General features: G+C 40.7%; 1 protein-coding gene and 1 long non-coding RNA gene across 10 annotated transcripts; one reads left to right on the plus strand and one right to left on the minus strand.

Moving 5' to 3' along the window:
* Positions 1-231,830: 231,830 nt before the first annotated feature.
* Positions 231,831-260,651, minus strand: LOC119853371. Its single transcript, XR_005292051.2, has 3 exons — positions 260,519-260,651; positions 259,607-259,676; positions 231,831-232,357 (listed from the first exon to the last, which is right to left on the minus strand). It is a non-coding gene; the product is annotated as an uncharacterized LOC119853371 (long non-coding RNA).
* Positions 260,652-260,711: 60 nt separating this feature from the next.
* On the plus strand, positions 260,712-877,583 carry ADGRB3 (adhesion G protein-coupled receptor B3). 9 transcript variants are annotated; one of them, XM_043510430.1, is made up of 33 exons: positions 260,912-261,638; positions 263,043-263,214; positions 264,320-265,088; positions 514,991-515,101; positions 520,630-520,791; positions 532,024-532,188; positions 536,858-537,022; positions 537,926-538,090; positions 548,857-548,958; positions 549,400-549,506; positions 566,816-567,010; positions 579,027-579,095; positions 582,169-582,277; positions 613,922-614,068; positions 615,789-615,864; positions 634,308-634,410; positions 641,547-641,590; positions 760,869-760,995; positions 762,648-762,751; positions 766,219-766,321; positions 830,160-830,310; positions 830,906-830,975; positions 835,230-835,296; positions 839,909-839,994; positions 842,861-842,959; positions 843,300-843,471; positions 849,208-849,303; positions 850,851-850,890; positions 852,988-853,631; positions 864,206-864,241; positions 873,379-873,483; positions 874,870-875,001; positions 876,762-877,583. In XM_043510430.1, exons 3-33 carry the CDS (start codon positions 264,335-264,337, stop codon positions 876,948-876,950), a joined length of 4,695 nt encoding a protein of 1,564 aa, XP_043366365.1. In that variant the 5' UTR covers positions 260,912-261,638; positions 263,043-263,214; positions 264,320-264,334; the 3' UTR covers positions 876,951-877,583. The 9 variants fall into 9 exon arrangements, with proteins under 9 accessions (XP_043366363.1, XP_038252286.1, XP_043366365.1 ...); XM_043510428.1 differs by lacking the exon at positions 263,043-263,214 and having other exon boundaries at positions 260,712-261,638; XM_043510431.1 differs by lacking the exon at positions 842,861-842,959.
* Positions 877,584-1,030,107: the final 152,524 nt, after the last annotated feature.

Raw genomic sequence — 1,030,107 nt, forward strand, 5'->3', positions numbered from 1 at the left:
AACCAGGATTAATTTGCTACTGAAAGTAATACCTTATCTGGCCATGCTCAGGTACCCTGTGACAAGATGGAGATATAGAACTGGGTTCCATTAGTATAAGGAAAACACCATAGCCTGTACCATCTTACTATCCGTCAGAATAGTCTTGTATGTAAAACTATATGTTAGCCTACATTAGAGAGCTATCAGGGTAGAATTGGGACTTCTCAAGAAAGGAACTGAACCAAACAAAAACAACTCCATATCCACTGGAGATGTGTTCACAATACTTCATGGTCAACACTATTAAACAAAAATAGTAATTAATGGTGGGGGCCAGATCCTCAGTTAGTGTAAACTGGCATAGCTCCATTGAAATCAAAGAAGTTATGCTAATTTACACCACCTGAAGCTACAGTGCCTAATCTTCATCTAGCACCTATAGATGAAGTGCAGTTTCTGTGCCATACCCAGGTGTGAATTTATATTAAGTTGGGACTCCAGATACCACCAGAGTTCCTTTGCAACGCTCTTCTCCATGATCTTTAACAAGGATGTGAAATTCTGCACAGGTCAACAGTTAACAAGAGCATCCATATCAAGATACAGTATTTTGTCTTAAGCAGAGGTCTTAACACCATCTCCTTAAGGATATCTGGCACCCCAGCCTTCTGAAAGAGGTGTTGGCAGATTCTCTAATTAGGGTGCAGACCTATTTCACAAGCTGTAACAAGAAGCTCCCAACTCTTCCAGTACCCCACTCAGTGTTAGTGGCCCTGCTTCAAGCAGTAAAGACATATTTATCCCCATTGTTCTGCCTTCCAAAGCAGATATCTCAGTCTAGCATTGAGTACTATTATGTGAAAAATAAGTTATGTATAATAATAATTTCAGGTTTTAAAGACAGCTTTCTCTGTTACCAAAATGTCTATTTAAAGGCATTGCTGTTCATGGAATAAGCTTTATCATAATACAGTACATCAAACTTCATGTTATGATAGAAAAGTCAATTATGGTCCAGAATTTAGATGAAAAATTTCAAATTTTAATACACATTCACTTAAGAGCCCTTTCAATATGGCAGTGTAGTTTAAGGGTACTGTATCCTAGATGAAAAAGCTGCTATACACAAAAGGAGGAGCAATATTACCAGGATATGTGTAGTAATTATGTTGTGCATTATATGTGTTAATTTTTTCACCTGCAGATGGAGCCTAGTGTCTCACTGGCTGACATTTCCCAGTGTTAAAAGAATCTGTAAAATGACAAGCTATAATGTGGATATAAATCACAGAAGAATATACATTCAAACAACACTGATAGAAAACATTTACAAAAAAGATCAAATTTAAAATGTAACAGCCCACAAAAAACAAGACCCTGATTCAAAGCCCATTGAAATCAATGCAAAGACTCAACAGAGTTAGGATCACAGTCCTAATCAGCCAGGATATCAAAGAAAAGTTCTGTTGATATTTTCCTTTTTCTCGCTCCATTTTTTTTACACTTTTAATGAGTAATTAGTTGTGTGAACTGTATTTAAAGTTCCAGATTTATTTTATTGACTATAAAAAGCTTGCTGATATAGTCATTGTGAAACATCGAGATGTGTGAAAAGGTACTCAGAATAATAAGTACACATACTGACAGGTTTCAGAGTAGCAGCCGTGTTAGTCTGTATTCGCAAAAAGAAAAGGAGTACTTGTGGCACCTTAGAGACTAAAATTTATTTGAGCATAAGCTTTCGTGAGCTGTAGCTCGCTTCATCGGATGCATTTGGTGGAAAATACAGAGGGGAGATTGATATACACACACAGAGAACATGAAACAATGGGTTTTATCATACACACTGTAAGGAGAGTGATCACTTAAGATGAGCCATCACCAGCAGCAGGGGGGAGGGAGGAAAACCTTTCATGGTGACAAGCAAGGTAGGCTATTTCCAGCAGTTAACAAGAACATCTGAGGAACAGTGGGGGGTGGAGGGTGGGGGAGAAATAACATGGGGAAATAGTTTTACTTTGTGTAATGACTCATCCATTCCCAGTCTCTATTCAAGCTTAAGTTAATTGTATCCAGTTTGCAAATTAATTCCAAATCAGCAGTCTCTCGTTGGAGTCTGTTTTTGAAATTTTTTTGTTGAAGAATAGCCACCCTCAGGTCTGTAATCGAGTGACCAGAGAGATTGAAGTGTTCTCCAACTGGTTTTTGAATGTTATAATTCTTGACGTCTGATTTGTGTCCATTTATACTTTTACGTAGAGACTGTCCAGTTTGACCAATGTACATGGCAGAGGGGCATTGCTGGCACATGATGGCATACATCACATTGGTAGATGCGCAGGTGAACGAGCCTCTGATGGTGTGGCTGATGTGATTAGGCCCTATGATGGTGTCCCCTGAATAGATATGTGGGCAGAATTGGCAACGGGCTTTGTTGCAAGGATAGGTTCCTGGGTTAGTGGTTCTGTTGTGTGGTGTGTGGTTGCTGGTGAGTATTTGCTTCAGATTGAGGGGCTGTCTGTAAGCAAGGACTGGCCTGTCTCCCAAGATCTGTGAGAGTGATGGGTCGTCCTTCAGGATGGGTTGTAGATCCTTGATGATGTGTTGGAGAGGTTTTAGTTGGGGGCTGAAGGTGATGGCTAGTGGCGTTCTGTTATTTTCTTTGTTGGGCCTGTCCTGTAGTAGGTGACTTCTGGGTATTCTTCTGGTTCTGTCAATCTGATGAGTCATTACACAAAGTAAAACTATTTCCCCATGTTATTTCTCCCCCCCACCCCACCCCCCACTGTTTCTCAGATGTTCTTGTTAACTGCTGGAAATAGCCTACATTGCTTGTTACCATGAAAGGTTTTCCTCCCTCCTCCCCTGCTGCTGGTGATGGCTCATCTTAAGTGATAACTCTCCTTACAGTGTGTATGATAAACCCATTGTTTCATGTTCTCTGTGTGTGTATATCAATCTCCCCTCTGTATTTTCCACCAAATGCATCCGATGAAGTGAGCTACAGCTCACGAAAGCTTATGCTCAAATAATTTTGTTAGTCTCTATGGTGCCACAAGTACTCCTTTTCTTTTTGCAAGTACACATACTGTCTGACTCCTACATTTTCCCTCAATTCCCCTCCCTCACACTCTATCATCAGACAAAAACACCACCACTAGCTTCATATTCAAAAGTGGTTAAGAGTAAGACATAATGCTATGCTCTCAGAAAATCTGGGGATTTTATTGATATGGAATTTAGAATGGTGTTTTAAACTGTGCTGCTGTTTCTAAGCTTTTACAGATACGGCCTTCAATATACCTTAGGGACTAATGCTTTATATCTGCTACATCTTAGATCTGGAGCTCTGAATCATTCATCATTTCTCAAAGCAGTGATATGACATCTCTCTGACCAAGAAGTCACTTACACAGTCTCCCAGCTGGTAGGCACTATTAGCGCAGAGAGGGCAAAAAAGTAAACACAAGAGGGAAAACAGATTTCCGTTCCACCCCTCCCCCCCACACACGCACACTCCTGCTGCCCCCTTCTCCTCTTGTCTAAGAAGCATAGATTGCCTGGAAAACAGTTTTTATGCATTGGTAATTGAATGTGAAATGAACTTTCACAAGCTTTAATGAGGAGTAATATTGCTGCCCATACAATGGAAGTTAGTTTGCTGGCCTGTCTATGTCCCAAATTATTTCATTAGTATTAACCAAGGTTCCCAACTCTCCTCAGGCAAGAATACTGTAGCAGGGAGGAATGCTAATGGATGCAAATAAGAATGCTCACAAGCTCCCAACTAATGATTAGGACATGAAGGAATATCAAGAATATGGAAGTATTGTTGTCATGTGAGGGAAAAAGATCTGGGAAAACACAGTTTCTCTTTAGAGGAAAAAAAACTGTTGTTATATGTAAAATTCCTCTGTACAGTGATATACTATTAAATTTGTAGGTTTCTTTTCTTGCCTTTGATGCTTTTTAAAAAGAAAAATATTCCAAAACAACAAGGCATTAATATTACAGACTCCTTCACATTGGAAACTCAAGAGAAGAAAAATAATATTCTTTGCCTTTGCCTGTCAAAGTATTCAGTTTGAAAGCTAAATTAGTATAAACTTAGAGGAAGCAATGATGGTTTAATTTAAGAAGACAGGCAATGATGTAATGATAATACTACTGAATCCTTAGAACATTTCCAAACTAGTCATAAGGCAGATCTATTGTACTGGATATTGGGAATCACAGTAAGATTTTACAGCAGCTCTATGTGCATATTTATTCAAAGCCCTCCATATAGTTTAAGTTCTTACCACTGGCAGATATTTGTTTTTAAACATGTCTAATTGTGAATCACTTTTCAGTTTATTTAAGATTGTATTATTGCAACTCAGTAATATTTGATGTTGTAGATGACTAAATCACAGATATGAGAAACAAATATTGCAAATGAAATCTCATGCCCAGCACCTCCTTTCTATAGGTTTATGGATAGATGCAAAGTATATGTTTATATGATAGTGTGTGCACCTGTGTGTATACAGGAGAAGAATATATTGTCCAAAGCTGAATGTGAGCTGTTGGTGAGTGCAGAGTGACTAATCTACTGTTCATATGGTCACTTAGCTCATTACTTTATATAGTGGTTTGCAATACCTTACATGTAATTAAAAACAAACATGCAAACACACACAAAGGAAGAGAGAATTCTCTCATGTATATATATATCTACAGCACACAGATTTGATCCTTTAATTCTGTTCTCTAGTTTGTGTATTTTCTTTCCTTACGTTTCTAAAAAATTTTTTTCTTTTAATGCTAATTGGAGTAAATGCCAAAGGCATTGCATACCAGTCAATTTGAGTAATATGTAGTATACCAGAGCTACGCTTTTTCTAATACCAGGTAGCAAGGAGTCTCCGATCATCCATCTCTAGTTGACTGTTTTTCACTGATTGTGCTGATTTTCCTCAGTGTAGGTGTGTTTTTTAATTCACTGTGCGATGACTAATAGTCACCTCAATTAAGCTGCATGGTATGAAGCAACTTTGTCAACAAATAAAGGGGAGAGTGTCACCAGCTTAAAGTGTTTTCTAATAGTTGGTATTGAGAGGCTTTGACCTTGCACAAAACAACACTGTCAGATCATTACTGTGACACACGTCATGGTGTGTAATAAATATGACACTTTCCCCAGGCCACAAATCCTACCATGTTTATGCATTGCTTAAGTAAGCTATCTGTGGGACAGAGTTGCCTGTCGATGCCACTTACATTATTCAATAACATTGTCATTTATTATGGAAACTATTTGAAATGCAGATCTCTGAAGGAGCTGACAGATATTGAAGATACTCTAGTTTTAAAAATGTCATGCCAGTTACTACAGTATAATTTATCTTTTAACACTGCTCATATGCCGTCCAACCATTGCAACTCAAATTCTACAGTGATAGGCACCATATCAGACCCTAGGTAGAAATTCTGGTCTAAGAAGCATAAAACTCCACTGAAGTAAATGGAATTGTACACATTTAGACCATCGGTTAATTGGTTCTTGTTCTTGAAGGCCTCATTGAAAGCCCAGTCAAGCTATAGTCAATAGAAATCCCCACCATGCTTCTTCTCTGTCCCTTCACACAGTTTTGCATCTTTTGATTCAAGAATTTCCCCCTTTACAGCTCCATGGGATATCCTCTTTGCACCATTTCACCTCATGTATCACAGAATCATAGAAGATTAGGCTTGGAAGAGACCTCAGGATGTCATCTACTCCAACATCCTGTTCAAAGCAGGACCAACACCAACTAAATCATCCCAGCCAGGGCTTTGTCAAGCTGGGCCTTAAAAACCTCTAAGGATGCAGATTCTACCACCTCCCTATGTAACCTATTCCAGTGCTTCACCACCCTCCTAGTGATATAGTTTTTCCTAATATCCAACCAAGACTTCCCGCACTGTAACTCGAGACCGTTGCTCCTTGTTCTGTCATCTGCCACCACTGAGAACACCCTAGCTCCATCCTCTTTGGAACCCCCCTTCAGATAGTTGAAGGCTGCTATCAAAGAGGCCCCTCTCACTGTTCTCTGCTGCAGACTAAAGAACCTCAGTTCCCTCAGCCTCTCCTCATAAGTCATGTGCCCCAGCCCCCTAATCATTTTTGTTGCCATCTACGGGGCTCTCTCCAATTTGTTCACATCCTTTCCGTAGTGGGGGGCCCAAAACAATACTCCAGACATGGCCTCACCAGTGCCAAATAGAGGGGAATAATCACTTCCCTCGATCTGCTGGCAATGCTCCTACTAATTCAGCCCAGCATGCTGTTAGCCTTCTTGGCAACAAGGGCACACTGTTGCCTCATATCCAGCTTCTCAGCCACTATAATCCCCAGGTCCTTTTCTGCAGAACTGCCATTTAGCCAGTTGTTTCCCAGACTCTAGTAATGGATGGGATTCTTCCGTCCTAAGTTCAGGACTCTGCACTTGTCCTTATTGAACCTCATCAGGTTTCTTTTGGCCCAATCCTCCAACGCGCCTATTTCACTCTGGATCCTATCCCTATCCTCCAGTGTATCTACCTCTCCCCCCAGCTTAGTGTCATCTGCAAACTTGCTGAAGGTGCAATCCATCCCATCATCCTGATCATTAATGAAGATTTTGAACAAAACCGGCCTCAGGACAGACCCCCTGGGGCACTCCGCTTGATACCGACTGCCACCCAGACATCGAGCCATTTACCAATACCCATTGAGCCCGATGACCTAGCCAACTTTCTATCAACCTTATAGTCCATTCATCCAATCGGTACTTTTTTAACTTGCTGGAAAGAATACTGTGGGAGACCATATCAAAAGCTTTGCTAAAGTCAAGATATATCATGTCCACCTCTTTCCCCATATCCACAAGGCCAGTTATCTCATTATGGAAGTCAATCAGGTTGGTCAGTATGAGTTGCTTTTGGTGAATCCATATTGACTGCTCCTGATCACTTTCCCCTCCTCCAAGTGCTTCAGAATAGATACCTTCAGGACCTGCTCCATGATTTTTCCAGGGACTGAGGCGAGGCTGACTATTCTGTAGTTCCCCAGATTTTCCTTCTTCCCTTTTTAAAATATGGGCACTGTATTTGCCTTTTTCCAATTGTCTGGGACCTCCCCCGATTGCCACAAGTTTTCAAAGATAATGGCCAATGGCTCTGCAATTACATCAGCCAACTGCACCATATATGCTATTCTGTCTGCACATTGGGATGGTTTGTTCCTGCGCCCTCAATAAGACTTCTTTAAAATACAGCCAGTTCTCCTGGACTCCTTTCCACCTCATATTACCCTCCCAGGGGATCTTGCCCATCAGTTCCCTGAGGGAGTCTAAGTCTGCTTTTCTGAAGACCAGAGTCCGTGTTCTGCTGTAATTCTTTCTTCCTTTTGTCAGGATCCTGACCTCGACCATCTCTTGGTCACTGCTACTCAGGTTGCCACTCACTTCTACTTCCCCAATTCTTCCCTGTTTGTGAGCTCCAGGTTAAAGGGAGCATGGCCCCTAATTGATTCCTCCAGCATTTGCACCAGGAAGTTTTCCCCAACACTCTCCATAAACTTCCTGAATTGTCTGCGCACTGCTGTATTGCTCTCCCAGCAGATATCAGGGCGATTGAGTCCCCCGTGAGAACTAGGGCCTGTTATCTGGAAACACAGTCTACCTCATCCTCCTGGTGTGGTGATCTATAGCAGATGCCCACCACGGCACCACCCTCGTTGCTCTCACTTCTAAACTTAACCCAAAGACTCTCATTCTAAATCTGAGGTGAAAACATCTCATTTTTCCCCTCACCTCCTTTTAATCTATTTATTTATTGTTTCACCACATAACTATATTATTTAGAACTTTTCTGGAAGCCAGGTGGCTTGGTGGCACAGTCTGAGCACCGGGCAGCTAGTGAGGCTCCAGCGCCAACCGCCCTGAGTCCCTGCAGGAGGCAGGCCGGCCAGCTTCAGACCTAGCCAACCAGGCCAGGGCAGAGTACCCAGGAACTGAAGGAGGGGATCTGGGGGTGGAACATGGGTGGGGACAGGCTGTTTAGGGAGGCACAGCTTCCCACTGCCCATGGGTGCTCTTTTAGACTAGCTTTGGCCCACAGTATTTTTTTAAACTGTCTACTTACCTGTGCTACAAATGACAGTTTATTAAAACTCAATAATTTTTTTAAAAAAAATCTAATTTACTTGTCACACTGTATGCAGTTTACTTCTTATGATTTACTCTACTTGGAGAGGGAAAGTAAACTGGCTTATTTCCTAATGAGGCAATGTTCTTGTGCTCATGCAGTAGCACAATGCTGCAGTGTTATTGGTGCAAACACAACAAGGAAATGTAATAACCATCTGTAATATCTTTTTTTTCAAATGTTCCTGAAAATTCTTATGTCAGTGAGGACTTTCTGTATACATATTGCATACCTCTCTGATTCTCAAATAGTATGCCGATAAGGAAAATATCAAGTCTGATGTAGCTGTGATTGCTTACATAATTAAAATGATTTTGGGTGCCTTAATTTTTAGGTGCTAAAATTAAGACATCTTAAAGAGACCTGGTTCCCTGGAAAATGAAGCTGAACAAATGCAGATTAGAAATAATGATCATATTTTAACAGTGAGGATAATTAACAATTGGAACACTTTGCCAAGGACTGAAATGGATTGTCCATCAATGGCAAGTTTTTTAAATCAAAATTTCATTGTTTTCCCTAAAACATATGCTCTATTTCAAATGATAATTAATTCAGTGAAGTCCTATGGCTTGCTATGCAGATCAGAGTTGATAATCACTGTGGTCCCTTCTGGCTTTATAATCTACAAATCTATGAAAAGTGCATTGCTGGCCCAGGGCCTCAGTCAGGCATGAGAGGCTTAGATTTGCTGAACTCTCACAGACTGAATTGGCTAGCTCTGTGGTTCAACCTTTTCTGGAAGGGGAAATGAGTCTGGTTGAGACTAGGATGGGGTGGAGCTGCATGTTTTGCATCTGACCTTAAGTGCAGAAGGTATGATTAATATTGCCTTTTCTTAATATTTTAAGAATTTCATTAATTTTATTTCTATATTTTATAGATGATCTTGCTATCTATTGTGATGGGGCAAGGCCAGATGGCTATGGAAGAGAAGTCCTTTTGGGATGTGGGAAGTGGGCGGGCGAAGCCCGTCCATGCTAAAGGATCCCCCCAAGCCTAAAAGGGGGATCCACAGGACCTAGATACCAAAAAATTCCAGGGGACAACTAATGAAATAACAGGGACAGGAGTGTGGTCAAAGGGTCAAATGAAGGGAACCAGACGGGAACACCGAGCAGAGAACCCCGGACAGCGCCCACTGCTCCTCAAAGGCGTCAAGGGAGTCAGAGGACGCCGCCCAGAGGAACTCTGCCCGGATATGTGAACGGACCGAGGATCGGAAATAGGCCCCACAGTCACAGAAGACTCCAACAGCCAACCTCCTCACTCTAGTTTTATAGATGGCCATTTTAGCTAGGGCCAGGAGGAGGTAGACCAGAAGATCCCGTGACTTTGTGGGGCCACAGATAGGGAGTGCATAAATAAGAAGATGAGGGGAAAAGAGCAACCAAAAGCGTAATAAAATATTGGTGAGGAGCCGGAATAGGGGCTGTAGCCTGGCACACTCCAGTTATGTGTGTGCCAGGGTTTCCCTCACGCCGCAAAAGGGGCAGGTGTCTGGGATTGAGGTGAACTGCTCCAAGTACACGCCCGTGCTGATGGCTCCGTGAAGGAGCCGCCAACTGACATCCCCGGCGGGCCTCAGGACTAAGGTGGAATATAGGCTGGTCCACCAGGGTTCCTCACCCTCCAAAGGTGGCAGGAGGTCCTGCCATTTTGTATCGGGGCGGGACACGAGGGTGAGGGCATGAAGGGTGTGGAGCATGAGCGTGTATAGATGTTTTCTTGGCGTGGTTTGAAAGCAGACCGGCTGCATCTCATGCAGCCGGCTTACAGTGAAGGGGTGAGGGGGTCGGTTGGGTCCACGGGGCAGGGGTTCAATTAAAAGGTCCGCCGGGCCTGGGGTAGGCGGGGCATGCCCTTGTGCAGGACCTGGTTGAGATAAACCCGAGCAGCGAGCGGCAAAGCGGCCTTCACCTCCTGAAGTATGTGCTGGGGAGTACAAGGTCTGGAGAACCCCATGCGTTTAGTGAGAATCAGGGGATCCAGCCAGTCTCCCCGGTCATAGTCCAGGAGGTCTCCGACGCTTGTGACCTCTGCCAGGACCAACCTCTGGCGCACCGAGCGGGACTCTGCCACCTGCACACCTGACCAAAAGAACTCCAGGATCGATGTCCGGAGGTTGGCCAGGAAACCCGGGGCCCGGACCAGGGTGTTGAGCCAGTACCAGAGCATGGACAGGACTAGTTGATTAAGCACCAGTGCTCTCCCTCAAAGGGAGAGACACCGGAGTTGTCCTGTCCATTTCCGGAGCCGCTCTATCACCCCGCCCTCTAAATTCTGCCATTTCTCTGGCAGAGAGGGATGCGTGGCAGAAAGGTAAACGCCGAGGTAGAGCAGCGGACTCGTGCTCCTCCGGAGGGCCTGAAGCACGGGTGGGAGGGAGGTCGCCTGCCGCCAGTCCCCTACCACCAAGCCAGAGCTCTTGACCCAGTTGACCCGTGTGGAGGAGGCTGCCGAATAGATGGCCTGGCAAGCGTCCACCCGCGCCAAGTCGCCCGGGTCCTGGACCATGAGGAGCACGTCATCAGCATCCGCCGACAGGACCAGCTGCAGCTCTGGCTCCTGCAGCACCAACCTCCTTCAGAGGAGACAGAGGAAGGGCTCGATCACCAGAGCGTACAGCTGGCCCGAGAGGGAGCACTCCTGCCGTACTCCTTGCCCGAAGCCAACTTGTTCGGTCAGGGTCCAGTTGAGCCTGACCAAACACTCTGCGGAGGCGTACAGCGCCCAGAGAAAACCCACAAACTGGGGTCCGAAGCCAAACGCTTGCAGAGTGCTCAGGAGATACCAGTGATCCACCCTGTTGAACGCCTTCTTCCGATCGAAGGACAGGAGGGCGAACAACAGACCATCCCTACACCTGAGTTCCAAAAGGTCCCGGACCAGATATAGGTTGTTGAAGATGCTGCGACCCGGGGCGGCGTAGGTCTGGTCTGGTCTGCTAGCCGCATCGAGATTGCTTTTGCCACAACTTTGTAGTCAATGCTGAGGAGCGAGACGGGACGCCAATTTTGTAAATCGCGGAGGTCCCCTTCTTCGGCAATAAGGCGAGCATGGCTCGCCTGCACGAAAGAGGGAGGACCCCGCTTGCAAAGACTCGGCCAGGACGGTGACTAGGTCTGGGCCCAGGACTCCCAGAACACACGGTAGAACTCCACGGTCAGCCCATCCATGCCTGGAGATTTATTGGTGAGCATGCGACGGAGGGCTTCCGAGAACTTGGCCAGAGTGAGAGGCAGCTCTAGCCGGTCTCGGTCGCCCCCGCTGACCATCGGGAGCTCCTCCCAGAGCACTCTGCAAGCGTTAGGATCGGTCGGATCCGGGGAGAAAAGGCTTGCGTAGAAGGCTCTCACCCTCCTGCACATCTCCACCGGATCCGTGAGGGGGGTGCCATCTTCTGCCAGTAGGCAGATGACATGGTTTTTAGCCCCCCTCTTTTTCTCCAGGGCGTAGAAGAAGCGGGAGCCGCGATCCATCTTCTGAAGGAGATGGATGCGGGATCGAACAAAGGCACCCCGGGCCCGATGGTCCTCGAGGGTCCGGAGCTCCTCCCACTTCTCCCGGCACACTCCGCAGAGGGGCGGATCCTTGGGGCTGGTGGCCAGACGCCTCTCCAGCTCTAAGACCTCTCTATCGCTGCATCCCTCCGTCGGCTGGCGCCCCGGGTGTAGTCACGACAGAAGAGCCGGACGCGCACCTTCCCTAGGTCCCACCACCGCCGCGCTGAGGGAAAGGCACGCCGCTGCCCTCGCCAGGCCAGCCAGAACTCCCGGAAGGATGCCACGAAGCCTGAATCCTCCAGCAAGCTGTTGTTAAAATGCCAATAGGCCGGCCCCGGCCTCTCCGTGCAGAGGGAGGCTGTCACGGTGGCTAAATGACAGTCAGAAAATGGGGCCGGCCGGATGCTAGAGGAGTGGGCTCGTGAAAGATGAAAGCCTGATAGATAAATGCGGTCCAACCGGGAGTGGCGCGACCAATGGGCCTCCACCCAGACAAAGGTGAACGTGGAAGTGTCATCCGGGTGGTGGTCGTGCCAGACGTCCACCAGGGAGTAGTGTTCGACTATCTCCTGGAGGACGGCGGCCAGGCTCTGCTCTGTCCCCGAGCTGTCCCGCTCCTCAGGGGTGATGTTAAAGTCCCCTCCCAGGACCAGGCACTCCTGAGGATCCAAGTTGCCGAGGAAGGCGGACGCCTGCTGATAGAATTGCAGCCGCTCCGGACTCGCTGCCGGGGCATAGATGTTGACAAGGTTGACTACGAGCCCCTCCATGCGGACCCGGAGGTGTAGCAGGCGGCCTGGCACAGCCTCCGCGACCCCCAGCACCTCAGGCCATAGGTCGGGGGAGAACAGGGTCGCCACTCCAGCCGTACGAACTGTGAGGTGGCTAAAGTAGACCCTGTCCCCCCAATCCAGCCGCCAGCTGTCTTCGGCGGTTGGATATGTATGGGTCTCCTGCAGGAAAACCACAGAGTACCCCCCTCCCAAAGGAAGGGGAGCACCTTGGAACTGCTGAGACCCATCCTACAGCTGCGGGTGTTCAATGTTGCGATGGTAAGAGGTGCCATGAGGAGGGCTGGGGGGATCCTCGCCGGCAGGGATGCTCGCGGCTCCCGACAGGCCACGCAGCAGTCCGTGACCTACCCCGTAGGTGAGTGAGGAGTCACGGAAGAGGCAGACCCGCTGGTAGGCCGCAGCGCCCTGCCTCCCGGTCCTTTTATCCTCCCCCATGAGGGCCCTTGCGGCCCAGAGGATTTGATTAAAGTCCCCCCATCACTGGAGAGCAAGCTGTACTTTGTTGCGGGAGCCACGGATGTCTTCTAGAAACTCCCGCAACTCCTCTCGCAGCGCATTGGGGGCTGGGGTTACGGTCTCCTGGTTACTCCCCAACGGGGCCCTTGGTACAGCCCCGTGGCCCACCGAGACGGGCAGACAGGGTGCAGACCCCCGACGGGGCTCCTGATAGGTTGGCCTGAACACTGGGGCGATAGGGGGTGGCGGAGGGAGGATAGCAGCCCCTGGAGGGTCGGGACAGGTAAACACAAAGGCCGCTCCCTGGGGGTCATCTATTGGCAAAGGGAAGAGACAGCCCCAGGGGCGGCAATAACATCTCGGGAGGTGGACAGGATAGGGACAGGGGTAGGGGCAGAGTTAGAAGTGAGATTCTGGGTGGGGAGAGGGCTCTCGGTGATGCCGGGCGCAGGCTCTTTGGTGGATTTGGCAGCCACGGCATCAGGAGATGGACTCTCTTCTGTAGGGCCCTCTCCCGGGAAGGAGGTCGAATGCTCCTCACCAGCGAGGGGAGCCCCTGGTGGCTCGGGTCCTGGCCGCGTGGCACTGGCCGTCACCTCAACAGGCTCAGCGGCTCTCAGCAGGTGGCCATCTGCAGCCAGGTTGATGGAGGTGTCCAGGGGCTCCTCGAAGGTGGGAGCGGAAGCAATGGTTAGGGGAAGGGAACATGGGGAAATGGGGGCTGTAGTGAAATTGCCCAGATCGAGGCCCACTGGCATAGGGTCGTCCTCCCCCTAGGTGACCGGGGTCAGACCCAGGGCCTCGATCTCCTCATATATGGATGAGAAATCCTTTTCTGCCACCCCAGGATGCTCCTCGCTGGTACCTGACGCGACGGTTGCCTCGGGGCACACTGAGGTTTCAGATGGCGCCTCAGGCCTCAGAGGGGAGGGACTCCAGTTGAGGGGAGATACTGCTTTCCAGTGCTGCCACGTCATCCCCAGCCAGCTCTGGTGGATGGAACACACCCGTGGGTAGAGCGGAAGGCTCAGCATCAGTGCCCCCCTTCCTGGTTTTCCGGGGGGCCTCTGCATCAGATGGAAGGAGCGGAGCTCAAGCCTTCCGCTTGCCCCGCTTCCCCTCGTCTAGGGCCTAGCCTTCCATGGCATCATCCGGGGGCTGGCTAGCAGGGGTTGTGTCAGGGAGCAGAGGCGATGGCTCAGGGACTCAAGGGGATAATGGTGGGGCAGCACAAGGAAGGGAAGATTCCCCTTGGGGCGGGTCCTCTGCCATGCCCGGCGATGTTCCTGCCGCACCCTCCTCCGCAGGCCCCGCCAGATTGCAAGCAGCAGGGGCGGGGCTCTCCCGCTCATCTGGGCATAGTTGGGGAGGTGCCCCTTGGGCCCGAGCAGGAGCAATGGTGGACTGGGAAGGAGGAGGGGTGGTTTTGGGAGCTGGGCAGCCAGGGGCGCCGGCGATGATGGGGCCAGTGCCCTGCCAGGGCTCGGGGGTCCCGGATGCCCCTCCTTGCCGGGCCAAGGGGCAATCCCTCCGGACGTGCCCCATCGCCCGGCAGAGGTAGCACCAGGCCTCCCGTGTGGAGTAATGCACCCAGTAATAGGCCCCCTGGTAGGGTACTAGGAAGGACCCCTCCAGCACCTTTCTGTCACGTGTCGCCAGCAGCAGTTGAAGCTGCACTTGCCGGCGGAACAAGAGGATGTGACGGAGGGTGGGGTCTTTGCAGCCCAGTGGGAGAGGGCTGATGACAGAGATTGCTTTCCCCAGCGTAGAGAGGGCAGGTAACTGGGCGGCACTGGGGAGAAAGGGAGGGACGGAGGTCAGGACCAGGCGGATGCCCAGGTCCTCTAGCAGCTCTAAGGGGACAAACACGCCCCCTACTGCCAGGCCCTTCTCCACCGCCTCCTGGGTGGCAGCCTCCAATGTTAAGAAGAAGACGATCTTGCCATACATTTTGGAGGCCGCCACAATGGCCATGGGCCCCACCACCCTCGCCAACGCCCGCACATAGGTCTCCACATGGGGCAAGGCGGGCACCAGGAGGCAACGGACGCCGTGCTTCCTGGTCATGGTGGGAAAGGGGCCCCGGCCGCTATAGATGGTAGCGGAGGCGGTGGGCTGGAGAAATGACGTAGCGGCAGGCGGGGGGGCTGCCGCCACCTGGGCGTATGCTCTAGGGGCCGGGGGAGGGACACCTGCAGAGCTGGTGGAGGGAACAGCGGGGAGGGGCGCCCCAGCTGGAGATGGGGCCGGGGCATCGGGGACAGCCCCTGCCATGGAGGGCCTGGTCTTTTTAGCGGGGCCCTTCCCCTTCTTCTTCCCCTGGCCCTTCCTGCCGGCTGGGAGGACTCCCCGCAAATCTGAGGGGGTGAGAGACATGGCAGCAGTGGAGGTCACCCCAGTTCCCGTCGCTGCTGGTGCCCCAGCAGGGGCAGTGGCAGATGGTTCGGCAACGAAGGTAGAAGCTTGGGGAGGTGACGGAGGGGCAGGCAGGGGAGGGGCAGCTCGAGCTGCTGGAGGGGCTCCACCCGTCTCATCCCCCACCATCATGAGCAGGGAGGGAAGGAGAGACACCAGAAGGAGGAGGGGAGAGGGGAAGCAGTTGACCACTCCTCCCCCACTAGACTGCAGGCAAGGGAGGAGGGCACCAAAAGGGGTGGGCTGGACGGGGGGGCAATCAGGGCTTGGAGTCAGTCACCAACACAGGGTGGAATTCCAGCTCCTCTTGGTGCACTAGGGAAGGGGGGGATACAACAACATTCGAGGTGCAGTGAAGAGGGCTGAAACTAAAATGGGGAGTTGCACAAGCACATGGGAGGGGACATGGGCACACGGAGCAAGGAGCTAAGCAGGCTGGAGGTAGGGCAGGGAAACCAAGGGGCTAGCCTTAGAGGCTGGGGCAGGGAAAACAAACAAAGGCTGCAGGAGGAAATGGGCAGGGCAGGCAAACAAACTGAAGCTAGTAAGGGGGGCTGGGGCAAATAGGGGGGGCAAAGCTGCAAGTAGCAAATGGGTCAGGTAGTAAAGGGTAAAGCTGTGGGGTGGGCAGTCCAGGGGGGCACGTGTACCCACGTGTGCTTGCACAAGTCTTTTTAGGCTGGCTGCTGCTTCTGGCCCAAAGGGTGGAAATAGGGCATGGCAAGCCAAGCAAGCAGCTGAGTCCAGAGGCAGGAGCTAAGGCAGATGGTATACAGCCAGTGGGGTTGGTGGAGGGGGCAGCAGTGGTGGTAGTAGTGGTAGGAGTTGAGGGGACACACAGATGGATCGGGGGGAAGCTCCATGCCACACCCCCTGTGTCCCTTCAAACACAGTCAAGACCCCCACCTCAAGAGCACAGTTTGAAAGTTACTCAGTCTTAGGGCCCCCTCCACGGTGGTCTGCAAAGTCTCTAGGTGCTCCCCCACTGGTAGATGGTCCTCTTCTTCTCCTCCTCAGGCTTCAGCAGCTCCAGGCAGCAGACTCCACAGCAGCAGCAGCTCCAGGAACTCCAGGCAGGCAGAAAGGACCCCTCTCAGGTGGTGGTGTCCACAACAGCAGTGGTTGGGGTCCCTCCCTCCCCAGGGGCTACAGTTGGAGCAGTAGCAGCACCCGAGAGTGGGGGGGGTCTAGTAACCAGGTAGCAGAGAACAGGGGAGGGGGTGTTTGGCCCAGCCAAACAGCAGCTAGAGCAGCATGGAGAGCTTAGGACCTAGCAGCAGGAATAGCAACTTCCCACCTTCCTCCAAGCTAGAAGGCTATGGAAGAGAGTGGTAGAGAGAGAGATTCGCTCCAGGCTAAATAAATCCCTGGTACCAGGATAAGTGAAATGGCAGCTGCTCCAGGTCAATTAAGACACCTGGGGCCAATTAAGAACTTTCCAGAAGGCAGGGAGAAGGCTAAGTTGATTGGGACACCTGGAGCCAATCAGGGGCTGGCTGAAACTAGTTAAAAGCCTCCCAGCCAATCAGGTGGGTGTGCATGTTAGGAGCTGTGGGAAGAAGTTGTGCTGTTGGATGGGCTGAGTAGTACACACCATATCAGGCACAAGGAAGGAGACCTTGAGGCAGTGAGAGCTGCTGTAGGGGAAGTAGCCCAGGGAGTTGTACATGTCATTTTTCTAAAAGGTCAGCTACCATTGCTGATACTATTAGGGTCCCTGGGCTGGAGCCCAGAGTAGAGGGTGGGCCTGGGCTCCCCCCCACCTTTGTCCCCTGATTAATCACTGAGACTGGGAGACAACAGCGATTGTGCAAGGAAGGATAACTTCTCCTCATCTCCTTTGCTGGCTTATGATGAAAATGGCTCAGTAGACTGTGACCCTTGTCTCTAGAGAAAGAAGGGTTATGTGGAGGGTCACAGTGAGCTTCTGAGGCTAGCGAAATCTGCCAGGAAATGCAGGACCCACAGAGGCAAGGACAGAGCTTTGTCACACTATGTACAGCTGATTGATGGAATAAATGCTTGATTGACTGTAAATTAGTGCTGCACCAGGCTGCCACAAATTACCCACCAGCAGCATATTAATGTTCTCTTGAATGCAGACTATAGCATATTGTTTCTATGACTGAAGAGAGTTTATATCTCATCAACCAAATCAACTGTATTTTAGCATCTCTGCTACTGGAGAGGTAGTTAATTATCATTTCTAGACAGAGACAACATTGAAGTATAAATGAAGGCTTGCAGTGATGGTATAGTTCAGGTATCTATATATACAGGTCAGAGTTAAGGTGCACGGGCCTAGCTATCAAAGTGGCAGCATCCATGGTTTAAGATGCTGAACTAAGGCTTGGAGGAACTGGGTTCTGTTCTTGGCTTTACTACAAACCAGCTGAACAGCTTGAGTAAGTTACTTCACCTCCTTTTCCCCCTTGCATAATTTGTCTGTTTTGCCTATTTACTCTGTAAACTCATTGGGGGCAAGAATTGCCTTTTACCATATGTTTGGATAAAGCCCAGAACAATGAAGCCCTATGAGTGCTAATCCTTAGATGCAGCCAGAAGAAGGCACTCCAGCAGTGAGTAGAACACCCCATGACAGGCCCCAATATCAGTTTGGTCTCTAGGTGCTACTATAATATAAATGATAACAGTACAGGCCAAACTTATCTGTGCTGTAACTCCACCAAAGTCATTCATCTGGCTCATGTTGGCCCCAAGGATGATTTTGGTTCATGATATCTGGAGCCCAAAATAGTATATTATCAAAAAAATAGTGTTTACCTAGTCTTAATTAATGGTTGATTAAAGCAGAACATCTAAAGAGAGACATGTGGGAGCAACTTGAATACAAAATGATATCATTCAGATAAGTGCTTTTGCAGTGAATGCAAAATGAATTCATCATAACAAAACTTAAAATAAATTGTAACCAAAATATTTCTGAACCTGGCTAAATACACTGAGCAAACATACTGTAGCAAATGTACTGAGTACTAATTTAAAATTTCACTAAAAAACACCATGCAAAGAGCATAGGGCTAGGCTCTGCTTCATTTACACTGGATTAAGACCAGAATAACTACACTGACTTCATTGTCTCATTAAGTGTATTTTTACACAGCATAAACCCGGGCAAATGAAGTATAAAAATACAATTAGGAAGGCCAAAAAAGAATTTGAGGAACAGTTAGCCAAAGACTCAAAGTAATAAATTATTTTTTTTAACTACATCAGAAGCAGGAAGCCTGTTAAACTACCACTGGGGCCACTGGATGATCGAGGTGCTAAAGGAGCACTCAAGGACAATAAGGCCATTGCGGAGAAACTAAATGAATTCTTTGCATTGGTCTTCCTGGCTGAGGGTGTAAGAGAGATTCACAAACCTGTGCCACTCTTTTTAGGTGACAGATCTGAGGAACTGTCCCAGATTGAGGTATCATTAGAGGAGGTTTTTGAACAAATTGCTAAATTAAACAGCAATAAATCTCCATGACCAGATGGAATTCACCCAAGAGTTCTGAAGGAACTCAAATGTGAAATTGCAGAACTACTAACTTTAGTCTGTAAACTATCATTTAAATCAGCTTCTGTACCAGATGACTGGAGGATAGCTAATGTGACACCAATTTTTGAGAAGGACTCCAGAGGTCATCCCAGCAGTTACCAGCCAGTAAGCCTGACTCAGTACCGGACAAACTGGCTGAAACTATAATAAAGAACAAAATTGTCAGACACATAGATGAACATAATTTGTTGAGGAAGACTCAACATGGTTTTTCTAAAGGGAAATCATGCCTCACCAATCTACTAGAATTCTTTGAGGGGGTTAACAAGCATGTGGACAAGAGGGATCCAGTGGATATAGTGTACTTAGATTTTCAGAAAGCCTATGACATGGTCCCTCACCAAAGGCTCTTAAGCAAAGCAAGATGTCATGGGATAAGGGGGAAGGTTCTCTCATGGCTTGGTAACTGGTTAAAAGATAGGAAATAAAGGATGGGAATAAATGGTCAGTTTTCAGAATGGAGAGAGGTAAATAGTGGTGTCGCCCAGGGATCTGTACTGGGACCAGTCCTATTCAACATATTCATAAATGATCTGGAAAAAGGGGTAAACAGTGAGGTGGCAAAATTTGCAGATGATACAAAATTACTCACGATAGTTAAGTCCCAGGCAGACTAAAAGGAGCAACAAAAGGATATCTCAAAACTAGGTAACTGGGCAACAAAATGGCAGATGAAATTCAATGTTGATAAATGCAAAGTAATGCACATTGAAAAGCATAATCCCAACTACACATATAAAATGATGGGGTCTAAATTAGCTGATACCACTCAAGAAAGAGCTCTTGGAGTCATTGTGGAAACTTCTCTGAAAACATCCACTCAATGTGCAGCGGCAGTCAAAAAAGTGAACAGAATGCTGGGAATAACTAAGAAAGGGATAGATAGTAGGGCAGAAAATATCATGTTGCCTCTATATAAATGCATGGTATGCCCACATCTTGAATATTGTGTGCAGATGTGGTCGCCCCATCTCAAAAAAGATGTATTGGAATTGGAAAAGGTCAGAAAAGGGCAACAAAAATTATTAGTGGTATGGAACTGCTTCTGTATGAGGAGAGATTAATAAGACTAGGACTTTTTAGCTTGGAAAAGAGACAGCTAAGGAGGGATATGACTGAGGTCTATAAAATCATGACTGTTGTAGAGAAAGTAGATAAGGAAGTGATGTTTACTACTTCTCATAACACAAGAATTAGGGGTCATCAAATGAAATTCATAGGCAGCATATTTAAAACAAACAAAAGGAAGTATGTCTTCACACAACACACAGTCAACCTGTGGAACTCCTCGCCAGAGGATGTTGTGAAGGCCAAGACCATAATAGGGTTCAAAAAAGAACTAGATACATTCATGAAGGATAGGTCCATCAATGTCTGTTAGCCAGGATGGGCAGGAATGGTGTCTCTAGCCTCTGTTTGCCAGAAGCTGGGAATGAGCGACAGGGGATGGATCAATTGATGGTTACCTGTTCTGTTCATTCTCTCTGGGGCACCTGGTACTGGCCACTGTTGGAAGACAGGATACTGGGCTAGATGGACCTTTTGTCTGACCCAGTAGGGCCATTCTTATGTTATATATTATAGTAGTGCATAAATGAGGATTCCATTTTGCTAAGCACCATACACACACACAGTAGAACAGAGGCTGTGAACAGTCTAAATAGATCAGAGAAACAAAGAAAACATTATTAGTCCCAATGTACAGATAGGGACTGAGGTAGAGTATGAGCAAGTGAATTTCCAAAGGTCAGCCATGATATCTGTGGTTAATCCAAGAACTGAACCTCAAGCTTCTGGGTTGTAAACTGTTATCTTAGCCACAAGACCATCTTCCATGCCCCTGTAATAGTGCCTGGTGCGTTCAATGATTTTTTCTTATTCCAAATTCTCTTTTTCAGCATAATGAAATATTGACCATCAAATTCCTCTCTCTCAGAGTTTAGCAGGTGTTTTGGGAGCACAGCTCCCCCAAAAGACTATTTCCCATTCATATCGAGTGGAACCTTTTATGTGGTTTTCAATTTTGACTGTAACTATAAAGCTCTGATAATAGGGATTGGCAAAGTCAAGTTTGACACAAGTTTAATTACATTGGCACTGAAAGAGCCACAGACTATATGAATGGCTGTAAACCAACAATAGATTTACTCCGCTCTCACTGTAATTGTATTTTAAAGCCCACTCTGCGACAGTCATTAGGTCTCTGAAAATGAGTTTTAACAACAAGAGAAAGAACACAATAGCACAAAGGAAACACTAAATTTGGCTTCAGATGGGCAGTTTCTGCTCAAATAGAGGCCCAAAACTAGGAGTACCCTGGGTGTTTTTAATCACAACTGAGGAGCACTGACTGTGGTGTCTGACAGGTTTCAGAGTAGCAGCCGTGTTAGTCTGTTTTCGCAAAAAGAAAAGGAGTACTTGTGGCACCTTAGAGACTAACAAATTTATTAGAGCATAAGCTTTCGTGAGCTACAGCTCACTTCATCGGATGCATTTGGTGGAAAAAACAGAGGAGAGATTTATATACACACACACAGAGAACATGAAACAATGGGTTTATCATACACACTGTAAGGAGCGTGATCACTTAAGATAAGCCATCACCCACAGCAGGGGGGGGAAAGGAGGAAAACCTTCCATGGTGACAAGCAGGTAGGCTAATTCCAGCAGTTAACAAGAATATCAGAGGAACAGTGGGGGGTGGGGTGGGGGGGAGAAATACCATGGGGAAATAGTTTTACTTTGTGTAATGACTCATCCATTCCCAGTCTCTATTCAAGCCTAAGTTAATTGTATCCAGTTGGCAAATTAATTCCAATTCAGCAGTCTCTCGTTGGAGTCTGTTTTTGAAGCTTTTTTGTTGAAGTATAGCCACTCTTAGGTCTGTGATCGAGTGACCAGAGAGATTGAAGTGTTCTCCAACTGGTTTTTGAATGTTATAATTCTTGATGTCTGATTTGTGTCCATTTATTCTTTTACGTAGAGACTGTCCAGTTTGGCCAATGTACATGGCAGAGGGGCATTGCTGGCACATGATGGCATATATCACATTGGTAGATGCGCAGGTGAACGAGCCTCTGATAGTGTGGCTGATGTAATTAGGCCCTATGATGGTATCCCCTGAATAGATATGTGGACAGAGTTGGCAACGGGCTTTGTTGCAAGGATAGGTTCCTGGGTTAGTGGTTCTGTTGTGTGGTGTGTGGTTGCTGGTGAGTATTTGCTTCAGATTGGGGGGCTGTCTGTAAGCAAGGACTGGTCTATCTCCCAAGATCTGAGAGAGCGATGGCTCGTCCTTCAGGATAGGTTATAGATCCTTGATGATGCGTTGGAGAGGTTTTAGTTGGGGGCTGAAGGTGATGGCTAGTAGCGTTCTGTTGTTTTCTTTGTTGGGCCTGTCCTGTAGTAGGTGACTTCTGGGTACTCTTCTGGCTCTGTCAATCTGTTTCTTCACTTCAGCAGGTGGGTATTGTAGTTGTAGGAATGCATGATAGAGATCTTGTAGGTGTTTGTCTCTGTCTGAGGGGTTGGAGCAAATGCGGTTATATCGTAGCGCTTGGCTGTAGACAATGGATCGAGTGGTATGATCTGGATGAAAGCTAGAGGCATGTAGGTAGGAATAGCGGTCAGTAGGTTTCCGATATAGGGTGGTGTTTATGTGACCATCGCTTATTAGCACCGTAGCGTCCAGGAAGTGGATCTCTTGTGTGGACTGGTCCAGGCTGAGGTTGATGGTGGGATGGAAATTGTTGAAATCATGGTGGAATTCCTCAAGAGCTTCTTTTCCATGGGTCCAGATGATGAAGATGTCATCAATGTAGCGCAAGTAGAGTAGGGGCATTAGGGGACGAGAGCTGAGGAAGCGTTGTTCTAAGTCAGCCATAAAAATGTTGGCATACTGTGGGGCCATGCGGGTACCCATTGCAGTGCCGCTGACTTGAAGGTATACATTGTCACCAAATGTGAAATAGTTATGGGTCAGGACAAAGTCACAAAGTTCTGCCACCAGGTTAGCCGTGACAGTATCGGGGATACTGTTCCTGACGGCTTGTAGTCCATCTTTGTGTGGAATGTTGGTGTAGAGGGCTTCTACATCCATAGTGGCTAGGATGGTGTTTTTAGGAAGATCACCAATGGACTGTAGTTTCCTCAGGAAATCGGTGGTGTCTCGAAGATAGCTGGCAGTGCTGGTAACGAAGGGCCTGAGGAGGGAGTCTACATAGCCAGACAATCCTGCTGTCAGGGTGCCAATGCCTGAGATGATGGGGCGTCCAGGATTTCCAGGTTTATGGATCTTGGGTAGCAGATAGAATACCCCAGGTCGGGGCTCCAGGGGTGTGTCTGTGCGGATTTGTTCTTGTGCTTTTTCAGGGAGTTTCTTGAGCAAATGCTGTAGTTTCTTTTGGTAACTCTCAGTGGGATCAGAGGGTAATGGCTTGTAGAAAGTGGTGTTGGAGAGCTGCCTAGTAGCCTCTTGTTCATACTCTGACCTATTCATGATGACGACAGCACCTCCTTTGTCAGCCTTTTTGATTATGATGTCAGAGTTGTTTCTGAGGCTGTGGATGGCACTGTGTTCTGCATGGCTGAGGTTATGGGGTAAGCGATGCTGCTTTTCCACAATTTCAGCTCGTGCACGTCGGCGGAAGCAGTCTATGTAGAAATCCAGGCTGCTGTTTCGACCTTCAGGAGGAGTCCACCCAGAATCCTTCTTTTTGTAGTGTTGGCAGGAAGGTCTCTGTGGGTTAATATGTTGGTCAGAGGTGTGTTGGAAATATTCCTTGAGTCTGAGACGTCGAAAATGGGATTCTAGGTCACCACAGAACTGTATCATGTTCGTGGGGGTGGAGGGGCAAAAGGAGAGGCCCCGAGATAGGACAGATTCTTCCGCTGGGCTAAAAGTATAGTTGGATAGATTAACAATATTGCTGGGTGGGTTACGGGAACCATTGTTGTGGCCCCTTGTGGCATATAGTAGTTTAGATAGCTTAGTGTCCTTTTTCTTTTGTAGAGAATCAAAGTGTGTTTTGTAAATGGCTTGTCTAGTTTTTGTAAAGTCCAGCCTCGAGGAAGTTTGTGTGGAAGGTTGGTTCTTTATGAGAGTATCCAGTTTTGAGAGCTCATTCTTAATCTTTCCCTGTTTGCTGTAGAGGATGTTAATCAGGTGGTTCCGCAGTTTCCTTGAGAGTGTGTGGCACAAGCTGTCAGCATAGTCTGTGTGGTATGTAGATTGTAATGGATTTTTTACCTTCAGTCCTTTCGGTATGATGTCCATCTGTTTGCATTTGGAGAGGAAGATGATGTCTGTCTGTATCTGTGCGAGTTTTTTCATGAAGTTGACAGATTTCCACTCTATACGGCTAAATTCAGTGCCTTGCATAATGACAGGTTTCAGAGTAGCAGCCGTGTTAGTCTGTATTCGCAAAAAGAAAAGGAGTAAGAGTGGCTATACTTCAACAAAAAAGCTTCAAAAACAGACTCCAACGAGAGACTGCTGAATTGGAATTAATTTGCAAACTGGATACAATTAACTTAGGCTTGAATAGAGACTATGAGTCATTACACAAAGTAAAACTATTTCCCCATGGTATTTCTCCCCCCCACCCCACCCCCCACTGTTCCTCTGATATTCTTGTTAACTGCTGGAATTAGCCTACCTGCTTGTCACCATGGAAGGTTTTCCTCCTTTCCCCCCCCTGCTGTGGGTGATGGCTTATCTTAAGTGATCACTCTCCTTACAGTGTGTATGATAAACCCATTGTTTCATGTTCTCTGTGTGTGTGTATATAAATCTCTCCTCTGTTTTTTCCACCAAATGCATCCGATGAAGTGAGCTGTAGCTCACGAAAGCTTATGCTCTAATAAATTTGTTAGTCTCTAAGGTGCCACAAGTACTCCTTTTCTTTTTGTGGTGTCTGAGTTTCACATGCCTGCCTGTGCCATGGCTGACTCCACAATAGTATTCACTTTTAGGATGAGTTTTCAAAGGAGCTTCCGGATGATCTCATAGTATGCCCCTGCAATTCTGCATGAGAAGTAATTTGTCAGAACTCTGTTCATGTAAAATCTCAGAATTGTACAAATAGGCAGTATTAACACATTCAAACCCCTTGTATGTAATACAACAAAATAAAAGTGCTGTTTGTCAGTGGGAATCCAGATTTTTTGTACGTGAAATATATGTGTAAAAAATTGCACGTAGAATTCATAGGCATGCATACCTGCATGCTCTACTTAGAGAAGTCAGTTTGAAAATGTAGCATTTGAATGCAAAATTCATACAAAAATATTCTTTTTACTTGTTTGTTTTCATCTGATTTATCAACTGTTGTGTTGATTAAAAATAGATAGGCATGTATTTGCGTAAAAGCCACTTTAGCTCTGTCCCTGACTCATATTACTTTGGTTACTCTTAATGTACTACTTTTGGATTTTCGGGCTTCAGCTAGTGATGGAATTGATAACCTATTATGTCAGGTGACATTTCCTTAGCCCAAGTCATGGCAAAAAGCTCACTGTACTCAAGTAAATAAGTTATATTGAAAAGTTAGCTTTCAAAAACTGCAGCATATGATTATACACATGCTACCTCTCAGTCACTAACTACCAGCATATATAGCACTCACTGGAAAGCCATTTTGCAGGACTTGAAAACCATGATTACCACAGAATTAAGGACCTGGTCCTCTCATTTGAAACCAATATCAAAACTCCCACTGACATTAATGGGAGCAGGATTGGGCCCTAAATCTCCTGCTTAAGAGATTGGCTGGCTTCCAGGAGCTACTTTGTGGGATAGATAATAAATATGAAGTAATTTTAAAAGACTGCAGGGAGTTGAATTCTGAATCACTGGCTTAGAAAATACTGCCGTTGGGCATGGCATGCTTTGTACTAGTTTGGTTAAGGAGAATAAATCTCTTGTAAATAAAATGGATATGTTTGAAAACTGAGCAAGAGGAACAAATTTATGCCTGGTTGGATTCTGAGAAGAAACTGAAAAGGGAGAACTGGAGATGTTTTGTGGTTTTTTTGTTTGGTTGGTTGGTTTTTTGTTTTTTTTTTAAGCTCAGTGGTTTAGTGAATTACTGGTTCTTCATATTTCACCCGATTCTTTCCCTCCCTTTCCTGATTAGCCCTTGGAGAAAAATCCTCTTTGTTCACATTGTACAGATAGTTATTTGCATCAGTTTTTATAGAAGAATAACAGTCATCCTGGATTTTGAACAAAACAGATTGTAAGTGAACCAATACCATACGATGGTGATAGGCAACCTTTGGCATGCGGCCTGCCAGGGTAAGCCCCCTGGCGGGCCAGGCCAGTTTGTTTACCTGCTGCGCCCGCAGGTTTGGCCAAGGTTGCCACTCCAGGCCAATGGGGGCTGCGGGAAGCGGCGGCCAGCACATCCCTCAGCCAGCGCCACTTCCCGCAGCCCCCAATGGCCTGGAGCAGTGAACTGCGGCCAGTGGGAGCTGCAATCGGCTGAACCTGCAGATATGGCAGGTAAACAAACTGGCCTGGCCTGCCAGGGGGCTTACCCTGGAGGGCCGTGGGCCAAAGTTTGCCGATACCTGCCATACAATGTGCATTACCCCACATTTCTTAAAACAAGATAAAGCTCTCCCAGTGTCCAGACAACTTTTCAGATTTTGCTGTTGCCAGTTTGTAGGCTGGCAGGGCCATCCCTCTGCATCTGTGTCCTAAGGGGTCCATGTCTCCTCGTGAGTTAGGCCTGCTAAAGCCTTTTCGAAGCAGAACAAGAGTGGGGGAATTAGAAATTCACAAGGAGACCCGTCCTTCAAGCGGGGCGGGCTTTACACAGTCTGGGCTCCGGTTTACAATCAGGGAGAGCTGTAGCAGTCTATTTCCCTGGCTTTTAAGCTGGGTGGGGCAGTCAACAGTTAGGGCTCTGGCCTACACTCAGGCAGCCCCAGTACAGTCTATGGGGCTTAGGTTTAGGTTTGGGGATGGGCACTGCACACAGTCTATGAGGCTCAGATTTGGGGGGGAGGGGCACTGCATGCAGTTTCTGGGGCTCAGGCAAGGAGTGGAGTTGAGGAGCACTGGCCTCCTGGCCTACAGAGGTGGAGTACTGCCACCCAAGGGGTGGGGTGGCAGAGGGCATGCAGGCCTGCCCAACTCCACTGCGTTCCAACCCAGGGCCCTAACAGTGGTGGAGCAGTCCACCACTGGGTCAGCGGGGATCCGCCACAACGCACTGACTTGGTTTCAGGTTTGCTCTCCACCAGACTACTGCTTTGTTCCCCTGGATTACTTCCTTCTCTCCCCGTCAGATATAACTGGATCCAGCGGTCATCCTCAGTCTCCTCTGGATACACTGCCAAGGATAGTGATAGCAGCTCCTCTGCGTTGAGAGTGTTAGGGCTCCCTGGAAACTTCTGCTTGTCCCTGGGGCAACAGTGGTTCTCCTTGGTGCTCACCTCCAGCAGCTCCCTCTCAACTGAGCAGCTGGGCCAGCCTTTTATAGTTACCCTTCCTGTCCCACCCCTCTGCTTCCAGTGTGTGGGGCATGGCCCTCTTGGCTCCTCCCACCAGGCGGCCTGTGGCATTCCCTCTGTGCCTGCAGGGGACATGCCTCCTCGCTACACAACACTTGTGACTTTGACGTGAGTCTTGTGATAGTTGGTGTTTTTATTAAAAGCTCCAACTCCTGGAGTCATGTGAATACATGAGAATATCAGCTTTCATTTTTTTAAAAAAAGTTTCTATACCTCATGGTTGCAGAGAAAATCTCAAAAATGTGAACCCAAAAGGCTTTCAAACTAGGTTGTCATGTGAGATGTCTATGAAGAGGATATGATTTACTGATTATGAATATAGTATTTGTATGTGTGTACCATTTTTGTAGTTGAAGTTATGAATATTGGCTATGTACTTGTATCTCAAAGAGTTTGATTCTAAATGGCATTAGTGAAGCATTTGGTCAGCTTCTTGAGAAAGAAATTTGCAAATTAAGTGCCCAATCAAGGAACACTTGACTGACAGTGGACCTTGGAAGACTCCAATCCACATAAGAACTCCAATCCACATAAGAAGTCTTCCTGGGATGTTCAAGGTAGCATGTGAGCAATGGCTGCCACCTGCAAAGTGAGTCATGCATGGACATGTGGGTGCTCCGGGGTTGGAGCACCCACAGGAAAAATTAGTGGGTCCTCTGCACCCACTGGCAGCCAAGCCAAACAATTGTTTGGTGGCGTGCTGGAGGGAGGTGGAGGAATGGGAACGTGGTGTGCTCAGGGGAGGTGGCGGGGAAGAGGCAGGTCCAGGACGGGGATTTGGGGAAGGGGTTGAAATAGGGGCAGGGAGGGGGAAGAGTTGGGGTAGGGACTTTGGGAAGGGTTTGGAATGGGGGCGGGGCAAGGGTGGGAAGAGGCAGGGCGGGGCCACATGGAAGGGGTGGAGTGGGGGCTGGGGTAGAAGTGGGGTTGAGCACCCGGAGGAAAGCAGGGAAGTTGGCGCCTATGCATGTGACTTGCCCTTGTGATTCCAAACTCCATATTGCTGCTGTGATTTTTCCATAGTAAGAACAAAGGGGTGTCCTTCCCCAGCTCATAGAATATAAAAGGCCCTGGAAATGCCTCCATTTTTTCTTAAATCCTGCTTCTTACTTCTGGAGGAACCTTGCTACAAACTGAAGCTCTGAACAAAGGACTGAATGACCCATCCAAGCTGTGGACGTACTCCAGAGACTTGATTTGAACCTGCAGTTTATTCCATCACTGCTACAAGCTTGAACCAAGAACTTTGCCATTACTGTATGTAATTGATTTCATTTAACCAATTTTAGCTCTCATCTATATTTCTTTCTTTTTCTGAATAAACCTTTAGATTTTAGATGCTAAAGGATTGGCAACAGCATGATTTGTGGGTAAGATCTGATTTATATATTGACCTGGGTCTGCGGCTTGGTCCTTTGGGATCGGGAGAAGCTTTTTCTTTTACTGGGGTATTTGTTTTCATAACCATTCATCTCCATAATGAGTGGCACTGGTGGTGATACTAGGAATCTGGAGTGTTAAAGGGAATTGCTTGTATGACTTATGGTTAGCCAGTGGGGTGAGACCGAAGTCCTCTCTGTTTGGCTGGTTTGGAGTCTCTTAGAGGTGCAGAACCACCAGTCTGGGGCCGTGACTGCCCTGCTCTAAGCAAATTTGTCCTGAATTGGTACTCTCAGTTGTGTCCCACCAAAGGCAGCATCATTACAGATGCCCCTGAGGGGATGAACAGAACAGGTAATCATCAAGTTATCCATTCCCTCTCGCTCATTCCAAGCTTCTGGCAAACAGAGGACACCACCACTGCCCATCCTGGCTAACAGCCATGGATGGACCTATCCACCATGAATTTATCTGGTTCTTTTTTTTTTTTTTGAACCCTGGTATAGTCTTGGCCTTCACAACGTCCTCTGGCAAAGAGTTCCCAGGATGACTTTGAATTTTGTGATGAAATACTTCTTTTTGTTTGTTTTAAACCTGCTGCCTCTTCAATAGGTGACCCCTAGTTTTTCTGTTTGAGGAGTAAATAACACTTCCTTATTTACTGTCTCCACACCAGTCATGATTTTATAGACCTTAATTATATCCCCCCCTTAGGCATCTCTTTTCCAAGCTGAAAAGTCTCAGTCTTATTAATCTCTCCTCATATGGAAGTTGTTCCATTCCCCTAATCATTATGTTGCCTTTTCTGAATCTTTTCCAATTCCAATATATCTTTTTTGAGATGGAGTGACCACATCTGCATTCACTATTCAAGATGTGTGCATACCATGGATTTATATAGAGGTAATATGATATTTTTTGTCTTATTATCTATTCCTTTTTTAATGATGCCCAACATCTGTTTGCTTTTTTGACTGCCACTGCACATTGAGTAGATGTTTTCAGAGAACTATCCACAATAACTCCAAGAGCTCTTTCTGATTATTAACAGATAATTTAGACCCCATCATTTTATATGTACAGTTGGGTTTATGCTGTCCAATGTGCATTACTTTACATTTATCATCATTGAAGTTCATCTGCCATTTTGTTGCCCAGTCACCTAGTTTTGAGATATCCTTTTGTTGCTCTTTTTAGTCTGCCTGGGACTTAACTATCGTGAGTAATTTTGTATCATCTGCAAATTTTGCCACCCTTTTTCCAGATCATTTATGAATATGTTGAATAGGACTGGTCCCAGTACAGACCCCGGGAGACACCATTATTTACCTCTCTCCATTCTGAAAACTAACCATTCATTCCCACCCTTTGTTTCCTATCTTTTAACCAGTTACCAAGCCATGAGAGAACCTTCCCTTTTATCCCATGACAGCTTGCTTTGCTTAAGAGCCTTTGGTGAGGGACCATGTCATAGGCTTTCTGAAAATCTAAATACACTATATCGACTGGATCCCCTTTGTCCACATGCTTGTTGACCCCCTCAAAGAATTCTAGTAGATTGGTGAGGCATGATTTCCCTTTAGAAAAACCACGTTGAGTCTTCCTCAACAAATTATGTTCATCTATGTGTCTGACAATTTTGTTCTTTATTATAGTTTCAGCCAGTTTGCTCAGTACTGAAGTCAAGTTTACCAGCCTGTAATTGCTGGATCACCTCTGGAGCCCTTTTTAAAAATTGGTATTAAAATTTGTTTGGCTTTATCACATAAGGTAACTCAAACTAAACAAACTCCAGTATAAGCCATTTCTAGACTTGGCTGCCTGAGTGTTTCTATCTTAGGACCATTCTATCCTAAGCCTTATGTCAGCCTTTAGAGGACTACTCTCACTTCCTTTATATTGATAGTGGAGTTTAATGATTCACATGCTCCTCATTAAGACAGCAAAAATCAATTTGTAGTTCCTTTCATGATTTCAGTAAAAGGAGATCAGGTGAAAACTGCCTTCCCCTTAAACTTCTCCTCTGGCCAATGGTATAAAAAGGTAATTCTTGTATTTTATCATATCCTTTCAAGAAAGACACACTCTTAATAATATTGGTGAGAAACTGTCAAGCAAAAAATAACGTCAGAATGATGAGCAGATGGGTCTGGAATGCCGTACAAAAGCAATGTCTGGTTCTCCTTATGATGAACTAAAAAAGGGAAGTGCAGAATGAAAAAATAAATATTCAGAATTTCCCACACAGTACCAAATGAAGCAATGAATTCACTAATTAGCTAAATATGCTCCTATTAAAACAAACATTCATTCGTGTACAATATGTTCATTATGAATTCCTCGAATTTCTTGCAGTTAATGGTCAGTAAAAATATGCAGATTGGATTTCTAATTTGGGAGGGCAGAGTTGGGCATGGTGGTTAGCTGTTAATTTTAGAGACTTTTTATTTACCATTAAAGAATAAGAACACCCCTGGGACCTTTGACAGAAAACATCTCTATTTTTCCTGTTTCTCATGTTTATTTCACAATAAAATTAAGATGCTAAACCAAAAAATTGTTCATGAATATGTTCACTGCATCTCAAATCCAGCAATTGCCAAATGCAAATATATCTATCCAGGAACAAAGACTGCAGGTCATAGTTAAAAGACAGGGGAATCTATCTTGGGAAAGTGTGACTCTTAAAAAGGGGGAAAGGTCTATGGACTGTGTTATACAGGAAGCCAGAGATGATCACAATGGCCTTAGAATTTGTGACCTTAGAATCTATGACTTTATGAATTTCACCCTCCCGTAATATATTCTGCCTAATGGTACTTTTCCAGTCTTCAGATGTTGTTCTTATGGCAATTTGTTTGTCTCTCCAACTGATACCAAACACATAGCTTTTCCTGCTCCAGTTTTTTTCTTTAAATTCTGCTGCATATTCTTGGAGAATTATTGTTACATGGTGAAAAAACAGTTCCTAGAACCAGACAGGCAGAAGGCAGTGGCATAGCCAATATGTTTTGAGTGGCCCAGAAAATTCTTCCTTACTCAGCTTACAAAACTGAGTACTGGGGAGCTAGCAACAGGAGCAGCTAAAAGAGGAATTTTGTAGGGGGTTCTCCAGGTGAAGGAGGAGTTTATAGGGAGAAGTGGGGGGGGGGAAGAGAAACTTAACATTCTTTAAACTTAAAGCCCACAACACTCCCTGATAAAAATAAAACATCAACAAAGGAACAAGCTTCAGGAGTAAAAAGAGAATGCTGGCAGAAGTCCAGTAACAGAGTGGGGACTATCCAGGTTATTGCACCCAAAGCAGCATGTATGATTACCTGTCGTATGGGCAGGTGGCGTATGTGTGCAGTCGGTGCAAGGAGCTCCTGGCCCTCGGAGACCATGTACAGGCTTTGGAGACCAGAGTGGCTGAACTGGAGGAGCTGAGGGACACAGAGCAGCATATAGATGAGACTTTCCAGGACACAGTAGAACAGTCCCACCCTGGATCTGACAGCCTTTGTGCTCTTGAGCAGGATGAAAGTCCCAGGGAAGGAGAGCATCTAACTGGAGCAAAGGGAAACAATCCCATAGTTGGAAACCTCCTTCCAGATGATGTTGTGGTATCCTCTCGCAGTGAGGATACCTCTCCAGGGGAGGAAACTCCAGCTATTAGAAAGAGACAGGTATTAGTTTGGGGCGATTCAATCATTAGAAACATAGATAGCTGGGTTTGCAATGACCGGGAGAACCTCATGATGACTTGCCTGCCTGGTGCAAAGGTTGTGGATCTCTCAAGACATATAGATAGACTTATGTGTAGTGCTGGGGAAGAACGGGTGGTTGTCGTACGTTTAGGAACCAATGATATAGGGAAGGATAGGAGAGAGGCCCTGGAGGCCAACTTTAGACTGCTAGGTAAGAAATTGAAGTCCAGGACCTCCATGGTAGCATTCTCTGAAATGCTTCCAGTTCCACACACAGAGCCAGTTAGACAGGCAGAACTGAAGGGTCTCAATGCGTGGATGAGACCATTGTGTGGGGAGGAGGGGTTTAGATTTATTAGGAACTGGGGAAACTTTTTGGAAAGGGGGAGCCTATACAGGAATGATGGGATCCACCTAAACCAAAATGGAACCAGATTGCTACACTTAAAATTAGAAAGCTCATTGAGCAGTTTTTAAACTAAAGGCTAGTGGAAAGCTGACAGGTGCAGAGGAGCATGTGTTTTGGACAGAGACATCTCCTAAGGAAGAATCTTTTAATGCAGATTCTCTATGTCCTAGTAAGGAGGAGAGGATGGAAGGGAAGATGATAAAATACAGGTAGGATCTGATGAGAAACAGTCAAATGAAAAAAAGTTGATTCAATTACATCATGTAATGGCAGAAGCTAAAAAGTGACAAGTTTTTAAAGTGCTTATATACCAATGCTAGAAGTCTAAATCATAAAATGGGTGAACTATAATGCCTCATATTAAATGAGGATATTGATATAATAGACATCGCAGAAACTTGGTGTAATGCGGATAATCAATGGGACACAGTAATACCAAGAGCAAAATATATCGGGAGGACAGAACAAGTCACGCTGGTGAGGAAGTGGCACTATATGTGAAAGAAAGCAATGAAGAATCAAAGAATCAAATGAAGTAAAATCTTAAATGAACCAAACTGTACCATAGAATCTCTATGGGTAGTAATTCCATACTCTAATAAGAATATAGCAGTAGAGATGTATTACTGACCACTTGACCAGGATGGTAATAGTGACTGTGAAATGCTCAGGGAGATGTTGATAAATGCAAAGTAGTGCACACTGGAAAACATAATCCCAACTATACATATAAAATGATGGGGGTCTAAATTATATGTTTCCACTCAAGAAAGAGATCTTGGAGTGATTGTGGCTATTTCTCTGAAAACAACCACTCAATGTGCAGTGGCAGTCAAAAAAGCGAACAGAATGTTGGGCATCATTAAACAAGGGCTAGATAATAAAACAAATATCATTTTACCTCTAAATCCATGGTATGCCCACATTTTGAATAGTGAACGCAGAGATTAGGAGAGATTAATAAAACTGGGACTTTTCAGCTTGGAAAAGAGATGCCTAAGGGAGGATAAGGAGATCTATAAAATTATGACTGGTGTGGCAAAAGTAAATAAGGAAGTGTTATTTACTCCTTCTCATAACACAAAAACTAGGAGTCACCAAATGAAATTAAGAGGCAGCAGGTTTAAAACAAACAAAAGAAAGTATTGCTTCACACAACGCACAGTCAACCTGTAGAACTCTTTGCCAGAGATATTGTGAAGGCCAAGACTATAACAGGGTTCAAAAAAGAAAGTAGATGAATTCATGGAGGATAGGTCTATCAATAGCTATTAGCCAGGATGGGCAGGGATAGTGTCCCTAGCCTCTATTTGCCAGAAGCTGAGAATGGGCGACAGGAGATGGATCACTTGATGATTACCTGTTCTGTTGAATTCCTCAGGGGCACCTGGCATTGGCCACTGCCAGAAGACAGGATATTAGGCTAGATGGACCTTTGGTCTGACCCAGTATGGCCATTCTTATGGTCTTATGTTCTTATGTGCAGGTGCATGAATTCACAGATTAAGGGCCCAGATTTCTTCTCAGGTTTAAGCTGGCTTCTTCTGACCTCTATTCTGGCAGAGAATCCTTGCAGAGTAAAGTAAGTCAGCGAAGGAAGATCTGGTGATAGGAAGCAACTGCAACTTCCTCTCTACAAGGACTCTTTAGGCCCAGTGCAATTCAAAATGACTTGTGTTAGGAAGGCAGGGCTCCTGTGACTTGTTGAATTATATATTGTAAATGTGTTGTTTCTAAGGTGTTGATATAGAAATCAAGATATTCAATATTCTGTATATTTGAGGGGCAAGTAATATAAATGTCTCCTGTTGGGTTTTTTTTGTTGCTTTTTTGTTGTTGTTTTTTTAATCTATGGTGAGATTGACTTCAGTTAAGGCAAAGTTATGAGCTTCTGGGAAAAAAAATGTACTGGGACATTAGTTTAAAATATGGAGGTTTCAGAGCCATAAGCAAAAGTATACAAGTAGCAACTTAATGATTTTGGAACACAATTCCTATTGAAAGTGAATGAGCCTTGGGTTTCTGATCACTTAGACACTTTTGAAAATGATCCCCATTGTACACAAAAACACATCTAAAATTGTGCAAACAAGATGGCAGTTCCAGATGCAAGCTAATTAAATGCTCATGCAGGTTCAAATTAGACAGCTAACTAGCAAGTATTATTGTTGTTATTATTAATATTTATTATTTCAGGAACACTGAGGAGCCTCAGTCATGGACAAGGACCCCATTGTGCTAGGCAGTGTACAGGCATTGATTCCATATACTATCATAGGTGCAGTTTTGCACAGATCTGGGGGTGAGATATTCATCCCATTATGGGATTGCAACATAAATGGAACGGAGTGACATAAAGTGACCCTAAAAGCCCTGGTTCATGCATGGCAGGATTTTCCCACTGTAGGCATTGCACTTCACAGCCATTAGGCTAATTTCCAAGGATCCCTTCACAAGCCCCGGCACAAGAGCTGCAACAAAGTCTGGGAAGTGCTGAGGCCCATAGTATAGTCCCAGGAGGCTATGTTTCAGTGTTTAGCTATACATGGAAATTAACACAGAATATGGTTGTAAGTTTTAGGTTGGGTTTGAATCCATTTTTCAAGTGGATTAAGCTAATTAGAAGTAAATTACTCTTAGCCCTGGTCTACATTAGGAGTTGAGGTCGAATTTAGCAGTGTTAAATCGATTTAACCCTGCAACCGTCCACACGACAAAGCCCTTTTTTCGACTTAAAGGGCTCTTAAAATCGATTTCCTTACTCCACCCCCAACAAGGGGATTAGCGCTGAAATCGGCCTTGCCAGGTTGAATTTGGGGTACTCTGGACACAATTAGACGGTACTAGCCTCTGTCTAATTTGAACCTGCATAAGCATTTAATTATCTTGCATCTGGAACTGCCATCTTGTTTGCACAATTTTAGATGTGTTTTTGTGTACATTGGGGACCATTTTCAAAAGTGTCTAGTGCTCCATTGTGACCGTTCTGGACAGCACTCTCAACTCAGATGCACTGGCCAGGTAGACAGGAAAAGGCCCGCGAACTTTTGAATTTCAATTTCCTGTTTGGCCAGTGTGGCAAGCTGCAGGTGACCATACAGAGCTCATCAGCAGACGTGACCATGGTGGAGTCCCAGAATTGCAAAAGAGCTCCAGCATAGACCGAATGGGAGGTACGGGATCTGATCGCTGTATGGGGAGAGGAATCCATGCTATCAGAACTACGTTCCAGTTTTCGAAATGCCAAAACATTTGTAAAAATCTCCCAGGGCATGAAGGGCAGAGGCCATAACAGGGACCCGAAGCAGTGCTGTGTGAAACTTAAGGAGCTGGGGCAAGCCTATGAGAAAACCAGAGAGGCGAACGGCCGCTCCGGGACAGAGCACAAAACATGCTGCTTCTATGATGAGCTGCATGCCATTTTAGGGGGTTCAGCCACCACTACCCCAGCCGTGTTGTTTGACTCCTTCAATGGAGATGGAGGAAACATTGAAGCAGGTTTTGGGGATGAGGAAGATGATGATGATGAGGTTGTAGATAGCTCACAGCAAGCAAGTGGAGAAACGGGTTTTCCCGACAGCCAGGAACTGTTTCTCACCTTGGACCTGGAGCCAGTACCTCCCAAACCCACCCAAGGATGCCTCCCAGACCCACCAGGCAGAGAAGGGACCTCTGGTGAGTGTACATTTTAAAATACTATATATGGTTTAAAAGCAAACATGTTTAATGATTAATTTGCCCTGGCATTTGCAGCTCTCCTGGATATACTCCCAAAGCCTTTGTAAAAGGTTTCTGGGGAGGGCAGCCTTAATCCATCCACCACTGTAGGACACTTCACCACTCGAGGCCAGTAGCACGTACTCGGGAATCATTGTAGAACAAAGCATTGCAGTGTATGTTTGCTGGCTGTCAAACAACATCTGTTCTTTATCTCTCTGTGTTATCCTCAGGAGAGTGATAACATTCATGGTCACCTGGTTGAAATAGGATTTTCTTAAGGGGACATTCAGATGTGCCCGTTCCTGCTGGGCTGTTTGCCTATGGCTGAATAGAAATGTTCCCTGCTGTTAGCCACGGGGAGGGGTAAGGGGCTAGCCAGAGGCTGTGGGGAGGCAAAATGCGACCTTGTAATGAAAGCACATGTGCTATGTATGTAATGTTAACAGCAAGGTTTACCATGAAAGAGTGTACCTATAAAATGTCTTTTTAAATACCACTGTCCCTTTTTTCTTCTCCAGCTGCATGTGTTTCAAGGATCACAGGATCTTCTCCTTCCCGGAGGCTAGAGAAGATTAGAAGGTGAAAAAAACGCACTCGCAATGAAATGTTCTCTGAGCTCATGCTGTCCTCCCACACTGACAGAGCACAGATGAATGCATAGAGGCAGACAATGTCAGAGTGCAGGAAAGCACAAAATGACTTAGAGGAGAGGTGGCGGGCAGAAGAGAGTAAGTGGTGAGCTGAAGAGAGTAAGTGGCAGGCTGAAGAGAGGGTGGCAATAGCATGGCAGCAGCGTGATGAGAGGTGGCAGGATTCAATGCTGAGGCTGCTGGAGGATCAAACTAATATGCTCCAGCATATGGTTGAGCTGCAGGAAAGGCAGCAGGAGCACAGACCGCCACTACAGCCCCTGTGTAACCAAGTGCCCTCCTCCCCAAGTTCCATAGCCTCTTCACCCAGACGCCCAAGAACGCGGTGGGGGGGCCTCCGGCCACCCAGCCACTCCACCCCAGAGGATTGCCCAAGCAACTGAAGACTGGCATTCAATAAGTTATAAACTTTTAAAGTGCTGTGTGGCCTTGTTCTTCCCTCCTCCACTACCCCTCCTGGTGCTTATCTCCTCCACCACCACTCCTGGGCTACACCTTGGTAGTTATCCGCCTATTTGTGAGATGAATTAATAAAGAATGCATGAATGTGATGCAACAATGACTTTATGGCCTCTGCAAGCAGTGATCGAAAGGAGGAGGGGAGGGTGGTTAGCTTAGAGGAAAGTAGATTGAGCCAAGTGGCAGGGGTTTTATCAAGGAGAAACAAACAGAACTTTCACACCCGTAGTCTGGCCAGTCATGAAACTGGTATTTCAAAGCTTCTCTGATGTGCACCGCACCCACCTGTGCTCTTCTAACCGCGCTGGTGTCTGGCTGTGTGTAACCAGCAGCCAGGCAATTTGTCTCAACCTCCCACCCCGCCATAAACGTCTCCCCCTTACTCCCACAGATATTGTGAAGTGCACAGCAAGTAGTAATAACAATGGAAATATTGTTTGTTTATATATATGTGAATATTGTTTGAATATTGTTTGTGTATATGTTTGTTAGTCTCTAAGGTGCCACAAGTACTCCTTTTCTTAATGGGAATATTGGTTTCACTGAGGTCTAACCGAGTCAGTAAACTGCACCAGCAAGCTTTTAAACGTCCAAATGCACATTCTACCAACATTCTGCACTTGCTCAGCCTGTAGTTGAACAGCTCCTGACTACTGTCCAGGCTGCCTGTGTATGGCTTCGTGAGCCATGGCATTAAGGGATAGGCTGGGTCCCCAAGGATAACTATAGGCATTTCAACATCCCCAATGGTTATTTTCTGGTCTGGGAAGAAAGTCCCTTCCTGCAGCTTTTGAAACAGACCAGAGTTCCTGAAGATGCGAGCGTCATGTACCTTTCCCGGCCATCCCACGATGATGTTGGTGAAACGTCCCTTGTCATTCACCAGTCCTTGCAGCACTATTGAAAAGTACCCCTTGTGGTTTATGTACTCGCCGGCGTGGTGCTCCAGTGCCAAGATAGGGATATGGGTTCCGTCTATGGCCCCACCTCAGTTAGGGAATCCCATTGCAGCAAAGCCATCCACTATAACCTGTACATTTCCCAGACTCACCACCCTTGATATCAGCAGATCTTTGATTGCATTGGCTACTTGCATCACAGCAGCCCCCACAGTAGATTTGCCCACTCCAAATTGATTCCCGACTGACCTGTAGCTGTCTGGCATTGCAAACTTCCACAGGGCTATTGGCACTCGCTTCTCAACTGTGAGGGCTGCTCTCATCTTGGTATTCTTGTGCCTCAGGGCTGGGGAAAGCAAGTCACAAAGTTCCATGAAAGTTCCCTTACGCATGCGAAAGTTTTGCAGCCACTGGGAATCGTCCCAGACCTGCAACACTATGCGGTCCCACCAGTCTGTGCTTGTTTCCCGAGCCCAGAATCGGCATTCCACGGCATGAACCTGCCCCATTAGCACCATGATGCTCACATTGCCAGGGCCCGTGCTTTGAGAGATATCTGTGTCCATCTCCTCATCACTCTCGTCACCGCATTGACGTCACCTACTTGCCTGTTTTCACTTTGGCAGGTTCTGTTGCTGCATATACTGCTGGATAATGTGTGTAGTGTTTAATGTGCTCCTAATTGCCAAAGTGATCTGAGCGGGCTCCATGCTTGCTGTGGTATGGCGTCTGCATGGAAAAAAGGCGCAGAATGATTGTCTGCTATTGCCCTGACGGAGGGAGGGGAGACTGACAACATGGCTTACAGGGAATTAAAATCAACAAAGGGGGTGGCTTTGCGAGAAACAGAATGGCCCCCTCAAGGATAGAACGCAAAACTGGGTTTAGCAGGCCATTGATTTCATGGAGGGAGGGAGGAGAAAATGAATACAAAACAAATCTAGTCTATTTCTTGTTTTGAGCCACTTCATCTATCTTTATACATCTTGTTGGCAGCAGATCTTGCAGTATGACCACTAGCCATCGTCATCTCCTGGGTGCTTGGCAGAAGACGGTGCAGTATGATTGCTGGCCATCGTCTTCTGCTGGCTGCAGTGCACTGCCTGTAGGACTGAATCGCCATGAGATGAAACTTAAAAGGGAAATGACCTGGCTGAGTCACTCCCATGTTTGCCCAGGTGCCCCGAGCTCATCAAGGTCGGTTAAAAGAGCACCCAGGAGTACTCTGACGACAGCTACCAGTCATACTGCACTGTCTGGTGCCAAAGGGCAATAAACTGTGTAGAAATGCAGTACTGCATCTGCCAGCACCCAGGAGACATATGGTGACGGTTAGCTGAGCAGGCTCCATGCTTGCCGTGGTATGGCGTCTGCACAGGTAACTCAAGAAAAAAGGAGCAAAACGATTGTCTGCCCTTGCTTTCACGGAAGGGAAGGGAAGGGAAGGGAAGGGAAGGGAAGGGAAGGGAAGGGGGGCCTGACGATATGTACCCAGAACCATCCGCGACAATGTTTTAGCCCCATCAGGCACTGGGATTTCTACCCAGAATTCAAATGGGCACCAGAGTCTGCGGGAACTGTGGGATAGCTACCCACAGTGCAACACTCTGGAAGTCGATGGTTGCCTCGGTATTGTGGACACACTCTGCCGACTACATGCACTTAGAGCATTTGTGTGGGGACACACACAATCAACTGTATAAAAACAGTTTAAAACTGTATTTCTACAAAACTGACTTCTATAAATTCAATCTAATTTCGTAGTGTAGATATACCCTTAGTCCAGAAAAAGAGCATCCACACATAGAATTAATTAAGAATAGGAAGAATTACCCCCGGTGTAGACAAGCCCCTATATCACAACCCAATGGCCCCCTCCTTCAGGGTGTCCCCTGGGGAGGCAAATTGGCATTGTATGTTGCTAATGCTGTTGCAGGCATTGCAAGGCATTTTGGGAAGGCTTAAAGGTGTGAGTGTGGAGTGAAATATTCCTTTGCAGGTTGCGAGAGGCCGAAGTGGGAGGAAGAGAGAGACAGGAATGGGTTAACTCAACGCTCCAGCTAGGTCCAAAAATAAGATGCTAACTCCAGCCCAAGGCCACCGCACACAACTGACTCTCAGCTGCCTGCCAAGAAAGACGAGGGCCTGAATTCCAACCCTGACCAGCCATGAGAAAGGAAGATTCAGCTGAACAGAACTGCAGGGGCTGCAAAAACTAGTAAAACATTGAAGGCCAACGAGGAAGAAAACAATGGTTTTCACATCCCAAACAACAGTTTTTGCATCCCTGAAGCCAGTGTGTTTTGGGCAAGCTGAGAAAGCCATGGAAAGCCAGTTTGGACTGATACAAAAGGCACGGGGGACAGAGGTTCCTGAATTAGATGCTCCCAAAAAACCTCCAAACTTAAAACCCCCCTGGAAGCTAAAACAAATAAAAAATCAGCAGCGGACCCTGGACAACCTGTGCACAAAACAGAACTCCTGTCCACCTCTCCCCCTTACCTTATACCTGAGCTTGGCCAGCCTCAGGTATCATAGAATCATACAATATCAGGGTTGGAAGGGACCTCAGGAGATCTAGTCCAACCCCCTGCTCAAAGTAGGAACAATCCCCAACTAAATCATCCCAGCCAGGGCTTTGTCAAGCCTGACCTTAAAAACTTCTAAGGAAGGAGATTCCACCACCTCCCTAGGTAACACATTCCAGTGTTTCACCACTCTCCTAGTGAAAAAGTTTTTCCTAATATCCAACCTAAACCTCCCCCACAGCATCTTGAGACCATTGCTCCTTGTTCTGTCATCTGCTACCACTGAGAACAGTCTAGATCCATCCTTTTTGGAACCCCTTTTCAGGTACTTGAAAGCAGCTATCAAATCCCCCCTCATTCTTCTGTTTCGCAGACTAAACAATCCCAGTTCCCTCAGCCTCTCCTCAAAAGTCATGTGTTCCAGTCCTGTAATCATTTTTGTTGCCCTCCGCTGGAAGTTTTCCAATTTTTCCACATCCTTCTTGTAGTGTGGGGCCCAAAACTGGACATAGTACTCCAGATGAGGCCTCACCAATGTCAAATAGAGGGGAACGATCACGTCCCTCGATCTGCTGGCAATGCCCCTACTTATACATCTCAAAATGCCATTGGTCTTCTTGGCAACAAGGGCACACTGTTGACTCATATCCAGCTTCTCATCCACTGTAACCCCTAGGTTACAGGTCCTTTTCTGCAGAACTGCTGCCTAGCCATTCGGTCCCTAGTCTGTAGCTGTGCATGGGATTCTTCCGTCCTAAGTGCAGGACTCTGCACTTGTCCTTGTTGAACCTGGATTTCTTTTGGTCCAATCCTCTTATTTGTCTAGGTCCCTCTGTATCTTATTCCTACCCTCCAGCATATCTACCTCTCCTCCCAGTTTAGTGTCATCTGAAAACTTGCTGAGGGTGCAATCCACACCATCCTCCAGATCATTAATGAAGATGGGGGGAGAATAGCTCAGTGGTTTGAGCATTGGCCTGCTAAACCCAGGGTTGTGAGTTCAATCCTTGAGGGGGCCATTTAGGGATCTGGGGCAAAAATTGGGGATTGGTCCTGCTTTGAGCAGGGGGTTGGACTAGATGATCTCCTAAGGTCCCTTCCAACCCTCATATTCTATGAAACCTGAGAAGGATCTATATTGAACAAAACCAGCCCAAGAACTGACCCTTGGGGCACTTGGGGCACTTGATACCGGCTGCCAACTAGACATGGAGACATTGATCACTACCCATTGAGCCCGACAATCTAGCCAGCTTTCTATCCACCTTATAGTCCATTCATCCAGCCCATACTTCTTGAACTTGCTGGCAAGAATACTGTGGGAGACCGTGTCAAAAGCTTTGCTAAAGTCAAGGAACAACACGTCCACTGCTTTCCCCTCATCCACAGAGCCAGTTATCTCATCATAGAAGGCAATTAGATTAGTCAGGCATGACTTGCCCTTCGTGAATCCATGCTAACTGTTCCTGATCAATAACCTCTCCTCTAAGTGCTTCAGAATTGATTCCTTGAGGACCTGCTCCATGATTTTTCCAGGGACTGAGGCGAGGCTGACTGGCCTGTAGTTCCCAGGATTCTTCTTCTTCCCTTTTTTAAAGATGGGCACTACATTAGCCTTTTTCCAGTTGTCCGGGACCTCCCCCGATCACCATGAGTTTTTAAACATAATGGCCAATGGCTCTGCAATCAGATCCACCAACTCCTTTAGCACTCTCGGGTGCTCCATGGACTTGTGCTCATCCAGCTTTTCTAAATAGTCCTGAACCACTTCTTTCTCCACAGAGGGCTGGTCACCTCCTCCCCATGCTGTGCTGCCCAGTGAAGTAGTCTGGGAGCTGACCTTGTTCGTGAAGAGAGAGGCAAAAAAAGCATTAAGTACATTAGCTTTTTCCACATTATCTGTTCCTAGGTTGCCTCCCTCATTCAGGAAGGGACCCATATTTTCCTTGACTTTCTTCTTCTTGCTAACATACCTGAAGAAACCCTTCTTACTCTTAACATCTCTTGCTAGCTGCAACTCCAGGTGTGATTTGGCCTTCCTGATTTCACTCCTGCATGCCCGAGCAATAATTTTATACTCCTCCCTGGTCATTTGTCCAATCTTGCACTTCTTGCAAGCTTCTTTTTTGTGTTTAAGATCAGCAAGGATTTCACTGTTAAGGCAAGCTGATCGCCTGTCATATTTACTATTCTTTCTACACATCGGGATGGTTTGTTCCTGCAACCTCAATAAGGATTCTTTAAAATACAGCCAGCTCTCCTGGACTTCTTTCCCCCTCATGTTATTCTCCCAGGGGATCCTGACCATCAGTTCCCTTAGAGAGTCAAAGTCTGCTTTTCTGAAGTACAGGGTCCATATTCTGCTGATCTCCTTTCTTCCTTGTGTCAGGATCCTGAACTCTTCCATCTCCTGGTCACTGCCTCCCAGGTTCCCATCCACTTTTGCTTCCCCTACTAATTCTTCCCGGTTTGTGAGGAGTAGGTCAAGAAGAGCTCTGCCCTTAGTTGGTTCCTCCAGCACTTGCACTAGAAAATTGTCCTCTACACTTTCCAAAAGCTTCTTGGTTTGTCTGTGCACCGCTGTATTGCTCTTCCAGCAGCTATCAAGGTGATTGACGTCTCCCATGAGAACCAGGGCCTGTGATCTAGTAACTTCCGTTAGTTGCTGGAAGAAAGCCTCATCCACCTCATCCCCCAGTCCATTGGTCTATAGCAGACTCCCACCACGACATCAACCTTGTTTCTCACACTTCTAAACTTAATCCAGAGACTCTCAGGTTTTTCAGTCATACTGCTCTCTTACATACAATGCAACTCCCTCACCTTTTCTGCCCTGCCTGTCCTTCCTGAACAGTTTATATCCATCCATGACAGTACTCCAGTCATGTGAGTTATCCCACCAAGTCTCTGTTATTCCAATCACATCATAATTCCTTGACTGTGCCAGGACTTCCAGTTCTCCCTGCTTGTTTCCCAAGCTTCTTACATTTGTGTATAGGCACTTGAGATAACTTGCTGTTTGTCCTGCTTTCCTAATATGAGGCAGAAGCCCTCCTCTCTCATGCTCTCCTGCTTGTGCTTCCTCCCAGTATCCCACGTCCCCACTTACCTGAGGGTTTTGGTCTCCTTCCCCTGGTGAACCTAGTTTAAAGCCCTCCTCACTAGGTTAGCCAGCCTGCTTGTGAAGATGCTCTTCCCTCTCTTCGTTAGGTGGAGCCTGTCTCTGCCTAGCTCTCCTCCTTCTTGGAACACCATCCCATGGTCAAAGAATCCAAAGTAGTTGTGCACGTGTAAGTATAAAAGTGGGTTACGGCTTGGGGCACTAACGCTTTCTTCCTTCCTCTAAGTGACATGAAAAGCCTCCAGCACTCTCCGCTGTTATTTTACGAATAAAACTTTAAACTTAATCACTTGGTTTGCTCCTTTATCTCCTTCTCTAATGATCCTGCGGCATCAGCCTGATCACCTGACACCTCGGGCAGGTTGGTAACATAAATCTGTCACAGTTTTGGTGGAGAATTGCAGAGGAGAGGGGCCCTGCAGAGCACACCAACTGTTCTGCCCTTGGTAATTCATGTTTGCTCTGTCCGGCACTGTTGGTATTTCATGTTGAGGATTTTATGATTAAAGGCGTGCCCACCCTCAGCTGTAATATGCCTGAGATGCAGAAAGGGGTTTAGTGTTCCTCTCTCCACCTCAGTCCACTTTGGGCAGCAGGGGAAGTCATTGCAGGTGCGTACACCCCCGGTTGTAAAAGTCCCAAGTAATAGGAGGAGGAGGACTTAAAGATTCTCGCTCCAAGCAAACAATCCTCGGTGCATATACCCTCATCTGTAGCATGCCTGAGTTAAAAAGAAAACCTTAGGGTGTCTCGCTCTGCCCAGAAAGGGTTTTATTTGGTGAATGGACCCTCGGTGGTATTAAACCAAGGGAGGGAGGCTTAGCATCTCTCCCTCTGGCCCAGTGGGGGGTAAACATTGTAAGCCCTGGTGCCAGCATGCGCAACGTAAAATTTCAAATAACTAAAAAAACCTTAAAAGCTGTAATAAGAAATTGTAACAAAAAAGTTATAAAAAGAAAAAAAAATCATAAAAAACATGTTCAGGCAATATCCTTGGAAAGGCAAATTGGCATTGTATGTTGCTAACAGGGCAGGTTGGTAACATAAATTTGTTACACCTAGACTGTCTAAATTATTCCTGGGACCCGAACGCAGCACAGGATCGCAAATGTGCAAAGGCAGTTTAAAGTCCCTCTTCCACTATGCTATAAGGCTGTTCTGCTCCTCTTAGATGCACAAAACAGAATTTCATCCCTGCCTTCTATCTTTCTAATTTGCCAAAATGTGACCCATTATAGAGTAGGGCATTATTGAAAATGTGATCGTTGATACATTTTAACGATGACTTTACATGTAATATAGACACCATTTAGCATATTTTCAAAAGACAACTTTACACTTGGTGGCCACCCTGCCCTAATATCCCCTACTGCTGAGAGCTGTGCCGTGAGCTGGTTCTAGTCCTACAAGTCCACTTTACTTTCAAGTTGACAATCAGACACCAGACTTTTTTTAATATAAATTTATTCATATCACACTCATTTTCTTCGGTTATTAGCAGTAATATTTCTGCTCCTAATTTAATTACTGTAAACAATGAAAATTCTCAGATTTTCTTGAGGAACCTTCTGAAATATTGATCTTCTGTCTAGCTAAAATTAACATAACATTGATTAATCTCCAAGTAAATTAATGGTATCAGGCACCAACTCCTTAACCCAACCTGTTTTTTGAGTATATTGACTTGTATTTTAACTCACTTGTAAATTATCCTCATATGACACACAAATTTACTCAAAAATAGCCCTTCGATCAACTGCAGTGAAACTCTGTATTTGTGGGACTAAAGGTACATGGATTTTATTCCTCCCAATTAAGGCTGATAAAATAATTCCTGAACGCTGAACAATATGAAGTTACTCCAAGAGCATATATGGCACTACACTACCAATGAATCTACCACAAAATCTACATTAGATTGGAATACAATTGTTGGATCATATTAAAGAAGTTCTGTATTAAAATCACAAGTAAGTTTGATTCCCCGTAGTTTAAATTCCAGGGCATAGCTAATTAAGAGGTCTCTCGGTTTGGGGTTGTTTTTTTTTTTTTTGTTACTGTTTCTCTCCCTCTCTGTGTGAAACTTGCAAGCTGCTAATTGTGTTAGTACATCCTAAGACAGAGAAAGACTCAAAGCGATATTTTGTAACAACAGAAACAGCACACAGAGACTCACCACCCTTTTGTTGTATTTATCTCGCTTTGTTAACAATTGTGATTAAAATAGAGATAGAGGATGTCTGTGGATGGATGCTTGGTGTAGATAACAAATGAATGATCAGAGAGGTGCCAGCCTAGGAATTCAGTATCGATTGGCCGAAGAATGCGCAGAGTGGAGACAACCAGAGGACCCGCGGAGGGCAGACTGGAATCCACCCAACAGCCTCAATGATGGGAGAACCGAAGAACAAAATAACATCTGGCAGCATGGATCCATCAGGAATGTGCCATCTGCTGATTGATTCAGCAACAGCATGATGAAACAATTCCCATAGACTGGCATAGGAAGAAATTCTTATAAAAATGGACTCTAGAAACTGAGAACTTTGAGTCTGGTTCTGCTACCACCCCCCAGGAGCATCGGATGCGCATCTGACAAAGACATGGCTCCACCCTCATACCCAAGTTACCTAGGCAGTAACTTGGCATGAGCAACCTCTAGGCTGGTAACTATAACAAATTTGCAGAACCTGTATGTGTGTGTGAATGAATGTGTGAATGAATGTGAAACTGAATGAAATGTTATAGCTATAACTGACTGCCTACTATGATTCTTTTTGTATCACAATAACTGTGAAATTTTGTCTTATCCCCTTTAATAAGATCCTGCTGGTTTTTATTTTATTGGTATAAGACAATTTCTGTTTACCAAAACAATGTACAGTAACAACAAACAAAGAAAAAGGATACAAGCAATGGTATGATATTGTGTGTAATAAATGAGTTGATTGATTTTTAGTGACTAATTTTGTCATTTTGTCAATATTCATTGCATATTCTGATATTATTAATAGCCAATATAAATCAAAATATATAGTGAAACGCAATACAAATCAATGCAAGTTATTTGTTTTCTGGAGATCAAATTGAATAAAACTGTGGGTTGGATTAGACATCACTGTATATCTGACCACCATAACATTTTAGACATATGACCAGATTTTGATACTTACATTAAGTTGTTCCTTACTTCAAAAGAAATCTCACTGAAACCTATTAGACTATTCCCATGAGCAAGTATTGGAATTTAGCCTATAATATATTCGTATCTGGTACTGTGGGATCCAAGGCAGCTATAAAAAAGAAAAAGGTTATCTAACCCTCAAAACAAATATAACTTCCTCTATTAGACAAACATAGTCTATAGGCAGAAGTTCCTATTATGCATGAAGCTCCTCACAGTCATATTTGCATAGATGAGTATTCTGAAAAGATCATTCCTCAAAGGAGTGACTTGATCTTGCAAAGCTTTAAGTGCCTTTTGAAAGGTGCTAAACCCCCTCCAGTCCCTGTGTTCTTAAAAGAGATGCTCAGAAACTTGTCAGATAGAGCCATAATTATGCAATGAATCCTTGATATGTTATACAACATCGGAAATAAGGTTACAGTGTATAGATTGGACTATACATAAGCTCCCCTGAACAAGTACTGGAAAGTTTCTGCTTTTTCAATTCAAAACATTTAGACCATGTGTTTTCCATTCCCACTCTCCCACTTTAACAACTAATGGATAACTGATTTTTTATTTTCCCTCTGAAACTATGCAAAATGAGAACATCAGTGTTCAGAAGGAACATCATCAAAAGTTTTTTTATCTTGAAGCATGTGTTTCTGAGACATTGTTAGAGTTGAAGATGAGACATTGTTAGAGTTAAAGATGCTTCTGTAAACACATTTTAAATTGAAAGTTTAGGTTAATAAAATTGGTTAATTAAGCAGCCATCTAGTCACATGGGTCAGCAAGTGCTAAATCATAAATGGTTGATAATCCTACAGTTTAGCCAAATCAAAGGAAGGAAATGGTATTTCAAATGTTTATGTTCAGCAAACTATTGTAGGGAGCTGAGTTGGCCATGCTAGAAGTGTTTCTAGGCATGGGCACATAGCTTACACTACAGCACACGTAACAGGCCTGTAAGGTGGAAGGGGGGAAATATTGGAGGTATTCCACAGGTGTGTCTGGAACACAACTAACATAATGGCCCTTTAAGGTCATTACAAACTCCTGTAATTTAAAGCAGGATGGGGACTGCTCTCAGTGCTTCTTTTGCAGCTGCCCCTGCTCAGTGGTGATTAGTGCTACAAAGCAGTTTACCACAGAGACTTGTTTGCTTAACCTATTAAGTCACTGCATAAAATCAAGCTCTTCACAATAAGCAATCTGCAACATAGTGAAATGGTAAAATTATTATTGTTATTTTTAATAATAATAATATTTATTATTGGATAAGCAAATAGCTTATTGCTATGATAGATTTGTCTATCAATACAGAGAATGAATTTAATGAATTGTAAAATAGTTGAAGCCTCCAAATCATAAAATCCTTATACAAAAGAAGTTTGCAAGTACCCTTAACACTGAAGATATTAAAGATACTCAAATTCTAACTGAGAAATGTTATACACAAAGAGGAAAGAATGAATAGGAAAATAAGGCAAAAGAAATTATTAGGCCTTCAACTATTGATTCTTATCCTTCAAAGAGAAAAAAAATCTTTAAAAATGTGTCTTTGTCATGAGTACAAAATCACTACCAAGAAAAATCTTGCATCTTTGAAAAATAGTTTATTTTTTTTCTGAAAATTATAAACTTTTTTGGAAAATGCTGCAATAGAAATCTATGCTTTACAAGGAAATATTTAAGTCTTATGATTGCCAAAAGTTGAGAGCTAATGATTTCATTTACTTAAGGATTTTGTTAAATTTCAGAACTCTAGCCCATAGGGCTAACTTGTCTTTATTATATTCACTACCTTATCTTCATTATATTCTACCTTTATTATGTTCAGCAGTAATGCAAGGAACCTACAGGCCTGTAACCTGTATGACATTAGCTTCAGCATAGAATAAGGCTTGAGGCCTATGAACTTTGGCACAGCTAAATGGCACAATGGTAACTCCAAAGTTTGGGGAATTGAAAATAAAGTGTGTAAGAGAGAATTTTGTTGGAATTTACCATAATGACACCAGCCAATCACAGGAACATGAGCTAACAGCCACAGATATCTGACCAAAAGACTTCCATGGCAACAAATTAACATATATGATAATAAATTGAGATTATTCCTACACTAATTTATGAGGAAATACAAATCAGGAAGATGGGAGAAACCTCTACTGAATATATTGAATATGCTAACATATAAAAGTTGTATCCCAGCCTGGCTGCAAGAAAGAGAGAAATGTAACCCTTGGGAGCTGCAAGAATGATGACCACTAGTGATAATGGGAAAGGTGATGGTGATGAGGAAGATGATGGCTAACATTTCAGGTTGTTCTGCAAGGGATGGTGTGAGTATGTATATGGATGTTCTGATGTACATTCTATAGTATCGCTACCTACCTTACTGAATTAGATTGTCTGTGGCTTTGCTAAATGTATTAATAAACTGTTGTATAGAAAGTTTCCTATAGTATAAGTGTTGCAATTGTACACATTGAGGTTTCCAACTATAGAGTAAGTTTAATAATACTGGGCCTGATCTTGGGACAAGAACCTGTCAACCCTCAAGGTAATAACTAGGAATTCTTAAGTAATCAATATAATTTATACATAATCTATAGATTTGGCTACAATACTATATCATTTTAACTATATAAAATATAGTATTTTTTCTAAGCATTAAAAAGCAGTATTTTAACATATTATGTCTCTATCCGTATCTATCTTGCATATTGCTCCTATGTATATTGCATTTAATACAACCACATATCAAAAATGATTTGCAAAAGAAAAAATTCATCTTCAAAAGGAACTTCTGTCTTGAGATGCTGATTACTTTCCTGAAACTTGCAGTTTCTTATGCAAATTTTCTTATCTAATAAATTCTATTATATTTTAAACTTTTAAATATATTCCCTATATTTATACACATATATTGTCGATGTTTTCACTTGCCCTGTGGCAAGTGAGAATTTCACATGTGGAAAACTTTGAAATATGCTTCAGAATTAATAAAACACAGACTGTCCTAGTTCTTCTTCTACCTTTAGCTAATAATCACCAAAAATCAAATTCTTCTCAAATTACACATGAAACCCTTCTGAGTCCAAAGAGACTGCATGAACATAATATAATATAATTTAGCCCATTATTTTGAAATATAATGTTTTCATCATGCAGAGAAGTAACAATGCTGAATTTGTGCCTTTCTATTAAAATAAATGTGTGCCTTTCTATTAAATTGTTCTCAGAAGTAAAACCAGTGTAAATTCAGAGTAACTCAGTCTTCAACAGAGTTACTAGATTTACAGCTGTATAACTGAGGTCAAAATCTGGCCAACATATTTTAAGAGGTTTTAGTTGAAATTAATAAAAACATTCTTAAGTGAACTTTGAGAAACTCATTTGGTTTTCATGGAAGTCTTATGCACCTCTTGTTCATTACTATATGAACATATTTCACAAAATGAAATCCAACTATCCCAGAAAGAACTTGAAAAGTTTGGTTTCTTAGGCAACTGATGCATTTTTTTTCTTTCCACATTTCTGCTCCATAAAAACAGTACCCTTTGATTTTCACTGGTTAAGTATGTATAAAAACAGGTTAATAATTTAAGTTAAAAGGCTTATCTGATGTCTGGTTTCTATGATCTTATTTGAGAAAGACTTGTCTGACCTAGGGCACAGATTTGAAGAGCAGCCTCAGAAGACCTGCCTAGATAGAAGCAAACACTGCTATGCACCTGTGTCATACTGAAAGAATGGGATGTACAGGTATTAATTAACCCTTCACAGCCACAATAGTAAATGGACATTGTTATATTTTTAGGTTTCAGAGTAGCAGCCATGTTAGTCTGTATTCGCAAAAAGAAAAGGAGTGCTTGTGGCACCTTAGAGACTAACAAATTTATTTGCGCATAAGATTTTGTGAGCTACAGCTCACTTCATCGGATGCATTCAGTGGAAAATACAGTGGGAAGATTTATATACACAGAGAACATGAAACAATGGGTGTTACCATACACACTATAAGGAGAGTGATCACTTAAGATGAGCTATTACCAGCAGGAGAGCTGGGGGTGGGGGAGGAAGAAAACCTTTTGTAGTGATAATCAAGGTGGGCCATTTCCAGCAGTTGACAAGAATGTCTGAGGAACAGTGTGTGTGGGGGGGAATAACATGGGGAAATAGTTTTACTTTGTGTAATGACCCATCCACTCCCAGTCTCTATTCAAGCCTAAATTAATTGTATCCAGTTTGCAAATTAATTCCAATTCAGCAGTCTCTCGTTGGAGTCTGTTTTTGAAGTTTTTTTTGTTGAAGAATAGCCACTCTTAGGTCTGTAATCAAGTGACCAGAGAGATTGAAGTGTTCTCTGACTGGTTTTTGAATGTTATAATTCTTGACGTCTGATTTGTGTCCATTTATTCTTTTATGTAGAGACTGTCCAGTCTGACCAATGTACATGGCAGAGGGGCATTTCTGGCACATGCTGGCATATATCATATTGGTAGATGCGCAGGTGAACAAGCCTCTGATAGTGTGGCTGATGTGATTAGGCCCTATGATGATGTCCCCTAAATAGATATGTGGACACAGTTGGCAACGGGCTTTGTTTCATTGTTTCATGTTCTCTGTGTATATAAATCTCCCCATTGTATTTTCCACTGAATGCATCTGATGAAGTGAGCTGTAGCTCACGAAAGCTTATGCTCAAATAAATTTGTTAGTCTCTAAGGTGCCACAAGTACTCCTTTTCTTGTTGTATTTTTGTAATTGTAATTTATGGCCCAAGTCAAAAAATTAATCAGTTGCTGATCCACAGGAAAAGGATTGTGTAGTGCTTTAGAACTTTAATTTAAGCCTACTAGTTGGAATCTGATACATGTTGTTAAAGACCTGTGGCTATATTGCTGTTAAGATGCTTACATAGACAAGCTCATATGGAGTCGGAAATGAGTGCTGTCAAAGATTGTCTTGACTAAAAATAACTAGCTAAAATGGATGAACAAATTCTAACAGACTTTTACTAAGTTAACATGTAGCTATAGAAACCACTGGAATGTTCTAGAGGAATGCACAATATGTTGTTATATGAAGAAAGAGAGCTACTTAGGAAGGGCTTCTACTCTGTGACTAGGAGGACTTGGCACTTAGGGTATGTCTACATTGCAAAGAAGACCCAATGGCACCAAATGTCAGAGACCAGATCAATTGAATTGGGTTTGGACTGAGGGGCTAAAAATAGCAATGTAAACATTCACATTTAGGTTGGACCCTTGATCTGAGATCCTACCCCATGCTGAGTTTCAGAACCTGGGCTCCAGTACAAGCAGGAACAGCTACACTGCTATTTTTAGACCTGAAGCCTGAGCCCTGGAGCCCTGGTCAATTGACCCAGGTTTTAAAACTCAGCACAACAGAGTTTTTCTTTGCAGTTTAGATATACCCCGCAAAAAACAAGTTCCCTCTGCAGGGCCCTGAGCTAAATAGGTTGAACAAAATAGTAATAACAAAGATAAAGTTATCTTCCAAATGCAACCATGTTACTGACAGCCAGCACAAGGCTATCTTCAGGCTGAATTCCTGCTCATACATTCCTTTAAAATACTATTATTTCACACTATTTCTTCCCCTCTTTCCTATCCTTTTGTTGCCTTTTATAGATTTCATACAGTTGAAGATTGTAGATCATCTAGTCTGACCTCATGTGTAACACAGGCCATTAAATTTCACCCAAATATCCCTATACCCCTATGTTAAACACAACAATGTTAGTTAAACTAAAGAATTTCTGTCCTCCAGAGATTAAACTGCTGTGTGCTAGAGGCAGAGAACAGGAGAGACTGAAATGCCACCAAAGCCCAGGGTGCCTGAAATGGCAAGGAATGGATTAGACCAGATATGCCTAGATGGTTCTAGCAAGGGATCCATGCCCCATGATGCAGAGGAAGGACAAAAGGAAAAAAAAGGTCCCTGCCAATCTGACCTGGAGAAAATTCCTTCCCAACCCCAAATCTGATGATCAGTTTGACCCGAAGAATGAGAGAAAGACACATCAGCCCGGCATCTAAGAAAGAGGATTCTTGGTTCCACCTCAGAGCACTGGTCCAGTCTGCCCAATGTTCCATCTCCAGCTGTGGACAATCTCTAATGCTTCAGAGGAAGGGAAGGTGTGGGTGAGGTGGGGGAAATAAACCCAGAATACTTCTGGCTAATTGTGAATTGGGGCAGGAGATCAGCTGAAGTCTTTCTGTCTAACTGATCTCAAACCTGGACAGGAGGGGATTAATTCATCCTTGTTACAGTAATGGAAACAGTGTGGAAGGCAGAAAATGGTGAAAGAAACCCTGATTCTGGTGGCACCTTAGAGACTAACAAATTTATTAGAGCATAAGCTTTCGTGAGCTACAGCTCACTTCATCTGATTCTGGTGTGAAAGAGGCTGGTGGTGAAAAGACCAGGACACACCAAAGCTCAAATGCTTTCCTAATCTGGAAGTCAGCTACTTGATATTCCTTCCCTGCCATCCTCAAGTTCATGAAACAAGCCTAATGACAGACTGAAGCTTCTGAGCTCACATACACAGCCAAGCTGGCAAGGCAACTCCACTGTTACTTCTAGCCCATTGCAAAGGGTTGGTCTAACTACCCCTTTTGGAATGATGCCAAGGAAATATTCAGTTGGCCCAGGATCATGGAAATGCATTGCAGTCTGGCTCTACACCACATGCACCTGACATGCCTTTCTCTAGCCTGAAACATCCTCACACCAAGGGAGGGAAATAGATGGTGCAAAGATGCAATGAGGGAATCTTCAGATGCCTGTTTAAGGATGTTTTAGATCTCCTTTGTACCACTGGAGTAGCACAAACAGATTTCAACTGTTTTGCTTTCTCATTGATTGACCTATCCTCTACAAATGTATCTAATTCTTGTTTGAACCCAATTGTACCTTCATAACATCTCCTGAAAACAAATTCCACAGGTTGCCTGTGGTATGTGCGGAAGTACTTCCTTTTGTTTGTTTTAAACCTGCTGCCTATTAATTTCATTGGGTGACACCTGGTTCTTATGTGAAGGAGTAAATAACAATTCCTTATTCACTTTCTCCACACCATTCATGATTTTATAGACCCCTGTCATATCCCCCTTTTCTTGAGTGGTAACGGGTAATTTAGAACCCAGCATTTTATATGTATAGTTGGAATTGTTTTCCAATGTGCATTACTTTGCATTTATCAACACTGAATTTCATCTGCCATTTTCCTGCTTAGTCACCCAATTTTGTGAGATTCCTGTGTAACTCTTCATAGTCTGCTTTGGACTAATCTTGAGTAACTTTGTAAATGTTCCTATCTCACTGTTTACCCCTTTTTTCCAGATCATTTATGAATATGTTGAACAGCACATGTCCCAGTACAGATCCCTGGGGGACACCACTATTCCCCTCTCTCTATTGTGAAAACTGATAATTTAATTCTACTCTTTGTTTCTATCTTTTAATCAGTGACAGTGAACCACGACAGGAACTTCCCTCTCATTGCATGACTTCTTACTTTGCTTAAGAGCCTTTGATTAGACACCTTGTCAAAGGATTTCTGAAAAAAACCACAATCTTTTTATGATGTTTCAAATAAAAGAAATTTTGTTCAATTGCTATCACTTTTACCCCAAATATTCTACCACAGGCCCAAATATTACCTAAAAGTTTTGATGCCAACCAATGTGTCTTTTTTGTGTCAATTTTAGAACAGAGAGGCAAAATCAAGCTTTAAACAGAAACCCAGCTGAAACTTGACTATGTATCAACTATGCTCTACTCCATAATAAAATGATGTTATCTGAATATGGGCCTGTTTCATATTGTTCTTTTGTTCATAGTAATTAACGTTTGTATTTTGTAGTTCTGGAGGTATCATGAACAAGGATCTAACAAAAGTGGACATCCTGGTCTAGAATCCCTCTGGCATATAAAAGGATGAAAGTGACTTCCATTCACTGTCTGTACTGTCTGAAAATGATAGAAATATCTTTCACCCAAATAATAAATGATTGGCCTATCTCAAATATTGATAGAGCTGTTTTCAACTATATCCACTCTACCCACTCAAAGGCTTTCTCTGAATTTAAAGAGAGAAGTACGAGAGGTTTATTTCTGATTGGATGGCCTGGAATATCCCTAAAACTCATATATTATCTTTTACATTCTTCTCTATTTTACAGGCTAGCTGGTCTTTATTTAAACTACATTTTGGTTAATATTTTTACATCTATACAGAGAAAAGAAAGATGAGTGCATTGGTATGTTCTTGGCAGGTATATCTATGATAGTGATTCATAGAATCATAGAAGATTAGCATTGGAAGAGATCTCAAGAGATCATCTAGTCCAACCCCCTGCTCAAAGCAGGACCAACCCCAACTAAATCATCTCAGCCAGGGCTTTGTCAAGCCAGGCCTTAAAAACCTCTAAGGATGGAGATTCCACTGCTTCCCTAAGGGTATGTCTACACTACGAAATTAGGTCGAAATTATAGAAGTTGGTTTTTTAGAAATCGTTTTTATGTAGTCGATTGTGTGTGTCCCCACATTAAATGCTCTAAGTGCAGTAAGTGCATTAACTCGGTGGAGTGCTTCCACAGTACCGAGGCTAGCATCAACTTCTGGAGCATTGCACTGTGGGTAGCTATCCCACAGTTCCCTCAGTCTCTGCCGCCCATTGCAATTCTGGATTGAGATCCCAATGCCTAATGGGGCAAAAACATTGTTGCGGGTGGTTCTGGTTACATGTCATCAGGTCTTCCCTCCATGAAAGCAACTGCATACAATCGTTTTGCGCCTTTTTTCCCAAGTTACCTGTGCAGACACCATACCACGGCAAGCATGGAGCCCACTCAGCTCACTGTCACCGTATGTCTCCTGGGTTCTGGCAGACGCAGTACTGCATTGCTACACAGCAGCAGCTCATTGCCTTTTGGCAGCAGACAGTGCAATAGGCCTGATAACCATCATCATTATGTCCGAGGTGCTCTTGGCCGCCTCGGTAAGGTCGGTCAGGAGCGCCTGGGCAGACATGGGTGCAGGCACTAAAATAGGACTGACTTGACCAGGTCATTATCTTTAGTCCTGCTAGCAGTCCTATTGCATTGTCTTCTGCCAAGCAGCCAGGAGGTGAGGATGGCTAGCAGTCCTACTGCACCGTCTGCTGCCAGCCAAAGATGTAAAAGATAGATGGAGTGGATCAAAACAAGAAATAGACCAGATTTGTTTTATATTCATTTGCTCCCCCCCTCCTGTGAAATCAAAGGCTGAAAATCGTTTCAGTGGGGTCTGTCAGGGGCACCTTGAAAAGTTTAATGGAGATTCAGTCCTGCCTGAAATACGGGAGGGAGGGATAGCTCAGTGGGTTGAGCATTGGTCTGCTAAACCCAGGGTTTTGAGTTCAATCTTTGAGGGGTCCATTCTGTGTGAGAGTTGTTCTTGTTTCTCTTTGATGTAAAGCCACCCCCATGTTGATTTTAATTCCCTGTAAGCCATGTCGTCAGTCGCCCCTCCCTCCGTCAGAGTAACGGCAGACAATCTTCTGCACCTTTTTTCCATGCAGACACCATACCACAGCAAGCATGGAGCCCGCTCAGATCACTTTGGCAGTTAGGAGCACATTAAACGCCACACGCATTATCCAGCAGTATATGCAGCAACAGAACCTGCCAAAGCGAAAACAGGCAAGTAGGCGACATCGGCGCGGTGACGAGAGTGATGAGGACATGGACACCAACTTCTCTCAAACCACGGGTCTGGCAATGTGGGCATTATGGTGCTAATGGGGTAGGTTCATACCGTGGAACACCGATTCTGGACCCCAAGAACAAACAGACTGGTGGGACCGCATAGTGTTGCAGGTCTGGGACGATTCCCAGTGGCTGCAAAACTTTTGCATGCATAAGGGCACTTTCATGGAACTTTGTGACTTGCTTTCCCCTGCCCTGAAGCATGAGAATACCAAGATGAGAGCAGCCCTCACAGTTGAGAAGCGAGTGGCAATAGCCCTGTGGAAGCTTGCAACGCCAGACAGCTACAGGTCAGTCGGGAATCAATTTGGAGTGGGCAAATCTACTGTGGGGGCTGCTGTGATCCAAGTAGCCAACACAATCAAAGATCTGCTGATATCAAGGGTGGTGAGTCTGGGAAATGTGCAGGTCATAGTGGATGGCTTTGCTGCAATGGGATTCCCTAACTGTGATGGGGCCATAGACGGAACCCATAACCCTATCTTGGCACCGGAACACCACACCGGCAAGTACATAAACCGTAAGGGGTACTTATCAATAGTGCTGCAAGCACTGGTGGATGACGAGGGATGTTTCACCAACATCAACATGGGATGGCTGGGAAAGGTACATGACACTCGCATCTTCAGGAACTCTGGTCTGTTTCAAAAGCTGCAGGAAGAGACTGTCTTCCCAGACCAGAAAATAACCATTGGGGATGTTGAAATGCCTATAGTTATTCTTGGGGACCCAGCCTACCCCTTAATGCCGTGGCTCATGAAGCCATACACAGGCAGACTGGATAGTAGTCAGGAGCTGTTTAACTACAGGCTGAGCAAGTGCAGAATGGTGGTAGAATGTGCATTTGGACGTTTAAAAGTGCGCTGGCACAGTTTACTGACTCGCTTAGATCTCAGCGAAACCAATATTCCCATTGTTATTACTGCTTGCTGTATGCTCCATAATATCTGTGAGAGTAAGGGGGAGATATTTATGGTGGGGTAGGAGGTTGAGGCAAATTGCCTAGCTGCTGGTTAAGCGCAGCCAGATACCAGGGCAGTTAGAAGAGCACAGGAGGGTGCAGTGCGCATCAGAGAAGCTTTGAAAAACAGTTTCATGACTGGCCAGGCTATGGTGTGAAAGTTCTGTTTGTTTCTCCTTGATGAAACCCACCCCCCCAACCCTTGGTTCACTCTACTTCCCTGTAAGCTAACCACCCTCATTTCCCACCTTTGATCATCCCCTGAAGAGGCAATAAAGTCGTTGTTGCTTCACATTCATGCATTCTTTATTAATTCATCACACAAATAGGGGGATAATTACCAAGGTAGCCCAGGAGGGGTGGTGGAGGAGGGAAGGACAAGGCCACACAGCACTTTAAAAGTTTAGAACTTTAAAACTTATTGAATGTCAGCCTTCTGTTGCTTGGGCAATCCTCTGGGGTGGATTGGCTGGGTGGCCGGAGTCCCCTCCACCACGTTCTTGGGCATCTGGGTGAGGAGGCTATGGAACTTGGGGAGGAGGGAGGTTGGTTACACAGAGGCTGTAGCGGCGGTCTGTGCTCCTGCTACCTTTCCTGTAGCTCAGCCATATGCTGAAGCATATTAGTTTGATCCTCCAGCAGCCTCCACATTGAATCCTGCCTCCTCTCATCATGCTGCCGCCACCTACGAGTTTCAGCCCTCTCTTCAGCCCACCACCTCTCCTTCCGGTCATTTTGCGCTTTCCTGCACTCTGACATTGTCTGCCTCCATGCATTCATTGATGCTCTGTCAGTGTGGGAGGACAGCATGAGGTCAGAGAACATTTAATTGCGAGTGCATTTTTTTCACCTTCTAATCTTCGCTAGGCTCTGGGAAGGAGAAGATCCTGTGATCCTTGAAACACAAGGATCTGGTGGAGAAAAAAAAGAGACAGTAGTATTTAAAAAGACACATTTTAAAAAACAATGGGTACACTCTTCCACGGTAAACATTGCTGTTAACATTACATACATAGCACATGTGCTTTCATTACAAGGTCGCATTTTGCCTCCCCCCACCACATGGCTAGCCCCCCTCCTCTCGCCCCTCCCCATGGCTAACAGCGGGGAACATTTCTGTTCAGCCACAGGCAAACAGTCCAGCAGGAACGGACACCTCTGAATGTCCGCTTAAGAAAAGCATCCTGTTTCAACTGGGTGACCATGAATGATATCACTCTCCTGAGGATAACACAGAGAGATAAAGAACGGATGTTTCTGAACGCCAGCAAACAGTCGCTGCAATGCTTTGTTCTGCAATGATTCCTGACTACATGCTATTGGCTTGGTGTGCTAAAGTGTCCTACCATGGTGGATGGAATAAGGCTGCCCTCCCCAGAAATCTTTTGATAAGACTTTGGGAGTACATCCAGGAGAGCTTTATGGAGATGGCCCTGGAGAATTTCCGCTCCATCCCCAGACACGTTAACAGACTTTTCCAGTAGCTGTACTGGCTGTGAATGCCAGGGCAAATTAATCATTAAACATGCTGGCTTTTAAACCTTGTATAGTATTTTAAACTGTACACTCACCAAAGGTCCCTTCTCCACCTGGCGGGTCCGGGAGGCAGCCTTGGGTGGGTTCGGGGGGTACTGTTCCAAGTCCAGGGTGAGAATCAGTTCCTGGCTGTTGGGAAAACCTGTTTCTCCACTTGCTTGCTGTGAGCTATCTACAACCTCATCATCATCATCTTCCTCATCCCCAAAACCTGCTTCCTTGTTGCCTCCCTCTCCATTGAATGAGTCAAAGCACACAGTTGGGGTAGTGGTGGCTGAACCCCCAAAAACGGCATGCAGCTCAACAAAGAAGCGGCATGTTTTGGGTTCTGACCCAGAGAGGCCGTTTGCCTCTCTGGTTTTCTGGTAGGCTTGCCTCAGTTCCTTAAGTTTCACGCGGCACTGCTTCGGGTCCCTGTTATGGCCTCTGCCCTTCATACCCTGGGAGATTTTGACAAATGTTTTGGCATTTTAAAAACTGGAACAGAGTTCTGATAGCATGGATTCCTCTCCCCACACAGCGATCAGATCCCGTACCTCCCGTTCGGTCCATGCTGGAGTTCTTTTGCGATTCTGGGACTCCATCATGGTCACCTCTGCTGATGAGCTCTGCACTCACCTGCAGCTTGCCACACTGGCCAAACAGGAAATGAGATTCAAAAGTTCACGGGCCTTTTCCTGTCTACCTGGCCAGTGCATCTCAGTTGAGAGTGCTGTCCAGAGCGGTCACAATGGAGCACTCTGGGATAGCTCCCGGAGGCCAATACCGTCGAATTGCATCCACACTACCCCAAATTCGATCTGGCAAAGCCGATTTTAGTTAATCCACTTGTCGGGGGTGGAGTAAGGAAATCGATTTTAAGAGCCCTTTAAGTCCAAAAAAGGGCTTTGTCGTGTGGACAGGTGCAGGGTTAAATCGATTTAACGCTGCTAAATTCAACCTCAACTCCTAGTGTAGACCAGGGCTAAGTAACCCATGCCAGTGCTTCACCACCTCCTAGTGAAATAGTGTTTCCTAATATCCACCCTAGACCTCCCACACTGCAACTTGAGACCATTGCTCCTTGTTTGGTCATCTGTCACTACTGAGAACAGCCGAGCTCTATCTTCTTTGGAACCCCCCTTCAGGTAGTTGAAGGCTGCTATTCAAATCCCCCCTCACTCTTCTCCTCTTCAGACTAAACAAGCCCAGTTCCCTCAGCCTCTCCTTGTAAGTTATGTGCTCCAGCCCTCTGATAATTTTCATTGCCCTCCACTGGACTCTCTCCAATTTGTCCACATCCTTTCTGCAGTGGGGGCCCCAAAACTGGATGCAATACTCCAGATGTGGCCTCATCAGTGCCGAATAGAGGGGAATAATCACTTCCCTCGATCTTCTGGCGATGCTCCTAATATTGCAGCCCAATATGCCATTTGCCTTCTTGGCAACAAGAGCACACTGTTGACTCATATTTAGTTTCTCATCCACTCGTCCTTTTCTGCAGAACTGCCACTTAGTCAGTCAGTTCCCAACCTGTAGCAGTGCATGGGATTCTTTCGTCTGAAGTGCAGGACTCTGCATTTGTCCTTGATGAACCTCATCAGAATTATTTTGGCCCAATCCTCCAATTTGTCTATGTCACTCTGGACCCTATCCCTACCCTGTGATATTATGAATCAAACTGAAGGTAATTCTTCCCCATTTAGTAATATGTAATACATTAAACAGGTCAGCATGAGGGCCTATTTAGTCTGCTTTAAACACTTTATAGTATTCCATTGGTGAACCGCCAGGCCCAAGGTCTTTTCCATTTCTCATAATATTTACAGCTTTTATATATTCTCATATTGCAGGATCTCTCTCTTCAAATTTCTGTAAGTTTGCTCCAGAAACATTCTGCATACAGTTATCTGAGTTTTGGCTTTGTTATGTAAAGTACTATAAAAGTTGTCAAATACTTCTTTGGTTTAGCTAGGTTGAGTCATAATTTGGCCCTGTTCACCCTGTTCTGGCAGAATAACGTAACTTTAATTTTCTAGCTATTGGTATCTCATCTATTCCAATTTCTATACATCTTAGAGCTTTTTCTGTTATATGTGTAAGGTAATTAGTTTGGCTCATTTATAAATTCTTTTAGAATTTTAAATCTGTTATGGATTATTTCTCATGTAGCAACTGTTTGTTCTAGTTACAACTTGTGCTATGGTCTCTCTTTTTGAAGTTAATAAAATTCATTTTCATAACTGCTTTCATAGCATAATCTTCTTTGTATACTCTCTGTATCATTTTTTCCATAGTAATGTGTAAGATTTCAATTAAATAATTCAATTATTTCATGGTATAACAGTACAAGGCTGTTAAGTCTTCCAGCTTTTTATTCAGAAGTCTCTTCTTAATTTTTATTTACAGTATTAATTGGGGTGTGATCTAACTAAGTGACAATCCTTATATTAACTGTATGTGTTTGCTAGTTGAGGGCATTCAGGTTCATGTCTGTTTTGTATTATTATTATTGTTTTATGATACTAGGATAAGAGAAATCTTATTGGTGATAAGTTCTTTTTTCAGATAACTTTCAGTCTTAATCATAGTGTATAGGAGAGGAAACAGCTGGCCTTTTGTCTACCTGTATTCTAATATACAAACAGCTTAATCTAACAATTAAATTCTTCTGTCTCCAATGACTTTTGCACTGAATGTATTAAATGGTATGGAAAATTTAAACAATATTTACAATTTTGGTTTGGACGTATACTGAGCTTATTGTTATTCTCTTATCATTTTCAGCTCATTCTTGTACTATGTCCACCCACACAGATCACAACAATGCAAGATCAGGGTCTAAATCCCCTTTAAGTACGATATATTTGCTGGTTTTTAATATGATCATTTAACAGAATGTTGATCATTTATGTTGAGAGTAGAAAAATATTCCTTCTCTTTTTTTGTAATATAAGCAAGTATATATATGAAATTGACCCAGCCATATGCAATTAAAGCATTCTTCCTGAGCTCCACTGAAGTGAATTTCTTGGAGATCTTTTATGCTAGGAGATTATATTTTGTTTATCTCTGTGCTTTCTTTATGTATTTCAGTATTTTTATAATCCCTTAATAGTGAGTAAATTCTAATTTACTTTTAATTGCCATCAGTTTGTCATGAATGTCTGTACTCAGTGCCTTATTTTGCCCTCCTGAAATCAACAGAAGCTTTACTATTGACTTCAGTGGGCACAGGACGAAGCCCTTACTGCTTATTTGAGAAAATAATTCCTCTAGTCTGCTTTAGTTACTGGTAGTTTTCTCACTCTGTTTTGTCTGATTTGGGCACCATCTAGATTTCCTGTTCTCACTGAATGTCTTCTCCCCATTCTCTCTATTTAATCTGTTTATTTGTGAAAATAGTTCTTGACCTCTTGAAATAATTAAGAGTGGTCATCAGATATTCAGATTCCAACACTTTAAAAAAATAGGTAACAGAGGTGTGGGAGCTTCAGGAGGGATCTTCACACGGACAGATTGTGAGTTAATAACCTTCCTTGAATAAAAGGCCATATAAAACTGCTGGCCCATGCTGAACTACATCCCACAATATCTTGCAATACAACAGCTCAGTGTTTGGCATAAGCAGGTAAGAAACTTGTCAAAATCAAGATACATTCATTCTATGTCTTAGTACAAGCTAAGGAAGTACCTTCATGGACCAGTATCTGGATGGTTAGTGTCCAAAACAAAGATAAAGAAAGTAATGGTACAGAACAATAAGTTAAGGAACTGGGCAAACTGATGGGTTGGATTTTAATGATATGTAAAGAGTTTTATAGTTAGTAAAATCATCCTATAAATACTTCTTGCTTAAATTTGGGGAGTACATTTGCTGTGGAGGTGACTGTAACAATGTTGCACAAGACAGCTACCCAGAAACTGGTGTCATATTGAATTGTCTTTCTGTACTACACTATTATTGACCTTTAGCAATAAACTTTACTGATACTGATTTGGTCTCTTGAATATATTTCATAATGAACCAAAGTGTGGTCAAGCAATAGACTATACAATTTATCAATACAGCCCTTTACCTAAAATAGATTAATTCCCTATCCATGGTGGCTCAGCTGTGCTGCTGCTGCCTTAGATGCAGAGTCAAATGTCTCCCCATACTCTTAGCCATCCACCCCACACCCACCTGTGCAGGATCTCCCCCTGAACTGTAACCCATGATGCAGATAGAACACACAGAGACGTGTAACTGAGAGCAGAATTTGGCCGTTTTTAGAGAGTTAATTTTATTTGACCAGAAATACAAATACTCTAGTAAAATTAAGTCATGAATATTTGTCAGTGCTCTGGTAAGTAAGGCATGCATAGCAAAATGCCACAAACCAAATTTGGCATACAGCGTGCCCAGTCCTGATCCCATTGGGTCAAAATCTGCTCACTCACACCACTGTAAATCCAGAATGACTCCAGAGACAATAAAGCTAGTTCAGATTTAGAACATTGTATATGACAGCATAATCTGGCCTATTAAATTCAATGGAAAGACTTGTATTGGCTTCAGTGAAAGCAGAATTGTCCCCAGTATCAGCAATGACCAAAAATGAGACATACAAGAAAAATACTTACTCAGGAAGCTTAAGATAATGGGGAATAGATTTCTTTAATATAAATACAGTTTTCTATACTCTAAGGGTGCATCTACACAGTCCACAGCAGCAAGCCTGGGTTAACAGACTTGGGCTTCTGCAGCTGGGCTTACCACATGTTACAGATATTTAATAACATGTTACAGATATTTAATTAAAACAATATTTATGCCTACAACAGGGTTTCTATAATTTCTATCACCATAGCAGCACAGCTGTTTGCAGATAACAAATGTACAGGAAGTAGGCCCAGGTGGATGTTTTTGCTTTGCTTCTTTCCCTGGAGAAGGCTCCATTTTGTATATATACACAATATACATACAGAAAAGATGTAATCCACGGCTCTGAGTAATTAAAAAATGTGAACTGGCAACTGTCCCCAAAATGGTCAAATAACCTCAACCCCCTGTAGAACACCTTGTGACATTACTGACATAACCTGTGACTGTATAGATCATTGTTGCAACCACCTTTATATATTTGCAGCAAATATTGTACAAAGGTTGTCGTGTAAGGTGTCTATGGAAAGGTTATGATTTGCTGATTATGATTATGCTATCTGTATGTGTGTATCATTTTTGTAGCTGAAGTTATGAATATTGGCTATGTATTTGTATTTTAATATGTTTTGATTCTAAGTAGCCTCAGTGAAGTATTTGGTCAGCTTCTTGAGAAGGGACTATTCTCAGTAAGTGCCCAATCAAGAAACACTTAACAGACAATGGACTTTGGGAGATGCCAGTCCACATCTGAGGTTTCCTCTGAATGTTCAAACTAACATGTAAACAATGGTGTCGGCCTGTAAAGAACTGAATCATGCATGGACATGTGACTTGCCCATGTGACTCCAAACTCCATCTTGCTGTGATCTTGCACAGGAGTACCAAGGGGTTTCACTCACAAGAGAAAGAATATAAAAGGCTGCTGCATCTCCTTGATTTTGTCTTCAATCCTGCTTCTTATTTCTGGAGGAACCTTGTTGCAAACTGAAGCTCTGAACAAAGGACTGAATGACCCATCCCAGCTGTGGATGTACTCCAGAGACTTGATTTGAACCTGCAGTTTATTCCATCACTACTACAAGCTTGAACCAAGAACTTTGCCATTACTGTATGTAATTGATTCCATTTAACCAATTCTAGCTCTCATCTAGATCTTATTCCTTTTATGAATAAACCTTTAGATTTTTGATTCTAAAGGATTGGCAACAGCATGATTTGTGGGTAACATCTGATTTGTATATTGACCTTGGTCCTTTGGGATCAGGAGAAGCTTTTTCTTTTAGTGGGGTATTGGTTTTCATAACCATTTGTCCCCATAATGAGTGGCACTGGTAGTAATACTGGGAAACTGGAGTGTCTAAGAGAATTGCTTGTATCACTTCTGAATAACCAGTGGGGTAAAATCGAAGTCTTCTGTTTGGCAGGTTTGGTTTACCTTGGTGTGCAAAGGAATTTTGTATCTGCCCTGCTCTAAGCAATTTGTCCTGAATTGGTACTCTCAGTTGTGTCCCACCAGAAGCAGTAATATTACACACCTACAAAACTGGACTCCCGCACAAAGACCTAACTCCAATCAAATCTTTCCTTCTCCAACCGGAAATAGATGCAACTTCCAGGATGCCTTGAAAGTCAGTCACTGCTCCAAAGATAAATTAATTATCTTTTTATTATATATATTTATTATTAGTACAAGGGGATCATGATCCCCTATCAGGGTTTGGAGGCACTAGAGCAATAGATGTAAAAATAATGTGTATATATACTTCATATAATTATGCTAATTATGATTGAAAGACATGTCTTACCATGTGACCTAAAGGTGGTAGAGGAGATATGTATTTCCACTGGAATCTTGTTCCACCTCCAAACCCCATTGACTGAGAATGCTTTAACTCCAGCTTTCACATGCTTTATCTGGAGCTTAGTAATATGCATAACACCAGAAGAAATCAGCTCTCTAGGTGGATCATCAGCTGGTTCCGGACACACTGATGAGCCTGAAGATCCAAAGCTTTGAATGGACAGTAGAAATGGATTGGGAACTAATGAAAGATGTCAAAGCACAGACGAGAGGCATTGGAGAGGAGAAGAAGTTATGAATCATCACACTCTAGGTCCTGTTGCAGATGAATCTGGCACTTGTGCTATCTGCTCTATTTCATGCATGCAAGTCAGTAGCATTTCACAATCAACTGCCAAAAGCTGTGGAGTGGATAAGTAGACTGAGTACTGAGGTGTGGCCATAAACTATATGGTGGATTTTAATACATACTTCTAAAAAGCCTGAAATACATAAATGAGAAAATATTACTGCTCCCAGTTATACACACACTCTTGCACAGAAAATAATATTTACAAGGCAATATTATTTAAAGGTGATCTACAGATGTAGTCCTGAATATAGATTTAGGGAAATAATAAAGCAGAATTTGCTTCTGTGACTGAATCTGTGGAGGACAGTGTTGTAATGGCTGCATTGATCCCAGGATATGAGAGAGACATGGTGGGTGATGTAATATCTTTCCTTGGACCAGCTTCTGTTGGTGAGAGAGACAAGCTTTCAAACGCCACAGAGCTCCTCTTTAGGACCTGACCTGAAGGTGTGCTGGTGTGTAATAGCCTATTACGGGCCATTACATTATGTAGTCCATTGGGGGCAGTGGCTCCTCTCCCTCCTGGTCTGTGGGCGGGCCAATCCACCCCACTACAGCTCCAGGGATCGCCTGACAGTAAAGGCGTATTGCTTGCAGTGCCTGGACCTTTCCTATGAGGGGGTAGATGAGGTACCGGCCAAGGGTGTATCCAGGTACATAGTCTCCTGCCAACCTATTGGACATTTTTTGGAGTTGGCCATGAGCTCGGTCCCTTGAAGTGTCCAGAGGACGGTGGCCACCTGATTTAAATGTTTCTCCCACTGGCGGCTGTAGACCGCAACATTGTCCAGGTAGGCCATGGCATACTCTGTGTGAGGGTTCAGAAGGCAGTCCATCAGGCACTGGAAGATCACCGGGGCTCCATGGAGGCTGAAGGGCATCCAGGTGAAGTAGTAGAGCCCACTCGGCGTAGTGAATGCGGTCTTCTCTTTGGAGCCTGGGTCCAAGGGGATCTGCCAGTAGCACTTTGTGAGGTCAAGGGTCATGATGTAGCTGGTGATCCCCAGACAATCGAGGAGTTCATCGATCCTGGGCATCGGATATGCTTCGAACTTTAATATCACGTTCACTCTTGGAAATCTATGCAGAATCAGAGGGTCCCACTGGGCTTTGGAACCCACACAATGGGACTACACCGCTCACTCTGCGATAGTTCAATGACTCGCAACTCCATCATCACTTGGGCTTCCCTTTCAACAACTTTCCATGTCTGTCATGGAAGCGGGCAAGTGGTTTCCTGAATCACCTTCCTGGGGTTCATCTTAATGGTGTGCTGGATGATGCTAGTCTGTCCTGGGAGGGCAGTGAAAGTTGTACAAAAGGCAGCCGGCAGGCACTGAGCCTGTTCCTGTTATTCTGGGGAGAGAGTGTCCCCAAGTTGAGGCACCTTGGTTTGGTCCATATCCGGAACCTGGGGAACTAAGGCCATCTTGGGTGTGTGAGGGGCAACTAGCAATCCATCCCATCAGTGGTGTAGCCAGGTGGAGAAAACAGGGTGAGCGGAGATAAAAAGGGCGCCTCCTGCTTGTATTCAGGTGCTCCAGGGCTTCAGCGGCGGGTCAGGCGGCACTCTGGGTCTTCAGCGGCACTTCATCGTCGAGTCCTCCACTCACTCCAGTCTTCGGTGGGACTGAAGGCCCCCCACCCCACCGAAATGCCGCTGAAGACCAGAGCGAGTGAAGGACTCAACGCCGAAGTGCTGCTGAAGACCCGGAGTGCGACCTGACCCACCGCTGAAGTGGGGAGATTCCCTGTGGCCTCATCTGGGGCTGGACTAGGTCGGGGCAGCAGGTTCGTGAGCTGCTGGAGGCACGGTTGCTCTTTGTGCTGGGCCCCCAACTCCTGTGCCTCCAGCTGCTGCACCAGTAGCTGTTGATGCTGGCTGTCAGCCAGATATTTGATGAGCTTCTCAAGCTTTATTTTTTTTTCTCTTTTTTTCTCTCTTTTCTGTTAGGGTTCCCAACAGCAGGCTGTTGCGGCGGGGCCCCTTACTGCAGAGTCGGGCCAACGTCTGCGTTCTCCACCCAGTGTACTCCATTGGTGGGAGTGGCTCCTCCCCCTCTGGGTCTGTGGGCAGGCCAATCTGCCCCACTACGTCTCAAGGGGTCGCCTGACATGGGGAATCAGCAGGGCAATGGGAGACATGAGCTCAGGCCTGTGGTCAGGGCCAAACAATAAACACAGTTACAGAGCCAGAGCCCCAGCCCCTGGTCAGTGCAGGGCAGCAAAGAGTCTCAGGCTCGAGCCTATACTCAGGCTGAGCAGCAAACAGTCAGTTAGCCCAGGACTTTGAGCAAGGTGGGACAGAAGAGAGTCTAAGGGCTCAGGCCTGCATTCAAGTCAATCAGCAAACAAACAGTCAGGCCTCCTAGCTCTGGCAGAGGACCAACAAGCACAGGTTTCTTGCTTAAGAAAGGGGGAAACTGCCACGCATGGATTGAGGTGACGGGGGGTGGGGGGATGCAGGTCCACCCACTCCACTGTGTCCTGGCCCAGGACCCTAGCAGTGGCAGAACGGTCTGCCACTGGGTCAGCGGGAATCCTGACTGCAACACACTCACTTGTTTATTGTCAGCGTTGAAGCCAAACAGGGGTCGGCTACCCCAGGGCCTCTTCCCAATTCCCCCTCAGGCTGTACTGGCTCTGTAGAGGTTTGTCCTGGTTGTTGGGGAAGAAGGCCTCTGTCAGGGCTTGGAGCTTTTCTGTGCTCAGGTCCATAAATGCCCCTGTTGGTCCTGGCCAGTCCTCGGCTTCCTTGGGGTCTGCAGTGGCCTCCCAGCTCTGGAGCTCACAGTAGGCATCTGGCAACTGCCTCTCAGCTGAGTTCTCCAGCCCGCCTTTTATACTTCTGGTCCCGCCCACTGACTTCTGGTGGGAGGGTTGAGTGTGGTGTGGCTCCCCAACCAAGGTTCAATGAGGGGCTCCTCCCTCTCCTGGTCTGTGGGTAGGTAACCCACCCCACTACACATTACAAAAGAACCAGAGCACAGTGAACACTGACCATGTACCTCCACAGCTCCTATGACAGAAGCAGGGGGCCAGAATAGAGCCATTATATTTGCTGTACTTTGGCTGGAAGACCCTCCAAAATCAGCCATCATTGGAATGGTGTAAAGTGACAAAATAACTTTGTAATAATGTTTAACATGTACAGTAAGAAGTGTGTTTTTGAAGCTTTTGTAGGGGGAGGTGGATGATTCTATCTATTATCTAATTATTTTTCGGCATTTCATAAACTCAAAACTAGCATCTGCCACATAGAAGACATCGTGATATCTCTACAACTCTGAATAGTTCCTTGAGCTTTACAATCACCTAGAGTGAGTCATTCCATCTTATCACAGCAGACGTCAGTGGGAGTAAGCATCACTAAAGAGGACAACCAGATTTTACAGAAGTTAGGCACATGCACCAAGTTAGCTCACCTAACGATCAATTAATAGTTAAAGAGTTAGGGAACAACTTGAATTCCGCTACATAGTTTGTAAGGGGATTTAAGACACGAGTATTCACGGTACTGCCGGATGGCAACAGTGAATGGCATAGACAGTGACAAGAACATCAAAATTATATCTCCTAGTCTGTCTCCTCAAAGCATACTAAGCTAGATTCACAAGGGGAATTTAGGTGCCTAACTGCTACTTTACAAGCCTAAGTCCAATATTTAGGTCCCATCAGCATCCACAATTCCTTCTACTCAACTACTGCCTAACCCTATAGGCACCTGAACTCTTGGCCATGTAAATTTCTATGGCAAGGCTCCCTAGGTGCCTACGTTTCTCCAAGTGGGCATGCACAAAGCCACCAAAGTTTTACAACCACTGAGCTTCTCAATGCATAGCTCATGCCTAATCCTGGTGGGATTCACAAATGAGGCATTCCCTCACCTCTTTGGCTTGCTTGACCAGTTGAGGTAGGCTTGCCCCTATAGCCCAATGGTTAGTGCACTCAGCCAGAATATGGGAAATTGAGGTTCATAGCTCAAAGACTTAAACCCAGGTCTCCCACCTCCCAGAGAGCGTCCTAAACACTGGACTTTAGGAAGGTCTCCTGGGAAGCTGTTGTATGACATATTTAAATAGTCATTGGATCAACAGAAGAATAAGAATGACTCTACAGCCCAGTGGTTAGTGCACTTACATGGAAGACCTGGGTTCCAGTCCTTGCTCCACATCTGGCATAGTGGGGAGCTGAATCCTTGGTGAGTGCTCTAAATACTGGATATAGGGAAGGGGAGGTAACACCCCATCCTCCTCCTTTTTTCTTGAGAAAGGCATCTAAACCAACTCATCCCTAACTCCAGGGAAGGATTAATTGCTCTGAATCCCTAGTGGAGATAGATTGCAAACTCCCTTTGAGGAGTGGGGCTTAGTCCACACACCTCTCTTCAATATTTCCTACCAGCTAGCTCAGACAGCTCCCTGCTCTGTGTGCTGGCTTCTGTGAATACATTTTTAGGCACCATACATTGTATTGGGAGCCTAACTTTGGGTTGTGAATTTCAGGAGGTGGCAGGAAACCTAAAAATTAGGTATTGCAATGCTTAAGTCCTTCTTATGAATCTAGCCCCTGGGCTCCATCTCTTCATGCTGGGTGACTTCCACCAATGTTTCCCTAGTGCTTCCTTCCTCCCTCCTGCCATTGTTAAACCAACCACTGCAATTAGATTAGTGACACTTTATTCACCATCTATCAGCCAAATTCCCTTACCTAATATTCATATTAGCAAACGTGGCGGGGCAGTGCTTAAGCAGAATTCAAGCATCAAGGTGTCTGGTTGTATTTCAAGTTCTGAACTCACTGTGCTCAGGTGGGAGTGGAAATTTCCCATGTCATATTCCTACCAACTCTGCTTGTACTGTTTAGTTTGATTTATAGAAGGCACATAACCAGAGCCTCAGAGCACTCTGACAAAACTTAAAATTATAACAATTCACATAAAAATGGCAAAGTAACAAATAAGCAAGCAATAAATAACCCAGCCAAACAACTCAACAAGCTAGCAGAATAAATAACCAATCAAACTGAATTAAAAATATTGACTCTCTCAAGTCCGGGTTCCTCTACATCTTAAAAATGGCCTGGTTTTCAGAAAGCATCCACTTTCAGAAAATTAGGTCTTTTAAGGTGTCTCAGATTGGTCACTCAAAAATGGAGGCATCCTAAAGTAAACACTTTGAAACTCTTGGTTAGCACGAAAGTATCAAATCATGTCTATAGTTTTCCTTAATAAAATATAAACATGTCTGATCCTTCTGGGCATGAAGTAATTACTATGTGTCAGGAAGACATTTTTTCTCCAGACAGCAATGCACAGTTTCACTGTGTTTGTGTTTTTTAAAGCTACCTCTAATGGGGAGTGATCACTACTAAAGACAGGACTCTGATCTTAATGAACTAAAGTGTGATCCAGTACAACAAATCCAATGTTGTTTCAATATTTGTGTCAATTCATTGTAAATAGTTTATTGGTTTAGGTAAAAATCCGTCATACGCTCTACAGATGAGGGTCTGTCCCTGCAACAGAATGCATGTGGTTATTCAGCTCAGGGTAAGGCTACCTATAGGTTTTATGCAGGGCTTATGCCCCTTTTATAGTAGTGCACCATATATTCACAGATTTTAAGGCTAGAAGTAGAGTTCAAAAATTTTCTGGAGGAACATTTTGCCAGCAGAAAATGTCAATTTGGTGAAATCAGAACAGTCTGTGGTAATCTGTCAGTTTCAAAGACATTTTCTTTGAAAAAGAAAAGAAAAGGGATTTTGAGAAGATCAGCTTTATGGGAATGAAACATTTCCATGTTTTGTTTCAAAATGACTTGTTTCCCAGCCCACACCGATTCCCGCAGGTCCCATTGGCCAGGAACTGTGAACTGTGGCCACTGAGAGCTGCAAGTGGCCATACCTGCAACCGCTCAGGTAAACAAAGCATCTCGCGGCCCACCGGGGCTTACCCTGAACAAGCCACGAACCAAGTTTGGGAACCCCTGCATTAGAAGGGGAAGTTGATGATGGTCAGGTATTTCTTTGGTAAATCCTGTTTATTTACAAAGAATATACACAGACCTGTTTCCTAAAATAAAGTAGGAACAAAGAGAAGGTAGTTTTCTTGCTGAGAAATCCGTGTCTGCTTCCAAATAGCACTCTGCCCAAAATAAGCTTTCTTTCTTGGGCTTCTACCCTAGGGCAGGCTATCACAGCTTCCTTAGCTTTCTCCTGGCATTTATGGCTGTTCCTTTGCTGGCTTTTCCACACACACAGACACTTCTGCTGTGTTTGCAACCAGCCCCCAGGAAAGCCCCTCCATCCACATAACTCCACTTCAGATTAATTTTGCATGTGGCCTCATCCCTTGGGTTGAATTTTCTATTGTTTCAGCTATTTTACTTCATAAATAAGCTTAATTATTTCTTAAATATTTCCTGAAGAAAAGGGGGCTAGCATGCACATCAGTCTCACAAGGTCTGTGATTGCCTATAGATTAAAGACAGGCCTGTTTGTAGCCACCAGCACCCTTCAGATGCAGACTAATAGAATTTGATTGACTCTGAGATCACTAATAATTTATAGTGTTTTATCTGACATACTGATTCCCCACTTCATCCCTAACACTACTTCTTCTCTCTCTTTCCCCATGAGTGTTGTGGAAAGTGTGCTAGATTTTAATCTTCTTCAGTTCACCTTTCTTGATCACGTTGAACCTTTTTTCCTTTTTCTTAGTACTAAGGATGCCTTTTCCCACATGATTAATGAACTACAGCTTGCCTTGCACCCTGCACTTATAGAGCTCTCTTCTATTGTTCCCACATCATTGTAGTATGTGAGTACCTTGCCAGTCTACTTGCAGTAAGTATTGGTGTGGATATAATCAAAAAACATATCCTAGAGATAACCCCAAACTGGAACTTGAATGAAAACCTCTTGGAATATAGGGTATGCTTTGGAGTCATATCTCTAGATCTGAATCCATGCCTACAGGTCATTGTTTTTTCCCCACATCAAATCCCAAAGGTCAATCAGAGATGCAAGACCTCACTAGAACGGATGATATTGTCAGATCACTATTGTACAAAAGAGGAGATTTTTTTTTCCAAATGTGGGCTCTAATTTTACTTATAAAACTATAGCATAAATTACTGTGACATGACAAAATAATAGATTTCCTGCTCATCCAATCTTTATAAATCTGTATATACACAGTATACTAACACCTTTTCTGAGTGACCATCTAATAAATAATCATTCTAACTAATACCATCTGCTCTATAATAATTTATATCAATGCTGTTTGCTCACACCTGGGGAAATGGTCTGAAATGGCCACATCATTTTGCTTAAGCATGAATTTGCTCAAATTGGAAAAAAGCTATTTTGATAATTAGATTTAGGGTGGTTTTGTGGTTAAAGCACTGGATTGGGACTAGGAGATGTGTTCAGTTCGTAGTTCTTCCTTTATAACTTTAGACAAGCCAAAGTTCCCCATGGAATATGGAAATACCTCCCTCTTGCAAAGTGCCATGTATTAATGTTTTGATAGCACATCCATGAAAAGTAATGTGAAAAGTATTGTACCCCTCTAAATGTTTTATTACGGTTATAAAAATCTTTGACTTTAATTGAGCTTAAATTGTAATACAATACAATAATAAATGTGCCTTTTGTGCTTTTTTATTCTTCTTATTTTGCACAAATGACAGTTCAGAAACATATTCTTGTTTTCACTTGCTAAAATTCAAAATGATTATTTCAGAAATGCTAGCCTCCAGTTGCAGCCTAGACACATATGGTGTGTATAAATTAAATAACTAATTGTGTGATCATTCCTAAGATGTCAAATGTAACAGGGTTAATGCACCATTGCAAGATGACAGGGGTGATAAAACATTTATAAACTCTTATAAATCACTGACTCATCCCCTTCCCCTCATTCAGTGCTGTTAAATGTCTAATATTCTCATGTACTTTCTTGCCTTAAGTGCCATCTCGTGCTGCTCTCAGAAAGTTCAGACATTGAGAGTGATGATTTGCTCTGTGGAATAGGAACCAAACAAACAAAAAAGAAAGAAACTTCAGTGATTAAGTCAGAGAGGGTGTATGAAGAGGAAATATTTCATTCTTGTTTAGGGGATTTCAAGTAAAGTTTAAACAGAAGACAGGAAATGTGAAAAGCCATTATGATTTAGAAAATATACATGAGAGCATAAGGTAGGGGTATATCTTATGAGGATGTTGTCTTCTGTTACACAGCAGAGCAAGGTACATAGGCAGTATGCCACTGCATATTTAATCCTTTATACAAAATTGAATAACTTAACTGGAGGAGAGATTGAGGGAAAACTCACTCTAGAATACCCAAAAGCCTTGTGATTAGGGAAATAACTGGAACATTGGAGACCTGGGTTCAACTTGTTGCTCTAGATGAGGCAGAGCAGCAATTTGAACGTGAGTTTCCCCCATCCGAAGGGAGTGCCTTAACCACTTGATTACTGGATCCTCTCATTTTTTCACGAGAAAGGGCTGATCTCATTTAGATGCCTAACTACAGGAGAAGATTCACAGCTGAGAATCTCTCCACTCAGGATCAGTCAGGCACCTAAGGCGCAGATCAATGGAAGTTTTGGTGCTTATGTACCATTATCGATCTGGCCCTCCTTCTTCTGAATTTCACTCCTGGATAGGTGAAGTGGCAGCTTCCTGCTCAGCATGCTGGGTTTTGAGAATCCTTTTCCTTGGTGCCTAATGGTCCCCTTGCATTGTATGGGGATGGCTAACTTGAGGCTGTGAATTCCACTGGGTGGCAGGGCACCTAGAGTTAGGCATTGCAACATTGAGAGCTTCAACACCTATGTGCCTAAGCCACCTTTAAAAATAGGACTTAGGTGCTTAAGTCAGTCAGGTGTTTTTTGAAATATTAATTCCCTTTGGCTAAATTGCAGTAAGGATTCTCCAAGGGCAGGAGTGTGCCATGCAGAGAGAAAATGAGGAAGGGAGAGGAAAGTACTGTGTGTCTCCTGCTGATGGCCGGCATACTGTCCTCACTGAAAAAACAACAACATACAAGATGCTCTTTTTCTTATTGGTGATGGAAGGGAACAAGTAGGTAGAATAAGGAAGGAAGAGGGTAGGTTGGATGCTTTGTGCTGGTGTGGATATGTGATAAGTTGGGATGTCATTACAAATCTAGGTAATGACTAGGAAAAAATGCCTTATTGTTTTCCATTTCCCTCCCTACGCCCAGCCACCTTTTCACAATAAACTGGTGACAGTCTAAGGAGCTAGCTGCTAATTTACATCAAAAGGAGAGTTAAAACTCCTTTTTGATAGCTGTTTCCTGTACCCAGGCTTCTGCCTGCTCTTATGTTACATCAAGCAGTGCCGAATGTATGTGCCACAGCTATTCAGCACACATTCTATGTATAGATATGCCTATGATCCCAGTTTTATATCTCATTCCTAGCAGATGAAATCAATGCTGCCACACAGTGATCACAGTATCTATATGGGATAAGCACCTGGATGAAACAGGCTGAAACTCAGCCCGGAAAGACAAAAGCAATGCTTTCTAGTAAGAGGATAACACTTCAGGGAGCGTGCTAAGAGCCTGAGAATGCCCTCCACAGAAGGCATGGCTGCATTCCTCTTCCATTCTAACCTCCACCACTAGCACCTTGTTATTTTATTAGTTATAATAGTTAGTTTAGTTATTTAATAACTAATAAATAATTAGTTTAGTTATTTAGTTTATACACACCATATGTGTCTAGGCTGCAACTGGAGGCTAGCATTTCTGAAATAATCATTTTGAATTTTAGCGAGTGAAAACAAGAATATGTTTCTGAACTGTCATTTGTGCAAAATAAGAAGAATAAAAAACAAGCCCGAGAAAGTTGGGAGCTCACTATTGACACCTGGCAGTGAAATGGGAAAGAGCGTCCCAGACCTTCTTGAGAACTCCTGAAGGACAGAGACTGAACTGGGGAGGGAGCTCTCTGCCAGCAACAACTGGAGAGCAAAGGGAATGGACTGAATGGGCCAGGCCTCATTTGCATTGCAATTTGTGACAGTTTGGTTCATTTTGGTTAAAAATACAATTATGTTTGAGTTTGGAGGCCATAAATTGCCATTGACCCTATTGGGAAATGAAGGAACAAGAGTTTCCTTACCCAACATTCCTCTGGTCACCCTGACTGAGACTGCAGTCTGCACACTGGAGTGAGGGAGCCTGGGTAAGGCTAACAAAAGAGAGAAGGGAAAGAAGCTTCTGCTGAGAGTAGTTCTCTAGTGGTAAGGACTCTGTTAAGGGTCTTATATACCACTGATCACTCTAAAAAGCTGATCAGGCAGAACAGCTAAAGAAGAGTAGATGGCACAGAGCTGAGACCACTTTGAGGCAGTGGATAGTACAGAAGTGAGGCAGCTTGGGCTAAAGCCCCAGAAAGAGCAGCGGTCTAAGGCAGTGTTTCTCAAATTTGTGTCTGTGGACCCCTGGGGGTCAATGAGGATACTCCAGGAGATCCATGGGCCCTGCTGATCAACTCCTCTCCCTCCCTCCCTCCCAGCACTTCCTGCATGCTGTGGAATAGCTGGGAGGGAGGGGGAAGAGCATGGATGGGGTGCACTCAGGGGAGGGGGCAGAAAGAGGTAGGGAAGAGGAGGGGCATGGGTGGAGCAGGGTCAGGAAGAGGTGGGATGGGGTGGGGCCTTGAGGGAAAGGGTGGAGTGGGGGTAGGGTCTGGGGCTGAGTGGGGGACTTGGGGTCTGAAAATTTTTAAATCAAAATGGGGTTCCTTGGGATGCTAAAGTTTGAGAATTGCTGATCTAAAGGGATTCTGGTGCAGGTTTCCCTTTCTAGCAATCAAAGCTTAAACACTTCAGGTGGGCCACGTGGTAAAGTCCTCAGAGCAGCCTTAGCAGCACTGACCTGCTAGAATTCTTGGGACTCCACCAATCCAGGGCTGTTAACCAGGAGGGAAGAGCTGGAGAGGAGGGAAGTGTCAAGAATGTGTTAGCCACTCACAACTGCTGGAGGTTGGGACTATTGTTTAGACACCATGGTGTGGGGAGTCTAAGCTAATAGATATTGCTAATGTATTAATTGCTGTTTATGATTTCAAGAGGAACTTCTTGAAAATTGAACCCAGCCTTTTTTGCTGCTGCTAACACCTGGCAGTACCAGTTGTGGGTAATCGTACCAGGTCAAAGTGTGCTAGCAGAGTGAAGAAAAGCACCACCAGCAAAGAAGGTAATGGATCTGGGACCTTGGACACACAGGCTGGGGCTTATCTACTTAAAGGATTAAAGAAATTAGAAAGGATGAGGTAACAGAAAAATAAAACATTTTGCAGTAGTCTCAGCTCTAGGGTTGCTAGGCATCTGGTTTATGACCAGAACACCTGATCGAAAAGGGACCATGGCAGCTCCAGTCAGCACAGCTGACCTGGCCACTAAAAGTCCAGTGTGGCTAACCTCTGTGCGGCTCCTAGTAGTGGTCGGCATGTCCGGCTCCTAGGTGCAGGGGCAGCCACATGCTGCCTCCATCCCAAGCTGCAGGGGCAGTGCTTGTGGGCATGGGCAGCGTGCAGAGCCCCCTGGTTCCTCTGCCTAGGAGCCAGACCCTAGGTAAGCACTGCCCAGCCGGAGCCTAAGCCCCGTCCCACAGCCCAAACCCTCATCCCCAGCCCCACCCCAGATCCCACACCCCCCAGCTGAAGCCCACACCCCCTCCTGCACCTTAACCCCCTGTCCCAGCCCTGAGCCCCCTACCACACTCCGAATCCCTGAGCCCCAGCCAGAGCCACCTCCTAAACCCAAACACCTCATCCCTGGCCCCACCCCAGTCTACACCCCCAGCCAGAGCCCTCAACCCCTCCCACACCCCAACCTGGAGCCCCCTGCTGCACCCTGAACCCCTCATTTCTGGCCCCCAACTTGGAGCTAGCACCCCCAGCCAGAGCCCTCACCCCCTCCTGTACCCCAACCCCAGCCCAGTGAAAGTGTGTGATGGTGCAGGAGAGCGAGCAATGGAGGGAGTGGGGATGGAGTGGGCAGGGGACAGGGCCTCAGAGAAGGGGCAGGCAGGGGTGGGGCCTCGGGCAAGGCATGGATGGTCAGTGTTGTGCAATTAGAAATTCTGCAACCCTACTCAGCTCCCCACCAACCAGTTTTTCATTAGAGCTGCGTGACATCCCTTTGTCACTTGGGTCCTCTATATCTTAGAGGATGTGGGCTATTCAAAAGTGCTTAAATTACTTCAGAGTGCAGGTCTCATTGATATTCACTGGAACTTGTGCTTCTAAATCTCCTAGGCACTTTTGAAAATCCCCCCTTCTATCCCCCCCCCCATACTCTTGCTTTCTGTTTTACCTCAGTTCCTAGCTTTATTACTCTGGAAGATGGCAGGAACAGGACATTTTCCTTGGAAAACTCGAGTCTGAAGCTTGGTCTGATAGATGCATACAAAAACCTATTCCTCCAGGCCTTTATTGAATAGGTGGGTTGAGGAGAATGATTTTTTTTTAATGTTAGGGTGTTTTTATATTGCTATTTGATCAACCTGATGTTTTTAGCATGTGTTTTTGAAAGCTCAAACTGTATATATGCCCAGAACTTTTGGAAAGGCACTTTTTTTCTTACAAATCTAAATATATGTTTAGTTCACCCAGTACTATAATTTTGAGGCACCTATAACAAAGCTACAGTCATTACGCATACAAAAATTGACTTTCCTTCAATGCATCTGCTACATGGCAAGGAAAAAAATCATATTACCCTGAGTTTTATGCATAGTCATAAACAAAGTACAGTAACTTTTGAACACTGTTTCCAGGCATGGAACTTTATATAAAGCAGCAATTATATCTTTGTAACATTTGACTATTTTTTTTCATTTAAGAGTCTCTGAAATGTATATCCTGTGCTTTATATAATAGTGAACAAAAGCAATTCACTTCAGAGTTTAGTATTCTAAGTGAAACAATCAATTTGAATGACAATCTTATTCAACCATAAAATGTATTAACTAATGAAAAATAGACATTTCTCTAGAATATTAGTCACACTTCAGTGAGAGGTTTAAAACAACTGGGACCTCACAACCTTTAGATACAATTAAATATATGTATGGCTAAATCAGCACTAAATGAAGAATCTGAAATCTATCCAGGTTTAGTGAAATAATTACATTACTAGAAGCAGTGGTTTGACATTAAAGTAGACAAAAACATGAAGATTTAAGTTAATTCTTAGGGGGTAGGGAGAATAGAGTCCAGTCATTGTTTTTATTGTTTTTATTTATCCAAAAACTAGACTTAGGAAATTTCTATTTGTTTAGAATATGATCTCTATTAATCAAAGGAGCTATTCATTCAGACTGGCATGTATACCAAAGAACAGTATTCATAAAATGCAGCATAGGCTGGTGACAACTTGAAATGGGTAAGCAAATCTATCTGTAAAGATACATTCAGAGTCAATTTACAGCTTTGGGAAATGATTGTACTATATTTGACTCAAAACTGGATAGACAATATCTACCCTGATTACACCAGGGAGCTTCTATTGGTAAATTGCAACAACAAACTCTTTACAGGAAGATGTTAAACTACAGTATAAAAACTATCCAGAAATAATCTGCATCATAAAATGCATTCAAACTCCATGATTTTGTAAAGCCAACATCACAAAAGGCTCTAATTAGCAGCTTCATTGGCCATCTCAGCAGACAAAACAAAGATAGAAGAAACATGGAGAAGGTGTTAGCTTACCTTAGAGATGAAAAAGTAAGGTGCATTGGCAAGGAAGCATGGAAAACACAGTCCATGCTATCTCTCTTTTGTGAATAGAGAGAGAGAAAAAAATAAAAAACCAAAAGTTCTCTTAAGTATGTTCACTCTCTCTGATTTTTTTGTGGATAGAAAGACAGCATAGGAGAAGTCTTATTTCATGTATGTGAATTAATCCTCATCATGAGACCCCAGTTAAACTCCCATTGACATCAAATCATTGACTTCAATAGAATTTGGATCAGATCTAAAATCAGTTGTGTGTCTTCCACATAGCAGCATAGTACCTCTTCTGTAACTTAAAAAATATTTCTACCGGGGTTTTCTTTGAGAAGCAAGAAGCTTGTTATTATCATAATAGTGTTATCCATGTGAACTGTGTCCGTCATGAGCAGAATCAGAAGGATAATGAGTCAAATCTAAAGTTAGTATAAATCAGTGTCGCTTCATTGACTTCAACAGAGCTATGCTGACTTACACTGGCTGAGGATCTGACCCAGTATTTTTAGGACTGAGCCCATACACAACTGCTAGTTGACAAATTGGCAAAAATGGATACATATTTTGGCATCAATGTACTAATGATTTGACATAGTCAAGACTCTCATTATTTGGTTCCCACTTTCTAATACATGTGGTCTGAGATTCATAACAACCCTAAAACCATTAATTACCAGCCATCCAAAAAATCAATACATAAAAAGTTGGTCTTGCAGCTGTGGCCTCCCTGAACCATAAAAGACTCTGGTAAATTGCACCATTATTCTATGTCAATATACTGAGCCAATGCAGAGAAGCTCTTACAGAGAAGCTCTTCAGATGAGAGATCTTTCTATATTTATCAGTAAAGCACTCAGCACAATCCTATCACTACATCAATAAATTATCATAAAAATACATAAATAATCCATAGAAGAATGTATGCCCTGCACTGTGATATTTGGGTGTCCTAAGAACAGTGTATAAAATGCTAGATGGAGTTTGTTCAACATTTTGAAAAACTTTATTCTGATCTCATTTAGATCAGTTTTATTAAATGAAATTACTTCCTGCCTTCACTGGTGGAAGTGAAATCAGAATCAGGCCCCTGGTTTTTATTTTTGAACTGTTACAATAGTAATGAAATAATCTCATAAATCTCCCCATACTTTGGAAATGGACATCATATGAACACTTAGAGTTGAGCCACACAGGAGACCTAAATTTAGCATTGCAATACCTGATGTTAGGTGTCCTGCCACCAGTCAAAATCCGCAGCCCTGAGTTAGGCACCCAGATTCCCATATATGCATGGGGAGAGATAGGTGCCTATGAATGGGATTCACAAAAGCCACTACACTGAGCAGTGAGTTGCCTAAAATACTGAGGAGAGGAGTATCTAATTCTGAGCCAGAGAGAGTCACTGTGCTATAGAGTAAGTCCTCCAGGAAGGTGGGAGATGTACACTTCATTTATGTGAATTTCCCTGCAGGAGGTTAAGTACGCTGTCTTTAGGTAGAGAAAACTCCAGCTCACAAAAGTCAATTCCCTTTTGTCTCTGCTCTGGCCCCCCAAGCAGAGAAAAAAAACCCCTCTAATTGCTTTCAGCTTAAAACCTGCTTTCCAGCAGTCCAAAGGAAAAAAAATTCCTTTTAAAATCTGTGTTTCTGGTTCAAAAATCTCAAATTGATCTCAAAATGATTTCATGTTAATCCCACCGCTCTGCCACCATGTTAAGGTTCCTTCCCCACTCTGAACTCTAGGGTACAGATGTGGGGACCTGCATGAAAACCCACTAAGCTTATTTTTACCAGCTTAGGTTAAAACTTCGCCAAGGTACAAACTATTTTACCTTTTGCCCTTGGACTTTATTGCTACCACCACCAAGCATCTAACAGATATACAACAGGGAAAGAGCCCGCTTGGAAATATCTTTCCCCCCAGAATCCTCCCCAAACTCTACACCCCCCTTTCCTGGGGAAGGCTTGATAAAAATCCTCACCAATTTGCATAGGTGAACATAGACCCAAACCCTTGGATCTTAAGAACAATGAAAAAAACAATCAGGTTCTTAAAAGAAGAATTTTAATTGAAGGAAAAAAGTAAAAGAATCACCTCTGTAAAATCAGGATGGTAAATACCTTACAGGGTAATCAGATTCAAAACATAGAGAATCCCTCTAGGCAAAACCTTAAGTTACAAAAAAACACAAAAACAGGAATACCCATTCCATTCAGCACAGCTATTTTATCAGCCATTTAAACAAAACAGAATCTAATGCATATCCAGCTAGATTACTTACTAAATTCTAAGACTCCATTCCTTTTCTGTTCCCGGCAAAAGCATCACACAGAGAAAACCCTTTGTTTCCCCCCCTCCAGCTTTGACAGTATGTTGTCTCCTCATTGGTCATTTTGGTCAGGTGCCAGCGAGGTTATCCTAGCTTCTTAACCCTTTACAGGTGAAAGGGTTTTTCCTCTGGCCAGGAGGGATTTAAAGGTGTTTACCCTTTCCTTTATATTTATGACATGGAGGCTATAGAGCCTGGGAAGAGGCAACATTGACTGTATATGAAAGCCAAGGCGGGGGTAAAAACACTGGAGGCTGAACAAAAGATTTTTGCTCATAACAGTGGCAGGCTAAGAAGCCCTAAATATGCACAATGCATTCCATATAGAGAGTTGTGGGGACAGAGAGGAAAGTTTGCAGAAATAGTTCAAATGTTTGAGGATCATTGTATTCCTAGAAAAATATATGCTCAAGATGAGAATACAAAATGAAGGGGAAACAGTAGTTTGTCACATTTAAAACTAGTCAGCCCTGCAGATAGGCAATATTAAAACAGTCTCATTAAATACCAGCTTGTCCCTGGGGTGTAACAACAAAAAAGTCCATAAACAGTTACTAAGGGAAATGGATCTGACACTAGAAAGGGCAACATAGTTGCAAAGCAAAAGAATGAACAAACAAATAAGAATCCTACAGAAAGGCTGAGCATATGACTGAATGCCATATCTAAACCAGAAAGGAAAAAAATTGCAGCAATGAAATTGGTAAGGATATGGAGAGAAACATGGAAAGCAGCGAACAATGCCTGTTATGTTGTAAACAGCATGAGAGAGAAATGCCCAGCATTCAGACAAATATGTAGAAACGGTAATAAACCAAACCATTAAGCTAAAATGTGTAGAGAAAGCAGGAAACTGTATGTATTAAATGCAGAAATTCTTAAGTGCAATAATGGCAGAGCCTGAAAACTCAAAAGATTGGCTAATTTAAAAAATTTGCACAAATGGCACTTGTGACATACAAAATAGGCGCTGGGACACAAGTAAATGTAAAAACAGAAATTGTAATCTGAGAACATAAAAAGAGCCAAAATAGTCTGAAAGATTATAGTGGAAGAAAATTCCAGTGTTGGGATGCCACACTGACACTTAAATACAAAAGAAACATGATAAAATCAAGATTTTGTGGTGGTTCACTGAGGTAAGCAACTAGTCCTGGGCCAACACACATGAGGTACTTGGTCTTATCAAGAAGATATTTACCACAGAACATTAGAAGGACAAAAGAATTAGATATGAAAGTATTTATACCATCAGATGAAGATGCTTTCACACAAAATGGGCGTCTTCCAGTAACATACAAGATACAGAACCATTAGTATACGCTACATGGAAAGCTCCACACGTTTTAAGAAAGATACTAGAGGAAGAGCTGTGAAACATGGCAGCAGATATCATTATTTGGAGAAAAGGAGAACCAATAGATTAGATTCACTTATTGCTAATCAGAGAGAAAAAAGCAAGGGGATTATAGTTGTGTGTGGACCCTAAGGATCCTAACAAAAACATAGAGACCGTTTCCACTTGTGCACAATAAATGAAATATTGTCCGAGATGACAGGATCCAAATTTTCCAGCAAATTAAATGCATTGGTGGGATATTGGCAGAAGTCCTTGGACACAGAGAGCTCTAAGACCTGCACTTTCAACACACCATTTGGCAGATACGGCTTCCTAAGACTGCTTCTTGGCATATGTTCAGCTCCAGAAGTATTTCACCGTACAGTGAGACAGATGCTAGAAAGTCTAGCAGGAGCAAAAGTGCTCCTTGATGATATAATTTGGCATAGTGCTACTATGAAACATCAGGAACAACTGGGGAGAGTAATGGAAATTGTAAGACCTAATAACCTTATACTGAACAAGGCCAAATGTCAATTTTAAACAATGGAGAGTAGCTGGAAGTTTGTGATGCTGGCGGACCAGGTTCCAGCTCTCGTCAAGACTTTAGGCCTCAGCTGAGCAGTGACAAATTCATTGCTGGAAACCAGTCCAGCTCACCTATGTGCTAATATGGTTAAGATGGATATTGGACTTATAATAATGTGCTTAGACTTTATGAAATACTTGTAAATTGTTATGTTTGTATCCCATGTTATAAGATGTGGCAAATTGCCAGCACTACTATGATGGGCCTCACACTCTCTTCTTGGGTGCGGGTTCAGGGCACCATTTCTTGCCCCTGAACTTGGGTATTAACTGCCCCACTAGTGTCCTAGAGAAGGAGAGTGGAGAGGGAGCAACCCACTTTCTACTCCAGGTCCCAGTCAAGGAGCCCTAGGGATAGCAGTAAATCACTAGAACTAGTGGTTCCTTCCCCTGGGCTACTTCCCTCTCCTGCCCTTCAGCTTGTGGGGCTTCCTGCCCTCCCTCTGCACAAACCAGGTGTCCCTTTACCTAGGGTCTTGATCTTCTTTACCCACCACAGCACTTCTCCAAACTCTCCTCTGCTTCCTACCAAACTGCTCTCTGCTCTAACACCAATCCACTCTGCTCCAACTCCTTCTCTTGTCTGATTGAAGCAGGGGGGTTTTATCATGTGACTGGTTTCAGGTGCTATAATTGGCTTCAGGTGCTTTAATTAATTTATAGCAAACTTTCTTCCCTCTACATGGAATACAGCTCCCTTCTAACACTCTCCTACTGCCTGTTGGCCATGCTGTATCACAAAGGAAAGACTTAATTGTTTGCTGTATGGCTGTAAAATGTTTTTTTTCCTCTTCTGAACTACATAACTATATAACTCAATAAATAAGAAAAAAAATTACATAGTGCAAAATGCTAAATCCCTATGAATGGCATTACCTTTTTCCTATTAGGAAGGTTTATCAAAATTAAATGTGCCATTGTGGGACATCACAATACAAAGACTTTGCTAGTTGCCTCTGTATGCTCATGAAGGGGCTACATGTAAAATGGCTCATCCCATCAGCTTGAATTCTGGAAGAAGAAAATAAAAATAGCTATTGAGAAAAATTTTCATCTCTTTTGCTCTTTAATTTCCACAGGGCAGGAGCTACAAACAGAAGCAGAGATCCCCAGGGTCAAGTTGACACTCATGGTTCTGAACTCCTCCAGTGTGATAGTTTTAGTACCATATTTCTGTACATAGTTACCGTTCTTAATAAAGGCTTTATCTTGAAACTGTTCTTTGTTCATCAGTAAGATGCCACAAGCGCCTCCCTCCGCACAGGATTCACAGTACCATATTCTGGACTTGGGCATCTAAATCAGGTTAGCCTTCTCTTATAAAAAGGTGAGAAGGTGCCCCCCTTATATATAAATCCAGTGATTAGAGCCTTTGTTCTGATTTTGAGCATGGACTTTAACTCGGGTCTCCTACTCCGCGTATGTCCCCTAACTACAGGGTTGTAGGATATTCTGAGGTGGACCCCTCTCCTTTTGAAGCTGGTCCACCATGTGTAAAATACTTAGTCACTGGGTCCCATGGATGAAAGGGGGGTTAGGCTTGAGGCCAGGCTCAAGCCTGGGGTTGCATTGCTACGTAGACATACCCTTTGTGACTCCAGATCCTTTTATTACAATTTTTATTCAGCATCTTTACTCCGAGTGGGCTCTTCTTTTTCTTTTTCTTCTCTTTATTCCTCCTGTTTTCTTGTCTTACTTTTTCTCTCTTTCTCTATCACTTCTTTTGTAGTGAATTGCAACTCTTTTTCTTAGGCTCTTTTTACCTACTGGTTACCTATTGCATTACATGAACTGCTGAAACGTGAAGAAGGAGAAGAAATTTTGAGAACATTCATGTGTGTGTCTCAAGCTTGAAAAAATCGTTCCTAAGTATGGTTATATTCAACTCATCCATTGCATTCTGTCTGCCTCACTTAGAAACAAACTTTCTGGCAGAGCCTCAGGGTCGAGCATAAAGATATAGAGGGAAACTAACTCACACTATAGTGTCCATATATACACACACACACACAAAACTAGAAAAGGCTCACATACAAATACATGAGCAGGCATTTATAGCTCTTCCATTTTACCTTGCTAGAGTTGATACAACTGTACACTGAAATGTATCTGTGCAATTTGGTGACAATAGGTGCGACTAAAAAAAAACTGTTTAGGATCTGATCCAAAGTTCACTGAAATCATAGGGGGGATTAGATCAGGGCCTTATTATGCTATGGAATTTGATGCTACCCTGGTATTTGTGCTATATAATATACACATAATTATTGGTTTTGTTTGTGTTAATGCCCACACTATGCCCAGGTGCTTTTTTCTAGATATTCAAGAAGTGACATCCACAAAAAAAAGTAAAAAAGTGCATCATGGTAAACACTGCTTTTTCTCTTTGATAACTCTCAGTGTATTGATAAGGCTGCTCTTTTTAGGTTTGAGAGTGCATCAAAATATCAGTATCCACATTATAAGGATTTTTCAATCTACTTCTACCCATCAAAAAAGATTTTTAAAAAATAATTGCAATTTGCAGCATCTCTTCATATACAGGAGATGAGATCAATGTAACCCCCTGGAAAGCGACGAGCCCTAAGGTGAAGCAATGCAAGTTCAACAACCATACTTTTCCCACTAGAATCAGAAATATGCCATGGATGGTTAATTAGTGCTTTCTACCTGTTTTTCAACTATCTGAACTACTGCTGTGTAATTTGGAGCAGTTTAATTAGCCTAGTGGGTTAAAACATTGCTAATGGCATTTCCTTATTGAATCTCAGAAAGAGATGATACTTCTATAAGGTGTAGGTTGTAGAGTTGTTTTCAGGGGCAAGCAACAGACAACATGGGGTGTCTCACATCTGGAGGCCCATCAGAAACAACTATCATCATCTTTCTTACCAAGTGAAACTCACAAGGTTACGGAATTGCAAGGCACAGCTGAAATGGTAGAAAAAAATGTCAATGGTCAGAAAATGTAACTTTTCAAAAAATGGGGATTAGCCTATTTGGGATCCTGGCAACATGTATCCACAAGGATTTTGCATGTGTCTTTCTAGTGGGGCATCTCAGATGCTAATCCCAATTCATACAATTTGGAGGTTGAAGTGTGCCTTTAAGGCAAGTCCTGCTTTAGTCACACTTCCTCTGCTGGAGTTTTGGGAGGAATTCTCAAGAAGCAGAATTCCTTTCAGAGCTCTGTCATATGGAAGATTCTATGGTTGCTATGCCCCTCTGAGGGTACAAGGTATTCCACCCCACATTTCCAATCAGCTCTTCTGCATGGTGCATAGGGATGTGGCTGTTCCTCTTCTCCACCTTTCTTCCTCCCTTTGGGGAGTCTTGCACACCAGGGCACAGCAAAGAGACAGTCCTTAAACTCCAGAGAGTGTACAGACTGCAGCTGTCCACCCCTGTACCAATACCAATTCCAATACCAGTGCACAATTATTCCCTAGAGTTTTGTCTCCCTTGGTTTGTTTAGTCTACCTTTAAAGGGATAGTTTCAACTTGAATTTTCCTAGCTGGTTAATTTAAAAAACGTTGAGTTTCTGATTGCACACTGTTTAAATAGCATGTTCTGATTGTTTGAATATATTACTTTAATAATATTAGTTTTTGTTCTAATCCCCTGTTGATGTTCATAAAGGTCTTCTTTGCAAGGGAGAAACTGACTGATTGATTACACAGTGAAACAATCTATACACTAAGTACTGTTAACTATACAAATGAGCTGAAAAAAAATAAAGAAAATATATTTTCTTAACTTCTTTCAGTTCTGGTAATCCTAGGGATTGTTTATAATTCAATCTCCATTGAACCTGATGGAATTTTTTTCACTCACTTTTTTGGACATTGATTTGGACCTTACAAGATACCCCCCTCCCCCAAATAGCAGAAAGTGATTACATCAGTTGATTGTGGACCAAATCTCTTGCTCTTGGTAGTCTGAATATCTGCATGCCTAGATTCCCTTTATCTCCATGGTGCCTGGTGGCTTCATTTCCACTCTTAACAATCCTTGATATCTAGAATCTCTTCCTCTAAACCTCATATAACTTTGGGTGGCCTGAATTCTTGCAATCTGCAACTGTAGCTCCTGGTGCCCTGATACCCCAGAGTCTGCTCTTCTTCCCCTCTATGAGATAGATGGCTCCAAGTTGATCCATGTGTTTAGTGGAAAGGTTTATTAATAAACAATTGTATGGCCAAAGAAACAGAGGACAGAAGCTGGGCAGCAGCATGGGTGGTCAGTTCATAGCTGCCTAAGCAGCATATGGCATTGACCTTCTGCCTCCAATGCAACCCACAGAACTAGTGGACAAAAGGAGCAATGGCAGGAGAAGGAAAATAGGTCAGTATCATTAAGTGAGCTGGCAGCCCCTTCCTCCATTCCCTGTTATCAACCCAGCTGGAAAGCACTGAGTTTAAAAGCACTTTCTCAGCTGGTGGGAGTGCAGCACCTCTTCAAGTGTGATATCTATTAGGCCTATGCCTATGTACAATTGTAATTGGTACAATGTTTTCATTTTACCTACTCCTCAGTATAATGGAGTGTAACTAAAAGAAATGAGATGAAATTAGGAAGAAGAAAATTTAGGATGAATATCATTAAAAATTACTTGAGACTAAAATCTATTAGAATGTGGAATAGTTTTTGAAGAGAGGTTTTGGAAGCCCCAACTATTGAGACATTTAAAACAATGTTGGACAAATCTCTGGAAAAAGAACATTCTAAAGGGCACAATTCTGCACTGACAGGGGCATGGAGTAGTTATCCTAAAAATAATTTCCATTTCTAACCTTTATGGTTAATATTAAATTGAATTGCAAAGATAAATGAATATATATCCCCGAGGTCACTATCACTACATTTAAGCATACCCACACAAGTTCCACTTGCTTTTTAAAAGGACGTTTAAGGTTAATCTAATAAAGATATTTTTAGATTTTTCTAAAGGTTTCTATGAAAGCTATATATTATTGACAGATGTCTTCATTAATAAAATTACTGTAGGGACCTTTTAATTGGTACATTCTGACCTAAGCTGAAAATGTGTAATGACTGAGAATAACAATAAGGTATGTTGAGAGAGGCTGACTGAAAAAAAATAAAATAAAGTCATTGGTGGGAAGTGTGCACATGTCATTTAATACTCTGTGTGTGTGTGTGTGTGTGTGTGTGTTTCTTTTACTTGAGAACCTGGAGTGAATTCCAGCCTTTTTGTGAAGGCTGAAAAGCACAGTTAGGGAGAGGCTAGAATAACTTTAGAGACACTTGGGAAAATATATCAGTGGAAACCCATACAAACCACAGTTACTGCTCGGAAGTGATTATGAAGTAATCATAAGTAATCATGGGTAAAGGCTGGCTGCAAATCCAGATCTTAAAACTGGTTTAATTTACCAAAATCACTTAGCTTCTTGAAAGGCTTCTAGATATCTCGCTAGTTGTTGGACATTTTTGGGAATTGTGCAGTTACATTTATATTTGCATACAAAATATTATAGTAAACAAACTGTATCCAACAATAACAAATCAAATATAATTATGAATAGAAAATCTTAGAAATTAAAGCATAAGGTAGGTCTAATAATAATATGGCATCATATGTCACAAAACACTGCAAGGAAAACAGCCTTTGTCTATGTTTTTGCACTTGTAAATGGTTCTAAATATATAAATTGCAGCTTATCTTTGTACTGGAACAGCCTGCAGAAATTCTTACATTAACATATGAAACCAAATAAAAGTCTAGGGGTTAAATCTTGGTCTACTCTATGAGGCTGGCAAACCAGGCACCAGCTTCTGTCAAGGTCCCCGTTCCTCACTTAGATACTAAGAAATATGTAGTTGGAATTAGTCTGGCTTCCCTGTGTGTTAGAATTGTTAAAATAGGTATTAGAATTATAAAAATGTGTTTAGATGTTACTGAATGCTTGTAAGGTGCTGCATTCATTAATCTCACTTATAACATCTGTATCCCATGTTATAAGGTAATACTTGAATGTTTGAATTGGAAGCCTCTGTAATTGTGTATATCACCCAGACATAAGAGAAGCATTAACTAGTGTGAAATACTAGTCTCCAGCAGAAGGCGTTATCTCCTGCCCCACAAAGAAGGTCCATCAACACCAGACAAGCTATTGGGGAACATCAGAGGGCAAAACTTTGTTGATTGTTCTGCCCATCATGAATTCCTCCCATCAGCTAAGTTTGCAACTCCAAGCAGAAGTGAGGAATGAATAAAAAGCCTTAACTTCTGGAGGGCAAGATTTTGAGGCATAAGCAAGAGCTCTTCAGCTTCTTAGCCTAGGTGAGTCCTAAAGAGCAGATAGAGGTTGCTTATCATAGAAGCTTCTATTATTTTTTTAAATTTAAGATTGAAATTAATTTATGTCTATATATGTTTACCTGCTCTAACCTTGTAAATAACTATTTCCTTTTCCTATATAATAAATCTTTAGATAGTTTATTATAGGTTTGACTACAATGTAGTCTTTGGTTTGAGATCTAAGATGCAACTGACCTGGGGTAAGTGACTGGACCTTTGGGACTGGGACCAACCTGAATATTGCTGCGATCTTTGGTGTTAGGGACCACAAAAATAAGCTTACCTGGGTGTCAAGATAGATTGGAGTACCTAAAGGGACAGCCTGTGACTCCATTAAGGCTTTTATAGTGCCTGACGAGTTTACACTTGACAGTTTATTGGTTAAATCTATATGGTTTGTGTCCTGTTTCCTAACAGTCTGTCCAGAGATTGCTACTGCAGGACAGCTTGATGTACTGAGATCAATGGAAAAACTTCCATTGACTTCAAGGGAGCTAGAATGTCATCCATGAGTCTGATTATATTACTTACCTCACTGTTAATGAGTCTATATGTATTTCACATGTAACTTTTCAGTGTTGGCTTCCTAAATAGTGTTATTCATGGCTATATATACTTTCACAGGAAAAAAAAAGAGAAAGAAAACAAAAGGAGCAAAAGCAAAAGACTGGAAGAATGACAAAGTTAAGAGCATGATAAGGTCCAGACCAAGACACCTCTTTTCATTCCCATAGGTACTGGAGAGGTTTTTGTTAGGCACACTTTTTTGAGAAGTGCCCATTGTCTTTTCCAGAAAACATACAAATATGAGCCTATAGTCATTAAATTTAGAGATTATACAGACACTCAGATATTAGTGGTGAGGTACCTAGTAGATTCATATCTTCACTTAGAATCTGGTTTCAGAGTAGCAGCCGTGTTAGTCTGTATTTGCAAAAAGAAAAGGAGTACTTGTGGCACCTTAGAGACTAACAAATTTATTAGAGCATAAGCTTTCGTGAGCTGTGCCACAAGTACTCCTTTCCTTTCCTTTTCTTAGAATCTGGAGTAACTCCATTCAAATAAATCAGTTTTCACTGGTGTAACATTGGTGTAGCTTTAACCCCAACATGCTCAAAAGCTGCTAGTTAACCAAACAGACCAATCTTTAGCAATGAGGAAACTGGGGTCCTTTTTCTTACACACAAATAATCCATAGGCACATAAATATAGATTATTGGCTACTTTTTGGAAGTAAATACCGGTAAATACATGTGATAGAACTAATTGAGGTAATCAGATAGTTGGCATACCTAAAATTGCATCTATTTCTTCCAGAAATTAACTTCTGATTTCATTAGCTTTTAGAATTAGTACTCATCTTTGATTTTTAAATAGACTACAGGCTTTGTACCTTGCATTTAAATGTTCAGTCTGTCTGTTGAATCACTCCGTTTCAGTATTTTGCATGATGCAATATGGTCTTGTGATTAAACAGTCTGCATTCAAGTGACTTTTAATATCTGAGGTCTTTGAGAGCTGAAGTTTCTTTACCAAGAGTGCCATTTTCCTTTCACCCTGGTATGACTATGAACATTATATCAACCATCAGTGTTTATATTTTCTGGATAGACTGTATGTGGTATCATTTTTTTCCATATAATGTTAATTACTGCCACTTGATTAGACTCATGTATCATAAAAGAATTAGTGGTGATACATTTAATTTCTTATTTTTCTGATTACCTGTTCCTAAGCCAAGGAACTTTATTTTTTAATGATTATATGTTGGGTTTAAATAAATGTGTGGTATTTCAGTGAGACCTGATTCAGTCGGGAAGATGCTGTTTGCTCTCATAAAATCTATTTCTACCTAGCTTCCCCTTCCTTTTATAAACTACAGTTATGAAATCATGGTAAAAGGTTACAGGATTACTTCAGATTATGTAAACGTTGTTTTCATTATAATATATTAAAACTTTACAAATACAATGGTCATCAATGAAAAAGTCAACCACCATCAGCAGTTTCCTGAGATACCATAGCATTTCCATGTTCTGTGCTTTTAATGGAAAATAACTGGAGTATCACAGATACCACTGTGTTGTATTACTTGAATTATTGCACACTCAGTGCAGCAGTACATGAGGGGAGACATACGTGACTCTAACCCATTGTTATGCTTTTCCCAGTCTTGAGCCAGACAGGAAACCAAATTGATCTTCAGCAGAAGTGAGAGCAGTCATGGAGCCATTTTGCCAGGCACTTGTGTATGGCAAGGTGTAACAAGGCCCAGGATCTGGCCCACAGTCTTTTTTAATGGACAATATTATAAGCAATCCTTACCTTAGCACATACAAGATATTAAATAATTAAATTGATGAATATGCTGCTTCAAATGATTAAATTAATAAGCATAATTTTATACCTACCCACATATTTCTCCTTAAAAATAAAATACATTTACACCTCAATGACAGTATATATATCTATGTAGTGACAGAAGTCACTTTTTTCATTTGTAGACTTAAATATAGATCCATATAATATAGATACACACAGAGAGAATTCTAGTAATGAAAAACTCACATTAATTTTTTTATGGCCTCTAACTATGTGCTGAGAAAAGCAAAGCCAGCCAAGTTTGTGAGCACTATAGAAAGGAGAAAGTTGTTTTATGATAAGAGGTAGTTTATTCACTAAAGACTGAATTCACACATTCCTTTCTATTAAATTCACACATATATTGCTAAGGCTCATTAGACCAACTAATGTGATGTTTTCCTAATTTAAACTACTACTGATTATCTCTTAATATAATTTTTCAGAACTTTTTGTCTTTCATTGTCCAGAAAAATCAATTCCTGGTTTTTAAAATACTTGATTCACTAGCAAGGTCATGTGAAGTGAAGCTTTAGTTCCTATGCTGGATTTAAGAGCTTCACTTAGTGTCTCAGTTAACTTGTAAAATTCAGCTACTTCACTGCCTATCGATTCATCCCCCTGCTTCTGTGCCCAGTGACATCTCAGTAAATCTGGCCCATTGCCTTTTCTATACCTTTGAGTGGAAGGATGGCCCGATGGTTAAGGCACTAACTTAATACTTAGGAGCTCTCAGCTTAAGTCCCTATTTCACCATAGACCTGTTTAATGTTTAATTAGCCACTCTGTACCTTGGTTCCCCATCTGTTCTATATACATTCACAACCATATAGATATAGATATGGCTGAGTGAAAGTAGTGCTTCCCTACTTCACATGGGTGTTATGAGGCATATGATACTGTGTTAAAGATTGTGAGGGGTGCTCAGATAGTTTGGGAATGGGGGCCATATAAGTACCTAAAATAGATTCGGTAGGAGTATGATTTATTAATTTTGAATGCCCCATTTTTTCAGAGGTGCTGATAAACTCCATTTGACTTCATGAGTGCAAGAGATATTCAGTGCCTCTGGAACTCAGGCCATAGATGTCTCAAGATTGGCAAACAAAAATTTAACCACCCACTTTTAGAAGTCACGTTTAACAATTTGTGCCTAATATAATAACATGTCAAAAAAAAAACCAAAAAACAAAACCCCTACAATTAAGGCTACCTTAACACCGTGGCTTTTTAAATAGCTATTGCATTAACCCACACATTAGAACTATGGCTTGGGTAAGGTGGATGGAGCAAATTATTTATTGTTTATCCTGTATATTCAAAGGTCAAATCCATGGATTTGAATTTGGTCCAGTGAGTTCAGCTGAGTTTGTATTTTTATTAAAATATCAATTAATTTTCTTCCAAAATATGATAGATCAATTGCCACTTTTAAAAGGAAATCTCTGCTCCAAAGCATGGGATGAATTTAAAAAAAGTTATGAGGGGGAACACAAAAGCAGTCAACGTTGAGTTTTATAAAGATGTGATATCTTTAAAAACAGAGCTAGCCTTTTAGGCCTCATTCTTCTATTCTTCTTCAAATATGAGTGCTCCAATTTAGGTGCACATATGACCCTGTGCCTTTGATTGGAGATTTTTTTGGTCACATTGTCTCATTGTGATCATATCCTAAGTTTCTACCTAAGATGTCTTTGGAATTTCATATTAACCAGACCATCCACATTCCTTTCTTTTTCCCAAAACCACATCAGACTAGCAGAAGCTGCCTTCCATACCTTGGATGTCAGAAGGGTATTTGCTTTCCATCTGACAGAACCAAACCATTCAGACAGTCTTCTAAACTGTTTGTTTCAATTGCAGGCAGATCCAAAGGATTCAGTCTCCACCCAATGACTTTCAAAGTGAATCTCTGGATGAATTATCGTGTACTATGTGTCCACCAACATTCAAACTCCTTCTAGTGTCAGCCCATTCTATGAGGTCTCTGCCTACGTCTGTGGCATTACTCAAGAATGTTCCACTCACTGGAATTTGCAGAACTGCAATCTGTACCTCAGTACATAACTTCTCTAAGCACTATGCTTTGGTTCACGCCTCTTGATCAGATGCTACAGTTGGTAAGGCAGTTCTATCATCAGGATTAGAGTCTCTCCAATGCTCCCTTCTCCCTATGGTGATACTGCTTGGGAGTCACCTGAAGTGGAGCACCCATAGGGACATTACTCAAAGAAGAAGAAGAGTACAGTAACTGGAGTTCCAAATCTGTCCCACTATGGGTGCTTCACTATCTGCCTTCCTTCCTCTCTACTTCGGAATTTCCTTTGTGGGACTTTGCAGTAGAGGAAGAACTGAGGGTGGTTTGCCTGAGCAGCCCTATGTATCCTCAATAGGTAGTATGAGGCTGTGTACAGCACATGTGCATGCTGAACGGGCACTGTTACTGAAAATCTCTGATCAAATGTGCACGGGCACATGCACTCCTGAAGTGTGCACCTTTAGGGACAGACATCTTGAACTCCAGTTACTTCACAAGGTAAGTAATCTCTCCTTCCTTATGCACTGCAAACCTGTGGTGGACTAAGCAGAGAGAAATTAGGGATAAACTTGATCCACTATGTACTAAGTTACATGGTTTTCAGCAAAATTTCCTGTTAACTTTGAGGTATTGTTCTCCACATAATAGCTCCCACATTTTCACTTGTTTGTTGAAAATATATTGAGAGCCAGATTCTGATACCTTATGCAGGTTGGGTAGCATTCTATTCCACAAGTAGTTCCATTCACTTCAGTGGGACTATCTGGGAAGTAAGTTGTTGTTCCATACGAGCAAGACTATCAGAATCTGTGACTAAAACTGACTTGCAACTTTAATTTAAGGACGTGAAATTCAAACTAAGTGCATTAAGTAGTTCACATAAAGACTTATGTGCTTACAAGCTTTCCTGAATATTGGACTTAAATCTGAATGTTTTCTATTTCACTGAAGTGTTGTTTAAATATTTTAATTGGGTGAAGTCTATTTATAGAAGATAAAGATAACTCAGTGCTGAAAATATGACACATTTGAAACTAACAGCCAAATACTCAATGCAGTGCCAAATTCAAACAAGTGGGCTGAAGAACTAGCCCTTACTTTCAAATATTGAATTCCTGGACACCAATGAGACACATAAAGGAGAACAGGGAGAGGTCCTCTCTGCCAAGTCGGGAGGCAGCTTCAAGCTACTTCAACTTAACCCTAGCACAACCTTCTCCCTTCCCTACTGCCCATCCCCCAACACCCTTTAGCTCTTTTAGCTGCAGTGGGAGTTTTAGATGCAAAAGGAATTTAGACTGAGCACAAACTCTGTAGAACAGTAAAAAACATTCATAACTATATTGCAAGGTTTCTCTGAAGAATCTTCCAGACCGAACGGTCCACCAGTCTGCTATGATATGACAATTCTGGTGTTCCTATGAACAATGTTACAAGTTCGTAGGACGTATCCTGTCTGAAAGGTAAAGCTTGTTTTTGTATTTATTTTAATAAGAGATGTGACATGCCATATAAGAGATTTTCTTCTTTGGATGTCTGTTCCTTAATTCAGACTTTGCATGACTGATTTTGAAGATTGCGGTCTGTTGTGTGTTGGTGATTTGTTCCTTATATAACCTTGGATGTGTTAATGTTCATTCTAACTTGGCTCATATTTTCTATGAGTAAAATTACTTTCTTCTTTTGTTGTTTGTTGCTGCCTTTTGGAAAAGGAAACAAAAATAAAAGCTATTTCAAGTAAAACTGCTTTTTAGTTTGTGGGGAAGTGAAGTAAGATATTGCATATTTAATAAGGGTTTGTCTGTTAAAAGGATTAGTGCTTCTATGTAAAAGGTGTATTACATTTTTTAAAACAACACTAACCAGGAGATGAAGTGAGCAACACTGGAAGATGATGCAATATTATATAGAAAGTACTGGATCCAATCCAACTGGAGACTGTAACATACACTGAAGTACAAATGTCTCAGCATCTCAAGCTCTAAATTCAGTGCGTGCCAAACCAATCAAGTGCTTGGCAAGAAGAAAGGTGCTGATGAAACAGAGCAGTCATACTCAAATTGTTGTCTATGTACCAACACTGGGCCATGGAGGGCAGTGATCGGAAAACTGCCTGATCACATGGTGCCAGTTCTTTCTCCTTGTTTACATCTATATTAAAAATCACTAACAGTATAATATTTTCCTATTACTTTTTCTCATTAGCAATTGTAAGGGGACGTAGTCCATGACCAGAAATGGGAGGGGAGGTGGTCCTTATCAACATGTGGTCCACACTAGTAGAAATAGAAAATATATATAGCCCTTGTGATGGAGGAATAGAAGCTGTAAGGGAGTTTTCATCATACTGCAGAAAACAGGGAAAATATCTAGATGCTGAATTGAGAGGTTTCAGTAAAAGTGATGGACTGAATAATTGAGCGTATTCTTTTAGAAAATGTTGGGAGTCATGAGGATAAGAGAAGAATGGAAGACATGTTGTGATCAGCGCAATCAATATGAGAGCTGAAGGACCAATCGATAAAGGTGATCAAGGGGAGTCAGGAGAAATGGAAGAAGTCAGCTAATGGTAATGGCAATGGCAAATGCCTGAGTAAGGTATACAGCCAGTACTTTATGCAATTGTGTCTCAACCAGTTCTTGGCCTCCCAGGTGTTATTACAGGCTGGCTGGCCCTTTGCAAGAAGCCAGACTCATCCTTGCCTATGACCAGCCGGCTATCCCCCAGCTGAGTATAATGGTGTCCTAATTAAAGTAACTTTCCCCAGCTGCAGGGGATGAAAGAGAGGACTACTTAAACAGAGCTATGAACTCAGTTGTGAGGAAGGAGACCAGTGAGAAGATCAAAGGGAGTTCTTTCTCTGGTAAGGGCCAGAGGAAGTCAATCTGGAAGAGACCCAGAGGGAGCTTCTTTTGGGGCAGCCCTGAAATAGGGCCTGTAAGGAGCAGGAAGCTCTTGGTGTAAACTGCCAGAATCCCTGGGAAAGAAAGGCCCGTGGGAATCCTGCTGGGGAAGAAGTTGTATAGGATGAACTCAATGGTGCCCAGGTGTGGTAGCAAAAGCAGAAGACTTCAAAATAGCCCAAGAGGGGCAGAAGAATTATTAGTTTGGATTTTTTTGGATTTATAGGCAGGGCAGAAAAGGTGGGGGAGTTGCATTGTACGTAAGAGAGCAGTATGACTGCTCAAAGCTCTGGTATGAAACTGCAGAAAAACCTGAGAGTCTCTGGATTAAGTTTAGAAGTGTAAGCAACAAGGATGATGTCGTGGTGGGAGTCCGTTATAGACCACCAAACCACGGGGATGAGGTAGACGAGGCTTTCTTCCAGCAACTAACAGAAATAACTAGATCACAGGCCCTGGTTCTCATGGGGGGGACTTCAATCACCCTGATATCTGCTGGGAAAGTAATACAGCAGTGCACAGACAATCCAGGAAGCTTTTGGAAAGCTTGTAGGGGACAATTACTTGGTGCAAGTGCTGGAGGAACCAACTGGGGGCAGAGCTCTTCTTCACCTGTTGCTCACAAATAGGGAAGAATTAATAGGGGAAGCAAAAGTGGATGGGAACCTGAGAGGCAGTGATGGTCGAGTGACCTGGGAGGCATGAGATGGCCGAGTTCAGGATCCTGACACAAGGAAGAAAGGAGAGCAACAGAATATGGACCCTGGACTTCAGAAAAACAGACATTGACTCCTTCAGGGAACTAATGGGCAGAATCCCCTGGGAGAACAACATGAAGGGGAAAGGAGTCCAGGAGAGCTGGCTGTATTTTAAAGAATCCTTATTGAGGTTACAGGGACAAACCATCCCGATGTGTAGAAAGAGTAGTAAACATGGCAGGCGACCAGCTTGGCTTAACAGTGAAATCTTTGCTGATCTTAAACACAAAAAAGAAGCTTACAAGAAGTGGAAGATTGGACAAATGACCAGGGAGGAGTATAAAATTTTTGCTCAGGCATGCAGGAGTGAAATCAGGAAGGCCAAATCACTCTTGGAGTTGCAGCTAGAAAGGGATGTTAAGAGTAACAAGAAGGGCTTTTTCAGGTGTGTTAGCAACAAGAAGAAGGTCAAGGAATGTATGGGCCCCTTACTGAATGAGGGAGGCAACCTAATGACAGAGGATGTGGAAAAAGCTAATGTACTCAATACTATTTTTGCCTCTGTCTTCACAAACATGGTCAGCTCCCAGACTACTTCACTGGGCAGCACAATATGGGGAGGAGGTGACCAGCCCTCTCTGGAGAAAGAAGTGGTTCAGGACTATTTAGAAAAGCTGGATGAGCACAAGTCCATGGAACCAGATGCGCTGCATCCGAGGGCTCTAAAGGAGTTGGCGGATGTGATTGCAGAGCCATTGGCCATTATCTTTGAAAACTCATGGCGATTGGTGGAGGTCCTGGATGACTGAAAAAAGGCTAATGCAGTGCCCATCTTTAAAAAAGGGAAGGATGAGGATCCGGGGAACTACAGCCAGTCAGCTTCACCTCAGTCCCTGGAAAAATCATGGAGCAGGTCCTCAAGGAATCAATTCTGAAGCACTTAGAGGAGAGGAAAGTGATCAGGAACAGTCAGCATGGATTCATCAAAGGCAAGTCATGCCTGACTAATCTAATTGCCTTCTATGATGAGATAACTGGATCTGTGGATGAGGGGAAAGCAATGGACATGTTGTTCCTTGACTTTAGCAAAGCTTTTGACACAGGCTCCCACAGTATTCTTGCCAGCAAACTAAAGAAGTATGGGCTGGATGAATGGACTATAAGGTGGATAGAAAGCTGGCTAGATTTTTGGGCTCAATGGGTAGTGATCAATGGCTCCATGTCTAGTTGGCAGCCGGTATCAAGCGGAGTGCCCCAAAAGTCTGTCTTGTCGCCGGTTTTGTTCAAGATTGTTATTAATGATCTGGAGGATGGCGTGGATTGCACCCTCTGCAGATTTGCAGATTACACTAAAATGGGAGAAGTGGTAGATACACTGGAGGGTAGGGATAGGATACAGAGGGACCTAGACAAATTAGTGGATTGGGCCAAAAGAAATCTGAGGTTCAACAAGGACAAATGCAGAATCCTGCACTTAGGATGGAAGAATCCCATGCACTGCTACAGATTAGGGACCGAATGGCTAGGCTGCAGTTCTTCAGAAAAGGACCTAGGGGTTACAGCGGATGAGAAGCTGGGTATGAGTCAACAGGGTGCCCTTATTGCTAAGAAGGCTAACAGCATTTTGGGCTGTATAAGTAGGAGCATTGCCACCGATCAAGGGACGGGATCATTCCCCTCTATTCAGCATTGGTGAGGCCTCATCTGGAGTACTGTGTCCAGTTTTGGACCCCATGCTACAAGAAGGATGTGGAAAATTGGAAAGAGTCCTGCAGAGGGCAACAAAAATTATTAGGGGGTTGGAGCACATGACTTATAAGGAGAGGCTGAGGAAACTGGGATTATTTAGTCTGCAGAAGAGAAGAATGAGGGGGGGATTTTATAGCTGCTTTCAACTACCTGAAAGGGGGTTCCAAAGAGGATCTAGTCTGTTCTCAGTGGTAGGAGACAACAGAACAAGGAGTAGTGCTCTCAAGTTGAAGTGGGGGAGGTTTAGGATGGATATTAGGAAAAACTTTTTCACTAGGAGGGTGGTGAATCACTGGAACGGATTACCTAGGGAAGTGGTGGAATCTCCTTCCTTAGAGGTTTTTAAGGTCAGGCTTGACAAAACCCTGGCTGGGGTGATTTAGTTGGGGATTGGTCCTGCTTTGAGCAGGGGGTTGGACTAGATCTCCTGAGGTCCCTTCCAACCCTGATATTCTATGATAGTTGGATCTTCGTTAATGCAGAAAGGGATAAAACTTTAAAGTGTCCTGGCTGGAGGACCAGGCCACAGAAGATCAAGACAGAGATAGGCCATCACTGTGCCAAAGAAGTGGCTACCAGAAAGTGTTAGAAGTTAAGACTCCTATAACACCACATTGTGACAGCAGTGGGTGCTCTGCTGGTTAATGTACATCTTTATAATTGTCTATAATAAAAACTTTTACATGAGCAAACTCTTATTGGGGGCTGGGAAGGTCCATTCTGCATTAGTGTAATTATTTGTTTTGAAAGAAATAGCCTGGATGTCCAGCAAAACAAATTTACAGAATAAGGCACCTTAGTAACACAAATTCTACTATGTATTTCCTTTCTCAAGCTACAATGTGACTTGCTGAGAACCAGACAGGCAAACACTTATTAGAAAGCTGGATGAGTCATTTGAGTGACACTATGACAGGTTGAAGCACACTTGTGTGAGGTGTTAGATATAATTAGAGTTCCTTAACTGACGAGACTGGTTAAAGCTTAACAAAGGAGATGATGCTATTCTAGGAGGAAAAATAAGACAACATTTGCTAACGGAGGAGCAGTTTCTGTTAGGGTTTGCAGCAAGAAGAATCAGATGTGAAAAGCTACATGATTCAGTAGATTGGGTACTAGATAGTCATGAAATCTGATTTCAGCTCCCAGCTCTGACACTGATTCACTGTGTAACCTTGGGGAAATTATTTCATCTTTTTGACTGTGTCTCCCTTATGTGTACAATGGGAATAATTATTCTTAACATCCTTTGCAAAGCACTTTGACATCAATGAAAAGAGCTATGTGAATTCTATGTATTACTAATAATACACACGGAAGGAAAAGGAGAATGAGATATGTATAAAGGGTTGGATGACAGAGGTAAAAGAACATGTGGAAATGAAATTATATCAAAATGGGATTTATAGACACTGATATATGAGAAAATATGCTTAAAAACAGAGGGATAGTAAATTGCCTATACAAACCATAGAAGAAGTTTTCAAAGAAAATTGGAATTATAGCCATATGCCTATAGAGAGAAGTATATTAGAGAAATACCTGAAACCTGCCTGGAAGATGACAGATCATTTAGATTAGGGCTGATGAATGTAGAGGAGGAGAAATATCCTTATTTATGAAGATTCTGAGAGGAGATTTATGAGAAACTGTTGTTTTAGACTTTAGTTAGAGAAATTTCAGAGCATGAGGAAGTACAAGGATAGTGCTCCTCCATTTACCTCCCTAATCCTGTCTGCCAAGAAATGAGGCCTCACCGATGTCCAATTACTCATGTCAAGCCAGGCTTACAATATTAAAAAATAAAGTAGTGAAATGGTAAGTGAGTTGGTATAAATGCCAATAATAAGAACACTTTGTCTTGCATATGAAGTACATGATCTTGGGAAGGATGTAAATACCTATAATCTTTAATAAGGATAATGTTTGTGTGAAGCTATCGTGTCATTTAAGATATAATAAGATCCCAATATGCTTTGGAAATTCCAGACTTACATTATGTCAATACTGCTATTCTTGCTATTCTGATGTGGTATATGTCCTTTAGCGCTAACAGCCAATAAAGATTCAGGGTCCTGCAGTTTTCTCATATTTATTCATTATTTGAAATTTGATTAAATTACTTGTGCATTTTGTTTATTCTATCTTGCTGTTCAATATCCAATTTTTGAAATTTGAATAGTTTCTTAGTTCTGATTGGTCACAGAAACCAAACTCAAAAGGGATGTCAATGTGGCCAGAGTCAATAATTATTGGTATTGAAATGACTTTATTATTATTATTTTATTTTATTATTTGGATTGTTTGTCAAGCTGCTGTCATAGCAAAAGGGAAAGCTCATGATCCAAACATAAAATTCAACAAACTATGACATGTTTTCTCAAAATACAACTTACATTCATGATGAGAAAAACTGACATTGATAATCAGACAGTAAAGAGAGAGGTCTGTAGTATCTTGAAAATAACCCTTTAAGGAATGCACAAATTTGTTATGACATTGTTAAAATCTATCACAATTTTGAACAAATTGGCAACATGACTAGTTTCTGCTCATGATACATGCAGATAGAGTTGTGGGCAGAAGTAGCAAAACACCTGCTGGTAGAGTATGTGTGGCTAGCCAGTGTGTTAGACCTGTACTTTCTAAGTAATAAATACAGTGCACCACAATTTTTATATAACATCATTTGTAGATATTGGCACAAAACAGACAGAGCCAAACAAAAGTTCAGAAGAAAAAGGTTTTAAAGTGAGATTTAAAGAGGGAGAATGATTCAATGGCTCAGACGTTGGAAAGGGAAATATTGCAGAGAGAAAGGGCAGCAGTCGTGAAATTGTGATACCCAACTGAGATTTTACAAAAGAAGGATGAGAAAGGAAGCTAAAACTGAAAAAACAGATTAGGTAGGCTGGAAATAGGTATATTATCTATGATTTAAAAAAAAGAGTAGCAACTCCATGAAAGCTATTGAAAATCAGGAAGTAATCATGAATTAGATTTTGAGATCGTTAGGAAGAATAGGAAGCCAACAAAGTGGACAGGAAATATAGTTTCATTTCTCTGATGTGAGCAAATTGTCTGGTCATGGCAATCTGGATTTAGTAAAGTTTTAGAAAATAGGGATTTATGGAGACCATAAAACACAAGACTGCAGTGCTTACAGTAGGTGGTGACTAGTGTTTAAAATCAAAGATGAAACCAAGATCTGTGGCCCTAGGAGGAAAATAGAAAGGGGCAGTTGAGAGAGATGCTCCAAAGGAAAGCAGAGGAATGGGAAAAGATATCATTTGATTACCAGGTCCAGATAAACATCTGAACTAAGATGTTCACTGAAACCATAATCGTTAACTATTTAGTAATCTGAGCAGCTGTGTTTGCTGAGGCAGAGCCCAGTAGTAACTTTTAGCATGGTTAGTGATGCTGCAGCAAAGAAAAAATTTGTAGCAGCAGTGAGTCACAGTGATGAATGACAGAATATCTCAGACAGAGTCTGGCATTGCAAATATTAGTTTGCAGTGACAATGACTGCCAGAAACACCCAGACCATCAGAGAAAAAGAAAAGCACAATTTGCTTTTGAACATGTTGCTATAAGCACAAACTGCAAATGATTTTGCCTGCTATTAGGCATTGTTAGGCCTTTAAACAAAACATCCTGGCTACTGCTAACGTTCTTAGTTCAAAACCTTTTATTTCCATAATAAAGATACTTTAATATACACAAATATATACAAAAAAAGCAAATGCCTTTCGTTTCGAGTGGACCTAATAGGTGATATGTGTATAGCAACTGCCAATGTCAGGTTTTGTTAATAGGTTTAACCCCATGTGAATATTTGCTGTTAAATTTTGCTTTTGGTTTTGAAAGCTTGTTTACGTTATATGTGTGTTGTAAGACCGTGGAATCTTTTTACTCTCAACCCAAACTAAAAGTGATACTTTCCCCTCTCATCACTTGTCCCAGTATAATAGTCACCAGGCTCCTCTTTCATGTGTCTGAAAATGTGGACTAAGAATAGGAAGATGAACACATTGTCACCTGGCACCCCAACGGAGTCCTGTCCCTTGCCTCCTCTATAAGTTTTTTTGCCCCATCTGATTAAATTCTTCCTATTGGTTATCCATTCGGAACAGCTTGAAGTTGTTCATGTTTTGTAACCTACTGTATTTGCTGCATTAGGTATCAGCTAAAAACTCTTGTCAAAGTAAAAACATAACATATTTTTCTGAGGACCAAAGACTAACTAGCAGGAGATGGTCACATTTTTAGTAGGGCTATTGATTAATCTCAGTTAACTCACGTGATAAACTCAAAAAAAGGAACTGTGATAAAAAAATTAATCATGATTAATCTCAGTTTTAATTGCACTGTTACAAAATAGAATACCAATTGAAATTAAATATTTTGGATGTTTTTCTACCTTTTCATATATATTCTATCTTGTAATTGAAATCAAAGTGTATATTTTTTATTCTAAATATTTGCACTGTAAAAAGTATAAACAAAAGAAATAGTATTTTTCAATTCACTTCATACAAGTACTCTAGGGCTATCTCTTTGTCATGAAAGTGTAATTTACAAATGTAGAATTTTTTTGGTACATAACTGCACTCAAAAATAAAACAATGAAACTTCAGAGCCTACAAGTCCACTCAGTCCTACTTCTTCTTCAGCCACTTGCTAAGACAAACAAGTTTGTTTACATTTACAGGAGATAATGCTGCCCTCTTCTTATTTACAATGTAACCAGAAAGTGAAAACAGGCATTTGCATAGCACTTTTGTAGCTGGCTTTGCAAGGGATTTATGTGCCAGATATGCTAAACGTTCATATGCCCTTTCATGCTTTGGCCACCATTCCAAAGGACAGCTTCCATGCCAATGATGTTTGTTAAAATAAATGTGTTAATTAAATTTGTGATTGAACTCCCTGGGGGAGAATTATATGTCCTTGCTCTGTTTTACTCGCATTCTTCTATATATTTTATGTTATAGTGTAACCCACACACCTCCTGGGTGTGGTGCTCTGTCCCATCTAGTGGCACTGAGACCACTTAGAGAGATTAATGAGTCTGCTCTACAGCCCTAGCTAAAAGCAGTTGGCTTTAGCTCATGCAGTAGAGGCTCATGCACTAAGCTCCAGAGGTCCCAAGTTCAATCCAATCACAGATGACCAGAGTCTGTTGGAGTTACAAGTGGGGGCTCATCCAGGATTTCAACAGGGAAGACTCTGAAGCTCAGGGCATGCTTCCTCAGCTAGGGGAAGTATGTAACCCACACACCTCTTGGGTGTCGTGTTCTATACCATCTAGTGGCACCAAGACCACTTAGAGAGAGAGGTAAAATGTGTCTGCTCTACAGCCTTAGCTAACAGACAGTTGGCTTTTAGGTCATGCGGTAGAGGCTCATGCACTAAGCTCCAGAGCTCCCAGATTCGACCCCACCCGCTGATGACAGTGGGTCTGTCAGCGTTACAATAACAGTCTCAGATGATGACTCAGCACACATTGTTCATTTTAAGAACACTTTCACTGCAGATTTCATAACACACAAAGATGGTACCAATGTGAGATTTCTAAAGATAGCTACAGCACTTGACCCAAGATTTAAGAATCTGAAGTGCCTTCCAAAACCTGAGAGGAATGAGGTGTAGAGCATGCTCTCAGAAGTCTTAAAAGAGCAACACTCTGATGTGGACACTACAGAACCCAAACCACCAAAAAGGCTGCTTTGGATTATTATTGAGCAGAACCCATCATCAGCATGGATGCAAGTCCCCGAAATTGTGGTTGAAGAATGAAAGGATATTTTATTTTTGAATGCAGGTTTTTTGTACATAATTCTATATTTGTAAGTTCAACTTTCATGATAAAGAGATTGCACTACAGTACTCGTATTAGGTGAATTGAAAAATACTAATTCTTTTGGTTTTTACAGTGCAAATACTAGTAATCAAAAATAAATATAAAGTGAGCACTGTACACTTTGTATTCTGTGTTGTAATTGAATCAATATATTTGAAAATGTAGAAAACATCAAAAAATATTTAAATGGTATTCTATTGTTTAACAGTGCAATTAATCACAATTATTTTTTTAAATTGCTTGACAGCCCTAATTTTTAGGTTAACTGGCTTATATCCACCTAGGTCCCCAAGGTGCTGGACCATGTTGCTTACTAAAAGAGATATAACTCAGTATGAGTGTATACATTTGATTAAAGCTAGTAAAGAAACAAAATAAAATCAAGAAAACATATCATTAAAGCTAAGCTACTATTAAAACTACTCAACTGAGAACAAAGGAGTACAACTATCAAATCAAGATAAACTCAACAAGTGATCTTTAATATTGGATTTTAATTTCATCAATTTAGTTAAATCATCAGATTAATACAACACAAATCAATTCTTGTAAATTCTATGGGATCTCAGGAGGTGGTTGTCTGTTTGATTATGAACCCCCAACTAAAGAATTTTTGCAAAGTCAGTCAAAATATTTTGATACTGAAACCAAATTATTTGGTTAATGTCTAAACAACATCCTCAAAGTCAATAAAAACTTCCTCCTTAGATATCAATTCTTGAGTGATGGATAACCCTTTTTTTCCACCCCCTCCCAACAGAGATTAAAATACAGGCCTTAACAGGAAATACAACAAAATACAACATGGTTTTACAAAAGGTAGATCGTGCCAAACCAATCTAATCTCCTTTTTTGAAAAAGTAACAGATTTTTTAGATAAAGGAAATGCAGTGGATCTAATTTACCTAGATTTCAGTAAGGCATTTGATACTGTGCCACATGGGGAATTATTAGTTAAATTGGAGAAGATGGGGATCAATATGAACATCAGAAGGTGGATAAGGAATTGGTTAAAGGGGAGACTGCAACGGGTCCTACTGAAAGGCGAACTGTCAGGGTGGAGGGAGGTTACCAGTGGAGTTCCTCAGGGATCGGTTTTGGGACCAATCTTATTTAATCTTTTTGTTACTGACCTTGGCACAAAAAGTGGGAGTGTGCTAATAAAGTTTGCAGATGATACAAAGCTGGGAGGCATTGCCAATTCGGAGAAGGATCGGGATATTATACAGGAGGATCTGGATGACCTTGTAAACTGGAGTAATAGTAATAGGATGAAATTTAATAGTGAGAAGTGTAAGGTTATGCATTTAGGGATTAATAACAAGAATTTTAGTTATAAGTTGGGGACGCATCAATTAGAAGTAACGGAAGAGGAGAAGGACCTTGGAGTATTGGTTGATCATAGGATGACTATGAGCTGCCAATGTGATATGGCTGTGAAAAAAGCTAATGCCGTTTTGGGATGCATCAGGAGAGGCATTTCCAGTAGGGATAAGGAGGTTTTAGTACCGTTATACAAGGCACTGGTGAGACCTCACCTAGAATACTGTGTGCAGTTCTGGTCTCCCATGTTTAAAAAGGATGAATTCAAACTGGAGCAGGTACAGAGAAGGGCTACTAGGATGATCCGAGGAATGGAAAACTTGTCTTATGAAAGGAGACTTAAGGAGCTGGGCTTGTTTAGCCTAACTAAAAGAAGGTTGAGGGGAGATCTGATTGCTCTCTATAAATATATCAGAGGGATAAATATAGGAGAGGGAGAGGAATTAATTAAGCTCAGCACCAATGTGGACAGAAGAACAAATGGGTATAAACTGGCCACCAGGACGTTTAGACTTGAAATCAGACGAAGGTTTTTAACCATCAGAGGAGTGAAGTTTTGGAATAATCTTCCAAGGGAAGCAGTGGGGGCAAAAGATCTATCTGGTTTTAAGATTCTACTTGATAAGTTTATGGAGGAGATGGTATGATGGGATAATGGGATTTTGGTAATTAATTGATCTTTAAATATTCAGGGTAAATAGGCCTAATGGCCTGTGATGGGATATTAGATGGATGGGATCTGATTTACTATAGAAAATTCTTTCCTGGGTATCTGGCTGGTGAATCTTGCCCATGTGCTCAGGGTTTGGCTGATTGCCATGTTTGGGGTCGGGAGGGAGTTTTCCTCCAGGGCAGATTGGAGAGGCCCTGGAGGTTTTTTTTTGCCTTCCTCTGTAGCCTGGGGCATGGTTGACTGGAGGGAGGCTTCTCTGCTCCTTGAAGTTTTGAACCATGATTTGAGGACTTCAATAGCTCAGACATGGGTGAGGTTTTTCATAGGAGTGGGTGGGTGACATTCTGTGGCCTGCGCTGTGCAGGAGGTCGGACTAGATGATCAGAGTGGTCCCTTCTGACCTTAGTATCTATGAATCTATGAATCTATGAAATTCTAAAGGGAAATTTGACAGCTCTTGCTTAAGTTTTATAGCGGACACCTTCAAGTTGCTTAGGATTCTTAGGCCTGGTCTACACTGGGGGGGGATATCGATCTAAGATATGCAACTTCAGCTACGAGAATAGCATAACTGAAGTCGACGTATCTTAGATTGACTTAGAATCACTTACTTCGCATCCTCACGGCATGGGATCAATGGTGGCCGCTCCCCCGTTGACTCCGCTTCCGTCTCTTACCTTGGTGGAGTTCCGGAGTTAATGGCAGAGCAATCAGGGATCGATTTATCGCATCTATACAAGATGCGATAAATCGATCCCCGATAGATCAATCACTACCCGCCGATCCGGCAGGTAGTGTAGACATAGCCTTAGGGTATGTCTACACTGCAATTAAACATCCACAGCTGGCCCTTTGTCAGCTGACTTGGACTAGAGGAGCTTGGGTAAAGGGGATGCATAGGTGCTGGAACCAGGAGTGCTGGGGATGCTGCTACTGCACCCCCTGGCTTGAAGTGGTTTCCATCATATACAGGGTTAGAGTTTGATTCAATGGCTCTAAGCACCCGCACTATATATATTGTTCCAGCACCCCTGAGGGGCTGTGTAATTGCAGTGTAGATATTCAGGCTTGGTCTGCAGTCCAGGATCTGGGATCCTCCTCCCTTGTGGAAGACTTCTCAGCTTTACCCTTGATTCTTATGGTTTGTGAGCTTTGCTCACATTGTATTGCAGCACCTCCATCCAATGCCTTTGGATAAATCAGATAAAGACTTTCCTTGGAGCCCTGCAACATAGTCCAATCAGATTTGAATTAGGTCACCTTACCTAGAGTCAACTTGAAAAAGTCCTACTTAAGTTAGCAACTTTAAAAATATTCAGTGTTTACATATCAAAGATTGCAAAGGCTGCGATCCTCACTCCCCATCCTCACTCCCCCCACAAAAATCAAAACTCAAGACCACTTTTGCGGAAGATGAAATGTCCTTATCTAGGTGAAAGTCTTATGATGGCATTATATCGACTCTTTACAGAAAGTACACCCAAAATCCTGTAAATTGAAAAGGCCTATCAACAGTCAATCAACATTCATCCATCAGAAAGATTTGAAATAATTCTGAACATCTTATAACCAGCTGTTACCATTCTTCTTACACACAAGACAATTTAAAATAATCTTTATATTTAGGAACTAGGCCATAAATCATACAGCTTATCTTGGAAAGTTTTCATCTTGATAGAGAAAAGTTACTTTAAAGCATATCAAGCTCATAAAATAAGTAATATTTGCATAGAATTTGTATGCCTATAACTGCTTTTTATCTCACACTACCTTTCTCCCTTCCTGCTGCCTACAGATAGTTATGCAAAAAAAAGAGTAAACTCTAGGTTACTTTAACAGTATCTTTTGTCCCGTTAAACAAAGAATAATACAGAAAATGAGTCAATTTCAAGGTGTATTTTATTGACATTGGGCTTCTATCCAAGTGAGGTTGTTTTAGGAAAGGAGACTACTTTTTGCCAATCACTCACATAGCAAATGTACATAATAGAAAATACAATGTTATCACAAATGTATCCCTTAATGTAGATGTACAACAAATTATGCTTGTTGAAGAAATAACTCTGAATTTCTTACTTTTTGTGCATTTAAATTCTCAATCATAATGTTTCATTAACATTTTTAACTGTTCTGTCTTTATTTCTGATTTTTTTAAAGTGAAAAAAAATTGCATGATTGCTCATTGAAATAAATTATTATAGGTGTATAGTTCAGTTATAAATATAAAAGGAAGAAACAGAAATGAAAACAAAACTGTTTACTGAAATAAAAGTTTCAGTGTTGAGATTTGAGATTCGTATGTGCATGCTACATCTGGAATTCTGAGTCTGTGTTTATGAAAGGCACTATGGCTGTATGAGCATGGGTTTGCGAGTCAGGCAATCCTGACTCTGCCATGGACCCACTATATGGCCTTGGACAAATCACTTCATCTTTCTTTCTCTGTAAAATGGGAATAATAATGTTCATCCTACTAGCTCAGAGAGCTGCTAATTTGTTGGGGCATATCTGTAGATTGGTTTGGTCATATTGGGTAATCTAAAAATGTTTAAATATTTTTGAAATTGTCCTACTGAAATAGGCCAATGTCATACGTTTATTTTCATGGAATGTATAAAATGTAATGTATTTTCATGTACATATTTAAAGTGTATTCATATAGGGCCTTATCCAGCTCCTACAGAAGTCACTGGGAGTTGCATAGTTTCTATAAATGCATTCTGTAGAGGTTCAACTATATACATGGTGGCATATATACGTAATCCTTCTGCCAGGTGGAACCAGCAGCCACAGGGCTGGGTTCAATGTCTAGGGATTTCTTTTCAACAATACAACACAAAACCACCTTGAGCCCCCACCCAGTGACCTGGGACAATTACACACCACCCCCTGGGTGCCTCTAAGAGACAATATTTCCCTTCTCACAAGCACAGAGTCTGAGTGTAGCAAAAACTTTTATTAAAAGAAGGGAAGTAACTCAGCATTAATTTGGGAAAACATTGCAACTAGGGTTCATAAACGTAAACCATGAGCAAAAAGACCCACCCCCAAGTATGTTGGGCAGTCTCCTTTTCCCCTTAGGTTCTTAAGTCCAGCAATCCAAAAGTCCCTTTAACATGCCCATCCCTTCTCTGTACCCACTCACAGTTGGTGTCTTTGGCCAGTGGAGCCCCAGAGTTCAAAGGTTCATCTGCAGAATTCACTTCCCACCCTGTGTGGAGGGAAGAGTGTAAGGTGCCTAATACTTAGGTATCAGTGATTTCAGCTCTGCAGCGTGTAACAAGACTCTCAATTTAATCTAAATTAGCTCTTTTATTATACCATGGAGAGAGGAGGAGTCAAATAGTGTCTAAAACAATTAAAGAAGGCCCACACCACCAGGTCCCCACCCTCTTTCAACTCATGGGCTTTGGAACCCCACTCCCCTGCCTAGTGAGTGCCGTTCAGTTGAGGGTGAGTCCCTCCATCAGGGTATGCCAGGTACAGTTCTGCTGCTCTCGGTTCACACAACAAGGATAACAACTCTTTATTACTCTTGACCCAGGAAGGAGACTGGGGATCCAACATCAGCCACAAGTCATTATTTGGGCAAGCAATCCCATCATGCTGAGCTCCTAGGCAGGATGGGTGTGTCAATGTAAATGAGATCAGCTTCTGAAGTCTTCTTACACAGTTCACCACTAGATGTCAGGGGAGAGCTCATTCAGACTCTGCTTACATATATGTAAGCAGGAGAATAGTCCCAGTATTGTGGGGAACTTTCCTGGCTTCTGCACTACCCTGGTGAAGTGGGCTAGCGAAAGGATCTCAGTCCTCGCTCCCACTTCTTTTCCCCAGTGGCCTCCCTGCCCTTGAGGACTCTCCTTCCACTCTCCTGTCTGGCAGAGTCCTCGTAACCCCAACAAGGCTGGGCCCAGGATTCCTGGGGGGCTCGACCCTCAGACTTGCTATGGTCACCTAGGACAGGGGCTAGGGTGTCCATACTCCGGGGTACTCTCTCTGAACTGGGCACTCCTCTGACCCACCGAACATTACATACAAGTTAAAGCAAATGCAAGTTATTTAATCAACAATTAATTTGAAAAAGAATAAGGAAAAATGGGAAAGGTTAAAGGAAACGCATCAACCCGCTCTGTGGCAGGGAACATCACAAACAGTGTCTCTGGAATGTCAGGGCAGTTCACAGTCTGTTTCTTGTAAGTCCCAGGCCTTCTTCTCAGGCCCTGGCTTTGCTGCAGGGATGCTGTGGGTTGGACACTTGCTCTGATGGTGGCCACACGCTCTCAGGCTCTAAGTGGTAGGCCCCTTCTTCCCAGTGTTGCCCCCCCCCGTCGGGGTTATGATCCAAGCTTGGCCTGCAGAGCCCCTTGGCTGGGGAATCTCCCTGTGCTGGGCCTGCTGCCTAGGGTCCCCCTCGGTCTCCCCAGCTCTTCACCGCACCCAGCTCCGGACTGCTCCAGCCCCAGCTGCACCACTCTGTCTCAGCACTGCTGCTGCTCTGCCTCCAGCTCCCTGGGCTGCTTCTTTGGCCCCTCTGGCTCTGGTTGCTGCAGCTCTGCTCTCAGGGCAGGTCTGCTCTGCAGACTGCTTCTGTGACTCTGCTCCCAGCACTGACTTGCTTCGTGGGCTGCTTTTCTGGCCCCTCTGGCTCTGGTTGCTGCAGCTCTGCTCCCAGGTCAAGTCTGCTCTCTCTGCGCTGTGCCTCTGGCTTTGGGACTGCAGCTCTGCTCCCAGGACAGTGTCTCCTCTCTCTGGGCTGCTTTTCTGGTCCCTCTGGATCTGGCACAGCTCTGCTCCCCAGATCAACTTGGGCCCCTGCTTTCTCCTTAGATCGGCCCCACTCTGTCTGACCCAGGCAAATCCAGCTCACATGGAGGACGGGACATCCCTGGCCTCCTGACTCTCTGATTAGCCTGCCCACCCTGTCATTCAGGCTGACCTGAAGCATTGGCCTCTCCCCATTGTTCCTGGGGGCTGTCAGTCTCTGGGTCCTGATTCCCCATCGACCCTTCCCCCTTTTTATTATTGGGAGCTAGCAACTAAAACACCCCCACTGAATGTTATTAAGGGGGCAACAGTCCCCTTACATATACATAATCAAGAGTTCTGTACTTCACTGTGTATGCAGGGTTGGAAGGTGAGGGGAATGCATCATCCTCTCCAGATTTCAGAAGTAAGTTGTGCAAAAGGAAATGCAATGGAAGTCTCTCCATTTTTGAATGGACCTACCTACATGCTGTGATAGCTGCTTATGAAAGATTTCCTGACAATGTGGGCCATCCTGCCAAAGAGATAGAAAGTGAAGGGAGGCAGTTGGTGCAGATGTGCAAATGTCCCACGTTCATGGTTGTTTGTCTTCAGAAAGTTCCCAGAGATTTACAGAGTTTGGGGGATGCCCATGGGTGACATCTTGTCCCTTATCTCCCCAAAGAAAAATCTGATTGAAACTCCTTTTGGGAATATCAGAGAATTTACCTCCTGTCAGTCTCCATCCTGATATGCATAGCAATGGGGTGTAAATTGGCCCAAGAAAAATTCTGAAAAATTTGACTCAAGTGTCAAACCCAACCTTTTTTCTGAAACACTTAAATAACTCAGAACAGACCAAACAATATATTAGCAAATCAAATAATCACTAGGATGAGCATAAGCATGAGAAATTTCTGCTTATTTCAGGGAATATTTTTTCCCCAGAAAGTTATAAGTACCTGAAGATAATAGCCTACAATGAGAATGCCTCTGAACCACAACTGTGCCATCATGGTTGCCCTTTAGTAATCTGTCAATGACGACACCTTTTAAAAAGTGAATAAAGCAACAAATATGATAATTTCTGAAAAAAAGACAACCTTATCTGACATAAGCAAATAGAGTATACCTTACAGCAATCATTATTGCAACCACTTATCCGCTGATTTAGTTAGACATATATTTTATGGATTCTGCAAGTGTGTACAATGATTTAGAATAGCTCCTTAAATGTAACAATTATGTAAATTCACTTTCCGTGGAGACTGGGGTGGAATCAGACTGCTTATAGTGACACCACTGATGGTAAAGTCAATACATAATAATAGGGTATCAAAATAACCTTAATTTAGATAACATCAAGTCAGCTTGATTTTATTGCTTCTTTGTCTTTATAACACTAATTTATATGTCATCAATCTATCAGCATTTATCAGTGTCAAGAACTTGTAAAAAGCCCTGTGACACGCAACAGGCCGATTTTCAGTTACTCAAGTGTAAAATTTTGTTAACTTGTTTTTGTCTAATTAGCAAACTACTTTCATCTCAAAGCATTCCAACAGGAAAGTGGTTGTATTTGTCCTTTTCTACTCCTAACTGGAGCTTTTACTGATCAATCGGCAGATAATAGGCAGATAATAGGAAACCAGGCAAGGTCAGATACACCTACTGTACTGCAGAAATTATGACTTCACTTGAAGTGTCATCATTCAATTATCTATTATTCTGTTCTCAGTGTAAAGACGTTAACAGTACTGTGATATAAATAATGTATATTAAATAAACAAAAAGATTTGTCTTATATGACTGACACACAAGCCAGTCAAGCTGTTCCATGTGAACCAAAACTTAATGGGCTAGATCCACAAAGGAATTTAGGCACTATTTTAGGCATGCACATTCAAAATTTAGATCATTAAAACCCTTTCTCAGTAGCTGCCTAATCCTGTAACGGTCTAAAGTCCCTATGTGCCTATATTTCTGCCGGTGTCTAAATTCTGATGCCACTGAGCTGCTCCAGCAGGATCCTTAAGGTAGGCATTCCCCCTTATCTTGACTGCAGGCCCCAGTCTGGTAGGTGTACTCAGAGGCCACCTAAAAGCATGCTTATCAGGTTGGGCCCTGCACAAAATACAGCCCGTGAAGGAGGTAGTGCTGTTCTATTTTGTATAAATACTTAAGTATTCACTAGGCCAGAGCAAGAGTAAGAGTGAATCTATAGCCCAGTGGCTAGGGCACTTACATTGGGAGACCAAGGGTCAAGTTTCTGCTTCACTGAATATTTAACTAGGCCATGTAAAGTGGAACAAGTTTTAACAGGAGAGACTGAGAGAGTGTCACCCCAGAATACCTTGTAACCAATGCTTAGGATTGTGTCCTGTGAGGTTGGAGATGTCAGTTCAAGTCACTGGTCCAGGTCAGTATTAAGAGAAGAATGCTCTGGAAAAAAAATCAGCTCCAAAGTACTATAGTAAGTGTTGTAGTGGTTTTAATAGGTATTACCCTTCTCTCTGTATGTGGTGTTGATTTAGCTTTGTTGGTCCCAGGATATTAGAGAGATGAGGTGGGTAATACCTTTTATTGGACCAACTTCTGCTGGAGACAGAATCAAGCATACAAAATGGAAGCTTGTCTTTCTCACCAACAATATTCCAATAAAAGATATTACCTCATCCACCTTGTCTTCTCCCTATGTCCGTCTTGAATCAACATCCCTGAATAGTTTTGCAGGGTAAGATGCTGTGTATAGAATGATATGTACAGTAACACTTAAGGCTCATGTCATAAATATAAAGGGAAGGGTAACCATCTTTTTGCATACAGTGCTATAAAATCCCTCCTGCCAGAGGCAAAACCCTTTCACCTGTAAAGGGTTAAGAAGCTAAGGTAACCTCGCTGGCACCTGACCCAAAATGACCAATGAGGGGACAAGATACTTTCAAATCTGGAGCTGGGGAGAACAAAGGGTCTGTCTGTCTGTCTGTCGCTTTTGCTGGGAACAGATCAGGAATACAGCCTTCCAGCTCCTGTTAAGTTAGTAAGTAAGCTAGATAGAAAATGCATTAGATTTCCTTTTGTTTAATGACTGGTAAAATAAACTGTGCTGGAGGGAATATATATTCCTGTTTTTGTGTCTTTTTGTAACTTAAGGTTTTGCCTAGAGAGATTTGAATCTGATTACCCTGTAAGGTATTTACCATCCTGATTTTACAGAGGTGATTCTTTTACCTTTTCTTTAATTAAAATTTGTCTTTTAAAAACCTGATTGCTTTTTCATTGTTCTTAAGATCCAAGGGTTTGTGTTTGTGTTCATCTGTACAAATTGGTGAGGATTATTATCAAGCCTTCCTCAGGAAAGGGAGTGTAGGGCTTGGGGGGATATTTTGGGGGAAGACGTCTCCAAGTGGGCTGTTTCCCTGTTCTTTGTTTAACACGCTTGGTGGTGGCAGCATAGGGTTCAAGGCCAAGGCAAAGTTTGTACCTTGAGGAAGTTTTTAACTTAAGCTGGTAAGAATAAGCTTGGGGGTCTTTCATGCAAGTCCCTACATCTGTACTCTGGAGTTCAGAGTGGGGAAGGAACCTTGACAGCTCCTGATCATTGACAAAGTTCCAATCTCACTACAGTGAAGGTGTTAGTACTGATGTCCCAGCCGATTGCCAGTGTGGGTAATTATATTTTCCTAACCTGAAAGTCATTAAATATAGCATTTTTCATTACTTGCTATCCCAAACAGTTGTGTAGAAAATGTATAAAAATTAATGTCTTCACCTTAGAAGTGGCTGTACTGAAATGACAGGTTTCAGAGTAGCAGCCGTGTTAGTCTGTATTCGCAAAAAGAAAAGGAGTACTTGTGGTACCTTGGAGACTAACAAATTTATTAGAGCATAAGCTTTCGTGAGCTACAGCTCACTTCATCGGATGCATTTGGTGGAAAAAACACCATTTTTTCCACCAAATGCATCCGATGAAGTGAGCTGTAGCTCACGAAAGCTTATGCTCTAATAAATTTGTTAGTCTCTAAGGTGCCACAAGTACTCCTTTTCTTTGTACTGAAATGGTGGACAAACAGATTTCTCTAGCTACATATTAAAAGCCCAGTGTTTCAGATATAGGTCCTTTTCCTAAACTGCATGGACTGACCCCGGCTCCCATTTGGAATCCCACTGACTTCCCATTAATTCTTTGGCTGTCACAAGCCTTGAACCAACCTGAAATTTTCTGGATGCATTTGTTAAGGTTTTATAAGTTGGAGACTAATTTGCTGATTTAATATGTTCACTACAAAACTTGGCTTGTGTTATCAATGTAATTGAGATTTGAAAGCAAACAAGGCTAGAGGAAAATTAGGCCATTTGAAAATTATGAATCTTTAAAAATGACAAACTGGAATTGTTCCAAATTCCACACAGCTACAAAAAAGCAGCTAGTAATACACAAGTGAATATGCAAACACATGGCATCTTTAAACACTTGAAATTTTAAAACTGTAAACTAATTTCTTCACATTTGACATGAACATTAGATCACCAAGAGAGTTTGAGGTTTCTAGTTCAATCTCTTTGAACTATCAGAGTGCAAAATTCCTAATCAGAACATATGAAGAAAGAGAGTAGTTTTCTTCTTGACATAAATTAAAATTTGACAAGCCAATATTCCTGAACTTTTCCAGAAGGGTCAAGAATCACCTGTGATCTGAGAACAAATATTGAAATTTGTTCAGGGAAATTATAAGCCACTGAAAAAGAATGCAAGGACAGAAGTTGCACTCAATTTTCATTGTGTACGCTCCTGACTTGCTGTAATAAATATAAGCTAAAAATATTACAGTAGGTAGGTTTGTATGTCAGCTCTGAACTGTGCATAGGACTGGGAATTGGGGGATATTGGTTCTAGTTCTGATTCTGACATTAACTTACTCTGTGGCCCGAGAGAACTCAATTAACCTTCCTGTGACTCAACTACCCAATCTGAGAAATTGGGATAAAGTTTACTGATCTTTTTAAAATATTTTGAGATCTATAGATGAAAAAGCTGTGTAAGTGCATAGATCACACTAGCTGTTCTATATAAGTGGACCTCTGCACTTTCACAGAGTCACAGAAATCTAGAACTTGGACTTATAACTGTTTTGCTTGCCCCAGTGTTAAGTTGTAGAATGATTTAAAAAAAAAAAAACAGAATGCAAAACCCATTTTTTCAGTTATATTTTGTAATTACTCAACTTATTAGGTTGCTGCAAAAAGTGTCAGATCATTTGTTCTACACATCTTATATTAAATTTCTCATGTCCTGTGAATTTCTTTAACAAGATGCATAATTCACATAAGCAACCAATTAGTGCTGATTTATGTAAATGTCCTTTCCTTGTTGTCAGGCATTACTTTTACTCTTCAACAGTTTTTTGTTAATAATAGGTAATATTACCATTAACTCATTGGCTAAAAGCTAGTTAAAGAGAATGTCTTTTCCCCCTCTTTTAACAATTTTATATTTTCAGTTTCTTATTAAAAACTAGTCCACACTCTATTTTTTTCATAACTGTTCAATTAATTAAGCATATTATAGAACGTGTGATGCCATAAAGCAACCAAGATTATAGACCTTATTGTATTATAGGCCATATCCTATCCTCTTCATGAAGGCGAAGAGGATAGGATATGGCTGTTAGTACAATAAGGGTCAATTGTTGAAACATTTTCTTAAGTTAATGATCCTTCTGGATGCCTATCTTAAAAAGAGGCACCTTGCCCTGTACTCTGATATGTGAGGAGCAAGATTTTGCATGGGGAAGGTCTACATTTCCTTGCTGAACTTTCTGGATTCTGCTTGTGGATGACCCTGCCTAACCTTCCATGAGGTGATAAGTACTGAAAGATGATTTTCTTGAGGAAGAGGATACAATACAGGAATGTGATCGGTTTGTTCAGTACTTTGTGTGTGCTTAAGATTTGCTACTGTTGATTACTACCAGTAACTTGAAAGTTAATTAAACAACAAACTGGGTTTGTTAGTAGGTATTTCATCACCAGGAAGTGTCAGGCAGGGGTGATGTGATTAAAGAAGATTAAGTGATAATGGTAATTTCCTGGTGTGTCCAACCCACACAGGACTGGAAGGGGGTGAAGGCAGACAGCTATGTAAGTCTATTAACTGCACACGCAGCGCCTGGGGAGCAGAGAATTGATTGCAAGCAGGCTCAACTGTGCTGGGATAGGTGAGGCCTATAAAGCCAGGAAGCTGGAAACAGACAGGGATTGCTGCTGGGAAATGACAGTCACTCCCTGGGAAGAGGGAAGAGTATTTGGAGGCTGCAGGGATGTGGAGGTTGCAGTCACTCCCTGAGAAGAGGGAGTAGGGTTTGGAGCTGGTAATCCCAGGGAAAGGGGGGAACCAGGAATGGAAGAAAGCAGTCCAGGAAGGAGCAGTGGTGGCTGGGAGAGTAGAGCCTAGAATTGCTGGGTTGAGGGTCCCTGGACTGGAACCCAGAGTAGAGGGTGGGCCCAGATTCCCCTATCAGTCACTGAAGGAGTGGCACCTGAGGCAACAAATGGGAAAACTGCCTAGGACTGCTGAAGCAAAGACTTTGACTGACCCCGGAATGTGGGAATGCTGAGTGACTTGGCCAGAAGATTGAGTCATGAAGAGGATGCTGTGGTTCCTGGACTGAGAGGAGGGCTGCAGACCAGAAAGAGACAGAGTGACAGCATGCAGCCGCAGGAATGGGCATCAACCTGATGAGCTAATTCCCAGAACAGCCATGAGGAGGGACCAGACAAGCGGTGATTGGTGCATCCCGTGACACTGGAAAATCAGACTTCAAAGTTATTGGGCAATGAAGGTTGTTTATATTGCCTTGTGAGAGGCCAGTACTATGGTGATCTCCTGTTATGAAGAGTAGTATGGTTAATTTATGTGTTACTGATTATATGAATTATTGCCTTTTAAGAAAGCTGTGCCACTTCCAATAAAATCAAATTTGTTTGGTCTCTCTTAAATGAAATATTTACTGAATCAAAACTGTCCATATGAGGCTCTCAAATCACTTCATAAGCATTAATTAATTTAGCCTTACATCAGATGTAAATACTATTAACTTCATATTACAGCTAGATAAACTGAGGCCCAAGATCAGAAAAGAGTCAATTGTAGAGTTAGGAAAACTCTGAAATCTTTCTGGACTCCGAAGCCCCTGCTCTAACTACCAAGTCTGATTTAAAATATCCTAAAATATTTCTGGTTTTAGGAGTAGTACTAGTAAGATTAGGGCACCCTTGTGTTACACAGACAACCTACAAAAAAGGCAATCCCTGCTCTATACTTCTGTATAGTACTAATTGTTTGAAAGTGTAATATAACAATATGACTATGACTTGGTGGTTATAAAACAAGATTTTTTTATTAGAAAAGGCTTCCAACTTTTATTGGAAGAAGTACATATTAATGCCATGAATTGCCAGTACTGATATGGTACATTTACAAAGCACATTCAGGGATTTAGCCTCATTGCTTCCATTTACATTAACTCTGAGGTCCACGCTGCATGTGGTAGCAAATGGATGAGTGGGCGCAGAAGAACCATTTAACTAAATCCCTGTATGTAGATTTGAAAATGTAGAGGATGGGTATATTTGTTTTGCCGTGTGTAGCAAATCAGTTAAATAACTAGTGTTGCTGTTAACAGGAATTTTGCAGCTAATTCCCTGTTCAGTGAGCTGAAAAGCAGTCCTATTCTATTTTTTAAAAATAATCCTGTATATTGGCACTACTAATTACAAAGAACCTATCTTAAAAAGTGTAGTATATGTAACAAGTGGGGAATGGAATTCAAGGGGTTAATTCTGCTTAAAATTGTTACACCTATTCCTATGTCATATTATTGAACATTTATGTGCAAGTGTCATCAGCACTTTCAGTTTCTTTCAGTCCATTCTGGTCAATTGCCCTTCTGTAGAGGATTGTTCACATCACTGCAGAATCCCATGCATTTAATTTTCCACTTAGCATCTCTATTGAACTTTCTAGGCTTTGGCATTCAACCTAACACTATCTATGACCACCTGTTCTCTGTTCCTCTGGCATTGGGGAAACATTATTTAAGGTTAAGAGTGATATAACAAAGTAATGGCTTGAATCTCAAAAAGGAAAATTCCAAGCTAGTCATTTGGAAAACTTCTTTTTCTAACAAAGAAGTCAATTAGGCAATGGAATAACTTCACCAAGAGTTCACTGAACCAGTAGCACTAGAGTTGTTTCACAACAGGCAAGACAGTACTGTTAGGATATTATCATATTTGACTAAGAGGTCATTCTCAGCCTTGTTATTTATGCTTATTTATTCTTGGTTTTCCCCATGATGGCAGTTATTTTATTTTGTAGCTATTGATTTGACATTGAACTCCAATCTCAATGTACATTATTTCCCTATTTATGGAGCTTTGGTTGGTGTTAAGTTTCCTCACCAATTTCTCATTGATATTTCTTTAGACATGCTAGCAGGGCACACAACTGTTCTGTCTGAATGGAATGGAATAGTTTAAGCAAAACTAAAAGCAGTCATTTCTAGTAACAAAAGTAAGGAAACTTATCTTAAAGTTGCAGTTTATGTAAAGCATAGATGTATCAGTGTGATTCATCTGATCCAAATCTCACTGCTGCATTAGACATTTGCAGGTGCTAATATTGTTTTGGCACCTGGATTTAAACTCACTGGTAATGGAATACTAAGGGAAGGGCTGATGTTATTTTAGATGGGCAGTAGTCTAGATGAGACATTAAACTGCAGAAGAATTTGTCTGGAAACAGTGGATCATAGATAGACCTCATATATGTGATAAAGAGAGGATCTGAACTGTGAAAAGAAACAGAACGCCCAAAATTTTGCAGTGAATTCCTGGTCATAGTTAATATGACACCATTAACAGATGCAGATTGGGGTCTAATGGGACTTTCAAAGGCTCCTAGGCATCTACCTCCCATTGATTTCAAAGTAAGCAGGATTTGGTCCCATGGCAGCTGTTCTATTAATTTAGGTAACATATTAAATAAGGCGTTCATTTTTAAAATATCTTTTGATACCTTTCCCGCTAGATGGAGAGAATTTTTAGAAAGAAACTCCCCTTGTATGATAGTCTCTTAGAAGATGTCAAAGATGGTAATACCTGTCCTTTTAGGGAAAAGAGAAGAAGTTAGTTGAGATGGGCTGGAACTTTTGTTACCGCTGCTGTTAAAGTCCGCTCTTGATTCATCCCTGGTGGAGTTTGGTATTCAACTGGAGCCAGTAGAAGTGGCAATGTTATTTGGATCCCTTTCTCTGTCCCGGTCTGATCAGGACTTCTCTCAGGATCAGGATGGCCAGGGTCCCAGGCCACAGTGAGGATGGCAGTCATGATGGTTCCGTAGCCACATTTTCTCCCAAAGTCTCTGTTTTAAGGACTCCAAAAAGGAGTGATGTGTGGAATTATTTTATCTACCACTGAGGCCTAGTTTCCAGCACACCAATTTAGTTCATTGATTTCTGCCCACTTTTCTTATTTACCAAGCACTATCTTAACCCAGTCCTTGAGTTATATCAATAGGCACTTTGTTTGGACTAATTCGTACCTTTTCCCATCAAAATTTGTTGTTGTGACATCTTATAAACATTCACTTACTTTTTACAGTTGAGCTCATAGTTAGGGTGAATTTCTAGGCCCAGTTATCACAACACAGGCCTCGGTGGATAAATACCAGAATATGAGTTACAGTACTGTCATGGCTAATATTTTGTTACATAAGCGTAAATCTGAAGTAACTGTGTTGACTTCATTTGAGTTAATTCAGATTTACCTTGAAGTCAGAGTTACTCTGCATTTACCCTGGTGAACTGAATATGGTTCTCTATAATCATATTACATTCTAGTAATTGCAATTTAGAGGATGTAACCCCTAAAATTACTACAATTTAGGTGTCCGACAGGACATGAAAGCTAGGCAAAACAAATGATATAGAGAAGGGAAGGAGATGAATTAACAGAATGAACAGAGCTGAGCAAAGAAATGAAAGTTTTGGTTTACCACTTATCTTACCAATACCAGACAGTATGATTTACTGGCACTGCAGTCTTTTTACACCTAAAATATAGAGTATTATTAAAGCCACAGTGTTACAAAAAGCAGTATTGTTTGGAGAGTGAAGATGAGTAAAAGATTCTTCTTCAGCTTCTCTAATTCACTCAAGGTTCTGTCTGATCTGAGAGCAGCTCAGTATGCAGGGACAGAGAGAAAGGAAGTATATGCAATTTTATAGCAAAGCACTGGACTGAGAATCAGGAGATCTGGATTTAATTCCTGCCTCTGCAAAGGTTTCCTATATAATCTTTGGTGAATCATTCATTAATCATTCATCCCATAAAACGGGGATAATACTTCCTTTCTCACACTCTTTGCCTATCTTGTTTGTTTAGAATATAAACTTTGGGGTGGGGAGGCAGAGTCTGTCTCTTATTATGATTATGTACAGCATTATAAACCAGTGGGGCTTTGATTTAGATTGGAGCCTCTAAGCATGATTGTAATATAAATGTAATTAATGTATGGTATGCTTCCATTTTAAGATTCAGCCCTCTGCATATCTGTAAATAGAGTTTATATTTGTGATCAAGGTATATGCAGGCTCATTTTTCATCTCTGGCTTGGTGTTTCATTGAGGTTTTTATATCATTTGCTGTTCTCTCCTTATTGCATTCATATATTCATTTTAATCTTTCCTTTGTCAACATTATATAGAAAATAGGGTGTACAGGGCCATTTTAATGTGTATTTCTTAGAAGCTTAATGTACACTTTTTCTGTGACTTAGATCAGTATGGCTCATTATGGTTATTTATTTACAAAACCATAAAAAGGCACTGAATATGTCCCAGCAAAGGTAGTTTTATTAATTTGACCTTGCTAATAGTTCTAGTTCATTTATTGGATGAAGATGTACCTATTACTACAGAATACTAACTCAGGACTTTACAGTTCTTTTGATTCAAATTCATTGTGACAGGGAGATGATCAATCAGTCCATTGCTGACAATAATACAGATTTGATACAACCATTATAAAAGTGTTTTTAATTTCTGATGTCTCCCTTTTTCTAAAATGACATTCATGTTTTTCGAGCTCTCCAGGGTCCTCTGCTTGCTAATGGAATACACGGAGAGCTTTATTTGTCTAACACTGTCTGAGGTTCTTGCTTCCTGACCTCCATAGTAATATTCTCCTCCAAAGCTGTAGCTTGTATGTTTGTCATACTTCATTCCTTGCTCTGACTTTCCAAAGTAGACAGAGTATGCAGGGAGTAGCTTTCTATTTGTTCCTTGGTTAAACTATTTTCTATACCAGTCAAACATTTATGAGCAATAGGAATCCTGAGGCAAGATCAGGAAAGTACCTCTATTTACATTCTATCTCAGTTCATGGGGAGGCATGCATTTTACAGCAGAAAATATCACTACAAAACTTTGATTATGAGATTAATCAAATAATATATGAATAAGCTATTAATTGGGGCCTTAATTGTAAGTCACGTTATGTACCTGAGCATAAGTATAAGGCATCTTAAATTCCCTTGACAGGCTCTCCACAGCATAAGGAGAAGAGCAGTCCCAACAGTGCTGCTGCTACTTCTACATGTATGGGCAAGGAGTGGACAAAGCCTGGTTCCACCTTTCAATGTGCCATCTAGCTTAGCTGAGCTGAGCTGGCAGACCAGAGAACCAATTTGTGCCAGGTATAGGCCTGTGCAGATTACCATCTGCTGGAGCATGGGGAGACTTGGATTCAGAGTGCGCTTTCAAAGCCACAGTGATTCCTGGCCTGCTTCCTTGTGCTGCCACTTACTCAGGGCTTGTGGCAAAATAGTATTTTTTTTTCTTCAGGACCCTGCCCCCATTCAGTGCACAAGGTGAAGATATGTTTACCACACCATTTTTAACAAGGCAAAATCCTGTGAGAGAAGACTGAACAAAACATATCAAACCTGCTTCATTGAAACTCCTGTCTGCATACCATTGAGACATATTTTTCCTAAACAACACATTTTTAGCACTTTTTTCAACGTAAGCAAAAATGAATGTGCAGTAAGCCTAGGAAACAACTGAAATGCACATATATAATATTCAGCTCTCTATTAATACATGCCAGTCTCCATATTTTTTCATCCTCGCATGCCTTACCTATATTTTGTTCGTCATTGATTGATTGTTCATGTACTGATACAAATCAGTACCCTGTCTATATTTTTCATCTCATCAATAACAGAGGATACAAGTGGAGAAAATAAAGTTTTTATTATCAAATGAATCACAGCAGGGTACAATCTGATGAATAGAACATTTTATTTTACCACATGGGCCTTCCCAACTGCAGTCCATGATCTCCTGAGCAATTTAATGATCTGTGATAGTTGAACTGATGCCAATTTAATACTCCACATTTTAATCATCCAGCAAAATAAGTTGTAATTGAACACTTGAATGTGTAAAGAACTGTTATTGAGAGTGATGGAAGTGACTCAGGTTGAATTAGAGAAAAGTGCTACCATTCCTATCTCTACTGGACTAAACACATGAGGGATTTGGGGGGACTTATTATTACCCCAACATCAATTATGTTAATTTTATTGGTTTTGCATCCTTGCACTGACACAGTAAGTACATCAGAGGTAAGGTTACATTTTAGTCATGGGTATTTTTAATAAAAGTCATGGACAGCTCATGGGTAGTAAACAATAATTCATGGCCTGTGACCTGCCCATGACTTGTACTATCCATCCCTAACTAAAACTTGGGTCAAAGAACCGGGGATGCTCCGACTGGAGAGCGGGGGTCACAGAACGTCACAAAATCCATGACTTCCATAATCTCCGAGACACACACACAGCCTTAATCATAGGTGATTAAGATGTTGCTGATGCTCCTTATTAAGAAAATTAGGATTAGTTTCCTTTTACTTTTCCCTCCTTCCCCATCTATGTTGTATCCATCTGTTGTTGTCTTGTCATATGCATAGATGAGAGGTGGGCAACCTATGGCCCGCGGGTCACATCCGGCCCGCAGGACCCTCCTGCCCGGCCCCTAAACTCCTGGCCCAGGAGGCTAGCCCCTGGTCTCTCCCCTGCTGTTCCCCCTGCCCCGCAGCCTCAGCTCACTGCGCCGCCGGTGTAATGCTCCTGGTGGCGGGGCTGCAAGGTCTTGTTGGGCAGCGCAGCTGCAGATCCATGGCCTAACCCAGAGCTCTGTGTTGCTTGGTGCTGTGGCTGGCTCCAGCCAGGCAGCGCGGCTGCCTATTCTGGTGCTCTGGATGGAGCAGCTGTAGCGCCGCCAGCCACCGGTACTCCAGGCAGCGTGGTAAGGGGACAGGGAGCGGGGGGGGGGTTGGATAGAGGGCAGGGGAGTTCGGGGTGGTGATCAGTGGATGGGGTGTGGATAGGGTTGGGGTGGTCAGAGGGCACGGAATGGGGGGGGTTGAATGGGGGCAGGGGTTCCGGGGGGGGCAGTCAGGAAGGAGGGGGAGGGTTGGATAGGCCAGCGGGGGGTAGTCAGGGGTGGGGGGTCCAGGGGCGGTCAGGGGACAGGGAACGGGGGGGTTGGATGGAGCAGGAGTCCTGGGGGGGGCATCGGGGGCAAGAAGTAGAGGTGGTTGGATAGGGGGTGGAGGCCAGGCCATGCCTGGATGTTTGGGGAGGCATAGTCTCCCCTAACCAGCCCTCCATACAATTTTGGAAGCCCAATATGGCCCTCAGGCTAAAAAGTTTGCCCACCCTGGCATAGATTGTAAGCAATCTGGGATAGTGTCTGACTCCTTTTATGTGTATGTTCTGTGCCTCTTGTAATGGTGCCCAGATCCAAGTCTCTATATCAGGTTTCAGAATAGCAGCCATGTTAGTCTGTATTCGCAAAAAGAAAAGGAGTACTTGTGGCACCTTAGAGACTAACAAATTTATTTGAGCATAAGCTTTCGTGAGCTACAGCTCACTTCATCGGATGCATTTGGTGGAAAATACAGTGGGGAGATTTATATACACACACAGAGAACATGAAACAATGGGTTTTATCATACACACTGTAAGGAGAGTGATCACTTAAGATGAGCCATCACCAGCAGCAGGGGGGGAGAAAGGAGGAAAACCTTTCATGGTGACAAGCAAGGTAGGCTATTTCCAGCAAGAACATCTGAGGAACAGTGGGGGGTGGGGTAGGGAGGAGAAATAACATGGGGAGATAGTTTTACTTTGTGTAATGACTCATCCATTCCCAGTCTCTATTCAAGCTTAAGTTAATTGTATCCAGTTTGCCAATTAATTCCAAATCAGCAGTCTCTCATTGGAGTCTGTTTTTGAAGTTTTTTTGTTGAAGGATAGCCACCCTCAGGTCTGTAATAGAGTGACTGGAGAAACTGAAGTGTTCTCCGACTGGTTTTTGAATGTTATAACTCTTGACGTCTGATTTGTGTCCATTTATTCTTTTATGTAGAGACTGTCCAGTTTGACCAATGTACATGGCAGAGGGGCATTGCTGGCACATGATGGCATATATCACATTGGTAGATGCGCAGGTGAACGAGCCTCTGATAGTGTGGCTGATGTGATTAGGCCCTATGATGGTGTCCCCTGAATAGATATGTGGACAGAGTTGGCAACGGGCTTTGTTGCAAGGATAGGTTCCTGGGTTAGTGGTTCTGTTGTGTGGTGTGTGGTTGCTGCTGAGTATTTGCTTCAGGTTGGGGGGCTGTCTGTAAGCAAGGACTGGCCTGTCTCCCAAGATCTGTGAAAGTGATGGGTCGTCCTTCAGGATGGGTTGCAAATCCTTGATGATGCGTTGGAGAGGTTTTAGTTGGGGGCTGAAGGTGATGGCTAGTGGCGTTCTGTTATTTTCTTTGTTGGGCCTGTTCTGTAGTAGCTGACTTCTGGGTACTCTTCTGGCTCTTTCAATCTGTTTCTTCACTTCAGCAGGTGGGTATTGTAGTTGTAAGAATGCATGATAGAGATCTTGTAGGTGTTTGTCTCTGTCTGAGGGGTTGGAGCAAATGCGGTTATATCGTAGAGCTTGGCTGTAGACAATGGATCGAGTGGTATGATCTGGATGAAAGCTAGAGGCATGTAGGTAGGAATAGCGGTCAGTAGGTTTCCGATATAGGATGGTGTTTATGTGACCATCGGGTATTAGCACCGTAGTGTCCAGGAAGTGGATCTCTTGTGTGGACTGGTCCAGGCTGAGGTTGATGGTGGGATAGAAATTGTTGAAATCATGGTGGAATTCCTCAAGAGCTTCTTTTCCATGGGTCCAGATGATGAAGATGTCATCAATGTAGCACAAGTAGAGTAGGGGCATTAGGGGACGAGAGCTGAGGAAGCATTGTTCTAAGTCAGCCATAAAAATGTTGGCATACCATAACAGAAACAATACTACTCATACTCCAAATACATTTTAATGAAGGCCACATTTATGGAGAAATATATCTTCTACCTGTAGGGAAAAAATAGTCTTTGCACACTTTAGGTGAACAAGCAAAATACATAGGTTTGCCAACCCTCCAGGAGTGGCCCAGAGACTCCAGGAATTAATTAAAGATTATGTCATGTGATGATATCTCCAGGAATACAGCCAACCAAAATTGACAACCCTAAAAATACATAGGGTGAGTCACCCCAGTGTGTTGGGCACACACAAGGTCTTCCCTGTAACTTTCTCCAGTACCCCTCCAATGGGACAGCTGTGAGAGAGGAAGCAGCATAGTTGCATACACCCAGCACCCTGTGCAGCAGAGCTCAATATTGGCACTAAATAGGCCAGTGAGGAGGATGCCATTGGGGCCAGCACAGAGAAGGGCTACTGGATCTTTACTTAATTATAAGGGGACACAAAGAGTAGCAGTTACCATTCCAGTCCCTTTGCTGGCATACCCTGGGCTGCCAACAAATTAGAAGATGGATTATGTCTGTCTGTAATGAGTCATCTCTGAGTCTGATTACCTAGAGTTCCACATCAAACAACCAGGAATGAGCCAATCCAGAGGTGAAAGGCTAACCAGAAGGTCTAACCAGCCATGCCAGGACAGGCTAGTCTCCCAATGAGAGCAGCTGCTCCAGTCTGCTCAATGTTGCTACCTCACTGGGATAATCTCCTTCTGCTTGGTGGTTTTGACAGACTGCTCCTGCTCCAACCTTGTTCCAATCCCATTCTTGATTCCTGCTCTGACCTGGGCTCCTCTCCCTTGTGCAACTATTAGGCCTGACCACCACTGCTTCGACCATTATGTCTGATCATCCACTTACCAGTTGTTGACATTGTCTTTCCTGTAACCCATTCATTTAATTTTATGTAAAAAGCTATCAAAGTGACCTAGAGCCTGTCACATTCAGCTTGATGTTACAGAAAATTGCTCTGCGTTCCCTCTTGTCTAGTTTGTTTTTAGAGAAGAATCTGAAAAATGATCTGATAAAATGGCATCTGTATTCCCACATGAGAAATGACAAGATGAAGTTTACTAAGCTACTTTCTTCCTTACCTCTGAGGCACTCCAGCAAAAAAAACAGCTTTGATCAAAACTAAACTAAACCAGATTATAATAATAATATATAATCCTCTTTATTTCTAATGGGGAAATGGTAGAATTAGGGAAATAAAACTGAATTAATGAATCTAGTTGCACTGAGGATCTGATTTCCCTGTTGAGAAGAATGAGTGTTGGTCAGATACTACTGCACTTGCAGTTAGTTTTGGTATATCCCAAATTCCTATAATCATTGAGATTTACTGTGGAATTACTTTAAATATTTATTTCTCATGATTTCAGGTACTGACTGATTGCACTGCACATTTGTATGGCTGCGTGGCATGTGCAATAAAATGTGGTTGTTTTATGTTGTTGTACACACGTTCACTTGTAAATGGTTTATGTAATGCAGTAACATAAGTGATTCTACCTGTTAGTTCACTCAGAGAGTCATAAAAATAATACATCAGAACTGAACTTATTTTATATATTTTAAAATGGGCCCAATCTTGAAACCTTTATTCACATAGAACTCCCATTGTATCTATTCCCCTTATTTATTCTGAATTAGCTCTTCCATTGCCTTTTCCTACCCTGATATTTTTAGTATGTAGTTTGTTTAATGAAATTGATGGAATGACTCCCATTGAAATCAATGGAAGGATTCCCATTGCTTTCGACGGGTGTTGAATTGGATCTGATGCCTGTATTTGTGTACACAGACATGTCAGAGAAATAAGGATGATAGTGCTTTCATTTTGTTTATAAATCAATTTCTAAAAAGCTTAATGCCAAAAAAGGTTGTGAGTAAAGCAGTACTTACTATAAATAAGCACATTTTGACACCAGAGTGAGGTTATTATTCCTCCTTACTTACTCATTTGCTACCCCATGGCTGAGTCAAAGAAAAAAAACCATTTTCAGTGTTGTGCTGATCCATAGTTTGAAACATAATTGCATTTTTTTTTCATATTTTCTTGTGTGGGTGCTTTGGAGCATGCAGATAACTAGAGGGATTCTACTGTCAACTGAAATCTTTTGTATATGACTAACTTAAAAATTAGTCATGCTTATAAAAATCTTGACAATGATTGGGGTAGCTGGGGTGTTGAGACCCCTGCTTATCAGGCTGATCAAGATTGTTTCATTGTTTTATTGTACTCCACCTCCTGTCTGTCTCCATCTGTTGTCTCTTGTGTTATACTTAGATTATAAACTCTCTGGGGCAGCGAACATCTTTGTTCTGTCTATGTACACTCCCAAACAGAATAGGCTCCTGGTCCAGGTGTGAACTGTAGCTCAATACAGATAAACTATAACAAAATAAACTACCATTTCAAAGAACCAGTTCCTGCAACTTGATTCAAGTGGACATTGTGGCCCACATCGCGCCACTGACTTCAGTTAGACTGCAAATAGGTGGGTCCTGTTGCAGAAAGTGGCCTCTTAAATAGTATGTTGTGAGTTCATTTCTAACATACACATTTAACGGAGTATGCCTGTGCACTGTATAAAAAGACATCACAATTTACTCCAAAACAATGAAGTTGAGGAATGTTGGGAGGCATTGTGACTTTGAGGGGTATTTCTGAGAAAGACTTCTCCCAGTGCTTCATTTGATGCAGCATGCCTATCTACCACTTCTTAAAGGCTATGTGCAAATAGAAAGATCCAGTCCTTCATTTCTTAGCTAACCTAGAAAGTGGTGAAGGAGGAACTGGACTGTACTAGAAAAGGCAGGTGGGATTAATATGAGTTGAAAGGAATAACATTCTGGATTTAAGGGAGAGAAAAACAATATTAGTAGCCAGTAGTACTGTACATAATTTTGCAACAAACGCTTTCTCCCAATACTTTTCTTATACAAAATAAGCAGAACAAAATGCATGTATCCATTATTTTCTAAAATAGTAAAACATTCTGTTAAGGAATATGTGCAATTTATTCTGTGAGGAAAGAGTAGAAGATAAATTGACAAAGCATATTGTAAAACTCCTTGCAGATTCCTTGATATCATTTAAAAACTGTTTACTAAGATATTAAACCTTTTTATCTTGGAAGATTAAAGACAGCCACATTACATTCTGCCACACAGACTTGTAGAAGAATTAGGTAGCTTTGTTATTGTAATGAGGTCAGAAAAAGTGTTTCTTGGTTTTTGTAAATCACTAATTCTTGATAGCAGTTGGCAATCAAGAAGGTTTGCATAGTTTCATTTTAATGCTGTAAACAAAAAATATTTTATTCTCCTTCATAATAAAATCAGTGCTAGTATAATTTATTATTGGTTATTATTAATTAATTTATCATAAATAACATGCAATCTTTATTGGAAGGATCTTTATTGGATTTACTTGTTAGCTTTTGGTGAGGGAATGCCCATGATTATTTAGGAGTAAAATAACATAAAGCTACTCTGAGAAATAAAGTGGATTTTATTAAGCATTTTTGTTATAAAAGTGGCCAAACTTTCAAGGCAACCAAAATAGATGTATCATTGAAATATCATCTTTGAGTTTTGTATTCTAAGTATAAGATAGATGTTTTTATCTTTTGGTTTTGTACTGGAGCTCGTACTTTGCTTCAAACATTATTAGTTGAGAGAACACAGATCCAATTGTCCTTTCTCTCACCTCACCCCAGGTCATCTCCCCGGGGTCTTTCTGCAGCAGGATGAGAAATATGAGGATTTTTTTGTGAAGTTTTCTCCAATTCTCTTTTGAAAGAAGCAAATGGACTGGCACCCTTAACGGTCAGGCTGTATGTCCATGCTGCTTCCCAGCTCCCTACCTCTTTTGTCAGCATGAAGCCTTCAAACACTTGGGGGCAATTAAGCCAGTTCACTCAGAGTTCAGCAGAAGAGAGTGCTATTCCAACAATATCCTAGTCCCAAGAGGGGAAATCTGAACACCAATATCCTTTCCCAGCACTTCAGGATGGTGACACTAGCCACTATAATCCCATCCCTAGATCCTAGAGAATGGTTTGTCGCCCTTGACCTCCAAGAAACCTACTTTCATTTAGCTATCCATCCATCCCACACATGTTTTCTAGGCTTCAAATAAGGCTTACAACCCTACTAGTACAGAGTCCTTCCCTTTGGGATCTCTGCAGTCCTAAGGAACTTTGCAAAGATTCTTTCACCAGTGGTGGCCCATTTACATCAATGGCGCACAGTGGTATTCTCTTACCTGGGCTATGGTTCCTCAGGTGTCAATCAGCTCTAGAGATCCAGTCGACAACCTCCAGGGCTCTAGCCCTATTTCAGTCTCTGGGTCTTCACATCAATCAGAAGTCTCCATGGACCCTCAGTCCACAGAATAGACTTCATCACAGCCACCTTAGATTTCCCTAACTGCCAATCTCCTCAAAGAGAGATTCTCCACTTTATCCAGTCTAATCTCAACAATACAACATGGCCTGAAAAACAACTGCAAGGATCTGCCTCCATCTCTTGGACCACCTGTCAATCTCCGTGTTCATCACACCTCACACAGGACTGAACCTCCAGTGTCTTCAGACATCATTAAGAGCTGTGTATACCCCAAACAGATAGTCTCTCCAAGTACATCACAGTACCTCAGAAAGTTCTTGACTCTCTCAGGTGGTGGAAGGACCCTCGGAGGTATGTGTGGGAACCCCATTCTCACAACAGAGACTTCTCTTCTGAAATGGGGGACTCACCTCCAAAGAGCCATAGTACAGGGCAAGTGGTCCACACGAGATCATGGTCTAGGTCAACATTCTGGAGCGGAGAGCAGTTTGATATGCCTGTTAACACTTCCTTCACATCTTACAGGTCCACTCCATCAATGTAATGCTGGGCAATAAGGCAGCCATGTATTATATCAACTGACAGGGTGAAGCAAAGTCTCAGTCCTTATGTGCATCTGTCTATCTTCCAGGTCTCCAGAATACAATTGCATACTGCCTGAGTAGACACTTCCATCAGGACCATGAGAGCAAGTTCAATGATTCTGTCTTCCTCAGCATCTGACAGACCTGGGATTCCCCAGAAGCAGTTCTCTTTGTCACTCCAAACAGTGCACAATTCTATCTTTTTTTGCTCCAAGGGAGGATACAGCTGCAATTCACTGGGAGACATCCTGATAATACTGTGTCCCCATACTTGACTATATGCTTTTCTGCCTCTACCTCTAATCCTAAAGACTTTACTCAAGTTATGCCAGGAAACAGTAATGTTATCCTCAGTGCATTCCTCAGCAAGACAAGTGTGGTACTCAAATCTTCTTCATATCTCTGTAGCAATACTGTGGCCCATATTCTTCATAGTAATATTATTATGATATGATTATGGCATAACTATGATGTACTTTATGTAAGTTAGGTCATGTAAGATATAATTGAAAAGATTATGCTTTACTGAATATGATTATCCTATTTATATGCATGTATCATTCTGGTATCTAAAGTTAGGAATATTGTCTATGCATCTATTGCAAATGTGTTTACACTGGGGAATGCCCACTAGGCAGAATGCAAACAGTCTAGATGGCTGGCTGGGAAGGGCCATTAGGGAGAACAATAGCTCTTAGAAGATGCTAATCTCCCACTGGGGAGTCTTCCTGAGGACCCTACAGGACATGGCTGACCAAGACACCTGCTACTGGATGCCATCATAGAATACAAGTGTTTTTCCACTGAAAGGTGTGGGAACTAAAGTTGGAGACAAAGAGTTCCTGCCATATGCAAAAGCTATTTAAGGCCAGGACGTGGTTCTTCGCTGACTCCCCATCAAGAAGATTGCTGAAAACACTTGAGGAACAAAGACTGGACTAGGTGAGAAGGGCTGAACCCAGGCTAGAGGGATTTCTAGCCTGTGAAAGAAATACCTGGGGTTTTAAGCTTCAAGCATGTGCAGCTTGCCCTCAAGAATCTCTGAAAATCTCCTAAATAAACAATTAGGATGAGAATTTGCTACTCATATCCAATCTCTTTTAGTATATTAAGCTTACATTTCGTTTTTCTTTATTTGCTGGGTAATCTGCATTGATCTGTTTGCTATCCCTTATAATCACTTTAAATCTATCTTTTGTAATTAATAAACTTATTTTGCTTTTTTTTGTCTAAAAGCAGTGTGTGGAATTTATAACTGGGGGCAGAAAGGTGTGTATATTCCTCTCCACATTGAGGGAGGGGGCGAATTTCATGAGCACTTCTCTGTGCAGCTCAAGACAATATAATTTTGAGTTTACACTCCAGAAGGGGTACATGCCTTAGGAACTGGGAGATGCCCTAGCTGAGCCTTTCCATGCAGAGCTGATTTCAGCATCTGTGTGTAGTTACTGCTGCACAGATAGGTATACTGATAGGTGTATCCCTACCTGTATGTGTGCTGGAGGGGACTTGAGGGCCTGTCACAGCAGGACAGTGTAAAGGGAGCCCAAGCTGGTGGGTCAAGTGGGCTCAGTGATTCCCCAGTTCCAGGTAGCATTCAGGCAGGAACCTGTCACAAATACCTCTTTGACTTTCTTGAAGGAAGGATCTTCTGTCACAGAACATAGGGACCTTGATCCATCCAACATCTTCTCCTTGAACCTGAGCACATGGTTCCTAGACAATTCTTGAATATGATGCTAACCTGTTCAGATAAGAACCACTCCGTTCTCCTATCAAGCAGAAAACCTAGAATTCAGAACACTTACCTTCAAAAGAGGAAACACTCTCTTTCCTGGTGTTTTCTTCACTCCTCCCAAGCCTCATTCTCAAGCCTTCACTCCTCCCAAGGTTCTACTTTCCAAAACCCTGGACCACCTGTTGTATTTAAAGATGAAAGGTCTATCAATGAGCTCAGTCGGAGTACATTCAGCTGCTATCACAGCCTTCAATGCAACTGTTGAAGGCATTTCATTTTTTCTAGCCTACTATAGCCAGATTCCGCTATTCAACTTGTTTGAAGGGCTTATTCAACTTGTTTCCCTCCCCTGTACAGAACCGAGCCACAAGTGGACCTCAATTTTGTTCTCAGTGCCCTGAGAAAACCCCACTTTGAATCAATGGCTACCTGCTCTTTCCTCCACCTCTACCTCATGCCTTCATTCCTCACAGCCATCCCTTCAACTAAACAAATGTGAGAGATCAGTGCTCTTATGGCTGATCCACCATATACAACCTTCTGTAATAAGAAAGTTACACTATGGCCCATCCTCGTTTCCTCCTGAAGGTCTCTTTGCAATACCACATTAACCAAGAGATTTGCCGGTCAGTATTCTACCCAAAACCTCATGCCTCCAGAGAGGAGACCAGCCTATGTACACTAGATGTCAGAAGGGCTCTTGCCTTCTACATTGACAGGACTAAGAACTTCAGGCTTCTCCAAGACTATTTGTATCACTTGCAGAGTGGATGAAGGATCAACTTATTTCCACTCAAAGACTGTCAAAGTGGGTTTTGGATTGCATTTTAACCTGCTATGAAACCACTGGGATGCAGTTCTGTCACTGAGCAGGCCTTCTCCGCAGATCCCAAATATACACTGCCACACCCAAGGTGATTTATTTTCTTGACAGAAGCAAAGTAAGCAAACAGAAAAACAGTCTTTTAACTCAGTCCTCACTTTCAGCTCCATCCCCCTCAGGACTTCTGGCAACTTCCTAGTTCTAACCAGCTCTGTCTCCTCTCTGGGACAGCAGCCTCAGGGCTATCTCCTGAGTACCTGGCCCTTTGCTTCAAGAGACCTACCCTGGGAGTTTGCTCCACTTCGCTGTGGCTTTCATTCCCGAGGCACAGCCTGTCCCAATCAATCATCCTTCTTCCTGCTCACTAGCAGCCCTTTTTAAGCGGAATATCAGGGTTGGAAGGGACCTCAGTAGGTCATCTAGTTTAGCCCCCTGCTCAAAGCAGGGCCAATCCCCAATTTTTGCCCCAGATCCCTAAATGGCCCCCTCAAGGATTGAACTCTTAACCCTGGGTATAGTATTGCTCAATGCTCAAACCACTGAGCTGTCCCTCCCCCCCAGCTCCCTTTTAATTGTCTGGATTGGACTCACCTGCTCTGATGCAGGGGAGATGGGCCTAGTCTGTCCACAGGGACCAGCTGTCCTGTGACAATCCCCATTACAGAATGACAGAGCATTCAGCTAGAGCTCAGTCCACATCTATAGCTCTATATTCCCATAATCAACATTTGTAGGACTGTAATTTGGACTTCCATTCACGCCTTTGCCAAATATTATGCCATTTTACCTGCTTCCAGGGATGACACTACCTTTGGTGATGCAGTTCTCTGGACTGTCCTGGGCTTGCATCCTTAGCACCCACCTCCTGCTTGGGGTATCTCCTATGACGGAGGACCCACAGGGTCATATAGAAGGAGAGGTTACTTACCTTACTGTAATTTGAGTTCATTGAGATGTTTTGTCCCTATGAGTGCTCCACTTCCTGCCCTCCTTCCCCTCAGCTCCGGTGGCTCTGCTTCACAGTCAAGAAGGAACTGAGTGGCAGTGGGTCCACACCTCCTTATATGCCCTCACTGGGAAATATGAGACACTGCTCTTTGCAGGCTTGGGCCTGCAGAGTCTGCATTGCAATCTTCAGTTGAGGGTGTACACATACCCACAGTAGAGCACCCATAGGGACAAAAAATACTCTTGAAGAACTCAAACTACTGAAAGGCAAGTAGCTTCTTCACCCATTCAGTGGAGACATTCTTAGAGTTTAACAGCTAAAATCTCCAAAGATTTTATCCACACTGGGCATGCTCCAGCCTTGGTGGGCATATTATGACACAGTCTTTTATTATATGATCACACTTCCCTCCCTCTCACACCTCCAGGTTCCCTGCCCTAATCAGTCCATACCATGTCCTGCTCTGGGGATGAATCAGGGCTGTGTAGCGAAGGAAACTGTCTGTAGGAGCTCTGCTTCTTTTGTTGCAGAAGTTGAAAGGTGTGTAGCAAATGAAGCAGGGGACTGTAGGAAGAGAAAGGATGATCTTGTGGTTAAGGCAGTTGACTGCCACATATGTGGGTAGATAAGTCACTTAAGCCAAATTCTTTCCACAAGTGGTCACTAATCATGTGCTCCTCATTTTCTGACTGGAGACTCTGAGGTTTTATTTGCAGAAGTGGTGATCTGCACAACTGCAATTAAAGCCAATGGAAGTTTTGCTTTGTACTATAAAGTTCTGTAAAATGCTAAGTACTCTGAAAAATCAGGTCCAAGGTGTCTCAAATTGGGCACCCAAAATTAATGGAAACTTTTGACCTTAAACTCTCCGTACCTCTGTTCCCCATCAGTAAAATGTTGATAATAATATTCTCTCATCTCACAGGGCACTAGGAAAAATAAATTAATGTTGCTACCATGATGAGCATTTAAAAAGTGTTCATGAGGAAATTAATAATTCTGTCCTCAGAGTAAGGGTTGAATATTGTGCAGTAAATGTGGCCTAGGAACATACATTAAAGAATGAGAAAAAACAAAATATTGACTTGATACTTATTAAGGGGTATCATCCATTCTTTGTATTCAATGAGGTCCTGTGGGAAAAAAACAGTATATGATCACATATTTTAAAATGATCAAAATGCATATGTACAAGGGGGCAAGGAGTGGCAAATTAAGGTTGCACAGACAACCTTAATTCTAGCATTTCCAAAAATCTGAGTGCTTGACTTTGCAACCTTAATGTTATTTTATTGTAGATTTTTTTTTAATATAAGAAAAAGTTGATGATACTTTTTAAACATAATTTCAAAGAACTTCACTGTGCAGAATGAAAATCCCTAATCAATTCTTTTGCTATTTTGGGACTTTCATCTTAAAAATCTTACATTATATCTGAGATTATTAAGCATGTGATTTACATGAAAAACATCACATCACATGCATTTCACATTTAACTTAAAATCAGTATTCACCAGCACAGATTATTCAGCATGTAATAGTGCATTGAACTGAGTCACAAAAGTGCAGCCCAAAGTCATACTCAAGAATGGTGGGGGAAAGGCAGCATTGAGCAAAATAACTTAAGAAATAAAGATAGAGTTAACTGTCTCAAAGCAAAAGCTCTGTTCAAACCAGAATTTAATTACAATAATCACATTGATACTTCATCTATGACAAAGTCCACACCAAAGATGCACCAACCATCTTTGCTACAGCCACATGTTTCTTCAAACTCTGTTCATTTTTCTTTACACATCCAAAACTGGAGATTGCTTTCTACATCCATTGTATTAGAGTTACAGTCCATTTTCTAGCTTATAAAAGAGACTTTTGCAATATCATTTTCTTCAGTCATCAAAATGACTTCATCTTGGATTACTTTCTTCCCTTTTGTAATGTCTGTGATCCCAAACGTACTTCATTCCATATTTTGATGTTCTGCTTTTGTCCTATGCTCCATTTTCTTGTGCTGTATTATTATTACTGTGTATCAAGTCTTACAGTCCACACATGTCAAAGTCTTTGTCTTTCCATAGATTTTAGAGCAATTTCCATACCATCCTATTTATCTGATCCCTATTAAATTCTGAGACTTTCTATAAGCTCCAACTAATTTGTTTTCTTAAGAATGTATGAAAGACCATGCTCTGAAACCAATGGTCCATCTGACATAGAATTCTATCTCTGATTTTGACTAATACTAGATTCGTCAGCACAATGTGTAAATTCAGCCTACCCAACTTCATTCCACATTCATTTGATTATATAATGATAAATATATAATATTTTCCATTACATGAATGGATATAGAGGCAGCAAAGTTTGGGGAATCTTAAATGGTCATGTCACAGTATCTGTAAGAACTATCTATATCTGGCAGTTCTTCCACATTCTGTTATGAAACCAGCCTAATGCATTTTGCAGTAGAGGAAATGCCACTTTCGTAAAGATTACATGGTGTTAAAGAGATTTGCTCACTTTTCTCTTCCAGTCCAAAGATAAGAAATGTCTCTTTTTATCTATCTTATTTAAAATCTTCAATAAAGTAGCTGGTCATCAAGTCTCCCACCCACTCTCATTCCAGATTCCAGTAAATTGACCAATATTCCAGGTATCCTTTTGTATTACAGCTAACACACCTATTCATCCATGTAGCAAACTTGCACAGAAGTAGAAATACAGGCAGTTATGTCAAATATTGATGAATAAGGCTCTTAATGTTCTTTCCTAGAAAAGGGTGTCTTCTTAAAGCGAAGTACATCAATATTTTTAAATTAAATAATCTCTTGGGTCAGAAGTGTTCTTCTATTTGAGATGACTTCCTGAGCAAAATATACTTTGTTACAACTCAAACTAGACAAAATCTTACAATGTCCAAAACTTTTGGCACAGTTAAGTAGGACGGTCTTTAAAAGGATTTTTGTAGCTGATTTTTTTTATATATAATTGTTCAGGTTCAGGAGGGAGTGTTTGTTTTGTTTTCACATACAGGACCATGATGATATTTTGAAAGGAAGGCACTGAATTTAGCCACATGGAGTGGAAATCTATCAATTTCATGAAAAAACTCGTACAGATACAGACAGACGTGTATGGTAACACCCATTGTTTCATGTTCTCTATGTATATAAATCTCCCCACTGTATTTTCCACTGAATGCATCCGAAGAAGTGAGCTGTAGCTCACGAAAGCTTATGCTCAAATAAATTTGTTAGTCTCTAAGGTGCCACAAGTACTCCTTTTCTTTAAACAAAAATTAAGTAGATCATTCTCTTAAACAACTCTGAAGCTGTCCTCTCACTCCTCCTCTTTCCCCTGCTTCATTGCTTTCATCTTACTCACTCACTCAAAGTGAGTATCCCTGCACAAACCACCCACTCTTTATCCCTGGGTTAGAACCCTTCTCACAGCTACTGCAAGGGAGCTAGGGTGTGGTGGGCTGGAGTGAAGGGATTGGTCAGCAAATGGCCACAAATGAACTGCCTGATTTCTTTCTGTGCTTTCTTGAAACAGAGAGACTTTTGCAGTAGTGACTTAGGATGAGGGATTGCCATCTTCTGTACTACTTATAGGACTTTCCCTTCTCTTGCAAGCCAGGCGAGAGACCAAGGTGCAGTTCCTGCAAGGCATCCCAGGTTTCCAATTGCATGGAATTTATATCCCTGTTTTTGTAGCAAATATGGTAAGAAAAGTGGTCAAAAGTAATTTACTTTATGGCCAAATTTCAGTCTATTGGGGAAAATAACCCCAAACCAATATGCATTAAAAATACTAAAGCAGAATACCATACAATCTGTTCTCTGACTGATAGTACTCCCTCCCAGAGCCCCACTGCAAGGAATATTTCTGCTCAGAGCATTAATAGTCTGCACAACTGCATCTATAATTGCCATTGCTGAGGCAGGGGCATAGTGGACAAACACACAGACTATGAGGTCTTGCCTTAACCTCATTCCAGATTGTGTCTTGGCAACTCCTCTCTTCAGGACTGCAGGAAGACTTCTGAGCTACTTTTGGGGAGATCTAAACTTAGTCTGGGAAAATAGTCATGCCATCAATTTCACTGGTGGATTTCTTGACATGCTTAAAAGGTGCATGTGACAACCAAAACTTGGCCTAGCTTTTAAGATACATGTTTTTTTAATGGATAGACATGCTAATGTGTCCTAATCATAATACCTAACCATTTCATTTAGCACCTTTTAATCTGTTGGACTGAAAGAACTTTACAAACATGTAATTAATTAAGTCTTACAACACCCCTGTGATTCATGTAATAAATCATTTTACAGGTGAGGAATCTGAAGTGCCAAGTTGTAAAATGATTTGCTCAGAGTCACACAGCAAATCAGTGATAAAGTGGGGAATAAAACCCACTATTATCAAGTCCCAGTTCTATGTTCCAAGCACCAGACTCACACTTTCATAATGATGCACACAAACTCAGATCAATAGATGTATTTGAATTGAATAAGTTTGAAAACACTTTAGAAGTATTTTTAGTTATGCATAACTTTTCTTTTGCTGTGTATATAAAGAATCATATACTATATTTCTCTTTATTAAATTGGAGTGTTTCTGTTCTAAGATATTTACCTTACACGACAGGATGGATGTAAGAAAACCCTGCTTGAGAAATGTATTGTGCCTTTAAACATGAAAACAATATTATGTTCCATATCTTTGAGGCAAATAAACTAGCTAAAGATATACCATTTATGGGTTTACCACAGAAACCATTTTAATACTACTTTCTATATTATAGTCTGGGGAAAAACATTCCCTGCTTCTCTCAATAGTAATACTACATTATTGTGAATATTCAGACAGTTATTGTTTTAAAAAAGTATTTGTTTTCTTCCTTCACACTGGAAACTTATGGTTATTGTGATCCAGTCTTATCTTTAGTGCAGCAGATTTTAATTTTACCAGTCATTATTGGTATTTGAGCCAACAGTTTCAGGATCAAACTCACTGGAGTCAGAACATTTTAAAAGACTTTGGCAAAATCCAAGTTTATTGGCAAACCTAAATAGACAGTGAGACTCATACAATCTGATCTTTTTTTCCCCTGAGTTGAGGCCTAGAAATAGTTTGAATAAGATTTTCTGAGACTTTATATTTTACTTGCTGAGCAATTATAATGTGGAATGATTGGTTCACATTGTGCATGTCTAAGTTAATAATATTCTATTCTCTATAGTATATCACCACCACGAATGGAACATCCAGGCTTAACTACAATAGAAAGTTATAAGCTGCTCTAAAAATGAACTAGATTATTGAATACTATAACAGTGGCAGTGAAGTGACTAAATCACACCTAGAACGCTGTATCTTTGCTGTTTCTAATGTGTGTACTGAATGGGTCAATATTGTGCAGTTTTTATTTGGCATGTGAATACATTAAATGCCATTTTCTTTTCTCATTAAAAATCTTATGAGTTTGCAGAGTATGACGTACTGTAAAATATGTGAATTACAGTAATGTGTTATAGAATTAGTTTTGATTATACTGCATTTTCATTTACTTTCTCATTTACTCTATTCCCACGTGGCTGAAAGGCAGTAAATGGAAAGGTAACATCTGCAAAACCAAAGATATTTTGAAACAGAGATAATGTTTTGTTAACTTCCTTTTTATTGAGATTTTCATGTAAATGCAAAATATGTTGTGTTTTGCTTATTTTAACCATAAAACAGAAGTACACATTTTATAGCTCTCTAGTATTGTTAATTATTTGCCTTCTCTTGCTATCTGCCTCTGTGTTTTCATCATCACTCCTTATTACTCATGAACTCAGAACATTGTTACTAAGTATTTTCCTCACTATAGAAAACATAGAATTCTAAACCTTGTTCCCCATGGAACTCACAATTTTTAAACTTGTTCTGATTATATTTTAATTTAATACCACGTTCTCAGTTAAACATTTTCCACTGACATGAAGTGCTTTAGCATTTTTCATCTTTGGAGTTTTCACTTGAACACAAGAAGGAAAAACTTTGAGGATGATTACATCAGATACAACAATTTAAGAGGGAAAATGAATCATTGAAAGGTTATGTTTCCTTTGTTCTCACAGCTAGTTAGTGTTAGCTTTGTGAAAAATAATATAGTTACTCGGGCAAGTAAGGGGTTGGGGACAAATGCTAAACTGGCAAGGGAAAACAAGGATGATAATAGATGCATTCCTCGCTTCATCAATATTGCTAGCCAAGGTAGAATCCCTCCAAGTGGCCCCTGGGGAATTCACAATGATATGATTAATTGCTGTTGTGAAAAGGAGCAGCATTGCTACTGACTAGCACATGGTATGATTCCAGAATACATGTTAGCTGGCTTGGAATGGAGCTGCACTATGTGGGTCAGTGTGATAGTCAGAGACGACTGTTATTGTTTTCTTGACCACCATGGAAAGATACTGCCCTGCTGTTTGCAGACACTGTAAGCCCTTATTTCTCTTCACATCATCCCCAACTGAACAGATCTAGGGGCAGGTCTAACTCTTAAAGTATTTTTATAACTTTTTTTATTTTAACACTGCAAGTTAGAAACAAAATATTATAGTAATAATGCACGTACCAGATAACCATTACCCAGACTGCACTTCTGTTATAGTTCACTGCAACAAATCTTTGTTAATGAATAGTTAAGGTTGCCTATCACTCCCTTGTTCCCTTCCCAGATGTGGAGAGTGCCTACATTTAAACCTCCGGAGCCCAAGAAATAATCTTCAGTTAATACCTCCTGCACAACCTTGCCACTTTGGAGATGGTGAGAAGTACTGGGAACATAACATTTTCTGTGTGCCCAGTACAGTTTCAGATAATTAATCCTATTCATACATTCTCACTGACCCACAGTAAGTACTAGTCCCAGTGATCTTGAGAGCTATGCTGGCAGGAGTATAACTCCTAGTAGGGCCACCAAAGCTAGACAGTTCAAAGGATAGAAGCCAGACTAAAGGCAGCCCACCTGTCCTCCTGGTAGGGGGTTGCAAGTTAGGTTACCAACCTGTCCATGTAAAAATGTTTTGTATTATAGAAACAACCCAGAGGAAAAAAAAAACCCATGGGAGAGCTAAATGCACAGGTTGGTGATAACACTGGATATGAACACATTATTTGCTGACATGGCATCTGAGAACAGGCTGAGAGTGAAGAACATTTTTTTGGACTCTGTGGCCTATACACTCTTTGAATTGCGGGAACACTATTTCTACACAAGGAAAGACATGAACTGATAGAGATCAAGTGATGGTTTAATTCAGAAACAGCTTGACCAGGTTGCCATTAGTAGGCGCTGGAGAAAATCACTGTTTGACACCAGGGTGTATAAATGTGCTTACGTCAGAAGTGACCACCATCTTCTTATTGGGACAGTCAAAATAAAACTAAGGAAGACAACACCATGTAAGGCAGAGGGTATGTATGATACTAGTAAGTTAGTAGATCCAGCAATGAAGGCACATTTCTTGTTGCAACTGAATAGTTCTGAAGAGTTAAAGACACTGACAGATGACATAAAAGAACAATGGCAGATTTTCAAAGAAGCAAGCATTGATGCAGCCAGTCTCCCTGAAGTGAGAAGATCTAAGAAACAAGTATGGCTTGAACCAAATGCACAGAGGTTTGTTGAATAGAGGGAAGAACTAAAGAAAACAATTCAACAAGAATGAGACTGCATTAAAAGAACTATTCTTCAACAAGAATATGGGGACAAAGACAAGAAATTCAAGAGATCAGCCAGAAAAGAAGAGAAACTGAGGATGCGTACAAGAGGGGATCCTAAAAAGCTTCTTCTAGTATCCAAACCACTGACATTACAGTTCTCAAACCATTGTGGCATGGTGAAGGCTCAAGATGGTACAATTTTAACCACAAAGAAAGGACAGAGAGCCTGTTGGATGGAATATTTCCAGGCTGTGCTCAAGCAGCCAGAACTAGTAACACACATTAAGAGATGTGAAGAATTAGTGGCTTTACTTATATCATTAGAAGTAATTGCCTTAGGAAGTAACTAAGGCCATAAAACAACTGAAAAGTGGTAAAGTACCAGGCTATAACAAGATAGATGCTGAAATGTTAAAAGTTGAAGAGGAAGTGATGGTGAATTACATGTACAGGCTACATAGAATGGCTTGAGAAAAAAATTGGAGACAATTGTGTTATCTACAGGATCCTTATTAATGAAAACTGAAGAGGAGTGACAGTCCTATCTCTACCCGGAAAACAGTTTTGCATTATTATTTTGAATAGGATGAAAATTGCTGTTGACTAAGTACTTAGGGAAGGACAGTCTGGATTTTAATCTATTAAAATTTTGATCTATTTCAGTTCAAAATTTCACCTTGAGGAGACTTACTGAGAAAGATCAGTACCGGATCATTTTTAACTGCAATGATTTTATGACGGCTTTCGATAGTTTCCACAGAGAAGCCCTCTGGTTAACCCTGAGACATTATGGAATTCCAGCAAAGATTGTTAATTTAATAAAAGCTTTGTATGACAAGTTCATGTGCTGTGTCAGGACACAGAGTGGAGACACGGAATAGTTTCAGATCCTTACTGGTGAAAGACAAAGTTGTGTGCTATCCCCACTTCTCCTACATTATCACAGACTTTGTAATGAGAAGAAGGACACTGGTATTGTCTGGGCAAGAGATAAAGTGTGAGAACTAGATTTTGCAGATGATATAGTCATACTGGATACCAACTTGGATGGACGGAAATGATTCTTTATGAACCTAAAAGCACAAGCTACCAAAATGGGACTTCATGTCACAATGCACAAGACCAAGATAACTGAGATTGGAGAGATTGCTCTCAACATTGGACAACATGTTATTGATGGAGAAGAGTATGAAAGATTTGATAACTTTGTTTATCTTGGAAGTACAATATATCCAAATGGCCAGCTCACTAAAGAGGTGAAGGCAATAACTGGTAAAGCCAGTGAATCATTTTCCCATCGGTCAAACATCTGGAAGAGTAAAAAGATACATCTATACAGTAAAAATGAGATTGTACAAGGTATTGCCCTTCCAACACTCCATCAGAAACAGGGCAGATGGTGGAAAAAACACAACAGAAAGCTGAATGCATTTTAACAGCATTGTTTAAGAAGAAATTTGGGAATTTATTGGCGAGATCTGTAACCAATGTGGAAACGTTGTTCCATATGGGTCAGCAGACAGAGTACTCAATAATCAAACAGATGGCTGCCGGGGTTTGACAATGTCATCAGGCTACCCAGTGGCAGAAGCACAAGGTACTTCTTAGATTAGATTCAACCTGAAGAGAAGTTGTGTCACAGGACAATCCAAAAGGATGTTGCTACCATGGAGACAACTTATGGTAGAATAAAACATCTTGCTTTGGACAGACAGCACTGGGCAAAGTGGGTTACCTCATGTGCCACTAGGCATAGGAGACAATAAGGGTATTTATATGTAAATATATATATATATATATATATGCAGCAGTGAGGCTTAGAGCCTGGATCAACTGACTCTGGCTCACAGAACTCATGGTAGGGGCTAAAAATAGCAGTGTAGATGTTCCCACTCAGGCTTTGAAACCTTGAAAAGGGGTGGATCTCAGAGCATGGGCTCCAGCTTGAGGGAATGTCTACACTGCTATTATTATCCCTGTGATGGGGTGAACTAGGCCCAGAGACTCCCCCACTGGAGGCCTCAGGGTCCTGCCAAACCCACCTCAGGAAAGAACCAGTAGAGGAGTCCTCCAAGCAGCCTAGAATGACTGCCGGGGAAGCATCCAATCAGGGAGCCTGCAAGGGGTTAGCTGATCAGAGGATTGCAGGCTAATATAAAAGGAACTACAATGCAGACCACAGTCAGTTCCTTGGTGGAGCTGGAAGAGTGCAGATGATACTGCTGACTGGCCAAAGGGAATTGCAGCCAGTGAACAGCTCAGTGCTGGCAGGGATCAGGGGAATAAGAAAGAGCTCCTGGCTGGCTGCTGGGCCTGAACATAGAAGAGCCTTGAGATAAGGGTGAAGCATTGGTCAAGGCTGGACCTGTGGTGAAGTAGCCCAGGGTACTGAAACCCTGTTAAAGGGATGTCGTGGTGCATGGCTGCTATTCTTAGGGTCCTTGAGCTGGGACCTGGAGTAGTGGGCAGGCCCAAGTCTGTCCCCCACCCCGAGGGAAGTGGCATACAATTGGACAGCTATAAATCCCAAGAAGGGCATCTGAACTACTTAATGGCCCAGCTGAAGAGCTGGGGCCAGAACAGACCAAGATGGCAAAATCACTGCCTATATGGTGGAAGCTTTGGGGCTACAGCCTGATACCCGGACCAGGATGGTTTAAAGACTGCAAACACAAATGACCAGAAGAGGCACTCCCTGAGAGGTGGATGCCACGCCATTACAGTTGGTGCCAGAAGTGGGGATCTTTCAGACTGATGCCTGATCAACACGGAAGAGATGGTTCACATGTTGGTGGCAAGCTGCTATGCAGCAGCAAGAACAGCAGCAGCGGAGCCCAGGCCCTGATGATGCAATTTATGTAGACCCATGGAAGCAACAGGAAGCCCAGTTGGAGGCACAGAAATGGTGTCAGGAGATGCACTCCAGCCAGCAGGAATGGATCCAGGGATGGTTGGGTCACACCACATGCGAAAACCCAGTTGATGATGGAACTGGTGGTCACTTGGCTCCTGGCCTGGGGAAGATCAGGCCAGAAGATGACCCTGAGGCCTTCCTCTTGACCTTTTGAGTGGGTATCAAAGGCAACAGACTGGAAAGAGTCAACTTGGGCATCCCACACAGCACTATTCCTGATGGGTGAGGCACAGGCAACTTACCAGGCGGTAAGCAATGAGCAGGTGAATTCCTATCCTGTGGTGAAGGCAGCAATCTTGGATTGGCTAGGGATGACATCAGAGGTGTATAGGCACAAGTTCCAGATAGAATCATTCACAGACCACTGGTAGTGGTGCAGAAGCTACAGGACCTGGCGACATACTGGCTTTGACCAGAGACCATCTTGGTGGAGAAGCTTCTAGATCAGATGGTCCTAGAACAGGGTCCCGGCAACCTTCAGCACATGTCCCATCAAGGTAATCCGCTGGCAGGCCACAAGACATTTGGTTTACATTGACTGTCCGTAGACACGCCCCCCTCAGCTCCCAGTGGCTGTGGTTCGACCCTAGAATAGGGAAGGGAGTGGCACAGGTAGTCATTGTGAGCTCCCTCCTAAGAGAGGAGGACCTGGCAAAATGACTGGAGGTAGCCAAACCAGAACTGGAAGATCTCAAGTTTAGGAAGGAACAACTGACTGAAGATCTCCATTCAGAGGATAAAAGAGAGTGCTTGCTCCACCCAGTATAAGATTACGAAACACAGCTAGAGGCTCGTTAGACAGAGACCATGAAATACAGGAGAAAAAAGTGAATCAAGGGACCAGACACTCTCCAGATAAGAAAGTCCTGGGAGAGTAGACCCTGAGAGACCAGGACAAAGACAGCTTAGATGCTCTCTAGACATAGGGCTGGGAGGGCTAAAATCAGGGTAAAAATGTGTAAGAAGAGAAATTACCCCCTATAGAACTACCACTCCAATCCTGTCAGGGAGGGAGGGGTGTGACACGGTGGAGTAGGACCAGAAGGGTAGAGGCCACAGAATCCTGCCACACCTGTCCCAGGAAAGAACTAGTAGAGGAGTCTTCCAAGCAGCCTAGAGTCCTCCAATCAGGGAGGTTGCAAGGGGTTAGCCAATTAGAGGGTTGCAGGCTAGTATAAAAGGAACCACAGTGCAAACTGCAGTCAGTTCCTTGGTGAAGCCAGAGGAGTATGGATGGTGCTCCTGGCTGGCCAAAGAGAATTACAACACCATGGACAGCTTAGTTCGGCAGGGATCTGGGGAGACAGAAAGAGTTCCTGGCTGGGTGCTAGGCCTGAACATAGAAGAACTCTGAGGTAAGGGTGAAGCATTGGTCAAGGCTCAAGCTGCAGGAAAGTGGCCCAGGGAACTGAAAGCAGTTTTGTTAAATGGCTGTGGCAGTGCATGGCTGCTATTTTTTGTCATGGGGCAAATACGCCCCATCACCTTTTGGGGTGTGGGGAAGGGTGTTATAGCACCACAGCTGAGTCCAAATGACCACCCTTAGGCTCAGGGCAGTATTACCTAACAGCCAGACTGAATAAGGGGGTCCTCCTATGCAGGGCTTAGGCAGGACTGCATGGCCCAGTGGCCAGTGGGGAAAAGGACCACGACTGGACCAATGTCTAATTCCCCTTTGTTACTTCCTACCATGTCTTCCAGTGTTGCCGTGCACAAGTCTCCTGTGCCTCTGGGGTCATTGGCTTGCGAAGCTCTCTGCAACTCAGTCTCTTCTTGGGCTTCCACAGGCAGTCAGGGTAACAGCTGGGCCTCAGCACACTTAGCCTCTACAATCTGGGACTTCAACAGCTCCCGGAAGGAAACTGGCAATGTGTGTCCTCTCTCCTTGGCAGTCAGCCATGACTGAGCTGAGCTGCTTCCTTTTATACTGAAATTCCAGTTCCAGTATGCCCAGCGGTGGAAAGGTGGTGTGGCTTCCTCTGCCCACAATATGGCATTAAGCCCTTCTTCTCCAGTGAGGGGCAAGTACATCCCATCACAGGGTCCCTGGGCAGGGACTTGGAATAGTGGTCAGACCTGGGTCCCTCTCAAAGATCACTGGGGAAGTGGCCTACAATTGGACAGCAATAAATCCTCAGAAGGGGATCTGAACTACTTAGTGGCCCTGCTTGTGAGCTGAGGCCAGAACAGTCCAAGAGGGCAAAACCATTGCCTTCAGGGAAGACAGTTTAAAGACTGCAGACACGCTTGACGAGAAGGGGTGCTCACAAGGGGTACACCATTTCAAGCCCCATAGTGCAAGCCCCATGAGCCTGAGTCAGTTGACCTGAGTTCTGAGACTTGATGCTCCAGAGTTTTGTTTGAGTTTTGCCATGTAGATATACCCTAAGTCTAAGTAAAGTTAGAGGAGAATGTTTCAATCCTTAGAAATAACATGAAAGTGTGTTAACAGCTGTACAGTGTTTGGGGAAACTGTTATACACCTGCCTTCATTCCTTTCCTCACTTTCATTCACCTTTTTGTGAAGGGTATGTTTCCAGGATCAGTTACAGGGAGTCACTTGGGCATTAATGGAAGTGGCTCTGCCTCCTCCTCACTGATAAATGCAGTGGGTTTGTCTTGGTGCTTATCTCAACACTTACCTCTGAAAAGTGATACATGCTGTATAGATAAATGCTACCTAGGTCTAACTGACCTTGGCAGAATGAGGAGCAACAATGTGGTGCAAAACACAGATGCCAGGGTGTTTCAGATTTCTTATAAAAGGGATCCAAAAAAGTGAGACAAAATTGCCAAAAGGTGTAATTTTTGGGGCCTATTATTGTCTTTGTATCAATCCATTTTTCATTAAATCATACAAAATTCAAATAGCATATAAAGTTTGCATTCTGTGTTTTTGATATTTTTGCCACTTTTGTGAGATTTTTACAAAATAAAGATTTAAACCACCTGTCAAAATGTAATCTCAAAGGCCACTTTAGCTAATCATTGCTGCCATGACTATAATACTTAGAAATATTAGTGTATTTTGTGGATCTTTATAAAGGTAAAGAACTCCATCAATCCAACTATATAGAAATAGAGGATGAAATAGAATCCATATGAAGGAAGGAAAAACACAACTGTGATGACACCAATACAGTAAGGATTTTAATATTAATATTGCTGTTATTGTTCTCCATATCATTGGATTATAGGTCTTGAACCTGTGATAGCGCACACAAAAGCTGCGTTCTAGTGGTTTAAAGAATGAGATCAGCATAAGGAACAACTAATCTATTAACAACAAACTCCTGGTTATTTGTGAATGAATTTCCTTTTTTTTTTCCCTTGTGATCTGATTTACACTGAAATATAGATGATGGTTTTAAGTTGTCATGTGACTCTTTTATGTTACAGAGGTCTAATTAAATACACTTTCTATAAAGAAAAGGATCAATAAACTATATGGAGAATTAAGGCTATTTAAAATATTCCGGACATAAATCCCTAAAATGACAACTCATAGTAAGAGAAAGTCCTGTTGTTAGGAGATCATAACCAGGAGTGTCAGGTGCTGTTTTCTTTTTTTTTTTAAAAAAAAGAAAAGTTGGCTGATGAATATACATAACAGATTAGGAACACAGGTATCTATGTTATATTAATTACTGAGTGAAGCATTCAATTTATATGTTGAAAAGCCAATGTGAAGGGGAAATCTTAAAATAAACCCCATCAAAGTGTACCATAAGAAGTGAATGGCCACAAGGCTTGTTCATTGCTTGACTGGAAGTACACAGGCATGCAGCTCACAAGTATTTCCAGCATACAAGTCAAATAGAGGTAGATAGTTAGTTCATCCTGTGGTGCTGCACACATCTCAACCTGTTGGAGAATACAAGTGACTGATGGCAAAACTTCAATTGACTTCAATGGGCACAGATTTGGCCACATAATTTGTAATGGTTAACTAGTTTCAATAATGGAAAGAGAGAGATCAAAGTGGTACAAGCACTGCTTCTCAACTAAAGCATGTTTGGGGATGAAATCTTGGCTCCAATGAAATCACTAACAACATTTCCATTGACTTCAGTCGGGACATGTTTTCACCCTCAGTATTCTGATACCTCATTTTGTAGCAAAGCCACAGATCCACAAAGGGATGAGGTGTCTTAGTCCCACATTCAGGCACCACTATGAGCCACAAAATCCTTAGCTCAGTCGCTGCCTCAATTCACTGTGTGCCTAAAGCTTCACTCTAAGAATTCCTAGGCCCCTAAATTTCTGCATCTGAGCTTGCACGCTGCTGCGTTAGGATTCCTGGCTATTCAGACCAAAGCTCCAGCACCACTCTCAAACCAGGGGAAGATAAGTGTTGCACCACCTATGTTGCCTCTAGGGCGTGTTTTGGTAGGTGAGCTCTGAGCATACTGAAATCCACACAACAACCTAGTGGGTGGTGGATAGAGGGAATGGCATTCACCCAGGATATGGGAGACTCCAGTTCAATTCCCCATCTGACTGATGAGACTGGATTTGAACTGGGATCTCCCACCTCTCAGGTGAGTGTTCAAATCACTGGACTATACTGATTTGCAACTGAATCTCTCCTGCTGAAGCTGTTCCACTGTGTATAAATAATATGCATTAGACTACAAAGAGATCATGACAATGACTCTATAATCCTGTGGCTAGGGTTTCTCATCATCAGGCAGAGGTGAGAAGTGAACTTATCCTACATCCCAGGAAAGTGCCCTAACCACTCAGCTAAAAGTTATAAGGGAGACCTCCTCCTTCCCCAGGGCTGTTTTTGTGTGGAATAGGCCTGCACCGCTGCTGTCTTTGCAAGAATGGCTTAGGTGCCTGACTCCAGGAAATGATTTCCAGTTGTGGATTGGAAACAGAGAAAAGGAACCTCCCTCCAGCTCAGACTTCAGAGAGGAGTGGGGTTTAAGATACCCCCTCTTGTCAATGTCTGCTATTGGCTAGTTTAGGCAGTTCCCCTCTTAACATGCCAGCTTTTCTGGATCCCACTCTCAGGCAATGATCTCTTCCCAAGCACTGTACAGGACAGCGGTTTTCAAACTTTTTTTCTGGGGTCCCAGTTGAAGAAAATTTTTGAGGCTCATGACCCAATGGAGCTGGGGATGAGGAGTTTTGGAGGGGCTCTGGACTGGGGCAAGGGATTGGGATGCGGGAGGGGGTCAGGATTCTGGGCTGGGGGCACAGGTTCTGGGGTGGGACTGGGGATGAGGGCCTTGGGGTGCAGGAAGGGGTTGGGGGGGCTCAGGGCTGAGGCAGGGGACTGGGGTGCAGATTTACCTCCGGTGGCTCCTAGTCAGCTGTGCAGCAGGGGTGCTAAGGCAGGCTTCCCGCTGGTTCTGGAAGTGGCCAGCAGCAGGTCTGGCTCCTAGGCGGAGGCATGCAAGCAGTTTTGCACGACTCTCGCCAACCCCCTCCCCCCCAGTTCAGAGTGCAGAGACAGTGCTGGCAGGGGGCAGCCCATGTAGTTCCGTAGCCTCCCTGCCTAGAAGCCAGACTCACTGCTGGCCACTTCCAGGGCGCAGTGCAGTCTCAGAGCGGTAGGCACTAGCCTGCCTTAGCTGGGCAGCACCAGCACTTTTAATGTCCTGGTCGGCAGTGCTGACCAGAGCGACCCAGTGCCTGACATGCTGCAACCCAATACTGGGTCACGACCCAAACTTTTAAAAATGCTGGTATAGAGAGTCTAGATGCCTAAGGTTTTGTGGCTTCCATTAGGAGGCAGGGTGCCTAAAAGTTTAGTGTTGCAGCGCTCAATGTTGGAATGCACAAATCCCTCCAGGGATCTGGGCCAAAGGCTACAGTAAGAGCAAAACACTACACAAAGGTGATCAGTTTGTATGCCAAATATTCTAACATGAGTGAGGAATAGTGCAAAGGTATTTTCTTCTAATTAAAATTTTGATGCTGTCATCAGATCATCCTTTGAGGGAGCAATAACAAGCTTTCTGTGCAATTTTACAACATTTAAACGGTCTTTTTTTTTTCTGAATGTCCGATCATTTTAATTTGAGGCCTTTCTTCCAGGATCTTCCAGGATGTTTACTGTTTCTATAATTAATCATATTTAGTATAATAAAGACACCCCCTCCCCACTAAACTGTAAGAGTGAATCACATAGCTTTATACTTTTGTTTAGTTGATGTTAAAAACAAATCTGAAAGTTATTTAAAATATAAAATAATTGTAATTAAGTATAGGACTGGCTTTTTTTCTTATTAAGACCCCAATGCATGTGTATCAGTTCTCTCCTCATTTGTCTTCCATGTGCTCGCATTCAATTTCTTCTTGTGTTTTTGCTACATACAATGGCAATATCTTGCTTCTAAGAAGAACTCAAGACGTTCAGACTTTTATTGGTTTCCATCTAAATTACAGGTGAAAGTGACTCAGGGATCCCAGTTGCAGCTGAGTTAAAAGTTGACCTAGAGATGAGAAAGAAGGCACATTTACAGTGGCACACTTAAGTCTTACCCTACCTGGTACTATGTATTGTCCTGAGGGCCGTAGTATGTTAGTGCAGGTCCAAGGTTTCAATTATAGGACCAGGGTTAATCATGTTGCAATTATGTCCCCTGTAGAGCTGGTCAAAACTCAGAATTTCATTCCCCAGGCAATTCCAACATTCTAAAATTTCCTTTCATCTTAAATCAGAAGAAAAAATAAATTTCACATAAAATGAAATTTCCAAAAATTTATTTCAGAAATACCAAAATAACATAATCAAAATGCTTTCTTTTGATAAGGTTAAAGAACTGCACTTCAACTTTTATATCTTGCATTATAATATATGCCAAAATGAAAAACTTTGACACATTTTTATCTAAATTTTCAATATATATATTCCTGTGAAATGTTTCAATTTAATGAAATCATCATTTTCTAATGGTACGCTATTCCATCAAAAAAATGTTGATCACCTCTAGGCTCCTGATTGGACTATAGTCATCAAAAACTATGGGAAAATGGTCAATATCAAGGATTACATTTATCTGAGTGGGAGAATGAACTTTCTCAGCAGCTGGTCTAAGACCATATGCCCCTTATCCTCATTTGTGTTATGATTTTGCCCAAAACAGCTTTTGTCATTCAGTCTCTTCCAAGACCACTTTGGCAACCAGATCAAGTTTCAGACAAAGTGTGTTATTTGGCCTTGCTTAATTTTCTTCAGAAGGGTCTGAGGAAGTAAAAATGAGGGTCATTGTAGCGAGGCGGTGTGGCTCCCCACCGCCCCGGAGAGGGTTGAGCCCCTCCAGACACCAGAGTGGGCGGAGCCCACTGAACTATTTGCTCAGCTCCTGACCGAGGGCCTGAGCTACTGACTATTTGGTGCCCCACCCTGATTTAGGGCCGGGGCCTAGGGTGCTCGTTCCAGTTACCGCAAGGGCTGCTGAAGGAGACTCCGGTGGCCAGACAAATTCCCCGAAAGTCAACTGTGTGTAGTGAGCCGGTGTGGCTCCCTGCAGCCCCAAAGAGGGTCGAGCCCTGGCCTAGCCCCTTTACAGTCATAATGAAAACATCTGAACCTCAATTATAATGCTTTGCTGTTGTGAGCACTATAATGTGATGGATGGAAAGGTGAACACAAAGGTAAACACAACACAAAGAAGACAGAGAAGAGAAAAACTTGCACCACAGAAGATTATAGGTTTATTGCTGTTTAACCTACATATAACTGCCTAGAAAAGTGATAACCCATTCCTTTCCAAATAACTTGCATAGTCTGTCCAGAATCAATAAATAAACAAAAGGTCTGAAAGGGTTAGGGCTGTTGTCTTTATTTGTTTAAAGACACTGCAAGAACTACTGAAAGTCTAATTTACATAGAGCTCAGCCAAATTTGCTTCCACTTAGACCTTACAGTGTATTCAATCAGATGAAGGAGACACTCCCAGTGAATTAATTAACTCTTTCTAACTTCATTCTTCCACAAAGTGAGGATGAGTTTTTTGGCAAGCTTAGATGAGAAACCATAGTTTTCCATGTGTATCTAAGCTTAACAGTTGCCTTAATATAAGCAGGAGTGAAGTATTCAGAATCAAAACAAGGCTCTTGCTGCATGATTAATTCTGGATTATATTTCTTTCCTCTAAATACTTTACAACATCTGTTATAGCCAGGAAGTGTCAAAACACCAGAATGTGCCTTGGTTGCTGAGAATGTCAGTATATATTAGATGCTATAAGAGTAGATGCTTTTTATAGAACTTTTCTGGAATTCTGTATGCCCTATGTATAGTACTATAGTATCTGGCCTGGGAGCTTCAGCTTATAGAAATACTCCAGATGCTCCTGAAGTTGGTTCTCCAACATGATTCAGAAATCTTTCCTCAGACATCATCATAATAGTACCTAGCTTTTATATAGCACTTCTGATCAGTAAATCTCAATGTTCTTTAGAAACAAGGTCAGTCTCATTACCTTAATTTAAAAAATGGGGAAACTGAGGCACGTGGCAGGTGAATGACTCATCCAGCATCACCCTTACTACCCAAACAATTGGCACTCAGAGTATCCTATATGCAATTTATTTGAAACAATGTTTTGAGTTGATTAGAAATTATGTTTTCCAATACAGACATTCTGGGGGGTATCCACTACCTAGTTAAAGACTTTAATGCTTCACTCATGCTGTTGTTTAGTAGTATGCTTCTCCACACCTGGTCTGGTGGCTCAAAAATGCTCCCTGGATTTTCTTTTGACCATCTTAAAATGGACACTATACCGTGCAAACTGGACAAAGCTAGAGGCTTTCCAGACAAAATGTCAACATTGTATATTGGACATAAAGTGGAATTACTTCATCTGTAATGCAGATGTTTATGGTCATTCGGGTCTGCAGACTACTGGAGCCACTGTCTGCAGGCAGCGCCTTATGCTTTTCGGACATGTCAGAAGGATGCCACAAGATGTTCCAGTGAACCTGTTCTCCGGGTGGCTTGTAACTTCCAGGATAAAATTCCACCAACTGAGGAGTGGAGGTGCCAAGAGGCAGACCCCCTAATACATGGGTTCATCAAATCCATTCTGATGTTGGACTCTCAGGCTGTCTAGCCTTTGCGGTTGTGCAGGATCAGACCAAAATGGCAAACAAATGCTATGGCCGACTGTTTGACTAAGCATTGAAGAAGAAGAACCTTAAAAGGTGGTTCTATTCTGGAAAAACTGTCTTAATCTTTTTTCAGTTAGGAGTGTTATGTCTCACTAATTTCACATCAAATTTGCTTTGCTGTGTTGATCTAAGTACCGGGCCTGAAACTGAGCCTAGGTTTTGAGACTCAAACTGTGTTTCTTCCTTCTCATACATCATCTGAGGTGTTAAAGCATTCTCCTTTCTCTGTTAGTCTTTAGAGTTCAGAATCTGGAATAGGTAAAAGTTCTCTTCTGCTCTCCTCCAAGAACAGTTCAAAGTCCAGAAAGACTGAGCTACTTCCTTTTTCTCAGTCTACACAGCAGATTCAATATCAAATTGAAAATTGTCTATTTATTCCTCCTATTGTATTTTTCTTGCAATTGTGAGATCTCGCATGTTAATTGAGACATATAGCAGCACAGCCTAGCAATTTAATACAGTTCCTGGGTTTCTCAATACCCACTGCAACTCTTTAAAAACATGTACAAGGGAAACTATCTGTAACATACTCTCACCTTGGGATGAGGGTGCCATGTGCTGAACAAGATTTAATAACTATTGCCATTATGGGCAACTGGGCTCCACCATTCTGTGTTCCAGATCATTCTTTCCTTCTTTCGTCCATAAAGGTCATCACTGGCCCTTTCTCCTTACCGAAGAAAGTCTGAATGCCTGTCCAAATTATGCACATGGATGAAAAGTAGCTAGTGACGTGAGACACTTAAAGTAACTAGTACCATATGCAGCAGCCAGAGCACCTTCAGAGCAATTGAATGAAAAATAGCTGGCCCAAGATCTATATAGGCAAAACAGATATGGAAAATGCTTGTAGCAGAGAATTTCACAGCGATGGGCTTTCATCTTGAGCTGTGTCAAGCACAATGTTCCCACAGAGCATTACCAGTTTGAGTAATGGAGAGGAAAGTGCTCGTTAAGATAGCTAGGCCCCAACCCGTTAAGCATTTTAAAAATGAAGACTGGGACCTTGAAGCAGACACAGAATAGAGTGGGGAGCCAGTGGAACGTAGAGCTCACTAGCAAGATGTGCTTTCTTTTCTGGTCTTTCCTGCTTGGGAGGTAGGCATGTGCACATTGTACCAGCTGGGACTTCTGTATGCCTTCACTATCAGCTTCAAGCAGAGTGTATTGCAGCAATCTAACCTGGAGATGACAATATCTGGATTGCTATGGATAGGTCCTCAGCCCTGAGGAATAGGTGCAGTCCCCTGGCCATCCAAAGATGGAAGAAGAAATTCCTTATTGTTGCCTGATCTATTGATTATGTATTAATTTCCAGTTAGCATTCAATGGTTTGACAAGGTTCTGCCTCATGACCAGACCCAGAAATATTAACGGTATTACGAGGACCCCAGTGTGTATGAAGGTATAGCCTTTTATTTTATTTAAAGTGAATTTTGTAATGTGGTATTACACCACGATGAGTTCAGCTCTAGCGGCTATGGTTTCAATCTTAATAGAAGCGGCAAAGAGTCCTGCATGCATCTGATGAAGTGAGCATTCACCCATGAAAGCTTATGCTCCAATACGTCTTTTAGTCTATAAGGTGCCATAGGACTCTCTGCCGCTTTTACAGATCCAGACTAACATGGCTACCCCTCTGAAGCTTAATAGAGTGAACATCACCCCTGCTACTTGCTTCAGATTTAGAGACTCTAGTAACACATAAAGACCAAGGGTTGTGACCACACATACGTTCACAAGTACAAGGTATAGTCTGTTTTACTAGTTTTATTAAAATTACAATTAAAGTTATGATTCTACAAGCATGTAGAAATCCTATACAGATCTATGCATAAGTTTAAAATGTAGTTTACTCACATCCTTAACAACAGTGTTAGGGTCTGATTGGTCTCTCATGGCTTGATCATCAGTAGAGGGATAGCTCCTGCTGGAGTCTCCAATAGGAAGCTCAATTTTCCTGTTCTGGACATTCCCTTTTTATAATGTGATTCTGTTTATACCTACATTCTGCACATGTCCATAAGTGTCAAACCTTTGATCTGTGTCCCCTGGAAACTTAAGGGACTGCAATTTTCTATAGGCTGTGTAGATTCATAGATACTAAGGTCAGAAGGGACCATTCTGATCATCTAGTCTGACCTCCTGCACAATGCAGGCCACAGAATCTCACCCACTCACTCCTGCGAAAAACCTCACCTATATCTGAGCTATCAAATCGTGGTTTAAAGACTTCAAGGAGCAGAGAATCCTCCATCAAGTGACCCGTGCCCCATGCTACAGAGGAAGGCGTAAAACCTCCAGGGCCTCTTCCAATCTGCCCTGGAGGAAAATTCCTTCCTGACCCCAAATATAGCAATCACTAAACCCTGAGCATATGGGCAAGATTCACCAGCCACTACAGAAAATTCTTTCCTGGGTAACTCAGATCCCATCCATCTAATATCCCATCACAGGCCATTAGGCCTATTTACCCTGAATATTTAAAGATCAATTAATTACCAAAATCACATTATACCATCTCCTCCATAAACTTATTGAGTTTAATCTTAAAGCCAGATAGATCATTTGCTCCCACTGCTTCCCTTGGAAGGCTATTCCAAAACTTCACTCCTCTGATGGTTAGAAACCTTCATCTAATTTCAAGTCTAAACTTCCTGGTGGCCAGTTTACATCCATTTGTTCTTGTGTCCACATTGGTACTGAGCTTAAATAATTCCTCTCCCTCTCTGGTATTTATCCCTCTGATATATTTATAGAGAGCAATCATATCTCCCCTCAACCTTCTTTTAGTTAGGCTAAACAAGCCAAGCTCCTTGAGTCTCCTTTCATAAGACAGGTTTCCATTCCTCGGATCATCCTAGTAGCCCTTCTCTGTACCTGTTCCAGTTTGAATTCATCCTTTTTAAACCTGGGAGATCAGAACTGCACACAGTATTCCAGGTGAGGTCTCACCAGTGCCTTGTATAACAGTACTAAAACCTCCTTATCCCTACTGGAAATACCCCTCCTGATGCATCCCAAGACCTCATTAGCTTTTTTTCACAGCCATATCATTGGCAGCTCATAGTTGTCCTATGATCAACCAATACTCCAAGGTCCTTACCAATCAAGTGTATTGATAATAAAAGACGGTCAAAACATCCCACTTTGAGCATTCATATACGCACACCCACTCTTGCAGAAAAACCCAAAGGGTTAGTCATGATCCTCATTATCATCCTGACCATCATCAGTGGACATCTTCCTGGCATCTCCCAAGGCACGATTGCTGGGAAACAGCTTTTATAATGTGTTACGCTGATGCATATTAAGCCCCTTTTCCTTTTCTATGTTTCTTCACCCTCCCAATGTTGGGGTTCCTTTTTCCCATAGGTTACTAGGCCTTTTACCTCAAACTCATTAGCCTTTACATCTGTTAGCTACCATTGGCATTCTTGTAGTCGGATAATAATAATAAATATATGCATACAAACACATATTATTTAAAAGGAAGAAGAGAACTAGCCAGCTGTAGGCCTATCCTCACCTTAATAACTTTGATTATATGTTTTACCCTTTGTCTGGTTTTGGTAATCATATTTCCTTCCCTGAAGAATTTACAGTCTATGGTTTTCTGTGTGATTGAACACAATAGAAAATTAAGATTCAGATTTCAAATGTCCTCAGCATTTGGGAATTTGATGTAGACTATTAAAAAGCTATTCACAAATATTGAGTTTCGATTTTGAAAGCCTTTAACATTTGTGGGTTTTTGGATCTGGAAGTTTTGGTTTGAGCCAATCTCTGATTATAAGGCTTGCATCTGCTACACTCTGTTTCAATAGATGACTACACTTTCCTAAAAAACCCTGTTCTTATTTAGGAAAACAGCTTTCATGGCTAGAACCAATGGGGGAATCATCACTCTGTCTTATGTTTATACAATACTTTGGCACTTCTGTAATACAAATAATAACCAGCCAATAACCTTTGGAACATGGTATGGAACGTGTGGAATTGCACACTCAGTGAGGCACACAATAGAAAACTGTTCACATACTAATATTTTTGGAAATTTAGCTCAGCATTTCAGTGGCAGTCAAATTCAATTGTAGTGTGATATAATGGGCCTCCCTTTACCTAGCAACAATGTCCAGCAAAACCACTGTACATATTTTTTTTCCTGTTAAATATTAGTGATTGGCTCCGGGGTTTAATTTAAAGTGATTGAGTTCCATGATTTAAATTTGCACTCAGTTGAGCCTTTAGCCACAGAACAGTGGCAGACATTACTTAATAGCTAACAATAACTGAATTTGTATCATCTACACTAACTAGAAGTTGAATCTTAATATACTTGAACAGTATAATCACTTTCCCTTCCTCTCTAGTTGGGTTGCAAGTGGACAGGGCTAGAAAGATGCTAAGGGAATAGAAAGTGAAAACAAAGTGTATTTGTTTGTGATATTGCCTGTCGCCAGCTCTAGAGGAAGTAGGTATTGTTGTGTAAGAGCTCTGGCTCTGTTACAAGATTGTCTTCAAATCCAACAATGTGATCTCACTTCATTCATTTGGATACTCCTGTTATTTCAGTATTACCTGTTTACAGAGTGTGCTGAGTACCTATTAAGTTTCTACTGGAGTGTTTAACAGCAGCATCCAATATGCCTACAAAGACACTACTAGTGTAAGAGCTGTCTGTATGTGATGTCTGATGGACTGGAAAATCTTTATGAAATTGTAAGGCATATTTATGAGGTTTGATGCAACATACAGCATTGCCAGTGGATAAAGGATTTAAAAATAAATTATGTTTGGCAACTTCCAGTTCCTGCTTGCCAGATTGGATAGGAGCAGGATAAGGATAAAGCAAATAACCATTTTTGGCATTGCTTTTTGCTCTGATTTTCTACATATTATTGCTTGATGATAGGTTACTCTAAATATTGCTTTACATCAGCACTCCGGGGTTGTCCCCTTTATTCACTGATGATGAGGATTCTTAACCACAAGTGCTGTCATTCCTCTGCAGTCAGAGACCGGCTTCACCAACATTAACCATACCATTGCCTAGATAGGATTAGTAAAAAATATTCGCAAAAAGAAAAGGAGTACTTGTGGCACCTTAGAGACTAACAAATTTATTAGAGCATAAGCTTTCGTGAGCTACAGCTCACTTCATCGGATGCATTTGGTGGAAAAAACAGAGGAGAGATTTATATACACACACACAGAGAACATGAAACAATGGGTTTATCATACACACTGTAAGGAGAGTGATCACTTAAGATAAGCCATCACCAACAGCAGGGGGGGGAAAGGAGGAAAACCTTTCATGGTGACAAGCAGGTAGGCTAATTCCAGCAGTTAACAAGAATATCAGAGGAACAGTGGGGGGTGGGGTGGGTGGGAGAAATACCATGGGGAAATAGTTTTACTTTGTGTAATGACTCATCCATTCCCAGTCTCTATTCAAGCCTAAGTTAATTGCATCCAGTTTGCAAATTAATTCCAATTCAGCAGTCTCTCGTTGGAGTCTGTTTTTGAAGCTTTTTTGTTGAAGTATAGCCACTCTTAGGTCTGTGATCGAGTGACCAGAGAGATTGAAGTGTTCTCCAACTGGTTTTTGAATGTTATAATTCTTGACGTCTGATTTGTGTCCATTCATTCTTTTACGTAGAGACTGTCCAGTTTGGCCAATGTACATGGCAGAGGGGCATTGCTGGCACATGATGGCATATATCACATTGGTAGATGCGCAGGTGAACGAGCCTCTGATAATGTGGCTGATGTGATTAGGCCCTATGATGGTATCCCCTGAATAGATATGTGGACAGAGTTGGCAACGGGCTTTGTTGCAAGGATAGGTTCCTGGGTTAGTGGTTCTGTTGTGTGGTGTGTGGTTGCTGGTGAGTATTTGCTTCAGATTGGGGGGCTGTCTGTAAGCAAGGACTGGCCTGTCTCCCAAGATCTGAGAGAGCGATGGCTCGTCCTTCAGGATAGGTTGTCCAACGAGAGACTGCTGAATTGGAATTAATTTGCAAACTGGATACAATTAACTTAGGCTTGAATAGAGACTGGGAATGGATGAGTCATTACACAAAGTAAAACTATTTCCCCATGGTATTTCTCCCTCCCACCCCACCCCCCACTGTTCCTCTGATATTCTTGTTAACTGCTGGAATTAGCCTACCTGCTTGTCACCATGAAAGGTTTTCCTCCTTTCCCCCCCCTGCTGTTGGTGATGGCTTATCTTAAGTGATCACTCTCTTTACAGTGTGTATGATAAACCCATTGTTTCATGTTCTCTGTGTGTGTGTATATAAATCTCTCCTCTGTTTTTTCCACCAAATGCATCCGATGAAGTGAGCTGTAGCTCACGAAAGCTTATGCTCTAATAAATTTGTTCGTCTCAAAGGTGCCACAAGTACTCCTTTTCTTTTTGCGAATACAGACTAACACGGCTGCTACTCTGAAACCTGTAAAAAATATTGCAGTATATAGCCTTCAACCCAGTCATAAGATGTTTTTGACATTCTTCCTTAAATGGTGCATTGTGCTGAATTGTATGATTGAGAAGCATCACTGCCAAAGGAATCGGACACCAGAATAAAACACTTGTCTCTTTTTTGCCAAGCTGCAAATTTAGGGCCCAATTCAGTTACAGAACAGCCAGTTTTCTCACTGCAGAAGCTGGCTATCATTTTTACTGAAATAAATCCTTTGTTCCCAGTGAACAGATTAGAATTCAGGACAACCTAATTAACTGAAAACAATTTCATTAATATTTTTAGTGTTTTGTTTTTTTCTTTTCTTCCTCTTGATGTGATTTACTGTCGGGTAGCCTTGAACCTCAGAGCTCTTCTAGAAGTCTGGTTCCAAGTCTTATTCCACTCAAGCTTCTTTCTTGATTACTCCTAGTTCCTTTTGCCCTCATCTGACTTCCTGTATACTTCCACTTTGCACATGTCCATTTGGAAGAGCTTCACAACCAGTTTACAGCAAGTCCTTTTACTCGCTTCCTTCAAAACCTCTCCGTCAGTAAAACACTACCATCCATAAAGACTGCTGCCTGCTATTTGCTTCATCTGTACTGTAGCATCTTTTATTCCCCTATTTATAAGCCCATAGGGACAAGAACTTTGTTTGACACAGCTCACCCATTGCAGAATGATAGGACTATAATAATGGAGATGTGTAATTCTGGAATTTTTTTTTCTTGTTGGCTTGACAGAATTTTGGCCAAGAAGAAGCTTTTCTACTTCTTTAATTTCCCCACTGCAACCAGAAGAAAGAATATGGTCCATAAAAAAGATAATATACCCATTAAGTGTTTAATATTGACATTTGGTAGTATACTGTGCAAGAAGTAGGCCAAGAAGGCAAATATCATCTCTGCAGATCAAGGTGCACGTCAGTGTTTCAAACATAAGACTATTTCAAAAAAGTACAACATCCATTAAAATATTTTATCCAAGACTTCACCTAAATTATTAACATAAACCAGAAATCCAAATCAGCAAATGGATATTCTCTGACTTCATTGCATCCTTTGTCTTTTTTGTATTATTCTGTATATGTAATTTCTCATGCAGAACACGGAGCAGAAAACATACAACAGAAAAATGGAGCCTGAAATATAATTGAAACAAACATATAAGGCTCAATCCTTGGCTCCTGATCTGGCTGTTTTGCATCACCTCAGCGGCACAAAGCAGCCAATGATTACTCTGGACTGAAAGCAAACCTAGGGGCTGCATAGTGATGCAGAGGGAGTCAGATTGAGATTAGGATAAAATTGGGGGTAGGCAGGATGCATGGACCTCTATTTTATCTGGTACAGGGGTCCCAGTGAGACTACTCCAACTAACATAATTTAGAAGAGCCCATGGGCTCCAAGTTACACCAAGGGATAAATTACCCCCTGGTCAGCTGAGGAGAAAGATAACTAAGAGCTACAATTTCCAATAATTGAGCCCACTGTTTACAAATGTAAGGAAAAATCTCCAGGGTTGTTTTTGTTTTTGTTTTTATTTTTGTTTTTTCAAATGTTGATTTAGAGCTAACAAGTTCAGGTCATTATTGGTATATATTTTATGCTCTACACATTTAAATTACTCTTAATGATTAGGTGTATAGAATTCACTACAACTGGGTGCTAGCAATTGTTTGTGCTATTCAATTCAGAAGATTCATTTCACTAGCTCTAACGCAAACAAAGTACACTTTCAAAACTTTTGACTCAGATTACAATATAAGATCTAAAAGTTGAAATGAATATTTCTGACCTTATCAGAACAAAGCACTTTGATAATGTTTTGATATTTCTGAAACAATTTTGGAGGAAAATTTCATTTTATGGGTAATTTACTTTGCCTTCAACAGAAATATTAGAATTTCAATTTTTTATGAGATATTATACTGAAATATAGCATATACATTAAAATTTGATGTATTTATTTTTTATCTATTAGTGTAAACAGTGCAGTTTTGTGATTTCATTGAGTGGAAAACTGATTAAATTGAACTATTGTGTTATGTCATTTTGCCTGCATAATGTAATTGGCTTATGGAAAATGTCAGGAATCTCATTACTTGACCTAGATTTATGATGGAATTTGTAAATATATTTGCTTTTAATAAAGCAGACAGAGATTGACTACCATCCTTGTTAACATTTGTTAGCTATTCTCTTTCAATTGCTACTAATGGCAAAACAACCAGTGCAAAGACACTATTGAAATCAAACTTTGGGACAGAAATAGCAATAACTGTCAAAATTAACTGGTGATCAGAAATAGCACTCAACTTTTCTGACATTTAGATTAGGAAAGCTGCTCAAAAAGATCAGAAAAATTATCTGAAAAGAGGAAAACTGTCTTGGCTACCTGTCTAAAGGAGTTCTAAGGAATGTACTTCATTGGTACCGAAGGGTTAAAGACTCCCGGGCCTGTTTCTTTAGTCTTCTTATTGGGGTGATCCAGAATACTGCAGTCCACAAGTGAACAGTTCTTGAAATTGGCAAAAAAGCACAAGTAATATATCACCTATAATATTAGACATCGGAGTCAATCTTTTTATATTCTAAAGACAAATGCAGTTTTATTTTATCGTCTCAATTATTTTCCCCCATATGTTTTACTATCTTCTAGTAGGTCTGTAGCATGCCCCGATCTGCATGACAGCTCCCATTGGTGGTGTTAAATTCTCATTTGTATGTAACCTTTATATTAGCAAATATACAATTTCATATATACAAAATTCCAATTAATAAATCATTTGTGAGCATATTATATTGTTCCTGGTTTTTATGTCAGAAAGTGCTACATTCTATTAAGAGGTATCAAGAGAATTCAGGATGAGATATGCATTGGACAATTAAACACAGCTGAGATATGTGGAAACCAAGATAAAGTCATTTATGTAACAACCTTTGGGATTCCTTCATAAATCATACATTTTATAATTCCATGTTTCATTATTCCATTGGGCAAAGGATCAGTATAAATAATTGCCGTTTGTTTGTTTGTTTGTTTAAAGTGAAACAGCATTTACATTTAGTTTTAATTTTTTGATGCATTTTGTTCTATTTATAAGTCTCTTTCTTGTCTGACTCTTTTAGGTATGATAAAGTGCTCTTATGAGCCATTTGGATGATGCTAGATATCCTAAACCACAGATGAGCAGTTATTAGAAATCCCATAATGGTACATAAGAACTCTTTAGAATACTCAAAAGCAAGAGCACACATGAATTTTAAAAACCTATTGGTGCTTTATAATAAACATATCTGCAGCTTTTCCTAAGCTACGTACCAGAACCCAAAGCGGAAACAAGGCAAAAAGACAGTCCTAGTGACCAGCATCAAGTAGAAGGCTGCCTTCAATTCAGTCAGTGGCATGATCTGATTACTATTTTTATTATTTAGCACTGAACATTTAAGGTTATTACTATAAAAATGCTCTATGTTCCTCTTCCTCTACTCTAGCCATGTCTGTCACTTATCTCCCTCTTTTTAAGAAAGAATTGTTTTCTGTTTCTGTTGTTTTTCATTAGCATATTTTTAAACTGTGGGCTATATTTTCCAAAATATCCAAACTCCAATGCACACTTAAACACTGGTTGACATGTGCCTACAAATTAGGGTTGCCAGGTGTCCGGTTTTTGCCTGGAACGCCCGGTTGAAAAGGGTCAGCACTGCTGACCGGGCCATTAAAAGTCTGATTGGTGGCGCAGCAGGGCTAAGGTAGGCTCCCTGCCTGCCATGAGTCTGCACAGCTCCTAGAAACAGTGGCATGTCCCCCGTCTGGCTCTTACACATAGGAACAACCAGGGTGCTCTCTGCACTGCCTCTGCCCCAAGCGCCAGCTCTGCGGCTCCCATTGGCTGTGAACTTCTGCCTGCACCTTCATGTAGAAGCCAGAGGGGGGACATGCCAGCTGCTTCTGGGAGCTGCCTGAGGCAAACGCTGTCCGGAGCCTGCACCCCTGACCCTCTCCCGTGCACCAACCCCCTATCCCAGCCCTGATCCCCCTCTCGCACTCTGAACCCCTCACCAGAGACTGGAGAAGTGGTGGGGCATGGGTGGGACCTTAGATAAGAGGTAAGCAGGAGGTGGGGCAAGGGTGTTCTGTTCTGTGTGAGTAGAGAGTTGGCCCCTCTACTACAAATCTGAGGTTTTGTGAGCAGTTTTGAAAATCTACCTGTATTGTTAACATCAGAATATCAACTTATGCTCTTTTAAATTAGAGTTGGATGAAATTTTTCAAGTTTTAAATTTAAAAAAAAAATCAAGGGCAATTTAAAAAAAATTCTGACTAGCTTTGTTTTTAAATCTCTTAGGAAAACCCATCTCTGCCACAATGCCAACTGTCTGGCACTGGTTTTATGCTAAACTCTGTTAGACCTTGTTTATACAACAGAAGCTGCATTGGTTTAACTTAAATTTATTTTAAAAATTATTTAGTTAAACCAGTGCAATTTTGTGTTTAGACACTTTTATGGAGGTTTGAACATGGCTTAAATCAATTTAGCTTGCACCTGTTAACTAAATGGGTATAACATTACAATACTCCTTTAGTTATATCAGTACAACTTTATATGTAGACAAGGCCTTAGTTTTATTGTTATTTTGTCTTCCAGAACTCCGCTAGCCTTTGCATTTTGTCTGACACCTAGATTGTAAGGTCTCTGGGACAGAGATTGTAAGGTCTCTGGACAGAGACTGTCTTCTTTGTCTGTGCAGTGCTTATCATAATAGGCCCTAGTATGTTGTTTTTTCTAGAATAATTTTAATGGAAATTCTTCTTTGAGTGATAGCTTCTATGAGTGCTCCATTTCAGGTGCCCACGCAGCACCCACATCTTCGATCCAAAATTTCTTGCCAGCAATGCCTGGTTATCAACATGACCTGTACCAAGAGTTTATAGGGTAGTGCCAGACCAACCACCAGTTCAGCTCCTTCTCAATTGCCTCTGGTTTGAGACAAAGTGCTGTAGTGTCCACATAGCTAGTTTTAAATAGTTTATTGTTAAGTTGTTAGTGATAGTGTTAGGCTTATTCTATAACTATTGTAGGGTGTAGAGAAGTCCATGTTTTTATGATTGATTTCCCTCATCCTCTTTCCTTTTCCCCTATACTCCTTTGGAGAAAATACCCTTGGTTACTTACTATGCCAGTTTGGGGGATAATTAGCTTTATTTGCTGTTTGGGGGTGAAATTTTTTTTGAAATTTTAGGGAGGGAATGCCTAAATCTCCCAGCTTAAAGGTGTGGGACATGTGTAGGAAAGCTATCCCCCCTTGAGCAATAGTCATACAACCTGACTTATTCTTTAGACTCTAAAGTTTAGAGGAATCTCATATCTCTTCTAAGTGCAGCATCCATAGCCCCTTCAAGAGGAGGACTTGGAAAATTAGGGAGACAAAGCTGCATATGTTTCTCATGGAGGAATCCCTGATAGGTTTTGTTGGATCCTGGTCTGTCTAACCCCACTGTACAAGGGAACAAGAGGGCTCAGAGTACCCCATTAGGATCTGGCACAACAGGACCACTCATAGCGATAAGATTGAGGGTGGAAACTCACTGAGGGAAGCAAAGTAGTCAGATTCCATAAGAAGGTCAGTCACCTCAGGAATCCATTCAGAGGGAAATCTTACAGCTGAGGCTCCAAACTCTATTGGCACTGAGCGGTCAGTACCTAGAAAAAACATGAACTCCACACAGAGTGCTGATATGCAGGCATTTACAGTAACATTTTCTAAACACGTGGTGTCATCAGTAGCTACTGTGTGGTGCTCCGCTCTTGTTCGATGTCAGCTGTGTGCGTGTTCCCTCTGTGTGCTGCCCCAGCTCTGTGCAGATAGTTAACACAGCAGACCCCGAGAGAACCCCCCAAAACTACAGACTCTATGAAGGAACCCAAGCCAGGTTTACTGTCAAATGAAGCACAGTAATAGACACACACTAGACTCTACAGGGCATACTACAAATTTGTGCTCCCTGGCAATGGACATAGCTCAGTCAGTGGCGGGACACTCCACTGCCCCCTTGGCTGGTCAAAGATATGTGCTCTGGGACCTACTTTTATACCGTTGCAGGACAGATTACTCATCAGAGTTCAAACAAATCTATCTATGTTGTCCTTTTGACCCTGTCTTTAAGATGCACCTGCCTGTTTCTTGTTATGTCTATGGAGTGTCTTGCTGCTGCCATTTTGGCACAAGTTCCTCTCATTAGCCCGTGTGTGTGTGTGTGTGTGTGTGTGTGTGTGTGTGTGTGCACGCACGTGCCTCTTACAACCTTTTCTTGCCAACTTCTGTGAGTGGGACCTGCCTCTGGCTCACAGCCCAGCTTTGCTTATCACTGCCTGGAAGTACTTTGGTTCAGGCTTTACGTTGGTTCAGGCTTCAGGCCTTAGACTGGGCCTCTGATACAAGAATTTATGTTTCAGAGCCTCCTCTTACTACACATGGTACCACATAAGACTCTTCATAAGCCTAAATTGGTTGTTTATTCAAGACTTTGATACTCATGAAATATTGGATACTGAAAAAGACTCAAGCATTCAGCACAGTCTGTGGCTAGACATAACGTTACAGTACCATTTCAAACAGTGGCTCTCCTAGAGCCAAGTATGGTACAAGGAGTTAGGGGAAAAATGAATACCCACTCCATTCCTTTTACTAGTAACAGTTAGGTGTCTATTACTAAGGGAGTTGATGGTACTGGAAGAGTGTCACTCTGTTTTTTAGATACACATATGGGGTCACTGTAAAGGGGAAGTACATCTCCAGTACTACCAGACTTTCTGGTACCAATGGGGGTGGGGATGCCTAGAGATTTTGAAGAAATTTAATCAGGTTGATTACAGAGCATACCATGCTCACCATCAGATTCACAGGAAACTGCCCCCTTCAAAATAATATTCAGAGCCTGAATACTCTAAGCAGTCACAAGGGAAAAATTCTAGGTACTAGTCATGTAAACCCTGGTATAGAGCCCCAAGGAGACCCTCTCCCTTTGCATGTGGGATTCTCCAGTGGAACTTTTGGAACTCCTAAGAACCTTGTGGGGATAGGGATGGTCATCCTAGTAGAGAGATTCAGGATAAACTTCCTTCACCACCAACAGCAATCTCCTCAGCAAGAGGAGGATGCAGGAGGATTATCAGCAGATAACAGAAGGGGGCTGATTCTTCCCAAAATGAGGCTGATTCTTCAAGCAATTCCAAGAGATTGTTTGCAATTCTCTTCATAATCTACAAATTCGATTGGACCCATTCAAGGGTCTCAATATAAACTATTAGATATTCTTCAGTCATCAACACTAGGATAAGTAGCTCTTCTAATAAACTGGAATTGACAAAAGCCATATGGAGCTATAGTACCTTCTAAGTGCAAAGGGGCTGATAAGAGATATTATATATCTCCTAAAGGGTCAAAATTTTTAGTTTATCATCCACCTCCAAATTTTCTAGTCATAGATGCTGCCAGCGAAAGAATAAAACAGTATAATTCTAGATGAACACCACAGGATAAGGAACACAAGCAACTAGATCTGTTTGGTAGAAAAAGTTTCAGAGTAGCAGCCGTGTTAATCTGTATCCACAAAAAGAGCAGGAGTACTTGTGGCACCTTATTTTTATTTATTTATTTACAGCCCACTTCATCAGATGCATAGAATGGAACATATAGTAAGAAGGGGTGTGTGTGTGTGTGTGTGTGTGCGCACGCACACACACACACATTGGAAGTTACCATACAAACTGTGAGAGGCTAATTAGTTAAGATCTTAGGTGCCTCAAGTACTTAACTAATTAGCCTCTCACCGTCTGTATGGTAACTTCCAATGTATGTAAGTAATCTTACTATATGTTCCATTCTCTGCATCTGATGAAGTTGGCTGTAGCCCATGAAAGCTTATGCTCTAATAAATGTTAGTCTCCAAGGTGCCACAAGTACTCCTGTTCTTCTTTTGGTAGAAAAAGTTACTTGTCAGCTAGTCTTCTCTTTAAAGTAGCTAACTGCTAGGCTTTGATGGCATGGTACAACTATGTAAACTACAACCTTTTTTTTTTTTACTTCTTCAGGGGCTTCCCTCATTAGAGACTACTAAAGCAAGAAATAGTCTCTCTATTAAGGCTAGGAGTGATAGGACTAGTTCCTCTCCCTTACAGCAGAAGGGGGTTCTATTTAAGGCATTTTCTGATGCTAAAAAAGAAAGATGGTTGGAGACCCATTCTAGAACTAAGGAACTTAAACACCTTCATTCAAAGGTAAGATTCAGGATGGTCATACTTAGCTTTTATCATTAGATCCAGGGGGACTGGTTTGCTAACTTTGACCTCTGGGATGGGTATTTTCATTTACATCTGATACACAAGAGATTCCTTCAATATACTTTGGGCAAGCATCATTACTAATACAGAGTACTGTCATTTGGCCTGTAATCAGCATACAGAGTAGTTACACAAGTGGTTGCAGCATAACTAAGGAGGAAAGGGATTTTCCCATACTTTGATGATTGGCTGATAAAGGGTCATACCTAACTAAAAGTACAGAGTTAAATAGGAATTGCCCTGAACCTGTTTGTCACTCTAAGGTGGAGAATAAACACGAAGTTCACACACACACACACACACACACACACACACACACACACACACACACACACACACACACACACACACACACACACACACACACACACACACACACACACACTGGTTCAACAAACAGAATTAATAGGGGTGGTCTTAGATTCCAGAGCAGCTAAAGCATTCTTACTAAGAGACAGATTTGAGGCCATGACATACCTCCTCTCACTTCTTCAGACAGTTCCAAGTATAACAATGAGTTCTTGCCCCCAACTTCTAGTCTGTATAGCATCTTGTACATTACACCAAGCCACATCAGCAATGCTTCAAGGCTTGGCTCAAGTCAGTTTATGTCACCCTGAAGCATCATTTGGATATGCTAGTGTCAAGTCCCCAGGAGATCATTCAATCTTTTGGGTGGTGAAAGGATGATAAGGTGTGTGTGGGTATGTCATTTACCCCTGATCCACCAACAAAGACCATAGTTATCAATGCATCACTGACAAATTGTTGTCCAGATGTTCACCACAACTCAATTCAGGGTAGATAGTCCCTCCAAGAAATATCAGTGTATTGGAGCTGAGACTGATGAGGGATGCATGTTTTCACTTTCTACCATTAATCAAAGGTCAGACAATCAAAATTATGACAGACAACAAGGTAGCAGTTTAATACACAAATGCCACGGTCTACAGAATGTACTGATAGATAAGCTAAATAGAGTGTTCTCAATCAGCCATAAATAGCAGATTCAAAATACAGTGCTCCAGGGGATATTCAAGAAACGGGGTTATCCACAAATAGATTTCTCAGGTCTGTCAATCCAAGGGAGGCCTGGGTCAGGCTTCTTTGGGATATGCATTTCTTATTTCATGGACAAAGACACTACACCTCCCTCCTGTACCTTTGTTTCTCAGAATTCTGAAAAAGATAAAAAAGAGAAATGCTAATAGTGGGTAGTGCTAATAGCCTTATTCTGGTTCAGTCAAATATGGTTTCCAGATCTAGTTCATCTTTTGGTCTGCCCATCAATTCACCTGCCACTTATTCCCAACTTGTTGATTCTAAATAAAGGGAACACTCTTCATCCAAAATGGACATTCCTGAAATTAACAGCTTGGCTACTGGATGCTCCCAAGATTAGAGGAACAGCGTAAGTAAAATGTGCAAATGTTTTGCTGAATAACAGAAAATTTACTACAAAGATTTATATTCACAAATGGACTGGATTCCAGATTTGATGTCAATAAAGGAAATTGCTACCCAGGTTTCTCCATTACCACACATTAGACTACTACTGGGGCTAAAAAAGTCAAGCTTATCAGTAAATTCACTGAGTCCACAGAACAGCAATTAGTGCTTTCCATCTTCTAGTAGAGGGCTGTCCTGTATTTGCAAATCCACTTACATCCAGATCCCTAAAAGGCATAGTGGATCTTTATTCTCCTATAAAAAAATCCTCCACAGACATGGGAACTGAATGTCTCACCAGCCCTAATAAAGCCCGCATTTGAGGCTTTGGCCAACTGTTCTTTAAAGCATCTGTCCATGAAAGTCTCCTTTTTGGTGACAACAATGGCAGCTAGGAAGTTGGAAGACCTGTGGGGGCACTTATTGATGCCCCCTTGTGTGATATGCCATCAAGATAACATGTTGAATGATCTACATCCCAAATTTATTTCCAAAGTAGCCATGCTGTTTCATATTAATCATGAAATCCATCTCAGTATTTGCCCCCAAACCTCAAGCTAATGCAAGAGAGGCTGCAATACATACATCAGATGCTAGCAGAGGACCAAATCCTTTAGGAAGTCCCGAAGACTTTGAATTGCAAGAGCAAAAAATATGAAGGGCTCTCCAATCTCTTCACAGAGATTATCCAATTGGATTGTAGGAAGCATCAAGGCATTTTATGAGCTTTTAAAAATAGAACCATCTGTTAATATTAGAGCACATTTGACAAGAATGCAGCTTGCCCTCTCAAGCTTGGTTGGCTTACTATTCCCATTGTGGATATTTGTAAGGCAGCTACATGGGCATCAATTCATACATTTACTAAATCTTATTTTCTAGTGCAAGTTTCTAGACAGGATCCCTTGGTGGGACTGGCTGTGTTGCAGTCTAGTCTGAAAAAAACTCCTGATCCCCTCCCTGCAATAGCGTTACTGGTTGGGAATCACCTGACTGGAGACCATTGCTTGAAGAAGAAGGAGATGTAACTTACCTTGTATAGTAACTTGAGGTCTTCAAGATGTGTATCCCATGAAGAGGGAGCGTCCCAGAGCCTGAGCTCCATATCAAATCCAAACATCTACAATGAAATGTTATAGTCCCACAGCCCACATCCCACAAGCCAGAGTCAGTTGACACAGGTCAGCCACAGATGTACCTCAGGTAGCACAGATGTACCTCAGGCATTCACTCTCCCTCAACCTCTCTCACTGGAGGACACAGAGCAGCTGTAATGAGGGTAAACCATTCCATTCTAACCCCTACTCCATTTTGGGATTCCTCATGCTCAATCCCAGCCCAAAAGTGATTTATTTTTCTGGAATTCTTGAAAGTTCCAGCAAAATCAGGTGGGCTGTGAAAAATGTTCATGTTTCTGTATTTTTAACAGTATCCCTTTCTGATTTTTTATTTTTTTTATATTTGCACTGCCATCAATCAACAGTGATTTGCTTTTAAAGTGGCTTACTTTTCATGCAGCTAATCCTTCATAAAAAAATGAATCATGACAATTTTGAAAACATCTTATTTGGAAGTATGTTAACATTTGAATTTCCTGGTCTATTTAGCTGTATCGCCTTTGATTATTCATAGTGACAGATCTCCTAATGTGCACCAAGCGCTCATGCATCTCATGTTTGTTGGCGTGCACATCTTGTAATGTTCAGAGCTGCACTGATTTGAGCATTCATATTGCTGCTACTGATTCGGAAAGATGTTACAGTGTGGGGGAAAAAGAAGAAGGTGAAGACGTTGCGGTGATTTCATCCAGGCAGGTTTTCAACAAGCTCATAAATGCAGACCAAGTTTCTACATCCTCTAAAGAATCTGGCCACAAGATGATCAGTCTCCATTACCTGCTTCCGACCCTTTTTAAGATATTTTTTCTGTTACAGAATCAGCACAAAATGCAGATAAGAGAAAAAACAGCCCATTTGACATAAAGCAGGAAAAGAAGCTCCAGAGAGACTATATATTGATTGAAGGCATTAAATCATAAGGATATACATAAAAAAACCTCAAAGTAAATATTCACTAAGTAAAAACATTAGTGTTGGAAACCCTGCTGCTCAAAACATAATGATAGTTAACGTATACAATAAAAAAAAACAATGTCTAGAGTACTCAGCCACACAATACTTAGTTCATACATCCTACTGTATATTCATTAAGTGTTTATAATTAAAATAAAAGTCCTAAGCTAGATAGAATCTAAAGATTCCTTCTAGTTTTAGTGGCTTTTTCTAGAGGAAGAATCAAGATGAATTCCCATCTTGTTCATCATGGATGCAGTATGTCTTCAATACCCTGTTGTAGATGCACAAGTATTACTATTCTGTAATTGAGAGAGTGCACACAGAGTACTACACCTGCAGAGAGCCACTGAAGTCACTAGGGTGCAATGAAGGTTCAGCACTGCCTGTCCACATGCTATTGATTGCAGGATCAGGTCCTAAATTATATTTCAAGGGGAAGCAGTTAGTTACTTCACAAATAGATATAGCATGACAACCTAGTGTTTTGGGCTTGTTGATTCTCCGTGATAACTGAAATTGACTCCTAAGATCTGTGATCTTGTCAGAACTCATAATCAAATCATAATTTGACTGGTGGGTCCTTGGAAAGTTCATGGAAGACTTCTGTGACAGTCCCCATGGGAACCAAGGGTTGTGAGAGACACCACCAGTACCTGTTCTTAGTGTGTAGCAGTCTTGTTTGTGCTCACTATTGCTCAGCTCCCTGAAACTAACAGCCTCTGACCACACAAACAGTACCATCCAGACGTCTGCAGACCTTGCTTCCTCAGTCCAGGTTACTAAAAGGCACACACCAACTCCTGATACCTCAGAGCATTCCCTCTGTAGTATCCAGACCCTGTCGCTGGATGCTCACAAAAATTACCAGGTAAGCCATCCCTGAAGGAATGTGGGGTGTAATGAGCTGGTCAAGTCTGAAAGGAGTTGGCATTGAGGAGTTCCTAGGATCACAAACCTCCAAAAAGAAAAAAAAAATCCATAGATTATATATTTTGATGTATCACACTACAAACACTAATCCTGTAGTTCTCACTGGACTCCTTCCCACTTCTTACTGCATTTATTTATGATAAAATTCATATCTGGGAAAGAATGCAGAAAAGGATGGGACTGGGACTTTATGTGCAACTATACAGCAGTTTTCACTTGTAATTGTTTGTCTAAAATAACACAATGAAGGGAATCCCATCCCCATCAGCAGGCTTCATAATTACAAATATATTAAGGCTCAGACCTTAAAAACAAGAAAGTGAGGACATTTTCATTTAAGATCCTGATATCATTCATTCTTTTTCTTGCATGTATACATTATGGTAGGCTTTCTTTTTACATATCACACAACAAATATAAAATCCATGAAAATGCTATATGGACCTAATTTTGGAGCTGTGGTACAAAGGACTTGCCTTGGCTGGAGGCACACATGGGACTCAACAAGAAATGTTAATGTATTATTGTGCTGGGGATTCTCTATTGGGTAAGATAGCAATGAGGTGCTTCTTCCTGGCCTACTTAGTTTCCTCTCCTTACCACTGCACATCTGGGCATCTGCATGGTCCAGGTGTGTTATGGCACAATAGAGTTGTCTAAGCCACTCTTCCATTTATGAAAGTGACTCTCTTTCATTAGCAAAGAGTGAAGCTGAATGCAGGTTAAGATGAACAAGTGGAACATCATTAAACCCTGTGGACTGCTGTGTTCATGTGGCTGAGTTGCTTCCATCCTATCTCTGTTTCCTTTTCCATAGGTGTGCCATCAATAACAGTCCCTCCAGGGAATATGGGCCCTCTGACTCCAGTTCCATTGATCATGATACGGTCCCCTCACAACAGTCTAGTGAGAAACAATCCTGCCTCATTTAATAAGTAGGCTTCCTTAAAATCACCAATAATCCCACCAGCCTAATTTCCCACTATTCAACAGCAGGAAATCCAATCAGCCACCATCGTATAGCAAAAGCCTGTACATTCTCACTGTATCAATTACACTTCTAGGTAAACATAAACATTTCTAAAATATATCAATAAAATACCAACTTCTCATTAAGGAATACCTGTAGTATGTACAGCTGTGTAAGCGCATGTAACAAATTGGCAATTGTCAACCCCTTTGTTACCAATAGAACACACCATTGTCTGTAAAAGCTTTATAAAATATCATAAAGTAATAAAAATGAAACGGGAAATATCATCTGTTAAAGAAAAATATGTATTTAGAACATAGGCAGATAAGTCTAAGAACCCTTACATTATTATATACATTATTTTAACTTTATTTAATTTGTAAAATTTTGAAGAAATTGAACTGCTACCAATCTGAGGAATGTGTTTGAAAGTCTAATAGGAAAAATATATTTATAGTGGTCGTTATGCCACCACTGACGCAACCGTTACTAGCAACTGGTCCTTTTTGCTCCTGTACCCATTTTGAAAACCTACTGTAGCACTTCCACGACTGTATTCTCAACCATGCCCAAGCAGCTCTTATGGGCGGGTAGACCACCAGGGAGCTGTTTATGGCTCCCTGATCCCAAGCCACCCTGTCACAAGCCATTGAAGACTGGAGAATCTGGCCTTTAGGATTAAATTATGAGAGGTTCTTGCAAGGCCATACAGAGGTACAGAGAAACACTAGATCCCTTGCATGGCTGCACAGGGCATTTCATGACAGTGGTCCCTATGCTTCCTGTGCACAGGGGAATTCACTATTGTTCTCCCCAGGGAGGAAGCTAACAATAAATCGTCAACAAGAGGGCAGAAAATTGCCCCGGTCTCCCTATGCACTGGCCCATCTATATTGTGCAAGGAGTGCAATCCCTTTGATGTTCCGCCTGGGGCGAGGCAGGATGGGGTGGATTTGCTTGACTTACTCAGGACAGTGGTATAAACACCACCATTATTTCTTACTATTTTCAGAACAGCATGCTTCTCCTTTTGTTTATTCTGTTATTATTTACTTAAACACTCCCCTACTCTAACAAACACACTCCATTTTTACAGGCTCTTTTATATTTATGGAGCTATATCAGTAATAATTTTGGGTGATCCAAATGTCTGTTTCTGCAGAAAACAGTGGCAGCATTAGGGAACATTTATACCTTTCAGTGGCTGATACTGAGAAATGCAAATGTTGTTTTCCCAGTAAGTCCAGGTGGCTTCTGACGTCTGCTGGTTTAAAACTTTGACTTAAAAAATATTGAAAATTACCACCTTTTCTTAGGAATTCTTTCTAATGTTATCTCAGGCGGTAAAAGTTACAATGGCTAATAAATCTGCATGTGCATAGTGATACTGGGCATCATTACAATCAGAATCTTCACTGCCTATTCCTATCCTTCCCATCATGTTATTTACTGTATCTATAACTGAGTGTTATAACTTTACATAAATACTGTTATGTCTGGAGCTATGAAACCAGGATACCTTTTATTCCGTGTACTGCACCTTTAAATAACTTAGACTTTTCTCTACCTATTTTATTGTTTTCTACAGTACTGTCTAAGCACTCTATGAAGAGTTCAGTTGCCATTTTATTTTCAGAATTGCTGCAGCCATAAAAGAAAAGACACAAATCCTGTGCTCACTCTCAGGCTGCAACTACAGTAGCCAAGTTAGTCCTTGTTTTTCAGTACTGGTACAATTGCTAGAAACAGCATAAGACCCCTTGTAGATAGCGCTCAGGCATTTTGACCACCATGTTATGAAAATTCTGTTCTATCACAGAATACACTTATAGTGTTGCTAGCACCAGTGCTGAAAAAATGGCATCACATTCGTAAGTGCAGATGCAGCCCTTGAGACTTTTCTTTTATGTTTTATTATTATTTTCCTTAATCTACATGAGTGTATGTTTGGTTCTTTGTGTATGGAAACAAAAGAGATGACATTCCAGGAACAGTACATGTAGAATTGGCAGTAACAATTACTGAATAAGTTTACTCTGCATGCCTACCTTTTAAGAGATATGAATGCATCCGATGAAGTGAGCTGTAGCTCACGAAAGCTTATGCTCTAATAAATTTGTTAGTCTCTAAGGTGCCAAAAGTACTCCTTTTCTTTTTGTAACCACAGTTTACTAGAAGGCAGTAAAACCTTGTCTTCCACTGTGAAGATCATGTGTCCAAAACTTCATTTGCATCCCTGTAGGGGCTATAATATTGCACACTTGGATCTGGGAACTCTTTCTTCTTGCCTTTCTCTACTACCAACTATTAAGATTTATCTCAGCGATAACCTTAGATCTATATGACATTAGAAGGACTCTTGTTGCTTTGTGTCAACTCCTGTGCTCCTAAACATCTGGATTAATATATGTATAGAACTAAAACCCTGCAGTAGCATTTTTTTCTGACTAACCTAGCTTACTTTCTATTATGTACTGAAACACCATTTCATCAAATTGATTTTATTTATGAAATAAAAAACGTCAGTGAATAGTTTTTTTTTTAATGTTTCACATGGCCAGAAAGGGGTTTATCCTCATAAACTAACATGATTCAAAGATGCAAAAGGAATATGGATTTTATAAAGCCAGCTTAGCTCTGTTTGTCCTTTTGGTCCTAAAATATTGCATGACTTTATTAGTCAAATTCAAATACAACAGCCCTAATACAGAAAACTTTCTTAAGAAACTTCTGCTAATTGGTTGTCCTACACTGACAGAACATGTTTAGATATCCATGACACTTTTCTCCACAGTAAAGCTAAGTCTCTAATTATACATTGCATAATGCTGTTTCATCCTAAACATACAGCAAGTCACTAAAAGAAAAAAGTCAATAATGTAACATTATTAGTAAGAAAGGTCCCTTTAAAGAGCATTTGGTTGCTCAGCAACTACTGCAGCAGGTAACAAATAGTAAAACTTTCTACTACCACTCCTTTAAAAAAAAGTGTAATGCTTATACAACAGTACATTAGATCAGCATGCTTTGTGAAAAGCATTTTAACAGTCAGGAGATGCGACTGTGTTTAAGATTCCTTTTTCCAGTCACTAGTTCATTGTCAGCAGCAGCTAAAGAGCAGCTTTATGTGCATTCAGATACAGCCACGAAATTAGTTCTGCATGATTGACTCAGTACTGTAGCACTGAGACCAACTATCACCCATTTCCTTAAACTATTGTTTATTTCTTGGGGTGAGAACAATGTTAAATATCACAATTCTGACAAGAACAAAATCCAGCAACTTCATTTAGCTTTTATGTAAATAATAAAAGCACCAGCGAGGTAATGTCCTGGTTTGCTGTTACCATTTTGTGGTATAGGCAAACTTTTTTTTTTAATCTAAAGTTCTTGATAACGCCTAATAGCTTATTTGGTGTTTTCTTTGGAACTAAATGAAATCAGAAAGCCAAATGTCAGCTAAATGAATCCTAGTGAAATTATTTAAACATTTAAAAAAATGATAAAGCTAAAAAGAAAACATTTTTCTTGATTTAAGGATTATTGCATCTTTTGTGATATGAAAACAAATTAGGTCTTTTAGGTGAGCAATGACTATAGAGAGGCAGATGTTGTCTTTTTGTTAAGGCAATGAGTTAGGCATGAGAATATTTGGGGGTCAGTTCCCATCTCTGCCACTGACTTTCTGGGTGACTTTTGTCAAATCACTTAATCAATTTCTGCTTTCATTGCCCACTTACTTATGAAATGGGAATGGTAATAATAATCCCTTTTCCCTATACTTTGTCTTTCTTGTTAGAGTAAATTCTAAGCTCTTCAAGGCAGAATATGTCTCTCATTACGTGCTTATGTGCCCGATATCAGTTGGGGCCTCTAGGCACTACACCAGGGATCGGCAACCTTTGACACATGACCCATCAGGGAAATGCACTGGTAGGACAGGATGGTTTGTTTACTTGCAGTGTCCGCAGGTTTGGCCATTCACAGCTCCCACTGGCCACGTTTCGCCGTTCCAGGCCTATAGGGGCTGTGGGAAGCAGCAGCCAGCACATCCCTCGGCCCACACTGCAGCCCCCATTGGCCTGGAATGGCAAACCGCAGACAGTGGGAGCTGCAATTGGCCAATCCTGCAGATGCTGCAGGTAAACAAACTGTCCCGGCCCACAAGTGGATTTCCCTGATGGGCCGTGTGCCAAAGGTTGCTGATCCCTGCACTACACCAATATAAATTATAGCAAAGATCACTATGAATAAGTAAGTGTATCTTGAGCCCTCTACAGAACATTTTCAACTACTTGTTTCCTGGCAAAAACAAATATTCTCTTTTTTATTTAATCAATTTATTCATTTATTTATCTATTGAATTCGGTAAATTTGCTCTTGTAGCAATGTGCATTGTTTATTGCTGTGAAATGAAAGAATACAACTTGCTACTGACATAACTGTATCTTCTTTGATAAGAGCATTTTTTTCTCATCTCGGTCTGGCTTGTACAGTGAGATAACTTTCTATCAAAATCATGCTGCTTATAAAATGTTGATAAGGTATGGCTTATGATTTTTTTCTCTGTTGGAAAAAAAATATCTCTGATCCATAAATATAGATTGTGTGAAAAATAGAGAATATTAGAGCATCTGATCTATGTGAAAAAAATGGTAGTGGTGTTTTGGTTTGTTTTTTAATGCACTTTACCAGTATGAATAGCTGAGTAACTTCTGTTTTCAATCTTGATTGGGTCAGTGAGAACCAATGTGTGATGCCGTAAGAGTGATATGTGAGTTATGAAAAATGTTCCACTGTAAGAAAAATGCATTATGTGGCAGAGTGATGCTATCAATTTGAAAATTGTATGCACTCTGGCCAATCCATTGCCTCTTGTCTGCAGTGTGCCTATAATCTTCCCCAGAGAAGACATGCCATTACAAGCAATGTGACTGCTAACACAGGTGGTGCAGTTAGAGGTAGCTATCTGGCAGTGTGTTAATAAAAAAAATCTGATGGAGAACAACTTTTCCAGCTCCAGCTAAGTATTATCTCAGACTCAAGGTTAGTAGGTACCGTCATTATGATTTAGTCTGATCTCCTGCACATTGCAGGCCACAGACCCTCACACACCAACTCCTGAAATAGATCTCTAACCTCTCTCTGAGGTCCTTAAATCATAGTTTAAAGACTTCGAGTTAAAGAGAATTCACCATTTACACCAGTTTAAACCTGCAAGTGACCTTTGCCCCAGGCTGCAGAGGAAGTCGAACCCCCACCAGGGTCTCTGACAATCTGACCTAGGGGGATATTTCTTCCCAACCCCAAAAATGGCAATCAGTTAGATGCTGAGCATACGGACAAGACCCACCAGGCAGATATCTGGGAAACAAATCTCGGTAGTAACTCAGAGCCCTCCCCATCTAGTGTTCTGCCTCCAGCCATTGGGAATTTTTGCCAATGGGCCACATACCATCATAGGCTGTCCTATCATACCTTATCTTCTGAAAACTAAATCTTGAACACTGTTCCTTCTCCTGTGTAACAATATGTACTAATGTATCCAGGGTGAATTTCACAGTGGTGGAGTGGAAGGCCAGAACAAGAATTTCCACAACATTTAAGCTCCATATTGCCTGTCCACCCCTTAAAATATCATAAAAAGGAATGAGCACCAGTCTCACCTCAGCCAATAGAGAGCGAAATGAGGGGACAAGAGGGGGCAGAGTGATGGGATCCGCATTTACACAGATCTGTTGACCCCAAACCTCACAGAAGTTGCATGGAGTGGCACAATCCATTCCCAACCTTCCTGGTATTTGGTACCTCCTGGGTGGGGCTGTACTGAGCAGATTGCACCCTCTTACTCTGTGGGCCAAAACTCCATCTCCTCTCATGGGGGTGCTGGAACAATTTTATAGTGGGCATGCTGAGAGCCATTGAACCAAACTGTAAACCCTATATATGATGGAAACCACTTGAAACCAGGGGGTGATGCAGCACCACCAGCACCCCTAGTTCCAGCACCTATGTCCTCTCATTCCCTTCTGCTTCTTTTTAAGCAATGTACACTCCCAGGCTGCATGGAGGGAGCATGCTCTGCACTGTCCACATGCAGGACGGAGATTGTGATAAGCTCTTGTACATGGTACAAGGTAGTGATGAGGTATATTTGTACAAGGACCAGCCACAATTTGGGTCTTACGTGCTTTACTGGCCTGGGTTTTGGACAGCCTGGATTTAACAAGACAGAAAAGAAGGAATTACAGTTATTGTCAAAACATTGCCTGAATAATAAGAATATAGCAGTAGGGATATTCTACTGACCACCTGACCAGGATGGTGATAGTGATTGTGAAATGCTCAGGGAGATTAGAGAGGCTATATTTAAAAAAAAAACCCTCAATAATGGGGAATTTCAGCTATCCCCATATTGACTGGGTACATGTCACCTCAGGACAAGATGCAGAGAAAAAGTTTATTGACAAAAGTTAAATGACTTAGCTTTGGCCTGCTAAACCCAGGGTTGTGAGTTCAATCCTTGAGGGGGCCATTTAGGGATCTGGGGCAAAAACTGGGGATTGGTCCTGATTTGTGCAGGGGGTTGGACTAGATGATCTCCTGAAGTTTCTTCCAACCCTGATATTCTACTGCTTCTTGGAGTAGCTAATTCTGGAACCCATAAGAGGAGAGGAAATTCTTGATTTAGTCCTAAATGGAGCTTAGGATCTAGTCCAAGAGGTGAATATAGCGGAACCACTCGATAATAGTGACCATAATATAATAAAATTTAATATTCCGGGGCTGGGGGGGGAAGAGAACACACTAAAGCAGCCCACCATGGTAGCATTTAATTTTGGAAAAGGAACTACACAAAAATGAGGACGTTTCTTTAACGGAAATTAAAGATAGCGCGCCAAAAGTGAAATCTCTGCAAGCTGCATGGAAACTTTTTAAAGACACCATAATAGAGGCTCAACTTAAAGGTATACACTAAATTACAAAACATGGTAAGAGGCCAAAAAAGTGCCATCGTCACTGTCAGGGTTCTCTCCCCACTCTGAACTCTAGGGTACAGACATGGGGACCTGCATGAAAGACCCCCTAAACTTATTTCTACCAGCTTAGATTAAAAACTCCCCAAGGCACAAATTCTCCCTTGTATCTTGGATTAGGTGATGCTGCCACCACCAAGTGATTTACACAAACTCAGGGAAAGGACCACTTGGAGTTCCTACTCCCCCCTAATATCCCCCCACGCCCCCACACCCCCTTTCCTTGGGAGGCTTGAGAATTAACAAGATGAGCACAGACCAACCTTGGGGTTTTTTAGGACACCAAAAAAACTCCAGCCAGATTCTAAGAAACAGAACTTTATTATAAAGAAAAAAGGTAAAAGAAGCACCTCTGTAAAATTAGAATGGAAGATAATCTTACAGGGCAATGAGATTCAAAAACACAGAGGATTTTCCTCTGGGCCAAACTTTAAAGTTACAAAAAGAAAACCAGGAATACACCTTCCTCTCAGCACAGAGAAAATCACAAGCCAAAACAAAAATAAGCTAACACATTCCCTTGCTAGTACTTACTAATTCTAATGGAGTTGGATTGCGTGCTTCCTTGATCTGTGTCCAGCAAGCATGCAGAACAGGCAGACCAAAACCTCCTCCCCCACCCCAAGATTTGAAAGTATCTTGTCCCCTTATTAGTCCCTTTGGTCAGGTGCCAGCCACGTTACCTGTGCTTCTTAACCCTTTAAAAGTAAAAGGATTTTGTGCCTCTGGCCAGGAGGGATTTTATAGTACTGAATACAGGAAGATTGTTACCCTTCCCTTTATATTTATGACAGTCACTAAACAACAAAGTAAAAGAAACAGTTAGAGGCAAACAGACATCCTTTAAAAAGTGGATGTTAAATCCTATTTAAGTAAATAGAAAGGAGCATAAACTCTGACAAGTGAAGTTGTGGTGTGCTTGCTTCTGGACTGAAATATACCGTGTGCTCTGTTTATTTGGGGGACTGTATGCTGACCATGTGGGCGCTGAGCCTAGCGGCCTGCTAGGCATGTCTAAGAGCTTCTTAATGAGGCTTTGATCCCTAAACCCTTTAGCACCTATCAACGCTTAACCAAGGGGTGGGGCTACTCAGGAAGACTAGGGCTTTAAAAAGCCCACTCCTAAACGACCAGAGGAGCTAGTGAACAGGAGTGGCGAACATGGGAGTTTTGCGAGGGAGTTTACAGGGGGAATGTGAGGGGGTGCTACATACACTTAGCATTCCTTAAACTTCTTTAAACTTAAAGCCAAAAACACACCCTGATAAAAACAACAAAGGAACAAGCTTCAGAAGTAAAAAGAGAATGCAAGAAGAAGTCCAGCAACAGAGTGGGGACTACCCAGTTTATTGAACCCAATGCAGCATGTATGATTACCTGCTCTATGGGCACGTGGGATGTGTGCATTCAGTGCAAAGAGCTCTTGGCCCTCATAGACCGTGTACGGGCTTTGGAGACTAGGGTGGCTGAGCTGCAGGAGCTAAGAGAGACAGGGAGGTACATAGATGAGACTTTCCAGGACACAGTAGAATGGTCCCACCCCAGGTTTGACAGCCTCTGTGCTGTTGAGGAGGATGAAAGCCTCAGGGAAGGAGAACATCCAACTAGAGCAGAGGGAAATGATACCATAGTTGGGACCCTCTTTCCAGATGACATCGTGGTATCCTCTTGCACCAAGGATACCTCTCCGGGGGAGGGAACTACAGTTATTGGAAAGAGGCAGGTATTAGTAATGGGTTATTCAAACATTAGAAACATAGATAGCTGGGCTTGCAATGACCAGGAGAACTGCATGGTGACTTGCCTGCCTGGTGCAAAGGTTGCGGATCTCTCAAGACGTCTAGATAGACTCATGTGTAGTGCTGGGGAGGAGCCAGTGGTCATGATATATGTAGGTACCAATGACGTAGGATTGGATAGGAGAGAGGTCAAGAATAGGATGGGAGGCCAAATTTAGGCTACTAGGTAAGAGTTGAAGTCCAGGACTTCCATAGTAGCATTCTCTGCAATGCTTCCAGTTCCACGCACAGGGCCAGTTAGATAGGCAGAACTGCAGGGTCTCAATGTGTGGATGAGACAATGGTGTAGGGAGGAGGGGTTCAGATTTATTAGTAACTAGGGCAACTTTTAGGAAAGAGAAGGATGGGCTCCACCTAAACTAAAATGGAACCAGATTGCTGGCACTTCAAATAAAAATTAAAATGGTTGTAGGGCTGGGGAAAAGCCAACAGATGCGGAGGAACATATGGTTCAGACATCCCTTAGGAGAGAATCTATAAATGGAGATTCCCTACATTCTAATAAGGAGAAGAGAATGGAAGATGATAAAATACAGGTAGAATCTGACGAGAAACAGTCAAATGAAAAAAAGCCCCATTTAATTACATCATGTAATGGCAGGCAGCTAAAAAGTGACAAATGTTTAAAGTGCTTATAAACCAGTACTGGAATTCTAATTAAGATGGGTGAACTAGAGTGCCTCATATTAAATTAGGATATTGATAGAATAGGCAGCACAGAAACTTGGTATAATGAGGATAATCAATGGAACACAGTAATACCACAGTACAAAATATATTGGAAGGACAGAACAGGTCATGCTGGTGGGGGAGTGGCACTATATGTGACAGAAAGCTTAGAATCAAATGAAGTAAAAATCATAAGTGAACCAAACTGTACCATAGAATCTCTATGGATAGTAATTACATACTCTAATAATAAGAATATAGCAGTAGGGATATATTACCAACCACCTGACCAGGATGGTGATAGTGACTGTGAAATACTCAAGGAGATTAGAGAGGCTATTACAATTTTAAAAACCTCAGTAATAATAGTGGATTTCAACTATCTCCTGTGACAGTTCTTCCTTTGCCTTGGTGGGTCCTGCGTTTTTGGGCAAATTTGCTCACCTTGGAGGTTCACGGCAGCCCTCAGTTTGGCCGCTTCTGCTAGAGGCTCAAACCTGCCATTCACTCAGCTAATCTTATCATTGGCTAGCATGGGGGAAATGGAGAACAATCCCCGCAGTCTCTGTGTCCCACCTAGTGGGTCGGAGACAGGCCAAATCCCTTTCCAAATTAGACTTTCCCTTCTGGTATTTCTCACAGACCAGGTCAACTCCTTCTGTGTCTGATCAGGAGTTGGGGGGATGGGAGAAACCCAGGCCCACTCTCTACACCGGATTCCAGCCCAGGGCCCTGTGGATAGAAGCTGTCTACAATGTCCCCTGTATCAGCTGCGTGACAGCTGCAACTCCCTGAGCTACTTCCCCCTGGCCTTCCCCCAGCACCTTTTTTATCCTCACTGCAGGGTCTTCCTCCTGAAGCCTGATCATGCTTGTACTCTTCAGTCCTCCAGCAGCACACCTTCTCACTACCTGCTCCTTCCACACATCCCCACTAATTGATGGGAGGTCTTTTTACACCAGGTGTCTGATTAGTCTGCCTGCCATAATTGATTCTAGTAAGTTCTTAATTGGCTCCAGGTGTCTTAATTAGCTTGCCTGTCTTAATTGGTTCTAGCAGGTTCTGATTGCTCAAGGGCAGCCCCTGCCCTGGTCACTCAGGGAACAGAAACCTGTTCACCCAGTAGATCTGCTTTTGACTGCTCTGCTGAACCCAACTGGCCTGGAGGAAGGATCCACTCAGACCAGATCTACACCGTCCCGGTCCGCACCATCTTCGACAACCTGTATCTGGTACGGGACCTCTTGGAACTCGGGTGTAGGGACGGTCTGTTGTTCACCCTCCTGTCCCTGGATCAGGAGAAGGCGTTCAACAGGGTGGATCACGGGTATCTCCTGAGCACTCTGCGAGCGTTTGGCTTCACACCCCAGTTTGTGGGTTTTCTCCAGGTGCTGTACGTCTCTGCAGAGTGTCTGGTCAGGCTCAACTGGACCCTGACTGAACCGGTCAGCTTTGGGCGAGGAGTACAGCAGGGGTGCCCCCTCTCAGGCCAGCTGTACACTCTGGCGATCGAGCCGTTCCTCTGTCTTCTCCGAAGGAGGTTGATGGGGTTGACGATGTGGTAGCTGGAGCTGCGGCTGGTCCTGTCGGCGTACGCCGATGATGTGCTCCTCATGGTCCAGGACCCGGGCGACTTGGCGTGGGTGGAGGCTTGCCAGGCCATTTACTCGGCAGCCTCCTCCGCGCGGGTCAACCGGGTGAAGAGCTCTGGCTTGGTGGTAGGGGACTGGTGGCAGGCGAGCTCCCTCCCACCCGCACTTCAGGCCATCCAGTGGAGCGCGGGTCCGCTGCTTTATCTTAGCGTTTACCTTTCTGCCACGCATCCTTCTCCGCCGGAGAACTGGCACGGTTTAGAGGGCAGGGTGGTAGAGCGGCTCCGGAGATGGACAGGACTACTCCGGTGTCTCTCCCTTCGAGGGAGAGCGCTGGTGCTTAATCAACTAGTCCTGTCCATGCTCTGGTACCGGCTCAACACCCTGGTCCCGGCCCCGGATTTCCTGGCCAACCTCCGGACGTTGATGCTGGAGTTCTTCTGGTCAGGACTGCACTGGGTCTCTGCAGGGTTCTCCATCTACCCCTGGAGGAGGGAGGGCAGGGCCTGAAGTGTCTCCACACTCAGGTCCGTGTCTTCCACCTCCACGCCCTGCAGAGGCTCCTTTATGGTGCAGGCAGTCCGGCGTGGACCGTATTGGCGCACGCCTTCCTGCACCGCCTCCGGGGGCTCCGATATGACTGGAAGCTCCTTTATCTCCATCCGAGAGGTCTTCTGCGAGACCTCTCCGGGTTGCCGGTCTTCTACCAGGACCTCCTCCAGACCTGGAAGCTGTTCACAGCGACCAGGTCCGTGGTGGCCTCCATGAGGGGAAGATCTTGTGGAGCCCCTATTACACAACCCCCAGCTCCGTCTGCAGGTGGCGGAGTCCCCCTCGGTGCGCCGGAGGTTGGTCCTGGAGGAAGTCACCAGAGTTGGAGACCTCCTGGACTACGACTGGGGAGACTGGCTGGATCCCCTGACGCTCGCTCAGCGCATGGGGCTCTCCAGACCTCGTACTTCCCTGCGCATACTTCAGGAGGTGAGGGCTGCTTTTCCGCCCGCTGCTCAGGTTTACCTCGACAGGGTCCTAAGGGAGGGTGTGCCCTGCCCACTCTCCACGCCAGGCCCTCCGGACCTTTTCATCAGGCCCCTGTGCCATGGACCCAACCGACCCCCCCCCCGTCCCTTCACTGTGAGCTGACTACACGAGCTGCAGCCGGTCCGTTTCCAGACTACGCCAAGGAAACATCTATATACGCTCATGCTCCACACCCTTCAAGTCCTCACCCTCCCGTCCTGCCCTGACATAAAGTGGCGGTACCTCCTGCCACCCCTAGAGGGTGAGCAGCCCTGGTGGGTCAGCCTCTATTCCACCTTGGTCCCGAGGCCCACCGGGGATATCAGTTGGCGGCTCCTTCACAGTTGGGGCCGTGAGCACGGGCGTGTACTTGGCGCGGTTCACCCCAATCCCGGACACCTGCCCCTTTTGCGGCGTGAGAGAAACCCTGGTGCACGTCTACCTGGAGTGCACCAGGCTGCAGCCCCTATTCTGGCTCCTCACAGATATTTTGTTAAGATTTTGGTTGCACTTTTCCCCTCACCTTCTTATCTATGCACTCCCTGTCCATGGCCCCACCAAGTCATGGGACCTCCTGGTCAACCTCCTCTTGGCCCTGACTAAAGTGGCCATCTATAAAACCAGGGTGAGGAAGTTGGCTGATGGAATCTCCTGTGACTGTGGGGCCTATTTCCGATCCTCCGTCCATTCACGTCTCTGGGCAGAGTTCCTCTGGGCGACGTCCACTGACTCCCTTGATGCCTTAGAGGAGCAGTGGGTGCTGTCAGTGGTTCTCTGCTCGGTGTCCCCGTCCGGTTCCCTTCGTTTGACTCTTTGACCACACTCCTGTCTCTGTTGTTCATTAGTTGTCCCCTGTAATTATTTGGCTTTCCAGGTCCTGTGGACCCCCCTCTTAGGCTGGGGGGATCCTTTAGCAGTGGCTCCCAATACGACCAGACTCCTGTACCCCACTGGTCTGTGTCTGTCACACCCCATATTGACTGGGTACAGATCACCTCATGTACACAGGGATGCAGAGATAAAGTTTCTTGACACCTTAAATGACTGCTTATTGGAGCAGCTGGTCCTGGAACCCACAAGAGGTGAGGCAATTCTTGATTTAGACCTAAGTGGAGCACAGGATTAGATCCAAGAAGTGAATATAGCTGGACTACTTGGTAATAGTGACCATAACATAATTAAATTTAACATCGCTGTGGCAAGGAAAACACCACAGTGGCCCAATACGGTAGCATTTAATTTCAGAAAGGGGAACTACACAAAAATAAAGAGGTTAGTTAAACAGAAATTAAAAGGTACAGCACCAAAAGTAAAATCAATGCAAGCCATATGGAAACTTTTAAAAGATGCCATAATAAAGGCTCAACTTAAATGTATACCCCAAATTAAAAAAAACATAGTAAGAGAACCAAAAAAGAGCCACAATGACTAAACAACAAAGTAAAAGAAGCAATGAGAGGCAAAAAGGTATCCTTTAAAAAGTGGAAGTTAAATCCTAATGAGGAAAATAGAAAGGAGCATAAACTCTGGCAAATGAAGTGTAAAAATATAATTAGGAAGGCCAAGAAAAGAATTTTAAGAACAGCTAGCTAAAGACTCAAAAAGTAATAGCAAAAAAATTTTTAAGTATATCAGAAGCAGGAAGCCTGCTAAACAATCAGTGGCACCAATTTTTTAAAAAGGCTCCAGAGGCAAGTCCGGCAATTTTACAGGCCGAAAAATCTAATTTCAGTACAAGGCAAATTGGTTCAGACTATAGTAAAGAACAGAATTATCAGACACATAGATGAAGCCAATTTCTTGGGGAATAGTCAACATGTTTTTTGTAAAGGGAAATCATGCCTCACCAATCTGTTCTTTGAGGGGGTCCAGTGAATATAGTGTACTAAGATTTTCAGAAAGCTGTTGACAAAGTCATAGAATCATAGAATATCAGGGTTGGAAGGGAACCCAGAAGGTCATCTAGTCCAACCCCCTGCTCAAAGCAGGACCAAGTCCCAGTTAAATCATCCTAGCCAGGGCTTTGTCAAGCCTGACCTTAAAAACCTCTAAGGAAGGAGATTCTACCACCTCCCTAGGTAACGCATTCCAGTGTTTCACCACCCTCTTAGTGAAAAAGTTTTTCCTAATATCCAATCTAAACCTCCCCCATTGCAACTTGAGACCATTACTCCTCGTTCTGTCATCTGCTACCATTGAGAACAGTCTAGAGCCATCCTCTTTGAAACCCCCTTTCAGGTAGTTGAAAGCAGCTATCAAATCCCCCCTCATTCTTCTCTTCTGCAGACTAAACAATCCCAGCTCCCTCAGCCTCTCCTCGTAAGTCATGTGCTCTAGACCCCTAATCATTTTTGTTGCCCTTCGCTACTCTTTCCAATTTATCCACATCCTTCTTGTAGTGTGGGGCCCAAAACTGGACACAGTACTCCAGATGAGGCCTCACCAGTGTCGAATAGAGGGGAACGATCACGTCCCTCGATCTGCTCGCTATGCCCCTACTTATACATCCCAAAATGCCATTGGCCTTCTTGGCAACAAGGGCACACTGCTGACTCATATCCAGCTTCTCGTCCACTGTCACCCCTAGGTCCTTTTCCGCAGAACTGCTGCCGAGCCACTCGGTCCCTAGTCTGTAGCGGTGCATTGGATTCTTCCATCCTAAGTGCAGGACCCTGCACTTATCCTTATTGAACCTCATTAGATTTCTTTTGGCCCAATCTTCCAATTTGTCTAGATCCTTCTGTATCCTATCCCTCCCCTCCAGCGTATCTACCACTCCTCCCAGTTTAGTATCATCCGCAAATTTGCTGAGAGTGCAATCCACACCATCCTCCAGATCATTTATGAAGATATTGAACAAAACGGGCCCCAGGACCGACCCCTGGGGCACTCCACTTGACACCGGCTGCCAACTAGACATGGAGCCATTGATCACTACCCGTTGAGCCCGACAATCTAGCCAGCTTTCTACCCACCTTATAGTGCATTCATCCAGCCCATACTTCCTTAACTTGCTGACAAGAATGCTGTGGGAGACCGTGTCAAAAGCTTTGCTAAAGTCAAGAAACAATACATCCACTGCTTTCCCTTCATCCACAGAACCAGTAATCTCATCATAAAAGGCGATTAGATTAGTCAGGCATGACCTTCCCTTGGTGAATCCATGCTGACTGTTCCTGATCACTTTCCTCTCCTCTAAGTGCTTCAGGATTGATTCTTTGAGGACCTGCTCCATGATTTTTCCAGGGACTGAGGTGAGGCTGACCGGCCTGTAGTTCCCAGGATCCTCCTTCTTCCCTTTTTTAAAGATGGGCACTACATTAGCCTTTTTCCAGTCATCCGGGACTTCCCCCGTTCGCCACGAGTTTTCAAAGATAATGGCCAAGGGCTCTGCAATCACAGCCGCCAATTCCCTCAGCACTCTCGGATGCAATTCGTCCGGCCCCATGGACTTGTGCACGTCCAGCTTTTCTAAATAGTCCCTAACCACCTCTATCTCTACAGAGGGCTGGCCATCTCTTCCCCATTTTGTGATGCCCAGCACAGCAGTCTGGGAGCTGACCTTGTTAGTGAAAACAGAGGCAAAAAAAGCATTGAGTACATTAGCTTTTTCCACATCCTCTGTCACTAGCTTGCCTCCCTCATTCAGTAAGGGGCCCACACTTTCCTTGGCTTTCTTCTTGTTGCCAACATACCTGAAGAAACCCTTCTTGTTACTCTTGACATCTCTTGCTAGCTGCAGCTCCAGGTGCGATTTGGCCCTCCTGATATCTTTCCTACATGCCCGAGCAATATTTTTATACTCTTCCCTGGTCATATGTCCAACCTTCCACTTCTTGTAAGCTTCTTTTTTATGTTTAAGATCCGCTAGGATTTCACCATTAAGCCAAGCTGGTCGCCTGCCATATTTACTATTCTTTCGACTCATCGGGATGGTTTGTCCCTGTAACCTCAACAGGGATTCCTTGAAATACAGCCAGCTCTCCTGGACTCCCTTCCCTTTCATGTTAGTCCCCCAGGGGATCCTGGCCATCTGTTCCCTGAGGGAGTCAAAGTCTGCTTTCCTGAAGTCCAGGGTCCGTATCCTGCTGCTTACCTTTCTTCCCTGCGTCAGGATCCTGAACTCAACCAACTCATGGTCACTGCCTCCCAGATTCCCATCCACTTTTGCTTCCCCCACTAATTCTACCCGGTTTGTGAGCAGCAGGTCAAGAAAAGCGCTCCCCCTAGTTGGCTCCCCTAGCACTTGCACCAGGAAATTGTCCCCTACGCTTTCCAAAAACTTCCTGGATTGTCTATGCACCGCTGTATTGCTCTCCCAGCAGATATCAGGAAAATTAAAGTCACCCATGAGAATCAGGGCATGCGATCTAGTAGCTTCCGTGAGTTGCCGGAAGAAAGCCTCATCCACCTCATCCCCCTGGTCCGGTGGTCTATAGCCGACTCCCACCATGACATCACTCTTGTTGCACACACTTCTAAACTTAATCCAGAGACACTCAGGTTTTTCCACAGTTTCGTACCAGAGCTCTGAGCAGTCATACTGCTCCCTTACATATAGTGCTACTCCCCCACCTTTTCTGCCCTGCCTGTCCTTCCTGAACAGTTTATAACCATCCATGACTGTACTCCAGTCATGTGAGTTATCCCACCAAGTCTCTGTTATTCCAATCACGTCATAATTCCTTGACATCACCAGGACCTCCAGTTCTCCCTGCTTGTTTCCAAGGCTTTGGTAAGTCCCTCACTAAAGGCTTTTAAACAAAGTAAGCTGTCATGGGATAAGAGGGAAGGTCCTCTCATGGATCAGTAAATGGTATCTTTTATCAGTAAAAGATAAGAAACCAAGGGTAGGAATAAATGGTCAGTTTTCAGAATGGAGAGGGGTAAATAGTGGTGTCCCCCAGAGGGAGACCAGTACTATTCAACATATTCATAAATTTGGAAAAAGGAGTAAATAGTGAGGTAGCAAACTTTGCAGATGATACTGTAATAGACAGAGAGAACCTGAAGCATCGGCCTGAGTCCTGAGCCAAAGTCAGCCTAAGTTATGCTCTGAGCAACAGTCTGGACTTGTCAAAAGCAACTGCTTGCCTGCAAGTCAGTGACCGGTACACGAACTCGGCATTGGTTTTGCGAGCATTGATAAAACACACCGAGTACGTAAACACATTCCAGCAGGCCAGCACAAGAACACTCTAACCTAGCACACGATAAAATGGTTTGTCAAAATTGATTAATAGTGATATTTTGTCTGAAACATCAGGAGTAACAGAACAAACACAGGTGGTGAATAGGAATGTTTTTTCTGAAACATCAGGAGGAAGGTATAAGGGGAGGTAACAAACATGTCATGAAACATGTAAGGTGATACATAAGTTGTTTATCCCAGATTTCAGAGTAGCAGCCGTGTTAGTCTGTATTCGCAAAAAGAAAAGGAGTACTTGTGGCACCTTAGAGACTAACAAATTTATTAGAGCATAAGCTTTCGTGAGCTACAGCTCACTTCATCGGATGCATTTGGTGGAAAAAACAGAGGAGAGATTTATATACACACACACAGAGAACATGAAACAATGGGTTTATCATACACACTGTAAGGAGAGTGATCACTTAAGATAAGCCATCACCAACAGCAGGGGGGGAAGGAGGAAAACCTTTCATGGTGACAAGCAGGTAGGCTAATTCCAGCAGTTAACAAGAATATCAGAGGAACAGTGGGGGGTGGGGTGGGAGGGAGAAATACCATGGGGAAATAGTTTTACTTTGTGTAATGACTCATCCATTCCCAGTCTCTATTCAAGCCTAAGTTAATTGTATCCAGTTTGCAAATTAATTCCAATTCAGCAGTCTCTCGTTGGAGTCTGTTTTTGAAGCTTTTTTGTTGAAGTATAGCCACTCTTAGGTCTAAACTACTATATGCCACAAGGGGCCACAACAATGGTTCCCGTAACCCACCCAGCAATATTGTTAATCTATCCAACTATACTCTTAGCCCAGCGGAAGAATCTGTCCTATCTCGGGGCCTCTCCTTTTGCCCCTCCACCCCCACGAACATGATACAGTTCTGTGGTGACCTAGAATCCTATTTTCGACGTCTCAGACTCAAGGAATATTTCCAACACACCTCTGACCAACATATTAACCCACAGAGACCTTCCTGCCAACACTACAAAAAGAAGGATTCTAGGTGGACTCCTCCTGAAGGTCGAAACAGCAGCCTGGATTTCTACATAGACTGCTTCCGCCGACGTGCACGAGCTGAAATTGTGGAAAAGCAGCATCGCTTACCCCATAACCTCAGCCATGCAGAACACAGTGCCATCCACAGCCTCAGAAACAACTCTGACATCATAATCAAAAAGGCTGACAAAGGAGGTGCTGTCGTCATCATGAATAGGTCAGAGTATGAACAAGAGGCTACTAGGCAGCTCTCCAACACCACTTTCTACAAGCCATTACCCTCTGATCCCACTGAGAGTTACCAAAAGAAACTACAGCATTTGCTCAAGAAACTCCCTGAAAAAGCACAAGAACAAATCCGCACAGACACACCCCTGGAGCCAGGACCTGGGGTATTCTATCTGCTACCCAAGATCCATAAACCTGGAAATCCTGGACGCCCCATCATCTCAGGCATTGGCACCCTGACAGCAGGATTGTCTGGCTATGTAGACTCCCTCCTCAGGCCCTTCGTTACCAGCACTCCCAGCTATCTTCGAGACACCACCGATTTCCTGAGGAAACTACAGTCCATTGGTGATCTTCCTAAAAACACCATCCTAGCCACTATGGATGTAGAAGCCCTCTACACCAACATTCCACACAAAGATGGACTACAAGCCGTCAGGAACAGTATCCCCGATACTGTCACGGCTAACCTGGTGGCAGAACTTTGTGACTTTTTCCTGACCCATAACTGTTTCACATTTGGTGACAATGTATACCTTCAAATCAGCGGCACTGCGATGGGTACCCGCATGGCCCCACAGTATGCCAACATTTTTATGGCTGACTTAGAACAACGCTTCCTCAGCTCTCGTTCCCTAATGCCCCTACTCTACTTGCGCTACATTGATGACATCTTCATCATCTGGACCCATGGAAAAGAAGCTCTTGAGGAATTCCACCATGATTTCAACAATTTCCATCCCACCATCAACCTCAGCCTGGACCAGTCCACACAAGAGATCCACTTCCTGGACACTACGGTGCTAATAAGCGATGGTCACATAAACACCACCCTATATCGGAAACCTACTGACCGCTATTCCTACCTACATGCCTCTAGCTTTCATCCAGATCATACCACTCGATCCATTGTCTACAGCCAAGCGCTACGATATAACCGCATTTGCTCCAACCCCTCAGACAGAGACAAACACCTACAAGATCTCTATCATGCATTCCTACAACTACAGTACCCACCTGCTGAAGTGAAGAAACAGATTGACAGAGCCAGAAGAGTACCCAGAAGTCACCTACTACAGGACAGGCCCAACAAAGAAAACAACAGAACGCCACTAGCCATCACCTTCAGCCCCCAACTAAAACCCCTCCAACGCATCATCAAGGATCTACAACCTATCCTGAAGGACGAGCCATCGCTCTCTCAGATCTTGGGAGACAGACCAGTCCTTGCTTACAGACAGCCCCCCAATCTGAAGCAAATACTCACCAGCAACCACACACCACACAACAGAACCACTAACCCAGGAACCTATCCTTGCAACAAAGCCCGTTGCCAACTCTGTCCACATATCTATTCAGGGGATACCATCATAGGGCCTAATCACATCAGCCACACTATCAGAGGCTCGTTCACCTGCGCATCTACCAATGTGATATATGCCATCATGTGCCAGCAATGCCCCTCTGCCATGTACATTGGCCAAACTGGACAGTCTCTACGTAAAAGAATGAATGGACACAATCAGACGTCAAGAATTATAACATTCAAAACCAGTTGGAGAACACTTCAATCTCTCTGGTCACTCGATCACAGACCTAAGAGTGGCTATACTTCAACAAAAAAGCTTCAAAAACAGACTCCAACGAGAGACTGCTGAATTGGAATTAATTTGCAAACTGGATACAATTAATTTAGGCTTGAATAGAGACTGGGAATGGATGAGTCATTACACAAAGTAAAACTATTTCCCCATGGTATTTCTCCCTCCCACCCCACCCCCCACTGTTCCTCTGATATTCTTGTTAACTGCTGGAATTAGCCTACCTGCTTGTCACCATGAAAGGTTTTCCTCCTTCCCCCCCCTGCTGTTGGTGATGGCTTATCTTAAGTGATCACTCTCCTTACAGTGTGTATGATAAACCCATTGTTTCATGTTCTCTGTGTGTGTGTATATAAATCTCTCCTCTGTTTTTTCCACCAAATGCATCCGATGAAGTGAGCTGTAGCTCACGAAAGCTTATGCTCTAATAAATTTGTTAGTCTCTAAGGTGCCACAAGTACTCCTTTTCTTTTTATCCCAGATTGTTTGTCTCAATCTATAAATGTTGGGATCCCTTGCTTTAATCCTTCATCTGGCCTATGGGACAGTGGAAAGTCCCGCCACTGATTGAGCTAGTCCGTTGTCACAGGAATACATGAGTTAGTGTACCTGTAACCATTGACCCGGGCATTGGCACCATGTTTCATCAGCAATAAACCTTGCCAGGTGCCTTCACTTCTGAACCAGATCTTATGGTCTTATTGGGCAGTTCAATCAGAGTCTGCTGTATGGGCTATCTGTCCAGAGCTAGTGCAGCATGCAGAAAGAACACACACTCAGCTGAACTTCTGACAACAGTTACAAAACTATTCCATATAGTAAAATCAAAATCAGACTGTGAAGAGATACGAAAGGATCTCACAAAACGAGGTTACTGGGCAACAAAATGGCACATGAAATTCAATCCTGATAACCGCAAAGTAATGCACATTGGAAAACTTAATCTCAAATATAGATATAAAATGATGGGGTCTTGTAGAGGGGTTTGGCCAGGGTTCATCCCTCTCTGGGGCAGTGGGGAACCACACCGCCTTGCTACTGCCTTCCAGTTGTTGATGGGGAATTAGCCTGCCCATGAGAGTCTCTCGGTGTGGCAGCAATAAAGGCAAACACAGACAGTTATTCGTGCCAGCCTATGGTCGGTGGCAATAGCGAGTCAAGGATTCAGGTCCTTAAGCAGGAGCTGAGCAACAGTTTATGCAATTATCAGGCCCAGGCCCTGGATCGGAGGGGGGGGGCAGCAGAGAGTCAATGGCTCAGGCCTCAGGCAGGGGGCTGAGCAAAGGCAGGTAAACAACCAGCCCAGGCTCTTGGCTCAGAGGGGCCTGGGAGCAGGGGAGACTGCCACGCACAAGTTGGGTGGTGGGGGGACACAGGCCCACCCATTCCATTGTGTCCCAGCCCGGGGCCCTAGCAGCAGCAGAAAGCCTGTTGCTGAATCAGTGGGGATCCTGTCCACAACATAGGGATCCTGACATAGGCTCTAACAGTGCTGCAGCCATACTAGGGTCGGCTGCCCCCGGGCTACTTCCTAACTTCCCCTCTAGAGGTACCTGGGTCCAGATGGTATCCTCTGGGGGTCAAGTACCATGGGCTCCTCTGGGTAACCGGTGAGAGGAAGGCTTGACAGCTTCTCTGGGCTGTGGTCAGCATCAGGCATTGGTCGGGCGGGCCAGTCTTCGGGTCTGCCACTGGTTGCCAGGGTCTCCCAACTGGGAGCTAGGCTGCAGGCGACTGGCCTCCGATGACTACTCCTCCGGTGAGCTCTGGAGTTGGGCTTTTATATTTCCTGTCCTGTGCCTTGACCTCTCGGGGGTCGGTGCAGTACACACTGGCTCCGCCCACTTTGGAATTCAGAAGGGTTCGTTCCTCTCTGGGGTGGCGGGGGACCACACCACCTCACTACAGGTCTAAATTAGCTTTTACCACTCAAGAAAGAGATCTTAGAGTCATTATTGATAGTTCTCTGAAAACATCCACTCAATGTGCAGCAGCAGTCGAAAAAGGCTAACAGAATGTTGGGAATCATTAGGAAAGGAATAGATAATAAGACAGAAAATATCATATTGCCTCTGTATAAATCCATGGTATGCCACATCTTGAATACTGTGTGCAGATCTGTTCTCCCCACCTCAAAAAAGATATATTGGAATTGGAAAAGGTACAGAAAGGGCAAAAAAATGGTATGGAATAGCTTCCATATAAAGACAGATTAAGAAGACTGGGACTTTTCAGCTTAGAAAAGAGACGAGTAAGGGGGGATATGATAAAAGTCTATAAAATCATGACTGGTGTGGAGAAAGTAAATAAGGAAGTGTAATTTACTCCTTCTCATAACACAAGAACTAGGGGTCACTGAATGAAATTAATAGGCAACAGGTTTAAAAACAAAACACAAGGAAGTATTTCTTCACACAATGCAGAGTCAACATGTGGAACTCCTTGCCAAAGGATATTGTGAAGGCCAGGACAATAACAGGGTAAAAAAAGAACTAGACATGTCCATTAAGGATAGATCCATCAATGGCTATTAACAGTGGCGGATTAATGATTTTGCTGCCCCTAGGCCCAGAAATAATTGCAGCCCCCCAGCAGCTCCCCTGCCCCAGCTCACCTCCACTCCACCTCCACCTCTGCCTCCTCCCCTGAGTGTGCCGCCGGGTCCTACTTCTTCCCACTCCCTGCCAGTGCTTGTGCGCGAAACAGCTTCACGAAGGAGGGGGAAAGGGGGGGAACGCAGCGTGCTCAGGAGAGGAGGCGGGGTCGGGGTGTGGATTTGGGGAAGGGGACCAATAGGGGCAGGGAGGGGGTGGGGGATGGGGGGGAATGGGGGGAAAGGGGTAGAGTTGGGGCGGGGCCAGAGGGCACGAACTGGCACCGAGGGAAGCAGCCTCTAGCTGTTATTATAAATTTGCCGCTCCTGCAAATTTGCCGCCCTAGGCCTAGGCTTTGTCGACCTAGGCATTAATACACCACTGGCTATTAGCCAGGATAGCCAGGGATGGTCCCCTAGCCTCTGTTTGCCAGAAGCTGGTAATGGAAAACAGGGATTAAATCACTTGATGATTAACTGTTCTGTTCATTCCCTGTGAAGCACCTGGCATTAGCCACTTTTGGAAGACAGGTTACTGGGCTAGATGGACTATTGATCTGACCCAGTATGGCTGTTCTTATGTTCTTATTGAATTTCCCATCACAGTGATCCAGAGGTGGTGAAAGATAAATTTATACACAAGGAGACAACAGAAAACTTCAGGATCAAATTCCAGTTTTTTAATTTGGGAGCAAAACTGATGTCTAAATTTTAAAAAGTCTTAGTGGAATCAAACATAGGACCCAAAAAGGATCTTTTATCCAAAATGATGGAATAACGGAGACTTGGTGGGATAACTCACATGAATGGAGTACTGTCATGGATGGGTATAAACTGTTCATGAAAGACAGGCAGGGCAGAAAAGGTGGGGGAGTTGCATTGTATGTAAGAGAGCAGTATGACTGCTCAGAGCTCCGGTATGAAACTACAGAAAAACCTGAGAGTCTCTGGATTAAGTTTAGAAGTGTGAGCAGCAAGGGTGATGTCGTGGTGGAAGTCTGCCAGAGACCACCAGACCAGGGAGGTGGATGAGGCTTTCTTCCGGCAACTAACGGAAGTTACTAGATCGCAGGCCCTGGTTTTCATGGGAGACTTCAATCACCCTGATATCTGCTGGGAGAGCAATACCGCGGTGCACAGACAATCCAGGAAGTTTTTGAAAAGTGTAGGGAACAATTTCCTGGAGCAAGTGCTGGAGGAACCAACTAGGGGCAGAGCTCTTCTTGACCTACTCCTCACAAACCAGGAAGAATTAGTAGGGGAAGCAAAAGTGGATGGGAACCTGGGAGGCAGTGACCATGAGATGGAAGAGTTCAGGATCCTGACACAAGGAAGAAAGGAGAGCAGCAGAATATGGACCCTGTACTTCAGAAAAGCAGACTCTGACTCCCTCAGGGAACCTACCCTGGGAGAATAACATGAGGGGGAAAGGAGTCCAGGAGGGCTGGCTGTATTTTAAAGAATCCTTATTGAGGTTACAGGAACAAACCATTCCGATGTGTAGAAAGAATAGTAAATATGGCAGGCGACCAGCATGGCTTAACAGTGAAATCCTTGCTGATCTTAAACACAAAGAAGAAGCTTATAAAAAGTGGAAGACTGGACAAATGACCAGGGAGGAGTATAAAAATATTGCTCAGGCATGCAGGAGTGAAATCAGGAAGGCCAAATCACACTTGGAGTTGCAGCTAGCAAGAGATGTTAAGAGTAACAAGAAGGATTTCTTCAGGTATGTTAGCAACAAGAAGAAAGTCAAGGAAAGAGTGGGCCCCTTACTGAATGAGAGAGGCAACCATAGCGGCAGAGGATGTAGAAAAAGCTAATGTACTCAATGCTTTTTTTGCCTCTCTCTTCACGAACAAGGTCAGCTCCCAGACTACTTCACTGGGCAGCACAGCATGGGGAGGAGGTGACCAGCCCTCTGTGGAGAAAGAAGTGGTTCGGGACTATTTAGAAAAGCTGGACAAGCACAAGCCCATGGGGCTCGATGCGCTGCATCTGAGAGTGCTAAAGGAGTTGGCAGATGTGATTGCAGAGCCATTGGCCATTATCTTTGAAAACTCATGGTGATCGGGGGAGGTCCCGGATGACTGGAAAAGGCTAATATAGTGCCCATCTTTAAAAAAGGGAAAGAGGAGGATCCGGGGAACTACAGGCCAGTCAGCCTCACCTCAGTCCCTGAAACAAATCATGGAGCAGGTCCTCAAGGAATCAATTCTGAAGTACTTAGGGGAAAGTGATCAGGAACAGTCAACATGGATTCACCAAGGGCAAGTCATGCCTGACTAATCTAATTGCCTTCTATGACGAGATAACTGGCTCTATGGATGAGGGGAAAGCAGTGGATGTGTTGTTCCTTGACTTTAGCAAAGCTTTTGACATAGTCTCCCACAGTATTCTTGCCAGCAAGTTAAAGTAGTATGGGCTGGATGAATGGATTATAAAGTGGGTAGAAAGCTGGCAAGATTGTCGGGCTCAACGGGTAGTGATCAATGGCTCCATGTCTAGTTGGCAGCTGGTATCAAGTGGGTCGGTCCTCGGGCCGATTTTGTTCAATACCTTCATTAATGATCTGGAGGATAGTGTGGATTGCACCCTCAGCAAGTTTGCAGATGACACTAAACTGGGAGGAGTGGTAGATACGCTGGAGAGTAGGGATAGGATACAGAGGGACCTAGACAAATTAGAGGATTGGGCCAAAAGAAATCTGATGAGGTTCAACAAGGACAAGTGTAGAGTCCTGCACTTAGGACGGAAGAATCCCATGCTTCGCTACAGACGAGGGACGGAATGGTTAGGCAGCAGTCCTGCAGAAAAGGACCTAGGGGTTACAGTGGACGAGACGCTGGATACGAGTCAACAGTGTGCCCTTGTTGCCAAGAAGGCCAATGGCATTTTGTGATGCATAAGTAGGGGCATTGCCAGCAGATCGAGGGACATGATCATTCCCCTCTATTCGACATTGGTGAGGCCTCATCTGGAGTACTGTGTCCAGTTTTGGGCCCCACACTACAAGAAGGATGTGGAAAAATTGGAAAACGTCCAGCGGAGGGCAACAAAAATGATTAGGGGACTGGAACACATGACTTACGAGGAGAGGCTGAGGGAACTGGGATTGTTTAGTCTGCAGAAGAGAAGAATGGGGGGGGATTTGATAGCTGCTTTCAACTACCTGAAAGGAGACTCCAAAGAGGATGGATCTAGACTGTTCTCAGTGGTAGCAGATGACAGAACTAAGAGTAATGGTCTCAAGTTGCAGTGGGGGAGGTTTAGGTTGAATGTTAAGAAAAACTTTTTTACTAGGAGGGTTGTGAAGCACTAGAATGCGTTACCTAGGGAGGTGGTGGAATCTCCTTCCTTAGAAGATTTTAAGGTCAGGCTTGACAAAGCCCTGGCTGGGATGATTTAGTTGGGGATTGGTCCTGCTTTGAGCAGGGGGTTGGACTAGATGACCTTCTGAGGTCCCTTCCAATCCTGATATTCTATGATTCTATGATAAGAAGTTAAAATGTAGCCAGATAATGAAAATGAGCAGAGAAATGAAAGAAAAGGTAAATGAATCAAATTAAAAGCAGAGTTTTCATGTCTTCCATATAGAATGATGCTCATCCTGAAATTCCCTGGTGTCAGAAGATGAACAAATATGGAAGCTGTATAGAGGAAAGCAGTCCACAGTATAATGTTCAAGGAAATTTGTGAATCCTTCTTTCAAAGTAAAAAAAAAATCTAATGTAAAAGTAAGATTCAAACTAGGGAAGAAATATTTTGGAAGTACCAAGGTCTTGCTTGAGATATTCCAGAAGAGAATAGTCAATAATATGAAATCCTACCCTGAGATGAAGTCAGATGAGAAAACAGATTCAACATTAGGAACACCTGCCCAGCAAGATAAACATTATCTCATTACTTTGAAAAAGGCCAAAAGCCATACTCAAAATAGTCAGGAAGTTCATGTTGAACAAGTTAAATGGTACCTGTAGTGTGAGGATTTAAAAAAACAAACAAACGTACCTTAAGCAACAACTAGATAAGTCCCCAACAGGAAAGTTCTCCCATTTATTAGATCCCCACTGTAACACATCCTGGCCCTCTCTGGTAACCGTGGAGGGCCAGAAATTCTAAAACCACTCTACAGAGTTTTCTCACAGAGATTAAGGCTTAAATTATAAATCAATGCATGTACACACAACCATTCAAATTAAACTTAAAATTCTTTGAAACTATTTACACTACTATGTCCTTATATCAACTGCATTTAAATAGTCCTGAGCGGTATTCTAACGATCAAGCCTGATCAGTCTTCCAGACTGTGTTCTTAGTTCTGTTCAATTTGTGGATGGAATTCCCTGAGGAAGGGGCTCAGTTCCTGATAGAGTACCTGCAGGTCCCAGATCCTCTCTTTGTTGTGCTGGGAAATATTGAAGATGAACCCAGTTCCTCCAGATAACTCTTTTTGAAGTCTCCACTAGGTATGATCTGGGAGTTTCTGCCAAGTTCAGAACAGTTCCAAATGTGCTTTGGAGCCAAACTTTGTTGCCTGGTCTCAGTTCAGGTATTGCTTTTGTTCTGTGCTGAACATTGTTGTTTTATTGCTGCCAAATTTTCTATTTCAGCATCCCTTTTCTAAAATTCCTAAGTTGTTGTTGCCACTTAGGTTTAAGCTGTATCAGTGCCACTGGTAAAGGCATCCTTACTCCTCTTCCTATCAAAAGATCTGCTGGAGATAGTCTAGACATAAACAGTGTTGACTGGTATACCAAAGGTGCATTACTGATTTTTGCAGAAATCTTTTTACAGCTTGCATTGCCCTTTCTACATCCCCATTACTCTGGTGAAAATGTGGACTCAAAATCAAAAGTCCTGTGCCAATGCTAGGAATGTTTCAGAGGTAAATTGAGACCCAGTATTAGATATAAGAATTTCAGGAATTCCATGTCTTGCAAATATTGACTTTAGTCTGTATGACCTGTGCTAAGGGATGTCTGTGTAAGTATAACTAAGTCAATATATCTGAAGAAGTAATCAACTACAATAATGTATGTGTTTCCTTCCAAGAAAAAAAAAACCAAAACAAATCTGTGACTACCAACTGCCAAGGTCTATGAGGTAGCTTTGTATAGAGTAATGGTTCTGGGAATTTTTTCAGCCATTGTTAAATCCCTTACAGGACTCTACTAAGGTTTAGATTTGCCTAGCTAGATTAGGCCACCATACAGAGAGTGTTGTTCTTGCACTTTAGGTCCCTCGTGGATTCTGGAGAGCATCTCTTTCAGAATTACCATAGGAATTAGAATATGCCATCCTTTCAGAAGCAGGCTGTCAGCCACATGAGGGTCATTTCAGTCCTGCCAACACAGTAGCGAATCTGTTGGAAACTGACTCCTTCAAACACACCCTCTTTGGCAGAGTTGAGTCAATTTCTGGCAAGTGTCACTGTTTAGTTGTTCATCTCTGATTTGCTGAAGTCAACTGACAGATGCTGGAACTGCTGTCAGAACAAGGTCAGTGTAGACTCTGACGTCTTTCTCTGAAGTCTTTTATTCTTCCATTGGTGGCTGCTCAACTAGGTTCTAGATAGTCAAGAAAGCTGCTATGAGTGCTTTACCTGTTGTGTTTAATGTGAAAAGAAAATCACACTAGCTGTAGTCAAAATCTTTGAATCATATGTGGAAGGTGGTTTTGAATCCAGTGGTTTTGAATCCAATAATGCCACTAATTACTTGTGATCTGGTTGTATGTTAAAAATCAAGTTAAAGAAATATGCACTGAGCTGGTCACATGCCCAAATAACTGCTAGACCTTCTTTTACCACTTAAGCATACTGCTACTCAGTTTCTGTGTGGCTTCTTGATCTGAATGCAATAGATCTCTGGTCTCCTGAATGCTTTGGTGGGAGCACTGCTCCTAAGCTATATGAAGATTAATCTGCTGCTGCTGTTGTTGGATGGTTTACCAAATATTGTGTCAAAACAGGTTGAGATGTCAGTAATTCTTTTATTTTATTAAATTCATTTTGTTGTGGGCAACCACAGATCCATATATTGTGATCAGTAAGGATATCTCTTAACAGTTTTGTTAGATAAGCTAAAAAGGTACGAATTTCCCACAATTATTAGTCATGCCCCAGAATTGTCTTTCCATAGAAATTTCTTGAGGTTCAGGCTATGCAAATAATGACTTCAATTTATCTCAATTTGGCTGAATTCCCTTTTTGCTAATTATGTGTCCTACAGATTTTATCTGCTCCTTTCTTATAAGGTGAGGCTGTCTTGTTGGCAGTGTCTCAGAACTACATATAGTCGCTCATCGTGTTCATTTTTATTTCTCCAATATACCAACACATCATCTGTTTCACAAAGGACTCCAGGCATACCTGCCACAATCTGAGAATTTTTTTTTAAATGTTCTGGTGTTGAGGATAGTCCAAAAGGCAGATGTCTGAAATAGTATCTTGCAAATAGGGTGATGAACATAGTTAATTGTGTAGATTCTTTAGTGAGGTAGATTTTCCAAAAGCCTGTTGTATCATCTAACTTTGAGAAGACTTTGGCATCTGATAACTGAGCTAATGTCTAGTCAGCTGCAGGAGCATGTGTATTTCTCTGCATGCTTTTATTAAGTTGTGTAAGGACTAAACAAATTCAGGTTTTGTCTTTGGGCTTTGGTACTACAACCATCTCTGCACACCAGTCAGTGAATTGTCCTCTTTAACTCTCATATCTTACATTCTCTTTACTTCTCCTTTGACTTTCTCTAGCAAAGGTATTGTGATGCAGCTAGGGCTGTGAGAGCAGAGGAAGTAGCTGATGATCCCAGTTTTATTTTGTACTCCTTGACAGCTTTCCTAGCCCTGTGAAGATGAGTAGATACATATCTTGTATAGTTTGCTTTTTACTATAAATGCATTCCAGTATCTGCTCGCAACCCTAATAGGGAGTTGTCAGTCTTTGTATTGCATATATTATTTGTTTTTAAGAACTTTCCTTCCTTTCTCCAATTTCCTGAGGAATTGGCCACAAACATCTAATGTATTCTTACTATCTCCACATCAAATTTTATTTGGTCTTTGCAGATCTCCATCCTGGGGTCAATTATAATTTTTTTTGAGGTGGGGGGGAATTTCAGTGACTGCTTCCCCAGTATCAATTTGTAATTTAAGCTTTTTGACTTTAAATTCATGCTTGTGTATCAAGGTGTTGTCTGCTCTTTTGAGGATATATTCCCTAGAAGTATGGACTTATAATCCTCTGATGATAACACTACTTCTTGCTTTGTTTCCACTACTCTTGGTGACCTTCATGGTATTGTAAAATGTCTCATTTTGTGGCATCTCCTACATATTGTTGCCAGCTATGGTTCTGTATCTTTGTGACGGGACCCCTGGAGTGCAGCCTGGGACTATGGGACCGCTGTGCCCCCCTTAACTCTCTCCAGCCTGAACTATCTCTCACAATGCCTTGCTAGTGTCAAACAGCAAGCCCTTCCAGGCACTGTTATGACTCAGCGCAACCGCATGTGCAGCCCCACACCCAGCTAGATTGCATGAATGCTCCCAGAGCCACTCATGAATCATGCTGAGAAAGGTACCAGCCAAATCCCCCCAGCTCCCAGCTTTGTACCTCAGGAATATACTGTCTTGCACTTCTCAAGACGAGCCATGCATATTTATTAATTGGTTCACCACTTCATCAATGGAGAGGGATATATATCAGCCTTTGCAAACCTGAGCAGATTTACCACACACTTCAGGCAAACTCACTGGTAAAGATAAATAGTAAAACAAATTAATTGACTACAAAAGATAGATTTTAAGTGATATTAAGTGATAGGCAAAAAGTCAGAGTTAGTTACCAAAAGAAAAGAAAATATAAGCACGCAGTCTAAACTCTCAACCCTGTTAGACTGGCCAACTTTTAGATTAAGCAGTTTTTTCTCACCCCACTGGATATTGCAGTTCATAGTACACAGATTTCACTTTGAAACCTGGACCAGGTTTTCAATAAGCTTCTCTGTTGGAGTCTTCTGAATGTCCTTATTGCTTGCAGCATAGATGGGGGCAGAAGAAAGACCAAGCATAGGCCTTGTGTGTTCTGTTTTATATCCTCAGTCCATGTGCTTAGAGAACACAAATCCAGACATGTCTGGTGGGCATTGCTGAGTCCCCAGGCAAGGTTGAGCAATTCCCCTGGTATGACTTTATGCAGGTGAGTCATTGCATTGTAGCTCCATTGCTGGACAATGGCTGGTGATGTCTGTTCAGCAGCACCCACCCGGGTGTCGGTTACCTCCCTTGTCATTGTATCTGTAGAGCTAGAATCTGGGTGTTTCCCAAACCCACAGCATATTTTAGTGAAAAGCATACCCCACAATTCTTATAATTTCATATGCATTGATGATACACAGATTTAGATAGAACAATGTCTTTCAGCAGATCATAATCTTTCCCCTGATACTTTACAAGACATGCTTTATATGCAAGATCACAATAAAAAAAATGAGGAATATGGGGGTTACAGGACACTTGCCTAAGGTATAGATTGTCACAATCTTGTTACATCTTCCAGAGCTTTTCCAAGGCCCCCGCCCCATTCACATTCGTTAGTCTCCTACTCAAATAGCGCACTGTTCTTATATTGTAAGTTTGGTCAGACTGTTCCTTTCTCATTTGTGTCTTTTCTCTTTACTGTGTCAATATTGTCTGATGTAGCCTTTCATACGCTGCTAGCTTGTAAGTCACATTGCATTTTTTATGGTCTCTTGCATTCTCACTTTAGCTATAGCTTTTCCTAGTGTGAGATCTGGATCTAACTGAAGCTGTGCTGATAAACTTATGACTCTTATACCAACAACTACCTTGTTTCTCATTAGCTTTTCTTTTAACATTGCATATTTACAATGTTCATTAAGACTATGAACTACACTAACAAAAGTCTCATCTGTTTCTCCTTCTTCCTGGCATCGCATATTAAATTTGGTCCTTTCATATACAATAGTCTGTCTGCTTATGAAATGGGCATCAAAAGTCTGTTTCATTTTGGAGTATTCTTTCTTTTCCTCATCATAGTGCACATAGGATAGCAGCAGCAGCAATCATGGCAAATATCAGGGCATTTATCTGGTATTCTTGTGCTTTCTCTGCTAAACCAGAAGCGGTCTGGAATCACTCAAATCTCCGAATCCAGCATGGCCGATTGCTTGAGTTGCCAAAATCAAACTTCTCTAACAGAGCCGTTTGTGCTATGAGCTCCATTACTGTGCTGAGACAGGGCTCTTCCTCCTTCCTGCTGCAGCTTTCCCATGCCTCCTCTCTGATTTTACACTTTCTCTCCTCACTCATAATTCTAGCAGTCTCTGGGGCGAGGTGTCTCTTTTCTTTCCTTTACACCTTCTTTAGAAAAAGGGATTCACTCACTCCTGACTCCATGTGGCATGAGGACATACAAAGAGCTGTGCCTTATGCAGCAACTAGAGAACTCCCAAACCAGGAAGACTCAATTTCTGCATTTGTTAATCCCCCTGCTTCAACACATCCCTGTCTCCTCTAGTATCTGTGGAAGACAGGAACTATATCACACTCCACAGTAGCTATACTTTCTCTATAACCTTGCTTTAAAAAGGCAGGCTGGAGATGGGATAGTCTTAGTTAACAAATTTTGAAATTCAAGTAGTTTTTTTCAAAAGATGATTTTTTTTTAATGAAAGAAAATGGGATAGTTTCATAACAGGGATAACACAAGGGTAAGAGTAGAGGGGAAGAAGAAATGATGGAAGTCTCATGCTCTTTTCATAAATGCAATCAGTGATGACTTTTATGGAAAGAAAAAGTGAAGAGAACGGATTTGTGAGTAAGAACCAAAGAGGCCATCTGTTTTAGGGAATGACAGGAAGATCAAATAAAAGGGAGCATTGGTTTAGCAAGAGCAAAGTTGAATTTGATGGGAAAGCAATCAGTAATGGAAGGTTCTGAAACAGAATGAAGGGATTACAGATTAAAATCAAAGATATGATACTAAGGATGATGGGAGAGTATATAGAGTGTGAAACAGTGATCAACTCTTATGTCTCGACTTATTTCCACTTGAGAGTTACAGTATACCCCTCTAAATGGTTTTCCATTATTTTGCAATCACACTTAAATTGCCTTTGTAAAATAGCATTGATGTATTGTACAACAATATTGATAATAAATTTCAATTACATGATTTTTCCTGTAAAATAATTAAACTTTTTATTCATGTTGGAGTCTCATATGGTGTGTGTTTAATTTAGAAAGAAAAAAAATCTAGTCCTAAGTAACACTAATAACCAAAGTAACACCAATAATTTTACAAAGATAAAAGTTCTTTGACTGAGAGCAATTAGTCTGTAACGGCAGGTAGCATGCGGTTTCATATCACTGAAGAATTCTATTTTATCTCTTCATCTGCCTTAATTTTACACATTAAAAAAAATTTAACTACTAAGACATGCACATGTATATACTAAATAACTACTTTCTTGTATTGCTATAATCCTCATCCTTCCCCAGTCTTCCCTACCTCCCTCTCGCTTAGTTACCCTCATTTGTCATACTGCTTAAAATTTAGATTGTAAGCTACTTCAGACAGGGACTAGGTCTTGCTCTATATTCTGTGAAACACCTAGCCCAAGCATATTTAGAGAGATGAAATTATAGCAATAATGAATAGAATGACAAGTGTGATATAGTGGTTAGGAGAGAAAATTTAACCTCCTCTGGATCCAGTTTGAGTCTGATAGGTTTTTTTATTTAGAGAGACTTTATAAATATGTTCCAAAGACAGCGACTCTGAGAGTGATATCTATTCAATTATGGAAAAGTGTCATTAGGGAAATCCTTTTCTTGAGCCATTTAAAACTGGACTACACACACATTTAGACAACATATTATATGGGAGATGGATTCCATAGATGACCTTACAGACCTTCTTATTCTGTCATTCCTATGATAAAGCTATGCTCAGCATGTATATAACTAGAGGGTCATATCAAATACATGCATTTTGTTTACTGAATTTTGTAACAACTTCTTAGAAGCATGAAAATCTCTCTCCTTCTTAATGACAGGTTTCAGAGTAGCAGCCGTGTTAGTCTGTATTCGCAAAAAGAAAAGGAGTACTTGTGGCACCTTAGAGACTAACAAATTTATTTGAGCATAAGCTTTCGTGAGCTACAGTACCACAAGTACACCTTTTCTCCTCCTTAACTTTCTTTGCTTGTGAAACATTTTATTTTGTTATATTTCTAGTGTTGCACTAGCAAGTTGATTATCTGGGTGTAACCCACTTTAGCTTCATGTGGATCTTTGTCCTCCTCTAATGGCTGGATTACAAAAAGATGTTTACCAGTTGCTACCACCTTCAAGCCAGCAAACCCAGTCCTTTAGCTCAAATAGTAGACAGTCTTGCATTTAGATCCAGAGATCCTAGGTTCAGTGACCAAGCCAAAGGTATTTTGACAATTAGTTACTCCCCTCTCTGTGCACTAGCATCAATCATGATACCCATTTATTTGTATACAGTTATGAAGGAAGCATTTGTTGATGAACAGCAACTGAAAAATAGCAAAGTTTTCTTTTAATGTGATGACACCCAGTACTGGTGATGATTTTTTATTTAATTTCTTGGAAACAGAATGATGGTTTCTGAATAATAGAAATTTAGAATTAAAGAGATGAGTCAAAGGCTGGGCATCAAGCAGTAGATCATTTCCTTTTAACACTTTATAGTTATAAATATTTGAATGACTCATCAAAAATATGTTACTATAACATTTAAGTTGAACAGCAAAGCGCTCAAAAGTCAAGATACACCAGAGTTCAGGTTACATGAGTATCCAAGCGTGGTACAGAGAATTCTTCACAGACTTCAGGGAAAAGGAATGTTCTCTGCAATTGTTACTGAAGCCCTGAAGCTGTAATAGCCCCAGCCACTGCTCTGCGGGGAAATAACAGAAATCATGTCTCTGTTATTCCCACAAAACCCTACCTTAAAACCCTGCTCTGCAGGAAGCTTCTGTGACGCTGACCTTTACAGCCTTCAGGGAGACTTTATAGCTGAGTTTTATAGCCTGCAACCATCCTCTGCTAGTGCCTAGCCTCCTTCTCTCTTTTTTAACTTCTTCATGCAATGCACAGTCAACCTGTGGAACTCATTGTCAGGGGATGTTGTGAAGGCCAAAACTATAACTGGGTTAAAAAAAGTTTTAGATAAATTCATGGATGATTGGTACATAAATGGATATTAACCAAGATGGTCAGGGATGTAACCCATTTGGGTGCCCTTAAATCTCTGACTGCCAGATGCTGGGACTAGACAAAAGGGGATAGATCAATTGATAGTTGCCATGGTCTGTTCATTCCCTTTAAAGCATCTAGCATTGGCCACTCTTAGAAGACAGGATACTAGGCTAGATGGACCATTAGTCTAACCCCATATAGCCATTCTTATATTCTTAAATTGAGACAAACTGTACTAACTCCCCATAACCTGCATGGCAGAACTACATTAAGTCTTCTGTGTCTAGAGTCCCCATCAGGTTCTCATCCTTTTAAGACAGCACTGGAAAGTTCTAGATCTAGTAATAAACTATCACTGCTAACCCTAATCAGCTGTTTACTTAGTGATTCCTTCCTGAATTCCCAGTAAACAGGGCTGGAGCTTGTTTACAGTAAATAAGTGATACATAAAGGTACCCCCCCCCCAACGTGTCAGACTGGAAAATGAGAGCAAAGAAGAGAATGAATTTTTTTTTCTGGCATTCTACATATTCAAAAGAGGGGAAAAATCATATTCTTTGGAATTCTACAGCCAACACAGACAAACCATACAAATGTCATAGAATGCATCCATAAAAAGCGGCTTTATAATTCCCCTGCCATTTCCACAGAAATTGCCACTCGTGTGTTACAAAATAGTTCTTTGAATGTTTTATGGATCAGTGTGAAAAAGCAAGAGTCACGCCAACCATGTTAGTGAGCATGAAGAAGGTGAAATTTCTTGAAATCTGGTATATTAAGATATTTTGACCTGCCACCATCCAACAAGAACATGTTTTATTAAACAATGCACCTTGAATTTTGCACTGTAATTTAGAGACTTACTGAGGGGTAAATTGGCAATAACTGAAAGTTTCTAGATGTTCAGAATAAACACTTTTTTTTTCTTTCACAGGTTCCTTATTCACTCTCTGGAACTTCTTGTTGAGTTCTCATCCATTACAGGAATGAATGGTGGAAATAATTCCTTGTTTTGTCTTTGTAAGTGCCCTAATGGACATGTAATAGACTCATAACCCTTGAAAGTAATGGTGTGAGACTGCTCTAAACCTTACTTGAAAAATAGATATTACATTTCAGCACCGATCTCCCAATATTCACAACCTATATGTTTTCTCTATCATAGAACAAAGCTGGCTTTGTTGCTAATGAAAGTTGCTGGTTCTTGCCCATTGTGGGGGTTTTTAACATTGTAATCCAGTAATTTACAATGTAATTTTGAACTGCCATTTATGCAGTTTACTAACTAAAACTGAAAGGTTTTTAATATGTGCATAAATTCTTTAATGTTGGTGATTGTTTATCTGGCTAATCCATAAGGGATAAGGGTAATTGTGAGAAGAAATTAGCCAGAATGGGCTGAATGGCTGGCAGAGCTGTAAATATTGTGCCTACATGTACATGAGAACATGGTCAACAAATCTGCAGCCATTCCTAAGCAGCTCTCCTCTTATATGTTTAGACTTTCCTCTTATATGTTTATAAACATATAAGTCTATATGTTTAGACTTTTTAAAGGAGGAGTGTTTTTGTTGGGAATATTGAAAATAAACTGCAACAAAGATAATTTTATGAAATATTTTAATTTATGCATATTACAGAATCCTATCTCTTTTATGGGAATTCAGTTAACAAGAATTTACAAAACATCTTTGACAACTTGCTTTTATCATCTCTTTAGGGCAAGCCTGATGCTGCTGCTTCAACCTAGCAATTACAATTTAACACTTTCTTTCTATAAGCGCCTCTATATTTTCACATTATTGTAAGACTTGAGTATGTTTTTGAGCTCATTTCCTTTTTCCTGTTACAGACTAACACAGCTGCTACTTTGAATCCGCAAAAAGAACAAGAGTACTCATGGCATCTTAGAGACTAACAAAATATTTGAGCATAAGCTTTTGTGGGCTACAGCCCATTTCATCGGATGCATAGAATGGAACATATAGTAAGAAGGTTATATATTATTATATTAATAATTATTATATTATTATTGTTTTATTATTTTTATATATTATAATCTTCTTACTATATGTTTCATTCTATGCATCCAATGAAGTGAGCTGTAGCCCACAAAAGCTTATGCTCAAATAAATGGGTTAGTCTCTAAGGTGCCACAAGTACTCCTGTTCTTTTTTCCTTTTCCCTGACATTATGAATCAGTAACATGAACAGATCCCTGATAATGCTTTAATCCTTTCTATTAAAAGGTAGCTGCTGCAGCCTTTGTGGCAGGAATGAAGATGATCTGGGTTTCAGAGAGTGATGATAAAACTTTTTAATATGTGAAACCTGTACCCCAACTATATGTTATAAATTGTGAAAAACACAAGTGAGGAAAAATTAGAGCCCTGATCCATCACCAATGAAATTAATAAGAGTATTGCCACTGACTTCAATGGTCGCAGGATTTGATCCTCAAGGCATTTAACTGTAAAACCAACAGCAGGGGAGTGTCATTAGGAGAAATAAGCAATAGAGGACAAAATATGTTTTTAAGATTCGGAGAGTCTAATTTAGAGAGAAATGGCAGGCTGTTCTAATTGTCAGAAGCTACAGAGGAGGTTTTTGCACCGGAAGTAGTGAAACTGTGGGATTTAATAGTGGGAAGGGAAGAAATTCTAAGCCCCTCTTGGAAAGTCATCTGCATTTTCAACTCTCATGTAAGACAGCAATGGTTCAAATCACCTTTCAAAAGGCACTTGGTACTGTGCTTGGCCTTCAGTTGATGAAAGTTCAGATTAAACCATATATTTAGACAGTTTTCAGATATGTGAAAAGAGAGATTCATTAAAGATCTTATGCAGAAAGGAGCAACTACTAAAAATCTTGATTGGATGTTCTTCTTTATCCTCCATGTTCTTTTAACTTCAGCATGCAGATATGAAAGAAGTGGCTTTTTTTGTGAGAGATCTGTACAACAAAGGTAAGAAAACATAAACCTACCAATATTTTGACTCTGACCATGTCAAGAAACAAGCAATTATATGTGTCAGTATTTCATTTAGAATATAAAATCTCTAGGCCAGCTTCAATAATATGAATAGAGTTGTACAGCTTACATCAGCAGTGAGTTCGATGTGATATCTGTCCTTAAATAAACTTTGTATTACTTCTGAAAAAAAAGTGTAGGATTTTACTGTAAATCTCTTATGACCTTTCTCAGCTTCCAAATCTCCCTATTACCATTCTGCCACTCTCAGACATGCACATTAATGATGCACAGAAAAACTCTAGAAGTATCTGTTGCAGCAGAAATTTCAGTCAGTTGTATAAAGACACAAAAGAATGTATTATTTCACATACATAAGTTTGAAAATTATTATTTTTCCTATTGTATCTTATGTTATTATTGTTACTATTGCTATTTAGGTCTTAATATTTTTATGGAGGCATCCACAGTGGACTAACGTGATTTCCAAACAGTCAATAAAGGATGGTCCCTTATCCCAAGATCTCACAATTTAGGACAGACAAGTAGAGAGAAGTTAGGGAAATAGGTACCTCAACACAAAATGTCTATGCAAGTCAGCTTGATTAATTATAAGCAAAATGGTTTAAAAATATGTTTTGTTCATCATTCTATGTGCCCCTCATAACCATGCCTATTCTAGTAGTAAGAACATGAAAAACTTCAAAAGTCTGGTTATCATTTGAGTTGATGTTTTAACATAACAATTTTCTTTAATCAAAACCAAACATCTAATTATAATTATGCACTCTAATGGTAAAATGGAACCACACAGACATAACATGCTAGCAAAATAGGTCATACCTATTGCAACTTGAGTGCTTCAATTTATGTAAATTGTGTCTTTAAAATCACCAAGACATTTGAAGAAAATGTTTAGAGAACACTAAAGTATTACTAGCACAGAAAAAATATTCTAGCAAATTTAAAGCAGATTTGAGATCTCCCCTTGTAACATACACATTCCTTTGGCCTTTATTAATTATTTTATGAGTAGTATTATTATATTATGAGTTTATGGAAAAACTTCTGAGATTAATTATAAGCTGTTGTGTAACGCTGCACTGCTTCTCACGATTGTGTTGTGACCTTGCAAGTCACATGGACCAAACTGTGATCACCTTATCACAATGAACTGGCTCATTGATGTCAGTAAGAATACTTGCATGAGTAAGGAAATAACAACTTGGCACTAACTTAGAAAAAAATATATTTAAGTTTGAAATTAGTTGTAGTACTGCAGCTCCACACTAACTAGGATTTTTTTTTTTTGAAATTTGCCTGTCAAGGACTGACCTTACAATAGTACTGCTAATACTGTGCTCTCTAAAATGCTTTTATTAATTACATTTATTTAGACACTTTATGAAACTGAACATAGGGTTATCATATTATTATTATTATAAGTGAGTCTGGCATTTATACAGACATGCCAAAGACAAGGCCACTGTGTAACACCAAAGCTGGGACATCTGGAGCTTAGTGCATGTGCCTCTATCATGAGCTAAAAGCCATATGGCTGTTAGCTAAGGCTGTACAACAGACTCATCCTCTGTCTCTCTCTAAGTGGTCTCGGTGCCACTAGATGGTGTGTGGGTTACATATTTCCCCTAGCTGAGGAAGCACGTCCCGAGCTTCAGAGACTGCCCAGTTCAAATCCCGGATGAGCCCCCACTCGTAACGCCGACAGAATCCAGTCGTTGGCTGGCGGTATCAAACCTGGGGAGTCTGGAGCTTAGTGCATGAGCCTCTATTGCATGAGCTAAAAGCCAACTGGACCTTAGTTAAGGCTGTAGAGCAGACTCATTAATCTCTCTGGGCAGGTCTTCACTACCTGCCGGATCGGCAGGTAGTGATCGATCTATCGGGGATCAATTTATTGCGTCTCATCTAGATGCGATAAATCAATCCCCAAATGTGCTCCCCTCGACTTCGGAACTCCAGCTTGCAAGAGGCGGAAGCGGAATCGATGGGGAAGCAGCAGCAGTTGACTCGCCGCCATCCTCAAGACCAGGTAAGTCAAGATATGCCGACTTCAGCTACACTATTCATGTAGCTGAAGTTGCGTATCTTAGGTTGACACTCCCCCACCCCCCTCCAGTGTAGACCAGGGCTCGGTCTCTCTCTAAGTGGTTTTGGTACCACTAGATGTAACAGAACACCACACCCAGAACGTGTGTGGGTTACAACTGCACCCAAGAGTTTACAGTTTAAATAGTCATAATACTGATAAAGGATGGGAGAAGAAAAGAGTTGGGATATATATGCACATACACACTAACCAGTACACCACTAACAGTTAATATATATGCACGTACACACTAACCAGTTATATTTACTGTTTTGGTTTCTCTTACAGTTTTGGTATGTTATAATGTTTTGGTTAGGGTGAATGTATACTGCTTCCTTCTACAAGAAGGATTCAGTATTGCTAAACTATGTGTTATAGGCCCTATCATGGTAGCAGCTAATGGAGAGTCTCCTGTAATTCAAGTGGCATGGCTCTGTGCCTCTTGAGTAAGAATTGTTGAGCTCTGGCTGTTCCATAATGTTCTGATTATGGATAGTGTACACTGCTATAAAGTTCTGCAGGAACAACTGAGCAGAACCAGAATGAAAAGGGGTGATACATTTAATATTTTTAATATATTTAATTCTCAGATATCTAAGCTGTAGGAATTGGAGGTAGAAATGAATTATCCTAAGGCCGAGATGGTGAGCAGTCAGACATGGAGGCAAAGAGGTAATATTCAGCTTTGTATATGTACAAAAAATGTACAACTGTTTTTAATATTTCTTAACCAGCCCACACTTACCTCGATAAGAGATAAGAAAATCCAAGACCCAGCTTACATTTTACAAAGGGCCAGAATACAGATAGATCTGGCTAATCTGCCTCAGTTTGTAAATTCCCTTTCTATTCAGATTTAAAGTATCCAAAATAACAGATTACCCATGTTTTAGATCTAGTAAGTTAAAATTTTTGGACACTGAGCCATATGGGTGTCCTTGACCAAAATACTGATGCTATTCTAGATAAGGTCTCATTTCATTCTAGGCCTAGTTAACCAATCCCCAAGCGATTAAAAAAATTAATCGTGGTTAATTGCACTGTTAAACAATAATAGAATACCATTTATTTATATATTTTTGGATGTTTTCTATATTTTCAAATATATTGATTTCAATTACAACACAGAATACAAAGTGTACAGTGCTCACTTCATATTTATTTTTATTACAAGCATTTGCACTGTAAAAACAAAATAGTATTTTTCAATATACCTCATACAACTATTGTAGTGCAATCTCTTTATCATGAAAGTTGAACTTACAAATGTAGAATTATGTGCTGAGTCATCATCCAAGACTGCTATAACATGAAATATATGGCAGAATGCGAGTAAAACAGAGCGGGGGACATAAAATTCTCCACCAAGGAGTTCAATCACAAATTTAATTAACACATTTTTTAAACGAGCATCATCAGCATGGACGTATGTTCTCTGGAATGGTGGCTGAAGCATGAAGAGGCATACAAATGTTTAGCATATCTGGCACATAAATACCTTGCAATGCCATGTACAAAAGTGCCATGCAATGCATGTTCTCACTTTCTGGTGATATTGTAAATAAGAAGAGGGTAGCATTATCTCCTGTAAATGTGAACAAACTTCTTTGTCTTAGCAATTTGCTGAACAAGAACTAGGACTAAGTGGACTTGTAGGCTCTAAAGTTTTACATTGTTTTGTTTTTGAGTGCAATTATGTAACAAAAAAAAAATTCTACATTTGTAAGTTGCACTTTCATGACAAAGATTGCACTACAATATTTGTCTGAGGTGAATTGAAAAATACTATTTCTTTTGTTTATAATTTTACAGTGCAAATATTTAGAATCAAAAATAATATACACTTTGATTTGAATTACAACACAGAATACAATATATATGAAAATGTAGAAAAACATCCACAACATTTAATACATTTCAATTGGTATTCTATTGTTTAACAGTGCGATTAAAAGTGCAATTAATCATGATTAATTTTTAATTTAATTGCGTAAGTTAACTGTGATTAATCGACAGCCCTAATACATATATATGCGGGAGGGATAGAGGCAAAACCCCATTTTTAAGTCCTCTCCAGATCCTATTTTTGATTAATCCCTCAAGGGTTTCGTTGAAATCAGATCCAGAGTTCTGACCAGAAATTTCTCACTAATCCAAGGTCTTTAAGGAGGAACTGCTGTCAGTCCTAGATATTTTTCTATCGAGCACCTTCCTGTCTTGTGCAGTAATACAACAAAACTACTGAAACTGCCCTTCCTTCCTCCGCTTTGACCACTATTGAAAGCAACAAGACTTTGTCTCTTATTGTCAAGATGGATGAGCAAAATGGATTCCATTCTCCTCCACCCTTCATTTAAGACTTGACCGAGACATACCTCTGCTGCTGCAGCACTCCACTCTGTCCTCCCTGTCAACAGAAGAAAATTATACAAGATGCCAGCAGCTAAATAAATGCTATGGTGCCCTAACACTAATGCTAAATGTAACAGTGGCAAACTGCTCCAATAAATCCTATCCATTGAGGGCAATGCCATGCCTCGGGACACCATCAGTAAACAGGTGGATAGCATTCTAAATACTGTAGTCTCTAAGGTGGCACAAGTACTTCTCGTTCTTTTTGCTGATACAGACTAACACGGCTACAACTCTAAATAGATCTATACATTTTTCAATATCTACTCAACCATTTCAATATATACCTTATATGTGGCAAGGTACCTTACAGAGTGTCTGGAAGAATTTCTAGAACTAACCTTTTACAATGAAATTGGCTGTCGTATTTTCAAAGACACTGCAGTGTTTGATCCTTTTACATATAATTTTTCAGTTATTTCTTCTTTCCTGTACCATTCTAATCATAAGATTTGCTTTTATTCTCTATCTACATACTAAAACTTTAATTAAAATATATTTTTTATAAATGTCCAGTACTTAGGAACAAAAGGGGCATTCACATTATTTTTATGTGTTTGTCAGTGATGTTTCACTTTATTCTAATGAAGTTTTGGTTTCACACTTTTTCTTGCATTTAGTAAAAACAAAGCAAGAAAATCGTAATTTCAACTCCCAAGATAGTATAAAAGCTAATTTAGATTTTTTTGAAAATTGATGCTTCAAAATGAAAACAAAAATGAAAAAAACATGTAAAAAGGCATCCCATGTCACACATACACAATAAGAAAGAAGTTTTATATTCTGCCTGTATATCAGTCCAATATCTTTACACATCACTGGAGATCTTGTGTATTTGTATAAAGGAACATTGGATTAGTTTTGTTTCAGCAGAAGGGGTCTTTCACAGAGATCTGTCCAATATAATTAATGTACTTTTGAGGAGCACTTCAAGAATGAAGCTCATATCTGCAAAGCTGTGATATGAATAAAAAGACAAATAAATGCACATTCATACCTCTCAAGTGCAAAAAGGGAAAAATATCATACGCTAGAAATGAGTCTTATCAAACTGCTATGAGAGAAAAGAAAAAAGTCACCACAAAAAAAAAAAACATTGTCAGTAATCCAGAAAAGTTCACGATGTTTGTTTACATTCAAGTTAGATTTAGGAAATATAACATGTAAATATTAAGAACTGTAAATATGGTTGGATCTTACATGTTTTCAGGCTTCCCTGAAGTTAGAGCACTTTGTAATTAATAAAGGGACAGAGGGCTAGATTCTCCGGTCCACTCCTTTGTCTCATGAAAGCGACAGGTGGTCAGCAAAGAATTCCCCCTGTGTAAGGCAACTCTCCAACAACATAAAGCTTGTGAAAGCAGCATAGCCTCTTCTGCATCAGTCACCCCATCCCCACCCTCAGCATAAGAGGAGGTTATGCCCCATCCTCCTTTGATGAAAGGTTCTTGAAGGACTTTACATTAGTGGAATAAATTAGAGCTGCTCCCATACAGCTGCTCTAACTTGAGTCAGAGCATTGACTGGTTCCCTTTGACCCCTCCTCTCACCACTGATTACTTATCTCCTCTTGCTGCTTCGTAACAACTGGATGTTGGGGTACCATCATCCCCCACCTCTTACACACACAGCATTTGAAAGAGAGACATTTTCCGTCTCTCTCCTAAAATTACACCCATGCACAGACTAATGGAAACTAGAAATGGAAAAGTTATATTAAATCATCTTTTGCAAGTGCAAGATTTTTATTTACGGTATATTTTCTACTAGCTTTGTCCTTCCTAGTTCTAAAGATTTCAAGAAACGAGGCATCCACAAACTAGTAGATATCGCCCTGACTTGAGAAAGCTATTCTTCATATTCAGTCTAATTTTTCCTTTTCTTAATTTCATACTATCACTCCTTGTAATCTCTTTTGTTATCATCTGAAATAATACTTCCTCCTTCTAGGAATTTGCATTCTCAAATACTTATAGACATATAGGACCATCCTGTAGTAAACCTAATAATTAATGGCCCAAATTAATCCATCATGTAAGAACCATGGCCCCAATCCATTCTGTATGGCCTGTAATGCGTTAGCAGTCATCCCTCCCCATTTGGCTCCATGGGAAGCCACTCTGCCTCATTACGACCCTTGAGTACTGCCCTGTTTCAGGGAAGTAGCGATTCAAGTAGTGGAGTTTAGGAGTCTCTGGCAGGATAGAGTAGAGCAAACAGTCTCGGGGCAGTGGGCCTCAAACAGGACAGAGAAATCAAATAGTCTTGGGCTCAGATACTCAGGCAGGACAGAGCAAACAGTCTTAAGATTAAACAAAAGGAGTACTTGTGGCACCTTAGAGACTAACAAATTTATTAGAGCATAAGCTTTCGTGAGCTACAGCTCACTCGATGAAGTGAGCTACAGCTCACTCGATGAAGTGAGCTGTAGCTCACGAAAGCTTATGCTCTAATAAATTTGTTAGTCTCTAAGGTGCCACAAGTACTCCTTTTCTTTTTGCGAATACAGACTAACACGGCTGCTACTCTGAAACCAGTCTTAATATTCAGGCCCTCAAGCAGGATGGAGCCACAAACACTCTATGAGCTCAGGCCCTCAGACAGGGCGGAGCACCAAACAGTCTAGGGGCTCAGGTTTCAGCCAAGGTGGAGCAATAAACAGTCTAGGAACTCAGACCCTCAGGCAGGATGGAGCACTAACCGATTTGTCATTCTAGCTCTGGGAGATGGAGGACAAATGCAGGCCCCTTGGTTGAAGGTGGGGAGGCTGGGCAGCAGGGGGTAGGTGGTCCCCAAGGGTGGAATTGGCAGCAGGGGATAGGGGGTCCCCAGACCCACCCTTCTCCTCTGGGTCCCAGCCCAGGGCCCTAAGAGTGGCAGAGTGTTCCACCACTAGCTCAGCAGGAATCCAGCCATGTTACCTGGATTCAGGCAGCAACACAACTGGACTACAGTAAGTTGTGCCTGGGCTACTTCCTACTCTCCCACCATCATGTACCCGCAGCTTGGGATCATCCCCCGCCTCTTCCGAGTATGTGGCGAGCAGCAGTCCTGGCAGCTCTTCTCCTGAGTCAGTCTCCTGCAGGGACAGGACGTGGCGCAGCATGAGTTCTGCTCCAGGGATCTGCAGCATCATGGAAACATCTGCTCCCTTCCCTGACTCAGACTCAACTGGGTTAGAGGCTCCACCTTTTATACTTCCTAACCCACCCCTTAGATTCTGGAGGGAGGGGCGAGCCCAGTCTGGCTCCACTCGCCAGGGATCACAGAGTGGTTCCTCCCTCTCTGACTCAGTGGAAGGCTACTCCACCTCACTACAGGCCCCAATCTAACAAAGCATTTCAACATGTGCAAAATGCTAAGTAGATGTTTAATTGGTTTTCTGGACAGGGCCTAACCGAATAAAGGTGCATAACCTTCATCTTTATTAAGAACTGACTCCTGCCTCTTAAGATCACACAGCACGCTAAAGTCAATGTATTTTCTCTCATACATGCTGTGTTCTGTATTGCTAAAAATGGATTATCTACCAATGTTGTATTGGGAACATTACACCCTGACATCATGATTCTGCCATCAACACTCAACTCTCATTTCCGAATTTAGAAAAACTTTTCTGTTTGAGCTGAAAGCAGCTCCATGCTGAATTGTTGATCCACCTCATTCTGTCATGCACCAGAGAGCAAGAGAGTCTCTTTATCTCCATGTCATCTGAATTCATGATGGCAGATCTCCTAAAAGAAGCATAATTTGGGCAAAGGTAAGTGTATTTAGCATAAAACCTTGTTCTTGTGATAGCATCTGAAACAGGCAGATCTGGAACCAATTTACTGAGTGTAAATTACTGCCAACTTTGACTGCAATAATATTATTCTCTTGAGATTTTTCAGATGTGTAGCCATAGGTAATGGTAAGGCTACATGTGGGTTTTTTTTTTTTAATCACATCTTTCAACTAAATCAGAGCCATAAATGCAGAACCTGGCACTCAGGGACATGATGTGGATTTGTTATACTGCCTGAAGGATTTTGGGATCCAAGAACCAATGAAGGGATTACACTGAACCATGACTGTAATTTGCTTATCTGATTGATACAATATAAAGATTCTTCATATTAAAGTTCAATAATCTCTGTTTAATAAATAACTCTAGTATAACTGAAAGCATATTTATCATTATAAATTAAAAATATTCTTTATGTTCTGAAGCAGCCAAGAAAAATAATGTGAGTGAACACAATGGACTATAAATTGTTGTATATAGAAAAAGGAATGAAACACACAGTCACAAGGGGACTAAGGTGCCTACTTCAGGACACAGTTGTCAACTTTCACGCGGTAAATAAGCACCCCGACTTTCACAATAAACTAAAAATCAAGCTAATCCCATTTCAAAACAAGGCCAGAAAACAAGCCAATCCCTAAGAACTCCAACACTCTGTGTGACTAGATCGTGCCCGGCGTGCAGCCTGAGACTGTGATGGGCCCACTGTGCCCCCCCGACTCTCTCCCACCCCTTGCCCCTGCTTGCCCCACCTTGCCCCTGCTTGCTGGGAGCCGATCAAAAAAAAAAGAAGCAACAAGCAACAAACCAAACAAGTAATACGCTACATGCAAAAAAAAACTAGCCAACAAGCAACTCACAAGCCAATTAAGGCAAAAACAAGCCCAATTTCTGCATTTTTTTTCACGGGTTTGGAATGTCTGCTTCAGGAGCCTAAGTCCAACATTTAGGTCCCACTGCATTCACAAAACCCCTTCTCTGCTGACACCTAGCTGCGTAGGTACGTAAAGTCCTTAGGTGCCTACGTTTCCACCATTAAAGTCCTTGAGGTGCCTAAATTTCTGCAGCTAGGCATGCACATAGTGCCCAGAAGCTCAGTGCCTCATTCACACCTAAGCTCCAAAAGGCTTCATCCCAGGCCCAACACAAGAGACCTACTCTGAGACCCCCTAACAGATGGAGGCCGGCAAAAAACACAGCTGGAGGAGGGGGTAGAGACCCACCCCATTATAATTTTTAGCCCAGTGTGGAAGTGGTACATCCAGGATCAGCTCCCCCCTCTGCCTGATAGGGAGCAGGGATTTGAACTTGTGTCTACTACCTCTCAGTCATAGCATTTAAGGTCAGAAGGAACCATTAGATCAGTGGTTCCCAAACTTGTTCCGCAGCTTGTATAGGGAAAGCCCTGGGTGGGCCGGGCCGGTTTGTTTACCTGCCGCGTCCCCAGATTTGACCGATCGCGGCTCCCAGTGGCCGTGGTTCGCTGCTCCAGGCCAATGGGAGCTGTTGGAAGTGGTGGCCAGTACATCTCTCGGCCCGCACTGCTTCCAGCAGCTCCCATTGGCCTGGAGCAGCGAATCACGGCCACTGGGAGCCACGATCGGCCGAACCTGCAAACGCGGCAGGTAAACAAACTGGCCCGGCCCGCCTGGGGCTTTCCCTGCACAAGCTGCGGAACAAGTTTGGGAACCACTGCATTAGATTATCTGTCCTGACCTCCTGTATATCACAGACCACCAACACCACACTGCACCCACACATTAAACCCAACAGTGGAAATGAGAGACCAAAGTAAATAAGACATACAAGAAATGTATTATATGCCACAGGCAGAGAATAGGAGGCAATGAGGTGCATCTGTGCTTGAGCACCCTGCAATAGCAGGGAAATGATTAAATGAGATATACCTAGATAATTGTGGCAAGTGACCTGCACCCACACACTGCAGAGGAAGGCAAAACCTTCCCAACCTCACATATGATGATCAGTTAAACCCTGAGAGTGAGCAAAAACCAGCCAACCAAGCACTTGAGAGAGAAAATGATTGGTGCCACCTCAGATCCTTGGCCCACCGTGCCCAGTGTCCCACCTCCAGTCATGGACATCCCTAATGCTTCAGAGGAAGGAGATAAGAAAACCTTTCAGAATACACTGAGGGAAAAAATATCCCTTCCTGATCCCTGCTGGTATCCAATTGAAACCCTGAAGCATGAGCTTTAAGGACATAAGATAAAAACTGGAAATGAGCCTCAGGGTAGTTCAGACCTGCCACCAACTATCACAAGCAACCCTGTCATACAATTGCACTCATAAATTTGTCCAGCTCTCACTAAAAACTAATTAAGTTGTTTCCCCCAAAATTGGGATGCTGTTCCAGAACCGCATCCCACTGATGCTTAGAAACTTTATTCTAATTTCCAGCCTGAATTTGTTTGTGGCCAGTTTATATCTATTTGTTCTTGTGCCAACATTGTCCTTTAGCTTAAATAGCTCTTTACCCACCCTGGTGTTTACCCCTCTGATGTATACAGAACAATCCTATCCCCTCTCAGCTTTCTTTTTGTTAGACTAAACAAGCTAGGCTCTTCCAATATCCGTTCATAATATAGATCCTCCATTTCCCTGGTTATCCAAGCTGCTCTTCTCTGCACCTGTTCCAGTTTAAATTCCTCTTTCTTGAACATGGGTGACAAGAATTGTACACAGTTGTCCAAATGCCTTATACAATGGCATTTATCGCTGCTGGAAATGCCTTGCCTAAGACATCCTAATACTGTGCCTTAACTGTTGGACTATGTGGTATTCTGGGCAGTTTTCTCCCAATCTTTCCTGTTGAAGCTGCTCCACTGTGTTTAAATGATTAGTCATTGGGCCAGAGAGAACATGAATGACTGTCTAACCCAGTGGCTAAGGTATTCACTAGGTATGTAGGAGACCCTGGTTCCAGTGCCCCACCTTCAATGATTATTTAACACTTATACAAAGTACAACAGCTCCAAAAGAAGAGAGACCTGCCCCAGAATACTCCATAACCTCAATGGTTATGACCTCTTCTATGAGGTGGGAGACTCATGTTCAACTCCCTGCTCCTCACCAGGCAGAAAGAGGAACTGCATCTCGGTCTCCAACGTCCTCAGTGAGTGTTCTGACCACTGGGCTAAAAGTTACAATGCAACCTCCACTTGGTCTTTCTTCAAAACAACAGAGACCTTGTTTAAGTGCCTAACTGCAGGAGACCGTTCACAGCTGTGAATCCTAAGGAAAGATAGGTGCCTCCCTTCACCCCAGATTTAGGTGCTGAACTCCCTTAGAGAGATGGGTCTTAGGCCTCACTCCTCTCTATGGTATTTCCTACTGGCTAATGTAGGCAGCTCCCTACTCAGAATGTTGACTTCTGTGAATCCCATTTTAGGCACTTACCTCCCCCCAGGCATTGTACAGGGAACCTGGACATCGAACTCAGAGCAGTGAATTCCACTAGGTGGCAAGACACCTAAAGTTAGGCATTACAATACCTAAGTCCCCTTTGTGAATTTAGCCCTTAGTAGCCAGGCAAATTGTATTGCTGAGTTATATGTATCTTGTGACTGTAATAACCAAAAGCCAGGTTAAAAATGAAAACGTGTTATATACATAAATTTCCTGGTAAAACATATTGGCTGAAATATGTTGTTTGGGTCCCACAGTCCCTGCTAAGCACTGCTTATATCTGATACAATGCTAATCACAGTTGTCTGCTGGTCTATGGCATCTCAAATAAAGAAATGTTCTGAGTTGCACAGTCTAAGGCCTATAGTAGATTTTTAAAAGTGCACAGAGATAAGGTGGTAGTTAACCATCTAGTTCAGTAGTACAAAAAATAAAAATATTTCACCAAACAATTTTTTCCTCAGAGGCTTTATTTTTTGAGGTTTAGGGTGCACAGGTTACAACAAGAAACAAGAAAAGACAAAAGGCACTGCTCAGTCTACAACCTGCCATCTCCAAGAACCTGGCATGGAATTTTGCCTCTTTCCTCTCCTCCCAAATGACCTGTGAGCCAGTATTATAGAGTGCCCTGCCTTGCCTCTGAATGGATGTTCATTCTTCAGTCCTGCTTTGAGTTGCCATTCTGAAAACTGTAGGTGATCTGGTTGAACTGCTCGTTACGAATAATATTTGCCCTGTATTTTGCCACTGTGTTAGTGAATTATTCATAAGTTGATCCTGATTTTCTTCAAATATTGTTCAAAAGAATTTGCCCTATTGTTTGGATGTATAATTTTCAGACTATACAGATTGTTCACGAACTACTTGCTCCAACTATTTGCTGTTGGTGATGTATGGTTGGTCACCTATGTCACATGATATTGTCTCTGGCTCTTCTCCCAGTTGGATGACTGAAACTTTCCAAACAGGAGAATAACAAGTAATGCATGATTTGTATGAATTACAGGGCTAGCAGTCATTTGTTCTGAAATGCTAGCAGTCAAATGTTCTGAAAGTTTTCTTTTTCACTTTATTATTATTTTTAAGCTCTGCTAGGTCTAAACCAAGAGTGACCCCCTGGTCTGCTGGTATGAAGATAAGACTTGTGCAACCTGTTACACACTGACTGCAATACTTCCACAATGTCAGCCTTCCCATTGTTTCCCCTCTGCATTCCAACATAGAAAGTGTTTTGTGGCATGTAAGACATTGGGAATCCCCTGTACAGGTTCTTTGCATTCCAGCTCAATCAGGCAACATGTTTTTGCTGTGCTGAATTCTTCTGCAGCTGTGTGGGAGGCTGGGGGTTGGAGTGGGTTTGGTCTCTGAATACTTAGTAATTACTAGAGGTGGGGCTATACAAATTAAAAGTTCCACATGTATTGGTATGAATTATGAACTGAATTTCCTTTAGCTGATCTCATGTTCTTTTTTGTATTTTGCTTTGCTTGCACATTTGAGCAAATGTTAATTATGGGCCTGATCCTAAACCTTGGAGACTGAAGTCAGTACTCACAGGAAGGGCACAGCTGACAGTAGTGGCTGATTTTAATAGTCTTTTGATCAAGCTCTATATGTGCTGAGGACACATAAAGGCACTTAATAGTGGAACACAGCTCAAGCAGAGTGAATGGACTTGTTCAACTCCATTGGCTTGGCAGCACTATAATTATGGGGATCTGATGGCTTCTTTCCAAGTTGTACTGCACATATCTACTGTGTAAAATACACTTACTATATGTCAATGACCCTGATGAAATGGGCTGAATGGAGGAAAATACAGAAAACAGTAAATGGAGTGCCCTTCGTATATTTCATATGGACATGAGCAACATTTATTAACATTGCAGGGGTAAAGTCTTGTTATAAACGTTCTCCAAACATTAATAACAAAACCCTGGATCTGAAATTATTGCTGTGATCAGACCTCATCATTCCCAATGAAGACATATACATATACACTTTGCAGTTACTTTGTGTCAATGACCATCATGATAAAGACAGAAAATTAGATACCAATAAATGCAAAGCATCTGGAACATAATCCCTTCTCAGAGCAAAGGGACAATCTTACAATGTGTCAATGTCTTACAATTACAAACTTCTGGATAGAGCCCTGGGGCACATTCTATTATCAGACCTTTCTCAACTAGGACTGGTCTCTTACACAAACATTCAATTATTTACATTATTTCTTGCTTCCTCTTTCTAGAACGCTTTCCTCTAGAGAGAAACAAAACTCCAGTGAGTTACTGAAGACCAGCTCACAACATTTAGGGTCATTTAATAAGAGAACAGAAACTATACCATTTTGATCTCTAAATAAATGAGACAGCTTACTTTTTGAATTCTATTTATTGAATGCTTACACCTAACTCAGACCAATCCCTCTAGGCAAAACGTTAAGTTACAAAAAGATACAAAAACAGGAATATATATTCCATTCAGCACAACTTATTTTATCAGCCATTTAAACAAAACAGAATCTAACGCATATCTAACTAGATTGCTTACTGACTTTCTAACGCGTATCTAACTAGATTGCTTACTGACTTTTTACAGGAGTTCTGACTTGCATTCCTGCTCTGGTCCCGGCAAAAGCATCACACAGACAGAGAGAACGCTTTGTTTTTCTCCCCCTCCAGCTTTGAAAGTATCTTGTCTCCTCATTGGTCATTTTGGTCAGGTGCCAGCGAAGTTATCTTAGCTTCTTAACCCTTTACAGGTGAAAGGGTTTTTCCTCTGGCCAGGAGGGATTTAAAGATGTTTACCCTTCCCTTTATATTTATGACAGGGCCTGAGGCAGAGCCAGAGGTTAAGCAGTCAACACCCTCTAGCCCATTGGAAAGTTGGCGCTTGTAGCTCCAGCCCTGAAGTCAGTGCCTATAAAGGAGCCGCATATTAACATCTGAAGAGCTGCATATGGCTCTGGAGCCACAGGTTGGCCACCCCAGTCTAGATGTTAGTAATACCTTGAGTGCAAGGGACTGGACTAGATGACCTCTCAAGGTCCCTTCCAGTTCTATGATTCTAATATTCTATGCTGCACTATGTCCTGATTCACTCCCCCCAACTTCCTGATGCTGGATGTGTATGCTTATGGTGTCAACTAACACCAGTAGTCATTTTGGACAATATCTGATCTCTTATAATGCTGGTGATTCATCAACATGTGCTGCAATATGCTTGGAGCATTAAAGGGCTTTGCTCTAATTGTCTCCAGGGGTTTGTGGTCTGATTGCATTATTATTGAGTGGTCATAGTTAAGGCAAAGATTTTGTCATGGCAAAATGGGGAGCCTAGGCAGCTGCGGGTAGGCTAGGAGCTCCAGGGGCCTCCATCACCCCTGGAGGCTTGGACTTCCAGGGTCCCCCTCTGCTTGCCGCTCCAAGCTGTGGGGGTTCCCCCTGACACTTGCAGCCACCAGGAGCTCTGGGAGTCCCCTCTGGCACCCATGGAGTTGGAGAGCTGCGTTTGTCCACCGTGCTGCCCATGGCAGTGGAAAGCTGCGAGGGTCTCCCCTGCCACCCACAGCGGATGGGAGCGGCAGGAGGCTTCCTCCCCCTGGGGCAGCAGGCATACCCTGCAGCTCCCTGCTTCTGCAAGCAGCAGGGACCTGGCAGCTCCCAGCTGGAGCTGGCTGAAGTCATGGAGGTCTTTGGAATTCACAGATTCTGTTACTTCCGTGAACTTGTGACTAAATCGCAACTTTAGTCATAGTGCACTGATGCATCTTAGTGCACTTCAAATACCACACCGAGAAGCTCATTTCTATTTTGGTATATCCCTATTCAGTCTCTAACAGGGCTGGCCCTGCAAAAATTACAGTGCTTTCTCTGATGCATCACACTGGAGTGTCAATGGCTCTCCTGGCTGGTAGTACTTAAGGACAAGAGCACCCATTATCTTTTGTTTCAGCATGTCAGATGCTTGCTGTTGGGGGTTGCTCACTCTCACTCAACATCCTGCCTTGTGAGTTGACATATGGGTTTCACTACTGCAGCCAGATGTGGACAGAACTTGAACAGAAAATTTATCATTCCTATGAAGCACTGTACCCCTTTCACATCCACTGGAGCTGGCATGTCAGTGACTGCCTGGATCTTTTGGGGATCTGCTTTGAGCCCTTCTACTGTAAGCAGATATCCAGTGTATGTCATCTCATTGTCATCATCTAGTCTGGCCTACTGTATAACAAGACTATAGAACTTTTCCAAAATAATTCCTAGAGCATACCTTTTAGAAAACACCCAATCTTGATTTCAAAATTGCCAATGATGGAGAGTCCACGATAGCCCTAGGTAAATTACACCAAAGGTTAATTACCCTCACTGTTAAAAATTTACACCATAACCACTCTGAATTTGTCTAGATTCAACATCCAGACATTGGATCATGTTATACCTTTCTCTGCTAGATTGAAGATCCTAATATAAAATATTTGTTCCCCATGTAGGTAGTTATACACTGTATTTGCAGACCAGGCAGCCCTTCCAGCACTTAGATCAGTCTTCTCTAGAACATCTAGAAGGATGTGGATAAATTGGAAAGAGTACAGCGAAGGGCAACAAAAATGATTAGGGGTCTAGAGCACATGACTTATGAGGAGAGGCTGAGGGAGCTGGGATTGTTTAGTCTGCAGAAGAGAAGAATGAGGGGGGATTTGATAGCTGCTTTCAACTACCTGAAAGGGGGTTTCAAAGAGGATGGCTCTAGACTGTTCTCAATGGTAGCAGATGACAGAACGAGGAGTAATGGTCTCAAGTTGCAATGGGGGAGGTTTAGATTGGATATTAGGAAAAACTTTTTCACTAAGAGGGTGGTGAAACACTGGAATGCGTTACCTAGGGAGGTGGTAGAATCTCCTTCCTTAGAGGTTTTTAAGGTCAGGCTTGACAAAGCCCTGGCTAGGGTGATTTAACTGGGACTTGGTCCTGCTTTGAGCAGGGGGTTGGACTAGATGACCTTCTGGGGTCCCTTCCAACCCTGATATTCTATGATTCTATGATTCTATCTGTGGTGCTGGGTTTATCCCCATCAGCATGCACAGCCATCTGTAGTGACCAAATGGTGTTGCAAAGGTTGTCAGCATGCAGGACTCTATCCAGGCTTATACGACAAAACCATGTTCCACACATCACAGACCCTACAGAGTCTGGCTTTGGAAAGTTTTGGCAAGATGTCATCACTTGTAAGCTGTGGATACAGTAACATCTTTCAATGCCCAGAACATTGACTTTGTATATGTGTAGATTTGTAATGTGCCTGATGGCTTCTTTAACATCACTATGCTGCTTACCCAGGCTGTACTGACCTCTGCAGGTGCTATTCTGCAGTACCCCAATTCTGCAGACTTCTGAACTCCTTGCATACCAGATTATATAATGCCACTGATGTATTCCTTCGTGGTAAGCACACTGGTTCTGCTGGTCTACTTCCAGTCACAGCTTTCCTTCAAGACATCCATCACCTGTGAAAACATCCCCATGTACTTTTAAAATTGTCTTCATTGATCATGGGATTTCCCCTTTTGTTTCTTGCACTGCAGCTGTCATAAATATAAAGGGAAGGGTAAACACCTTTAAAATCCCTCCTGGCCAGAGGAAAAACCGTTTCACCTGTAAAGGGTTAAGAAGCTAGGATAACCTTGAGGTGTCTGTGGTACTTACCATCTACCATGAAAAATTTTAGTTGGTACTCTGTCATTTTCCAGGTTAGTTAATTTCAAGCTGCATTTTCCTAGAGGCTGCATTATGCCTTCATTGTATATTGTTAGATTATGCCTGCTGTTTGTAATGGGTGTGTTCAAGTCCAATTCACACTAAGGAATCACATTGCAGGAGGCCCCACTATCCAGCTGTAATCACACAGGGTGATTCCCTATTAAATTGTTGCATGCACTGAGGTTGGTCCCTTGTTGCTTTCTGTCCAGACAGCCTGAACCTGAAATGCTTTCATACTCAAAGTTGAGACTCCTGACCAGGCCGTCCCTAGCCATTTTGGTGCCCTACGCAGCCCCCGCTACGGGGAGGGGGGGCAGCCCCAGGCCTCCGCGGGGGTGGGGGGCAGGAGCAGGCTTGGGGAACAGGGGGGAAACCACCTCACCCAGTACGAGCCGGCAGAGTGGGTTGGGGCTGGGTCACTCCATTTCCTGCTGCCCAGTGATTGCAGGGCGGGCCTGACCCCATACTCACAGGGCGACGGGAAGTGAAGTGACCCGGCCCCAACCCACTCAGCCTGCTCCGCTCTCCTCCCCTGGCTCCCAGTCTTGGGACTTGGGGAGCAGGGGGAACCGCCCCCCAGAACTCCCTGGAAGCGTGGAGAGGGCTGGGGCTGGGTCGCTCCACTTACCACCGCCCAGTGAATGCAGAGTAGGCCTGACCCCTGCTGCAATCCTCAGGGGAAGGGGTAGAGTGGGGGCGGGGCTGGGGTGGATCAGGGATGGGAAGAGCCAGGGCGGGTGCGGAGCAGGGGCTTTTGGGAAGTGGTGGAGTTAGGGTGGGGCTGGGGCAGAGCTGGGGTGGGAAGAGCCAGGGCATGGGGTGGAACAGGGGTGGGGGCTTTGGGGAAGGAGTGGAGTGGGGGTGGAGCTGGGGCGCAGCAGGGGCGGGGGCCATGGGGAAGAGGTGGAGCAGGGCCTGGAGCAGCACGCAGCTGTGTAGGGCACCAGGAAATCTGGTGCCCCACATTTCCTGGTGCCCTACGCAGCTGCATACTTTGCGTTCAGGTAAGGACAGCTCTTCTCCTGATGTCATCACCGATGTCTGATGTGCCATCCCCCTCCTCTGCAAGTCTGGCTGAATCTCTCTGAGACCTTCTTCTGCTCTCGCACACCCTGCTAAAATGGTTCAAATTACCACAATTCGCAATGCTATCCTAGTGCAGGTCACTTCTTTGTTACTTGTTCATGCTGTCTCCCACAGAAAATGCATCTCATCATGGGTATGGAACCTGGGCCACCTGCTCTCCTTTGCTGTTGTCTCACTCCACGTACTTCTGGGGGTGTTGTGACTTCTAGAGCTTTTATTCTTGATGTAGAGGCTTCTGCTGCATACCCCATGTGCAAGCATCTGTCTAATGTGAGAGCACCTTTCCAGAGCAGCCTCTCCCACTGGTGGTGATTCCAAGTTCCACAAACTATCCTGTCCTGAATTGGGAAGTCTTGTCATATTCCCAAAATTGCATATATTAGCCATTCTACATAACTCTGTTACATAGGGCAGGGTCTGATCTCCATATTAGATTTCATATTAGTCTTTAATGAAAAAAACAGTGTTGCTCTAGAGTTTTGTTCTGCTTTGGGGAGCAATAGGTACCCAGGGCACTTAGGACTGCTATGAGGCTTGAGACAGTGGTGAGCTTCAGAGTGATGCAGACCTTTCTGCCTTGTTCTCCTTTATCGTAAAATAATAATTTTGCCTTCTCGGTGTTGTTGTCCTCCTGCATGGCCAGGGCTCCAGGAGGTTTCAGCTCAAGTCCCACGACCCACATTGTCAGCTGCTACACTTCAGAAAACTTACAGCTCACCCACTCTCACCTTGTTTCATTAGCAAAGAGCAAAGCTGGATGCAGGTTGTTAAGCTGAATAAGTGGAATTTTATTAAACCTAGTGGACTGCTCTGTCCATGTGGCTGAGCTGCTTCCAGCTGCACTTCTTATAGTCCCTGTGCCACTGGTGTCCCTTCAATAACAGTCCCGCCAGGGAACATGGGCTCTCTGAGTCCAGTTTCACTGATCATGATGCAGCAGGCATTCACTCTGGGCACTGTGCCTCTTCACCATCCACCATCACAAAAACTGTGGGTGGCATAACAACCACAACCTAGCAGTTACAGATGATGAATAGGTTCTACAAAAAGATGCTCAATGACATAGGAGCACAAGCCTCACAGACTTTTGATTAGACTCGTGCTCCTACGTCATTTAGGAGCTTATGAAAATCCCAATCAATGTGCCTCAAAAATCATATTATACAAATCTTTCATTAAGTTAAATATTTTATCATGAGTTATATTTGCCTGTTGAGATCATGGGCAGAATTCAGTGAGGTGCTGCATGCCTCCTGTGGAGTCTGATCCCCTTCAAATCCTACTGAAAGCAATAGGTTTTGAATATGCCCATATGCTCAGGGTTTAGCTGATTGCCATATTTGGGGTCGGGAAGGAATTTTCCTCCAGGGCAGATTGGAGAGGCCCTGGAGGTTTTTCGCCTTCCTCTGTAGCATGGGGCATGGGTGACTTGAGGGAGGCTTCTCTGCTCCTTGAAGTCTTTCAACCATGATTTAAGGACTTCAATAGCTCAGACATAGGTGAGGTTTTTCGTAGGAGTGGGTGGGTGAGATTCTGTGGCCTGCGCTGTGCAGGAGGTCAGACTAGATGATCAGAATGGTCCCTTCTGACCTTAGTATCTATGAATCGTTGAATGACCTACAAAAATGCTGTGTCTCTTAGAATTAAGTCCTTTGGCCCATAACAGAGAACTGAAAAGCAAGGCACATCTATTCACAAAATGAATCACAATTACTATATTGAATTGTTAATTTAGTTTGATGTACACTTAATTCCATAGAAATACTGCCATTTAATTTTGTATCTGTAATTTTTCTAATAGCCACATACCAGATCGTGTGCCCTTAAAACTGTCTATTTTAAACCACTTACACATAATCTTTTCAAAGGTGTATTTACCTGCACCAATTTTTACCTGCAAAATAGTCTGCAAATGTACTACAGTAATAAGACCATTCAAATTAACAAAAAAGAAAATGAGAATTCAATAAAAATGGTTAATGTATGTGTATTAAGTAATACTTCTATTTTATGAACCAGATAGTAAGAGATTTGATATTTTTAAAATAGTGTGTAAATGCATCATAGCTTTCAAGTGTTCTGGCTATCACAGTGTGGAAGTGGAAAAAGGGATAAAGGGAATTTGAATGCAGATATTTTGGTTTTCTTAGGAACACAGCCAGAGTCAGGCTAACTAACTCTAATAACTTGAGACTTTAAGGCAGGGCCTGGGCGAGTGGGAAGCGAGTAGGAAAACTGTAAGAGATGCTGTTTTGACCTTGTGTTAGCTAAGAATGGAATGCAGACTGTAGCAGGAACTTCTGAGAAAAGTAAGATATCAAGAAGGAATATGTATAAACAAGAAGCGGCTGTTGATCATTATTGTATGCAACAAAAGGTATAAATGCTTGCCCTAATTGTTTATCTGGCAGAGACCTGCCTAGGAAGGGGGAATCCCTGTCCGTGCACACTCTCCCCCTTGCAATTGCTTGAGAATAAACTGTCTCTGATTTATTGCAAACAACCTAAGAGCGAAGACTGCATTTTTCTTCCACAACAACATACTTTATTCTTCATCTTATATAAGTTTCCTCCTATATTGGGCCAAATTATGCTCACTTTGTGAATAAGGCAAGCATCATTTGTCCCTTTCTCTTGTAGTGGTTCTTGAAGAAGGGCATTCAGTAACAAACAAAAAATTAAAATCAGAATTAAATGTAAAGGGTCTGGGCATAGAGAGGGAATAGAAAACAGTTTTGAAAATGTGAATCTTTTCCAAAATAAGCCCCCGTCCTGCAAACGCTTAAACAAACATATGTTTAACTTTACTCACATGAACAGTCCCATTGAGTTCAAGGAGACTACTCCCAGGCATAATATTAAGCTTGTGCATCAATATTTGCAGGATCAGGGCACTGAAATCCTTTCTGTTACTGAAGATTTTCATGGGCTTTTATTAAAAGGCCTCATCTGCTCACATCCCAACTTTCTCTTCTGTTTGATCCTGCTGTAAAGTCACATTTATTTTTACTAACAGAGCCAGAGATTACATCTATGGAATAACAGGAAGTCTGGGATCTATTCCCAGCTCTGTCACCAGTGCTGGGTGACTTTGGGCAAGTCACTGACCTCCACTGTAAAGTGAATTGAGATCTACTGAAGAGAAGTGCTATATAAAAGCTAAGTGTTATTATTATTTATTAAATGACAATAAGATAAATACATTACTAGAACTGATGGCTCAAACAGATCAATTATGAGAAATGAAGGTCTGATTTAAAAACAAAATATTTATGATAAAACAATCACAAAAAAAGATGAAAGGTAAAAGGATTTAAGTTTGACTCCTACATGATATTTGATGTGTCAATGGGGCAACCAGTGGAGTAAAGCTCTGCTCAGTGTGAACAAGAAACAGTGAGGTCCTGAAGTAGGGGATTTCAGTCTCCAGGATTGCTATGATAGCATTTTTCACAGGCACTAATTGTGCATAGCAATTTTTTGAAAGGTTTTTTCTTCTGTAATGTTCTAAATGATCCTTTTTCTGACTGCTATCAGAATGTGCACTATAGTACTTTACTTGTATGTCTGTATAGCTGGACCTGTGGCATCCTCCCTTGTGAATTCTGCAGTGCAGAAATCTCTGTGTATCCAATGGTTGGCAGTTTACTTTTCTACTGATATAGCATAGTCACGCAGCAGGTGGCAAATCAAACAGTGAGGTACAATAGTCTGCTAATTCCGTGTTGTGGCTTGAATGGGCAATTTTCAGTTTTCAGTTGCTGACTTTGCAGGATTTAGCAGGAGAGCAGGGAAGTCCTGTCATTTTGCCTTAATGAAATTATCTTGATCTACCCTAAAACCAACCACCACATCCTATTCCCCTGGGTTGGTACCCTCTTTCAGTTTGACTGGGAACATTAGGATGGTGGGCATATTCCATAAAGATTTTACAGACCCCAGTCTCAAAGACTCTCTTATTTTTACTTTACTGTCAACCAGATGAGTAGAATCAAAATCAAATGGGCAATTGGTATTAATCAGTGGGTCTCAACTGGGGGTACACAGAAGTCTTCCAGGAGGTACATCAACTCATCTAGACATTTGCGTAATTTTACAACAGGCTACATAAAAAGCACTAGTGAAGTCCATGCAAACTAAAATTTCATACACACAATGACTTGTTTAAACTGCTCTATACACTAAAATATAAGTACAATATTTATATTGCAATTGATTTATTTTATAATTATATGGCAAAAATGAGAAAGTAAGCAATTTTTCAGCAATAGTGTGCTGTGACACTTTTGTATTTTTATGTCTGATTTTGTAAGCAAGTAGTTTTTAAGTGACATGAAACTTAGGAGTATGCAAAACAAATCAAATTCCTGAAAGGGGTATGGTAGTCTGGAAAGGTTGAGAGCCACTGGTATAAATGACCAAGTGATAGATTAAGACAGCAATGTGAAAAACGCTTTGCTCCAAAATAAGACAAAACAAACACATTCAAATGGATGATATTAAAACAAAATACTTCAAAAGTGAAATAACTGAAGTTTATTGTGGCAAGTTATGACTTCTGCATTATGACACCATATGTGTCATATTAAATGGCCTTGTACTGTAATAATTGGCTTTTTCCATTTTTAATGGATTTTAATAAACACCAAGTTGTAATAGAAAATATATGTGATCATTTTTATTGGTAACATTATTCCCATATTAAAATCACAGAGGTATCAGTTTAATGCAAAAAGATCAAGCTGGTAATTAAGGCTGAGGGGTACCATATAGGATACTGCATTTACATAACCCACCTATATTCTAACTTTTAAATGCCCTACATAAGGTATTTTATTAACATTAAATTCTCAAATGAGTTTTAAATAATGAAGATCTGACTCAAGAAAAACCTTGAAATTCAAAGTCAATGAACTGAGGTGCAAACAAAACAATGAGTCAATGCCAACTATTGTGTCAAAAACTAAAAAATTTAAAAGGGCCTAAATAGGGATTTATTTTAAAGTTTCTACCTTCTACCCAATCAAATTTATAGTTTCAACATTATCATACATAATAAGATATATGGTTAAGAGGCTAGACCTTTGCAGTCAATACAGTTTATTGTGTGAGTACTGAGTCTGATTCTGACTCAAACCGGCACTTGCAACCATGGACATAAACTAAAATTCTGCACTCAATATCTCATTAATATGTTATTTAATTTAATTTTAAGATATCAAAAATCACTTCTATTGAACAAGCCAAACTGAAACAAGACATACCCCAAGACATGCACAAAGGGCTTACAGATAAAAAGAGACATAACAAGACAAGTTGGTTGTCAGCACTTCTGGAGAGGGAAAGTTCAGATCATATAAATGAAGACAAGCAGACAGGAAGGAGTGCATGTAGAGGTGAGATTTAAGAAGTAATTAACGGTTGGAAAATAGCACCTAGTAGATGAAGATAGGGAGAATATCTCAGGCACGTGAGGCAGCACAGCAAAAGTTTCAAGCCAAGAATGAGAGAAGGAAACAATGACACAAACTGAAAAATTTGATGAGCACTGGAAGTAGGAGGATGAGTAGAAATGACTGCAAGGATGTAGGTGTAACAAGGCAAGGTGTGAGGCAGCATGTGATAAAATTAAACATTTTCAAATCAACTGGCGCCGATAACTTGCACCAGGAGTATTAAAGGAACTAGCTGAGGAGCTCTCTGAACCACTAATGTTAATTTTTAACAAATCTTGGAAAAGTTGGAAAGTTCCAAAAAATTGGATGACTACCAATGAAGTTCCAATATTTTAAAAGGGTAGAAAGGATGAGCCAGGGAACTGTAGACTGGTTAGCTGGATGTCAATCCCAATAAAATAATTATGAGTTATTTCAGGACTCTATCAACAAAGACTTCAAAGCTAAAACTATAATTAATGCCAAGCTGCATGATTCCATTGCAGCAAAGTCATCTGTGGGGGTCTATGGTCATGTTTTGAGGCTGATAAGTGAGTCACCTGACAGAGGGGACTGGAAGTTATTAAAGAAAGGATCTCTCAGCAGACATTTTAGAGAGGAGAAGCAGGAAGGAGGAAGATGATTATGATGAAGTTGACAAGGGATCCCATGTTCTGGACAAGAAGCCATGTGGATGAGGGTAGAGGCAAAAGGAAGGAGCCCAGATTCCTTAGAGGACTCTGGTTTACATCCAAAGAACTCTTCAGAGAGGTGAGAAAACCGAGGTAGGGAGATGCGTATCAATGTTATCATTATTTTGTATATTTGTATTTCTCATGCTATCTAAGTAAGCAGCAATGGTGTTTTAGAATCCTGTGCAATGTCTGCCTGTCAGTTTTCACTATTGTGTACCCCTGAAGAGGTGAAGTGTAAACCAGAAGGCTCACACCTTCTATGGTATTCTGGGGAATTTGCAAGAACTGCAGGAGAAGACTATGCTAGTTTCAGGACCAAAGCAATAGGACCAAGGGATCCCCCCCCCCCCCCACACACACACACACACCAAGAGGAGTGTCAGACATGAGGTCTGTACCCACAGTGTATGCCTAGAGGCACAAGGCCAGGCACAGTGCCTAAACTTTGCCCAGCCCCAGGAAGCTAAGGCCATGTGGAATTCAGAGTTTAGGATCCCCTTATTGCAGTCTGGTGGGTGTTCAGCAGGAGGTGTTTGATCATATTCATGACCCTAAAGTCTTGTGGACTTTGTCCCCTCTATGAAATTACTAAACATTTGTCATGATGTGTGCTCTCCAAGCAGAAAAAAATCCAGAATTAAATGATCAAGGATATTGGAGGTTACTATTATACTGAGACCCAATGACAGAGTTGTGCATGGGAAGCTTGCAGAATGCCTTTTAGATCACAATTCCATCTCATCAGATTTTTTTTTAATATGAACAAAACATTTATTTAAATACCATAGAGACAATTAGTAAATGAGCCATTAGTGTGTAGGTTAGTGCTGTTTAATAACTTCAGCTCTGGGTGAGGCAGAAGGAAAGTATTCCCCAGATTCTGGGGCCACTTTGTACTGGGTTGGCCCTAGCACACTAGAATTACCTGAAGGCTGCACCAATTTGTATCAGCTGCCAGTAGGCCCCCAGGGAACCCTTAATAGGAACTGGCAGGTTCAGGGACTCCCCGACGCACATCATGTTTTGGCCACCCAGTTCCCACAGCAGAGGAGTTGCTATTGCACCTCTGTGATCCAGAACTTAAATACTACTGAGGATCTGCACCTATGTCACCTTAAGCACTTATCTTTGTGGGAACAGTGGTGATCATCCTTTTGTTAGCTAAGCCTGCCAAGCATTAAGGCAATTTTTATAGATTCCAAGGCCAGTAGGGACCAATGTGACCATCGAGTTTGATCTCTTGTATAACACAAGCCACAGCACTTCCCCAAAATAATCCTAGAGCATAATTTAGGGGAAAAAAATCCAATTGTGATTTTAAAATTGCCCGTGATGGAGAATCCACCACAACTTTTGGTAAATTTTTCCAATGGTTAATTGCCCTCATTGTTAAAAAAAAAATTACACCTTATTTCCAGTCTGAATTTGTCTAGCTTCAACTTCCAAACATTGGATTGTGTTATAATTTTTCCTGTGTGTGTGTGTGTGTGTGTGTGTGTGTGATGTGTGAGTGTTGTACCTCTCTCTCCTAGGCTGAAGAGCCTATTAAATATTTGTTCTCCATGTAGGTACTTACAGATTGTAATCAAGTCACCCCTTAACCTTGTCTTTATTAAGCTAAGTAGATTGAGCTTGAGTCCATTACTATAAGGCATCTTTAATCAGCCTTGTGGCTCTTGTCTGAACCCTCTCTAATTTATCATTAATATCCTTCTTGAATTGTGGACACTAGTGATGGACACAGTATTCCAGCATGGTTGCACCAGTGTCAAATACTAAAGTAAAATAACCTCTCTACCCTTCTTGAGATTCCCCTATTTATGTGTCCAAGATTCGCATTAGTCCTTTTGGCCACATCATTGCACTGGGAGCTCCTGGACAGCTGATTATTCACCATGCCCCTAAAATCTTTTTCAGAGTCCCCATTCCTGTAAGTAGGCTAGATTCTTTGTTCCTAGTACATTTTTTCCCTAATACATTTACATTGAGTTGTATTAAAATATACCTTAAGGATCAGACCAATGTTATCAGTCCCTCACTTTCACTAATATATGTGAAACAGCAATCTGGGACTCCATTTGTAATACTCCCCTTCGTGATTAGAAATCTCAGTGACACACACACAGGGCATAAAAAAAAAAAATCACTCAATCATCAGCCTTCTACCATACGTAACCAAAATGAAGGGACTTAAGCACAAATTCAGAATTAACTCTGATTTACTCATCTTTTGCTGAGGTGAGCTAAATTAACACAGGTTAGGTATTTCTGGATTTATGATTGTTTAGTTTGATTAATAGCTGGGCAAGATTTAAGAGATTAATATCAGATGAAATGGTATTTTTTAAAATTAGCCCTCCTATTATAAAGAGAATTTTGATGCATTTAGATAATTAACATTAAAATAGTTGCTTGCTTTTATTGTGTATCTGTGCATAAATGTTCTTCAATTAATTTGGTAAGGTTTAGGGCATAGCCCACATCTAACAACTGTGAACTGTCCATCTGCAGATCCATGCTAGCATGAAGACAGTAGCTAGTTAGGATCTCATTACTGGAGAATAATTTATCACAAATTCACTATGCGCAATTTTAGACACCTTGATACAATAGCTTAAATGGTCAATTGAGAAAGGCACAGCATTGAAAACTTAGACTTTAAGGCCAGAAGGGATCATTATAATCATCTAATAGACAGGAGCCAAGGAACACAAGACCGAAAGATATTTTTCAAGGAAGTCATACAAAGATATTCAAGCATCCAATGAACAATATGATGCAAAACACAAATGAATTAATGAAAACGGAAAAGATCAGAGGGGAAATATCCATGAAATCAGCACAGATGTCATATTAAGGAGGTAAATAAAAACAGGCACTTGGTCAAAAATAACGATAAATGTTTATATACAATTTCAAGAAACTTAAAATCATAAATAGGTGAAACAGAATGCCTTGCAGTGTAATGGGATATTGATATAGTAGGCATTATGGAAATGATAAAAATCAGTTAGATATAGTTTATAATTAGGTATACCCATATCAGACAGAAAGGCTAAGCCAAACACGTATGGGAGTAGTACCATATGTAAAAGATTCCATAGAATCTAGTGAGATTGAACTTCTGAGCAGAGAGGACCACAGTTGAATCTGTAAATATAAATCTAAAGCTGTAAGAATGTAAATATATTACTAGGGCTATCCGAGTGGCCTATGGATCAAGAAACTGATTTTGAGCACACAATGTTGAGAGAGAAGAAAGAGGCAGCAAAATGTAGCAAAATGATGATAACAGGAGACTAACTGCTTGCATACAAACTGGTCAAATGTCACAACAGGACAGCATTTAGAGAAGCAATTTCTCAAAACTTTAAATAATTGCTGCTTGGGACAGCGAGTTCTAGAATACACAAGAGGAGAGACAATTCTGAGCTTAAGAATAACAAACTGGAGTTAATTCGAGTTTTAACAGTAGCTGAGCCTCTAAGTAATAGTGACCATAACATAATTAGGTTCAACATCCTAGCAGGAGGTAAGGTTCCAAAAATTGACATAATGGCACTACATTTTAGAAAAATAGGTTTAAAAAAAAAAAAAAGAGGCAGCTGGTCACAAAGGCTCTAAAGCCAAAAGTAAAGGAAGTACAATCTTTAGATGTGGCATGGATGCTGCTTAAGAAAAAAATAATAGTCTCAGAAAGCACATGTACCTCTGAACAAAAAGGGAATCAGGAAGGCAAGAAGCAAATTAATGATTTGAGAGTCAAACAGGGATCTTTAAAAATCTGGAAATCTAAACTCTAAGGAAACCAGTAAAAATAAGCATAAATTACAGCAGACAATATGTAAGAGGGAAATTCAGAGGGCTGAAAGGGATTTTTGAAAAGCAAACAATTAACAGCATAAAAACAAAGAAAAAGACACCATCAACCTGTCGAACTCATTGCCAGGAGATGCTGTGAAGGCCGAAAGTCTAATTGGGTTCAACACTTAATTGAACACATTCATGGAGGGTAGGTCCATCAATGGCATTAGCCAAGATGGTCAAGGATGCAACCCCAAGCTCTGGGTGTCCCTACACCTTTTACTGTAGGAAGCTGGGACTGGATGACAGGGGATGGATCACTCAATAACTGCCCTATTCTAAAGCATCTGGTATTGGCTACTGGAGGAAAGTAGGATACTGGGCTAGATGCATAGGTGCCGACTCCGTGGGTGCTCCAGGACTGGAGCACCCATGGAAAAAACATTAGCAGGTGCTTAGCACCCACTGGCAGCCATGCTCCCTCCTAACCCACAATGACTCCTGCCTGCTGGCAGCCCTACCAATCAATTCCTCCCCCTTCATCCCAGCACCTCCCATGCATCAGCTGTTTCATGGCATGCAGGAGGCGCTGGGAGGAAGGGGGAGGAATGGGGATAGGGCACACTCATGGGAGGGAGTGGGGAAGAAGCAGGGCAGGGGTGTAGCGAGGGCGGGGGGGGGGCTGGAGAAGGGATGGAGTGGGGGCAAGGCCTGGGATTGAGCAGGGGTTCAGCACCCTGGGGAAAATTGGAAGCCAGGCACGTGTGGTTAGATGGACCATTGGTCTGACTCAGTATGGTCATTCTTATGTGCTTATGTTCTTAAATTCTTTAAGTATATCAGAAGCAGGAAATGCTGAAAAAGAATCAGTGGGTCTGCTGGGTCACAAGCGACTAAAGGGAGCAATTGTGGAAGATAAGGACATTGCTAAGAAGCTAAATGATTCCTTTGCATCAGACTTCACTGAACAAAATGTTAAGGAGATACCTGATCTTTTCTGGTAATAAGGATGAGGCGCTCTCAGCTTGAGGTGCCAGATTAAGAGGTACTGGAACATACTGATAATTTAAAAAAAACAAGAAATCTCTAGGCCCATATGGCATTGTGACAGGGTACGACTCATCACTGCGATGCCTCCTACTAGCTGTCTTGGGATTTAGCTCTGCACCCTCTTCTGGTGGTGTCTCAACCACCATCATTTCTGCTTCTGGACCCACATCATCCCCAGGACTGCGGCATCCTCTTCATCACACTGGCCTCTGGCTGTGCCACATTCTGGGTTCTCCTTTTCCAGGGAGACCTGCAATCTCCACTCAGCCACTTCCATCAGTGGCAACTGCAGTCCATTGTCCCAGGGCCACTTCCCATGCAGCTCCAGGACCCTCTTCTGCCCTTACCTCAGGGCCTCAGCCTGCAGGCCCTAGCAGCCAGCCAGGAGCTCTCTCTAGCTCTCCTGTTCCTGCCTGCAGCACTGAATTGTCCCAGGGGCTGGGGCTGGGGCTGGGGCTGGGGCTTCTTCCCCACTAGGAGCATGATCTTCTCCCCTCAAGTTCCAGTCAGCTACTGAACTTTGCTCTGGCTGCAGCCCTTCTTATATGGGTCTGCTGGGCCATGATTGGCTACTCCTCTCAGCCCCTTTCTAATTGGATGCCCCAGGCGCAGACTCCTTAGGGTTGCTTTTAACCCCTTTTCTGCCAGTGAGGGGAAGCCGCCCCATCACAAGCATATATCCAAAAATTCTGAAGTTCAAGTCTGAAGTGGCTGAGCTATGCAATCTCTGGTTAAAAGCAGCTACTATACCAGAGGATGAGAGGATAGCAAAATTTGTATCTATATGTAATAAAGTCTCTTAGGGTGATCCAGGATTTACAGATCAGTATGCCTTACACCTAGCAAATTGATTGAAATGATGTTTTATTTTTCTATTTTTAAATTATTTAAAAAATTATGATATGATGGTTTCTGAAAAGCAAAATCATGTGTCACTAATCTATTAGAATTTTTTGAACATGTCAATAAAATAGTGGATAAGGAGAACCAGTTTACATAATGTATTTAGATTTTGAGAAGGCCTTTGACAAAGTCCCTCACAAGAGACTAATAAAGCAAAGCTCACTGGAGATCTCTGCTTAATGCGTAGATGAACTTTAAAAAAAACAAAAAAGATATTAGGATACATAAGGAATAGGATGAAAACTATACAGAGAAACTATAATGCAATTATAGTAGATGACTCAATAGCAGTCTCATCTGGAATACTGTGCACAGTACTGGTCATCCCATCTCTACAAGAATATTGCAGAATTAGAGGTGATGCAGAGAAGGGCAACAAGACTGACTTGAGGGCATAGGATTACTCTGATATGGAGAAAGATCGAAAAATTGGGATTATTTTCCAAAGGAAACAAATAAAAGGGAACATGATATAAATGGATTGGAAAAGGTAGATCTGTTTTCCTCCATGTTTCATAACACAAGATAAAGGAAACAGTCAATTAAATTGAAAGGTGGAAAATTCAAAAATGGTAGTGGGAAGTACTTTTTCACACAATGCGTAATTAGATTGTGGGACTCATTGCCACAGAATGTCATTGAGGGCAGACCATATTAAGATTCAGAGAGATTGGATGGTTATATGGATTACAAGACTATTCAGAGTTATAATAGTTAATGTTAGCTAAAAGAGTACTGGAAAAGAGATGAAACCTCATGTTCAAGATTTAAGACAATCTCTACTAGGGATTAGAATGAGAAATTCATGGTGGCCAGATTAGCCCACATCTGCCTATTATGAGGTTTCTTTGCTCCTTCCTCAGAAGCATCTTGTGCTTGCCACTGCTAGAAATAGGATAGTGGACTAGATGGACGTTGGGTCTGTTTCAGCATGACAATGTCTATGTTCCTAGTGTGACTTCCTGCATTGCTTAGGCCCTTGAACGTCTTCCAATGATTCCTGAATCTAGCCCAACAACTTGTGACTGAACTAGAGTATATCATCTAGAGTAGCAGAGTTTAACAGCACTCTAAGTAACAAGCTGGAAGCCATTTGGAGGGCACAAGTTTAACTGGTCCTACAAAATTCAAGAACAGAGGTGGCCAGAAAGTGAAGGGAGCAGTGTACATGAAAAATTTTACATAAACAAAAACAAAAATAATTTTCACTGACATTTTCAGCTGAAAACTTCAACTTTTAATCAAAAAAACTCCCCAACTGTTTCCGCTGAAAATTTCCAAAAGCAAAAAGAACAAGTTCTGGATGACAATTTGGGGGTGTGTGGGGAGGTGATTTTCCTGCGAACAATCCATTTTTCTTGAGGAAAACAGATTCCTTCTGTGAAAGTTTTTATTTAAATCAAAAACCTGATTGTCCTTTGGAGATAAAAAATTTGGAAGAAAAACCTTTCACTCAGCTGTGTGCTGGAGCTACGCTACATATTCTTGAGTGCCATCTGCTGACACTTTATCTGTTAACTATTTATAAATATGCAGATACAAAGCACTCCTGTGACATATTTCAAATGCTACCAGACATCCTACTGTTTCAAAAGATACGGAAAATGAGGCTGGCACAATATAACTCATTATTTTTTAAATTCATACCCTCCCTTGATTAGAAAGAGAGAAATAACCTAGAAGTGCTCTAGTCTAAACAGGTCAACTTAAATGGGAAGGGGAGTATTTCCTGAACAGCTAACAAAACACTGGACAAGATGACACGATGACTCAAAATAATTTCCTCTTCAATTTTTGCTATCAACTTGTATAGGCACCTACTATTTTATTTAATTTGCTGATATTCATAATATGTCCAATACCTTCTATTAAAGTTAAAATAACTGAATTCAAAATTTCTTTGGTACAGAATAACTCAAATAATGTTTAAAATTTCCCCTGCCCAGCTTTTATAAGGACTCAGTATTATTCAGTGGAATTTACCCTGTCAGGTAAGGAAATCCACATATAACAGGAGGAATTTAAAAAAACTATGCATATCTGGTCCTTCCATGCATCTCCTCTGGATCTGTGAGGGGGCTGCCGTCTTCTGCCAAAAGCCAGGTGACATGCTTCTTAGCCCCCCTCTTTTTCTCGAGGGTGTAGAAGAAGCAAGAGCCGCAATCCATCTCTCGAAGCAGACAGATGCGGGATTGAATGAATACACCCTGGGCCAGATGGTCCTTGAGGACCTGGAGCTCCTCCCGCTTCTCCCAGCATGCTCTGCAGAGGGATGGATACCTGGGGCTGCTGGCCAGACACCTCTCCAGCTCCAAGACCTCCCACTCCAACTGTTCTCTCACCACATCCCTCTGCCAGCTGGCACCCCGGGTGTAGTTGTGTCAGAAGAGCGAGATGCACAGCTTCCCCCTATCCCACTATTGCTGAGTCGAGGGAAAGGTGTACCTCTGCCCTTGCCAGGCCAGAAGATCTCCTGGAAGGACGCCACAAAGCCACGTCCTCCAGCAAGCTGTTATTAAAGTGCCAATAAGCCGGCCCCGGCCTCTCTGAAGTGAGAGAGGCCGTCACAGTCACCAACTGGTGATCTGAGAATGGGGCCAGCCGGATGCTGGAGGAGTGGGCCCATGAAAGATGATGGTGAGATAGTAAATGTGGTCCAACTGGGAGTGGTGTGACTGATGTGCCTCCACCCGGACATAGGTGAACATTGACACATTGTTTGGGTGGTAGTCATGCCAGATGTCCACCAAGAAATGATGGTCAACAATTGACCGGAGGATGTCCATGGTGGCTGGGCACTCCTCAGTCCCCGAGCGGTCCCACTCTTCAAGGGTGGTGCAGACATCTGCTGGAAAAAGTGCACCTGCTCCGGACAGTCAATATAAACAAACTGTCTCATGGCCCATCAGCAAATTACCCTGAGGGGCTGCATGCGACTGTTCTAAAGCCTGGGTGTGCCCCTTTTAACTCTTCTGCCCATCCTAGAGGATGAGTCAGCATTGCCACGCTGATCCCTAACTCCCTTTTTGCAGCAGCTTCTGACCTTCTTCCCCTCCCACACCAGCACTGTTACCCTTCCTCCAGCAAGCCTGAACAATGTCCCCCTGCATATGGTGCAGTGTGGTCATCCACACTAGAGTATGACTGTACCACATAAAACCTTTTTAGCAAAGTTTTTATAAACTATATTGGCTGTAATATAGATGGGACCATATGTGTCTGGCAAATTTGACAGCAAATCTGTTTTTTTTTTTAAAAAGTGAGATTGCAGCTAGCATCTCAATTCTCAAATATATGATGAAGGTATCCAGGTAAATTAGTACTGTTCTTGATATGTAGATGCTCAATCTACAAATGCACAGCAGTATCTTGCATTCACTTCTGTTTCTGTACTTTAAACACTCAAAATCACACTTTTCCAGGTGCAATCCTAAAAGCTTTAATAATAGAAGATCAGACTGTGGTTGCTTAATGAGACTTTTTTTTTTTTTTTTTTTTTTAAAAAACAGAGAGAAAAGTTTGCAATACCAAACATATCCAGAGCTTCACCTTTATTTTGTCAAACCTTGAGGTTTCAATTAGCCAATTTCTGTTTAATTTAATCTGAGACATATGTATGTAGGAAAGTCTTGTTTTGTGACTCAGAGCAGTTCTTTCAGGTAGGCACATACATGTGATTAATTGATTTCTATTGTGAAAGGGTCAGGCCAGATGGCTAGAGGAGAGTAATCTTATTGAGATCCTGGAAGTGGGCGGGTGAAGCCCGTCCACTGCTAAAGGATTCCCCCCCAGCCCAAGACATTGATCCACAGGACCTGGATACCAAATAACTCCGGGGAACAACTAATGAAATAACAGAGACACAAGTGTGGTAAAAGGGTCAAAAGAAGGGAACTGGAACTGGATGGGGACACCGAGCAGAGAACCCCGGACAGTGCCCACTGCTCCTCAAAGGCGTCCAGGGAGTCAGAGGACGCCGCCCAAAGGAACTCTGCCTGGATACGTGAATGGACCGAGGATCGGAAATAGGCCCCACAGTCACAGGAGACTCCATCAGCCAACCTCCTCATTCTGGTTTTATAGATGGACATTTTAGCTAGGGCCAGGAGGAGGTTGATCAGGAGATCCCGTGACTTTGTGGGGCCACGGATAGGGAGTGCATAAATAAGAAGGTGAGGGGAAAAGTGCAACCAAAAACGTAATAAAATATTGGTGAAGAGCCAGAATAGGGGCTGCAGCCTGGCACACTCCAGATGTGTGTGTGCCAGGGTTTCCCTCACACTGCAAAAGGGGCAGGTGTCTGGGATAGAGGTGAACCGTGCCAAGAACACGCCCGTGCTCACGGCTCTGTGAAGGAGCCGCCAACTGATATCCCCGGCGGGCCTCGGGATTAAGGTGGAATATAGGCTGGCCCACCGGGGTTCCTCACCCTCCAAAGGTGGCAGGAGGTCCCGCCATTTTGTATTGGGGTGGGACACAAGGGTGAGGGCATGAAGGAGGTGGAGCACGAGCGTGTATAGATGTTTCCTTGGTGCGGTTTGGAAACAGACCGGCTGCATCTCGTGCAGCTGGCTCTCGGTGAAGAGCTGAGGGGGTCGGTTGAGTCCACGGGGCAGGGGCCCAATTAAAAGGTCCGGCGGTCCTGGGGTAGAGGGTGGGCAGGGCACGCCCTCGTGCAGGACCTGGTCGAGATAAACCTGAGCACCGGGCGGCAAAATGGTCTTCACCTCCTGAAGTACGCGCCGGGGAGTACGAGGTCTGGAGAGCCCCATGAGTTGAGCAAGTGTAAGGGGATCCGGCCAGTCTCCCCGGTCATAGTCCAGGAGGTCTCCGACTCTCGTGACTTCTGCCAGAACCAACCTCTGGCGCACCGAGAGGGACTCTGCCACCTGCACACAGAGCTGGGGGTTGTGTAGCAGGGGCTCTGCAAGGAGATCTGCCCCCTCGGTGGCCGCCATGGACCTGGTCGTTGAAAAGAGTTTCCAGGTCTGGAGGAGGTCTTGGTAGAAGACTGGCAGCCCAGAGAGGTCTCACAGAAGACCTCTGGGATGGAGATAAAAGAGCTGCCAGTTGTATCGGAGCCTTCAGAAGTGGCGCAGGAAGGCATGCGCCAGTATGCTCCATGCTAGACTACCTGCACCATAAAGGAGCCTTTGCAGGGTTTGGAGGCGGAAGACATGGACCTGAGTAAGCGGACATTTCAGGCCCTGTCCTCCCTCCTCCAGGGGTAAATGGAGAACCTCTGCAGGGACCCAGTGCAGTCCTGACCAAAAGAACTCCAGAATCAATGTCTGGAGATTGGCCGGGAAACCCGGGGCCGGGACCAGAGTGTTGAGCCGGTACCAGAGCATGGACAGGACTAGTTGATTAAGCACCAGCGCTCTCCCTCGAAGGGAGAGGCACCGGAGTAGTCCTGTCCATTTCCGGAGCCTCTCTATCACCCCAACCTCTAAATTCTGCCAGTTCTCCGGCGGAGAGGGATACATGGCAGAAAGGTAAATGCAGAGATAGAGCAGCGGACCCACGCTTCACCGGATGGCCTGAAGTGCGGGTGGGAGGGAGCTCACCTGCCACCAGTCCCCTACCACCAAGCCAGAGCTCTTGACCCAGTTGACCCATGCGTAGGAGGCTGCCAAATAGATGGCCTGGTAAGCCTCCACCCGCACCAAGTCGCCTGGGTCTTGGACCACGAGGAGCACGTCATTAGCCTATGCCAACAGGACCAGCCGCAGCTCTGACTCCCGCAGCACCAACCCTGCCAACCTCCTTCGGAGGAGACAGAGGAAGGCTCGATCGTCAGAGCATACAGCTGGCCCGAGAGGGGGCACCCCTGCCGTACTCCTCGCCCGAAGCTGACCGGTTCAGTCAGGGTCCAGTTGAGCCTGACCAGACACTCTGCGGAGGCGTACAGCGGCCGGAGAAAACCCACAAACTGGGGTCCGAAGCCAAATGCTTTCAGAGTGCTCAGGAGATACCCGTGACCTACCCTGTCGAACGCCTTCTCCTGATCCAAGGACAGGAGGGCGAATGACAGACCATACCTACGCCCAAGTTCCAAAAGGTCCCGGACCAGATATAAGTTCTCGAAGATGCTGCGGCCTGAGACAGTGTAGGTCTAGTCTGGGTGGACCACATCCGTCAGCACGGACCCTAGCCGCAGCGAGATTGCTTTTGCCATGACTTTGGTGTCCCGTCTCAATCCTCAGCATGGACAACAATTTCTTAAATCGCGGCAGACCCCCTTCTTCGGCAAAAGGCAAGCACGGCTCACCTGCACGAGAGAGGGAGGACCCCGCTCTGTAAAGACTCGGCCCAGACAGTGACTAGGTCTGGGCCCAGGACGTCCCAGAACACGCGGCAGAACTCCACGGTCAGCCCGTCCATGCCCGGAGATTTATTGGTGGGCATGCGATGGAGGGCTTCCGAGAACTCGGCCAGAGTGAGAGACAGCTCTAAACAGTCTCGGTCGCCCGCGCTGACCATCGGGAGCTCCTCCCAGAGCACTCTGCAAGCGTTAGGAGCAGTCGGATCCAGGGAGAAAAGACTTGCGTAGAAGGCTCTCGCCCTCCTGCACATCTCCACTGGATCCACAAGGGGGTGCCATCTTCTGCCAGAAGGCAGATGTCATGTTTCTTGGCCCCCCTCCTTTTCTCCAGGGCGTAGAAGAAGCGGGAGCCGCGATCCATCTTCCAAAGGAGATGGATATGGGATCGAACAAAGGCACCTCGGGCCCGATGGTCCTCGAGGGTCCGGAGCTCCTCCCGCTTCTCCAGGCAAGCTCCGCAGAGGGGCGGATCCTTGGGGCTGGCAGCCAGATGCCTCTCCAGCTCCAAGACCTCCCGTTCCAACTGCTTCATTGCCGCATCCATCCGTCAGCTGGCGCCTCGGGTGTAGTCACGGCAGAAGAGCCGGGCGTGCACCTTCCCTAGGTCCCACCACCGCATCATCGAGGGAAAGGGACGCCGCTGCCCTCGCCAGGCCAGCCAGAACTGCCGGAAGGATGCCACGAAGCCCACATCGTCCAGCAAGCTGTTGTTGAAATGCCAATAGGCCGGCCCCGGCCTCTCCACGCAGAGGAAGGCCGTCACAGTGGCTAAATGATGGTCAGAAAATGGGGCCGGCCGGATGCTGGAGGAGTAGGCTCGTGAAAGATGGAAGAGTGATAAATAAATGTGGTCCAACTTGGAGTGGCTCGACTGAAGGGCCTCCACCCGGACAAAGGTGAACGTGGAAGTGTCAGCCGGGTGGTGGTCACGCCATACGTCCACCAGGGAGTGACGTTCAACTATCTCCCGGAGGATGTCGGCGGCGGCCTGGCTCTGCTCGGTCCCCGAGTGGTCCCACTCCTTGAGGGTGATGTTAAAGTCCCCACCCAGGACAAGGCACTCATAAGGATCCAAGGTGCCGAGGAAGGCGGACGCCTGCTGGTAGAATTGCAGCCACTCCGGGCTCACTGTTCAGGCATAGATGTTAACGAGGTTGACCACGAGCCCCTCCATATGGGCCCGGGACTGCAGCAGGCGGCCCGGCACAGCCTCGGCGACCCCAGCACCTCGGACCGTAGGTCGGGTGAGAACAGAGTCGCCACTCCAGCTGTGCGAACTGTGAGATGGCTAAAGTAGACCCTGTCCCCCCCAATCCAGCCACCAGCTGTCTTTGGCAGTTGGATCCGTATGGGTCTCCTGCAGGAAAACCACAGAATACCCCCCTTCCGAAGGAAGGAGAGCACCTGGGACCTGCGAAGACCCATCCTACAGCCACGGGTGTTCAATGTTGCAATGGTTGGGGGGGGCCATGAGGAGGGCTGCGGGGGATCCTTGTCGGCAGGGACGCTCATGGCTCCCGACGGGCCGTGCAACTGTCTATGACCTACCCCGTAGGTGAGTAAGGAGTCACGGAAGAGGTGGACCCGCTGGTAGGCTGCAGTGCCCTGCTTCCCGGTCCTTTTATCCTCTCCCATGAGGGCCCTCGCGGCTTGGAGGATTTGATGAAAGTCCCCCCATCGCTGGAGAGCAAGCTGTACCCTGTTGCCGGAGCCACGGACGTCTTCTGGAAACTCCCACAACTCCTCTCGCAGCGAATGGGGGGGTGGGGTTACGGTCTCCTGGTTACTCCCCAACGGGGCCCTTGGTACAGCCCCGTGGCCCACCGAGACAGGCAGACAGGGTGCAGACCCCCGACCGAGTTCCTGATGGGCTGGCACCACTAGGCCCGCCTCAAACCCTGGGGCAATAGGGGGCGGCGAAGGGAGGATAGCAGCCCCTGGTGAGTCGGGACAGGTAAACACAAAGGCCGCTCCCTGGGAGTCGTCTACTGGAAAAGGGAAGGAGACAGCCCCAGGGGCAGCAATAACATCTCGGAAGGCGGACAGAATAGGGACAGGGACAGGGGCAGGGTTAGAGGTGAGACTCTGGGTGGGGGAGAGGGCTCTAAGTGATGCCAGGCACAGGCTCTATGGTGGATTTGGCAGCCATGGCATCAGGAGGTGGATTATCTTCCTTCAGGCCCCCTCCCGGGAAGGGGGTCGATTGTTCCTCACCAACGAGAGGTGCCCTGGTGCTTCGGGTCCCGGTTGCATGGCACTAGCCATCATCTCAACAGGCTCGGTGGCCATCAGCGGAGTGCCATCTGCACCTGGGTTGATAGAGGAGTCCAGGGGCTCCTCGGAGGTGGGAGCGGAAGCAATGGTTGGGGGAGGGAGCATGGGGAAAGGGGGGCTTGAGTGAAGTCGCCCAGATTGAGGCCTGCTGGCATAGGGTCGTCCTCCCCCTGGGTGACCGGGGTCAGACCCAGGGCCTCGATCTCCTCATATATGGATGGGAGATTGCTTTCCGGCACCCCGGGATTCTCCCTGCCAGCACTTGACGCGACAGTCGCCTCGGGGCTTACTGAGGTTTCAGATTGTGCCAGGGCAGGAGGGGCTCCCTTGGGGGCCTCAGAGGGGAGGGACTCCTGTGGAGGGGAGATACTGCCTTCCAGTGCTGCCACGTTTTCCCCAGCTGGCACCGGTAGATGGAACACACCTGTGGGTAAAGTGGAAAGCTCAGCATTGGTGCCCCCCTTCCTGGTCTTCCGGGGGGCCTCAGCATCAGATGGGAGGAGCGGAGCTTGAGCCTTCCACTTGCCCTGCTTCCCCTGGACTAGGGCCCAGCCCTCCATGGCATCATCCAGGGGCTGGCTAGCAGGGGTCGTGTCAGAGGCGATGGCTCAGGGACCTGGGGGGATAACGGTAGGGCATCACAAGGGAGGGAAGATTCCCCTTGGGGTGGGCTCTCTCCCATGCCCAGCGGGGTCCCTGTAGCACCCTTCTCCACAGGCCCCGCCAGATTGCAAGGAGCTGGGGCGGGGCTCTCCCACTCATCTGGGCATAGTGGGGGAGCTCCTCTCGGGCCCGAGTGGGAGCAATGGTGGACTGGGAAGGAGGAGGGGTGGTTTCAGGCATCGGGCAGCCAGGGGCGCTGGCGATGACGGGGCCAGTGCCCTGCCAGGGCTCGGGGGTCCCAGATGCCCCTCCTTGCCGGACCAAGGGGCAATCCCTCTGGACGTGCCCCATCACCCGGCAGAGGTAGCACCGGGCCTCCCCTGTGGAGTAATGCACCCGGTAATGGGCCCCCTGGTAGGGGACCAGGAAAGACCCCTCGAGCACCTCTCCGTCACGCGCCACCGGCAGCAGTTGAAGCTGCACTTGCCGGCGGAACAAGGGGACGTGACGGAGGGCGGGGTCTTTGCAGCCCAACAGGAGAGGGCTGATGACAGAAATGGGTTTCCCCAGAGTAGAGAGAACAGGTAACAGGGTGGCACTGGGAAGGAAGGGAGGGATGGAGGTCAGGACCAGGCGGATGCCCAGGTCCTCTAGTGGCTCCAGGGGGACGAACACGCCCCCTACTGCCAGGCCCTTCTCCACCGACTTCTGGGCGGTGGCCTGTGATGCTAAGAAGAAGACAACCTTGCCATACATTTTGGAGGCCGTCACAATGGCCGTGGGCCCCACTACCCTCGCCAACGCCTGCACGTAGGTCTCCACATGGGACGATGCGGGCACCAGGAGGCTACGGATGCCATGCTTCCTGGTCATGGTGGGAAAAGGGGCCCTGGCCGCTATAGATGGTAACGGAGGAGCTGGGCGGGAGAGATGACATAGCAGCAGGCGGGGGGGGGGCTGCCACCACCTGGGTGTACGCTCTGGGGGCCAAGGGACGGACACCTGCAGAGCTGGTGGAGGGAACAGTGGGGAGGGACACCGTGGCTGGTGGCAGGGCTGCGGCAGTGGGGGCAGCCCCTGCCATGGAGGTCCTAGTCTTTTTAGCGGGGCCCTTCCCCTTCTTCTTACCCTGGCCGTTCCCGCCAGCTGTGGGGGCTTCCCCCAAATCTGGGGGGGGGGGGAAGGACATGGCAGCAGCGGAGGTCACCCCGGTGCCCGTCGCTACTGGTGCCCCAGCAGGAGCGGTGGCAGGTGGTTCGGCAGTGGCGGTAGAGCCTGGGGGGGTGACGGAGGGGCAGGCGGGGGAGGGGTAGCTGGGGCTGCTGGAGGGGCACCACCTGTTTCATCCCCTGCCATCGTGAGTAGGGAGGGAAGGGGAGACACCAGAATAAGGAGAGGAAAGGGGAAGCAGGTCAACCATTCCTCCCTGCTAGGTTGCAGGCAGGGGAGGAGGGCACGAAAAGGGTGGGCTGGACGGGGGGGCAATCAGGGGTTAGGGGTCAGTCACCGACACGGGGTGGAATTCCGGCTCCTCTAGCTGCACTTGGGAAGGGGGAAAAACAACAACATTGGGGGGTGCAGTGAAGAGGGTTGAAACTAAAATGGGGAGTTGCACAAGTGCATGGAAGGGGGCATGGGCGCACAGAGCAAGGGGCTAAGCGGGCTGGAGTTAGGGCAGGGAAACCAAGGGGTTAGCTTCAGAGGCAGGGGTAGGGCAAATAAACAAAGGCTGTGGGACAAACAAAGGGGGCAAATGCTACAAAGGGCAAATGGGGCAGGTTGCAAGGGGAAAAGCTGTGAGGTGGGTAGTCTCGGGGGGGGGGGCACATGCACCCACATGTGCTTGCACAAAGTCAGTATGGGCTGGCTGCTGCTTCTGGCCCAAATAGTAGAATCGGGCGTGGCAAGCCAAGCAAGCAACTGAGTCCAGAGGCAGGAGCTGAGGCAGATGGTAAACAGCCAGTGGGGGTAGTAGAGGGGGCAGCAGTGTTGGTGGTAGTGGTGGGGCTTTGGGGGGACACACAGATGGATCAGGGGGCAGCTCAACATCACACCCCGTGTCCCTACAAACACAGTCAAGACCCCCACCACAAGAGCACAGTTTGAAAGTTACTCAGTCTTAAGGCCCCCTTCACAGTGGTCTACAAAGTCTCTAGGTGCTCCCCCACTGGTAGATGGTTCTCTTCTTCTCCTCCTTGGGCTTTAGCAGCTCCATGCAGCAGACTCAGCAGCAGCAGCTCCAGGAACTCCAGGTGATGGTCCAGGCAGGCAGAAAGGACCCTTCTCAGGTGGTGGTGGTGTTCACAGTAGCAAAGGCTGGGGTCCCTCACTCCCCCCTTCTAGGGAGTGGGCCAGCAGGCCCCCCCCCAAGGGGCTGCAGTTGGAGCAGGAGCAGGAGCAGCAGCAGCACCCGAGGGTGGAGGACAAGCAGCCAGCCAGCCAGCCAGCAACCAGGTAGCAGAGAATGAGGGTGGTGTCTGGTCCAGCCAGGGGAGCAGCAGGGAGAGTCCAGGGCTTAGCAGCAGCAGCAGTCCTCTCCCTCCAGGCCAGAGGGATGTAGGAGTGTAATAGAAAGGGAGATGTTAGTCCCAAGTTAAGCAGGTCCCTTTTCCCTGGGTAAGGGAACAGGGAAGGTTCCAGAACAATCAGGAACCTTCTGGAGATAATTAAGACAGACAGGCTGATTGGCTGCAGGTGTTCTAATCAAGAAGCTGCTAGAATCAATTAAGGCAGGCTAATCAGGGTACCTGGGTTTAAAAAGGAGCTCACTTCAGTTTGTGGTGCATGTGAGGAGCTGGGAGCAAGAGGCAGTAGGAGCTGAGAATGTGGATTGAGATGTACAAGCATTATTGGACACCAGGAAGAAGGTCCTATGGTGAGGATAAAGAAGGTGTTGGGAGGAGGCTATGGGGAATAGTCCAGGGAGTTGTAGTTGTTGCATAGCTGTTCCAGGATGCGCTCTAAACAGCTGCATTCCACAGGGCCCTGAACTGGAACCTGAAGTAGAGGGCAGGCCTGGGTTCCCCCCAAATCCTCCCAACTCCTGGTCAGTCACAGGAAGAGTCAACCTGGACTGTGAATTCAGAAAAATGGCCAAGCTGAGGGCTACTATGAAGCTCCAAGGTGAGCAAATCTACCAATAAGCGCAAGACCCACTGAGGTAGATCAGGAACTTTGTCACACTATGTATTAACAAAGAGTGCAACATGATATTTTAGAATATGTTCCAGCAATTAATAACTGGATCACCGAAGCCTGACCATACTGAAGTCCTGAAAGAGTCTACTTAATGTTATGCACTGCCATCCTAGACTTCTGTTCTTCAAGTTAACCTCGATGTTACTTCTGCAATATTCTTCCTTACCTTGGAGTCGCATGCAGGAGATCCAGGAATAGTTTTCCTCACAGTTTTCTCTCTAGCTCAGCCATATCTTCACTTGACCTTAATCTTCATCAGTTGTTTGTTATTGATTATTCACTCAGAGGTTTTCAAACCTGACTTCTTTGTGGAAATTAATTAAAGGGTTGTAATATATAGGGATTTCCTAGAGATTAATGGCTTATCCACTCCATATTTATAAATAGTGTTATATAAACACATCTCACTCTGTTCACAATCAAGGGACCTGAAATTTGCAAAGGCCACAGGAATCAGTGTAAAGAATGAACTGCTTCATTATGGGTGGCTTGCTTTTCTGATCTATCATGTCCCACATCTAATGTAAATGAGGAAAAAAATTGAATTGAAGATGCTTGTATTGTACATGCGCCTCTGTGATTGTTCTACTTCGTCATCATGACAGTGAACCAAGCTATTCCTGAAGAATTTCAGAACAGTGTGATGGTCATCATTCACAGACAATGTGGAGTGCAACTGTATGTGAAGGAGTATAGTTATTTCTAAACCAGTAGTAGCCTTATTTCCTTTGTATTATATTTGATAGGAGTAGATCATTCAAAAATTTCTGGTAGGAGGTGGGTCAAAGGACCAATTTGATATTGGATGCTAATTTGGAGCCCTCTTTAATTTTTATTCTTGGATATGTTTCTGATACCAGGAGATAACTTGATAGCGGGGCTGCATGGTTCCAACATGCAACTTTGGGCGCTAAAAAACTAATGTTGCAAAAATGGAAAAATCTATCCCCACCAAATATTGATGCAAGGCTCAGCGATATGGCTGACCTCGCAGGTAACTAATGACTGGCATTCTGCAGAAAGGGAATGCCCAAAAAATTAAAAGCAATTTGTGTTGACTTTTTAAGAGGTCTATGATCAATGTAGACCCTGAAAATAGACATATTGCTTCCTTTATCTTACCATCTTTATTTACTTTGTGTGTGATGATGAAGCTACTATTTTGGTATATTTGCTGTATTTGGAAAAAATAATAAAAATATAAATACAAAGGAGTAGATCATGCAAACCTGGCACTTTATTGTTTTTACAAGAATGGGATAAAGTATTCATGTATGTATACCTCTATATTATTTGAATTCAAGTCTTTTGTGAGGGGGGAAAAAACCTGTTTGCGTTAAGAAATGACTGGCTTGGATGGTGGCCAGAAGTTTAAACTTCTGTTCGTGTTCCTTCCATGGGTGGGGGTGGAGAGTGCATCTAAAACCATGCATTTTTCAAAAGAACTTTCAAACTGAGTGGGACTGTAACATGTAGCAGGACCACACCGTTTTCAGAAATGCTTTGTTCCCTTTGCAGAATGTAAATGGTGTGTGATAGCTACAGAAGAAATATTCAAGCGAGGGGCTGGATTGGTACTAAAACTTATTTAAATGTAAATACCCCCACCCCCCATTATCTTACCATGTATCTGATGTCGAACATAAGACACCTTTCGCTCGCTGACAGGTTTCAGAGTAGCAGCCGTGTTCGTCTGTATTCGCAAAAAGAAAAGGAGGACTTGTGGCACCTTAGAGACTAACAAGTTTATTAGAGCATAAGCTTTTGTGAGCTACAGCCACCCCTGGGCACTAGCCAAAGGATAACCCAGCTCACCGACGGGGAAGGGGAGAGAAACAAGGGAAGGAGACAGCTTCCTCAACTCTACTCAGCTACACCACCAAAGCAGGTGTTTCTTTGGGTGGGCAGGAGACAGCCCCGTTCTCACCGTTATTCTTCATGCCGACCCTCACCCCTCCAGCCCTTGTACTATCTGGCCACCTGCCATCCAAACCCCAGCCTGAGCAAGGGGCAGCTAACGATGGGGCTGTTCGGCCATTTGACTGCACAGCCCCCCCCCCCCCGCCCCACTGCAACCCGCCCCCCCGAAGCCGGCGGAGATTCCACGGCGGCCCTCGGGCATCGTCCGCGAAACGCAGCCACCAGCGCAACCCAGCTGCGCTAAGATGGAACTTTAAAAAAAAAAAAAATTGCTCAGAAACTAGCCCCTTCCCAGAGTCACTAAGCCCCGCTGAGCGATTTAATGTGATCCCAACCGGCGCCCTATCTCTGGCAAGGAAGAAATAAGGTGTTAATTGCAGCCTCGCTGAGAGAATTGCTATTGTTTCAGGCAGAGGCAGGCGGCGGTTTGCAAGCGAGGAGATGTGTTTTCCTTGCAGCGCTAGATCCCTTAATCTGCAGCGCGGTGGCACGCTGTCAGCTCCGGGGGGGGGGGCGGGAAGGGGGAGGGGAGGTTAGGCTTTAAGGGAAAGAACAAGAGGAAGGCGATCAAGTGCTGGATTTACTCCTCCCTCCCAGCCTGGGAGTGTCTCTCACCCTCGGTCGCAGCCAGCTCCAGCGGTGGGAAGCGAGGCTGGAAACCCCTCTCCGCCGCAGACAATAACGTTTGTCGGACGTGCTTGGTTTTGAGGAGCCGCGACGCGCAAAACGCACCGCGGGCCCCGGTCGCTGGAGCCGAGAGGAGAGTCTCGCACACACACGCACTGAGGAAGGAGCGAGGAGAGCAGGGCGCCCGGGGCTGGAGCGGGAGAGCGAGGCTCGCAGCGCGCGGACACGCACGCAGCGGAGAAGGCGAGCGGGGCGCGCACAGTCCACTTCCCGCGCGCGCGCCCGCCCGCCCGCCCGCGCGCCGGAGAGGGACTGCGGGGCGCGCACACCCAACCGGGGAGGCTCCGAGGCGGGAGCCGGGAGCGCGCGCGCGCGCGCACACACACGCACTCTCCCTCTCACACGCTGACTGACTTGCTCTCTTTCTAACACACACACACACACACACACAGAGCTTTACTATCTCTCCCCCGCTGTACTCCCTCCTCACTCAGCATTCAAACAGCTTGCCGCCATCACCAGCCAAGAATCCCCCCCCCTCCCCGTCCGTCGGTACCTGAGGGGGGAGGAGGAGCAGGGAGAAAAGAGGAATAAGTATATTCATAATAATAACAACAGCCCAAACCCTCCTCCACATCTGCGCTAGGGCAGCAGTAGCCTGTAGGTCTCCTCTCCGCTCATCGCTTGCCTGGCGTCTCCGCTGATCGGTTGGTTGGGTTAGACTTTGGTTCAAGTTAAAAGAAAAAAAAAAATATCTTCGCTGTTCAGCCAGGTCCATCCAACCCCCCTCCCCCACGCAGTCTCTCTGGTTTGGGGCTTTTTCTTTCCCTTCACACGGTGGATTTGGTGGATCCGGAGCCAACGCTTTGCGCGTGCCGGGCTTTCCTCTCTGCCTGTGGGTTTTTTTTTGTTGTTGTTCCCCCCCCCCTCCCCTTCTTCTCCTCCTCCTCCTCCTCCTCTCCTTTAAATCTTGGTTTTGAACCTGAGCCTGGGAAAATGGGAAACGGTGCTTCCGACAGACGGGGAATCGCTCCATCGCTGTTGTTGGGACGTGTGCCGGTGGCGCTAGTGGTTTAGAGAAATAGCCTGACCGCTTTCGGAGTGGAAGGTAAGGGTGTCCAGGGGCTTTTTCCGTTTCCCGGGATTATGACTGTAGAGCGGTTAGCTCGGGATTCCGGGGCGGAGGCGGAGGCGGGCGGAGGCGGAGGACAGGCTGTTGCTGAACGATAAAGAGAGCCTACACATGCAGAATTGCCTCTGCATTTAGTTGTACCCCGCAGTTTAAAAGTTAGAGAAGTCTGGCTTGCGACGGGTCTGCTTCCCTGAGAATAATTTCCAGCGAGACCAAGAAAACCTGAGGTTTGTGCATGGCTGGGGGAATTTTAGGGGGGGGGGGGGATTTTAGCTTAATGGGAAGTTAAAAGAAGGGAAGTCAGTGGGTCTTCGGTTGGGGAAAAAATAAGTGGAGTGATGGCGCCGTCTATGTTCGACCAAACTACAGTGTCACCTAGAAAATCAGTTGGGGATTATCCAAACTAAACGCCTGTTTGCTTTTCAGCAGAAGAGATTTCTTCCAAAATGGGCAACCTTAAACCTTGGGGGCCGTTCTTTAGCCTCCCCTCCACCCCCCCCCCCCACACGAAAAGAAAGATTTGTTTAATCTCAGTGCCTGATCCTTCCCCTGAGCAGCTTCACTTTTCTGTTTAGCACTATTGTAAACGAAATGGAATCCTGCCTATTCATGCAGCGAGCGATAATTTAAAGTAGTATTTTGTTTCAATAGGTTTGCATGAACAAACAACTAAAGTGATGGCTATTAGACTTGGTTTCCTCATGGAAAACAGCCTAGCACTGCGGACGTCTTTATTTTTCTAGTGCAAATATTGCACAGGAGGAAAAGTCAGGGCCTTTTATTTAATATATAATATAATTAGGAAAAACCCATCCTTGGTCTCCAGATAATAAAATGAACCCTTTTTCATGGGTAGAATTCCTAATTTAGACACTTATTGTCACATTGGCTTTCAACGCCTACACCATCCTGAATAATACTGCGCAGGACTGCATTGCCTGCAAAGTGCTACAGCAAATTTTGTATCGAAGAAATTATTTCCAGAACTGCCTATACATTTCTGTTTTAACAAACGATAAACGCTCTCTCGACCTTATTCCCAGAAGGATGGATTTGTTACTCAGTGAGATGCACTTTCGGAAAAGGGAAAATCCAATAGTTTGGATAGATCCGGCGGGAGCTCTGATTTTGTTTTAAACCGCAGCTATAAAGAGGGTTAGAGTTGGTGCTGCTTTGCCCATCTCAAGATTTAGAGTTTGAATTATAATCTGGGAAATACAAAAATCTCTTACAAGGAATTTAATCCGCTGATTTGTTCTGTGTTATGCAATGGGGGACGAAAGATGCCTTGCCATTTGGTGGGGGAGATGAAAGCTAGGCAAAGACACACGTCAAAACTGGTAACTGTGTATGTGTCTGTATGTCTGTCTCTGTTTACAGAGCAACAGTGGAAGAGGCTGCAATCTAAAGAGTTTTTTAAATTAACTTGGCATCACTTTTGTCTGCTCACACTTGTAAACAGAAAGCGAAAAGACACTCATTGATAAGAGATAAGCAACTTCTCAAAGGTTAAAGCTGAAAACATTTAAGTTTTATTTTTTGGATAACAGAGGTAAATATAACCAAAGGTTCACTTTATTATCCTAGGCCACTATTAGAGAACAGAAGATGTGAAGGCTGATTCCGCGGAGGGGGCCAATAAAAGAGCTTTAGTTGGAGAAACTAGCAGAGAAAATGTAATCTGTCTTTCATCATTCAAGCGCACATCTGCAAAATACAGTAGATAACCATACTGTACAAAACATTCTTAATAAAGGGCAACTTAGAGACCCAGTTCAGTCCAGTCACAAGATCCTGCTATAGCATTGCTCTCTATTCAGCTCCCTTGGTTATAAATACTAATATACTTATCCACATTATCTACTCCAAGAGGTTATATCACATTGAAACGATTGCCTTTAAAATGATTGGTCTCAATGGCGGTGTCAGGCAACCACAATTTCCATCTATCTAACCATCTATATTTCTTTCCCGGATAACAGTTTCAAGATTTTATTAACACATATTAATCTCAGTGTTTCCTCTCCGGATTTTTTTTTTTTTACAGAGACCTTTGTATACCAGGTGGCCACTGCAGAGGCATATAGACATATGGGAGATAATGTTCCATCTGTAGCAAATAATAATTTGTGCATTTTTAAATTATGGCTGTAATTCATCACAATTACTTATCAGACTTAACAGAAAAAATAATATGTAACAACAGCTGTTACCAGCTTTTCCGATCTGGTCTAGTGAAATTCTGTGCAGATATATATAAACGGTGCCCAGGTAGTTGATTTACTTTTAAATAAATAAATAAATACTCCTTCTTCTGGGCCACCAGATGAAAGTTTCTGGCTTTTATCTAAATTTAATAGTTCCAGATCATGCCAAATATATGCTAGATAACTGAGGGCATTCCACTTAATAATCTAATAAATGGGTTTTTTTTAATTTGAATGTAGGGAATTTGACTGTTGTGATGGCCACGTGATGGCGCTGTTCACACAGCATCAAACAATTTCCTTGTGTTAAAAAATAAATTACTTGCCCTTCTTTTTGAGAAAGGTTCTAACTGGAATCTTGAAAACAGCTGGCTGGAATATTGGAAGGAGTTTGATTTTCAATGTGTGAAGAATTCTACTTGCATTTTTATTTCATTTCATTTCCTACAGGCCAAATGACATAGGATGAAGGCTGTTCGTAATTTGCTGATTTATATATTTTCCACCTATCTACTGGTTATGTTTGGATTTAATGCTGCCCAAGACTTCTGGTGTTCCACGCTGGTGAAGGGGGTCATTTATGGATCGTATTCTCTAAGTGAAATGTTTCCTAAAAACTTTACAAACTGCACTTGGACGCTGGAAAATCCAGATCCGACCAAATACAGTATTTACCTGAAATTTTCCAAAAAGGACTTCACCTGCTCCAACTTTTCTCTTTTGGCTTATCAGTTTGATCATTTTTCCCATGAAAAAATAAAGGATCTTTTAAAAAATAACCATTCTATAATGCAGCTATGCGATTCCAAGAATGCTTTTGTATTTCTGCAATATGATAAGAATTTTGTTCAGATACGCCGGGTTTTTCCCATCGATTTCCCAGGATTACACAAAAAGGAAGAAGACCAAAAATCTTTCTTTGAGTTTTTGGTGTTGAATAAGGTGAGCCCGAGCCAGTTTGGTTGCCATGTATTATGCACTTGGCTAGAGAACTGCCTGAAATCCGAGAACGGGAGAACCGAGTCCTGTGGGATCATGTATACAAAATGTACCTGCCCTCAGCATTTGGGAGAATGGGGAATAGACGACCAGTCCCTGGTGTTGCTCAGCAATGTGGTGCTGCCCCTCAACGAGCAGACGGAGGGGTGTCTGACCCAGGAGCTGCAAACTACCCAGGTCTGCAACCTTAGCAAAGAAGCTAAACGGCCGCCAAAAGAAGGTAGGTGTTTCTAATGGGGTCTCAAAGGTCTATTTTAATCTCAAATCACTATCTAGGGTTCTGCTCTTGCCTCTCGTTGATACTTAAACTTAACTGACTTGCACTACACACTAGTTGTGGGGTCTGCTAACCTTCAACCCGCTCCCATGAAAGGGCCAGGGAGAACTGTAGACACATCCTCAAACCACTTACATGGGGGAGGATATTTTAAAATTAATCTCATCTCCAGCATACAGTTCTGATTCCTACTAAGAGATAACTTGTACTTCAATGGGGATTTAAGCTGTCGCTGTTCTCAGCTCTCACTTATAATAATGCGGACACGTTGTGAGCTAGTTCTCCCTTTTTTATTTCACCTAGCAATAAAATCTTACTCCTTTTGATGCTACTCCTTGACTTTTCAAGGAAGAGATTTCCAAAGCCATGCGGGCAACCCGATTTAAGAGCCAGGACCCTAAACACCCGCAGAGGCTGACCTCAGAACTGCGCAAGTACCAGCGAATAGCAAATCCTGCCCCAATTTGTGGCTCAGGGAAACATATTGCACCCTGCAATGCCACCCACGTGCTCCCTTGGTCAGTAGAGAGACACACGTGGGCGGCCCCAGCTCCAGGGGAGATGATGGCTTTGCACGTGTGCTAATAACACGGGGCTGATATCTTAATCACCTGAGTTTGGAAAAGCGTGAGGGTGTAGAAGATCTGGAAGCTGTGGAACTGGTCATCAGAGCAGCCTCCTAATTATAAAAATTAGGGTCTAAGTTCTCTTTTCGTCTTTTTTAATACCTGCTGTTCTGGTTCCATCAATGTACAGAACAAGGGCAAGTTGATTTATTAAGGAAGATCCTAGGGGCACACCACGGTTTGGAAGATGTAGGGAAAGGGAGACACGTGAGGTCAAAATGCAGTTATCAAATGAGAAATGCAAAACAGAGAAAACTCTAGAGATAAGGAGAAAAGCCGCCGTCTGGCTGGGAATTGGAGCTCGGGGGCAGCTATTTGAGAGGGGGTGAATTTGTCCCCGCACAGGCATAAATCACTGAGCCAGGCTCTTGCATTTTAATGCAGGAAATGGTTCCTCTCTCCCTGGTTTCTGCATGGCCACAAAGCTCCCTGTCTAGGAGCCAGGCTCCCAGCCCCTCTAATAGAAGTTGCCTTTGTGGAGGAGTGTAACATTGACACGTTGTTAGGAGAGGATTTTCTTTAAGGGCAGCCAAGCCTGAGTGGTGTGGGAGAAGAAAAGCTGAACTACTCGCTTTCGTTGTGCGCTGCCAAAGGCACTTTGAAGGAACAGGGGAGCGGTGGTCGGGGGGGCTAGGTTCTCCCGTGGTTGTCCTGCGGGTCAGTGTTTCTCCAAACGGTTAACAGCTGGGAGAAGAAAACAAAGTGATTTTAAATTACCGGAATACTTGTCTCTTGTAAAAGTCCCAGCGAAGCCCTTGCAACGGTAGGGATGGTATTTAGCATCATTTAAAGCTAATTAGTGTCCCTTAGAATCAGAAACTTCCCCCAACAAATGTGATGTTAGAAGCTGACTATTAAGACAATTAAGCCGCAGAAAGTGCCTCGGCTTCAATATGCGCGGCGGTTGGGGAACCTCTTAAGGTTTCCAGGCGCTAATTGTTGGGAGCGTTGCGGGCTTTAACCCACTCCTGCGAGCAACGGAACCAGTCCCCCGCGTCCAGTTTGCTCACTGAGCTTCTCCAAAGGCAGCAGCTGTCAGGCAAAGTTGCTGCCTGCGCAGCTGGGGTGATTTACTGAGAATTCGCTTGTCGGGGTGGCGAGGGACTCCTGAAGATAGCGCTAGGATTTAGAGGGGCTATAATGGGCCTCTCATCATGTTTCTAAACGAGCAGTAGCAGTTGTATTTGAGACTGCAGAGATAGGTTTGCTGTTTTCCCGACGGAGGAAAATAGGAGACTGAATGCAATAAAACTGCTGGGCTAAAGAGAAAGGCCTAAGAATAGCAATCCTGGGGTTAAGGTTGCCCCCATTTTAATGGACCTGAACAAGTCGACTTTAAACGTCAATGGGCAAACATATTTGAGGCTACTCCAATAACTAGCATGGCCCCCAGGCTTGGCTTTCCATCTGCGAAAGTCCAGGCTTTCTAGACAGAAGTAATAACCTGATTGAAGGGATCAGGCAAGAAGAGCATTTGTGGTATCATTCCTCAGCTACTGCATTTTGTACATAATTAAATTTTAATTATGAAAGAGATGACACTTCCCATGCCATAATTTTATAATCCATTGACTGCTGCATCTTACGGGATAGAAGGGGTGAGAAATTCAAGCATAGAGATGTCAAAATCATATTTGCAAAATCTGTCCAGGAGTTTTTCAAAATATGCTGAACATCAGAGGAATGGGTGTGTAATATACTCAACAAAGATGTTTGTCAAACTGTGTTTAGTGGACTGAAAAGAGAAAGCGAGGGACAACTATGTTTTATTTCTGCATCTTGGAATATGAATGTCTAGAACATGCCTCAAAGTGTCTTTCAATTTTAATCGTATTTTATTTTAATTCTTACCCTATTTATGTCATTTCTGGATCATTATATTAGTAGGTTAAACTTCATTATTAAAGGGGAAAACTCCCTAAATGTTTTGTAGAAAGAGAAATATTCTTATTTTTTCCAGTGTAGATGGCAGCTTGTTTACTTTATGTTGTTGGGACATTTAATAGAATAATATTTTTTAAATAATTTCATTACTTTTGTACAATTGGATTTGATTCATTGGACCGTTATCTTAAAGTTGTAATGTATTCTATCAACTACAAAATTAAGGTTTTGAGGTAACTTTTAATAGCAGTAGACTGCTTATTTTGCATTCAGTTTAAAGCATTTGTTTACCAGCTTCTCCCATGGATAAATAATCTACATGAAAGATATTATTTCTACATAGAAACCATACGCACAAGTTGTACCAATGACTCACCACTGAGTTAAGTCTATGTCACTTAAATATATTTATATGTAAAATTGTGATTGATAGATTCTGTGTGACATCAATTTAAGATTCAAAATGTAAATTATTCTTTGAATGAACATTATGAATTTTGCCACTTATATCTGAAAACATCTACACATGAGATGTCAAGTATGTTTCTGTGGGTGAGCTGATTCAGGTTAGATCAGCACTGTTAAAAATATTTATGTTGACCAACCCAGACAAAGGGAAACACTGTTGATAACTGTGGCGGTAAGATATGCTAACAAAACTATTGTTGGTACTAACTTGGAACTTAGTGGGAATTGAGGTTGCTCAGCATTTTTTGGGATGAGGTCAGGGCTTTGCAGGATTTGGCTTCAAGGCCTTGATCTTCAAAGGTATTGAGGCTCCACACTTCCACGGGAATCCTTTCTCATAGCATTGTCTCTTGTCTCATAGCATTCTCAGAGGTCTATAATAGTATTAAAATATTTAAATGCTGACTTTTTAGGGCAGATTTTGCAGAGGGCTGACAGCCTTCTGCAGTATGATAAGTACTCAAGTTCTGCAGATTCTCTTCCATTAGGCCTGACCATATGAGGTGATAAGTCAAACTGTTCTTTATGACTACAATTTAGAATATAAGAATGATCATACTGGGTCAGACCAATGATCCATCTAGCCCGTATCCTATCTTCCAAGAATGGCCAGTGCTAAGTGCTTCAGAGGGAATGAACAGAACAGATAATCATCTGTTGTCCATGCCCAGCTCCTGGCCAACAGGGACTATGGACACTCAGAGCATGGTTTTGCATCCCTGCTCATCCTGGCTAAAAGCCATTGATGGGCCCCCTATCCTCCATTTAGAAGTATATTGTATCCTCCATTTAGAAGAACCTAGAAAAGAATGCAACTGTTTTCACCTCTGAAGTTTTTCATTATTTTGAAAGTGCTAAATGACTTACTAAAAGCGATTAAAGCCAGAATTTTCCCCTCTTAGAGCTTGGTGTATTTTACCTGACAACCACACAATGGGTAGTTTGTCCAATGGGGTAGGGGAGATGTTCAGCAATAGGAGGAACTAGCTCAAACAAGAAAGCTGTATCAGTTGTCTTCCAAACAATATACTTCTGGAAACATATAGTATAACCAGTACTTCTGCAATACATAGATCATCTCTGGTGTCACTGATCCTAGCAACATGAAGATGGGTCACATTTTTATTAAGATGCAAATCCATTGTATTGGAATGTATGTAATATACAATCAGGCTTTTCTTTAGTACTACTTTTGAGTAGTAGCACTACTACTATTTAGACTTGACAAAGCACTAGCAAATATACTGTTATGTCAATTCCTGCGCTGGAGGGGGACTGAACTAAATGACCTAATAGGGTTTCTTCTCTTGATCTTGTATGTTACACATCCAAGTTCTCATGCAGTTTTTAGTCAACGCACATAGGACCCTATTCAAAAACAATTGTTTCATACATGAGTAGGCACCTCTATAAATTCAGCAGAAATAACTTGCATTAATGAGGGTGGCAGGCTCAGAACTATATAATTATGGTTACTACAAGAAAATGTATTATTTTGTGGTTTATAATACTTATGTGATAGTGACTAAAGTTTACAATCTTTTTCCACATTCTTGTCTTATTATAAACAATTTCCTTCAGTACTCTACTGCCATAGAGCAACTATAGGCATTTACTGCTCTTCTCCAAAGTAATTCTAGTTAAGGGGGAAGGGATGAGAAATTCAGAATAATTCGTCTTGGCAATTGGTAATCCAGGGCTGCCCTTTGGCCTGATTTTGCATTACTTGCTCATCCACTGTGAAATGATTTCAATAGGATTTATGACTACGCAGGAAATGTTGTGTTGGTCACCGTGTCACAGAGTCCAATAGTATATGCACTGCCATCTGAACACATCAGTGGCAGGCTCTATTCTGATTTCAGACATGAAGATACCAAGAGCATCAGAAAAGGAAGACTTACTGTACCACACTTCTCCTTAAATTTACACATTTGTGACACTTTCTACCACTGAATAATGCAAGTGTGCAAATTACTTGTAAAGTTTACACAGAATATTTATACACTCTTCCCTCTATGACATTTTCATTTTCATATTTGAGAAATAAATGAAATGCAGCACTGGCGAAACCTGCCTCAATGCCAACACAAGATTGCTACTATATAACAATAATTCTGTATTATATCATAATATAGCTTCATCAAAAGAATTAAAATGTAAGGTTATATGTACAAAAGGTCTAGAGCAGGGGAAATATGCCCATGCAGGACAAAAAAGGCAGAATAGAGACTAATGAGACTAATATTTATATTGTAATATTCAATATTTAATGTATAACTAGTATTCCAGTCTAGATTGATATTTAGAAGGAACTAAAATAACAAATTCTATCTTCCAAAGCACTGAGTCAGTACAAAGAACTACTTCTGGGCTTGTCTACGCTATACAGCTTTTAGCGACAAGGCTGTGTCGACACAGCCTTGTTGCTAAAAGTCAGCGTGTGTAAACGCTCACTGTTGGTATTTTGTCGGCACTTTTGCCGACAAAATACTTCCAGCCCCATGAGCGGCATTAGCTTTGTCGGCAGGATGTTCACAATGCCACTTGCAGTTGGCAAAACTTTTATCTTTCTTGAGAGGGCTTTTTTAAGTACCCGTGAAAGACAACGGTCTCAATGTAGACAAGCCTTATAGGGGGAGAGAGGGGTGTGTGTGTGTGTGTGTGTGTGAGAGAGAGAGAGAGAGAGAGTAGTAGTTCTTTAATCCATGACCTAAGAATGCAAGTTGCAATGGGAAGATGAGCACAGATGGAACACTACACTTTTCAGCTTTACATGGATAGTTACTAGGAGAATTAAACATTTGTATCAAATTTAATACAAGATATTAAAAAAAAAAAAAAAAACCCTGGCATGTTGTTGTTTACAAGTAGCTTCATCTCACCAAGAATATAAAATACAAAGAAAGAAGTGAATTTTTTATACATGAGGCTGATTCTTGATAAAATGAGCATCCAGCTTATTTTATTCAAAAATTAATGACAGATGCATTTTTCTGCTCACTTGGTCTGGTCCAAAGCCCACGAGTCAATTAAGCTATTATGAGTTGTTTCAGTAGGCAGTGATAAGCAACTCAACTCCTTATGATTTCAATGGATGTTAGGTTATGCTGCACCTCTCACGATCAGAACCTTGAAAGTTTGATTTCAGATATTCTTTGAAGTAAATGATAGCTCTGTGAAAGAAATACTTAATTATCAGAATCTCTTTTAATTAGTAACACCTACCTCTGTTGTCAAGGATTACATGCTGTTATTGCTAATTATTATATTTTAGTCTATAATATATTGATCATTTCCATTCCTTTTATTTTAGCAGCTTATAAAACCTTACTTCTTGTATTTTTTGTTTGTTTGTTTAAAGTTGCAAAAGTTTGCGTATAAAAATGCACTCACACTTTTGCACAGATACTGACTTCAGTGGACTTTGGCTCAGCCCTTGAAAGATCTTTCTCACACCCTTGAAAAGGAGAATAACCCTGCACTCATCATCCATCACCGCAAGAAAAGCCTGAATTAATAGATATACTCTGTAGTATTATTAGTGATTAATTATTTACTAGTCATACATAAATCTGAATACCAAGTCTGTGGTGGCAGAGATTCAATTTTGTGTGTTGTCTGGCAGTGCTCATGTGAAGAAGATGGGCAACATGTTTTTTTTTTAGGCTCAGTCCTCCTGTTGGAGTCAATGGAATTTCTGCCGTTGACTCAATGGAAGCAGAATCAGGTCTATATTGTTGTACAATAACTGAATATTTTAGTCTTTCAATAAGCTAATTAACTGTAAATTGGATTTGGTGGGCCTAGTAAAACAATACAGTGTAAGTCTGGCAACCACACCACCAGAGCCTCCCAAAAATTGGCTTCTATTGTCTGCCTCAGAAGCTAGACCTTTTAATTTTTTGCTTGAGTCAAATCTTTAATAATAATAAAAAAAGTATTTATTTGTATTTCAGTAGTGCAACTGGGACTAGGACCCACATTATAAGAGACTGTCCCTACCCCAAATAGTTTGCATCTCAATAGAAAAGGTAGACAAAGGGGGAAAGGGAAACAATGACAGAGAGATTAAGTGTCTTGCCCCAGTTACACAGTGGCAGAGGCAAGAATAAAACTCAGGTCTTCTGGCTCCTAATCCAGCAACCTACCCACTAGACAACACTGCCTCTCCTACAATACATTCATGTATCTCAGGCCAGTAATGGAATCTTAATTAATTCTCCCCCTAGTTATTTTAAAATATTTTATTATCTCATCTTGACATCTATCAGTATTGCCGTTTTGTTTAATTTATACTTTGTAAAAATACATAGGCAGCTCTATTTAACACTTCAAGATACACAAAGCAATTTATTCTGAGAAGTTCTTCTTGGGGAATTAATTTTATGAAGTTTATTCAATCATATTATGGGCTTTATCAAAGGATTCAAACTCAAAGTTGTTGTTGCTCTGAAATTTCAAACTGAAGTTTAGCTGTTCATCTATAAATATGCAGTAATTGTAATAAAACAAAGGTCACTGTACAATTCCTCTGAGCTTCATTTGCATTCTCTGTTAACAAGAAATATAAAACATTCTGTAGGACAGACAAATCTGTATATGAGATATAGTGCCAGTTTACAAATTATGCATAATTGATTTATAAATATTAGAGTGTCTGAACCCCTTTTGTTTCTAGTTAAGTCCCATGGGGGAAGAAAATAGGATTTTTCAGGTTTGTATTCAGTTTTGTTCAGTTTTGTTTGTTGATATAAATAAAGTTCATGTGAAATTAATAACACAATTTCCTCATGGGCTAAACTTCATTAGAATCAATGAAAACAGATTATAATAAACAACATATAATGTAGGTGTTGTTACTTTATTTTGAGGCCAATATTACAGTTCTTACTCAATTCCATCTATTGTCAGCAGGAATTTTACCTGAATAAGGACATAATTATTATTCATAATGTTTATGACAGTAGTGCCTATGGACCAGACAGAAATGGGGCCCCACTGTGCTAGACACTGCTCAAGGATGGAGTACTAGATGGTCCGAGCCCTAAAGAGCTTACAATCTGAACAGACCAGGCAGACAGAACATGGGGTAAGGGGCATAATTCATAAGCGGAATGAACAACGTGATGGCAGCAAATGGCACATTAGCTCCGTGTTTTTCATCTTTTTTAGGGGTGGGCTTAGCTAGGAAGGAATAAGATAAATGGACAGATAAGAAGAGGAAAAGGAGTGTGATGCTTCCTGGGGGTACCCAAGGCTGTGTCTCTGCCTGACAGGGGTCACCTGCCTGACAGCACTAGCCACAGACAAAAGCACTCTTTTCTCAGCCCATGCAGTCTCCACTGTCCCTCTGCAGGTTAGTGATAGGCACACTCCAACCCCCAAGCCTTCCGTGCATCTCTCTCGTGTGTCTAGCCTCTGTTTCACTGGACAGTCAATGTATTCCCTGATCCTCTATTCCCAAAGGAACAGTACACCACAGTTTACCAGTTACACCTTGGAATACAGCTCTGCATAATGCTCAACACTTAGATTTGTTTATAGTAGAAACAAGAGGAAATGTATTTAACAAAGAACAGAGATATGAGAAGAAGCAAGTAGAATGAATGAAAACAAATGGTTACATATCAAATAAAATCACAACACACTTTCTAGAGCCTAAACAAAATTAACAAGATATCGTCATGCCCTATAAAGCAACAAATAAAATCACAACACACTTTCTGGAGCCTAAATAAAATTAACAAGATATTGTCATGCCCTATAAAGCAAAAAAACTCACTCCAAATCCTTCCAGCATATTGTAGCCAGGCTGGGCTGTGGTCTTCTGTTCATAAGTTGACCCACGCTGTCCTCTTGCCTCATCAGTGGAAAGATCCAGAGTTTTTCCTCTGTCTCTACAGTTATAGTCCAAAAAGCCATTGTCTTCACTTGAAAACAGGATAACCCCCGCTGCTTGTGTTTGCCTGTCTAGAACTCCCTAGAGACTCTGCAATCACTTGAATAGCATTTTGTTGAGACTATAAATGGGTGCCTATTATGAACTATACAATACTCAATTTATATGTAGACAGACAGACATAGAGATAAAATATCTCTTGCCTGAAATAAACCTGTTTCTCACCTTTTTGGTGACAGTCCCAATTCACAGACCTTAAGAACATAATTTTCAGTATATATACACATAATTCCTTACATATTATCCACACATACATTTTGCCATAATTGTGAGGACTAGCATGACACAGGTTTTCAGTAGAGACCCTATACAACACTCTTTAAAAACCAGTATGTAGATACCAGGCCCAGGGGTATCCCTGTAACCCCCTTCCCCCCATGCAACCTTATGCCCTCTGCCAACTGGCACCAAGAGGTTCCTGAGTCACAAGGAGACATTGAAGGGAATTTGTGTGTGAGGGGGAGAATCAGGAGGATAGGACAGGAAAGAGGAGAAGTGGGTGTAGAGTGAAGCTGAAGTGTAGAGACTGTGAGAGAGGTGGAAGGAGAGCATTGGAGCAAACAGCCAATCAGCACCAGGCAGAAAAAGTCCAGTCAGAACTGTAGAAAGTTCTCTAAATTTCCAAAGACCTTTGCTTTGGCATCTTTTACAGCTATTCCTGCCGGTTGGAGTCTCAGGCTGATTCCTCTCTTTAACGTTTCCCCAGGGCCATATGACAAAGAGGCATCACCTAGGGCCTGCTTTCTCCAGAGAGGGTAGGAAATCTCTCCTTCACATTCTGGATCCACGGTGCTTGACCCCATTTTACTCCTTCCCCAACAATGAAGCAATTTGGCTACCTGTACCAGCTGGAGTCTTATAAAGCAGACATAATACACAGTGCACAATTCCCTTGTCAGGAGCACACAACTTCATAGTTCCTATTAAACTTGTCCAGGCTGCCCTTTTACAAGAACTTCTTTCCCAGAGTTCCTTTCTGGATCCAATCATATACATTTGTCAAAACAAAACTGCTGCAGCCTGGAAGTAGCCATTTTGTAACTGATTTCTACCTGGTGTATCTTCCTCTCTTCCAGCAGGTAGGTACTCTTTAGCTCCTGTTATGTTTTCCCCCAGTATCCCTTTTCTTGTTCTTGAGAAGGTGGTACATAATTTAAACAGAGAAATTCATGGTAGTGGGTTTTCTTTAATGTTTATGTTAATGGAAAATGCAGAACATTGCAAAGCAAATTGTATACATGACACCATAGCTATTTCTTTAACAATCTTCTAAATGTATACAGTGGAAGCTTAGAAGTGGGCCATTTTCAGTTAATTAGAAAAGGCAGTTGAGAGTTAAGTTGAGTCCCTAGTGCTCAGTTTAATGAGAGCTTTAAACTTATTGTAAAAATCTTTGATATGACAGAAAAACAAAATATCTGATATAAACTTTGAGCACTATTTGAATTTTTCATGGTGTTTTGATGAAAAATGAGTTCATACAGAGAGGATAATAAGAGTTTTAAAATCATCCCTTTTGGTAATTTTTCACTGAATTGGCTTGCTATTTTTTTTTTCTTCAAGAAATCTAAACCACTCTGGGATTTATTCTTTATCGACATTATTGCTCAACTATCAGTTACCCAAGGATTGTGATTGTCTATAGAGCATTTTATAACTGAAAGGCTGAAAAATTGTGCGATAAGCTAAATTTGATGAATTTGACAACAAATCTACTGTTGTGAGAATGCCTCATGGAGGAGTGGGGGGAGAGAAGTGCTCTGTCAATAACTACTGTCTATGGCTCCCAAGAAAGTTCTCTAAAATGTGAAAAAGTAGATTAGGAGTTCAAATCTCACCTCTTCTAATGGCTGTATAAAGTATTATTGACTAAGGCTATTAGCTCCAACCTAGAAAGCAGTCAGGGAAGAGCTGCTGAAAAACTCTTCCACTCCATTTTTTAAATAAGTTAGCAGTTAGTCATCCCCACTGCTTTTCACTGCCTTTCAAAGTGACTAAACCAGTTTTGGTTATCCTCTCTTTAACCATTATTTAACCACACTCCTTCCCCACAGCCTGGGATCGAATCCAGTGTTCCTGATCACCACTATTCTACAGCTGACTAATAAATAGTTGTATTAACCCTCTGTGAAAGTGTGGTAGGCCTCCTCCAGTGACTGGTTCACAAAATAGCTAACAATTACTTCTTTAGATCAAATAGTAAGGAAACTAGGGATGTGAAGTTCTAGGGCAGTGTTTCCGAAACTTGGGATGCTGCTTGTTCAGGGAAAGGCCCTGGCGGGCCGGGCCAGTTTGTTTACCTGCCGCGTCCGCAGGTTCAGCCGATCGCGGTTCCCACTGGCTGCAGTTCACCGCTGTAGGCCAACGGGGGCTGCAGGAAGCGGCGCAGGCTGAGGGACGTACTGGCCGCCGCTTCCTGCAGCCCCTATTGGCCTGGATCAGCGAACCGCAGCCAGTGGGAGCCGCGATCAGCCGAACCTGCGGATGCGGCAGGTAAACATATCGGCCTGGCCCGCCAGGGGCTTTTCCTGAACAAGCGGCGTCCCAAGTTTGGGAAACACTGCTCTAGGGGATTCCAACCCTGCCGCTAATTTATGTGGGGGATCATGGGATTTAGGCAATGAGAAGACACTTTTCTAATATATTTGTCCTTTAAAACTATGATAATGTGTACATTTTGGCACCACTTACCAAAATTCATATTTCAGTCAATTGTTATGTATTTCACTTGAGTAACCTGTTGGTCAGTGCGTTTTATGCATTGAGCCCAATCCACAGGGGATGAGAGTCTGTTTAGTTCTATTTTTGTGAACCTGGTTCTCTGGAACAAGTGCAAAGACTTGTGCTTTTAGCTCTGAAGCTCATGAGGTCAATCCAAGGTATTGGCCAAGATGGTGGCCATCAGACTTGCAGTTTTCTCACATTGATACTGACAGGGATGTAGGGTCCAGAGTAAGGAAGAGTGTAATAAGCACATCTGCTAGTGCAATACAGGCATGCACACTGCTGCATTGGCTCTTAGTTGTATGCAGTTTCTAGAAGCCCATGAGAGGATTATAGATGCCTAAATTTCCACTCATAAAGTCCCCTAAGTGCCTAAAAATCTGCCAGTGGGTAGGAGTGCAGGCCACCTAAGTCCTGATGCACCACTCATGCCTAAGCCCCAGAGGGATCCTCAAACTATGTGTTTTCAGCAGCCAGCTAATAGATTGGTACTAGTATTAGAATAGTTAGCATGCTCACCCAGAATGTGGCAGACTCATGTTCAAATCTCCTTTCTATCTGACTTGTAGCAGAGATTTGAAACCTTAACAGAGGATACTGCAATAGGATATTCTGGGGTGGGTCTCTCTCTTTTGAAACTGATCCACTTTGTATATGTAGTGAGTCATCTGAACAGGGACTGGAACTTTGGATGTCCCATATCCCAGGGGAGTACCTAGGGTTTAGAGACCATTGCTTATCAGCACTATAAAGCCATCCTATACCAGAAACCTACTGACCACTCTACTTACCTACATGCCTCCAGCTTTCATTCAGACCACACCACACGATCCATTGTCTATAGCCAAGCTCTACAATACAACTGCATTTGCTCCAACCTCTCAGACAGAGACAAACACCTACAAGATCTCTATCAAGCGTTCTTACAACTACGATACCCACCTGCTGAAGTGAAAAAACAGATTGACAGAGCCAGAAGAGTACCCAGAAGTTACCTACTAGAGGATTGGCTCAACAAAGAAAATAACAGAACGCCACTTGCCATCACCTTCAGCCCCCAATTAAAACCTCTCCAGTGCATCATCAAGGATCTACAACCTATCCTGAAGGATGTCCCATCACTCTCACAGTCTCCCCTGTTCCTCACATGTTCTTGTCAACTGCTGGAAATGGCCCACCTTGATTATCACTAGAAAAGGTTTTTTTCTCTCCTCCTGGTAATTGCTCACCTTACCTGATCACTCTCGTTACAGTCTGTATGGCAAGACCATTGTTTCATGTTCTCTGTGTATATAAAATCTCCCCACTGTATTTTCCACTGCATGCATCCGATGAAGTGAGCTGTAGCTCACGAAAGCTTATGCTCAAATAAATTTGTTAGTCTCTAAGATGCCACAAGTACTCCTTTTATTTTGCAGATACAGACTAACACAGCTGCTACTCTGAAACCAGTCCTTATGGAGTGTGTTATCAGCAGAGTTGGAGGCAACATGTAGGTGGAAAGGATGTACTAGTCTTTCCTCTATTTTCTTATTTCCATGCCTTTATGGTTTTGAGTAGACTGAATGTGTCCTGATGAAACCTGTACTGTCGCTAAACATAGTTTTTGTTCTGCTAATTTAGTACATATAGTGTCTTCAGAATACAGCAGTCCCCCTCATTAGAAGTGTGTGTGTGTGAAATCTGAGCACACCATTATATAGCATTTAAAGGCTTTTTTCTTCAAATGAGACCAAGGCCCGGGTCTTGCAAGCACTTACAGATTGAGTATGTTTAAACACATGAGTAATCTCATTGAAATCAATGGGACTCTTCATATAAATAAAGTTAATTACATGTTTGTTTGCAGAATCAGGCCCTAAAATATGACATTCAGCCACTCTATATTAAAAAATGTTCAGTATAGAAAAGTAGTATTAGAACAATGTCATTCTTTATTAGTAGTATAGCATTATAAATGCAGGAAACCAAACTGTAGATGTTTAGTATGGCTGAAGTTATGTGGGAAGGCAACAAAAATTAAGGGAAATTATGAACACTGTGCAATATTAGCTAATTAGACTTTTGTTAACATTCCCTTTGTTAACATTTGTTAACATTCCCTTTAGGAATGAGCATGGTCAGTTTACCAGAGAGAAGGATCATTTTGAAAAACAAAATATCTTGCCCTCAGCTTCTCTCTCTCTCCTGTTGTGTAGAATGGTAAACCTACATTTATGTTTCCAGAATTTAGATAGACTGTTGCATCCTTTGATAATTAGTTTTCTGTTTTTCTGCAGGATGAGAGAAAGAAATGATTTTTTGAACATATGGGGTAGTTTCCAGCTTTTTTAATATAGGTTGCAATCTTATGATAAATACAAACAGCTGAAGCTTTGGGTACTTTACCATATTTAACTAGTCTAATCTTACAGTGAATTTTATAATTTCCTCTCCCCTTTTTATGTCTTCTTTACCTATTAATTAAATATCCAATTCTTCTTTCCCTCCTTGCCTCAGAGGTGGTTTCATATACTGTCTTCACCTAACATCTACAATGACTTTTCAAATCAATTCAGTTTTACAGATCTATCTCTAGTCTGTTCTCAAGCGCTAAGAACTGTATAGAATTAATCAGCTAGAGTGGCACCTATTGTCTCCATTGTCCTTTTACTCTGTTGAACATCTCTAAGAGTTTTTGTGGCATTTAAGACAGAGTTTCAGGATTCTGAAAGTATATGTACTTTTATTAGATAAAGAAAAGGTAATACTTCAAATGAGTTTATTGATTTACACTTGACTAATGCATCACAATAGATCCACCTGGATAAAATGGAGTAATTCTAGCAGTGATTTTCTGGATATGACTGGATGTTCTGCTGGAGAAATGGGTGTTTAACAGCTTGTGGTCTTTTTCTGAACATGATTTCATTTTAAAAATGAAATTTTCTTGACCCATATATTTTGAGTATATGAAGTTATTCTTCAAATATACTTGTGTGAGAAGTGGACAGATGGGCATTGGAGGTTGGCATCATTTTCAGAGAAGTGGGAGTGACCCCTTAAGATTCATATGAAAGAATAAAGAGGAGTTCAATTGTGAAGGCACATAAAGGTGAGGACTGGGAGTTTGTATTTAGTGTAATGGAATCTTAGAGTTAAAGGCCAGAAGGGACCACCAAACCATCTAGTCTGACCTCCTGTATATCACAGGCCACCAACACCTAATGCTAAACCCAACAACCAAAATTAGACCAAAATATTACAGCCCACAGGAGACTGGACTATTATGTGCCACAGGCAGAGGGACTGAGATTAACAGTACTCAAAGCCCCTGCGATGGCAGGGAAGTGATTGAGATATATCCAGTTGATCCTGGCAAGTGACCCATACCCAAACCCTGCAGAGGAAGGCAAAACCCACCCCAGGTCACTGCTAATCAGTAGAGGATCATGCTGCTCAGAAAGTGTGTGTGTGAGTCAGAGAGAGAGAGAATGATCAGAACAATGAATCTTAAAGAACATTAGCAGCAGCATGGCCTTGAGAAGAAAGAGATGGATATCAGAAAAGCTAGTTCATGTAATAGAAAAGTTATGATGCTCTATTAAATAATTGTCAAGAACTCTGGCTGTGATGGGGTATATAGACCCCACACGGTGGGCGCCAAGAAGTGATTAATAGGTGTATTGATTACTTTCCAGCTGCGACTAAGTGAATAATTAGCAACACCTGGGATAAAAGATAGGGGGAGGGGAGACAATTCACCAGCAGAGAGGCTGAGAGCTACCTTAGGAAGCACCTCAGCAGCATGGGAGGAAGATACATGAGGAGACAGAGCTCCAGGGAGAAAAGAATAGAATAGAATGTGTAGTTTTATGAAAGATGTGTGCAAACAGACAAACATAGGAGCAGCCCAGGGAAGCAGTGAGGGATCTTAAGAAGTAGATCTTTGCTGGCTTGGTCCCTGGGTTGGAACCAGAGGAGACAGTGGGCATGGGTTGTCTTAACAGCCTCCCCCAGGTGCGAAGATGTAAGCGTTAGACAAAAAGGGATAGGGACTACTGAGCCCAGATTGGGGCTGAAGATCTGGTGTAAGGGTGTCATAAATATAAAGTGAAGGGTAAACACCTTTAAATCACTTCTGGCTAGAAGAAAAACCCTTTCACCTGTAAAGGGTTAAGAAGCTAAGACAACCTCGCTGGCACCTGACCAAAATGACCAATGAGGAGACAAGATACTTTCAAAGCTGGAGGGCGGGGGGGAACAAAGGACCTCTGTCTGTCTGTGTTGCTTTTGCTGGGACCAGAGCAGGAATGCAGGTCAGAACTCCTGTAAAAAGTCAATAAGCAATCTAGTTAGATACGCGTTAGATTCTGTTTTGTTTAACTGGCTGATAAAATAAGTTGTGCTGAATGGAATGTATATTCCTGTTTTTGTGTCTTTTTGTAACTTAAGGTTTTGCTTAGAGGGATTCTCTATGTTTTGAATCTGATTACCCTGTAAGGCATTTACCATCCTGATTTTACAGAGGTGATTCTTTTACTTTTTCTTTAATTAAAATTCTTCTTTTAAGAACCTGATTGCTTTTTCCTTGTTCTTAAGATCCAAGGGTTTGGGTCTGTGCTCACCTATGCAAATTGGTGAGGATTTTTTATCAAGCCTTTCCCAGGAAAGGGGATGTAGGGCTTGGGGGGATTTTGGGGGGAAAGACATTTCCAAGTGGGCTCTTTCCCTGTTATATTTGTTAGACTCTTGATGGTGGCAGCAATAAAATCCAGGGACAAAAGGTAAAATAGTTTGTACCTTGAGGAAGTTTTTACCTAAGCTGGTAAAAATAAGCTTAGGGGGTTTTTCATGCAGCTCCCCATATCTGTACCCTAGAGTTCAGAGTGTGGAAGGAACCTTGACAAAGGGTATTGGACTTTGGACTTTGTGTTACCCCAGAAGGGTTGAGGCTAAGCGAGGTGAGGCTACGTGACTCGGCTGGAGAGCTGAATCACAAGGAGGGATAGACCACTGGGTGGCCTGCACTGCTGCCTTCGGGAGGTAACAAAGACAGAGGGGCTGCTGTGCCAGGCTCTGCCATGAGGGGGCACACAACTGGGGACTGAATTTTCTACAGGCATCTATACAATCAGATATGGAAATTAAATAAGCATTTTTTTCTTACTTTATATAAATATCCTACAATAATGCTGTAGTGTAGTGTTAACCACTAGTGATTGAAGTTTTGTCAGTGTGTCCATTATCAGTTCCATTCTCCATTGGGTTAACAATTTGATTATACAGTTTTACTCCAAACTGAAACTTGATTTAGAAGATCTCAGACCTAGGAGCAGTTAAAATTTAGTTAAAATTTGAACACATTTATTAAAAGAGGAGACAATTTGTTTTGGTGGCTTAGTTGCTAATTTATCATCTGGCTAAGAGAGATATTTTTTAATGAAAAGGTACATTTTGCAGATACTTTTAAGGGTATTAATGTCTGAGCTGTGGGTAGAAAATAGATGTTAGACATACACATTAACATAACAATGACACAATATCAACCACTGGTTTATAAACATCCTCATGTTCAGCATTGTCACAAAGTCACATGTTGAAGGTATCATTTCAAGTCTTGGTCACTCATTTCATGGCTATATAGGATCTGGGCAATCTGATAAAGGGGAATGCCTTTATTTATCAGTGATTCATTAACTGAATAAAGGAGAATTGCTGTGGTATTCTGAAGAATGGTCTATCTGAACCTCATTTATTGAAGGATAGTAGACCCAACGTGAGATCCAGAGAAAAATATTAGGAGTGTGGGTGTTTGTGCAGATGGGTTAATGTTAGGGAAACAAGGGGAAATAAATAAAATTAAGAAGTTTCTATAATGGATGTAGTTAAACTTCCCTGAGAAAACGAATAATTTATTGGTAGTGTCACACTATGTGCCAAAGCTTACTCTACGTTCCAGAACCCTGTGTTGTGAGATGAAACAGTCTGTCTGGCACATCCAGTTCATCAAGAATCCTGCTATCACAGGACATGATTTCGCCAAGCATACTGGCAAAAATACAGTACCTATTACTCGTGGAGAAAGAAAAGGAGTACTTGTGGCAACTTAGAGACTAACAAATTTATTTGAGCATAAGCTTTCATGAGCTACAGCTCACTTCATCGGATGCATGTAGTGGAAAATACATTGGGAGATTTTATATACACAGAGAACATGAAACAATGGGTGTTATCATACACACTGTAAGGAGAGTGATCACTTAAGATGAGCTATTACCAGCATGAGAGCAGGGTGGGGGGGACCTTTTGTAGTGATAATCAAGGTGGGCCATTTCCAGCAGTTGACAAGAACATGTGAGGAACAGTGCGGGGGAGGGAATAAACATGCGGAAATAGTTTTACTTTGTGTAATGACCCAGCCACTCCCAGTCTTTATTCAAGCCTAAGTTAATTGTACCCAGTTTGCAAATTAATTCCAATTCAACAGTCTCTCATTGGAGTCTGTTTCTGAATTTTTTTGTTGAAGAATTGCCACTTTTAGGTCTGTAATCGAGTGACCAAAGATATTGAAGTGTTCTCTGACTGGGTTTTTGAATGTTATAATTCTTGACGTCTGATTTGTGTCCATTTATTCTTTTATGTAGAGACTGTCCAGTTTGGCCAATGTACATGGCAGAGGGCCATGGCTGGCACATGATGGCATATATCACATTGGTAGATGTGCAAGTGAACGAGCCTCTGATAGTGTGGCTGATATGATTAGGCCCTATGATGGTGTCCCCTGAATAGATATGTGGACAGATTTGGCAACGGGCTTTGTTGCAAGGATAGGTTCCTGGGTTAGTGTTTTTACTGTTTGGGGTGTGATGCTGGTGAGTATTTGCTTCAGGTTGGGGGGCTGTCTGTAAGCATGTACAGGCCTGTCTCCCAAGATCTGTGAGAGTGATGGTTCGTCCTTCAAGATAGGTTGTAGATCCTTGATGATGCATTGGAGAGGTTTTAGTTGGGGGCTGAAGGTGATGGCTAGTGGCGTTCTGTTATTTTCTTTGTTGGGCCAGTCCTGTAGTAGGTGTCTTCTGGGTATTCTTCTGGCTCTGTCAATCTGTTTCTTCACTTCAGTAGGTGGGTATTGTCCATAAACCTGGCAATCCTGGATGCCCCATCATCTCAGGTATTGGAACCCTGACATCAGGATTGTCTGGCTATGTAGACTCCCTCCTCAGGCCCTACACTACCAGCACTCCCAGCTATCTTAGAGACAGCACTGAAAACCCACCTGGAGGGCTTAGAGGTGGGAGCTATCTACACCCTTTTGACCCTCTGTGCATTAGAAACCTCCTAAGTCAGGATTCAGCTCTTTGAATTGATTATGCTGTGCATTGGTTTATTCTTTCCAAGCTTCTGGGGATTGGGGTTCTCAATTTCTTACTATGCTGGTTATAATTTTATCAGATTGTCTGGCTGTAGAGTAGAAGTATTACATGACACAGGCTCCTTGCATATGATCAGGATCTCTTTCTTCCCCAGTCCACTGCCAGAGAGACCTAATGATTTAAGGGAAAAATATTTTGTAAAACTTTGGCTTTTTATTCACCGAAGGTGATATGTGACTCCCTGCCCCCCTGTATAAATCCTGGGCTTTGTGCAGTGTATCACACTGGGGCGTGGGTACACAATCCACATTCAGCAGAGGGGAAAGGCATCAGGAAGTCCCCAAATCCCTGTGCAACTGTTATTGCAGCCAATGGGCTGGAACAGGAATTTTGACTTCTCTGCACTTCTTATATTTGGGTTTATGGTCAGTGAACTGATGTAACCAAGGACTCTGTGGTCATTTCCCCATTGTTCATGGTGGCTTATGGTAGTTCATGGTGCCTGCCCACTCCATGGTTACCCAGGCAACCACACATGTAGAAAGCATAAAAGACAGTTTTGAAAGCCACTGGTAAGCTTTAATAGCACACACAACTGGATTTTAAATTAGAAGAGGATATAGATATATGTGAATGGTGATGGACCATACACACTTTACTTTTCTGTGAGCTCTCTTCCCCTTAATTGGTTCACTCTATTTTTTGTGGTGAACTGGAGAGTTTTTTGGTTATTTTTAGTTTAAGTAGCAAGCCAGGCTATCTCTTGGATAGTTTGTCTGATCATAGAGTCAGCTTCTATGTCACAGAAAGGCATTTACATACTTTGCTAGATTAGGTCCTTTAAAGGACAGACACAAGACATATTTCATTGTAACATACAAAGATGTATCATTTCAGGATTTAGAGCTCAATCCTGCAAGGTGCTTTTCTGAATATCCTGAATTCATTTTAGTCTATGAGAGTTGAGGGAGCTTGACACTTCACACAGAGCACCAACTGCAGTATCAGGCCCATAATGTCACTATGGTAACTAATACTTTTAAGGAAATAAAATTGCTATACTGTGTTTTTACAAGAACCTGGACTTGGTGTTTAGTTTGTTTTCTCTCCTCTATATATCTCTCTCCATTCTGAAAATCAAAGTCATGAGAGTAACAGTACAATTTTAAAGGAGTACTTGTGGCACCTTAGAGACTAACAAATTTATTTGAGCAAAAGCTTTCATGAGCTACAGCTCACTTCATCAGATGCATCAGATGAAGTGAGCTGTAGCTCACAAAAGCTTATGCTCAAATAAATTTGTTAGTCTCTAAGGTGCCACAAGTACTTCTTTTCTTTTTGAGAATACAGACTAACACGGTGGCTACTCTGAAACCAGTACAATTTAAATTTAATGAAAACGTAGGAACTTTTAGAGTATCTGCCTTTTGAATAGTTGAGTGTAATAAAAAAGCAGCTACCAACCAAATTATTATAAATCTGTTGGCCAAATGCTTGCTTTAGTGATACTAGTAAGTTCCATTGACTTCAGTAGGACTTGAATGAGTAAGGTGAGCAGGATTTTGCATCATTATATCTGTGCCAGTGAATCCTGGTGGTGGCATATGTATATAAAAGAGCAGTAACTTGAACTACACACTTGTCGCTTACAATGTAACCTGAAATTCTCAGTGAAAATATAGCCTATTGTGTAGTAGGCACACTTCATTCTCTCATTCTTCTTCTCTCTTTCTATATAATAGATATGGTTGAAATGCCACTGCTGACTAGCACAAAAAAGAAAAAATTATGTCTCTGACTTCATCAGATACCATATTAACTATCACAGTGTTGTCACTGTTATCTTTTTCACTAATACGTATGCAGTAATAACACTCTGAAGTCAATTATGTTTGAATTGGTGGTGTCAACTCAAATGTCACAATGCCATCAGTTAAGGTGTTTCAGGAGCCTATTAAAATAAAATTTAATGTAAACAAGTCTAAAAATCTTTTATTAGTAAAAATCTATAAATGGAATGTTTCAAAATATCTAAAGAAGAACAAAAGGAAATGTTTTAATTAAAACAATATATTCTTAATTTTCTGTAATTAATATAAACTGAAAAAAATCCAAATAATTCTAAATACCTACCACTGGTTCTAATATCACTTTTCTTTTGTAAACGTGTTATCAGAACCTTTGATGTCAGTGTCACCTTACCTGACAGCTACTCTGTTTCTTTCTATCACAATTTATTTGTAATAACAAAGTGTTTCTATGCAGTTTTATAGGGTTGATTCTATTTGGTTTGAAGATTACAGAATGTTAAATATTGATAGGAAGAAGTAACCAATGTGGACAGTTTGTCACCTCTCTCTGCATGTGGACTGATGACCTTTTCAGGGCAGGGTCTTAGATGGTTTTGCTTTTGACTGGCCAGTCTCTGTGATGTCTTTATTATATTTCATTAATCTTCATTTATTTACCTACTTAGTTTACATATCTCAGTATTTATTACATCTGTTACTTCATATAGTCAAGAAAATACTAAATTCATACTTTATGTAATTCCACTGACTGCAGTGGCATTCATGGATGAGTTTGTACTAGTAGTTTAACATACAATTCAAAGAATATCATAGGAATGCAATAGCATGAATTTCTAACTTTGTTTATTGCCAGGTTATAAATGCTATTCTCAAGAATGTTAAGTGTAATACCTTAAAGTGAAAATCTACATTCAGAATGATTTGTATGGGTGGATCTCCCAAATATTTGCTGGTCCCTGTGTGAAATGAGGGCCCTAGAAAGTATTCAGAACCTTTCTACCTGCCACATAGTTCTGAGTTGCAGTCTAGTCTTTGGGACATGTGGGGGGTGGGACGGACTCAAAATCTTAATCATTTGAGCATGTCAGTATTCAGTCAATAGTTAAAGCAAGTGGAGTTATGTTTATGTGTGTATATTTCAATCAGTTTGTTCTGCTGTCAATCACATAAAAGGTCCTTAGTTATTCTTTAACTGGCTTTAGGTCACAATATCCTAACTGTGATTAAAATGATCTGAAGGACATTGATTTTTCTGGAAGATCAGGCTCATAACAGTTGAACTGAAAAATTGTTGCATAATGTATTATCCTAGGCAAAGATCTTCAAGAATGGTATTTATATATCAAGCATAGGATGTGGATTTTGTAACTGTCTTGCAAAAAACTTCCCTTAAGTAATGGTCACTATTAACTAAGAGGTTAGGTAAAAGCAGTAGTTTCTGCAGTATCATTCTGAATGTATGTCATTCACATAAGTGAAGTGAAAAGCATTTTACATGTCTTCTTTTTTTGCCTGTGATATGTCATCCAGGCTGTTCCATGCCTTTGGTAGCTTCTGGCACTGAGAGACAAGAAAAGAAATCACTATTGAATCCTATTCTTGAAATGGAAAAGAGGAAGCAACCAAACAATAATATTCAGAGTCAGTTAAGACTTGCAGGGAAAAGATAAGGCAGCAAAAAAGAAAAATGAGTAAATGCTACCCAAAGGGGTTAAGATAATAAGGGTTTTCATAATAACATCTACAGGAAAAACAAAATTGCAGAGATGGAAGAGGATGAAATTAATGACTAAACATGGCTAAGATATTAAACTCCTTTTTAAAATTAAGAAAAATAAAAGAAATAATTAAGAAGCAAGCAATTAGAATAATTAAATAAGGAAGACTGAGCAAGAGCAAATAAGGAATACTTGGAAAATATGAATATAAACAAATCAAATAGTCCTGATGATATGCATCCTAGGGCATTAGGAGAAGTAGCTAACATAAGAACTATACCACTAATAATGCTATTTCACAAAATCATGTGTAACTTGGTGGAATTGGAAAACTACAGAAAAGCAAACATACTACAGTTTTTTTTAACAGAGGAAAGAATAGTGAGATTTGCAATTACTGTTCCATGATTCTAATTTCTAATACTAATAAAATTATGGAAGAGTATTGAGAGAATATTACTACATCTGAGGATAACAAAACTATTTAATTTTCGGCATTAGCTTCTAAATTCAAAAATTTATTCTGAAACAAAATATATTTCCTGACAAACTTGATTGTTGTTTTTTTATGGAGTTACAAAATGAGTGGTTGAAGTGAATTCAGTAAGCGTGTATATGGATTTTAGTGAAGCTTTTATCAAAGTGTCCCATAAAATCTTGTTTTAAAACTTATTTCAAATTGTCTGTGATTGGAACTCTATCAAAAAGTCCATAAGCAAAAGTTAAAGGTACCGAATTCTGGGACCATGCAGAAATTGGTTTCTGGTTTGGTCTTACATCTTCAATAATGGTCTAGAAAAGAAAATAATCTGCTTCTTAATGAAATTCACAGCTGATAATGCACATACCACGGAGGATAGAGAGATAATAATACAGAAGGACTAGAAAGATTAGAAATATGGGCAGAAAATAAAATGAGAATCCACTTGGAAGAATATAAGGTAATACATTTGTGGGAAATAATATGAAATACAATAGAAGGAAGAATCCTGGAAAGTGGTAATAATGAATGTCATCATGTAACAGGAAGCTAATATGACCTTTTAAATGATTCTGGCGCAGCCTTTCCTGGAAGACTGTTTAGTTCTGAGCAACTTGTTACCAAAACATATATTGATGAATGGAGGCAGCTCAGAGAAGAGCAACCAAAATGAAGAGGAGGTTAAAATAGGGTAACCAGATGTCCTGATTTTATAGGGGTAGTCCCTATATTTGGGGTTTTGTCCTATATAGGCACCAGTTATCCACCAACCCCTTATCTAGATTTTTCATACTTGCTATATGGTCAGCCTAGGTTTAAGTGATAAATTATAAGGAAAGATTAAAAGTGCTTATGGATCGGTGAGTGAGTGAAGCTTGGCTAAGAGACATCTAAGGAGGGTAAATGGTAAGTCCAGAAATATTTTAAGGATATTGGGATCAAGAATGGAGAGGAATTATCTACCGTGCCTCAAATGGGGTAGAACTAGGAGTAATCAAATAAAACTATAAGAAAATGTAGGCTAAATGTCAGGAAAAACTTCCTGACGGTAAGATCTATAGGCTGCGGTATAGTTGTCTAAGGGAATGGTGGAAGCTACATTGCTTGGTCCATTTATTATTAATTATCTGTATAGTGCCAGCAGTGAGCGAGGTACTTAGGAAGGGAAAGTAGGAAGACAAGGACCCTACCTTGTAGAGTTTACTCTGTGGGTGCGTGGGAAGAGATGGAAACTGAAAAGGCAGTATGTCTCAGTGGTACAATTTAGTATGCTGTTTTCAAGGATTTTTTTTTATATGTGGGCTTTTTATTATATAAAGTAGTAAATATCACTAGGAAATGTACAATAATTTGAGCTTGGTGGTGAGAAGTGTCACAGTTTAGGACAACTGCACCTGTACTCCTTCTCTGTGGTCCAGCAAGGGCACACACCCTCAGGCTTCTGGTTCCCCAGCAGTCATCTCTCTTGGGTGGAGACATCTCTCTCTCTCCCTTCCTCTCCCCCCCCGCGCCGCAAGGTATTTCCAGGCGGCACAGTTGCCTGTGCACCCTGTGAATTTCCGAGCAAAGTCAGACTACCTAAGCTGGTCTGCTCTGCTTTTCTCCTTAGAGGTTATAAACAGTGTGATTGGCACAGTTAGAAGTTACCATACAGCTAAGCAAGTACACTTATTCTAAAGGTAGAAGCATTACAGAGAAAACATATTAAAAACAATAAAAGAACTTGCATGCTAATAAGCTTACCAGAGATCACCCCAACTCTATCAAGGCACTGGCTGGTGAATAATCCCTCAAATCCCACCAGGGATTTTTTCCCCCCCTCTGTGGTCACAAGTTCATAGCAGCTGTTAGCTCAGAACAAGCACACCTGTGAATCTGTGAGAGTCAATCTTTTATCGATGTTGGGCCCCTGGTCTTATCCCCATGTAACAGGTGATCAGCAGACAATGAGTTTCTCCTCAAAGCGCAGCTTCAAAAGGATGGGTCTGGGGGTGGGTAATTTGCATTCTTCCCCAAGTATCTTCTAAGAAACCCACTCAACTAAAAGTTCAGTTTTGTTCGGCCCCTTGTTTTAAGAGTCCTTTAAAGCTCACAGTTCTTCCCAGGGTTTACATTAATCCTGCCTCTTCCTTAAAGAAGTTCCATGCAACTTCACAGAAAACATTTGCATTTTCAATACAATGAACTCTTAAAACACTTCATTTAAAATTTATTGAACTAAGTTTAATTCAATAAGGCTTGTGCAGGATAATGCAGAAACTTGCAATGTCTGTCACAAGAACTGGATGAACTCGCAGGTCCTTTCCACTTCTAATTTCTGTGATACATAAGTGCACATCTAGAAGTGACATTTCAGTGTAGTTTCTTACTAATATCACTGTCTTGACTATATTCACTTGCAGTTTCTATCTTTTGCTATAATCACTCTGTCTGGGCTAAACACTATTTCTATTTTATGCAGGACCATTTTTATTATTTGTTTTGGATGTATGTGTGTGGTGCTGCTCAAAACCTAGTTGGAAGCATGATCTCCATCCAAGGAGTTTAAAATCTAATATATTTACAGTGTACACATTTTTGTTTAGAAAGTAAAACATTAAAGAAATCACACTGTAAAATCCAATCCAAAAAAATTAACATGCTGAATAAAATTGACCTAACCCAGAAGCACTGGATTGGTCTGAACAAGTGTTTTTCAGTTTTTCTTTTATTGATTATATACTGATATCCGTGCACAGAGCAGAATATGTCTCACAGATTGATAGTTTTTAAAACCAGAAAAGGACCATTATGATCTAGTCTTACCTTCCTGAATAACACAGGCCACAAACTCCTCACCCAGTAACTTCTGCATCACATCCTCAACTTCTGTTTGAGCGACAGCAGTGGTTCCCAAACTTGTTCCACAGCATGTACAGGGAAAGCCCCTGCTGGGCCGGGCCAATTTGTTTAACTGCCACGTCCACAGGTTCGGCCGATTGTGGCTCCCACTGGCCGTGGTTTGCTGCTCCAGGCCAATGGGAGCTGCTGGAAGTGGCACAGGCTGAGGGGTGTACTGTAAAATCGCCTCTTAGCCTTCTCATGGATAAACAAAATTGACTGAGCTCTTTAAGTCTTTCACTCAGGTATTTTTTCCAAATTCAAATAATTCTTGTAGCTCTCTTCTGAGCCCTTTCCAGTTTGTTTTAAAGGTATGAACATCAGAACTGGAGACAGTACTCTAGTAATGGTCTCACCAATGCAGTATGCAGAGGTAATATCACCTCCCTACTCTTCCTTGATATTCCCAAGATAATACTGCCAAAGGATTGCATTCATTCATATCTTTCTTTCATGTAGCATTTCTTGAATAAAGGCTACATCAAGCTATATATATCTTTGTTTATATTTTTCCCACATAGAACGTCATCACTTGGCAATATATAAAAAAAGACTTTTGTACATATCAGTAATTACAAATATTAACCAAAAGAGAGAGACAATATGGAACAACTAAAATAGATAAACAAAATATGCAGACTTAACACTAATGCTAATTAACCAGCTTCAGAAAAGAAGAACGTATTTCAGTTCTCTAAGAGTGAAATTTCCCCTGTGCAGAGGTTCTGCACAAGACTCATGTACCAGTTAAATCATCAGAGTAGGGCTTAAGTGGGACTTAAGTGGTCACAGGATTTGTGCTGGCTCTCCTTTGTACTCAGTTGTCATATCTCTCAACCAGGTTTCTTTCACCCCAGAGAGGCTCCTCAGGAATTATGGGATATACTGAACTCCTACTCCACTTTCCCTGAGTTTCTTTTGTAGAATTAAGGCAAGGCAAGACCCAATCTTCAAATCAGCCTACAGCACTTTTTCTTGTTGTCTTGTCAATTCCCCATTCTAGGATTGACTCCTCCAAGAGTAATGAGGAGTGAGCAATTACTCCTGATGTTGCCTCTAGACTGTCTTAGGTGTGTCACACCAAAGCAAAGAATTAATTCATTGAGGGCAAGAACTTAATAGTATTACAAGAAAGGATTAGACAATTCTAGGAATAATGAGAGAACATTCACAGTTATATCCGATAGAAGTTTAAAACTGTATTTTAAAAGGCTCAAAGGATGAAAGTTAGAAAGAAATTCCCCTGATGGGAAGGTTATTTCATAAGTCTTCACTATGGGGTTTCTTGAACCACCATCAGGTTCGTCTTGACTAGGATTTAAAGTAGGGCTGTTGATTAATTGCAATTAACTCACTCGATTGACTAAAAAAAATTAATTGCAATTAAAAAATCACGATTAATCACAGTTTTTATTGCACTGTTATCAATGAAAATTTATTAAATATTTTTGGATGTATTTCTACATTGTCTAATATATTGATTTCAATTACAACACAAAATACAAAGTATACAATGTTCACTTTATATTATTTTTTATTACAAATATTTGCCCTGTAAAAATAAGCAAGAGAAATTGTATTATTCAATTCACCATACAGGTACTGTAGTGCAACCTCTTTATCGTGAAAGTGCAACTTTCAAATGTGGATTTTTTTTTCTTCTTACATAACTGCACTCAAAACAAAACAATGTAAAACTCTAGAGTCTACAAGTCCATACAGTCCTACTTCTTATTCAGCCAATTGCTAAGACAAACAAGTTTGTTCACATTTACAGGAGATAATGCAGCCCTCTTCTTATTTACAATGTCACTAGAAAGTGATAACATGTATTTGCATGGCACTTTTGTAGCTGGCATTGCAACGTATTTATTTGCCAGATATTATGCTAAATATTCATATGCCCCTTCATGCTTCGGCTGCCATTCCAGAGGACATGCTTGCATGCTAATGATGCTTGTTTAAAAAAATAAAAAGCAATGTGTTAATTAATTTTGTGACTGAACTGCTTGGGGGAGAATTGTAAGTCTCCTGCTCTGTTTTACCCGCATTCTGCCATATATTCCATGGTATAGCAGTCTTGGATGATGACCCATCCCATATTGTTTGTTTTAAGAACACTTTAACTGCAGATTTGACAAAATGCAAGGAGGTACCAATGTGAGATTTCTAAGATAACTACAGCACTCGACCCAAAGTTTTCACAGTAGATTGTACTACTATAAAGAGATTGCACCTGTGTCAGGTGAATTGAAAAATACTATTTCTTTTGGTTTTTTTACAGTGCAAATGTTTGTAACCAAAGATAAATATAAAATGAGCGCTGTACACTTTTTATTCTGTATTCTGTAATTTAGAAAAAATCCAAAAATATCTAAATAGTATTCTATTATTGTTTAACAGCGCAATTAATCGCATGATTAATCCCGATTATTTTTCTAATAGTGTGATTAATTGCGATTAATTTTTTAAATATCTTGATAGCCCTAATTTAAAGGTGCATTTGTTAGAAAGTAAAGGAGTACTTGTGGCACCTTAGAGACTAACAAATTTATTTGAGCATAAGCCTTCGTTAGCTACAGCTCACTTCATCGGATATAGACTAATACAGCTGCTACTCTAAAACTCTAGAGTAGACAAGGCAAGTACATTTCAGTGTGTGCTAAATGAGCTGAGAGGGAGGAGGGGTGTTACTGCTCCTAGTTAGCATATGTTAAGTTCTAAAAATCTATTTTAGACTTTAGTAATCAGAAGGTGTTAGCTAGTACTTAACTCCTTAAGTCCTAGTTAAGACAAAACTAATGACAAGATACTGAATTATAGATAACATCAATTAGATCTGATATGGCACATCCTATGTTTCTATGAATCAATGTTTATAAAACTATATTAGAGGGAAATAAATCTTTATTAGAAAAAATACTAAAATGCATTAAAATCATGTATTTATCATTGAAGATATGACATTAAGTGCTTTTTTTCTAATGGATTACAAAATTCCACTTATGAAGACAGAATGGCCTTTGAAATGAAAGAGGTATAAAAGGATGGAAGAATGAGTCCTAGAAAAGAAGCTATATTGTAAGCACAGTGAGAGGTGATTTCTGTAGAAAATTTTTAACTCTATAGTTATTTTTATAGCACAGCAATCTAAGGGCCTGCATAATTTTTGGCTTACTTATACACAAAAAACAAACAAGCAATACTGGCTTTTTTCAAGAAAAAACTGGAGCCATTTGCACAGTAGTTTACTGTGGAGGCAGTTAAAATGAACTCTGTGCCTGGAGGAATTTGTGAGAGTGGGCAGAAAATCAAGGAAATCTACATTAAAATGCATTGTTTCCTGCTGGGTCCTGTAGAGAAGAACTGTACAGAGATTGCAGAATCTAAGAGAAAATACAGAACTTTCAGTAGTTGCCACTTTAGATAAATGTCATAGGTCTCTCCATAACAGGTCCATAACAGTTGTTGTTGTTAAGAGAATTATTGTTCATATTGCCGCTATCTTTTAGGTCTGTAGCTAATTGTTTAGGCCACAGTAGAAACGCTGTGATTCTCCATGCTGTATATAGTATTGAATTGTACATGAGGGTGTGTCATGTTTATTGGTCTCATTGTATATTCCCTAACATCTAAATGTAACAAGTCATCAGGGTAAGGTGAAGCCAAAAATAAATTATTTATAAACATTGAGAACATATTTTGGTGAACCAGGAAAGAAATGTAAAAAATAAAATTCCAGGAATGGTAAAAACAAACACAGTTAGACACAACATATATACAGGAAAGCCAATATACAAAACTTCAAAGTTTTCCGTAACAAGTAATAAAATAAACTTGTTCTTTCAACACTTCACCACCATTAAGTGTGTTTCAGGGGAATCAGGACTGCCCAAAGTTGCCTCTTCTCAGATTTTACTTCCAGTTCTTAAAATTACAAGCTATTTTTTTCTCGGTACCCTAAGGATTGCTTGTTGCTAGAACCCCACTTCCTTCCTGCGTTAACTGATAAGATTTCTCCAGTCATGCCCTTTTAAGATCAGGTACAAATGACTTCCCTCAGTGTTTTGTCTACCACTGAACTTTCCTTTTCACTTTAAATGCCAACAGTGTCACAAGCTTTCTTACCTTGACATGCTCAGGATTTCATCTTTTAGCATCATGAGTCTATAGTCCCTTATTCCATTGCAAAAAGGCAGTAAAACATTAATTATTAAATTTGTAATATTTTTGTCATATATATAGAACACTGTTTATCTGCTATCAAAGGTCCAGCTTCAATAAATACTCTGAGCTACTTCAACAGATATTCAAAGCTAAGTAGGTCCTAAGTAGGACTGAGAGGTTGTGTAAATTCTTGTTAGAGAAAGTGGATGGATTTAAAAAAAATTGAAGATTACAAAACACAGTAGATAAATCACAAACTGGTCATCAACATAATGAAAATTTAGAGATTTTAAGGTCGTGTAATATATAAAGTCTGTTTGCACCATTTATTTCTGGATAAAGTTTTTATTGAATCTGTTTGTAAATTATCATCTCATGACAATGTTTGATTCATAAACCGTTGGTGGAAAATGATTCAGCAGTTTATGAATCATGTTTTTTGAAATGTAAAACTTTCAGAAGAAATAAGTTCCTTCTTCTGAATAAATCCCAAGGCTATTATAGACTGGCCATTCATCTCACTAGCTTCCAAACAAAGCTGATATGTTATATGATTTGGATATTATAAGATGCCAATGATTTGTAAACATCACCTACTACCTTCTTCTTAAATGGTATTCATTAGCAAACATGAATGAATAACTTGCAATGAATAGGTTCTTTGTTTAATTTAGCCACTTTCTCTCCTCAAAGAATACCTGTGAGCACATTATAGAATTAATTAAATGTAGGGCTGGCAGGGACTTCGGGAGATCATCTAGTTTAGCCCCCCACCCCCATACTGAGGCAGGATCAAGTAAACCTAGACCATTCCTGACAGGTGTTTGTCTAACCTATTTTTAAAAACCTCCAAGTACTCCAACTGAGGTCTCACGAGTGCCAAGCAGAATAAGACAATTACCTCCCAAACGTTACATAGGACACTCATGTATACACCCCCAAATGACTTTAGCCTTTTTTGCAACTGCTTCACATTGTTGACTCTTACTCAATTTGTGATCCACTATAACCCCCAGATCCATTCTTATCTGCAGATATTAAACCTGGTAACTGATCATACATTTGAATTTTTCCTAGATATATTTTCAATACAATAGTAAGTGACATGTCAGGATTTTTTGATAGACGATACAAAGCTTATAATAGTCACATTGGACTCTATTTTTTCCCATGCAAAAAAAAAGGGGGATAAAATTTACCATTTTCTGTGTTTTTTACTGATGTGGAAGCAAAAAAGGAATTTAGTTTAAAATAATTTTGAAAAAGAGTATTAATCATTTTAGGCCTTCATACCCTAATATTTGTTTGGTCTATGTCTTGTGCGAAAGTGTGTGTTTGTGTGTATATACATTTTTCAAATCAACAATTTTGTTGCTGAGAAATGAAAAAATCCCTGGCTGATGCAGAATTTATAATATTTTGTTTTCTGCTATTGCTGCAGACCCTGCCAGCCATGTTGAGAATAAGCACAGATCAACTGAACACCAAATAGACCACTTTTTTTCTTCTAGAATACTGTACATTAATAACCATTTACAAATGTAAATACTGAAGACTGTACTGACAACTTTATTAATAGAAGCCCTTCTGTTGTGTTTTATTATGTGTTAAACATAAAAAGGTAAGATCTGAATTCACATTCTGTAAATTTTCTTGCTCCATATTCCCAATTCAGAGAGATCATAGAGGACAAAATGCCATAACAAACACTACAGTTGTTCTAAAGGTATCACTCAGCAAAGTTAGTTGACAAACGGAACTACTGGCTTTGTTTCTTTTGGTTTAGGGTACAAAATCAGCTTACAGAGAGCTGGCTATGTTTTGACATTTTTAATTGTTATCAAACAGTTTGAACTCCCCCTCCTCTCTCTTGGATCATTACATTTAGTGCAGTGAAATAAGCGACATGTAGAATGGCATACCAATTAAATAAGAGAAATCATATGCAATTTAATAATACAGTTTGAACTTGAAGAAAGTGGCAGTCGTCTCATCAATTGTATCTTGTATAATTGTATTTTCATATAATGGGTATCCATTTGTCATAGTACTGCTGTTGTGATAAGTAACAATTAATCTATTATTAATTTCAGAACAGTTAAATAGCCCTAAATATACTCTAATTTATGTATTGTTTGAGCTTTAATGGTTATCCATTTTAATGAAATAAATTATAGAACAACCTCTATTCATAATTTTGAAGCAGATGATTTCTGCTAATCTGGTGAATAGGACTTTTACTGACTGTCTGCACTAAGGTTTTATTGTACCCTCTTTGTTCTTCTGTGGAAAACTTCCGTCATCAGGTCAAGAAGCAGAACCAATGTCATGGGACCAGCCACCGACTTTGAATAATTAATTGGGAAAAGAAAAAATAGTTTGCAAACAACATATAGTCTGAATATAATTTGTGAAAGGTGTTAACTTAATGCTTATGAGCAAAGGTCAAACTTTGGGAGAAAACGGTGATGGTAGTCTTCCATGCCCTACTCACAAAATAAGCTCTGCCATGGTGAGTCACCAAAATGAGATACTGCTCAGAGCAGACAGCATAGATGTTCACAATATAATCATGTATGATTTCTGAATTCCACTGGGCTACATGAGCTTCACATTCCTACAGTGGGGATTGAATATGACCACTGGCTAAGCTATCCTCCTTCGGCTTGACTTCTTTGCTGGGGAAAAAAATAAGTTGTAGTATTTCCCAAATGCCACCCCCTTGTGAACTATATCTCATTTTGGTGCCACAGAAAATGTGCAGATATGTGATCCTTCCTCTCCTTTATTACCTGAGGTTTGAAATAGGTAACAATGCTGACATTTAGATTATCATTACTGGGTATCTGACTTAACACCTCACTGACATAAATAGAGCAGTTCTCTGAGCTATTGGTCCAGGTTCTCTGCAGATTCAGGTAGACCTTACTGGATTGGTTGCATTTGGTTAACTTTCTTTGGTTTTCTTTGCAATCATAGTAATGTTTTGTTGTTTAAATGAAAGATGAAACTTTAGAGAACAAGATGACTGCTTCAGAGAGGTGCCAGTGTGGCATACCATCATGAATCGGCCTGATCCCAGCCCTGTTTATGAATATATTCAGAGAAAATCAGGTTTAATAAACAAATGACCTGCTAAATTAAAAAGGGGGTAGGGAGCTACATTTGTATTAAATATTTTGGGTAGCTAAAGGCTAGATAGGAAGGATAGATTATGGCTCTGATTAACCTAATCCTACAGTTCTTTTCCTCCATGTTATGGACCGGGAAGTGTATGTTTGAATTGTTGAAAGAGAAATATTCTCTGAAGAATCCAGCCTTTAAAAACTTCCTTAGAATGTCTTTCACCTGTTACATATATGAATGAGGGATGACTCTGACTTTGGCTAAAATCAGAGATAATGGCTGATTGTTTAGATAATATTGAAAAAAAGTTACAATTCTCCTGATTGGTTTATGCTCTGAAAGCTTTGTTTTCCTTAGAAAGGTATATAAACACTTTTTTAATGACAAATTTGGGTAAATGCAGCACAGCTAGTGACTTTTGGTAGCCATTCCATGGAATTTATAACGCAAGAAGAGGACCAAGAAAATCCATCCTTTAACAACTATAGCCTTTTCCATTTCAATTTGGTAAAAATAATCCTATGTCCTAATTGTCATGGATGATTAATGTATAAAAGAATTTAGAAGCTTTTATGGCAAATAAATTATGAATTCATTTTAAAAGAAGGAGTTTTCAAAAAGGAAATATTTATACTTTATATCAGTATGTCATGAACTAATATTTAATAGTTATAAAAACCTTAATGTTTTGACTAGTGGAACACTGGCATTCCAGGTTTCCAGAAAACTTCTCAGGATACAGACATATATATATATATAAAAACAAAAACAAAAAACATGTATGTATCCATATTTTCAAAGCTTCATAAATTTAAATGACTTGTTCAGTTAAACTTAAATTATTTTTAGAAAGCAATCTTGCTAGAGGCTACACATGAAGAAATCTATGCAAAAATATTTTTTTCCTCAGAAAATTAGACAGGCGTGTTGAAATTGGCCTGGTGGTGGCTTTGAGTCTTGGGAAGTGCTCAGCATGCTCAAGTCTTACTGAAATTCAGCTCTTTCTAGGAGTTGCTTATAACCCATCAGGCCTATAATTATAGAGTGGGAAGGACTGCCTGACTAGTGGAAGGATATTGGGAGCACCTCTGCATTGTAATTGATTGGGGAAACCCTGCCCCCAAAACCTAAACAACATTTCAATGTACTCTAACTCTCCTGAACATATGCTCAGCAGCTGGCATGAATTAATATTAAATATCTATCACTTCTTTCACTCGCAGAACAAAGTGGTAGAAAGAAGAAGACTGCTAAGAGTGCGATTTTAAGTTTACCTTTCTCCTTTTTTCTTGGATGCCCAAATCTGAACTCGCCTTCCACAATTTCCCAATACCTGCAGCAAACAGTAGTTTTTTAAAAAGTGTATATTTATATAAAGGAGAAAAGAGTTTCAATCACTTCTTGGAATCACAGTTATGAAAGCCGCATATACCATAGACATATTAGACCTTAAATTTGTACAGGGAAGCCCCCTGATATATGCATCAGAGCTGCACTGAGTTATTCAACAGTTTATGAAAGTGAAGCTTTGCGTTTGCAGTGCTCATGAGGCACTTATATTGAAGCCACTTCCTACTGCTGCCCTCCCCATCTTCCTATAAGTTCTGTTACAGGCTGTCATTTCCCCATTCCTAATGTCAGCTACTAAGACCTTAGGATGGGAGTAGCTTGGAAGCTGCTGTAGGTCTACCTGGCCTAAAGAGTAAAACTCAGCATATACATACATACTCTACCACTAACAGATGGCCCAAACATGCTGGGGTTATCCTTAGTGCTGTGCTCTCTCCAGAGGCATTCCTCTCTGTGTCTTCCATTGTATCTTTTTAAGGATATCTGGGAGACAGTAGCACAGACAATGCAGAAATGGCAGCACATTGAAAGACCTGTCCAAAAAAAAAAATAGGAAGGGAAGCTCAAGAGCAAAAGTCAGTTTTTGTGATAAAAGTTCCTGTTTGGATGCATGTATGTCTCAACCTGATGAAGATAAATTTCTCATCCATTTGAGGAGTGCATGATCCTGGGAACTTGATTTATTATTTGTTTGGTGCACAACAGTACACACAGCTCTTTACAGTAGGTCAAATATGTTAAGCAGAAACCACAGAATCTCTGCTCAAAGGATTTACAATCTGAAGACATGAAGGGGCACTCTTAGGAGAATGACTGTGAACATCATTGTTCATATGTTTTGTGGAATTAGGTGGGATTTTAGGTGTAATTTGAAGAAGGAGAAAGAGATGGCACTTGGTGCACATTAGTTGGGGAGGGACCTTTCTTTTCAGCTGTATGGTTGGGAATGAAAGAAGCCACAATGTAGGTAAAGTAAGGAAGAGAAAAAGAGAGAAGCAAGGAGAGAGAGGCTTAGGCAGAGTATAAAGATGCCATATATCCTGTTTTTTGTTTGTTTTTTGTTTTTGTTTTTATATATATATATGTCTTTATCCTGAAGTTTTCTGGAAACCTGGAATGCCAGTGTTCCACTAGTCAAAACATTAAGGTTTTTATAACTATTAAATATTAGTTCATGACATACTGATATAAAGTATAAATGTTTGCACATCACTTAAAATGCATGCTTTCTGCCCCAACCATTATTCAGGGTCAAAGCATTTTATATAGTATTAGGCAGGAACATTGCAATAGGAGTTTAAGTCAAGCACCCTGTCTAAGCAGTTCAAAACCATTGTTCTGAACCAGAAGGAGGAAGTCGCTACCTGATGGTTGCTCTATCACTTGCTTGCCCTCTTTGCAGAACCATAGAAAGGAAGGAAGACAAGGTTACTGGGAGCCAGTTGTGCCTTTGAGATGCATTTAATTAGTCCAAAATGGAAATCAGAAATTTAATTAATTACATCTTTTATTGCGCATCTAGAAGCATCATTGTTAAATCTGTAAATAAAATATAATAAAAGTTTAAAAGATTTTAGTGCATTTTGACCTATTTTATCTTCTATATCTAATAATTTTTATAAATTACAAAGTAGACTGAATAAAACTGTAGTAGAGAGTTTTCAATGTAATTAAATTTTCTCTGAAAGCATAAGAGTCAATAGAAAAGTTGCACTGTAGTTGCTAAAAAAAAAAAAAAAGTTGCTAAAAAAAAAATCATTTCAAGAGATAAAAGGATTGTAGAGGAACTAGAAGATACTTTTTTTTTCTTTTTTTTCAAGAGAGAATTCTAGTCATGTGGCCTAATTTGCTAAAGTACCGAACACAGAAAATGCTATGACTAACAATAAGGTGCATTTTTTATATTTTCAGTTTTGCCACAAAATAAATTCATGTGGTGCCAATGTGTTCTCACTAGCTCAGAATACAACCTAAACACTTTATAAACTAAGTTTTAAAAACCTGCTAATATATAATGCTGTGGCTGCCACTAAAACAGTTAGCTTTTCATTTTTTGTATTAAAGTACAGGAGATAGTGGTATATCAGATGCTATATGGAATAACTTTTGATAAAAGCTGACTTTTTAATGTCAGCCTCTTTATGGAATAAAATGTGTTGTGTGAAAGGCTTTAATCTTCTTTTGTGCCATTCTTCTATGTTCTTATCGGCTTTAGACTACCCTAGGCGGTAGCAGGATAATTTCCAACTCTGTGCCCCTTCTCTGCCAGATGAGTGATACAGCAGTTAATACTTTGGTCTTAATTGGAAAGCCATGTTTAATTGGGACACTTTTTGTCAGGGATTTTTGATTAACAGAGGACAGCATTTTAATACCATTGCTGCTGTGCAAGGAGCTCCTGATTTGTGGTGAGGCTTCCGGATTTTGGAGGAGGCACTGAATGCATTGATAAGGATCTGAGCTTGCTACCTACCAAGAAACAGGGAGCTGCTGTGAGATTCCTATGGCCCAGCATGTAATTACTGGCTTGGCAGGAGCAAACTAAGTCAGATACAGGCAGTGGTAAAATAATTCATATTCTACCAGCCTGAATCACAGCTATGGAAGCTGTTTTCAGAGGAGCAAACAGACTGAACCAGCACAAGACCAGAAAACCTCAGCACCATTAAATCACCTAAAGGTATTGCCATTAAATGGAATTACAATCCCTATTAATTAGTCGCTGCTATATCATTAGGTTTAAATCTTTTCGCTGGGAGATGTCCTGATGAAATGGCTTTCCAGATTTGGGGACAAATCCTGAGAAGTGCAGAAGTGCTCTCATTGATTTTAATGGCAGTTTCAAGTTCTCATCTCTCAGAAATTAGCTACAGTATGCTGTACTCCCTTTCTCTGAACTCTGGTTCCTGAATTGGAGAATGGGAAAGAATGTTTTCTTTGCAAATGGCATAGACATCACTGCTACAGAAATGGAAGTAGGCATCAGTTTGGTCTTGGTAAGAACAAACAAGTCATTAAAGAGCATAAGAAAAATACAAGTTGGTTAGATCTTGAAATAAAATATCAGAAAAGGATCTGAGATTTTTATATTGCAAAAGAAATATTAATTAGTGAATCCCCTAATCTTAACTACTAGTTTACCTCTGCCAAGGATAGCTCTTCAGATGCATTCTCTGTTCCCAGTTCCCAAGTGGTTGTGGAAAGCAAACAAGAATGAGCTCCTAAACAGTGATCCAATAGGACCACTTAAACTTCATAATTTTAGTATTTTTGAGATAAACTGCATCAGCACACCTGCAAGCCTGTGGTCTGGGTGATATAATGAACACTCTCTTGCTTCTCTGACTTCAGTCTGTCTGTGAACCAGTAAAAGTCTCTGTTTTGTTGAGTTTGTGAGGCAATTCGGGGCTATAACGTTTCAATGGATTCTTACCTGGAATGGGATTAAATGTCAAGATCTATTTCAATTTATAACTAGCTAAGAGAAAACAGAGTAAGAACAAATGGTGAGCAGTGGGTTACCCATGGTTGTGCTAAGACCAATATTGTTTAATGCAGTGTCTCAGAGGTCTACAAAAGGTTGTCATTACCATAGAACAGTGCTTTTCAACCTGTAGTCTGTGTACCCCTGGGGGTTTGCAGACTATGTCCAAAATTTCCAAAGGGGTCCATACCTCCATTCAAAATGTTTAGGGGTCTGGAAATGAAAAACGTTTGAAAATCACTGGTTTATGAATGACCAGGAAAATGGAGTGACATGTGAGATAGCATGGTTGCCTGCAAATTTTGCCGGCTAAGTCTTCTCCTTTCTCCAGAAGTCTCCCAAATTTGGTTGCTCTTTCCTGTACTCCTGAGCAACTACTCGCACCTCCTTTTTTTCCAGGTCAATTTTCTTGCTCAGAACTCAGAAACAAGCTCAGAACTACTGCAAAGATTTTCCCCTGACTCATTCCCCTGCAGATTTTTTCTCATCAGCTGTTGTCATTGCTGGGCAGCACCGATGTAGCTCTCTTTCTAAGCAGCTGGCTGGCAGGGAGATCAAGAGGGAGGCAGGAGTCCATCCACAGCAGGTTGCAGAGGGAGTAAGATTCTGGCTCCCTGCATCTAGGAGGGAGACCCTTTATCTCTTCACCAGAACTCAAGGGACATAGGTACTGTTCTCCTGGTGGTGGGGGAAACATGGGGAAGGAGGGGCCAAGGGTTAAGTTATGGGGACTCTACAGGGGGAAGATGGACTCAGGAGAATGAAGAGGGGAAAATCAAGATGTGGATGGACAGATGGGTGATCATGTATTTGATTGGGAGAATTTTGGATTTTACAAGAGGAGAAAGGGGAATCAATTGTGGGAGGGAAGAAGAGATAAAGCAGGATTTTGGATTAAAAATATAGGACTCTTCACTGCAAAATGAGAGATTAGGTAAAGATTAACATTAATTACATTGCAGGCCATTTCTCTGTGTCTCCCTGCTTGCAGAAAGCTTCAGATTATGCTATGAGGCTTAAATTTTGGTAATCAGGATAAATGATATAATGCGTCTTCATCAAACATGCAAATGAAGGCATTAAGTCATTTGCATACAATCTCAAAAACTCCCTTCCACAGCCTTAAACAGGGATGGGTGACCCAATAATTTGGGTTACTCAAAACAAGAGAAGAATCTAAGGAACGTCAGAGAGATTTAAAGATAGTAGAATACGCATGATGCCAAATTAAATTACCTGCTAGTAGATGCATGCTAATGAACACTGGAAGAAATAATTTGAACTATTCATACACTTTGTTGGCCTCTGAATTAACTGTAGCCACTCAAGAAAAAAGACCTGGACAGCTCAATGTAAGGATTAGATATCTATATGAAAAAGTAAGAACTTCCAAAGTCAAATTATGAGATGTAAACTCTCATGCTTCAGAGTTTAAACCCCAATGCTATCTGTAGAAGGTTAGGAAGAAACTTTTCATTCATATCTCCATGTGATTTCTTACACTTTCTTCTGAAGCATCTAGTACTGTTTATTGTCAGACAGGATACTAGGATAGACTCGTTTGATCTGGTATGAGAACTCTTGTGTTCCTAAAGTCTTCTTCTGGGTTTTCAGACCTTTCCCCTAAGGACAATGCTGTGAATCATTAGACTCCAGATTGCACCCAGTTCTGACAGTGATTTGAGGCTCTTTCATTTTTTCTCAAGTTCTTCTGTGTCACACTTTTGAGAGCTCTTCTACCAATCCCACAACTAAACTTTCATGAGTCAGGCCTCAAAAACCATGAATTTGGATTAAAATTGAGATAAAAATTAGCTTGGGTTCTTATCTGCCTTCTGGTTTTTGAGACCTTAAGTTGCATTTGGGACACATTTTAAGCTTCTCTCTGCAGACGTCAGGTTTAGAAATGAAAGCTGAGATTTGAAATGAAAGCTGAGAAAGATTCTCTCTCAAATAGTTGTTTCTAGGAGTTGAAACTTTATGTAAAAAGAGGTTGTAACACTAATGGACTGTAATTAGCTAGAGAAGAGAGAGGTATAAGACCACATGCTCTTGATCAAGGTTGTCTAATCTAAGTTTTAGGCTCCCGTCCCATTTGTTTCTTCCCCTTTGATCGCCATCTTCAAGGAAACATTATATGAATAGGCAGCTTTCCTCTTCTTGGCTGCCAACTCCATGACAGAGCTGTCAGGCAGAGGGAAAAAGTTCATGCTCTTAAAGGGGCATTTTGTGGTGGTTTCTAAATAGGAGGAGTTTCCCTCTTCACTTAAGGAAAGGTTTCTGCTGCTGCATGGCTTGCAGGTTATATGCACTGAGAAACATTTGTCTTTAATAGAGCCCACAACAATTTCTTTATATCTTTTCCACATGTTTTATACCCAGTGTTTTAATAACAGATGTAAATGCAAACTAGACCAAAGTATAATATACCAAATACTGTTTACCAAACTTAATGAGATTTCTTACTGATGAATTTTCTGACAAGTGCACTATTGAGTGGTGCTTCAATTATATTTCAATTTAAATACTAGATGTAATATGCAAACATTTCATTTGTATTGTATACTGATCTCTCATTGGAAAGCTTCCCTCATCTTTAAAATGGTTTGAATTAACAAAATATTTTTTCCTAAGGGACATATAGTTGTGTTTCATTGAAAAGTGTATCTAACACCAATTTTGTTTTATTTTTTTGGATAGCTAATTGTGTTCATTTACCAGATAATATAAAAGAACCGTCTCTAATAACTAAAATGATTATTTTGTTATGTAGTCTTTAAGAATGTGTGCTCTCGAGGTATTCAAATTTTGTTTGACAGATTCTCATGTTTGTTTAAACTTATGATTAAATTTGTTTATAATGTTGGTCTGTTTGCTTTTCTTTTGCTTCTATAGTTTTATTTACTATGGACTACAAGTGTTCTTTTTATTACTTTAATCTTTCTACCATTTGATCAGTTGCAACACCTAACTGCATAAATATTATATTGCTAAGATCTGATAAAAGCTTATGTGATGAAAAAATATCAGAGATTCGTACTTGATGTTCCTGATTTTGTTTAAAAAATAATTTCTAGTTATGTGTATAACAGACTTTATACTTCTGCAGATTATATACTGAAGTTAAACAGCATCCTGTGAATTGTGTTCAGCAGATATTTCCAGTGTCTGCAACCTCTGACTCTAACATCAAAATCATGGGGGTAGTTCAACCAATGACAATAGACTATATAAAAAAATCCTAATTATAATACAGATGCCTCATGCTGCTGAAAACCGATGCAATCAATAACTCTTGTCTAATAATCATTCTTACAAACACTGGACTATCCCATTTGGTTAAATTTTGGATCTGTGTTAATTTAGGTATAAATAAAATTTTCTGGCCTTTGCTTTTACCATTCTTACTTTAGCATCCTTCCCAGTAAATATATAAGTGCCTGCTCAGGTTCAATTAGTTTGTATTTCACACACAGTTCTGACATGGATAAAGAAAAGAATTTTCTTCACTTTGTGGTACTTACAGCCCTTTGCTAGGACTTCTAATTAAACACCCTGATATAATTACAATAAAAGTAACTTTGGAGACACTTATAAACACACACACAAAATCTGTCCCAACTGAGCAAATCCAGATGCTAACATTTGATTCTTCTCTAAGCTATTATGTTATAGTTGCTCCAAAGCTTCAAAACAGGTTTCAAATATACAGTACCACACGCAGTACTGTGTATTTAGCATTGTGATGTTAGATGAACTTAAATTAACATATACTGAGAGTACTGATATTGACACTGATAAAAGGAATAATTAAGAACTATGACAGGTTTCAGAGTAGCAGCTGTGTTAGTCTGTATCCGCAAAAAGAAAAGGAGTACTTGTGGCACCTTAGAGATTAACAAATTTATTTGAGCATAAGCTTTCGTGAGCTACAGCTCACTTCATGCATCTGATGAAGTGAGCTGTAGCTCACAAAAGCTTATGCTCAAATAAATTTGTTAGTCTCTAAGGTGCCACAAGTACTCCTTTTCTTTTTAATTAAGAACTATATAACTTTATTCATTTTTAAAGGAAGATGTGTTGAGATGGGAGAAGTGAATTGCTGTTGTCCTATTCAGAGCTTTTCAAAATTTAATTAATTTAAATTTTCTTAATGAGGTTTACTTTGGGCCTGACCTAACTCCCATCTTCACAATCTTTCCATTTATTTCTATAATAGTTGGATTGACCCCTTAGGGCTCACTGTCATAAGGGTCTGACTGTCTCTTGAGAACTGCTGAATACCTTCCACGATCACTGACTTCAATGGGAGTTAAGGGTACTTGGCACCTAGCAGAATTAGCCACATGATACATCTGGTAATGCACAATGGGTTGTATCAGAGGGCACTCGGTCAGCTACCTAGTGTGTCACGCTGTCTAGCCTGTTTCTGTCACCTCCTGGTCACAAACATGTCCAGGCTATTTTCCTTTTATCATGTGTCCCTTTTATTCTTCTGCTCTTTTATACACACAACATAACACAAGTATCGTGTAGCAGGAGCTTTCCAGTGAGCCTCCTCCCTCAACACAGGCCTTCTGAACTTCCCTCTTGCTTCCTTTTCTTTCTACTTAGCCTCCCAATTACATCATTAACCCAGTAATTACCATACAGGTGCTCATAATCCCCCAACAAAACGCATGTAATGGCTCACAGCTGAGCCTACAGCATTCTTCATGCTGCTGCAGCAGCAGTAATGTCAGTGATCAGAGTGCTGCTGCTAGCACTCTCTCAGGGGATGTCTCATTCTTATATGAAAACCGAAGTTCCTATTTTAGTTTATACATCTCAAGACTAAAGATGCAGGTAAGAACATTGGTTTATTTTGATTTATAAAACATTAAACAGCATCAACTTCACAGAATCAATATTTAATTCAAAATCTAGAACATATGGCTCCCCTGATAGAGATAAATATTTAAGATGGAAATAACATTCCTATAAGGTAAATTTTCAAGTGCCTCAGACACACTGGCTTTCAGTGGCGTGCAGGCTCCTAAGTGCTTTTGAAAATGGACTTGCGTGCCAAAGTCACTTACAAGATTTGGAAAATTGTACCCATGATAGAACTGTGCTGTTTTCTTTTCAGAAGGACTTATACAGATCGCTGGAGACTGGGTTTTTGCCACAGCCCCGTATTTGAAATTGCACAGAGCTGTACTACTCCAGTTGGAGCACAGCATGGCATTCTGCTTTGAGAGGCACAATGCCTCCCGAAGCTACCTCACTGCATTTGTGGGAGAGAAGTTTGTGAGATCTTTTTAAGGAGAAAGGATGCAGCAAACTCCTCTCCAGTATGGTAGTCCTGCAGTGCTGGGAGCACAAGGGCAGAGGAGAGGCATAGTTCCACTTATTCTTTGTCACTCCCAGTCACCTTGTAACTGAATTGCTCTTGAGTACAGAACTTGTAGTAGTCCTTGTGCTGTCTCAAATGCAGGGACAGTGATTCTGTATTGCCTTTGCACAGGCTTCAGAAAGTTAAGAGGCCCCTTTCTCCCTCCCCACTTGCAGTCACTTTGGTCTGGAGTACGGCCAGCCCTAATGGCATTAATAATGTTTATTGTTTTTATTAAGTTTAACCATGCATCATATAATATTTTAGTGTCTTTACAGTTACATTTGAAATAACCTTGAGGCTGATTGCAACTAAAATGTTAAGTATGTTTCCTCATATCCACTATAAAAGTACTGTCCAGCAACTACCTACTCCTCAAGACAAGGATTGGAGGGGAAAGGGCACTTAACAATATTGAAGCTAAAGAAAGAGCATTGGTTCTGAACAAAAAAGGGTTTAATCATTACATAAAAGATAACGTAATATGAGACCCCTGCCAAGACCACATGACTAACACCTAAACCTGCCCTGTGTTTTTAACTGAATTCTTTGTTTACATTGATGAGAAATAGATAGAATGAGTGAATGTCATAAATCTGAATAAAGAGAAATTTTCTTTACAAAATTCATCATTCAGACTGATTTCTGTGATCTGCTGTATATTTCCCAAGAGCACTTCATATATAACTTCTGTCTCTTTTAGATACGTAAAAATCAATTAAACTGAACTAACTTTGTTAATAGCAATATCCATTAAGTTTTTAAAGACAGATTTTTCTGTTTAGCTGGGAACAAAACTATTTTTTCTCTAATTCATTTTGTTAGTTTTGTGTCTCCACTGACTTGCTCTACATTTGAATTTTGTTTTATGGCCCACAAAGGAGACAAGTTGGCCCTTATCCATAACTTTTAATTGTTAAAAATAATTTTGTTTTAAGTGTAGCAAAGCTATTGATGAGAGCAACAAAAGGTTTGGTTCTATTTCAACACTGTCCATAGTTCCATCCCAGTAAAATGGGAGCTCTCATTCCGATGATTTAGGAAGTGAAAGTTAAGATTTGTTTTACCCAGGGAACTGTGCTATCATTACTGCATATTGTCATTTACTTCTGAAATACTACAGCAGAGCTCAAATCCTGGTGTAACTCCATTGATAAGTGTGGGTGTAAATACAGACTGATGTGGGGTGGTAATACTGTTTTTATTAGCATGAATTTGGGATGGTTGAATCACCCAGGCTCACGGTGACAAAAACATTTATACCTCGCCCATGCCATCATGTATTCTGTTTATGACACTTATGTTACAGAGAGACTATTTTACAAATAGAGTTTTAAAAACTGTAACTGGGACAACTTTATTTATCTGTCTTCTGTAATGTGCCAGGTGCATGCATAAGTTACCATGAAGGGGTATTATAGGGCTCAGAGAGAGCCATAAAAACCTTTATGGATAACCTAAAATTTCTATACCTAGAATATTTCATAGTTTTAAGATATCTCAGAATTTTCAGGACTGTGGGAAGCTGTGACTTCTCCTTTTCCCAATGACCTGAACCTCATAGACAGTCCCTGGCTAGTGAAGTCCATTTTTTGGGCTGAGCTCGCTTTCACTTGTTGCTCCCAGATGATGGAAGCTTATACCTGTTTTTTGCTACTGTAGCCTTCCCAGTAATGTGCCATGCTTGGGTGCACATATGTGAAGACAGCACATATCCAAGCTGAGTTTGTAATCTTGGCATTAGTGTTAAAGGTTTATGGCTTTCTGACACCTTCATTTGTGAATGTAAATATTTTCAACAATTTAGCAGTGAATAGCCCAGAACATATTATTGCTAACTCCTGAACTATTACATTCTCACTCATACAGATGTTGCAAAAGCACTATGCATTAATGCCTAAATCTTGAGATCTTTTTATTCAATCTTTATTCAAGCAAAGCCTCATGGACTCCAATAGGAGTTTATCAGAGTAAAGATTTCAGGATGTGCATTAAAATGTAGCCCTTCCTTGGATATTTGAGATGTTACTCAATATGTTAGATTAATAAAACTCATAACAATGCGTTGCCTAAAATATAATTTTTGGAATATTTTTTCCAGGGTTTGGTATTTTTGTACAATGGCTAATATTGCTTCATTGTAAGGAGATTGCATCCTAGCATACTTTGTCCTTCTGAGTTATGTGTCAGAATGTTGATCCAAAAAATCTTGCTATTGCTTGAAACGTTGCTAATGTAAAGGACACAATTTTAGTTGATTGGTGATTTAGTTTCTACCATGGTGTATGAGCAATATAATTGATGTACAATATTAAAAGGGTGAGTTCTGAGCCAGGTAGTTACTCACAGTGAGAAATAGGAAAGAAATTCTGGAGGAAGATGTGGCAGTTGATGACTTGGCAGCTATATTTTTTAATAAACTAGTTATTAAGAGTTTTTTATCTTAACATATCCATTAATGCATTGTAAACATAACTCACTGATGACAGGCAGACAAATGCTTTTTGTACTTTTTGTACCGGGGGTACTCAGCGTTGTGAGAAACTTTCGCTTCCACCTGCCCTTAGTGGGAGGAAGCCTTGACTGTGCCTCCTGTAGGTAAGCTCTCCAACTCCACTTGCAACACAGACACTGCTCTCTAGACCTATACAGGTTTCAGAGTAGCAGCCGTGTTAGTCTGTATAGGTCTAAAAAGAAAAGGAGTACTTGTGGCACCTTAGAGACTAACAAATTTATTAGAGCATAAGCTTTCGTGAGCTACAGCTCACTTCATCGGATGCATTTATGCATAAATGCATCCGATGAAGTGAGCTGTAGCTCACGAAAGCTTATGCTCTAATAAATTTGTTAGTCTCTAAGGTGCCACAAGTACTCCTTTTCTTTTTAGACCTATACAGACTCTACTCTCTCTACAGGTTAGAGATAGACACACTCCAACTCTCGAGCCCTCTAGCCCCTGATCCACTGGACAGTCACAGTTTTTACAAATTCAGTGCTTCCAAGAAAGCAGTACAGCCCACTTTACCAGTTTCACTTCAGATCACTGGTTTGCTTGACACACTTAGATATTTTTATAGTGAAAAATAGTAAAAGTTTATTTTGCAAAGCATTGAGACTTGAAACGTAGCAAGTAGAATATTGGAAACAAATGGTTACATATACAATAAAATCACAACATGCATTCTAGAACCTAGACGTACTTAACTAGATATTTTCTTGAGTTACAGAGAAATACTCACCCAATGTTGTTTGGGTGTTTACAGCCAAGCTTGGCTATGATCTCCTGTTTGTGAGACAAATTATACTGTCAGCTTGCCTCCTTGGTGAAAGACTCAGAGAGTCCATTTTTCTTATTCATAAACAGGATGCCCTCGCTGCTGGTTGATTCCTCTCCCCTCCCCCCAATATTGCTTTCTTGTAGTTTTCTTAATCATAATTTGGCTCAGTATGCAAATAGGCATACATTGTGAGATACACAATAATCAGACAGGGAGATAAGCATCTGTTACCCCTGCCTGAAAGGAATCTGTCTGAGGCAATGTCACCTCTTGGTTACCTGGCTTAAGCACATAATTTTCAGTATAGACATGTAATTTCTTAAACATTATCCATATATACATTTCACAATGATCATGATGACTGGTGGGCTACTGGCTCTCAGTAGAGTGCTCACATGCCATCCTTTAGTGAATAATTATGCATATATCTGACCCAGGGGATCTCTGTAAAACTCTATGCACCCCTTGTGCCCTCTGCCAGTTGGTCCCTGGGTCACAGTAGTGGTATAATGTGTGAAACGATTTTAAGACTTCTCTCTAGATATGCTCTGCATGAAAGTTATAATTAGCTGTACAAGGTATGCATGAATTACTATCTGTGACTAATAGTAAATCTGTGAATCAGAGTTCCATTGCAAATGATAATAAATTTTCATAAGGCAATATATAATGTATTTTGACTTAAGAGGACAATCTTAGATATACAACAAAGCTATAGCAGATATTAAACATCCCAGAGAACATATAGAAGAACAGATGGATTTCAAACAGCTATCAAAAATAGCATTCTGTTTTCTACTTTGGCTGTGATGTCATTGTCACTTTCAAAATATTTTGTCCTATTGCCTTAGTTTCATGAAACTCACCCAGCTCTGTATTGTGACAAAGAACTCGTACTGTAAGATAAAAATAATTTCCTTCCTATAGCTCCTTTTCCCTTTTGTCCTGGTGACTAGATGGGGAAACATGTCTACTTGAGTTACTGTCTCAAAATAGAGAAGCAATACAGCTTTCAAAGTTAATTTCACTCTGAGAAAAGAAACTTCATTACTAAAATGGTAGTCAGGTCAAAACTCTCCTGTAATCCTATCAGTCACCAGTAGATATCCTTTCAAAATCTGAACTAAACCAACTGCTAGATCCTTTCTTCAGTAATGTTGATTATGGGATCTATCAGAAGCAAATAAGTAATAATTAATATCTGCTGATTTTGCCTGATTAGCAGAGAGATCAGCAGTAAGGGGTGAAATACAAATTCACCCTGTATCTGAATACCATTTACTTTGATTTTCTTGATGTATTAATAATGAACAAGACAAACAAATTGTTAAGTTTTGTCAATAGAGCTGAGAGTGGCTATCTGCCTGAGATTTAATCTGAGTTTGCATTTTTTTCCCTTTGATTCTATGTTGTTGAGCCTTCACCGGTATGTGTGTTTTATTTTAGCAAAATATAGTGAAAATACTTGAAGTCCCATGCATTAAAAATGTAGTGTAGTGATCTTAAAAAAAAGGCTTACTTCTTGATCAGGCCTTTTGAAATACTCACAGCTCTAAATTTAATTTTATAAGCAGATGGAGTTTGAGACAGGAATGACATATGCAGAATATATTTTACCTTCATTTATTTGCTTCCATTAGGAGATAGCATTCCTATATATTTACAAGGAGATGATCCACTCTTGAAGAATTAACAAACCAAGACATTACTTTAGTTCTGAGTCTTCCTTTTCCAAAATAGGAAGTTAAATTACTTGGCAACTTTTGCAGAAACTCCAGTTTTATTTATTATGGGCTGACTGAGTCCCTTAACTGACACTCAGAAGAGCACATAGACTCTAAATTAGTGTTCAAGCTCAATTCTTCCTTCGAGTTTGGTTTTATTGTAGCTCCAACATATAACACATCATTAACCTTCTACTGAATTCTTGCCTTTCCCTTGTCTATTTATAGGGCTTCCTTTCAGGACTGCCTCTGTTTTAGCTTCCTAGTTACCTGTGGTCTCCACAGACCCTCCCCCCAGAGCCAATCTTCTGTGGAAGAATTGAACTAGGCCACTGTGAATGTTCCCCCCCCTGCCAGCTGGCATTGTGAAAGCAACCCCTATGCATGATTTGTGGAGTTGAGGCTCAGTGGTTATAGAGTGGGCATTGCAGGGCAAGGATTGAGAGAGAGAGAGAGAGAGAGAGAGAGAGAGAGAGAGAGTAGATGCTGGACATGCCACACTGCCTTCCACATAGTATAGAATTCCCAGCTAAAATTTTCATGGGAGTTGCTATTGGTAGAACAGCAAATACTCTTTTCACTTTGAGACATGATAAGCAGGGGTCAGCCCTGGTTGTTTTTGACACTGTATGTTGAAAGCCACATAAGGGATTTTTTTTCACTGGCAAGTTATTGAAATTATGGCCTCAGGATAGTTAGAAGAAAACATACCACTAGATCAATGACTGTTATCCTTCCCTTTTTAGGAACAGAGCTCTCCTGGTTAGTTTTCTTTGTTTCTTGTTTCCAGATCTTGTCTTGATCTAGCTCCACACTGACTTATTTCCCTAAATGTTGAAGCAATAGTAACCTAAGTTAAGATGGCTAATGCTGCTTTCTTTGGGGTATATAGTTTGAGTTTTCATCCTATGGTTTCCTCTTTGGTATCATCATGGACATAGTGATTTTCCTCCTCCATGGGAAGATTCTTTGGATTCACTGCCATTTTTTACTGCAGGGTGAAACAGTGACCAGAGCATGCTCTTAGGTTGTAATTGAGGCTGAATCATTCTGTAGGACAGGAGAAGAGGGAATAGATTTTCCAGGAGGTTCTCCTTCTCCTGTGGAGAAGGAAGGAACAAGAATTACTTGAAGTGAAAAGGTGATGAGGCTTCAAAATCTATGGGGACAAGAACCTTCAAATATGTTGAAGCATGAAGAAGTTATGTGGAGCTTCATACTGGTGCTGTGATCCCATTGACATTCCTGAGAGCATGGCTTCAGCAGCAGCCCTGTTACCAGTGAACCTGTTACAAGTTCCAAGTAGTATCAGCTATGGAGTCCATAAGTATTAAGGCCACCTTAAATGTAATTTATTCATTAATTCCTGATAGGACATCTACAGAAAGATCCTTGGCGGCAGCTGGAAGAAAACTACAGAGAAGAATGGTCCCTTTCTTCTTTCTTGCAGTCCTCCATTCCTAAAATTCTTGAGTTCACTTCCCATACTGCCTCAAAGGAGGGGCTTCTGCAAGGGTGGGGAAGGGTTGGAAAATGCTGCCAAGGTGGCACTCTCCACTGTACCTTCATTTGCATGGTTTTTGTCCCAACTGTCTGCAGAGCTGATTATCTGGTCCCTGTTGAATATAGTTCTATGAAATCTCTCTGAAAACACTTCACGTTGTGTATAATGTAGTAAATCTGACACAGTGTTTATTCAGACCCCTTTGAAACTTGAATCATTTATATGAATGCCTTTCAGCACGGACTCCTCCTTCAAATATAAGCAAAATGAGTTTTGTAAACCACCAACTACCTCCTCGGACAGGGTCAGGCCAGATGGATATAGGAGAGTGATAGAAGGCAGATATAATAGCTCCTGGTTAAGCAGATCCCTTTTCCCTGGGTAAGGTAACAGGAGCAGTTCCAGAACAATCAGGAACTTCCTGGAACCAGTTAAGGCAAACAGGCTAATTAGGACACCTGGAGCCAATTAAGAAGCTTCTAGAATCAATTAAGACAGGCAGGCTAATCAGGGCACCTGGTTTAAAAAGGATCTCACTTCAGTTAGTTGGGGTATGCAAGGAGCTGAGAGTGAGAGGGCGTGCTGCTGGAGGACAGAGGAGTACAAACACTGTCTGACATCAGGAGGAAGGTCCTGTGGTGAGGATACAGAATGTGTTGGGAGGAGGCCATGGGGAAGTAGCCCAGGGAGTTGTAGCTATCACACATGTTACAGGTGTTACATGAAACACTGTGGAAAGCTGTGATCTACAAGGCCCTGGGCTGGAACCTGGAGTAGAGGGTGGGCCCAGATTCCTCCCATTCCCCAACTCCCTATTGTATACAGTAGGAGCTGACTTGGACTGTGGGTCCCACCAGAAAGGAAGGTCCCTGGCCTGTTCCCGACCCACTAGGTGGACCAGCAGAGACTGTGGGTTTGTTCTCCTTTCTTTCCCGCATGCTGGCCAGTGATGAGCTTAGCTGAGTGAATGGCAGGTTTAAGCCACTAGCAAAAGGGGTCAAACTGAGGGGGCCAAACTGTCATGAATCTCTGAGGTAAGCAAATCCACCAATAAGCGCCGGACCCACCAAGACAGAGGAGGAATTTTGTCACACTCCCTACATAGTATTTGTTCACCTTAAAAAAAAAAAAAATGAAAAGTCCCTTTCCATCTCCTCCGATTCCTCCTCCACCCAAAAAATCTAACATTTGAAAATGTATCAGATTGCTCACTCTGCTTGTATTCCATATCATTTCCTTCCTCTTCCCCTCTCCCTGTCTTGTCTGTTTAGACTATAAGCGCTTTTGGGCAGGACTCTCTCTCTTACTCTCATACAGTTGCTACTACAATGGGTCCCCAATCTCATTTGAGACCTCTAGGGTATTACAAATAATAAATAATAGATGTCCTAGTTTGGCATAATTAACAGTTTCTGCTCTGATGAGGCCCAGGATTGGACATCTGGGTGACAAAAATCTGGAATATTGACACATGTGTGAGGAAGGATATATAGCACTTACTTGGACTTTCTATAATTCTAGCCAGTGCTATCAGCTCTTGCCTTTCATTCTCACCAAAGTCACTCAGTTAAAATAATGTGCATTGTGACTGGTAGATACACATCTGGTACAGTCTACTCCTTCCAGCTACATTATAGTCAATGGGAGTTTTGCCATTGAGTTCAATGGTGCCAGGATTTCACTCATCTTACTTATAAAATATATATTATCATAGGTATTTGTGAGAGATTTGACCATGCTCAATTTAGGCTGTGATACTGCAATCAGATTCATGCTGGTGAATTCAGGCACCTGTTCAGTCTCATTTACTTCAGTAGGATTCTGGGCATATGAGTCTATCTGCACAGTTTAGATTGCAGGACTGGGGTCAAAATTCTACCTATGTTTCTACTGATTACTGTTAATTCTCTAATAATGTGTAATTCCAGAATTACACTAGCAATTTGGGACAAGAACGCTGTCTTTTTCTGTGTTTGGAATGTGCCTGGCATTTTTGGAGTCTACCACAGTCTAAATAATAAATTATTAGAAGTGGCACAATCATTGGTATGAGCCTGTTCTCAGGTCTTAAAGGCAATTTTTACTTAGGTAAAAGGAGGGTTAACTAAAAATGTGGAAAGGATTTGATTCTCTGTGTTTTAATGTTGGACGTTCCATGACACTTTTGTTTAAACAGGTGGATAAAATGGGACAAAGGGGTCGGGGAAACCATATCCCAAAAGTTTCATTTTAAAAGAAAGTCAATATGTGTTGTGTAAAAGGAAACTGAAAATGCATCAACAATACAAGATTGTGTTAAAGGAAAGCTGGTCTACATTTCTGGGAAAAGATAACACCTCTTGTAATTGTTACCTTTAGGGATCAAAACATGAATATGTGATGTCTAAGTGTGGAGGAGACATTCATCAAGGAGAATCTCATGTCCAGAAGTATTGCAGCTCTGACAGGCTGAGAGAGAGACATTCCGAATCAAACAGGGACACTTACCATCATAAAAGCTGAAATTAACTTTTTTTTAATTCTTCTTCTTTCCTAAGTACTGTTTGAAGGACCTTTTTGGAGGTGTCTACTCTCATGCATTTCTAATTATATTTTGTTTCTGTGTGTTTTTTTTAGAGTAAGTTGAAGTCAAACACCACTCTAAGAATTAGAGACCTGCATATGAGTAGGTAACTAGCTGGTATTCCTGAAATCAACACTTTAGGGAGTCAGAAAAGGATGAATTTATCAGCCAGTGTAGGGATCAAAGACAAGAAGTCTGTAAACTTCTTTGGGAGCCATACCATGAAGTGCCTGTGTGGATGTAGGAGGGACCCAGAATTGAGGTTCTCTTTCCAACTCTGCTACTGTATACACTTGTACTGCAGCCAATCACAATGTCATTGTTTAAACTTGGAAGGATTCCAATGAGGAAGACACTTAAAATACTTAATATTTCTTTGCATGAAAAACAGAATATAGAGTTAATTGCCTAAGACAACGGTAGAAGAAAGTAGCAGTCTGTGCTATTCTGGCTCTTATACTACTCCTACCGCTATGGAATCTGATCATAGTGTAGTATCTTCTGTCTCATATAAGCACTTAATAAAAGGGTGTTAATGTTGCCAACTTAACAAAACACAAAGCATCCTCTGTTATGTTTATTGCCTTATGGGATCTGTGTACAAAAGCCTGCTAGGATATTAGAACTCATAGAATACTCATTGAAACAAAGTGCATTATTATACTTAAATTGTCTAAAGCCTATTTTTTGTATATAATGTTCTAAAATATAAATATACCTTTTTAGTAAAATCCTTTTAAAATGAAATCTCAAAGAAATAACATTTAAGTTTTCAATTAAGCTGCAGAACAAGCAAGTATTGGAATTATACTCATATTTTTTAAATTTGTGAGACATGTATCAATATTATAGCTGATTTTTAAAATGAGCACAGCCAGTTGTTTTGCATGAGCTATTACAAATGCAAAGCTGACGTCTGACTCCTAGAACTTGACTTTATGATGTGTCAGTAGAATGCCTATCAACAGTGTGCTTGGCCCACAGAGAAAGATTTGGTTTCTGCTGCATTCTCTCCACAGAATAAAAATTAATGAAATGAAAAGAAGGGCCAGATTTCTACTATTTTCTAATCTATAGTTGCACAACACCAAGGAGACTGCTGCTAATTTCCATGTGTAATATACGTGAAAGTTGGTAAGTATGGGCCAGATTTTGATCCCAATTATACTGGTTCAGTTTAGTTGGTGTAATTTACACACTGTAGGGAATAGAAGGAGGTGCACATTAAATCAAGTTGAGTTTGTAGCAGCTCTATTTGTCTGTCTTCTCTTTATTGCCTCTCCCAGTACATGTTCTACTTCTCCAGTAATTAACTTCCATGGTCATTTAATTTAGTTCTCTGTGTCAGCCTTCCCACAGTATTGTTTTTCCAATATTTATTCCCTCTATCATAGCAGCACTTGCTTGTTCAATTATAAGGGTGCATCAATTTCTCCCACTTTTTTGCAGCTGAGCAAATATAAGTTTGATTGGGCAGTGACTTGGCCATGACTCATTTATAGGCTTCATGTGTTTTTTCTCTCTCACTTTTTTCAATCTTCAGTTCATCAGTGCGCACTAGGGAGCTTGTTAGAGCACAGCAGCTGGCTCCAGACAGACAGACAGTGCACATCATGCTAGCTTGCTGCACAGGAAGTGTTGATGTAGACATCCCTTAATCTTTACACAAGCAAAATTTCAGTTGAAGCAAATGGGTGTTTGGGGCACTAAAGATTACAAGACTTGTATATAAATCCACTGGATTTTTCATGCACAAGTGGCAGATGCCCGTTAAGAATAGTGAAGTAAAATACAGTTGCAAACAACTAAAAAATAACATCTGTACTGTATTTTAAAGGGTAATGCAATATTTTTGCCATTTTATGTTGGCATAAATCTTAGCAGAAGTCCATGATGGTGAAAAGCCCAGCAGAGGATTAAGTTGGAGCAGTGCAAAGTACTTACCTTCACTCCTCACAAAAGGGGTAACCATCCTTCTAGAATTACTGTCTCAGGCTGTTGTAAATTTGAGTCATCTTGTATTTCTTGTTTGAGCTTGTTTCTGAAACAGACAGTATTTGAGTCCATATTTTCTTCAAATTCCTTTCCTTCCTTTCTACCCAGTGGCTTCTTTTGAGAGAACTCCTACAGTGTTTTGATAGGAGTTAAAGTTGCTCCCCCTCCCTTGCAGAGGAAATCCTGGAATAGGGCACTGGTGGAACCATTCACCAGTCAACACTTGTCTGGAATAAGGAGGTTTAATTTATACCTTCTTGACTCAGATTTTCTGAACCTGGGCCATCATGTTCAGGTAAAAACAAGGGGTCTGATTATCTTCTGCCTTAACCCAGAGTAAATCAGGAGCAATGCCAAAGAAGAAAATTGAGGTACAAAAGGCATAAACAAGAAGGGAATCAGGCCTAGAATTTTTCAGCCATTGAGCCGAGTTATTAATTAAATGGTACTAGGTATTTTGGTTCAATATAGCTGTTAAAGGATTAAGTGTATTGCTTAGCTCAGAATTGATTTCCTTTTGTTGTGTCTTTAGTTTTCTAGACTGTTTACATAGCTGGTTTTTATTTCTGTGTTCACGGTCTGCCTTAGGTTTGACGAATGCTGATAGTTTTGCACTCTTTTTAACATCGAAAAATTTCTTCTCAATTTGCAAGGTTCACATCTGTGTGGATAGTCAGAGGCTTATGATAATGACTTAGCATTGGGTTGATTGGTAGATGAATGCTGAATGACTGAACCACTGCCCCTTAAGTAAAATACTGAGATACTGCAGATGTAGCTGTTGCCAATTATGACTTTCAAATATTCCTTGGGACTCCTGTGCATCCAAATGCAATTGTCAACTGACCTAGAAATGTTATGGCTTTGAACGTAATTACGCAGTTCACTCATTTGATAGTGCTACAGCAAGCAAATACACTAGCCTACAAATTTCAGTTCAGTTTGTAGTTTAAGTAAAAATAATTTAAATCTAGCAATGTATTGTTCAAGTAGTGTACAGAAGTAAAATATTTTTACTTATTCACACATTATTCAGTTGCAAATCCTTACAAAACGCATATGTATAACTTCCACGTACAACTCCCTTGGCTGACTTTTTTTTCCAGACTGTATAGGAGTGCTGTACAGAGGACAGAAGTTCTATTTTGCAAAGGATTTTGAAATTTTGCTTCTTTTATACTCCAGAACTTTGAAATTCTCCAAAGGAAAAATTTAAAAACAAAAACAACAAACTTCTGATCATTTGAAATGTTTTATGCTGACAAAATCAAAACATTTTATTTTGATTTTCACTTTTTTGTATTATATTGTAATGCACAATAAAAAAAACTTTGAAAACAAGTCATTTCAAAATGAAAATATCTAAGCATTCCATTCCAGAACTGTTGAAGCATTCTGTTTTGACATTGTCAAACTTTTTCTTGTTTTCTTCCAAAATGAAATTCTAATGAAATGGACCTGATCTTGCAAAACTTTTTGATAGTCATGTATTCCAACAGAATATGGTTCAATCAAAACTTCTCTAACTAGCTCTCCTGTACAGGAACAAACGTGCTTTCTCAATGGTAGTGTTAACACTCAGATGCAGTAATAATAAACTTTGCACTTTCAAAGTAAAGGAAATCAGTACAAAGAAAGAACCCATGGGTGATATTAAGCTCTGATATAAATGGGTCCCATAGCACTTCTGTGGAATTACATTGCTAATAAGTAGTTAGAAATTGCCCAAAGCTTTTAAAAAGTTATTATTACAAGGCAGAAATGTATGTAAGATTGTGCGTATGTTTTTTAAAAGAATGTTAAATTAAGAACTTGTGTGTGTGTGTGTGTGTGTGTGTTCATGCTGTAACACTGTAAGCCTATAACAGAATGCAGCTCTCAGGCCATGCTTATGTGACAGCTGTCATCTTCACCAATATACTAGGGGTTGAACCAGGGACCTCCAGAGCTAAAAGCACGGCCACTGATTAAGCTAAAGAGCCAAGGCTCTCTAGTTGACACTGCAACAGACTCATCCTCTGAAGTCAGGCACAGGGGGAACCTGTAGCACACTCACCAGTGGGTTACACCTTTTATAAATGTGTAGTTAGTGACTTCTTAGAATGACCAATGAATGAAAAGATTTAGGAAGTATCTCTCATGACAGGTCTTAAAGGCTAAAGAGGAGTATCTCAGCAAACCACAGGATCCCTGTGGCTCTCTGGGGTTACAAGACCGAAGCAAGTAAGATCCAAGCAGGATCAGTATTGTTCAATCTAAGCACTCAAAATTGAATCAGGCCCCTCCAAATAATATTGGTTTAGAATCATGAAATTTTAAAAATAGCACATTGAATATTTTTTATTTGCCTGATGGTTTTTAAGTCTTTAGGTTCACATTTTCAAGCTGTTTCCACAATTACAAGGGCTAGAATCTTACTTTATTTTAATTGAAAGTAGAGACTTTCATGAACTCGCAGCTTCTGGACTCCTATAACTTTAAGAAAAAACATTGGCTATTGTGAGATTGTAAATTCAGAATTTTCAAAGTGCTGGTCAACAGTATAAAATGAACTAGAAGAGCCAGTGAAATAAAAGCTGATATTTATTAAATATTCTGAGTTATGGAGAAGTGATGTTCAAGACTAATCCCCTTTCCCCATCACTCAACAAAACAATCCTCTACTTGCTTTTTGCATTGGCAGGGCAGGAATGATATCTCATTCTTCTCCTCCTCATTGGTGATGCTCCCAACAGTTGAGCCAAACTTTATGGGTCCATGAGCTACTCCCAGGCCTTGGTTTGGATCTGTGGATCCTGCCTTTTATCTACACTTGTCTAAAAAGTGTCTGGTATTTCAAAATGTGTTACTTCCCCAGGTGAGCTCTTGTGGCCTCTTTTACATATCTGTTCTAAACTCTCTGTTGGCCCAACAACGCATCTGACTGCTAATGGCTAAGTCCAATTCCCTCTAGACAACATCAATGTTTCTTTTTCAAGCAGAGGTATTTGTTAAGGGTTTGGGGATAAACTTTCAAAAGATAATGGTCAAGACAGCTTGCTAAATGCATATATCTGGAATATGTACAACTTTTGTTTGATCTGGGAGAAAAAGAGGATTTAAAAGAATTTTAGAAGCATTTATTGAGTACTGAATGTTCTCCTATTGCAGGGTTTCCCAAACTTGGGATGCCGCTTGTTCAGGGAAAGCCCTGGTGGGCCCAGCCAGTTTGTTTACGTGCCGCATCTGCAGGGTCGGCCGATCGCGGCTCTCACTGGCCATGGTTTGCTGTGCCTGGCCAATGGGGGCTTCGGGAAGCAGCAGCCAGTACGTCCCTCGGCCCGTGCCACTTCCTGCACAAGCGGCGCCCCAAGTTTGGGAAACACTGTCCTATTGCATATTAAGAGACACAGTGTTGAGAAGCTCAGGCAGTACCTAAATGGAGGCATCTAGAATTCCTATACCGAAGGTATTTTAGCATATATATACAGTACTTCCATCTACTGCTCTCTGTCAAAAGGAATTACAAATATGGCCCATTCCTGTAATCCTGGTACAGTCAAAAGCTCCATCAACTTTGAAAGAGTTTTGCCTGTATCAAGCTGCAGGATCAGGCCTATGTTAACTTATTCTCCTCAGGATAGAATACCTAAGGGCCAGTCTACATGTACAAAAAGCTATTGGACATTTGGAAATTGTTACTGCACAGTAGTCTTTACATCATGTTATTACACAGTTTGGTCTTGCCTGTGTAGATAAGACCAGACCATACAATGACATTTTGTAACAATTTTAGTCTTACGAATCATAAATTTGGTCCCTTAATATATTGCCTCCTGAACTGTACAAGGGCTCTTTCTGCTAATCCAACTGCAAGAGATGTTTTAGCAACTAATATGGATTAAGTCAGTCCTTCATGCTGTGTGTGATTAATTTTTGTCAAGTCTATTGTCGCTGTTTTCTCCTGTCTAGAATGTCTTGTCCAGAATGGCCCCGTACATACAAATAATTTATTAGAAAATTCATTTCTAGATGCATAATAATATCTGGCACTGAGATGGCCCCATCACTATAGTATTAAAGTCATTGTATTAATTTAGATAGAATAAATGGGCCCAAAGAGTCAAAGGTGTTTACATGACCCTGTAACTGTCCAACATTACACAGCTTCAAACAAGTTTTGAGGTTTGGTATACAGAGATCTTAGTTTGCTTAGTACCATGGCAAACATGCTATTAAAAATCCTTTTAAACCTTTTATTAAAGATACTCAAAAAGGGGTGGGAGTGTTAAGGCATTTGACATGTAAAGTATTAAGTAAGGCTTTTATTTTAATACCATCTCTTGTTCCCTTTAGCTATAGAGAGGTTTTTATAAGGAAAAACCCTGTGTTTGACAGTCTTTTGGATGATATTAAAGATTGTAATAGCTCTCCTTTTTGGGACAAGAGAAGAAGTTAGTTCACATGGAGCTATTGCTGTTGAAGTTCAATCCTGTTTTCTAGAAAACAAAACAAGAAAACACCCATACAAAAGGGGAAAGAAAAGAACAGCAAGGATAGAAAATGCAAATTCTGTGTCTGGTGTTGACTCTTACGTGCAGTCTGGTTGCTGGAAAAACACAGGCACGGCACAGTGTCTTATAATCCACTTTGAGACCTGGCAAAATTGTATCAGCATCAAGCTGTTTAGACATTGCATTTAGCTGCCTTTCTGGTCACAGGCTTACAGCAGTATTGCAAAACAGGCAATCTTGGTCAACTAAGCCAGACTCTCATTAGACAGAAGGCAAAAGGAGAGTGATAGAAAAGAGAAGTAAGGTAGGGAAGGAAAAAAATGGATTTTTGAGGTGGAGAAGAGGAAAGGAGATGAAGTTTCACATCCTAAATGGTAGTCAGGATTTAGCTGGAGGTGGTGGTATTATCTGGATCCATCTCTATGGCCAGGTCTGGTCAGGAAATCTCATAGGATTAGGATGAAGAAAATTTGAAATCCCAGAATATGGTGAAGGTGACAGCCATGATGGTGATGCTTGCTCCTTCCCCTTCTCTCATATTTGTCAGCCAGTGTTGCAGTAGCCAGCTTCCTTCCAATGTCTTTTTTTTTTTTTTTAAGGATTCAAAAAGGGAGTGATGGGTGGAACAGCTCATTTCCTCGATGTTTTGCCCACCAATTGATTTCCTGTATCATGCTGTTCTTATTTATGAGGCTTAATCTTAAAAAACTTCTTGAATTACAGTAGTAGGCCTTTTGGGCTGATTTGATCTCTTCTTGTGTTTTTTCCCATTAACATTTTGTTATTATAGATTATTGTGACATTTTATAAACTTTTACAATTGAGCTCACATTTAGGGTAGATTTGTAGGCCCAATTATTACAACAAAATGCAGCCCAAGTATATAATAATAATAATAATAATTAATAATAAATAATAAGAGCTGCCTCTCCCATTTTCTTCCTTCTCAGCCCATAAGAGAAGTAGTTTAATCAGTTTATAGGATTTTTTTTTTTAATGTATGGTTTTGTGGGTGAATGGATGTGTTTCAAGTCTGTGGAAAAGGAAAAGCTAAGTGAAAGAAATGAGTACAATGTTTACTTGTGACAGTGGTGTGGTCCATGATCATTCTTACGATTTGGAGTTGTAAGCTCCAAAGTATAAAGTCGGCTCTTGTGACAGTTGTCTCCTGCACTCATCAGCTTTCCCCTGCTTGTGGACAATTTTTCAGTGTTGCAGTTGAATGTAGTTTTCTCTGGAAGCCATGGTTCCAAATATGGAGATAATCTCTCAGGTAGCTAAAAGAAATCCCCTGAAGGGTTATGAATAACAGGGCATAGACCTTGAACTCAACACAACTCTGCTGTACAAATAGGACAATACTGAAGTGATACGTCTATGGAAACCCATTTTGATAAGCAGACAGGCAGGTATTTAGGAGCTTTATCAGAAAATTTGCCTTGATTCCTGAATATAAACAGCAGTAATCTAGCCTAGAGGCATAAATGCATGGATTATCTAGCTCAGGTGTATTTCTAATAAGTAGGGATATAATCCTCTGGCCAATCACAGATGGAAGAGGGATGTTTTTGCTAACATGGCTATTTGGGTGTCCAATGCCAATGAGGAGTCCAAGACTTCATACTGTTTTAACAGTTTAGGGGCAAATTCGCTCAATAATGGAGACTTTCATAGAGGAGGCAAGTTCTTTGTATCACTTACCAATTCCTCCCAACTTCACCTCTGTCTTACTTGGTTTCAGCTTAGTTGGCAGCTCTTGATCCAGATGCTGATTTTTTGCCTAGGTATTGATAAAGCTGAGGGCTGATGACGAACGTTTGACACAATGACAGTAGTTCTGCACACTGCTGGCACTTAAGCTCCCAATGTCTGACTAGTTCTCTCACTGTAGTCTACACGGCAGTTTAAAAACCTGTGGTTAGCCCATGTCCGCTAACTCAGGCTCACAGGGTTTGGGCTCACAGGGCTGTTTAATTGTTATGTAGATGTTGAGTTCAGGTTGGAGTCCAGGTCAGGGGCCCTGTGAGATGGGAGGTTCCCAGAACTTGGGCTGTAGCCTGACCCCAAATGTTTACACAGTAGTTAAACAGCCCCTTAGCCCAAGCCCCAGTCAGTGGGTATGGGACAGCTGTGGGTGTCTAACTGCAGTGAAGACATACCTTTAGTGGTTCCTGTATTTACTCTACCCATTTTGGAAATTCATAGATTCATAGATACTAAGGTCAGAAGGGACCATTCTGATCATCTAGTCTGACTTCCTGCACAGTGCAGGTCACAGAATCCCACCCACCCACTCCTATGAAAAACCTCACCTATGTCTGAGCTATTGAAGTCCTTAAATCATGGTTTAAAGACTTCAAGGAGCAGAGAAGCCTCCCTCAAGTCAACATGCCCCATGCTACAGAGGAAGGCGAAAAACCTCCAGGGCCTCTCCAATCCGCCCTGGAGGAAAATTCCTTCCCGACCCCAAATATGGCAATCAGCTAAACCCTGAGCATATGGGCAAGATTCACCAGCCAGATATTACAGAAAATTCTTTCCTGGGTAACTCGGATCCCATCCATCTAATATCCCATCTCAGGGGATTAGTCCTATTTACCCTGAATATTTAAAGATCAATTACTTACCAAAATCCCATTATCCCATCATACCAGCTCCTCCATAAACTTATCTAGTAGAATCTTAAAACCAGATAGATCTTTTGCCCCCACTGCTTCCCTTGGCAGGCTATTCCAAAACTTCACTCCTCTGATGGTTAGAAACCTTCGTCTAATTTCAAGTCTAAACTTCCTGGTGGCCAGTTTACATCCATTTGTTCTTGTGTCCACATTGGTACTGAGCTTAAATAATTCCTCTCCCTCTCTGGTATTTATCCCTCTGATATATTTATAGAGAGCAATCATATCTCCCCTCAACTTTCTTTTAGTTAGGCTAAACAAGCCAAGCTCCTTAAGTCTCCTTTCATAAGACAAGTTTTCCATTCCTCGGATCATCCTAGTAGCCCTTCTCTGTACCTGCTCCAGTTTGAATTCATTCTTTTTGAACATGGGAGACCAGAACTGCACACAGTATTCTAGGTGAGGTCTCACCAGTGCCTTGTGTAAAGGTACTAAAACCTCCTTATCCCTACTGGAAATGCCTCTTCTGATGCATCCCAAAACCGCATTAGCTTTTTTCACAGCCATATCACATTGGCAGCTCATAGTCATCCTATGATCAACCAATACTCCAAGGTCCTTCTCCTCTTCCGTTACTTCTAATTGATGCGTCCCCAACTTATAACTAAAATTCTTGTTATTAATCCCTAAATGCATAACCTTACACTTCTCACTATTAAATTTCATCCTATTACTATTGCTCCAGTTTACAAGGTCATCCAGATCCTCCTGTATAATATCCCGATCCTTCTCCGAATTGGCAATACCTCCCAGCTTTGTATCATCTGCAAACTGTATTAGCACACTCCCACTTTTTGTGCCAAGGTCAGTAATAAAAAGATTAAATAAGATTGGTCCCAAAACAGATCCCTGAGGAATTCCACTGGTAACCTCCCTCCAGCCTGACAGTTCGCCTTTCAGTAGGACCCGTTGCAGTCTCCCCTTTAACCAATTCCTTATCCACCTTTTGATGTTCATATTGATTCCCATCTTCTCCAATTTAACTAATAATTCCCCATGTGGCACGGTATCAAATGCCTTACTGAAATCTAGGTAAATTAGATCCACTGCATTTCCTTTATCTAAAAAATCTGTTACTTTTTCAAAAAAGGAGATTAGGTTGGTTTGGCACGATCTACCTTTTGTAAAACCATGTTGTATTTTGTCCCATTTACCATTGACTTCAATGTCCTTAACTAATGCACTAAGCTAAGAGTTTCACCATCTTTTGAAACAAGCTATCCCTATTCACTTAAATGCCTTTGTTGGAGTTTGTGGGTTTGCACCTAAATTTTGTTTTAATCATGATTGGCTCTTAGCACACTGAAAATCTTTCCTTTCACGTTGTATGGTCAACTCAATGCCATTTATGTACAGAATTATTTATTTATTGTTCATCCATGCTGTTCCTCTAGATACCAATAATAATCAAGTTCAGTATAATGTTGAATGAATAATAATATTCAGTTTAAATGTTACTCAGCCAAAATGGAACAGATGTAATTAAGGTTGCTATGTGTCTAGTTTTCAACTGGAAAGTCTGATCAAAAAGGAACCTGGCTAACAGTCCAGTTACCTGCAGTAACTGGTCTCTGCCACCAGGGGGAGGGAAGAGCAACAAGTGCTGCTGGAGCCTGGAGGAGCAGTGGAGCACTCAGGAACAGCTCCAGCAGAGAGTTGCCGGTGGCTTCCCCATCCTGCCCTGAGCGCTGCTTGTCCTGCCCCACTGACCCTCTACACCTGGAGCCCCGCTCTCCTTTCCTCATCCTGGCCCACTCACCCCACCATCCCTAGAGTCCTGCTAACTGGCAGGAGGAGGGTGGTAGAAAGAGCAGCAAGTGACTGTGTGCGGGGAAAAGGAATGGGGGGCAAGGCCTCGGGGGAACAGGCAGAGCAGGGGACAGAGGGAGGTTCCAGCGCTCAATGTCCAATTTTCACAAATGAGAAAGCTGGCCACCCTAGAAATAATCAGTGGGTAGTGAACAGAAACTGTTTGAATTCGTTGGGAAATAGATGTCTACTGTATGTCCTGCTGCTGCTTTTGCTGCCTGAAGCATACCACATCCATGTTATCTGTTGCTGATATCCCACAGGGAAAGGGACATGCAATGGATCTTTACATGCCAAAATAATTACTCTAAGTCTCATTAGAAATCAAGCTTATGTTGGATGATGTGACACTGGAGTGAAGTGTCCAAAAATATGCATTGTGCTAAAACCTGGAGATGTCACACAGTGTGCTGTGATAATGTACAGAAAAGAAAAGGAGTACTTGTGGCACCTTAGAGACTAACAAATTTATCTGAGCATAAGCTTTCGTGAGCTACAGCTCACTTGCTCATAAATTTGTTAGTCTCTAAGGTGCCACAAGTACTCCTTTTCTTTTTGCGAATATAGACTAACACGGCTGCTACTCTGAAACCTGTACAGAAAAGGAGAGCCAAATCTCAACACAGAATAGTGTTTCCTTGATGCACTTAAAATCATGTTTACTGAGGGTAAAAAACAAAAACTAGTAAGTAAATACATGCATTCATAATACGGAAGAAGTCACTGTGTCTAATTGAAGAAATTGCTCAAGAATATGTCAGTCGTGTGTATGCAAACATGACCACGATATAGCTGCCAAGGTCAATAAGACCTAGACTAATCTGCTGTGTAAGAGCAAATCATGCAAGTTAAAGCTTCCTGCAGCAGGCCTCCTGTTGCTTAAAATATGCACAGACTATTTCAAAGATTTCAAAAATATTAGACAGAAAAATATATACAAGTAGATTGTTTGGGATAATTTCCTTCTCCAGTTATTTTCTTCATTTGCGATACATGTTCTCTTTGCTCTTCACCTATATCCAGTCACACACATTTTGGAAGGTTTCAAATGTCTGCAACACATTCTAGAAGGACAAATGCTACTATTGTTTTGTTCAAACAAGCCACGTTGTACTCATTTTCATTAAATTTTTCATTGTAAATTTTTGAAAATTTTTGTTTTTTTTTTGCTCACATTTTTTGGAAACATATTTTATTAAATATTTGGGGTTTGTTTTCACTTTTCACATTCTTCCTGTTCTCCCCTTATCCTTTTTTTTTCTTTTTTTGCCACTGAGAAAGAGAAAAATATGGGAAAAGTGGGTTGGTTGGTGGAAGGGGGATGGATGGACTGAAAAACATGTTTTTAAAGCAAACTTTTTTATATTTTAATAAAAAAAATAGAACCATTTTTCATAACCATTTTCAAATGAAGTAATTTTTAATTACAAAAAGTATTGTTTGAAAATTTTGGCCTGCTATATGAGGCATATCTCACTAATTTAAATCTACATCAGTATTGCATGGGTACCTGGAAAAGCATACAATAAACTAGCCTTATTGGTATGTAAAAAAGTAATAACTACAGTGTGTAGATGGGCTACATTCTACCCTCATTGCACATACGGAACTTGCACTGAATCCACGTTATTTTCTTGTCTATCACTTTGAACATATACATTTATTTACTTTGTGTAGGTTATAGAACAGTTAGAGCAATAAATGCATGGAGTAGTCATTTTGTTTATTCTTATACAGTACGTGATTTAGGAGCAGCTGTGTACAACCATTATTTATGTCTGCCTCTTGAATGAAAATAATCTATTAGGGCAAAATTTCAAAATTACCCAGAGAGTAATATGCTCTCGGAGATGCCCTCCTGAGGCAAAGTGAAGACTCAGTTCAGTCAAAAGGAGAAAAAGTGGTAGAGCCATAGGAAAAGATTACACCAAGAGAAGGAGAGAGCCTAGAGACAATACTAGAATCTTGCTGTCTTAGTAATGAGTATGTATTCAAGATTGGTTTATGCTTTTGTTTTTGTTTAGTTACAAACAACAAAGCAATTGAACTTCTGAATTTCCCTTGTTATAGCCCTGTTATGATTATGTTGTGGTAAGCAAAAGCTCACTTAAGGTCCTATTTAAAATAAAAGGTAAATGGCCTTTTGGACATTGGGCAGTCCTGAGGAGTTTGTGAATGGGGGTTGCTCAGTGGATTGACCTATTTAGAGGAAATGTTGGCTCAGTGTCACAGCAAATGAACAAAACTGGAGGGAGGGTTAGGGGAAAGAAAGAACATTGTAGCTTTGAGCATCAAAACTACCTACCCTCCGTATACTGTTAGTCCTTATTTACATTCAGGTTCTTTGCCTCTGCTATCTGAATAGGACCTTAAGTGAAAATGTGTGCAGTAGCAATCATTCTAGAACTAAGATTCCATAATGGAGCTGTCAGTTAGACAAGTTCAGCTTTGTGTGCCAAGCTCCTCTCAGTTAGCCAGAAAAGTTCTGTAGAGTTAGTCAATAAGGAAAAAGTTAGTTTCCTGCCGGGATGTCAGGCTGTAATAAAGGTTTGTAATATGAAAGTGCTAGTAAGAAACTGATCTTTATTTCCTGGCTGAACTCGCATATTTTTTTTGAAAGGTGAGATGGCAGGACTAAATATCCTTTGTCTATGATTCCATCTCCCCCCTTTCTTAAAAACCACAAATGCAAGTAACGCATAAAGTGAACAAAAAACAGCCACAAATTGATTCAGCCTGTTAATAAAATAGACACCTAAGATGGAGGTCAAGATAAATGACTCAAACATTGTGACAGATGAGAGGATTAATCTGCCTCCGGCTAAACGTCTGGCCTGAGCTGCTTCTGTTGACCATCATTCTAGAATTCCTATTTCAGGCTGATGTACATTTGAATCATCTTGTATTTCATTTGAGCTTGTTTCTGAAGCAGATAGTATTTGAGTCCATATTTCCCTCAAACTCCTCCTCTTCTCTCAGCAACTTGCTTGTAACTATATATAGGTACTCTTTAAAACATTAGAAGAAGAGCCTTTCTGAAGTCCATGTGATGCTTTGCACAATCGTTTCTGTAAGACTGTTGCCATCAGTTTACGATCTATCTCAATTGATTGTGTTGCTCATAAAGAAGTTAAGGAAATTGCTTGTAACTAAAAATAATTGCCAGCATTTCAATTTTTATCTGAGTATAGTTCTGTTGTTTGTTGGTCAGAGGGTTTTTTTGAAAGCATGTAATCAACTAGCAAGGAGATAGAACCTAAAGCATGTGAACTTTATATCTAGTTCCCTGCTGGGTTCCAAGTGACTATTTTTACTCAGTTTTTGCCAAACAATTTTTTCTGACAACTTGTAATACAGATGGGATACTCAAGAATGCTGGTAAAAGAATGGTCTTTGTTTCTTGCCTTAGTCAACTGATATTTGTTGGGGCTCTGTTTGAAATTTATTTTTATTTGATGGGAAATTTTTGATTTTGCTGAAATGTTTCAATTTTCCATCAAGAAAGTCTAAATGAAAGAACTTTATTTTCAAGTCAGGTCAACTCGAATTAAAACATTTGGGTTTTTCAGACTGAAGTGAAATGTTTTATTTTAGGTCAGTTGGGCGTTAATCTGCGTTCACCAGAAATGCCATGATGCTCGATGACAGTGGTAGTTTTCATGCTCATGCCCTCATCCTTATCTATAGGCTAGGCTCCCTTCAGATTACCTCTCTCATGATGCACCACTGTAAGTGAGCTGTAGCTCACGAAAGCTTATGCTCTAATAAATTTGTTAGTCTCTAAGGTGCCACAAGTACTCCTTTTCTTTTTGTCTCCTATCTGTTTGAATCACTGTTGTGCATTTGGGGGATATGTTGTTGGTTCTGGTGCTTGGCCTGCAGAGGAGAATGAAAGCATGAAGCACCATGGCAGCTCAGGTGGATGCAGTTCAGTATTGCTTGTTTGAAATGAAACATTTTGATTCAGGAATGTTGAAATGTTTCACTTTAATAAAAAAAATAGCAAAATGAAGCATTTTGACATTTTCAAACTGAAATTTGTCAAAACTTTCTGTTCCATGAAAAATTTCAACTTTTCATCCTCTTTTGAGATGAAATCTGATTTTGAAATACTAGAATTTCCCATGGGACAGTCCAATTTTTGACCATTCTAATACCTCTGTCCTGCAATGGGACCAATAGCTGCAGACTCCGGTGACTACTTTTACAACCCCCATTTGCAGTAGTGGTGAGGACAAGCTGGCCTTAAGAAATTAGCCTGCCAACTAAAAACTTGATTATCTTACTTTGTGTATGTTACTTGTATTGGGTAGTATAATAATGATATCTTTTCAGAATGTGGAAAAATCTGCCTTTTGATTTTCTTTTGGTGGTCTGATGTTAAAATTATTAATGTGCAGTTTATGAAATACATGGAACTTTAAAAAGTGACTAATGGTGTAAGGTTTTGGAAAAACAAATGTATCACTTTGATTATCTGTTTGGACAATCATGTAAGGTCAATATCTTCAGTGTTTTTTGGTTTTGTTTTAAGACCCGTTTCTTAGTAATTTGGGGGAATAATCACAAACATGCTAGGAGAATTTTTGACATTATATGCATATCATTGTAGAGGTGAGATACAAAATCAGTTTGTCAAATACAGATTGCTGAACAGCTTTTTAAAAGAGAGATGGTCAAGAATTAGTTATTACAGTTGAAAGACATGAATTGAACTTGCATGAAGGTTTCTAGCTCCCAGATAGAGCACTCAGTCTCCCTCACTATCAAGCCATAGAATAGTTGCTGTATGCACAGTAGGAGTGTAGGCTGCTCTAGGGTTCACTACCAGTGTTCCTCAACTCTGATCTGGAGGGACCACACCTAGGGATGAGAAAATAATTCCATCCTTGTGCCTATTCAATACTTGACTGTCCTTGAGATTAAAAGAGAGTCATCTGGTAGAAGTGGTTTCTTCTATATGAACCGCTGCCCATTGTGAATTTAATTACAGGCACCAAACTCATTTCATGTAGACTAGCAAAGAGCTTTTAGAGTGCAGCCACATCCAATCATTACTCAGTCATCTAGGCTCAATTTGAATTACTGGCTTAAGCCAGTGGTTCTCAACCAGGGCCACGCATATCCCTGGGGATACACAGGGGTCTTCCAAGGGGTACATCAACTCATCTAGATATTTGCATAGTTTTACAACAGGCTACATAAAAAGCATTAGTGAAGTCATACAAACTAAAATTTCATATAGATAAAATAAGAAATTAAGCAATTTTTAGTCATAGTGTGCTGTGACACTTTTGTATTGTTATGTCTGATTTTGTAAGCAAGTGAGGTGAAATTTGGAGCATGCAAGACAAATCAGACTCCAAGGGGTACAATAGTCTGGAAAGGTTGAGAATCACTGTCTTAAGTGCTATATCACATTGCCAATATTCTACTCTACATCCATAAACCAAAAATTAAGTCTATTCCTTTACTGGTGTGTGTGTGTATGTGTATGCACACATCCATCTCTCTTTTTTTTTTTTAAGTCAATTTCCCAAAGAAGGGCTGCAATGTGGTTAAAATGTCTACCGCATGGAGGAGGCCTATTTTCAGCAGACTCTTATGATGGAATATGCATGTTGCTCTGACAGGTCTGCTTACCTGCTCTCTTCTTGTGAAAGAGGAAGATTTCAGTAAAACCCAGTAACTGAACAAGAAGGCAGGGTGGAAAGGTGCTGTAATACCCTTGAACCAAATCAAAGCTTCTAGGCTAACTGTAAGACTGGCAGCCTTAACTGTGACCCTTTAACATAATGCCACAAAACTTGACAATGTATAATCGGCTTAATGTAATGTTACTATAAAAAATTTAGCTTTAAGGGACAATAACAAGTTTTTTAGACCATAAATTTGACCTTTTAAAATTAAATGGTCTAGACCAGGGATCGGCAGCCTGTGGCATGCGGCCCGTCAGGGAAATCCGCTGGCAGGCCAGGATGGTATGTTTAGTTTGCAGCTCCCACTGGCCGTGGTTCACCATTCCAAGTTAATGGGGCTGCGGGAAGCGGCATGGGCTGAGGGATGTGCTGGCCGCCGCTTCCCGCAGCCCCCATTGGAATAGAATGGCGAACCGCGGCCAGTGGGAGCTGCTATCGGCCGAATCTGCAGATGCTGCAGGTAAACAAACTGTCCCAGCCTGCCAGCGGATTTCCCTGACGGGCTGCATGCCAAAGATCCCTGGTCTAGGCATTCATCTCTCTTTTTAAAAAAAAAAATGATCAGGGCTTTCAGCAAATGAGTCCCTCTGTTTGCTTTGGATCATCTGTAAAGTAACACTCCTCCCAGACTTGTGTTGACATCACCAGTGGTGGCTTATGTACAAGATATGATTGAATGGAGGTTTCCTATTAAGGCACAAAAACCTTTTTAGATTTTTTTTTTTTTACACTCAAACTGCCAGATGCCACACAATACATCCACAGCCTTTCTGTGCAAAGAGGAGAATTTGGCTTTTCATGAAAAGCAAAAAACAAAACAAACCAAAGCCAAAGAAGTACAGTGAGAGGGGGAGTTTTGGAACTGTCCAGAAAAGAACTCTGGCAAACAAGTGCTTCCCACGCTCTGTCTGTTGTACTCCTTCTGCCCACTCCACTGGAGAGAAACAACCCACAGGAGTTACAGTCCTTGGCCGGCTTGTGAGTAGTGTACGTGAAGGGGTGGTAGTGTTGAAGGAGGTTGGGTTATTTCATTGAAAAACCAAAGGGGGGATTATGAAAAAAGTACTTTATGTTGAACGTTAAATAAAGGGAAAAATTATCAAAATGCAAAAATGAACTACTATGACTCTATTTAAGGAGTTACCTTACAGCCTGCAGAACAAAAGTGCATTAAAACTCTTAGCCCAGGGTTTACTATTACAGCCAAAATTCGACCACCTCCCAAGTTACCTGTGGCCTTAAGTAATTTCTACTAAAAGTTTCTCTGTTTCATGCAGCCTCCTTTGTATGAGTAAATTACCTATATTCTCCAAGACAAAAAGTATAATCTTTCTGCCCATTCAGAGGAAGGTGAGAGAAGGGAGGAAAAAAAGCCTTGATGTGTAGGAAACAGAAGATGTTACTCATTTCCACCCTCTAATATAAAATTCCCTTTAGGAAAACAACATTCTTTAGTGAAACCAATAACAAACAGCAATGTAAACAACAAAATGGCCACCCATTTATTAAACTATAGGTTTAAGATCAACATTCTAATTGCCCTTCCAAGGATAAATAGCCCCAGTTTGATTGTGTTTGCAGTGTAAGATACTCTAAATTAAACTGGGGACAGCTAGTGTAAGTAGCAAGTTTCCATCTCACTTAACTATTGGGCTGTTGGGGTGTTGATACCCCAGAATGTGACCAAGCCAATTGCAACCATATTATGTGCATTCAGCCTGAATTAATTAAATAGAACACCACATAGTTAAGGGTTAATTTGGAGAGAGGCTTTCAGAAGCAAGGTCAACAAGAGCTACAGTTTCTGCTAATCAGAATGGGAGGAGGGGTCAGACAAGTAAACAACTGAGTCCCAAACCCTTGGTGGTTGGAATCAAGATGCTTCCGATATTAAAAGTTTATTGAAAGTTAGAAAAGTGATGATCCAGTAGTGGTCATTGTGATCTATGTGTTTTGTAGAAGTTATTTATAAAAGATTAGCTAATAGAGTGTACTTTGGAGCAGTCCCCTGAAGCCATCTTGAGAGATGTTTTTCCCGACACCCTTTCTCCCCAGTGGGTGAGCAACTGGCCGCTGCGAACCCGTTGTTAATTACTCAGTACCAGACATTCCAGACGATAGGCAAATATATGGGATGATCTAAACCTATTGCTTATGTTTGTGTGTGCTTAAATCTAATAAACTTCAGTTTTAGATAGAGCACGCTTACTTATGTGAATCTTATGAGACAGAAGTGCTGTATTCCTATTGATTTATTCCTTACACTGCCTGGAGTGAAATAGTTAAATTGCCCCTGGTTGGAGTTCTGAAAACCACAGGTAAGGGGGCTGGATGAGCAAACCCACGTTTTAACAAATAGTCACTTTTTGTGAGTTTATATGGTGGTTTTTAACATTTAAATGTTCATGGAAAGCAGACATGAAAAGGTTGAATGAAGTGAAATCAAAATTTTGGTTCTGAATATGAATTAACATTTATGGAAATTTTTCGACTACTTATTTTGTTCAGATTTCTAGAATCCAATCACATCAAAAGAAGGGAAATACATAGTTAAAGCACCCAGACAATATTAACTCTGTCCTTTCGTACACCAGTGACACAAAGAGAGAGAGTCAACATCCATTTAAAAATTAGTTTAATCTAATTTGGAATTACAAACGCTAAAAATCTAATTACAACCATATAGCTTTTGCATAATGTAACTAGAGGGAAGAAGTTAGGGTTGTTTGGGTGCCCTAACTATGCATTCCCATATTCTAACAAGGTGACCTTTAAAGAAATACAAATATTTTAAAAAAGAAAATGTGGGATTTAAAATTGTACCTTCCCTGTAATGTATGTGTCATATATTACTGATATGTACTCTCATCCTAAGTTCCCACCGTAAGCAGCTTTTGTGTGGGAAGAAATCATTAATGAAGGTTCTATTTGAACTGGAAAGAGAGGATCAGATTTCATGAAGGACCTTTATTGCTGAGGGACTAGGGGTGTAATTGGGATTGTTTGTAGGTGTGAAATGGAAAGTATGTAATATTGGGTCCAGTTTCCTTCCCCACTCTGAACTCTAGGGTACAGATGTGGAGACCTGCAAGAAAAACCCCCTAAGCTTTTTCTTACCAGCTTAGGTTAAAAACTTCCCCAAGGTACAAACTTTGCCTTGTCCTTGAACCCTATGCTGCTGCCACCAAGCATGTTAAACAAAGAACAGGGAAAGAGCCCACTTGGAGACATCTTTCCCCAAAATATCCCCCCCAAGCCTTACACCCCCTTTTCTGGGGAAGGCTTGATAAAAGCCTCACCAATTTATACAGGTGAACACAGACCCAAACCCTTGGATCTTAAGAACAATGAAAAAGCAATCAGGTTCTTAAAAGAAGAATTTTAATTAAAGAAAAAGTAAAAAAAATCACCTCTGTAAAATCAGGATGGTAAATACCTTACAGGGTAATCAGATTCAAAACATAGAGAATCCCTGTAGGCAAAACCTTTAAGTTACAAAAAGCCAAAAAAAGAGGAATATACATTCCATTCAGCACAACCTATTTTACCAGCCATTTAACAAAAGGAAATCTAACACATTTCTAGCTAGATTACTTACTAATTTAACAGAAATTCTGAAGAGCATTCGTGATCTGTTCCTGGCAAAAGCATCACACAGACAGACAGACTCTTTGTCCCTCCCCCCCTCCAGGTTTGAAAGTAACTTGTCTCCTCATTGGTCATTTTGGTCAGTGCCAGCAAAGTTATGCTTGCTTCTTAGCCCTTTACAGGTGAAAGTGTTTTGCCTCTGGCCAGGAGGGATTTTATAGTTTTGTATACAGAAAGGTGGTTACCCTTCCCTTTATATTTATGATACAAGTAGTTACCCTTCCCTTTATTTTTATGACAATTGGCCATTCAGAATTTGTATTAAATCTCTGTTTCTTACAACTCTGGTTTTACATCACTAACTGTTAATGAAACATGGTGGGCTGAAAGATGGCTACAAGGTGCTCCAGCGTGCAGCAGCAGTCAACATGAATCATGGAACATAGCCAGAAGCCCTGAGGCACTCTGGATTTTGCTGAAAAGAATGTAGCCAAGACAGAACCTCGCTGGAAGTAAAGTTTAGAGCTCACACATCTCTCGCAACGCAAGAACTATTTTGTTTCATCAGGGAGCAGGATAAAGAAGTATCTGCCTCTCTAAACACAGCATTGGCAATTCACAGCTTTAAGGACCTTTTTTGTTTTCCAAAGCACAGCAAAACTGTGGACTGGTACAAGTTCTTTAAGGATCTGATACAAGGGAGAAGAGAGAGATCCTTATGTGACAGCATTGTGAACAGTGATGGTGTCATGCAGTTTTGGAAATCTGAGTAAGTGTGTTCTAGGGACTGCCACCAGTATGAATAGTGTTCCAGAAAGGGAATTTTAGCTTAAATAGATTCCTTCACATGGGTGTACAGCAGGAGCAAAATGAAAATCCAAGGATGCTCACCACCCTATCGGTGTAGTATTTCATAGTATTCACAGTGAGAACAGACCAGGACTCGTATAATCAGGAATCTATATCCAGAGTAAGTTGCATTTACTGTGGCAGATGGCATGAATAGATAGAAGAAGTGCTGTGAACTTGCATTGAGTGTGGAAAATAGAATTGCTTTACTCACAATGTAAGAGTGGAGACAGACCAGGGAAGGATTTTGCCAGAATTGTTAAAGATGATCAGACAGTGGCCTGAGTCCTAGAGCATATAAGGATCAGACACTCTACACAGAAAAACAATTGGGCACAATACCAGGACCAGTGCATGAGCAATATTGGTAGGAAGCCACATGGCTAGATCTCAGCTAGACAATCCAATGTGATTCCCAAGGGTGAATTGGATCCAGACACAACCATTAGAGAAATCGCTCTTTGATAACGTATAATGTAGTAAAATGCAATCTCAATAACAATTCAATCCAGCTAAGCAAACCTTGTGGTAGTTGATGGCAAGTACTAGAGATGCCCCTGAGGAAATCTCTTCAGGCCATGTATCTGATCAGAATATAGCTCATGAACTTCATATGCATAATACAAGAAAGTCAGGGCTAGTCCTGTCAATAAAAAAATGATCCTAAGATGGTATATATTGCTTTCAAGGTTGATGACTGTTTAGAGGAAAAGCAGTGGTTTGAAGTCTTCAAAGCAAAAGAGAACATAGAATGAGAAGATAATATTACTGCTTAGCTAAGCAGCATGGAAGTGTAAAATAATGATCAGGCAAATTACAGATCTGCATTAGAGAGAAAGGTATCGAACTGGGTGCCGAAAAGATGTCACTATGTACTTTATATATTGATGTTAATTCTGCCAGACCTTTCCATAGAGAGAATATTTATACTCTGTGATGTGAGGAATATGTTTAATGCTTGGGTTCTGGCACATATAGCAGGATGAAGTGTTGAGAAAGCTCGTGATTTTTGCAACAACATTTTGTCACTATAGATGGCTGCTCATGCCCATTGAGGAAAAAGTTAGCACTGGTGTATTCCACAGAATAGTGGTTGGTATTGAAGAGGCTTCATGTTGAGAAAGTCATTGCAGCCAACATCCTCATTGCAGGTGAGAACAGCAGCACAGAGACAGAAAACATTCTTGATGGCAAAATGCAGGGATTCTTGCAAAAATGAAAAGACAAAAACATAAAGTGAGCCCCTTTATCCCCACACTCCACCAAGTCATTTCTTCAGAGTGAAGGAGCTGAAGGGAGACTGCAGTAAAGACAGGGCAGTCAAGGACATGTCTGCCCCAGTAATGTAAATAGTGTGCAGCACTTAGTAGGGATGATAAACTTCCTATCAAACTTCTGGCCTGATCTGGGGGCAATAGCAGAATACATACGCCAGCATACGAGGAAGAACATAGAGTGGCACAGCGCAGTACCATAGCATTAAGTAGTTGAAACAGCGAAGAAGCTGATTTTGGATGCCCTTGTTGTAAAGCTACTGATGACCAGGGGATACAGTTACCCTACAATATAATGAACCGGAGAAAAGTTTTGGGGGGCAGCTTAATTAAAGGGACAGTCAACTGATTTATATAAGCAGAGTCCTATTGGAAACTGACCCTGTGTGGCTATGACCAACAAAAAAAAGAACTCTGTTTTGTTTCGGTTAAGTGATTCCATCAATAAACCAATGGTTACTGTGTACTGGTGAAATCAGATCACAAACCACTAGAGACCATTATGACTAAGTACCTTTTGGGCCCCCAACAAGACTGCAGAGCACACTGATGCACCTTAAGTGCTATGAGTTACCAATCAGATACTGTCCTGTATGATTATTATTGTTGCTCAACATCCTAAATGAGACACATCAGATATTGGTGAGTTGGTGCAAGGACATCAGAACATTGTGCAACATGTTGATTGACTCAATCTGTCAATTTCAACAGCAAAGCAAAGGGAAACCAAAGAAGCTATGAAATAAGACACAAAGATAAGGTGGTCAGTAGGTTGATAAAAGGTGGGTGGCCATCAGACAAAATCCAGATAGAGCTGAATATGCAGGAAAGTTACAGTTCTCAAACAGAAAGCTGTAATTTTGGTTACCTTGATCAAGGAGGTAATGCAAAAAGTATATGTCACACTTGGGTAATCACAGTTGTCAGTAACAACTCCAAGAATGTGATTACTGACTTGGTATGAATGCATGTGTCACTCCTATATGGGAAAAGAGTAAGGCTGGCAACTGCAGGAAAAAAAACTTACTGACAATGAGAGATGTGCTATAGCCAGAAGTAGTAGGAAAATGCAAAATGGAAATAGTCAACAATCAGAGGAAGCATGTCAATGATTGTAGCTTGTCAACCAAACATCTGCTTGCTCTGAGAGAGGACACCTCATTGTGGATCTAGCCTTTAGAAAAACCACAAGGTGGATTAAAGAAGTGATAAATAGGGTGGTGGACCTAGATTTTTAAGAGGTAGTCACTTAAGAAGGATATGTAGTATGCAGAAACCACAGACATCTATAAGGCAGTAGACTCAAGGAGGAATAATGGAGGAAATCACTCATCAATAGTCATCTTAGATACCAGACATGACATTGAGGAATAATAATATTGAGGCTAATACTTCAGAGTGGGAAGAGACTCTGGGAAGAAACAGGTTGCTAGATACAGAATGAGTGACAGTAGACAAGTGAAGCTGAACTACACTATTTTTGACAAGTAAACTGGAATATCACAAAGAGTATGTACCTACTTGAATTGCTAGTAAAGACTTAATTCCAGCTAGTAACCTCTGGCTTATGAATATTTTATAGGGATGGAAGTTAAACTATTTGTTGTTATAATTGGAATGTTGTACAATGAGAACGACTGAAGAAGGATGATCAAATTTTGGGGAGGACTAAAGGCTAAGGGGATGTATGCCTGGGGTTTGCTTCTGAATGTGGCATGGAGCACATGTATTTAATTAAACACTGTGTATTTAATAAAGATACCCTTTTTAATAGCTTTAGCTGCATGTTGTCCCACCTATTGCTAATGAAACAAAGACTATAGCACTTTCTATGTAAACCTGAATTATTCATCATTTGATGTGTTATTAAACCATTAAAGCTGGTTTTAAAAAATGGGGAAAATTCATTCAATTTTTGTTCAAAATTCTGAAAACTTTGAGCAGTTCTAATTGCCAGGTAGAAACTGTGAATTTGAAAAAATGCTAAGACGTTTGTTGTGTGTGTCAGTAAGCTAGTACAGTTCAGCTTTTATTCCTCAAAAGGATCTCTTCAGTACTATCTAGTACATCTGATTGTGATGTGGTTTATTTATTAATTATAGAACGAGAGACTGCATAGAAGCCAATATTTTGCTTTGCTAAGGAATGTCTTTCCCTTTGCCCATCCATTATATGTTAGAAGAGTAGGGTAGAATAGCATGGAGGCTATCACATATCTCTGTATGAACAATATGTTGTGTTTTGTTTTTGTAAATTTACATTTTATTTTTATTTTTTAAATTGTTCCACATTCAAATGAGGATGCTTGATACTGTCTAACTTATACAGTGGTGATATGCATATTTTATAAATATGTGAAATAGAATAATATTTACAAATCTTCAGATAAAAATATATAATACGAAATCAATTATGAAATCAGAAACATTTTAGTACAGTCTTAATTTTATGGATGCACATATTGTAATACAAGTTAATTATAAAAGAAATTTAAAATATTAAAGTTCATACACATTGAGTGAAAGAATTAAGAGTATTTTTGTAGGTTACTTTTTGGTCAGATACGTTTATAAATAGGCCAGTGTAGTTTTTTGTATGCAATAAATATCAAGTTTTGTTCAGTCATAGATTTGTATATTTTTTTTTTTTTAAAAACAGCACATTAAATAAGCACTTACATTTTAAAATTGTGGCTTGGCACACACTGACAGGCAACGTTTAAAAAAATTATTCATGGCAGCACTTGTCATCAGTTTTTTGTCTTACATAATTTTTCATTTAACAGCATTGTGATTTGCAAAAATCATTATAAATCACTTGAGTTATACTAAGCATTTGGGAGAATGAAAATGTATTCAACTTGAGGTGAAGACCAATTAATAAATAGTTTATTTTACTTTAAAACTTGATGCTGTGAACATTTTCAACCTTTTGCTTCATTAACTGTATTCATAATAAAATACCTCTCCATTTAAAAGAGAAGACAATTATAATACCTTGAAGCAAATGAGATGTTATTGTAATAAGTAAATCCAAAATGAGATGCAGATAATTTAGACCTGCTGATGGCTTGGCTAGTTAAAAGCAAATACCATTTCCATTGGTCACACTGAATTTTTTTCAGTTGAATTACATTATTGCATACTAATAACTTCCTAATATATGTTAGATTAAAATTGCTTATAGAGACTGTTAGATGGAAATGTATTGACCCCTGAAAATGCTGTAATATTATTAATCACTTACAGTGTGCCACATTTTCCTCCCTGTGTCCACTTGGAGCTGTATGATCTCTCTCTACATCTGAGAGAGAGGATTTGTCACTTAGCAATTTACACATACACACTTTACCTGAAGCTGTGTATAGCATACAGTCATATCTGGATATATTTATGGAGTCTATATGTTAAGATTACCTACTTATAGTCATTAGCAGAGATCCTAGTTTTCTCTGATTTAAAAACAACATTCTCTGATTAAAAAAACATAAAAATCTGTGTTTTTCCATGATTAAAATTAAATGTTGAACTTTAGTTTCTCTAGCCACAATATATATAGGTAACAGTTGAACACAATGTTTTATTGCTATATTTACAATTTTTAAGCAAGGTTGAAGCTTACGGGTGCCATCAATCATTAGAATAAAATAAAATTTTATTTGTCAGCCCCAGTTCAATTAATGTGGAGAGTCAGATAATGGAGGATTGGATAAACGGGGTTCTACCGTATATATATATTTTTTTTCATCAAATGTAAAAACTAAAGATTCCCTGTAAAAATGCAAATTCCATGTTTTTCTATGGCAAATGGATTTCAAGAATCTCTGTAATTAGTGTGCTACACATGGCATAAGAGTATCTTCAAAGCATCTCAAACCCTGGTTTACATGGGTGTCTTAGGAACAAATTTGTATGATGTAATATGATAGTGTGTTGATTTAAAAAGTATTGCTATCTTAATGTCTGATTGCAAACTGTAACTTTCTGTAAGTTTAGTTGCTTAACTCTTACTACACTTGAGAGATAGATACAAAGAAAAATTATCTTGCTGTGTGTATGTGGTGTTTTATTTTTTAAATCAAAAAGCACCATTCTTATCTGTATTTAGTCTAGTGCTGGATGTCTATCAGTATTATCTTTTGACACTCAGAATATTACTGTTTGGTATGAAAAGTAAGAAAATATAAGAGAAGATTCTATGGACAATACAGAAGGGATTTTTAGTAATGTGATTTCTGTTTAGCAGAAGGCTATTGCATGAACAAAATATATGACTTTCCCAAAGGTATTCTGTTATAAAATCAATGTTTGTAAAAGTTTTTATCATTACACAGCTCATGTTGGAATTTCAGATGCAGAGGTGATGTATTAACCACAGACAGTACAACTTAGTGTTTTAACTAATGGCCAATCTGGTAACTATCAAAGTGAAATTCAGATCAGGTACTCAAGCACAGCACGCCTGAGTTCCCTAGTGGCACAATGTAAATGGCACACTGAGATTTCATACTGAAATTGCTTTCAGATTAAAATCCAGTTACACTATAAGAATGAATCTAAGCATTGTGGCTTAAAAAGGGACAGGAAGATATCTTTAATTTAGCAGAGAGTTTAATTTGTCTTTTGCCTCCATTCCCTTTATTTTGAACAGCTTGCGAGGTATATATGGGTAAACTAATAAGCATGTTGAGAGAGACAGTCTTATCAAAGGTTTCAGAGTAGCAGCCGTGTTAGTCTGTATTCGCAAAAAGAAAAGGAGTACTTGTGGCACCTTAGAGACTAACAAATTTATTAGAGCATAAGCTTTCGTGAGCTACAGCTCACTTCATCGGATGCATTTGGTGGAAAAAACAGAGGAACAGAACCACTAACCCAGGAACCTATCCTTGCAACAAAGCCCGTTGCCAACTCTGTCCACATATCTATTCAGGGGATACCATCGTAGGGCCTAATCACATCAGCCACACTATCAGAGGCTCGTTCACCTGCGCATCTACCAATGTGATATATGCCATCATGTGCCAGCAATGCCCCTCTGCCATGTACATTGGCCAAACTGGACAGTCTCTACGTAAACGAATGAATGGACACAAATCAGACGTCAAGAATTATAACATTCAAAAACCAGTTGGAGAACACTTCAATCTCTCTGGTCACTCGATCACAGACCTAAGAGTGGCTATACTTCAACAAAAAAGCTTCAAAAACAGACTCCAACGAGAGACTGCTGAATTGGAATTAATTTGCAAACTGGATACAATTAACTTAGGCTTGAATAGAGACTGGGAATGGATGAGTCATTACACAAAGTAAAACTATTTCCCCATGGTATTTCTCCCTCCCACCCCCCCCGCCCACTGTTCCTCTGATATTCTTGTTAACTGCTGGAATTAGCCTACCTGCTTGTCACCATGAAAGGTTTTCCTCCTTCCCCCCCCTGCTGTTGGTGATGGCTTATCTTAAGTGATCACTCTCCTTACAGTGTGTATGATAAACCCATTGTTTCATGTTCTCTGTGTGTGTGTATATAAATCTCTCCTCTGTTTTTTCCACCAAATGCATCCGATGAAGTGAGCTGTAGCTCACGAAAGCTTATGCTCTAATAAATTTGTTAGTCTCTAAGGTGCCACAAGTACTCCTTTTCTTTTAGTCTTATCAAAATGTAGGATGACCATTTTTTACTTAGGTAGGCATGCACGTACACATGCAAACCTCACATTGGTCACAGGGAGCCTTATTCTCCTGCTGATGTAAAGTTTCAGTTTTTAGGATATGCTCAAATGCTGATTTTAGGACGCTGTCACAAGGAGGCAGGATTTACAGGTCTGGAGTGGTTAACTGAAAATGAGTGATAGAACTGCTTTTCCATGTGCTGTTCCCATTCTAATACTTTTAATGTTGCCACTTTTGATGCCTGGAAGTCAGTGACATTCACATCTTTCACTTTCAGTACCCACTGCATGCCCTTTAGGAGATGGAACTGATCAATGAGTGAATTCTGAACTGAACCACTGAACTTTTTTTCAGTATTTTTATATCCAATATATGAAAATCAAATGAGCATCAAAATAACAAAACACAAAATTATTAGAAAACCTAAGACATTAACCATTTATAAGAAAATGTTCTTAAACTTTAAGTTTATCCATTTGTTTGTTTAAATAGAATGGAAGCCCTAATGTGGCTGCTCTGCCTACAGCAGAGCTACAATGAGGATTCCAAAACATGTGGAGCCACTGACAATGGGCTGAATTTCAGCTAACTAGCATTCAGTCCAGCACAACTCTATTCAGTTCATCCCTGCATAACTGAACGGTAGGAATAGTGTCTAGAGTGACCTAGACAAATTGAGGATTGGGCCAAAAGAAATCAGATAAGGTTCAACAGAATCCCATGTGTCGCTACATGCTGGGGACCAACTGGCTAAGCAGCAGTTCTGCGGAATAGGACGTGGGTATTACAGTGGATGAGAAGCTGGATATGAGTCAGCAGTGTGCCCTTATTGCCAAGAAGGCTAACTGCATATTGGGCTGTATTAGTAGGAATATTGCCAGCAAATCGAAGGAAGTGATTATTTCCCTCTATTTGGCACCGGTGAGGCCATATCTGGAGTATTCCATCCAGTTTTGGGTCCCCCACTACAGAAGGGGTGTGGAAAAATTGGAGAGAGTCCAGCAGAGGGCAACGAAAATGATCAGGGGGCACATGACTGTTGAGGAGAGGCTGAGGGAACTGGGCTTGTTTAGTCTGCAGAAGAGAAGAGTGAGGGGGATTTGGTAGCAGCCTTCAATTACCTGAAGGGGAGTTCCAAAGAGAATGGAGCTCGGCTGTTCTCAGTGGTGGCAGATGACAAATAGCAATGGCGTCAAGTTGCAGTGGGGGAGGTCTAGGTTGGATATTAGGAAACACTATTTCACTAGGAGGGTGGTAAAGCCCTGGAATGGGTTACCTAGGGAGGTGGTGGAATCTCCATTGTTAGAGGTTTCTAAGACCCGCCTTGACAAAGCCCTGGCTGGGATGATTTAGTTGGTGTTGGTCCTGCTTTGAGCAGGGGATTGGACTAGATGACCTCCTGAGGTCTCTTCTAACCCTAATCTTCTATGATTCTATGAACTCCATTGCCTCTAAGATGACTCCTTTAAACAAGACATACTTTTAGCACAAGAAATACTGTCCAGCTGAATAACACGTGGAGCAAGGAAAACACTCTGTGGCAAGACAGGGGAATTTCTTTTTATTTGAATATTAAAAGCATACACATTCTGAGACATATACAACTTGGCAGTATAATACACTTTTGCCAATACTAACCTAATATGTATTTGAAAAATGAAAGATATAATAGAGCTCTTAATGTTGAATTACAAATGTTGGAGTATTATGGTATCAGCGTTTTGAGGTCAGAGCAAAGGATTGGGAGTAAGGAGTCTTGGAATTTCTTCCCTTCACTGCTATTTTTTGAACTATCTTAGCTTTGATAATTCACATCTCTGCATAACTCTTTTCACCGCACAATTTAAACCATCTGTTAATTTAGTACAGTTTACCCATCTTGGAAGTAGGTTATGTATGTAAAGCACTTTGATCATCCCCCTATTAAAATGTTATATAAGTGTAAATGATTATTTTAATTAGATTTATATGTATCATGATGAGCTGAAATACCCAAATAATAAGAGCAAGTGGGGTATTTGGCACATAACTAATTTTAAACTGACCTTTTCCCCCTTCATTTAGTTTCCTCAGTGTAAGGCAGTTGGCTGTGACATACCACAGTGCATCATTCTGTGACCTCATAGTTACCATCAAAGATCTACTGAAGCATGTAATAGACTCATAGAGAATCAAATAAATGTTTTTTTCTAATTAATGTAATGTGTTTCTAATGTAGGATCTCTAGGCCTCATGGCAACTGTTATAGTGGAATTCCAATGATTGGGCTCCAGTGGTAGCAGTGTCCATTAAAAGAATGATCCATGTTGTTGTACCACAGTGAAGCAGGAAGTGACCAACTCAGTTTTGTGGAGTTGAAATCCTGATGCATGTAGCAATGTGTAAATGTTATGATTGTCTTCTCTGTTTTGCATCTTTAAATTTCCAAGATCTGCAGTCTGCAGAGACAGCTGCCATTTATGAAGAAAAGTTAATGCTTCATATTACATGCTGTCCTCTCTCACAGAGAGATTTCTTGTTTGGTTGTTTCCCTTAATCTAAAATTATTAGTTCACATTTAAACATATGTCATTGCTTTTTGTGTATGGAAAAAAATATCACAAGGAAGGAGAAAATAATGTTAGTTTAAAACATATTACATGCCAAATGCCTGTTGGCCTTTGATGATTGTTTTTATTCTAGTCGTGTTTCAGGAGATGTAAAAACTTTTTCACAAGCTAAGTTGTCAATCTGTTTTTACTACCATCTCTTAATGCTTAATTCAATGTTTTGTCTTTCATTTTTCAGTTTAATTGCTTACTGTTTAGGATATCTCTGCTGTTTTTTGTTTTGTTTGTTTGTTTTAATTTAGAGACTGATAAAAGCTTTTTTAAGGTTAATGGATTCAAAAATTCTCCATGAGATTTCAGAGACTTGAATGTCAGAAGTTCCTCAGGCAGAATCTCTGGTAAACAGTGATATAATAACCCTCAGCCTTAAGGATAATCAGAAAAATACAATTTGGGGTCTGAATCAGAAATAATAATCCCATTGCAGTGCTCAAATCATTTTCTTTCTACCACGCGGGATTTCTTTCTTTTCTTCACTTCATCAATTTCCAGTTATCCATTTTTCACCATTCATTACTAATCTGTGACAGAGTTATTTTTGCTACCTAAGTATTAATATGACCTGAGAGTTTTTCCTGACCCATAGTCAGTGCTGGATAGATTGTGCTGGGACCTCATAATTATTGAAGTCCTTACCATTCATAGGTTCTGCAGAATTTAGGATTTATTAAATTAGGTCAGCTCCCAGACTGGGTGCATTGGTATTATTCATGTTATATACATAAAAAAACCCAAAAACCCTAAAGCAGAGATATTTTGAATATCATAATTTAGTATAGGATAGCTGGTTATAATGACATTGGGATGAGGATATGACTTTATTGTTGCCAAAATTATTCATGTGGAATATTTGGTATTTTCAGTTCTATCATACTGTTGGCTTCCATATAAAATTTCCATTGACTTCACTGGCAGCAGGCCCAGATCCTATGTAGACTCCTAGACTTTAAGGTCAGAAGGGATCATCATGATCATCTAGTCTGACCTCCTGCACATTGCAGGCCATAGAACCTCACCCACCCACTCCTGTAATAGACCTCAAACCTCTGTCTGAGTTACTGAAATCCTCAAATCATGATTTAAAGATTTCAAGTTACAGCGTATCCACCATTTACACTTGTCTAAACATGCAAGTGACCTGTGCTCCATGCTGCAGAGGAAGGCGAATCTTTTGTGTATCCTATACTGTGCATAGGATATATGTCTTCTTTTTAATTCTAAAGATTTGTATACTGCATAATCACATATGAAGTTATTAATGCTTAATCAGATCTAATGATTGGTGTGGATAGAAATTGTTTCTCCATACATACTACAATGAGGCTACTGGTACTGATGGGAGGAGGGAAACTTCTCAGAATGATCCTGAAACCTACTGTGGTAATAGGCTGTGTTCAGGCTGATTGCTATATCCACTTGTTAATGTCTAAGGAGCCTTGTTTTACCTCTATAGGTACATATACTGCATTCATAATCTATATAAGCTGAATATTAGTGATGTAATGGATGGACATACCAGTCAGCCAGAAATAAGCTTTGAATGTCAACAAGCCCTAGAAGTTAAAAATAAAAAGGAGAGTCAGTCACAGAGACCTTTTAGGTTCACTAAAAGGAAAGATGATTGACATAGCCACTTCCTCATGTCAACCGAGTCTGTTCTTTGTCATTTAAGGCATTTTCAAGATAGGCTCCTGGAAGCCTGATCCTTAATCCATTGTCACACAAGGGCGGTACTCTATCCCAGAACCAAAGTAAATTCTAAGCCTGGAAATATTGTTGTACCACCTCAAACTAAGCTAAGAAATTTAATTGAATCCTGTATTTAGAGCTGAGGTTGGTCCAAATCCAGGTCACCTCTCCACCTCTTTATGGCTTGCTGCCATATAATGATGTGTTTTATTTTATAAGGCCTTGCAGAATCAACTGACCGTATGTAAAGCCAATATTTACTGCTTTTGCAGTGGTGCAGGTAGAGCCCCTAGAACTAACAATACACAGAAAAAAGCATCCTGCTATGCTTTATCAATACTATTTAATATAAATAAGATCGCTTTGCTGTGAATGTTGGGTGTGTGAGAGGGGGGCAAAGAGAGACAGACCAAGCAAGATGGCACACTAATTCATCCAACTTTTTGTGTCATAATGTAGCAGTGGATTCAGTCAATCCAGACTTCAGGTTTACGTTGAGAGTAAAAAACTCAGGTCCAATAGAATGATGGGTGGAGCCCCCCAAATCTGTAAAAGTCTCTGGGCTGGTTGTGACTCTGTGGGAGAGAACATCAAGTCTGGTAATTCTTTGAGTGATGGTCCCTATATTTATTTTACACATGGATACACATGCGCCATATGCCTGAGTCCAGAAGTTGTTGAAAACAGCATTCATTGGTCCACACATGTGAAATGGCTCTCCTCATGCTCCCAACCAAGAGTATAACCGGCAGTTTGTGTCAACGCCTCTCCAGTTCCTTCTTACTGCCACATGGCCTGAGTCAGAATTGTATAACCAATATAGAACACATTTGTAATAGTAATATTGTTAATTAATAGTTGAAAAGTATATAGAATAATATAGAGTACTTCTTTCTCCCTATTTGGGGAACCCCTCACCTGGCTCCAGGACTATGCCCAGAGTCCCAGGATTCAAGAATTGTGTCTCCTGCCCTCGATCCTCTCCATCAGTGATAAGTATCAACACTGCCTGTACTGTCTGGTGAGGCTCATGTCTCTGCAAAGTGCACTATCTGTCACTCCTTCTCACCCAGAACTCAAGAAGCCCAGAAGTTTTGCCTACAGAAGCACCTGATGGAGAACAATGTGGAGCACCTCTCCTGTCTGGGAGAGGGAGACCCCCTTTCCTCCATACATCAGTCTCAACTGCTTAGCAGTGTCCCTCCAAATATGTGCCTTGGAGTGGAGCTCTCAACATCTAAGCAAAGGACCCTTCTTCCAGGGCTCCTTAGGAGAGTAGAGGGTGCACTCATGAGTGCAAGGACAGATCCCCATTGAGGACTGTCCATAAGAAATGAATTTCTTCCCTGAGCCAGTCCAGGTTGGGCGAGACTTCATGAACTGAACCTAAGGCACTTGCTCCGATGAAGGCCAGATCTGAGGGCAAGATATGTAAAAGGAAAGATCTGCTGTTTTCCGTTGGTCACCTTGGTACCGAAGCATAAAAATAAGTGCTTGTTTATTTTTGGTCCAGGCTCATTGTCGGTAATGCCTCATCCACCTAAAAACTGTCTGATCACTGCTAATGCATCAGAACCCTTTGGACACTAGGGTGTATCAAGACTTGTATAACAGAGGGAATATGCCTCCCGGATATGCAGTCTCCACTTCTTTTCTGCCTGGCCCTCCTAAGGGATATTCTTCCTCCAGAGGAATCTACATCACTATTGTAGGACCTGTCTCACCTCCAATGATCCAGCAGAAGTGCCCCAGTACTGACGGCACCACCACTACCAATGGAACAGTTCTCGGACTTGGATGAATCAGATAAGATGGCCGCACTGGTATCTCTACAGAGGCAGTTGATGGGTGACACTCGCCATTTTGCCAAGTATGAACTCTGCAGGACTGATTCCCTTGGGGTCCCCTACAACTGATTGATTCCTCTTTCTGGCCTTTTTGGGATCCACAGGATCCTTATGGCAGGTGTTCAGGCCTGGTCAGGAGTCAGTGTACAAGGAAGAAGAGGTGGAACTGGATCTGCAGGTACCAGTGGTTCAAATGGGTGCCTCTTCATCTTCCCTGGACAAAGCAGTCAGTCCTTGTTCACCTTCTCCATCAGATGATCATTGCTAGTACCAGTAGCTGTTACAAAACGTTGCCAGTGACCTACCGATACCATTAGAGGAGGTCCAGGACCCTCACCACTGGCTCCTGGACATCTTGCAGCCGCAGGGACTGCGTAAGGTGGCTTTACCCATCAATGAGACCATACTAGAACTGCCATGACACTGAAAAAAGCTGAGTGATGGTATTTTGTACCTGCAAAAAGGGCCGAATTCTTATTCTCCCATCCTGCCCCCACTTGATAGTTGTACAGCTGGTACCGAAAGGACTAGGTCGTAGTGTCAAAGGGACCTACCTGGCAGGTAAAGGCCATAAGAGATTGGACCTCCTCAGAAGGAATGTCTTCTCTTCCTCAGGCCTTCAATTTCGTGTTGCTAACTACCAAGCACAATTTTAATACCTATTCCAGGCTGGCAGACTTCAGGCAAGTTTCCCACAGAGGACAGTGGCCCAATTTCAGTCTCTCTTAGATCTGGGGAAGCTAATGGCAAAGGTAGCCCTCCAGGGTGCAGTAGATGCAGAAGACAGGTTCCAGAAATTTGGCCACTGTTCTAGCTGTTTCATCAGCTGAAATCATCATTCCTAGAGAGGTCCAAACACTATCCAGTACCTCCCTTTTGATGAGTCAGAATTCTTCAGTGAGAAAACGGATGAGTCCCTGCATTTGCTAAAAGGCTCAAAATCATCTCTGTATTCTCTGAAAATTTATACTCCAGCCCTCGGGAGGAAACACCAGATGCAACCCTATAGACCGAGGCCACCCCCTCTGGATGCACCTTTATTACCAGTGCACAGCTGAGCCTCCAAGAAAATGTCAGAAGATTCATAGGCCTTCACTTCTCGGCCCCTGCTACTGCCAGTCTCTAATTGCTCTCAACCACCCACCAAGAATCACTCTTGACATATTGTTTGAGACCCATATACTACCACTGATGCCAATCATTTGTTACCTTGGGGTTATCTTACACTCTTTGCCCACAATGGGAACAAGATCACTACAGACAGTTGGGTCCCAGAGATTATCCATCTCACAAAAGTCCTTCCTAGTCCTCCTTCAGGGACCACTCTCATAAGGTAATTCTTCAATGGGAAGTAGAATCCCTCTTATACCGAGAGGCAATAGAGCCTATTCCACCTCATTACCATGGGAGAGGATTAGACTCCACATGTTTCCTAATTTTCAAAAAAGAGTGGGTGGAGACCCATCCTGGACCTTTTGACATCTCAACATCTTTGAAATGTGTGGTCCATATGTATTCCACTACCCACCACCCATTCCTTTTTCCTTTGGATCCTGTTGGATTGCAGTAAGAAGAGGAACTGGACTCAGGCACATGACTCACATGTGTACCCACATGCAAAATATGGATAGGGACCACACATCTTGAAGAACCTCCTGTTACAGTAAGTAAACTAGATATCTATCAGAGACCTAGGCTCCCGATAAGAGTAAACAGAAAGGAAATGGCAGAAGTAATGTACTTTTAATCACAGTGTTTAAATGGTAACTAAACCTGTTACATTAGTTCTATTGCAACAGCAAGTTTATTTAGTATTTATTTAGCTATTTTGGAAAGATTAAGACCCAAAGGGAAAGAGACTTTTAATTACTGCTGTTTAATATTTATAAAGGTAGTAGTAGTTATCACAGTGTTTTCCTGGTGCTTTCAAATGTACAATCTGGCAATATCTGCTTTTACAGACACCAAGAGAGGAAACATTTTTTGTTCTTTTTTTTTTAAGGGAAGGGGGAAGAAATAAGTGACTTTAAAAATCAATTTAATCAAATTTACGTCCACAAATGCTAAAATACCCTAATCAAAATAACATGGTGATTGTATGGCTTCACTATAAAGTAGGATTAAGGTTACCTTAACTGTGCATTTTTATACTTTAATATATATGGATTTCTTTCAATGTAACTGTGACGGGTTAGATCACAGAAACCCCTTGGAAACTGCCAACTGATGTGCAAAGACTACTTCTGCCCCTGCTTTCCTTGCCAGTTTGGGACTCCAGCACCCTGACTTCATAGAATCATAGAATCATAAAATATCAGGGTTGGAAGGGACCCCAGAAGGTCATCTAGTCCAACCCCCTGCTCAAAGCAGGACCAAGTCCCAGTTAAATCATCCCAGCCAGGGCTTTGTCAAGCCTGACCTTAAAAACCTCTAAGGAAGGAGATTCTACCACCTCCCTAGGTAACGCATTCCAGTGTTTCACCACCCTCTTAGTGAAAAAGTTTTTCCTAATATCCAATCTAAACCTCCCCCATTGCAACTTGAGACCATTACTCCTCGTTCTGTCATCTGCTACCATTGAGAACAGTCTAGAGCCATCCTCTTTGAAACCCCCTTTCAGGTAGTTGAAAGCAGCTATCAAATCCCCCCCTCATTCTTCTCTTCTGCAGACTAAACAATCCCAGCTCCCTCAGCCTCTCCTCATAAGTCATGTGCTCTAGACCCCTAATCATTTTCGTTGCCCTTCGTTGTACTCTTTCCAATTTATCCACATCCTTCCTGTAGTGTGGGGCCCAAAACTGGACACAGTACTCCAGATGAGGCCTCACCAGTGTCGAATAGAGGGGAACGATCACGTCCCTCGATCTGCTCGCTATGCCCCTACTTATACATCCCAAAATGCCATTGGCCTTCTTGGCAACAAGGGCACACTGCTGACTCATATCCAGCTTCTCGTCCACTGTCACCCCTAGGTCCTTTTCCGCAGAACTGCTGCCGAGCCATTCGGTCCCTAATCTGTAGCGGTGCATTGGATTCTTCCATCCTAAGTGCAGGACCCTGCACTTATCCTTATTGAACCTCATTAGATTTCTTTTGGCCCAATCCTCCAATTTGTCTAGGAACCAGACTTGCTGAACCAGATACACCAGTCTGCTCCAACACAGACCCAGAGACTGAACCACATGCCTCAAAGCTGCAGACTTAACTGAAAGCAATTTAAGAAGTGTTCCTGTCTTTAACACTCAGATGCCCAATTCCCAATGGGGTCCAAACCCCAAATAAATCTAAAACTCATAAATTGTTCACCCTCTATAACACTGTTAGAGAGATATGCACAGCTGTTCTTCCCCCCCTGCAAGGTATTAATACATACTCTGGGTCAATTAATAAGTAAAAATTATTTTATTAAATACAGAAAGTAGGATTTAAGTGGTTCCAAGTAGTAACAGACAGAACAAAGTGAATTACAAAGCAAAATAAAATAAAACACGCAAATCTAAGTCAAGTACAGTTAATAAAACTGCATAGATAAAATCTCACCCTCAGAGATGTTTCAATAAGTTTCTTTCACAGACTGGACACCTTCCCAGTCTGGGCACAATCCTTTCCCCTGGTACAGCCCTTGTTCCAGCTCAGGTAGTAGCTAGGGGATTTCTCATGATGGCCGCCCCCTTTGTTCTGTTCCACCCACTTATATATCTTTTGCATTAGGTGGGAATCCTTTGTCCCTCTGGGTTCCCGCCCCTCTTTCTCAATGGAAAAGCACCAGGTTAAAGATGGATTCCATTTCAGGTGACATGATTACATGTCACTGTAAGATTCATTACCCACTTGCCAGCTCACAGGTGTACAGGAAGACTTACAAGTAAAACAGAGCCATCTACAGGTAGTTGTCCTGGTTAATGGGAGCCATTAAGATTCCAAACCACCATTAATGGCCCACACTTTGCATAACTACAGTAGGAACTCAGAGTTATATTTCATATTTCTAGTTTCAGATACAAAAGTGATACATTTATACAAATAGGATGACCACACTCAGGAGATCATAAGCTTTGTAATGACACCTTACAAGAGACCTTTTGCATGAAGCATATTCCAATTACATTATAGTCACACTCATTAGCGTATTTTTTATAAAATCATGTAGAGTGCAACGTCACAGTAACCTTGAGTCTGAATTTCTTTGGTTTGTAATGCTTGATATTGGGATAACTAAACATCTTTTTTACCATGTAAATTACTGATCAGTACTCTTCATCTAAACTCTATGTTAATATAGCTCTTTGGGATTAGGTTACTGTTTTTAGTAGGTAGCTTTGTCCTCATTTTGCTGATAAATATTTTGTGTGTACATAACTGTCCGGCATTAAAAAGACATGGTTAATAATCAGTTAATGAGGCAAAAAATCTAATGACAACCTGAGCAACTCTCAACTCAAGCATTATGTTATCAGGCAAAGGAATACAAAAGATGAGTCAATTCATATATCTTGGCAGATACATGCAAGCCAGTGGGTATGTCCAGAAGGAAACAATGTCACAAACTGACAAGATGGCAGCTGTTTTCAGCATCTTAAACAAGAATTGGTTATCAAAAATCTACAGTTTATAGACCAGACTATGAATCTTAAACTCAAATTTGATTTTCATCTTAACATATGGATATAAAAGCTGGAAATGCCTCAAACATACTTTTTTGTTGTTAGTCCTTCATAACTGAGAGTGGTACTGCTGACTGTATTATATGTTGTGCATAAGGTTATAGATAAAAAGGTTGGTGTGCAAGTGATAGTCATTTCCACATGCAGTGCATAGATAACTTATTGCTTAGGAAGAGATTACAGTCTCTGCCTGCTGAGTCTCAGCCTCCGTGCCTCAAGATCCATCCAGCAATGAATCTCAAACTGGGTAATCCCATTGACAACTGCTTGCTAGAATGATCGATCAGTTGCTGATGACTCCTACCTGTCAACATCAATGTTGCAAGTCTTTCAAGTTATTCTCATGAGGTAGCCAGAAGAAACACTTATGTGGTTGCCCACTTTCAGTTACCATACAGCTACTGCTCTGGTGTTGTCCAGCCTCAGCACATGACCAGCTCAGCCTACCACTATGGGATAAGCATGATTTCAATATCTGTGAAGAAACTGTTTCAGAAACTCATTATTCATTCTTTATCCTGCCATTTGATGCAGAGTATGGTAAGCAAATGTCATACATGGAATTGATCCAGAAGCTTAATAGGATGCCAGTAGCATGTCCAGGTCTTACTCCCATACAACAAGTAGGGCAGCGCAACTGCTTTATAGACTTTTAGCTTGGTTTGAAGCTTAATACAATGTTGCTGCCAGACTCTGGCTGATCATCTGCCAGATAATGAACTGGCTTTGTTGATATGACTTGTCAGCGCCTTGTCTATAGTAACATAATTTGAGAATATACTACCAAGATAGCAGAAGTCTGTAACAACATTCAGCTGTGTTTCACAGTAGCAGCCGTGTTAGTCTGTATCTGCTCACCTTACCTGATCACTCTTGTTACAGTGTGTATGGTAACACCCATTGTTTCATGTTCTCTGTGTATATAAATCTCCCCACTGTATTTTCCATTGAATGCATCCGATGAAGTGAGCTGTAGCTCACGAAAGCTTATGCTCAAATAAATTTGTTAGTCTCTAAGGTGCCACAAGTACTCCTTTTCATTCAGCTGTGTGTTACTGATGGTGACTTTTGGTTTTGTGTAGGGATTCCTTGGCTAGGTTGATACATAACGGCTATCTTTTTCAGATTATCAGTCTGTACCTTTCTGCAGAGACTCTGCAAATCTGTCCAAAATCAGTTGTATCTCTTCTAGTGTATGGACACTATACTAGTAGATACTAGTTGTATCTCTTCTCTCCTCTAGAATACAGTCATTTGGCATAGAGTAGCTAATGAGCAATTGCTTCAGAGACCTATGGGGAAGATCACAGCCTGCTTAGAGTAAATAGTTTTCCAGATAATCTGAAACATGTCCTGATACCAACATTCAAGTCTCTTGTAGCATCATCAAGCATTGCTGTATAGAAAAGATTAAACAAAATTGGACCAATTACACAACGGTGCTTAATCCATTAGTGATAGGAAATGGGTCAGACTGAGCACCATCTATGCAGATTCATCTATGCATTCCATCAGAAAATAGCCTAAGAATGTTTAAGGTTTGTGCAAAACCAAACTTACATGATAATTAAGGCTATCAGTCAGTTAGTCATGGGTATTTTTAGTAAAAGTCATAGACAGGCCATGGGCAATAAACAAAAAATCTCTGCCTGTGACCTGTCCATGACTTATACTATATATACCCCTAACTAAATCTTGGGGGGCCATGGTGGGGGGGTGGCACCCGGGGGGAGCACTGCTGGGGTGCGTGGGGCAAGCAGCTGGTCTGGCCCCCAGGGGCCGCCGACAGCGGCTGCTCCAGCTGACCCAGGGACCACTACTCAGGCGATCTCCAGGGCCAGCCACACTGGCTGCTGCTCAGGTGGTCCCGGGACAGTTGCCTAGGGCTGCCTGAGCAGCAGCCAGTGCGGCTGGCTGTGGGACTGCCCCAGCAGTGGCTGGTGTGGCTGTCCCCAGGGCCACCTGAGCATCTGGCCTCAGAGTCCTAATAATAATTGCCAAAGCCCTTTTACTGAGGAAGTCAAATGCTTTAGCCAGGTCAATAAAAACAGCATAGATGTTCTATTGCTATTCGGCTACAAATATCATATTTGCCATTTCTTGCATTGGCCTAAAATCATATTGTGACTATGGTAGCATGCAATTAGTAATGCTGCATGGCAGACGATCAGAGAGTACTCTGGTCAGAACTTTTCTAGCAACGGAGAGTAATGAAATACCGCAATAGCTGCTACAGTCAGACTTTTCCCCTTTTCTTTTGTATTTGGTAACAATGATGGTGTCTTTGAAGTCCTGTGGTACATTTTCAGTACTCTGTATATTGCGAAATAGTTTTCATGCAGTCGCCTCAGCACAGTCTCCCTCCATATTTGACTATTTCTGCAAGAATGTCTTTAGAACTGGGAGTCCTGCAGTTCTTCATGGCACTGTTTCCAGCATTGATTTCATCAAGGGATGAGGCTACATCCACAATATCATTACATGATGTCTGATACACTACTCTTACTCATCTGTGATGTTAGTGTGTTCAAAAGATCAGTGAAATGCTGTCATCACCACTGAAGGATTTCTCACTGATCGGTTTTAGGCCATCCACGCTCTTCAAAGGCACTGTAGTGATATGTGTGGGACCATATATGTGTTAAAAAAGCAGCATGGAGGTCTTTGGATTCATGACAGTTAGCACAACCCTGGATTTCATCTGCCTTGGCATTCCACCATTGATCTTGCATGTCTCTAAGCTTAGATTGCCTATCATGACATAAATTCCTATATGTTATAACAGGGCCTACAGGGATATGTGACACAACAATATGAGAATGCATCTCATGTTTTTTAGTGACTAGCTGTTGAATTTCTGGATTAACTCTCAACAAAGCAATTTTGCTGTACCCTAAGTTGGCGAGAGCAGCCTGAAAAATCACCCACTCACTGTTTACACTAGCACTAGTAGTCAAGCCAGGAGGTTGCTGTAATGTTACTGCAAAGCTGTGCTCATGTAGCTTCATCCTACAATTGCTCTACGTTGAGCCATCTGATTGATTTAGATGACAACTTGCGAATTACTAATAACAGTTTGGAGCAGATCTGTCTGCCCCTCATATGACTGCACTGATTTTTTTACAGGTGTGGACTTTCACATCAGATAATGATGTAGTCAATGAGATACCATTGTTGGGATCCTTGACATTTTCTTTTTGTCGCTAATTGCCACTTGATGCACTGATTGAGTAGCAGAGTTCAATTGCTAAGGAATACAAGAGATGAGTCAATTCACATACCTTGGCAGTAGCATGCAAGCCATTGGTGATGTCCCGAAGGAAATAATGTCATGAATTGGCAAGACAGCAAATTCCTTTTTCTGTTTTCACTAGCTTAAACAAGATCTGGTCATCAAAAAGCAAAAGTGTAAAAGCAGAACTATGAATCTTCAGTTCAAATGTGAATTCCACCTTAAAATGTGGCTATGAAAGCTGGAAGTTCAAAGCTACAGAGGCATATAAATGCTTTTGGAAGCAAATACCTTAGAAAAATACTAGGTATTAAATAGAATGAGTTTATAACAAATGCTGAGATTTGTCAGAGAGTTCCAAAGTTACACAGAATATAAAAAGAAAATATCGGGGACATATTACAAATGAAGCCAGAGTGTCTGCCAAAGCAGGTGTGCTGTTCGGTAGCTGTAACAAGCAAAATGGATTGACTGAAAAAATCCTTCCATCACACAGTAGTTGGAGAGGGAAAATTTATAGAACTTAATGACACAGAGAATATGCAGAGAGCAGCACAGGATAGACACAGATTGCAGAGCCTTTTTCATGCCCTAAGTGATATGACAGCATGGGAAGAATACAGATTCAGATAGCACCATTTGTATGCACAGTTCTTTTGAGTTGTCCACCAGGAGTAAGTCAATAGTTAATAACTACAGCATAAAAATAATTTTTAGTTATTTCTTCCTTGGCACTTAAAAATGTGTCCTGTTTTCTCTGACTGTCTTGTAGGCCTCAATCTTGCATTGTGCTCTGTTCAGCCATGATTGTCTACTTCAATGGAGCTCACTGGAGGATTTGGGGCCTCAGATGGTAACTTGTTTGAGGAAGAAATCATCTTTATTTTGAGTCTAGTACAGTGCCATATATGTTGTTGGCATACTGTGATAATTATTATTAATAAGAAATACAATAAAATAAGACACAATTCCTTTATATTTATTGAGGCAGCATTTATAAGAAAAAATATGTAAATAAGGTAGAAAAAAGCAGGCAACTAACTTAGTTTTTTTGGGTGAGATTTAATCAATATGATGTATCATAGCTACATTGGAGATTGATTGCATGAGTGACACCAATTGAGGGAAGTTCAAAAGGTGGTGTGATAGTTGATCCCATCTAGTAGTGAGTTTAAAGAAGAAAACATAATGGAAAAGAAATGTCCTGAACTATTAGATACTACAGAAGTTAGGAATGAAATTAGAACCATTTTACAAAATCTTTCTATCAGAGCAACAGAACAGAAAAAAACCTGCAATCTGGAATATAAGACCCCAAGAAAAACTGATCAAGGCAGTGCAGAGTATCTAGAAAAGAAGTGTAGATGTATAATAATGAAACAGTTGGATCAGCAGAGGGAAGAAATCCATCTAAATTAGTGACGTTTAAAAGTCATCAATTCATTAGATTTTCCCCCCTGAATTTGATTCAATGTTGATTGAGTACATCGCTTCCTTGCACCAAGGCAGTGAGCACCTGCTTTTATGGCTAAGTGGCCAATGTAGAACACTAAGCAACTAATTTGGCAAGTGGATAGAGAAAAAATAAGTAAATAATGATTATTTTCCAGGACTGCAGGTCCTGGGCAAAGAATGAAGTCTAAAATAGGCAAAAATGTATATTTAAAAACAAGGGTCCTCTGATGATAAAAGAAGGGAATCAGCTCCACACTTTCTTTGTGTGTAATGCTTCCATTAATTTTATTTTATGCCATGCTTTTATGGCAGAGCAAAAGATGTAATCCTTTTTGGAGTATTTTAACAAGATTGCAGAACAGGAAATAAATATGATATTTTCCACTTTAAGAACACCACCCGTTTTTGGCAGGCTTCAGTGTTTTGTAATTTGATCTTTTTTATTTATTGTTGGCTTCTGATTTATAGCTTTACCTGGAGAAATTTCACACTGTGCAGTAGCTGAATGGCCAACAGAAGAAGCTAATCTACCATTCTGTAACAGTAAATTTCAAATAGATTGGGGAATGTTGGGGTGTGCTCACAGATATTCAACAGGTCATGCCTGTCCAAAGTTGTTAGGGAGTATTTGGTTGAGGGAGTTATTATTTTTCTACGGACTTCTGCCATCTTATTTTTTTCTCATAATTTTACAGTGCAGTGGACTGATGATTGAGTATTTTATTGTGTGAGATACTAGTAATAAAGCAAATCATATAATGGTATGAATTTAACATTTGCTGAAGTTTTAGGAGTTGTTGAACCTTTGTTTCTTTGTTTCTTGTTTGGGCTTTTGCTTTTTCTCAAGGTCCTACAATTGCCCTTCTAGTTGCCTGACATCACAACTCCAACCAAACTTCATTGCCCATATTTCCTCTGCCTATAATATTTCTTAAGACAACAGGGAGGGTAACTCCATGACATGCAAGGGAAACTTCAGAAAATGTAAAGCAACCTCAATCTGCTGGAAATAGAGTAGGAGGTAAGAAGTACATCCTCTTGCTCTCTAAATCTTTGACCCATGGAGGGTTTCCAATAGGCGTTATGGGCTGGTAGAGATAGTTATGAGGGAAAAGTGAGATCTTATCTCTTCTGCGGATCTAAATCAGGTTTTCTAGTCTCCTCTCCAGGCTCAAATATCCACTCTTGATGTCATGGTGTCAGATTTATTATGGAAAGAAGGTCATATTTTCCGTTGGTGACCATGAATACAAATGATGTACGAGCCAGAGTAGATCATGACTCTTCTATAAGGGCCCCTTTTAAAAGAAAAATAAACACACACTGTAATATGGCTCATTAACTAGATTCCTGGCTACTTTCCAATAAAATTTAAGGCCTATCTGAAGAAGTTGACAAACTACTTTGCAATAATGGTACCTTCTAAAAACAAATTGATACCAATAGAGACTATTATGCTTAGTGCAAACAAATAGAAACATATTTAGATTTTGGAAATTTAGTATTTTTTTTAAGAAATCACAATTTAGATTTCATAGATTCCAAGGCCAGAAGGGACCATTGCTTTCATCTTATCTGACCTCCTGTATAACACACACCATAGAGCTTCCCCAAAATAACTTGTAGAGTACATCTGGTAGAAAAACATCCAAGTTGGATTTAAGAATTGTCAGTGATGGGGAATCCACCACCATGCTTGGTAAATTGTTCCAATAGTTAATTATGGTTGCCCTTAAAAATGTGTGCCTTATTTCCAGTCTGAATTTGTCTAACTTCAGCTTCCAGCCATTAGATCACATTATACCTTTGTCTGTTACGCTGAAGAGCCCATCATAAAATATCTGTTCCCAATGTACATACTTATAGACTATAATCAAGTCACCCCTTAACATTCTCTTTGTTAAATTAAATAGATTGAGCTCCTTGAATCTATCACTAAAATAGATTTTAATCATTTAATCATTCTCATGACTCTTCCCTGAATTGTCTCCAGTTATCTACATCATTTTTGAACTGTGGGCATCAGAACTGGACAGTTTTCCAGCAGCAGTTGCATCAGTGCCAAATATAGAGGCAAAATAACCTCTCATCTCCCATTTGAGATTCCCCTGTTTATGCACTGAAGGATTGTATTAGCTCCTTTGGCCACAGCATCACACTGGGAGCTCACATGCAGCTGTCTATCCACCTCCCCTCCCTAAATCTTTTTCAGAGTCACTGCTTCCTAATATCGCATCCCCCATCATGTAAAAATGGCCTGCACTGTTTGTTCCTAGGTGTATATATTTACACTTACCCATATTAAAACCCCAAATGTCTTTTGCTTTACCCAATTTGCAAAGTGATCCAGGTTGCTCTGTATAAGTGAACTGTCCTCTTCATTATTTGCCACTCCCCCAATTTTTGTGTCAACTACAAACATTCCGTGATGATTTTAGGTTTTTTTCCAGGTCATTGATAAAAATGTTAAATAGTGTAGAGATAAGAACCAATTCCCGCGAGACCGCATTGGAAACACACCCACTCAATAATAATTCCCCATTTACCTTTTGAGACCTATCATTTTAGTCAGTTTTTAATCGATGCAACATATGCCATGTTATAATTTTATATCATTCTATTTTTTATAAATCAAAATCTCATGTTAGTACCAAGTCAAACACCTTACAGAAGTCTAAGTTTATACATCAACATTATTACCTTTATCATCTAAACTTGTAATCTGATTAAAAATAAAAAAAGATATCAAGTTAGTTTGATGGAATCTGTTTTCCATAAACCCATGTTGCTTTGCATTAATTATTTTACCCTCCTTTAATTCTTTATTAATCATTTGCCATTTCTGCGACTCCATTATCTTGCCCCATGTCCATGTCAGGCTGACAGGCCTAAAATTACCCAGGTCATCCTTTTGCCCTTTTTAAAAAGTGGCAGAATATTAGTTTTCTTCCAGACCTCTGGAACTTCCCAAGTGCTCAAAGACTTACTGAAAATCAACATTAACATCCACTGAGCTCCTGAGCCAGCTCTTTTAAAACTCTGGTATGCAAGTCATCTGCACCATCTGATTTTTCAATCTCAAAATGTCTAACTTTAGTAGTGTCTGTTTAACACCCTCCAGAGATAGTAATGGGATAGAAAGAGTATTACCATCACCATATGATGAGACTATATTATCTGTTTTTCCCCAAAATACAGTTGCTGTAACTAATTTTGTTTATATTTTCTCTGTTATAGATGACACATTTAATCGTCTTGCTTCCCACAGGCCCTTACACTGACTAGCATATTTACTGCACAAATAGCACCGCTGAAGTAAATGAGACTGGTCATGGATGGGAATATGGGTATTAAGTTCAGGCCTCTATAGTCTATCCTTTGTCTTTTTTCCATATTGGTGCATGACATTTCTTTCACCTAAAGTAACTAGCATTGCACACTTTTCTGTTTATATGTAATTATAAGTATACTGAAATTTCTTTTTAAAAAAGGGGCATTGTTTATCAATGAACGTCAGTAATTATTCTCTTTGAAATCTCTCTTCATGTGATCTCAAATCTGTCTCATTCCCCTTGTATCCCTATTCGTTTGACTTTCTAGTCAATTAATGATATGGGATGGCTTCCTAATCCTTTCTATTATCCTTATCTCCGTTATTCTATTAGGTCCCTATTGGGCCAAATACAAACATTTTCTTGCCCTTATAAAGCCAATTTCCCAGCCTCTATATATTCAGTTTGCTATCTATACTGAATTTTAAGGAGGAAAGAAATATGTATTTGGTTTATCAAAGACAAACAGAACACAGGGCACATTGCAACATTGCACAAATGATAAAAATACCATTTTTAGTAATGTCAAAAAAAGTTGTGATCAATTTAGAGGAACATCCATAGGAAATAATCTTGAATTACAAGCATCTCCCAAAATAACATTGTCTTCAGTATGAGTTCTGGGGAGATTCAAAGAGTGCAGCATTAGGTCCCTAAAGTGAACATTGCTCTTCTAAAAGATGTGCATTTACTGGATTCTGAAAAGAACATAACTAACAAAGATTGGGTGGGTAAGTCATAAATAATTCAGTTTCCTCTAAATGTAAAGAAGATTAACAGAGAAATTAGTTCGTTCTTGGCTGACTGAATGTAAGTTAACCAGGAAAGCATTGCTCTGACTGATAGTTTTATTTAGCCCAGAAGACTACCTTACTCCTAAAAAATATGCTGAAATCTAGCAACTGTGGGGAGTAATTCTACTGGGCTATGCAGACCTATCTGGCACTCATGGTCATGAGAATTGAGTTACCAAGAGTTCATGCCCTTCAACTCACTTACTCTGAGCTGGTCTGTTCTTAAAAAAGAGTGAATTGTTTTGAGGTGACATTCTGATGTTTTGGTTGAATAGTTTGACCTGCTGTGGAGCTAGCCTTTGCAATGTTCAAGAGCTTGTATAACTCAGAAAATTATGTACTTATTATGTATTTGGATGGATTGGGCCCTAAAATATGTTGCCAGTAATCTTTAAAATATAGTTTGTCATAGAACTGAACTTGGAAATAATCAGTTGAAGCTATGGGTATTATGGCTATGTTTTATAAATAATTTATATGAGAACACATTTTTGAAAAAGAAAAAGCTTTCTAGCTGATGTGAATATAGCTCAGTAAGTGGAGCCCACTGGTTAAAGAAATGAATCACAGAAATGAATCACCCAAAGCTCTCCCTTTCGTTGACTCAAGCTTTTCCTTTTTCTGAGAATGCTAAAGATAACTCAGAACCAGACAAGGAATAAATATTCGAAGTCTGGAAATTGTTAAAAACAGGTATTTAACAGTCTACAAGATTCCATATGACATTTATTTGCAATAATTTTACGATTGTCAGACCACTTTTGCTTTAGTTTGTATACTATTCATCCATTTAGCTTACCATTTCTATCATAAAACAACATGCTAGGCAATATGCTGACATGTCACTGGGCTTATTAAATACGAGACAGATTCTGGTTACCCTTATTTAGTGGTTCTTTGCCCCACCAGTTGTTAGAATCTAGTTCTAAACGAAAGGAAGGAAAGGCATTTCACAAGCCAAATCATAAAAAGATGAAGGTCCTTCCTTCCTCTGGTTACTTTAATCAAGTAGGTTAACCCAGAGGTTTGGACTAGTATTGATATGTGCTCCAGATACTATTATATCTATCTTAGGAATTGAAAATACATGACAAAGGAGTCTCTACCTCTCGCTGGAGTCCCTAATCACTCTTCCGGCACATCCTCCCACTCCAAAATTAATTGAAGCACTCTTCTTTTAAGGAGACTTCTGAGAGCAAAGTCTGTTGATGTACATGCAGTTCCCAAATGCCTCAGATCAAGTCTCTTATCTTATTTGGTCTCTTCCTCAAGACACATACCACATTTTTGCATTTGCAATTTTTTCTTTACCTGTCTAAAATAATAAAACAAAGAAAAAAACCTTCCTAAACTTCAACAGCAATATTCTTTTTGCATCTTCGGTTGCAGTCCAAGCCACTCCAAGGACACTGGAAATCCAGTCAGGAATAATTCTGGCAATTCATCATCTTCCTCAAAGGTCTCAGATGTGATAGGACCTGGGAGAAGATAGGTGGTGGGAAAACTATTTTTCTCAAAGATTGAACAAATGTCACAATATTTAATCTTGTTTAGCATGTCTCCAATTTTCCATATGGTGTTCATGTCCCAACTACATGAGACTTCTTTCTTTGATATTTTTTTGATATGTCCCGCTCCCGTATTCTCATAATTGTTTTGTCTTTCCATGAAATGTGTAGCGTCTTCCTCAGCCATCTGTGATGGGCAGCCTCCAATCCCTCTTTGTTAGTTTTACTTTTCTCTAGTATCTATTTTCCCATGTTTATCCCTCCCCCCACACTGTTCCTTACATGTTTTCAACTGCTGGAAATGGCCCATCTTATCACTACAAAAGGTTTTTTTTTTCTCTCCTGTTGGTAATAGCTCACCTTAACTGATCACTCTCGTGATAGTGTGTATGGTAACTCGCATTGTTTCATGTTCTCTGTGTATATAAAATCAACCTACTGTATTTTCCATTGCATGCATCCGATAAAGTGAGCTGTAGCCCACGAAAGCTTATGCTCAAATAAATGTGTTAGTCTCTAAGGTGCCACAAGTACTCCTGTTCTTTTTGTGGATACAGACTAACACAGATGCTACTCTGAAAGGTGGGTGAGGTAATATCTTTTATTGGACCAACTTGCGTTAGTGAGAAGACAAACTTTCAACTAGCTACTGTCATTGGCCAAATCTCTGTTTCGTACAGTATGTGCTCAGTACAATCACATGGTATAATCTGACCTTTAGTTTGGTGTGGAGACCTCTGTTTGAGAAGATGTTGCTCATCCTTCCAAAAGAGGTATTTGCTTTTCCTCATCTCATATGAATATCTTTATCTCAGCCATTTTCAAACATCATCACGCTCCCCAGATAGCAGAACTTGTCCTCCTGTTTGATTTTATTTCCATCCATGTACAACTTTGCATCTGTTGTCCAGTTTTCTATTATCATAAACTTTGTTTTCTCTGCACTTACTTTCAGTCCAATTTTTATTGCTTCCAGTTCTATCTCTGATGTAAGAGCTATCGTTGTGTTCCATGTTGTACTTAGTAAAGCAATGTCATTGGCTAAATAAAGGAAACATCATCTTTCACAAAAAAAAAAAATCCTTCTGACTATTCAGAATCTCCTCGGTGTTAAAGCCTCACAATGGAATTGGGAAGACATATACTCTAGCAGCAAACAGTAAGGTATGTGAAGTGGTTTTCTTGAACTCAAAAATGCATCTCTCCACTCCATTAACCAGAGTCATCAAGAATTCTTGAGGATTACTGATGGGCATTTACACTTTGAATGCAAGCATCTCTCCCTTTAGATTAGCATAATGTCTCCTCTAGCTTCACAGGAATGACAAGTTGATGTGCACATGTAACTCAAACTAATTCATATGGTCAAAATCACATGAAAGAAACAAACCTGGCTATATTACATATGTTTGCAGATATTCCGAGCCTTAGTCCTTGTAGTTCACTGTGGGGAGAAAGATCAAAAGATCGTATATCTGGGAACAGAGAGATACAATGAAAGGTAGTCTTCAAATCCTCAGACTGTCTACAAATAGAAGCTCTGACACTAGAGCTTGTAGCTTGATCTATAGATTATGTATTAATTATATTGATTACTTAAGAATTTTCAGTTCTGACTTTGTGGGTTGACAGGTCCTTGTCCCAGTTCAAGCCAGTATTATTAAAATTACTATATAGTTGGGAATCCCAGTGTGCATGGTTGCAACATGATAGGAACTTTTCTATATTTACAAATAGTTTATTAATACATTTAGCAAAGTCACAAACAAACTAACTCCAGAGAGAGACTACAGAATGTGTATTTGAACACCCATATACTCTCACCATCAACCTGAAGTGTTAACCATTGTCTTCCTCACCACCATCTTCCTTATCACTAGTGGCCATCTTTTCTGGCATCTCCCAAGGGCTGTATCTCTCTCTCTCCTACTACCCACAGGCTGGGATGTAACTTTTATAATATGTTACACTGACACCACTATGTCTATTGAATATTCAGGGGTATTTCCCCTTTTGTTGTTTGTATTTCCTCAATCTACTAGTATTGAGGTGTCTTCCTTCTACATGTTAGTATATTAATATGGGTAACGTCCATTTCAGCTCATGATCATATCCATCAGCCCTTTCTCAAGTAGATTTACAGTTATTATTTTTGTGTTCCTTGCAATAGCACTTACTGGAACATTCTACCTCCTACCATTGAGCAAGCCCTTCTTAGTTTCCAAAATCTAAAGGGAACCATTAATCTATGCCAAGGGTTATGGCCGACTTAACTAAACTCACACTAACTTATGCTTCAGCTAATATCTTACAGGATACAGACCTGTAGGTTTCTTGTGTTATGGCTGAATATAATGAAAGCAGCTAAATATAATGAAGGCAAGGCAATGAATATAGTAAAGACAAGCTAGCCCTATGGGCTACAAGCTGAGAACTGAATTATTTAAGCCTGCATATCTCTCATGGGAATTCAGGTCTTATGTCAAAACCTCATCTGAATTTCACTCAAAGGCATTAACTCAAATCCCTCAAAGGTGACTCCTTAGCACAACTGGCAGCCTGTCAGCTTCATGATCTGACAGTCCTGAGTTCAAGTCTCACAAAGGGTAGCAGTGTCAGGGGGTTGTGGTGGATATTCATCTGAACGTGAGCTCCCAGAATGATCTCGTGGTCAAAAGAGCTAATGTAATCCTGGGATGCAGGTAAACAGGGGAATCTCTAGTAGGTGTGACTGCTGCTGGAATACTGTGGCCAGTTCTGGTGCCCACAATTCAAGAAGGATGTTAAGTTGGAGAGGGTTCAGAGAAAAGCCACAAGAATGATTGAAGGATTAGAAAACCTGTGTTCAACTTAAGGAGCTCAATCTATTTAATTTAACAAAGAAAAGGTTAAAGGGTGACTTGATTAGTCTATAAGTATCTAGATGAGAAACAAATGTTTAATAAAGGGCTCTTCAATCTAGCAGAGAATGATACAATACTGTCCAATGATGGGAAGTTGAAGCTAGACAAATTCAGACTGGAAATAGGAACAAATTTTTAATGGTGAAAGTAATCAACCATTGGAACAATTTCCCAAGGCCTTGGTGGATTCCCCACCACTGACAATTTTTAACTCCAGATTGGATATTTTTTCTAAAAAATCAGCTCTAGAAATTATTTTGGGGAAGTTCTGTGGTTTGCGTTATACAGGAGGTCAGACTAGATTATAACAATGGTCCCTTCTGGCCTTCAAAACTGTGAAATAGTTATTTCAAGGCAATGAGTCAAAAGAAAATCTGCAAATCAAAGTGACTATCCCCATGTGTAAAAAATTCTTTGAAGTCATCCTGAGCTTTGGGGAGCAAAACTTCAGAGAAGAGCCAATTTGGGGCAGCTCAACACATAAGCAGCTGCAGCAGGGATCATTGAAAACTGATGTCATCAGGCTTCTATCTATAGTTTGTTTTTTTTTACCCTGGATATTCTTTTCCCCCTCTGACTAGCTGTTTATTCCAGTCATCCCCCTTGCCAGTCTGATTCTTCCTGCATTTCCTTCCTTCCCATTTCATTTGACTCTCTTTCCAGTCTCTCACAGAAGCTCCAACACAACCTTTGATTCTTTTTGTCCCTGGGTGGAGATTTGATGCCTTGTCCCACCTGTCTGCTTGCAGTTTTCCAGAACAGCCTCCACAGATATCCATGTCTTTTGCCTGGATGGAGGCAAAGGTTCTCATTTTGTCCAAACTTATGTATCCACCTTAGTGGTGACATGGCCTACTCTGCTTTATTTCCCTCTTGCTCTTTTTGTTATATTTTTTTTTAATCTCACCCATAGATTAATAGTCTCACATTAAAATAAAAGGTTTCAGAGTAGCAGCCGTGTTAGTCTGTATTCGCAAAAAGAAAAGGAGTACTTGTGGCACCTTAGAGACTAACAAATTTATTAGAGCATAAGCTTTCAAATGCATCCGATGAAGTGAGCTGTAGCTCACGAAAGCTTATGCTCTAATAAATTTGTTAGTCTCTAAGGTGCCACAAGTACTCCTTTTCTTTTTATTAAAATAAAAGAAAACCAACCAGTTCAGTCTTTTGTATTTGTAAGTACAGTGCTAAATATATATTTAAGGGAGGAAGAATAGAATAGAATACTAAAGTATAGGGGGAATTTTGATAGCCTATAAAATCTAAAATGTTCAGGACTAGCCAATGAAAAGTTGTATTGGCAGCAGAGAGCATTCAGGGTTTATGCTGCCATTTGGCAAAAATCACAATTTCCGGTATTTAAATTTTATTGGCAATGTTCTATCCATATTGTGAAATACTATAGTGCTGAATGAAAGTGGTTTAAAATGCCTGCATCATGATTCAGTTTTGTAATAATGTGAATTTGGCCAATTTAGTTGCGACAGCCAAGGGGAAAAATAGTATAAAAACTATACTAAATCACTGTAGTTTAATCACTATGGTAAGTTACCATGATCTTTTGCAGAAATGATAATGTCACTGGTGCTGCATGCTTTAAAAATAAGGTATTTAAGATTCAGCACTGATGTCTATTGAGGATTGAACAAGAGTATTAAATGTACTAAAACTTGTATGTAAACCTAGGGGTTGTGGCTAGTAAAAGTGAGCATATTGGTTACAACATTGAACTAAAGAGTGATTCAACATGTTTTTCATAATAACAGTGGTGTGAATGGAGATGCAGAGTTAGGAAGTTTTGAAGCCAGGGAGGAGTCTTTAGACCATGCTGTCCCTTTAAAAATTCTTTCTTGGTTGATTGAGCCAGGGAAGAATTCAACCCTATTGAGACATCATATATAACAGCTATGCTGGACATGGTTCTAGCGAAGTGTGACCCCAGCATTCCACAGCCACAGCAAAGAGGGAAGGGGAGTGGGAGGGAAGAAGACTTCAGCTAGACTCGAGAGCAGTTTCTACAACGTTTCATCCTTGGAAAGTTGTAGAATATCTGCTTCCAACTGTCGTCAGTTGTGGATGTTAATAAAACATCCCACAAACCCACTGTTTTTTACCACCATGGTTTAAAGTAAAAGATTAGTGGGTGAAATTCACTAATAATGCAGAGCTCCTTTGCTTAAGCTGTTTGTGCCACTTAAGGCCACCAGCATGGCTGGGCTACTCTGATGGAACAGCTGTGCAGGAATCTCCACATTTTCTATGTTCTGTTGAAAGGAATCCAATGCTGTCTATGCACAAACTAGTCCATGGGCCAGACTACATGTATGATTTACGTGGATCCTGTGGTGCACACCCCCTGTGTAGTGGACAGTGAAATCATTTTTGACCTGGAGTAGCAAGTGAGTAAAGGTACATTGCATTTCTAGGAGGCTTGCGTTTTAATATGGGAATTTAAGCTATGCAAGTATTCAAGCATTGCATAGGAGGAGTGAATTTCACTCAACATGAATAATGAGTAAAAATATAAAACCACTATGAAATGGATATCAAAATGCAGGATGATCATATTTAGATAAAATTCAAATGGGTTTTATTTTGCAGAATTGTCTGCATTTAAAATATTTTTATTGCATAGATTAACACATGTATTAATTTTCCTGTCTTGGGCACCATGCTTTCTTTTTTCCCTTTCTAATTGTTGATAAAGTGAAATGAACCAAATACAATTTGTGGTGATCTAAAGGAATTAGACGCATGTAATTTAGACAATCATCCAGAACATATTCTGTTATATCCACAGAAATTCTTTCCTATACTGTATAGTTTATCACTTTGCTATTTAATATTTTTGAATTTTAAAATGATCCCCACACTTCTTTAAATTTGTTCATTTGCTATTGATCTATAAATACAAATGATCCTATCACTTTTATCATGAACATATATTATTCACTAAACATACAGCTCTGCACATGTTTTTCGTTCTGTTTGTAAAAAAAATTTACTACTCTGTATGCCTGTGCACTCAATATAAAAACAATGAGGACCAATGTCTGACAAACTGAATCCTCCTTCACTGACCATAGCAATCCATTTATCCCTTACCTTCAGGAAAAGCCTAAGGGAATAATAAATGGGTCTTGAATTCATAGATTGATAGATACTAAGGTCAGAAGGGACCATTCTGATCATCTAGTCTGACCTCCTGCACAGCGCAGGCCACAGAATCTCACCCACCCACTCCTACAAAAAACCTCACCTATGTCTGAGCTATTGAAGTCCTCAAAGCATGGTTTAAAGACTTCAAGGAGCAGAGAAGCCTCCCTCAAGTCAACCGTGCCCCATTCTACAGAGGAAGGCGAAAAACCTCCAGGGCCTCTCCAATCTGCCCTGGAGGAAAATTCCTTCCCGACCCCAAATATGGCAATCAGCTAAACCCTGAGCATATGGGCAAGATTCACCAGCCAGATACTATAGAAAATTCTTTCCTGGGTAACTCGGATCCCATCCACCTAATATCCCATCTCAGGGGATTAGTCCTATTTACCCTGAATATTTAAAGATCAATTACTTACCAAAATCCCATTATCCCATCATACCAGCTCCTCCGTAAACTTATCGAGTAGAATCTTAAAACCAGATAGATCTTTTGCCCCCACTGCTTCCCTTGGAAGACTATTCCAAAACTTCACTCCTCTGATGGTTAGAAACCTTCATCTAATTTCAAGTCTAAACTTCCTGGTGGCCAGTTTATACCCATTTGTTCTTGTGTCCACATTGGTGCTGAGCTTAAATAATTCCTCTCCCTCTCCTGTATTTATCCCTCTGATATATTTATAGAGAGCAATCATATCTCCCCTCAATCTTCTTTTAGTTAGGCTAAACAAGCCCAGCTCCTTAAGTCTCCTTTCATAAGACAAGTTTTCCATTCCTCGGATCATCCTAGTAGCCCTTCTCTGTACCTGCTCCAGTTTTAATTCATCCTTTTTAAACATGGGAGACCAGAACTGCACACAGTATTCTAGGTGAGGTCTCACCAGTGCCTTGTATAATGGTACTAAAACCTCCTTATCCCTACTGGAAATGCCTCTCCTGATGCATCCCAAAACCGCATTAGCTTTTTTCACAGCCATATCACATTGGCAGCTCATAGTCATCCTATGATCAACCACTACAGGTGATAAATGGATGGCTTTGGTGAACCACCAAGGAAATCAGAATCTATCATAAATGAAAAATCCGGCACTGAAAATGTCTTGCTTGCAGCACCCTCATAATTGAACCAGAGGGCATTTATGTCTGTTCATACCAATTGCTGTTTTATAGTGAGACTTGTCTCAACAGCAACCTCTGGACTGCAGTCCCACCCAGTCATTAATTCTCTGAACTATTGTTACGCTCCATGAGTTGATTTTCATTTTAAAGTATTTTATGTATCCTGCATATTAGATGATGCAGTATATTCTTATTTATTTCTATATAAACTTTGTTAAAACAGATGGTTTTGTTATCCTATATTCCTTATCAAGAAAATAGTTACCTGTAGTATGTTTGTCATAGGTTTTTTTTAACTGAAAGTCTTATTTACATACATATTTGATTTAAGTACATACATGAATAAGCTAATTTTGCAAGGGAAAATACTATGATAATCAGAGACATGTCAAAAAAGAAAAAAATATTCCTTTAAAAGACTTTGATATCTTGGGATGGAAGCAGCTGTTGTTATTTATATAAAAGACCCGGCACTAGAGAGTGTAACTCGTTTCTTTTCTTGTTTTTTTCCCCCTTTTTCTTGCAAGAAGATAAATATATGGCCTTTTTTGTCTTTCTTGAAGTATCCGAACATCATCATTTTTATATGTGTTAAAGATTATCTGATGTATTGTGTCTTTAGTTATAAATAGTTCACAATTCATTACACCATCTCAGTTGAAGGGATAAGCTGAGATGCATATTCGTTTGTTTGACTCTTTTATAAAGCTGCCACTTTAACACAAAAATCTCAAGGACATGCATCCCCAGGGGTGGTTGTCTTATGCTTCAGTAATGGAGATTACATTTGTGGTATTTAGCTAGCTAGCTCTTTTTCTAACAAGGAAACTAAAATTCATTAAAAACTAATTAGGAATGTATAGGAGGTTAATATTCCATGTTAAGCCTTATTAATGTGAGATAAGTAATTCATAAAGTATCAAAGGACTGAAATGGACAGAATTAAAGAGAATTATGCCACCAAAAACTACATTAAAGTAACATTAAGGGTCTTGCTTAAGCCTGCAAAAGGCAGGAAATCCAGAAGTAAAGTTAAATCTATTTTTTAATTCACTGTTTCATGCTTGGGCTGTTGGTATGGTCCTGTATTAAGGAGAGTTCAGCATTAGGTGATTTTTTTCCCCCCTGCAAGTTAAACTGAAGTAATTAATTAATTAATCTCTAAGAAACTGTGGATTATTGACCTAGTGGTGTCATGTACTTAGAAAGTTTTTAACAGGCAAGTTACTGACTTGATTTCAGAAATATCTTGAGATCATATTACTAAAGCTGTTTTTAAACCACTGTAACTTTCACTTTTAGCAATGAAATAAAATAATTGGGCCACAGTATTCATGCAAAATTTTATTTTTTAAAATGTAGTCATTTTGGAAATTTGCTTTCTAAAAGAAGGGTTTTTAAATTTGTAAATAACTGCTTGGGGTTTTGGGTGTTTTTTTTTTTTTTAAGGCTACCAGGCTAAGACTTTAACTGAACATAAAAAGTGCACCATGTTCCTAAGGTCAGTACACTTCCATATATAAATACATTTTTACATGATCCTCAAATAAATGTTAGTGAAATTCAACCCCCTTTCCCCTGAAATCTGGGGTCAGAATGAGGAAGTGCAGCACCAGCTGCATAAGGTTACCCTAGCAGACCCTCTACACCACTTACATAAGATGTGAATGCACTGGATCTCACCTCTTAGCCCTGGTCTACACTAGGTGTTGAGGTCGAATTTAGCAGCGTTAAATCGATGTAACCCTGCACCCGTCCACATGATGAAGCCCTTTTTATGACTTAAAGAGCTCTTAAAATCGATTTCCTTACTCCACCCCCGACAAGGGGATTAGCGCTGAAATCGGTTTTGCTGGGTCGAATTTGGGGTACTGTGGACGCAATTAGATGGTATTGGCCTCCAGGAGCTATCCCAGAGTGTTCCATAGTGACCGGTGTGGACAGCACTCTCAGCTCGGATGCACTGACCGGGTAGACAGGAAAAGGCCCGCGAACTTTTGAATTTCAATTTCCTGTTTGGCCAGTGTGGCAAGCTGCAGGTGACCATGCAGAGCTCATTAGCAGAGGTGACCATGCAGAGCTCATCACCAGAGATGACCATGATGGAGTCCCAGAATCGCAAAAGAGCTCCAGCATGGACCGAACAGGAGGTATGGGATCTGATCGCTGTATGGGGAGAGGAATCCGTGCTATCAGAACTACGTTCCAGTTTTCGAAATGCCAAAACATTTGTGAAAATCTCCCACAAGGGCATGAAGGACAGAGGCCATAACAGGGACCCAAACCAGTGCCACGTGAAACTTAAGGAGCTGAAGCAAGCCTATCAGAAAACCAGAGAGGTGAATGGCCGCTCCAGGTCAGAGCCCCAAACATGCCGCTTCTATGATGAGCTGCATGCCATTTTAGGGGGTTCAGCCACCACTACCCCAGCCATGTTGTTTGACTCCTTCAGTGGAGATGGAGGCAACATGGAAGCAGGTTTTGGGGACGAGGTAGACAGCTCACAGCAAACAAGTGGAGAAACCGGTTTTCCTGACAGCCAGGAACTGTTTTTCACCCTGGACCTGGAGCCAGTACCCCCGGAACCCACCCAAGGCTGCCTCCTGGACCCACCAGGCGGAGAAGGGACCTCTGGTGAGTGTACCTTTTAAAATACTATACAAGGTTTAAAAGCCAGCATGTTTAATGATTAATTTGCCTTGGAATTTGCAGCTCTCCTGGATATACTCCCAAAGCCTTTTCAAAAGGTTTCTGGGGAGGGCAGCCTTATTCCATCCACCATGGTAGGACACTTTACCACTCCAGGCCAGTAGCATGTACTCGGGAATCATTGTAGAACAAAGCATTGCAGTGTATGTTTGCTGGCATTCAAACAACATCCGTTCTTTATCTCTCTGTGTTATCCTCAGGAGAGTGATATCATTCATGGTCACCTGATTGAAATAGGGTGCTTTTCTTAAGGGGATATTCAGAGGTGCCCGTTCCTGCTGAGCTGTTTGCCTGTGGCTGAACAGAAATGTTCCCCGCTGTTAGCCAGGCGGTGGGAGGGAGGCAAAATGCAACCTTGTAACGAAAGCACATGTGCTATGTATGTAATGTTAACAGCAAGGTTTACTGTGAAACAGTGTACCCATTGTTCTATAAAATGTCTTTTCAAATACCACTGTCCCTTTTTTTTTCTCCACCAGCTGCATGTGTTTCAAGGATCACAGGATCTTCTCCTTCCCAGAGGCTAGTGAAGATTAGAAGGCGAAAAAAACGCACTTGCGATGAAATGTTCTCTGAGCTCATGCTGTCCTCCCACACTGACATGCATGGAGGCAGACAATGTCAGATTGCAGGAAAGAACAAAATGACCGGGAGGAGAGGTGGCAGGCCGAAGAGAGTAAGTGGCAGGCTGAAGAGAGGGCTGAAGCTGAAAGGTGGTGGCAGCGTGATGAGAGGAGGCAGGATTCAATGCTGAGGCTGCTGGAGGATCAAACTAATATGCTCCAGCGTATGGCTGAGCTGCAGGAAAGGCAGCAGGAGCACAGACCGCTGCTACAGCCCCTATGTAATCAACCGCCCTCCTCCCCAAGTTCCATAGCCTCCTCACCCAGACGCCCAAGAACACGGTGGAGGGGCCTCCGGCCACCCAACCACTCCACCCCAGAGGATTGCCCAAGTAACAGAAGGCTGGCATTCAATAAGTTTTAAACTTTTAATGTGCTGTGTGGCCTTGTCCTTTCCTCCTCCACACCCCTCCTGGGCTACTTTGGTAATTATCCCCCTATTTGTATGATGAATTAATAAAGAAAGCATGAATGTTAAACAACAATGACTTTATTGCCTCTGCAAGCGGTGATCGAAGGGAGGTGGGGAGGGTGGTTAGCTTACAGGGAAGTAGAGTGAACCAAGGGGCGGGGGGTTTCATCAAGGAGAAACAAACAGAACTTTCACACCGTAGCCTGGCCAGTCATGAAACTGGTTTTCAAAACTTCTCTGTTGCACACCGCACCCTCCTGTTCTCTTCTAACTGCCCTGGTGTCTGGCTGTGCCTAACCAGCAGCCAGGCAATTTGCTTCAACCTCCCATCCCGCCATAAATGTCTCCCCCTTACTCTCACAGGTATTGTGGAGCGCACAGCAAGCAGTAACAACAGTGGGAATATTGGTTTCGCTGAAACCAATATTAGACCAATTGGTCTAACCGAATCAATAAACTGCGCCAGCGCACTTTTAAATGTCCAAATGCACATTCTACCACCATTCTGCACTTGCTCAGCCTGCAGTTGAGCAGCTCCTGACTACTCGCCAGGCTGCCTATGTATGGCTTCATGAGCCATGGCATTAAGGGGTAGCTGGGTCCCCAAGGATAACTATAGGCATTTCAACATCCCCAATGGTTATTTTCTGGTCTGGGAAGAAAGTCCCTTCCTGCAGCTTTTGAAACGGTCCAGAGTTCCTGAAGATGCGAGCGTCATGTACCTTTCCCAGCCATCCCACGTTGATGTTGGTGAAATGTCCCTTGTGATCCACCAGTCCTTGCAGCACTATTGAAAAGTACCCCTTGCGGTTTATGTACTCACTGGTTTGGTGCTCCGGTGCCAAGATAGGGATATGGGTTCCGTCTATGGCCCCACCACAGTTAGGGAATCCCATTGCAGCAAAGCCATCCACTATGACCTGCACATTTCCCAGGGTCACTACCGTTGATATCAGCAGATCTTTGATTGTGTTGGCTACTTGCATCACAGCAGCCCCCACAGTAGATTTGCCCACTCCAAATTGATTCCCGACTGACCTGTAGCTGTCTGGCATTGCAAGCTTCCACAGGACTATTGCCACTCGCTTCTCAACTGTGAGGACTGCTCTCATCTTGATATTCTTGCACCTCAGGGCAGGGGAAAGCAAGTCACAAAGTTCCATGAAAGTGCCCTTACGCATGCGAAAGTTTCGCAGCCACTGGGAATTGTCCCAGACCCACAACACTATGCGGTCCCACCAGTCTGTGCTTGTTTCCTGAGCCCAGAATCAGCATTCCACCTCATGAACCTGCCCCATTAGCACCATGATGCCCACATTGGCAGGGCCCGTGCTTTGAGAGAAGTCTGTGTCCATGTCCTCATCACTCTCGTCACCGCGCTGATGTCGCCTACTTGCCCAGTTTCGCTTTGCCAGGTTCTGGTGCTGCATATACTGCTGGATAATGCGTGTGGTGTTTAATGTGATCCTAATTGCCAAAGTGATCTGAGCGGGATCCATGCTTGCCATGGTATGGTGTCTGCACAGGTAACTCAAGAAAAAAGGCGCAAAACGATTGTCTGCCCTTGCTTTTACGGAGGGAGGGAGAAAACGGGGGCCTGACAATATGTACGCAGAACCACCCGCGACAATGTTTTAGCCCCATCAAGCACTGGGATTTCTACCCAGAATTCAAATGGGTGGTGGAGACTGCGGGAACTGTGGGATAGCTACCCATAATGCAAAGCTTTGGCAGTCGACTGTTGCCTCGGTACTGTGGACACAGTCCGCTGACTACATACACTTAGAGCATTTGTGTGGGGACACACACACTCAACAGTAAAAAAACGCTTTCTACAAAACCGACTTCTATAAATTCGACCTAATTTCGTAGTGTAGACATACCCTTAGGCTACCCCAACAGCATGTCCATGCCACACACACTGTAGAGACCATCCTTGCACAACAGCTCTCCCACAGGGTGTAAGTGGTATGGAGCATCTTGTTCAGACCCTCTACACCAAAGGGAGTTTCACAGAGTATGCATTTACATAAAAGACTTGAAAATTCTTGTAACTAGGGGGTTGTGCACACATGCCAGGGGCCTTTTTGCATCTCTCTATTCTCCCCTGTCTCTCTTTTACAGGAATTCCCCCTAATATTTCTCCTGCTGGGGGTCTGTGTGCCACCTCCCATACCAGAGTTCCTGGTTCTCCCTCCATACCAGTCGCTCTATGTGCACACCCATTCTCTCTTTCTCCTGTGGTAGGGACCCTCTGTGTTCCCTAATACATTCCTCCAATCCTCCTCCCCCTCCCTACAAGGAGTTCCCCATTCTCCCTCTATGGCAGGGGTTCTGCATGTGCCTCACTTTCCACCCTTCTTTCCATACTGAAATCTCCCTCACTGCTAGGAGTTCTGTATACTCCATTCCCCCTCTACTCATACCAGTTTTCCCCCATACTTCCCTCCATCCTGTGGCTGTGTGCATACCTTCTTCCCCCAAAGAAATAAGTCATTCAGGGTATCAACATGCTAAACTCTTTTAGGAGGACCCCCAACGATGAGATTGGGTATTGCTATGCTGTAAGATACTGAGTGTTATCAACCAGTTGTTTGAAGATGAGATTGAAACTGTGACAGTGCTAAAGAGCTGGCAGAGGCTTCAGGTGTCCATTTTCCCTATTTTGGTTTTGTGATTTTTCCCCCCAAATCAGTAGGATTCTAACTATTGATGTCTAGACTATTGCGTGAAATTTTGAAATGGATCAGATGCTGCATTCAAAAGCACTATAGAGAGACCAACAGAGAAATGCCATCAATGTTGAGAATACAGCCTTCCCAAGGTTAAGGTCAGTTAGTTCAACTCCTTGCCAAATGAGTGAAGATTAAATGGAGGAATGGATGTAAGGACAGAGATTAAACTTTGTGTTAAGTGTGCTCAGCATTCTGGTTGAACAACTTAGGTGGATGATACTCCAAGCTGAAAGTATGAGCATTGGACTTGGTATTATTATTTCCTTAAACATGATTAGTGTCAGCATGTTCCAACCGTCTTTCCTTTATTCACCTCTAGGTATTTGTTTTAGGGTGAGAAGGTCCCTTACAAGGCTTAGGGGACAAGTGGACACAAAATGTGTACTTTTGATCCATAAAGAAGTGGTAGATAAACTTAAAATAAACAGATAGTGGACATGCTTCACTCAGAGGATGGCACTTGCAGAAGCAAGCATAGACCCTGAAACAGAACTGCTGCCACTAGAGGTGCCACAGCAAAGAAGGCCACAGTGGCACAAGGCATGAATCAGATACTTGCAGGCTCTGTGTTAGAGCACATATGTTATATACAGGTAGTGGGAGGACAATAGCATTTTAATTATAATGAGTTAGCATTTGCAGGCTTCACTGAAGTGAGTTTTACAGCAGGATTGGAATGAAGAGAGAATGAGATTTGACAAGTTAAATGCATAAGAAACAATATCTTACATTTTAAGTGCTTTTTATCCCAGAGGAACTCTAAGTGCTTTATGAACTACATAAATGGATTACCTCACACACCTCTGGGGGAAGAACATGGTAGCTGTTTCACAGTGCACAGCAACATGACACAGTAGTATCACACTGGCAATGAATAAGTCTCAGTAGAACCTGGATTTGTTTCCCCTTGACTCAGGATCCTCTACTGCAGATTTCCTCCTTCTCTCACAAGACCATCAAGGTCCCACCTGGTCCAATGTGCATGCTAGGGGAATGATTTGAGACTGGGAAGACTCAGATGAGGAATGTATGGGTCAGGGAAAATGTATACTGTGCTACTTCTGGCATTGTGAAACATCCCTGGAAATAATAATATGGCCTGGAGACCTTCCCACCAGGGATCCCACAGGCAGCAACAGCCATGAAGAGTCTCCCAGACACTTTATGCTTCCTGCTAGCTATGGAAGTCAGAACTGGTGCAAAGGCCCAGGGCTTTAGTTGCAGATGACCTTGGCCGCCCTTGAAGATTTCTGAAAATCCCCAAAAGTTGGGTGCAAGCAACATGTTTTGCCAGGCTCTTCTAAGTATCTCCTAATTTGTGACAAACTCAAACCAAAGGATGTTAAGTATAAGTTTAGTTTCCTCTCCTCTGCTGTTTTGTACAGCCTTATTTCTGCTCCAGATAACAGGGTTGTCATCACTACTGCATTGATTGCTTGAATGCATACAAGTCAGAGCTGTGCTATTGGTGTCAGATTCTACCATGTCTCCTGCCTGCCACACATATCAGTATTTCACCTTTCCAGTTCTTCAGCCAGGAGAGTAGTTTTTCAAATGACTCTTGTTGATCAAACATTCCACAGTCCTATCCTCAGATAATGGCATTGTTGCAAAAATGGACATGTTGTACCATCTTTATATCAGGCATTTCCCCGCCATCTCTGGTTTATGGAAGATGCACTTCTATCTCATTTTTTCATATATATATGCATGTTCAAAATTTTGTCTTTTAAAATACTTTGACCACACAATGTAAAACAATATAGAAAAGAAAGAGGAATTAAGAGTTATGGTTAGTAATTTGATATGAGGCTATTACAACTTGGAAAGTGAGAGAATGTGTGACTAAAAATTACTGTAATGTGAAGAATCTCGAGCTGGTCATAAAACAAAACACACATTTTCTAAGTACATTAGTTAAAATTTAATTTAATTTTTTGATCATTTTGAAATTTTGACAAAAATCTGTATTGAAATTTTTCCACCAGCCCCAGAAGATTCCCTGAAACATTGTATGGACAGAATATGCTAGGTTCCTAGTATTATTGCCAATGTAAATTTTCCCTGTTAGATACATAGATCTTCACATATCTATTAATTAATATTATGACGTTTAAAAAGAAAGCAGTTTAATAGATTTTTTATGGCTGGGAGGGATCATTATGCTCAATTGTCTACCCTCTATCATAATGTAAGCAATGGAATTTGTCTCAGCACTGAGACCAATTATTTGTGGTTTAGCAAGTATATATTTTTAGAAAGACATCCAATCTTGATTTAAAGACTTCAAATGGAGAATCCAACTCATCTCTGGGTAAACTCTTCCAATGATTGATTACATGTTAAAATCTGTGCCTTATTTTCAGCTTCTTGCCATTGAATCTTGTTACTAGATTAAAGAGCCCTCTAATGTCTCCTATATTCCTGTGTTGCCACTTACAGACTGTGATCAAGTAACCTCTAAAACTTCTTTTGAGATCTTCAGGTCTGTTCTACGGCATGCATGCTAGAATAATTCTTATGACATGTCTTTCAACACTCTCCAATTTTTTGACCTCTATTTTAAAGTATAGTCATTGGAACTGAAGGAGGGTGGCAAGATAGCAAATATGAAAAATCGGGACAGGTGGGGGCGGAGGGGTGAGGTGGAGAGAGAGTTAATAAGCACCTATTTAAGAAAAAGCTCCAAATATCAGGATTGTACCTATAAAATCAGGACATTTGGTCACCCTAAATTGGACACACTGGTCCAGTGGTATCACCAATTCTGTATACTGACATAATTATGCTGCTTCTCCTTGATATTCCCCTATTTATACACCCAAGGATCGCCTTAGCCCTTTTAGCTTGATACCAAATTATGTGTTATACACACACACATATGTTAGCCCAAATGATTTTACTATTGTCTGTGGGTTTGTTTGTTAAATTTAAGACTGAACCGTGAATCTGAGATTTGCAACCCTCGAGTGTATACTTAATAAATAACTGCTCTACAGCTAGATGTTTTCATGCAGTACAGAGAAGTGCAAAAGAGTCGGAAAGCAGCTAGCTCTTGTCAGCTGAGAACTGCTCCAGCATGGGGGAGGTTTTCAGCTGACACAGAGCCACTGTACGCATCTTCTGTTCCACCTGGACGCACTCAGGTCTACCTACAGGAGGCCTGGCTAGAGTATGTTGTCTCCAGCAATCCTTAACTGATGTATGGTCTCTTAGGAATCTATTACCGGCTGGTAGAGTTTGAAAAGCCCCACACTCTACTTAAAATTCCATGGGTTGTGATGGGGCAGACTGGACTAGAGCATCAGGGCTCTGTCCTCCCTCCCTTCCATCATTCCAAGACCTCCAAGGACATTTGTCATCCAGGACCTACAGTCACATCTATTGAGCCATTCACCAGGGCCTAATGAGCTGTTATGAAAACAGGTAATGCAAGAGAACTTCTGCAGAGGTGAGAGTATCTGCCTCACTGTGGTGGTTTTTATTCCCTCTTTATAGAAGTGGTTCACTCACGTCACTATGACACTAGGCTGCTTAAAATCCAATTTTGGCATGGAGTATCTATGATATTTATAAAGACGCTTCTGGTATTCTTGTCCAGATTTTATACCACTATGAGTTTGAATATAGCACTAATAGTGCAAGATCCCCACAAAAAAAAGTTGAAAAGTTTCCAGACCATTAAAGGACTGGTAAAACAGAGTGCTCTGTATTGAATTTCCTTGCTATAGAAAGCTATGCCATTTGCAAATATAGACTGACAAACAGAGCTATGGACCATAAATGATGTACTTTGTTGCCCATCCACTCCAACAGCCTCTGCATCACATTGCCATTGAAAAGAAATTGGTGCTATGGGAAACAAATCACATCAAGCCCAAAGCACACACTGCATATGTTTGAACTGAAACACAAGCTTATAAAGGGGCAGATTGTGGGTGTCTAGGTGGATCTAGTGTCTAGCTGGATCTTTGTGTCTAAATACCTTCGTATATCCGATCCAAAGTCTGCAACTTGCCACAGTTTTATTCAGGCCAGTAAGTTTGGATATCCGACAATAGCGCTAACAGAAGTTGTAGTGTTATTTTTCTCCATGATCATACTTTTTCAAGTGTCCACAAGGTAGATCCTTGACTGCCTTATTAATTGCCTCTGCATTACGGGCTTTTAGGAACTCTGTTAAACATTATAGGCATTATATGGTTTACTGCCCCATATAATATATCCGTTTCAGTAAAGCTACTCAAGTGTCCAAGTTTAAAATTTGTTTTCGGTTAACATTTGTGGGATGTTTCAAGCAAAACACAATTGCTTGAAAATTTTGAAGAACACTGCTGACAGTGAGTATTTCTGGGAATTGTTTGTGGTATTAACACAGTTCTGTTTATAACCAACCTACATTACCAATTTACCAGAGTAGAAACCAAGACATTGAGGCCAGATTGGCTCCTCTGGGAGGTGAAACGAAAAATTGTTTGTTTAGGACGTTGTCTGTCCAGCCAAGAAGATTGGACCTACAATGTGGAACCGAACGTCAAGGTGGAATGTTGCATTACTAGCTTTGCTTTCTGATGCTAACATAAAAATGGATGTTAAATGCCTGTTTTGTAATTGTCATGAAAGATGATATCATGGTGGTCCTTAAACAGGAAGCATCAATTTAAAGATTACAGCTATAGCTACAGACAGAACCAGGTTTCCACACAAATTGAGCTCCAGATTTGTTTCCCTCTCTCACCAGGAGCCACACCCCATTGGGAACTCTATAGAGCACACAAAGACAAATAAACTATAATTATTACAAATGAGCACCAGGTGCACATTTCAGACAAGGAAAAAGTACTTGTAGGTAAGTACATTTTACCTTTCTTCCTCACAGACACTTGGTCTCTGTGATCCATTACAACTAGGAAGCAGCCAACAGTAAAATTTTCACAAATGGAACGAAAGCTTAAAACTTCAAGATGAAAAACTGCTCTTATTTCTAGCTGGATTTTTCTGTTTGCATGTTTTTTGTTGGTTTTTGCTCTTCTTCCTTTCCCCACCATATGAAGGGTTTTAATGAAGGAAAATCAAGAGAAACGGCAGAACCTTTTTGTCTGAAAGTCATCTCAGACAAAGATCATGAATGTTTTAAAGTGGTAAGTAGCAGAATGCACTGGAGACCAGATAAACTTATAGCAAAATTACTTGATTGAAGCAGTTTGCTGTTCTGCACAGGAAATGGTCACATGGTCAGTTGAGTGATCCTTCACAGAAGAAGGGAAGTCTCTCATGAACAATATTTAAGCCTGACAGACTCCTGGATGTGTCCACCTGGAAATAGTGGATGTCCATATTTGGTGATTCCTGTAATCATAAAACTGTGTCTGATTTTCTTCAAGGGTTTGTTTAGCCAAAATAGAATTTCAGTGCGCTTAGCACATCTAAAGCGTACAGCTGATTCTTTTAGTTGTGGAGGGGCTTTACAAAACGAGGAGGGCAAAACAATGTGTTTGTATGAAAGCCATAATTTTGGGAGAAAACAAATTCTGATGCAGGTCTGAGAATCACCTCATCTGCATGGAAGCATTCTAGATGGATAAGACTCCCAAACTTACAAACTCTCCCAGATAACGTAACTGTAATTGCTATTGATAGCAGGAAAACATTTAATTGAAAGTACAGAAAAGACATCCATATATTCCAAAACAAGTCTCGGATTACCTGAAGCATCAAGTCATTCTGTCAGTCTCTTGACAGTGTCTCTGCAGAGATGCTCTAAGGAATTGGGAACTATAAGGCTTCTGAAAATAGGGCTAGAAGTGAAAGGAATAGGCTAAAAGGTTCATACCACTGTGACTTGAAATCAGTAGACTCAGATCCAATCAAGAACTCATCTAGAAGAAACGTCAGTGTATCCCTGGATTTGAGACAAAATGCCTGTCCTTTCAGGAGCACAAGAGGATCAAGGTCTCAGAATCTCTTGAAATAACTAGATTGGTGGAGAGTTTCTGAATCTGAGCAGGAAGCCCATACTCTTTCCTAAATATTTATGCTCTGAAGGGTGAAAACCCTGTCAGGTTTCTGGGGCTTCAGGTCTAGGAGTTAGACAAGATCCTGGAATACAAATCTTCCTCCAGTCCAGGAGGTTCAAAGATGCTGGACTGACATCTGCAGGAGTCAGAGATACTGTAGGTGCCTGAGCAATTAGGTTTCTATTAATTGCTTGAGAAGTCAACGATTTAGTTCTCATATTCATTCATCCAACCGTTGTCTGTTTAGTCAGTTGACCTATGGACTGCTCTTTTGCTCAAATGTAGGTGGTTTTAATCATTAGATGCCTTAAGCTGTCAGCTCCTCTGAACAGAAGCTGTTCTTAATGAGGTCTTAGAAAGCAGCCAGCCCACAGTTTACACTGTTATAAAGAAATAATGTAAGTAATAAGTAATCAACAAACTTCCTGCTCTAGGAGCAAGAGAATTTCCCTTACTTCATTATTCATTTGTACTTTCTTGTTCCAGCCTAGAAGCGTAAGTATGTCATGGAGGTTCTGTTGCTTTTTCATGTGAATGGCAACCAAATGCAGAGGGAATCATGAGAATAAAGAACGAAGCACTTTCTGAACTGTTTAATCACCTTCTTATTTCTAGAAAGTTGTTCTGGTGCACAACGGTTTGCCTTGAATTCATAAATTAATAGATTCCTAGATACCAAGGCCAGAAGAGACCATTATGATCATCTAGTCTGACATTCTGTGTAACACAGGCCATTGAATGTGGCCTATCTGAGATCCTTCAATGGTGTAGAAGATTATGTGGTTCCTGATTCCAGAAATTTCACTGATAATCTGGAAAAATTGTAGAATACAGAGGTGTATCATAATCATGCAACAGTTTCCACATCCAGTCATCATCATAAAAAGTAACTGAAATTCCTGGAGGGCAAATACTTGGTGTTCCCAGGAGAAATACAAACTGCAGGAATGCTTGACAGAAGGCATGGGGTTTGGACAAATCTTGAAAGAATATATAGGAAAAGTAGATGAAGCTGAGGCACTCCAGATGTTGAAAAGTCCAGTCAGTATGTACCGATACTGTTTTTGTACAGGTAGATTATAACAAGTCATCTATCACATTCCTCTCATATACTGGCAATCAGGAGTTACCATCAGACTTGTGAGAATACAGGGAACAGAAAAGAAGCCAAAGGACATTGCCTAGAATTGGAAGTGGGTCTGCAAGTGTGACCATCATTGTATAAGAACAGAGACTAGAATGTTGCAAAATTCAGGGAACATTAGTGGCACAGATATATTGGTACACAGAGACATCATTAGTTATAGGACAATGAAAATCCTAAGGAGAGATCTCCCACAATAATCTTGACAAAGTTAAAAAAGTATGGATTGGATGAATGGACTATAAGGTGGATAGAAAGCTGGCTATATCGTTGGGCTGAATGGGTAGTTATCAATGGCTCAATGTCTAGTTGGCAGTCGGTATCAAGTGGAGTGCCCCAGGGGTCGGTTCCGTGGCCAATTTTGTTCAACATCTTCATTAATGATCTGGATGACAGGATGGATTTCACCCTCAGCAAGTTTGTGTATGACACTAAGATGCAGGGAGAGGTAGATACACTGGAGGGTAGGGATAGGGTCCAGAGCGATCTAGACAAATTGGAGGATTGGGCCAAAAGAAATCTGATGAGGTTCAACAAGGACAAATGCAGAGTCCTGTACTTAGGACGGAAGAATCCCCTGCATTGCTACAGGCTGGGGACCGACTGGCTAAGCAGCAGTTCTGCAGAAAAGGACCTGGGGATTACAGTGGATGAGAAACTGGATATAAGTCAACAGTGTGCCCTTGTTGCCAAGAAGTCTGTTAAGGTTTCTTTCCCACTCTGAACTCTAGGGTACAGATGTGGGGACCAGCATGAAAACCCCCCTAAGCTTATTTTTACCAGCCAAGGTTAAAACTTCCCCTAGGTACAAACTTTTTACTTTTTGTCCTTGGACTTTATTGCTGTCACCACCAAGCGTCTAACAAATATAATAGGGAAAGAGACCACTTGGAAACATCTTTTCCCCCAAAATCCAAGCCCTACACCCCCTTTTCTGGGGAAATCTTGATAAAAATCCTCACCAATTTGCATAGGTGAACACAGACCCAAACCCTTGGATCTTAAGAACAACGAAAAAGCAATCAGGTTCGTAAAAAGAATTTTAATAGAAGAAAAAGTAAAAGAATCACCTCTGTAAAATCAGGATGGTAAATACTTTACAGGGTAATCAGATTCAAAACATAGAGAATCCGTCTAGGCAAAAAGTTAAGTTACAAAAAGACACAAAAACTGGAATATACATTCCATTCAGCACAATTTATTTTATCAGCCATTTAAACAAAACAGAATCTAACGCATATCTAACTATATTGCTTATTAACTCTTTACAGGAGTTCTGACCTGCATTCCTGCTCTGATTCCGGCAAAAGACAAAACACACACAGACAGAAAGAACCCTTTGTTCCCCCCTCCCCGCTCCAGCTTTCAAAATATCTTGTCTCCTCATTGGTCATTTTGGTCAGGTGCCAGCAAGGTTATCTTTAGCTTCTTAACCCTTTACTGTTAAAAGGGTTTTGCCTCTGGCCAGGAGGGATTTAAAGGTGGTTAGCCTTCCCTTTATATTTATGACAAAGGCTAATGGCATATTGGGCTGCATTAGTAGGAGCATTGCCAGCAGATTGAGAGAAGTGATTATTCCCCTCTATTCGGCACTGGTAAGGCCATATCTGGAGTACCATGTCCAGTTTTGGGCCTCCCACTACAGAAAAGATGTGGACAAATTGGAGAGAGTCCAGTAGAGAGCAACAAAAGTGATTAGGGGGCTGGGGAACATGATTTTACAAGGAGAGGCTGAGGGAACTGGTCTTATTTAGTCTGCAGAAGAGAAGAGTGAGGGGGTATTTGATAGTAGCCTTCAACTTCCTGAAGGGGCGGTTCCAAAGAGAATGGAGCTTGGCTGTTCTCGGTGGCAGATGACAGAACAAGTAGCAATGGTCCCAAGTTGCAGTGGGGGAGATCTAGGTTGGATTTTAGGAAAAAATATTTCACTAGGAGGGTGGTGAAGCTCTGGAATGAGTTACCTAGGGAGGTGGTGGAATCTCTTGTTAGAGGTTTTTAAGGTCCGGCTTGACAAAGCCCTGACTGGGATAATTTAGTTGGCATTGGTCCTGCTTTGAGGAGGGGGTTAGACTAGATGACCTCCTGAGGTCCCTTCCAATCCTAATCTTCTATGATTCTACTATCTCTATCAGAAAGATCTGGATTCCATGCAGAAATGGGCCTTGCACACTGTCAGGATGGACAGAACCTGTGCTGGGTAAAATTTGCTTGTTCTCTTTCCTGCCAGGAAGAATCTTGAATGAACAACCCCAAAAAATCCTCAGGAAAAGTAGTAACTATTTCTGGTGAAATGAGGTTTGCAATGCTGTTCTTCATCACCTATTTGTTACTGGTCTAGAGGAAGGAAGGTTAACAGGATGGGTGAAAGAGAGAAACTTGAAAATATGGCAAGCATCTTGGGTGGTTTTGAAAACTCATCTGTCTGATATGTGTTTTTCTAAATTGATTTAGAAAGCTTAAAATCTTTGGAAGAAAGATCTGTTCCAAGGGGGAAAATGGTAGGAGCCCAAGGTGATGGTTTTCCTCCTTTCTTTCACTTTCTCTTACCCTTTGGGATGCACTTTATGTGTGTCATTATACAAAAAGGCATCTTATTGAAGGCTGGAACTAACCACCTCAGAAATTGTAGAGCAAACCCCCGTAATACACTGGCCACTTCTGAGTTCACAAAGGACCCACTGCCACATCCAGAGTCTCTTTCTAGGCAGTTTTATTTTCCACAAAATAAGCAAAATCAGAACAGTTCTTCAGTCCACCCTGGGCTACAGTTGCTATGTTTTTTTCCCCCCTTCACCTGTCAGTCCTTCCCATTTTAGGGCTTCCTGCAGGAATCATCCATGCTCCATTCTTTGAGCACAGCCTCCCTGGGCTTCCACCCCTGAGAGACTATATTTTCCCCCAGCAGGTTTCCCTTGCCTCCCATCCCAGGGAGTCACTCTCAGGGAACTTCCTGCTTCTGGCCTGTCTCCCTATTCCCAGGGAGCAGTCAGTCAGAGCCCCATGTCTGCATGTTCTCGGTCTTTCTCTCTCTGCCCCTTTCCTGACTGACTGTCAGGCCTGATTCAGCCAGGCTTCCCCCTGTAGGGTCCAGGTGCCTTCTCATTTAACCCAGTTGGGGTCAGCTGACCACACACAGGTGCAGTGGCCCAGCCTCTTCTTAAAGGGACAGTGTCAATCTGAGATACTCCCAGTCTACTGCGCAGCTCTGCTGCTGCTAAGGAGGGAGGTGGGGAGAGCAAAGCTGGGCCGGAGCACTAATGCTTGATGCCCTTGCTCAGGCAGAATTTTTTTGTGAGCTTTGAAACCTTGCAGAAGTTATTTTACAGCTGTTTAACTTTTCTTCCTTTAAAGCTGATATTTTAATGCAGGGTCACTGCCATTCAGATTGTCCATTAGAGCTGGTAGGCTGATAGCATTAGCATCTGTACATTCTTAGCAATGTTGCTCATATGAAATTTGCAACCTTGTTCAATGTAATGGAAGGCTAGGTAAATCTGGCACACATGAAGGGAGACTAGAAGGAGAAATGCTTAATCAAACCTCTGCCTGCAGATTCCAATTCTGGCAGTATTCTCTAGGCTACTCTACTGCAATACGAAAAGGCATTGGTAGGAGTGGCTGGATTAGACCACACTAACTGAAATGGGGCCAAACAGAAAGCTTATTGGGAACTGATAGGCTAGTAATAGCATGGTGTAGAAAAAGGTAATAGTATTTCATGGAGGATTTAGATATGCTGACATTTTGGTTTAGTTCTGATTTGGAACCAAAATCAAAAAATCTGAAGTTCTCGGCAAAAGGTAAGCCAAGACGCCTGGAAGTAGGAGCCGGGAAGCCTACTTTTTTAGGATTCAAACAGACTGAAAGAGGTGAAGGATTTTCCTGCCTTTCTGATTTGCAGCCTCCTTGAAACGCTTCTGGACACTATATTCACCCCAGCCAAAATAGAAAAAAAAATAGCCTAGTACTTCTGGCTTGTTGCTTCCACATGCCAGGTCCTGCTGCTGGATTTCCACCCCAAACATTTTAAGGCTAGTCTTTAAGGCTGCCACATTGTGGCTGTTGGAGTCAGCTCTTGCTGCAACCTTCATTTTGGCATGAGAGCACTGAGCAGCTTGGGAGATCCGGGCAGAGTGAAGCTCCAAAAACAGCTCTTGCTGCTGCATTTCTGCCACAAACAGATACTAATGAGAGAGAATTTGAATTTTCATTTTTTCCCCCTCAACTTTTAGCACATACACTTTGGTAATTACATAAAAACTCACGTCTGATCTTGTTGTTTTTCTGCTATCAATTGATTGCCTGCCATTGGTGACAATCACTCACATTACATTAAAGAAACACTTTGTTACATTGACAAGATTATTGTTCACCAAACCCATTGAAATTAGACACATCCTTCGTTGGTGTAAAATGCTGTATCTTCTTTGAGTATCTGGCACTGGAGATTATAGCAAGCATCTGCATTGCCTTTATAATGATGAATGTCATTATTTCATCCTGGCTAACACTGCTGAATCCCTTCCTAGCCATTAAAATGCAGGCACTCCTGTGTGTGACTTCAGACACACCGTTTATGTTTGAAGTCAGGAACATGATAGCTTATCTTAATACATTACAGAAGAAATAAGGGTAATCTAGCCTGTATGGATTTCCTAAGAATGCAATTATGACCTCAAGATTAAAACATTATAATTTAGTTCTACAAGAGCCAGAGTAGACAGCACCTTAGTTTAACAATACATCTCATCTGATGGATGGTACTTCCAATATCTAATGTGCTTGGACTCAATACTACTTATAAGGAATAGTGCCTTCCTTGAGTTCCCAACACCAGCTTTTGAAAACTTAATGATGCATAGATGTCACCGTGACCTACCAGAACTAAACTGGCTTGCCCTCATTTAGTAATGGTTCTTAAGGTTTAACAATGTCAGTGAACAAAGTGGCATGGTGTTGCGATCCCTGAGATACAACTTGGAACTGGGGTACCGCTGTGCCCCCTTAATTGTCCCCTATTTTATATCCTCAATAGATGTGACTGGAAAACAGTAGCCCAGAGAGCTCCTTGTAGGCTTTGCAGAGTCACGGAGTTGAGCAATCCCCCATTGTATGATTCTTGAGCAGTAGAGTGACCAATATCCTGATTTTATAGGGACAGTACAGATTTTTGGGTCTTTTTTTTATGTAGGCTCCTATTACCCTTCACCCCCTGTCCTGATTTTTCACACTTGCTGTCTGGTCACCCTATTGAACAGTCCTCTTACAGAATTGTAAATACGTTGATTATAACTCCCCTGCTGATTAATGGTAATTTAATACCCTCCTGGGACTGGGTCACCTCCTTTGTTGTCACTGAAGAATTAGCAGTGGAGACTCTCAAACTTACAACATATTTTAGTAACAACCATATAGCAAAATGTGATCATTTTATACATATGAATGATATACATACTTTGACAGAACAATGGGTTTCAGCAGATCAGGACCTGTCATATGATATCTTACATGTCAAGCTTTGTATGAAATATAATTATATGATGGGTGAATATGGGTGTTCCAGGGTGATGCTTTGAGGTACAGACTTCCATACATGGCTGCAGTTACATAACAGGTCCTAAAGGGACCATTTGTGATGTGTTACATTCGTTCATATTCATCTCCTTTGGGTATATTTTCTCTTATAAATGCTGCTGCCTCTTTTCCTAAACACAAATGTTATTATACAACAATCTCCTAATTTTTCTGATGTGCTTTCATTCCTCCCATCCCCCACTAAACCTATAATAATAAACTCAGAGTTTTATAAAGTAAATATACCTAGTCTACTTGCATTCTGTAACTTCATATTGTTTCATTTTGTGCATCACTAGGTTTATAATCTTGTCTTTATTTATTTCTTCACATACCATTATTCACATTATTCACATTCACATTATTATGTATTTCTTCACATGCCAGTGAAATTTCTGCCGTAGAACTAATGTGATAATTATAGAGTTATAGTTTTAAATAGTGGCATCTTATGCCAATACTCTATGTGTGAGAGCACAGACCTATAAAGTTGTCCTATTTAGTAATAAATAGTTACTACTCATTTTAAAAGGCAGGTGTAGTTTTATGTTTCTGTTAGGACTGTTAGAAATATATCTCCTATTGGCACTTAATAATTACAGAGATAAAAACTTTGTTCTAAAAATCAGTTACATAACATGTCATTTATGTGTCATTTGCATTGATTTTATTTCTTTTTATCTTTATGACAAATATTATGATACTCTATTAAAAATAATCGGGATGAAGAAAGTGCATGCCAAAATCCCTTGAATCCTAGTAATATATACTTCCAGAATTATTGTAAGGTAGTTTATCTTCCCCACCTCCCACTGTGTAATATAACTCTCATTCAGCAGATAGTTGAGTCTGCTATTTTTCTGTTGCTGTCTTATTCTTAAAGTACTAAAATCCATGTGTGCATACTGCCTAGGATTAGGGAGCTCTCAATGCTAATCTAAGCAAGTACAGTATGCTTTTAGGCACTTACTATGTCAGGATGAATTTGGGATGCTTTTTCATACTGGTGTTCCACTTAAAATTACTTTTGTGCGAATGGAAAAAACTGTACCCTTCAGTTTTTCAGTAGGATAATCTCTGTGATTTTAATTATGGACCTTATACTTATCCATTGTTCCAGAAATTGGTTTGTGTCATTTAAAACTAAAATTGCTTGGGCTTAGATTTTACCTGCACTGACAAGAGTTGCATACTTAACATAGATAGCTAGCCTCATCTCAGTGATTGAAAATGTACATGTGAAACTTCACAAATGGTGAGATGGGAATATACCCTCCTCTCCTCCTTTGTGTTACATGAAGGAGAAATATACTCAATTGGCATTGCAATTCCAAGTAACAAAGATCTTGAAGATGTCATTTATTTTTAATGGTGTATTTCAGCTAGCCAGGAGCCATTTCAGTCATGTTCATTCCTGCGGCTCGATCCATAAGAATGGCCATACTGGGTTGGAACAATGGTCGATCTAGCCCAGTAACTTGTCTTCTGACAGTGGCCAATGCTAGGTGCTTCAGAGGGAATGAACAGAACAGGCAATCATCAAGTAATCCATCTCCTGTCGCCCATTCCCAGCTTCTGGCAAACAGAGGCTAGGGATACTCAGAGCATGGCGTTGTGTCCCTGCCCATCCTATTTTATAGCCATTGATGGACTTATTCTCTATGAATTTATCTTGTTCTTTTTTGAACCCTGTCATAGTTTTAGCCTTCACAACATTCCCTGGCCAAGAGTTCCACAGGTTGCCTGTGCATTGTGTGAACAAATAAAAGGAAGTATTTCTTCACACAGATCCAACTTCCATGAAAATGAATGGAAAGACTTGCATCGATTTCCAAGGGAGTTAGATTGGTCTCTAATGACAATACTAACTAAACCGCCTTGGTTAAATTAGCAGAGCTAATTTTAAAGAATGGAAGAGGAATAAAACTGAAAAAAACATTATCTAGCATGACAATGAAAAGTCTTATACCAAGCACATACCACATTCTTTTAAGTTATGCTGAATGCCAGATCTGTTAAAGTGCATTGATTTTCCTGTGAATTCCAATACTTTCTAATCACAAAGAAATTATTTTGCTTTCCTCTGTGACTAACACAAATATGTGGGAGTAAGATTAAAGAGCTATATACAGTATTGGAATTAAGTCTCATTTTTAAATGGCCCATAAACTAATAAGATATAGTGACTCACTTAAGCTGCTTGTATTAGAGAAAATCTTGCAAAAATTCAGCAGAACCCCATTTTGTTGCTGAAATTATAGCTGTAGCATGCTAAGCCAGCTTTTTACAATAATACAGACTTCTTAAAAAGCCAGAAGGCCTGGATAAACTGGGTCTGGAAGTCTTTTACATGAAAGCTGTGGAATTAGGCTACCTGATGCACTCATGATATAAAGATTTTCTTTTAAATTGGGATATAATTAAGACAGTTTAGATTTAAATACAGTCCATATAGTTTAAACAAAATATTTGTCCTTAATAATGTCATTTAGTTTATGAGCCTTCTGTAATTTATCTTACCATATATGTATGATGAATGATGCCCATACTTTGAGTACAAAATAATATTGTCTACACAGTATGCAGGAAGTCAGACTAGATGATAACAATAATGGTACTTTTCCATCTGAAAAGCTGTGAGTCTATATACTGAGATGAGAATATGCCCCATAGGTTTCTGAGCTCAAGGTGAAGTAACAAGTTGCAGCAAAAGAGTTTTGTGTTGTCGCAAATGAAGATAATCTGAACAAACAAACAAAAACATCAAAAATCAAGTAAGTAGTGAGTGATTTTCAGATGGTGAAGTATAAATTTTGAGGAATTCAAAACAACAATAGGATTTTAAAGGTGAATAAAAGAGACAAAACTTAAAGATCAGTCGAGAAAGAAGACGTGAGTTGGTCTGTCATTGCCTCTGGAATATATCTTTTTTAAAAAAAATCTCTCGTTCTCTAGTGTGCGACTTATGAACAGCTTCTTTAAACAATGTGTCTTAAGGGTTATATTTTTAGCTTGGTGCATAGAGAATTGGACATGAAAATCCCATTAACAGTAATAGTTGTTTTAACTCCCCATACACACTTCTGCTTGGTGTATAATCCCTAAATGTTAAATTATTTGTAGGCATCACCTCCTTTAATTACACAATGCCCTATACATGAGTGCAACTTTTTAAAGCATTGACCTTTTCTAAACAATGCATCCTCAGCAGGACATCATGTATACAGTGAACAGTATTTTCCATGCTTGTGTGGCATAAGGAGTACATAACCTTAAATACTGCATGCAGATAGTGGAGAGTTCGGTTTTAACAATGTGCGATAGTGCTAAAAAGTTTAAATCCAAAACAACTCTCGTTCTGGATAAAGCTGTATGCTATTTGTAATTTCTAGATTGTGTTGCATATTATCCTTGTAAAATGCCACATACCATTTACAATGCTTTTCAAAAAAAGGTAAAACCATGTTAACTATTGTGTTTCATGAGTGAACGCAGCTCAAAGTTAGTGGGAATTGTGCACTTGAAATGAAAGGAGAATGTGCGTTTAAGAAGCTTAACTGACATAAATAGAATATAAACTTTAATATTTTTCTTTCAAAGTTTTTGATCTATTAATAAAAAGTTAAGGTTTACCACCAAACACTTAAATCCATGTGGAAGTATTTTTTTTTAAATTTATGTGTATTTATGCTGGCTTCCAAACACTTGTAAGTTTGGGTTTTTTTGGAATGTGTTGATTTTAAGCTGGAAGAAAAATGAGTGGGTGCAGACTTAAGATTAGTGTAGGAAAAACTATCCTATGTAGAATATGCATTTTCAAAGATAGCTCCCTAAAGTTAGTCACCTTTTTCCACATTTAGACACAGGCTCAGGCAGCTTAAGAGATGCTTTGCTCCATTGCAATGTACCGATTTTGCTGCAGGTACCACAGCAAAGTAAATTCATTTAAACGACTCTAGGAGTAAATCAGTGGCCTGAGTTTTTGGAGGAGCTGCCCAGGTTACCAAGCCATTATCTTGCCTTTCGGAGAAGAAAGTCAGGTCAGAAGTACCATAACAACCAGAGTGTTGGTGTATGTGCTGTGTTAACCCTGATATTTATCCAGAAAACTGTGAAGTTAATTTTTTACACTGATTTTCAGCCATTTTTTTTATTTTTGTAATAAACACCAATAAATTTCCAGCAACTTGTATACAAAATAAAAAAAGAAAATGAAGGGCCTTAGTTATAGGATAATATTGCACTGGTCATTTATCTAGCTGCAAAGAGGCTTGGTTCAGAAGAAATGATTTGTGAATTTGATACCATTAGAAAGTTGGCACCATCACAGCCAGACACTTTCAGGACAGGTGGAAAGTATGAGCCAATCTGGAAGGCCTAATGGTGCCTTCCATGAAGATCAACAGAGAAATACATTAGTAAAAGTCACAGACATCAAATCTTTTAAAATACCTGGGTGGGGGGTATTTTTGTCTTCAAGAAATCTTGTTCAAATAGGGAGTCTCTCTATCATCCATCAGCCTGCCACTAGATACTAATCAGAGTTTAAACAAAATCTATTTTAGGTACTGTCAGTTGTCAACCTGGCATAGACATATCTAGTATTAATGAATCAAGCTGTGCACTTCTCACAGTAAAGGTCTTTTTTATGATGCCCTTGTAACCCATATTTACACTTACTATCTATTGGGTCTTTGAAAACACATTTTTGATAATATGCAGAGTCTTCAGTTTCCTAGAAGACTCATATAGAATAGAAATTTTGTTTAATAATACATTGTAAATGGAAATGCAAAGTAAAGTTTCACATATAATTATTTTAGTTTTAGTAGTATCCTCCTCAGTACATTAAAATTTAATATATGCTGTACAAAAAGATAAGATTAGCATAAAATTTATTTTGCACTCTTAGGTACATAACTGTTCCAAAGGGCATGATCCAAAGCCCATTGAAAGACTCACATTGACTTTAATGGGCTTTTGACCAATCCCATCCTCTATTGGATGTGAACAATTTGGAACACTTAACTGGCAACAGTATAATGTGTCATGGTTGAAGAAATGGCCTAGTCACTTCTACAGGGATAATAAGAGCTCATAACAAGTAATTGATTGTATTATCCCGTTTTTTATCTAAACAGTAGAAAGAGGAAGTCTTGTAATTACCAGAATTGCAGAAGAATGTAATAATTGCTAAATTTCATTGTTTGTCCTGTGATAATAGCAAAATGTCTACTAAACAAGCTGTGACAGAATGTAGCGAAAATATCTAAGTATAAATATGTAAGTTCCAGGGATGCACTCTGATGTATTGTATTTACGCAGTTACACATGCATGACTCTTGAAGTATGTACAGTAGATATAGTAGGTATATTCTGATAGTGATGTGTAATGTTTAAACTTCATAGACCCTGGTTCCTGTAATTATTACATACCAGAATTAACGTGTATTAAGATCCTAATTAAAGGAAGCATCCTTGTGCAAACTGGCACTTTAGCATGTGCTTAAGTTTCACTGAAGTCAATGGGACTTAAGCATTTGTTTAAAGTAAACACATTTAAGTAATGTTCTTAATGTGATGTATTTAAGCATTGCTTAAGTACAGATCTGAATTGGAACCTAAAGGTGGTAAAACTAATTTGGCCAATGTGATGATAACCAGATTAGCTGTTTTCCCATGTCTTGGGAAAAGTTCTGTGCCCAGAACTTTTTGAAGGTAAATGTTTGGTTTTGTTAAATCCTCATCTTTCTTACTTTTGCTCACCATGTCTCTACTGCTGTGGCTCATCTCAGGGATATTTTGCTTGCTTCTGTCCACTAGTAGAAATTGTCAGAGAAGAAACCTTTCCTTTCCTTTCTCCCCCCATAACGTTCTAATTGGTGATGTGGTGAAGTGTTCAGGGAATGTGGCTGATGCACTTCCCACAACATATCTATTACTGGTGGATAGATCACCACATGAAAACTTCTCCTAATGGCAGAAGGACACACAACCTCTGATGAGGAAGCGCCAATGGTAGGTAGTAGGAAAGCTGACATTCTCAAAGCTAAAGCCAGATATGGGAAAGATCTCCATAACAAGGCAGACTCTCTAGCTGCATCATTAATATATGTCACAAATATTTCCATCTTATTTTCTGAATAACTTTTGAGATGGGTGATTGTCAAGTTTTCTGACAAAGCTTGACATTTGTTACTCATTCTATTACCTAGTATTTTTCTAAGACATTTGAACATCTTATCTTTGGTGGTTTTCCAGCTTTCATATCCTAATGTTAAGATGGAGATAGTATTTGAGTTGAAGATTAATAGGTTAGTGTTTAAATTTTACATTTTGGATGACCAAATCTTCTTTAAGTTGGTAAATGTAGCTTCTGCCTTGATAATGTGTGACATTATTTCCTACTGGACATTGCCTTTGGCTTGCATGTTATTGCCAAGATACGTAAATTGACTTCTACTGTATTCCTTTGCTTTCTAAAGTAATGTTGGAATTAGGCATTGCTGGGGTTATCATTACATTTGTTTTCTTGTAACTGATTATTATAGGATCACACATCTTTTATGTGATGCTGGACAGTTATTTGGTCTTTGTGTGTTGCTAGAGCTGTCATTTAGAAGAGCTATGTTGTCAGCAAAATCTTGATCTTGTACTTGTTGAGTCATGCGATCCCAGTTTTGTTTACCCATACTCTTCTTCTCATAATGCCATAATGACAATGCCAAACAGTAGAAGTGAGAGTTGTTGGACACCAGTGTCTATTTTGAACCATTGAGTCAAATCTGTGTTTACTTTAACTGTGTATATTGCACTTTGATATAAATTCTTAATGCTGTTATGTGGGATAGTGCCTCTTAAAATATTTGAAAGTGAATTTTGGCTCTTTTCTGAAATTAATGCACTCTTCAAACTAATTGCACTCACCAATTAGTACAAACAATGCAATGTGGTAACATTATGTCAGTATGATATTGAGCTTATATTTTCAGGCAATATGTCAGAGGTTGGTGATACAGAACTAGTGAGACCAAATCTAGAACACCACTAACCGTACTGGGAACTTTAGTACTCAACAGATTCAAACACTTACAGAGAATTAAGAGAGAAGGATTATCAAATTATTAAAATGCTAGAGAAATCTTTTTACAAGGAAAGTTTAAAAGAAACAAATTATTTCTACATTGCTGTAAAAAGCTGTACTTTCTGATGATACATAACAAAAGTTGTCCTGCTGCAAACTAACAAGGAAAGATAATGGTTTTGAGTAGTATGCTGCATTAAATCTGACCTAGGATAATATATATTGTGACGGGGCAAGGCCAGATGGCAATGGAAGAGTAGTGGGAGATAGATATATTAGCTCCAGGCTAAACAAATCCCTGGTACCAGGTTAAGTGACATGGAAGCTGCTCCAGGTCAATTAAGACACCTGGGGCCAATTAAGAACTTTCCAGAAGGCAGGGAGAATGCTATGTTGATTGAGACACCTGAAGCCAATCAGGGGCTGGCTGAAACTAGTTAAAGCCTCCCAGTCAGTCAGGTGGGTGTGCAAGTCAGGAGCTGTGGGAAGAAGTTGTACTGTTGGAGAGGCTGAGTAGTACACACCATATCAGGAACAAGGAAGGAGGCCCTGAGGTAAGGGTGAAGTGGAGCTTGAGGAAGTGAGGGCTGCTGTGGGGGAAGTAGCCCTGGGAATTGTACGTCATGTTTCTAAAAGGTCAGCTACCATAGCTGATTCTAATTTTAGGTTGCATTAACAGAGGCATAGCATGCACGTCACATGAGGTGATAGAACCACTCTATTCATTGCTGGTTAGGCCTCTGCTGTAGTGCTTGTCCAGTTTTAGTCAACAATGTATAGAAAGGATGTAGAGAAACTGGAAAGGATCCAGAGGCAAGTGACAAATATGATCAAAGGGATGGAAACCAAACCATCTGAGCAAAGGCTAAAGGAAACGGGTATGTTCAGTTTGCACAATAGGAGATTAAGGTGGGGACACACATGATAGCAGTCTTCAAATAGTTGAAAGGCTGTGTAAAGGGGCTAGCTGGGGCTTGACCCTCTCCAGGGCGGTGGGGAGCCACACCGGCTCACTACACACAGCTGAAGATTGGGGAATTAGTTCGGTCGCGGAAGTCTTCCCTGGCGGCTCTTGTAGAGGCAGAAAATAAGTACAATTATGCCGGGGGCCCTAGCTCAGGGTGGGGCAATAATGCGTTAGGAGCTCAGGCCCTCAGGCAGAGCTGAGCAGTAACAATACAAACGGTTCTGAGCCCAGGCCCTAGGTCAGAGTGGGGCAATAATGAGTTGGGAGCTCAGGCCCTCAGGCAGGGCTGAGCAGTGACAGTACAAACAGTAGTGAGCCCAGGCCTACAAATGGGTTGGGAGAGGGAGAGACTGCCACCCACGAGTTGGGGGCAGGGGGGACGCAGAACCTCCCACTCCACTGCGTCCCAGCCCAGGGCCCTAGCAGGGGTAGAAGACCCGCTGCTGTGTCAGTAGGGATCCTGGCCGCAACACACTGACATGGGCTCTGGCAGTGCTACAGCCAGACTAGGGTCGGCTGCCCCCGGGCTATTTCCTGACACCCTCTCTTGTGGTACTTGAGTCCTCCAGGGGGTCCAGTACCATAGGTTCCTTGGGGTAGCAGGCGAGCGGCAGGCCCAGCAACTCCTCCAGGTACTGGGCACAGGGCAGGTCCGGCAACTCCTCTGGGTAGCGGGCACAGGGCAAGTCGGGCCAGTCCTGGCGTGCACCTTGAGCCACAAGGGCTTCTCAGTCGCAAGCTAGGCTGGAGGCGGCTGGCCTCTCCAGTGGCTGGCCCTCCAGTGAGCTCTGAGGGCAAGCCTTTATACTTCCGGGTTGCCGACTGACACTCTGAGCGGCAGGCTCAGAGCTCACTAGCTCCGCCCACTCCGGCCTCCGGATGGGCTCGTCCCTCTCCGGGGCAGCAGGGAGCCACACTGCCTCACTACAGGCTGCCATAACAAAGATGGAGAAAAGTTGTTCTCTCTTTGCCAGAGAGGACAGGACAAGAGGCAATGGTTCAAACTATAGCATAGCAGATTTAGATTAAATCTCAGGAAAAACTTCCTAACTGTAAAAACAGTAGGACAATGGAACAGACTAACCGGGGAGGTTGCAGAAGCTTCTTCACTGAAGGTTTTCAAAAGAAGGCTGGGTAGCCATCTGTCTTGGATGTTTAGACACAATAAATTCTGCATTTTGGTAGGGAATTAAACTAGATGACTCTTGTGCTCCTTTCTAATCCTGTGGTTCTATGAAACACCTTAGGAGGCTGGGTCTGTTTTAAAAGTCAGATTCTCAGCACAAGCATATTATGTTAATCTGGTCAATTCTTTCCAAAATCTGAAAGTGTAATGTCAGAAGATTCATATTTTAGCATAAATTATTTAGTGAAAAGTTCAATTTCTTTGTAGCAGTGGGGCCTGAGGCATCAGAATGTGGGCATTTTATCCTGCCATGGATAAAGTCTATGCCATGGGAGATTATAGTTCCTCACAGTAATTAATTTCAAGCTTTTTACTAGTTGTCCCTAACTTTCATAGCACAACTTTTTCCCATTAGACTTTCCTTCTCCCTTCAATTTCCATGTCCATTATCCATTATCACATAGCATCATCTAATTCCATGGACAAGAGGGCTGACATTCACATCCCAGACTCTTCAGGCGCTTTCAAGGCAATTGCTAGGGCATTGGATATCTCTCAATAGAGGTCTAAGAAGAAAATCTGCACACTGCTATCAGTCCCACCTTCTGTACTACCAAGAAGAAATAAATCAATCTTAGCTGTAAGTCAAACTATGTGTTACTGAAATAAGATCTATGCTTTTATTTTGCTCACAGAAGCAAGCCTTGAATCTCTGGAATTATAACCTTTAGATTTGGTTGGGTTATTTTTAGTCACAATAGAATTACAACCAAGAAGCAAATTTAGTATAAATCTTTGGTTTATATATATTTTTTAATTAATAGAAATGTAAAAAAATGCAGAATTCCGATTCCAAGGCAATTTCCCCAGTGGTGTAAGTTAAAAACAAAGAATTATTACACTTTATGGGATTCTTTGGAACTGTTCTGGTGCATGTGGTGATAGGTCATGAAACACTATAACCAGATATATAACCAGATAAAAATAGTTCTATATAATTAGGATTGCTTTCTTCTTATTATTTATTTTATGGTAGTTTTCAGTGAATTTAATCAGGATCAGGGCCCTGTTGTGTCATGTGCCATATAAATATAAAGGTAGTTCTTCTTCGAGAGATGTCCCTGTGGGTGCTCCACTTCAGGTCAAGGTGCATCCCAGCATCTTCAATCGGAGATTTCTACAGTAGTACCCCTTGGGATGTGCGCACGCTATGCCTGCCTCTTGAGCTGTCAGTGTTCTAATAGCGCATGCACAGCCCGGGCTCCTCAGTTCCTTCTCTACCATCCCCTGGTAGAGATGGAGTTCAGCAGTGCTCTTTGAGACTAGCTAGTTTGTTTTTTCTCAGTTTAGTTAGATAGTTTGTCATTAGAATTACTACTTGGATAAGTTACATTAGCCATTTTATTTCTTTAAAAAAACAAAAAACAAAAACAAAAAAACCCCTCCACAGTTTCCGACATGCCTGGCTCTCCAGGCTTCAAGAGATGCACCTCATGTAAGGATGCCATCCCCATCTCGGACGGCCATTCACAGTGCATGCACTGCTTGGGGGAGTCTCAGGTATCCCAAAAATGCATCCACTGTAACAAATTGAAAGTGCAGACCCACAAGGACAGGGAGATCAAGCTTAAAATGCTGCTCCTGGAAAACTCCCTCAGACCTGCCTCTGACCCTGGCTAGCAAACCTCTGTGACACTCCCCAGAGGCAAAGGAAAAGCAAAAAATGGCCGGCTTCCTTTACCTTCAGGAGTTGTTTCTCAGTAAAAAAGTTAAAACCGGCTCTCCGGTCTCCGCTGACTCCAGCTCCGCAGCTCAGCACCTTCCACGTGGCAGGCATCGCTGGCACTGACTGTGAGTCGGCTTCCCCACTACACAGTGCCAAGGCTCAGGGCTTCCAGTTGCCCGCCTTTTTCATCTCTCCTATGGACACCTTTGCTAGTACGGTGCCGAGAGCTGCTACAGTACCAACAGCACAAGTGGCGGCTGCAGCACCGTCCTTTGACCTTGCAGCACCACTTTTACAGCCGCCGCTCTCAGCACCGAGCCTCCTAAGGTCTCCTGCTTCCCTTGCTGTGCCTACCTCAGGGGCTCCTACTCCACTGAGCCAGCTTGCACCCCGGGATAACCTTCGGTGCTCCAGCAGACATCCCAGCAGACTCTGCCTCCACTAACTACACCGGCACTGAATCCTGGTCACTCAGCTCCACAGCAGAGGATTTAAGGGTGTCCCATGTTCCTGACTCTTCTCTTCTCAGCACCAGCCTATCACCAAGACCTTTAGCATCCTACCTTCAGTACTTCCCTACCACTTCAAGCCCCTCCAATGAAGTGTGGGAGGATGAGGAGGAAGAAGAGGAAGAGGAATACGATGACCAGATGTTTTCCTCTCAATTCTCTTCTCAGAGTCAGTTACCTACAACTGGGAGACACATTACAGTACGATCTCCATATCTTCAAGGCTATCCACACTGGTATGGCAATCCCTGGATGGGACCACCTATGCCCCACCCAGGGCAATGGCCACACTGGGGTCCATGGATCTACACTGCACCACACTCAGGTCTTCCACGGGCTTTCCTGGAGGAAAGCTGTCAGACCCTCCACACTGCCTGCTTACACTGAAACCCAGATAAGACCTAAAGTGGCTGCCACCCCTACAGAAGACATTGTCCCACACACCTCTTCTATAGCAATAACACCACAAGATTCCATGTTACCCCCACCACCTCCCGCTACTGATGAACTCACTCACTTTCAAGAGTTGTTTCACACAGTAGTAGAAGAGCTCAAGATTACCCTGGTGGAGGGACCTGAAACACACCACAAGCTTACCGATATCCTGCAAGCTATGACCTCCTCCAAAATAGTCTTACCAATTAATGGGGCCATTATGGAACCTGCTAAAACTATTTGGCAGTCCCCAGCAACAATAACATCCACTAGCAAGAGATTGGACCAAAAATATTTTGTTCCATCTAAGGGTTCTGAGTTTTTATTTACGTAAATTCACCTCACCTAATTCATTAGTGGTCAACATGACAATGTACTCCATCAGACAAAGATAACAAGAGACTGGACTCCTTGAGCTGCAAAGTGTATTCTTCTTCCACTTTGCAATTTAGAGTAGCGAACTCTGCAGCGCTCTTAGCAAAATATGACCACAAAAATTAGCTAAGGTAATGCAATTTTATTGATGATGTGTCGGAGGATAAATGACAACAATTTAAAGCAGTGGTGTCTGAGGGCCACTTGATCTCCTGCACAATTCTACAAGCTTCCCTCAATGCTGCGGACGCAGCAGCCAGATCCATAGCCACGGCCGTCGTCATGTAGCAGTCCTCATGGCTTGCTTCTTCCTCCTTTCCGAAGGAGATACAGAATACAGTTACAGAATACAGAAGATCTCCCTTTTGATGGAGACAAGCTCTTTGCCGCTACAACCAATGAGGTTCTTCACTCCATGAAAGATTCCCATGCCACTCTTTGATCCTTAGGCATCCAAACACCTGCCTCAAAGAAGAGACAATATAGCTATCAGCCATACCAATGACCGTGTTACCATACTTTTGTGCAACATCCACCTTTCAGACAATATGATATGCAACTACAACAACAACATAGGCCCAGGAACCAACGACATCGCCCTCTGCAAACAACAGCGACCCACCCTCCTAACCCAAATAAATAAATCTGAAGTGTTGGTCGAGGGTATAGAAAACCTCGCACCCTCTCCAGCGCCAATTCCAACCAACCATTTCTTTGGACACCATTTGCATCCATTCCTGGCCAACTGGCAAACCATCACTATGGACAGATGGGTCCTAGAAATTATCAGATTGGGTTATGCCATCCCCTTCCTCTCCTTACCTCCCACCTACTCTACCACCCCATCCCTCTTCAGGGACCCCTCTCATGAACAGTTGCTCTGTCGGGAGGTACAATATCCCATACATCTCAGAGCAATAGAGGAGGTAACCCCTAAACACAGAGGGAAAGGGTTTTACTCCCACTACTTCTTGACAGAAAAGAAAAGCGGTGGTTGGCACATGATCCTCGATCTTTGACCTTTGAACAAGTTCATCAAGAAACAGAAATTCCAGATAGTTACTCTCCCAATGATAATTCCGACACTGGAGCAAGGAGATTGATTTTCAACCCTCGATCTCCAAGATGCATATTTCCATGTCTTTATCCACCCTGCCCATTGATGTTTCCTCAGGTTTGCTGTGGGAGTGCAACACTACCAATACAGGGTCCTCCTTTTTGGCCTTTCCACCGCACCACATGTCTTCTCCAAAGTGCTAGCAGTTGTAATAGCACATCTCAGAAAAAAGGGAATCCTCATATTTCCTTACCTGGACGATTGTCTCCTCAAGTCTCCCACTCAGTTAGAAGTGAACCACACAACTCTTGAAACCCTTCACTGCTTCCACACCTTGGGCCTGCAAATAAACAAAAACAAATCTACCTTATAACCTACCCAACAAATTGACTTCATCGGTGCCCACCTCGATTCCACCACCAGTCTTGCATCTCTTCCCCAGGACAAATTCCACACAAAGGGCATCCTTATTACCCAGAAACGTGCCAGCCCACAGACTACAGTCCGAGATTCCCTACAGCTCTTAGGACATATGGCTGTTTGCACATTTATGGTCACAAATGCTCGCCTGTATATGCGATACCTTCAGGGTTGGCTATCCATGGTATACAAAACAAACAAGCACAGGCTAACCAGGTTTTTAATTATGCCCCAGAAAGTCAAGGACTCACTTCTCTGGTGGACCTCTGCCATCAACCTCTGCGCTGGGATTCCCTTCCGACAAGATTCCCTCTTCAATTACCATCACCACAGATGCATCCCTCACAGGATGGGGTGCACACATCGGCCACCTCACCACTTAGGGTCTATTGGCCACTTCAGAAACCAGGCTTCACATAAATTTGCTAGAGCTCCGGGCTGTATGCAATGCCTGCCTCCATTTCCTTCCCATCATTCAAAACTGCCGAATTCGAATCATGACCTACAACATCGCATACATGTTTTATGTCAACAGACGGCGGGGAGCCCAATCACACTCCCTTTGCACAGACGCGGTAAAACTTTGGAACTGGTGTCTTCAACACAACATACATATCTCCGCCTCATACCCGCCAGGTTCTCAGAATACCACCGCAGATGAGTTCAGTCGGTCATTCCCCTTACACACAAGTGGGAACTCAACAACACCATTCTTTCCAACATTTTTCAGACCTGGGGTTATCCCCAACTGGATCTCTTCACCACAGCAACAAACAAAAAATGTCCAATATTCTGCTCCAGAGCAGGCCTGGGGAAACACTCATGGAGGAGCGCCTTTATGCTCCTTTGGACCAAGACTCTCATGTACGCATTCACACCAATGTCTCTATGGCACAGAGTAATTCAGAAGATACAAACAGACAGAGCCAACATCATTCTCATAGCCCCAGCATAGCTCAGACAACCATGGTACCCCTTTCTTCTGCACATGTCGGTCAAGCCATCCATTCCCCTTCCACCACTCAGCAATCTCCTATCAATGCAGGGGACAACTATTTCACCCGACGTACAACCTCTCCACCTGAGAGCCTGGCTGATCAATGGTTCTCTAATGCAGAGTTAACATGTTCAGACCAAGTACACACTGTCTTGCTACACCGCAGAACACACAACATGCGAACTACCTACCTGCATAAAGGGAAACAGTTCAAATCTTGGTGCATTGGTAAACAGACCTCTCCAGTTTCTGCTTCACTCCCACTGATACTGGAATTACCTGTTACACCTTAAAATATCTGGCCTCTCTACAAGTTCACTCAGGGTCCACCTCGCGGCCATCACTGCCTTCCACCATAAGGTTGACAACGTAATGGTCTTTGCCCATCCAATCACCAAAAGGTTCCTGAAGGGCATCCAGACGTTATACCCGGATGTGAAACTGCCTGCTGCACCTTGGGATTTACACCTAGTCCTCAAAGCCCTGATGGATACACCATTTGAACCGATGGCTACCTGCTCCCTTATCCACCTATCCATGAAGGCCACCTTCCTCATAACAATCACATCTGCCAGATGAGTAGGAGAAATGGGGGTGCTTATGGCAGACCCTCTGTATATCATGTTCTTCCACGATAAGATCACACTCCGCACTCATCCAAGGTTCTTACCTAAGATACACTCTTCCTTTCACCTTAATGAACCGATACACCTTCCAACATTTTCCCCAAAACCTCATGCTAATGCCTTTGAAACGACAGTACACACTCTTGATGTTCGCAGAGCATTATCCTTTTACCTGGATAGAACAAAACCGTTTAGGAAATGCCCCAGACTTTTTGTCTCTACTACTCAGCGCTCACAAGTAAATGCTATCTCTAAACAGAAAAGGAGTACTTGTGGCACCTTAGAGACTAACAAATTTATTAGAGCATAAGCTTTCGTGAGCTACAGCTCACTTCATCGGATGCATTTGGTGGAAAAAACAGAGGAGAGATTTATATACACACACACACACACAGAGAACATGAAACAATGGGTTTATCATACACACTGTAAGGAGATAGAGTAGCAGCCGTGTTAGTCTGTATTCTCAAAAAGAAAAGGAGTACTTGTGGCACCTTAGAGACTCTAAGGTGCCACAAGTACTCCTTTTCTCACTGTAAGGAGAGTGATCACTTAAGATAAGCCATCACCAGCAGCGGGGGAGGGAGGGGAAAGGAGGAAAACCTTTCATGGTGACAAGCAAGGTAGGCTAATTCCAGCAGTTAACAAGAATATCAGAGGAACAGTGGGGGGTGGGGTGGGAGGGAGAAATACCATGGGGAAATAGTTTTACTTTGTGTAATGACTCATCCATTCCCAGTCTCTATTCAAGCCTAAGTTAATTGTACCCAGTTTGCAAATTAATTCCAATTCAGCAGTCTCTCGTTGGAGTCTACATAGCCAGACAATCCTGCTGTCAGGGTGCCAATGCCTGAGATGATGGGGCGTCCAGGATTTCCAGGTTTATGGATCTTGGGTAGCAGATAGAATACACCAGGTCGGGGCTCTAGGGGTGTGTCTGTGAGGATTTGTTCTTGTGCTTTTTCAGGGAGTTTCTTGAGCAAATGCTGTAGTTTCTTTTGGTAACTCTCAGTGGGATCAGAGGGTAATAGCTTGTAGAAAGTGGTGTTGGAGAGCTGCCTAGTAGCCTCTTGTTCATACTCCGACCTATTCATGATGACGACAGCACCTCCTTTGTCAGCCTTTTTGATTATGATGTCAGAGTTGTTTCTGAGGCTGTGGATGGCACTGTGTTCTGCATGGCTGAGGTTATGGGGTAAGCGATGCTGCTTTTCCACAATTTCAGCTCGTGCACGTCGGCGGAAGCAGTCTATGTAGAAATCCAGGCTGCTGTTTCGACCTTCAGGAGGAGTCCACCCAGAATCCTTCTTTTTGTAGTGTTGGCAGGAAGGTATCTGTGGGTTAATATGTTGGTCAGAGGTGTGTTGGAAATATTCATCATCTCAGGCATTGGCACCCTGACAGCAGGATTGTCTGGCTATGTAGGCCCTTCGTTACCAGCACTCCCAGCTATCTTCGAGACACCACTGACTTCCTGAGGAAACTACAGTCCATTGGTGATCTTCCTAAAAACACCATCCTAGCCACTATAGATGTAGAAGCCCTCTACACCAACATTCCACACAAAGATGGACTACAAGCCGTCAGGAACAGTATCCCCGATACTGTCACGGCTAACCTGGTGGCTGAACTTTGTGACTTTGTCCTCACCCATAACTATTTCACATTTGGTGACAATGTATACCTTCAAATCAGCGGCACTGCGATGGGTACCCGCATGGCCCTACAGTATGCCAACATTTTTATGGCTGACTTAGAACAACGCTTCCTCAGCTCTCGTCCCCTAATGTCCCTACTCTACTTGCGCTACATTGATGACATCTTCATCATCTGGACCCATGGAAAAGAAGCTCTTGAGGAATTTCACCATGATTTCAACAATTTCCATCCCACCATCAACCTCAGCCTGGACCAGTCCACACAAGAGATCCACTTCCTGGACACTATGGTGCTAATAAGCGATGGTCACATAAACACCACCCTAAATCGGAAACCTACTGACCGCTATTCCTACCTACATGCCTCTAGCTTTCATCCAGATCATACCACTCGATCCGTTGTCTACAGCCAAGCGCTACGATATAACTGCATTTGCTCCAACCCCTCAGACAGAGACAAACACCTACAAGATCTCTATCATGCATTCCTACAACTACAATACCCACCTGCTGAAGTGAAGAAACAGATTGACAGAGCCAGAAGAGTACCCAGAAGTCACCTACTACAGGACAGGCCCAACAAAGAAAACAACAGAACGCCACTAGCCATCACCTTCAGCCCCCAACTAAAACCTCTCCAACGCATCATCAAGGATCTACAACCTATCCTGAAGGACGACCCATCACTCTCACAGATCTTGGGAGACAGACCAGTCCTTGCTTACAGACAGCCCCCCAATCTGAAGCAAATACTCACCAGCAACCACACACCACACAACAGACCACTAACCCAGGAACCTATCCTTGCAACAAAGCCCATTGCCAACTCTGTCCACATATCTATTCAGGTGATACCATCATAGGGCCTAATCACATCAGCCACACTATCAGAGGCTCGTTCACCTGCGCATCTACCAATGTGATCTATGCCATCATGTGCCAGCAATGCCCCTCTTCCATGTACATTGGCCAAACTGGACAGTCTCTACGTAAAAGAATGAATGGACACAAATCAGACGTCAAGAATTATAACATTCAAAAACCAGTTGGAGAACACTTCAATCTCTCTGGTCACTCGATCACAGACCTAAGAGTGGCTATACTTCAACAAAAAAGCTTCAAAAACAGACTCCAACGAGAGACTGCTGAATTGGAATTAATTTGCAAACTGGATACAATTAACTTAGTCTTGAATAGAGACTGGGAATGGATGAGTCATTACACAAAGTAAAACTATTTCCCCATGGTATTTCTCCCTCCCACCCCACCCCCCACTGTTCCTCTGATAATCTTGTTAACTGCTGGAATTAGCCTACCTTGCTTGTCACCATGAAAGGTTTTCCTCCTTTCCCCCCCCTGCTGTTGGTGATGGCTTATCTTAAGTGATCACTCTCCTTACAATGTGTATGATAAACCCATTGTTTCATGTTCTCTGTGTGTGTGTGTATAAATCTCTCCTCTGTTTTTTCCACCAAATGCATCCGATGAAGTGAGCTGTAGCTCACGAAAGCTTATGTTCTAATAAATTTGTTAGTCTCTAAGGTGCCACAAGTACTCCTTTTCTTTTTGCGAATACAGACTAACACGGCTGCTACTCTGAAACCTATCTCTAAACAGGGACTTTCCAAATGGATTGCTGACTGCATATGCCTTTGTTACCAACTCAGGCAAACACAACCTCCTACATCAATTAGAACACACTCTACCAGAGCTGTTTCCACCTCCACGGTCTTTCTCCATAATGTTCCACTGTCTGACATATGCAAGGCAGCTACCTGGGGATCAGACCTTACCTTCACTAATTACTATGCTCTCATCCACACTGCAGCATCTGACATCAGATTGGGTAGAGCTGTCTTGTCAAGAACCTTCTTGCCTCATGTGAAGTCCCAACCATCCTAAAGGATACTGCTTTTCAGTCACCTGAAGTGGAGCACCCAGAGGGATATCTCCTCGAAGAAGAGGAGGTTACTCACCCTGTGCAGTAACTGACATTCTTCGAGGTGAGTGTCCCTGTGGGTGCTCCACTACCCACCCTTCTTCCCTTTACTTCAGAATTTGTAATACACTCCATTGTAGAGAAGGAACTGAGAAACCTGGGCTGTGCACACACAGTTAGAACACTGACAGCTCAAGAGGCAGGCACAACATAGGGGTACTGCTGTAGAAATCTCCGATCAAAGGCACTGGGACACACCTTGACCTGAAGTGGAGCACCCACAGGGACACTCATCTTGAAGAACATCAGTTACTGCACAGGGTGAGTAACCTCCTCATCTTCTCCCTCCCCAAAAGAGTTTCCTATTAATAAAATTCACAGATTGTAATCAAACTAATACTTTGCACTTTACAACTGGAATTGTATTGTGGTGTTCCATAAGTCCATACTTTGCACTAGTACGTATAATTATACTTTAAATCCTATGATCTCAAAGCATTTTGCAAAAACTAGACAATATTACTCCTCTGAACTAATCCAAAAAGTGAATCATGCTGTGCATGCCTACTGAGAATCACTTAAAATCTAAGGTGAAAAGGTGTAAAGTCATGATATCTGAGTATGAAAAAGCAACAGACCTCACTGAATAATGCTAGCACAACTTGTTTATTTTTTAGTGTTAAATTCTACAAAGGTAGTAAACCTTTGGTTTGAATCTTACTCATTTCTTCTGATGATTAAATTATCTTCTGTAAAGCAGGGACATGTTAACTTTAATTTTATTAACTCCTGTAAGACTGTCAAGATAACTGTAGCCAAAACTAAAAGCACTGGAGTGCAAAAAAATGTGTATTTAGAGCTGTGAATAGCTTTCTGAAATTACAGTTAAAAGATTCATAAAATAAATAACAAACGGTGGATTTTTCTGGGATTAAATGATGCAGTTTAAAATGGCATATCTACAAAGTGGTGATAAAGCTGGCTTGGAAATTAAGTTCTAAAATATATTTAGTCAGATATTTAATATTTATACTGAATGTAGGGGCATGAAAGATACCCCAAGCAAAATTTCAGCTTACATTTTTGTCCTAAAGTACCTCCTGCAAGGTAGGGTATAAGACATTACTTTGCCTCCACACTTAATGATATTAAATGTAACAGAATAAATTATGATCAAGTGTAATGTTAATGTAATAATATAGAAATATTGGGGGTGCTTTTTGCTTTTTTATTGGTATAAATCACAAGTAACTCCACTGAAGTTAGGAGATTTATATCACTGTAAAATCACTGAGAGATAAGAAATAGACCAGTTTTTGACTTTATATGGTAAATACCTTTTATGACACATTCTTGAAGCATATTTTCATTCTCTGAAATACTTAGAGATGTAACATTTTAATAAAGAAAAAAATTAAAGAAACAATACATTACATATTCTGTATTGCCATTCATCCTGAATGTTTTATAACTGTATTTAAAAAAGAATTGGATTAATTCATGGAGGATAGGTCCATCTATAGCTGTTAAAGAAAATGGTCAGAGATGGAACCACATGCTTGGGAAACCCTAACCTCTAACTGTCAGAAGCCAGAATTGGAAGATGGGTGGATCATTCTACAATTGCCCTGCTCTGTACACTTCCCTTGAAAGCTTTGGTATGGGCCACTGTTGAAGGCAGCATACAGGGGCAAGATGAGCCATGGTCTGACACAGTATGGCAGCTCTGGTGTACTTATAGGTTCTCAGAGTACCTTGTACACTACATATATACAAAGGAATCCCTTTACCTACCATGGAAATTAAGCCATCTCTGTGATAACACTTGTTTAACAGTACAGAGCTACACTAAACAAAGGTTTGAGAACAGAATGTGAAGAATACAGTGTTCCAAATAAATTGCAAGAAGAATCTGATGAGGACAACTGTACCATTGGAAAAGTCACCACAAGAGTTTGGAAATATCTTTATTAACATGTCATAGTGGAAATATTCTTAGAATTTTCCCTTAGTGTGCATCAACTTATTTTGGACATGGTTCTGCTCTCATTTACACAAATGTAAATAAGGAGTAGCTTCATCAAAGTTAGTAATTTAATGTGTGCAAAACCAGGGTGACATCAGAATCAGGAACAATACATGCTGGAGTTAAAAAGCAATGCAATGAGTTAGAGATTGCCTATGCAACCTTTTACCATGTAGGATTTTATGTGGTTGCACCAAGCCAAGACGTATATTTTCTTTTAAATCCCAAAAATGCACAGTTAGATGGAATTATATAAAGGATCCAAAGGCTGAAAATTAAAACAAGGCAAACTGAATTGGAAATAGTCACAACTCTTTAAGTGAAGGTGATTAACCATTAGAACAGCCTACCAAAGGAAGCAGTAAATTCATCATCTCTCGGAGTCTTTTTAGGTAGGATAGGAGATGCTTCTAACATATATGATCTAGTTCATCCCCAGTTTGTTGGGCTTGACATTGTTATGATATAGTAAAGAAAAATACTTCTCTCTACTGTAGGAATTATTGAGAAAAATTTGATGGCTTATGTTATGTAGGGGATAAAACTAGATTATTTTAGGGGCTCCTGCTCATCTTAAAATCTATGCATCTATGAGTCTACTGATGCACTTGGATTAGATTAAGAATTTTTTTTAAAAATGAGCTGTTTCTTGGTAGCTTGGGTCCTTCTTTGAACTCGCAGTTGCATTTTTATTATTAAACATCTTATTCTCAATTACATTGTACATATGGTTTTCCAAGGATATGTTATTGATCACTGAAAGTTTTATACATGCTAACTTTTTTCCCAGATGGTAAATATGGTAATGATGGTATTTAGTGGCTTAATTTTTCTTTAAACACCATAGGACTTTGTATAATCTGTAAAGTAATTGGTGACTTTCCATAGTATCAGAGAATCTCAGGGTTGGAAGGGACCTTATGAGATCATCTAGTCCAACCCCCTGCTCAAAATAGGACCAATCCCCAACTTTTGCCCCAGATCCCTAAATGGCCCCCTCCAGGATTGAATTTACAACTCTGGGTTTAGCAGGCCAATGTTCAAACCACTGAGCTATCCCTCCCCCCTATAAATCCTCTCAACAGGCTAGCCTGGGAAGTTCTATTTTCTCCGTTTAATCAACGAGAGAAATGAGGAAGAGATGTTAAGTGACTTGCCTAGGGACAGTCAGAGCAGGGATTAGAACTCAGCAGGAGTTACCATATTCCATGGGTTTTATAGTGTCTTTACATCAGTGGCATGGCCTTTCAGGAGAATATGCAATGGAACGTTAATGTGGAATATTTTACCATTTTACCTCTTCTGATGTTGAAGAATATTTTATTTTTCAAGCTAATGATACCCCAATAGATACCTACATTTTCTTTTAATTTTTAAAGGCAGTGGTATAGCTATCACTAGTAATTATAGCACTATTTACCCATAAGATTTCTCAGTGACAATTTGTTGTAGGAGAAGATTTTAAATTAACAGGGTCAAGATGATATGTTATATACAATGCAGTAAGCATGCTTTTCTATTACATGTCATCTCTTAATAAATAAAACATATTTCAAATATCTGGGATAAATTCTGTATAGCATTAACCTCAAAGAAATCTGATATGCTGAAACTGGTCTATATTTAATATCTTGTAATAGATTAGTAAATATAAGGCTAAAATAATATTGCTCTCTAAATTTTGAAAAAAAAAAAGATTGGAATGATTCTGAAATGTCTCTTTTGGTCCACTGAAATTCTCACATAGCTGTAGAGGACCACAAGACTTATTACAATAAAATAAAAAACTTGTACAATTATATTTTCAGATGTTAAGGCCAGATTCTGCAACCCTTACTGTTGCTGAATGAATAACACCTTAAGCAAATACTCCCATGTGCTCCTCATTGCAAATAAAGGTTGCAGACTCTAGCCCATGGTGATTAAAAGACTGTTGAGCAATGACACTCTTAACTTAAGAGTTATTAGAAAATATTACTGAGGTTATTACTATCTAATTATACTAAACCGATTCATAATTAACTCTACAGGAGTGCAAGAATAATTTCTGAAGAATTAATTAGGACACAATTAGATAGGACGCTTTTTTCCTTGATCTGATTTATTTGGTTTACAGAGTCTGGTTTAAGAAATCAATATATTTATTTTAGTCTGTTTAGATGTTTTTCTTCCATGACCTCTGAGTTTTACAGCAATGCCAGCTATGGTGGAAAGTTCAATTTTACCCTTTATTTCTTGCACTCCTATTTTGAATCAAACAATTATTATGATCTTTTACTTTAATTAAAGATTCTTCTGGTCTCTCAGTAAATGTCCCTTAATTTGTCCTGTGTGAAATAACAGCCAATTAGGACTGTGGCAAACCTAATGGACCTTCTGAGCTGTTCTGTTGGGCTGTTTAGCTTGATGAAAATGCAGTTAAGTTTGGCCTAATTTACCTCTAGTGGAAATAGTAAATGGTAGCATGATGTCATACCTTTATTTGGCCAATTTGTATGTCAATTTTTACTTTTTTCTTAATTGTTGACCATGAAGATCGTACTGCCATGCCCTATGTATTTAGCCAGCCTTTTCAAGAAGGATGAGGAGAAAGCTTTTAATAAAGGACTGGAAAGGATCTCCTTTTCTGTGTATTAGGGAGGGATTTAACTGGCATTTGTCCAGCTCACAGCACATTCAGGATCCTGTGTATGTGTGAGGCTGTAAGCCACCTTGGTGACCTCAATCCTATACTGACTTCCCTAATTCATCCCATCCCCCAGCAGGGGATCAGCAGAGTGCATTGAAGTCCTGATCCAGAAGTCCCTTGTTCCAGGTACTCTATACCACCAGTGGATGCCCACTTTAGAGCTGCTTTGTCCCAGTGGTGCAATACAAAACAGCTGCAGAACATCCCAGGATATGAGCCAACTGATTAATTTACATTAATTTAATTTTATAAAATGATTCCATATCCAGTTTTCATGAAATCTAGTGTTCCATTAAAGTGCAGTATATTTTTATTTATTTGTATTACAGTAATGCCTAGATGCCCAACCTATATCAGAGCCCCATTGTGCCACACACACACAGCTTATATCAAAGCTAGATGACACATGCACACATTCTCTTCTCCTCGGAGAAACTTACAATCCAATGTTATATATATAATATTATACGAATAAATAATAAATGCATTGTATTTTTTTGTATTTGGATATTAACATGCTTTTTCTTTCATATTTTTTCTCCTTTGCCAAGTGTTAGCAGATTTTGGGTACTGGCAGGCCAGTTCCCAGTTTGGAGCAGAAATCGGTGACAGAGGCTCAGACATGTTCTTAGTGAAATTTGCAGCGTAGTTGTAGCCATGCCAGTCCCAGGATATTAGAGAGCCAAGGTGGGTGAGGTAATATATTTTATTGGAACAACTTCTGTTGGTGAGAGAGACAATTTAATGAAAGATATTCTGTTACCCACCATGTATCTCTTAGTGTAATACGTTTATTTGCAAACTATACACAAGTCCTGTTTCCTGGAACGGGGTGATAACAAACTGCACATAGGTAACTCCCATTTGCAGAATCTTCAGGTCGGGTACATCAGTTCTTTCCCAAGAAGCAACTGCCTTGGACCTCTGTTTCTCTTGAGGACTCACACCAACCCCAGACAGATTCAAGTGCTTAAAAACACACTGTACCCCTTTTGCTCCCTCAGTTTCTGTCTGTTTACACCTGGGAAGCCCCTTGTCCAAGACTCCCTTCAGACCTCATAGCCAGGAAGATAGTTTGGCCATTAAGACTTCTTGTGAGCACTTGTTCTGCAATAGAAAGGTCTAATGACCCAGATAAAGAAGAGAGATTTAGCCCAGGTAATGCCTTTTCATGTCTCTCTGAAGGTGGTTATTGCATGGCATCCTTAACTCTTTCTATGGAGAGTTTCATTCTGTTTTTATACATCAATGACCCCTATGTGCATATTAATTTTTGTTTCTTCTCTTCTGTGTTTTCTTTTCCCAATTGACTATACTGCAGTCAGAAAATGTACAAATGTTAAAATTCCATGATGCTAAAATATAGAGAAGTTGCATACTTATGGTTCCTTTAACATTTTTTGTATGAATTTTATCCTGTAGTCTGACATATATTTGTACAAGTATCTGTAAATGGGAATAATATTCACCTCACATGGATGCTGTGAAGATTAGTTAAGGTTGTAAAGTACTATGAAGGTGAACCGATTAATGGTAGAATGTTTTAGAGAGGTTTCATGACAGTAAGAATTCATCACTTTTACAAAATTTGCCAGCAATTTCACCAGCTACTACAGATCAAACTATCTAATGTATCCCATTTTAATGTACCCAACACAATAGTATTTAGATGCCAGATAGGGTAGTTAAAAAGAATAATTGTCATCCGTAACTGAATGCTTTCTCTACTCCTTCATCATGCAAAAATACTTTGAATGATATAAGGAGATAGGTATAAGAGAAAGGGAAAGTCTGGCTCTTTGGGCAGGGAGGGAGAGAAAGAAGCACATCTAGGATGGAAGTTCTGTAACAGGTCAAAACTACCTTATTCCAGATTCCAAGAAATCCGCCCTAGGCATCATTTGAAGTAATAATCCCACTGCTGATGTGTCCCCAGAGGTCATATTGTTCTTGGTGGGTTACATAAAGAGAGGCAATCCCTAACACTGTCAGACTCGCACCCATCAAGGTCTTTGTAGATGAGGAACAGAACCTTAAAGTGGATCTGGAATTTAATATACCCTCAATGACTGATTATAAGGAGATAAACTGTGGCATATAGGAGCCACTAACGGTCTCCTGTCTTCATCACAATCTGCCTAACAATGGCATCGTTTAGCCTAGGAGTGATGATGTTACTGGTCCCTGTATGCAAATCTGCGTTTTTGAGAAAGAAGCAGCATTTCCTTCGTAATTGCAGAAGGGAAAAATATTGAGCCATTGGGTGTCTAACTAGAAAGGAGTCAGGTAGGACTTTTTTTAAAATCCTAGGCACATGATTTGACAGAGGAGAGATGGCCATGGTTTCTGCTAATACCCTAAAGTACTTTAAACTATTTACAAACATCTGGATTAAGCTCATGACAACTGCCTTTCTTATAAGTATTTTTCTTTTAAAGTTTGTGACAGCTTTGCCTGTTCTGCATGAGAAGGAAATATACAGCTAGGCAAGATAAAAAGTAATTCTGACTATTACCATAAACAATCAAAACTAAACTACGTGTCTCCAATAAATATGTTTTGAAATGCTTTATCCAGTATCCTTGTATTGTTCATTTCCTCAGTACTTTGCAATCGATCACCTCATCATTAGTGTGAATTAGAGTGGTTTTGTTATCATATTGTTTTGGGTTTTTTTGAACTTGAATTTAAACACTTGAAATTTGTGGGACATCTGCCATTATTTATTCTTCCTAGTCACAAGTTGAATGAGCTAGTCAGATTCTCTTCAAAGTTGTTCTCTCAGTGTGTGAGTAGTAGCAACTAGGTAGTGAAGAAGTTCACCTGCAGGTGGATACAACTGTATTTTGAGGGCCAGGAGCAATGAAGAAAGACTCCAATTCTTTGTTTTTCTTTGTCCTGCAAAAGCATTTCTAATATTTAGGGGACTTTAGAATAGACATAATTTCTTGCTTTATTTTGGAGATTGATATTATACATTGTGGTAGATAGATAGTGTTAGTGGTTGAGCCATTGATCCTTGTAGTACGTAAGGACCTGATATTTCTCCCACTAAAGTAGCGAGAATTTTGCCATTAATTTCAGTGGAAGCAGAATGTGGTCTTAATCTTCAATCCTATATTTTAATTTACAATGAATTTCCATCAGGTCAGAGAACAGAGCTTAAAACTGGAGCTTCATGGCTTGTGTGTATTTTATACAAAACATCTTCTTCTATAAACATTTGAAAGAAAAGAATAAGAAAAATGTGATATAAATATATATATATGAAAGCTTAAAGGAAAATCGTCATCTCTGTTAGGTCTCAAAATCAACATAGAATATCTTTAGCACTATATTATTTTAAAAATGTGTGCTTCTGTTCCATATGAATGTCCTTAAAAACATAAATCTATCTAGCTGATACAGTAATTGCTCTATTTGGTGTGGTTTATTATTTGATTTTGGAGAAATACATTGAATAGAAACCACTAAAGTTAAATAAAGACCCATTTTCTACTATGTACAATAAATATTACTTAATAGGTAAGTTAAATTTGTGATCTAAACAACTTGTCTTTTAAAATGAGAATGTTTCATTCAAAAACATTTCCAGGATTAGTATGATATCAATGAGGACTGTAAAATAATCTCAGATTTGGGACTTCATTTTATTATTAGAGAGTTCTGAGTACATGTCTGGATAGTCTGTAGTTGTCTATGCATAAGTTGTTGCCTTGACTACAATAAAAGTTCGCTGTGCTGAGCCAGCAGTAAAAGATGTTTCAGATCATCGCTGCTCAAACACGTGATCAGTATTAATCCAATTTAACTAGTGTAATTACCAAATAATTCTATAAAGCTCTTCTTTGTGTTTGTCTAAACCATACCCCTTACAAAGATTTGTTTGCCAACCCCAGAGCAGTAAACATACAGTTCTAGAATAAAATGATAGTTTGTATAGGAGAATCTCATGGATTTCCCATATAAACATTCCAGACTAAAAATACCTCAATTAAAAAGTAATACATTTAAACTAATCACTGAACCACCAAGTTGATTATAACATCTGTACCATAGTGTTTGTAGTGTGGGAGGGAATTATGAATGAGCGATGACCTAGAAACTTGGTCTGTCTTAAAACAAGCTATGAGGTGAAGGTAATCCTTAAAGACAATTAAGAACTATTAGAAATATTGTCAGATATGCAGCCTCTCAGTCCTATGTCCATTCAGAAGATGACGTCCATACAAATGGAACTGAGACATTCTTCTCTGACAGCGAAAGTTCAGCTGTTGAGAACTATATAACACTTTCCCCAGTAGTTTGGTTCAGTCCCCCATTCTACCAGTAATTCAGTCTTCTGAAACTTCTCTTTCCTGCAGATCAGAGAATTCAGGAAGACTAAAGGCTATCTGGAAGATTGATTTTTCAATTTAAAGATCATTTGAGTTAAATGGAGAAATCTATAAAGCTGGTATTTATATAGTTTGCACTTTTATAGCTGTCAGCTCTTGTACCAAGGAACTCCAAACCTCTCTGACCTCATGAATCATTTTGCTTGCAGATATGAGATGTGGTATGATCTTCCTTTTAGTAAGACATTGCTTTGGGGGATGGAGCAAGTTGCTTACTGGCTAAAGTAGTGGGTGATTAGATATTACATCAAAAGTTTAACTAATCTTTTTTTAACAGGGATCCAGCTTTTTGGTAGACTTCATGTAATAGATAGATATTTTCAGATTTGGTAACAATCTTAGTGGTTAGCATACACTAATATGAATAGCTTTTCAGAATAGGGAAACAAAGTCGGTCACCCACTTCTCTGTCTTTCCCAAAAGTTTCCAGGAGGAAATTGACTAAAAAATGATGGAAGCCTTTTACTAGTGCAACTAATTAGGAATTCCAAAATTTGAAACTTCCTCTCTCTTAACAGCCAAATTGCAATGTACTATCTGTAATCATGTAAACATAATTAAAGAAAAAATGGGCCAGGAGAGTATGTGAGGAAAAAGAGACCAAAACACTTCTCAGAAACAGAACATGGAATAAAGAGTGAGGGAAAGAGTCAAAAATGTGGTATAAAGCAGTTTTTCAATGCACATGAAATGTTATCTCATTTCGTAATAATTATTGTCATTTTTTTTCAAACTGGCAAATGTACCATTTTTTATTTTTTATTTTTTATTTTCTTCCATATATTTTTCTTCAAGATGTTTTTCTAAAAATCTTTTATAAAATTCCGAATTGCTCTTTATGTTGTCCAACTCCATTCTTATAATCTTTTCTATTTTTTCCCTGTTGTTATGTTTTCCTTCATTTTATTATTACTTTTCCTCTGTCTTACACTCTTTCCTTTGTTTTCACTCTAATCTTTTTGTTTCGCTCTAATCTTTTATTTACCTGATAGTGTTTTCCTTTCCTTCTCTGGCACTGTTTCTTATGTGAACCCCTCCCTGCTTTCTCCAGTCCAAGACATGAAACAGTGTCGGCACAACTCCTCTTCCTCTTCTTTCCGTATCTTTTCTCCCTCTTCCCCTTTTTCTTTCTTTCCCAGTTTTCACTGTATTTTCTATATTCATCTTTCCTTTTCTTTTTAGTATGCTCCTCTTCTACACTCCTCACAGCCTCAGACTACTCTCTGCTGCCTACTTAGGCTAGAGGATTCTGCCTCTGCTGCCTGCCCCTTCCCCTTCTTTTGGCAGATCCTAGATTACTCCTCCCATGCTGCATCCAACCTCCAGACTCCTCTTTGTTCCATTCTCCCTAAACGTAGGTTAGGGCTGGCTGGAAAACAACAATTCTGTTTTTTTACCAAAAAAGTTGAGGTTTTGAAATTTTTGTCTTGGATCAAGAAAAGCAGGGACTTGAACGTGGAGCTCCTGCATCCCAGGGACTAATCACTGGGCTATAGAGCCTCTCTCTTTCTTTGGCCCAGTGAATAGTTATTTATTTACAGAAAGTGGTACAGCTCCAACAGGAGAGACTAACTGCATCTGAATCAGGCAGAACAGGGACTTGAGCCTCTATCTTCCCTACCTGAAGTATGTGCCTTAACCACCAGGTTTTGGTAATATTCTCTTTTACTCTCACTCTGATTTTAAACAGAAACTCTATCCTGCACCTGAGAAATCTTCCTGACTAAATTTTCACTGTAACCAATGTGTCCGTGAAACATTTTGGTTTCAACAAATTTTTGGATGGAAAATTTTTGTCAATATTTTTTGTCCAGCTCTCCACAAGATTCCCTTCACCTCATGCTGCTTCTACCAACCCCATTTGACATACCCCTCTCACCCATTCCCAGACCTCAGATTCCTTCCTGATGCTGCCCCTTGCAGCTCAGTCAGGATCTCCCAGCCAGGCCTATTGTGGCTGCCATTGCTCTGGTGATTTTGTTCCTCCCCCTTCCCCTTTTGGAGTGCAAGGTATGGAGGCAGCAGACTATGCTGTAAAGGATCTCTACAGCCTCACCTATGAGGCAGAGAGCACAGCAGAAGGGGATGTAGTAAATGGTTGTTCCCACCTAGAAACCCAGATGCTGTTAGCAATTAAGTTCAAGGGGAAGTAATTGAGCAAGTTGAAAGATATGGACAACTGCCATCAATATGGTTCCTTGGGCAACCCTGCATATATATCTTCTGAGCATATGAGGAATGTAGAATTCTAGCTATCAAGTCAGTCACTTCATCTTTTCACTAGTAGATAATAGTACACATTAAAAACAAATTCCATCCTGTCTTCCACAGTAACTTTTAAAATGTGGAAGCAAATCTTAATTGTGAAAGTGCTGTCTAGGGGCATTATGTCAGGAAGCGACCGCACTGCAACTTTAAGCGAGGGTGGGAGGGGAAATTTGTGTGGCTGGCCTAATGAAGGGAACAATGTTTTATGGGGGAGGGGAAGGGGGGGCAAAGGGCCAGTGTGGTGACGCTGACTCATCCCCTGGGAATGAAGGGAACAGTACCTTTTGGCTTGCTGGGGGAGAGGTCAAACCGATGCCAAAGAGGTCAAGGGGCCAGTGTGGCAACACTGACTCATGCCCTAGGGTCTGGATGGGCAGAAGGGTTTAAAAGAAGCAGCTCTGTGCCTGAAGCCCCTTTTATATGGAGCAGGCTGAGACAGGGTCTACCCTCCCTCCCCTTTAAGTGGTGAAATACCAGGTTTGGTCAAAACCTGTTGTGGGAATTACACCAGCTGCCCCTTGTTTAGGGGTCTGGGAAGGAATTTTTATCTTATCTCCAGATTGGCCTAGGTGGAGTTGGGGGGTTTTCACCTTCCCGCAGCGGATTTGCGGAGAGCTTTGTTGATGTGTGGCATGAAGGAAGGTAGGCTATATGTTGAGGCTCATATAAGTGTGTGGCAGATGTCCCGTGCAGGTACTCCACAGGGAAGTTTATACAGTAACCAGATAAATGGTTTTGAAAAGGATTTAAAAATGAGGTGTTCATGAAAGGAAAGGAATGGGAGGAAGGGTTGGGGATCCTCTGAATGATCTGGCAAGGAGCCAACACCCTTTCTTATACCCCACCTTAGCCCTCCTACAAGTGGGGGTAGTGATAAGGTCTCAGCAATGGTTAGGCTGGGGGGACCTGGACAGAAAAAACAGGGGGAGCTGGCAGAACCCCCTGGGTAATTATTGAATTAGAATTACCTGCTACCTGCACTGTGCACTTTTATCTGCTGGGTGGTCCAGACATCTAATAACAAAGTTGCAACCTGATTAAAATAATATCAAATGTCTCCTGTTCTTCTTTTGGTATAGCTGGACAAAGATTTATTGGGGTTTTATGCCATCCTCTAAAATCTTATCTGATAATCGCCACTGCCATATGCAGAATATCAGACTTAGAGGAACCTTTGGTCTGACCCAATAGGGCCATTCCTACATTCCAGTCTTTGAACAATTCACTTTCTGTGTTGCAGGTGCCTTATTAGTGGTCTACTGGTTCTGCAATGCTAGTTAGCATAGGAGAAAATCTGAAACTTCATGCCCATCAAACTGTGTATTAAAGTGAAAGCAGTTTCATATCACACCAATAAAAGAGGTCAGATTCCTTCAATTAATTTAGCCTTCTATGTTCAGTTAAAGCTGTTTCTAACTTGAGACATTGGATCAATACTTTGCCTTCTTAGGATTTAAATATTTTCTACAAACCTCTTATGGATTCTTCATTTAAGATGCTTAACTCAGCATTAAGTGAATTTCTAAGTTTTAAAACTTGTAGCAATTTTCTCAGCCTTGAGTGTAAGTGAGTTGCAAGTCCCTGTTACTAATCTATCATGGCTTTTGTGTTCTCCCCCACACAGCTGAAATTGCAACCGTTCTGTTCTAAATGAAGTGAACACAAATTTTCATATAATTTAAAAGTAATCCTGAAGCCGTGTAATTCTTGAGAGTTGAAGCTGCATTCTCTGGATATTTTGAGCTTGGAAAATTTACTATCTCATTTATCAGGACTGTCTCACTTCAAAAAAATATTTGCTTTGTTTGTACCCAACCGAAAAAAATTCTAACAACCTTTAAACAATGTATTGGTAAGATGGAATAGATATCACAATAACACAATTTAAAAGGAGAACAAACATTCTTCCAATAATTAATTCTAGTGAAACAGTAAATCTTACTGAGAAAAGCAGCTTGATTTACACTGTTTTTTCTTTTTTTTTTTTTTAAAAAAAAGCATAGGCTCTCTTTGGCAGATGCAGCATACAGCAAGGAGTGGTTCAACCTAGAGCTGGCTGAGAATTTTTTGACTAAACTTTTTTTTTTGTCAGAAAATGCTGATGCATTCAAACAGAAACTTTTCATGGGAAAGGATCAGTTTTGATAAATTGTTTTTACTCTAAATATATTTTTTGGGGAAAAAAGTTTTAAAATAGTTTAAACTCTTTTTTTTTGACATTTTCAAAATGAAAAGTTCTTGTTCTCCAGTTTTAAATGACTTTTTGTTTAAAAATTTCAGCTATTTATCATAAATAATTAAAAATAGAAATGGTTGAAACTGAATTGAAATGTTTCAAAATTATGCAAACAAACCATTTTGATTGACCCACTCCAAAAAATAGTCAGTTTGCAAAAAAAAAAAAAAAAATCGGTTTTGCATGAGAAAATTCGGCAATATTTCAAAAAAACTTGCAAGATGGAAAAACCCATACCACCTCAGCTCTATTGCAGATAGTTAACATAAGCTTCTATAAGCATTGATTTATAAGTTTCTCTTCCAAACTAGTGTGGTAATGATATGGAAATTGTTTGACCTTATCTGTATATGATATTTAATTCCTATTTCCAAAATGGACTGAATGCAGCTATGCTAGAATAATGCGGGAAGAGGTTATTATGAGATTATATATTAGGTTGTTAAGATTATGGATGGATCAACAAGGTGGTATATTTTATGCTTCCCATTTGAATGAGCATCTCTTTGCTTAAAAAAAGCTGACTTTTTTTGTCAATTGTGTATATTTGTATATCATATACATTTGTTTCTTTTAATGTTTACTCTTTCAGTACCAAGCAGTTTTAGGACCTAAATGATAGTCTCCAACACAACCTTTTATGTAAAAAGAAAAGGAGTACTTGTGGCACCTTAGAGACTAACAAATTTATTTGAGCATAAGCTTTCGTGAGCTACAGCTTATGCTCAAATAAATATATGCTCACGAAAGCTTATGCTCAAATAAATATGTTAGTCTCTAAGGTGCCACAAGTACTCCTTTTCTTTTTGCGAATACAGACTAACACGGCTGCTATTCTGAAACCTTTTATGTGCGTTTCACAGGTATGAATTTCAGTGGCAATGCCACATAGCACTGTTTTTTCTGCATTGAGAATATCGCTATGGAGAATTATGTTGTTACGACAGTTAGTGTTAGGGTATTGGGGAGTGTTCACACATAGATGATTGCTTAGTCGAATGAGTAATCAAAGAAAGGATTTTCCTCTGAGGTCTGTCCATGTGCTTGAGGTACAGCCTCTAGGCTCTGTAGATAGAGTACTATGTAGCACATTTATATGAGGAGTGTGTTTACATTGCCAATGAAAGGCCTTGATACAGATTTTCAAGGCTTTAAGAGGGTCAGAACCTAGCTACATCAATGATCATATCTATATCCCAGATCCATCTGTGCTCCTCTGGAACTATCCAGCTCACAAAACTCAAAGAACCAGAGAAAGAAAGAACGTAAGAACCAGAGGAAAAAACCACTCACAGTCAAGGGTTTGACAACTGAATTAACTTCTAGAGGAGATTAGATTCGTTTAAAATTTCATAGTTTAGAGTTTACCCAAAGTTAAATTAACCTAAAACTCACTCTTAGAAAGAAGTGCAAATTCTTCCTTTTCGATGAAGAATCTCTCCCACCGTAATAGGAAGGATTTTCAGAATCTCTTAATACCTAGGAAGTGCTTAGCACTATGTTGATGTGGTATTGTATAACTGTCCAAGGTAAGTAGGTAGATCCAGTGAAAGACAGAAATTGCATGAAGTAACACAAACTTCAAGGATTTAAAAAAAATGTTTTGGGAGAAAACAATGTAGGAATTTATGGGGAATATTAAAACTAGAAATAGTCTTGATTACTCTGATCATTGGTGAAATATTGGATGATATTGGATTTTGGTGAAACAGAAATAATCTATTGTAAAAAATAGTGGTGATTGTTTAATAATCAGAGGTGAAGAAAATGCCATTGGAATGTCAGAGATTCTCCCTAAACTAAGAGATAAATTGAATGAAGATAAATCACGAAAGAGAAAGCGAGATAAATGGTTTGAAGTACTGGCAGTTTCTGAATCAAGCAGCTTACCTCTGAGTTTTGCACCTCTTGCGCTCAAAAATAAAGTTTGTTTGGAAAAAAATTGTGAAGATTGGCAGTTAAGTTTAAAGAAAAATACTTTATGTAGAGTGCTATATTGACAAATATACTTTTCCTTTGTAGAGTAGATTTGTTATTTTTAAATAGTGTTATTGCTATAATATTTATTTTAATTTTTTTGCCAAAAAATGGAAATATTTCATGGGGAAAAAACCATTTTCTGACCATCTCTAGACACTATATGATGATTTTATGGCAGTAACATTAACACAAGTAATGAAGGCTGTCTCATTGCTGTTCCTGTAATATTATAGTGCCTAGGCACTTCAATTAAGGATCAGTACTAGGCACTCTACAGACAACTAATCAAGAAGACAGTCCCTTCTCCAGAGTGTTTCTGGACTGAGCATCAGACAAATTTGTCACAGTTTTCTCCCTTTTCAAAGTTTGTTATGAAAGAGACTGAAAATAAGAAAAAAAATCCACAACAGGGGTATCTTGTGTGCTATAGAATTAATCTCAAATGGTGAAAAGGTAGAAAGAGCAGTTAAGGGATATTTTAAAAAATAATTATAGCTCCTACTGCCAGACACGGACAACGTGACTCATGGTATGAAATAATATATAAACTTGCTAAGATAAATGTGCAGTAAGGAAAATGCCTATTTAAAAAAAGAATTTTCAGATAAAACCTATAAAACATTGCTTAGCTTTGTGCTTTGCTCAACTTTCAGTACAAATGCTTACGGTAGGAAATGTTTTTTGAATGTTAGTTTTCTCTTTCTTGTTCAGTCCATATAGGTTCTTATATCACACTCATCAACTGCAGTTAATATGAGCATCTTCCAGTAGTGTATTAGCAACGTGACTATCAGCTGTCACCTGTTTGTTCTCTCATCCTCCCTTCAGGGAGAGAAGTGTGTGCAGTCAAGTGTTTTGTTTTGGAATTTATTTAACAATATATGCACACACTTGTTGCTACATGATTATGTTAGGGAAGGCAAGGTCAAAGAATGTGCTTTCCACTTAGATTGGAATGTGATAAGGCTTGTGCAGGTTCTTAGCCGCTATACGAGTTCGTTCCACTGTTGTGGCCCAGCCCTTGAGAAAGCTCCTGCCCAGATGAGCTTTACCCTTACCGTAGAAAGTTGCATTATGCTGTTCACCATACTCATTCTATGAACCATTTTTAACTATTGTATCATGAAACAGCCTTATCTTGAAATTGTGCTGAGAAAAATAGAAAACCCCATTTTACAATGAGATTCACCATAACTGAAAGATGAAGCAAAATTGTCTTGTATCAGAAGTAATACTGCTAGTTTCTCTTTTAAGATCTTGGAATACACACAGTTATATTATATACTTGATCCAAACGGTTGTTGTAGGAAAAGTATACCTTGCTGAAGGACAAGATATGAACGACACAGTAGCTCCTGAGATGCATATTGTAAAAGCAGCTGTGTTTAAAAGCACTTAAACTTTGTCCTTCAAAAAGAATAGTGACAAATGAGGCTTTTATTTATAATAAAAGACTTGATTTGTTATGAATCAGATGTATTATCATAATCAGCATCAGCTAACAGTCTCCATTAGGAAACATTATTTTTGACATTTCCAGGACTAGCATGATATCAATGAGAATTGAAAAGACCTTGTCCTTTACTGCCATCTGAAGAACAAAATATCAAAGTAAAAAAATGTATGAAAAGTGACTTAAAATAAAAAAATGAATTAACCTCACTGAAATGCACTTCTTGCTCTTCCTGTTAAAGCAATGACTTATCATTCAGCGTTTCAGTTAATACACACAAAGGTGTTCTGAAGCCCAGAGCTATCAATCCAAATCTATAGATATCAGTCATTTAAATGTAGTCAATAGGATTTGAGGTTTTTTTAAAAAAAATGTGAGTGACTGTATTTCACTAGGAAACCGCAGTTAACCATTTTGATTTCAAGAAGAGTATCTGTTTGTTATTTCAGTTTTTATATTCTCAACAAAGTTTAATTTAAGAAAAAATTAAGACAACTGTCTTTTTGTTGGGTTAGCAAAATCGCTATTTTTATTTCACTCACAGAATAATTCACAATTAGATGACAGAATGTTGAATGCAAGAAGGAAAATCAGACAGATCACAAAAGTTGGAATGTTGGGCACTCTGCCCACTCAGATAAAAAGAAAGTAATAAGATTTGAAGCTTCAGTACCTTTTTTTTCCCTGTATAAGGAGTAAATGAGTAGCTTGACTGATAAATTGAAATAGAACCAGAATTCACTGTGATTTTTTTACTTGGTGATTCTCTTAAAATGTAGGTAATTTGTACTTGAAGAGATAAATAAAGACTGAACTTTACATGCTTATAAGTATTTAATTAGTTTCCATTGTGGACTCTATAAATCATCTGTGTCTCACACACACATGCATGAATGAGCATGACTTAAAGGTGTCAGCAGGTTGTTGTGCCACATTTGCTATGAGGTGACTGCAACTCCATTAATTTGTACTACATGGCACCAATCAGTCTAGGTTGTCAAAATAATCTTACATTCTTAGAACATTGAGAAAGGATTGAAAGGGCAAGCTCCAGTTTTCTTGCCTTCAGGATGAAATAAAACTCCTGCTAATAAAGCTGTTAGTCTTCAGATTTTTTTTTTAAAGGGCAGGGTGAGAAAAATAAACAGTTCTATCCTAACTTTCTTTAGGTTGGTTAACAAACAGTTTCATTGTTGGCTGGTTGGTTAGCAAGCCTTAACAAAAAGAAAGCCCCAAAACTAGTTCTCTTTTTACATATGATGCCTAATTGTTCCATACCATTTCTTGAGAGAGAATTCTTGAGCCACACCTAGAGGTTTCTTCCTTCCTAAGCGAGACAATGATCTTTATGTGGCTTTTCCCTTTACTTTTGTGAAGGGTTGTAACCTCTTTACTGTGCAGTACAGTATAGACAGTGGCAAATATAGGAACAGGGGAACTGACATAAAATCAGATCCAGTGCTCCATTTATTTTGACAATCTGCTTCCAGCAGTGGTCAATACCAGATGCTTTAGCTGTAGCTCACGAAAGCTTATGCTCAAATAAATTTGTTAGTCTCTAAGATGCCACAAGTAATCCTTTTCTTTTTTAGATGAGAGAAACCCTGTTATGAAAAATTATGAAATAACTTGCCCATAGGAAAAGCATTTCTAACTGAAATGCTTATGTCTCATTACATATAGTATGATTTGATTTTTTTTCTTATTTCTTAAATAACGTAACCATCTGAAAGTATTTGAAGGATATAAAAGACTACTTGTATCTGTCTAGCGACGTGTAACTAGAAGTAATGGAACAAGAACAAAGACATTTTTCTTCCTATGCATGCTAAATTTTCCTAAGTTAGGTCTATTAGAGTAGTCTCCCAAAGCACATAGGAAACACACTGTCATCAGAGAGATGTGAAGAAACATTATTGTGCGCTCTTCTGCCTTCTTAAAAAATAAGAAACCCTTGCTGAACTACAAGAAATTCAAGCCACTGTAAATGGGCTTAGACCAGTAGTCCCAAACTTTTTAAGTCATGCTCCCCCTTACTTCTAATGCAGGGGTTCCCAAACTTGGTTCGCGACTCATTCAGGGTAAGCTCCTGGCAGGCCGTGAGATGCTTTGTTTACCTGAGTGCCTTTTGCTAAGGGACCAGGTACAACCACCAGCTCACAGTGGCCACAGCTTGCCGTTTCCGGCCAATGGGAGCTGCAGGAAGCAGTGGCCCAGCCCGTGCCACTTTCTGCAGCTCCCATTGGCTGAGAATGGCAAACTGCAGCCACTGGGAGCTGCAAGCGGCCATATCTGTGGATGCTCAGGTAAACAAAGGATCTCATGGCCTGCCAGGGGCTCACCCTGAACAAGCCACAAACCAAGTTTGGGAACCCCTGCTCTAATGTAATCTGCCAGCTCCATGCCCCACAGTTTGGGGAATCTCTGGTTTAGATCAGGCCCCTCGTAGTTAATATGAGATGCCCAAGATCCTATTATTGCAGCTCACAATGCTTGGGAACAGATGCCGCAACATTAAAATAGCTTCAGCTCAGTCCAGAATACATCAGTCTAACTCTTGAGCAACTCCTGCTGTCATGAGCATGTTAACCCTGCCCGCTGTTCATCAAGTAGAATGCTGGCTTAATTTCAAGAAGAAGTCTTCATTGTTAAAGACCTCCATGAGATTGGACCAAGTTACAACAGTGCCTTTTGCTAAGGGACCAAGACTTTTCAGTTGTTACATTCACAGGAATGAGGAAACAGTCCATCTCCAAGGGCCAAACTCATGAAAGCAAGCAACAGAGCTTTCTCAGCAACTTCTCCAGAAGTGGCAACAATGGCCACTGAGCTCAGCTCAGTGCAGTGAAGTCACAACATTCAAAATTCTCACTCCTTTACCATTATTTTTCCTCCACAACAGTGACAGCAAATAAGAAATCGATTATAGAAGGGTGGCATTATGCAAATATGTGTGCACTAATACATACACAAACACTCTTTGAAAGAAGAGGAGGAAGAAAAATTCCAGCAACCTTCCGCCTAGGAGGATATAAACTACACTTATTGGACACTGTCCTATTTTCATTCTCTTGTGGGAGACACTGAGACATTACCATAATGGCCACTTGAAAAGAACCTAAGTAAATAGATAATCATTTAAAACTAGGTTTCATAGAGCATATAGTGCTGAATTAAAGTCACACACCACCATAAGGAGTACTTTATGACTCTAGAAATGGTGAGTGTTATTGCTCCATCACTGTAGACAGATGATGCAGCAAGTGCTCTCCCCAGAATGGGATTGCAACCTACACAGGAATAGAAAATACCTATACATTTGAGTGACTAGCCTCTGGAGAAGCTAGTATTAGCAGAAGAGCTAGTGAAGATAAGTCCCTGTACTCAAGTGAGTTCAAAAACTATCTTTGAACCTGTTTCCCAGGTACAAAAGAAAAGAGGGCACTTATTGTGTGCCTTCCTCAGCTTGTAGCTGTGTAGGGATGGGCAGAATTAAGACCATAGCACAGATAACAATTCTGATCTCACAGGGAAAAGGACAAGAAGAGCAAAAGGGATAGTGCAGGCTGCATGTTCTCCATGCATACTGGTGAGATGGAGGAGGAACTGAGTCCTAACTGGGCCAAGAGATCGCTCAAGAGAACAGAGCCCATAAATGTTCTCAGATCAATGATGAACAAATTATTTTAGGGTGCAGAGACATAAGGCACACACACAGCTGACAGCAGAGCCTAGACACAGCACAGGCTGTTCCCAACCAGTGTCCCACATAAACACTTCTTCCAGTATGTCACCACTTTCTTTCACATATGTCAAGATATCCTTTTATACTCATCATCCTCTCTGGTCCTACTTAGTCAGCATACTAGACAAACAAAAGTAATGGCAGAAAATTAAGGAGTTTATTGACAATAAAATTGAGTTACTCCTACCTGCCCTGGTAAAATTTACTTTTGTAAAAATGCAAACAAAAACAGGAGGTGAGAGAGTGTGTAGCATAGAACACTGCAGATATAATAACTGTACCCCCTCTCTCAGTGCAATTTTCTCCCCACCCCACAAAGAGTAAAACATTTTTGTTCAGTGAATGCTCAATCTAACCACTGAATATGGCCATGCTGCTTTTAGGCAGATGATTGAATATTCACAACAGTGATACTAAGTGTGTGTACTTTATGCAATACACATCACTACGTGAAGACCAACTAGGTACTGCCTGGTACTGTGGCAGATGTGTGAGCCCACATCTTAGCATACACTGAACACATCCTCCATGAAGCAAATGTCCTGATAGAGCACAAGATTTGTATACCTCCTGGTCTCATAACATAACATTCCCGGCTCATGCTGCTTAAAGTCTCTTGCAGTTTTAATTGATTAAATGATGGTGTGAATACCCCACTCACATCAGCAGATGTTCACACATGGAGAATGAAGTTCAAGAATGCAGTCTGACACAGAACATTATTTCCAAAATATCAACTGCTTGAGTCAGCAGGCAGCGACATCTAAGACTTCCATAATATGGCTGCTATAAGACTCCACCAACAAACCACACCCAAGAAGCAAAGTGGGAACTTATTGACATATGGTGGAGCATATTCTGTATCAGGAACAATTTAAATAAATCAGAAGCTTTAAAATAAATGAATGAACCCACTTGCAGCCATGTGAAAGAAAATGTAATATTTTAAAAACAGAGTAAGATGGATGATACAAATGAAACAGAGGGAGCGTGAAAGGTGAGGATTTTGTGGACAATAGATATTACTGCATCTTCTAATGTCTCTTTCTTTCTGCCCTTACTACTTTTCTTTTTATCCTCCGCAGCCACCTCTAAATCTAAAGTACTGAAGCATATCCAATCACTGCATTCTCTATCCAGATAACGGACAGATGGCCTTTTCCCCTGGACTTACTGTGGCACCAACACACCAGATACATAAGATGGGTGGAAATGCATTGAGATTAAAAAAGAGAACATTAAAAACGTGGTATAATGAGAATTTGGATTTTGGCCACAAGCCTTATGAGCCAGTTCAGGCTTGGCTGTTGCTGCTTTGCGTCAATCCATCATGGCAAAGCAATTGTGAAGATTTCTTTGCTGTCTGCTTGAGGGTTCTCCTGGCATGGGGAAGATTGGCTCCATACCATCCCTCTCAGCCCTCATCTCCCAACATAAGAGACAGGCCAGAGTGATGCATTCTAGTAATCCCTTAGGAACTGTTCCTGCTGGCCCAGCCATGAACCTGAACTAAATTGCTCATGAAGACAAAACCGTAAGGAGCCGGGGTGGCCTCCCTTCAAACCAGAGGACAAGGAGCCACTCTCTCAGCCTGAGTGGGCAGAGCCAGGTCAAGCTTACTCCATCCCCCTAGAAGGGGAGGGGTGGAACAGGAAGTACAAAAGGTGGGGCCCTTAGTCCAGTGAGGGGAGGACCAAGGAGGGAGACAGACACAGGCTGCTGGCTGTTTCCTTTAGACCCTACTGCCGAACCAGGAGACACCCTGGACCAGGGGAAACCTGACCCAGAGGAAGGACTTGGGCTACCAGGTCTACTGAGGAACTGGAGGAGCCAGGCAGCAACCTGAGCCCGAGTGAGCCCAACATTGAAGGCAAGCTGGAGCTACTAGGGCTACCGGCAGCTGAATACCCCATTGCATTGGAAGAACCAAAGGGACCCACTCGAGAGACAGGGTAGGAAGTAGTTCAGGGACTGAACTGGACAGTGCGGTGAGTTAGTGTTTGGTCAGCATGTTGCAGACAGATCCCCGCTGACCCAGTGGCAGGACCCTCTCTTCCCGTCACTGTCAGGACCCTGGGCTGGAACACAATGGAGTTGGGTGAGCCTGCATTCCCCTACCCTTGCCACCTCTGATAAAGTATTAAGGACTCTTGTTGGCATTCCTCTGCCTGAGGGGCACGCCATGGACTCTTGCCAGCACTCCCCGGCCCCAGGAGCATGCCATGAACTTGGGCCAGTACTCTCATGTCGCGCCAACTGCGATGGCACACCTCCCTCCACTAATTTCCTGTTGATGGAGAGGTGTAACAAAGGCCTTACAGTGAGGCAGTAGCTCCCCACCGACCCCCAGTGGCTTGGCAGACCAACTGAGACCTTGCTCCTTGATCCCTCAAACTGTGGGGTAATGGTTTATGTAGCAACTGGTATAACGTAAAGTCAACTTCCTCTCCATTCCAGTGATCTGCATCAGGCTTCAAATGAATGGTCCCTGGGACCTAGTCCTGTAAGTGTTCTCCCTGTCACTGTAGCCAGTGAGGAGGAGAGCATTTGTAAGGTGTAGATAGTAGAGATGCACAAGCACACAATTTGCAGCAGAGTTCATACATATTGCTCAGCCAGTTCCCAACTAGGCCTTCCACATGCAAATGGGAAGCTTTTCTTTTTCCCTCCATGAAGTGTTTTAACTGTGAGGGTTTACCTGGGCATAGCAAGGATGCTAAAATGCTCTTTAACCATGGATCTAACATGGTTGCAGGTAGTAATTCTCACAGTACAGCATCCTTTTTATCTCCTCAACACACACCCACACCCTGAGAACTGACCAGATTTTTTTGGTTAACACTGGCCCATGTGATTAGGTTGCATTGTCATCCAACTGTGTAGGTGTTTTCAGTACCATGCTGGAATGTTATAAACCTGAGTGCTGAACTGATTGAGCTTTCCCAGAACTCCATTTGTACAGGATTGTTAAAGCTACTTGTATATTTCTCTCAGTGCACAGCTCTCTGCAAGCAGGAATGGATGAAGCTGGGCAGGACTTTCCTGCTCTCTCTGCTCATGTGGAGAGCAAGAGTCATCTCCTCTTTCTCATCTCTCCTGCCCTTTTACCTCTAAGCCATGAAATATTTGGATGTGATAGCTGTGCCTTTCACTCCTGGTCCTCACTCGTAGACTGCTGTTTGTGGGATGCTGCCTCCTCCAATTCAGCAGCTATAAAATCATACTGGTCTTTTGGGGCAGGGGTCTGAATCCTCTCAAGTTGTCTGCAGAAGTTTTCTGCACAAGTTAGCCAAACTTTTACAAGACCAACTGTTCTCATGAAATTTTAGTCCTCTTGCCTTGTGCAGAACCAGGCCAGGATTTCAATCTCCCTCTCTGTGTGGTTTTTGGATCTGACCTAAATACAGGATGAGGAGCTCTGAGTTTTGGTTTGACTAAGGTGCCACAAGTACTCCTTTTCGGTTTGAGCCTGTCTCTAATAGCTTGAAAATCTTTCCTTCAAGGGAAGAAGTCTGTTTAGGGGGAATATTGGACAGCACTTAAAAAAAAACCTGGAACAAAAGAATTTTTGAAGGCTTCACCCATAATGGAAATGGGAGAGATTTTCTCCCTGACATACTGTGGAGGACTAAACCTTTGAAAATTCCAGGCCAGCCATTATTATAAATTTTTGGTTTCTGCTAGGTTATAAGCAATGTAGAGCTGCAGTGCTCTGAGAAGTCTTTAATCTTCTTGTGATTTCATGTCAGATTAAAGGGTTAAACAGGTAAACCTCTCTACTTTGGATTGATTTTTTCCCTTTTATTAAATTAATTTTTCATATAAGAAATTACTCCTTCATGGACCCATGGCAAAGCAAATTTAAATGCCTTAGAGTCTGGACAGTAAGTTTAAAAATTCTATAATTAACCGTGTTTTATTAAAATAGTAATAATGAAAAATAATTAGATTCTCAGGAATAATTGCCCTATATTATAAAAATAAGTTAAACATGTGTTTGTAATGAATGGGTGAAAATCAGTCTAATTATTTTTTCATGAACTACATGGTGTTTAATAAAATGAGAACACTCCATGCTTATAAAACTAAACTGGCCCTTTATTAAGAGAACTATTTACAGAGGTGCTGTATCTGCAGCTAACATTTAATCAAGGTGCATACAGACTAATTCCTGGTGCCTCCTCCAAAATCTTTCCTCCTACAAGTTGTTCTCCTTCCAACTTCCATGCAGGTTGCTAAAGTTATTGCATCATCATCACATTATTGAAAAAACAAACAAACAGAGATTGTAAAACCCCAATTTTGCATACACTTACGTGATTAATTTCAAGCATGTGAGAAATCACTGACTTAAGTGGAGCTTCTCACATGCTTAATGTTCAATGTCTATGTGTTTAATCGGGGTCTAAGAACCTGCCTTGAATAGGAGTTTAAGCCATAGTAAGAACAGGGACATCAGCATTTGGTTTTTAATGACTAAAACCTTTTTAGATTGTACACATTGTTTAAAACAAAGCATATTGCATATTAAACATAAGTATAGTATAGCAATAACCAGTAAACAAGCTATATTGATATGCTTATTTTATCTTTCTCTTCTTCACCTATGTACTGTAGAAATCCATTTAACTTAAAATCCTGTGTTCAAAAGTGATTGAGCTGTTTGTTCCAAGTTAGTAGTATAAATACAACACTATTCATGCATTAATAAGTAAAATATGATTGGGTGTAAATGTTTGTTCTAAACCCCTCAAAAAGAACCCCAACAATATTTCAATAATTAAGTGATAGAGTTTCTTTTCAACCCACAAAAATAAAGAAATTCATAGTTAAAAAGGGGCTGGTTAGGGGCTTAGTAAACAAAGATAGTGTTGGCAATACTAAGAGGTGTGGGACAGAGAGTAAAGAGATAATTAAATAAAGGTCCCCAGCATTTGACTATGTGGATCATGCACAGCAGCCACATAGTGGGAAAGGGCATCAGAGGTGGATATCTGTTAATTCAGAAGTCATATAATCTAATAAAATTAGGAACTTGGGCCTACAAAAGCGATATACACAGGAGGAAGGGTTAGTGACAGGCAATAAAAGAATGTAATGGGTCCTTCATAATTTTAAATTACTTTGGTTGCCATCAAATATCTGTGACATTTCATCATTTTTACTCTAGACTTCAATCATTCTCCCCTAGATATATCACAATACATTAGGAGGAATCCAAATTGGTGTTGTAAAACAGGGTAATGGCCTGCATCTCATTTCGGATATATGAGATTCTTATGCTCGAAGTATTATAGAGTAGTGAAGACTTAGTTTATCTATAAGTGTCATCTGCACTTTCTAGAAAAGAAAAGAAATTAATTTCATTTTTACTTAGAATTTTTACAGAACCAGATAAGTTCACTTCATAAAAAAAAATTCAATACATTTCCCGCTTAAATGACTTGAATTTTAGCTGATAGCTTTCAATGCTTCAATGTCTGCTCAAAGTGCTGATAAACATTAGCTACTTCTCTGCAATATCGGGGAGAGCTGAAATGTTCAGGTCTGGATCCACCTGCACAGGAAATTGCCTCTTTCCATTTTGAAGTGGTATTTGGTATCTGTTTTTCATTAAGATCTTTTCACTTCTGATGTGCTGATAATATTCTTGTGAAAGGACTAGCAAAGACATATAAATTAATGATGTTGGGTTGGTACTTACATACCACAAAACAGTAGCACCAATGAATTGTATCCATTGAAGCTAAATACAAATGTGTGTCATGTAGTAGCCCTTTCTCATCTGGCTCTGTCACAGGATGTTGATCCTTATTCTAATCAGATAACCTCATTGGGCCCAGTCCAGAAGACATTGCTCAAGCAAAACTTCACCTGATTTCAATGGGAGTTCTGTATGAGTAAAGATTTTTGTATTGAGCCCTCTCTGTCTTATGCCTACCATCTGTAAAATGATGATCACAATATCTGCAGAGATGCTGGGAGGCCTAACTTTAAACCCAGAAATGTTGGAGAACTATAGGTCAACAAGCTGTGGTATAGAACTTCTCTAGTATACTGCTTTTGTGATACTGACTTCCAGTACCAAGCACTTGAGCACTAACTGATTAAGCAAATGGAAATTTATTCTGTACACCACCTAGAACTTTAGTCATTGCAAAATATAATGGAGTGCTTAATTTCTCTTGCATCATGTCCCAGAACTTTCATACCTTGGGCAATCCCATCATGTAGCCAAAATAATTATTTTTATATAATATTTGCCCTTGATATAAAACTAGAAATGACTAGTTCAGAATCTTTTATATGAGAAATTATTATACAGAATAATGGAAAACTAATGGTATTTATTATATTTATTTATTTACAATGCTTCCTTATCTGTTTGTTCTTGTTTTATTTCTGGAAAGCATGTGGTGTTCTGAAAGCATTTTCACATCTTCTTCAGCCACATACTTCAAGAAATCTTCATTTTCCATAAATGTGTTCCTAACATGCTTTAGAAATTCATATGCCAAATTTCTTTCTGAAATCAACAGAACACTAGATCTAAATGGAGAAAAGTATCTCAATGTATTAACATTAAGTTGATTTAAAAAATAGTATGTCCAGTTTCTTTTCAATATTCATTCTTTTCAGCATTCATATTGAAACCTGTCAGGGTTTATTTTAACTAAGATAAGTCTCTCCTTTATTGACACCAGATATATTTCTTGCTTGAGCAACATCACCAGCAATACAGATGAACTCTAAGTACATTCCTGAACATTTAAAGCTCAGTTCATAAGAAACCATTCTAAGCACCAGTGGTCAGATCTTTGATTTGTCTCCCCAGTAAAGAAAAAGGTCATAATTGAGACCTGTAGGAGATCAAAGAAGAAAATTCTATAGATTGCTGTCTACATGATTGATAAAAGTTAAGTGTCTGCTCAGTACCATAATCAATCTCAGGAGGTAACAAAAGCATTTGTGAGAAAACTGTTTAAGTAGAAGCAAGGTGAAATGGAATCCTGTTGCTCTAAATCTGGCTACTTTGATTTTGAGACCGAGAAATACTTGGTTCTCAAAAGAAAAGGGTCGATTTAAAATCAATGTGGACCTTAAATAATAGAAGTTCTTCCTCCAGCAGCAGTCCAGGTAGTGTCAGCAGCAAGAAGGGCAGGGTTCAATATCTGGGGGGGGGGTTCCCCTTAATGTTACAAAACAAAACCAGCTCAAGCCCCCACCAGAAAAATAAACACCACCCTTGGTTGCCTCAAACAGGCAATACTTCCCCACTTCTTAGCACTGACTTTACTAAAAGGGGAGGGAACACATAATTAATTTAAGAAAACACTGCAACAATGATTCAGGAGTATGCAAACACTAAGTAAACACGTGCTCGACAGTATCTTGGGCAGTAATCCTTTGCCTCAGTTTCCCTTTCACACACCGTTCCCCTTTTCATTTCTCTGCACCTAACTCACTGATTTGTTGTCCAAGGTCAATGAAGTCCCAGGGTCCAGTGGTGGGAAAGGAGAGGAAGAATGATGCCTCTACTTCTGCCCTGCTTGCAGCTACTCATTGCTGTCAAGTCTCTTTGCCACTGCCTTTACCTGCCATGCTGTGTTTTGAGGTTCCCACACCCAGCTCAGTTCTTAGTGATTTTAGTTCTTAGTGATGTCACTGGGTAGTGGGGAATCTCAAGGTTGCTGCCTTCTCTGCACTGCTTTTCACTGCAGCATTACCCCCACACCAGGTGTAAGTCAGCCCCCTAGACTGGCCTGTCAATGATTTCAGCTCTAATGATTTCTAGCTCAATACATCTAATCAGCTCTGTCTTTATCCGTTAGAGGTCAAATGTTCTGTGTTCTTCACTTCAGTTTGCCATTACTACCCCATGCTCAGCGAGTGAGATTACATTTATAGTGCCACTCCCTCCCCTTCCCCCCAACCAGTTAGGGCATATTAAATACAGTTCTGCTGTCCTATAGTCATACAATAAAGATATCATTTAATTACCCCTATACCCAATACTTAAGTGAATGTTAACTTAAAAGAGCCACAATTGATCACTTTAGCAAAGTAGGTACATCTGTGGATCATGTCAGCAAAATAGTCTGTCTATACAAATATGGTCTTGTCCTGAGGTCTTTTCCCCCAGCTCATCAATAGATGGCAGGAGAGAGCTCATTCAAACTTCTTGCTCACATCTGTAATTGCTTTTTATCTTATTATATATTTTTTCAGTTGTGAGGATTTAAAGTCAGGGTCCAAGAGACAGGTCAGCATGTTAAGCTTAACCAGTAAATTACTGTTGAATTTCTCATTTTTTTTTTAGGTTTCAGAGTAGCAGCCATGTTAGTCTGTATCTGCAAAAAGAAAAGGAGGACTTGTGGCACCTTAGAGACTAACAAATTTATTTGAGCATAAGCTTTCGTGAGCTACAGCTCACTTCACTGAATGCATCCGATGAAGTGAGCTGTAGCTCACGAAAGCTTATGCTCAAATAAATTTGTTAGTCTCTAAGGTGCCACAAGTCCTCATTTTCATTTTTTTTAGTAAAGCTTCCATCTGCACTTAAAACAAACCATAGTATAACATTTAATATCTTGTTCATAATCTTTCAGTCTGGGCAGCTAATGCATTCAAATTTTAGGAAAGAAATTACTTGACATATATATTATTAGAAATATCTGAAGATATGTCAGAAATGTCTTTCTCAATTGGTGACAGAGTGAAAACAGGCCTTTTCTCTATGTGCTGCAGTGCTAATATTATATCCACTCAGCAATCACATACTGTACTCTGTCCCATAATCATATGCTGCCAAATGCTTCCTTGTGGTTTCTTTGCCTACCAGTTGAAAGGGAGTTCCTGCTCCGCTCCAGCTCCAGGCAAAAACCTGCAGCTCCACTGCTCCGCAGCTGCTCCACGCTCCAGGTCCGGGCTTCGCTCCAAAGCCCTGCTGACATCTTAGGAATTAACTCACCTTTCATCACCGTTTTGCTTTTCAAGATTCACTTGTGGAATTAAGGGGAGTATAAGTCATTTACTATTGTTTTAATATGTGATGGTTAGCTTTGAGCCTGAAGGGACCTCCATCTTTTGATAACTTGGCCAGTTACGATCTGTATCAGTTTTCTTTTTGAAGTTCACATGAGGCTTGTGTTAATCCAGCTGCTGCACACCTTATTATTAAGTACTCTCAGTTCAGTGGACAGCAGAGATGCTCTTTTCCTTAGTGTTTATTATGGTTGCTGTTAATTGTAGAGGCTCAGCAGTGTTCTAGATAATATACAGTATGCTATGCACACAGTTTCATTTGTGATCTGCATACGTTAGCCTACAAAACCTTTGACATAATTTGTTAACCCTCCAGTACACATGGTCCTTTTGGAGAAAGAGCATTGTGGATTTTGCAAAGCTGTTCTTACGTTTTGTTTCTGCCACATATCTCTTGATTCTGTTCTGAATGTGTCTGTGCAGGAATTGTGTTACATCTGGGCTACCGAGTGCTTTATAACTGGGAGTGAGGACACCTAAGGATGGAGGGCGGGTTAGTTGGTGTAAGCTAATGGCATAGTTAGTATTACTTTAAGTTCCAATGGAAATAGAAAGGTAAAAACTAACTGTAGGGTATGCTCTGCAGGCTTGATTTCTCCTTTCTTCTGATTTAATACATTTGGGAAGTGTATTCATGTTAGAATTCTCCTTGACCAAAGGGAAGCTTCACTCTTTGCTGCTAGCTGGAGAATTTCATGTTGAGTCAGGTGGACGGGGTTGATAGGCCAGAGCCTAATGTTGCCAACCCTAAGCATTGAAAATAATGAATCAGGAATCCAAACATCATGAGATTGAGATTTATAAAACAAATGTAGATTTGGAGTTTTTTATTTCCTTCTGGGTTTAGAACTTTAGGGTATGCTTGGGTCATAATTTCAATCTTTTCTCCACGGCCATGAGGAATAGAACCTTAATGTTTTTTCAAATGATATCGGACAGTCTCATGTAGGCAAATAGTTGCAGGAACTGTGGCTTTAAGAAAAATGCCAAAGGGGCTCTGGAACTGAACCCTAACCATGTCTTGAAAGGTTTCAGAGTAGCAGCCGTGTTAGTCTGTATTCGCAAAAAGAAAAGGAGTACTTGTGGCACCTTAGAGACTAACAAATGTATTAGAGCATAAGCTTTCAGCTACGAAAGCTTATGCTCTAATAAATTTGTTAGTCTCTAAGGTGCCACAAGTACTCCTTTTCTTCATGTCTTGAAAGTTTCAATCTTTTTGGAAGCTTAATTTATGCAAAGGTCTGTTCCATGTTGGGAAGACTGAATTTAGCCTGGAAGCCTGGCAGAGGTCTGCACTGTCCTGAAAATAATTTGTTTAATTTTGACAAAGGCTCTTTATAACAAAGGAAGGTTTTATTTGAGCAGGGCGCTATATTGTTATGAGTTGCTAAGGGAATCTTTGTAACCAGTGATGAGCTGCCAAAATCTTAAGAACCGGTTCCCTATAAAAAGTTCTGATTTAAGGGATGTGCCATAGTGAGTATTTTTTGTACCAGTAGGGTTACCATATGTCGGTATTTTCCTGGGAGAAATTTTTAAAATTTAAAAATTCCTCCCAGACGGCGATTTAAGAACCAAAAGTATGACATGTCCGGGAAAATACGGATGTATGTTAACCCTACCTAAAGTTCTTTTTTAAATATAAGGGCCTGAAGTAGAAATGAGCTCCATTTCACATGTGTGGGTCTCCGCCATTCCCCGGGGGTGTGCTAGGGTGACCAGATGTCCCGATGTTATAGGGACAGTCCCGATTTTGGGGTCTTTTTCTTATATGGGCTCCTATTACCCATCACAACCTGTCCTGATTTTTCACACTTGCTGTCTGGTCACCCTAGGGTGTGCACATGTGTGGGTCCCAGCTGCTACATGCCCCCCTCATTGAAGCAGGTGTGCTGGGTTACTGCCCTGGAACTGCAGGGCACCAGTGGACATGGGGCCAGCTGCAGACAGGAGAGTGGGGCAGGGCTAGCTGGAAGCAGGGGATGCAGAGCTTGCTGGAGATAGGAGGGTGTGGAGTTGGCTGGAGGCAAGGGGGTGTGGGGCTGGCTGGAGGCAGGGCAGGGGCTGACTGGAGGTAGGGGCTGGCTGCAGACAGGGCAGGTGGGTGCGGGGCTGGCTGGAGACAGGGGGTATGGGGCTGGTTGGCTTCAGGCAGGGCTGCAGGGGGTGTGGCAGGGGTTGGCTGGAGATGGGGGGTGTGGGGCTGGCTAGCTTCGGGCAGGGGAGTGCGGCAGGGGTTGGCTGGAGACAGGGCAGGGGGTGCAGGGCTGGCTGCGGGCAGGGGGTGCAGGGCTGGCTGCGGGCAGGGGGTGCAGGGCTGGCTGCAGGCAGGGGGTGCAGGGCTGGCTGCAGGCAGGGGGTGCAGGGCTGGCTGGAGGCATGGCAGGGCAGGGGCTGGCTGCGGGCAGGGCAGGGGTGCAGCAGGGGCTGGCTGCGGGCAGGGCAGGGGTGCAGCAGGAGCTGGCTGCGGGCAGGGCAGGGGTGCAGCAGGGGCTGGCTGCGGGCAGGGCAGGAGGTGCAGCAGGGGCTGGCTGCAGGCAGGGGGTACAGGTGTGGCTGGAGACAGGGCAGAGGATGCGGCAGGGGCTGGCTGCAGGCAGTGGGTGCAGGGGTGGCTGGAGGCAGGGGCTGGCTGTGGACAGCGTGGTGGGTACTCATGGGGAGAGCGGCTCGGAGCAGCCCAAGCAGCAGGACGAAGCCCAGGCCCAGTAGAGCAGCAGGAGCCCCAGGGCCAGGGGTCCAGGGAGCAGCAGCAGCAACAGCGCTTGTGCCCAGGGCCAGGCGGCAGCCCACATGGCTCCCGCAGCACAGCGCCCCCGGCCGCCGGAGGAGGAATTACATCACATCATGACAAAGCCTCAGCGCCCCCCTTCAGGGAAGTGGGTTAACAACCAGTTCTAAAACTGCTTCAAAATTTAAAAACCAGTTCGTGTGAACCGGTGTGAACTGGCTCCAGCTCACCATTGTTTGTAACCTATGTTATTTCAGCTCATACAGGATGGTTTGTTATTAAATTGGAGAGAAAAGTTCTGTATCGAGAGGTATTAACATAATCTTTTGCATAAAATTTGGCTGTTCCTTCAGATTCCACATTCTAATATGGATCAGACCTCACCCTGCTTCTTTCATGAGACATAGTAAGAGTACTGGAACAATTTGATTTATCTGCATTAACATTTTTATTTAGTTACTTAGGAAAGTTCACCTGAGATTTTCACTGACGTTTTGTTTTTCCCATTTTCCAATAAGTTAACCAAGACATAAGGATGTAAATATAAGAAATATAGATTCTTTGGCTTTTTGCTTCTTATAATCAGTCAGTGACACATAAACCCTAATAAATTATCCATCTTAACAGCCATGTCTTCAAATGGTAGCACTTTAATTTCATTTTTCATGTAATCTTATGTAGACAGTCTCAGTGGGGCGTTTGAGTTCCAAAGTTAAACTTGAATGTTTTTCATGATAGACTGGTTAGTTGCTATTTTGTTAATCATTTGGATAACATGCTCAACAAGAAATCTTCGAGATAAAAACAAAATGGCAAATATTATTAAAGACATTCTTGTTACCCATTTTCTTCACATCAGCATGTCATATTTTTGTAGTACATGCATTTGAAGTGTGGAAAAAACTTATTGTTTATTGGTCTTGAGGGAACAATGGAAAGAATAGATGTCCCTCTGGTCGAGAAAGGTGAACGATCACACTTAATAAAAATGTGCAAAAATCATTGAGATATCAGTGATGGGAGAGGTAAGGTTGAAAAATGTCAGGCTATACATGCAGAATGTTTATTGTGTGATTTGGGAAAACTAGTACTCATCATATGCCATATATGTGTCCATTATTTTTAAAATTTTAGTTTATTTTAAGGTATCAGTAGAGAGAAAAACTTAATTTGTATGTGTTTGCCAGAAGAATCTCACAACAGTTATCAGGAATTCAATGTGATTGGAGTTAAATAAATGTGTTTAAGCCTTCATCCAAAGTGAGTAGTATGGATTTTCTTTTAATAACATTTTAAATGTGGTTAAAATCCGCTTGTTATAGGACTGATGCAAAAAAATCAGCTCTGACATCTTTTTAAAGTACACTGCTCTGCCCATAGTGCTGTCTGTGCATATTATAATGGTAAAAAGGTTCCCTTGCCTTTTTTTTTTTAATTTTAAAAACTGTTGCCTGCAGCATTGCACGCTGGAACAATGCACGCTGTCAAAGACTAGATAACCAATTTACTTGGAAAAGGAATTAATGCTTTCCTCATCTGACATTAATTTTGTTGGAATCATTTCTCAAGTGGAAACTGTTGGCTTTGAGTGTAGAATAATAAGAGTTACTACTTTTAGCTCAACAGGCTGACATGCCAAGAAATATGAAGCCATGTCACCAGACTGGAATATCAAGTGACAAGCCTGGTGAGTTGCGTTACATACATGGTTTCGTCCTGTGTGTGAAATAATGAGCACATTGAACAGGTATTAAAACTTGTGCTTATTAAAAAAATTAACTGTAGGAAGCATCTATTTGGATTATTTGATTAAACCAAGAACATATTAATTGGACTGTCACTAATATTTTGTGTTGGGTCTCCAGTTTGCATTTTCTCTGTAAAGACATTATCTGATTTCTGAATACACTGCTGTTTAAATACTACTCTTGTGGCAGTTGGTCTGGCCTGATGGGTTGTCCTGAGGGCCTATGAATGTCCCCCAGCTGGCCTGCTTTGAGGTGGATATACAGCCCTTTAAATATTGCAGCACTGGGTAACAAGGGGCAGTTTTTCTCCCTTGCATATATCGCTGTTGGGAGGTTCTTCCCATCCATGTACTGATGTGTACTTCTGAAGCATAACCACTAAGTGTTCTGTTTGCACAATTTGTTTGTTTGCACTGTTTGTTAAATTTTAATTTTGAATCAGGCCCAGCTTATATTGTATAGAAGTTGCATCTTTTAACACCAAATTCTGTTCAAGTTTGTAGCTTCATATTCCCTTTTCATTAATGTGGATAATATTTCATGGGCTATTTGGTAGTGAGGATAAATAGTTATTGTCTCACACATTAGGTAATTTAGAGAAGGAGTAGTTCTTGACATCACAAAGCAGCGAAAGCCAAAGTAGAGATGCAAAATCTTGGACCTTTAGCATCATCTAACTTTCTTTCCTAATGTGGAACATTTACTGACTTTGTGGTTGAACAGCGCAGTCCAGCAGGGTGCTGAGTACAGCATATAAGGTGCTAAATCTTCAACTTCGATTGACTTTAATGGTAGCTAAGGACACTCAGTACCTTCCAGCAGCTACTCATCATCTCATAGGAATGGGTCCTAGGCAATCAACAAGGTATTGGTATTTCATTGGCTGAGGTGCCATGGGACTATTGGAGGAACTCCCAGGTCTGTCTAATTTGATTAGGTCCTAAAAGTGATTTTGAGAGAGGAAAGAAACAGCAGCCCTCACTTTCTGTAAGAATTATTATTTTCATCCCTTTGCCTGTTATTTTGATACGTTCAATAAAGTTCTGGCTCCAGTTTTTCACCTTAGATCTGTGTTGTGTCACAGAAAACTCTGGGGATTCTTTTTGCCTGAAAGTAAAATATAGCTTCATCCATTCCTTTTCACAATGTGGGTTAGAATGCTAAAGAAGTTTCACTTTCACTTGTGCAGATGTATAATGTATCAATTATTGTGTGTAGTGGTTAATTTCGAAGTTGTCGCAAGCTAACAACCATCGGAAGCAATAACATGGCTACTTGTTTATTGCATCTTTTTTAAACTGTTATTTTACTTGATTCATTTTAAAAACATTAAAAACATCGGCAACCCTTAAAATTTTGACATTAAACTCTTTAGAGTAATCCTAGGAAAGAGAGAAAGTAAAACAGTGTTTCACAAATGTAATTGTTACAACTAAAGCTGGCACATATATTAATTGTGAAAAATATATTTTTCAGATTTGGCCCTTTCTTTCAATGTTTTAATAAAAATCAGTAATCAGTTTGTATCAGGCCCAGCTTAGCCTTTGCAATGTATTGTATACACTGATGTCCTGGCTAAATTTCAGCAGAGTATTTATTTACACTGGGCCAGATATTTAAAGATATTTTGGCACCTATAGATGCAGATAAGCTCACATTTCAAAAGGAGTTAGGCACATAGGCATTTTGAAAATCGCAGTAGGCTCCTGTCTGCATCTTTATAAACTATCCCACAGTCCCTATCTAAAATTGCCCCTGGCAGCTTGAGACAGAGGAGGTAGTCTTCCCTTTTCATTCTAAATTGCTGTTGTGTACAGTTTAAAGGGTACTACTATTCTTCATAGAGGTGGTTGTAGATATTCCTGCATATGCACAGGAAGATCCTGGGGCAAAGTTAATCTGCACAAAGTTCAACGTGAGGTAGATAACAGATGTGTATGTCTGTGTGCATGCAGTGTGCACCTGTGTGCTCACACATGCATATGCAGTGATTTAAAGCTCACCTTTGCTTCTCCCTGATCCTGTGCTATTCGATGTGGAGCTGATCCCTCTGTATTGTGGCAGAACAGTCCTGAGAGCTGCAACAACCATGGGAGGCCAAAAACTCATCCAAGGATTGGTGTAGTATAGGGGCATCCTAGCCATGCCTTATTGTGTGCCTTCTTTTCCTATTTATGTTCTCAAGGAGTATAAGTAGCATAAAATCCCTTTCATCTGGTCTGTGCCATCTGGGTATACTGGGGTGATCCTCAGTATTGTTAAATCAGAGTTAAGGCCAGATTATTTTGGTAATGCAGAACACTCCGCCAGAGGATCTGACTCATAATTTATAATCAGTTTTTGAAGTTTGTCCAGTGCCTTTGATGTACTAAATAAATGTCAATTTTTATCATGACAATATCAGAGGATAACTCAGCCCGCACTGAGAGATCATAAATCCAAATTTAGAAAGTCTGAATTGAGGAGAACTCAGTTAGCTCAAATTGTGCCTTGTTTTCATGACGATTTGGACAGCTAATATTTTTTCTACTTCAGCAGTTTTGCTAAATATGAGATCTTAAATGTCTGCACTTTTCTACTCCCTCTTTGATCTTTGTACCATGGATTTATTTTACCTTGTGGTCTATTGCTCCCCACTGATTCCTGCAGTGTCAAATCTCTCGTGTTTAATATTAAAAATTCTAGTGGTTCCACTCTCTGTATTCTCTGCTGAGTTGAAGAGACTAGTAACCACTGAAATTGACTAAGTGCATGATCCTGCAGAGCAGGATTGAGGGTCCTGAGAGTTGAGGCATTAGAGATTGGGCTCTTGGTTACTCTGCTTCTAGATTTAAACAAAATACCCACCTTTTTCTAGTAAGATAGGCTTAGGTTTCATGGTCAGTTGCTAAACAGGAATTGTTCCAACAATGCATGACACATTCATTTAATTAACTATTTAAATTATTTTAAAACTATCAAAACTGAATACGAGTTCAAATCCGGAGATTAGGCAAACTAAATACTTGTTCATGTGCCCTCTAAGCCTAGCTTTTTAAAGAACCTTCAGAGCGTTCTAATTAGCTTGGAAACATTTTTTAATAAACCAAATTGAGAAAGATCAAGTACACAGTAGTGTGTTTCAGTAGTATTCATATATTTCTCTTAGAGCACCTTTTTCCTTTATTATCGTTGGAATTTCACTTTATAATATATTAGGTGCTCAACAATTTTATTTGTCATTTGCAATGACAACATGCAAGTACTGTTCAAACAACATACTGTTCTTAATAGTGAAGAAATCAAAATGACACATTCAAGGTTTTGTTTAGAAATTGTATTTTTTCATATTGTTGAGATACTAATGTCAACAAAGTATAATGTCACCTTGTTAATACTTGCAGGCATGATTTTTTTTCAAGTAAATTTAGCGTTAAAGAAAGGTATGAACACTGAAAATGGAAACTTTATATTGTATTTATTCATGGAACAGATACAGTAGTCTCTCAGCCATGTCCCTAAAATACCATTGATAAAAATGAGAAGATAGTTGCCTCTGCCAGTGGTCACTGTTTGCAGTGGTGTAGCCGTGTTCGTCCTATGATAGGAGAGAGACAAGGGGGGTGAGGTAATATTTTCTGTTGAGCCAACTTCTGTTGGGGAAAGAGACAAGCCTTCAAGCTCCATAGAGCTGTTTTTCAAGAGCGTAAACCCCATTGTCTTTCAAAGATATTTAGGTGCCTATTGATGAAGTTAGTGGGCTTTTCCAAAGCACTTAGGAAACTAACTCCCATTGAATTCAGTGAGCAGTTCCTAAGCACTTTGGAAAATCCCACTAGGCTCCTGCGGGCATCTGTGACTAAATGCCTTTAAAATCTGGGCTTTAGTCTATCTGTCCTTCAATTCCCTTTCTATGAAATTGGGATAATAGTACTTAATAAGGATAAATGCATTAACGATTGGGAGGTGCTCAGATGATATGATAATGGGGGCAGGGCTGGATTAACTATCCTGTGGGCTCAGGGCTATTAGATTTTGTGGGGCCCCTGAATAAAAGTCTTTTTCCTGGGAGGTTTCAGAGTAGCAGCCGTGTTAGTCTGTATTCGCAAAAAGAAAAGGAGTACCCGTGGCACCTTAGAGACTAACAAATTTATTAGAGCATAAGCTTTTGTGAGCTACAGCTCACTTCATCGGATGCATTTGGTGGAAAAAGAAGTGAGCTGTAGCTCACGAAAGCTTATGCTCTAATAAATTTGTTAGTCTCTAAGGTGCCACGGGTACTCCTTTTCCTTTTCCTGGGAGGGAGTTTGGTGCAGCAAGGGGCTGAGGCAGGGGATTGGGGTGCAGGAGGCGGTGTGGGGTCTGGGAGGGAGTTTGGTTGCAGGAGGGGGATTCTGATCTGTGGCAGGGGGTTGGGGTGCAGGAGGGGGGTGCGAGGTGCAGGCTCTGGCTGGGAAGCACTTACCACAGGTGGCTCCCAGCCAGCAGCACAGAAGGGCTCAGGCTGCCTTCTTGCCTGCCACAGCCCCATGCTGCTCCCAGAAGCAGCTGGCTCCTAGCATATCTCTGCAGCCCTTGAGGGAGGGGGATAGCATGTCTCTGTGCACTGCCTGTGCCCGCAACCACCACCCCTGTAGCTCCCATTGGCCGGTTTTTGACCAATGGGAGCTGTGAGGACAGTGATGGAGGTGGGGGCACCTCATGGAACCGCCTCCCATCCGCTAGGGGCCACAGAGACATGCTAGCAGCCAGCTGCTTCCAGGAGTGGTGTGGGGCCATAGCATGCTGGCAGCCTGCCTGAGCACCCCACTGCACTGCGTGATTTTTAGCATCCTGGAGTTGGAGATTGCTGTCTGTGATTTATTTTTGCAGGTCCCCCCTTGATCCGGGGCCCTGGCTGCAGCCACTAAAGCCTGCCTTAATCTGGCCCTGAATGGGGGCCATATAAATACCTAAAGATGGATATAGATTGGATGGCTCAAGAGTTTTGTAATAATAGATTGAGCCTTCCATGTCTAGTTTAAAAGTTTGAATCCAACTCTGAGTGATTCACTATTACCATTCTGTGTCTGTTGAAGTCATTTGTGAAATTCATTTACATTCTTTGTGTGTGATCCTTCAAAGCCTTAATCACCCAAGTAGTTCTTACTCAAATAATCCAATTTAAATCAACAGGATTATGCACATGAGTAAGACCTGGTCTACACACTGGTATAACTATTTTGGATAGCTATGTGGTGGTTGTGTTTTTTGTTTTGTTTATTTTAACAAAATAATCATACCAGTACAATCCGAGGTGTGGATGCAGCTATACCAATATATTTTATTCCCTTCCCTTACAGGATCATTTTATATCACTATAAACCTATTTATGCTAATATAACTGCTTCCACACTGCTTTAACGATACCAATATGATCAACTACTTTTTTGTATAGACAAACCCTAGATGTTTACAGCATTATAATTCAATCCCTAATGATTTTGAGTTCTCATTACTAAAATTAGTAGCTTTGCGGGTAATCTTAGCAAATGGCAAAAGTACTGAGTGGACACTAAAAATGAACTTTCTTTGTACAACTTAGTGTGATCTCTCCAGGTCAGGGTTTGAAATGCATTAGTGGAGAAGTTCATACTGCCACAATTCAGGATGCAATTTTCTGCTGATAAATAAAATGACTTCACTGTCCAAGGCTGTCATTTCAGCAATTTTCCATAAAATAAAAGAAAAAATATTGGCATACTGACCTTAACCATTTCCCTTTTAAGATACATCAACTGATTTTTTTTCAGTCGTTTTTTATACAGAAGAAAGCAGAAAGGTGATATCAAAGAAAGAACTTACAACAAGGTTTTTTATACTTTATTTACTTATTTAATATATATTTAGTACTTCAAAATGAGCAGTTGCAAATAGCTAATCATTAGTATGCGTTTCTTTATGAAGGAAATATTATATATTAAGGGATCTGTTTTCTTCTAAATACAGGTGTGGATCCCATTATTGATAGTGTAAGTTACACAAAGTGCATATCAAGAACAGGATAAACTCATGTGTTCTTTTTGACTTACTAAATAATGACAGATGAACATCTGTCAGGTCGACCAGATAAATAATAATGATGAGAAATAATATACACAAATGAGCCATTCTCCTCACACCAGAATTCTGGGAAGAGAGAACTAGTTCTTAGTAAACCTAAAATGTTAACCTAATTATTGATAATACACTCAATCTGTAAGAGGTATTTAGCTGGATATGTTTGATAAAATCAATTTTCTAATAAAAATAAGAGAAATAGTAAAAGAAACCAAAGGCATAAAAATGAGATAGTTATATCTGATGAGAAAAAGAAGATCGTTATATTGGGATAAGGATAATTATATGCTGTGTGCATCAAAAGGTTTTTGGAAAAGCTTTATAGTATGCTTCAGATCCCAGAAGAGCTCTGTAAAATTGTAGCTGAATATGCTAAAATGACTTCAATATTGAGGGCCAAGTCCTTTTTCTCTATATTGAAGGCAACTGAGTGAATGAAGCATTGTGCATATTGATGTACTTACGAAGCTGGCGAGACATCCCCATCTCCCTACTTTCTCCCCCCACTTCCACCGCTACTCTGCACAAAACTGATTGGCTGGGGAGGGGGAGTGCTGCTCCAAAACAAGGGCACCAAATTAACTCTGACCCCCAGGAGGGTTTAAGTGAAGGAGCAGATGTAATGTGGGACGACAGACCAGCCCAAGAAAATTTGGAGAGAAAACAAAGAGGCAGGAGCCTTAAGCTACAGCAGGGAGGAGGAGGGAACTGCTTGGAGGAGAGCCAGCTGCTTGCAAAAGCAGATTGTTATAAATTCCCAGCCTGGAGGTTACAGAACACCTGAGACCACACAAAAGAACTCACCATTCTGAGCTTATACCTCACGTAGTCAGAGTGTGTCAACAGGATGGACTAGCCCAAAGGTGGGAGGGAGGGTGCCTTGGCTGGAACAGAGGATATGTGTGTGTCGAGCCAGGCATGAAGGGCAGTGAATGGAAGCCTGTCTTGCTGTATGCTGTGCCATGGGCAAGGGAGTCTATGAAGGGAGTCTAGAGAGTCTGACATGGGTCTATTCCTGGCTTTCCCTGGGTTAGATAAAAGTGTTCCATTGTTGTGTGTGGTACTTGCTCCAGGGGTAACTCTGACTCCCTCCACCCCAGGAGGGAGGGCTGGTGTTTGTGTAGAGGTGACTAGCTGGGAACTGAGACCCAATCCTGGAAACCCCCTACCTGATATACTATTACTGCTCTAACACACAAGTAACAATATGAAGAGGAAAAGATCAACTACATTTCATAATTTAGACCATCTTGAGGTTCTTGGATGAGATAAGCTTCCACTCAGGCAGGAAAGGGAACCAAATTGCCCCTTGCTGCCACACTATTTCAAGAGCCATGCTGTGCAGCCTTAGAGAGCTAATTGGGTGATGATCCTTTTTGGTCCTTCAGGGCAGCTCAGCAGTCAAATTCTGCAGATGACAACAGCATTCATTGCAAAAATTAGAGAACAGTCTGTTTGTATCAAATAGCAGACGCATGAGGATATGCAGCCAAGAGATGACAAGAAAGTATCTGTGCCAAAGACAGCTTCTGAAAAAGAGTCCTTGTATCTCCCATCTGAGAGTGAGAACCACATGGAACAGCAAGGAAAAATAAACACCCCTCTTTAAAGTGAGTGTACCGAGGAGCAGACTCAGTTCTGTGACAGGGTCAGGCCAGATGGCTATAGGAGAGTAATGGAAGGCAGATATATTAGCCCCAGGCTAAGTAGGTCCCTTTTCCCTGGGTAAGGTAACAGGGAAGGTTCCAGAACAATCAGGAACCTTCTGGAGACAATTAAGACAGGCTGATTAGAACATCTGCAGCCAATCAAGAAGCTGCTAGAATTAATTAAGGCAGACTAATCAGGGCACCTGGGTTTTAAAAAGGAGCTCAATTTGTGGTGTGCGTGTGAGGAGCTGGGAGCACAGGCACTAGGAGCTGAGAGTGAGAATGCAGACTGTTGGAGGACTGAGGTGTACAAGCATTACCAGACACCAGGAGGAAGGTCCTATGGTGACGATAAAGAAGGTGTTGGGAGGAGGCCATGGGGAAGTAGCCCAGGGAGTTGTAGCTGTCACACAGCTGTTCCAGGAGGCACTCTAGACAGCTGCATTCCACAGAGCCCTGGGCTGGAACCCAGAGTAGAGGGCGGGCCCGGATTCCCCCCAAAACCTCCCAACTCCTGGTCAGACACAGGAGGAGTCGACCTGAACTATGGGTTCAGAAAAATGGCCAAGCTGAGGGCTGCCATGAAGTTCCAAGGCAAGCAAATCCGCCAATAAGCGCAAGACCCACCAAGGAAGAGCAGGAACTTTGTCACGGTTCTCTTCAGTGTAGTAACATGACTGGGAGACAAGCACACTTGACAATGTATACATCAAGCCTACTACAGGACTGTAGTGACACACTGACCTGGCCTCACATGTGCCTGCGCGCGTGCACACACACACACATACATAGAGCCATTAACAGACCTGTTTTGGAGCAGTGGGGAAGATATGTGGATGAATGGGTACAATGAAATGGAGAGGTAGAACTCTCATGCATAGTAGTCCTCACTAACCTGTTTGCTGACATCATACATATATTGAACAAGAGGATCAACAAGAAAGAATCCTGTGATACCCTTTAAGAGTGTCTTTCAGCTTGTTGAGCAACTGTCCAGTCCTATCCTTTGGGATCTCTATGTTCTGGGTTAGTTTGTGTATGCCCACTGGTGTTGAGGCATAATTAATGCTTGTAAAGCACTTTTCAGTCCTTATCTGAAAAGCACTTTACAAGTGCAAAGTATTATTTATATTTATTGCATTGTCTGGACTCTTAGGGCATGTCTACAACAGGAAAATGGTCATGTTTTGAAACCATGTATTTTCGTTATCTGTATTTTAAACCAGACTTTGAACCTAATCTAGACAGGACAAAGCCACAATTAAGAACATATTACTTTGTCACAGTCAACCCTAGGAGCTGTGCACCCTAAATGCGACTTTAGCTAACATACAGTAAAACACAACCATTTATCCTACTCTAGTAATGCCATTGGAACCAGCACATCTTTGCTAACCTGGGAGAGTCAACATTTCAGTTTCTGTCATTGTGTGTCATTGATATGCAATTCCAGATTCAGTAATAAATCCAGTCATTGTACAAATCCTTATTATAGTTTGTGGTGGTATTTTATGAACTAGAGAGCTTAGGCTGTGCAATCATACAGGAATTGAAGAAGACCAAAATTGTAGAAAAGACATAACTTCCATGGCTCACAATGGTTATTCTTAAATTCAAACCCTGTTCTACTCAACAGAGCTATGAAATTATGGAATTGCATGGAAGAGCGGTCCTGAAGACTGCCCTGCAGAATGCAATTTAGTTTGGACTACTGAACACTATTGTTCCTTACACTCAGGGCACATAAGCACTGACATAAGTTGTGAAAATTGCCTGCATCAAACACCTCACAACTGCCACAAATATTCTAGGGGTGGCTAAAGCTGATCATGTGCTGATCCCTTATTATATAAAAGGGTACAGCAGGAAAAATGGGTTGATTTTCTCTCATATCAACAGCTCTGAGAGTTCCAAGAGATGGGGTGGGATCTTCAGAGGGGACTTAGGTGCTACAATGCTTAGCCTAACTTTTAGGCACCCTGCCGCCAAGTGGAATTCACACCCCTGAGTTAGGGCACCCAGGCTCTCTATATAACACAGAGGGAGAGTTAGGCACCTAAAAAGGGATTCAGAGGCCAGCACAGAGTAGAGAGCTGCCTAAGCTAGCCAGAAGGCTATAGAGTCATTCTCACTCTTTCTCTGGCCCTATTGCTCTTTATTTATACAAAAAGCAATAACGTTAACAGGAGAAATACCGACCTGTACCCCAGATTCCAGTGGGTAGGAGGCCCAAATTCAAGTCCCTGCTCCTCATCAACTAGAGGTGGGATTGTCACCTGGGTCTCGCACACTCTAGGTGAGTACTCTAACTAATAGGCTAACGGTTATACGAGGTGGCCTGTAGACAAGCTCTGAGCATATGTTCCTACAGCCCTACAGCTGCAATAGGTGTGGGAATGCCTACCTTGTGAATCCTCCTAGGGCTGAGGAATGAGTCACGTGCAGAGCTGCTCACATAGAGTTAGGACCGAGGCAATTGTATGCATGCCCAGCAGCAAAAATGTAGGTGCCTTGAGGGACTTTACCAATGGAAACCTGGGCACCTACGGAGTTTAGGCATCTTCAGGGTTAAGTGGCAGCTGAGCAGGGATTTTGAGGATCTACATTTTTAACTTAGGTGCCTAAAGTGGCAGTAAGGCACGTAAGTCCCTCTTGTGAATCCCACCCTCACTGTCTAGCTTTGCTGCTGCACCATGGAGGTCCTTGTTATGATTCTCTGTAAATTCTCTATATGCTTTTCTGTAAAAGGTCACTACATAGGGCAGGTTATATGTCTTCCCCACAGCTGAATGGAGAGTTTAGTGTACTTGTCCCATTGAATGTAATGAGAGTTGTGAAATTAAAACCTCTCTCAATTCTGTAACAATTTAGATGTATTTTTACACACTTCAGTGTTCACTGTAGATCAGTGGATCCCAACCTTTTCTCTGCCACAGCACACCTCAAGCTCCAGGGGCTCTTCCCCATAGCCCTTAGCCTACAGCTACAAGAGGGAAGGGGAGGGGCAAAGGAGCCAACTGGTTCCTCACACAGGAGGAGAGGAGGGAAGAGAGGGAGACTAAGCTCTGACTGGTTGCTCCACCCCTAGACAAGGTGGGGCAGTGAGGCAGATGGCCAATCAGAAGGTGGCTCCCTCTCCCCATTGTTCTTACATGTACTTTTAAAAAAAATCTGTGTCACAGTTGTTCGGGCCTCACAACACACAAGTGTGCTGCGACATAGCAGTTGTTAATGGTGACACAGCCTCATTTGTAGTGGTATAAAAGGAATAATTCTGATTGTTCCTTGGACTTTTTATTTTCTTGCTTAGTTAAAATCTTCTTTTGTTGAATGTGTTTAGCTTTAAGTGAGAAAAATTTAATATCCTTTAAAACATACAAGATACAAATACCACAACCACAGCTGATTTTTGGCTGCTTTCAACTGCTTCCTTACATCCTTCCCCCCACATGTTCCTTCCTCATTATCCACTCAGGTTCTAATTGATTTGTTTTTAAAGAAAAAAGTTAACAAGTTCTTCTGGCACTTTTACCTTCTCCTCCTTTCCCTTCATCAGCAACATTGAAATTTCTCATCTGCTCTGGACCCTCCATCCCTCCTGAACCTCTCCCTCTCCTCTGGCTCATTCCCTTTGCAGCACAAACATTCTTAAGTCTCCACTATCATTTTAAAAGATCTCCACTGAGCCAAATGAGAGGGAGAGGTTAGGGAGGAAGGGAGCGTGGACAGCAGATGTCATTGTTGATGATGGCTGGGGGGGAGGAGGATAAGGTAAAAGTGCCATAGGAACTTGTTAATTTTTTTCTTTAAAAAAAGATCTGAAGAAGAGCTCTGTGTAGCTAGAAAGCTTGTCTCTTTCACTAACAGAAGTTGGTAGGGTGACCAGATGTCCCGATTTTATAGGGACAGTCACGATTTTTGGGTCTTTTTCTTATATAGTCTCCTATTACCCCCCACCCCCATCCCGATTTTTCACATTTGCTGTCTGGTCACCCTAGTGTGGTCACTCAGCGTGTTTCCTCTTTCCGGGATATGTCCCAGGCAGTTCAATTTTTGCCGTCTGGTCCATGCCCACTGGCTATTACGAATACGCAGTCTACTACATATCCGCCCTCTACTACAGATTCTGGCTCAGGGGCCCTCACTTCAGTAGTCAAGACCTGCCCTTATAAATCCAGATCAGCTTGTTCCTCCTCAGATCAGCTGTTCTCACTTAGTCCTCAGCTGTGGGTTAATTAGCCTCTTTCTCAATCTACAGATCCCCTTCAGGGCAAGTTTGAGATGAACACCCATGACAAGTGCCTTTCCTATAATTCCATCTTGGTTCCTTTCCAGCTTCTGCCCTCTAGATTCCACTGCTAGTGCTCTCTCCAAAGCCTCTAAATGCTTCTTCCTGACCAAATTTCAGGACATGCATACCACTGTAATTTCCTTTAACAGATCAACTGGCTTTCTGTCAACCACAATCTCCTTGAATTGTTGTCCTCCGTTCCTTTCATGACTTTGTCTTCTCTTGGTTCCCCCCACTTCTAAGTATTCATTCAGCATTTTTTTAAAGTTCTCAATTTAAAAAAGTAAAGCCCTTTCATCTTTATTCTAGCCATTTAAGTTTGCAAATTGGCGGTCATCTTTGTTAACAAATTACTTGCATTATTTCTTTTAAACCAATATTTATTTCTGTCATATACCTAATAAGGAAAATGAATGAAACATTAATTCAAAGTAGTATTTCCCATAAAAAAAGTTTAAATAAAGTGTGACAAATCAGCAGATTTGACTTCTAGGAAATGTTATCAGTTTGGAGGTGGTGACAGTGAATTTGTATTAATCATAGATGATATTTTCCTTATTGACTTCTGCTGAGAGATGTACATATACATATAGGCCCCTGATCCGGCAAACATGTATTTACATCAATAGTCCCATTGAGTTCTTTTGACGTCTCACATAAAGTCATTCACATTCATAAGTGTTTACAGGATAGGGCCATAGCTTGTGCACAGGTAGAGAACAGGTATTATGACCGTAATGAAATCTGTCCATCGTAATTTGTTCATGTTAATATTAAGCACTTTCATACTTTTAATTTTCAATACACTTTACAAACATCAAATATTGCTCCATGAAGTAGTTAAGTATGATTGTCTCTAAAATTTACTTGTTAACTTTTGGGCCAATTTCTGCACTCAATCCCACACAAGCTCAGCACGGTATTGGATCCTTTATATGAACTTGTATAACCCAAACTAAAATACCCAAATGAAGAACTACAGTCTTTTAAAATTTAAGCAAGGCTAGAAAAAGAGAAACCTAGAAAGCAGTGGAGCATGTTGACTAAGAAATAACCTTATCAGCTCACATGAAAAAAATCCCATTTGTGAGTTTTTCAGAACGTAACCATATACCCTATAATATTTCACTCTCAAGCAGTTACTTCAGATAAAGTTTCAGAAACTGCTGAATATGTTCAGAATATGAACATCTAGCAATATCTTTTTACTATGAGCCATCCACTCAGATGATACAACAATGTGTGTCTTATATAATATGCTGTCTGAGTGTGTGATCTCATAGCTCCCACTGGTGGCTGACCCCATCAAGGATAAATGCTTGCATGCTAGTTACTCCCTCACTCACAGCTAACACATTTAGGGCTCAATTCTGCAAGGTGCTTGGGCCCTCGTTTGATGTCTTGGATGCCTTAGGCTCCCACTAGTGGCATTCAGCACCTCACAGATGCGCTCAGCAGCGTGTAAGATAGAACACTTACTCATTTAGCTTAAGTGTCTAGGAGTTGTACTTCAGTTGCTGATGACTCTGGCTTTTGGACTGTGGTGTGTGCCTGTATATAGCTGTGGGTTCGTTCAGTACTATTTCAGATTATTTTTTGTGAATCGTTCATCCCTTTTATTTTTCTGTTTCTGAATTACCTATTCTGAACTGTTCAACAAAGAGTTTATAAGAAAAAAATAGAGTATGGTTTGCTCACAAACAAGGCACTTTATTTTCTGTTAATTATTCACATCATATAATTGGTCACCTAAGTCACATGGAATTTTTTCTTTCCATGACTGGATGACCTTAGCTTTATAAACAAGTGAGGTCTCCCTTTTTCTGATTGTAAATTAATTGAATATTCCTAATTATCCAATGAATTATTAATTGTGGAAATAATAAACAGAGCTTTTAAAATGGCTGTTAGAGTACTCCTAGTGCAAATACTATTACAAATATTTGTTCACAGTGCTTTTGGTATCTACAAAAATTCTTCTGAATATAAACTTGTTAACTTAATGCTCATAAATAACTAGGAAAAAGAGGTCATGAATACCAGTGAAACTAATTTGGCAGGTTTTATTTACAAAGGAACACTCATGCATGCTTTTTCTTCTGTATTCATCAAACTGTATTTGTTATACTTAAAATAGCCTTAACATTTAAATTACTGATCTAAAGTGATTATGAGGTATACAGAGAAGTTGAGGTTCATTAATTTAGCTTGTTTAGTAAACTACCCCTGTATATTTTCTCTCTATTTCTGGACTCAACACATATACCATTATAACAGGCTGCTCACCGTGCCTCACTACACAAGTTTGCATAATGGTTTCCATTCTAGCTCCTTCCGTCCATGATTCAGAACTTGGACTGGTCAAACAGACAAAATAACAATGAAATTTCTACAAAACACAAATTTTCAGTGTGTGTTTCCCTGAATAATTTTTCATTGGAAAACTAGAAAACTTTGACTGAAAAGAAAAAAAGATGTTAAGTTGTCAAGTTTTCAGCCAGATATTTTGAGATTTTAAGTTACAGTTTGGGGGTCTTAATTGTTTCAATAAAAAACATTTTTAACTGAACATTTTGACTTTTTTCATTTTTATAAAAATTTTCAGCTGCAAATATCCATTTTCCAGCCAGCTCTCCTTGGAAGTCATGAGACATTTGGGATTAAATTTTCCATGATTCTATCTGCCTCAAGGTGATACTTTTGGGAAAGTTTGAGAAAAAGTATTCAGATATTTTTAAGCTCAAGTAGTGTATGAAGGCAAAGCAGGGGAAGAGGAATAGGAAAAAAAATAATATTTTTTGCCATTTTTAAAAAAATGGGCATGTTTTGTTAGAGATTTTCAAAAAAATAAACATATTGGGAGAGATTTTTAAAGGCATAGTTAACAGCTGGATGGTAAGAGGTGGGCACCATTTGTGCCTTTGTAAATGTCTCCCAAAATGCTCAATGTTTTTAATAGTTAAGGTTGTAATTTGTGAATGTAGCCACAATGTCTTGCCATTTCCAGTGGTGTCTCCTTCTGTAAGCCAGGCCATATGCTGCTGGCTACCTCCCATTATACAAAACTGATTTTTTTTTCCTTTTTTGCCAAATGTACATTTTGCAGGATGAAGAATTAATGTGGCTAATATACAAAGGACCTGTTTCTCCACTGCCCTGTGCCTTATGTAGTGTTTTGTTTTGTTTTAATATTTGTGCATAATGAACACAAAAGGCTACTCTAATCAGTGGAGAATTCTGATCTGGTATTTTTTCACACTTAGTTTGCACAGGTGCTAATGACTATTTAAGGTACAAGGCACTGGAGAATCTGATTTGTGTAACTTCACTGGCTTTAGTGGGGTTACTCCTCATGGTGTAACTGACTAACATGCCCCACAAGTACAGGCAGGAAGTGAAAGAGCATCTTAGGGTTTTGTTTTGTTTGTTTGTTTGTTTTGTAACTGTCTGAGCACAAAATTAATGTATTTTTCCAAGATGATGTGCAGGGGTTTTTTGACTGTCAAGTAGAAATAATTGAAACCTCAGGATTGTACCTATCTACTGAGTCTTTCCTGTGGATAAATGACCTTTGCTGGAGCAAAAGCACATTAGAAAGTGATATCAGGACGCTTGCAATTCTATTAGTCTGAGTTTTTTGTCAGTGGAATCAGTAATCTCACTCATTTTTCAATATATTTATACGAGAATGAAAGATTTCAGAGTAGCAGCTGTGTTAGTCTGTATTTGCAAAAAGAAAAGGAGTACTTGTGGCACCTTAGAGACTAACAAATTTATTTGAGCAGATGAAGTGAGCTGTAGCTCAAGAAAGCTTATGCTCAAATAAATTTGTTAGTCTCTAAGGTGCCACAAGTATTCCTTTTCTTTTTCAGAATGGAAGAGTAAATATAAAGCCTTTCTCAAAGGTTTTTTGTTGTTGTTTTCTCTTGAAGAGAAGCCATATTTGAAATGTTGACACAGTATCTGCAGTTACACAGATGGTTGCTAAATTAAATTTACTTGATGGGCTGTTGGTTTTCTTTGTATAATCAGATTCTTGATGAAAGATGTGAAAAGATAATATACATTACAGTTTTGATTGGTGATATACAGGAGGGACTTTCAACTATTTTTTCAAGTACTGCTTGAAAAAAATCCACATTAACAGCAGTAATTAGTGGCAAGTAGCCTTGGATTTTCTAGCATGGAAAACATATTTAGCATTTGTTCAAAAGCTTCAGAGCTCATCTTAGAAGGTTTAACTTATGGTGATAAGAACTGAAGGGTAACAATGACACAGAGTAAACAAAATTTGCATAGCAAAAACAATTTGACAGCTCAGTTCATAAATATTGCAAATGAGGGTAAAATTTTGTTCTATTTTTAAAGAGAAATCTCCTCTGGATCTTGATTCGTTTTTCTCTAGTCTTCTTTGAGGGCATTGGTATAACATCCTTTATGTGTGTACATTCTAAAATCCTTTATTTGAAACTCAAGTTCATGTGCAGAACTGTACCATACAGTCCACATTTAGTACTTTGTTAACCTCAGTCATTACTAAGGGCAAAAATTTATTCCCACTCAGATCCACACTGCGAATCTCTTATCACCAGTCTGGATCTCTCTAGCTTTTATTGCACTTGTGCACATGCAGAGTTCCTTTGATTTTAATAGAAAATTAAAGGCTATAATATCAATTCTAAAATCTGCAGTGAGGATCAGAGAGGACAATATTGCTGTATTTCAGTAATTGTTTTGGCTCACTTGGACAAGACACTGCTGAAGTGCAAAAGTCAATGTTCCTTACTGCAACATGTTACTAGCAGGAGAAAGTCTTAAAGTGGGGGAGGAGGGAATACACACATTTCAAGAACTTGTTTTAAATAACCATTTTAAAAATGTAGGCATTTTGTAGTCTAAACAATAATAGCAATAACTAAAGGGCCTTATGTATTCCGTGGGCTCTTCGTAGGTTCCGTGGATTGAGGACTCAAGAATAAGTTACACAATATTGCTCTTGTTGAGTTCAAATTTAGAGATCTGGAAACCCCCTTTAACTACAATGGAAAAAGAGGTCACACTTCCTGACCAAACCTATAGCTAAGTCTACATTGTTAAAGTCAGACTGGTGCAGGAGAGTTTGTTTTGACAAAACCCTGAGATTCACACATAAAGAAGCACTCTCGGAGACAACTTTGAGATCAGCTTCATAGCTGATCATACTTAAAAAGACAACACACAAAGGTTGTCTTGAAGTTTGCTTTTGACAAACAGATACATGCAAGCCATGTCACAGTCAGCCATGTTGATCTGTGGACAAACTGTAACCATGGTGCTTAATCCATTTTACGCCTGTTTTCATCTATGGAGAACAAAAATCAAAGGAATTACTCACACATACATAATAATGGGCCACATTTCTTGTGCTAATTACTAATTATTAATTATATTTATTACAGTAGTGCCCATGGGTCAACCAAAAACGGGTGTCCCTTCTGTTAGACATTGTGCAAACACAGAATAAGAGTGAATCCCTGCCCTGAAGAGCTTACAGTCTAAACAGACAAGACAGAAACAGGGTTGGAGAAAAGTTATAGAACATACAGGCAGAGTGAACAATGTGATGGCTGTAAACATCATGCTGGTTTTCTGAGTTCTTTGGTGTTATCTTGTTATTTAAATCCTTTCAGTAGGATTATGTTAGATGGGGATTAGCTAGGTGGAAAGACAAAGGGAGGGAGGGGGTTGGAGACCATGATGGAGGGGGCAGGAGAGGGTTCGAGGAAACAACCAGTCACTACAGTAGTGGGGATGTTCAGATTGAAAACTGCAGAATACAGTCTGAAGTGGAAGATTGGACAAATGACCAGGGAGGAGTAGAAAAATATTGCTCAGGCACGCAGGAGTGAAATCAGGAAGGCCAAATCACACTTGGAGTTGCAGCTAGCAAGAAATGTTAAGAGTAACAAGAAGGGTTTCTTCAGGTATGTTAGCAACAAGAAGAAAATCAAGGAAAGTGTGGGCCTCTTACTGAATGAGGGAGGCAACCTAGTGACAGAGGATGTGGAAAAAGCTAATGTACTCAATGCTTTTTTTGCCTCTCTCTTCACGAACAAGGTCAGCTTCCAGACTACTGCACTGGGTAGCACAGCATAGGGAGAGTTTGACCAGCTCTCTGTGGAGAAAGAAGTGGTTCAGGACTATTTAGAAAAGCTGGACAAGCACAAGTCCATGGGGCCAGATGCACTGTATCCGAGAGTGCTAAAGGAGTTGGCAGACGTGATTGCAGAACCATTGGCCATTATCTTTGAAAACTCATGGTGATTGGGGGAGGTCCCTGGATGACTGGAAAAAGGCTAATGTAGTGCCCATCTTTAAAAAAGGGAACAAGGAGGATCTGGGGAACTACAGCCAGTCAGCCTCACCTCAGTCCCTGGAAAAATCATAGAGCAGGTCCTCAAGGAATCAATTCTGAAGCACTTAGAGGAGAGGAAAATGATCAGGAATAGTCAGCATAGATTCACCAAGGGCAAGTCATGCCTGACTAATCTAATTGCCTTCTATGACGAGATAACTGGCTCTGTGGATGAGGGGAAAGCAGTGGATGTGTTGTTTCTGACTTTAGCAAAGCTTTTCACACCGTCTCCCACAGTATTCTTGCCAGCAAGTTCAAGAAGTATGGGCTGGATGAATGGACTATAAGGTGGATAGAAAGCTGTCTAGATTGTTGGGCTCAACGGATAGTGATCAATGACTCCATGTCTAGTTTGCAGCCGGTATCAAGCTGAGTGCCCCAAGGGTTGGTCCTCAGGTTGGTTTTGTTCAATATCTTCATTAATGATCTGGAGGATGGTGTGGACTGCACCCTCAGCAAGTTTGCTGATGACACTAAACTGGGAGGAGTGGTAGATATGCTGGAAGGTAGAGATAGGATACAGAGGGACCTAGAAAAATTGGAGGATTGGGCCAAAAGAAATCTGATGAGGTTCAACAAGGACAAGTGCAGAGTCCTGCACTTAGGACGGAAGAATCCCATGCACTGCTCCAGACTAGAGACCGAATGGCTAGGCAGCAGTTCTGCAGAAAAGGACCTAGGGGTTACAGTGGACTAGAAGCTGGATATGAGTCAACGGGATGCCCTTGTTGCCAAGAAGGCTAATGGCATTTTGTGCTGTATAAGTAGGGGCATTGCCAGCAAATAGAGGGATGTGATCATTCCCCTCTATTCGACATTGGTGAGGCCTCATCTGGAGCAGTAATGGTCTCAAGTTGCAGTGGGGGAGGTTTAGGTTGGATATTAGGAAAAACTTTTTTCACTAGGAGGGTGGTGAAGCACTAGCATGCATTACCTAGGGAGGTGGTGGAATCTCCTTCCTTTGAGGTTTTAAGGTCGAAAAGAGGGGAATGATCTCGTCCCTCAATCTGCTGAAAAAGCCCTGGCTGAGATGATTTAGTTGAGGATTGGTCCTGCTTTGAGCAGGGGGAGTGGACTAGATGACCTCGTGAGGTCCCTTCCAACCCTGATATTCTATGCATCTATGATGACATCATCAGCGTTCATACTTGAACTGCTTTTAGAGCTGCTAAACTGGTTTCAGTCTCTATCTGACTCCTCCCTGCAGTTTCATTCCTAAAGGTCAATGGCAAGAGGGAGGAGGGATGCTTCACGGAGTGTTCATATGTGTCACCTGTTTGACAGCTATTAAAAATTATAGGTCAAATCCTGGCCCCACTGAAGTCATGGAAGTTTTGCCACTATCTTCACTGTAACCCAGATTTGGCTCTCTGTCCCTAACATGGTTGTGTACTTTTCCAGAGAAGAGAACAACCTGTTGCTCGAGTTCTGCTAGATTGGCTCCTTTGTGGTTCATTTTGTCTGCTTATGTCATTGTCTGCAGGAGGGTTACCTCCATAAAAGACACCATGCTACCAGCTTTTTGGCACAGACAGGAGGCCATCATGAGTTGCTAAAGCACCTGCTGCAAATCAGCCTGTTATTTTGGCAATCTCAATTGCCCTTGAACTCTAGATTTCACTTCCTTCATGTTATTATTTCTTGGCACATAACTGTCAACAGGTGTGATTAAATGTGATGAGGAGGCATGTAGTTTTAATGTTTAAATACTTCACAAACGGACTTTCTGCAAAGAGGAATGTTATTTTTGCAAGGGTTAGTGGTTGTTTTTTATTAGAATCAGATTCCCTATTACTACTACTACTACTGTTTTCCTTCCCACTCTCTCTGAAAAATAAGATGAAAATGGATCAACAGCAAAACTGCTGCAAGAATCCTGACTGTGATCCTGATTTCATGAAATACAATGGGAACAGCTCCATAGTATTTCTAGTGACAAACATCTATATTTCTGATGGCAGAGAAAAAAAGATGGATGTGAAGAATGGAGTGAATGACTAGAGAAGAAAACATTAAGTGAGGAGAGGAGAGGAGAGGAGAGGAGAGGAGAGGAACAAAGAATGAGATGTGAAATGGTGGAGGAGAGATGACAGCATTGTGGAGATTGGGGAGAGAAATCAGAAAAAAAACTAAGAGGAAAAGAAAAATAGAGTGTAAAGTGGGGGGAAGCAAAGTAGCTACTGGTGAAATGAAAGCTTCTTAGAAAGGCACTGAGAGAGATACAGAAGTTTACTGCAAGAAACCAAGAAAATTAAACAAATATAAGGATTTTGGAACCAAAATGAATGGAAAAAGTAAATTAAATACAGAATGTTTAAAGATATGGAGAGAAAATATGAATCAAGAACAAAAACTCTTGGGAAATGTTTTCTAAAATAGATGATTTACTGGAATATAATCTATATGTAATTCATGATATATTGGCAAATGTTCTTATTTTTCTGGGAACTATCAGAATTAATTAGTAATTTAGATTAGTTCCACCTCAAGGAAAACAAGAGTCAAACTCTTCAGGTTCTTCTACAACTACACCTTACTTGAACTGTTTTCCATCTAAATGTATCACTTGCTGGCCTCTAAGCAGTCACCTTTCATTGCTTGACACCTGTACCATAGGGCAAGGGTCTGATGAACTTGTAAACAAGCACCATGCCTGCTGATGAGATGAGCATGAAGGAAGATAATAGACACCATCTATGTGCATCAGTTGTGAGGATTCAGAATACAATTCCTATCCAGAAATGCTTGTGCCTCTATTTGAAAAGATGTACTACTTCTAATCCTGCTCACCAAATTCGAAGGACCAGAGCTGGCTCAACTTGCATCTGCACTGTGGAGCCAATCAGAACTTCTCATTCAGGCTTCACTGTGAGGAGATCCTCATGTATAGCCATGTAACACCTATGTGGCCATCCAATTCCCCTCCATATTAAGAAGTGGAGTCTCTGGCTGCATCTCAGCCAGTGCCAAGGGACAATGCCAGGGGTTACTGAACATGCATGGTGCTTGTCCTGATATTCTAGCTGAGGGAACTTGAAAGGGGCTATGCATATTATACAGAGTGTTTCCTTCTGACAGCTGCAGAATGGATCTGTAAGCCATGAAGAGGAGTTGGGGGTAATATATCACTTTCCCAATAATCTAGACAAATACTAGAGCAAGTTGAAATTTTTCGGCCACAATAGGTTTCATCCAGAAAATGCTGATTTGATAGAATTTAAAAGCTCCACGGGAACATGCCAATTGTCTGGCTATACCTAAAGAAGGACAGGAGACATCTGACATGGGATTAATCAGACCATAACTTTATTATTAAATGTCTGGGGGACTACCCAGCAGATAAAAGTATGCAGTGCAGGTAACCGCATGTTTATTCCAGAATTACCTGGGGGCTTTTATCAGCTCCCCCTCTTTTTCCATCCAGGTCCCTACAGCAACTCCATGGCTGGGACCTTAACATCAACCCCCTGCCCCATTTGGCACTTCCAAATTCACAGCCATGAAAAACACATTACAGACTGTGAAATCTGGTCTCCAGCCATGAAATCTGGTCTTTTGTGTGCTTTTATCCTATGCAATACAGAGTTCACAGGGAGACCAGCATTTCTCAAATTTGGGGGGTCCTGTCCAAAAATGGAGTGGGGGGGGGTCACAAGATTATTATAGGTTTCAGAGTAGCAGCCGTGTTAGTCTGTATTCGCAAAAAGAAAAGGAGTATTTGTGGCACCTTAGAGACTAACAAATTTATTAGAGCATAAGCTTTCCTGAGCTACAGCTCACTTCATCGGATGCATCCGATGAAGTGAGCTGTAGCTCACGAAAGCTTATGCTCTAATAAATTTGTTAGTCTCTAAGGTGCCACAAGATTATTATAGGGAGGTTGCAGTATTGCAACCTTTATGTCTGCACTGACTTCAGAGCTGGGTGGCCAGAGAGCAGCAGCTGTTGGCTGGGCACCTAGCTCTGAAAGCAGCATCCCTCCAGAAGCAGTGCAGAAGTAAGGGTGGTAATATCATACCATGCCACCCTAACTTCTGCGCTGCTGTCTTCAGAACTGGGTGGCTGAACAGTGGCAGCAGCTGACTGAGGGCCCAGTTCTGCAGACACCAGCACAGAAGTTGGGGTGGCAATACCATACCATGCCCTCTTTACTTCTGTGCTGCTGCTGGTGGTGGCTCTGCCTTCAGAGCTGGGCACCCAGCCAACAGGTGCTGCTCTCTGGCCACCCACTCTCTGAAGGCAGCGCCACCGCCAGGAGCTGCAGTGCAGAACTAAGGGAAGCAATACCGCAACTCCCCAGATAATAACTTTGCACACACCCCCAACAATTCCTTTTTGGTCAGGACCCCTACAATTGCAAAACTATGAAATTTCACCTTTAAATAGCTGAAATAATGAAATTTATTATTTTAAATATTCTATGCCAGTGAAATTGACCAAAATGAACCCTGAATTTGGTAGGGCCATAATAATGGGGGTTGGCTCCTACCAATCATAGGAGTCCCCAACTGCTTCCCGTTCGCTCCTTTACCAAACACCTCATTTCAAGTCCTTTTCCAAGCCATTTATCCAGTCACTGTATACCTTTTCTATGGAGTACCTGCACTAGACATCCACCCTACACTTAAATAATGAGTTGCGACATATGGCCGACTGCCCATCGTGCTGTGCATGAACAAAGCCCTTCCTAAACCCGCTCTGGGGAAGGCAAAAAAAAAATCCAAGTCCACATAGGCCAATATGGTGGCAAAGGAAAAAGTCCTTCCCAGCCCCCCAATCAAAGGGGCAGGTAATGTAATGCCCACTGCAGGTCTAGACCAAACCTGGTATTTTACCACCTAAAGGGGAGTGAGGGTGGGTGCCGCCTCAGACTGCTCCATGCAAAAAGGAGGGTTAAGGCACAGGGCTGCCCCTTTAAACCACTCTTTTGCAGAAGTTTTCATCTCCCCCACACCAAGCCATAAAGCACAATTCCCTTCAGCCAGCCAGCCAGACAAATACCCTCCTCCCTCCTGCTTAAAGATGCAGAGTGGTCATTCTGATGAAACTTTCAACAGAAAGCAGGCTGGCCTGCTAGCCCACCTGCCAGTTCATTTGCCTGCCTGCCTCCTTGGGCTCTCCATCTCTTTGATAGTCCACCTTTAGAGCTACCTCAGAACTGGGCTCCCAAGCTGTCTGGGAGCCTAGGGAGCTAGAAGCTGAAACTTTAAAAACATTCTGTTTCAGTTCTTCCAAAGTGGATTTTTTTCAATGTCACCCCTGCAGAAAATTTCATATATCCGACTTTTCATTCACATAAAATGCAAATGATAGTCTAAATGAAATGCTTCGATCTTGTCCAAATGCAACATTGCAATAATTTCTAATTAAAATGTCAATGGAATTGTGAATACCAGGAGGTGTTTTGTTTTAACTGAATCAGCATTTTATGACAGAAAACTATTCCATCAGAAAACTTTGAACCAGTTCTAATGATCATTTGTCTGGTGTGCAGATGGCTTTCATGATTGTCTGTGCCTTATGTGCACCGTATTTGCCATTATTCAGTGAAAGTCAGCGTAGCTTACCAGATAGGGTACTGGACTGGCACTCAAGGGATTTATTTCTTTTCCTGGCTCTGCCACTGGCCTACTGGCTGACCTTGGACAGCACACCACTGCTCTGTGCCTCAGTTTCCTATCTATAAAATGGGGACAATGATGCTTACCTCCTTTACTAAAATGCTTTGAGATTTATGGAAGAAAACTGTTATAGGAGTGCTACATGATATCATTTAATGCCCATGATTCGGTTCTAAAAATAGAAATGTACAACCTTGTATGTTTTATATTTTCATAGATTCCAAGTCCAGAAGGCACCATTGTGATCATCTAGTCTTACCTCCCATATAACACAGGGCATAGAACTTCCCCAAAATAATTCCCAGCACATACCTTTTAGAAATACATCCAATCTGGATTTAAAAATTGGGAAAATCCATCACAACCCTTATTAAATTATCCCAATGGTGAATTATTCTCACTGTTAAAAAATTTACAGTTTATTTCCAGTCTGAATTCATTATGCTTCAACTTCCAGTCATTGGATCATGTTATACCTTTCCCTCCAAGATTGAAGAGCCCATTATTAAATATTTCTTCCCGAAATAGATATTTATAGACAGTAATTAAGTCATCACTTAGCCTTCTCTGTTAGACTCAAGGAGCTCAATCTATGTTTATCACTAAAAGGCAGGTTTTCTAATCCTTTAATCATTCTTGTGACTTTTCTCTGTACCCTCTGTAATTTATCTACAGCCTTCTTGAATTGTGGGCACCAGAACTGGACACAGTATTCCAGCAGTGGTCGCACCTGTATCAAGTACAGAGGTAGAACCATCTCTTTGCTCCTAGTCAAGTTTCCCCTCTTTATGCATCCAAGGATGACATTAACCCTTTTGGCCACCGCATCACACTGGGAGCTCATGTTCAGCAGATTATCAACTACCATCCCCAAATGTTTTTCAGAGACACTGGTTCCCAGGATAGAGACCCCCATAATATAAAAATGGCCTGTACTCTTTGTTCCTAGATGTATAAATGTATGTTTTGATTCATTGAAACACATATTGTTTGCTTATGCCCCATTTACTAAGAGATTCAGGTAGCGCTCTATCAGTGCCTCCTCCAATTTGTGTCATCTGCAAACTTTATCATTGATGATTCTATGTTTTCTTCCAGGTCATTAATAACAATTGTAAATAGCATAGGGCCAAGAACTTATCACTCTGGAACCCACTAAAAATGCACTGCTTGATAATGACTCCCCACTTACAATTAGATTTTGAAACCTATCAGCTAGCCATCTTTTAATCCATGTAATATGTGCCATATTAATTTTATATCATTCAAGTCTTTAAATCAAAATATCATAAGATATCAAGTCAAATGCTTTACAGAACTCTGAGTCTACATTAACACAATTAATTTTGTCTAACAAATTTATAATCACAACGAAGATACCAAGTTGGCTTGTCAGGATCTATTTTCCATAAACCCATGTTTATTTGCATTGATTGTATTATCCTTTTTTAAATTCCTTATTAATAAAGTCCCACATCAGCTGCTCCATTATCTTTAAAAATATTGGCACAATGTTAGCTTTCTTCCAGTCTTCTGGAACTTCACCAGTGTTCCCAGACTTACTTAAAATCTACATTAATGATCCAGTGAGCTCCTCAGGCAGCTTTTTTAAAACTCTTGGATGAAAGTTTTCTGTACCTGCTGATTTTAAAATGTCTAACTTCAGCAGCTGCTGATCAATATCCTCATTAGATACTAATGGAATGGAAAATGTTATCATCATCATATGAGGAGATGACCTCATTGTCGTTGTCCCCCAAATATAGAACAGAAATATTTATTGAACACGTCTGCCTATTCTGCATTATTATTGATAATTGTACCATTTCCATCTAGTAATCGATCATTACCATTGTCTGGATTCTTTTTGTACCTAATCTACTTTAAAAGCACCTTTTATATTCCTTTACTCTCCTGGCCACAGATTTCGCCTCGATTCCCTTTGCTTTTCTACAAGTCCTGGCTTCTGACTTATATTCACCACTATTAACTTCTTCTTTCTTCTATTTGTTATATTTTATTACTATTTTCACTTCCTCTCTAAACTACGTCATTTTTTTTAACTAGCATGGACTTCTTCCTTGTGAGATTGTGGCATTTTGGGCACCTAGTAAAGTTTTCTTCACCAATTGCCAATTATTATTCAATTTTTTCCGATTACATTATTTCTCCTGGCTGATTTGGCTCATAATTTTTTCAGCTTTTTTAAATTGGCCTTTTTAAAGCACCAAGTATAAATATTACTGGTTTGGATTTTATTCTTTTTACACATTCTGAATGTGATGAAATCTTGTTCACTTATACCTAAACTACCATTAATTTATAGTTCTGTGATCAGTTCCTCTTTATCTGTCAAGATGAGCTCTAATATAATATTTCCTCTTGCTGGTTGTAACACTTTCTGAGTTTGGAAATTGTCATATATGATATTTTAAAAAGCCAAGGGTGTTTTAGTACGGGCAGCATGAAACCTCCAGCATACATCACTCAGATTGTATTCCCCCACAATCACACAGGTTTTTTTGCCTACATATTGTTGATAGGTGTGTAAGGAGCTGGTCAACCTGTTCCCTTGTGTGACATGGTGATCTATAGTAGTCACCAACTAATATCTCATCTTGATTTACCTGTTAGGACATTGACCCATAAGCATTCAATATAATTTTCTTCCAAGTTATCAGTGACTTGGAAACAGGATAGAGTGCCACTCCCCCTCTCGTTTTGCCCACTCATTCTTTCCTAAGTGAGTTGTAACCACTGATTTCAACATCACAATTGTGAAAATCATCTCACCACATTTCAGAAATACCTATGCTCATCTATGCTCATAAATGAGCAATTCCAATTCCTGTTGTTTGTTACCCATGCTCCCACCGTTGGTGTACAGCCAATTAAAGAATTTCTTCTCTTCATGTCCTTTGATTCCTTGATTAATTTTGTTCTCAACATCTTAATTCTATGCTCATATCTTCCTTTCTTTTACCATCCCTTCTTGTTATCAGTTCCATGCTTTCCTGACTATTCCAGCCTCCCAGTCCCCAAGAAGACTGGTTCCCCTTTTCTTGAGGTGGAGGCCATCCAAACTATACAGCCTCCTCCTCATAGAAAGCGGACCAATGTTCTACAAAACCAAAACCCTCCACCCTAAACCACTTACCTAGCCAATGGTTCACATCCAGAACCATTTGCCTTCTGTCTTCCTTCTCTTTTGGAACAGGAAGGATCTCAGAAAAAAATGGCTTGGACATGCTTTAGCACACTTTGAGTTCCTTGAAGTCATTTAGTATCTCTGTAATATCCCATGACAGAGTGTCATTAGTGTCAATATGAGCCATCACCAGTGGATTCTTGCCTGTGAACTTCAGAAGGTTATCCAACCTTCAAGTGACATCTTGTGTCTTGGCTTCAAGAAGACAGCACACCATCCTGTTCTCTGCTTGTCCTTTGCAGAATGATTGTTCTGTTCCTGTATTCAAGTATTCAATCCCCAATATTGACTGTCCATTTTCCTTGGACAGCATGAGAACTCTTTGTGGGCAAGCTTGCTTTCCTTACAGGTTGGGCCAAGCTGCCATCCAAAGGTGTGTCCCTTACATATTTCTGTTCTCTTGGAACACCTGGATCTTGAGTTATCTTCCACAGTTTCCATATTAAGTAACTAGTATCAATTGGAAACTTCTAGCTATGTGGAATTTCTCCTGATCCACTTCTCTCTGGTGGCTGCAGCCTGTGCATCCTCACTTGTCCCCAGCTCTGAAGAATGCCAACATGAGGTTACGAACTGCCAGACCTCCTCTCTGACTTCCTGTCTCAATCAGCCTTTGGCAGCCAGCCCCTTTCTTCCCTGAAGCTGGGCTACAGGTGTTTCCTGATCCTTGCTGTTTAGGAACTCCTCAGCTTCTCTGATTCTCCGTAGCATCTTACTTGCCCCTCCAATCCAAGAATCTTGTCCCCTTACACAGCCACCAGCCTGCACTTGCAAGGTGAGTTTGAAGCAGCAGAATGGCTGTGGGTGGGGAGTGGGAATACTTCCTTCTCTGTCTCTTCCCAATTTGGCAAAATTTAATATTAATATATCAGCAGTAAATGACAACAAAAATGGTGTAATGGCATGTTAGATTATAATTTTCTGCTCTGTGTCGGTTGGAAATTATGCATATATGAACAAAGTCCTAAGGCAGTTATTCAGTTTTCCTTATCTTTGCTGCTAGTGATGTGATCATGAATTTTATCATTAGGAAATTGGATATGGAGGGATCAAGGTAAGTCATTTGACTATTTGTGATATGTAAGAGTAAAGAGGTACAGGCCCTTAAAACTTCATTTGAATGGTTTTCTGAAATATATTTCAACTATGGCTGTCAAGCGATTAAAAAAATTAATGTTGCTTAATCGCGTGATTAATAGCGCTGTTAAACAATAATAGAATACCATTTATTTAAATATTTTGGATATCTTCTACATTTTCAAATATATTTATTTCAGTCACAACATAGAATACAAAATGTACAGTGCTCACTTTATTTATTTATTTGAAAATTTCAATTGTTTAACAGTATGATTAATCATGATTAATTTTTTTAATTGCGATTAATTTTTTCGAGTTAATTATGTGAGTTAACTGCGATTAATTGACAGCCCTAATCTCAACCTGTTTGGTTTGAAATTGCATTGGAAGTCTTGTGAAAACATATTTATTTGTAAAGTTTCCAGTATACCATGGAATGAGAATTGTCTCTGTCATGGGTTTTCTGCTTCCTTGAGCTTGTGACTGGAATTGGGAAGATAAAAAAACAGGCAATAATTAAAAAAAAGTTAATTGACGTTTACTGAAGTTCAGAACTTTGATGTTAAGCTCAAGTAGCAGGCAAAATTTTCAGTCATTTCTTATTTTCTGTTTATCCTTCTCTGATGTTTGTGTTATCATCAGTTAACAGCTGCCTAAAAATCTCAATACCTGCCTTCTGAGCCAAATCATTTGTTAACATTTGCTCTAGAGGTAATAAGCAGGTGCATGTCCAACTGGAAATGGTCTTCATATTAGTCCTCCTTCCTTCCGATTCTGACTGTAGTGACCACTGTTTTAAAATAAAGGGGGTTCTAATCGCACATTCTGATGTCAGTGAGTTTGCAAGTATATAACTGAGAGCAGAGTTGACCCAGTAACTGCCTTCAGAGTAACCCATCCTTATTCAACCATGCTGCTCACCAAATAATAAAATGGACTTGATTAAAATAAGAAAATCTATTCTCTTGGTAAAAAGACACAATTAAGGAAGTATTTAATAATAATTTTTCTGAGAATCACATTTTCTAAAAAAAGTATAGGACTCTAATCTCGATATGAATCATGTCTAGCTAGTCATATTAATACATCAGGTAACTGGATGTGAAATATCACAGCAATTATGCATTTCATTGGGAATGGTAAATAAAACAGAAATCCTGAAAAACTGATTTTCAGATAGGAAGAGATTAATTAAGGTTTCTTTTTGTTTTAAGAATTTTTCATAAAAAGATTCACTGCATCAAGAGAAATACACAGGTACTGTAGATGTTGTCAGTATTTATTTGAAATTGGATTACTTATAATGATATCAGAACCAGAGGTAGTTTTGAGCGGCAAAGTTCAGATATGGGTCTCAATTTACCAAAGTTTGGGGTGTTTAGATCCAGAGTTTTGACTTGGCTTGGATCAGCTCATTATAAACTTAGGGAACAATCTGAACTTCACCAAAGCTTTGGAGTAGAGATGGTCAAAGAAACTTCAATGCAACAATATTTGGATGAATTATGCAGTTTCTTCAAAATCAAAACATGTTGGAAAATTAGGTTAATTTTGCCAGAATTCATTTTGGAAGATCCCCTTCCCCTCACAAAAAAAAAGAAAAGAAAAAGAAAGGGATCAGACAGTGTAGAAACATCCCATTTTCATTTGTTTATTTGTTTAACAATAACTTTTTGATTCAATTTTTTTCCTTTTTTATTATATATTGAAGTACAATACAAAATAAAAAGTAAAAATTAAACCAAAATGTTTTGACTGACCCCAAATAAACATGTTTCTGAAATTTTCATTTTCAGAGAATTAAGAAATGTTCAGTTTTCATTTCAATTCAGAACGAAGCAAGATTTTGAAGTCTACAAATCCTTCTGAAATGGAATTTCCATTCTTTGCACAACTCTACACAGGAGTGCTTCTGGGTTCAGGCTCTACTCTTATAAAATCTAGTCAGAATTTGTGAAAAAGTTATTGGTGCTAAAGCTCCCCTTTAATATCAAATGGATGATAAACTACAAAGAAATCATAAAAAGATTAAGAAAAAAGAGAGTAGTCTAGTATCAGAGTACACTATCACCTTGGTGCTCTTAGTTTGACCGAGACATTGGTTTACCACTTATTCTGGCACTGACAGTATTTTGGATGTTAACCACTGTGATCCGTGATAGACAGAGTACAGTAGCTGAGAGAACATTTAATTCAGCAGATGTAGGTACAGTAAATGCCACCAGCATTGTTGAATTTTATGGGTTAGCAGACAAAAGATAGGTATTTAAAAAGTGGAGAAATGGCAACCTTGATGTGATAAGAAAACCTTGTATTTGTCCTGGATTGGCTTCATCCACTCTTCCACTCTTAACCACTCTTCCTTTTTCATGGTGCAAGTGGATAGTGGAAAAAGTCATTAAATAATTTAAACATCTGTCACCAGTAAATGCAGCTAGAGGAGTATTGTTTGGCTCTTGAAAAATGTATATAAAATACCTTTACATGAACAATGTAGTAAAAAAATATGTTCAATATGAATGGCCTGAAGGGCATTGTTTTTTACGCATCCGGAATAAGGGTTGCAGAATAAGACACTGAGAATGCTTATTATTTCATTTTCCAAAGTACTTAAACAAAACAATAGGAGTTCTACAAGGTCTACAGAATTAGGGATTGCACTGTAATATAGGCAAGAGTATATCTTTATTGTATTGTGCCTACATTGATGTAGATCCAGTAACTACAAATATTTGGATATGACTTGGGAAATTCTGCATTTCAAATGAAGTGTAACTTTGTGGTTCTAAAATTGTAAATAATTAAAGGAGAGCTATTGAGATTGTAAGATTCAGGGGACAGAGACTGTGTCTTCATATTAAGTCCATGAAATACTAGCTTCAGAAAAATAGCATTACAGGTTAAGCAGTATTCTGTGTTACTATAGCACTATTAATGTTAGATCATTTCTAAGAGACTTGGAAGTGGCTGCTGTTTAATCAAAGCAATGCAAAATGTTGAAAAGAAAAATGATATTAAATATAATCTATTGCCTAAACCTTACTTTCTTATCTAAATCAATGGCCTAAATATCTTATCTTCTGGTGTATACTATACAGTGATAATCATTTTGAATGTTCCCTTTCTTGAATTCTTTTCTATAGATTTTGCTCCAATTTGTCAGAATTTACTTCTGTTACAGGTTCTTTAGACTCATTCCCATCAATACCATTACATTGCAGACCACTGAACAGCCTTAAACTTCACCACGATTTTTATTTTTCCTGAGAGCATCCAGTCTGGAGAATACCCTGGTTTTTACACCAGCAAAAATAGATGTGGAACAAAATTTTTATTGCCATCCTCTTGTTAAGGAAACCAAGGTAGTAATCGACGATATACTAGAGGCTTGGGGTTTTTTTTTAACCTGTAGTTACTACAGCGATTTCATACTGTAAGTGTTCATTAATATGCAGCTATACAAAATTAACATTTAAGTTTAGAGAGAAACATCTTCTGGTGATGTATAACTGATTATGAATTTGGTTAATTCATTCTGCTCACTGCGATAACAAATTCAGAGTGTTTTGTAATTATTGGTTATTTGACATCGTTTTTACAGCTACAGCTCTTCATTGCTATTTTAAAGTATTTTACAGGACTAGCCTGTTGAAATTAAGGCTGGGACTTATGGAAATGAAGGAGTGAAATGAAAGAGTTACTGAATTCAGACTTTGGTTTAGCTCACAAGTAAATACACGTTGATGGTGTTCTCCCTAAATTGCATAAAAAACCAGTATTCAATGTGACAAAATTAAATACATTTGCCAGTTTCATTTTGGGAGGTCCAGCATATTAATAAAAGAATGATTGCAGATCAGGACTGAGGTATTTCACAAGATGTTTTTTTCCTTTTTCATAAATTTCTGCGTCACTAGTTAGATCTACTTAAGTGCGAAGCTTACTCACTAGTTAGATCTACTTCAGCTCTCTACTCTCATGAATATTAAATTCACTTAAAAAGATTTTAAAAAAGAAAAAAAAATTCCAACAAATGATTTTGCACCATCTCTTATCTCTATTTACCCAGTTTCTGGTCAATTTCACACTAGGAAATAGAGAGGCACTAACAGCTGGGGCATATAGATCAGGAGTAGTGGAAAAATTGGCTGAAAAATGCCAAAAATGTTGGTATAAAATATGAAGTATACCTTCTATCCATCCCCCGAGCAACTCCCTTCTTCCCATCACCCATCCACAAAAATCGTTCAGCAGACTTCTTCATGTCAAGAAATCCAACAATTTCAAAGCTAAAATCTAAAACACATATATGTTTCAGTAAAGAAAATTATTATTTATTTTTTAAAATAGTTTTAAGCACTATAATGATGGCAGATATGAACTGTACTAAATGTGCATTAAGTTTAGCTAACTAGGTTCTTTTACTATACTATAAATGTACCATGCAATTTATCAAGATGATGAAAAGATCCTAAAATAACTATCAATTTACCTACTATATTTAAAGCTTGTCTCCTAAGAATTAAATTACATGCAAAATAGCAAGCTCTGAGCAGATTTGATTTTTTTATTACAAAATGAAAATAGATTAAATTTTTAAAAGGAATATTTCTTAAGCATTGTTGTTTATGTTGTTTTTCCTACATATTTATAAGATCATCAACATTACAAATGTCCAAGCAGCTTGTATATTGTGCATTTCATGTTTGTTAATGAGTTAACATGACTAACCTGCTCGGATAAAAAAGAGGCCACATATGTTATTAGGAATCAAGTTTGTAGCCTCTCTCTCAAAGGATAAACAGATATTCTAAAAGATATCATAAACCTATCAGTTGTGAACATCAAGTACATGGGCTATTCTTCTGATCACTTAGATGTATTTATCTTGATAGACAAGTATGATGATACATCAATTATATGGTTGATAATGTTGTAATATTGAATACTAACCTATCTTTTGACTGAACTACATGCAAAACGCATTTTTAGTTGAACTAGAAATATGAGCTTAATTGTGACTTAATTTGATGTGTGAGAACCAGAACAGCAGGCCTTATTTTTTTTAATCTCACTAATCTTGAATGTCCCTGAATCATCTCTCATTTGCCCTCATTTTTTCTATAAGCACATTTCTACAGTTATACTCTGTTTTAGCCTTTAGGTGGCAGCATTTGAGAACAGTTGTAGATCTGAGGTTGCCACCACCTGGAAAACATGTTTTGGGCAAAAATTATAAATAGCTATAAGACCAAAGGATGTAGCAGCTCTGCTCATTATACAATTCTCTGCAAAGTTTATTCAGAAGCACGTGAAATACAAAAAAAAAAGCTTTGTCTTCATAAAAGTGATTCATAAAAACCTATTATGATCTTTTAAAAAATATATTATTTGAAAATATTTTATGTCCAGTTGGTCAGATTATTTACTTTTAGAGCCCATTATCTCCTTTTTATGCTTTCTTTGTCTGAATGGGAAAGCACCATTTATCTTGCAATATGTACTGATCGTCGAGGGTGCTTCAAGATAATTATGGCCAACACCATTCCATCCGATGAAGTGAGCTGTAGCTCACGAAAGCTTATGCTCTAATAAATTTGTTAGTCTCTAAGGTGCCACAAGTACTCCTTTTCTTTTTACCATTCCAAAGGTTCAACTTCTTTAGCACACCTATTTTTGTTACCATAAGATTGCTTCTGGATCCAAAATTCCAGCTTGTTGCAAGTAACTGTAGCATCAGGATTCTGAAAAAAATTACACATACACAAATAGGTGTGTGTTTGTGTATATGTATATTAGATAGATAGATGTGTGTGTATATATATGTATGTGTGTGTAAAGACAGATAGATATAGATATATGTAGATAGATAGATATAGATATATGTATGTTTATAGATAGATAGATAGATTCCAGCTTATTGCAGACATATAATCACAATACATAAAGTTTAGGCTTAATGTTGTTGTCAGTTTCAACTATTCAAATCCACTAAAGTCATTAGATGTGATCTAGGCCAGAACTAGGCTGTAAATATCAAAAGCAATTACAGCTTAATTTATTATTTATAATAAATTGATCTCACTGTCCCAAGTGATCAAAGCTCTGTAGTTGGATTTACATGATTTCAGATAGAGATTTTACATGTGTGTTTGTGCATTAAACAAATCAGAGTTTCTCTTACTATTTCATTCTGAAGAGCCACTTCATAAGAAAGAGCTCCCCTCGTGGATCATCTCCTCCCCTCAGTTCTCTCTTTTTGCTTCCCAAAATGTTCTGTTGTGTGAACTACTGGCAAAGGCATTACTGGCAATTCTTAGTCCAATGACCACTTATTCAGAACACTGCAATATATAATTCACATTAATCACATTTGCACATAATGCTGTGAATGATGCCAAAAGTTCAACAACTGACTGTGGACTCTAAGCCTATTTCAATATGGAAAAATACCATCCAGATTTTTTTATTCTTCAAAGTTCTGAACACATACATACTTTCTAAATTTGCTAGTGACTTCAAGGATTTCCACCCAAGCATGGCTTCATGTTTCAAGTTTGTAAATATGTAGAAGAAATGTTATTCTCACTTAAATTTATTAGGCTGTATTCATCCCTGCTGTAATCTCCCTGATCCATTGAATTAAACCAAAGATAAATTTGTCCCATTCTCCTTTTCATAGACTTCATAGAACTATGTATCTAAGAATGCCAGTGACCCAATGATGCATATAGTAGAAACTCAGAGTTACGAATACCAGAGTTACAAACTGACCAGTCAACCACACACCTCATTTGGAACTGGAAATACAGAATCAAAGAGAAGCAGAGAAAAGAAAAAGAGCAAATACAGTGCAGTATTGTGTTAAATATAAACTACTAAAAAAATAAAGGGAAAGCAGCATTCTTCTGCGTAGTAAAATTTCAAAGCTGCAATAAGTCAACGTTAGGTTGTAAAGTTTTGAAAGAACAACCATAATGTTTTGTTCAGTTACAAAAAACCTCCATTCTTGAGATGTTCGTAACTCTGAGGTTCTACTGTACATGTACAGGAGCAACATTAAGAGTTTGTACATTCACTGCTTGCAAAGGCGAAATTTTAAGAAGAAAATTAAGGGAAGCAGAATGTAGTCAGTCTTTTGTGATTCCAAATTGAAGATCCTAGTTCTACAGGTTGTAAAGGCAAATGCTTTTTAACCATTCTTATAATTTATGGTATTATTGTGCTAATATCCTCTGTTAATCTACTCTGCTTTGCAAGAGGAATGTAGAAGACCCTCACCAGAAAATGTATATCTGCTTCTTTGTGTTTGCTCGGCCGAATATAACTTTTTTTCATAGATTCAGGAATTGTAAGGTGAGAAGGGACTATTGTGATAATTAAGTCTGTGTAACATAGGTAAGATAATTTCCCCCAAGTTGTTCCTAGAACATAGCTTTTAGAAAAATATACAATCTTGATTTTAAAATAGTCAGTGATGGAGAATCCACCACTTCTCCTCCCGGGTGTTATTCTGGGTTCCTTTACAGGAGAAAGCATACTCTGAAATCATATATGAAAGATAGTAATAACTGGTGACTTTCTTTGCTTGCAAAGTATTCTTTGAATGACATTACATATTTGCCTCACTCAGGTTATTTTCAATGTGGTTTTCATGCGTGTGTGTAAATTAGCATTTACCATTTTGGGATTGTGCTATAAAAATAGTAAAGCTGTGCATTTAATCTGGCATTCTCCTGAGAACCAGTTTACGATCCTTTGGCATTTTGGCTGTAACTAAAGCAGATACTTTTAAAAACAAATTTAAAATTAATTATTTTACTTCCTTTGCCTCAGCAGCAGGTATACAGATATAACACCTTTCTTGTATCAGAGTCAGACTGAAAGATGGACAGAGTTAGATTGACCTCTGGCTACTGGATGTCTGGCTCTGTTACCTCCTAATAAATTATAGGAATATAAAGGCTGAGCTGTGGATCAAATCTCTAAATATTACAGATCCAAGAGAGTAATGATACAGGTTATAGAAAAAAGAAAAAGATGCTTAGCGGGAAGAGAGGAAGAGAGATTTTGAGATGAGGTAAAGAATAGAGATTTAAGCCTGGTCTACACGACAAAGGTAGGTTAATGTAAGTCGCCTTCCCTCAACCTGTTTGTGCATGCATCTGCACTTAGATTTGTCGGGGGCTGATATAAATACTCCATTACATCACCTCCCTAAACAGTGCTGAGCTGTGGTTGATGTACTGTGGTTGACACAGTGGGAATTTAGACACTGTGTGTCCTATGTTGACCTTAACAGTCCTCCTGCAGCTGACCCACAATGCCTGACAGTGACCACTCTGGTCACACTTGTGAGCTCCACTGCCCAGAGCTCACAGAGACTGGAAGGCACTACCCCTTTAAAAAACCCTCATATATTTGAAATGTCTTTTTTCTGATTGCCCAGCTTGATGGGCAACCTAGCACTTCTCTCTTGTATGGTGCATCTCCTCAATTGACTATTCTGGCTCCATGCTCTGGTTGCACTCCTGCCTGGAGTAGACAGGAGAGAGTGGATCTCCTGGGCCTGTGAGAAGAAGAGGCTGTGCAGGCATAGCTATGCATTAGTCATAGAGATGTGGATAACTACTAAAACATTGCACAGGGGGATGCAAGTGAAGGGGAATGACAGGTGAAGGGATCAGCAGCAGGGCCATGTGGAAGTGAAGGAATTGTGGCAGGCCATATCACAAGACCAGTAAGGCCAAGAGGTACACAAACTTAGGAGCTTGTCTGTATGGGGACACTCAGGAAAATTAATCCAAATTAGCTAAAGGTGTGAATTTAAAGCACATCAGGAAAACCACATTAAACCCTTGTGTGAATACTCTCATTCTGAATTCACCAAGTAAATCAAACTGAATTAAGGCCACTTTGATTTTGATGGAGAGTGTCTACACAGAGATTTAGGGCAATTTAACTATTCTGTTTTAAATCCACATCTTTAGTTAATTCAGATTGTTTCTTGAGGCTTGGTCTACTCTTAAAAATTATGTCATCATAGCTGCATCAGTCAGGGGTGTGAAAAACACAACCATGGTCAACATAGCTATGCCAATAAAATACCCAGTCTAGATACAACTATATCAATGGAAGAAGGATTCTGTCAATGACATCATTTAGGGCATGTCTATGCTACAGCCACTACAGCAGCACAGCTACAGTGCTGCATCTGTGCCACTGTAACGTTATAGTGTAGACACTTCCAACGTTGATGGAAGAGGTTTTTCCGTGGGTATAGTTAATCCGTCTCTCCAAGAGACAGTAACTACATTAACAGAAGAATTCTTCCATCCACCCACAGCATCTACACTGGGGTTAGGTGACCAAACTATGGTGCTCAAGGTATGAAATTTTTTACAACTCTGAGTGACGTGGGTAGGCCTAATGTAATTTAGGGAGGTGGTGTTCCTACACTAGCCAAGAAACTCCTTCTGTCAGTGTAGTCTGTGTCAACATTATGCCCTAATAGCATAGGCTCCATAATGTAGACATACCCACAATGTCCCTGTGTAAACCAACCCTTAGATATAAAATCAAAGAAGCCTAAGTGACAAAGGAGTCTTCTTAGCATATGTGCAACGTGACTCAGGTGGCACATGGCCAGGATTCATCACTGAATTTGGTCTGCTGGTTGGATCATTAGCTTCCCTGGCCTGGGCTGTGTACTGATGAGGAGCGCAACATGAATGCTGGTCCATGCCCCCCCAAAGGAGTGAAAGAGAGCATATGAAAGAACCTGATGTTTGGGTAAAATTAGGGTAAAGAGTGCTAGCCACAGTTGCAATATTCCACACACTGAAGCAGAGTAGCCTTGGTAGTTAAGGGTGAGATTCCCTGAGCCTAACATCTGGATTACTTAATGGGCAAATGTGTTAGAGAGGCTATTTAAATTTAGATAACATGAGACATGGTATACTTCTTTCACTTTTATTCACAAACTATAAAAGTCATTTAAGTAAGGTTGTAAAATTATCTTTTGAACAATTTTTCCACAGTTAATATCTGATATCCTGGACACGTGATAAATTAAGTCTAACACACATTGAAGGAACCTACTGCACACATAAATGAATAATTAATACAGTTTTAACCACCAACATTTTATACCATTCAATAGAGTACTTCACATTCCCTCTAATTTCAAGCTCTGCATGAGCATATATTATTATAGGTGAATGTGGAATTATTTATTTAGGAAGAAAACTGTGGTGGTGAAGTTAAACAGAGATATAAGAATACATTGTGAGGCAGAGGATCAGAGTTACATACGTATTTGGATGCCAATACATAACCTTTTTACCAAGACACTGAGTCATGCTGCGATGCGCATATAAATATATTAATATGCATATTGGATGTTTTTCTGTTAATTGAGATCATAGATGTTTGGTGAGTGAGACTGACACTGATGACTTCTTTGTCATGTAGATTATGTAGTGCCTTAACTTGCTTGGTAAATTTAAAGAGAAAGTAATAGAGATAGAGGGCTCTTAATGAACTATGTATCATATAAAGTAGTAAAGGCTGTGAACAGTGTATCCAATGTGATTATATTCTTCTTGATTTTTCACTAACAACACTCTAAATCCAGATTAACACCATTGGAATCAATGGAGTTATGCTAATATAAAACAGCAATAAAGGAGAGGAGAGTCAGGCCTTGGTCAGTCAGATGTTTGGAAATTAGCAGAAGGAAGTGTCATTTTTTTACTTCTCTCTTACTGAAAGGATGATCTGATTGTCTTAAGCACAGCATTTGTAGAAAGTTAGAGGAGACTGACATGCAGATGAATCTGTAATCTGTGTGCAAGTGTCTCAGCCATGTTTCTATTGTGACTACAGTAGAAGATGAAATATATGAGAACAAGAAGCATTTCCACAACTTGAAGGTGCAAGCAGTAGGCAATGCCAGAAAAAAAAAAACTAATGTTACAAAATATGAATCTCATGCTGATGATTTATACAATTGACACATCTGCCCTCAGCTAGATTTTGCTATCCTGACTATTCAGCATTCGTTGACTCTTTGATATGTATATTTTTAATTTAGTCTTAAATATGGGTATTTTAATGATTCATTGCAGAATACTGAGCTTATTTATAAAGCAATGCCTTCATGTTGCAGGTGATAGCAGATACCTTTGAAGAGTATATGAGAGATCCTCCCTTCCATACCTCAAAATATGCTGCCAAAAAAGTCATGTTAAATAAAATGACGTATGGATTCTTAAAATTAAGGTTTAAATGCCCATATGACAATAAAGAAGAGTACACTACAGCTTGTTTCTTGGAAAGTTTCACAGGTGTATGCAATTTCATGAATGTTTCTCAATGTGTGACATTAATAAGGATAAAAAGAAAAGGAGTACTTGTGGCACCTTAGAGACTAACAAATTTATTAGAGCATAAGCTTTCGTGAGCTACAGCTCACTTCATCGGATGCATTTGGTGGAAAAAACAGAGGGGAGATTGATATACACACACAGAGAACATGAAACAATGGGTTTATCATACACACTGTAAGGAGAGTGATCACTTAAGATAAGCCATTACCAGCAGCGGGGCTGGGGGGAAAGGAGGAAAACCTTTCATGGTGACAAGCAAGGTAGGCTATTTCCAGCAATTAACAAGAATATCTGAGGAACGGGGGGGTGGGGTAGGGGGGAGAAATAACATGGGGAAATAGTTTTACTTTGTGTAATGACTCATCCATTCCCAGTCTCTATTCAAGCCTAAGTTAATTGTATCCAGTTTGCAAATTAATTCCAATTCAGCAGTTTCTCGTTGGAGTCTGTTTTTGAAGCTTTTTTGTTGAAGGATAGCCACTCTTAGGTCTGTAATCGAGTGAAGAGAGAGATTGAAGTGTTCTCCAACTGGTTTTTGAATGTTATAATTCTTGACGTCCGATTTGTGTCCATTCATTCTTTTACGTAGAGACTGTCTAGTTTAACCAATGTACATGGCAGAGGGGCATTGCTGGCACATGATGGCATATATCACATTGGTAGCTGCACAGGTGAACGAGTCTCTGATAGTGTGGCTGAAGTGATTAGGCCCTATGATGGTGTCCCCTGAATAGATATGTGGACAGAGTTGGCAACGGGCTTTGTTGCAAGGATAGGTTCCTGGGTTAGTGGTTTTGTTGTGTGGTTGCTGGTGAGTATTTGCTTCAGATTGGGGGGCTGTCTGTAAGCAAGGACTGGCCTGTCTCCCAAGATCTGTGAGAGTGATGGGTCATCCTTCAGGATAGGTTGTAGATCCTTGATGATGCATTGGAGAGGTTTTAGTTGGGGGCTGAAGGTGATGGCTAGTGGCGTTCTGTTATTTTCTTTGTTGGGCCTGTCCTGTAGTAGGTGACTTCTGGGTACTCTTCTGGCTCTGTCAATCTGTTTCTTCACTTCAGCAGGTGGGTATTGTAGTTGTAGGAATGCATGATAGAGATCTTGTAGGTGTTTGTCTCTGTCTGAGGGGTTGGAGCAAATGCAGTTATATCGTAGAGCTTGGCTGTAGACAATGGATCGTGTGCTATGATCTGGATGAAAGCTAGAGGCATGTAGGTAGGAATAGCGGTCAGTAGGTTTCCGATATAGGGTGGTGTTTATGTGACCATCGCTTATTAGCACCGTAGTGTCCAGGAAGTGGATCTCTTGTGTGGACTGGTCCAGGCTGAGGTTGATGGTGGGATGGAAATTGTTGAAATCCTGGTGGAATTCCTCAAGGGCTTCTTTTCCATGGGTCCAGATGATGAAGAATGTCATCAATGTAGCGCAAGTAGAGTAGGAGCATTCGGGGACGAGAGCTGAGGAAGCATTGTTCTAAGTCAGCCATAAAAATGTTGGCATACTTTGGGGCCATGCAGGTACCCATCGCAGTGCCACTGATTTGAAGGTATTCATTGTCCCCAAATGTGAAATAGTTAAGGGTGAGGACAAAGTCACAAAGTTCAGCCACCAGGTTAGCCGTGACATTATCGGGGACACTGTTCCTGACGGCTTGTAGTCCATCTTTGTGTGGAATGTTGGTGTAGAGGGCTTCTACATCCATAGTGGCTAGGATGGTGTTTTTAGGAAGATCACCAATGGACTGTAGTTTCCTCAGGAAGTCAGTGGTGTCTCGAAGATAGCTGGGAGTGCTGGTAACATAGGGCCTGAGGAGGGAGTCTACATAGCCAGACAATCCTGCTGTCAGGGTGCCAATGCCTGAGATGACGGGTCGTCCAGGATTTCCAGGTTTATGGATCTTGGGTAGCAGATAGAATAACCCAGGTCGGGGTTCTAGGGGTGTGTCTGTGCGGATTTGTTCGTGTGCTTTTTCAGGGAGTTTCTTGAGCAAATGGTGTAGTTTCTTTTGGTAACTCTCAGTGGGATCAGAGGGTAATGGCTTGTAGAAAGTGGTGTTGGAGAGCTGCCTAGTAGTCTCTTGTTCATACTCCGACCTATTCATGATGACGACAGCACCTCCTTTGTCAGCCTTTTTGATTATGATGTCAGAGTTGTTTCTGAAGCTGTGGATGGCATTGTGTTCTGCATGGCTGAGGTTACGGGGCAAGCGATGCTGCTTTTCCACAATTTCAGCTCGTGCACATCGGCGGAAGCACTCTATGTAGAAGTCCAGGCTGCTGTTTCGACCTTCAGGAGGAGTCCACCCAGAATCCTTCTTTTTGTAGTGTTGGTAGGAAGGTTAATGGGTTAATATGTGGGTTAATATGTTGGTCAGAGTTGTGTTGGAAATATTCCTTGAGTCGGAGAAATCGAAAATAGGATTCTCGATCACCACAGAACTGTATCATGTTCGTGGGGTTGGAGAGGCAAAAGGAGAGGCCCCGAGATAGGACAGATTCTTCTGCTGGGCTAAGAGTATAGTTGGATAGATTAACAATATTGCTGGGTGGGTTACGGGAACCACTGTTGTGGCCCCTTGTGGCATGTAGTAGTTTAGATAGCTTAGTGTCCTTTTTCTTTTGTAGAGAAGCAAAGTGTGTGTTGTAAATGGCTTGTCTAGTTTTTGTAAAGTCCAGCCACGAGGAAGTTTGTGTGGAAGGTTGGTTCTTTATGAGAGTATCCAGTTTTGAGAGCTCATTCTTAATCTTTCCCTGTTTGCTGTAGAGGATGTTGATCAGGTGGTTCCGCAGTTTCTTTGAGAGTGTGTGACACAAGCTGTCAGCATAGTCTGTGTGGTATGTAGATTGTAATGGATTTTTTACCTTCAGTCCTTTCGGTATGATGTCCATCTCTTTGCATTTGGAGAGGAAGATGATGTCTGTCTGTATCTGTACGAGTTTTTTCATGAAGTTGACAGATTTCCACTCTATACGGCTAAGTTCAGTGCCTTGCATAATGACAGGACAAAGAAAATAACAGAACGCCACTAGCGATCACCTTCAGCCCCCAACTAAAACCTCTCCAACGCATCATCAAGGATCTACAACCTATCCTGAAGGACGACCCATCACTCTCACAGATCTTGGGAGACAGGCCAGTACTTGCTTACAGACACCCCGCCCAGTCTGAAGCAAATACTCACCAGCAACCACACACCACACAACAGAACCACTAACCCAGGAACCTATCCTTGCAACAAAGCCCGTTGCCAACTCTGTCCACATATCTATTCAGGGGATACCATCATAGGGCCTAATTACATCAGCCACACTATCAGAGGCTCGTTCACCTGCGCATCTACCAATGTGATATATGCCATCATGTGCCTGCAATGCCCCTCTGCCATGTACATTGGTCAAACTGGACAGTCTCTACGTAAAAGAATGAATGGACACAAATCAGACGTCAAGAATTATAACATTCAAAAACCAGTTGGAGAACACTTCAATCTCTCTCTTCACTCGATTACAGACCTAAGAGTGGCAATACTTCAACAAAAAAGCTTCAAAAACAGACTCCAACGAGAGACTGCTGAATTGGAATTAATTTGCAAACTGGATACAATTAACTTAGGCTTGAATAGAGACTGGGAATGGATGAGTCATTACACAAAGTAAAACTATTTCCCCATGTTATTTCTCCCTCCACCCCACCCCCCACTGTTCATCAGATATTCTTTTCAGAGTAGCAGCCGTGTTAGTCTGTATTCGCAAAAAGAAAAGGAGTACTTGTGACACTTTAGAGACTAACAAATTTATTAGAGCATAAGCTTTCGTGAGCTACAGCTCACTTCATCGGATGCATCCGATGAAGTGAGCTGTAGCTCACGAAAGCTTATGCTCTAATAAATTTGTTAGTCTCTAAGGTGTCACAAGTACTCCTTTTCTTTTTTCAGATATTCTTGTTAACTGCTAGAAATAGCCTACCTTGCTTGTCACCATGAAGGGTTTTCCTCCTTCCCCCCCCCCCCCGCTGCTGGTAATGGCTTATCTTAAGTGATCACTCTCCTTACAGTGTGTATGATAAACCCATTGTTTCATGTTCTCTGTGTGTGTATATAAATCTCCCCTCTGTTTTTTCCACCAAATGCATCCGATGAAGTGAGCTGTAGCTCACGAAAGCTTATGCTCTAATAAATTTGTTAGTCTCTAAAGTGCCACAAGTACTCCTTTTCTTTTTTCAGATATTCAGACTAACACGGCTGCTACTTTGAAACCAATTAATAAGGATATTCCTCTATTGTAAAAGAAGGTTCATCTACGGAAAGGTGAACAAGAAGACAAAGCAGAGGAAGAAGCCTTAAGCAATGAATGAGACAAATTTTCTTAGGTATGCTAGTCTTTTATAAACAACAAAAGATTAGTATGAACATCAATGTAGAAAATACAGATGTGTTTAGGTGTGTACACATTAATATTTTATTTCTTCCTTTTTGGTTTTCACTAAAATGTCATGAAGGGAAAACCAAAAAAGAAGAAATAAAACAAAATCAGTTTTGTGAACTGACAACTTTGCTCTCATGAGATTGCTCCTCTCTTTCTATCTTCTTGGTAAAGCAATCTTGAATTGGGCAGGTTGGTAAAGTTGAACTGAGATTGGGAAACAGAAACAGAAGATAGGACTATAGAGCTGTCAACATTCAATACATTCCAATCACCTGCATTTATCTGCTTTACCTGCCATATATGGGGAAGGTCATTTTAAGTTTAATGCACTCCATTTTCATTTGGCTTTTATTGCTTCAGCATTGATCCAAGTCACTCATCTCAGATAGATCTTTTTCTCTGACAGTCTCCCTGGTATTCTATTTCTGTCTTTTGTCTCCTCTCCTCTGTTAACATGGTAGATTTTATTTATTTATACTTCGGTATAATAGAAATAATTTCCCCCTTCTTTTGGATGCGAATCTTAATCAGAAGCAGTAGAAAATGGCAAAGAAATACTGACTAAAGATTAAATTCTCTGCTCTGATGTGTGCTTGTGACTCATTCACTTCAGTGGTGGCCCTGTGTGTGCACCTGAGAGCATAATTTGGCTCTTTTTGCTTGGAGACTTGAGAAGATTTTAAAGCTTTATCCAGCTTTGCTCTACTGGCTGCTCCTGTGTTTGCCCCATTTTCATGTTATATGTGGGAAGTCCCATACAAATTTACTGGCTCAGGATTGCCTACTTTATATCATCTATATCATAGTGAGATACATTTCTATGAATTAGAAGAGCTGTTTACTGCTGACAAAAATTAAGGCAAGAATTAGACCAAATAAATGAGTTCCTGAAAGGGAGGGCTTTTGATTCAGAGATGTGATCTTAAGGAGGAAGCCTATTTGGAGATACAGAATTTGTTGATATAGGTTGAAAATTAGGACTATTTTTATATACACAATCCACACGCCTAAATCTATGGGAAAGATTATCTGTTCAATGTGATAGATTTATATAAATATACTGTGTGCTGGATACAGTGTGTGAGGATTCACTTTGCTTTCTAAAGCCTAAAGAATTAAGTGAATAACAGCTGTCAGCAGCCTTTCCCTTGCTTTCTGGGCATTCCCTGTGGGAATTCCTCAACCCCTTTCACCCCCACACCCCATCTGGGGAAAAGCTGAGACAGAAAACAAAGGAAATCAGCTGTTGCCACCACCTATTTAAACGACATGTGCACAAACCTCTCAGGGACTCAAAAATCCAATCCTGTTTTTAAAAAAGGTAAATTTTATTAAAAAAAAAGAAAGAAAATACATCTGGAACTCAGGCTTTTGCTGGATTTAAAAAAAAACCCGCTTACAACATTTAAACATCAAGAATAACCTTCTTAAGGTCCAGCTTAAAGGATAGAAGCAAAACAAAAGCATTTGGGGTTAGCACAGAAGAGTCCACAAGCCAATAAGAAATAATCAGAAATAAACCTAATCACGTCTTCCTAGACATTCCCTAATTTACTTAGATATTTGGAGTTTCAGATAAGCAATCTCTAGGTATGACCTGATGGTTTTTCATTCCTGGCTTAAAGCTTCTCACAGCATAACTGCTCCCTGTTCCCCTCTTCCCCAGAGAACAACAACACACAGACAAAGGGAAATTTTTCCCCAATTTTAAAAAGTTTTAGCCCTCCAATTGGCTCTTTTGGTCAGGTGCCCACTCCTTTCCTTTTACCTGTGGCCTAGTTAACCCTTTACAGGTAAAGCAAGTAGAGAACAACTACAAAGAGGGATTCCATAGCTAACTGGCTGGCTGGGTGTCCAAAAAAGGGAGCTATACCCCCTCTCACTTAGTTCAGGATATGTCCTAATTTTCATTTGCATCTTGCCATGCTAACAACTGTTTCACTAATAAACTTACTGAAAACTCCTACTGCTGTAAGGATAGAATTTCTAGAGTTTGGGTATGTTATAATGTGGGGTTGAATTACATTTCATGGATTCTGATGCCTGTCTGGCATTGGAGACTTCAATTGCATTTATATACAAGGTAAAAAAATAAAGTTTTCTTCCTCATCTTTAATTCCCATTAATAATGAACTATCTCTCACTTAAACCTTACATGCTATAGTATATACATGATTGTCCCTTTTTTATTTGCTAGTCCAAACAGGTGATATTTCATATTCTTCTTTTCACATAGCTAATAAAGTCTCTTTATTTGTATTTCAGTTGTTTCCTTCATGTCTTTCTTCCAAAACCAAAACAAAAGATAGTAATTTGGACTGGTTAACTCTTTCTGAGTAATTGAAATGTATAGAATTACCAAAAGGCATTTTGTACCTTCGCAAAATATAACTAAAAGTAGACACATGGGTCCATCTTTAGTTTGTACTGCAATGTAAAGTTACATGCCAATTTTTCATTTTGAAGCAAAAATAAGAATTTATTCGTCTTGTCTGAAAAGCAACATATGCATCTGGATTGTCCAATTGGACTGCGTGATGATAAATGAAAGCATTTTGCCAAGTTGCCTAAGTAGAATAGGTGACTATAGGAAGGGTTTCAGAAATGGACTATTTTTCAGGACAACATCTTAAAGTGAAAATCCAGTTATATAAATGTTTATTTATACACATACATACATATGTGTATATATATAATGTGCCTGTATATCTGTCTATCTAAAATACCTCACCAGTGGTATGTTTTCATTCTGTAGCTAGACATTGTATATTATATGAGGAAAGTATTTTTCCCATGACTATATATGAACAATAAACAACATTGTTGGCATACACAAAGAATTAAAACTTTCCTCCAAATCACTGCTGTAGAATGCAGTTTTATAATACATTGGTGGTATTTTTTAGGATTAGGATGAGATGCCGAAAATTTGCATACCTCCAAAGTCTGAAAGATGTGCAATTAAAAAAACTCCAAGTATATACGCTCAAATAACAAAGGCCTCAACAATCCAAAATATATACATAATGAAATACAGTAGAACCCCATTTAGCCAGGCCTACATTATCTGGCTGGCTCTCCATATTAATCAAACAACCAGCCCACACAGGTCCAGAAGCAGGCAATCTCTCCTGTGTACACTAGATGGCACTGCAGCCTCGCACTTTACACTCTCTGGGTTATCCGACTTTTTGATTATCCGATCTGGCCCCAGTCCTAATTAGATCAGATAAATGGATTTCTACCTTACTACCTTTGTAGCATTGACAACAAAACTGGAAGCCTGGAACAAAACTGGGAGAAATGTGATGGGAATTAAAATTATCATTTTTTTCTATAAATATTTAATATTCAACAACTAGTATTTCCCAGTGTTTCAGTCTGGATTTGGTAAGCGGTCATGTAAAATATTCTTGGAAAATAAATGTTTTCCAGAGGTTTGAAATCTCTTGATTTCATCTCATACTCTGTGTACCCAGTATCTCACAATTTCTTTTTTATCTCTGAGGGGCTTGGGTCCAATGTACATGTTTCATGTCATATTCCCCACAAAGCTTCTACAGACTCAGATAGCCAAATTGGTTGGATTTTGAGGAGTACTGCTTTTGTCTTCTCCAGGCCAGATAAACCAGCCATGCCAAATCAAATAGCACTAGACAGAAAATTTCCCAAAGTATGAAAAACCTGATTGTCTTCAAGTGAAGGTAACCAGGATTCACCAAGCTGTCTGTGATCTGGAATGCTTTTCAGTGGATGAAACTTTGCTAAAACAGTGGTCTCACCCTGCCATGCACAAAACTTCAAAAACTCTCTACATTGCAATCAATCAGTCTTAGAGTAAGATATCTACCATGGGCACTCCAAACATTATCCTACAGGCTTCCTATGTCACATTATTTGTTTATTTGATCTATAGTTAGAGGATCCTTAGGGACACTATATCAGTAATCAAGCAAAAGGTCCTTTTAGAATGCCAGTGGAGTAGATGTCCAGCTGCAGAATATTTTCCCTTAGAGAAGTCTGGTACTCAATCATCAGTGTATCCAAATGTACATTGAACTCAATCATGTGGCCTTAAATGGGAGCAAAGCTCACCCTTTATCTCACACTGCAAGAAGTAATAGTAGTTCTTCAACCCTTTGATTACCAAATTCCTCCCATAAACAAGATCCACAGTGTTCCCAACTCTCTGAATGAAGCCCCAAATCACCTGGCATGAGCCATGAAGTTGTCATAGTAGCTGGTTATGAGATCCTGAGCAAATCAAAAAGAGACATGGTCACTAAAATCCCAGAAGGCAATAAGTATACCTGTTTACTGCACAAGGTCAGATAAACACTACATCAGATTTCATGGGACATGTCATATTACTTAAAAGGCATGTAGAGATGTACATTTTACATTTTGATAATTCTGTGTCATGATGAAAGGATTTATTTTCACTTTTGCACACCTGATATAAAGCCAAAGATACATATAGTATTTCTCTGCATTGATTCATTGCAACAGTTTTTGAACATCAGTGACTGGATATTTGTAAATTTCTACAGGTACTGTTATCAGCTGTATCACTTTTTACTCTGGTAAGAAATTGCTGTTGACAGACAGCAGTATCAATAGATCTGAACTGATCAGCATTCACTAGGCAAGAAGCAGTATGCCAAGTCCACAGAGGAATAAGAGGTTTTTACTCTGACACTCAAGGTTTGGTCTCCTTCCTGTGTCTTAATTTATTCAATTTTGGTGCATCCAGCAAATACTGTGTTTTTCCATCAGTGAATAATAGTGTGTGACAGGAAATATTAATGTATTAACATAAAAAGTTAATTCTAAAGAAAGATAAAGATCTATCTTATATGTACAGTATATAATTTAGAAAATTAAAGCTAATGAACATGGCATACTATATTATGGTAGGGTAGCTTTGAACAACTTTAAAAGTGATCGGATATTGAGTAATTAGCATTGAAATTCAATACTTTTCTGTGCTCAAACTATGCGTGTAAAGTTTTTAATTTTTTTGTTTCTTATGTATATTTGCTTCTGTTTTTATAATAAAATCAATCTAAAAGTTTAACACAGGTAGTATACATTTATTTTTTTCCATATAAACCACACTGAAATTAGTAGATTCTATGTCGTTTCTTTCATTCTAGTTATTTCAAATGCATCCATCACTGTGGTACTTGGATGTATCTATTTAGTGGTTTCAGAATTGGTTTAATCCAAATGTAACTGTTACTTTGCTATCATGTTTCTATAACAAGACTGCAAGTATTATTTAAGATTTCCTAATGTTATAGAATTAAAACCAGCTTGTGCAAAGTGAAGACGTGACACTATCTGAATGTGAAGAAAAAACAAATCCATACATAACCCCATGGAATTTTAGCTAAATAGAGTAATGCAGTCCAATATGCTGTTAGCCTTCTTGGCAACAAGGGCAAACTGCTGACTCATATCCAGCTTCTCATCCACTGTAATCCCCAGGTCTTTTTCTGCAGAACTGCTGCTTAGCCAGTTGGTCCCCACCTGTAGCGGTACATGGGATTCTTCCGTCCTAAGTGCAGGATTATACACTTGTCCTTGTTGAACCTCATTAGATTTGTTTTGTCCCAATCATCCAATTTGTCAAGGTCACTCTGGACCCTATCCCTACACTCCAGCATATCTACCTCTCCCCCAGCTTAGTGTCATCCATGAACTTGCTGAGGGTGCAATCTATCTTAATCTTAATAAAGACGTTTAACAAAACTAGCTCCAGGATCGACCCCGGGGCACTCTGCTTGATACTGGCTGCCAACTAGACATTGAGCCGTTGATCACTACCTGTTAAGCCCAACAATCTAGCCAGCTTTCTATCCACCTTTTAGTCCATTCATCCATTCCATACTTTTTTAACTTGCTGGCAAGAATACTGTGGGAGACCATATCGAATGCTTTGCTAAAGTCAAGATATATCACGTCCACTGCTTTCCCCATATCCACAGAGCCAGTTATCGCATGATAGAAGGCAATCAGGTTGGTCAGGCATAACTTTCCCTTGGTGAATCCATGTTGACTGTTCCTGATCATCTTCCTCTCCTCCAAGTGCTTCAAAATGGTTTCCTTGAGGACCTGCTCCATGATTTTTCCAGGACTGAGGTGAGGATGACCAGTCTGTAATTTCCTGGGTTCTCCTTCTTCTCTTTTTTAAAGATGGGCATTATATTTGCCTTTTTCCTATCATGTGGGACCTCCCCCGATTGCCGCAAATTTTCAAAGATAATGGCCAATGGCTCTGCAATCACATCAGCCAATTCCCTCAGCACCCTTGGATGCATTAGATCTGAACCTATGGACTTGTGCATGTCCAGCTTTTCTTAATAGTCCTTAACCTGTTCTTTCACCACTGAGTGCTGTTTACTTCCTCCCCATACTGTGTTGCCCAGGACAGCAGTGTGGGAGCTGACCTTGTCTGTGAAGACCGAGGCAAAAAAAGTATTGAGTACTTCAGCTTTTTCCAGATCATCAGTCACTAGGTTGTGTCCCCCATTCAGTAAGGGTCCTACACTTTCCCTGACCTTTTTCTTGTTGCTAACATAACTATAGAAACCCTTCTTGTTACCTTTCACATCCTTTGCTAGCTGCAATTCCAGTTGTGATTTGGCCTTCCTGATTACACCCCTGCATGCTCGAGCAATATTTTTATACTTCTCCCTAGTCATCCGACCAAGTTTCTACTCCTTGTAAGCTTCCTTTTTGTGTTGAAGCTCACCGAAGATTTCACTGTTAAGCCAAGCTGGTCACCTGCCATATTTGCTATTCTTTCTGCACATCGGGATGGTTTGTTCCTGTGCCCTCAAGAAGGCTTCTTTAAAATACAGCAAGCTTTCCTGGACTCCTTTCCCCCTCATATTCCCTTCCATTCCCTTCCCTTCCAATTATTCGAATATTCCCTTCTCTTCCAATTCCTATTCCCTTCCATTAGTTCTGCCTGGGTATTACTGCTGGAGTTAAATTTTATTTGTGCCAGACCTGACATTTTTAGTCCTTTCTTTCCAGAGCTTCTCACTCTCCCAGCCTAGTTTTTTGCAATCAGATCTGGCCCTTCTTGCATATTCCAGCAAACTTGCTGAGTCCTGCCATAGAAGTGGGATAGGAAGAATACTGCCTGACATTTCCAAATAATTTGAAAGGCCCTTCCCCTGAATGCCAAGTAACTTTCTCATGGAATTATAAAAATGATCTATACACATATGCAGTATTGAAACATATATGCAGATGACGACATTAAACATTGGCATAATAATGAAAATAGTAAATATGCAACATCACTAAAATATTTTCCCCTGGTTAGTCTTAGAATATAATACTCAAGCAATTTTAACATTAGGCAATATTTGCCCTTTACTAAGCAGCAAATCTAACCCTTACCTCTGCAGACATTGGGGTCCAATGAAATCCCATTTGGACAAGCTATAATAGTTCAAAAAATGTAAAAGATGTAAAAGATAGATGTAAATTTGTGGATATAAATTAGAGGCAACATGGTTTGATGGACAGAGCATGGGGTTAGGAGCCAGACCCTGCTGAGTTATAATTCTGGCTCAACCTTTCGAGTCACTGTGTGCCACTGGATGAATCCTGGATTAACCTTTCTGGTCTGATTCTGCTTTCCCTTATATAAATTTTACACTGGTGTAATTGCTTTGACTTTGATTTCTTTTCATTGAACTGGCATAAGTGAAATTAAGCCATTTGTATCTGTTTTCCTGGAGCTTAAAAAAATGGGGGAGGGGGAGTGGGGTAGAGGAAATAACACTTGTCCACTCTAGTGATCAGAATAATCAGTGAGGTGAAAATTAATTAGTAAATAATTGTGAAACATATTGGATAAGTAAAGTGCTGTATAAGTGCTAATTATTATTATAAATATGGAGGCTGCTTGCATTTAATTTTCAGGTAGTTTTTTAGAAGGTATCTGTTATATAAAAATTACCTCTTTGTGTCCTTTGGGAGTTTCTAATATTCAAAATTTGCAAATTAAGTGGAGGGCAGGCATGGAAACATCTGTTCTGTGGCCTAAACTTCATACATTGCTGCCATATGGCACCAACCCATTTCCCAGAGTTAGGTCATATTCACCCAGACTTTCCTTTAGGTACATATGTTGGAATGTGGCCATTCATATATCCTTGTCTTATGTGGATGTGCTCTACTATGATCCTGGGAAGCAAACGGCTGTGTCTGAGGATTTAAAACCTTATGACTCAATGCACACGAGTTCATTCAATCTTAGCAGGCCTGCTGCAGCAGCAGTTAGAAACACGGTATTAAAACTAATCAAACATTTCTTTTGAATCCTGGAGTCACTTGCATGGTTTGTAGTGGAATTTAACACCAATATGTCAAGCAAATAGCTACTTTTTTAACCCAAATTGTATTTTCATTTGCAAAGAAATGATTTTATAAACATGATTTTTTATAATTGATTTATTTCCTCTGTAAATATGATTGAAATCAGTCTGAAATAGCAAATGCTGTTGTTCCTAATTTTAAAATGTCCAGAAGGATTTTTTTTTAATTTGTTCTCAGAGCCAACTCATGATGATTTGTCAGGCCAGGGCTCAGTTTCATAACATGTTCTGCCCCTGAGCTATCAGAGAATAGAAGTGCCACAGAGTGTAGTGATGCTTCTGGGAAATGGAACCTCATATGTTTTAACATTGGCTTTTTTCTGGTTACTTAACATGTGAGTGGGTCAGAGCAACTAATTCATAGTGCATCACTTCTATAGTGAATTTAGCCTGTATTTCTGTTTGTGAAATTTTAGCTAGCAACTTATGGTTTCATTGAAAACGTATTCACTTTTGAAGTTATTCGTTGAATTCTGTTTGAAAAACAGTAATCTTTTAATCATTCATCAACATTTTATTGTGAGTGATTTTCAAAATACATCATGGGTTGGCTAGTTTTGACTAGACACTTGATGCATGGTTTTGATTTTGATCTCTGATTGGATAGTTCATGCAACATGGTAACTCCTACAGTTAGGTCTCCAGAGAATCATATTTATCAATTCAATATTTTCTTATTTTGAATATTCCATTATGTTTGCTTAAATGCACTGTTTCTGAGAACATACTTTTCAGGTGACCAAGTTGTTAGACTATTTACATAGAGCAAACACACAAGAGGTACAAACACAACTTGAAGCAAATTCAGTTTTTTATTTGAGAGCATTCTCAGCTTCTATGCTGAGCTTCCTTGTCAGTCTACTCTTATTCAGGCCTTCCTGGCCGGAAGATAGAAGTTATGAAGTAAGAATTTTATGGATGTATGTGCGCATGTGGTCATTTGTAGAGAGAATGGGAAGATGGAGGGATCATTACTAATTACTGTTGAGAAAAGAAAACCTTTCAGAAAAAGCAAATGGGAACTCCGGAGTTATAAACCATTACTAAAATGAGCTATGATGTATATACCAGTTGATAGATCTTTACCTGCAGTGCCTCGAATAACACTATAATGCTGAAATAAGAATATGAAAAATATAGGGCTGTCAAGTGATTAAACAAATTATCATGATTAATCGCACAATTAAAAAAATAATCGTGATTAATTGTGTGATTTAATCACGATGTTAAACAATAATAGAATACCATTTATTTAAATATTTTAGGATGTTTTCTACATTTTCAAATATATTGATTTCAATTTCAATTACAACACAGAGTACAAAGTGTTCACTGCTCACTTTATATTTATTTTATTACATATATTTATGCTGTAAAAAACAAAAGAAATCATATTTTTCAGTTCACCTAATACAAGTACTATAGTGCAATCTCTTTATTATGGAAGCTGAACTTACAAATGTACAAAAAAACTGCATTCAAAACTAAAACAATGTAAAACTTTAGATCCTACAAGTCCACTCTGTCCTACTTCTTTTTCAGCCTATTGCTCAGACAGACAAGTTTGTTTACATTTGCAGGAGGTAATGCTTCTTCTTGTTTACAATGTCACCTGTAAGTGAGAATAGGCATTCACTTGGCTCTGCTGTAGCCGGCGTCGCAAGATATTTATGTGCCAGATGCGCTAAAGATTTGTACGTCCATTCATACTTCAACCACCATTCCAGAGGACATGCATCCATGATGATGATGGGTTGTGCTCGATAATGATCCAAAGCAATGTGGACCGCCACACATTCACTTTCCTCATCTGAGTCAGATGCCAACAGCGGAAGGTTGATTTTCTATTTTGGTGGTTTGGGTTCTGTAGTTTCTGCATCAGAGTGTTGCTCTTTTAAGACTTCTGAAGCATGCTCCACACCTCGTCCCTCTCAGATTTTGGACGGTGCTTCCGATTCTTAAACCTTGGGTCAAGTTCTATAGCTATCATTAGAAATCTCACATTGATACCTTCTTTGCGTTTTGTCAAATCTGCAGTTAAAGTGTTCTTAAAATGAACAACATATTCTGGGTCATCATCCAAGACTGCTATAGCATGAAATATATGGCAGACTGTGGGTAAAACAGAGTAGGAGACATACCATTCTCCCTCAAGAAGTTTAGTCACAAATTTAATTAAACATTTTTTTTAATGAGCATCATCAGCATGAGCATGTCCTCTGGAATGGTGTCCTAAGCATTAAGGGGCATACGAAAGTTTAGGATATCTGGTACATAAATACCATGCAATGTCGGCTACAAAAGTGCCAGGTGAATGCCTGTTTTCACTTTCTGTTGGCATTATAAATAAGAAGTGGCCAGCATTATGTCCCGTAAATGTAAACAAACTTGTCTGTCTTAGCAATTGTTTGAACAAGAATTAGGCGCTAAAGTTTTACATTGTTTTGTTTTTGAGTGCAGTTATGTAAAAAAAATTCTACATTTGTAAATTTCACTTTCACGATAAAGAGATGCACTATGGTGCTTGTATGAGGTGAATTGAAAAATACTATTTCTTAGGCACTTAGGAGCCATATTCCTAACTTAGGATCACAAGTTCCTGAGTCATTTTTGAAAATGGAACTTAATTGTCTAAATAACTTAAGATTTTCAGTGCTGTACAGAGCAATGCCTAAATAACTTTAAAAATCTGGGCCTAAATATCTAACTTTTCTTCTGGAATGTTGCTTAATACTTTTCCCATCCTACTTACTTATGTCAGGCAAGTGACTGAGAGAAGATGATCATTGTATTTTTGAGTGAGAAATGAAATCCCCTCCAATAAGGCTTAAAAGTTTATTTTACGCTTTATTATGTACTTTTTAAGACAATGTTATTATCACCTATATACATGCAAAAACAGAAAAGCAAGAAAAGTAAGTTACCAAATCATGTTTCTTTGGAACAGAGTGACTCTTTTCAAAACTCTGGTCTCTGTGTCTTCTCCACTGTCTTACTGTCAATCATCTATCTTTTATCCCCTGTACCATAACTTTGTGCATACTCAGTTTACCAAACTACCTCATCTGTGTATTTATCTATATACATTCCATTCTAACCCCCATAATTAAAACGTTCTCAGACATAAATCATAACTAATCTAAATTAATACATTCTCTACTCTTATCTGATTCCCAGCACATCTATCCTTGCTCTCACTTTTTCTTTGAGCTCTCCCTTATCTTTATCCTTCTTCCTACTTGTTTTAGTGGCTTTGGGTTTTTACTTATTAACTAGCTCCTGTCTGTTTAGTATATAATTTCTTTATTTAGATTGTCTTGTTAGGGGAGATTACACCAGCCCATTAGTGTTGGCAGAAATAACAACTCCCTAGTGAGTCTTGGTTTCACCCTGGTATCTGAACAGGCCAAAAATTTTACATATAAGATACATAAATCAAATTTCTAGTTTACACAACCTTGATACTGTCTCAGCAAAGTCTGGAGTGTTGTATCAGCAGAAACACACACAAATAGCTCCTTTATATTTTTCTATAATATTATACATAATATTAATTTCTTAAACATTTTAATATATATATATGACTAACATAATTCATTACAAAGTTATCTAACAATTTTACACCTTGAAGTTCAACCAACTCTAGTTCTGTCAGACCAACAGAGGAAGAAGCTTCTAAAACTAAAGGCCCTCCATTGAAAAAGTCTTACCTCCAATCTCCAGATACTCGTATTGGCTGATTGTTAGCTAAAGTGAACATAAGAATGACCATACTGGGACAGTCTAGCCCAATATCCTGTCTTCTACAGTGGCCAATGCCAGATGCTTAAGAGGGAATGAACAGAACAGGGCAATTTATTGAGTGATCCATCCCCATCCCCTGTCCTCCAGCCTGGTAGTCAGAGGTCAGATTCTGTGTGTGTAGAGAGACGACTTTGAGGTGTACATTTAAAGGACTGGTGCATTATTCTGTTTTATCTATTCATTAATCATCATGGTCTTGTTCAGACTGGAAAATTTCTTTTCTAAATAAGTTATATGTAAAATTCAGGTGATGCCTCTAAAATTTAAATGAATGCTGATATCATTACTTTTCCCTGTTTATCAATTTTATTGTAGCAAAAAAGAACAGAAAGGCTTTTTGATGTGCTATTTGCTGTAGAAGTTATGGCAGCTTATACTCACAGAGCTTAACTTGAGCTGTATTATTGTCTGTCTGCAGAGAAGTAAGAATTTGCATATTACTCCCTGGGTATAAACAAAAAATTCAGGCAGTTTAAGGCAATGTCGCAGGATGGGGGGAACTCTCAGTATAATGTTGCAGTCTAATTAATAAAATTATGGAAGCAAAAAGCAAAATACTTCATACAATTTTACTTTTGTATTAAGTGTGGAGGACAAAAATATTGAAGTGTTATGATTTTAATTTTTAAAGGACTTCATTTGAATGGAATAATAAAGTAGCAAAATAAAAATATGACTAAGATATAGCAATACAAGAAAAAATAAATTTAGATCTAATATTTAAAAAACAAAAGAAAGGTAAATTGTTGGCCCTTCATCAACCCTTTATTACTCTGTTAATACACCAGAGTATCTCCTTAGAAATCACTGGAGCATATCACTGGAGTAATACTGTGGAGGTTTGTGGATTTGGGGTCTTATTCATTATAAGGTAAACTAATTTTAGAACAGTTCTGGGATTTCCCCATTTTAGCCTAAATACAAAAATTAACCTGAGAGTTATTGCTGAAAAAATATGAATATGTGAAAAGAATTCTACAATATATCTCATGCATGCTGGTCTTGACAGTAGTAGAATATGGACCAGATTTAGTAGAGACAAAAATGATGTAGGTGTAGGATATACACTGGGGTTTGATTCTCCCCTGTCTTGCTGTTTGTCTAGCCACTGAGACCTCTGCGTAGTGCACATAAAATGCAGACCTATCCAAGAGTAATGTTTTTTACTCATTTTGCTCATTCAGTGAGAAATGAGGCCTGTTAGTGTGACTTGGTCAGCAAATGGGTGTAAGAAGCCAAGTACCATAACTTGCACTGATTCAGCATTCAGTTCTTGTGCAAAATGAATCAATCTTACATCAATTTGATATTCAACGCTGACCAAATCCAACACCTGTAGAAGCAGTTACGATCACCACTGAAGCTAGTGGAAGTTGCACTCTGTTATGACAGGGATGAGCTGGATCAAGAGAATGATGGCAGTGGTTAATATACAAATTAGGGCTATCAAGCAATTAAAAAAATAATTGTGATTAATCGCATGATTAATCGCACTGTTAAAAATAGATTATCATTTATTTAAATATGTTTGCATGTTTTCTACATTTTCAAATATATTGATTTCAATTGTGACACAGAATACAAAGTGTACAGTGCTCACTTTATATTTATTTTTGATTACACGTATTTGCACTGTAAAAACAAAATAAATAATATTTTTCAGTTCACTAATACAAGTACTGTAGTGCAATTTCTTTAGCATGAAAGTTGACTTGCAAATGTAGAATTATGTACAAAAAACTTCATTCACAAATAAAATAATGTAAAATTTTAGAGCCTGTAAGTCCACTCAGTCCTACTTCTTGTTCAGCCAGTCACTCAGACAGACAAGTTTGTTTACCTTTGCAGGAGATAATGCTGCCTGCTTCTTGTTTACAATGTCACCTGAAAGTGAGAACAGATGTTCTCATAGCACTGTTGTAGCCAGCATCTCAAGATATTTACATGCCAGATGCACTGAAGTTTCATATGCTCTTCATCCTTCAACCACCATTCCAGGGGGCACACGTCCATGCTGATGAAGGGTTTGCTCGATAACAGTCCAAAGACTGCCACATGTTCATTTTCATTATCTGAGTTAGATGCCACCAGCAGAAGGTTGATTTTCTTTTTCAGGTTCTCTAGTTTCCACATCGGAGTGTTGCTCTTTTAAGACTTCTGAAAGAATGCTCCACACCTCATCCCTCTTTAGTTTCTTAAACCTTGGGTTGAGTGCTGTAGCTATCTTCAGAAATCTCACAACGGTACCTTCTTTGTGTTTTGTCCAATCTGCAATGAAAGTGTTCTTAAAATGAACAACATGTCATCCAAGACAGCTATTACATGAAATATATGGCAGACTGCAGGTAAAACAGAGCAGGGGACATACAATTCTCCCCAAGGAGTTCAGTCACAAATTTAATTAATGCATTATTTTTTTAATGAATGTCATCAGCATGGAAGCATATCCTCGGGAATGGTGGCTGAAGCATGAAGAGGCACATGAATGTTTAGAATATCTGGCATGTAAATACCTTGCAATGCCGGCTATAAAAGTGTCATGCAAATGCCTGTTCTCACTTTCAGGTGACATTGTAAATAAGAACATGTCAGCATTATCTCCTGTGAATGTAAACAAACTTGTTTGTCTTAGCAATTGGCTGAACAAGAAGTAGGACTGAGTGGACTTGTAGGCTCTGAAGTTTTACATTTTTTTGTTTTTGTGTGCAGTTATGTAACAAGAAAAAAAACAAAAAAAATTTACATTTGTAAGTTTCACTTTTATGACAAAGAGATTGCACTACAGTACTTGTATGAGGTGAATTGAAAAATACTATTTCTTTTGTTTATCATTTTTACAGTGCAAATATTTATAATAAAATAATATATACTTTGATTTCAATTACAACACAGAATACAATATATATGAAAATGTAGAATAACATCCAAAATATTTAATAAATTTCAATTGGTATTCTGTTGTTTAACAGTGTGATTAAAACTGTGATTATCGTGATTAATTTTTTAATTAATGAGTTAATCACGTGAGTTAACGATGATTAATAGTCAGCCCTAATATAAATTCAATCATGGGGAAACTTCTTTCTTATAAGATACTTTTATTGCTACAGATGCTATTCAAATTGCTTTTGACTTACTTTAGATCTGTCTTGGTTATTTTTCTGTTTTACCATAATAAAATTGGGAAATAATAAAAGCTATCACTGTACTTTATCAGTGATACCTCTTGTTTCTCCCTCTTGCCCATCCTCTCAGACTTAATTGTTCAATTTCATTGATACACTGTGATATCTCATGAGGTGGCCTTGTCTTGAGAATATCTGGTTCACCAGGATCTGTACAATACTTTGTTTTATAATTCAGCAATATTTCATTTCTTAATGGACTTGAAGTGGCAAGAGCAATAGTATTTATCCAGCAATGGTTGTTAAGAGCTAATGGGTTCACCATGCTATTTGTGGTGTACAAGTTCTTGAGCCGTTGTACCAGTTACTATGTATGATGAATGCATACCCCATATAATTATTCCTTTTTTTGAATAATATTATCAAGGTCTGTGTATCTGTGTCTTTGTCTGAGGAGCAAGATTAAAGGACTTGTTGTAGTCTCTAATTATTTATACATTTTTAATTCAAAGTGGTTTTTTCCGGATCAAAATATGAAGTTGTATTCTGAGATCAAAATATGAGTGTGTATTCTAAAATCAAACCACACAATTTTGATAGCACACATCCAATTACAGTAATGCTAACCGGAGTTGAAGGAGTAAAGCACCATGTATGGAATTGAGAATAAAATTTCCAGATTAGAGGAATGCATAGAGAAAATTATATATATCCTTAATGCAAATGCGGGCATATTGATTGTCACAAATACTGACATATGCAATATAATATACTAAATATAGAATATACCTTATAATTGAAATTTATTATAGCTGAAAAAATATCCAAACAATTTGTGAATAGGTAATAACTTCCTATTGTATGCAAACTTTACATATGGTGCTTTTTTTAACATCCATGAAAGGACTGTATAAAATTTTAAAAATTGCCTGGGAGTCTTAAGGACCTAAGTTCCATGTTCAAAAAATGGATGTGAACATCAGTGGTACTTAGGAGCCTAAGTGCCTACGTCATCTTTGAAGTGGGACTTAGACACGTAAGCCACTTAGGTATTTTTGAAACTTGTACCCTTTTTGTCTTTTCAGGTTTTAATATTTCTAACTTCTGATATCTTAGTTCAGAGTAACTCTAGGATATTTTGTTTGCAGTGTTGTTGTAGCCACGTTGGTCCCAAGGAGGGTGAGATAATATTGTTTATTGGGCCAACTTCTGCTGGTGAAAAAGACAAGCTTTTGCGCTTCACAGAGCTCTTCTTCAGGCTATTTTGTCAAGGCTATTCTTCTTTGTCTAGGCTATTTTGTAAATTTGAAGAGATGATATAACTGCTTCAGCTAAATTAACAGTTTCTGAATATCCTTTACATGAAGTTAGGTCATGTCTTAATGGACATTGGCTTCCCATTTCTGATCATAATTTTTATAACATAAAAATATTATCCCACTGAATGCTAAAGATAGCAATCTGATTGTAAGTATTCATCTAATTGTAAATTTTATTTGGTGTCAGGCAGAAGGGAAGTATTCTAAAAGTGCCACAGTCCAGATTTTCACTATCATTAAAGTCCTCTTTGTGTAGACACGAGTCATAAGGTATCTTTCTCCCATTATGTCCATAAAAACAACTCAGTCGAGTCTCTTTTCACAATCTAGATCTAACTTTACCCTTTGGCGGCAGAACTTATTCTGTTCAACATTTAACTCTTTGAAAATAAAGGAACCATCAAAAAAATAAAGAAAGAAATCCCACCGGCACCATTAGCAGCCAAAAAAAACTCCCCACAATGAATTGAATAGGTAGCCCTAAATTGGGCCCCTCCCGATCAGAGTCAAGGCACACTGGCAGAGAACCTTGCTCTTCCTCTGGCTCTGCAGAACTTGTGTTCTGGATAAAATAGTGGTTAGTCTCCAGCACTGTCAATGTAAATCTATTTAATAAACATTACATTCAATTTTTAAAGTGAATGAATAAATAAAATCCTAAGTACAGCTTTCCCACCTCTATTAGGAGAGGAAGGTGTATATGATTGCATATGAGAATGTGAGGCTGGCTAAAGACTCATTCCCGTGACCAGTGATATGCATAGTGCTAACATCAGAAGCCTTGCTTACCTCCAGGAGGATGGGTAAGACATCTGTGCTGTTAGCTTTAAAAAAAAAAAAGAAGAAGAAGAAGACGACACTGGCTGGTCCACAACGTGAGTGTGTATATATTAAGCCAAATCCTGAAGTCTCTTATTCAGAGCCAGATTGTGCTGCTGAGGTTATGTGCCTGAAAGGTGCCTTCCTTGTGTGGCTGTCACTCCTCCGATGAGAAAGAAGGGATTAGTACCTCCATGGTACCATTCTCCACTTTACTTGGGAGGTCACAGAAGACTCTTTATTGAATCCAGACCTGTACAGGGAGGGAGCAGAGTCTACTTGTGAAGTGCAGAACCATTGGGTGGTGGCATACGAGAGACAAATATTGTCCCTTCACTTGTTAAACAGATTTCAGAGTAGCAGCCATGTTAGTCTGTATCCTCAAAAAGAAAAGGAGTACTTGTGGCACCTTAGAGACTAGCAAATTTATTTGAGCATAAGCTTTTGTGAGCTACAGCTCACTTTATCGGATGCATGCAATGGAAAATACAGTGGGGACATTTTATATACACAGAGAACATGAAACAATGGGTGTTATCATACACACTGTAATGGGAGTGATCAGATAAGGTTATGCTCACCTTTCCTGATCACTTTCGTTACAGTGTGTATGGTAACACCCATTGTTTTATGTTCTCTGTGTATATAAAATCTCTCCACTGTATTTTCCACTGCATGCATCTGATGAATTGAGCTGTAGCTCATGAAAGCTCATGCTCAAATAAATTTGTTAGTCTCAAAGGTGCCACAAGTACTCCTTTTATTTTTGTTAAACAGAGATTACCACAGAACTCCATTACAGTTTAGGGCTCTATTACTTCATTTATTGTTAAATATTATTATTATTTTATTATTTCATTATTTATTTATTATTGCGGCCTGCATGCTATGGTGGGGAAATACTCCTTTATGGTGTTCCCAAGGGAAGCTATGATAAGAGTCTCTGTCAACCTGGTTCCAGTGGAACTTCAATGGTATGTAGTGGAAGTGAGGACTGGTGCTCTAGAGATTTTACTCAGGCCTTATTTAGGAAAACACCCGTTGAAATTAATGGGAATTTTGCTTTAGCAAGACCTCAGGATCATTTTGTAACAAAAAAAGCAGTGGAAAGAGCTACAATTCTCCAATTTATTGCAAAACTTTGCTGTGTAAATAAATACACATCCTGCCATCTAGTGACAAGAAAAAAAAGTTTGTACTGACCAGCCGTGGGTGTGATTAGAAACACAAGTTGCAAAGATTAATCCCATGCCCAAACCTTCAAATTCTAAACACTGTACTACTTTACTTATGGCAGAGTCTGGCTAAGGGGCTATGGAAGAAAGAAATGTGCACAAATCTTTTCCAAGCTTCTTGCAGCCTGAAATAGACTGAATCTACTGAAATAAATAGAGCAAATCTGTGGATATCCCCTTTATGTCCATGGATATCTGTGTACCATGTTTGCAGATCGCAGATCAGATGCGGATAAAAATTTTGTATCCATGCAGGGCTCTAGAAATAAATGACTTGTTTTGCTGGAAATTCATGGTGCAATATGTCTTTTTATACTGACTCCTTTCACATGTCTTCACCCCACATCCCATTTTGCAGTTATTTTGTGCACCTTCTGAGTAGGACCATATTTATGCTGGTGAGGGCTGCAGACTAAGCTGCTTGTGCATAGAATTTGAAGGTAGGTTTTGTAGAAAGTTAATACATGTAAGCTCCTGGCAGCGAGAACTTTAGGATTTCGCCTTTAGTCTATACTAAGGAGGAAACAGTAATTTTGTTATTTACATTTTAGGACCATAAAGAAATAATATAAGGGTGATAGGATACCCTGGAGGGCACAGTAGAATGCCATGGCTGAGAAAACAAAATGACACATTGCCTTTGAGAGTCAAGGGCCCCTTATTTGTGAGATGCTGCTCTGAAACCTGATCACTTCCTGAGATTTGCTGCGCACCTTTTATTTTCACTTGAGTTCCCTGAGGGTTGGGGATGCTTTAGTACCTCACAGGATCAGGTTCTAAAAGAGTAACACTAGAGTTCTCTGCATTACTTTCCAGCTCAGCAGACCTTTCATACTGGAGTCACAGCTATTATGTTGAACAGTGCCATATTTTCTTTTGTGATACCATTGTGAGCTGGCCATTTAACAATGCCACGATTCATATTATGTAGAGAGTAGCACACAGATAACAGTGAGAAATAAATCTATATTCTGGGGTTCAAATGACATAATGGAAATCATGAGAGCAAAGCTCAAGTGATTTGTTATGTCATCTGATCTTCCAAATGTATGTGTAGCCTGCTTGCAAAACTGCCTAAGCAGCCCTGGCATAAAATATACTTGGCTGTCCTATACCTTAATTTTGACGATGAAAGACAAAAATCTTATTATATGTTATCCACCAGTCAGAAGGAAAATACTAGCCATTGGTGAGTAGAATTTTGCAAAGCTGTTATCTAGTTTTGTATTGCACAGTTTTCCTTCTTTGCATATTTGTACTACTAACAGATGTTTTCTTCTTTGTTCCTACAGAGAGCACATGACACGTCTCCTATAAATGCCTACACTGATGTCAAGATTTTAGCTTCTCACTTAAAATATGAAATAAAAAGATTACTAAATAGGAATAAAAACTCCCATAACATTTCATGAAAAGTGAAGGTAACACCAATGAGGCGCAGATAAGCAATGTTAAAATTAATACCCGCTCTGAAGCTTTCCCATATTCAAAAGCCGCTGTTGTAATTTTTCACTATCAAAAGACATGAGACCATGTTACCACACTTTGGAGTTATAAATGAAAGAAAATTATCAAGCCACATCCAGATTGATGGATCTGGATTTGATGTGGCTAAAACCGAGCTAATTCCTGGCCTTTTTACTTGTAATTGAGATGACATCACATTGCTGGGAGATACTTAAATTTCAATGCACATGAAAAAGCTAATGCCAGCAGTGTGAAATACTTATAGAATGGCTATTCTTTTAGAACCTCTACAGCAGGAGCCTAGAGCATGTTGTGCTGTGTTGTGGCCTAGGGTTTAGTAGGTGTGATCCATATGTTTATACATATAGACTTCCTGAGCTGGCAATGGTCTATTCACAGTCTTCAACACACACAATTTCCACTCCTGTATGCATACATTGTGGAGGCGTTTCTGTATCAGATTGGTTCCAGACAGAACATCAGAGTATATTACCATTATAGTGCAAACATCAAAGCTTTTTGGATGGTTTATACAGCATGGGTTTAATCCAAAAGCCAGTTAAAGGCAACAGAAAGATTCTCAATAACTTCAGTGGGCTTTGGACCAGGTGATATATCTGTCCTCTTGGGTGAAAGAAAGCATTGTTTATGATTCAAGGCAACTGTTTAATGCAGTATTTTAATTCACATTAATAAATTATGACATATGGTAAGAGCTGGAAAGGATCTCTCCATTACACTCAAGAACATTAGAAGGTATATCCAGCTGAAGAGCTTGTCAGAAACCTATATCCCCAAGGATTCATGGTCTCTGGGTTAGGGGACATATGTTCCCCCACAGCAACAAGATTTAGCCAAGAATAGCAAGAGTGAGCAAACTTCCCTTGCTCAGAAATGTAATTAAAAGCACCGGAACATATTGCAGCATTCTGTATTGAACCATCTCAACCTGTAACAGTAGGATACCTCTGTGCCAGACAATGTCTAGCAATGTGGTACGACTCTATACCATTCCCATTTCCCCACATACAGCTCCCTCAAGCTAAGGTGAGATTTGGTAATATTTTAGCAACACAGAAAGTATTAAAAGTTATATACTTATGGGTCTGCTTTCCCACAAGCTATTGGAGGGGGGAAAACATGACTATTCAGCTTTTAAAATTAGATACTTAGATGGGAACTAGCAATGAAGAGAAACCATGTTATTTTAGTTAGTATTTGTTTTGTACTTCCAGGGGAACTTTTGGCAAAATGTTTAACCAGCTCTTAGTTAAAATACTTGATTGTCATATATACATAGATGTTTCAGATATATAGAGATATGCACATAACCACTTTGGATCCCATTAATAAAATGTACTTGTCCCCAATTTTCATACGAGAAATCTGAGTTTTAGTGAGGTAATTGTTGCCTTTTAAGTTCTCATTGATACTAGTACAATACACTTCCTGTTATCATATGTTGTTCATGTACAGTATTTGGTTAAGTACCTCAACTAAATATGCAAAATGAGAGGACTACATAACTCCTGTGTTATATCTGACAAAATATATACCGAAAATATTGTATATAATTGTTACAAGAGATACTACTGAGCATGACTGGCGCTCTATAAATACACAACGTACTGTGGATAGATAAGTTAAAAACTGGCTAATGTGCATTCATCTGTAAATTAAAAGGAAAGTTTGCTGTTTATCGAGGAAAAGAGACAAGTTTGGATAAAATTAGATGACTTCCGTCCGTATAAAGTGTATTTCTCTGTTGCCATTCCTGGCCATGAATATCTCCATTGTCAGGAATGCAGTCACACCAGTGTAATGCTGGTGTAACAAAGACAAAACTGAAGCCTGTTCTCCTTAAAGTTCTCTTTTCTCTTCATTAGGGCTTAATTCTGCTAGATGCTGAGCAACAACTCCTGGAGGTGCTGAGAAATCTGTACTTGTAACTCTGAATGGTGCTCAGCATTTTGCAGGACTGAGGCCAAAGCACTACCATTTCCCCATATGCCTCTGAAATGCCTTCTTCTTGCAAAGGATTCCCATTGTCGCGCTCATTTGGGGGGCTGAAAGATGGGTAAGCAGCATTCTGCAAGAATGATGCCAGTATCGCTCAATACTTGGGTGGTGCTCAAGAAGCAAATTGCTCTCTCTAGATAATCTGCAGATCACAAATGCTCTGCTTTCCCAGCCCCTTAGCAGTGGCTGAGCTATATATCAGATCTCCTGCCACGAAATCTCTGCTATTTATTTCAGTTTAAATGGACATCCAGACTACATCTCCACAAATTGTTTTAATAAAGATCCCATTGTTAATTTATGTTAGAAAATATAAAATCATAATGTGAGTGATAAAGGTGCCAAGCAAAAGGAAAAACTTCCTTAAATTGGGGGGAATTTAAAATATATATTAAATAATTTAATTATCTGTAATAAATATTTCTAGGTTTTAACATATATATAATTCACAAAATATTTTATTAATTATATGTTTCAAATATTCTCTTTAGAATGCAAAATACGCTGTTATTCTCAAATGAATAGTTACATTTTTAATTTAAATGAAGCTAATAAAAGAATATTTACAGAGACAAATACTGATTTTGAAATGCTATCTTGACAATTATCAGAAAAGGCCAAAAATATCCATCCTCTCTGCTGATTGGCTGTTGAAATTGTATGGTTGTGGTTTATTAATATTTTCTTAACACTAAAAATTGAGACAATCTTGGTATGAGAATGAGATTTTTTTAATAACATTAAAATAATCTGTTTTATAATAGCATTTAGCACTTACGTGATGTTTTACAGACATTAACTCTGACCCACACCAGTTGAGGCAGGAAGGTAAGTATTATCATCTCCCCCACTTTATAGATGAAGAGACTTAGGTTTCCGTTCTCTCTCTCTACAAGTAACCTGCCTTCAGAGAAGTAACTCTGAATTTTTAAACTTCCAGAATTTCATACACATTCTCACATTTCAGTAGAGAGAATTGCCTCCTTGCCTCATGGATCACCTGCCTATGCCCCTTGCCTCCCAGCCCCCACTGGGTTTGAGTGTAGAGCATCTGAGAGCAGAAGGCTTTTCTATACACCTGTGAGGAAAAGAGGGGAACATGTTCCAGAGGCAGAAATACCACTTCCATGGCACATGCAATCACAGAGTGAGCACTGGATGAATGAATTTGTCCAAAGCCAGAAAGGGAACTAGTGGCAGTGTTAGGATTAAAAATCAAAAACTGTTGGCTTCAACACTGAAGCCCATGTTATCCCACTGATTGTTATGCAGATTCCCCCTTTGAAATAAATGGGGAGTTTTGTTTAAAAATTGATGGCAAAATATAGCTCTGGACCTCACAGGGTATGTCTACACTGCAGCTGGGAACATGCATCAGAGCTGGGTAGACAGACTCGCTCTAACTGGAGTAGACCTAGTCCACAATCTGCCTACCACAATCAGGCGCACTAAAAATAGCAGTGCAGATGATGCAATATTGGTGGCAGCACAGTCTAGCTGCCCAAGTACAAGCCTGCCTCTCCCGGAATCCATGCTCAGGTGGCTAGCCTGTGCCACAGTGTCCATACTGTTATTTTGAGTGTGCTAGCTGGAGCGGCGCTGGCGTGCATCTGTTTACCTGTGCCGGGAGGCACATTGCCAGCTGCAGTGTAGACATATCCATATAGTCTTTACATTTGAGTGTTTTCCAAAGAAATGAAGGGAACAAACATGACTGTTGTTGAATTTGGTCTGTATAATAAGCAGTTTGTGGCCATTTTATTATGTGGCATTGGCACCATTCTCATGGAAAGCTGCTTGCCAGTCCATCAGTCTGAAGGATGTATGCAGGAATGGGAGCTTTCTGCACAAGGAACTGGGCTCTGTCACAGAACAGCAATAATTAACATTGTGGTGGTAATTTTCTGGTGTGGTTTGCACTGATTTAAAATATAAGAATATAATGTCTCCATTTGAATAATTGTTTTTGTCTTGTAACATGCAGCTGAATTATTGTACAAGTGTCACTACATTGAATGTTTTTATTGTTTCTTACAATAAAGTCATGTTTAAAGTTCTGCAAACATGAATTTAAGTATAGTTTTTAAAAGATGAGTATAGCTGATAATTGCCTGATCATTTGAACTTACCAGTAATGTCTGGGTATGTTTAGGAACATATTGCATGAGACAGTATGTACCTTTGAGAAATGTATACACACAAGCTTTCATAAACCTTTATTCTGTCTTTAGAATTTGGAATGATGGGAGATCATACAATTAAAAGTCAGCGACCTCGATCTGTTCATGAGAAAAAGGTCCCTCAGGAACAAGCTGATGCTGCTAAATTTATGGCACAAACTGGTAATACATTAGTTACATTTTTCTATTTACTGTTGTTAATTTTAGCAAAGCCACTGCATGTTCCATAATCTTTTACTGCATACCTGTCAGTTTTCTAAGCTGATATTTTTGAACCATTTATTTATTTATTTATTTTTCCACCAGTTAAAGTCCATAAATAAAGTAACTGAGAATTAGGTAGAACATATAAAAACATGCACTGTGAATGTGGATACTGAATGATTTAATATGAACATGAGTTTATTTAATAATTAAAGCAGGCTTACACATGAAAGACACAGTCCAGTTTAGAGATTAACTGTAGTTTACAGTGACCATATATCAACATTTTTCAAAAAATAAATGTTAAGGAAGTGCATTAGAATTTAATATAAATAGAACAACTGAAATCTAATCCCTTCTTTGGGCATTTATCATATTAATTAATTATCAGGAGACTTTAATGTGCATGTATTCAGCACTTAGTGTCCTTGGCCCAACATAATACTCTATTCTCTAGATTCCAGATTCATAATTGCTAAATATATAAATAGGTATGAATTCGATGTGCAAATTATCTAACAGTTTTATGTCTAAGACATATTTTCCAAATTTATTTTAGTAATTGTACCTTCTTCAGAGAAAGAGAACAAAATATTACATAAAGAATCTACACCCAGCTCTTGTCTCTAAAACATCAGCATTTACCAACAGTTACCACACAATAGTATCTATGGATCCAATCCAGCTCCCTTTGAGGTCAAAATAAAGACTCCCATAGACTTCATAAATGGTGGATCAGGTCCTAAGGTACTGAAGTCCTGTCCTGTTCTAATTATAGGGTAATAACAATGCATCTCAGATACCACTGTGTTGTAATGGTTGGTATATGCTGACTCTTTAATGTGCCCACTTTACTGCATTCTAAGAAATTACTGCATCAGAAACCTTGTGCCACATAAGCATTATATGGATTTGAAATGATGTACACTGTATTCCATAGTGCTTCAAGTTTAATATTCATTTTAGTAAATGAGCTATGATTGCATTTAGTGAAGTTGCATGTTGACTTTCTTAGATGTAGAATGCTTTACACTTTTAACAGATTTTCAGAAGTCGTATAGTAAGTAATGTAAACATAAATATATAAAAATCTATAGTGATCCGGTTTTATAAAGATTTTAGAAGACAAATGGTGCTGCCCTCCCACCAGTACCTGAGACTGCTTTTATGCATGAACCCAATCAACAATACAGGAAGATGCCTGCAGTTATATGTCAGACATAAATGGATGAAATTATCTCAGAAGTTCCTCAGTTTCATACAGTTGTTGTTTAGGCACAACGGGAGCTTATTACTTACATATTTAGTTCAGACTGATGATGTCAGTTTCTTATTATTTAGACTAACCCTTTTGATTTAATGCTGTTTCTTGATTTCTTATAATTACCCTAAAAGATTTCAGAATCTGTTTTAGCTTCTTATATAAACTAACTGTAAACCCACTACTGAGCAGTAACTATGCATCCATTTGCAGTGCATTTTCTACAGCTTTTAGAGAATTGCATTTCAAATGGACCATCTATTCTGGAAATATGGTGACAACAAAGTGGGATATGGAAATTCAGAATTATACAGGGCTTGGTTTCCAAGCTCCTGTTTTGAAAGCACGTGAGATGCATGTGCAGAGCATACAAATTCACATGCCTAGTTCTAAGGACATATCTTTTGCATACTGTAGGGAACTCATTTTAAATAATACTGTGTTCTTTTTTAGAACAGTGTTACTAATTTCCATCTTTTTATTTTGATTTTCCTTTGTAGTGATCATTTAATCTTTTCACTGTAATGTATTCATTTTCTTGTGATAAAACTAATGTGATATCTTTTTAAACAGAACCACAGGGGTTTCCTAACATACTTCATAGATTTACTCATACACTAAGAAAACGAGTGGAGTTTTGAAAATAGAAATCATATAGATTTCTTTCGATTTATATCATTTCTTGTCATTTTAGTCTGTTTAATTATGTTTTACGTAATAGAGAATAATTAAGAAATAACTAGAGTGAAACTGTAAGCATGCCTTTTCATGCAATGAAAGGGCCAAGACACAACAGAAGTACAAATTGCATTCTAGAAAATGCATATTGTGCTGGAAAAATAGTTATAAGAAACGTTCAGTACTGTTTTGCAAAGACTGGAGCCAATCCCTTTGACACCAGTAGGGTTGGATCAGGCCTAATATGCAGTACTAAAAGAAAGTGTTTGTATGTGTAGCTGTGTACAACATAAAAAAGGCAGTACAACATAAACAAATTCAAATAAATAATTTCCTAATTTAATTATCCTATATTTGTTATTTTTGTGTTCCTGAAATTATCCTTTCTTTCAGTGTTATGGGATTTAGAATATATAAATGCATGTAAGTGTTTCACAGATCAATGAGACATTCCAGACAGAATTTTCTCCTACAAGTCTAGCAACTCAGGAAAAAGAAGGATTGTTAGTTTGTTACCACTTAATTTGAGATCATAGGTTTAACATGGTAGGTATACAGTAACTAACAGCTAAAGAGAAAACAGAGCATAGACTTTTTCTGTAATATTCAGAAGGAAAACAGAAGAAAAACCAGGAAGTGCAATCTGGGATTAGGCAGAGTCAAAGCCTGGGCTTAATCTAGAAAAATTTTAGTCCATATTTGATAATATAAAGGACATTTTTCTAGCAATTACATAATGTGTCTTCCCGCTCTGAAAGATATTATCAAATAAATCATGCTTCTTTGAGCAAGGATTAGTAAAAAGTAACATGATTATGCAAAAGGAATGGAATATTTTGTGAGACAAATCTGTTCTTTATGTTTTCTAATCTCACAAAAATTGCCATTCCTTGTGCATGACATGTCATGTTTCTTCTTAGAGCTTCAATCCAGCAACCACGTAAGCGTGTGCTAAACTCTGAACATCTAAGTAGTCCCATTGCCTTCAAAGGGACTACTTGCATGCTTAAAATTTATCACATGCCTAAGTGTTTTCTAGATTGCGGCCATGTTGTGTGGTACATAGTTTCTTCAAGGATTTCAGTAAACAGTTTTCATCTTAAAACTCACTGAATATAATCACATTCCTTAATACTAAACTACTACTTTTGTCCATTACATCGAGAAGGTTAAAAACAACTTTTCCCAGTATAAGTTATCCAATAGTTTTAATTTTTTAATACTGCATTCTGCATTTTAATAGCAGGGCACTGTCACCAGGTCTGTGTGGGATAATGGGTAATTTGCATTCAGTATATAAGACTATTTTACATAATGAGGAACAAATTGAGAAGCATTGCTTTGACTTTTTGTGCTGTTTGACCTTTCATCTAAACCACTTCTACAAAGGCAAAGTCAAGTGTCAAAGCTGTAGGAAAAGAAAGAAACTAAAATGAAGAATTTGCCTAGAATAGAAGTGCTACGACAATAAGTTCTTTTACAACATTCTTCACAGGGACTATAGTGTATATTGTATAATTCTAACTATTACAGTTACTGGTTGCTTATAGAATAGTCATACCTTCTACATTACTTCCTCTGATCTCAACGCAAGTCATGTAACAGCCTAATCAAAATCATAAATGACACACAAGAGAGATTATTAAACAATAAACATGCTTAATTTTCTACTTGATCCTTGTAACAAATGAGTGTAATGCTTGCAAGATTCACGTTTTGTGAGCTTTCACACCTTAATAATCCTTAAGTAATTGTCATTATTCATAGATGTTTTTGCAATGTTCTACAATTTTATGAAAGGCTAGAGAATTTGTATGTTTTAATTTTAAACTGTTCTGGCTTGACACTGAATAAGTGGCACATTGTGCTGTGCTTAGTTTCTGGAAGGCTTTGAATATCCTTAGGATTCCTGTTTAATGGAGTAGTGGAGACCAGACATGCGGCAAAAGTGATGGGCTTTCTTTGTGGAGAGAAAGGGGCAGGCTGAATGCCCTGCTACAAGATCCTGGTATCTGGACAAATCACTATATGACATTTACAGTAGTTGAGGAAGACACTACCTGAGTCTTCCTGGCTGCAGAGTTTTCGTGATTGCTGCTGTGGGCAAAACCTTGGAAGAACAGATAAAGATAGAGGGATACAAACAAGATTTTTAATTTTTAATAATTACTTCAAGGGAAAAGATCATGGAATGACATTGATTTTTAAATACAAGTTCCGGTTTGTTTCAGAAGGGATTTAGGTTTAAAATCAATGGCCTGATAAGGTTCATGGCATTGTATTTTACAATTAGCTGAATACAATTCCATGATTACTTACAGAGATTGTTCAATGAATTTGCTTCAGCCAGGTTCATACTCTTTCTGTATTTTCCTAGCATGAATGCCTTCAGATAAAGAATTTCAGAGACACAAGTGAAAATGAATTTTAAACATCCTTGCCCAAGTAGTCATACCAGAATGCTTGTGCACGCATCAGGTCAGGGAACAGAAGTAATACCATGTGGTAGATTTCACCACTAACAATAAATGACTCAGCTCTAATAGAAAATATTCACAAATCAGACCCGATTTTGTCACTGATGCTCATATTGAGTAGTACCTTGTGCTAAGTAATCCTATTCATTTCAGTATGATTGCTCAAAGACTAAGGTAGTATACGTTATGAGTAAGAATAGGAGAATCTTGCTTTTGGTGATAATCCATAGAATAAAAAAAGTCAGATATTTTTAAATAACAAATGCATTTGAAGATATTGCAATCTCCTTATACATATTTTTGAGCAGAAATAGCAGATATATTTGTTGGCTAAGTTAGTCACTGTAAATTATTTGTTCTATTAAGTTATGACTACATAACTCCATTGAAAATACCGGTAATTACTGTATGCAGTAACAGTTTCTAGAGCAGCAAACAGTTTAGGTCATCCCCATATCAAAGGCTAGTAATGAAGCACTATGATGAAATATTAAATCAAAGTTCTTAGCCCACCATTTCAGCTTAATAGTCTGTGTAGCTACAGTAAAGTGCTGAAAGATTCTTTTTTGTTTATGGGTAAAAACAGAGGGTCAGGAATCTTCTCTCAAATGCTGCTCTCACTCAAAGGGAATGCAATACTTTTCAGTTTGTTTTGTTTTTAAAATTTGACTCTGCTGTCATCATTCCTTAAACTATCATCTAGCCTTCATTTTGGAGTGATAAATACAATCAGTGAAAAATAAATAATTTTTAGCTATGAAAAACTAGACTTTTCTGTTGTTTTAGTGTGCTAAGGGCAATGTTGTTTCTGGAATGTTGAAAGACATTCTAAGGAAGCTGTAAATGATGCCAAGTGGTCAAATTGGTTTTTCTCCAGCTTTTAAATGTGTTTGTTTTCTATTCATTGAACATTTTTCAAAGATGCTTTCTTTCCATTAACTTTTAAGTTTATTTTAGTTTGGTTTATTTGTCTTTAAATTATACCTGCATGCCATAATAAACTTTAGCAAACAAAAACCTTTATTAATACTCATGACAGTATTCATGTTTGTTTGTTGTCTTGAATACAGGTGAATCTGGTGTTGAAGAGTGGGCCCAATGGAGCACATGTTCAGTTACTTGTGGTCAAGGGTCGCAGGTGCGAACCAGAACTTGTGTATCACCTTACGGGACACACTGCAGCGGCCCTTTAAGAGAATCAAGGGTTTGCAATAACACTGCCCTCTGTCCAGGTAGTGTTAGCAGCCAATCAATAAAATTATGGATGTTATTGAACTGTATAATGCTAAGAATTTCAAACTATACCTTTTTCTTTAAACATGAATTGCATAGAAGCACTTTAATTAGAATGGAAATTGTACTTCTTATTCATCTGTGAACTTTTATTTTGTAAGTGATTATTTCCTGTTTCAGAGCAGCCAAGGAACTGAAGAAGAATTCTTTTTTCCTTCAGTTCCAGATTTTTTAAAAAAATCCTTGTATCATTCTTTTTTTTGCTTGTAGGTTTTCTGTATTCTAGATAAAGGAGGTGGGGAAAGGCACAATACAGATTGCACTTTTAGGGGAAGAAATCCTGAACACCAACATACTAAGTAGATGTAAAAAATCCATTAATCAGCAGTGGTGGTGAAGTTAACATATCATCAGACACTGAATTTGTTTAGCCATTTAGTTTGCTATGGCCTGAATGATGGGAATCATTCATGAGATCATGAGAATGCCCCTTGTGGAATTTCCTCTACATTCTTCTGTCAAGGAGGGGTAAGATTTGCCCATCACATGGAAAAAAAACCCCAAGAATCTGGCCAGCAAGACCCCTGACTCCATGAGCATACAACATCAGGCACATGGCCACCTGTATAGAAGCCCTTTGCCTCCACTACAATTCTGGACTTCCTGCAGTAATACTCATGCTCTATTGGCTGTCATTGCCTTTTGGGTATGTCTTATAAGGGGTGGATGCAACAGAAAAAGAACAGAACTATAGAATAGACTATACTTTTTCTATGGTTTCAGAGTAGCAGCCGTGTTAGTCTGTATTCGCAAAAAGAAAAGGAGTACTTGTGGCACCTTAGAGACTAACAAATTTATTAGAGCATAAGCTTTCGTGAGCTACAGCTCACTTCATCGGATGCATCCGATGAAGTGAGCTGTAGCTCACGAAAGCTTATGCTCTAATAAATTTGTTAGTCTCTAAGGTGCCACAAGCACTCCTTTTCTTTTTACTTTTTCTATGAAATCTTTGCAGTCGAAGACTTATGTTCTTCCCTCCAGGTACATACATTCTCTAACCTTCCTGCAACACAGGAGCCCAGGACTACAGAGAGCTGTCTGCAGGTTATGAGGAAAGGCAATTGATTTTTCCCTTCCAAGTAGGGAGGTGGGAGAGATCTAGGCACAGAGCATACCTGGGCCCTACGTAACTGGATAATGATCTATAGACTCTGTCTCCTACAGTTATCTTGTGTTAAAGACTTGCAGTTTCACCCTCGTAGAGGGGACATGTCAATGATGGTTATTCCTATACAGTTTGTATATCAATTTCTAAAATGTTTTGGGAACTTTTGAGATGAAAGGCATTATAAAAGCACAAAACAGCTTATCCAGTAAACAACTAATTTAATGAGAATTATTGTCAACCTTTGATAATTTTACACTATGTTCTAGATAGAAAATTTCATATGAATTGCCTAATATTTTATGATGTAGGAACCCCAGAACAAGAATAGAATGGACCATTTTAAATGTGTCCATATAAGAATACCCATTATTTCCAGGAGACAGGATAGCTCATTAAAGAGCAAAGGGTTGTATACATTGTGTAAGAATGTCTCTTGATTTAAAAATAGCAAAATATGAAGGAAATAATAGCAATCTACAAAAAACAAATAATTATAAGTCTACTTAAAGAGCCCCTTTTGAACTGCATGCACGCACATAGCCCAGAGCTCAGATTTCTGACCACTATCATGGTCCTTCCAGCATTACCTGAAAACTAATGAGTAACCCCCCTGCAATTGTTCTGTTATTTTCTAGGATAAGTTTATATCTAGTCTCTCTTCTTAAGAGTCAAAACCCTTCTCATTAAAAAACCAAACCAAAAAACCCACCATTATTACCATGTGATGCAAAAGTCAAGTAATTTATCATCCAAGTGCACAAAAATAATTCTTAAAGAATGTGATTTTAACACACTGTAAAAAGATACACACACAAAATGACCACCGAATTCTTCAACAACATTTTCCAGAGTAGCCAAGGCTTCCCACCTCTTGCCTAAAAGTATGAACTCCAGCCTCTGGCCATAGCTTTATTATTAGGACTTCCTATATCCAGATACCCGTGATGGGTAATGGTTCCCAGCTGTCACTAGCTATCCTGTGTAAAGATGAGATGGGAAATGGATTTCCCATTGCTCAAATATTTTTTGAGAGTTGGAAAATTTTTCCCTATCTCAAAATTGGGATGAAAAGTCAAAAATCTCAAAAATATTAATGAACTGAAAAAAATTATTGTTCCACGTAGGGCAAAATGTTACGTTTGAATTTTGACCTCCTGCCCCCTTTTTAAAACCTTTTTTTAGACTAATTCACTTTAATTTCTTGTAAGACTAATCCTGCAAACATACTCCACATGGCCAAAGCCCTGCACCTCTAGCCCCACTGACTCCAATGACACTCTACATAGTGTACATGGACACTCTACATGGACTATACAGAGTCCAGCTCAAAACAGCAGTTTGCAGGATCAGAGCTTAAACCTTTACTTTTCCAGAAAATGACTCTTGAAATGCTCAGATTGCCATACAATTATTAGCATGTTTGAACACCCTATGTCCTCAATGTAATCCCTGTCTCAGGGTTACCCCTGGTTAAAGCATGACAAAACAGTTTGTTGGCCAGCAAAAGAGAGGGGGATGGGGAAACAAAACCAAAGAAAACACCAGCTTGAATCTACAAGTACTGACTTGTGTTTCCTATTCCATTCACCTCTACCATCCATGCCAAGCAGTTAGTGGATACTATAATTTAGAACAAGCTTTTGCATCCCAATAAATACTATCTGGATAGCCAACTAACAGCTCCCATGCCTCGTGTTCACTTTGATCACAAAAAACATATGAAACATTAACAATACTGGCTTCTGGCTGTATAATCTATGAATGCACAGTCTCCTGTATAATGCACAGTCTCCTGTATAATCTATGAATGCTCATTGCAGAATGTGATCCATCAAAAAAAAGGCCAGTTTTGAGAGATGTAACAATGTTTCCTCATACGAAATGTTGCCCCCCAAGAAATAAAAAAATAATACACAGTGAGGTACCTGGGATGTGCCCCAAGCCCCTATCCATGAGCTTCAGTGCATGGACTCTCCCTCTCCCTCTTAGAGTTTTAAATGGATAATATAGAAAACAACTCATGTCCTGATCGAGGATGGCAGTGCATTTTCAGTCACCATCTCTTTATATCCCCCAAATCCTTCTCCCTGATATCAGTAAAGTACATTTACAAGTACAGTAGTGCTACTATCTTTGGGAGAGCTTTGAGTGTGGTACACACTAGTCCCACTATTATCTGATGGTGAGCTGGGCCACAGACTAGTTTCTTAACATGGGTATTCCGACTATTAGCAAAGCCACTTGACCAGTGATTTCTATGTTTTTTCCTCTGTTGGATGTCATTTCTCTTTATTATTAGCATTGAAACAACACCTTGGGCAATACAAGTTACTCCTGATATTGAAAAGAGAACTTTTCTAGTTAGTTTATGAAGTGACTATTTTTTTAATTCTTTATTACTTCAATAACTAGTCACTTTTGAAAATGTTGGCCAAAATCTAATTTCAGCCAGAGCACTCTTATTTCATTATATGAAGTTGTTAAGCCTTGTGTCGCTGAACATCATTGGCCAAATTATCTTTTCTTCTTTTAACACAGAGTAAAGGAAGGTATCTTAAGATACAACAAAAACTACCAAAATCTCTTAGATTCACAGATATTAAGGTCAGAAGGGACCATTCTGATCATCTAGTCCGACCTCCTGCACAACGCAGGCTACAGAATCTCACCCACCCACTCCTACGAAAAACCTCACCTATGTCTGAGCTATTGAAGTCCTCAAATCGTGGTTTAAAGACTTCAAGGAGCAGAGAATCCTCCATCAAGTGACCCGTGCCCCATGCTACAAAGGAAGGCGAAAAACCTCCAGGGCCTGTTCCAATCTGCCCTGGAGGAAAATTCCTTCCTGACCCCAAATATGACTATCAGCTAAACCCTGAGCATATGGGCAAGATTCACCAGCCAGATACTACAGAAAATTCTTTCCTGGGTAACTCAGATCCCATCCATCTCATATCCCATCTCAGGGGATTAGGCCTATTTACCCTGAATATTTAAAGATCAATTACTTACCAAAATCCCATTATCCCATCATACCATCTCCTCCATAAATTTATCGAGTAGAATCTTAAAGCCAGATAGATCTTTTGCCCCCACTGCTTCCCTTGGAAGGCTATTCCAAAACTTCACTCCTCTGATGGTTAAAAACCTTCGTCTAATTTCAAGTCTAAACTTCCTGGTGGCCAGTGTATACTCATTTGTTCTTGTGTCCACATTGGTGCTGAGCTTAAATAATTTCTCTCCTTCTCCTGTATTTATCCCTCTGATATATTTATAGAGAGCAATCATATCTCCCCTCAACCTTCTTTTAGTTAGGCTAAACAAGCCAAGCTCCTTAAGTCTCCTTTCATAAGACAAGTATTCCAATCCTCGGATCATCCTAGTAGCCCTTCTCTGTACCTGCTCCAGTTTGAATTCATCCTTTTTAAACATGGGAGACCAGAACTCCACACAGTATTCCAGGTGTGGTCTCACCAGTGCCTTGTATAATGGTATTAAAATCTCCTTATCCCTACTGGAAATGCCTCTTCTGATGCAAAACCGCATTAGCTTTTTTCATGGCCATATCACGTTGGCAGCTCATAGTGATCCTATCATCAACCAATACTCCAAGGTCCTTCTCCTCTTCCGTTACTTTTAATTGATGTGTCCACAGCTTATAACTAAAATTCTTGTTATTAATCCCTAAATGCATAACCTTACACTTCTCACTATTATATTTCATCCTATTACTATTACTCCAGTTTACAAGGTCATCCAGATCCTCCTGTATAATATCCCGATCCTTCTCTGAATTGGCAATACCTCCCAGCTTTGTATCATCTGCAAACTTTATTAGCACACTCCCACTTTTTGTGCCAAGGTCAGTAATAAAAAGATTAAATAAGATTGGTCCCAAAACAGATCCCTGAGGAACTCCACTGGTAACCTCCCTCCAGCCTGACAGTTCGCCTTTCAGTAGGACCCGTTGTAGTCTCCCCTTTAACCAATTCCTTATCCACCTTTTGATGTTCATATTGATCCCCATCTTTTCCAATTTAACTAATAATTCCCCATGTGGCACGGTATCAGACGCCTTACTGAAATCTAGGTAAATTAGATCCACTGCATTTCCTTTATCTAAAAAATCTGTTACTTTCTCAAAGAAGGAGATCAGGTTGGTTTGGCACGATCTACCTTTTGTAAAACCATGTTGTATTTTGTCCCATTTACCATTGACTTCAATGTCCTTAACTAATTTCTCCTTCAAAATTTTTTCCAGGACCTTGCATACTACAGATGTCAAACTAACTGGCCTGTAGTTACCCGGATCACTTTTTTTTCCTTTCTTAAAAATAGGAACTATATTAGCAATTCTCCAATCATTCGGTACAACTCCTGAGTTTACAAATTCATAAAAATTCTTGCTAATGGGCTTGCAATTTCAGGTGCCAATTCCTTTAATATTCTTGGATGAAGATTATCTGGGCCCCCCGATTTAGTCCCATTAAGCTGTTTGAGTTTCGCTTCTACCTCAGATATGGTAATATCTACCTTCATATCCTCATTTCCATTTGTCATGCTACCATTATCCCTAAAATCCTCTTTAGCCTTATTAAAGACTGAGGCAAAGTATTTGTTTAGATATTGGGCTATGCCTAGATTATCTTTAACCTCCTCTCCATCCTCAGTGTTTAGCGACCCCACTTCTTCTTTCTTAGTTTTCTTCTTATTTATATGGCTATAGAACCTTTTACTATTGATTTTAATTTCCTTTGCAAGGTCCAACTCTACTCGACTTTTAGCCTGTCTCACTTTATCCCTACATGTTCTGACCTCAATAAGATAGCTTTCCTTGCTGATCCCTCCCATCTTCTACTCCCTGTATGCTTTCTGCTTCTTCTTAATCACCTCTCTAAGATGCTTGCTCATCCAGCTTGGTCTACAACTCCTGCCTATGAATTTTTTCCCCTTTCTTGGGATACAGGCTTCCGATAGCTTCTGCAGCTTTGATTTAAAGTAATCCCAGGCCTCCTCTACCTTTAGATCCATAAATTCTTCAGTCCAATCCACTTCCCTAACTAATTTCCTTAATTTTTGAAAGTCACCCTTTTGAAATCAAAACTCTAGTTGCAGATTTATTTTTGTTAATCCTTCCGTTCAGTTTGAACTGAATTAGCTCATGATCACTTGAACCAAGATTATCCCCTACAACCATTTCTTCTATGAGGTCCTCGCTACTCACCAAAATTAAATCTAAAATGGCATCCCCTCTAGTCAGTTCAGCAACTACTTGATGAAGGAATCCATCAGCTATCGCATCTAGGAAAATCTGAGTCCTATTATTATTACTAGCACTGGTCCTCTAGTCTATATCTGAGAAGTTAAAGTCTCCCATGATCACGCAGTTTCCATTAGTATTTACTTTATTAAAAACATTAAAAAGGGCTCTAACCTCAAGCACTATCGTAGGATAGTCTCTACTAGTTATCTTCCCCAATGTAGTTTTTGCCCAGACGGACTCTGTCTTATCTATTGCATCGGTTCTTATTTCTTTACATTCTACCTCATCATTGATATACAATGCTACTCCACCACCTTTACCTTTATTTCTCTCTTTCTAAACAGCACATACCCTTCAATACCTGTCGTCCAGTCATGACTACTATTCCACCATGTTTCTGTTATCCCTATAATATCTGGTTTCACTTCCTGCACCAGTAGCTCTAGTTCCTCCATTTTGTTACCTAGGCTCCTTGCATTGGTGTACAAACATCTTTATTTTTGCTGTTTGGCCTAGCTCACATTTTGTACCCTATTAGGCACAGTCATTCTACAGCCAGTATAACCTATTAGACTGGTATCCACACTGCCCTCACTCCTTATATACATTCTCCTACCTACAGCTGTATCCTTTCTTACTTCACGTTCTTCCCTCTCAATGCTAAAATCTGGCGTGGAGATTACCTGGACATCTCCCAACCATCTCCCCCAAATTCCTAGTTTAAAGCTCTCTTTATCAGTTGTGCCAGCCTCCATCCTAGAAGTCTATTTCCTTCCCTACTCAGATGAAGTCCATCCTGAGAGAACTCTTCTCTGTCCATGAATGCCTCCCAGTGGCCATACATCCCAAAGCCCTCCTTATAGCACCACTGCCTAAGCCATCTGTTGACAGTCATAATTTTGTCACACCTTTGTTGCCGTTCTCTAGGAACAGGCAGGATCCCACTAAAGATCATCTGATCCTCGATTTCCTTAAGCGTCTTCCCCAGCCTAGCATAGTCTCCCTTAATATTTCCAGCGAGAATCTAGCCGTATCATTTGTTCCCACATGCAGGATAATTAGGGCATTCTTTCACGCTCCCTTTAGGATCCTTTTCAATCTCAGGTCTACATCCCGTATCTTAGCACCTGGAAGACAGCACACCCTTCTATTCTCTGGATCAGCTCTAGTTACAGGCCTGTCTATTCTTCTCAATAAAGAGTCCCCGATCACATAGACCTGCCTTTTCCTGGTGACAGTGCTATTCTCCAGTCTCTCCCCTGTTCCCTCTGGCTGCAAGTTCTTTCCATTCCTATTTTCCCTTATAATCCTCTTCAACCTATCTGTATCCTCCTGGGGCTCATATTTGGTGTAGTCTCCCTTGACTCTTCCCCTTTTCCTATAGGACTAGCCTCTCTTCTCTTCTTCCTTGCCCTTCCACCTTCAGCAACAACCTGCTGAGCCCCTTCTTCATTTTCCAACTCTGCAAACCTGTTCCTAAGCTCTATTTCTCCTTCACTAGCCTGTTTTTTCCTCTGCCTGGTTCTTTTAGTCACGTGCTTCCACTGATCACTTTCCTCACCCAGTCTCCCCTCAGAATTCCCCAGCCCTGCTTCCATCTGTAAGTCTGAGCTTTTCCCTTCAGATACCTCATGTCTTTGCTCCATCATCTGCTCAAACCCCTTCCTAAACTCAACCAGACTTTCCACCTGCATCTCCAGACCTCAGATCTTTTCCTCCATCAGCTGTATCAGACGGCATTTCATGCAGAAAAAACTCTTACCAGGTCCCCCCTCCAGGATCATGTACATACCACAGCTTCCACATCCAGTCATCCTCATTGTGTCTTCCACTACAGGAGTCACTCCCACAGCTGCCTCCGTATCTGTCATAGCCTTCCCACCTAAATCCTGCTAATCTGGGAAACACAAGCCACACCAAAAAGACCACCCCCCACAGCAAATACAAACGCCAAACAAGCACCACAATACAAATTCCCTTTGCAAACTCCCACTCAAATTCCCCTGTTTACAGCTCTGTTTGCTAGCTCCTCTGCTGCTGCAGCTGTCTTGGAAGGAGGGTAACTAGGGTAATCTGATGCCTCCCCTCAAACCTTGCAGAAGTCATGTACGGTGAACACTGTGGGTTTGCATTTCAGCATGTTTAAGCCAGGAGATGGTGGGACTAGAGAATAGCCACTCTGCATGAACTATTTTCTCAGCGAACCCATGGGGAAATACACACATAAATCAACATTGACCCTGTCAACAATTATTTGGATACCAAATAAAGAAAGATTATAGGGAGCTAGTTTTACCATGGAAGACTTGCTTTTGAACCCACAGTTTCTTTAATATAGGAGATGGACCTAAACCAGAACAGAGAAAAGATTGGTTTAGCTTTGAACCCTGAGATCCAAACTCAGCTACTGTTCTGGCTCTTGGTCAGATTCCAAACCATAAGGAAACTATTTTAAAGTTATGGTTTGGTTGCAGTCAAAATTTTGCAAGAACAGTCTTGTAAGATTTTTGGCTCAAGATGCTTGTGCATACCTTTGAATAACAGCTCATGAGAATTCTGCAATTTTGAAATGAAATCTTATGGGGACAGTTTACAATATTCTGACATCATCAAATCTAAGACTATCAAGCCGAAACACTAGCCCTAACCCTAATGTATATCCAGAACTGAATAACATTCTTTTAGCCCATATCTACTTAATGCCAAGAGCTTTCCCATTTAATATCTTTTGCAATATAATGAAAATTTACCATTTATTCTTAACTTGACCTGGAAGAATTGGCTTTATATGTTTTGTACTCTTTGAAATGATCATTGTTTCAGCATGAGCCTCTTGTTCAGCTATAACTGTAGCAAATGAAATTATTCCATTGTTGTTGTTCTTAACAGCCCTCCAGAATCTGAACTGGCAAATTGGTTTCTCATGTCCATCTGATCAAAAGAATTTTGATCTTTGGAGTCAGGGCTGGATTGAAAATGTAATGCATTGCCAGTGAAAAATGCTTTAAATGCTATGGTAGAATCATAACATCTCTCCATGAACAGTGCCTGTTGTAGACAGATGAAATATAAAGGCTTAGGCAAAAATATATTTATCAGCTTATTAATTTTCAGAAGCTTTGGGTTTCATCATTTAACTTCGTTGTCAAGGTTAATCAAGGTTTTTAAGATTAATAGACTAAAATCTGGCAATTTAACATTTAACAGAATGTTATTTTTCTGCTAATACAATGCATATTGATGTAATATTTAGATGAGAAAGTTGATGAAGCTAGCAACGTCAGAAATTGTCTAAAGTTATCTATAAAACTTTCAATCTCAATATATTTTCTAAAAAATACACCTTGCTATATTCCTAAGAGAATGAAATTCAAACTCTCCACGGGTAGAATTCCCATTGACATTGCATATCATTTCATGATTATGTCCAACGGGGCAAATCCAATCTTCACTCTGCTGAGATTCACCTGGTGGTAGAACCAGTGAAGTTTTGCTGCACGAGAACACAAAGGCTTTGACTGGGGTAGCTGAGCAGGGATTTGTGACCCCTGGACAGGAGAGAGCCAGGTCCATTGAGGTTCCCTAAGGCAATGCTCAAGGGAAAGTGAGGACAAAACCACACTGATTATCCTCAGCTCCATACCATGGATGTGTTGGGGCTGTAGCACACCACTCCATCTCCCTAGACACTTCATGGTCTGTTAAGGGGGATTCCCTGCAGAGACAATTGAGCTGTGTGCGACACATACCAAACTTGCTGCTCAGGATGGGTGCTAGGTCCTTGGATTTTATCCGACATATTCTTAGATTAACTAGAATATAATTAAAACATTCTTTGCAAGATTTCTCTCTTTAAAGAGGTTATTCCTCTGGAACTGAGTTTTTACAGAATTTTGCTAATTTTTTATAGTGTGCTTTTTATGTGGTATCATCTCAAATTTGACTCAGATTCTACTTGAAAAAGAAATGCAATGTAAGGATATCTATGCTAAGATACGATGTATGTCAGTTTCTTCTATATTGAAAACAATGGGAAAGAATGCTTGCTATAGCTTTCCTTATTTGTTTTGTGAAGTCATTGTTTATATAAAATATTTATGTGTATGTATTTATATCATATTATAATCTCAGAAAGTTATTTAAATATTCTGGTCCAAAATTCTGATGTAGAGGGGCATGCATTATTAAATCTGGTCATTCCCCGCATATTTTCATATCAGGAAATACAGCAAAACTGAGGTTAATCTGAAGAAAAACAAGAGGACCATATCCTGTCATGATACTTGCCATATCCTGTCATGATATTTGCAAGCCAAGGTTGTTAATGTACCAGAGTCACAAACTAAGAAATTACTATATTTTCAAAAGAGACTAGTGATTTTGGCTGTCTGAGCTTTTAGCCACCTGTCTTGAAACACTCAAAATGGATCTGATTTTTTCATGTGCTGACTACCTGTCCACTAAAACTCATACCCCTTTAAAATGTCTTTAGCTGGGCACCCAAAATCACTAGTCACTTTGAAAATGTAGACCATACTACTTACAATTTTGTCTTTAGTTTAATTGTGATTAGACTAATTCATAAAAGATTGAATAAAATTTGTCAAAGCTCAATGTTGTATATGGAGAATAAGATGTTATTTTAGTCAACTGAATTTCTAAAGCTAATTTGTATATGCTAATTATGCAAACTTCTAAACACTATTTTTTCTGATGTTGGGCAAAATAGTCCCTTTTAGAATGTAGTTGTTTTTATTTTAAATCTTCCTTGTTACCGATGTCTTATTTGCTTTGTTACAGTACATGGAGTTTGGGAGGAGTGGTCACCTTGGAGCTTGTGTTCATTCACATGTGGTCGAGGCCAAAGAACAAGAACACGGTCATGTATACCTCCCCAGTATGGGGGAAGATCGTGTGATGGACCTGAAACACAACATAAACCTTGCAATATTGCTCTCTGCCCCGGTGAGCTTGTATAGTAACTATTTGCTCAGCTACAGTAATTAAGTGTAGCTTGTTTCTGACTTGCTTTATTATTACGTATTGTGCACTTGAATATTTGGTGAGCAAAGTCTTATAGGTAGGAAGTATTATTATAATCTGTTATTGTGGTAGTACCCAAAGGATGCAATCAGGATTGCATCTCCATAGTGCTATGTGCTGTACAGACACACAGGAAGACAAGGTCCTTCTCTCAAAGAGATTACAATGTAAACTTATCCTGCACTGGGATGTGCTATCAAGGTGCCCTGTATCCATGTGGAATCCCATTGATTTCAAACAGATTCTGCATGGTGTGGGATTCTGTGCTAGGGGATCCCAATGCAGGAAGGACACCTAAGAAGACAAGCAACATACCAAAGGTAGGAAAAAGGGGAAACTTTCCAAGTGTATTCATTTTGATTACCCATTATGTACATTTTAAATATACCTTGCTAGGTGGTCGTAATAATAATAAATAAGTACCTTTTTATTTACACACAGTACATGTCACATATTTAGAAATAGTAGGAGACAAACATTTTCTTTCTAATTATTTATATCAGTTTATTCACCTGTGCAGACGGAGGATCAGCATAGATTTATGCACCATTTTAATTTCATTTAAAACCTAAGCACTTAAATGGTGCAGAGGTTTTAAATTGGCCTTTCACACTGAAATAAAATAAAATAACTGACTTTATTACAAGCCACTTTCTTCGTGCAATTTAAAATGTCTATGGATTGATTGTGATTATTTTTAACCAGTACTTTTACTCTTTACAGAAGTTATATATGTAAATGAAATGACAAAATTATCTAAATAATTCCATGAGGTTTTGCTTTACAAATACTCTCTCTTAAGCTTTTTCTAAATCAGTTTAATCCTAGGGCCTTCTATGAAAAAACTATTAAAAGGGGATGGGGCCACTGTAGTGCATGCAGTTCTGGTCATGAGTTTTGAGTGGCATGCAGTACAACGTTGCTCATGGATAAACTTGCTGCAAAGACATGAATCATTGAATCCAGACTTTGAGAAAGGTTATATGATTAGAATGAGACAGGTAGCAATATCACATACATGTCCATAAATGGAAACTTCCCACCAAAGACAATGATGTTTGCATTAAAGTCTAAGTTTTCTTGAAAAGTCATTTCCCTTAAGAGATAACATACGTCAGCTTTCTTCATTGGCCTGGCATAGCTTGCCAGCTACCATTCCCCAGAACTGTAACTTGATAATTAGGAATCAACAGATCTCTTTTATGCTCTGACCTCATTTTGTAATCCACAGTTATAGGTGTTTCCCAACACAAGACATGTGGAAAGTCATTTATTTTGCTTTTCTTCGGTAATGACAAGATATTATGGAAACGTTTGTCCATTAACTCTATACAATGGTTTGAAATATCTGATTTTCACACCCCATATTTTTGGCAGTGAAAATTGAAATTTATTTGTAAAATTTAAAAATAAATAATATAAATTGAGAAGAAAACATTGTGTTAATTCAAAAAAATGTTGCCACATTGAAAATGATAACTTTTGAGACTGTTGCGTTAACAAATAAACAAGAGAGAAATCAAAGACTAGGGCATCAGGTTCCTCTAAAATTAGAAAATAGATTCTCCGAGGACCAGACCTGTGACAATTTTCAATTTTTTGTGCCTCTTTTTTGCGATTTATTTAATTTTGCCTGCTGTTCAGTTTTTTCACACAATCTGGTTCTGGTAACTTGAGCCTAGTGGAAGACACACAAGCTGTCACCACCATTGTGAAATTCACATGGGTCTACATCACTGCTTTCACAGGGAGAAGAACAATATGTGAGCAGGAAGAATGCAACCCTAGGACATTTACATGATCCTCCAGAAAAGTACATAATATTATATATAAATATCGACTGAAATTGAGGAAGTGAGAAATACCAAATAGGAGTAGAGACGATGCTACTATAGTGTGAAATTCATCTCTGTGCTGAGGGAAAACACAAGGAGTGTGCCTCCTCCTGAACCCCCAAACATTTAAACTGTCATACTAGGGTTTATGTTGGATATATGTGCTGCATGGGAATTTTGCATGCTCTCTGCACAGGAGTGAATTTCACCCACAGAGATTACATGCCTGTGGATAATTTGCCCTTTCCTGGCATAACAATACAACATTTAAAAGTAGCGGGTCATTGTTACTTATTGTCTTAAGCAGCAACTATAATGTGCTTGAACAATATTCAGTACTACAGTCTGAATCATCATGCCTGGCTCTCTGCAAAGGAGCTATTTGATGGTGTATCAGAAGGTGAGTTTACAATCCCATGCTTCTATTTGCTGCAGGTAATAAGGGCAAATGGGGGTGGTACACCAAGTACAAAGGAGAAAGAGACTGTAGGATAAAAACAATACAGTAGGGGTCTGACCTATATGGTACTGAGTGCCATCAACTCCTATTAATTTCAAAGGTATACAATTGCTTTCAAAACCTTTAATTTATAATCACTGCTTCACCTGCCTTGCCCTAAATAATAGTACGTAGTAATGAGTAACAATGAAGAAAGAGGCATTAAAATGTAGTTTCCATCATGTTTTCCTCTTTGCGTAAGGCTTCATGATAAATAGATTTAAAAAAAAATACTTTTCGTGCCTGGAGAGGCTTCAGTTTTCTGCTGAATAGGTTGCCAGGCTCTACTGTCTGATATAGACTTCTGCTCATAAAACGGGTGCAGAGCCCTTGCATTAAACAAAACCCTGAAAATAACACTTTACCAAAAACCAGAAGAGTCCTCCTTTGAAACTATTCACCAGCTGTATCTCATTGGTTTGTGAGGCACTGTTTATTTTTACTTTGAGGTCCTGGGAAAACTGTGATGTCTCAGATGCCACTACATGACTGAGAAACTGGCAAAGGTTCATTTTTAATCTCAGTTTTTCACTGTATAGAGTGTAACTTTAGCGCCCTCGTGGCCACAATGGAGTCTGCTCTGCAGGCGGCTCTGGCCAAGAGAAGGCATGCACAGGAATGCAGCAGGGAAAGTCCCTTCCACCCCAGGGGCACCTGTTCCAACCCTCCCAGAGTCAACACACACACACATACCAGAAGAATACAATGAATATAAGAAAGGGAAATGTTTATTTACAGAGGGATGAAAGGAGAAAAACAACAGGGGGAAACGTAGAGGAAGCGGTAAAACAGGGTTGCATTCAACACAAGACCCCACGGGCTGAGTGGTACCACAGTCTGAAAGGGCAGACACCGAGCAATGTGTCTGCAAACTGAGTTCAGGAGTCCAGGAAAAGTTCCAGTCCAGTGGTGAGTCTTGGGTGCTTCTGGTCATCTCCAGCCACTGTTCCCTCTAAGCTGTGTGCGTGTGTGCATGCACACAGATCCTAAACCCCACACACATAGCAAAACACCACATGCACAAAAATTTGCATAGAAGCACAACAATTTGCACAGAAGACATTTTTTGTGCGCACGGCCTGTCAAAAATTAGAGGGAACGTTGTCTCTGGCACCAGTGAACTTTCCCCAACAAACCCTTCCAGTGCCCTCTTCTTCCGCTCTCTGCAAAGCTACACAGAGCAACAACCTCCACACTTAACTAGCTAACAGCATCCCTCCTTGTTCCCAATACAAAGTCACAAGCCCCAGTAATCACAGCCCCATACAGCTCTGGGCAGCAATGATACTGGGTCCAGCTCCAGTTTGTCCTTCTTGGACGATTCCTCCCTGGCACAGTGCTCCTCCTGGCTCCTGTTCTGGGGTATCCCCGGTTAGCCGCTCTGTCCCTCCCAGGCTTTGGGCAGGTTCTTGGTTGCTTCACTAGGGCCTGCTTGCTGCAGCGCTTCTCTCTGGAGCTCCAGGCACACATGTTGCTCTCCCCGCTCTCTCTGCTCCTCTTCCCGCAAACAGCACTTCCTCCTTCTGGAACAATCAGCAATTCCCCCCTCAGGAAAAAGATTTAAAGTGGCCGTGCTCTCTAAACCCCAAAGGGGTTACAAGAGAGATACAGATGTATTTAGTTTTAACTTAGTGATTTGACTTTCAATAATTTCGTTTAAGAATTCTGCTTCCTCTACAACTGTTGAGATCACAAAGCCCTAAAACACTGTGCTGCCATCCCAGCACTGCTTTATTTTTGTGATTTCTCTATCTTGGAGAAGTGAAATGCAGATTCTTGAAGTCAGGGTGGACAGCTGAAGTTACTGATTTACAGTTGTGTTGTTTTTAAGTGTACGTGTACTCGTAAGGCCAGATTTTCAAAGAAGGACAATAGGTGAATAATAGGCTATTGCCAGCTAAATTTGTGAATTCGTATTGGGTAATGGTTTGCACAAAGAATAATTGCTGTTAGTCAGTGTGAATGCAGAGTTTTGATTGGCATGTTTAGTAGGTTCACCTACTCTGGAAATGTGACCCAGTGTATCAGATTACAGTCTGTACAAACAAAACAATCCCACCACAAACAAAGAAAACACCAATAATGTAAATGCCATTGCTGTAAGAAGTTTAAAGTGATGCTTTCTGGTGCAATTTCTGTCTTAAAAATAGTTTTCAAAGTGCAGATGAAATTGGTTATGATAAAACTAACCATTCTGTTGCTGCATAGATCTGATGGTAATGTTGGCTTGTTTGTCTTTTATGTGTTGCTGTGGTAGTTGATGGACAGTGGCAAGAGTGGAGTTCATGGAGTCCGTGCTCAGTGACGTGTTCCAATGGCACGCAGCAGAGAAGTCGACAGTGCACTGCGGCTGCTCATGGAGGTTCTGAATGCAGAGGTCCTTGGGCTGAAAGCAGGGAGTGCCATAACCCAGAATGTACAGGTAAATAGGATCCTCTAAGTTGAAATGATTCACGTGGAAAAATCTGACTTAGTGCAACATTCATCTCATTAATTTGCAATTAAAAAGACATCTAAAGCCCCAATCCTGCCAGCCCGCATCATTTAGGCTCTAATCCTACAACTTCTCTGCGTGGGCTGAACCTGTGCCTCTCTGGGTCCCATAGACACACTCCATCTCCTGCACTGATTCATTTCTGGAATTGGGGCCTTAATCCTTACTCAGATAAGAAGCCTGTTGACGACAACAGGATGTCAGTAAAGCTGAAAAAACTGGCCTCTGAAAGGCTGGCATTCCTGTGTTAGCATTATAAATATTTCTTTAAAAACAAGTATGTTTAGAAATAAAAAATTGAGAACTAGAAAACAATGCATTTCAAGAAACAAGAAGAAATTGTACATGAAGAAACTAATTCTTGTGTGAGTAAATTATACTTACACTTAGTTTAAGACTGCTTTACTCTGCCAGTGCATGTAAAATCTGACCTTTAAATAGCATATGGGGGATTTTTTTTATTTTAAAGCATATTTTATTGTGCTATTTATTACATACACATGTATACAATAACAAAACACAGTACGTACAGAGAAAAGAAAAAATACAAAGACGACAACATCCATGTTCAGGCTTCAGAGCAGTAGCTTAACTCAAAGCCAAAGTGCGTGATTTTTTTTAAACTTGAATTGTGATGGACTAAGGAACAATTAAAGAAGCCTGATTTTCAGAGGCACCAAGCATCTACACCTGCCACTGACTTTATTTTTATTTACATGCATGAATAATGTTTGGATCCTACCTTTAGTGAACAAGTTTGAAAATTCTGGCTTTAATAGTTTCTTACAGAGCAGTCTGTCATAATTCTAATAATGACATTCCTCCAAACAGCTAACGGTCAGTGGAACCAATGGGGTCACTGGAGTGGATGTTCCAAGTCATGTGATGGTGGCTGGGAAAGGCGAATAAGGATTTGTCAAGGTGCAGCTGTGACTGGGCAACAGTGTGAAGGAACTGGTGAGGAGATCAGCCGATGCAGTGAACAGAAGTGCCCTGGTGAGAAGCAAATATCAATACTATTATTGTATGTAATTCAATGTAGTTTCTCACTGACATAAATCACTTTAATATATTATATTTGAGGTAGGATCAATACGTAAAAAGCAATCTTCATAAATGGTCCTACCATGCCCTTGATCCAGACAAGTAATTGCTATTTCTGTCAATGACTGTGGACACTGTATATCCCAATGAGTGCTTAAAGGATGAAGTATTTTTTTAAAAATAAAATTATAATGGAAAAAATTGAAGCCCCCAGAAAAACATTTCATAACATAGGTGCAACTGCATTATTTTGGGGGGGATAATTTGTTATAGAAAACATCACTGACAATGCAGCTTCTGAGAAGATTAGATCTTTTTGGTTTGGTTTGGTTTGTAATTCACGGATTCAGCCTCCTTCTTTTATCCTCCATACAAAAGGCCTCTATGTCGTGCAGCTGGGGCATCCAAACGGAATGAAGATAAGGGGGTGAGGGGGGGAGAATGAACCCTACTGTAATGGATAGAATGAATGATTACTGTATGTGAGCAATATATTATAAAAGGAAGGTGGTTAAAATGAAAAGGATGTACATCTTTCCAATTTTACTATACATATTTAAACACATTTTTGCAGCATATTTTGTGTTGTCCTGCTCACATATTTAAGTCTTCCTGGGTGACACTTAAGAAAAATTTGAGCTACTACTAAAGTGATGACTAAGCAGTTGGTGAATACAAATTTATCTTTCTATATTTATCTGTGTGGAGGCATTGACCTGTAGCAGAATAATCATTACCAGACAAATACAAGATAACAAACAGGGGCTATGTGGTCTAGTGATTTTATGTGCTAGTCCTTCATGCTGGAAGTCTTGTGTTCTAAATTCTGAAGAGGGTTATGATAAAGTGAATTTAGCAGTCTCTCTCATCCCTGAACAATTCCACTTCGCGTTTCAATGCTTGCATTCTCGGCTCTGGAAACATGGGACTAGAATGGTAGGGACAATGCAGGTCAGGAATTGGCGGGCTTATCAGGTCTGAAACCTGTGTTCTCAAACCCACATATTCCTAAGAAGCAAAATCTGTCCCCTGACACCAATCCCATCCCAAGAACAGAACTCAAAATATGAAGATAAAACTATGAACTAGAACAACATGTTCCAAGAGCAACAAAGGAGTAATTGTAGTTACAAATCTAAAATAATATTTTAGAGTAATTAACTACATGCATATGTTTTCTTTGGTGTATAGTTTTATATAATCTACATTATTTGAAAAGCAATACAAAATAACTATGTAGTAATCATAAAGAAATACAAATTTTGACATAAAATATAATTTTTCCATAGTAATGCTGCAGAGTACACTAAAACAGGATTAATGTGAATCTTCTGGATAAGCAGACATTCAGATAAACCAGTCTCGACCTACTAAATATTCTTTAAATCATTTGCATTTGTGGAATTAGAGGTAAAACCATACTGCTACAATCCAATTTTCAAAGGTTGCCACCTGCTGTTAATAAAATATTTTACAAATGTATTTACAAGTCAAATGCACTCAAAGCATTATGTGCTGTTCACTAAATTTGTTTACTGACTTGATTCACCAGATCACAATCAGCATGCTAACAGGAGTCATCATAACCTAAAACTTTTATCAAATGATAATAATGATGCAGGAGATTATACACACATTTATAGAAGTTTAACGATAAGTTTGACTTAACTGTTTCGAGGCAGAGTTACTGTTCATCTCCCCGTATAGCTAAGATTTAAGCAAAGATACTGGGAAATTAAAAGAAAAGTTAAGGCTTCAGTATAAGAATGACTCTATACTTACCTGGCCCTTTTTCCTTTCAGACATTTTGAAATATAGATTAAAGAAAATTGCCAAACTCACGAAGGAATGATCATCTTAATCTAGCAGGTTTTTTAATTTAATGTTTCTTTCATAGCCAGTAAACATGGTTCAGAAAAGCAGCACTAAAAATGTTTGTGTCTAATTACAGGTTTCAGAGTAGCAGCCGTGTTAGTCTGTATTCGCAAAAAGAAAAGGAGTACTTGTGGCACCTTAGAGACTAACAAATTTATTAGAGCATAAGCTTTTGTGAGCTACAGCTCACTTCATCGGATGCATTTGGTGGTTTCCAAACCACCAAATGCATCCGATGAAGTGAGCTGTAGCTCACGAAAGCTTATGCTCTAATAAATTTGTTAGTCTCTAAGGTGCCACAAGTACTCCTTTTCTTTTTGTGTCTAATTAGTTTCTCTTTTTATGATAGATGGTCATCAAGCATCTGACAGAAACAAAAGGCCTGATTCTTCTGTTATTGACATTAATTTTACACCAGTGTTACAGCCAGATCTTCTACTTTTGTATATAATTTTAACCAATTTACACAAGCTAAGGATCTGAGAAGGGTGGGAGCATCAGCTGGACACCAGTAAAGTGGCAGCTCATTCCCAGAAGGAGCTTTATGAAGACTTGCAGCCACATGACTGGGCCAATTCAGAGAGAAGGGCCTTTCAAATGAGCCAATGATGAACAATGGGAGGGAGAGGGTAGGACAAAGTCCATGCTATTACCAAAGGCAATTCTCATCCACGTGAGCATAAGATGCCATAAGGAAGGAGACACTTTTTCACCATGCTGGCCAGGCTCATAGGGATGCCTCATCTCCCAGTCCAGCCAGTGTCCCTTCCCCCCACATCAAGAATGGAAGAGTAATCTAATATATCAGATTTTTGTTAATACATTTCAGAAGTGCGTCTTTTTTTCAGAGAAGATCAGATCACAGGAGCCCATTTTAAAATGATCTTTATAAACAATGTAGCCTTCATAAATTTTCTTGGAAAAATATAATGCCCTTTCCTTTTTGATGATATCTTGTGTTCAGTCAGTGTTAGTTTTGGTTTTAAGTTAATGGAAGCTCCTAAAATGTTTTTTCCATGGTGTTTTATATTTATGCGTTATTCAGTTTTTACTCAAAACAAATCCATCAAATTCATCACCAAGTGCCTCTTCTAAGTAAGGGAAAAACATAACATATGAATTGCTTTGATTTGATAATTAATGGAAGGGATGACAAATTATTTTCTACATTAACCTAAAGATGATAGAACACAACTGCTTCTACTAAAGAATAGCTAATGCTTTCACACAAAAGATAATAACATAAGAAGTGTCATGGTGGGTCAGACCAATTGACCATCTAGCTCAGTACCCTGTCTCTGACATTGGCCAGGAGCTTCAGAGGGAGAATATAGAACAGAGCAATTCTGGAGAGATCCATCCCTATCTTCCTCTCCCTGCAAAAAAAGAGATATCAACTTTTTATGATAGCGTATGAGAAAAGGGAAAATATTTTAATATCATTACTTATTTGATGCCAATGCTTTAAGTTTTGTTTAAATGTGGAGACCTGATAAATTATCTCCAGCTATACCATCTTTTTTACAAGATTTGTGAAAACTATACTTTGTTAGTTTTGTTAGGGGATAGGGCACTGGACCAGGACTCTGGAGCCTTGGGTTCTAGTCTAAGCTCTGCCACTAATCTGCTGTGTGACCTTGGGCAAGTCACTTCACTTCTCTGTACCCCTGTTTTCCCTTCCCAACCTTTGTCTGTTTTGCTGATTTAGATTGTAAATTCTCTGCAGAAAAAAATTACTCTGTGTGTGTGTGTAGAGCACCTAGTACAATGGGGCCCCAATCTTAACTAGCGCCTTTAGGTGCTACCATAATTCTACTAATAAAATAAACTGAACCAACCTGCACTACCGTCACTATGATCAGTAGGATAAAAATGAATAAAGATATTAATAGGCAAGGTTAGGTTCTAGTTCTTGACTTTCATGATCAACAAAGTGTTTAAGCCATCCCGAATTTAGAAGTGCAGATACAGGACTCAATATTTCAAGATACTGAGTCACATAAATTCCCACTAAAGTCAGTGGGCAAAATTCCAAACAGGTTGAAGGTGATGCCATTTATCAATACATTGGTAGGTATAGATTCATATCAGCTTTTAAAACAGACTTTGGATATGCAGTAAAAAAGAATACCACAGAAGACTGTTACAAGAGTTTCCACTGTACCAAGTAACAAATATGTAATAGTGTTTGTAGAATGCTTTGAAAATTATATTGTATAGCTGCAAAATAATTACTAGATAAGTTACAGTTGGGAAAACTCATGTAATTATTAGAACTGGTCAGGAATTTCATGATGAATTTTTTTTTCCTATTAAATGTAATTGTTTTGAAAAAAAAATTGTTAAAAAGAATTCTCAGGTCCAGGATGGAATTTCTGGTCAAAAAGAGAGATCTACCCACTCCAGAATAGCAATAGCCTGGTAGTTAAGGCTCTGCCTGATTTAGAGGGTGGAACATAAGATGGGGTCAGATCAGTGGTCCATCTAGCCCAGAATCCTGTCTTCTGATAGTGGCTGGTGCCAGATGCTTCAGAGGCAATGAACACAACAGAGCAATTATCCTCTGTCATCCAGTCCCAGCTTTTGACAATCAGAGATTGAGGAGCACACAGAGCATCGGGTTGTGGTCTCTGACCATCTTGGTTAATAGCCATTGATGGACATATCATCCATGAATTTCTCTAATTCTTTTCTGAACCCCATTGTCATTTTGGCCTTCACAACATCCCCTAACAAATAGTTTCACAGGTTGACTGTGTGTTGTGTGAAGAAGTACTTCCTTATGTTAGTTTTAAACCCGCTGCCTATTAATTTCATTGGATGACCCCTGGTTCTTATGTTATGTGAAAGGGTAAATAATACTTTCCCATTCACATTCTCTCATGATTTATAGACCTCTCTCATATTCCCCCACCCCTTAATTATCTCCCTGTGTCTCCCACAGCCAAGTGAGTGACCTAACCACTGGGTTGTTGGTTATTTTGTGGTGGGGGAGGGAGTGAGGCTCTTGTATTTTGTTTTGTTTTTTTGTGAAAACATTTGGAATATCTCCATTTTGTTTTGCATTGGAATTAAACTAATTTTCAAAGCCTTGAAATTATTCACAAGACATAATTCCTGTTTTCTGGCCAGTCCTAGTAACTATGTATTTATTTCACTTCATATCATTACTTTGGGGCAGCATGGAAATCTTTGGTGTTCCAACGTTCTGCCTGGGCAGACAGGGCTGACTCACATCTTATAGTACCTACCAGTGCTGTCTCCAACTTTGCCTTCACAAAACACTTTGAACACCAAGAGCTCAACACACTGGTGGCATAAGGGAGCATAAAGGAGTGCATTTGTGCCAATGTGAACTTGGGCCCTGAATGTCTTGTTTCCAAGAATCCAGCTAAAAAACATTTTTGACTGGATTCACCAGCAGTGCAAATTTCCTGAACACAATATTTGTCTCATTTTAATTAAATTCTGACCAATATATCTCACAAAAGGGAAAAATTGTAAACACACTAGAAGGCATTAGTTTGCAAATTCATCCTAAGCACAATAAAGATTTGGAAAGTAAGTGAGAGCAAGCCTGTATAATATGTATGTTGACAGTTTGTGGTTTTTCAGGCACAGAATTGGTTCTGAATGCTATAGAAGTATGTGAATGATTTTCACTATTTCATTTCAATTGTGAATTATTGTTATACATTCTGAGATGGTATTAGACTTTGTAGAGAATCATTCAAATACTTCTATAGCATTCTGTATTAAGAAAGCACCAATCATAATTTTTCTTTTAATATATTCAATTGATAGCCTCACTTGCATGATACTTTTTAAATTTATACTTTGCACATTGGGCCAGCCCATGTTACAGCTCACTTCCATCTCAGGGGACAACAGGCATAGATTCTTATTCAGTAATCTTCAGAAAGGTATTAACAATATAATGCTTGGGACTGTCTAAATGCAACTGACATAAATCTGTCACCATTTTAGTTAAATTTATAATGAAGGGCTTATTAAAATATAGGATTAAAAGTTATCCCAGATCAAACAATGCAGGTGGTGGTTTTCATGCAACCCCTCCCCCCCAAAACTACAATTGTTGGGGGTCGTAGTCCCTGAAGCCTGCCTACCATAATCAGTTTTCACTGTAAGCAAATAAGTTTAAGTTATAGACACTTAATATGAAGGCAAATGCTATTTCTTCCTCTTTTCCTCTCTGTGGGTGTCTGTCAAAGGGCATGCCGGTCCTGCAGCAGCCCCGGAAAGCCAAGATGGCTCTGCTGAGGCCTGCCTCACTTTCCCCTTAACTCAGGTTCACTTAAAAAATCCACACAGGACAGATATTCAACACATTCCCCCTTCTGGGTTTCATTTTATTAAATCCTGTACAAAGTCTTTTAAAAGAAAATTCAAACTTACAAAGTCTTCATCCCAGTTTCAGCTGTGCCCAGCCCCTCCTCCCTGAGGGAGTATCCTCTCTTTAGAAGTTTGTTAGTTAATTTCTTTCAACTCCATCCCAAGCTGGGCACAGTCCCTCCTCCATAAGGGTCTATCTTTCTGCTTACCTTATGTCTGGAGTTCAGCCATCTCCAGAGGCCTTCCCAGCTGGTGCCTTCCTCCCTACAGGAACCTCCTTACTTCCTTCAGTGCCTTCAGGCATCTCCCAACCACCTGCAGCTGTCTCCCCTGTTGTAAGGCTCAGTAGCTTTCCCTTAAGTCCTCTTGGGAAGCAGGTAATTAGTCCGAGTGCACTGTACCCTGCTCTCTCTTAACAGACAGTGCCCAATAAGCAGCTGAACTGCCACCCAGAAATGTGGGGCTTGTTCTTGGGAGACCACAAATGGGGATCTGCAGAACTTGCATGCCACAGAGCTGTGCTTCAGGAGGCAACATCTGCAGAAGGGCCAAGAAATATTTTGTGGGTGGAGACAGCTATGAATATCCACCTGCTGAACATCCACAGTGTTTGGGAGAAAGAAAGCAGCAGCCCCAGAGTGGCCTAAAGGGAAGGATTTTTCTCTATCCATCTCCACAGATTCCCATTGTGCCCCACCTGCTTCCTGAGATTACGTGTGGGAAACAAGATTTGGCCTGTAATGGAACAGTCTGAGGGAAGGGCATTATGTGCAATACAGCTGGTTTGCCAAATTTGCCCCCATGATCTGGTGTCCTTGACACTGGTTTATGGTCCCATGTCTCTGTCTTATATTAGAAGGAGATAGTTACCTTCTCTGGACACACAACACAGTCTCTAATTTTTACCAATAAATGATGTAAGTGATTGTATCAATTGTCCATGTTAAAAATATTTAAAAAATTACTACAACAGTAACATAGAACACACACAAACAGAATAATAGAAATTCAAGCCCACGTGTAACCACATATAACCCACAGGCTACTCTGAGGGTCACTGTGGTCTTCAGCCTCCCAGTCAGTCTACGGGATTCAGTGAGAACTCCTCCAAATAGCTGCTCTGTGTTAGTCTCTTCCGGCCCCTTCCTCGCCTTCAGTTTCGCACAGTCTACAAAGATCACAGTCTACAAAGGTTACATGATCATAAATCATCATGTGTCCAGATATGTAGATACTTACACAGTGTAAGCTGTTCTGTATATTCTTCCCCATTTTGGGTGCACCATGAAGAGAACATTCTGCTTCATTTGTATACTGTGCTCGTCAACATGGTAAATGTGTAGATATAATCCATGTTTGCTAAACTAAAAGTATGAGAAGGAGCTAGCCAGATTCTACAGTATTTAAATTACTTACCTGACATCCCACTTAATGTCATTACCCATTGTTGGTTTCATCATTAATGAGGTAATCAATTCCTGTAATCTGGGAGGTGAATGCAAATCCATGGTTTTCGTTTTAATTTAATTTTAAATCAACTCATTAAAGAATAACCATGACACCAACTTCTCATAGTCAGAATTTAATAAGTTTATATCTTGGGGCCAAGATGGCACACTGTAATACAATACTGTATCATCAGCAATCATAGGCAGAGAGGAGAAAATGCAAAGAAGTTGAGGGTTATTAGCTGAAGTAGAAGTTAATAGAGCACAGGAAAAGACCTTTGTGACATCCCCATTTACAAATATACTCAAGTGGCTTACTGACCAGCATCCTGGTGATCCTCAGCTACTGCAACAGTGTCAATTAACTAGCACTAGGACTGGAGAACCAAAATAGCACAAAGCCATCTGTCCAGCCCCTAATCCTGAGTTGCTCTGTGCTCCCTCAAGCTGTAGCTGAGGAGTGGAGCACTAAGCTTCTAGCACTGCAGAGGGTTTGAATTCTATGAAAAAACACCCCCACACACATAACTTAGCCACTACAAATAGAAACAAAATAGGTCAGTACTGTTCTCAGTCTGTTTTACTTCCTACTTAAAATGCAGTACCTTGGCACACTTCCAAATAGTTGAAAACTCTCCACACATTTTCTACCTTCAACTCTCTCTCAAATAAAATGTATAAATTACATTTGGCTACACACATATAAAATTCAATATTTGGAAGGGAAAGGAGTTTGGAATGTGAAAGTAAGTCCTAAGGTGATAGATTAGTGAACAGAGAGCATATGAAGTGGTCTAACGTGTATGATCAATTAATTTATCAAAGGGCTTTATAATTTATCACATAGCCCTGTAATTTATCATCCATCACCTACACATATGTGGTATTAATTCATGTGATAAATTTTAGAGCCATATGATAACTTTCTAACTTCCTGAACAGTGTCAAACAACCACTTTTTTTATACTAACCTTCTGAGAAATATTCAATACTTCACTCCCAGATATGGAATTTCCCACAAAATGTACATCAACAAAAGTACCATGACAGCTTTTCTATACATAAAATCATCCTCAAAAATATAAATGGCATTATCTTGTACTGTTGCTTCTCAATGGGAACTAACACTTCTAATCCTAAAAGGCTCAGGAAAATTGATTTTAAACTAATGCAAATTTACCATATTTAAACTATATATAAAGAGAGAATTTCTGCCCCAAAAGCATCCAAGCAACCTTTCACTCTGTGATTCTATATAATCTGTTTGTTAGAGAGTTGGATGGAGACTGAATTGGGATAAAACAGACTGAGCAAACTTGTAAAGCCAAAATGGACATTATGTAGACAATATATAGGGGAAGGATCCTGACGAAAAAGAAAATCAGTTGCAAGTCAGCACCTGGGTAGGCTGTGTCAGTCTTCAGACCCCAAAGACCATCACTTAACTGTCTTTTTTTTTCACAAGGTCAAAGTATGACAGTAATTTCAACATGCTTATGTCACCAGATGTTCCCCATTGATCATGCATCCCATGCTTTCCCCCATTAGAACATTGGTCTCATGAGTTCACTTTTAGACTGCCTTATCTGAAGGAAATTAGTATTCTGGATAAGTGAAACAGCTCACTTTCTTAGGGTTTTGCCATTAAGGGATATTCTTGCTTCTCTAGCATCATCAACGTTCCTTGACTTACGATGGAGTGCTGATGCTGAGGCAAATTTAGCAAGCAATTTTCGGAATGGCTGTGATTCATATTAATATCACTGAGCCATCTGCAAGGAGCTATTTGTCATCCACAAAGACATAGTTCACTGCTTCATGCAAAACTCTGCATAGTTTTGTCAGTAGAAGTACAGGGAAAGGGTTATCTTATGGAAAAGGAATTGGAGTTGAACTCAAGATACTGGGGTTCAGTTCCTGCCTCAGCCATAGTTTTCCTGTATAACCATGGTGAGTCTTTAAGCCCTCTGTGCCTCACTTCCCTATCTGGAAAGTGGCGACAATTATACTTCATTTCTCTAACCCTTGTCTAGTATGTGCTTTGAGGAACTGACTTCTTATTATGAGTGTAAACTGCATTTAGTACAAAGGTTCATAGTTTCTACTCTAATACAGGCAATGATAGAAGAAAAATATTCTCCATTTTTCTCTGCTATTTTGGAATGATTTGAGCTGCTAGTGTTTTGCATCACTTCAAATGGTTAGACATTTCTGTCAAGATGGGGACTTTTTAGAGTTAATACATTCAAAAAAATGTTCACTAACTGGGAAGCTACAACAAAAATATTGAACACCAAAAGGAATCTAGAAGTCTTGATTATGTGAAAATTCTACCAATGTAGTTTTCTTTTACCTTATCCATATTTGCTAGTAGGAGTCTGTTACCATGGGAATGTGAAAGTAATTTCCTTTCCTTTTAAAAACTTTTTTTTGATAATCAGAAAACGTCATTTTGGCTTATAGCTACTCTGCTTCACATTATTGGCCTCACTCGCTAACAACACAATTGCGATAAAAGCCATATAAAAAGAAGTAGTGACCTATTCTCTTGATTCCAGAATATCTGCTTCACAATTGACATGCTTATCACATTTAATGTTTCAGCAATGGCTTTAAAGTAATTGCTTTGGGTGCAACTAAAGTTAAAAAACAAGCAAACACAAAAAAGCCTCAAAGAGTTTTCTGCATTTTTCGTGCCTGTTAACCACACTGATTTGCAACAGAGACGAAATGTTTTAAATAGAAACTGGTACAATGTGGTACATTTTTAAAAGAGTTAATATTGCATATGTATGTATATAGGCAAGAGAGAGAGTAAATGCCACAGATTGTGTAATGAAAGCCCAGCAGGAAGAGAGATCCTATACAAAAATCAAAGGAAATCTTACGTTTATGTGCTAAAGCATGTTAAAATGAGCCCCTAAAGACAACAATCTGCATTTCTCAGAGAGTATTGGGTTAAAGCTGAGGATGTATTTTTATGATACGCAATGTATACATTTTACAAAAGCCTATATTCAAATACTCATTTTTCAATCACAGCACCTTATGAAATATGTCCTGAAGATTATTTGATGTCAATGGTGTGGAAAAGGACCCCAGCTGGTGACATGGCATTCAATCGATGTCCTCTCAATGCCACAGGTACAGTAGTACATCAAATTTACATGCTGACAATAGAGGGGGAAAAAACAGTTTTGTTTTTTGTTAAAACTGATCTTCCACCTGCATTCAAACACATTTAACCGTTGCCCAGATACTAAAGTGAAATATATAAAGATATATAATATAATGAGTAATAATTAATTGCCAGGATGTATCAGGCAGTTTGCTGAAAATCAAGCAGATCATAAAGCCTTCTAATTAAAACTCCTAAATGCCAATTATATGACACAGGAAATCTGTTACAGAAACATGTATTGCTCTTTGAATGCTGCTGATGCTCATTTGCATGAAATTGTTTCTGTGTGCTCTAAAATAACATAGAATGTATCCTACATAGGCTTTGTTCACTCTGACTATTCTCAGTTATATATATATATATATATATATATAAATATTTTCTCTGTTCTTTATGACTCACAGGCACCACTAGCAGACGCTGCTCTCTCAGTGTTCATGGAGTGGCCTTCTGGGAACATCCAAGCTTTGCTAGATGCATATCAAATGAGTACAGACACTTGCAGCATTCAGTAGGTGCAAAGCCAGCTTTAGTACTTGCTCTGTTTATTTTTTGCTAAGCATCACCATATAAGCATTTAACTGTTTACCCTTCAGTCAGACTTCTGATGAGGAATAGGGGTGGGGGAGACTTGAGGAAGGATAATTTATATCCAATGTATATAATTTTGATCCTATATATCTGCTGCTGTTTGAATGAAAGAGTCCTTTGTCTTGCTGTAGCAGTGAAAAGAATAATGAAGGCTCCTTTTTCATCGTTGTTCATTGTATAAAATTTTTATCGAGGTCCTGGAGATTAAGGCATATATTTTAGGCTTATTAGCAAATGAGATGGGAATAAATGAAATTTACAGGAATTTAATCTACTAAGGTCATGTTATAGTACTTTACATTTGTTAATTGCATGCTAGCAAGTGAGGAACTATGATGCCTCTTTCTGATATCAAATCCTGAACTTCCACTTTAGGTGAAATAAAAGGAAGAACGGTTGAAGGGGTAAAAATACTGCACTGGGTTGCAAACAAAATAAATAACCCCATGGAGCAATATGATATGCTTTTCAAACATGCGTAGAAAGTTTCTTGTCAAGATATAATGTATAAATATATGAACGATGTCTTCCTAAATGTATTTTTTAAATTCTGTTCTCCCAGTTAAGGACTCTGCCAGATCATTCCAGTGTGGGCAGAGCCCATTTTAAGATTCTCATGGACACTCATTTTTTTTCTTCCCAAGATATATTTTCCTGACACCCGTATTACTCCCACTCCTCTTTCAAAGGTCACCATTAATGCTGCTCCATTAATCATTCAACTGAGGGGCACTAACAGCTGTGTGTTTGTGATGGAATATGATTACTTCCCAGCCTCTCAACCAAGCGCAACGCTCATGTAATGTGCTTAACAATTTCTGGTGGCTGAAGCTGATTTCCCACCTGGAGGAGATTGTGATGAATTCCCCCGAGCTGCCTTTATGTTTCATCAGATTCCAACTTAATTGAGACAAGGGATACAGTTTCAGAATTATCCAACAAAAGCATTATTTTTAAACTCAGACAAGGAGAAAGCACCTGTGCTAGGCCAGACCTCCTCTCTTCTGCATGCACCTGGCTGGGAGTTGCAGTATCCCTCAACCTTTCATTCAGGAGAGCTTCTAATTATTTGCCATTCGGTATTTTTAAAGTTTTTAAAAAATGGAACATGGTTTCTGTATACTTAAAAATAATCTGCCAATTAATATCGATATATTATGTGCTAATTAGTGCAAACCTACTGCAAATGAGTGCTATAGCAGCCTCAATAAATACAGTATCAAAGTACTAGAGACAGGATCTTGCAGTATATTAAAAATGATGCAAACTGTATTTTGGGGACAACTTCTGGAGACCTTTCAGAAAGAAAGGAAAATTATGGGCTTGATTATAGCTAGTCCTTGCGTTGCAGCACACATTTGAGATATAGCAAGGTGAGACAATGGAGTAAGAAACCTCTGATCCCTTCCTTCAATGCCCTCAGGATTGCTGCCCAGAATCACAGCCTTTGTGCTTGAAGGAGCAGAAGAGATGGTACTTAGTTGCTTTCACCTGAGTGCACCTCAATGGAAAAGTGGTGGGGAGGGGCACAGAGTAGGTGGAGACATGCCTCCACTCCTCCAAGTACCAGCTGTGTTGTGCCCCTTAAAGGGATGTCAGAGATTATGTCCTCCTCCTGCACAACTGGGAAGCTTCCCTTTAAGTCAGAATGTCTCTCTGGGGTGAAGTGGCTCTGCATCACGCTTACTGCAGTGCCGTGGCTAAGTGCTATGATGTAATCATGAATCTTTTTGTATAAAACATCTTCTTAGTAATTTCTCAGTAGATGAATAATGTCCTGCAAGTGCATTGGTTTCTTTGCTCTTTTCCTATTACCGGGTTGCAGTTTAGACACACTTTACGGTGATTTTCATTACAAATGGACAGCTGATACTTATATATTGCCTCTTCTTGAAATGGGAAATACTATAAATACTGTTTATGTAACAACTAAGGGTGATGCATTTCCAGTTTTTAATAACATTCACAGTGGTATATTGTGTTACAAATATCTCTTGCCATAGAAATAATTCAGATCAGAAAAATCTAAATTATTCAGAATTTTCATATTAGTTCTGACTTTGAGGTGAAATCCTGGCTCCACTGTAGGCATTAGAAGTTTTGCAATTGACTTCACTGGGGCCAGGATTTCACTCTTAGAGTTTTAAGTATATTGTTTTGTTTTGTTTAAAAGTCTCCATTTTTGCTGTGATGGCACATTCCACACCTGAACAATGCAATGCATCAGACAATGGAATATCTGATGGGATTGTTAGCCTTTCAAAATTCAATAGTTGTTAAATCATCCACGGCCTGATGGAATTCACTGAACCTATCATTTTGAAGCAAAGGCAAATAGAATAGCCACAAAACAAAACCCAGAATGTTGCATTCAGCGACATGTACAGAAGTTGAAGTGTTTCATATGAAATACTGAAAGGGTTAAACCAATTTTATCAGGTATACATGAACTAGAGCTGGCACTTTTAGACTAAGGGTGTTTCTACACTGGGCAGTTAACCCAGGTGATTGGCACCTAGGCCTCAGCATCTGAGTTATCCTAGTCTGAGTGTGAGCATTCCCACAGCAAAGCCACGTTCCTGTTACAGTGTCCTCTCTGCACTCACAAGTGTGTTGGAGCATAACCCATGATTCTTTGTGCTGGGATGAGTTCTTGTGGGAGAACTCATCTGTCCTTTCGGGGCGGAATCATGGGACACGTATGAGAGGATTAACAGGACTCGCATGATTTTTCAACAGTGTGACTTATCTGGCTAAGAAGGAAGAGGCCCTGATAGTTTATGGAGTCCCAGAAAATCCTTCTTAGCATTGTTAAAGATTACATCCTCCAGAACAGATTTATATACATTCTTTTATAAATTTCCTTTTTCAAAATATTAGAAAAGATTAGTCCGTATTGTGAAATAATATTTTGGCAAAGAACATTTGAAAATAAATCAATCTTCTTTTAAGTTACACACACATCTAAAAAGCATCTTATCTGAGCACTAATTTTTACTCTAGTTGGTACACATGCAAATTAAAGGAGACAAATGGTTTTCTCTTACACTTACTTTAAAAAGAAATTGTCAGCCTGTCAGACTCCATGGTGCTACTCAGAGTGCAAGGAATCACAGAAGTGTTAAGGAATAAGTGCTAAGGAATCATAGAAGAGAAAGATGGAAAGCCCTATAAGGTCATCCAGTCCATCCTCTTGGATTGTCCTCTCTCCCTAGTACAAGTTAGGGTTGGTATCCCTGAAAACAGGGTTTTGTAAGGTAAATTCTGACGGACAGCATTGCTATAATACACATGTACATTTACAAAAGCATTTATGAAATATTTTAGTGTGCTTAACTTACCAGTTATATTCCTTTACAAACAAGAACAGCAGCGAGCAGGTCATTATACACTCAGATGATATGAACTACATCCTCAAAATCTGAGACTCAGCTGAATCCCTTTAAAAAAATCAGGTGCTAAATGTACAAAATAAGTTCTATAGTTCTGAAATAAATGACATTCTTGAAGTAGAATTATTGCCATTTAAATGTAGTATGTGAACAATACTTCACACACACTATGGCTACATCTACATTTGAGCCGGGTGATGTGATTCCTTGTGTAGATGTACCTGTGCTGGCTCTGCTCAAGGTGGGGTGCTAAATATAGTAGTGTAGCTGGGGTAGCAGAGGCGGCAGCTCGGACATGCTATCTCGCTAGCTTAAGCTACATGAGCTGGGAATCTCACCTCCCAGCTCCAATGTAAATGTAGCCTCAGGATGAAATCTCGGCCCCATGGATATCAATGGCAAAACTCATACTGATTTCAGTGGGGTCAGGAATTCACCCATAGGATAAAATCCTGGCATAAACATCAAAGCCAGCATATGGGCTGCAGCTCCTACCTCAGCATGCTGTAAAGTGAGGTTAGTAGGACAAATCCTGCCATCCTAGGGCAGGCTGTGATATGCAAGCCTGTCTCATTGTGCTGCAGAGAGCTTTTTATTACTCTTTACTGGACATACACTTTCCTAAACACGTCACCAAATTTTGTACTAACTGTTCCCCTCAGCCTGAAGCCTTTGAGTGAACATCGTGTGTGCTGTCTCTTTAATGGGAGTTATCCACCACTGCATCATGTATGCCTAGGAAGATTACCTGTAGGACACACATTTTAGTTGCACTGCTGTCATGCAAAGACTTGTGGCTCCTTATATTTTTTCTCTTTTACTTACCTGTGTAGACAGAAAGGATTTATCCCTTAATAGATATTAAAATGAAGTAGTAGGAGGAATGTTAGAATTTGCATATTGTTCAGTTCAACGCAAGCCTTGTAATAATGGCAAGTACGGTTTCTATGTAATTGGGTCCAATCTTTTTATTACAAAATGCATTTGAAAATCTCTTTGCCAAAGGTAGTGGAATTACTGGAGTTAAAAATACCCACAGGACTTTAAATAGAAACAGTCTGTGTCCAGCCCTTACACAGTGTACAATTAAGAGCTCTCCTTACCGTACATGGCTTACAGAAGGACCAGGCAGAATTACTGGCCCTGCACACATCAGAGCAAAAATACTGGTCTGCCCCAACACACATTAGGAGTGCACAGTGCTCCAAATGTGGTAGAAGAAAGGAGATATGTTCATAGTAGAAAATTACAGTCTAGGCTATCTACTGCTATATCTATCTAAGGTACTTGTATAGCCTCCATTATTATAGTATCTAAGTACCTCAAAATCTTTAATTTATCCTCACAATACCCTTGTGAGGTAGGGAAGTGCTATTATCCCCATTTTACAGGTGGGGAACTGAGGCACAGACTAAGTGTGACCCAAGGTTATGCAGGAAGTCTGTGGCAGAGCAGGGAATTGATCTCTGGTCTCCATAGTCCAAAGCTACAGCCCTAATTACTGGACCATTGTTCCTCTTCCCCTCACTTAGAATTAAGAAAGTCCAAATAAAGCCGAACTTCCATGGGTTGCGGGGGAGTGGGGCTATTCTCTCTCTAACTCTGCATTCCCTGTTCTGTATGGTGCCTCTCCCCATGGCAGTTTAGAGAAATAGTTTGGGATCTGGTGTGGGGATTGGCAGTGGATTCACCACTCCACAGCTCCAGAAGCCTTATACCTCCCAGGCTGAGGGTATTGAAAGAGATTTACAGGAAAACCAGCTAACAGGATGGTGTAAGATAAGCAGTGCCCCCCCACCCCCCCGAGCATGCCACCAACATCCCTTATACCTTCCTGTTAGAAACTTTTGTCTGGTGCTTGCCACCTTCCAACCACTCTTTAGAATTTTCATAACCTGTCTGTATCTGTTTTCAGCATTTTTAAAATGGGGATAATAATTAGAGCTGGCTGAATAATGGAACCAGTTATTCATAAATAACTTATCCAACATTTGGCACAAAACAATCATCAGATCACTTCAGCGAATAATGTTTGATCATCTTAGAAAGCTGGTTGAATAATGTGAAAAATCATTCACTGAATAATTTAAAGGACAAAAAGATGCCAAAATCTATCAGATAAACTTTTGGGAAATTATTTGGTCAGCTCTCCTGACAATACTTGCAGAGCTAAATGAGGATTAATTTTAGTACGACTTAATACTTTGAATATGTAAAAAGATAAATGCTATTCTTTGCACTCTGCAATCATATGGTCCACAGTTCAATCAATTATTTGCCCTTTTTCTGAGCATGTTTTACATGTATTTTGTTATTACATCATTGGAGTCTAGAAACACATGCATCTAAAATAGATGCATTTGTTACTTCATTATCTGAAATTATCAATATGTGATGTACCCCCTGCACACCTACCCCAAGGAAGAGGAACTGTATGCATGTCAGTGAGGCTACAGACAGTTTTCTATTTGTCAGTTTGTGTAGTATTTAGATTAGTATTTTCTGATGTATATTTATGCTAATGTAAAACCAAGATTCCCATACAAAACATTGAAATATGAATTCACATTATAGTGTTATCGTCTAGACAATTCCCAAGTTTGCTTACATGAGTATATTCTCATCCTAGTGTATTGGGAATTACGCAGATGAATTTTTGCATATGAAAATGAAAATATATCCCATAAAATTGCTTTTCTACTCCTTCTAGTTCATGCCATAATTTTGCTTTTGCTTCCTGCTCAGCAATATTATTCACTATATTGCAAATGGTATATTTGCAAATGGATGAAATATAATTTGATCAAACAAACTCTGAGGTGAATAATGATTTGCCTCAGCTGCAGCTCATTAGAGCTGATTTAATTTTTTCCAAATTATATTACAAAGACAGCTTATCAGCCAGTCAGTGTATTCCTCGATGAAATGACTGCTCTGCTTCCAGACAATGTATTGCCTCTGCTAGTTTACTGGTTCATCTCTTTTTACATAGTTGCAGGGTAGAGCAGACTCAGTTATTTTTGCAGCGATTTGAATTTGAAGTTCCCACCAGCAACTCCTCCTTATTGCTGTCCCATCCCATTCATACTTTGGTTCATGTTGAATCATCTTCCTGTTCCCAGGCCTGTGGGCTCAGGGGTTTGCAGCAGTAGACCCTGTTCTATCACTTTCATAGCTTGGGAAGAGGTTGCAGCGTACTCTTTTTCCCTCATCTCTCGAAACACCTGATCAGTGCCATCTGTGCTCCTCCTTTCCCTGGTTGCACATTTTGCTTCCCTTCATTTCCTGTCTCTGGGTCCCCACTGTGGTGAACTGAATGAGGAAGCAGCCAGCAGGTGAAGAAAAGAAAAACAGGATCAAGAAAAAAAAGCAACTACTGGCAATCATTTAGCAACTACAAATGTGCAAAGAGCTAACCTGCAGTGGAGAATTCTCCCTTCCTCCCCTGGAAGAGGAATGGACTTGAAGTAATGGAGAAGTCCAGGATTGGCTCATTTCTCTTACCCTCTTTTCACCCTTTCTTGGCAGAGTAAAGTATTGATGCAGAGAATTTTTCCTCACATATGAGCTTCAGAATCTAGTACAGAGAAATGTAAAGATGAGCTCTTCCTGTTTCTTGGGAAGTAATCCCTTTGAAGCCTCATTTAATCCCTCTAATGCAGTGGTTCTCAAATGTTAGCAACCCGAGAACACCCGTTTTGATTTAACATTTTTCAGGGACCCCCAACCCCCCATGCTCAGCCCCAAGCCCTACCCCCACTCCACATCTTCCCCCAAGATCCCACCCCACCTCTTCCCACCCAACACCCACTCACTCCATCCCGCCTCCCTCCATAGTTCACTCTCCCCTACCCTTACTGAGTTTTGCCAGGCTGAGACAGGGGGTTGGGATGCAAGAGGGGGTGAAGGCTCTGGGAGGGAGTTTGGGGGTGGGGGAGTGAGGGGTGCAGGCTCTGGGAGGGAGTTTGGGTGCAGGAGGGGTTTCAGGGTGTGGGCTCTGGGAGGGAGTTTGGGTGCAGGAGGGGTTTCAGGGTGTGGGCTCTGGGAGGGAGTTTGGGTACGGGCTCTGGGCTGGTGCAGGGGGTTGGGGTGCAGGAGGGGTGAGGGGTGCGGGCTCCGGCCGCATGATGCTTACCTTGGGCAGCTCCCAAAAGTGACTGGCACATCCCTCTGGCAGCAGCTCCTAGGCGGGGGGCCCAGAGGGTCTCCACACACTGCCCCTGCCCGCAGGCACCTACCCCACAGCTCCCATTGGCCGCAGTTCCCAGCCAATGGGAGCTGCAGAATCAGAGCTCGGGGCCTGGGCACCGTGTGGAGAGCCCCTGACCCCCTCCCCTAGGTGCCATAGGAATGTGCTGGCTGCTTCCGGGAAGCCTGCCTTAGCCCCATTGCACTGCTGGACTTTTAGCACCTAAAATCTCCCTGTTTGGAGTTAAGGGAGGGAGGGAAGGAGTTGATCAGCATTGCCCGTGGACCCCCTGGAGTACCCTCAGAACCCTGCAGTCCCCCAGTTTCAGAAATGCTGCTCTAATATACATTCAAATAAGTAAAAAATAAATATTCCCTCTTCCCCTTCAAGCGCTATGTCCCCTCTTTCCTCTAGAAATCCTACATTAAAAGAGTGAGGGGAAAAAAGACTGACCCCTGCTTTCGCCCCTGGGCTGGCTGTATGAAATTACCAGAGAGGCATAAAAGGGCCCTAAAATTGCTGACTCTGGCTGTGGGAAGATTCCCCAATACAGGTACCCAGCAAGCTGTCTCCTGAGGATCCCCTCACAAGCCCAGGTGTGCTGGGGTGAGGCTTGGGGATTGGAATACAGGGCTGTGCAGGAGATACTGACTGGTCCCAGGAGTCTCATGTAATTTAGACATGCCTCCAAGGCTTTCTATATTACAACAGTCCCCAGGGCAGCCAGGATCTGGAGAGTGCAAAGGTGGTTGAAATCACCAAAGCCTTTGCATGTTCTTGCCTTCCTTCCCTTCCATTTCTGTACCTCCTCTCTTTAAATCCCACATAATATCAATAAAGTTTCCTCCCTCACCATCCCCAATCCCTCTTATCATGTCCGCTTTCAAAAAAAAAAATTGAAGTGAACTTTCCTCCTGTTGTTTCTGATGCTGCTCCCTAATGCTGAGTTGTGCTACAGCAGTGATCAGCTCTGAGTGCTTCCTGATCACATTGATATTCTGAGCCAACCAACACTGCAGCGGACAGTGAACTCCACTACAGAGGGGAAAAGAAAGATGAAGGCCATTTAAGAACTAGATAAAGAAAGCACTCATGCAGTTGTTCCTTAAAGTCTATCACCACAGTAAAACTGTTCACTGTAATGTACCTGGCAGACGATTTCAGGAATTTGGCTAGGCTCTTGGAAAACAATGGTTACAGTACATTACACTTAACATAATTATCCCTCTGTTACCTTTTGCTCTCCCTACCCGTTTGCTGTTTCCCCCTGTTGTCTCTCATCTTGTACTTAGATTGTAAATTCTTTGGAGCAGGAACTGTGTTTTTGCTGTGCATCGAATGTGCCAGGATGGAGACCCAATTAGATTTATGGTCTCTGGCCACTACTGTAATATAATAATAATGTACTCAAATAGGGCCAAATTCTGATTACCTTGTACACACAAACAAGGTGACTAGGATTTCAACTACCACGTCAATATATAATCAAATAAATGCATAAATGCCTATATTAACGAAAGAGAGAGAGAGAGAGAGAGGGCTTAAGGAGGATCCCTGATAAACAGGACGTACTGTGTAAAAAAAATAAGACAAATAATTTGAAGTATGTTCCCTTTCTATACCCCCCCAGCTTTTGCAGTTCCCTCAGTATGGAGAGCCATGAGAGACTTACCCCGCAAGCAATGCTATGTCTGTCATAAAATGAAAACAAACCTTTCAGACTCCTCATTCTCTTTCCCCTCAACTCCTGCTCCTGTCAACTTGCATTATACATGGAGAATGCAAAAACTTTAAGACATGCCCTCTGTTTTAAAAAAAACAAACCCAACCATCTCTCACACAGCATTCCAATGTGAGCTGAATTAATCACAGATAATTGCGGTTCTAAGTGGCAATACTTAAAACATCATATGAACCAGATCAACAAACTCAGTGACAAATTCAACAAGGAAAAAACTAAAACAAAAGAAATGGAAGTTCCTTTTGTGATTGTTTCCCCCAAAGCCATTTCTTCCACTATTAGAGAAAAATCCTACAACCTTCCTATTCATAAATGTCATGGGAGAACTTAAATGTAGAAGCTTATTCATGGCCATCTGTACTAAGGAAAGCATCAATGCAGACCCCCCAAAAATCAATTACTATATTTGTGCAGTTGTATGTAGTAGTCAAAATCAATCCAAGGGGAATGCAGCTGCACATGATGCTTCTTTGAAGGCCAAAGCTCTAGGGCTGGAATTAGTAGCAATAAAGCACTTAATAATAGTATAATAAAAAGAAGACTGTGGAATGGGTGAGAGTAGTAAAAATCTTATGAAAGCCTCCTATTGGGGGGATAGAGGGAGGGCAATTAGAATTTAGGATCCCTCTGGGCAATTCTCACTCTTCATCTAAAAATATATAAGAGCAGCACCAGCAGTAGCTGATTTTCTGAAATTTTCTGCAACATGCACTGAACACATGCTTTATATGCAAAGATTCAGCTTGCCAGAGAACTATGTATGTTGTGTGGGGGCATCTATGCTCATACACTCCTTTTTCTTTCAATAAACTGGTTTGGTAACTGAATGACACCGGGGCAGAAATGCTCTATACTGTGAAAACAATTCTCCTCTTATTTATCAAGAGTAAGTTCACTAAAGACAATAGAATTGCACTGGTGTAAACCTGATACATGTGAAAGGAGAATCCAGTAACTCCACAGAACAGGTATGGTGGCAGTTTCTACATTTTTCTTCCAATGAGCTTCCAGTCATAACCGTGAGGGACCACATCTAGAGCAGTGGCTCTCAACCTTCCCAGACTACTGTACCTGTTTTAGGAGTCTGATTTGTCTTGCGTACCCCCAAGTTTTACCTCACTTTAAAACTACTTGCTTACAAAATTAGACATAAAAATACAAAAGTACACTAGGAGTGAAAAATTGCATACTTTCTAATTTTTATCTTATAATTATAAAATAAATAAATTGGAATATAAATATTGTACTTACATTTCAGTGTACAGTATATAGAGCAGTTTAAATAAGTCATTCATTATCTGTATGACATTTTAGTTTGTACTGACTCACGAGTGCTTTTTATGTAGCCTCTTGTAAAACTAGACAAATATCTAGATGAGCTGACAACCCCCTGGAATACCTCTGCATATCCCCAGGGGTACAGGTACCCTTGGCTGAGAACCACTGATCTAGAGAAAAGAAGAAAATTCAGTTTCCATATCCATTAAGTTCTTAGTCTCTGATGACATTTTTTATAAGAATGCAAATTTGCAGTGGTGGTTTTTTTAAGTATACAGCTATCTACTATGACCTGGACTGGCACCACCAACTCATTTAACTATAACATATTTGTAAAAAGTTATTTGTTGCATTAGCAATCCCTTTAATAAATGCCTTTTAATGCCAAAAAGGAAGAGATGATTGTTATATGAGATTAGATTGTAAATATGCAAGGAAAAGGAGCATGTTCTTCTGTGTGTTTTTATGTTCTGTACGTTTGCCTGAGTTATTATTATGGTGCTACCATAATGATGTTTTTAAAAAATAATACGAATAGAGTAATACTCTTGGACTCTAAAAAGCTATTTTAGACTCGATTTGTTTCCATTAAAATCCTTAATAATTAATAAAATAATAATAAATTAGTTGAAAGAAAAGTATATGGAACTTTGATTTCATATTCCTGAAACCAAATTAAGGAATATTAACATGTGTTTCTCCCCCTCAGTTTAAGTCTCAAAGAGACAGATTCCTTGCAGAGACACCAAGTTAAAGGTTAAACACAGCTATGCTGAATGAGTTCAATGCATCCTAGAATGGCATATATGCCTAATGGAATGGGTCAATAAAAGACATATATGTATTTTTAGGCCATTTACTTAGGTGCCTAACTCATATTTGATAATTTTGGATAAAACCTCTTTGAGCCTCAATTCCTTCTAGACATAAGATTGGTATAATAATATGTCAGGAGTGTTGTGAGGATAAATTAATTAATGTTCATTAAGGATATGTCTACACTGCAATTAATAACCCATGGCTGGCCTGAGCCAGCTGACTGGGGTGGGGTTAAGGGACTTGGGCTAAGGGGCTGTTTAATTGTGGAGTAGACATTCTGGCTCGGCCTGGAGCCTGCAAGGTGGGAAGGTCTCAGAACTCAGGCTGCAGCCCGAGCCTGAATGTTTACTCCACAATTAAACAGCCCCTTAGCCCGAGTCCCACAAGCCCAAGTCAGCTGGCATAGGCCAGCCATGGGTGTCTCATTGCAGTGTAGACATACCCTAAGTATGTATTGAAATCCATAGGTTAAGACTCTACAAAGTTTTAATGTTAAATTAATTGATCATTAAGGACTAGCTGAGGTGTGAAGATACAAAACAAAGTCTTTTGCAGATCAGAAAGAATATTTTAGGATATATTTTTCTTTCAACTAATTTATTTTTATTTTTATGTAGGGGTCCTACATTAAAACGCATCAATTAGCAATACCAAATCATTAACTCAAGCCATCAAATGGCAAAATTAAAAACAAATAAAGGATGGGAATATTCTTAGTGATTTTTTAAATTGATCACTTCTTAGAATCTTTTATCATTTGAATATTTGTTGTTTGGAGTATTTTCAGACTGAGCATAACTGTTCAGATTTCCTGTAACTATAGTACTGTATATAAATTATCAGTTTGATACTGGGGGCCAAGATTTGACATTGTCAAGGTTAATTTTTATTCCCTTTAGATGGGTCATAGTTGCTGACAAATCAAGGGATGTAGACAGGTTGAACTCTGAGTCAATGTCCAGCTAAACATTTCAGTAATTTTTTCAAGTACTGTATGTAGATATGCCGTACGTGCTGCTAAAGGCAGGGCTGACAATTGAAGTATCACTTTAACAGCTGCTTCATTTCATCATCTCTCGGCTCATAAACTTTATTTTCAATGAGCTTGCCTGGAAGGCTACTAAAAAATGACCTCCACAGAATGCTAGAAAGACCTTGAGTGTTGTCCAGAGTAACTTTCTTGGAAGGCAGTGAATAATCCTGTGGCATAGACAATAACCAGGATGTAGAGAAAAATATAACTCTTATTGTCTGGGCCTTCTGGTGAGAACAATCTGCATCCTCACCCTGAAGCTGTGTCTACAGAAAGAGTTTTTCCATTGGTTGATGTAGTTAATCCACTGTTCGAGAGGCGGTAGCTACACTGACGGACGAATTCTTCTATCCACCTAGCTGTAGCTATGCTAGGGATTAGGTCGGCCTAATCACAGTGCCCAGGATGCTACATTTTTTCACAGACCTGCGTGACATAACTAGGCATATCTAACTCCCATTAAGCCTGACTATCACTTAGAGTACACATGCAGAGTACTAGTCATATGGGACCAGATCATGAGGTGGTGTAAATTTACATAGATCCATTAAAGGTAATAGAACTATGCCAGTTTACGCCAGCTGAAGATCTAGCCTGTAATTAAAGTGGTGTGTAGCAGCTACATGCCTAACATTAGTAATCCATTCAAGATATTTGTCTGCAGATTCATGCAGTATTGTGAAAATATGCTCAGTTGTTTCACACAACAGCAGTGAACTTACATGGCATAGAAAGGGGATGCAAGGGGGGTTTGTGAACCATACTACATTAGGAAACAAGGACAAAGTGCAGTTATGGAAATGGTAGTCAGCATCTTGCACCATTTCTGCATCACATGCAGACACACACCACATTTGCTATGCAGCCCAGACTTAAATCAGGAGTGATGTAAATGGTGGCATACATTATATTTTGCTAAGATACATTGGTGGTGGGGAGGCTGCTGTATATTACACCTTCCTATTTCCTGCTGCTGGTTGCTCTTCTGGCTACCACTGCACCCTTCCACTAACTCTCACTCATTTGTACTCACTTTCATTGCCTCATGATATTGTAACTTCTTCCACTATTTATGCCACTCCTGAATTTGGCCCCAAAATCTAATACCTACCACTCTTTAGTCTTATAAAATCCCATTGCCTGTGAGAACATTAGTGTCAGCAAAGCTCCTGCTGCTGGGACCATTTTTACCACCACATCAGCATGTAGTGAAAATGTGTCTTGCTGTGGGAGATATGTCTGTGCTAGGGCTCCTACTGGTACAGCTACTAGTTTGTAAAGTTCTGTAGTGTAAACACAGCCCTCCAGTGCCTTATATGTTCAAGAGCTTTAAAGACATTAAGGGAATTAGTATTGTTTATTATTTGTACTGTGGTAGCGCCTAAGGACCTCAGTCATGGATCAAGATCCAACTGTTCTAGGTGCTGAACAAAGATGGTCCACCCCCAAGAGTCTATAATCTAAAATGAAAGATAACAAATGGATACATGAATGAGTGGAACACAAGACAATAAGACAATAGTGGTCAGCATGATAAGCAGTGGTCACAGCTATCCACTGTTGAGTGGGTAGCTGAGTAGGCATCAAGAAAAAGGAGAGCTTCAAAAAGGACAGCCAGGTGGCTTGGTTGATGTTTGCAGAGAACTCAAAGCCACCTCACCATCTTCTTTCAAATCCCTCCTTAAAACTCTCCTCTGTTGCCAAGCCTACAAAAAACATAATTTGGTTAGGCAGCTGGTAACCACAGCTAGATTTTGTCACAAGGGCTCAATTTGTCACAAGGACACAGCCCATAGTACTTCTTGTTAGGCCCTACAGTAGGAGCATTCCATGAAGGAGCTGTAGCCACAATTTCCTCTCTTCTTTCCCTTGCTCCTGGGGTAGTAATATTTTATGTCAGCATATATTGCTACTAACCATAACACCCCCACACATACATAGAAGGGCTGGAGACAAGGCTCCCCCTATTTACCACCCTTCCCATTCACTCCTTGTCTGTTTCTAAAAGGAAGTAACCATGTCTAGGTAGCCCAGGTAGAGATGTAAGCAAAACAAACATGCAGTCCAGTTTAACTCTAGCTAATTAATATTGAAGCCCCCATCTCTCAGTTATGTAGATACTGTAGATATTATCTTTGTTTTACCGGTAGGGATGCAGGGGTACAGAGAAGTTGTAGCTTGCCCATGGCCACAGAGTCAGGAGCATAGTCAAGAACAGAACTTATATATTCTGACTATGACGTCTGTGGCTTCTCAAGTGTGTATGTCACGGAATATAAAAGGGGAAAGGAAGACGTGGCCAGGGACAAGGATTCTTGAATCTGTATTTGGGTTCACAGTGTTTGTTTTGTTGAAAAGCAGTTATTGCGAACTTATAGATGTGCAGCTAAGACAACCAAGACAATAGTAAACAAACTGAGGGATAGAACAGTGTCTCTATTACATATTTTTTGTCTTGCACACATGAATCATTTTCCTTCCCTGGTGGTTTTGGCCAATGCAGGATCTGGTCTCTCCCAACATGTGCAAGTATCTGTCTGGATGCTTATATGGTCCCCATCACCATTGCATTTGTAATCTTAAAGGATGTATTTCATGTCACCCCACTGTGGGAGAGAAGTTTAATTATCCCAAGATTAGAGACAAGCAACTGAAGGATAGAGAGATGAAATGACTTGCTCCAGGTCACCTAGAAAGTCTGTGGTATCGATAGGAATTGAAGCCAGGTCTCCTCAACCCCACAGTCCAGTCTTAAATCACAAGCGCTTCTATCCTCTCTCATGCCCATTTCATACTGTTTGTTTTCTTACAAGTTCACTTTAAAAACCCTCTCTTAAGTCTGATGGAAACTGAAGAAAATGAATTTTGTAAACAAGTTTCTCGCCTAATTACCCTTTTCAGTTTTCTGTACACTGAAGGAGGCATTCTTCTGAAACATTTGTCTAAAGAATTCATTTGCCTACATTAATATTACTAATACTTGTTTGTTGAAACTGAATAATAATGCTTTCTTGTAGTTAATATATAGAATCAGATCCTCACCCTGTTATACCTGCAGCAGTTGATAACCTGGGAGATGAAAACCACTGAGGATTCCCCTGCCCCCCCAAAATAGGAGCAATACCTGGTTGCCTCTACAACCAGAGAATTCCTGGGGCATTGTCAGGGCGCTGCTGCACTCTGGAAATCTCCAGATACAGGAAAGGTCCCTGGGAGCAGCTGGGCATAACATGGAGCAGCCTGAGGCTGATTTTTAAGTTCTGCTGGGATTTCATCCCAGAATTGGAAAGCCACAAAGTGGCTTATAGCCGGCCACATTTGCGCACCCAACACCTAGCTATGCCAAATGTATCTAGTGCATCTCAACAGCATTTAAGGGGATAGCCCAAATGATACTATACTATAGTGTGAATAATATTTAATTTTTGTGTGTGAGAATGTACTTTTATATAGCACTTTATAGCAATTTATATAGCACTTTCCTTAAAACATTATTGATTTTTTTCATGTGCTGCATTTTTGCTAGTTTTTTTTTCTTTCTTTGAAATTAAAACATAACAAAACAAAGGGCAGCAGTGGAAGGTAATGTAGGGTACACTTATTCCCTTCGTTCCATGCCACCATCACGTTGTATTACATCAGTCTTCTTTCCTTTGGATATGAGTAATCAGGCCAAGATAAAAAGCAACTGAAAGTATATTTTCAGAGGTGGTGTCAGTCAGTTTTGCTGCTAGCTTTTAAGTTGCCTCTGTAGCTATTTTGGATAGTGTGAAGGTCTGTCCAGGCTACTTTATCTTTTTTCAACTTATCTTGGATTCAGAGAAAGTTTTACTTTCATATGGTACAAAAAGCAGGTTTCTTAAAACCTCGGCATTCTTTTTCAGCACATGCTGGCCTTATGACATCCCTCTTTGTGATATGCTGCACATCTTACCTAAATATTGAGTTGACTTTAGAAATAATTGAAATCCACACGTTCAGCTTCCGACCAAGGATCGACATATTCTTCCATCTCTATGCACACTATGGGCTACATTTTTCACTGGCCCTGCACAGATCTGCTGAGGGTGAGCAAGCAAAATAAGCCGTCTCTCCTTGATTGCTGCACAGGAGCTATTCATAGTTTTTGAACTTCATGAGCACAAGGTTTGTTCCAGGATTGCACCTCTAATAATTAATTAATAATTAATCCCCTTAAAGGGGACAGGATGGTCAATGACGGGTCCATGTCCTTGCCTCCATTTCCACATTGGTCAGCCAACCTGGGCTGGCAAGGCTGATAGCATGTACTGCAAGCTTTTAAAGAGTACCATTTGGGGTGCTTTGGCCCTTGTTCCCACATGGTTCCTGAACCATTGTATCTGAATCAAGGACAATGACTCTACAGCTGCCGCTCTGGAAAAGACTGGAAATATGTGATCATACTGTAGCCTGTAGGTTAAACAGTCTAGCCCAATGTATTTCTTTTGGAACACAGGCGTTGAGAAATCTTTGGGCTCAATACAGGGGTAATGGCATGAAATGTAATGGCCTGTGTTATAAAGGAGGTCAAACTAAATGATCTAATGGTCGGTGAGAAATCACATGCTTTTCATTTTATCATGTTCTAAAGTTATTTGGTCTAATCCTTAATAAAAAAATACATTGGTTGTTAGAGCAATGGGATTCTCAAAGTTCCTAAGGATGTTTGAATTATATTATGTTTACTGTGGTTGAGACATTTTTAAATGCAGTAAAGTATGTTCTGATATTTATTTCACACTTCTGATTGTCACAGATTAAAGAGCATCTGGCCAAAGGACAGAGAATGCTGGCTGGTGATGGAATGTCCCAGGTGACCAAAACACTGTTGGATTTAACTCAGAGGAAAAACTTTTATGCAGGGGATCTTCTGATTTCTGTGGAAATTCTCAGAAACGTGACAGACACATTTAAAAGGGCAAGTTATATCCCTGCATCTGATGGTGTCCAGGTAAGAGAAATTCTGTAGAACTGGGTAATGATTCAGCTACCGTTATTTAGTCAATGTTCAGCATCATCTATTTGCCCCAAGAACAAGTTAAATCTGCTCAGGAGGTGTAACAGAAACACTGTAAACTTTAATTATGAATAGGGTGAAGAACCCAGCTACATTTAAGTGAACAAACATCTTAGAACAACATAATGTGTCAAAAGTACAAAAGTCTTTTTTATAATGATTATTCTAGTAACTTTCCATTCTCAGTGGTGGTGGTTTTTTTATTTCTATTTTTATTTTATTTTTATTTTTTTACATCAAGCAGTTATGCAGCATTGTTTATTCTAGTTCCTTTCATTTTAAAATCTATCCAGGATTAAAGCTCATTAAAAGAGCACAGGAGTGATGTATAGTGCATTTGATGTGAACCTTAATCCTGGATAGATTTTAAAATGAAAGGAACTAGAATAAACAATGCTGCATAACTGCTTGATGTAAAAAAATAAAAATAAAATAAAAATAGAAATAAAAAAACCACCACCACTGAGAATGGAAAGTTACTAGAATAATCATTATAAAAAAGACTTTTGTACTTTTGACACATTATGTTGTTCTAAGATGTTTGTTCACTTAAATGTAGCTGGGTTCTTTTGTCTTTCTTTCATAAAAGGCAGTAGTGGTTTTGAGTACTTTTTGAAAGGTTGACTGCTTAAACAAAGAGTTATTTTGCTACAAATCATTCATACTGTCGTCAGTCCAATAGCTCCAAAGTAGCCTTTCCAAGGCTCACAGAGATTACAAAAACTTTTGGAAGAAACAGCCTTGAGAAACTGCTTGATATAAGTGGTTTCTGGTTTTGGACTTAGCAGATGGGGTCACACTCAGCTCAGCAAAATTAGTAAGAACTTGATTCTGTTGCCATTAATATCAATGGCAAAATTTGTGCTGATATCAATGAGGTGGAACTGGTCCTTAAATCCTTAGTAGACCTAGCCAGAGGAACTAATTTTTGTTTGTTTATTTGTTTTCCCTTTAGAAATGTAGAGAAATTCTGAGGGCAAGGATCAGGGGAGTAAATGGTCAAAAAATATTGCAAAACTATAGTTCAGGTTGTAAATACGGTATATTTCAATTAGGAGATATATTAATTGAATTTCGGTGGGATGCCTAACACCTATAGCATCCTTTAAAAATCCCACCCTAAAAAGATACTGAAGGATCAAAAGAAAAAAGGAAATACAGTAAATTTATAAATATAAAAAGTAAAACTCATATGCACACATTCTGGAAAGCATATAAACGTAGCGTGAAGGCATTCCGAGTATATGGATGTTAAGTAATAATTCCCTCATTGATTTCTAATGATATACGGTAAAATCCTGACCCAGTGAAGTCAATGGAAGTTTTGCCATTGATTTCAGTGGGGACAGACAAAATTTCACCACCTCCAGATACTACATCTCATGTCTTGGTTTTCCTACCACACATTATTATGCTTTCTAATCTATGGCTTCTGGACAAAATATTAAAGAAACCACAATGAAAATTAAGAAAATATTTTTATAATTTAAAAAAAATCTTCTGTTTTTCTTAAGGAAAATAAATGTGGACCTTTCATTAAATCCTCAAATCTTGACTCATCTCACTGAGAAGAAGTAGATAAAGAACAGAATTCTTTCTCTCTCTTTTATATACATACAAGAGGTTTTAAAAAAACCAAGAAGTCATAATTTAGCATTTTGTTTGATGTCAGAACAGTAGATTATGAATTCTGGGTAATTATATATTTCAAAAATGTCAGAAAGATTTTACTACAATTTACCCTTAGATTACTGGCATTTTCCAGAAGGGAGTGCTCTGGGTGTATAAGAATGTTCAATTTTATTTATTCCATTCTTCTGGGTATTCCCTTTATTATCTGCAGACTTGGGGTTGTGCCAAGTATTAATATCAATATAAATACATATTGCAATAGATATAAGCCATAGACTTTAGATGATTATGGGAATGACAAGATATCACCTTGCCTCAGTGGGTCACAGCTGAGGATACCAGATTCAGGACAAACTGCTGAGAAATAGGGCAGACTCACCCCAAAATGGGTGGTTATTCTATTATCAGATATACCAAGCCAGAAGCAAAAGTAAACTGTCTCACAACACTGGTTAACAAGAAGTCCAAACTACAGTCACCTTAGGCATCCCAGCCCTTGTTTCACCACTCAGACATTAGACTTAATGATGAGTGATTATTTAAAACCAATTTTATCAGATAGCCAAGTCAAAGTATAACTCAGATCTCACCCAATAATTATACCATTGCCAGTCCTTTAAAATCTAATGTCTAAAGGTTTATTTATAAGAGAAAAGAAAGAGGAGAGTTATAGTGGTCAAGGAAAGCAAATACATAGACTCATTGCAAAGTTCTGGGATCAGGTTTGTAGCAGTGATGTTACAGACTGTTGGCTTGTAAAGTCTCTGGTAACTTCCAAAAGATTAGAAGGTCCATTGATTGGAATGCTCCTTTTATTGTAAACCCATAATCCAGAGATCAAAGCAAGAAAGAGGCAAAATGGTAATGCTTCCAGGGTTTTTTATACCTTCTCCCATGAGCAGGGAATGCTCTCAGTCTTAAATTGTGGGAAATTACAGGCACAAGATGGAGTCCAGGGACACATGAGCAAGTCACGTGATCTCGCATGCTTCAATGACTAATAGGCGTAGACATTACCCATATTCTGGCTAAGGCATCCACAAGATGGCTCACCAGGCGGGGACAAGTTTCTTCTACGGTTCATTGTGAAAGTTAAATATTCTTCAATGGGTCATCTCCTTGAATAGTTCATTCACAATCTGCTGGCCAACCTGGATGTAAATTACCCAATGTGTGTTACCCCAGGAGCAAACACATTTGAAATATAGTCAATATTCATAACTTCAGATACAAAAATGATATATGCACATAAAGAGGATAATCATACTGAGCAGATCATAACTTTTCTATTTGCACCATACATAATACACTTTGTACAAGATTTGTTGCAATTGTCTTGGCAATATTAAAGATATAAATGGTCATGTTTCAATCATACAGCATCACATCAGAGAAATGGGATACAATTAGAAGACTTCAGTTTATTTATTTGTGCAAACTAAAATGCCACTGCTTCCAATGTAGTAGAGAATGAGCTAGTATCACAGACCTTTTTAAATATAGGTTTCAGAGTAGCAGCCATTTTAGTCTGTATCCGCAAAAAGAAAAGGAGTACTTGTGGCACCTTAGAGACTAACAAATTTATTTGAGCATAAGCTTTCGTGAGGGGTTTTTGTTAGCATGGAGATGGTTAGAAAATATATTCTGAATGAACATTACAACTAAAAAGATGGTAATCGTGTTATCATCCCTAAAAGAAAAATATAATAAGACAGAATTAAGGTTGTAAATAATATAAAACAGCATTTTAGAACATTAGCCAGAACTAACCTAGGTTTAGTTGAACTATCTTCTGCCAGACTTGAAGAGGTGAGGCTATTAACCTCTTTACAATTCTCTGATCCTGTGACTGGCTGGGAATGAGGCCTGTCCCTGTGTAAGTTACAAGAGTCTGACGATTGTTTTAATTTATGTCTGGCTGTACATAATCCCGTGGAACCATTGCTGTAACCAGAAATCAAAAGGGCCTAGGATTGCCCCCCATTTCCCCAGGACATGTCCCCTGTGATGGGATGCAAAAGTAGAGGTGACTCTGGAGCCTCCATGCTACCCAGGGATTCAGCTTGTCTGGGGGTTTGGGATAAGGAAATCCTACCCTCGCCATGTAATAGAATTTACAGCAGCTTTAAACCCCCAGAGTGGCTCAAAGCAGCCAGATTGGACTGAAGAATTGCAGACTTATTTACAGGAAGAAAATATTTGAAAGGAATTAATTTAAAATAAGAAACCATAGTTGTCTGAAACTGACTGCAGTTGGAGTGGATGGAAATTAAGGACCTCAGAAGTTGGGTCTCTCTACAGTAGAGTTTTCTATGGAGCCCTTCACTGTCTTATCTAAGCAGTGATAGAAAATGAGGAAGCCCAGCTCCATGAGTACATCCAGCGCCTCATGGGACTGGGCAATTAGATTGTTCACCACCCATGCAGAATTTAGTCCCCTGGTAGTCACTGTCTCTCCTTGTATCTGCAAAATGCCTTTTGATATGTATACTCTGTGTGTTGTGACCCATGGAATGGCAGAAATATTGGTAGGTCTCTTAGAGAAATGGCAGATATATTAGTAGGCCTATCAGATTCTTGGTGCCCATTTCATATTTCATAATTTAAACAGCAAAACCACAAATGCAAAGTAATGCACATTGGAAAACATAATACCAACTATACGTATAAAATGATGGGGTCTAAATTAGCTATTACTGCTCAAGAAAGAGATCTTGGAGTCATTGTGGATAGTTCTCTGAAAACATCCACTCAATGTGCATCGGCAGTCAGACAAGCAAACAGAATGTTGGGAATCATTAAGAAAGAAATATCATACTGCCTCTATATAAATCCGTGGTATGCTCACATCTTGAATACTGCATGCAGATGTGGTTGCCCCATCTCAAAAAAAAATTGGGATTGGAAAAGATTCAGAAAAGGGCAACACAATGATTAGGCATATGAAGCAGATGCCATATGAAGAGAGATTAATAAGACTGGGACTTTTCAGCTTGGAAAAGAAATGACTAAGGGGATATGATAGAGGACTATAAAATCATGAGTGGTGTGAGAAAGTAAATAAGGAAGTGTTATTTACTCCTTCACATAACACAAGAATTAGGGGTCACCAAATGAAATTAATAGGCAGCAGGTTTAAAACAAACAAAAGGAAGTATTTTTTCACACAACGCACAGTCAACTTGTGGAATTCCTTGCCAGAGGATGTTGTGACAACCAAGACTATAACAGAGTTCAAAAAAGAACTAGATAATTTCATGGAGGATAGGTCCATCAATGGCTATTAGCCAGGATGAGAAGGGATGGTTTCCTTAGCCTGTTTGCCAGAAGCTGGGAATGAGCAACATGGGATGGATCATTTGATGATTACCTGTTCTGTTCATTCCCTCTGGGGCACCTGGCATTGGCCACTGTCGGAAGACAGGTTACTGGGCTAGATGGACCTTTGGTCTGACCCAGTATGGCTGTTCTTATGTTCTTATCAACCAGCTCTTCTGTTTAAATTACACGCTACTGGTATCTTCAGTCTGAAAATCTCCATGCATCTCAGCTTCCACAGCTGCTATTTATGGGGCATAGAAAAGGGATGGCAATAGAGGAAAAACAGATGCACTGTAACTTGACTCAGGAAGCTAGATATTCTTGTCATCCTGTTTCATATACATGACTTATGGGCAAATAGAATGTATATGTTAAATCAGACCTTGATTCTAGGTTGATTATCTATAAGTCTGATTACATATTCACACCAAAAACTTAAGAAATGCTACTATTAACAAATAGTTAGTTTTCTTATAAAGAGAAGTAGTTAAAATAATCATGAGTAAAAATATTAGTATCAAGATGTCATAAATATGAGTAATATGTATAAACAATGCATAGAGGGAGAAGTCTCTGTACAGCACCAAGTGCAAGGATCACAGTTGTTTCCTACTGCTGCTTTGAGGTGCTGGGAGATTCTCTCTCTTGCACATCCACAAGAAGAGCCATGCAAAATATGACTACGTAACAAAGTTGAAATATTACACTTCAAATTACATTGATATGCTTTTGACAGGACAGAATTGTTTGAGTTATTTGGGCATGAACACTGTATGCATTTAATAATTATTGCATATCACCCAAGTCCCTTTGTTAATTATTGTATATCACCTTCATTACAAGTGGTATAAAAATGTTAGATTAATACAGTAAGTCAGTCAGTGCATTAATTATGATTAATAAGCATCAATGGTCTTAACTATCTATATATTTCTAAATATATTATAGATATTAATCTATCTAAAATGTGTGTATCTCCATTTATATCTGTCTAGCTATCTATTATTGTACATAAAGGGCCTGATTCTCCTTGACACCATCCTGGCACTGTAAATGTGATTTACTCCCACTCTAAGTTGCTTTTACACTTGATGGATAACTTGATGATTACTGTTCTGTTCATTCCCTCTGGGGCACCTGGTATTGGCCACTGTCAGAACACAGGATACTGGACTGGATGGACCTTTGATCTGACCCAATATGGTCATTCTTATGTACACTGCCAGCCTGGTATAAAAGGAACTAACTGCAAATGAAAATCAGGCCAGCCTGTAGACAAGTCCATTTATATTTATAAATGCACCCATACTGTATGCACATTTATTTTAAATGTATATAAATGCTTTTCAAAACTTTTTTTAAAAAAGAAACCTACATAAAGATACAGTCTCTGCCAATAAAGAGACATTGATAATCTAAAGCAGGAGAGAAGAGTATGCACATTATAAGATAACATACAACAACCCATTACAAAATAAGCATGACATAGACCATAAGACTCAAGAACAAGAAAAGAGAGCTAATACAAATACAGCACTCTTCTCAAAGAGAGACAAAGAGAGAGACCAGATGTTTAAGGTAACACAAAGACTGAAAGGTAATATTGTACAAGTGCTATAATATTTTTGACAAGTCATTCTAGCAACCTCTTCCTTCCACAGACAGGACACCTTTGACACTGTAGATTTTCCAGGCACTCTTCATTTTCTATAGTGTAGCCATTTATCATTTTAGATATGAACTGTGACATGCAGGGACAAATACTTTGCTGACCTAAATCTTGTGCAATGGTACTGAAGCCAGTGGTGGTGTTCGTGATATAAGTCAGCACATAATTTGGTCCCTAATATGGATTTTACACAAGGGCAAGATACATAAGTGTATAAAATATCCACTGGGACTAAGATCTAAGAGCCCAAACTTGCATTAATGAACTCTTAAAACTTCACTGAAATCAAGGCCTGGGCCTATGGCTATATATAGATTTAGTTATAGAATATATAGGAATCTAATACCTTCCTATTCAAGTGGGATGTGGCAAATTAAAATGTTTGTTACTTAAAAAGGAAAAAGAACATTATTTAGCATCTAGAATATAAATTTGGTTGGGAAAAATATGATTCCTAGATACTAGACTAGTTTTGGATATAAAGCATATGTTAATTGAAAAATGATATGGCTTGTAGTTGTCTTACATTGTGCTAATAAGGCATTAAAAAAAACAAGGAAAGAAAGAAAGAACAATCAGTAAATCTCTATGGGTATTTTTGACATGAAAATCTGTTTGCATGGTCCTTAATTAACCTTTCTGAAATGTAGAGACATTTGGAAATATCCATGTGAGCCTTGCATCCTTTTACATATCTTGAGAGCTGAAAAAGGAAAACTCTTAGAGATGAAGGATCTCCTTTGGAAAGAATTTTGTAGGTTAAATTACTTGACATTTAATTTGCAGATTATATTTTATGATGGATTATTGTATTTATAGTCCTCATGATGCAGTGCTGAATGTGAATGGATACTCTAAGTGCTTGAGTAGATAAATACCAAGGGCCATATCCAAGACCCATTAAAGTCACTGAACAGATTCCCGCTGATTTCAGTGGGCACCGGATCAATCCCTGAGACCAGTTTGCTTCTCTGTTTTCATTACTGCATTGATCCTCAATATTCCCTCCCTTATGCATTCCTATCATCCAATTTTGTATCACTGAAGCCAATGGAATTTTTGCTACCCACTTCAATGGGAGAAAGACCATGCCTTCAGTTATGTCATTTTTAAAGTCTCTTTTGTTCCAGTTCAGCAAAGCCCTAAAGCACATATGTAAGTGCTTTGCTGAATCATTATTAGCAATGTAAATTATTGGCAATGTAATTCTCACAACTTAAATGGCATCATTAGCTTCCTCCCTTGGGGAAGTGTGAGCCTGTGGAGGAAAACGAGTGTTTTCAGTGTGATCCTCCTTCATGTGATGCAAAGAGGAAGCTTCCCATTCTCCCAAAACCATATGTTGTTAGAGATAAACTTTAGGAGCCAGGTTAAATTGGTGAATATTTTATTTTGTGAAAATGTTTTCCCTAATTTTGTGCAGTTTTATATTCTCCAAATTTTGATATTTCCAGTCATGAGAATTTTGGTACTGAAAAATTCTTAAAAATCAATTTTATTCACAAAATCTCATGTGCAATATTTTTATGGAGAATGGGAATATTCTGAAGAGGGGGCATGGTCTAATTCAGTGATACTCAGACCTCAGTGGTTCAGGACCCAAATTAGCGATCAGCATTACCCAAAAGACCCACAATAGTGTGAATTCATTTTCATTTACTACAGTACTATTTAAACACTATGACAGAAGAAATATTTAATTTTATATTTTCCTGTGAGAATAATATATATATATTTGCACTAAGTTTTAAAACTTATTTTCTGTGAGAATAGTATATATATATTATTATTATAAATAATAAATATTATAAATATAAGTCTCACAGAAAATAAGTTAATAACTTAGTGCAAGTTGATCACTTAATTGGTTAATAACAATAAAAGCATCCTGATTGTTCAATAACTTTAATATCATATGCTGCAAAAAGCTGCAGGAGACACATTAAAGAGCCACTTGCAGCTCACAAGCCTCAGTCTGAGTATCACTGGTGTAGTTAGTGCATTGATTAGAGAGCTGGGAGCTAGGAACAACTAGTTCTGTTTTCATCTCTGTCACTGACTAGCCTCAATACTTTGTATTTACAGTAAATATCATTTTTAAAATGCTACTTAATTCTTCACAACATCCCTTTCGGGGCGGGGGGGGGTAAAACTAATGGTATAGGAGCATATGATCCTTAATCCAATTTCTGAAGTGACTTCCTTCGTGACCTTGAGTAAGTCACTCAAAATCTGTTTTTCAGAGCTTCTGAGTATCCATTTCTCTAGCTGAAGTTAATGACAGCTACAGGAATCTTTTATAAATGAATATAAAAATCATTAGATAATTAACAGACTGCAGACAAAATTGTATGACTGCAAGAAAACTGATACAGATTTGAGCAGAACAGGCCCTGCACAAAAAAAACCCCTTAACTCTTACAGACAAAAGGAATTGTAGATAAAAGTGGAGGGGATGCAGCTGATGGAATTAAAAAAGAAAGTTCTGAGAAACACTTGAAAGAAATTTTTTTTAAAGTATGCTTTAAAAGCTGTCTAGCTTTTAAAGATGGTTGTGATTTTAGGTGTCATTCATATGATTTGTGTAAAGACATTCAATACATGGGGCAACCAAATACAGAAAGTAACACCTAGAGGCAATTATATATTTTCTGTTTTTGAAAAAAGACAGCGTTTTTGAAAAATAGCTGACACATGGCTGGAGAGAGACCACAGACTGCCTGTTAGTTTATTTATTCTTACCACTTTGTTAAGAGTTTTGGGGCCTACCATTTGGAGCAGAAATTGATGACACTGAGTCAGGTATTTTTAGTGTAATTTGTTTATTTTCAAAATGTGTACAAGTTTTGTTTTCTGAATCAAGTAGGGGCTTAAAAATGGCACACAGGCAGTTGCCTTTGGTAGAGGCCTTGGGCCAGGCACTTCTACCCTATTTTAATAATAACACCCTTCTTGCTCTGTATTTTTCCAGATACTCTCACAGCCAAAACTTCTGCTTAATATACAGCACTCTGTTTCATCTCACAACCACATAACCCCTCTATTCCAAGAATGCCATCGGACCACATGTTCTCAAGAGGGGGACATGAAACATAATTAACCCTTTTGTGACATTATTGCATGCAAAAGGAAATGTATTAAGCTTTTCCTGCCTAAGGAGACTGAATTAAACCTAGTGTCCTTTACCAGGTTCTGGGTGAGGTGCCTGCTTCAAAGCCCCCTAAAGGCAACCTATTACAATATTTTACTGCCAGAGACCTCCATTCAAATGTAGATAAAAACAAGTCAAAAGAATATTGTGGTTTACTGTCAAAGTACTTCCCAGTAAACATTGGCCCATATCTCACAACCATTGCACTGTACTCAGGAGTAGAGCTGAGAGGATAATTGATCTTTTGGTTTGGTGCCTCTCTCTCTCTCTCTCTCTCACATACACACACAAAGGCAACCTCTACCGTGGAGACAACTATACTAGTACAAATGTGCTTATACTGGTTTAACTTATTTCCATTACCATATGTCAATAATCTATACTAGTGTAAATGTCTCCACACTAGTAGCATTGTACCACTTCAACTATACCAGTACAATTAAACTGTTGTGTGAATGCAAAGGCTAAATTCACTTATTGCATTATTTTAAAAACTGTATTAATGATGGTGCTGATGCTGAAAGAGTGGATATACTGGCTTGGCCTTAGTGTTGGGCAACATATATCAAAAGTAAAATTGATTCACCAAATTCTGCCTTATCCTCTGCACCACAAAGAACCCAGTCCAAAAATCCACAAGCAAAATTCTTTATCAGTCAATGGGGCTTTTGCTTTGGCGCAAGGACTCTTGTAAAGTTTTTAGGCCCATATTGTATCTGAAGTGAAATCTTGCACTGTTTAAGTATAAAATAATGCCACTGCATTATTTTCTAACCCTTGGTTTGGGAAATATTTTCCATAGGTACATTCATTACTGTATAGTGAAAAAGATATTTTGTCTATTTTATTTTTTCTGTTTCCCAAATTTATCTGTCTCAAAATTCCATGGCAAGTGACGTGGAATCCTTATTAGTATTGATGAGTGATGAGCAAACCTGAATGGTTTGGTTCTGGAAATATGGCTGTTTTCTTCTGAGATTTCCAGTACTTCTAGGTTTTAGCTGGAATGGAAATACAACTAGCCTGGGTCAAAGTATTTCATTATGTTTTCAATCTCGTGGTGATTGAAACCAGAAAATGCAGACACACCAAAAAAATTGGAGAGACCAATAGGTTAAATATGGATATTGAAAAGATTTTGGTTAGTTTTTATTACCTAATAAATACTGAGTAATACTGAGCCCATGACTATATGGCTGGACACAATAATTTCATGGTCTAAGCCTCTAGGCAAAGTGGACTCCACCCTTCTTTGTTCTGTTGTAGTGTCTGGTTGATCTCTTATACTGGTGGCAGGAAATAGACCACAAACATGCATCATTAATGACAATTGTTATGGGATTTGGCGTACAATCCAGACCAGTAAGAGTCACCACTTGCCCTGCAACTCTAGGTGCCTTAAAATACTTTGCTGCTTTAGCTCCCATCTTGGGATGCTCAAAACCAGCCTACAAGTATCCAGGTCACACCCTGAAGTGTCTCGGTGTTAGATAGTCCTGGTTCAGCAGCTCTGACCGAGCCTGTCTACAGTCCCTATTTGGCTTCCGCCAGCCTTGATTACAACCACCAAAGTGATCCCAATACACACCCATCATGAATTTGCCCCAAACCATGTGCCATGTCTAGCCCTCTCCTGGACAGTTTAGAGAAAAAATAAGGTTTGTTTGTTCCTCTAAAGAAATAAAATTACATCACAGCTTATTAACTTAACAGGTGTAAATACACCCTTCCCTTTAAACATAGCACTGAGCTGGCTTCTAGTAAAAATTAAAACAAAAATATTAACAATAGGACATAGGTTAAATAATGCCAAGTAAAATGAATAAAGTTAGAAAGATAGTATACAAGCAAAATATATAAGTTATAAGCAAATCAAAGTGAAAACACTCATCTAAAAGTCTAAAACTTAGTCTAACAAGGTACAGTCTGTGGTCAAGATGGTTTCTCTCATCAGTCTTCCTTCTTCCCAGCTATGGCTGACTTTTCCTCAGTCTGCATCTTCCACAGATGTACAAAGTATGTACAACTGACAAGAGTTGCTGACACAGAGCGGTGAACCGCCAATGGACCTCTGTCACAACAATACGAAATCATTCTTAATTATAACTTAATGTCATGAACATTTCTTATATTTCTGAATTTCATTTTACTTTGATTTTTTTATTTCAATTTTGCAGAACTTCTTTCAAATAGTTAGTAACCTGCTAGATGAAGAGAACAAAGAGAAATGGGAAGATGCACAGCAGGTAAGATTTGCCTATGTTGCTATTTACCTCATCCCTCTCAGATTTTGGAAGGCACTTCATATTCTTAAATCTTGGGTAGAGTGCTGAAGCTATCTTTAGAAAACTCACATTGGTACCTTCTTTGCGTTTTGTCAAATCTGCAGTGAAAGTGTTCTTAAAATGAACAACATGTCATCATCCAAGACTGCTATAACATGAAATATATGGCAGACTATGGGTACAAAAAACCTAAATTTGTAAGTTCCACTTACATGATAAAGAGATTGCGCTACAGTACTTGTATGAGGTGAATTGAAAAATACTATTTCTTTTGTTTATCATTTTTACAGTGCAAATATTTGTAATAAAAATAAAATAAAGTGAGCACTGTACACTTTGTATTCTGTGTTGTAATTGAAATTGATATATTTGATAATGTAGAAAAATATGCAAAAATATTTAATACATTTCAATTGGTATTCTATTCTTTAACAGTGCGATTAATCACAATTAATTTTTAATCATGATTAATTTATTTGAGTTCATTGCATAAGTTAACTGCAATTAATCAACAGCCCTAATTTATTTGTTTATTTTTGAGGCAGTGCTAAGTCCTTGTTTCAGGTTTGGTGTAGTTTTATTTTTCTTTTCATCAAATAGTCATTAGACTTCTCTGTTTTATGGAATGAAAACGTGTTAAGGTACAGTTAAAAATAAATTCATATTTTAAGAGACAGAAACAAAAGCGTCTGAAACTAATAAATCCTGTGCAAAAGCATTTTAAAGTTCTTATACAAAGCTCATCACAGCAAATAATTGAAATATATATATAGTAGATGAATGTTTCATTTAGTATAAACAGCATTAACTAGCTGAAAGTGCTAGAGAGAGAATTCTTTTTCCAGCGCTAATCTAATTCTGTGTTCTTTCTAAAGACAACAGAGTTAAGATTTGAAAACCAAGGGAATTTTCACCATTTTTTCCTGCCAGCTTGCATAAGATGATTTGCTTTGAGCAAACTGCATTTGTACGCTACTTTGGATCCCTGAGATTGTGCTCTGCATTCTTCTTTCTGTAGAAAGAAAGCCTAACTCACTATCAATAAATTGCTGACTTTCTATCAGAAAACATCTGCAGCAGCTCAACATCCTTTTTCTAGATTAACTACTAGCATCAGAAACCATTAATTATGGATTATATAGAATACAGATATACAGCACCCACTTTAATACATGCCTTTTGTTAAAAGCTGATGTAAAGAGCTTCATAGAGGACGCCATTTTCGGGTTACAACAATAAATTTGTATTGGGCCTGCAACACTCAGCAAGTATGCTACATATTCTTTATCGCCATCTACTGGCACTTTATGTATTAACTACATACTTTACATATACACAGATAGAGAGCACCCATGTAACACCTATGGCTCAACGGTTTCTCCTGCAGTTATTTACTGTGAAATTCTAACTGGAGTGAATACTGGCAACAGACCGTTTTGATTGAAATGCACCCTTCCTACTCAGTCCAGGAACATGTACTGCTTGTTTGGTGTATGGATGATACTGATATTAAAACATTTTGTTTCCTTACAAGAAGTCATTAGAAAAATAAAATTTAAATCTGCGTCACTCAGGGAAGGATTTGCACCTTGCCAGGATCTGGAACACCACAATTAATTAGTATAAAAGAAAGTAGATTGTTGCTGCCCAAATATTTAATATAAGGGCCTGCATACACTACAGAACACAGCATGCAATTGCCCACCTTGGTCTCAGAGGCTCTGGAGCTAGACACATCAAACAATAGGAAAGAGCAGTGTTGGATGTTGGGACTTGTAGTCTTCAAACACATGCATATTAAAAAAGAGAGTGTCTGTATTCTCAAATACAGAACAGTATACGGTGAATATCATTTACATTTTGTATTTTGACCATCCCTTATGTATGAGGACCAAAAATATATTGTGTGCAGTAGGATATCCATTTTTTAAAAATATATAAATGTTTATTTTACAGGAAAGTATCCCTTGTCCATGACACAGACAATAATCCCTCAGTGATTTACTGATGTATATGTTGTATGTGATATCAGTTTATCTGCTAAATTTGTTAATAAATGTAATGGTTTCTAATCTCTTGATACTATTGCATAATGAATACATATTTTTGTCCTAATTACCTCTGAGGACCATGAAAATGAAATATGTTTTCTTGTAAATGGACTAGCCATTTACCATTTTGCAATTCTGGTTTTGCAGAGAACAATATGGATGCCTTTAGTTTACTACTTTAACTCTGTGCTAGCACTAATAATAATATTAAAAATGAATACACACAGATTCAAGAAAGCATTTTATAGTTAAATACTGTTTCAAAGCAGCAAAGATGATACCATATTGCAAAGAACTAAGGGCCAAATTTAGCCTTCATATACATACACAACTCCTGTCGACATTGTTGGAGGTTGCCTGCACAGATTTGAAAGCAAAATTTGTTCTTAATTTGTTCCTGGAATATGACTCTGAAATACAGTAACTGTTACTGAAGGCTGTGGAAAGCAAAGAATTTGAATCCTTTTCTGTTAGGTGCATTAATTTATGGGCAAACATCCCACAGTTCTTGGGCAAAACTGATTTTGAATGATATTGAGAGAAATCTTACCTGGGGATAAATGATGCATTGAAGACTAAAACATATTGTTTTGTAGTAACTTAAAAGTTTGGATATTAAAACATTATGACAGGATTCAGAGTAGCAGCTGTGTTAGTCTGTATTCGCAAAAAGAAAAGGAGTACTTGTGGCACCTTAGAGACTAACAAATTTATTTGAGCATAAGCTTTCGTGAGCTACAGCTCACTTCATCATAATGCATCCGATGAAGTGAGCTGTAGCTCACGAAAGCTTATGCTCAAATAAATTTGTTAGTCTCTAAGGTGCCACAAGTACTCCTTTTCTTTTTGCGAAAACATTATGAGTACAATTTAGCTTTTAAATGTTCCAGCTCATTTTATTGTACTTAGTTAGTATTTTATGTGAATGCTACAGAGTTTGTGAAACTCTTGCAGTTATTGTGTATCTGACCTTCATTTATTAGATCTATCCAGGATCAGTGGAGCTAATGCAGGTGATTGAAGATTTTATACACATTGTTGGAATGGGGATGATGGACTTTCAGAATTCATACCTAATGACTGGAAATGTAGGTAAGAAATAGGAATTTCTTTTATCAAATATTTGAAAATCAAAACATGCAAGTATGTACTTTATACCTGCTATCTATATGATTGGCATCCTCTTCTAAACTTGTGTTTTGGTGTTTGGTCATCTGTTATCTAGTTTATTACTCTATTTAAAAGTGAATGCTTGAGTAGTGAATCTCCTACTTTCTCATCTCTCACAACCTGAATATAAAGCTTAAGTTCCTAAATAAAATCCAAAAAGTAGTCCATGTTATGCTATGCATATACTAGAAGCCTGCCAGTATCCACAATGATTCAAATAGCAATTTGAGACATTAGAATTAATAATTCTATCAATAATATATATAATATAATGTATATAATATATATACACTAAAATTATTAATTCTAATGTCTCAAATTGCTATTTGAATCATTGTATATACTGTATAATTTTAGTGTATATTTATCTCAATTTGAGACATTTTAATTAATAATTTTAGTGTATACATATATATATATATAATGAGTTGCTTAACTCACTGGATAAATGCTGATTTTGACGACAATATTTGTAATATTTTTTTATTTGCCCATAGACCTTATTGTGCATATTGTAGTGTGATAGTAATCAGCCTCAGCAAATACCATTAATAAAACCTAAACATCAATTGTCATTATAAAACTAAATCATGTAAAGCTTTTCTGTGTGTGTGTGTGTATTCAAAATTTTGTTTTGATTTACTTTTTAAAAGCCTTGTTAGAGCAGCTGTACAACATTCATAATGCCAGTGAAGACCGAGACAGGATACTAAAATAATATTCAGAACATATGAAATATGTCATCAACCTGGACTCAACCTATTAGGGGCTTTAATTATCTCTGAAGTATCAGTTCATGTAGGGCATGGAGTACTAATACATTTGAAATGACCCAGATTGTAAGGCAATTTTGAGTATTTCATCTTGTTGCCATAATTTGCAGTGACTACTATTAAGCTGTCTTGAGTGGCTCATGAACCTGGGTGCCAGCCTCCGGGCAGACTGTTACAAATCAGGGCATATACCCTAAACTGATTGTGTGTTTTATAATTAGATTTCACCAACCAAGAATCAAGCACTATAATGATCCCCTTAAGATGGAGTCACAGATAGCCAGAGTGGCCAAGGTAGACTATCTTGCCACTCAAGAAAACCTGCCTTTGTGATAGATGGTACTTTGCACCAAAAATCACAACAATATTCAGGTCCCAAAGGATCAGTCACTTATCCCATGTCAAGTGCATCCTAATTCTCACGTCAAAGACAACTTTTGAAGCCAATCCTATAATAAACTAACTAAAGGTTTATTAACTAGGAAAAAGAAATAAGAGTTATTTACAAGGATAAAACAGGTAAACATATATACATAAATGAGTTACAGTCTTAGGTTCCAAATAGCACTAGAAGCCGCTCTAATCTGCAAGCTTTATATGTCCTTCAGGGCTAACCGAAGCTGAGCAGCTTGGGGATCCTTGTTTAACCTTAGAAATATTGCCCTTTCCAAATTCCAAGTAGCATAGTGATATATTTCAGAGTAGCAGCCGTGTTGGTCTGTATTCGCAAAAAGAAAAGGAGTACTTGTGGCACCTAGAGCCGATGAAGTGAGCTGTAGCTCATGAAAGCTTATGCTCAAATAAATTTGTTAGTCTCTAAAGTGCCACAAGTACTCCTTTTCATAGTGATATAGTTCCTTCTGGTCAGGGAGTTTTATTCCCTTCCCCCAGAGTTCAAACTGTGATGGGATGGTTATGTTCACATCCCCTCTTCATGGGTGTGGGGGGAACAATCAATGGAGTCTTTTGTCCATTAATGTTCCATAATGGTGTGCCTGGTGTCTACAGGCCTTCTTTTGTTGGGCAGGACACCTAGTACCTCACTAGTAAACTAGTATCTCACACTTAGCAATGCTTCTCTCCTGACTGTGGAGGTTTTCAGTTTCATAGCAAACAATTTTATCATTACAAAGCAAACACTTATGGCTTGTCTACACCGGCACTTTACAGCACTGTAACTTTCTCACTCAGGGGTGTGAAAAAACACCCCCCCCCAAATGCTGCAAGTTTCAGTGCTGTAAAGTGCCAGTGTAGACAGTGCATCAGCGCTGGGAGCCATTCCCCTCATGGAGATGGATTAACATTGCTAGTGTGGTGGTTTAATATTGTGACAGCATTTTAACATTGCTAATGAAGACATGCCCTTAAATATTACCTTATAATATTGGATACAGATATAATAAATGAGACTAATGTAATACACAAGCATTTCATAAAGTCCAAACATTTGAACACATTCTTATAAACTTAACATGTATATTAACTAGAGGTGTGTGGTTGGAGGGGTTTTGATTTCTATACTGAAGCAGGTTATCTCTGGATAAAATAGAACTCCTTCTGACCCCACACCCCTAGTTGTCACCTACCACCCTACACTGGAACCCATAACGGGTATCATCAAACAGCTACAACTCATACTCAATGGGGACCCCATCCTGAAAGAAATCTTTCCTGAACCCCCTTTTCTGGTCTTCAAATAGCCCCCAACCTCTCCAAGCTCATCATCAGAAGTAAGCTCCCTACAGACCAGGACACACCAACTCAAATTGGTAACAGAATCTTCCACAACAACAGATGCAAAACCTGCAGACATATCTCCACTGCTACAATGGACCCCCTGCCACACACCTTTCAAGATCCATAGGTCCTACACATACCTGTCACAACAGGTGGTATACCTTTCCCAGTGCACTAAATGCCCCAATACCAACTATGTAGGTGAAACCATACAATCACTATCCTTTCTAATAAATTCACACAGGAAAAAGATAAAAACAAAAACACTACATAGTGATCACTCTATCTCTGACATATCAGTCCTCATCCTCAAAGGAATCCTGCACAACACTTTGAAAAGACGAACTTAAATACATAACTTTGCTAGACACTAAAAACAACCCACCCAGCTGCTTCCCCCCACTTCCTTTCATCCTTGTGACTGGAGGGATTTTAATGGGCCACTTCACCTTGAATGGTCCCTTGAAATATGTGTTAACTACTTCTGCTAAACATCTTGTAATTAGCTGTGACTTTCTGAGACCATGTCTACACTACAAAATTATGTTGACCTAACTTACATCAGCATAAGCCACCACAGTTATTAAATTGCTTTTGTGCGTGCACACTTTGGTCCTTGTGTCGGCGGTGTGTGTCCTCACTAGGAGCACTTGTATCAATTGTATTGTCAGTATGGACATTGTGGGATGGCTTCTGAAAGCCAGGAACACTCTAGGTAAGCAAAGGAGTGTCAACACAGATAGTGTGTCAACCTAATTACATCTACCATTTCTCTACACTGCTCAAGGAGGTGGTGTTACTAAATCAGCACAGAGAGGCTCTAAGTCAGCGGAAGCCAAATTTAAGTGAAAACAGTTCCACAGCTAGGGCAACACAAAGCAACTTACATTGAGATAACCAGATCTGAAGAAGAGCTCTGTGTAAGCTTGAAAGTTTGTATCTCTTACCAACAGAAGTTGGTCCAGTAAAATATATTATCTCACCTACCTTGTCTCATCAGAATGTCAGTATCTTTTAAAGTGAGGCAGTAGAATTGGTCAGAAGACACTATGATTTAAGAATTACTTGATTTTGAAAACACCATACAAAATGTTCAAAACATTGCTAATGAAGAACCAAATTTATAAGCAGAATAAGTATACAGTTGGTATGCAGTTTACAAATGTTTGACTTATTGTTCGATATTCTTGATTCATGACCAATATGAATCACTACCTTGATGAACAGCACTATTTGATAATATTTGTTGAATAATATGTTGAATAATTTAGCCAATCAATGACAGGGCAGGTCTATGCTAGAAGCACTGTAGTGTATGTGATGTATGTATGTCGCTCTATGCTGACAGGAGAAAGCTGTCCTGTCGGCATAATTACTCCACCTCCGGGAGAGGCGGAAGCTATGTCAGCAGGACGCTGTCTCCTGCTGACATAGCACCACTGTAACTTGCATTGCTCAGGGGGCGGGGAGATGGTCTTTTTCACACCCCTGAATGATGTAAAGAAGATTGATTTAGCGATAGTCATATTTTATTTTATACTGCCCATATTTTATTAATTATTCATTAAATATTTCTTTAGTAATTTGCCCTGCTTGAGAATTGGGTGAAACCTAGAATTGTAAACAATCAATGATGAGAGGCATAGTCTTGTATTAGGGAAGTCCTAGGGAAAGAAGGTACTGTCTGTGCCTCAGAATCTGATAGTTTGTAGCTGTTAATGAGTGTCATGGTGGCGGCAGTGGTGTTGTTTAATATTTGTATTGTGGTAGTACCTAGAGCTCCCAATCAGGAGTTATTATTTATCATTTGTGTTGCCATAGCACCAAGGAGCCCTAGTCTTGGATCAGGCATCAAGGCCCCGTGTGCTAGGCCATGTACATATATATAGCACAAAAAAATAAAAGACATTCCCTGCCCCAGAGAGTGTGTTTGAAACCATGTTTATGGCAAAATCAAAGATTTGTTGATTAACACAGCCCAGCCCATGCCTTTTGGCATGTTTGACTGGAGCCCAATTTGTTCGTGCTCAGAAGAGTGACTATGAAAATGGCATGTAGGGATCCTGTGCATATAGCTTCTACATCATCCCCATATCAAATGGGAAGTAACAACTTTTCTTCTGAATCAGAAATTGTGGTGTGCACTAGCTACTCGTGTAATATAAATTTAGTAGTTTTCCTTTGATCCTCCTTCTCCCTCTCACACCTAATGTTTTTTAAACCCTTAGGACTAGAGTCTTACTTAAACTATGTGCCCGTGCAAGCCAGTGAAAGAGATTAAGAAAAGTAAGAGAAACCCTATGCTGGCTAGCTGGGCCTTGGGTCCTGGCACATTGGAGCAAATGGGTTACCCACCTGTATTCTCCCTCGTTGGAGCCAGACGGCAAGGAGGGACAGGAAATGGGCACAGTCTTGGCCCACTACCTCTGCTCACTGGCCACAGTAGTTGAGCTGGTGTGGCATGAGGAGGGAGAAATTGATTGCTATTATAGTCTGTCTGTAAATTACTATCCCCCTGCAAGAACAAGGAGGGGGTGATCTCTGAGTCACAGTGCCTTCCAGGGTAATTTCTGTTTTGGTTAATCTTACACATCACCTCTTGCTCAGGGCTCTTCCTAAACTCAGGTTAATTAAGGCCTCTGGCTGCTGCAGCAATACAAATAAATAATAATTTTTAAAAATGTAGGCAGTTCCTACTGACAGTCCTCCAAACTCATCCTGGGATCTATGGGTATGTCTACCCTTTGAGCTGTAAATGTAAATTCCAGCTTGAGGAGACATACACATGCTAGCTTTAATCAAGCTAGTGTGCTAAAAAATAGAATGTAGCCACAGTGGTGTGAGTAGCCGGAGAGACTGCCTGCCCCTAGTATGTACCTAGCATCTTGGACAGGTAACTGCTTAGGGCAGCTAGCCCCTCCCACCACTCACTTTGCCACAGCTACATTCTATTTTTAGCATGCTAGCTTGATTAGGTATGTCTCCTCATGCTGGAATTTACACCTCCAGCTCAAAATGTAGATATAACCTAAGAATCAAGCTGGGTTTTTCCTTTTTGCACCAGTAATACAGGTTAGTCACACCAAATTCTGCCCATGTTTAAGCTGTACAACCCCACTGTCCCCAAATTATACCCTCAGTGCAACACAGTCGCCATCATTGGAATTACACAAGTGTGATTCATTGACCATGTAATTAGAATGTAATTTTGTTGCTATTACATCAGAAGGAATACATCCAACTCATGCTCTCTTAGCTGTATAAACTCTGTAGTGCTAACTAGCGTAAATAGTAGTAAAAGTTATTTTTGTCACAAAAGTAAGCAAATATTTAGAATACAGGAAGCAGATCTGTGCAGAAAGAAGGGGTCATTTTTACACATAATTAACAGAGTAGAACTGTACTATAGTTATTGTCATGGTCTGTTTTGTAAAAACCGAATATAATAATTTTCAATCCCCTCAGACATTTCATACATCCATTTAGAATCCCTTTTCACATAAAATGAGAAACAAGATTCAGTACTTACGATGAGCTGCTTCTTTTTCTGATGTGCTGCGGAAAAGAAAGATTCCAGTTCTGTAGCAAATTTCACAGCCACAGAAGTGTCCTTGGTTTCTCGATTTTAATTTGCATGTTCGCATCCAGTTGAACGGAAGTAAACTGATCCATAGATCATTTATCTTGGGCATCCACACTTGTAATTGGGTTTGACAGATATGCCAATCTCCTCAGATCTTCTGCAGATGGAGTGTCATTTTCCTTACTAATCCTTAGGTGATCTCTGTCTAACTCAGATTCAATGCTTATTATGAACTACACATCAAAGCGTAGTTATAAATCCAAAAAAAACCCTCTCTCTTTTCTAGGACCAAATTTTGCAGCACACTAAGAACAGGTCCATTCACGCTACAGCTCGCCCCACTCCTTCTATAGTCTTCTCTCAAACAAAGGAGGAGTTGCTGGAACAAACTGAAAAATTAAATAGCAACAAGTCACCAGAACCAATAGTTTTCCATCAAGAGTTCTGAAGGAACTTAATAATGTGGCTGAGATGCTAACAAGAAATCTTCAGTCTCATTAAAATCAGCTGCTGGACTGGATGATTGTTGTCCTGGTCTCTAAAAAATGATCAGCTGGATCTGGAAATTATGGAAAGTGAGATTTACTTCAGAACCAAGTAAAATGCTTCAAACAGCAATGAAAGATAGACACTTTATATGGTAGGACAGATTAGGATTGTTCTGTAAAGGAATATTGGATATCTGTTCTGAACTAGATTTGTTTCAGTGTAGCAGCAAAGGGATAGTTAAAAGAAAACTGACTGACCAAATTTACTAGTTTGTATTGTTGTTGTACCCATGTTGGTCCCCGGATATTAAAGAGACAAGATGGGTGAGGTAATATCTTTTATTGGCCCAGCTTTCTTTGCTGAAACAGATAAGTGCTCTGTGTAGCTTGAAAGCTTGTTTCTTTCACAACAGAAGTTGGTCCAATAAAAGATATTACCTCACCTATCGTGTCTCTAAAATTTCCTTGAACTTTCAGTAAAGTCCTTTACAAGATGCTATTAGGAAAACCAAGTAGTTGTGGTGTGAAAGGTATTGTCATGGATAGAAGGCACAGAAAATAAACAGAGTGAATGTAACAGCAAATACTGTGGGAAATATTATGATACTTATAATATCAACAGTAGGCCATCAACTGGAATGCTGTGTTTGACACAAAAAAACCCAGCAACACTGTAGCACAATAGAACAGGATCTGAGCTGGGTAATAAACATTCTGAGAGAGATGGGGAGACTTCTCATTGAAGAGAGACTGAAATGATTAGAATTGTTTAGTGTTGAAAGAAGATTAAGAAAAAGGTAGATGCTAGATGTATTACAAATAATGAATTGTAAGAGAAGATAAACCATCCTTACTTAACCTTATTCCTAACACAAAAACATTCAGGGGTCCTTCAGTTAAACTGTAAAGCAAAACATTTAAAACTGAGTGACCAATAGAGTCCATTGCCATAATCATTGAGGCTAGGTGCTTAGTAGGAATAAAAAGAAAAACAGGATTGGTCATTTATATGGAGAATGGGATCAATCACAGTTACACTCAATAAGATAAACCACATCAGAAAAGATACTGGTCTTCATGCTTCTGGACATAAGCCAAACAATAACTGATAGGCTTCGTCTACACTATCAATTTCTGACGGTATAACTACATTGCTCAAGGGGGGTGGAAAATCCACACCTCTAACCGACAGTTATATCAACCTAACTCCCAGTGTGGACAGCGCTGTGTCAACAGGAGAAGCTCTCCCACTGGCATAGGTAGCATCTTCACTAAGTGCTACAGTGACAGAGCTGCGCCAGTGTAGACAAGCCTCTTCATCTGAAGCATCTGGTATTAGCCATTATCAGAGAGGGACAGGGGCTAAAAACAACAACGGGCCTGATCCGATATGACAGTTCCTGCACTCCGAATCATTCATTTGGGATTTAATATTGGGCTGGGCCAAATAGGCCTTTCAAATGTTTTCCTTCCTATTTAAGGAGGGAAAGTCTGATCTTGGCCCTCCGAAAATCTATAGGGAGCCATAGGGTAGAATTGCTACATCTCTAACCAACAGTTAGAGGCTATAGAAATGATTGCCCTTCCCATTGCCTCTTTCTTTCTCATCTGAGATGTTAACTTCAGATATTCTCACCTCTATGCTTCTCATGTTCCTCTGTGCATCTCTCTGTTAACAAGTTTGTGGTTGGTTCAAGTTCCCCTGTTGTATTCCCTTTTTTTGAAACATTATTGTTCATATTTAGCAAATGGATGCTTACCTCTTCTACCTATTTTTTCCACACCAGTTTGGGCATTTTGTAACAGTGATTCTGTTTTTTTTCTTATAGTTCGTATCTGATCTTACAGTTTGGTTACATTCTTACATTTCCAGCTGATGTTTGCCTTGAGATCACTTTTCATCTGTGCTGCTAAAGCTGATTTAATTTTCCTTTGCTAAGCTTCCTTGCTAGTATTTTTCTTTCTAACTGATTCAAATTACCTCCTGACCACCTTCTATTGCCTCCTTTTTTTGGCTTTAATTTCTTCCAGCATTTGTAGCTATATCTTCCACCCCTGTTTAAGCCAAATCAGTGCAAGGATTTTTTTTCACCCCTGAAATCTAATACTGATTCTTGAAACAGACATTGCCACTTTCAGAAGCAAACACAACTAAGAAAAACATGTGTTACTTATAAACAAAGCACATTTGCTCTGGGAACATTAAGGCACAATAAACAAGAAATCCCCTTATGCCACTTTCAGAGAGTCACTTTTCAGAATAGGACCATGGTTGTCAGTTAAGATCTGCATAATTCACAGGGAAATTACTTCAACCTACAAGGGAAGGAAGAGAAAGATATTGCTGTGAGGTTTTTTTTAAAAATGAAGTTGTGAGGCACACACAATATGATATGGTGCTGGCCAAGTTAAGCTGCAAGAATCCAAAAAGACTGATAGGTGAATGGATAGGTGGCTGTTATTTCAGCTTCTGACAAGTCAAGAAAGGTTTAGACTTCTTTACTGGGATGAAACCTTGATGGAAGAGAAATGATTACATAGAGAATCAGGATAATCCTTCCTTATCTATATTTATTTACAATATCTACTTAGCTGCTATTAACGCTTTGAACTATTTCTCTTTAGCAAAAACTGCACAATCAGCAGAAAAATGTACATAACATTTGTGGATCTCCAGCAACTGTACAGCTCTTGGGTAAAATCCTGAGAGTTTTGCTGTTGACTTCAGTTGAACCAGGATTTTGCCTAAGGTTTAAGTTTCAGCCAAATATCTCTCATACATAATCTATTGCCTCATGCTGTGAAAAGTCTCACTCCTCACTTGTGCTGGAGGAGTATGTGGAAGGAAAGGTAGCTCTAAGCCTCCTTTTTTCTTCTTCTGATCCTGTACTTAGCTAGGGACAAAGCTGGCCCATGGCACAATTAGTGGTGTAGTTTAAAGGTTATTCTACTGTATGCCAGGTTGTGATGGTGTGTAAGGCCTTTACTTCAATGAAGATCATTCCCATGTGAGCCAATCTGGCCCCCTCTGGCCTCCAAAAGTCCCTTGTCTTTCCCACCCATACACCTTCTACATCCTGAAGGTCGGGCGGGTCTGGCATAGAACAAGTTACACTAGCTTTACATCAGCTGAGGATTCCTCTATGCCAGTGTTTCCCAAACTTGGGACGCCGCTTGTGCAGGGAAAGCCCCTGGCAGGCTGGGCCGGTTTGTTTACTTGCCGCATCCGCAGGTTCGGCCGATCGCGGCTCTCACTGGCCGCGGTTCACTGTGTCCGGCCAATGGGGGCTGCGGGAAGGGGCGCGGGCCGAGGTACATACTGGCCACCACTTCCTGCAGCCCCCATTGGCAGGCACAGCGAACCGCAGCCAGTGGGAGCCGCGATCGGCCGAACCTTCGGACGCAACAGATAAACAAACCACCCCAGCCCGCCAGGGGCTTTCCCTGAACAAGCGGCATCTCAAGTTTGGGAAACACTGCTCTATGCCATTATAATCCTAAATGACCCATTTAGGACAGGTTTTAGGTCTCATTGCATCATTCCAAAAGACACTTCTCCCTCCAACCAGTTCTTTATTTATCTTTTCTCTCCCCTCCCACTCTGTGCCCATATCCATGAATGTTCCTGTCAGGTACCAGCCAACAGGTCTGGTAACCTCCTGGTCCTCTGAAATGCCTGTGCTGGGCTATTCAGTTTCCTATAAGTCAGTTAGTTGGGAAAACCACAGATTCATTCCCAGCTATGATTTTACCTTATCTGACATAATCTTCTAGAATACCTAATCAATACATGTCAGGATGAGTGACTCCAATCCTGTGGAGGCCGTGGGGTTAGCTAGCCATGTTGCTGCTAAACAGCTGTAGGGATTGAGGGATTTCAGGATCCATTTAGTCTTCCTTGGCCATGAAACTCAGTTGGTCCTTGGGACTTTGTACCATGAATGCCCCTTGATACAAGATTTGTTTCTAAATAGCTAGGTTATTGATACTATATAACTGCTTATATGACTCCTGGTGACTATAATATCTGAGCACCTAGTGAAAAACAAGATGTAGTTCTACAGAGTTTCTAATACAAAGAGAGAGTGAGTTCTGACCATCAGTCTCACTACTACTTCCAGGCCTTTCTGGCAACTTTTCTTCTTTCTGTGGAGTGTTTGTTTATCCTAATGGTGTCTGACCAGTCTATCTGTTACACTGATGTGAGATTTAGTGCTGTGTCTCTTAACATCAGCACTTCAGGGTTGTTCAGTCATATGCCATAAATAATGTGCAGATCTATAAATGCATTAAAAAGCTGAGCTGCTTTTAGGAATCATTCTTGTATTTTGGTCTATTTCTTGACAATGGAAAAATAAAGTTATAAAACAACTAAGATGTTCATTTCTTTTTTGAAATATAAATTAATGGCTTGAAACTTTCAGTCAGAAAAACAACTTTGTTTTAGCTTTACTAGCACACGTACTCTCACCTTTAGCTTGTAATGAAATTATTGACATATCCCTAAACTGAGCCATATAAAAATAAAATAACAAGAGCCCTTTAATGAACTTTTGAGGTTAACAGGAATTCAACAGGTATAATTTCAACATTTTCCCTCAACAGAGAGAAAATATGATCTGTCAAATAAATAGGAGTGAAATTGCTCTAGAACTACCTGAAACAGCAACAAGTTTCTAATCACGTAAAATACTGGACTTTTACTGAGAGTGTTGGTGGTTGTCTTATACCCATCAATAAATGGTCATTTAAGAAATGAATCAACACAGGATAAACACCAATCATAATTTTTACAAGATGAGGTGGATCAATTTTGTAGGAAAACAGTTTTCTGGAGCTTCATTGCACTGCTCATAGTTCTGAATAAGAGTAAAGATCAACAGATTAACTGCTTTCTTTGACATAAAAGGGGAGAGATCAGATGGGGCTATTTAAGAAGCTGCAGCTGAAGAACTATATTTAACAAGTGTGCTCACAATAACATTTTGGAGAATTAGCACTGAAACTTGAGAAGTTTATTTGTGCAAAGAATTAGTTATAAGCAATATAAATTGTTCTAAATTTGCATTTTGAAGTTTTGAACAGCAGTGAGACAGTCTAGGAAGTCATTTTAAATATTAGTAAGATTGCTCATTGGTCCATCATTAGTGAGGATGCTGTAGTTTACCAAGATCAATGGATGATACAGAAAAAAAAACTAATTTTTTATTTTTCTGGAGAGAAGGAAAGTCTTAGGAGTATGGGTTGTGATTTAGATGACTACAGCATTAAAGCAAGTCTTTATTGCTACCCCATTCCCTGTCAGGCAATGAGGGCAGATGGTTTCAGCTTCTTTGTTCTTTATCGCCTTTGTTTCTCTTTGCTGTTTTGCATTGATATCTACCATGACATATTGAATCTCAGTCCAAAGGGCTAGATTAGGCAAGATACTTCTTTTGAATTTGATCCCACTACTATTCTATGGACCAATAAACAAACATTGACCCCAATCAGAGGGAGTGTTGGTTTAAGTTGTTGAGTTTAGTGTGTGGGAATGGGTTGGTGTTGGTGGCCTGTGATACCCAAGAGGTCATACTAGATGATCCTGTTGTCCTTTCTGGCCTTAAACTCTGTGACTCTATAAGACTTTAATGGGTTTTGCATTGGGCTCATAATTAACAGATTTCCTATCCCCTTTTCAGTCAGGTCACCAGAATAATTTATCCAGGCTTTATAGAATGGGGAACAGGAGGCTCAAAGACTTGCTTGATCCCTTAGTCAATGTTATATTACTAGGCTAGCCAACCCAAGCTAATATGAGTCCTACTAGCACAGGTAACAATACCAGTGAACACAGCAGTGCAGGCTTCAGAGTGGGCTAGCTAGCCAAGTACATACCCAGAGTCCATGCTGTGCTTGTAGTACCCATACTGAAGACTTTTGTTTTTCTCCCCAGTCAGCCAGCACATCAGTAGGATTTATCCAGGTGAATTGTCCCCATAATGGTTGGTTCACTGTTCAGACTGTTAGACCCATTCAGTTTCAATGGGTTGTAATCATTAGCCTGGTGGATGTCTCTCCCCTATGGGTGAAGTTTGTTGAAAATTGTCTTAAGTATAATGAGCTCCCTCTTTTAGTCCACATGCAATCTTAGACCTCAAGCATATAAATTATGCTTCAGATACAAATCATACTATGGAATTAATACAGACATTTACACCCATATATCATCACACATCACTTTCCTTGAAGTTCCATAGGGCTGCAAAATTCCAATGAAACAACAATGCTTTTGTGTGCACTCCTGATGGGGTGGACTAGGCCCAAAGGTCCCTTGCTGGAGGCCTCAGGGTTCTGCCACACCCATCCCAGGGAAGAAGCAGCGAATCAGGGTCCAGGAGGGCCATGTAAAAGGAACTGCAGAGCAGAGCAGTACTCAGTTCCTGCTTGGAGCAGGAGAAGAAAGGACTGTAGGCCTGGCTGCCTGGAAGATCAGCAGGGCCATGGATGGTTTTCTAGAAGGGACCAGGGGAGCATTGAGGGAGCTCCTGGCTGGTTGCTAGGACTGAGTAGGGCCTGAGCCTGGGGAGAGCTGAAGGAAGATAGTGTCTCTAGGGAGGAAGCCCTAGGGATACAGCTCCATACCAGGGATGGACTACTTCAAGACCAAAGCTCATGGAGGGCAAGAGAGAGACACCACCACTGGGATACTGAGATAGGCCCTGTGGACTGTATGCCCCAGAAGGGGTTTGTGCTGGTTAACATGCAGACAGTATGCCCAGCCAGAGCGCTGTGTCACTGACAAGCCTACTGAGAACTGCTGAAAGGGGTCACCAGAACTAAAGAATGCAGTCACACCCAGCCAGAAGGAGGCACTTGCAAGAGGTGGGTGAAAAACGTGTTACACCATTATAGGAAAAAACTCAACCAATACCACTGGTCTCAGATCCTTGGCAATTATCTCAGAAAAACCTACTCTTCTGTATTTCCACTGTGAGTGTTACAGGAATCAGAAGTTAAAGTTGTTAGCTTTTATGTAAGCACTGCAGTGGGCTGAAGGTTTGTTATTTTTGGTATAGCAAACTGTAATCGTTTCCTGTGTTAAGTATTTCTACATTCAGATATTCATTATTCCATAATCATTAGCATAATCACACTCATCTTACTCATCAAAACACTTCTGCAAAGAAAAAATAAGGAAATGGTGCATAGTTTTGTAGTGAGAATATTTATTACCCAGTGAAGCATAAAAATACAAATAGTCTTTTCAGGCTTCTTCCTTTACCAGTAATAAGTAAAATATAGGTACTTAAGCAATGGGTAATTAACAGTTTTTTAATATATTCATCCACTGAACTTTGGATAAATGGATTAATTTGACCAATAGATTTAGATCCTTTCAGATTCTCTTTCTGGTGTCAAATGTTCATATTAAAAGTGACTCATTTTACCTGAGATCTCAGTTGCTAACAGTCTTTAGGGGGTGGGATTCTTTCCCCTCACTTTCCTAAAACTATATGATCTGTGATCCTGAATTAATAAGACTGTCAGAGTAGTAGAGAGAATTACTCATTATCTAAACCAGGGATCGGCAACCTTTGGCCCACGGCCCATCAGGAAAATATGCTGGCAGGCCGGGACAGTTTGTTTACCTGCAGCGTCCGCAGATTCGGCTGATTGCAGCTCCCACTGGCTGCGGTTTGCTGCTCCAGGCCAATGCGGGCTGCGGAAAGCAGCAGCCAGCACATCCCTTGGCCCACACCACCTCCCGCAGCCCCCATTGGCCTGGAACGGTGAGCCATGACCAGTAGGAGCTGCGATTGGCGAAACCTGTGAATTCTGCAAGTAAACAAACTGGCCCAGCCTGCCAGCAGATTTCCCTGATGGGCTGCGGGCCAAAGGTTGCCGATCCCTGATCTAAACTTACCATAGCTGGAGAAAAAGAATGTCTAAAACTAGGGAAACTGCTATAAAAATCTTAAACAAGCAATCACCAAAATTGCAGAGATATAGCTAATTTAGTTCTTCCACTGTATCCTATATAATGGACACAATTCAGCAGTTAGCCCAAATAATAAACAGTGCAAGAAAGGCTAAGAGCAAAATCTAAATAAACTAACCTCTCAGTATTTTAAGATGGCTTCCATGTGAAGCTTGGATGATCTAACAGGTGTTATCCTTCTCTAACTTCTCAAAAAAATTGGAGACAATAAAAATGAGGGCACTTGGCCTTTGTTGAAATGGATCTTTTAATGGCCCACAGTTGGACAGGGGTTTACCAGTACCAGTGAAAATTCAGAAACCGGTATGCTTAGTGCACAGTCATTTATTTGAGAGAGAAGTACACAAGCAGTTAAGGTTACATAGTGTACATTCTTTTCCATAAGCCTCAGTTCCCCAAGCATAAACCTTCAGTAACTATGCTGGCCTTACACATTATCCTGACTGGCAAACAAAGCAGATATATCTACCAGCTCTACATGGAGACTACTTCTTTTTCTTCTTTCTCCTCTCAGGCACTTGGTCTGTCCTTTGAAGCAGGGCCTTGGTCACCCTGACGATGTCTGGTTCTAAGGTCCCTTGAGGTGGAATCTCAGTTACTGATAACTTCTGTCTCACAGTCTCAAATCTTTTTGGATATTAATTGGAGAATTGATCTGATCTCTTTCAACTTGTTTTGCATTTATATACCTTTTTTTTTCCTCAAAGGAGTCACATGTTCCAGAAATATGCCTTGTAGTCATTTATTACTGGTTTTCTTCATAATTTTGAAAGGGATTGCAAAGCGGACAAACAGACAGACCAAAGCTCAGTCATCATTTACCCTCTCATAAATCATTCACTCTTAGCATGTGTTTATCCAAAAAGGGTCATTGTCACCCATGTTTGCCATGTCACCACGCTCACTGATCACATGATCTTACATGTTCTTTACTTTGTGAGCGGGTTCTCTGCTTATATATTCCAAAATTCGGGCTTAAAACAAACACGCCCATTGAGCCGTTGTTAACCATTCCAGTGCAATTCCAGCACCTCCAGTAATATTCCACTCCATTTATCTAATGCTAAGAGAATCCTTCTCCCAGAATCCTTTAGCAGGTTAAGACATACCAAGCCATACCAAACTTATGCTTGCCACATTTATTCATATCAATCACAGCAATTCATAATAATTTGGCACCATTTCAACAGTCTTCAGTCTAATCAAAAGAATAACTGACCTCATGATAGAAGGCAATGTCTGAAGGATTTTAATGTAAATTATCATTTATAACACCTAAGTATATCTGTTTCTGCTTCAATAAAGTCTGTTGAATCATTGTTTATATGTCCCTTTGTTCCTGAGTAATTAAAAGTCAAGGTGTTCTAAAATAATCACCTGTTTTATGAGAGACCAGATTTTAACAGGTGCCTTAATTGCTGCCTTGAGAAATGGAAGGTCTGGGTTTATTTACTCATTTGTCCCAGACTGCTACAGCTTCAGCTTCACAGAATATCACATCAACAGCTTCACAGAATTTCACTGGACTCAGAGGGATAGGAATTAGGGGACTATATTGGTTGCCTCAAGTTGATGTGGTAAAGAAGACACCCAAGAGATGATGATAATGGTTTTATATGCAGTAATGCCTAGTAAGCCTCACCCCATTTAGTGAGGTAGTAAACAAAGACATAACAGAAAGATGGTCTCTTCCCCAAAAGCTTACAATTTAACATGATGGAGTATATAAGATGTTTTAGTGCCATTCATAAATCTCCCATTCTGTGTTTCTGTATACTTCTAATGTACCTATCACCATGGTGTCTAGGCATATCTATGATATTAAAACTATGATGTAGAACTATTATCTAAGAAATTAGATAAAACTGTGAATCAGACCAGCCATTTAGTCATACATTACTAATACAGAGAAGATTCACTAGAACATTTTTTTATCAAATTTGCAACTAGGGACTGTTTAATTAATGAGAAATATAGTAGTAAAGTTATTTCCATAGGTATCAGGAAACAATACATATTTTAAACATACCAAACCAGGTCCTGAGCTGGTGTAATTCAATGTAGTTCCACTGAAATGTGTGATTTACATCCAGTTGAAGATGTGGCCTACCATCTCTTAAAGTTGTTAATTTAGCATCATATTCTGCTTTAAATAAATAAAATCCATCTAGTATAAAAGATAAAATGACCTACTGCTGTTGAAAGAAAAGTAATTTTAGCACATTATCTCCTCTGATGACTGTAGATTTTAATCCTAAGTGACTGTACATTTCTTGTTTCCCTCTTTCACATTGCAGAATCTAAACATAACTATTGTGTTAACAAACTGACTGAACAACTTTCAGTTTTTGTTAATTCTTTGGGGATTTTTAATTGCTCTGTACTATCAGATTAAGAAGAGAAGTCGTTTGTGGTTAATAAATGATTAATCATTGATTTGGTACTGAAAATATAAGAAATATTTGAGATTAAACTTCAAAGTCCTATAAACATTTTGGTTCTCAAATTAAATTAGAGAAGGAGAGAGAGACTTCTTTTTTAAATGTGAATATTTGGGTTCTGAGTTAATTTTCAGGAACTATCCTGAGCCAATTTCTGATCTTACATACACTTATTGAGAGTAATAGGAAGTAGGGAAGTTGCCCAGGTGTAACTCTGACTGAGGGAATAATATATAATATTGCCAACCCCAATAAATGAGTCAGGCCACTCAAAATTCATGACATTGGCTTACAGATCATAAGGTTTAAATATATAAATATGGGTTATTTTTATTTGCGTTCTGGTTTCCAAGCCTTTCCAGCAAATTTACCTCATGTTTATTTCCCTCAGCCAGGACTAGGGCTTTTAAGATACTTTTAAATTGTTCTGTCATCAATGTAAAGGGGCCTGAGCTAGGGGTGAGGATTTGTGAAATGGAGCTAAGGCTTTTCCCACAAGGGTAAATACAGAAACTCCAGGAGGTACTCTGTAAGAGAATCGCCTTGGACTTCTCCGTTGCCTGAGTCCCCTTTGGGGGATTTAAAGTGACAGGAAGTAATCTGTCCCATTGAAAATAAGGGATGAATTAACAGTAAGGTTTTGTACTTCAGCTGTGATGTCATCTACATTAGTTAATACATACCAGTATTAATGATCTGCATACTTTTGGTGAGATATTGTTATAAAAATTATTTCACACATCTTGATGCTCTCTTTCACCTAATCAATAAGTGAGCACCTTCGGTAGAGATGGGTCAGGAAACACTGAATGGAGAGTAGCATGTCTGTGACATTCCCCAGGATTGTCCCATCTCCCCCTGGCCAGGCCCTTTTGTGTTGGAAAGTATCTGATATCTATGGCAGGCTCTCCAAAGGAGTCTAGAAATATTCAGAGGGTTATCGTCACATAAATTAAAGCTGTCCCATGCAGCATTCGTTTCCTGATCATACGTGCACAAAACGCTTCTCTCAGATGGAGCAGAGGAATGGAGAGAAACTGGGCTATCAAAGATAGCAGGACAGGGAAAGCAGGACAGCCATTCAGCAAGGTTGGATCTTCAGGGTGTAGTGGTCAGGCAATCTGCCATCTCTCACCACTCCAAACCTTCCCCCATCCTCCCTCCCCTGAGGGGAAGTTATTAGAAATTCTGTAACATGAACCTCAGTGTGTTCCTTGGGCCCTCTGTCCCCTTCTTACCTTTGACCACAGGAGGGTAAAATCTGTTGATAAAGATTAAAAGCAGTGGCTTATTATACCTTTAGGTATCTTTGATTGTTCGTTGTGGAAGCATAGAGTGAATGTCCTTTATTGCTCATTTCATTCTGAAAATCACATTGCTGTGTGGGTAATAAAAAAAAACATTCTCCAATCAACAATTCACAAAGAACAATTAATTTCTGTGAAATGACTGACATTTAACTTTACCAAATTTAGCTTATACCTGATTTTTGGATGAGTAGTTGGGCTACTAAAAAGTGTGGCTGGTCATTATATGTTGTTTCAACTATTTTACATGCACGGTTCTATTTAGAATTCATTTTTAGATGTTAGAAATGTAGATATCAACTCTGATATAAATTTAAGTGATCTTGACTGCACATCAGCGGGATAAGGAGTTCAAATTCTAAACTAATTTGGCTGCTTAGCATTACTATTCAACGGAAGAAGTAGAAAGAGCCTGAAATGCTTGATAAGTATTTATGATCTTTTAAAATTATTTTATTCAACCAAAGAGTGTGAGGGGGGAGGATTCAATTAAAACTGGGAGGAGAGGTAGATACGCTGGAGCGTAGGGATAAGATACAGAGGGACCTAGACAAATTAGAGGATTGGGCCAAAAGAAATCTGATTAGGTTCAACAAGGACAAGTGCAGAGTCCTGCACTTAGGACGGAAGAATCCCATAGACTGCTACAGACTAGGGACCGAATGGTTAGGCAGCAGTTCTGCAGAAAAGGACCTAGGGGTTACAGTGGATGAGAAGCTGGATATGAGTCAACAGTGTACCCTTGTTGCCAAGAAGGCCAATGGCATTTTGGACTGTATAAGTAGGGGCATTGCCAGCAGACCGAAGGATGTGATCGTTCCCCTCTATTCGACATTGGTGAGGCCTCATCTGGAGTACTGTGTCCAGTTTTGGGCCCCACACTACAAGAAGGATGTGGAAAAATTGGAAAACGTCCAGCACAACAAAAATGATTACGGGACTAGAACACATGACTTACGAGGAGAGGCTGAGGGAACTGGGATTGTTTAGTCTGTGGAAGAGAAGAATGAGGGGGGATTTGATAGCTGCTTTCAACTACCTGAAAGGGGGTTCCAAAGAGGATGGATCTAGACTGTTCTCAGTGGTAGCAGAGACAGAACGAGGAGTAATGGTCTCAAGTTGCAGTGGGGGAGGTTTAGGTTGGATATTAGGAAAAACTTTTTCACTAGGAGGCTGGTGGAGCACTGGAATGCGTTGCCTAGGGAGGTGGTTGAATCTCTTTCCTTGGAAGTTTTTAAGGTCAGGCTTGACAAAGCCCTGGCTGGGATGCTTTAGTTGGGGATTGGTCCTGCTTTGAGCTGGGGGTTGGACTAGATGACCTCCTGAGGTCCCTTCCAACCCTGATATTCTATGATTCTATGAATTATTTTCTGAATTTACTTTTTGTCTTTGCATGGGTTTGAAATATACATTTAGGGTTTTCTTCTGAAAACTGGAAGTGTCAGGAGTTGAGTAATTAATCTTTTCTCTTCTGTAAGACATGTATGTGTGTGTACTCTGTATACTTTATTGAAATATTTTCCTCTGTTAAGTATATAAAAAACTCACAATTTATTCTTCCATTCTTTTATTTTTACAGTATTGTTAATGTGTTTTAGATCCCTTTACAAAAGAGTGTATTACTAATCTGTCTCACACTTACAATTGTATAGAACCAATTTTTTTTCATATTTCCTAACATATTTTCTATTGATATCAGGAGCTACTGGGTCCAGTTCTCTTTGAGTCATTCAGCACTCCCTGTGCTCTCCCTACTCTCCAGCCATGCCCCTTTTAGCACTGTTGGAGAAGCTATCACAACCCCCTTTTGACACTGTTTGGAACTGGGAATTGAAACCTCCCTCCCCCTTGGCTGAATGATCAGGTCATTACCCTAGTCCTGACTCAGCCCTGTTTGAAAAAAACGTTCAGCTTCTTTCTTTCTGAGACATGCTTCATGAGTATCTTCAGCTTAAATATCTGCCTCAAGTCCAATTATCTTAAATAGAAGCCAACTTTATTTACGAAGTACTAAAAGTAAAATAAAGACATGAAATTAAAGTTTGCCCCCAAAAAAACTAATTTAGCGAGTCACTATCCAAAAGTAGATAAAACCAGGCCCCATACCTTAGTTAGCAGTTATTGCTTAAGGGCCAAATTCTCCTCTGACTTATACCTAATGCAGCTCCATTGTCTGCAGTGGAGTTTTGTGAAAAGCAAGTCAAGGCAGAAATGGAAGAGTAATACCAATTGAACATATTACACAATGGCCAGTCATTTCTATGGAGTCACCCCAAAGTCAGCTGTTCTCCAGCAGGTGGTCTCTTTGTGCCAGGTGAGACTCTACAAATAGTCATCTTTCCATAGCTAAGAGTGCTGGAAGTGCTGTCACACCTCCTGGCTTGAAACAGTAATAACAACCCAAATACATGGTTTCCTCCTTCAGCACCCCCACTATAAAAAAATGTTTCAGCACCACTACACCTTTCCTTTTGTGAGATGAGAGTTTTACCTAGTTTAATACGCTATTGTGGAATGATCCTAATCTTGAGTCAATCCAGAATAGTGCAATTTATTTCTTCTTGTTAAAAAAAAAACAAGCTTGATTAGATTAGCTCTTCCACAAAACTGATTTTCTTCCTTATGTTTGCTTATGCTAAATTCTTGTCTCTTCCTATGTTAATGTTTATGTGGATGTTGGTGTGCATTATGAACAACAAAGTTTTTCTCTACTTCCAGTTAATTCTTTGCTCTAAGGAGTGCAACTAGCATGTTGTCTTAGCACATATACATAAAGTCTCATTCACTCATAGAAGACATTCAGCATCTTTTGAGAATGCTTCATTACCATGCAAATGGAATCAGTCCCTGTGCAAGTTTCATAGCATGATTTATAAAACTCAAATATTTAAATCATCAGGATTTAATTAGCAGGTACAATTTATATTAGGATTGGGCAAGACCCCATCCACCATAGCAGGGACTTCTATTATTGCAAAAAGACATTGCTTTAGAATAATGTCAGATAGCTGGGTAGCCTTACACTGACCCTTAACTTTATACCTTCGTTGTTCAGTTTAGTAATGTTTTTTTTATGAATGTTTGCCACTGGAGTACAGTTAGCTTCAGTTTTCAGTATAGTACCATTTAGATGCTTTGGGGTTAGAAACAAAAAAAAATTAGTACATCAAAAATATTGTATAAAAACAATAGTACAGTAAAAACCACATTCAACAGAGAACAAAAAATAGCAACTTAAGGCTCAGAAGCAATTTCATTCCAACATTCTGTAAAATCCTGTTTATTAGGTAGCCATACTATAATCTAGATGTAATGGGAAAAAAAGACAAACTATGATGACACTTTTTGATTGTCCAGTGCCAAAGGGAATTATTTGTATTAGGAAAGCCACCTGCTGTATGATTGTCCAGTCTCAAAGGGAATGATTTATATAAGAAAGCCACCTGGATTGTGGTTATAATTGGCAAATAGTCAAATATTGTAGAATTCATTTATTCCGACTACATAAAAGTGCTGACAGTGTAGCCGATAATGATTGCAAAGATGTCGGGCAAGTAAAACTGGGCTCAGATTTAGATTTGATGTTTTATTTTTCAGAGCAAAAATGCGGGTTATTTTGCAATAAAACTGACAGAAGTTTTCACTAAAATAACTACTTCCAATCTCCAGTTTTCATAGGTTTAATAATAATCAGCTAGCTCTCAGTTGATCTGAATAGCATTCTAAACTTCAGGAAAAAACTGTAGAGTGATCTTATAAAATATATCTTTCAGAAAATAACATTTTGCAAAATTTCAAGAACAAATGATTTAGGGTGAATGTTCTCATCTCAGGTGTGCTGCATAAATGGCTACTTCACTTGGTTTCAATGCAGAATTGTCCTTCTCTAGAACATTCCATATTTCAGAAAGGGATTAGCTCTGTCTGATCAACGCATTCACTTTGGGGCCAATATTTCCGAGAAATAGGGCTTTTTTTTGTTGCAGTGAACCCCTATTCTCAATTTGTCTGTTACAGGTGTGAGTGACATAAAGGATGTGCCAAATTCCAATAATAAAACAAAACAAAATGATCTCTATGGTGGAATAGCTATAGTGGATAGTTCAGTTAGATGCAGAGCCACTGAAGAGATGGTAGATGGGTATACTATGTATGTATGCTGCACATATCTCTGCTAATGGAAAGGTTGAAAAGCAGAACATTGGCAATTAAGAACTGGAATCCAAGATGGCAATTTGTGACAGGTTTATTCTGCATACTGTCTGTCTCATGCTAAGGTAAAGAAAATGTATCCTTATCCTCAGATCAGTACACTAAAGTGCCTCAGCATGGAGACTCTCTGAAACCACAGAATAGTCTCTGGAAATGCAGCACCTCACTAATACTCCAAACAGATCAGTTGGGAATCAGAAGCATGTGAGCTGATGAAACATCATGTGTGTAGAATGCCATGACATTTTTTATTTAAAGATGTTGAAATGAGAAAAATGTATCAAAATAGTACTTCTGCCATAACTCTTTTCATTAGTTCCTCTCTACAGAATGGTTTCCATAACTTTAATTTATATTGGCCCCCTTCTGTTTCTGCTCTCTCTCTCTTTTTTTTTTTTTGAGATGGACTGATCAGAGCTGATCTGAACATTTTATTCAAAGTGAGATTGCACCATTGACATATATAATGACAAATGGTATTTTTCTTCTCTGTAGGCCCAAATGTCTAGTTAGTCTGTTTTACCAACTCTGTTCATTGCAGTTGTTTTATTAAATTGTACATAATAACACTTAACATCTTCTCCTTAGTTAATTTAGAACCCAGCAATGTGTACTAATTATTCTTTCTAAATACAAACAACAATCTACAAGCCAAACAAGCAACACGCTATAAGCCAAAAACTAGCCAACAAGCAACTCAGAAGTCAATTAAGCCAAAAACAAGCCCAATTTCTGTTTTTTTGTTTGGCATATCTGCCTGGCTCCCTTCCTTTTGTCTATAAAGTTCAAGCTCTTCTTAAATGTCAAGGCATTCTAGAGTCCTACACCAACCTAAATATTAGACACTGTTTCCTCCTTAAGATTTCTCCTCTCTCCCTGAGAGCTGCCTTGGGGCCCCATGCCGAAAGGTGCTCAACCCCATGAACTCCTTATAATTGCAGTGAGAGTTGAGAGCACCCAGCACTCTTGGAAACACACAGCTCATTGTAAGATTGGGCCCCAGAACTTTTTTTATTCTATTTTTGCCTGTACCATGGCTCTTAGCACACAGAAAAACCTTCCACTTAATGTACGACAGGCCCCCATTCACTCCTTATCCCAGAAGCTTCCTTCAGGAAGCACTTCACTTACCATGAAAATACATCCCTCTGTGATTGCCTGCATGGAGCTTGTTTGTATGTAATGAGTTTATTATACTGTATATTCTTCATGCTCATGCCTTAAACTTGTGAGTTGGAAAAGAGAGGATGTTCTTTGTATGTCACATTGACCAGCAGTAAAGAGCCATATTCACCTTATGGGGAGCACAAATAATAAATGATTAATGATTGTTCCGCCCTAGAATGCTGATATTATTTTTCTAAGTGTCTGAAGTGAGTTAAAGAGCTATGCAGCAGCTGCGTCTGGAACATAACGTTTAGCTGTGGTGCCATGACCATTTGTATGTCACTAACTCTTCCCCAGAGATTGAGATTTAATAGTTTCCTTCTTTTAACATCATCATCATCTATTTTTCAGACAGTAAAACTTGCATTGTCTAAAACAACCTTAGCCTATAATTAGTTTAATTCTAAGATAAGATACATTTTTAATTTTCCACTTTGTTGTCCTTGAACAAAAGACAGAAATTTGGAGAGAAAGGGAGGATTTATGATTTCGCCCAATTGATTTTATGACCTAGTACCTTACCAAGGTTATTTTTGATCTCCAGATTTTTCATCAGAACAAATGTGGGGTCTTTAACCACTAAGAGAATGCAGCTACAATGAACTGTCAGTTCGGAAGTCTTCTCAAATGAATGCATTTCTGAGCTGTTCCTAATAAATAGCATAGAATAGAATAGCTTGATTCTGTTGGATCACTAAAGCACACACAAAAGGAAAGGGACATGCTTGCCGTATAGCCTGTGAAAATGTATTTAGTTTAATTATATGAATAATAGCAAGAATTCCAGAATTTATTAAATGAATCCTTATCACTGCTTTAAGTTGCATTGCCTTTTAACCTGAGCTAAATGTTATACCTACCATATTATCGCTTTGCCAGTTTATTGCTGACATGTGTTATAGTCATGTTTAGCTGTGGGCAACTATGTGACCTTTCATGTGTGTTAATTATTCTTCACTATAGCGGTTTGTAAGTACAAAGTCAAATTGAGCCCTCTAAGTCTATGGTTCTCATCTCTGTGATATGTATGTTGTTTTATCTAGAGGTAGGCATCAGGCATCTTTCATCACCATCACAATGACTCTAGAGAGCTCAATACAGAAGTATTCACAGAGCACATGTATGGTGCTTTCTTAAGAAATTTTCTCTGATTGGGATATCATTAAGCATCATACTGATGTGTTCACCAGAATAATATTATAATCTCCGATCACTGTATTGGCTGTTCTGTACTAACAGCAATAAGAAGTTTCTTCTTCTTAGTCATGAAGGGTTCAGCATGTCATTTAAGGCACAGCTCTGTTAGCTATCCAGCCCCTGAAGTAGAATTCTTCCCAGAATTCTCCTGCACTTGGAGGGATTCCATCTCACCCACTCTTAGTCCCCCTTGGCCAATGCACAGGGGTGAAGGACTTTGGCTCTGGCAGTTCTCTACCCCTACCCATGGCCTATGGGATGTCTTGTTCCAAGGATTGCACTTCGGGATAACATTTGTGAGGCACTACTGCTCAGGGAGACCAGGAGTGGGCAAAGATCTCTTATTGCCCTCCCCTCCTTGCATTCTCATGGAGTAGCTGGCGTATGTTGTGTCTTCTTGCTTTAGAACCAGACTATGTGTGGATACTCATAAAGGGTAGATTTGTGGGGGAAAAAAGGTGATTTTTTTTTACATAAACTCATTGCTGACCATAGATGAACTTTAAATACAACATGGAATACTACACTGTATACTGCTGTGAGATTTCATCTTGTGTGCACTGTTCAAGCACTGGGTTCCATCACACCTCAATCCCTCTGATATATATGACTTCATGATATTTGGGGCAATCTCGGGCGGAATTATTTTTGTGATATTCTTTATGATAAATGGTTTGTGACTTTGGTCCTCAATCATTGCTGGTACAGAACATGAACTGACAAAAGTCAGTCTAGATAATGCATGAATTAGCTGAAGATTTCTGAGAGGTGCAACTATGGCACAGTTGACTGGACTAAACTTTATTACCCTGAATTTTTCACTCCCACACTAGTAGCCTATTATGTGTTTCACTGTTTTGACATTAACCCTGAAGTGGACATTGGCATGGGAGAATTCAAACAATTTTCAATATGATCAGGTAATCTGTTTGAGATTGAAATCTGTGAAGAGTATAAAGAGGGAACTACACACATGGCAGGTACATGGCTAGTGAGCCTTATTATGATGTTATTATGTTACATGTGAATAGATGGAGTATGAAAGTGTTTATCTGATGAATCAATTAATTGTGAACCATAAACACACACATGTGCAAAAGTATCCCAAATAGGTGACTCTCTGTAACTATAGGTTACACATCGACCATGTCAAGGGATCAGGCCCTCCCATAAGCAAAGCTATATGAATAAAATTTGACAAGCACATGAGAAGGATTTCAAAGGGGATCACCAGGACTACTGGTATGCAGAGATCCATAACATATCCAGAGATCCACAAACGGTCTCACCGAGAAGAGGATTTCACCATTACAGATTATCATATAATGCCTTTAAAATGAAAGGTTTGGATTGGGGAGCTAAGTGGCTATGGTAAATCTGCTATGAATATCATCTTTAATATACCCATCTGGCTTTCTGATGTTGTGCTAAAGAGGACTTTGCTCCCTGTATATCCAGGGTGAGCTGAGTGGAATGAGCTTATGTAGTTAGCAAAGGAAGTAAGAACTTACATGAGAGGTCAACAGAATAATTCTAAAATTTATAAATATGTTTCCAGCTGAGGCATATTTATTTCTAATACAGACATTTATTTTACATGAAAAAATCTGGAAAGAAATATACACATTTGATGTTCTGAAGTTTAATGCAATAGTGCTTTCATATGTTGTATACTGAACATGTGTTGATGGCAGATCTATTAATTTTTCCTTAGAAAATATGTATGGATACTTAGAGGGAGCAACACCCTTGAACTGAGGAAACAAAATCAATTGGTATTATCAACTCAGGTTTATTGAATGCAGAAAAAAACTTATATCTAGTATGCAGTAGGTGAGCAAGTAAGGAAGGGGCAGGAAAAGAGAAATGATGGAAGAATTTTACAAAACACTTCCTTCCAGTTTTGCTTATTCTTAAAAGAAAAATGTAGAAACTTTCCTGGAAAGTTTTGGTTCTCAAACTACTATGAAGCTGCTACCCCCAGGCAAAAGCCCCACATAGGTCTAGTTTGAGAACCAGTTTGGTACTCAAACAGCAGATGAGCGAAGCTCGTCCTGAATTTAGCACTAATTTAGAGTAATATATTTGGAAAGACAACATCTTCTTTTTCAATATATTGTACAGGGCAGATGTATACTTTACTTCACTCTCAGTATATCGTTACCTTTGTTTAGCTATTTTTGACTGTGCTCATCTATTTATAGTAGTATTTGTAAAGTGAACTCTGTTCTGTGTGGGTGAAATTCACCCCTGTGTCTTGATAAAGTACAAAGCTGTGCACTACTAAAATCTCTCAAGCTCCGATATGGGAGTTAAATGAAACTTAAGAATTGTACAGACCTTGTGCTGGCCTTCTACACATGAGTAAAATTTAGCTAGGCATTTCCCCTCATTAAATATACTGTGTCAATGCACCAGTGCATTGTAGAATGATGAGCCCCTAGTCTCCTCTAATTTATTCCTGTGTAAAACAATGGAATTGAGAAGAGAATTAGGCCCAATGTTCTCCACTCTGTTTAAAAAGTAATGACAGCTGCAAAATTCAGAACCAGATTTCAAACATCCTATCCAGAGGAATTTAGATCTGGGGCTTTGTTTTCAACCCTTGAGAGAGCTAGGGACCAATTTGGAAATTTTGATCTAGATTCAGGTTTAGAATCTGAATTCAGCTTCTGAAAGTTGAGGTTGTAGTTTGGGTCCATGAGAAGAATTCCTTAGACCAGGGGTTCTCAACCCTTTTCTTTCCGAGGCCTCCCCCCGCCCCGAAACATGCTATAAAAACTCCACGGCCCGCCTGTGCTGCAATAACTGTTTTTCTGCATATAAAAGCCAGGGTGGCCTTAGCGGGTAGCAAGCAGGGCAATTGCCAGGGGCCCCATGACACAGGGGCCCCCATGAAGCTACATTGGTCAGGCTTCATCTTAAACCCCAGGTGACGGGGCTCAGGGACCTGGGCTTCAGCCTCATGTAGTGGGACTTCAGCTTTCTGCCCTGGGTTCCAGCAAGTTTAATGCTGGCCCTGCTTACAGGCCCCCCTGAAACCTGCCTGAGGCCCTCTAAGGGGCCCAGGACCCCGGTTGAGAACTACTGCTTTAGACTATCTCTATAGTATGACCGAAGGATTTGAGTCCCCTGCTCGCTTACACATAACTGTGCTAGCTTAATGAGAGCTAGCACAAGTATAATTAGCAATGTCGCCATGATAGCACAGGTGGACGCAACAGAGGCACGGCTTATCTGTGCCAATTATATACCCACCTAAAACTGGTGCCTAACATTGGGGTATGTAAGTATTATGTTTACAAACCAAAATAACATTAAAGCATTGGGAAACAGACCATTATAAAAGAATGGACCACATCATTAACAGAAAAATCTTTGTGTGAGAGAGCAATGTATACTGTAGTACACATGTATAACATGCATAAACTATATGTGAGGACTTCTCATATTGTAAGTTAAATTATTGTTACTCAAGCCAGTGCTCCCATATTTTTGTTCTTCTGGGACCCAGATCTTTTTTCTTTTGTTCTACCTTCTTTTCTTTTTTTTCCTTCTTATTTGTTGTGTAATTTTTTATTAAACTTTTTGTTGAATATTATAACTATTTGGGACAGTACATAATTGTTGTTGAATTTCTTGGGAATTTATGTACATTTTACCACTAAGTGCAAGAAAAATACGTCAGAGTGTCTCTGAATTTCCTTTGGTGTCATTTTTTTGTTTTGTTTTATAAATTATTTAAATAATTATAAGCTTAGCATTCAGGTCATGAGGTTTTGTTTTGGTGATTAAAAAAAATGTTGCTTTTGTTTCTACTGAACAGAGTGCTGAAGTCAGAAAATTTGGATATAAAAATATGTGGAAATTGCAGCACTAAATAATTCAGGTGCCAGTAGCTGGAGCATCATTCCTAATGCAAGTATAGCATACAGAGAACACAATAAAATAGAGTGAATGAAATGTCATTTTGTTTTATTCTCTGTGTAGGATACTTATGTAAGGAAATGACATTTGAGTTCCTGGCATGTGAATGACCTGGCACCTGAATTATATGCAGGCTTCCCTAAATGCCCCTCTGATTTCAACACTCACATCACAGTAAACAGTTATTTTTTATGCTGCAGATTAAAATTGAGTCTGAGAACACTGAGGCGTCATTTCACAATGGAAATGCAGCTGGTCGTGCTCCAGATCTCTGTGATGAGTCACATATTAATATTCAATGTGAATGAAATTTAGATTTAGAATTAAAGTATGATGTACTGCAATGCTGAAGTTGTGTCACTGTACAGAAAGAGGTGCCCATTTATGTATCCTGCTGGTATCTTAATAGAGACTGAACTAAGGCCGCTGTCCAGATTTTAGTGAACTATGTTCCCACATCTCCATTATCATAGCTGACATTAATGGACACACATTGTTTGTCGTCTCAGCAAAGTGGCTAAAGAATGACAGGGCTTGGTGTGATCTGACCGTCTACACTGATCCCTAGAAGTAATCCTTTCAGAGCAGGGCTGTGGCCTGTTCATAGTTGAGCTTGCATGGCTGTTGCCTTCTTTCTGGCTAAGCAGAGAATTTCATTCTCCAGAGTATAGATCTGGCAACTTTCACAAAATTAAACTGAGAGCTTTTTGTGTGATTGGTTTTTATTTTTAGGGAAAGAACAAATGGTCTAAACCACATGTAGGATTATTTTCTATTATGAAAGCCATTAACTGAATGTTTAACTTGTGTATTATTAACCACTTATGGCTGTTTTGGAGTCTTCATGTCTGAGAAGTGCTTAGGTATCATGATAGTGGGCTGAGTTAAAAATATATAGATAGAATCCAAAGAAATATAGTCCTAGACCCTTAACATTTCACCACTTCTAAAATAATTTTCTGTCCTGCAGAATGAACTCCATTGAATAACATTGATTTCCTGTTTTGTTTTGTTTATCTGAAGAATGAGGAACCGTCTTCCTGATGTATAGATGAAATAGTATGACTTCAGAATGATAGACAGACAGATACTCTGTGACTACAATGAAAATATGTGTTAAGCAGTCTAAACATGTTAATTGTATTATATGTATTTACTTTTGGAAATAGTTTATTCCGGAAATTAAATAAACGTGGTTTTACATTGGTTTGCTGAAAATAAAACTCTAATTAGGCTTCAATAACCAGGAAAATTTTCTTTATACGACATTAATGTACTTAATATTGGAATTATAAAAGCATGTGAAAAACATGTAATCCATTTTATACTCTAGTAATTCTGAAACACCTGAACTCTACCTTCTCCCCACTGCACGCAAACACACATGCCAACCAAAATTTGACAAGGAAAAACATTCCTCTAGGGCTGTGAATTTATATCCCAAATTGTAACCTAGAGATTATTTTAACTGTCACAATAAACCCCTGGTGATAGTTTTATAACGGAGAGCCCGGAAGGGCCTTGAGTACAACCTCACTAATGTGATGCTATAATACATAATCACTCTAATTTGGAACTAAGAACCAGTTGTCAAATAATACAATTGTGGACCTAGTAGTAGTAGTGTTAACTTATTTTTTCTTTAAAATGAAATCCACTTATGAGATGCTTAATAGTTTTCTATTTTTATTTTGCTGCTGTGATTCTTTCTCTTTAACCCCTCTATAAACACTTGCGATAAAATCATTATGCAAATCACAGACTTGACCTCATGTGCAAATTGCACCAACTCTGTTATCCCTGTCATAAATTAATTAGGAAAAGCATTGCACAAGAAATGCTTATCAACATGGTTTACCTTAGGAATGGAGCTACTCCAAACAGATTGCTTATCATCTCTCTGAATGTGCATAAAGACTTGCATCACTGTCAGCTGACTATAAGTAGCCTGAATCTCACTAGACACTGACAGTGTTGCCATGGAGTTGCACTCAGATTTCAAGGCAAAGATAAAACCAATTTCTAGATAAAAAATGAGTTAAAAATAGAAAGAAAACTAACATGGGTAAACAAAGTTCCAAATTGCCTATTATAAGTTTTGTGTCTTTCTTTCTGTTCAGCTGAGTGATGTTATGTATATTTAGTTGTGGATTTTTAGTTTAAAAAACCCATACAATAAATGTTTCATGGTGAGGAACTGTTGTTTTAAGGGAAACTGATCATGTGGTATATTTTGTTATTCTGCTTTGTAGGAAACAACTCTGGCTTTTAGTATGTGAATCTCTTTAATGGGTCTGTCTCCAGATATTTTTGTGCCCATGCAGGGGATAGAGGAACTGTTATTTCTTCATTAGCCTGATTCTAGCAGTTATATCTCCCAAAGCAATTTGCGGCATCCTCTTCCTTGTACTATCACATTTAATAATTTCAGGATTTGCTCTGAAGACACAGCTCAGATATGTGCTTACATGTGAATTTCAGGGTATGAGCCAGTGCATTCAATAATCCTTGTTAAGAGAGTTAACATAAACCTGGCTGACAAGTGATAGAATCAATGCCATAACATTAATCCACAGTAGAACTATCTAATAAATTGAAAATAAAGTGTGTGGTCCCAGTTAATATCCTTATAAATTTTCATTTTATTTGAAATACATTATTGTACATTTTTGTTACTACTTTACTGTTATGACCTCTTAATAATGCTTTGAAGTGTAAAACATTTTATTTGATTTTATGATTTCTCTTAATAGTGGCTAGCATTCAGAAGCTTCCTGCAGCATCTGTTCTAACAGACATCAATTTCCCAATGAAAGGAAGGAAAGGAATGGTTGATTGGGCACGAAACTCAGAAGACAGGGTTGTCATTCCAAAAAATATCTTCACTCCTATGTCCTCAGGTAAAGAAGTATTCAAGTATTATATTTTATTAGAGAATAAGTATTTAACAGTTAGACTGAAGAAACTGGGAAGCATGGACTCATCAGGCTAGTACTTAAAGTACCAGTGCTTTTGCTACCTTCTCTAAAATGAGTATTGTAATAATAATAATAAAAATACTGTGACAAAGCTCTCTCCTTGCCACCGTGGGTCCCACATTTCCTGGCAGATTTCACTAGCCTCAGAGGCTCACTGTGACCCTCCACAAAACCCTTCTTTCTCTAGAGACAAGGGTCACAATCTATTGAGCCATTTTCATCATAAGCCAGCGAGGAAGGTGAGGAGAAGTTATCCTTCCTTGCACAGTCTCTGTTGTCTCCCAGTCTCAGTGATTAAACAGGGGGCAAAGGTGGGGGGGGGAGCCCGGGCCCACCCTCTACTCCGGGCTCCAGCCCAGGGACCCTAATAGTATCAGCTATGGTAGCTGACCTTTTAGAAACATGACATGTACAATTCCCTGGGCTACTTCCCTCACAGCAGCCCTCACTTCCTCAAGCTCCACTTCACTCTTACCTCAGGGCCTCCTTCCTTGTGTCTGATATGGTGTGTACTACTCAGCCTCTCCAACAGCGCAACTTCTTCCCACAGACTGATGGATCTTATCAAAGAGCAATTTTAAGTGGATGACAGGGGATAGATCACCTGATCTGTTCATTTCCTCTGAAGCACCTGACATTGGCCACTTTCAGAAGACAGGATACTGGGCTACATGGACCATGGGTCTGACCCAGTATGGCCATTCTTATGTCTGATATGTTCTAATATTATAAACAGAGTTCTGCAGAATATATTTCACAATGATAATGATTAGGGCCTTACCAAATTCACGGTCCTTTTTCGTAAATTTCACAGTCATAACATTTTTAAAACCTTGAATTTCATGATTTCAGATATTTAAACCTTAAATTTCACGGAGTTGTAACAAAGCACGAATATGTATTGCAAAATGGCAAAATATAAACACGTAAAGTCCTTAAGTCAGCATTTCTCAAACTGGGGGTCCCGACCCAAAACGGGGTTGCAAAGCTACTGTGAGGGGGTCACAGTATTGCCACCATTACTTCTGTGCTGCCTTCAGAACTGGGTAGCTGGAGAGTGGCGGCTGCTGGACGGGTGCTGAGTTCTAAAGGCAGTACCACCACCAGGAGCAGCGCAGCCTTCAGAGCTGGGTTCCCAGCTAGCAGCTGCTGCTCTCTGGCCACCCAGCTCTGAAGGCTGTGTCCCCACAGCAGCAGCGCAGAAGTAAGGGTGGCAATACCATACTATGCCACCCTTACTTCTGTGATGCTGCGGGTAGCAGCACTGCATTCAGACCTGGGAGCCTGGCCCTGCCCTCCAGCTACCCAGATCTGAAGGCAGCAAAGAAGTAGAAGTGGCAATACTGTGATCCCTCTACAATAGGCTTGAGACCCCCTTTTGGGTCGGGACTCCCAGTTTTAGAAACACTGTGTACTTGTATATATTTTTACTTGAAAGTATAAAAGAGTATAGTACACGGTAAAAGTACACAAAAGACCAGATTTCATGGTCCATGACTCATTTTTCATGGTTGTGAATTTAGTAGAGCCCTAATGATGATTTCTTTAAAAATAAAACATATATTGAAATGATAAACATTATCCATAGAGGCATGTGCTGACTAAGGCATTTTTAACTTTTATTTTTTGTTTTTTATTTTAGAACTAGATGAATCCACTGTATTTGTGCTTGGAGCGGTGCTATACAAAAATTTAGAACTCATTTTGCCCACTTTGAGGTAAGAAATTATTAAGCTATACAACATAAATTACATTACTTCAGGAACATGTCTGTAGGACATCTCAAGATGAAATCAGTCAACTAGGATCATATTCGTTTATATAGTTCTTTATAGTATAGTATAAACTTTTTACAACTATTATTTTAAAAAATAAAATTCTTTCTTTAATGCATCATCATGTATATTATGTTAATGACCTGTTAATCAAATTGCTATATTGTAACTGTTGTTTAATCTGAACTTTAGCTGTGGGGTGGGGAGGGGGCGGGAGGAAGGAAGTTTCCTTTGTAAGTATGTAAGCTGATGGATAATTGTAAAAAATACTCAGGCTTCATGTACTTGTACTTAAAACTGATGCTCATCAGTGTAGTGTAAGTGCTCTAGCAAGGATATACTGATTGTGCCTGGCCTCACTTTCACAAAAGCCACCACCATTAGCTTCCAGATATGTTTTCAATTAAATTGCATTAGCAGAGGACAGTAGGGTTATATGAAGGGATTTTTTTGGAAGGAAGAAATGCATACATTTGTACAGCTCAAATACTTCAGTTCTGAGAGCTGCACAAGTACCTAGAGAGAAAGGGAGAGCTCATTTTACTCCCAGACAACCTAAAATACTAGAAACCAATATTCTTCCTTTTCTTCACGCACCATTGAATCAAATACCTCCATGCTTCATGGGTATTAGCCCACCTGTTTCACACAGTTTTATGTGAAGTAGCTACTACTGATATCTTTTTTGTTTCACAATTAATCACTGAACATTGTTTCATAATAGTTAATAGTGAAATAGAAGACCCAGACATTTTTCTCTCCCATGCCCAGAGTTGGAGTTAAATCATGACCAAAAGGAGATAGGACAGGAATATACAGATTTTTTTTTTGCCAATGATAATCTGGAAAAAAAAGAAGAAAAAAGAGGTTAGTCCTGAAGAAAATAGCTTCCCAATCAAGTTCTAATGTGTTCTGCACCTGCTGGGGCTAGCCACTATTTTTTAAGGTAGAAATAGCTATGCACGATTTTCCTGGCCCCTCCATGCCTTAATTAACTAAATGCCTGCCTCAAATGACAGGACATTGCCATCTAGAGAAGTACACTTAAGGAACATTTCACTTAAGGAACAGTACTTATGGTACTGCATAAAGAATAAATCATACTGTTCTCAAATTTTGGTGAACATTTTTCTGTTTGGCATGCTAACTCCTGAAACCAGGAAAGAAGCCAGGAATAGTTGTTTATGGCAGCAGTTTCTCTCTATTATTCCACACTCTGAAATATAGAGCCAAATGACTGTTCAGCTGTCTCTTGAATACCTTAGGGAAAGTCTGCCAGCCATGGAAGAGCATCAAGGTGGCCATGAATCATTCAAACCTTTATTTTATAAAGAGCTATCAATGGTCATGCCCTGTCAGCACTCCTAGCTTCCTAATTTTAATTTATAGAAAACAAGTCTGTACTACTGAAGTCCATCCATCTGCACATTCAAAGCTATTCAGGGCACTCCTATCTATACTCTGGATGGATAGGAATTAATGACTCATTGCTGCCCCCGATTGAGGTTGATGGCAAAAATCCTAAACTACTAGACTTCTTCAGTGAGTGATTGGGTCCTAAATGTATAGCGAAGAGGGCATTGTGAGTCTTGAAAGGAGTACAGCTATTTTGCATGAGATTTTTGCCATTGACTGCTACTTTCAGCTGGTTCTTGGCTTCCACAGCAAGCTGACCTCTCCTCTGAACATCTGATCAGCATTCCATAAAAAGTGGTTATGTGAGCTTCCAGGTCTGTGTGGCTTGGTGTTCTAAGTGTCTTTATTTATAAATAAAGCCTTTAGAACTGCAGATGAGAAGATACAGTTATCTCCCAAGCCCCTCAGTGTGTTCTGTGTAAATAGAATCAACTTTTGAGCTGCCCGTATTGTGATACAAATTCTGCAAACATGGTATTGGTGGTTATGTTTGCATTTGTGGATCAGGAATAAAAACCTAGTATGTGTATAAAGACCTTCTGAATCAGGGCATAAGTATCGTAGGTACATCATTACACTTCATCGGTATTTATCATGAGCAGCGAACAGAGGACAGGCAAACAGAGGGACTTTGCCTGGGAATCATCCAAGAGGAGCTAAGGTGAGTGCTGCATTTGCGGGGCTGTGTTATGAGCTGGTGGGGGAAATATCCGAGTGTCTGTCTCCTGTAGCCATTTGTTTGACTGGAGCTAGTTGCAGGGACTGTTGACCATTTGTTTGGTTGTTTGGTTGAAAAGTGTGAATTGGGAGTGCTTTGTTCCAGGTGGGCCTTGAGTTGTTGATTAGAGTGAAGGCTTTGAGCCTGGCCAACTACTTTGAGCCAGCAGCCTTATAAAAAGGCAGCCAGTTGCGAACTCAGTGAGCGGCAAACAGAGGACAGGCAAACAGAGGGAGTTTGCCTTGGGGGAGTATTTTTGCCTTTCAGGCTTCTGTGAGAAGTAAATACAACATCTGAGGATGCTTTTAGAAGGAAGACATGATAGTGAGTGATCAACTGTTGTGACCTGCACAGGATGTGCCATGTTTGCCTTTCTCCTACAGGACAAAAGCGACTTCATCTGTTCAAAGTGCAAATTGGTCTCCATATTGGAAAAGAAGGTTAAAGGACTAGAGACGCAAGTATCAACTTTATGTCGTATCAGAGAAAATGAAGAGCAACAAGGGTGATGTCATGGTGGGCATGTGCTATAGATCACCGGACCAGGAGGATGAGGTAGACGAGGCTTTCTTTGGACAATTAACTGAAGTTTCCAGAACACAGGCCCTGGTTCTAATGGGAGACTTCAATCACCCTGACATCTGCTGGGAGAGCAATACAGCAGTGCACAGACAATCCAGGAAGTTTTTGGAGAGTGTTGGGGACAACTTCCTGGTGCAACTACTGGAGAAACCAACCAAGGGTTGTTCTCCTTTTGACCTGCTGCTTACAAACAGGGAAGAATTGGTAGGGGAAGTAGAAGTGGGTGGCAACCTGGGCAGCAGTGACCATGAGATGGTTGAATTCAGGATCCTGACAAAAGGAAGAAAGAAGAGTAGCAAAATATGGACCCTGGACTTCAGAAAAGCAGACTTTGACTTCCTTAGGGAACTGATGGGCAGGTTCCCATGGGAGGCTAATATGAGGGGAAAGGAATCCAGGAGAGCTGGCTGTATTTTAAAGAAGCCTTACTGAGGGCACAGGAACAACCCATCCCGATGTGCAGAAAGAATAGCAAATATGGCAGGCGACCAGCTTGGTTTAACAGTGAAATCTTCAGTGAGCTTAAATATAAAAAAGAAGCTGACTAGAAGTGGAAACTTGGACAGATGACTAGGGAGGAGTATAAAAATATTGCTCGAGCATGCAGGGGTGTAATCAGGAAGGCCAAAACACAACTGGAGTTGCAGCTAGCAAGAGATGTGAAGGGTAACAAGAAGAGTTTCTACAGGTATGTTAGCAACAAAAAAAGGGTCAGGGAAAGTGTGGGACCCTTACTGAATGGGGGAGGCAACCTAGTGACAGACAATGTGGAAAAAGCTGAAATACTCACTTCGGTCTTCACAGACAATTTCAGCTCCCACACTGCTGTCCTGGGCTACACAGTATGGGGAGGTGGTGAGCAGCCCTCAGTAGTGAAAGAACAGGTTAAGGACTATTTAAAAAACCTGGACATGCACAAATCCATGGGTCCAGATCTAATACATCCAAGGGTGCTGATGGAATTGGCTGATGTGATTGCAGAGACATTGGCCATTATCTTTGAAAACTCATGGCAACTGGGAGAGGTCCCACATGATAGGAAAAGGCAAATATAGTGCCCATCTTTAAAAAATGGAAGGAGAACCTGGGGAACTACAGACCGGTCAGCCTCACTTCAGTTCTTGGCAAAATCATGGAGCAGGTCCTCAAGGAAACCATTTTGAAACACTCGGAGGAGAGGAAGGTGATCAGGAACAGTCAACATCGATTCATCAAGGGCAAGTCATGCCTGACCAACCTGATTGCCTTCTATGACGAGATAACTGGCTCTGTGGTTATGGGGAAAGTGGTAGACGTGATAAAGCTTGACTTTAGCAAAGTTTTTGATACGGTCTCCCACAGTATTCTTGCCAGCAAGTTAAAAAAATGTGGATTGGATGAATGGACTATAAGGTGGAAATAAAGATGGCTAGATTGTCGGGCTCAACAGGTAGTGATCAACAGCTCAATGTCTAGTTGGCAGCCAGTATCAAACAGAGTACCCCAGGGGTCAGTCGTGCAACCAGTTTTGTTTAACATCTTTATTAATGATCTGGATGATGGGATGGATTGCACCCTCAGCAAGTTTGCAGATGACACTAAGCTGTGGGGAGAGGTAGATACACTGGAGGGTAGGGATAGGGTCCAGAGTGATCTAGACAAATTGGAGGAGTGGGCCAAAAGAAATCTGATGAGATTCAACAAGGACAAGGGCAGAGTCCTGCACTTAAGAAGAAAGAATCCCTTGCACCTTACAGGCTGGGGACTGACTGGCTAAGCAGCAGTTCTGCAGAAAAGGACCTGGGGATTACAATGGATGAGAAGCTGGATATGAGTCAGCAGTATGCCCTCATTGCCAAGAAGGCTAACGGCATATTGGGCTGCGTTAATAGGAGCATTGCCAGCAGATCGAGGGAAGTGATTATTCCCCTCTATTTGGCACTGCTGAGACCACATCTGGAGTATTGCATTCAGTTTTGGGGTCCCCACTACAGAAGGGATGTGGGCAAATTGGAGAGAGTCCAGCAGAAGGAAACAAAAATGATCAGGGGGCTGGGGCACATGACTTATGAGGAGAGGCTGAGGGAACTGGGCTTGTTTAGTCTGCAGAAGAGAAGAGTGAGGGGGAGAATTTGGTAGCAGCCTTCAAGTACCTGAAGGGGGGTTCCAAAGAGGATGGAGCTCGGCTGTTCTCAGTGGTGGCAGATGACAGAACACGAAGTTGCCATGGGGGAGGTCTAGGTTGGATATTAGGAAACACTATTTCATTAGGAAGGTGGTGAAACACTGGAATGGGTTACATTGGGAGGTGGTGGAATCTCCATCCTTATAGGTTTTTAAGGCCTGGCTTGTCAAAGCCCTGGCTGGGATGATTTAGCTGGGATTGGTCCTGCTTTGAGCATGGGATTGGACTAGATGACCTCATGAGGTCTCTTCCATCCCTAATCATCTTCTGATTTTTCACATACTGAAATTAGATTGCTGATACATATACTATTTACATCCATCAGCTAATCAGGTAATGGAGTGTGTTGGATTTCATTGCCTGCAGCAACTACATTCATAATTTGATCTCAAGACCTCAAGATATGACAACAAAGGCACTAGAGTGCTAAATCATCCTAATGGAATGTTCATTCAGATACAACTCTGAAAAATTCCAACACTGTTTTATGCTAAATAACTGTATCCACTTGACTCTTTCCTAGAAAATTGAACTGAAACATACATTAAATTAGAATTTAAAACTAGAATGATTTGTATTGATTTGAGTGGCACTACACCAATTTATTAGGACCTGGTTATTACCTCCAGGGAGAGGTGGAGGTTTCCATTCCCCTACTCATATATACATCCTCCAGACAAGCTGTACTCTTTGAATTTCATCTACACTTAGTAAAGCAGAAATTACTGTCTTCTGAGTTTTGGAGGTTAGGGTGGGTTTTTTTATTTGAAAGTTTTTCATTTAACAAAAAAATAATCTAGTTACATGATTTCATTCTAGTTGTTCTAATTGACTACACTGGCACTATTTCTGGAGTAAGATGAATAACTTGTATAAATTTGGTGACTAGACACAATGTACAAAATAAAATTAGAAATGGCATTTGATAAACATCCTACAATATGTTGCACTATATTCATGACAATGCTGCTGCCAGAAATATATTAACAACTAAACAGTGGGAATAAAGTAAAACAAAGTAATGAACCACTAGCTAATCAAGATTCCTTGTGTTGTGCGCTGACTGCCACGGAATTTGGGCCCTGGCAGCATGAAAAACTAAGTGACTTTGACTGGTGAAAGCTATGAACTTAAAGCTTTGCTACTGGCCCTAGACAGTTCATTCCCAGCTATGGCAGGGGATGGGACGAGAGGAAAATAAATGCTTAATTATATGAAATCTATTTTACTGCACTTGTAAAAGTGACACTCCTTAAAACATGCTCTAAAATGTCTGCAAATCTTTGGATTACCACAAGTAAATTACTTTGTGCTTTTAAAAAAAGAAATAGAATGTTTATCATTATATTGCGTGGGGAGGGATTTTCAAAGCCTTATGCAGTGACAGATAGATGCAACATTTGTTATTCTATATTAACAGGTTTAGTGTTAACAGCTTTCACACAACAATTTACAATATAACTTTTTTTTGTCACATGCAATGCAGCTGGATGTGAGAAGGACGCTGGATAGTTTGGTAGATTGGTAAAGGGGAACAGAACTTTCACTTATAGATTCCTGGGGTGAGAACCACAAAGGGGACTTTGACTCAGCATTGCAACACCTAATTTTTAGGCATTCTGCCACCTAGTGGAATCCTCAGCCTTGAGTTAGGCATCTATGTGCCTGGTACAAGGCATGGGGAGAGTTAGGTGCCTAAAAATGGGAATTACAACGCCAGCCTGCTGAATGGAGAGCCACCTAAACTAGCCTATAAGAGAAGCAGAGCACACTAAGCCCTACCCCTCAAAGGGGAGTTAGGTGCCTAACAGGATTCACAGCCATCAGCCTTCTCCAAGAGTCAGATGCCTAAGTGAGGTCAGTCGTTTCTTGTAAGAACAACAAAAAAGAATTGAGGAGGAGGTTCTCCCCTTATAGCCAGTGGATAAAGCACTCACCCAGGATATTAGAGTCCCAGGTTCCAATTCCTACTCTGGCTGATGTGCTGTAGGGACTTGAATCAAGGTCTCCCATGTGAGTGCCCCAATCACTGAGCTATAGAGCTATTCCTCTTTGTACAAATAATTAAATATTCATTGGGCCAGAGAGAGTTATAATGACTGTATAGTCTCATGATTAGGGCACTCACCTAGGTCTGGGGATTTGAATCAAGGTCTCCCACATCCTGCATGAGTGCTTTAAGTGGTCGGCTCTTGGGCATAAGGGGGGGCACTACGACCACCGCCTCTTTCTGCTGTATTTTGCCAGAATAACTGTGCTCAGAGCATTCCTACTAGATTGGACCCCACAGATGAGACAGGCAGGGGATACCTAGATGGAGAATGAAATCAGGGTTTGGGCATGAGCTCGATGCCAGTGTCCAGATTGAGACAGTTTTGCACATGCCCACTAGCAGGGATTTAGGTGCCTACAGGGTTAGGCAGCTGAGTGGGGGTTCTGAGGATCCACATTTTGGATTTAGGCACCTGAAGGAGAAGGTAGGTTCCCATATTCCTCTGTGAATCTGACACCTTATGTGAATAAGGCCTAGACTTGTAGTGACTGAATTCTATCAACGTGTGCCAATAGTATACGTGAAATTAATTGTGGTTGTTCCAGTTCCCGGTAGAAAACTGTTTCCCACTACTACATTTGGTCATAAATTAAGGATTTCATTATCCAAGGCTGTCAGTATACAGTATGTCACAAACTACTGTATTAGGAAATTAAGGCATATAATGAGTGTTAAGGCCTGATTTTACTCTGATTTACTCTGAGGATAACTTCATTAACAATAAATCCTGTAAACTCGCTGCTGAGCGAAGAGAATTGGGCCTATTAATTGTTCTTTAAAATACCTTTCTGAACCAGACAGATAAGTATGTTATTGCATTTGTTATTCTATCCACTTTACGATCACTTAGAATTGTTACATTTTTTTCCAAAAAAAACAGGCACAATGGATACTTTTCACCAAATGAGTTATTCCCTTCCCATGCAGAAGTAGAAAGACAAAAAGATCTCATTTTCATTCCGTAAACAAATATTTTGCAATATTGTAGGCAATATTTTTGTACTTTAATGTGCAAGACTTTGTTTTCCTAATAATTTATTGAAATTTTTAGGGCCTCACTGAATACTGTATACCCTGAATAATGTTTCCAGAGCTGTAGTATAGGCCCTGGGGTCTCTCAAAATGCATATTGTTGTTACGTTCTCAGAAAATTGATTTTCAGCACAATAATTTTCAAAACAACATTATGTACAATTCCCCTCTTGGGTACTATGAAGGAACATATGGCATAAAGCTATACATAAAAATAGTTTTTAAAGTTTTGCCCACATAAAATAATAACAGATCTACTGGAGATGATTATGCAGTTAGCAAAGCTTTTTTTTCTCCACTCATTTTACATGCACATCCTCATATTGTTGTTACCAGATTGAAATGTGCTCTCCCACATATCACCCATTCTTCTCAGCTCTCCTCCTCAGGAGCTGACAACTCTGGCCCCAATCCAGAAAAGTCTGATCAACTTCAACAGGTCTGCTCACGTGCTTTGTTGACCTGGGGACAGAACACTCACTATGTTGCAAGATGGAGCCCTATGACTTTTCTAATTATTTTTTCCTGTAACATATGACATTTACACAATACCTGATGGTTTGATATGATACAATGACTTTATTTGCATTTACCTGAGATCGCCACATATCTTACTCAAAGCTCCATCTCTCCTGGTTAATCTAATTAGATTAATCTGGCTAATCTAAACTCATTCTAACCCCCATCCGCTGCATTTGACCTCACATAACCATGAAATCTCTATATCTACTTTAACGGAAGAGATACTTATGTTTGGATATAAATGTTTTATTTATCAAACCCAATTTACCTATAAAATAAAAAGAAATGGTGTACTTGTGGCACCCTAGAGAATAACAAATTTATTTGAGCATAAGCTTTCATGAGCTACAGCTCACTTCATTGGATGCATTCAGTGGAAAATACAGTAGAGAGATTTATATACAAAGAGAACATGAAACAATGGGTGTTACCACACACTGTAACCAGAGTGATCACTTAAGGTGAGCTATTACCATCAGGAGAGTGGGGCGGGAACCTTTTGTAGTGATAATCAAGGTAGGCCATTTCCAGAAGTTGACAAGAACATCTGAGGAACAGTGGGGGGCATGGGGGAACAACGGGAAATAGTTTTACTTTGGGTAATGACCCATCCACTCCCAGTCTCTACTCAAGCCTAAGTTAATTGTATCCAGTTTGCAAATTAATTCCAATTCAGCAGTCTCTCGTTGGAGTCTGTTTTTGAAGCTTTTTTGTTGAAGGATAGCCACTCTTAGGTCTGTAATCGAGTGACCAGAGAGATTGAAGTGTTCTCCAACTGGTTTTTGAATGTTATAATTCTTGACGTCTGATTTGTGTCCATTCATTCTTTTACGTAGAGACTGTCCAGTTTGACCAATGTACATGGCAGACGGGCATTGCTGACACATGATGGCATAAATCACATTGGTAGATGTGCAGGTGAACGAGCCTCTGATAGTGTGGCTGATGTGATTAGGCCCTATGATGGTGTCCCCTGAATAGATATGTGGACAGAGTTGGCAACAGGCTTTGTTACAAGGATAGGTTCCTGGGTTAGTGGTTCTGTTGTGTGGTTGCTCGTGAGTATTTGCTTCAGGTTGGGGGGCTGTCTGTAAGCAAGAACTGGCCTGTCTCCCAAGATCTGTGAGAATGATGGGTCACCCTTCAGGATAGGTTGTAGATCCTTGATGATGTGTTGGAGGGGTTTTAGTTGGGGGCTGAAGGTGATGGCTAGTGGCGTTCTGTTATTTTCTTTGTTGGGCCTGTCCTGTAGTAGGAGACTTCTGGGTACTCTTCTGGCTCTGTCAATCTGTTTCCTCACTTCAGCAGGTGGGTATTATAGTTGTAAGAATGCTTGATAGAGATCTTGTAGGTGTTTGTCTCTGTCTGAGGGGTTGGAGCAAATGCGGTTACATCGTAGAGCTTGGCTGTAAACAATGGATCATGTGGTGTGGTCTGGATGAAAGCTGGAGGCATGTAGGTAGGAATAGCGGTCAGTAGGTTTCCGGTATAGGGTGGTGTTTATGTGACCATCGCTTATTAGCACCATAATGTCCAGGAAATGGATCTCTTGTGTGGACTGGTCCAGGTTGATGGTGGTATGGAAATTGTTGAAATCATGGTGGAATTACTCAAGGGCTTCTTTTCCATGGGTCCAGATGATGATGATGCCATCAATGTAGTGCAAGTAGAGTAGGGGCATTCGGGGACAAGAGCTGAGGAAGCGTTGTTCTAAGTAGGCCATAAAAATGTTGACATACTGTGGGGCCATGTGGGTACCCATAGCAGTGCCGCTGATTTGACGGTATACATTGTCCTGAAATGTGAAATAGTTATGGTGAGGACAAAGTCACAAAGTTCAGCCACCAGGTTTGCCATGACATTATTGGGGATACTGTTCCTGACGGCTTGTAGTCCATCTTTATGTGGAATGTTGGTGTAGAGCCACATCCATAGTGGCTAGGATGGTGTTTTCAGGAAGATCACTGATGGATTGTAGTTTCCTCAGGAAGTCAGTGGTGTCTCAAAGATAGCTGGGAGTGCTGGTAGCATAGGTCCTGAGGAGGGAGTCTATATAGCCAGACAATCCTGCTGTCAGGGTGCCAATGCCTGAGATGATGGGGCGTCCAGGATTTCCAGGTTTATGGATCTTGGGTAGCAGATAGAATACCCCAGGTCGGGGTTCCAGGGGTGTGTCTGTGCGAATTTGTTCTTGTGCTTTTTCAGGGAGTTTCTTGAGCAAATGGTATAGTTTCTTTTGGTAACCCTCAGTGGGATCAGAGGGTAATGGCTTGTAGAAAGTGGTGTTGGAGAGTTGCCTAGCAGCTTCTTGTTCATATTCTGACCTATTCATGATGACGACGGCACCTCCTTTGTCAGCCTTTTTTGATGATGATGTCAGAGTTGTTTCTGAGGCTGTGGATGGCATCATCAAGGATCTACAACCTATCCTGAAGGACGACCCATCACTCTCACAGATCTTGGGAGACAGGCTAGTTCTTGCTTACAGACAGCCCCCCAACCTGAAGCAAATACTCACCAGCAAGCACACACCACACAGCAGAACCACTAACCCAGGAACCTATCCTTGCAACAAAGCCCGTTGCCAACTCTGTCCACCTATCTATTCGGGGATACCATCATAGGGCCTAATCACATCAGCCACACTATCAGAGGCTCGTTCATCTGCACATCTACCAATGTGATATATGCCATCATGTGCCAGCAATGCCCCTCTGCCATGTACATTGGTCAAACTGGACTGTCTCTCCGTAAAAGAATAAATGGACACAAATCAGACGTCAAGAATTATAACATTCAAAAGCCAGTTGGAGAACACTTCAATCTCTTTGGTCACTCGATTACAGACCTAAAAGTTGCAATTCTTCAACAAAAATACTTCAAAAACAGACTCCAACGAGAGACTGCTAAATTGGAATTAATTTGCAAACTGGGTACAATTAACTTAGGCTTGAATAGAGACTGGGAATGGATGGGTCATTACACAAAGTAAAACTATTTCCCCTTGTTTCTTCCCCCTCCCGCACGCCCCACTGTTCCTCAGATGTTCTTGTCAACTTCTGGAAATGGCCTACCTTGATTATCACTACAAAAGGTTTCCCCTCCCCCCCATTCTCCTGCTGGTAATAGCTTACCTTAAGTGATCACTCTGGTTACAGTGTGTATGGTAACACCCATTGTTTCATGTTCTCTGTGTATATAAATCTCCCCACTGTATTTTGCACTGAATGCATCCAATGAAGTGAGCTGTAGCTCACGAAAGCTTATGCTCAAATAAATTTGTTAGTCTCTAAGATGCCACAAGTACTCCTTTTCTTTTTGCGAATACAGACTAACACGGCTGCTACTCTGAAACCTATAAAATAAAGAATTTGATTACCTAACTGTTATTTTAGAAATAACCACTATTCTAAACTGTTACCTCTCAGATCTGAAACTAATTGCATAGAGCAAAATCCTGAAGCCCTTACTTAGTCCTCACTCAGCCAAAACACTCATTGGTCTGAATTTTGAAGCCTTTACTCAGCCAAAGTTCTCATTGGAATTAATAAAAATTTGTCTGAGTAAACAATATCAGAATTTGATCCCTGTCATGTGGACCTTTATCACTTGTCAATATATTTCCCTACAACAAGACAGCTTTGGATTTTCTTGAAAATAGCAATACATAGCATGCTTTGTACTTTTCAATGCATCATTAACTCTGTCTTTACATTCGGAGTGGACTTGATTCCTATTTAACATACCTTTCATGCCAGAAGTGTCTGAGGCACTTCACAAAATCATAAACAATAAGTACGGGTTCATTAAACAAAAACTTTTAGAGAACAACTCTAATGTTAGTCTCTATTTAGAAACAGAGACTCAGCAGGGATAGGTTTCATACTTTAAGTACATTGATGTAAAATCTAAATCCCTCAGATTAAGAACCCCAAATTGGGTACAGACAAAAAATGTTGGTCAATCACAAAGTCTGACATGATTCACAGTGTCAATCATTCACTTATGTAAACTGAATGAAAGACTTATCTTAAAGACTAATAAGCCAACTTTGTATCCTGTGTGATCTGTAAGAGAAAGTCAACATGTATTAGAGTAGCAGCCGTGTTAGTCTGTATCCAGTTTTGAGAGCTCATTCTTAATCTTTCCCTGTTTGCTATAGAGGATGTTGATCAGGTGGTTCCGCAGTTTCTTTGAGAGTGTGTGGCACAAGCTGTCAGCATAGTCTGTATGGTATGTAGATTGTAATGGATTTTTTACCTTCAGTCCTTTCGGTATGATGTCCATCTGTTTGCATTTGGAGAGGAAGATGATGTCTGTCTGTATCTGTGCGAGTTTTTTCATGAAGTTGACAGATTTCCACTCTATACGGCTAAATTCAGTGCCTTGCATAATGACAGGAAACTGCGGAACCACCTGATCAACATCCTCTACAGCAAACAGGGAAAGATTAAGAATGAGCTTTCAAAACTGGATACTCTCATAAAGAACCAACCTTCCACACAAACTTCCTCGTGGCTGGACTTTACAAAAACTAGACAAGCCATTTACAAAACACACTTTGCTTCTCTACAAAAGAAAAAGGACACTAAGCTATCTAAACTACTATATGCCACAAGGGGCCACAACAATGGTTCTCGTAACCCACCCAGCAATATTGTTAATCTATCCAACTATACTCTTAGCCCAGCAGAAGAATCTGTCCTATCTCGGGGTCTCTCCTTTTGCCCCTCCACCCCCACGAACATGATACAGTTCTGTGGTGACCTAGAATCCTATTTTCGACGTCTCTGACTCAAGGAATATTTCCAACACACCTCTGACCAACATATTAACCCACAGAGACCTTCCTGCCAACACTACAAAAAGAAGGATTCTGGGTGGACTCCTCCTGAAGGTCGAAACAGCAGCCTGGATTTCTACATAGACTGCTTCCGCCGACGTGCACGAGCTGAAATTGTGGAAAAGCAGCATCGCTTACCCCATAACCTCAGCCATGCAGAACACAGTGCCATCAACAGCCTCAGAAACAACTCTGACATCATAATCAAAAAGGCTGACAAAGGAGGTGCTGTCGTCATCATGAATAGGTCGGAGTATGAACAAGAGGCTACTAGGCTCTCCAACACCACTTTCTACAAGCCATTATCCTCTGATCCCACTGAGAGTTACCAAAAGAAACTACAGCATTTGCTCAAGAAACTCCCTGAAAAAGCACAAGAACAAATCTGCACAGACACACCCCTGGAGCCCCGACCTGGGGTATTCTATCTGCTACCCAAGATCCATAAACCTGAAAATCCTGGACGCCCCATCATCTCAGGCATTGGCACCCTGACAGCAGGATTGTCTGGCTATGTAGACTCCCTCCTCAGGCCCTTCGTTACCAGCACTCCCAGCTATCTTCGAGACACCACTGACTTCCTGAGGAAACTACAGTCCATTGGTGATCTTCCTAAAAACACCATCCTAGCCACTATGGATGTAGAAGCCCTCTACACCAACATTCCACACAAAGATGGACTACAAGCCATCAGGAACAGTATCCCCGATACTGTCACGGCTAACCTGGTGGCTGAACTTTGTGACTTTGTCCTGACCCATAACTATTTCACATTTGGTGACAATGTATACCTTCAAATCAGCGGCACTGCGATGGGTACCCGCATGGCCCCACAGTATGCCAACATTTTTATGGCTGACTTAGAACAACGCTTCCTCAGCTCTCGTCCCCTAATGCCCCTACTCTATTTGCGCTACATTGATGACATCTTCATCATCTGGACCCATGGAAAAGAAGCTCTTGAGGAATTCCACCATGATTTCAACAATTTCCATCCCACCATCAATCTCAGCCTGGACCAGTCCACACAAGAGATCCACTTCCTGGATACTACGGTGCTAATAAGCGATGGTCACATAAACACCACCCTATATCGGAAACCTACTGACCGCTATTCCTACCTACATGCCTCTAGCTTTCATCCAGATCATACCACTCGATCCATTGTCTACAGCCAAGCGCTACGATATAACCGCATTTGCTCCAACCCCTCAGACAGAGACAAACACCTACAAGATCTCTATCATGCATTCCTACAACTACAATACCCACCTGCTGAAGTGAAGAAACAGATTGACAGAGCCAGAAGAGTACCCAGAAGTCACCTACTACAGGACAGGCCCAACAAAGAAAACAACAGAACGCCACTAGCCATCACCTTCAGCCCCCAACTAAAACCTCTCCAACGCATCATCAAGGATCTACAACCTATCCTGAAGGACGACCCATCACTCTCACAGATCTTGGGAGACAGACCAGTCCTTGCTTACAGACAGCCCCCCAATCTGAAGCAAATACTCACCAGCAACCACACACCACACAACAGAACCACTAACCCAGGAACCTATCCTTGCAACAAAGCCCGTTGCCAACTCTGTCCACATATCTATTCAGGGGATACCATCATAGAGCCTAATCACATCAGCCGCACTATCAGAGGCTCGTTCACCTGCGCATCTACCAATGTGATATATGCCATCGTGTGCCAGCAATGCCCCTCTGCCATGTACATTGGCCAAACTGGACAGTCTCTACGTAAAAGAATGAATGGACACAAATCAGACGTCAAGAATTATAACATTCAAAAACCAGTTGGAGAATACTTCAATCTCTCTGGTCACTCGATCACAGACCTAAGAGTGGCTACACTTCAACAAAAAAGCTTCCAATACAGACTCCAAGCTGAATTGGAATTAATTTGCAAACTGGATACAATTAACTTAGGCTTGAATAGAGACTTGGAATGGATGAGTCATTACACAAAGTAAAACTATTTCCCCATGGTATTTCTCCCTCCCCCCCCCCGCCCACTGTTCCTCTGATATTCTTGTTAACTGCTGGAATTAGCCTACCTTGCTTGTCACCATGAAAGGTTTTCCTCCTTTCCCCCCCCTGCTGCTGGTGATGGCTTATCTTAAGTGATCACTCTCCTTACAGTGTGTATGATAAACCCATTGTTTCATTTTCTCTGTGTGTGTGTATATAAATCTCTCCTCTGCTTTTTCCACCAAATGCATCCGATGAAGTGAGCTGTAGCTCACGAAAGCTTATGCTCTAATAAATTTGTTAGTCTCAAGGTGCCACGGGTACTCCTTTTCTTTCAACATGTATTGTAATTTTGTTTGGTTTTACTTCCTTTCAAATTATGCCATACTATTAAAGCATTTATGGGTCAATTTTCTGTGCAATGCATGGGGAACTAGGCATAGTATTAACGTTAACGTTAATAGTTGTTTCACAACTATAGCTCTGCATATTACATTGAAAATTTGTTTATTACTGTTATGTATTAGTCTGCTGCAGTAGTATGTTACTCTCAAAAGGAATATGGAAGAGCTTTAGTTTAGAGTGTTACCAGAATTGAAAATAGGAGGTTAACTAAAAAACAAAGTGTTTCATTCTTTTATATGAGCACTATAACTTATTTAAGTATTTGAATTCTTGTTGTATGACATGGCCAAGTAAACTAGACTGTAGAATTCATGCCCTGCTTCAGAAAGAATGGTTTGATTCCTTGTGCTGTCAGTTAAGCTATGTTTCTAATATTGTGGCAATGGCATTTCATATCTCATTGCTCTAGCAAAATGGAATCCTCTCTCAAGCACTCCTCCCTTAGGGAAAATAAAAAACATTGAAGATTTGTGATATCATGTTATTGTAACAAAATCTAGATGGACTAAACTTTTCTGTAATAAATGGTAAAGTCTGCCCTATTAATATGTGCTCCTGTGAACAGTTGTGCTTATTTTTATAGTGAGTAGGGGTGGGAAAAAAGATCATTGAAGGCATGCAAGCAAGGGTGATAGTCACAAACAACATTTCTGTCTGGTAGCTGAAGGCTCGCTCTGAGCCTGAGGGATCATAAGTAGCTTGGATTATATACATCATGTAAACATCTGTTTATCCTAGCATGCAGAGGTAGATTAGATGTTTGTGGGACCGTGGGCTAGCGCCAGTGGGGACCCCTCCCCACCCATTCCACCTGAAGTCCCCACTGACCCTTCCCCCAGTGCTTCTACCAGGGAAATGGGTTGGGGCGCAGGGGCTTGCCCCGCCCTGCTCCCCTCACCCCCAACACTCCTGATGGGCAGCAGACTCGGGACAAAGAGGCACCCATTTTTCTTGGTGTCCCCAATTGGCCGGAGCCCCTGGGGACAGTCCCATTGGCCCAGTGGCTAATCTGCCACTGCTAGCGCAGGCATCACCTAATAAGTACTGGGTTTCGTCATAGAGATGTGACAATAAAATACACATATAGATACTCTACATAAAGGTAGATGAGGATATGGAAGGAGCTATAGAAAGCTAACGGCTAAATATTTTCTAAAGTGAACACATGTTAACAAAGTTCTATTTTAAAAGGAGATCTGTAAGGGCCTGATCCAAAGTCAATGAAAAGACTCCCATTAACTTCAGCAAACTTTGGATCCAGCCCTGAAAGCACCAATATGGATATTTAAATGTGTTTGGATAATGCAGTTGCTTATACGTATCTTCAAATGATTTTCAATCATTAGAGACAGCCTTTCTCTGCTTAGATATAGAACAGTCAGCCCAGTAGACTCTCCCAAAGCACTCATCTATCTTCACAGTGTCTGGCTTCGCCAGAAGAAAAACAGGAGGCACTGGAGGTGGTTTAATTAGGCCTCAACTTTATTCTTAACTCTCTGGGAGTATCCAGTAGATAAAAGTGTACCTGCAGGAAATGCCATAATCATTTTCATATAACACCAGGGGGCTTCCGTAAGCCCTCCCCCTTACCAATTTTGGACACCAACCAAACTACTGGTGGGACCTCACCACCACCACCCCCCCGCCTTGAATGAGGGCTGGAGGGGGAGGAGGGCCTCCTGCTATTACCAGTTATAGGAGCCTCAAACCACCTCCCCTTAGCCCCCCCATTTTCTCTCTCTCAATGAATACCTCCTTTAAATCCTTTACCAATCCATTTTATCTGACCACTGTATCTTTTCGCAATAGAGTACGCACTGGACATCCACCCCATGTTTACATAATGAGTTGCAACATTGTAGCGAGGGTGCTACTCCACCTGGTCCAGGAAAAAAAAAAGAGGACTTTGTCTGCCTGGCATGGACCTATATAGTACTCTCTCTCTTCTGGTCACCCGGAGGAGGGATGGATGCTGACCTGCTCTGCAGCTGCTATAAAAGTCACTCTAACCCCTTAAAGTGGGACACATTTTCTTGTGTGCTGTGCTCATTTTTAAAGTTTGCAGTTGGGGGGGAAAGGCGAAGGCAGCACACTGAAAGAAAGATGTTCTGTCTCCTGTAAAAGAGGACCAGTAGATCCACGTTGAGATAAATGAATGATATGCATTTAAAGATTATCTGAAGGTTTGTTTGTCAGTCCGTCTTTCTCCTGCTGGTAATAGCTCACCTTAAGTGATCACTCTCATTACAGTGTGTATGGTAACACCCATTGTTTCATGTTCTCTGTGTATATAAATCTCTCCACTGTATTTTCCACTGAATGGATCCGATGAAGTGAGCTGTAGCTCACGAAAGCTTATGCTCAGATAAATTTGCTAGTCTCTAAGGTGTCACAAGTACTCCTTTTCTTCTTTCTAATCAGTGAATCAGACTTAAGGAATGATGCTTCTGTTCGTGTTGTTGCTCTCTAATCTTTACAGTGTCCGGGAATGGCTGGTAACACAAGTGATTATACTTACCGGTCAAAAACAAACTTATTTTCTAGGGTAATTCTTAAGTATAGAAACCACCTGAAAATATCCAGAGGATCTTTCTTTTAATTTGTTAATGTTAGAGGTGACTGTTAATATTAACTGACTTTTTTGTTTCTAATCATTATTTTTCAGAAATTTTACTGTTGTTAATTCCAAAATCATCGTCGTCACTATAAGGCCTGAACCTAAAACAGCGGATTCATTTCTAGAGATAGAGTTAGCACATCTGGCTAATGTAAGTATTGCTGCAGAGAATCTTTATTTCTAGTTGTATTCTTCTTTAAAAAAAAGAAAAGGACTTTGCCTGATAAAAGCAAAGCACAGAGATACACAGCATATTCTGAATAGACTGTTTTCATGTTGCGAGTACAGAACTGTGTGACCCTTTGTTTCTGTCATTCTTATGGTTTTCATTTATACAGCAATTTTCATAGGGAACTCTACATTAACTGCTTTGATAGATACAATGGCAAATGTAGTATTTGTCCATTGATTTCCCTTTTGTTACCAGATGAGGTTCATAGTGCAACACAAGCTTCAGGCCTTTTCTTACTTTTTTCTTTGCCATTATGTGATACATGAAAGGCCGATTCATATTTGACTACACTATCAGAATATGAAAATGCAGCCTTACTCCAGTTTGCAAGTTCTACAAATTCACAAGATCTTGTTTTTTCTGCTATTTTCATGTCCTGTAATCTTAATTTAAAGAGTTTAAAACCAAAAAACCCCTCTAAATTTAATTCCATATTAAGGGTGGCTAAAGTTGCACAGAAATTTCAAACAATTTCTTCCTGCTGCTTTCAGCTACCTCTTGATATCAAAGAAAAATTTTACAGGAAAGTTGTGTGAAGTAAGACATCCAGGTAAGAATAAGGCCTATCGATATTGCTAGTGATGTCTGAGACATCATAATATGCAGAATTTCTGCCTGACTTTTTTACATTGGTAATGAAGAGTTAGAAGTTATATTGAGTCAAGGAGGAAAGAGACATTTAAGAAAGGCATATAAAATAAAGTTATTGTATTAACATAAAATACTCCAAAGTTAATGGCATTTTGTTAAATTTAATGGGACAAGTTCTCTTGGCCTATTCAAATGCAATTTCACTGACATTAAAGGAGTTGCCCTCAGCCTCTTGTGGATTTGATCTAAAGACTGTAGGAAACTGGATGGCTCTTGGCAATCTGGCCCATTCAACTCTAAGTTTTTGGTTTACATCCAGCCCAGGCTGAAAGTGACAGAATATTATTATCATCTGCTGATTATTCAGTAGTTGGTATGAAATGAGTTTTATGGTCTCATCCAGTTCCTGGTGATCAGGTATTACAAAGAACATCACAACTGATCCTCATGGTCAAGTTTAGCAGACAGGAAAAGATGGAACAAGCAAGGAATCTGAGCTACCCTCTGAATCCTTGAGGTAGTATTTTAAAGTAAGGGTTGACACACATTAATGTAGCAGTGTGGTACCTTTTCTATGGATTAACAGAAACTTCAATCTCCAGCACTGTCAGGAACAGAAATTTCACTAAAAAACATAATGGGCTGTATTCAGTCAGACTACTTTGAGACCACAAATGAACATGGAAGCATGATCTTAGTACTTCATGTCTATTTATCAGAAAAGCCAGACAGCTTGTGGAAAATATTTCCCTTGCTGTTTTTAGGTAAGTCAGATCACAGAGATCTTCAGACGAGCTCAAGATACTTCTAGATCTTTGATTTTTGTTTATATTATTTTACTATTTATTAGTTGTGGAGTTATTTTTACAGCTCATAACAAAGGAATGTGAAAGGATCATTCCATATGTGGAAACATAAATGGTTAGTCACAAGGGCTATAGCCCAGGTAGACGAGGGAAAGAAAAGAGAAGATTGTAATGAATTTGTTCATAGCTGTAAGATAAGAGGTAAGAAACAATCAAGGTAATATCAGTAAGCTCTGTATCAGTGTTGAAATCAACTAATAAATCCAAAATAAGCAAGTAAAACTTGTGAAGACATTCATTTAACCTTCCTTTTGCCTTGTTTATGTTATAAACAAGGCAAAAGGAAGGTTAAATGAATGTCTTCACAAGTTGATTTCTAGAAAAGACACTAAAGAGGGACCTGTTTTTTCAGCTTGTTTGTTTTATTCTTTTTTAAAATGTACACACCCAGCACTTGCCCATTTTCCAGTTCTTTAGAAAGGTTTATTCTGGCAATGGAAGACGCAGGACATCGATTGTGATCTGGCATTGTCTACCTTTCTGTAACAGGACATTAATGAGTACTGTATTAGCGCAGGACTAGGAAGTGCTGACAAAGGCAAGAGGATAGTAACCTTGTCAATAACATTATGGACCTGGCACTGTTTTCTTCTGGCTCAGTTTTAGCTCAATAATATTTTACTCCGAATATCTGAAAGTTTTCTCCAAATTATACAGCCAGACCACTGCCCCCACGTGGAATCTCACTGAGGTCACTGTACAAACACATGGACACGGGAGTTATCCTGTGTCGATCCAATTGCAGAATCCTGGCCTAAAAACTGGGAACAGAAACTGATTTTACAGTTTTGAATGGCTTTAACGTTTAGTGGTTCTGTTCATGATAGTTTCCCAGATGAGATTTTATATAAAGAAGAGCAGTTGGAGATGCTGTGGCACATTCTCTGATTTGTGTCTTTTGCCTTTTTAGACTGAGTGATCTTCATTTCTTTATTAGAATTTACCTCAGTTGAAAATTAGAATCTAATTTTCTCTAATTATGTCTTAATATACCGTAATCTGTCTTTGAATTTTGTACATCATACACAGTAATTAAGGTGAAAATTACTTCATCTCTAGACTTTATATATAGACTTTGTTATACATTAATGGCTCAGAGTTTAATCATGATGTCAATTAAGTGGGCTAATTATTAAATTAATTAAATTAAATATTAAATAGGAATTAAAATACAGACATTTTATTCTAATTAATCTTTTCTAGAAGTTTTCTTTGTGTTGTTGCTCTTTTCAAACTTTGCCTCTTTTAATATTACCTATACTATATCAATCAAAAAAGTCTGTTGTTGAATGGATTAATGATTATCTTATGACTTCTAAAATGTGCTCATGTATCTGTGGGAGTACAGTTACATTTTTTAGTTTTTATTTTTGTTAATTATTTGTCCACTGATTGATTAAACTAAATTCTATTATGTGTACATCTGAGATGTAGAGGGGCTCCTTGCACAAACATGCATAATAATTGTGAAAAAGACATATGCACATGTGAAAACTCCTATTCACAGCTGGAATACTTCAGGGCTTTATCTTCAAACAATGAAATATGAATTAACAAATTCCATTCTAACTATCCATAATAGGTGTTCATGTGCTCAAAATGAATACGTTACTATAATTGCATTTTACACTCAAATTTGGTATTTATTCATAAAATTGAATTATTTTACATATATATATCCTACCCATCAGTGGTATACCCAAATATCCTACCCATTAGTGGGGTATGTGTGTGTGTGTATATATATATATATATATACACACACATCCCCCATTGATGGGTAGTCTATTTGGAGTACAGCACTGTATTTGAACTTGTAGATGATTTTAAATATAGCGCTGACCATGGTACTCTGTAACATGCTAATGTAGCTTGCAGTGTGTTGCTCACATGGTATTTAATGCCATCCAGTGTGATCACAGGTGGATTACATGAGCAGTATGATCATGATTGTAACATTTTTCTACTAGTTATGCTGGAAAAGGCACCAACATCATGGACTTCCAGAAAGAATGTGAAATATCATCTCCTAATTTTGCAAAACCGCTGTTCTTATATCAATGGACAATGCAGTGGCAATCTAGTAATATTACGGGAGTTAAAGCTTCTGGTTATGATTACTTCCACTGAAACTCTGACTTCCAATTATTGTGGGCCTACATAGCATGCACAATTGTGCACCATGTCTTGAATACTGAAAGTTTTATGTGCCACACCTACGTATTTCTATTGCCAATGTGTCAAGAATTTTTGGAGGAATGTGGGTGACATTTATGCTGCTTTCAATGTTACAGCTTCATCTCCTATTCATTTTTATGGTGACTCAGCATACTTCCCTCTCCATGTGAATGAGCTCCAAAAGGGCCACAGATTTGTGAAAACTACATGGATTTATCACTTCCTTAAACCTTCCCACAGAGTCCTCTATTTGCCTTGGTGACTGGCCATTGCTTGACATTTTCTTCTTTAGAATCATTCTTTTAGCTAAGTCTGAACAGTCACCTTTTTCTCAAAGCATTTTCAAGTCCTTTCTCCTTGCAGTGTGGAAAGAGATGGTGTAGGCTGTCCATCACCAAAAAAAAAATCACAACTACGTGAATGTATACTGGCATCGGTGTGAGGCATAGCTTTTACGTATGATTATAACTGCATAAGAATGAATATAGGCATATTACTTCAAGTCTCAAGACACTTTCAAGCTGAAGAATCCTCTGTTTTTTCTAACTTTCCTGTTATTGCCAATTGTGATTCTTCCACAACCTCTTCTATTGATTCTTCAGAATGCTTTGGGCCAGTGGTGCAAGATGCACACACTGGATCTGTATGTGCCTGTTATCTGGCGTCTTGTCATGTGTTTTTAGTCTTTTATTTTAGATTATGAAGTCACTTACCTATGTTTGTAAGGTGTGATGTGAATTTAAAGTTCTACATGTATTTTAAAATAATTATACCAAACTCAGAACATTTAATAAAGTCACCAAACTAGTGAACTACAATATCAGAACTTCATTAAATATTTTTGTTACTGGAGTTTGGAAAAGAAAGCTTTGCCTCTCTTGAAAAAGGGTGGTAGAAGAATTCTAACAAATGGGTGATTATTTTCTTTCATTAATATTAATAAATAGTTTCTACAGTTTGAAACAGCTGTGGAATAAAATGATGTTTGTGTAAATGTGTTTCTGAAAAAATATTGTCCACTGGCAACCTGTACAATTGACTTTTTCAATACTATCCTAAGATTAGTATATAAAAATGAAAATAACTTGATCATTTTAAACTATTCCTCACACTTGCCATTGTTTTTGCTTTCCATCAATCTTTTGTTGGAGGAGTTGTGCTCTTGTGCCCAATGTCTATTTTTATTGATGCCTAACTTTAACATATCTGTGTCAAAAGTGCTATATATGACTTCTAGGAGAACATTATATGAACATCATGCCAAAATATGTCTTGTGCAAGTAAACAGAACCTTGACATCTGTTCCTTTAGATATCTGCAGTTTTGTTTGTTATTCTGTATTATACATCTACTGTAGCTGTGGCTTCATGCATACCCAATCTTTACAACAGTCTTGCAGTCTTTACTCAATCAAAATGTTCATTAAAGTTAATGTACACTTAGCCTGAAAAAAGATTTGTTGGATTGGGCCCAAACTTTGAATTTTAGTCACTTCACTTCATAATGGACAGAAGAAAATAAGAGCAATAATAAAGAGCCTTCAATTTTCTGAAATATTACCCCATTTTAATATGTGTAAGAAACTGAGCTTTAGGGCCCAGGCTCCCACTGATGTCAGTGTCAATGTTGATGGGCTCATACTGAGCATGAAAAAGTAGAATATTTGCTATGATTTAGCCTTTTTACCATTAATGGCACAAAAGATCCAGAAGGCCATTAATTTTCTCCCTTCATTAAATAATCTACCAGTTTAGCCAGTTTCTAAAGTGAACTTCTCCCCCTGCAGCCTTGGCATTGGGCCCTTGTAAGGGCCAGGATGGGAATGTGGTCAAAGTGTTACTGTGCCCCAGCTATTCTCCACCAGTGGATGACCTGTTGGGATCAATAGTCAACTGGCCTACTTTAAAGTGTGTGGGTCCAAGAACTGGCATCAGAAATAGGGAGTATCAATATAGGCTCAGTTAAGGCCTTGTCTATACACAACAATGGTTCTGATTTAATGAAATCAGTTTAGAAACTGATGTAGCTAAATCAGCTCAACCCCCTAGTGTGGATATTCTGAAATAGAATTAGGAGTGTCTACAAAAAGGGGATGCACCAACTTAACTACATAGAATCATAGAAGATTAGAGTTGGAAGAGACCTCAGGAGGTCATCTAGTTCAACCTCCTGCTCAAAGCAGGACCAACCCCAACTAAATTATCCCAGGCTTTGTCAAACCAGGCCTTAAAAACCTCTAAGGATGGAGATTCCACCACCTCCCTACGTAACCCATTCCAATGCTTCACCATCCTCCTAGTGAAATAGTGTGTTCTAATATCCAATCTAGACCTCCCCCCACTGCAACTTGAAACCATTGCTCCTTGTTCTGTCATCTGCCACCACTGAGAACAGCAAAGCTCCATCCTCTTTGGAACCCATCTTCAGGTAGCTGAAGGCTGCTTTCAAATTCCCCCCTCACTCTTCTGCAGTTCCCTCAGCCTCTCCTTACAAGTCATGTGCCCCAGCCCCCTAATCATTTTTGTTGCCTCTCTTACATACAGTGCAACTCTTCCGCCTTTTCTCCCCTGCCTGTCCTTCCTGAACAGTTTATACCCATCCATGACAGTGCTCCAGTCATGTGAGTTAGCCACCAAGTCTCTGTTATTCCAATCACATCATAGTTCCTTGACTGTGTCAGAACTTCCAATTATTCCTGCTTGTTTCCCAGGCTTCTTGTGTTTGTGTTCAGGCACCTACTAGCCAATTGCCCTACTTTCTCAGTATGCATCAGGAGGCCTCCCCTGTTGCACCCTCCTCCTTGTGTTTCCTCCCGGTATCCCAGTTCCCCTATCTCTGGGCTTAAGTCACTATCCCCTAGCAAACCTAGTTTAAAGCCCTCCTTGCTAGGTGAGCAAGCTTACATAAGTTACTCCGCTGATATTGGTAAATTAGTACCTTCTTTGGGTGCAGACAAGACCTAAAATTCTGCCTATAGAGAATAATTAATTCATTGGTTAACCTGGTTGGGCAGCATTTTGAGAGTCTTTTATTTATTCTTTTCAGAGTGGAATACAGGGGAAAAAATTGAAATTACTTAAAGAATAAGAAGTGGGCAGGCTCCAGGTTTAGGTAACTGGCACATTTGGACCCAATACCACAGTCAAATTTCCTAGTCAAAATTCCAACTGGCTTCATGGTGACATCTACAGGACTATTTCCTGAGTAGGGATGATAGGTTCAATACTGCAAGGTGCTGAGTGCACTTTGCTAAGTGCCCTCAACTCCTACTGATCGATTTCTTTTTGACTCATATTGATTTCAAACCCCTTCAAACTGAGAGTGATCTTTTAGGATCAGGCCCTGAACCTGGACTGCGGGATTGAGCACTTTATTGGTTATGTACACCAGTAACTAATGGTATTGTTTGTTTGTCTTTAGGGCACATTGAATCCCTATTGTGTGCTGTGGGATGATTCAAGAATGTAAGTGACAGATGTTTGCTTCTATTACTATGGATTAAATATTCCAAAACACGTAAAAATATTTAACTTGACTGACAGTCAACAGTGGTCATTATGAGGGCATAGAAAATGTGCAATCCACAGAATGAAAATGTTTCCTTTCCATGCTCTGCAGTCACATTGTAATGCAGATTTGAAAGACAGTTTGGTTTTTTCTGTTACTAATCCTGAATTAGCAGACTATCTCACCAACAACTATCATAGAGTTTAAGGCCTGAAGGGATCACCAGATCATTTAATCTGACCTCCTGTATATCACAATACCACCAAATGCCCACACACTAAACCCAACAACCCAAATTAGACCAAAGTATTACAGACTACATGAGACTAATCTGTTATGTGCCACATAAAGAGAATAAAAGGGACTGAGGTGCACCAGTCCCTGAGCCCCTGCAATGAAAGGGAATTGATTAACTGAGAGATACCCATGCGGCTGAGGAAGCTGAAGTTGCTGAAAGGTTTGAACTATTAAGAATACTGTGGGAGATATATTAGTCGTCAGTGAGTAGGTGGGACCATCAAAGAGTCATGATAAGTATAATTTATTATGGCTCTGCAATTTATCACATGGATTTCAGCACCATCTGGTATGCATGTATACGCACACTCTTTTATGAGACTGGTGCTTTTTGTCTTGCTTCTGCATGTAAACTGATCACTTACCAGGGGTCCAGAAAGCATTCATTTGCTCTATAGTTCCCCAAAACATTTTCCCACTGTCATTTTTAGAAAAGGTGGGGATGTAGGGATTTAGTATTAACTGTGAGGCCATTTTATGATTCATGATGATTTTCTGTTGGCCTGGTAATTAGTTGTGTTTGGGGCATTTTATTTGAGTCTATTTGATTATATTATGGAATTTGTACTTTAATATTGTGAGTTTTAAATTAATGCAAAAGCTCCCAGCACACTGGACAGATTCTTATCATTTATAAATCTAAATAAATAAATATGTACAACATTATACAATTAGCTGGATGATTTGGGTTGCTGGCTTGTTTTGTGTTTCATTTTGTTTTGTGTTCACTTTCCTCTAAAGCATCAGGAATTTGCTATTGCCAGAAGCAGGAGACCAGATATAATGAATTAATGATCTGATCTACTGTTGCAAATCCTGTGGAGCTCTGTTGTGCTCACATCCTTCAAAAATGGCTAAGTTCTTTACTACCCAAATTTCACAAGAACTTTGGAGATCAATCCAACAAGAAAGTAGTCAGCATTTAATAAAAGATGCTTAGCTAATCACTATTCCACAGCAACAAAAAAAGGTGCTTTAAACTAAGTGTTTTTCAGATACTGTAAATGTTTGTCTTTAGCATCTGCCTCAGGTAGCTATAACTGCTGAAATTTTTAGCCACCTTCATGGCAAATCTCCCAGATCTTAATCTCAATGCACTACAATTCCATGTGTAGTAAATTATATGTTTCTTTGGTGATGCTCTCAGTTTAATACATGCTCCAGAAGTGGGTGAAAACTTTCTCGTCCTGGATTTTAAACATTCTGCACAGGCTATTGTTCAATGATTGATAGTTCTTTCTTCATACATTCATGGAGAAGCCCCGGAATCAATACTGTGAGCTGTTTGATCACGTCTGGCTCTGCATTCTTGTTGCATTTTTATGGTGCATCTTCCTTCTCCTGTTCTTATTCTGTGGGTGTGTATATGTGCTATGTCTAATTGTTTGGAGAAATTATGTTTTATTTCATTCCTATCTATGGAGTAGAATTATGTAACTTTTTTAATCTAGATAACTTTTTAGAAGGCTTTCATTTATCTGTCGGTCAGGCTGACAGGCTTGCTGTCTGTCTATCTGCATCTAGAAAAGAAGTACTTGTGGCACCTTAGAGACTAACAAATTTATTAGAGCATAAGCTTTCTTGAGCTACAGCTCACTTCATCGATGAAGTGAGCTGTAGCTCACGAAAGCTTATGCTCTAATAAATTTGTTAGTCTCTAAGGTGCCACAAGTACTCCTTTTCTTTTTGCGAATACAGACTAACACGGCTGCTACTCTGAAACCTATCTGCATCTAGTTATTGTTTTTGTACAACATTAAGACAGGTACAACTAACTATATAAAAGATCATAGCATGAATTATATGTGTTAAAATACAATTTCTCAGACTGGTGCAGCATTCATTTTGGTTGACACTTCCAAAAATGCAGTACCTCTGTTATGCTGGTTTAGAATGGGGTTCTTTAGAGGTTTGGCTATTCCTTCAGTGCTTCCCCTTTCCCAGATGATTAACTGAGTAGCATCAACAGTAGAATGTATGACAGTGGAAGTTTATTTTTTTCCTCAGGAATTTGTGTGACCATTTTAACCTCTGCATTTCATTCCAGTTTTGACCTTCCACTAAATTTTGGGATGCTGAATGTTTTTCACATCAAAGCTTGTGAAAACATAAAAGGATTTTTTATTGAAATTCTGAGCTAAATTGGTCCACTATCTGAAAGCTTTTGAAAAAGAAATCCTCTCCTCACCACCAAATTCTTTGACATGAGCAAAAAAGAATCAGGGCACCCTTCTCACTGTTCTGTGCCAGTGCCATTCACAGATACAAAAAGAAAAGGAGTACTTGTGGCACCTTAGAGACTAACAAATTTATTTGAGCATAAGCTTTCGTGAGCTACAGCTCACTTCATCGGATGCATTTGGTGGAAAATACAGAGCGGAGATTTAAATACACACACAGAGAACATGAAACAATGGGTTTTATCATACACACTGTAAGGAGAGTGATCACTTAAGATGAGCCATCACCAGCAGCGGGGAGGGGGGAGGGAGGAAAACCTTTTCATGCCTCCAGCTTTCATCCAGCTCATACCACAGGATCCATTGTCTACAGCCAAGCTCTAAGATACAGCCGCATTTGCTCCAATCCCTCAGGCAGAGACAAACACCTACAAGATCTCTATCATGCATTCCTACAACTACAATACCCACCTGTTGAAGTGAAGAAACAGATTGACAGAGCCAGAAGAAAGAAAAGCAGTACTTGTGGCACCTTAGAGACTAACAAATTTATTAGAGCATAAGCTTTCGTGAGCTACAGCTCACTTCAGAAGTCACCTACTACAGGACAGGCCCAACAAAGAAAATAACAGAACGCCACTAGCCATCACCTTCAGCCCCCAACTAAAACCTCTCCAATGCATCATCAAGGATTTACAACCCATCCTGAAGGACGACCCATCATTCTCACAGATCTTGGGAGACAGGCCAGTCCTTGCTTACAGACAGCCCTCCAACCTGAAGCAAATACTCACCAGCAACCACACACCACACAACAGAACCACTAACCCAGGAACTTATCCTTGCAACAAAGCCTGTTCCCAACTCTGTCCACATATCTCTTCAGGGGACACCATCATAGGACCTAATCACATCAGCCACACTATCAGAGGCTCGTTCACCTGCGCATCTACCAATGTGATATATGCCATCATGTGCCAGCAATGCCCCTCTGCCATGTACATTGGCCAAACTGGACAGTCTCTACGTAAAAGAATGAATGGACACAAATCAGACGTCAAGAATTATAACATTCAAAAACCAGTTGGAGAACACTTCAATCTCTCTGGTCACTCGATTACAGACCTAAGAGTGGCTATCCTTCAACAAAAAAACTTCAAAAACAGACTCCAACGAGAGACTGCTGAATTGGAATTAATTTGCAAACTGGATACTATTAATTTAGGCTTGAATAGAGACTGGGAATGGATGAGTCATTACACAAAGTAAAACTATCTCCCCATGTTATTTCTCCCCCTCACCCCCCCATCCCCACTGTTCCTCAGATGTTCTTGTTAACTGCTGGAAATAGCCTACCTTGCTTGTCACCATGAAAGGTTTTCCTCCCTCCCCCCCCTGCTGCTGGTGATGGCTCATCTTAAGTGATCACTCTCCTTACAGTGTGTATGATAACACCCATTGTTTCATGTTCTCTGTGTGTGTATATAAATCTCCGGTCCGTATTTTCCACCGAATGCATCTGATGAAGTGAGCTGTAGCTCACGAAAGCTTATGCTCAAATAAATTTGTTAGTCTCTTAGGTGCCACAAGTACTCCTTTTCTTTTTGCGAATACAGACTAACACGGCTGCTACTCTGAAACCTGTCACAGATACAGTATCAGTGGCCTGAAAATTGGTCCACATAGGGATTGCCATACTGGATTAGACCAGTGGTCTACCTAATCTAGTGTTCTGACTGGCACTGGCCTTCAGAGGAAAGTGCAAGAAAGCCAACAGTGATATAAATAGAATAAACAGTCATAAGTAGGGCCCTACCAAATTGTAGTGTGGGTTGTGGTATTGCTACCCTTACTTCTGCACTGCTGCTGGTGGTGGCTCTGCCTTCAGAGCTGGAGAAAGGGGGCTGCTAGCCAGAAGCCCAGCTCAGAAGGCAGAGCAGCTGCCAACAGCAGTGCAGAAGTAAGGATGGCCTGGTATGGAATTGCCACCTTTACTTCTGCACTGTTGCCTGCAGAGCTTGGCCCTCAGTCAGCAGCTGTCAATCTCCAGACACATGGTAGTATTGTCGCCCTTACTTCTGTGCTGCTGTTGGTGGGACACTGCTTTCAGAGCTGGGCGCCTGGCCAACATCCATCATTTTCCAGCGACCCAGCTCTGAAGGCAGTGCAGAAATAAGGGTGGCATACTGCAACCCCCCTAAAATAACCTTGTGACCTCCCTGCAACTCCCGTTCAGAACCCCCAATTTGAGAAACACTGGTCTCCCCTGTAAAATCTGTACGGTATAGAGTAAAGGCACATAAAAGACCAGATTTCACGGGGGGAGACGAGATTTCACGGTCCATGACATTTTTCATGGCCATGAATTTGGTAGGTCCCTATATATAAGGGATATTTCATAATCTTTTACTCATCTGATCAAAGGCAATGTATCTGAATTTCAATTAGTGGTTTAATTATGCTCAGTGGGCCTGGACGGGAGCTCAATATGTCATCAGTCAAGTCCCCTGCACTCAGTTCAGGACTAAGTAATAACTAGACCATTCCTGGCAGGTGTTTGTCTATGCAGTTCTTAAAAGCCTCCAATGATAGACATTCCACAACCTTCCTAGGCAATTTGTTCCAGTGCCAGTGTTCCTGGCAGCTAGGAAGGTTTTCCTAATGTCCAACCTAAACCTCCCTTGCTGCAATTTAAACCCATTGCTTCTTGTCCTATCCTCAGATGTTAACAAGAACAATTTTTCTCCCTCCTCCTTGTAACAACTTTTTATGTACTTGAAAACTGTTATCATGTCCCCTCTTGGTCTTCTCTGCTCCAGACTAAACAAACCAAATTTTTTCAGTCTTTCCTCATAGGTTTTGTTTTCCTGATCTTTAATTATTGTTGTTGCTCTTCTCTGGATTTTTTCCAATTTGTCCACATCTTTCCTGAAATGTGGCACCCAGAACTGCACACAATACTCCAGTTGAGGCCTAATCAGCGTGGAGTAGAGTGGAAGAATTACTTCTCGTGTCTTGCTTACAACATTCCTGCTAATACAACCCAGAATGATGTTCACATTTTTTTTGCAACAGTGTTACACTGTTGACTCATATTTACTTTGTGACCTAGTATGACTCCCAGATCCATTTCCCACTTTGTATGTGTGCAATTGATTGTTCCTTCTTAAGTGGAGTACTTTGCATTTGTCCTTATTGAATGTCATCCTATTTATTTCAAACCGTTTCTCCAGTTTGTACAGATCATTTTGAATTTTAATCCTATTCTCCAAAGTACTTGTAGCCCCTCCTAGATTGGTGTTGCAACCTCAGTAATGATAAGGATGGGGGATAGCAAGAAATAACAGCTGCAGAAGCAATCTGGTACATATGATGCTGATGCTGCGGTTGTTTCCCTGTCTTCTGAATGGCCAGGGCACCTGATACTGTTTCTCCATCCATTGTCAGCTACCTTGGCCACTGACACTGAGTCAAGACACTTCATTACCTTCCTGTTCTTTTCCACTATTAATGGAGGCTTAGTCATATGTTCACAGATTAAATGACATCAGAATTTCCCTCTTCAAATTAGGACAACCATCAGCCGAGCCTCTAATTCAGATATCGGCTTCCCAGGTTGATCAACCTTCCCAAATACATTTGTTAAACTAGAGCTAAAGTTGCACATCTGTTCTCTGGAGTCTACAAATAGAATTGCCTCGCTAGGAGATGACCAGTGCTGCAGGAACTCTGCTATGACACCTGCCCCAGGCTCCCAGCATCCATTTGTTACCCCTTAATAATGGCAGCTCTTTCGGAGAAATGCCTATTCTTTGTTTTGTATGTAGAATCAACACTGATACTGCTGCCAACTCTCCATTTTGTGTGGAAATCCTCTGATGCTGCAACAGAACAGAGGAAATCTCTGATCTTTCTGGAAGAGACTATGTTCTGTTCTGAACTGGAAATAATAGATGTGGAATCTCATATACTAGAAAAGTATCAGGTACTAAGGCTGAATCCTGATGAGTCTAGATGAGGATAGCTTAGCGAAAGGTCACTATACTCCAGCTTTGCACTCCTCCAGTGCTGGGGCCATTCTGTTTAGGTCTGGTTCCCATTATGGCATCTGGGGATCTCTGAAGGATGTCCCAGCTATATCCCTGTGCTTGCTTCCGAGAGGGATAATGTCATGGGAGCCTTTGTGCTATCTTTCAGAGTAGCAGCCGTGTTAGTCTGTATTCGCAAAAAGAAAAGGAGTACTTGTGGCACCTTAGAGACTAACAAATTTATTTGAGCATAAGCTTTCGTGAACTACAGCTCACTTCATCAGATGCACCCGATGAAGTTCACGAAAGCTTATGCTCAAATAAATTTGTTAGTCTCTAAGGTGCCACAAGTACTCCTTTTCTTTTTATGCTACCTGTGTGCTATCCGAGGATTCCCCTGTGCTGAGAAGCTCCTTCTCTGGCCAGTGAGGCTGGCCTTAGGGAAGTTTTGCATAAGTGGGGCAGGACAAAGCTATTGTAACTCACAAAGGGATCTGAAGTTGGGTTTTATTGGCTAGCTCAGCAAAACTACTCCAAATGTCTTCTGCTGATACTCCTGAGAAGCCAATCAAGCCAATCAAGAAACCAGGAGAAATGTGACAAAACTCAACCAGCCCAGCTCAAAACTAATAAATAGTCCACAAAACCTGCATTTAAATGTGTATAATAACAAAAAAATGACAACAATTGAATTTAAAATTTTAATATAAAGCATTTGGAAAGACATTCTTTTTCACGAAAATTTGAGTGTTTTGAATTTCAAGTCTGATATTTTGCACAGCACTCAGAAATACCACTTTGTCTAATTTTATTTTTCTTGCAAGATAGTACTCATATAAGATTCATTCTCCATGTGCACCTTTATTCATTTCATGTCTTTAAACTGGCGCTTCTTCCCTGGCCTAAAAAAATCTTCCTTTGCCAAAAACTGTAGTGTTCATGCTGGCTTGTATGTAAGTTCTCAGCCCAATACGCAACTGAGTCATGCAGATTCTTCTGCAGATACTGGGAGGGTTAAGTAATCACTCATTTAACTAGATGCCCCTCAAAGAGATGTCCCAGCATGAAATCGAGCAGTATGAATGAATGTTATGTGATGCATTGCTAATGTGAGAGTGGCCACCTCAAGTTTGTCAATGACCTCAGATATAATTGGAATGAAATAATATGGTTCCATGCAAAAGAATCTGGCCCATTTTTCAGTCACTGGCTTTAGCTGTTTGACTACATACATATGCCTATGGCAACCACATAGGAGCTAGAGGAAAAGAGGAACTAAAGTGAACAAAGTCACAGCTTCATTCACATGCAATAGTTTTAGTAGTGGAAGTCTCCAACTACTGGGAGTAAAAAGAGATTTGGGCATTATTTTCAATGCTGTAAGCAGATCCCATTTTAATATCTAAGATGTCCTACAAAAAAGATACATTTTTTGTTTATGCCTCAACCAGTGTTTCAGTGAAAGTGAGCTAACCAAGAGCTATGTGTACTTACCATTCCATGGGGTATCTTATAAAAATGAGGAAGTTATCTAGTGGGCAGGGCAAGTGACTTGGACTTGGATTCAGCACACCTACGTTCAATTCCTGACCCAAGCAAAGACTCCCTGTATGACCTGTATGCCAGCAAGTTAAAAAAGTATGGACTGGATGAATGAAATAAAGGTGATAGAAAGCTGGCTAGATTGTCAGGCTCAACGGGTAGTGATCAACGGCTCAATATCTAGTTGCAGCCGGTATCTAGCAGAGTGCCCCAGGGGTCTGTCCTGGAGCTGGTTTTGTTCAACATCTTCATTAATGATCTAGATGATGGGATGGATTGCACCCTCAGCAAGTTTGAGGATAACACTAAATTGGGGGGAGAGATACATATGCTGGAGTGTAGGGATATGGTCCAGAGTGACCTAGACAAATTGGAGGAGTGGGCCAAAAGAAATCTGGTGAGGTTCAACAAGGACTAGTGCAGAGTCCTGCACTTAGGATGAAAGAATCCCATGCACTGCTACAGGCTGGGAACTGACTGGCTAAGCAGCAGTTCTGCAGAAAAGGACCTGGGGATTACAGTGGGCAAGAAGCTGAATGAGAGTCAACAGTGTGCCCTTGATGCCAAGAAGGCTAATGGCATATTGGGCTGCATTAGTAGGAGCACTGCCAGCAGATCAACGAAAGTGATTATTCCCCTCTATTCAACATTGGTGAGGCCACATCTGGAGTATTGCATTCAGTTTTGGGTCCCCCACTCCAGAAAGGATGAGGACAAATTGGAGAGAGTCCAGCAAAGGGCAACAAAAATGATTAGGGGGCTAGGGCACAGGACCTATAAGGAGAGGCTAAGGGAACTGGGCTTATTTAGTCTGCAGAAGAGAGAGGGCGATTTGATTGCAGCCTTCAACTACTTGAACAGGGGTTCTAAAGAGGATGGAGCTAGGCTGTACTCAGTGGTGGCAGATGACCAAACAAGGAGCAGATAATTGTTCCCTCATAAAATTATCTTTATAAATAGCTTTATAGATCTTTTTATGGTGAATATGTAAATACCACATTACATATTCAGAAATTTCTTATTGTCCTGCAGAAAAGTGCTCAACCAAGGCCCCAGTTCTAAGGAGTAACATATCCTGCATATAGCTCCTCTGATTTCAGTGTACAGCTACCTGTGGAGTAAAAGGGATGATCCAAAGTCCACCAAAGTTAATAAAAAGACTCCCATTCACTTGAGTAGGCTTGGATCAGGCAATAAGTTACTGCTTACCATGCAGGGATGAGGGTAGGAATCAGGACTTACTGAGGATATTTCTAAAAACGTGATTGTGATGACTAATAACGTTATACTGTGATGCAGAAGAACTTATTCCACTAACATTCTGCACATCTTTTATTAGAGAAAATTGAGGGGCTTTTTATTTTTTTTTTTTAAAAGAGAGAGAGAAGATCTTTTTGATTTAAATAATTATAAAATGAATCAGTGTATATGAGAGGAATTCATAATTCAGGCACTTATTGTCACACTGCCTTTCAGTAACACCTACACTTCTCTTAATAGGGAGATGCATTGCCTGTTAAGAATTACAGCTAAAAGAGGAAATTAATTTCATCATTGTTGATAATTTTTAATTACTGCTACTAAGTGATGAATCAACCTCATTTTGTGAAGAACACAATTGCTATTTATTGCCTGTGTATAAATGTATATTTTGGGAAACTAAAAATAATGGTTTTTTTGAGATGTTAGGCTGGTATAATTTTGAAATGTAGATAAAAAAGGGATAGTTGGTGCAGGTTTGCTCTCGAGTTTTAAAGATTAGAATATAATCTTCAATTTTGAAACACAACATCCTTACTTGACTTTAATCTCTTGGTGGGTTTGTAGTGCAATATGAGACAGAAGATAATAGTCTAATCTCTTGAAGTAAGGATGAGAACAGGAGAGAAATGTATCACAATTTAATTGTACCATCTGTGTTTCCAATAAAAATGGAAAGGGTGAATTCATGAGCTTAAGAGAGATAGGAGATAAGTTTCAATTAGAGTCCTTATTTTACATATTAATGGTCACTGTGGCATGCTGCCAGGGGACAGCATCTGTGCCTACTATCTTGTCTTGGAATTTGATTGAAACTAGCCTGAAAACACAGTATATGCATATATCTCTGATAACACTCTACTGAGAACTCTTCTGACACTGTGATGAATAAAACACTACCTAGATGCGGGAGTGGGGGTTTAGTTCTCATGCTGTCACTTGGACAGTGAGGCCACCAAATACATTATGTGCCTCTCTTTGATGTTCTATCCTGAATCAAATCTGGCACATTACAGGTTAGGGAGCTTGTGAAGGACCAGTGTCTGTTGACACTGTCCAGCCATCTCATTTTAAGTCTCCTATGGGGTCTTTTCCATCCTACTTTCATTGGGTCATAGTCGAAGAAGATTCTCACAGGGAAGTTGGTAGGCATTCAGAGCAAAAGTCTGTACCACTTAAAGAACTTTGGGGTGTTGTTCGAGAGAGTGGGATCAGTTTAGTTAGAACACTGATCTCTTCATTCAACTTGAATTCCTACCATTTGATGTTTTTGGTCATTCAGAAATGGTATCCAACTTCTTTTCAATATTGACAATGAGAGGCCATGTTTCAATCCCACAGGTCAAAACACTGACCACCAAAACATTAAATATCCTCGGCTTCATCTCTCTGTTTATTGGGGTGTTTGGTTTGCAAAAGATGTTGTTCATGAGGCACCCCATTACTGAAGATGCTTTTGCAGCGAGGGCTTTACGTTCTTTCTGAAAGCCACCCATGTCATCACCAACAGACCCAATGATATCCCCAGTAATCTCTGCTGGGTTCTGTCCCATTAAGATGCTGGAGCCCTCAATGTGTTTGAAATTGCTGATTTGAAGAGTTTTGGTTTTACCCCAATTAATATTCAGGCCAATTCTTGCCACTGAGCTTTCCAGGGTTTTAAGTGCTGCAACTAGCTCATTCATTGATTCATCAACTACCTCTATGTCATCAGCAAAATTGTTGTTAATGATGTTCCTTTAATCAAGGCATATGCCTAAGATGCAGTTACTAAGGGTATGTCTACACTAGAAATGTAAGGCGACCTATATTAGGTTGCCTTACAGCCACCACAGTAATTACTGCCGAGGTGCATGTCCACACCACCCTCCTTGGGTCAGTGATGTGTGTCCTCACCAGGAGCACTTCCACCAACCTAAGAAGGGGCAGTGGGTGGAGCTCAACTGGAAGCTCCCTACCGGACCCCAGCTACACCACAGGCTCCTGGGATCCCTGCACGCTGGCCCCACTCCGCTTTCCTGTTACACTGCTGTTTTTAGCAGTGTAGTCCCCTTACCTCCCAGCTGCTGGAGCCTTTCCTCTCTGCAGGAAAAGACTACCCCAGCAGGGAAAAGGTAAGGGGGAGGCAGTAGGGTTCCAGCAGTGGGGAAAGGCTCTGTCAGTTCTCAAACCTGGAGCCCTCACCACTGGAAGCAGAGGCTCTGGCAGGGGGCAGAGGCTCTGGCAGTGGGGAAAGGCTATCAGGTCCCCGCTGCTGGAGCCCTTCCCCACCCAAAAAAAGACTCTGGCAATGCGGGAAGCCTCTGCCAGCTCCCTTCTGCTGGCGCTTTCCCCCTTTGTAGGGAAAGTCTCTGGCAGAGGGGAGGCAGCTGGGAAAGGTTCCAGCAGCTCCCTGATGCCGGAGCCCTTCCTCATCACAGGGAAAGACTCTGGCAATGGAAAGGCATTGGCAGAGCCTCTCACTGATACACCACAGTGTGACTTGTAATTACACATATACTATACACTACCACCAGTGGAGTGTAGATGTAGCCTAGGAATCACATGCATGTATCCAAAGATGGAATTTTGCCCATAGAACTTTGCTCTCATTTATAGAGCTATAAAATTAGGAGGTTTCAGAGTAGCAGCCGTGTTAGTCTGTATTCACAAAAAGAAAAGGAGTACTTGTGGCACCTTAGAGACTAACAAATTTATTAGAGCATAAGCTTTCGTGAGCTACAGCTCACTTCATCGGACGCATTTGGTGGAAAAAACAGAGGAGAGATTTAAATACACACACAGAGAACATGAAACAATGGGTTTATCATACACACTGTAAGGAGAGTGATCACTTAAGATAAACCATCACCAGCAGCAGGGGGGGAAAGGAGGAAAACCTTTCATGGTGACAAGCAAGGTAGGCTAATTCCAGCAGTTAAAAAGAATATCAGAGGAACAGTGGGGGGTGGGGTGGGGGGAGAAATACCATGGGGAAATAGTTTTACTTTGTATAATGACTCATCCATTCCCAGTCTCTATTCAAGCCTAAGTTAATTGTATCCAGTTTGCAAATTAATTCCAATTCAGCAGTCTCTCGTTGGAGTCTGTTTTTGAAGCTTTTTTGTTGAAGTATAGCCACTCTTAGGTCTGTAATCGAGTGACCAGAGAGATTGAAGTGTTCTCCAACTGATTTTTGAATGTTATAATTCTTGACGTCTGATTTGTGTCCATTCATTCTTTTACGTAGAGACTGTCCAGTTTGGCCAATGTACATGGCAGAGGGGCATTGCTGGCACATGATGGCATATATCACATTGGTAGATGCGCAGGTGAACGAGCCTCTGATAGTGTGGCTGATGTGATTAGGCCCTATGATGGTATCCCCTGAATAGATATGTGGACAGAGTTGGCAACGGGCTTTGTTGCAAGGATAGGTTCCTGGGTTAGTGGTTCTGTTGTGTGGTGTGTGGTTGCTGGTGAGTATTTGCTTCAGATTGGGGGGCTGTCTGTAAGCAAGGACTGGTCTGTCTCCCAAGATCTGTGAGAGTGATGGGTCATCCTTCAGGATAGGTTGTAGATCCTTGATGATGCGTTGGAGAGGTTTTAGTTGGGGGCTGAAGGTGATGGCTAGTGGTGTTCTATTATTTTCTTTGTTGGGCCTGTCCTGTAGTACGTGACTTCTGGGTACTCTTCTGGCTCTGTCAATCTGTTTCTTCACTTCAGCAGGTGGGTATTGTAGTTGTAGGAATGCATGATAGAGATCTTGTAGGTGTTTGTCTCTGTCTGAGGGGTTGGAGCAAATGCGGTTATATCGTAGAGCTTGGCTGTAGACAATGGATCAAGTGGTATGATCTGGATGAAAGCTAGAGGCATGTAGGTAGGAATAGCGGTCAGTAGGTTTCCAGTATAGGATGGTGTTTATGTGACCATCGCTTATTAGCACCGTAGTGTCCAGGAAGTGGATCTCTTGTGTGGAGTGGTCCAGGCTGAGGTTGATGGTGGGATGGAAATTGTTGAAATCCTGGTGGAATTCCTCAAGAGCTTCTTTTCCATGGGTACAGATGATGAAGATGTCATCAATGTAGCGCAAGTAGAGTAGGGGCATTAGGGGACGAGAGCTGAGGAAGCGTTGTTCTAAGTATCTCCACTGAAATCAGTGGAATAGGTCAGCATTACACTTGTATATGTGAGTTCAGAATTGGACCCAGATGTCCCAGTCTAGTAAAGTATGTAAGCAAATGCATTAATTTTAAGGACATGAATGGCCCTGTTGAAGGCAATGAGAATATTCACATGCTTAAAATTATGCATTTACTGAATTCCTGGGCTAGGTCAGGGTGTTAGTCTCTGCTACCTGTTTTTGGAGCCGTGAACTAGAACTGAAAGGACTATTACCTGCCCTGTCCTGTGTCCTACAAAATTTACTAGGGAAGTAAGTAACAGAGTTCTATGGAAATGTAATAAAGATCTAATCAAATTTTTCTGAAATCTTATGGAATATAATACAATTTGAACTGTCAATAGATTTTTTAACCATCCTCTAGAATTCTGTAGCTGACATATAAATTTGTTTTCTACAGGATAGTTTAAAGAACATATGGAAAGGTTACCATTTCCTCTTGTATTCTCTAGAAGATTTTTTTGGGGAATTTGATGAGCTTTCTAATCAGCTCAAGTTTCAAGACTTTTCTACATGAACAAAACATTTATGACCGTGAACAAAAATTAGAAAACATCCTTTATAGTATCTATCAATGTCTAAACCTTATGGTTTTAACAGAAAACTAAAGTATAGTTTTGGTGGTTATATAATAAACAACCTGTTAAGGAATAGTATGACACCAATACCGTATGTTTGATAATAGCAATCTGTCCGTTTAGTGATATTACTAGCTATTTTTACTAACATCTGAAAAGTAAATCTCGGTTTCACAAAATTATTATTATTTCACAGAAAATATATTGTATTTTAATGTTGTATTTACTACAATTATTAGGTTAGGATGCATATTTGCTTTGCAATTTCAGTTTCCTCATCAGCATCATAACTAAAGTTTATGGTAGTCATTCATAGAAAAAAGTAATGGATTGCAGACAACTTGGTTTGGTTTCAAAGTTGAAATGAGATGTAAGGGACTGGATTAGAAAACATGCATAAATTGTTTATAGGTAAGTGAAATTATTCTCAATTTTGCACTGCATTGTATTTCTTAATATTACACTGTATTGCACGCCATCAGAAGATAGACGGGATTTCAGCTAGCATATATATATATTCATTGTAAGTATGGAGAAGAAGACTGTATAGAGCTCCATGGGTTCTACCAGAGCTATGGGTCCAAATGTGGTTGAGAGCCTGGCGAAGCAAGATGGTCATTATTCTACATTACAAAACCATCACACAGTTCTGCAAAAAGTCTAGTATTAGCACAACAAAAATGATAATCGTGGCTAAAGTTTATTGACAGAGCTTTGAAGTGCGCATTATACAGTGCTTCCATGTATAATTGACTCTGCTTGTGATGACAGGAGGGTTTGTACCTAGGACCTTCTGTGCTAAAACTGTGCCTCTATTTCAGTGAAAGAACTAAGGGCTTGTCTACACTGCATACTAAATTGGCGCAACTGTGATCAATGCAATGGTGTCGATTTAGCAGGTCTGGTGAAGAAGCGGTGAATCAATGGGAGAGCACTCTGCCGTCAACTTCAGAACTCCACCTCCCCAAGAGGTGGAAGTTAAGTCGGCAGAAGAGCACCTCCCGCTGACACAGCATCGCGTAGATACCATGTTAGGCCAATGTAAGCTACGTCGCTCGGGGGGTGATTTTTTCACCCCCCGAGCGACGTAACTTACATCAACTTAAGTGGCAGTGTAGATCAGGCCTAAGGCCCCAGCAAAGCACTTAAGCACATGCTTAACTTTAAGTCCAACCATATTTAGCAAAGTATTTAAACATGTATTTACCTTTAAACATATGATTAAATCCCACTGGGATTTCCCACTGACTTTCACTGGGACCTAAGCAGATACTTAAATTCTTTGGTGAATCAAGGCCTATATTCTTCATGGCTTGTCTCTCTGGTGCCTTAGTCTGCTCCAGCAGGGGTGTAAATTCTAAGGCACATGAGCAGGGCTGGATTAACTCTCCTGTGGACCCAGGGCTATTAGATTTTGTGGGGCCCCACGGGGTTTGGAATGGGCCAGTGGGCTCAGAGCTGCGGTGCAAGAGGGAGTGCAGCTCCAGCTGGGGGGTGGGCTCTGGGGTAGGAACAGGGATGGGACAGGGCGAAGGGGTGCAGCATGAGGTTCAGAGTACAGATTCTGGGTAGTTTGGGTGCAGGAGGGGGCTCAGGATTGGGGTAAGTGGTTGAGGTGCAGAAGGGGATGCAGGGTGCAGGCTCCAGCCAGGAGGCACTTGCCTTGGGCATCTCCTGGTTGGTGGTGCAGCAGAGCTAATGCAGGATCCCTATCTGCCCTGGCTCCATGCTGCTTTGCTCCCTGAGGTGGCTGGCATGTCTGGCTCCTAGGCAGAGGGGCCAGGCTGCTCTGCACAGTGCCCGGTGCCCGGTCCCACAGGTGCCGCTACTGCAGCTCCCATTGGCCATGGTACCAGGCCAATGGGAGCTGCAGAGCCGGCACTGGGGATAGAGGCAGTACGCAGAGATTCCCTGAACACCTCTTGCCTATGGGCTGCAGGGGCACATCGGCGAGCTGGAGCTCGCAGCTCCAACCCCGGGGGGCTGCTGTGGATCGGGGACTGAAGTCCAGCCCATGGCACAGAGACTTGCCTCAGGCTGGATGAAAAGAAGCAGTGGGCCACATCCGGCCTGCAAGCCCTCTCCCCCTTAGCCCAAGGCCCTGGGCTGCAACCCCAAAAGCCCCTGCATTAATCCAGCCCTGCACACCAGCATGTTGCCTACTAACTGGCCCAAATGTGTGCTACAGGCATGCATTAAAACAGTGGTTCTCAAACTATTGTACTGGTGACCCCTTTCACGTAGCAAGCCTCTGTGTGTGACCCCCCCCTTATAAATTAAAAACACTTTTTTACATATTTAACACCATTATAAATGCTGGAGGCAAAGCGGGATTTGGGGTGGAGGCTGACAGCTTGCGACCCCCCATGTAAGAACCTTGCAACCCCCTGAGGGGTCCCAACCCCCAGTTTGAGAACCCCTGCACTAAAAGTTCCCTAGTGCGCATTAATATATGTCCATTTCATACAGTGTACATTAATGTGCACTAGAGAACTTTTAGTGTGCACCAGCCAGGTCCATATGTTAGTTCACGGTACAGTGGTGCGCATAAGCATTTACATCCTGCAGGTGTGCACTATGGTGCTATGTAGACAAGCCCTTGTTGGCAGCCAGAGCAGACTCATTAAACCGTTTATGTGAATCAGCCACTGGAAAATAGGTAAAGACCTAGATACTCCTATTCAGGGTTATACATGAGCTTACTCTGCTGTCTTTACATCCTCACTTCTATAAGCACCAAATATTTACAAACTTCAGCAAACAAAAATTTTGAAAAGGGCCCAGTCTGGCAAACCATTATTCACATGAGAAATCATGTGTGCATGTGGGAAGACCCACTGTCTTCAAAAGGTATGCTTGAGTGAGTAAGCGCTATTTGCATGATTATGTGTTTTCAGATTTGATGCCTCGCGTTGTAAGTATTGAATACATGGTTCCAGTTAGACTGGATAAAGAATCTGTTTCAAAAAGTACTTGCTGTTCTGATGTACCTGACCATTCAGAATAATAGTGTGAAATCCATAAAAATAACTGTACTGCAGTGACAACACTTGGATGTATACACATATATATAAAGACTGTTGGCCAGCTTCTGCTGTCCTTACTTGAATTTTATAGCATCTTACCCAGTGATTAGCCTTTGACCATCCTCCATAGTATCTACCCAGCAATCAATAAGGCAGTATTCAGAGTGAGAGTGGCAGAATCTGTCCCCTATATCAGCAGTACTTCTGTGCATTCCAGTTTGTTGTCATGGGTGTGAAGCATTCTGTGGATTTTGGTCAGCATAATATTAAGTCACTTACTAAAAGAGGGCTAATTCACATGGACTCCTTTCATTGCACAAAAAACCATTCACTATATGTGAGAGATTGGTTAAAGAGCTTACTCTTGAATCTTTAACAAAAGATGTTCAAAAATATTTTAATTCATCATATTGCCTACAGTGTTATGCTTCTAATTCCCAATCATGAGGGTATCTAAAATCCACTGAGGTCCCAAAGTTATACGCTCTTGTTTCATTATAAGATTAGTTTATTCTGGCCAAATAAAGAAGCAGAATTTATTCCACTTCTCTTTTATCTTATCACAACATTTATCTTCCAGTTATTAGGGCTTATATTGTGTCTTAGCTTTACCTTGTGCCATGCTGCAGTTGAATCTAGTCTGGCACTGCCTCCCTGGAGTTACTGATACAATTTGCAGTGAATTCTTTTTTTAAAATCACTTCACATTCTCTGTATGAGTTTGTCTGATTAAATTCCATTGAAAGATAAATGCTAGAGGCCAGTGTTATGTTCTCTATCATTTGACTGAAGGAATATACTTACTATGAATGCAGTTTCACAGCAACAATAAACAAGAATGAAATATTTAAAATAACTGATTTATTTTTATTTTCTTAAGTTCTGAATATTTTTAAAAGATAGTAAGGACAACGTTTATACTACTCACCACTTAATATGATTAGAAGATCTTTTTCTTAAACTTAAGCTCTGCAGGATGATCCGGCTTAATAAGAATAATACAAATAAAACAGGAGTACTTGTGGCACCTTAGAGACTACCAAATTTATTAGAGTACTTCTGTTCTTTTTGCGGTTACAGACTAACACGTCTGCTACTCTAAACCTAATAATACAAATGTATCTCAGGATTTAAACATGTTTAAATGGAAGGTAATATACTAGATGAACAGCTTCAAGAAAAGCAATTTCACTAAAAATGTACTCAGCTGAATAGCTGCCATATTATGGCTCAATAGATTTTTAGCTAAAGCATTGTGTATTTGTGATGATTTTTTAATGTTATCATCATCTTCTCTGATAACATTGAGTAAGAGAGATTTTCAGTATAGCTAGTTAGCTTAATATACATATGTATTGAAGTGCATGAGCTGGGGATAACATCCTACAATCCATTCTATTACTCTGAGTAATGGATAAAATGATATTATAATTCTAAATTCCACATGCTATGCTTATTACTCCCATTACATCTGTTATCCTAATGGTACAATTTGAAGCAGTCGGCTTTCCTCTCTGCCCCCCACTATTCTGTGAGAGAAAGGCAAAATGTTTATCTTTTAAGTTACTGACTGTTCTTGCATATCTCAAAAGTAAGCATGTGCCTAACTTTAGGCATGTGACTTCAATGGGACTACTCATATGCATAAAATTAGGCACATGCTTAAGTATACTGGACTGGGACCATAGGGCCAGATTGTATCCATCCTTAGTGACATGGATTACTACCTTCCTCCAAAAGTAGGCCCATTGATTTTAATGGCACTACTTAATAGATCACACATAGGCACACACAGAGCCAAGCATTACTCTAGTTGTGAATAAACAAAGCAGAATTGGGGTGATAATGACCTTCCGACATATGACAAAATTCGAGCTAATTAGATATGAAAATGTCTGGAAAGCAGGGGAATCATTTGTTCGATCTTATATTTCTCTAGATTTATTCAGAGTAATAAAAATGCCTATCCTTTCACTCTAGGCACCCTTGATATAACATAAAATACAAATTTGTCAAATACAGAACCCCCGGTATAATATCACAACAGCACAAAGATACAAAAATCTGATCTGAGCAACTTTTGACCTCATTAAATCAACCCACTGTCATGCAGCAAGTAGTATAAGGAATCCAATCTGAAAAGTAAAATGGGTTGTATTCATGAAATACTTTTAATCTCTTTCTAGGTGAATGATACTTTGCAGCATGTACTCTATGTAGAAAAAAGTAAATGTTCCCTTTTAATGTAAATCTGTCTTCCTAAACCCCTTTTTTCTTCTTTCCTTCCTGTGCATGGCCACCTGTCAGTTAGGCACCTGAAGTTCTGTGATTCCGGAAAGCAGCAAGGTAGCAGTAAGCCTAATTCTAGAATATAAAATGCTCCCACATACACATTAATCATAAATCAAAAAAGAAAGATGTAAAAATTATTTAGATCTTACAACAGCAGCAGAAAGTGCCATTATAATATGGATGTTATGCACATGTTTACTCTGCTACTCCATATCAAGATGTACTCAGCTTAGTGCACTATATATCAGATGCTACATATTCTTTAACAGGAAGTTAGATAACATTAAAGAACCAATAGACATCTTGAAATACGACGTACTAATGTGAATTCTATTACATCCACTTCATTGTGAGAGCAGGAGGAGAAACATGCCATACTAAACAAATACAAGTTCCTATCATTTATTTCTCTCTTGACTTAAATTGTTGGGGATATATTTGTTTTTTACTGTTTGTTTGGAACAAACAATTTCTTTCTCCTATTTTGTAACTGATTTACCCAAGAAAACTAAGATCAGATGCAGCCTTTAGTTTCCCATGAGGTCTGTTTGTATAAGAATTTTTTCATCCAGCTCAATAAAGTATATGGAGGCCACCAAATATCATAGTGAGCCAGTGTGTTCATCCAAGATTAAAAACACAGGGTTCAAGAGCTGGTTGGGAAATGGATTTTTGGTGCCATCCAACATTTTAAAATTTGCTTTTGTTCCAATTCAGAATGTGAAGTCAAAATTTACAGTGAAACAACATTTTTGAAATATTTTATTTTGGACTCATAGTAATGACCTTATTGGAATGAAACCATTTGTGTTTCAAAGAGGTTGGAACATTTCATTTTGACTTTAACATTTTGACTTTTATGTGACATTGAATGTTTCCACCTTATTATAATTAAGTGAAAAATTCTGACTTTATAGAAACAATGTTTTGACCTTATCAATACTAAACATTTCAATATTTACCTGTCCAAAATTCTGATGAAATTGATATGTTTCAGCAAAATGCTTTGAATCAGCATTTTCCAGTGGAAAACTGTTCTGTCAGAAAAATTTTGACCAGTTCTACAGGGTTCTCCTGGGTCTCAGCCTTTTTCTATAACCACAAGAATTATAGGCCTCCTAACAGTCTGGAAATAGAGGGCTGTCCTATTTACTTCAACTGATATTTAGCAGAGATAAGGCTCACTTTTTCTAGTCTTGCTTTTACCTTTTGACAAAAAGAAAATAGAGTAATGTCACAGTTCTTCCTTGTGCTTCTATTTTGTTTTAGTGACCAACAAAGCTTACCGGCTCTTAATACAGATACTCAGGGAGGTGATGGGGAACGTGCAAGGAGACTTCACCTTTGTGCAGCCTGCATGAAAGCCTGTTATTGTTGCAGCCCTTGAGGTCTTGAGAGCAAAGAGGCAGCTTCTCCAGTTAGCCTCTAGGGTGCCTGGAACCTGAAGGAGGCAGTAAGGATTTGGGAGGAGTTGTCCTCTAATGCATGGTGCATCCTATTGTTGGTGTTCCACTGAGACCTCTTCTACTCGTTTCAAGAAAGGCCTACACTACACAGCTCCCTTACACACTGTCCTGTCTAGAGACACTATTCTTCCACAAACTCTGCATGGGCTTCTGCATTGCCTCCAACTCAAGCCATTGTCTAAATGCCACATTTTGGCCTTGTGTAGTCTGTTTTACCCCTGCGATTTATCAAGGATTTTCAGTTGGCTATGATTAGTTCTATGGTTTCTGAAACAGTGTATATCGTAGGAAGTAGTAGATTATGGATATATATTCTGTGGACAGGAATAAGTGTTTTCCATAAATTATGTTTGGTTCAGTAGCTTAAATGTCACCTATATTTTAATATTCACCCATGTTGAAAATGTCTTTTAACAATATGTATTTTATAAAGACAAACTGCTGCAGCATGATAGCATGGAACCAAACTGACCCCACTCCATTCAGAAAGACTCAGCTTCCAGGATAGACCCTGTAACGGGGTGAGACTCACCCCTGCAACGCTGCCTGTTGGTCACCCTGGGAATTAGCTCTTTTGACCCGGAGCACCCTCTACAGGCTGGTGAATCACTGCCACTGGCCCCCCATGCCCTTCCTGGACCCGGTGCCCCTTGTCCTCAGGCACTGCCCTCTGGCAGTACACCCACTTTCTGGATCTCGCCACCCAGGGGAACTCTCACCCACTATTCCCACCTCACCTCAGTGGCTACTGCCAGTCACCATCTAGCCCCCTTTCACTGGGGCCGACTGCAGTCTGTATAAGCCAATCATCACAGGCAAGGGCGGTTTGGACTGGCTGCCTCTGCCTACCCTGGGCTGCACCCTTGCACCTTTCTGACCTTTGGCCTTCTGTACTCACTATTTAAGGTATCTTGGACACCATTGGCACCATTTACTATTAGGAAGTAAAAATAATAAAATATTTTAAAATAGCAGAAAGATAAGCTAAAGTGACACAGGTGAATAGGTTCACAAGCAACCTCAAATTTCTTCTTGCATGGCAGGACTTTCCAACTTGGTTGTTCCTGTTGTAGTGAATATTAGGCACTCCATTGCAGAATTATCCTCAGAGTAAAAAAAATAAAATCTTAGTACATAGAAAGCAACAGACAATCTATTGAACTGGACTAAGAAAGATCAAATATAGTACAGAATAACTATAATTTATTGTGGTTACCTGGTAGCAATATATCTCATTTGGAGCTACCTTGGAACATGTATTGGGGATGCAGTGATGGCCACCATCTGAATATTTATGGTTTCACTCAGAAACAGAGTATAACAATGACAAAATGTCTACCATTTGTATCCATTTCCTCATTCTTGGAATAACACGTTACAGAGCTGGACAAATGTGTTACATTTTCTGATCACTTTAAAATCTTCAGATTGCCATCAGAATAATTTTATGTGCAATTTCTGTTCTCATTATAAGCTTTGTCATGAGGCAGAATAATTACAGAGATTAATATATATTGCCCATATATCGTGTCATTCTTGTTACAGAGCAGAGATTGTAAGGAAAGTAGAAAATAGTACACTATCAATCCATTCTCATGACAACAATTGTAATGAGAACATAAAGTGGTCTGATATTATTTCATGACATTCTGAGGACTGTAATTTTGTGGGCTTCCACAAATGCCACACTTGAGATTGAACTTAGATCACAAGTTATGTTTAAAAGCAAATGTAGACTCTATATTCTTTACTACTAACATGCACACAGATTCAGTCTCCCGCATGAAGAATATATATTTGAGAACTCCTAAATTTTTAGAGAAGCATTTTGTGTGTTCTTTTAAACAGTGCTGTTTTTTATTGAGTTCAATACCTGTCAAAACAAGTGTGGGCCATTTATCAGTTTATATGGGCGAAGAATCAATCAGACTAAATATTCTGGCTTTATGGCTCCCATGTCATATTTTCTTAATAATGAGGTGGTCTGAAATTTGTGAAGCAGAAAATCCAGTCTCATTCTGCTTTGTGACAAAAACAAAGACCAATCTTCAGAGATTTATTAATAACAATTGAATCTCAATATTTCTCATTGCCTCTTAAATCATCTCCATAATGCCTAAAAGCTCAAAAGTAACCTTTCTGCTGTCTATTTTTCTTAATTTGATTGTATAATGTATTCTGAAACTCATGAAGAACTAGAACTGAATGGCTCACATTGCATCTCTTTTCTCCACCTCCAGAACTGGCACGTTTATTTGCCTATGTATTAAAATTAATTTAACAAGACAGATAACACTCACACATACAAAGTCAAACCCATTAAGGTGCTAACATCCTGTTTTCAAGGATTACCTGTGTCAGCAGACACGACTACATAGCAAGAAAATTAATTAACAATAAAACATCAGAAACATTATAACAAGACTTTCATGAATTGTGTATAAATATTCAAATTCTATTTTTCTGTGCCATGCACTGAATAATTCCATACTCTATGAAGTTTGTTTTGTGGTTGGTCCCCTTAAATCTCATATTTTAGCCTCTTTTTTTGGTGTGCTGCATAGGGCATAAATTCTGATCGTCTTAAATCATTTTTTTCTTTTTTTATTACATTTTATTCAGTCTTTCCAGAAGGATGTATAAAAATAATGAAATTTTCATTTGAGTGATATTTTGCCCTTTACAATAATGTAATCAGTGAAACATGTGGAAACTCCCAAGCAGCTACTTGAGTGGTAAAAAGGCAATGAGTAACATTTAAGGATAGTATTTATTTTTCAGAAACCTGTTCTGGTAACCAAACAATTCAATATTTAATTATTTTTCCCTTGGGTATTAAGTCAGTTAACGTAGAAATATTTAGCTAAGTTTAACTTTTGAACTAAGTGTATGTGCTATTTTCTAAGCATTCTAAGATATCAGCATACGGTTTGGTTTGCAGTTTGGTTTTTTTTTTACATACTCAAGTTAAAGTACTTTGTGTTTTCCTCTTGCTTTTCAAAAGGAAGAAAAGACTGTTATTTACAAATTGTGATATCAGCAATGGTTGTCAAATTTTTCCATTGCTTCATAGTTCTTTTAACTTCATAGTTAAATTATGGTGGATGAATGAGAAACAAAGTCCTAGTTTAGCAAAGCGCATAAGCACATGCTTAACTTTAATCATGTTAAAAATCCCATTAACTTCAAACTAGATAAGTTTAACTTAACATCTCCATGTTAAATTAATGATTTTTTTACATCATTGAGTCTATTTAAGCACCTACTTTGCTGGGTTGGGACTTTGTTTCTCATTTATCCACCAAAAGAAAGCTTAGCTCCAGGAGACAGTTAACACAGGCCCCAACATTGGAGAAAATGTTTGAAATAAACAATGTACATAATGTCAGAGAATACCCATTTTTGACTGGGGCAGTGAAATATGTGAGTAAATAAGTAAGGACAGAGTAACTTTATCTTGTATAAAAGATCTGCTTCTCTTCATTGTAATCATCCCCAAGTGAAGGTATCTAACCTAATGCGAATGCAAGCAGATGCATGACAGTTAAAATATAGTATATATTTTCATAAGTTTATATGTTGATTCTAAAATTGAGATTTGCTTTTTTGGGAAAATAAATAATATTCCAGCTATAAGTTCACTGTACAACTTATTTTCTGTTTCATCAGTGGGGAAAAACAATGCAAAAATAAAAAGACTTGAAGTGCAGTTCTACTGTGGAAAGTGACTGTACAAGTGGCATCCTGGGGTTCCATATTTATTGTCTTTCATGCCTTCCATTTCACATTGGCTTACTTTATAAGTAAAAGATTATTGTTTCTAACTGCCATCTGTAAAAATCAGCCTGCAATCTCAAAGTCAAGCTGTGTTTCTTCTGGGTCATCAATAATTCTGTCCTGATTGAGATGTGCCATAAAAGTGGCAAAGATGCAGCTGTACATCTTGAGGTATAGAGTCTTCTTTTGGAACAGTTACACAATTCTGCAGGTGCTGCTCTCCAATTTACTCTCCTTTAGCTGTATGTACTCTTCAGCATTAACAAGAGTAAAAATGATATGTACCTCTGGTTTTACATCTGTGGATCTCAGAATATATTATAAAGGAAAGTAAGTGGCATCATTACCTCCATATTACAAATGAGAAAACCAAGACTCAGACTCACTCATGTGACTTGCCCAGTGTAGTAAATTAGATCAGTGGCAGAGCAGAGAATGGAACACAGGTTTCCTAACTCCCAGTTCTAGTGCCTGTCTCTTGGAACGCGTTGCTTTATCTTTGATATTAGTCACAGTAGAAATATAGGGAAACAGATCTGGTGAGTAAAGAAATATTGAGTAATATTTTTTCCAGTCAGCTTTCTATCTTTAACTGTACTCCAAACCCTTTCAGAGGTTTGGGGATGAGCTATATGAGATAATAGACCTTTTCCATCTCTAAATTCTGCGATTCAGAAGTAAAGAGGTTCTAATGTAAAGCTGATCCAGAGTCCATACCTCTGAGATCCTGCTGCTAAGTGCTACTAGCTCATCATTCTAAGTTAGTCTCCCTCTTAACTCCCTCCACTTCTTCTACCACAAACTTCCTATCCTAATTTTCAGAACTCTTCATAACGTAGTCCCTCACTGCCTATCAGATATTTTAGCTTCTGACAAGATAATGAGTGATGCCTGACTCTCCGTTTCTCCAACAATCATTTTTGGCCTTCCCTTATCAGTGAGTAAATTTCCCAAAGAAAATCTATAAAGCTGCCTCCTTGTCCTCCTTCAAAATCTTTCAAATCCCACTTTAAAATGCATCTCTACTAAACCCTAAATTGCATTCTGGTATCAGAAGACAAGTGGCAAATTGTGATTATTTCTCCTGATTGGAGAAATTTAAATATTTAAATATTAAAATAATCCTCTCTTTCTCTCCCACTCACCCTGATCCCTTGTTTGGGCTCATCTATGTGGTGCTTTAGTCCACACCAAAAGGGTGTAAATTTTAGTCCTCACTAGCATGTCACTCATGAACTGACTGACCCATGTAAACCCTGACAGTGTGCATTCTAAAAGTTCCCTAATGCATTAATATAGTCCTGTTTGACTATGGTCCACATGAGCCAGTTAATGCATGTCATGCTGATACAGATTGAGTTGAGTTGAGTAATGCAAGTGTGTAGTAGCACAGTGTGAGGTTTGCACCCCTACCATAATAATAGTTACTTTCTAGAACTGGTTGAAATTTTGAATTCAAAATTGCAATGGAATTCAAAAATGTCATATTCAGAAAAAGGAAGGGGGAATTTGAGGAAAACCTGTCACATTTTCCCCCTTTTTCTGCAATCAGCTCTATTACTTTATTTTCAGCTGCATCTCTATTTTGTAGATGTAAATATCCCAGGCAGAAATCTTCATTAAACTGAAACTAAGGCTAAAAGTACATATGAATAAAGTTAGCATTAAAAGAAAAGGGAGGAATGAGATCTGGGGAATGTATTTATTTGCTTTCCCATTGGAACAAAATTGTTTTCTCATAACTATAACACAGTAGACTGCTTGAGATTGTTCATGGACACTCCCATTGCATGGGGAATGGGTTTTCCTCCGTGTCTTGCATGGCTTGTGGTTCCCCTCATCTGATCTCTCCGACCTTAACTATGGAGGAGGGGAGTGGGTTGAGTCTCTGGCTTCTAATCAGGGTTCTTCACACCTAACCTCATGATTATAGTGCACTGGGGCCATTAGTACGCCTTGAGAGCTTTACTGGAACAATCCTACCAGGTAGTTTGGGGTGAGAAACTGAGAAATAGTTTTAAATAATGTTGCTGCCTCTTGTGTTTAACCGCATTATTGTATCTGTCTCTAATATTTTCTTTGTTCACATCAGTTGTTTTCCCATAATATGATCAAAAGTCAATACCATTGTGGAAATGACATTATATTGAGGCATACATTTTTGAATAAATATATATGTGCTGGAATACTTAGCTCCTGAAAATTAGTATATTGATAGTCAAACATAATTTTTACTGTGGATCCATTTGAAATGGTAGAAGGAAGTGGAGCTCTCATAGGAGGAACTTGTGGGTGCTGGGATCCCCAGTACATTTCGTAATTATTTGATGCTTGTTGCAAATTGGTGCTTTATAAAGGAAAAAATGCTTTTTGGAAATATAATCCATAGGAGACAAGTAATCACTGGTCAGATGAATTTAGCCATATCCAATGAGAGGGAGAATAAATGTCAAGGAAATCAGTCCAGCCTTCCAATCAGTTAGATGGAATAATTTGAAAAGATGATCTCCTGAGAATATTGTCCAGTATATCACTCTAGTGACTTTTTCAAAGGGCTTTACAGTATGGAAAAATCTCTGTACTGATACAGGGAAAGTACGCTCACGTTCTCTCATCTTCCCTTCATCATTGTTTTTCACAAGGGCTTTACAGAAATTTGCAGACTGTGGATAAGCATATCTCAGATTTAGAGAAGTTGTATTTATACAGCTTGCAGATGGAGTATTGAAAAAGTTCATATGGAGCATTGATTTTACAATTAGTTTAATAGCTACAGGTACTAATAATGATGTTTCATCACCATAATCTTAGCAGTTTTCATGTAAATGTTGGAATTTCATGATGCAGGCTTAGGTTTGTACATATTGACACTCAAGCTCTTTGTTAAATGACATTTGTAGAATTGGTGGCATACAAAATTTTAGACCCCAGTTCAGAAAGCACCCTTATTCAGAAAAGTAGCTAAGCATATGCTTAAGTACTTCCCTGAATAAGGATTAACTTGAGCGCTTTCCTGAATGAGGCCTTAATGAAGAGTTGTCTTCACGATTTTATTAGTCTAATCGGGAATTTTTAAAGTATGTCTTTTTCTGAGGTCTGACTATAGGCATAAAGCATGGTAGAGGAGGCACAACCACTGAACATTTAAGAGCCAGACATCTCAGTCTTTGGGGTCATTGGTTAGATTAATCTATTTGTAGTGGGTAAATAAGGATTTCTTAGAAGGCCAGATCTTTAGTGGGTGTAAACCAGCATAGTTCCATTGAAGTCAAAGAAGAGATGCCAATTTATACTGGCTAAGGATTTGGCAGAATTTCTATTTTTTTCTCATGGCATTAAGTGGGCTGCATTATGGTTGTTTGTGTGACCCAAGAAGCACATTTTCAGCGGGGCTAAGGCCCAGCCCCCATTTTGTGAGAGCAAATTGCATGACTAAGTTCCTCTGTTTTTGCCCTGCACTGATTTGCAGCAGCAGGTAAGGGGTTAATACTCCAAATGGCATGCACATTTCATTTTGTGGATGCAACTTGCAACCATGAAATGGAGGCCATTCTTCTGAAAATAAGTTTCTAATTTCGGGGGGAATTTTAATGTTGACAATATTTAAATTAGTCTTAACTTTATTTCCAATTTATGCAAGGTTTTGGTCAGGGCTATTTAAAAAGAAAATTGAAACATTTATGACCTCAGGCATTGATGGCCAAAGGAGACAGTGAACTGGTTTTCCCAGCTGAGCTCCACAAGACATTAAAACAAGTGCAGGGGCATTCATAGTCCATCTGCCTATGCTGAGGCCCTACTGATGGTGGCTGTATCTCCATACTATTCACTTGTACATGTTGTAGCACAAACAGCAAAGAATTCTTCTAGCCGTACATGGCCAGCAGGATAGTGCTCACAGAAAGCACAGATTCCATTATTCACCATTTGTTTCTTGAAGTTCATTGACTTTCCCTTTCCCCCCCGCTCTGGAACTTAAGAAGTGCCATTGCTATGGCAGAAGATGCTGCCACATGGAGCTCCTGTGAGCGTGTCATCTTCATATGAATTCATTATTGGTTATTGTGAACATGCAGAAAAGTGAAGAAATTCTCTAGTCTACCTCTACACATGTAAAGATTCTGTTCCTACCAGCCGCCCCAGGGGTTCAAAATTATATCTCCATACAAACCTTGAAGGAGACTTTAAAGAATCCTATAGAAATACACCACTATCTGTGCCCACTTGTCTTTGCTAAGACTTGTTGTAAAAAGGTTTCTGCAGGGGACAGGATAATGCCTGGTGCTGCGGAACCAAAGCTGGAGAAGAAAAATGTTTTGGGAGAGAAGGGGACATCACATCTGAAGTCCTCAGTGGGACTTCATTTCTCCAAAGAAAAATGGGAGGAAGCAATATTGGCCCAGATTGTTGGACAAAGATTCAAACAATTTCTACTGATGCCAATGCTGCCACTGCCACTGAAGTTAAGAGCAAATGTCTAAGTAGAATGCCAAGGAAACAGCCATTCCACTGATTTCTGTCCCGTTGGCAAGGTGAGAAAGAAGGAAAAGATTCCATGAGCAAGTGTTTAAATTAAGGAGCTCCAGCTATATGAACAGTGCTAGAGATTTAGTACCTGATTCTACTCTCAGCTACCCTAGTGTAAATTAGGAATAACTCCACTGAAGTCAATTCAATTCAATTCAGTCGTGTGAAATCAGTTTGAGTCACATCCTTTACATTTCCAGCGGTCAAAGCTTAGGTCTCCACTAGTCATTTGGTGCCCTTTAAAAGTCCAGTGGAGCCTGTAAAAGCATTATGCCATTTCTAATTCACCAATGAGGAAATTCTCAAGTGTGTCTTTCCCTCTGTCAAAATAGCTCCTGAGCAGCAGACCGCACCCAGTTTTTAGAGTAAGCATGGTTAAATTTAGTTAGTTGTCCCACTTAAGTCAATGGAGCAACTCACAATGTGTATATAGTTAAGCATGTGTGTAAACTAGGGCTGTCAATTAAACACAGTTAACACAAGCAATTAACTCAAAACAAATTAACTTTATTAAAAATTAATTGTGATTAATCGCAGTTTTAATTGCACTGTTAAACAATAATAGAATACCAATTTAAATTTATTATAAATATGTTTGGATGTTTTTCTATTATTATTTTTGATTACAAATATTTTGGGAGAGCAAAAATAAAGCCCTCATATTTAACTTCCAATATTTCTGCCATGTTTATTTTTTCATTTTAATGTCTTTCTTGAATGTATAAAAATGGCAATATGTACCTGTGGCTAATGGCAACATTTCAGTGTTGTACTTGTGATGGATTGCAAATAACACTTACCAAGATGCATCCCACATTATGCTATTTCTGGATCCCTGATTTCCATTTCCAGTGTATTATGACATTGATCACAATATTTCAAGTATCACTGCAGATGTATGTCCTCTCTGAAGGAATATGAGTTTAAAAAGAAAAATAGCTTTCAAATTCTGCAGAAACTAGTGTTACTTGGCCTCTTTCATGAACTGGGGCTAACTGCTACTTCATTTGAAGACAAGGCCAATCTTTCAGTTGCTAAAATAAAAGTACTCCTTTATACCAATATTTAATTTTCATTCAAAGCTTCTTATTATTTACCTATTTAAGCCCACATTCATATAAATCTGGACTTTTCCCACTGAATCAGGAGTACAATAGACTTTCTGATTTATATTCATAAAAAATCAAAAAGAAACATTCTCAGTGTGATTGTGGTTGTATATAAATGTAAAAATGCACAGACAATATACAGCCATATAAATATACAAAATATATCCATACAGCCCAAAGAGCTGATAGCAGGAGCAATATGAAAAAAATGTAGAAACCGTGTCATAGTGCTAGGCATTGTACAAAAGACGGAGTCGGTAGGAAACCCCTTTGCACCTCCATTTTTTTTTTCTTCCAAAAAAAATTCAGAACAGAAAATTTTCATTCAGAATTTTCAGGAAAAATTTTTAAACAAAATGATTTTTTTCAGTTTAATTCAAAGAGTTTAATTCTGTTTAAAAAACAAAATCAAACATCTCAAAAAGATTCTGTTTTGGAATTTTATGGGTAACACCCTTGCACTTTTTTTTTCTTTTTTCCCTTTTTTTTTTTTTTTTAAAGGTCCATTTTTTCCACAAGGGAAGGAAAAAGCTAAAAAAAAAAGGGAGAGAGATTTTACCCCCCTTTTTACTGGAAAAAAGTTTGAAAGCAATAAAAAGAAGCATGAAAAATAAATTCCTTTTTCACACTTTTCTATCTTTATCAATTGGAAAACTGTAAAAAAATGTTTAAAAAAATTAGGAAGGTCTTACTCCCCCTCCTCCTTCCCACACACAATAGAAAAATAGAAATGTGTGAGGTAGGTCCGGCAGGGCAGTGTTATCCCAGGTTTAGCACATTTTTTTTTATTTGTTTCCAGTTGGGGGGGGAAAGCAAAAGAGAGAGCAAGAGAAGGTTTTTCCAACTTCCCCTCAGTTTTTTACCCTGGCCCTCTTTTTCCTCTGGAAAAAAGTAGGGGAGGGAAAAGTGGAGACATAGGGGAAAAATGTAAAAATCCATCAATCAAAAAGTTGAAAGCAAAATTTCAGTTTTCAGAACCAAAAGTGTAATTAAAAAATTGAAAGTTTTCATTTAATTTTGTATTGAAATTTCCCATCAAAAATTACATTTTGTGAAAAATTACATTTTATAGAAAAAATATTTCATTCTCAGCAAAACCCATCATTTCTTAGTGGGGAAATATTTTGATCAAGCATTTTTTTAATCACATCTAACTACAAACTTCAATAAACAGATAAGAAGAAATTAAATTCATCATCCACCTTTAACAGCCTAACCTACACTCTGCCCATCTCTCCTGGGATAAGTACTGTACTAACTTTCCAAATTTCAGAGCAACTTCAAACAACCATGATTTAAAATAAATAAATAATCTGCCATGGAAGATTTTATATCCCCAAATGTGGAATTCTTGCTCTCTCAAACACACACACACACACACACACACACACACATGCATATACACCTCCTGTCTCTCTCAAAACAAGAGTACAACAGTTTTAAGTCAGATTTTTCATAGCTGGAAAGAGTGAGAAATGGCAGCTGTATACCACTGAAAAGGGGAAATTTTCATTAATATATCCAGCACTTACTTATTTACTTGGAAGATCGCAAAATATTTAAAATCATGGTAGTTTTCAGGTATGGAAAGGCTACTTTAGGTAATTTTTAATATTTAAATAACTTACTCTGAACCCTGTACAGTCATAAACATGGAGCCCAAACTTAGATCCTTTGAATTCAATGGATGTGGGATTTGGCCCATAGTAACAGTGGCCCCAAATTCATGGAATCATAGAACTGGAAGGGACCTCAAGAGGTCATTTAGTCCAGCGCCCTGCACCCAAGGCAGGACTAAGTATTATCTAGAGAAGGTCCTTAAGTACGCGAATTGTCCTTGAGTCAAAATTTTGCACGCAATAAGCTTTTTCACCAAAACACCCTTTTTAAATGAAAAAAGGAGAAATTGTTTAGTTTTTCACAAATTTTTGTGACATTTTTAATCAGCATTTGTATTGAAATAATTTTCAAACTGGTGATTGAAATTTTTCCATTTCCTGAAATAAACAAACAAAACAAAAATAAACAAACAATAAAATAAACAAAAAATTCTGAACATTTTTATTAAAATAAGATTTTTTTTCAAAAAAGTACTTTTTGAAACATGCACAATAGAAGCAACTTCCAAATGTAGATATTTTAATGTTTTTTTTTTCATTTTTCACCAGCTCTAGTTCAGTAAGACTATTTGTGTGCTTCACCTGTTTTTTTTAAATGCTCTGAAACATCCCTAAAGTGTATGGGGTGTCTGTATGGCATATATGGAGTACATGACAGTGTGGTATAATGGTCTAACTGGCACTTGTTTGGTATAACCTGCATAACTCATTCATGGCTTCACCGCTTTTGTGTAATGTTGTCACCCCCAAACTCATGCTTACAAATACGTCCTTTGAAAGTGAATGCCTAGAATTCATATCTCCAGAGTCCAAGACTGCATTATTTTGATTCACATAATTAGCCATTTATTCTGATTTATCACTTTCAATTGATACCAGGTCCTTTGGATTTAATGTAATGTGTTTATGATATGTGCAGAAATTGTATAAATGTTTGTTCTATGCATTAAATTCATTGTAATGGAATCTTGCAATCAAAATCTTGTCATCTTTAGCCCTTATTGTAGGAAAACTCCATTTCATTCAGTGGGAGTTTTTCCCTGGCTAAAGATTGTAGGATTTGCTCTTGATATAACAAATGCCTGTGTTAAGACTACACCGTTCTTAATGGACTATACGCTGTCATGTTTCCATGGGGAAAAATACATTTTGACTAATATACACACTAACCTGAGCAATTATGAGCTTTTCATGGACCTAACTACCCATTACTCCTGGGAGAAGAGCCTAAATAACTCAGATGTCTTTATAGCTTTAACACAGTCCCAGAATGAAACCAAAAGGGGACTTTGCAGGAAGATATTACAGGCCACTCCGAGATTTCTTTGTACTATAATATTCTGGAATAACACACTTTTTATTTTACAGATTACATTGATCAAAGTGTTCGTTGTTTGCATACATATGCACACACTCTACCTTCATAATAAGGGCCTTAGATATAGAGCTACTTGTTCCCAGTCATGGTACTTTATAATCACTATTTTTATAACACCTCTTTACACTTCTGTTTCATATTTTAGAATGACTTTAATGTCTTTTTTTAATGAAATAAAAGGTTTAGTCTAGATGAACAGGTAGCACATAGCAAACTGGGATGTGAATCTACAGTGAACTAGTGTGCTGCACACTAGGGATGTCTACACTGCAAACTAAGCCTGGGCTCTGACTCAGGTTTGAGTCCAAGCCCCCAGTATGTCCACACACATATCAGTCTGACTCAGATTAGGAAGCACTCAAGACCCAGATCTTAGGAGCAGTCAGAGCCTGAGTCCCAGTGTGTCCCAAGCCCTGTTGTTTTGCAGTGTGGTTGTAGCTCATGCTCCAGACCCAAGTCAGAAGGTCTGAGTCATGCAGTAAGTATGCATTAGCATGGTTTTAAGTCCCAGGTGCCCAGGTTTACAATACAGTGTGGATACTCAAGCATGGGCTTGAAAATACCAGTCCAGAAGTCCAGATCCCACAGACCTGGGTTTACAATGTAGTGTAGACATACCCCGACATGCTGTCAAGAGTAAGTCAAGGCACACAAGGGAACTTTTAGTGCATGGTAGCAGGGTCCACACATACCATTAATGTGCAGCCCACTAGTGAGCTGCTACCATGCACTAAGTGTTTGACTAGATAAGTGCTAAATAAATGTGGATATACACATCTGGAAAGAGAGGACTGGTCACAATATTTGTATGGACACAGATTTTATGGATTCATGGAATAGTTTGAACAAAATATTCAGTTGGCTTTTTTGTGTAATTTTCTGCCCTCAGGTCAAAAAGCCAAGTTTCAGGACCATGTTACAAGGGAAGAAAGGGATTACTATAAAGACATTAGGAACAATTGCTTTAGTTCTGATTTCATCTGTTGCACATGGTCCTTGAGAATGAGAATCCCAATCTCTCCTTTGTTCTTCATTAAAATAGTACACAATCTAAAATTCAAAACCCGCCAAATTTAACAATCCATTAATCTTTAGGGCCTGCTTCTGAACCTACTGAGGTTAGTGGGAGTTTACCTTTTGATTTCTATGAAAGCAGGATCAGCCCACAGTAAATAATTTTCAGGCTACCACTAGTGACTGCAGTAGGAGAACAGGAAAAATTAATATCTTTCTTAATACAGGAGGGCATAGTAGATGATCAAAGTGGTCTCTTCTGGCCTTGGAATCTATGAATACTGCAGGTTATTTTCCATTTTTTCATATTACAGACAACTTTTTAAATATTTCAATGCAGCCCTTTTGTAGAATGTCAGGCTTGTAGAATGTTAGACTTGCATATACATGGACTTTCAGGCAGACAAAAATAGAAAACATTTTGAGTCATCAATTCTTTAAAAAGCCATTTGTTTCAGTCTGCTGCAAGTACTGAATAAGCATTTGCTTCTTTTTGGTCAGCAAAAGCTGCTATAAGCAATATTTTCCTGATATTTCAGTTCATGTTGCTTTCCTTAAACTTTCTGTATATAATTTCAGTACAATGACATTCTCTCCCTCTCTGCTATAAAACACAAGAGCAATCTTTCACTTAGACAGTCTGTCTTTTTTTCTCTCTCTCTCTCATGTAGTGTACTTCACACAGAAAAAAGCACTTCTTCAATTTGCATAACTCAATTTCACACTTCCACTGAAATTCAAGGCTTATGAAGAGCAATTTATAATTTGAGAAAACCCATAATAGAGAACACTGTAGCAAGCCATTTCTGTCCCTCATATGGTGTATTAATTAGTTAGCATAACTTTTATTCCACATGGAAAGAAAATATTTACATTATACTGCTAAATTTACTAATGGATTATTAAATTGTAGAGTTTTCCAAATTTCTTTAGTTGCATTTCAGAAGTGACCATGTGAGGGGGTGGGACATGGTTATGACTGAGTCTATGGCAAATTATTTTCTTCCTATTAGTAAATCTTTTATTAGAAAACTTCCATGATAACTTTTTTTTAAAGCTGCTTCTTCCTAACATTCTTCCAGAGTGGCTTGGGATACATTTTCTTGTATCTGTCTTTTTGTATTAATAATTTGAGAATTCAAATATTTGAACTAAAGTTGTTTCTGATCTAGTTTAGGCATCCATTAGTGTCAATTAAGCAATGCTAAACTTTAGTTCCATGGTGCTCAGAGAATAAAATATATTCTGTATTTCTTGGTATAAATAAGAGTTAAAGAGCTATTGGACTTTTTTTTTCTTTGTATTCCTGAAGACACTATGAACATCATCCATTATGGTATCTCAATCAGGAATAATATTTATCTATCAAGTTTCCATTATGGCGAACAACAAACTTATTCGCTACATCAAAACACGTCAATTAACTGAAACAGTGATACAATTCCTTAGCACAATAAAAGTGTATAGAATTCAGGGTGAGCTCATGTCTGGCCCTGGTGCAGGGATGTAAAGTGGAGACAGCAAAAGGAGTTCCATCGCTGAAAGGACCAGGAGTAATTGTAGTTCTGCTGTCTCCCAAGCACGGTGAATTCCCCCTGCCACTTGCTGGGACACTAGTAACCCCAGAAGCTGTTTTTCACATCTTTCTAAGCACACAAAAAAGGAAAAATTGAAGTGCTTGATACACTCATTTTGCCAGAGTTGTCCTGGTGTTTGTGTTGAGGCCAGATCATACCCTGCATTTTTAAGCATGAAGGGCTAGAAAAGCCACTGCAAGTCAACAGGTTTTAAGCATAGGTTAAGTGTATTCTTAAATACTGTCCTGAAGAGGGATAGACTGAAACATGTACATAAGCGCTTTAATGAATCAGCGATTATATACAATAAATGCTCTATACTGCTGGGAAAATTGTGAGAATTATCATAATTTATAAATGCAACAAATTAGCTTTGATTTGACAAATATGGTGCCATGGAGGGTGGTTCTTTCTAGACCCTCCAATTCCCCATCCAGCGCAAATACATACATGTCAAACAACACAATTAAGGAATTCTGTGGCATGGAAGGGGTATTTACATTGGCTGAACGCCCTTTCCTCTGACAAATTTGGGCTGTTCCAGTATATTTTCTTCATTTTCCTGCTGGTGGTGCTTAAAAACACAGGGCATGATTTGGCCTTTAATTATCTAAACCAAGACAGCAGGATGAGTCTAGCAAAATGAGTGCATCACATTCTTTAATTTTTCATTCTAGGTATGCCTTAAGAGATAACTTAAAAACATGGGTAAAATAAACTACCTAGGAGCAAAAGCAGGTTTTCCATGTCTATCTTCCTTTATCAGAAAAATTTTATTTAACTAGATTCAATTTAGCTGAGCTTTCAAGTGTGCATGAATCTCTATGGAGACCATTCCTTCTCCATTACAATCTCAGTATACTTGCAAATCTCCACATATGCAAACCCACATTATACATTTCTAACATAGCAGTTACTAAGTAAATGAAGGCAATATCAATATTGGTTGTCTGGATCATGCTGTTATCTCTTGCTGAAACTCCTTATGCCGCTCCTTTTCATTTTTTTCAACTTCTCCCCTATCTTTTCCAAGAGCGTAGTCTGTACACAAGCTCATACTCAGGACATGATTGACATTTCAAGGCCGAAAGGCAAGACTTCAGAATATATTTTTCTAGTATTTGGCTCTGTGGCTGGCTCCTTAATGGATATGTTGATAATTCTGAAGCTACCTCTGGGACGGTTTTAGGGTCAGTCTGTTCCATGATTGCCAAGGCTGTATTGTGCTCCTGGATACCATCTTCTTTTAACTCCTCCTTGAATTTTAGAGGTGTGTGCACTATTTGGCAATAAGGGCTACACATATTCCAATTAGGAGCCAAAAACAATTTTTTTATTGAGGTGAACATGTAACTTCAATTGTCTATTTATACTATATGCTTTCTTTAGAACACAGCTGTATGATTGCCTACTGTTCACCACTATAGACAGCATAAAAAATCCCTAGACAGGTGATTGTACCCATATCTCAGTTTTTGTGGACTTACTATATGAACTTTCAAAATATGGAACTATTCCCCAAGGTCTCATTATATGGATTTGCCTTCGGATGATTTCTTTAGGACCAGGCCAACATTGTCTCAAAATTGGATTTTTGTTTAAATATAAACTCAGATGATCAAGGTTCATTTAAAACGTTATCACAACTAAAAGATTATTTGAAAATTTTCTAAATGCTAGTTTCTACCAGCAAATTAAAATAAGGCATTAGCATTAAGAGTAGCAGTTATCATATTGAACCACAGAGATTTCTTCACAAACTTCCTTTGATTTCAGGTCCGGATGCTACTGCATCAATATACTCAGCTGTCAGATCGTTGTTGCCTTAGAAATTGTCTTTTAAAAGGTTTCAGAGTAGCAGCCGTGTTAGTCTGTATTCGCAAAAAGAAAAGGAGTACTTGTGGCACCTTAGAGACTAACAAATTTATTAGAGCATAAGCTTTCGTGAGCTACAGTTCACTTCATCGGATGCATTTGGTGGAAAAAACAGAGGAGAGATTTATATACACACACACAGAGAACATGAAACAATGGGTTTATCATACACACTGTAAGGAGAGTGATCACTTAAGATAAGCCATCACCCACAGCAGGGGGGGGGAAAGGAGGAAAACCTTCCATGGTGACAAGCAGGTAGGCTAATTCCAGCAGTTAACAAGAATATCAGAGGAACAGTGGGGGGTGGGGTGGGGGGGAGAAATACCATGGGGAAATAGTTTTACTTTGTGTAATGACTCATCCATTCCCAGTCTCTATTCAAGCCTAAGTTAATTGTATCCAGTTGCAAATTAATTCCAATTCAGCAGTCTCTCGTTGGAGTCTGTTTTTGAAGCTTTTTTGTTGAAGTATAGCCACTCTTAGGTCTGTGATCGAGTGACCAGAGAGATTGAAGTGTTCTCCAACTGGTTTTTGAATGTTATAATTCTTGACGTCTGATTTGTGTCCATTCATTCTTTTACGTAGAGACTGTCCAGTTTGGCCAATGTACATGGCAGAGGGGCATTGCTGGCACATGATGGCATATATCACATTGGTAGATGCGCAGGTGAACGAGCCTCTGATAGTGTGGCTGATGTGATTAGGCCCTATGATGGTATCCCCTGAATAGATATGTGGACAGAGTTGGCAACGGGCTTTGTTGCAAGGATAGGTTCCTGGGTTAGTGGTTCTGTTGTGTGGTGTGTGGTTGCTGGTGAGTATTTGCTTCAGATTGGGGGGCTGTCTGTAAGCAAGGACTGGTCTATCTCCCAAGATCTGAGAGAGCGATGGCTCGTCCTTCAGGATAGGTTGTAGATCCTTGATGATGCGTTGGAGAGGTTTTAGTTGGGGGCTGAAGGTGATGGCTAGTGGCGTTCTGTTGTTATCTTTGTTGGGCCTGTCCTGTAGTAGGTGACTTCTGGGTACTCTTCTGGCTCTGTCAATCTGTTTCTTCACTTCAGCAGGTGGGTATTGTAGTTGTAGGAATGCATGATAGAGATCTTGTAGGTGTTTGTCTCTGTCTGAGGGGTTGGAGCAAATGCGGTTATATCGTAGCGCTTGGCTGTAGACAATGGATCGAGTGGTATGATCTGGATAAAAGCTAGAGGCATGTAGGTAGGAATAGCGGTCAGTAGGTTTCCGATATAGGGTGGTGTTTATGTGACCATCGCTTATTAGCACCGTAGTGTCCAGGAAGTGGATCTCTTGTGTGGACTGGTCCAGGCTGAGGTTGATGGTGGGATGGAAATTGTTGAAATCATGGTGGAATTCCTCAAGGGAATGGGTGATGGACAAAGTCACAAAGTTCAGCCACCAGGTTAGCCGTGACAGTATCGGGGATACTGTTCCTGACGGCTTGTAGTCCATCTTTGTGTGGAATGTTGGTGTAGAGGGCTTCTACATCCATAGTGGCTAGGATGGTGTTTTTAGGAAGATCACCAATGGACTGTAGTTTCCTCAGGAAATCGGTGGTGTCTCGAAGATAGCTGGGAGTGCTGGTAACGAAGGGCCTGAGGAGGGAGTCTACATAGCCAGACAATCCTGCTGTCATTTTTATGGCTGACTTAGAACAACGCTTCCTCAGCTCTCGTCCCCTAATGCCCCTACTCTACTTGCGCTACATTGATGACATCTTCATCATCTGGACCCATGGAAAAGAAGCTCTTGAGGAATTCCACCATGATTTCAACAATTTCCATCCCACCATCAACCTCAGCCTGGACCAGTCCACACAAGAGATCCACTTCCTGGACACTACGGTGCTAATAAGCGATGGTCACATAAACACCACCCTATATCGGAAACCTACTGACCGCTATTCCTACCTACATGCCTCTAGCTTTTATCCAGATCATACCACTCGATCCATTGTCTACAGCCAAGCGCTACGATATAACCGCATTTGCTCCAACCCCTCAGACAGAGACAAACACCTACAAGATCTCTATCATGCATTCCTACAACTACAATACCCACCTGCTGAAGTGAAGAAACAGATTGACAGAGCCAGAAGAGTACCCAGAAGTCACCTACTACAGGACAGGCCCAACAAAGATAACAACAGAACGCCACTAGCCATCACCTTCAGCCCCCAACTAAAATCTCTCCAACGCATCATCAAGGATCTACAACCTATCCTGAAGGACGAGCCATCGCTCTCTCAGATCTTGGGAGATAGACCAGTCCTTGCTTACAGACAGCCCCCCAATCTGAAGCAAATACTCACCAGCAACCACACACCACACAACAGAACCACTAACCCAGGAACCTATCCTTGCAACAAAGCCCGTTGCCAACTCTGTCCACATATCTATTCAGGGGATACCATCATAGGGCCTAATCACATCAGCCACACTATCAGAGGCTCGTTCACCTGCGCATCTACCAATGTGATATATGCCATCATGTGCCAGCAATGCCCCTCTGCCATGTACATTGGCCAAACTGGACAGTCTCTACGTAAAAGAATGAATGGACACAAATCAGACGTCAAGAATTATAACATTCAAAAACCAGTTGGAGAACACTTCAATCTCTCTGGTCACTCGATCACAGATCTAAGAGTGGCTATACTTCAACAAAAAAGCTTCAAAAACAGACTCCAACGAGAGACTGCTGAATTGGAATTAATTTGCAAACTGGATACAATTAACTTAGGCTTGAATAGAGACTGGGAATGGATGAGTCATTACACAAAGTAAAACTATTTCCCCATGGTATTTCTCCCCCCCACCCCACCCCCCACTGTTCCTCTGATATTCTTGTTAACTGCTGGAATTAGCCTACCTGCTTGTCACCATGGAAGGTTTTCCTCCTTTCCCCCCCCTGCTGTGGGTGATGGCTTATCTTAAGTGATCACTCTCCTTACAGTGTGTATGATAAACCCATTGTTTCATGTTCTCTGTGTGTGTGTATATAAATCTCTCCTCTGTTTTTTCCACCAAATGCATCCGATGAAGTGAGCTGTAGCTCACGAAAGCTTATGCTCTAATAAATTTGTTAGTCTCTAAGGTGCCACAAGTACTCCTTTTCTTTTTGTCTTTTAAAAGACCTCTTTGAGCCAACTATCCATTCTGCTGCTGCAAACTACTAACAAGTTTCCTGCATATATGACTGGTTAATGACGGACGTTTAATTGCTGAGGAAATCAAAATCTGCAAGAGTAAAGTGGATAGTTACACCAAAGACTTGTCTTTCCAACATAATGCAAAAGAGAGAAAGTGCTACTGAAAACTCACAGTATCAAAGAGAAGGAAATGGTTTAAAACACACACCAAAATGTGGTCACAGCACTTTTTCAATGAGACTTGTATTTCAATTTACCTTAAGTACTGTAATCAGATTGTTTTTATTAAGTTTTGCTCTTGCATGTAGGAATTCCTTACCATTCAATTTAGAGAAAATTGTATGTCTTTAATTCATACATGTTTCTTCAGAAAACCCGAATGAAAGTAACATCACAGGAATCACAGCTAGACACCTTAGAGAGATGAGGTGTGTGAGGTAATATATTTTACTGGACCAACTTCTGTAGATGAGAGAGAGAAGTGTTCGAGCCACACAGAGCTCTTCTTCAGGTCTTGGAAAGGTACTACCAGCATCAGAGTAAAATGCAAGGTGGAACACATTGTTTGGTATAAGTAGTTAGCACATATTGTAAGGCAGAGTGGCCTTTTAGCACCTCTAAAGTCATAGGACAAAAAGAGGGAATTAGTGGGTTACAGATTGTTGTCATAAACCACGAATCGAGTGTCTATGTTCAGTCCATAATTTTTAGTATCTAGCAGAGTTATGAATTTAAGCTCCCAGGCTCTTAATTTGACCTTGGAATTTCCAGTTTTTGATTCGTGGGTGGGGAAATCCTTTGATAGTAGCTTTCTTCTCACCACCTAATCACAAAGATACAGTGGTGCTGATGGGAAATTTGAGTGGGCAGTTCATAAAGATGACAATACACAATCAGGATCTTCCTACAAATTTTTAGATAGAATTTATTAACAAAATAGTGCAACTAATTAGTGCTTGCTTTATAAAGAATTCTGTGTGAATGGGGATAATTGATAATTATTGTATAATTGAAACAATGCTGTCAATGCAATGAATATCAAAGAGCAGCTATGTCAGCCCAAGTATTCCATCTGGATACCTAGTACTTTAAAGATCCAGAGGCAAAAATAAAACCACTTACCTACTGTGGCTACCTTCGGAGTCCATGTTGTTGTGGCCACATGTCACTAATACTGCAAAAAAGCCGTTCCTTGCCCTTTTGGTGCCTCCTTTCCCCTCTGGCATTGTTTGTTTTGAACTGCTCAGTTTTAAAAGGATTTTTTAATAGTCCTCAAAGCAATGAAGCTTCCCATCCAAAACTGTATCAAGCCATGAAAATTAAATGGTAAGATTTAGAAGTTCAGTTTTGGTCCAATAAAGAGAGCTGGTAAGAAAATGAAATTTCCATCTTGTGGGGGATTCTGAAATTTTGGATTTTGTGTTTGCTCCATATTGGGACAAAAAGTTGAAATCTAGAAATATTTTGTTTCAGAAACAACAAAACAACCTTATGAAGAGGAAATATTTTTATAATGTTGAAATGATAGAGTAGTCAAAACAAAATGAAACAAAAAAGGCTAAACAAACAAAAAATGGAGTTGGAATGTAAAGAAATGAGAAAGTCACAATGAAATATGCCATTTTGACTTCAAATTGTTTTGAAACTTTTCTGTTGAAAATTTAATCAAAATAGACATGGTCCATGATATGTTTCGAGTTTGACTTACTAGCATTTTGCAACAGAAAACTGTCCCATCAATTTTTTTTCAACCAGCTCTAGCAATAAGGAAAGAGGTTTGTGCATTTTGGCCCAATTCCTGCAAGGTGTTGAGTGCTCCATTTCATGTGACTTTCAGCCTCCCACAGGAAGTATTCAGCTCCACAAAAGACAGAGTTCTAATAAAAGACTAGGTAAGTTATTGCAGATATTGGCAGTTCCTGAATTTTCATGCATGAATGTCTCCTCTCATGTTTGTGTGCTAGAGTGCTTAAGCAGTATTGAGGGTGCCTAAGTCATGAGAATTTTAGTCCCTCAGTTGGTATAAATCACTGTAGCCCTAAATCAGTTGTGCTATACTGTTTTACACTACCTGAGAATATGCCTCATACTATTTGTGTTGCACATGACTGAGGTATAATCATATATAAAATATGTTTGGATTATTCATTTCCAAATGCCACTGGCATATCTCAATGACCCTCCAGAGGTTCCACGTATGACTGAGACAGACCTCCAGAAGTGCAACTTACTGGTGATGGTATGACTAGATATGAAATAAAGATAGCTGGAAATCCAAAGGACAGAACAAAGACTTTCAGATATTTTTAAAAAATATTTAGCACCCAGATGTCATTTCTTCTGAAATCTATTCAGGTTCTTCCCTCCTGCTGAGTTAATTTCAGAATTGAGAGATGTCACTAGAAATAAATACAAATTAAAAGACAAAAAAAAATCTGTTCATCCATCCCCATATCACACTTATTTCTCTCCAATATTACAAAATAAAATCTGAAGGTCTATTCTAGTGGATCCTTTCAAATCCTGATCTTTGACTCTGGCTAAAAATTGACCATTTGAAGGTCTGTTTTTCAGATGAAATGTGCAAAACCTTTTATGAGTTTCTTTTGAAAGTTTAATTGTTATTGTATCTAAGGTACAAAATAAAATTTATTTCTGTGACCCAGATGGATAGCAACTGCATTTTTTACTTTATTTCCTTATGCACATCTTAAATGTGCTGTTGCTGTAATGCATGCTTCTTAGTAGTATTTATTATTTATTTATTTAATTATTTTTATAACAGTAGCACCAGCTGACACTGGGAGCCCCTTAGGATAGGCCCTAAGAACACATAGTGATAGACCATCCCAACCCAAAAGTGCTTACAATCTAAGTAGGCAAGAAAGACAAAGAGTTGGAAGGGATACAAAGCCACAAAGAAGTGAATTGAGCTTGCCACAGTAACACAGTAGATGAGTGGCAAAACAGAAATAAAATCCATCTCCTGATTCCCACCCCAGTGTTCAGCAGACCATACTGCCTCCCAACTGCTGTAGATTGCTTGATGGCATTTCTTGCTATTAAAGAAAAAATCGTGTAATCTGTTAAAATATGCTAAGGTTTTGATCAGCTTAATTATATAGATTTGAGTTCTGTGTTGTTTCTGTGCCTTAAAAGAAATGTGGCACCTTAGAGACTAACAAATTTATTTGAGCATAAGCTTTCGTGAGCTACAGCTCACTTCATTGGATGCATCACCGATGAAGTGAGCTGTAGCTCACGAAAGCTTATGCTCAAATAAATTTGTTAGTCTCTAAGATGCTACAAGTACTCCTTTTCTTTTTTGCAAATACAGACTAACATGGCTGCTACTCTGAAACCTGTTAAAAGAAATGGTTGTTCTTTAAAAAATAATTACATGAAATATGGCATTGTTTGAAAGCATATTAATTAACCAAGAGGTTTTGAATAACAAGTTTATCTGCATCACAAAGTGGATTATAAATTGGTTTAGTTACAGTAGTAATAGAATTCTAAAATATGCTATATACAAATTTATACACAGTAATTTAAATATTTGAGGTAATCATTCCTGTTTTTCTTCACTTCCCTCACTTTATTTAGGGCCCAACCCTATCTCAACCAGATTTAATAAATTAATTCCCATATATTTAGTTGTATACTGAAAGGGCAAAGACTTAGCTATTTTCCCCATGGTCAGCAGAAGGAATCTAGTGAATTATTTAGCATCACTCCATAGTTGTCTACAGGAAAGATCTTTATGATCTCTTTTTATTGCATAGCTCTGTATGTTAGAGAGGGAGAGAAAATGGATGGCTTAACTTTGTCTCCTCTATTTGATATGTTTATTTCTTTTTAGCAAATGCAACATTGACAATATTGATATGGCTAAGGCTCAGTGCTGTGTGTACCACTGTTCATAGGCAAACCTCATTTCTAGAGCTGGTCAGAAATTTTCTGATGGAATGTCAAATTCAAGTAAACATTCGATAGGTGCATAGCAATTTTGACTAAGGTTTTGAAGGAAAAAAAGCAGGTTTTCTTTCCTGCCAGATAACCCACCCAGCTTCCTGCTTCCCAAGCTCTTCAGCAGCCCACCTGGTTTTTGGGCTCCAAGGTTTCTGGCTCCTTGGTAGCTTTTCTGGGGAGCTGCTGAGGAGCCTGGGCTTCCAGGATCCTGGATCTTTGGCAGTTGCCGTGGAGCTGGGACTCCCAAACAACCGGACTGCCTGACCTCTTGCTAGTTTGCCTCTTGCTTGGACTTCCAGACTCCGGGGGAGCCTGGGAACTTGGGGAGCATATTTTGTTTCAGAATAATCAAAGTGTTCCTGCTGTGGGAATATTTTGGTGTTTCTAAAATGAAATATTGTGGACTTTAACTTCCATTAAAAAATTGTTGACATTTTGGCTTTTTGTCATGATTCAGGATGAATGTTTTTTCCTAAAACCTTATAAATTTTTCACAGAAGTGAAATTCACTTTCCTGGCCTGCTCTACTCAGCTCTTCTTTATGGTTTTCATCACAAAAATCCAAGAAAAAAGACTGTTTGGTGTAGGTTTTTGTATAGCATGTGCAAGTGTGGGCAGTATGTTTTATAAGGGAATTACTTGAATTAATTTATTAAACGTCTTATGAATATGTTAATGACACCAGGCGTGATTGAGCTCTCACTCATCCCAGCTTTACACTAGTAGAGCTCCATCATCCTCCCATAGACCTAGTCTTAGAAACAAGTACCTGCTCTATCATGTCTCTGGGAAATTAATTTTCTTTAAAATGTGTGTGGGGAGTCCCAAGGGAAGGTGAGATCGGGCAGAGGGGAGGAAGAAAAGAAAGAGAAGGGGCTCACTTGAGGCATGATCCTACGCCTATTGAAATCAATGGGAGTCTTTCAATTGACTTTAATGGGTATTGGATCAGGCCCTTACAGAGAACCTGTTCAACCATTACTGTAGAGTCTATTTGTGTCTGTTGCCTTGACAACATCTAACTGTCAAGTAATGCAGACTCAAATGTCTGTAAATTTACTTCCTTCTTACTCAATAATATCTCAGAAAAGTCAATATCAATGACATAGAAATCTCTTGATTAGGTAAGAAATGTACCTTTTGTGTTCCTAACTTCTCCAACAGGAAGGTGGTATTTCCAGTCTTCTTTACCAAATCTCCCTTCACTAGTTGCCAAAGCTTCTGTGGAAAGTACAGTTTAAGCAGGACTTCTAGCTTAATCTTCCCTATGTAAGATAAACTGAACTGTTACTTGAACGTCTGCTATTCCACTTCCCTGCTTCATCCGATCTCTTAAAGTTAATCAGCCCTGACATAACAAACCTTGACCAGGGAACTCAATACATGAAATTTTCTTCCATTGAATTAAGAGCTTCTGTCCATCCCCCGTTAATCTAATTTCCATTGTAGTTTTATGAATCACAACAGGTGACGGGAGAATATGAAGTCCTGTCCTGCTTTCCCAAAGATGAACATGAAGAACCACATTCTTCACAATGGTTCTTAGTAGATGATTAGTTTTTCCCATGTCACGCTAACATGAAGTTTTCCAGAATTAAGATATGTTCTCCAGCTATCATTTCTGGGGTATTTTCAGTTCATCAGTCCATTAATGCCTTACAAATAGTATCTCAGTAGCCCTGTGACAAGGTGTACCAGTCTCAGAAGCCTCAAGATCCTACCATGACCCGTCCCAGAAAGGAGCAGTAGAGAAGTCCTCCAGACTGCGTAGAGCGGCTGCGGGAGAAGTAGCCAATGAGAGAGGCTGCAGGGAGCAGCCAGTCAGGTCCCAAAAGGTTCACATCAAAGGAGCTGCAAGGCTAGAGTAACTCAATTGCTGTCTGTAGCTGGAGGAGTGAGGATTGTGTTCCTGGCTGGCTGAAGGAGCAGCAGGACTGTGGCAGATCCATTACTGGCAGGGAGCAGGAGAGCAAGAAGGAGTTTCTGGCTGGCTGCTGGGACTTAATATAGACAAATGTCTGGGGAAAGAAAGCTCCAGAAAGGGTGAAGAGTCTCCAGGGAGGAAGCCCTGAGGGCATGGCCCCATACAAGGTCAAGGAACTATTTGAAGGCTAGCCAAGAAGGGACTAGCAGGCTGATTAAGGACTGAGCCCAGGAAGAGCTGCAGGAAGGAGTTGTCTCCAGATAGGAAGACCTGGGTATATGGCTCCATACCAGGACAATTTAAAGACTGAATCTGAGGACGGCTACAGAGATACCAACAGAGCAGTACTGGGATAGGCCCCTGATGGACTGTATAACCCAGAAGAGGTCTGTTTGTTTCACATACAGACTGTATGTGTGACTCAGGCAATGGGTTGAGTCATTGAAAATCCACCTGATAAATCACCAAGAGAGGTCACTGCAGAATAAATACACAGTCACATGCACTTGGCCAGAGGGTGTTCACGAGAGGTACCTCCACCCCATTATAAGCCCCTAATACCAATACACTCTACCAAGTTTACTCAAATTCATGTGGCTGTGATCTGTATAATATTTTTCTTAGAAGATAGTGTCTGACCAAAAATGAAGTCTTAATACAAATCTTTTTAAGGTCATTCAAACTATCCCAGTGAGTATTTATGACAGTCAGGAAAATTATCAAAATTAGCTGTGAAGTTAGAAATTCAAACAATTTGAACAATTACTTTGCTATTTAAGCATCAGTTCAAACCAAAAATACTTTCCCAGATATTAGTGAAAACAAGCCATAATCAAGTTTTTTCCACACATTCAGATGTGATCAGTTGTAAACTACAAAATACATACTCTGGTTTTAAAACTGCTTTCTAATTTCCTCTGAAAATCACCAGTTAAGTACAACTACAGTTAGTTAATTAACCTTTTTTCTTCTTCTTTGCCATGCTCTTATGTTTCAACTAAAATCAGAAACAAAAAAGACAAGCTCTTTAGGATTCTAAGGGTATCATGTCAGTCAGCAAAGAGAAGCCCAAGTCTTTCCAATGCTTCTTGCTCTCTAAGACTTTTAGATATTTTTTTTTCTCATGTAAGCCCAGTAGGGCTCATTTCCAGGCACATGGTTCATATCATTCCTCTTCAACCTGAAGTTCAGATCAGGCTAATCCATATCTTTCCCTTTTGATTGCCCCACCTTTCAGAAAATTCCTAGGAATAGATTCCTTGTCTTTCAGAATTGGTGGAGAAACATTTCTTCCAAACACTGGGCTCTTGCAAAGAAAATTAAAGAAACAGGAGCTTGACTAGTTTGGATCTAGTTAGCAAGCATTACATAAATGTAACCCAATGGCTTTGGCATACAAGGGTTGACAGTGAACCAATTCCTGCAGCTTCATTCAGGATTCCTTATGTCCTTATGGGTGTACCCATCTTTCTTGATCTGTTTGCATCACTGGTAAAGTCAACCATCCCCGTTATTGTAACTGCTACCATGATTTTCAAACAACAAACGTTGAGGTTTTTGTGAGTGTATGGAGCCATGATATCCTGTATACATTTTCTCTGTCCTCCATCCACAAAATTATGGTGGAAAAAGTCAGTGCCATTGTTGTTAACATGCTGTAGTTCAGATATGCCTAGTTCACAGGTCTGTTTCACTTATCCACAGACAAATGGATAATCCTCTTCTCTCTCAAGATACTAGAAGTGATGGCATGATATGTGAAAAGCTAATCCTTCAGGGGATTTGCATCTCAAGTAATTGGCACTTTCTTGCATTCTAGAAAGGGTTTGGGTGCAAACAAAAGTGTAATTATTATTACCCTATAAGTTCAGCCATTTTGGGGGTCTCAAGTATTATTGTAATGGTGGTCAAACAGTTATAAAGATAATTTCAGTAGTTACATAATGGAGGCAGAGACAGAGTAGACAGTGTGTGTGTAAATACATAGATGTATAATATAGAATAGAATACCCCAGGTCGGGGTTCCAGGGGTGTGTCTGTGCAGATTTGTTCTTGTGCTTTTTCAGGGAGTTTCTTGAGCAAATGCTGTAGTTTCTTTTGGTAACCCTCAGTGGGATGACAGGGTAATGGCTTGTAGAAAGTGGTGTTGGAGAGCTGCCTAGTAGCCTCTTGTTCATAGTCCGACCTATTCATGATGATGACAGCACCTCCTTTGTCAGCCTTTTTGATTATGATGTCAGAGTTGTTTCTGAGGCTGTGGATGGCATTGTGTTCTGCACGGCTGAAGTTATGGGGCAAGTGATGCTGCTTTTCCACAACTTCAGCCTGTGCACGTCAGTGGAAGCACTCTATGTAGAAGTCCAGTCTGCTGTTTCGACCTTCAGGAGGAGTCCACCCAGAATCCTTCTTTTTGTAGTGTTGGTAGGAAGGTCTCTGTGGGTTAATATGTTGTTCAGAGGTGTGTTGGAAATATTCCTTGAGTCGGAGACGTCGAAAATAGGATTCTAGGTCACCACAGAACTGTATCATATTCGTGGGGGTGGAGGGGCAAAAGGAGAGGCCCCGAGATAGGACAGATTCTTCTGCTGGGCTAAGAGGATAGTTAGATAGATTAATAATATTGCTGGATGGGTTACGGGAACCACTGTTGTGGCCCCTTGTGGCATGTAGTAATTTAGATAGTTTAGTGTCCTTTTTCTTTTGTAGAGAAACAAAGTGTGTGTTGTAAATGGCTTGTCTAGTTTTTGTAAAGTCCAGCCACGAGAAAGTTTGTGTGGAAGATTGGTTCTTTATGAGAGTATGCAGTTTTGAGAGCTCATTCTTAATCTTTCCCTGTTTCCTGTAGAGGATGGTGATCAGGTGGTTCCGCAGTTTCTTTGAGAGTGTGTGGCACAAGCTGTCAGCATAGTCTGTGTGGTATGTAGATTGTAATGGATTTTTTACATTCAGTCCTTTTGGTATGATGTCCATCTGTTTGCATTTGGAGTGGAAGATGATGTCTGTCTGTATCTGTACGAGTTTTTTCATCAAGTTGATAGATTTCCACTCTATATGGCTAAATTCAGTGCCTTGCATAATGACAGGTTTCAGAGTAGCAGCCGTGTTAGTCTGTATTCGCAAAAAGAAAAGGAGTACTTGTGGCACCTTAGAGACTAACAAATTTATTTGAGCATAAGCTTTCATGAGCTACAGCTCACTTCATCGGATGCATTCGGTGGAAAATACAGTGGGGAGATTTATATACACACACACAGAGAACATGAAACAATGGGTATTATCATACACACTGTAAGGAGAGTGATCACTTAAGATGAGCCATCACCAGCGGGGCGGGGGGGGGAGGAGGAAAACTTTTCATGGTGACAATCAAGTGGGCCATTTCCAGTAGTTAACAAGAACATCTGAGGAACAGTGGGGGTGGGATGGGGGGGAGAAATAACATGGGGAAATAGTTTTACTTTGGGTAATGACTCATCCACTCCCAGTCTCTATTCAAGCCTAAGTTAATTGTATCCAGTTTGCAAATTAATTCCAATCAGCAGTCTCTCGCTGGAGTCTGGTTTTGAAGTTTTTTTTGTTGAAGGATAGCCACTCTCAGGTCTGTAATCGGGGGAGAAATAACATGGGGAAATAGTTTTACTTTGGAAAACCTTTCATGGTGACAAGCAAGGTGGGCCATTTCCAGCAGCTAACCAAGAACGTCTGAGGAAAGTGAGGGTGGAGTGGGGGGAAATAACCTGGGGATATAACACATAGCCACTCTCGGTCTGACTGGAGTGTAATCGAGTGACCGGAGAGATGAAGTGTTCTCCGATGGTTTTTTCTACGTAAATAATAAATGGACACAATCAGACATCAGAATATCATTCAAAACCAGTCGAGAGACACTCATGGTCTCTCCGTCCTCAACAGAGCTGAGGGTGGCTATCCTCTGCAACAAAAAACTTCAAAAACAGACTCTCAGCGAGAGACTGCTGATTGGAATTAATTTTGAAAACTGGATACAATTAACTTAGCTTGAATAGAGTACGGGATGATGAGTCATATACACAAAGTAAAACTATTTCCCCATGTTATTTCTCCCCCCTCCCCACCACCCCACTGTTCCTCAGACGTTCTTGTTAACTGCGGAAATGGCCCACCTTGCTTGTCACCATGAAAGGTTTTCCTCCTTCCCCCCCCTCCTGCTGGTAATAGCTCATTTTAAGTGATCACTCTCCTTACAGTGTGTAGGATAAACCCATTGTTTCATGTTCTCTGTGCATTTATATAAATCTCCCCTGTATTTCCCACTGAAAGCATCCAATGAAGTGAGCTGTAGCTCACGAAAGCCTATGCTCAAATAAATCTGTTAGTCTCTAAGGTGTCACAAGTCCTCCTTTTCTTTCTGCTTCAAATGGTTTGCAATCTAGATACACAAGACAGGCAAAGGAAACAAAGAGGAGAAGTGACTTACTGGAGATCACACAGCAGGCTAATGGCAGAGCTGCGATTAGATTCTACCAGGATCACAGAGGTTCTGCTGCTAGCAGTCATTTGTTTAAAAATATTGCCATGCATTTAAGTAAAACAGGCTGTTATGGAAGCCTGTCATCTGTGACTTGAGGGAAATAATGTATTATGTAGACAACATTCAGATAATTTACAATAGCCCTTCTGTGCCTTTAATGTATAGTAAATGTGACCATGGAATTGCTCCTGAAATCTCTTTTATGCAACTTGGCAGTACATGTGGTAGTTGGAGCTGCAGAAAAAAAAAATCCTCTAGGAATCATTGAGCCAGGCTCTAAGCCAGGCAATCTACTCTAACACTTCTAGAACAAGTCATACTATAAAAATGTAAATGTGGTAGCAATACTTCCTCCGCACTCCATTTTTCAAACAGTAAACGTACATGTTGTTCACATCACAGTGTAGCTTGAGAGCTTTTTAAAGGACATGAGGATCCTAGTTACTTTGCGTGGATGCTTTACACCCTGTAGCTGTCGGAGGTGGTTTGATCTCGACATGCTCAGCCATCCCTCATTAATAGAAGACTTACAATAATTGTAGCTGTGCATATTTAAAACAACAACAAAAAGCCTTACCACAGCCTTTATTTTAAATGTCTGTATGGCGCGGCATAGGTCCATCCTCCCTTCCAACACGAACTAGAAAGAACAATTTAGTACTGATGCTGTTGAAAGGTGATCCTCCTGTGTGTCCAGTGAGTTCAAATGGAGCATGCTGTACTTAACAAGAAGTAATGGATAAAAAAGGGGATATGGAAATGGAGTGGGATAGGGAAACGGGAGGGAGAGAGAGGGGTAGGAAAAAGAATGAGTGAGGAGTAATGAAGAAAAAAGGTATCAAGTAGCAGAATGAGGGGAGGAAAGCAGGAAGAGAGTAACAGACATAAAGTAAAGTATGGGGAAGTGAGGTTGAGCTCAGGAATATGCCAAAATTTCCCAATGCCCACTGGGCCCTTGAGGCAGTCAGGTGACTGCTGGCTGCTTCAGTTCCTCCTGCATCTTTAAAATGTGTGGTTTCAATACATATTTAGCTATCTTCAGTGTTATGAGGGTTAGCTAATGATTGCAAATGTTTTGGAAAGAATTAAATGTAAATCTGTATATTAGGAAGAGGAAGGAGATAGAAGCAGAAAGGGGAAGAAAAACCAAAGACAGAACAGGGAAGAGAGCAAGGCAGAAATGCATGAGATGAAGAGAGAGAAAAATAAAGTGGGGAAGATAGACAGCTGAGCAAAAATAGTGATGAGCGAGAGGAGGAGTAATAAGCAAACGGATAAGCAGTGTAAAGGAATTGGCCACCAGTGCTTCCCTGAAGACACTGGCAAAACGGGTAAAGTGGGGTTGCGGGGAGAGCTATTCACAAACTCTCCCAGAAGGCATGGTCATTCATCATCTTAGCATATGCGTAACGGGGGCCCTAGACAAAGAAAGTTGTAATCAGAGGAGTCTAATTTTTCCTCTTTCCAATCTGCAAACCCAGAACTTAGAATTTTGTGGGCTAGAGATCTGGGTAGATTCAGAGCTGTTGTCCTGGGTCCATACACACCCAATGTTCTGAGGAATTTCTCTCTGGATTCCAGTTCACACCCATCTTTATCTAAAAGCAATAAGGGGAACATTTCTTGAGCATTGGTACAATTGATTTTGTGGATCTAGGGCTAAAATTCTGTTCTTTGCTAATTATTTTTCTGCTTGGATGCACCCCAGTTAGCAGCATGTTCAACTAATCTGCGGTGCTATGCAGAAGCTATTTACAAGTGCTGGAGTTTACATGACAGAAGTGCTCCCTCCTCCTTCTTCTCTGATGTTAGCCTCCCTGGTTCTACCAATCCCCTCTTGTTCACAACCCTAATGCTATTAGTACACTGCTCATCTCACAATGCTTTCAACAAACCTAGACATTGGAATGTGGCATTTTCTTTCTAAGTCAGTCTTCAAGTAGTTAATAGATTCTAAATTTCTGTTAAGAGGATTTGATGTCTTTGTGAGTATCTTAAAGAGGAACTGAAATGCCTTTAAAATAAATGAATATAAGAACAGTCCAGTACTTTAAATCACTGTCAGGATACATGGGCTGATTATAAATAATCTCTTGCTTTTGCTCTAGGCTAGAAATCCAACCTGCCCCTGTTTTCCAGGTACACACATTCTCCCTCCTCGTACCCTAGCTCTCATCCTGAACCAAGGGGCTTCAGACAACCCTAGGGAGATTTAGGAAAGGCAAATCTTTTACTATGTCACATTCTAGAATTGTCCAATGTATGGAGGGTTAAAACAAAATAGGTCAGAATCCCTGGAAGAGTGGGTGTACGCGGTAGCTGCCTGGTCCCCCAGTACTCTAGAAGAGACACCCTGAGGGAGCACAGACTGAGGTACTGGAACCATGCTACCTTAGAACTCTGCAACTGGTGAGGGCAACTTGCTAAGTTGCAAAGGCAACTCGTAGCTGGTAAGGGCAGTTTCTTACCCTACCACTTTTTGGGGATTGCACATCCTTTGCAGGGTCCACATTATAGGGGATATTGCAGCCACTTTCAACTGTCACAATATCTTCCCCGCTTTCCTCCACTTGGGTTCTCTACCTTGGTTTCTGATAACAGAGCTGGCATACATCTGGCCCAATACTTTTTAAAGCATTTCCTTTTTCATTTACCTGCTAGGACATTAACATTAAGGTTCTGTTTTTTTTTTTCCCTGCAAAAGTTTGAGGACATCCAAATGCCTAAGGCACTGTTAGGAATGCATGTCCCTGAACACTTTAGATCAGTGATAATCAGACCTCAGTGGTTCAGGAGCCAAATTAGTGATCAGCATTACTCAAAAGAGCCACAGTAGTGTAAATTCATTGCTTTATATACTATAGTACAAAAACGGACTATAATTTGAGAATGAGGAATTGTTGAGTAATTTCAAATCTATATGGAAATATCAAATCAGATTTGACATTTATTAAATAGACTCATGCACCTTTATGTTAAAGATTCTGTTGCTTTACTGTAATTTCTTAATGCTACAAAAGAAGCTTATTTGTTCAGGACTGTGTTCTGAAAATTCATATACAGAACAAAGCTATGTTATCTGGCACTTTACTCAACCAGAAAGTTCTATAAACTGGCTTTCTGCTCTTCATTGAAAGTCTGGTTTATAGTGCAGTTGGTGCGGGACGGGCAGCAGGTTCCCCACCTGGCTCCATATGGGGCTCCCCAGAAGTGGCGATACATCTCTGCTCTCCTAGGTGGCGGCACGCTAGGCTCTGTGTGGCTGCCGGCCCACCCGCCTCCAAGTATTGGTGCTCCGCAGCTCGCAGCTCCCATGGCTGGGAACGGTGGCCAATGGGACCTGGCAGGGGCAGGCGCCTGCAGGCAGAGACAGCATTCAGACCTGCCTTGCTGCACTTCTGCCTAGGAGCAGCAGGGACAGGTTTCCGCTTGTGGGGAGCTGCCCAAGGTGAAGCCGCCCGGATCTGGTACCCTGCACCCCTTCATACACCCCAATCCCCTGCCCCAAGCTCCACCCCGCACCCAAATTCACTCCATTTTAGTTAACTGGAATTTTTCACTTACCAGCACCTCCCAATTCCACCAATATGCCAGATAAAAAAACTTTTACTGTACTGAGAATTACCTCTTGCTGTGATCAAAACTGTTAGTCATATTTACAGTTAGAGTGCAGTGCTTTCTGAAATTTAACTCTATAACATAATATTATAGGATTCTAAGTTTGTTGTTGCTCACTGACTCCATCAACTCGCCCAGTTCATAAATATAGACTTTTTTATCATCTCTCTGCCTTCTGAAAACTCAACCTGGGTTCTTAGAGTGAAACTGGGTTATTTACTTCTCATATCTTTGGTAATAAAGATGTTGGAGGTCATATGCCATCAGTGATATCTGTGCAATCTTTTCAGTCTGTAAATTGAGAATATTTGATATGATATCATTGAGACACCCTAAATATGGAAAGACACAATGCCATTTTACAGCCACTTTTGAAAGCAGATCCATGCTGAAGTTTTTGTTTAAAGAAGGGATTTGGGGATTTCTTTTTAGAAGTGAGGACATATTGAGCCACGATTTCACTTGTAGGATCCCTGTTGTCATGGCTTCTAAACTAGCATTTCCATCTTTTAAGACCTAATTCAGATGTGCCTGTGGGATGACATTTGACATAAAGGGAATTCCAAACTATGTTTATGAGGACCGAATTTGGCTTTTAATAGTATTTGGCATCTGCCACTTTTATGGTAGATAAAATAAGTTTTATTCTTCAAACATTACAGGCCACATTTTTAAGAGGCCTTAACATCAACCTTTTATTTTACACTCACAGTCAAAGGAAGTTTGATTTCCATGCATACATTCTAAGTGAGCAGTCAGTTTTTCAGGTGGTGTTAATCAAGATCACTCCATTGAGTTCCCTTCCCTGATTCTGGCCATGATTACACTAGCTGAGTTTTACACCAGGTGGGAATCTCTTCCTAGTCATCTAACTAACTGATTTGCATGGGCAGACATTTACCCCCATATATCAGGTAGTTAGACATCTGAACTCATGATTTGTGTTCACAGGTGATAGCATGTGCAACAGTGTTGATTGAAGGCACAAATTAGAAGCCAGTTGTGAAAATTTGGCCATAACTATTTTGCTAAGATATTAAGTTATAGAGGTATTTCTCCAAATTTAAAAGCAGACTTATATGCACTATTACTTTCTCTATAAAAGGGAAGAATGGTAGATACATTTGGGAGTGCTGTAAATAAAACTAGATAGAATTGTCTTTCTTTGTTAACATCATTGGTTTGACAAAAGCACTCCCACAAAACACTTCAATAAAACGATTTTTAAAAAGGGCTCCCTAAAATTTGGCTCCAAGAAGTGTCATGAAGTAACATTCATTTTGACTCCCACTCAGACAAATCAACAATCTGTCTAAATTATTGATTTATTTCTAGAGGCTACATGGGTGGGAGGATATGAGATCTATAACTACAAACAGGAACAGTTTAAGAGGCTAATTAGAGAAGGGAAAAGAGATGCTTAATGATGAATTGCGGAGAATATTTCTAATGAAGAGTTTTTCAAATATTTTTTCAATATACAAGGTAAGAAGAAAAGTTTTCCTCTATAAACAGCAGTAGGGTATTTAAGATGGAGTTAAATTAATGGGGCTAGATCCTCAGCTGGTATAATCTGGTGTAGCTCCATCAATTGAGTGAGTCAGTGAAGTTATATGGACTTGCATCAGCTAAGGATCTGGCCCATGGATTTTTTAAGCAGTTTAATTTTATGCTTCCCAGAGGAAAAAAGAGAGAATGGAGAGCTGCCTTAACCCAATGATTATATTTTCTGATTGGGAGTTGGAAGGGGTTGCTTGCATGAAGGTAACAATGGAACTGGCTGTGCAATGATTGAATTTTCCAGATAGCATAAATCAGCTGATTAAAAAGAAATGAGGACAGAGATTACTGATGCCTGCTATTTGAGAAGTTCTCTGATTATAACAGACTAGATTTGTGAGGACTGTAAAGAAACAGAATAATAGTTATTCAAAAGAGGGTCAAGAGATGAGGCAGGCAGTTGGTCCAAATTCAATTATGGGGAAAACATTCAGAACAATTTTGCAGTCTTCAGTGGCAGAGAAGGACAGCCTACTTAGAAACAGCCAACAAGGATTTAAGAAAGGGAAATATAACTTTTTGTTTGGGGGGGGGGGGTGTTACATTGTGATAGATGCAGGGGCCCTACTTTGTCCCCAGTGAATAAGGATTTAGATTCCCCCTCCCCTTCCATAGGTACTGCGGGCAAGGTACTGTACATTGGCTGCTTGGGAGACAAAGAAGATAGGAGACTGTAGAAGGACAGGGCTCTGAACCCTGGCAGCTTTCTGTTACTCTCGTTTCTTTTAGTTTATTTTCATTTCTGGGTCTAAACATGATCATTGGAAGAAAATGTATGATTATCAGTGGGCTGTGCAGCAACATGCTGCCAATAAGATCCTGGTCTAACTAGAAAGAGGACACCATAAAGGTGTGTGCCAATGACTGATTTGAAGAAGTCAGTTGATGTCAGTTGTTTGTGAAATATCTGATATACAGGCCCAGCTCTGGGAAATAGTTGGCTTCTTCAAAACAATCATGCTATAAAATGCACAACTTGAGTTGGGAATATCAAAAATAAAATGTCGTCAAATTTATATTTAACAAATTTGGAGACATGTAATGGATAATGTGCACACTCAAGTTTGGATTTGATTCTTTTAGGCCCATTTCCTTAGTTGCCAATGGCTTGCTGCTAGTAGAAGAATAAAAAGGGTTCTTTCAAATACATCAAGTTGTAAAAATGTACAAGGAAAAAAGCAGGACTATTAGTAGAGTAAGGGATAAAATTAATAATCCCTCAAAATAGCTGAGATATTGAACTCCTTTTTTAATATCTAACTTCAACAAGGGAAAATTTCAGAAAAGAAGGTAGACCCTGTAGAAGATCTGTTCATAGAGTAGGTAAAGGTGTACATATGCAAATAAGCATGTCAGCATGACATGTTTTCTAAGATATTAAAAGAATTGCTAAATATACTGAACCTACTGACAGTGGATAAGTGGAAAGGTACTGGATGAATGGAGATAAATGAATGTGGTACTGATTTTCAAAAAAGAAAAGATTGATCCTGACCACTAGGATCCCATAAATCTAACTTCAATATCTAGAAATCAGTGAATAAATACTACATCATTAATAACTAGAATAAGAGAGCCATGAACAGTAGACATCATGAGCTTATGAAGAATAAATCTCATCAGTCAAACTTGGTTGCTTTTTGGATACAATTATAAAATTAATGGGTGAGGGACTGAAATAGATATATTTGGATTTTAGTGAAGCATTTGGAAGGGTGTCTCATGAAATCTCAATTTAAAATTTTTATTTAGTTTGGCCTGGATGAGAACATGATTGTGCAGGCTGTGAACTGGCTAAACAGCTAAAAATAAATAAATAAACAGCAATGTATCAAGTTGAGAGGAGGAATCTAGAGGGTACCTCAGGGAATGGTGTGAGGATTGGTTGTATTTCAATATATTAATTAATTAATTAATTAATTAATTAATTTAATTAAGAGGAAGTAAACAATATACTAAAGGAATTGCTAATTGCTAGGAGTTGTGACCATCACTGAAGACAGAAATATGCAAAGGAACCTACAAAGATTTGAAACATGATCTGAAATAAATATTATTCAGCTTAGAAAAGTAAATGCTAAAGTGATGCTAAAGAGCAGTGACCATAGAATCCTTTTAACAGTGGCCCCATGTCACCTCTAGAGAGCTCTTAATCTACATTAACCCTGGAGCAGGAGTCCCCGAGTAGATTCCAGAGCTGTGTCTTCCATATTACAGCCTAATACACTGCAGTCTCGGCCATGAGGCAGGCTTAAATTTGTTTGCTCTGCCTGACAAAAAATAAATATTAGTACTTATTGAAGAGGCTTTATTGGTTTTGTACAAGATGCAGCAACTGATGTTTTGCTGTCATTAAGTTTCATAAATATATCTGCTCAGTCAAAGTTCTTTATAAACTCTTCATCATAAAAACATTAAACTGCCAGTTTATAAAAGAAAGGTTATTAGATGCCAAGAGAAAACAGTGCCTTCACTGAACTGGTATCTGAGAGCGGCCTATATCAGTTTTAATCAGACAGTCTAATACTGGTATCTAAAAGAGGAATCATTTCTTTGAGCAGTAGCTGAATAAAGAAAATACAGAGTCTCACAGTTGAAAGACACTTCAAGAAATGGCTGTTAAACTCTTTGTTTCAGCAACATATGAAACGTCTAAAGGACTGTTAACATCCAAATTGTGAGGTTCAAAAATTGGTCGACCAGTTTTCATTCCAGTCCATCCCAACAGCACATATATACAGCACTGGGTTATATTATCTACAGTTAAATTTCATCTGCTTCTCCAGCTCAAATAGGTTATTTCAAATCTGTGCTTATTTCCATTTTGTTTAAGAGAGTTAGAATCTTATGTTACATAAGCACATAAGAATGGCCATACTGGGTCAGACCAAAGGTCCATCCAGCCCAGTATCCTGTCTACCAACAGTGGCCAATGCCAGGTGTCCCAAAGGGAGTGAACCTAACAGGTAATGATCAAGTGATCTCTCTCCTACCATCCATCTCCACCCTCTGACAAACAGAGGCTAGGGACACCATCCCTTACCCATCCTGGCTAATAGCCATTAATGGACTTAACCTCCATGAATTTATCCAGTTCTCTTTTAAACCCTGTTATAGTCCTAGCCTTCACAACCTCCTCAGGCCAGGAGTTCCACAGGTTAACTGTGCACTGTGTGTAGAAGAACTTCCTTTTATTTATTTTAAACCTGCTGCCCATTAATTTCATTTGGTGGCCCCTAGTTCTTATATTATGGGAACAAGTAAATAACTTTTCCATATTTACTTTTTCCACACCACTCATGATTTTATATACCTGTATCATATCCCCCCTTAGTCTCCTCTTTTCCAAGCTGAAAAGTCCTAGCTTCTTTAATCTCTCCTCATATTGGGACCCATTCCAAACCCTTAATCATTTTAGTTGCCCTTCTCTGAACCTTTTCTAATGCTAGTATACCTTTTTTGAGATGAGGAGACCACATCCATACGCAGTATTCAAGATGTGGGCGTACCATGGATTTATATAAGGACAATAAGATATTCTCATTCTTATTCTCTATCCCTTTTTTAATGATTCCTAACATCCTGTTTGCTTTTTTGATTGCCGCTGCACACTGCGTGGACATCTTCAGAGAATTATCCACGATGACTCCAAGTTCTCTTTCCTGATTAGTTGTAACTAAATTAGACTCCATCATATTGTATATATAGTTGGAGTTATTTTTTCCAATGTGCATTGCTTTACATTTATCCACATTAAATTTCATTTGCTGTTCTGTTGCCCAATCACTTAGTTTGTGAGATCTTTTGAAGTTCTTCACAGTCTGCTTTGGTCTTAACTATCTTGATCAGTTTAGTATCATCTGCAAACTTTGCCATCTCTCTGTTTACCCTTTTCCCCAGATCATTTATGAATAAGTTGAATAGGATTGGACCTAGACTGACCCTGGGGGAACACCACTAGTTATCCCTCTCCATTCTGAAAATTTAATATTTATTCCTACCCTTTGTTCCCTATCTTCTAACCAATTCTCAATCCATGAAAGAATCTTCCCTCTTATCCCATGACAACTTAATTTACGTAAGAGCCTTTGGTAAGGGCGCTTGTCAAAGGCTTTCTGGAAATCTAAGTATACTAGATCCCCGTTTGTTGACCCCTTCAAAGAACTCTAATAGATTAGTAAAACATGATTTCCTTTTACAGAAACCATGTTGACTTTTGCCCAACAACTTATGTTCTTCTATGTGTCTGACAATTTTATTCTTTACTATTGTTTCAACTAATTTGCCCAGTACTGATATTAGACTTACCGGTCTGTAATTGCCAGGATCACCTCTAGAGCCCTTTTTAAATATTGGCATTACATTAGCTATCTTCCAGTCATTGGGTACAGAAGCTGATTTAAAGGACAGGTTACAAACTGTAGTTAAAAGTTCCACAATTTCACATTTGAGTTCTTTCAGAACTCTTGGGTGAATGCCATCTGGTTCCGGTGACTTGTTACTGTTAAGTTTCTCTGTTAATTCCAAAACCTCTAGTGACACTTCAATCTGTGACAATTCCTCCGATGTGTCACCTACAAAGATGGCTCAGGTTTGGGAATCTCCCAAACATCCTCAGCCATGAAGACTGAAGCAAAGAATTCATGTAGTTTCTCCTCAATGACTTAATCATCTTTAAGTGCTCGTTTTGTATCTTGATCATCCAGGAGCCCCACTGGTTGTTTAGCAGTCTTCCTGCTTCTGATGTACTTAAAAAACATTTTATTATTACCCTTTGAGTTTTTGACTGTTCTTCAAACTCCTTTTTGGCTTTTCTTATTACATTTTTACACTTAATTTGGCAGTGTTTATGCTCCTTTCTATTTACCTCACTATGATTTGACTTCCACTTTTGAAAAGATGCCTTTTTATCTCTCGCTGCTTTTTTTACATGGTTGTTAAGCCACGGTGGCTCTTTTTTAGTTCTACTGTTTTTTTTAAAATTTGGGGTATACAGTTAAGTTGGTTATGGTGTTCTTGAAAAGTGTCCATGCAGCTTGCAGGGATTTCACTCTAGTCACTGTACCTTTTAATTTCTGTTTAACTAGCCTCCTCATTTTTGCATAGTTCCCTTTTCTGAAATTAAATGCCACAGTGTTGGGCTGTTGAGGTGTTCTTCCCACCACAGAAATATTAAATGTTGTACTTTATCTTTTATCTTTCCTGTTAACCTGACAGTTGTGAGTAGGGAAATTACAAGTGATGGCATGTAGAAAGAAGCAGAATTTAACATATGAAGCATATTAATGAATTTTCTCTTCCTTTCACAAGGCCAGAGTACCTAATAATAAAAAATTCAAATTCTGCAAAAGGATAAATTCCCAGGTAGATTGTTTTAGGAGAGCAAAACATTGCACTTTGATTTTAAAATGCAAAAATTCTTTTCAAAGGTAGACTACTTTTCACTGGCAGCTTTAAATGACTGAGAAAACTATTTGGATGACAATGATTCAGCTATGTAGCTCCTTACTAACAACAACAACGAAGAGGCAGGCACCATATTTTTCTTCTTATGTCCAGGTTTCTCACAAGTAATGATTCACTTTCCAGACATCTGTGTGTGGTTTTCTTAGCTCCCAAGTACCAGGGCCTAAGATATACCACTCCACTATGATCATCAATATTTTTTACCCCTGAACCAGCTTCCTTTAAATATCCACTCATCTTCTGACTGTGAGGGGTGTAGTTTCCAAGGCCAACAATACTTCTACTCTATTTGGTCCCTAACTGACAGGACTTATTCAGGCAAAATTCTAATTGAAGTAAAGTACAGAGAGCTGAATCAGTCCCTTGACTGATAGGCTGCAGATAAATCATAAGTCATATTTTCTGCAACACTGCTGCACATTCAAAACATCTGAGCTCCTTTGATCCAAGTGGCAAAATATCTAAAACTGCTTTCAGTTGTGGTTCTTCCTGCTTAATGCCCCCACCCAGAAATCATATCATAGGGTCTAAGCGTGAAGTTTCCCCAAAAGCACCAGCTATTTATTCCAATTCTCCCACCTCTTTTTCCACTCAGAGTAATTCCACTTAAACAAAGTGCTTAAATCTTGAAGTTATAAACCATGTAAACTCAAGTTTCAGAGTAGCAGCCGTGTTAGTCTGTATTCGCAAAAAGAAAAGGAGTACTGGTGGCACCTTAGAGTCTCTAAGGTGCCACCAGTACTCCTTTTCTTTTCATGTAAACTCAAGCAATTTTAAATTCCAGGTACCATGCTGCAACCAAAATAACCTGGGTGAAATAAAGGCTTGAAAAATATAAATAACAAATATAAACACAGATTAATCCAATAATTTACAACAGCTCAATTTGACTGAAGGTTATATTCTGTTACAGAATTATAGTTCACAAATAAAGGGTTTTAATGCTGTACAAAAGATGAGCAGAAAGGCAGCCAGTTTGTTGGCAATCCATATTAATAAAAGAAAATTTACGATCATGTATCTTTCCATTTCAAGAGCTAGCCTTCCAAAATTGTGAAACCACTAAGAGGGTGAGAAAAAATATTATTTTCTCTCTTTGTCATAAACCATTCTCTGCACTGCTGGATAGAATGACATAAATTGAATGTCTTTCTCCTAAAGCTTCTGAAAGCACTATTGTATTCCTTTTGATTCTGAACTGCTGTTCTGAATCTACTTTGAAGGAAATTGAGAACACGTAACCGCCTTCATAGTGAAGTGGGTGCTCTCCTCAGATGCTGGAAAGAGAGGCTGATAATCTGGAATATGTTGTAACTAAATCACAGCTGGTTAGAAGTGCACATTATTTTAAACTGTATTGTTTCAGAAAATGAGTGAAATATTACTAAACAATAGTAATTCCTGCTCTCTCTGCATTACACACTGTTTGGTAAGCTGTAATTTATTTTACTGATTCTTCTTCATGATTATTCCTGGCATTATTAACTGGGGCCCAGATTCACCATTGTGCTGAACCTTGTGTATTCATTAATACTAATAGGTGTAAAATGCTACCAAATCAGAATAGCAGCATTTTACAACAACTTTGCAATGGTGTAAATTACTAAACAAGATGCAGAGTAATGGTAAATGAGGTCCAGAGTGACTACAATGTGTTTAGTCCTGGACAAAACATAGACTAATAAATATAGAGAGATAGAAACAATAGTAAGAGGCCAGTATGGCTCTGTCAGGAGCTTTTCAATGACCTGAAAATCAAAAAAGAAGCTACCAAAAGTGAAAACATGGATGAATTGCTAAAAATGAGTACAAAAGAATAGCACAAGACTATAGGAACAAAATCAGAAAGGCAAAGGCACAAAATGGATTACATGTGGCAAGGGACATAAAAGGCAGAAGAGGTTCTATAAACACATTAGGAGAAAGCGAAAGATGAAGGAAAGGTCTAGTACTTAGCAGGGAAGAAGAGCTTATAACAGATGACATTAAGAAGGCTGAAGTGTTTAAAGCCTATATTGCTTTAATATTCACAAAAAAGATTAACAGTGACCTGATACTTATCACAATATTAACAACAAGGGGGAGGGAACACTAGACAAAATAGGGAAAGAAAATGTTAAAGAATATTTAGATACTTGAATACAGCTAATTTTAGCAGGGCCTGATGAAATTCTTCCTAGGGCACTTAAGGAATGAGCTGATACAATTTCAGAACCATTAGCAATTATTATCAAGAACTCTTGGAGCCTGTTCAGGTCCCAGATGACTGAAGAGCAAATATAGTACCTGCCTGTAAAAAGGGAAACAAAGAGGGCCCAAAATTTAGAGACCAGTCAGAATAACTTTGATACTGGAAAGATACTGGAAAAATTATTAAACACTCAATTTGTAAGCAACTAGAAGATTATATTAAAGGTAATAAATAAAAGCCAACACTGATTTGTCAAGAGCCAACCAAATCATGCCAAAACAACCTAATTTCCATCTTTGACAGGTTTATGGGCCTAGTGGAAAGGAGAGAAGCAGTAGATATGATATATCTTGATTTTAGTGAGGTATTTGACACAGTCTCACATGACATTCTCATTGGCAAAGTAGGGAAATGCAGTCTAACTGAAAGTGGATGCATAACTGGTTGAAAGACCATAATCAAAGAGTAGTTATAGATGGTTCACTGTCAAACTGGGAGGACATATCTAATGAGGTCTGCAAGGGTCTGTTCCAGTCTAATACTATGCAATATGTTCATTAATTACTTGAAGAATGGAGTGGAGGACATGCTTATAAAATGTGTGGATGACACCAATCTGGAAGGGGATGCAAGCACTTTGGAGGACAGGATTAGAATTAGGATTGGAGAATTGGTCTGAAGTCAACAAGATGAGATTCAATAAGGACAAGTGAAAGTACTACACTTAGGAAGAAAAAATCAAACGCATAGACACAAAATGATAACTGTCTAGGCAGTAGTACTGCAGAAAAGGATCTGGGGGTTATAGTGGATCACAGCTATAGTGTGAACCAAGAGTGTGATGTAGTTTCAAACAAAGCTAGTAGCCTTCTGGGGTGGTGTCAAGAGAAGTGTCATGTGTAAGCCATGGCAGGTAATTGTCCTGATCTATCCAGCACCAGTGAGGCCTCTGCTAGAGTACTGCGTCCATTTCTGGACACCATACTTCAAGAAAGATGTGGACAAACTGGGGAGAATGCAGAGGAGTGCAATACAAATGATAAAAGGTTTAGAAAAGATGACTTATGAGTAAGGTTAAGATTTTTGTCATGGTTATTTTTAGTAAAAGTCACGGACCAGTCGTGGGCAATAAAAAAAAAATTTCACGGAAGCCCATGACCTGTCTGAGTTTTACTAAACATAAGGAGAGGGCTGCTAGCTGAGGGGAAGCTAACAGCTCTGGGGTCCCCACCACCCCTGGTAGCTGAAAGCTTTGGCTCTGTTGCCTCAGGGCATGGGGAGAAGCTGAAGCATAAAATATATCTGAAAGTCATGGAATCCATGACTTCTGTGACCTCCATGACAAAATCTTCTCCTTACTTCTGAGGAAAGGTTAAAAAAACTGGGCACATGTAATCTTGAGAAAAGAATACTGAGAGAGGACCTGATAACAGTCTTCATATATGTGAAGGGATGTTATAAAGAGGACAGTGATCAATCATTCTCTATGTCCACTAAAGGTAGGACAAGAAGTAATGGGCTTCATATGCAGCAGTGGAGCTATAGGTTAGATATTAGGAAGAGTTTTGTAACTATAAGCATAGTTGATCATTAGAATAGGTTTCCAAAGTAGGTTTGGAATCCCATCATTGAAAGTTTTTAAGAATTTGTTAGACAAACACCTGTCCTGGGTGGTTTAGGTTTTCTTGGTTCTCTCTCAGTCCAGAGGGCTGAACTAGATGACCTCTTGAGGTCTCTTCCAGCCCTACATTATTATGGTTCCTATGATATTCCCTGCCTCAAGAAATTTAAAAGATTGAGGTATTCACGATTTGAGTGTTTTACCAGGTTTATTACAAAGTGCTCTCTCTCTCTCAGAAATATGCTGCCTTCAAGAACAGAGATCCTCAATTCATATTCCATTGAGAAATTACTTTGTCTTAAAAAGGACAGGAAACATTAGAAATGTTTTTCTATCACTATAACAATAGCAGCAGAGGATTTGCTCTGCACTCGCTCAATCACAATGACCCTCTGAACATGAAATGTAACTCTTTCATGTTTTAGTTGCTGTGGGGCTTGGATAGTTGGGTGGTTTGCCTTTTTTTTTTAACCATTTTAGCTTATCAGCAGGACCTCACTAGCCAATACTTTTGACAGTCATACTGCTGATTGGCCAGTAAATTAGGTCATTGTTGTCAAGGATCTTTGATAGTTTTTCCAGATCACTGGAGAGATAGAGTCAAAAGGTCTGACCAGTAATGGCATTAGCAAAGAGAACAACCAGCAAACACAAAAGACAACATATTTGAAATTGATGAAATATGCATGGTAAGTCTAGCTTTGTAGCCAAATCACTGGTACACTCTGGTTACTTTGAGATGTTCCAGCAACACAAAGCATCTGAAACTCCAACTGCTTTACCTGGCCATAATGGTACAAAGCAGATGAACACACTGGTGTCCAAAGTAGAGGGCATTCATATTTTTAAAATGCTAGAGAGAAGCTTCTATTAACACACATTTTGTGTGCTCGTCCCCACAAATGCAATACAGCCTTACTCCTGCTTGCACAGACCATTTAAAGGCCAAGTAGAATTGTAGTCCCTATGCTCAGGGAAATATAGACATTGGTCTGTCTCTTGCACAATGATACAAAGAAATGGACAAGGTGGCACCATGGTCCTCTTTGAACCGTATCTCATGAAAGGGTGTAGCCATGGACAGACTCACTGGAGTTCCAGAAAGTATTTTACTTCCATCAAACAGAAGGGCTACAGTGATTCCCACAAGACAGCACACCTCCATGCAGCCTCCAAAGCTAGACTATGTCTAAGTGGCATGATCTCACCCAACGGAGGTCTAACAGTCTTCTTCACGTCCACAAGTGTGATAATAATATACATAAAGCAGGTTAGTCTGTATTCGCAAAAAGAAAAGGAGTACTTGTGGCACCTTAGATCATAAAGCAGTGCACATGCACAATAAGTATATGCAAATACAGATTCTACTTTCTGTCAAATTTGTGTACATCTAGAGTAACTGCATTGACATCACTCAACTTTCTCCAGGTATAAACATGTTTAACTGAGAACAGAATTTGGTCACTTGAGATCAGGTTGTGGTTGGCTGAAAATCTGGCCCCAAAAGTACTTGATTTAAATTGCTCAAAAATCAGTAGCATCTCTTTCTGGAGATCAAAAGAGCCCAAGACTTACTGTCTTCAGACAACTGTGAAAAATCACCTTTTTTGCAAAAGCTTTTCCAAATTAAAAAGTAATTGAGGAACCAATAATATACTTAAACCTCCAGGCATAAGCAGCTGAACCCCAAAATACCAAAGACAGAATATCATATACACAAAACACTGCATGCTGCACCCCTTTTGGCTGCATAGTAATGGGAGCACTTCCCTTACACACCAGGGAGCAGCCAAACATCTCCTGCTGCTGCACTGTGTGGCTATGTACTCCCCTAACCTTCCAGTTCAGACCTCTAGCTCAAAGCTACATCAAGGTCCAACACTTGTAGCAGCTTTTAACTCTAGTACCAGAGCAGCTTCATTTCAGATAAGCACAACAGCAATGTGGTTTATAAACTGCTTCTCATTAATAAATTTGTCAGCTCATCCTCCTTTTGCACTGATTGGCTACTTCTGATAAATCACAGGTTGGATTTTACTCCGCTCTATTTTGCTATTTACAAAATATGAAAACTATAGTAAAATTATTTTAAGTGTGGAACAAAAACATCTTTAAATTCAAGAATATTCCATGAGATAACACTGCCAAAATACTCACAGCTAAAGGCAGCTCATTCATCTCCATTGTAGCACATGTAGCTTTCTATCACAGAATATGGGAGGATATTATCATATATGTGTTCATTAGTCTTTACAAGTTTGTTATAATTTAGTATTTATCCATGGCCATAATATGAAATATGAACACATACTGAATCTATTTCCCTATGTTAAGTATCCTCACTCCTTCTTGTCAACTGTCTAAATGGGCCATCTTGATTATCACTACAAAAGTTTTTTTTCTCCTGCTGATAATAGCTCATCTTAATTAATTAGCCTCTTACAGTTTGTTTGGCAACTTCTACCTTCTCTGTATGTATATATATATCTTCTTACTATATGTTCCATTCTGTACATCTGATGACGTGGGCTGTAGCCCATGAAAGTTTATGCTCTAATAAATTTGTTAGTCTCTAAGGTGCCACAAGCACTCCTGTTCTTTTCATAATATGAAATAATTACTCCTATTTGGAGTCATGTGAAGGAAATCTTTTCATCATGTTGTATAGAATATGCCGCCCTGTCAGAAAGTTGGAGATTGCTGCTTTGAGGCCAATGAGTCTTGCTGGAAAGCCACTTCTCTACTGAATGGAGACTGGAGATGCAGAAAGTCACAATGGAATGGCACTTTCTTATGGCTTTGTGATGCTCGTGTCACAATGTTGCATAGTCAGGAAGTAAAATTACCATGTATCAATTACAACTTTATTTTTTGTTTCACCATGTTACACCCATCTCTCTTCAGGATACTACGAGAGAATGAGTGGAGAATTTTCACCTCTCTCTCTTTAGAGGAAAAAGAGCTCAGGTCAAACCTGTGGCTCCAGCAAAGCCAGGTGTAGTGCCACAATTCTAATAGTAACATTTTGACGCTCCGTCCCATTGTGTATTTGTCCATTCTCTACAGAAAATCTCAGGAAACCCTGCTATCCTGAAGATATGTGGCTCTATGGAACTCAAAACCCTGCAGAGAGTTGGAGTACTTGTGGAACCTTAGAGACTAACCAATTTATTTGAGCATAAGCTTTCGTAAGCTACAGCTCACTTCATCGGATGCATTCAGTGGAAAATACAGTGAGGAGATGATTTATATACACAGAGAACATGAAACAATGGATGTTATCATACACACTGTAAGGAGAGTGATCACTTAAGATGAGCTATTACCAGCAGGAGGGGGAGGGAAGAGGAAGAAAACCTTTTGTAGTGATAATCAAGGTGGGCCATTTCCAGCAGTTCACAAGAACCTCTGAGGAACAGCTGGGGGTGGGAGTGGGGGGAAATAACATGGGGAAATAGTTTTACTTTGTGTAATGATCCATCCACTCCCAGTCTCTATTCAAGCCTAAGTTAATTGTATCCAGTTTGCAAATTAATTCCAATTCAGCAGTCTCTCGTTGGAGTCTGTTTTTGAAGTTTTTTTGTAGAAGAATAGCCACTCTTAGGTCTGTAATCGAGTGACCAAAGAGATTGAAGTGTTCTCCGACTGGGTTTTGAATGTTATAATTCTTGACATCTGATTTGTGTCCATTCATTCTTTTACGTAGAGACTGTCCAGTTTGACCAATGTACATGGCAGAGGGGCATTGCTGGCACATGATGGCATATATCACATTGGTAGATGCGCAGGTGAACAAGCCTCTGATAGTGTGGCTGATGTGATTAGGCCCTATGATGGTGTCCCCTGATAGATATGTGGACAGAGTTGGCAACGGGCTTTGTTGCAAGGATAGGTTCCTGGGTTAGTGGTTCTGTTGTGTGGTGGTGGTTGCTGGTGAGTTTTGCTTCAGGTTGGGGGGCTGTCTGTAAGCAAGGACTGGCCTGTGTCCCAAGATCTGTGAGAGTGATGGGTCGTCCTTCAGGATAGGTTGTAGATCCTTGATGATGCGTTGGAGAGGTTTTAGTTGGGGGCTGAAGGTGATGGCTAGTGGCGTTCTGTTATTTTCTTTGTTGGGCCTGTCCTGTAGTAGGTGACTTCTGGGTACTCTTCTGGCTCTGTCAATCTGTTTCCTCACTTCAGCAGGTGGGTATTGTAGTTGTAAGAATGCATAATAGAGATCTTGTAGATGTTGTCTCTGTCTGAGGGGTTGGAGCAAATGAGGTTGTATCGTACAGCTTAGCTGTAGACAAAGAATCGTGTGGTGTGATCTGGGTGAAAGCTGGAGGCATGTAGGTAGGAATAGTGGTCAGTAGGTTTCCGATATAGGGTGGTGTTTATGTGACCATCGCTTATTAGCACCGTAGTGCCCAGGAAGTGGATCTCTTGTGTGGACTGGTCCAGGCTGAGGTTGATGGTGGGATGGAAATTGTTGAAATCATGGTGGAATTCCTCAAGGGATTCTTTTCCATGGTGATGGAAAAGATGATGAAGATGTCATCAATGTAGCGCAAGTAGAGTAGGGCATCAGGGGACAAGAGCTGAGGAAGCGTTGTTCTAAGTCAGCCATGAAAATGTTGGCATACTGTGGGGCCATGCAGGTACCATTGCAGTGCCACTGATTTGAAGGTATACATTGTCCCCAAATGTGAAATAGTTATGGGTGAGGACAAGTCACAAAGTTCAGCCACCAGGTTAGCCGTGACATTATCGGGGATACGTTCCTGATGGCTTGTAGTCCATCTTTATGTGGAATGTTGGTGTAGAGGGCTTCTACATCCCTAGTGGCCAGGATGGTATTTTCAGGAAGATCACCGATGGATTGTAGTTTTCTCAGGAAGTCAGTGGTGTCTTGAAGATAGCTAGGAGTGCTGGTAGCGTAGGGCCTGATGACAGCACCTCCTTTTTCAGCCTTTTTGATTATGATGTCAGAGTTGTTTCTGTTATTCCTTGAGTCGGAGATGTCGAAAATAGGATTCTAGGTCACCACAGAACTGTATCATGTTGGTGGGGGTAGAAGGGCAGAAGGAGAGGCCCCACTCTCAAAGAAACTGCGGAACCACCTGATCAACATCCTCTACAGCAAACAGGGAAAGATTAAGAATGAGCTCTCAAAACTGGATACTCTCATAAAAAAAACAACCTCCACACAAACTTCCTCTTGGGCTGGACTTCACAAAAACTATACAAGCCATATTACAACACACATTTTGCTTCTCTACAAAAGAAAATAGGACACTAAACTATCTAAACTACAACATGCCACAGGGGGCCACAACAGTGGTTCCCTTAACCCACCCAATCAATATTGTTATCTATCCAACTATACTCTAATTTAGCCCAGCAGAGAATCTGTCCTAGTCTCGAGGCCCCATCCTCTTTTGCCCCATCCACCCCCGCATCTGGATAAAGCACAAGTCTGTGGGACCTAGAATCCTATTTCGACATCTCCGACTCAAAGAATATTTCCAACACACCTCTGAACAACATACTAACACAGAACCTTCCTACCAACACTACATAAAAAGAAGGATTCTGGTGGACTCCTCCTGAAGGTTGAAACAACAATCTGGACTTCAACATAGAGTGCTTCCACCGACGTGCACAGGGCTGAAATTGTGGAAAAGCAGCATGCTTGCCCCACAACCTCAGCCGTGCAGAACACAATGCCATCCACAGCCTCAGAGACAACTCTGACATTCATAATCAAAAAGGCTGACAAAGGAGTGCTGTTGTCATCATGAATAGCTCAGAATATGAACGAGAGGCTACTATTTAGCTCTCCAACACCACTTTCTACAAGCCATATCCTCTGATCCACTGAGAGTTACCAAAGAAACTACAGCATTTGCTCAATAAAAGTCCCTGAAAAAGCACAGAACAAATCCGCACAGACACACCCCTGGAACTCCGACCTGGGGTATTCTATCTGCTACCCAAGATCCATAAACCTGAAATCCTGGACGACACATCATCTCAGGGGCATTGGCACCCTGACAGCAGGGTTATCTGGCTATGTAGACTCCCCTCCTCAGGCCCTACGCTACCAGCACTCCCAGCTATCTTCAAGACACCTCTGACTTCCTGAGGAAACTACAATCCATCGGTGATCTTCCTGAAAACACCATCCTGGCCACTATGGATGTAGAAGCCCTCTACTCCCAACTTTCACACAAGATGGACTACAAGCTGTCAGAACAGTATCCCCGATAATGTCACGGCTACCTGGGGCTGAATTTTGTGACTTTGTCCTCACCCATACATTTCACATTTGGGGACAATGTACCTTCAAATCAGTGGCACTGCAATGGGTACCTGCATGGCCCACAGTATGCCAACATTTTCATGGCTGACTTAGAACAGCTTCCTCAGCTCTCGTCCCCTAATGCCCCTACTCTACTTGCGCTACTTGATGACATCTTCATCATCTTTTCCAACACTGCATGGAAACGAATCCCTTGAGGATTCCACCATGATTTCAACAATTCCATCCCACCATCAACCTCAGCCTGGACCATCACACAAGAGATCCACTTCCTGGGCACTATGGTGCTAATAAGCATGGTCATAAACCCATAACACCTATTCTGAAAACCTGTTGACTGCTATTCCTACTACATGTCTCCAGCTTTCACCCAGATCACACCACACGATCCATTGTCTACAGCTAAGCTCTATGATACAACCGCATTTGCTCCAACCCCTCAGACAGACAACACCTACAAGATCTCTATCATGCATTCTTACAACTACAATCCCACCTGCTGTAGTGAAGAAACAGATTGACAGAGCCAGAGAGTACCCAGAAGTCACGTACTAGGACAGGCCCACAAAGAAAATAACAGAACGCCACTAGCCATCACCTTCAGCCCCCAACTAAACCTCTCCAACGCATCATCAAGGATCTACAACCTATCCTGAAGGACACCCATCCTCACAGATCTTGGGAGACAGGCCAGTCCTTGCTTACAGACAGCCCCCCAACCTGAAGCAAATACTCCACCAGTACCACACACCACACAACGAACCACTAACCCAGGAACCTATCCTTGCACAAACCCGTTGCCAACTTGTCCACATATCTACGGGACAACCATCATAGGTCTAATCACATCAGCCACACTATCAGAGGGCTTGTTCACTCGCATCTACCAATGTGATATATGCCATCATGTGCAGACAATGCCCACTCTTGCCCCATGTACATTGGCAACTGGACAGTCTCTACATTAAAGAATAAATGGACACAAATCAGATGTCAAGATTTATAACATTCAAACCCAGTCAGAGAACCCCTTCAATCTCTCTGGTCACTCGATTACAGACCTAGAGTGCTATTCTTCTACAAAAAAACTTCCAAAACAGACTCCAACGAGAGACGCTGATTTGGAATTAATTTGCAAACTGGATACAATTAATTTAGGCTTGAATAGAAACTGGAGTGGATTCATTACACAAGTAAAACTATTTTCCCCAAGTTATTCCCCCCACCCCCACCCCCCATTGCACTTCCTCAAGGTTCTTGTCACTGCTGGAATGACCCACCTTGATTATCACTACAAAATGTTTTTTCCTCCTCCCCCTTGCTGGTAATAGCTCATCTTAAGTGATCATCTCCTTACAGTGTGTATGATAACACCCATTGTTTCATGTTTCATGTTTTCTGTGTATATAAATCATCTCCCCACTGTATTTTCCACTGAATGCATCCGATGAATGCTCACGAAAGCTTATGCTCAAATAAATTGTTAGTCTCTAAGGTGCCACAATCCCTCCTTTTCTTTTTGTGAATACAGACTAATACGGCTGCTACTCTGAACTTGCAGAGAATTGTGAACCAAAGAATTTAATTATTACCTCCAGTCATATAAACTTATCTGCCCTGCAATAAAAAAGGCTATGTAGATAGCACAGTAAGGGAACATGAGAAATGTGTTGCCAGCATAATTGAATGATCACAAGGTGTTTGTTTTCTAAGATTTTTACTTTACTATATGTAATTTTGTCAGCTCACAAAGGAAAATATATTAATCTGGAGGTGACCCAGAAAGTACAATAAAGATTATATAAGCATTGAGGGATTATATGAGGAAAGTTTAAAAGAACTAAACATATTTGATGTCAATCTTCTGCTCAACACATATTCAATGTTATGTCTCTATGAGGTGCTATTTGCATTCTCATATTTGCATGAACTGCAATGTTCTTTTGGTAGGAACCCAACTTGAATTGATAGGAGACTGACTATACTGATTTATTTATTTTTCTGTTCCTAATGTGTGTAATAATCTACAGAATCCATCCTTAACCCTCAAGTTGTATTTTCTCTTCCTGAAGTGCCAGAGGATGACTTAGTTTTCCTGCAGTAACTCTGTCTCCTGTGGCCACTTTTTTCCTTCCACTCAGGTTAATTTACTCTATTTGCACACTCACCTCTAGGTTATTGATTCTGGCTAACATTTAATTCAACCTGTTAGCAATTCTCTGAATCATTTCAAAGACAGGGCAGAAAGAAGTAACCTCTTTGTTACTTCGTCTCCACACGATGACTACAGGTCATTTTTTCCCCAGTCAGTAGACAAAGGTTTTAAAAAGGCTTGTTCAAAAGTGGTCCACTGATTAAAACTCTGATAAGAAATTATTGCCTGCAATAGCCAAATGCTCCAAAAATGTCTTATAGGCCAGAACTCCATGTTAACAAATCTGTTTGGATCAGCATTTCCCCTAACATGCCGCTTTTCTGGCTTTTTCACTTTGTTTGAAAGTTATTAGAATGGTCTTTGCACTAAAACAAAGCAAACTATTAATTCATGCAATAAAATACCTATATTTTACATCTAGCAAGGGCTGCATTTATAAAAGTAGTCTTTATTTAGTGACTGCAAATTCCTTGTGCATCTATTTGTGAATACTTTACTGCATTGATGTGTGTAATAGGTATTTGCATGCATGCATGGAAAGACTCACTGATTTCAGTGGGTTTCAGATCAGGCCCCATGTGCCCTACTACTGTACTAGACTTGTAGAATGCAAATACAGGCTTTGGTGTACGTAAAACTTGTGTTCCCATTTTCACAGAATAGGTAAATGCCCTTGAAAATTTGGCCTAATTCATATATTAAATTAATAAAGACAGAACATTTTTGGTTTCCCCTGTACAACTGATATTTAGATCAGCAATGAGTAACACATAGGTTTCAAGTGAGCTAAAGTCTAGAGAATTAGGCATATTTCTGGATGAATTTAAACAGTCAAGTGAAACATAAAGTTCAGTTAATTCAAAAATAAACAGATCTGGAATCTCTGAAATCCTAAAAATGGAAAGGCCTAACCTGCTGGTAAAATGATAAAAAGATAGTAGGCATTATTCTGGTGTTAAGCCGTTGTATCTGCCATTGATTCAGAGCAGTTACTTCTATTTCACTTCAGGTACAGACCCACTGCGTGCTTTTTAAAATTAATTCAGATTTTATTTTAAAGCTTGATAAAACTGCACCTAAAACTGTTTGGCTGCTCAATCATCAGGTATATCATGACATGATAATAAACTATAATTATATAGCATCCTTCATTCAGAGAGCATCATTAATCATTGTAGAGAGAGAATCATAAATAAGCTACAGTACTATAAGAAGAAAAGTCTTAAAGGTGGGAATTGATGGGAAGACACTGCATAGAGGGAATAGATAGAGTTATAGATATTGGGATCAGTATGAAAGAGCCTTCTGACTTGAGACTTATGAAGAACAGAAAGACAGGAGAAAAGAGGGAAGGAACAGAATGAGTGGATGAGGCAATGGGTAGACTGAGATCAAGGAGGCAGAGTGTACTGTGTCCACATACAGCATGTAAACCACCAGCTGACAAGGTGATAATGTGTGCATGCACACTTAAGGACTGAGAACTTGTCTCTGTGAGAGAGATGGCCTATTCTGCCTATTGATCAAGGGGTGCCCATCAAAGAAAATCTCACTCACATAGCACTGGAAATTTCAGTGTAAACTGGATTTGATGTACATCAAAAAACATATTTTGAACATTCAGAATTGCATTAGTGAAATGACTAAAATATTAGACAAGAATGATTTGTGTCTGTCTTTTACATTGTAAGCTTTTTGAAGCAAGGACTGTCTTCATCAAGTGTCTTGTACAAGCTTCAAGCACATATTAATTGTTCTTTATGTAATTATTCAAGGGACATCAAAATATATGACATATAGACTCCATCTTATCATAAAGTAAATAGAAAGGTGAAAGGGGGAGGAGTTTAAAAGAACAGAAGTGGTTTAGAGGAAAGAAAGAGGTTTCCAGACAGATGAGGCTGAATGAATCACCATATGCTGTGAAGAATTATAATGGAAGGGACAGAACCAGGAAAGACTAGAAGAGCCAACTGAATGAGTAGCCAGGCAGTCACACATTATGTCAGATATAGGGTAGAGCCAGTCCATGGAGGATTCTTGTAGTCAAGAGGAGAAATCGCATTTAGAAACTGGGAGGAAACACAGGACATAGAACATGGTCAAAATCCTAATCTGAATTTGGTGGCTGAATCAAAAATCAAAACACTCTGGTTCAAGTCAACCTAAAACAAAACCTTTTGGGGTTTTCTGGTGAAATGAAAAAATTAAAAATTGACAGTCAACAAACATTTTGTGTGACCCAAAACAAAGCCTTTTGTTTCATTTTTGTGGCTTTTTTAACCCTTTTAAACAAAATTAATAAAATTGAGTGAAATTCCAAAACAAAATGTATTTCTGGAAAGGTGAAATATATCATTTTGGAAATGAGGAAGACATTGTCAGTACAAGGTAAGGTTCAAATGCAGATTAAAAGCAGTCCGGCAAGAGTGAGATGTGAGAAAGTTACCCTCATTGAATAAGGGAGGTTGGTGGCTCTCTTGTCTTTCATGCATACGGAAGTGTCAAATGGGGATGTTTTCACAAGGTGAGTTAATAGCTTCAATTTTGAATGAATGTGTGAAAGATCAGGTAGACATGAAGTGGTTAATTATGTGGTGATATAAGAGAAGAATAGGGAGGCAGGGTATTGAAAAGGAAGTCAAAATGAGAACTGCTTTTATTCAGGGGAAACAAAGTCAGAAATGTTTTCACAGGAAGTAGGAAGTGGGCAGAGAGATGGCAAGGAGGTGTTTTTGATGGTGTTTCAGATGAAGCAAAATAGGAGACTCGTATGTTAAATTAACTGTTGTTACCTTATAAGCTTTCGTGAGCTACAGCACGAAAGCTTATGCTCTAATAAATTTGTTAGTCTCTAAGGTGCCACAAGTACTCCTTTTCTTTTTGCGGATACAGACTACACGGCTGCTACTCTGAAACCTGTTGTTACCTTAGTCACCCTTCTCTCTGCACCATGTGGATCTATTTAATTTGTGATCACCACCTTAATGATACATTAATATGTAGAGACTGGTTTCTTTAGATCCCTTTTATCCCCAGTAAGAACCAAGGTCCACAAGCAAAGTATGCTTGTGTTTACACACAGGCACACTTTCTCAGTAATGAAGAAAAAAATCACAAAGTGGACCTGTTTATTGAACTGATTTATAATATAACAAAAATATGGTAAAAAGAGTGGGCATATGAAATTCAGAAGAAACAACACATACATATATCTTCAGTGTAGTTTCAGCTGAAATTTATATGCACTCTTTTGTAATACATACTTAGTTACATTTCAAATCAGTTCAATATAGCTTGAATCTCTGCAGAGTTTAAGCTCCTTGACTTGCTGATTGAAGGTCTTCTACAAGAAAGAAAGAAAGAAAGAAAGAAAGAAGCTGTAGCGTTTCAGTGCCTTCAAATTGCCCTACATTACACACAATGATTTGAAATTATCGTAGCACTTTAGTGTGTTATAAGTGGCTCTCTTTGTAAATGGTTAGGGTTCTGGGCTTGCAAAGTATAAATAATTTAAAATTATTGGTGTGCTTCACATTTTTAGGAGACCTTCATTCTTTGAAATTGGAATTCCAATTTGTGAAGCGCTCCACTAACTTTAAATTGCTGTATACTGTAGACCCAAAACCCCAATCTTTCCAAAGTGAAGTGCTTATACAACAGTTAAAGCTCTCTAATAAATTCTAAATTAGACTATAGATGCTTGGCCAGAATTTCAATTCCAATGTGTTTATTAATATTTAATTAAAAATCTATAAGCTAAACAATACCTGTGAACATGAAGTCAAACCATGCCTTTTGTGTGAGACATTGACTCTTGAATTTTTAACTCTGTCTTATTCAAAATTCTTTATTCAATTATGTGAATATCAAAACACTGAAAAATGGGCTTTAGGCTGAAATGCTAAGTCATTCTCTTTATGAAAGGGAAATGACTACCATCATTTTGTGCCCTGCTTCAAATGCCCCCTCCAGATAAGTACCGTGTGTATTGTCCAGTGGCTTGGATATAACAAATATGGGATGGGGGAAAGGTTTGTAACATCAAGGATGACATTAGGCAAGGGGTCGGCAGCCTTCGGCACACAGTCCATCAGGGTAATGCACGGGTGGGCTGCGAGACATTTTGTTGACGTTGACTGTCTACGGGCACAGCTGCCTGCAGCTCCCAGTGGCCGCAGTTCACCATTCCTGGCCAAGAATAGTGGGGTTTTCCTCTAGTTACTTACTCTTGATGTTGATTTTTAAAGAGAGAGGGACAAAATCACCAGTACATTCCACTGGCACAAAGTATCCATAAACTCAGTTTAACCAGCCAATTAAATTGAGTTTATGGCTTCTTTGCATCATTGGATCAGTGCAAACTAGCCACAGCATATCAGAAAAATGGCTCAATATGTGTGTTTATACAGAAACATAACAATACTTAGGTTTAACAGTGAAACAATAGCACTAAAGGAAAGGAAAATGTAACCATCCTGATATGGATTCCTATTTGAGCCAGCCTAAAAGTAGATGTACTCCTAACTTTTTTCTGTTTATTTTTTGACAGAGATGAGGTTGGGCTAAGAGGTTCCAATGAAAATCTTATTTATTTTCTATATTCAAATAAAATGAAAGCTCTGTTAAACATACTGTTATATTTGAAAATTAATTAGGTCAATTACTTTTTAATTAATTTTGTCAACAAAAAGAATAAAAATGCTGCTGAACTTTTAGTCAAGTTGGTGAAAGCAATTAAAACTCTTTAACACACACACAAACTTTTCTCTGTGACCTTTGCAGTCATTATTAGTTATCTTGCTATTATCTGATAATCCACCTGTTTGTTGCTGTATTCACATATTGTCTCTGATTGTATACTTCAATTGTAAATTCCCTGGGGAAGGGACCATCTTTTTGTTATATGTGCATTCATCCCTTAGCTCAAAGTGTCCCAATCCTTGGGTGGGATCTCTAGGCACTACCACAATAAAAAAGTATCATTTTTTTCATTTTATATTGTTATAATAAATTATTAAAGGTACACTGGCAAAAAACATATTTTTTCATGTCTAGCTTCCAACAGGTTAAAAGAACAAGTCTTCACTTCACCCAGCCAAGATTTTGAGAAGACACTAGCAATATTACAGAAATATAAAGCGCATCAAAATGACTAAAATGTCCTGCAGGAAAAACATATAATGGCTGATTGTTAATTATCTTTTGTTTCAGAGTAGCAGCCGTGTTAGTCTGTATTCGCAAAAAGAAAAGGAGTACTTGTGGCACCTTAGAGACTAACAGATTTATTAGAGCATAAGCTTTCGTGAGCTACAGCTCACTTCATCGGATGCATTTGGTGGAACACTCGATCACAGACCTAAGAGTGGCTATACTTCAACAAAAAGCTTCAAAAACAGACTCCAACGAGAGACTGCTGAATTGGAATTAATTTGCAAACTGGATACAATTAACTTAGGCTTGAATAGAGACTGGGAATGGATGAGTCATTACACAAAGTAAAACTATTTCCCCATGGTATTTCTCCCCCCCACCCCACCCACCACTGTTCCTCTGATATTCTTGTTAACTGCTGGAATTAGCCTACCTGCTTGTCACCATGAAAGGTTTTCCTCCTTTCCCCCCCCTGCTGTTGGTGATGGCTTATCTTAAGTGATCACTCTCCTTACAGTGTGTATGATAAACCCATTGTTTCATGTTCTCTGTGTGTGTGTATATAAATCTCTCCTCTGTTTTTTCCACCAAATGCATCCGATGAAGTGAGCTGTAGCTCACGAAAGCTTATGCTCTAATAAATCTGTTAGTCTCTAAGGTGCCACAAGTACTCCTTTTCTTTTTTTAATTATCTTTGTAATTGTGTGGGGGGATGTTTCTTCAGATTTGCAGTTAATGAGGACACCCACGGGAAAAAATGTTTGACTCCAAAATTTTTGGTGGAAAAGCTTCTTTAGTTATGCACAAGATCCTTCAACCCTCAACTCTGAGGCCGCTCTAAAATGTGTATGGCTGAACTCAGAATAGAGACAGCACAAAGGTGATATAAAGTCACCTTTTCCCTCCCTCTCCACCTGGATTCCTATGATGAACTGTAATCATGGAACCGCATCATTTTCACATGACTTCAGATTTAACTGCAGCCATTTGAAAGGTCTCTATCAGAAATGAGTGTAACTGAGCCACACCAGATTTATGTCCCCATTGGGTTTTATGTCTGGATCTAGGTCTGGTTTTAATGTGTATAAAAGACCAGCATGAGTTCTGAATTGTCTTTAAAAAAGCATGATCCAAAGACCTTTCTTCTACATAAGAAAGATTAGGAGGTACTCCAGTCATTATTACAAATCGGCAGAGGGCAGGTTTTGCCACAGCAAAGACACTTGATTTAAGTGTTAGAGAATATGGAGTCTTAAGGATTGGAAAACATGCTTTATAGTGATAGACTCAAGGAGCTCTCTCTGTCTTTAGTATAATAAAGTGAAGGTTAAGGGCTGACTTGATCGCAGTCCATCTGCCTACCTAGAACTCAGAAATTTCATGTTACAGGGCTCTTCAGGCTAGCAGACAAACGCAAAACAAGATTCAAGGGCTGGAAGTTGAAGCTAGACAAACTCAGACTAGAAATAAGGTGTAATCTTTAACAGTGAAGGTATTAACCACTGGAACATGTTACCAAGGCTTATGATATTTTTCCATCACTGGAGATTTTAAAATCAAGATTGGATGGTTTATCTAAAAGATATGCTTCAGGTGAAATAGGCATTATTTCAGGGAAATCCTGTGGCCTGTATTATACAGGAGGTCAGACTAGATCAGTGGTCCCCAACCTTTCTTGTGGGAATAGCATATTGCTTTCCCAGAAGACTGTGGCGGGCGCCGGACACCCCGCTGCCGAAATCCCACCGAGAAGCGGCAGTGGCAAGAAGCATCACTGCCGAAATGCTGCCGAGAAATGGCAATGCTCTCGGTGGCATTTTGGCAGGCGGTTCTTCGGCAGAGGCATTTTGGTGGCAGGGTCCTGCGGGCGCACAAAAATGCCCCGGCGGACGCCATGGCACCTGTGGGCATCATGTTGGGGACCACTGGACGAGATGATCTGGCTTTCTAATCTATGAAGTTTCTGTCCATTTGAATATATCACTGAGAGAGCAAACGAAAGAGAGTGTATGAGAAAGGGGTGATTTAAAGTGGTGTGTATTTCCTTCAAGTGATATCTATTTTGGTAGCATTAAATTGTAGGAAATTTCTATACATCCCAACTTTGACATTAGTTTGGCAAGCAGACAGCACAGATGTGGCAGAAGAAATATTAAGGGCTAATTTTATAACATCAATCTCCTTTGTCATCAGCATATAAATGAAATATAAGCCCATGTTGACAGATCAGGTTATCTAGGAGAAACATGTACAAATTAAAAATCAAGGGCCTGAGAAAAGAAACCTGTGTGACACCTGCAGAAATATTTTTATGCAGGAGATCAAATCACATGCAACAGGTTGCTCTCAAGTGAACAGAATGAAGCAGAAACAAGAAACAACATCAGCTCAAAACAACTTTTGCAAGTCATTTGAGGTAAATCAGGTGGCCACTTATGTCAAAAGCAGCTATAATAGCTAGAAGGTTAAATGCAGAAAACTCTTCTTTCTGGCATTGTAAAAGAGATTACTAAAAAAATGAACTAACAGTATTGTGGTCTGAAAAAAGAGTAGGATTGGACAAAGAGGTCGGTATCAGGGAGCCAGCTACAATCAACTCAGGAACTTCAACTGGAAACATGGAATTAAAAATTAAATGACAGTGAATTTCAGGGTCCAGTGTAAATTTGTATCAGCATAAAAGATAACCAGTTCTGGTGAAGCAAAGACTACACTTGCCTCTAAAAAAGGTATGGCACACAATGAATGGGACTAAATCATGCTCCCAATGATAAAGGTGTGATGAGGGACATATGTAATACTGACTTCACTTCACTTCATGTGGGGAAGAGACTCTTAGATATACTTGAATTTAAGTTTGGGAAGCACTTTGGGATCTTTTGAATATTCAAGGTACTAAATAGAAGTGAGTATTAGCTATTAGCTATCATTGACTGTCAGTGTTTTGAAGACCTTGGACTGTACTTGAAATTTTGGAAAATTATGTAAATCTGGATGCAAGAATAGAAAAGTGTGTGGGAAAGTCTGTAACATTAACTGTAGTAGCAGAAAATAAGGAGGGCCTAATCACCTTAAATTTGCAACAGAAAAATTGACAGATTCCACACAGATAAGAGGAAATTGCAGAGGGACACAGTTTAGCACTACTAGAGTTAAAGACTCCTGAGTTACCTTGATCTTCAGCAATGGGCTGAGACTTAATGAAGAGACTTAAATTAGCCCAGGCTGAAACAAGTGTATGTCCATAAGTGCGAACATTATTCTATGTGCAAATTAGTAGCATGATGGCCAATAAGTATCCAGTGGTAACATATTGATCACAAACAGTAAAGGACTGATTACTGAGCCCTGGGGATGCTTCAACTATGACTCTACCTGGATGATAAAAAGTCATCTACAGTACGTTAAATCAAAGTAGAACTATTCAAGTGTCGTGCTAGTAATTCCAATTCATGTCTCAGTTCTAGAAAGTAAAATTTCATGGTTTGTAGAGTCAAATGTTGCAGTACGTGCTCAAAGCATGAGAAGGAAAATAAAATCCTAGTCTCACTTTGCCAGCAGACCATTTTTTATTCTCGAAAGAGCAGTCTTTCTGCTTCGTCAGGCCTGAAAACCAGATTGAAAATGTTCTTAGCATCAGTTTTGTTCCAGATGGGCAAAAATTTGAGTTGCAACCGCATGCTTGAGAACCTTGAGTGAAAATAGGAGTCTAAAATTTGCTTGTATGAACAACCATCCAAAAACCAAAAAAAAAACCTATTCATACAAACCAACAATTACATATTAAAGAAAAGCCTTTTCAAAACTCAGCTAATTGCTGCAACTGCAAAAGTACAATTTCAATACAAACAATATTTTTTAACTAGCAAACTTATAAATGTTGGAGGAAAAGTTTGTATTTGCTTCCAGATTTCATTTTACAAGTAATTAGTCTTTAAACGAATACCCATCGCTTTGTGTATACTGGTGTAAACATTTTCAGAGCAAATTTTCCTTGGAGGTGGTGGTTGGATATTTTTTGTTTTGGCACAATATAAGCAAACACAATATTAGTCACATTTTCAGGCCCAGAATCTCTGCAGCTTTGCACTGCCACTGGTGGATGTTGGTCCTGAACTCAGCATAGCCAACCGTGAGAAATCAGTTTGGTGTAAGAGGATCATCTTGTGTTATAGAGTAAGCATAGAAGCTTCTGTACCACCTCCTTCCCTATTGCCTGGAGTAAACAGGACAAGGACAAGTCTTCTCAGGATCTCACTAATCCACAGCTGCTTGGCAGGCAGCATGATTTAAAGCAGTTTAAGGATTGACTAAATTACACCAGATGGACAAACCACCATGGCCCTGGATTGAGGGAGTACAAAGGGCTTCTTTTCCTAAACTATGCAGTGCCCCCTTCAACCATCTAGGCCTCAGTGTTCATATAATGATCACAGTTAGGATTTGATTCTGAGATCCTTATTTATGTGAGCTCAAGAGTAAAGGTTTTCAGGATCATGCCTTAAATTCTCAAACAAAATTGTAATTAGCATTTAAAAATTGCTGCTACTTGGGATCCTAAATTCCATGTCAGTCATTTGTTAACAGAGATTGTAATCTACAATATAGTTAATAGGCAGTAGTGTAAGAAAGAACAGGAAAACATGAAACCTTAAACTTTTAATGGATGAAGTTGTGCAATATGTTACTGAAGGAATAATTTTCCCTTTCTTAGATTTAATATCTGGCTTCCATGTTATGAAGTATTGTACAATACATAGTACATGGTTTTCAGCTAAGTGTATGAATGGTCAGATCTGAATACCTCCTAGATGCTTAAGAGATGAAGGTCTTGCCATATAATATTGGAAGGGTAATTTCCTCCAGATTTCCTATAAGGTCTCAGTAATGACTGATGTCTTCAATGCCAGGATAACACCACCACCACTTACATTTCAGCAGGGATATACAAATATTAATGCTTTAATTTTCACAGAATCTCTGTAAGGAAGGTAAGTTGGTGGTGTCATCCCCATTTTATAGAGGCATGTAATAACTAGAGCATTCTTAACATACTTACTCATAGCTGATGTACAAAGAAGCAGTTTGGTCTGGAGAAATGAGCATAGAATTAGGCATGAGGAGGTGCTCATTCTCATCCTGGCCATGACACTGAGTATCCTTGGGCAAGTCACTTAATCTCTCTGCCTTAACTCATTAATTGGAGAAGAATCCCTTATCCACTTTTCCCACAGGGGTGTGATGAAGATTAGTTAATATCTGTATGCTGCTTTGTAAAACATTATTTTATTCTATTATGGCTATATTTTTGGAATTGGTTAAAGGACAGGCAACAGAGCATTTGGTAAGTGTGCATTTTTCTGATTATTTTGCTTTATTGACTGTGCTTCAATCTAACAAGTCTGGCTAGATAAATAAGAATCTCCATATATAGGCAGGGGCTAATTAAGACATGCTCAGTGTAGGTTCATATCTAAGATCCCTGCTCCTGGAGTCTCTTGATGTCAATAGAATCTGAGCTGTCATTTTAAAAAAATTAAGTTTCTCATCCTCCTAAGTGAAAAGTAAAGTTAGAAAATATGAACGAAATGTAACTAATCCACTGATATCTGTTTGCAGAGAGCCTGAAGCACTCATTCTGAGAGGTGTGCACTACACCATACACCAGTGTTACCTTCAAAACTCACTGCTTTGGGGGGCCCCCACCATCATCATCCCAACATATGAGTCTGTGTGGCACGAAGGGAAGAATGTAAACTGCCAAGCCCAGTCACCTAGTCAGAGGCACCCCTAACTGATGTAGTAAAAACGGGTGACTTTTCTTCTGCCACCTGCATTTATTTGGGGGAAGGGGACCCGTTCTACCCTTCTCTGGGAGGAAAGAAGCCCTATTCTGCTCCCTCTCCCTGCCACAGTAACTCCAAGTGAGAGTTGGGACTATGGCCTGGGGCAGGATCATAGAGGCCCAGCTTACCTTACTCCAAACCTGCAAAAGAGCAATTTAAAAGTAAAGTTGACGGTGAAAATTATTACAGATTCCAAGGCCTGAAGAGACCATTCTGATCATCTAGTCTGATCCTCTTCCATAACACAGGCCATAGGACTTCCTCCAAAAGAATTCCTAGACCATAGCCTTGAGAAAAATATCCAGTCTGAATTTAAAAATCCTCAGTGATGGAGAATCCACCGCAAACTTTGATAAATTGTTCCAATGGATAATTACTCTCACTGTTAAAAATGTACCTATATATCCAGTCTGAATTTGTCTAGCTTTAACTTCAAATCATTGGATTAGGCTATACCTTTCTCTGCTAGATCAAAGAGCCCATTATCAATATTTGTTCCTCCCATAAGTACTTTCAGACTGTAATCAAGTCACCCATTAACCTTCTGTTTGTAGCCACTATGGATGTAGAAGCCCTCTACACCAACATTCAGCACAAAGATGGACTACAAGCCGTCAGGAACAGTATCCCCGATAATGTCACGGCTAACCTGGTGGCTGAACTTTGTGACTTTGTCCTCACCCATAACTATTTCACATTTGGGGACAATGCATACCTTCAAATTAGCGGCACTGCGATGGGTACCCGCATGGCCCCACAGTATGCCAACATTTTTATGGCTGACTTAGAACAACGCTTCCTCAGCTCTCGTCCCCTAATGCCCCTACTCTACTTGCGCTACATTGATGACATCTTCATCATCTGGACCCATGGAAACGAATCCCTTGAGGAATTCCACCATGATTTCAACAATTTCCATCCCACCATCAACCTCAGCCTGGACCAGTCCACACAAGAGATCCACTTCCTGGACACGGTGCTAATAAGCGATGGTCACATAATCACCACCCTATATCGGAAACCTACTGACCGCTATTCCTACCTACATGCCTCTAGCTTTCATCCAGATCACCACTCGATCCATTGTCTACAGCCAAGCTCTACGATATAACCGCATTTGCTCCAACCCCTCAGACAGAGACAACACCTACAAGATCTCTATCATGCATTCCTACAACTACAATACCCACCTGCTGAAGTGAAGAAACAGATTGACAGAGCCAGAAGAGTACCCAGAAGTCACCTACTACAGGACAGGCCCAACAAAGAAAATAACAGAACGCCACTAGCCATCACCTTCAGCCCCCAACTAAAACCTCTCCAACGCATCATCAAGGATCTACAACCTATCCTGAAGGATGACCCATCACTCTCACAGATCTTGGGACACAGGCCAGTCCTTGCTTACAGACAGCCCCCCAATCTGAAGCAAATACTCACCAGCAACCACACACCACACAACAGAACCACTAACCCAGGAACCTATCCTTGCAACAAAGCCCGTTGCCAACTCTGTCCACATATCTATCAGGGGACACCATCATAGGGCCTAATCACATCAGCCACACTATCAGAGGCTCGTTCACCTGCGCATCTACCAATGTGATATATGCCATCATGTGCCAGCAATGCCCCTCTGCCATGTACATTGGCCAAACTGTAACAGTCTCTACGTAAAAGAATGATGGACACAAATCAGACGTCAAGAATATTAACATCAAAAAACCAGTTGGAGAACACTTCACATCTCTCTGGTCCACTCGATTACAGACATAAGAGGGCTATCCTCAACAAAAAGCTTCAAAAAAACAGACTCCAACGAGAGACTGCTGAATTGGAATTAATTTCCAAACTGGATACAATTAACTGAGGCTTGAATAAGAGACTGGGAATGGATGAGTCACTACGCAAAAAAACTATTTCCCCATGTTATTTCTCCCTCCCACCCCATCCCCCACTGTTCCTCAGCTATCTTGTTAACTGCTGGCAGTAGCCTACCTTGCTTGTCACATGAAAGGTTTTCCTCCTTTCCCCCCGCTGCTGGTGATGGCTGTTAAGTGATCACTCTCCTTATAGTGTGTATGATAAAACCCATTGTTTCATGTTCTCTGTGTGGTATAAATCTCCCTCGTTTTTCCACCAAATGCATCGATGAAGTGAGCTGTAGCTCACGAAAGCTTCTGCTCTAATAAATTTTTGTTCGTCTCTAAGGTTGCCACAAGTACTCCTTTTCTTTTGCGAATACAGACTAACACGCTGCTACTATGAAACTACATAAAGTGAGTTCTTGGAGTCTATGCTATAAGGCATGTTTTCTAATCCTTTAATCATTCTTGTGGCTTTCTCTGAACCCTCTCCAATTGATCAACATCCTTCTTGAATGGTGGATATAGAACTGAAACATTATCCAGGAGCGATTGCACCGGTGCCCAACTACAGTAAAGTAATAATCTCGTATAACCTACTCAAGATTCCTGTTTATGCCGCAAGGATCACATTAGCTTTTTAGCCTCAGCATCAACATGGGAGCTCATGTTAAGCTGATTATCCACCATGTCCCCAAAAGCTTTTCAGGTCACTGCTTCCCAAGATAGCATTCTCATCCTGTAAGTAAGGCCTACATTCCTGGTTCGCGATATGACATTTTGCCATATTAAATGGCATATTGTTTGTTTGCAGCCAGTTTACCAGCGATCCACTTTGTATCAGTGACCTGCCCTCTTATTATCTACTACTCCCCCAATTTTTGGGCCACCTGCAAACTTTATCAGTGATAATTTTATATTTCTTCCAGGTCATGAATCAATAGTTAAATAGCACAGGGCCAAGAAAGATCATTGCAGGATCCTAGGAGAAATATGGGAAATATTCTTGATGATGATTCCTGTTACAGTTACATGTTGAGACCTATCACTTAGACAGCTCTTAATCCATTTAATGTGCGCTGGGATAATTTGATACTGTTCTAGTTTTTTTAATCAAAAATCATTCTTAGGGGGAAAAGAATCCTTGACAGCATACAAATATGAACCTCTAAAATGACTCCAGAGTCAAGCAAAGTCTCCAGCTGGACCATATGTGAGATAATCACCACCAATTCATCACCACTCAATCATGCAGTATCCACTGAAATGACAAAAATAAAATGTGCTGAAGAAAATTGGAGCTCATCAATTTACAAGTGCATGATTTAAAGTTTGCTATCATTAAATGGCACTAAAAAGCACTGCTGTCAAGAAAGAAAAATGTTAAGTTCTGTATTATGCACATAACAGCCAAAACTAAAACCTTCTGGATGAACGACTACCAGAAGAAGTAATGCACACAATAAAAAGCATTGAGACGCGAATAAAAAAGCATAGGGACACAAAGAAAAACCGTGGGAGGTGGATAGGTTTACAAATCTCCTTTGGAGACACGTTGATTGAAAATAAAGTATTACATCCTATGGTATTTGAGGTTGGTGGGCACAACTGCCAAAGCACAGCAAACGGTGCACATTGTGAATATGTGGAAAAGTGACACAGTGTCATGATAAGAGGTACAACATGATCAGTATGCAGATGATACCCAAATCTATCTGTCTATCTCATCCAGTGACAGCATCTTGTTCTGTTGTCTCAAGGGAATCCAGAGCAGCAACAAATTAATGTAGACAATGCTGGGGTAGGTATTGCTTATGGGCTAGGAGAGACGTATTGATTCATTCATGAGTATCTGTAGGCCACTCATCATTACAGTAATCGTAGTAATGAACATCTCAAGGATCTTGCCTGTTCAATGGTTACCCTGTTGATTAAGGGAGTTTGCTCCAAGCAGATTGATAAGGTTCACAATAATTGCAGTGCTAAAACTGAAGGGACTGGAACCACTGAATATCCCTAAGGTCGATCTACACATACAAATCAATACCTTCATTAAGGTCCCCCAACACTGGAATGTTTTTGCCTCTCACTGTTTCCCAGAGTATGATGCGATACCTGGATAGGAAAAAAAAACTTTTTAAAATTTCCTTTTAATGTGTTTGTTTGTTGTTATAGGTATAAAAATATTAATGTATACTGCCCTCAGTGCCCAAACACAGCTCCCTCTGAAGTTAGTAGGAATTGCATACACAGATCAAGGATGAGAGATAGCTGTAATGCTTTCCAGAATTATAGCACATATAATGTATATAAACTGACCAGTGAGGTTCTGAGATCTCCTGGGAGGTGCAATGGCTGTCAGCTCTGCACCTTGCATGATCAAGTAGGTCCTTTATACAGAGACACCTGTGTAAACAATTCAGGCATTAGTTTATTGACCAACTTTATTCTTCATTTTATCAACCTGAGTTTAACTCTGTAGGGGAAAGATCTTGTTACTCTTGCCTGAACCATTTATTAATTCTGTTCTAAAATACCATTGGTTTCCAGCCTGGTGAATGCAACACTGGGGAACTTTTCTCAGAAAGTCAGTTTTCTGCACGATTGCTGTGTCCTCATATGGAACAATAAAACATTAAAAAAGTCATCAAAACTATTTCTTACCACTGATTTGACTAGAGCATGTTTTGCAACTTGGATTTCTCAGGATGTTAACTAATTAGCTTCACTGAATTGCTAAAAAAATTTAGTTTTTTCCGATGGACTGTTATGAACATCAAAAATGAAACATGACCTTTTAAAAGCCTTAACTCTACACCTCTTTTTGGATAATTCCATCACCCTGGTGGTGTTCTATTTTATGCTCTAATTGAAGCACTACTCAAATGCTTATAGTTAGGGAGGTGCTTAAGTGCCTTACTCAATGAGAGCCTACATGCACAGTATGCAAAAGGGCCATTTTCAAAGACAGGGAAATAACTGTACACAGATAGGCATTGTGAACCTGATCTAAAAGCCCTTGAAGTCAACTGAAAGATTGCCACTGACTTCAGCTGGCTTTGGATCTGACTCTAGGTATCTGTGTTCACATTTGCACTTCTATGGAGCTTTTGCCCAGCTTTTCAAGTTTAGCTCATAGTATCCAAAAGGTAAATGTACCATAATAGAGAAAACAAAGCAGAGCACTAATCCATCTGAATAAGGTATCTTTTCAAGTTTCCTAATTTGTGCTCATTTCTGCAAGATTCTGATGACCTGCAGCTCCCATCATAGATACTGGGATTTGAAGGAACTTTGTCATTTTTCAGGAATGTTTAGCACTTGAAGGCATTGAGCACTTTAACTATAGCTATAACTAACAGTAAAATAAGAGGTAAAAGTACTTTCTGGACAGAAATATGTTCCCTTCATCAGAGGTCAAATTGCAGAGAAAAGGGAGCCATTGGTGTGTGTTTCCTGTATTTATCCCTCACATTTATAGCAGGAATATTCTGAGTGATGTATTTTATTTTTTAAATCCTCTATAGGACTATTTTAACTTTTTTTATTCCAGAGTTTGATTTTGTGTTTCTAAGAAAATACAATTGGTTGGAAGGAGAGAACTCAGTGGCCTTACACTGAAGGCATTTGCTTTTGACATGTGTCTGTCAGTAAAAATGGCTTTGAAATCTTGACAGCATTTGCCACTGTTCAGATAAGGCTTTAATTAAGAGGTCTATGCCTTACAGTGCAAGAAAGAAGGTGGGAGTGAACAGATCTTTTAGAGTTAAATATTTAAAATTTGTTAGAGAAGGTGAGGGCAAAAAAATAATCTTTCTCTCCGTTCATAGGTTGATAAAGGTGTTGAACTATATGATCAAACAATGTTTTAGTGACCGTTAATCTAATGAGATTCCTGAGTAGGCACTATAGAGATAAAAGATTAGCTGAGAAGAGGAGCAATTGGTTTGCTGGTGGAATATGGAATGAAATACAGTCTGTGGCTACAACTGATAGCTTGAGTCATAAAAATATACATACTCTGTTTGCATGAGCTTTTCATAGAATTCACCTGGGAAATAGTGAGGAATTTGCTTTTCCAAAAGAAAGCTTTTGTAATTCTTTATACTATTTTCTCTACATGCAAACAGCCATCCATCTCCTTTCATCACCCAAAAGGAGAAAGGCCAATAAGAAAAGGATTCCAGTACTCCAGCATATAAAATTGGTGGGCATTCATGAAAAGATGAAAAATGGTAAAAGGAAGAGTGCAGAAGTCACAAGATTACTGAAGGCCCTTTGCCTCCTTAATGACTATTTACTCATCTTTAAAAACAAGTAGTACAGTACATCTATTGTAACAGTTGATATGTTGCCTTGTTGCTTCCAAGGACCTTCTCAAGAAGCACACTTTACTAACATGCAATCAACTTTTGTAGATTTCTTTCATTGCAGAGTTTTGTAAATAAATCACACTCATATAGTGTTTGCATTTCAGTAGGCAACTGTATTTTCTGTATGCAGCCGTGTTAGTCTGTATTCGCAAAAAGAAAAGGAGTAACTTGTGCTCCAAATGCATCCGATGAAGTGAGCTGTAGCTCACGAAAGCTTATGCTCTAATAAATTTGTTAGTCTCTAAGGTGCCAAGTACTTCTTTTCTTTTTGTATTTTCTGTAGTTCATGTTAGTCCCTGATCTCTCAAATCTTCCATGTGTGAATGAGGGATGACTAACGTGTACTGTTACTTACTTGCAGAGACTTTTAGTGTCATTTGACAATCATTTGTCTCTAATACCTAGATTTACTAGTTCCTTTATCAGCTTATGGAAAGCTGTCATTAGGCAAAGGAAGTACTAGATGCAGTTGATAGCTGGCATCTGATCAGGTTACCTTATGTTGCCAACTTGTTTTGAGTCTTTGCAATGCAGTAAAAAGCCACTTTGCCTTGCATTATTGAGTCCAAAATCAATTAAATATTAAACTAGAAATCAGATATTGTATGAGGGAAAATGTAGGCTTCCCTGTAAACACTCTGGATTTTCACCAGTAATTACATTCTGGGCAAATTCTACCACAGGCTTATAACAGCTTCATAGTCAACCCCTTTTTAAAAAATCAGTTTGCCTGTTGAAAGAGTTCTGTCAAGAAAAAATATTGACCTCACAATTTTTTAAATTGTTATTATTAAACTAGACTTTGATTGAAAAAGGCAGAACTGTCTTGAATATTCATTTCAGAACAGATGTTATCTTATTAGGAAGGGTCTATCAGTGGATTTTTTTCTCTCGCTTTCTTCCCTCCCTCTACCCCCTCATTCGTGTTGATTCAGTGATTTTGGTTTATTGCTTTAAGAAATGAGTTAGTCAAGACATTTCTAGGAGTTTGAATTCAGTAAGGAAAAAACATTAAAAGCTAAGACTTAAGGAAAAGCATGGTGTGGCTCAAAAGCTTGTCTCTCATCAACAGAAGTTGGTTCAATAAAAGATATTACCTCATCCACATTGTCTTTCAACTACTTAGCCCTGGTCTACACTTGCAGGGGGGATCAATCTAAGTTATGCAACTTCAGCTACGTGAATAACGTAGCTGAAGTCGACGTACTTAGATCGACTTACCGTGGTGTCTCACAGATCTTGGGAGACAGACAGTCCTTGCTTACAGACAGCCCCCAAACTGAAGCAAATTACTCACCAGCAACCACACACCACACAACAGAACCACTAACCCAGGAACCTATCCTTGCAACAAAGCCCGTTGCCAACTCTGTCCACATATCTATTCAGGGGATACCATCATAAGGCTAATCACATCAGCCACACTATCAGAGGCTCGTTCACCTGCGCATCTACCAATGTGATCTATGCCATCATGTGCCAGCAATGCCCCTCTGCCATGTACATTGGCCAAACTCGACAGTCTCTACGTAAAAGAATAAATGGACACAATCAGACGTCAAGAATTATAACATTCAAAAACCAGTTGGAGAACACTTCAATCTCTCTGGTCACTCGATTACAGACCTAAGAGTGGCTATACTTTCAACAAAAAACTTCAAAAACAGACTCCAAGGAGAGACTGCTGAATTGGAATTAATTTTGCAAACTGGATACAATTAACTAGGGCTTGAATAGAGACTGGGAATGGATGAGTCATTACACAAAGTAAATCTATTTCCCATGGTATTTCTCCCTCCCACCCCACCCTCCACTGTTCCTCTGATATTCTTGTTAACTGCTGGAATTAGCCTACCTTGCTTGTCACCATGAAAGGTTTTCCTCCTTTCCCCCCCCCCCCCCCGCTGCTAGTGATGGCTTATCTTAAGTGATCACTCTCCTTACAGTGTGTATGATAAAACCCATTGTTTCATGTTCTCTGTGTGTGTGTATATAAATCTCTCCTCTGTTTTTTCCACCAAATGCATCCGATGAAGTGAGCTGTAGCTCACGAAAGCTTATGCTCTAATAAATTTGTTAGTCTCTAAGGTGCCACAAGTACTCCTTTTCTTCTATCACTTAGGTTCTTTTTGAAAATGTTGCCCAAACTTGCAAAATGTGAAGCTCTATCTGCATTATGCAGACATAAAAGAACCCAGGATGCTTTTGTAAGAGAGGGGGTATTATCATTGCACAAAATCTCCCTTCTTCCTTCTCCCTTGCTGACCCACCCCATTATTCATTAGCATTGAACCCCTACTGATTGCTACCCTCCACCTTACCCTCGCCTACACTAGAAGAGTTAGTATAAATATTACAGCAGCTGCTACCAAAGTTGCAAGGCATGTGCTGGTTTATACAGATCCATCACGTTGGTTTTCATGACACAGTAATAAAAATGCCTGAGCTGTGGCTATACATTAGTGCTTATCCATTGCACCAGTGGAGCTGCACCACCGCTGAATGCAGATGTAGGTGCTAATTTTATTGGTGTAGCTACATCCATAGTGGCTGCTCCAGGTGTCTGGTATGACATGGAATCTGTATGGGGATTAATTATGATATGCATATAGAAATATTAGAGTATATCTTTACTGGGACATACTGACTCAGGCCAGGGGCTTTGCTGAGATGTCTCCCAAGATATTGATTTCGCCCAATAACAGTGTATGGTAATGACTATTATTAAGTGGGACACTATTAGCATGAAATCTGCTTATAGGGGATAAATTTACCATGGCTAGTACCAACTGGGTTGGCTAGGTGGTAACCAGATATGAATATTCTAATATCTGATCTATTGATATATGGTTGCCAAATAAAAATTAAAGGGGTATATTTTTCTTGGCCAGTCAGAAAACAATAAAAAGATGGCCTTGATCAAGAGTGGTGGGCATCAAGTGACTTCTGTTAAGGATGGCAACATTATTATTTTTTGCATTGCAGTAGAACCTTAACTGCCCCAATTAGAATTGGTGCCCTGTTGTGCTAGGTTGCTGTGCAAAAACGTACAAGTAATAAGAAACTGTACCAGTCCAAAATATCTCACAACTGAAAACTAATCTCTTTATATAATTATAACTGTTTGTCAGCTAATATAATATATGTTACAAAATGGAATGTCTTATGCACCCTTCTTTCAGTAAGTTTCAATACAGTATATGCAGTTTTGGATTTTGTCTGGGGTTTTTAAATATTAGTGAGATCTACAAAACTGGTCATTTGAATGAACAATAACCAAAATTGCATATGGTAGTTTGCATTCATTTGGACGTACACAGTTTTGTAAATATAGCTATTAACTTCTCTGTGCCTCAGCTTCAGTCACATAGACTTAAGGCCAGAAGGGACCATTGTGACCATCTAGTCTAGTATTACCCAGGCCATGGAAATCTATCACCTGTCAAATCTGGCTAATGATCCTTACTTACTTCAAAGGAGTATTTTGAGAGTTAATTCATTAATATTTTCAGACCGTGATATGATAAACTTATGGTTCTGATGCTGCAAGGTACTTAAGCATGTGGCTAAGTTTCAGCATGTGAGTAAACCTATTGAAATCAATGGGACTACTCACAGCCTTAAAATTATGTGTATATTTACATACTTTTCTGAACTGGAGCCTATAAAAGGCAAAAGGAATGGTATGGTCATTTTGAATTCATTACGAAGTTAAAAATGTTAGTTCTGGAATGAAACCGTCTCATAGACAAAGTTGTCTCCGAGTTAAGATTACCCTGTTAGAAAAAAATCAATGCAATAGATACTATTTTTGTTGAAATCAGTGAGTTTTAAATGTTCCATTCAGTTTGTTTAGATCAATGCAAATCTTGTGTGATTTAAAAATATGGGGCTATCTCAAACCAGGAAACACCTCAAACTCGGTATCATTTCAATGTGCAATTCATGTCAAATTTGGGAATGTTTCAAATTCTCATCCATGCAGCTTTAAATATTCATACTTTTAAAATTCCTAAACTGATTTTTTTTTCAAACTTGTCTTGTTTGGTAGATTTCCTGGAGATTTAAAATCCTTGTCTGAATATTGTATGTACTTCCTATGTATAAGCTTTCATAAGAAATTCCAATTTGTGCTGTATCACATTTATTGTATTAATTAATAAATAACTTACAGTGAAAGGTGACATAATTCAACTCCGACTGAAATCAACTGAAAGTCACCCATTGATTTTAATGGGAGATGGATTGGGCTCAAAGAAACCCTATATTTTAAGGTTCCATATTTCCTGACTCTGAGTTCTTGATTACTCAGTTTTAACTTTATACAGATGAATGTATTTGCATGAATGTATTCTAGAGAGAGAGAGAGAACTTTAGGGTCTTTTAAGCATTTTGCTGGGACACTTTTTGTTTCCCTGAACCTGTAAACTAGGTATCCTAGTTATCAACAGGACAAGACAGAGCAATAAAAAATCCTAAAATGACCTAAAAAATATTCCAGTAAATAGCTTCTTTATACAGTTTATTTAAAATGTCATGACTTTAAAGTTTGATCGTACAGCCCTGCAGGGTTAGAAGCAACTGCTGTGTCTCCAACTGGAAATCTGAGAATCTTCCCTTTACAAAGCTACGGCCTACAGCCCCGCAGGACTGCAAGGTATTGGACTTTAAAGCAGTGACATTTTTAGGTACAGAAAAGATGTTTCAGAGCCAGGATTAAAACTTGCCCATTCTGGAGCTCAAGGAGGTGTAATTTGTGGGTAAAGAGGAAGGAAACATTTTTGTAAACAATTAATGTTTTTTAAAGGTGTCTGACTGGAGCTGCTGTAAGGCTAAGTCCCAGAGAGATAGTTTAGTGGGTCATGAGCAGGCAAAGCACTGGTGCATTCATCACATGGCCCAGCAATTTAACACATAGATAATGCCGCCGTGTATGGGGTATATAGCATACAGAGCACGTGTGTTTATACATCCTGCATCCCAGAAAACGCTCTGTGGCACTATCCTTCCCTGAGCTCCCATTGTAATGGTAGAGCTCTGTACCAGTCCCTGTGCATAGCGGTGATGTAATGTCACAGTGTGGTGCTGGATTAATGACTTTGCCTACCAGTGAAATGCAGCCACTCTTAGGGAAAATACTACAAGTGTGTTACAAAGCACCCAACACAACAGATCAGCAAAGGAAGAGAAGATGCATCTAACTGAGAGCATCAGGTTGAATTTTCAAAATGCTGAGTGTTGGCGTCAATCTGCTCCCACTAAACTCAGTGATAAAGTTCCTATGGATTTCAATGAGAGTTGGGCTGTCACTGAGCGTTTTTTGAAAATTCCATCCCTGATTTATAAAATCAAAGAATCAGGAAACGCTTTACTTACAACAGTAAAACTTTTAGGCCCAGGTCCACAAAGAAACTGAGACTTTGCAATGCCTAGGGCCACTTACTTTGTTATAACTATGTCTCTCTGGGATGTGAAAAATCCATACCACTGACCTTAACCCCCCTCCCATATAGACAATGGTATGTCGGCGGGAAAGCTTCTCCCACCGACATAGCTACTGCCTCTCGCAGAGGTGGAATTATTAAGGCAATGGGAGAGCTCTCTGGCCTGCCCTAACTTTTAGATGCATAGCCACCAATGAAATTCACAAACCCTGGGTTATGTACCTATGCTCCCTATACAATGCTTCTGGGAGAGAGAAGCACCTGAAAATGGGATCCACAAAAGCCAGCACGCTAGGCATGGAGTCAATAAGCTAGCCAATAGCAGAGGCCAAGGAGAGAGGTGTTCCCAAAAAAGTGTTAACTGTTAAATGTTGACAAAAATGTTTCCCCTTCTCGCTGCCATAGTGGAATTTCTCTCCCAAAATTATACCACCCCTCTTGTGGTGGTATGGCATCTAGGTCCAATCTGGTAGAAGGTGCCTTTCTGTGTGTGGGTTCCATAGCTGGAAGGCCCTCTCCTGGAGTCAGACATATTAGGCACATAAATCAACACAAAACATTGTGGGAGGAGTAAGGGAGGCTGTCTTTCAACCTTTAGCCCAGTGCCTTAGGATGTAAGAGATCCTGGTTCACTTTGCCCCTCTGCCTGATGAGGTTCAAATTCCTTTGAAAGGATGACCCACCTCTCAGTTGAGTTCCCTACTCACTGGACTATAGATATATTTGTACAAGTTCTACAGTCTAATGCCTATTTAATTATATAAAGAAGGTGGAACAGCTTCAACAAGAAAGAATGAAAGCAACCCACATCAGAGACACTCACCCGAGAAATGGCACAGACCTGTTTAAATCCCTTCTCCTCATCAGGCAGAGGCGAGAAATGAACTGGGCTCTCCCCCATCCTGGCTGAGTTCCCTTATCTTGGGGTTAAAAGTTATGAGGAAAGCTGCCTTCCCCTTAGCTATTTTGTGTGGAGCTGAGCATGTTTAAAGCTAATGGATCAGGCCTTGGAGACAAGGTACATGTTGCCCTGCCTAACTTCACCTGGTTTGAGGATCACACTGGGGCTCGGGCATGAGGTCACTATCAGTGTGGGCTCAAAGGCAGAAACACAGCTGCCTAGGGGACTTTTACAATGCAAATTTAGATACCAAGTGGTTTTAGGTGCCTACAGGGCTAGGTGACAGCTGACCTGGCATTTTGTGGATCACAGTGGTGCCTAAATCGAGGATTTAAGTGCCTTAGTCCCTTTCTGGTTCTGGGCCTTACTGCTGTGTGTTAAAGGCTTCATTCTGATCCTGTATCTCCAAACATGGGTGCTAGGAAGCTAATCTGTGTCTTCAGGGACTAAGAGCAGTATTGTTGTCCTTCAGGAAGCATGTTCTGGTCAGATATAGATGTCCAATGTGCATAGGATAAAAGAGCACTGCGATGGTCTTCGCTCATGGAGAGCATTGCCTCATGGTCAGGGCTTAGTCCCTTCAAATTGCAGTGGGGGCAATTGGTAGGAGATCCTGGGCTCTCCCACACCACCATGAATCATAGAATATCAGGGTTGGAAGGGACCTCAGGAGGTCATCTAGTCCAATCCCCCTGCTCAAAGCAGGACCAATCCACAACTAAATCATCCCAGCCAGGGCTTTGTCAAGCCTAACCTTGAAAACCTCTAAGAAAGGAGATTCCACCACCTCCCTAAGGATCCCATTCCAGTGCTTCACCACCTTCCTAGTGAAAACGTTTTTCCTAACATCCAGCCTAAACCTTTCCCACTACAACTTGAGACCTTTACTCCTTGTTCTGTCATCTGCTACCACTGAGAACAGTCTAGATCCATGCTCTTTGGAACCCCCCTTCAGGTAGTTGAAAGCAGCTATCAAATCCCCCCTCATTCTGTTCTTCCGCAGACTAAACAATCCCAGTTCCCTCAGCCTCTCCTCATAAGTCATGTGCTCCAAACCTTTAATCATTTTTGTTGCCCTCCGCTGGACTCTGTCCAGTTTTTCCACATCCTTCTTGTAGTGTGGGGCCCAAAACTGGACACAGTACCCCAGATGAGGCCTCACCAATGTCAAATAGAGGGGAACAATCATGTCCCTTGATCTGCTGGCAATGCCCCTATTTATACAGCCCCAAATGTTGTTAGCCTTCTTGGGCACACTGTTGACTCATATCCAGCTTCTCATCCACTGTAGCCCCTAGGTCCTTTTCGGCAGAACTGCTGCCTAGCCATTGGGTCTCTAGTCTGTAGCAGTGCATGGATTCTTCCATCCTAAGAGCAGGACTCTGCATTTGTCTTTGTTGAAACTCATCAGATATCTTTTGGCCCAGTCTTCTAATTTGTCTGGGTCCCTCTGTATTCTCTCCCTACCCTCCAGCATATCTACTACTCCTCCCAGTTTAGTGTCATCTGCAAACTTGCTAAGGGTGCAATCCTCGCCATCCTCTAGATCATTAATGAAGAAATTGAACAAAACCGACCTCAGGACCGACTCCGCTTGATACTGGCTGCCAACTAGACATCGAGCCATTGATCACTATCCATTGAGCCCGACACTCTAGCCAGATTTCTATCCACCTTATAGTCCATTCATCCAGCCCATACTTCTTTAACTTGCTGGCAAGAATACTGTGGGAGACCGTATCAAAAGCTTTGCTAAAGTCAAGGAATAACACATCCACTGCTTTTCCCTCATCCACAGAGCTAGTTATGTCGTCATAGAAGGCAAATAGGTTAGTCAGGCATGACTTTCCCTTGGTGAATCCATGTTGACTGTTCCTGGTCACTTTCCTCTCCTCTAAGTGCTTCAGAACTGATTACTTGAGGACGTGCTCCATGATTTTTCCAGGGACTGAGGTGAGGCTGACTGGCCTGTAGTTCCCTGGATTCTCCTTCCCTTTTTTAAAGATGAGCACTACATTAGCCTTTTTCCAGTTGTCCGGGACCTCCCCCGACTACCATGAGTTTTCAAAGATAATGGCCAATGGTTCTGCAATCACATTCGCCAACTCCTTTAGCAACCTCTGATGCAGTGCAGCTGGTCCCAGGGACTTGTGCTCGTTCAGCTTTTCTAAATAGTCCCAAACCACTTCTTTCTCCTCAGAAGGCTGGTCACCTCCTCCCCATGCTGTGCTGCCCAGTGCAGCAGTCTGGGAGCTGACCTTGTTCGTGAAGACAGAAGCAAATAAAGCATTGAGTACATTAGCTTTTTCCACATCCACTGTCACTAGGTTGCCTCCCTCATTCAGTAAGGGGCCCACACTTTCCTTGGCTTTCTTCTTGTTGCTAACATACCTGAAGAAACCCTTCTTGTTACTCTTAACATCTCTTGCTAGCTGCAACTCCAGGTGTGATATGGCCTTCCTGATTTCACTGCTGCATGCCTGAGCAATAATTTTATACTCCTCCCTGATCATTTGTCCAATCTTCCACTTATTGTAAGCTTCTTTTTTGTGTGTAAGATCAGCAAGGATTTCACTGTTAAGCCAAGCTGGTCATCTGCCAGGGCCCTCCTTAGGATTTATTATGCCCTAGGTGGGATTATTAAACTGGTGCCCCTATGCCTGACTTGCTCTTAGCAACACAAACATAAGCTTACAGTATTGGAAAACTTGCCACATGCACTTTATTAAAAACAGTTTAACTTAATTAAGCACACTGTAATGCTGATGGACTAGCACTGAAGAAGTAGCGCTATAGAAAAAATTCTGATTTATTGACAGAATGATGCAAATAATATAATTTTTTTAATTTTCAACATTTTATTGGAAATTTCTATTAAGAGGTATTGAAACAATAATTTGTTTTTAATTAAAAGCAATCTTTTTGGCTTTTTTGGCTGCAAAATCAGTAATAATGTTATCATATGACAAAGACAAAGTGATGTATTGTTCGATTGCAAGAATAGCAAGACCAGTCAAGCATTCCTGACTCATTGTAGAACGGAGATAGTTTTTAATGAGCTTTAGTTTTGAGAAACCTTGTTCTCCTGATGCTACTGTTACAGGAATTGTCAGTAGAATACGAGTGGCAATGTACACATTAGGATATATGGCAACAAGTTTGCTGGTATGAATAAACTACAGTGTCCATCACCAATTTTGCATGTGGCAACATTGATGACAGTGTACTCAATTGTTTGTACAGTTCAAGTCCATTTATCTCAAAACTATCACCAGGCTTCAGTAGGCTCTGTAGATTCTTGCACTTTGTCATTTGCTGCTCTTGTTTTCCTATTTTGTTGAATTTAGTTATGTCATACAAAAATCCAAACCATTCATGGAGTGCTCGTAAGGTACTTCACTTTCAGCTTTTGGATCTGTGGCTTCTTCTGAAATAGCAACCAGTGCTTCGTAAAGTTCCTCAGATTGATAGCTCAATGTTTTTGCACTTTCTACTCTGCTTTCCAAGTGTGTCTCAGATAGAGGCTTAACGGTAATACCACTGACATGTGCTTTGAATATTTGCCATCGTTGAGTGGAAGCTGAAAAGAGCACGTAAATGCGTTGCAGCAAACCAAAAAAAGAAATAGCTTCTACAGAAGACATATCACACAAAATCAAATTAAGGCTGTGGCATGCACACAGAACAAAAAAGGCTTGTGGATTTTCTGCCGGCAATCTAGCTTTCACGCCAGAAATGCATCCTCTCATAATGGCACCATTATCATAGCCTTGTCCTCTAATGTTCATTACAGACAATCCCATTCATTTTAGTTCATCAAGGAGAGCTTGAAGAAGTCCAAAACCTCTACTTCTAAAAATGTGATAAATGATTCCTTACCTGTTATCTGTGCTGAATCATTAATGTCAACAAATCTCACTACTAACAACATCTGATCTTGATGACTTATGTCCGGAATGCAATCTAGAATTATGGCAAAATATTTTGCCAAAGTAACCAATGAAACAATATTGTCTCTCACTTTACACTCATTAGCATGATCAGTTCATTTTGAATTCTTGGTCCCAAATAGTGGTCATGTATTTCATTGTCAGTTACTCTTCAGAGATGTTCACTCATCACTGTGTTAAATTTTCCCAGCAGTTGTACAAGGGCCAGAAAATTGCAATTTTTGGCCTGGAATAATTTCTCAACATGTCCTCTAAAAGCAAGATTGTTTGTTGATAGATATTCAACAATAGCTAATAGAATTCAAGAACACGACGCCAGTGCTGCTTCTCTGACTCCAGAAATCTTTGATTTTGGGCATCAAGAGTAGTCTGATTTTTTTAACCTTACACTAAGCTCACACCATTTGTTCATACTTTCAATGTGGTGTTGTGCCTTTTCATGTTGCGGTAATGTGTGACTAAGATTTTTCCGATCATTAATATTCATGGTTGCTATCTTAAAATTGCAACTATTGAAAAACTTGCATAGGAAACAAAATACAGCATCCTTGCATTTAGAGTACACAAGCCACTGTCTGTTGACAATTTCACCATTAGAAAGTCTTCTGTAGTAATTATTTTCTGTTCTCTAATGTATTTAGTATATTCAAGACCTTTTATTCTCACAGAGCCTTTCTCAAGTATAATGGTATGGAATTCGTTGTTTAAAGATTGCGGCCATGCGCCAATGTCATCTATATCCCATGCTAGTACAGTTTTAACTGTTGTAATTTCTTGTTTTGTGTCTGCATCTGTTTCAAATGATTGTTCTCTGTGTTGTTGCGTTTCTTGAGCTTCGTCTGCATAAAAATTTTCTTCAGCAGTTACTTGATGGTCTTGATCAACTTCATTGTTTTCATGACGTACAAACTTAAGTATAGAACCCTTCTGTGCTTGTACAGCTAATCTTATTTCATCTTTCCATTTTCTTTTTTGTGACCTGGAAAGTTGTTTTCAATATGACATAACTTATAAGGATGTTTTTTAAAGAAATAATTGATTAAATTATTGTCAGATTATCAGAACTATTATTTAAAATAACTAATATAGGATAGCCGTGAGTCTGTGACCTTGAGCGAGTCACAAGGTGCTCCACCCTGACTGAGACACAGTGGAGTTGGAAACCCATGTCATTTTTACAAAGCCACTTTTTAGTTTTAAATGTATAGTGGGCATCAGTCTTAATGTTAGGTTTCAGAGTAGCAGCCATGTTAGTCTGTATTCGCAAAAAGAAAAGGAGTACTTGTGGCACCTTAGAGACTAACAAATTTATTTGAGCATAAGCTTTCGTGAGCGACAGCTCACTTCATCGGATGCATTCCACTGAATGCATCTGATGAAGTGAGCTGTAGCTCATGAAGGCTTATGCTCAAATAAATTTGTTAGTCTCTAAGGTGCCACAAGTAGTCTTAATGTTAGTTACAACTCTCTATCAACCTTATACTGTAAATAGATCAATGGCATTATCCAGTTTAATAAGCTGGGTTTCCAAGCAGTGGGAAAATATAACCCTAGTTTTATTCCTAGGTAAAGCACAAAGTTACCAAAATGAAATCAGCTCAGAATCATCTCATCTAGATTAAGGTAGCAATGAAATGTTACAGAAGTTCTATTGTGCCTTATTTTTGTTTGGAAAGACGTTAGCAATAGCAGCATGTTTTGGGCACTGCCAGAAATACATGATAAATCACTGCCTCTAAAGTTCCATCAAAAACTGACATTTTCACAGCTCTAGACAATCTGCTGCACAGATTCTTCACAAGGAAGTGTCCTTGGCCTTTTTAACTCATATTAACCATGTATTTACTTTGTGAAAGTTGGACAAAACATTGTGAAAACGTAAGATATTGGCTGCCCATCCTCTGGGCTGGCAAAAGCTATACTGACTCACTGGGAAAAAAAGCAAGAGAATCTTAGTACAACATATGGTGACTCTATACACTAGTAAGGAAATGAGTATATTACAGTTGTTGGAGGGCTCTATTTAGCAGTAACAGGTCTATAGGAAAGCCAGTCAACATTTTTGTTTCTCTGATGAAAACTGGCCCACTCCCTGCCCCAAACCAAACTTGTCACAAATAATTGTCAACAACTTAATTTTCTATTTTTGGCTAAGATATTGATTAAAAAAAAGATTGAAATTGGATTCAGGATTGTTAGCAAGCATTTTTTGGCAAACAAAGTTGTTAAATGACAACACAGTACTGCTTTCATGCTTGGCTCACCCCCCCAGCGTGCTGGTCCAACAGCTGCAGTAGAGGAGGAGATAGGTGGAAAACTGCAGGACCCCAAAATCCACCTCTTAGGGTGCAGAGTTGCAACCCCTCAGCAGCAAACCCTCAGGTCCGATCACACGCCAATGGGCATCACCACCAACCCAACAGACCATGGTGAAGTTAGCACAGCATCTGATATCAGGGATGGGGCACCCACGGAGCCACAGCAGCTCATCCTGCCCTGTGCATGAGATGGATTGCTGCCAGCCCCGGGGAGAGATGCGCTCCCCAGCTAGGGTGACCAGATGTCCTGATTTTATAGGGCCAGTCCCGATATTTGTGGCTTTGTCTTATATAGGCACCAATTACGCCCACCTAGGGTCACCAGACAGCAAGTATGAAAAATCAGGACAGGGGGTGGAGGGGTAATAGGAGAATATATATAAGAAAAAGACCCAAAATTGGGACTGTCCCTATAAAAGTGGGACATCTGGTCACGCTACCCCAACCCCTATCCTGGTTTTTCACACATGCTATCTGATCACCCTATCCCCAGCCCAGCCAGCTATGTGTGACCATTCCAATCCAGCCAGCCCCTCTGCGTGGGCTGGCTGCCGAGAAAGTGAGTTACTTTCATTTTCACCTCCTCAGCATGCAGCCAGCCCCCGTCCCCCACCCCCAGCACCTCACCCAACCCAGCCCTGCCGGAGGGGATGGGAGAGAGGGGGTGCTCCGCGGGGGGGAGGGGAAAAGGGGAGGTGCTCCGTGGGGGCAGAGAAGAATGGACGTTATGGGGGGGCAACAAAGGATACTACCAGAACCGCCCAGCCTGCCTCACCTCACACCAGGGGAGAATGTCACACTCACAGGTGTGTTCCTTCCCCCACCCCTTCCCAGAGACCCCAGCAGCCAATCCCCTCCCTCAGACTGTGCTGCAGGCAGCACATTTGGCTCTCTCTAGGACCCAGCTCTGCTCTTACATGCTCCACTGCTTCCCGTCTGTCCCAGCTCCCAGCAGAGTGGTGCCTCAGACATACTGGTGCCCTATGCAGCTGCCTATGGCTAAGGATGGCCCTGCACGGCCTGCCATATTGACTATTCTTTCTACACATTGGGATGGTTGTTCCTGCAGCCTCAATAAGGATTCTTTAAAATACAGCCAGCTCTGGCCTAGAGCCCTGTGAGGGCTATCAAAGGTCTGACAGCCAGGGACTCCTTAAGGCTGCCTTCCCTGGGCCACTTCTTACCATCCCACAATTGTCCAAAGTTCACCATTTATGGCAGGGGGTCAGATCACCACTTGGCACCTCCTTGTGACCATGTATGGCATTGTAGCTTCCTCTCTCTGGGGACAGCAGTGGCTGCCTTCTCCTGTGGCTTGATCCTCGGCCTGTCTCTCCCCTGCCAGTGTAGTCCTAAAAAAAACAAGGGGAATTAACGCAAAAAATTTAGTCTATGTCTGGAAGGGAGGGAATGCCTCGCTCTCATGGTGTAGCTGAAGCACGTCCTCGCTTCCCTCAGTTCTTGTAGGGAGAGATCCTGCCTTTCCTCAGCTCTTTTCTCAGGAGCTGCAAGTTGCAGGTCTGCTCTCTTCCCTGGTCTGCTGCCAAGTGAGCTCTTCTGCTTCCTTTTCCCTCCTCTTCCAGTCTTTGAAATCTTGCAGGTGTGCCAGGATCACAAGCACCAAAATGAGGTAAGATTGGACTTAAAGTGAAGGTTTTGTGACCTGCACAACAGTTATTTGCAAACTCCCATCTGAAAATAAGGTACCAACAGAACATTTCATGTACTTCATACAATACTAGCCTCCTTGAAAAAAAATACACATAAGCTTCCTGTGATGCATAGTCAATAGAAAGATGTCTGTTTATGTGAGTTTTTTAGACATCATTGAGCTGTCTCAGAGATCAAAATATAGTGCCAGATTCTGATGTGAGTTACATTGATGCAACTCTTTCAAAGTCAATAGGCCCACACAATGCACAATGATATGAAATGGATTTATGACAGTCCCTGGGATACTCTGTGTACACAGACAATGAATGCCTTATGCTCCTCATTATGTAGGTTCTGGGAACTATATCCTGGATAATAAACTTCCTGTATTAAGAAATCTATATATAATTTAAGTAACCTAACATAAATTAATTGTATTCTTCATGTTATTGCACTTCTCAAAACATCATATATCATGAAGATGTAAATTACTTTCACGGGATGTAAGAAGAGGTTGCAGCAGTTTCTATTTGTAGCATTATGTCTCACTGAAGTGAAAGGTATATCAGGCTTTGAATTTTCAGCTGAAGCAGGCCACATCTAAGTGGCCTATCACAGACAAAAAGCGAACTTGTGATATGCCTTTCACTCCAGTGAGAAAAGCTGACTCCATGCCACAAACTGCATAATGTTACTATATATATTTGTCCGGTGCATAATATTTTCAGGTGCTGTATAATTTGGAGTTGCAGAAATCACATATAGGATATGAAAATTGGGTATAAATAGTTATGCTATTGTTATAAACAAGAAGAAACCTAGCTACCCATCTTTGCCCCTCACTCACAATGTGACCATGCGGAAGATGCTTAACTGCCCTGAAACTCATCTTCAAAGTGAAGCTAATACTACTTACCCATCTTTATACTATGCTTTGAGATCTTCTGATGAAAGATGCTATATAATGTAAGTGAAATTATTATTATTAATTATTTAGAGCTAAATGTTTGCCAGTCCTCATGGCTGCATACTTGCGAGGCAAGAGGAGTAAAGCCCTCCTCTTTATAAGCCCACAGAAGGGATGCCCAGAATCAAATACCTGCACCCCAGGAGGTAATGGACTGCTACTGAGTTGCTTCCCTCAGAAAAACCTCTCTAAAAAGGAGGCAGGAGAAGAAAAAAAGCAGGTGGGGCGTTAGCATCACCCTCTTCATACTGGCCAGAGAATGCTTGCCGGCTATAGAGCTGCAGGGATAAGCTGCACCTTTTACACTCTGTCTAAATTAGGAAAATGAAGTGTATTTAGCCAACATGTTAACTAATATATGTTAATTGAGACATTTTCTGATATCACCAATTGTCTAGTATAGACAAAAACAGTGGTGTTTAACCATACTTGTGGTCAACCAAGAGGTTCTCCTCTAGGATTTATCATGATCAGCTAACACATTTTTAAACAGCCACCATTCTCTAAAATATATGCTATGTGGGGTTGAACAATGTCTCAGCATGTTAGCTAGTATGTTTCCTAATCATATTTCATTTTCTCATCTAGATAGAGCCTTAAAGGGGTGTGGGAGATTATTACTGTGCTACACTACACCTGTCCTCTGCTAACATAGTTCCATTAAGGACCTTATGACAGTGGCAGCAACTCTGAAGGTGTGCCTACACTACAGGTACAACAACAGCAGTGCTGAACCATAGTGTAGACACTTACTACATCAATGGAAGGGTTTTCCCATCGATTGTAGTTTATCCAGCCTTCCAAGAATTTTTTTCATCCACTTAGCTGCATTGACAGTCAGAGTCAGGTCAACATAACTATGTCACATAGGGCATTACGTTTTTCACAGCCCTGAGCAATTTACGTAGATTGACCTAAGGGTTAGTATTGACCAGCTTAAGTGATATCAGCGCTGGGACTGTCCCTGTCCCTGAGAATCAGAGAGCCATAGTGGTATGCCTCATACATCCATCTCTCCCTGATGGTGAGCAGAACTCTGGCACATGAGAGAATCTGCTCTAAATATACATTTATTTGGCCATGTGATCAGTGAGATTTTTTGTCTCCTGTTTAAAAACTGTAAAGTGTTATATTCATAGATTCCAACGCCAGAAGTAATTATTGTGGTCACCTAGTCTGATCTCCTGTACAACACCAGTCATGGAAGTTCCCCAAAATAATTCCTAGAGCATACCTTTCTGAAAAACATCCAATCTTGATTTTAAAACATTGTCATTGATGGAGAATCTATCATGACCCTGGGTAAGTTGTTCCAGTGGTTAATTACCCTCAATGATAAAAATGTATGGAGTATGTTATATCTTACTCTACTAGACTGAAGAGCTCATTATTAACTATTTGTTCCCCATGTAGATCTTACAGACTATAATCAAGTCACCCCTTAACCTTCTCTTTCTTAAACTGAATAGATTGAGCTCCTAAAGCCTATCATTGTAATGCACGTATTCTAATCCTTTAATCAATCTCTTGGATCTTCTCTCAATCCTCTCCAATATATCAACATCCTTCTTGAACTGTAAACACTAGAACAGGACACAGTATTCTTGCAGCTGTCACATGAATGCCAAATACAGAGGTGAAATAACTTTGCTACCCCTACTCAAGATTCCCGTTTATGCATCCAAGCATTGCATTAGCCCTTTAGGCCACTAGAAGTTCATGTTCAGCTGATTATCCACTACTGGCCCCAAATATACAAAAGATATATCTCTGCAGTGTTTTACTTGATATTATAAACAGAAAAAATCAGGGCTGTGAAATGTTAGTTTTTCTTATCAACTGAGAGCATGAAACAGTGGGTATTATCATATACACTGTAAGGAGAGTGATCAGTTAAGATGAGCTGTTACCAGCAGGAGGGGGGGAGGAAGAAAACCTTTTGTAGTGATAATCAAGGTGGGCCATTTCCAGCAATTGACAAGAACATCTGAGGAACAGTGGGGGCTGGGGGGGAAATAACATGGGGAAATAGTTTTATTTTGTGTAAAGACCCATCCACTCCCAGTCTCTATTCAAGCTTAAGTTAATTGTATCCAGTTTGCAAATTAATTCCAATTCAGCATTTTTGTTGAAGAATAGCCACTCTTAGGTCTGTAATTGAGTAACCAGAGAGATTGAAGTGTTCTCCGACTGGTTTTTGAATGTTATAATGCTTGACGTCTGATTTGTGTCCATTTATTCTTTTACATAGAGACTGTCCAGTTTGACCAATGTACATGGCAGAGGGGTATTGCTGGCACATGATGGTATATATCACATTGGTAGATGCGCAGGTGAACAAGCCTCTGATAGTGTGGCTGATGTGATTAGGCCCTATGGTGGTGTCCCCTGAATAGATATGTGGACACAGTTAGCAACGGGCTTTGTTGCAAGGATAGGTTCCTGGGTTAGTGGTTCTGTTGTGTGGTGTGTGGTTGCTGGTGATATTTGCTTCAGGTTGGGGGGCTGACTATAAGCAAGGACTAGCCTGTCTCCCAAGATCTGTGAGAGTGATGGGTCGTCCTTCAGGATAGGTTGTAGATCCTTGATGATGCGTTAGAGAGCTTTTAAGTGGGGGCTGAAGGTGATGGCTAGTGGTGTTCTGTTATTTTCTTTGTTGGGCCTGTCCTGTAGTACGTGACTTCTGGCTTTGTCAATCTGTTTCTTCAATTCAGCAGGTGGGTATTGTAGTTGTAAGAATGCTTGATAGAGATCTTGAAGGTGTTTGTCTCTGTCTGAGGGGTTCGAGCAAATGTGGTTGTATCGTAGAGCTAGGCTGTAGACAATGGATCGTGTGGTGTGATCTAGTTGAAAGCTGGAGGCATGTAGGTAGGAATAGCAGTCAGTCGGTTTCCGATATATGGTGGTGTTTATGTGACCATCACTTATTAGCACCGTAGTGCCCAGGAAGTGGATCTCTTGTGTGGACTGGTCCAGGCTGAGGTTGATGGTGGGATGGAAATTGTTGAAATCATGGTGGAATTCCTCAAGGGATTCTTTTCCATGGGTCCAGACAATGAAGATGTCATCAATGTAGCGCAAGTAGAGTAGGGGCATTAGGGGACAAGAGCTGAGGAAGCGTTGTTCTAAGTCAGCCATGAAAATGTTGGCATACTGTGGGGCCATGCGGGTACCCATTGCAGTGCCGCTGATTTGAAGGTATACACTGTCCCCAAATGTGAAATAGTTATGGGTGAGGACAAAGTCACAAAGTTCAGCCACCAGGTTAGCCGTGACATTATCGGGGATACTGTTCCTGATGGCTTGTAGTCCATCTTTGTGTGGAATGTTGGTGTAGAGGGCTTCTACATCCATAGTGGCCAGGATGGTGTTTTCAGGAAGATCACCGATGGATTGTAGTTTCCTCAGGAAGTCAGTGGTGTCTCAAAGATAGTTAGGAATGCTGGTAGTGTAGGGCCTGAGGAGGGAGTCTACATAGCCAGACAATCCTGCTGTCAGGGTGCCAATGTCTGAGATGATGGGGCATCCAGGATTGTAGTTTCCTCAGGAAGTCAGTGGTGTCTTGAAGATAGCTGGGAGTGCTGGTAGCGTAGGGCCTGAGGAGGGAGTCTACATAGCCAGATAACCCTGCTGTCAGGGTGCCAATGCCTGAGATGATGTGTCATCCAGGATTTCCAGGTTTATGGATCTTGGGTAGCAGATAGAATACCCCAGGTCGGAGTTCCAGGGGTGTGTCTGTGCGGATTTGTTCTTGTGCTTTTTCAGGGAGTTTCTTGAGCAAATGCTGTAGTTTCTTTTGGTAACTCTCAGTGAGATCAGAGGGTAATGGCTTGTAGAAAGTGGAGAGCTGTCTAGTAGCCTCTTGTTCATATTCCGACCTATTCATGATGACGACAGCACCTCCTTTGTCAGCCTTTTTGATTATGATGTCAGAGTTGTTTCTGAGGCTGTGGATGGCATTGTGTTCTGCACGGCTGAGGTTATGGGGCAAGTGATGCTGTTTTTCCACAATTTCATCCCGTGCACGTCAACGGAAGCACTCAATGTAGAAGTCCAGATTGTTGTTTCGACATTCAGGAGGAGTCCACCCAGAATCCTTCTTTTTGTAATGTTGGTAGGAAGGTCTCTGTGGGTTAGTATGTTGTTCAGAGGTGTGTTGGAAATATTCCTTGAGTCGGAGATGTCAAAAATAGGATTCTAGGTCACCACAGAACTGTATCATGTTTGTGGGGGTGGAGGGGCAGAAGGAGAGGCCCCGAGACAGGACAGATTCTTCTGCTGGGCTAAGAGTATAATTGGATAGATTAATAATATTGCTGGGTGGGTTAAGGGAACCACTGTTGTGGCCCCTTGTGGCATGTTGTACTTTAGATAGTTTAGTGTCCTTTTTCTTTTGTAGAGAAGCAAAGTGTGTGTTGTAAATGGCTTGTCTAGTTTTTGTACATTACAATCTACATACCACACAGGCTATGCTGACAGCTTGTGCCACACACTCTCAAAGAAACTTTGGAATCACCTGATGAACATCCTCTACAGTCTTGATCTAACTCCCATTGAAATCAACGAAATTCTTCCCATTGACTTCAATAAGGGAGTTTGAGTCAAGCTATATAGGAACTACCATCACCTAACAATAATGGAAAACTATTCTGACCTTCACTCTGTACCCACTCCAATCCCTTTCACATTTATTCCCCTCCATGCTGTTCATATCTGGCCCCAAAATGTTTAATAATAATATAACAGTTACAGGATTTTGTGGCTCCTCTCCTTGTCATTTGGAAGAAAACATTAGAAAAAGCTACTACAGGGGTTCTCAAACTGGGGGTCAGGACCCCTCAGGGGGTCGTGAGGTTATTACATGGGGAGTCGTCCCCACCCCAGACCCCACTTTGCATCCAGCATTTATAATGGTGTTAAATATATTTAAAAGTATTTTTAATTTATAAGGGAGGTTGCACTCAGAGGCTTGCTATGTGAAAGGGGTCACCAGTACAAAAGTTTGAGTATCATTGAGCTACTGCTATTCTGCAGTCTTAGACAAACCCTCAATTTTTAATTTTCATGAAGAACTTCTGACCTCATCTTTTTAAGCTCCTGGCAATATGCTCTTTACCAAGGAGCCTTATTGCTAGGGATACTTGTAAATAATGGTAACATTTGACAGATTACAGGTTTCAGAGTAGCAGCCGTGTTAGTCTGTATTCGCAAAAAGAAAAGGAGTACTTGTGGCACCTTAGAGACTCACAAATTTATTAGAGCATAAGCTTTCATGAGCTACAGCTCACTTCATCGGATGCATTTGGTGGAAAAAACAGAGGAGAGATTTATATACACACACACAGAGAACATGAAACAATGGGTTTATCATACACACTGTAAGGAGAGTGATCACTTAAGATAAGCCATCACCAACAGCGGGGGGGGGGAAGGAGGAAAACCTTTCATGGTGACAAGCAGGTAGGCTAATTCCAGCAGTTAACAAGAATATCAGAGGAACAGTGGGGGGTGGGGTGGGAGGGAGAAATACCATGGGGAAATAGTTTTACTTTGTGTAATGACTCATCCATTCCCAGTCTCTATTCAAGCCTAAGTTAATTGTATCCAGTTTGCAAATTAATTCCAATTCAGCAGTCTCTCGTTGGAGTCTGTTTTTGAAGCTTTTTTGTTGAAGGATAGCCACTCTTAGGTCTGTGATCGAGTGACCAGAGAGATTGAAGTGTTCTCCAACTGGTTTTTGAATGTTATAATTCTTGACGTCTGATTTGTGTCCATTCATTCTTTTACATAGAGACTGTCCAGTTTGGCCAATGTACATGGCAGAGGGGCATTGCTGGCACATGATGGCATATATCACATTGGTAGATGCGCAGGTGAACGAGCCTCTGATAGTGTGGCTGATGTGATTAGGCCCTATGATGGTATCCCCTGAATAGATATGTGGACAGAGTTGGCAACGGGCTTTGTTGCAAGGATAGGTTCCTGGGTTAGTGGTTCTGTTGTGTGGTGTGTGGTTGCTGGTGAGTATTTGCTTCAGATTGGGGGGCTGTCTGTAAGCAAGGACTGGTCTGTCTCCCAAGATCTGAGAGAGCGATGGCTCGTCCTTCAGGATAGGTTGTAGATCCTTGATGATGCGTTGGGGAGGTTTTAGTTGGGGGCTGAAGGTGATGGCTAGTGGCGTTCTGTTGTTTTCTTTGTTGGGCCTGTCCTGTAGTAGGTGACTTCTGGGTACTCTTCTGGCTCTGATTGCTCAGGTTGGTCACAGGGAAAATATCAGTTTTCAAAGTTTCTCCTAGCTCATAATAAATCTGTACAAATTATTTATATAACCTGAATAAATGATTACCAACGCTTATGCCTATTTTGTGAAGAGTAAAGCTAATAAAATGATCATAAAACTCTGAACACAGGAATAAATGTATAAACTGGTCATGAATACATTCATGAGAACTAATCATGAATAAATATAGGCTAGAAATTAGAAGGTTTCTAAACATCAAAGGAATGAGGTTCTGGAACAGTCTTCCAAAAGGAATACTGGGGGCTAACAACTTAACTAGTTTTAAGATGAAACTTGATATGCTTATGAAAGGAATTATATGAAATGATAGCAGGGAACTGGACTCAGTGATTCAGGTGATTCCTTCCAGTCCTATGTCCTATTTTCCCATGAACACTGTATTATTAATGTTTTACCCCCATATTTTTGCCTTCTACTGAATATCTTGTAATGCTAACCTATAACATTGATTTAATTAATGTGTTATTTCTATCACAACTGAAATACTGCTAAATTCAACACTGAAAATATAAATAAGAACAAAAACCTTTTAACATAGCAAGATCCTTTACATGACTCTTTTACTGTTTTCCACATAGGTTAGAAATAACAGGCAAAATCTCTGTTATAAAGAGAGTCACAAAAGAGCCTCCTCTCCCAGCATCAACATAGTCAGGGAGTACTTGTTTACACAATAGTAATGTGATCTCTCTGTAACTTGATTCTTCAGCACAATGTTAAGTATTATCAGGTATTTTATATATTCTCCTTTTCACTCTCAAAAAACATAGCAAAACTGTTTTGTAACAGAACCAACAATCAGAGCAGAGAATAATGACCAATACTCTCAGGTCCAAATCATCTCTTCATGTGGAGAAAACAATAGGAAGCAGGAAAGAGGATAAGAAATTATTCTGTGGAATTGGCAATAAAGCTGGTGGAAAAAAACACTTAATTTCAAAAATTTTCCACAAAAACAAAGACAATTTTTTACAAATATTTTCCTCCTTTTTGACCAACGCTAATTTCTTTGCAATCATTCCCTCAGTGGGGACTGATTTGGGAAGGAATGGAGTCGAAAAGAAGTGCAGCCTTCCACCTCTGTTCATCCTGCGATACCAAAGGGAAAGGAAACCCTAGATCTCACAAGTAGGACGAGGCATCCCATGTTGCCCTCCTCCCCTTGGCAGCATGCATGTAGCAGAAAGGCATAGAATTAACTCCAGATCAACTTTCTACAGGGAAATCTACATGGTTAGTCAGAGATGAAGCCATAGAAAGTAGTTAGTCTTCTGCTCTGATGTTTCTGTTCCCCAAATTTGTGTCAGGTTTCAGAGTGGTAGCTGGGCTAGTCTGTTTCAGCAAAAAAAACAAGGACTCCTTATGGCACCTTAGAGACTAACACATTTATTTGGGCATATGCTTTTGTAGCCTAAACCCCACTTCATCAGATGCATGGAGTGGAAAATACAGTAGCAGGTATAAATACACAGCACATGAAAAGATGGGAGTTACCTTACCAAATGGGGGGAGGGGGGGGTCAGTGCTAACTAGCCAATTCAATTAAGGTGAAAGTGGCCTATTCACAACAGTTGACAAGAAGGAGTGAATTCCAAGAGAAGAAAAATCACTTTTGTAATGCTAATGAGGTCAATGTAATCAAGGAGGCCCATTTGAAACAGTTGACAAGAAGGTGTGAGTATCAGCAGAGGGAAATTAGTTTTTGTAGTGAATAAAGACTGAGAGTCAGTCTAGAACACTAGAAAAACTAACTTCCCCCTGCTGATACTTCCACCTGGGGGATAGATCATAAAATAGAAAAGTAGTCAGAATAAGATAATATTAAGGAGATCAGCAATACTTAATGTTTCCCAGACCCCAAGAAATATGAAGAAGTGATCATCCTTCCTCATCTAATTTCTTTCTCTTCTGCTGTGCTCCAGCTCTGTGCTATAGCTGCAGAAGTACATCTGTGGGATCATGCCATGGAGTCATTACTCCCCTCTTCCACAGTTCCATCCAAACTGACTGTCTTTGTGCATGGTAGTGGAAGGGATGATCAAGGATGCTGTGTTTTACTTAGAACCATATTTTGAGCAAAAGGGTGGTCATAAATTATTACACAGTGAATAGAACAACTAACACATGCTTATTACGGTAGTGTTTCTCCTATAAATCCTATTTTTCAGGGTTTAGTATCTCATCTGTTTGAAATTGCACTGGACTAAAACTTGATTTCCAGCCCAGATGCACATTTGTTTTGCAAAAAAAAAAATATTTAAATAGGATTCATTTTCAATTTAGATGTCAGCAAGGAAACAAAATTCTCAGGGGTTTCTACTTTTTTTGGCCTCCCACAAGGTCAGTGGGCATGTTGATGGCAGTATGTGGTATTAGTTGCTTTTATCCAATATGTGTACTTTCATTTTCATAAAAAGAAAAGGAGTACTTTTGGCCCCTTAGAGACTAACAAATTTATTTGAGCATAAGCTTTCATGAGCTACAGATAACTTTTCATGTTTCCATAACATAGTTTTTATAAATTACATGAGAATAAACTTCTGAATTTCCAGGGGTTTGAAAAAATATTTCTGTGCAATATTGTTCCATGTAGTGTTTGCCCTCTAATCTTTTTTCACAACTAGCAAAACCTATAGTGATGACCCAGTTGGTTGCAGTCCACTATTAATATTCAGAAGATTGATCACAGTAAAAATTACATACACGAAGTCATGCCCCATGCTGTGTGGACATGCAGAGGTTTAAGGGGAAGTATATACTTCCTTAAGTCTCTCTGTGGCTTCTCTGTACCTAAGTCAGTGTGGGAGTTGGGAGGATTGGGGAATGAGTGGAGCCCTGCTCGTGTAATTAAAAACGGTATCATAAAACATATGCACAAGGGAGCTGAATTAAGGTTAATTCAGCAACCTTAGTTTTGGCATTTCCTAACTTCTGAGCACTCAGCTTTGCACCATATTATTTAACTAACATAGACTTTTTGTATGTAACAATATAAAGGGCTGCTCATTCTACCTTAAAATACAACTATCCACCAGCAAACACATTGCTAAAGTATCACACACAGGGACAGGTTGTAAACCCCTTGTTCACAATGGTGATCAATTACCCAGAGAGGTAGTTCCATTGGTCTCTCCATTTACCAGTGTGGACCAACAGTAAATAAGCTGGCCCATAATAAACCCATCCTATTTTGTATTATTGGCTAGGACTCAGAGTAGAATAATACGGTAGTTGGTGTATGTTATGTGATAAGTCCATAGTTACGTGAGTAGTTTTGACAGTAGTGCCACTGCAGAATTTTACTAATCATTATTTTTATGTAAAGAAAATAGAACTGCAGTTAATAGGGCATTTGTACAAAACATATCAATGATAAGTGTGTATATTGTGTCATGATACCTAGAAAAGTACAGGTAAGCAAAATGTGGCTGCTAGCACAAGAAATGTGGCCCAATCATCAGCCTGTGATCAGTTTTGGCAGTTGTGCCTCTGAGAATTAATCTTACAATACAAAAATGCTCCTACATAACATTTTACTGTACAAAGTCCCATTTCAAAATCTAAGCCACTAGCCCCATTGTTTGCAGTAATTAGAATATTTTTAAGTATATTACATAATATTGCATGGGAAGTTACTGAATAGTAAAAATTACATTGTTTCTGGTGTATTATATTCTGTCTACTCTGAGGGACTTAGACTGGCATTCTAAACAGCTTCAAACAGCCATCATTTTCAAAATAATCAACCTGCCACAGAAATGTGTCTCGCTGTCATCAAAAAGTGGCATTTCTCCCCCAAAAATAAAGAGGTGAAAGAAGGACAACATTGAACATGCAATAGTTTTAAATTTCAATATCTCACAATCCTGCATCAAAAGGGAGACAAAAGGTATAGTATTTTTGAAAGTGCTCAGTATTGGCCTAACTTTGCTACCCTTTCTCTTGAGTTCAAGAGGAGCAGATAGGCCAGCACTGAGAACTTTTGAAAAATCCTAGCCTAAATCTTTAAAGTATTTCTAGTGTAGCTGTTTTGTGAAATATGTGGCATTTATAGAATGCATGATGGTGTGGTGTGACACAGTGGTTTTATTGGTAGCCATTTGCAATCACTGGTTCAACTCTTTTCCTGATTTATGTGAGTGTATCTAAAAGCAGAATCAGACCCACTGAATCAATGGGGTGTCCTGATTTACAGGATCAGGATCAGGACTGTTTTGTTTTAAATAGAATTGGTCTACATAGCTGTCTATGGTTGTTGTTTTTTTAATTATTATTATAACTTGCCTAGGGCTATTCATTGGACACAATCTTGAAAGATTTAGTGTTAAATGGATGCATTGTGCATGCAAAACACAGGTTAAATTCAGTGTACTAAATTCAGAGTGTACTAAATTCAGAATGAATAATACTGTCCTTATGTTTTAAAACATGCCAATTTCTCTTAAGCTATCATTTGTCTTAAATATTTAATCAGCTCAGATAAATATACTTCATTTGGCCTTAACTGTGTGTCACAATAAGATAAGAGAAAGGAAAGCTAATAAAATAAAATTGTAAGGTGAACCAGAAGATATGCTTCAGAATTTATTATAGTTTAAATAAAATGTATGAACATTTTTTAAAGTGGATGTTGATATAGTGTTATTTGGCTTTGTGCAAGGGACAGTGTATGAATAGAGAGTTCTAAAGGAAAGCTTAGGTAATTGGAGATTTGGTGATTTTCTGTCATCTAAAATTCCTCCATTGTGTCTGTGTTTGTTTTTTATGTGAACCTGATTTGATGGTAATATAATACAAGTGTTGCCTTTGGGCACTGAAAAAGCTAGTGACGTAAGTTACCAACGTGGGATAGTGTGAATTGTACTCTGAAAGGGAATTAGGGATCACAAATCTCCACTTCCTGAAGGCCCTGGCTTGGAGAAATCACACCGAGGTGGGTTACTAGAGGCAGAAGAGGTGAACAGAAGAATGATCCCGGTGAATGAAAATTAAACGTCGTTATTCCCCCCCCCCCCAAGTCTTCCTGTTTCTTTTTCTCATTTCAAGTCATTTAGTGACCTAGAGTGAAATTGACAAGAATTGACAACACGTGCTGTTACCAACAGCAGTGTCTCCATTTGATCCCTAGACATTGGTGGGCGGGGGGGGGAGAGAAATCCAATGGTTATACTCTAAATATGACCTATGTAAAGATAACAGGCTTGATTTAGTTGAAACCGAGCTCTTTCTCCTCTAGAACTGATCCCAGTGCTGCGTTTCACAGGCAGAGGAGATGGGTTTGTCCCCTCTCTCTCGCTTTCCGCACAAAGAAAACGTGGGTCGATACCATTTTTATTGTTCTGCTGGGGTGGATTTGAGCATTTTGAATGTCTAATTGAATCGGAGGCTGGTTTAGTCTTTTTTTTTTTAATGGCAGAGGGTGGAAAGTCCCATTAAAACGACCCCTTTGGCTTGGGGTGAGCTCGGTACAGTTGCCCCCCAAATAAAACAAACAACAGAGGAGGGGGGAGGGAGATGGGGAAAGGTGAGTTGGGCTGAGTGATGTCTGGAGGGCGAACTCGTGTCTCTTTGGCGATGTTGTGGGCTGCTGTGCTGAAATCCGTCCCTCTGCTGGCGCTGAGGCAAAGGCAATAGTCGGAGGCATCTGATGCTGCCGTTTCCAGGGAGAAATTTCCAAGGCTGATCGTTTAAAAAAAAAAAAAAAACCCTTAACAAAAATAGTCAGAGGAGCAGAAAATCCGTCATCTCCGAATGCAACCAGTGTAACCTAGACAGACATTCTAAAGCCATCTGCATTTAAACTAACCACGCACGCAAAAGAGACAACACTAACGACCACCCCAAAAAGCCAGGAGCAAGAGACAGACAGAGCTGGTATGAAAAAGAAAGAAGCCTGTCTCCCCCCCGCTCCCAACCCCCGCTCAGGTTTTGCAGTGATCTGGTGAGGCTAGGAAGTGGCCGGCCGGCCGCGCACAAGGCTGCTGCTGGTAGCAGAGGGCTCTACAGAGCTAGGCGAGGTTTCAGCAGGAAGAACGCTGGACAGCGCACTGCACGCCGCCAAGCCGTCTCCCTGCCTTTCCCCCCTCTCCCCGCGCATTACTGTACAGCTGGAGATGCATCTAAATTAAGTCCTATTGAACAACAAGTAGATCACTTCTGTCCGGGAACTACACTAGACTCTCCTCTCAATTAAACTGCATATTCGCTTCATGGAATTGACCATCAGGCATAATTATCCCGATTTCTCTCTCTCTCTCTCTCCTTTGCAGGAACGACTCTTTGGGAACCTGGTCCACCCAGGGATGTAAAACTGTGCTTACCGATGCATCCCATACGAAATGCTTATGTGATCGTCTCTCTACCTTCGCCATTTTGGCTCAGCAACCTAGAGAAATAGTAAGTAACAAAGACAAAAATCCGGGTTTAACGCAAAAGCAGGAAGATTTGTTGTCCAGCTTCTCGGTTAGGTAGATGTCAGACGTTGCATCGAGGAATTGTTTAAATACTGCAGGTTGGCAAAATGTTGTTAGTCTCCTGTTATCTACAGTAGCTCAGATAAATGAATTCCAGATTCTGTGATATAACTAAATCCTAGTCAATTTCGGACGGCTTCCATCTCCGTATTTTATAGGAAAGCCTTGTAATTGTAATGCAAATGTGTTGAAAACTTTCATATTGAACGGTTATCAACTTAACAGCTTTTTTCAAGGGTGTTAATCTTTTAAGAGGAATGTAGAAGGTTTTATTGCTGTTAGTAGAATGAAAACCCTAGATAAGGTAGTTAAACACATTGCAGATCTGCATTGGACCTGTTCAGTACAGGTTTTCTGTGTTGTCTGTTGGCATCTTAAAGAAAAATAACAAAGTTTGTATGGAAAGGAGTGACAAAATGTAGAAGCAACCACTCTAAGTATTATTGCATGTAAAAATAGTCTAAAAAGCAAATCGTTGTGAAATTGAACCCAAAAGGGCAATAATTTGGTTTTCCTCTTTTTGGAAGTGTATGATCAGAGACTGTTTTTATCAGTAAGCTTCAGCTGTTTGGAAACAAAGTGATTGAAATAAAGCATGACTTTCTGTGTAAAATCTGGCCTTAAAGTACATTAGTCTTAGCTCTTGTTTGGTTGACAAAAGATATCTTGATAAAATGTAATTTACAATGCATACTTGAGACTTTTAAACAGCATATTGGTAAACCATATAGAATATCTTGTCAAACTTTTAGGTCTAAATCCTTTAATTTGCATTAGCCAATATCATGTTAATTTTAGAATACACACAGAGATATCCCTAATGCATAATACTGATGTCTGAGACTAATTGTTTTACAGCAAGAAAGCAAGTTTATTTTTCAAGGTCATGTATTTATTTTTCTACTGTTATTAATTCAGAGTAACACAGATTAAATAATTCTAGATTTCCAAGTTCTTCAGAAGAAGCATACAATATTTTTGTGTTCCCTTATATTGCCATTTCTTCTATATGATCAGAGGCCCAAGAAAACTAAGTGTGTGAGAATACTGTACTTCAGACAAAGTTATTCAAAGTCCTAAAGTTTGGTAATTCTGCAGTGAACATGAATCAGATCTTGGATAAAGTCCTAGATGATGTTTAATAGCTGTCAATAAAACATGCTATTTGTTTAGCACATTATTTTCAAAATATTTCTACCTTTCAAGGAAAATAAGTATTTAAATTAATTTTAACTAGGGTGTCTTTTACACCTAAATTAGTACCATGGTGTCCTATTAAATTGTAATATCACCATTTGCTTTATTTTACAAAACATTATATAGTGGTATAATAAATCATTTTAAGGCACTAAGGCCTCTCTGGATGGCATCAGTAATTAAAGAGATCTCAGAGATGGGTATGGATCAAACTGGGAATTAAGTTAGAAGGAGTACATGTCTGCTTCATACCTAATATTACCAAGGCTGGCTATGATATAGTAGCTGTTTTAAGCATTTTCCTTTTTATTGCTCTTTTCTGGCATTTTAATTCCTTGAAGATGGTTTTCTCTCACAGTAGTTTGTTGTAACCTACAGATCATGGAATCATCTGGTGCCCCCTCAGTAACCCTAATAGTAGGCAGTGGTCTCTCATGCTTGGCCTTGATCACCCTAGCAGTTGTCTATGCAGCACTATGGAGGTATGTAATTGATGACATGGTTGAATGGAAATGCACAATTGTTTGGAATTAAATTAGTAGTTCAGGATGCCATTAGATATGTTCTTATTTTCTATATGTAGTAACAGTAGGCATTTTAAACAAAATAGCTATACAGTGCATGTTGCAATTGATCTGGAATAAATCTGATTAGTGTAATTGATTTGCTTGTCTGTCTTGGTCCACTGATGACTTTATAGTCCATACTTTCTCTCCCCTCTTCAGTATTAATGAGATTGCCCTTTCAATGCAGTAGTCAGACAGTTAATAAACACTTTACAGGATTCCTCCAGAGGTGAATTCTTATATTTGAATCAAGGCTTATGGCCAATTTCCTGACCTACTTCTCCTCCATTTACGTTTGAACATGAGGTATTTGTGTCATAAAATCTACATATGAAAGTCACACAAGTTTCAGGTTTTGCAGGTTCACAGATGTTCAGACTACTATGCTTGAGTATGCACACTTCAGCTGCATCATTCATTGATGAGCACAGAATGAAGCAGTCTGCCTTCAAAAACATGTTTGGTTGGAACTTTGTGACACTAATCACTAAGTCTAATACTGAACTTGCTTTGCACCTTAGGGACCCCTAGGATCATAAATGCAACTGAAAGGTATGGAGAAATTCAGTAGGAGGTGGGATTTAAAATAGCATGATAAGTTAGTGCGGAAGAAGAACAGTGAAAAGGATATAAAATAATGAGAGACAGAGTCAGCAAACTAGGGACAGTTATTTACCCTTTCCCATAATACAAAAACAAAATGGCACTTAATGAAATTAAAAGACAAGCTTAAAAGGATGGAAAATGTAACATTAACCAATAGAATATACTGCCACATGTTATTACTGAAATAAATAGCTTAAGTACCAAAATAAATAGCTAAATTTCTTTTTAAGAGAGAGAGAGAGAGGATTAGACATTTTTGTATAATTAATATAGAAAATCTGGGTATTCCAGCCAGGATAAAAAATTAAAGGATTATCAACCATCATCAACATCAACCACCAATCAGTTCCTAGTCACAGACACTACTGCTCCCCCTGCCTGACTTCAACCTGCCACGTTGTCAGTGGCCCATTCTTAACCGATTCCCGACTTGGCAAGGGCTCTCTGCAGTCAACCAGCTCCACTGGGGTCTTCAAGATAACTCAAACTGCAGCTGCAATGCAGCTCAAACAATGACACACATTGTCAAGGAGTGCCCATTAACCAAATGCAGCAGTGGACTCCAAGAGCTCCACTTGATCACTAAGAACACTATTGCTTGGCTTGGCTAATATTCAAATGCTATATAAATAAATAAGAAATAAACTGAGTATAAGATGACTTCAGGAAGTGATTCCCAACTCCCCAACTGCAGAATTGGCTGGGTGCATTATGGGGTTATTGCTGTGTCTTGTGATGTATCTAGCATTGTTGGAGACCCGGTATGAGGTTGAATGTATTAGTGGTGGTTCCCAGTAGAAGGGCTTCTAAGCTGGGAAAATAATTGTTTAATGTGACCTGAGAGACATAAAAACAGGGTTTGGATGACACTGAAGAAAGGACAATTTAGATTTATATCAGGAAGTATGTACTAAAAGTGAGGCCTTTTTAACTGTAGAATGACTTTTGAAAGTCCCAGCATTTGAGTTATTTAAAGCTGGAGTGAACAAAGCTTTCAGGAGTACACTTTAGCCAACAGCCTTGCATTGGAAGAAAGATGGACAGTGGATCTAATAAGGGTTTTCCTGCACTAACTTTTGTGATTCTTAGTTCTTGTGGGCTTGGTTATGTCACCCTTGAAAATATATTTAGTTAGCAGAAAACCCCAGCAATTTGTCTGGATTGGCAGTGTTTACTCAGAAGAGGCCTAGAACTTCGGAATGGTAACATTGCTGGTCAGAATGAATAAGGTGCATTAGCAAAGTGGCTGAAAGCTTGCACATCACCTGCCTGGATCAGGGCAATGCTGTGGGCCCCTAACTTTCCTGAGCACTAAATTTACCCACACACTGAGTAGCAAAAAGCTGTTCTCATACCATGTTCAAATTTGAGCTTCTTCATAGTTCCAGGGTGTTTGATGTTGGGGTCTGGTTCAGGACCATCACTAATAAGGAGTTAGAGAGTAGTAGTGTGTAGGCAAATGCACTAGCCTTTTTGTATTCATCTGCCAAATCACACACAGCCTTGGGGATTATACTTTTTTTATTTATAGGAGGAATGTTTTGGGGATATCTTGTACTCTTTTTATGAAAAGTGTAATGGAATCCTCAACTTATAACTAGACAACTGGGCAGAAAGGATAATCATTTATTTTCTGTCCAAAGCACCTTAAACTACCCATCTTTACTGTGCCCTAAAGTGTCAGCTGTGGTTATGCATGTAAGGCCTGGCATGGGGTTTAAACCCATGAATTTCTGGCTCACTGGAGACAGTGGCATCAACTGAGCTGTACTGACAAAGTAAAAGCTGTAAATAAATTGAATAATTTTCATAAAATCTGGGCACCCACAGCTCCCAGTGATTTAAGTCAATGGTGTTGCAGAATACCTCTGAAAAACAGACAAATAATACAGTTTCTTGAGATAGTCATTGTTTTGGTGTGCTTCAGCATATAAAACACAGTGTAGCAGAATGAGGATGTTTACATTTTTAAGAAACCAGATGATACACTTGTTTTTTGTTATCCTATCAACCATTTTCCCAATAGACTTGTAAAATGAATAATATAACAAAAGTTGGCAACAGAGAGTATGTGATTCTCACTACTATAATTTAGTATCAACCAGTACAAAGATCAGCTATCTTTGCTATTTGGTCATATGAAGATGAAGGACTTATTGTATTATCACTTCTGCACACACATTATTTTTTAAATGTAGTTTAAACTTCAAGATTAATGTGTGCTATAAGTATCCTAATAATGTAAGTGTTTAAGAATGCATTGCCATGTTATCATCTACTATACTGCATCTTAATTCATATTGTGGGCCGTATCCAATGGAGTTATTTCAAATTATGCCAGCTGTGGATCTGCCCCCTCTCTGAACATTCCCATACAGGAGTAGACAGCAGAAGAAATTATATTACTATTGATCTGAATTTATGCAGTCACATTATAATCAATATGATGTCATATCAGTAATACCAACAGTTTAAAATGGAAGCTAGATAGAATCTAGCTTTAATGTCTTGAGACATTCTGAGGGAATTATAAAAGACATAATGAAAACAAAAACTTTTCTAACTGGCATATTTTTTGTATTAGTAGGAGATACCACACAAGTAATAGTGTTTAATAGAAAATTCGCTCTTGAAATTCTGGTAACAGAACTCTAACATTTTAAAATGTCACCAGGATTTCTAAGAATTACATTCAAGTATTTATGGTTGCTTATCTGTTATGATATTTTCATTTTCAATGGCTTTAGAACATTTTTATTCTATATTTATTTGGACAGGTACATCAGATCGGAGAGGTCAATAATTCTAATTAATTTCTGCCTATCTATTATCTCATCAAATATTCTTATACTGGTTGGACAAACTCAGACACATAATAAGGTATGATTGATTATATTGACTTTCATTTTAATATCTATTTTTTGTGTTTAATTTGGAACCAAATCCATTCTCACTGGACTAGAGAGCTTTTGGTAAAATATTAACAGGCAAAGGAAATTATTGAACATGTTTCCTAATTTTTTCCTCCAAAATCCCTTTTGGTATCATTCCCTTTGGACATGCTGTGTTCTCTGTGGTAGACTTGTCTGTTTTATAACTAAATTTCAAAGATGAAATAGTTCAAACCCATAAAACATAAAAAGCACAAATTCTGGCTCATTATAATAATTGTAATAGGACTGTGCCACAATGTTGTTGTTGTTTTTTGTCTTTTTACTAATACACCGACACTCAAAAGGCAAGTGTAAATTGCTTGGAAGTTAGAGTACAACTCTTGAAAATGTGCACAAGCAGATATACTAAGATGCTGTAGCAAGACTGTATGGGTACCAGATAAATATAGAATTATTAGACCTTTGATTGCTAATGGATATAGAATAGTAATAACCTTGTGCATCTTATTTATGTATAGATTTCAGAACTGATAATAATCACAACAAAACCTGGTTTCAGGCTATCTTTATCACATGTAGTCACTTCTGTGTACTGGGTCATCACAAATCTCTGAGTGATACTGGGTAGCTTTTCCAAGCAACAAAAAGCAGTTGTTTTAAATTAAACAAAACTATTCAAATGGTTTAGAAAAACAGAATAGTATATTTTTCTACAACAAACCTTAATTTCAGACAGTTATCAGTTATCAGACAGGATAATTGCCTTCATCCATCTCCATTACTGTCATTCACTTTTCAAATCAGTGCTTAGGAATTTAGCTGAATACCTCCACTTAGTCTATGAGAGGCAGATGGCAACATGCTGAAAAATGTACCTCAAAATATATACTTGTACAATAATTCATAATATAATATTGTATAAGTGTATTTATTTGGGGGCTGCAGAAGGAGTCATGTGAATCTCATTGACTTTAAGAGGAGTTTATGCAGAAAGAGGCCTTGACTACAATTTATAAAAGTGCACAAGTGACTTAGGAGCCTGAGTCCAACTGGAAGTAAGTGGGACTTAGACTCCTGAGTCATTTCAGTACTTTTGAAAATTTTACCCCAGAACACTAATTGGAAAAGTTTTATATTCTACTTTAGTATACAGCAAGTTTCATTTATTTGAAAGGAGAGATATCCCCAATAGGTGGCATTCCCAAATGCATTGCCTCTCCAGAACTTTTTTCCTTTGAGTTCCACTGTTCTCAAAAAAGAATAGGAAGTGATATGGAAAAAAACCATGCTCCTTAACCATAGAGGTTGAACCAGAGGCTGTGAGCATTGTAAGGGCTGTGGATCATAGAATCATAGAATATCAGGGTTGGAAGGGACCTCAGGAGGTCATCTAGTCCAACCCCCTGCTCAAAGCAGGACCAATCCCCAACTAAAGCATCTCAGCCAGGGCTCTGTCAAGCCTGACCTTAAAAACCTCTAAGGAAGGAGATTCCACCACCTCCCTAGGTAACACATTCCAGTGCTTTACCACCCTCCTAGTGAAAAAGTTTTTTCTAATTTCCAACCTAAACCTCCGCCACTGCAACTTGAGACCATTACTCCTCGTTCTGTCATCTGCTACCACTGAGAACAGTCTAGATCCATCCTCTTTGGAACCCCCTTTCAGGTAGTTGAAAGCAGCTGTCAAATCCCCCCTCATTCTTCTTTTCCGCAGACTGAACAATTCCAGTTCCCTCAGCCTCTCCTCATAAGTCATGTGCTCCAGTCCCAAAATCATTTTTGTTGCCCTCCGCTGGACTCTTTCCAATTTTTCCACATCCTTCTTTTAGTGTGGGGCCCAAAACTGGACTTTTAGTGTGGGGCCCACAGTACTCCAGATGAAGCCTCACCAATGTCGAATAGAGGGGAATGATCACGTCCCTCGATCTACTGGCAATGCCCCTACTTATACAGCCCAAAATGCCATTGGCCTTCTTGGCAACAACGGCACACTGTTGACTCATATCCAGCTTCTCATCCACTGTAACTCCTACGTCCTTTTCTTCAGAACTGCTGCCTAGCCATTTGATCCACGCCATCCTCCAGATCATTGATGAAGATATTGAACAAAACCGGCCCGAGGACTGACCCTTGGGGCACTCCACTTGATACTGGCTGCCAACTAGACATGGAGCCATTGAGCCTGAAAATCTAGCCAGCTTTCTATCCACCTTATAGTCCATTCATCCAGCCCATACTTCTTTAACTTGCTGGCAAGAATACTGTGGGAGACCATATCAAAAGCTTTGCTAAAGTCAAGGAACAACACGTCCACTGCTTTCCCATCCACAGATCCAGTTATCTCATCATAGAAGGCAATTAGATTAGTCAGGCATGACTTGCCCTTGGTGAATCCATGTTGACTGTTCCTGATCACTTTCCTCTCCTCTAAGTGCTTCAGAATTGATTCCTTGAGGACCTGCTCCATGATTTTTTCAGGGACTGAGGCAAGGCTGACTGGCCTGTAGTTCCCAGGATCCTCCTTGTTCCCTTTTTTAAAGATGGGCACTACATTAGCCTTTTTCCAGTTGTCCAGGACCTCCCCCGATTACCATGAATTTTCAAAGATAATGGCCAATGGCTCTGCAATCACATTCGCCAACTCCTTTAGCAACCTCTGATGCAGTGCAGCTGGTCCCATGGACTTGTGCTCGTTCAGATTTTCTAAATAGTCCCGAACCACTTCTTTCTCCACAGAAGGCTGGTCACCTCCTCCCCATGCTGTGCTGCCCAGTGCAGTAGTCTGGGAGCGGACCTTGTTCTTGAAGACAGAGGCAAAAAAAAAAAAGCATTGAGTACATTAGCTTTTTCTACATCTTCTGTCACTGGGTTGCTTCCCTCATTCAGTAAGGGGCCCACACTTTCCTTGACTTTCTTCTTGTTGTTAACATACCTGAAGAAACCCTTCTTGTTACTCTTAACATCTCTTGCTAGCTGCAACTCCAGGTGTGATTTGGCCTTCCTGATTTCACTCCTGCATGCCCAAGCAATATTGTTATACTCTTCCCTGGTCATTGTCCAATCTTCTACTTCTTGTAAGCTTCTTTTTTGTGTTTAAGATCAGCAAGGATTTCACTGTTAATCCAAGCTGGTCGCCTGCTAATTTATTATTCTTTCTACACACCGGGATGGTTTGTTCCTGTAACCTCAATAACAATTCTTTAAAATACAGCCAGCTCTCCTGGACTCCTTTCCCCCTCATGTTATTCTCCCAGGGGATCGTGCCCATCAGTTCCCTGAGGTTGTCAAAGTCTGCTTTTCTGAAGTCCAGGGTCTGTATTCTGCTGGTCTCCTTTCTTCCTTGTGGATTCTGGTTTAGACAGGGATTATCACTCCCTAGCTAATTGGGTGATAATCCCACTCCAGCATGTGTGTTCTTGGATCTGGGGAGCCTGGAACCAAGGCAATCTCTAATTCAGTTCCTTTGAGGGGACCGGAAACTTAGTTTGCCCTGTTAACTGAGCACATTTGATCTGGAAGAGGCAGAAATAGAAAAATAATCCGTTTCTTAACCATTGTTTGAGAGGAAAATACTTTTTGACATTCACCTTTTATATGAATTATATTAATATTATTCCCTGGTAATACAAACAGGATCCAGTTGTGGAGTTTATTAAAGGTGTGGGGGCCAAATGCTGCAGTTTTTACTCAGGAGAAGGTTTGATTGAAGTCAGCAGAAATTTTCCCTGAATAAGGACTGCAGGGAATTGGCTCTTGGAGAATAGGTGTTGCTGCTCTGGTACTTTAGAAGGAAGGGAAGCATTTTAAACATTAAATATAACAGGACTTGTCTTCATTTTTGTGTGAAGAGAGAGAGACCTGGTTACCCAAGTTTGAATTCTATACTATTCTATTCTCATTTTTGTACCACCACCATCAGAGTGGTATCTGATCACACTAATCAATTTCTGTATACTAATCCCAACACCACAAAGTTCAAGGGTGTTCACATTTGATGTTCCATTATATAGGCCCACTTGTTAAATTTATTATTGGACTTAGAACTGGATCTGGGTTTAGGATAGGTTTAGATATGATGAGGGCCATACTAGTAAATCGGAGCAGTGTGTAAATTAAGCAAAATGAAGATATGGTGATTACAGACAGCATGTTGTTGTCCTGGTTTACAGATTGTAGATTTCTCTTTTTGCATTAATCAATTTACAGACCAGTTTTTATTTATTTAAAAACTGTTCCAACTTTAAAAAAGTGTACTTCTGTAGAGCTATTTCTGTTCACACTGGCAATTTGTGAATAAAGGAATCATGATCTTGCACTGAAGAAGTGCAGATTATTTCTTATTTTTTTATTTACTTTAAATATACCATAGGTATTCTGCATATTAAAACTAGCAATAGTCTTTTAAGGCTGAGTGTATTCTTCATGGTTTGACTTTCCTTTGTGTATGAAGAATTAATGAAGACTAGGTGAGTTTGAAATGCTGTACTTTCTCTGTAAAAGTATGTTCTGTCCTTTTTTTCCTCACTAAAAAAGGGTCACAATATTTCCCACAGGCAGAAATGGACAGTGTGTGTACTGATGGGGCCATATAAAAGTAGTCTAAGTTCTTCAAAGATGGAATAGCTTTTATATTTCAAATACCCAATGTTTAAAGGCAAAAATTCTCCTTCTCAAGTATTTCAACTTGAAGGTTCAGACTTTAGACCTGAAGTGTAGGCCATGGAGCTTTTTCACCTGTTTTGAAATAAAGGTTGTTGGAGGCAGAATTTTCAAAAAGGCTATAAAGTATGATTTAAAGTTTCTATGATTATGTATCCTGCTTAAATATAATCAGTGTTGCACTTGAAAGGAGATATGAAACATGTTAATTTATTGTACATTTTGATACTTCTTTCTGCTTCTTGGTTTCTTTTCTTAGATAAAACTTGTTCTGTATAAAATATTAGGCATATTACTTTATATAAACATGGGGATATTTCTAATATGATTAGTGTGCTGAAGATACTCCTTTCAATTCTGATTTAAAACTCATTAATATTGGTATTGAGAATCTGATTCAGAATCCATTGGAGTTAATAGTAAAGATGCCATGTTGCATGAATAAGCTAACAGGACAAATAGATGTGTGCTTTGTCAAATACTAGAAAGTGTCCTTAAACCTACACAAACACTGAGTTTTTGCTTGGTAGAGACTGCCATTTTTTGGGTGGGGAGAACTATATTCAGTGATTTGAAGGCTTGATTATGTCATGTAACTCTTTCCATATTATCTGCTTGCTGTTGTTTTCCTTGCCATCAAGAAAAACGGCTGCATTTCTTTCCTGTGTGGAGTTTGTTGCTTGAAGATATAAATCTTGATTATGCTCAGCTCTAACTTATCAAGTAGGCTTCCCTCCCCCCCATAAGGTACTGATAGGTATTGGCCTGATTTTTTTTTTCTAAATTCCCTTTTTATTTTAGTATGTGCACATTCAGAAACTATCTGGCTTCATTAAGAGTTGCATTGTAAATAAAAACACATTAGTCACCTGAGATAAACAAATACTGTTTTCCTTGGGAAGAAAACAATGCTAAACAAACTGCAAAAATGCATTTTACAGGTGGGGAAGTTAATTCTTTTCCATCTTATCTGTTTCTGTCATGTTTCAGAGCTAGCTGACTGCCCTGTATTGATGCCTCAAAGGGAGTCTGTGTGGCTTTTGAGAAATAGCTACATTTTCAGGAGTATATGCTCTTTCCTTCCTGCACATTTTCCATTCTATTAGTTGTAATAGTGTGCATGTATGCACATCAAGGGAAGATTATATCCTTTAGGGTGTGGTAGATGATCGATCACAGCATGTTTAATTTTCTGTATCCTCTCTATCTAATTGTAGCCTAGGATTTGTGATACTCACTATTGCAGCATTTTGGTGATAATCTCTTATTTACATGGGTTTACAACTCAGCCATAAAGTCTGCTTTGTGTTAAAACATGGAGCATATTTTGGGGCGGATGGGTAGGGGGCCGGATTTGAATATACTCTCTTTGACCACCTAAAGTACAAAAGAAACCCTCATCATCAGTTTGCATAAATGATTTAGGAATAAAAATGGCTTAGAAACCAAACCAAACCAAACATGGCTAAAGTATTACAGATCATTAGCTAATTTGGATTAGATCCCTTAACTGTTTTAGCAGGATGAAGCTATCAAGTTACTTCTTTTTACAAAATAGATGACTTTTTGCTCCCCTCCACCCTGACATGGCCTGGAGCCCATGAAATTACAAAGCAATGGAAAAAGCCACAGAAGCAGCAGAAGCCAGTATAACATGTCCCCTCCTCACTCCCTGAAGTAGCTGGCTGTATAATTAAAGCTCACCAGGGGCTGCAGGAGTCTTTGTGGAGGGGCGAAACCAAGGAGCAGCACATATATGGTATGCTTTCCTCAGATGCCCATGTGAACTGTTTCACCCTACCTGAAGCCACCTTCTAGAAAGGGTTATTGTGGAGGCAGAGGAACCAGTGGCTGCACAGCTAAGAAACAGCAGGCAAGAGCTCTAGGGCAGCTGGAACACAAACAATGTGAAAACAACACTGAGGTTTGTGTTAGAAACATTGTGTTAGAAAACAATGAATGAAGAAGATAATTTACAGTTGAGGAAGTAAACTCAGAGCCTAAACATTAACTCCAGCTGAGGATCTGGCTGCATAGGTCCTCCTACTCTTGTGAACACCAGGAAGCCATTTTAAACCCTTCCCTGGTGAGTCTGACCTCTGCCTGTGTGTGGAATTTGAGTGCAGTGGCTCTTTTTGAAGGGCTGGTTCAGCCATATCATTGCTCCATATAATATGTGCTCCAAAGACCAGCAAACCAAGTGTATGTTGCCCCTTATGCCTATGTGCTGTACAGAACACAGAACCAGTTAACTGCAGTGGAGCCCACTTAAATGAACACCTGTTAAAGTATTAGGCCTGTTTGAACAATGCTGTTTCCCTGTGCCAAACTCTGGCAAAACCTGTTAACTTCAGGTGGATTAGCTCACTATTCTGAGACTTTTACGAGTCTTTTTGTGGAGCAGACTCTACATTACTCTCGCCTAACTCAAGATCAATACACAAGTAGTCACTCCCACTATTGATACCTGCCTGGTAGGACAGGAGAAGGGTCTATTTGAAAGCACCAGGAGGTCTCTTTCTCAAAATATATCAACTGTAGCAGTCAATTTGGGATTCTGTAAACAAATTTGACTTTTAACATTACAAGAAAGAGATTGTATAGAAATTAGAAAGGTGTAAGTACTATCAGTTATACCCGACTCCTGTTATGAGCTCCCTCATCCCTTCACAAACACCTATTTGAGTAGTTTCTGGCAAGCTGTTGATAACTCAAGCTATCTATTTTTGGCTTCACACATTCTTTCTGTTGCTTTTGGGTTTGTTTATTGGATTCCAGTTCAAATTGCAAAGTAGTCAATGGGAGGTAGATGAGACCTGTAAAGCCTAGCACAGTTTATATGCCCATGTGTTTGATTCGTACAATCAGATTTCAAAGGGGAGGCATTTCGTTCCTAAATAGAAATGGTGAAACAGGATTTTTAAGTGCAGATACGATAGTAACAGACACCATAGACTCCATTATAATAATAATTATAAATCAACATTCAAGTATTTGGTGATGTTCATCCTTCTGTGGGAGGCAGCATTTTGCTTGTTAGTCTTCCACTGTGGATGGCACAAATTACCAGTCCTCATATTACAACAGACACAGACAAATCCATTTGTAACACAAACTAAAATGGATATAGAAACACAAGACAGCCTTTTGTAAAATAATGCATTGTAAAAGAATAAATTCTGGGCTAAATGCAATAGAAAACTGACATAATAATACATCTGTTATTCAATATTCTTCCTTTGTACAAACCAAAACATGTTAGGAAAATACAAAGTCCTTTTAGAAGAATATAATTTAAAAGCACAAGATGAAAATTTGGTGCACTAGGGTTATCCATTTATACAACTAGGTTTCCTCTGTCTTCCTTAGTGTTCCTCATTGTCTCTGTATGTATTCAAGAACATTGGTAAATTTCAACCTTAAAAAAACGCTGTCAGGTTCATTTTTACAATTTTAAATTTTTGGTTTTCACTCTAAGTAATAGCTTCTTAGGGCCCTGATCTTGCAGTTGTCAAGGCATTGGGAATACTCTTATGGACAATGACTACTCAAGTGGGCTGATTAAAGACTTAAAAATAATCATTATTTCCTTGACACATTTTTCCTTTCCTATTTAACAGATATAGGGCTGGATCCTGCCACCCTTATACACATGAGTAATCCTTACTCATGTAAGTAGTAGAGGTTATACATTTATAAGATTGACAGAATCAGGTCCAAAGATGGATCATAAGCCTATATGGCAAGAGATTGTTTACTGGTTTGCAAAAAGAAAAGGAGTACTTGTGGCACCTTAGAGACTAACAAATTTATTAGAGCATAAGCTTTCGTGAGCTACAGCTCACTTCATCGGATGTAGCTCACGAAAGCTTATGCTCTAATAAATTTGTTAGTCTCTAAGGTGCCACAAGTACTCCTTTTCTTTTTGCGAATACAGACTAACACGGCTGCTACTCTGAAACCTTTACTGGTTTGGTTAGTTATCATGACTTCTGGAAACAGATCTCGCTAGCTAATTAATGTTTCTTTTATGCCTGATTATTTTTTCTTTTGCTGCAGCAGATTAAAGATATGAGAGAATCATATACATAGGAATTTCTCACACTGGATCAAATTAAGTGATCAGTCCAGTCCAGTATCCTATCTGTGACAATAGCCAGTACCAACTACTTTAGAGGAAGGTACAAGAAACCTTGTAGAAGGCAGTTATGAGATAACCGGCCCTTGTGTTATAATAGTTGGTGTTTATTACATTGATTAATTTGTGGTCAAAGTGATTTTAGGATCTGAAGGAAATTTTCCACCCAATGATAACCATTTGCTGGAGGTGCAGTTTAGGGTCTAAATGACTTGACAGTGTCTGTGTTTTGGTTTATTCCTCTTTGGCTGCTTTTGTCAGAATTTAGATGAAGTAAATTTATGGGCAAATAATTATGTGCAGTTGTGCAACTGAAGAGAAAATTGTCCTAGGAATAATTGTGAAAGAAAAATTGTAAAGTTAAGAAGCACTGCATTTGAATATAATCATGGCCTTTCTTAATGAATGGAATGGTGAGACTTTTTAGAACTCTGCAGGGAAACTTACATTTTTGTAATAAAAAAGGCCTCCAGCTGTTAAAACTGATAATATTTCTCTAATGTCACAAAGTTCAGCCTGAACTAGCTTTGTGGTGAAAAAACATTTTAATATCTCTTTATTCTGAAGAAAATTGAAGTGTATCAGGAAGAAAGAATTCAGCAGTTGGAAGGAAGTGTGAATAAGATTGGCACAAAATGTTTTACCACCAGTCACTGATTACATAACTGGAAATCATTAGAAGAACTGCATGTAATTTATGGTGTGTCTTTGTATTTCATAACTATCACATCTCCAAAATATACTGTAGTTAAATAATTTCTTTAAGGAAGAAAATCTAAATGGATTTATTATTCCCTAAATCCCATTTTTAGTTAGGTAAGGGCTTAGAATGAAAATTGTATCCTTAATAAGCTTAGCTGAGACATACAAGACAATGATTCTCAATATGTCAGAACCTACTGCTGCTGAAACTTGGGTTTTAAAAAGATGGGATTAATTTTATAATCTGTTATTTGCACAGAAATTTTATACTTCTTGTATTTAAGAGGGCTCTCAAGTCTCTGTCTTTTACTGCATATCCTCTTATGTCATGTCAATCAGAAGTTAGGCTTGAGTGTTACCAATCTAATTACCACTATAAAACCTTCATTTTGATCATTCTTATCTTTTAAAGTAAATACAGAATAGTAATAATGTGCCACAAAACCGAGTAATGTCACAAGGCCTTGCAATTGTGCCACAATGGATAACAAAGTGATTTTGCTACAAATCATAGCCTTAGACCTCAATATTAGGGACAGATTTAAGCTGTACAAAAAACTGGACACAACACTCACTTGCTGTGTTGCATATTATTTTCACAATACCTGTACCCACAATGACCAATTTGCAAGAGCTCAGAAACTGAGCAAGTGTCTTTTTCCATTACTCCATAAGCATATTGAATTTTCCTTTATTTTGGCAACAAGGCTGCAATGTCCTGATATAGCCATAGTATTGTTGAAGAGCAGTGGAAATGTATTTTAACTGGATTTTTAAATCCTACAGAGAAAAATTAATGTGATTCCATAAATATGTTAATAATATGTATGCCTTAAACAAACAATAGTCACTGAACAATTTTCTATTATGTATTAATAAAACAGGCATTTTTAATGCTAGGAAATGTTCCCTAGCTAAAGACAGGAAGCTTTCCTGTGTATCTTCAGTAAGCAGAAGTTATTAACCCATTCATAGAATCATAGAATCATAGAATATCAGGGTTGGAAGGGACCCCAGAAGGTCATCTAGTCCAACCCCCTGCTCAAAGCAGGACCAAGTCCCAGTTAAATCATCCTAGCCAGGACTTTGTCAAGCCTGACCTTAAAAACCTCTAAGGAAGGAGATTCTACCACCTCCCTAGGTAACGCATTCCAGTGTTTCACCACCCTCTTAGTGAAAAAGTTTTTCCTAATATCCAATCTAAACCTCCCCCATTGCAACTTGAGACCATTACTCCTCGTTCTGTCATCTGCTACCATTGAGAACAGTCTAGAGCCATCCTCTTTGAAACCCCCTTTCAGGTAGTTGAAAGCAGCTATCAAATCCCCCCTCATTCTTCTCTTCTGCAGACTAAACAATCCCAGCTCCCTCAGCCTCTCCTCATAAGTCATGTGCTCTAGACCCCTAATCATTTTTGTTGCCCTTCGCTGTACTCTTTCCAATTTATCCACATCCTTCTTGTAGTGTGGGGCCCAAAACTGGACACAGTACTCCAGATGAGGCCTCACCAGTGTCGAATAGAGGGGAACGATCACGTCCCTCGATCTGCTCGCTATGCCCCTACTTATACATCCCAAAATGCCATTGGCCTTCTTGGCAACAAGGGCACACTGCTGACTCATATCCAGCTTCTCGTCCACTGTCACCCCTAGGTCCTTTTCCGCAGAACTGCTGCCGAGCCATTCGGTCCCTAGTCTGTAGCGGTGCATTGGATTCTTCCATCCTAAGTGCAGGACCCTGCACTTATCCTTATTGAACCTCATTAGATTTCTTTTGGCCCAATCTTCCAATTTGTCTAGGTCCTTCTGTATCCTATCCCTCCCCTCCAGCGTATCTACCACTCCTCCCAGTTTAGTATCATCCGCAAATTTGCTGAGAGTGCAATCCACACCATCCTCCAGATCATTTATGAAGATATTGAACAAAACGGGCCCCAGGACCGACCCCTGGGGCACTCCACTTGACACCGGCTGCCAACTAGACATGGAGCCATTGATCACTACCCGTTGAGCCCGACAATCTAGCCAGCTTTCTACCCACCTTATAGTGCATTCATCCAGCCCATACTTCCTTAACTTGCTGACAAGAATGCTGTGGGAGACCGTGTCAAAAGCTTTGCTAAAGTCAAGAAACAATACATCCACTGCTTTCCCTTCATCCACAGAACCAGTAATCTCATCATAAAAGGCGATTAGATTAGTCAGGCATGACCTTCCCTTGGTGAATCCATGCTGACTGTTCCTGATCACTTTCCTCTCCTCTAAGTGCTTCAGGATTGATTCTTTGAGGACCTGCTCCATGATTTTTCCAGGGACTGAGGTGAGGCTGACCGGCCTGTAGTTCCCAGGATCCTCCTTCTTCCCTTTTTTAAAGATGGGCACTACATTAGCCTTTTTCCAGTCATCCGGGACTTCCCCCGTTCGCCACGAGTTTTCAAAGATAATGGCCAAGGGCTCTGCAATCACAGCCGCCAATTCCCTCAGCACTCTCGGATGCAATTCGTCCGGCCCCATGGACTTGTGCACGTCCAGCTTTTCTAAATAGTCCCTAACCACCTCTATCTCTACAGAGGGCTGGCCATCTCTTCCCCATTTTGTGATGCCCATTCAATTCTAGGAGGACAGCTGTTAGAACATGCTCATTATTTTCAAAGTAATGGCATTAGCAGGATGTGAAACCCCCCCAAAACTGTATTGTTCTGCTGTCAAATGTTTGTTGTCTGGCAAAGTGACCTCCTGAATTTCCTACAATATGTGACCTGGACACATTGTGGCTGAATGGTCACAAAAGTCAGTACTTTGATGCATCATTTTGATGGTGACAAAAAGTCTTTTCAAGAATAACTAGAAGTCTGGGTGACTCTGCCGAAGTTTTTAGAAGTCAATGAGTGTATGTGATAAGTAAGGAAGAATCAAAGAAGCTCTTTGGGGACAGAGACTATCATTTCCTGTGTGTTTGTATGATGCCATTTCCTGTCTGTAACTTGGTTGACCTCTCAGTGCTACACAATATTAAAGTTAAAAATAATAATTCAAGAAACCCCAAAACCATGTTCTGCTAATTCTCAGCTAGTAGGATTTCTTTTCCCCATTAAATTATCAATTTTCCATTGTTTCTCAGATACTTTGGACTGTTTGATTCCCATGACTTTCCCTTAGAAGCTGGCAAGCAGAAACCTGCTAGTGCATTAGAAAAGCTTAGGTAATAGCTTAGCAGTTTCTGGAAGGAATGTTAAGTAATGATGAAAATAAAATCATTGAAAATGCACAATTATGAGTACACAAAACAACTGGCCTTTCAGTGCAGTCTCTAGTTAGTTTATTCTATGTCTTTTTGTTGATTTCATATTGGTAACGCTTTTCTGCAACAAGCAGTTTCTCTGTTTGTGGTTAAATATGGAATTTTGTTTTCAATCGCTTCTATTAAGATACATAAACAGAGCTATAATGGTACACAGTTTTAAGTAATACAGAAAAATTCCTTCCCAGGCTAACTTCTCACAATGGAGACTGACACCACATAAAGATCTGAATCTGTCATTGTGATCTGCACTGGAGGATTTCTGTGCCCCCGGGGGAACCCACTGACTTCAGTGGGGCTCTGTGTGGATGCAGCAATTTACTCACACAGGTCACAATGCAGGACTGACTTCTAAGGTGCCAGCATCATCCTCAGGGATGCCTGACTTGACATGGCCCCCAGTAGTCCATCCAGCAGCTGAGGAGTGCTGGCGCTCCTCCTTGTCCATGTCCTTGTCCCTTGTGTAAAAAATTCCCCTCTGTCCCCCAAAGATTCCCCGACACTAAGGGAATTCCCCTACCCTAAGGGATAGAGCAGACTATGACCAAGGTGCCCTGAGATATTTGGGATTTATCAGCTTGGGAAAGGTTGAATGGACATGGCACGGAAGATTGTGCAAGAGGAGGTGTCTATGACATATGCATAATTTAAAGCTGGGCATTTTAGGTTCACTAATTTTAGCTGCTAAAATACATCTGAGAGGTTTGTAGGATTAATTATTAATAATTATCATTGTTGACAAAAATGAATTCCATCCTCAAAGCTCTGGGAGTGTTTCCAATTGAACAAACTTTCAATGTAGTATATTAACACATATAAAAGCCTCAACTCCTTTCACACTCACCCTCCCTAGGGAAACACCTGAGTAAATACATTATCATTGCATTGTGCGCTCAAGGTCAGCACCTTTGAGCTTTATCAGCTCTCTTGTGGAAGCATGAGAGGATGGGAAGAAAGGAGGACACCTTCAACTACACAGAGAACATGCCTTTAGTGCTGAGCACCTCAGCTCTACTAACTGAAGTGCCCCGCTGCTGATCTCAACCAGTGAATTGTGCACAAGAGAATGGTGAATGGTGGAGAGGTTGTCTCCAAGGTAACTGGGACTGAAACTGTGTCAGGCTTTATAGATCAAAATAAATACCTTGAATTGTTCCGAGCAGTAGAGTGGAAACTAGTATCTTTGATGGAAGTGTCCAATGCTTGATATGGCTATGTTGCTAAGAAAGGGTCCGATCCTGTTCCCATCAAAACCAATGGGAATGCTCTCATTGACTTCAGTGGTGCAAGACTAGGTGCAAAATGAGGATCCATTTTTTGCACTAGTTCACTGAGTGGTCCTAAAGGGTGACCAACAGTGAGGTCACAAAGGGTGGGATTACTAGTGAAATCTACATCAGAGAGGAAAAGTCACAACCTTCTATCCAGATGCTGATGGAAAAAGGCAGTACTGGCCTCAGCATGTATGTATAAATCCAGGAATATCACCAAAAGTCCTCTTTCTTCTTAGGCACTAAAGAACCCTTAAATGGTCAGAATGTAATAGCCACACCAACTTCCTATGTGATCTGCAGGCTGAGACTAGCCAAAGTGTACTGGGCCATGTTCTTTTCTTTCCCTAACTCCCCAGACTATCCCCTAATTCAGGGACTGCAAAGGGAGTCAGCGTAGAATCATTCTAGCAGTTCTGAGCCAGCTGGAGAACCTCCTTAAAATTGGGGATTTCCCTGGGGACTACTTTTGCCCAATTTACAGCCTCTTTATGCGTAACCTAGGTAAAAAACGTTATGGGTTTTGTGGGGGGCTATTTTTATGCAATTTTTGGCTCATGTTTTATTTTAAATTGAGCCAGTCAGAGAGCCAGAGCTTTACGTGGTTAATCATTTAAAATAACTGAAAGGATTTCATTTCCTTAAAAATGCTACTAATGCATCATTTAATAAGTCATAATTTGTATTATAATAAAATCTCTAAACTTAATCAATGATAATTGTGTTATTTAGGAGCAACGTGATGTCACACAAGCTGAAAACAATGCAGCGGTTTGTGCTTTTTTTTAAATCTGAAGCTGTTTCTCAGTGTATGGTAGACATCCTTGTTTCTTTAAGCATTATGTATAATGTTGAGTTCAATTTAATATTTATAGTTATTTCTCTTTCAAAGTAACTCAATCCAAATTAGAGCAGAGCTCAAAGCACTCTGGAAAGGGAATGTTTATATATGCTAATGATTTCTATTTAAGGGGGAAAATTTCTAAAAGCTGAGATAAAGTGCTCCTAGCAATGGAGTTTATATAGCCTTAATTATCCAGGGCCTTCCAAACCATAAATAATATAACAGGTGCACATTGGACCAATTTGTTCAGGAGACAGGTCACCTTACTGGACCAAACCACTGTATTCTCTCCAGTCCCACTTCCCTGCCTTAAAGGAAAATCCTCAATGTGAGCAGACAGAGTTGTAGTATTGCTCGGCTGGGGAGAGGTCTGTGATGGGTTGGGTCACAGAAACCACCTTGGGACTGCCACCTGATGTGCTGAGACTACTTCTGAGCCCATTTTCCCTGCCAGCATGGGACTTCAGTACCCTGTCTTGTTGAGCCAGACACTCTAGCCTGCTAAAATCACAGACCCAGGTCTGAACCATGTCCTGCAAAAGCTGCAGACTTGACTGAAAACAGCTTAAGAAGTGCTCCTGTCTCTAGCACCCAGACCCCCAGCTCCCAATGGGATCCAAACCCCAAATAAATCCGTTTTACTCTGTACAAAGCTTATACAGGATAAACTCATAAATTGTCTGCCTTCTATAACACTAATAGACAGATATGCACGGCTGTTTGCTCCCCCAGGAATTAATTACTTACTCTGGGTTAATTTATAAGCAAAAGTAATTTTATTAAATATAAAAAAGATTTAAGTGGTTCCAAGTAATAACAGACAGAACAAAATAAGTTACCAATCAAAATAAAACAAAAACATGCAAGTCTAAGGCTAATACATTAAGAAACTGATTACAGATAAATCTCACCCTTAGAGATGTTCCAATAAGCTTCTTTCACAGACTAGACTCCTTTTTAGTCTGGGCCCAATCCTTTCCCCTGGTACAGTCCTTGTTCCAGCACAGGGGATAGGTAGGGATTTCTCATGACTGGAACCACCTTTGTTCTGTTCCACCCCCTTATATAGCTTTGTCACAAGATGGGAATCTTTTGTCTGTCTGAGTCCCCACCACTGTTCCCTCCAAGCTGTGCATATGTGCATGCGCACACAGATCCTAAACCCTGTGCACCCAGTGAAACACCGCATGCACAAAAATTTGCACAGAAGCACAATTTACACAGAAGAAATTTTTTGTGCACATGGCCTGTCAAAAATTAGGGGGAACATTGGTCCCCACCCCTCCTTCTAAATGGAAAAGCACCAGGTTTAAGATGGATTCCAGTACCAGGTGACATGATCACATGTCCTGGGAGACCTCAAGCCTTCATTCTTCTTGGTCTGACTCACAGGAAGGTTTGCAAGTAAACAGAGCCATCTATAGTCAATTGTCATAGTTGATTGGAGCCATCAAGATTCCAAACCACCATTAATGGCCCACACTTTGCATAATTACAATAGGACCTCGGAATTAAATTTCATATTTTTAGTTGCAGATAGAAGAATGATGAATTTATACAAATTGGATGACCTCATTCACTAGATTTTAAGCTTTGTAATGATATCCTACAAGAGACCTTTTCCATGAAGCATATTCCAGTTATATTATATTCACACTCATTAGCATATTTTCATAAAATCATATGGAGTGCAACATCACAAGATCGATTAGCCAATTTCCCACATGCAGTATGTGGAAGGCCCATCAGTCCTACGGCTGGAGTTACCGTGATTTGTATAGGATGGGGTGAGAGAGATCTGATGTTGAAAAACAAATCTCAGGTTGGTTGGGGATGAATCCCTTCTTTCAGTCTGGCACCCAGGAAGAAGGGAGGGATAGCTCAGTGGTTTGAGCATTGGCCTGCTAAACCCAAAGTTGTGAGTTCAATCCTTGAAGGGGCCATTTAGGGATCTGGGGCAAAAATTAAGGATTGGTCCTGCTTTGAGCAGGAGGTTGGACTAGATGACCTCCTAAGGTCTCTTCCTACCCTGATATTCTATGAAATGGCCTGCATGGTGGGTGGAAGGGAAAATCCTAGTTCTGAGGGGTGCCTTTTCCTTTCCCTGGCCCTTGATAGGGAAGATATCTACAATGGATGGAGATTTCCTCTTCCAGCCCTAGAGAGGGAACATTGGTTTTGCTCTCAAATTTTTTTAAACAAATCAAGGAACTGTCTTAAATAGCACTTTCTCCCTGTAGTCCCCATTCATTCTCACTCCCATGCCCTTCCATCTGTCTTCTATTCTGTCTTTACTCCATGCCACTCTCTTCATCCTTTTTTCATTATAATTTTTCCTTTCCTCCTTTTGGTCCTGCTTTCCTCACTCTTCTCTTCCTTGTCCTTGGACCCTTTTACTACCCTTTCTTTCTTTGTCCACCTCTAATATTTCCTCATTTCAACCCACTTGTTCTACCTCTTACTCTCTGTTCCTTTCTCCCCTCCTTTTTCCTTGTTCAGTCTCTAATTTTTCCAGGCTCCCCTCACTTCAGCTCATTCTGGCTCCCCTTCCATCCCTGGTTCATTCTCCCTACTCTCTTGCTGTATGTCCTGTGTCCCCCTCTACCTAGGTCATCTTCGTCTCACCATATTCTCTGTCAGATTGTCCCTTATAAAATGGTATCCTCCCCCTTTTCTGGCCTTCCCTACAAAACATCAGACTTCCAATGGAGATACATTTCAAGCCTTGTATAGCATATGCCTATATTAGTTCTGCCTCCCAGATAGGTGGATAAGTGCATTATTGTGAGCTGAACCTCCATCAGTCCCTGTGCTAGGTTAGGAGGACTCGCATCCTATGCCAATGTACATTCATTGTGAGCGAGTGGTTCACCATCACTAAGCAATCCTACAAGAGGTGCTTTGTTTTCCTTTCTTTAATTAAAGTATGGCTCTAAAAGACAACAGGGAGCAGCACTGTTCAATTCTTATGGAACTATTAAATCTTTTTCTTTGAGAGATTCACCCTCAGAATTTACTGACCCAATATTATATTCCAGCATCTATGTATGTGCTGTTTTGACCCCCATTGTTGCAGCATGTCAGTACATCACAAACATTTATTTATCCTTTGTGGGGTAGGGAAGTGTTATTATTGACATTTTGCAGGTAGGGAATTGGAGCACAGAGAAACTGACTTCTGCAAGTCTGCAGCAGAACCAGGAAATGAACCCAGAATTCTTGAGTCCCACTCCTGTACCTTATTCACAAGACCATCATTTAAGGTGATTGATCTGTTCTTATATGTCTTTCCTATTGCTATACTGATATAGCTATATAGATTTTGTGTCTGTTTTGGAAAGCTGGTGTTTATTTATCAAATCTTGAAATATTTGGTGATCTTTTATACTAAGGAACATTTTGATTAATTTATGATGGTGTCTTTTTTAAAATCAAAGCTGCCTTTATGGATTGTTATTTTAAACAATTTTTAAACAATTATACCCAAAGATCTTTAAAAAGCAAAGAAAATTAAATCTAGTCAAATTAGTCAACAAATTGTGCATCACCCTCCAGTCATGTGGGAAACCCACTTTCCAGGTTGGCCTGAGGCTTTTGCACATCGGGTTGTCAGAGGTTAGGAACATCACACTGGTGATGTTCAGAGCTTGTCTTGGTATGTCTTTTCAGTATAACTAGTGCACATGTGCTCTAAAGCCTGCCCGCTGAAATCCATATAAAAATGTGGTTGAAAACAAAACCTACGTAGGGCTGGATTCTCTACTGCCTTGTAGAGTATCCATTAATATCTATGCAAAGCAGGTGTAGAACAATAGCAGAATGGTAACATTTTTGTGTTCACTTTGCACAGGTGCGGGTGACTATGCAAAGTGCAAGGTAGTAGGCACTAAGCACTAAGTATGATTCAGCTGCTTTGCACTGGTCTGGTGATGCAAACAAGCCATAAACCCATCTTCATTGCCTGCTTAAGTACCTGGTTTACAGCTGCTTTGTGTCACCAGAGCAACATAGCAACATAAAGTAGCTGGAACAAACTGGTAAATCTGGCCCTATTTGTTTATGCTTACTCGTTGCTTTTCTAAAAGCTAGCAAAATGGTCACTTTTCTTTTAGTTTCTTTAATTCCTTAGGGACTGCAATCCAAAATGGATTTGTTGCCTCCAAAATCTTATTTAGGGGACATTCAAGGGTACATTTTCCAAACTTTGCATAGGTTTTTAAACAGCAAAATTTTGATTTTGAAATCTCCTCTTTATGAGAATGGTAATAATACAGCACAAGCCCCTCCAGTGTTTTGAAACTGGGAGACATGTTTATAGCATTGTGAGGTGAAGTCAGAATGAGAAAGAGCCCCAGGAAATCTTAATGGAAAACAGGCAACTAATTCCATGTAGCACCTACTGCATATGTACCCCTTAACTGTAAGTACTCCAGGCAGAATAGCACAAAGACATATTACTTCATATTTTTAAATAACATTATTAAAAGCTTAATTGCAACAGATGGAACATAAAATCAGAGTTTGTACTTGCCATGGTGTTAATCTGATGATTTGGTGGGATGCTCAGTTTTTGCATTATATATAGTAGTCCCTATCCATGATTTTCTTTTAAGTCTGGATCATTTAGTGAGGTAGTCGTTATGGTATGAAGTATAAAGGGGAGTCGGAAGGTCAAGTGCACAAACTTTATGTTATGTAGATGTAATAAACAGGATCTTTAGTCAGAACTGCTTAACTTTGTGAGATGATATTGCAACTGCATTTCATTTTGGCCTCCATTGACTTCACTGGTGCCCCACAAAAGTTCAGAGCTCCATGCAGCAGCTCTTTACAAGACTGGGGCCTTGCTCTGTATGATTTGTGGCAAGGCTTTGGTAAAATGATAGAAAAGTTATTAATGTACAGAGCTGTGAATAAGTTAGTTTTATGTCATCATTACTGAGTAGCACTTACTGATTCAATGGTCAAAATACTATTATGGAAAATTCCTATTAAATGTATGGAAGAATTATGAGTTTTCTATATTTTTAACCATTCTCTATAGACTTTAATAGAAAAAATTGTAGATTGTTGTAGAATGGTTCAATAAACCTCAAGAAAAGATACCGCTCTCTATTACATTTCAGGGTTTTCTAGAGTAATTTCTACAGACTCTTATTATACTTATATCGACCCATATTGGTTAATACTAAAGGATTTTTGCATATTGGAAGCAGCATTGGGCCAAATTCTACCATCAATTGTACAGCTTCTATTGACCTTGGCTGGAGCTGTGAGCACATCAGAGAGCAGAATTTGGCCCACTGGAGATTACGTCAGTAAAATTCACAATTATGAAATCAAAATGCAACCCCCCCCCGTTAAAGTCCAAACATTAACAAATAATGAAATTAGTCAAAATAGACCAGAAATAGAAAGAAAATAGAAAATAGACCAGATCCTGAGCTGGTGTAAATCAGCAAAGCATCATTAACTTCAAGTATAATACTTAATTCATATAACTGATGTGTCATTTCAGATGGGTTTTTTAAGATTAGTGTGTAAAATATTGATTAAAGTGGGTTGTGTATTTTTGAACATTAAAGTACATGTACAAAGGAAAATGTTTTTTTCTTCTTCTAAGCTTGTAATAGCTAGTACTATCATTTATACATTCCTGTACTGGCATTTGAAATTAATTAGAATAATGTTTATTGATCAAGCTAATACAATTAATCATGTGTCTTGTTTTCCTTTAAAATTATTCTGTTTGGTTTGAAGTAAGTTTTGTCTTTTAACCACAGTAACACTAGTAGGGGAAGTGTTTCATGTAAAAGCATGTTGGACAATTTCCTGTACATTCCTGTACCTCTGGTATTATACATCATGTTATTTCCTCCATCACTTGTCTTACAGTCAGCACATTTCAGTGTACATTAGAAGTAGGGTTTTCAAACAATTAAAATATTAATCACAATTAATCATGAGATTTAAAAAATGTCGTGATTAATTGCAATTTTAATTAGACTATTAAACAATAATAGAATACCATTTATTTAAATATTTTTGGGTATTGGGGGGAAGTGTGTACATGTGTGTTGGGGGAGTGTGTATGTTGGAGTGAGTGAGTGTGTCAGCACACTGTCTCTTTAAGCAGAGCACACATCAGCCTGAATGCTTGTTCAGACAGCAGCCTTAGGCAGCTCCCACTCCTGACCCAGAGGCAGCAGCACAGACAGGCTCCCGGTCCCCACAACCCAGCTCAGCAGAGACCGGGTACATTGGGGGGATAGGGACACCCCAACATCAGCCCTTCTTCCTCCCTGCTCTGCACAGCAGACAGGAGGCCCTCAGCCCCGAGCAGCTTGGCCAGGGTAGCTCCAAGATGGAAGGAAGGAGGGGTAGGAGCAGCAGTGGCTGCAGACAGCAGCAAGCAGAGCAGTGAGGAGAGGAGGGGCACCCCTGCTCCAGAAGCACCCTCCTGAGCATGGCACCCTGGGCAGTGGCCCAGCCAGCCTACCTCTGTGCTGCGCAGCAGACAGGAGACAGGCTCCTGTTCCGGAGCATCTTAGCAGCTGCGTGGGGAGGTGGGAGCAGCAGTGGAGCCAAGGCAGTGGGAGGACGGGCACCCATACCCCAGAGGCACACAGTGGCGCCCCCCTGAGCACGACACCCTGGTGTGCGATTAACGCTTGTTATGAAAATAACGCATTCATTTGTTTTGAGTTAATTGCATGTGTTAACTGCGATTAATTGACAGCCTTATTTAGAAGTGAATATCTAAGGGTTTTGAGGCAAAAAAAAGATGAATGTGTTACATTTCTACTGGCAAACGGCTTAAATTGGGTCTTATTTTGCACAATGAATCTGTTTGGTTTGGGTTGAGCAGAGAGAGTAGGGTGACCAGATGTCCTGTTTTTATAGGGACAGTCCCGTTTTGTGGGACTTTTTCTTATATAGGCACCTATTACCCCCACCCCCTGTCCCGTTTTTTCACAGTTCCTATCTGGTCACCCTGAGAGAGAGTGAAGTAATGCTTTACATTAAGTAGTTATGACATTATATCCAACTGAATTTATTGCTCTTTCTAGTAAGCTTTTCTGTGAACAATCACAATACTGACAAGGCAGCCATGTTAACATTTAAAAGCTGCTAGGGGGGTTGTTTTGCCTATAGGGTACAACTGTGGGATTTCCAGTCATGTTACAAAAAACAGTGACAGGTTTCACTCCCTTGAGTGATTATGTCCTTTATCCTCAGGTCTCTGGTCCCCTCTATCAATCTATTATTTGAATGCAAACTTTCTATTATATACTATGAAACATTAAACTGATTTAATTTTGCAACTCTTCAGCTACAGATCTTAATTACCATGCTAGTGAAAGTTCAAGTGCCATAAAGAAGTCATTAACTTAACCTCATTTCCCATGTTTTCTGTACCGTTAAGGGAGAAAGACATTTTTGTATTTAAAAAATAATTATGATTTTTTTCTATTTAACGGGAGGCTTTTATTGATGAAGCAACACACTAATAATTGTTTTCATTTTATGTAAAATCTTAACATGCAAGTGCAATTGTCATCAACTCTAGTTATTTCCACCAGTTTCATTTGAAGCATATGGAGACACTTTGGACCTATAAAAAGTCTTTCAGCTGAAAGTGCTTTACAAGTGCTCATGAATTAACTCTGATTACACTCCTGTGAGATAAGTACAATTATCCCCATTGCACAGGCATGAAGGGTGAAATCTTGGTCTGACTGACCTCAATGGGAATTTTGTCTTTGCCTGCAATGGAGCCAGAATTTCACCCAGACAATATAAAAAGACTTGCCCAATTTCTGCAAGTGGCAGAGCTAGGAAAAGAATCATAAGCCCCCAAAGTGCTGTCCTATGCTTTAAACACTAGCCCTACAAATTCTGGGATTAAAAAGTTATAAGTGTTTGATCTTCTGAAGTAATTCTAATGCAAGAATCAGCATTTTTACCAAGTATCTTACAGCCAATTCATTTTGAAATAATAATTTAAATTTTAACAAAATGCCCCTCCTCCAGTTCCAGTATGAAAACAAATCACATTTCTGTGACACCGTCTTAATCAGCCTGCAAAGATTATATTGCATCAAACGTACATTCATGGAAATTTGGAAATTAAGGAATATTCCTTTATGGGAAAGTCCTAGAAATTGTGATAGAGAATGATCACGTTGCTATAGGATTTCAAAATCAACCCACAGATAGCTATATGGAGTGCTTAATTAATACGCTTCACCATTTCAGGAATGTCTCAGGGAGATATTGTGCCTCAGAGAAACTCTCCTTAGGCACAGTCTCTGTTTCTCCCTTGATCGGGGCAGGGTAGTAACTTGCTACAATTATAATACCTCACTTACTGGCCAATGTAGTTTAGCTAAGGCTCTGCCCACTACCTGTCCCTGCTGCTCCACCCTGCTTATCTGCTCTGGGGAGGGTAGAGTAGTGTATGCACAGCGTCCACTTGTTCCTGCATGCTGGACTCAAGGTGTGAGTAACCCCTGCTGGTCTTGTTCCTCCTTGCTCCCCTACATGGACACGTAATCTAAATCACAATCTAGTCCTAATTCATTAGCCATTTCTCTACCTTTAAATGCCTGCTTACATGTGCAGTTTAGTCAAAAACTGATGCCCCTTCCATGTATGTTTTAAAATATTTCAAAAAATAAATCTGCTGATATGACACTTACTTTTAACATATACCTATAATTTGTTTGCTCCTTTGCTACAGCATGAAGCAGCATTTTGATAAAAGAGGGAAGTAGTCACAGCAATGTCCAGTTCCTTCTAAAATATTTTGTCAGTCTGAATCTTCTTTGTTTCCTTGTTGGTAGTGTGTGCATGTGACATACAGAGTGTGAGATGAAAAATATATATTTAGAATATGTGTGTAATTTTGCAGGTTGTATTTTAAGCCCTCAAGCTCTATAGATTTTCAGCAATTTTAACAGTTGAAGTATCATTTAATTTATGAAAGGATAAAGCTTTGTTATAGATTATACAATTAGGCAGATGAAAACAGTTACCCTTATTAAGCCTCATTTTCATATAGCACATGATTTGAAAGGCAACATTTTTTATCTTTGTATAGTCTCATACTCATTTCAGGGTTACGGGCATGATTACAGCAGATTTTTTAGTATGTGATGGGTTTATTACCTTTAATAAGCATGCAATATATGGCTTCACCACTTTGGCTGACATTTTGAAATTAGACTTCCAGCAGTGAAATCTTGTCAGGGATGGGTTTTAGATTACTCAGGCTTTCATGATTAGAGCTTTTGGTACATAATGTCAAGTACAATCGTCCATTAAAAGCTAAGTGAGCACACTATTGTTAAGGCAGTAACAGAACAGAGAATACTTCTCAGACTACAGAGGGTTGGGTGTTTTGCTGACTTGGATTTTGACTTGATTATGAATTTTGCTGAAAGTGATGCATATCTCTGGTAGTAGGCAGATGTGTGTGTGGACATGGAAGAGGAGGATTTACTTGGTAGTAGTAAATTGTTTTGATGTGTATAAATGGTAATCATTCCCCTGGCATTGCAGAGATCTCAAGCACTGGTGCACCTTGATCCCTTCTATTCTTTGCCTCTGGCACACAATAGTGTAGTCTCCTGTAGGGACATTTGTGTTGTTGGGGGTAGTGTGTAGGTGTGGGGTAGTGCTGGTGGCCTGTGATATACAGGAGGTCAGACTAGATGATCCAGTGGTCCCTTTGGACCTTAAGCTCTATGACTCTGTGATCTATAGCTCCAATGCATTCTGAAAATTAATTTTTTGTCCAAACCAAAATATTTGTGACATTGTTGTCTTGCACGGAAATCCTTCATTTGAGAGTTTATAATTATGGTCAGGTTGATAAAACAGCTTATATGACAGTTCAGAATAAATAACATCTGCACCTAACATATGCCAGTTCACAAATATCATGATAATAATACCCTGTGTTTAAAATTGAAAGTTAGCCTTTTTCTGTTTTATCATGTTACTGAATATGTATTGAATAAACTCATTGACTAATCTAAATAGCATTTTGGGCAGTTTGCATGAATAAGGCAAGCAACAGTGAACCCAGCTGAGGTATCTCAGGGCTAGATTCTAGATTCATTGCATCACCTAGGTGCCCTGCTGCCAAGTGGAATTCTCAGCTCCAAGTTAGGTGCCCAGGTGCCCTAGGCATTGTCCAGGGAGAGGTAGGCACTTAAGAAAAGGAGTCTCAGAAGCCAGCAAGGTGAGAGGGAGCTGCCTAAGCTAGCCAGAAGTCAAATGCAAAGGAAAGGCACAGGGTTTAGCCCAAGATCCTTGAAGGTTTTTAGGCAACCAGATCCCATTGATATTGGTCATAAAAGGCTAGAGGTAGGTGTCTCCCACCGCCTCCTGCTGCTCAGGATTCTCAGCTCTCCTGAACTGAAGCTCCTAAGAAAGGTCAGCCCTTTCTCATGGGTGGGGAACAAGAGAGATCCCCACCCCAGCATACCCAATAACCTGGTGATTAGGGCAGTAACCTGAGATGTAGGAGACCCAGATTCAAATCCTTAGTCTGCCTGATTTGGAAGTAGGCCTCTGAGCAGCTCATACCTGTGGGGCAGCATCAGCATTTAGGCTACCTTATGAATGCCTACTGGTGGAAACTTAGGCACCAGAGGGAGTTTAGGTGCCCATGGTGTTAGGTGGAGGCTGAGTGGTGGTTTTGTGAATTTCACCGGTGCCCAAATGGTGGAGTTAGGTACCTAAAAAGGTAATTAGGCATTTAGATACTTTTGTGGATCTGGCCCCAAATGATCATTTTCACAGTGTTTGGTATTAAAATTATTTTTAAAAATAATCCTCCTGCCAATGAGATGTACTCATGAATGTACTCATGAAAAGGTAATTAGTTCATATGTAGGCTGGAAGGGACCTTGAGAAGTTATCAAGTCTAGCCCCCTGCACTGTGGCAGGAGGAAGTAACCTAGACCATCCCTGACAGGTGTTTGTCCAAAGAGTTTTTAAACACCTCCAAGGAATTACAACCCCCCTTTGGAATCCTATTCCAGACCTTAACTATGCTTATAATTAGAAAGTTTTTCCTAATATCTAACCTAAATCTCCCTTGCTGCAGATTAAGTCCACTACCTCTTGTTCTACCTTCAGTGGACATAGAATCATAGAATTGTAGAACTGGAAGGGATCTCAAGAGATTATCTAGTCCTGTCCCCTGCACTCATGGCAGGACAAAGTATTATCTGGACCATCCCTGACAGGCGTTTGTCTAACCTGCTCTTAAAAATCGCGAGTGATGGAGATTCCAAAACCTCCCTAAGCAATTTATTCAAGTGCTTAACCATCTTGACAGTTGGGAAGTTTTTCCTAATGTCCAACCTAAACTGCTTTGGCTGCAATTTTTGCTTCTTGTCCTATCCTCAGAGGTTAAGGAGAATAGTTTTTCTCCCCCTTCATCACTTAGAGAACAATTGATCACCATCCTCTTTCTAACAGCCTTTGACATATTTGAAAATTATCTAGTTCCCCTTCAGTCTTCTTGTCTCAAGACTTAACATGCTCAGTTTTTTTAACCTTTCCCCATAGATCAAGTTTTCTAAACCTTTTATCATTTTTGTTGCTTTCCACTGGACTCTCTCCAATTTGGCCACATCTTGCCTAAGCTGTGGAGCCCAGATTTGGACACAGCATTCCAGCTGTGGCTTCCAGTGCCAAGCAGAGCAGGACAATCATGTCCTGTGTCTTACATACGACATTCCAGTTAATACACCTAATAATGATACTAGCTTTTTTTGCAGTGGCATCACATTGTTGACTCATATTAAATTTATGATCCTCTAGACCTCCTGGGTCCTTTCCAGAAGAACTACCAACTAGGCAGTTATGCCCTAATTTGTAGTTGTTCATTTGATTTTGCCATCTTTGCCATCAGTAAGTGAAGTACTTTGCACTTGTCTTTACTGAATTTAATCTTCAATAGTTTTGTATTTCTAGGACTAAGCTATTTTCTGAGCTGTTTAAACTCTGTATAATGGCCTGGTCCTGTTTGATTTCAAATCAAAGGAAAGATTGCCATCTGCTTAAACAGAGGAAGATTTGAACTCCAAGCCAAACAAAATGAGGCTTTTTAGTAAAAGACCCTGATGTTTGTTTCAACAAGTGTCATTCCAGCACCAGCATCCATAATGCTGTTTTAATTGTTGATTAGTTACTTGGTATATAAGAAACTAATTGATGGATTAAGTATTTTGTTACAGGTTAAATAGCTCCTGCTTTGAAAGTAAATATCCTCAGGATTTATCTAGCAGTGGGAGACCCTTATCCTGTGATAGCATTATAATCCACTGAAATTACTTTTTAATTATCTTGAATGTTAATGTCTGTTTGATTTTACCAATTGTTACCAATGTAAATATTTTTTCTCTGTTCTGTTCTTTTTTCTGTACCACTCAGTGACAACATGTTTTCAGCAGTACATATTTTCTCCTTTTGAATAATGAACTCCTGTTGTTTAAAATGTAATGCAATCTGTAGCATTATATTGCCCCAGAAGTTAGTGCCAGAAGGCATTGGGCCAGTTATATTACTGGTGTAAGCAAGCACACTTCCATTGACTCCATCAGCACTGGGCCAGTTTATAATAGTGGTGAATTTAGTTTGTCTCATTTAGTTTGACAAAGAGCATCTTGCAGGTCTACACACTTTGCTTTTCACCATGCATATAATTTTGGGTTAGTTGCTGTTAGTGGCAGTCCACATTGTTTTTAAATGTAACACAGGACTCGAGGATAGATCTAATTTAATAGTTCTCAGATATTCTGGGCCAGATCTGCAAGTACGGCCAAAGTGCACAGAGAACAAGTCAGAGAGTGTTGTGCAAAGATGACTTAAAACTTTCCTTTTCATTCTTCTAATTTTGGTGTGGTCTGTGCATGGCTGTTCCCTCATGCTTGTTAAAATGGCCTGAGGTTGCCTCTATTTTACATCAGGCAGCAACAGGACAAAACTGGAGCCCTTGATCTGCATAGTGTAGGAGTATGCAGACTATTCCTCCTGTTCTACAGCTGCACCCTTTTTGTCCTGCTATGCCAGCAGCAGCAAAGCTGTGTATCATAAGAGCCCTTACAATGACTCTGCTGCTCCGGGCTGAAAGGATCATACTGGGGCAATCATGTCTGGGTTGCTTAAAATAGCTTTATGGACAGACTGTTCCTGCAGAGTGGTGCTATATGGCCACACCATCCTGGAGGACATGGTTCTATGGTTTCATAAATTATGGAAGCCTACCAGCATCTTCATTGTTGTAATACACAACATATTGTTATGACTATATATCCTTGGCCCCAAGAAAGAAGTCATTTAGATAGTACACTATATTAAAAGGAGGAATACAACTATGTACAGAGAACACAACTATGGACAGAGAAGTTAGACAGAATCTGGACACAGAGTGCGGAAATGAAACTAGAACAAGATTCTGGCTATCAGACATTCACAGGCGTCCAATGAACACGAAGAAAAAAATCCCTGAAAGGTAGATTCTCTGCTAGCATAAATTGGAGACACTCCACTGAATTCAGTGCAGTTATGCTGATTTATTCCAGTTTAGAATCTGGCCCAAAAATCTCTTTTAAAAGGAAGGAAAGAGAGAGAGAGAGAGAGAGAGAGAAGCTATACACCAGATTTCCATCAAGTACAGGAAGTAGTGGGAAACATTTGGAGAGAAACCTGGTATACTGGGTATATACATGAGTCTTTAATCTCCAGAAAATAGATTAGGTCATGAATTTAGGCCCCGGCCACAACAAGAAAAAAACCACCACCCATATCAGATGATTTGTATTCTCAGCTCAAGAAAGGGAGACCACCTAGACTATTGAGTATGAATATGCATTGGCAGAACTGTGTATATGGAAGTTTGCACTGGGCCCACACATCTTATGCCTTCCTCAAGCATTTTTCACGACTTATAATCTTCATCAGTAATAACATTCACTCAAATGTCAAAAAGCCATCAGCATTAAAATGAAAATATGCAGGTAGAGCCTACAGGGTCCAACAAGACTCTCACAATGCACTTTATTAGTATGTCATAGCTCTGACATTAAAAACAGCTGTTTGTGTTTTGTGCAACTATGGTACATAGTTTTGTGATATGCCTTCATGCTAATGGAAATTGAAGGGTTAAATCCCTAGCCTCCACAATGAAAATCAACACCCTGTATATTTCAATTAAAGTGTCACTTTATTTTATTAATTATTTTTAAATCATCCTTTTAAATAGAAATAGAAAGAGAGAGAGAGACAATTTGGGTCATTAGATTTTGAATGAAGTTTAAAAACAGTGAGTTCTAATTTACGATTCTGTGCATACTATCTTCCCACCCTGCTTCAATACAGTCAGCATATGCTTGTCTGGATCAAAACTCATCCCTTCCCTGGAGTTTGCCTTTATTATGAAATTAAACATAAAATAAACCACAAACTCTAGTTCAAGCCTTTTCCCTTGTCTTGGCTGTTCCTAGGGATCTGGTCCCAAGCCTGAGATTTCTCTGACAAGAGAGGATATTTCTCCCTCCCTTGGTGTGGATTAACAATCTGAAAGTGCCAAGGTGAGCAGCATGGCTCAATAGCATCTTTTTGCGAGGGGCCTAACCAGGGGTGAAAGTAAGTCTAGGGACTTACCGGTACGAGGGTGGGCTGGGGCCAGCTCAGACCCCCGGAAGGGGTGGGGCCTCGGGCAAAAGGGGTGGGGCTGGGGGAGGTCAGAGCCAGCCCCAGCCCACCCTGTACCGGCAAGTGCCTCCTTCCCCCTCGCTGGGGTAACAGTGGCAGCCGGGGGCTCTGGCAGCGGTTTAAAGGGCCCAGGGCGGTAGCGCTGGTGGGAGCCCCGGGCCCTTTAAATCATCACTGGAGCCTGCCAGAGCCCTGGGGAAGTGGCGACGGGGCTCTGGGGATGATTTAAAGGGCCCAGGACTTGGCCGCTGCTACCGCCCCGGGCCCTTTAAATCGCTGCCCCAGCCCTGCCACCGCTACCCCATTGCTCCGGCAGAGGGGCTCTGGCAGCAATTTAAAGGTCTGGGGGCTCCAGCCACTGCTGGGAGCCCCAGGCCCTTTAAATTGCGCCTGGGGAAGCCAATACACCCCGGTATGGCGCACCGGCTTACTTTCACCTCTGGGCCCAACCCTTGCTAACAGGGTGGTCAGCAGAAGAGCCCAGCCACCCTGTTACAAGCATACTTAACATCAAAAGTTGCATTAAAATTCAGTTTAGGAGGAATTATTTAAAAGGTCTGCAAGACTAGGTGAGACTGAGAAGTTAGAAGAGCAATTTTTAAAAGGCTCAGCATAGCATCCCATGTTTTATATTCCTAGGATATTTCAGGTTTCCCTGCTCTCAAAGTTAATCAGTTCTGATGTTCTCTCAGGTTTGCAATATCTCCTCCTGGTGTAATAATAATGAAGATTAAAACATTCTGACATGTAAAGAGAAAATATACTTAGAGGGTCCCTTACGCAAAACCAGCACAGCCTGGATATTTTCAATAAATGTCAATTTTATTCCAAGTTATTCACAAGATAAGTGTTGGGATAAACCACTGAAATTATGGAGAGGATGCTGCTGTTATAATAAAACTTTTTCATCAGTTCATGGCTCAAGAAGACCTATGGCATCATATTCTTTTTTAGGACATTCTTTTGAATTCCTTTCCATAGTTGCAAGGCTTTGCTGAGTCTCCAGTGATGAAGTGAGATCTCATACACACGCACACACACAGTCATCCCTTCCATGGCCATTATTAAAGTAAGAAATAAAAGATAATGTAACAATGAACCGGAAATTGTGCACTGTGACCTGAGTAAAAATACAGCAAAAAGTAGGGAACAGGACTTGATTCTTAAACCTTCATGTCTGAGTCTGATGTTATAATTTAACCAAATCAGTTCTTGCAACAAAAGTATTTGTTTACATCAAAACACAATATTGTTCTAGCCCTTTAGTGCAATCCTCATAGGGCTGCTGTAAAAGAAGAGAGTTGGAATCTCTTAATTTCTTGTGTATTTCTTCATTTGTGTTGTTGACTCCTGCAGAACTAAATCTGTGAATGGTGATGCTGTGACTAAAAGGCTCCTGCAATATGAACACTTGACCATGCTAAAAGCTGGAGGGTGCTGCCATGTTTACAAAATTTTAAACTCAGAGGCTCTCTCTTATCAAGAACTTCACATTCAGAAGTAAATACACTGGAAAACTCTGTAATATTTGGGTAATGGACACTTACTAAAGCACAAACCGCTTTAACAATTAAATTACTTGTATTTCTATATTTCTATATTTTATAACACAGTAATTGAGCCTGCTGTAAGCTTTAGCCCTCACTGTCTGTTCTGCCCCCTGAAGTCCAGAACCTCACCTTCAAAATGGAGAATGGCCTTTGGTCTCTGCAGCCCCAGCCTTCATCTTTACCCACTAATCATAGCCACTCAGAGAGAAGCTCTTACCAAATTGGTGGTATTGAATTAGCTTCTCACAAGAAGAGTGCTTCTGCACCGGCATATCTCTCCCTATGACATTCTCCTGTCCTGATCTTGACAATATTGCACCAGCTTTTTCATTTCAAGATTCAAACTTTCAATTTTCTTCCTTTTGATCTATACTTGACAATGTGATCCCCTGCTCTTCCCAAAATGATCTTTCCCACTTGACTACCTTTCAGAAATAGTCTTTGGAAGAATCCCTACTAAATCCGATAAATAAATAATGGTAGAGATACTAATTGGAGATTTTGAGTTCATTCATATCATATAAGGTAGCTATCTTTAAATGGAGCTCAGTGCTTCCCACAACCATTAAGTATTTCAGTCAGGACCTGCAAGACCTTAGTATATTTGTGTATTAAATCTTTTGCTCGGGTAATGGTGGCTTTAAAAGTATAGCTCTGCCTAAATCAGGGTTCTCAACTGTTGTTCACCGTTTGTTCGGGGAAAGCTCCTGGCACGCCGAGCCAGTTTGTTTACCTGCCGTGTCTGCAGGTTAGGCCGATCGCGGCTCGCAGTGGCCACAGTTCGCTGTGCCCAGCCAGTGGGGGGTGCAGGAAGCGGCATGGTCCAAGGGATGTGCTGGCCACCCTTCCTGCAGCCCCCATTGGCCTGGAGCAGCGAACTGTGGCCAGTGGGAGCCGCGATCAGCTGAACCTGTGGACGCGGCAGGTAAACAAACCGGCCGGGTGCACCAGGGGCTTTCCCTGGACAAACGGTGGACCACAGTTGAGAACCAGTGGCCTAAATAATGGCATACTAATACAAAGAGTAACCCACTGAAAAGAAAATGGCAATTGATCTTTATTCACTACCCTTCTTAACCCCACATAACTTCCCTGCCTCATTCGCCTCTCCACTCTGCCTTTCTCAACAAAATCTGGATTAAAGAGAGCCCATTTCTCCCACTGTCAACAGTGTTCTTTCTGCTACTGCAATCTCTACCACTGTGTACCTCACTTTCTGTCAATGAGTGACAGGAGGTGCTGTGTGTGATAGAATGGATTCACACCAGCACAGCTCCTGGATTGGTGACAGCAACAGAAATGGTAGGATGGAAAGGAAACCATTTTAAGAAGCGCTGAGCACCTACAATTCCACTGACTTCAGGGAGTGTTGTGTGAGCTGAGCACTTAAAATCAGACCCTTAATAAATTATAATGTTAAGCTTTTTTGGGTAACCTTCTAACCCAGGTTTTACCTCTGGTAATGTGGAAGCAAGGCTTGTGGCTACTCTTTTATGAATGATCACTGCTTGGTATAATTACCCATTTAATTTTATGCAGTACTCTTTATGCTGTACACTTAATTTTAAGGGATATTACACTCTTAACATTTTCCCTGTCTTAATCCTGTCTGTGACTGAAGTTCTCCTTATGTTAGGGGTTGTTCATCAGGTTATTCTTTAAAGTAGTTAGCTGGATGATAAGGGTAATAATTGGCAATAAGACATAGGTGCAGTATAAGTCAATATCCAACCTCATCTTTTGTCTTCCTTCAACACAGAATATGTGGTTAGTTTGAAATAAGTTAGTGCCATAAGAAAGTCTACATGTTCACTTTAGCAAAGATCTAGGGCAGAGGTTTTTGAGATTTTGTCTTGTTTCCAACTGCGGTTGGATAAGTTGCTATTTAGAGCATCTTGTATGTGATATTTAACTCTGTACTTATTTGAAACTACACTATTTATTCTACAGCATGTAAATTAGATCAGATCTTGAGCAGCAGAATACCAAACATGTGCCATCTTTGTTTAAAGAAAACTCATCTCAACGACTGAAGAAAGTTAACATAGAAGGAAAATATTTGTTTCTTTAAAGTACTACTGCATTTGTAAGACCAAAATACTCTTTGGGATCCCAGTTTTACATAAAAGGTTTAACTAATAGATGTTTTAAAGATTTCTTTCCTGAATATATATCAGCTTGCCAATTAATTAGCATGAAAGCTTAGTCAAAAGGAAAATGTCATCTTGAGAACAGAGCGATTCAGTCAGCCTCGCAGCCGTTTAATTAAACAGGTAGACCAAGAAATAACGGTTTAAGTGTCAATGTGATTTTCAGAGACCATATAGCCAGTATCTTCTGGAACTGGATATTTAGTTATATGGTAGTCACATATGGGCACTGGTCCCAAAATCAGAAAAATGCAGATTGACTATGTAAAGAATTATGCCAGTAACACGGAGCTATATCAAGAGCAAGTCTTTGCATTCAAATATTTGCATATTTAAGACCATTTTTAAATCCAAATATGAATAATATTAATACTAGTAGCTATCACTTGAAAACATTAAAGGAGAACCATTCCTGAGCTAGGAAATTAAGCTTTGTGCTATCCCTGCTGTTTATCTGACATCTAGAGGTTACCCATAAATTCTTAAAGTTCCCTGACATTTCAAACCACTGATTAAATAATTGAATACTGCTGAAGTATGCCCCATTATCTTGTGTGAACTGTAGTCAAATACCTACCAGGCAACCACTAAGCTAAATCAAACAATAGATGAAAGGTAGTAGTTAGGAGTAGGAAGCATTATGAAACAATGTGGTGAGGAGAGAGGTCCACAGAGGGCTTGTTGTTATTTTTTTGTTTGTTTGGGTTTTTTTGTTTGGTTGGGGTTTTTTTTGTGGGGGGGAGGTTGGGTGGGAAAGGTCCAAGCCTCTGAAACACAAGATGCCAGGTAACTGAAGGTTTGTAGTGGACTCAGGACACCAGATGCTCCCATAGGAATGTTGTTTAGCAATTGTATTTTTCAGGCTACAAAGCCTTGGTATTATATGTTTGTTTGGTTTGCCAACATCATATTTGGATTTAATTCATAGACAAAGCTGAAGATGAACTGAATCCAGTGTAGTAGAGTACAACTCTATATTGTGAACTGAGCAAGTACTTAGATTCTAAAGTAAGGCCCTGATTTAGCATGGTACTTCAGTAAGTATGTGCCTAAATAACTTACTGAATCAGGGCCTAGGTTCAGATTTTGCAATCAGATCTACACAGATAGACCCTTGTGCTCATGTGGATCTGTTTGTAGGAAGAGAGCTTTGGATAATAAATTCCTTGTGGCAAGGACCTTGTTTCCATTGGTACCTCACTTTTGCCATATAAATATATAATAATTAGAATTGTAATGATATCCTTCAGCAATAATCTTCAGGAAAATTTTCAGTATTATGTCCAGTGTTCAGACCCTCAGAGGTTTTCCTTTTAAATTATTTTTATTGTCTGAATGAAATCAATAAGGTTTGACTCACAGAAATCTGAAAAGTACCAAACAACCTTTAATGTGGAGATGCAGTTTTCCACCAACACCACCAACACCACAAATAGGCAGCGGGTTTAAAACAAACAAAAGGAAGTATTTCTTCACATAATGCACAGCAACCTATGGAGCTATTTGCCAGAGGGTATTGTGAAGGCCAAGACTATAATAGGGTTCAAAAAAGAACTAGATAAGTTCATGGAGGATAGGTCCATCAGTGGCTATTAGCTGGGGCATCTGGTATTGGCCACTATCGGAAGACAGGATACTGGGCTAGATGGACCTTTGGTCTGACCCAGTCTGGCTGTTCTTATGTTATTAAGTGCAGCTGGGTGGTGGTCACTTTTGCATTGGTGTCAATGCAGCACACAGATAGGAATTTAAACACAAAAGCAAACCAAAATCCAAATGAATAATGGTCACAAAAGAGTTTACCCAAAGAAAAGAAACAAACTTTTTGTAAGTACTTTAAGAGTAAGGTGGCATGATGCTAACAAGATCAGTGAGGATAGGGATGTAGGTAACACATCATTTCAAGTAATGGCGGATAAAGAGGAACTAAAGAAAAATAGAGGGTCAGTAAAACAAAACGAGGCACAACACACCAACAAACTGGCTTGGCTTGCAACTCACTCATGATGCCTGAATTCAAGAGCAACCTAAATATACTTACACATTGAGGCTAACAGTGCAGGCAGCTAGCAATGTTAGGCACATGCAAGTGTTAGATTCCCTGGACTGAGAATAGGTAACTATGCAATTCATTTCCTTAATCAATTACATGATTGTGTTGCTTATGATCACAGCTACCATATGCAACATGATGGGGACAGAGAGTATTGCCTAGGTGGGAAATATGACTACCCAGAAAGATGCAGTGGGTGAATGTGCAAGTACCCTCCCTTTGATTTCTCAGTCACTGCATTAGGGAAGTGAGAGTTTTTCGACACATGCTCAAGGTTAGGTTTTTTTGGGTGACAGATGAAAATGCTTGGGGCTTGTGAAATTAAAAGGTTGATAGTGACAGGGAGCAGGGAAGAGATAATAAAGGAGAATCTATTCTGAAAAATTTGTAGCTGTAACTAAAAAAAAGGAAGAAAAATGATAAAAGTTAAATAAAAGGAGTACTTGTGGCACCGTAGAGACTAACAAATTTATTTGAGCATAAGCTTTCATGAGCATCCGATGAAGTGAGCTGTAGCTCACAAAAGCTTATGCTCAGATAAATTTGTTAGTCTCTAAGGTGCCACAAGTATTCCTTTTCTTTTTTGCGAATACAGACTAACACGGCTACTACTCTGAAAAAAGTTAAATAAAAACTGGGAAATTAAAGCAAATTTAATTAAGAAAAAAGATCAGACAAAAGCATAAAATTCCAATTAAATGATAACGCTGATGTAAAATGCAAATAGAGTTAGATAGATGTATTTAAGCATTATTAAACATCAAAAGCCAAATAGGTATAAAAATACCCGAAGTCAGACATTACTTTTCATTGTACTGAAAGAAATTATGTATGCTATGTATCTTCTGAACTAGACAGAGTGGGGAAGAGAGAATGTAAAGTTTTGGAGAGAGGAAAGAGAAATGGTGCCAGCAGAACCATCAGTGGAACAATAACTGCATAAAATAACCAATAACAATAATAACCAAAAGTGACTTTTATCAGTGTGGTTTTTATAGATTTTTAAGATATACTCTAGTTTGTTTTTTAAAAAATGGGATATATTTTCAGTTACTCTGCATGAAAAGTTATTTCGTTATCACTATAAAATGTATTTTGAAGAGTGAAGTTACTAGACAAGCATCTGGGTTCAAGCAACACAGCTGCCTGTGGAAAACATAAAATGATGCTGCTCATTACTCATGTACAATGGAATAGTTTGAAACAATTACTGTTCATCACTATATAAAGAGAAAATCACCTAAATGACATTAGAGCCTAAAGTCACTTTTGAAAATGAGATTAAGGCCTGATTTTCAAAGATATTTAGGCATCTAAAGATCCAGACAGGAGTTAGATAGCAGTTAGATACCAAACATGCTTAGATGCTTTTGAAAATGCTACTAGACATCTGTCTGCATCTTTAGGTGCCTTAATATCTTTAAAATCAGGCCCTTAGGCATTTAAGTCCCACTGATTTTCAATTACACTTAAGCTCCTAATAGTGGGAATTTCAAAAATATCTAGATCCTTACTGGGCCCAGATCCTCAAAGGTAATTCAAAAGTGATTTCAGTGGAGGTTAGGTGCCTAATTATCTTTTGAGGATCTGGACCTTATGCACTTTTGAAAATTTTACCCTGAGGCTCATTGCTGGTGGATTACTAGAGGAGTGATCCACCAATCTGCCTCTTTTTTTGCTTATAACTGAAATCTTCTGTGCACATAGTAGGAGAATAAAAGTGCAGCAGAAGAGATAAGAAAAATCAGCAATGGCCAGGCTGAGGACTTATGATTCTTACTTTTTGTAATAAATAATTTCTAGGGTCCTTAATAAAATAATAGAATTTTTAGAATAGAAATTTTATTAAATGATACCCTCACCCACTCCCAATTCTTAACATTGTATATGAGTTACAATTCTATCTCAAAAATGGAAGAGAGTTATTACTAATTCCAACAGTATTCCCTATTTCATATACGAGGAATCACTGTCACACTGATAGAATATTTCAGAATTAAAGAGACTTGTAAAGTGCTACTGTTGTACACCCATAGGTATTGCTTGATATGTACCTGAAAACTATTATCATGTCCCCTTCAGTCTTCTCTACTTCAGACTAAACAAATCCATTTTTTCAGTATTTCCTCATAGGTCATGTTTTCTAGACCTTTAATCACTTTTGTTCCTCTCCCCTGGACTTTCTCCAATTGGTCCATATCTTTCCTGAAATGTGGCACTCAGAACTGGACACAATCCTCCAGCTGAGGTGTTATTTGTGTGGACTAGAGTGAAAGAATTACTGCTCATGTCTTGCTTACAACACTCTTGCTAATACATCCCAGAATGATGAAATAAAAGGCTCCCTTTTTTCTACTCCCCTTGTGCAGTCGTTTACACCTGTAAAAAAACAACCAATCTGGAATATTGGCATTTGACTTATGGTACCAACCTGGAATGTTTGCACTTGAATGTTACATTTACAGTTTGCATAGATGTAAATAACTGTACAAAGAGCAAGACAATAGCAAATTAGTGCACTAAGTGCTAATGTGCCCCAGAGTTACATTAAGCATGATAGATATTATGAACAATGAACACTTTAGCTGAATTTTTCCTTCAAAATTTTTTCCAGGACCTTCAATACTACAGATGTCAAACTAACTGGCCTGTAGTTACCAGGAAAAAAATGTGATCCAGGTAACTACAGGCCAGATATTTTGACATCTGTAGTATGCAAGGTCCTGGAAAAATTTTTGAAGGAGAAATTAGTTAAAGACATTGAAGTCAATGGTAAATGGGACAAAATACAACATGGTTTTACAAAAGGTAGATCGTGCCAAACCAACCTAATCTCCTTTTTTGAAAAAGTAACAGATTTTTTAGATAAAGGAAATGCAGTGGATCTAATTTACCTAGATTTCAGTAAGGCATTTGATACCGTGCTACATGGGGAATTATTAGTTAAATTGGAGAAGATGGGGATCAATATGAACATCAAAAGGTGGATAAGGAATTGGTTAAAGGGGAGACTGCAACAGGTCCTACTGAAAGGCGAACTGTCAGGTTGGAGGGAGGTTACCAGTGGAGTTCCTCAGGGATCTGTTTTGGGACCAATCTTATTTAATCTTTTTATTACTGACCTTGGCACAAAAAGTGGGAGTGTCCTAATAAAGTTTGCAGACGATACAAAGCTGGGAGGTATTGCCAATTCAGAGAAGGATCGGGATATTATACAGGAGGATCTGGATGACCTTGTAAACTGGAGTAATAGTAATAGGATGAAATTTAATAGTGAGAAGTGTAAGGTTATGTATTTAGGGATTAATAACAAGAATTTTAGTTATAAGTTGGGGACGCATCAATTAGACGTAACAGAAGAGGAGAAGGACCTTGGAGTATTGGTTGATCATAGGATGACTATGAGCTGCCAATGTGATATGGCTGTGAAAAAAGCTAATGCGGTTTTGGGATGCATCAGGAGAGGCATTTCCAGTAGGGATAAGGAGGTTTTAGTACCATTATACAAGGCACTGGTGAGACCTCACCTAGAATATTGTGTGCAGTTCTGGTCTCCCATGTTTAAAAAGGATGAATTCAAACTGGAGCAGATAAAGAGAAGGGTTACTAGGATGATCCGAGGAATGGAAAACTTGTCTTATGAAAGGAGACTTAAGGAGCTGGGCTTGTTTAGCCTAACTAAAAGAAGGTTGAGGGGAGATATGATTGCTCTCTATAAATATATCAGAGGGATAAATACAGGAGAGGGAGAGGAATTATTTAAGCTCAGCACCTATGTGGACACAAGAACAAATGGGTATAAACTGGCCACCAGGAAGTTTAGACTTGACATTAGACGAAGGTTTCTAACCATCAGAGGAGTGAAGTTTTGGAATAGCCTTCCAAGGGAAGCAGTGGGGGCAAAAGATCTATCTGGTTTTAAGATTCTACTCAATAAGTTTATGGAGGAGCTGGTATGATGGGATAATGTGATTTTGGTAAGTAATTGATCTTTAAATATTCAGGGTAAATAGGACTAATCCCCTGAGATGGGATATTAGATGGATGGGATCTGAGTTACCCAGGAAAGAATTTTCTGTAGTATCTGGCTGGTGAATCTTGCCCATATGCTCAGGGTTTAGCTGATCGCCATATTTGGGCTCGGGAAGGAATTTTCCTCCAGGGCAGATTGGAGAGGCCCTGGAGGTTTTTCGCCTTCCTCTGTAGCATGGGGCATGGGTCACTTGAGGGAGGCTTCTCTGCTCCTTGAAGTCTTTAAACCACGATTTGAGGACTTCAATAGCTCAGACATAGGTGAGGTTTTTCGTAGGCGTGGGTGGGTGAGATTCTGTGGCCTGCGCTATGCAGGAGTTCGGACTAGATGATCAGAATGGTCCCTTCTGACCTTAGTATCTATGAATCTATGAGTTATTGATGATGTAAATCCAAATTAGAGCAAGAGCATTAATGTTTGTGCAGGTTTGAACCTGATGGGTAATTTAGGGTCTTTTAATAAGTGACCTATGTATTAAAGCATACAGATACAAAACACAGGAATGTTATTTTATTACAGTTTATTTGCAGGAATTGCAGGTATTTATTGGTGTGAATTAGGAGATGCATTTAGTTTGATCATTGTATCCCGATCATTTGTTTTAAAAAAAATCGTTCTGATCTGTAATATCTATATAAGGCATGCATGCCCCTCATTACATAGTATCTGTTCATCTCACAGTCTTTAATGTATTTATCCTCACAACATCCCTGTGAGATAGGGATCATACAATCACAGAATCATAGAATATCAGGGTTGGAAGGGACCTCAGGAGGTCATCTAGTCCAACCCCCTGCTCAAACCAGGACCAATTCCCAACTAAAGTATCCCAGCCTGGGCTTTGTCAAGCCTGACCTTAAAAACTTCTAAGGAAGGAGATTCCATCATCTCCCTAGGTAACGCATTCCAGTGCTTCACCACCCTCCTAGTGAAAAAGTTTTTCCTAATATCCAACCTAAACTTCCCCCACTGCAACTTGAGACCATTACTCCTCGTTCTGTCATCTGCTACCACTGAGAACAGTCTAGATCCATCCTGTTTGGAACCCCCTTTCAGGTAGCTATCAAATCCCCCCCTCATTCTTCTCTTCCGCAGACTAAACAATCCCAGTTCCGTCAGCCTCTCTTCGTAAGTCATGTGTTACAGTCCCTTAATTGTTTTTGTTGCCCTCTGCTGGACGTTTTCCAATTTTTCCACATCCTTCTTGTAGTGTGGGGCCCAAAACTGGACACGGTACTCCAGATGAGGCTTCACCAATGTCAAATAGAGGAGAATGATCACGTCCCTCGATCTGCTGGCAATGCCCCTACTTATACAGCCCAAAATGCCATTGGCCTTCTTGGCAACAAGGGGACACTGTTGACTCATATCCAGCTTTTCGTCCACTGTAACCCCTAGCTCCTTTTCTACAGAACTGCTGCCGAGCCATTCGGTCCGTAGTCTGTAGCGATGCACAGGATTCTTCCATCCTAAGTGCAGGACTCTGCACTTATCCTTGTTGAACCTCATCAGATTTCTTTTGGTCCAATCCTCTAATTTGTCTAGGGCCCTCTGTATCCTTTCCCTACCTTCCTGCATATAAACTTCTCCTCCCAGTTTAGTGTCATCTGCAAACTTGCTGAGGGTGCAATTCACGCTATCCTCCAGATCATTAATGAAGATATTGAACAAATCCGGCCCGAGTACCGACCCTTGGGGCACTCCACTTGATACCGGCAGCCAACTAGACATGGAGCCATTGATCACTGCCCATTGAGCCTGACAATCTAGCCAGCTTTCTTTCCACCTTATAGTCCATTCATCCAGCCCATACTTCTTGAACTGGCTGGCAAGAATACTGTGGGAGCCTGTGTCAAAAGCTTTGCTAAAGTCAAGGAACAACACCTCCCTGCTTTCCCCTCATCCACAGAGCCAGTTATCTCATCATAGAAGGCAATTAGATTAGTCAGGCATGACTTGCCCTTGGTGAATCCATGTTAACTGTTCCTGATCACTTTCCTCTCCTCTATGTGCTTCAGAATTGATTCCTTGAGGACCTACTCCATGATTTTTCCAGGGACTGAAGCGAGGCTGACTGGCCTGTAGTTCCCAGGATCCTCCTCGTTCCCTTTTTTAAAGATGGGCACTACATTAACCTTTTTCCAGTTGTCCAGGACCTCCCCCGATCGCCATGAGTTTTCAAAGATAATGGCCAATGGCTCTGCAATCAGATCTGCCAACTCCTTTAGCGCTCTCAGATGCAGTGCATACGGCCCCAGGGACTTATGCTAGTCCAGCTTTTCCAAATAGTTCCAAACCACTTCTTTCTCCACAGAGGGCTGGTCACCTCCTCCCCATGCTGTGCTGCCTAGTGCAGTAGTTTGGGAGCTGACCTTGTTTGTGAAGACAGAGGCAAAAAAAGCATTGAGTACATTAGCTTTTTCCACATCCTCTGTCACTAGGCAGCCTCCCTCATTCAGTAAGGGGCCCACACTTTCCTTGACTTTCTTCTTGTTGCGAACATACCTGAAGAAACCCTTCTTGTTACTCTTAACATCTCTTGCTAGCTGCAACTCCAGGTGTTATTTGGCCATCCTGATTTCACTCCTGCATGCCCGAGCAATATTTTTATACTCTTCCCTGGTCATTTGTCCAATCTTCCACTTCTTGTAAGCTTCTTTTTCATGTTTAAGATCAGAAAGGATTTCATTGTTAAGCCAAGCTGGTCGCCTGCCATATTTACTATTCTTTCTACATATCGGGATGGTTTGTCCCTGTAACCTCAATAAGGATTCTTTAAAATACAGCCAGCTCTCCTGGACTCCTTTCCCCCTCATGTTATTCTCCCAGGGGATCGTGCCCATCAGTTCCCTGAGGGAGTCAGAGTCTGCTTTTTTGAAGTCCAGGGTCCGTATTCTGCTGCTCTCCTTTCTTCCTTGTGTCACGATCCTGAACTCGACCATCTCATGGTCACTGTCTCCCAGGTTCCCATCCAGTTTTGCTTCCCCTACTAATTCCTGGTTTGTGAGCAGCAGGTCAGGAATAGCTCTGCCCCTAGTTGGTTCTTCCAGCACTTGCACCAGGAAATTGTCCCCTACACTTTCCAAAAACTTCCTGGATTGTCTGTGCACCGCGGTATTGCTCTCCCAGCAGATATCAGGGTGATCGAAGTCTCCCATGAGAACCAGGGCCTGCGATCTATTAACTTCTGTTAGTTGCCGGAAGAAAGCCTCATTCACCTTATCCTCCTGGTCCAGTGGTCTATAGCAGACTCCCACCACGACATCACCCTTGTTGCTCACACTTCTAAACTTAATCCAGAGACTCTCAGGTTCTTCTGAAGTTTCATACCTGATAGTCCAGAGGTTAGGGTGCTAACCTAGGGGATGTGTTGGGATGTGCTATTATCCCCATTTTTTACAGATGGGGAAACTGAGTACAGGTGGACTAAGGACCAGATTTATAAAGGTATTTAGGGGCCTTACAAATGCAGATGATTTTAGCAGGGGTGAGGTGCCACATGGTTTTGAAAATCTCACTGGCTGCTTCTTTAGGCACCTAAACACCTTTATAAACCAGTTCCTAAGGAACTTGCCCAAGGCCACACAGAAGTCAGTGGCAATCCAAGGAATAGAGCTTAGGTCTCCCAATGCCTAGGTTAGCACCCTAACCTCTGGACTATCCTTTCTTTCCTGTTTTACTATCATGTTTCTATTTCTCTTCTGGTAGCCAAAATAACACCTGCACATTGCCAGGAATATTAATCAAAGACCCTTACCTGTCATCAAGATACTGGGCTAAAACCCCATATCTGGCTGAGCCCTGATGAATACAATCGCGATGGCTCCCACATCCATCCTAGTACCAACTGGGGACTCTAAATTGTACCTAACTGTATTGGGCTCAAAGGCTCATCCCAGTAGCTGAAGTTCCCAGGAGTGCAAGAGCACTCCAGCAACACCCCATCCTCAGCCACACCTCAGCACTATATGGGGAAGAGGAGGTGATCTGTCAGCCCTATATCATCCAAGGATTTTCCTGTGCTGAAGGACTCCTCCACGAGTGCAAAGCATACACGCTGAGGGTGAGGCTGTGGGCCCCCTGAGATCAGATTGTGCTGGGGGGGAGGTTATTTTATTAACATTTACCATGATTTTTTCAGCAGTTATAACTCTGTTAATCTTACTACTGTTCTAAAGCAATAAAATACAACTATCTAACACCCTTCACCTGTAATAAAAGCAATGTTAGGAAAAGGACTGTTCAACCTTGATATGTCTTATAAGAGTTATTATTAACTGCAAGCAGAGCAGAATTCAGACCTGCACCTAGCAGAACAGCCTCCCTTGGAAAAGTATAGTCATTCAAATGGCCAAGTTAAACAAAGCATAATTAAGGCTTAGACTGCTTCTCCTTCTGGAATTTAACCACAGATAAGAGCAGTAAGCAGGATAGCATTAGCCTTAATCATGCATGCTATGTTTTGAGCATTTATATGCCTTACTTTTTTACATACACAAATGCTTTTCTAGAATACATCCATTCATATGGTTAAACCATTCTCTTTCTAACACGGCTTGATTTCTTATGTGAAATATATTGCAACATATATGTTTTTAACTGGTTCCTAACAACTGTGTCCAGTATATACCAAAAGAGAGCTGTGACTTGATTCCTGTGTTTCATTTGAGCCTATCATATGTGAGTAGATAACTCAGTAATTCTGAGAATATTCATTTAACTATAATTTATTTCATGTTTATCAATTTATTAAACTTAGAAATGAAATATTGTCCAGCCAAAAAGCGTACACAGAGTATATAAGCATAAACAGAACTATACAATTAACACTATATATCTGCCCCAAAAGTCCATGAATAGTGTTTTATTTTCAAATCACAACCCCTGCTCCCTAAAAGAACTAACAGCAGCTTTGCCCCTTAACAGCTGGAGAGCAAAGTGCAGGAACAAAACAACCGTTCTTCTTTCTGTTTTTCTCTTGGGTTTTAAGTGTAGGAATCCCTACTACTCCCATGATGCTGGTACATATTGAAACAGTTTGAGAGCGCCAAAGCATCCAGGCCTGGCTTTGAGGAGTTGCATTATTGGATTTTGAATGTATCACAATTTTAAGACAAATTTGCAGTTAGCCACTATTTTAAAGCTGCCTCTGATATCCTGCATGGATTTACTTCTGTCCTTTTGATAATTTTAAAGCTACTGCTAAGGCTGTCTGCTGCAGTCACCTAGAATACTAGAAATCAAAATAACAGTATCAACAATAAGTGAAGCTGTTTTCATGGTGTGTATGTCTGTAACTATGGCAACATTTTTTAGCCCATTTAGATTTTTTCAAGAAACTCTATATCTTCCTCTTCATGGTATTTGTTGTCTGTTGTATAGCAATAAATACACTTCTGATAGTGTCCATGTATAATAATTTGAGATTTTTTTTTTGCTTGTCCTTCAAAGTGCTTAACCAGTCAGTGTAACTCAAAGACATTTCACTGAGGTCTTTTTATGTAACATTCCTTGTGAGCAACGAGAAGTCCAATGGCACCTTAAAGACTAACAGATTTATTTAGGCATAAGCTTTTGTGGGTAGTGGGTTTTTTACCAAGAAAGCTTATGCCCAAATAAACCTGTTAGTCTTTAAGGTGCTACCGGACTCCTCATTGTTTTTGTGGATACAGACTAACACGGTACCCCCTGCTACTTGATTCCTTGTGAGAAACTTCATATTTTTTTGAAGGGACACTGTCAATTTGAAATTATATTATATCATTCATTATCTGCAGATCTGGATGTTTTAGAAAGGACAATATGTATCATTATTCTATATACTTGTGGGAGGTGAAGCACAGGCAGATAAAATAACTTACCCAGGGTCACATAGCATTTTAGTGCCCAAATTGGGAATACAAACAAGCCATTTGTCTCCTAGTCTAGTACCCTATCCACAGAACCTCACTACCTCTCCCTAAAAATTGTTTCCAATACTACACCTACCCATGAGTCCTCCTTTCATAATTTGAGGACTTACAGTAAAGTATTCCTGTACTTTAGATATTTTTCTCCCTCCTGTTGCTGTGTGGAAGACCCACAAAACATCAAGGGAATTTGATGATATGCTAAAAACAGCAAACTGATTGTACTAAAATATATGGTAAACTCTCAAAGCAAACGAACTGCACAAATAGAGGGACTTGGATTCTTCTGATCTCACCCAGTTATATTAATCTGAGATGTTATGTGTAAGAATCAGAAGTATGAAACACATGTATCCAAATGAAGGGAGAAAGCAGTAATTCTTGAAAAGACCCAGGGGTGATAATGGAAGGTGAATTAGAGACAAGATTTCAGTGTGATATGGCAGTAAAAACAGTCAATGCTCTTTTGGACTGCATACATAGAGGTTTTACACAGTGGAGGAGAGTACTTGTGAAGTCACACTAAGGTAGGATCTCCTCCTCCCATTAGATATGTGAGTGGAGGAGACTTTTGCACACAGATGCGGTCCCTTCCCAGCTCCCACCCTTATCCCCAGCAGTGGTAGTTAGATGCCTTTGCAGGAACATTTTTTCTTCTACAAGATCTCATGGAGGGCTCTCTGCTTGTCTGGGGAGCTGCCTCTCTGCTTGTCTGGGGAGCTGCACAGGGCAGTGAGGAATGAAATGGGAATGTACATGGAGACTGGCCTGTATAACATTTGTCACAAATACTCAGTGGGAGTTCCTTAGAGCAACTGTGCTCAGGGGAAGCCTTGGTATGGAGCCGCACTTCCAAAGAATGGTACAGAGGCAGCCAGGGACACAGCCTCTCCATATAGATGGCTCTTTGCTGACACTGATCCACCAGGATCAGTGGAGTTTGAGGGAGGTTCCCCTGGCCTATTTCAATTTGACCTTCCTGCTCCCAAGAGGACCATTTTGGAGAAGCTCTGCATTGGAGCGTTGTTGAGTTTTCCACACTCTGCACCTCATACATAGGTTTTACTGGGGCAGAGGGGTGATGAGAATGTTTCACCTGATTCTCAAAAAGCAAATATCTGCTAGTTCAGACCATATGCCAAAGATCTAAAGCTGAACTAGTCCGGAGAGACTCCTGCCTACTTTGAATACTAAGCAAATGAAGATCTGTGTCTTCATTACAGAAGTTCTTTGTCTTTATGCTCAGCCTCATGTTAGCTACAAGCACTTGGGGGGAGGGGCGAAACATGAGAAGTGAAAGCAAGTTCTTTCGCCTTTAACTTTTTTTTCCCTTGTCTGTGTCCATCACTGACTAGTTACATTGTGGTCTGCTTTGTCTCATTTTCCAACATGTCACACATGATTGTCATAATGCGATGATATATGTCAAAGTGTTATGTGGTATTTCATCTTCTCCAGAATATATTCACATTTTTAGGGGCCAGCAAATCTGCTTTCAATTTGCCAAATCCTTGAATTTCTTTCATTAAAGGTTGAATCTTTAGTAGTGGGTCATTTGTGATTCAGGACCAGAAGACTTGTAAGGCAGTTCTGAAATGTATCTGCCAATGCTGGTTACTGAGTTCAATTGATTAACTGGGTTGAGTGTCATAAGCATAAATATAAAATAAAATCAATTCATGCTCAGTAATTATATCACTCAAAGATAATATGCTACATCTAGGGAGAAAACCCATCATATAACTGGCCAACCAAATGTAAAATAAAATAGTCAAGGATCCTGACACAGTATGGTACAATACGTATAGTACAATACAGTATGTAGTTAGCATCTAAGACTAGCCGGGTTAATTACAGAAGGGAGAGAGAGAGAGAAGCAGCAAAACATCAGCCTCACCACGCAGAAGTTGCTGCAATCCTAGTTCTAAAATAATTAGTAACAAGAATTTACCATAAAGCTGTCCTAGTGTTAACACCTTGAAGGGCTGAAAACAATTTATCTCCAGGAAACTGCGTGCCTAGCATAGATTGAGAAGGCGATATTAATGAACGTCAGAGTCAGGAAATAACAGCATACTTAAAGCTAAGCACAGCTAGAATCAATGAGAAGAGGCAGTCAAAAACAAATGAGTAATTTATTAAGCAATGATAGATTCAGGGAAATAACTACTGAACAGTCAGTGCTTATTTTGACATGTTGTGTAAAGCTAATTTAGCAGTTTTGTAAACTTAGCATCTTTTTGCACCCTTTAAGTGATTTATAAAACAAACGTTCAGGAAATGTGCTTGCTTTTCCCCTGCCTGGACTTCACTGGAAATGTACATTTTCACAAAGCTCTTTAAAAATCTCTCCTGGGGAAGACAATATATTGAAATTAAACTGCTAGTGAAGCATCTCCTATATTTATTACATTACCATTGATATTATTTATTTATTGAGTGCCGCTGGATTGCTTGGTTCTATACAAACATGGAGGAAGAAATGGTTCCTTCCTCAAGGAGATTGCAGTCTAAATCAGACACATATCAGACACAAATCAAAGCTCCAAACTTAAGCAGTGAAGATTTAATTTTATTTAAATACCTTCTCTCTTTGGTAGGTTATCATTGAAAGGCCTAGTACAGGGGAAATATATTCCATTCACATAGTGATCTCATACACTTCATTAGGAAATTAAACTTTCCTGTTAAGAATTTATCTCTTTCCTATGAATATGCAAACAGCCAGTGCTCTACCATGAGTCCAAAAGAAGATAAATAGCCCAAAGAAAGATAAGTGTTATCAGTAGAAGAATGTCCTCTTGCTCAACATAAAAAATACATGGATCCCAAAAATAAAATAATTTTAAGAAAAATGTCCGGAAAGGAGTTGTGTAAATTGCCCCTTTGTCTCCCTTCCTTTTGATGATGCTCACATGCCTGTTTTTCAGAAATAGACATGGCTTTCTCCAGTATGATTGTATAGTCATGCTTCCTTTCCTCCCTCTCCTTGGAATAGCAGACTTGTAGAAGGGCTGCATGGCCTTCACCCTGCCAGTAAGCATGGTCAAGGGGGAGCTCCACAACCTTTCCTATTCTCCATAGCAAGCATCCGAGGAGCCCACCTGGAGAAAGTTGTCTTGTTTTGGGGACTCAGAAGTCTCTCCAGTGGATCTTGCTACAGTTTAATCAGAATCAGGGCTTAGCAGAGAGACTACTGGGCCACATCTTAATACCTAGGGGTTTCTGTGGAGAGAATGTAGTTAGTATATACTTAGGAATGTAAGCTCTCTGGAGTATGAACCTGCCTTCATAGCCATCTGTAGCACACCTGCCTATAGTATCAATGCTATACAAATAACTATAATGGCCCAGCTCTTCCCCAATGACTGTGTGGGGAAGGAGTGAGTTCCCTCACACTGTACCCCTATTCTTGGCCTTACTTTGCTGGGGCTCAGCAACAAGGAAGATCCAAGGATAGGGGTAATTGGAGCAAGGTTGAGAAAGAAAAGAGCTGGAGCAAGAGAAGTGCTGTTGTCCTCCCAGATTTCCATACAGAAATCTAATTATGAATCCTTCCTGTGTGATGAGATGTTGTTTAGGGCTTGAACAAGGCTCCACCATCCCTGTCTATCCTGGGCCACTCTTTGTGTCTTGTTAAGTCCCATAAGTTCTCTCTTGGTGTCATGTTTGATGGAGGGTTTCTTTCAGTCAGCACTCTTTGTGTGGTCCTCCAGCTGCCCAATGGCATGCCTGCCACAGCAGGCACTCTGGCTTCATTCTTAATACATGCACCGACTATTTCCATCATCTTTTGTGGCTATTTTTAGGGATAAGGAGTTGTTGAACCCTGAATAATCTCAGCATTTGTTATAAACTCATTCAATTTAATACTTACTATTTTCCTGAGGCATTTTCTTTCAAAGGCACTTAGACATCTGTCTGTACCTTTGGTGGCTTTTCAGCTTTCACACCCATATGCTGAGATGGAAATAAAATTGGAGTTGGAGATTTGCAGCTTGGTCTTTAAATTGTAGATTTTCAATGAACAAATCTTGTTTAAGATGGTGAACGCAGCTGCTGCCTCGCCAGTTTATGACATTATTTCCTTCCAGACATCCCTGTTGGCTTGTGCATTACTACCCAAGGTATGTGAATTGACTCACCTCTTGTATTTCTTTGCCTTCTGAAGTAATGCTTGAGTTGGGAGTTGCCGGGGTTCTTATAATTGATTATTGAGCCTTTTTTGGTGATGCTGGACAGTCTGTCAGTCCCAGAGGACCAGTGCTCTCTGTTTGATTCTCTGTGCTAATACATTCATGAGTGTAGAATCTTCTTCCCCTTTGAAGTGTTGAGATTTCAACAATATCATTGGGATAGGAAGTCTAATGCAAAAAGGGGGTTACATTTTCCCCTACCACACTTAAGCTTGAGCTCAGTCCAATTTCTTGTAGTGGGTGTTCCACAGTCTATGGTCCTGTGTTAAGAATTTCCTGCCTCCAGCTTTTGAAAATTCATCCTGGATGTGAAATTACCACATTGCCTCCAACCATATAGTTCTCTTGGATAGAGGAAGAAGGGACTATCAGTCCAGTCACCATCTCTTGAGAGCCTTGAAGATCACTACCAGGGCCACTAACTAGGCTCAGAATTTCATGAGGAGCCAATATAATCCATGAGGCTCTGTTGTGAGGTGTCTTTCCTGCCCAGCAGCCATCCCATTATCTGTTGCATGAATTGTAGCTTCAGTGTGAGCCCTACCATGAGCCCCAGACAGAGAAAGGTGTAATAATGTAGCTATTGCTTTATACCGTGCTACAGATATTGGATGGATTACAATTTTTTTTCTTTGCAATACAAGACTCTACTATTTTTCTGCATTAATTTTTTTCTGAAATCTGGCAATATTGTTTGCTCTAATTTCTTGGCTACTGTGAAAGTATGTTATCCCTGGAAGAAAGCACGCTAGAAGAAAGGGGGAACTATCTAATTCAAAGGACTGATGATGAAATACAGAGCATTGCACATTTATGTTGCTTGTTCAGTTTGAGATCACGATGATAGAGAGTCAACTACTGTCTAATGGGGAGCTCCTCAGTAATATATGTGAAATAAGTTTGTGATTTCAGCCCTGTTACTAGTTAATACCATGGGTGTATTTCTGAGTTAAAATAATAGAGGAGAGAAGGGAGAACAGTCCTGTCCCCTGTCCACAGCTAAAAGCAGAAGTAGAGTTTCCCATCTTCTCCTTGGCCTGGTCAAGCAACACTCACACACCTCCTGGACTGGTGTAGCAAGAGCTTCCCCTTCCCGTATCAATCTACATTAACCACTGGCTGCCCCCATCACAAAAACACCCTGACAGTTACCGCTGCTGTGTCACCTGCAGAGAAGTACTAGACTTTTACTGCCACAGCTGGTCACGCCAAGTCAGAAACTTGCACCCAACTGTGTGTGTCGTCCATGTTCTGTGATTAGAGGGAGGACTCTGCTACCCAGTTTTATCAGTTGGTACTGTCAGAATCATTCAATTCAATATTTTAAAGGAGAAAATAACTTAAAAAGTGTGAATATATAGGTATGAAAGAAAGAATGACTGTCATTCTTTCTTTCATAGCTATATATTCACAGTTTTTAAGTTATTCCTATATGTTCAGTCCAGGCTTAGGACACCCACCATGGGGTAATGATAGCTTCCTCATAGCCATCTCATGCTTTACCAAAATATTGTGGATTTTCTACAGAAATGTATGTTCTGAATTAAAAACATATACAAGTTCTTAAAAAAATAAGCTTGAAGGACACTGAGAGTTCTCAATGTGAAAAGGCAGGTGTTGACAGTGCTAATTGATATACTTGCCCCATTTACAGGATTTAGCTGTGTTATGTACTTTTTAAAATTTTGCTTTCTTCAAGAGACCCTGTTTCACATAGCTTCCATGCTGCCCATTCTTTATGGGCCTGATCCTGCAAAAGACAAAGCACCTTCTTCAAGGTGCTGAGCTCTCTCATTTGAAAGAAGCTGAGGGTGCTCAACACCTTGTAGCACCAGTCCCTTTGAGAGAACATAGAGCTTTATTCTTATTACATTATTTATTCTCATTTTTACACTAGCCTCCTTTATGGTGCTGTGGCACGTTGAGGCTCTGGTACACTTCTGGAGTGATGGAAAATGAAACTAAGGCCCTTAGAATCTAATTAATGATTCATCCTGCAGTAGGGATTATGACATGTTATGCTTCAAATATATGTATGCAAAAACATGAACTATGTATTCCCTATCAAGTTTTGGGTGGGGTAGACAAGATAGTCCCCACTCACACATACAAATGTTTATTGGAGTATTTTAATAATATTGTATTGAACAATTTAATCAATACAATATTGTAATCTTATACCATGGTGGATAGCCAGGCAATAAAATTGCATTGCTAATGCTTCAACATAGTTTAATCAATATTAGAAAGAGATGGAATTGTTACAGTGGGTGCTGAGACAATTACCCTGGACAGGAAGAGGGAATGTTTTCATAGGGTGGAGTTATAATCAGCATAGTCAGACTAAGTGGAAGGCAACTCTAGGCTTTGTTGTTGAACTTCTCTTTCTAGACATCTTTTTGAATGCTGTGGAAGCTCCCTAAAATTGCTGCAATTGCTACATTAGTGACTAAGATCAAATTTGACAATAGAACAAATCAATGACCCCATTTAATATGAAAGACAGGAGATTCCTCTGTGATGATAGCACTTTTTCAAACAGAAAAATAATTTTATTTGAGACACAAAAGACACACCTAGATTAGTGTTCTCTCAGATTGCATTGCTAAGCAGCAACGGCAATATTCCCTTCCCACCCAACCTTAATTTCTCTGAGTTTCTTTCTCCTCCAGAAGGTAAATCAGGTTTGAGTGGATGCAGACATCACTCCGTCAGGAAATGAGAATCTCACACATCAGGTTACCTCAGTTCCACCAATATCCATTCTATAACCCCCTTATATTATGTTTTTTGTTTAAGGGAACTGCTTCAATTGTTTGGATTTGTCAGGGCCCAGACACTTCCATCACCTTCTCTTAGAACTTCCTAGCGAACTCCTGCTGAACTACTCTTTAAACTGCACTCTTTTTTTCCCTAGTTGCAGTGATTGCTGACTCATCGCCCTTGTGCTTAGCTCAGCTACCCCCTCACGATCAATACTGGCTCACTGCCCCCACAATGAATTTTTAAACAAAGAAGCTTAGGAAGACTTAGAATTCTAGAAACAGTCTTTAGTATTGGTTATTCATGACTCTAATTTGTTGTTTTCTATTGTATCTCACATTCCTCTCATATAATTTGTATCTGTGAGCATGATAATACGTTCAAATATTTCCACCTGTGAATATTTGGAAAGAGCACTGGAGCCTGATGTTTCTTTATGAAATTAGCTTAAATTAATGTACAGCACATATCCAATATGCTACCATCAAAAAGCTGTAGCTTCATTATTCAATTATGAAGCTTCATTTTTACATTTCTTCCAGCCTCTCAAGTGCACTATATTTCATTCATGCCTGCATCCTGCACAGTCCATTCTCAACATTTCTAAAACAAAACTAATTTGGAATTTTCTAAGCCTAACAAAAGCATTGGAAAAAGTCCTTTAAGTGCAAACCTGCCTTGCAAAGCAACTGTGTAAATGGCATTGTCGAATTCCATGTTTCATGCATCAAAGATTTCCTGCTTAATTTGCTCAGATTACAAGTGAAAATAATTGTTTCTAACTGCCAGGCCAGTAAACTCACCCCGACAGTCAGTCTAAGTTCTTTTCTTTCTCATGAGTCATAACCAGGAACAAAGATTCTGCAGGCCAAATTATGCTTTCAAATTAATCCTGTGCAGCCCCAGTGTCTTCAGATTATGCTTTCAGTCAGTTACACCTGTGCAATAACATCAGCGTTCAGTCATGTGGAAGAAGGTAAGAATTCTGCTTGACTTGCAGAGCTTGGATTGATTTAGCATGGCTGGCAGTTCAAAAGCTAATCTTTTTGATGTCAAAAATGAGCTGGAAATCTTTCAGACCCGATAAACATAGAAACCCACAAAGCCCTTTTTGCAGAGTCACTTTCTGGGTTGGAGCCACACAGAGTAAAAAATTTAAAATGATTTCTCATGCTTGGATAATTCACACATGGTGATCTGATTCTTATGAAACCTCCCCGCAGCGTTCACTTTTGTACTCAGATCAAGCATGAGTCATTTGAGCCCTAAAAGGTAATTTTTTTCTGAACAAAGATATCAAGAAACTAAAAATAAAGGTGTTAATAATAAGCATCATCTGCGGGTTAGTGATAGCGTCACTATCACAACGCAACATACATCTTTGGGTGTGTACATAGGCAGAAAGATATTTAAAAACTGGCATTCACATTCATGTTTGCACTTTCAAGCTGTGGAGGTTGTTGTTTTTCTCAGTTCTCCCTAAAGGCATGCTCCTCTGTGCTGCATACATTTTGAAACATACCACACTCATGTAAGGGCAGAGTTAAAATCCTGTGTACATTGGTTTGTCCTGACAGGGTTGACATTTCCCATGTTTAAAGATTAGCATAAAAAATAATATCAGAAGCAACAGAACAAAGTTCACATGTGTCCTATTGAGGCCATATTTGTTTAACAGTCACATTATTCATATAATAGGCAGAAATTGTTTATGTAACCTGGGTGGCCTTGCCATGCATACTTCAGAAATATTGGAAGCAGTTGGGCCAAGAAGAGGCCTTGTGCCATCATTCATGCACCTCCCAGCATCTATTCTGTGGCTATAGGGCCTGATTCAAAGCCCACTGAGGCCAACGGGAGTCTTCCTATTGACTTTAAGCATCAGAGGGGTAGCCGTGTTAGTCTGGATCTGTGAAAGCAGTGAAGAGTCCTGTGGCACCTTATAGACCAACAGACGTATTGGAGCATAAGCTTTCGTGGGTGAATACCCACTTCATCAGAAATGCATGTAGTGGAAATGCATGTAGTATACCTGCCTCTGGAAATTTCCACTACTTGCATCCGACGAAGTGGGTATTCACCCACGAAAGTTTATGCTCCAATACATCTGTTAGTCTATAAGGTGCCACAGGACTCTTTGCCACTATTGATTTTAGTGGGTCATGGGTCAGGCCCACAAACAGGTGCAGGATTCTCCTCCCTCACTTCCTGCCTGACTGTCCAGGAAATACATAGGTTCAAAAAAGTAGGAAGGGAAGAGGGTTACTGTGGAGAATTACAGTTACTACTCTATAATCTACCTTTCTTCACCTTTCTCTTCCATTATATCACTTGCATAGATCCTCCATAATTGGATATAAGCCAGCAGTAGCAATCCATACCAGGAGAAAAGCTGAAGAGTGTATAAACAAAGGGGGACTGTAAGACAACTTTTCTTAGCCTGGCTTCTAATTTACTGTGGACTTGGCATCAGGAGATCTGTACTGGGTAATGCACTACAGATGGAATGATGAGATGGAATATGATGCTGCCATGCTAGGAAGGCTGACATCGATTAAGGGGAATGGGATTTGACCTGAATCCCTGCCTGCAAATAGTGGCTCTGAATATGATGAATAATCCAGTTGGATGCTCTATAATGAGATAGGACCAAACCAGAAATGCTTTCCAAATGCAATAAAAAACCTGCCTGACTTCTGGAAAGACCTGGTCCTATCCAAGTAATAACCAAGCAACCATCTTGCATCCAATTTGTGGAGAAAAGTTGTCCATTATGTTTTATAAGGGTCTGGAGAAGAAAACTGGCAGAGAGAGGGATTAGTCTGGATTAATACCAGCAGTGGCTTTTAAGAGATATCAGCAAGGCCAAAGTACCACCATGCATTACCAAATCATAGCTTCATCATTCATGTGGGTAACAGGGGCAACTGTAATCCAAAGAACACTTTTAGAGTTAATCTACACTTCCGAGTGGACACAGTTACTTGCCTGTGTACTGCCAGAGCATGTACTCACATCCACTACCCTTTTTTGGTATGCGACATTATCACTACCATTCCAGGGGTAGTATTCCAGATTCCTGTGCAGACAACATTCTGGTAACTGCCTTGCTTCATGTTGCTGGTACTGGCTTGGATGCAAATAGCATTAAGTTGCTGGGCTCTGCGGGGGGGGGGGTGAGGCGGGAAATGCAAGAAGTTCTTAGTGAATTCCTTTCTCAGTGGATGTGAGTAATGGTCATGCATGCTTCAGTCACAGGGAAGTGATATGCATAAAAAGCTTCCAAGTGAAATTTACGGGATTATGAGCACTAGTTGAATCTCATCAGTGAAAGTATTATAAGTGCTCCAAGATGGATGCTATAAGATTAGGGTTTAGAGTTTGATTGGAAGTTCAAATGGTCAAAAAAAGCTTCACTTTAAAGCATAAACTTTCTTCCTGTAAAAATTTATGGTACTGCAAGGATTTTGCAGTGAGGTTTTCTGAATTCAAAGTGCCAGATGAAAGGAATGAATCAATCTGGGACAGAAGATCAGGAGTGATAGATAAAATAAGCAAAGCAAGAGCCTGGATATTAGAAAACCAGAATAATTTAGCAGACCACACTGAATTCTACGATTGTGCTGATATCATCCTGGTAACCCAAAAATTTGACTACTCCGATGGTAATTACCCATTGGTAATACCTCCGTACCAGAATCAATAGATGAAAATGTTTGTCTCCCAGCTGGAATTGTTATACTCTCTGTGAGATGCCCTTTGTGAAAAGTGGAAGTAGGCAACCTGAAGACTGACAGCACCAAACCAGTCTAAAGGAAGCAGAGGAAGAATTAGGGCATTCAAAATCACAGTGAGAAATGTGATCCTTCTGTAAGAGAGTATGAAACAGAGACCTACCAAGTTGTATGGAGTAAGAAGATATTCAGAGTAAAGCCCCTTATTCCTCTGAAGAAAAGGAACAGGTTTTCCTACTCCCATTTCCATTAGGAAGGCACCTTCCTGCCTCAGTATTAATGACCCAGGCTAGCATGGGGAATGTATGAGGCTGAAGCATGTACTGGATGGTGTAGCTGTTCCCTGCTATCCCTAAGGCCCAGAAATCTATGGTAATGAGATCCCCAATACAGAAATTAGGGTTGGTTTGGGGCTCTGAGCATCTATTCAAAACTGCCATTTGCTAGACAAGGAAGCAGAAGGTGTTAAAGTTGCGCCTGCAATTGAACATACATGCTACTGACGTCCTTTCAGCTCTGTAGGCTGCTGGAATCAGCCATTATATTCCCTCTGCTCACTGGCTATTTCAACTGATTGCGAGAGCGTTGGGCCACAGTAGCAACGGCCTTGCCTTTGCATCCTTCTTACCTAATGAAATGTCCTTCCTGCTCATTAAATATGGACCTGTGTGAGCAAATCCAGGATCTTTCCCTGTACATCCTAGTATGCATGTCTCTACAACATCAACACCAATGCTGTCAAATGAGATGCAGTGTTTTACGTGAATATTGTCATATACTTCACTAAAATTAAGCCTTTTTACACTTCACACTGAAAAGTGAACTGCTTGAATTTTGCTAAAATCTAAGTTAGTCTGTAAAATACCCAGAAAGAACAATTTATAGCTGTTGTTTTAAAACTTAATTAGCATTGTTCTTTAGCAGAATTTCTACATCATCACTACTTCCACCCACTCCCCCGCAAGGTCTTTAGAAATATGAGCTGATTTCCTTGCTAGAGTCACATCAAAAGTACTGTAAACCAACAAACAGAAAGAAAATAAGGTTTAAAATGCAATGGTTCTTTCAGACTTCTTTATGGCGCCATTATTGGTCCTCATCCTGGAAGAGAATCCAAAAAGTCTGCAGCTTATAGTTCTCTGCAGCTTATTGTTCTCAGAACCTTGAGATATAATAGTCGCGTTTTTTTAAATACAGCCTGCCTTACACTTCCAATACATTTTTCTTCCTTTGAAATCTTACAAAGTCATTTTTGCATTTAAAAAAAAAAGCATTTCCTGAGAGGAAAACCTTTACATGACTGACACTCAGACTCTGAAAGATTGTCAAAAACACCAGGGCATGTTATTCCGAAGTTTATAGTGATGCCTGGCTATGTTTTAGTTGTTTTTTTTTTTTTTACAGTAGTGTCTAGAGATCCTAACTGCGATTGGAGCTCCATTGTGCACATATAGTAAGAGATGATATTTGCCCTGATGGAAAAGATAGTGTTGTTATTCCCATTTTAGAGATGAGGAACTGTGAGAAATTCCAAGGTCACTCAGGACATCTGGAATTGAACATATATCTCCTGAGTCCCACTCCAATGTCTTAAACACAAGGCAATATTTCCTCTCTTTGTAGTTTGCTGTACCCAAGGCAAGGCTTCTTATGAGTACAAGTCCTACTCATTTCATTTATCACCTGAGACCTTATCCTGTGGGGCCGATCTAAATGAGGACTGAGTTAATTTTGTAATCATAAAGGAGTTGCTATCACTTATACGAGTTTCTTTGGATACAGGTGTCATTTCTACTTCCATACATTTTTCAGTGCTTTGTGCCTCTGAAGACAATTAAGTAGATTTTAGGACCATCCTATTTGTTATTAATACTATAAATTATATTCTTTTTTTTACTCTCCAATAGCTTTGGCTCTTAGACCACTTCTCAGCATCTGGGCACCTTTCTTGTTTGTTGTAGATGAAAGAAACAGGTTGACTGTAAGAAGAAGAATCAAGTACCTTTGGTTCTTCCTCTTTATAGTTGTATGGGAGTTCTGTTCACATTACTATTCAAAAACCACTGTTGAATTAAAAATTTAAGATGCCTCAACCCCTGAGTGAAATGAGCGGGATTGTGAAATTACTGCCTGGTTGGATCTAATCTTTTTGGAATGCTAATAAAATGGATAACTCTCCCAGATAGCTTTCAAAATCATTACATACCAAAATAAAAGCCCTAGAATTGATTGATTTGGATTTCCATCATTTGTCCTTTATATATCCAAACTGTGCTGCAGTGCTCTAAATATGGTTGTGTCAGAAAAGAGCAGAATAATTTGATACCTAATACAGGCTCCTGCATTCAAATATAAATTGTTCATTAAAAAGAGAAGATGCTGGTTACTCAGATATTCAAGCTAGCTAACACTGAAAGATCAATTAAGGCTACTAGAGTCTTAGGACTCTATGGGAAGGAAAACTTCCTGCTCCATTCCTTTGGGATTAGAGTAGGACCACCTTTGGAGGTCTTGATGCGGGTTTCATACTAATTGCCTTTTGGGGGCTGGAAAGGAATTTTTCCCTCACTGCCAGATTGACCTTCTCAGCAGCTCAGGAACCTGGTGGGTAGATTTATATTTTAAATTCATTTTGTTGCAACTTGGCATATGCCCAGTAAAGGTAATCATTGGCATGTGCCTGGTAGAGGGAATCATTCAGCAGGGTTTCTGGTTCCCTGATAGACCAGAACTGAAAATGGATTAGAGATTAAATGGATCAAAGAAGGTAGAGAATGGGGTTGTGGCTCTTAATTTCTAGTACAGTGACGAGACAACTCCTTTTCCCAAATCCCTTAACCCCCAGATGAGGGAAAGGCAATGGGATCCCAGCATCAATGCAGGGACCAAGTTCACAGAGTTGGGGGTGGGAAGAATGGCAGCCCTCCATCAGGTGGAACAGATTACAAAGAAAGGATGACCTGCACTGGATGAATTATTTCCAGATGTGTTACTTAAAGTTGCAACCTACTTAAACGACATTTCTGGTGCCTTGTCTTTCTTCCGATATTGTCTGGGCAATATTACCAGGATCCACAGGAAAAAAGTTTCACTGGGAATCCTTGCTACACACCTTCAGCAAAAGGGTAGCATACACTGTCTTTAGGGGACAGTTCCCTGGTGCTTGCTGATATGAAGGTGCTTAGGGCCATTTTCAAGACCCTGAATACACCCAGAAACAGCCTTTGAGATTTCAAAGTGACTGGTAATGATACTTGCACTCAAGAAGTGCTGGAGGCAGCATTATGGCAGCATTATGGCTGCTTCCTGCACATGGGCATTGGGGTTGGAGAAGGGACTTTGCATTCACTCATCTCCATCTCCCAACCAACCTATTCTGGAGCAGCCATCGTTTGTTCAAAGTGCTTCTAAGACATTATTTGCCCATGTTGCCATCTCTTAAAAAAAGAATGTTATGTAGTTATGCTGGTGGGAAGTGGGATTGTTCCTTTTTGTGTTTAGGTCTGCTGGTTCACTTTTTGTTCTAAGGATTCCAGGCATACATTTCTGGATATCACTGCTTGGTGTTCCATTGATGACAGCCACTGGTGGGAATGAAAATTTGCCACTGTTTAGGAGGGTCTTACTGAAGTTATGTTTCTAGGATATATCCCAACATTGCTTTTTGAGGGGGAATATAATAGATTTTATAATCAGGATTCTCCAGTAGCTGTTAGAGGACATTATGCTGATGGAGATAATGTCTCTTGGATGATATGTGACACCAAGGTTTTTACCTCTGGGGTTCATTAGAGATCCCATGTACTACTCAAAAGAGTTAGAGATATTAACCCGATGTCCTACTCAAACTCCAGTGTGTGTAATTTCTAGAGTTTGTAGCAAAACTTTTTTCACCTGTTTTCAGGTTTTGGGGCCAACATGATAGTTAACATTTTAATCATGGGTTCTTGCTCAAAAAGAGCCAGGTTCATGTTTGTCGGAAAATTATTAGCATATATCTTTCTTTCAATACAGATACAAATTTGGGCCTAATCCTGCAGTTTATACTCAGTCAAAACTTGCATAGCAATTATTAGTTACTTTGACTAAATATAGAGAATAGGCTTTGTCCCCATATGCATTATGTATGTGCCATATAATTTGTTACCTGAAGAGTAATAAGCTTTGAATTTTGTGGTAGTTTTTGTTTTGGTTTTTTGGGGGGTAGGTAATACTCTGTGTTACCTGTGCAGTTTTTCTCTGAAAGCTTCCAACTTTGACAAGAAATAGCTTTGGGGAGCAAATCTGTGCTCCATAGAACATGTCTCAGCTTTTACAAAAAGACTGACAGGAAGGCAAATTAAAGTTTTATGGTATAAATTTATAATATGTGAGCCAGCTGCTACAGGAACACAGTCATTTCTATATTTTCTGTCATTTTGTTTATGGTGCATTTCTCTATATATTCTTTATTTTAAATAAGATTTTATATTATGGTAATACTTCCTTCTAGGCAGTTTACCACTGTCAGGGGGAAGAAATCCTACACAACACTTTCTAAAAGGTCTGATGCTCTTCTATTGGTATTTTTTAAAGGAACACTGAAATTAAATGCCTTGGCTAAGATTTTTTATCTAAGAGAAAGAGGAAAGGTTTATTTTGCATCTGAGAACAAATGACATTGCAGATGATGTAGCATTAACAATAGCTGTTGGAAGGATAGTCATAACCCAGATACTGTAGTTGTTGGCTTGTAACTATGGAATAAGAGAGGTTTGATGTAAGTGACCTGGAAAAAAAAATTGAGGCCCTTGCTAAACAAGTGACATCAGGATTTTAGTTTAATGATATCGAACTCTGGAACTTGCAGTCATGTTGTATAGTAATATTATCAGATGAATACAAATTCAGGACAGTTTAAGACTTTTCTGTTGCAATACTGTCTCCATTTCACTTAGTGGGCAAAATACAGAAGTATATTTTATAGAAATTAGAATTAGAATGTCAGGATTTTTGAAAACAGCCTATGTGCCTTAACACATAAAAGGTCTAAAGCACAGACATCCAGGATTTAACATGCACATGACTTTAATTCATCATAATCTTAACATCTCAAGTATGCTTATATGGCCATGATGTAATACTTGGTCTGCCTGCAAATCCATCTGTTTATCTGGCCAAGCTTTTTACTGTAATATTATCACCCAGTGTAATAATACTGTCATTGTGGCTTTACTGGGATGGGATTTTATGAGCTCACATAGTTTTGGAGCAGCTAAATTTAAGAATTAATGGTAATAAATTAATATTCTGATCACTGGCTACCCCTTGTAATCATAGATGCTGGAACTAGGAGTGTTGGGAGTGCTGCTGCACCCCCTGTATTGAAGTGGTTTCCACCACACAGGGTTTACAATTTGGTTCAATGGCTCTTAGCCCCCCCACTGTACAAGTTGTTCCAGCACATTTGCTTATAATTGTTTCTTAAGAGAAATGGAATGGTCACATGGCTTTCATGAATGCCTTTATCCTGTCATTTATTTTGAAGTAGCAGAATAAAATAGAGTGCTTTTTCAGCATGCAGTAATTTTATATGGACCAGATTTACAGTATGTTTTTATTGCCTGATGATATTTTCAGGTGTATATCGTGGGCCTAATTCTGCATTCACTGAAGTCAGTGGGAATTTTTCCATTGGCTCTATGGAAGTAACTTCAATGCTAATTGTTTTAAACAAGCACTGAGAGTGATTGCGTACCAATTCAGCAATGTGATTCAATCTGATTTTAGGTCAGAGGCATCCTACAATGTAACCTCAAAAGTCAACCTCTCTTTCACTGTTTAGGTTTTTCGTTCCACACATATCACTGTGACAGCTGAAGGCTTCCATGTTTCTCAAAAGAAATTTTCTCAATGCAGCATGGCAAACTTATTTTAAAAGAAAGTATATACTTGTATGCATAATTTTAAAGCTCGATTCTTATCTCATTTACCTACCTGTAAAACAAGAATATCTCCACTGAAGTCAGTGGAGTTACACTAGTGGAAAACCAGTGTGAGATCAGAATTGCTCCTAGGGAATATTCAGATAAGGTAAAGCTGCAAGACTGGACTCATTAATATTAAAGTAATTCATCTAAGGTCTCTTAAATCTCAGATATTTTCAGGTATTTTTTAAAACTTCTCAATGGTTTGTGTATTTTGATAATCCTTTGGTTTTTCATTGCTTTGCATAACTTGATTTTTAAAAAGTAACGGATAATTATATAAAAATTTTCTAAAAAATAAAATAGGCTGTATTGCTGAGTTGATACAACATTAAAGAAATTTAAAGACTTGTCACAACTTTAAATTCATAACACTAAAGTATGTATCAATTTCTTTACTGGACTCTTGAAATAGATGTAGAAATTGTTTGGCATTTGCAGATTAAGAAATTCAACTGAATCAGGCATTTGAGAGAAATATTAAAGATAAAAGTGAACCATGAACGAGCAGCAGAACTGCAGTAGTAATAAGTGCAATAAATTAAAGGAATGTAATTTGTTTCAGATGAGGAATTGGGAAAATCACTGTGATCAAAAACCAAATCAAATCACAAAACACAAAATAGGATGGGTTTAAAATAATTGAAAAATATAAAGCAAACTAAAAAATAATCACATGGTGTATCTTATCTGTGCTTTATATATTTCAGTGCTGATTTAGCAAAGTACTTGAGTACCTGCATAATATTAATTCTTGCAGAGCCCTCATGCTTAAGTATTGTTGAACTGATGCCTTAGCTAGAAACTCTGGGAGAGGAACTTGTCTTATTATTAGAAGTATGCTAGATAGATTAATAATAACACTAATATTACAAAATTCTAAATCCATATCAAGCTAAATTCTTGTGCTGCTGACATCTGTTAGGCAGGGTGTTTTGATTTCAATCTGATGAAACCATATTTTAAAAAGTAATAATGATCTATACGGTTTATATTCTACAGTATTGGTGTGGTTTTGATGCAGGGGCATTATACATACTGCATTTAATAGTCTGAATTCCACTGTCTCTAGAATTCCATACTGAAATAAAGCAGTGAAATGATGGATTATAATTTACTTCCAAGGGAGAATCAAATTTACTTATATGAGCCAAAATGTCAAATTTAATTAAAGGCTACAATGACAGAGCAGAGCATGTGCTGGATGAGTTCAGAGTACTTTTCAGATGACAAATGACTGACATGCATAAAAACAATAACCAAAATAATTGCTAAGGTTACGTTGCTTAAACCTGACTAAAAATATCAGCCCATATATGCCAAAAGCTTCCTATGATATTACATTCTGTAAGATTTAAATGAAAAATCAAATAAAGCAGGAAACTTTAATCTGCCCCCTGGAGTTCAGATTTATAGTCAAGATTTGTCTGTATGAGGGGAAAGAACATAAAAATGGCAATTAGGTTTGTTTGTTTGTATTTGCACATTCACTCTGTTCAGTGTAGTGAAATTGCAATGTTCATTAACCATGTAATCTATTCACTGGAGTGGCTTTGCAATGTTCTGTGGCCAAAGTAAAGATGTTAGAAAACTTGCTCCATTCTATAATTAAATATTTTTCATCAAAACTGTCTGTGTAAGTGTATTTCAGAACAGGGTTCAACCTGTTCTGCATAATCCAAGTCTCTGCGTCAAATGTGCTATAAAGCTGGAGGTGTGATATTTGGGGTAAAGGTCAAGTTAATAGACTATGACAACCCTCTGAAAGAGAAATGATTGTTCCTAAGTATTCAGCATGAGCTTTTCTTTGCTCCCTGCAGGGCATCTGCACCACGACCACCGCATTTTTACACTTCTTCTTCTTAGCTTCGTTCTGTTGGGTTTTGACAGAAGCGTGGCAGTCGTACATGGCTGTTACTGGAAAAATTAGGACACGACTCATAAGGAAACGCTTTTTGTGCCTTGGATGGGGTAAGCCCATAAAAATCATATAGCCAGAATCATTAGAATTGAATGTTATGCATTTACACAATTGGGGGTGTTGGTATTTATTTCAATAGTCCTGACAGATTGTCGATAGCTAGTTACTAAACAGAAAACCAGTACAAGGAGATTTCCCTTTTTATTGGAAGCGCCAATATAAGTTTATGCTCTTGATTTGGCTCAAGATACAGTTGATGAATATTCCAGTGTTATGGTAATTTATTATGCTGTAACATATATGCTTTAGTGTCATTTTAGTAGCTTTTCTGCAAAATAGTGTAATACAGACAAAAACTTCCCACTGAAAATCCACTGAATCTCTGTGTTATTTGTTCACTTTAAGCTATTTCAAATAGACTGGTAACTTAGCAACATGAAAGTGATGCATACTGGGCTAAAAATCTAGCTTTTCCCTTGTGCTTGGGGAAGAAACAAACTCTGCAACAGAGCAGTGCTTTGTTAAATGATTAATTCCATATCAAATTGATCATTTTAGATGAAAGTAATTCTCTCTCATCATTTCATGCCCAATAGAACAGCGGTATTTAGCTGAGCCTTAATGACAGTTGCTGTTTTTTTCCAGGTTTACCAGCATTAGTAGTGGCAATATCAATAGGCTTTACCAAGACGAAAGGATATGGAACATCTCACTAGTAAGTCAGTCTGCAGTGATAAATCATGTTTTTGATTAACAAGGCTGTCATGCCCATTAGAGATTATACAACACAGTATAAGGGCCCATTGTGTGTCCCTTCATGTGCAGGACACTGCTGGAAGCCAAATGCCCCATACAAAGAGTGAAAAGAAAATCAGAGTCCAGTGTTAAACTCAGTCCTGTGAAACGCTGAGAACACTCAACTCCAAGTGAACGCTGAGGACACCAGCATATCTCAGAAGGCGCTCAGTCCTTTGCAGGATCAAGCCCATTGTTAGTAGCACTGTATTTATCCTGCTGAGATTATTCACATGGGACTGGTTACTTCAGCTGCATATTTGTTTCCTGCTGAGATGCTTGTTACTTGGTACTTTGGGAGATTATTTAAATATTGATGGAAATAACCAATTGCTAATAAGGAGTAACCTTAAATGCAATGATATATAGGTGCTTGTATGCCTGACAGCTCCTCTCCAAACAACCACATGAACAAAACCAGCTTTCCAAATACTTGTGGAACTAAAAAACACAAAAGGGCATGCATATGGACCAAGAGAATCAGGACCTGGATTTCAAAACATGTTTACAAAAACATGTTCCTGTTGTTTGATCAATCTGGCATCAGATCTGATGTGGGGTACAGTCCTCCACTCTTCAGGTCTTTGGAAGCTGCCACAATAGGCCACTTCATCCCCCAGTTTGCAGACAAGGGAGGGAGGTGATTTCCACTCAATATAGGGAATCAGGAGCTGAGGAGCTGTCCCACTCTAGAACTCAACAATGATAGTAGTGTCTCCTCATCCTTAGCCCTATGTAGCTAAAGCTATCGAGTAGGAATTCTGTCCTATCCCTCCTAGATTATGGTTGCTAAAATAACCTTGCGGGTTCTTTAGTTACCCTATGTTAAGGAATCTAGTAGCACTGTTTGCCACTCCACAGTTACAAAGGTGCTGGCAGCAGGAACAAGACTTGTTGCCAGCTACTCCTAGATTGTAGGGTGACATTTCCAGAAGACCTTTTCCAAACTGAAAGAGCAGTGAATGGAAACAGGGAAATTGGTCCTGGTCCCCACATGAATATATCTACCAGTAAGAGGGAGGTCCTAGAACCAGTCAAGGGGAAAACTGATTTGGAGGGGGGATTAAGAAACACCTCTGAGAGGGGAGCTGTGGAAATAGCATCAGACCAAATCCATGGAACAATTGTGTGTCTGGGCTGATGGGAGTGGCTTGGTTAGAATTTGAATTCACCTTGATTTCAGGTGAACTTAGATTTCTTCCTGAATTTTTCACACAGCCCTAGTTATCAGCAACTTGTGTTATTTCTACTGCACATATGAAAAATATTTAATGCAAAACTCCATTATTCCAATGATGTTATTGTTGATATTTCAAAAGCAAGGTATTTCCAAATTATGGTTAGCCTAGCACCTTGATCCACTTGCATATGTACAGCATGCTGAATGAATATGCAGTTCACATAACTGTATGCATTAATTTTAACCCTTAAACAGCCATAGTTAAGATTGTAAAGGGGTTTCCATTATAGAAGGGTTGTTCAGCACCGAGAGCAGGCCCTGCTTGGAAGGTGTGCCAAATTAGCTGAGAGGATCCTAGGACAGAGGAACAGTGAGTAATGGAGCACTTAATTTTTAGGAACCTTGCCAGCCAGTGGAATCCACAGCCCCAAGTTAGATGCATAGGCTTCTTGTACAATGCAGAGGGAGAGATAGGCACCTAAGACTGGGATCCACAAACGCCAGCATATGGAGCAGGGAGCCACCTACATTTGCTAATAGGAAATGGTGAGGAGAGGAGTGGGTCCTAAGCTCCCCCTCTCAAAGGCACCGATCTCCACTGGGATTCTCAGCTATGAACTCTCTCCTGGAGTAAGGTACTTAACCAATTTCTTGTAAAAATAATAATAATAAATTATGCCAGAAAGAATTGTGGTATTTAATTATTCATACACAGTGTAACAGTGTCAACAGGACACATTGAGGGAGACCTGTCCCAGAATATCCATCACCCAGCAGTTAGGGTCCCCTCCTAGGAGGGGGGAAACCCAAGTTAAATCCCGCTCCACATCAGGCAGCATGGAGAATTGAACTTTGGTCTTCCATATCCCATGTGAGTGCGCTAACCCCTGGGCTAAAAGTTGGGGTTGGGGGTACTACCACTTTCTCCTTCAGCTGTTTTATATGGCTTTATGTGGGCAGAGAGCATGCTTACCAGACTGGACCCCACAAGTGAGAGAGATAGGGGCACAACTAGTTTGAGGATTTGTGATTTATGGGCATAGACCAAAGTGGCTGCACACATGCTCACTGCCAGAAATGTAGGTGCCATCAGGACTTTAACAGTGGAAATTTTGATGCCTAGGGATTAAGCAGCTACAGGGCACTTAAATGTTGGACTTAGGCTCCTAAAGTGGCAGTTAGGCATTTAAATCCTTTTGTCGATCTAGCCCTAATAGTCAGTCTGAAAGAGGGAGGAAAATAAAATCAATGAGACTTAAGAGGTCCTAAGTGCCATAGTCGCTCTTAAAACTAGGACTTAGACTCCTCAGTCAGTTAAGAGATTTTGAAAATTTTACCCTAAGGCTTAGGGTCTGATCCAAAGCCCACTGAAGTCAATGGAAACATTCCCAGAAAAGTCTGCTTTTGGATCACACCCTTACAGTGGCCACCTTACAGGTAAAATTGTGATTCCTTGCACAAAATCAAAATAAATTGCGGGGAGAGGCCCTGCAGGAGGTTGACACTAGGGGAGTTCTATTGGAATTCATGTGTATGCTCGTCAGAAAATCCAAGGAGAAAATTCAAAACTTTTAATGAAAACTTTGTATCCAACTTTCAATTATTCTATAAACTAGTAGAAAACCAGCAAAAAAAAATACAGACCTATTTTCAATGAAATTAAAAAATAGACCCAGGTCCATTAAAAAGTTACCATACAAAGATATCTGAGATATTTTGTCATTGCTTTTCTGGTAGAGGGTAACTGCTGGCAAATATTGACATTTTAGATCAGTGTATCATATTAGCATCCACCACACTAATAGAGGTGGGTCCATGTGGCAAAGTTCAGCTCTGTTTTGGTTATTGTGGGAAACAATTGCATTTAATTTTTTTTTTTGGCCTTTAAAATTTCAGCCATAACAGAACAGTAATATTAAGTTGTGTTTGTATTTATTTGGTTTTCAAAAGAAAGGAAAAAACATAGGGGTAGAGGATAAGGACATCTTTATGTAAGTTTATTTGCATGTGAGATTCAAATAAATGCAGTTCCTTGCATATCCTTATATGTATGTGCGATCACACACTCCAACAAACATACATTTCTATGAATGTGTAATCACTGGGAAAAAAAACACAGCTGCATTTACTTCAGTAAGTGAAGCTCCTGATAGTGTTTATATATCTAAGCTTAGCACTGTAGTGTGTTAAATGTTTAGAACTCACTTCTGCAAGCCCTCTGAATCTGGAAACCTGCATGGAAGCACCATACAGAAAGGCCTTGTGGTATTGGACCGCTAGTAGGGCATAACACACAAGAGATGTACAATTTTCATACATATAGTATTAGTTTTTTAATATTTTTAATATTTCAGAGACACCAGTTGGTCCTTAGCCCTTACGTGATGTATAATAACATTTTAAAGTGCATATAATCCATAAGACCTTATCCTAGTATTAAATACCAAATTACACCAGTGAAGATTTATATAGAACTATGGTTTTTAATAGAGTTTATTCGACCATGTCATATGCACTTGACCTTAATGAGCATTTAAGTATAAGATAAGTCTGACATTTTAAAAATAAAGAGGTTTTGAGTTCCCTGAGACAAAATAAATTTCTGAAGAATTTCTTAATAGGTAGAAATTATATTTTTTGTCATTCACAGTTAACTCAAAAATGGCTAAAAATGTTACAAAACTTTACAGAAATATTTAACTGTGGACTCAGAATAACCATGAGGAATTTCACTGTAAGTGTAACTTGTTTGAAAAGTTGCAGACACATGAAAATGGGGCCTAATATGAAACTCATTTATCAACTGCGTATAGCATCATTACATTAACAGAGTAACTTCACTTCTTTTTCTATGCTTATAGAACTTTCCATGTAGAATTGAACACTATGTCAAATGAATAGATATACTCTATATGTTTTATTCACATCACACCTCCATGGCGTAAAAGATATTATTAATGTGTGTTAGTTCTTTTCCTCTAATGTACTTTCCAGCTGCTGGCTGTCTCTCGAAGGAGGACTACTCTATGCGTTTGTTGGACCTGCTGCTGCTGTTGTCTTGGTAAACACTTAAATTGTTTTTAGTATTTTCATTAGAAATGATGGAATACTGTCTGAATTACAGAGTGGTTAGTTAAGCAATGGTATTAATTTTACTGCAGACATCCTGAGAACAATGGTCTAAGATTCCCTCAATGTTTTGAATATGCTGTTTTTCTGATTCAGTTTATTTTATTATGTATTTTACATCAACACTATATATGTCATCGTTTACACAAAGCCACATGAACATCAAGCATAACGAAAGACATTTCTGTATGTACTGCTCAAATATCTCATCTCATATATATTGTTATTAGTGCATATATTTTATACAGGTTTATATATTACATGTGTGTACTCTATACACCTTCAGAAAAAATTCTTTAGGAGCAATAACAGAATTTTGCAAGAGTTTATTACCAGGATGAGGTCAATGGGTGAAATCCTGGTCCCACTGGCAAAACTCCTATTCACTTCAATGAGGCCAGGATTCACCCAATGCTATTATCCATGAAAATATCTAACTGTTACTCTTTTCTTGAGGAGCCAGTTAAAAGGCAGGGGAAATATATTTAAGATTTAAATAATTATAAAATAGGTTATAATTTCTAATTATTTAGGAATTAACTATGTTTCATTATATGCAAAGTAGGATGTAAAACGGTCTTCTGGAAAAGGGTTGTGATACAACTGAAAAATTATTGTTTTGCAAAAGATGCCTTGTTCATTTTATTCCTGAGCCACACAAAATAAAGCCGGGAAAGCATGATTGCTGATTGCTAACACAAGAATTTTGTTACAAGTATTACTGAATTCTTATCAGCTGTATCCATGTAATGGTTGATCTCTTATGGAGAAGTTCAGTGACAGCTTTGATGGCCTGGTGCAAAGTACTGTGCCACTGTTGTTCAGGGATGGCAGGCAGGAAAGATGGAGGCCAGGTCTTCTGTGGCTACTGTCTTGGAAGAAAAAAAAAATCATGATGGCCAGAAAATGTAACTTATTATGTATCAAATTTCCACAGCCCTGAAAATGTATCTAGGTATCTGAGAAATCCTATATTTGGATTGAATAATCCGAAGTTCTTCATAGATACGGTGGTAATACAACATCTGTCAACTTTAGTTTAAATTTTCCATGATCAGTGTTTATTAATCCTGGACTGTTGACAGGTGGTTCTATATTAGTCAGTTCCAGATTATTACGAAGTCTTAGGTCTTGTCTACACTGCCGCTTAAATCGATGTAAATTCAGTCAGGAGTGTGAAAAAACCATCCCCGCACAGATGTAAGTTGCATCTTAAAGTGGTGCCTTCTGCCTCTCGTTGCGGTGGAGTGATTATGCTCATGGGACAGTGCTCTTCCTTGGGCATAGCACATCTTCACCAGACACGCTGTGCAGCTGTTCTGAAATAGCACGGTAGCATAGACTAGCCCTTAGATCAGAATGGGTTTGGTGTAAGGTTTTGTTATGCATTTTGGAAAGAGCTGGATTTATGAAAATTCTGAATCATGCAGGCACATTGGGGATTTGCATGTAAACATACCTGTGCACGCACGTATATACTCTTTGAAAATTTGATCCAGAAAGTCCTTCTTCAGGCTCTGTATACTAATTTCAGTGGCCAAAGCCTTTCTTAGATATGGCTCTGGTACCTCACAAAATTATCCAGTGACCTTGTCCTATAGGATGTACACTTTACACAGAAGAGGCCAGTATGAATAAGGTAATTCACCTCACCATCAGGAACATGCTAATCACTGATTCTCTTCCTCCCCTTGTAGCTATAATGTATGAGGTAAGGTAAGAATTTAATTTTAGAAGCCCCCATATAACCACATGCATACAACCAACCCTGACCCCTAACACTCCCTACTTCCCCATAAACACACACAATGCTGACTTTAAATTTTCTAAGCATTATGAATGTAAATTTGCCTCCTAGTTTTGCTATCTCTTGAAGTGCATTGACTCTAACCTCAACCCACTCACCGTACATTTATTTGCCTTGAAGCTGTTCCACCCAAAGAGCCACATCTTTGAATGATTGGTTTGTAACTAATAAATGCAGGAAGAAAATCCTTGATTTCTCAAACTCTTTAGTCAACAGAGTAAAATAAAGTAACATGTTTTGCTTATCTTGAAAGTCTTTTATCAATATAATACAATATTTCTTCCAAATTTCCTCATCTTATCCTAAAACATGATACCCTGACAGTTGCAAGGGATGTAGGATAAAGTGAGAATTAGCCTAGGTCACCTGAATATCACCAGCATTAATACTTGTTTTCAAACTATCATGCTGAATTTCAATGCCACAAATAATCTCATGCTCCTAAACTACTGTTCTCGGGCTTCTCTCATTACAATCTATAAATGGGGATAGACAGGACAACATTTGCTTAGTATCTCTGGTAAAGCAATACCTCCCACCCTCTACATACTGTCACTCTAAGAGAAACATAGGCTAATCTGAACCAGAAAATACAGATTTTGCTGAAGCCAAATGTTGCACAAATTAGAATGGTGAGTCCTCTTGACCAAATGATTTTATGATATCAAATAAAACTGTAACCATTGGCAGAATTTGTCCCTCTTCTATACCAATGATGTTTAGGACCATCTTTTATTATCAGCTAATAATAACCCATTTCTGAAGCCAGTTTGATCATTGTGTAATAAATGCCGTAGTATCTTTCCCTAAATTCTGGTAATAATTTCAGCATGGAGTTTACAGTGTTTGGGTCTGATTCTCTTCTCCTTTATAGCACTTTTAGACCAGTGTACCTCTATTGACTTCAGCTGAGTTAGTCCTGATTTTCATTGGCATAAATGAGAAGGAAATCTGTAGTTATCAGAGATATAGTCATATAGCTACAAAGATTACCTGGATGTTGATGTTTGCAGCTCCCACAGAGTATGTCTCATCTTCATATAGAGTCAAGCCAAGAACCTTTTGTACAGCTCACAGTCCATGGCACAGTGAGGAAGCCAAGGATGTTTACAAAATGCCAATCATAATTTCCACATGGAACTGTATGTTCTCTGTACAATTGGCAAACTTTATTCAGAGATCTCTGACACTCACAGAAATGGTTTGCTCCCCCATTAGTTAGCAGGTGTGGAGGGAGCTTTTTCATCTACCCATTTAGATTTGAGTATACAAAAGAAAAATCTCATCTGAAAAATGTAAAAGCTCAAATAAATGGAAACTAAGAAAGGCCTAAAAGAGTAATGCTGTGGGAAGGGCATACTGGCAAATGATCAGGGTTTAATATAGTTCTCAAAAATCCATTTTAAAACATTTCTTAACTAAAAATTATTTTTAGCAGGTCCATTTAAAGGCTACATTAAAATCCTAGTATGATGCATACAATTTGTATTAAAGATCAAATACTGACTTTAAAACTACATGACTGTTTGAGCCAAATATGCAGCTGGTACAAATCATTCTCTATTCATTTATGTATTGACACCAGTTGATACCAGCTAAGGATCTGGCCCATAAAAAAAAGAAAGTGCAACCAAACAATCCTATATATAGCCAACCAAAATCACATTTTGGCATATGAGTAGGCTTGGAAGGATTAGATATTTGTCATTAAATATCAATTTCACTGTACACACCCACCCACCGATGAATAAATATTTCCATATAGGCAGAGGAAAATGCTGCTTGAGAACTTATTAGAGTTTTATTTAAGAATATTTACTTTGTATATTTTTGATGTGAGAATTTGACAATTTGCTTTTTAAATTATAAAGCTTTAACTTTTTGACTCTCAAGGTCTACTGTCTACACACATACCAATTTCCCAACTGTAAAAATTTAAATGGGATAAAAACAAAAGAAAAATAAACATTGCTATTATCCATAGAAATTATTTTTAAAAAAATCAAATTCTGCCAAGCCTACATATGAGGAATCCAGGAATGAGGAAGACAATTATCAATTTGGAAAAACAAAACAAAACCAACAACCAGAAACCATAGATTCTGATTTTGCATGAGTGAAACACCTTGCAGCAAAAAGGCATAGTTAGGACTCAATAAGTATGAAATCTAAAATAACCAATCAAGATTATCTTTGTTTTACGTTTGTACAGCAGCAAGTGTAATGGAGTTCTGATTCATGATTGGGGCGCCTAGATGCTATGGCAATACAAATAATGCATAATCCATTTTAATCTTGTGCACAAAATTCAGATAAAATATTCTACCTCTAACATGGAATAGATTACATTGTTACAATTAAAGTTTACCTTTAATCAGTGGTTAGAGTCACAGCTGCCTATTTTCTTATTAACAGGCAGGCATATATATATGGCCAGATACAGGACATAATTCAGGCTTTAATTAATACATCTGATTTATATGTTTGTGCTACCTGTTAGAGGATATGCACGGGAAGCCAGAATTTAGCCCTAAGTTAAGTACACTTTATGTGTCCTGAGACTAGTACAGTACATAATCTCTGACTAAATTCTTCAGAAATGTATCATGCAACCATAGTCTAAGCTTATAATTCCATCATGTTGGCAAATATAAAAGAGGCCATTTTCTGGAATAATGCATGTAGGCATTTTCCCTCGCTGTTACCGAAAGGTCAACTGTTTGTTTTTATTTGACAGGTCAACATGGTGATTGGCATTTTGGTATTTAATAAACTTGTTTCCAGAGATGGGATCCTAGATAAAAAGCTCAAACACAGAGCGGGGTAAGCAACAATTGGGATATTTTACAGCATTGTAAGCATTGGGATATTTTATTGCAAATGTATCATATATTTTCAATTATAGATATTCACCAAAAATGCATTTGATTGTGCTTTGAACTTTTTTCTCAATGTAACAATGTGTCTAACAGATTTCATTAATTGCAAAAGTTGCAGTTGCATTATCCTGAGGGAATGTGACTGAGCAAACTGAAAATAAAACACAAGTACAACAGTATTAAGTTAATAAGAATGAGGATTAAACAGTTACAAAACTGAGCAGGGATTTCATGGGAAAGGCATACATTTTTATTCCTGAAATCGGGAATATAGTTGTATAAAATGTGCGTACAGAAGAAGCCAAATTTTCTTTCTTTCTTTCTTTCTTTGTGTATTATTCTACCTTTTATACCAGTATAACCTCACTGAAGTCAATAGCATTGCATCTTTGCAATTAAGAGAAGAATTTGGCTCTGTGTTTGTATATACATGTGTACCTGTGTTTGTGTTCTAAAATTAACATAGCAGAATTTGAATGTAAATTACACATATTTCAAAAGCAAAAAAAATGTGTAAATAGAAATATTCCCTGTGTATTTATATCCATGATTTCCTTTCATTAATATACTTATAATTTTACATTCAAATTCTGGGTTTCTAGTGATAAAAGAGGGAGGGTCTGCAGCTTAGCTCCTAATAAATGATAGAAATAATTTTGCCTCAATATTTCAGCATCACTGAGAACTTTTTCAATAGTTATACTCAAGAAGTTTTGACCCTATAAATCTATTCATCATTTTTCTGTGTAATATTTAAAGGATAGGAGAGATCATGTTTAACTGCAGAATAATTTTCTAGCTATCAGCTATATGCAATTTAAATCTTGTTACTTATAGTATAGTTTTCTGATTTACCAAATACTTTGCTTTCTGAAAGTTTGTGTCTCAGTAAAACTAATGTTATTTTTAAAGCTAAATTGGCCAAAGAACTAGAAAATATGCTGTCAGAAATAATCCTGCACTGTCATGGGGATGGACAAGGAACTAGATGCCTTAATAAGGATGGAAACAATCTATCTTCAGAACTGTTTGATTAAGTGATGCAGACCCAGATTCTTGAGTCATTTTCTGGGGCAGTGGAAATTCTGTAGCACCTACTCCCCACACCCATCAAAGGAAGATGGTCACTCTTTACTCAAGTATTCCTTTCAGCCTCACTTCCATCTAGGCCCAGAGACGAGTTCAGTAGTAAAACTATTTAAATAGGATTAAAGCATTTACAGAGGCAAAATAATGGCACTCCAAAGGATTCTCTCTTACATGGTGACTCTACAGGTAAAAATAACAGGCCAAATCATGAACAGCTGTGAGATAACATATCTGGTGTGATCAGAAGTCAGTGGAGTTATGCCCCCAAAATATTCAATTAGAAAAGAGCTATTTGAGAAAACTTATCATAAGTTAGGTGAAAGACGTTCCATTCTTTTGTAATATATACCCAGATATCCCGAAGTTATGTGAGGGATGGTTTTGGCCCTATAAATCTGTATATCTGTTCTGCATATTGCAATAATAATGAGACTTTTCATATGAGTAAGTGCTGCTGCATCAAGATCAAGACTTAATTCTTTCTGTCTCTACCAACTATTGGCTATACCCTTAGATAGTGAAAATCACCTCACTGCACTGCTTTCATTTTACACCAGCTGAGGATCTGGCCCTTTATTTCTGTGCATTATGTATAGAAACAAAGGCAAACTTTTAGCTTTGGTGGTAAATGGGAGGGCAAAGAGTGAGAGTTCAAAGTCAGTTGAAATGTTGAGAAATATTTTTCCCAAATGTTGCTTTTCTTCATTACATGCAGGAGCCTTTTTTTGGTGTTTTTTTTTGGTTGGTTGGTTGATTGGTTTGATTGTTGTTTTTTTCCAGTTATCAATGGGTAAAAAAACGTTTCCCTATATTGTCGTATGTTTCTTGATTTGATATGATATGAAAATCACTGGTTCTGGTGGCAGGTGGGAAATAGGATAGCAAAGAAGTTGTTTATTTAATCAAAACTTCCAAATTTGAATACATGTTGTACATAGACGAAGAGAATTCTAATACCAGGTTTTACATTTTAACTGTGGTGAAATGAAATACAGTTGTCTGGACAAAATGCTTTAAACTTAATGCTTGTGTACTGTGTTTTATTAAAATGGAATAACATATCACCCCTTTTTAGTCCCAAAATATTATTTTCATCAAATTCCATACATTTCAACCCCTATATTCAGACCTTTATACAATAGGAACAAGAACTGCTAGGTAAAGTGCTGTCTCCAGATTTTAGTCAGCACACTCAAATTACTATACCAAGTCATTTGCTTACTGACTGTACAGTAAGTCCTTCTTGACTGAATGACCTGAGCATGTTTTGGAAGTCTCTTCCTTTATTAATATTCATATAATAATCAATATTTTGTACTCCACATTTGTATGACCTGTACTTATTCTTGAGGAAGTGAACATTGATGCATTAGTTTTGTAAATGGTCTGAATAGAGGGATTTCACGGTGTGTGTCTACACTAGCACGTGCTTATGTTTACCTCCATGTATTGAGCAACTTTGATCTCTGGACATTGGGGCCTTTTTTAGCTTAAATGGAAGAAATAGAGCCTGCATGAAATTAAGCCCCATAGTATTAATAGTTAAAGTTAATAATGTACAGTATCAATACACTTTTGCAACAATCTAGAGCATTCATCCTGAATAAGTCCATTTACTTTTTCTGCATGACGTCATATTTAAAAGCTAAATTTCAGTAGCAACGTTTTTCAGTGAAAATTCAATATTTTGTTCTTTTTGTGGGTGTTCTGTTTGTTTGCAGTCAGATGAGTGAGCCTCATAGCGGTTTGACGCTCAAATGTGCCAAGTGTGGAGTAGTTTCAACAACAGCTTTGTCAGCCACCACCGCCAGTAATGCCATGTTAGTCCTAATCATTTACATCTTCTTGTTACAAATCTTATACAGTGCATGTGAGAAAATACTTTGATGATGAAAATTGTGTTTGCTAATTCTGTATTAGAGCACTGAACATATTTAAATATTATTGTTAAAATTGGCAACTGTTTATTAACAGAATAGGGGATACTCTTTAGAACATAAAGTACAACGTTTTTTATATATTTGTCTATGGTTTTCAAATTAACTAATAAGTTGCCATCCTAAAAGATGGTTTTTTTAATAGTGGGTTTTTATTTATCTACTTGCAGTTATATAATGTTGTTTTTTCTCTCTCTCTCTCTCTCTTTCTCTCTCTCAATAGGGCATCCCTTTGGAGTTCCTGTGTTGTGTTGCCTCTTCTGGCTCTGACATGGATGTCTGCAGTTCTGGCCATGACAGACAAAAGATCAATATTATTTCAGATACTCTTCGCAGTATTTGATTCATTGCAAGGCTTTGTTATTGTCATGGTCCACTGCATTCTCCGAAGAGAGGTGAGGAATAATTTCTCGATCGCTAAAGTGCTGTGTTTCTCACATACTATTTAATATTATATACAACATATACTTTCAGAAATTCACTTATTGGTATAAAGAAAAAAGGAAATTTTTGAGATGAGATTTAAAGAGGGGCAAGTGATTAAGGATCTCAAACAGTTCTAGGCAAATGATGAGGCAGCGGAAGAAAGAGAACTGCCCCCAAATGTAGAAACTCAGTGGACAGGGACAGATAGGAAGTTGAGAGTGAATAAAGGAATGAACAAGATGGAGAGTAGATGGACGTGAGGTTGAAGGAAGATTGTTTATTTTCAGATGCAAAATGCAGCACAGTTAATTTCAGTGGGAAAATGGGCCCACCTAATTAGAGGTCACCTTTAAATTGGGCCAAATAGGTCTTGTTTATTTCTAACTTTTATTCATCTTTGAAATTATGATTATGCACAATAAGTGAAGACCTAAGACTCCTTTTTCAAAGGAACAGATTCTCTGAGTTTTTCACATGTAGAAAGACTGATCAAATATAAAATTGCTTTCATTTACACTATTCCATCTTAAACAGAAAACTGTTGAAAATGTACAAAAAATGTAGGAGATAGGTGTGGTCATTTAATGAACAAGCCTTTCAACTCTATATTGGTTCATATCTTGTTAGGTCACACTAAGTGTGGTGCTTTCAATTTATGTAGGTTACATTGTTTATCTATATCACTAAACCATACCATATGTGTAACACTATTCACAGTGATTGGCAGTATCTATTCAAGGGAGCTGCAGGGCTGGAATAACAGGGTGCTTCAGGTCACATTTAAGGTTTATTGGCCATGCTGAGTGAGGAGGCTTGCAAGTGTCTCTTCTCTCCATCATTCACCATCCGAAGAACTCAAGTTCACTATATTCATCCAAAACAGCATGCAGGATAGTGACCCAATCTATTTCAGTCTCCCTGTGATATTCTAATCTGTGTGAATACTGTATTCTACCCAGTGTGTGGGGGTGGGAGGATCACCTTGTGAACCACTAAGTCATTTGATTATTTCACTAGAGACAGGCAGGAGTCTGAAAATGGAGGGAGTATGGTCTATGGCTTAAAACAAGAGATCCTCGGTTCTAAAAACTGAACTAATATGCCTTGCTCTGTTCCTGACTTGCAGTGTGACCTTGGACAAGTCCCTGTGCTTCATTTTACCCATCTGTAAAAAGGATAACAGTACCTACAGTAGCCCACAGAGGTGTTGGGAGGCAAAATTATTTAATGTTTGTAAAACAGCATGAAATCTTTATATAAAAGGCACTATGTAGAATGTGGAATTTAAAAAAAATGTTTATATTATTGTTATTACTTATCACCCACAAGACCTCCTGTTCCCTCCACATTTTGTGTACCTTTCTAATATTGGGTGGGCAGGTACTTGCAGAATTTGAAGCCACCAAATTGTACATTTTTACAGTGAAAAATGATAAATAAAAAGTGATGGCAGTTTTATGTAGAACTATCAGCTGAATCCCTTCTTCCTCAAGTGCTTACACACAGAATCTTCTTTCCCCCACCTTGTTATCCTAACACGCAATGAAATTTAAGAGCTGGAGCAAAAATTGAGGAACTAATTAATCGGGGTTTTTTTCCAAATGGGAAAGGGATCAAAGAGATGATACACAACTGAAGCAATTTTCTTTCATAACATTAGTTAATTGTCATGGGATACAAGGCACTGATGCAGGAAGCCTTCTCATACCACTTAAGTACCCACATTTTAAAAATGCCTAAATTCTACCTAAAAAGAAAAGGAGTACTTGTGGCACCTTAGAGACTAACAAATTTATTAGAGCATAAGCTTTCGTGAGCTACAGCTCACTTCATCGGATGCATGAAGTGAGCTGTAGCTCACGAAAGCTTATGCTCTAATAAATTTGTTAGTCTCTAAGGTGCCACAAGTACTCCTTTTCTTTTTGCGAATACAGACTAACACGGCTGCTACTCTGAAACCTAAATTCTACCTGTATAATATGCGCACACATTCTCAGCAAGTAATTGCAAAAGGACATATGCATTTGCTTATTACACAAATGGAGTATGTGCATGCATGTATCCATTTATCTCACAGAACACATATTTGTATAATCCACTGATTGGCATGTGTTATTTCCCCCTCTGTGCCCAGTCCATAGAGGATATGGGTCTATAACAGTTTTCAGCTAAAGAGTTCTTTAGTTCAAGCTGTGGGAACTCACACCTTTAGTTCTGGAGAGCCTTGATTCCATCAAGGTGATGTAAGCTATTTAAATGGGGACTCATGTGTGATTCAAAGTAGTGTGGGCCACAGAACCTTTGGATGAACTTCCTCTGTTCACAGATAGGATGTAACCACTGCTCAGGGTGTGTTATGTCCCACTCTGTACCTATTGCCTTGAGGACTTCAAGAATCTGGTTCTTTAGTCAGGCTATACATCCTCATGCTTTTAGCTCTGGAGGTTCACAGTTCAATCCCTGGTGACAGCTAAGATAGCAGCTATCACATGCACATTTTCAAGGAGCAATTTAGTCATTAAATTGTTTTGAATTTTACTTGAAATTGTAGTACATTACTTTACGTAGTCCAAAGAGGACATTTCTCTCTACCCATACATGGCATTGAAATCTGACCAATGTGTTTGTCGTTCTTGATGATGAATGCCATACAAATAATGAAGCCATCTCATTATATCTTGCATATGATTCATCTAATATTTTCAGTATGTCAGTGTAAGCAAAATATTAATTTGGACTGTCAAATAACATACCACAAATAATATATCATAGAAAAATTCAAACAAAGAAAAGGTCAGACTTGGTTTACTATGCCCTTATTATTGTTATATTCCAGAAACAATGCATTCTTGTTCATGTAAATATATAAAATCTTTTTTTCTCATTATACCTGATGTATTGGTTTGGACATAAACATTGGAAATGTAAGAACGTGTGTGTATCTACACTCTCTTTCCATCCAAAATCCACTGGTCTGTCACGTCAGTATTTTTCTCTGAAAGCGAGCTGTTTAAGAGGCTGCGTGGCTGTTCAATAGGGCACTAGAGTGGGACTCTAGAGACCTGGCTTGTGTTCCCAATCTGCTTTGTGACTTTAGGAGCGTCACTTCACATCCCTCTGCCTCAGTTCCCAATCTGTAAAATTAGGATAATGATACTTTCCCCTCCTTCGTGCTTTGAGGCCTATAGATGAAAAATGTTATAGAAGAGCTAAGTATCATTATTTTTAACTTGAAGACTAATGGGGATATTCCCACCCTATCATATCACTTTTTATTCTTGTCTTCTTGCTGTTAAAGTACCTAATGAGACATAGAGGGAGTGTGGTGCACATGTATCTGACATAAAACAGAAAATGATAGAAAAGCCTGGTGCTAATAGTCTTCCTTACCAGAATACCAGAACAGTATGCCTGACATGCTTGAACACAGCCTCTTCTGAAGCTAATTTGAGTCACGCTGAACAACTCCAAAGGCTGGTGGTGATCGGAGGAACCCATGTGTATTTTCTGCTTTTTCCCTGTTCCTACTGATTTGAAATGCATTTGGATTAAATACATGTTTAGTGTCTAAACCTCAACCCACATTTCTATATTGGAAGAGAAAAAAGGTGCATGATTAGGGAGAGAGGGTAAGTCATAAGAGTCTTGAATTGGTTACTGTTGCTAGGGAAACCACTTCCTTGGTTCGTTAGATGTTAGAAAGAAAAAATAAACTACAAAACAATTCTGAACGAATGGTGGAGAAAAACAAATGAGCATTTCAGAGGCCTGCCTTTTGTTTGTGACATTGTCTGAGGATTCTGCCTGTACTAAGACCATGAAGTAAAAACCAATAGGTGGGTCAGGTTATTCCCTTTGACAAAATCCCTTAAAGTCTGTAAGAGCAGGATACACAAAAAGAATTAGGCACTGCTATACTCAGCATTGCAATTAACTTTTGTAACAACTGGGAGATGTTAAATCAGATTGGTGTTAGATGCATGCAAAACCACAACAAACATAATGCCTAAAATTAAAGTCTGATTCATAATCCAGGTCAAGCACACTTTTAATTACTCTCTGACATTTTGGGAGTTTCACTGCCTTAAAATCACACCAAACCTTTTACACTTGCTACATCTTTTCTCTCTGCCCTAAATTAGTCTTCCTCCATCTGCAGTACTCATTTAGACTTAAATATTGCAGGGCACTTTAACTTGTTTAAGGGTTGAGCACTTTAAGATAATGCTTTCTAATTAATCTTTTAAAGATAAGGCAAAGTTTTCTATCTGCTTTTTTTTTTCCTGATGGGAAAGCCTATCCAAGCTCTCGAAGAATTTGTAGCATAAAATAATGTCATTCAGAAAGCAAGGCCTTAGGCTCAGCTTCAGTTGATTAATTTAGCCTCGTTTACTGTTTACAAAATGTCTATGAGCAGCTTATGACTTTCTCTGATTTGATTATTCTAAATCAATAACTGAATAATTTCTACAGATATTGAATGGTCTGTAGACGGCTCACAAGAAGTTCATTGAGAGCGTTTGATATTCAGCAAAGAAATGGTGTTGGTTAGTTTTGATGGGACACAGATAATGTGGCCAAATTTCTGTATCCAGGCTGGAAGATGGTACCTCTTAGAATCAGATTTCCAATATGAATACTAACATTTATTAAATGTAAATTCTCTTTTTTGTGAATACAAACATTCCTCCCTATAAACTGGTTTTCTAGAATGTGCGTGGCAAGTGAATACAAAAGACACCTAAGCAAAACTGAAGCAAATTTGGTTCTTAATTCAAAGAAATATTCTCATGTGTTTCCAAGGCCACACTTATAAATATCTTTTCACATTGCAAGAATTTTCTTGCTGCCTCCATTTTTAATCTCTGATATGTGCAGCCAAATGTACTCACACTAGACTGCCAATGAGCAGGAACTGCTTTACCCCTTTGGACTCTACTTGCTATTTATGCATCTCTTTCCTTAGAAATTGTTCTCTGGTAATATATATACTTAAACATATGATCCTGGTCAAATTTCTTATAAGTTCTACACATCAAACCTTCTGAAGTAGTAACTCTTGAAATATAGTCATGTTTTGGACAGAATAATACTCATTAATGACTGGTGACAATTTATATCTAAGTTCTACAGAAAAGATAAATAATAAAATCTTACACCTTTGTCCAGTACAAAGCAAGCTACTTTCCTACTCGTGTTCACTCTTAATAAGTTTTGTCCATTCTGAAAGGTTTTACTGGTGCAAGAGGTTTCAGAAATATTCCCTATACTTAAAACTAGAGAATACAATGTGAGCCACCTTTTAAATCCCTTACATTTCTCAGGCATACAATGCATTTTATTTTGCTATGGAAATAAAGTACTTTTTATAAACCTACCTTCTGACCTGCTGTTGCAGTCAAACTGAGTGCGAGGGCAGAGCCAAACACTGCCACTGAAGACAGTTTGGGGATGAGTAACTCCTCATCACTGACTGCTAATTAATTATGTTCCTTGACAAATTTAATTCTGAGTCTGGCAGATTTGCAGACTTTTGTACCAGCACTAGGGTATAGCAAGAGTGTGAAATGGCAGAGATAAAAAATGTGCATTTACTGGCTGTGATGTATCTAGTATCCTAAAGTAAAACTAACTTTACAGTTAAGTTTTGTCTATAGCTGTATTAAAAATGTCAGAAGATGCAGTGCATGTTATTGTTTTCACAGGTTCAAGATGCATTTAGATGTCGATTAAGAAACTGCCAAGATCCAATCAATGCAGATTCTTCAAGCTCTTTTCCTAATGGACATGCTCAGATCATGGTGAGTTTTTATTTTATCCTGGACTTCTAATTCAGTGTCCCTAGCCAAAATAAAAAGATGACTATACATTACTGTACATGTCAAGTGCATGTACATGAAATATTAATACAGTTCTTAAGTACAAGTCTGACTTCAGCTCCTGAAATTTCTTAGAAAAGTTCAGCTTGTTGGTTCAGTGGTCTGTTGAATAGCACTATTATGTGCTGAATCTCTAAAGACCAAGGTTCAAGAGCAGCCAAGACTCTTCCTTTGTGGGCAGCTGGGACTACAGTGTTGTGTAGATGATGTTTTCAAGGATGAGTGGTGAAGTGTGAAACATACTATATATTCTGAATTTCTGTACTCGCTAGTATCTGTTTGCAGAGAGGTGTTGCAGTCGGGGACTTAAGAGCCTTCCTGCCACCCCAGCTTCAAAGCAAATGCATCTATTATTTCTATTGAGGAGAAAGTGGTGGGCATTCTATTGGGGAAAGAACTGGCTAGAGTTAAGGAGTCAGTGAACGTTAGGGTTGCCAGCTTTGGTTGGACATATTCCTGGAGATTTCATCATATGACATAATCTTTAATTAAAGATTAATCTTTAATGACTACAGGACAAGCCTAATATTTGCTAATATCCTTGGGTGCAGTTTAGTAGCCAAATACTTAGCCCATTGATTTCAATGGGAACAGGATCAGACCCTAGATGATGCAAAGATCTCTTAGCAAATGCCCTTGAAAGAGCTGTTTGAGCAGAGGAAAACCAATGTTGAGATGTCAGGAAAAAGGATAAAATGACCCTTTCTGAAAAAAGAGAAAATTTGCTGCTTTTATTAGATACATGTAAATAAAGTGTGAGGAAACCATGAAAGCAAAATTGAAATGCATTTAGGCTCTATATCAAGTTAAATAGTATTTATTTCACTGTGACAGAGTGACCATAGATTCTTCAATATTAAAACTCCTTTCTTAATCCTGGCAGAATCTTTACCCCACTTTGAAATGAATAATAACTACTTTCACGGTTGGGGGCGGAAGGGGCTGCATAACTTATTCTGGTTGCATTAGAAGCAGAGATATACAGAATACTATATAACAAATACCAAATTTAATAAGACTGTTTCAGATAAAGTGAACTAATTTGATTAAGGTTATTAATGGTAATGTGTGTTGCAGGCTATTTTCTGTATTCCTGTTTATACAACCACTGTAAAAAGCTTTTTTGACAATAACCCTTCTATGATATGTAGAAGTTATTCTTCTATGTAAATATAAAATTACATACTGTATCATCTTATTAAAATTACATATTATATTTCCATCTATTTTATTTTATTTTTTTGTGGTCAGGCAGCATACTTTGAAAACAACCCAGTTATACTTTAGGAAAAATTGTATTACTCTGCTGTTGTAAAACAATAAACTCCACCTTCCCAGCAACAAGAAACCACTTTTAAGAGACTGTGATTCTGTAAGTAGGACATTTTGGAAGCACTGGTGGGCAAAAGGTATTGTGGTTTGGTTTTCATTTAATAATGGTTGTCTTGTTTCATTATTTCTTGTTACAGACAGATTTTGAAAAAGATGTGGACATTGCTTGTCGGTCAGGTAAGGATACCAGAACAGTATGTAGTCAATCCAAAAAATAAAAAATAAAAACTGAAGATTTGTACTAATGTCACTGTGGAGTAAAAGGAAGAAACAGAAAAACTATGAGGTTTTACCTGGTTCCAGAAAAATATCTTTTCTATTTTCTTTCATTGTCAGACGACGTGGATAAATGTAGTTCATTATCAAAGAAAATTGTGTACGAGTCTCTTAACAGAATTCAAGTAGTTGATAAGTGTCCCACAAGAATTTTTATACCTTAGAAAACAAGTGGATTTGGCAATAAAATCAACTTCACACATACAAGAATTTTCTTCACCCCAGTAAACATGCAAATTTGAAATAGCCATACAGCTAGCAAAGCACATTTTTGGTTAGATATAGGGTATTTGAAAATATGTATATAATATATAGTAGCGAAAACAATCAGGGGCTGACTTTTCTCTGGATCTAACTAACTTATGTTTACTGTAGTTTAAGCAGCACAGGAACAAAAAAATAAAAATATATTTTAATTTCACGTTATAGGTACACATTTTTATTCTGTGTCAGTACTCTGTACTTTATTGGCTCCATTTCTGTCTGCTTCTGCTACTTAAAAATACTTGTCTTCAGCAACTTACTCAGCCAACGTAGTTTAAATAAAACACGATGAAAAATTAAGGGTCTTTATAACCCATTGGGAATTTTAAGATTTAGAGTCTCTCCATGCATTTTGTCACAATAGAGTAATAGTTCTTCCTTATTAACTAATGTTCATTACTGCTGATGTGTTTCAAAAGAGGTAAGGCAATGGAATTTAAAAACAAATACATTCCTCCTACCTTCTAATGGAAGGATAAGTTCAGACTTAATCCATGAAGCTGCACACTTTATCAGCTTTGTAGTACAGAAAGTTATGTCAAGGACACACTTAAAGAAAGATACTTTTAATGCACACATGAGTGGACTTCACATGTAAAATTAAGTGATTTAAATTCAATTTCCTATAATGAAAGATTTAGTAAAAGGTGACTGGGTGAGCTGACATGACATGTGTGGTTAGAAACAATCTAATAACCACTTGCATTTCCTAAAATGAGTTTTTACTCTTTTTTTTTTCCATTTTTGCTAAGTAATGCTCTTGGGTAGTTGAAATGCCCCAATTTCTTATTTACATTTCCTTGCTTTAGGCAAATAATTCTTGAAAAATTAGAGACAATCATGTATGATTTAACACAGGGGGCTACGTTGGTGAGCTGACCACTACTGTATATCAGTGTACTGATGCACACTGTAATATTAGAGCCACCATGAACTTCAGGACACAGGAAAGGGAGTAAATGCATTTATGGGTATTTCTGTACTTCTTATTGTCTAACTCACAAATTCTTAATTTTCCTGCACATGCTAGCACTATTGTGTTAGCTGAGAGGCCTTCACTGAAAGTGGTGAATGACTATTTTATTAGCCATGTTAATATAAATCTATAGACTCTTCAAGTGCACCAAAACATAAATAAGCTTCTTTGCCTAGTTTGATCATATGCTGCATGCATTCAGAGATGAATTTAATACAAGGGATTTACAAAATTCAGCAGAAAAGAACATTTAGGAGTAAAGTCAGGGGAAGACATGTACACAGTTAAGGAGATCGTTAGGATGGATTGACGAAAAGATCTAGCCGCACAATCTATCTGATGTTTTCCAAGAGGTTACACAGAGTTGATAAGGGCTGTGCAGATCTCATAGTGTACTCGGGGTTTTTGGAAGCCCTTAATCAAGTTCCACATGGCAGGCTTCTGCTTAAGCTGTAGGTTACCTAAGACCTATCACAGAATGTAGAAATAGATAAAGGGCTGTTTTTAATTTATATAAATGATCTAGGCTTAGGGAGAGATCCAGGTCAATTATACAATGTAGATTAAAAGAAACTGATTAAATAAAAGCTCATTCAAATGAATGTTTATGAAGTAAAACAAAGTTATTAAATGGATAGAAAAAGATATAAGGAAATATACTAGTGAAAGGAACATAGGTAAACAAAACCATGACAATGTAAAATAAGCAGCAGCAAACATAACTCCTTGTTATGAGAATCCTGTTCTGTAATTCACAGTTCTACATAAGGATATTGGACCATGCAGAGCAGCTACAATAACAGGAACACTTTCTAGAATTTCACTAAATGATGACGAAGAAGAGAAAGGAGCAAACCCTGAAGGTCTGAGCTATTCAACATTGCCCGGAAGCATCATTTCCAAAGTCATCATTCAGCAGCCCACAGGCCTCCACATGCCTATGAGCATGAGTGAGCTGGCCAATCAGTGTTTGAAAAAAGACAACAGTGAGTTGCGGCGGACTGTGTATTTATGCACTGATGATAACTTGAGAGGTGCAGACATGGACATAGTCAATCCTCAAGAACGGATAATGGAAAGTGACTATATTGTCATGCCCAGAGGTTCAGTAAACACCCAGCAATCATTGAAAGATGAGAGCAAATTGAACATGGGCATGGATACCTTGCCTCATGAAAGGCTGTTGCACTATAAAGTGAATCCGGAATTCAACATGAATCCCTCTGTAATGGACCAATTCAATATCAATTTAGATCAGCATCTTCCCACCCAGGAACATATGCAGAATTTGGCCTTTGAGCCCCGCACAGCAGTAAAGAACTTCATAGCCTCCGAGTTGGATGACAATGCAGGATTAGCAAGAAGTGAAACTGGATCCACAATATCAATGAGTTCTTTAGAGGTCAGTGATGCATAAGCAAATTACATGTTCTGTTGTTCTAATTATATGGCAACATAATAAGTCATGGCTCCTTGACTACAGCCAGTGTTTATGTTTGAGGGGTGCAGCTAATGTCTTAATTAAGATTAAATTACTGTTTGGGATCATGCTTTGTTTATTCTGTTCCCATAAAACAATACTGACAATGTTTAGAATTGGAATAAAAATCAAAGTAAAGTTTTAGAACCTTAAGGATGGGATGATACAATCTTGGAGCTTCAAAATTCCACCTGCCTTGCCACGAATTTCCTGACCTGCAGGATGAATTCTATTAAATAACTCTGAGTTCCGGTGAAAAAGAAAAACCCATTCCTACAGGATAACATTATAGTCACTGAACTTACTTGCATCCTCAAACAATGTTCATTATTCATTATTTATTTACTTCATTAAATGTGCATAATTCTTTAGCAGCAGTTAAGGACAATGGACTTGATTCTACGCTGGTGTAAATCAGAGTAACTCTCTTAAATAGCATTGCATGAGGTGACCTAATTTGCATGTGTGTGCCGACGTGTAGAATTTGCATGTGCAGCAGGTGCAGGTACATTTCTTGCACACTTATCTCAGATGTCATTCTGACTATAAAATTGTTCTGGAAATCATTACTGGAATCTGTTTCTAAGATTTAAACATTATAGAAAATTGCATGTGAAAACCATTTGCTTATTTATTTAATACCTAAGGATCAAATACTTCAGTTCTTAAAAAGTCTTTACTTATGCAAACCAATATCAGTGAGGTCAGTAGGAGTTTAAATGAGTGCGTTGACTGGAGAATGTGGGCTGGAGATCAGAATTTTGTTTCTATCATCAGGAGCTTTGAAAACAAAATATTTCCCTCCTTATGTTGTGTTTGTAATATCCACAACTTTTGCATGAGAAACACAGATTAATTAAATAAATTTAAAAAAAGCTGAATTTGGGGCTTGGCCGGTAAGCTAAGTATTGGCTACTTTCTGTAAGTTGCATTAACATGTAAATGTATAGGTAATCTTGGGACACATTTTCAAATGGACTTCTTAAAATTGCATTTTGCACACACGTCCAGTTGCATGCATACATCAGTTAGTTAGACATGAAGTTACCTGATATGCATGCACAATTGCAGCTTTGGTGGGCCCAGTTCCTGACGCCACATTTGAAAATATGTCTTGAAGTCTATGAGAATGTTGGCTTGCATCTTTAAAATCCAAAATGTTTATTTCATTTATAAAAGCTTTTCACTTCACTTGTAAGATTTGTTACTGACCCTGGGTCTGATTTACCACTCGGTTATACCAGTTTTATGCTTATGTAACTACACTGAAATCAAGAGCGATGATTAGGGTGATTATAATATATGTATTTTCTCTTACTAGGTTAACCACACAGGATCATTCTGATACATATTTGCAACTTTGTACAGTTGCATTTGCAGTTCAGGGTTCTATATGTTAAAGGAGTTCATTGCCCCTAGCAGGTACCTAGCCAACTGAAAAAAAATGTGCATATATATGTGTGTGTGTGTGCACAGCACACACACACACACAAACATGCAGCATGTATGGAGTATTAGAAGAGGCAGATTTCTACAAATTCCATTGCTTAGACTTGATGAGATTGTTGAATCTTTACTCATGTAAATACAAATTAAAATAGAGATTGGGGGGAGGTCCTTCCTCAAAAATTTTGAAATATCTAGTGCCACTTCCTCCATTTTAGAAGACTGTAAGACATTTCAAAGATAGATTCAATGCAAAACTTTGTATCAAGTATTATTGATGCATCTTTCCCTTCAGAGGGGAGAGGGGAAATCTTTCTTTCCTTTCTCTTAGAGAAAGCGTGCAAATAGATGATAGCTAACTGAGAAACCCTTCTTCTCCCATCAGGACCTATTGCTTCTCTTCTCCATCCATAGGAAAATCTGGGAGTACCAGAAGCTTCTCTGCCAGGCATCAGGCACTTCCTAAGGCTCTCACATCAGGTTCCCCTATCACTAGCAAGAGAGGAGGGGGATGCCCTAAATCAGAAAGAGAAGGAGGAGCTCTTCTTCTATATTCAGTGTAGGACAGGGAGTTATGTTCCCCTGCACGCCTCCATAATTTAATCCTCAGCTTCATGATACTTGTGCTGTAATTACTCTGCAAATGTGTAAGATTTTACCATGTCATTCTATAGTAGTCAACATTTAACATGTAAGTGAAGTGCACCTGGGTGATTTCTGACGTGTTAATTCTAAAGTTTTAAAATTTAAGGTCAGTATTTATTGAGCACATAATAAAGGGAAGAAAGTTTATAAAGCAATTAGGGAAATGGTATAACTGGGAAATTGTGTAGATATCATAGACCCCATTTTCAGAGGGACTCAAACCAACTTCTGATTTTATGGGTGAAGTTTTTCACCTCCTGATACTTACACCCATCAAGAAATATGGGTGTAATTGGTACCAGCTGAACATTGTGTCCCAAAACAGCTAGTCTGTATACCTAGTTGCTATTATTTGTTCTCTCAATTTATTGTGGGCACAAGTACTTGTGGGTATAAAGCTGAACCTGCAGAAGTAGGGGACATTTCTGAAAATGTAGGCCTTTAGGTTTAAGTGCTCTCACAAAACAAAACAAAACAAAAAACAATTCACTTGAAACTCATTTCCATTTTATTTCTGAAAAATCAGAATCTCATACTTCCATTGGCCAAGTCTCTTACATCATACATGTATACACGTCCTCACATAAAATATTCATCACACTTGGAAAATTGAGGGTTTTTTGTGCTAATGCTCTTACAAAGTCTGCTAAATTCCTGATTTTCCTATATTTAGAAATCTCAGAAATGTTCCACAGTTACATAAGTGGGCATCTGCTTTATCCATTAGAACAATTCACTTCAAAAACTGCTTTTATGTGATATTAAGGTTATGAGACCTGTATCAAAAAATCCTAACCAGTTCAACGTTAAGGCTGAGATGTGAGGACATTAGTATACTCTCTCATACTTAGGCATTGCACTGCATGATGCCTGGAGATGACAGTTTTAGGAGATAGCTGTAATATTCAGGCATGCTGGAATTTCCTAGCTTTTGCCTCTGTGTGTCACAGACCTATTTCAGTTTTTGTATATTAGTATTTTTTTCTTATGCTTTATTGTATCAAGAAGATCTGCTTCTCTAGTTAGTTCTTTGAAGGTGATATATTTATGTACAACTATTATCTATGCACACATATACATGTATGAGTTTGCAGATTACCAAGGTGCAATCTTGTGAGGTTTTACTCTGTATGCTCCATACAGTATTGGTGTTATTATAGACACAAGCAGGCATACTAGTACACCATAGTTGTTCTTACAGGGAATAATTTAACATCTTTCTTATCTCCTGCACCTTCTTCATATGAATGGATTAAAGTTGGCAGTATTATCTTGGTATTAAAGTGGCTTTCAATGTGCTTCTTCAGTTCAGAGTGTTTTGGTTTTAATGAAGAAAGCACTCTGAATGTCCTCTTTTGGAATGGTTTTTGTTTTGAAAGTGCACACTCACATTGCTGTGCTCATTAAAACTAAATTACTTTGAAGTGAGGCAGTGCATTTCCATCCACTTTGACACAATGGGGACGGGGGGGGGTTGGAAGTCTAAATGCAGAGAAAGAAGCAGATCTATGCAAGGGGCAGAGCACCTGCTCCCAAAATGCAGGGAGAACTGGCATGAGCATCTTAGTGGAGCAGGAGTGGCTGGTTCTTTTAGAGGAATACAGGGGAGGAAAGAACACTGTACCTAATTTGTTTCAAATGAAAAGGGGTGGAAAGGGATATTTATAAAGAAAAAGACCAAAAAGGAAAAAGGAGAGTAAGAGTTGTAAAAAAAAAATGAAGGTAGAACATGCAGGAAATTGTATTAACAAGTAAAAAGAGAGACTGTGCTCTGGTAGGCAGGAAGATGACAAAAGGATAAACAGTCAAAGAAAAGGAACAACTCTAATTTAAAAGAGAATGTGGCAGACAAGGAAGAAACTGTTGTATTCTCTTTTCAATATTCTTCTCTAAACGAGAGGACCTACTGTGGTACTTTGGCACATAAATGACTGGAATTCAGTTCCTAATCTCTCATTCCCCTGTATTCATTTTTCAGGTCCCAGTCCCTCATTCTCCAATTTGAGATTTCTATGGAGACAGGACACTGCCATAAGTGGGAGACACTTGGTTGTATCACTAAAATATCCCCTAACAAGAGGAAAATATGAGAGAACTGAAAAGATAGTGAAGGAGTTAACAACATAAAGAAAGGGGAAAATAAATGAAAAGGCAGAAGAGAAGACACAGGAAAGGCAAAGTCAGAGACACCAGAAAGGGAGAGTAGAGTTCAGGGGAGGCTTAAAATTAAAGGGGCAGAAACAGAACATTGAAATCAAAATTTAAAGTACAAGGTTAAAAACGTGTGATAACACGAGAGGGGAGAAAGAGATAGAAGAAATACATCAACAAAACAGTATTTCTTGTCAAGCAGAGATTCAGACAACAGGCAGTTTAGAAGCAATAAGATAGTCTCAAGTCCTTTTGACCTATGATATGAGAACTGAAGCAATAATTGGGAATAGAGTGAAAAGAGCATCATGGGAGTTTCTGCTTTAAAATGCACCCAGATTGCATCAGTTTTTCAGGACCTCCTCCCCCTTACACAGATTTATCTTTCTTTCCTCCTTCCATTCTCAATCATCTGCCAAAGCCGTGCTGCTTGCCAGTTCTGTAACTCTCAGCCTTAATGAAAGCCTAAGCCTATTATAGCTCCTGCTTTATTTGATTTGTTGAATGGATCTTGAGTTCCTCCAGTTCCAAAACTGCCACTACATCATTTTATATAACCTTTATAAAGGTGGAAGTTGAACCAGGCAATGAGAGGGCAGTAATTGAAGGTGTATTGAACTGGAATTCTAGTCAACACCCTGGAGAATAATATGTATTTGAGAAAGTGTTTTACATGTACCTATTTTAGCTGCATGTGATATTTAAGAAAAAAACATATTTTCAGTCATTTACAAAATTAAGAAATGCCTATATCTCCCCTAAAAGAGCGTAGCGTCCAAAACAGGTGTTTATAGACTATTGAGTACATGTGTATGTAGGAGATGTTATAAAAAAGGAGACTTATGCCCATTAGATCAAAATAGCTGTGAACTGAGGCCTTGTGGGTGTTGCAAGTGTGTTGTATGCTAAAATTGCTAGGAGACGTTCAGCACTCAAAAATTGCCACACTTATGTGGTTATGCACTTTTTCACACAAAATTACTGCCTTATGACTCACCTGTATTAAAGTTCAATAGCCTGTACAACCTTGTATTTGAAGCTAAGCTGTTTTTTTTTCACTAACATGAACACAAATGGACATTTAAAAAAATCACAACTTCTATTCATGCTGCACTTTTATATCTCCAAAATACCAAAAGAGATTTTTCTTTAATTTTGTAGGGGAAAAAATCCTCCCTTGGGCTAAAATGTTGTATGTCACGTTTAATCTCAGAGTGAATTATCAACTGATGATAATAAGGATTTATATTAATGGATACATGGAGATAGCCTTCACTATTATATCCTTGGTTTCAATTATACTTTGCACTGCATAATATATCTTCAGGAGTTTATGTAATTAATCAGCTAGCAGTATAATGCAAACTAGAATAAGGAGCAAACCAGGAATTCATCTTTTTACACAGATAAAGAGGGATTATATTAGTCATTTAGTGGGAGCAGCTCCTTCCTGGTGCCAGTGGAGTAGTGCATGTTGGTGTATGGAAATTATCTTTCAGTGCTGTTCTATTTTTCCACCAATGAACAGAGTTCAAAGTTATTCTGGAATTATTCAGAGAAGCTATACACGATTAGTACAAAACACAACTGATTTAAAATGAATTGCTGCTGCAGACTTCCTTTCCACAGAATTTTACTTTGGTTTTAATATAAGGGCTTTTTCCTGTGATGTGGGTTTTATCTCTGAAATCAGACAGTCGTAGAAATTAGAGATAGAAAAGACTCACCAGATCACCTCCTGTCAATGCAGGAATATTTTCTACAGTATATTCCTCCAACACTTTGCCCGACCTAATGTTCAATTACTCAACTGATGGCATCCCACTGCTTCCTTTAGATCATTCCCTGGTTAAATGAACTTCGCTACTGGGAATGCTTTCTTGATAACCAGTCTAAAGTTGCCTTAATTTCATCCCATTATTCCTGAATTATAACTTCTCAGACATGTTCTTCCCCAAGTAGCCTCTTTCATTATTTGGTATTTATACCCAAATACTTCTAAACTGTGATTATGTATTCCAACTCCACCACCTCTATTTAACCCAGGTATATAAACTTTTTTACCCTTTCCTTTTAAATCACTTTTGCTAGCCTCTGAATGATTTTTGTTGTCCTGTTCTGAATTGTTTCCAATGTATTGACATCTTTCTGTTACTGACAGGCCCAGAACTTTATGCAATAGTCTAGGTGCAATATCACCAGAGTTGCACAGAGAGCAACTTACACCTCCTTGGGCTGGTATATGCAGCCTTGACTTTTTTTGATGGCAAATTGATATCCAACTCATTGTTCGCTATCACCTCTAGGCTTTTTTCCTCATTACTCTTTTCCTGCCATTGAATAGCTACATGCCTTTGTGTTCAATATTTTAGATTGAATCTGATTTTGTAATTTTTGCACCTCTCTAGGACTTTGTTTTTACTTCTCCATCCTCACTGATATTTGCAATATGTTTGAATTTATCTACATATTTTGCTTCATGTGAAGGTTACCTATTCTTCCAAATCATTAATAAAAGATACTACCTAAAGCTGAGGCTAACACTGATCCTGGAAAACCACTGTGGCTCTCATTGTAAGGTTTATGTTGATTAAACTGATACTCAGTTTTATGGTGGATACATGCAACTACGCTAAGAAGAGACCCACCATGGACCACCTTCATCAAGCTATGCATTCACTGGCTACCAGAGATTTTTTTCCTTAGCCCCATCTCATTAGGCTTTCAACTTCCATTAATTTAATTTGTTGAATGAGCCAGTTGGTTGCCTAGATTTATAGGATCATGAAGGGGCATATACAAGCCCCTCTTCCCTAGCCACTGAGATACCACCCTGGAAAATCATCCTTTTAGTTGATTTAAGAAAGAAACTATTTTTGAGGTTGTCAGATTACTTATGGAACCTAAACATGCAAGTAGTCTTGAGGTGGATGGGCAGCTTGTTTTGGTTTTACTGTACCACATCATATAGGAACCAGAGAAAATGGAAGTGGAAATGGTGGCATTCAGAAATAAAAGCTTCTGAAATAGCATATTAGAGAAAGATCCAATTTCCTTAAGTCAATGTAAAGACTCCTGATCACTCCAATGTAAATTGGATCAGGCCCTTAAACATATTTGCCAGCTCCAAAATAACCTTAAAATTGTTCGGTGTTGCCAGTGTGATAGTTGATAGGACCTGACCCTCTACCTATTGATGTCACTGACAGAACTCCACTGGACTTCAACTCAAAGCACAACTCTATTGCTCCTCTGACCTATGACAGCAGATCATGTCTTTAATGACTTTAGGGGATCACCATATGTAGCCATGAAAAATATAAAGTAAAAGCACAAAATAAATAGTATTTAATGTAGTTAAAAATAAATGTCGTCATTCTGTTTCCGTTCTGGTTGGACTCCAGAAGAATTTTGTTTGACATACGTGCCCAAAATGGCCTACTGAGTCACAATGCCAAGGAGATGTGATGTAAAAGCAGAATTGCTTTTGACATCTATCCAATCAGATTGCAGTAAAGTATGGTGCAGTGTTTTGCTCACATTTAAAGTGAACAGTAGAGTTATGTGGGGGCTTAAACCTAATCACCCATCTCTGCTTATAGGTAATGCCAGAGTATCTGTGCTGCCCATGAGCAGACTTGCAGGCAAAATGAGTTTTAAATATTCCATTTTTCTAAATCACGCTTTCTTGCAAATCAGGTCTCTAAACTATATTTGATTTAGCATCTTCATTCATGCATTTCAGTAAAACCAGGTTTATTACTGAATTGAGTCTTAAAACTAGTCTAGAGACAAGTACTCTAAAGTTTATCTCATGAATGAGCCTTTTTCCTTTTGCGACCACACAGCCAAACATAATACTAAATATTCTGAGTGTTCACAAGTCCTTGAGAGCCCTGTTTGGGGGGGGCATATAAATCTCTTGAGGTATAGTTCATTTTAGAATGATCAGAGTCACTCTGATTTTTTTACCACTGTTGTTTTGGGTTGTTGGGGGTTTTTTGTTTTGTTTTGTTATTGGTGCTGTGACACATTTTTTCCAAGTAGTCTTTAAATATCCTGGTTAATGTGGGAGGTAAAGTTGAGCTTTTCTAGACAGTTAATGAGGGGCTTATCACTAGTTTATAGTTTTTCAAGTATTCTATTATAAGTCCCTTCCCGTGGGCTGATTCCTAGCTCTTCAGATCCCAGAATGTGCAGAACATTCCTACAGTAATCTCCTTTGCATATTTACAAATCCAACCATTTGGAGCCGATCAAAATTTTCCAACAACACAGTTTTTCAACAAAAAATTGCTTTTTTGACTAAATTTAAACAAGAAAAAATTGGGGGGGGGAATCTGTTTTCATTAAAAACCCAGAAATAAAAAAAAATCCGTTTTCAACAACTTGAACATTTCACTTTTTAACTGAAAGTATTTAGTTTTTGGTTGCAAAAAACAAAACATTTCAATGCAAAATTTCAACAAATCAAAAAATTAGTTTCATTCAAGTTTTTCACAATTTCTTGACCAGCTTTATTAGAAATTAGTGCATCCATGTTACCTCCATCCTCACTGGCATCCAAATCAATTCAGAATACTGTTAAAAATTGCCCTCCTTGTTTTTAAAATGCAGTGAATTTGTTCCAGCTGACAGACCTTGTGGACCTTAGTACAAAACATATCATTGCTTAACTAGGTGGTTAGGGACTGAACTCTATAGCAGGTGATCAATCTGGCTCAGCAGGGTCCTGATCTAGATCCCATTGAAGTCAATGGGAGTCTTTATGTCAACTTCGGGAGACTTTGGAACATGTCCCAGGTGAAGAAAGAAAATTCATTGTTTTGCATAGTCTCAGTGACTAAGACGTTATACTTCCTACACTCCAGAGTTGCTACCATGAAATACATAAAACTGGGAAAAGCAGGAAAAGTTTTTGGAGAAGTGAATGGGTAAGTCATGGGGAAATGGACTTACACCAGATTCTGAGTCACATTCCCTATCTTGAAGGACCCAAATTACTCCCATTAGCTGTCATGAGGCCACACCCTTTAAACAAGAGAGCCTGTCCTGCCAGTTATTCAGAGAGCTGTACAATGGTACCCAGATGCAGAACTGCAGTTCTTTGCTGATGCAAAACTTCAAAAACACAATTTAGAGGAAAAATGAGAATCTCTGCTTGTTTTATAAGCCAGCACACATCCCTCACTCAAACACATACTAACACAAGTGCCTGGGTGTGTGTTACACAAGGGTACAGAGTAGGGCTAGGATTTATTACTATGAATAGATTTTCTTCACAGTCATAAGCTCCAGTCATTATTCAAACAGCGGAATCAGGACCTTGTCTCTTTCTATACTCTTTTTCTTCCTTTCACCCTCCCTCCCCACAAGTAATCTAGCACTAGCCTCTTCTCTTTCAGTACGCATAATCTCCCCATCCTTGGATCAGTCTCCTTTTCCTCTGCTACTCCTGCTGGCTACTGCTGCCTTCGTGTATCCCTTTGCCACATTAGCCCTGGATATTTTATCCCTTCCCTACAACATTAAACTTCAATTTCTTCTGCTGTTATTTACTATTTACTTCTAAAGCTGTATTTTTTAAAAATTCTGTGAAGCATTCTGAGTTGCATTTTGTATAAAAGATACTATACAAAATGACCAATTGTGTTGTATTTACTGTTATACAATACCACAAATTAAGAATCATTTCTTTTACATTCAGATTCCTGGACTAATATTTGTTATAAATTTGAAACTAATTTCAAGTTGTTCTCTCCAAATGAAGTCATCATTGCAAACAAACTGAAGCTTGTATAGAAGATATAGCCGCCATTGGCTTGATTCCTCTGTCACTAACCCCAGTGTAAATCTGGAGTCACTATATTGAAATCAATCTGATGAGAGAGAAAAACCAAGTTCTGGGTGTCTATATGATCCCAAAGTGATAGATTCTTTATAAATATCGTTGAGATCATGGTATCCAGCTACAAAACTTACTGAATGAGGAGCCTGATTACATGCAGAACTCCCTGTGAAATGCAATTGTGTCTTATTCCATTGGGAAAACAATCTCATTTCTAACAAACTGTGCATGATGTCACAGATTAATCTTTAATTGTTAAAACAAAAAGTACATCTTTCTTAAGAAATCTTTAAAATAAATATTCAAAAGGAAACACCAATGTTCTTTAAACTAATGACTATGATTGCATGAATAGATTCCATGTTAATGCACCTATTATTTTCTTTCCTTTTCTGATGCTTAATAGAGAAGAAAATCACGTTATTCGGACCTTGACTTTGAAGTAAGTTTAAGTTTAAGTTATTCCTGCTTATTAAAACCATATTAATATAAAGTTAATAAGAAATTTCAGTTTAAGCCACATGATATAGTAGATATCAATATGGTGGTTTAAATGGGTGTTGTATAATATATGATGGGAGTTTCATTAAAACTATTTTGGCGAAAGTTACTTGTAAAACATTCTAACATCGAACTACTGCATAGTACAAATGAATTATCGTGACTTCTGTTCTAAGTTCTCCACCATTTCAATTACATGTATTTTTTTCCTTTTTATACATCTGTTAATTTCCCGGTGGTCGTAGATGCTGATTGTCTATTTGAAAAAGTTTGTCTCTTTTGTTTGATAAGTGGTGTTGCACAGCAAGTCTGCTTCCTTCCACAAATTCTCTATGTGAGAGAGCCCAATCTCTCATTTTCTTTAGGATTCTTCTCGCTTACGGGACCTACATTTTCAAAACTGATTAGTGATTTTGGGTACTTGAGTGAAACCCTTAGAGGGGCCTGACTTTTTTCAAAGATGCTGAGCAACTGCTCTCTGAAAACAGGCCCTGTAAGTGACTCAAGTTGGATACCCAAAATTTGAGACATGCAAAATCTGTAGTCCTTGTTGGAAATGTAGGCTCTGGTTGCAAGGATTTACAGGCACAAACATTTTGGTGAAGGTATTTATCTTCCTATTTATTTGTATGGTTGCTTTAAGTGACTACTCTTTGTAGTCAAAGTCTATATTCAGCAGAATATTAATGATTTATGGATTTTTGGTTTTTGCAAAAGCTGTCTTATACATGCTTATTAATAATTTGATATAATTCATTATGTGTTTCTCCAGTGAAGCCTCTCACACTGTTTGCATAGAACCTTACATATTTAGGACCAAATTTTAATATCCATTGAGATCCACATATCGACTATGACTTGAAAAATCATTGTCTATGGACAATGATTACATGGACAACCATGGTAGTGGATTTTTCTAGTCATGCATTGAAGCATTTCTTGAATCAGAAGTCAGAATCTGGCACAGTTCCTTTATTATCTCATCTTGTGAATCATTCAGTATATAATACTGTCTATTCCAGAGTTTTAGGCTATCAAAGTGTGAAATTCTGAGCAATAAATTATGTGTTCAGAGAACCAACCCAAAGTGATTTGAATTATGAAAATCTTTAACATTTGAAAATCTTAAAGCACGGTATATATTGGATGCCATACTTTTTAGTGTTTCACTCAGTAATGCTCCATGCAATGAAAGAGAGTATTATTATGGACAAGTTGGTCAGGCCTCCATAGTTAATGCAATTGAGTTGTTCAGTTAGAGGAAGGAGTCTACTTCTGTATTATGTATGAAAAATACTGTATACTCCCAAAATAGTGTATACTCCCAAAAATTATAGCACTTACTGTTTTAGTACAGAATGAATATTCTCAGAATTTACAAATGAATCCATTAATTAGTGTCAGTTCAAATGTATTTAAATATGGTTCCATTAAAAATACAATTTAGTTTCAGGCCTTGTTTTCCCTGAAATGATCTTAATAACAGACTAACATAGCCTTCAAATTCCCAGATAGTTAACACTTGTTGAAATATTAGTATTATTATATATAATTAGGTTGTAATTAAGCTGTTACTAATGATTGTGGTATCTAACTCTTATGTTTACACAGAATATAGACAGGAATAGGGCAACAGCTCAGACCACCCTTAACTAGGGGCACTGCAATATCTGAGATAACTCAACCAACCCGTTCTGACTGGTAGTGATATCCTGAGGGGAAAAAATATGAAAGGACACAAACTCTCTTTCTTTATTAATCAGTTTAATCTAATTTTGGACCACAACACAAAAAAAAATCATAATTTTATTGTTATTGCATGGTGTCCCTAAAGGAGTTAAGATTATGTGAGTGCCTCAAAATTGTGTGCTCCATTAGCATGTTTGAATTTCTTTGAAGTTTAACATTAACTCTGAATTTCATAAGTGTACAACACTATTTTGGGGAAAATTACAATATTCCTGCAATTTTTTTTTTACTCTTAAGCTACCTCTCAAATTTGACTCCAGCTTACTGTAATTTTTTTCCAGAAATACACACACACACACACACAAATAAAATTAAAAGAGCATCAGTTAATGTTCTTGAGGATACTTACATTCAAAGAAGGAAGACGAATATGCACCAACAATCTAAGGGGGGAAAAGCAATTCTAAAATTAAATAAAAACAGCACAACAGAAATTATACAATCACAGCAATGAAAAGAATTCTGAATCACACAATTCCAGTTTGAAGGTCAGGAATTCAGTGCAGTTCTCTCCGAGAACATTCTCTATGGCAACTGCTACTAAGATATCCATCCTAGCACTCAAGGGAACATATTCCAGCTCCAGATAACTACTGACAATACTATGCACATTGTGTTCTCAGGTATCAGTTATCCTGTAATGCTTTTTCAATTGACTCACATTATGTATATATGATACTTGCATCTTTTATTGTGTTTTTTTTGCAATTGCTGCATTACCTAGATTTTTTTTAAATACCGTATTATCTACATGCATTGTATATAAAATATCAGGAAGGGAAATGTGTCATCCTATATGTGTGTACATTACTCTGTTCAAGTGACACCAATCCTAATGGAGACGATTTGGGATTACTGCAGTATAAATAATAATAATAAAAGCAGTGATATTGTGCCGGTGGCTGTGGTATTATAGAAGTGCTGAACCAGATCATTTCCCTGCTTTGAGATTTCATTATCAGTACTGGATCAGATCATGATCTCTGCTTTGCACCACTCTGAAAGCTGACCTGGATGGCTACCGCAGGATTTCCCTTGATAGGGAAATCTCACAGTGGTGGCATAACCACCCAACCTCCTTCACAGTCCTAAGTATAAGACAGAGGGGTGAGGTAGGGTGGGGTCATAGGCCAAAATGCTGATGCATTCTGTTAATGCCTAAAGCCTAAATGACCTCTTCAGGGCCACTGCAGCTGACAGTAACTTAGAATAGCCCTGAGGATGCCCTAAATGGTTTTGTGGGACATGTGCACCCAGGATCTGAGGGGACAAAAAGGTAGCCATGAGCCACCTTTGCCGCCCCTGGGTCCTGCACCGAGAGAAGACTGGTCAGATTCAAGGAATGGGCCAACTGTGTCTTGTTTTGCCTTTGTAAACAGTTTAGCATTATGTAATAGTTAATAGTTCTTTAAAGTACTATTTACATGGAGGCCTTAACACTGGCTGAAACATATGTGTTTCATTTTATAGACAGAAAACATTACTGCCAAATATATATTTTATTTTGTTAGTCTTTACAACGTACCTTATAATCTCTTTGAACTCTGAAATCTTCCTGCATGACCAGTCACAAGCTACGGTAGCTGTACAGCTGTCCTCTGTCTCTCTCACTCATGCATAGCCATGCAGTCCCATCATAAACTGTCACTGGTGGTACTAACTACAGGAAGTTCTGGGGTTTGGGCACATTAATGCATCCTCTCATCCTAAGACCTCATCACTCACTACCCTGTAAATAATAAAAATATCCTGCTTCATTCTTTCGGTCCTTCAGAGAGGAAACCCCCTTATTTTATGTGCCTACACACAGGCTATTTTAACCATGCTTCACAAAAAAAAAAAAAAATACAAGGCTAGAATATAACAAATAAGTCCAGATTTTGGCTAACCCATACATTAATGCATCAGGGTGGAAGAAGGGCCAGAATCTAGTTGAGGAGCATACTGCTTGCCCCGTCTAGCATGTCCACAATGATAGTTGCTGTGGCTCTGCGTTCCACCAGCTCCTGCAAATCCAGAACTTTTCCCAAGGTAGTGCCATCACCATTCTAGGATCACCCCGCAGTCCTTCTCTGAAACTGGAATTATCACTGATTCAGCCAGAATTTCTCTTCAGGGCTCCCACTGAATCATACACCCTATACATAACTTCCAGCATGGAACTTTATGGAGTCAAGGGCAGAATGCAGCCCATAAAGAATTGTGTTTGTCTTATATTTACACATAAAGTCACACAGATCCAGTTTTATATTCTGTCTGTGTTCTTGCTGCAGTCACAAATCACATGGTTTCCACTGCAAACCAGCAGAATATTACTTTAGAAGGGACATTCACTAGGGCCTTGATACTTTTTGACTTTTAAAAATATTGTTTTAAAAAAATCCTTAGTGTTATTGGCTGTGGTGCCCTTAGCTGTGTGGCACCCTGTTTAGCCACACATAGCTTGCTTTCCCCTAAAACTTTTACAGAGCTGCTCCTATACTGAGATTGCAGTACCAGTGTATGGCTGTCAGTTCAAATAAAATTAATACAAATTGTGTCAAACAGTGTATGTCACAAAGATGTCATGGCAATTGCTTTCCCCCCCCCCCAACGAGCTCTATAATAGATGTGCCATGGGGAGAAAGGCTCTGTTACTGATGAGGACACACAGGAGAATGAAACACAGACACAGAGATGGATTTTTAAAGCAGAAGGTCACAATTTTATTATCGTTTAACTTTAGTGGAGGGGCACATGTCACAGTAGTCCTGCATATGCAATGGACCATACAGCAACTGAGAAAGTCACTTGTACAGTAGTCTAAACAATGAGTGTAATGGAGCTACTGTGTGAATGTAGGTAGAGCTACTAGGAGCAACATATTTATCAATACTCCCTCATTTTGTGGAATGTTACTCATTTTATTCCCAAAGCTAGCTATGTTCCACACCAGTTTGGTGTTGCCTTACTTTTATTGCTAAAAACTGTAGACATGTATTTACATCAGAAACAAACACTGATAAGCTGAAGTTAAAGAAAGAGTTATTTTCACTAAACGACTAAATTCCACAGGATTTTCATTTTCCTGCATTCATAAATGTTTTGTGTCCCTCATTTTGGGTCTTTTTCACACACTGCATCCCATCTTTGCGCTTTGCTAGGTTGAGCAGTATAAGCTGGAATGGCCCCTCAAATTAAGCCCCTCAAATTTGTTTGGTAGCATATAAGGCAGAGAGTTTGTGATTTACCCAGGTCATTGTCAGAGTTAGCTCTGAAACTCAGGAGTTGCTAGCTCCCAGCCCTGTGCTCAGGCCACTTCTCTTTTTCTGCAAGTGCAGTAAATGAGCAGGATTTGGGATAACATACACAGAGGCACCACAATGAGAAGCAAAAACAGAGAAAGCCTGGGAAGAGGAAGAAGGAAAATGAAGAAAACGAGAAAAATAAGCAGATGTAAAGAAAGTCAAACAGCAACACCAAAGGAAGACAAAAATGAGAGAACTGGGGCGGGGGGTAAAATTAGATAGAAATAGTAAATAAATATCTAGCAAGAATAAGAACCTGATCCAGTCTGGGAGGGAAAGGGGGAATATTATTTTTGCACAGTAAGAGAAAAAGGGAGACAGAGAAAGGAAAAATAAAATCATAGGACTCCATGCAGAGAGAAGCAGATACATGAGGAAGAAATACAGCCTCTGTGCCATTCTTCTCTGTCCCCTTACCTTAGGGAAGGCCCTTCACAGGGACACCACAGTCTTTGGACAGTGTCAGCCTGGATGGGGATGGAGGAGGGGAGCCAGGTTCTCTCTTCTGGATTTTCCTCTCTCTCCCATTTTCTATGGGGAAACTGGCACAAGTTAATATATTTGAATGTTAACTTGCACTGCTTCCCCCCTTTCCAGGCCTTGGGGGATGAGTGGGGCTTCCTGGGTGGCTGTGGTTGTGAGAATCCCCAGAAGAATTGCTGCTAAAGAAGCCATGTTGTCCAGGGGAAGCATGAGCCTGTGGTGTAAAGCAGCAGGGCAGAAGAAAGGATTCCATTTATCTTTATTCTATCTTGTTCAGATTCATATACCACTCTAATCACCAGAGTACATCTTGAGGCTGTCTGAAATGCTACACAGATTTCACATGATCTGTCACTTCTGACTTTTTCCATGGCTGTTGAACTTCACCCACTCAATGGAAAAATGGGCACAAAACCAAAAGGTTGAACTCAGAATTTCTTCTCTCCTTTTGTGGTTTGTTATCCCACAGAAGAGAAAGCAGGACATTCACTATAGTGAATATTATAGCCATTCTACTTTTTGAAAAATAGTTAAAACTAAGAATTTTAACAAGGAATTAAAAAGTGTAACTAGAAAGAATTAAAGATAGAGATTATAATTTATTTATATAATGCTTAAAGTGCAAATTAATCTTTACACACTTAAATGTACACTGAACCAGCAAGAAGGGAATAAGGAAGGATAGCCATGAAAATACAAAGCCGCAGAAAATATCCATAGTTTCCAGTTAGGTGGATTGTATTTACTTTTCTTTCAACAAAATTTTTTAAAGTATTAAGCTGCCAGACTTGCACAGAAAATGATTAATTTCCCCTCCCACCTGCTTCTTTTCAGGAACTAGATAATGAAGTAAGTGACAAATTTGTTTTATTCATATTTGCTATTTAACAAATACTTCAGACAAATATCAAAAAGGTAGCATTCAGTACATTCCATTTCCTATTCACTATTACAAAGTTTCCAGCTGGAATCATTTATTTCACAACCATATGATATTTCCCGATTTAGTGCCAGTTTTTTAACCTGCAAAATTTGTTTTATTCCCTACACCATGACTTCTTATTTTAGCTAATAATAACCTTTGAAGTGGCACCTTGCCTTTTGAAATTCTGGGTATATGGAACCTGCTCCCTTATCTACCAGAGCAGTAATATCTTCAAAAAGCTCCAGCAAGTCACGAGAATGAGAACCCCTTTTTGAATTTAGGTCAGCTATCTCTAGTTAAATAGTGTTTTGCAAGGTATTTCTCATTGAATCCTGCAAAATTGTTTCCTGTTTTCTCCCCACAACTCATCTTAAGTTAATCAGTCTCTAATTGCTTGTGATAGCTAATGTGCTTTTTGTGAATAATGTTGCCAGTTTCCAGGATTCAGATGGCTCCTTGAGCTGTCATCAAACAAATGCTTAAGTTTCAGCGTAGCTATGTTATAGATAATATAGTTGTTATATAGCAAGGGTAATAATGCATGGCTAACAAGGCAGGAACCTTTCACACAATTTATAAACCCTAAGTGGAAGATAAAATAATTAAAACACATGGCTAAAGGATAATTTCAAGGCCATCTACTGACACCCTACATTGAGTAGTATTGTGCTTGATTTGGTTATCCATCGTGAATGAGGGTGGCAGAATCAGACATGGAGATAATAATTATAGAAGGCTCCTTTCAGTATAGAGACTGCAATTTTGAATGGCACTTGCATGGGTCACATAAAGGGTGGGAGGCACAAGGTATACATGTGTGCTTCTACTCCCACATAAGGTTGTGTCACCGTTTGGCATGTACAGTTCCTAAGTATGCATAAGTAAGGCTGCAAGTTTGTCATGGAGGTCATGGAAGTCATGGATTCTCTGACTTTCCAGGATTTCTGCAGCGGCCGGTGCGGCTGGCCTGGGGGCCGCATGAGCAGGTCCGGCAGCTCCTGGGCCAGTCACACTAGCTGCTGCTGGGACAGTCTTGGGCCACCGCGCCCTCCTCCCCACCACCAACAGGAGTTTATGTTTGGGAGAGGGCTTAGGGCTGGGAGTTGGGGTGTGGGAATGGATGTTGGCTCTGGATGGGGCTTGGGGGGGCTCCCTGGAAGCAGCAACAGCCCTCAGCTCCTAGTCGGAGGCATAGTGAGGCAGCTCTGCATCCTGTCTCCACCTGCCAATGGGAGCTGCAGAGCTGGTGCTCAGGTCAGAGGCAGCACGCAGAGGTGCCTGGCCACACCAGCTCCACCTAGGAGCTGAGGGAGGGGGATGTTGCCGCTTCCAGGAAGGTGTGGAGGCAGGTAGGAGCCTACCAGTCCCCTCAAATACCCGCCCAACTCCCTCCGAGCACCAGTGGTAGTCCCAGGTTGCGTGCCGCCACCCACCCTGCCCCCGTGGTAGCCCCGGACCACCCTCCCCCTAGCACCCGGGGCGCCCCCAGGCTGCTCTCCCATACTCCAAGACTTAGTCAGGAGTATACAGTACAAGTCATGGACAGGTCATGGGCCATGAATTTTTGTTTACTGCCTGTGACCTGTCCATGACATTTATTAAAAATACCCATGACTAAAATGTAGCCTTATGCATAAGTCATTCTTTTACACATTTTTAACACAAAAACTGCTTATTTTTTCAAATGTAACTCTTGCTAGCCCAAATCTTGAAATTAACTCTCTTAATACTTCGGTAAACTAAAATTAATGGGTTTATTATTTTTTGGAAAATTACCTACTGAACATGAGTAGCATCCTTTCTACAGTAGTTCTGTGTCCATGACAACACCATGGCCACAGGCTCTGCTGGTGTAAATTGGTGCTGCTACACTGAGGTCAGTAAAGTTGCGCCACTTTTATAGCAGCAGAGACTATGTCCCAAAACTCAGATGGATACAATGCTAATTATGGATTTTACGCAGCTGAGCAACCCACGCTATTCAAATACAAACCCATGCAACATTGAAAATCTATCCTTACACGTCACAACTTTAGCTTTTATTAAACTTTCTTTTGGGGAGGTGTGAATGACAGGAAGGCATTTAATTATAATACATGGAGTTTTGGACCATAATCACAACCCAGATGTGGTGATATACAACTCATACTCATCATAACATCAGGGTGACAAATTCCTTTTCCCCTTCAATACGTCAGCCCTGCCTCCACTGTTTTCAGAAAAAAAATACCCTTATGATGCAGATACTATTCTTTTCATGTTGAAATTAAGATATTAATTTCTTCTATGTAGAACACATATCTAAAAAACAATTTTAACTTGTGACTGATGAAGAACTTGCAGAAAGGCTGCTGTCGCATTCCTAATATATTTGCTTAGCACAAAAGAAACATCTCATGATTTCATCGACTCAATAAATGGAAGGGTAAAACCAACACTTTGTGTACAGGAAGAACATTATAAACAGAAGATAGGAGGCTCAGTGCAAGTCATTTCCATTTACTGAGTCTATAAGGAAAAGATGGTCCTGCCAAATTCAATTTACTTTATTATGTTGGGGGAAATAATGGTTCTTTTTTTAAAAAAATGGCCAGATTCAATTACAACTATAGCCAATTATGTTCCATTTCGCAGAAGGTCATGCATACAAGGAAGAGGCACATGGAATTGTTTCAGGAATTAAATCAGAAATTTCAGACTCTGGACAGATTTCGGGACGTACCAAAATCAGGAAGTATGGTAAGTATATTGTTGTCTTCTTATTAATTTAAAATATACTGGTTTGTAGACTTTAGCAGGCAAGCAAATGGATTATATAACACCATTTTATGATAAGATGTTATTGTGTACTACTCTTAAATAGCCCTAGGACAGAGAACCAAAGATATCTGCAGTATTCTTATCTTTGACAAGACTCATTAGATTTCATAACTAGACTATAACAACTCACAACATCATTATTGCTGACAAGTAATTGAATTGAAGGGAGCACATTTAAAATCTGTATATGTCTACCAAGCCTAAAGGATTTATACCGAGAAAGTAGTTCATCAGTGCAATGTGGCTAGTGTAATGTTTTCTTGTCCTAGCCAAAATCATTTGTTCTATCTTCAGCTAAAATCACTCACAGCTGATGTGCTTCTGAGAGTATACATTGTCCTGTATTATCATGCCTTGTCTGTAATAGCTTTATAAATATTTACCATTTGAAAATCAAAAATGCAATAATCAGTAGTTGACTGTTACCCTAATTGTCTGTGCACAGCAGAAATAAACCTAACAAAAACAACCTCCTTTATTTAGGTATGCTTAATAATGAGAACAGAGCATGGCTGAGTCTCCTTCATTATAACAGATAGTTTACTGAGCCACATTTATTAATCAGCAATAGTATCATTATGGTTTAAAAAGTGCACATTAAAAATAAACTATGTGAGTTAGAAGTGTTTCCCTTTATGTATTTTCAACTCTGAGGGCCAGACGCTCAGCCAATGGAGCTATGTCAGTTTACATCAACTGAAATCTGGCCCTGAATTTTTGCTCCTCAGGGGTTTGTTGAGTATTTTCTTTAGCTAAGATCTATGTGAATTTGTACCCAGTTACCACCTTTCCCCCATCCAATTTTGCCTTGTGTTTGGGGTTTGAATGAATTCAAAATCTCAAAGGAAAACTTGGTTGAAACCATTGAATCTCACCTGGTTTCACATTAGCACCATTCAAACCTACATATTTAATATGATTTTGATACAAACCATACAGCTGGATGAAGCATTCTTGAAAGATTTTAAAAATATAATGTACAAACATGGTGTAAGTTTCATCTGTACAACAGATGAAATTTGTATAGTTTGGCATTTTGTTGGAAACATTTTGCACAGCTCTACTAGTGCCATCTCTAATAAAAGTAAAAGATTGTATGTCCTAGGTAGACAATGCTTGTAATTAGAATTAATATTTATTAGATGCTTTGTTTCTGAATATTAAATGCACCCTTAGTTATCTATATTGACTAAAATAAATAATTATTGGTTTCTGCTTTCCAAATTATAGTGCTTTCTTGGCCTGATTGTCATTTTAAAGCAAAATCTCTCAGAAATGATTTCTATGGCCAAACTTATTTTCCAGAACAAACATCCAGACTGCAATTCAGAAACCAAATTTGCAGTGCAGCAAGAGAAGCAGTGTTGTTCTAGGAGGCACAAGAGGCAAAATCACGTGACCTTCGATTTCTGTCAGGAACCAAATGGAGGTCAAATGGTGAATATTTAGGGCTTGTTCCAAAGCCTACTGAAATCAATGGGTGTTTGTATGCTGAAGATGTTGCATTTAAACTCAAATCTTCAAAAAAAACCCATATTGTATCTTTTAATCAATGCTGTAAGATGCAGTATTCAGAACTTGGTATCACTTAGGGTCCCATTATGCAGCCTTTGGGGTGAAGTCAATGTGAATTTTAGATGCACAAGGAATATGGCATTGGGCCCTTGCAGAAGGATACTGTGCAAATCTCTTTTTAAATCCAAAACTTTTAATTATCTTGCCTATTGGGAAATGCCTTCTGAACAAAATCTGGTGAGAAATGACTTCTAGGTTCTATGCATTTTACTTAAAGTTAATCCCTAAGAACTGATATGTCTACACTGCAACAGAAGGTGTAATTTCCAGGGCATACCCACACTAGCTTTAGTCATGCGAGGGCATGGCAGCATGAGTCTCAGGTATGTCTACACTGCAGTTAAAACCCCACGACTGGTGCACACCAGCTGACTCAGGCTGAGAGGCTCAAGCTAAGGGGTTTTTAATTGTGGTGTAGATGGTCAGGTTTGGACTAGAACCTAGGCTCTAGGACCCTGAGCTCTAGGACCCTGCAAGGTGGGAGGGTCCCAGAGCTTGGGCTGCAGCCTGAACCAAAACATCTACACTGCAATTAAACAGCCCCTTAGCCTGAGCCCTGCGAGCCCAAGTCAGTTGGCATGGACCAGCCAAGGGTGTCTAATTGCAGTATAGACATATCCTGAGGCTCACACTGCCATATCCTCCCTGCTATTTTTTGCAAGCCAGGTAGATTAAAACTCGTACAGGTACATCTGCATGAGCTGCAAATTACACTGCTAGTTGCAGTTCGATGTTGCCACAGATATTAAAGGTGGGAATAATAGTCATTATTTTTGTGGTTCTCACATGATGTTTTGTGTTACTTCTACTAACAACTGTCTAGCCACCATTAACAAATACAAACCCACTTTCTGGGACTGTGCTGACGTCAATCTGTTGATGCTGGTACACATGACTATAAAGTTTTGGCATTAAAAAGCGGTTACAGAATTGAAAATTTTGTTTTTCAGAAGAAATAACAGAGTCAATTTCAGGATCATTCCAACATATGAGAAAAAATACCACTATTTGATTTGAAAAGTGAAAACTTTAAAAATTTGGCATTAAAATGATTGCGGGGATTATTTACAGTAGTCAGCCTTGAACTGCAGGCTATATTCATCCCACCATACAGTCCCTCATCAATTCCCTTAGTACTCTTCAGGAGTTGAGGGCTCTCAGCTCCTGCTGGAATCAGGCCAGTGTTGTTATTTCATAAGCAAATCATCAGGTTATCCCAGTTTATAACCAAGCTAGCAACCTCTATTTTACATCATTCCATAATTCAAGAGAAAATCTCTTATTTTCCTTTATTTCCTCCTAATTTTCTATAACATAGTTATTAAAATATAGCTCTCAGTGCTGGCCCACATGCCCCATGCCATTCTCTGTTCAGAATTGGCAGCTGCTAGAAGGAGAGGATTTAGTTGGCAGCTCAGGTGAAGAGGTTTCCAAAGTGCTGACTGCTCAGAGAGAAGTACAGGCTGAATGATGCTGGACACCAGCCACTTCAGCTCTCTTCAAAGTCATTTTCTCTCAGTGACTTCTGTATCTGAGGCTACCTCGGTGATCAAAATTATGAACAGAAAATCATTTATTTCTTCCTTTTAATTTTTTTTCTTCCTGTTTTTTTCTGTCCTCAGGAAAACCCAACACCAAACAAGGCTCCATGGGACAGTTTCAAAAACACGAATGAATACCAACACTATACCACAATAAACGTATTAGATACAGAGGCAAAAGATGCTTTAGAACTAAGACCAGCAGAATGGGAAAAGTGTCTGAACTTGCCTTTAGATGTGCAGGAAGGTGACTTTCAAACAGAAGTTTAACAAAATCAAAATGAACTGAAATGAAAACAAAACAAAAATGAATTCATTGCACTGACGCTAAAGAGACTTGGGAAGCCTGACATTTGTGTCTGAACATTGTGACTACTTTATGTCAGGATCTTCATGTGCCAAATGTCAGTGGGTTTTTTTCGTACAATATATTCCCACTAGTAAAGTTAGTGGAGAACCAGGTGTACAATTCTTACCATCGTGTGTTGTAAGTACCCGTGGAATGGATTTGTAAGGTAATCTTTATAGATAAACCTCAAGCAACGATTCATGTTGTAACAGCTTCATTTGGTTTAGTTTTCAAAAAACTTCACCATGAAGCACAATGTATATATTTATGCAGTTTTTAAAGTTTATAACAGTCTGTTTGGCCATTACTACACTTTTTACTTTATAATATAAAAGCAAAGTTTTTGTCATTAAATGAATGTCTGTTGAGCTACATTCTTCATTGCTTTAAATGCAATAAAGTAATAATCTCACTTTTATATGAATAATATATTTCACATCTTTATTATTGCAGTTTTCTCTGGAAAGCTCAGAGTAGCTTTCTCTGCTGCAGCTGTGTATAAAATATTTAAAATGTTGTATGGTGTAAATAAACTTTTGTCTACATATCAGTTTTTTAGTGTATTTTATTTTGGATTTGTTGATCTACAATTTGCATATTTATAAAGTTTTCTTTAAAACCATAGATACTGAAAATGTATTCAGAGTTTTAATAGCATACTGTTATTATTCCTTCGAGGCTAATGATTTTCAAATGTAATCGTAGGTTTGTATAGCTGTTCTGTATTTTCTATTCAGATATTCTTTGGAAACAATGTACCATGTAAATTGGACTTGTCAGAATACTGCTACAATTGTTTATTTATATTTATTGCATAATTGCAAGTATTATGTTTTTCTGTCTTGTTGCAGAAAGACAACTAATAGAAAACAAGTAAGGTACTATGCACAAAGCCTCAAGGAAAATATTGATGTATAGTTATTAAATTGTGTGTATATACACAATAGGAAGAAAGCCACTTGGTGCCTCTTGTTGCAGCATGACAAACAAGAAGAAAGACTTATGCACCTATAAAGGATTGGAAACTCAGGAACATATTTCTTAGCCAAAAAAAAGTGAATGCACTTCACATTATAAATCAAGAACATAATATATTTTCGTATTAGGGATCCAACTCTACAATTAATCAAGATGCAAAGACTGAAGGCACTGATTATCAAACCTGCCTGTGTGATTTGGTAAAGTCACTCTGGTCAGACCTAAAAATGAGCCAAAAATACAATATCTTTCCAAGAATGAGGGGGTTTGAATTCCTGAATATGAATCTGCTCCTTTGTTTATGGAATCAAATCCAAAACAGGAAAGGACTTATTTTCTACTTTACAGATACTCTACAGATGCTGCTGAAATTACACATTCTTACAAAATGCTGGCAGTCTCTCCAGAACCGCCGATTTTGTGAAATTTCCAACTTTCAAGATCAGCTCTGGAGATTTTTTGGTACCTTTGAATCCAGGCACAAACTACAGTCCTATCCTTGATTGAGCCTGGGAACTAATCTTTAGCATACTCTGGAACACAGCCTACTAGGCTCATCTCTATTCAGAACTCATTAGCTGCTCTCTCTCCCTCAAATTAGTATGAAAGGGAATATTATATATTAATATTGTTTCATATTTACAATAATAGGAGGCTTTAAAATCAAACTAGACCACCAAGCTTTCAATTATTTATTTGACTGACTTAATGTTAAATCAGCCCTGTCCTGTTTTAAACAGTCAAGTGCTTGAGTGGGAACATTCATTCATGGTCTGACAAGCACTGAGAAAAAATGGAATGTATAAATGTATTATTATTTATCAATAGTATGTAAAGCACTGACAGTGATTGGCACTACACTAAATCCAAACACAAATAAGGGCCTTACTCTAGAGAATTGACAGCCTAAAAGCTACTCACAGAGAAGACCAGATGTACTGGGATACCCAAAAGAAGGAGATAAAATATACATTTTAAAAAAAGTATCTATCTTTTTCTTGTGTTAAGAGCCAAGTCTAAAACTGAATATGAATCTGAAAACTCAACAGTTCAGGTTTAACATTCTGTCCGTCTTTAGATGTTAGTCATTTATTTTCTTCTAATCAGAGAACATTCTTTGAAAAACGTTGATTAAATTTGAAAATCGAAGATGCCAAAAATGTGTTTTAAAAAGCAAATACACTCTAAAGAAAGAACTTATTTTTCAACAGTGTAAATACACATTAATTGCATAAGGCCATCTGCTCACCACCTGCTCTCCATCAGCACAGTGAGGGATGATTTCTAACAATTTGTGCTAGTCAGAATGTGGCCAGGATCTCTTTGTATGGGAAAGCAGTGCCTACTCGCAGCAGATATGCATTTGTCAAGTAGCAACACAAGACATCCATGCCTTTACTCTGCCGTATGGGTAATGGGGATGTGGCCAGCCTAAAGGAGCTCGGAAACACCTGCACTGTGCTGCATGAGCCTATGGCAAAGTGATGTAACTGTTATCAGAATTTTCTATCAGGGTTAATTGTGTTAGTTCAGTATTAAGTTTCCTTTCATGTTGTGTGACATCCACTGGGGGGGGGGGTAAAAGAATAATGTTGCTGCCAAGCAACCAATGGCAGCATGGCAGCGCCAACCATGCTGGCAGTGTTGTGCTTAGGTGTGGGTCTGAAAACTGCACAGAAACGATGGCACTGACTGAGCCTTTAGGACTGAGATACATGAGGAGATTGTACCAATAGAGCCCCAAAGTTACAGGGCCGTAACAATTGTCCAGTACCTGCCGCACATAAGCAGGGAAATGGTGTATCTTTGAGGTGTTTGGCCCCCACAGAGATTTCCTGTAAGAACACCCTCTTTTATGCAGAAGTGCTGTTTTAAAATGGATTAAAATGATGTGGTTTAAATAGAATGTCAATTTTTTCTCTAGCTTCCCCAGGCTGGAAATAATGAGCTGACATTTCTCCCAGTTGCCGGTAGATGAGCTAGTCATGGCAAGATTTAGCACCAGGACCACCTCCCATTCCAGCAACTTTCTGAGGTTTCAATCTTCTATTACGATATAATCAAGATGGTGATAACCTTCCGACAACCAAGGAAGATGTAGTGGTCATTAATTAGGAACAGAGGGTTGAGCTACTGTATGTTGACTGTGGGGTTATGTTTCCTCTGCTAGGATCATTTTACACCCCTAGGGCTATGCTTTGACTCTGGGGAGTGGGGTGGATGTAGAAAGCCCACTGATTGAAACCTCCCTAGGGGGCACAGTGGACATCTTGAGAGACAAAGGTTTTGGGGCTGAGTCTGTGAACAGGATCCAGGAGACTGGTAAGCAAAGAAAAGAATTTTGCAAACAGGTGTGGTTTGATGAAGCAGTCTCACATTTCACACTCCCCATTCCCCTTCAAATTCTTCAGGAGAACCCAGGAATTCCCCTCCCTGCAAGAAAAGCTCAGTTGGGGGGGGGGTAAGGAAAATCCACCTACTGAGAGAAAACAGGAGTTCCTACTAATCCCAGAACTCCCAGTCAGACAGCTCATGAGTTAATCACATTCAGCATTCCACTCCCCCTCTCTCTTCAAGCTGATAAGCATCTTAAAGAAAATGTTCTTTGGCTTCAAGGCACAGTTCCTAACAAAGTTTCTGAGAAGGCTTCACTTTCCCCTCTAATAGCCCCTTTTCTCAGCCCCTGAAAAAGGCAGATGGCAGCAAGTAAGAGAGAAGACTACTCAACTTTATCAGAGGAAGGGGAGTGTTCAGGAGATATCAGCCAAGTCCACAAGAAGGCAAAGCCCTAAAAAGATACCTCAATTTGCAGCTGACTACATTCAATTCTTATTAAATACTAAATTCTTCAGGATACTTTCCTTAACTCCTGAGGAGAAAGGAAATCCACATCTAAAAAGACTCCAAAATGACTCTTTGTCTAGAAGAGGGAATGGGCAAGAATTTTCCTGCACACCCAATCTTGAGCATATTGAAGAATCATGGGTCCAAGTCACAAAACTCCCAAGCCCAAATGCCAGGTTACCTAACAACACCTTTAAAGAGCAGGTAGGAGTTCAGAGTGGACTGGGTGCCACCACCGTTGTCAAAAAAGACCAATTTTTATTCATAGGAGATCCCTATAATTCAATTTTTAAAAGTGCTTTGAGCTAGCTTCTTCAGTGTTTTTCCCATCATAATGCCTATGATTCGTTGTATTATGTCAAACTGGACTTTTGATTCAGGAAATTGCAAACAGTGATGTGTGAAGTACAAAAAAAGAAGAAAGAACTGCATAGAATGATGTTTGGATTTCTTATTTGGTGTTTCCCTGGATCTGACCACTTCATCAACCTGTCTGTCTTATCAATAGTGTAACAGAAAGATCAGCTTTAGGACTCCATCCTTGTTAAGTAGGTTCTCAACCAAGCAAGCCTTGGTTGTGGTCTTCAGGACTGATGTCTCTTCAGGTACACCTTAGAGAATATTCTTTGGGATAGGGCAGACTTAGAGCCTCCTTTGTCTGACAATAAATACACATATTACTTTTCCAGGAATAGCACTAGGTTTGGCTACTTCCTTCCACATTTAGATTGGATTGTAAACTATTACAAGTCATAAACATCCAGAGTTCTCAGAGGGAGGGCCAAGAAATCATTCTATAAGGACCAAAGTGAACTTATAACTCCAGAAGACATAGTCAGCCCTCGCCACATAGAGAGGGGAAGGAAAAGAGGGAGCGGAAGGCCCCACTACACTAATCTATGGGGCAACACCATAGAATGAAGGTGTTGTAAGTGGCATCTGTCAGGTGCTATATAGAAAACACTAATATCCCTCCCAAAACATGTTTTTTATCCTCACCTACCTCATCAGGACCAAGTAAATAAATGGAAGTGATGACCCAATGTCTGATAGCGTTCCAAGCCAAATGGAGGGAAGGAGGCTCCAGCGAGTAGACTCACACTTCTATGAGGTGCCTCAAGATCCAGAAAGCCATACCTAGTCCTTGATCTGAAATAGCTCGACACATCTGCATCATACAAACTTTTGAAAATATAAATACTAAGAAGCAGGGTCATCATGATAAAACTTGGTGGCTTTTATGTGTCAGTTGATTGAAAGGACATATATATATATATATATAGTACTTCCATCTTCGTGGAGTGAAATGGAATCAGAAAATATAAGATTTTACCATGCTTTAATTGCCAACTTTTGTCAACTCAGAAGATAGTGGGATTTATACTGCAGCAACAGAAGATTCACAATAGTCTTTTCCTTCACTTTACTTCTGGTTGGTAAGGGTCTTATTACCCAATAAAAAATGTCATGGAAATAGAGAAAACTAGTCATTTACTGTATAATCTGGTATTCAGCATCAACCCAGAGAAAAGTATGCTCACCTCCTCTCATCAGCCAATTATCGTTTGACATAAGGTCCCTTAATTTTTCTAACAGAAAACCACAACATTTTTAGTACACATCAGAACTTTAGCTCACTCACCCACATGAGAGGTCCTTCAGATACATGGCCTCCCTTCTGTCCTCTGATGAGGAAAGTGGGTGAACTGAGATCCAAGATCTCTCTCTCAGGCACCCTCTACCTCCATCTTTAAAATGGAGGAAGAACTGTTAGCACCATTAGAGAGTTTTTGCCATTGTTGTGTCAGTGGCATATTTGGTAATCTCTGTGGATGCATGCTGTATAAATTAAGTGTGACCAAGTTGGTCACATTAGGACCAGGAAGAACAGATAGTTTCACAACAATAGCTTGGAGCCGTAGGACAGTTTAGTATGTCATTCTTGCCTTCATAATTCAATCATGCAACTTTTTAATCCTGGTCTAGACAAGCAATGACCATTACTCATTTATATCAACAGGCAAGGGCATGTTATGAGCTGAAGTTTTTCCTGGCAAGTGTTAAAAATGATGTTATAGACAGAGTCATACTTTCTTTCCGTAATGGCTATTCATTTGGTTGTAAAACTAGCCTAAAAAGCAGATTGACTTATTTACCAAGACCTGGTCCCTAAGGAATGGTCTCTTAACAAATGTGCTTTAGTTAATTTGGGTAACATGGGAGCTATCAAAGGGCTAACTGTTCACAACCCAGAGCAAAACGCAGCTCAAGATGGTCTACAGCAAATGCAAGGAAAAAGGTGGATACTGGGGAGCCTGATGTTTGCCTTTTCCTCTTATCTCTAGGGCTTTCTGGAAGCTGAGGAGCAAAGGGACAGATCTGATCCTGATTGCTCTGGATTGGACTGGTCTAGCAAGGTCTGAAATTCCAAATTTCTACAGCAGTCATCCATGGACCTCATCCCACTTCCTACAGACATGGCACTTCTCTCCCAATGTTAAGTCCTCCAGAGATTGCAACATGGACTCTGCCTGAAGGCTTGCTGCTTGGAATTAACATAATAATTGAGATGGATCCATCCCTAATAGCTTTCTGGACATCTGTAATTTTTAGGACATACTTTAAATATTAGGAGGGAGAGATGCATTTTCAAAGTGGTGTCTTTCTAAGGGAGTATGAGGCCAACTGAGTTCCTCAAATGTTGCTATGAGTCTTAAGGACCCTTAAAAGTCAGGGTTAAAAGACAGCACTGTGCATGACTAGGGAGCCATCAAAGACCAAGCTCAAGGGACACATCTTTTAATTGTCAAGTTTTCCAGGCAGGAACTTTAACTTTATGTTGAGCAGTCGTTATCTTCCTCTCTTTGTACCTTTGGAGTCAGTGGACCAAACCTATCGGAGGGGCTGAAAGCCTCTCCCTCTTCTCTAGCTTGTTGGATCTCTATATGTGGCTATGTATCAAGGAGGCTTATCAAGTAGAAGGTTCCTCCTCTCCACTGTTGGTGAGAGCCCACGCAGCTCAGAATATGGCAGCTTCTTGGGCTATAGGAGGTTGCCTCTGATGTTCTGAAATCTCATAGGCAGCCCTCTGACATTCCACCTATAGTTTCACAAAGAATTCAGACATGGATCCCTTCTCAGATTGTATATTCAGAGAAGAATTCAGGTAAGATTTCTTTTAATAATAGTAATAACAACTATTTGGTGTTCACTTGAAATATATGTACCTTTTATGTGTAGAAAGTTAGCCTCAGACCTCACAATATTCTGTGTATATGTCAGAGTCAACCATCATGAATTTTATATCATACAAATAAACATATTACCATCATAGCAAGAAGAGGTGCCGAGCCCTTATAGTGCTGGCATTTCTAAAAATTTTCCAACTAAACAAAGTAATTAAAACAAAGTCTATTTCAATCCAGTTCCGATTAATGGTAAGTACTTGAAAAATTAGTATTTAAAACTAATTTCTACCACTGTTTATAAAATAAACTAAAGTTTGAAAAATATAGGGATCACCATTAAAAGCCAGAATTAGTTAATTACTATATAATACTATGTGAGACTACCACTCATAATATTCACCTTATAAATAAGATAGAAAATAACCATTGTATGCTTTGTGATAATAGTGGGCAGTATTACAAACTCTTTATTGGCTTCTAATGCATTTGATAGAAAAAAATAAAACAGTTATATTGCATTGCTTACATTTTTGTGGTATGGTATATGCTTATATCAAGAAGTATAAAGTCATGATATATAAATGCAAAATATAATTTGCAACTTATATTTGCCCTACTGTATATGATAATGTGTGGTGCAACTTGGATTATTTAACGTTCTCGTTAGAGTAGTGACCAGAATCTGTAATCAGTGTGGGAACCTTATTGTATGAGGCACTATACAAATATGTATGAAGATGTGGTTCCTAGATACTAAGTTACAATCTAAAAAACAATCCTGGCAGGTATTATTGTTAGTTACTATTTACCTAGCAACTAAAGTGCAGTAGATGTTTTACAGACAAAAAGGAAATAAGGTTTCAGCCCTGAAGGGTTTACAGTCTAAACATTACCAAAAGGGAGCCAATACCACATTAATTACATTTTCTTAGGCTATATCTGCACTGCACCACAGTGCAGACTACCGGGTGTGAAATGCAGAGCACGCCAAAATATTGCACTCGAACAGCCCTGTGCGGATGCTGCTTTTGTGTGAACTAAAAGATACCTAGTTCATGTAGTCTTCTACGTTTTAGTTCATGCCAGCAGTGTCCATGCAGGATAGAACATTTTGGTGCACTTGGCAATTCACACACCTGTAGTCTTCACTGTGGCATAGTGTACACAAGCCCATAGTTTCTTTATTAAATATTGGGTTGTGATATTTATTGCTAACTTAAATATACTCAAATACTACAAAACACAGATTTTCCAAGTAAAGACTCTATTTCATAAAGAGTTTGATCTTTGGGGTTTCAGCTGTAGTCCATCCTTTAGGCTCCCTTGAGTCTTAAGCTTCATACAGACATAGGTGCTGGAACTAAGGGTGATGGGGTTGCTGCCGCACTCCCTGGCTTGAAGTGGTTTCCATTATATACAGGGTTTATAGTTTGGTTCAATGTCTCTCAGCATGCCCCCTATAAAGATTGTTCCAGCACCCCCGCATACAGATTCCAAAAGTTGATTGGAACTAAACTAAACTAAACCAAAAATCTGGGATTATGGCAACTTTCCTTTGAAAACCACCAGGCAAAAATCATGCTTCTACTACTAATGTCCATCTTTGGAAAGGTGCCCTAAACTCAGTAATGATACACGTTTCTGATAAGCAAAGTCTTGTTGCCAGTATATAAAGCCTTTAATGAAAGATGCCTTGAGCAAAGGTCAGAGCTGGACCTAGGACCATGCAGAATCATAGAATATCAAGGTTGGAAGGGACCTCAGGAGGTCATCTAGTCCAACCCCCTGCTCAAAGCAGGAGCTATCCCCAATTTTTGCCCCAGATCCCTAAATGGCCCCCTCAAGGATTGAACTCATAACCCTGGGTTTAACAAGCCAATGCTCAAACCACTGAGCTATCCCTCCCCACAGTGTATGTATGGCTGCACTTGCCACCCCCTCAGTCAGTCATGTGATGCTGGTAACTAGGGTGACTGGACAGCAAATGTGAAAAATCAGGATGGGGGTGGGGGGTAATTGGTACCTATATAAGACAAAGCTCCAAATATCGGGACTGTCCCTATAAAATCGGGACATCTGGTCACCCTACTGGTAACATCATCAAACATTAAGAGACAAGCCTAAGAAGGCAGCTTTCTTTTCAGACTTGCAGCACAGGGCTGTCACCTGAGCCATTCTCTCTTCAGCAAGGAGCTGCAGAGTAACAGTACCCAACCCAGATGAGGCATTGCCATCCCAGAGCTGCAAGGGAAGAGAGGGACAGAGTCATCCTGCCTTCCTTCCAATCAGAACCTGTCACCAGTTCCTGCTGGGAGCAGGAGGTCTGATCTAGGCACCCTTTGCTCTTCCTCTCCCTGTTGTAGTCTGAGAGGAAGCAGTTAGACCACAGCAGAGCAAACAAAGACAGGGCAGACAAAGCTTCTGCTTTACACTCTTCCTGAGACACACAGAAATCCATGCTGGGTGTGGGTGTAAATTTCAAATCATGCTGTGCCGCACACTCCCATCCAGTCGCAGGCCTGGTGGTCAGAAGATCCCAGCAGAGCTGCCTTCCTTCCCCTCTGGTCTGGCAGCATAAGGATATGTGTATTCTTTCTTAAACTCTGCAGCAGAATGCCAGGAAGGATGAAGAAGGGAAAGTTCTAGGCAGAAGTGTTATATAAAGCAGAAAGAAAGACGCTTTAGCAATAATATAGTTTTCCTTATTCCAGTTAAGCTCCTTAGAATCATAAAATCATAGAAGATTAGGATTGGAAGAGACCTCAGGAGGTCATCTAGTCCAACCCCCTGCTCAAAGCAGGACCAACACCAAATAAATCATCCGAGCCAGGGATTTGTCAAGCCCTCTAAGAATGGAGATTCCACCACCTCCCTAGTTAGCCCATTCCAGTGCTTCACCACCCTACTAGTGAAATAGTGTTTTCTAATAACCTAAACCTCCCCCACTGCAACTTGAGACCACTATTCCTTGTTCTATCATCTGCCACCACTGAGAACAGCCTAGCTCCATCCTCTTTGGAACCCTCCTTCAGGTAGTTGAAGGCTGCTACCAAATACCCCCTCACTCTTCTTTTTTGCAAATAAGCCCAGTTCCCTCAGTCTCTCCTCATAAGTCATGTGCCCCAGTCCCCTAATCATTTTTGTTGCCCTCCACAGGACTCTCTCCAATTTGTCCACATCCTTTCTATAGTGGGAGGCCCAAAACTAGATGCAATTCTCCAGCTGTGGCCTCACCAGTACCGAATAGAGGGGAATAATCACTTCCCTCGATCTGCTAGCAATGCTCCTACTAATGCAGCCCAATATGCCGTAAGCCTTCTTGGCAACAAGGGCACACGGTTGACTCATATCCAGCTTCTTGCCCACTGTAATCCCCAGGTCCTTTTCTGTAGAACTGCTGCTTAGCCAGTCAGACCCCAGCCTGTAGAAGTGCGTGGGATTCTTCCATTTTAAGTGCAGGACTCTGCACTTGTCCTTGTTGAACCTCATCAGATTTCTTTTGGCCCTATCCCTACCCTCCAGCATATCTACCTTCTGCCCCAGCTTAGTGTCATCTACATATTTGTTGAGGGTGCAATCCATCCCGTCATCCAGATCATTAATGAAGATGTTGAATAAAACCGGCCCCAGGACCGACCCCTGGGGAACTCCTCTTGATACCGGCTGCCAACTAGACATCGAGCCATTGATCACTACCCATTGAGTCTGTCGATCTAGCCAGCTTTCTATCCACCTTACAGTCCATTCATCCAGTCCATATTTCTTTAGCTTGCTGGCACGAATACTGTGGGAGACCATATCAAAAGCTTTGCTAAAGTCAAGGTATATCATGTCCACCACTTTTCCCCATATCCCCAAAGCCAGTTATCTCATCATAGAAGACAATCAGGTTGGTCAGGCATGACTTGCCCTTGGTGAATCCATGTTGACCTCCTCCAGGTGCTTCAAAATGGATTTTTTGAGGACCTGCTCCATGATTTTTCCTGGGACTAAGGTGAGGCTGGCTGGCCTGTAGTTCCCCTGATTCTCCTTCTTCCCTTTTTAAAAGATGGCCACTATATTTGCCTTTTTCCTTGTTTAGTGTTAGAAGAATGTGATTCTTTCCCTCACTCACTGAAGGTGAAGATTTCTGTACGGCTGCTTCCCTTTCCCCCAGCCTCAGGCTGGAAGATGTGGGGGGTGAAGATCCCATTGGCATTTGCCCTGGACATGGGTGTGCTGAGGAGGAACTCTGTCAATGTTTCCATCCAGGCCTATGGTTTGAAGATTCTGATGGGAGTGCCAACCCCACCAGTACTACCTCGTCTGCCAGGAGAGCAAAGTTTATGCAGTGGTTATAGAGAATCCATTGTGTAATCCATGCCAGTCTTTTAGAGTACTGAGTATAGCAGCCAAATCATGCTAGTCCATTCCAGGTTTTGGTTTTTGACTAGAGAGTAGAGTTAGCTACAAACAGAAGCTGCATGCTGTGTTCTGTGATCTATAGAATTAAACCTGCGATCTACGGAATCTTATTTTAAAACTGTATACTTCATCTGTGTGATTCATTCCAGAAGCTCCTAATAAGTGAGGACAGAACACTGGCAACGGAGGTGGGATCAGCAAGAACCAGAAGACAAAACAAACAAAAGAAGAGAACACAACAAAAGGGGAAAAAAGCATAAGTTCTTTCTAGCTGTTGAATTTTTAGAGTGTACAACAGTGCCTCAAAAAACGCCATGCTGTAATCAGAACTTTGCAGGGATGCTCTGTCAGACCAGACGTGTGGTTGCAGCCATTCTGTGTGTGACATATTCTGCTCAATCAGCCAAGAAGTGTTGTGGCAACCATTTTGACTCTGACATATCCTCCAGACTGCATCAGAAAGCCTAAATACATCTGTTGCAAGTTAAAAAGAAACAACAAAAACCTAAACATACAACAGTGTACACAGAAAATTGCTAAACAAGATTTTATGACAAGTCTATCCAGGGTCTAGCTCGTCTCCCACAGGCACATAGTATGTTTTGCTATACCATAGTGTTAACTTAAAAAAACAATGTTCCTGAACTTCTCTGAGTTTCCTGTCCATGAATCTCATTCTCCTCTGAGACCCAGATGGGAACACTGGCTTGAAAGGTTAGAAAATCTATTTCTTGCAATGAAGGAACATGACTCTACAACAAAAAGTGCTCTGCTCCTCATTTTTCAGGAAACGAGGAGCACCGTATTTTTAAATCATTGCCTAACCCTGCTGATAGTAAGGACTCAGAGAAAGCAAAAACAGTCTTCATAAGGTACTTTAAACCACAAAGAAACATTTGCTTGCCAGAACATATGTTGTTCATAGTCAGTCATCAAGAAGGGGAAAACATGGGTGAGTATCTTGCATGCGTATACCATCTTGTGAGATCATGGAAGTTCACAAATGTGGACCATGAGATAAGAGGGGCAGATAATACTAGGATGCTTGTCATCTAAGCTGAGAAGACAAATTTTCGGAGACCCCTAAATGACTCTCTTCAGAGTACTGGACACTGCGTGAATGAACAAGTTGTTGGAAACACATGCTCAACCAAATAGAGCAAGGAAATCTGGCAACAAGTACAGAGGCAGCACATTCACTCCACACTAAGAACTCAATCAGTAATTAGGTGTGGCAACCAACCATGGAAGAATCAGGGTCCAGCCACAAAGATAACAAATGTAAAATGCTACAAATCTGGAGGCTCATAACCACACCAACATGTATGTTTGTCCAGTAATGGGGTCCTCTGTTATAGCTGTGGAAAACCAAACCACTATGCAAAAGTCTGTAGATGTCCTACTCCCTCACAAGTTGAGACAAATTTCTAAAAAAGACATAAGATCAAGTGAACACGCTTCAAACAACACCTTAGAAGTTGACAGCTCTTATGTCTTCACAGTATTTCCTGAGAACAAAGTCTTTGAATCACAGACTTTGTTCAGCCATGACACCACATCATCATACAAGGATATGAGACTGATGTCTTAGTTGACACTGATACATCACTGATTGTGATGGCTCACTCTTTGTATGATGCCATACCACAACAGCAGTAAAAGTATATGCCTATGGAAATCCAGACCCATTGACAATGTGTAGTGTACTCTCAGCTCATTTTGTATTTAAGAACAGGTCTGTTACCAGTCCAATGTATATGATGATTAATGGCAGAGATACACTGATTAGTTATGCCACAGCAAGTGCACTAGGTCTGATTCAGATGACCCAAATAGTACAGCCTAACAAGCTAAATCAACTCCTTCAGTCTCATGAGGATATGTTCAAAGAAATAGGAAAGTTGAAGGGACAGGCAGTAAAACTGCATATTGATGACATGGTTCAGCCTATAGCTCTACCACACAAACACATTCCTTTCTATTTCAGAAAGGTGGAAGAAGAGTTAGCATGCCTGGAAGAACTTGACATCATTGAGCAAGTGGGAGGCCCCACACCATAGGTCTCCCCTATACTCGTGCCCCAGGAACCAACGCCACTAGGCAAAATCTGAATTTGACTTGATATGCATTTTTCCAATAGGCTATCAAATGTGAGCAACACATCACCCTCACTGTAGATGACATTATTGCATTAACTTGAGCTTCACCCTAAGCCCAGGTACATAGCAAACTTCATGAAACATGTGGGTCTATACAGCTATAAACAATTCAGTTTTGGCATTTCTTCAGCTGCAAAAATATTTCAAAATGCCATATATGAGACACTGGCTGGAATCTCTGGAGTTCTTAATGTGAGTGATGACATATTAGTATTTGGCACCACATCCGAAGATCATCTAACTCAACTAGCAGCTGTTTTTGAATGACTGCAGGAGCAGAATCTCAAGTTAAATCTAGACAACTGAGAGTATAATAAAACCTGCATTTGATTTTTTTATACACATTCTCCAAAGATGGCATGCCAGCAGATCCAAAGAAAGTGAAGGACCTTCCCATTCATTGCCTGCTGGGGCTTGCAAATTACTGCAGCAGATTCATTCCAAGGTTAACCACTATCACACAGACTCTGACACCTCTAACCGGGAAAGATCAAATATGGGTTTGGTCAGATGGACATCAAAATCCATCTGAGAATGTAAAGAAATCCCTTACTGGTGATGTAGTGATGCCATATTTTAAGTCTAATAAGAGAATGGAACTTTTAGTAGATGTTGGATTAGGAGCAGTCCTCACACAGGTTGACTAACATGGTCAAATTTACACCAATGCTTATGCCAGCAAGGCTCTTTCTCCCTCTGAACAACAGTACTCTCAGACAGAAAGAGAAGCTCTTTCTGTAGCATGGGGATAGTTCCATTTTCTATTCCTGGTGGAATTATGTGCCAAAAAATTAAAAATTCTGCAACAAAAATTTAAAATGATGCACACGATATTTTAAAATTCTGCAAAATTCTGCAGTTTATTTGTCAAAACAACACCATATAATCACACCAGTTTCAATTATTTTTGGTCATTTACTTCAAAATACCTGCCAAAAAGTATGTCTGTAATAATACAGAGAACAAAAAAGATTCAGGAAATGTTTTTTGACAAATAATTCACAGAATATCAGGGTTGGAAAGGACCTCAGGAGGTCATCTAATCCAACCCCTGCTCAAAGCAGGACCAATCCCCAATTTTTGCCCCAGATCCCCAGTGGCCCTTTCAAGGGTTGAACTCATAAACCTGGGTTTAGCAGGCCAATGCTCAAACCACTGAGCCATCCCTCCCTTCCTCCCAGGCATATTAATACAGAACTCTGAGTAATAATTCATTTAAACTACAATACAGAATCATATTTCCCACATCCCTCAAAAGCAGTGCAAAGGTTTGGGGTAGTCAGGGGTAACACAGGAGCTGAGGGAGAGGGAAGTAAATTGCTGGGGAGGAGCCTGGCTGTGAACTTGGAGGATTGTTGGGTATGGGTGGGACAGGTTTTATGAGTGGGTCAAGTATGGAACAGATTTTACCAGGGGGGCAGGGAGGGAGTGTTAGGGAGCTTCTCTGATGCAGACACTGGCTGACCCCTAGTCTCACCCATTCAGTCAGCACATCTCCTCCTGTCCCCATGTGTCTCTGTGCCTTCACCCAGCCACTCTCCTATTCCTTTGTAGCATGGCATTCCCCATCACCATGTGTCTCTGTGCCCTCACCCAGCCACTCCCATCTCTATGTCTCCCTGTACCCCCTCCTCGATCCCCATGTGTCTTGGTGCCCCCATCCAGCCACTTCTCTGTCCCTTTGTAGCTCTGCAACCTCTCCCCCATCACCACGTGTCTCTATGCCCTCACCCAGCTACTCCCCTGTCCCTATGTCTCCCTGTACCGCCTCCCTCAACCCGATGTGTCTGTGCACCTCCCTCCCTACTGTGGCCCTGTGCCTCCACTCCCATTCAGACCCTGCCCCAGTCTGTCCTCCCCCACTAGCCCTTATGAGTCCATGTAATCCCCCCAGCACCCTACACTGTCTGTCTCCCCATAGCCCCTGTCTCCTGACCTGGCCACAAGTGCTGTGAAGAAGGCAGCCTTTCTCTTCCTTAGCTGGCCGTGAGCTGCAGCTTTGTTCTATCACCACAGTGCCCTCTGATGGGGAAAAGGCACCACTGCAGAAATTATTTTGTGCTGGGAGCTGCTGCTGCTGCTCTTGCACCACAGCGCCCCCGGTGGGCAAAGGTGGAACTGCAGCAACATTAGGTTTTTTTTCTGCGCAAAAAATTAGAAATTTGCAGGGTTCATTAATTATGCACTTGTGCAGTAATGCAGAATTCCCCCAGGAGTAATTTTCATTTATTCATTTATGGATGTCATTTCACAATTCTGACTGATCACAAACCTAGTGAACATATGTTCAACAATCTCTCTTTTCACCCACCAACTCACATTGAGCAGCAGATGCTCAAACTACAAGATTATGACTACAAAGTTATTTATTAGCCTGGAAATGATAACCCTGCTGACTACTTCTTCAGGCACCCTATTCCTGAAACAGCTAACAAATTACAAAACTAAAGCAGACGCACATGTAAACTCCTCTCACACACCATTCCCAAACAAACAAAAACAGCCGCAGATTCTGACACATCTTTAAATGGTCATCAAAACCATTTGAAGTGGTCAATGGAAAAAACTTCCTCTGAGCCTACAACATTTGACTCCTGAAACACAAGTTGTTCTACAATAATTTGCCTGTGTTCAAAATGAACTTATTGTTCATTGTTCACAGATGATGACCTCCTACTCTGAGAAACAAGACTTGTTATTCCACGTTTATTGTGGGATCAATTGATTTGGCTCACAAAGGTCATCAGGGACTGGGAAAAACAAAATCCCTGTTCAGATAAAAGGTCTGGTTCCCTGGGCTGGATAGCCATCCCAAACATCACATTAAATTCTGCAGAGTATGCAGGCAGCAGTTCTGGAAAAGCACACGCCTCCACTACATGCATCTCCTCTCCCCATGGACAGAAGTAGCATGGATTTTTGATGATCTCCCTAATGGAAAGCATTTACTGGTTGTTAAAGACAACTGTTTTCATTAGCCGGAAGTTGAAATGGTCATTACTACTTCTGCCATTGCCATTATACCCAAACTAGGCAAGATTTTGTCAGCCTCTGGCATACCAGCTGTTATTAAAAGTGACAATGTTCCTCCCTTTCATGGCTCTCAATTCACCCAATTTGCAGAGTATCTTAGTTTCAGAGATCATAAACTTACTCTGCACTGGCCACAATGGAGAAGTTGAGAGGTTTATGTGAAGAAAGCACCATGAATTAATGCAGCTGATGGATTGGACATGAAATAGAAGTTATTTTGTTTCCTCCATAAATATTGAACCCTTTCTCACTATTCAACTGGCATGGTGCCTGCCACTGTCTTGTTCAGCAGTTAATTAACAACAAAATTCCCATAAGTTGAGATAAAACAAAATGATGAATCTCTACAACAACATGACAACAAAGTGAAGCTCATAATAAAATGATATGCTGATCAGCGCAGATGGGCAAGACCAAACCTTTCAGTGTCAGAGACATAGTTCTAGTCAGAAACTTTCAGCCTTGCCACAAATGCTCTGCGCTTTTTTCCCCCTGAGCCTCATAGGATCACTATGGTCAAAGGAACAATGGTCACTGTTCAGAGAGGATGCTATAAAATCACTCAAATTGCATCTCCTGATATTCCCACTCCACTAGATGATGGTGGTGATGATGACAACCTTACAGAGATTGAACTCCCTCTACGCTCTCCAAAGCAAGTGAGTAAGTCAAGTACCTGTGCTTCAGAGGTTGAAAATCACCATTATCTGAAAAGAAGTAGCCATTAGCTACCAGTGCATTTGATGGACTTTATAATCAATTACTGTGTTTCTGTGGACACAGTGATCAATCAGGCTATTGATGAAGTGAGCCACAAAAGCTTATGCTCAAATAAATTTGTTGGTCTCTAAGGTGCCACAAGTACTCCTTTTCTTTTTGGAAATTTTAGTGGCACTGCTCACTTAGGCCAGTGAAGGGTGAAGAAGCAAATTGAGAGTCCCTCCTGGCCCCAGTCATGCTTGGTGAGAGGGAGTTGAATATCCCTATCTCCTTCTTGAATGCACATGGATGCTGAAGGTATAGAGAGCTCTGTTGCAGGTGCCTCTTCACTGGTCTGCTGCCTGTAGAGGGTAGCATGTATTATTTAATTGATTTAATGAGGCAAAAGGCAATTAGTTTGAATTACCTTGAAAGGGACATGAGTATTAACACATTTTGCTGAAAATGCCTTGTGTACCAGAGGGACACACTTCCCACCCAAAACAAACAAACCAACGTTTAGACAGTCCAAATACTATTTGGGGGAACTCAAACTTTCGAAAAATGTTGATCACAGAGACTTTGTTGTGTTGGTCAGATCAAAACCAGCTGCTAAGGTTTCTCATTCAGGAATTAAATTGTAGTCTTTGATCTTGAAGCTCAAAGAAAGGCCATCAGTAAGTTCATCATGACTTCAAACCCAGATGTCTCAGCCTTAGCCTTTCCCAGGTGTCTCTAAAGATAGAGACACTTTGGTATGCTAGTCAGCTCTGCCTCCTTCTCAAAGCCAATAAAACCAAACATAAAATTGATTCTGGGGTGTGAACATTTTACTAAACTTCAGTCTCCAACCTCAATTGACAATTCCTCTCACAACCTAAGAGATTGAGCTGCAAAGCCAGCAGGCTTAGCTTTATGCTACATGGTCAGGATGCTGAAATTCGACCTCAGAAAAACTGCTACCCTGGATGAGAGAAAAGCCTATGTACTATGAGTACCTCATGTCAGGGAAGACAACACCTCAGATTTATTGTAACCCTGTTTTGCTCCATATCATCACAGATGAACCAGAACCAGAAACATATATTCTCTGCTTTCTAAGGATGTGTTTGGAAAGACAGAAGGGCTGGTAAATAATCAATTTTTGTGACAGCTAGAGGGTCCAGCAAGCCTGTCAGGTCTAATACAATCAGATTCTGGATTAAAACTCACATAGGAAGTGCTGGTATAGACATGCAAAATTTGGAATCCTCTCAATCCAGGGGAGCATCAGCGACTGCTCTAGCCAGCATGGGATGTGACATTTGCTACCATTAGCTCTGCAGCACATTGGTTCAGAGACAGGCCCTTCATCAAGCACTATTAGGGACAAGAAAAACCTGGAAGCTCCAAGTCTCAGATTCTAGGAAGTACTTATCTCTCATATGTGAACAATAACATTGATTTAATTCTCAAATTTATAGAAGAAATATTACAAATGAAATTATGTTAACAGTAGGTAAATCAGTTTACTTGAGGACATAAACAGCATGGTCCAGATTATGGTTCTCAATTATACTAATGTAAATCTGGAATAACTCTACTGGCATATTGAAGTTACTCTACATTTACATCTTTGTAATTAAGAGCAAAATTTAGTTCACTTTTCCCCTGCCCTCATATAAACATAGATTTCCATGCATGGTGTATACGTAGGTGGAATAATTTCTTCCTCTTATATACATGCACCTTGTTCTGTTGTATGTCTGGGTCTTTTTGTTTTCTCCTGCCCTTATAGAAAGAGGAAGATCTCAATAGGCACCAGAGAGAGAAGCCAGATAGTGAGCCCTCTTACATCTACTGCCTCCCCAGATGTTTTGTATGAGGATATTCCTCATTCTCTGGAACCACAAATGGAAATTTTCTTCTTTGGAACTTTCTTACAGGTTCTCGTCTAACTCTCTTCAGAGGGGAGTTTCTGTTACCTGAGGATTTAGGTTTTTACCAATTTCTTACACTTATTCGGAAGAATGGGTTGTTTCTAACATATCTATATGAGTCTCACTGTGTTTTTGGATATGTGTGACAAAAGTGTATTAACAGGTGCTGGAACTAGGAATGCCAGGGTGCTGCCGCACCCCCTGGCTTGAAGTTGTTTCCATTATATACAGGATTTACAGTTTGTTTCAATGGCTCTCAGCACACTCACTATAAATTCTTCCAGTACCCCAAGTATATTAGTTTATTTCTAATTTCGAGACTCAAAAATCTCTTTATTCCAGGCACTGCAGTTTCTTTCAAAATCAAAGATGCTGGAAAAATAAGACACTTCAAAATGCCACACTGTTATTTTGGGTATGAAGAATTAACCTCCTCACAGCTGATGAAGCAAAGGTTGAAACACACAAAATGGCTGCCCATGAATATAACTACTCAATTCACGCCATTCTCAGCAGCCTGAGCAAAAAGAGAGAGAATTGGTAAGCCTTTGCATATTTTAATTATCGCTGATCTCAAGCAGAACTCACTATATGCAGAGACTGTGGGGTTTCAGGTTTATTTAAAAATCTCTTTGAAAAGTCTGGATGTGAGTATCAATTGGTGTGAGCAAATGTAAAACATGATGGGCTACTATAATTATATACAAACAGACCAGAGCAGAAGTTAGCCCAACATGTCTCCAGTATGCTGCTGTCACAGACAAGAAGTGGTTTGAAGAGCAGAGTATTGGTAGTATCCTCGCTGCTGCTTTATGCCCAACTTGGCTGGTTATTTAATTCTCTAGGGTAAGGGTCTGACTAACCTGCAAGTAGGCTGTATGACATCATAACAGATTGGGCATGAGTCTAAGGAGCTAAGAAACAATATACAATATGTGCATCAAATGTTGTGATTCCCAGTGCTTGAAATAACTCTCTGTCCTGAGGTTCCATGCCCCTTAGAGATAGGATAGGTGCCAGGATATTGTAGAAAATTTTAGAAAGGAAACATAACTTCCATAGCTGCATGGAGCTTGAGTTTGAGCTGGTTAAATCAGGTGACATGACAGTCATGGGGAAAGAGTTAGTAAAATCATGTTTCCAAACTCTTTTGTCTCTTCATTGAAAGGCACCGGGGAAAAAGCCAAAACATGCTTTCTTAGACTTGCCAGATATGAAAGTGACTCACCGAGCTCTGAGTGAAAATCTGTTCCATGGCCTTCTGCAGTCTTCTGATTAAGAGCAAATACATGTATTATGAGTAGAGTCCTCTGTGACCAAGACACAGGTAATTTTCCTTGTAAAAAAAAGTAAACTATTCATATATACATGCTAAGTGACTATTCTTTTGGAAGAGTTTCATTACTGTATGAGTAATAGAATGAGGGGATGAACACATCTTTACACAGAGTGGTAGAGTCTGGTCCTTACTCACGTTGTATAGTACCAGCACTTTACTACATGAGTAGCTCTATACAGCCAGATTCAGCTACCCTTACTCACATTAAGCAGGACCTTACTATTGGACTTTGCCATTGCAATCTATGATGCTAATCCCAAAGTCAATCACTACTTACTAATCACTAATCACTCCAGCCTGAGGGGGGCTGGAGCAGCAGTAGTTAGCCCCTGTCACGGGAGCAGCAACAGACCTGGAGCAGCTGCAAGCCCTGGCAGCACTCTGTTTCTACCTCCTTTCCTCCCAGGGTATTTTTAGTAACAGTCAGGGACAGGTTGCGGACTTGGATGAATTTTTGTTTATTGCCCATGACCTGTCCAGGACTTTTACTAAAAATACCTGTGCCAGAATTGCAGCCTTAAATAAGACTGGAACAACTGAGCCCATTGAAATCAATGAAGCTAGCTGATAAGTACAGTACTGCTCAGCATAAGGGGGGCCAGAGAAGGCATAAAACAAAAGGACTGTACCTTTTCTTTCTGATATTAGTGCCTAATGAATCCCTCTTTATCATGTGTACTGAAAAGCTAGAAGACTCTGATTTCATCATACAAAAAAACCACTTTATTTTCTCCTGTCAGTGAAGTGCCCCTCCTGTTATCATCTTAAAGTTAAAAAGAAGAGCCATCCAGCATTTCGTATCCAACTATTTAGAGGGTGTAAAGTTGTGAATAACACAATAGCCTCTTTGTTAGGCGTAATCTACTCTGGCTACATAAAAGACTTCTGATGAAATATTTTATCATTATTTTCTTCCCCCAAACAGTCAATCATAATTGTTGCTCCAATCAATAAATACTGCCATCACGCAGCCACTAAAATCACAGTTTTCCACTCCTGCACTAAGTTGTACTTAAAGCTATGTATCCAAAATAAATGTGTACATTCCCAGGGTTTTCCTACTGTTAATCATTTTTATTTTTTGTAGCGAGGACCTAGTGGAATTGAAGACGTCAAGAAAGCTAAATCATCCTGAAAAGCAATTTGCCACTCTGCCTGAAGATTTCAATCAATGTGTCCTTCATGCAATGATTTATGGATTAGAAACATGGATGCTCTTTAAGAAAGAAAGAAACTGCAACTAAGTGGAGATGAATATAAAAGGGTCTATGCTGAGAATAGCATAGAGAGACAAGAAAAATAATTTGTGCCTCTGACAGGGAAGCAGCATGCAAGACTCATTGGAAAATAAAAGGTATATGTTGTGGGCCAGACATTGTGCAGGACAAAATGATAAAAGGTACAGCAGATGAAGTTAATGACACAGAGAGACATAAACAGAAAGCAATGGTGAGGCCCACATAAAAATTGAGAGGAGTGATGAAATACAGTGGTAGTCAGCTGCAAGATGGGACTGCATAGGCCCGGGACAAGACATACATGATACTGTATACACCAAAACTGCTATACACCAGTGCATTAGCTGAGGTTGCAAACAACAACTAAAACTTATTTATCAGATATTTTGTGATTGCTGGAAATGCTTTCAAAAGAGCTAATGTTCTGGGAAAATGGTGCACTTTTGTAGATAACAAATAATGAAAAATGTCCTAAACAAATAGGAGAGTTAATTCAGGATGATGGACTAATGTTTGAATTTAGTTTTCCATAGTTCTTAGTGTATAGATAAAGTAACTGGAATAACTTTTTCTAAGTTTATTATTATTCATTTAGTATTAATTTATACGGCACCATAGGTATTACATAGGCCTGATAATTTACAGACTGATCTAAAGAAAAGTCCCTGTCCTGAGATTAATTTACAATCCAAGGGTATGTCTATGCTACAGGTTTACCTCAATTGAGTCAATCTTGGTAATTTTTTCTCCATGCAGGCTAGCACTAGAAAGAGTGGTCACACTGAAAACAACCATCATGTTCCACAAGCTTGCTGCTACTGCCTGTGTCCACATTGGTAATACTCAGTTGTGTTAGACGCAAAGCTTTCATCGAACCACTGAAAAGTGAGCTGTTCTGTGAGATAACTTGTCTGTCCCTCCTGGGGACTGTAAGTGGAAAGATTATAAACCCAGGCACTCAGACAATTCAGTAGTTCCACGTAGCAATGCTCATTTCAGTATCCAGCCTACCTCTCAAATGGCGTCAAGGCATGAAGCTCACATAGACTGATGACCTGCACCCACTAGTGGCACATGTAAGACAGCAACTGTCATTTTGTTGAGAGGCCACAGCAGGAGGGCTACAAGGTGGCAATGGGTGTCCCTGCAGAGCTTTGTTCTGAAAAATGCAGAGGCTTGATGTCAAACAGAGAGCATGCCAACTACATGCAGAGATGGAGGACAGGCCTCACCAATATCTGTGGAGCTAGTGCATGTGTGCTCTCATGTCAGAAGTAGTCCCCTTTACTGAGTGGTGGTTGTGGACCAGGCCCACACGCATGTGGTGGTGGCACTACATTGGGGGGGGAGACATGGGACTACCACCAATGCACCCAGAACTTTCATATGAGCAAGGCCATCTTCTTGGAGCTGTGCAAGGACTTTGTGCCTGTCCTAGAAGAGAAAAACAGAAAAAACATGTTGCTTCCAGACCAGAAGCACCCTCTGGATGCTGGCCATCCCAGATGGTGACAGATCTGTGGGTAATCAGTTTGTGGTTGGCAAGTCAACCGTGGGTGTGGTGGTGATAGCAGTCCAAGTTCTGAGGCACCTGGCTCAGCCATGACTCCCAGGCATTCTAGGCTCCTGGCTCCCTGACAGACAGAATAGAGGGAGCCAAGAGCCTAGCAGCTCTGGGAGTCGTTGCTGAGCTGGGAGACTTGGAGATTGGGCTCCCAAGGTCAATTAGGTTTAGAAATTTTCAAATGAAATTAGAATATTTTAAACATTTTTATCAGATTTTTCCTTTCTGTGGGAAATTTAGGAAACTTTACTTTTTGTTCCGAGAAAGAACATATTTTTCCAGCGTTTTGGAATTTCCCATGGAAATTCCACCAGGTCTATTTATAATCCCTGGCAGTAGAGAGTAGGTAGGGTCACCCAAATAGTTTCAGGCCCCCCTCCCACCTCCCCCCCACCAAGTATGTGCCATCAATGGCATCAGCACAGTTTTGCTCATTTGTTCAGTTAGCAATTATTTCAGGGACATTGCTGCAAATGCACTTGGACTGCAGGGTATTTATCACCATGTATTTTATAGGGATGTATTGTGTACAATACAATATTTGTGAGGAAGAGGGAATATTTTGAACTATTGTGGGTCAATGATTATGACCCAATACCTACCTGCTGGTCCCAGTACCTACTTGCTGGTCCCAGAGCTGAGTCCCATAGAATTATGGTAATACATCACGGCCATGGTATGCTCTCATAGGCTTGATTTGTATAGAGAACGCAATAGTGATTTTAAAATGTTGTGAGGTAGGATGCTGAACCAGGTTTAGGTATTAAATATTCTCCATGAATTTAATAAATATTAGCTATGACATCATTTTATTCACAAGAAGACAGAGAGGAAGGTATAATTTTAAATAAATTTCATTGCAAGGGTTTCAGCCAGTGCATATCCTGCAACACATCCTCCCTGGATCTCCTCCTGCTGGAGTACATATTCACTTGCCTTTGGGTCACTGTCAGGGGTCTCCTTTGTGCTTGCATAACCAACATGCTTCCATTGCAGCTTTTAGTACTGTAAATAAGGAAAAGAACAGAGAGAAGGATAAATAATTTCTTAGTTTTGTTCTGCAGTACTCTGTGTGCCTACAGACTTTCTGGAGCCAGACAGGGTGATTCTGCTGGATGAGTCACAATCATCCAGAAATAGGGTCTAGAGGGCACTAGGTGTGCTCATTAGCTGAGTGAAGCTACTTGAATGATTTCCATTGTGGGCAAGCAGTGTGGCAGCACACACCCAGAGTCACTCTCTAAGAGTGGAACCAATGAGAACTCAAGGAGAAGAGTTTATAAATAGAAAAAATGGGAGCCAGATTGAAGAATTCAGTGGTGAAGAACCGTCTGCTGTAAGGACTGTGTTCCAGAACTTTGCCATTTTTTGTTGGATTTAGACTACAGGCTCCCTCACTCTGCTGAAGAAGAAGAAGAAGAAGAAGGACTAGATTTTTTTGTGCAAATTGCAGACTGATATTGTAGAGACTCAAGGGAAGTTTGAAGGAGACTGTGGAACTGTCACTTTCCCCCCAGATTTTAAAGCACTAACATGCTCTGCAGAGAGTTTAGCTGCCATTCCACAGACACTGAGAAGAGTAAATCTTCCCAGAGAAGATCCCTAGAGAATTGTGTGTAAATGAGCATGCATAATTATATTTTCAGTTTGAACATGTGGTAGAAACTCCCCTCTGAGTGTTTTCTTTTAAAGTGTTGTTATTCACAACAGTCACAACCGTTTCATGGGTTATAAGTAAACTGTTACGGAGATAGGCAATAGAGAGAGTTTTTCCTTTTGAGATTTTGTGTCACTTTTTTTCTCTCAGAAATTTAAATCTGTATGCCAAGGTCCTCAATAGACTAAACTCTGGTCTGAACCCCAGCAGAGAGGTAAACTGAGATATGGAAAAGAGAAAGAAATATTATACCAAATATTTGAATAGTGCATTCCCCAAACCTGTTACACCTGCTTTTCGTCACCACCATTTCAGGGATTAGAAAACATGAAAAATAAATTATAAAATTTGTGTCCCTGGTAAGTAACATAATTATATATCCTTTCACATAACCACAAAGCAGAAATTGCACCTTCTCTTTCAGATACATTCCATCCCATCCTATTGATAAATTCAAAGTCCAGAAGAGACTATTATAATCATGTTGTCTGATCTCCTAAATAACATAGGACATGTACCCTGAACCAGTAATTTCTGCATCAAGCCTACAGCTTCTGCCTGAGCTGTAGCATATGTTTTAGAAAGACATCCAGTCTTAATGTAAAGACGTCAAATGATGGAGAATCCCTAATTAAGACGTTCCAATGGTTAATTACTCACTATTAGAAACTTATTCTAGCTTCAGCTTTCAACCAAGGGATCTTGTTATGCCTTTTTGGGGTAGATTACCTATCAGAAATAAAAATTAAATTTAAAATTAAATGGGAGACTGTGACGGGGTGCATCAGCCCTTCACTGTTGCAGCAGGGTTAACCCTTCTCTCTGGGCAGAGGAGGCCATGCCCCCTCAGCTCTGCTGGGCATGCTCCAGCTGGAGACAGGACATAAAAAGCAGCAGCGAAGCTCTGTCTTGGCTGACTCCTAAGGGAAGACCGCCTGCACTCCAAGATACGGAAGCCAGTCAGATGGAGACAGACCCCCGCACTCAGGCTTGGGATGCCACAGAGAGGGGAGACACTGTGAAGACCTGGTGACTGAAACCTGCAGAGGATCAGGTAGGAAGCGACCCAGGAGAAATGACTGTAGAACCATAGACAAGCTTGGCATGTTTCAGTAGGATCCCCGCTGAGTGAGTGGCAGGCAACCCTGCCATTGACAGGGCCCTGGGCTGGGACCCAGTGGAGAGGGTGGGCCCAGGTCCTCCTATCCTGGCCACCACCCACCAGCTAGGCCACACTGCCTTGATAGCAAGGGCCGTGCTACTGACTCTGGCCACTAAGCCACACTGCCTCAAGACTGAGGGCAGCCCTACAGACTCAACCATACTTCTAAAACACACCTCTCCCCCTCGACCCCCAAAGGGTGATGGGGTGTATCAGAGACAAACATAACATGGCAAGTCTGACAATAAGCTATGGATGGGCAAAACCTCAATGGAGGATGTAACAACAGAAACCTGAGATATGGTGTGAGCAGGTAGTATACATACACATGCAGCAAGGTCCTATTTGTTTTCCCTAGCTGTGAGGGACAATGATGACTGGTGGAAGATTTAAAAAAAATCTTAAATATGGTTATTACATAGGTATATTATGAGGTGAAAGGGAACTCCTGTTGTAATGTATTTTTAAAATGTGTCATGGAGCACTGGATCAATGGATAAGCATGTCTGTTTATAGAATGCATAAATTGAGAGAAATAATGAACAGTAAATAAACAAAGAGGCGAACCCTGCATCCCTAAGCAGAGTCAGAGCTGCCTCATCCACAGCAATGCTAGCTAGGAACTCTCTTTGTTCTCTCCCTCTGCAGAACCCATTCAGGACTCAAGTCCCAAAGGCTCCTGTGGTTGCAAGAGCATCTGGTTTCCTGGCTCCTTGTGGTGTTTCCTTTTCCCTTGTTCTAAGCAAGTTCCATGGTTCCCTGGACAAAATTAGTATCTTAGGAAGAATCAAGTGTTCCCAGACTTCTCTTTAGACAAATGGTAGCAATAGTTAATTGGAGGGACTGGTGGTTCCCGCTCCATTCTGAGTGAACATCTTTGTGGCTCACTCTTTGGATCCTCAAATTTCTTCATTTTTATGAACCCCATGGTGATCATACACTGCCCCACTGTATGTCTACAATGCAAGGGGAGAGGGACCACAGCCCAGACTTCACTTTGAGCCCAAACATCTACACTGCAATTTTATAGCCCTGCGACTCAAGTCCCATGAGCCTGAGTCAGCTGACACAGGTCAGCCATGGGCTGTGTTATTGCAGTGTAGACATACCCATTAGTTTTAGGTTGCAGCTGTGGCCATAGAAGTCTCTCTGGAAGAGCTCCCTAGGTCACCCAGTTTGCTGCCAAGCCTTAGGAATGTAGATAGTTTATTTCAACACACCAAGTCTATGCCCTCCTGTCACACTGTCTGGCATGGTTCACGACTGTGGGTGCCAACCTCAGGGCAGAGACCCCAAATTGGTTGTATGTTCTATGGTTAGATTTAATCATTAAAAAGGGTGAACTCCTAAAGCGTTATCACAGTCTTACCATTGAGTCATAGACAGTCCCCTTGGGCAATCTAGTCTATCTTGCCACCCAGGCAAGTTGGACTTAGTGATAGATGGTTGCTGTACACCAAACATCACAAAATATTCAGGTCTCTTGCAGTCCCAATAGACCAGTCATTTACCCCAGGTCAATTTGTACCTCAGATCTCACACCAAAGACCATGCTTGCAGCCAATTCTGTAATAAACTAACTAAAGATTTATTAACTAGGAAAAAAGAAATGAGAGCATTATGATGACTGGCTAAGGCAAGCACACATATACACAAATGAGTTACAGTCTATGGTTTTAAAAGGTGACAGAGTTGTGGTAATCTGTCAACTCTGAATGTTCTTTAGGGCTAACCAAAACTGAGCTTGGGGATCACTGCTTCTGTTTCATAACTCCAGGCCTGTCAGAGTCCAAACAGCAAAAAAACAGAGAGATCCAAAATTTTCTTGTTAGCTGTTTTTATTTCCTTCTTCCAGAACTCAAGCTGATGGGATAAGTCCTTTTGCACGTAGCCTCTTCAGGAGTATGAAGGGGCAATTTAAAAAGGTTTTTGTATTGTGATGTCCTATAATGTCCCATTTAGTTTTGCTAGGCCTTCTTGATGGTTAGGAGACAATCGCTCCTGACAGGTTCACAGTTTCAGAGCAAACTCTTTTTTACAGTTACAAAGCAAAATATTATATATTACCTTATAGCATGTAATACAGTTATAGGTGAGATTAATGTATGCAGCAACATACAAGCATTTCATTAAGTCTAAACACTAAACACCTTGTTACAACTTCAGTACCCATCTTAAACATACTAATACACAGGTGAAATAGACTGATGTCCAGCAATGAATTTGTCATTGCTCAGCTGTGGTTGAAAGCCTTGGTAAGAGCTGGCACCTGGTTTGCAAGCATCACAGCTCCCAGCCAGACTTTTGAAGAGCTCTTCTCTGTCTCAGGTTCTAGCCAATGAATCACTTAGGGTATGCCTACACTGCAATGGAAGCCAGGGCTACTTGTACTTGAGTTAGCAGACCCTGGGTTTGTTAACCTTGGGCTTGAATGCCTACATATATGTGTAACCCCAATTAGGAATTTTTGAGCCCAGAATCCCAACCTGGGGTTCCAGCATCCACATGTATTATGTAGGCCTGAGTCTAACCAGCCATATCCCAGACTTCCTAATGCCCTCCCAAAATGTGGCCACTCTTTGTGCATGGTACTATGTGACTGTGCACCAAATTTGACTGTCCAGAGGACAAAGAACGTTGGGATACTTATGATACGTTCTCAGAGCACAAATCCAGCTAGGTTGTGTCTACACTGCAAAGCAATTCAGCTTGAATCCTGGGTCCAGGCTTGACTCAGAGTCAGACCCTCCTGGGTTCAAGCCATGGGTTAACACAATTTGTATGTAGATGGAAGCAGGGGTTAGGCTTGAGCCTGAGGGTGAACACCAGGCTTGCATTACAGTGTAGACATACCCTTAGTCTGTCAAGCACTGAGAAAAGGAGCTACATCCCTGAAGGAGGCGGCTAACCTCAAATCCTCCACCAGTGCTTCTCTCATGGTTCACAGCTCCGCCAAAATAACAGTCTGCAGGGTCTCTTAATCAGTGGCTGTCTAGGGCTCATTACATTGACTGACACCTCTCCTGTCATGACACAGGACAAATAATAATACCCAACTTTTACATAGCACTTTACATCAGCAGAACTCAAAACACTCCATAATCTTTAATGAATTGATCCTCCCAACACCCCTGGGAGATAGGGAAGTGCTATTACCCCTATTTTACAGATGGGGAACTGAGGCTGCCTCAGAGGTGCTAAGTGACTTGTCCAAAGTCACACAGGAAGCCTGTGATAGAGCAGAGAATTGAATCCAGGTCTCCTATGTTCTAGGCTGGTGCCCTAATCACTGAACTCTCCTTCCTCTCAACACGTTGCAATGCTTCCTTCTCACCAGCAATAGCTGCCTGCCCAGAGGAGACTGGGTAAGCCTATGGGTCATCTTGTGGTTCCATCTTGTCTAGGAAAGGACTTACTGCCTAACTTGGGAAGTGCACCCAGGTTAATGAATCTCCGCAGTAATTAATTCTGGAACAGCTGTACCCTGGGCCTGCTGCCATTCCTGTTGGGCTTGCTCTTCATTCCTAAATTGCAGCAGGGTTTGCTGCTGCTACAGTGGATGCAGTCGTTTCTGCTATTATACTATCCATTTTAGGACCTCTTCTATTTTCCCTCCTTGTAAAGAGGGAGATTTCAACCAAGCTTATACCACATGTAAGCAGTCCTGCTCCAAATCAAGTCTGAGGTCAAATTTACCCCTCTTTCTGGAGTTTAGCTTTATTGGCAACTCAGAAACAGATCAAAAAACTCAGTCTAAGCTTTTCCCATCCATCTGCATCCCTAAATTCATAGATTTTTTTTAAGCAAGAAGCAACTATTTTCATCATCTAATCTGACCTCCTACATAAAACAGCCCATAGAATTTCACCCCATAATTCCTGCATCATACCCATAACTTCTGGTTGAATAGGAGCATATGTTTGAGAAAAATTGCCAATCTTGCTGTAAAGATGTCAAGCAATGGAAAATCTACCTTATGTCTGTATACCTTGCCACCCTGTGATTGACATGTAAACATTTCATCAGTCCCTTTTTATATTTATATTATTTGGGGACAGTGTCAAGAAAGAAGGGAGGAATGGAGTTCAGTATTGGAATGCTAATGAAAGAAGCAAGTTTGAGCAGGAATCGTAAGGAGGAGAATGAGGTTGATGGCATATAGTCTCTGTGCAGATGTTCTAGACATGTTCCAGCAGCTGACAAGGCAGGGAGTCATTTCTGGGAGAAAGAATCCTAGGGAGCTACAAGACAAGCTTAAGTGAAAGAGTGTAGGCACACGGTGAGGTGAGTGTAGGCACACAGAAGGAGGCAAGCAGAGATGAGGTAAAGGCAGTTGCATAGCTGGGTACTGCAGTGCCAAAAGTGCACTGCAGAGTCTGAATCTGATGTGGAAGGAAAGGCAAGTGAGGAAGGTAATCTCTTCATAACATCCCTTTATATTTTTTTATAAGGAGTCCCTTGACCAAGATTAATAAAGCTAATTTCAATAGTCTCTTTACAGTTAAGGGTTTCACTCTGCACCAGCCTGAAGTGTCTGCTGCATTAGCCAAAATGGAAAAGCAATCATTCATAGCCCAAAGTAGCAGTAACTAAATCTGGCCACTTTTGTAGTAGGTCACTTTTCAAAATGCTTCAGTTTAAGAAATAAAGGGGTAGTTATCATGGGTATTTTAAGGATCCTATTGTCTGCATATCTGAGCAGTGGACACAAAGGTGCAATATCACTTCTTAACAAAATGGTGTCACTTCTCTCCATTCCCCTAGGTAAATGCCATGTATTAATTTAAATGTCATCAAGAGTAATGGGGTGGGAGCCTGATTTGACTTTAATTCATAAGGGGAAGGAGATCATGCTACAGAATGATTTTGCTCTCATCACTATATCACAGAAACTTCTATAATGCAGTACATGGTATATAAGCCCCTATGGATAACTCCAGATTTATAAGTACTTTGAGTGGATGTTTTACAATGTTTAGGGAAGATAAACGTATCTTCCTAAGACATAATTTCTCATTGGGGACCAATCTTGCCACCTTCAGTTATTAATCAGACAAAACTCCCATTTATTGTCTCAATGGAAATTTCCACTAAGTCGGGCTACAGAATTTGATTCTTGATAAGCAACTAATACAATTCTATAAATATTGTTTAGTCTTTACCTTCCCTGCTTTTGTATCAGGTATGATTTTGAGAGAGGGGTGAGTAATGGAAGGTTTTTTTTAGTACACAGGGGGAACCAGGGGCATGAATACAAGAATATACTAATGCAGCTGGAATAGATCTTATATTGTATGACTGTTGCTACTTATTTATTACTGCTGGAAGAATGATGTAAAACATGAACAGTACAATGAATAGTAAATATGCCCCCACAATTCAGCTGGCAAATCAACATAGGTTATTTTTTTTTTGAGTGTAAGGAGATTTTCTGTGCCTGCACTTAGTTTGCCAATGCAAATGCACAGTTGGCATCACCAACGCTCTTTCTGCCCCACTCACTCTTCATTCCCCAGTTTGTAAAATATACATTTTAAATGCAAACCTGGATGCTGGTGTTTTCTCCCCAATAGTTTAAACTCCCAGTGCCCAAATGTCTCTAGAATAACTGTGGAAGACTTTCCATCTATTTTATTTTATTTTTTGCTTCAACCTGACCCCATGGTAAGAGTGCCAAATAAAGAACTCAACTGCATTGTTAAGCTCAGCAAAATTACAAGCCTTACAAACAATAAATAATTGAATACCTTTCCTATATGGAACAGAATTGAAGCATCCAGTTCATAGAAAGAAGTTGTTTCTGGTTTTCCACCCTTCACCAAGAGGCAAAGATATTGACATATAGATTCAGACACACACAAAGCAGCCAAACTCGTTTTCTAAATATATTACTGAATTACAGGCCATCCAAATTTCTACAGGCTTACTGAGTCGTTTTGTTAAAACAGTGAGAGAAGCTCAGATTGCATCCTTTAAAAAACAAGGACAACACTTTAATGGCAGAAAAGACTTATTATTTGCTGATCATTAGTTGGAAACTCAGAGGTACATATCCTGATTAGTAGACCCTGAGCTGGAAAGGAATAAGAGAAATATTGCTTTCTTGCTCATACCAAATACCAAGAATAACCTTTGAAAATTTTATCTTGTCATCTAATCTTGACTCCATTGAAATAACTTCAATTTGTTTGCTGCAGAATGAGAATGCATACTAGACCTATTCAGGATTCTTAGGAAGATTTTCAGATGTTGTATAATTGAACAAATATTATGCTGAACTGTACTTAAATCTACACTGAAAAGGGACTGGTAGCTGAATCTGCTTTATAAAATAACAATTAAAACAGTTTATGCAGTACTTGTATTCAGATGATATGACTATAATATCTATTTCCATGAACCATACAAACAGACAGAGGAATATTGTCATAATACAGTTTAGTGCTCAGCTGTTTTTCTCAGTTATGACGTCATAGATTATTTAATATAGAAAATGATTTCATTCTGCTGTGTTTTTTCCATCATATTAAAATAAATACCAGGAGCTAGGGAAATTTCTCATTCACCCTCTCACAACCCAAGTTAATGGCCAGCCAGTATCCTGAAAATCACCAAAGTGTAAAGAAAATATATAGAGTAAACTGTGCTTCCAGACCATACTTGATGGAAGAAGATTCAGCACCATGCAACATTGAAAGGCTGAGAAGCCTGCTAAAAGCACGTGTTAAAACTGAACAATAAAGACTGGCAGTTTAAGTCATGCTTAAATGACTGTCTAGAGGAGTTTGGGGCAATGCTAAATGCTCAGACAGTCATTAACTGCAAGAATCTACCTTTCCTGGAGATCATAATTGCTTAAGTTAATTATGGCAATAATGAACTCTGGAAGAACATTCTACTGCTCCTCACAAAAACAATCTCTGCCTCAAAAACCTTCCTCAAGACCCACATCTACTGTAACACCTAGCCATCAGGGATAGGATTCATCCCTAACAAAATGCAGAAGAGAAATTTCAGAAGTCAAAGAGCAAAATTTCTTTAAAAACCAAGGAGAGAGGGATTTCTGAGAGGTGGGCAATAGTAGGAGTCCTGAAAGCTTCATGGATGATGGTAATGAAAAGAAAGTGATAATTTTTCCAATTTTTGTCATATAGACATGACCAAAACTCAGGCACACAACTGAGATATAGCTCAAACACAGAGCTGATTTCATATCTCAGTAAGAATATTTGAAATTCCAAGCACATAGGAGACTTGCTTTGCTTGTAATGGTAAAAAATTCATCTTCCATAACCTTTCAAGAACAAGATTTTTCCAAATAGAAACATACAGGTTGAGTTCTAAGAGACCTGTCCTTTATATTCATGCATGTTTTATTTAGCAGCTATTCACCTAACCCAAGACCTTTAGGGAACGAATTGTGTAATAAGATGTACAGAATGTTAAGTGTAGTACATTTTTTTTCAGTTCTGAGAGCTTTAGATTTTATTCCTACAAATATTTCACAACACAATCAAGTGAGAAAAACAACTAAAACTAAATATAGGTTTTCATTCTTTAATTATGCAATTAATGTGTGATTCAGAAATCCAGAAGTCATAGAATCATAGAATCATAGAATATCAGGGTTGGAAGGGACCCCAGAAGGTCATCTAGTCCAACCCCCTGCTCAAAGCAGGACCAAGTCCCAGTTAAATCATCCCAGCCAGGGCTTTGTCAAGCCTCACCTTAAAAACCTCTAAGGAAGGAGATTCTACCACCTCCCTAGGTAACGCATTCCAGTGTTTCACCACCCTCTTAGTGAAAAAGTTTTTCCTAATATCCAATCTAAACCTCCCCCATTGCAACTTGAGACCATTACTCCTCGTTCTGTCATCTGCTACCATTGAGAACAGTCTAGAGCCATCCTCTTTGAAACCCCCTTTCAGGTAGTTGAAAGCAGCTATCAAATCCCCCCTCATTCTTCTCTTCTGCAGACTAAACAATCCCAGCTCCCTCAGCCTCTCCTCATAAGTCATGTGCTCTAGACCCCTAATCATTTTCGTTGCCCTTCGTTGTACTCTTTCCAATTTATCCACATCCTTCCTGTAGTGTGGGGCCCAAAACTGGACACAGTACTCCAGATGAGGCCTCACCAGTGTCGAATAGAGGGGAACGATCACGTCCCTCGATCTGCTCGCTATGCCCCTACTTATACATCCCAAAATGCCATTGGCCTTCTTGGCAACAAGGGCACACTGCTGACTCATATCCAGCTTCTCGTCCACTGTCACCCCTAGGTCCTTTTCCGCAGAACTGCTGCCGAGCCATTCAGTCCCTAGTCTGTAGCGGTGCATTGGATTCTTCCATCCTAAGTGCAGGACCCTGCACTTATCCTTATTGAACCTCATTAGATTTCTTTTGGCCCAATCCTCCAATTTGTCTAGGTCCTTCTGTATCCTATCCCTCCCCTCCAGCGTATCTACCACTCCTCCCAGTTTAGTATCATCCGCAAATTTGCTGAGAGTGCAATCCACACCATCCTCCAGATCATTTATGAAGATATTGAACAAAACGGGCCCCAGGACCGACCCCTGGGGCACTCCACTTGACACCGGCTGCCAACTAGACATGGAGCCATTGATCACTACCCGTTGAGCCCGACAATCTAGCCAGCTTTCTACCCACCTTATAGTGCATTCATCCAGCCCATACTTCCTTAACTTGCTGACAAGAATGCTGTGGGAGACCGTGTCAAAAGCTTTGCTAAAGTCAAGAAACAATACATCCACTGCTTTCCCTTCATCCACAGAACCAGTAATCTCATCATAAAAGGCGATTAGATTAGTCAGGCATGACCTTCCCTTGGTGAATCCATGCTGACTGTTCCTGATCACTTTCCTCTCCTCTAAGTGCTTCAGGATTGATTCTTTGAGGACCTGCTCCATGATTTTTCCAGGGACTGAGGTGAGGCTGACCGGCCTGTAGTTCCCAGGATCCTCCTTCTTCCCTTTTTTAAAGATGGGCACTACATTAGCCTTTTTCCAGTCATCCGGGACTTCCCCCGTTCGCCACGAGTTTTCAAAGATAATGGCCAAGGGCTCTGCAATCACAGCCGCCAATTCCTTCAGCACTCTCGGATGCAATTCGTCCGGCCCCATGGACTTGTGCACGTCCAGCTTTTCTAAATAGTCCCTAACCACCTCTATCTCTACAGAGGGCTGGCCATCTCTTCCCCATTTTGTGTTGCCCAGCACAGCAGTCTGGGAGCTGACCTTGTTAGTGAAAACAGAGGCAAAAAAAGCATTGAGTACATTAGCTTTTTCCACATCCTCTGTCACTAGCTTGCCTCCCTCATTCAGTAAGGGGCCCACACTTTCCTTGGCTTTCTTCTTGTTGCCAACATACCTGAAGAAACCCTTCTTGTTACTCTTGACATCTCTTGCTAGCTGCAGCTCCAGGTGCGATTTGGCCCTCCTGATATCTTTCCTACATGCCCGAGCAATATTTTTATACTCTTCCCTGGTCATATGTCCAACCTTCCACTTCTTGTAAGCTTCTTTTTTATGTTTAAGATCCGCTAGGATTTCACCATTAAGCCAAGCTGGTCGCCTGCCATATTTACTATTCTTTCGACTCATCGGGATGGTTTGTCCCTGTAACCTCAACAGGGATTCCTTGAAATACAGCCAGCTCTCCTGGACTCCCTTCCCTTTCATGTTAGTCCCCCAGGGGATCCTGGCCATCTGTTCCCTGAGGGAGTCAAAGTCTGCTTTCCTGAAGTCCAGGGTCCGTATCCTGCTGCTTACCTTTCTTCCCTGCGTCAGGATCCTGAACTCAACCAACTCATGGTCACTGCCTCCCAGATTCCCATCCACTTTTGCTTCCCCCACTAATTCTACCCGGTTTGTGAGCAGCCAATCAATCAAAGGCAACTATGTAATTTTAAAATGCTCTGAAGGTGTACACTACAAATTGAATACAGTATTTTAATTCTAAAAAAATCTTCTCAGCATCGATTGCAAATTTAACTTATATTAATAATGGAACTATCCAAAGAGCTCCTCCACAGGTAAGTAAGATATCAGTTAGGCTGTACACTTGAAATGGGGTTTGAATCCCTAAAATAAACTGTGAAATGCACAGGCAACGTTTTCCACCACGAGTCGTTTTTCTGAGGAGGACAAATTTAATCCTCGAGGCACTTTTCACACCCCTTGCAGCGGTATTTTCCGAATTCATAATTATAAAAACCTCTTAGACTCATGGAGTTTAAGCCAGAAGGGACCATTAGATCATCTAGTCTGACCTCCTGTATAACACAGGCCATTAAATTTCACCCAGTTACCCATGTATTGCATCCAATAACTTGGCTTTGACTAAAGTACATCCTCCAGAAAGGTATCCAGTCTTTATCTGAAGATGTCAAGAGATGGAGAATTCACCACTTCCCTTTGCAGGTTTTGTAGGGTTTTTTTCCCTTTATAGTTTTCCAATAGTTAATCACCCTCACAGTTAAAAATTTGCACCTTATTTCTATTTTGAATTTATCTGGCTTGAACTTCCAGCATCGGTTCTTGTTATGCTTTTCTTCACTCAATTAAACAGCCCTTTAGTACCCAGTATTTTCTTCCAGCTCAGGTATTTATATATTGTAATCAAGCCACCTCTCAATCTTCTTTGTGATAAACTAAACATACTGAAACCTTTAAGTGTCTCACTGTGAAGCACTTTGTCCAGCTCTTTTCCACACCTTCTCTAATTCTTCAACATCCTTTTTAAAATGCAGCCACCAGAGCTGTATGCAAAATTCCAATATCTCACCAAGCTGCTTACAGCATTCAGATCACCTCTGTATTTTCAGATTACACAGTCAGAAGGGACCATTGTAATCCTCTAGATTGACCTCTTGTATAACACAGATCATAGAACTTCCCCAAAACAATTCCTAGAGCATGGCTTTTATAAAACCATCTAACCTTGATTTTAAAATTGCCAGTGATGGAGAATCCACCACAAGTCTTGATAAATTGCTCCAATGGGTAGTTATTCTCAGTTTTAAAAGTCAATGCTTTATTTTCAGTCTGAATTTATTTAGCTTAAACTTCCAGCCATTGGATCATGTTATACCTTAGATGTTACCAATTGATAGATTGAAGAGCCCATTATGAAATATTTTTTCTCCAGGTAGGTACTTATAGATAGTAATCAATTCACCTCTTAACCATCTCTTTGTTAATCTGAAAGGTTTGAGCTCCTTGAGTCTATCACTATAAGACATGTTTTCTAATCCTTTAATCATTTTTGTGGCTCTTCTCTGAACCCTTTCCAATTTATCAACATACTTCTTGAATTGTGGGCACCAGAACTGGACATAGTATTCCAGCAGAAGTCACACTAGTGCCAGATACAGAGGTAAAATAACCTCACTATTCTGACTCAGGTTTCCCCTGTTTATGCATACAAGGATCACATTAACCATTTTAGCCACAGAACCACACTGAGAACTCATGTTCAGCTGATTATCCACCATGATCCCAAATCTTTTTCAGAGTCACTTTTTCCCAGGATAGAGTCTCCCATCTTGTATGAATGGCCTACATTCTTTGTTCTTGGATGTGCACATTTACATTTAATCATATTACAGTGCATATTGTTTGCTTGTGCCCAGTTTACCAAGTAACCCAGATTTCTCTGTATCTGTGACCTGTCCTTTTCATTATAGACTTTAAGGCCAGAAGGGACCATCGTGATAATCTAGTCCAACCTACTGCACATTGCAGACCACAGAATTTCACCCACTCACTCCTGTAATAGACTCCTAACCTCTGGCTGAGTTACTGAAGCCCCCAAATTATGGTTTAAAGATTTCAGTTACAAGAATCCACCATTTATACTAGTTTAAACCAAAAAGTCACCCATGTCACATGCTGCAGAGGAAAGTGAAAAAACCCTAGAGTCCCTGCCAATGTGACCTGGGAGAAAATTCCTTCCTGACACCAAATATGGTGATAGTTGAACCCTGAGCATGTCAGCAAGACCCACCAGCCAGACACCTGGGAAAGAATTCTCTGTAGTAATTCAGAGCCTTCCCCCTCTAGTGTCCCGTTTCCTGCCACTGGGGATTTTTGATACTAGCAATTGCAGATAGGCCACATGCCATTGTAGGCATCTCATCATACCATCCCCTCCATAAATGTATCAAGCTCAGTTTTGAACAAATTAAGGTTTTTGCCTGCACTGCTCCCCTTGGAAGGCTATTCCATAACTGCGCTCCTCTGACGGTTAGAAACCTTCATCTAATTTCAAGCCTAAACTTGTTGATGGCCAGTTTATAACCATTTGTTCTTGTGTCAGCATTGTCATTTACCTTAAATAACTCCTCTCCCTCCCTAATATTTATCCCTCCGATGTATTTGTAGAGAGCAATCATATCTCTCCTCAGCCTTCTTTTGGTTAGGCTAAATAAACCCAGCTCCTTGAGTCTCTCCCTGGTTATACATCCAAAGATCACATTAGACCTTTTGCCACAGCATCGCACTGGGAGCACTCATGTTCAGTTGTTTTTTCCTCTTAGCTCCCCTACTCAGAATTTCACTCCTGGTTAGCCGAGGCAGTTCCTTGCTCAGCTTGCTAAGTGCCTACCTTTCTTCATGTGCTGCATTGGAAGTCTAAATGCCTAACTGGGAGCTGAGGATTCCATAAGGAATCTGGCCACCTGGAGTTCAGCGATGCAATGCTGAGCAGAGAAGCACCTAAGTACCATTGAGGATCTGGGAATAAGTGCCTAAGGACCAGAATTTCAAGGGTATTTAAGTGCCTAAAGATGGAGATAGGGAGTTTCAAGGCAAGTTAGATGTTGAACCTGCTTAGGCACTTTTGAAAATGACACCAAGTGCCTATCTTCATCTTTATGCTCCAAAATACCATTGAAAATCTGCACCTAGATCCCTTTTTTACAATGGGCCTAATGCTACTAAGTCACTTAGGTGCTTTTGAAAATCCCACCCAGGGCATGAGGTGCTTTCATATACTGAAATGATGTGAAAAAGGGTTGGGGAGAGATTAGAAAAAGAAAGAGAATAGGGGAATAAGATGATGATGTTAACATTTTACAAGTGAAATCATTAGTGCTATGTTTGGGAAGAAAAACATCTTCATGTGACTCATAATACAGCAAAACCATACAAGTTTGATTACAATATTTGATTAACAGATTTGTAATTAATGCAGTGGTCATGCAACCCCCAACTGAAGACTGAAATCTTCAATTATACTTTTATATGGAACATATTTAGCTTAGACTAATGTGATCTATCCATAATTAATAAGGAAACATCTTGAATTTGATTTCTTTGTTTTTTAAATAATTCCCTGAAATTACTTTTCTTTTCATCCAACTAAAAACCTGTCTCAGAGAGTCACAGTTGATTATTTTTTCTCATTGTCATCCTATGGCTAAACTGTTTTGAAGAAAAAATAAATTAACTTACTACAGAGACCATACACATTATTATATAATATTGCAGTTGCATCCACAGGCCCCAGTCAGGATAAGTGTCCCAGTGAATTAGGCACCATACAATTCCTGCCCCTGAAGAGTTTACAATCTAAGAACCCATATTTGCATTCCTGATATAAGAGTCTTCTAAACAAAAGAGGATAATGAATTTAGGTAATATTCAAAAGCTGTTGAAATAATAATATAATATAGCAGAGACATTTTATTTTATTTGTCTATCACAAAGACTTGGATCCCTTCATCTGCCTCTGCTGCTACCCTCTCTAATACAGGCCTCTCCTTCTCTTACACTCTCCACCCTGGATCAGCCCACAGTGGGGTTGTTGGGCTTCTCCTCTTCCATTCCTGCTCCTTCTAGCCCATCCCTCCCCCGCTTCCTGCTCTCTCTCATCTTTTGGAAAGCACTGATTCTGACTCTTCTCTCCTCTTACCCTCCATTTTACTGTCATCTACTATCCAACTCCTCCCCATCAGCCTTCCTCTCTGATTTGGATTCCTGGATCTCTCACTCTCTTCCCCTCCACACAATCTCCAACCCTCATTTTCAATGACATCAGCTTCCACACTGATGACCCAGCCAACTCCTTAGGCTACACCTTTCCTTACCCTCTCCTCTTCATTGAATGAGCCACTCTTGATCAATTCTCCCACTCACCAAAACAGTCATTCACTTGAATTGGTCTTCACTAAGCACTGCTCTCTCTCTCATCACTCTTTGGTTGAGTTTCCCCTCTCCGACAATCATCAGGTCAATTTCAGCATCACCCATCAGCCCCCGCCCCGCCCCACCCCACCCCTCTCTCTCTCTCTCTCTCTCTGTCTCACACACACACACACACCAGTACTCCATCTTTATCTTTCTTGCTCTGTCAGCTGCCTTCAACACAGTCAACAATGCTCTTCTTGAAATCTTGTCCTCTCTTGGCTTCCATGACTCTGTCCTCTCCTGCTTGCCTTCCTATCTGTCTAATAGCTCCTTCAGTGTGTTGTCCCAACTCTCTGTGGGGACTCCAGGTGCCCTCATTGGATCCACTTCTTTTCTCTTTCTCTACACTTATTTCTGAGTAATCTCATCTGTGAACACCAATTTAACTACCATCTCTATGCTGACAACAGATCTATCTATAGTGCTTAGCACAATGGGTCCTAGTTCATGATTAGGGCTCCTAGGCACTATGGTTATAAAAATAAAAAAAATATTAATAAATAATAATAAAAATTTAAAAAATCACACTTATCTGGAAGTTAAGCAACATACAGGTCTTATGTAACTGAGTTTCAAGAACTATTTATATGGACAAAGACTTGAAATGTTAACAATTTGTGTACAAATCAATTGTCTGAACTATTCGTATCACAAGAAGCCTTTCAAGTACTATAATGCAATACTATGGTGTATTCATTAATGACAGAACTTGGTAGATCATCAATCATTGTACATCCTTCAAAAAAGACCACTGTATGTCTCCCTGCCCTCAGACACAAATCCCTGAGTTTGAATACATTTTGTAATCAGGTTTCAGAGTAGCAGCCGTGTTAGTCTGTATTCACAAAAAGAAAAGGAGTACTTTTGGCACCTTAGAGACTAACACATTTAGTTGAGCATAAGCTTTCGTGAGCCGATGAAGTGAGCTGTAGCTCACGAAAGCTTATGCTCAAATAAATTTGTTAGTCTCTAAGGTGCCACGGGTACTCCTTTTCATTTTGTAATCAACATCTCTTTATGTTTTATACCATAACCAGTGGTAAATGTTAGCTAGTTACATACTTCCTTGGAAGATTGTGTGATTAAGGAAGTGGAAGGGAGTCAGGAAGGGGCCATTTTTGAAAAGTTGTTTTTACTACACTGGAAATCAGGCAGTTGGGCACTTTTGAAAATCACGCTAGGCAGCTACCTGTATCTTAAGGTGCCTACATACCTTTAAAATCTGCCTTGAGTTTTCTGTCAGACTTTTTGTGAGAAGTTGTGCAAATCATTTAATCTCTTTGAGCCAGATTTGTAAACGTATTTAGATGCCTAAAGATACAGATAGGTCCTTAGTGAGATTTTAAAAAGTGTCCAGGCAGGTTAGGTGCCTAAATGCTTTTGGAAATCCCACTAGTCTCTAATCTGCATCTTTAGGCTCCTAAATACCTTTGAAAATCAGGTGGTCAACTATAAAATGATTTTAATATGTTCCTATTTCACCAGGGTGTTGCAATGCTCAATTAATTAATGTATATGAGGTGGCCAGATACTATAGTTATGACCACCACAGAAAAAAAAATATGAGGCCAGATCCTCATGTGGTGTAAATTGGTGTAGCTCCACCAACTAAAACTAAGCTATGCCGAGTTACTCCAGCTGAGGTCCTGGCCTGTATTTATTTATAAAAATGAGCAGTCCTCAAACTATTGGAATTCAGTGCCTAAGAAGAAGGACATCATTCACAATGAGAGGAACAATGCTACTCTTCACCAGACATATTCAATCCTCCTTTTAAGACAGGTCTACTTTCTTAAGGAGCCTTTAGAGAATTTTGTTGTCTCCCAGAGAATGCAGCATTTCTCCAGAAATCATCTCCAAGGAAAGACAGAGTCTTTTTAAGATGCCAGGTCAACTTCACAAATCCTCTGGTGGAAAGATTGCATGTGATAAGCATTGTAAAATGGTTTGGATTAAGTTTAATAACTCTCTATTGCTACAGAAAGCCAGCAAGACAAGAGAGCAGTTGATGAATTTAATAAGGTAAAACATAATGCTATGATTGGTCAGTATTTAAATTGCAGGTAACAGACAGACTGAGAAATCCAATAGACTTGTATAAGTGTATTTGCAACCAACAATTTGAATAAACGTCCATATTGCCATTTTTAAACTCAGATCATCTCATAGGGGGTAATTGGGGACGAAGAGGTGATATTAGCACCAGCTATAAGCCCTTGTTGTGTGGACACCCCAGGGAAGGATTATAGAAATAGGGGCTCCTCTTTACTACGGATAAAGCGTATTTACAATAAAATAGATAAAATATTTTTTAAAATACTGAATAAAGAGAAAGTGCCCACATGCAGTGTAAACTTCTATTCCAACTATAATTCTTCCTCACAGGAAGGATATCCCAGCAGAGAAAGCCTCGCTGTTTACAGACACAACTTTTATTTTATCTGAAAGCTCCTCAGCAAGAGCAAAGTTAAAAAAATGCAGAGTGATACTGGAAATTGATATGATTTGTTGCACAGAATTGATATGTATTTTCTGATAATTTGCTTGAGTTACCATATACCATTGATTGCTTTGTGCATTGATAATTTTCTTTCTTGTGTCCCATCTATTAATATCCATTACATGAGTCTAATAAAATAATACTTTTTACGTACCTTTGACTTCCTTCCAATGTTCTTAACAAACAGGTTGTTTGGACTACAACTGATTCTATGTGTTAGCGGATATTGGGATATATATTCACATATTGAACAATGAGGCTAAAACAAAATATTGAATAGCTTCTCATTAAGTAAGTATCATTCACTGTGTGCACTGAATGAGACAGAGGTCAAAGACTGTATTATAATACATATGCACCAGTGGTTTGAATTAAGGTTACACAGGCATTAATTGTGGCATTTGCTATCTTCTGAGTGCTTAATTTGACCCCCTTAATAATGTTTTAATTTATTTTTTGGTACATGATTTCCTAGGTCTTAAAAAAACAAACTGAAAAAAAGAAAAATCCCATCCAATTGTGTCATATCCACCCCTACATGGGTCATCATCAGTACTGATCTTTTACATCCACTGCACATGCCACTTGAGCTAACAGAGCAATTGGTAGTAGTAATAGATTTTCCTTCTCTATATGGAACAGCACTAGAGGGGGGTGAGACAGACACTTTGCCATGGGTTTCACAGATGTTTGCTAGCAGCAGAGGAATGGTGAGACTCAGAAATAGTGGATTTCATTTCAGGCTCTAAAGAAAAGGAGTACTTGTGGCACCTTAGAGACTAACAAATTTATTAGAGCATAAGCTTTCGTGAGCTACAGCTCACTTCATCGGATGCATTTGGTGGAAAAAGCAGAGGAGAGATTTATATACACACACACAGAGAACATGAAACAATGGGTTTATCATACACACTGTAAGGAGAGTGATCACTTAAGATGAGCCATCACCAGCAGCAGGGGGGGGAAGGAGGAAAACCTTTCATGGTGACAAGCAGGTAGGCTAATTCCAGCAGTTAACAAGAATATCAGAGGAACAGTGGGGGGTGGGGTGGGAGGGAGAAATACCATGGGGAAATAGTTTTACTTTGTGTAATGACTCATCCATTCCCAGTCTCTATTCAAGCCTAAGTTAATTGTATCCAGTTTACAAATTAATTCCAATTCAGCAGTCTCTCGTTGGAGTCTGTTTTTGAAGCTTTTTTGTTATTCCTACCTACATGCCTCTAGCTTTCATCCAGATCATACCACTCGATCCATTGTCTACAGCCAAGCGCTACGATATAACCGCATTTGCTCCAACCCCTCAGACAGAGACAAACACCTACAAGATCTCTATCATGCATTCCTACAACTACAGTACCCACCTGCTGAAGTGAAGAAACAGATTGACAGAGCCAGAAGAGTACCCAGAAGTCACCTACTACAGGACAGGCCCAACAAAGAAAACAACAGAACGCCACTAGCCATCACCTTCAGCCCCCAACTAAAACCCCTCCAACGCATCATCAAGGATCTACAACCTATCCTGAAGGACGAGCCATCGCTCTCTCAGATCTTGGGAGACAGACCAGTCCTTGCTTACAGACAGCCCCCCAATCTGAAGCAAATACTCACCAGCAACCACACACCACACAACAGAACCACTAACCCAGGAACCTATCCTTGCAACAAAGCCCGTTGCCAACTCTGTCCACATATCTATTCAGGGGATACCATCATAGGGCCTAATCACATCAGCCACACCATCAGAGGCTCGTTCACCTGTGCATCTACCAATGTGATATATGCCATCATGTGCCAGCAATGCCCCTCTGCCATGTACATTGGCCAAACTGGACAGTCTCTACGTAAAAGAATGAATGGACACAAATCAGACGTCAAGAATTATAACATTCAAAAACCAGTTGGAGAACACTTCAATCTCTCTGGTCACTCGATCACAGACCTAAGAGTGGCTATACTTCAACAAAAAAGCTTCAAAAACAGACTCCAAGGAGAGACTGCTGAATTGGAATTAATTTGCAAACTGGATACAATTAACTTAGGCTTGAATAGAGACTGGGAATGGATGAGTCATTACACAAAGTAAAACTATTTCCCCATGGTATTTCTCCCTCCCACCCCACCCCCCACTGTTCCTCTGATATTCTTGTTAACTGCTGGAATTAGCCTACCTGCTTGTCACCATGAAAGGTTTTCCTCCTTCCCCCCCCTGCTGCTGGTGATGGCTCATCTTAAGTGATCACTCTCCTTACAGTGTGTATGATAAACCCATTGTTTCATGTTCTCTGTGTGTGTGTATATAAATCTCTCCTCTGCTTTTTCCACCAAATGCATCCGATGAAGTGAGCTGTAGCTCACGAAAGCTTATGCTCTAATAAATTTGTTAGTCTCTAAGGTGCCACAAGTACTCCTTTTCTTTTTGCGAATACAGACTAACAGGGCTGCTACTCTGAAACCTGTGATTTCAGGCTCTGGAGGTGAATGTTCTCTAGTGGTCACAGACTATTCTGTACATTCCCTTCAAATTTAACCCTTTCTGCTCCATCCTCTCCAAACTGTCCTGTCCCAGTCCAGTCTTCTCCAAACCTGGCTCCTCATTCCAGTCCCATCTCCACACCTAGACAATCTCAGTCTCTGCTTCTCATCCCAGTCCGTCTTCTGGCACACGTAGTTCCCTTCTTCCTGGCTTCTCATCCAGTCTGCCTGTTCCCCTTCTACCAGCCTCTATCTTCCCTTTTTCAATTGCCCACCCTCCCTTCTTGTCCATTCCTCTGTCCCCACTGATTCTCAGGATTGTCTACACTACAATTAGACACCCATGGCTGGCCCATGCCAGCTGACTCAGGCTCGTGGGGCTTGGGCTAAGGGGCTGTTTCATTGCAGTGTCGACTTGCGGGCTCAGACTGGAGCAGAGTTCTAGGACCCTGCAAGGTGGGAGCCCGGAAGTCCAAACTGTAATGGAATAGACCTGCAGTACAAGCCCTGGGAGACTGAGTCAGCTGGCATGGGCCAGCCACAGGTTTCTATTTGCAGGATAGACATACCCTCAGTCCAAGTCTATCTACCGAGACTCTTCATACAATCTCAGTCTTCCTCTACCATCTGGAATGTTAGTATCCAAAATAAAAATAAGGAAGCTACAGGACAGAAAGTTAAGAAACTTGGTACAAACTAGTAGGTTGGCTTTTAGTGTCCTGTAAAGAATTTTGTAACTTGTAAAATCATCCTATAAATACTAGTAGATATGTGTATCTTTGAACCAAAGCTTCAGTGATAAGTGAACATATTATGAGAATTTGCTTGCTGGAAGGAAAGTATGTACGTCTCCTTCTTGTATTTGCAAAAAAAAAAAAAAAAAAAAAAAAAAAAAAAAAAGAGTACTTGTAGCACCTTAGAGACTAACAAATTTATTTGAGCATAAGCTTTCATGAGCTACTGCTCACTTCATTGGATGCATTCAGTGGAAAATACAGTGGGGAGATTTATATACACAGAGAACATGAAACAATCTCCCCACTGTATTTTCCACTGAATGCATCCGATGAAGTGAGCTGTAGTTCACAAAAGCTTATGCTCAAATAAATATGTTAGTCTTTAAGGTGCCACAAGTACTCCTTTTCTTTTTGCGGATACAGACTAACATGGCTGATACTCTGAATCCTTCTTGTATTGTACTGTTTTGTCTTTGGACAATAAACTTAGCTAAGTTTGGTTATTTGGTCTCTTGAACAATTTTAAGAATCAAGCAAAAATGTAGTCAAACAGTTGGCCACAAATTTTAGTCAATATGACCTATCCAAGTACATAGGAACATAAGAATGGCCATACTGGGTCAGCCCACATCCATCCAGCCCAGTATCCTGTCTACTGACAGTGGCCAATACCAGGTGCCCCAGAGGGAGTGAACCTAACAGGTAATGATCTAGTGATCTCTCTCCTGCCATCCATCTCCACCCTCTAACAAACAGAGGCTAGGGACACCATTCCTTACCCATCCTGCCTAATAGCCATTAACAGACTTAACCTCCATGAATTTATCCAGTTCTCTTTTAAACCCTGTTATAGTCCTAGCATTCACAACCTTCTCAGGCAAGGAGTTCCACAGGTTGACTGTGCGCTGAGTGAAGAAGAACTTCCTTTTATTTATTTTAAACCTGCTGCCCATTAATTTCATTTGGTGGCCCCTAGTTCTTATATTATGGAAACAAGTAAATAACTTTTCCTTATTCACTTTCTCCACACTACTCATGATTTTATATACCTCTATCAAATCCCCCCTTAGTCTTCTCTTTTCCAAGCTGAAAAGTCCTAGCCTCTTTAATCTCTCCTCATATGGGACCCATTCCAAAGGCTTAATCATTTTAGTTGTCCTTTTCTGAACCTTTTCTAATGCCAGTATATCTTTTTCTGAGATGAGGGAACCACATCTGTATGCAGTATTCAAGATGTGGGCGTACCATGGATTTATATAAGGGCAATAAGATATTCTCCATCTTATTCTCTATCCCTTTTTTAATAATTCCTAACATCCCGTTTGCTTTTTTGACTGCCACTGCACACTGTGTGGACATCTTCGGAGAACTATCCACGATGACTCCAAGATCTTTCTCCTCATTAATTGTAGCTAAATTAGCCCTCATCATATTGTATGTATAGTTGGGGTTATTTTTTCCAATGTGCATTACTTTACATTTGTCCACATTAAATATCATTTGCCATATTGTTGCCCAATCACTTAGTTTTGTGAGATCTTTTTGAAGTTCTTCACAGTCTGCTTTGGTCTTAATTATCTTGAGCAGTTTAGTATCATCTGCAAACTTTGTCACCTCACTGTTTACCCCTTTCTCCAGATCATTTATGAATAAGTTGAATAGGATTGGTCCTAGGACTGACCTTAGGGAACACCACTAGTTACCCCTCTCCATTCTGAAAATTTACCATTTATTCCTACCCTTTGTTCCCTGTCTTTTATCCAGTTCTCAATCCATGAAAGGATCTTCCCTGCAATGAAGTAGTTCAACATAGGTTGCGAACTGCTAATATTTATAATGAATTGTTTGTGAATGATCAGCAGGCAAAGAATTATATATGGCAGAAATTCAGGAATAAATCTAAATTAGACAGTACTGAGATCCATTCATGGACAGTTTGCAAATAGAAAAAGGACATAATTCACAGAATACGTGTATTCAGTGCAAAATATTCGATCAGCTCTAATAGAATGGTTAGACCATCCTTCTTGTAATTTAACTGCTTTCAGTGTCAGAGTAGCAATATTAGTGGAGTAGCTGGATAGAGTACAGAGCTATGTGATACTTCTTAGGATACTGGACTGAGTTGACTGCTGGTCTAATCAAGTGTAGTAGTTTGCATGAGCCCCAGAGAACTGAAACCCTTGCTTGTCCCACTCCTGAAGTAATGTTGTGATGCCTTGAAGTATTTGAATTTAGTCTGATAAATCTATTACAGATTTCAACAATACAAAAATATAAGGCAAGGTTTTTATGAGTCCACAAAGGTAAAATAGATTCAAGGACAGAAATAAAGCTGGCCTAATTCATCAGATTTAAAAGAATTGTATCAGAAGTTCAGGGTAAAGGTTTAACAGAGGACAAGATTAGCATGAAAGCTGTGTATATGTTCTCTGCAGAAAGCCTGTTACTTTCTAACAGAAATTCCAGTGCAGAATTGTGTTTTACTAGATGGGAACAATACATGGCATCATTTAATTGTCTAGTTCTTGTTGGTCTGCAATTCTTAGTTACACAGAAGTATCTTTATCTGCCAGTTTTACACTGTATCAGACATTACTTCCCAGTTTTTCCAATCCTTCACATTCCATTTCTGAAACATTAGAAAGGTTTTTTAAATTGATGATCAGTAACAGATGAATTGCATCTCATTGACAATTACTTAATGTTTTAATACAATCTTTTAAAGCTGCAGGGGCATGGTCAGTCCCAGAAGTGACAGGTCTATCACCAGGGCCCAGCACGCCCCTATGGATTGCCCTGGAGATAGATATAACATTTCTCTGAGATATGGAGGCAGCAAACAAATACCTCTGACTAATACTCAAAAAGAACATTGAGGTTTACATAAAAATCAAATGGTTAATGTCAGTGCTTAATTTGCAATGAAAAAGATGTCAGGGCTCAAGCAATTAGGTGCTGGAGCTCAAGCAATTTTTTTACATTCATAACTGATACAGCAAACCCCAGAGGTGCAGAGGCTGCCAAACCTAGAGGTGCCATGGCTCATCCCTGGCAAGCCCTGGCACAAATTAAGCACTGGTTGATGTGTCAGAGTGGGGACAAAAAAGACCCTTTGAAAACAACATGAAGATGTGTCTCTATACATTTACATTTTAATAAATGATAGGAGGGTTTGGTGAGTGCTTTTCCTAATGAAGATATCCCAAAGGACTTTACAATAATAAGTCAGATGCCAGTGTTTTGTAGTGGCTATTTTGACAAACGCAGTAGTGTTGTGCACTCAAGCAGCAACTCATACACAGCTTTAGATATCACTTTTATTGTGAGATGGAATGTGTGCCAGGAAATCTGTGTTATTTCTCCCTTTCCCTGGCCCCACCCCTCTTTTCAAAGGGTGTTATGGGACCTTTGAATTTCCACTTGAATAATCACCAGAAACAGGCAGGGATCTGGTTGGTGCAGCTCTCATCCCTTTTTTAAAGCACATTGGATTAAAACTTGGATGGGTTTCTAAAACTGTATCTCCAGTGAAGTGTGTCCGGGTAATATAGTTGATGCCAATTATGCACTGTCTTCCCTCTCCTCAGCAGTTCCATTGATTTATTAATTTATTTTTAAAGTGGCTAACATAGTCATAGATTCCAAAGCCAGAAGTGACCAATGTGATCATCTAGTCTGACTGCCTGTATAACACAAGTCACAGAACTTCCCTAACACAGTTTCTCTTTGTATTAGAGCATACCTTTTAGAAAAACATCCAGTCTTGATTTAAAAATTGATGGAGAATTCACCACAACCCTTGATAAATTATTCCAATAGTTAATTAACCTCACTGTTAAAAATGCATGTCTTATTTACAGTCTGAGTTTGTTTAGCGTCAACTTCCTGCTATTGAATCATGTTATACCTTTCTCTACTAGATTGAAGAGTCTTTTCTTGAATATTTGTATTTGTTCCAGACCATCCAGGTCCTGCTCCCAACCCACTCCCAGGCCCTGCAGCAGCCAGTCTAGCACCTCTGGATCCCGCTCTTGCCTCTGTTCCCTACTCCAAACAGACGTGAATTTATATGGGAGAGGCGGAGTCCACCCAGTATTTGCATTGCGGGGATACTAGTTCCCCCCTCCCGCCTGCACCACCCTGTTTATCTAATATGTTTTTAAGAACAGAGATTCCATAATCTCCCTTGCAAGCCTATTCCAGTGCTTAACTATCTATACAACTAGAAAGTTTATCCTAATATCTAACTTAAATCCATGAGTGGACATTATCTCACACACTCACTTTTCAATTCTGAAAGCAAGAGTTTTACACTATAAACCACAATTCCAATCCATCTAGACTGGGAACACCATTAAAGAAGTAATCTGAGCCTACCTGAACCAGCCACACTGGACTCAGCTGAACCAAGATTGAACACAAGTTGAATGGATACCTCTATTCCAGTGGTTCCCAAACTTGTTCCGCCACTTGTGCAGGAAAAGCCGCTGGTGGGCCGGGCCAGTTTGTTTACCTGCCGCATCTGAAGTTTTGGCCGATCGCTGCTCCCAGTGGGCACAGTTCGCTGCGGGATGTACTGGCCGCCGCTTCCAGCAGCCCCCATTGGCCTGGAGCAGTGAACCGCGGCCACTGGGAGCCGCGATCGGCTGAACCTGCAGACGTGGCAGGTAAACAAACTGGCCGAGCCCGCCAGGGGCTTTCCCTGCACAAGCGGCATGTCAAGGTTCCTTCCCCACTCTGAACTCTAGGGTACAGATGTGGGGACCTCCATGAAAGACCCCCTAAGCTTATTCTTACCAGCTTAGGTTAAAACTTCCCCAAGGTACAAACTTCTACCTTTTGTCCTTGGACCTTATGCTGCCACCACCAAGCGTGTTAAACGAAGAATACGGAAAGAGCCCACTTGGAGACATCTTCCCCCCAAAATATCCCCCCATGCCCTACACCCCCTTTCCTGGGGAAGACTTGATAAAAATCCTCACCAATTTAGGTGAACACAGACCCAAACCCTTGGATCTTAAGAACAAGCAATCAGGTTCTTAACAGAAGAATTTTAATTAAAGAAAAGGTAAAAGAATCACCTCTGTAATCAGGATGGTGAATACCTTACAGGGTAATTAGATTCAAAACATAGAGATTCCCTCTAGGCAGAACCTTAAGTTACAAAAAGACACAAAAACAGGAATATACATCCCATTCAGCACAACTTATTTACCAGCCATTTAAACAAAACAGAAATCTAACGCATATCTAGCTAACTTACTAACTTCTAGGACTCCATTCCTTTTCTGTTCCCGGCAAAAGCATCACATAGACAGACAGACTCTTTGTTCCCCCCTCCCCCCGCCTCCAGATTTTAAAGTATCTTGTCTCCTCATTGGTCACTTTGGTCAGGTGCCAGCGAGGTTATCTTAGCTTCTTAACCCTTTACAGGTGAAAGGACTTTGCCTCTGGCCAGGAGGGATTTTATAGCACTGTATGCAGAAAGGTGGTTACCCTTCCCTTTATAATTATGACACAGCAGAACAAGTTTGGGAACCACTGCTCTATGCATTTTTATACTGCCCTCATTCTTACTATCTGTGTGCCTGCCAATAGTGCAAGAAGAGACACCACTAACATCTGTCATGTGTGGTTCATTCCCTCATCTTCACCCCAGGAAATAATTGCATGTATAGTGCGGTAGTTTGTTCTGATAGAACAACGAGAAGTCCTTGTGGCACCTTAGAGACTAACAAATTTATTTGGGCATAAAGGTGCCACAAGGACTTCTCATTGTTTTTGCTGATAAAGACTAACACGGCTACCACTCTGAAACCTGTTCTGATAGAGTTTTTAGGAGTGATTTTTTTAACTATATGCACTGGTCTGTGTTTATTTTAGAGAAGGCAGATCAAAGAAGTGCATCTTGTACTTGGAGTGGAAGGTGGTGAAGCTGTGATAGTCCTTAGTTCCTGGGAAAATTTCTTCCATAATCTGAGACTGGCCCCTGAGAAATCTGTCTACTGCACAGATGAGCTTTACCCTTATGGTAGAAAGTTCCATTTTGCCTCTGGAGTGGAGTGGTCGACCATGGTCTTCATCCAGGAGCTTTAGTTCTTTTAGATATCTTCATGGCATGGTCTTGGCCCAGGATAAGAACCAAGACCTTGAACTTGAATCTATATTCTATGGGAAACTAGTGCAGAAGGTAGAAGTTAGATCTGATATGTTCACCTGTGTTGTATAGCCTGTGTTGCTGAGGAGATGTGATGCAACCCTCTCTGAGTGGGGTCACCAGGAATGGTTTAGACTTGCTGGGGTCCAGGGCTGAAGCCCAAACCCCCACTGCCCAGGGCTGAAGCCAAAGCCCGAGGGCTTCAGCCCTGGGTGGCTGGACTCAGATTGTAGGCCCCCTGCCTGGAGATGAAGCCCTTGAGCTTCAGCTTTGGCCCCCTGCCTGGAGTGGTGGGGCTCAGGCTTTGTTCTCCCCTCCAGGAGTCGTGAAGTAATTTTTGTTGTCAGAAGAGGATTGCAGTGCAATGAAGTTTGGGAACCCTGCCATAGTCCAAATGAGAGGTAACAAAGGCATATATAACTGAGGCCAGTTCATTTCCCACTAGGATAGGACAGTCTCCTAGCCAACCAAAGATGGCAGAAAGCATTACGCTAAGATGCTACATCATAACACAAGTTTAGCAGGTGAGGGCCAACTGCAAGAGGATGTGGCTGTATTTCTCCCTCTGAGTCACATAGGTGTCTTTAATATAGGTGGCAGGAAAGCAAGAAATCTCACATTGCTCACAGGTTTCCCCTCCCCCCTTTTGTATTTGCTCCATTGTTTAACAGGGAATTATGTTGGATTTCCTAAGATGGTAGCTACCAGAATAGACCTTCTTTCACTTTTGTCAAAACTGGTACCACATACATTTTTCCCTGCCCTCTGGTATCTGTCTGGTTCTATTTTTTTCCTAAATTAATTGTCAGTGTTTCAGTAAATTCATAAGACAATATTCTTAAAACTTAGGACACCACCTATAATCTCTTAAATAATATAGGGTCATGGATCATAGTATTAATTTAGATATACTATTCAAAGGGAACCAATGCACTTTTTTTCTTTTTACAATCCTCTGCAATAGTCCAATGTATAATCATAATGACATGTAGGATACTCTATCTCTAACGGAAGGTATAGATTGAACCCACAGAAAAACAAAAACTTACCTACCAGCTAAATGATAAAGCATGTCAACATATTCAATTAATGTCAGTCCAATGATAACGATGTGATTTAAAATGTCATTCTTTAGGAGGACTAGAAAGATTGTTGTAATTAATCATCTGAAATAAAATACATGTTCTAGAAACTATTTGAGGGCCAGCTATATTTAACAATATGTTTTTGCAATCATTGGACAAAGGATTATGGTATATTATAAACAGCTAAGTTATTTTGTTGTTAGAGAGTTGCCATGCTTTACAACCAGAGGTTACTATCTTTCAGGAGAGTGTGAAGTCATGTCTATGCACCCAGGACTCAGTGCTACATTCCTTGCACATCCAAAGCTACCAGTGAAGGTACAAAAAGAAAAGCAGTACTTGTGGCACCTTAGAGACTAACAAATTTATTAGAGCATAAGCTTTCGTGATCTACAGCTCACTTCATCGGATGCATTTGGTGGAAAAAACAGAGGGGAGATTGATATACACACACAGAGAACATGAAACAATGGGTTTATCATACACACTGTAAGGAGAGTGATCACTTAAGATAAGCCATCACCAGCAGCAGGGGGGGGAAGGAGGAAAACCGTTCATGGTGACAAGCAAGGTAGGCTAATTCCAGCAGTTAACAAGAATATCAGAGGAACAGTGGAGGGTGGGGTGGGAGGGAGAAATAACATGGGGAAATAGTTTTACTTTGTGTAATGACTCATCCATTCCCAGTCTCTATTCAAGCCTAAGTTAATTGTATCCAGTTTACAAATTAATTCCAATTCAACAGTCTCTCCTTGGAGTCTGTTTTTGAAGCTTTTTTGTTGAAGGAAAGCCAGTCTTAGGTCTGTAATCGAGTGACCAGAGAGATTGAAGTGTTCTCCAACTGGTTTTTGAGTGTTATAATTCTTGACGTCTGATTTGTGTCCATTCATTCTTTTACATAGAGACTGTCCAGTTTGGCCAATGTACATGGCAGAGGGGCATTGCTGGCACATGATGGCATATATCACATTGGTAGATGCGCAGGTGAACGAGCCTCTGATAGTGTGGCTGATGTGATTAGGCCCTATGATGGTATCCCCTGAATAGATATGTGGACAGAGTTGGCAACGGGCTTTGTTGCAAGGATAGGTTCCTGGGTTAGTGGTTCTGTTGTGTGGTGTGTGGTTGCTGGTGAGTATTTGCTTCAGATTGGGGGGCTGTCTGTAAGCAAGGACTGGCCTGTCTCCCAAGATCTGTGAGAGTGATGGGTCGTCCTTCAGGATAGGTTGTAGATCCTTGACGATGCGTTGGAGAGGTTTTAGTTGGGGGCTGAAGGTGATGGCTAGTGGCGTTCTGTTCTTTTCTTTGTTGGGCCTGTCCTGTAGTAGGTGACTTCTGGGTACTCTTCTGGCTCTGTCAATCTGTTTCTTCACTTCAGCAGGTGGGTATTGTAGTTGTAGGAATGCATGATAGAGATCTTGTAGGTGTTTGTCTCTGTCTGAGGGGTTGGAGCAAATGCGGTTATATCGTAGAGCTTGGCTGTAGACAATGGATCGAGTGGTATGATCTGGATGAAAGCTAGGGGCATGTAGGTAGGAATAGCGGTCAGTAGGTTTCCGATATAGGGTGGTGTTTATGTGACCATCGCTTATTAGCACCGTAGTGTCTAGGAAGTGGATCTCTTGTGTGGATTGGTCCAGGCTGAGGTTGATGGTGGGATGGAAATTGTTGAAATCCTGGTGGAATTCCTCAAGGGCTTCTTTTCCATGGGTCCAGATGATGAAGATGTCATCAATGTAGCGCAAGTAGAGTAGAGGCATTAGGGGACGAGAGCTGAGGAAGCGTTGTTCTAAGTCAGCCATAAAAATGTTGGCATACTGTGGGGCCATGCGGGTACCCATCGCAGTGCCGCTGATTTGAAGGTATACATTGTCCCCAAATGTGAAATAGTTATGGATGAGGACAAAGTCACAAAGTTCAGCCACCAGGTTAGCCGTGACAGTATTGGGGATACTGTTCCTGATGGCTTGTAGTCCATCTTTGTGTGGAATGTTGGTGTAGAGGGCTTCTACATCCATAGTGGCTAGGATGGTGTTTTTAGGAAGATCACCAATGGACTGTAGTTTCCTCAGGAAGTCAGTGGTGTCTCGTAGATAGCTGGGAGTGCTGGTAATGAAGGGCCTGAGGAGGGAGTCTACATAGCCAGACAATCCTGCTGTCAGGGTGCCAATGCCTGAGATGATGGGGCGTCCAGGATTTCCAGGTTTATGGATCTTGGGTAGCAGATAGAATACCCCAGGTCGAGGTTCTAGGGGTGTGTCTGTGCGTATTTGTTCTTGTGCTTTTTCAGGGAGCAAATTTTCTTGAGCAAATGCTGTAGTTTCTTTTGGTAACTCTCAGTGGGATCAGAGGGTAATGGCTTGTAGAAAGTGGTGTTGGAGAGCTGCCTAGTAGCCTCTTGTTCATATTCCAACCTATTCATGATGACGACAGCACCTCCTTTGTCAGCCTTTTTGATTATGATGTCAGAGTTGTTTCTGAGGCTGTGGATGGCACTGTGTTCTGCATGGCTGAGGTTATGGGGTAAGCGATGCTGCTTTTCCACAATTTCAGCTCGTGCACGTCGGCGGAAGCAGTCTATGTAGAAATCCAGGCTGCTGTTTCGACCTTCAGGAGGAGTCCACCCAGAATCCTTCTTTTTGTAGTGTTGGCAGGAAGGTCTCTGTGGGTTAATATGTTGTTCAGAGGTGTGCTGGACATATTCCTTGAGTCGGAGACGTCGAAAATAGGATTCTAGGTCACCACAGAACTGTATCATGTTTGTGGGGGTGGAGGGGCAAAAGGAGAGGCCCCGAGATAGGACAGATTCTTCTGCTGGGCTAAGAGTATAGTTGGATAGATTAACAATATTGCTGGGTGGGTTACGGGAACCATTGTTGTGGCCCCTTGTGGCATATAGTAGTTTAGATAGTGAAGGTACAGTGAGTCAGTGCCTTGTTTACACTGGTGTAGGGCTGGAGTAGCCGTTAAAATCTCCGGAACTGCTGTCACTTGACACCAGCATAAATAAAAGCAGAATTTGGAACAGTATGTATTTCATTCTGTTATATTTGTAAAGCACTTTGGAATCCTCTGGGATGATAAGCACCATGAAAACCAGTGGAAGTTACAGTATTCGTAATTATTGCTGCATCCATTTTCAGAGTACAACTCAGTGAGCATACCCTGCAAAGTGCTTTAGAATGGTAGGTCCAGATCACCAGCTACACTCAAGAGAGATACAGCAGAAGTTCAGCTCAGGAATGGTAGGGAATAAAGACAGCCTTTGTGTTCCCCCAATGGAGTTATGCTGTGGGACTAGCCCAGTGCTAAGTCAGTCTGGTTATGAGAAGTCAGCCTGGGACTGGGCCACCTTTACTTCCCAAACCTTGAGCTGCCCTGTGCACTTCTTGACTATAATTAAGGCCTGGGGTTCACTTCCTACATAGTTTTATAATGAGGGCTCACTAAATTGTTACTTTGGAAATGTATTAATCAACTACTGCTATAATTTACATGTCTCCATTTCAGGCTGCTGTAGGTGAGGGCGGCTGCTAGTGGCCTCCAGGAAGGGACATGGGAGCCAGAACTCTACAGGGAAACACTAGCTGTGCCAGCTTGCCCCATCCATGCTCTTTACACACCGCAGAGAAGGAGGTATCCTTGAATCTTTATGTAGGTTAATGACTTCCATCTGGCCATCTTCAACTTATTGTTGAAAGGTTGTACTGGTAAAACAATCATTGCTAATCTTTGACCTGTAGACAAAAAATCTGAGCATGAATCATATGGGTGAGTGAAGGGAAAACCACATCTGCAAATGTGTGTCTCCACATCCCTACATATTCATGTAATTTCACATCTGATATTGTATACAACAGTTTTCTTTAAGACACTCAGATACATGTGTTGAATATATCACCTGGCCAAAATAACTTCCCCGCTATTTTTTTTTTCAATTTACTTCTATCTACCTTATTTTTTTTGTTTTGAATCTTTGTATTTTCTCTCTTCCTTTCCTGTTTCCTCCATATTGACATCTCTTTCTTTATTTAGGTTCTCATTGTACTCTTTCATCTCTCTTGATTTTTGATTTTATTTTTTTCTGCTTGTTCTCTCTCCCCCTTTCATTGCCAGAATCGTTAAGTAGTGGCGCTCAGTCACACATCTCTGGCTCCCTTGTCAATTTCAATGGACCCAGCAGTTGCTCAAGCTTGCAGTATCAAGTTGCTAGGCAACATGTTCATTTGCACAGCTTGATTTTAAAAAAAAAATTGGAGAGGCAAACTTTTGTTGCATTGCAACCATTTTTAACATTTTGTGTTATATAATTCCCTCCACTTCAAAATAAAGGATAATGTTGTTGAGGGGAGTAAAGAAGAAAAGCACTACTGTGTTTCCAAGATAGTGACATTTGTCTGCATGGATGTGTATGTTAGGATATAGATATTCAGGCCTGTCTTTAAAGGCCTATACTCTAAGAATTTAGGTGTATTCTTATCACTTAGCTAGTTATAGAGGTATAAAAGAAAGAATCAAAATCACTGTCTGACGGTGTAAGGTCCTTCTCTTACTGTGACAGTCTGAGGCCCTGTTCTTAGGCTAAGGCCTCTGGCTAAGCAGCAGAGGCAGCCATAAGCTGGGAAGCGACCGGGCACATTCTCACATTCCAACCTAGTCACATTGAAATGCTATTGGGCTGTTAGGAATACAATCCTGTCCTGATAATGCCTATCGCCTCCAGAGAAAGGGAAGTGCCTAGAAGTTGTAAAAAGAAACTTAGTTTGATAGCAATCTGTCTGGCAAGAACTCACTTATCAATAGCTGAGATGTGAAATCCTCACTTCTGTATTGTTTTGTCATTACAGTTCCCACTTTGCTATTGTTTGTCTGTATAATCTCTGTCTGGTTCTGTGATTATTCCTGTCTGCTGTATAATTAATTTTGCTGAGTGCAAACTAATTAAGGTGGTGGGATATAATTGGTTACATAATCATGTTACAATATGTTAGGATTGGTTAGTTAAATTTCAGGAAAATGATTGGTTAAGGTATAGCTAAGCAGAACTCAAGTTTTACTATATAGTCGGCAGTCAATCAGGAAGTGTGAGTGTCGGGGGGGAAAATGGGAACAGGGAATGGGGGTGGGGAAATTGGAATCATGTTTTGCTAAAGGGGGAAATGGGAACAGGGAATGGAGGGGTGGGGAAATTGGAACCATGTTTGGCTAAGGGCAGGAATGGGAACAGGGACACAGGTAAGGCTCTGTGGTATCAGAGCTGGGAATGGGGACACTAAGGAAGGAAACTGGAATCATGCTTGCTGGAAGTTCACCCCAATAAACATCGAATTGTTTGCACCTTTGGACTTCGGGTATTGTTGCTCTCTATTCATGTGAGAAGGGCCAGGGAAGTAAGTGGGTGAAGGAATAAGCCCCCTAACAGCGTACATATGAAAAATCTGACAGGTATAACACTCAGCCCTCTCTCTTGTGACTCAGTATCCAGATTAAGTTCTATGTGAAAAGCTTTCTAAGTCTTCACTTTCTTTGCTAAGTGACTGGAGGCGGGGGTTTAAAACTAGTTTTAGTCGGAAGCTAGAGAAACAGTGGGAATATTCATGTTCTAATTAAAAGAGAAAAATCTAATATGTCTCTCTGTAGAGCAGTCACTGAAAGTAGAATGAAAAATGGCTGCAAGAGCTTGATACTAGAGCAAATGCCTTTTTACAGCTTTATTTTTCAAAAATCATTATAGCAGAGCTATTATAATTGTAGCTCCACTATAGCGAAGGCACTTTCAGTGTATACAATTATTTATAATGGGAAAGGCTAAGTGGCAAATAGCAAAGGGCTGTGAGTTGGGAGTGTAAGTTCTAATCCTGGCTCTTCAATACACTTTCTATGTGATAGTGGATGAATCATTTAACCTCCATGTTCTTTCTCCTCATGTAGAATTGGGATAACATTTCAACCCTTATTTTACAGGGGAGCGGCAAATAATTTTTTCTAGAACATCTGTTGATATTTGGATAGAATGTGATACATAAATAATAAGTATTTTTTCAAGTATTTATAACTTGGCTAAAAAAAATAAAATCCTCTCAGGTTCAAACATGGCACATTTGCTCTCAGGCTGGAAGAGGGTATATTTAGCCATTTCCTCCCCTTCCCCCTTATAAGATTGAAAAATTCTAAGAATTGAACTGGCTTTAGCATTCATGAAAGGTGCCAGCTGAAAAGCCTTGGTGACTGAAATCCTCTATCCACAGAACAGATATAGCACAGGTAGCAGTAATGCAGATGACGTTGCACTCCATATGATTTTATGAAAATATGCTAATAAGTGTGAATATAATGTAACTGGAATATGCTTCATCAAAAGGTATCATTACAAAGCTTATAATCTACTGAGTGCGGTCATCCTATTTATATGTATGTATCATTCTTGTATCTGAAACTAGAAATATGAAATATAACTCTGAGGTCCTACTGTAATTATACAAAGTGTGGGCCATTAATGGTGGTTTGGAATCTTGATGGCTCTTATTAACCAGGACAATTGACTGCAGATGGTTCTGTTGACTTGCAAGCCTTCCTTTGAGTCAGGCCAGGAAGAATGAAGGCTTGGGGTCTTATAGGACATGTGATCATGTCACCTGGTATTGGAATTCATCTTATACCTGATGCTTTTCCATTTAGAAGGAGGGCGAGGACCAGAGAGACAAAAGATTCCCGCCTTGTGCCAAAGCTATAAAAGGGGGTGGAACAGAACAAAGGCATCTGCAGTCATGAGAAATCCCCTAGCTACCACCTGAGCTGGAACAAGGATTGTACCAGGGGAAAGGATTGGGCCCAGAGTAGAAAGGAGTCTAGTCTATGAAAGAAGCTTATTGAAACATCTCTGAGGGTGAGATTTCATCTGTAATCAGTTTCTTAATGTATTAGGCTTAGACTTGCACGTTTTTGTTTTATTTTGCTTGGTAATTTACTTTGTTCTCTCTGTCATTACTTGGAACCAGTTAAATCCTACTTTTTATATTTAATAAAATCACTTTTTGCTCATTAATTCACCCGGAGTAAGTAAGCAATTCCTGTGGGAGCAAACAGCTGTGCATATCTCTCTATCAGTGTGATAGAGAGTGGACAATTTATGAGTTTACCCTGTATAAGCTTTATACAGAGTAAAACAGATTTATTTGGGGTTTGGATCCCATTGGGAGCTGGGTGTCTGGGTGCTAGAGACAGGAGCACTTCTTAAGCTGTTTTCAGTTAAGCATGCAGCTTGTGAGGAATGTGGCTCAGACCTGGGTCTGTGTTTGTAGCAGGGTAGCGTGCCTGGCTCAACAAGATAGGGTACTGAAGTCCCAAGCTGCCAGGGAAAACGGGCTCAGAGGTAGTTTCAGCACATCAGGTGGCCATCCCAAGTGGGTTTCTGTGACACAGCCTGTCACAGCAGGATTCCTCACAATCATAGAATCATGGAATCATAGGACTGAAAGGGAGCTTGAGAGGTCTTCTAATCCAGTCCCCTGCACTCTAGGCAAAGTTAAGTATTATCTAGACATCCCTGACAGGTGTTTGTCCCAGTGCCAATCATTAAGCCTAACAGGCAGGAACCACTCCTAGTGATGATTGGCAGGTTGCTTTCTATGCTCACATGTGTCCCTATTCAGTAAGGAATTTAGCACATTCCTAATTTTAAATGAATGAGTAGTCCCCTGGGCTCAAGGGGGCTACTCACCTGCTTAAAGTTGGGCAAGTGTGTCAGGGACCTGGTGAGAATCAGATTCTGTCAGTTAGGATTTATAGAATCCTAGAAATGTATGGCTGGAAGAGACCTCGACAGGTCATCTTGTCCAGCCTCCCGCACTGAGCAGGAACAAGTATATCTAGACCATCTCTGACAGGTGTTTGTCTAACCGTTTTTTTTAAACCGTGATGGAGATTCCACAGTGTCCTGTGGAAGACTATTTCAGAGTTTAACTACCCTGATAGTTAGATAGATTTTCTGTATATGTAACTTAAATCTCCCTTGCTGCAGAATAAGCGGCTTACTTCTTTTCCTACCTTCAGTGGACATGAAGAACAATCGGTCACCATCCTCTTTGTAACAGCCCTTAGCATATTTGAAGACTATTACCAGGTTCTCCCTGAGTCTTCTTTTCACAAGACTAAACATGCTCAGTTTTTTTAAAGCTTTCCTCATCATTCCTATTTTATAAACCTTTTATCATTTTTGATTCTCTCCAATTTGTCCACATTTTTCTTAAAAAGTGGTGCATAGAACTGGAAACAGAACTCCAGCTTAGGCCTCACCAGTGCTGAGTAGAGTGGGGCAATTACTTCCCATTCCTTACATAGAGGGCACTCGTATTTATACACCCCAGACTATTGGCCTTTTTTTGCAACTGCATCACATTTTTGGCTCATATTCCATTTGCGATCCACTAGAGCATCCCAATCCTCTTCAGCAGTAATACTGCCTTCCCAGTTATTCCCCATTTTGTATTTGTGCATCGGATTTTTCCTTCCTAAGAGTGTACATTGTACTTATTTTTATTGACTTTCATCTTGTTGATTTCAGACCAGTTCTCCTGCTTGTCAAGGTCCCTTTGAATTCTGATCCTGTCCTCCAGAATGCTAGCTGGGTGTCATCTGCAAATTTTATAACCACACTGTCCACTCCATTATCCAAGTTATTAATGAAAATGTTAACTCACACCTGCCCCAGGATTGATCCCTGCAGGCCTCCACTAGATACATCCCCAGTTTGACAGTGAACCATTGATAACTACTCTGAGTATGTGTTCTTTCAACCAACTGTGCACCCACCTTATAGTAGTTTCATCAAGACCCCATTTCCCTAGTAGATTTACTCCATCTAGGAAAAATTCAGCCTTTACCCAAATACTGAGGGATGTCCCTTCCCCCATGAGAAATAGAACTATGCTTGTTATGGCTGCTGTGAAAACCTACTGAAAATTGGTGTGGAACCCCTACTCTACAGATCAGCTGCAGTGATGTGAAGGTTGGCTCTGCCCTGGGAGCCCCAAATGCCTCTGACTGGGCAGACTGGAGAAGCTGGCCTCTCCATCCCTCACAACCTAGACTAGGTAGCGATCCTGCCCCTTCTTCCTACTGCCAGCTCTCCTCCAGCTAGAACAGGGTAATGATGTACAAGAAGGAACTGCATGGGCTGTAGAAGACAGCACATACTTGTGTGGGAACATAGCAGGCCAATAGTCTGATCTTAGAGCTAGGGGACAGGCCTAGGGAGCAGCCTGAGTTGTGGTCTCCATGAGCTGTTCCCAGATTATGAATAGAGCACTGCCTAATGGGAAGGAACTGCTCCTAATCCTATAGAGCTGAGGCTGGAGAAGCAGTAAAGACTGTCACTGATGGAAGTAAAGTTCTTTTTAGGAGTCTCGGGTTTACATTGTACTGCTATTGACTGTTCTTAGCAAAGATAGCACATGCTAATAAAAGTGTTTAGGGAGATGTGTGTGATAGAGTGAATTCTGCATGAATTCCTGCCTCCAGAAAAGTGGTAAGAGTTGGGAAGAACCTAGCAACCACACATGGATATGCTAGGGACAGAGTTAATTGTTGCTTTCCTTACAGAGTGAACACTACCATCCACTCTTACACTGGCAATAGCATGGCCCTTTCTCAAGAAATCAACACTTAATGCTAAGACTCTTTCCTCTGCTCCAGTTTCAAACCTCTAACTTATAGGGGAAATAATTCTTTAGGACAGTAAAAGGGAGCATAAGTAGGAGTAACTGGGTCAAATGAAAGAAATGAAAATCTAGAAATACTAGGAAAATATTCCTGATGGTGAGACCTATTTGGCAGTGGAATAGCATCTCTAGGAAAATGATAGAGCACCATATTTTGAGGGACGAGACATTTAAAACCAAACTGTACAAAACTTCAGTAGGAAACAAGCCTGCACTTGCATGGAGATGGGCTAAGACTTTGCCCAATACAGTATAACTTCTGATTCTACAACATATCCCTAGAATTTAGAAAATAAAGAATTTTTCACCTGAAACAATAAATGCCGTGATACGTTTTCTCAGTATAAATCAGAGAAGAAGTCAAAAAGAAATAGTAATATATATCAACAGCAACTTCAAGCCTTCCAGCTTTGATTTATTCATGGTTACTCCAGACTGCAGCTGCATTAGAAGATGCAAATTGCTACCTTACATTGCATTTCCAGCTTTCAAAGCACCATGTGTGTTCCATCAATGTTTAGTTACTGCTTCAAGCAGGAAAATAGAATATAGGCATTTAAAGAGGCCATATCTGATAGCTCCATTAAAATCTCTCTTCTTTTTTTCTATTTTACAATAATTATTTTTATTGCAATAAATTAAAGCTGTGTCAGCCAATGAGTTTTTCAATGACTGCCCATTAATTACGGATATTTTTCAAAAATTGATGACTTCAAGCCACTGACAAAATTGTTTTAGTAGTTTGTTAGTATTTATATTGTGATTGCTACAATCTCTTTCCAAGCATATAGGAAGAAACATTCCCCGCCCCCAAAGAGCTTGCCATCTTTAAAGGGACAAGAGAAACAAACAAAAAGTTTGGGAATATATTATTGCAATATATATACTGCTCTGATAGGGCCAAATCCCCCAGTCCTTCCATAGTAAGCCTAAACATAACTGCTTAAGAACCTCAAACCATTTCCAGCTTCTCAATCCCACATTGGTCACCTGGGCAAAGCCTTTTACCTTTAACTTTAAGCAGGTACCAGGATTTCACCATAGATGACAAAAATAAATGGCAAACCTATTTTATAAGCTAATCAGACTGTGACTGTTCAGTCATCTTTGCAATTTTATATCCATTACACCACTGTCTAAGCAGAGGAAAGCTACACTAGGTGAAAACAAAGAGGGTACATTGTTGCAAATACACTGGCTGGAAAAAGCTAAGGAAGTTATTGATCAAGGGTGTCAATTCTCATCCTCTGAGAATGTGGAGTTATTTCTAGAAAGAGCAAGTCATTTAAAATCTGCTGCAGTTTATCATATATATGGTTCTATACAGGTTGGTGTCAGTGCCAAATGTAACATCTCTGCCACAAAGACCTTGCAGTCTAAAAGCAAGTGTAGAAATAAGCGGTCTTGAATGATAAATCTGTCATAATGAGAGCTGCTGATTAGAGCAATGGAGAACTGAGACTTATTACACTTGATGTATATCATCGTGGATTGCCTTAATAACCAGTTCCATAAATCAGTTCAAAAACTCTTGGAAAATAAGTCATGCTCATCAAATTGTTACAGGAATAACGGCATGTTTATTTACAAACTATGTGGGATGCAGGGATTCTCACAGAGACTCTCCCATCATCTGTCAGACACTCCAGAGGCAGAACAGAGAATATCTCTTTAAAGTCACAACAAACTGACTTCTCTAATGCTGCTAGGTTTTTTCCCCCCTTTATCCCCTGCTAGTCCAGCCTGTCTGGCTATTTATTAACCACCATTATCCAAATCTTAAATCAGGCTGCAGGATATTTAGGATTCAGCCAATTTGTTAGCCACTGGGCTTGCCTTCAGTCATAAACCTTTATCTCCAAGTCAGACTTTGATATATGAATCAACAAGTCTAGGAGACCAAAGCTCAATTCAGAGTAATGTTTGAACACCTAGAAGTGAGGCTATTCCATTTATGCGCCTTTGAGATTAAGATACCGTTAGGCTCTGAAACATACTGCTTATCTAAAACCTTAGTTACTGAGTTAATGCCCCATTACATTTAAGTTTTTAAACCCAAAATTTATAGATAAGATTCCTGTGCCAACAATAACTTTTTTGCTCCTTGCAGGTATACATTATGGACATAATCCTGTCCTCAAGTAGTTTCCATGGGAGTTCTGGAGGCTTCTACAGATACTTTAGGGCCACTTTGAGGAAGCTTTCTATATGATTGACCAATTTCTCTCTTTTTGGAGGGGTGCAGTCTGAGACTCTGACCCACCCACCTGCCACATCTGGTCCTTGAAGAATGATAAAAGAAGTGGCAGTGAGCAAGTGCGTTGCTTTTCAAGAAGAGTACTTATACTATACTATTCAGGGTCTTTTATCCTGCCCATCACTGGAATCTGAGCTCCTTCACATCCATCAAGCTAACAATCCCCCCACAGGTAAATAGGGAAGAGAAGAGAGAGAGACATTCATAGGGTGCAGATTACTGTTCTTAAAAGGTTGGGGACCAGTCCCTGGCTCACTCCACTCAGCCCCCATTAGGAGCCATGAAAGTGAATAGCTAACATCCTATGGATGCAATGACTCCCTCTTTATACAGTCCTATCAGGAGGGAAAAAATGATGGGTAGAGCTCTGGAGAAGCTCGTTTATAGTTCATTCCCTTCCATCCAAGTAGCTGCACATGTCTGGCCATCAAGTAAGTGTGGGTTCCCTCCTTCCTCCCTTATGCACTTGACTGCCCTTTCCTCAAGGTTGATCCATTCCATATCCAGCATTCTGCAGCTTTTGGGGGCTTATGCTCCTAAAACAAGTGATATGGGGGGCTGGGGAGTGTTCAGGCAGCTCCTTAAGACCATGCAGAAAGGAAGAACTCACAGGGAGGGGTTTTAGTTCACTGAAAGAGGGGTGGAAAGTACAGGGACTTTGGAGTTGCTTTAAAGTTACTAGTGCTGAATGGAAGAAATGATCCCCTTTGGATCAGCATGGAAGGAAGATATTTTCATTTTCCGCTCCCTCCATACAATCCATGACTCCTCATCCTCTTCTCAAGCAGCAAGAAAGGTTCTGGGGGAAGAGATGCATGTACAAGGGATGGGAGAACAGTGAAGGCAGATGGGGATGGGGAATCTTTTGGAGATAAAAATGGAGCCTTACTACCTGATGTTAGGTAAATATCACAAGAACAAGTCTTACCTAAGATAGATCCTATCGAAACTGGAACCAAAATGTGGTTCTAAGTGCTTTGATTTTGGCTGAAACTAGAAACATTAGAGATGTATGTAGCCTGCTACCTCCTCCTCATCCCGGCCCAAATGCAGGAGTTGCAGGTTTGTGGCCTTGGCTCTGTCCCATTTGTATTCAAGTAATTTCCAAACCATATTTAATTCTCAGTAAAATGATTTGGCTTCCATTAGTAATTAAATGACTAAGAATGATTTTTTTTTTAAATCTGGGCACATTTCTTGGCCGCTGCAAAGGCATTAGAGGGAATACAAGGGCATAACATATTATTTGTACGTAAATCCTGTCTAAGCAGTTACTTTCTTTTTCAAATTTCTCACAGAGTGAGGGATTTGAAAGACAAAATAGGCATTTCAACACAAAAGGACATTCCCACCAGATTAACATTACCTAAATAGAAGATCACAATGAGATCTATTTATCTGACGGTGCCTCTTTAAAGGAAAAAAGTCTAATGCTATTAAACAGGAGCATATTAGCTCATTGCTTAGATCAGCTTTTGTTGACTCTTTATTGATATTTTCCATCACCCACAGCTTCATTATCCGATTGGCAGAGTTCCTGTTATTTCCCTCACTCCTTATGGGATTTCAGATCATTTTTATACCGCAATTAATATTTCTTCCCATAATGGAAGCCATCCTCTTTCTGCACCAGCTGAAGAGCCTTAAAAGTGTACTGGCAAAAATACATGCCCATCTTTAGTAATTACCAAATGCATTGAGTGCAGGTCAGGTAGTCATATGGGGGGGAGGGAGGCTGGGTAGGGGTTGTTATTTTTATTTCTCTTTATTGAATCGTGCTTGACCAACAGTAGCATAATATCAGGAATATTAAAAAGTAACTGAGGACCAATACTGACATACAAGTGTAGGGTAAGTGAGCATTCTTCTAATCATCGGAACAAATAAAGAGGAAGAAATCTTTCATTGGAGCGTAATCTTGTTAAGGCACTGGACTGTGACTCAGAGTTCCTCTCTCAGCCCTACCACAGACTCCCTGTGTGACTTTGCCCAAGCAATAGAAAAATAATGCTTCTTTCTTCCACCCATTGTCACATCTGTTTAGATTGTAAGCTCTTTAGGGCAGGTGTGCCAGTGTGTAAAAAGACGAGAGCTGGGACATGTACATATGCATGCATGCATGTATAAAGCCAATACTATGATGGGGCACTGATCTCAGGTAAGGCCTTTTAGGAGCTTCTGTTTAACAAAAAAAATGTTAATGACTAATCTAAGCCTGACACTGCAAAGAGACAGTTTGAAGCTAAGAAACTAGTTTTCACAGCTACTTTTGCAGTATATTATCCCTGCCAGACCACCAAAGAGTTGAACTTGATTTCTTGAAATATATTATTATTAAGGAAATATAATCAAAGGCACCACTGTTGGGTAGTAACAAGTATGGATAAGAAAAACAATTATAACTTTAATATCAAAGACATGGTAGAGATACAATATTGTGGGAAATGCCTAAATATATCCCATTGGTGATGACAATAAGAGCAGGGAATCCACTAAATCCACCAATCTATCCAATCCCACTCAGTATGTACCACACAGTCACCCATTCTTTTGGGCCAGACAAGTGAAATGCTACAGAGTAGACACACTAAAAAGTCACTCAGCAGTTACAGGACAATTCAGGTAGCCCTTCACTTTCACAAGTAGAATGTAACTGCTTACTAAACTATGCTCTTTATTTAGTTAATTTTCAGTCTTATATAAACTCAGCTTCACAGATTTTCCCATCCAAAGTACATTTATGCAGAAGAATATACAATATACAAAGAAAACTGTGGTTAAAGGAGCAGCACTTATTCCCACCTGACTACACAGGATTTGATCAATCATGTGACTAACATAACTTAAAGCCCCTTTGCCAATTTTCCCACTAGACAGAAATCTTCAGATGCCTCCGCCTTCTACTGATGGTCCTTTTATCATGCCTGGAACATCAACAAATTCAGGTAGTCCCAGACCTTGAGTAGCAGAGCAATCCTAGGAAAAGAGATCTTGCAGAGAATGCTCTGCCAGAAGCCCCTCTCTGTCTCATGAGCGGGAGCAAACTCGGAGGTCTCTGCTGATTTTAACTGTGGCAGAATGTGACATTATGGAGAAGCGGTCACTCAGGTAGGCAGGTCTCAAGCCATTGGTGCTTTATAACTCAGAATCAGTACCTTAAACTTTCCTGGAAACCAACAGGCATCCAATACAGATCTTGGAGCACTGGTAAGATGTGCCCACAACTGAGTGGTGCTGCTTAGTGAACATGCTGAAGTCTGTACCAGGTTAAGTTCTGGCACAGATTTAAAGTATTGCACCACCCATAATGTACTGCAGTAATGCAATCCTGAGGCGACAAATTCATGGATCATGGTAGCCAGACCCACATCTGAAAACAATGTCCAGAATCTCCTGGCCAAGTTGAAATGATAAAAAGCTGACTAGGACACTGCTTCAAGCTGACCATCCAACAGAAAATGGGTCTCCAACCATAAGCACTGACTCCGTGGGTGCTCCGGTGCTAAAGCATCAACAGAGAAAAAATGGTGGGTGCTAAGCACCCATTGGCAACCCCCATATCAGCACCTTCCCCTCCCCCCAGCACCTCCTGCCCCCTGGCGGGCTCTGATGATCAGCACCTTCCCCTCCCTCCCTGCACCTTCCACCTGCTGCAATCAACTGTTTTGCGGCGTGAAGGAGGCTGGGGGAAAAGGGAGGAGGAGCAAGGACACAGCACATGCAGGGGAGGGAGCGGAATGGGATGGGAAGAGGTGGGGTGGGTGTGTGGCCTTGAGGGAAGGGGAGGAGTAGAGGCAGTGCCTGGGGCAGAGCCGGAGGTGGAGCCCTGGCACAATGGAAAGTCAGCGCTTGTGTCTCCAACACTACCCACAGATTGAACATTCAAGTAACAAATGGCGAGCAAAATCCTTCAAGAAAAGGATGAAATCTCAGCATATCTCTAGCTGTTGCTTTTCCTAACCTATCAGCATCACTTTGTTACCCAGGGTTTTCAGAACCCCTACAGGGACAACTTAACTATTTCACGCTAGGCGGTGTCAGGAATAAATCAATAGGAACACAGCAATTCTGTCTGATCAAGGATTAAATGCAGGTAAGCATACTCTTGTCTAACACTGCAGTTTATTAGAGTTAAGTCTGTCCCCTTCTCCCATTCTGATTAGCAGAAACTGTAGCTAGTTTTGACCTTGCTTCTGAAAGCCTGTCTTCAAATTAACCCTTAATTATGTGGTGTTCTATTTCATTAATTCAGGATGGCTGAATGCACATAATATGGTTGCAATTGGCTTGATCACATTCTGGCGGGTCTACACGTGCCTCAAATCCAGGGCAGCATTCCCCTGCTTAAAGGCCATATATCTACTATTAAGGCCTTTACATATACATAATGAGTTCAGTGATTTACTTTTGAAGGCCCAGCATTAGGCTCAAGGCTCTTGAGTGAGACTGAGCAAGAATCTTCTCGCTGATACTCTCCAGTTTCACCCCTGACTTTGCCTCATTAAGGACCAGACATGTACTTATCTTTGAGGAGTACCCATAAAGGAGTGTCTATAAAACAGCTGGCTTTGCCACCAATCAATCTTCCTTCAAATCCAACATGTCAGTACTAGGAGCACAACAACCAATGCCATCTAAAACATTAGAATCATTGCAATTGAATGTAAGGCCAGATGAAAATCCCCAATGCCATGGGGGACCATCCCAACAACGTCTCCCACCAATTTTGTTCTGAATCTCTGCTAACCCTCTCAATCACTTTTAATCTCATGAGAAGCATGGTGGATGGCAACTTCTGTATGCCTCCTGCCCAACAATTTGCAAATAATTCCTTAAATAGGAATGCTTAAACAACATTTTTACAACAATCAAATTCATTTTCTCTCTTATTTCTAAACACGTACCTTAGGGCTGCAAGGTATTTGTGGTGCATTCATATTCAATCCCAAATTCTTCTAAGTAGGCTCCCCATTTTACTGTCTTCCACTCCTGGGCCTCTTTGCTACCCATACCCTGTAATCCATGGGCTCCATCACTGTTTGATTAATGTTAAGGCCCATGGCTACAATGGGAAAACCCACCTTATTTCTGCTTGTAACATTAGAGAATCAAATACAGTGATTTCGCCAAATCCTTTATCATAGGTAAAATTTACCATTTTCCACCAGGATTGCAAATCTCTCTCAGTCTGGGTGGAATTTTTCCAAATAATGCTCCTGATTTCCAGTGGGAGTATCCCACTCATACCATCTCAAATCATGTTCTTTATCACATCAATAATCCACATCTGCATTTGCATGCATGCCAGGGCCAAGGAAACTTTACACTTGGGGGTACCAACAGCCTGCAAGAGGTGGAGGTGGTCCTTTTCTTGGGATTGCTCTCATATCTCTAAAACCTGTGCTATGCCATTCTGTATGCAGATTAGCTGATCTAAAAATACCCTCAAGAGCATTGCTAATTCCTTTAGGTGTTGACCCATTGCATTCATTTTATTCACAACCACCTCCTCATTCATACTATTTCATTGTCTTTACTGTACATCCACACACTGACTATAATTCAACTTACTCTTTACCTTCATCTCTACATGCTTATTCACATTGGTTTGAACCACATATGTGCCAATCAAATCAATTACATGTGGTTCCAGAATTCACACTTCTATATCTTTAACCATTTTACCAAAACACCGTCCTATTATTAAAACATCCTTTATCCCTGTTACAAATTTCTTGAGGAGCCTGTGGCCTCCCAAATACAAGGCAAAAGAACCTCCCACTCCCTTCCTGATGTCCTTATCTGTAGTCTTGCCTCCACCAAACTTTCCTGCCCAAGGTCTTGGTATAAAAGGGTGTGTTTCAGCATAAAATGAATGGTCTTTTCTCCTGATGCTGTTCACTTGTGGATGTCAGTTCATAAATGAACACAAAGGGGTTTGCAGGAGAAAAAATAATTAAAATTTAAACTAGTTTTTGTCACCAATTTGCAGTCCCAAACCAGTGTTGCTTTTTTTTCTTCTTTCCATCAGCAGATGGCCCTTCATTTTGGCTTCTGGAAATGGGTCATAGGTGAGGTCATTGCTGTCCCATTCACATTTAAACACTTCCAGGAGGCACTGGCAGCACTGCTTGAGACTTTTCTGGTCACCAGTGTCGACATCAATTTCCACTGCTTCATTCACTTTCATCCAAGGGAAGTTTTCCCACATTGTGGGCACACCAGGTTCTAGATTCACACCATCAGAGGAATAAGTCTGCAAATACAAATGCCAGTCAAAACAGCTCACAGGAGTGCATCATCTCCCGGGTCTTCCAGAATCCACACAATTCATAATCTAAAACACAAAGCCAAACAGGGGCCATCAGTGATGTCACCCAATTAAGGGGATGAAAATCAACTACCAGCTTCCAAGTCCGGCCAGAGAGCAGCATTATTGGGGCTTGACTGCTCCACTAAAACTCTTTGGCTTAAAAGCCCATCAATTGTTTATTTCATGCTGGCTTCTGCCTCCTTTGGATACCTGCACTGTTTATGAGGTGAGGAATCAGGGCCTGTGTCAAGGTTCCTTCCCCACTCTGAACATTAGGGTACAGATGTGGGGACCTGCATGAAAACCCCCTAAGCTTTTTTTTACCAGCATAGGTTAAAACTTCCCCAAGGTACAAACTATTTTACCTTTTGCCCTTGCACTTTTTTGCTGCCACCATCAAGCGTCTAACAAATATATAATTGGGAAAGAGCCCGCTTGGAAACGTCTTTCCCCCCAAGCCCTACACCCCCTTTCCTGGGGAAGGCTTGATAAAAATCCTCAGCAATTTGCATAGGTGAACACAGACCCAAACGCTTGGATCTTAAGAATAATGAAAAAAGCAATCAGGTTCTTAAAAGAAGAATTTTAATTGAAGTAAAAAAATAAAAGAATCACCTCTGTAAAATCAGGATGGTAAATACCTTACAGGGTAATCAGATTCAAAACATAGAGAATCCCTCTAGGCAAAACCTTAAGTTACATAAAAGACACAAAAACAGAAATATCCATTCCATTCAGCACAGCTTATTTTCTCAGCCATTTAAACAACAGAATCTAATGCATATCTAGCTAGATTACTTATCAAATTCTAAGACTCCATTCCTTTTCTGTTCCCAGCAAAAGCATCACACAGACAGAGAGAACCCTTTGTTTCTCCCCCCCCCAGCTTTATCTTTGTCTCCTCATTGGTCATTTTAGTCAGGTGCCAGCGAGGTTATCCTAGCTTCTTAACCCTTTACAGGTGAAAGGGTTTTTCCCTCTGGCCAGGAGGGATTTAAAGGTGTTTACCCTTCCCTTTATATTTATGACAGGATTTCTACCTCAGTTTTACCACTTTCTATTTTATTTTTGGTCCACACCTTCCAGTGTTTCTCTGCAATTGCCAGAATTTCTATAGTCAATGTGGGCCACTCCAATTCTTTAGATGCCTTAAGGGCTGCTATCTAGTAGCTTGCTGAAATCTCTACTCGTTCCCAGGATGTGAGAGGAGGCATTTTTCATAGAACCCTGATAGCAAAATCAACTAATAATCTTCATTCTCTTAAGACATCAATTCCCAAAAATCCCTCTCCTCCCAAATTCATTTAGCCTAATAAAATATTTCTACAAAAGGGAACACTCTGTCTCATTAAACCCGTTAGTTGTTAACTCCAGCTGGAGGGCCAAGCAGGTTCTCATCAACGAGTATGTAGCATATGTACCTAACAACAAATTCTGTCCAAATGCCCCTCCTTCAAACTCCACACAACCCATAAATCACCCCTACCCATCAGTGTCCAAAATATGCCATTGTTGGGAGATCTGGGCATGCCCCGCCTACCTAAAGGGAGACAGCTGTCAGGATTTTCCCTATGTGTTCAGTCAGTCTTAACAAAAATTCCAGCGTGAACCAGCCTTAAAAGCTGTTTTCAAATTTTCACCCACCATGGATCAAGAGCTTGACTCAATCCTTGAAGGGCCTGTCTTCAGTCACTTCCCTTTTTCCTTTTGGCCCTTCTTTAAAATCTTATTTAGGAGAGGCCATGGCTTTAAACAGGTTGCTTCATGCCATCACAAATTTTTCAAACTTTGGGCCTGATCCTTCTTTTGTTAATTTACTGCTTTTCTCAAAATTGCTTTTCCAGGCCCTAATCAGTAATTGCCTGGCAACCATATCTTCAAAGACAGTAAATACTGTCAGCGGGGGAGGGTGGGAAAGAAAAAAAGAGAAGAGAGCGGGTCCGGGGGAGAAAAAGCAGAGAGAAAGGAAAAGCGGAGAGAGGCAGGGGAGAGAGAAGTAGTGGAGACGGGGAGGGGGGTGAGAAAAAAACAACTTAGGGAGAAAGGAAAGGAGTACTTGTGGCACCTTAGAGACTAACAAATTTATTAGAGCATAAGCTTTCGTGAGCTACAGCTCACTTCATCGGATGCATTTACGAAAGCTTATGCTCTAATAAATTTGTTAGTCTCTAAGGTGCCACAAGTACTCCTTTTCTTTTTGCGAATACAGACTAACACGGCTGCTACTCTGAAACCTAGGGAGAAAGGAAAACCTAAGCCAAGGAAAGTACAGACAGCAACAACGAATCCAGAAGTAGGGCTCCAGGGGCAAAGAATCTGGGAAACCCCTACCTCAACCTCGATCCTGGCTCTGAGAGGAGAGTGGGAGTTGTTGCCACATCCGCCAGAGTGAGACACAGGGGTGCTAACTATTCTTGCCAGCCATTCCAAGGCAGTGCTCTGGGTTAATGGGCCAACCAATTTTCCTGTGACTCTAGCCTGGTCGGGGTGAAGAGCCTGATCTCTACCCATTCTTCCCCTCCTGGGTTACCCACTTGGGGACCAATCTCGCTAGCCATAGGGCCTATGGGCACCTGCAGCTCTTCCAGCGTTTCAAGCAAGGCACCATAAAGGGACTGCCCAGAAAAGTCCAAGGAAAAAGGAAGCTCATGGATATCATGCCTCTCAACCTCATAATGAGGAGGAAACAAGTAGAAATCCTTCTCTGACTTGCCCCCCAGCTCTGCCCCGACTCCCAGGAATCGTAACCACTATTCTGCTCTTCCCACATGGGTCTGAGCCCACAACTTTCACTCTTACATTCCCTGAGATCTGCCTCAGTTTTCTATTGTTTCAATCCAGACACTTCCTGCTCCAGCCTGTTATTCTCTCTCTCATTGTCACACTCCTGCTTCTGCAGTACCACTACCTCATCTGCCCTCAGTTTGGATATTTCTTTGTCTTTCTCAATTTTTCCTCTCTTTAACGCTTGTATTTCTGCCTTTAACTCTATCATTTGCTTACAAAACTACAGGAACACTCCGGGACTGGTACAGCTCCCAGGCTTCCTCAAACCATGATCATGCACCTGCATGAAATCTGCCAAGTTCTTATCCAAATCTACTTCTAGCTTTTCTTTCTCTCCAGGTGTTCCCTGTCCTTATGAAATATCTTTTTACTCAACCAGGCTTTTCAGCCCAAACCCGTAAATCAACAGTGGAATGTGACAGTAAATCAACTCTCAGACTACGGTGTGGAGAATTACAGATTGCTACCCAGTTGCACTGCACCCTTCACCTATTGCAACGAACAAACAAACAAACAAACCACTTGCATCAATCGCTCCCGTCCTCTACAGGCTCCTGGCTTGGCTTGCCAAAATCTGTTACTTGGGATTTTCAGAACCCCCAGCAGGGGCAACTTTACTATTTCGCTCCAGGCAGTGTCAGGAGTAAACCAACAGGAACACAGCAATTCTGTCTGAGCAAGGATTAAAAGCAAGTAAGCATGCTATTGTCTAACATTTCAGTTTATTAGATTTAAGCACACACAATATAAGCATAATATTGTTGGAATGGCTTGATCACATTCTGAGATCTACACACCTCTCAAACCCAGGGCAACAACTTCTGTTTTATGTGGATTAACCTTCCAACAGCTATCTCTGATCCATGCCCCAGACTCAGACACTGGGCTGGGCATTCAACACAACTGGATGGATTGGGTGAAATGAAGATAGAAAGCTAAGTTATTAGCATACTAAAAAGCACCACAGCTCCTTCTTCCTCTTTAACTCTGCTAGCAGTCCCATATGTATGTTGAATGTCCTGTACATTTTCTGGCATCTCCTGAGAAAATAAAAGTGAGACCTCTGATGACAGTCCTAAACTCAGTGGTGAGAAAAAGGTTATAATCATATTATAATTATAAAACCCTTACTACATAGACTGCTCTTCATCGAACCATATTGTAGTCTTCATTTGAAATGCCTACAGCAAGATCACGTACAAGTTTTATTTTAAGCATGAATAGATAAGTAGAGAAAATTAAAGGGTGTTTTGCCATTGTCTATACTGAGAGTAGATCCTAAAAGTATAAGGAAAGACTGATAACTAGATGTTTTCATATTAAAGATAGGGATGTTGCATCAAAACATGAAGGAAATAGTGGGTTATTAGCTCCCAGAGTTTCTATCAGCATGTCCGCAAAATTTGGTATCGAATTTTCTGGAAGACCCACAAACCTAATAAATTTACCATAGTACGTGGAGTTTTCTGTGGCAAGCCCTGTCACAGCATTACTGTGGTCCCATGCTGAACAGTCTAGGTGGTAACAGTCTGTTACCATTAATTGTGAGTCCAACTGTTCAGTCCCAGAGCACCAAAGCTTTGAATAATTTATTTATTGTCCCTGGCTATAAATTTCCAATAGCCTTCTGGAGCTCAGTCTCTGCTAACTAGCAAAGATTTTAAAAGAAAAGTTTGTCCTTTTCAAATGGGTTTTTTTTTCTTTGACATCATAGAAGGCGAAAGAACAACATGTTCTTTAGAAAATGTGAGTTGAGTTAATCAAAAAAATAGGTTTCCATCTTTTATAATGGATTTTACTTTAGTTTGGCCAAGAGCGAAGACAGAACTTGTCTTCACACTTCAGTTGTTTGGTCACAGAGTGTGATATTTTTAGAGAAGAAATGTGGCCTAGAATTGGAAATCCTGCACACTGGGTTTGATTCCAAGTTACTATTAATTATTTGTATTATGATACAATATGCAAACCATTCTACAAACACATAGCAAGGGTGGTCCCTGCCCCATTGAGCTTAAAATCTAATAGACAAGACAGAATTTCTACCACTGACATGGCGTGTATTCTTAGGTAAGTCATTCAACTTCTCTGAGACTTATTTTTCCATCTATTTAATGAGAATAATAGGATTTGCTTATAATGCCTTCCATTAAAATGTAGCATTTACCAATAGTTACCACACTGAGATCAGATCCTGCTGTATTTGCTATATTCCAATAGGAAACACATTCACACTCACACTACTATGGGGTAATGGCTGGCAAATGTTTATTTTTAATGGCGAGTGTTATATCACACAGATGTTTGTGAAAACTAAAAAATGTTTTTAATATGCACTGAAATCTTTAAATGAAGGGAATATTTAAATGCAAAGTATTATTATTCAAGTTCTATGTCACTAACACCCAGCTATCAAAATCTCAATGCTATTTTTCCTTGAAATGATAGGTATATGTGACAACATGCAATATACGACTTGCACAAATATGCTGCTTACCATAGGAAAAGTCAAAATGTGCTTCCAACTGAACCAGCAACACAAAGATCTCTTCTCCATATCATTTTCATTTGATTAACTATATGGAACACAGCTTTCTGAAGATATTACTATAGCCAACCTATTTTCATCTCTTTTTGGTACTGTGATGGGGAAAGGCCAGATGGCAATGGAAGAGAAGTCTTATTGGGATCCGGGAAGTGGGCGGGCAAAGCCCGTCCACTGCTAAAGGATCCCCCCCAGCCTAAAAGGGGGATCCACAGGACCTAGATGCCCAAAAAATTCCGGGGGACAACTAATAAAATAACAGGGATAGGAGTGCGGTCAAAGGGTCAAACTAAGGGAACCAGATGGGGACACTGAGCAGAGAACCCCGGACAGCGCCCACTGCTCCTCAAAGGCGTCATGGGAGTCAGAGGACGCCGCCCAGAGGAACTCTGCCCAGATACGTGAATGGACCGAGGATCGGAAATAGTCCCCACAGTCACAGGAGACTCCATCGGCCAAACTTCTCACTCTGGTTTTGTAGATGGCCATTTTAGCTAGGGCCAGGAGGAGGTTGACCAGGAGATCCCGTGACTTTGTGGGGCCACGGATAGGGAGTGCATAAATGAGAAGATGAGGGGAGAAGTGCAACCAAAAACGTAATAAAATATTGGTGAGGAGCCGGAATAGGGGCTGCAGCCTGGCACACTACAGGTAGACATGTGCCAGGGTATCCCTCACGCCGCAAAAGGGGCAGGTGTCTGGGATTGAAGTGAACCACGCCAAGTACACGCCCGTGCTCACGGCTCCGTGAAGGAGCCGCCAACTGACATCCCCGGTGGGCCTTGGGACTAAGGTGGAATATAGGCTGTCCCACCGGAGCTTCTCACCCTCCAAAGGTGGCAGGAGGTCCCGCCATTTTGTATCGGGGCGGGACACGAGGGTGCGGGCGTGAAGGGTGTGGAGTACGAGCGTGTAGAGATGTTTTCTTGGCGCGGTTTGAAAGCAGACCGGCTACATCTCGTGCAGCCGGCTTCTAGTGAAGGAGTGAAGGGGTCGGTTGGGTCCACGGGGCAGGGGTCCAATTAAAAGGTCCGGTGGGCTTGGGGTAGCGGGTGGGCGGGGTGTGCCCTCGTGCAGGACCCGGTTGAGATAAACCCGAGCAGCGGGCGGCAAAGCGGCCTTCACCTCCTGAAGTATGCGCCGGGGAGTACAAGGTCTGGAAAGCCCCATGCGCTGAGCAAAGGTTAGGGGATCCAGCCAGTCTCCCCGGTCATAGTCCAGGAGGTCTCCAAATCTTGTGACCTCTGCCAGGACCAAACTCTGGCGCACCGAGCGGGACTCCGCCACCTGCACACGGAGCTGGGGGTTGTGTAGCAGGGGCTCCGCGAGGAGATCTGCCCCCTCGGTGGCCGCCACGGACCTGGTCATTGTAAAGAGTTTCCAGCTTGCCCCGCTTCCCCTGGACTAGGGCCCAGCCCTCCATGGCATCATCCGGGGGCTGGCTAGCAGGGGTTGTGTCAGGGGGCAGAGGTGATGGCTCAGGGACTGGAGGGGGTAACGGTGGGGCAGCACAAGGGAGGGAAGATTCCCCTTGGGGTGGGTCCTCTCCCATGCTTGGTGGTGTCCCTGCCGCACCCTTCTCCACAGGCCTCGCCAGATTGCAAGCAGCGGTGGCGGGGTTCTCCCGCTCGTCTGGGCATAGTGGGGGAGGTGCCCCTTGGGCCTGAGCGGGAGCAATGGTAGACTGGGAAGGAAGAGGGGTGGTTTTGGGCGCTGGGCAGCCAGGGATGTCAGCGATGATGGGACCGGTGCCCTGCAAGGGCTCGGGGGTCCTGGGTGCCCCTTCTTCCCGGGCCAGGGGGCAATCCCTCCGGACGTGCCCCATCGCCCGGCAGAGGTAGCACTGGGCCTCCCCCGTGGAATAATGCACCCTGTAAGGGGTCCCCTGGTAGGGGACTAGGAAGGACCCCTTCAGCACCTCTCCGTCACGCGCCGCCGGCAGCAGTTGAAGCTGCACTTGCCGGCGGAACAGGAGGACGTGACGGAGGGCGGGGTCTTTGCAGCCCAACGGGAGAGGGCTGATGACAGAGGTGGGCTTCCCCAAGGTAGAAAGGGCGGGTAACAGGGCGGCATTGGGGAGAAATGGAGGAACGGAGGTCAGGACCAGGCGGACGCCCAGGTCCTCTAGCGGCTCTAAGGGGACGAAGACGCCCCCTACTGCCAGGCCCTTCTCCACCGCCTCCTGGGCGGCGGCCTCCGATGTTAAGAAGAAGATGACCTTGCCATACATTTTGGAGGCCGCCACAATGGCCGTGGGCCCCACCACCCTCACCAACGCCCACACATAGGTCTCCACGTGGGGTGAGGTGGGCACCAGGAGGCAACGGACGCCATGCTTCCTGGTCATGGTGGGAAAGGGGCCCCGGCCGCTATAGATGGTAGCGGAGGCGGTGGGCTGGAGAAATGATGTAGCGGCAGGCGGGGGGGCTGCCGCCACCTGGGCGTATGCTCTAGGGGCCGGGGGAGGGACACCTGCAGAGCTGGTGGAGGGAATAGCGCGGAGGGGCGCCCCAGCTGGAGATGGGGCCGGAGCATCGGGGACAGCCCCTGCCATGGAGGGCCTGGTCTTTTTAGCGGGGCCCTTCCCCTTCTTCTTCCCCTGGCCCTTCCCGCCGGCTGGGAGGACTCCCCGCAAATCTGAGGGGGTGATAGACGTGGCAGCAGTGGAGGTCACCCCGGTGCCCGTCGCTGCTGGTGCCCCAGCGGGGGCGATGGCATATGGTTTGGCAGCAGAGGTAGAAGCTTGGGGGGGTGACAGAGGGGCAGGCGGGGGAGGGGGAGCTCGGGCTACTGGAGAGGTCTCACCCGTCTCATCCCCCGCCATCATGAGCAAGGAGGAAAGGGATGACATCAAAAGGAGGAGGGGAGAGGGGAAGCAGGTCGACCACTCCTCTCCGCTAGGCTGTCGGCAGGGGAGGAAGGCGCCAAAAGGGGTGGGCTGGACGGGGGGCAATCAGGGGTTGGGGTCAGTCACCGACACAAGGTGGAATTCCGGCTCCTCTTGATGCACTAGGGGAGGGGGGGATACAACAACATTGGGGGTGCAGTGAAGAGGGTTGTAACTGAAATGGGGAATTGCATAAGCGCATGGGAGGGGGCATGGGCACACGGAGCGCGGGGCTAAGCGGTCTGGAGTTAGGGCAGGGAAATCAAGGGGCTAACTTCAGAGGTTGGGGTGGGGCAAACAAATGGGCAGGGCAGGCAAACAAACTGAAGCTAGTAAGGGGGGCTGGGGCAAAAGAGGAGGCAAAGCAAGTGGCAAATGGGGCAGGTAGTAAAGGGCAAAGCTGGGGGGTAGGCAGTCCGGGGGGGCACATGTGCCCATGTGCACTTGCACAAGTCTTTTTTAACTGGCTGCTGCTTCTGGCCCAAAGGGTGGAAATAGGGCGTGGCAAGCCAAGCAAGCAGCTGAGTCCAGAGGCAGGAGCTGAGGCAGATGGTATACAGCCAGTGGGGGTGGTGGAGGGGGCAGCGGTGGTAGTAATAGTGGTGGGGGTTGGGGGGGACACAGATGGATCGGGGGGCAGCTCCACGCCACACCCCCGGTGTCCCTACAAACACAGTCAAAACCCCCACCGCAAGAGCACAGTTTGAAAATTACTCAGTCTTAGGGCCCCCTCCACGGTGGTCTGCAAAGTCTCTAGGTGCTGCCCCACTGGCAGATGATCCTCTTCTTCTCCTCCTCGGGCTTCAGCAGCTCCAGACAGCGAACTCTGCAGCAGCAGCAGCAGCTCCAGGAGCTCCAGGTGGTCGTCCAGGCAGGCAGAAAGGACCCCTCTCAGGTGGTGGTGGTGGTGGTGGTATCCACAACAGTATTGGCTGGGGTCCCTCACTCCTCCTCTCTGGGGAGTGGGCTAGCAGCCCCCCCCCAGGGCTGCAGTTGGAGCAGTAGCAGCACCCAAGAGTGGGGGGTCCAGCAGCCAAGTAGCAGAGAACGGGGGGGTGGTGTCTGGCCCAGCCAGGGGAGCAGCTGGAGCAGCAGGGAGAGCTTAGGGCCCAGCAGGAGGAGTAGCAGCTTCCCACCTCCCTCCAAGCTAGAAGGCTATGGGAGAGCAGTCTTATTGGGATCCGGGAAGTGGGCGGGCGAAGCCCGTCCACTGCTAAAGGGTCCCCCCCAGCCTAAAAGGGGGATCCACAGGACCTAGATACCCAAAAAATTCCGGGGGACAACTAATAAAATAACAGGGACAGGAGTGCGGTCAAAGGGTCAAAAGAAGGGAACCGGACGGGGACACCGAGCAGAGAACCCCGGACAGAGCCCACTGCTCCTCAAAGGCGTCAAGGGAGTCAGAGGACGCCGCCCAGAGGAACTCTGCCCGGATACGTGAACGGACCGAGGATCGGAAATAGGCCCCACAGTCACAGGAGACTCCATCGGCCAACCTCCTCACTCTGGTTTTGTAGATGGCCATTTTAGCTAGGGCCAGGAGGAGGTTGACTAGGAGATCCCGGGACTTTGTGGGGCCACGGATAGGGAGTGCATAAATGAGAAGGTGAGGGGAGAAGTGCAACCAAAAACGTAATAAGATATTGGTGAGGAGCCGGAATAGGGGCTGCAGCCTGGCACACTCCAGGTAGACATGTGCCAGGGTATCCCTCACGCCGCAAAAGGGGCAGGTGTCTGGGATTGTGGTGAACCGCGCCAAGTACACGCCCGTGCTCACGGCTCCGTGAAGGAGCCGCCAACTGACATCCCCGGCGGGCTTTGGGACTAAGATGGAATATAGGCTGGCCCACCGGGGCTCTTCACCCTCCAAAGGTGACAGGAGGTCCCGCCATTTTGTATCGGGGCGGGACACGAGGGTGCGGGCGTGAAGGGTGTGGAACACGAGCGTGTAGAGATGTTTCCTTGGCGCGGTTTGAAAGCAGACCGGCTGCATCTCGTGCAGCCGGCTTCTAGTGAAGGGGTGAAGGGATCGGTTGGGTCCACGGGGGAGGGGTCCAATTAAAAGGTCCGGCGGGCCTGGGGTAGTGGGTGGGCGGGGCGTGCCCTCGTGCAGGACCCGGTCGAGATAAACCCGAGCAGCGGGCGGCAAAGCGGCCTTCACCTCCTGAAGTATGCATCGGGGAGTACAAGGTCTGGAAAGCCCCATGCGCTGAGCGAAGGTTAGGGGATCCAGCCAGTCTCCCCGGTCATAGTCCAGGAGATCTCCGACTCTTGTGACCTCTGCCAGGACCAACCTCTGGCGCACCGAGCGGGACTCCGCCACCTGCAAACGGAGCTGGGGGTTGTGTAGCAGGGGCTCCGCGAGGAGATCTGCCCCCTCGGTGGCCGCCACGGACCTGGTCGTTGTAAAGAGTTTCCAGGTCCGGAGGAGGTCCTGGTAGAAGACCGGCAGCCCGGAGAGGTCTCGCGGAAGACCTCTCGGATGGAGATAAAGGAGCTGCCGGTCGTATCGGAGCCCTCGGAAGCGGCGCAGGAAGGCGTGCGCCAGTATGCTCCACGCCGGACTACCTGCACCATAAAGGAGCCTCTGCAGGGTCTGGAGGCGGAAGACATGGACCTGAGTAAGCAGACATTTGAGGCCCTGCCCTCCCTCCTCCACAGGTAGATGGAGAACCCCTGCAGGGACCCAGTGCAGTCCTGACCAAAAGAACTCCAGAATCGATGTCCGCAGGTTGGTCAGGAAAGCCGGGGCTGGGACCAGGGTGTTGAGCCGGTACCAAAGCATGGACAGGACTAGTTGATTAAGCACTAACGCTCTCCCTCGAAGGGAGAGGCACCGGAGCAGTCCTGTCCATTTCCGGAGCCGCTCTATCACCCCGCCCTCTAAATTCTGCCAGTTCTCCGGCGGAGAGGGATGCGTGGCAGAAAGGTAAACGCCCAGATAGAGCAGCGGACCCGTGCTCCACCGGATGGCTTGAAGCGCGGGTGGGCGGGGGCTCGCCTGCCGCCAGTCCCCTACCACCAAGCCAGAGCTCTTGACCCAGTTGACCCGCGCAGAGGAGGCTGCTGAATAGATGGCCTGGCAAGCCTCCACTCGCACCAAGTCGCCCGGGTCCTGGACCATGAGGAGCACGTCATCAGCGTACGCCGACAGGACCAGCCGCAGCTCCGGCTCCCTCAGCACCAACCCTGTCAACCTCCTTCGGAGGAGACAGAGGAAGGGCTCGATCGCCAGAGCGTAGAGCTGGCCTGAGAGGGGGCACCCCTGCCGTACTCCTCGCCCGAAGTTGACCGGTTCGGTCAGGGTCCAGTTGAGTCTTACCAGACACTCTGCGGAAGCGTACAGCACCCGGAGAAAGTTCACAAACCTGGGTCCGAAGCCAAATGCCTGCAGAGTGCTCAGGAGATACCCGTGATCCATCCTGTCGAACGCCTTCTCTTGATCTAAGGACAGGAGGGCGAATGACAGACCATCCCTACACCCAAGTTCCAATAGGTCCCGGACCAGATATAGGTTGTCGAAGATACTGCGGCCCGGGACGGTGTAGGTCTGGTCTGGGTGGACCACGTCCGCCAGCACGGACCCTAGCCTCAGGGAGATGGCTTTTGCCACGATTTTGTAGTCCGTGCTGAGGAGCGAGACGGGACGCCAATTTCGTAAATCGCGGAGGTCCCCCTTCTTCGGCAATAAGGCGAGCACGGCTCGCCTGCACGAAAGAGGGAGGACCCCGCTCTGCAAAGACTCGGCCCAGACGGTGACTAGGTCTGGGCCCAGGATGTCCCAGAACACGCGGTAGAACTCCACGGTCAGCCCGTCCATGCCCGGAGATTTATTGGTGGGCATGCGACGGAGGGCTTCCGAGAACTCGGCCAGAGTGAGAGGCAGCTCTAGCCGGTCTCGGTCGCCCACGCTGACCGTCGGGAGCTCCTCCCACAGCACTCTGCAAGCGTTAGGATCGGTCGGCTCCGGGGAGAAAAGGCTTGCGTAGAAGGCTCTCGCCCTCTCGCACATCTCCACCGGATCCGTGAGGGGGGTGCCATCCTCAGTCAGTAGGCATATGATATGTTTTTTAGCCCCCCTCTTTTTTTCCAGGGCATAGAAGAAGCGGGAGCCGCAATCCATCTCCCGAAGGAGACGGATGCGGGATCGAACAAAGGCACCCCGGGCCCGATGGTCCTCGAGGCTCCGGAGCTCCTCCCGCTTCTCCCGGCACGCTCCGCAGAGGGGTGGATCCTCGGGGCTGGCGGCCAGACGCCTCTCCAGCTCTAAGACCTCCCGTTCCAACTGCTCTATCGCTGCATCCCTCCGTCGGCTGGTGCCCCGGGTGTAGTCACGGCAGAAGAGCCGAGCGCGCACCTTCCCTACGTCCCACCACCGCCGTGCCGAGGGAAAGGCACGCCGCTGCCCTCGGCAGGCCAGCCAGAACTCCCGGAAGGACGCCACGAAGCCCGCATCCTCCATCAAGCTGTTGTTAAAATGCCAATAGGCCGGCCCCGGCCTCTCCGCGCAGAGGGAGGCTGTCACGGTGGCTATGTGATGGTCAGAAAATGGGGCCGGCCGGATGCTGGAGGAGTGGGCTCGTGTAAGATGAAAGCGTGATAAATAAATGCGGTCCAACCGGGAGTGGCGCGACCGATGGGCCTCCACCCGGACAAAGGTGAACGTGGAAGTGTCATCCGGGTGGTGGTCGCGCCAGACGTCCACCAGGGAGTGGTGTTCGACTATCTCCTGGAGGACGGCCACGGCGGCCGGGCTCTTCTCGGTCCCCGAGCGGTCCCGTTCCTCAAGGGTGATGTTAAAGTCCCCTCCCAGGACCAGGCACTCCTGAGGATCCAAGGTGCCGAGGAAGGCGGATGCCTGCTGATAGAATTGCAGCCGCTCCGGGCTCGCTGCTGGGGCATAGATGTTGACGAGGTTGACTACGAGCCCCTCCATTTGGACCCGGAGGTGCAGCAGGCGACCCGGCACAGCCTCGGCGACCCCCAGCACCTCGGGCCGTAGGTCGGGGGAGAACAGGGTCGCCACTCCACCCGTATGAACTGTGAGGTGGCTAAAGTAGACCCTGTCCCCCCAATCCAGCCGCCAGCTGTCTTCGGCGGTCGGATCCGTATGGGTCTCCTGCAGGAAAACCACAGAGTACCTCCCCTCTCGAAGGAAGGAGAGCACCTGGGACCTGCGGAGACCCATCTTACAGCCACGGGTGTTCAATGTTGCGATGGTAAAGGGTGCCATGAGGAGGGCTGGGGGGGATCCTCGCCGGCAGGGATGCTCGTGGCTCCCGGCGGGCCGCGTAGCAGTCCGTGACCCACCCCGTAGGTGAGTAAGGAGTCACGGAAGCGGCGGACCCGCTGGTAGGCCGCGGCGCCCTGTCTCCCGGTCCTTTTCCCCTCCCCCATGAGGGCTCTTGCGGCCCGGAGGATTTGATTAAAGTCCCCCCATCGCTGGAGGGCAAGCTGGACTTTGTTGCGGGAGCCACGGACGTCTTCTAGGAACTCCCGCAACTCCTCTCGCAGCGCATGGGGGGCTGGGGTTATGGTCTGGTTGCTTCCCGATGGGGCCCTTGGTACAGCCCCCTGGCCCAGCGGGACGGGCAGACAGGGTGCGGACCCCCGACGGGGCTCTTGATGGGTTGACCTGAATGCTGGGGCGATAGGGGGCGGCGGAGGGAGGATAGCAGCCCCTGGTGGGTCGGGACGGGCAAACACAAAGGCCATTCCCTGGGAGTCATTTGTTGGAAAGGGGAAGGAGACTGTCCCAGGGGTGGCAATAATATCTCGGGAGGTGGGCGGGAGAAGGGCAGGGGCAGGGGTAGAGGTAAGAGTCTGGGTCGGGAGAGGGCTCTCACCGATGCCGGGCGCAAGCTCTCTGGTGGATTTGGCAGCCACGGCATCAGGAGGTGGACTTTCTTCTGTAGGGTCCTCTCCCGGAAAGGAGGTCGAATGCTCCTCACCAGCGAGGGATGCCCCTGGTGGCTCAGGTTCCAGCCGCGTGGCACTGGCCGTCGCCTCAACTGGCTCGGTGGCTCTCAGCAGGGTGCCCTCTGCAGCCGGATTGATGGAGGAGTCCAGGGGCTCCTCGGAGGTGGGAGCAGAAGCAACTGTTACGGGGAGGGAGTATGGGGAAAAGGGGGCTGGAAAGAAGTCGCCCAGATCGAGGCCCGCTGGCATAGGATCGTCCTCCCCTTGGGTGACCAGGGTCAGACCCAGGGCCTCGATCTCCTCATATATAGAGCGGAAATTGTTTTCCGCTACCCCGGGATTCTCCCCGCCGGTACCTGACGCGATGGTTACTTCGGGGCACACTGGGGTTTCAAATGGTGCCTCGGGGGTCTTGGAGGGGAGGGACTCCCGTGGAGGGGAGATACCGTCTTCCAGTGCTGCCACGTCTTCCCCAGCCGGATCTGGTGGGTGGAACACACCCATGGGTAGAGCGGAAGGCTCAGCATCGGTGCCCCCCTTCCTGGTCTTCCGAGGGGCCTCCGCGTCAGATGGGAGGAGCGGAGCTCGAGCCTTCCGCTTGCCCCGCTTCCCCTGGACTAGGGCCCAGCCCTCCATGGCATCATCCGGGGGCTGGCTAGCAGGGGTTGTGTCAGGGGGCAGAGGCGATGGCTCAGGGACTCGAGGGGGTAACGGTGGTGCAGCACAAGGGAGGGAAGATTCCCCTTGGGGCGGGCCCTCTCCCATGCTTGGCGGTGTCCCTGCCGCACCCTCCTCCACAGGCCCTGCCAGATTGCAAGCAGTGGGGGCGGGGTTCTCCCGCTCGTCTGGGCATAGTGGGGGAGGTGCCCCTTGGGCCCGAGCGGGAAGAATGGTGGACTGGGAAGGAGGAGGGGCGGTTTCGGGCGCCGGGCAGCCAGGGGCGTCGGCGATGACGGGGCCGGTGCCCTGCCGGGGCTCGGGGGTTCTGAGTGCCCCTTCTTCCCGGGCCAGGGGGCAGTCCCTCCGGACGTGCCCCATCGCCCGGCAGAGGTAGCACCGGGCCTCCCCGGTGGAATAATGCACCCTGTAACGGGCCCCCTGGTAGGGGACTAGGAAGGACCCCTCCAGTGCCTCTCCGTCGCGCGCCGCCGGCAGCAGTTCAAGCTGCACTTGCCGGCGGAAGGAGAGGACGTGACGGAGGGCGGGGTCTTTGCAGCCCAACGGGAGAGGGCTGATGACAGAGATGGGTTTCCCCAGGGTAGAAAGGGCGGGTAACAGGGCGGCATTGGGGAGAAAGGGAGGGACGGAGGTCAGGACCAGGCGGACGCCCAGATCCTCTAGCGGCTCTAAGGGGACGAACACGCCCCCCACCGCCAGGCCCTTCTCCACCGCCTCCTGGGCGGCGGCCTCCGATGCTAAGAAGAAGACGACCTTGCCATACATTTTGGAGGCCGCCACAATGGCCGTGGGCCCCACCACCCTCGCCAATGCCCGCACATAGGTCTCCACGTGGGGTGAGGCGGGCACCAGGAGGCAACGGACGCCGTGCTTCCTGGTCATGGTGGGAAAGGGGCCCCGGCCGCTATAGATGGTAGCGGAGGCGGTGGGCTGGAGAAATGATGTAGCGGCAGGCGGGGGGGCTGCCGCCACCTGGGCGTATGCTCTGGGGGGCCGGGGGAGGGACACCTGCAGAGCTGGTGGAGGGAACAGCGGGGAGGGGCGCCCCAGCTGGAGATGGGGCCGGGGCATTGGGGGCAGCCCCTGCCATGGAGGGCCTGGTCTTTTTAGCGGGGCCCTTCCCCTTCTTCTTCCCCTGGCCCTTCCCGCCGGCTGGGAGGACTCCCCCCAAATCTGAGGGGGTGAGAGACGTGGCAGCAGTGGAGGTCACCCCGGTGCCCGTCGCTGCTGGTGCCCCAGCGGGGGCGATGGCAGATGGTTTGGCAGCGGACGTAGAAGCTTGGGGGGGTGACAGAGGGGCAGGCGGGGGAGGGGGAGCTCGGGCTACTGGAGAGGTCTCACCCGTCTCATCCCCCGCCATCATGAGCAAGGAGGAAAGGGCGGACATCAAAAGGAGGAGGGGAGAGGGGAAGCAGGTCGACCACTCCTCCCCGCTAGGCTGCAGGCAGGGGAGGAGGGCGCCAAAAGGGGTGGGCTGGACGGGGGGCAATCAGGGGTTAGGGGTCAGTCACCGACACAAGGTGGAAATTCCGGCTCCTCTTGGTGCACTATGTGGGGGGGGGATTCAACAACATTGAAGGTGCAGTGAAGAGGGTTGCAACTGAAATGGGGAGTTGCACAAGTGCATGGGAGGGGGCATGGGCACATGGAGCGAGGGGCTAAGCGGTCTGGGGGTAGAAAAGGGAAACCAAGGGGCTAGCTTCAGAGGCTCGGGCGGGGCAAACAAACAAAGGCTGCAGAAGGAAATGGGCGGGGCAGGCAAACAAATAAGCTAGTAAGGGGGGCTGGAGCAAAAGAGGAGGCAAAGCAAGTGGCAAATGGGGCAGGTAGTAAAAGGCAAAGCTGGGGGTTAGGCAGTCCGGGGGGGGCACATGTGCCCATGTGCACTTGCACAAGTCTTTTTTAGCTTGCTGCTGCTTCTGGCCCAAATGGTGGAAATAGGGCGTGGCAAGCCAAGTAAGCAGCTGAGTCCAGAGGCAGGAGCTGAGGCAGATGGTATACAGCCAGTGGGGGTGGTGGAGGGGGCAGCGGTGGTAGTAATAGTGGTGGGGGTTGGGGGGGACACAGATGGATCGGGGGGCAGCTCCACGCCACACCCCCGGTGTCCCTACAAACACAGTCAAAACCCCCACCGCAAGAGCACAGTTTGAAAATTACTCAGTCTTAGGGCCCCCTCCACGGTGGTCTGCAAAGTCTCTAGGTGCTGCCCCACTGGCAGATGATCCTCTTCTTCTCCTCCTCGGGCTTCAGCAGCTCCAGACAGCGAACTCTGCAGCAGCAGCAGCTCCAGGAGCTCCAGGTGGTCGTCCAGGCAGGCAGAAAGGACCCCTCTCAGGTGGTGGTGGTGGTGGTGGTATCCACAACAGTATTGGCTGGGGTCCCTCACTCCTCCTCTCTGGGGAGTGGGCTAGCAGCCCCCCCCAGGGCTGCAGTTGGAGCAGTAGCAGCACCCAAGAGTGGGGGGTCCAGCAGCCAAGTAGCAGAGAACGGGGGGGTGGTGTCTGGCCCAGCCAGAGGAGCAGCTGGAGCAGCAGGGAGAGCTCAGGGCCCAGCAGCAGGAGTAGCAACTTCCCACCTCCCTCCAAGCTAGAAGGCTGTGGGAGAGCAGTCTTATTGGGATCCGGGAAGTGGGCGGGTGAAGCCCGTCCACTGCTAAAGGGTCCCCCCCAGCCTAAAAGGGGGATCCACAGGACCTAGATACCCAAAAAATTCCGGGGGACAACTAATAAAATAACAGGGACAGGAGTGCGGTCAAAGGGTCAAAAGAAGGGAACCGGACGGGGACACCGAGCAGAGAACCCCGGACAGAGCCCACTGCTCCTCAAAGGCGTCAAGGGAGTCAGAGGACGCCGCCCAGAGGAACTCTGCCCGGATACGTGAACGGACCGAGGATCGGAAATAGGCCCCACAGTCACAGGAGACTCCATCGGCCAACCTCCTTACTCTGGTTTTGTAGATGGCCATTTTAGCTAGGGCCAGGAGGAGGTTGACTAGGAGATCCCGGGACTTTGTGGGGCCACGGATAGGGAGTGCATAAATGAGAAGGTGAGGGGAGAAGTGCAACCAAAAACGTAATAAGATATTGGTGAGGAGCCGGAATAGGGGCTGCAGCCTGGCACACTCCAGGTAGACATGTGCCAGGGTATCCCTCACGCCAGCAAAAGGGGCAGGTGTCTGGGATTGTGGTGAACCGCGCCAAGTACACGCCCGTGCTCACGGCTCCGTGAAGGAGCCGCCAACTGACATCCCCGGCGGGCTTTGGGACTAAGATGGAATATAGGCTGGCCCACCGGGGCTCTCACCCTCCGAAGGTGGCAGGAGGTCCCGCCATTTTGTATCGGGGCGGGACACGAGGGTGCGGGCGTGAAGGGTGTGGAACACGAGCGTGTAGAGATGTTTCTTGGCGCGGTTTGAAAACAGACCGGCTGCATCTCGTGCAGCCGGCTTCTAGTGAAGGGGTGAAGGGATCGATTGGGTCCACGGGGGAGGGGTCCAATTAAAAGGTCCGGCGGGCCTGGGGTAGTGGGTGGGCGGGGCGTGCCCTCGTGCAGGACCCGGTCGAGATAAACCCGAGCAGCGGGCGGCAAAGCGGCCTTCACCTCCTGAAGTATGCATCGGGGAGTACAAGGTCTGGAAAGCCCCATGCGCTGAGCGAAGGTTAGGGGATCCAGCCAGTCTCCCCGGTCATAGTCCAGGAGGTCTCCGACTCTTGTGACCTCTGCCAGGACCAACCTCTGGCGCACCGAGCGGGACTCCGCCACCTGCAAACGGAGCTGGGGGTTGTGTAGCAGGGGCTCCGCGAGGAGATCTGCCCCCTCGGTGGCCGCCACGGACCTGCTCGTTGTAAAGAGTTTCCAGGTCCGGAGGAGGTCCTGGTAGAAGACCGGCAGCCCGGAGAGGTCTCGCGGAAGACCTCTCGGATGGAGATAAAGGAGCTGCCGGTCGTATCGGAGCCCTCGGAAGCGGCGCAGGAAGGCGTGCGCCAGTATGCTCCACGCCGGACTACCTGCACCATAAAGGAGCCTCTGCAGGGTCTGGAGGCGGAAGACATGGACCTGAGTAAGCAAACATTTGAGGCCCTGCCCTCCCTCCTCCACAGGTAGATGGAGAACCCCTGCAGGGACCCAGTGCAGTCCTGACCAAAAGAACTCCAGAATCGATGTCCGCAGGTTGGTCAGGAAAGCCGGGGCTGGGACCAGGGTGTTGAGCCGGTACCAAAGCATGGACAGGACTAGTTGATTAAGCACTAACGCTCTCCCTCGAAGGGAGAGGCACCGGAGCAGTCCTGTCCATTTCCGGAGCCGCTCTATCACCCCGCCCTCTAAATTCTGCCAGTTCTCCGGCGGAGAGGGATGCGTGGCAGAAAGGTAAACGCCCAGATAGAGCAGCGGACCCGTGCTCCACCGGATGGCTTGAAGCGCGGGTGGGCGGGGGCTCGCCTGCCGCCAGTCCCCTACCACCAAGCCAGAGCTCTTGACCCAGTTGACCCGCGCAGAGGAGGCTGCTGAATAGATGGCCTGGCAAGCCTCCACTCGCACCAAGTCGCCCGGGTCCTGGACCATGAGGAGCACGTCATCAGCGTACGCCGACAGGACCAGCCGCAGCTCCGGCTCCCTCAGCACCAACCCTGTCAACCTCCTTCGGAGGAGACAGAGGAAGGGCTCGATCGCCAGAGCGTAGAGCTGGCCTGAGAGGGGGCACCCCTGCCGTACTCCTCGCCCGAAGTTGACCGGTTCGGTCAGGGTCCAGTTGAGTCTTACCAGACACTCTGCGGAAGCGTACAGCACCCGGAGAAAGTTCACAAATCTGGGTCCGAAGCCAAATGCCTGCAGAGTGCTCAGGAGATACCCGTGATCCATCCTGTCGAACGCCTTCTCTTGATCTAAGGACAGGAGGGCGAACGACAGACCATCCCTACACCCAAGTTCCAATAGGTCCCGGACCAGATATAGGTTGTCGAAGATACTGCGGCCCGGGACGGTGTAGGTCTGGTCTGGGTGGACCACGTCCGCCAGCACGGACCCTAGCCTCAGGGAGATGGCTTTTGCCACGATTTTGTAGTCCGTGCTGAGGAGCGAGACGGGACGCCAATTTCGTAAATCGCGGAGGTCCCCCTTCTTCGGCAATAAGGCGAGCACGGCTCGCCTGCACGAAAGAGGGAGGACCCCGCTCTGCAAAGACTCGGCCCAGACGGTGACTAGGTCTGGGCCCAGGACATTCCCAGAACACGCGAGTTAGAACTCCACGGTCAGCCCGTCCATGCCCGGAGATTTATTGGTGGGCATGCGACGGAGGGCTTCCGAGAACTCGGCCAGAGTGAGAGGCAGCTCTAGCCGGTCTCGGTCGCCCACGCTGACCGTCGGGAGCTCCTCCCACAGCACTCTGCAAGCGTTAGGATCGGTCGGCTCCGGGGAGAAAAGGCTTGCGTAGAAGGCTCTCGCCCTCTCGCACATCTCCACCGGATCCGTGAGGGGGGTGCCATCCTCAGTCAGTAGGCATATGATATGTTTCTTAGCCCCCCTCTTTTTTTCCAGGGCGTAGAAGAAGCGGGAGCCGCAATCCATCTCCCGAAGGAGACGGATGCGGGATCGAACAAAGGCACCCCGGGCCCGATGGTCCTCGAGGCTCCGGAGCTCCTCCCGCTTCTCCCGGCACGCTCCGCAGAGGGGTGGATCCTCGGGGCTGGCGGCCAGACGCCTCTCCAGCTCTAAGACCTCCCGTTCCAACTGCTCTATCGCTGCATCCCTCCGTCGGCTGGTGCCCCGGGTGTAGTCACGGCAGAAGAGCCGGGCGCGCACCTTCCCTACGTCCCACCACCGCCGTACCGAGGGAAAGGCACGCCGCTGCCCTCGCCAGGCCAGCCAGAACTCCCGGAAGGACGCCACGAAGCCCGCATCCTCCAGCAAGCTGTTGTTAAAATGCCAATAGGCCGGCCCCGGCCTCTCCGCGCAGAGGGAGGCTGTCACGGTGGCTATGTGATCGTCCGAAAATGGGGCCGGCCGGATGCTGGAGGAGTGGGCTCGTGTAAGATGAAAGCGTGATAAATAAATGCGGTCCAACCGGGAGTGGCGCGACCGATGGGCCTCCACCCAGACAAAGGTGAACGTGGAAGTGTCATCCGGGTGGTGGTCGCGCCAGACGTCCACCAGGGAGTGGTGTTCGACTATCTCCTGGAGGACGGCGACGGCGGCCGGGCTCTTCTCGGTCCCCGAGCGGTCCCGTTCCTCAAGGGTGATGTTAAAGTCCCCTCCCAGGACCAGGCACTCCTGAGGATCCAAGGTGCCGAGGAAGGCGGATGCCTGCTGATAGAATTGCAGCCGCTCCGGGCTCGCTGCTGGGGCATAGATGTTGACGAGGTTGACTACGAGCCCCTCCATTTGGACCCGGAGGTGCAGCAGGCGACCCGGCACAGCCTCGGCGACCCCCAGCACCTCGGGCCGTAGGTCGGGGGAGAACAGGGTCGCCACTCCACCCGTATGAACTGTGAGGTGGCTAAAGTAGACCCTGTCCCCCCCAATCCAGCCGCCAGCTGTCTGCCGGCGGTCGGATCCGTATGGGTCTCCTGCAGGAAAACCACAGAGTACCTCCCCTCTCGAAGGAAGGAGAGCACCTGGGACCTGCGGAGACCCATCTTACAGCCACGGGTGTTCAATGTTGCGATGGTAAAGAGTGCCATGAGGAGGGCTGGGGGGATCCTCGCCGGCAGGGATGCTCGTGGCTCCCGGCGGGCCGCGTAGCAGTCCGTGACCCACCCCGTAGGTGAGTAAGGAGTCACGGAAGTGGCGGACCCGCTGGTAGGCCGCGGCGCCCTGTCTCCCGGTCCTTTTCCCCTCCCCCATGAGGGCCCTTGCGGCCCGGAGGATTTGATTAAAGTCCCCCCATCGCTGGAGGGCAAGCTGGACTTTGTTGCGGGAGCCACGGACGTCTTCTAGGAACTCCCGCAACTCCTCTCGCAGCGCATGGGGGGCTGGGGTTATGGTCTGGTTGCTTCCCGATGGGGCCCTTGGTACAGCCCCCTGGCCCAGCGGGACGGGCAGACAGGGTGCGGACCCCCGACGGGGCTCTTGATGGGTTGACCTGAATGCTGGGGCGATAGGGGGCGGCGGAGGGAGGATAGCAGCCCCTGGTGGGTCGGGACGGGCAAACACAAAGGCCATTCCCTGGGAGTCATCTGTTGGAAAGGGGAAGGAGACTGTCCCAGGGGTGGCAATAATATCTCGGGAGGTGGGCGGGAGAAGGGCAGGGGCAGGGGTAGAGGTGAGATTCTGGGTCGGGAGAGGGCTCTCACCGATGCCGGGCGCAAGCTGTCTGGTGGATTTGGCAGCCACGGCATCAGGAGGTGGACTTCCTTCTGTAGGGTCCTCTCCCGGAAAGGAGGTCGAATGCTCCTCACCAGCGAGGGATGCCCCTGGTGGCTCAGGTTCCAGCCGCGTGGCACTGGCCCTCGCCTCAACTGGCTCGGTGGCTCTCAGCAGGGTGCCTTCTGCAGCCGGGTTGATGGAGGAGTCCAGGGGCTCCTCGGAGGTGGGAGCAGAAGCGACGGTTAGGGGGAGGGAGTATGGGGAAATTGGGGCTGGAAAGAAGTCGCCCAGATCGAGGCCCGCTGGCATAGGATCGTCCTCCCCCTGGGTGACCGGGGTCAGACCCAGGGCCTCGATCTCCTCATATATAGAGGGGAAATTGTTTTCCGCTACCCCAGGATTCTCCCCGCCGGCACCTGACGCGATGGTTACTTTGGGGCACACTGGGGTTTCAGATGGTGCCTCAGGGGTCTTGGAGGGGAGGGACTCCCGTGGAGGGGAGATACCGCCTTCCAGTGCTGCCACGTCTTCCCCAGCCGGCTCTGGTGGGTGGAACACACCCGTGGGTAGAGCGGAAGGCTCGGCATCGGTGCCCCCCTTCCTGGTCTTCCGGGGGGCCTCCGCGTCACATGGGAGGAGCGGAGCTCGAGCCTTCCGCTTGCCCCGCTTCCCCTTGACTAGGGCCCAGCCCTCCATGGCATCATCCGGGGGCTGGCTAGCAGGGGTTGTGTCAGGGGGCAGAGGCGATGGCTCAGGGACTCGAGGGGGTAACGGTGGGGCAGCACAAGGGAGGGAAGATTCCCCTTGGGGGCGGGTCCTCTCCCATGCTTGGTGGTGTCCCTGCCCCACCCTCCTCCACAGGCCCCGCCAGATTGCAAGCAGCGGTGGCGGGGTTCTCCCGCTTGTTTGGGCATAGTGGGGGAGGTACCCCTTGGGCCTGAGCGGGAGCAATGGTGGATTGTGAAGGAGGAGGGGCGGTTTCAGGTGCCGGGCAGCCAGGGGCGTCGGCGATGACGGGGCCGGTGCCCTGCCGGGGCTCGGGGGTCCTGGGTGCCCCTTCTTCCCGGGCAAGGGGGCAGTCCCTCCGGACGTGCCCCATCGCCCGGCAGAGGTAGCACCGGGCCTCCCCCGTGGAATAATGCACCCTGTAAGGGGTCCCCTGGTAGGGGACTAGGAAGGACCCCTCCAGTGCCTCTCCGTCGCGCGCCGCCGGCGGCAGTTGAAGCTGCACTTGCCGGCGGAACGAGAGGACGTGACGGAGGGCGGGGTCTTTGCAGCCCAACGGGAGCGGGCTGATGACAGAGATGGGCTTTCCCAAGGTAGAAAGGGCGGGTAACAGGGAGGCATTGGGCAGAAAGGGAGGGACGGAGGTCAGAACCAGGCGGACGCCCAGGTCCTCTAGTGGCTCTAAGGGGACGAACACGCCCCCCACCGCCAGGCCCTTCTCCACCGCCTCCTGGGCGGCGGCCTCCGATGCTAGGAAGAAGACGACCTTGCCATACATTTTGGAGGCCGCCACAATGGCCGTGGGCCCCACCACCCTCGCCAACGCCCGCACATAGGTCTCCACGTGGGGCGAGGCGGGCACCAGGAGGCAACGGACGCCGTGCTTCCTGGTCATGGTGGGAAAGGGGCCCCGGCCGCTATAGATGGTAGCGGAGGCGGTGGGCTGGAGAAATGATGTAGCGGCAGGCGGGGGGGCTGCCGTCACCTGGGCGTATGCTCTAGGGGCCGGGGGAGGGACACCTGCAGAGCTGGTGGAGGGAACAGCGGGGGGGGGCGCCCCAGCTGGAGATGGGGCCGGGGCACTGGGGGCAGCCCCTGCCATGGAGGGCCTGGTCTTTTTAGCGGGGCCCTTCCCCTTCTTCTTCCCCTGGCCCTTCCCGCCGGCTGGGGGGACTCCCCCCAAATCTGAGGGGGGGAGAGATGTGGTAGCAGTGGAGGTCACCCCGGTGCCCGTCGCTGCTGGTGCCCCAGCGGGGGCGATGGCAGATGGTTTGGCAGCGGAGGTAGAAGCTTGAGGGGGTGACGGAGGGGTAGGCGGGGGAGGGGGAGCTTGGGCTGCTGAAGGGGTCTCACCCGTCTCATCTCCCGCCATCATGAACAAGGAGGAAAGGGGGACACCAAAAGGAGGAGGGGAGAGGGGAAGCAGGTCGACCACTCCTCCCCGCTAGGCTGCAGGCAGGGGAGGAGGGCGCCAAAAGGGGTGGGCTGGATGGGGGGCAATCAGGGGTTAGGGGTCAGTCACCGACACAAGGTGGAAATTCCGGCTCCTCTTGGTGCACTATGGGGGGCGGGATTCAACAACATTGAAGGTGCAGTGAAGAGGGTTGCAACTGAAATGGGGAGTTGCACAAGCGCATGGGAGGGGGCCCGGGCACACGGAGCGAGGGGCTAAGCGGTCTGGGGGTAGAACAGGGAAACCAAGGGGCTAGCTTCAGAGACTGGGGCGGGGCAAACAAACAAAGGCTGCAGAAGGAAATGGGCGGGGCAGGCAAACAAACTGAAGCTAGTAAGGGAGGCTGGAGCAAAGAGGAGGCAAAGTAAGTGGCAAATGGGGCAGGTAGTAAAGGGCAAAGCTGGGGGTAGGCAGTCCGGGGGGGGGGCACATGTGCCCATGTGCACTTGCACAAGTCTTTTTTAGCTGGCTGCTGCTTCTGGCCCAAAGGGTGGAAATAGGGCGTGGCAAGCCAAGCAAGCAGCTGAGTCCAGAGGCAGGAGCTGAGGCAGATGGTATACAGCCAGTGGGGGGTGGTGGAGGGGGCAGCGGTGGTAGTAATAGTGGTGGGGGTTGGGGGGGACACACAGATGGATCGGGGGGCAGCTCCACACCACACCCCGTGTCCCTACAACACAGTCAAAACCCCCACCACAAGAGCACAGTTTGAAAATTACTCAGTCTTAGGCCCCCTCCACGGTGGTCTGCAAAGTCTCTAGGTGCTGCCCCACTGGCAGATGATCCTCTTCTTCTCCTCCTCGGGCTTCAGCAGCTCCAGGCAGCGGCCTCTGCAGCAGCAGCAGCAGCTCCAGGAGCTCCAGGTGGTGGTCCAGGCAGGCAGAAAGGACCCCTCTCAGGTGGTGGTGGTATCCATAACAGCAGTGGCTGGGGTCCCTCACTCCTCCTCTCTGGGGAGTGGGCTAGCAGCCCCCTCCCCACCCCAGGGTTGCAGTTGCAGCAGTAGCAGCACCCAAGAGTGGGGGGTCCAGCAGCCAAGTAGCAGAGAATGGGGGGTGTCTGGCCCAGCCAGGGGAGCAGCTGGAGCAGCAGGGAGAGCTTAGGGCCTAGTAGCAGTAGGAGTAGCAGCTTCCCACCTCCCTCCAAGCTAGAAGGCTATGGGAGAGCAGTGGGAGGGAGTGAGAGAGAGATTCGCTCCAGGCTAAACAAATTCCTGGTACCAGCAAAAGTGAAATGGCAGCTGCTCCAGGTCAATTAAGACACCTGGGGCCAATTAAGATCTTTCCAGAAGGCAGGGAGAAGGCTAGGTTGATCGGGACACCTGAAGCCAATCAGGGGCTGGCTGAAACTAGTTAAAAGCTTCCCAGTTAGTCAGGTGGGTGGGCATGTCAGGAGCTGTGGGAAGAAGTTGTGTGGTTGGAGAGGCTGAGTAGTACACACCGTATCAGGCATAAGGAAGGAGGTCCTGAGGTAAGGGTGAAGTGGAGCTTGAGGAGGTGAGGGCTGCTGTTTCTAAAAGGTCAGCTACCATAGCTGATACTATTAGGGTCTCTGGGCTGGAGCCCAGAGTGGAGGGTAGGCCCGGGTTCCCCTTTGCCCCCTGATTAATCACTGAGACTGGGAGACAACAGAGACTGTGCAAGGAAGGATAACCTCTCCTCACCTCCCTCACTGGCTTATGATGAAAATGGCTCAGTAGACTGTGACCCTTGTCTCTCGAGAAAGAAGAGTTACGTGGAGGGTCACAGTGAGCCTCTGAGGCTAGCGAAATCCGCCAGGAAACACGGGACCCATGGAGGCAAGGACAGAGCTTTGTCACAGTACTTACATGGCTCCTATTGCCATAGTAGCTGAGCATCTCACAATCTTTAATATGTTTATCCTCACAAAACCCCTGTGAGGCAGGGAAATGTCATTATCCACATTGTACAGATAGCAAAACTGAGGGACAGAGAGCTTATAGCCCAAGGCCACACAGCACCTAGGTCTCCTAAGTGCTAGACTAGTGACCTATGCACTGCATCATCCATCCTGGCTACAAAACATTCTCACACATTTGCATGCAAATTTGAAGTAGCCTCAATATTATGACAAATGCTGCTAAACATGATTTCTTTTGCCTATGAAGCTTTCCCAGTTAGCACAGTCAAGGGAACATTTCACCCTTTTGACATGGTTCCCAAGATTGCAACACTTACAACATGCTTAACTTTTTACCTTTGAGTAACCCCACTAAAGTCAATGGAACTACTCAGAAATTCAAAATTAATCCTAGTTGCAGGATTACAGCTATAGCTGCTATAAACAAGAAATCCTGTTCATCTCCAAAATACACTGACCCACTGGGGACCACACCTTTTAGTACCAATCAGTGTTCTCACTCACACCTCGTAAAGCATCGAGCCATTGTTCATAATAATGTTTTATCAACACCAAAAGGAAGGCTGTGAAAAACATAGGAGATAATGGAAGGGGGATGTACATGTGCTTAATGGGCAGTATGAAATGGAATAATGCAGACAGTGCTTTATTCAAATAAAAGTAGCCTCCATCCTTCCGCCAAAGTAAGCCTTTCAGCTCAGTCCCCAGCCTCCACTTCTAACAGGCAAAAGATTGACTTGATGTAACTTGTTGCCATTACTTCATTTCTTCCACATCACTACACCAGTCAGCTCCAGTTGTGTAAAACCATTGACTAAACCACACAAATGAAGCATCAGCCTGAATTCATTCATTGTCGTTTTGACACAACTATAGCCAAGGGCAAAATATGAATATTTGGTGAGGAAAAGCTCTGTGAATGGGCCCATAGCTGTGTCTACCACTTTTCCAAGTTTCTAGACTATTACCTTTCTCCTCTTAGATAGCTGGGTAAGTGTCTAAATATGTAATAACGACTAAAGATCTCCTAGTTATATAGGGGAATTCTGTTTTGTAGCTATTATTAGCTTGTGTACCTAGTAGTTGATACAACATATTTCTATGCATGATTAAAGACCACTAGGTAGGAATTTGCTGGGCACTTGCACTAATATGTAATAGCTTTACCATTCTGCCAGATATGCAGCTGGTTCATGCAAGATCTCCAGTATCACAAAATGGCTTCTTGAGCAAAGGCCTAAGAGCTGCAGACTTAAGGGAAGATAGCAACCTGCCCTCCAATAGGGATGCAATAACATTCTTAACCAACACTAGACTCAGTTCATCTCCACTTCATTTTAATCAGCCACAAGGGGAAAGTTGCCAGATGAAATGCTGCCAAAATAAGACCAGAACCTCAGCTAGTGCAAGCTGGCATAGCTCTACTGGTCCAATGGAGCTATGCCAATTTATATCAACTACAGAGCTGCCTCTCAGTGAAAAATACTTGCTTAAATTCAACCAAAGGAAGATGGTCTATTTGTACCCTCCAACTCAGACCATAGCAAGCTGATCTTTTCTGTGAAAGAGAGACAGCTCCTCACGATGGGAAAAAAATCTGGTCCTCATTCTGAGGACAGAACTTACCACCAAGGTGTCCACCACCGGTCCTGCTGGATGAAATTCCACAAATGCAATGGTGCAAGCAAAGAATGATCTTTCTGTGTCCACCACAGACACCATGCAGGACTTTAAAAACTCTTATGCTATAGTCAATCTACTTGAAATGCAATTTCTAATATTGTCACTCTAACTTGTGTTTTATAGGTTTTAATTGTTGCAAGACATCTATAAACACCACTGTCCAAAGCAGGAGAAACTTGCATTAAATTATAAGAAAAAATATTTAAAAATTGAGGAAAAACTGTACAATGTTCTCATTCTGCAGAAAGCATGATCTCTGCCTTTTCTTTCCGATGTAGCAATCTTTCATTGAATTAGGAACAGACAGACACAGCAAAGACCCAACCACACTGAAGGTGGCCAGTTTGTGCCTGTTTGTGACAGAGATCTGAAGGGTCTCTTTCGCTTTTTTTTTTTAAATACTTTGCTGTCGTATAAGTCTAATGGAATGCAAACTACAATGATCTGTGTGCATGACATACAGCAAAAGGACACTTAGGATAAGTGGCTGAGAAAAATTATAGTTATACTGCCTTATGAGACCACTGTCAGATAGCTAAAAATATAATCCTTTAGCAAGTTCTGAAACTGAATTTGGTCTAGTCGTCTTCACAGCAGGACCACTGACGTTGATTCTTTATCCTAATCAAAGCAAAGGCAGACTCACATCTCAAATTACAAGATATAATGGTCTGATCATAGAGGGGGAAACGTATTATGCACTCTCTCCCCAGTAATGAAATGTCACCTGAAACAAGAAACCATGTGTGCCTGGTAGAATACAAAAAGTGAGATGCCTTCTGGTATAGGCCCATATTTGGCATGGTGGCTATAAAAACAGAATCTTGAACAGCCACTTTCCGCATGATCATGAAAGTCATCCTGACAACTAGCCTGGGTTACACCAACACCGTAAAGGACCAAAACACCATGTGAGAGCTGCATACCATTAGTATTCCCATCTCAACTCCTTCTGGAGACTCACACCAGTTGAACATTGAACACACTAAAAATTGTCTCTAAATTCACACTCAGAATGGAAATTATGCATTAAGAATTTCAAATAGCAATAGGAATTCAGGTTTGGGGTAGTTTTAATGCATGTATCCATCTTTATTCATTTAAAAGCTATAGTTAAAAGGAGATGTATCTAGACATACATAATTGATTCTAATAAATGTTTTATTGTTTTATCAGAAATGCTTAAGAGTAGATTTTCACAATAACAGAATATTTCTGGAAATCTTTTTTTGTGATATATTGTACTAAAAGTTAGTTGACAGGCCTATTTAGTTTCTTACTCTGACACCTTGTTTAGATTTCCATTTTAAATAGGATTTAAGATAGTTTTTGGCAGAAACCTTCACTGAACAGAACATCCAATTTAAAAATTAATATCTTGCTGCCTCTTCCAATCAAAGGTGGTTACATTTACGTAAGTGTTTCAGGAGTACAATATATGGTTCACTAAAATCTGCCTTTCACTGGGCTTAATTCAGAGGTGATTTTAAATAAATCTCCAGCAGTCTGCTCTAACTTCTACCTTTATCCAGACCCCCTCAGAGACTTGGGGTACCTCTAACCAGTGACTGTCCACATGTCCATGCGTGTGGCTGTGCCATAACCCTCTCCTCCATTGTACACATCTAGAGGCCCTAGAATCATGTATTTGAAGGAGAGGAGAGGGTGAGTAAACTACCATGCCTGAGGGCTGTGGTAAGTACACATCTCAGGCTGTGGCACAGCCCATCTCCATGCCTGTTTGCAGTGCATACAGAGTTAAGGGGCAAGTGCCAGATCTTGAGTTTCAATAGTCCTCCCCCGACACACTGCACAGAACCCTTTTCTGCCTGACCCTTACCCAGTCAAAAAGGTCCCCGCCCCCTATTTTTGCCAGTAGTAGCAAGCTGTACTGTCCATATCAGAACAGTTTTCTGCCATTTTCTTTTGATCAATGCCAGTGGACATGGCTCCTGTTCTGAGAGCAACTGCCTGGCCTGCTTATCACACCCGGGTCACTATTGATCAATGTGTGGTCAGAGTACACTATCCTCCCTGACTTCTCACGAAGCCGCAAGATCATTCACAGAGACTGGAGCAGAAGGGCATTGAGCAGACTCTGGCCCATGCCGGGAATGGATCAAGCACTGGAGGCTCTGGAACAGGAGAGCAAAAAACTCAAGTGTCTCTCCGGAAGGGCTCACTGTATATGCCCCTTCTGTGATGAGCTGGAGTGGGTGCTGTCAGGAGCTCCCAGGACAGAGCCTCAAGTGGCTCATGACCCCCTGCTCTACTTTGTTGGCCTCATTCGAATGCTGATGAGGGACAAGGCAAAGAGGCAGCAAGGACCACAGAGGATACCCCAGAAGATCAAGAGCACAAGGAGCATGTGATTTTTCACCCCTACTTGGAGAAGCCAGTTGAGAAAGCTCCCCTTCACTGACAAACCCAAGGAAAACCCCAAGCCAGAGCAGGAACCAGAAACCCATGGTAAATTACAGTGGATCCCCCACCTTCCTCATCAATATACCCATTTGATCTGGTGCTCATCCTAATTTTAAGTCCAGCCCCGACTCTGCTCCACCCTGAAATGTTCCCCGAGCAAGACACATCTGTAAATCAATGATTTTATTGATTTCCGATGAACCACTATTATGCATTTGGCAGAAGCTGGGTGTTAAAAACAGATTATTAACAACTTGTGTGCAGACTCTCCTTCCTTATTATGGTGAACATAAAATGTTTTCAGGTTTGGGATTGGGCCCCACAATTCACAGCTCTTGAACTGGAATAGCAGTGCCCTCATATTGCAAACACTTTTCTGACTTTCCCACAGCCACACTTTCCAGGTTAAGAAATGTCCCAAGTCCCAGTGGATTTTGATGAACTTCTTATTGGCTCTGATGTGAGGGGCACGTCTCAGTTTTGTTTTTGACAGAAATTAATTCTTTGGAAATTAGCCACTACAGGCAAAAGCTTGTCAGTTTTACTCACACAAGTAGTCCCACTGAAGTTAATGGAGCTATGCGAATGAGCAAAATTAGCAGGAATTGAGCCTAACTCTCATTCACTGGTTAATGCCTCATTCATATATTTTAGCTATTGACAAAGATTTTGTTGTTAGTGGAACAGAAGACTGGTTTGTTTTGTCAATATATGGGTAGTCCGTGGTCATGAATCTTCTACTGATTGCCCAAATCGCTAATACAGATGCACTTTCTAGTTGGCTTGGCAAGACTGACCAGAAATGAATAGATGAAGTCACCTGTTCTTTCTCCTGGTCAATTTGTATTAGTCCTAGAATAGGGTTCCAGTTGTATTACAGACTAGCACCCATGTTCTTTATGAATAGTACATTGTGTAGATTAGTAAGTATATATGGAAGTTGCTTGGTACCCTGAATATTTCATTTAACTCTCCTTTCTTTGGTTCGTAGTTGTGATTCTTCACAGGTATTCCATATTGCAAATAAGTATATTAAAAATAAAGAAATTTATCATCCAGGGCATTCAAGGTAAGCAATAAAATAGATTTATAGGATCTAGAAAGCATATTACATTTTGAAAAGTCAGAACTGGTGGTGGTTTTTTTCTTAATTCCTTTTCATAATTTTCTTTGTGGTTGGAGGTACAATTCTTTAAAAAAACTTTTTATGGATTCTCTATGTTATGAAAAAGAGCAGCTCTGGAATTTTTGTACATATTACTGTACACAGGCTATAATTGTATTCCTTATCATCCATGTGAAAAGAAAACACTGTTAAAACTCAGAAAGGTAGTGACTGCAGCCCCAATTCAAAGTAATTTGTATAAGTGCTTTGCTGAATCAATACCTTAGGATCCAGTCCTATTCCCATTGAACTCAGTGTAAATTTTATTAATAATTTTGGTAGGAACAAATCTGGGCCCTAAGATGATATTTTAGAAGAAAGAATGCTTTTGGGAAGAAGAGTAAAAATTAGTTTCTTGGGAGGGTATAAATGAAGCTCATTGCATAGTGTTACAATCAGCATTAAAAGGGCACTACACATGAAACAGTCTCATCATATTGTACAGCCCAATGACCCATATTGTTTGAAAACTTCACAAAACCAGATCTGTTATGATATCTACAAGAAATCAGCCAATGTTTATAGACTAGACTGCACTGCAATTGTGGAAAGTCAATGTTTATTAGTGTAATAGCAAAATGTGTGTGTGTGTATATATATATACACACATATAATTGTCTATTTTGATAAACACTTTCTTCGCACACAAACCTCTTATGTGGCTTTTCTCTTCAGAAGCGGGACCAATCCTCTCTCTCTTTGCACAACATCTAGCACAAAGGGGATCTGGGCCTAACTGAGTCCTCAGACACTACGGTAAAAATTTAAATATCCCAGCTGCTTGTTAGCTCTTTGCTCCCACACAATACATCTCATTATACAACACTACGTTATTAAGGGAAAAACCTGAACTTAATTGGCTTCCACTGAATGGACTGACTGGTCCTCCAGTGGTAGGAAGTGGTAATTGCCCTTAAGAGACTTTTATATATATTTTAAGGGGCCAGGAATCTGCTATACCTTCAGTGTACTGTACATACATGGCTGGAAAATGGTGTTACAGACTGATATTGTGGACATTAATTTACGTGTATTACTTTATGGTAAATAGCAATTTTAGGTTTTGGATAAGGATTTACTAGTACGTAAATGAGACATCAAAATGAACAACACTGCTGTCAGATCAGAGAAGGCCCAGAAATAAAACCCAGGATCAGCAAAACCTGAATTAATCTGAAATGTGAGGCATAGGATCATGTCCGTTTATAACTAGTGAAATGTTCTCAGTAGTGAGAAGCTGTCTAATGACTAACAGCAAATGGGATGGGAGGAAAGGAGATAGAGAAGGGTAAATTAGACACTGCGCTCTTCTGATGCTTAAACATTTGGACATTTTCAGGCTTCATAGTTACCATTCTCTGCTCTTAAAGTCTTGATTATTCACTCTCCCATTTATATTTCTGTCAATTCTATTAGCTTTCTTAATTAGCACTAAAGGGAGTTCTCCACATTCATCTCAATGCTTTGTGATTATTTATAATATATTTCTTATCCTAATTTTTCCCAGAGTTCCCCCCTCCCAAAATAATTTGACTTGTCGATCTTGACTTTATAACAGTTCTCCTGTACAGTTCCTTGTTAATATTTGTAACATTCCACCTCCCTTGTCAGTCCATACTTAAAGGGCTCAAAATTGCCTAAAATACATATTTGACACCTTTGTTTTCAATCAACATAGGATCAATCCATGGCTTTGTTTTAAATAACTAATTTTAGTTTTCAAGAGAAAACTATGTACATTTGAACTCTCATTACTGTGTTTCTTCAAATGTAGTCATGATGTATCATTGAAATAATGATAAATGTCTAGTTTTATAAATCAGAAGGTTAATCAAATGAAGTATTTCCTCCCATTATAAATCTTATGTGAAAGCAAAAATGCATTTAAGCTGGAGGGCTCTTCATGTATAAGCAAATTAACTGAAGAAACTTGTAGCCATTTGGGTTTAAACAACAACAAATTGCATTTACATTATTGTTGTTAATTATTTGTATTACAGCAACCTAGAGACTTCAAGTGATGTCAGGGCTCCATTGTGGTAGCTGCTGTACAAATATATTTAGACACCTTGTCTGAAAGAGTCTAGAATCCAAATAGACAAGACAGACAAGCATGGGGGAAAGAAACGATTATTATTGCATTTTACAAATGGGGAAATGAAACCAAGAGAGACCAAGTGACTGGCTCAAGGTCACAGGGGAAGTCTGCGGGAGAACCCAGATTTCAGATCCCCACTCCAGCACCCTAATATCATCCTTCCTCTCACCACAGTACTTTTATATTGTATCTCTTAGCAAAGGTAATCTGTATACAAATTAGTGTACAGTGTACCAGACACTGAAATGCAGTAGCTATTTGACAATACATGGTAACAGCGCACAAGGGTATAGGATCTGGAAGTAAAGAATTAATTATATTAAAGGAGAATCTGAGGAAGGCAGAATGTAGTTATCCAAGCTGGCATTTATCTAGGACATAAGGCTACACCTAAATCCCTGAAAGTGACCCCAGATATTTAACCATTTGGTCAAGAAGTTGTCCAAAAGATGGCACTTTAAGCAACATAGTACCTGCTAGCACTGTGTTTGGTACCAATTCAGGGGTCAAGAGTGTGTCCACCACTTTCTGCCATACTTTCTGGGAGACCACTGTGGAACGCTTTAATGATGTGACCCAACCTTGCTGATCTGATGGGCTCACAATATAAGGCAGTATGGCTGCAGCTATTGCTCAAATTCAGCAATTATGGACATATCTTCTTACATTGATAAGGGACCTGTCTAGCATATGTTAATATTTTTATATCAAGCTATATAACTGGGAGGCACTCACTTGTGAACTATGGCTTATTGACTCGTTGTAAAAGGTGGTTTAGAAATTCAGACAGGCCTATTCAGGCAAAGATATTTTACCACCTACGCATCACATGCATATCTACATAAATAACAGATGCCAGCACAAAACAGTCATCTAAGGACACATTACACTTATGCTAAAAGCTTTGCTTTTCTATAAAGAAAAATAAAAATAATATCCTATAAAACAGTATCATCTCTGAAGAGTTATAATTCTTTTTTATTTTCCTTGTAAGAAATTTCTTTATAACTCGCTCATACCAGTGAATATCTAGTTCACTAAAAGTATGAATCTGATAAAATTAATGTTTGTAAATGCATGATTTACACACACACACACACACACACACACACACACACACACACATACACACACACAGGCACAGGCACATGCACTCACACACCCCTATGTATAAAATAAAATGTAATGCACTTACTAACATTGAAGTTTATATAGAGAGTCAGTAAAATCCCTGCAGCAAATTAGTAAGAAAAAGATTTCTCACTTATTCAACAATTTCAAACTCTTCCATTAGTAGTTAGTAGAAAAGCTATTTCAAAACACAGAATGAGGAACTAACTAAAATTTTCTTAGTAGCTACAAATTTTCATTTATGTGGACAAAGTTTCAAGAATAATAATGAATAACTGGCATTTTTAAATCAGCATTTTAATATGGTTGGACTCTACCCGGGGTGGGTGGGGGGGGAATGATTTGAAAGAAATCCTTCTTCCTTGCTTGGAAGAAAAGTGATAAAGGAGAGAGTTGCAAGGAACTGTAATGCCAGCTTTGTCAGGAAAAATTTACATCTTCTACCACACTACAGTATTAATGTAAAAGACTTTCTGCATTCTTCCAGTTGCAGAGTTTCATGTCTGAACTGGCAATTTGCCTGAAGGACTTATCTACTGACAGAATTATTGTCAGTGAGGTCAACTGTAAATTTAGCTCAGTCAGTGCAGGGCACAAGGAAAACATTGTCAGAAATATTTTCCTGCACTTTGGCATCCGACAAACACTGAATGTATGTCTCTAAGCATAAAGCTTCAAGTAATAAATTCAGTGAAAATCAATAATTTTAAACTCGCACTACAGTTTGGTACTTCAATAGAAATCTTTCATTGATAGTTGCTTTCTCTTCTATGAAGACTAGCCATGCCATGATCACCAGGGTCAATACATTTCTACTAAAAAAGGGAAGACAAATGTTACATTTTATTACCGATATTAAAACCAGGAATTACTGCAATAATTGCTTAACAAGTTGTCAGTTAACAGATATTGTGCTTATAGACAGAGGAAGGAGCTTTATGCCCTCTTTCCATATAGAGTTGTATCTAGAAATAGGCTAATACCACAAAAATTTGATCCAGGTTTCAGTGTGGCCAACTCATGTGATTTTAATCACAAATCTCATGATACTGGGTGTTTTTCTTAAAGCCTTAGACCCTGACTACAGACTCTCAGCATTCATTTTAAAAATAATTCTTAACTTCCAGCCCTCCTGGTTCCAGAGAAAAGCTTGAAAATGTGAACTCTAAAATGCCAGAAGGCAAATAAACGGAACTCCAAATGCATTACTGCATGGATATTATCTCATGATTTTTGAAGACCTGATTCGTGATTTTGAAACACTTGGAGTTAGCAATACTGAGATTTCAAGCCCCTCTGTGTTTGCGGGTGTTGAGATCTAGAGTTTTGGTTCAGGCCTCTCTCTTTGTATCAGATTCCAAATGACAGTGAAATTGAAGTGTAAGAGCAGAGGATAGGCACACAACATGGAAAACAGAATTGGTTTGAAAACAACACATAAGAGTAACATTCTCTTAAAATATTGCTGTGTTGAGAAAGACGTACATAGGCTGAGTTCCAAATGGAATGAAACAATGTATTTTCAGCCACTAGGTGGCACTGTGTGTAACATACCTTATTTAAGCTAACCTCAGCAACCTCTGGCAGAACATTAAAGGATCTTACAGTGAACACATCTGTTGTGAATCTCTCTGGGAAGAAAGCTCTCTGTAGCCAAATCTGGTACAGAAGCCTGACCTGCTAGTAGAAGCCCAGAAACATACTGTGTAAATGAAATACATGACACCCAGCTTCTAATTTGGGGACCCACCTCCCTATTTCCAATGTTGTAAGTGTCTCTTCTGGGGAACTACCCCTGCAGTAAACCCCACTCCAGCCTGGAAGAAAGGTAGTTGTCACTAGATTGTAAGCTCTTAATTAGATTGTAAGCACTCTAAGACAGGGATTGTCTTCTTGTTCTGTTTGTAGAGCACTCAGCACAATGGGGTCCATGATGAGGGCTTCTAGGCCTTATGGTAATACAAATAAACAACAATAGTAATAGTAATAATAATCACACTGACTGCACAGCAGAGAGTATTTGAAGAATGGGGTTTTAACTCATCAGTACATAATTTTTCAGCTATGGGGTTCAATATGTTGTATTTGTTTGCTTGTGGAGTATATAGATTTGACATAGTTGCCAAAACCCACTCCACATCACCCTCATTTTGGACTAACAGTTTGAACAATTACTGGAATGCTCTCAGGATTATAATCATGTGTGCATTCTCTCATGTGTGCTTCCATATTTAAAGGTTCCCTGGATAAATTGTCAGCATCAGTGTTCACAGTCTCATGATGGTATTTTGTCATGAAGTTGACATCTGAAAGCTCCTGAACCCCATCTAAGACTAGCAACATTTAGTTTAGCCAGTGTCATCACATACGTTAGTAGATTACCGCTGCAGAGTGTAAAAGAAGGTGCATAGAAGAGGTAATCTCTGAACCTTTCTGATATAGCCCACTTCAGAGCTGGAAACTCCAGTTTCCAAGAATGTAAGTGGTAGTTCTTTTATACAGGTGTCAGAGTTCTCGATGCAGAGGCAATCATCCAGAGATTTCCTTCTTGATGCTGGTACAGAAATGCCCTCATTTGAGGCATCAGTACACAAACTGAATGGTTTCTGGAAATCTAGTTTGGCCATAATCAGAGAATTGGACAGACTATGAATCAGTTGTTCTAAAAGTCTTCAGTGTAGTTCTGGCCACACCACTGGTTGGTTGACAGGTGACTGTCCTGTTCCCTTGACATATTTTTGAAACAAGGATATTTGGGATTGGAAAGGATATCACACTATGGGTTTCCAACCCTCAAAAATCCTGTATAAATACCCTGTGACAGCTAAGGAACCTAACAAAATATTACTTCCCTTACTATGGAAGGAGTTCTTTCAAAGATTGTACAACAGTTATGTCTTTTGTGTTCACTTTATACCCCTGAACTGACACCATATTTTTATAATAGCGCACCTCCTACTTGAACATATCACAGGTACTTGTGCATAGTTCGATATTACTTTTCTTTTGACTTTTGAGAACTTTCCTAGCATACTGTACATGATCCCTGAAACCTTTGCTGTAGACAAGCACATCAAGGTAGGTAGGGTATGCATATTTCACCTCTCATCTTCCAGGTATTCTTCCATTCAGTACTAGAATTCTGCAGGGGCATTATTGAGTCTATGAGTAATGCAAACCATCCATATAATTCCCAGGGTGTGATGAAGGCAATCTGGTGTGCACTTTCCTTACTTTTAAAATCCCTGACAATAAGCTTTACCTTGATCAAGGACAGAATACCATCGGCTGCCACCTAAATTACTGAGGATCTCTTAAATTCTGGGGAAAAGGATGTCCATCTGTAATAGTTTTGTTTGTTTAACTCTATAGTCTATGCCTAGTCAAAATGTTCCATTTCTCTTTGTGACACACACCACAGGTGGGGAATACGGTGATTTACATTTTTGTATCCACCGTCTGGCAAGAAGATCTTTTATGTAGTTCTTTAGTTCATTATACAATGGTAAGGGAGTGACATTATGTTTTCGGGACAGGAACCTTGTCAGCCAGCTTAATGTCCATCTCCAAAATTCCAGTACACCCTACATCTCAATCTGATTGCATTCTTTTGCAGCATCTCTGTGACCTCTTCTTGTTCCACCTCTGAGAGGTATTGCAAGCTGACAGGAGGAGCCCATCTTTCACTAGGGATTTGTGATACGTCTTTATACTCAGCCTGCATTGTTGATTGATTATTATAATGTTCATTTCCTTTTAATGGGGACTCACTTTCTGGCTTCTGTGGTAATTGGATAGGGCCAATAGCATCGACCTGCTGTAATCATCCTATTATGATTCTCCTCTTTAAGAAGATACCATGTTTAGTGATATTCCTGACATTTACTCACATCTGAGAGTTTGCTTTTGGAAAACACATTTGGTGTTCTGTAATCTCTAGACCTTCAGGCCATGGTGCTGTTTCATTTGGAATAAATAGTACCATGATACTTCCCTTTGTGCAGTTCGCTTTTGTTATACACATCATTTCAACCGCTTGTCCTCTCAGAACAGTGAGAGCTCTTGCTTCTTTCTTGACTGTGCAAAAATCCTCTGCCTTTTTGCCCTTCTGTTGTATTAAATTAACTATGGGGTTTGCACAATTTACCTCTATATGAAGTGCTGGAGGTTAAGAGTTGTACAACATGATGGAGCTTAGTCCAATCACCTGTTAGACAAGGAGCTAGAGCCAATTAGTGCACCTGTGATTGACTGATTGCTTGATTGCCTCCAGCCAGAGAGGGGGAGCTAAATAAAGATCACTAGGCATTTGGACTTGCAAGGAATCAGAGGGAATTCAGCATGGGGAGACACCAAAGATGAGATAGGACTGTCCTGCAGAAAGAAACCCACTGAGCAGATCAGGCTCCTGTGGTGGGTTTAAACCTGAGATAGGGTTTAAACTGGAAGAACCCAGGTAGGACGAACCACAGGGAGTAGATTACACTCTTGTGGGGGAGACTAAGTGAAAGAATTTTAGTGGAGCCCAAGAAGGGTGGAAGAGTGGTTAGTTCATCAGAGAAAGGAGTAGCTGGGAGGACTTACGGAGAAGCTAGAGAGGCCTGGGAAGCAAAGGGAGGCTGTGTTAAGCATTGGCTGCAAGGTAGAAGTTCAAGGCCAAAAGGGACCACTAGATCATCTAGGCTGGCCTCTTGCATATCACAGGCCACCAACGCCACCCAGCACCCGCACACTAAACCCAACAACTGAACCAAAGTATTAAGGCCCATAGGAGATTAGACTATTAGGTGTTACAGGCAGAGAATAGGAGGGGCCAAGGGGTACCAATGCCCTAAGCCCCCACAATGGCAGGGAAATGATTAATGGCTGCTTTCGTAAGGAACTTCAGTGCCATTCACTGCTTTTATATCTAGTCTGCCTTAAATATCTAACACCTCTTCAATGAGCCTTTACGTCCTGCTCTGGGAGATGGCCCCTCTTTCCATTTATTTATAAATCATTGATATCTGGGCACCTTAGGGTTGCCAACCCTATTTCAAAAATAAGGGACTGCTTTCTAACCACCCCCACCCCACCTCCCAATATGAGTTCCAGCACCTATGTTTGCCATGGGTATTTCTTGCTGCTTTTTGCAGCACTTTGCAACTCCCGATCTTGTTGTACAGAGATGAAAAAATAAGGAATGTCTCTTCTAATAAGGGATTGTTGGCAAGCCTATGGCTGTGTCCCACAATGCTTTTACTTTCCTGTCATTGATATAACACCATACTAAACACCTTTTTTCCAACCAACTTGGCAACTTTTCTTTGTTGTCTAGGAGCCTCTCCATTAAAGCTCTGATGACCCAGAGATTGGATACTTACTGCTGTTCTCTAGGGTTTGGCAATTAGTTTTAAGTTTCCTCCAGTGCTGTATTTTACAATTCCTTGAATATAGTTCCCAAAGGCACCTGGAACATGACAGAAACTGCCCTTCATTTCCTTTCTTTTGGCAAAAGGAGTAAGTGTATTGGGACTTCCATTTTGGGCTAATCACTCCTTGTCCCTGGTCTCCCTGATCATGCACCTCTCTCATTTTCCATTTGCTGACATTGCCAATCTTTCACTGCTACCGCATTTGCAGCAGTGATCATATCTTTCAATTGAGTTTTCCCATTGGCAGCATCTCTGGTAACTCTTTGTCGCTTACCCTTTCTGGTTTGCAAAATCTGGGGAATTACTAGAGGTCTTCCTATAATTTGGTCTTTGCGAAAGCAGCCATTTCAATTGCTAATTGTCAGATTCCTTCATTGTTCCACCTGAATAGCGAATGAATTTGGCTTTGTGCATTTATGTTCTTTGACCATGGTGAGATCTTTGCTTGCTCCTTTTTTCAAAACAGATAGCATAGCATTTATTTGTAATGGCCTTAGTTGCCCTGATGCTCTTAATTTTTGCTGGTGCTCCATTTCAATACTACAGGCAATGTTCAGTTTTTCCAACAAAAGTTCATCAGCTACACTTAAATCCTGTAAATTCAGTTTTAAGTCAGCTATAATATTCTCATTTTGCAGTCCAATCCAAAGAGACTGTAGAATTGGACTTTGGACCAATTCAGGCTGATATCTGAGTGCAAGACTCTTTCTTCTCTGATGCAAAGATAATTTTTTGACAAAGATCCACTGCACTCTCCAGAAAATCCAGCAGGATCTCTTTTGGGTTCTTGAACTGCCTTAGTTTATTTCTGATAGAAATCAGTGGCATTTTCTTCTTTCTAATTTGATTGTAGGATCTGCCTTAGAGTTTAGGCAATGTGAAGCTCACTCTTGCCCTCCAGATAACTTTGGAGTTTTAATCTTGGGTTGGCTGCATAAATCACACCTTCTGTATTTTCTAACTATGGATAACCTTTATTTAATCCATTTCAATTTGGTATTCCAGACTACTAAAACAATTTGTCTTCTTGTGTGGAATCACCAGTCTGTCTTGTAATTCTGAAATCTTTCCTAAATACTGATAGCAGGTTTTGAGTGATCTGAGGCTGTTCCCTTATTACTTTCATTTTCAGTAGGCTGCACTGATTCAGTTTTCATCAGTTTAGCTCTAAATTGCCCTGTCGTCTTTTATTGCTGCAGCACTACCTGTTAGATGTTCTGACAAACTAATAAAGCTTCTTTATACTGCTGAGTGGAGTTTATCTGTTTAGCCTTTTCCTGCTCTGGTTTGCCCTTCTCTTTCTAAATCATATCCTTAGTTTGATCATTCAAATGGAGTAATATGGACATTTCCTCATCCTCACTGAGCTAACAGTTTCACCCTCTAAATGCTGCAGAATATACTTGATCAAACCTCTGCAGCTTTTGCCCCTTATATTAGTTTGATCATCCCCTGAAATTTGCAGTCATTCATTCATAGTCAGGAGCTCCTGCTCTGCTTGGAGGCAGACAGTTTTCTATCGCAAGCAGCAAATTTCAGTTTCCATTTTGTGGCCTGCTCAGCTGCACTCCTTCAAAAGGGCCCAGAACAAATAATTTCGGAGGGACCTCCAGCGGTATTCCTGCACCCTCACTCACAGGGCACAGTTTTTCAAAGAGAACCTTTTTTATTCTGGGAGTCAAACCTCTTGCTTTAGCAGCTTCTTGAAGACAGAGACTTCCTCAGCGCACAGCTGCAGGCCAGCCTCTTCTCACAGCAGCATGCGCTAGGCTCTGAACACTCTCACCCCTGCAGTAGCTCACACACTGTGCCCCACACTATTCTGAAAGGGGCAGCTCCCATTTCTTTTCTATAGTTTTTAATCACTATTAACAATATCTACAATACAAAGCAGATATTCAAAATTATTACCATATATGCATAATATCAATCTAGAACATCTATTCCAGGCCCCTCACAGAACCCAACACCCCTCCCCAAGTTACACCAGGGGCCACTCCAGCTGCCAGCGCAGCCCTCAGTCAGGAGGGTGCAAAAGGCTGCTTAAAGATTAGCACCTTCTCCCCTGGACTCTGAGAGGCAACACGGACACTCATCCTTGAAGTTTAAAGGTAGTGTGTGTAGACCCTGGAGTGTTCAGGTCGAACCTCCCTGCAGTTGCAGTATAGGAGAGTTTGGAACCAGGGTCCCTGAGGGGGTCGAATGTTCCAGCATGAGAAGCGAGGACTTTTTGCTTGAGGCCTGAAAGAACGAATGGCAGTTGGGGTTGACAGGTGCAGCTGTGCAGACAACCTCAGCTATCAAGTTTGGATGAGATTTTTTTATTTTTTTGCAGTTCAGCTTAAAGTGTAAAAATAAAAGTCCTTTCCTGTTTGATTTGGGTTTTCTCCTTTTGGTGGCAAACATTTTGTTGTGCTAGGAGATTTGAGGGGATGGCAGGAGGAGATTGAAGAGTGACTGTCTTTTGGCTACTTCTCTGGTGTTCTCTAAGAAAAGTCAGTTGTTCTTGTCTGGGTTATGCACAGCTCTAGGAACCTAGTTCAGGACGAGAATATACTCCCTGCAGCCTCAACCTTGGCCTGGAATGGCCCAAAAAAAGAGGTAGCAGGTCCCAAGGTTCATAGATTCATAGATACTAAGGTCAGAAGGGACCATTCTGATCATCTAGTCCGACCTCCTGCACAGCGCAGGCCACAGAATCTCACCCCCCCACTCCTATGAAAAACCTCACCCATGTCTGAGCTATTGAAGTCCTTAAATCATGGTTCAAAGACTTCAAGGAGCAGAGAAGCCTCCCTCAAGTCAACCATGCCCCATGCTACAGAAGAAGGCGAAAAACCTCCAGGGCCTCTCCAATCTGCCCTGGAGGAAAATTCCTTCCCGACCCCAAATATGGCAATCAGTTAAACCCTGAGCATATGGGCAAGATTCACCAGCCAGATACCCAGGAAAGAATTTTCTATAGTAACTCAGATCCCATCCATCTAATATCCCATCTCAGGGGATTTGGCCTATTTACCCTGAATATTTAAAGATCAATTACTTACCAAAATCCCATTATCCCATCATACCATCTCCTCCATAAACTTATCGAGTAGAATCTTAAAGCCAGATAGATCTTTTGCCCCCACTGCTTCCCTTGGAAGGCTATTCCAAAACTTCACTCCTCTGATGGTTAGAAACCTTCATCTAATTTCAAGTCTAAACTTCCTGGTGGCCAGTTTATACCCATTTGTTCTTGTGTCCACATTGGTGCTGAGCTGAAATAATTCCTCTCCCTCTCCTGTATTTATCCCTCTGATATATTTATAGAGAGCAATCATATCTCCCCTCAACCTTCTTTTAGTTAGGCTAAACAAGCCAAGCTCCTTAAGTCTCCTTTCATAAGACAAGTTTTCCATTCCTCGGATCATCCTAGTAGCCCTTCTCTGTACCTGCTCCAGTTTGAATTCATCCTTTTTAAACATGGGAGACCAGAACTGCACACAGTATTCTAGGTGAGGTCTCACCAGTGCCTTGTAGAACGGTACTAAAACCTCCTTATCCCTACTGGAAATGCCTCTCCTGATGCATCCCAAAACCGCATTAGCTTTTTTCACAGCCATATCACATTGGCAGCTCATAGTCATCCTATGATCAACCAATACTCCAAGGTCCTTCTCCTCTTCCGTTACTTCTAATTGATGCGTCCCCAATTTATAGCTAAAATTCTTGTTATTAATTCCTAAATGCATAACCTTACACTTCTCACTATTAAATTTCATCCTATTACTATTACTCCAGTTTACAAGGTAATCCAGATCCTCCTGTATAATATCCTGATCCTTCTACGAATTGGCAATACCTCCCAGCTTTGTATCATCTGCAAACTTTATTAACACACTCCCACTTTTTGTGCCAAGGTCAGTAATAAAAAGATTAAATAAGATTGGTCCCAAAACCGATCCCTGAGGAACTCCACTGGTAACCTCCCTCCAACCTGACAGTTCGCCTTTCAGTAGGACCCGTTGCAGTCTCCCCTTTAACCAATTCCTTATCCACCTTTTGATGTTCATATTGATCCCCATCTTCTCCAATTTAACTAATAATTCCCCATGTGGCACGGTATCAAACGCCTTACTGAAATCTAGGTAAATTAGATCCACTGCATTTATTTTATCTAAAAAATCTGTTACTTTTTCAAAAAAGGAGATTAGGTTGGTTTGGCACAATGTTGTAAAACCATGTTGTATTTTGTCCCATTTACCATTGACTTCAATGTCCTTAACTAATTTCTCCTTCAAAATTTTTTCCAGGACCTTGCATACTACAGATGTCAAACTAACTGGCCTGTAGTTACCCGGATCACTTTTTTTTCCTTTCTTAAAAATAGGAACTATATTAGCAATTCTCCAATCATTCGGTACTATTCCTGAGTTTACAGATTCATTAAAAATTCTTGCTAATGGGCTTGCAATTTCAGGTGCCAATTCCTTTAATATTCTTGGATGAAGATTATCTGGGCCCCCCGATTTAGTCCCATTAAGCTGTTTCAGTTTCGCTTCTACCTCTGATATGGTAATATCTACCTCTATATCCTCCTTCCCATTTGTCATGCTACCATTATCCCCAAGATCCTCTTTAGCCTTATTAAAGACTGAGGCAAAGTATTTGTTTAGATATTGGGCCATGCCTAGATTATCTTTAACCTCCACTCCATCCTCAGTGTTAAGCGGCCCCACTTCTTCCTTCTTAGTTTTCTTCTTATTTATATGGCTATAGAACCTTTTACTATTGGTTTTAATTCCCTTTGCAAGGTCCAACTCTACTCGACTTTTAGCCTGTCTCACTTGATCCCTACATGTTCTGACCTCAATTAGGTAGCTTTCCTTGCTGATCCCTCCCATCTTCCACTCCCTGTATGCTTTCTGCTTCTTCTTAATCACCTCTCTAAGATGCTTGCTCATCCAGCTTGGTCTACAACTCCTTCCTATGAATTTTTTCCCCTTTCTTGGGATACAGGCTTCCGATAGCTTCTGCAGTTTTGATTTAAAGTAATCCCAGGCCTCCTCTACCTTTAGATCCATAAGTTCTTCAGTCCAATCCACTTCCCTAACTAATTTCCTTAATTTTTGAAAGTCAGCCCTTTTGAAATCAAAAACCTAGTTGCAGATTTATTTTTGTTAATCCTTCCATTTAGTTTGAACTGAATTAGCTCATGATCACTTGAGCCAAGATTGTCCCCTACAACCATTTCTTCTATGAGGTCCTCGCTACTCACCAAAATTAAATCTAAAATGGCATCCCCTCTAGTCGGTTCAGCAACTACTTGATGAAGGAATCCATCAGCTATCGCATCTAGGAAAATCTGAGCCCTATTATTATTACTAGCACTGGTCCTCCAGTCTATATCTGGGAAGTTAAAGTCTCCCATGATCACACAGTTTCCATTAGTATTTACTTTATTAAAGACATTAAAAAGGGGCTATCCATATCCAAATTAGATCCATATCCAAATTAGATCCCGGAGGTCTATAGCACACCCCAAGCACTATCGTAGGAGAGGCTTTACTAGTTTTCTTCCCCAATGTAATTTTTGCCCAGACAGACTCTGTCTTATCCATTGCATCGCTTCTTATTTCTTTACATTCTACCTCATCATTGATATACAATGCTACTCCACCCCCTTTACCTTTGTTTCTGTCTTTCCTAAAGAGCACATACCCTTCAATACCTGTAGTCCAGTCATGACTACTATTCCACCATGTTTCTGTTATCCCTATGATATCTGGTTTCACTTCCTGCACCAGTAGCTCTAGTTCCTCCATTTTGTTACCTAGACTCCTCGCATTGGTGTACAAACATCTTAATTTTTGCTGTTTGGCCTCGCTCACATTTTGTACCCTATTAGGCACAGTCATTCTACATCCAGTATAACCTATTAGACTAGTATCCACACCGCCCTCACTCCTTATATACATTCTCCTACCCACGGCTGTATCCATTCTTACTTCATCTTCTTCCCTCTCAATGCTAAAATCTGGCGTGGAGATTTTCTGGACATCTCCCATCCATCTCCCTCCAATTCCTAGTTTAAAGCTCTCTTTATCAGTTGTGCCAGCCTCGATCCTAGAAGTCTATTTCCTTCCCTACTCAGATGAAGTCCATCCCGAGAGAACTGACCTCTGTCCGTGAATGCCTCCCAGTGGTCATACATCCCAAAGCTCTCCTTATAGCACCACTGCCTAAGCCATCTGTTGACAGTCAATCTTGTCAGACCTTTGTTGCCCTTCTCTAGGAACAGGAAGGATCCCGCTAAAGATCACCTGAGCCTCAATTTCCTTAAGCGTCTTCCCCAGCCTAGCATAGTCTCCCTTAATACTTTCCAGCGAGAATCTAGCCGTATCATTTGTTCCCACATGAAGGATAATTAGGGGATTCTTTCCCGCTCCCTTTAGGATCCTTTTCAACCTCAGGTCTACATCCCGTATCTTAGCACCCGGAAGACAGCACACCCTTCTATTCTCAGGATCAGCTCTAGTTACAGGCCTGTCTATTCTTCTCAATAAAGAGTCCCCGATCACATAGACCTGCCTTTTCATGGTGACAGTGCTATTCTCCAGTGTCTCCCCTGTTCTCTCTGGCTGCAAGTTCTTTCCATTCCTATTTTCCCTTACAATCTTCTTCAACCCATCCTGTATCCTCCTGGGGCTCATATTTGGTGTAGTCTCCTTTGACTCTTCCCCTTTTTCTATAGGGCTAGCCTCTCTTCTCTTCTTCCTTACCCTTCCACCTTCAACAAATACCTGCTGAGCCCCTTCTTCATTTTCCAACTCTGCAAACCTGTTCCTAAGCTCTATTTCTCCTTCACTAGCCCGTCTTTTTCTCTGCCTGGTTCTTTGAGTCACATGTTTCCACTGACCACTTTCCTCATCCAGTCTCTCCTCAAAATTCCCCAGCCCTGCTTCCATCTGTGAGTCTGAGCTTTTCCCTTCAGATACCTCATATCTTTGCTCCATCATCTGCTCAAACCCCTTCCTAAACTCAACCAGACTTTCCACCTGCATCTCCAAACCTCGGATCTTTGGAAGGGGGGAAAAGCATAACCTGAATGGGTGGGCAGATTGGTAGGGCTTGGTTAAGCCGTTGGTCCCTGCACACCCAAGGGAAGATATACAAGCCCTGACCTTCTTGTTATAGCCCTCTTTGTATGATCTGTGGCGGGAGGTGGAAGGAAGCCTATGCAAATCCACTTAGGCCAGGCTAGCCCACTCCCTTCCCCTACTGGTGAAGCTGGAGCACAGCTGAGTGTTGCTGTGGATAAGAACCCAACTGAAAGTAGAGAAAGGGAGGCGTTTGAGTACTGTATATGATTCCTACCCTACGGTGGGAAAAGCCCAAGATACATATAAAGCAGCCAAGAGGCCTATAACAGAGGGTTGCAATGGATATTGGGGGACACTTTAGTTAAGGGACCCTGACTCTCAGCCCACACGGAGGCAGGGCAATGAGAGAACTGTCCCTTGTTGCAAGGTTAAGCATGGCTTATCAGGCAGCCAGGCCTGTCCTGACCCCCACCAGTTGTCAGGGGAGTGCTTTCTATGCCACCCCAGCGGGAGAGACTACCATCCTACATGGGCATTAGTGACTGATAGGAAAGACCTAGACTAATGATCTCTCTTCTTCTTATGCCCTGCTGTAAACATGGGAAGGCTAGCAGATTACAAGCAAGATTTGCAGAAAGCAGCTTTCCAGCTACTCCCTATTACAGGTGTCAAGTTATTTTCACAGGCGAAGCCCATGAGATGCTCATGATTGCACTCAGCCTCCAAAGGAGCAGTACAATGTCAGAGTGAATAATGATTTGTGACAGAGGGGATGGACCGCTTGGAAAAAACGTTATTTTCACAAAGATGGATTCAAGAGGAGATATAAATCTGTTGACTTCATGGTAGATTGACAGGTAGGTTAGGAGTACTGCCAGCAAAAGAAATACAAAGAATCCCTTGGCTAAGAGGGCTGGGGCACCCAAAGTAGATTGTTTTGCATGAACTACAAGGTTAGCCTTCCTCAGTTCCATACCCTAAGTAGTACCCAATTTATTATTATTGGAAAAATTAAGAGAGAGAGACGATTTACTGAGTGTTGGACAGTTCCTGAATCAATGTATTAGCATTTCCTTGAAGGGAGAATTGCATAACAGAGTTGGGCCTGAAAGCTGATTCAGATGCATTGGGGACATCCTGGTCTGGGTTTCCACCAGGGCAAGTGGTATACATTTGATTCGGAAGAAGCACGAGAGGTAAAGTAAAAATCAGACAGCTGTCTACATGGTGCCATCATGGGTATGCTGAAGGCTGGTATCATTTGCTCCTGTGGGTCATTTATCAAGCAGCACATTTTGCTTGAGGATATCTGGTTACCAGAACCCTGGTAACAGGTTTTACTTGGGCTACTGGAAGGGCTGTCTTTATCAAAGTTAATAAGGGGTCAGCAAGGGAGGATTTAAAGAGGGTTTTGGAGTTTAGGAATCTGCAGTGTGGGGAAGACCTGACCCCATAACTCTCAGCATATCAAAACACCAATAAAAGGCTGGTAAGGTAAGTCATAGTGCTACAAAGAATTGAGGATTGAGATTGGCCCACTCAAAGCAGTACAGATAGGGCTAGTGTGGACACTGCTGGTGCCAGACCCGATTTCCTTGTGGGGAAAAGGGTTACCTTGGGAAAGGAAATTTCAATTCATGGTGATGTCAAAGAGCACAAATTATTGACACTCCTCCTGGTGAAGTGGGATCTCATTTGTTCAGAATTGGAGTGGTTACCTCCACATCACAGCTTGGACTAAAACCCCAATAAATTATGCCTCTCAATGGTGGGACCAGATGCATACAAGGGTATGGAGGGCCCAATCCGGGAGGATAATTCCGTGGTTTATATGTGCTAAATTTTTCTTATTTATCTCTTCGTCCAAGATTAAGTGAATGAGTCACAGGAGTTGGTGACTGGATGCTTGGGTGTAATATTGTGCTTTTGGCCCACAGATTAGGCAGTTCCCCTGCGAAAATCAATTGTTGGGTCTCAGAGTTGAGACATCTCTGTGTTGGCATGGATGGAAGTGCTTGCTCTAGGGAGCAAGGGAACATGTTTGGATCTGTGGGCATGGTATTGTGCACTGGGCCTACAAGGGGCAGCCAGGGCATCTGAACGTTCTCAGGTGGGCCTTAGCGGTGAGGCAATGCTGAGATGGCCTAGCAGGAGGGGCATGCTCAGACCAGCTGCTGCCCCCTTACATTCTTTGGCAGCCTGGAAGCAACCACCTGAAATGATTACCGTAAACCAGATAAATAATGAATACGGTTTGTAAGGGGGTTGATTTAGTCATCAGGGTAAAGAGCCATAGGGCAGAGAGAGTACCTTGTCCTTATTGTAAATTGCTCTGAAGTGCTACACCAAAGGTTATGGTGGGGACCTGGCAGGCATCCATGCACTGACAAGGCCACAAACTGTGTGAAGTTGCAATGGGGGAGGTTTAGATTGGATATTAGGAAAAACTTTTTCACTAAGAGGGTGGTGAAACACTGGAATGCGTTACCTAGGGAGGTGGTAGAATCTCCTTCCTTAGAGGTTTTTAAGGTCAGGCTTGACAAAGCCCTGGCTAGGATGATTTAACTGGGACTTGGTCCTGCTTTGAGCAGGGGGTTGGACTAGATGACCTTCTGGGGTCCCTTCCAACCTGATATTCTATGATTCTATGATTCTATGAAGTGGGAGGTATCCACATTTGAACATGATCATATTTGATACCCGACTTATTTAGGGACAATAAGGTACATCTCTCTGACAGCAGAGCAGATAGAAGTTTGGGCTGAGGCTAGGGAGGGAATAGTTAACTGTCTGGGAACCTTGCTGTATTAGGATGTGGGCAGCAGCCACGCTGATTGCTTTTTCTTTGTATAAGGCTCAGTGTTGCTAAGTTGATTGCTGTTCCGCAGCCACAGGCAAGTAGTGTATTCTATACAAACTAAGGTACTTCAAAGGAACACTACTCCTACATCTTAGAAAAACTTTCACAGACAAAGCCTGAGTCATCCTATTGTCCCAGCTGCAGAGGTTTGATCAAGTATATTCTGCAGCATTTAGAGAGTGAAACTGTTAGCTCAAGGGAGGATGAGGAAATGTCCATATCACTTCATCTGAACAATCAAACTAAAGATATGATTCAGAAAGGGAAGAGTAAACCAGAGCAGGGAAAAACTAAATAGATAAACTCCATTCAGCAGCATAAAGCAGCTTTATTAGTTTTGTTAGAACATGGAAGTCTTTGAATCAAAAGTAGATTTCTTTCCAACTGATGTGCTATTGTTCAAGGAGAAGTTATGGGCTTGATGCAGAAATTACTGATTGAAGTTCTTTGGCTTGTGTTACCAAGAGGTTAAACCAGATGATCACAGTAATCTCCTCTGGCCTTAACATTTATGAATAAACAAGGAGAGAGGCATAAAATTAGAAAGGAAATTAATCAAGGGAGGCTGTATGTATTCTAGGTTTCAGAGTAGCAGCCGTGTTAGTCTGTATCCGCAAAAAGAAAAGGAGTTCTTGTGGCACCTTAGAGACTAACAAATTTATTTGAGCATCCGATGAAGTGAGCTGTAGCTCACGAAAAAGCTTATGCTCAAATAAATTGTTAGTCTCTAAGGTGCCACAAGTACTCCTATTCTTTTTGTATGTATTCTAGACTCCATAGTTAAGCGTGATTTGAGTTTCACGTTTAAAGTCAGGAATAAATTTTTTTGTATTCTATTCCATATTCAAAAATTAGTATACATCTTCCACTAAAAGATTCAAGTGAAACAAAAACATTTCATTTTCTTCAAACTATTTGGTTTTTAAAAAATGAACACTAAAAAATTCAACTGTAATTGCGCCCCTTCTTCACTCCTTTGCCCTTCCACCTTGAAAAGAGGAATGAGAGGGGAGGAGAAAGAGGAAAAGTAGAGAAAGGGATGAGAGAAGGAACTAAAATATTTTCAATGAAAAAATGAAAAAATTAAACTAAAATGAAAAATTTCTGCAAAAAAATTTCTGGTTTGGTCAGAAAGCCATTTTTCATCAAACATGCTTTTGATTAAAAAAATTAACTCATTCTGTCATTAATGAAGGATATAGTGTATCCTCTCCAAACTTACAGTATTCACTTTGAGTCAAGATTTAATTTTTTAGTAAGTCTTCTTGTTGGGGCAATACACAGTTAAGACATTCAACATGGCTACCAGTGCTCCTTTTCTAAGCCTTGATTACCTTCCTTTCACCACCCAAGTCAATCCTCAATCTGAACAATCAAGGGGTACATGTGATTGTTGACCATGTTTAACAATTATATGCTCATGTGCTTTGATGATTTAGAGAAGAGTGGATTGACTTAAATCACTGAAGTTGATCATGATTTAAATCAGCAAGCAGTTTTAATTACTATTCATTTGTACTTTTTATTTACTTTCCTAAAGAAAGGTTGATTCTCATTGGTTCATGACCATTAAAAATGCTGATTTGCAACTAAATATAGCCTTTACACAAATTGTGGTGTTTCTTTTTGCTAACCAGGAGAATACACCATATCTATACACATTTATTGAAGCAATTATATAAATTTACATTTATCAGATTAATTTTTACAATTATTATTTTAGAAAATGAGGATGATGCATTTCTTCTTTACTAGATCACGATCAGTTCTTTTACTTGTGATTTGTGTCATGCTCTGTTTGGATGGAAAGTCAAGTAAAATGTATTAAAAAAGCATTTTATTATTATTATTATTATTATTATTAAATAAAGCTATCTTAAATGTGCTGGAAACATAAGGGGAAAGAAGCTCATCAAAAAGTTAATTTAAACTTGTTTTTTATTTACAACTAGCTAATTTATTAAACAAAGCAAGTATTATCTTTAATTAGCCAACTGAACAGGATTTTAGAACTAGTAAACTTCATCCTCTAACACCTAGTTTTTATTCATAGATTGGAAGAGGAAAACAAGCTTTCCTACTTTTTCCCCTTCCCAATTTGTTTAATGAACTTGGCATTGAATTGAACTAGTTGAATAAACTGAAATGAAGAAAATATTCTCTCCACACCTATGGAAGAGACTATGCTGTGAAAATCTGATTTAGCTTCAGCAAACTGATTCCAGATGCTTAGCACAGACTTCCACCTGTTCAGTGGAACTTTCTTTAAAACTTGGCAAAAAATATGTCCTACTTATATTTTTGTATTTAATTTAAATTATTTTAATAGATTATAAATTTAGGCTTTACATAGTTTTTCAGTTTCAAATTTAATTTTAAATAGGTTTATTTAAAAAAATAAGCCTCTAATATAAATTACAAAAATCTGATTGAAATAAAAAGATCCAACTTTTCTCCACCCTGATCTATAGCTGCACTGGCTTTCTCAAATTACGTTGTATGTAGGTCTACCAGTGGGTTTTTATTGTGGTGTGTAAGCAAGAGAGGAATGGTATCAGATTACAATTTTTTTTTCCTGTAAGATTTAGGAATGTTTACATGGATGTGTGATCTATGCTGTACATGAGTGTGAAAAATTGCTATTAGTTTCCATGTAGTAATTTCAGAATTGTATGCAGTGATACATTATATATGTATGTACATATATATGTATATATGTCAGAATTAAAGTTGCACATTGGTTATTGAGAATGAGGCTGAAGATGTGGGCTGTGGAAGGTAAAGACTTATTTTTTTGGCTATAGATTTCAGTAATTGTCACTCAGAATTATAAGTGGTTTTTGTGCAGGGAATTTCCCAGGTTTTTAATGCATAACCCCCCCTTGGAGAGCCCCAAAGGCTCCCATGCCTGCTCCCCTAACTCCATCACAGACTTTCATTCATCTTTCATGTCCCTACACAGATCCCCATTTCCCTCCCCACAACACCCCTCAGAGTACAGTTCAGATTGCATCATGCTTGCCCCCAAAGAGCCATATTCCCTCCAGATCAACTACCTTGCTGTATCTTGTTAGGGGCTTATTCCTTCACCCACTTACTTCCCTGGTCCTTCTCACATGAACGGAAAGCAACAATACCCAAAGTCCAAAGGTGCAAACAATTCAATGTTTATTGGGGTGAACTTCCAGCAATCATGATTCCAGTTTCCTTCCTTAGTGTCCCCCTTCCCAGCTCTGACACTAAAGAGCCTTGCCTGTGTCCCTATTCCCATTCCCACACTTAGCAAAACATGATTCCAATTTCCCCACCCCCATTTCCCCCCACCCCCACCCACTTCCTGATTGACTGCAGACTATATAATAAAACTTGAGTTCAGCTTAACTATACCTTAACCAATCATTTTACTGAAATTTAACTGACCAATCCTAACATATTATAACATGATTAGCCAACCAATTACATCTCACCTCCTTAATTAGTTTACACCCAGCAAAATTAAGTATAAAGCAGACAGAAACAATCACAGAACCAGACAGAAATTATACAGACAAACAATAGGGAAATCTGTTAGTGATTTAGGGAATAGTGATAAAACAACACAGAAATGAGGATTTCATATCCCAGCTATTGATAAGTGAGTTCTTGCCAGACAGGATGCTATTAAACTACATTTCCTTTAACATTTTCTAGGCACTTCCCTTTCTCTGGAGGCGATAGGCATTATCAGGACAGGACTGTATTCCTAACAGCCCAGTAGCACCTTATTTTAATGTGACTAGTTTGGAGTGTAAGGATGTGACCGTTCACTTCCAGCTTATTGCTGCCTCTGCTGCTTAGCCAAAGGCCTTAACCTAAGAACAGGGCCTCAGACTGTCACAGTAAGAGAAGGCCCTTACACCGTCAGACAGTGATTTTGATTCTTTTATACCTCTATAACTAGCTAAGTGATAAGAATACACCTAAATTCTTAGAGTATAGGCCTTTAAAGACAGGCCTGAATATCTATATCCTAACAAGTCTCCCCTAGCTTGCTTCTCTACTTTCTGATATATATGGAGTAGTCCTCCTGGTGAGGGGCATGGGTTAGCAAGCCTATAACAGGGCCTGAGGATGTTAGTGAGGCTCTGGGATGGAAGAGGTTGATGGGGAACGTAGAGTTATTATAAAGGAAAAAGCAGTTTTGATTAGAGAATAATGGGGTTGTGTGCATTGCCTGTGGCTGGGGCAATGAAGCTCAAAGCCAGGGAGTCGTGCTTAAATGACTCTCCCCACACTGCTGCCTAAGGTGATGGATAGAGGTGGTTAATTTAAAGAGCTCTGTATTAACGTATGAGGCACATGTTATTAATTGCTAACTAAAAAACCTTTGAGAACAATTTAGATATTCTTGAAACCAGGAAAGTCAAAGATCTAGGTGGCATCCCAGGGGGTATGGAACACTGACCTATGCGTTTTGCTGTAAAACAACTGGCAGAACGATGGGACAGTGTAGCAATTACATGCCTTGTCTCTCTACTGGCAGGAGGGAAACAATATATAGGAAAATCTGCTAGAAGTGGGAGGGTGAGATGTGATACATTGCCAATTTGTAACAAAGCGAGCAGGAATGCACAAATATGAATATTGGTCTAGCATCTACTGAAGTCAAACAACATCTCTGTTAAAAACTGAGCAGCAGTTTACTGAGTACAAAAAAGAAAATGCAGGAAGGCTGAAATTCATCTCCTGCACAGAGGGACCGCACACAACCTCCCCACCACTTAAATTCCATTAAAGTCCTCAAAATAAAGCTTAAGTGGGATTTGATATGTGACTAGTCCTTATGTTGACCTCCCTTCACAGAGATGAATTTTACCCAAAGTCAGGGGTGAAAGTAAGTTAGAGGACTTACCAGTATGCCAAAGTCCTGAGCAGGGGGCATGGCCTCAACTGGAAGAGGCGTGGCCTTAAATCCCCGGGCCCTTTAAATCTTGATTTAAAGGGCCTAGGGCTCCAGCTGTGGTAGTGGCGGCTTGGAGCCCAGGGCCCTTTAAATCACCCCCCAGCTATCAGCTGCAGAGGCAGCTGGGAGCCCCAGGGCTTGGGGCGATTTAAAGGGCCCAGGGCTCCAGCTGCTGCTACCACAGCAGAGCCCTGGGCCCTTTAAATCACTGAGGAGCCCTGGAGCTCCCGGCTGCCACCGCTATCTGGGGGCTCTGGCAGAGCTTTAAAGGGCCGGGGCTCTACTGTGGTAGCGGCTGCCGGAGCCCCGAGCCCTTTATATCCCTGCCTGAGCCCTGAGGTAGCGGCGGCTGGGCTCCATCGGTAATTTAAAGGGCCCTGGGGCTCCAGCCACCACTACTGCACCACTCCAGAGCCCCACCGCCGCTACCCCAGGGCTTCGGCAGCAGGCCTCCCACGGGGATTTAAAGGGTCAGGGCGGTAGCGGTGGCTGGAGCTCCGGGACCCTTTAATTCCCCACCGGAACCCTACCACCGCTACCCTAGGGCTTTAAATTACCATCTGGGAAAGACAGTCCTGGTACAGTGCACCGGGGTGTACCGGCTTACTTTCACCTCTGCCCAAAGTGCCTTTGTGATGGGATCCTTGTGGTATAACCTGGAACTGGGTTACTGCTGTGCCCCCTTAACTCTCCAGCCGTGACGGTCTCTCACAATGCTTTGCTAGTGACAAACAGCAAACCCCTCCAGGCGCTGTTATCACTGAGCACAACATGTGAAGCCCCACACCCAGATAGATTACATTAATGTTCCCAGAGCCACTCACAAATCACACAGAGAAAGGCACCAGCAAATCTCCAAAGCCCCCAGCCTTGCACCCCAAAACTGTATCATCTTGCCTTGGTCAGAAGCCTGACCAGTGTAAACTCATTACCCAGTCTGCCTCTCCCTCAATGTGAGAGTGAACACACTAGTTCCTGTAACCTGAGCTGCAATTTTCCAAGCATTTCTACCAAAACACACTGTTTCAGGTAAAATATAAAACTAAATAAAACTAAAAAAATAAAAGATTTATTAACTACAGAAAAATAGATTTTACAAGTTTTTTTACATTTTTACATTAGATAGATTTACATTACAATAGATTTTACATTATTATAAGTGGTAGGCACAAAAGGTCAGAGATGGTTACCAAAGAAAATAAAAGGTAAACACACAATTGGAATCTTAAACATTATTACACGAGGCAGTATTTAGATCAAGCAGTTTTCTCACCCCACTAGATGTTACAGTTCTTAATACACAGGCTTCCCCTTTTAAGCCTGGGACCAGTCTCCCAGGAAGTCTTTGCCTGTGGCTACACTTGCAGATGTAGAGCGCTGTGAATTAAACCAGTAGGGAAAGCGTTGCAGTGTGTCCACACTGTCAGATTCAAGTTCACTGGCGTGGCCACATTAGCAGCTCTTGCAATGCCATAGAGAGCAGTGCATTGTGGTAGCTATCCCAGCATGCAAGTGGCTGCAATGTGCTTTTCAAATGTGGGGGGTAGAGTGTGACAGGGAGTGTGTTGTGTGTATGTGGGGGGAGACAGTGGGTTGGGGGGCTGAGTGTATGTCAGCACACTGTCTTGTATGTCAGACAGCAGCAGACCCCCTTTCCCCCCGCTTCTCTCTCACACTCACAGCAAGCAACATTCCACACTGATGGTTGCTTTGTCCCGGAGCAGATAAGCACGTCGGCTGTCAGAAACAGAGCTTTGAAAGGGGATATCCACATTCCTACAGCCGATTCCAAAACAATGACAAGAGTAGCCACTTGACTTAAGGGGATTATGGGACATTTCTGGAGGCCAATTGCAGTGCAGTAATGCAACACCTTGTTCACAGTGACGCTGGGGCATTTCAGCCGAGGCGCAGCAAGCATTATGCTTCTTGTGTAGGTGGATTACCAGGAGCACTCCAGCTTCAGAGTACAGGCACTCTAAGTGCCTTGCCAGTGGGGACGGGTCATGAGTTAGCATGCCTGGGGCAGCTTTAATGCGCTCTAACTTGCAAGTATAGCCAAGCCCTTTGTCTTCTCAGTGTTCTTGTTGCTTCCAACATAGGTAGGGGAGGAGAAAGGCCAAGGCACAATGCCACTGTCCCTTATTTTATACCCTCAGTCAACATGCCTGGAAAATACTAGCCCAGACATGTCCTGGTGGGCTTTGCTGAGTCACAATGTTGAGCAATCCCCCATTGTGTGATGCTTGCACAGCTCTTTTATAGCATTGTAAATCCCTTCATTACAACTCTCCTGCTGATTAATAGTCACTTAACACCCTCTCCAGAGTGGTTCACCTCCTTTTTGTCACTAGCAAATGTACAACATATTTCAGTATGAACCATACAACAAAATCTAATAATTTCATTCACACTAATATACATATTTGAACAATGTGTTTTCAGCAGATCATGGCCTTTCATATGATCTCTTACATGGCATGCTTTGTATGAAATATATCACAATTATATGAGGGGGTGAAAATGTGGGTTCAGGATGCTGCTTTGAGGTACAGAGTGGCACAGGCTTAAAATTACAAAAAGTGGTTGGTAGGCATATTTACAAGCCTGGCTACCCTGAGGAGTGACACCAGTTTCAAATTTGCCAAGAGAAATGAGGCCATGGAAGGTGCAGAAATAGACTCATCAGATGACAGTGGTTCTGATTGTTCTACTCAAGATTGTTTGTAGTTCCAAGGTTGTGTTTGCCAAATGTCATCGACAGCTTAGATCAAGTGTATCTACTCATGGCAATTGCTCTTTTGGTATGAAATGTTCCATATTAGTTTTGTTCGGTTTTCATGATTGGTTGAACAAACAGGTCATTGGTCCTACATTTCAGCCTTACCTCGTACGTCTTCAATTTTAGGAAGAAACCTGAGGCTCTGGCATGTGATATCCTGGAAGGAAAGTTGTCCTTCAGCAGGCCCAATTTATTGATAACATCTGATGTATCTGAATCTCGTATTTGGCTTGGCATTTGAAATATGGCAAGGCACTTTTCCCAGTTTAATGATATCACTTTTGGTTTATGGCACTACAAATGCACACAAGTGGCACTGCTGAACATGAGAAGATTGCAGAATAGGAGTCCTTTCTCAATACCTCTTCCCGCCTTAGCACCACAGGAGGAGGATTACTCCCAAATATTGTTTTAAAGGGTCTGAGAACATGTTTTATTAAATCTTCCATGCTATTTCAGTGTTCTTGAAATAAATGGGCCAAATGTTTAACAGGTGTAAGGTTAAGATTTAATTTTAATTGAGAGAAGTAAACAGATAAAAAGGTATTTTTGAACTTCTTGTTTTCAATTACTATTCCCATTTCCAGTATTGTTTAATTTTTACAAGGTTTTAATGGACACCATGAACCTGTTTAGTTTCAAACCTCCCTTAAGAGAAAGTCATTTTTATGCAGCATTGCTAGAGAAATGTTCTTCTTTCATTTTTTACATTAACTGACCCTGATCAGCCTAGTTATAGGAGAGAAATGGCACAGATTGCATTAGCTGATGATCTCCTCCTAGCCATGGATGAAGATAAAGTATCCATGCTGATTCTTTTACTTGGTTGGCAGCCTTTGGTTCTATTGACAACGAGACAGTGAGTTGGTTTTTTCTTTTTTTACACTCATTTGCAGGCACTAGCTTTTGCGCTGTTCCATCCTTATCTTTCTGACAACTCAGAGTTGGGGGCAGTTGTTATTCTGCCCTAAGAACTCTCTCTTGTGGCTTGGCCTCAGGGATAGGTATGGTCATCTCTCATTTCATGTGCATGGGGCTCCCAGGAGCGTTAGTGCAGAGGCATGGATTGCAGTAGTATTGCTGCTAACAACATTCTGCTTTAGGTCTCTAACCTGTGACCCAGGTGGGAGCTGTGGAACAAATTAGCTAGTGCTACAGTGAAATCCTGGGTAATGTTGGTATGCTAGGAGAAGCAGCCAGAAGAGTTCATGGAACTCTGGCAACCAAAGGGTGGAGTGCCCCCATACAGGGAGCGTGACCACCATTTTTAAATCAGGTGAAAAACATGAGGGTGTTGTCAGATCCAGGGCTGCTCCTGGATGTTCAGTAGCAGCTGTGTCTAAGAGTGCTATTATCTGTCTTTTCCTAGTAAGACAAGTGTGACTTTTTTTTCAAAGTGCAGACTTTGCCACAATTAGCCATACTTTTGTCACATCAAGGTTAGATTGCTGTAATGTGCTGGAGCTATACTTTAGGACCATCCGGAAGCTGAAGCCAGTGTCGAATGCTGCAGAGCTGTGCATTGGAAGCATATTAGACCAGTACTCGGGGACCTGCATTGGCCTCCAATTAGCTTCCAGGTAGGGTTGTGAACTTTCTGACTGAACAATATCGAACACACTTGCTCTGCCCCTTCGCCAAAGCCCTGCCCCACTCACTCCATCCCCCCTCCGTTGCTCACTCTCCCACACCTTCACTCACTCGCTCACTCATTTTCACTGGGCTGTGGAGGGTTTGTAGTGCAGATGACACTAAACTGGGAGGAGTGGTAGATATGCTGGAGGGTAGAGATAGGATACAGAGGGACCTAGACAAATTAGAGGATTGGGCCAAAAGAAATCTGATGAGGTTCAACAAGGACAAGAGCAGAGTCCGGCACTTAGGATAGAAGAATCCCATGTATCACAACAGACTAGGGACCGAATGGCTAGGCAGCAGTTCCACAGAAAAGGACCAAGAGGTTATAGTGTACAAGAAGCTGGATATGAGTCAACAGGGTGTCCTTGTTACCAAGAAGGCCAATGGCATTTTGGGCTGTATAAGTAGGGGCATTGCCAGCAGATCGAGGTACGTGATCATTCCCCTCTATTCGGCATTGGTAAGGCCTCATCTGGAGTACTGTGTCCAGTTTTGGGCCCCACACTACAAGAAGGATGTGGAAAAATTGGAAAGAGTCCTGCGGAGGGCAACAAAAATGATTAGGGGGCTGGATGATAAACATGATTTATGAGAAGAGGCTGAGGGATCTGGGATTATTTAGTCTGCAGAAGAGAAGAATGAGGGGGGGGGATTTGATAGCTGCTTTCAACTACCTGAAAGGGGGCTCCAAAGAGGATGGATCTAGACTGTTCTCAGTGGTAGCAGATGACAGAACAAGGAGTAATGGTCTCAAGTTGCAGTGGGGGAGGTTTAGGTTGGATATTAAGAAAAACATTTTCAGTAGGAGGGTGGTGAAGCACTGGAATGGATTACCTAGGGAGGTAGTGGAATCTCCTTCCTTAGAGGTGTTATAAGGCCCAATTTGACAAAGCCCTGACTGGGATGATTTAGTTGCTTTGACAGGGGGTTGGACAGACGTCCTGAGGTCCCTTCCAACCCTGATATTCTATGATTCTATACCCCTTAATGGTTTGGGACCTACTTACCTGTGAAATCACCCCCTCCCCTCAAATGACTGGTTACCACAGCTGAGATCAGCAGAGGTGCTCAAGTTTGAGCTCTTGCTACAGAGGGAGGAAGCTCCGCTAGCAAAAAGTGTCCTCAATTCTGGGACTTCCCCACTCCTTGGGTCTGCCAGAGCCCAGATTTGTCAGTCTTCTGGACATGCTGCAAGGCCCATCTTTTTTCTGTAAGGCCATTGCAGATGGGACTACGGTAGATATATTTATGGGCAGGCCTTTCTTTATTTTGTACTTATTAAATTATGAGGTAGGGGCCTATCCAGTGCTCTGGGCACCTACAGTTTTATTTCATAAATAAATAAAATAAATATTTAAAGGTTTGAATTTTATACTAGGTTCTGTGAAATATAATTTGCCATCCTGATCTTTAAAACAGCTATTAGCTTGTAGTCAAAATAGAAATACAATATAAAACCATTAAGAAAATAGAGCCAAACAGAAACAGAATGTGAGCATTTTAGAACTCGGGTTACAGGTTATTTGTTAAAATATTAACAATTTTAAACAAATAATACGTCATCTAAAGTTTTTGAAAAAAGACTATCCAGTGAACTGAGAATTACAACGGTAGGCACATAAAATATCTACTTATAAGTTCCTTTTTCACTCATTTCACTATAGCAATCCTAAAACAGAAGGTGAATATGAGTATGGAACTGTGCTATGTAATTTACAGATATTGATTGTTGCGGGGGAGATATCACTGTGTGTACTGGCTCCTGGCATTGAAAGCATGTAGGATCGTGGGAACAGTAAACAAAAACGCATGGAAAATTCTTGTGTTGTAACTAATCTGAAACATAGGGCCTGATCCACTATTCCATTAGTTCATTTATTTTTAATTTTGGTGGAATTACATTGATTTCAATTGATAAAGAGTGATATCAGGGCAGGCATACAGGCATAAAATTGGAGTAAAACTGCAGTTAATCATGCTGCTTGTTTTTACAGAAATCCTAATCCATGGAGACACTATAAACGGCCTTCAGATTTCAGTATGTGCTGAAAATAAACTACAAACACACTTTGCTTCTGGTTTGCCCCTCGTATTTTATTACAAATATTGCCTATAAACCACAATATTTCATTTGTTTAGAAAACATAGCAGCAGAACCCATGTGAAAAAACTTGGTGTCAGTTATTATATAAATTGGCAATCTCATCTAAATGAGCATTAACAAATCCACACAATATACCAAGCTGACATCCTGCAATTGCAGATCATAAAACTTCTGTCATTGGGTCACTGATGACTCAAATCTCTGGTTTCAAAAAAAGCCTGTAAATCATGTTAACAAGTTGTTATTCTTTAATAGTATGGTATCTGAATTCAGTTCTCATTCTCAGTGTGTCTGTGCTTGTCAAATTTCACATAACACAATAGCCTAGGAATTTTCTTTGCTCTGCTCTTTCAGTTATAACTATCAGTTCAAGTAATTGATTTATATTGCTGTGGATTGTCAGAACATCGCTGAAGCTGATGGCCGATTTTGTTCAACATCTTCATTAATGAGCTGGATGATGAGATGAATCGCACCCTCAGCAAGTTTGTGGATGACACTAAACTTGGGGGAGAGGTAGATATGCTGGAGGGTAGGGATAGGGTCCAGGGTGAGCTAGACAAATTGGAGGATTGGGCCAAAAGAAATTAGATGAGGTTCAACAAGGACAACTGCACTTAGGATGGAAGAATCCCATGCACTGCTACAGGCTGGGGACTGACTGGCTAAACAGCAGTTCTGCAGAAAAGGACTTGGGGATTACAGTGGATGAGAAGCTGGATACGAGTCAACCGTGTTACCTTGTTGCCAAGAAGGCTAACAGCACATTGGGCTGCATTAACAGGAGCATTGAGAGCAGATCAAGGGAAGTGATTATTCCCCTCTATTCGGCATTGGTGAGGCCACATCTGGAGTATTGCATTCAGTTTTGGACCCCTCACTACAGAACGGATGTGGACAAATTGGAGAGAGTCCAGTGGAAGGCAACAAAAATGATTAGGGGGTTGGGGCACATGACTTGTGAGGAGAGACTGAAGGAACTGGGATTATTTAGTCTGCAGAAGAATAAGGGGGAATTTGATAGCAGCCTTCAACTACCTGAAAAGGGGGGTTCCAAAGAGGATGGAGCTTGGCTGTTCTCAGTGGTGGCAGATGACAGAACAAGGAGCAGTGGTCTCAAGTTGCAGTGGGGGACGTCTAGGTTGGATATTAGGAAAAACTGTTTCATAAGGAGCGTGGTGAAGTGCTGCAATGGTTACCTAGGGAGGTGGTGGAATCTGCATCCTTAGAGGTTTTTAAGGCTCAGCTTGACAAAGCCCTGGCTGGGATGATTTAGTTGGGGTTGGTCCTGCTTTGAGCAGGCGGTTGGACTAGATGATCTCCTGAGGTCTCTTCCAACCCTAATCTTTTATTATTCTATGATTGTGTTGTTATGATTGTGAACCATTTCCTTTGACCTGACACAAAGTGTTTCCTGACTTTTCAACATGCCAAAAATGTCAATTTAAAAAACAAAAACTTATTTTATTTATTTTTGAACTGCCAGTGAACCAAACAATCCATTATTCACCCAGCTGAAGTGAAACTCTATGGTTTGGAAGCGGTACCCCAGTCTTATAAGCAAATGCACCTTAGAACTTTCCCCCAAATAACCTCTTTTCTCTATATTGATTTCCTTGTCTTGTATTTTGAACCTCATTTAATTACAATCATTAACTTACATTTACTTCTGCAATGTACATTACCAGTTGGTTCCCATTCTCACCTGCAGAGTTCCCCTCTTACATGCTGCACTTCTGGTTTTGGAATCCTCTCAAGCCTTCCTGTGTGTACTGCTGCCAGCAGATTTCAGCTGATTCATTTATGCTGGGCATCTGTACTGCTGGCACTATATACATCTTTGAGTTGTAAATGCACTTTAGCTGGAATATTTAATTTGTTTTTTTTTGTTAAGCTTGTCACTTTGCAAACAGTCTTGCATGCAATGCACAGAGCAAAGACTCAACCTCCCATTCCTTCGTTTTCTAATTTTCACTGGCTTAACACAATGGAGAAGACTCATACAGCTGTCATAGAGATTAAGACCAGATCATGCAGTCTGACATCCTGTGCTCACAGCCAACTAAACAAATCCAGGATTCAGAATTAGACCAAAGTATTACAGACCTCAGGAGACTCAACCATTGAGTGCCACAGGCGAAGAACAGGAGAGGCCAAGATACACCAGTGCCTGAGGCCCCTGCAATAGAGAATTGATTAAGTGAGATATACCCAGATGATCCAAGAAAGAGACACGCACTCCATGCTGCTGAGGAAGATTCACATTGAACTGGGGGGAAAATTCCTTCTCAACCTCAATTACGGCAATCTGTTAGACTCTGAGCATGTGAGCAAGAACCACCAGCCAAGCACATGAGAGAAGTCTCAGTATCACTCCAGAGCATCCGCCCAGCCCATCCATTACCCATATCCAGCTGTGGCCATCTCTGATACTTCAGAGGTAAGAGGACACAAATAAATACATTGGGAGGTGGGGGGAAATGACCCAAGAAAATCAGTCCATCTTTCCAAAGGAGGAGCACATCTGATGTGATGTGGGTGCTGCTCAGCTATGAAAGATGTAGAGATCACACTGAAGTGGGTAGATATGGAAAAGTTAGGCGGCATGCACATTCTCTATACACCAGACAAGGGCATAGAAAGAAAGTCACCTTTGTCACCCCATAACCACGCATGCACTAATCATTTCTGTCTGAGCTTTTTCAATAATCAAGATAGTTTCATATTTGCACAGATTCTGAGAACATTGCTATTACCCTCATACTAGTACTGCATCCAAGGAGATAATGTATCATTAGTACACATGAAGCAATGTGTTACCTCAAGAATTGGAGAGACATGAAGAGAGCAGCACTTCCTGTGGCTGTCAGTGAATGTTCACACGATGGCTATGTCTACACATGGAGTTGGTATGTGATTCCCAGCTTGAGTAGACATACTGACACTAGCTCTCATTGACAGCTACACATCACTAAAATAGTAGTGTAGCAGCAGTGGCATGGGCAGTAGTGGCCCAGGCTAGCCACCCCGAATACATGCCCATGTGGTGTGGGCTGGTTTGTACTTGGGGGCAGCTCTTATTTTATGGTATTACAGTACTTTAATACTTCAAGACATAATTCTTCTCTAGGCTGATAATTTATGAGAGAGTTCCTTGCTAATATAGTAGGTCTAACCAGGGGAAATGTATTCAGCATATGTTTGCAAATTCTGAATCACGTTTTGTTTCAGTCACATTCATGCCCTATTTACATTTTGTGACATTTATACATTGATGTTTTGTTCATATAAATGTTCATTGCAAGTGAATTTCAGGTGTGCAGACTAAATTTGTTTTTTTAAAAAAATAAAATCTGTTTTTTAACTGAACTTATCACCAAGATAACTAAACACCCCCCACTCGTTTTGTAACAAAATTAGATGGTGGGGAGGAGAGAGGCACAGAACCAATTTATAACCTTAGTTCATCAAAGCAACCAGTCACACAGCTCAAATAATGAATCCTGAATACTAGACAACAATTGAATACTGACTAGGAACAGTCTGTGAAAAAGTCATAGCTTAAACAGGCTTGTAAAACATTTTCACATGAACACATTTGTTGTGATCTCCTCATAGACAATTTGTGAAGAGAAAGTGTGAATGGATTTGTTTATCATTTCTAAATAATACCACTACTGAGATTGTAGAAAATTAGCTTCTCAATCTATATTTGTGGCAGCATAACTGTACTCAGTGCTTTACAACAGGGTAAATAGCAAGCATGGTAAATTGGCAGAACCATGTAATAATTGATGATCTACCTTGCTTATATTTCAGCAGCTAGTCTGAACGTAAGAGACGCTTTTAACAAACTTAAATTAAAAAAAAACCTGCAATACAATACAATACAAGTCAAATGCCTTATAAAGACAGGAAAGGGGAGGAGAATCTATACAAATAATGACTATCATTTTCTAAGAGACTTTGTCCATTCAGTATTTAACTTTTCTACTGAGGCTACAAACTAAAGCTGTCATTTATTGCCAATTTCAATTGCTTTTTTTGTGACATTCCCATCCATTGTGGGTTTTATATCACACCCATCACCAGGGTGTCGGAGTGCCCATCTACTAGGAATGGTCTGAGACCAACAGGGCATTTGATTTTCCTGAATTAACCACTCACACCTTCACTACACCACTCATACAAAGATTAGGCAATTCTCACTACCATCCTGAAAATTTGAATTGTAATATATTGTTAGCTCTCATATATATTTTATATAGCGTAATGGTTTTCCAACAAAACTAAATGAGTTCAGTGCTCCTCATTTAACAGTCTACTACAAATATCCTGATGATCCTTGCTCAAGAAGAATCCCGTAAATTACTTTTTTTGTAAATTGATTGAATATTTTGGAACCTCTTATCTAGCCTTAGTATTAAGTGACCATTTGAGTGTGCATGCTTTTATTTTTATGGTCAGATAACACAGACTACACCCATACTGTAATAAGTTATTACAACCTTGCATTACAAATATGCAGTATACAATGTACTGTCTTAATAAAAAGAAAAGGAGTACTTGTGGCACCTTAGAGACTAACAAATTTATTTATTATTTATTGCCACAAGTACTCCTTTTCTTTTTGCGAATACAGACTAACACGGATGCTACTCTGAAACCTGTCTTAATAAAAACCCAGAAAGACATGTTTTCAATATTACTGATGGTCAGTTCTCTTTTGACTCTTTCCTAACAACCAATTAATATAATGCATAAGATGCCAGATTTTACCTGTGCAGATTCATCACAGAACTTCATTCATGTTAATTTTCTGCACAATAGTTGCATAGCCAAATATGCTACCATTCAGTTACCTTCTTTGGTAATGGGACATATTCTGTTCTCACTTAGCATGGCAAAGGCTTGGCATATCTCCATTGTCTCCAAGACCAAAATGTTCAGGCTTTCATTTCTATCTGCATATACCTGGAGTAATTCCATTGACTCAAGTCCCCACCATAACTACAGTTCATGCTAATATTCGCAATGTGCTGCAAATCCTGGTTTGGCAGCAAAAGGAGCTGGTGAAGGAATGACCTATTATCTCATTTGTTGATATCACTTAAAAATCCTATTGATACCACTTAAAAATCCTATTGATACTACTGGTGTCACTACTGTTTAAGTAAGCTTGGCAGCCTTCTAAAGAATGCACTAGATGCAAAGCTTCTAGAGAGCACAAGTCTCTACGTATGCAAAGAGAAGGTCTGTGAATAACTCAATCTATTATTGCAAGACAGCAAACAGCTTTGTAAGTTCTCAACAAAACTAAATCTAAAAAGTAATCCTCAGGTGGTCTGTGGAGTGAATTTTCATGTTACTATCCATTCACTCTTTCTTGGGTCCCTTCCAGGTCCAGATGAAGTGCAAATTGACTGAGGAAACATTCTGGGCTCTTGGGCGGCAAATGGTTGGAAGCAATTTTAATTATATCTAATTTTGACATCAAAATAACTTGAAAGCACATGTACTGAATTCCAAAACCATTTCAGCATGATGTACTACTATAATGCAAATCTGTACCAGCCACCAAAATAATGTCAAACAACAAGAGTAAATTGATTTCCATGCAAATTTTTAAGGGGCCCTATAATGACCTCAAAGAAAGTGAAAATACTATGAATGCAAATTTCACTTCCATTTTTAAAATGCCAAAGGGAATGAATTACAAACTACTGTGAAATAATTAAGATCGTGACCTAAAACCCACAACATGAACATTGGAAAATATGAGTTAGTTCTGCCATAGCACATGCACCTCACTCATGCTGTGTCTGGGCATTGCAACATACATGTGATGTAGAGTAACCCACTTTTCTGAACTCTCCTAACAGATGATCATCTGTTCTGCACAAGGTACAGTAGCCAATGTGAATGAGTTAAGAACACTTCTGCCACTCAGTTTTTTGCTTTTGTACATCAGTCAACACTATGCTAAAATGTCTGTGTAGGATTGTGTTTACATATTATATTCCAATTCCTAAATAATATTGTACATTTTAGCAGCCCACTACTGTACTACACACATTTTAATACAGGGCATTCATCCAGGTTTCCTTTTAACTCTATAGACACAAATTCTAATCTGAAGTGCCCTAGGTTCATTTATTATCGGTATGTTACATTTTTAATGAGCGTCAAAGGTGCATGTTTTGTAGCATAGATTGAAATCAATAGTATTAGACTAGCTAGAAGGAGAAATACTCACAGATGGAATGAAGAATGCAAGAGGTAAGCAAGGTGGAGGAGGGGGGAAATAGGTGAAAGGATGGAGAAGCAGAAGAACAGAGTTCTTAGCAGACGATATGAATTTTGCCCTTACTTATATTTACCAGATCTTAGGCAGAGGAGAATGAGGATGGAGCACAGTGGTTGACAAATGAAAGGTGGTGAAGAGACACTAGAGATTAGAGGTCTGCTTGTTGTGAGAATCAAGGGTTAATTAAGAGAGAGCTGGATAGATTCCTAGATAGCCTGGCTGATATCCACCTACATTCTCAGTGGTTCTGGCCCATGTTTCTTATTGAAAGAAATGTGACTCATTTTCCTTTTTATACATTTTATTAAAGCTAATAAATGAAACCAAGAAAGCACATCAATAAAACTAAACTACTATTAACACTACTAACCTGAGAACTGAGCGATAGAATGATCAAATCAGCAAGCTAGCAGCAGTACTGGAATAGAAGCAAAACATCAAATCAGATAAATCATACAATGAATCCTTATAAATCTGAAACAGGAATCTTAAGAGGTGACTGTGCATTTTTAGAATTTTACAAAAAGCAGTGAATTCAGACCTTAGCCACCACATAAAAATGTAAATCTAAGGAGGAAGCCTTCATTGGCTTTGAGCTTGTGGGGGCATAGACATTAAACAATAATTTGGTTTCAGTAGTGAAAAATTCGATCAGCTAACTCTTTGCTCCTACTTCCCAACACAGCTTCATAGATTCGAAGGCCAGACAGGACCATTGTGATCATCTAGTCTGATCTCCTGTATAAAAGACCACAGAATGGATGCCTTTACATTTAAACGTTACATGATACAGAAAATCTGCACCACTTCCAGCATCTACATCTACCCTGATGATGACCACTAGATATGCCTAACATGTAGTAGCAATACAATTTTTTTTAGTTTATGGATTACCCTAACATTAATACGACTCCTTTTTAAATCTGGTAGACCAAATTTGTTGCAAACAAGACAATTTGTCAATTTTTATATTTTAAGAATTGAGTTATAAGTCATGCAGCTTCTCTCTTTGGAAATGTCCATCTTATAAGGGGAGAAGGTTACTTTAAAGCTTATCAAGATAAAACTCATTTAAAATACAAATAATGTTTAGACAAGGTCTATATTTTCATTTATGCTATTTCATCATATTCTCAAAAAATGGGTGCCAAACTTTAGACACCCAAATAAACAGCTTGATTTTCAGAAGTGCTGAATGCCAAGCAGATCCCATTAGGTTCAGTGGGCACAGCTGAATGCTTAGCATTCTTGTTTCTTAGTCACCCCATTTTGTGAGATCCTCTGTAATTCCTTGCAGTCTGCATTGGCCGAAACTATGTTGAATAATTTTGTATTATCTGCAAATTGTCCGCTTCATTGTTCCCCTCCTTTTCCAGATCACTTTAAGATGTTGAACAGCACTTGTCACAGTACAGATCCTTGGGGGGGGGGGTGGGCACTGCTGTTTAACCTCCTCCTCTCCTTCCTGTGAAAACTGACCATTTATTTCTACTCTTTGTTTCCTATCTTTTAACCACTTACTGAGGGACGTACCCTCTATCCCATGAATGCTTACTTTACTTAAGAGCCTCGGTGTGGGACCTTGTCAAAGGCTTTCTGAAAGTCCAAGTACACTCTATCCGTTGGATCACCCTTAGCCATGCTTGTTGACTCCAGAGAATTCTTCTAGATTGGTGAGGCATGATTTCTCTTTTCAAAAGTGATACTGACACTACACCAACAAATCCATGTTTATCTGTGCTTTGTATCTATTCTTTACTGTAGTTTCTACCAGTTTGCCAATACTAAATACAGCCTCGATGGCCTATAATTGCCAGAATCTCTTCTGGAGCCTTTTTTAAAAATTGGTATTACATTAGTTATCTTCCAGTCAGCTGTTAGAGTATGATTTCAGTGACAGGATACATACTACAGTTAGTAGTTCTGCAATTTCATATGCGAGTTCCTTGAGAACTCTCAGGTGAATACCATCTGGGCCTGGTGACTTACTACTGTTTAACTAATCAATTTATTTTAAAACCTCTTCTATTGACACATCAATTTGGGATGGTAGTTCAGATTTGTCACCCACATCAGAGTTATTCCACTTGGGCATCTCTCCTCCACCTTCTGCAGTGAAGACCAATGCAAATAATTCATTTAGCTTATTTGCAATGTCCTTGTCTTCCTTGAGTGCTCTTTTGTCTTCTAGTGGGTCTCTCTACCTGTTTGGCAGGTTTCCTGCTTCTGATATATTTTTAAAAAGTTACTTTTAGTTTTTGCATCTTTAGCAAGTTACCTCTCAAATTCTTCCTTGGCCTGCATCATTATATGTCTCCAATTTACTTCCCAGAGTTTGTGCTCCTTCCTATTTTCCTCATTAGAATTTTACTTACAAATTTTAAAGGATGCCTCTTTGGCTCTAACAGCCTCCATTGCCCTGATGGCTTTCTGTTGGTCTTCCTATTGTTTTGTGGTAGACATTTACTCTAAGCCTCCTACTATGGTATCTTTAAGTAGTCTCTGTGCTGCTTGCAGGCATTTCACCCTTGTGATTGCTCTTTTTAATTTCTAACTAGTGTTCTTATTCAGTTCCCCCCCTCCCCCAAAGTTAAATATTACTGTGGTCAGGTTGTTTTTATATCCCCTCCATAAGAATGTTAAATTTAATTGCATTATGGTCGCTATTACTGAGTGGTTCAGCTATAGTTACCTCTTGGACCAGATCCTATACTCCACTCAGGACTGAATCAAGAATTGCCTCTCCCCTTGTGGGTCCCAAGACTAGCATATAAGCAGTTGTACATTTTGTCAATATTTAGTTGCTTTCCCTTTCTGTGTTATGTTTAAATGGGACTCTTTTACATTTAACTATTCCTCACTAGCTCCTAACTGTACTTTACCAACTTGCTTCCTATATACTATATCCTGTATACTAGGATATAGTTTTCCCTTTATAAATTTATCCATAAGGGATGTCCCAGCCTGAACTATGTTCTCCTCTATACCTTCAGCTTTCCCCAGCCCTTACTTTAAAAAACCCTCTGCAACCTGTTTAATTTTACTTGCCAGCAATCTGGTTCCCTTTTGGTTTAGGTGGAGCCCAATCTTCCTGTGTAGATTACACCTTCCCCAAATGCTTTCCCCTTCCTAATAAACCTAACTGCCTCCTGCCAGCATGATTATCTTATCCATACATTTAGACCTTGCAATTTTGCCATTGCTATTGTAGCATTCTACCTGCACTGTGGCCCTGGTATCCTACAACAGCCAGCAGAAATGGCTAGCAGCTCAGGGGAGTGCACACTGCATCCTTCTAAGGGATATAATGATGAATTCATTCCCCTTGCATGTCAAGTAGCTCCAGGAGGCATTGCATCTCGGAGGCCATTGCCTCCCAGTATTCCTACTCAGGTGTGTAGGTGTGCACTGGTACCAACCCAGGGCTGTTAGTGGAGAACACGTCTAACCTTCCCAACAGATGTTTCAGACTAGAGCCCTGCACGGGACTAATTTAAGAGCCTTGCAGCAGGACTTGGACCCTGGACCTGCTGCCATAATAGCAGGAGAGGGATTAAAAATAGTCCCCTGCAGGGCTCTACTTCAGACATAATAATATACAACCAAAGAATATCCTGATTTGTTGGTTTCTTTTTAAATGAAAAACAGTAGAGAACAAGGAAAAAATCCTTGAAAGACAAATATGATCAAAAATAATCTGTCTATTTCACACACACACACGAGATAGTGGATAGATTACGGTGGGATTTTGAAGCTCGATTATATGACTTGGTGTTCCTGCTGGTGATATCCACATTCCAAAAAACCATAATAGAGTTCATATTGTTATTTAAATTGTCCTATGATCTGTACTGCACGGCCAAGGGGAATGACTCAGCTGGAAGGAATAGACTATATGTCCCTTTGATATTTAGGTACCAACTATTTGTACAAAGAATTATTTAGAATGTCAAGGAAGTGGATAGAAACCAGTCACAACTGTGCCAGTGGTAGATTATTTTGTTGGTGTGTCACCTCTACAGAAAGGACAAGTGGTACTGAAGATGAATAAATGATGATTGACAATGAAAACAAGTAGGACCAAAAAGATGTCTGAAGAGCCTCCAAATCTGTTAGTATGACACAAAATCACTTATGGAAATAAACTGATATGAGACAGGCATCTTCTGAAATTTAGTAAAGAATTCAGCTAAGATCACGGTTTGATAATCTGCTAAAATAATGAATACAAAAATCCATATTTAAGGAGAACGCAAGTTCTTAGACCCATATGTGGTCCCTCAACGTGCCAGCTGCCACTCTTTCTGCATCACCTCATTGTGCTAAGCATTAAGCACCACATATGAAACCCTATAACATGTACTCTTGGTGAAAGAGGTGAATTTAAGATAATGATGACCCTTTCCCCCTCATTGCTTAACACATTGTGACAAACTTTTGGGAGTTGAAGAGAATAAGATGGGGTATACAAGTAACAACTAGGTCATTGTGTGAAAGAGCAAATGAGAATGATCAAAGAAGGAAATAGGTCAACAAAGCAGACTTCATATAAAATGGAATTCAAAAAAAGCATCAATTCAGTAGTTACACACCATGCCATACAGTATCTGACAGTTTTTCCCTATTCTAAGTCTGAGGAAGTACTGCAGCATCGCCGATAGTTTGATAATGGGTGCCCTTCAATGACCACCACCGGACAGGAAAATAGAATCATAAGCCTGGAAGGGACCTCGAGAGGTCATCTAGTCTAGTCCCCTGCACTCATGGTAGGACTAAGTATTATCTAGACCATTCCTGACAGGTGTTTGTCTAACCTGCTTTTAAAAATCTCCAATGATGGAGATTCCACAATCTCTGTAGGCAATTTATTCCAGTGCTTAACCACTCCCACAGTCAGGAAGTTTTTCCTAATGTCCAACCTAAACCTCCTTTGCTGCAATTTAAGCCCATTGCTTCTTGTCCTATCCTCAGAGGTTAATGAAAACAATATTTTTCTCCCTCCTCCTTGTAATAACGTTTTATCTACTTGAAAACTGTTATGTCCCCTCTCATGCTTCTCTTTTCCAGACTAAACAAACCCAATTTTTTCAATCTTCCCTCATATGTTACGTTTTCTAGCCCTTTAATCATTTTTATTGCTCTTCTCTAGACTTTCTCCAATTTGTCCACATCTTTCCTGAAATGTGCGCCCAGAACTGGACACAATACTCCATTTGAAGTCTAATCAGAATGGAATAGAGCAGAATAATTACTTCACATGTCTTGCTTACAACACTTCTAATACATCCCAGAATGATGTTTGTTTTTTTTGCAACAGTGTTATATTGTTGACTCATATTTAGCTTGTGGTCCACTATGACCCCCAGATCCCTTTCCGCGGTACTTCGTCCTAGGCAGTCATTTCCCATTTTGTATGTGTGCAACTGATTGTTCCTTCAGTAGTGGAGTACTTCGTATCAATCCTTATTGAATTTCATTCTAGTTACTTCAGACCAGGTCTCCAGTTTGTCCAGATCATTTTGAATTTTAATCCTATCCTCCAAAGCCCTTGCAACCCCTCCCAGGTTGGTATCATCCGCAAACTTTATAAGTATACTCTGTATGCCATTATCTAAATCATTGATGAAGATATTGAACAGAACTGGACCCAGAACTGATCTCTGCAGGACCCCACTCATTATGCCCTTCCAGCATGACTGTGAACCACTGATAACTACTTTCTGGGGACTGTTTTCCAATCAGTTTTGCACCCATCTTATAGTAGCTCCATCTAGGTTGCGTTTCCCTAGTCATGTGAGACAGCATCAAAAGCTTTGCTAAAGTCAAGATATATCACGTCTACTGCTTCCCCTCTATCTTGTTACCCTGTCAAAGAAAGCTATCAAGTTGGTTTGACACGATTTGTTCTTAACAAATGTATGCTGACTGCTACTTATCACCTTATGTTCTAGATGTTTGCAAACTGATGGCTTAATTATTTGCTCCATTATCTTTCTGGGTACAGAAGTTAAGCTGACTGATCTGTAATTCCATGGGTTGTCCTTATTTCCTTTTTTGTAGACTGGCACTATATTTGCCCTTTTCGAGTCTTCTGGATTCTCTCTCATCTTCCATGACTTTTTGAAGATAATCGCTAATGGCTCAGGTATCTCTTCAGTCAGCTCCTTGAGTATTCTAAGGTGTATTTCATCAGGCCCTGGTGACTTGAAGACATCTAATTTGTCTAAACAATTTTTAACTAGTTCTTTTCCTTTTTTTTAGCTTCTGATCCTACTGGTATTTGTACTAATTTCACTGGCATTCACTATGTTGGACATCCAATCACTACCAACCTTGGTGAAAACCAAAACAAAGAAATCATTAAGCACCTCTGCCATTTCCACATTTTCTGTTATTATTCGCCCCCCCCATCCCTCATTGAATAACGGGCCTACCCTGTCATTGGTCTTCCTCTTTATTCTAATGTATTTGTAGAATGTTTTCTTGGTTACCCTTTATATCTCTAGCTAGTTTGATTTCATTTTGTCCCTACATACTTGTGTTGTTTATATTCATCCTTTGTAATTTGACCTAGTTTCCACTTTTGTGGGAGTCTTTTTTGATATTTAGATCACGGAAGATCTCCTGGTTAAGCCAGCGTGGGCTCTTGCCATACTTCCTATCTTTCCTACAAGTGGGATAGTTTGCTTTTGTGCCATTAATAATGTCTCTTTGAAAAAGTGCCAACTGTCTTCAATTGTTTTTCCCCTTAGACTTGCTTTCCATGTGATCTTACCTACTAACAACCCGAGTTTGCTAAAGTCTGTCTTCTTGAAATCCATTGTCTTTATTTTACTTTCTCCCTCCTACCATTCCTTAGAATCATGAACTCTACCATTTCATGATCACTTTCACCCAAGCTGCCTTCCACTTTCAAATTCTCAGCCAGTTACTTCCTATTTATCAAGATCAAATCTAGAACAGCCTCTCCCCTAGGAGCCTTCTCCACCTTCTGAAATAAAAAATGGTCTCCAATACATTCAAGAACTTGTTGGATAATCTGTGCCCTACTGTGTTGTTTTCCCAAAAAATGTCTGAATAGTTGAAGACCCCCATCACCACCAAGTCCTGTACTTGGGTGATTTTGTTAGTTGTTTAAAAAGCCTCATCCAACTCTTCTGCCTTATTAGGTGATCCGTAGTAGACCCCCTACCATGACATCACCCTTGTTTTTTAACCCTTTTATCCTTATCCAGAGACTTTCAACAAGTCTGTCTCCTATTTCCATCTTCACCTCAGTCCAAGTGTATACATTTTTAATATATATACGGCAACACCACCTCCCTTTTTTCCCCCTGCCTGTCCGTCCTGAGCAAGGTGTACCCTTCTATACCAATATTCCAGTTATGCGTATTAACCCACCACGTTTGTGATGCTAGCTACGTCGTAGTTGTGTTTATTTACTAGCACTTCAAGTTCTTCCTGCTTATTCCCCATACTTCCCGCATTAATATACAGACATCTAAGATTTTGATTCCCCCCCAGTTCTGTTTTGTCTCTCCCTTATCCCCGCTATAACAGCGCATGCTCCCCCCAAATTCTGACTTCTCCCAGGTCTCAATGTTTTTGACTTTATGTGGGCTTTGCTCATCTGCCCCCTTCGAACCTAGTTTAAAGCCATCCTCATTAGGTTAGCCAGTCTGTATCCAAATATGCTCTTCTCCTTCCTTGATAGGTGAACCCCATCTCTGCTTAGCAAGCCTTCCTGGAACAGCATTCCGTGGTCAAGGAAGCCCTCCTGATGACACCATCTTCACAGCCAGGCATTCACCTCCAGGATATATCTGTCTCTGCCTGGGCCCTATTCTTGATGGAAAGGATCGAAGATACCTGTGCTCTCAACTCCTTCACCCTTACTCCCAGAGCCCTGGAGTCACTTCTGATCTGTTGAGGGTCATGCATAAAATGATGGGGTCTAAATTAGCTGTTACCACTCAAGAAAGAGATCTTGGAGTCATTGTGGATAGTTCTCTGAAAACATTCACTCAATGTGCAGCGGCAGTTCATAAAGCGAACAGAATGCTGGGAATAATTAAGGAAGGGATAGATAATAGGACAGAAAATATCATGTTGCCTCTATATAAATCCATGGTATGCCCACATCTTGAATACTGTGTGCAGATGTGGTCGACCCACCTCAAAAAAGACATTGGAATTGGAAAAGGTTCAGAAAAGGGCAACAAAAATAATTAGGGGTATGGAACACCTTCCGTACGAGGAGAGATTAATAAGACTGGGACTTTTCAGCTTGGAAAAGAGACTGTTAAGGGGAGATATGATTGAAGTCTATAAAATCATGACTGGTGTAGAGAAAGTAGATAAGGAAGTCTTGTTTACTACTTTTTATAACACAAGAACTAGGGGTCACCAAATGAAATTAATAGGCAGCAGGTTTAAAACAAATAAAAGGAAGTATTTCTTCACACAATACACAGTCAACCTGTGGAACTCTTTGCCAGAGGATGTTGTGAAGGCCAAGACCGTAACAGGGTTCAAAAAAGAACTAAATAAATTCATGCTGGGCAAGATGGACCTTTAGTCTGACCCAGTAGGGCCATTCTTATGTTCTTATCATTAGTGCTCACATGGATGAGAAGCATGGGGTAGTAGTCAGAGGGCCAGATGATCCTTGACAATCCCTCCATAACATCTCAGACATGGGTCCCTGGCAGGCAGCATACCCCCGGGATGCCATGTCAGGGTGACAAATGGGTGCCTCCATCCCCCTCAGAAGACAGTCACTAACCACCATTACCCTACGTTTCCTCTGGGAGTGGTAGGTGCGATCCTCCCAGCCTTGGGGATACATGGCTTCTCCTCCTCCACCTTTGGGGATGATTCCTCATCGCTCCATGCAGGGCAGCATATCGGCTTTCCATTACCATGGTGAGTGGGTTGGGAGTAGGGGTGGGGTGGAGCACTGCCTGCTGCCAGAAGTAACCAACAGCCAGTTTCCTCCCTGTGACAGAGCCATATCCTCCTCCCCCAGTGGTGTGACAGCTGTCCTTTGTACAGTCCTCTATAGCTGGATAGCTTCCTCAGTCTAGGATGTCTCCATATGAATACTCTCAAGGAATTCCTCATGGGTACAGATGCTCCTCAGCCTAGTCACCTCCTCCTGCAGCTCTCCCACCTGCTTCCTGAGAGATTCCACCAGCAGGCCCCTTTCACACTGGATGGTCCCCCCAGCCTGGCTCTTTCTGTGTGGGAAATGCAGGCCACAGTCTCTGCAAATCCACACTAGGACGTAGGTAGAGGCATCCATGTTGTCTGTCTGGATGTCTGTCTGGATACAGGAGCAGGTGGAGACAACTGGAGCAGTGTTTGCACTGGCGATGCGGCCCTTCCTAACCATAGCAATATTACATATCCCTCCCAAAAACTCCCTCTCAAACTCCCATTTGCAGACCCCTGTTCTTTAACTCCCCGGGTTGCCTAGCCTCTGGCTTTTAAGGCCTTCTCTCCTAGGTCAGCCCTACCCCCTTGTTAATCACACAGTGGAAGGGTGATTACAAGGCTGATTGAGGCTGATCAAGGATGATCCAGGGAACAAAGGCTCAAACTGTCCCCAGACACACAATCCAACTGACCCAGTAACTGAAATAACTGAAAGAGAAAGAAAAACACAAAACAGTCAAACAAAATCACTCACTCAAAAGTTAATACTTGCACCTTGTTCGTTCAGCAGGAGGATCTCCTTCTGCCCCCTCTAACTCTCTTGTTTAGAGTCCCCTGTTCACTAGCTAAATATGTAAGATGAAGAATAGCTTTCACCAGTTGAAGAGAATCCTAGGGGTAAAAAGCACCTGAGTGACTTAGGAGCCTCATCCCATTGACTTTCAATAAGGTTGAAAGGCATTAGACTTAGATAAGCTAGAGATCCAGTCTTACCTACTAACACTGACAATTTTGTAATTTGAAAATGCTATTTTGACAAGGCTGAGACCTAGGCTGAAAGAAATTAGGCACTGTGCCAAGCTTCCACATACATTTCTAGCACCACAATCAATCTTACACTTCTATCCCTGAGCCTGTCTTTAACACAGATTTCCAATTCAGGTGAATTATTCCCTAGTGATAGTAGTATTACTTTGACCACTAAGGCCTAGGCCAAAGCAAAGGCCAATACTACTGTTCCCTAAGATTTGTAAGTAACACCACGTCTCCCGACTACCAGTGTAGTGCTCAATTCACTTGCTAGGGATGAAAGGTTCTATCTGCCCGAGTGTCTGAAGCCACAGGAATTTATCACAAGCCAGTGGCTGTTACAGACAACACATGATTTGCCCAAGATCATAGAGGAAATCTAGGGCAGAGGTGAAAACTGACCACAGTTTTACTGAGTCACACTCCAGTCCACAAAAACATCCTTCCTATCTAGCCACTTGGGGCACTCTGGGGCACCTGGCATTGGCCACTGGGTTGGATGGACCTTTAGTCTGATGCAGTATGGCCATTCATATATTCATTTATTAGACTGTAGCAGTGTCAGACTTGCTTTAAAGGTTTGCAAGTGCGGCTTTAGTGCAAGTACTGCCTGCTCTAACTTCCATTGAAGCCAATAGAAAGATTTCTATTCGCTTCAGTGGGAGATGGGTCAGGCCCCTAACTAACAATAATAACCATGCCTAACTCGTGTTACAGCATTATTATTTGTATTACAGAAATGTTCAGAGGCCCCAATCATGTGTGGTGCTGTACAATCAGGTAGTAAGTGTGTGAAAGTGCATGTCTCATCCACTGACTGATATGACAACTTAACTCTTCCCTTGGAAGGCCCAGAGTTCATTCTTCGGCTACTGAGGAAAGCGGAAACAGCTGTCCAGAAGGGAAGGCAGTCCTCCTTGTATGCTAGCTAAGGTGGGAGGGAAGATGGACGTGACTAGATACTGGGAAATCCTAGGTGCCTGGAAAATCCTGCAAGTCTGAACTCATAAGATGATCCAGAAGAACTAAAACGTCATATGTTTGTCTTTTGGAACTGGCTGAGGTGAGTCACACATTTCTGTAAACTGATGGGAATGAGCAAGTACCTCTGGAAGGAGTTATCTTTTGGACTTGGTTGAGGTAGGCTAAACAATTCTTTGTAAAGCTTCTGTTTAGTCTCTACAGGGACTGACTGACTTTTCCACTGTTTGATACAGCATAGGTTGTAGAAAAACTGAAGCAGGCCCAGATTAAGTACATTCATAAACCAGTGATATCATAGAACTATAGAAGATTAGAGTTAGAAGAGACCTCAGGAGATCATCAAGTCCAACCCCCTGCTCAAAGGAAGACAAATCCCAACTAAATCATCCCAGACAAGGCTTTGTCAAGCCAGACCTTAAAAACCTCTAGGAATGGATATTCCACCACATTCCTAGCTAACCCATTCCAGTGCTTCACCACCCTCCTAGTGAAATAGTTTTTCTTAATATCCAACCTAGACCTCCCTCACTGCAACTTGAGACCATTGCTCCTTGTTCTGTCATCTGCCACCACTGAGAACAGCCTATCTCCATCCTCTTTGGACCCTCCCTTCAGGTAGTTGAAGGCTTCTATCAAATCCCCCCTCACTCGTCTCTTCTGCAGACTAAATAACCCCAGTTCCCTCAGCCTCTCCTCACAAGTCATGTGCCCCAGCTCCCTAATCATTTTTGTTGCCTTCCACTGGAGTCTCTCCAATTTGTTCATATCCCTTCTGTAGTGGGAGGGCGGGGACCAAAACTGGATGCAATACTCCAGATGTGGCCTCACCAGTGTCGAATAGAGGAGAATAATCATGTTTCTTGATCTGCTGGCAATGCTCCTACTAATGCAGCCCAATGTGCTGTTAGCCTTCTTGGCATCAAGGGCACACTGTTGACTCTCATTCAGCTTCTTGCCCATTGTAACCTCCAGGTCCTTTTCTGCAGAACTGCTGCTTAGCCAGCCAGTCCCCATCCTGTAGCAGTGCATGGGATTCTTCCATCTTAAGTGCAGGACTCTGCACTTGTCCTTGTTGAACCTCAGATTTCTTTTGGCCCAATCCTCCAATTTGTCTAGGTCACTCTGGACCCTAGTTATCCATCTTTCCTCTCACCTTAGTGTCATCCAAGAACTTGCTGAGGGTGCAATCCATCCCATCGTCCAGCTTATTAATGAAGATGCTGAACAAAACAATGATGTTATAATCATATATGATTTACATGCAGGGGTTCAACTGCTAACATGTTAACATATATGGAGATACTACACATAATAGCTTGGGAAAGTCCCCGAGACATAGATGATAGCAGTTAACAATGGTTTTGGATGAGAACTGTACTATATTACAAAACCACGACAAACATGTATGTGAACTCCATGTCAGAAATCATGTGTGCAGAAGGAGGCTGTAGAATTGTCCCATTATAAAAACAGACCTATCCCCAGCTCAAGCAGAACACTTTAGCAATGCAAACCATATTTGTAAACCAACATTTAAAAACAGAGTCACATTCATTAACAAAAATAGCAGCGATATCTTAGTCTCTTAGAAACAGAATAGTGGATTTTAAAAAATCCCATTTAGTATCTGGTAAAAATATTTCCCATATGTGACTTTAAAAGTTTATCAAGATTTGAGGCATCAACAAAGCTCCTTTAAAAAATTAGAATCTTGTTGGACACTTATCCTATCACATAACTTTTATCTATCTGTAGTTACTGAACAAAGTAGTACAACATACATGACAGACAGGAACAACTGTAACAACAGGAAAAAACATTTGAGCAAATGGAAGGCAAAAATTGCCCTATATTGCTTTACTTTTTTGAATAACTTCAATGAATGAAAAACAAGACTTATTATAAGCAGCAGTCCTTGGCATCATTAACTGTACTCCTGGTTCTTTAGTAAATATTCAGAATAAAGATGTTAAATAAGAATATATTTTTATCTCTGATAAGCTATACATAAAATATTAGGAAACATGTTTTGTAACTTACCAGTGCAAATACTGACAGGCCAATATTTTTCGAGATCACTGCCTGGACTAAGGATGTTCCATATGAAGAAATATGATAATGATCACTTGCACTGGCATTGCTAGATTAGTTGATTTCATGCAGGACTATGGTAAAAATAGAAAAGAGTGACATAACGGAACATGCAGCCCTGCATTTCCTTTGTACAGAGCACCGTCAGTGTAATCTCCCAGCTTTCTCAATGCCCCCGAGCTGCCCCGCACCGTGGAGCAGCAGCAGTGGGAGCCCCCCTGAGCACCTAAATTTTAGTCATGGGTAATTTATATAGAACAAGTTATGGACAGGTTGGGGTTATGACTTTTTGTTTATTGCTTGTGACCTGTCCATGACTTTTATGAAAAATACCCATGACTAAATCATAGCCTTATTCATAATTAAGGTTTGCAATTTTGAGAATCCTAATTCACTGCCACAGTTAACTTTTATTTTAAACATTATATCTTATGTCCTATTCCACCTGTTAGGGAGGACCTGTAGAGATTTGTACTTTATGGTTATTGGGGAGAGGGAGGGTCAGAACTGGAATGGAGAAGTTCCACTCCACATTCCTCCTACTCTTTGCAGATTTTCTCACAGGGAGATATGGACAGTGCTAACCCATTTTG

Source organism: Dermochelys coriacea, chromosome 3 (genome assembly GCF_009764565.3).
Source record: "Dermochelys coriacea isolate rDerCor1 chromosome 3, rDerCor1.pri.v4, whole genome shotgun sequence".
Classification (NCBI taxonomy): Eukaryota; Metazoa; Chordata; order Testudines; family Dermochelyidae; genus Dermochelys; species Dermochelys coriacea.

What these genes read in the sequence shown, in the direction of transcription:
- ADGRB3 (XM_043510428.1), top strand. Translation starts at nt 264,335, where the DNA reads ATGAAGGCTGTTCGTAATTTGCTGATTTATATATTTTCCACCTATCTA. An exon ending in CTTCACTCCTATGTCCTCAG is followed by an intron (nt 614,069 to 615,788) that starts GTAAAGAAGTAT and finishes TTTTTATTTTAG; the next exon opens with AACTAGATGAATCCACTGTA. An exon ending in GGACATTGCTTGTCGGTCAG is followed by an intron (nt 850,891 to 852,987) that starts GTAAGGATACCA and finishes TGTAATTCACAG; the next exon opens with TTCTACATAAGGATATTGGA.